The following is a 936,397-nucleotide window of genomic DNA, read 5'->3' on the forward strand; positions in this document are numbered from 1 at the left end:
GGCTATGCCTGGTGTACCAACTTTGCTTATGTAAGTGAATAGAGCTGCCAATTTTCTTTACTATCTACTAATCTTGAATCAATATTCTAAAAATACTTGAAGCCCCTTTAATACATAACAGACTACATATGTGCTCTCTGTATAGTGTGTCAGTGCTATCTGAAAGAGCACAGAACAGCAGAGCAATGCATTTTTGACTCTGTTCTTTAGGTTTAGTTCTGCTTCGGACTGTTTGGTAAGGAGCTAGAGATAATGACTTCCTAATATACAACGCCGGCTACCTCAGCTGTTTAGTGTTGGTTCTGCTCATAATTAATCATGGGTTTGTTGTTGCGCTTACATGAGACACTTTCGCAGCATTTTAAATGTTTAATTTGTATTAAATTATATTTTCATACTAATAATCAAAATATTTTATTTTGTTGTGTTACTAAATGTCCTAAATTTCTTATTTATGCTGTATATTATTTCCATGTCTAGTGTATTCCAAGATGTTTTGTTTATTCATATTCATTTTGTTTCTTAGAATAAAGCAGCAGATATTTATAGACCATGTAGGATGTTTTATTTGTATAATTGAAAAATACCTACAGCAATTGATTTTCTCCATATTGTGTATCAAAGTGACATTAAATGAGTTTGAAAAGGATTTATATATTTCCATCGTACATACCCCATCCTAAAAACACAGACACACCTTGGGTGTTGCATTCGTGGTGAGTAGAAATATATATGCTGCCATAGTGCCAACTGATTTGTAGGCCATCAGCGGCCTCATTTTCCCCTTATAGAGTTCACCCACTGTTCTCTACTACGACACATTTTTGAAATATATGATTATGTGATAATATGTTCCAATGACTATTGCCTCACTCCATAATATTATAGGGGCTTCAGTGATGTGGCTTGGATTAAAAACCTAAAACATATTGGATCATGTCAGTAGAAGTGTATTTGCAATATACATGGATAAAAATATTGTGAGAGAGAATCCATTCATGTAACTTGTAAGGAAGTCACCTCACTTCAGTATATACAGTTTCGGAACACTCTTTATATAATAAAATCGGTTTGTCAAGTTCCATTAATAACTAGGATTAGATGTTGTTAATGTGAGTGGATCTCATCAACCTGATTTTCTTTTCAACAGTGGCTTGAAATTATATTTCCTGTGGTTCTCTTCATGGGACATTCTGCAACATTGTCATGTTCAAAATCCATGACGATTTTTGAGTATTTCGGGTTTATTGCATTGTATTTTTATGGGTTTTTCCTGCCAATATATTACTTTTTGTACCTTCCCACCAAAACCAGTTTTCCACTCCTGACCGAGACAAATTTTTCTAATCTCACATGTCACTTTATGTGGTAATAACTGGAATGTTTCTACATATTCCAATGATTCTGAGATTTGTTTTTTTCTTGACACATTGCACTTTATTTCATGCTAAATCTAGGTAGATATGATTTGCATTTATTTATGAATGTATTGGAAATTTGACAAAAATGCAGAATAGCGGTCAGTTTTCAACTTTGAATTTTTAAGCCCTTAAACAGTCATATCGCACAAAATAGTCAATAACCACATGTCCCTTATACCTACTATACATCAGCATCATTTTTAAAGAATGTTTTTTTTTCTTTTTGTTAAGATGCTTTGTTATTCTGAGAGGTATAACTTTTTTTTTCCCACCAACAGAACCATGTGAGGGCTCGATTTCTGCAGGTCAAGATGACATTATTAGTATTTACACACGGCTTTTTGATCACATTTTATTGTACTTTTTGTGCAGCAGTATGTTGAAAAAAAGCCTGCTTTTTTGCTGTCTTTTTTTGAATGGTGTTAACTCTAGAAGTTAAGTAATATGACTGATTTATAGATCAGGTTGTTCCAGACTCAGCATTACCAATAGTGTGCACGTTTTTTTGTAATGCTGTAATATTTATTATTGATGCATATTAGACCTGTCAGTTACTATGAATACCGCAATCATTTACATATCCAATTAAAAGGTTTTTATGTAAAAAAAATAAGTTCAGAATGTGTAAATATTACATTTGAGTTTTTGGTATGACAGACAGCCTTTAAATTAACAAGTATAATAAATTCAGATTTCTGCCTGGCCACTCCAGTGTTACAGTATATTTTCACCACACTAATTAGTACACAACTGAGAAAAAATTGTCACTGTGATAAAAATATGTACTGATGAGAAATAACAGAATACGCAATTTTGTTGCATTGTACAAATAGGGAATATCATTACACACTGCTCAAAAAAATAAAGGGAACACTTAAACAACACAATGTAACTCCAAGTCAATCACACTTCTGTGAAATCTAACTGACAAGTTATGAAGCAACACTGATTGTGAATCAATTTCTCCTGCTGTTGTGCAAATGGAACAGACAACAGGTAGAAATGATAGGCAATTAGCAAGATACCCCCTATAAAGGAGTGGTTCTGCAGGTGGTTATCATAGACCATTTTTCTGTTTTCATTTTTTTGGACTGTTCTTTTGGTCACTTTTACATTTTGTCATTGCTCTCACCCCTAGAGGCACAGTAGCATGAGGCGGTGTCCACAGTACAACCCACAGAAGTTGCTCAGGTAGTGCAGCTTATCCAAGATGACACATCAATGATGCTAGCTGTGGCAAGAAGGGTAGCTGTGTCTGTCAACACAGTGAGCATGGAGCAGATACCAGGAAACAGGCCAGAACACTATGAGACATAGAGGAGGCCATAGGAAGGCAACAACCCAGCAGCAGGACCGCTACCTCCTCCTTTGTGCAAGGAGGAACAGGAGGAGCAGTGCCAAAATGACCTACAGCCGGCCATTAACATTTATGTGTCTGCTCAAACTGTCAGAAACAGACTCCATCAGGGTGGTATGAGGGGCCGACGTCCACAAGTGAGTGTTGAGCTTACAGCCCAACACCGTGCAGGGCGATTGGCAATTGCCAGAGAGAACCAAGATTGGCAGATTCGACATTGGCACCCTGTGCTCTTCACGGATGGGAGCAGGTTCGTGGAGAACGTTCTGCTGCCTGCAACATCCTCCAGCATGACCAGTTTGGCAGTGGGTCAGTAATGGTGCGGGGAGGCATTTCTTTGGATGGCCGTACAGCCCTCCTTGTGCTAACCACGGATACCCTAACTGCCATTAGGTACCAGGATGAGATCCTCAGACCCATTGTGAAAACATTTGTTGGTGCAGTGGGCCCTGGGCTCCTTCTGATGCGTGACCATGCTAGGCCTCATGTGGCTGAAGTGTGTCTGCAGTTCCTGCATGATGAAGGCATTTATGCTTTGGACTGGTCTGCTCATTCCACAGACCTGAATCCAATCAAGAACATCATGTCTTGTTACATCCACCAACGCCATATTGCACCACAGACTGTCCAGGGGTTGACTGATGCTTTAATCATTCAGTGATATTTTGGATGTGGTATTTTAGTGTTCCCTTTATTTTTTTGAGCAGTGTATATAACTAAGACTTGAGGTCAAGATTATGACTTAAAGGGGATTAGAAAAACCTTGCTGCTCTCTTTCATAAACGGCACCACCGCTGACAAAGGCTTGTATCTCCTGTTGCAATTCAGCAAATGGAGCTGAACTACAGTACCGCAAACAACTCATGGTCAGGGATGGCAATGATCTAAAAGAAAGTAGCCATGTTTTTCTAATCCTAGACAACCCCTTTAAGACATGATTTTCACATAATACTTGACTGTGACATCATAATGCATAATTAGGACAGAAGACCCACTAATGACATCACAAGATATCAGTATGACATAAAATGTCTAGTTTACAGTTACACATGATTTAAATAAACATGTAATAATGCATAATTTTTACATCATAAGACTTGATTATAACATAATGAATTATGACATTACAGTTGTGCTCAAAAGTTTATATACCCCAGCAGAATTTTTCCTTTCTTGGCCTTGTTTCAGAGAATATGAATGATAACAAAACAACTTTTTCTCCACTTATGTTATTGTGGTTATTGTTTGGGTGAAACCATTTATTGTCAAACTACTGTGGTTTCTCATTTTAAATTTTAATGACAACCAAAAACATCCAAATGACCCTGATCAAAAGTTCACATACCCCAGTTCTTAATACTGTGTATTGCCCCCTTTAACATCAATGACAACTTGAAGTCTTTTGTGGTAGTTGTGGATGAGGTTCTTTATTTTCTCAGATGGTAAAGCTGCCCATTCTTCTTGGCAAAAAGCCTCCAGTTCCTGTAAATTCCTGGGCTGTGCAGCATGAACTGCGTGCTTGAGATCTCCCCAGAATGGCTCAATGATATTGAGGTCAGGAGACTGAGATGGCCACTCCAGAACCTTCACTTTGTTCTGCTGTAGCCAATGACAGGTCGACTTGGCCTTGTGTTTCAATCGTTGTCAGGTTGGAACGTCCAAGTACGTCCCATGCGCAGCTTCCGGGCTGATGAGTGCAAATTTGCCTCCAGTATTTACTGATAACGTGCTGCATTCATCTTTACTTCAACTTTTACCAAATTCCCGTGCCTTTGTAGCTCACACATTCCCAAAACATCAGCGATCCACCTCCGTGCTTTACAGTAGGAATGGTGTTCCTTTCATCATAGGCCTTGTTGACCTCTCTCCAAATGTAACGTTTGTGATTGTGGCCACAAAGTTCAATTTTGGTCTCATCACTCCTAATTACCTTGTTCCAGAAGTTTTTAGGCTTGTCTTTGTGCTGTTTGGCGTATTGGAGGGAAGATACTTTGTGGCATTTTGCGCTTTAATGGCTTTCTTCTGGCTACTCGACCATGAAGCCCATTTTTGTTCAAGTGCCTCCTTATTGTGCATCTTGAAACAGCCACACTGCTAGTTTTCAGAGAGTCCTGAATTTCAGCTGATGTTATTTGTGGGTTTTTCTTTGCATCCCGAACAATTTTCCTTGCAGTTGTGGCCGTAATTTTTGTTGGTCTACCGTGGTTTGGTTTTTAAAGAGCCCCTGATTTTCCATTTGTTAATCACAGTTTGAACGCTGCTGATTGGCATTATCAATTCCTTGGATATCTTTTTGTATCCTTTTCCTGTGTTATACAATTCAACTACCTTTTCCCATAGATCCGTTGACAATTCTTTTGCTTTCCTCATGACTCACAATCCAGAAAGGTCAGTGGCTGGATGAAAGATGCAAGAGTCTATCTGGATCCCAGAAACTCACTCAGCTTTTATGCACATACATTGATTAAAAGCAAACAGGTCACATGTGAGGATGTTACCTTTAGTAGTCATTCAACCCATTTGTGTCAAATTGCGAGCATGTTATCAGGCCAAAATCACTAGGGTATGTGAACTTTTGATCTGGGTAATTTGGATGTTTTTGGTTGTCATTAAGATTTAAAAAGATAAAACACAGTAGTTTGACAACAAATGGCTTCACTCAACCAATAACCATGAATGGAGAAAAAGTTTTTTGTTATCATTCATATTCTCTGAAACAAGGCCAAGAAAGCTAAAATTCTGTCAGGGTATGTAAACTTTTGAGCACAATTGTATATAAGGATTGAAAAATACAGGAGACTTGTAAGATATCTCGCCTTTCTCCTCCCTTTTAGTATTTCCACTTAGTTGGCTTGACCGCTAGTATTTGTAGAACCAGACAATAAGTTATAGAAACAAAAAACCCACAATCACATTTAAACAAGTAAACATTAATCCATCCATTCTATCTGGATGAAGAAAGGCACCAGTCCATCCTGTAGCTGTATGCAAGGCAAGCGAACAATCAACCTAAAACAAAAAGGGTTAAACACTTCCTGGGGGCCTGCAATAATTGGATATAGCTCATGATAGTTGTGTCCACTGGGCCGTGGGCTACGCAATAAAGGATATGACCCCAACAGTCAATTGGGAAGCTCCGATGGTATATATGTTTAATTATCCAGGTTCAAAGTTACTGATTTTTACGGATCCTCTGCTCATTCAGATCAATCCAACGGAGTGCGTCTTTCGGATGTTCAAAATAGAAAGTCTCTCCCAGAGCTACCACTCTAAGTTTCGCAGGGTAAATCATGGAGTATGAGGTTTACAGACTACGCAGCCTTCATTTTACATCAAGAAACTGCGCCCTACGTTTTGAAACTTCAATGGAGTAATCTGGAAAAAAGGAAATTCTTTGGCATTTAATAGAGATGTCCCCTTTATCACGGGCCGGCTTAAGGATGGCATCTCTGTCTTTGTAGTGCAGCACCTTTATTAATACTGGACGTGGAGGAGGCCCTGGTGGCAGCGGCTGAGTTGGCACCCTGTGCGCCCTTTCCACAGCAAAGAGGGCAGACAGGCAATCTGTCCCAAACAAGGAACATAACCATGTCTCAAACAAAGTATTCATTCGGATTATTGCTCTCAGTTTTTTCAGGGACACCAATCACTCTTATATTATGAGTCTGTTTTTCAAAATTCAATTTTTATTGAAAGGTTAAATAAGTTTCAATTACAAAAATACAAAAAAAAAAGAATAACCAGGACAATATCAGCATCAATATATCATAGAATATAACTATAATGTCCAATAAAACATCAAGTTATAGTAAGAAAAAGGAAGGGATCATTTTCAGCCATCTGTATTACAATTATGAAGTTACTAAAATCCAATGGAAACCATACATAGTGCAGCCAAGCGCAAACCAACACAGAGCACAATCCGGACAGAGAAGAAACGCACCAGAGAAAAGGGTGGGTCACATCAGTCTGATGTAAAACGGTAGGCAACGGATTCCTGGAATTCAACCTAGTCTCTCCAAGTCTCACAGTATCTATCACAATCAGTGGGGGATTGGGCAATCAAATGTTCCATCCTATTTAGAAGAGCTATTTCACAGAACCACTCCTCCAGAGTAGGTGGAGAAGTACTTTTCCAGTGACGAGGAATGATATTCTTAGCAGCCTGTATAAGGTAGCTTATTAAAGACCTTTTGTATTTGGTGAGACTAGTTGGAATCATAAAGAGCAAAAGAGATTCAGGACAGTCGGGCACAGAGAGACTAGTCATTTTTTTAATAGTCTGAATTACCTGAGTCCAGAAACCTCTTATTATGGGACAGCTCCACCAAAAGTGTGTCATCGTCCCCTCTTCCACTCCACATCTCCAACATCTATCTGATACTGCGGGAAACCACTTATGAAGTAATACGGGAACCCGGTACCATCTGGAGATTATCTTAAAGGAGGTCTCTTGAGCTTTGGTTGCAATTGACGTTTTGTGAGCAAATTTAAAACATTTAGCCCATTGTGAGTCTTCAAAACATTTGCCCAGTTCTCTTTCCCATGTATCGCAACAGGGTGGTCTGACAGTTGTAGTATGGGCAATTAAGTCTGTTTTACAAATTATCTGTTTTAGCTAATAGGACCATGATCTGTTGGTCATGTCTCTGGCTGTCCCGGATTATTTGAGGCTGTTTATCCTCCAGATCATTTATTCTGGCCTCTGCTGCTGTAGTGCGGTCATTAACCTTTTGTAGCCCTTGCCTCATATAGGAAAGTTCCTCTTTAATCTCTCCCATCTGACTGTTAAGTGAGGCTAAAGGAGATCCATACTGTGTTACTGCCATGAACACATCCTTTATCGTTGGCTCATTAATGTGCTGATCTGTATTATGGTGGGAAGCAGTGATTTTTGGCTGAGGCTGCGGGGCACAGGAACTTTCAGAGTCATTCTCATCCCTGTTAAATATATCTAATGTCTCTATACACTTAATAATCACGATAGACAAACGAATGGCTTTTCAGCTTTTGGCATTGAACATATAGCAAGTAGTGTTGAGCGAGCATGCTCAACACTGCTCGGTACTCGCCCGAGCATCACTCTACTCGGGATGTTCGGCGAGCACCGAGCATTTCCGGGTTACTCGGGCGGGAGCTTGGGTCTCCGCCCTGCATATTTGGTGCTCTTTACAGAGCCAATGAACATGCAGGGATTGCCAGCCAGTCACTGTAATGCCGCAGCCATGTTGGTTGTGGGCATTACATTGATTGGCTGGCCGCACAGCGTCACCTCGAGTATTTAAAACTGGGCGCCGCCATCTTGGACACAAAAGGCTGGGATCAGACAGTGTTGGGACAGCGCTGCTAATTTAGGGAGAGATATATCCTGCGAAATAGTTAGTGTAGGGTCTGTAAAGGCTGCCAGATCAAACAAACAGTCCTTCTCAGGACTAATATCCATCCCAGATATCAGGCAGGCAGGCAGCCTGTATAGGAGACGCAGTGGTTATACCATTAACGCTGCATTACAGTCCTGTGTGCTCCTGTTGCTGAAATTGCTGGACTTAGCTCCAGATCTCGGGGGCCAGGAAAAATCCTTTTTTTTTTCATCTAAATCCTCTTTTTTTTTCCTCCTTCACACTGTACAAATACCCATCTTATTAACCTTTTGGTGTCCCCCCCCCGTCCCGTCCCCCCCCAAAAAAAAAAAGTGTGTCTCTGATTTTTCAAACACAAATATATCTGTTGAAAATAGTCTGGTGTAGGCTAGAGAAACAGAAGTGTGGTTTTGCAGTTCCACGGTTCAAACCTCTGTATTATCCACTTTTGGGCCATTTGTATCTAAAAAAAAACAGTGAGTGTGTCGCTCACTGTTCAGCCGCAAATATATATATTTTAAAAAGTCTGGTATAAACCAGTAAATTATAATTGTGGTTTAGCTGTTCCACGGTAAAAAATCTCTATTATCCTGCTTTTGGCATTTTTTGCTGAAAAAAAAAACTAATAGTGTCTCCCTGATTTTTCAGACACAAATATATCTGTTGAAAATAGTCTGGTGTAGGCCAGAGAAATAGAAGTGTGGTTTTGCAGTTCCACGGGTCAAATCTCTGTATTATCCTGCTTTTGGCATTTTTTGCCGTAAAGAAAAACAGTAATAGTGTCTCCTGATTGTTCAGACACAAATATATCTGTTGAAAATAGTCTGGTGTAGGCCAGAGAAATAGAAGTGTGGTTTTGCAGTTCCACGGTTCAAACCTCTGTATTATCCACTTTTGGGCCATTTTTACCTAAAAAAAAAAAACAGTTTGAGTGTGTCGCTCACTGTTCAGCCGCAAATATATCTATTTAAAATTGTCTGGTATACCCCAGTAAACAATAACTGTGGTTTTGCCATTCCACGGTAAAAAATCTCTATTATTCAGCTTTTGGTATTTTTTCCGTAAAGAAAAACAGTAATAGTTTCTCCCTGATTGTTCAGATTGTTTAAAAGAGTCGGGTGTAGGACAGAGAAATAGAACTGTGGTTTTCCTCTTCCACGGTTCTAATCTACTTTTTATTACCCTTTTTCCGTTGATAGTGCGAGTGTAAGCTATTATACTTCCTTTACAATGGGCAAGGCGCGTGGCAAGGGACGTGGAACTGGACGTTCTGGTGATGGTGCGTGCAGAGGACGGGGCCGTGGCCAAGGTGAAAATGTGCCACAACCAACAGCCACATCTTCTCGCTCCCACTTCTTGACCGAATAACTAGGGAAGCACAGAACAACACCAGTATTGCGAACTGATCAATGTGAACAGGTTATTAATTGGATAGCAGATAATACTTCCAGTTACCTGGGCACCACCACCTCCGGTCTGTCTTCCACACGGTCAACTCTTAGTAGCCGTGAGTCTTGCCCGCATACTCCTCCTCACCCTGATGCTCCTTCCTCCCACCATACCGAGTGTCGTCAGACAGCAACTGATCCCACACTTGGACACTCTGAAGAGCTGTTCACTGGTCCATTTCCAGATTTGTGCCCCTCGCCTGCTCCGCTTGAAGTGGTGGAAGAGATCCCATGTAGCGATGCCCAAATATTTGAACAGCCACGGCCACAGGAAGTCGACGCTGGCAATTTGTCACAAGAGGTGGACGATGACGAGACACAATTGCCACGAAGTGAGGAGGAGGATCGTGGTGCGCAAGTGGAAGAGGAGGAGGAGGTGGTGGATGATCTAGTAACTGACCCAACGTGGCAGGAGGACATGCAGAGCGAGGCCAGCAGCCCACAGGGTGAGGGAGGCAGAGTACCCCAACAGGCAGGAAGAAGCAGTGTGGTGGCCACACACAGAAGGCAGGCAACAGTTCCCCGTAACACCAACACGAGGGACGTTGCCAGTACAACCTCTAGATCTTCCAGAGTCTGGAATTTTTTTAAAGACTCTGCTGATAACCCCAAAAAGGCCATTTGCACCACCTGCCATGCCAACATCAGCAGGGGTGACAAAACTACCAGCCTGACCACCACTAGCATGATCAGGCACATGGCAGCAAAGCACCCGACTTTGACACCAGTGTCAGCGGGTGTCACCACTGCTTCTTCCTCTGTTGTGCGTGCAATAGAGCCCCTTGTTGTGTGTGCAAGGCAATCCCCTGTCCATACTGCATGCAAAGATGCCCCCTCCTCTCAGTCTTCACTTGTTCTGGCAGTTTCTCAAGAAACAGCATCCACGTCCACGTCCCACCGCAGCGTTCAATTGTCCATATCCCAGACCTTTGAACGAAAGCGGAAATTCGTAGCCAATGCCCCACAGGCAACAGTCCTAAATTCGTACATTTCACGACTGCTTGCGTTGGAAATGCTGCCTTTTAGGCTGGTGGAGTCGGAATCCTTCCGCAACCATATGGCGGTGGCCGTCCCTCGGTACTCAGTCCCCAGCAGACACTATTTTGCCCGGTGTGCCATCCCCGCACTATACAAGCATGTGTCCTAAAACATCTGCCGTGCCCTCAACAACGCAGTTACTGGGAGAGTCCACCTGACAACAGACACGTGGACAAGTGCTTGTGGCTAGGGACGGTACATCTCCCTGACGGCACATCTCCCTGACGGCACACAGGGTAAACATAGTGGAAGCCAGGACCCAGTCGGACCTTGGGACGGCACACATCCTCTCCACACCGAGGATTGCGGGCCCTATGTCAGTCAGAGTTGCCCCCACAGTGTACAGCTCCTGTGCATCATCCTCCTCCTCATGTTCAGCCTCCATCTCATATATCACCACATCAGTTACAAGCTGGAAGCACTGCAGTACTGCCTCCGCCAAGCGGAAACAGGCTGTGCTGAAACTCATAAGCTTAGGTGAGAAACCTCACACTGCTTGTGAGTTGTGGACAGCTGTGAAAGAGCAGGCAGATCTGTGCCTGAGACCGCTAAACCTACATCCAGGCATGGTCGTGTGTGACAATGGCCGTAACCTGGTGGCGGCTCTGAGGCGAGGCGAGATCACACACGTACCAGGCCTGGCTCATGTGCTTAACCTCGTGGTTCAGCGGTTTCTTAAATCGTACCCCGAGTTGCCAGATCTGCTCGTCAAAGTACGCCGCCTGTCAGCTCATTTTCGCAAGTCGGCTACAGCTTCCGCCGCCCTTGCTGTGTTGCAGCAGCGTTTGCAGCTTCCGGCACACCGACTGGTGTGTGATGTCCCCACACGTTGGAACTCTACCCTCCACATGTTGCAAAGGATTTGTGAGCTGAAGAGAGCAGTTGTGGAGTACCAGCTGCAGCAAGGCCATCGATATTCAGGTCAGACTCCACACATAAGACCTCAGGAGTGGACCTGGATATCTGACATCTATACCATCTTGACAAACTATGAGGAGTCCACCCAGATGGTTAGTGGCGATGACGCCATCATTAGCGTCAGCATTCCACTTGTCTGTCTTTTGCAACGCTCTCTGCAGAGAATTAAAGAGGAGGCATTGCAGCCAGAGTATGATGAGATGGATCAAGAAGCCGTAGCGGTCGATTACACACAGCCCAGCCTCATCTCATCCCAACGTGCATTGGGGGACAATGAGGGAGAGGAGGAGGAAGAACAGGAGCTTGTATCATGCGCTGTAGACGGTAGTACCTGTACAACTGTCATACCGTCGGTTCAGCGTGGGTGGCCTGAGGACAGGGGAGAGGAGGAGGAGAGCATGGTCAGTCGTCATCTTGGTGAGGACACGGAAGTCTTGCCCGTTACCAGTCTGGCACGCATGGCTGACTTTGTTACGCTGCCTTAACCGTGACCCTCGCCTTGTCAAAATGTTGGGTGACAGTCATTACTGGTTGGTGACACTTTTAGGCCCCCGCTACAAGGAGAACTTTCACTCTCTTATTCCTGAGATGGAGAGGTCTACAAAAATGGGGCAGTACCAGAAGGCCCTTACTGCAGAACTGTTAAAAAAAAGTTCCCATCTGAACACGCTAGCGGCAGAGGTCACAGTTCGTTGCCCAACCAAGGTGTACATGCGAGAGAGACGCAACTCCAATCCAGCAGAGGCAGGGGAACACTGTCAACGTTCTGGGACAGTTTTTTCAGACCCTCCCTTCGGACAGACCCTGAGGCGCGGGGTACTCTCACAAGGAGTGGAAAGTTTCAAAAGATGGTGAGGGAGTACCTTGCCGACCGTACCAGCGTCCTCCGTTATTCTGTGCCTTTTAATTATTGGGTATCCAAGCTGGACACTTGGAATGAACTCGCTCTGTACGCCTTGGAGGTCCTGGCCTGCCCTGCCGCTAGCGTGTTATCGGAACGTGTTTTTAGTGCCACTGGGGGAATTATAACTGATAAGCGCACTCGCCTGTCAACTGACAATGCTGACAAGCTGACCCTTATCAAAATGAACAAGGGCTGGATTGGGCTAGACTTCTCATCACCACCAAATGACATCAGAGTAACATAAAGTCAAATCCACTGTGTTATTTCGGGAGGTGTATTCACATGCACCGCTTCACACCCACACATGGGTATACGCTTCTTCATTTCGGCTGTTTTATGTTCTTCTCCTTATCCTCAGCCTCCACCACCACTATACCACCAGGGTGACCGTGGTCCATGTTGCCATTATTGAAAGTCCCTCTGTCCTTATTTTTGGCAGCTTTTGCTTGGAAGGCATAAGCAAAAACTGTGGGAGACCCACTCCCCAATAATGGGAATAATATTTTTAAGATGCTGTACTGTATGGCTCTTGTAAGGGGCATTAAAACCGTCTTGTTAAGCTACGGGGACCTCCACCACTTTTCCAAGGGGCATTAAAAGCATCTTGTTAAGCTACTGGGACCTCCACGTCTCTTCCAAGGGGCATTCAAACCGTCTTGTTAAGCTACTGGGACCTCCACGTCTCTTCTGAGGGGCATTAAAAGCGTCTTGTTAAGCTACTGCGACCTCCACCACTTTTCCGAGGGGCATTAAAACCGTCTTGTTAAGCTACTGTGACTTCCACGTCTCTTCCAAGGGGCATTCAAACCGTCTTGTTAAGCTACTGGGACCTCCACGTCTCTTCCAAGGGGCATTCAAACCGTCTTGTTAAGCTACTGCGACCTCCACCACTTTTCCAAGGGACATTAAAACCGTCTTGTTAAGCTACTGGGACCTTCACCTCTCTTCTGAGGGGCATTAAAAGCGTCTTGTTAAACCACTCTGAACTCCACAGCTCTTCCAAGGGGCATTGAAATGTTGTTTTTAATTAACTCTAACCTCCACAACTCTTCGAATGGGCATTGCATTTCCTCCTAATTTTTGGCAGCTTTTGCTTGGAAGGCATAAGCAAAGACTATGGGAGACCCACTCCCCAATAATGGGAGTAATGTTTTTAATATGCTGTACTGCATGGCTCTTGTAAGGGGCATTGCAAGTTCCTCCATCCTAATTTTTGGCAGCTTTTGCTGGGAAGATATAAGCAAAGACTATGGGAGACCCACTCCCCAATAATGGGAATAATGTTTGTAATATGCTGTACTGCATGGCTCTTGTAAGGGGCATTGCAAGTTCCTCCGTCCTAATTTTTGGCAGCTTTTGCTTGGAAGGCATAAGCAAAGACTGTGGGAGACCCACTCCCCAATAATGGGTATAATATTTTTAAGATGCTGTACTGTATGGCTCTTGTAAGGTGCATTAAAACCGTCTTGTTAAGCTACTGGGACCTCCACGTCTCTTCTGGGGGGCATTAAAAGCATCTTGTTAAGCTACTGCTACCTCCACCACTTTTCCAAGGGGCATTAAAACCGTCTTGTTAAGCTACTGGGACCTCCACGTCTCTTCTGAGGGGCATTAAAAGCATCTTGTTAAGCTACTGCGACCTCCACCACTTTTCCTAGGGGCATTAAAACCATCTTGTTAAGCTACTGGGACCTCCACGTCTCTTCCAAGGAGCATTCAAACCATCTTGTTAAGCTACTGTGAGCTCCACCACTTTTACAAGGGGCATTAAAACCGTCTTGTTAAGCTACTGGGACTTCCATGTCTCTTCCAAGGGGCATTAAAACCGTCTTGTTAAGCTACTGCCACCTCCACGTCTCTTCAAAGGGGCATTAAAAGCGTCTTCTTAAGCCACTCTGAACTCCACAGGTCTTCCAAGAGGCATTGAAATGTTGTTTTTAATTACCTCTTACCTCCACGACTCTTCCAACGGGCATTGCATTTCCTCCTAATTTTAGTCAGCTTTTGCTTTTCAATGCATAGGCGAAAACTAAGGGACACCCACTCCCCAATAATGGGTAGAAGGTTTTTAGTACGCTGTAATCCACGTCTGTTTCAAGGGGCATTGCAGTTCCTCATAATTTTTGGAAAGCCTTCCATTCACTGCTTAGGCCAACAGTGTACAGGAGACCCAGTTGCTATAAATGGAAAAAACGGTTTAGTTAAGGCCCTCTGACCTCCATGTCATTTCCAAGGGGCATTGGAGTGCCTCGAAATTTTTGGTAGGCATTGCACTCACTGTATGCCCTCTAACTGTGTAGCCGAACCGCTCCTTTTGTTACAGAAACATATCCTACAAGACATATGTGGTTGACTGGCCTGATATTGATGTGAATGGTACCTGTTCCTCCTGCTCTTTCTCCTTTGCCACCACCTCATCCATCATTTATCACCTGAAGCTTTGTTTTAACGGGAGTCATAGAACTGGGATAGTAGCAGGAAAACATCCAGCAATCCTCGGAGGAGATAGGATATGCGCCAAAACGCTGACCACCTCAGGCCTAGCCGCTACTACATACATGCGCTAGCATTCCAAGAAAACAAAGCAGATGCTAACTTCTATCATCATCATCATCATGCTCCTCACCTTGGCACTCTCAACTCCCCTGATGGAGAAGCCAGGGCCCACCGGAGGAGTCTGGTTCTCTGGTGGGCTCGTCCAATGCTTCCCTAAAGCAGGCCGGGCTAAGAAAAGTGTGTGGGGGGAAGTTGACATGAGAAATAGGGGCGGCTGGGGACGTTTATGGACACCCGGCTGCCCCCAGGCGGCTGGGGACCGCGTGTGGACACCCGGCCACCCCCTGGCGGCTGGGGACCGAGTGTGGACACCCGGGCGGCTGGGGACTGAGTATGGATACCAGGCCGCCAACGCAGCCATGACGTAGTGGCCAGATTCCGCCTCCACATGCCTAAAAGGCCCAATTTCAAGTGCAAGCAAGCAGTATGGTATTGCAGCCTGGGGGTGGGTGGGTGGCAGGCTGCATGTTTGCGCTTGCATTGCAAGGAATGAGAGAGGTACAATTGAACGCTGCCCTGGAACAAGGACTTGAACGGGGATAGTTGCAAGTCTGCAACGACAGGTGCTGGGTGGGAGGCATCTTCACATGTACCATGAACAGGGGTTTGGCATGCACACACTACAGCGGAATAGGCTGTCCTTCCCACTAAATGCACTGGGGAGGGCACAGGTAATGTTTTGGTATGCGCGCTTAATCTTATGTATAAGGCACACTGGGACAAATAGGGGCGGCTGGGGACCGTGTGTGGACACCCGGCCGCCGGGCGGCTGGGGACTGAGTATGGATACCTCGCTGCCGAAGCAGCCTTGAGGTAGTGGCAAGCTTCGGCCTCCTGCAAACTAAAAAGCCCCATTTCAAGTGCAAGATAGCAGTATGGTATTGCAGCCTGGGGGTGGGTGGGTGGCAGGCTGCACACTTACGCTTGCATTCCAAGAAAACAAAGCAGATGCTAACTTCTATCATGATCATCATGCTCCTCACCTTTTCACTCTCAACTCCCCTGATGGAGAAGCCAGGGCCCACCGGAGGAGTCTGGTTCTCTGGTGGGCTCGTCCAATGCTGCCCTAAAGCAAGCCGGGCTAAGAAAAGTGTGTGGGGGGAAGTTGACATGAGAAATAGGGGCGGCTGGGGACAGTTTATGGACACCCAGCTGCCCCCAGGCGGCTGGGGACCGTGTGTGGACACCCGGCCGCGGGGCGGCTGGGGACCGAGTATGGACACCCGGCCACCCCCTGGCGACTGGGGATCGAGTGTGGACACCCGGCCGCCAGGCGACTGGGGACTGAGTATGGATACCAGGCCGCCAACGCAGCCATGACGTGGTGGCCAGATTCCGCCTCCACATGCCTAAAAGGCCCAATTTCAAGTGCAAGCAAGCAGTATGGTATTGCAGCCTGGGGGTGGGTGGCAGGTTGCATACTTGCGCTTGCAGTGCAAGGAATGGGGGAGGTACAATTGAACACTGCTCTGGGAGAAGGACTTGCACGTGGATAGTTGCAAGTCTGCATCTTCTGATGCGGCAAGGATGACTTCTGATGGGCACACTTTTAGGCAGTGACCTGGGTGTCAGTGATGCTTCCAGGGGTCTTCCCCATGCTGTTCCCATGTCTTTTCAGCACTGTATGCATGTGTCAAACACCACATGGCCAGATAAGGCTGTAAAATGTTAAAATGATATTTCCCGGTGGATGCATTTGTCACAGTTGAAAGCAATACAAAAGTGCAGCAAAAACGCATAAAAAATGCTACTTGTGAACATAGCCGAAGGTGTGGAGGAGTATTTTTGTTTTTGGTTATTTATTTTACCTTATACACAAGTCTTTACCCTGGAAAGGAACTTCCTTAACATATTTCACAGGAAAGCAGTTTCAGTTTCATTTTTGAACGTTTTATTGTGAGCCCTTAAAAGTGGCTTAATACCTCTGACCACGTTGTTGACAGCAGTGACCTGGGGGTCAGAAATGCTTCCTGAGGCAATCCCCATGCTGTCCCCATGTCATTTGAGCTCGGTCACTATCGTTTTGGGCACTTGTTAGGCTTTTAAAAGACTGCCGGGGCTGCCGCCGCAAAAATGCTCGGGTCTCCCATAGACTAACATTGGGCTCGTTGCTCGGGTCGAGCACCCGAGTATCACGGCGAGCTCAGCCCGAGCTTCAAGCACCCGAGCATTTTAGTGCTCGCTCAACACTAATAGTAAGGAATCTCCATGGTGGGGATAGGGAGAAATCATTCCGTGAAAGAGACGTATTTTGGATATTTGCCCTAAACACCAGAGTTCCCTCTGGTCTCAATTTGAGGAAAGAAATCATGTTGCATTATTAATTTTTTTCATGATGTTATTTTTCTGCATTTATAAATGTTGTTTTTATATGTCTGTAATTACTCTTTCCATTACCTTGCTCTGAGTTTTTCTCGTATGGCACACCTGTTGTCTAATTTTGTTAATAACCTGGGTATATAGGTTTCCTCCCTATTTCCCAGCAGATATCTATACCAGGTCTAAGAACATGTGTTTTTCGAAATGCATCTGGTAATTAGCACTTTATCCCATGTTTCCCCCTTTTTCCACTTATGGATTTTTGACAGTTTATAGATGTATGTATATATATATACAGTTATATGAAAAAGTTTGGGCACCCCTATTAATCTTAAGCTTAATGTTTTATAAAAATTGGTGTTTTTGCAACAGCTATTTCAGTTTGATATATGTAATAACTGTTGGACACAGTAATGTTTCTGCCTTGAAATGAGGTTTATTATACTAACAGAAAATGTGCAATCTGCATTCAAACAAAATTTGACAGGTGCATAAGTATGGGCACCTCACCAGAAAAGTGACATTAATATTTAATAGATCCTCCTTTTGCAAAAATAACAGCCTCTAGTCGCTTCCTGTAGCTTTTAATGAGTTCCTGGATCCTGGATGAAGGTATTTTTGACCATTCCTCTTTACAAAACAATTCCAGTTCAGTTAAGTTGGATGGTCGCCGAGCATGGACAGCCCTCTTCAAATAATCCCACAGATGTTCAATGATATTCAGGTCTGGGGACTGGGATGGCCATTCCAGAACATTGTAATTGTTCCTCTGCATGAATGCCTGAGTAGATTTGGAGCGGTGTTTTGGATCATTGTCTTGCTGAAAGATCCATCCCCTGCATAACTTCAACTTTGTCACTGATTCTTGAACATTATTGTCAAGAATCTGCTGATACTGAGTGGAATCCATGCGTCCCTCAACTTTAACAAGATTCCCGGTGCTGGCATTGGCCACACAGTCCCAAAGCATGATGGAACCTCCACCAAATTTTACTGTGGGTAGCAAGTGTTTTTCTTGGAATGCTATGTTTTTTTGCCGCCATGCATAACGCCTTTTTGTATGACCAAACAACTCAATCTTGGTTTCATCAGTCCACAGGACCTTCTTCCAAAAAGAAATTGGCTTCTCCAAATGTGCTTTTGCATACCTCAGCCGACTCTGTTTGTGGCGTGCTTGCAGAAACGGCTTCTTTCGCATCACTCTCCCATACAGCTTCTCCTTGTGCAAAGTGTGTTGTATAGTTGACCGATGCACAGTGACACCATCTGCAGCAAGTTGATGCTGCAGCTCTCTGGAGGTGGTCTGAGGATTGCCATTGACTGATCTCACCATTCTTCTTCTCTGCCTTTCTGATGTTTCTCTTGGCCTGCCACTTCTGGCCTTAACAAGAACTGTCCCTGTGTTCTTCCATTTCCTTACTATGTTCCTCACAGTGGAAACTGACAGGTTAAATCTCTGAGACAGCTTTTTGTATCCTTCCCCTGAACAACTATGTTGAATAATCTTTGTTTTCAGATCATTTGACAGTTGTTTTGAGGAGCCCATGATGCCACTCTTCAGAGGAAATTCAAACAGGAGAACAACTTGCAAGTGGCCACTTTAAGTTTCTTTTCTCATGATTGCATACACCTGGCTATGAAGTTCAAAGCTCAATGAGGTTACAAAACCAAAAAAAGTGCTTTAGTAAGTCAGTGAAAAGTAGGTAGGAGTATTTAAAACAAGAAAATGATAAGGGTGCCCATACTTATGCACCTGTCAAATTTTGTTTGAATGCAAATTGCACATTTTCTGTTAGTACAATAAACCTCATTTCAAGGCAGAAACATTACTGTGTCCAACAGTTATTACATATATCAAACTGAAATAGCTGTTGCAAAAACACCAATTTTTATAAAACATTAAGCTTAAGATTAATAGGCGTACCCAAACTTTTTCATATAACTGTATATATATATATATATATATATACAAATATATATATATATATATATACAGTATATATATATATATATATACAGTACAGACCAAAAGTTTGGACACACCTTCTCATTTAAAGATTTTTCTGTATTTTCTTGACTATGAAAATTGTACATTCACACTGAAGGCATCAAAACTATGAATTAACACATGTGAAATTATATACTTAACAAAAAAGTGTGAAACAACTGAAAATATGTCTTATATTCTAAGTTCTTCAAAGTAGCCACCTTTTGCTTTGATGACTGCTTTGCACACTCTTGGCATTCTCTTGATGAGCTTCAAGAGGTAGTCACCGGAAATGGTTTTCACTTCACATGTGTGCCCTGTCAGGTTTAATAAGTGGAATTTCTTGCCTTATAAATGGGGTTGGGACCATCAGTTGTGTTGTGCAGAAGTCTGGTGGATACACAGCTGATAGTCCTACTGAATAGACTGTTAGAATTTGTATTATGGCAAGAAAAAAGCAGTTAAGTAAAGAAAAATGAGTGGCCATCATTACTTTAAGAAATGAAGGTCAGTCAGTCTGAAAAATTGGGAAAACTTTGAAAGTGTCGCCAAGTGCAGTTGCAAAAACCATCAAGTGCTACAAAGAAACTGGCTCACATGAGGACCGCCCCAGGAAAGGAAGACCAAGAGTCACCTCTGCTTCTGAGGATAAGTTTATCTGAGTCACCAGCCTCAGAAATCGCAGGTTAACAGCAGCTCAGATTAGAGACCAGGTCAATGCCACACAGAGTTCTAGCAGCAGACACATCTCTTCAACAACTGTTAAGAGGAGACTTTGTACAGCAGGCCTTCATGGTATAATGGCTGCTAGGAAACCACTGCTAAAGACAGGCAACAAGCAGAAGAGACTTGTTTGGGTTAAAGAACACAAGGAATGGACATTAGACCAGTGGAAATCTGTGCTTTGGTCTGATGAGTCCAAATTTGAGACCTTTGGTTCCAACCACCGTGTCTTTGTGCGATGCAGAAAAGGTGAACCGATGGACTCTACATGCCTGGTTCCCACCGTGAAGCATGGAGGAGGAGGTGTGGGAGTGCTTTGCTGGTGACACTGTTGGGGATTTATTCAAAATTGAAGGCATACTGAACCAGCATGGCTACCACAGCATCTTGCAGCTGCGTGCTATTCCATCCGGTTTGCGTTTAGTTGGACCATCATTTATTTTTGAACAGGACAATGACCCCAAACACACCTCCAGGCTGTGTAAGGGCTATTTGACCAAGAAGGAGAGTAATGGGGTGCTACGCCAGATGACCTGGCCTCCACAGTCACCAGACCTGAACCCAATCGAGATGGCTTGGGGTGAGCTGGACCGCAGAGTGAAGGCAAAAGGGCCAACAAGTGCTAAGCATCTCTGGGAACTCCTTCAAGATTGTTGGAAGACCATTTCCGGTGACTACCTCTTGAAGCTCATCAAGAGAATGCCAAGAGTGTGCAAAGCAGTCATCAAAGCAAAAGGTGGCTACTTTGAAGAACTTAGAATATAAGACATATTTTCAGTTGTTTCACACTTTTTTGTTAAGTACATAATTCCACATGTGTTAATTCATAGTTTTGATGCCTTCAGTGTGAATGTACAATTTTCATAGTCAAGAAAATGCAGAAAAATCTTTAAATGAGAAGGTGTGTCTAAACTTTTGGTCTGTACTGTATATGCATACATACAAGATGATTTTCTGATTTTAATATTGTATCAATTAAACTTCAGATTTTTATCTATTCAGCATCTGGTGAGCTGGATCAACTTTTTCTACATTATCGTTCTCGAATGCGCTGGCAGGGCGCTGATTGCGAGCTCCTGGACTGATTGAAGGTGCTGGAGGGTGAGCTGGTTTTTCTCTTTTTTTCTACCTTGCTATATACGAACTGTTATTGACCTGGGGAATCATATTACCAGGTCAATTTTAGCATTTAGTGAAGAACATGGTGGATACCGCGATCGATGCAGCACCTCTCCTATACTTCATGGCACAAACGGAATCCCTGTATTGGGTCCCATCTCCTTCTCTTCTCCTGCTCCCATCCCAGTAACTTGTACACTGATGAAGGTCTTGTCGACCGAAACGTCTTTACTGTGGACTGCAAATAAAAGTATCTTATTATACCATTTGGTGTGCTGAGGTTATCGCGACATTTCAAGGCTTTGGACCCAACTCATGCACCCAGGTCCAGTAGTGCTGCGTTTTTTTCTAAATTTTAGCATTTAGTGAAGAACATGGTAAAAAAAAAAAAAAAAAAACAACCGTGGAATTGCACTTTTTTGCAATTTCATCGAACTAGCATTTTTTTCCCGTTTTCCAGTTCACGGATATGGTAAAACCAATGGTGTCATTCCAAAATACAACTTGTCCCTCAAAAAATAAGCCCTCACATGGCCATATTGATTAAAAAATAAAGTTATGGCTCTGGGAAGAAGGGGAGTAAAAAAACGAAAGCGCAAAAATTGAAAATATCCCTGGGGTGAAGGGGTTAAACAATGTTTTACTTCAAAGAAATAATACGCTGCAATCCCGTGCTGTAATATCTGTATACTATCTTTTGCTTCCTCCCCTGCCCAGGAGCTGTGGTATGATCAGACCGTGTTCCGTACACGGTCAGACACAGAACATTGATTAAAATGAACTTTTGTTTGTGGGAAAACCCCCTTTAAAATAAGCCAAATAGCCCCAGAATTGTCACCGCTAACAGCAATCATAGGCGTTGGACTGCCACGTGGAGCTAAGACAGCGCAGGTAAAAACTTTTGCCCCTAAATATAACAGCTGTAATGCCAGGATTTGTATGCATATTATTCATAAACTGTCCTTCTTGTTTCAGCATTACTGTAAAGTTATGTGTTCACGTTCAGGATTTGCTTGCAGAAATTTCTGCAAGATCCGCATCTCTTGGCAGCAAAAATACTGTGGAAATTGATGAGTTTTTTTGCGTTTTATATGCTTTTTTGCCAGCGAATTTGCCACGTGTTTTTTCCAATGCATTTTATAGGAAAAACGCAGGCAAAAACAGACAAAGAATGGACATGCTGCTACTTTATCCGCACATGAAATTCTGTCAGGAAAATTCCTGATCATGTGCACATGAAGTTTTCAATGCGGTTTTGGGGCCAATTCCGCTCGGATTTACCGCATCAAAACCACATAAAAAAACGCACCGTGTGCACGTAGCTTAAAACCTCTTGAAGTTTCTCTTCTTGAAAAAAATATTTCCCCTCTTTTTCTCACAACAAAATGTTAGCGTCTTCTTTCATATTTATTCACAGTATATTTACATACATAAGCCCATTTTGATGTGTAATCTCTCTCCTTTGGTCTTGTTGGATGTTTGTTTTAGATACCAATTATGTTATCTATATGCACAGGACTGCATCATGGCACCATATGCCTTCATCTACTTGAAGCATCAGGCTGATGGCCTCATTGCTCTTTGTTCTTTTGTTACTTTGCTTGTATATATTTTGTATATTTTGTACAGCACGGCTTTCCAAGTATATATCACCTGGGACATCCATCTTCTGCATATTGTTGTTTTATGCTTCATGATTATTGTCCCCATTTCTTATATATTGTCCTTTTGTTTTACAGCGACATTGTGATAAAGACCCTGGTGGGGTCTTAACTTTGTCGCACATCTCAAAGCAACCTTTTTATGTTTGTCTTCACGATCAATAAAAATCTTGCAACATCAAAATTAAAGGGGTATTCCTATCTCCAAGATCCTATCCCAATATGTAGGAGGTGTAATAATAATAATATTAGCAAATACCTCCAATTAGAAATGTAATATAGTTTTTTTGATTCGCTTTGTCTCTTTCCTCATGTGCAGGCATTGCAGGACCTTAGGTATCCATGGTTACGTCCACTGATAAAGTGACAGTTAGCTAGCTGCTAGTGGTCGTAACCATGGATACCTAAGGTCCTGCAATGCCTGCACATGAGATAAGTAGCATAGCGAATCAAAATACTATACTACATTTCTAATTGGAGGTATTTGCTAATATTATTATTATTACACCTACTACATATTGGGAGAGGATCTTGGAGATGGAAATACCCCTTTAAGCGTGTGCGCTGAATATCTCTTGCCTTGATAGAGGGATCACGTACCCCTTTCCACCAGCACCTCGGGTGCACGTCAATTTTCTAGTATCTACATTAAATAAAGCAGAAGAATGTGATATTCCATACAGAAGAGGAAATAGTATACAAGTAGGACACTATTTTGACCTCTGTTGGTGATTGCGAACTATGGATACATCTAAGGTAAGTGTTGGAAGCTTTCCTGTGAACCAAAATATAGGAATTGTTTTGGGAAACAGGCAAAAAGGAGCAGAGCTCTGATTATTACCAATATTATATTCTGTGAGTTATAGCTTCAGCAAATAGATACAGAGCAATAACATTTGTGATAAAGTAAATTAACCCATTAACATAGTATGCAGTAGTAGATGAGCCTGAAAGGCCATGGATGGAAATCTTTCATATTTAAGATATTGCACATTACAGAGCTCTGTATACTTGAACAGAAAAGTGAATGGATATCAACCCCACAAGGGCTTTAAAGAGAACTTATCAGGTATTTTGGGCAGCATGAATCACAGCCTGGCTGAACGATTTCAGGCAGGTATATTACTGACTGAAATGCTCCTGCGTTTCAGAAAAACTAGAGAAAGATCTGGCTATTTTGGCACCACCACCAGCCTGCTCTCACCATCGCTGCTGGATGTGATTGACAGGTCTGTAAATCACTTGCAGCAGAACTTGGAGAAACAGGCCAGAGGCAGCATGGGCAGATCTATAGCTATGGTCCCTGGACAAATCTCTCTGAAATCCAGTAATGTACTTACCTGCAATTGTGCATCCAGGCTCTGATTCATGCTGCCCTTGGTTTTAGCAGCATGAATTACCTCACTGGCTCACTTTAAAGGGTAACTATACTTTCAGTTAACTTTTCAGAATAAGCTGCAATGTGTGTGTACATAAGGAATAACTATTTCTGGCCATCATATGACTTCTATCCTGCATTTCCATCAGTTTTCCCTCTGTGAGCTTTATCTCTCAATTCGCAGTAGACTCTGATCTAGTGGGAGGAGACTAGCTTCTATGCTGTTTCCAATACATCACACACAGGTATTCATGCTGTCCATTTCTTAATTATCACATAGAAACACAAGCAGCAGAGAGGATATTATGCAACAGTACTGAGCAGTGTAGATGCCAATCCTGCTCTGCGGTGTGGTAAAAGACCTGTTGGAAAGCTTAGCACAATATTTCTGTGTCTCCCTCTGCCTCATTTCTCACCTCATTGCTCACTTCCACTCCCCTATCCATAGGGTATAATAAAAGTTGTAAACTGACACCTCACTGTGCTGGCCGTCTGGCTTGTTTGACCAAGATGGAGTTATGTAAGAGTGTGTCTGGGACAAACATGCTGTTCTTCCCGCCTTATTAAAATGGGTGAGCGTTTTATGTATTTCAAGTGCGTACATTATTATGGGCACCAATGCAAAAGGCTTCTGTGTAATGTTGTGATTAACAATTTTATAGTTGTTTAATGTGTGGATGGCTTAATTGTATTTGGATAATGATGTGTCTTGGTATTGTACTAAGTATAGGGACAGTATGAGGTTTAAGTATAGGACATATAATAAAGGTTTAGCTTTAGCTATAGACAGGGTTGGGTGTAATGCCTACAGACCGAATTAGGCATGGAGGCACCAGCTTTCTTCTCTTACCACAAGGGGAAATCGGGACAGGATTCATGGGAGCTGTGGAGTTGAGTGGAGTATCCCAGGGGTCTGAGGTGCCTGCAAGGAGAGGGATAATTCAGGTTGAAAGTACTGTAACAACGACTGGTGCTGTAACCAGGGCTGTGGAGTCGGAGTCGTGGAGTCTGTGCCCAGTTTGGTGGAGTTGGTATAAAATGGAGCAGCTCCGACTCCTAAAATATATAATAAATTGGGTACAGTAGTTCAGTGCAGTTTGTGGTGAATATTTTTTCATAAGTATTTGGGAAAGTTATGAAATGTCCTATAAATGTTTGTCCTACTCCTGATCTAAGGGTCTAGACTTTTAGCTGAGATTAATCTGTGCTACAGTAAATTTATCACTTATACATGAGCCATGCATGAAGGAGTCGGAGTCGTGGAGTTGGAGTCATGGAAATTGAGGAGTCGAAGGTTTGACTTACCGACTCCACAGCCCTGGCTGTAACATCAATTGAACTTGGATTGCTCAGTAAAATTAAAATGTTTGAAAAGGACAAAGTGTCTCCTGTTGACTATGCGGCTGTTCCAGGATCTGGGATTGTAGAGCAAGCAGAGGCCTCTGGCCAAAATGTGAGTGTTATCCAATTCACAGAATGCACAAGGGCATAAGTGACATTATTTACTTGTAGGGTGCCAGCATGTGGGAACAAAGCAGCCCCTCGCCTATGACTACCGCAATGCGCACCTTACAGTTAAGCTGTGTTTTTTTCCCAGAGTGTATGGTAATGTTAGACATTAGATGAGCTCCTTCTTGAATAGAAACAAGACAATACAGGTAAGTTTCCAGCCTTCACAAAAAATGGTCAACCAAGTTTCCATCCTTGTCCTTATGTCTCTTGGTAAAGATCTTTGTGCACATGGTTTGTGAAGAAATACTCAGGATTTCCCAAAGAATATATAGTGATAATCTTTCCCCATGTCATTGGGAACCATTGAAAAAGAAAAGTAGTTTTCAAATCAGTAGATGAGAGAGGAAATGTGGATTTGTGGCCTGTATCTGTGTATGAGAAAGATTTTTCCAACTAATCAACGATGTCCATTGTTATAGATGACTTTATTTCAATCCTAACGCCATCTTTTAGTAATCACTTATTGGCCATCTGTCAAGTGGTGGATCCATATTTAATACTTAAAAGCACATTTGAAGGGCTTGTTGTTACTAACGCTATTGCTCCAACATTATATTTTTTTTTTACCAAAGATGCTTAAGAACCTGGCTGCGTCCCAGTCAGGGGGAGCATATGTGAGCTGGTCTTTTGATAAGAAGCTGTTCTGTTGTACCTGGCACATTGAATAGAGCTGCATTCTGTGACTCAATACCTCCATATGGTTACATCCATCCACCTTTAATCAATGGGGGTACCGGATGTTGGATCCCCACTGATCTACTGATACCCCACTTGATATTTATGTCCTATCTGAAGGACAGGTCATCATTATGTTATGACGAGACAACTCTTTTAAAGTTTTGTACCCCAGACATTGGTATGTTTCTTTGAACATCTAGTCACATGGAAGGCAGCATAATAAAAATCTCACTAAATTAACTAAAATCAATATAATTCAGATTTTCTTTTGAAGGCTCATCTCCATAGTCCATAGTCCTTCTGTGGACTCGCATAGCTTTTCAATAAACAAAGTGAAAGGATCACTGTCTAACTACTTTACACATACATGTAGTTTCAGCAGTCATAGAATTTTATTGTCCTCCACGTGTAGAGTGGTACAGTGTAAAAATAAGATAAAAAGCTTTTTAATATTATATTTTATTTTAATTAGATCATATGATGCTTGACTTCCTAAGTAAAAACATGAATCTAATCTTGGATGGTGCTTAGTTGTGAAATGACTGTGTGAACCTGCAAACTTTAGTGTAAAAAAAAAGACATTATACAGTAAAAAACAAACATCACTTGTATGACATATGACTGGCATTTTGAATACACCACAATTGCATTAGAAAAAGACACGTTTCCGCTTTTTTTCAGACAAGTGGTCTCTAAAATAAAAAAAATGGACATGTGAAAATGGCTACAGACTATCATGGGTATGTGATCTTATGTCAATAACTTAGAACATGAATGTGAATAACGAATATCCAAATATGACGTTATTTAAAAGGATAATCAGCAACATGTGGAATGATAAACTACTATATATTATTTCCAAGACCATTTTATTATAATGTTCACTCAATTGTTATTGTTAATGGTTTTGGTTCACATGGTGACTAATAAACGGTCATGTTTTCTATTGCCACATTATTCCTAAGGAATGCATATACCAGAAAACCATTTAGACGAAAGGTAGCCATTTAAGTTTATTATATGCTGCATGTGTCTTAGGCTATATTCACATAGCCTTTACCCCTATGTTGAATGACTCTGTCAGGGCTTATGTCCGAGCCCCGGGAAAACAGGTTTTGGGTGTATGCGCTGACGGGCCCATTGACTATAATGATGCAGTATGAGTCAGTGTTCGCTTTCTTGCATCATTTTTGGCCATATATGCCTAGTTGAGGCGGGCAGCAGGATGTAATCCACTATATTTTGCTGCCCGCTTCCAACAGGCGTATACAGCCAAAAATGATGTGCAAAAATGATGCACAAAAGAGCACACAAAGACTCTGTCCACATTATTACAGTCAAAGGCCTCGTCAGATCATACACCCAAATCCTGTTTTGGATGTAAGTTCCAACTGAGCCACTGAACGTAGGGTCAAAGGCCTATGTGAACATAGCCTTAAATGTTCTTTTTTGTGTGTGTGAATTACTCTCCATTTTACATTATTTGTAGCAAGCCTAACTAAACGTATCCATATAATTCTGCCATTTTAACATGTTCTTTCAATACATTAAAAACAGTAATACAATCTCTGCTAAATACACATGAGACAAGCTGCTTGTTAAGTCATACATCTATCCAGATAACAAAAACTTTGGTGGCAATGGTATTCTCATTATAAAAGTGTCTTACCTAGTTATAAATGTTTCTTCTAAAAATCTAAATATAAGATTATATAAAATAATATAGTAGCTTAAACTGGCAGTGGTTTTAAATTGCTTATGCAAAAATCTTTGATTATAAATCAAGAGTATACTGTACATACAAAAAACCTATGAAAAATACAAGGTACAGCCCATAGAGCTGTACAAACCTGAGATGAAAGGTGGATCATGTAGTTACAATTTCTTCTTCTCTAGGTAAAAAAAGAGAATACTGCATATGAAAGAGAAATCGTCCATTCCTGTACATGCTTTATGACTAGTGTTGAGCGATACCTTCCGATATCGGGAAATATCGGATCGGATTGGATCGGACTGATACCGAAAAAGTATCGGATATCGCCGATTCCGATACCGGAAACCATTGCAAGTCAATGGGACAGAAATATCGGAATGAAAATAAACCCTTTCTTTACTTGTAGGTTAATTCTACATGAAGGAAAACAACTAAGAATAATGTAGAATGTATTGGGGGAGGTGGGGAAGACAATAAAGGCATAGAGGTTTAGCCCAATCAAATGGAATAGCAGGAATTAATATTTTTTTTAAGACGTTCTGAGTTACGGAAATATTGACTATGTTAAGTATTTTTATATTTTGTCAGATATTTATGTTTCACTACTTCCATGCTCTTCACCTTCTTTTTTACTTCTCCCACACTTTCTCCATCATCCTCAGCATCAGCATCTTTTTCATCCACTTCTTCTTCACCTTCTTCATCTTCTTCTTCTTCACCTTCTTCGTATTATTCTTTTTTTTTACATTCTTCATATTCTACTTCTTCATCTTCTTCATATTCTTCTTCTTCATCATATTCTTATTTGTGACAGGCATTCCTGTAGTTGTTATCTATAAAAGTTTGGACATTACACCTTTCGTTCTGCCCGTCACAAAAGATTTGCAACAGGATTTGTCCGCGTTCAGTTTGGCCTGCAGCAGCAGGTCTTTTCCAGGGGCACCACGAGGAGGAACGGACTCACCCCCATACACTGCTTAGTCATCTTCTGCTTATAATTTAGATATTATCTTTTGCTCTGATTTTTAGTCTTCTTAATGTTCTTCCGCTTTTTGTTCTGCAGCTTCTTGTACTTCTGCTTCTTGGTTTTCTGTCTCTTGTTCTTCTGTATCTTTGTGGTTGTCTTCTCTTCTTTGTCCTCTTGGTCAACTTCTTCAGGGTCATCTTCTTGGTCTTCTTCGGGGTGGTCTTCGGGGGTCCTCGTCTTCGGGGTCCTCGTCTTCTTCGGGGTGGTCTTCAGGGTCCTCGTCTTCTTCGGGGTGGTCTTCAGGGTCGTCGTCTTCGGGGTCCTCGTCTTCTTCGGGTTGGTCTTCAGGGTCCTCGTCTTCAGGGTCCTCGTCAGGGAGATCCAGAGTGATTACCAAGAACCATTTCAAAAAGCTTGAACTTGGAAATGTAGCAGAAGGTACAAGAGCCAATGGAACTACCGAGGACCAGCTGATGGTACTGGAACTCGGTTACTAAGCAGGAGGTACCTGTGCCAGAAAGCACTACCAAGGACCAGCAGACGTTGGTGGAACTTGGATACCGAGAAGGAGGCACCTAATCCAAAGGCACTGCCGAGAACCAGCTGACGGTACTGGAACCCGGATGGGTAGCAGAAGGTACCCATGTAAAAAAAAGTTTCAAGGCCGCGAGCCGGCCGCAGTTACCAAAACCCACAGTCCTACAGGGGGTGCTTGTCCTATTGGCACTATGGAACCAGCCTTCATTGCCAGATCCCGCAGCCCACATAGGAGTCACCTAAACTGCAGGCACCATAGAGTCGGCTAACCCGACCGCAACACGACAGGACAACGCATTGGAGGCAAAGTGACGTTGACACTACCCGGAAACAGCTGGCGTGCTGGAACCAGGCTGGGCAGGAGGGAGTACCCGTGCCAAAGACACTGCTGGGAAACAGCTGGCGGTGCTGGAACCCAGGGTAAATACTAAAAACAGAGTGGAGCCAGAGGCGTAATTGGAGCAACTTTAAAATCTGTAGTAGTGTGAATGTGGACAGAGCAGGAGAATTTGCCGGACACACAGCTGGGGATTAGCTGACGTTACTGAACCCCAATAACACGGCAGCAAGTGTTGACTGTGCAGACGGCACTTCCGAGCGCCAACTGGCGGTGTTGGAGCTCAGGGATAATACTGAAAACAGAGGAGCCAGAGGTGTAATTGGAGCAACTTTAAAATCTGTAGTAGTGAGAATGTGGACAGAGCAGGAGAAATTGCCGTCCGCACAGCAGGGGAACAGCTGACGTTACTGAACCCCAATAACACGGCAGCAAGTGTTGACTGTGCAGACGGCACTTCCGAGCGCCAACTAGCGGTGTTGGAGCTCAGGGATTATAGTTCAGGTGGTAGAAACATGAACACAACAGGAGACCTGGATACTGTTGCCAACCAATTATTTATTCTGGAAGAGGACTGGCAAATTCATGAGAGATCCAGGCCTTGTTCATTTTGAGAAAAGTAAGCCGGTCAACGTTATCGGAGGATAGTCGCATGCGACGGTCTGTTAGTACACCACCTGCGGCACTAAAGACACGTTCCGATAATACATTAGCAGCAGGGCAAGCTAGCTCCTCCAATGCATACTGACTAAGCTCTGGCCATGTATCCAGCTTACAGACCCAAAACTTGAAGGGAGAAGAGCCGTCTGGGAGTACACTAAGAGGGCAAGACATGTAGTCTGTCACCATCTGACGGAAACGTTGCCTCCTGCTGACTGGAGCCGTCTGTGATGGTGTAGACATTTGTGGTGGCGGGGACACAAAACTTTGCCACATTTCGGCCATACTGGTCTTGCCTTGTGCTGAGGCGCTGTTTCTGCTCCCTCTTTGTGCAGAGCTTCCTCCACTGCCTCGACGCACTGAGCTGCTTTGTAAAGCACTAGCAGCACTGCTCTCGGTTGGAATGGAGAACATGATGGAATGCACCAGTGCGTCTTGGTACTCCCGCATTTTACGCTCCCGGTTCAACGGTGTTATGAGGCTTTGTAAGTTGTCCCGGTAGCGAGGATCTAGGAGGGTGGACACCCAATAATCAGCCGTGTTGAGAATGTGGGCGATGCGGCGGTCATTTCTCAGGCACTGCAGCATGAAATCAACCATGTGCTGCAGACTGCCAACTGGCCAAGAAACGCTGTCCCCTGCTTGAGGCGTGATCTCTGCCTGCTCTGCATCACCCCACCCTCGCTCTAGATACTGACTACTAGAGCATTGTGTACCTCCCTCCTCTGGACAGATGTCTTCCTCATCCATTGACTCCTCCTCATCCTCACAAAGTGTCCCCTGCCTAGGCCTTTGTGAGGAACCACGTTGCGCAGACTGTAGAGAAGCAGATGGCATTTGTGGCTCCTCATCCTCCACCTCTTCCAAAACCTCGTCCCTTAGTGCTTGCAGTGTTTTTTCAAGCAGGCAGATAAGGGGGATAGTCATGCTGACTAGTGCATCATCTGCACTCGCCATCCGCGTGGAATAATCGAAGGCACGCAAAACGTGGCAAATGTCCTTCATAGAGGCCCACTCAGTGGTGGTAAAGTGTGAACGGCGCGCACTGCGACTTGTTTGCGCCTGCTGCAGCTGGTACTCCATTACTGCTGCCTGCTGCTCACACAACCTCTCCAACATATGTAACGTTGAATTCCACCTGGTGGGTAGGTCACATATGATGCGATGTTCCGGAAGATGTTATCGGCGCTGCAGAGCTGCAATGCGTGATCTTGCGTTGCTGGAACGCCGCAAGTGAGCGCACTCTATGCGGACCTTGTGAAGCAGTGCATCAAGATCCGGATAGTCCCTCAAAAAACTCTGCACGACCAAGTTGAGCACATGTGCCAGACATGGGATGTGAGTGAGGTTGCCTAGGCCCAGAGCTGCCACCAGATTTCGGCCATTGTCACACACTACCATGCCTGGCTGGAGATTCGCTGGCACAAACCACACGTCGCTCTGCTGCTTGATGGCATTCCAGAGCTCCTGCGCTGTGTGGCTTTGATTCCCCAAATAAATTAATTTTAATACGGCCTGTTGACGTTTGGCCACGGCTGTGCTCATATCGGTCATCATAACAGGTAACCGTTCACGGGTCGATGTGGAGGTAGACCGTGACGGCTCCTGCAGCTCTGATTCAGAGGAACTGGAGTATGAGGAGGAGTCAATGTGTACAGACTGTATTCCTGCAATCCTTGGAGTTGGCAGAACATGTACAGCGCCACTTTCAAGATCTGTACCCGGCTCCACAACATTTACCCAATGGGCAGTGAGGGAAAGGTATCGTCCCTGTCCATGCTTACTGGTCCACGCATCGGTGGTCAGGTGGACCTTGCTACTGACGGCGTTTTCTAGCGCATGTTTAATTTTTCCCTCCACATGATGTTGCAGGGCAGGGACGGCTTGCCTGCTGAAATAAAAGCGGCTGGGCACGTTGTATTGTGGGACTGCCAATGCCATAAAGTTACGGAAGGTGTCAGTCTCCACCAGCCTGAATGATAGCATTTCAAGGGCCAGTAGTTTAGCAATGCCAGCATTCAGAGCCTGTGCTCGGGGGTGGTTTGCCGAGTATGGGCACCTTTTCTCCCATGCCTGTGCTAACGATGGCTGTAGACTGGCCTGGGAGTGTGAGAATGACTGGGAAAGTGGTGCTGTGGGTGGAATTACACTGTGTCTCTGTACAACAGTGCCAGAGATTCTTCCATGGTGATCCTGTGAGGAAGCCGAACCAGCTGTGTGTGAGCTGGAGGAAGAGGCTACAACACGAGCTGAAGAGGTGGTAGGTGGCGCTGTAGGTTGGCCTAGGTCTTCAATGTGTTTTTGTAACTCCACCACGTGCTTGGTCCGCACATGTTTCCACATATTTGTGGTATTGAGGTTGCTGACACTTTTCCCTCTTTTCACCTTCTGATTACACATCTTGCATTTAACAAAGCAAATGTCATCTGCAACTGTGTCAAAAAAGGACCAGGCACTGCAAGTCTTGGGAGCGCCCGCTTTGGATTTTGGAAGAGCCATGCTCCTAATGGGTGCCGAAGTGGAGGCTACAGGCAACCAAGTCTGCCCCCTCCCTCTCCCTCCTTTTTGGGCTGTTCGGGGAATCTCTTCCTCAGCGCTGCTCCCACCACCTTCCTGTCCCTCACGCCATGATGGGTCAAGAACCTCATCATCTACACCACCCTCTTCAAACAACTGCTTCTCCTGGGTAGTCTCGACAGCACAGTACGCACCAGAAAGTGGCACCTGAGTCTCATCATCAGATGCGTACTGAGGTGTGCTGCTGACCATAGGCACTGGCCCACCCGCCTCTTCAGATTCAGAGAGACAAAACGGTTGCGCATCACTGCATACTACCTCTTCTTCAAATTCTCGAATTCTGCTTGGCTGGCCCCCTCTTTCCAAGCCAAGAGATTCAGAGAACAGAAGTAGAGATGGCTCCTGTCCAGGGCTCTCTGACTGCCTGGGCAATTTGGCAGGTGGTGAAGAGACAGATGGGTGCTCTTCAGTGCTCAGGACCTGAGAGGATCTGGAACTAATTGAAGTCGATGCGTTAGCTGCCATCCATCCGACAACGGCTTCAATTTGGTCTTCCCGCAGCAGTGGGGTACGGCTAGCTCCTACAAAGCTGCGCATAAAGGACTGTTCCCTGGTAAAACTAGGGGATGCTGAGTCACTGGTGCCCGCAGCAGGCACAGAATCCCCACGTCCTCTCCCTGCAGGCACAGAATCCTCACGTCCTCTCCCTGCAGAAACTCCACGACCACGACCACATGCCTTACTCCCTGCCTTCTTCATCTTGGTAGACTGATAAAGATAGGCAGAAAAGTACTAAGGGCTTAGTGTGCTTATTCCTGAACAGCTGCTAACAGGTATAAGAAACACTAATTTTATAAAGTGTGGACTAGACTTTAATATGAGCTAATGTGGCCTACACAACTGTAAAGTGGAGTGTTTGGTGAACTTTATTTAGGTTTTTTTTTGTCACAAAAAGACACTGGATGTGCCTAAAGATGTAATACCGATAGTATCACAAACTTTTTGTAGCTATTACAATGTAGGAAGGTAACCTACAATGCAATAGATGAGGCTACCAAAAATAGGCTAATACTAATCTGGCTGGGGCTGCAGGGCCCAATGCTGCAGAAAGGCTCCTCTAACTACTCCTATATAGTGTGTTTGGAACCAATTTAGCTGAATACGGATGGAACCACCACACTAATAGGAGAAATCAGGAAAAATTATGAATTGGCAAAAAAGGACAATGTATGAGGCAGTGACACACACTGAGTGCACTACAACCAGACGTGGCTGAAGCACACACTACAGGGTGAGCTGCACTCACACACACAGACCTTGCAGACAGCGGTGAACAGTGCAGATGCAGAGCACTGTGCACTAGCGCTGCAAGACCAAAAAAATTTCTCTATCTACTCCTATATAGTGTGTTTGGAACCAATTTAGCTGAATACGGATGGAACCACCACACTAATAGGAGATATCAGGAAAAATTATGAATTGGCAAAAAAGGTCAATGTATGAGGCAGTGACACACACTGAGTGCACTACAACAAGACGTGGCTGAAGTACACACTACAGGGTGAGCTGCACTCACACACACAGACCTTGCAGACAGCGGTGAACAGTGCAGATGCAGAGCACTGTGCACTAGCGCTGCAAGACCAAAAAAATGTCTCTATCTACTCCTATATAGTGTGTTTGGAACCAATTTAGCTGAATACGGATGGAACCACCACACTGATAGGAGATATCAGGAAAAATTATGAATTGGCAAAAAAGGACAATGTATGAGGCAGTGACACACACTGAGTGCACTACAACCAGACGTGGTTGAAGCACACACTACAGGGTGAGCTGCACTCACACACACAGACCTTGCAGACAGCGGTGAACAGCACAGAGAACTGTGCACGAGCGCTGCAAGGCACAGCGATTTATAAAGTAGCTTGGGTAAAGCAGAATAGACCAAATAGGTAGCTAAAACTGTCCCTCAGAACAACAGCGTCCTATCCCTAACTGAATTCACAGCAGAGTGAGCTCAAAATGGCGGCGGCGGCTTTTATAGTGCATCATGACATCATTTCAGCAGCCAATCACAGCCATGCCATTAGTTAAGATGCCTACATGCCTAACAGGATGTGCCCACACTTCTTAGGATCCTCATTGGCTGAATAAAATGAAACTGGCTCATTGCATTATGGGAACTTCCGATTCCGGTATACGATATTGCAAAAGTATCGGAATTAAGTATCGGAATTCCGATACCGCGAATATCGGCCGATACCCGATATTTCAGTATCGGAATGCTCAACACTATTTATGACTGATGATAGTGGTGGTAATGATGGTGGTGCTCATGGTGATGGTGATGCTCATGTCTCTGCATAACAGGAATAACATAATCTTCACTGGTGAGAACAGGCGGGAAATCCCGGGTGAATTCATGTTCTGTTGCTTTAGGATGGGTGGTCTTCAGAGGGGAGTGAATATCTTTACTCTTCTGTCTGTACCTCTTGTGGCTGTATGGCTGTTGGTGGTGAAATACATCTTGCCCACTCTGAACAGCTTGAGAGGGATTTACAGGTATGCTATAGTTTGCACCTTTTCCTGATTTTCCACCAACCATGCCATTGGGCATTGCAGTAGGTTTTCCACATCCTTTGGGAGATTTCAGAAATAATTTCTCCTGGTTTCTGCTTCTTTGCTGCATTTCAGAGAGTCGATATATTGGTTCTACAAGTGGAGCTGAATAATCGTAAAATACTTGTGACCTCCTATGATGCAAAGAATGGCAATTTGATCCTGTGAACTTAATCTGCTCTGAGAATGAGGCCTTTTATACTGCTCTACTTTTGTATGGTCTTCAGGAGATCCTGCTGAAAAAAATCATCAAAAGACCTTTATCAATGAACATCACTACTTCTTACAATCTTTGCTGCACCCACATCAATGCCCTTCTTGTGGATAAATCAGAGAGATGGGGGGTGCTCGTCCAGATTAATATGGTTTGAGATATGAGGATTAGTTAAACTAATAAAAGGTGCTGCTCACCTTTTGAGTTATGCAAACAAGCATGGAGTTCTATGGCGTTGTCCATGGATAATGAAATAAAATGCACTAGATTTATTACGGGTAGTTTAAAACCATAAAGAAATAAAGTGATTAAAACACAAAAGGGGAGAGTGTGAACCAACACGTTTTCAATCCAGTGGTTCGATCTTCTTCAGGTTCATACTGGGCTGTTTCCATCTTTCAGGTTAAATGCAGTTTTTTTGGCAGTAAATTGGGGTCACAAAGTTAAAAGGTCAATTACAAAACAAAAATACATAATTATGCAGAGTTCATTGTTCGTTTAGAAAGCATAATCATAACCTCTTTAAACCTGATGAAGTTGTGTAAGCAGAACAAGAATATTATGTACAGCTTAATTACATGACAAATGTATCTCATAGTAACATGGGAATCAGTAGTGTAGCTATCTGGGGGGTGGACAGAGGGTGCGGTTTTCCCGGGCCCCAAGCTCAAAGGGGCCCATCTGGAGCTACACTACCCTTAACTATATATCGGCATGTGCAGCCCCATGGTAGAGCAGGGAGATACGATCTCCCCACACTATTGCTCTCCACTCTGTAGACATCAGATCACTTTAAGCCTGCAGTCTACAGAACGACCGAGGCACCAGTGCATGCACAGGACATCAGAGTCTCAGCACAGTGATGTCATCGACTGATGCCCGGTGCATGCACCGGTTTGATGATAGCGTGTTGGTCCGACTGGGCCTTGCCGATGGAACCGTCAGGATCCTGTATTAGATGAGCATAGGATGTTTTTTACTTTGATTTAAACTTCTGAGGGCATCATAAATAATGGGGGACCCTGAAACAGTGGGAGGGGCCCTGATACATTATATCGTCTACTGTGGGAGCCCTTATAAAGTGTGGGGCCACTATACAGTTTGGGGGCTAATGTGGGGCCCATTATATAGTGTGGGGCTAATGCAGTGGCCATTATATAGTTTACGTCTTACTGTGGGGGCTATTATACAGTGTGGGAGCTAATGTGAGGCCATTATACACTTTTAGGGCTAGTGTGGGGACTACTGTGGTGGGCCATTACACAGTGTGGGAGGCATTATACAGTGTGAGGGCTTCTATGGGGTTCACTATGCTGTGTTTTGGGGAACAGTGGTGATATCATACTAGGAATAGAGGAGATGTGGGGGTATCATTGTGTATAGTGAAGCTGTAGGCCCATCATACTCTGTGTGAGAGCTGTGAGTCCATACTGTGTATAGAGGAGCTGTACATTGGTGGACTCGGTCGGCATTAGTAAATGTTAAGTGGGCACTTAAAAAGAATTATTGTTATAGTGGCTCTCAGATTATTGTAGCCGTCAAATGTTGTCAGTAACAACCAGGGGCGGGTTGGGCCAGGGGACAGAGGGGCATATGCCCCCCGGGCCGGTCACTAAGCAGCTGATTAAGGCTGCCAGGGGCGGCGCTGTTGTATCTGTGCAGGCTGGCCGCATCACAGTAAAGCATACACTGCACACTGTGTGCGACCGTCTGCTGAAGTGGAAGGAGCACGGCTGCAAATTCTTCCTTCCAGAGATGTGTTTGTTGGCGGGAAAGAGATGAGACATTTGTAAGTAGGAGCTTCTGCTCTCTGTGCACTGAGGAGGTGGACGCTGCTCACCTCCTGATAACTCCAGGGCGGATCCTGTATTGTGTCAGCCGCCGCTCTGCTGATGCTCACAGATTTATTGCAGGAGTCTGATTTTTCATGGTGGCTCTGTCAGTGCCAGGTCATCGGCTCCAGCATCAACAGATCCGCAGGAAAGTTCAGTCTGCTGCAATATATCTCCCTATACCTAGAGTGACCAGAGACACTATATAGAATCCAGCACTGGACTGATTAATCCTGAGCCTGGCTACTAAACATCACATGTTACTGTATATATATGGCCCTGTATATATTGTGCTTTATATACTGTAATATGTATGTCCTGTAGCCAGGTTCAGGATTGATCAATCCAGTACATATACCATTTTAGATCTGTGCACATAGTATACTACATGTAGTACAAAGGATGATACATAACTGGTGAATGATACACTGTGACTACAGACATCACATGTTATACACTATACACACTATCTATAATATAACCGGGGATGCGTGTCTCTGTCTGAAGCCTTTATAGACTGCGCATGCGTGACGCGCAGTCTGGCTCCAGACAGAAGCAGGCATCCAGCCGTTACAGGTAAGAGGAGTGTATGGCGCCGGAGATTGCGGTATGTGTAGACACTGAACGCATACCGCGATCTCCGGCGCCATACTTAGATACTTACCTGACCAGGTCTTCGCCGGAGACCGGAGCACGAGTGAGGCGTCGGATCGGCGCATGCGCATAGCTCTATCTGGCACCATTTTACTGAAGACACATTTCCAGGACATCGCGGCGCCACACTCCTCCTCCGGCAGAACGGGACACCGCAGCACTGGAGCACAGGGAAGAAAGGGGAGTATAAGTGTTTATTTTTTTGTATGTGTGTACAGCGTGAAAGGGATCAGGGGGCCACACATACCAGGATTGGGGGGTGAGGGGTACCATGCATACCAGGATTGGGAGGTGATGGGGACCATGCATACCAGGATTGGGTGGTGAGGGGGACCATGCATACCAGGATTGGGAGGTGAGGGGTGCCATGCATACCAGGATAGGAATGCGGGGTGCCATGCATACCAGGATTGGGGATGAGGGGTGCCATGCATACCAGGATTGGGGGGGTGAGGGGACCATGCATACCGGGATAGGGATGAGGGGCACCATGCATACCGGGATTGGGGATGAGGAGTGCCATGCATACCAGGATTGGGGGGTGAGTGGTGCCATGCATACCAGGATTGGGAGGTGAAGGGGACCATGCATACTTGGATTGGGGGGTGAGGGGACCATGCATACCAGGATTGGGGGGTGAGGGGGACCATGCATACCAGGATTGGGGGGTGAGGGGACCATGCATACCAGGTTTGGGGGGTGAGGGGTGCCATGCATACCAGGATGAGGGGTACCATGCATACCTTGATAAGGATGAGGGATGCCATGCATACCGAGATTGGGGATGAGGGGTGCCATGCATATTGGGGGTGAGGGGTGCCACGCATACCGGGATTGGGGATGAGGGGTGCCATGCATACCAGGATTGGGGGTAAGAGGTGCCATGCATACCAGCATAGGATGGTGGAGACAGGAGGGGGGCAGCACATACCAGCATGTGAGATCATATACCAATAAAAATGCTCGCCACTCGGGCGTAGAACGGGTTCAATAGGCTAGTGTGTGTGTGTATATGTATATATATAACACATAACACACACACGTGTATACTGTATAACATCTAATGTAAGTATAATAGTGTATCATATGGCAGTCAGATATTATGATATTATTCTGTATGTGGTATACTATGAGTACAGACATCAGATGTTATATACAGGATAATGTCATTATACAGTGGGAAAAATAAGTATTTGATACACCGATTTTGCAAGTTTTCCCACCAACAAAGAATTTAGAGATCTGTAATTTTTATCATAGGTACACTTCACCTGTGAGAGAGAGAATCTTAAAAAAAAGCCAGAAAATCACATTGTATGATTTTTACATAATTAGTTTGCATTTTATTGTATAAAATAAGTATTTGATACAATATAAAAACAGAATTTAACATTTGGTACCAAAACCTTTGTTTGCAATTACAGAGGTCAGACGTCTCCTGTAGTTCTTGACCAAGTTTGCACACATTGTAGCAGGGATTTTGGCCAACTCCTCCATACAGATCTTCTCCAGATCTTTCAAGTTTCGGGGCAGTCGCTGGGTAACGTTGAGTTTCAGCTCCCTCCAAAGATTTTCTTTTGGGTTAAGGTCTGGAGACTGGCTAGGCCACTCCAAGACCTTGAAATCCTTCTTACGAAGCCACTCCTTAGTTGTCCTGGCCCAGCCATGACCCGTCTTCAATGCTCTGTGACAGAGTCACTGGCAAGTTACTGGAGAGAGAGAGAGGTGTAGCACTGATATTGATAGTTGCAGTGATTGTGCATAGTGAAAAGTTTCCAGCACACGACAAGGTTAAACCACCATCTTGGATCTAGGGTGATTAAAGCACCTGCAGAATGGGAGGAACTGGGGGTATAGAAAAGACACAGCCCTGCAGAGCATTTGTGTGTGTGGTGAGCTGGAGGTGAGATCTCTGAGCTGGAGATTGCAGGTCTCCCGGTGTGAATTCCTTTGCTAAAGGACAAGGGCACTGAACTTTAAGCCAGGTGGGGCTAAACACTCGTACAAGTACGGACTTGTTATTTTATGTTTTACTTTCTGCCGGACAAAGGCTGTATTTACATTTTCTGGTGATGTGATTTATGAGAACTGCAATAAATCAGCCGTACTTTAAACAGAAATAATTCCTGTAACTGCCTCTTTAAGAAGCTGAGTGAGTCGATCTACTACAGCTCTTGCTGAGGGAAAGAAGTTTTGGGCCAAAATCTCACGATACATAACCCCATCCATCCTCCTTTCAATATGGTGCAGTCGTTCTGTCCCCTTTGCAGAAAAGCACCCCTAAAGTATGATGTTTCCTCCACCATGCTTCACGGTCGGGATGGTGTTCTTGGGGTTGTACTCACCCTTCTTCTTCCTCCAAACACAGCGAGTGGAGTTGATACCAAAAAGTTCTATTTTGGTCTCATCTAACCACATGACCTTCTCCCATGTCTTACCAGGATCATCCAGATGGTCATTGGTGAACTTGAAATGGGCCTGGACATGTGCTGGCATGAGAAGGGAGACCTTGCGTACCGTGCAGGATCTTAATCCATGACGGCGTAGTGTATTACTAACAATAATGTTTGAGACGGTGGTCCCAGCTCTCTTTAGGTCATTGACCAGGTCCTCCCGTGTACTTCTATGCTGATTTCTGACCTTTTTCAGAATCATCCTTATGTGGTATCCCATTCGGTGCACCGTGAAGTAACAAAGAATATGTATTTGTATTGATTTATTACTGTGCTGCATATACACTGCTCAAAAAAATAAAGGGAACACTTAAACAACAGAATATAACTCCAAGTAAATCAAACGTCTGTGAAATCAAACTGTCCACTTAGGAAACAACACTGATTGACAATCAATTTCACATGCTGTTGTGAAAATGTAATAGACAATAGATGGAAATTATTGGCAATTATCAAGACACCCTCAATAAAGGAGTGGTTCTGCAGGTGGGGAACACAGACCACATCTCAGTACCAATGCTTTCTGGCTGATGTTTTGGTCACTTTTGAATGTTGGTTGTGCTTTCACACTCGTGGTAGCATGAGGCGGACTCTACAACCCACAGAAGTTGCTCAGGTAGTGCAGTTCATCCAAGATTGCACATCAATGTGAGCTGTGGCAAGAAGGTTTGCTGTGTCTGTCAGCGTAGTGTCCAGAGGCTGGAGGCGCTACCAGGAGACAGGCCAGTACACCAGAATATGTGGAGGGAGCCATAGGAGGGCAACGACCCAGCAGCAGGACCATTATCTCCTCCTTTGTGCAATAAGGAACAGGAGGAGCACTGCCAGAGCCCTGCAAAATGATCTCCAGCAGGCCACCAATATGCATGTATCTGCACAAACGGTTAGAAACCGACTCCATCAGGATGGTATGAGGGCCCGAAGTCAACAGATGGGGGCTGTGCTCACAGCCCAACACCGTGCAGGACGCTTGGCATTTTCCACAGAACACCAGGACTGGCAAAGTCGCCACTGGCGCCCTGTGCTCTTCACAGATGAAAGCAGGTTCACACTGAGCACATGTGACAGACATGACAGAGTCTGGAGAAGCCGTGGAAAGCGATCTGCTGCTTGCAACATCCTTCAGCATGACCGGTTTGGCAGTGGGTCAGTAATGGTGTGGGGTGGCATTTCTTTGGAGGGCCGCACAGCCCTCCATGTGCTCGCCAGAGGTAGCCTGACTGCCATTAGGTACCGAGTTGAGATCCTCAGACCCCTTGTGAGACCATATGCTGGTGCGGTTGGCCCTGGGTTCCTTCTAATAAAGGACAATGCCAGACCTCATGTGGCTGGAGTGTGTCAGCAGTTCCTGCAAGATGAAGGCATTGAAGCTATGGACTGGCCCGCCCATTCCCCAGACCTGAATCCGACTGAGCACATCTGGGACATCATGTCTCGCTCCATCCACCAAAGTCACGTTGCACCACAGACTGTCCGGGAGTTGGCGGATGCTTTAGTCCAGGTCTGGGAGGAGATCCCACAGGAGACCATCCGCAACCTCATCAGGAGCATGCCCAGGCATTGTAGAGAGGTCATACACACATGTGGAGGCCACACACAATACTGAGCCTCATTTTTTACTTGTTTTAAGGACATTACAGCAAAGTTGGATCAGCCTGTAGTGTGTTTTTCCACTTTAATTTTGGGGGTGACTCCAAATCCAGGCCTCCATTGGTTAATAAATTTGATTTCCATTGATGATTTCTGTGTGATTTTGTTGTCCACACATTCAACTTTGTACAGAACAAAGTATTCAATGAGAATATTTCATCCATTCAGATCTAGGATGTGTTCCCTTTATTTTTTTGAGCAGGGTATTTATTTGGGTGGGATTTGGTGTCAGAACCTTGTGGGTATATGGCTAGATAGCCAATGTGGAGTATGTGTCTATAAACTGATTGATTGATCTGGCTATAGCAAGACAAAGATTTTGTTCCTAAAGCCTTGAGCACTGATCTATACCCTACTACATAGATTTGGTTCTCTATAATCATCTAATAAGGCTCATCGGCTTCTTCACTTATACGTTAACTTTTTTCCACCCTTTCTCACCATTGTGGTTTTGTTAATATTATGATAACGGTTGTTGTAGGGACATTAGGGACACCGACGTGGAGTGGGGGCGCCATGAAGTACAAATTAGGGTGCCAACCTCCGCTGCTAGGAAGGGAGAGGAATTAGGGATAAAATAGGGACAGGGCTAATCTGTATTCCCTCCCTGTCGGTGTATTACCTAATTTTGATGTCCTATCATTAGGCGTATCATTGTTGTTTGTTTATGGATTGTTTCAGTCCTTTTTAGATTAAATTATTAAAAGTTATTTTTTAGGGGGCTTTTTTCTTTATGGTTGTCTCTGGGTCTGCGCACATGTCAGTGTGTTTTCACAGATCGTATGTCCATGGGCAAAACATGCTGACATGTCCAGTTTTTGCATGCCGCACGGGCTGCAAAACGTTCCACACACGTGCACACTGATGACACACGGATGACATCCGTGTAACACGTACTGGCGCATGGGAATCAACGGTACAGTTCGTGCTGTTCCCAGGCGCCTGGTGCTGAAGGCATCTCTCATCGTTGTCCCCTGCTTGTGCTGTGAGCAAAGGGCAATGTTGAGAGTCGTATTCTGTCCTCGCACAAGTGTCCACCTCGAACCTTCCACATTCCCACCACCTCTTGGAAAAACTCCACTTCTGCACCACGTCCTCACCAATCACACATTAACATTTCCCATTGAACACCAGATCACATACATAGCCAGTAGCTTTTGTTTTGGCAAAATATTTCTTAAGCTGCTACCAGACAAGGTAGACTCTGCTGGCCGGGCCCTGCACTGCTCTAACCTATTAAATATTTCTTATAATACCCAATACTCTTTTTAAGTATATTTTTCTTTAAGGTAATGTGTCACATACATTTTTTAAAAATGACCAATACTACCACGTACAAGTGACAAATCCTGACACACCATGACTAGACCACATAGTGACCGAAAAATACCACACACAAAGAACAAATACCGACACACCATGGCCAGACCACATATTACCATGATATAGTGACTGACTACTACAATACTGATCATTAATAAAAAAAAACACAATACTAATATTACCATAAGTGCCATTATACACAGAAGTTCTGTAAATAAATATAGTGTATAGTGTTAGTGTACAGGTAATACAGTGATCACCCGTGATATTATACACAGGAGCTCTGTATATAGTGTCAGTGTACAGGTAATACAGTGATCACCCGTGACATTATACACAGGAGCTCTGTATATAGTGTCAGTGTACAGGTAATACAATGATCACCAGTGACATTAAGCGCAGGAGCTCTGTGTATGGTGTCAGTGTACAGGTAATACAGTGATCACCAGTGACATTATACACAGGAGCTCTGTATATAATATGTAGTTTACAGTGTCAGTGTACAGGTAGCACACTGACTCACCGGTGACGTCTCTAGATAAAGTCCTTCATCTTAACTTTTCTTGTTCATCCAACACAGACCGCCATCACTTCTTCCAGCCAGGACTTGTCTATGCAGAAAATAACACACAGTTATCTAGAGCAGTTTCCAGAGCACATTCCCCACTTTTTCCCCAACTTCTACACTACACCAGATGAAGAAAAAAAGTGACATAGTGCCGTCCTGCACAGTAACAGGACCACCCCCCCCGCCGTATCCTCAAAAATAAAATACATCACAGCAGTAATAATATCCATAATTAGCCCCTAGAGTAATAATGTACCACATTATGCTCCCATATGTACTCCATTCTGGACCCCATGTGACTTCATCCTGACCGCACGTGTCTCAGCTCTCCCATCATATCATGGTTCAGCTCTCCCCTCATGTCATGTCTCAGCTCTCCCCTCATGTCATTTCTCAGCGACATGTGCGTGACGTCAGTCTGTGATTGGCTATCGGACATTAACTATTGCTGTGCAGGAAGACTACTGCACAGCAATAGATTTGAAGTGAACCTGCGTCCGAAGACGCAAGTTCAATTCCCTGGGGCCCCATTCAGGCCCCTCTGCTCACCGTGCCCCATACGCCAGTAAGAGCAGTAAAGCCCTGATGGCGGCCCTGGCCATAATGCACTGCATATCACCCCAAAAAACACCATTCCAACAGTGAAGTTTGAAGGTGGAAACATCATAGTGTGGGGCTGTTTTTCAGCATACAGCACTGGTAAACTTAACATTGAAAGCAGAATGAATGGACAAATGTACTTTCTTGAAAAAAAATCTGCTACCATCTACGAGATGGCAAGACGATGATCCCAAACACACATACAAGGAAACTCTCAATTGGTTTCAGAGAAAGAAAATAAAGCTGCTACAATGGCCCAGCCAATCACCTGACCTGAATCCAATACAAAATTTCTGGAAGGAAAAAAAGCTCAGAATTCATAGAAGGAGCCTACGGAACCTTCAGGATTTGATGAGTGTTTGTGTGGAAGACTAGGCCAAAATCACACATGAACAGTGCATGCGAGTAGCTTCTCCAAACAGGGGGCATCTTGAAGCTGTCATCACCAACAAAGGCTTTTGTACAATTTATTAATTACATTTCAGTAAGCGTATTCAATACTTTTTCATTGTGTCATTTTTCATTATTACACAACTTAATTTATGGAGATCTGTGGTTTAGATGAGTAGTTCGCACATCTAGTGAAAATGTCATGTCAATAGCACTGTCATGCCAGGTGTGAGTGCAACACAGAGGGGAAAGGGAAAGAGAGCCCAGACACAAGGGAAAGGGGGAAGAGGTGACCTCTTAGGGTGACGCTAGTCCAGATATCTCCCCCTAACGTCCCTATAGAGTCTCCGCAGCTGTCGCCGATCATGTGCCTTGCCCTACTATCCCTGGCGTAAGGCTGTAGCTGGGGGTGGAAGGAGATGAGCCGCGTCAACCTCCGCTAGCACTCTAAAGACAAAAGGGGAAGACAACACAGGGGAACAACAACTCAGCTTTAGAAGAACTCCAACAGTGCACATGGCCTCAAGACTCCAAAGAGGATGTGATGCTGCTTCAGCCAAGTTCCAAGTAGAAATGAGTATAACCGGCGATGCCCATCTAAACACACCAGGTATATATACACCCAGACTAAAGGGAGGTAGTCACTGGATCCTAAACAAAGCATCCTATCTTGGCAGCTGTCTGCATTGCCAAACGTGGAGGTCTCCTGCAGACCACGGCAGGGCAACTGTCACCTCTGACACACCCGTGACAGTACCCCCCCCCTCTCTATGTGTGGCCTCCGGACACTCAGGACCGGGTTTCTCAGGAAAAGAGGTGTGAAAAAAAGCGAACCAATCTGGGAGCGTTCACCTCTGACGCTGAAACCCACATCCTCTCCTCCGGACTTTATGCACTGAAAAACGGTGACCTGCCAGTGGATTCTTGACGATTATTGAAGACAAATTCTGCCAGCGGTAAGTAGGATGCCCAATCCTCCTGATTTTCGGAGACGAAACACCTGAAGTATGTCTCCAAATTCTGATTGACCCGCTTGGTCTGACCATTCGACTGAGAGTGGAAGGCAGAGGAAAAGGACAGCTGCACCCCCAGTCGAGAACAGAATGCCTTCCAGAACTTGGAAACAAACTGGGTTCTCCGATCAGACACCACATCGAAGGGAACCCCATGAAGCTTCACAATCTCATTTATGAACACCTGAGCAAGTGTCTTAGCATTGGGAAGTGCAGGTAAAGCGAGGAAGTGAACAATTTTACTGAACCTATCTACTACGACCAAAACCAACGTTTGCCTGCAGAAACCGGTAGGTCAGTAATAAAATCCATGGACAAGTGTGTCCATGGCCTGCTAGGGATAGGTAGCGGAAGAGTACCAGACGGACTGGTGTATGAAACCTTAGAATGCGCGCAAATACTACAAGCAGCTACGTGTTCAATTACATCCCGATGCAACCCCGGCCACCAAAAATGACGAGAGAGGAGGTCCGCGGTTGCCTTACCACCTGGATGGCTAGCAAGCACAGAGTTATGATGATCCTTGATTGCTTTACGGCGCAGATCAGGTGGTACAAATAACTTTCCTGAAGGGCAGGAGGCAGGGGCATCCCCCTGAGCCTCCAGCACCTCACCCTCCAGTTCAGGAAAAAGAGAAGAAATAACTACCCCTTTCTGTAATATCGGGGCAGGGTTCTCATGGTCACCACCACCAGGGAAACTCCGGGACAAATCATCAGCCTTGACGTTTTTTGACCCCTGGACGAAAAGTGACAACAAAATTGAACCTAGTAAAAAACAGGGCCATCTGGCTTGCATAGGGTTGAGACGTTTTGCTGACTGGAGATATGACAGGTTCTTATGGTCAGTAATAACAGTATTAGGATGGACAGCCCCCTCCAACCAGTGTCGCCATTCCTCGAACGCCAATTTAATCGCCAAAAGTTCCCTATTACCCACGTCATAATTTCAGCCGAAGACAGTTTTTTAGAAAAGAAGGCGCATGGACGCCATTTACCAGGGGACGAACCGTGAGACAACACAGCCCCAACCCCGACATCCGAAGCATCGACCTCCACAATAAAGGGTTGAGAAACATCAGGTTGACTGAGAATAGGTGCAGTGGCAAAGTGATTCTTCAGGGAAGAAAAAGCCTGGAGGGAAGCCTCCGACCAGTTGGAAAAATCAGACCCCTTCTTAGTCATGTCAGTAAGAGGTATCACTACCACCGAGTAATTTTGGATGAATTTCCTGTAAAAATTAGGAAAGCCCAGAAAACGTTGTAGGGCCTTCAGGTTCTCGGGACGTTCCCAGTCAAGGACTGCACGGATCTTCTCTGGATCTATCCGAAAACCTGAAGATGACAACAAGTATCCCAAAAACTGCACCTCCTGAACAGCAAAAACACATTTTTCTAGTTTGGCATAAAGTTTGTTATCCCTTAATATCTGGAGCACTTTCTTAACATGCCCCCAATGGGTCTCAAAATCAGGTGAATAAACCAAAATATCGTCCAGATAGATCACCACAAACCTCCCCACCAAATGATGAAAAATATCATTTATGAAATTCTGGAATACCGCAGGTTCATTGGTCAAATCAAAAGGCATAACCAGACTCTCGAAATGACCTTCCGAGGTATTGAACACTGTCTTCCATTCGTCCCCTTCTCTGATTCTAACCAGATTGTAGGCTTCCCTTAAATCCAACTTGGAGAATACCTTAGCTCCTACAACCTGGCTGAACAAATCAGGAATCAGAGGAAGAGGGTATGGATCACGGATGGTAACTTGATTTAATTCCCGGAAATCTAAACAGGGACGTAGACCGACGTTTTTTTCTTCACAAAGAAGAACCCTGCCGCCATGGGCGAAGATGAGGGTCTAATATGTCCCTTGTCCAGACTTTCCACAATGAAAACCTTCATGGCTTGTCTCTCAGGGCCAGAAAGATTATATAGTCTGGACTTTGGTAGTTTAGCTCCGGGAGTCAGGTTAATAGGGACAATCATAAGCACGATGAGGAGGCAAATCCTGACACCTCTTTTCAGAAAAAACGTCCTCAAAATCAGACAGAAAAGTAGGCAGTATCCCCATAGAGACAGCAGCAATAGAAACATTCAGACAGTTCTCATGGCAATAATCTCCCTGGCTTGCCAATCCACCAACGGATTATGTTTAACAAGCCAGGGGATACCTAAAACAATCGGAGTAGGGAGATTTTCTAAAACATAGCAAGGGATGATTTCACAATGATCTGACCCCACCCTCAGTTTTATATTATGTACAATCTGAGTAAATGCTTTCTGTGAAAGTGGTGCCAAGTCAATGGCAAAGATGGGAATAGGTTCAGCTAAAGCACAGCAAGCAAGACCATGAGTTTTCACAAACTCTGCATCAACCATGCTGACCCTGGCTCCACTGTCAACAAACAGAAATTTTTTCGGTTTTGCTCTCTAGCACCACATCTGCTGTCAGGATAAATCGGGAACTGCAGTTTGCCCACAAGTGCACCCGTTGTTTATCCAACTCCAGACTACCCAGAGTTATACGAGTCTCCATTTGCTTAGAAATTGAAGGACAGGTCCCAACAAAGTGTCCCTTTTACCCACAAAAAAAACATGCCTCTTTTCTTGTGAATCTCCGGGGAGATGTATGATGTAGAGACACCCCCTAATTGCATACGTTCCTACGTTCCTCCACCTCCCCGAGTACTGGTTCACCCACAGATGGCTCCCTTGGCAAAGGTACACAACCCCGACAAGAAGGCCCCGGAGAAGAAGATTGCACCCGTCTATCCCGAAGGCGCCTATCCAGACGTATGGCCAAAGACATGGCAGCCTCCAAGGACAGAGGGGTATCATATACAGCCAAGGCATCTTTCAACCTTTCAGTAAGCCCCTCACAAAATTGACTTTTAAGGGCTGAGTCATTCCATTTGGAATCCGTTGCCCATCTACGGAATTCCCAACTGTACGTTTCCACTAACCAAATCCCCTGCTGAAGGCGACATAGCTTAGACTCAGCCAAGGCGACTCCATCAGAGTCATCATAGATGAGGGTAAGAGCTCCAAAACAACCCTCCACAGACAGGAGACAAACTGAGTCCTGCGGTAACGAAAACGCCCATGACTGAGGATCGCTCTACAGTAGAGAGCTCACAATACCAACCCGTTGCTCCTCATTACCGGAGGAGTAGGGAAGAAGTTTGAAGTACAATTTGCATGCCTTAAACACAAAAAACTTGTCCCTACCTTCTGAAAACCTGTCTGGGAGGGCAACCTTGGGTTCAGGCTGGACAGGTCTACCAGCAGAAACCCCTACATTGGCAGCCTGTAAGCGGTGATACTGCTGCTGAACCTCATAGCAGAGGTCATTCACCCCCAGAGACAGACAGCGGAACTGCTCTGCGAGCTTTGCAACTGATCCCATACTAAAGAGAGTAAGAAAAAAAAGTGCATGCCTAAAAGCACACAAAGAAAAAAAAAAAAAATCTAGTGTCGTTTTTTTTTTTTTTTCCAAAACGTGCTCGGCCAGTTATAATGTCACGCCAGGTGTGTGTGCAACACAGAAGAGAAAGGGAGCCCAGACACTAGGGAAAGGGGGGGTGAGATGTGACCTCCTAATCTGAACTAGCATCACCCTGTCTCCCCCTAGCGTCCCTATACAGCCTCCGCAGCTGTTGCCTATCACGTGCCTTGTCCTACTATACCTGGCATAAGGCTATAGCTGGGGGTGGAAGGAGATTAGCACTAGTCAACCTCCGCTAGCTCTTTAAAGACAAAATGGGAAGACAACACAGGGGAACAACAACTCAGCTTTAGAAGAACTCCAACAGGGCACACTTCCTCAAGACTACAAAGAGGACATGATGCTGCTTTAGCCAAGTTCCAAGTAGAAATGAGTATAACCGGTGACACCCACCTAGACATACCAGGTATATATACACCCAGACTAAAGGGAGGTAGTCTCTGGGTCCTAAGCACAGCTTCCTATCTAGGCAGCTGTCGGCATTGCCAAATGTGGAGATCTCCTGCAAACCACTGCAGGGCGACTGTCTGTCACCTCTGACACACCCGTGACAAGCACCTTTTGAAATAATATATTTACTTAGAAAATAGGCAACAGGCTCAATACTGATTTCACACGGTGTATATTGTGACAATGTCACTGGTGATATATGTGAGGGGAGATATGTTTCACTGTAGCTACTAATTTTAGCGAACTGAACCTACAAGTTTTCTCCAGCATGTTATGTGTTGGGAGTATTTTTTTGTGAATGACATAGAGAAGGGTAGGAAGTCATTTACCATATCTCCACCTCAGGGTGTGGCTGGGGAAGATAAATTCTCAGGCACTGTTTTTTTTCTCTGTTGTGGGTCTGGAGAAAGAAGTCTCCAGTCTGTGGAACTTCAGCTCAGGAGGAGCTGAAGTGTGCTGCAACTTAAGAGGGTGAATCCCCCACACATATGGACTGTGCTGTCAGTTATCTTTTGTTTTACCATTACGCCAGAAAGGCCGTGTTTAGTTTGTGGAACGTGCAGTGCTTTATGCCATTTTAAATAAACATGAAAACGTTCCTGTGTCTATTTCTGGAAGCAGCCGAGTGAGTCGTCTTAAGGCTATGTGCCCACGATGCAGAAATGAAGCAGAAAATTTCTGCAGCATTTCTGCATCTCCCTTGCCAGAAAAAAACGCATGCAGATTGTGCATGCGTTTTTCCTGCAGAATACATGCGGATTCACATGTGTTAACGCATGCGTTTCCGCATGTGGACTGACAAGCACTTTCCAGGTGATAGCATCACTTGGAAAGTGCTTGACAACTAGGTCACACTATATAAATCCATGCAAACGGCATGGATTTATATAGTGTGACCGTAAAAATAAAAAAATAAAGCTATACTTACCTCTGATGCCCCGCCGCGTGTGCTGTCGCACTCGTCCTGGCTTCTTCCTGGTTGCCGGGCTCTCGCGAGACAGCCTGCGGTCACATGACCGCGACGTCATCTCAGGTCCTGGAAGTTAAGTGCTGCCGGCAAGCAGAGAGAAGCCGCCGGACAGGTGAATATAACTTTATTTATTATTTTATTCTTTTTTTTACAGGTACAATGGTACCCAGGTCTGGATGAGAGTCTTCTCTCCTCCAGAACTGGGTATCATCCGCCATTGAAACGCATATAATCCGCATGTACAAATGTACAGAGACGGATTATATGCGTCTCAATGCAAGTCAATGGCGGCGCTTCCGCAAAATTAATGAACATGCTGCGGATTTATGAGCGCTGCAGAAACGCTGCGGAAAAATCCGCAGCATGTGCATTGACATTGCGGAATGCCATTGGGGACCATGGGGTGCAGATTACCAAGCGTTTTTGATGCGTTTCTGCTGCGGAAATTCCGCAGCGGAAACGCATGAAAAACGCATCGTGGGCACGCAGCCTAACACAATATTTAACAAATATATTTGTTAATGAATCAAAGTTTGTTCTACAGTTCAGATGCCGGACTAGAAAAACATTTCCATGTTACTATGAGATAAATTTGTCATGTAATTAAGCCATACATAATATTCTTGTTCTGCTTACACAATTCCATCAGGCTTAAAAAGGTTTTATTAAGTTTTCTATACTAAGAATGAAATTTGCATATTTGTGTTTTTTTCTTTGTTTTCTAATTGACCTTTTGACCCTTTTAAACTTGTGAAGTTGTGATCCCAATTTACCTCCAAAAAAACTGCATTTAACCTGGGAACTGGAATCAGCCCAGTATGAACGTGAAGAAGATCCAAATACTGGATCGAAAACACGTTGGTTCACATCCTACGTTTTTTTGTTTTAATCACTGTATTTTATTATAGTTTTAAAGTACCCATAATAAATCTAGGGGATTTAATTTTGCTCTTCACAGACAGCGCAATAGAACTCCATTTATTTTTTTATTCATTCCTGTCTGAAAATAAAGATACTGCTGAAAGATCCTAGTTACTTACCGGTAACATGATTTTACAGAGCCCATGACAGCACCACCTGAGAGAGGGTATCCGCCCACCAAGGCCAAGAACTTACTGAATAAAAAGGCGGTACCTCTCTTCCGCATCAGTTTTTTTTTCAGAGCATGAGAGGGCCTCCGAAAATAGGTTAGTACACAACTACCACCAAAACATTTCTTTATAAAAACACCCTTAGAAGTGCACACCATAAGTGATAGAGGGGAGGGAATTAATAGGGTGCTGTCATGGGCTCTGTAAAATCCCCTTACCGGTAATTAACTAGGATCTTTTCCCCTTCTCCCATGACAGCACCACCTGAGAGATTTATAGATATCAGACACCAATGGGAGGGATCACCGCTTGCAACACCTTTCTCCCAAAGGACAGATCAGTAGAAGAGGAAAGGTCAAGACTGTAATGCTTGTAGAATGTAGAGGGGGATGACCAAGTTGCCGCCTTACATATGATGTCGATGGGCACATCCGCCTTCTCAGCCCAGGAACCAGCTACAGCCCTGGTGGAGTGGGCCTTCAGGTTCTTCGGTAAAGGCAGATTGGTAGAAGAGTACACTAAACCAATGGTCTCCCTGACCCACCTAGCTATGGTCCTCCTCGTAACCTTAAGCCCTTTTCTAGCTGCCTGAAATTAGATGAATAAGGCGTCACTTTTCCTCCAGGCCTTCGTCACCTCCAAATACTGGACTAATACCGTCTTTACATCTAAAGTGTGATGCCTTTGTAACTCTGAATTTCTAGGATCAGGATAGAAGGAAGGGAGAGTAATTTCTTTGTTGTCCTAAAGAATTTGGAGGCTACTTTTGGAAGATAGGCCGGGTCTGGTCTTAAGGTTACTCTATCCATACACACTTGAGTGAACGGATGGTTTACTGACAGCGCGTGCAGATCACTAACCCTACGAGCTGACGTTAGAGCTACCAGCATAACTGTTTTTAAAGGTGAGAACTTTCTCCGAAATCTTCTCTAAGGGCTCAAAGGGAGGCTTGGTTAGCACCTCTAGAACCAGATTAAGGTCCCAAGGAGGCAACCTTTGAGTAGGAATGGGTCTAGATCTACTGCAAGCTTTAATGAATCTGATGATCCACCTATTTGCCGCCAAGTCTAAATTATATAGTGCCCCCAGAGCTGATACTTGTACCTTAAGGGTACTAGTGGCTAACCCCATGCTTAAGCCCTTCTGAAGGAACTCCAGGATGGCCCCAATAGAAACCCTTCCTTTGGCAGACTGACACGAGGTAGACAGAAATTTAGCCCAGGTTCTGCCATAGATCCTAGTAGTCACCGGCTTCCTACTTGCCAGAAGAGTAGCAACTAGACCTGGAGAAAACCCCTCCTGTGTTAGCAGTGACCTTTCAAAATCCAGGCCATCAAATGCAGGCCCGATCTCTGGGGATGGAAGACTGGGCCCTGCCTGAGGACATCTGGGGTATCCGTAAGGACCCATGGTTCCACTTGGGACATTCTCTTCATCCAAGTGAACCATGGTCTCTTGGGCCGAAAAGGAGCAATCAATATAACCCTCGCCTGTTCTTCTCGGATCTTCCTCAGGATAGGGGAATCAGCATTAGAGGGGGAAATGCATAGGCCAGGGAATTTGCAGTGCGTCCACAGCTAAAGGCTTCTCCTTTGGATTCAGGGAGCAAAAGATTTTCGTTTTCCGAAATCGTTTGTTTGCAAACAGATCTATCTGAGGTTGCCCCCATCGGCTGATAATCTGCTGGAATATCGCTGGATTCCAGTCCCATTCTCCTTTTTTCAAGATGTGCTGACTTAGAAAATCAGCTCTTACGTTCTCTTCTCCTCTTATATGCAGCGACGAAAGCGTAAATAGATGACGCTCCGCAAAATGAGGAAGGGATCTTGTTCCCCCCTGACGATTGATATAGGCGACTGTTGTTCGGTTGTCCGACATTATCCCGATGTGCTGACCCCGAAGTATTGAACTGAACTCTACTACCGCATTTCTGACTGCCAACAGCTCCCTCATGTTGGAGGAGAGACCCGTCTCGCTGTCTGACAAGAGGCCCTGTATTGAATGATCTCTCAGGTGAGCTCCCCAGCCTTCTGTGCTTAAGTCTGTCGTAATCGTATCTGACACCTGGAATGACCAAGGAACCCCCAGAGATAGATTTACCGGATTCATCAACCAATCCAGCGAGTTGATTACCGATCTTGAAAGGGATATTTTTCCATCCAGGTGACCTCTGAGCCGTCTGTCTGCTGTCAGGATCTCCTGCTGTAGACGTCTGGAATGAAACTGGGCCCACTGTACTGCTGGGATACAAAATGTCATCGTACCCAATAGAGACATTGCATTTCTCAGGGTCATGGATGGATTGCTGATTACGCGTGAGATGAGGGAACTGATCCTCAATTTCTTGTCCTCTGGCAGAACACAAGTCTGGGTTTCGGAGTCTAAAATGAGACCCAAAAAGGACTGAACCTTTTTTGGTTGTAGTCTCAATTTTTCTAAATTTAAAATCCATCCCAAACCATTTACACTGGCCATGACTTCTGCCAGAGCCAGTGCACAGAGTTGTTTTGATCTGCCCACTACCAAAAAATCGTCCAGGTAAGGGATGACTAGGATATCCTTCTCCCTTAGATGTGCCGTGACTTCCAGGATAATGTTTGTGAAAACCCTTGGAGCCATGGAGATGCCAAGGGAAAGAGCTGCAAACTGAAAATGCTTTATGTGCTTGTTGAACTGTACAGCTACCCTCAGAAACTGTTGGTGTGCAGGAAAGATTGAGACGAAGTAGTAAGGTTTTTTCCATTTCCTATCTATAAGAGTCTTGATCCTCTCATTAACTGGGAATGTGCGTCTCTTCTTCTGATCTAAGTCCCCGACATGACATCCTGAACTGTTCTGGGAGCCTTGGCATCGGCAATACCCATGGTTACTCTAATAGCCTTGACTAATCTTTCAGTATTGTCAACCGAAAAACATGGTCTACCCACTCCATCATCATCCGAAGACTCTAATGAAGACTATGATGAGAGGTCAGAGGGGGAAGGAGATTCCCTCGCGATACGGGACTCTACTAATTTTTCTGAGTCCGAGGTAACCCGTTTCTGCTTTTTCCTCTTACGGGAGGTCAAGTTCTTTAAGGAATCCCTGACCTCCATCTGGATTAAAGGTTTTTAAATCCATAGAAAAGCTAGGGGACTCCTCAGCTATAGTTTTCTGGATACATCCAGAGCACCAGTTCTTAGCATAAGAGTTATGAAGGCTAACTTTACATAACGCACATTCTTTATTCTTATTCTTAGAACTACTCTTTTTAGGTTCCTACCAACCAAAAAGAATAGAAAAGAGAAAAAACAGAGAAGTGCACATTACTAAGGTGAACTTCCACTAAGATCACTCACCACACTGCCGTTCAGACCAGGGTACCGGAGGCGGTGGTTGCCGTTCACATGAACGCTCCCATCTGGCGGAGGTGGACTCTCGAGATTTCTTCTGACCGGTTCTGCCGGCACTTGTACAACCCCCACTGCTGTGGCTCTGATGATGGGAAGACACCCGTTGCTTCGGTTCTCTCACATTTTGCTTGAGCTGTTTAGGCGCCTGTGGCTGCTGCTGTTCCTCCTGCTGTGGCGGTGACAGCGGCTCCTCACTCATGATGACGGGGATGCAGACACCGCCATCTTGACTGCTTCCCATCTCTATAAAGCATATGGGGGCTCCACCTCATTTGGGCCCCTCCCCTTCCGGCAGCAGCTTGCTCTCTCCTTCTCTTTTTTTTTTTTTGTTCTTTTTGACTTTACTTCTTTTTTCTTTTTCTTTTTACTATTTATTTATTTATTTATTATATACATATAACTTAGCCAGCTGGCGCGCTACGCCGCAGGATCCCTCCTGCGCATGCACAGACCCAGCGGCTCCCAGCGCTCTTGCGAACGGGGATGCGTCATGTTGATCACACCCCGCGCATGCACAGACCTGGGCTTCCGACACACTAGTGCCAGGGCGCAACGCGACCCCGCGCGTGTGCAGCCCGGACTTCCAGTGTGCTACGTCACAGGATGCAACGCGACCTGCACGTGCGCAGACCCGGAAGGCCTGCCTGCCGGAGCGCCCAGCCACAGGCCTCTGTGCATGCGCAGCCCCGACCGCAGGACCCGGCGCACGCGGGAGAGGACCCCGGAAGGCGCCCCCACACGTAGACCCAGGTACCAGGAAGATGGGGCTGAGAACAGAGGTCCCATCTGCTGCATCTTCAAGGCCTCCAGGTCGCATCGATCCCGGGATCCATGCTCCAGACCCCACCTCAGGTAGGCGAGGCACCACCTAGAGAGGCTCCCATCAAGGACAGGAACCAAAACTGATGAGGAAGAGAGGTACTGCCTTTTATTCAGTAGGTTCCTGTCCTTGGTGGGCGGATACCCTCTCTCAGGTGGTGCTGTCATGGGAGAAGGGGGAAAAAGGAGTGCAATTGGTGTCCATACTTTGGACTCTGCTTACCATATTCACCTCAATGGTTCTGCCAAGGGCATGCCTGAATTCTGATTTTCAGGAATTCATATAGAAGCCATGGGCATAGACAGTGCATGGCAAATTGCAGTGTGAGCAGAAAAAAGGGCAATTTAATGGAAAAATTAAGCTCCTGCAACTCCGCAATATTTGTGCCTCTACAGGCTCAGCAAGGGTGTTCTTATATAAATTTGGACCATCCCAGTATTTAAAAATGTTGGGCGGTTTGCAAATAATTAGAGGGGTTTTCCACTTATAAAAATCAGCCCTCAAACCTTTGCTGCCATCTAATACAACAAAGCCATACAGTACTCATTACCCACCGCTGGCTCCCCACTGTTGTTCCTATCTTTGTGTTTTGGCTGCAGTAGTGTTGCCACAACTACAACTGCATTACAGTTATAGAATAAAATTGTTAGGCTGCGTGCCCACTATGCATTTTTCAAGCATTTTCGCTGCGGAAATTCCTCAGCGAAAACGCTTAAAAAACGCTTGGTAATATGTGCCCCATTGTCCCCAATGATAACCCGCATGTGCTGTGCACATGCTGCGGAAATTTCCGCTGCGGATTATCATTGCGGAAAAATCCGCAGTATGTCCATTAATTGTGCAGACACGCAGCGTAATTGCCGCCATTGACTTGCATTGAATATCTGCATGATTACATGTGCACATGCTGATATTAAGCGATTCAATGTACGGATGTTACCTGTCTTGAAAACAACACCCACTCTTGGGTCAGACCTTGCAGCTCTCTGGCGCCCCCTTATCCTGCTGGTCAAACACGGTATTGACAGAGGATAAGCACGGGTGCAGCTGCTCTAATTTATGTCGACTATTGCGGCACGTGATGTGACAGGACGTATATATACCACCAGTTCCTTCCAGGAACGTATATATACCTCCGACCAGCCACCCTCAAACCACAATATCACATAAATACTGGTATACTGCCACCACCGATCGCTTAACAGGTGGATCGGGTACCTGGTAGGTAACGTGAATTAGCGGGTGAGGAACGTGTTTGCTCGACATAGGACAAGAAGAAAGAAACTGGTAAATAATTAATGATTTACTCCCAAAAGGTGGGCAGTGTTTACAAAATATATACAAGATATTATAAAGGAGACAATTTACATGTATGCATAAACAGTTATTAAAATAAAAGGGATAAGTAATAGCAAAACCTGCTTCACAAGGTGATGGTCTCAGATTCTGTGGGGGGGACGGCTCCCCGGAAATTAGACTTGATTCCTTCACGCAGCGTGTAGTGCATGCGTCTGCGTCCCTGGTTGGAATGGCTTGAAAAATGGCCGATCTGGTTTTTAGCAAGCAGCCAAAACTCTGGGGAACACCCCTTATTTACCTTACAAGGGGGCTCGGCTTTGCGAGCCCACCCAGCTGCAGAAGACCTAAAAAATCCTTCAGATTCCATATCTTGGTGTGGGGGGGTCCCACATCCAAGAGGGAGACATCATCTTGACCGTCACCAATATTCATGAAGATAGATATTAAATATGAAACCTCTATGATGCTCAGAATCTCAGAATCCATTATCTCAGTTCCCGGTCATTCCTCAGTTATGCAAGTTACACTATTGTAATGGGAAAAAGGTGAGCATTCAAAAAACGTGGTTCCGATGTTTCTGTCAGACCTGTGCGTGATTAAAATTGGCATAAAACGTTTGTACAATTAAACAATGGGATTTTTTTGGAGGGATTTTACGGTTTGTACCAGCGCTTGCCCTGGACTGAGGTTTTATGGCGGGTCATAAAAATTCCTGGTTTGGGGAAAAGCAAAAGTGAGTTCTATGTCTTCACTTACAAACAGATAGGGGGTGGGTTTTTTTTTTCTTTTTTAAAACATCTCTCATTTTTAAAAACTCGGGCAAAAATACCTTTTGCCTGACATTACCCGGGTCTGGAGAAGAGGAGACTCTCCTCCAGACCCAGGTACCATAGTACCTGTAAAAAAAAATAATTTAAAATAAAAATAAAAAATGCCGGTTGCATGGATTTATATAGTGTGACCAAGTTGTCAAGCACTTTCCAAGTAATGTAAAAATCGCTTGGAATGCGCTTAACAACCCGCATGCAGAAATGCATGTGAAGAACGCTTGACAAACGCTTCTACCTGGCAGGAAAAACGCATGTAAAATCAACATGCGTTTTTCCTGACAGGGAGATGCGGAAAAAATCTGCAGCATTTCTGAATCGTGGGCACTTAGCCTTAGAGGTCAATTTACCATTACCCTAGTTATTTGCACTGACATACAGCCTGGTTCTATGTTATGGTAATATTATGTGAACACACTTTATGTACTTTGACGCCATCTTGTTGCCATATTATTGTCTTAATTGTTTTCCTAGATCATGCTTTATTGTAATTGCATTATTTTGTCTGTTAACTTAAATATTCTTACATATACATATGTTTTTGCTTACATACATTACTACCCTTGATGACGCCCGATCAGTGTCCTCACCATTGATCTACTAATCTCTATGTACTGTATTATTACTGTTTGTCATTTTGCTCACTCTATTTTTTATCTTTTGAGAAATAAATGTTATACCCTTCTAATAATTCTACTATGACTAATAACTCAGTGTCGCTTACCCCTGTTGCTCATTGCTCCACTATTTTGTGGGATATATAACTGCATTACAGTTGTAGCCAATCACTGAGTTCAGTTGCTTTGCCTATGAAAATGGCATGATGTTTTGGGTTCAGTGATTAGCTGAGGCGGTGATGTACAATGTACTCATGCCACCGCTGCAGTTGAAACATAGAGAAGGGTGCAACCGTGGGAAGCTGGTGCTGAGCAGGAGGAGGGTGAATGCTATTTGACTTAATTCTACAATCCCAATTCCCAAAAAGTTTGGAAACTGTGTACAATGCAAAGAACAATGGAGAAGTGAGAACGTGGGGGACAATATAAAGCAGTGGGGACACAGTATGGAGATATGGGATCATTGGGGGACAGTATGGAGAGGTGAGAGCTTTGAGGACAATATTGAGAAGTGATGGCACAGTATGGAGAAGTTGTAATCATGTACTGACAGTGGATCTGATAATGGATTCCTGTACTGAACGTGGTCTTGTTTGTGTACAAATGTACCAATCCATAATTGATCAGAGGTCATCACCTGGCTGAGGCGGTCACCTTTCTGCCACTGGTTCCCTACTGTAGCTGTCACCCTGCTGCCACCGTCACCCTGCTGCCAAAGTGGGAAAGGTAGGCGCCTTATAGAGCCAAAGGTTATAGGGACTTTTATTGTATATGAGGGATGTTAATGCACAGTATCTTGTGGGCAGTATGCAGAGGAAGAAAAGTGTGGTTCTAGTGCTGTATTCATCTACTGACGGTGGTTCTAGCACTGCATTCATTTACCAATAGTGGTTCTGGAGCTGCATTCATGTACATAGGGTCGGCATCAGCACCCGGCACACCCGGGCAAGTGCCGGGGCCCTGATCTGGCGGGGGGGAGCCACTCGCCTTCATTGACACCAGCACGCTATGGGGCGCGTGAGTGGGGGAGTCCGGTGCCAGCACCCGCGAGTGGGCCCCCACCTTGCCCAGGGCCCCGGCACAATACTTACCTCTCCCCGATCCTCCACAAGTCCTGTCTTTTCTGTGTTTTCTGACGGTAAAGTTTCAGGTCAGAGGGCGCGATGACGTTTTTCCAGCACGCCTTCTGCTGAGCGTCACAGTGCAGAGAGTGGGAAGACGGCGGCACTGAGGAGTCCAGAGCAGATCACCGGCCATTGAGGAGAGGTGAGTATTTGATTTGTTTATTTTTTTTTATGTATGGAGGCACGGAGCACTTATATGGGGCTCATACAGCACGGAGCTGTAATAGTTATAATTGATAACTCAGGAGTCTTTTTTGCGTGGAGCACAGACACAACAGAACAAAGTTTATAGGTAAAAAAGCCTATATTATAAACACACGGAGATTCTAAACAAGTGCAGCGGAAAACTCAAAGTCCATAAACACAGTGTAGATATTGAATGAAAACTTAAAAGGGTTGTCCACTAATATTCAAAATAGCCCAATGTATTTTTATGATGAAAAGAAGCTTCTTTCTAATTACCTCAGGCTGCTGTTTCTGCCTGTGAGCGGCGCTATCACTGGCTGCTCACAGGCAGCACGTGACCCCGCGCTGACGTCACGTCAAGTGAGGCGTGACTCAGCGCTGGGGTCCACTCGGTGGCTGCTGGGCTGTAGGTGGGGTTACCCCGCGCATCACACCCAGCATCCACTGCCCGCTTTCCCAATGAATGAGGAGAGGGAGAGTGCGCAGTGGATGATGGGTGTGACCCAAGGGGTAACCCCACCCACAACCCAGCAGCCACAATGGAATGCAGAAGAGGGACCACCAGCTGCATCCGGAACCATGACGTGACATCAGCGGATGTCAGAGCCGGCTGCAGCCGGGGGTCACGTGATGCCTGAGAGCGGCCAGTGATAGCGCTGCTCACAGGCAGAAACAGCAGAGAGAGGTAATTAGAAAGAAGCTTCTATTCATCCTAAAAACACACTGGGCTATTTTGAATAGTAGTGGACAACCCCTTTAAACAAAGTCTGTTGGAAACCTCAGAGGAAAATGCAAGCAGTGGAGCAGTCTATAAAGCGCAGTTTACACTTAAACATGCTTGAAACAAGAAAGACTTAGTCAAGTCAATATAATACATTAAATAATCCAGGAAGGCCTGGGAAGGAACTCTCAGATAGTCCAGAACAAGATACAGAGCAATTACCAGAGTCCTGAAGTCCAGACAGTCTCGTGCTCTGCATCTATTTAATCGTAGGAAGCGACAGAGCAGCAACCAGCTTACATGTTTAGCAAATGCTGGTATGGTCAGAGGCACAGGGGGAGCAGCACCAGCAGCCAGAAGCAGAAAGAATGCTGGTAACAGGTGGATAAAGCAGAATCTCTGAGAGCAGCAATGAGGAAATTCACACAGGTTTGCAGGAGCAGGCAGGAAACCACCAGGACCAGAAACAGGACACAGGCAGAATACTCTAACACTGACTAACAGACTGGGGTGGAGTTATAAAGACAGGAAGACAAAGGGCACATGAGACAAAAGACACCATCTTGGAAAAGGCCAGGAATGTCTAAAAGGTAATCAAAATATTCAGAGTCCTGACAGGGCCCATACAACATGGAGCATTATATGGGGCCTATACAGCATGGAGCATTTATATGGGGCCCATACAGCATGGAACATTTATATGGGGCCCATACAGCATGGAGCATTATATGGGGCCCATACAGCATGGAGAATTTATATGGGGCTCATACAACATTATATGGTGCCCATTCAGCATGGAGCATTATATGGATCTCGTACAGCATGGAGCATTTATATGGGGCCCGTACAACATGGAGCATTATATGGGGCCCATACAGCATGGAGCATTTATATGGGGCTCATACAACATTATATGTGTTATGTTCTGCTACCAAAGCTAAGGAAAGAGAGGAGATCTGTCCCTACTATGAGACTCAGCTGAATCCCTACGATGTAACAGGGAACCTGATCCTGCGATCAGACCTGCTAAAGTCCTAATCTAGTCTGTACGAAGACCTATAGATGTGGGGAGGGAATCCCTACAAGTACTAAGGACTGGGAGGAATATGGGACACCTCCTAACAGAAATAGTAGCAGACAGACGAACAAACAAAATAGATAGAACATAGAGGTCCGTAGACCAAGCAAACTAACAGAGTTAGATACAGAGCACAGGCTAGCTAGAAAGTAGATATACAATGAAGTCCAGCAAAGCCAGAAGGGCGGAGCAGGACTAAATAGGCCAACAAGGTCATGTGACCAGCAAAGGAAAAAAAACCTAACAGCAAGGTTCTAACAGTACCCCCCCTTCTAAGAGGATCCTCCGGATCCCCTAGGACCAGGCTTATCAGGAAATCTCCTGTGAAACGCTCTGATAAGTCTGGACGCGGAAACATCATCTGACCTCACCCAAGAGTTATCCTCGGGTCCGAAACCTTTCCAGGCCACAAGATACTGCAAACTACCTCTATACTGTCTAGAGTCAAGGATGCGAGAAATTTCATATTCCCCGTCCTCCACCACCGGAGGAACAGAGGCAGAGGCGTCACCATCCGACACAACAGCTTTTTTTAACAGAGAGACATGAAAGACCGGATTAATTCTCCAGGAGGTAGGAACCTCCAACCTAACAGCAGATTGGTTGACAACCTGAAGCACCTTAAAGGGCCCTACAAACTTGGGACCCAATTTCTTAGAAGGAATCCTCAACCGCAGATTCCTAGAGGACAACCAAACCATGTCACCAACAGCGAACAAAACCTCCTGTCGTTTCCTATCAAAGTAGTCTTTAGATTTTCTGTTGGCCTCCTGAAGATTACCACGCACATCCGTCCAAACTCTTTCCAAATCACCGGAAAAATTCTCCTCCTCAGGCACGGCAGATCCCAACTTGGAGAACGACCCAAACGACGGATGTCTCCCAGAACAACAAAAAAAAGGCGAACAACCAGCAGAAGAAGATGTATGATTGTTCAGAGCAAATTCGGCAAGTGGCAGAAACTCAGACCACCCCTCTTGATTGTCTGCCACAAAACAACGCAAGAACTGCTCAACATCCTGGTTTTTCCTTTCTGTCTGGCCATTAGATTCAGGATGATATCCGGACGAAAACGACAAATGAATTCCCAACCTGTCACAAAAGGCACGCCAAAAACGAGCCACGAACTGAGGACCCCTATCAGAAACAATGTCAGTAGGAACGCCATGAAGTCTGACAATTTCCTTGACAAAGGCCTTAGCGAGAGTTTTAGCGCAGGGCAGTTTGACGAAGGGAACCAAGTGACACATCTTGCTAAAGCGGTCCACGACCACCCAGATGACAGTAAAACCCTCAGAGGGGGGAAGGTCAGTTATAAAGTCCATAGCCAAATGTGTCCAAGGAGCACTGGGGACCTCCAAAGGACAAAGCAACCCCGCAGCAGGAGTATGTGAGGACTTAGATCTAGCACATATAGTACATTGGCGCACCCACTTAATGACTTCCTTCTGCCATCCAGGCCACCAAAAACTGCGACCCACCAGTCTCTTGGTCTCAGAGATTCCGGGATGACCTGCCAACCGAGATTCGTGACACTCAACAAACAAATCTCTCCTAAAGGTCTCAGGCACAAACAACCTCCCATGAGGAGTGTTAGATGGGGCATTCTCCTGAGCTTTAAGAATCTCATCTTCCAAAACGGAGTCTAAAGCAGCTATCACAACACCTTCTTGTAAAATGTTTTCCTCTTTCTCAGCACCGACTATGGGAGAAAAACTGCGAGACAAGGCATCCGCCTTAACATTCTTAGTACCAGGGATGTAAGTAACGGAGAAATTAAACCGCGAGAAAAACAGTGCCCACCTAGCCTGACGGGCATTCAGGCGCTTGGCAGCATCAAGATATATCAGATTTTTATGATCCGTAAGAACCTGAACGGGAAATTCCGCACCTTCCAAGAAGTGGCGCCAGTGTTCAAATGCGAGTTTAATAGCCAATAATTCCCGATTACCAATATCGTAATTCAATTCAGTCTCCGAAAATTTTTTTGAAAAAAAGGCACAGGGATGTAATCCATCCCCGTTATCCTGAGACAATACTGCGCCAACCCCCACAGAGGAAGCATCAACCTCAACCAAAAACGGCCTAGTAACATCAGGCTGCATAAGGATGGGAGCAGAGGTGAACCTCTCCTTGAGATACACAAAAGCTTCAATGGCCTCAGAAGACCACTGAACCGCATCAGCACCTTTCCTGGTGAGATCAGTCAGAGGTTTGACAATACTAGAAAAAATTTTTATGAACTTTCTATAGTAATTGGCGAAACCCAAAAACCTCTGTATCGATTTCAAACCAATAGGCCTAGGCCATTCCTGCACAGCCTGAACCTTAACCGGATCCATCTCAAAACCTTTGCTGGAGATAATGTAGCCCAAAAAACTAATTCTCTGTACAGCGAACTCACATTTCTCCAGCTTAGCAAAAAGCGAATTGTCCATTAATAACTGTAATACCTCACGCACGCTCCGCCAATGAGACTCCAGATCTGGCGAATAAATCAAAATGTCATCCAAATACACAACCACATTTTTACCGATCAAAGGTCTAAGGATGTCATTAATCAGATTCTGAAAAAATGCAGGAGCATTAGTGAGACCAAAAGGCATAACCAGATTCTCAAAATGACCCACAGGAGTGTTAAAAGCAGTCTTCCATTCATCACCCTCCTTCATGCGCAATAGATTGTATGCCCCCTTAAGGTCAATTTTAGAGAACCACTTGGCCCCCAATAACTGGTTAAACAGATCAGGAATCAATGGCAGTGGGTAAGGATTGCGTACCGTAATTTTGTTAATCTCACGAAAATCCAGACAAGGACGTAAACCGCCGTCCTTTTTTTTTACAAAAAAAAATCCAACCGCCACAGGAGACTTAGAGGGCCTAATGTGACCGGCGGCCAAGCTTGTCTGTATGTATACCTCCAAAGCCTTCCTCTCAGGAATAGTAAGGTTAAATAAACGACTCTTAGGAAGAGTCGCTCCAGGGACAAATTCAATAGAACAATCATAGTCTCTATGGGGAGGCAAAACCTGCGATTCCTTCTCAGAAAAAACTCTCCAAAAATCCTGAATAGGAACAGGCAATTCTCCCCTATCCAAAGCTGCAATACGCCCGTTACAACACTTGTCATAACATTTATGGCTCCAGGATTTAATTTCACTGGTAGACCAATCCAGTACAGGATTGTGAAATTTTAACCAGGGCAAACCCAATATTACTGGAGAAGGCAAGTTATTCAACACTACCAAATCCAATTTCTCATGGTGAACACCATTAATAGTGAGAGGAAATTCACTGACCTTGAGAGTAATATTCTTCAAAGGGGAGCCATCCACAGAAACCACAGCAATGGGGGATGACAAAGGTTCAGGTTTTAAATTGAGTTTTTCCACGAATCCCCCATCAATTACATTCAGTGTAGACCCGCAATCAACAAACACCCGAAATTCCATTAATTTTTCCTGAGCAATCGTGGAAGCAGCTAAAAATATACCCTTGGAATTTAAACAGGCAATACGGGCGTGACTGACCATTTTTTTTTCTTTCTTCATACGAAGCTCACAGCCTTTAATCAAATGACCAGATTTTCCACAGTAGAAACACAAGCCTTGCGAAAAACGACGGTCTTTTTCTTGAGAGCGAGGTGCCACCGATCCAATCTCCATCGGTTCACCACTGTTAGTACACACATTATCATAACCAGAAACTGACATAGCAGAGGATTTGCTCTCATTAACCCTAGCACGCAGTCTCCTATCCACCCGTATAGCTAATTGCATAGCCTGTTGCAAATCTTCAGGTGTAGGATAAGCAATTAGCAGGTCTTTAACCCTTTCACTGAGCCCAGCAAGAAATAGACTTTTCAGAGCAGAATCGTTCCACCCTGTTTGAGTGGACCAACGACGAAAATGTGTACAATATTTTTCCACATTACCCGATCCTTGTTTTAGACGTCTCAACTCAGTCTCAGCTGATGCGACACGGTCAGGATCATCATATAATAGTCCCAAAGCAGAAAAAAAACTATCCACTGATCTGAAGCATGAATCACTAGGTTGCAAAGAAAAGGCCCACTCCTGAGGCTCTTTGCGCAAAAGTGACATTATGAACCCTACGCGCTGGGATTCATCCCCAGAGGACTTGGGTCTCAAACGAAAATACAATAAGCAAGCATTTTTAAATGAAAAAAATTCTCGGTGTTCACCAAAAAACAAATCCGGCAAACATACCTTAGGCTCCAAGAAATGTGCTCCAGGACAGTTACTCACGTGCTGACGGAGCTCGGCCACCTCCAGAGAGAGTCCCTGCAGGCGATGAACCAAATCCTGAACCGACACCATGATGGAACAGAAAAATCTTTCCTTAGAGAATTTGCTGGCTGGACTTACTGTTATGTTCTGCTACCAAAGCTAAGGAAAGAGAGGAGATCTGTCCCTACTATGAGACTCAGCTGAATCCCTACGATGTAACAGGGAACCTGATCCTGCGATCAGACCTGCTAAAGTCCTAATCTAGTCTGTACGAAGACCTATAGATGTGGGGAGGGAATCCCTACAAGTACTAAGGACTGGGAGGAATATGGGACACCTCCTAACAGAAATAGTAGCAGACAGACGAACAAACAAAATAGATAGAACATAGAGGTCCGTAGACCAAGCAAACTAACAGAGTTAGATACAGAGCACAGGCTAGCTAGAAAGTAGATATACAATGAAGTCCAGCAAAGCCAGAAGGGCGGAGCAGGACTAAATAGGCCAACAAGGTCATGTGACCAGCAAAGGAAAAAAAACCTAACAGCAAGGTTCTAACAATATGGTGCCCATTCAGCATGGAGCATTATATGGATCTCGTACAGCATGGAACATTTATAAGGGGCCCATACAACATGGAGCATTATATGGGGCCCATACAGCATGGAGCATTTATATGGGCCCATACAGCATGGAGCAGGTATATGGTGCCCATTCAGCATGCAGCATTATACGGATCTCGTACAGCATGGAGCATTATATGGAGCCCATACAGCATGGAGCATTTATATGGGGCCCATACAGCATGGAGCATTATATGAGGCCCATACAGCATGGAGCATTTATATGGGGCCCATACAGTATGGAGCATTATATGGGGCCCATACAGCATGGAGCATTTATATGGGGCCTGTACAACATGGAGCATTATATGGGGCCCATACAGCATGGAGCATTTATATGGGCCCATACAGCATGGAGCAGGTATATGGGGCCCATACAGCATGGAGTATATATATGGGGCCCATACAGCATGGAGCATTTATATGGGGCCCATACAGCATGGAGCATTTATATGGGGCCCATACAGCAGGGTGCATTATATGGGGCTCATACAAAATGAAGCATTATATGCGGCTCATACAACATTATATGGGGCCCATTCAGCATGGAGCATTATATGGGGCTCATACAGCATGGAGCATTATATGGGGCCCATACAACATTGTATGGGGCCCATTCAGCATGGAGCATTATATGGAACTCATACAGCATGGAGAATTTATATGGGGCCCATACAACATGGAGCATTTATATGGGGCCCATAAAACATGGAGCATTATATGGGGCCCATAAAGCATGGAGCATTATATGGAGCCCAGACAGCATGGAGCATTATATGGAGCCCAGACAGCATGGAGCATTATATGGGGCTCATACAAAATGAAGCATTATATGGGGCTCATACAACATTATATGGGGCCCATTCAGCATGGAGCATTATATGGAATTCATACAGCATGGAGAATTTATATGGGGCCCATACAGCATGGAGCATTATATGGGGCCCATACAGCATGGAGCATTTATATGGGGCCCAGACAGCATGGAGCATTATATGGAGCCCAGACAGCATGGAGCATTATATGGGGCCCATACCACATGGAGCATTATATGGGGCCCATACAGCATGGAGCACTTATATGGGGCCCATACAGCATGGAGCATTTATATGGGGCCCATACAGCATGGAGCATTTATATGGGGCCCATACAGCAGGGTGCATTATATGGGGCTCATACAAAATGAAGCATTATATGAGGCTCATACAACATTATATGGGGCCCATTCAGCATGGAGCATTATATGGGGCTCATACAGCATGCAGCATTATATGGGGCCCATACAGCATGGAGCATTATATGGGGCCCATACAACATTGTATGGGGCCCATTCAGCATGGAGCATTATATGGAACTCATACAGCATGGATAATTTATATGGGGCCCATACAACATGGAGCATTTATATGGGGCCCATAAAACATGGAGCATTTATATGGGGCCCATACAGCATGGAGCATTATATGGAGCCCAGACAGCATGGAGCATTATATGGGGCTCATACAAAATGAAGCATTATATGGGGCTCATACAACATTATATGGGGCCCATTCAGCATGGAGCATTATATGGAATTCATACAGCATGGAGAATTTATATGGGGCCCATACAGCATGGAGCATTATATGGGGCCCATACAGCATGGAGCATTTATATGGGGCCCATACAGCATGGAGCATTATATGGGGCCCATACAGCATGGAGCATTATATGGGGCCCATACAGCATGGAGCACTTATATGGGGCCCATACGGTATGGAGCACTATATGGAACTCGTACAGCATGGAGCACTTATATGGGGCCCATACAGCATGGAGCATTTATATGAGGCCCATACAGCATGGAGCATTTATATGGGGCCCATACAGTATGGAGTATTATATGGGGCCCATACAGCATGAAGCATTATATGGAACTCGTACAGCATGGAGCACTTATATGGGGCCCATACAGCATGGAGCATTTATATGGGGCCCGTACAACATTATATGGGGTTCATTCAGCATAGAGCATTTATATAGGGCCCATACAGCATGGAGCATTTATATGGGGCTCATACAGCATGGAGCATTTATATGGGGCCCATACAGCATGGAGCATTTATATGGGCCCATACAGCATGGAGCATTTATATGGGGCCCATACAGCATGGAGCATTTATATGGGGCCCATACAGCATGGAGCATCTATATGGGGCCCATGCAGCATGGAGCATTTATATGGGGCCCGTACAGCATGGAGCATTTATATGGGGCCCATACAGCATGGAGCATTTAAATGGGGCCCATACAGCATGGAGCATTTATATGGGGCCCATACAGCAGGGAGCATTATATGGGGATCATACAAAATGAAGCATTATATGGGGCTCATACAACATTATATGTGGCCCATTCAGCATGGAGCATTATATGGGGCTCATACAGCATGAAGCATTATATGGGGCCCATACAGCATGGAGCATTATATGGAACTCATAGAGCATGGAGAATTTATATGGGGCCCATACAGCATAGAGCATTATATGGGGCTCATACAACATTATATGGGGCCCATACAGCATGGAGCATTATATGGGGCCCATACAGCATGGAGCATTTATATGGGGCCCATACAACATGGAGCATTATATGGAGCCCAGACAGCATGGAGCATTATATGGGGCCCATACAGCATGGAGCATTATATGGGGCCCATACAGCATGGAGCATTATATGGGGCCCATACAGTATGGAGCATTATATGGGGCCCATACAGCATGAAGCATTATATGGAACTCGTACAGCATGGAGCACTTATCTGGGGCCCATACAGCATAGAGCATTTATATGAGGCCCATACAGCATGGAGCATTTATATGGGGCCCATACAGTATGGAGCATTATATGGGGCCCATACAGCATGGAGCATTTATATGGGGCCCATACAGCATGGAGCATTTATATGGGGCCCATACAGCATGGAGCATTTATATGGGGCCCATACAGCATGGAGCATATATATGGGGCCCATACAGCATGGAGCATTTATATGGGGCCCATACAGCATGGAGCATTTATATGGGGCCCATACAGCATGGAGCATTTAAATGGGGCCCATACAGCATGGAGCATTTATATGGGGCCCATACAGCAGGGAGCATTATATGGGGATCATACAAAATGAAGCATTTTATGGGGCTCATACAACATTATATGGGGCCCATTCAGCATGGAGCATTATATGGGGCTCATACAGCATGAAGCATTATATGGGGCCCATACAGCATGAAGCATTATATGGGGCCCATACAGCATGGAGCATTATATGGAACTCATACAGCATGGAGAATTTATATGGGGCCCATACAGCATAGAGCATTATATGGGGCCCATACAACATGGAGCATTTATATGGGGCCCATACAACATGGAGCATTATATGGGGACTATAAAGCATGGAGCATTATATGGAGCCCAGACAGCATGGAGCATTATATGGAGCCCAGACAGCATGGAGCATTTATATGGGGCCCATACAGCATGGAGCATTATATTGAGCCCAGACAGCATGGAGCATTATATGGAGCCCAGACAGCATGGAGCATTATATGGGGCCCATACAGCATGGAGCATTATATGGAGCCCAGACATCATGGAGCATTATATGGGGCCCATACAGCATGGAGCATTATATGGGGCTCATACAGCATGGAGAATTTATATGGGGCCCATACAGCATGGAGCATTATATGGGGCTCATACAACATGGAGCATTTATATGGGGCCCATACAGCATAGAGCATTATATGGGGCCCATACAACATGGAGCATTTATATGGGGCCCATACAGCATGGAGCATTATATGGGGCCCATAAAGCATGGAGCATTATATGGAGCCCAGACAGCATGGAGCATTATATGGAGCCCAGATGGAATGGAGCATTTATATGGGGCCCATACAGCATGGAGCATTATATGGAGCCCAGACAGCATGGAGCATTATATGGAGCCCATACAGCATGGAGCATTATATGGGGCCCATACAGCATGTAGCATTATATGGAGCCCAGACAGCATGGAGCATTATATGGGGCCCATACAGCATGGAGCATTATATGGGGCTCATACAACATTATATGGGGCCCATTCAGCATGGAGCATTATATGGAACTCATACAGCGTGGAGAATTTATATGGGGCCCATACAGCATGGAGCATTATATGGGGCCCATACAGCATGGAGCATTTATATGGGGCCCATACAGCATGGAGAATTTATATGGGGCCCATACAACATGGAGAATTTATATGGGGCCCATACAGCATGGAGTATTATATGGGGACCATACAGCATGGAGTATATGGGGACCATACAGCATGGAGCATATGGGGCCCATACAGCATGTAGCATTATATGGGGCCCATACAGCATGGAGCATTATATGGGGCTCATACAACATATGGGACCCATTCAGCATGGAGCATTATATGGAACTCATACAGCGTGGAGAATTTATATGGGGCCCATACAGCATGGAGCATTATATGTGGCCCATACAGCATGGAGCATTATATGGGGCCCATACGGCATGAAGCGTTATATGGGGCCCATACGGCATGAAGCGTTATATGGGGCTCATACAACATTATATGGGGCCCATTCAGCATGGAGCATTATATGGAACTCGTACAGCATCTAGCTTTTATATGGGGCCCATACAGCATGGAGCATTTATATGGGGCCCGTACAACATTATATAGGGGCCCATTCAGCATGGAGCATTGTATGAGGTCCATACAGCATGGAGCATTTATATGGGGCCCATACAGCATGGAGCATTTATATGGGGCCCATTCAGCATGGAGCATTATATGAAACTCGTACAGCATGGAGCATTTATATGGAGCCCGTACAGCGTGGAGCATTTATATGGGGCCCATACAGCATGGAGCATTTATATGGGGCCCATACAGCATGGAGCATTTATATGGGGTCTATACAGCATGGAGCATTTATATGGGGCTCATACAGCATGGAGCATTTAAATGGGGCCGATACAGCATGGAGCATTTATATGGGCCCATACAGCATGGAGCATGTATATGGGGCCCATACAGCAGGGAGCATGTATATGGGGCCCATACAGCAGGGAGCATGTATATGGGGCCCATACAGCATGGAGCATTTATATGGGGCCCATAAAGCATGGAGCATTTATATGGGGCCCATACAGCATGGAGCATTTATATGGGGCCCATACCACATGGAGCATTATATGGGGCTTATACAACATTACATGTGGCCCATACAGCATGGAGCATTTATATGGGGACCATACAGCATGGAGCATTATATGGGGCTCATAAAACATTATATGGGGCTCATACAGCAAGGAGCATTATATGGGGCTCATACAACATTATATGGGGCCTATTCAGCATGGAGCATTATGTGGAACTCATACAGCATGGAGCATTTATATGGGGCCCATAAAGCATGGAGCATTTATATGGGGCCCATACAGCATGGAGAATTTATATGGGGCCCATACAACATGGAGCATTATATGGAACTCGTACAGCATGGAGCACTTACATGGGGCCCATACAGCATGGAGCATTTATATGTGGCCTGTACAACATTATATGGGGTCCATTCAGCATTGAGCTTTATATGGTGTCCTTACAGCATGGAGCATTTATATAGGGCTCATACAGCATGGAGCATTTATATGGGGCCCATACAGCATGGAGCATTTATATGGGGCTCATACAGCATGGAACAATTATATGGGGCCCATACAGCATGGAGCATTTATATGGGGCCCATACAGCATGGAACATTTATATGGGCCCATACAGCATGGAGCATGTATATGGGGCCCATACAGCATGGAGCATTATATGGAGCCCATACAGCATGGAGTATTATATGGGGCCCATACAGCATGGAGCATTATATGGGGCCCATACATCATGGAGTATTATATGTGGCCCATACAGCATGGAGCATTATATGGGGCTCATACAACATTATATGGGGCCCATTCAGCATGGAGCATTATATGGAACTCATACAGCATGGAGAATTTATATGGGGCCCATACAGCATGGACCATTATATGGGGCTCATACAACATTATATGGGGCCCATTCAGCATGGAGCATTATATGGAACTCATACAGCATGGAGTTTATATGGGCCCCATACAGCATAGAGCATTATATGGGGCCCATACAACATGGAGCATTTATATGGGGCCCATACAGCATGGAGCATAATATGGGGCCCAAAAAGCATGGAGCATTATATGGAGCCCAGACAGCATGGAGCATTATATGGAGCCCAGACGGCATGGAGCATTTATATGGGGCCCATACAGCATGGAGCATTATATGGGGCTCATACAACATTATATGGGGCCCATTCAGCATGGAGCATTATATGGAACTCATACAGCATGGAGAACTTATATGGGGCCCATTTAGCATGGAGCATTATATGGTGTCCATACAGCATGGAGCTTTTATATGGGGCCCATACAGCATGGAGCATTTATATGGGGCCCATACAGCATGGAGCATTTGTATGGGGCCCATACAGCATGGAGCATTTGTATGGGGCCCATACAGCATGGAGCATTTATATGGGGCCCATACAGCAGGGAGCATTATATGGGGCTCATACAACATTATATGGGGCCCATTCAGCATGGAGCATTATATGGAACTCATACAGCATGGAGAGTTTATATGGGCCCCATACAGCATAGAGCATTATATGGGGCCCATACAACATGGAGCATTTATATGGGGCCCATACAGCATGGAGCATTATATGGGGCCCAAAAAGCATGGAGCATTATATGGAGCCCAGACAGCATGGAGCATTATATGGAGCCCAGACGGCATGGAGCATTTATATGGGGCCCATACAGCATGGAGCATTATATGGGGCTCATACAACATTATATGGGGCCCATTCAGCATGGAGCATTATATGGAACTCATACAGCATGGAGAACTTATATGGGGCCCATTTAGCATGGAGCATTATATGGTGTCCATACAGCATGCAGCTTTTATATGGGGCCCATACAGCATGGAGCATTTATATGGGGCCCATACAGCATGGAGCATTTGTATGGGGCCCATACAGCATGGAGCATTTGTATGGGGCCCATACAGCATGGAGCATTTATATGGGGCCCATACAGCAGGGAGCATTATATGGGGCTCATACAAAATGAAGCATTATATGGGGCTCATACAACATTATATGGGGCCCATTCAGCATGGAGCATTATATGGAAATCATACAGCATGGAGAATTTATATGGGGCCCATACAGCATGGAGCATTATATGGGGCCCATACAGCATGGAGCATTTATATGGGGCCCATACAGCATGGAGCATTTATATGGGGCCCATACACCATGGAGCATTTATATGGGGCCCATACAGCATGGAGCATTTATATGGGGCCCATACAGCATGGAGCATTTATATGGGGCTCAAACAACATTTAATGGGGCCCATACAGCATGGAGCATTTATATGAGGCACATACAGCATGGAGCATTTATATGGGGCCCGTACAACATTATATGGGGCCCATTCAGCATGGAGCATTATATGGGGTCCATACAGCATTGAGCATTTATATGGGGCCCATACAGCATGGAGCATTATATGGTGTCCATACAGCATGGAGTATTATATGGAGCCCAGACATCATGGAGCATTATATGGGGCCCATACAGCATGGAGCATTATATGGGGCCCATACAGCATGGAGAATTATATGAGGCCCATACAGCATGGAGCATTTATATGGGGCCCATACAGCATGGAGCATTTATATGGGGCCCGCACAACATTATATGGGGTCCATTCAGCATGGAGCATTATATGGTGTCCATACAGCATGGAGCATTCATATGGGGCTCATACAGCATGGAACATTTATATGGGGCCCATACAGCATGGAGCATTTATATGGGGCTCATACAGCATGGAGCATTTATATGGGGCCCATACAGCATGGAGCATTTATATGGGACCCATACAGCATGGAGCATTTATATGGGGCCCATTCAGCATGGAGCATTAGATGGGGTCCATACAGCATGGAGCATTTATATGGGGCTCATACAGCATGGAGCATTTATATGGGGCCCATACAGCATGGAGCATTTATATGGGGCCCATAGAGCATGAAGCATGTATATGGGACCCATACAGCATGGAGCATGTATATGGGGCCCATACAGCATGGAGCATTTATATGGGGCCCATACAGCATGAAGCATTTATATGGGGCCCATACAGCATGGAGCATTTATATGGGGCCCATTCAGCATGGAGCATTATATGGAACTCGTACAGCATGGAGCATTTATATGGAGCCCGTACAGCGTGGAGCATTTATATGGGGCCCATACAGCATGGAGCATTTATATGGGGCCCATACAGCATGGAGCATTTATATGGGGCACATTCAGCATGGAGCATTATATGGGGTCTATACAGCATGGAGCATTTATATGGGGCTCATACAGCATGGAGCATTTAAATGGGGCCGATACAGCATGGAGCATGTATATGGGGCCCATACAGCAGGGAGCATGTATATGGGGCCCATACAGCAGGGAGCATGTATATGGGGCCCATACAGCAGGGAGCATGTATATGGGGCCCATACAGCATGGAGCATTTATATGGGGCCCATAAAGCATGGAGCATTTATATGGGGCCCATACAGCATGGAGCATTTATATGGGGCCCATACCACATGGAGCATTATATGGGGCCCATAAAGCATGGAGCATTATATGAGGCCCATACATCATGGAGCATTTATATGGGGCTTATACAACATTACATGTGGCCCATACAGCATGGAGCATTTATATGGGGACCATACAGCATGGAGCATTATATGGGGCTCATAAAACATTATATGGGGCTCATACAGCAAGGAGCATTATATGGGGCTCATACAACATTATATGGGGCCTATTCAGCATGGAACATTATGTGGAACTCATACAGCATGGAGCATTTATATGGGGCCCATAAAGCATGGAGCATTTATATGGGGCCCATACAGCATGGAGAATTTATATGGGGCCCATACAACATGGAGCATTATATGGAACTCGTACAGCATGGAGCACTTATATGGGGCCCATACAGCATGGAGCATTTATATGTGGCCTGTACAACATTATATGGGGTCCATTCAGCATTGAGCTTTATATGGTGTCCTTACAGCATGGAGCATTTATATAGGGCTCATACAGCATGGAGCATTTATATGGGGCCCATACAGCATGGAGCATTTATATGGGGCTCATACAGCATGGAACAATTATATGGGGCCCATACAGCATGGAGCATTTATATGGGGCCCATACAGCATGGAACATTTATATGGGCCCATACAGCATGGAGCATGTATATGGGGCCCATACAGCATGGAGCATTATATGGAGCCCATACAGCATGGAGCATTTATATGGGGCTCATACAGCATGGAACAATTATATGGGGCCCATACAGCATGGAGCATTTATATGGGGCCCATACAGCATGGAACATTTATATGGGCCCATACAGCATGGAGCATGTATATGGGGCCCATACAGCATGGAGCATTATATGGAGCCCATACAGCATGGAGTATTATATGGGGCCCATACATCATGGAGCATTATATGTGGCCCATACAGCATGGAGCATTATATGGGGCTCATACAACATTATATGGGGCCCATTCAGCATGGAGCATTATATGGAACTCATACAGCATGGAGAATTTATATGGGGCCCATACAGCATGGACCATTATATGGGGCTCATACAACATTATATGGGGCCCATTCAGCATGGAGCATTATATGGAACTCATACAGCATGGAGTTTATATGGGCCCCATACAGCATAGAGCATTATATGGGGCCCATACAACATGGAGCATTTATATGGGGCCCATACAGCATGGAGCATTATATGGGGCCCAAAAAGCATGGAGCATTATATGGAGCCCAGACAGCATGGAGCATTATATGGAGCCCAGACGGCATGGAGCATTTATATGGGGCCCATACAGCATGGAGCATTATATGGGGCTCATACAACATTATATGGGGCCCATTCAGCATGGAGCATTATATGGAACTCATACAGCATGGAGAACTTATATGGGGCCCATTTAGCATGGAGCATTATATGGTGTCCATACAGCATGGAGCATTTATATGGGGCCCATACAGCATGGAGCATTTGTATGGGGCCCATACAGCATGGAGCATTTGTATGGGGCCCATACAGCGTGGAGCATTTATATGGGGCCCATACAGCAGGGAGCATTATATGGGGCTCATACAACATTATATGGGGCCCATTCAGCATGGAGCATTATATGGAACTCATACAGCATGGAGAGTTTATATGGGCCCCATACAGCATAGAGCATTATATGGGGCCCATACAACATGGAGCATTTATATGGGGCCCATACAGCATGGAGCATTATATGGGGCCCAAAAAGCATGGAGCATTATATGGAGCCCAGACAGCATGGAGCATTATATGGAGCCCAGACGGCATGGAGCATTTATATGGGGCCCATACAGCATGGAGCATTATATGGAACTCATACAGCATGGAGAACTTATATGGGGCCCATTTAGCATGGAGCATTATATGGTGTCCATACAGCATGGAGCTTTTATATGGGGCCCGTACAGCATGGAGCATTTATATGGGGCCCATACAGCATGGAGCATTTGTATGGGGCCCATACAGCATGGAGCATTTGTATGGGGCCCATACAGCATGGAGCATTTATATGGGGCCCATACAGCAGGGAGCATTATATGGGGCTCATACAAAATGAAGCATTATATGGGGCTCATACAACATTATATGGGGCCCATTCAACATGGAGCATTATATGGAAATCATACAGCATGGAGAATTTATATGGGTCCCATACAGCATGGAGCATTATATGGGGCCCATACAGCATGGAGCATTTATATGGGGCCCATACAGCATGGAGCATTTATATGGGGCCCATACAGCATGGAGCATTTATATGGGGCCCATACAGCATGGAGCATTTATATGGGGCCCATACAGCATGGAGCATTTATATGGGGCTCAAACAACATTATATGGGGCCCATACAGCATGGAGCATTTATATGAGGCACATACAGCATGGAGCATTTATATGGGGCCCGTACAACATTATATGGGGCCCATTCAGCATGGAGCATTATATGGGGTCCATACAGCATTGAGCATTTATATGGGGCCCATACAGCATGGAGCATTATATGGTGTCCATACAGCATGGAGTATTATATGGAGCCCAGACATCATGGAGCATTATATGGGGCCCATACAGCATGGAGCATTATATGGGGCCCATACAGCATGGAGAATTATATGAGGCCCATACAGCATGGAGCATTTATATGGGGCCCATACAGCATGGAGCATTTATATGGGGCCCGCACAACATTATATGGGGTCCATTCAGCATGGAGCATTATATGGTGTCCATACAGCATGGAGCATTCATATGGGGCTCACACAGCATGGAACATTTATATGGGGCCCATACAGCATGGAGCATTTATATGGGGCTCATACAGCATGGAGCATTTATATGGGGCCCATACAGCATGGAGCATTTATATGGGGCCCATACAGCATGGAGCATTTATATGGGCCCATACAGCATGGAGCAGGTATATAGGGCCCATACAGCATGGAGCATATATATGGGGCCCATACATCATGGAGCATTTATATGGGGCCCATACAGCATGGAGCATTTATATGGGGCCCATACAGCATGGAGCATTTATAGGGGGCCCATACAGCAGGGAGCATTATATGGGGCTCATACAAAATGAAGCATTATATGGGGCTCATACAACATTATATGGGGCCCATTCAGCATGGAGCATTATATGGGGTTCATACAGCATGAAGCATTATATGGGGCCCATACAGCATGAAGCATTATATGGGGCCCATACAGCATGGAGCATTATATGGGGCCCATACAACATTGTATGGGGCCCATTCAGCATGGAGCAATATATGGAACTCATACCGCATGGAGAATTTATATGGGGCCCATACAGCATAGAGCATTATATGGGGCCCATACAACATGTAGCATTTATATGGGGCCCATACAACATGGAGCATTATATGGGGCCCATAAAGCATGGAGCATTATATGGAGCCCAGACAGCATGGAGCATTACATGGGGCTCATACAACATTATATGGGGCCCATACAGCATGGAGCATTATATGGGGCCCATACAGCATAGAGCATTATATGGGGCCCATACAACATGGAGCATTTATATGCGTCCCATATAGCATGGAGCATTATATTGAGCCCAGACAGCATGGAGCATTATATGGAGCCCAGACAGCATGGAGCATTATATGGGGCTCATACAACATTATATGGGGCCCATACAGCATGGAGTATTATATGGGGCCATACAGCATGGAGCATTATATGGGGCCCATACAGCATGGAGCATTATATGGGGCTCATACAACATTATATGGGGCCCATTCAGCATGGGGCATTATATTGGGTCCATACAGTATGGAGCATTTATATGGGGCTCATACAGCATGGAGCATTTATATGGGGCCCATACAACATGGAGCATTTATATGGGGCCCATACAGCATGGAGCATTATATGGGGCCCATAAAGCATGGAGCATTATATGGAGCCCAGACACCATGGAGCATTATATGGAGCCCAGACGGCATGGAGCATTTATATGGGGCCCATACAGCATGGAGCATTATATGGAGCCCAGACAGCATGGAGCATTATATGGAGGCCATACAGCATGGAGCATTGTATGGGGCCCATACAGCATGGAGCATTATATTGAGCCCAGACAGCATGGAGCATTATATGGGGCCCATACAGCATGGAGCATTATATGGGGCTCAAACAACATTATGTGGGGCCCATTCAGCATGGAGCATTATATGGAACTGATACCACATGGAGAATTTATATGGGGCCCATACAGCATAGAGCATTTATATGGGGCTCATACAGAATGGAGAATTTATATGGGGCCCATACAGCATGGAGAATTTATATGGGGCCCATACAGCATGGAGAATTTATATGGGGCCCATACAGCATGGAGTATTATATGGGGACCATACAGCATGGAGCATATGGGGCCCATACAGCATGGAGCATTATATGGGGCCCATACAGCATGGAGCATTTATATGGGGACCATACAGCATGGAGAATTTATATGGGGCCCATACAGCATGGAGCATTTATATGGGGAACATACAGCATGGAGCATTATATGGGGCTCATACAACATATGGGGCCCATTCAGCATGGAGCATTATATGGAACTCATACAGCATGGAGAATTTATATGGGGCCCATACAGCATGGAGCATTTAATGGGGCCCATACAGCATGGAGCATTATATGAGGCCCATACAGCATGGAGCATTTATATGGGGCCCATAAAGCATGGAGCATTATATGGAGCCCAGATAGCATGGAGCATTATATGGAGCCCAGACGGCATGGAGCATTTATATGGGGCCCATACAGCAGGGAGCATTATATGGGGCTCATACAACATTATATGGGGCCCATTCAGCATGGAGCATTATATGGAACTCATACAGCATGGAGAACTTATATGGGGCCCATTTAGCATGGAGCATTATATGGTGTCCATACAGAATGGAGCTTTTATATGTGGCCCATACAGCATGGAGCATTTATATGGGGCCCATACAGCATGGAGCATTTATTTGGGGCCCATACAACATGGAGCATTTGTATGGGGCCCATACAGCATGGAGCATTTATATGGGGCCCATACAGCAGGGAGCATTATATGGGGCTCATACAAAATGAAGCATTATATGGGGCTCATACAACATTATATGGGGCCCATTCTGCATGGAGCATTATATGGAAATCATACAGCATGGAGAATTTATATGGGGCCCATACAGCATGGAGCATTATATGGGGCCCATACAGCATGGAGCATTTATATGAGGCCCATACAGCATGGAGCATTTATATGGGGCCCATACAGCATGGAGCATTTATATGGGGCCCATACAGCATGGAGCATTTATATGGGGCCCATACAGCATGGAGCATTTATATGGGGCCCATACAGCATGGAGCATTTATATGGGGCCCATACAGCACGGAGCATTTATATGGGGCTCAAACAACATTATATGGGGCCCATACAGCATGGAGCATTTATATGAGGCACATACAGCATGGAGCATTTATATGGGGCCCGTACAACATTATATGGGGCCCATTCAGCATGGAGCATTATATGGGGTCCATACAGCATTGAGCATTTATATGGGGCCCATACAGCATGGAGCATTATATGGTGTCCATACAGCATGGAGTATTATATGGAGCGCAGACATCATGGAGCATTATATGGGGCCCATACAGCATGGAGCATTATATGGGGCCCATACAGCATGGAGAATTATATGAGGCCCATACAGCATGGAGCATTTATATGGGGCCCATACAGCATGGAGCATTTATATGGGGCCCGTACAACATTATATGGGGTCCATTCAGCATGGAGCATTATATGGTGTCCATACAGCATGGAGCATTCATATGGGGCTCATACAGCATGGAACATTTATATGGAGCCCATACAGCATGGAGCATTTATATGGGGCTCATACAGCATGGAGCATTTATATGGGGCCCATACAGCATGGAGCATTTATATGGGGCAAATACAGCATGGAGCATTTATATGGGGCCCATACAGCATGGAGCATTTATATGGGCCCATACAGCATGGAGCAGGTATATGGGGCCCATACAGCATGGAGCATATATATGGGGCCCATACAGCATGGAGCATATATATGGGGCCCATACAGCATGGAGCATTTATATGGGGCCCATACAGCATGGAGCATTTATATGGGGCCCATACAGCATGGAGCATTTATAGGGGGCCCATACAGCAGGAAGCATTATATGGGGCTCATACAAAATTAAGCATTATATGGGGCTTATACAACATTATATGGGGCCCATTCAGCATGGAGCATTATATGGGGTTCATACAGCATGAAGCATTATATGGGGCCCATACAGCATGGAGCATTATATGGGGCCCATACAACATTGTATGCGGCTCATTCAGCATGGAGCAATATATGGAACTCATACCGCATGGAGAATTTATAGGGGGCGCATACAGCATAGAGCATTATATGGGGCCCATACAACATGGAGCATTTATATGGGGCCCATACAACATGGAGCATTATATGGGGCCCATAAATCATGGAGCATTATATGGAGCCCAGACAGCATGGAGCATTATATGGGGCTCATACAACATTATATGGGGCCCATACAGCATGGAGCATTATATGGGGCTCATACAACATTATATGGGGCCCATACAGCATGGAGCATTATATGGGGCCCATACAGCATAGAGCATTATATGGGGCCCATACAACATGGAGCATTTATATGCGTCCCATACAGCATGGAGCATTATATTGAGCCCAGACAGCATGGAGCATTATATGGAGCCCAGACAGCATGGAGCATTATATGGGGCTCATACAACATTATATGGGGCCCATACAGCATGGAGCATTATATGGGGCCATACAGCACGGAGCATTATATGGGGCCCATACAGCATGGAGCATTATATGGGGCTCATACAACATTATATGGGGCCCATTCAGCATGGGGCATTATATTGGGTCCATACAGCATGGAGCATTTATATGGGGCTCATACAGCATGGAGCATTTATATGGGGCCCATACAGCATAGAGCATTATATGGGGCCCATACAACATGGAGCATTTATATGGGGCCCATACAGCATTGAGCATTATATGGGGCCCATAAAGCATGGAGCATTATATGGAGCCCAGACACCATGGAGCATTATATGGAGCCCAGACGGCATGGAGCATTTATATGGGGCCCATACAGCATGGAGCATTATATGGAGCCCAGACAGCATGGAGCATTATATGGAGGCCATACAGCATGGAGCATTATATGGGGCCCATACAGCATGGAACATTATATTGAGCCCAGACAGCATGGAGCATTATATGGGGCCCATACAGCATGGAGCATTATATGGGGCTCAAACAACATTATATGGGGCCCATTCAGCATGGAGCATTATATGGAACTCATACCGCATGGAGAATTTATATGGGGCCCATACAGCATAGAGCATTATATGGTGTCCATACAGCATGGAGCATTCATATGGGGCTCATACAGCATGGAACATTTATATGGGGCCCATACAGCATGGAGCATTTATATGGGGCTCATACAGCATGGAGAATTTATATGGGGCCCATACAGCATGGAGAATTTATATGGGGCCCATACACCATGGAGAATTTATATGGGGCCCATACAGCATGAAGTATTATATGGGGACCATACAGCATGGAGCATATGGGGCCCATACAGCATGGAGCATTATATGGGGCCCATACAGCATGGAGCATTTATATGGGGACCATACAGCATGGAGAATTTATATGGGGCCCATACAGCATGGAGCATTTATATGGGGAACATACAGCATGGAGCATTATATGGGGCTCATACAGCATATGGGGCCCATTCAGCATGGAGCATTATATGGAACTCATACAGCATGGAGAATTTATATGGGGCCCATACAGCATGGAGCATTTAATTGGGCCCATACAGCATGGAGCATTATATGAGGCCCATACAGCATGGAGCATTTATATGGGGCCCATACAGCATGGAGCATTATATGTGGCCCATACAGCATGGAGCATTATATGGGGCCCATACGGCATGAAGCATTATATGGGGCTCATACAACATTATATAGGGGCCCATTCAGCATGGAGCATTGTATGAGGTCCATACAGCATGGAGCATTTATATGGGGCCCATACAGCATGGAGCATTATATGGAACTCATACAGCATGGAGCATTTATATGGGGCCCATACAGCATGGAGCATTTATATGGGGCCCGTACAACATTATATAGGGGCCCATTCAGCATGGAGCATTGTATGAGGTCCATACAGCATGGAGCATTTATATGGGGCCCATACAGTATGGAGCATTTATATGGGCCCATACAGCATGGAGCACGTATATGGGGCCCATACAGCATGGAGCATGTATATGGGGCCCATACAGCATGGAGCATTATATGGGGCCCATACAGCATGGAGCATTATATGAGGCCCATACATCATGGAGCATTTATATGGGGCCCATACAGCATGGAACATTATATGGGGCCCATACAGCATGAAGAATTATATGGGGCTCATAGAACATTATATGGGGCCCATTCAGCATGGAGCATTATATGGATCTCGTACAGCATGGAGCATTTATATGGGGCCCATACAGCATGGAGCATTTATATGGGGCCAATACAGCATGGATACAGCATGGAGAATTTATATGGTGCCCATACAGCATGGAGCATTTATATGGGGCTCATACAGCATGGAACAATTATATGGGGCCCATACAGCATGGAGCATTTATATGGGGCCCATACAGCATGGAGCATTTATATGGGGCCCATACAGCATGGAACATTTATATGGGCCCATACAGCATGGAGCATGTATATGGGGCCCATACAGCATGGAGCATTATATGGAGCCCATACAGCATAGAGTATTATATGGGGCCCATACAGCATGCAGCATTATATGGGGCCCATACAGCATGGAGCATTATATGTGGCCCATACAGCATGGAGCATTATATGGGGCTCATACAACATTATATGGGGCCCATTCAGCATGGAGCATTATATGGAACTCATACAGCATGGAGAATTTATATGGGGCCCATACAGCGTGGACCATTATATGGGGCTCATAGAACATTATATGGGGCCCATTCAGCATGGAGCATTATATGGAACTCATACAGGATGGAGAGTTTATATGGATCCCATACAGCATAGAGCATTATATGGGGCCCATACAACATGGAGCATTTATATGGGGCCCATACAGCATGGAGCATTATATAGGGCCCATAAAGGATGGAGCATTATATGGAGCCCAGACGGCATGGAGCATTTATATGGGGCCCATACAGCATGGAGCATTATATGGGGCTCATACAACATTATATGGGGCCCATTCAGCATGGAGCATTATATGGAACTCATACAGCTTGGAGAACTTATATGGGGCCCATACAGCATGGAGCTTTTATATGGGGCCCTTACAGCATGGAGCATTTATATGGGGCCCATACAGCATGGAGCATTTATTTGGGGCCCATACAGCATGGAGCATTTGTATGGGGCCCATACAGCATGGAGCATTTATATGGGGCCCATACAGCAGGGAGCATTATATGGGGCTCATACTAAATGAAGCATTATATGGGGCTCATACAACATTATATGGGGCCCATTCAGCATGGAGCATTATATGGAAATCATACAGCATGGAGAATTTATATGGGGCCCATACAGCATGGAGCATTATATGGGGCCCATACAGCATGGAGCATTTATATGGGGCCCATACAGCATGGAGCATTTATATGGGGCCCATACAGCATGGAGAATTTATATGGGGCCCATACAGCATGGAGCATTTATATGGGGCCCATACAGCATGGAGCATTTATATGGGGCCCATACAGCATGGAGCATTTATATGGGGCTCAAACAACATTATATGGGGCCCATACAGCATGGAGCATTTATATGAGGCACATACAGCATGGAGCATTTATATGGGGCCCGTACAACATTATATGGGGCCCATACAGCATGGAGCATTATATGGTGTCCATACAGCATGGAGTATTATATGGAGCCCAGACATCATGGAGCATTATATGGGGCCCATACAGCATGGAGCATTATATGGTGCCCATACAGCATGGAGAATTATATGAGGCCCATACAGCATGGAGCATTTATATGGGGCCCGTACAACATTATATGGGGTCCATTCAGCATGGAGCATTATATGGTGTCCATACAGCATGGAGCATTCATATGGGGCTCATACAGCATGGAACATTTATATGGAGCCCATACAGCATGGAGCATTTATATGGGGCTCATACAGCATGGGCATTTATATGGGGCCCATACAGCATGGAGCATTTATATGGGGCCCATACAGCATGGAGCATTTATATGGGGTCCATACAGCATATAGCATTTATATGGGCCCATACAGCATGGAGCAGGTATATGGGGCCCATACAGCATGGAGCATATATATGGGGCCCATACAGCATGGAGCATTTATATGGGGCCCATACAGCATGGAGCATTTATATGGGGCCCATACAGCATGGAGCATTTATAGGGGGCCCATACAGCAGGGTGCATTATATGGGGCTCATACAAAATGAAGCATTATATGGGGCTCATACAACATTATATGGGGCCCATTCAGCATGGAGCATTATATGGGGTTCATACAGCATGAAGCATTATATGGGGCCCATACAGCATGGAGCATTATATGGGGCCCATACAACATTGTATGCGGCCCATTCAGCATGGAGCAATATATGGAACTCATACCGCATGGAGAATTTATATGGGGCCCATACAGCATAGAGCATTATATGGGGCCCATACAACATGGAGCATTTATATGGGGCCCATACAACATGGAGCATTATATGGGGCCCATAAAGCATGGAGCATTATATGGAGCCCAGACAGCATGGAGCATTATATGGGGCTCATACAACATTATATGGGGCCCATACAGCATGGAGCATTATATGGGGCCCATACAGCATGGAGCATTATATGGGGCCCATAAAGCATGGAGCATTATATGGAGCCCAGACAGCATGGAGCATTACATGGGGCTCATACTACATTATATGGGGCCCATACAGCATGGAGCATTATATGGGGCCCATACAGCATAGAGCATTATATGGGGCCCATACAACATGGAGCATTTATATGCGTCCCATACAGCATGGAGCATTATATTGAGCGCAGACAGCATGGAGCATTATATGGAGCCCAGACAGCATGGAGCATTATATGGGGCTCATACAACATTATATCGGGCCCATACAGCATGGAGCATTATATGGGGCCATACAGCATGGAGCATTATATGGGGCCCATACAGCATGGAGCATTATATGGGGCTCATACAACATTATATGGGGCCCATTCAGCATGGGGCATTATATTGGGTCCATACAGCATGGAGCATTTATATGGGGCTCATACAGCATGGAGCATTTCTATGGGGCCCATACAGCATAGAGCATTATATGGGGCCCATACAATATGGAGCATTTATATGGGGCCCATACAGCATGGAGCATTATATGGGGCCCATAAAGCATGGAGCATTATATGGAGCCCAGACACCATGGAGCATTATATGGAGCCCAGACGGCATGGAGCATTTATATGCGGCCCATACAGCATGGAGCATTATATGGAGCCCAGACAGCATGGAGCATTATATGGAGGCCATACAGCATGGAGCATTATATGGGGCCCATACAGCATGGAGCATTATATTGAGCCCAGACAGCATGGAGCATTATATGGGGCCCATACAGCATGGAGCATTATATGGGGCTCAAACAACATTATATGGGGCCCATTCAGCATGGAGCATTATATGGAACTCATACCGCATGGAGAATTTATATGGGGCCCATACAGCATAGAGCATTATATGGGGCCCATACAGCATGGAGCATTTATATGGGGCTCATACAGCATGGAGAATTTATATGGGGCCCATACAGCATGGAGAATTTATATGGGGCCCATACAGCATGGAGAATTTATATGGGGCCCATACAGCATGGAGTATTATATGGGGACCATACAGCATGGAGCATATGGGGCCCATACAGCATGGAGCATTATATGGGGCCCATACAGCATGGAGCATTTATATGGGGACCATACAGCATGGAGAATTTATATGGGGCCCATACAGCATGGAGCATTATATGGGGCCCATACAGCATGGAGCATTTATATGGGGAACATACAGCATGGAGCATTATATGGGGCTCATACAACATATGGGGCCCATTCAGCATGGAGCACTATATGAAACTCATACAGCATGGAGAATTTATATGGGGCCCATACAGCATGGAGCATTTAATGGGGCCCATACAGCATGGAGCATTATATGAGGCCCATACAGCATGGAGCATTTATATGGGGCCCATACAGCATGGAGCATTATATGTGGCCCATACAGCATGGAGCATTATATGGGGCCCATACGGCATGAAGCATTATATGGGGCTCATACAACATTATATGGGGCCCATTCAGCATGGAGCATTATATGGAACTCATACAGCATGGAGCATTTATATGGGGCCCATACAGCATGGAGCATTTATATGGGGCCCGTACAACATTATATAGGGGCCCATTCAGCATGGAGCATAGTATGAGGTCCATACAGCATGGAGCGTTTATATGGGGCTCATACAGCATGGAGCATTTATATGGTGCCCATACAGTATGGAGCATTTATATGGGCCCATACAGCATGGAGCACGTATATGGGGCCCATACAGCATGGAGCATGCATATGGGGCCCATACAGCATGGAGCATTATATGGGGCCCATACAGCATGGAGCATTATATGAGGCCCATACATCATGGAGCATTTATATGGGGCCCATACAGCATGGAGCATTATATGGGGCCCATACAGCATGGAACATTATATGGGGCTCATACAGCATGAAGAATTATATGGGGCTCATAGAACATTATATGGGGCCCATTCAGCATGGAGCATTATATGGAACTCGTACAGCATGGAGCATTTATATGGGGCCCATACAGCATGGAGCATTTATATGGGGCCAATACAGCAGGGAGCATTATATGGGGCTCACACAAAATGAAGCATTATATGGGGCTCATACAACATTATATGGGGCCCATTCAGCATGGAGCATTATATGGGGCTCATACAGCATGAAGCATTATATGGGGCCCATACAGCAGGGAGCATTATATGGGGCCCATACAACATTGTATGGGGCCCATTCGGCATGGAGCATTTTATAGAACTCATACAGTATGGAGAATTTATATGGGGCCCATACAGCATAGAGCATTATATGGGGCCCATACAACATGGAGTATTTATATGGGGCCCATACAGCATGGAGCATTATATGGGGCCCATAAAGCATGGAGCATTATATGGAGCCCAGACAGGACGGAGCATTATATGGAGCCCAGACAGCATGGAGCATTATATGGGGCCCATACAGCATGGAGCATTATATGGGGCCCATACAGCATGGAGCAATATATGGGGCCCATTCAGCATGGAGCATTATATGGAAATCATACCACATGGAGAATTTATATGGATCCCATACAGCATGGAGCATTTATATGGGGCCCATACAACATGGAGCATTATATGGGGCTCATGCAACATTATATGGGGCCCATTCAGCATGGAGCATTATAGGGGGCCCATTCAGCATGGAGCATTATATGGGGCCCATACAGCATGGAGCATTATATGGGGCTCATACAACATTATATGGGGCCCATTCAGCATGGAGCATTATATGGAACTCATACAGCATGGAGAATTTATATGGGGCCCATACAGCATTGAGCATTATATGGGGCCGATACAACATTTTATGGGGCCCATTCAGCATGGAGCATTATATGGAACTCATACAGCATGGAGAATTTATATGGGGCCCATACAGCATGGAGCATTATATGGGGCCCATTCAGCATGGAGCATTATATGGAACTCATACAGCATGGAGAATTTATATGGGGCCCATGGAGCATTATATGGGGCCCATTTAGCATGTAGCATTATATGGTGTCCATACAGCATGGAGCTTTTATATGGGGCCCATACAGCATGGAGCATTTATATGGGGCCCATACAGCATGGAGCATTTATATGGGGCCCATACAGCATGGAACATTTGTATGGGGCCCATACAGCATGGAGCATTTATATGGGGCCCATACAGCAGGGAGCATTATATGGAGCTCATACAAAATGAAGCATTATATGGAGCCCAGACGGCATGGAGCATTTATATGGGGCCCATACAGCATGGAGCATTTATTTGGGGCCCATACAGCATGGAGCATTTATATGGGGCACATACAGCATGGAGAATTTATATGGGGCCCATACAGCATGGAGCATTATATGGGGCTCACACAACATTATATGGGGCCCATACAGCATGGAGCATTTATATGGGGACCATACAGCATGGAGCATTATATGGGGCCCATACACCATGGAGCATTATATGGGGCTCATACAACATTATATGGGGCCCATTCAGCATGGAGCATTATATGGAACTCATAAAGCATGGAGAATTTATATGGGGCCCATACAGCATAGAGCATTATATGGGGCCCATACAGCATGGAGCATTTATATGGGGCACATACAGCATGGAGCATTTATATGGAGCATTTATATGGGGCCCATACAGCATGCAGAATTTATATGGGGCCCTTACAGCATGGAGCATTATATGGGGACCATACAGCATGGAGCATTATATGGAGCCCATACAGCATGGAGCATTATATGGGGCTCATACAACATTATATGGATCCCATACAGCATGGAGCATTTTTATGGGGCCCATACAGCATGGAGCATTATATTGGGCCCATACAGCATGGAGCATTATATGGGGCTCAGACAACATATGGGGCCCATTCAGCATGGAGCATTATATGGAACTCATACAGCATGAAGAATTTATATGGGGCCCATACAGCATGGAGCATTATATGAAGCCCATACAGCATGGACCATTTATATGGGGCCCATACAGTATGGAGCATTTATATGGGGCTCATACAGCATGGAGCATTTATATGGGGCCCATACAGCATGGAGCATTATATGAGGCCTATACAGCATGGAGCATTTATATGGGGCCCATACAGCATGGAGCATTATATGTGGCCCATATAGCATGGAGCATTATATGGGGCCCATACTGCATGAAGCATTATATGGGGCTCATACAACATTATATGGGGCCCATTCAGCATGGAGCATTATATGGAACTAGTACAGCATGGAGCATTTATATGGGGTCCATACAGCATGGAACATTTATATGGGGCCAATACAGCATGGAGCATTATATGGGGCCCATACAGCATGGAGCATTATATGGGGCTCATACAACATTATATGGGGCCCATACAGCATGGAGCATTATATGGGGCTCATACAACATTATATGGGGCCCATTCAGCATGGAGTATTATATGGAACTCATACAGCATGGAGAATTTATATGGGGCCCATACAACATGGAGCATTATATGGGGCCCTTACAGCATGGAGCATTTATGTGGGGCCCATACAGCATGGAGCATTTATATGGGGACCATACAGCATGGAGATTTTATATGGGGCCCATACAGCATGGAGCATTATATGGGGCTCATACAACATTATATGGGGACGATACAGCATCAAGCATTTATATGGAGACCATGCAGCATGGAGCATTATATGGGGCCCATACAACATGGAGCATTATATGGGGCTCATACAACATTATATGGGGCCCATTCAGCATGGAGCATTATATGGAACGCATACAGCATGGAGAATTTATATGGGGCCCATACAGCATAGAGCATTATATGGGGCCCATACAGCATGGAGCATTTATATGGGGCCCATACAGCATGGAGCATTTATATGGGGCCCATACAGCATGGAGCATTTATATGGGGCCCATACAGCATGGAGAATTTATATGGGGCCCATACAGCATGGAGCATTATATGGGGCCCATACAGCATGGAGCATTATATGGGGCCCATACAGCATGGAGAATTTATATGGGGCCCATACAGCATGGAGCATTATATGGGGCCAATACAGCATGGAGCATTATATGGGGCTCATGCAACATTATATGGGGCCCATACAGCATGGAGCATTTATATGGGGAACATACAGCATGGAGCATTATATGGGGCCCATACAGCATGGAGCATTTATATGGGGCCCATACAGCATGGAGCATTTATGTGGGGCCCATACAGCATGGAGCATTTATATGGGGCCCATACAGCATGGAGAATTTATATGGGGCCCATACAGCATGGAGAATTTATATGGGGCCCATACAGCATGGAGCATTATATGGGGCCCATACAACATGGAGCATTATATGGGGCCCATACAGCATGGAGAATTTATATGGGGCCCATACAGCATGGAGAATTTATATGGGGCCCATACAGAATAGAGCATTCATATGGGGACCATACAGCATGGAGCATTATATGAGGCTCATACAACATTATATGGGGCCCATACAGCATGGAGCATTTATATGGCGACCATACAGCATGGAGCATTATATGGGGCCCATACAACATGGAGCATTATATGGGGCTCATACAACATTATATGGGGCCCATTCAGCATGGAGCATTATATGGAGCCCATTCAGCATGGAGCATTATATGGGGCCGATACAGCATGGAGCATTATATGGGGCTCATACAACATATGGGGCCCATTCAGCATGGAGCATTATATGGAACTCATACAGCATGGAGAATTTATATGGGGCCCATACAGCATGGAGCATTATATGGAGCCCATACAGCGTGGAGCATTTATATGGGGCCCATGCAGGATGGAGCATTTATATGGGGCCTATACTGCATGGAGCATTTATATGGGGCCCATACAGCATGGAGCATTATATGGGGCCCATACAGCATGGAGCATTATATGGGGCCCACACTGCCTGAAGCATTATATGGGGCTCATACAACATTATATGGGGCCCATTCAGCATGGAGCATTATATGTAACTCGTACAGCATGGAGCATTTATATGGGGCCCATACAGCATGGAGCATTTATATGGGGCCAGCACAACATTATATAGGGGCCCATTCAGCATGGAGCATTATATTAGGTCCATAGAGCATGGAGCATTTATATGGGGCTCATAAAGCATGGAGCATTTATATGGGGCCCATACAGTATGGAGCATTTCTATGGGCCCATACAGCATGGAGCACGTATATAGGGCCCATACAGCATGGAGCATGTATATGGGGCCCAAACAGCATGGAGCTTTATATGGGGCCCATACAGCATGGAGCATTTTATGAGGCCCATACATCATGGAGCATTTATATGGGGCCCATTCAGCATGAAGCATTATATGGGGTCCATACAGCATGGAGCATTTATATGGGGCTCATACAGCGTGGAGCATTTATATGGGGCCCATGCAGGATGGAGCATTTATATGGGGCCTATACAGCATGGAGCATTTATATTGGGCCCATACAGCATGGAGCATTATATGGGGCCCATACAGCATGGAGCATTATATGGGGCCCATACTGCCTGAAGCATTATATGGGGCTCATACAACATTATATGGGGCCCATTCAGCATGGAGCATTATATGGAACTCGTACAGCATGGAGCATTTATATGGGGCCCATACAGCATGGAGCATTTATATGGGGCCCATACAGCATGGAGCATTTATATGGGGCCAGCACAACATTATATAGGGGCCCATTCAGCATGGAGCATTATATGAGGTCCATAGAGCATGGAGCATTTATATGGGGCTCATAAAGCATGGAGCATTTATATGGGGCCCATACAGTATGGAGCATTTATATGGGCACATACAGCATGGAGCACGTATATAGGGCCCATACAGCATGGAGCATGTATATGGGGCCCAAACAGCATGGAGCTTTATATGGGGCCCATACAGCATGGAGCATTATATGAGGCCCATACATCATGGAGCATTTATATGGGGCCCATTCAGCATGAAGCATTATATGGGGTCCATACAGCATGGAGCATTTATATGGGGCTCATACAGCATGGAGCATTTATATGGGGCCCATAAAGCATGGAGCGTTTATATGGGCCCATACAGCATGGAGCATGTATATGGGGCCCATACTGCAAGGAGCATGTATATGGGGCCCATACAGCATGGAGCATTATATGGGGCCCATACAGCATGGAGCATTATATGGGGCCCATACAGCATGAAGCATTATATGGGGCTCATACAACATTATACGGTCCCATTCTGCTTGGAGCATTTATATGGGGCTCATACAGCATGGAGCATTTATATGGGGCCCATACAGCATGGAGTATTTATATGGGGCCCATACAGCATGGAGCATATATATGGGGCCCATACAGCATGGAGCATTTATATGGGGCCCATACAGCATGGAGCATTTATATGGGGCCCATACAGCATGGAGCATGTATATGGGGCCCATACAGCATGGAGCATATATATGGGGCCCATACAGCATGGAGCATTTATATGGGGCCCATACAGCATGGAGCATTTATATGGGGCCCATGCAGCATGGAGCATTTATATGGGGCCCATACAGCAGGGAGCATTATATGGGGCTCATACAAAATGAAGCATTATATGGGGCTCATAGAACATAATATGGGGCCCATTCAGCATGGAGCATTATATGGGGCCCATACAGCATGAAGCATTATATGGGGCCCATACAGCATGGAGCATTATATGGGGCCCATACAACATTGTATGGGGCACATTCAGCATGGAGCATTATATGGAACTCATACAGCATGGAGAATTTATATGGGGCCCATACAGCATAGAGCATTATATGGGTCCCATACAACATGGAGCATTATATGGGGCCCATACAGCATGGAGAATTTATATGGGGCCCATACAGCATGGAGAATTTATATGGGGCCCATACAGAATAGAGCATTCATATGGGGACCATACAGCATGGAGATTTTATATGGGGCCCATACAGCATGGAGCATTATATGAGGCTCATACAACATTATATGGGGCCCATACAGCATGGAGCATTTATATGGCGACCATACAGCATGGAGCATTATATGGGGCCCATACAACATGGAGCATTATATGGGGCTCATACAACATTATATGGGGCCCATTCAGCATGGAGCATTATATGGAGCCCATTCAGCATGGAGCATTATATGGGGCCGATACAGCATGGAGCATTATATGGGGCTCATACAACATATGGGGCCCATTCAGCATGGAGCATTACATGGAACTCATACAGCATGGAGAATTTATATGGGGCCCATACAGCATGGAGCATTATATGGAGCCCATACAGCGTGGAGCATTTATATGGGGCCCATGCAGGATGGAGCATTTATATGGGGCCTATACAGCATGGAGCATTTATATGGGGCCCATACAGCATGGAGCATTATATGGGGCCCATACAGCATGGAGCATTATATGGGGCCCACACTGCCTGAAGCATTATATGGGGCTCATACAACATTATATGGGGCCCATTCAGCATGGAGCATTATATGTAACTCGTACAGCATGGAGCATTTATATGGGGCCCATACAGCATGGAGCATTTATATGGGGCCAGCACAACATTATATAGGGGCCCATTCAGCATGGAGCATTATATGAGGTCCATAGAGCATGGAGCATTTATATGGGGCTCATAAAGCATGGAGCATTTATATGGGGCCCATACAGTATGGAGCATTTATATGGGCCCATACAGCATGGAGCACGTATATAGGGCCCATACAGCATGGAGCATGCATATGGGGCCCCAACAGCATGGAGCTTTATATGGGGCCCATACAGCATGGAGCATTATATGAGGCCCATACATCATGGAACATTTATATGGGGCCCATTCAGCATGAAGCATTATATGGGGTCCATACAGCATGGAGCATTTATATGGGGCTCATACAGCGTGGAGCATTTATATGGGGCCCATGCAGGATGGAGCATTTATATGGGGCCTATACAGCATGGAGCATTTATATGGGGCCCATACAGCATGGAGCATTATATGGGGCCCATTCAGCATGAAGCATTATATGGGGCCCATACAGCATGGAGCATTATATGGGGCCCATACAACATTGTATGGGGCCCATTCAGCATGGAGCATTATATGGAACTCATACAGCATGGAGAATTTATATGGGGCCCATATAGCATAGAGCATTATATGGGTCCCATACAACATGAGCATTTATATGGGGCCCATACAGCATGGAGCATACATATGGGGCCCATACAGCATGGAGCATTTATATGGGGCCCATACAGCATGGAGCATTTATATTGGGCCTATACAGCATGGAGCATTTATATGTGGCCCCTACAGCATGAATCATTATATGAGGCCCATACAGCATGGAGCATTTATATGGGGCCCATACAGCATGCAGCATTATATGGGGCCCGTAAAGCATGGAGCATTATATGGGGCCCATACAGCATGGAGCATTATATGGAACTCGTACAGCATGGAGCATTTATATGGGGCCCATACAGAATGGAGCATTTATATGGGGCCCGTACAACATTATATAGGGCCCATTCAGCATGGAGCATTATATGAGGTCCATACAGCATGGAGCATTTATATGGGGCTCATACAACATTATATGGGGCCCATTCAGCATGGATCATTATATGGAACTCGTACAGCATGGAGCATTCATATGGGGCCCATACAGCATGGAGCATTTATATGGGGCCCGTACAACATTATATAGGGGCCCATTCAGCATGGAGCATTATATGAGGTCCATACAGCATGGAGCATTTATATGGGGCTCATACAGCATGGAGCATTTATATGGGGCCCAAACAGTATGCAGCATTTATATGGGCCCATACAGCATGGAGCACGTATATGGGGCCCATACAGCATGGAGCATGTTTATGGGGCCCATACAGCATGGAGCATTATATGGGGCCCATACAGCATGGAGCATTATATGAGGCCCATACATCATGGAGCATTTATATGGGGCCCATACAGCATGGAGCATTATATGGGGCCCATACAGCATGGAGCATTATATGAGGCCCATACATCATGGAGCATTTATATGGGGCCCATGCAGCATGGAGCATTATATGGGGCCCATACAGCATGGAACATTATATGGGGCCCATACAGCATGAAGAATTATATGGGGCTCATACAACATTATATGGGGGCCATTCAGCATGGAGCATTATATGGAATTCGTACAGCATGGAGCATTTATATGGGGCCCATAGAGCATGGAACTTTTATATAGGGCCCATACAGCATGGAGCATTTATATGGGGCTCACTCAGTATGGAGCATTTATATGGGGCCCATACAGCATGGAGAATTTATATGGGCCCATACAGCATGGAGCATGTATATGGGGCCCATACAGCAGGGAGCATGTATATGGGGCCTATACAGCATGGAGCATGTATATGGGGCCCATACAGCATGGAGCATGTATATTGGGCCCATACAGCATGGAGCATTTATATGGTGCCCATACAACATGGAGCATTTATATGGGGCCCATACAGCATGCAGCATTTATATGGGGCACATTCAGCATGGAGCATTATATGGAACTCGTACAGCATGGAGCATTTATATGGAGCCCATACAGCATGGAGAATTTATATGGGGCCCATATATCATGGAGCATTTATATGGGGCCCATTCAGCATGGAGCATTATATGGGGTCCATACAGCATGGAGCATTTATATGTGGCTCATACAGTATGGAGCATTTATATGGGGCCCATACAGCATGGAGCATTATATGGGCCCATATAGCATGGAGCATGTATATGGGGCCCATACAACATGGAGCATGTATATGGGGCCCATACAGCATGGAGCATGTATATGGGGCCCATACAGCATGGAGCATTTATATGGGGCCCATACAGCATGGAGCATTTATATGGGGCCCATACAGCATGGAGCATTTATATGGTGCCCATACAGCATGGAGCATTTATATGGGGCCCATACAGCATGGACCATTTATATGGTGCCCATACAGCATGGAGCATTATATGGGGCCCATACAGCATGGAGCATTATATCAGGCCCATACATCATGGAGCATTTATATGGGGCTAATATAACATTATATGGGGCCCATACAGCATGGAGCATTATATGGGGCCCATACAGCATGGAGCATTATATGGGGCTCATACAACATTATATGAGGCCCATACAGCATGGAGCATTTATATGGGGAACATACAGCATGGAGCATTATATGGGGCCCATACAGCGTGGAGCATTATATGGGGCTCATACAACATATGGGGCCCATTCAGCATGGAGCATTATATGGGACTCATACAGCATGGAGAATTTATATGGGGCCCATACAGCATGGAGCATTATATGGGGCCCATACAGCATGGAGCATTTATATGGGTCCCATACAGCATGGAGCTTTTATATTGGGCCTATACAGCATGGAGCATTTATATGTGGCCCCTACAGCATGAAGCATTATATGAGGCCCATACAGCATGGAGCATTTATATGGGGCCCATACAGCATGCAGTATTATATGGGGCCCGTACAGCATAGAGCATTATATGGGGCCCATACAGCATGGAGCATTATATGGAACTCGTACAGCATGGAGCATTTATATGGGGCCCATACAGCATGGAGCATTTATATGGGGCCCGTACAACATTATATAGGGCCCATTCAGCATGGAGCATTATATGAGGTCCATACAGCATGGAGCATTTATATGGGGCTCATACAACATTATATGGGGCCCATTCAGCATGGATCATTATATGGAACTCGTACAGCATGGAGCATTCATATGGGGCCAATACAGCATGGAGCATTTATATGGGGCCCGTACAACATTATATAGGGGCCCATTCAGCATGGAGCATTATATGAGATCCATACAGCATGGAGCATTTATATGGGGCTCATACAGCATGGAGCATTTATATGGGGCCCAAACAGTATGCAGCATTTATATGGGCCCATACAGCATGGAGCACGTATATGGGGCCCATACAGCATGGAGCATGTTTATGGGGCCCATACAGCATGGAGCATTATATGGGGCCCATACAGCATGGAGCATTATATGAGGCCCATACATCATGGAGCATTTATATGGGGCCCATACAGCATGGAGCATTATATGGGGCCCATACAGCATGGAGCATTATATGAGGCCCATACATCATGGAGCATTTATATGGGGCCCATGCAGCATGGAGCATTATATGGGGCCCATACAGCATGGAACATTATATGGGGCCCATACAGCATGAAGAATTATATGGGGCTCATACAACATTATATGGGGCCCATTCAGCATGGAGCATTATATGGAATTCGTACAGCATGGAGCATTTATATGGGGCCCATAGAGCATGGAACTTTTATATAGGGCCCATACAGCATGGAGCATTTATATGGGGCTCATTCAGTATGGAGCATTTATATGGGGCCCATACAGCATGGAGAATTTATATGGGCCCATACAGCATGGAGCATGTATATGGGGCCCATACAGCAGGGAGCATGTATATGGGGCCTATACAGCATGGAGCATGTATATGGGGCCCATACAGCATGGAGCATGTATATTGGGCCCATACAGCATGGAGCATTTATATGGTGCCCATACAGCATGGAGCATTTATATGGGGCCCATACAGCATGCAGCATTTATATGGGGCCCATTCAGCATGGAGCATTATATGGAACTCGTACAGCATGGAGCATTTATATGGGGCCCATACAGCATGGAGAATTTATATGGGGCCCATATATCATGGAGCATTTATATGGGGCCCATTCAGCATGGAGCATTATATGGGGTCCATACAGCATGGAGCATTTATATGTGGCTCATACAGTATGGAGCATTTATATGGGGCCCATACAGCATGGAGCATTATATGGGCCCATACAGCATGGAGCATGTATATGGGGCCCATACAACATGGAGCATGTTTATGGGGCCCATACAGCATGGAGCATGTATATGGGGCCCATACAGCATGGAGCATTTATATGGGGCCCATACAGCATGGAGCATTTATATGGGGCCCATACAGCATGGAGCATTTATATGGTGCCCATACAGCATGGAGCATTTATATGGGGCCCATACAGCATGGACCATTTATATGGTGCCCATACAGCATGGAGCATTATATGGGGCCCATACAGCATGGAGCATTATATCAGGCCCATACATCATGGAGCATTTATATGGGGCTAATATAACATTATATGGGGCCCATACAGCATGGAGCATTTATATGGGGCTCATACAACATTATATGGGGCTCATACAGCATGGATCCTTTATATGGGGACCATACAGCATGGAGCATTATATGGGGCTCATACAACATTATATGGGGCTTATTCGGCATGGAGCATTATGTGGAACTCATACAGCATGGAGAATTTATATGGGGCCCATACAGCATGGAGCATTATATGGGGCTCATACAGCATGGAGCATTTACATGGGGCCCATACAGCATGGAGAATTTATATGTGGCCCATACAGCATGGAGCATTATATGGGGCTCATACAACATTATATAGGGCCCATACAGCATGGAGCATTTATATGAGGACTATACAGCATGGAACATTATATGGGGCCCATACAGCATGGAGCATTATATGGGGCTCATACAACATTATATGGGGCCCATTCAGCATGGAGCATTATATGGAACTCATGCAGTATGGAGAATTTACAGTATATGGGGCCCATACAGCATGGAGCATTTATATGGGGCCCATACAGCATGGAGCATTTATATGGGGCCCATAGAGCATGGAGAATTTATATGGGGCCCATACAGCATGGAGGATCATATGGGGCCCATACAGCATGGAGAATTTATATTGGGCCCATACAGCATGGAGCATTATATGGGGCTCATACAAAATTATATGGGGCCCATTCAGCATGGAGCATTATATGGAACTCGTACAGCATGGAGCATTTATATGGGGCACATACACCATGGAGCATTTATATGAGGCCCATACAGCAAGGAGCCTTTATATGGGGTCCGTACAACATTATATGGAGCCCATTCAGCATAGAGCATTATATGGGGTCCATACAGCATTGAGCATTTATATGGGGCCCATACAGCATGGAGCATTTATATGGGCCCATACAGCATGGAGAATTATATGGGGCTCATGCAACATTATATGGGGCCCATTCAGCATGGAGCATTATATGGGGCCCATTCAGCATGGAGCATTATATGGGGCCCATACAGCATGGAGCATTATATGGGGCTCATACAACATTATATGGGGCCCATTCAGCATGGAGCATTATATGGAACTCATACAGCATGGAGAATTTATATTGGGCCCATGCAGCATTGAGCATTATATGGGGCCGATACAACGTTATAAGGGGCCCATTCAGCATGGAGCATTATATGGAACTCATACAGCATGGAGAATTTATATGGGGCCCATACAGCATGGAGCATTATATGGGGCCCATACAACATTATATGGGGCCCATTCAGCATGGAGCATTATATGGAACTCATACAGCATGGAGAATTTATATGGGGCCCATGGAGCATTATATGGGGCCCATTTAGCATGTAGCATTATATGGTGTCCATACAGCATGGAGCTTTTATATGGGGCCCATACAGCATGGAGCATTTATATGGGGCCCATACAGCATGGAGCATTTATATGGGGCCCATACAGCATGGAGTATTTGTATGGGGCCCATACTACATGGAGCATTTATATGGGGCCCATACAGCAGGGAGCATTATATGGGGCTCATTCAAAATGAAGCATTATATGGGGCTCATACAACATTATATGGGGCCCATTCAGCATGGAGCATTATATGGAACTCATACAGCATGGAGAATTTATATGGGGCCCATACAGCATGGAACATTATATGGGGCCCATACAGCATGGAGCATTTATATAGGGCCCATACAGCATGGAGCATTTATATGGGGCCCATACAGCATGGAGAATTTATATGGGGCCCATACAGCATGGAGCATTATATGGGGCTCAAACAACATTATATGAGGCCCATACAGCATGGAGCATTTACATGAGTCCCATACAGCATGGAGCATTTATAAGGGGCCCGTACAAGATTATATGGGGCCCATTCAGCATGAAGCATTATATGGGGTCCATACAGCATTGAGCATTTATATGGGGCCCATACAGCATGGAGCATTTATATGGGCCCATACAGCATGGAGTATGTATATGGGGCCCATACATCATAGAGCATTTATATGGGGCCCATACAGCATGGATCATTACATGGGGCCCATTCAGCATGCAGCATTATATGGAACTCATACAGCATGGTGCACTTATATGGGGCACATACAGCATGGAGCATTTATATGTGGCCCGTACAACATTATATGGAGTCCATTCAGCATGGAGCATTATATGGTGTCCATACAGCATGGAGCATTTATATGGAGCTCATACAGCATGGAGCATTTATATGGGGCCCATACAGCATGGAGCATTTATATGGGGCTCATACAGCATGGAGCATTTATATGGGGCCCATACAGCATGGAGCATTTATATGGGGCCCATAGAGCATGGAGCATTTATATGGGGCCCATACAGCATGGAGCATGTTTATGGGGCCCATACAGCATGGAGCATTATATGGGGCCCATACAGCATGGAGCATTATATGAGGCCCATACATCATGGAGCATTTATATGGGGCCCATACAGCATGGAGCATTATATGGGGCCCATACAGCATGGAACATTATATGGGGCTCATTCAGTATGGAGCATTTATATGGGGCCCATACAGCATGGAGCATTTATATGGGCCCATACAGCATGAAGAATTATATGGGGCTCATACAGCATTATATGGGGCCCATTCAGCATGGAGCATTATATGGAACTCGTACAGCATGGAGCATTTATATGGGGCCCATACAGCATGGAGCTTTTATATAGTGCCCATACAGCATGGAGCATTTATATGGGACTCATTCAGTATGGAGCATTTATATGGGGCCCATACAGCATGGAGCATTTATATGGGCCCATACAGCATGGAGCATGTATATGGGGCCCATACAGCAGGGAGCATGTATATGGGGCCTATACAGCAGGGAGCATGTATATGGGGCCCATACAGCATGGAGCATGTATATGGGGCCCATACAGCATGGAGCATGTATATGGTGCCCATACTGCATGGAACATTTATATGGGGCCCATACAGCATGCAGCATTTATATGGGGCCCATACAGAATGCAGCATTTATATGGGGCCCATTCAGCATGGAGCATTATATGGAACTCGTACAGTATGGAGCATTTATATGGGGCCCATACATCATGGAGCATTTATATGGGGCCCATTCAGTATGGAGCATTATATGGAGTCCATACAGCATGGAGCATTTATATGTGGCTCATACAGCATGGAGCATTTATATGGGGCCCATACAGCATCTAGCATTATATGGGCCCATACAGCATGGAGCATGTGTATGGGGCCCATGCAGCAGGGAGCATGTATATGGGGCCCATGCAGCAGGGAGCATGTATATGGGGCCCATACAGCATGGAGCATGTATATGGGGCCCCTACAGCTTGGAGCATGTATATGGGGCCCATACAGCATGGAGCATTTATATGGGGCCCATACAGCATGGAGCATTTATATGGGGCCCATACAGCATGGAGCATTTATATGGTGCCCATACAGCATGGAGCATTTATATGGGGCCCATACAGCATGGAGCATTTACATGGCGCCCATACAGCATGGAGCATTATATGGGCCCATACAGCATGGAGCATTATATCAGGCCCATACATCATGGAGCATTTATATGGGGCTCATATAACATTATATGGGGCCCATACAGCATGGAGCATTTATATGGGGCTCATACAACATTATATGGGGCTCATACAGCATGGAGCATTTATATGTGGACCAAACAGCATGGAGCATTATATGGGGCTCATACAACATTATATGGGGCCTATTCGGCATGGAGCATTATGTGGAACTCATACAGCATGGAGAATTTATATGGGGCCCATACAGCATGGAGCATTATATGGGGCTCACACAGCATGAAGCATTATATGGGGCTCATACAACATTATATAGGGCCCATACAGCATGGAGCATTTATATGAGGACCATACAGCATGGAGAATTATATGGGGCCCATACAGCATGGAGCATTATATGGGGCTCATACAACATCATATGGGGCCCATTCAGCATGAAGCATTATATGGAACTCATACAGTATGGAGAATTTACAGTATATGGGGCCCATACATCATGGAGCATTATATGGGGCTCATACAGCATGGAGCATTTATATGGGGCCCATACAGCATGGAGCATTTATATGGGGCCCATACAGCATGGAGAATTTATATGGGGCCCATACAGCATGGAGGATTATATGGGACCCATACAGCATGGAGCATTTATATGGGGCCCATACAGCATGGAGAATTTATATGGGGTCCATACAGCATGGAGCATTATATGGGGCTCATACAACATTATATGGGGCCCATTCAGCATGAAGCATTATATGGAACTCGTACAGCATGGAGCATTTATATGGGGCCCATACAGCATGGAGCATTTATATGAGACCCATACAGCATGGAGCCTTTATATGGGGTCCGTACAACATTATATGGGGCCCATTCAGCATAGAGCATTATATGGGGTCCATACAGCATTGAGCATTTATATGGGGCCCATACAGCATGGAGCATTTATATGGGCCCATACAGCATGGAGCATGTATATGGGGCTCATACAGCATGGATCATTTATATGGGGCCCATACAGCATGGAGCATTTATATGGGGCCCATACAACATGGAGCATTTATATGGGGCCCATACAGCATGGAGCATTATATGGGGCCCATACATCATGGAGCATTTATATGGGGCCCATACAGCATGGAGCATTATATGGGGCCCATACAGCATGAAGCATTATATGGGGCTCATACAACATTATATCTGGCCCATTCAGCATGGAGCATTTTATGGAACTCGTACAGCATGGAGCATTTATATGGGGCCCATACAGCATGGAGCATTTATATGGGGCCCATACAACACTATATGGGGCCCATTAAGTATGGAGCATTATATGGGGTCCATACAGCATGGAGCATTTATATGGGGCTCATACAGCATGGAGCATTTATATCGGCCCATACAGCATGGAGCATGTATATGGGGCCCATACAGCATGGAGCATTTATATGGGGCCCATACAGCATGTAGTATTTATATGGAGCCCATACAGCATGGAACATTATATGAGGCTCATACAGCATGAGCATAATATGGGCTCATACAACATTATATGGGGCCAATTCAGCATGGAGCATTATATGGGGCTCATACAGCATGGAGCATTATATGGGGCCCATACAGCATGGAGCATTATATGGGGCCCATACAACATTATATGAGGACCATTCAGCATGGAGCATTATATGGAACTCATACAGCATGGAGAATTTTTATGGGGCCCATACAGCATGGAGCATTATATGGGGCCCATACAGCATGGAGCATTTATATGGGGCCCATACAGCATGGAGCATTATATGAGGCCCAGACAGCATGGAGCATTATATGGAGCCCAGACAGCATGAAGCATTATATGGAGCCCAGTCTGCATGGAGCATAATATGGGGCCCAGACAGCATGGAGCATTATATGGGGCCCATACAGCATGGAGCATTATATGGGGCCCATACAGCATGGAGCATTATATGTGGCCCATACAGCATGGAGCATTATTTGGGGCCCATACAGAATGGAGCATTATATGTGGCCCATACAGCATGGAGAATTTATATGGGGCCCATACAGCATGGAGCATTATATGGGGCCCATACAGCATGGAGCATTATATGGGGCTCATACAACATTATATGGGGCCCATTCAGCATGGCGCATTATATGGGGCCCATACAGCATGAAGCATTATATGGGGCTCATACAACATTATATGGGGCCCATTCAGCATGGAGCATTATATGGAACTCGTACAGCATGGAGCATTATAAGGGGCTCATACAACATTATATGGGCCCATTCAGCATGGAGCATTTTATGGGGTCCATAGAGCATGGAGCATTATATGGGGCTCTTACAACATTATATGAGGCCCATTCAGCATGGAGCATTAAATGGAACTCATATAGCATGGAGAATTTATATGGTGCCCATACAGCATGAAGCATTATATGGAGTCCATGCAGCATGGAGCATTTATATGGGGCCCATACAGCATGGAGTATTTATATGGGGCCCATACAGCATGGAGCATTTATATGGGGCCCATTCAGCATGGAGTATTTTATGGGGCCCATAGAGCATGGAGCATTATATGGGTCTCATACAACATTATATGGGGCCCATACAGCATGGATCATTTATATGGGGACTATACAGCATGATGCATTATATGGGGTCCATACAGCATGGAGCATTATATGGGGCTCATACAGCATTATATGGGGCCCATTCAGCATGGAGCATTGTATGGAATTCATACAGCATGGAGAATTTATATGGGGCCCATACAGCATGGAGTATTATATGGGGCCCATACAGCATGGAGCATTTATATGGGGCCCATACAGCATGGAGCATTTATATGGGGCCCATACAGCATGGAGAATTTATATGGGGCCCATACAGCATGAAGCATTATATGGGGCCCATACAGCATGGAGCATTATATGGGGCCCATACAGCATGGAGCATTATATGAGGCCCATACAGCATGGAGCATTTATATGGGGCCCATACAGCATGGAGCATTATATGGGGCTCATACAACATTATATGGGGCCCATACAGCATGGAGCATTATATGGGGCTCATACAACATTATATGGGGCCCATTCAGCATGGAGCATTATATGGAACTCATACAGCATGGAGCATTTATATGGGGCCCATACAGCATGGAGCATTATATGGGGCTCATACAACATTATATGGGGCCCATTCAGCATGGAGCATTATATGGGGCCCATTCAGCATGGAGCATTATATGGGGCCCATACAGCATGGAGCATTATATGGGGCTCATACAACATTATATGGGGCCCATTCAGCATGGAGCATTATATGGAACTCATACAGCATGGAGAATTTATATGGGGCCCATACAGCATAGAGCATTATATGGGGCCCATACAACATGGAGCATTTATATGGGGCCCATACAGCATGGAGCATTATATGGGGCCCATAAAGCATGGAGCATTATATGGAGCCCAGACAGCATGGAGCATTATATGGAGCCCAGACAGCATGGAGCATTTATATGGGGCCCATACAGCATGGAGCATTATATGGAGCCCAGACAGCATGGAGCATTATATGGGGCCCATACAGCATGGAGCATTATATGGGGCCCATACAGCATGGAGCATTATATGGAGCCCAGACAGCATGGAGCATTATAAGGGGCCCATACAGCATGGAGCATTATATGGGGCTCATACAACATTATATGGGGCCCATTCAGCATGGAGCATTATATGGAGCCCATACAGCATGGAGTATTTATATGGGGCCCATACAGCATGGAGCATTTATATGGGGCCCATACAGCATGGAGCATTTGTATGGGGCCCATACAGTATGGAGCATTTATATGGGGCCCATACAGCAGGGAGCATTATATGGGGCTCATACAAAATGAAGCATTATATGGGGCTCATACAACATTATATGGGGCCCATTCAGCATGGATCATTATATGGAACTCATACAGCATGGAGAATTTATATAGGGCCCATACAGCATGGAGCATTATATGGGGCCCATACAGCATGGAGAATTTATATGGGGCCCATACAGCATGGAGCATTTATATGGGGCCCATACAGCATGGAGAATTTATATGGGGCCCATACAGCATGGAGCATTATATGGGGCTCAAACAACATTATATGGGGCCCATACAGCATGAAGCATTTATATGAGGCTCATACAGCATGGAGCATTTATATGGGGCCCGTATAACATTATATGGGGCCCATTCAGCATGGAGCATTATATGGGGTCCATACAGCATTGAGCATTTATATGGGGCCCATACAGCATGGAGCATTTATATGGGCCCATACAGCATGGAGCATGTATATGGGGCCCATACATCATAGAGCATTTATATGGGGCCCATACAGCATGGAGCATTACATGGGGCCCATTCAGCATGGAGCATTATATGGAACTCATACAGCATGGAGAACTTATATGGGGCCCATACAGCATGGAGCATTTATATGTGGCCCGTACAACATTATATGGGGTTCATTCAGCATGGAGCATTATATGGTGTCCATACAGCATGGAGCATTTATATGGGTCTCATACAGCATGGAGCATTTATATGGGGCCCATACAGTATGGAGCATTTATATGGGGCTCATACAGCATGGAGCCTTTATATGGGGCCCATACAGCATGGAGCATTTATATGGGGCCCATACAGCATGGAGCATTTATATGGGCCCATACAGCATGGAGCATGTATATGGGGCCCATACAGCATGGAGCATATATATGGGGCACATACAGCATGGAGCATTTATATGGGGCCCATACAGCATGGAGCATTTATATGGGGCCCATACATCATGTAGCATTTATATGGGGCCCATGCAGCATGGAGCATTTATATGGGGCCCATACAGCATGGAGCATTATATGGGGCTCATACAAAATGAAGCATTATATGGGGCTCATACAACATTTTATGGGGCCCATTCAGCATGTAGCATTATTTGGGGCTCATACAGCATGAAGAATTATATGGGGCCCATACAGCATGGAGCATTACATTGGGCGCATACAACATTATATGGGGCACATTCAGCATGGAGCATTATATGGAACTCATACAGCATGGAGAATTTATATGGGGCCCATACAGCATAGAGCATTATATATGGCCCATACAACATGCAGCATTTATATGGGGCCCATACAGCATGGAGCATTATATGGGGCCCATAAAGCATGGAGCATTATATGATGCCCATACAGCATGGAGCACTATATGGGTCCCATACAGCATGGAGCATTTATATGGGGCCCATACAGCATGGAGCATTATATGGGGCTCATACAACATTATATGGGGCCCATTCAGCATGGAGCATTATATGGAACTCATACAGCATGGAGAATTTATATGGGGCCCATACAGCATAGAGCATTATATGGGGCCCATACAACATGGAGCATTTATATGGGGCCCATACAGCATGGAGCATTTATATGGGGCCCATAAAGCATGGAGCATTATATGGAGCCCAGACAGCATGGAGCATTATATGGAGCCCAGACAGCATCGAGCATTTATATGGGGCCCATACAGCATGGAGCATTATATGGAGCCCAGACAGTATGGAGCATTATATGGAGCCCAGACAGCATGGAGCATTATATGGGGCCCATACAGCATGGAGCATTTATATGGGGATCATACAGCATGGAGAATTTATATGGGGCCCATACAGCATGGAGCATTATATGGGGCCCATACAGCATGGAGCATTATATGGGGCTCATACAACATTATATGAGGCCCATACAGCATGGAGCATTTATATGGGGAACATACAGCATGGAGCATTATATGGGGCCCATACAGCGTGGAGCATTATATGGGGCTCATACAACATTATATGAGGCCCATACAGCATGGAGCATTTATATGGGGAACATACAGCATGGAGCATTATATGGGGCCCATACAGCGTGGAGCATTATATGGGGCTCATACAACATATGGGGCCCATTCAGCATGGAGCATTATATGAAACTCATACAGCATGGAGAATTTATATGGGGCCCATACAGCATGGAGCATTATATGTGGCCCATACAGCATGGAGCATTTATATGGGGCCCATACAGCATGGAGCATTTATATTGGGCCCATACAGCATGGAGCATTTATATGTGGCCCCTGCAGCATGGAGCATTTAATGGGGCCCATACAGCATAGAGCATTATATGAGGCCCATACAGCATGGAGCATTTATATGGGGCCCATACAGCATGCAGCATTATATGGGGCCCATACAGCATGGAGCATTATATGGGGCCCATACAGCATGGAGCATTATATGGAACTCGTACAGCATGGAGCATTTATATGTGGCCCACACAGCATGGAGCATTTATATGAGGCCCGTACAACATTATATAGGGGCCCATTCAGCATGGAGCATTATATGAGGTCCATACAGCATGGAGCATTTATATGGGGCTCATACAGCACGGAGCATTTGTATGGGGCCCAAACAGGATGGAGCATTTATATGGGCCCATACAGCATGGAGCACATATATGGGGCCCATACAGCATGGAGCATGTTTATGGGGCCCATACAGCATGGAGCATTATATGGGGCCCATACAGCATGGAGCATTATATGAGGCCCATACATCATGGAGCATTTATATGGGGCCCATACAGCATGGAGCATTATATGGGGCCCATACAGCATGGAACATTATATGGGGCTCATTCAGTATGGAGCATTTATATGGGGCCCATACAGCATGGAGCATTTATATGGGCCCATACAGCATGAAGAATTATATGGGGCTCATACAGCATTATATGGGGCCCATTCAGCATGGAGCATTATATGGAACTCGTAAAGCATGGAGCATTTATATGGGGCCCATACAGCATGGAGCTTTTATATAGTGCCCATACAGCATGGAGCATTTATATGGGACTCATTCAGTATGGAGCATTTATATGGGGCCCATACAGCATGGAGCATTTATATGGGCCCATACAGCATGGAGCATGTATATGGGGCCCATACAGCAGGGAGCATGTATATGGGGCCTATACAGCAGGGAGCATGTATATGGGGCCCATACAGCATGGAGCATGTATATGGGGCCCATACAGCATGGAGCATGTATATGGTGCCCATACTGCATGGAACATTTATATGGGGCCCATACAGCATGCAGCATTTATATGGGGCCCATACAGAATGCAGCATTTATATGGGGCCCATTCAGCATGGAGCATTATATGGAACTCGTACAGTATGGAGCATTTATATGGGGCCCATACATCATGGAGCATTTATATGGGGCCCATTCAGTATGGAGCATTATATGGAGTCCATACAGCATGGAGCATTTATATGTGGCTCATACAGCATGGAGCATTTATATGGGGCCCATACAGCATCTAGCATTATATGGGCCCATACAGCATGGAGCATGTGTATGGGGTCCATGCAGCAGGGAGCATGTATATGGGGCCCATGCAGCAGGGAGCATGTATATGGGGCCCATACAGCATGGAGCATGTATATGGGGCCCCTACAGCTTGGAGCATGTATATGGGGCCCATACAGCATGGAGCATTTATATGGGGCCCATACAGCATGGAGCATTTATATGGGGCCCATACAGCATGGAGCATTTATATGGTGCCCATACAGCATGGAGCATTTATATGGGGCCCATACAGCATGGAGCATTTACATGGCGCCCATACAGCATGGAGCATTATATGGGCCCATACAGCATGGAGCATTATATCAGGCCCATACATCATGGAGCATTTATATGGGGCTCATATAACATTATATGGGGCCCATACAGCATGGAGCATTTATATGGGGCTCATACAACATTATATGGGGCTCATACAGCATGGAGCATTTATATGTGGACCATACAGCATGGAGCATTATATGGGGCTCATACAACATTATATGGGGCCTATTCGGCATGGAGCATTATGTGGAACTCATACAGCATGGAGAATTTATATGGGGCCCATACAGCATGGAGCATTATATGGGGCTCACACAGCATGGAGCATTATATGGGGCTCATACAACATTATATAGGGCCCATACAGCATGGAGCATTTATATGAGGACCATACAGCATGGAGAATTATATGGGGCCCATGCAGCATGGAGCATTATATGGGGCTCATACAACATCATATGGGGCCCATTCAGCATGAAGCATTATATGGAACTCATACAGTATGGAGAATTTACAGTATATGGGGCCCATACATCATGGAGCATTATATGGGGCTCATACAGCATGGAGCATTTATATGGGGCCCATACAGCATGGAGCATTTATATGGGGCCCATACAGCATGGAGAATTTATATGGGGCCCATACAGCATGGAGGATTATATGGGACCCATACAGCATGGAGCATTTATATGGGGCCCATACAGCATGGAGAATTTATATGGGGCCCATACAGCATGAAGCATTATATGGGGCCCATACAGCATGGAGCATTATATGGGGCCCATACAGCATGGAGCATTATATGAGGCCCATACAGCATGGAGCATTTATATGGGGCCCATACAGCATGGAGCATTATATGGGGCTCATACAACATTATATGGGGCCCATACAGCATGGAGCATTATATGGGGCTCATACAACATTATATGGGGCCCATTCAGCATGGAGCATTATATGGAACTCATACAGCATGGAGCATTTATATGGGGCCCATACAGCATGGAGCATTATATGGGGCTCATACAACATTATATGGGGCCCATTCAGCATGGAGCATTATATGGGGCCCATTCAGCATGGAGCATTATATGGGGCCCATACAGCATGGAGCATTATATGGGGCTCATACAACATTATATGGGGCCCATTCAGCATGGAACATTATATGGAACTCATACAGCATGGAGAATTTATATGGGGCCCATACAGCATAGAGCATTATATGGGGCCCATACAACATGGAGCATTTATATGGGGCCCATACAGCATGGAGCATTATATGGGGCCCATACAGCATGGAGCATTATATGGGGCTCATACAAAATGAAGCATTATATGGGGCTCATACAACATTTTATGGGGCCCATTCAGCATGTAGCATTATTTGGGGCTCATACAGCATGAAGAATTATATGGGGCCCATACAGCATGGAGCATTACATTGGGCGCATACAACATTATATGGGGCACATTCAGCATGGAGCATTATATGGAACTCATACAGCATGGAGAATTTATATGGGGCCCATACAGCATAGAGCATTATATATGGCCCATACAACATGCAGCATTTATATGGGGCCCATACAGCATGGAGCATTATATGGGGCCCATAAAGCATGGAGCATTATATGATGCCCATACAGCATGGAGCACTATATGGGTCCCATACAGCATGGAGCATTTATATGGGGCCCATACAGCATGGAGCATTATATGGGGCTCATACAACATTATATGGGGCCCATTCAGCATGGAGCATTATATGGAACTCATACAGCATGGAGAATTTATATGGGGCCCATACAGCATAGAGCATTATATGGGGCCCATACAACATGGAGCATTTATATGGGGCCCATACAGCATGGAGCATTTATATGGGGCCCATAAAGCATGGAGCATTATATGGAGCCCAGACAGCATGGAGCATTATATGGAGCCCAGACAGCATCGAGCATTTATATGGGGCCCATACAGCATGGAGCATTATATGGAGCCCAGACAGTATGGAGCATTATATGGAGCCCAGACAGCATGGAGCATTATATGGGGCCCATACAGCATGGAGCATTTATATGGGGATCATACAGCATGGAGAATTTATATGGGGCCCATACAGCATGGAGCATTATATGGGGCCCATACAGCATGGAGCATTATATGGGGCTCATACAACATTATATGAGGCCCATACAGCATGGAGCATTTATATGGGGAACATACAGCATGGAGCATTATATGGGGCCCATACAGCGTGGAGCATTATATGGGGCTCATACAACATTATATGAGGCCCATACAGCATGGAGCATTTATATGGGGAACATACAGCATGGAGCATTATATGGGGCCCATACAGCGTGGAGCATTATATGGGGCTCATACAACATATGGGGCCCATTCAGCATGGAGCATTATATGAAACTCATACAGCATGGAGAATTTATATGGGGCCCATACAGCATGGAGCATTATATGTGGCCCATACAGCATGGAGCATTTATATGGGGCCCATACAGCATGGAGCATTTATATTGGGCCCATACAGCATGGAGCATTTATATGTGGCCCCTGCAGCATGGAGCATTTAATGGGGCCCATACAGCATAGAGCATTATATGAGGCCCATACAGCATGGAGCATTTATATGGGGCCCATACAGCATGCAGCATTATATGGGGCCCATACAGCATGGAGCATTATATGGGGCCCATACAGCATGGAGCATTATATGGAACTCGTACAGCATGGAGCATTTATATGTGGCCCACACAGCATGGAGCATTTATATGGGGCCCGTACAACATTATATAGGGGCCCATTCAGCATGGAGCATTATATGAGGTCCATACAGCATGGAGCATTTATATGGGGCTCATACAGCACGGAGCATTTGTATGGGGCCCAAACAGGATGGAGCATTTATATGGGCCCATACAGCATGGAGCACATATATGGGGCCCATACAGCATGGAGCATGTTTATGGGGCCCATACAGCATGGAGCATTATATGGGGCCCATACAGCATGGAGCATTATATGAGGCCCATACATCATGGAGCATTTATATGGGGCCCATACAGCATGGAGCATTATATGGGGCCCATACAGCATGGAACATTATATGGGGCTCATTCAGTATGGAGCATTTATATGGGGCCCATACAGCATGGAGCATTTATATGGGCCCATACAGCATGAAGAATTATATGGGGCTCATACAGCATTATATGGGGCCCATTCAGCATGGAGCATTATATGGAACTCGTAAAGCATGGAGCATTTATATGGGGCCCATACAGCATGGAGCTTTTATATAGTGCCCATACAGCATGGAGCATTTATATGGGACTCATTCAGTATGGAGCATTTATATGGGGCCCATACAGCATGGAGCATTTATATGGGCCCATACAGCATGGAGCATGTATATGGGGCCCATACAGCAGGGAGCATGTATATGGGGCCTATACAGCAGGGAGCATGTATATGGGGCCCATACAGCATGGAGCATGTATATGGGGCCCATACAGCATGGAGCATGTATATGGTGCCCATACTGCATGGAACATTTATATGGGGCCCATACAGCATGCAGCATTTATATGGGGCCCATACAGAATGCAGCATTTATATGGGGCCCATTCAGCATGGAGCATTATATGGAACTCGTACAGTATGGAGCATTTATATGGGGCCCATACATCATGGAGCATTTATATGGGGCCCATTCAGTATGGAGCATTATATGGAGTCCATACAGCATGGAGCATTTATATGTGGCTCATACAGCATGGAGCATTTATATGGGGCCCATACAGCATCTAGCATTATATGGGCCCATACAGCATGGAGCATGTGTATGGGGTCCATGCAGCAGGGAGCATGTATATGGGGCCCATGCAGCAGGGAGCATGTATATGGGGCCCATACAGCATGGAGCATGTATATGGGGCCCCTACAGCTTGGAGCATGTATATGGGGCCCATACAGCATGGAGCATTTATATGGGGCCCATACAGCATGGAGCATTTATATGGGGCCCATACAGCATGGAGCATTTATATGGTGCCCATACAGCATGGAGCATTTATATGGGGCCCATACAGCATGGAGCATTTACATGGCGCCCATACAGCATGGAGCATTATATGGGCCCATACAGCATGGAGCATTATATCAGGCCCATACATCATGGAGCATTTATATGGGGCTCATATAACATTATATGGGGCCCATACAGCATGGAGCATTTATATGGGGCTCATACAACATTATATGGGGCTCATACAGCATGGAGCATTTATATGTGGACCATACAGCATGGAGCATTATATGGGGCTCATACAACATTATATGGGGCCTATTCGGCATGGAGCATTATGTGGAACTCATACAGCATGGAGAATTTATATGGGGCCCATACAGCATGGAGCATTATATGGGGCTCACACAGCATGGAGCATTATATGGGGCTCATACAACATTATATAGGGCCCATACAGCATGGAGCATTTATATGAGGACCATACAGCATGGAGAATTATATGGGGCCCATGCAGCATGGAGCATTATATGGGGCTCATACAACATCATATGGGGCCCATTCAGCATGAAGCATTATATGGAACTCATACAGTATGGAGAATTTACAGTATATGGGGCCCATACATCATGGAGCATTATATGGGGCTCATACAGCATGGAGCATTTATATGGGGCCCATACAGCATGGAGCATTTATATGGGGCCCATACAGCATGGAGAATTTATATGGGGCCCATACAGCATGGAGGATTATATGGGACCCATACAGCATGGAGCATTTATATGGGGCCCATACAGCATGGAGAATTTATATGGGGCCCATACAGCATGAAGCATTATATGGGGCCCATACAGCATGGAGCATTATATGGGGCCCATACAGCATGGAGCATTATATGAGGCCCATACAGCATGGAGCATTTATATGGGGCCCATACAGCATGGAGCATTATATGGGGCTCATACAACATTATATGGGGCCCATACAGCATGGAGCATTATATGGGGCTCATACAACATTATATGGGGCCCATTCAGCATGGAGCATTATATGGAACTCATACAGCATGGAGCATTTATATGGGGCCCATACAGCATGGAGCATTATATGGGGCTCATACAACATTATATGGGGCCCATTCAGCATGGAGCATTATATGGGGCCCATTCAGCATGGAGCATTATATGGGGCCCATACAGCATGGAGCATTATATGGGGCTCATACAACATTATATGGGGCCCATTCAGCATGGAGCATTATATGGAACTCATACAGCATGGAGAATTTATATGGGGCCCATACAGCATAGAGCATTATATGGGGCCCATACAACATGGAGCATTTATATGGGGCCCATACAGCATGGAGCATTATATGGGGCCCATAAAGCATGGAGCATTATATGGAGCCCAGACAGCATGGAGCATTATATGGAGCCCAGACAGCATGGAGCATTTATATGGGGCCCATACAGCATGGAGCATTATATGGAGCCCAGACAGCATGGAGCATTATATGGGGCCCATACAGCATGGAGCATTATATGGGGCCCATACAGCATGGAGCATTATATGGAGCCCAGACAGCATGGAGCATTATAAGGGGCCCATACAGCATGGAGCATTATATGGGGCTCATACAACATTATATGGGGCCCATTCAGCATGGAGCATTATATGGAGCCCATACAGCATGGAGTATGTATATGGGGCCCATACAGCATGGAGCATTTATATGGGGCCCATACAGCATGGAGCATTTGTATGGGGCCCATACAGTATGGAGCATTTATATGGGGCCCATACAGCAGGGAGCATTATATGGGGCTCATACAAAATGAAGCATTATATGGGGCTCATACAACATTATATGGGGCCCATTCAGCATGGATCATTATATGGAACTCATACAGCATGGAGAATTTATATAGGGCCCATACAGCATGGAGCATTATATGGGGCCCATACAGCATGGAGAATTTATATGGGGCCCATACAGCATGGAGCATTTATATGGGGCCCATACAGCATGGAGAATTTATATGGGGCCCATACAGCATGGAGCATTATATGGGGCTCAAACAACATTATATGGGGCCCATACAGCATGAAGCATTTATATGAGGCTCATACAGCATGGAGCATTTATATGGGGCCCGTATAACATTATATGGGGCCCATTCAGCATGGAGCATTATATGGGGTCCATACAGCATTGAGCATTTATATGGGGCCCATACAGCATGGAGCATTTATATGGGCCCATACAGCATGGAGCATGTATATGGGGCCCATACATCATAGAGCATTTATATGGGGCCCATACAGCATGGAGCATTACATGGGGCCCATTCAGCATGGAGCATTATATGGAACTCATACAGCATGGAGAACTTATATGGGGCCCATACAGCATGGAGCATTTATATGTGGCCCGTACAACATTATATGGGGTCCATTCAGCATGGAGCATTATATGGTGTCCATACAGCATGGAGCATTTATATGGGTCTCATACAGCATGGAGCATTTATATGGGGCCCATACAGTATGGAGCATTTATATGGGGCTCATACAGCATGGAGCCTTTATATGGGGCCCATACAGCATGGAGCATTTATATGGGGCCCATACAGCATGGAGCATTTATATGGGCCCATACAGCATGGAGCATGTATATGGGGCCCATACAGCATGGAGCATATATATGGGGCACATACAGCATGGAGCATTTATATGGGGCCCATACAGCATGGAGCATTTATATGGGGCCCATACATCATGTAGCATTTATATGGGGCCCATGCAGCATGGAGCATTTATATGGGGCCCATACAGCATGGAGCATTATATGGGGCTCATACAAAATGAAGCATTATATGGGGCTCATACAACATTTTATGGGGCCCATTCAGCATGTAGCATTATTTGGGGCTCATACAGCATGAAGAATTATATGGGGCCCATACAGCATGGAGCATTACATTGGGCGCATACAACATTATATGGGGCACATTCAGCATGGAGCATTATATGGAACTCATACAGCATGGAGAATTTATATGGGGCCCATACAGCATAGAGCATTATATATGGCCCATACAACATGCAGCATTTATATGGGGCCCATACAGCATGGAGCATTATATGGGGCCCATAAAGCATGGAGCATTATATGATGCCCATACAGCATGGAGCACTATATGGGTCCCATACAGCATGGAGCATTTATATGGGGCCCATACAGCATGGAGCATTATATGGGGCTCATACAACATTATATGGGGCCCATTCAGCATGGAGCATTATATGGAACTCATACAGCATGGAGAATTTATATGGGGCCCATACAGCATAGAGCATTATATGGGGCCCATACAACATGGAGCATTTATATGGGGCCCATACAGCATGGAGCATTTATATGGGGCCCATAAAGCATGGAGCATTATATGGAGCCCAGACAGCATGGAGCATTATATGGAGCCCAGACAGCATGGAGCATTTATATGGGGCCCATACAGCATGGAGCATTATATGGAGCCCAGACAGCATGGAGCATTATATGGAGCCCAGACAGCATGGAGCATTATATGGGGCCCATACAGCATGGAGCATTTATATGGGGATCATACAGCATGGAGAATTTATATGGGGCCCATACAGCATGGAGCATTATATGGGGCCCATACAGCATGGAGCATTATATGGGGCTCATACAACATTATATGAGGCCCATACAGCATGGAGCATTTATATGGGGAACATACAGCATGGTGCATTATATGGGGCCCATACAGCGTGGAGCATTATATGGGGCTCATACAACATATGGGGCCCATTCAGCATGGAGCATTATATGAAACTCATACAGCATGGAGAATTTATATGGGGCCCATACAGCATGGAGCATTATATGTGGCCCATACAGCATGGAGCATTTATATGGGGCCCATACAGCATGGAGCATTTATATTGGGCCCATACAGCATGGAGCATTTATATGTGGCCCCTGCAGCATGGAGCATTTAATGGGGCCCATACAGCATAGAGCATTATATGAGGCCCATACAGCATGGAGCATTTATATGGGGCCCATACAGCATGCAGCATTATATGGGGCCCATACAGCATGGAGCATTATATGGGGCCCATACAGCATGGAGCATTATATGGAACTCGTACAGCATGGAGCATTTATATGTGACCCACACAGCATGGAGCATTTATATGGGGCCCGTACAACATTATATAGGGGCCCATTCAGCATGGAGCATTATATGAGGTCCATACAGCATGGAGCATTTATATGGGGCTCATACAGCACGGAGCATTTGTATGGGGCCCAAACAGTATGGAGCATTTATATGGGCCCATACAGCATGGAGCACATATATGGGGCCCATACAGCATGGAGCATGTTTATGGGGCCCATACAGCATGGAGCATTATATGGGGCCCATACAGCATGGAGCATTATATGAGGCCCATACATCATGGAGCATTTATATGGGGCCCATACAGCATGGAGCATTATATGGGGCCCATACAGCATGGAACATTATATGGGGCTCATTCAGTATGGAGCATTTATATGGGGCCCATACAGCATGGAGCATTTATATGGGCCCATACAGCATGAAGAATTATATGGGGCTCATACAGCATTATATGGGGCCCATTCAGCATGGAGCATTATATGGAACTCGTACAGCATGGAGCATTTATATGGGGCCCATACAGCATGGAGCTTTTATATAGTGCCCATACAGCATGGAGCATTTATATGGGACTCATTCAGTATGGAGCATTTATATGGGGCCCATACAGCATGGAGCATTTATATGGGCCCATACAGCATGGAGCATGTATATGGGGCCCATACAGCAGGGAGCATGTATATGGGGCCTATACAGCAGGGAGCATGTATATGGGGCCCATACAGCATGGAGCATGTATATGGGGCCCATACAGCATGGAGCATGTATATGGTGCCCATACTGCATGGAACATTTATATGGGGCCCATACAGCATGCAGCATTTATATGGGGCCCATACAGAATGCAGCATTTATATGGGGCCCATTCAGCATGGAGCATTATATGGAACTCGTACAGTATGGAGCATTTATATGGGGCCCATACATCATGGAGCATTTATATGGGGCCCATTCAGTATGGAGCATTATATGGAGTCCATACAGCATGGAGCATTTATATGTGGCTCATACAGCATGGAGCATTTATATGGGGCCCATACAGCATGGAGCATTTATATGGTGCCCATACAGCATGGAGCATTTATATGGGGCCCATACAGCATGGAGCATTTACATGGCGCCCATACAGCATGGAGCATTATATGGGCCCATACAGCATGGAGCATTATATCAGGCCCATACATCATGGAGCATTTATATGGGGCTCATATAACATTATATGGGGCCCATACAGCATGGAGCATTTATATGGGGCTCATACAACATTATATGGGGCTCATACAGCATGGAGCATTTATATGTGGACCATACAGCATGGAGCATTATATGGGGCTCATACAACATTATATGGGGCCTATTCGGCATGGAGCATTATGTGGAACTCATACAGCATGGAGAATTTATATGGGGCCCATACAGCATGGAGCATTATATGGGGCTCACACAGCATGGAGCATTATATGGGGCTCATACAACATTATATAGGGCCCATACAGCATGGAGCATTTATATGAGGACCATACAGCATGGAGAATTATATGGGGCCCATACAGCATGGAGCATTATATGGGGCTCATACAACATCATATGGGGCCCATTCAGCATGAAGCATTATATGGAACTCATACAGTATGGAGAATTTACAGTATATGGGGCCCATACATCATGGAGCATTATATGGGGCTCATACAGCATGGAGCATTTATATGGGGCCCATACAGCATGGAGCATTTATATGGGGCCCATACAGCATGGAGAATTTATATGGGGCCCATACAGCATGGAGGATTATATGGGACCCATACAGCATGGAGCATTTATATGGGGCCCATACAGCATGGAGAATTTATATGGGGCCCATACAGCATGGAGCATTATATGGGGCTCATACAACATTATATGGGGCCCATTCAGCATGAAGCATTATATGGAACTCGTACAGCATGGAGCATTTATATGGGGCCCATACAGCATGGAGCATTTATATGAGACCCATACAGCATGGAGCCTTTATATGGGGTCCGTACAACATTATATGGGGCCCATTCAGCATAGAGCATTATATGGGGTCCATACAGCATTGAGCATTTATATGGGGCCCATACAGCATGGAGCATTTATATGGGCCCATACAGCATGGAGCATGTATATGGGGCTCATACAGCATGGATCATTTATATGGGGCCCATACAGCATGGAGCATTTATATGGGGCCCATACAACATGGAGCATTTATATGGGGCCCATACAGCATGGAGCATTATATGGGGCCCATACATCATGGAGCATTTATATGGGGCCCATACAGCATGGAGCATTATATGGGGCCCATACAGCATGAAGCATTATATGGGGCTCATACAACATTATATCTGGCCCATTCAGCATGGAGCATTTTATGGAACTCGTACAGCATGGAGCATTTATATGGGGCCCATACAGCATGGAGCATTTATATGGGGCCCATACAACACTATATGGGGCCCATTAAGTATGGAGCATTATATGGGGTCCATACAGCATGGAGCATTTATATGGGGCTCATACAGCATGGAGCATTTATATGGGCCCATACAGCATGGAGCATGTATATGGGGCCCATACAGCATGGAGCATTTATATGGGGCCCATACAGCATGTAGTATTTATATGGAGCCCATACAGCATGGAACATTATATGAGGCTCATACAGCATGAGCATAATATGGGGCTCATACAACATTATATGGGGCCAATTCAGCATGGAGCATTATATGGGGCTCATACAGCATGGAGCATTATATGGGGCCCATACAGCATGGAGCATTATATGGGGCCCATACAACATTATATGAGGACCATTCAGCATGGAGCATTATATGGAACTCATACAGCATGGAGAATTTTTATGGGGCCCATACAGCATGGAGCATTATATGGGGCCCATACAGCATGGAGCATTTATATGGGGCCCATACAGCATGGAGCATTATATGAGGCCCAGACAGCATGGAGCATTATATGGAGCCCAGACAGCATGAAGCATTATATGGAGCCCAGTCTGCATGGAGCATAATATGGGGCCCAGACAGCATGGAGCATTATATGGGGCCCATACAGCATGGAGCATTATATGGGGCCCATACAGCATGGAGCATTATATGTGGCCCATACAGCATGGAGCATTATTTGGGGCCCATACAGAATGGAGCATTATATGTGGCCCATACAGCATGAAGAATTTATATGGGGCCCATACAGCATGGAGCATTATATGGGGCCCATACAGCATGGAGCATTATATGGGGCTCATACAACATTATATGGGGCCCATTCAGCATGGCGCATTATATGGGGCCCATACAGCATGAAGCATTATATGGGGCTCATACAACATTATATGGGGCCCATTCAGCATGGAGCATTATATGGAACTCGTACAGCATGGAGCATTATAAGGGGCTCATACAACATTATATGGGCCCATTCAGCATGGAGCATTTTATGGGGTCCATAGAGCATGGAGCATTATATGGGGCTCTTACAACATTATATGAGGCCCATTCAGCATGGAGCATTAAATGGAACTCATATAGCATGGAGAATTTATATGGTGCCCATACAGCATGAAGCATTATATGGAGTCCATGCAGCATGGAGCATTTATATGGGGCCCATACAGCATGGAGTATTTATATGGGGCCCATACAGCATGGAGCATTTATATGGGGCCCATTCAGCATGGAGTATTTTATGGGGCCCATAGAGCATGGAGCATTATATGGGTCTCATACAACATTATATGGGGCCCATACAGCATGGAGCATTTATATGGGGACTATACAGCATGATGCATTATATGGGGTCCATACAGCATGGAGCATTATATGGGGCTCATACAGCATTATATGGGGCCCATTCAGCATGGAGCATTGTATGGAATTCATACAGCATGGAGAATTTATATGGGGCCCATACAGCATGGAGTATTATATGGGGCCCATACAGCATGGAGCATTTATATGGGGCCCATACAGCATGGAGCATTTATATGGGGCCCATACAGCATGGAGAATTTATATGGGGCCCATACAGCATGAAGCATTATATGGGGCCCATACAGCATGGAGCATTATATGGGGCCCATACAGCATGGAGCATTATATGAGGCCCATACAGCATGGAGCATTTATATGGGGCCCATACAGCATGGAGCATTATATGGGGCTCATACAACATTATATGGGGCCCATACAGCATGGAGCATTATATGGGGCTCATACAACATTATATGGGGCCCATTCAGCATGGAGCATTATATGGAACTCATACAGCATGGAGCATTTATATGGGGCCCATACAGCATGGAGTATTTATATGGGCCCATACAGCATGGAGCATGTATATGGGGCCCATACAGCATGGAGCATTTATATGGGGCCCATACAGCATGGAGAATTTATATGGGGCCCATACAGCATGGAGAATTTATATGGGGCCCATACAGCATGGAGCATTATATGGGGCCCATACAGCATGGAGCATTATATGGGGCCCATACAGCATGGAGCGTTATATGGGGCCCATACAGCATGGAGCATTATATCAGGCCCATACAGCATGGAGCATTATATGGGTCCGATACAGCATGAAGCATTATATGGGGCTCATTCAACATTATATGGGGCTCATTCAGCATGGAGCATTATATGGAGCTCGTACAGCATGGAGCATTTATATGGGGCCCACACTGCATGGAGGATTTATATGGGGACCATACAGCATGGAGCATTTATATGGGGCCCATACAGCATGGAGAATTTATATGGGGCCCATACAGCATGAAGCATTATATGGGGCCCATACAGCATGGAGCATTATATGGGGCCCATACAGCATGGAGCATTATATGAGGTCCATACAGCATGGAGCATTTATATGGGGCCCATACAGCATGGAGCATTATATGGGGCCCGTACAGCATGGAGTATTATATGGGGCCCATACAGTATGAAGCATTATATGGGGCTCATACAACATTATATGGGGCCCATTCAGCATGGAGCATTATATAGAACTCGTACAGCATGGAGCATATATATGGGGCCAATACTGCATGGAGCATTTATATGGGACACATACAGCATGGAGCATTATATGGGGCCCGTACAGAACGGAGCATTTATATGAGGCCCGTACAACATTATATGGGGCCCATTCAGCATGGAGCATTTATATGGGGCCCATACAGCATGGAGCATTTATATGGGGCTCATACAGCATGGAGCATTTATATGGGGCTCATAGAGCATGGAGCATTTATATGGGGCCATAAAGCATGGAGCATTTATATGGGGCCCATACAGCATGGAGCATTATATTGGGCCCATACAGCATGGAACAATTATATGGGGCCCATACAGCATGGATAATTCATATGGGGCCCATACAGCATGGAGCATTATATGAGGCCCATACAGCATGGAGCATTATATGGGGCCCATACACCATGGAGCATTATATGAGGCCCATACAGTATGGAGCATTATCTGGGGCCCGTACAGCATGAAGAATTACATGGGGCTCATACAACATTATATGGGGCCCATTCAGCATGGAACATTATATGGAGCTCGTACAGCATGGAGCATTTATATGGGGCCCATACTGCATGGAGAATTTATATGGGGCCCTTACAGCTTGGAGCATTATATGGGGCCCATACAGCATGGAGCATTTATATGGGGCCCATACAGCATGGAGCATTATATGGGGCCCATACAGCATGGAGCATTATATGAGGCCCATACAGCATGAAGCATTTATATGGGGCCCATACAGCATGGAGCATTATATGGTACCCATACAGCATGGAGTATTTATGGGGCCCATACAGCATGGAGCATTATATGGGGCTCATACAACATTATATGGGGCCCATTCAGCATGGAGCATTATATGGAACGCGTACAGCATGGAGCATTTATATGGGGCCCATACTGCATGGAGCATTTATATGGGGCCCATATAGCATGGAACATTATATGGGGCCCATACAGAATGGAGCATTTATATGGGGCCCGTACAACATTATATGGGGCCCATTCAGCATGGAGCATTATATGGGGTCCATACAGCATGGAACATTTATATGGGGCCCATACAGCATGAAGTATTTATATGGGCCCATACAGCATGGAGCATGTATATGGGGCCCATAGAGCATGGAGCATTTATATGGGGCCCATACAGCATGGAGAATTTATATGGGGCCCCTACAGCATGGAGCATTATATGGGGCCCATACAGCATGGAGAATTATTTGGGGCTCATACAGCATGAAGCATTATATGGGGCTCATACATTTTATGGGGCCCATTCAACATGGAGCATTATATGGAACTCATACAGCATGGAGCATTATATGGGGCCCATACAGCATGGAGCATTATATGGGGCCCATTCAGCATGGAGCATTATATGGAACTCATGCAGCATGGAGAATTTATATGGGGCACATACAGTATGGAGCGTTATATGGGGCCCATACCGCATGGAGCATTTATATGGGGCCCATAGAGCATGGAGCATTATATGGGGCTCATTCAACATTATATGGGGCCCATTCAGCATGGAGCATTATATGGAGCTCATACAGCATGGAGAATTTATATGGAGCCCATACAGCATGGAGCATTATATGGGGCCCATACAGCATGGAGCAATTATATGGGGCCCATACAGCATGGAGAAATTATATGGGGCCCATACAGCATGGAAAATTTATATGGGGCGCATACAGCATGGAGCATTATATAGGGCCCATACAGCATGGAGCATTATATGGGGCTCATACAACATTATATGGGGCCCATTCAGCATGGAACATTATATGGGGCCCATACAGCATGGAGCATTATATGGGGCTCGTACAACATTATATGGGGCCCATACAGAATGGAGCATTAATATGGGGCCCATACAGCATGGAGCATTTATATGGGGCTCATACAGCATGGAGCATTTATATGGGGCTCATACAGCATGGAGCATATATATGGGGCCCATAAAGCATGGAGCATTTATATGGGGCGAAACAGCATTTAGCATTATATGGGGCTCATACAACATTATATGGGGCCCTTTCAGCATGGAGCATTATATCGAACTCATACAGCATGGAGAATTTATATGGGGCCCATACAGCATGGAGCATTATATGGGGCCCATACAGCATGGAGCATTTTTATGGGGCCCATACAGCATAGAGAATTTATATGGGGCCCATACAGCATGGAGCATTTATATGGGTCCCATACAGCATTGAGAATTTATATGGGGCCCATACAGCATGGAGCATTAAATGGGGCCCATACAGCATGGAGCATTATATGAGGCCCATACAGCATGAAACATTTATATGGGGCCCATACAGCATGGAGCATTATATGGTACCCATACAGCATGGAGTATTATATGGGGCCCATACAGCATGGAGCATTATATGGGGCTCATACAACATTATATGGGGCCCATTCAGCATGGAGCATTATATGGAACGCGTACAGCATGGAGCATTTATGTGGGGCCCATACTGCATGGAGCATTTATATGGGGCCCATATAGCATAGAGCATTATATGGGGCCCATACAGAATGGAGCATTTATATGGGGCCCGTACAACATTATATTGGGCCCATTCAGCATGGAGCATTATATGGGGTCCATACAGCATGGAGCATTTATATGGGGCCCATACAGCATGAAGTATTTATATGGGCCCATACAGCATGGAGCATGTATATGGGGCCCATAGAGCATGGAGCATTTATATGGGGACCATACAGCATGGAGCATTTATATGGGGCCCATACAGCATGGAGCATTATATGGGGCCCATACAGCATGGAGAATTATTTGGGGCTCATACAGCATGAAGCATTATATGGGGCTCATACATTATATGGGACCCATTCAACATGGCGCATTATATGGAACTCATACAGCATGGAGCATTATATGGGGCCCATACAGCATGGAGCATTATATGGGGCCCATTCAGCATTGAGCATTATATGGAACTCATACAGCATGGAGAATTTATATGGGGCACATACAGTATGGAGCGTTATATGGGGCCCATACAGCATGGAGCATTTATATGGGGCCCATAGAGCATGGAGCATTATATGGGGCTCATTCAACATTATATGGGGCCCATTCAGCATGGAGCATTATATGGAGCTCATACAGCATGGAGAATTTATATGGAGCCCATACAGCATGGAGCATTATATGGGGCCCATACAGCATGGAGCAATTATATGGGGCCCATACAGCATGGAGAATTTATATGGGGCCCATACAGCATGGAGAATTTATATGGGGCGCATACAGCATGGAGCATTATATAGGGCCCATACAGCATGGAGCATTATATGGAGCTCATCCAACATTATATGGGGCCCATTCAGCATGGAGCATTATATGGGGCCCATACAGCATGGAGCATTATATGGGGCTCGTACAACATTATATGGGCCCATACAGCATGGAGCATTAATATGGGGCCCATACAGCATGGAGCATTTATATGGGGCTCATACAGCATGGAGCATTTATATGGGGCTCATACAGCATGGAGCATTTATATGGGGCTCATACAGCATGGAGCATTTATATGGGGCCCATACAGCATGGAGCATTTATATGGGGCGAAACAGCATGGAGCATTATATGGGGCTCATACAACATTATATGGGGCCCATTCAGCATGGACCATTATATCGAACTCATACAGCATGGAGAATTTATATGGGGCCCATACAGCATGGAGCATTATATGGGGCCCATACAGCATGGAGCAATTATATGGGGCCCATACAGCATGGAGAAATTATATGGGGCCCATACAGCATGGAAAATTTATATGGGGCGCATACAGCATGGAGCATTATATAGGGCCCATACAGCATCTAGCATTATATGGGGCTCATACAACATTATATGGGGCCCATTCAGCATGGAACATTATATGGGGCCCATACAGCATGGAGCATTATATGGGGCTCGTACAACATTATATGGGGCCCATACAGAATGGAGTATTAATATGGGGCCCATACAGCATGGAGCATTTATATGGGGCTCATACAGCATGGAGCATTTATATGGGGCTCATACAGCATGGAGCATATATATGGGGCCCATACAGCATGGAGCATTTATATGGGGCGAAACAGCATTTAGCATTATATGGGGCTCATACAACATTATATGGGGCCCTTTCAGCATGGAGCATTATATCGAACTCATACAGCATGGAGAATTTATATGGGGCCCATACAGCATGGAGCATTATATGGGGCCCATACAGCATGGAGCATTTTTATGGGGCCCATACAGCATAGAGAATTTATATGGGGCCCATACAGCATGGAGCATTTATATGGGTCCCATACAGCATTGAGAATTTATATGGGGCCCATACAGCATGGAGCATTAAATGGGGCCCATACAGCATGGAGCATTATATGAGGCCCATACAGCATGAAACATTTATATGGGGCCCATACAGCATGGAGTATTATATGGTACCCATACAGCATGGAGTATTATATGGGGCCCATACAGCATGGAGCATTATATGGGGCTCATACAACATTATATGGGGCCCATTCAGCATGGAGCATTATATGGAACGCGTACAGCATGGAGCATTTATATGGGGCCCATACTGCATGGAGCATTTATATGGGGCCCATATAGCATAGAGCATTATATGGGGCCCATACAGAATGGAGCATTTATATGGGGCCCGTACAACATTATATTGGGCCCATTCAGCATGGAGCATTATATGGGGTCCATACAGCATGGAGCATTTATATGGGGCCCATACAGCATGAAGTATTTATATGGGCCCATACAGCATGGAGCATGTATATGGGGCCCATAGAGCATGGAGCATTTATATGGGGACCATACAGCATGGAGCATTTATATGGGGCCCATACAGCATGGAGCATTATATGGGGCCCATACAGCATGGAGAATTATTTGGGGCTCATACAGCATGAAGCATTATATGGGGCTCATACATTATATGGGACCCATTCAACATGGCGCATTATATGGAACTCATACAGCATGGAGCATTATATGGGGCCCATACAGCATGGAGCATTATATGGGGCCCATTCAGCATTGAGCATTATATGGAACTCATACAGCATGGAGAATTTATATGGGGCACATACAGTATGGAGCGTTATATGGGGCCCATACAGCATGGAGCATTTATATGGGGCCCATAGAGCATGGAGCATTATATGGGGCTCATTCAACATTATATGGGGCCCATTCAGCATGGAGCATTATATAGGGCCCATACAGCATGGAGCATTATATGGAGCTCATCCAACATTATATGGGGCCCATTCAGCATGGAGCATTATATGGGGCCCATACAGCATGGAGCATTATATGGGGCTCGTACAACATTATATGGGCCCATACAGCATGGAGCATTAATATGGGGCCCATACAGCATGGAGTATTTATATGGGGCTCATACAGCATGGAGCATTTATATGGGGCTCATACAGCATGGAGCATTTATATGGGGCTCATACAGCATGGAGCATTTATATGGGGCCCATACAGCATGGAGCATTTATATGGGGCGAAACAGCATGGAGCATTATATGGGGCTCATACAACATTATATGGGGCCCATTCAGCATGGACCATTATATCGAACTCATACAGCATGGAGAATTTATATGGGGCCCATACAGCATGGAGCATTATATGGGGCCCATACAGCATGGAGCATTTATATGGGGCCCATACAGCATAGAGAATTTATATGGGGCCCATACAGCATGCAGTCTTATATAGGGCCCATACAGCATGGAGCATTATATGGGGCTCATACAACATTATATGGGGCCCATTCAGCATGGAGCATTATATGGGGCCCATACAGCATGGAGCATTATATGTTGCTCATACATTATATGGGGCCCATACAGCATGGAGCATTGATATGGGGCCCATACAGCATGGAGCATTATATGGGGCTCATACAACATTATATGGAGCCCAATCAGCATGGAGCATAATATGGGGCCCATACAGCATGGAGCACTTATATGGGGCCCATACAGCATGGAGCATTTATATGGGGCCCATACAGCATGGAGAATTTATATGGGGCCCATACAGCATGGAGCATTATATGGGGTCCATACAGCATGGAGCATTATATGGGGCCCATACAACATGGAGCATTATATGGGGCCCATACAGTATGGAGCATTTATATGGGGCCCATACAGCATGGAGAATTTATATGGGGCCCATACAGCATGGAGCATGTATATGGGGCCCATACAGCATGGAGCATTTATATGGGGCCCATACAGCACTGAGAATTTATATGGGGCCCATACAGCATGGAGCATGTATAAGGGGCCCATACAGCATGGAGCATGTATATGGGCCCATACTGCATGGAACATGTATATGGGGCCCATACAGCATGGAGCATTTATATGGGGCCCATACAGCATGGAGCATTATATGGGGCCCATACAGCATGGTGCATTATATGGGGCTCATACAACATTATATGGGGCCAATACAGCATGGAGCATTATATGGGGCTCATACAACATTATATGGGGCCCATTCAGCATGGAGTATTATATGGAACTCATACAGCATGGAGAATTTATATGGGGCCCATACAGCATGGAGCATTTATATGGGGCTCATACAGCATGGAGAATTTATATGGGGCCCATACAGCATGGATAATTTATATGGGGCCCATACAGCATGGAGAATTTATATGGGGCCCATACAGCATGGAGTATTATATGGGGACCATACAGCATGGAGCATATGGGGACCATACAGCATGGAGCATATGGGGCCCATACAGCATGGAGCATTATATGGGGCCCATACAGCATGGAGCATTTATATCGGGACCAAACAGCATGGAGAATTTATATGGGGCCCATACAGCATGGAGCATTATATGGGGCCCATACAGCATGGAGCATTTATATGGGGAACATACAGCATGGAGCATTATATGGGGCTCATACAACATATGGGGCCCATTCAGCATGGAGCATTATATGGAACTCATACAGCATGGAGAATTTATATGGGGCCCATACAGCATGGAGCATTTAATGGGGCCCATACAGCATGGAGCATTATATGAGGCCCATAGAGCATGGAGCATTTATATGGGGCCCATACAGCATGGAGCATTATATGTGGCCCATACAGCATGGAGCATTATATGGGGCCCATACGGCATGAAGCATTATATGGGGCTCATACAACATTATATGGGGCCCATTCAGCATGGAGCATTATATGGAACTCGTACAGCATGGAGCATTTTTATGGGGCCCATACAGCATGGAGCATTTATATGGGGCCCGTACAACATTATATAGGGGCCCAATCAGCATGGAGCATTGTATGCGGTCCATACAGCATGGAGCATTTATATGGGGCTCATACAGCATGGAGCATTTATATGGGGCCCATACAGTATGGAGCATTTATATGGGCCCATACAGCATGGAGCACGTATATGGGGCCCATACAGCATGGAGCATGTATATGGGGCCCATACATCATGGAGCATTATATGGGGCCCATACAGCATGAAGCATTATATGAGGCCCATACATCATGGAGCATTTATATGGGGCCCATACAGCATGGAGCATTATATGGAACTCATACAGCATGGAGAATTTATATGGGGCCCATACAGCATGGAGCATTATATTGGGCCCATACAGCATGGAGCTTTTATATAGGGCCCATACAGCATGGAGCATTTATATAGGGCCCATACAGCATGGAGCATTTATATGGGGCCCATACAGCATGGAGAATTTATATGGGGCCCATACAGCATGGAGCATTATATGGGGCCCATACAGCATGGAGCATTATATGGGGCCCATACAGCATGGAACATTATATGGGGCCCATACAGCATGAAGAATTATATGGGGCTCATACAACATTATATGGGGCCCATTCAGCATGGAGCATTATATGGAACTCGTACAGCATGGAGCATTTATATGGGGCCCATACAGCATGGAGCATTTATATGGGGCCAATACAGCATGGATACAGCATGGAGCATTTATATGGGGAACATTCAGCTTGGAGCATTATATGGGGTCCATACAGCATGGAGCATTTATATGGGGCTCATACAGCATGGAGCATTTATATGGGGCCCATACAGCATGTAGCATTTATATAGTCCCATACAGCATGGAGAATGTATATGGGGCCCATACAGCAGGGAGAATGTATGTGGGGCCCATACAGCATGGAGCATGTATATGGGGCCCATACCGCATGGAGCATGTATATGGGGCCCATACAGCATGGAGCATTTATAAGGGGCCCATACAGCATGGAGCATTTATATGGGGCCCATACAGCATGAAGCATTTATATGGGGCCCATTCAGCATGGAGCATTATATGGATCTCGTACAGCATGGAGCATTTATATGGAGCCCGTACAGCATGGAGCATTTATATGGGGCCCATACAGCATGGAGCATTTATATGGGGCTCATACAGCATGGAACATTTATATGGGGCCCATACAGCATGGAGGATTTATATGGGGCCCATACAGCATGGAGCATTTATATGGGGCCCATACAGCATGGAGCATTTATATGGGCCCATACAGCATGGAGCATGTATATGGGGCCCATAGAGCATGGAGCATTATATGGGGCCCATTCAGCATGGAGCATTATATGGAGCCCATACAGCATGAAGTATTATATGGGGCCCATACAGCATGGAGCATTATATGGGGCCCATACAGCATGGAGCATTATATGGGGCCCATACAACATGGAGCATTATATGGGGCTCATACAACATTATATGGGGCCCATTCAGCATGGAGCATTATATGGAACTCATACAGCATGGAGAATTTATATGGAGCCCATACAGCATAGAGCATTATATGGGGCCCATACAACATGGAGCATTTATATGGGGCCCATACAGCATGGAGCATTATATGGGGCCCAGACAGCATGGAGCATTATATGGAGCCCAGACAGCATGGAGCATTATCTGGAGCCCAGACGGCATGGAGCATTTATATGGGGCCCATACAGCATGGAGCATTATATGGGGCTCATACAACATTATATGGGGCCCATTCAGCATGGAGCATTATATGGAACTCATACAGCATGGAGAATTTATATGGGGCCCATGGAGCATTATATGGGGCCCATTTAGCATGGAGCATTATATCGTATCCATACAGCATGGAGCTTTTATATGGGGCCCATACAGCATGGAGCATTTATATGGGGCCCATACAGCATGGAGCATTTATATGGGGCCCATACAGCGTGGAGCATTTGTATGGGGCCCATACAGCATGGAGCATTTATATGGGGCCCATACAGCAGGGAGCATTATATGGGGCTCATACAAAATGAAGCATTATATGGGGCTCATACAACATTATATGGGGCCCATTCAGCATGGAGCATTATATGGAACTCACACAGCATGGAGCATTATATGGAGCCCATACAGCATGGAGCATTATATGGGGCTCATACAACATCATATGGGGCCCATTCAGCATGAAGCATTATATGGAACTCATACAGTATGGAGAATTTACAGTATATGGGGCCCATACAGCATGGAGCATTTATATGGGGCCCATACAGCATGGAGCATTATATGGGGCTCATACAACATTATATGGGGCCCATTCTGCATGGAGCATTATATGGAACTCATACAGCATGGAGAATTTATATGGAGCCCATACAGCATAGAGCATTATATGGGGCCCATACAACATCGAGCATTTATATGGGGCCCATACAGCATGGAGCATTATATGGGGCCCAGACAGCATGGAGCATTATATAGAGCCCAGACAGCATGGAGCATTATCTGGAGCCCAGACAGCATGGAGCATTTATATGGGGCCCATACAGCATGGAGCATTATATGGGGCTCATACAACATTATATGGGGCACATTCAGCATGGAGCATTATATGGAACTCATACAGCATGGAGAATTTATATGGGGCCCATGGAGCATTATATGGGGCCCATTTAGCATGGAGCATTATATCGTATCCATACAGCATGGAGCTTTTATATGGGGCCCATACAGCATGGAGCATTTATATGGGGCCCATACAGCATGGAGCATTTATATGGGGCCCATACAGCGTGGAGCATTTGTATGGGGCCCATACAGCATGGAGCATTTATATGGGGCCCATACAGCAGGGAGCATTATATGGGGCTCATACAAAATGAAGCATTATATGGGGCTCATACAACATTATATGGGGCCCATTCAGCATGGAGCATTATATGGAACTCATACAGCATGGAGCATTATATGGGGCCCATACAGCATGGAGCATTATATGGGGCTCATACAACATCATATGGGGCCCATTCAGCATGAAGCATTATATGGAACTCATACAGTATGGAGAATTTACAGTATATGGGGCCCATACAGCATGGAGCATTTATATGGGGCCCATACAGCATGGAGCATTTATATGGGGCCCATACAGCATGGAGAATTTATATGGGGCCCATACAGCATGGAGGATTATATGGGGCCCATACAGCATGGAGCATTATATGGGGCTCATACAACATTATATGGGGCCCATGCAGCATGGAGCATTATATGGAACTCATACCGCATGGAGAATTTATATGGGGCCCATACAGCATAGAGCATTATATGGGGCCCATACAGCATGGAGCATTTATTTGGGGCTCATACAGCATGGAGAATTTATATGGGGCCCATACAGCATGGATAATTTATATGGGGCCCATACAGCATGGAGAATTTATATGGGGCCCATACAGCATGGAGTATTATATGGGGACCATACAGCATGGAGCATATGGGGACCATACAGCATGGAGCATATGGGGCCCATACAGCATGGAGCATTATATGGGGCCCATACAGCATGCAGCATTTATATGGGGACCATACAGCATGGAGCATTTATATGGGGCCCATACAGCATGGAGCATTATATGGGGCCCATACAGCATGGGGCATTTATATGGGGAACATACAGCATGGAGCATTATATGGGGCTCATACAACATATGGGGCCCATTCAGCATGGAGCATTATATGGAACTCATACAGCATGGAGAATTTATATGGGGCCCATACAGCATGGAGCATTTAATGGAGCCCATACAGTATGGAGCATTATATGAGGCCCATACAGCATGGAGCATTTATATGGGGCCCATACAGCATGGAGCATTATATGTGGCCCATACAGCATGGAGCATTATATGGGGCCCATACGGCATGAATCATTATATGGGGCTCATACAACATTATATGGGGCCCATTCAGCATGGAGCATTATATGGAACTCGTACAGCATGGAGCATTTATATGGGGCCCATACAGCATGGAGCATTTATATGGGGCCAGTACAACATTATATAGGGGCCCATTCAGCATGGAGCATTATATGGGGCCCATACGGCATGAATCATTATATGGGGCTCATACAACATTATATGGGGCCCATTCAGCATGGAGCATTATATGGAACTCGTACAGCATGGAGCATTTATATGGGGCTCATACAGCATGGAACATTTATATGGGGCCCATAAAGCATGGAGGATTTATATGGGGCCCATACAGCATGGAGCATTTATATGGGGCCCATACAGCATGGAGCATTTATATGGGCCCATACAGCATGGAGCATGTATATGGGGCCCATACAGCATGGAGCATTATATGGGGCCCATTCAGCATGGAGCATTATATGGAGCCCATACAGCATGAAGTATTATATGGGGCCCATACAGCATGGAGCATTATATGGGGCCCATACAGCATGGAGCATTATATGGGGCCCATACAGCATGGAGCATTATATGGAGCTCATACAACATTATATGGGGCCCATTCAGCATGGAGCATTATATGGAACTTATACAGCATGGAGAATTTATATGGGGCCCATACAGCATGGAGCATTATATGGGGCTCATACAACATTATATGGGGCCCATTCAGCATGGAGCATTATATGGAACTCATACAGCATGGAGAATTTATATGGAGCCCATACAGCATAGAGCATTATATGGGGCCCATACAACATGGAGCATTTATATGGGGCCCATACAGCATGGAGCATTATATGGGGCCCAGACAGCATGGAGCATTATATGGAGCCCAGACAGCATGGAGCATTATCTGGAGCCCAGACGGCATGGAGCATTTATATGGGGCCCATACAGCATGGAGCATTATATGGGGCTCATACAACATTATATGGGGCCCATTCAGCATGGAGCATTATATGGAACTCATACAGCATGGAGAATTTATATGGGGCCCATGGAGCATTATATGGGGCCCATTTAGCATGGAGCATTATATCGTATCCATACAGCATGGAGCTTTTATATGGGGCCCATACAGCATGGAGCATTTATATGGGGCCCATACAGCATGGAGCATTTATATGGGGCCCATACAGCGTGGAGCATTTGTATGGGGCCCATACAGCATGGAGCATTTATATGGGGCCCATACAGCAGGGAGCATTATATGGGGCTCATACAAAATGAAGCATTATATGGGGCTCATACAACATTATATGGGGCCCATTCAGCATGGAGCATTATATGGAACTCATACAGCATGGAGCATTATATGGGGCCCATACAGCATGGAGCATTATATGGGGCTCATACAACATCATATGGGGCCCATTCAGCATGAAGCATTATATGGAACTCATACAGTATGGAGAATTTACAGTATATGGGGCCCATACAGCATGGAGCATTTATATGGGGCCCATACAGCATGGAGCATTATATGGGGCTCATACAACATTATATGGGGCCCATTCAGCATGGAGCATTATATGGAACTCATACAGCATGGAGAATTTATATGGAGCCCATACAGCATAGAGCATTATATGGGGCCCATACAACATGGAGCATTTATATGGGGCCCATACAGCATGGAGCATTATATGGGGCCCAGACAGCATGGAGCATTATATGGAGCCCAGACAGCATGGAGCATTATCTGGAGCCCAGACGGCATGGAGCATTTATATGGGGCCCATACAGCATGGAGCATTATATGGGGCTCATACAACATTATATGGGGCCCATTCAGCATGGAGCATTATATGGAACTCATACAGCATGGAGAATTTACATGGGGCCCATGGAGCATTATATGGGGCCCATTTAGCATGGAGCATTATATCGTATCCATACAGCATGGAGCTTTTATATGGGGCCCATACAGCATCGAGCATTTATATGGGGCCCATACAGCATGGAGCATTTATATGGGGCCCATACAGCGTGTAGCATTTGTATGGGGCCCATACAGCATGGAGCATTTATATGGGGCCCATACAGCAGGGAGCATTATATGGGGCTCATACAAAATGAAGCATTATATGGGGCTCATACAACATTATATGGGGCCCATTCAGCATGGAGCATTATATGGAACTCATACAGCATGGAGCATTATATGGGGCCCATACAGCATGGAGCATTATATGGGGCTCATACAACATCATATGGGGCCCATTCAGCATGAAGCATTATATGGAACGCATACAGTATGGAGAATTTACAGTATATGGGGCCCATACAGCATGGAGCATTTATATGGGGCCCATACAGCATGGAGCATTTATATGGGGCCCATGCAGCATGGAGAATTTATATGGGGCCCATACAGCATGGAGGATTATATGGGGCCCATGCAGCATGGAGCATTATATGGGGCTCATACAACATTATATGGGGCCCATGCAGCATGGAGCATTATATGGAACTCATACCGCATGGAGAATTTATATGGGGCCCATACAGCATAGAGCATTATATGGGGCCCATACAGCATGGAGCATTTATATGGGGCTCATACAGCATGGAGAATTTATATGGGGCCCATACAGCATGGATAATTTATATGGGGCCCATACAGCATGGAGAATTTATATGGGGCCCATACAGCATGGAGTATTATATGGGGACCATACAGCATGGAGCATATGGGGACCATACAGCATGGAGCATATGGGGCCCATACAGCATGGAGCATTATATGGGGCCCATACAGCATGGAGCATTTATATGGGGACCATACAGCATGGAGCATTTATATGGGGCCCATACAGCATGGAGCATTATATGGGGCCCATACAGCATGGAGCATTTATACGGGGAACATACAGCATGGAGCATTATATGGGGCTCATACAACATATGGGGCCCATTCAGCATGGAGCATTATATGGAACTCATACAGCATGGAGAATTTATATGGGGCCCATACAGCATGGAGCATTTAATGGAGCCCATACAGTATGGAGCATTATATGAGGCCCATACAGCATGGAGCATTATATGTGGCCCATACAGCATGGAGCATTATATGGGGCCCATACGGCATGAATCATTATATGGGGCTCATACAACATTATATGGGGCCCATTCAGCATGGAGCATTATATGGAACTCGTACAGCATGGAGCATTTATATGGGGCCCATACAGCATGGAGCATTTATATGGGGCCAGTACAACATTATATAGGGGCCCATTCAGCATGGAGCATTGTATGAGGTCCATACAGCATGGAGCATTTATATGGGGCCCATACAGTTTGGAGCATTTATATGGGCCCATACAGCATGGAGCACGTATATGGGGCCCATACAGCATGGAGCATGTATATGGGGCCCATACAGCATGGAGCATTATATGGGGCCCATACAGCATGAAGAATTATATGAGGCCCATACATCATGGAGCAGTTATATGGGGCCCATACAAAATGGAGCATTATATGGGGCCCATACAGCATGGAACATTATATGGGGCCCATACAGCATGAAGAATTATATGGGGCTCATACAACATTATATGGGGCCCATTCAGCATGGAGCATTATATGGAACTCGTACAGCATGGAGCATTTATATGGGGCCCATACAGCATGGAGCATTTATATGGGGCCAATACAGCATGGATACAGCATGGAGCATTTATATGGGGAACATTCAGCATTGAGCATTATATGGGGTCCATACAGCATGGAGCATTTATATGGGGCTCATACAGCATGGAGCATTTATATGGGGCCCATACAGCATGTAGCATTTATATGGGCCCATACAGCATGGAGCATGTATATGGGGCCCATACAGCAGGGAGCATGTATGTGGGGCCGATACAGCATGGAGCATGTATATGGGGCCCATACAGCATGGAGCATGTATATGGGGCCCATACAGCATGGAGCATTTATATGGGGCCCATACAGCATGGAGCATTTATATGGGGCCCATACAGCATGAAGCATTTATATGGGGCCCATTCAGCATGGAGCATTATATGGAACTCGTACAGCATGGAGCATTTATATGGAGCCCGTACAGCATGGAGCATTTATATGGGGCCCATACAGCATGGAGCATTTATATGGGGCCCATGCAGCATGTAGCATTTATATGCGGCCCATACAGCATGGAGCATTTATATGGGGCCCATACAGCATGGAGCATTTATATGGGCCCATACAGCATGGAGCATGTATATGGGGCCCATACAGCATGGAGCATGTATATGGGGCCCATACAGCATGGAGCATTATATGGGGCCCATTCAGCATGGAGCATTATATGGAGCCCATACAGCATGAAGTATTATATGGGGCCCATACAGCATGGAGCATTATATGGGGCCCATACAGCATTTAGCATTATATGGGGCCCATACAGCATGGAGCATTATATGGGGCTCATACAACATTATATGGGGCCCATTCAGCATGGAGCATTATATGGAACTTATACAGCATGGAGAATTTATATGGGGCCCATACAGCATGGAGCATTATATGGGGCTCATACAACATTATATGGGGCCCATTCATCATGGAGCATTATATGGAACTCATACAGCATGGAGAATTTATATGGAGCCCATACAGCATAGAGCATTATATGGGGCCCATACAACATGGAGCATTTATATGGGGCCCATACAGCATGGAGCATTATATGGGGCCCAGACAGCATGGAGCATTATATGGAGCCCAGACAGCATGGAGCATTATCTGGAGCCCAGACGGCATGGAGCATTTATATGGGGCCCATACAGCATGGAGCATTAAATGGGGCTCATACAACATTATATTTGGCCCATTCAGCATGAAGCATTATATGGAACTCATACAGCATGGAGAATTTATATGGGGCCCATGGAGCATTATATGGGGCCCATTTAGCATGGAGCATTATATGGTATCCATACAGCATGGAGCTTTTATATGGGGCCCAAACAGCATGGAGAATTTATATGGGGCCCATACAGCATGGAGCATTTATATGGGGCCCATACAGCGTGGAGTATTTGTATGGGGCCCATACAGCAGGGAGCATTATATGGGGCTCATACAAAATGAAGCATTATATGGGGCTCATACAACATTATATGGGGCCCATTCAGCATGGAGCATTATATGGAACTCATACAGCATGGAGAATTTATATGGGGCCCATACAGCATGGAGCATTATATGGGGCCCATACAGCATGGAGCATTTATATAGGGCCCCTACAGCATGGAGCATTTATATGGGGCCCATACAGCATGGAGAATTTATATGGGGCCCATACAGCATGGAGCATTATATGGGGCCCATACAGCATGGAGCATTTATATGGGGCCCATACAGCATGGAGAATTTATATGGGGCCCATACACGCATGGAGCATTATATGGGGCTCAAACAATATTATATGGGACCCATACAGCATGGAGCATTTATATGAGGCCCATACAGCATGGAGCATTTATATGGGGCTGTACAACATTATATGGGGTCCATTCAGCATGGAGCATTATATGGTGTCCATACAGCATGGAGCATTTATATGGGGCTCATACAGCATGGAGCATTTATATGGGGCCCATACAGCATAGAGCATTTATATGGGGCCCATACAGCATGGAGCATTTATATGGGCCCATACAGCATGGAGCATGTATATGGGGCCCATACAGCATGGAGCATATATATGGGGCCCATACAGCATGCATCATTTATAGGGGGCCCATACAGCATGGAGCATTTATATGAGGCCCATGCAGCATGGAGCATTTATATGGGGCCCATACAGCAGGGAGCATTATATGGGGCTCATACAAAATGAAGCATTATATGGGGCTCATACAACATTATATGGGGCCCATTCAGCATGGAGCATTATATGGGGCTCATACAACATTATATGGGGCCCATACAGCAGGGAGCATTATATGGGGCCCATACAACATTGTATGGGGCCCATTCAGCATGGAGCATTATATAGAACTCATACAGTATGGAGAATTTATATGGGGCCCATACAGCATAGAGCATTATATGGGGCCCATACAACATGGAGCAATTATATGGGGCCCATACAGCATGGAGCATTATATGGGGCCCATAAAGCATGGAGCATTATATGGAGCCCAGACAGCACGGAGCATTATATGGAGCCCAGACAGCATGGAGCATTATATGGGGCCCATACAGCATGGAGCACTATATGGGGCCCATACAGCATGGAGCATTATATGGGGCCCATACAGCATGGAGCAATATATGGGGCCCATTCAGCATGGAGCATTATATGGAACTCATACCACATGGAGAATTTATATGGATCCCATACAGCATGGAGCATTTATAAGGGGCCCATACAACATGGAGCATTATATGGGGCTCATGCAACATTATATGGGGCCCATTCAGCATGGAGCATTATAGGGGGCCCATTCAGCATGGAGCATTATATGGGGCCCATACAGCATGGAGCATTATATGGGGCTCATACAACATTATATGGGGCCCATGCAGCATGGAGCATTATATGGAACTCATACCGCATGGAGAATTTATATGGGGCCCATACAGCATAGAGCATTATATGGGGCCCATACAGCATGGAGCATTTATATGGGGCTCATACAGCATGGAGAATTTATATGGGGCCCATACAGCATGGATAATTTATATGGGGCCCATACAGCATGGAGAATTTATATGGGGCCCATACAGCATGGAGTATTATATGGGGACCATACAGCATGGAGCATATGGGGACCATACAGCATGGAGCATATGGGGCCCATACAGCATGGAGCATTATATGGGGCCCATACAGCATGGAGCATTTATATGGGGACCATACAGCATGGAGCATTTATATGGGGCCCATACAGCATGGAGCATTATATGGGGCCCATACAGCATGGAGCATTTATACGGGGAACATACAGCATGGAGCATTATATGGGGCTCATACAACATATGGGGCCCATTCAGCATGGAGCATTATATGGAACTCATACAGCATGGAGAATTTATATGGGGCCCATACAGCATGGAGCATTTAATGGAGCCCATACAGTATGGAGCATTATATGAGGCCCATACAGCATGGAGCATTATATGGGGCCCATTCAGCATGGAGCATTATATGGAACGCGTACAGCATGGAGCATTTATATGGGGCCCATACAGCATGGAGCATTTATATTGGGCCAGTACAACATTATATAGGGGCCCATTCAGCATGGAGCATTGTATTAGGTCCATACAGCATGGAGCATTTATATGGGGCTCATACAGCATGGAGCATTTATATGGGGCCCATACAGTTTGGAGCATTTATATGGGCACATACAGCATGGAGCACGTATATGGGGCCCATACAGCATGGAGCATGTATATGGGGCCCATACAGCATGGAGCATTATATGGGGCCCATACAGCATGAAGCATTATATGAGGCCCATACATCATGGAGCATTTATATGGGGCCCATACAGCATGGAGCATTATATGGGGCCCATACAGCATGGAACATTATATGGGGCCCATACAGCATGAAGAATTATATGGGGCTCATACAACATTATATGGGGCCCATTCAGCATGGAGAATTATATGGAACTCGTACAGCATGGAGCATTTATATGGGGCCCATACAGCATGGAGCATTTATATGGGGCCAATACAGCATGGATACAGCATGGAGCATTTATATGGGGAACATTCAGCATGGAGCATTATATGGGGTCCATACAGCATGGAGCATTTATATGGGGCTCATACAGCATGGAGCATTTATATGGGGCCCATACAGCATGTAGCATTTATATGGGCCCATACAGCATGGAGCATGTATATGGGGCCCATACAGCAGGGAGCATGTATGTGGGGCCCATACAGCATGGAGCATGTCTATGGGGCCCATACAGCATGGAGCATGTATATGGGGCCCATACAGCATGGAGCATTTATATGGGGCCCATACAGCATGGAGCATTTATATGGGGCCCATACAGCATGAAGCATTTATATGGGGCCCATTCAGCATGGAGCATTATATGGAACTCGTACAGCATGGAGCATTTATATGGAGCCCGTACAGCATGGAGCATTTATATGGGGCCCATACAGCATGGAGCATTTATATGGGGCTCATACAGCATGGAACATTTATATGGGGCCCATGCAGCATGTAGCATTTATATGGGGCCCATACAGCATGGAGCATTTATATGGGGCCCATACAGCATGGAGCATTTATATGGGCCCATACAGCATGGAGCATGTATATGGGGCCCATACAGCATGGAGCATGTATATGGGGCCCATACAGCATGGAGCATTATATGGGGCCCATTGAGCATGGAGCATTATATGGAGCCCATACAGCATGAAGTATTATATGGGGCCCATACAGCATGGAGCATTATATGGGGCCCATACAGCATGGAGCATTATATGGGGCCCATACAGCATGGAGCATTATATGGGGCTCATACAACATTATATGGGGCCCATTCAGCATGGAGCATTATATGGAACTTATACAGCATGGAGAATTTATATGGGGCCCATACAGCATGGAGCATTATATGGGGCTCATACAACATTATATGGGGCCCATTCAGCATGGAGCATTATATGGAACTCATACAGCATGGAGAATTTATATGGAGCCCATACAGCATAGAGCATTATATGGGGCCCATACAACATGGAGCATTTATATGGGGCCCATACAGCATGCAGCATTATATGGGGCCCAGACAGCATGGAGCATTATATGGAGCCCAGACAGCATGGAGCATTATCTGGAGCCCAGACGGCATGGAGCATTTATATGGGGCCCATACAGCATGGAGCATTAAATGGGGCTCATACAACATTATATGGGGCCCATTCAGCATGGAGCATTATATGGAACTCATACAGCATGGAGAATTTATATGGGGCCCATGGAGCATTATATGGGGCCCATTTAGCATGGAGCATTATATGGTATCCATACAGCATGGAGCTTTTATATGGCTCCCATACAGCATGGAGAATTTATATGGGGCCCATACAGCATGGAGCATTTATATGGGGCCCATACAGCGTGTAGCATTTGTATGGGGCCCATACAGCAGGGAGCATTATATGTGGCTCATACAAAATGAAGCATTATATGGGGCTCATACAACATTATATGGGGCCCATTCAGCATGGAGCATTATATGGAACTCATACAGCATGGAGAATTTATATGGGGCCCATACAGCATGGAGCATTATATGGGGCCCATACAGCATGGAGCATTTATATAGGGCCCCTACAGCATGGAGCATTTATATGGGGCCCATACAGCATGGAGAATTTATATGGGGCCCATACAGCATGGAGCATTATATGGGGCCCATAAAGCATGGAGCATTTATATGGGGCCCATACAGCATGGAGAATTTATATGGGGCCCATACAGCATGGAGCATTATATGGGGCTCAAACAATATTATATGGGACCCATACAGCATGGAGCATTTATATGAGGCCCATACAGCATGGAGCATTGATATGGGGCCCGTACAACATTATATGGGGTCCATTCAGCATGGAGCATTATATGGTGTCCATACAGCATGGAGCATTTATATGGGGCTCATACAGCATGGAGCATTTATATGGGGCCCATACAGCATGGAGCATTTATATGGGGCCCATACAGCATGGAGCATTTATATGGGCCCATACAGCATGGAGCATTTATATGGGGCCCATACAGCATGGAGCATATATATGGGGCCCATACAGCATGCATCATTTATATGGGGCCCATACAGCATGGAGCATTTATATGAGGCCCATGCAGCATGGAGCATTTATATGGGGCCCATACAGCAGGGAGCATTATATGGGGCTCATACAAAATGAAGCATTATATGGGGCTCATACAACATTATTTGGGGCCCATTCAGCATGGAGCATTATATGGGGCTCATACAACATTATATGGGGCCCATACAGCAGGGAGCATTATATGGGGCCCATACAACATTGTATGGGGCCCATTCAGCATGGAGCATTATATAGAACTCATACAGTATGGAGAATTTATATGGGGCCCATACAGCATAGAGCATTATATGGGGCCCATACAACATGGAGCAATTATATGGGGCCCATACAGCATGGAGCATTATATGGGGCCCATAAAGCATGGAGCATTATATGGAGCCCAGACAGCACGGAGCATTATATGGAGCCCAGACAGCATGGAGCATTATATGGGGCCCATACAGCATGGAGCACTATATGGGGCCCATACAGCATGGAGCATTATATGGGGCCCATACAGCATGGAGCAATATATGGGGCCCATTCAGCATAGAGCATTATATGGAACTCATACCACATGGAGAATTTATATGGATCCCATACAGCATGGAGCATTTATATGGGGCCCATACAACATGGAGCATTATATGGGGCTCATGCAACATTATATGGGGCCCATTCAGCATGGAGCATTATAGGGGGCCCATTCAGCATGGAGCATTATATGGGGCCCATACAGCATGGAGCATTATATGGGGCTCATACAACATTATATGGGGCCCATTCAGCATGGAGCATTATATGGAACTCATACAGCATGGAGAATTTATATGGGGCCCATACAGCATTGAGCATTATATGGGGCCGATACAACATTATATGGGGCCCATTCAACATGGAGCATTATATGGAACTCATACAGCATGGAGAATTTATATGGGGCCCATACAGCATGGAGCATTATATGGGGCCCATACAACATTATATGGGGCCCATTCAGCATGGAGCATTATATGGAACTCATACAGCATGGAGAATTTATATGGGGCCCATACAGCATGGAGCAGTATATGGGGCCCATACAACATTATATGGGGCCCATTCAGCATTGAGCATTATATGGAACTCATACAGCATGGAGAATTTATATGGGGCCCATGGAGCATTATATGGGGCCCATTTAGCATGTAGCATTATATGGTTCCATACAGCATGGAGCTTTTATATGGGGCCCATACAGCATGGAGCATTTATATGGGGCCCATACAGCATGGAGCATTTATATGGGGCCCATACAGCATGGAACATTTGTATGGGGCCCATACAGCATGGAGCATTTATATGGGGCCCATACAGCAGGGAGCATTATATGGGGCTCATACAAAATGAAGCATTATATGGAGCCCAGACGCTATGGAACATTTATATAGGGCCCATACAGCATGGAGCATTATATGGAGCCCAGACAGCATGGAGCATTATATGGAGGCCATACAGCATGGGGGAGGAGTCCTGAGGAGATAATTTGCATATTCCCACTTCATTTTGGGGTAAGTGAAGAGTCTCCGCGAGCTCAAAGAACACTGGATTTTGGCTGTTCGAGCTGAAAAGAGAACATCGATAAACCAGGGGAGGAGTCCTGAGGAGATAATTTGCATATTCCCACTGCATTTTGGGGTAAGTGAAGAGTCTCCGCGAGCTCAAAGAACACTGGATTTTGGCTGTTGGAGCTGAAAAGAGGACATCGGTAAACCAGGGATGGAGTCCTGAGGAGATAATTTGCATATTCCCACTGCATTTTGGGGTAAGTGAAGAGTCTCCGCGAGCTCAAAGAACACTGGATTTTGGCTGTTGTAGCTGAAAAGAGGACATCGGTAAACCAGGGGAGGAGTCTTGAGGAGATAATTTGCATATTCCCACTGCATTTTGGGGTAAGTGAAGAGTCTCCGCGAGCTCAAAGAACACTGGATTTTGGCTGTTGGAGCTGAAAAGAGGACATCGGTAAACCAGGGGAGGAGTCCTGAGGAGATAATTTGCATATTCCCACTGCATTTTGGGGTAAGTGAAGAGTCTCCGTGAGCTCAAAGAACACTGGATTTTGGCTGTTGGAGCTGAAAAGAGGACATCGGTAAACCAGGGGAGGAGTCCTGAGGAGATAATTTGCATATTCCCACTGCATTTTGGGGTAAGTGAAGAGTCTCCGTGAGCTCAAAGAACACTGGATTTTGGCTGTTGGAGCTGAAAAGAGGACATCGGTAAACCAGGGAAGGAGTCCTGAGGAGATAATTTGCATATTCCCACTGCATTTTGGGGTAAGTGAAGAGTCTCCGCGAGCTCAAAGAACACTGGATTTTGGCTGTTGGAGCTGAAAAGAGAACATCGATAAACCAGGGGAGGAGTCCTGAGGAGATAATTTGCATATTCCCACTGCATTTTGGGGTAAGTGAAGAGTCTCCGCGAGCTCAAAGAACACTGGATTTTGGCTGTTGTAGCTGAAAAGAGGACATCGGTAAACCAGGGGAGGAGTCCTGAGGAGATAATTTGCATATTCCCACTGCATTTTGGGGTAAGTGAAGAGTCTCCGCGAGCTCAAAGAACACTGGATTTTGGCTGTTGTAGCTGAAAAGAGGACATCGGTAAACCAGGGGAGGAGTCCTGAGGAGATAATTTGCATATTCCCACTGCATTTTGGGGTAAGTGAAGAGTCTCCGCGAGCTCAAAGAACACTGGATTTTGGCTGTTGTAGCTGAAAAGAGGACATCGGTAAACCAGGGGAGGAGTCCTGAGGAGATAATTTGCATATTCCCACTGCATTTTGGGGTAAGTGAAGAGTCTCCGCGAGCTCAAAGAACACTGGATTTTGGCTGTTGGAGCTGAAAAGAGGACATCGGTAAACCAGGGGAGGAGTCCTGAGGAGATAATTTGCATATTCCCACTGCATTTTGTGGTAAGTGAAGAGTCTCCAGTGAGCTCAAAGAACACTGGATTTTGGCTGTTGGAGCTGAAAAGAGGACATCGGTAAACCAGGGGAGGAGTCCTGAGGAGATAATTTGCATATTCCCACTGCATTTTGGGGTAAGTGAAGAGTCTCCGTGAGCTCAAAGAACACTGGATTTTGGCTGTTGGAGCTGAAAAGAGGACATCGGTAAACCGCGCGCCGGCTTTTTTTTTAAGCTTTTTTCACTGTTTTCAGAACATTAACAATAAGAACATGGAAGAGTCCAGGAGCCATTTGGTGAGCTGCATATCCTGCTACATGTTCACAGACTTGCCAGTGGAAAAGCCAAACTTCACATGCCAGAAATGCAAGCTTGTGTCCCTGTTGGAGGAAAAGTTGCGAAATCTAGAAGAGAGGTTAACTACCTTGAAAATCATTAAGGAAGGTGAAGAGTTCTTAGACAGAGCAGAATTATCTCTTCATGATTCAGAAAGAGAAGAAATTCGAACTGCACCTGACGAAACAGAGGAATGGAAGCATGTGACCCACCGAAGCAGGAGGATCGAGAGGCAGTCAGCACCCATACTGCTCAGGAACCAGTACCAGGCTCTCTCGCAGGAGCACCATGAAGAAATACAGCAAGATAAGACTTTGCCAGCAATGAATAACCTTGTAAGCCCTCAGAATCCTCCTGGATGGAGAAAGAAGAATGTTGTGAAGAAAAAACGGAGAGTGGTGGTCATGGGGGATTCCCTGTTAAGAGGAACAGAGGCCGCTATCTGCAGACCAGACATAACCTCAAGAGAAATGTGCTGTCTTCCAGGAGCAAAAATTAAAGATGTGTCTGACAGGATATCAAGACTCTTCAGACCTACAGATCACTACCCATTCCTGCTAATACATGTGGGGACAAATGACACCGCAAGAAAGGACCTGGAAACCATCTGCAGTGACTTTGAAGACTTAGGCAAGAAAGTGAAAGAATTGGGAGCGCAGGTGGTCTTCTCATCCATCCTCCCAGTGGATGGCCATGGAACAATGAGGTGGAATAAGATTCTACAGGTGAACAACTGGCTACGTCGATGGTGCCGTCAACAAGGATTTGGATTTCTGGATCACGGAATGAATTACCTATACGATGGACTACTTGCTAGAGATGGGGTGCACCTTACGAAGACTGGAAAACATGTATTTGGAAGTCGCCTTGCTACACTCATCAGAAGAGCTTTAAACTAGAACAATGTGGGAAGGGAAGCAAAAGGCCAGAAAAAGCCATACAGCTGACAAATACTATTGAGATCTCTGCTACTGGAAGTGGAAAGGAAGAACAAAGACAAAACAATTTAAATAATAAAAATATGGGAGAAAGAGAAACCAATCACAAACTAAAATGTTTTTATACAAATGCACAAAGCATGGGCAACAAACAAGGAGAATTGGAACTACTAATGCAGGAAAAGGAATATGATGTCATTGGAATCACTGAAACTTGGTGGGACGATACACATGATTGGAATAAAAGGCTAAAAGGATACAACTTATTTGCAAGAAACAGACTTGATAAACGAGGAGGAGGTGTTGCATTGTATGTTAGAAAAGCGTATATCTGCACAGAGATTGAAGCTTCAGAGACTGGGAGTTCTGTGGAAACTGTTTGGGTAAGAATACAAGGAGAGAACAACGGAAAGGACACCATTGTAGGCATTTACTACAGGCCACCTGGGCAAGCTGAAGATATGGATGAACTCTTTATGTATCAAATGACCAAGTTCTCCAAAAAATATGACGTAGTGGTCATGGGAGATTTCAACTATCCAGACATTTGTTGGGAATCTCTCTCAAGTAAAACTAACAGGTCAAGCAAATTCTTATCCTCTCTTGCTGACAACTTTATCTTCCAAAAGGTAGGGGAGAAAACAAGGTGATCTGCTACTTTGGATCTAATCCTTATAAACAGGGAGGAAATGGTTGAGGAGGTAAAGGTGGCTGGGACCCTAGGAGGCAGCAATCATGCTATTATAGAATTTTGGATAACTAGAGGAGGAAGACATGTGAAGACTCAGACTTCAAGGTTAGATTTTAGAAAGGCAGATTTTAAGAGACTCAGAAAGAGAATAGGAGGGATCCAATGGCTGGATGTCCTTAAGGACAAAAATGTCCAGGAAGGATGGGAAATTTTTAAAAATGAGATTCTCAAAGCACAATCGTTAACAATCCCGAAAAGTAGGAAGAATGGGAAGCATTTAAGGAAACCAGGATGGATGAACACAGAACTTAAACACATGCTAAAAAGAAAGAAAGAAATGTTTATTAAATGGAAAGAGGGAGGCATATCTAAAGAAGATTATAATGCAGTCTGCAGATCCTGTAGGGCACGTATCAGGTTAGCTAAAGCTGACAATGAATTAAGGCTTGCAAGAGATGTCAAAAGCAATAAAAAAGGATTTTGGGGGTATGTCAAAAGTAAAAGAAAGTCAAAGATGCTATAGGATTTTTACAGGATGAAAATGGAGAAATGGTAAGAGAGGATGTTGAGAAGGCCGAACTTTTTAATTCCTATTTTGCATCTGTTTTTTCTCAGAAAGAAAATGTAACATCAACTGATCTTCACTGTCCTTTTAAAGGAATAGAGGAATCCAAGTTATCTGTAAACAGAAAGATTGTGAGGGAATATTTAGCTAACATAAATGAGTTCAAGTCTCCAGGTCCAGATGAATTACACCCCAGAGTACTGAAGGAGATCGTAGAAGAAATTTTAGAACCACTCTCCATAATCTTTGAAAATTCTTGGAGAACAGGAGAAGTCCCAGAAGACTGGAGAAGAGCAAATGTTGTTCCTATCTTCAAAAAGGGGAAGAAGGTGGACCCAGGGAACTATAGGCCGGTGAGTCTGACTTCTATACCAGGAAAGATCTTTGAACAAATTATTAAACAACATGTATGTAAGTACATGGATAAGAATGAAGTGATTAACCAGAGTCAGCATGGGTTTGTAACTAACAAGTCATGTCAGACTAACTTAATTTCCTTCTATGACAGAATCACTGACTGGGTGGATCAGGGAAATGCTGTAGATATAGTATATCTTGACTTCAGCAAAGCATTTGACAAAGTATCTCACACCATCCTTATTGAAAAAATGACCAAGTATGCAATGGACCAGGCAACTGTTAGGTGGATTCATAACTGGCTTAGTGATCGGACTCAAAGGGTGGTTGTAAATGGCTTCACATCCAGCTGGATGAATGTCTCAAGTGGGGTACCACAGGGCTCCGTCCTGGGACCTGTATTGTTCAACATCTTTATCAATGATTTAGATGAAGGAATTGAGGGTAAACTGATTAAATTTGCTGATGACACAAAGCTAGGAGGGATAGCTAATACTAGAGAAGAGAGAGAGAGGATTCAAAAAGACCTAAATAAACTGGAGCAGTGGGCAGCAACCAACAGAATGGTTTTTAACAGGGAAAAATGCAAAGTACTACATCTGGGCAATAAAAATGAAAAAAGCATATACAGAATGGGAGGAATAGAGCTAAGCAACAGTACATGTGAAAAAGACTTAGGTATACTAATAGATCATAGACTGAACATGAGTCAACAGTGTGATGCAGCAGCAAAAAAGGCAAATACAATTCTGGGATGTATTAACAGAAGCATACAGTCTAGATCACGTGAAGTCATTATCGGTCTTTACTCCTCTTTGGTCAGACCTCATCTGGAATACTGTGTACAGTTTTGGGCACCACATTTTAAAAAAGACATAGACAAACTGGAGCAAGTTCAGAGAAGAGCGACCAGAATGGTGACTGGTCTGCAAACCATGTCCTATGAGGAACGGTTGCAGGAGTTGGGAATGTTTAGCTTGCAAAAAAGAAGACTGAGAGGAGACTTAATAGCTGTCTACAAATATGTCAAGGGCTGTCACATTGTAGAAGGATCATCTTTATTCTCATTTGCACAAGGAAAGACTAGAAGCAATGGGATGAAACTAAATGGGAGGAGACACAGATTAGATATTAGAAAAAACTTTTTGACAGTTAGGGTGATTAATGAGTGGAACAGGCTGCCACGAGAGGTGGTGAGTTCCCCTTCAATGGACGTCTTCAAACAGAGGCTGGACAGACATCTGTCTGAGATGATCTAGTGAATCCTGCTTTGAGCAGGGGGTTGGACCAGATGACCCAGGAGGTCCCTTCCAACTCTACCATTCTATGATTCTATGATTCTATGATTATATCGGGCCCATACAGCATGGAGCATTATATGGAGCCCAGACAGCATGGAGCATTATATGGGGCCCATACAGCATGGAGCATTATATGGGGCTCATACAACATTATATGGGGCCCATACAGCATGGAGCATTATATGGGGCTCATACAACATTATATGGGGCCCATTCAGCATGGAGCATTATATGGAACTCATACAGCATGGAGAATTTATATGGGGACCATACAGCATTGAGCATTATATGGAGCCGATACAACATTATATGGGGCCCATTCAGCATGGAGCATTATATGGAACTCATACAGCATGGAGAATTTATATGGGGCCCATACAGCATGGAGCATTATATGGGGCCCATACAACATTATATGGGGCCCATTCAGCATGGAGCATTATATGGAACTCATACAGCATGGAGAATTTATATGGGGCCCATGGAGCATTATATGGGGCCCATTTAGCATGTAGCATTATATGGTGTCCATACAGCATGGAGCTTTTATATGGGGCCCATACAGCATGGAGCATTTATATGGGGCCCATACAGCATGGAACATTTATATGGGGCCCATACAGCATGGAACATTTGTATGGGGCCCATACAGCATGGAGCATTTATATGGGGCCCATACAGCAGGGAGCATTATATGGGGCTCATACAAAATGAAGCATTATATGGAGCCCAGACGGCATGGAGCATTTATATGGGGCCCATACAGCATGGAGCATTATATGGAGCCCAGACAGCATGGAGCATTATATGGAGGCCATACAGCATGGAGCATTATATCGGGCCCATACAGCATTTAGCATTATATGGAGCCCAGACAGCATGGAGCATTATATGGGGCCCATACAGCATGGAGCATTATATGGGGCTCATACAACATTAGATGGGGCCCATTCAGCATGGAGCATTATATGGAACTCATACCGCATGGAGAATTCATATGGGGCCCATACAGCATAGAGCATTATATGGGGCCCATACAGCATGGAGCATTTATATGGGGCCCATACAGCATGGAGAATTTATATGGGGCCCATACAGCATGGAGAATTTATATGGTGCCCATACAGCATGGAGTATTATATGGGGACCATACAGCATGGAGCATATGGGGACCATACAGCATGGAGCATATGGGGCCCATACAGCATGGAGCATTATATGGGGCCCATACAGCATGGAGCATTTATATGGGGAGCATACAGCATGGAGAATTTATATGGGGCCCATACAGCATGGAGCATTATATGGGGCCCATTCAGCATGGAGCATTTATATGGGGAACATACAGCATGGAGCATTATATGGGGCTCATACAACATATGGGGCCCATTCAGCATGGAGCATTATATGGAACTCATACAGCATGGAGAATTTATATGGGGCCCATACAGCATGGAGCATTTATATGGGCCCATACAACATGGAGCATTATATGAGGCCCATACAGCATGGAGCACTTATATGGGGCCCATACGGCATGAAGAATTACATGGGGCTCATACAACATTATATGGGGCCCATTCAGCATGGAGCATTATATGGAACTCGTACAGCATGGAGCATTTATATGGGGCCCATACAGCATGAAGAATTTATATGGGGCCCGTACAACATTATATAGGGGCCCATTCAGCATGGAGCATTGTATGAGGTCCATACAGCATGGAGCATTTATATGGGGCTCATACAGCATGGAGCATTTATATGGGGCCCATACAGTATGGAGCATTTATATGGGCCTATACAGCATATAGCACGAATATGGGGCCCATACAGCATGGAGCATGTATATGGGGCCCATACAGCATGGAGCATTATATGGGGCCCATACAGCATGGAGCATTATATGAGGCCCATGCATCATGGAGCATTATATGGGGCCCATACAGCATGGAACATTACATGGGGCCCATACAGCATGAAGAATTATATGGGGCTCATACAACATTATATGGGGCCCATTCAGCATGGAGCATTATATGGAACTCGTACAGCATGGAGCATTTATATGGGGCCCATACAGCATGAAGCATTTATATGGGGCCAATACAGCATGGATACAGCATGGAGCATTTATATGGGGCCCATTCAGCATGGAGCATTATATGGGGTCCATACAGCATGGAGCATTTATATGGGGCTCATTCAGCATGGAGCATTTATATGGGGCCCATACAGGATGTAGCATTTATATGGGCCCATACACCATGGAGCATGTATATTGGGCCCATACAGCAGGGAGCATGTATGTGGGGCCCATACAGCAGGGAGCATGTATGTGGGGCCCATACAGCAGGGAGCATGTATGTGGGGCCCATACAGCATGGAGCATGTATATGGGGCCCATACAGCATGGAGCATGTATATGGGGCCCATACAGCATGGAGCATTTATATGGGGCCCATACAGCATGGAGCATTTATATGGGGCCCATACAGCATGGAGCATTTATATGGGGCCCATTCAGCATGGAGCATTATATGGAACTCGTACAGCATGGAGCATTTATATGGAGCCCGTACAGCATGGAGCATTTATATGGGGCCCATACAGCATGGAGCATTTATATGGGGCCCATACAGCATGGAGCATGTATATGGGGCCCATTCAGCATGGAGCATTATATGGGGTCCATACAGCATGGAGCATTTATATGATGCTCATACAACATGGAGCATTTATATGGGGCCCATACAGCATGGAGCATTTTTATGGGCCCATACAGCATGGAGCATGTATATGGGGCCCATACAGCAGGGAGCATGTATATTGGGCCCATACAGCATGGAGCATGTATATGGGGCCCATACAGCATGTAGCATTTATATGGGGCACATACAACATTATATGGGGCTCATACAACATGGAGCATTATATGGGGCTCATACAACATTATATGGGGCCTATTCAGCATGGAGCATTATGTGGAACTCATACAGCATGGAGAATTTATATGGGGCCCATACAGCATGGAGCAATATATGGAACTCGTACAGCATGGAGCACTTATATGGGGCCCATACAGCATGGAGCATTTATATGTGGCCCGTACAACATTATATGGGGTCCATTCAGCATGGAGCATTATATGGTGTCCTTACAGTATGGAGCATTTATATGGGGCTCATACAGCATGGAACATTTACATGGGGCCCATACAGCATGGAGCATTTATATGGGGCTCATACAGCATGGAACATTTATATGGGGCCCATACAGCATGGAGCATTTATATGGGGCCCATACAGCATGGAGAATTTCTATGGGCCCATACAGCATGGAGCATGTATATGGGGCCCATACAGCATGGAGCATTATATGGGGCCCATTCAGCATGGAGCATTATATGGAGCCCATACAGCATGAAGTATTATATGGGGCCCATACAGCATGGAGCATTATATGGGGCCCATACAGCATGGAGCATTATATGGGGCCCATACAGCATGGAGCATTATATGGGGCTCATACAACATTATATGGGACCCATTCGGCATGGAGCATTATATGGAACTCATATAGCATGGAGAATTTATATGGGGCCCATACAGCATGGAGCATTATATGGGGCTCATACAACATTATATGGGGCCCATACAGCATGGAGAATTTATATGGGGCCCATACAGCATGGAGCATTATATGGGGCTCAAACAATATTATATGGGACCCATACCGCATGGAGCATTTATATGAGGCCCATACAACATTAAGCATTTATATGGGGCCCGTACAACATTATATGGGGCCCATTCAGCATGGAGCATTATATGGGGTCCATACAGCATTGAGCAATTATATGGGGCCCATACAGCATGGAGCATTTATATGGGCCCATACAGCATGGATCATGTATATGGGGCCCATATATCACAGAGCAATTATATGGGGCCCATACAGCATGGAGCATTATATGGGGCCCATTCAGCATGGAGCATTATATGGAGCCCATACAGCATGAAGTATTATATGGGGCCCATACAGCATGGAGCATTATATGGGGCCCATACAGCATGGAGCATTATATGGGGCCCATACAGCATGGAGCATTATATGGGGCTCATACAACATTATATGGGACCCATTCGGCATGGAGCATTATATGGAACTCATATAGCATGGAGAATTTATATGGGGCCCATACAGCATGGAGCATTATATGGGGCTCATACAACATTATATGGGGCCCATACAGCATGGAGAATTTATATGGGGCCCATACAGCATGGAGCATTATATGGGGCTCAAACAATATTATATGGGACCCATACCGCATGGAGCATTTATATGAGGCCCATACAACATTAAGCATTTATATGGGGCCCGTACAACATTATATGGGGCCCATTCAGCATGGAGCATTATATGGGGTCCATACAGCATTGAGCAATTATATGGGGCCCATACAGCATGGAGCATTTATATGGGCCCATACAGCATGGAGCATGTATATGGGGCCCATACATCACAGAGCAATTATATGGGGCCCATACAGCATGGAGCATTACATGGAACTCATACAGCATGCAGCACTTATATGGGGCCCATACAGCATGGAGCATTTATATGTGGCCCGCACAACATTATATGGGGTCCATTCAGCATGGAGCATTATATGGTGTCCATACAGCTTGGAGCATTTATATGGGGCTCATACAGCATGGAGCATTTATATGGGGCCCATACAGCATGGATCATTTATATGGGGCCCATACAGCATGGAGCATTTATATGGGCCCATACAGCATGGAGCATGTATATGGGGCCCATACAGCATGGAGCATATATATGGGGCCCATACAGCATGGAGCATATATATGGGGCCCATACAGCATGGAGCATTTATATGTGGCCCATACAGCTTGGAGCATTTATATGGGGCACATGCAGCATGGAGCATTTATATGGGGCCCATACAGCAGGGAGCATTATATGGGGCTCATACAAAATGAAGCATTATATGGGGCTCATACATTATATGGGGACCATTCAGCATGAAGCATTATATGGGGCCCATACAGCAGGGAGCATTATATGGGGCCCATACAACATTGTATGGGGCCCATTCAGCATGGAGCATTATATAGAACTCATACAGCATGGAGAATTTATATGGGGCCCATACAGCATAGAGCATTATATGGGGCCCATACAACATGGAGCATTTATATGGGGCCCATACAGCATGGAGAATTATATGGGGCCCATAAAGCATGGAGCATTATATGGAGCCCAGACAACATGGAGCATTATATGGAGCCCAGACAGCATGGAGCATTATATGGGGCCCATAAAGCATGGAGCACTATATGGGGCCCATACAGCATGGAGCATTATATGGGGCCCATACAGCATGGAGCAATATATGGGGCCCATTCAGCATGGAGCATTATATGGAACTCATACAATATGGAGAATTTATATGGATCCCATACAGCATGGAGCATTTATATGGGGCCCATACAGCATGGAGAATTATATGGGGCTCATGCAACATTATATGGGGCCCATTCAGCATGGAGCATTATATGGGGCCCATTCAGCATGGAGCATTATATGGGGCCCATACAGCATGGAGCATTATATGGGGCTCATACAACATTATATGGGGCCCATTCAGCATGGAGCATTATATGGGGCCGATACAACATTATATGGGGCCCATTCAGCATGGAGCATTATATGGAACTCATACAGCATGCAGAATTTCTATGGGGCCCATACAGCATGGAGCATTATATGGGGCCCATACAACATTATATGGGGCCCATTCAGCATGGAGCATTATATGGAACTCATACAGCATGGAGAATTTATATGGGGCCCATGGAGCATTATATGGGGCCCATTTAGCATGTAGCATTATATGGTGTCCATACAGCATGGAGCTTTTATATGGGGCTCATACAGCATGGAGCATTTATATGGGGCCCATACAGCATGGAGCATTTAAATGGGGCCCATACAGCATGGAGCATTTGTATGGGGCCCATACTACATGGAGCATTTATATGGGGCCCATACAGCAGGGAGCATTATATGGGGCTCATACAAAATGAAGCATTATATGGGGCTCATACAACATTATATGGGGCCCATTCAGCATGGAGCATTATATGGAACTCATACAGCATGGAGAATTTATATGGGGCCCATACAGCATGGAGCATTATATGGGGCCCATACAGCATGGAGCATTTATATAGGGCCCATACAGCATGGAGCATTTATATGGGGCCCATACAGCATGGAGAATTTATATGGGGCACATACAGCATGGAGCATTTACATGAGTCCCATACAGCATGGAGCATTTATAAGGGGCCCGTACAACATTATATGGGGCCCATTCAGCATGAAGCATTATATGGGGTCCATACAGCATTGAGCATTTATATGGGGCCCATACAGCATGGAGAATTTATATGGGCCCATACAGCATGGAGCATGTATATGGGGCCCATACATCATAGAGCATTTATATGGGGCCCATACAGCATGGATCATTACATGGGGCCCATTCAGCATGGAGCATTATATGGAACTCATACAGCATGGAGCACTTATATGGGGCACATACAGCATGGAGAATTTATATGTGGCCCGTACAACCTTATATGGAGTCCATTCAGCATGGAGCATTATATGGTGTCCATACAGCATGGAGCATTTATATGGAGCTCATACAGCATGGAGCATTTATATGGGGCCCATACAGCATGGAGCATTTATATGGGGCCCATACAGCATGGAGCATTTATATGGGCCCATACAGCATGGAGCATGTATATGGGGCCCATACAGCATGGAGCATATATATGGGGCCAATACAGCATGGAGCATTTATATGGGGCCCATACAGCATGGAGCATTTATATGGGGCCCATGCAGCATGGAGCATTTATATGGGGCCCATACAGCAGGGTGCATTATATGGGGCTCATACAAAATGAAGCATTATATGGGGCTCATACATTATATGGGGTCCATTCAGCATGGAGCATTATATGGGGCTCATACAGCAAGAAGCATTATATGGGGCCCATACAGCAGGGAGCATTATATGGGGCCCATACAACATGGAGCATTTATATGGGGCCCATACAGCATGGAGCATGTATATGGGGCCCATACAGCATGGAGCATTGTATGGGGCCCATAAAGCATGCAGCATTATATGGAGCCCAGACAGCATGGAGCATTATATGGAGCCCAGACAGCATGGAGCATTATATGGGGCCCATACAGCATGGAGCACTATATGGGGCCCATACAGCATGGAGCATTATATGGGGCCCATACAGCATGGAGCATTTTATGGGGCACATTCAGCATGGAGCATTATATGGAACTCATACCAAATGGAGAATTTATATGGGTCCCATACAGCATGGAGCATTTATATGGGGCCCATACAGCATGGAGCATTATATGGGGCTCATACAACATTATATGGGGCCCATTCAGCATGGAGCATTATATGGGGCCCATTCAGCATGGAGCATTATACGGGGCCCATACAGCATGGAGCATTATATGGGGCTCATACAACATTATATGGGGCCCATTCAGCATGGAGCATTATATGGAACTCATACAGCATGGAGAATTTATATGGGGCCCAAACAGCATAGAGCATTTTATGGGGCCCATACAACATGGAGCATTTATATGGGGCCCATACAGCATGGAGCATTATATGGGGCCCATAAAGCATGGAGCATTATATGGAGCCCAGATAGCATGGAGCATTATATGGAGCCCAGACAGCATGGAGCATTTATATGGGGCCCATACAACATGGAGCATTATATGGAGCCCAGACAGCATGGAGCATTATATGGGGCCCATACAGCATGGAGCATTATATGGGGCCCATACAGCATGGAGCATTATATGGAGCCCAGACAGCATGGAGCATTATATGGGGCCCATACAGCATGGAGCATTATATGGGGCTCATACAACATTATATGGGGCCCATTCAGCATGGAGCATTATATGGAGCCCATACAGCATGGAGTATTTATATGGGGCCCATACAGCATGGAGCATTTATATGGGGCCCATACAGCATGGAGCATTTGTATGGGGCCCATACAGTATGGAGCATTTATATGGGGCCCATACAGCAGGGAGCATTATATGGGGCTTATACAAAATGAAGCATTATATGGGGCTCATACAACATTATATGGGGCCCATTCAGCATGGATCATTATATGGAACTCATACAGCATGGAGAATTTATATGGGACCCATACAGCATGGAGCATTATATGGGGCCCATACAGCATGGAGCATTTATATGGGGCCCATACAGCATGGAGCATTTATATGGGGCCCATACAGCAGGGAGCATTATATGGGGCTCATACAAAATGAAGCATTATATGGGGCTCATACAACATTATATGGGGACCATTCAGCATGAAGCATTATATGGGGCCCATACAGCAGGGAGCATTATATGGGGCCCATACAACATTGTATGGGGCCCATTCAGCATGGAGCATTATATAGAACTCATACAGCATGGAGAATTTATATGGGGCCCATACAGCATAGAGCATTATATGGGGCCCATACAACATGGAGCATTTATATGGGGCCCATACAGCATGGAGCATTATATGGGGCCCATAAAGCATGGAGCATTATATGGAGCCCAGACAACATGGAGCATTATATGGAGCCCAGACAGCATGGAGCATTATATGGGGCCCATACAGCATGGAGCACTATATGGGGCCCATACAGCATGGAGCATTATATGGGGCCCATACAGCATGGAGCAATATATGGGGCCCATTCAGCATGGAGCATTATATGGAACTCATACCACATGGAGAATTTATATGGATCCCATACAGCATGGAGCATTTATATGGGGCCCATACAGCATGGAGAATTATATGGGGCTCATGCAACATTATATGGGGCCCATTCAGCATGGAGCATTATATGGGGCCCATTCAGCATGGAGCATTATATGGGGCCCATACAGCATGGAGCATTATATGGGGCTCATACAACATTATATGGGGCCCATTCAGCATGGAGCATTATATGGAACTCATACAGCATGGAGAATTTATATTGGGCCCATACAGCATTGAGCATTATATGGGGCCGATACAACATTATATGGGGCCCATTCAGCATGGAGCATTATATGGAACTCATACAGCATGCAGAATTTCTATGGGGCCCATACAGCATGGAGCATTATATGGGGCCCATACAACATTATATGGGGCCCATTCAGCATGGAGCATTATATGGAACTCATACAGCATGGAGAATTTATATGGGGCCCATGGAGCATTATATGGGGCCCATTTAGCATGTAGCATTATATGGTGTCCATACAGCATGGAGCTTTTATATGGGGCTCATACAGCATGGAGCATTTATATGGGGCCCATACAGCATGGAGCATTTATATGGGGCCCATACAGCATGGAGCATTTGTATGGGGCCCATACTACATGGAGCATTTATATGGGGCCCATACAGCAGGGAGCATTATATGGGGCTCATACAAAATGAAGCATTATATGGGGCTCATACAACATTATATGGGGCCCATTCAGCATGGAGCATTATATGGAACTCATACAGCATGGAGAATTTATATGGGGCCCATACAGCATGGAGCATTATATGGGGCCCATACAGCATGGAGCATTTATATAGGGCCCATACAGCATGGAGCATTTATATGGGGCCCATACAGCATGGAGAATTTATATGGGGCACATACAGCATGGAGCATTTACATGAGTCCCATACAGCATGGAGCATTTATAAGGGGCCCGTACAACATTATATGGGGCCCATTCAGCATGAAGCATTATATGGGGTCCATACAGCATTGAGCATTTATATGGGGCCCATACAGCATGGAGAATTTATATGGGCCCATACAGCATGGAGCATGTATATGGGGCCCATACATCATAGAGCTTTTATATGGGGCCCATACAGCATGGATCATTACATGGGGCCCATTCAGCATGGAGCATTATATGGAACTCATACAGCATGGAGCACTTATATGGGGCACATACAGCATGGAGAATTTATATGTGGCCCGTACAACCTTATATGGAGTCCATTCAGCATGGAGCATTATATGGTGTCCATACAGCATGGAGCATTTATGTGGAGCTCATACAGCATGGAGCATTTATATGGGGCCCATACAGCATGGAGCATTTATATGGGGCCCATACAGCATGGAGCATTTATATGGGCCCATACAGCATGGAGCATGTATATGGGGCCCATACAGCATGGAGCATATATATGGGGCCAATACAGCATGGAGCATTTATATGGGGCCCATACAGCATGGAGCATTTATATGGGGCCCATGCAGCATGGAGCATTTATATGGGGCCCATACAGCAGGGTGCATTATATGGGGCTCATACAAAATGAAGCATTATATGGGGCTCATACATTATATGGGGTCCATTCAGCATGGAGCATTATATGGGGCTCATACAGCAAGAAGCATTATATGGGGCCCATACAGCAGGGAGCATTATATGGGGCCCATACAACATGGAGCATTTATATGGGGCCCATACAGCATGGAGCATGTATATGGGGCCCATACAGCATGGAGCATTGTATGGGGCCCATAAAGCATGCAGCATTATATGGAGCCCAGACAGCATGGAGCATTATATGGAGCCCAGACAGCATGGAGCATTATATGGGGCCCATACAGCATGGAGCACTATATGGGGCCCATACAGCATGGAGCATTATATGGGGCCCATACAGCATGGAGCATTTTATGGGGCACATTCAGCATGGAGCATTATATGGAACTCATACCAAATGGAGAATTTATATCGGTCCCATACAGCATGGAGCATTTATATGGGGCCCATACAGCATGGAGCATTATATGGGGCTCATACAACATTATATGGGGCCCATTCAGCATGGAGCATTATATGGGGCCCATTCAGCATGGAGCATTATACGGGGCCCATACAGCATGGAGCATTATATGGGGCTCATACAACATTATATGGGGCCCATTCAGCATGGAGCATTATATGGAACTCATACAGCATGGAGAATTTATATGGGGCCCAAACAGCAAAGAGCATTTTATGGGGCCCATACAACATGGAGCATTTATATGGGGCCCATACAGCATGGAGCATTATATGGGGCCCATAAAGCATGGAGCATTATATGGAGCCCAGACAGCATGGAGCATTATATGGAGCCCAGACAGCATGGAGCATTTATATGGGGCCCATACAACATGGAGCATTATATGGAGCCCAGACAGCATGGAGCATTATATGGGGCCCATACAGCATGGAGCATTATATGGGGCCCATACAGCATGGAGCATTATATGGAGCCCAGACAGCATGGAGCATTATATGGGGCCCATACAGCATGGAGCATTATATGGGGCTCATACAACATTATATGGGGCCCATTCAGCATGGAGCATTATATGGAGCCCATACAGCATGGAGTATTTATATGGGGCCCATACAGCATGGAGCATTTATATGGGGCCCATACAGCATGGAGCATTTGTATGGGGCCCATACAGTATGGAGCATTTATATGGGGCCCATACAGCAGGGAGCATTATATGGGGCTTATACAAAATGAAGCATTATATGGGGCTCATACAACATTATATGGGGCCCATTCAGCATGGATCATTATATGGAACTCATACAGCATGGAGAATTTATATGGGGCCCATACAGCATGGAGCATTATATGGGGCCCATACAGCATGGAGCATTTATATGGGGCCCATACAGCATGGAGCATTTATATGGGGCCCATTCAGCATGGAGAATTTATATGGGGCCCATACAGCATGGAGCATTATATGGGGCTCAGACAACATTATATGGGGCCCATACAGCATGAAGCATTTATATGAGGCTCATACAGCATGGAGCATTTATATGGGGCCCGTATAACATTATATGGGGCCCATTCAGCATGGAGCATTATATGGGGTCCATACAGCATTGAGCATTTATATGGGGCCCATTCAGCATGGAGCATTATATGGAACTCATACCACATGGAGAATTTATATGGATCCCATACAGCATGGAGCATTTATATGGGGCCCATAGAGCATGGAGAATTATATGGGGCTCATGCAACATTATATGGGGCCCATTCAGCATGGAGCATTATATGGGGCCCATTCAGCATGGAGCATTATATGGGGCCCATACAGCATGGAGCATTATATGGGGCTCATACAACATTATATGGGGCCCATTCAGCATGGAGCATTATATGGAACTCATACAGCATGGAGAATTTATATTGGGCCCATGCAGCATTGAGCATTATATGGGGCCGATACAACGTTATAAGGGGCCCATTCAGCATGGAGCATTATATGGAACTCATACAGCATGGAGAATTTATATGGGGCCCATACAGCATGGAGCATTATATGGGGCCCATACAACATTATATGGGGCCCATTCAGCATGGAGCATTATATGGAACTCATACAGCATGGAGAATTTATATGGGGCCCATGGAGCATTATATGGGGCCCATTTAGCATGTAGCATTATATGGTGTCCATACAGCATGGAGCTTTTATATGGGGCCCATACAGCATGGAGCATTTATATGGGGCCCATACAGCATGGAGCATTTATATGGGGCCCATACAGCATGGAGCATTTGTATGGGGCCCATACTACATGGAGCATTTATATGGGGCCCATACAGCAGGGAGTATTATATGGGGCTCATTCAAAATGAAGCATTATATGGGGCTCATACAACATTATATGGGGCCCATTCAGCATGGAGCATTATATGGAACTCATACAGCATGGAGAATTTATATGGGGCCCATACAGCATGGAGCATTATATGGGGCCCATACAGCATGGAGCATTTATATGGGGCCCATACAGCATGGAGCATTTATATGGGGCCCATACAGCATGGAGAATTTATATTGGGCCCATACAGCATGGAGCATTATATGGGGCTCAAACAACATTATATGAGGCCCATACAGCATGGAGCATTTACATGAGTCCCATACAGCATGGAGCATTTATAAGGGGCCCGTACAAGATTATATGGGGCCCATTCAGCATGAAGCATTATATGGGGTCCATACAGCATTGAGCATTTATATGGGGCCCATACAGCATGGAGCATTTATATGGGCCCATACAGCATGGAGTATGTATATGGGGCCCATACATCATAGAGCATTTATATGGGGCCCATACAGCATGGATCATTACATGGGGCCCATTCAGCATGCAGCATTATATGGAACTCATACAGCATGGAGCACTTATATGGGGCACATACAGCATGGAGCATTTAAATGTGGCCCGTACAACATTATATGGAGTCCATTCAGCATGGAGCATTATATGGTGTCCATACAGCATGGAGCATTTATATGGAGCTCATACAGCATGGAGCATTTATATGGGGCCCATACAGCATGGAGCATTTATATGGGGCTCATACAGCATGGAGCATTTATATGGGGCCCATACAGCATGGAGCATTTATATGGGGCCCATACAGCATGGAGCATTTATATGGGCCCATACAGCATGGAGCATGTATATGGGGCCCATACAGCATGGAGCATATATATGGGGCCAATACAGCATGGAGCATTTATATGGGGCCCATACAGCATGGAGCATTTATATGGTGCCCATGCAGCATGGAGCATTTATATGGGGCCCATACAGCAGGGTGCATTATATGGGGCTCATACAAAATGAAGCATTATATGGGGCTCATACATTATATGGGGTCCATTCAGCATGGAGCATTATATGGGGCTCATACAGCAAGAAGCATTATATGGGGCCCATACAGCAGGGAGCATTATATGGGGCCCATACAACATGGAGCATTTATATGGGGCCTATACAGCATGGAGCATTTTTATGGGGCCCATACAGCATGGAGCATTGTATGGGGCCCATAAAGCATGCAGCATTATATGGAGCCCAGACAGCATGGAGCATTATATGGAGCCCAGACAGCATGGAGCATTATATGGGGCCCATACAGCATGGAGCACTATATGGGGCCCATACAGCATGGAGCATTATATGGGGCCCATACAGCATGGAGCATTTTATGGGGCACATTCAGCATGGAGCATTATATGGAACTCATACCAAATGGAGAATTTATATGGGTCCCATACAGCATGGAGCATTTATATGGGGCCCATAAAGCATGGAGCATTATATGGGGCTCATACAACATTATATGGGGCCCATTCAGCATGGAGCATTATATGGGGCCCATTCAGCATGGAGCATTATATGGGGCCCATACAGCATGGAGCATTATATGGGGCTCATACAACATTATATGGGGCCCTTTCAGCATGGAGCATTATATGGAACTCATACAGCATGGAGAATTTATATGGGGCCCATACAGCATAGAGCATTATATGGGGCCCATACAACATGGAGCATTTATATGGGGCCCATACAGCATGGAGCATTATATGGGGCCCATAAAGCATGGAGCATTATATGGAGCCCAGACAGCATGGAGCATTATATGGAGCCCAGACAGCATGGAGCATTTATATGGGGCCCATACAGCATGGAGCATTATATGGAGCCCAGACAGCATGGAGCATTATATGGGGCCCATACAGCATGGAGCATTATATGGGGCCCATACAGCATGGAGCATTATATGGAGCCCAGACAGCATGGAGCATTATAAGGGGCCCATACAGCATGGAGCATTATATGGGGCTCATACAACATTATATAGGGCCCATTCAGCATGGAGCTTTATATGGAGCCCATACAGCATGGAGTATTTATATGGGGCCCATACAGCATGGAGGATTTATATGGGGCCCATACAGCATGGAGCATTTGTATGGGGCCCATACAGTATGGAGCATTTATATGGGGCCCATACAGCAGGGAGCATTATATGGGGCTCATACAAAATGAAGCATTATATGGGGCTCATACAACATTATATGGGGCCCATTCAGCATGGATCATTATATGGAACTCATACAGCATGGAGAATTTATATAGGGCCCATACAGCATGGAGCATTATATGGGGCCCATACAGCATGGAGCATTATATGGGGCTCATACAACATTATATGGGGCCCATTCAGCATGGAGCATTATATGGGGCCCATTCAGCATGGAGCATTATACGGGGCCCATACAGCATGGAGCATTATATGGGGCTCATACAACATTATATGGGGCCCATTCAGCATGGAGCATTATATGGAACTCATACAGCATGGAGAATTTATATGGGGCCCAAACAGCAAAGAGCATTTTATGGGCCCATACAACATGGAGCATTTATATGGGGCCCATACAGCATGGAGCATTATATGGGGCCCATAAAGCATGGAGCATTATATGGAGCCCAGACAGCATGGAGCATTATATGGAGCCCAGACAGCATGGAGCATTTATATGGGGCCCATACAACATGGAGCATTATATGGAGCCCAGACAGCATGGAGCATTATATGGGGCCCATACAGCATGGAGCATTATATGGGGCCCATACAGCATGGAGCATTATATGGAGCCCAGACAGCATGGAGCATTATATGGGGCCCATACAGCATGGAGCATTATATGGGGCTCATACAACATTATATGGGGCCCATTCAGCATGGAGCATTATATGGAGCCCATACAGCATGGAGTATTTATATGGGGCCCATACAGCATGGAGCATTTATATGGGGCCCATACAGCATGGAGCATTTGTATGGGGCCCATACAGTATGGAGCATTTATATGGGGCCCATACAGCAGGGAGCATTATATGGGGCTTATACAAAATGAAGCATTATATGGGGCTCATACAACATTATATGGGGCCCATTCAGCATGGATCATTATATGGAACTCATACAGCATGGAGAATTTATATGGGGCCCATACAGCATGGAGCATTATATGGGGCCCATACAGCATGGAGCATTTATATGGGGCCCATACAGCATGGAGCATTTATATGGGGCCCATTCAGCATGGAGAATTTATATGGGGCCCATACAGCATGGAGCATTATATGGGGCTCAGACAACATTATATGGGGCCCATACAGCATGAAGCATTTATATGAGGCTCATACAGCATGGAGCATTTATATGGGGCCCGTATAACATTATATGGGGCCCATTCAGCATGGAGCATTATATGGGGTCCATACAGCATTGAGCATTTATATGGGGCCCATTCAGCATGGAGCATTATATGGAACTCATACCACATGGAGAATTTATATGGATCCCATACAGCATGGAGCATTTATATGGGGCCCATAGAGCATGGAGAATTATATGGGGCTCATGCAACATTATATGGGGCCCATTCAGCATGGAGCATTATATGGGGCCCATTCAGCATGGAGCATTATATGGGGCCCATACAGCATGGAGCATTATATGGGGCTCATACAACATTATATGGGGCCCATTCAGCATGGAGCATTATATGGAACTCATACAGCATGGAGAATTTATATTGGGCCCATGCAGCATTGAGCATTATATGGGGCCGATACAACGTTATAAGGGGCCCATTCAGCATGGAGCATTATATGGAACTCATACAGCATGGAGAATTTATATGGGGCCCATACAGCATGGAGCATTATATGGGGCCCATACAACATTATATGGGGCCCATTCAGCATGGAGCATTATATGGAACTCATACAGCATGGAGAATTTATATGGGGCCCATGGAGCATTATATGGGGCCCATTTAGCATGTAGCATTATATGGTGTCCATACAGCATGGAGCTTTTATATGGGGCCCATACAGCATGGAGCATTTATATGGGGCCCATACAGCATGGAGCATTTATATGGGGCCCATACAGCATGGAGCATTTGTATGGGGCCCATACTACATGGAGCATTTATATGGGGCCCATACAGCAGGGAGTATTATATGGGGCTCATTCAAAATGAAGCATTATATGGGGCTCATACAACATTATATGGGGCCCATTCAGCATGGAGCATTATATGGAACTCATACAGCATGGAGAATTTATATGGGGCCCATACAGCATGGAGCATTATATGGGGCCCATACAGCATGGAGCATTTATATGGGGCCCATACAGCATGGAGCATTTATATGGGGCCCATACAGCATGGAGAATTTATATTGGGCCCATACAGCATGGAGCATTATATGGGGCTCAAACAACATTATATGAGGCCCATACAGCATGGAGCATTTACATGAGTCCCATACAGCATGGAGCATTTATAAGGGGCCCGTACAAGATTATATGGGGCCCATTCAGCATGAAGCATTATATGGGGTCCATACAGCATTGAGCATTTATATGGGGCCCATACAGCATGGAGCATTTATATGGGCCCATACAGCATGGAGTATGTATATGGGGCCCATACATCATAGAGCATTTATATGGGGCCCATACAGCATGGATCATTACATGGGGCCCATTCAGCATGCAGCATTATATGGAACTCATACAGCATGGAGCACTTATATGGGGCACATACAGCATGGAGCATTTAAATGTGGCCCGTACAACATTATATGGAGTCCATTCAGCATGGAGCATTATATGGTGTCCATACAGCATGGAGCATTTATATGGAGCTCATACAGCATGGAGCATTTATATGGGGCCCATACAGCATGGAGCATTTATATGGGGCTCATACAGCATGGAGCATTTATATGGGGCCCATACAGCATGGAGCATTTATATGGGGCCCATACAGCATGGAGCATTTATATGGGCCCATACAGCATGGAGCATGTATATGGGGCCCATACAGCATGGAGCATATATATGGGGCCAATACAGCATGGAGCATTTATATGGGGCCCATACAGCATGGAGCATTTATATGGTGCCCATGCAGCATGGAGCATTTATATGGGGCCCATACAGCAGGGTGCATTATATGGGGCTCATACAAAATGAAGCATTATATGGGGCTCATACATTATATGGGGTCCATTCAGCATGGAGCATTATATGGGGCTCATACAGCAAGAAGCATTATATGGGGCCCATACAGCAGGGAGCATTATATGGGGCCCATACAACATGGAGCATTTATATGGGGCCTATACAGCATGGAGCATTTTTATGGGGCCCATACAGCATGGAGCATTGTATGGGGCCCATAAAGCATGCAGCATTATATGGAGCCCAGACAGCATGGAGCATTATATGGAGCCCAGACAGCATGGAGCATTATATGGGGCCCATACAGCATGGAGCACTATATGGGGCCCATACAGCATGGAGCATTATATGGGGCCCATACAGCATGGAGCATTTTATGGGGCACATTCAGCATGGAGCATTATATGGAACTCATACCAAATGGAGAATTTATATGGGTCCCATACAGCATGGAGCATTTATATGGGGCCCATACAGCATGGAGCATTATATGGGGCTCATACAACATTATATGGGGCCCATTCAGCATGGAGCATTATATGGGGCGCATTCAGCATGGAGCATTATATGGGGCCCATACAGCATGGAGCATTATATGGGGCTCATACAACATTATATGGGGCCCTTTCAGCATGGAGCATTATATGGAACTCATACAGCATGGAGAATTTATATGGGGCCCATACAGCATAGAGCATTATATGGGGCCCATACAACATGGAGCATTTATATGGGGCCCATACAGCATGGAGCATTATATGGGGCCCATAAAGCATGGAGCATTATATGGAGCCCAGACAGCATGGAGCATTATATGGAGCCCAGACAGCATGGAGCATTTATATGGGGCCCATACAGCATGGAGCATTATATGGAGCCCAGACAGCATGGAGCATTATATGGGGCCCATACAGCATGGAGCATTATATGGGGCCCATACAGCATGGAGCATTATATGGAGCCCAGACAGCATGGAGCATTATAAGGGGCCCATACAGCATGGAGCATTATATGGGGCTCATACAACATTATATAGGGCCCATTCAGCATGGAGCTTTATATGGAGCCCATACAGCATGGAGTATTTATATGGGGCCCATACAGCATGGAGGATTTATATGGGGCCCATACAGCATGGAGCATTTGTATGGGGCCCATACAGTATGGAGCATTTATATGGGGCCCATACAGCAGGGAGCATTATATGGGGCTCATACAAAATGAAGCATTATATGGGGCTCATACAACATTATATGGGGCCCATTCAGCATGGATCATTATATGGAACTCATACAGCATGGAGAATTTATATAGGGCCCATACAGCATGGAGCATTATATGGGGCCCATACAGCATGGAGCATTTATATGGGGCCCATACAGCATGGAGCATTTATATGGGGCCCATACAGCATGGAGAATTTATATGGGGCCCATACAGCATGGAGCATTATATGGGGCTCAAACAACATTATATGGGGCCCATACAGCATGAAGCATTTATATGAGGCTCATACAGCATGGAGCATTTATATGGGGCCCTTATAACATTATATGGGGCCCATTCAGCATGGAGCATTATATGGGGTCCATACAGCATTGAGCATTTATATGGGGCCCATACAGCATGGAGCATTTATATGGGCCCATACAGCATGGAGCATGTATATGGGGCCCATACATCATAGAGCATTTATATGGGGCCCATACAGCATAGAGCTTTACATGGGGCCCATTCAGCATGGAGCATTATATGGAACTCATACAGCATGGAGCACTTATATGGGGCCCATACAGCATGGAGCATTTATATGTGGCCCGTACAACATTATATGGGGTCCATTCAGCATGGAGCATTATATGGTGTCCATACAGCATGGAGCATTTATATGGGTCTCATACAGCATGGAGCATTTATATGGGGCCCATACAGTATGGAGCATTTATATGGGGCTCATACAGCATGGAGCCTTTATATGGGGCCCATACAGCATGGAGCATTTATATGGGGCCCATACAGCATGGAGCATTTATATGGGCCCATACAGCATGGAGCATGTATATGGGGCCCATACAGCATGGAGCATATATATGGGGCCCATACAGCATGGAGCATTTATATGGGGCCCATACAGCATGGAGCATTTATATGGGGCCCATACATCATGTAGCATTTATATGGGGCCCATGCAGCATGGAGCATTTATATGGGGCCCATTCAGCAGGGAGCATTATATGGGGCTCATACAAAATGAAGCATTATATGGGGCTCATACAACATTTTATGGGGCCCATTCAGCATGTAGCATTATTTGGGGCTCATACAGCATGAAGAATTATATGGGGCCCATACAGCATGGAGCATTACATTGGGCGCATACAACATTATATGGGGCACATTCAGCATGGAGCATTATATGGAACTCATACAGCATGGAGAATTTATATGGGGCCCATACAGCATAGAGCATTATATGGGGCCCATACAACATCCAGCATTTATATGGGGCCCATACAGCATGGAGCATTATATGGGGCCCATAAAGCATGGAGCATTATATGATGCCCATACAGCATGGAGTACTATATCGGTCCCATACAGCATGGAGCATTTATATGGGGCCCATACAGCATGGAGCATTATATGGGGCTCATACAACATTATATGTGGCCCATTCAGCATGGAGCATTATATGGAACTCATACAGCATGGAGAATTTATATGGGGCCCATACAGCATAGAGCATTATATGGGGCCCAGACAACATGGAGCATTTATATGGGGCCCATACAGCATGGAGCATTTATATGGGGCCCATAAAGCATGGAGCATTATATGGAGCCCAGACAGCATGGAGCATTATATGGAGCCCAGACAGCATGGAGCATTTATATGGGGCCCATACAGCATGGAGCATTAGATGGAGCCCAGACAGCATGGAGCATTATATGGAGCCCAGACAGCATGGAGCATTATATGGGGCCCATACAGCATGGAGCATTTAGATGGGGATCATACAGCATGGAGAATTTATATGGGGCCCATACAGCATGGAGCATTATATGGGGCCCATACAGCATGGAGCATTATATGGGGCTCATACAACATTATATGAGGCCCATATAGCATGGAGCATTTATATGGGGAACATACAGCATGGAGCATTATATGGGGCCCATACAGCGTGGAGCATTATATGGGGCTCATACAACATATGGGGCCCATTCAGCATGGAGCATTATATGAAACTCATACAGCATGGTGAATTTATATGGGGCCCATACAGCATGGAGCATTATATGTGGCCCATACAGCATGGAGCATTTATATGGGGCCCATACAGCATGGAGCATTTATATTGGGCCCATACGGCATGGAGCATTTATATGTGGCCCCTGCAGCATGGAGCATTTATATGGGGCCCATACAGCATGCAGCATTATATGGGGCCCATACAGCATGGAGCATTATATGAGGCCCATACAGCATGGAGCATTTATATGGGGCCCATACAGCATGCAGCATTATATGGGGCCCATACAGCATGGAGCATTATATGGGGCCCATACAGCATGGAGCATTATATGGAACTCGTACAGCATGGAGCATTTATATGGGGCCCACACAGCATGGAGCATTTATATGGGGCCCGTACAACATTATATAGGGGCCCATTCAGCATGGAGCATTATATGAGGTCCATACAGCATGGAGCATTTATATGGGGCTCATACAGCACGGAGCATTTATATGGGGCCCAAACAGTATGGAGCATTTATATGGGCCCATACAGCATGGAGCACATATATGGGGCCCATACAGCATGGAGCATGTTTATGGGGCCCATACAGCATGGAGCATTATATGGGGCCCATACAGCATGGAGCATTATATGAGGCCCATACATCATGGAGCATTTATATGGGGCCCATACAGCATGGAGCATTATATGGGGCCCATACAGCATGGAACATTATATGGGGCTCATTCAGTATGGAGCATTTATATGGGGCCCATACAGCATGGAGCATTTATATGACCCCATACAGCATGAAGAAATATATGGGGCTCATACAACATTATATGGGGCCCATTCAGCATGGAGCATTATATGGAACTCGTACAGCATGGAGCATTTATATGGGGCCCATACAGCATGGAGCTTTTATATAGTGCCCATACAGCATGGAGCATTTATATGGGACTCATTCAGTATGGAGCATTTATATGGGGCCCATACAGCATGGAGCATTTATATGGGCCCATACAGCATGGAGCATGTATATGGGGCCCATACAGCAGGGAGCATGTATATGGGGCCTATACAGCAGGGAGCATGTATATGGGGCCCATACAGCATGGAGCATGTATATGGGGCCCATACAGCATGGAGCATGTATATGGTGCCCATACTGCATGGAACATTTATATGGGGCCCATACAGCATGCAGCATTTATATGGGGCCCATACAGAATGCAGCATTTATATGGGGCCCATTCAGCATGGAGCATTATATGGAACTCGTACAGCATGGAGCATTTATATGGGGCCCATACATCATGGAGCATTTATATGGGGCCCATTCAGTATGGAGCATTATATGGAGTCCATACAGCATGGAGCATTTATATGTGGCTCATACAGCATGGAGCATTTATATGGGGCCCATACAGCATCTAGCATTATATGGGCCCATACAGCATGGAGCATGTGTATGGGGCCCATGCAGCAGGGAGCATGTATATGGGGCCCATGCAGCAGGGAGCATGTATATGGGGCCCATACAGCATGGAGCATGTATATGGGGCCCCTACAGCTTGGAGCATGTATATGGGGCCCATACAGCATGGAGCATTTATATGGGGCCCATACAGCATGGAGCATTTATATGGGGCCCATACAGCATGGAGCATTTATATGGTGCCCATACAGCATGGAGCATTTATATGGGGCCCATACAGCATGGAGCATTTACATGGCGCCCATACAGCATGGAGCATTATATGGGCCCATACAGCATGGAGCATTATATCAGACCCATACATCATGGAGCATTTATATGGGGCTCATATAACATTATATGGGGCCCATACAGCATGGAGCATTTATATGGGGCTCATACAACATTATATGGGGCTCATACATCATGGAGCATTTATATGGGGACCATGCAGCATGGAGCATTATATGGGGCTCATACAACATTATATGGGGCCTATTCGGCATGGAGCATTATGTGGAACTCATACAGCATGTAGAATTTATATGGGGCCCATACAGCATGAAGCATTATATGGGGCTCACACAGCATGGAGCATTTACATGGGGCCCATACAGCATGAAGAATTTATATGTGGCCCATACAGCATGGAGCATTATATGGGGCTCATACAACATTATATAGGGCCCATACAGCATGGAGCATTTATATGAGGACCATACAGCATGGAGCATTATATGGGGCCCATACAGCATGGAGCATTATATGGGGCTCATACAACATCATATGGTGCCCATTCAGCATGAAGCATTATATGGAACTCATACAGTATGGAGAATTTACAGTATATGGGGCCCATACAGCATGGAGCATTATATGGGGCTCATACAGCATGGAGCATTTATATGGGGCCCATACAGCATGGAGCATTTATATGGGGCCCATACAGCATGGAGAATTTATATGGGGCCCATACAGCATGGAGGATTATATGGGACCCATACAGCATTGAGCATTTATATGGGGCCCATACAGCATGGAGAATTTATATGGGGCCCATACAGAATGGAGCATTATATGGGGCTCATACAACATTATATGGGGCCCATTCAGCATGAAGCATTATATGGAACTCGTACAGCATGGAGCATTTATATGGGGCCCATACAGCATGGAGCATTTATATGAGACCCATACAGCATGGAGCCTTTATATGGGGTCCGTACAACATTATATGGGGCCCATTCAGCATAGAGCATTATATGGGGTCCATACAGCATTGAGCATTTATATGGGGCCCATACAGCATGGAGCATTTATATGGGCCCATACAGCATGGAGCATGTATATGGGGCTCATACAGCATGGATCATTTATATGGGGCCCATACAGCATGGAGCATTTATATGGGGCCCATACAGCATGGAGCATTATATGGGGCCCATACAACATGGAGCATTTATATGGGGCCCATACAGCATGGAGCATTATATGGGGCCCATACATCATGGAGCATTTATATGGGGCCCATACAGCATGAAGCATTATATGGGGCTCATACAACATTATATCCGGCCCATTCAGCATGGAGCATTTTATGGAACTCGTACAGCATGGAGCATTTATATGGGGCCCATACAGCATGGAGCATTTATATGGGGCCCATACAACACTATATGGGGCCCATTAAATATGGAGCATTATATGGGGTCCATACAGCATGGAGCATTTATAAGGGGCTCATACAGCATGGAGCATTTATATGGGCCCATACAGCATGGAGCATGTATATGGGGCCCATACAGCATGGAGCATTTATATGGGGCCCATACAGCATGTAGTATTTATATGGAGCCCATACAGCATGGAACATTATATGAGGCTCATACAGCATGAGCATAATATGGGGCTCATACAACATTATATGGGGCCAATTCAGCATGGAGCATTATATAGGGCTCATACAGCATGGAGCATTATATGGGCCCCATACAGCATGGAGCATTATATGGGGCCCATACAACATTATATGAGGACCATTCAGCATGGAGCATTATATGGAGCCCAGACAGCATGAAGCATTATATGGAGCCCAGTCTGCATGGAGCATAATATGGGGCCCAGACAGCATGGAGCATTATATGGGGCCCATACAGCATGGAGCATTATATGGGGCCCATACAGCATGGAGCATTATATGTGGCCCATACAGCATGGAGCATTATTTGGGGCCCATACAGAATGGAGCATTATATGTGGCCCATACAGCATGGAGAATTTATATGGGGCCCATACAGCATGGAGCATTATATGGGGCCCATACAGCATGGAGCATTATATGGGGCTCATACAACATTATATGGGGCCCATTCAGCATGGCGCATTATATGGGGCCCATACAGCATGAAGCATTATATGGGGCTCATACAACATTATATGGGGCCCATTCAGCATGGAGCATTATATGGAACTCGTACAGCATGGAGCATTATAAGGGGCTCATACAACATTATATGGGCCCATTCAGCATGGAGCATTTTATGGGGTCCATAGAGCATGGAGCATTATATGGGGCTCTTACAACATTATATGAGGCCCATTCAGCATGGAGCATTAAATGGAACTCATATAGCATGGAGAATTTATATGGTGCCCATACAGCATGAAGCATTATATGGAGTCCATGCAGCATGGAGCATTTATATGGGGCCCATACAGCATGGAGTATTTATATGGGGCCCATACAGCATGGAGCATTTATATGGGGCCCATTCAGCATGGAGTATTTTATGGGGCCCATAGAGCATGGAGCATTATATGGGTCTCATACAACATTATATGGGGCCCATACAGCATGGAGCATTTATATGGGGACTATACAGCATGATGCATTATATGGGGTCCATACAGCATGGAGCATTATATGGGGCTCATACAGCATTATATGGGGCCCATTCAGCATGGAGCATTGTATGGAATTCATACAGCATGGAGAATTTATATGGGGCCCATACAGCATGGAGTATTATATGGGGCCCATACAGCATGGAGCATTTATATGGAGCCCATACAGCATGGAGCATTTATATGGGGGCCATACAGCATGGAGAATTTATATGGGGCCCATACAGCATGAAGCATTATATGGGGCCCATACAGCATGGAGCATTATATGGGGCCCATACAGCATGGAGCATTATATGAGGCCCATACAGCATGGAGCATTTATATGGGGCCCATACAGCATGGAGCATTATATGGGGCTCATACAACATTATATGGGGCCCATACAGCATGGAGCATTATATCGGGCTCATACAACATTATATGGGGCCCATACAGCATGGAGTATTATATGGGGCCCATACAGCATGGAGAATTTATATGGGGCCCATACAGCATGGAGAATTTACATGGGGCCCAAACAGCATGGAGCATTATATGGGGCCCATACAGCATGGAGCATTATATGGGGCCCATACAGCATGGAGCATTATATGGGGCCCATACAGCATGGAGCATTATATCAGGCCCATACAGCATGGAGCATTATATGGGGCCGATACAGCATGAAGCATTATATGGGGCTCATTCAACATTATATGGGGCCCATTCAGCATGGAGCATTATATGGAGCTCGTACAGCATGGAGCATTTATATGGGTCCCACACTGCATGGAGGATTTATATGGGGCCCATACAGCATGGAGCATTTATATGGGGCCCATACAGCATGGAGAATTTATATGGGGCCCATACAGAATGAAGCATTATATGGGGCCCATACAGCATGGAGCATTATATGGGGCCCATACAGCATGGAGCATTATATGAGGTCCATACAGCATGGAGCATTTATATGGGGCCCATACAGCATGGAGCATTATATGGGGCCCATACAGCATGGAGCATTATATGGGGCCCGTACAGCATGGAGTATTATATGGGGCCCATACAGTATGAAGCATTATATGGGGCTCATACAACATTATATGGGGCCCATTCAGCATGGAGCATTATATAGAACTCGTACAGCATGGAGCATATATATGGGGCCAATACTGCATGGAGCATTTATATGGGACACATACAGCATGGAGCATTATATGGGGCCCGTACAGAACGGAGCATTTATATGAGGCCCGTACAACATTATATGGGGCCCATTCAGCATGGAGCATTTATATGGGGCCCATACAGCATGGAGCATTTATATGGGGCTCATACAGCATGGAGCATTTATATGGGGCTCATAGAGCATGGAGCATTTATATGGGGCCATACAGCATGGAGCATTTATATGGGGCCCATACAGCATGGAGCATTATATTGGGCCCATACAGCATGGAACAATTATATGGGGCCCATACAGCATGGATAATTCATATGGGGCCCATACAGCATGGAGCATTATATGAGGCCCATACAGCATGGAGCATTATATGGGGCCCATACAGCATGGAGCATTATATGAGACCCATACAGTATGGAGCATTATCTGGGGCCCGTACAGCATGAAGAATTACATGGGGCTCATACAACATTATATGGGGCCCATTCAGCATGGAACATTATATGGAGCTCGTACAGCATGGAGCATTTATATGGGGCCCATACTGCATGGAGAATTTATATGGGGCCCTAACAGCATGGAGCATTATATGGGGCCCATACAGCATGGAGCATTTATATGGGGCCCATACAGCATGGAGCATTATATGGGGCCCATACAGCATGGAGCATTATATGAGGCCCATACAGCATGAAGCATTTATATGGGGCCCATACAGCATGGAGCATTATATGGTACCCATACAGCATGGGGTATTATATGGGGCCCATACAGCATGGAGCATTATATGGGGCTCATACAACATTATATGGGGCCCATTCAGCATGGAGCATTATATGGAACGCGTACAGCATGGAGCATTTATATGGGGCCCATACTGCATGGAGCATTTATATGGGGCCCATATAGCATGGAACATTATATGGGGCCCATACAGAATGGAGCATTTATATGGGGCCCGTACAACATTATATGGGGCCCATTCAGCATGGAGCATTATATGGGGTCCATACAGCATGGAGCATTTATATGGGGCCCATACAGCATGAAGTATTTATATGGGCCCATACAGCATGGAGCATGTATATGGGGCCCATAGAGCATGGAGCATTTATATGGGGCCCATACAGCATGGAGCATTTATATGGGTCCCCTACAGCATGGAGCATTATATGGGGCCCATACAGCATGGAGAATTATTTGGGGCTCATACAGCATGAAGCATTATATGGGGCTCATACATTTTATGGGGCCCATTCAACATGGAGCATTATATGGAACTCATACAGCATGGAGCATTATATGGGGCCCATACAGCATGGAGCATTATATGGGGCCCATTCAGCATGGAGCATTATATGGAACTCATGCAGCATGGAGAATTTATATGGGGCACATACAGTATGGAGCGTTATATGGGGCCCATACCGCATGGAGCATTTATATGGGGCCCATAGAGCATGGAGCATTATATGGGGCTCATTCAACATTATATGGGCCCATTCAGCATGGAGCATTATATGGAGCTCATACAGCATGGAGAATTTATATGGAGCCCATACAGCATGGAGCATTATATGGGGCCCATACAGCATGGAGCAATTATATGGGGCCCATACAGCATGGAGAAATTATATGGGGCCCATACAGCATGGAAAATTTATATGGGGCGCATACAGCATGGAGCATTATATAGGGCCCATACAGCATGGAGCATTATATGGGGCTCATACAACATTATATGGGGCCCATTCAGCATGGAACATTATATGGGGCCCATACAGCATGGAGCATTATATGGGGCTCGTACAACATTATATGGGGCCCATACAGAATGGAGCATTAATATGGGGCCCATACAGCATGGAGCATTTATATGGGGCTCATACAGCATGGAGCATTTATATGGGGCTCATACAGCATGGAGCATTTATATGGGGCCCATACAGCATGGAGCATTTATATGGGGCGAAACAGCATTTAGCATTATATGGGGCTCATACAACATTATATGGGGCCCTTTCAGCATGGAGCATTATATCGAACTCATACAGCATGGAGAATTTATATGGGGCCCATACAGCATGGAGCATTATATGGGGCCCATACAGCATGGAGCATTTTTATGGGGCCCATACAGCATAGAGAATTTATATGGGGCCCATAAAGCATGGAGCATTTATATGGGTCCCATACAGCATTGAGAATTTATATGGGGCCCATACAGCATGGAGCATTAAATGGGGCCCATACAGCATGGAGCATTATATGAGGCCCATACAGCATGAAACATTTATATGGGGCCCATACAGCATGGAGCATTATATGGTACCCATACAGCATGGAGTATTATATGGGGCCCATACAGCATGGAGCATTATATGGGGCTCATACAACATTATATGGGGCCCATTCAGCATGGAGCATTATATGGAACGCGTACAGCATGGAGCATTTATATGGGGCCCATACTGCATGGAGCATTTATATGGGGCCCATATAGCATAGAGCATTATATGGGGCCCATACAGAATGGAGCATTTATATGGGGCCCGTACAACATTATATTGGGCCCATTCAGCATGGAGCATTATATGGGGTCCATACAGCATGGAGCATTTATATGGGGCCCATACAGCATGAAGTATTTATATGGGCCCATACAGCATGGAGCATGTATATGGGGCCCATAGAGCATGGAGCATTTATATGGGGCCCATACAGCATGGAGCATTTATATGGGGCCCATACAGCATGGAGCATTATATGGGGCCCATACAGCATGGAGAATTATTTGGGGCTCATACAGCATGAAGCATTATATGGGGCTCATACATTATATGGGGCCCATTCAACATGGCGCATTATATGGAACTCATACAGCATGGAGCATTATATGGGGCCCATACAGCATGGAGCATTATATGGGGCCCATTCAGCATTGAGCATTATATGGAACTCATACAGCATGGAGAATTTATATGGGGCACATACAGTATGGAGCGTTATATGGGGCCCATACAGCATGGAGCATTTATATGGGGCCCATAGAGCATGGAGCATTATATGGGGCTCATTCAACATTATATGGGGCCCATTCAGCATGGAGCATTATATGGAGCTCATACAGCATGGAGAATTTATATGGAGCCCATACAGCATGGAGCACTATATGGGGCCCATACAGCATGGAGCAATTATATGGGGCCCATACAGCATGGAGAATTTATATGGGGCCCATAAAGCATGGAGAATTTATATGGGGCGCATACAGCATGGAGCATTATATAGGGCCCATACAGCATGGAGCATTATATGGAGCTCATACAATATTATATGGGGCCCATTCAGCATGGAGCATTATATGGGGCCCATACAGCATGGAGCATTATATGGGGCTCGTACAACATTATATGGGGCCCATACAGCATGGAGCATTAATATGGGGCCCATACAGCATGGAGCATTTATATGGGGCTCATACAGCATGGAGCATTTATATGGGGCTCATACAGCATGGAGCATTTATATGGGGCTCATACAGCATAGAGCATTTATATGGGGCCCATACAGCATGGAGCATTTATATGGGGCGAAACAGCATGGAGCATTATATGGGGCTAACACAACATTATATGGGGCCCATTCAGCATGGACCATTATATCGAACTCATACAGCATGGAGAATTTATATGGGGCCCATACAGCATGGAGCATTATATGGGGCCCATACAGCATGGAGCATTTATATGGGGCCCATACAGCATAGAGAATTTATATGGGGCCCATACAGCATGCAGCCTTATATAGGGCCCATACAGCATGGAGCATTATATGGGGCTCATACAACATTATATGGGGCCCATTCAGCATGGAGCATTATATGGGGCCCATACAGCATGGAGCATTATATGTTGCTCATACATTATATGGGGCCCATACAGCATGGAGCATTGATATGGGGCCCATACAGCATGGAGCATTATATGGGGCTCATACAACATTATATGGAGCCCAATCAGCATGGAGCATAATATGGGGCCCATACAGCATGGAGCACTTATATGGGGCCCATACAGCATGGAGCATTTATATGGGGCCCATACAGCATGGAGAATTTATATGGGGCCCATACAGCATGGAGCATTATATGGGGTCCATACAGCATGGAGCATTATATGGGGCCCATACAACATGGAGCATTATATGGGGCCCATACAGCATGGAGCATTTATATGGGGCCCATACAGCATGGAGAATTTATATGCGGCCCATACAGCATGGAGCATGTATATGGGGCCCATACAGCATGGAGCATTTATATGGGGCCCATACAGCACTGAGAATTTATATGGGGCCCATACAGCATGGAGCATGTATAAGGGGCCCATACAGCATGGAGCATGTATATGGGCCCTTACTGCATGGAACATGTATATGGGGCCCATACAGCATGGAGCATTTATATGGGGCCCATACAGCATGGAGCATTATATGGGGCCCATACAGCATGGTGCATTATATGGGGCTCATACAACATTATATGGGGCCGATACAGCATGGAGCATTATATGGGGCTCATACAACATTATATGGGGCCCATTCAGCATGGAGTATTATATGGAACTCATACAGCATGGAGAATTTATATGGGGCCCATACAGCATGGAGTATTATATGGGGCCCATACAGCATGGAGCATTTATATGGGGCCCATAGAGCACGGAGCATTTATATGGGGCCCATACAGCATGGAGAATTTATATGGGGCCCATACAGCATGGAGCATTATATGGGGCTCATACAACAATATATGGGGCCCATACAGCATGGAGCATTTATATGGGGACCATACAGCATGGAGCATTATATGGGGCTCATGCAACATTATATGGGGCCCATTCAGCATGGAGCATTATATGGGGCCCATTCAGCATGGGGCATTATATGGGGCCCATACAGCATGGAGCATTATATGGGGCTCATACAACATTATATGGGGCCCATTCAGCATGGAGCATTATATGGAACTCATACAGCATAGAGAATTTATATTGGGCCCATACAGCATTGAGCATTATATGGGGCCGATACAACATTATATGGGGCCCATTCAGCATGGAGCATTATATGGAACTCATACAGCATGGAGAATTTATATGGGGCCCATACAGCATGGAGCATTATATGGGGCCCATACAACATTATATGGGGCCCATTCAGCATGGAGCATTATATGGAACTCATACAGCATGGAGAATTTATATGGGGCCCATGGAGCATTTTATGGGGCCCATTTAGCATGTAGCATTATATGGTGTCCATACAGCATGGAGCTTTTATATGGGGCCCATACAGCATGGAGCATTTATATGGGGCCCATACAGCATGGAGCTTTTATATGGGGCCCATACAGCATGGAGCATTTGTATGGGGCCCATACTACATGGAGCATTTATATGGGGCCCATACAGCAGGGAGCATTATATGGGGCTCATACAAAATGAAGCATTATATGGGGCTCATACAACATTATATGGGGCCCATTCAGCATGGAGCATTATATGGAGCTCATACAGCATGGAGAATTTATATGGGGCCCATACAGCATGGAGCATTATATGGGGCCCATACAGCATGGAGCATTTATATAGGGCCCATACAGCATGGAGCATTTATATGGGGCCCATACAGCATGGAGAATTTATATGGGGCCCATACAGCATGGAGCATTATATGGGTCTCAAACAACATTATATGGGGCCCATACAGCATGGAGCATTTATATGAGTCCCATACAGCATGGAGCATTTATAAGGGGCCCGTACAACATTATATGGGGCCCATTCAGCATGAAGCATTATATGGGGTCCATACAGCATTGAGCATTTATATGGGGCCCATACAGCATGGAGCATTTATATGGGCCCATACAGCATGGAGCATGTATATGGGGCCCATACATCATAGAGCATTTATATGGGGCCCATACAGCATGGATCATTACATGGGGCCCATTCAGCATGGAGCATTATATGGAACTCATACAGCTTGGAGCACTTATATGGGGCACATACAGCATGGAGCATTTATATGTGGCCCGTACAACATTATATGGAGTCCATTCAGCATGGAGCATTATATGGTGTCCATACAGCATGGAGCATTTATATGGAGCTCATACAGCATGGAGCATTTATATGGGGCCCATACAGCATCGAGCATTTATATGGGGCTCATACAGCATGGAGCATTTATATGGGGCCCATACAGCATGGAGCATTTATATGGGGCCCATACAGCATGGAGCATTTATATGGGCCCATACAGCATGGAGCATGTATATGGGGCCCATACAGCATGGAGCATATATATGGGGCCAATACAGCATGGAGCATTTATATGGGGCCCATACAGCATGGAGCATTTATATGGGGCCCATGCAGCATGGAGCATTTATATGGGGCCCATACAGCAGGGTGCATTATATGGGGCTCATACAAAATGAAGCATTATATGGGGCTCATACATTATATGGGGTCCATTCAGCATGGAGCATTATATGGGGCTCATACAGCAAGAAGCATTATATGGGGCCCATACAGCAGGGAGCATTATATGGGGCCCATACAACATGGAGCATTTATATGGGGCCCATACAGCATGGAGCATTTATATGGGGCCCATACAGCATGGAGCTTTGTATGTGGCCCATAAAGCATGCAGCATTATATGGAGCCCAGACAGCATGGAGCATTATATGGAGCCCAGACAGCAAGGAGCATTATATGGGGCCCATACAGCATGGAGCACTATATGGGGCCCATACAGCATGGAGCATTATATGGGGCCCATACAGCATGGAGCATTTTATGGGGCACATTCAGCATGGAGCATTATATGGAACTCATACCACATGGAGAATTTATATGGGTCCCATACAGCATGGAGCATTTATATGGGGCCCATACAGCATGGAGCATTATATGGGGCTCATACAACATTATATGGGTCCCATTCAGCATGGAGCATTATATGGGGCCCATTCAGCATGGAGCATTATATGGGGCCCATACAGCATGGAGCATTATATGGGGCTCATACAACATTATATGGGGCCCATTCAGCATGGAGCATTATATGGAACTCATACAGCATGGAGAATTTATATGGGGCCCATACAGCATAGAGCATTATATGGGGCCCATACAACATGGAGCATTTATATGGGGCCCATACAGCATGGAGCATTATATGTGGCCCATAAAGCATGGAGCATTATATGGAGCCCAGACAGCATGGAGCATTATATGGAGCCCAGACAGCATGGAGCATTTATATGGGGCCCATACAGCATGGAGCATTATATGGAGCCCAGACAGCATGGAGCATTATATGGGGCTCATACAGCATGGAGCATTATATGGGGCCCATACAGCATGGAGCATTAATATGGAGCCCAGACAGCATGGAGCATTATATGGGGCCCATACAGCATGGAGCATTATATGGGGCTCATACAACATTATATGGGGCCCATTCAGCATGGAGCATTATATGGAGCCCATACAGCATGGAGTATTTATATGGGGCCCATACAGCATGGAGCATTTGTATGGGGCCCATACAGTATGGAGCATTTATATGGGGCCCATACAGCAGGGAGCATTATATGGGGCTCATACAAAATGAAGCATTATATGGGGCTCATACAACATTATATGGGGCCCATTCAGCATGGATCATTATATGGAACTCATACAGCATGGAGAATTTATATGGGGCCCATACAGCATGGAGCATTATATGGGGCCCATACAGCATGGAGCATTTATATGGGGCCCATACAGCATGGAGTATTTATATGGGGCCCATACAGCATGGAGAATTTATATGGGGCCCATGCAGCATGGAGCATTATATGGGGCTCAAACAACATTATATGGGGCCCATTCAGCATGGAGCATTATATGGGGTCCATACAGCATGGAGCATTTATATGGGGCCCATACAGCATGAAGTATTTATATGGGCCCATACAGCATGGAGCATGTATATGGGGCCCATAGAGCATGGAGCATTTATATGGGGCCCATACAGCATGGAGCATTTATATGGGGCCCCTACAGCATGGAGCATTATATGGGGCCCATACAGCATGGAGAATTATTTGGGGCTCATACAGCATGAAGCATTATATGGGGCTCATACATTTTATGGGGCCCATTCAACATGGAGTATTATATGGAACTCATACAGCATGGAGCATTATATTGGGCCCATACAGCATGGAGCATTATATGGGGCCCATCCAGCATGGAGCATTATATGGAACTCATGCAGCATGGAGAATTTATATGGGGCACATACAGTATGGAGCGTTATATGGGGCCCATACAGCATGGAGCATTTATATGGGGCCCATAGAGCATGGAGCATTATATGGGGCTCATTCAACATTATATGGGGCCCATTCAGCATGGAGCATTATATGGAGCTCATACAGCATGGAGAATTTATATGGAGCCCATACAGCATGGAGCATTATATGGGGCCCATACAGCATGGAGCAATTATATGGGGCCCATACAGCATGGAGAAATTATATGGGGCCCATACAGCATGGAAAATTTATATGGGGCGCATACAGCATGGAGCATTATATAGGGCCCATACAGCATGGAGCATTATATGGGGCTCATACAACATTATATGGGGCCCATTCAGCATTGAACATTATATGGAGCCCATACAGCATGGAGCATTATATGGGGCTCGTACAACATTATATGGGGCCCATACAGAATGGAGCATTAATATGGGGCCCATACAGCATGGAGCATTTATATGGGGCTCATACAGCATGGAGCATTTATATGGGGCTCATACAGCATCGAGCATTTATATGGGGCTCATACAGCATGGAGCATTTATATGGGGCCCATACAGCATGGAGCATTTATATGGGGCCCATACAGCATGGAGCATTTATATGGGCCCATACAGCATGGAGCATGTATATGGGGCCCATACAGCATGGAGCATATATATGGGGCCAATACAGCATGGAGCATTTATATGGGGCCCATACAGCATGGAGCATTTATATGGGGCCCATGCAGCATGGAGCATTTATATGGGGCCCATACAGCAGGGTGCATTATATGGGGCTCATACAAAATGAAGCATTATATGGGGCTCATACATTATATGGGGTCCATTCAGCATGGAGCATTATATGGGGCTCATACAGCAAGAAGCATTATATGGGGCCCATACAGCAGGGAGCATTATATGGGGCCCATACAACATGGAGCATTTATATGGGGCCCATACAGCATGGAGCATTTATATGGGGCCCATACAGCATGGAGCTTTGTATGTGGCCCATAAAGCATGCAGCATTATATGGAGCCCAGACAGCATGGAGCATTATATGGAGCCCAGACAGCAAGGAGCATTATATGGGGCCCATACAGCATGGAGCACTATATGGGGCCCATACAGCATGGAGCATTATATGGGGCCCATACAGCATGGAGCATTTTATGGGGCACATTCAGCATGGAGCATTATATGGAACTCATACCACATGGAGAATTTATATGGGTCCCATACAGCATGGAGCATTTATATGGGGCCCATACAGCATGGAGCATTATATGGGGCTCATACAACATTATATGGGTCCCATTCAGCATGGAGCATTATATGGGGCCCATTCAGCATGGAGCATTATATGGGGCCCATACAGCATGGAGCATTATATGGGGCTCATACAACATTATATGGGGCCCATTCAGCATGGAGCATTATATGGAACTCATACAGCATGGAGAATTTATATGGGGCCCATACAGCATAGAGCATTATATGGGGCCCATACAACATGGAGCATTTATATGGGGCCCATACAGCATGGAGCATTATATGTGGCCCATAAAGCATGGAGCATTATATGGAGCCCAGACAGCATGGAGCATTATATGGAGCCCAGACAGCATGGAGCATTTATATGGGGCCCATACAGCATGGAGCATTATATGGAGCCCAGACAGCATGGAGCATTATATGGGGCTCATACAGCATGGAGCATTATATGGGGCCCATACAGCATGGAGCATTAATATGGAGCCCAGACAGCATGGAGCATTATATGGGGCCCATACAGCATGGAGCATTATATGGGGCTCATACAACATTATATGGGGCCCATTCAGCATGGAGCATTATATGGAGCCCATACAGCATGGAGTATTTATATGGGGCCCATACAGCATGGAGCATTTGTATGGGGCCCATACAGTATGGAGCATTTATATGGGGCCCATACAGCAGGGAGCATTATATGGGGCTCATACAAAATGAAGCATTATATGGGGCTCATACAACATTATATGGGGCCCATTCAGCATGGATCATTATATGGAACTCATACAGCATGGAGAATTTATATGGGGCCCATACAGCATGGAGCATTATATGGGGCCCATACAGCATGGAGCATTTATATGGGGCCCATACAGCATGGAGTATTTATATGGGGCCCATACAGCATGGAGAATTTATATGGGGCCCATGCAGCATGGAGCATTATATGGGGCTCAAACAACATTATATGGGGCCCATTCAGCATGGAGCATTATATGGGGTCCATACAGCATGGAGCATTTATATGGGGCCCATACAGCATGAAGTATTTATATGGGCCCATACAGCATGGAGCATGTATATGGGGCCCATAGAGCATGGAGCATTTATATGGGGCCCATACAGCATGGAGCATTTATATGGGGCCCCTACAGCATGGAGCATTATATGGGGCCCATACAGCATGGAGAATTATTTGGGGCTCATACAGCATGAAGCATTATATGGGGCTCATACATTTTATGGGGCCCATTCAACATGGAGTATTATATGGAACTCATACAGCATGGAGCATTATATTGGGCCCATACAGCATGGAGCATTATATGGGGCCCATCCAGCATGGAGCATTATATGGAACTCATGCAGCATGGAGAATTTATATGGGGCACATACAGTATGGAGCGTTATATGGGGCCCATACAGCATGGAGCATTTATATGGGGCCCATAGAGCATGGAGCATTATATGGGGCTCATTCAACATTATATGGGGCCCATTCAGCATGGAGCATTATATGGAGCTCATACAGCATGGAGAATTTATATGGAGCCCATACAGCATGGAGCATTATATGGGGCCCATACAGCATGGAGCAATTATATGGGGCCCATACAGCATGGAGAAATTATATGGGGCCCATACAGCATGGAAAATTTATATGGGGCGCATACAGCATGGAGCATTATATAGGGCCCATACAGCATGGAGCATTATATGGGGCTCATACAACATTATATGGGGCCCATTCAGCATTGAACATTATATGGAGCCCATACAGCATGGAGCATTATATGGGGCTCGTACAACATTATATGGGGCCCATACAGAATGGAGCATTAATATGGGGCCCATACAGCATGGAGCATTTATATGGGGCTCATACAGCATGGAGCATTTATATGGGGCTCATACAGCATGGAGCATTTATATGGGGCCCATACAGCATGGAGCTTTTATATGGGGCGAAACAGCATTTAGCATTATATGGGGCTCATACAACATTATATGGGGCCCATTCAGCATGGAGCATTATATCGAACTCATACAGCATGGAGAATTTATATGGGGCCCATACAGCATGGAGCATTATATGGGGCCCATACAGCATGGAGCATTTATATGGGGCCCATACAGCATAGAGAATTTATATGGGGCCCATACAGCATGGAGCATTTATATGGGTCCCATACATCATTGAGAATTTAAATGGGGCCCATACAGCATGGAGCATTAAATGGGGCCCATACAGCATAGAGCATTATATGAGGCCCATACAGCATGAAACATTTATATGGGGCCCATACAGCATGGAGCATTATATGGTACCCATACAGCATGGAGTATTATATGGGGCCCATACAGCATGGAGCATTATATGGGGCTCATACAACATTATATGGGGCCCATTCAGCATGGAGCATTATATGGAACGCGTACAGCATGGAGCATTTATATGGGGCCCATACTGCATGGAGCATTTATATGGGGCCCATATAGCATAGAGCATTATATGGGGCCCATACAGAATGGAGCATTTATATGGGGCCCGTACAACATTATATTGGGCCCATTCAGCATGGAGCATTATATGGGGTCCATACAGCATGGAGCATTTATATGGGGCCCATACAGCATGAAGTATTTATATGGGCCCATACAGCATGGAGCATGTATATGGGGCCCATAGAGCATGGAGCATTTATATGGGGCCCATACAGCATGGAGCATTTATATGGGGCCCATACAGCATGGAGCATTATATGGGGCCCATACAGCATGGAGAATTATTTGGGGCTCAAACAGCATGAAGCATTATATGGGGCTCATACATTATATGGGGCCCATTCAACATGGCGCATTATATGGAACTCATACAGCATGGAGCATTATATGGGGCCCATACAGCATGGAGCATTATATGGGGCCCATTCAGCATTGAGCATTATATGGAACTCATACAGCATGGAGAATTTATATGGGGCACATACAGTATGGAGCGTTATATGGGGCCCATACAGCATGGAGCATTTATATGGGGCCCATAGAGCATGGAGCATTATATGGGGCTCATTCAACATTATATGGGGCCCATTCAGCATGGAGCATTATATGGAGCTCATACAGCATGGAGAATTTATATGGAGCCCATACAGCATGGAGCATTATATGGGGCCCATACAGCATGGAGCAATTATATGGGGCCCATACAGCATGGAGAATTTATATGGGGCCCATACAGCATGGAGAATTTATATGGGGCGCATACAGCATGGAGCATTATATAGGGCCCATACAGCATGGAGCATTATATGGAGCTCATACAACATTATATGGGGCCCATTCAGCATGGAGCATTATATGGGGCCCATACAGCATGGAGCATTATATGGGGCTCGTACAACATTATATGGGGCCCATACAGCATGGAGCATTAATATGGGGCCCATACAGCATGGAGCATTTATATGGGGCTCATACAGCATGGAGCATTTATATGGGGCTCATACAGCATGGAGCATTTATATGGGGCTCATACAGCATGGAGCATTTATATGGGGCCCATACAGCATGGAGCATTTATATGGGGCGAAACAGCATGGAGCATTATATGGGGCTCATACAACATTATATGGGGCCCATTCAGCATGGACCATTATATCGAACTCATACAGCATGGAGAATTTATATGGGGCCCATACAGCATGGAGCATTATATGGGGCCCATACAGCATGGAGCATTTATATGGGGCCCATACAGCATAGAGAATTTATATGGGGCCCATACAGCATGGAGCCTTATATAGGGCCCATACAGCATGGAGCATTATATGGGGCTCATACAACATTATATGGGGCCCATTCAGCATGGAGCATTATATGGGGCCCATACAGCATGGAGCATTATATGTTGCTCATACATTATATGGGGCCCATACAGCATGGAGTATTGATATGGGGCCCATACAGCATGGAGCATTATATGGGGCTCATACAACATTATATGGAGCCCAATCAGCATGGAGCATAATATGGGGCCCATACAGCATGGAGCACTTATATGGGGCCCATACAGCATGGAGCATTTATATGGGGCCATACAGCATTCAGAATTTATATGGGGCCCATACAGCATGGAGCATTATATGGGGTCCATACAGCATGGAGCATTATATGGGGCCCATACAACATGGAGCATTATATGGGGCCCATACAGCATGGAGCATTTATATGGGGCCCATACAGCATGGAGAATTTATATGGGGCCCATACAGCATGGAGCATGTATATGGGGCCCATACAGCATGGAGCATTTATATGGGGCCCATACAGCACTGAGAATTTATATGGGGCCCATACAGCATGGAGCATGTATATGGGGCCCATACAGCATGGAGCATGTATATGGGCCCATACTGCATGGAACATGTATATGGGGCCCATACAGCATGGAGCATTTATATGGGGCCCATACAGCATGGCGCATTATATGGGGCCCATACAGCATGGTGCATTATATGGGGCTCATACAACATTATATGGGGCCGATACAGCATGGATCATTATATGGGGCTCATACAACATTATATGGGGCCCATTCAGCATGGAGTATTATATGGAACTCATACAGCATGGAGAATTTATATGGGGCCCATACAGCATGGAGTATTATATGGGGCCCATACAGCATGGAGCATTTATATGGGGCCCATAGAGCATGGAGCATTTATATGGGGCCCATGCAGCATGGAGAATTTATATGGGGCCCATACATCATGGAGCATTATATGGGGCTCATACAACAATATATGGGGCCCATACAGCATGGAGCATTTATATGGGGACCATACAGCATGGAGCATTATATGGGGCTCATGCAACATTATATGGGGCCCATTCAGCATGGAGCATTATATGGGGCCCATTCAGCATGGGGCATTATATGGGGCCCATACAGCATGGAGCATTATATGGGGCTCATACAACATTATATGGGGCCCATTCAGCATGGAGCATTATATGGAACTCATACAGCATGGAGAATTTATATTGGGCCCATACAGCATTGAGCATTATATGGGGCCGATACAACATTATATGGGGCCCATTCAGCATGGAGCACTATATGGAACTCATACAGCATGGAGAATTTATATGGGGCCCATACAGCATGGAGCATTATATGGGGCCCATACAACATTATATGGGGCCCATTCAGCATGGAGCATTATATGGAACTCATACAGCATGGAGAATTTATATGGGGCCCATGGAGCATTATATGGGGCCCATTTAGCATGTAGCATTATATGGTGTCCATACAGCATGGAGCTTTTATATGGGGCCCATACAGCATGGAGCATTTATATGGGGCCCATACAGCATGGAGCATTTATATGGGGCCCATACAGCATGGAGCATTTGTATGGGGCCCATACTACATGGAGCATTTATATGGGGCCCATACAGCAGGGAGCATTATATGGGGCTCATACAAAATGAAGCATTATATGGGGCTCATACAACATTATATGGGGCCCATTCAGCATGGAGCATTATATGGAACTCATACAGCATGGAGAATTTATATGGGGCCCATACAGCATGGAGCATTATATGGGGCCCATACAGCATGGAGCATTTATATAGGGCCCATACAGCATGGAGCATTTATATGGGGCCCATACAGCATGGAGAATTTATATGGGGCCCATACAGCATGGAGCATTATATGGGGCTCAAACAACATTATATGGGGCCCATACAGCATGGAGCATTTATATGAGTCCCATACAGCATGGAGCATTTATAAGGGGCCCGTACAACATTATATGGGGCCCATTCAGCATGAAGCATTATATGGGGTCCATACAGCATTGAGCATTTATATGGGGCCCATACAGCATGGAGCATTTATATGGGCCCATACAGCATGGATCATTACATGGGGCCCATTCAGCATGGAGCATTATATGGAACTCATACAGCATGGAGCACTTATATGGGGCACATACAGCATGGAGCATTTATATGTGGCCCGTACAACATTATATGGTGTCCATACAGCATGGAGCATTTATATGGAGCTCATACAGCATGGATCATTTATATGGGGCCCATACAGCATGGAGCATTTATATGGGGCTCATACAGCATGGAGCATTTATTTGGGGCCCATACAGCATGGAGCATTTATATGGGGCCCATACAGCATGGAGCATTTATATGGGCCCATACAGCATGGAGCATGTATATGGGGCCCATACAGCATGGAGCATATATATGGGGCCAATACAGCATGGAGCATTTATATGGGGCCCATACAGCATGGAGCATTTAGATGGGGCCCATGCAGCATGGAGCATTTATATGGGGCCCATACAGCAGGGTGCATTATATGGGGCTCATACAAAATGAAGCATTATATGGGGCTCATACATTATATGGGGTCCATTCAGCATGGAGCATTATATGGGGCTCATACAGCAAGAAGCATTATATGGGGCCCATACAGCAGGGAGCATTATATGGGGCCCATACAACATGGAGCATTTATATGGGGCCCATACAGCATGGAGCATTTATATGGGGCCCATACAGCATGGAGCATTGTATGGGGCCCATAAAGCATGCAGCATTATATGGAGCCCAGACAGCATGGAGCATTACATGGAGCCCAGACAGCATGGAGCATTATATGGGGCCCATACAGTATGGAGCACTATATGGGGCCCATACAGCATGGAGCATTATATGGGGCCCATACAGCATGGAGCATTTTATGGGGCACATTCAGCATGGAGCATTATATGGAACTCATACCACATGGAAAATTTATATGGGTCCCATACAGCATGGAGCATTTATATGGGGCCCATACAGCATGGAGCATTATATGGGGCTCATACAACATTATATGGGGCCCATTCAGCATGGAGCATTATATGGGGCCCATTCTGCATGGAGCATTATATGGGGCCCATACAGCATGGAGCATTATATGGGGCTCATACAACATTATACGGGGCCCATTCAGCATGGAGCATTATATGGAACTCATACAGCATGGAGAATTTATATGGGGCCTATACAGCATAGAGCATTATATGGGGCCCATACAGCATGGAGCATTTATATGGGGCCCATACAGCATGGAGTATTTATATGGGGCCCATACAGCATGGAGAATTTATATGGGGCCCATACAGCATGGAGCATTATATGGGGCTCAAACAACATTATATGGGGCCCATACAGCATGAAGCATTTATATGAGGCTCATACAGCATGGAGCATTTATATGGGGCCCGTATAACATTATATGGGGCCCATTCAGCATGGAGAATTATATGGGGCCCATACAGCATGGAGCATTACATGGGGCCCATTCAGCATGGAGCATTATATGGAACTCATACAGCATGGAGCACTTATATGGGGCCCATACAGCATGGAGCATTTATATGTGGCCCGTACATTATATGGGGTCCATTCAGCATGGAGCATTATATGGTGTCCATACAGCATGGAGCATTTATATGGGTCTCATACAGCATGGAGCATTTATATGGGGCCCATACAGTATGGAGCATTTATATGGGGCTCATACAGCATGGAGCCTTTATATTTGGCCCATACAGCATGGAGCATTTATATGGGGCCCATACAGCATGGAGCATTTATATGGGCCCATACAGCATGGAGCATGTATATGGGGCCCATACAGCATGGAGCATATATATGGGGCCCATACAGCATGGAGCATTTATATGGGGCCCATACAGCATGGAGCATTTATATGGGGCCCATACAGCATGTAGCATTTATATGGGGCCCATGCAGCATGGAGCAATTATATGGGGCCCATACAGCAGGGAGCATTATATGGGGCAAATACAAAATGAAGCATTATATGGGGCTCATACAACATTTTATGGGGCCCATTCAGCATGTAGCATTATTTGGGGCTCTTACAGCATGAAGCATTATATGGGGCCCATACACCATGGAGCATTACATGGGGACCATACAACATTGTATGGGGCCCATTCAGCATGGAGCATTATATGGAACTCATACAGCATGGAGAATTTATATGGGGCCCATACAGCATAGAGCATTATATGGGGCCCATACAACATGCAGCATTTATATGGGGCCCATACAGCATGGAGCATTATATGGGGCCCATAAAGCATGGAGCATTATATGGAGCCCAGATAGCATGGAGCATTATATGGAGCCCAGACAGCATGGAGCATTATATGATGCCCATACAGCATGGAGCACTATATGGGGCCCATACAGCATGGAGCATTATATGGGGTCCATACAGCATGGAGCATTATATGGGGCCCATTCAGCATGGAGCATAATATGGATCTCATACCACATGGAGAATTTATATGGGTCCCATACAGCATGGAGCATTTATATGGGGCCCATACAGCATGGAGCATTATATGGGGTCCATACAGCATGGAGCATTATATGGGGCTCATACAACATTATATGGGGCCCATTCAGCATGGAGCATTATATGGAACTCATACAGCATGGAGAATTTATATGGGGCCCATACAGCATAGAGCATTATATGGGGCTCATACAACATGGAGCATTTATATGGGGCCCATACAGCATGGAGCATTTATATGGGGCCCATACAGCATGGAGCATTTATATGGGCCCATACAGCATGGAGCATGTATATGGGGCCCATACAGCAGGGAGCATGTATATGGGGCCTATACAGCAGGGAGCATGTATATGGGGCCCATACAGCATGGAGCATGTATATGGCGCCCATACAGCATGGAGCATGTATATGGTGCCCATACAGCATGGAGCATTTATATGGTGCCCATACAGCATGCAGCATTTATATGGGGCCCATACAGAATGCAGCATTTATATGGGGCCCATTCAGCATGGAGCATTATATGGAACTCGTACAGCATGGAGCATTTATATGGGGCCCATACATCATGGAGCATTTATATGGGGCCCATTCAGTATGGAGCATTATATGGCGTCCATACAGCATGGAGCATTTATATGTGGCTCATACAGCATGGAGCATTTATATGGGGCCCATACAGCATCTAGCATTATATGGGCCCATACAGCATGGAGCATGTATATGGGGCCCATACAGCAGGGAGCATGTATATGGGGCCCATGCAGCAGGGAGCATGTATATGGGGCCCATACAGCATGGAGCATGTATATGGGGCCCATACAGCATGGAGCATGTATATGGGGCCCATACAGCATGGAGAATTTATATGGGGCCCATACAGCATGGAGCATTTATATGGGGCCCATACAGCATGGAGCATTTATATGGTGCCCATACAGCATGGAGCATTTATATGGGGCCCATACAGCATGGAGCATTTATATGGGGCTCATATAACATTATATGGGGCATACAGCATGGAGCATTTATATGGGGCTCATACAACATTATATGGGGCTCATACAGCATGGAGCATTTATATGGGGACCATACAGCATGGAGCATTATATGGGGCTCATACAACATTATATGGGGCCTATTCGGCATGGAGCATTATGTGGAACTCATACAGCTTGGAGAATTTATATGGGGCCCATACAGCATGGAGCATTATATGGGGCTCACACAGCATGGAGCATTTACATGGGGCCCATACAGCATGAAGAATTTATATGTGGCCCATACAGCATGGAGCATTATATGGGGCTCATACAACATTATATAGGGCCCATACAGCATGGAGCATTTATATGAGGACCATACAGCATGGAGTATTATATGTGGACCATACAGCATGGAGCATTATATGGGACTCATACAACATCATATGGGGCCCATTCAGCATGAAGCATTATATGGAACTCATACAGTATGGAGAATTTACAGCATATGGGGCCCATAAAGCATGGAGCATTATATGGGACCCATACAGCATGGAGCATTTATATGGGGCCCATACAGCATGGAGAATTTATATGGGGCCCATACAGCATGGAGGATTATATGGGGCCCATACAGCATGGAGCATTTATATGGGGCCCATACAGCATGGAGAATTTATATGGGGCCCATACAGCATGGAGCATTATATGGGGCTCATACAACATTATATGGGCCCCATTCAGCATGGAGCATTATATGGAACTCGTACAGCATGGAGCATTTATATGGGGCCCATACAGCATGGAGCATTTATATGAGACCCATACAGCATGGAGCCTTTATATGGGGTCCGTACAACATTATATGGGGCCCATTCAGCATAGAGCATTATATGGGGTCCATACAGCATTGAGCATTTATATGGGGCCCATACAGCATGGAGCATTTATATGGGCCCATACAGCATGGAGCATGTATATGGGGCCCATACAGCATGGATCATTTATATGGGGCCCATACAGCATGGAGCATTTATATGGGGCCCATACAACATGGAGCATTTATATGGGGCCCATACAGCATGGAGCATTATATGGGGCCCATACATCATGGAGCATTTATATGGGGCCCATACAGCATGGAGCATTATATGGGGCCCATACAGCATGGAGCATTATATGGGGCCCATACAGCATGAAGCATTATATGGGGCTCATACAACATTATATGGGGCCCATTCAGCATGGAGAATTTTATGGAACTCGTACAGCATGGAGCATTTATATGGGGCATATACAGCATGGAGCATTTATATGGGGCCCATACAACACTATATGGGGCCCATTAAGTATGGAGCATTATATGGGGTCGATACAGCATGGAGCATTTATATGGGGCTCATACAGCATGGAGCATTTATATTGGCCCATACAGCATGGAGCATGTATATGGGGCCCATACAGCATGGAGCATTTATATGGGGCCCATACAGCATGTATTATTTATATGGGGCCCATACAGCATGGAACATTATATGAGGCTCATACAGCATGAAGCATAATATGGGGCTCATACAACATTATATGGGGCCAATTCAGCATGGAGCATTATATGGGGCTCATACAGCATGGAGCATTATATGGGGCCCATACAACATTATATGAGGCCCATTCAGCATGGAGCATTATATGGAACTCATACAGCATGGAGAATTTTTATGGGGCCCATACAGCATGGAGCATTATATGGGGCCCATACAGCATGGAGAATTTATATGGGGCCCATACAGCATGGAGCATTATATGAGGCCCAGACAGCATGGAGCATTATATGGAGCCCAGACAGCATGGAGCATTATATGGAGCCCAGTCTGCATGGAGCATAATATGGGGCCCAGACAGCATGGAGCATTATATGGGGCCCATACAGCATGGAGCATTATATGGGGCCCATACAGCATGGAGCATTATATGTGGCCCATACAGCATGGAGCATTATATGGGGCCCATACAGCATGGAGCATTATATGGGGCTCATACAACATTATATGGGGCCCATTCAGCATGGCGCATTATATGTGGCCCATACAGCATGAAGCATTATATGGGGCTCATACAACAATATATGGGGCCCATTCAGCATGGAGCATTATATGGAACTCGTACAGCATGGAGCATTATAAGGGGCTCATACAACATTATATGGGCCCATTCAGCATGGAGCATTTTATGGGGTCCATAGAGCATGGAGCATTATATGGGGCTCTTACAACATTATATGGGGCCCATTCAGCATGGAGCATTATATAGAACTCATATAGCATGGAGAATTTATATGGTGCCCATACAGCATGAAGCATTATATGGAGCCCATGCAGCATGGAGCATTTATATGGGGCCCATACAGCATGGAGTATTTATATGGGGCCCATACAGCATGGAGCATTTATATGGGGCCCATTCAGCATGGAGTATTTTATGGGGCCCATAGATCATGGAGCATTATATGGGTCTCATACAACATTATATGGGGCCCATACAGCATGGAGCATTTATATGGGGACTATACAGCATGATGCATTATATGGGGTCCATACAGCATGGAGCATTATATGGGGCTCATACAGCATTATATGGGGCCCATTCAGCATGGAGCATTAATATGGGGCCCATACAGCATGGAGCATTTATATGGGGCTCATACAGCATGGAGCATTTATATGGGGCTCATACAGCATGGAGCATTTATATGGGGCCCATACAGCATGGAGCATTTATATGGGGCGAAACAGCATGGAGCATTATATGGGGCTCATACAACATTATATGGGGCCCATTCAGCATGGAGCATTTGTATGGGTCCCATACAGTATGGAGCATTTATATGGGGCCCATACAGCAGGGAGCATTATATGGGGCTCATACAAAACGAAGCATTATATGGGGCTCATACAACATTATATGGGGCCCATTCAGCATGGATCATTATATGGAACTCATACAGCATGGAGAATTTATATGGGGCCCATACAGCATGGAGCATTATATGGGGCCCATACAGCATGGAACATTTATATGGGGCCCATACAGCATGGAGCATTTATATGGGGCCCATACAGCATGGAGAATTTATATGGGGCCCATACAGCATGGAGCATTATATGGGGCTCAAACAACATTATATGGGGCCCATACAGCATGAAGCATTTATATTAGGCTCATACAGCATGGAGCATTTATATGGGGCCCGTATAACATTATATGGGGCCCATTCAGCATGGAGCATTATATGGGGTCCATACAGCATTGAGCATTTATATGGGGCCCATACAGCATGGAGCATTTATATGGGCCCATAAATGGAGCATGGAGCATGTATATGGGGCCCATACATCATAGAGCATTTATATGGGGCCCATACAACATGGAGCATTTATATGGCGCCCATACAGCATGGAGCATTATATGGGGCCCATACAGCATGGAGCATTATATCAGGCCCATACATCATGGAGCATTTATATGGGGCTCATATAACATTATATGGGGCCCATACAGCATGGATTATTTATATGGGGCTCATACAACATTATATGGGGCTCATACAGCATGGAGCATTTATATGGGGACCATACAGCATGGAGCATTATATGGGGCTCATACAACATTATATGGGGCCTATTCGGCATGGAGCATTATGTGGAACTCATACAGCATGGAGAATTTATATGGGGCCCATACAGCATGGAGCATTATATGGGGCTCACACAGCATGGAGCATTTACATGGGGCCCATACAGCATGAAGAATTTATATGTGGCCCATACAGCATGGAGCATTATATGGGGCTCATACAACATTATATAGGGCCCATACAGCATGGAGCATTTATATGAGGACCATACAGCATGGAGTATTATATGTGGCCCATACAGCATGGAGCATTATATGGGGCTCATACAACATCATATGGGGCCCATTCAGCATGAAGCATTATATGGAACTCATACAGTATGGAGAATTTACAGTATATGGGGCCCATACAGCATGGAGCATTATATGGGGCCCATACAGCATGGAGCATTTATATGGGGCCCATACAGCATGGAGAATTTATATGGGGCCCATACAGCATGGAGGATTATATGGGGCCCATACAGCATGGAGCATTTATATGGGGCCCATACAGCATGGAGAATTTATATGGGGCCCATACAGCATGGAGCATTATATGGGGCTCATACAACATTATATGGGGCCCATTCAGCATGGAGCATTATATGGAACTCGTACAGCATGGAGCATTTATATGGGGCCCATACAGCATGGAGCATTTATATGAGACCCATACAGCATGGAGCCTTTGTATGGGGTCCGTACAACATTATATGGGGCCCATTCAGCATAGAGCATTATATGGGGTCCATACAGCATTGAGCATTTATATGGGGCCCATACAGCATGGAGCATTTATATGGGCCCATAGAGCATGGAGCATGTATATGGGGCCCATACAGCATGGATCATTTATATGGGGCCCATACAACATGGAGCATTTATATGGGGCCCATACAGCATGGAGCATTATTTGGGGCCGATACATCATGGAGCATTTATATGGGACCCATACAGCATGAAGCATTATATGGGGCCCATACAGCATGGAGCATTATATGGGGCCCATACAACACTATATGGGGCCCATTAAATATGGAGCATTATATGGGGTCCATACAGCATGGAGCATTTATATGGGGCTCATACAGCATGGAGCATTTATATGGGCCCATACAGCATGGAGCATGTATATGGGGCCCATACAGCATGGAGCATTTATATGGGGCCCATACAGCATGTAGTATTTATATAGGGCCCATACAGCATGGAACATTATATGAGGCTCATACAGCATGAAGCATAATATGGGGCTCATACAACATTATATGGGGCCAATTCAGCATGGAGCATTATATGGGGCTCATACAGCATGGAGCATTATATGGGGCCCATACAGCATGGAGCATTATATGGGGCCCATACAACATTATATGAGGCCCATTCAGCATGGAGCATTATATGGAACTCATACAGCATGGAGAATTTTTATGGGGCCCATACAGCATGGAGCATTATATGGGGCCTATACAGCATGGAGCATTTATATGGGGCCCATACAGCATGGAGCATTATGTGAGGCCCAGACAGCATGGAGCATTATATGGAGCCCATACAGCATGGAGCATTATATGGAGCCCAGTCTGCATGGAGCATAATATGGGGCCCAGACAGCATGGAGCATTATATGGGGCCCATACAGCATGGAGCATTATATGGGGCCCATACAGCATGGAGCATTATATGTGGCCCATACAGCATGGAGCATTATATGGGGCCCATACAGCATGGAGCATTATATGGGGCTCATACAACATTATATGGGGCCCATTCAGCGTGGAGCATTATATGCAACTCATACGGCATGGAGAATTTTTATCGGGCCCATACAGCATGGAGCATTATATGGGGCCCATACAGCATGGAGCATTTATATGGGGCCCATACAGCATGGAGAATTTATATGGGGCCCATACAGCATGGAGAATTTATATAGGGCCCATACAGCATGGAGCATTATATGGGGCCCATACAGCATGGAGCATTACATGGGGCTCATACAACATTATATGGGGCCCATTCAGCATGGCGCATTATATGGGGCCCATACAGCATGAAGCATTATATGGGGCTCATACAACATTATATGGGGCCCATTCAGCATGGAGCATTATATGGAACTCGCACAGCATGGAGCATTATAAGGGGCTCATACAACATTATATGGGCCCATTCAGCATGGAGCATTTTATGGGGTCCATGGAGCATGGAGCATTATATGGGGCTCTTACAACATTATATGGGGCCCATTCAGCATGGAGCATTATATAGAAGTCATATAGCATGGAGAATTTATATGGTGCCCATACAGCATGAAGCATTATATGGAGCCCATGCAGCATGGAGCATTTATATGGGGCCCATACAGCATGGAGTATTTATATGGGGCCCATACAGCATGGAGCATTTATATGGGGCCCATTCAGCATGGAGTATTTTATGGGGCCCATAGAGCATGGAGCATTATATGGGTCTCATACAACATTATATGGGGCCCATACAGCATGGAGCATTTATATGGGGACTATACAGCATGATGCATTATATTGGGTCCATACAGCATGGAGCATTATATGGGGCTCATACAGCATTATATGGGGCCCATTCAGCATGGAGCATTAATATGGGGCCCATACAGCATGGAGCATTTATATGGGGCTCATACAGCATGGAGTATTTATATGGGGCTCATACAGCATGGAGCATTTATATGGGGCCCATACAGCATGGAGCATTTATATGGGGCGAAACAGCATGGAGCATTTTATGGGGCTCATACAACATTATATGGGGCCCATTCAGCATGGAGCATTATATCGAACTCATACAGCATGGAGAAATTATATGGGGCCCATACAGCATGGAGCATTATATGGGGCCCATACAGCATGGAGCATTTATATGGGGCCCATACAGCATAGAGAATTTATATGGGGCCCATACAGCATGGAGAATTTATATGGGGCCCATACAGCATGGAGCCTTATATAGGGCCCATACAGCATGGAGCATTATATGGGGCTCATACAAAATTATATGGGGCCCATTCAGCATGGAGCATTATATGGGGCCCATACAGCATGGAGCATTATATGTTGCTCATACATTATATGGGGCCCATACAGCATGGAGCATTGATATGGGGCCCATACAGCATGGAGCATTATATGGGGCTCATACAACATTATATGGAGCCCAATCAGCATGGAGTATAATATGGCGCCCATACAGCATGGAGCACTTATATGGGGCCCATACAGCATGGAGCATTTATATGGGGCCCATACAGCATGGAGAATTTATATGGGGCCCATACAGCATGGAGCATTATATGGGGTCCATACAGCATGGAGAATTATATGGGGCCCATACAACATGGAGCATTATATGGGGCCCATACAGCATGGAGCATTATATGGAACTCATACAGCATGGAGAATTTATATGGGGCCCATACAGCATGGAGTATTATATGGGGCCCATACAGCATGGAGCATTTATATGGGGCCAATAGAGCATGGAGCATTTATATGGGGCCCATACAGCATGGAGAATTTATATGGGGCCCATACAGCATGGAGCATTATATGGGGCTCATACAACAATATATGGGGCCCATACAGCATGGAGCATTTATATGGGGACCATACAGCATGGAGCATTATATGGGGCCCATACAGCATGGATCATTAAATGGGGCTCATAAAACATTATATGGGGTCCATTCAGCATGGAGCATTATGTGGAACTCATACAGCATGGAGAATTTATATGGGGCCCCTACAGCATAGAGCACTATATGGGGCCCATACAGCATGGAGACTTTATATGGGGCCATACAGCATGGAGAATTTATATGGGGCCCATACAGCATGGAGCATTATATAGGGCCCATACAGCATGGAGCATTATATGGGGCTCATACAACATTATATGGGGCCCATTCAGCATGGAGCATTATATGGGGCCCATACAGCATGGAGCATTAATATGGGGCCCATACAGCATGGAGCATTTATATGGGGCTCATACAGAATGGAGCATTTATATGGGGCTCATACAGCATGGAGCATTTATATGGGGCACATACAGCATGGAGCATTTATATGGGGCGAAACAGCATGGAGCATTATATGGGGCTCATACAACATTATATGGGGCCCATTCAGCATGGAGCATTATATCGAACTCATACAGCATGGAGAATTTATATGGGGCCCATACAGTATGGAGCATTATATGGGGCCCATACAGCATGGAGCATTTGTATGGGGCCCATACAGCATGGAGCATTTATATGGGGCCCATACAGCATGGAACATTTATATGGGGCCCATACAGCATGGAGAATTTATATGGGGACCATACAGCATGGAGAATTATATGGGGCTCATATAACATTATATGTGGCCCATTCAGCATGGAGCATTATATGGGGCCCATACAGCATGGAGCATTATATGGGGCTCATACATTATATGGGGCCCATACAGCATGGAGCATTGATATGGGGCCCATACAGCATGGAGCATTATATGGGGCTCATACAACATTATATGGGGCCCAATCAGCATGGAACATAATATGGGGCCCATACAGCATGGAGCATTTATATGGGACCATACAGCATGGAGCATATATATATGGGGCCCATACAGCATGGAGATTTTATATGGGGCCCATACAGCATGGAGCATTATATGGGGCCCATACAGCATGGAGCATTATATGGGGCCCATACAGCATGGAGCATTATATGGGGACCATACAGCATGGAGCATTGATATGGGGCCCATACAGCATGGAGAATTTATATGGGGCCCATACAGCATGGAGCATGTATATGGGGCCCATACAGCATGGAGCATGTATATGGGGCCCATACAGCATGGAGCATTTATATGGGGCCCATACAGCATGGAGCATTATATGGGGCCCATACAGCATGGAGCATTATATGGGGCTCATACAACATTATATGGGGCCCAATCAGCATGGAACATAATATGGGGCCCATACAGCATGGAGCATTTATATGGGGCCCATACAGCATGTAGCATTTATATGGGGCCCATACAGTATGGAGATTTTATATGGGGCCCATACAGCATGGAGCATTATATGGGGCCCATACAGCATGGAGCATTATATGGGGCCCATACAGCATGGAGCATTATATGGGGCCCATACAGCATGGAGCATTGATATGGGGCCCATACAGCATGGAGAATTTATATGGGGCCCATACAGCATGGAGCATGTATATGGGGCCCATACAGCATGGATCATGTATATGGGGCCCATACAGCATGGAGCATTTATATGGGGCCCATACAGCATGGAGCATTATGTGGGGCCCATACAGCATGGAGCATTATATGGGGCTCATGCAACATTATATGGGGCCGATACAGCATGGAGCATTATATGGGGCTCATACAACATTATATGGGGCCCATTCAGCATGGAGTATTATATGGAACTCATACAGCATGGAGAATTTATATGGGGCCCATACAGCATGGAGTATTATATGGGGCCCATACAGCATGGAGCATTTATTTGGGGCCCATACAGCATGGAGCATTTATATGGGGCACATACAGCATGGAGAATTTATATGGGGCCCATACAGCATGAAGCATTATATGGGGCTCACACAACATTATATGGGGCCCATACAGCATGGAGCATTTATATGGGGACCATACAGCATGGAGCATTATATGGGGCCCATACACCATGGAGCATTATATAGGGCTCATACAACATTATATGGGGCCCATTCAGCATGGAGCATTATATGGAACTCATACAGCATGGAGAATTTATATGGGGCCCATACAGCGTAGAGCATTATATGGGGCCCATACAGCATGGAGCATTTATATGGGGCACATACAGCATGGAGCATTTATATGGAGCATTTATATGGGGCCCATACAGCATGCAGAATTTATATGGGGCCCTTACAACATGGAGCATTATATGGGGACCATACAGCATGGAGCATTATATGGAGCCCATACAGCATGGAGCATTATATGGGGCTCATACAACATTATATGGATCCCATACAGCATGGAGCATTTTTATGGGGCCCATACAGCATGGAGCATTATATTGGGCCCATACAGCATGGAGCATTATATGGGGCTCAGACAACATATGGGGCCCATTCAGCATGGAGCATTATATGGAACTCATACAGCATGAAGAATTTATATGGGGCCCATACAGCATGGAGCATTATATGAAGCCCATACAGCATGGACCATTTATATGGGGCCCATACAGTATGGAGCATTTATATGGGGCTCATACAGCATGGAGCATTTATATGGGGCCCATACAGCATGGAGCATTATATGAGGCCTATACAGCATGGAGCATTTATATGGGGCCCATACAGCATGGAGCATGATATGTGGCCCATATAGCATGGAGCATTATATGGGGCCCATACTGCATGAAGCATTATATGGGGCTCATACAACATTATATGGGGCCCATTCAGCATGGAGCATTATATGGAACTAGTACAGCATGGAGCATTTATATGGGGTCCATACAGCATGGAGCATTTATATGGGGCCAATACAGCATGGAGCTTTATATGGGGCCCATACAGCATGGAGCATTATATGGGGCTCATACAACATTATATGGGGCCCATACAGCATGGAGCATTATATGGGGCTCATACAACATTATATGGGGCCCATTCAGCATGGAGTATTATATGGAACTCATACAGCATGGAGAATTTATATGGGGCCCATACAACATGGAGCATTATATGGGGCCCTTACAGCATGGAGCATTTATATGGGGCCCATACAGCATGGAGCATTTATATGGGGACCATACAGCATGGAGATTTTATATGGGGCCCATACAGCATGGAGCATTATATGGGGCTCATACAACATTATATGGGGCCGATACAGCATCGAGCATTTATATGGAGACCATGCAGCATGGAGCATTATATGGGGCCCATACAACATGGAGCATTATATGGGGCTCATACAACATTATATGGGGCCCATTCAGCATGGAGCATTATATGGAACGCATACAGCATGGAGAATTTATATGGGGCCCATACAGCATAGAGCATTATATGGGGCCCATACAGCATGGAGCATTTATATGGGGCCCATACAGCATGGAGCATTTATATGGGGCCCATACAGCATGGAGCATTTATATGGGGCCCATACAGCATGGAGAATTTATATGGGGCCCATACAGCATGGAGCATTATATGGGGCCCATACAGCATGGAGCATTATATGGGGCCCATACAGCATGGAGAATTTATATGGGGCCCATACAGCATGGAGCATTATATGGGGCCAATACAGCATGGAGCATTATATGGGGCTCATACAACATTATATGGGGCCCATACAGCATGGAGCATTTATATGGGGAAAATACAGCATGGAGCATTATATGGGGCCCATACAGCATGGAGCATTTATATGGGGCCCATACAGCATGGAGCATTTATGTGGGGCCCATACAGCATGGAGCATTTATATGGGGCCCATACAGCATGGAGAATTTATATGGGGCCCATACAGCATGGAGAATTTATATGGGGCCCATACAGCATGGAGCATTATATGGGGCCCATACAACATGGAGCATTATATGGGGCCCATACAGCATGGAGAATTTATATGGGGCCCATACAGCATGGAGAATTTATATGGGGCCCATACAGAATAGAGCATTCATATGGGGACCATACAGCATGGAGATTTTATATGGGGCCCATACAGCATGGAGCATTATATGAGGCTCTTACAACATTATATGGGGCCCATACAGCATGGAGCATTTATATGGCGACCATACAGCATGGAGCATTATATGGGGCCCATACAACATGGAGCATTATATGGGGCTCATACAACATTATATGGGGCCCATTCAGCATGGAGCATTATATGGAGCCCATTCAGCATGGAGCATTATATGGGGCCGATACAGCATGGAGCATTATATGGGGCTCATACAACATATGGGGCCCATTCAGCATGGAGCATTATATGGAACTCATACAGCATGGAGAATTTATATGGGGCCCATACAGCATGGAGCATTATATGTAGCCCATACAGCGTGGAGCATTTATATGGGGCCCATGCAGGATGGAGCATTTATATGGGGCCTATACAGCATGGAGCATTTATATGGGGCCCATACAGCATGGAGCATTATATGGGGCCCATACAGCATGGAGCATTATATGGGGCCCACACTGCCTGAAGCATTATATGGGGCTCATACAACATTATATGGGGCCCATTCAGCATGGAGCATTATATGTAACTCGTACAGCATGGAGCATTTATATGGGGCCCATACAGCATGGAGCATTTATATGGGGCCAGCACAACATTATATAGGGGCCCATTCAGCATGGAGCATTATATGAGGTCCATAGAGCATGGAGCATTTATATGGGGCTCATAAAGCATGGAGCATTTATATGGGGCCCATACAGTATGGAGCATTTATATGGGCCCATACAGCATGGAGCACGTATATAGGGCCCATACAGCATGGAGCATATATATGGGGCCCAAACAGCATGGAGCTTTATATGGGGCCCATACATCATGGAGAATTTATATGGGGCCCATTCAGCATGAAGCATTATATGGGGTCCATACAGCATGGAGCATTTATATGGGGCTCATACAGTGTGGAGCATTTATATGGGGCCCATGCAGGATGGAGCATTTATATGGGGCCTATACAGCATGGAGCATTTATATTGGGCCCATACAGCATGGAGCATTATATGGGGCCCATACAGCATGGAGCATTATATGGGGCCCATACTGCCTGAAGCATTATATGGGGCTCATACAACATTATATGGGGCCCATTCAGCATGGAGCATTATATGGAACTCGTACAGCATGGAGCATTTATATGGGGCCCATACAGCATGGAGCATTTATATGGGGCCCATACAGCATGGAGCATTTATATGGGGCCAGCACAACATTATATAGGGGCCCATTCAGCATGGAGCATTATATGAGGTCCATAGAGCATGGAGCATTTATATGGGGCTCATAAAGCATGGAGCATTTATATGGGGCCCATACAGTATGGAGAATTTATATGGGCACATACAGCATGGAGCACGTATATAGGGCCCATACAGCATGGAGCATGTATATGGGGCCCAAACAGCATGGAGCTTTATATGGGGCCCATACAGCATGGAGCATTATATGAGGCCCATACATCATGGAGAATTTATATGGGGCCCATTCAGCATGAAGCATTATATGGGGTCCATACAGCATGGAGCATTTATATGGGGCTCATACAGCATGGAGCATTTATATGGGGCCCATAAAGCATGGAGCGTTTATATGGGCCCATACAGCATGGAGCATGTATATGGGGCCCATACTGCAAGGAGCATGTATATGGGGCCCATACAGCATGGAGCATTATATGGGGCCCATACAGCATGGAGCATTATATGGGGCCCATACAGCATGAAGCATTATATGGGGCTCATACAACATTATACGGTCCCATTCTGCTTGGAGCATTTATATGGGGCTCATACAGCATGGAGCATTTATATGGGGCCCATACAGCATGGAGTATTTATATGGGCCCATACAACATGGAGCATGTATATGGGGCCCATACAGCATGGAGCATATATATGGGGCCCATACAGCATGGAGCATTTATATGGGGCCCATACAGCATGGAGCATTTATATGGGGCCCATACAGCATGGAGCATGTATATGGGGCCCATACAGCATGGAGCATATATATGGGGCCCATACAGCATGGAGCATTTATATGGGGCCCATACAGCATGGAGCATTTATATGGGGCCCATGCAGCATGGAGCATTTATATGGGGCCCATACAGCAGGGAGCATTATATGGGGCTCATACAAAATGAAGCATTATATGGGGCTCATAGAACATAATATGGGGCCCATTCAGCATGGAGCATTATATGGGGCCCATACAGCATGAAGCATTATATGGGGCCCATACAGCATGGAGCATTATATGGGGCCCATACAACATTGTATGGGGCCCATTCAGCATGGAGCATTATATGGAACTCATACAGCATGGAGAATTTATATGGGGCCCATACAGCATGGAGCATTATATGGGTCCCATACAACATGGAGCATTATATGGGGCCCATACAGCATGGAGAATTTATATGGGGCCCATACAGCATGGAGAATTTATATGGGGCCCATACAGAATAGAGCATTCATATGGGGACCATACAGCATGGAGATTTTATATGGGGCCCATACAGCATGGAGCATTATATGAGGCTCATACAACATTATATGGGGCCCATACAGCATGGAGCATTTATATGGCGACCATACAGCATGGAGCATTATATGGGGCCCATACAACATTGGGCATTATATGGGGCTCATACAACATTATGTGGGGCCCATTCAGCATGGAGCATTACATGGAGCCCATTCAGCATGGAGCATTATATGGGGCCGATACAGCATGGAGCATTATATGGGGCTCATACAACATATGGGGCCCATTCAGCATGGAGCATTATATGGAACTCATACAGCATGGAGAATTTATATGGGGCCCATACAGCATGGAGCATTATATGGAGCCCATACAGCGTGGAGCATTTATATGGGGCCCATGCAGGATGGAGCATTTATATGGGGCCTATACAGCATGGAGCATTTATATGGGGCCCATACAGCATGGAGCATTATATGGGGCCCATACAGCATGGAGCATTATATGGGGCCCACACTGCCTGAAGCATTATATGGGGCTCATACAACATTATATGGGGCCCATTCAGCATGGAGCATTATATGTAACTCGTACAGCATGGAGCATTTATATGGGGCCCATACAGCATGGAGCATTTATATGGGGCCAGCACAACATTATATAGGGGCCCATTCAGCATGGAGCATTATATGAGGTCCATAGAGCATGGAGCATTTATATGGGGCTCATAAAGCATGGAGCATTTATATGGGGCCCATACAGTATGGAGCATTTATATGGGCCCATACAGCATGGAGCACGTGTATAGGGCCCATACAGCATGGAGCATGTATATGGGGCCCAAACAGCATGGAGCTTTATATGGGGCCCATACAGCATGGAGCATTATATGAGGCCCATACATCATGGAGCATTTATATGGGGCCCATTCAGCATGAAGCATTATATGGGGTCCATACAGCATGGAGCATTTATATGGGGCTCATACAGCGTGGAGCATTTATATGGGGCCCATGCAGGATGGAGCATTTATATGGGGCCTATACAGCATGGAGCATTTATATGGGGCCCATACAGCATGGAGCATTATATGGGGCCCATTCAGCATGAAGCATTATATGGGGCCCATACAGCATGGAGCATTATATGGGGCCCATACAACATTGTATGGGGCCCATTCAGCATGGAGCATTATATGGAACTCATACAGCATGGAGAATTTATATGGGGCCCATACAGCATAGAGCATTATATGGGTCCCATACAACATGAGCATTTATATGGGGCCCATACAGCATGGAGCATATATATGGGGCCCATACAGCATGGAGCATTTATATGGGGCCCATACAGCATGGAGCATTTATATGGGGCCCATACAGCATGGAGCATTATATGGGGCCCATAAAGCATGGAGCATTATATGGAGCCCAGACAGCATGGAGCATTATATGGAGCCCATACAGCATGGAGCATTATATGGGGCCCATAAAGCATGGAGCACTATATGGGGCCCATACAGCATGGAGCATTATATGGGGCCCATACAGCATGGAGCATTATATGGGGCCCATTCAGCATGGAGCATTATATGGAACTCATACCACATGGAAAATTTATATGGGTCCCATAGAGCATGGAGCATTATATGGGGCCCATACAGCATGGAGCATTTATATGGGGCCCATACAGCATGGAGCATTATATGGGGCTCATACAACATTATATTGGGCCCATTCAGCATGGAGCATTATATGGAGCCCATTCAGCATGGAGCATTATATGGGGCCCATACAGCATGGAGCATTATATGGTGCTCATACAACATTATATGGGGCCCATTCAGCATGGAGCATTATATGGAAGTCATACAGCATGGAGAATTTATATGGGGCCCATAAAGCATGGAGCATTATATGGGGCCCATAAAGCATTGAGCATTATATGGAGCCCAGACAGCATGGAGCATTTATATGGGGCCCATACAGCATGGAGCATTATATGGAGCCCAGAGAGAATGGAGCATTATATGGAGCCCAGACAGCATGGAGCATTATATGGGGCCCGTACAGCGTGGAGCATTTATATGGGGATCATACAGCATGGAGAATTTATATGGGGCCCATACAGCATGGAGCATTATATGGGGCCCATACAGCATGGAGCATTATATGGGGCTCATACAACATTATATGAGGCCCATACAGCATGGAGCATTTATATGGGGAACATACAGCATGGAGCATTATATGGGGCCCATACAGCGTGGAGCATTATATGGGGCTCATACAACATATGGGGCCCATTCAGCATGGAGCATTATATGGAACTCATACAGCATGTAGAATTTATATGGGGCCCATACAGCATGGAGCATTATATGGGGCCCATACAGCATGGAGCATTTATATGTGGCCCATACAGCATGGAGCTTTTATATTGGGCCTATACAGCATGGAGCATTTATATGTGGCCCCTACAGCATGAAGCATTATATGAGGCCCATACAGCATGGAGCATTTATATGGGGCCCATACAGCATGCAGCATTATATGGGGCCCATACAGCATGGAGCATTATATGGGGCCCATACAGCATGGAGCATTATATGGAACTCGTACAGCATGGAGCATTTATATGGGGCCCATACAGAATGGAGCATTTATATGGGGCCCGTACAACATTATATAGGGCCCATTCAGCATGGAGCATTATATGAGGTCCATACAGCATGGAGCATTTATATGGGGCTCATACAACTTTATATGGGGCCCATTCAGCATGGATCATTATATGGAACTCGTACAGCATGGAGCATTCATATGGGGCCCATACAGCATGGAGCATTTATATGGGGCCCGTACAACATTATATAGGGGCCCATTCAGCATGGAGCATTATATGAGGTCCATACAGCATGGAGCATTTATATGGGGCTCATACAGCATGGAGCATTTATATGGGGCCCAAACAGTATGCAGCATTTATATGGGCCCATACAGCATGGAGCACGTATATGGGGCCCATACAGCATGGAGCATGTTTATGGGGCCCATACAGCATGGAGCATTATATGGGGCCCATACAGCATGGAGCATTATATGAGGCCCATACATCATGGAGCATTTATATGGGGCCCCTACAGCATGGAGCATTATATGGGGCCCATACAGCATGGAGCATTATATGAGGCCCATACATCATGGAGCATTTATATGGGGCCCATGCAGCATGGAGCATTATATGGGGCCCATACAGCATGGAACATTATATGGGGCCCATACAGCATGAATAATTATATGGGGCTCATACAACATTATATGGGGCCCATTCAGCATATGGAATTCGTACAGCATGGAGCATTTATATGGGGCCCATAGAGCATGGAACTTTTATATAGGGCCCATACAGCATGGAGCATTTATATGGGGCTCATTCAGTATGGAGCATTTATATGGGGCCCATACAGCATGGAGAATTTATATGGGCCCATACAGCATGGAGCATGTATATGGGGCCCATACAGCAGGGAGCATGTATATGGGGCCTATAGAGCATGGAGCATGTATATGGGGCCCATACAGCATGGAGCATGTATATTGGGCCCATACAGCATGGAGCATTTATATGGTGCCCATAGAGCATGGAGCATTTATATGGGGCCCATACAGCATGCAGCATTTATATGGGGCCCATTCAGCATGGAGCATTATATGGAACTCGTACAGCATGGAGCATTTATATGGGGCCCATATAGCATGGAGAATTTATATGGGGCCCATATATCATGGAGCATTTATATGGGGCCCATTCAGCATGGAGCATTATATGGGGTCCATACAGCATGGAGCATTTATATGTGGCTCATACAGTATGGAGCATTTATATGGGGCCCATACAGCATGGAGCATTATATGGGCCCATACAGCATGGAGCATGTATATGGGGCCCATACAACATGGAGCATGTATATGGGGCCCATACAGCATGGAGCATGTATATGGGGCCCATACAGCATGGAGCATTTATATGGGGCCCATACAGCATGGAGCATTTATATGGGGCCCATACAGCATGGAGCATTTATATGGTGCCCATACAGCATGGAGCATTTATATGGGGCCCATACAGCATGGACCATTTATATGGTGCCCATACAGCATGGAGCATTATATGGGGCCCATACAGCATGGAGCATTACATCAGGCCCATACATCATGGAGCATTTATATGGGGCTAATATAACATTATATGGGGCCCATACAGCATGGAGCATTATATGGGGCCCATACAGCATGGAGCATTATATGGGGCTCATACAACATTATATGAGGCCCATACAGCATGGAGCATTTATATGGGGAACATACAGCATGGAGCATTATATGGGGCCCATACAGCGTGGAGCATTATATGGGGCTCATACAACATATGGTGCCCATTCAGCATGGAGCATTATATGGAACTCATACAGCATGGAGAATTTATATGGGGCCCATACAGCATGGAGCATTATATGGGGCCCATACAGCATGGAGCATTTATATGGGGCCCATACAGCATGGAGCTTTTATATTGGGCCTATACAGCATGGAGCATTTATATGTGGCCCCTACAGCATGAAGCATTATATGAGGCCCATACAGCATGGAGCATTTATATGGGGCCCATACAGCATGCAGCATTATATGGGGACCGTACAGCATGGAGCATTATATGGGGCCCATACAGCATGGAGCATTATATGGAACTCGTACAGCATGGAGCATTTATATGGGGCCCATACAGCATGGAGCATTTATATGGGGCCCGTACAACATTATATAGGGCCCATTCAGCATGGAGCATTATATGAGGTCCATACAGCATGGAGCATTTATATGGGGCTCATACAACATTATATGGGGCCCATTCAGCATGGATCATTATATGGAACTCGTACAGCATGGAGCATTCATATGGGGCCCATACAGCATGGAGCATTTATATGGGGCCCGTACAACATTATATAGGGGCCCATTCAGCATGGAGCATTATATGAGGTCCATACAGCATGGAGCATTTATATGGGGCTCATACAGCATGGAGCATTTATATGGGGCCCAAACAGTATGCAGCATTTATATGGGCCCATACAGCATGGAGCACGTATATGGGGCCCATACAGCATGGAGCATGTTTATGGGGCCCATACAGCATGGAGCATTATATGGGGCCCATACAGCATGGAGCATTATATGAGGCCCATACATCATGGAGCATTTATATGGGGCCCATACAGCATGGAGCATTATATGGGGCCCATACAGCATGGAGCATTATATGAGGCCCATACATCATGGAGCATTTATATGGGGCCCATGCAGCATGGAGCATTATATGGGGCCCATGCAGCATGGAACATTATATGGGGCCCATACAGCATGAAGAATTATATGGGGCTCATACAACATTATATGGGGCCCATTCAGCATGGAGCATTATATGGAATTCGTACAGCATGGAGCATTTATATGGGGCCCATAGAGCATGGAACTTTTATATAGGGCCCATACAGCATGGAGCATTTCTATGGGGCTCATTCAGTATGGAGCATTTATATGGGGCCCATACAGCATGGAGAATTTATATGGGCCCATACAGCATGGAGCATGTATATGGGGCCCATACAGCAGGGAGCATGTATATGGGGCCTATACAGCATGGAGCATGTATATGGGGCCCATACAGCATGGAGCATGTATATTGGGCCCATACAGCATGGAGCATTTATATGGTGCCCATACAGCATGGAGCATTTATATGGGGCCCATACAGCATGCAGCATTTATATGGGGCCCATTCAGCATGGAGCATTATATGGAACTCGTACAGCATGGAGCATTTATATGGGGCCCATACAGCATGGAGAATTTATATGGGGCCCATATATCATGGAGCATTTATATGGGGCCCATTCAGCATGGAGCATTATATGGGGTCCATACAGCATGGAGCATTTATATGTGGCTCATACAGTATGGAGCATTTATATGGGGCCCATACAGCATGGAGCATTATATGGGCCCATACAGCATGGAGCATGTATATGGGGCCCATACAACATGGAGCATGTATATGGGGCCCATACAGCATGGAGCATGTATATGGGGCCCATACAGCATGGAGCATTTATATGGGGCCCATACAGCATGGAGCATTTATATGGGGCCCATACAGCATGGAGCATTTATATGGTGCCCATACAGCATGGAGCATTTATATGGGGCCCATACAGCATGGACCATTTATATGGTGCCCATACAGCATGGAGCATTATATGGGGCCCATACAGCATGGAGCATTATATCAGGCCCATACATCATGGAGCATTTATATGGGGCTAATATAACATTATATGGGGCCCATACAGCATGGAGCATTTATGTGGGGCTCATACAACATTATATGGGGCTCATACAACATGGATCATTTATATGGGGACCATACAGCATGGAGCATTATATGGGGCTCATACAACATTATATGGGGCTTATTCGGCATGGAGCATTATGTGGAACTCATACAGCATGGAGAATTTATATGGGGCCCATACAGCATGGAGCATTATATGGGGCTCATACAGCATGGAGCATTTACATGGGGCCCATACAGCATGGAGAATTTATATGTGGCCCATACAGCATGGAGCATTATATGGGGCTCATACAACATTATATAGGGCCCATACAGCATGGAGCATTTATATGAGGACTATACAGCATGGAGCATTATATGGGGCCCATACAGCATGGAGCATTATATGGGGCTCATACAACATTATATGGGGCCCATTCAGCATGGAGCATTATATGGAACTCATGCAGTATGGAGAATTTACAGTATATGGGGCCCATACAGCATGGAGCATTTATATGGGGCCCATACAGCATGGAGCATTTATATGGGGCCCATAGAGCATGGAGAATTTATATGGGGCCCATACAGCATGGAGGATCATATGGGGCCCATACAGCATGGAGAATTTATATTGGGCCCATACAGCATGGAGCATTATATGGGGCTCATACAAAATTATATGGGGCCCATTCAGCATGGAGCATTATATGGAACTCGTACAGCATGGAGCATTTATATGGGGCACATACAGCATGGAGCATTATATGGGGCCCATACAGCATGGAGCATTATATGGGGCTCATACAACATTATATGGGGCCCATTCAGCATGGAGCATTATATGGAACTCATACAGCATGGAGAATTTATATTGGGCCCATGCAGCATTGAGCATTATATGGGGCCGATACAACGTTATAAGGGGCCCATTCAGCATGGAGCATTATATGGAACTCATACAGCATGGAGAATTTATATGGGGCCCATACAGCATGGAGCATTATATGGGGCCCATACAACATTATATGGGGCCCATTCAGCATGGAGAATTATATGGAACTCATACAGCATGGAGAATTTATATGGGGCCCATGGAGCATTATATGGTGCCCATTTAGCATGTAGCATTATATGGTGTCCATACAGCATGGAGCTTTTATATGGGGCCCATACAGCATGGAGCATTTATATGGGGCCCATACAGCATGGAGCATTTATATGGGGCCCATACAGCATGGAGCATTTGTATGGGGCCCATACTACATGGAGCATTTATATGGGGCCCATACAGCAGGGAGCATTATATGGGGCTCATTCAAAATGAAGCATTATATGGGGCTCATACAACATTATATGGGGCCCATTCAGCATGGAGCATTATATGGAACTCATACAGCATGGAGAATTTATATGGGGCCCATACAGCATGGAACATTATATGGGGCCCATACAGCATGGAGCATTTATATAGGGCCCATACAGCATGGAGCATTTATATGGGGCCCATACAGCATGGAGAATTTATATGGGGCCCATACAGCATGGAGCATTATATGGGGCTCAAACAACATTATATGAGGCCCATACAGCATGGAGCATTTACATGAGTCCCATACAGCATGGAGCATTTATAAGGGGCCCGTACAAGATTATATGGGGCCCATTCAGCATGAAGCATTATATGGGGTCCATACAGCATTGAGCATTTATATGGGGCCCATACAGCATGGAGCATTTATATGGGCCCATACAGCATGGAGTATGTATATGGGGCCCATACATCATAGAGCATTTATATGGGGCCCATACAGCATGGATCATTACATGGGGCCCATTCAGCATGCAGCATTATATGGAACTCATACAGCATGGAGCACTTATATGGGGCACATACAGCATGGAGCATTTATATGTGGCCCGTACAACATTATATGGAGTCCATTCAGCATGGAGCATTATATGGTGTCCATACAGCATGGAGCATTTATATGGAGCTCATACAGCATGGAGCATTTATATGGGGCCCATACAGCATGGAGCATTTATATGGGGCTCATACAGCATGGAGCATTTATATGGGGCCCATACAGCATGGAGCATTTATATGGGGCCCATACAGCATGGAGCATTTTTATGGGCCCATACAGCATGGAGCATGTATATGGGGCCCATACAGCATGGAGCATATATATGGGGCCAATACAGCATGGAGCATATATATGGGGCCCATACAGCATGGAGCATTTATATGGGGCCCATGCAGCATGGAGCATTTATATGGGGCCCATACAGCAGGGTGCATTATATGGGGCTCATACAAAATGAAGCATTATATGGGGCTCATACATTATATGGGGTCCATTCAGCATGGAGCATTATATGGGGCTCATACAGCAAGAAGCATTATATGGGGCCCATACAGCAGGGAGCATTATATGGGGCCCATACAACATGGAGCATTTATATGGGGCCTATACAGCATGGAGCATTTTTATGGGGCCCATACAGCATGGAGCATTGTATGGGGCCCATAAAGCATGCAGCATTATATGGAGCCCAGACAGCATGGAGCATTATATGGAGCCCAGACAGCATGGAGCATTATATGGGGCCCATACAGCATGGAGCACTATATGGGGCCCATACAGCATGGAGCATTATATGTGGCCCATACAGCATGGAGCATTTTATGGGGAACATTCAGCATGGAGCATTATATGGAACTCATACCAAATGGAGAATTTATATGGGTCCCATACAGCATGGAGCATTTATATGGGGCCCATACAGCATGGAGCATTATATGGGGCTCATACAACATTATATGGGGCCCATTCAGCATGGAGCATTATATGGAACTCATACAGCATGGAGAATTTATATGGGGCCCATACAGCATAGAGCATTATATGGGGCCCATACAACATGGAGCATTTATATGGGGCCCATACAGCATGGAGCATTATATGGGGCCCATAAAGCATGGAGCATTATATGGAGCCCAGAGAGCATGGAGCATTATATGGAGCCCAGACAGCATGGAGCATTTATATGGGGCCCATACAGCATGGAGCATTATATGGAGCCCAGACAGCATGGAGCATTATATGGGGCCCATACAGCATGGAGCATTATATGGGGCCCATACAGCATGGAGCATTATATGGAGCCCAGACAGCATGGAGCATTATAAGGGGCCCATACAGCATGGAGCATTATATGGGGCTCATACAACATTATATGGGGCCCATTCAGCATGGAGCATTATATGGAGCCCATACAGCATGGAGTATTTATATGGGGCCCATACAGCATGGAGCATTTATATGGGGCCCATACAGCATGGAGCATTTGTATGGGGCCCATACAGTATGGAGCATTTATATGGGGCCCATACAGCAGGGAGCATTATATGGGGCTCATACAAAATGAAGCATTATATGGGGCTCATACAACATTATATGGGGCCCATTCAGCATGGATCATTATATGGAACTCATACAGCATGGAGAATTTATATAGGGCCCATACAGCATGGAGCATTATATGGGGCCCATACAGCATGGAGCATTTATATGGGGCCCATACAGCATGGAGTATTTATATAGGGCCCATACAGCATGGAGAATTTATATGGGGCCCATACAGCATGGAGCATTATATGGGGCTCAAACAACATTATATGGGGCCCATACAGCATGAAGCATTTATATGAGGCTCATACAGCATGGAGCATTTATATGGGGCCCGTATAACATTATATGGGGCCCATTCAGCATGGAGCATTATATGGGGTCCATACAGCATTGAGCATTTATATGGGGCCCATACAGCATGGAGCATTTATATGGGCCCATACAGCATGGAGCATGTATATGGGGCCCATACATCATAGAGCATTTATATGGGGCCCATACAGCATGGAGCATTACATGGGGCCCATTCAGCATGGAGCATTATATGGAACTCATACAGCATGGAGAACTTATATGGGGCCCATACAGCATGGAGCATTTATATGTGGCCCGTACAACATTATATGGGGTCCATTCAGCATGGAGCATTATATGGTGTCCATACAGCATGGAGCATTTATATCGGTCTCATACAGCATGGAGCATTTATATGGGGCCCATACAGTATGGAGCATTTATATGGGGCTCATACAGCATGGAGCCTTTATATGGGGCCCATACAGCATGGAGCATTTATATGGGGCCCATACAGCATGGAGCATTTATATGGGGCCCATACATCATGTAGCATTTATATGGGGCCCATGCAGCATGGAGCATTTATATGGGGCCCATACAGCAGGGAGCATTATATGGGGCTCATACAAAATGAAGCATTATATGGGGCTCATACAACATTTTATGGGGCCCATTCAGCATGTAGCATTATTTGGGGCTCATACAGCATGAAGAATTATATGGGGCCCATACAGCATGGAGCATTACATTGGGCGCATACAACATTATATGGGGCACATTCAGCATGGAGCATTATATGGAACTCATACAGCATGGAGAATTTATATGGGGCCCATACAGCATAGAGCATTATATGGGGCCCATACAACATGCAGCATTTATATGGGGCCCATACAGCATGGAGCATTATATGGGGCCCATAAAGCATGGAGCATTATATGATGCCCATACAGCATGGAGCACTATATGGGTCCCATACAGCATGGAGCATTTATATGGGGCCCATACAGCATGGAGCATTATATGGGGCTCATACAACATTATATGGGGCCCATTCAGCATGGAGCATTATATGGAACTCATACAGCATGGAGAATTTATATGGGGCCCATACAGCATAGAGCATTATATGGGGCCCATACAACATGGAGCATTTATATGGGGCCCATACAGCATGGAGCATTTATATGGGGCCCATAAAGCATGGAGCATTATATGGAGCCCAGACAGCATGGAGCATTATATGGAGCCCAGACAGCATGGAGCATTTATATGGGGCCCATACAGCATGGAGCATTATATGGAGCCCAGACAGCATGGAGCATTATATGGAGCCCAGAAAGCATGGAGCATTATATGGGGCCCATACAGAATGGAGCATTTATATGGGGATCATACAGCATGGAGAATTTATATGGGGCCCATACAGCATGGAGCATTATATGGGGCCCATACAGCATGGAGCATTATATGGGGCTCATACAACATTATATGAGGCCCATACAGCATGGAGCATTTATATGGGGAACATACAGCATGGAGCATTATATGGGGCCCATACAGCGTGGAGCATTATATGGGGCTCATACAACATATGGGGCCCATTCAGCATGGAGCATTATATGAAACTCATACAGCATGGAGAATTTATATGGGGCCCATACAGCATGGAGCATTATATGTGGCCCATACAGCATGGAGCATTTATATGGGGCCCATACAGCATGGAGCATTTATATTGGGCCCATACAGCATGGAGCATTTATATGTGGCCCCTGCAGCATGGAGCATTTAATGGGGCCCATACAGCATGGAGCATTATATGAGGCCCATACAGCATGGAGCATTTATATGGGGCCCATACAGCATGCAGCATTATATGGGGCCCATACAGCATGGAGCATTATATGGGGCCCATACAGCATGGAGCATTATATGGAACTCGTACAGCATGGAGCATTTATATGGGGCCCACACAGCATGGAGCATTTATATGGGGCCCGTACAACATTATATAGGGGCCCATTCAGCATGGAGCATTATATGAGGTCCATACAGCATGGAGCATTTATATGGGGCTCATACAGCACGGAGCATTTGTATGGGGCCCAAACAGTATGGAGCATTTATATGGGCCCATACAGCATGGAGCACATATATGGGGCCCATTCAGCATGGAGCATGTTTATGGGGCCCATACAGCATGGAGCATTATATGGGGCCCATACAGCATGGAGCATTATATGAGGCCCATACATCATGGAGCATTTATATGGGGCCCATACAGCATGGAGCATTATATGGGGCCCATACAGCATGGAACATTATATGGGGCTCATTCAGTATGGAGCATTTATATGGGCCCCATACAGCATGGAGCATTTATATGGGCCCATACAGCATGAAGAATTATATGGGGCTCATACAACATTATATGGGGCCCATTCAGCATGGAGCATTATATGGAACTCGTACAGCATGGAGCATTTATATGGGGCCCATACAGCATGGAGCTTTTATATAGTGCCCATACAGCATGGAGCATTTATATGGGACTCATTCAGTATGGAGCATTTATATGGGGCCCATACAGCATGGAGCATTTATATGGGCCCATACAGCATGGAGCATGTATATGGGGCCCATACAGCAGGGAGCATGTATATGGGGCCTATACAGCAGGGAGCATGTATATGGGGCCCATACAGCATGGAGCATGTATATGGGGCCCATACAGCATGGAGCATGTATATGGTGCCCATACTGCATGGAACATTTATATGGGGCCCATACACCATGCAGCATTTATATGGGGCCCATACAGAATGCAGCATTTATATGGGGCCCATTCAGCATGGAGCATTATATGGAACTCGTACAGCATGGAGCATTTATATGGGGCCCATACATCATGGAGCATTTATATGGGGCCCATTCAGTATGGAGCATTATATGGAGTCCATACAGCATGGAGCATTTATATGTGGCTCATACAGCATGGAGCATTTATATGGGGCCCATACAGCATCTAGCATTATATGGGCCCATACAGCATGGAGCATTATATGGGGCCCATACAGCATGGAGCATTATATGTTGCTCATACATTATATGGGGCCCATACAGCATGGAGCATTGATATGGGGCCCATACAGCATGGAGCATTATATGGGGCTCATACAACATTATATGGAGCCCAATCAGCATGGAGCATTATATGGGGTCCATACAGCATGGAGCATTATATGGGGCCCATACAACATGGAGCATTATATGGGGCCCATACAGCATGGAGCATTTATATGGGGCCCATACAGCATGGAGAATTTATATGGGGCCCATACAGCATGGAGCATGTATATGGGGCCCATACAGCATGGAGCATTTATATGGGGCCCATACAGCAATGAGAATTTATATGGGGCCCATACAGCATGGAGCATGTATAAGGGGCCCATACAGCATGGAGCATGTATATGGGCCCATACTGCATGGAACATGTATATGGGGCCCATACAGCATGGAGCATTTATATGGGGCCCATACAGCATGGAGCATTATATGGGGCCCATACAGCATGGTGCATTATATGGGGCTCATACAACATTATATGGGGCCGATACAGCATGGAGCATTATATGGGGCTCATACAACAGTATATGGGGCCCATTCAGCATGGAGTATTATATGGAACTCATACAGCATGGAGAATTTATATGGGGCCCATACAGCATGGAGCATTTATATGGGGCTCATACAGCATGGAGAATTTATATGGGGCCCATACAGCATGGATAATTTATATGGGGCCCATACAGCATGGAGAATTTATATGGGGCCCATACAGCATGGAGTATTATATGGGGACCATACAGCATGGAGCATATGGGGACCATACAGCATGGAGCATATGGGGCCCATACAGCATGGAGCATTATATGGGGCCCATACAGCATGGAGCATTTATATGGGGACCAAACAGCATGGAGAATTTATATGGGGCCCATACAGCATGGAGCATTATATGGGGCCCATACAGCATGGAGCATTTATATGGGGAACATACAGCATGGAGCATTATATGGGGCTCATACAACATATGGGGCCCATTCAGCATGGAGCATTATATGGAACTCATACAGCATGGAGAATTTATATGGGGCCCATACAGCATGGAGAATTTATATGGGGCCCATACAGCATGGAGTATTATATGGGGACCATACAGCATGGAGCATATGGGGACCATACAGCATGGAGCATATGGGGCCCATACAGCATGGAGCATTATATGGGGCCCATACAGCATGGAGCATTTATATGGGGACCATACAGCATGGAGCATTTATATGGGGCCCATACAGCATGGAGCATTTATATGGGGAACATACAGCATGGAGCATTATATGGGGCTCATACAACATATGGGGCCCATTCAGCATGGAGCATTATATGGAACTCATACAGCATGGAGAATTTATATGGGGCCCATACAGCATGGAGCATTTAATGGAGCCCATACAGTATGGAGCATTATATGAGGCCCATACAGCATGGAGCATTTATATGGGGCCCATACAGCATGGAGCATTATATGTGGCCCATAAAGGATGGAGCATTATATGGGGCCCATACAGCATGAATCATTATATGGGGCTCATACAACATTATATGGGGCCCATTCAGCATGGAGCATTATAAGGAACTCGTACAGCATGGAGCATTTATATGGGGCCAATACAGCATGGAGCATTTATATGGGGCCAGTACAACATTATATAGGGGCCCATTCAGCATGGAGCATTGTATGAGGTCCATACAGCATGGAGCATTTATATGGGGCTCATACAGCATGGAGCATTTATATGGGGCCCATACAGTATGGAGCATTTATATGGGCCCATACAGCATGGAGCACGTATATGGGGCCCATACAGCATGGAGCATGTATATGGGGCCCATACAGCATGGAGCATTATATGGGGCCCATACAGCATGAAGCATTATATGAGGCCCATACATCATGGAGCATTTATATGGGGCCCATACAGCATGGAGCATTATATGGGGCCCATACAGCATGGAACATTATATGGGGCCCATGCAGCATGAAGAATTATATGTGGCTCATACAACATTATATGGGGCCCATTCAGCATGGAGCATTATATGGAACTCGTACAGCAATGAGCATTTATATGGGGCCCATACAGCATGGAGCATTTATATGGGGCCAATACAGCATGGATACAGCATGGAGCATTTATATGGGGAACATTCAGCATGGAGCATTATATGGGGTCCATACAGCATGGAGCATTTATATGGGGCTCATACAGCATGGAGCATTTATATGGGGCCCATACAGCATGTAGCATTTATATGGGTCCATACAGCATGGAGCATGTATATGGGGCCCATACAGCAGGGAGCATGTATGTGGGGCCCATACAGCATGGAGCATGTATATGGGGCCCATACAGCATGGAGTATGTATATGGGGCCCATACAGCATGGAGCATTTATATGGGGCCCATACAGCATGGAGCATTTATATGGGGCCCATACAGCATGAAGCATTTATATGGGGCCCATTCAGCATGGAGCATTATATGGAACTCGTACAGCATGGAGCATTTACATGGAGCCCGTACAGCATGGAGCATTTATATGGGGCCCATACAGCATGGAGCATTTATATGGGGCTCATACAGCATGGAACATTTATATGGGGCCCATGCAGCATGGAGCATTTATATGGGGCCCAAACAGCATGGAGCATTTATATGGGGCCCATACAGCATGGAGCATTTATATGGGCCCATACAGCATGGAGCATGTATATGGGGCCCATACAGCATGGAGCATTATATGGGGCCCATTCAGCATGGAGCATTATATGGAGCCCATACAGCATGAAGTATTGTATGGGGCCCATACAGCATGGAGCATTATATGGGGCTCATACAGCATGGAGCATTATATGGGGCCCATACAGCATGGAGCATTATATGGGGCTCATACAACATTATATGGGGCCCATTCAGCATGGAGCATTATATGGAACTCATACAGCATGGAGAATTTATATGGGGCCCATACAGCATGGAGCATTATATGGGGCTCATACAACATTATATGGGGCCCATTCAGCATGGAGCATTATATGGAACTCATACAGCATGGAGAATTTATATGTAGCCCATACAGCATAGAGCATTATATGGGGCCCATACAACATGGAGCATTTATATGGGGCCCATACAGCCTGGAGCATTATATGGGGCCCAGACAGCATGGAGCATTATATGGAGCCCAGACAGCATGGAGCATTATCTGGATCCCAGACGGCATGGAGCATTTATATGGGGCCCATACAGCATGGAGCATTATATGGGGCTCATACAACATTATATGGGGCCCATTCAGCATGGAGCATTATATGGAACTCATACAGCATGGAGAATTTATATGGGGCCCATGGAGCATTATATGGGGCCCATTTAGCATGGAGCATTATGTGGTATCCATACAGCATGGAGCTTTTATATGGCGCCCATACAGCATGGAGAATTTATATGGGGCCCATACAGCATGGAGCATTTATATGGGGCCCATACAGCATGGAGCATTTGTATGGGGCCCATACAGCAGGGAGCATTATATGGGGCTCATACAAAATGAAGCATTATATGGGGCTCATACAACATTATATGGGGCCCATTCAGCATGGAGCATTATATGGAACTCATACAGCATGGAGAATTTATATGGGGCCCATACAGCATGGAGCATTATATGGGGCCCATACAGCATGGAGCATTTATATAGGGCCCATACAGCATGGAGGATTTATATAGGGCCCATACAGCATGGAGCATTTATATGGGGCCCATACAGCATGGAGAATTTATATGGGGCCCATACAGCATGGAGCATTATATGGGGCCCATACAGCATGGAGCATTATATGGGGCCCATACAGCATGGAACATTATATGGGGCCCATACAGCATGAAGAATTATATGGGGCTCATATAACATTATATGGGGCCCATTCAGCATGGAGCATTATATGGAACTCGTACAGCATGGAGCATTTATATGGGGCCCATACAGCATGGAGCATTTATATGGGGCCAATACAGCATGGATACAGCATGGAACATTTATATGGGGAACATTCAGCATGGAGCATTATATGGGGTCCATACAGCATGGAGCATTTATATGGTGCTCATACAGCATGGAGCATTTATATGGGGCCCATACAGCATGTAGCATTTATATGGGCCCATACAGCATGGAGCATGTATATGGGGCCCATACAGCAGGGAGCATGTATGTGGGGCCCATACAGCATGGAGCATGTATATGGGGCCCATACAGCATGGAGCATGTATATGGGGCCCATACAGCATGAAGCATTTATATGGGGCCCATACAGCATGGAGCATTTATATGGGGCCCATACAGCATGAAGCATTTATATGGGGCCCATTCAGCATGGAGCATTATATGGAACTCGTACAGCATGGAGCATTTATATGGAGCCCGTACAGCATGGAGCATTTATATGGAGCTCGTACAGCATGGAGCATTTATATGGGGCCCATACAGCATGGAACATTTATATGGGGCTCATACAGCATGGAACATTTATATGGGGCCCATACAGCATGGAGGATTTATATGGGGCCCATACAGCATGGAGAATTTATATGGGGCCCATACAGCATGGAGCATTTATATGGGCCCATACAGCATGGAGCATGTATATGGGGCCCATACAGCATGGAGGATTATATGGGGCCCATTCAGCATGGAGCATTATATGGAGCCCATACAGCATGAAGTATTATATGGGGCCCATACAGCATGGAGCATTATATGGGGCCCATACAGCATGGAGCATTATATGGGCCCCATACAGCATGGAGCATTATATGGGACTCATACAACATTATATGGGGCCCATTCAGCATGGAGCATTATATGGAACTCATACAGCATGGAGAATTTATATGGAGCCCATACAGCATAGAGCATTATATGGGGCCCATACAACATGGAGCATTTATATGGGGCCCATACAGCATGGAGCATTATATGGGGCCCAGACAGCATGGAGCATTATATGGAGCCCAGACAGCATGGAGCATTATCTGGAGCCCAGACGGCATGGAGCATTTATATGGGGCCCATACAGCATGGAGCATTATATGGGGCTCATACAACATTATATGGGGCCCATTCAGCATGGAGCATTATATGGAACTCATACAGCATGGAGAATTTATATGGGGCCCATAGAGCATTATATGGGGCCCATTTAGCATGGAGCATTATATCGTATCCATACAGCATGGAGCTTTTATATGGGGCCCATACAGCATGGAGCATTTATATGGGGCCCATACAGCATGGAGCATTTATATGGGGCCCATACAGCGTGGAGCATTTGTATGGGGCCCATACAGCATGGAGCATTTATATGGGGCCCATACAGCAGGGAGCATTATATGGGGCTCATACAAAATGAAGCATTATATGGGGCTCATACAACATTATATGGGGCCCATTCAGCATGGAGCATTATATGGAACTCACACAGCATGGAGCATTATATGGGGCCCATACAGCATGGAGCATTATATGGGGCTCATACAACATCATATGGGGCCCATTCAGCATGAAGCATTATATGGAACTCATACAGTATGGAGAATTTACAGTATATGGGGCCCATACAGCATGGAGCATTTATATGGGGCCCATACAGCATGGAGCATTATATGGGGCTCATACAACATTATATGGGGCCCATTCAGCATGGAGCATTATATGGAACTCATACAGCATGGAGAATTTATATGGAGCCCATACAGCATAGAGCATTATATGGGGCCCATACAACATCGAGCATTTATATGGGGCCCATACAGCATGGAGCATTATATGGGGCCCAGACAGCATGGAGCATTATATGGAGCCCAGACAGCATGGAGCATTATCTGGAGCCCAGACGGCATGGAGCATTTATATGGGGCCCATACAGCATGGAGCATTATATGGGGCACATACAACATTATATGGGGCCCATTAAGCATGGAGCATTATATGGAACTCATACAGCATGGAGAATTTATATGGGGCCCATGGAGCATTATATGGGGCCCATTTAGCATGGAGCATTATATCGTATCCATACAGCATGGAGCTTTTATATGGGGCCCATACAGCATGGAGCATTTATATGGGGCCCATACAGCATGGAGCATTTATATGGGGCCCATACAGCGTGGAGCATTTGTATGGGGCCCATACAGCATGGAGCATTTATATGGGGCCCATACAGCAGGGAGCATTATATGGGGCTCATACAAAATGAAGCATTATATGGGGCTCATACAACATTATATGGGGCCCATTCAGCATGGAGCATTATATGGAACTCATACAGCATGGAGCATTATATGGGGCCCATACAGCATGGAGCATTATATGGGGCTCATACAACATCATATGGGGCCCATTCAGCATGAAGCATTATATGGAACTCATACAGTATGGAGAATTTACAGTATATGGGGCCCATACAGCATGGAGCATTTATATGGGGCCCATACAGCATGGAGCATTTATATGGGGCCCATACAGCATGGAGAATTTATATGGGGCCCATACAGCATGGAGGATTATATGGGGCCCATACAGCATGGAGCATTATATGGGGCTCATACAACATTATATGGGGCCCATGCAGCATGGAGCATTATATGGAACTCATACCGCATGGAGAATTTATATGGGGCCCATACAGCATAGAGCATTATATGGGGCCCATACAGCATGGAGCACTTATATGGGGCTCATACAGCATGGAGAATTTATATGGGGCCCATACAGCATGGATAATTTATATGGGGCCCATACAGCATGGAGTATTATATGGGGACCATACAGCATGGAGCATATGGGGACCATACAGCATGGAGCATATGGGGCCCATACAGCATGGAGCATTATATGGGGCCCATACAGCATGGAGCATTTATATGGGGACCATACAGCATGGAGCATTTATATGGGGCCCATACAGCATGGAGCATTATATGGGGCCCATACAGCATGGGGCATTTATATGGGGAACATACAGCATGGAGCATTATATGGGGCTCATACAACATATGGGGCCCATTCAGCATGGAGCATTATATGGAACTCATACAGCATGGAGAATTTATATGGGGCCCATACAGCATGGAGCATTTAATGGAGCCCATACAGTATGGAGCATTATATGAGGCCCATACAGCATGGAGCATTTATATGGGGCCCATACAGCATGGAGCATTATATGTGGCCCATACAGCATGGAGCATTATATGGGGCCCATACGGCATGAATCATTATATGGGGCTCATACAACATTATATGGGGCCCATTCAGCATGGAGCATTATATGGAACTTGTACAGCATGGAGCATTTATATGGGGCCCATACAGCATGGAGCATTTATATGGGGCCAGTACAACATTATATAGGGGCCCATTCAGCATGGAGCATTATATGGGGCCCATACGGCATGAATCATTATATGGGGCTCATACAACATTATATGGGGCCCATTCAGCATGGAGCATTATATGGAACTCGTACAGCATGGAGCATTTATATGGGGCTCATACAGCATGGAACATTTATATGGGGCCCATACAGCATGGAGGATTTATATGAGGCCCATACAGCATGGAGCATTTATATGGGGCCCATACAGCATGGAGCATTTATATGGGCCCATACAGCATGGAGCATGTATATGGGGCCCATACAGCATGGAGCATTATATGCGGCCCATTCAGCATGGAGCATTATATGGGGCCCATACAGCATGGAGCATTATATGGGGCCCATACAGCATGGAGCATTATATGGGGCCCATACAGCATGGAGCATTATATGGGGCTCATACAACATTATATGGGGCCCATTCAGCATGGAGCATTATATGGAACTTATACAGCATGGAGAATTTATATGGGGCCCATACAGCATGGAGCATTATATGGGGCTCATACAACATTATATGGGGCCCATTCAGCATGGAGCATTATATGGAACTCATTCAGCATGGAGAATTTATATGGAGCCCATACAGCATAGAGCATTATATGGTGCCCATACAACATGGAGCATTTATATGGGGCCCATACAGCATGGAGCATTATATGGGGCCCAGACAGCATGGAGCATTATATGGAGCCCAGACAGCATGAAGCATTATCTGGAGCCCAGACGGCATGGAGCATTTATATGGGGCCCATACAGCATGGAGCATTATATGGGGCTCATACAAAATGAAGCATTATATGGGGCTCATACAACATTATATGGGGCCCATTCAGCATGGAGCATTATATGAACTCATACAGCATGGAGCATTATATGGGGCCCATACAGCATGGAGCATTATATGGGGCTCATACAACATCATATGGGGCCCATTCAGCATGAAGCATTATATGGAACTCATACAGTATGGAGAATTTACAGTATATGGGGCCCATACAGCATGGAGCATTTATATGGGGCCCATACAGCATGGAGCATTATATGGGGCTCATACAACATTATATGGGGCCCATTCAGCATGGAGCATTATATGGAACTCATACAGCATGGAGAATTTATATGGAGCCCATACAGCATAGAGCATTATATGGGGCCCATACAACATGGAGCATTTATATGGGGCCCATACAGCATGGAGCATTATATGGGGCCCAGACAGCATGGAGCATTATATGGAGCCCAGACAGCATGGAGCATTATCTGGAGCCCAGACGGCATGGAGCATTTATATGGGGCCCATACAGCATGGAGCATTATATGGGGCTCATACAACATTATATGGGGCCCATTCAGCATGGAGCATTATATGGAACTCATACAGCATGGAGAATTTATATGGGGCCCATGGAGCATTATATGGGGCCCATTTAGCATGGAGCATTATATCGTATCCATACAGCATGGAGCTTTTATATGGGGCCCATACAGCATGGAGCATTTATATGGGGCCCATACAGCATGGAGCATTTATATGGGGCCCATACAGCGTGGAGCATTTGTATGGGGCCCATACAGCATGGAGCATTTATATGGGGCCCATACAGCAGGGAGCATTATATGGGGCTCATACAAAATGAAGCATTATATGGGGCTCATACAACATTATATGGGGCCCATTCAGCATGGAGCATTATATGGAACTCATACAGCATGGAGCATTATATGGGGCCCATACAGCATGGAGCATTATATGGGGCTCATACAACATTATATGGGGCCCATGCAGCATGGAGCATTATATGGAACTCATACCGCATGGAGAATTTATATGGGGCCCATACAGCATAGAGCATTATATGGGGCCCATACAGCATGGAGCATTTATATGGGGCTCATACAGCATGGAGAATTTATATGGGGCCCATACAGCATGGATAATTTATATGGGGCCCATACAGCATGGAGAATTTATATGGGGCCCATACAGCATGGAGTATTATATGGGGACCATACAGCATGGAGCATATGGGGACCATACAGCATGGAGCATATGGGGCCCATACAGCATGGAGCATTATATGGGGCCCATACAGCATGGAGCATTTATATGGGGACCATACAGCATGGAGCATTTATATGGGGCCCATACAGCATGGAGCATTATATGGGGCCCATACAGCATGGAGCATTTATACGGGGAACATACAGCATGGAGCATTATATGGGGCTCATACAACATATGGGGCCCATTCAGCATGGAGCATTATATGGAACTCATACAGCATGGAGAATTTATATGGGGCCCATACAGCATGGAGCATTTAATGGAGCCCATACAGTATGGAGCATTATATGAGGCCCATACAGCATGGAGCATTATATGGGGCCCATTCAGCATGGAGCATTATATGGAACGCGTACAGCATGGAGCATTTATATGGGGCCCATACAGCATGGAGCATTTATATTGGGCCAGTACAACATTATATAGGGGCCCATTCAGCATGGAGCATTGTATTAGGTCCATACAGCATGGAGCATTTATATGGGGCTCATACAGCATGGAGCATTTATATGGGGCCCATACAGTTTGGAGCATTTATATGGGCACATACAGCATGGAGCACGTATATGGGGCCCATACAGCATGGAGCATGTATATGGGGCCCATACAGCATGGAGCATTATATGGGGCCCATACAGCATGAAGCATTATATGAGGCCCATACATCATGGAGCATTTATATGGGGCCCATACAGCATGGAGCATTATATGGGGCCCATACAGCATGGAACATTATATGGGGCCCATACAGCATGAAGAATTATATGGGGCTCATACAACATTATATGGGGCCCATTCAGCATGGAGAATTATATGGAACTCGTACAGCATGGAGCATTTATATGGGGCCCATACAGCATGGAGCATTTATATGGGGCCAATACAGCATGGATACAGCATGGAGCATTTATATGGGGAACATTCAGCATGGAGCATTATATGGGGTCCATACAGCATGGAGCATTTATATGGGGCTCATACAGCATGGAGCATTTATATGGGGCCCATACAGCATGTAGCATTTATATGGGCCCATACAGCATGGAGCATGTATATGGGGCCCATACAGCAGGGAGCATGTATGTGGGGCCCATACAGCATGGAGCATGTCTATGGGGCCCATACAGCATGGAGCATGTATATGGGGCCCATACAGCATGGAGCATTTATATGGGGCCCATACAGCATGGAGCATTTATATGGGGCCCATACAGCATGAAGCATTTATATGGGGCCCATTCAGCATGGAGCATTATATGGAACTCGTACAGCATGGAGCATTTATATGGAGCCCGTACAGCATGGAGCATTTATATGGGGCCCATACAGCATGGAGCATTTATATGGGGCTCATACAGCATGGAACATTTATATGGGGCCCATGCAGCATGTAGCATTTATATGGGGCCCATACAGCATGGAGCATTTATATGGGGCCCATACAGCATGGAGCATTTATATGGGCCCATACAGCATGGAGCATGTATATGGGGCCCATACAGCATGGAGCATGTATATGGGGCCCATACAGCATGGAGCATTATATGGGGCCCATTGAGCATGGAGCATTATATGGAGCCCATACAGCATGAAGTATTATATGGGGCCCATACAGCATGGAGCATTATATGGGGCCCATACAGCATGGAGCATTATATGGGGCCCATACAGCATGGAGCATTATATGGGGCTCATACAACATTATATGGGGCCCATTCAGCATGGAGCATTATATGGAACTTATACAGCATGGAGAATTTATATGGGGCCCATACAGCATGGAGCATTATATGGGGCTCATACAACATTATATGGGGCCCATTCAGCATGGAGCATTATATGGAACTCATACAGCATGGAGAATTTATATGGAGCCCATACAGCATAGAGCATTATATGGGGCCCATACAACATGGAGCATTTATATGGGGCCCATACAGCATGCAGCATTATATGGGGCCCAGACAGCATGGAGCATTATATGGAGCCCAGACAGCATGGAGCATTATCTGGAGCCCAGACGGCATGGAGCATTTATATGGGGCCCATACAGCATGGAGCATTAAATGGGGCTCATACAACATTATATGGGGCCCATTCAGCATGGAGCATTATATGGAACTCATACAGCATGGAGAATTTATATGGGGCCCATGGAGCATTATATGGGGCCCATTTAGCATGGAGCATTATATGGTATCCATACAGCATGGAGCTTTTATATGGCTCCCATACAGCATGGAGAATTTATATGGGGCCCATACAGCATGGAGCATTTATATGGGGCCCATACAGCGTGTAGCATTTGTATGGGGCCCATACAGCAGGGAGCATTATATGTGGCTCATACAAAATGAAGCATTATATGGGGCTCATACAACATTATATGGGGCCCATTCAGCATGGAGCATTATATGGAACTCATACAGCATGGAGAATTTATATGGGGCCCATACAGCATGGAGCATTATATGGGGCCCATACAGCATGGAGCATTTATATAGGGCCCCTACAGCATGGAGCATTTATATGGGGCCCATACAGCATGGAGAATTTATATGGGGCCCATACAGCATGGAGCATTATATGGGGCCCATAAAGCATGGAGCATTTATATGGGGCCCATACAGCATGGAGAATTTATATGGGGCCCATACAGCATGGAGCATTATATGGGGCTCAAACAATATTATATGGGACCCATACAGCATGGAGCATTTATATGAGGCCCATACAGCATGGAGCATTGATATGGGGCCCGTACAACATTATATGGGGTCCATTCAGCATGGAGCATTATATGGTGTCCATACAGCATGGAGCATTTATATGGGGCTCATACAGCATGGAGCATTTATATGGGGCCCATACAGCATGGAGCATTTATATGGGGCCCATACAGCATGGAGCATTTATATGGGCCCATACAGCATGGAGCATTTATATGGGGCCCATACAGCATGGAGCATATATATGGGGCCCATACAGCATGCATCATTTATATGGGGCCCATACAGCATGGAGCATTTATATGAGGCCCATGCAGCATGGAGCATTTATATGGGGCCCATACAGCAGGGAGCATTATATGGGGCTCATACAAAATGAAGCATTATATGGGGCTCATACAACATTATTTGGGGCCCATTCAGCATGGAGCATTATATGGGGCTCATACAACATTATATGGGGCCCATACAGCAGGGAGCATTATATGGGGCCCATACAACATTGTATGGGGCCCATTCAGCATGGAGCATTATATAGAACTCATACAGTATGGAGAATTTATATGGGGCCCATACAGCATAGAGCATTATATGGGGCCCATACAACATGGAGCAATTATATGGGGCCCATACAGCATGGAGCATTATATGGGGCCCATAAAGCATGGAGCATTATATGGAGCCCAGACAGCACGGAGCATTATATGGAGCCCAGACAGCATGGAGCATTATATGGGGCCCATACAGCATGGAGCACTATATGGGGCCCATACAGCATGGAGCATTATATGGGGCCCATACAGCATGGAGCAATATATGGGGCCCATTCAGCATAGAGCATTATATGGAACTCATACCTCATGGAGAATTTATATGGATCCCATACAGCATGGAGCATTTATATGGGGCCCATACAACATGGAGCATTATATGGGGCTCATGCAACATTATATGGGGCCCATTCAGCATGGAGCATTATAGGGGGCCCATTCAGCATGGAGCATTATATGGGGCCCATACAGCATGGAGCATTATATGGGGCTCATACAACATTATATGGGGCCCATTCAGCATGGAGCATTATATGGAACTCATACAGCATGGAGAATTTATATGGGGCCCATACAGCATTGAGCATTATATGGGGCCGATACAACATTATATGGGGCCCATTCAACATGGAGCATTATATGGAACTCATACAGCATGGAGAATTTATATGGGGCCCATACAGCATGGAGCATTATATGGGGCCCATACAACATTATATGGGGCCCATTCAGCATGGAGCATTATATGGAACTCATACAGCATGGAGAATTTATATGGGGCCCATACAGCATGGAGCAGTATATGGGGCCCATACAACATTATATGGGGCCCATTCAGCATTGAGCATTATATGGAACTCATACAGCATGGAGAATTTATATGGGGCCCATGGAGCATTATATGGGGCCCATTTAGCATGTAGCATTATATGGTTCCATACAGCATGGAGCTTTTATATGGGGCCCATACAGCATGGAGCATTTATATGGGGCCCATACAGCATGGAGCATTTATATGGGGCCCATACAGCATGGAACATTTGTATGGGGCCCATACAGCATGGAGCATTTATATGGGGCCCATACAGCAGGGAGCATTATATGGGGCTCATACAAAATGAAGCATTATATGGAGCCCAGACGCTATGGAACATTTATATAGGGCCCATACAGCATGGAGCATTATATGGAGCCCAGACAGCATGGAGCATTATATGGAGGCCATACAGCATGGGGGAGGAGTCCTGAGGAGATAATTTGCATATTCCCACTTCATTTTGGGGTAAGTGAAGAGTCTCCGCGAGCTCAAAGAACACTGGATTTTGGCTGTTCGAGCTGAAAAGAGAACATCGATAAACCAGGGGAGGAGTCCTGAGGAGATAATTTGCATATTCCCACTGCATTTTGGGGTAAGTGAAGAGTCTCCGCGAGCTCAAAGAACACTGGATTTTGGCTGTTGGAGCTGAAAAGAGGACATCGGTAAACCAGGGATGGAGTCCTGAGGAGATAATTTGCATATTCCCACTGCATTTTGGGGTAAGTGAAGAGTCTCCGCGAGCTCAAAGAACACTGGATTTTGGCTGTTGTAGCTGAAAAGAGGACATCGGTAAACCAGGGGAGGAGTCTTGAGGAGATAATTTGCATATTCCCACTGCATTTTGGGGTAAGTGAAGAGTCTCCGCGAGCTCAAAGAACACTGGATTTTGGCTGTTGGAGCTGAAAAGAGGACATCGGTAAACCAGGGGAGGAGTCCTGAGGAGATAATTTGCATATTCCCACTGCATTTTGGGGTAAGTGAAGAGTCTCCGTGAGCTCAAAGAACACTGGATTTTGGCTGTTGGAGCTGAAAAGAGGACATCGGTAAACCAGGGGAGGAGTCCTGAGGAGATAATTTGCATATTCCCACTGCATTTTGGGGTAAGTGAAGAGTCTCCGTGAGCTCAAAGAACACTGGATTTTGGCTGTTGGAGCTGAAAAGAGGACATCGGTAAACCAGGGAAGGAGTCCTGAGGAGATAATTTGCATATTCCCACTGCATTTTGGGGTAAGTGAAGAGTCTCCGCGAGCTCAAAGAACACTGGATTTTGGCTGTTGGAGCTGAAAAGAGAACATCGATAAACCAGGGGAGGAGTCCTGAGGAGATAATTTGCATATTCCCACTGCATTTTGGGGTAAGTGAAGAGTCTCCGCGAGCTCAAAGAACACTGGATTTTGGCTGTTGTAGCTGAAAAGAGGACATCGGTAAACCAGGGGAGGAGTCCTGAGGAGATAATTTGCATATTCCCACTGCATTTTGGGGTAAGTGAAGAGTCTCCGCGAGCTCAAAGAACACTGGATTTTGGCTGTTGTAGCTGAAAAGAGGACATCGGTAAACCAGGGGAGGAGTCCTGAGGAGATAATTTGCATATTCCCACTGCATTTTGGGGTAAGTGAAGAGTCTCCGCGAGCTCAAAGAACACTGGATTTTGGCTGTTGTAGCTGAAAAGAGGACATCGGTAAACCAGGGGAGGAGTCCTGAGGAGATAATTTGCATATTCCCACTGCATTTTGGGGTAAGTGAAGAGTCTCCGCGAGCTCAAAGAACACTGGATTTTGGCTGTTGGAGCTGAAAAGAGGACATCGGTAAACCAGGGGAGGAGTCCTGAGGAGATAATTTGCATATTCCCACTGCATTTTGGGGTAAGTGAAGAGTCTCCAGTGAGCTCAAAGAACACTGGATTTTGGCTGTTGGAGCTGAAAAGAGGACATCGGTAAACCAGGGGAGGAGTCCTGAGGAGATAATTTGCATATTCCCACTGCATTTTGGGGTAAGTGAAGAGTCTCCGTGAGCTCAAAGAACACTGGATTTTGGCTGTTGGAGCTGAAAAGAGGACATCGGTAAACCGCGCGCCGGCTTTTTTTTTAAGCTTTTTTCACTGTTTTCAGAACATTAACAATAAGAACATGGAAGAGTCCAGGAGCCATTTGGTGAGCTGCATATCCTGCTACATGTTCACAGACTTGCCAGTGGAAAAGCCAAACTTCACATGCCAGAAATGCAAGCTTGTGTCCCTGTTGGAGGAAAAGTTGCGAAATCTAGAAGAGAGGTTAACTACCTTGAAAATCATTAAGGAAGGTGAAGAGTTCTTAGACAGAGCAGAATTATCTCTTCATGATTCAGAAAGAGAAGAAATTCGAACTGCACCTGACGAAACAGAGGAATGGAAGCATGTGACCCACCGAAGCAGGAGGATCGAGAGGCAGTCAGCACCCATACTGCTCAGGAACCAGTACCAGGCTCTCTCGCAGGAGCACCATGAAGAAATACAGCAAGATAAGACTTTGCCAGCAATGAATAACCTTGTAAGCCCTCAGAATCCTCCTGGATGGAGAAAGAAGAATGTTGTGAAGAAAAAACGGAGAGTGGTGGTCATGGGGGATTCCCTGTTAAGAGGAACAGAGGCCGCTATCTGCAGACCAGACATAACCTCAAGAGAAATGTGCTGTCTTCCAGGAGCAAAAATTAAAGATGTGTCTGACAGGATATCAAGACTCTTCAGACCTACAGATCACTACCCATTCCTGCTAATACATGTGGGGACAAATGACACCGCAAGAAAGGACCTGGAAACCATCTGCAGTGACTTTGAAGACTTAGGCAAGAAAGTGAAAGAATTGGGAGCGCAGGTGGTCTTCTCATCCATCCTCCCAGTGGATGGCCATGGAACAATGAGGTGGAATAAGATTCTACAGGTGAACAACTGGCTACGTCGATGGTGCCGTCAACAAGGATTTGGATTTCTGGATCACGGAATGAATTACCTATACGATGGACTACTTGCTAGAGATGGGGTGCACCTTACGAAGACTGGAAAACATGTATTTGGAAGTCGCCTTGCTACACTCATCAGAAGAGCTTTAAACTAGAACAATGTGGGAAGGGAAGCAAAAGGCCAGAAAAAGCCATACAGCTGACAAATACTATTGAGATCTCTGCTACTGGAAGTGGAAAGGAAGAACAAAGACAAAACAATTTAAATAATAAAAATATGGGAGAAAGAGAAACCAATCACAAACTAAAATGTTTTTATACAAATGCACAAAGCATGGGCAACAAACAAGGAGAATTGGAACTACTAATGCAGGAAAAGGAATATGATGTCATTGGAATCACTGAAACTTGGTGGGACGATACACATGATTGGAATAAAAGGCTAAAAGGATACAACTTATTTGCAAGAAACAGACTTGATAAACGAGGAGGAGGTGTTGCATTGTATGTTAGAAAAGCGTATATCTGCACAGAGATTGAAGCTTCAGAGACTGGGAGTTCTGTGGAAACTGTTTGGGTAAGAATACAAGGAGAGAACAACGGAAAGGACACCATTGTAGGCATTTACTACAGGCCACCTGGGCAAGCTGAAGATATGGATGAACTCTTTATGTATCAAATGACCAAGTTCTCCAAAAAATATGACGTAGTGGTCATGGGAGATTTCAACTATCCAGACATTTGTTGGGAATCTCTCTCAAGTAAAACTAACAGGTCAAGCAAATTCTTATCCTCTCTTGCTGACAACTTTATCTTCCAAAAGGTAGGGGAGAAAACAAGGTGATCTGCTACTTTGGATCTAATCCTTATAAACAGGGAGGAAATGGTTGAGGAGGTAAAGGTGGCTGGGACCCTAGGAGGCAGCAATCATGCTATTATAGAATTTTGGATAACTAGAGGAGGAAGACATGTGAAGACTCAGACTTCAAGGTTAGATTTTAGAAAGGCAGATTTTAAGAGACTCAGAAAGAGAATAGGAGGGATCCAATGGCTGGATGTCCTTAAGGACAAAAATGTCCAGGAAGGATGGGAAATTTTTAAAAATGAGATTCTCAAAGCACAATCGTTAACAATCCCGAAAAGTAGGAAGAATGGGAAGCATTTAAGGAAACCAGGATGGATGAACACAGAACTTAAACACATGCTAAAAAGAAAGAAAGAAATGTTTATTAAATGGAAAGAGGGAGGCATATCTAAAGAAGATTATAATGCAGTCTGCAGATCCTGTAGGGCACGTATCAGGTTAGCTAAAGCTGACAATGAATTAAGGCTTGCAAGAGATGTCAAAAGCAATAAAAAAGGATTTTGGGGGTATGTCAAAAGTAAAAGAAAGTCAAAGATGCTATAGGATTTTTACAGGATGAAAATGGAGAAATGGTAAGAGAGGATGTTGAGAAGGCCGAACTTTTTAATTCCTATTTTGCATCTGTTTTTTCTCAGAAAGAAAATGTAACATCAACTGATCTTCACTGTCCTTTTAAAGGAATAGAGGAATCCAAGTTATCTGTAAACAGAAAGATTGTGAGGGAATATTTAGCTAACATAAATGAGTTCAAGTCTCCAGGTCCAGATGAATTACACCCCAGAGTACTGAAGGAGATCGTAGAAGAAATTTTAGAACCACTCTCCATAATCTTTGAAAATTCTTGGAGAACAGGAGAAGTCCCAGAAGACTGGAGAAGAGCAAATGTTGTTCCTATCTTCAAAAAGGGGAAGAAGGTGGACCCAGGGAACTATAGGCCGGTGAGTCTGACTTCTATACCAGGAAAGATCTTTGAACAAATTATTAAACAACATGTATGTAAGTACATGGATAAGAATGAAGTGATTAACCAGAGTCAGCATGGGTTTGTAACTAACAAGTCATGTCAGACTAACTTAATTTCCTTCTATGACAGAATCACTGACTGGGTGGATCAGGGAAATGCTGTAGATATAGTATATCTTGACTTCAGCAAAGCATTTGACAAAGTATCTCACACCATCCTTATTGAAAAAATGACCAAGTATGCAATGGACCAGGCAACTGTTAGGTGGATTCATAACTGGCTTAGTGATCGGACTCAAAGGGTGGTTGTAAATGGCTTCACATCCAGCTGGATGAATGTCTCAAGTGGGGTACCACAGGGCTCCGTCCTGGGACCTGTATTGTTCAACATCTTTATCAATGATTTAGATGAAGGAATTGAGGGTAAACTGATTAAATTTGCTGATGACACAAAGCTAGGAGGGATAGCTAATACTAGAGAAGAGAGAGAGAGGATTCAAAAAGACCTAAATAAACTGGAGCAGTGGGCAGCAACCAACAGAATGGTTTTTAACAGGGAAAAATGCAAAGTACTACATCTGGGCAATAAAAATGAAAAAAGCATATACAGAATGGGAGGAATAGAGCTAAGCAACAGTACATGTGAAAAAGACTTAGGTATACTAATAGATCATAGACTGAACATGAGTCAACAGTGTGATGCAGCAGCAAAAAAGGCAAATACAATTCTGGGATGTATTAACAGAAGCATACAGTCTAGATCACGTGAAGTCATTATCGGTCTTTACTCCTCTTTGGTCAGACCTCATCTGGAATACTGTGTACAGTTTTGGGCACCACATTTTAAAAAAGACATAGACAAACTGGAGCAAGTTCAGAGAAGAGCGACCAGAATGGTGACTGGTCTGCAAACCATGTCCTATGAGGAACGGTTGCAGGAGTTGGGAATGTTTAGCTTGCAAAAAAGAAGACTGAGAGGAGACTTAATAGCTGTCTACAAATATGTCAAGGGCTGTCACATTGTAGAAGGATCATCTTTATTCTCATTTGCACAAGGAAAGACTAGAAGCAATGGGATGAAACTAAATGGGAGGAGACACAGATTAGATATTAGAAAAAACTTTTTGACAGTTAGGGTGATTAATGAGTGGAACAGGCTGCCACGAGAGGTGGTGAGTTCCCCTTCAATGGACGTCTTCAAACAGAGGCTGGACAGACATCTGTCTGAGATGATCTAGTGAATCCTGCTTTGAGCAGGGGGTTGGACCAGATGACCCAGGAGGTCCCTTCCAACTCTACCATTCTATGATTCTATGATTCTATGATTATATCGGGCCCATACAGCATGGAGCATTATATGGAGCCCAGACAGCATGGAGCATTATATGGGGCCCATACAGCATGGAGCATTATATGGGGCTCATACAACATTATATGGGGCCCATACAGCATGGAGCATTATATGGGGCTCATACAACATTATATGGGGCCCATTCAGCATGGAGCATTATATGGAACTCATACAGCATGGAGAATTTATATGGGGACCATACAGCATTGAGCATTATATGGAGCCGATACAACATTATATGGGGCCCATTCAGCATGGAGCATTATATGGAACTCATACAGCATGGAGAATTTATATGGGGCCCATACAGCATGGAGCATTATATGGGGCCCATACAACATTATATGGGGCCCATTCAGCATGGAGCATTATATGGAACTCATACAGCATGGAGAATTTATATGGGGCCCATGGAGCATTATATGGGGCCCATTTAGCATGTAGCATTATATGGTGTCCATACAGCATGGAGCTTTTATATGGGGCCCATACAGCATGGAGCATTTATATGGGGCCCATACAGCATGGAACATTTATATGGGGCCCATACAGCATGGAACATTTGTAAGGGGCCCATACAGCATGGAGCATTTATATGGGGCCCATACAGCAGGGAGCATTATATGGGGCTCATACAAAATGAAGCATTATATGGAGCCCAGACGGCATGGAGCATTTATATGGGGCCCATACAGCATGGAGCATTATATGGAGCCCAGACAGCATGGAGCATTATATGGAGGCCATACAGCATGGAGCATTATATCGGGCCCATACAGCATTTAGCATTATATGGAGCCCAGACAGCATGGAGCATTATATGGGGCCCATACAGCATGGAGCATTATATGGGGCTCATACAACATTAGATGGGGCCCATTCAGCATGGAGCATTATATGGAACTCATACCGCATGGAGAATTCATATGGGGCCCATACAGCATAGAGCATTATATGGGGCCCATACAGCATGGAGCATTTATATGGGGCCCATACAGCATGGAGAATTTATATGGGGCCCATACAGCATGGAGAATTTATATGGTGCCCATACAGCATGGAGTATTATATGGGGACCATACAGCATGGAGCATATGGGGACCATACAGCATGGAGCATATGGGGCCCATACAGCATGGAGCATTATATGGGGCCCATACAGCATGGAGCATTTATATGGGGAGCATACAGCATGGAGAATTTATATGGGGCCCATACAGCATGGAGCATTATATGGGGCCCATTCAGCATGGAGCATTTATATGGGGAACATACAGCATGGAGCATTATATGGGGCTCATACAACATATGGGGCCCATTCAGCATGGAGCATTATATGGAACTCATACAGCATGGAGAATTTATATGGGGCCCATACAGCATGGAGCATTTATATGGGCCCATACAACATGGAGCATTATATGAGGCCCATACAGCATGGAGCACTTATATGGGGCCCATACGGCATGAAGAATTACATGGGGCTCATACAACATTATATGGGGCCCATTCAGCATGGAGCATTATATGGAACTCGTACAGCATGGAGCATTTATATGGGGCCCATACAGCATGAAGAATTTATATGGGGCCCGTACAACATTATATAGGGGCCCATTCAGCATGGAGCATTGTATGAGGTCCATACAGCATGGAGCATTTATATGGGGCTCATACAGCATGGAGCATTTATATGGGGCCCATACAGTATGGAGCATTTATATGGGCCTATACAGCATATAGCACGAATATGGGGCCCATACAGCATGGAGCATGTATATGGGGCCCATACAGCATGGAGCATTATATGGGGCCCATACAGCATGGAGCATTATATGAGGCCCATGCATCATGGAGCATTATATGGGGCCCATACAGCATGGAACATTACATGGGGCCCATACAGCATGAAGAATTATATGGGGCTCATACAACATTATATGGGGCCCATTCAGCATGGAGCATTATATGGAACTCGTACAGCATGGAGCATTTATATGGGGCCCATACAGCATGAAGCATTTATATGGGGCCAATACAGCATGGATACAGCATGGAGCATTTATATGGGGCCCATTCAGCATGGAGCATTATATGGGGTCCATACAGCATGGAGCATTTATATGGGGCTCATTCAGCATGGAGCATTTATATGGGGCCCATACAGGATGTAGCATTTATATGGGCCCATACACCATGGAGCATGTATATTGGGCCCATACAGCAGGGAGCATGTATGTGGGGCCCATACAGCAGGGAGCATGTATGTGGGGCCCATACAGCAGGGAGCATGTATGTGGGGCCCATACAGCATGGAGCATGTATATGGGGCCCATACAGCATGGAGCATGTATATGGGGCCCATACAGCATGGAGCATTTATATGGGGCCCATACAGCATGGAGCATTTATATGGGGCCCATACAGCATGGAGCATTTATATGGGGCCCATTCAGCATGGAGCATTATATGGAACTCGTACAGCATGGAGCATTTATATGGAGCCCGTACAGCATGGAGCATTTATATGGGGCCCATACAGCATGGAGCATTTATATGGGGCCCATACCGCATGGAGCATGTATATGGGGCCCATTCAGCATGGAGCATTATATGGGGTCCATACAGCATGGAGCATTTATATGATGCTCATACAGCATGGAGCATTTATATGGGGCCCATACAGCATGGAGCATTTTTATGGGCCCATACAGCATGGAGCATGTATATGGGGCCCATACAGCAGGGAGCATGTATATTGGGCCCATACAGCATGGAGCATGTATATGGGGCCCATACAGCATGTAGCATTTATATGGGGCACATACAACATTATATGGGGCTCATACAACATGGAGCATTATATGGGGCTCATACAACATTATATGGGGCCTATTCAGCATGGAGCATTATGTGGAACTCATACAGCATGGAGAATTTATATGGGGCCCATACAGCATGGAGCAATATATGGAACTCGTACAGCATGGAGCACTTATATGGGGCCCATACAGCATGGAGCATTTATATGTGGCCCGTACAACATTATATGGGGTCCATTCAGCATGGAGCATTATATGGTGTCCTTACAGTATGGAGCATTTATATGGGGCTCATACAGCATGGAACATTTACATGGGGCCCATACAGCATGGAGCATTTATATGGGGCTCATACAGCATGGAACATTTATATGGGGCCCATACAGCATGGAGCATTTATATGGGGCCCATACAGCATGGAGAATTTCTATGGGCCCATACAGCATGGAGCATGTATATGGGGCCCATACAGCATGGAGCATTATATGGGGCCCATTCAGCATGGAGCATTATATGGAGCCCATACAGCATGAAGTATTATATGGGGCCCATACAGCATGGAGCATTATATGGGGCCCATACAGCATGGAGCATTATATGGGGCCCATACAGCATGGAGCATTATATGGGGCTCATACAACATTATATGGGACCCATTCGGCATGGAGCATTATATGGAACTCATATAGCATGGAGAATTTATATGGGGCCCATACAGCATGGAGCATTATATGGGGCTCATACAACATTATATGGGGCCCATACAGCATGGAGAATTTATATGGGGCCCATACAGCATGGAGCATTATATGGGGCTCAAACAATATTATATGGGACCCATACCGCATGGAGCATTTATATGAGGCCCATACAACATTAAGCATTTATATGGGGCCCGTACAACATTATATGGGGCCCATTCAGCATGGAGCATTATATGGGGTCCATACAGCATTGAGCAATTATATGGGGCCCATACAGCATGGAGCATTTATATGGGCCCATACAGCATGGATCATGTATATGGGGCCCATATATCACAGAGCAATTATATGGGGCCCATACAGCATGGAGCATTATATGGGGCCCATTCAGCATGGAGCATTATATGGAGCCCATACAGCATGAAGTATTATATGGGGCCCATACAGCATGGAGCATTATATGGGGCCCATACAGCATGGAGCATTATATGGGGCCCATACAGCATGGAGCATTATATGGGGCTCATACAACATTATATGGGACCCATTCGGCATGGAGCATTATATGGAACTCATATAGCATGGAGAATTTATATGGGGCCCATACAGCATGGAGCATTATATGGGGCTCATACAACATTATATGGGGCCCATACAGCATGGAGAATTTATATGGGGCCCATACAGCATGGAGCATTATATGGGGCTCAAACAATATTATATGGGACCCATACCGCATGGAGCATTTATATGAGGCCCATACAACATTAAGCATTTATATGGGGCCCGTACAACATTATATGGGGCCCATTCAGCATGGAGCATTATATGGGGTCCATACAGCATTGAGCAATTATATGGGGCCCATACAGCATGGAGCATTTATATGGGCCCATACAGCATGGAGCATGTATATGGGGCCCATACATCACAGAGCAATTATATGGGGCCCATACAGCATGGAGCATTACATGGAACTCATACAGCATGCAGCACTTATATGGGGCCCATACAGCATGGAGCATTTATATGTGGCCCGCACAACATTATATGGGGTCCATTCAGCATGGAGCATTATATGGTGTCCATACAGCTTGGAGCATTTATATGGGGCTCATACAGCATGGAGCATTTATATGGGGCCCATACAGCATGGATCATTTATATGGGGCCCATACAGCATGGAGCATTTATATGGGCCCATACAGCATGGAGCATGTATATGGGGCCCATACAGCATGGAGCATATATATGGGGCCCATACAGCATGGAGCATATATATGGGGCCCATACAGCATGGAGCATTTATATGTGGCCCATACAGCTTGGAGCATTTATATGGGGCACATGCAGCATGGAGCATTTATATGGGGCCCATACAGCAGGGAGCATTATATGGGGCTCATACAAAATGAAGCATTATATGGGGCTCATACATTATATGGGGACCATTCAGCATGAAGCATTATATGGGGCCCATACAGCAGGGAGCATTATATGGGGCCCATACAACATTGTATGGGGCCCATTCAGCATGGAGCATTATATAGAACTCATACAGCATGGAGAATTTATATGGGGCCCATACAGCATAGAGCATTATATGGGGCCCATACAACATGGAGCATTTATATGGGGCCCATACAGCATGGAGAATTATATGGGGCCCATAAAGCATGGAGCATTATATGGAGCCCAGACAACATGGAGCATTATATGGAGCCCAGACAGCATGGAGCATTATATGGGGCCCATAAAGCATGGAGCACTATATGGGGCCCATACAGCATGGAGCATTATATGGGGCCCATACAGCATGGAGCAATATATGGGGCCCATTCAGCATGGAGCATTATATGGAACTCATACAATATGGAGAATTTATATGGATCCCATACAGCATGGAGCATTTATATGGGGCCCATACAGCATGGAGAATTATATGGGGCTCATGCAACATTATATGGGGCCCATTCAGCATGGAGCATTATATGGGGCCCATTCAGCATGGAGCATTATATGGGGCCCATACAGCATGGAGCATTATATGGGGCTCATACAACATTATATGGGGCCCATTCAGCATGGAGCATTATATGGAACTCATACAGCATGGAGAATTTATATTGGGCCCATACAGCATTGAGCATTATATGGGGCCGATACAACATTATATGGGGCCCATTCAGCATGGAGCATTATATGGAACTCATACAGCATGCAGAATTTCTATGGGGCCCATACAGCATGGAGCATTATATGGGGCCCATACAACATTATATGGGGCCCATTCAGCATGGAGCATTATATGGAACTCATACAGCATGGAGAATTTATATGGGGCCCATGGAGCATTATATGGGGCCCATTTAGCATGTAGCATTATATGGTGTCCATACAGCATGGAGCTTTTATATGGGGCTCATACAGCATGGAGCATTTATATGGGGCCCATACAGCATGGAGCATTTAAATGGGGCCCATACAGCATGGAGCATTTGTATGGGGCCCATACTACATGGAGCATTTATATGGGGCCCATACAGCAGGGAGCATTATATGGGGCTCATACAAAATGAAGCATTATATGGGGCTCATACAACATTATATGGGGCCCATTCAGCATGGAGCATTATATGGAACTCATACAGCATGGAGAATTTATATGGGGCCCATACAGCATGGAGCATTATATGGGGCCCATACAGCATGGAGCATTTATATAGGGCCCATACAGCATGGAGCATTTATATGGGGCCCATACAGCATGGAGAATTTATATGGGGCACATACAGCATGGAGCATTTACATGAGTCCCATACAGCATGGAGCATTTATAAGGGGCCCGTACAACATTATATGGGGCCCATTCAGCATGAAGCATTATATGGGGTCCATACAGCATTGAGCATTTATATGGGGCCCATACAGCATGGAGAATTTATATGGGCCCATACAGCATGGAGCATGTATATGGGGCCCATACATCATAGAGCATTTATATGGGGCCCATACAGCATGGATCATTACATGGGGCCCATTCAGCATGGAGCATTATATGGAACTCATACAGCATGGAGCACTTATATGGGGCACATACAGCATGGAGAATTTATATGTGGCCCGTACAACCTTATATGGAGTCCATTCAGCATGGAGCATTATATGGTGTCCATACAGCATGGAGCATTTATATGGAGCTCATACAGCATGGAGCATTTATATGGGGCCCATACAGCATGGAGCATTTATATGGGGCCCATACAGCATGGAGCATTTATATGGGCCCATACAGCATGGAGCATGTATATGGGGCCCATACAGCATGGAGCATATATATGGGGCCAATACAGCATGGAGCATTTATATGGGGCCCATACAGCATGGAGCATTTATATGGGGCCCATGCAGCATGGAGCATTTATATGGGGCCCATACAGCAGGGTGCATTATATGGGGCTCATACAAAATGAAGCATTATATGGGGCTCATACATTATATGGGGTCCATTCAGCATGGAGCATTATATGGGGCTCATACAGCAAGAAGCATTATATGGGGCCCATACAGCAGGGAGCATTATATGGGGCCCATACAACATGGAGCATTTATATGGGGCCCATACAGCATGGAGCATGTATATGGGGCCCATACAGCATGGAGCATTGTATGGGGCCCATAAAGCATGCAGCATTATATGGAGCCCAGACAGCATGGAGCATTATATGGAGCCCAGACAGCATGGAGCATTATATGGGGCCCATACAGCATGGAGCACTATATGGGGCCCATACAGCATGGAGCATTATATGGGGCCCATACAGCATGGAGCATTTTATGGGGCACATTCAGCATGGAGCATTATATGGAACTCATACCAAATGGAGAATTTATATGGGTCCCATACAGCATGGAGCATTTATATGGGGCCCATACAGCATGGAGCATTATATGGGGCTCATACAACATTATATGGGGCCCATTCAGCATGGAGCATTATATGGGGCCCATTCAGCATGGAGCATTATACGGGGCCCATACAGCATGGAGCATTATATGGGGCTCATACAACATTATATGGGGCCCATTCAGCATGGAGCATTATATGGAACTCATACAGCATGGAGAATTTATATGGGGCCCAAACAGCATAGAGCATTTTATGGGGCCCATACAACATGGAGCATTTATATGGGGCCCATACAGCATGGAGCATTATATGGGGCCCATAAAGCATGGAGCATTATATGGAGCCCAGATAGCATGGAGCATTATATGGAGCCCAGACAGCATGGAGCATTTATATGGGGCCCATACAACATGGAGCATTATATGGAGCCCAGACAGCATGGAGCATTATATGGGGCCCATACAGCATGGAGCATTATATGGGGCCCATACAGCATGGAGCATTATATGGAGCCCAGACAGCATGGAGCATTATATGGGGCCCATACAGCATGGAGCATTATATGGGGCTCATACAACATTATATGGGGCCCATTCAGCATGGAGCATTATATGGAGCCCATACAGCATGGAGTATTTATATGGGGCCCATACAGCATGGAGCATTTATATGGGGCCCATACAGCATGGAGCATTTGTATGGGGCCCATACAGTATGGAGCATTTATATGGGGCCCATACAGCAGGGAGCATTATATGGGGCTTATACAAAATGAAGCATTATATGGGGCTCATACAACATTATATGGGGCCCATTCAGCATGGATCATTATATGGAACTCATACAGCATGGAGAATTTATATGGGACCCATACAGCATGGAGCATTATATGGGGCCCATACAGCATGGAGCATTTATATGGGGCCCATACAGCATGGAGCATTTATATGGGGCCCATACAGCAGGGAGCATTATATGGGGCTCATACAAAATGAAGCATTATATGGGGCTCATACAACATTATATGGGGACCATTCAGCATGAAGCATTATATGGGGCCCATACAGCAGGGAGCATTATATGGGGCCCATACAACATTGTATGGGGCCCATTCAGCATGGAGCATTATATAGAACTCATACAGCATGGAGAATTTATATGGGGCCCATACAGCATAGAGCATTATATGGGGCCCATACAACATGGAGCATTTATATGGGGCCCATACAGCATGGAGCATTATATGGGGCCCATAAAGCATGGAGCATTATATGGAGCCCAGACAACATGGAGCATTATATGGAGCCCAGACAGCATGGAGCATTATATGGGGCCCATACAGCATGGAGCACTATATGGGGCCCATACAGCATGGAGCATTATATGGGGCCCATACAGCATGGAGCAATATATGGGGCCCATTCAGCATGGAGCATTATATGGAACTCATACCACATGGAGAATTTATATGGATCCCATACAGCATGGAGCATTTATATGGGGCCCATACAGCATGGAGAATTATATGGGGCTCATGCAACATTATATGGGGCCCATTCAGCATGGAGCATTATATGGGGCCCATTCAGCATGGAGCATTATATGGGGCCCATACAGCATGGAGCATTATATGGGGCTCATACAACATTATATGGGGCCCATTCAGCATGGAGCATTATATGGAACTCATACAGCATGGAGAATTTATATTGGGCCCATACAGCATTGAGCATTATATGGGGCCGATACAACATTATATGGGGCCCATTCAGCATGGAGCATTATATGGAACTCATACAGCATGCAGAATTTCTATGGGGCCCATACAGCATGGAGCATTATATGGGGCCCATACAACATTATATGGGGCCCATTCAGCATGGAGCATTATATGGAACTCATACAGCATGGAGAATTTATATGGGGCCCATGGAGCATTATATGGGGCCCATTTAGCATGTAGCATTATATGGTGTCCATACAGCATGGAGCTTTTATATGGGGCTCATACAGCATGGAGCATTTATATGGGGCCCATACAGCATGGAGCATTTATATGGGGCCCATACAGCATGGAGCATTTGTATGGGGCCCATACTACATGGAGCATTTATATGGGGCCCATACAGCAGGGAGCATTATATGGGGCTCATACAAAATGAAGCATTATATGGGGCTCATACAACATTATATGGGGCCCATTCAGCATGGAGCATTATATGGAACTCATACAGCATGGAGAATTTATATGGGGCCCATACAGCATGGAGCATTATATGGGGCCCATACAGCATGGAGCATTTATATAGGGCCCATACAGCATGGAGCATTTATATGGGGCCCATACAGCATGGAGAATTTATATGGGGCACATACAGCATGGAGCATTTACATGAGTCCCATACAGCATGGAGCATTTATAAGGGGCCTGTACAACATTATATGGGGCCCATTCAGCATGAAGCATTATATGGGGTCCATACAGCATTGAGCATTTATATGGGGCCCATACAGCATGGAGAATTTATATGGGCCCATACAGCATGGAGCATGTATATGGGGCCCATACATCATAGAGCTTTTATATGGGGCCCATACAGCATGGATCATTACATGGGGCCCATTCAGCATGGAGCATTATATGGAACTCATACAGCATGGAGCACTTATATGGGGCACATACAGCATGGAGAATTTATATGTGGCCCGTACAACCTTATATGGAGTCCATTCAGCATGGAGCATTATATGGTGTCCATACAGCATGGAGCATTTATGTGGAGCTCATACAGCATGGAGCATTTATATGGGGCCCATACAGCATGGAGCATTTATATGGGGCCCATACAGCATGGAGCATTTATATGGGCCCATACAGCATGGAGCATGTATATGGGGCCCATACAGCATGGAGCATATATATGGGGCCAATACAGCATGGAGCATTTATATGGGGCCCATACAGCATGGAGCATTTATATGGGGCCCATGCAGCATGGAGCATTTATATGGGGCCCATACAGCAGGGTGCATTATATGGGGCTCATACAAAATGAAGCATTATATGGGGCTCATACATTATATGGGGTCCATTCAGCATGGAGCATTATATGGGGCTCATACAGCAAGAAGCATTATATGGGGCCCATACAGCAGGGAGCATTATATGGGGCCCATACAACATGGAGCATTTATATGGGGCCCATACAGCATGGAGCATGTATATGGGGCCCATACAGCATGGAGCATTGTATGGGGCCCATAAAGCATGCAGCATTATATGGAGCCCAGACAGCATGGAGCATTATATGGAGCCCAGACAGCATGGAGCATTATATGGGGCCCATACAGCATGGAGCACTATATGGGGCCCATACAGCATGGAGCATTATATGGGGCCCATACAGCATGGAGCATTTTATGGGGCACATTCAGCATGGAGCATTATATGGAACTCATACCAAATGGAGAATTTATATCGGTCCCATACAGCATGGAGCATTTATATGGGGCCCATACAGCATGGAGCATTATATGGGGCTCATACAACATTATATGGGGCCCATTCAGCATGGAGCATTATATGGGGCCCATTCAGCATGGAGCATTATACGGGGCCCATACAGCATGGAGCATTATATGGGGCTCATACAACATTATATGGGGCCCATTCAGCATGGAGCATTATATGGAACTCATACAGCATGGAGAATTTATATGGGGCCCAAACAGCAAAGAGCATTTTATGGGGCCCATACAACATGGAGCATTTATATGGGGCCCATACAGCATGGAGCATTATATGGGGCCCATAAAGCATGGAGCATTATATGGAGCCCAGACAGCATGGAGCATTATATGGAGCCCAGACAGCATGGAGCATTTATATGGGGCCCATACAACATGGAGCATTATATGGAGCCCAGACAGCATGGAGCATTATATGGGGCCCATACAGCATGGAGCATTATATGGGGCCCATACAGCATGGAGCATTATATGGAGCCCAGACAGCATGGAGCATTATATGGGGCCCATACAGCATGGAGCATTATATGGGGCTCATACAACATTATATGGGGCCCATTCAGCATGGAGCATTATATGGAGCCCATACAGCATGGAGTATTTATATGGGGCCCATACAGCATGGAGCATTTATATGGGGCCCATACAGCATGGAGCATTTGTATGGGGCCCATACAGTATGGAGCATTTATATGGGGCCCATACAGCAGGGAGCATTATATGGGGCTTATACAAAATGAAGCATTATATGGGGCTCATACAACATTATATGGGGCCCATTCAGCATGGATCATTATATGGAACTCATACAGCATGGAGAATTTATATGGGGCCCATACAGCATGGAGCATTATATGGGGCCCATACAGCATGGAGCATTTATATGGGGCCCATACAGCATGGAGCATTTATATGGGGCCCATTCAGCATGGAGAATTTATATGGGGCCCATACAGCATGGAGCATTATATGGGGCTCAGACAACATTATATGGGGCCCATACAGCATGAAGCATTTATATGAGGCTCATACAGCATGGAGCATTTATATGGGGCCCGTATAACATTATATGGGGCCCATTCAGCATGGAGCATTATATGGGGTCCATACAGCATTGAGCATTTATATGGGGCCCATTCAGCATGGAGCATTATATGGAACTCATACCACATGGAGAATTTATATGGATCCCATACAGCATGGAGCATTTATATGGGGCCCATAGAGCATGGAGAATTATATGGGGCTCATGCAACATTATATGGGGCCCATTCAGCATGGAGCATTATATGGGGCCCATTCAGCATGGAGCATTATATGGGGCCCATACAGCATGGAGCATTATATGGGGCTCATACAACATTATATGGGGCCCATTCAGCATGGAGCATTATATGGAACTCATACAGCATGGAGAATTTATATTGGGCCCATGCAGCATTGAGCATTATATGGGGCCGATACAACGTTATAAGGGGCCCATTCAGCATGGAGCATTATATGGAACTCATACAGCATGGAGAATTTATATGGGGCCCATACAGCATGGAGCATTATATGGGGCCCATACAACATTATATGGGGCCCATTCAGCATGGAGCATTATATGGAACTCATACAGCATGGAGAATTTATATGGGGCCCATGGAGCATTATATGGGGCCCATTTAGCATGTAGCATTATATGGTGTCCATACAGCATGGAGCTTTTATATGGGGCCCATACAGCATGGAGCATTTATATGGGGCCCATACAGCATGGAGCATTTATATGGGGCCCATACAGCATGGAGCATTTGTATGGGGCCCATACTACATGGAGCATTTATATGGGGCCCATACAGCAGGGAGTATTATATGGGGCTCATTCAAAATGAAGCATTATATGGGGCTCATACAACATTATATGGGGCCCATTCAGCATGGAGCATTATATGGAACTCATACAGCATGGAGAATTTATATGGGGCCCATACAGCATGGAGCATTATATGGGGCCCATACAGCATGGAGCATTTATATGGGGCCCATACAGCATGGAGCATTTATATGGGGCCCATACAGCATGGAGAATTTATATTGGGCCCATACAGCATGGAGCATTATATGGGGCTCAAACAACATTATATGAGGCCCATACAGCATGGAGCATTTACATGAGTCCCATACAGCATGGAGCATTTATAAGGGGCCCGTACAAGATTATATGGGGCCCATTCAGCATGAAGCATTATATGGGGTCCATACAGCATTGAGCATTTATATGGGGCCCATACAGCATGGAGCATTTATATGGGCCCATACAGCATGGAGTATGTATATGGGGCCCATACATCATAGAGCATTTATATGGGGCCCATACAGCATGGATCATTACATGGGGCCCATTCAGCATGCAGCATTATATGGAACTCATACAGCATGGAGCACTTATATGGGGCACATACAGCATGGAGCATTTAAATGTGGCCCGTACAACATTATATGGAGTCCATTCAGCATGGAGCATTATATGGTGTCCATACAGCATGGAGCATTTATATGGAGCTCATACAGCATGGAGCATTTATATGGGGCCCATACAGCATGGAGCATTTATATGGGGCTCATACAGCATGGAGCATTTATATGGGGCCCATACAGCATGGAGCATTTATATGGGCCCATACAGCATGGAGCATGTATATGGGGCCCATACAGCATGCAGCATATATATGGGGCCAATACAGCATGGAGCATTTATATGGGGCCCATACAGCATGGAGCATTTATATGGTGCCCATGCAGCATGGAGCATTTATATGGGGCCCATACAGCAGGGTGCATTATATGGGGCTCATACAAAATGAAGCATTATATGGGGCTCATACATTATATGGGGTCCATTCAGCATGGAGCATTATATGGAGCTCATACAGCAAGAAGCATTATATGGGGCCCATACAGCAGGGAGCATTATATGGGGCCCATACAACATGGAGCATTTATATGGGGCCTATACAGCATGGAGCATTTTTATGGGGCCCATACAGCATGGAGCATTGTATGGGGCCCATAAAGCATGCAGCATTATATGGAGCCCAGACAGCATGGAGCATTATATGGAGCCCAGACAGCATGGAGCATTATATGGGGCCCATACAGCATGGAGCACTATATGGGGCCCATACAGCATGGAGCATTATATGGGGCCCATACAGCATGGAGCATTTTATGGGGCACATTCAGCATGGAGCATTATATGGAACTCATACCAAATGGAGAATTTATATGGGTCCCATACAGCATGGAGCATTTATATGGGGCCCATAAAGCATGGAGCATTATATGGGGCTCATACAACATTATATGGGGCCCATTCAGCATGGAGCATTATATGGGGCCCATTCAGCATGGAGCATTATATGGGGCCCATACAGCATGGAGCATTATATGGGGCTCATACAACATTATATGGGGCCCTTTCAGCATGGAGCATTATATGGAACTCATACAGCATGGAGAATTTATATGGGGCCCATACAGCATAGAGCATTATATGGGGCCCATACAACATGGAGCATTTATATGGGGCCCATACAGCATGGAGCATTATATGGGGCCCATAAAGCATGGAGCATTATATGGAGCCCAGACAGCATGGAGCATTATATGGAGCCCAGACAGCATGGAGCATTTATATGGGGCCCATACAGCATGGAGCATTATATGGAGCCCAGACAGCATGGAGCATTATATGGGGCCCATACAGCATGGAGCATTATATGGGGCCCATACAGCATGGAGCATTATATGGAGCCCAGACAGCATGGAGCATTATAAGGGGCCCATACAGCATGGAGCATTATATGGGGCTCATACAACATTATATAGGGCCCATTCAGCATGGAGCTTTATATGGAGCCCATACAGCATGGAGTATTTATATGGGGCCCATACAGCATGGAGGATTTATATGGGGCCCATACAGCATGGAGCATTTGTATGGGGCCCATACAGTATGGAGCATTTATATGGGGCCCATACAGCAGGGAGCATTATATGGGGCTCATACAAAATGAAGCATTATATGGGGCTCATACAACATTATATGGGGCCCATTCAGCATGGATCATTATATGGAACTCATACAGCATGGAGAATTTATATAGGGCCCATACAGCATGGAGCATTATATGGGGCCCATACAGCATGGAGCATTATATGGGGCTCATACAACATTATATGGGGCCCATTCAGCATGGAGCATTATATGGGGCCCATTCAGCATGGAGCATTATACGGGGCCCATACAGCATGGAGCATTATATGGGGCTCATACAACATTATATGGGGCCCATTCAGCATGGAGCATTATATGGAACTCATACAGCATGGAGAATTTATATGGGGCCCAAACAGCAAAGAGCATTTTATGGGCCCATACAACATGGAGCATTTATATGGGGCCCATACAGCATGGAGCATTATATGGGGCCCATAAAGCATGGAGCATTATATGGAGCCCAGACAGCATGGAGCATTATATGGAGCCCAGACAGCATGGAGCATTTATATGGGGCCCATACAACATGGAGCATTATATGGAGCCCAGACAGCATGGAGCATTATATGGGGCCCATACAGCATGGAGCATTATATGGGGCCCATACAGCATGGAGCATTATATGGAGCCCAGACAGCATGGAGCATTATATGGGGCCCATACAGCATGGAGCATTATATGGGGCTCATACAACATTATATGGGGCCCATTCAGCATGGAGCATTATATGGAGCCCATACAGCATGGAGTATTTATATGGGGCCCATACAGCATGGAGCATTTATATGGGGCCCATACAGCATGGAGCATTTGTATGGGGCCCATACAGTATGGAGCATTTATATGGGGCCCATACAGCAGGGAGCATTATATGGGGCTTATACAAAATGAAGCATTATATGGGGCTCATACAACATTATATGGGGCCCATTCAGCATGGATCATTATATGGAACTCATACAGCATGGAGAATTTATATGGGGCCCATACAGCATGGAGCATTATATGGGGCCCATACAGCATGGAGCATTTATATGGGGCCCATACAGCATGGAGCATTTATATGGGGCCCATTCAGCATGGAGAATTTATATGGGGCCCATACAGCATGGAGCATTATATGGGGCTCAGACAACATTATATGGGGCCCATACAGCATGAAGCATTTATATGAGGCTCATACAGCATGGAGCATTTATATGGGGCCCGTATAACATTATATGGGGCCCATTCAGCATGGAGCATTATATGGGGTCCATACAGCATTGAGCATTTATATGGGGCCCATTCAGCATGGAGCATTATATGGAACTCATACCACATGGAGAATTTATATGGATCCCATACAGCATGGAGCATTTATATGGGGCCCATAGAGCATGGAGAATTATATGGGGCTCATGCAACATTATATGGGGCCCATTCAGCATGGAGCATTATATGGGGCCCATTCAGCATGGAGCATTATATGGGGCCCATACAGCATGGAGCATTATATGGGGCTCATACAACATTATATGGGGCCCATTCAGCATGGAGCATTATATGGAACTCATACAGCATGGAGAATTTATATTGGGCCCATGCAGCATTGAGCATTATATGGGGCCGATACAACGTTATAAGGGGCCCATTCAGCATGGAGCATTATATGGAACTCATACAGCATGGAGAATTTATATGGGGCCCATACAGCATGGAGCATTATATGGGGCCCATACAACATTATATGGGGCCCATTCAGCATGGAGCATTATATGGAACTCATACAGCATGGAGAATTTATATGGGGCCCATGGAGCATTATATGGGGCCCATTTAGCATGTAGCATTATATGGTGTCCATACAGCATGGAGCTTTTATATGGGGCCCATACAGCATGGAGCATTTATATGGGGCCCATACAGCATGGAGCATTTATATGGGGCCCATACAGCATGGAGCATTTGTATGGGGCCCATACTACATGGAGCATTTATATGGGGCCCATACAGCAGGGAGTATTATATGGGGCTCATTCAAAATGAAGCATTATATGGGGCTCATACAACATTATATGGGGCCCATTCAGCATGGAGCATTATATGGAACTCATACAGCATGGAGAATTTATATGGGGCCCATACAGCATGGAGCATTATATGGGGCCCATACAGCATGGAGCATTTATATGGGGCCCATACAGCATGGAGCATTTATATGGGGCCCATACAGCATGGAGAATTTATATTGGGCCCATACAGCATGGAGCATTATATGGGGCTCAAACAACATTATATGAGGCCCATACAGCATGGAGCATTTACATGAGTCCCATACAGCATGGAGCATTTATAAGGGGCCCGTACAAGATTATATGGGGCCCATTCAGCATGAAGCATTATATGGGGTCCATACAGCATTGAGCATTTATATGGGGCCCATACAGCATGGAGCATTTATATGGGCCCATACAGCATGGAGTATGTATATGGGGCCCATACATCATAGAGCATTTATATGGGGCCCATACAGCATGGATCATTACATGGGGCCCATTCAGCATGCAGCATTATATGGAACTCATACAGCATGGAGCACTTATATGGGGCACATACAGCATGGAGCATTTAAATGTGGCCCGTACAACATTATATGGAGTCCATTCAGCATGGAGCATTATATGGTGTCCATACAGCATGGAGCATTTATATGGAGCTCATACAGCATGGAGCATTTATATGGGGCCCATACAGCATGGAGCATTTATATGGGGCTCATACAGCATGGAGCATTTATATGGGGCCCATACAGCATGGAGCATTTATATGGGGCCCATACAGCATGGAGCATTTATATGGGCCCATACAGCATGGAGCATGTATATGGGGCCCATACAGCATGGAGCATATATATGGGGCCAATACAGCATGGAGCATTTATATGGGGCCCATACAGCATGGAGCATTTATATGGTGCCCATGCAGCATGGAGCATTTATATGGGGCCCATACAGCAGGGTGCATTATATGGGGCTCATACAAAATGAAGCATTATATGGGGCTCATACATTATATGGGGTCCATTCAGCATGGAGCATTATATGGGGCTCATACAGCAAGAAGCATTATATGGGGCCCATACAGCAGGGAGCATTATATGGGGCCCATACAACATGGAGCATTTATATGGGGCCTATACAGCATGGAGCATTTTTATGGGGCCCATACAGCATGGAGCATTGTATGGGGCCCATAAAGCATGCAGCATTATATGGAGCCCAGACAGCATGGAGCATTATATGGAGCCCAGACAGCATGGAGCATTATATGGGGCCCATACAGCATGGAGCACTATATGGGGCCCATACAGCATGGAGCATTATATGGGGCCCATACAGCATGGAGCATTTTATGGGGCACATTCAGCATGGAGCATTATATGGAACTCATACCAAATGGAGAATTTATATGGGTCCCATACAGCATGGAGCATTTATATGGGGCCCATACAGCATGGAGCATTATATGGGGCTCATACAACATTATATGGGGCCCATTCAGCATGGAGCATTATATGGGGCCCATTCAGCATGGAGCATTATATGGGGCCCATACAGCATGGAGCATTATATGGGGCTCATACAACATTATATGGGGCCCTTTCAGCATGGAGCATTATATGGAACTCATACAGCATGGAGAATTTATATGGGGCCCATACAGCATAGAGCATTATATGGGGCCCATACAACATGGAGCATTTATATGGGGCCCATACAGCATGGAGCATTATATGGGGCCCATAAAGCATGGAGCATTATATGGAGCCCAGACAGCATGGAGCATTATATGGAGCCCAGACAGCATGGAGCATTTATATGGGGCCCATACAGCATGGAGCATTATATGGAGCCCAGACAGCATGGAGCATTATATGGGGCCCATACAGCATGGAGCATTATATGGGGCCCATACAGCATGGAGCATTATATGGAGCCCAGACAGCATGGAGCATTATAAGGGGCCTATACAGCATGGAGCATTATATGGGGCTCATACAACATTATATAGGGCCCATTCAGCATGGAGCTTTATATGGAGCCCATACAGCATGGAGTATTTATATGGGGCCCATACAGCATGGAGGATTTATATGGGGCCCATACAGCATGGAGCATTTGTATGGGGCCCATACAGTATGGAGCATTTATATGGGGCCCATACAGCAGGGAGCATTATATGGGGCTCATACAAAATGAAGCATTATATGGGGCTCATACAACATTATATGGGGCCCATTCAGCATGGATCATTATATGGAACTCATACAGCATGGAGAATTTATATAGGGCCCATACAGCATGGAGCATTATATGGGGCCCATACAGCATGGAGCATTTATATGGGGCCCATACAGCATGGAGCATTTATATGGGGCCCATACAGCATGGAGAATTTATATGGGGCCCATACAGCATGGAGCATTATATGGGGCTCAAACAACATTATATGGGGCCCATACAGCATGAAGCATTTATATGAGGCTCATACAGCATGGAGCATTTATATGGGGCCCTTATAACATTATATGGGGCCCATTCAGCATGGAGCATTATATGGGGTCCATACAGCATTGAGCATTTATATGGGGCCCATACAGCATGGAGCATTTATATGGGCCCATACAGCATGGAGCATGTATATGGGGCCCATACATCATAGAGCATTTATATGGGGCCCATACAGCATAGAGCTTTACATGGGGCCCATTCAGCATGGAGCATTATATGGAACTCATACAGCATGGAGCACTTATATGGGGCCCATACAGCATGGAGCATTTATATGTGGCCCGTACAACATTATATGGGGTCCATTCAGCATGGAGCATTATATGGTGTCCATACAGCATGGAGCATTTATATGGGTCTCATACAGCATGGAGCATTTATATGGGGCCCATACAGTATGGAGCATTTATATGGGGCTCATACAGCATGGAGCCTTTATATGGGGCCCATACAGCATGGAGCATTTATATGGGGCCCATACAGCATGGAGCATTTATATGGGCCCATACAGCATGGAGCATGTATATGGGGCCCATACAGCATGGAGCATATATATGGGGCCCATACAGCATGGAGCATTTATATGGGGCCCATACAGCATGGAGCATTTATATGGGGCCCATACATCATGTAGCATTTATATGGGGCCCATGCAGCATGGAGCATTTATATGGGGCCCATTCAGCAGGGAGCATTATATGGGGCTCATACAAAATGAAGCATTATATGGGGCTCATACAACATTTTATGGGGCCCATTCAGCATGTAGCATTATTTGGGGCTCATACAGCATGAAGAATTATATGGGGCCCATACAGCATGGAGCATTACATTGGGCGCATACAACATTATATGGGGCACATTCAGCATGGAGCATTATATGGAACTCATACAGCATGGAGAATTTATATGGGGCCCATACAGCATAGAGCATTATATGGGGCCCATACAACATGCAGCATTTATATGGGGCCCATACAGCATGGAGCATTATATGGGGCCCATAAAGCATGGAGCATTATATGATGCCCATACAGCATGGAGTACTATATCGGTCCCATACAGCATGGAGCATTTATATGGGGCCCATACAGCATGGAGCATTATATGGGGCTCATACAACATTATATGTGGCCCATTCAGCATGGAGCATTATATGGAACTCATACAGCATGGAGAATTTATATGGGGCCCATACAGCATAGAGCATTATATGGGGCCCAGACAACATGGAGCATTTATATGGGGCCCATACAGCATGGAGCATTTATATGGGGCCCATAAAGCATGGAGCATTATATGGAGCCCAGACAGCATGGAGCATTATATGGAGCCCAGACAGCATGGAGCATTTATATGGGGCCCATACAGCATGGAGCATTAGATGGAGCCCAGACAGCATGGAGCATTATATGGAGCCCAGACAGCATGGAGCATTATATGGGGCCCATACAGCATGGAGCATTTAGATGGGGATCATACAGCATGGAGAATTTATATGGGGCCCATACAGCATGGAGCATTATATGGGGCCCATACAGCATGGAGCATTATATGGGGCTCATACAACATTATATGAGGCCCATATAGCATGGAGCATTTATATGGGGAACATACAGCATGGAGCATTATATGGGGCCCATACAGCGTGGAGCATTATATGGGGCTCATACAACATATGGGGCCCATTCAGCATGGAGCATTATATGAAACTCATACAGCATGGTGAATTTATATGGGGCCCATACAGCATGGAGCATTATATGTGGCCCATACAGCATGGAGCATTTATATGGGGCCCATACAGCATGGAGCATTTATATTGGGCCCATACGGCATGGAGCATTTATATGTGGCCCCTGCAGCATGGAGCATTTATATGGGGCCCATACAGCATGCAGCATTATATGGGGCCCATACAGCATGGAGCATTATATGAGGCCCATACAGCATGGAGCATTTATATGGGGCCCATACAGCATGCAGCATTATATGGGGCCCATACAGCATGGAGCATTATATGGGGCCCATACAGCATGGAGCATTATATGGAACTCGTACAGCATGGAGCATTTATATGGGGCCCACACAGCATGGAGCATTTATATGGGGCCCGTACAACATTATATAGGGGCCCATTCAGCATGGAGCATTATATGAGGTCCATACAGCATGGAGCATTTATATGGGGCTCATACAGCACGGAGCATTTATATGGGGCCCAAACAGTATGGAGCATTTATATGGGCCCATACAGCATGGAGCACATATATGGGGCCCATACAGCATGGAGCATGTTTATGGGGCCCATACAGCATGGAGCATTATATGGGGCCCATACAGCATGGAGCATTATATGAGGCCCATACATCATGGAGCATTTATATGGGGCCCATACAGCATGGAGCATTATATGGGGCCCATACAGCATGGAACATTATATGGGGCTCATTCAGTATGGAGCATTTATATGGGGCCCATACAGCATGGAGCATTTATATGACCCCATACAGCATGAAGAAATATATGGGGCTCATACAACATTATATGGGGCCCATTCAGCATGGAGCATTATATGGAACTCGTACAGCATGGAGCATTTATATGGGGCCCATACAGCATGGAGCTTTTATATAGTGCCCATACAGCATGGAGCATTTATATGGGACTCATTCAGTATGGAGCATTTATATGGGGCCCATACAGCATGGAGCATTTATATGGGCCCATACAGCATGGAGCATGTATATGGGGCCCATACAGCAGGGAGCATGTATATGGGGCCTATACAGCAGGGAGCATGTATATGGGGCCCATACAGCATGGAGCATGTATATGGGGCCCATACAGCATGGAGCATGTATATGGTGCCCATACTGCATGGAACATTTATATGGGGCCCATACAGCATGCAGCATTTATATGGGGCCCATACAGAATGCAGCATTTATATGGGGCCCATTCAGCATGGAGCATTATATGGAACTCGTACAGCATGGAGCATTTATATGGGGCCCATACATCATGGAGCATTTATATGGGGCCCATTCAGTATGGAGCATTATATGGAGTCCATACAGCATGGAGCATTTATATGTGGCTCATACAGCATGGAGCATTTATATGGGGCCCATACAGCATCTAGCATTATATGGGCCCATACAGCATGGAGCATGTGTATGGGGCCCATGCAGCAGGGAGCATGTATATGGGGCCCATGCAGCAGGGAGCATGTATATGGGGCCCATACAGCATGGAGCATGTATATGGGGCCCCTACAGCTTGGAGCATGTATATGGGGCCCATACAGCATGGAGCATTTATATGGGGCCCATACAGCATGGAGCATTTATATGGGGCCCATACAGCATGGAGCATTTATATGGTGCCCATACAGCATGGAGCATTTATATGGGGCCCATACAGCATGGAGCATTTACATGGCGCCCATACAGCATGGAGCATTATATGGGCCCATACAGCATGGAGCATTATATCAGACCCATACATCATGGAGCATTTATATGGGGCTCATATAACATTATATGGGGCCCATACAGCATGGAGCATTTATATGGGGCTCATACAACATTATATGGGGCTCATACATCATGGAGCATTTATATGGGGACCATGCAGCATGGAGCATTATATGGGGCTCATACAACATTATATGGGGCCTATTCGGCATGGAGCATTATGTGGAACTCATACAGCATGTAGAATTTATATGGGGCCCATACAGCATGAAGCATTATATGGGGCTCACACAGCATGGAGCATTTACATGGGGCCCATACAGCATGAAGAATTTATATGTGGCCCATACAGCATGGAGCATTATATGGGGCTCATACAACATTATATAGGGCCCATACAGCATGGAGCATTTATATGAGGACCATACAGCATGGAGCATTATATGGGGCCCATACAGCATGGAGCATTATATGGGGCTCATACAACATCATATGGTGCCCATTCAGCATGAAGCATTATATGGAACTCATACAGTATGGAGAATTTACAGTATATGGGGCCCATACAGCATGGAGCATTATATGGGGCTCATACAGCATGGAGCATTTATATGGGGCCCATACAGCATGGAGCATTTATATGGGGCCCATACAGCATGGAGAATTTATATGGGGCCCATACAGCATGGAGGATTATATGGGACCCATACAGCATTGAGCATTTATATGGGGCCCATACAGCATGGAGAATTTATATGGGGCCCATACAGAATGGAGCATTATATGGGGCTCATACAACATTATATGGGGCCCATTCAGCATGAAGCATTATATGGAACTCGTACAGCATGGAGCATTTATATGGGGCCCATACAGCATGGAGCATTTATATGAGACCCATACAGCATGGAGCCTTTATATGGGGTCCGTACAACATTATATGGGGCCCATTCAGCATAGAGCATTATATGGGGTCCATACAGCATTGAGCATTTATATGGGGCCCATACAGCATGGAGCATTTATATGGGCCCATACAGCATGGAGCATGTATATGGGGCTCATACAGCATGGATCATTTATATGGGGCCCATACAGCATGGAGCATTTATATGGGGCCCATACAGCATGGAGCATTATATGGGGCCCATACAACATGGAGCATTTATATGGGGCCCATACAGCATGGAGCATTATATGGGGCCCATACATCATGGAGCATTTATATGGGGCCCATACAGCATGAAGCATTATATGGGGCTCATACAACATTATATCCGGCCCATTCAGCATGGAGCATTTTATGGAACTCGTACAGCATGGAGCATTTATATGGGGCCCATACAGCATGGAGCATTTATATGGGGCCCATACAACACTATATGGGGCCCATTAAATATGGAGCATTATATGGGGTCCATACAGCATGGAGCATTTATAAGGGGCTCATACAGCATGGAGCATTTATATGGGCCCATACAGCATGGAGCATGTATATGGGGCCCATACAGCATGGAGCATTTATATGGGGCCCATACAGCATGTAGTATTTATATGGAGCCCATACAGCATGGAACATTATATGAGGCTCATACAGCATGAGCATAATATGGGGCTCATACAACATTATATGGGGCCAATTCAGCATGGAGCATTATATAGGGCTCATACAGCATGGAGCATTATATGGGCCCCATACAGCATGGAGCATTATATGGGGCCCATACAACATTATATGAGGACCATTCAGCATGGAGCATTATATGGAGCCCAGACAGCATGAAGCATTATATGGAGCCCAGTCTGCATGGAGCATAATATGGGGCCCAGACAGCATGGAGCATTATATGGGGCCCATACAGCATGGAGCATTATATGGGGCCCATACAGCATGGAGCATTATATGTGGCCCATACAGCATGGAGCATTATTTGGGGCCCATACAGAATGGAGCATTATATGTGGCCCATACAGCATGGAGAATTTATATGGGGCCCATACAGCATGGAGCATTATATGGGGCCCATACAGCATGGAGCATTATATGGGGCTCATACAACATTATATGGGGCCCATTCAGCATGGCGCATTATATGGGGCCCATACAGCATGAAGCATTATATGGGGCTCATACAACATTATATGGGGCCCATTCAGCATGGAGCATTATATGGAACTCGTACAGCATGGAGCATTATAAGGGGCTCATACAACATTATATGGGCCCATTCAGCATGGAGCATTTTATGGGGTCCATAGAGCATGGAGCATTATATGGGGCTCTTACAACATTATATGAGGCCCATTCAGCATGGAGCATTAAATGGAACTCATATAGCATGGAGAATTTATATGGTGCCCATACAGCATGAAGCATTATATGGAGTCCATGCAGCATGGAGCATTTATATGGGGCCCATACAGCATGGAGTATTTATATGGGGCCCATACAGCATGGAGCATTTATATGGGGCCCATTCAGCATGGAGTATTTTATGGGGCCCATAGAGCATGGAGCATTATATGGGTCTCATACAACATTATATGGGGCCCATACAGCATGGAGCATTTATATGGGGACTATACAGCATGATGCATTATATGGGGTCCATACAGCATGGAGCATTATATGGGGCTCATACAGCATTATATGGGGCCCATTCAGCATGGAGCATTGTATGGAATTCATACAGCATGGAGAATTTATATGGGGCCCATACAGCATGGAGTATTATATGGGGCCCATACAGCATGGAGCATTTATATGGAGCCCATACAGCATGGAGCATTTATATGGGGGCCATACAGCATGGAGAATTTATATGGGGCCCATACAGCATGAAGCATTATATGGGGCCCATACAGCATGGAGCATTATATGGGGCCCATACAGCATGGAGCATTATATGAGGCCCATACAGCATGGAGCATTTATATGGGGCCCATACAGCATGGAGCATTATATGGGGCTCATACAACATTATATGGGGCCCATACAGCATGGAGCATTATATCGGGCTCATACAACATTATATGGGGCCCATACAGCATGGAGTATTATATGGGGCCCATACAGCATGGAGAATTTATATGGGGCCCATACAGCATGGAGAATTTACATGGGGCCCAAACAGCATGGAGCATTATATGGGGCCCATACAGCATGGAGCATTATATGGGGCCCATACAGCATGGAGCATTATATGGGGCCCATACAGCATGGAGCATTATATCAGGCCCATACAGCATGGAGCATTATATGGGGCCGATACAGCATGAAGCATTATATGGGGCTCATTCAACATTATATGGGGCCCATTCAGCATGGAGCATTATATGGAGCTCGTACAGCATGGAGCATTTATATGGGTCCCACACTGCATGGAGGATTTATATGGGGCCCATACAGCATGGAGCATTTATATGGGGCCCATACAGCATGGAGAATTTATATGGGGCCCATACAGAATGAAGCATTATATGGGGCCCATACAGCATGGAGCATTATATGGGGCCCATACAGCATGGAGCATTATATGAGGTCCATACAGCATGGAGCATTTATATGGGGCCCATACAGCATGGAGCATTATATGGGGCCCATACAGCATGGAGCATTATATGGGGCCCGTACAGCATGGAGTATTATATGGGGCCCATACAGTATGAAGCATTATATGGGGCTCATACAACATTATATGGGGCCCATTCAGCATGGAGCATTATATAGAACTCGTACAGCATGGAGCATATATATGGGGCCAATACTGCATGGAGCATTTATATGGGACACATACAGCATGGAGCATTATATGGGGCCCGTACAGAACGGAGCATTTATATGAGGCCCGTACAACATTATATGGGGCCCATTCAGCATGGAGCATTTATATGGGGCCCATACAGCATGGAGCATTTATATGGGGCTCATACAGCATGGAGCATTTATATGGGGCTCATAGAGCATGGAGCATTTATATGGGGCCATACAGCATGGAGCATTTATATGGGGCCCATACAGCATGGAGCATTATATTGGGCCCATACAGCATGGAACAATTATATGGGGCCCATACAGCATGGATAATTCATATGGGGCCCATACAGCATGGAGCATTATATGAGGCCCATACAGCATGGAGCATTATATGGGGCCCATACAGCATGGAGCATTATATGAGACCCATACAGTATGGAGCATTATCTGGGGCCCGTACAGCATGAAGAATTACATGGGGCTCATACAACATTATATGGGGCCCATTCAGCATGGAACATTATATGGAGCTCGTACAGCATGGAGCATTTATATGGGGCCCATACTGCATGGAGAATTTATATGGGGCCCTAACAGCATGGAGCATTATATGGGGCCCATACAGCATGGAGCATTTATATGGGGCCCATACAGCATGGAGCATTATATGGGGCCCATACAGCATGGAGCATTATATGAGGCCCATACAGCATGAAGCATTTATATGGGGCCCATACAGCATGGAGCATTATATGGTACCCATACAGCATGGGGTATTATATGGGGCCCATACAGCATGGAGCATTATATGGGGCTCATACAACATTATATGGGGCCCATTCAGCATGGAGCATTATATGGAACGCGTACAGCATGGAGCATTTATATGGGGCCCATACTGCATGGAGCATTTATATGGGGCCCATATAGCATGGAACATTATATGGGGCCCATACAGAATGGAGCATTTATATGGGGCCCGTACAACATTATATGGGGCCCATTCAGCATGGAGCATTATATGGGGTCCATACAGCATGGAGCATTTATATGGGGCCCATACAGCATGAAGTATTTATATGGGCCCATACAGCATGGAGCATGTATATGGGGCCCATAGAGCATGGAGCATTTATATGGGGCCCATACAGCATGGAGCATTTATATGGGTCCCCTACAGCATGGAGCATTATATGGGGCCCATACAGCATGGAGAATTATTTGGGGCTCATACAGCATGAAGCATTATATGGGGCTCATACATTTTATGGGGCCCATTCAACATGGAGCATTATATGGAACTCATACAGCATGGAGCATTATATGGGGCCCATACAGCATGGAGCATTATATGGGGCCCATTCAGCATGGAGCATTATATGGAACTCATGCAGCATGGAGAATTTATATGGGGCACATACAGTATGGAGCGTTATATGGGGCCCATACCGCATGGAGCATTTATATGGGGCCCATAGAGCATGGAGCATTATATGGGGCTCATTCAACATTATATGGGCCCATTCAGCATGGAGCATTATATGGAGCTCATACAGCATGGAGAATTTATATGGAGCCCATACAGCATGGAGCATTATATGGGGCCCATACAGCATGGAGCAATTATATGGGGCCCATACAGCATGGAGAAATTATATGGGGCCCATACAGCATGGAAAATTTATATGGGGCGCATACAGCATGGAGCATTATATAGGGCCCATACAGCATGGAGCATTATATGGGGCTCATACAACATTATATGGGGCCCATTCAGCATGGAACATTATATGGGGCCCATACAGCATGGAGCATTATATGGGGCTCGTACAACATTATATGGGGCCCATACAGAATGGAGCATTAATATGGGGCCCATACAGCATGGAGCATTTATATGGGGCTCATACAGCATGGAGCATTTATATGGGGCTCATACAGCATGGAGCATTTATATGGGGCCCATACAGCATGGAGCATTTATATGGGGCGAAACAGCATTTAGCATTATATGGGGCTCATACAACATTATATGGGGCCCTTTCAGCATGGAGCATTATATCGAACTCATACAGCATGGAGAATTTATATGGGGCCCATACAGCATGGAGCATTATATGGGGCCCATACAGCATGGAGCATTTTTATGGGGCCCATACAGCATAGAGAATTTATATGGGGCCCATAAAGCATGGAGCATTTATATGGGTCCCATACAGCATTGAGAATTTATATGGGGCCCATACAGCATGGAGCATTAAATGGGGCCCATACAGCATGGAGCATTATATGAGGCCCATACAGCATGAAACATTTATATGGGGCCCATACAGCATGGAGCATTATATGGTACCCATACAGCATGGAGTATTATATGGGGCCCATACAGCATGGAGCATTATATGGGGCTCATACAACATTATATGGGGCCCATTCAGCATGGAGCATTATATGGAACGCGTACAGCATGGAGCATTTATATGGGGCCCATACTGCATGGAGCATTTATATGGGGCCCATATAGCATAGAGCATTATATGGGGCCCATACAGAATGGAGCATTTATATGGGGCCCGTACAACATTATATTGGGCCCATTCAGCATGGAGCATTATATGGGGTCCATACAGCATGGAGCATTTATATGGGGCCCATACAGCATGAAGTATTTATATGGGCCCATACAGCATGGAGCATGTATATGGGGCCCATAGAGCATGGAGCATTTATATGGGGCCCATACAGCATGGAGCATTTATATGGGGCCCATACAGCATGGAGCATTATATGGGGCCCATACAGCATGGAGAATTATTTGGGGCTCATACAGCATGAAGCATTATATGGGGCTCATACATTATATGGGGCCCATTCAACATGGCGCATTATATGGAACTCATACAGCATGGAGCATTATATGGGGCCCATACAGCATGGAGCATTATATGGGGCCCATTCAGCATTGAGCATTATATGGAACTCATACAGCATGGAGAATTTATATGGGGCACATACAGTATGGAGCGTTATATGGGGCCCATACAGCATGGAGCATTTATATGGGGCCCATAGAGCATGGAGCATTATATGGGGCTCATTCAACATTATATGGGGCCCATTCAGCATGGAGCATTATATGGAGCTCATACAGCATGGAGAATTTATATGGAGCCCATACAGCATGGAGCACTATATGGGGCCCATACAGCATGGAGCAATTATATGGGGCCCATACAGCATGGAGAATTTATATGGGGCCCATAAAGCATGGAGAATTTATATGGGGCGCATACAGCATGGAGCATTATATAGGGCCCATACAGCATGGAGCATTATATGGAGCTCATACAACATTATATGGGGCCCATTCAGCATGGAGCATTATATGGGGCCCATACAGCATGGAGCATTATATGGGGCTCGTACAACATTATATGGGGCCCATACAGCATGGAGCATTAATATGGGGCCCATACAGCATGGAGCATTTATATGGGGCTCATACAGCATGGAGCATTTATATGGGGCTCATACAGCATGGAGCATTTATATGGGGCTCATACAGCATAGAGCATTTATATGGGGCCCATACAGCATGGAGCATTTATATGGGGCGAAACAGCATGGAGCATTATATGGGGCTAACACAACATTATATGGGGCCCATTCAGCATGGACCATTATATCGAACTCATACAGCATGGAGAATTTATATGGGGCCCATACAGCATGGAGCATTATATGGGGCCCATACAGCATGGAGCATTTATATGGGGCCCATACAGCATAGAGAATTTATATGGGGCCCATACAGCATGCAGCCTTATATAGGGCCCATACAGCATGGAGCATTATATGGGGCTCATACAACATTATATGGGGCCCATTCAGCATGGAGCATTATATGGGGCCCATACAGCATGGAGCATTATATGTTGCTCATACATTATATGGGGCCCATACAGCATGGAGCATTGATATGGGGCCCATACAGCATGGAGCATTATATGGGGCTCATACAACATTATATGGAGCCCAATCAGCATGGAGCATAATATGGGGCCCATACAGCATGGAGCACTTATATGGGGCCCATACAGCATGGAGCATTTATATGGGGCCCATACAGCATGGAGAATTTATATGGGGCCCATACAGCATGGAGCATTATATGGGGTCCATACAGCATGGAGCATTATATGGGGCCCATACAACATGGAGCATTATATGGGGCCCATACAGCATGGAGCATTTATATGGGGCCCATACAGCATGGAGAATTTATATGCGGCCCATACAGCATGGAGCATGTATATGGGGCCCATACAGCATGGAGCATTTATATGGGGCCCATACAGCACTGAGAATTTATATGGGGCCCATACAGCATGGAGCATGTATAAGGGGCCCATACAGCATGGAGCATGTATATGGGCCCTTACTGCATGGAACATGTATATGGGGCCCATACAGCATGGAGCATTTATATGGGGCCCATACAGCATGGAGCATTATATGGGGCCCATACAGCATGGTGCATTATATGGGGCTCATACAACATTATATGGGGCCGATACAGCATGGAGCATTATATGGGGCTCATACAACATTATATGGGGCCCATTCAGCATGGAGTATTATATGGAACTCATACAGCATGGAGAATTTATATGGGGCCCATACAGCATGGAGTATTATATGGGGCCCATACAGCATGGAGCATTTATATGGGGCCCATAGAGCACGGAGCATTTATATGGGGCCCATACAGCATGGAGAATTTATATGGGGCCCATACAGCATGGAGCATTATATGGGGCTCATACAACAATATATGGGGCCCATACAGCATGGAGCATTTATATGGGGACCATACAGCATGGAGCATTATATGGGGCTCATGCAACATTATATGGGGCCCATTCAGCATGGAGCATTATATGGGGCCCATTCAGCATGGGGCATTATATGGGGCCCATACAGCATGGAGCATTATATGGGGCTCATACAACATTATATGGGGCCCATTCAGCATGGAGCATTATATGGAACTCATACAGCATAGAGAATTTATATTGGGCCCATACAGCATTGAGCATTATATGGGGCCGATACAACATTATATGGGGCCCATTCAGCATGGAGCATTATATGGAACTCATACAGCATGGAGAATTTATATGGGGCCCATACAGCATGGAGCATTATATGGGGCCCATACAACATTATATGGGGCCCATTCAGCATGGAGCATTATATGGAACTCATACAGCATGGAGAATTTATATGGGGCCCATGGAGCATTTTATGGGGCCCATTTAGCATGTAGCATTATATGGTGTCCATACAGCATGGAGCTTTTATATGGGGCCCATACAGCATGGAGCATTTATATGGGGCCCATACAGCATGGAGCTTTTATATGGGGCCCATACAGCATGGAGCATTTGTATGGGGCCCATACTACATGGAGCATTTATATGGGGCCCATACAGCAGGGAGCATTATATGGGGCTCATACAAAATGAAGCATTATATGGGGCTCATACAACATTATATGGGGCCCATTCAGCATGGAGCATTATATGGAGCTCATACAGCATGGAGAATTTATATGGGGCCCATACAGCATGGAGCATTATATGGGGCCCATACAGCATGGAGCATTTATATAGGGCCCATACAGCATGGAGCATTTATATGGGGCCCATACAGCATGGAGAATTTATATGGGGCCCATACAGCATGGAGCATTATATGGGTCTCAAACAACATTATATGGGGCCCATACAGCATGGAGCATTTATATGAGTCCCATACAGCATGGAGCATTTATAAGGGGCCCGTACAACATTATATGGGGCCCATTCAGCATGAAGCATTATATGGGGTCCATAAAGCATTGAGCATTTATATGGGGCCCATACAGCATGGAGCATTTATATGGGCCCATACAGCATGGAGCATGTATATGGGGCCCATACATCATAGAGCATTTATATGGGGCCCATACAGCATGGATCATTACATGGGGCCCATTCAGCATGGAGCATTATATGGAACTCATACAGCTTGGAGCACTTATATGGGGCACATACAGCATGGAGCATTTATATGTGGCCCGTACAACATTATATGGAGTCCATTCAGCATGGAGCATTATATGGTGTCCATACAGCATGGAGCATTTATATGGAGCTCATACAGCATGGAGCATTTATATGGGGCCCATACAGCATCGAGCATTTATATGGGGCTCATACAGCATGGAGCATTTATATGGGGCCCATACAGCATGGAGCATTTATATGGGGCCCATACAGCATGGAGCATTTATATGGGCCCATACAGCATGGAGCATGTATATGGGGCCCATACAGCATGGAGCATATATATGGGGCCAATACAGCATGGAGCATTTATATGGGGCCCATACAGCATGGAGCATTTATATGGGGCCCATGCAGCATGGAGCATTTATATGGGGCCCATACAGCAGGGTGCATTATATGGGGCTCATACAAAATGAAGCATTATATGGGGCTCATACATTATATGGGGTCCATTCAGCATGGAGCATTATATGGGGCTCATACAGCAAGAAGCATTATATGGGGCCCATACAGCAGGGAGCATTATATGGGGCCCATACAACATGGAGCATTTATATGGGGCCCATACAGCATGGAGCATTTATATGGGGCCCATACAGCATGGAGCTTTGTATGTGGCCCATAAAGCATGCAGCATTATATGGAGCCCAGACAGCATGGAGCATTATATGGAGCCCAGACAGCAAGGAGCATTATATGGGGCCCATACAGCATGGAGCACTATATGGGGCCCATACAGCATGGAGCATTATATGGGGCCCATACAGCATGGAGCATTTTATGGGGCACATTCAGCATGGAGCATTATATGGAACTCATACCACATGGAGAATTTATATGGGTCCCATACAGCATGGAGCATTTATATGGGGCCCATACAGCATGGAGCATTATATGGGGCTCATACAACATTATATGGGTCCCATTCAGCATGGAGCATTATATGGGGCCCATTCAGCATGGAGCATTATATGGGGCCCATACAGCATGGAGCATTATATGGGGCTCATACAACATTATATGGGGCCCATTCAGCATGGAGCATTATATGGAACTCATACAGCATGGAGAATTTATATGGGGCCCATACAGCATAGAGCATTATATGGGGCCCATACAACATGGAGCATTTATATGGGGCCCATACAGCATGGAGCATTATATGTGGCCCATAAAGCATGGAGCATTATATGGAGCCCAGACAGCATGGAGCATTATATGGAGCCCAGACAGCATGGAGCATTTATATGGGGCCCATACAGCATGGAGCATTATATGGAGCCCAGACAGCATGGAGCATTATATGGGGCTCATACAGCATGGAGCATTATATGGGGCCCATACAGCATGGAGCATTAATATGGAGCCCAGACAGCATGGAGCATTATATGGGGCCCATACAGCATGGAGCATTATATGGGGCTCATACAACATTATATGGGGCCCATTCAGCATGGAGCATTATATGGAGCCCATACAGCATGGAGTATTTATATGGGGCCCATACAGCATGGAGCATTTGTATGGGGCCCATACAGTATGGAGCATTTATATGGGGCCCATACAGCAGGGAGCATTATATGGGGCTCATACAAAATGAAGCATTATATGGGGCTCATACAACATTATATGGGGCCCATTCAGCATGGATCATTATATGGAACTCATACAGCATGGAGAATTTATATGGGGCCCATACAGCATGGAGCATTATATGGGGCCCATACAGCATGGAGCATTTATATGGGGCCCATACAGCATGGAGTATTTATATGGGGCCCATACAGCATGGAGAATTTATATGGGGCCCATGCAGCATGGAGCATTATATGGGGCTCAAACAACATTATATGGGGCCCATTCAGCATGGAGCATTATATGGGGTCCATACAGCATGGAGCATTTATATGGGGCCCATACAGCATGAAGTATTTATATGGGCCCATACAGCATGGAGCATGTATATGGGGCCCATAGAGCATGGAGCATTTATATGGGGCCCATACAGCATGGAGCATTTATATGGGGCCCCTACAGCATGGAGCATTATATGGGGCCCATACAGCATGGAGAATTATTTGGGGCTCATACAGCATGAAGCATTATATGGGGCTCATACATTTTATGGGGCCCATTCAACATGGAGTATTATATGGAACTCATACAGCATGGAGCATTATATTGGGCCCATACAGCATGGAGCATTATATGGGGCCCATCCAGCATGGAGCATTATATGGAACTCATGCAGCATGGAGAATTTATATGGGGCACATACAGTATGGAGCGTTATATGGGGCCCATACAGCATGGAGCATTTATATGGGGCCCATAGAGCATGGAGCATTATATGGGGCTCATTCAACATTATATGGGGCCCATTCAGCATGGAGCATTATATGGAGCTCATACAGCATGGAGAATTTATATGGAGCCCATACAGCATGGAGCATTATATGGGGCCCATACAGCATGGAGCAATTATATGGGGCCCATACAGCATGGAGAAATTATATGGGGCCCATACAGCATGGAAAATTTATATGGGGCGCATACAGCATGGAGCATTATATAGGGCCCATACAGCATGGAGCATTATATGGGGCTCATACAACATTATATGGGGCCCATTCAGCATTGAACATTATATGGAGCCCATACAGCATGGAGCATTATATGGGGCTCGTACAACATTATATGGGGCCCATACAGAATGGAGCATTAATATGGGGCCCATACAGCATGGAGCATTTATATGGGGCTCATACAGCATGGAGCATTTATATGGGGCTCATACAGCATGGAGCATTTATATGGGGCCCATACAGCATGGAGCTTTTATATGGGGCGAAACAGCATTTAGCATTATATGGGGCTCATACAACATTATATGGGGCCCATTCAGCATGGAGCATTATATCGAACTCATACAGCATGGAGAATTTATATGGGGCCCATACAGCATGGAGCATTATATGGGGCCCATACAGCATGGAGCATTTATATGGGGCCCATACAGCATAGAGAATTTATATGGGGCCCATACAGCATGGAGCATTTATATGGGTCCCATACATCATTGAGAATTTAAATGGGGCCCATACAGCATGGAGCATTAAATGGGGCCCATACAGCATAGAGCATTATATGAGGCCCATACAGCATGAAACATTTATATGGGGCCCATACAGCATGGAGCATTATATGGTACCCATACAGCATGGAGTATTATATGGGGCCCATACAGCATGGAGCATTATATGGGGCTCATACAACATTATATGGGGCCCATTCAGCATGGAGCATTATATGGAACGCGTACAGCATGGAGCATTTATATGGGGCCCATACTGCATGGAGCATTTATATGGGGCCCATATAGCATAGAGCATTATATGGGGCCCATACAGAATGGAGCATTTATATGGGGCCCGTACAACATTATATTGGGCCCATTCAGCATGGAGCATTATATGGGGTCCATACAGCATGGAGCATTTATATGGGGCCCATACAGCATGAAGTATTTATATGGGCCCATACAGCATGGAGCATGTATATGGGGCCCATAGAGCATGGAGCATTTATATGGGGCCCATACAGCATGGAGCATTTATATGGGGCCCATACAGCATGGAGCATTATATGGGGCCCATACAGCATGGAGAATTATTTGGGGCTCAAACAGCATGAAGCATTATATGGGGCTCATACATTATATGGGGCCCATTCAACATGGCGCATTATATGGAACTCATACAGCATGGAGCATTATATGGGGCCCATACAGCATGGAGCATTATATGGGGCCCATTCAGCATTGAGCATTATATGGAACTCATACAGCATGGAGAATTTATATGGGGCACATACAGTATGGAGCGTTATATGGGGCCCATACAGCATGGAGCATTTATATGGGGCCCATAGAGCATGGAGCATTATATGGGGCTCATTCAACATTATATGGGGCCCATTCAGCATGGAGCATTATATGGAGCTCATACAGCATGGAGAATTTATATGGAGCCCATACAGCATGGAGCATTATATGGGGCCCATACAGCATGGAGCAATTATATGGGGCCCATACAGCATGGAGAATTTATATGGGGCCCATACAGCATGGAGAATTTATATGGGGCGCATACAGCATGGAGCATTATATAGGGCCCATACAGCATGGAGCATTATATGGAGCTCATACAACATTATATGGGGCCCATTCAGCATGGAGCATTATATGGGGCCCATACAGCATGGAGCATTATATGGGGCTCGTACAACATTATATGGGGCCCATACAGCATGGAGCATTAATATGGGGCCCATACAGCATGGAGCATTTATATGGGGCTCATACAGCATGGAGCATTTATATGGGGCTCATACAGCATGGAGCATTTATATGGGGCTCATACAGCATGGAGCATTTATATGGGGCCCATACAGCATGGAGCATTTATATGGGGCGAAACAGCATGGAGCATTATATGGGGCTCATACAACATTATATGGGGCCCATTCAGCATGGACCATTATATCGAACTCATACAGCATGGAGAATTTATATGGGGCCCATACAGCATGGAGCATTATATGGGGCCCATACAGCATGGAGCATTTATATGGGGCCCATACAGCATAGAGAATTTATATGGGGCCCATACAGCATGGAGCCTTATATAGGGCCCATACAGCATGGAGCATTATATGGGGCTCATACAACATTATATGGGGCCCATTCAGCATGGAGCATTATATGGGGCCCATACAGCATGGAGCATTATATGTTGCTCATACATTATATGGGGCCCATACAGCATGGAGTATTGATATGGGGCCCATACAGCATGGAGCATTATATGGGGCTCATACAACATTATATGGAGCCCAATCAGCATGGAGCATAATATGGGGCCCATACAGCATGGAGCACTTATATGGGGCCCATACAGCATGGAGCATTTATATGGGGCCATACAGCATTCAGAATTTATATGGGGCCCATACAGCATGGAGCATTATATGGGGTCCATACAGCATGGAGCATTATATGGGGCCCATACAACATGGAGCATTATATGGGGCCCATACAGCATGGAGCATTTATATGGGGCCCATACAGCATGGAGAATTTATATGGGGCCCATACAGCATGGAGCATGTATATGGGGCCCATACAGCATGGAGCATTTATATGGGGCCCATACAGCACTGAGAATTTATATGGGGCCCATACAGCATGGAGCATGTATATGGGGCCCATACAGCATGGAGCATGTATATGGGCCCATACTGCATGGAACATGTATATGGGGCCCATACAGCATGGAGCATTTATATGGGGCCCATACAGCATGGCGCATTATATGGGGCCCATACAGCATGGTGCATTATATGGGGCTCATACAACATTATATGGGGCCGATACAGCATGGATCATTATATGGGGCTCATACAACATTATATGGGGCCCATTCAGCATGGAGTATTATATGGAACTCATACAGCATGGAGAATTTATATGGGGCCCATACAGCATGGAGTATTATATGGGGCCCATACAGCATGGAGCATTTATATGGGGCCCATAGAGCATGGAGCATTTATATGGGGCCCATGCAGCATGGAGAATTTATATGGGGCCCATACATCATGGAGCATTATATGGGGCTCATACAACAATATATGGGGCCCATACAGCATGGAGCATTTATATGGGGACCATACAGCATGGAGCATTATATGGGGCTCATGCAACATTATATGGGGCCCATTCAGCATGGAGCATTATATGGGGCCCATTCAGCATGGGGCATTATATGGGGCCCATACAGCATGGAGCATTATATGGGGCTCATACAACATTATATGGGGCCCATTCAGCATGGAGCATTATATGGAACTCATACAGCATGGAGAATTTATATTGGGCCCATACAGCATTGAGCATTATATGGGGCCGATACAACATTATATGGGGCCCATTCAGCATGGAGCATTATATGGAACTCATACAGCATGGAGAATTTATATGGGGCCCATACAGCATGGAGCATTATATGGGGCCCATACAACATTATATGGGGCCCATTCAGCATGGAGCATTATATGGAACTCATACAGCATGGAGAATTTATATGGGGCCCATGGAGCATTATATGGGGCCCATTTAGCATGTAGCATTATATGGTGTCCATACAGCATGGAGCTTTTATATGGGGCCCATACAGCATGGAGCATTTATATGGGGCCCATACAGCATGGAGCATTTATATGGGGCCCATACAGCATGGAGCATTTGTATGGGGCCCATACTACATGGAGCATTTATATGGGGCCCATACAGCAGGGAGCATTATATGGGGCTCATACAAAATGAAGCATTATATGGGGCTCATACAACATTATATGGGGCCCATTCAGCATGGAGCATTATATGGAACTCATACAGCATGGAGAATTTATATGGGGCCCATACAGCATGGAGCATTATATGGGGCCCATACAGCATGGAGCATTTATATAGGGCCCATACAGCATGGAGCATTTATATGGGGCCCATACAGCATGGAGAATTTATATGGGGCCCATACAGCATGGAGCATTATATGGGGCTCAAACAACATTATATGGGGCCCATACAGCATGGAGCATTTATATGAGTCCCATACAGCATGGAGCATTTATAGGGGGCCCGTACAACATTATATGGGGCCCATTCAGCATGAAGCATTATATGGGGTCCATACAGCATTGAGCATTTATATGGGGCCCATACAGCATGGAGCATTTATATGGGCCCATACAGCATGGATCATTACATGGGGCCCATTCAGCATGGAGCATTATATGGAACTCATACAGCATGGAGCACTTATATGGGGCACATACAGCATGGAGCATTTATATGTGGCCCGTACAACATTATATGGTGTCCATACAGCATGGAGCATTTATATGGAGCTCATACAGCATGGATCATTTATATGGGGCCCATACAGCATGGAGCATTTATATGGGGCTCATACAGCATGGAGCATTTATTTGGGGCCCATACAGCATGGAGCATTTATATGGGGCCCATACAGCATGGAGCATTTATATGGGCCCATACAGCATGGAGCATGTATATGGGGCCCATACAGCATGGAGCATATATATGGGGCCAATACAGCATGGAGCATTTATATGGGGCCCATACAGCATGGAGCATTTAGATGGGGCCCATGCAGCATGGAGCATTTATATGGGGCCCATACAGCAGGGTGCATTATATGGGGCTCATACAAAATGAAGCATTATATGGGGCTCATACATTATATGGGGTCCATTCAGCATGGAGCATTATATGGGGCTCATACAGCAAGAAGCATTATATGGGGCCCATACAGCAGGGAGCATTATATGGGGCCCATACAACATGGAGCATTTATATGGGGCCCATACAGCATGGAGCATTTATATGGGGCCCATACAGCATGGAGCATTGTATGGGGCCCATAAAGCATGCAGCATTATATGGAGCCCAGACAGCATGGAGCATTACATGGAGCCCAGACAGCATGGAGCATTATATGGGGCCCATACAGTATGGAGCACTATATGGGGCCCATACAGCATGGAGCATTATATGGGGCCCATACAGCATGGAGCATTTTATGGGGCACATTCAGCATGGAGCATTATATGGAACTCATACCACATGGAAAATTTATATGGGTCCCATACAGCATGGAGCATTTATATGGGGCCCATACAGCATGGAGCATTATATGGGGCTCATACAACATTATATGGGGCCCATTCAGCATGGAGCATTATATGGGGCCCATTCTGCATGGAGCATTATATGGGGCCCATACAGCATGGAGCATTATATGGGGCTCATACAACATTATACGGGGCCCATTCAGCATGGAGCATTATATGGAACTCATACAGCATGGAGAATTTATATGGGGCCTATACAGCATAGAGCATTATATGGGGCCCATACAGCATGGAGCATTTATATGGGGCCCATACAGCATGGAGTATTTATATGGGGCCCATACAGCATGGAGAATTTATATGGGGCCCATACAGCATGGAGCATTATATGGGGCTCAAACAACATTATATGGGGCCCATACAGCATGAAGCATTTATATGAGGCTCATACAGCATGGAGCATTTATATGGGGCCCGTATAACATTATATGGGGCCCATTCAGCATGGAGAATTATATGGGGCCCATACAGCATGGAGCATTACATGGGGCCCATTCAGCATGGAGCATTATATGGAACTCATACAGCATGGAGCACTTATATGGGGCCCATACAGCATGGAGCATTTATATGTGGCCCGTACATTATATGGGGTCCATTCAGCATGGAGCATTATATGGTGTCCATACAGCATGGAGCATTTATATGGGTCTCATACAGCATGGAGCATTTATATGGGGCCCATACAGTATGGAGCATTTATATGGGGCTCATACAGCATGGAGCCTTTATATTTGGCCCATACAGCATGGAGCATTTATATGGGGCCCATACAGCATGGAGCATTTATATGGGCCCATACAGCATGGAGCATGTATATGGGGCCCATACAGCATGGAGCATATATATGGGGCCCATACAGCATGGAGCATTTATATGGGGCCCATACAGCATGGAGCATTTATATGGGGCCCATACAGCATGTAGCATTTATATGGGGCCCATGCAGCATGGAGCAATTATATGGGGCCCATACAGCAGGGAGCATTATATGGGGCAAATACAAAATGAAGCATTATATGGGGCTCATACAACATTTTATGGGGCCCATTCAGCATGTAGCATTATTTGGGGCTCTTACAGCATGAAGCATTATATGGGGCCCATACACCATGGAGCATTACATGGGGACCATACAACATTGTATGGGGCCCATTCAGCATGGAGCATTATATGGAACTCATACAGCATGGAGAATTTATATGGGGCCCATACAGCATAGAGCATTATATGGGGCCCATACAACATGCAGCATTTATATGGGGCCCATACAGCATGGAGCATTATATGGGGCCCATAAAGCATGGAGCATTATATGGAGCCCAGATAGCATGGAGCATTATATGGAGCCCAGACAGCATGGAGCATTATATGATGCCCATACAGCATGGAGCACTATATGGGGCCCATACAGCATGGAGCATTATATGGGGTCCATACAGCATGGAGCATTATATGGGGCCCATTCAGCATGGAGCATAATATGGATCTCATACCACATGGAGAATTTATATGGGTCCCATACAGCATGGAGCATTTATATGGGGCCCATACAGCATGGAGCATTATATGGGGTCCATACAGCATGGAGCATTATATGGGGCTCATACAACATTATATGGGGCCCATTCAGCATGGAGCATTATATGGAACTCATACAGCATGGAGAATTTATATGGGGCCCATACAGCATAGAGCATTATATGGGGCTCATACAACATGGAGCATTTATATGGGGCCCATACAGCATGGAGCATTTATATGGGGCCCATACAGCATGGAGCATTTATATGGGCCCATACAGCATGGAGCATGTATATGGGGCCCATACAGCAGGGAGCATGTATATGGGGCCTATACAGCAGGGAGCATGTATATGGGGCCCATACAGCATGGAGCATGTATATGGCGCCCATACAGCATGGAGCATGTATATGGTGCCCATACAGCATGGAGCATTTATATGGTGCCCATACAGCATGCAGCATTTATATGGGGCCCATACAGAATGCAGCATTTATATGGGGCCCATTCAGCATGGAGCATTATATGGAACTCGTACAGCATGGAGCATTTATATGGGGCCCATACATCATGGAGCATTTATATGGGGCCCATTCAGTATGGAGCATTATATGGCGTCCATACAGCATGGAGCATTTATATGTGGCTCATACAGCATGGAGCATTTATATGGGGCCCATACAGCATCTAGCATTATATGGGCCCATACAGCATGGAGCATGTATATGGGGCCCATACAGCAGGGAGCATGTATATGGGGCCCATGCAGCAGGGAGCATGTATATGGGGCCCATACAGCATGGAGCATGTATATGGGGCCCATACAGCATGGAGCATGTATATGGGGCCCATACAGCATGGAGAATTTATATGGGGCCCATACAGCATGGAGCATTTATATGGGGCCCATACAGCATGGAGCATTTATATGGTGCCCATACAGCATGGAGCATTTATATGGGGCCCATACAGCATGGAGCATTTATATGGGGCTCATATAACATTATATGGGGCATACAGCATGGAGCATTTATATGGGGCTCATACAACATTATATGGGGCTCATACAGCATGGAGCATTTATATGGGGACCATACAGCATGGAGCATTATATGGGGCTCATACAACATTATATGGGGCCTATTCGGCATGGAGCATTATGTGGAACTCATACAGCTTGGAGAATTTATATGGGGCCCATACAGCATGGAGCATTATATGGGGCTCACACAGCATGGAGCATTTACATGGGGCCCATACAGCATGAAGAATTTATATGTGGCCCATACAGCATGGAGCATTATATGGGGCTCATACAACATTATATAGGGCCCATACAGCATGGAGCATTTATATGAGGACCATACAGCATGGAGTATTATATGTGGACCATACAGCATGGAGCATTATATGGGACTCATACAACATCATATGGGGCCCATTCAGCATGAAGCATTATATGGAACTCATACAGTATGGAGAATTTACAGCATATGGGGCCCATAAAGCATGGAGCATTATATGGGACCCATACAGCATGGAGCATTTATATGGGGCCCATACAGCATGGAGAATTTATATGGGGCCCATACAGCATGGAGGATTATATGGGGCCCATACAGCATGGAGCATTTATATGGGGCCCATACAGCATGGAGAATTTATATGGGGCCCATACAGCATGGAGCATTATATGGGGCTCATACAACATTATATGGGCCCCATTCAGCATGGAGCATTATATGGAACTCGTACAGCATGGAGCATTTATATGGGGCCCATACAGCATGGAGCATTTATATGAGACCCATACAGCATGGAGCCTTTATATGGGGTCCGTACAACATTATATGGGGCCCATTCAGCATAGAGCATTATATGGGGTCCATACAGCATTGAGCATTTATATGGGGCCCATACAGCATGGAGCATTTATATGGGCCCATACAGCATGGAGCATGTATATGGGGCCCATACAGCATGGATCATTTATATGGGGCCCATACAGCATGGAGCATTTATATGGGGCCCATACAACATGGAGCATTTATATGGGGCCCATACAGCATGGAGCATTATATGGGGCCCATACATCATGGAGCATTTATATGGGGCCCATACAGCATGGAGCATTATATGGGGCCCATACAGCATGGAGCATTATATGGGGCCCATACAGCATGAAGCATTATATGGGGCTCATACAACATTATATGGGGCCCATTCAGCATGGAGAATTTTATGGAACTCGTACAGCATGGAGCATTTATATGGGGCCTATACAGCATGGAGCATTTATATGGGGCCCATACAACACTATATGGGGCCCATTAAGTATGGAGCATTATATGGGGTCGATACAGCATGGAGCATTTATATGGGGCTCATACAGCATGGAGCATTTATATTGGCCCATACAGCATGGAGCATGTATATGGGGCCCATACAGCATGGAGCATTTATATGGGGCCCATACAGCATGTATTATTTATATGGGGCCCATACAGCATGGAACATTATATGAGGCTCATACAGCATGAAGCATAATATGGGGCTCATACAACATTATATGGGGCCAATTCAGCATGGAGCATTATATGGGGCTCATACAGCATGGAGCATTATATGGGGCCCATACAACATTATATGAGGCCCATTCAGCATGGAGCATTATATGGAACTCATACAGCATGGAGAATTTTTATGGGGCCCATACAGCATGGAGCATTATATGGGGCCCATACAGCATGGAGAATTTATATGGGGCCCATACAGCATGGAGCATTATATGAGGCCCAGACAGCATGGAGCATTATATGGAGCCCAGACAGCATGGAGCATTATATGGAGCCCAGTCTGCATGGAGCATAATATGGGGCCCAGACAGCATGGAGCATTATATGGGGCCCATACAGCATGGAGCATTATATGGGGCCCATACAGCATGGAGCATTATATGTGGCCCATACAGCATGGAGCATTATATGGGGCCCATACAGCATGGAGCATTATATGGGGCTCATACAACATTATATGGGGCCCATTCAGCATGGCGCATTATATGTGGCCCATACAGCATGAAGCATTATATGGGGCTCATACAACAATATATGGGGCCCATTCAGCATGGAGCATTATATGGAACTCGTACAGCATGGAGCATTATAAGGGGCTCATACAACATTATATGGGCCCATTCAGCATGGAGCATTTTATGGGGTCCATAGAGCATGGAGCATTATATGGGGCTCTTACAACATTATATGGGGCCCATTCAGCATGGAGCATTATATAGAACTCATATAGCATGGAGAATTTATATGGTGCCCATACAGCATGAAGCATTATATGGAGCCCATGCAGCATGGAGCATTTATATGGGGCCCATACAGCATGGAGTATTTATATGGGGCCCATACAGCATGGAGCATTTATATGGGGCCCATTCAGCATGGAGTATTTTATGGGGCCCATAGATCATGGAGCATTATATGGGTCTCATACAACATTATATGGGGCCCATACAGCATGGAGCATTTATATGGGGACTATACAGCATGATGCATTATATGGGGTCCATACAGCATGGAGCATTATATGGGGCTCATACAGCATTATATGGGGCCCATTCAGCATGGAGCATTAATATGGGGCCCATACAGCATGGAGCATTTATATGGGGCTCATACAGCATGGAGCATTTATATGGGGCTCATACAGCATGGAGCATTTATATGGGGCCCATACAGCATGGAGCATTTATATGGGGCGAAACAGCATGGAGCATTATATGGGGCTCATACAACATTATATGGGGCCCATTCAGCATGGAGCATTTGTATGGGTCCCATACAGTATGGAGCATTTATATGGGGCCCATACAGCAGGGAGCATTATATGGGGCTCATACAAAACGAAGCATTATATGGGGCTCATACAACATTATATGGGGCCCATTCAGCATGGATCATTATATGGAACTCATACAGCATGGAGAATTTATATGGGGCCCATACAGCATGGAGCATTATATGGGGCCCATACAGCATGGAACATTTATATGGGGCCCATACAGCATGGAGCATTTATATGGGGCCCATACAGCATGGAGAATTTATATGGGGCCCATACAGCATGGAGCATTATATGGGGCTCAAACAACATTATATGGGGCCCATACAGCATGAAGCATTTATATTAGGCTCATACAGCATGGAGCATTTATATGGGGCCCGTATAACATTATATGGGGCCCATTCAGCATGGAGCATTATATGGGGTCCATACAGCATTGAGCATTTATATGGGGCCCATACAGCATGGAGCATTTATATGGGCCCATAAATGGAGCATGGAGCATGTATATGGGGCCCATACATCATAGAGCATTTATATGGGGCCCATACAACATGGAGCATTTATATGGCGCCCATACAGCATGGAGCATTATATGGGGCCCATACAGCATGGAGCATTATATCAGGCCCATACATCATGGAGCATTTATATGGGGCTCATATAACATTATATGGGGCCCATACAGCATGGATTATTTATATGGGGCTCATACAACATTATATGGGGCTCATACAGCATGGAGCATTTATATGGGGACCATACAGCATGGAGCATTATATGGGGCTCATACAACATTATATGGGGCCTATTCGGCATGGAGCATTATGTGGAACTCATACAGCATGGAGAATTTATATGGGGCCCATACAGCATGGAGCATTATATGGGGCTCACACAGCATGGAGCATTTACATGGGGCCCATACAGCATGAAGAATTTATATGTGGCCCATACAGCATGGAGCATTATATGGGGCTCATACAACATTATATAGGGCCCATACAGCATGGAGCATTTATATGAGGACCATACAGCATGGAGTATTATATGTGGCCCATACAGCATGGAGCATTATATGGGGCTCATACAACATCATATGGGGCCCATTCAGCATGAAGCATTATATGGAACTCATACAGTATGGAGAATTTACAGTATATGGGGCCCATACAGCATGGAGCATTATATGGGGCCCATACAGCATGGAGCATTTATATGGGGCCCATACAGCATGGAGAATTTATATGGGGCCCATACAGCATGGAGGATTATATGGGGCCCATACAGCATGGAGCATTTATATGGGGCCCATACAGCATGGAGAATTTATATGGGGCCCATACAGCATGGAGCATTATATGGGGCTCATACAACATTATATGGGGCCCATTCAGCATGGAGCATTATATGGAACTCGTACAGCATGGAGCATTTATATGGGGCCCATACAGCATGGAGCATTTATATGAGACCCATACAGCATGGAGCCTTTGTATTGGGTCCGTACAACATTATATGGGGCCCATTCAGCATAGAGCATTATATGGGGTCCATACAGCATTGAGCATTTATATGGGGCCCATACAGCATGGAGCATTTATATGGGCCCATAGAGCATGGAGCATGTATATGGGGCCCATACAGCATGGATCATTTATATGGGGCCCATACAACATGGAGCATTTATATGGGGCCCATACAGCATGGAGCATTATTTGGGGCCGATACATCATGGAGCATTTATATGGGACCCATACAGCATGAAGCATTATATGGGGCCCATACAGCATGGAGCATTATATGGGGCCCATACAACACTATATGGGGCCCATTAAATATGGAGCATTATATGGGGTCCATACAGCATGGAGCATTTATATGGGGCTCATACAGCATGGAGCATTTATATGGGCCCATACAGCATGGAGCATGTATATGGGGCCCATACAGCATGGAGCATTTATATGGGGCCCATACAGCATGTAGTATTTATATAGGGCCCATACAGCATGGAACATTATATGAGGCTCATACAGCATGAAGCATAATATGGGGCTCATACAACATTATATGAGGCCAATTCAGCATGGAGCATTATATGGGGCTCATACAGCATGGAGCATTATATGGGGCCCATACAGCATGGAGCATTATATGGGGCCCATACAACATTATATGAGGCCCATTCAGCATGGAGCATTATATGGAACTCATACAGCATGGAGAATTTTTATGGGGCCCATACAGCATGGAGCATTATATGGGGCCTATACAGCATGGAGCATTTATATGGGGCCCATACAGCATGGAGCATTATGTGAGGCCCAGACAGCATGGAGCATTATATGGAGCCCATACAGCATGGAGCATTATATGGAGCCCAGTCTGCATGGAGCATAATATGGGGCCCAGACAGCATGGAGCATTATATGGGGCCCATACAGCATGGAGCATTATATGGGGCCCATACAGCATGGAGCATTATATGTGGCCCATACAGCATGGAGCATTATATGGGGCCCATACAGCATGGAGCATTATATGGGGCTCATACAACATTATATGGGGCCCATTCAGCGTGGAGCATTATATGCAACTCATACGGCATGGAGAATTTTTATCGGGCCCATACAGCATGGAGCATTATATGGGGCCCATACAGCATGGAGCATTTATATGGGGCCCATACAGCATGGAGAATTTATATGGGGCCCATACAGCATGGAGAATTTATATAGGGCCCATACAGCATGGAGCATTATATGGGGCCCATACAGCATGGAGCATTACATGGGGCTCATACAACATTATATGGGGCCCATTCAGCATGGCGCATTATATGGGGCCCATACAGCATGAAGCATTATATGGGGCTCATACAACATTATATGGGGCCCATTCAGCATGGAGCATTATATGGAACTCGCACAGCATGGAGCATTATAAGGGGCTCATACAACATTATATGGGCCCATTCAGCATGGAGCATTTTATGGGGTCCATGGAGCATGGAGCATTATATGGGGCTCTTACAACATTATATGGGGCCCATTCAGCATGGAGCATTATATAGAAGTCATATAGCATGGAGAATTTATATGGTGCCCATACAGCATGAAGCATTATATGGAGCCCATGCAGCATGGAGCATTTATATGGGGCCCATACAGCATGGAGTATTTATATGGGGCCCATACAGCATGGAGCATTTATATGGGGCCCATTCAGCATGGAGTATTTTATGGGGCCCATAGAGCATGGAGCATTATATGGGTCTCATACAACATTATATGGGGCCCATACAGCATGGAGCATTTATATGGGGACTATACAGCATGATGCATTATATTGGGTCCATACAGCATGGAGCATTATATGGGGCTCATACAGCATTATATGGGGCCCATTCAGCATGGAGCATTAATATGGGGCCCATACAGCATGGAGCATTTATATGGGGCTCATACAGCATGGAGTATTTATATGGGGCTCATACAGCATGGAGCATTTATATGGGGCCCATACAGCATGGAGCATTTATATGGGGCGAAACAGCATGGAGCATTATATGGGGCTCATACAACATTATATGGGGCCCATTCAGCATGGAGCATTATATCGAACTCATACAGCATGGAGAAATTATATGGGGCCCATACAGCATGGAGCATTATATGGGGCCCATACAGCATGGAGCATTTATATGGGGCCCATACAGCATAGAGAATTTATATGGGGCCCATACAGCATGGAGAATTTATATGGGGCCCATACAGCATGGAGCCTTATATAGGGCCCATACAGCATGGAGCATTATATGGGGCTCATACAAAATTATATGGGGCCCATTCAGCATGGAGCATTATATGGGGCCCATACAGCATGGAGCATTATATGTTGCTCATACATTATATGGGGCCCATACAGCATGGAGCATTGATATGGGGCCCATACAGCATGGAGCATTATATGGGGCTCATACAACATTATATGGAGCCCAATCAGCATGGAGTATAATATGGCGCCCATACAGCATGGAGCACTTATATGGGGCCCATACAGCATGGAGCATTTATATGGGGCCCATACAGCATGGAGAATTTATATGGGGCCCATACAGCATGGAGCATTATATGGGGTCCATACAGCATGGAGAATTATATGGGGCCCATACAACATGGAGCATTATATGGGGCCCATACAGCATGGAGCATTATATGGAACTCATACAGCATGGAGAATTTATATGGGGCCCATACAGCATGGAGTATTATATGGGGCCCATACAGCATGGAGCATTTATATGGGGCCAATAGAGCATGGAGCATTTATATGGGGCCCATACAGCATGGAGAATTTATATGGGGCCCATACAGCATGGAGCATTATATGGGGCTCATACAACAATATATGGGGCCCATACAGCATGGAGCATTTATATGGGGACCATACAGCATGGAGCATTATATGGGGCCCATACAGCATGGATCATTAAATGGGGCTCATAAAACATTATATGGGGTCCATTCAGCATGGAGCATTATGTGGAACTCATACAGCATGGAGAATTTATATGGGGCCCCTACAGCATAGAGCACTATATGGGGCCCATACAGCATGGAGACTTTATATGGGGCCATACAGCATGGAGAATTTATATGGGGCCCATACAGCATGGAGCATTATATAGGGCCCATACAGCATGGAGCATTATATGGGGCTCATACAACATTATATGGGGCCCATTCAGCATGGAGCATTATATGGGGCCCATACAGCATGGAGCATTAATATTGGCCCCATACAGCATGGAGCATTTATATGGGGCTCATACAGAATGGAGCATTTATATGGGGCTCATACAGCATGGAGCATTTATATGGGGCACATACAGCATGGAGCATTTATATGGGGCGAAACAGCATGGAGCATTATATGGGGCTCATACAACATTATATGGGGCCCATTCAGCATGGAGCATTATATCGAACTCATACAGCATGGAGAATTTATATGGGGCCCATACAGTATGGAGCATTATATGGGGCCCATACAGCATGGAGCATTTGTATGGGGCCCATACAGCATGGAGCATTTATATGGGGCCCATACAGCATGGAACATTTATATGGGGCCCATACAGCATGGAGAATTTATATGGGGACCATACAGCATGGAGAATTATATGGGGCTCATATAACATTATATGTGGCCCATTCAGCATGGAGCATTATATGGGGCCCATACAGCATGGAGCATTATATGGGGCTCATACATTATATGGGGCCCATACAGCATGGAGCATTGATATGGGGCCCATACAGCATGGAGCATTATATGGGGCTCATACAACATTATATGGGGCCCAATCAGCATGGAACATAATATGGGGCCCATACAGCATGGAGCATTTATATGGGACCATACAGCATGGAGCATATATATATGGGGCCCATACAGCATGGAGATTTTATATGGGGCCCATACAGCATGGAGCATTATATGGGGCCCATACAGCATGGAACATTATATGGGGCCCATACAGCATGGAGCATTATATGGGGACCATACAGCATGGAGCATTGATATGGGGCCCATACAGCATGGAGAATTTATATGGGGCCCATACAGCATGGAGCATGTATATGGGGCCCATACAGCATGGAGCATGTATATGGGGCCCATACAGCATGGAGCATTTATATGGGGCCCATACAGCATGGAGCATTATATGGGGCCCATACAGCATGGAGCATTATATGGGGCTCATACAACATTATATGGGGCCCAATCAGCATGGAACATAATATGGGGCCCATACAGCATGGAGCATTTATATGGGGCCCATACAGCATGTAGCATTTATATGGGGCCCATACAGTATGGAGATTTTATATGGGGCCCATACAGCATGGAGCATTATATGGGGCCCATACAGCATGGAGCATTATATGGGGCCCATACAGCATGGAGCATTATATGGGGCCCATACAGCATGGAGCATTGATATGGGGCCCATACAGCATGGAGAATTTATATGGGGCCCATACAGCATGGAGCATGTATATGGGGCCCATACAGCATGGATCATGTATATGGGGCCCATACAGCATGGAGCATTTATATGGGGCCCATACAGCATGGAGCATTATGTGGGGCCCATACAGCATGGAGCATTATATGGGGCTCATGCAACATTATATGGGGCCGATACAGCATGGAGCATTATATGGGGCTCATACAACATTATATGGGGCCCATTCAGCATGGAGTATTATATGGAACTCATACAGCATGGAGAATTTATATGGGGCCCATACAGCATGGAGTATTATATGGGGCCCATACAGCATGGAGCATTTATTTGGGGCCCATACAGCATGGAGCATTTATATGGGGCACATACAGCATGGAGAATTTATATGGGGCCCATACAGCATGAAGCATTATATGGGGCTCACACAACATTATATGGGGCCCATACAGCATGGAGCATTTATATGGGGACCATACAGCATGGAGCATTATATGGGGCCCATACACCATGGAGCATTATATGGGGCTCATACAACATTATATGGGGCCCATTCAGCATGGAGCATTATATGGAACTCATACAGCATGGAGAATTTATATGGGGCCCATACAGCGTAGAGCATTATATGGGGCCCATACAGCATGGAGCATTTATATGGGGCACATACAGCATGGAGCATTTATATGGAGCATTTATATGGGGCCCATACAGCATGCAGAATTTATATGGGGCCCTTACAACATGGAGCATTATATGGGGACCATACAGCATGGAGCATTATATGGGGCTCATACAACATTATATGGATCCCATACAGCATGGAGCATTTTTATGGGGCCCATACAGCATGGAGCATTATATTGGGCCCATACAGCATGGAGCATTATATGGGGCTCAGACAACATATGGGGCCCATTCAGCATGGAGCATTATATGGAACTCATACAGCATGAAGAATTTATATGGGGCCCATACAGCATGGAGCATTATATGAAGCCCATACAGCATGGACCATTTATATGGGGCCCATACAGTATGGAGCATTTATATGGGGCTCATACAGCATGGAGCATTTATATGGGGCCCATACAGCATGGAGCATTATATGAGGCCTATACAGCATGGAGCATTTATATGGGGCCCATACAGCATGGAGCATGATATGTGGCCCATATAGCATGGAGCATTATATGGGGCCCATACTGCATGAAGCATTATATGGGGCTCATACAACATTATATGGGGCCCATTCAGCATGGAGCATTATATGGAACTAGTACAGCATGGAGCATTTATATGGGGTCCATACAGCATGGAGCATTTATATGGGGCCAATACAGCATGGAGCTTTATATGGGGCCCATACAGCATGGAGCATTATATGGGGCTCATACAACATTATATGGGGCCCATACAGCATGGAGCATTATATGGGGCTCATACAACATTATATGGGGCCCATTCAGCATGGAGTATTATATGGAACTCATACAGCATGGAGAATTTATATGGGGCCCATACAACATGGAGCATTATATGGGGCCCTTACAGCATGGAGCATTTATATGGGGCCCATACAGCATGGAGCATTTATATGGGGACCATACAGCATGGAGATTTTATATGGGGCCCATACAGCATGGAGCATTATATGGGGCTCATACAACATTATATGGGGCCGATACAGCATCGAGCATTTATATGGAGACCATGCAGCATGGAGCATTATATGGGGCCCATACAACATGGAGCATTATATGGGGCTCATACAACATTATATGGGGCCCATTCAGCATGGAGCATTATATGGAACGCATACAGCATGGAGAATTTATATGGGGCCCATACAGCATAGAGCATTATATGGGGCCCATACAGCATGGAGCATTTATATGGGGCCCATACAGCATGGAGCATTTATATGGGGCCCATACAGCATGGAGCATTTATATGGGGCCCATACAGCATGGAGAATTTATATGGGGCCCATACAGCATGGAGCATTATATGGGGCCCATACAGCATGGAGCATTATATGGGGCCCATACAGCATGGAGAATTTATATGGGGCCCATACAGCATGGAGCATTATATGGGGCCAATACAGCATGGAGCATTATATGGGGCTCATACAACATTATATGGGGCCCATACAGCATGGAGCATTTATATGGGGAAAATACAGCATGGAGCATTATATGGGGCCCATACAGCATGGAGCATTTATATGGGGCCCATACAGCATGGAGCATTTATGTGGGGCCCATACAGCATGGAGCATTTATATGGGGCCCATACAGCATGGAGAATTTATATGGGGCCCATACAGCATGGAGAATTTATATGGGGCCCATACAGCATGGAGCATTATATGGGGCCCATACAACATGGAGCATTATATGGGGCCCATACAGCATGGAGAATTTATATGGGGCCCATACAGCATGGAGAATTTATATGGGGCCCATACAGAATAGAGCATTCATATGGGGACCATACAGCATGGAGATTTTATATGGGGCCCATACAGCATGGAGCATTATATGAGGCTCTTACAACATTATATGGGGCCCATACAGCATGGAGCATTTATATGGCGACCATACAGCATGGAGCATTATATGGGGCCCATACAACATGGAGCATTATATGGGGCTCATACAACATTATATGGGGCCCATTCAGCATGGAGCATTATATGGAGCCCATTCAGCATGGAGCATTATATGGGGCCGATACAGCATGGAGCATTATATGGGGCTCATACAACATATGGGGCCCATTCAGCATGGAGCATTATATGGAACTCATACAGCATGGAGAATTTATATGGGGCCCATACAGCATGGAGCATTATATGTAGCCCATACAGCGTGGAGCATTTATATGGGGCCCATGCAGGATGGAGCATTTATATGGGGCCTATACAGCATGGAGCATTTATATGGGGCCCATACAGCATGGAGCATTATATGGGGCCCATACAGCATGGAGCATTATATGGGGCCCACACTGCCTGAAGCATTATATGGGGCTCATACAACATTATATGGGGCCCATTCAGCATGGAGCATTATATGTAACTCGTACAGCATGGAGCATTTATATGGGGCCCATACAGCATGGAGCATTTATATGGGGCCAGCACAACATTATATAGGGGCCCATTCAGCATGGAGCATTATATGAGGTCCATAGAGCATGGAGCATTTATATGGGGCTCATAAAGCATGGAGCATTTATATGGGGCCCATACAGTATGGAGCATTTATATGGGCCCATACAGCATGGAGCACGTATATAGGGCCCATACAGCATGGAGCATATATATGGGGCCCAAACAGCATGGAGCTTTATATGGGGCCCATACATCATGGAGAATTTATATGGGGCCCATTCAGCATGAAGCATTATATGGGGTCCATACAGCATGGAGCATTTATATGGGGCTCATACAGTGTGGAGCATTTATATGGGGCCCATGCAGGATGGAGCATTTATATGGGGCCTATACAGCATGGAGCATTTATATTGGGCCCATACAGCATGGAGCATTATATGGGGCCCATACAGCATGGAGCATTATATGGGGCCCATACTGCCTGAAGCATTATATGGGGCTCATACAACATTATATGGGGCCCATTCAGCATGGAGCATTATATGGAACTCGTACAGCATGGAGCATTTATATGGGGCCCATACAGCATGGAGCATTTATATGGGGCCCATACAGCATGGAGCATTTATATGGGGCCAGCACAACATTATATAGGGGCCCATTCAGCATGGAGCATTATATGAGGTCCATAGAGCATGGAGCATTTATATGGGGCTCATAAAGCATGGAGCATTTATATGGGGCCCATACAGTATGGAGAATTTATATGGGCACATACAGCATGGAGCACGTATATAGGGCCCATACAGCATGGAGCATGTATATGGGGCCCAAACAGCATGGAGCTTTATATGGGGCCCATACAGCATGGAGCATTATATGAGGCCCATACATCATGGAGAATTTATATGGGGCCCATTCAGCATGAAGCATTATATGGGGTCCATACAGCATGGAGCATTTATATGGGGCTCATACAGCATGGAGCATTTATATGGGGCCCATAAAGCATGGAGCGTTTATATGGGCCCATACAGCATGGAGCATGTATATGGGGCCCATACTGCAAGGAGCATGTATATGGGGCCCATACAGCATGGAGCATTATATGGGGCCCATACAGCATGGAGCATTATATGGGGCCCATACAGCATGAAGCATTATATGGGGCTCATACAACATTATACGGTCCCATTCTGCTTGGAGCATTTATATGGGGCTCATACAGCATGGAGCATTTATATGGGGCCCATACAGCATGGAGTATTTATATGGGCCCATACAACATGGAGCATGTATATGGGGCCCATACAGCATGGAGCATATATATGGGGCCCATACAGCATGGAGCATTTATATGGGGCCCATACAGCATGGAGCATTTATATGGGGCCCATACAGCATGGAGCATGTATATGGGGCCCATACAGCATGGAGCATATATATGGGGCCCATACAGCATGGAGCATTTATATGGGGCCCATACAGCATGGAGCATTTATATGGGGCCCATGCAGCATGGAGCATTTATATGGGGCCCATACAGCAGGGAGCATTATATGGGGCTCATACAAAATGAAGCATTATATGGGGCTCATAGAACATAATATGGGGCCCATTCAGCATGGAGCATTATATGGGGCCCATACAGCATGAAGCATTATATGGGGCCCATACAGCATGGAGCATTATATGGGGCCCATACAACATTGTATGGGGCCCATTCAGCATGGAGCATTATATGGAACTCATACAGCATGGAGAATTTATATGGGGCCCATACAGCATGGAGCATTATATGGGTCCCATACAACATGGAGCATTATATGGGGCCCATACAGCATGGAGAATTTATATGGGGCCCATACAGCATGGAGAATTTATATGGGGCCCATACAGAATAGAGCATTCATATGGGGACCATACAGCATGGAGATTTTATATGGGGCCCATACAGCATGGAGCATTATATGAGGCTCATACAACATTATATGGGGCCCATACAGCATGGAGCATTTATATGGCGACCATACAGCATGGAGCATTATATGGGGCCCATACAACATTGGGCATTATATGGGGCTCATACAACATTATGTGGGGCCCATTCAGCATGGAGCATTATATGGAGCCCATTCAGCATGGAGCATTATATGGGGCCGATACAGCATGGAGCATTATATGGGGCTCATACAACATATGGGGCCCATTCAGCATGGAGCATTATATGGAACTCATACAGCATGGAGAATTTATATGGGGCCCATACAGCATGGAGCATTATATGGAGCCCATACAGCGTGGAGCATTTATATGGGGCCCATGCAGGATGGAGCATTTATATGGGGCCTATACAGCATGGAGCATTTATATGGGGCCCATACAGCATGGAGCATTATATGGGGCCCATACAGCATGGAGCATTATATGGGGCCCACACTGCCTGAAGCATTATATGGGGCTCATACAACATTATATGGGGCCCATTCAGCATGGAGCATTATATGTAACTCGTACAGCATGGAGCATTTATATGGGGCCCATACAGCATGGAGCATTTATATGGGGCCAGCACAACATTATATAGGGGCCCATTCAGCATGGAGCATTATATGAGGTCCATAGAGCATGGAGCATTTATATGGGGCTCATAAAGCATGGAGCATTTATATGGGGCCCATACAGTATGGAGCATTTATATGGGCCCATACAGCATGGAGCACGTGTATAGGGCCCATACAGCATGGAGCATGTATATGGGGCCCAAACAGCATGGAGCTTTATATGGGGCCCATACAGCATGGAGCATTATATGAGGCCCATACATCATGGAGCATTTATATGGGGCCCATTCAGCATGAAGCATTATATGGGGTCCATACAGCATGGAGCATTTATATGGGGCTCATACAGCGTGGAGCATTTATATGGGGCCCATGCAGGATGGAGCATTTATATGGGGCCTATACAGCATGGAGCATTTATATGGGGCCCATACAGCATGGAGCATTATATGGGGCCCATTCAGCATGAAGCATTATATGGGGCCCATACAGCATGGAGCATTATATGGGGCCCATACAACATTGTATGGGGCCCATTCAGCATGGAGCATTATATGGAACTCATACAGCATGGAGAATTTATATGGGGCCCATACAGCATAGAGCATTATATGGGTCCCATACAACATGAGCATTTATATGGGGCCCATACAGCATGGAGCATATATATGGGGCCCATACAGCATGGAGCATTTATATGGGGCCCATACAGCATGGAGCATTTATATGGGGCCCATACAGCATGGAGCATTATATGGGGCCCATAAAGCATGGAGCATTATATGGAGCCCAGACAGCATGGAGCATTATATGGAGCCCATACAGCATGGAGCATTATATGGGGCCCATAAAGCATGGAGCACTATATGGGGCCCATACAGCATGGAGCATTATATGGGGCCCATACAGCATGGAGCATTATATGGGGCCCATTCAGCATGGAGCATTATATGGAACTCATACCACATGGAAAATTTATATGGGTCCCATAGAGCATGGAGCATTATATGGGGCCCATACAGCATGGAGCATTTATATGGGGCCCATACAGCATGGAGCATTATATGGGGCTCATACAACATTATATTGGGCCCATTCAGCATGGAGCATTATATGGAGCCCATTCAGCATGGAGCATTATATGGGGCCCATACAGCATGGAGCATTATATGGTGCTCATACAACATTATATGGGGCCCATTCAGCATGGAGCATTATATGGAAGTCATACAGCATGGAGAATTTATATGGGGCCCATAAAGCATGGAGCATTATATGGGGCCCATAAAGCATTGAGCATTATATGGAGCCCAGACAGCATGGAGCATTTATATGGGGCCCATACAGCATGGAGCATTATATGGAGCCCAGAGAGAATGGAGCATTATATGGAGCCCAGACAGCATGGAGCATTATATGGGGCCCGTACAGCGTGGAGCATTTATATGGGGATCATACAGCATGGAGAATTTATATGGGGCCCATACAGCATGGAGCATTATATGGGGCCCATACAGCATGGAGCATTATATGGGGCTCATACAACATTATATGAGGCCCATACAGCATGGAGCATTTATATGGGGAACATACAGCATGGAGCATTATATGGGGCCCATACAGCGTGGAGCATTATATGGGGCTCATACAACATATGGGGCCCATTCAGCATGGAGCATTATATGGAACTCATACAGCATGTAGAATTTATATGGGGCCCATACAGCATGGAGCATTATATGGGGCCCATACAGCATGGAGCATTTATATGTGGCCCATACAGCATGGAGCTTTTATATTGGGCCTATACAGCATGGAGCATTTATATGTGGCCCCTACAGCATGAAGCATTATATGAGGCCCATACAGCATGGAGCATTTATATGGGGCCCATACAGCATGCAGCATTATATGGGGCCCATACAGCATGGAGCATTATATGGGGCCCATACAGCATGGAGCATTATATGGAACTCGTACAGCATGGAGCATTTATATGGGGCCCATACAGAATGGAGCATTTATATGGGGCCCGTACAACATTATATAGGGCCCATTCAGCATGGAGCATTATATGAGGTCCATACAGCATGGAGCATTTATATGGGGCTCATACAACTTTATATGGGGCCCATTCAGCATGGATCATTATATGGAACTCGTACAGCATGGAGCATTCATATGGGGCCCATACAGCATGGAGCATTTATATGGGGCCCGTACAACATTATATAGGGGCCCATTCAGCATGGAGCATTATATGAGGTCCATACAGCATGGAGCATTTATATGGGGCTCATACAGCATGGAGCATTTATATGGGGCCCAAACAGTATGCAGCATTTATATGGGCCCATACAGCATGGAGCACGTATATGGGGCCCATACAGCATGGAGCATGTTTATGGGGCCCATACAGCATGGAGCATTATATGGGGCCCATACAGCATGGAGCATTATATGAGGCCCATACATCATGGAGCATTTATATGGGGCCCCTACAGCATGGAGCATTATATGGGGCCCATACAGCATGGAGCATTATATGAGGCCCATACATCATGGAGCATTTATATGGGGCCCATGCAGCATGGAGCATTATATGGGGCCCATACAGCATGGAACATTATATGGGGCCCATACAGCATGAATAATTATATGGGGCTCATACAACATTATATGGGGCCCATTCAGCATATGGAATTCGTACAGCATGGAGCATTTATATGGGGCCCATAGAGCATGGAACTTTTATATAGGGCCCATACAGCATGGAGCATTTATATGGGGCTCATTCAGTATGGAGCATTTATATGGGGCCCATACAGCATGGAGAATTTATATGGGCCCATACAGCATGGAGCATGTATATGGGGCCCATACAGCAGGGAGCATGTATATGGGGCCTATAGAGCATGGAGCATGTATATGGGGCCCATACAGCATGGAGCATGTATATTGGGCCCATACAGCATGGAGCATTTATATGGTGCCCATAGAGCATGGAGCATTTATATGGGGCCCATACAGCATGCAGCATTTATATGGGGCCCATTCAGCATGGAGCATTATATGGAACTCGTACAGCATGGAGCATTTATATGGGGCCCATATAGCATGGAGAATTTATATGGGGCCCATATATCATGGAGCATTTATATGGGGCCCATTCAGCATGGAGCATTATATGGGGTCCATACAGCATGGAGCATTTATATGTGGCTCATACAGTATGGAGCATTTATATGGGGCCCATACAGCATGGAGCATTATATGGGCCCATACAGCATGGAGCATGTATATGGGGCCCATACAACATGGAGCATGTATATGGGGCCCATACAGCATGGAGCATGTATATGGGGCCCATACAGCATGGAGCATTTATATGGGGCCCATACAGCATGGAGCATTTATATGGGGCCCATACAGCATGGAGCATTTATATGGTGCCCATACAGCATGGAGCATTTATATGGGGCCCATACAGCATGGACCATTTATATGGTGCCCATACAGCATGGAGCATTATATGGGGCCCATACAGCATGGAGCATTACATCAGGCCCATACATCATGGAGCATTTATATGGGGCTAATATAACATTATATGGGGCCCATACAGCATGGAGCATTATATGGGGCCCATACAGCATGGAGCATTATATGGGGCTCATACAACATTATATGAGGCCCATACAGCATGGAGCATTTATATGGGGAACATACAGCATGGAGCATTATATGGGGCCCATACAGCGTGGAGCATTATATGGGGCTCATACAACATATGGTGCCCATTCAGCATGGAGCATTATATGGAACTCATACAGCATGGAGAATTTATATGGGGCCCATACAGCATGGAGCATTATATGGGGCCCATACAGCATGGAGCATTTATATGGGGCCCATACAGCATGGAGCTTTTATATTGGGCCTATACAGCATGGAGCATTTATATGTGGCCCCTACAGCATGAAGCATTATATGAGGCCCATACAGCATGGAGCATTTATATGGGGCCCATACAGCATGCAGCATTATATGGGGACCGTACAGCATGGAGCATTATATGGGGCCCATACAGCATGGAGCATTATATGGAACTCGTACAGCATGGAGCATTTATATGGGGCCCATACAGCATGGAGCATTTATATGGGGCCCGTACAACATTATATAGGGCCCATTCAGCATGGAGCATTATATGAGGTCCATACAGCATGGAGCATTTATATGGGGCTCATACAACATTATATGGGGCCCATTCAGCATGGATCATTATATGGAACTCGTACAGCATGGAGCATTCATATGGGGCCCATACAGCATGGAGCATTTATATGGGGCCCGTACAACATTATATAGGGGCCCATTCAGCATGGAGCATTATATGAGGTCCATACAGCATGGAGCATTTATATGGGGCTCATACAGCATGGAGCATTTATATGGGGCCCAAACAGTATGCAGCATTTATATGGGCCCATACAGCATGGAGCACGTATATGGGGCCCATACAGCATGGAGCATGTTTATGGGGCCCATACAGCATGGAGCATTATATGGGGCCCATACAGCATGGAGCATTATATGAGGCCCATACATCATGGAGCATTTATATGGGGCCCATACAGCATGGAGCATTATATGGGGCCCATACAGCATGGAGCATTATATGAGGCCCATACATCATGGAGCATTTATATGGGGCCCATGCAGCATGGAGCATTATATGGGGCCCATGCAGCATGGAACATTATATGGGGCCCATACAGCATGAAGAATTATATGGGGCTCATACAACATTATATGGGGCCCATTCAGCATGGAGCATTATATGGAATTCGTACAGCATGGAGCATTTATATGGGGCCCATAGAGCATGGAACTTTTATATAGGGCCCATACAGCATGGAGCATTTCTATGGGGCTCATTCAGTATGGAGCATTTATATGGGGCCCATACAGCATGGAGAATTTATATGGGCCCATACAGCATGGAGCATGTATATGGGGCCCATACAGCAGGGAGCATGTATATGGGGCCTATACAGCATGGAGCATGTATATGGGGCCCATACAGCATGGAGCATGTATATTGGGCCCATACAGCATGGAGCATTTATATGGTGCCCATACAGCATGGAGCATTTATATGGGGCCCATACAGCATGCAGCATTTATATGGGGCCCATTCAGCATGGAGCATTATATGGAACTCGTACAGCATGGAGCATTTATATGGGGCCCATACAGCATGGAGAATTTATATGGGGCCCATATATCATGGAGCATTTATATGGGGCCCATTCAGCATGGAGCATTATATGGGGTCCATACAGCATGGAGCATTTATATGTGGCTCATACAGTATGGAGCATTTATATGGGGCCCATACAGCATGGAGCATTATATGGGCCCATACAGCATGGAGCATGTATATGGGGCCCATACAACATGGAGCATGTATATGGGGCCCATACAGCATGGAGCATGTATATGGGGCCCATACAGCATGGAGCATTTATATGGGGCCCATACAGCATGGAGCATTTATATGGGGCCCATACAGCATGGAGCATTTATATGGTGCCCATACAGCATGGAGCATTTATATGGGGCCCATACAGCATGGACCATTTATATGGTGCCCATACAGCATGGAGCATTATATGGGGCCCATACAGCATGGAGCATTATATCAGGCCCATACATCATGGAGCATTTATATGGGGCTAATATAACATTATATGGGGCCCATACAGCATGGAGCATTTATGTGGGGCTCATACAACATTATATGGGGCTCATACAACATGGATCATTTATATGGGGACCATACAGCATGGAGCATTATATGGGGCTCATACAACATTATATGGGGCTTATTCGGCATGGAGCATTATGTGGAACTCATACAGCATGGAGAATTTATATGGGGCCCATACAGCATGGAGCATTATATGGGGCTCATACAGCATGGAGCATTTACATGGGGCCCATACAGCATGGAGAATTTATATGTGGCCCATACAGCATGGAGCATTATATGGGGCTCATACAACATTATATAGGGCCCATACAGCATGGAGCATTTATATGAGGACTATACAGCATGGAGCATTATATGGGGCCCATACAGCATGGAGCATTATATGGGGCTCATACAACATTATATGGGGCCCATTCAGCATGGAGCATTATATGGAACTCATGCAGTATGGAGAATTTACAGTATATGGGGCCCATACAGCATGGAGCATTTATATGGGGCCCATACAGCATGGAGCATTTATATGGGGCCCATAGAGCATGGAGAATTTATATGGGGCCCATACAGCATGGAGGATCATATGGGGCCCATACAGCATGGAGAATTTATATTGGGCCCATACAGCATGGAGCATTATATGGGGCTCATACAAAATTATATGGGGCCCATTCAGCATGGAGCATTATATGGAACTCGTACAGCATGGAGCATTTATATGGGGCACATACAGCATGGAGCATTATATGGGGCCCATACAGCATGGAGCATTATATGGGGCTCATACAACATTATATGGGGCCCATTCAGCATGGAGCATTATATGGAACTCATACAGCATGGAGAATTTATATTGGGCCCATGCAGCATTGAGCATTATATGGGGCCGATACAACGTTATAAGGGGCCCATTCAGCATGGAGCATTATATGGAACTCATACAGCATGGAGAATTTATATGGGGCCCATACAGCATGGAGCATTATATGGGGCCCATACAACATTATATGGGGCCCATTCAGCATGGAGCATTATATGGAACTCATACAGCATGGAGAATTTATATGGGGCCCATGGAGCATTATATGGTGCCCATTTAGCATGTAGCATTATATGGTGTCCATACAGCATGGAGCTTTTATATGGGGCCCATACAGCATGGAGCATTTATATGGGGCCCATACAGCATGGAGCATTTATATGGGGCCCATACAGCATGGAGCATTTGTATGGGGCCCATACTACATGGAGCATTTATATGGGGCCCATACAGCAGGGAGCATTATATGGGGCTCATTCAAAATGAAGCATTATATGGGGCTCATACAACATTATATGGGGCCCATTCAGCATGGAGCATTATATGGAACTCATACAGCATGGAGAATTTATATGGGGCCCATACAGCATGGAACATTATATGGGGCCCATACAGCATGGAGCATTTATATAGGGCCCATACAGCATGGAGCATTTATATGGGGCCCATACAGCATGGAGAATTTATATGGGGCCCATACAGCATGGAGCATTATATGGGGCTCAAACAACATTATATGAGGCCCATACAGCATGGAGCATTTACATGAGTCCCATACAGCATGGAGCATTTATAAGGGGCCCGTACAAGATTATATGGGGCCCATTCAGCATGAAGCATTATATGGGGTCCATACAGCATTGAGCATTTATATGGGGCCCATACAGCATGGAGCATTTATATGGGCCCATACAGCATGGAGTATGTATATGGGGCCCATACATCATAGAGCATTTATATGGGGCCCATACAGCATGGATCATTACATGGGGCCCATTCAGCATGCAGCATTATATGGAACTCATACAGCATGGAGCACTTATATGGGGCACATACAGCATGGAGCATTTATATGTGGCCCGTACAACATTATATGGAGTCCATTCAGCATGGAGCATTATATGGTGTCCATACAGCATGGAGCATTTATATGGAGCTCATACAGCATGGAGCATTTATATGGGGCCCATACAGCATGGAGCATTTATATGGGGCTCATACAGCATGGAGCATTTATATGGGGCCCATACAGCATGGAGCATTTATATGGGGCCCATACAGCATGGAGCATTTTTATGGGCCCATACAGCATGGAGCATGTATATGGGGCCCATACAGCATGGAGCATATATATGGGGCCAATACAGCATGGAGCATATATATGGGGCCCATACAGCATGGAGCATTTATATGGGGCCCATGCAGCATGGAGCATTTATATGGGGCCCATACAGCAGGGTGCATTATATGGGGCTCATACAAAATGAAGCATTATATGGGGCTCATACATTATATGGGGTCCATTCAGCATGGAGCATTATATGGGGCTCATACAGCAAGAAGCATTATATGGGGCCCATACAGCAGGGAGCATTATATGGGGCCCATACAACATGGAGCATTTATATGGGGCCTATACAGCATGGAGCATTTTTATGGGGCCCATACAGCATGGAGCATTGTATGGGGCCCATAAAGCATGCAGCATTATATGGAGCCCAGACAGCATGGAGCATTATATGGAGCCCAGACAGCATGGAGCATTATATGGGGCCCATACAGCATGGAGCACTATATGGGGCCCATACAGCATGGAGCATTATATGTGGCCCATACAGCATGGAGCATTTTATGGGGAACATTCAGCATGGAGCATTATATGGAACTCATACCAAATGGAGAATTTATATGGGTCCCATACAGCATGGAGCATTTATATGGGGCCCATACAGCATGGAGCATTATATGGGGCTCATACAACATTATATGGGGCCCATTCAGCATGGAGCATTATATGGAACTCATACAGCATGGAGAATTTATATGGGGCCCATACAGCATAGAGCATTATATGGGGCCCATACAACATGGAGCATTTATATGGGGCCCATACAGCATGGAGCATTATATGGGGCCCATAAAGCATGGAGCATTATATGGAGCCCAGAGAGCATGGAGCATTATATGGAGCCCAGACAGCATGGAGCATTTATATGGGGCCCATACAGCATGGAGCATTATATGGAGCCCAGACAGCATGGAGCATTATATGGGGCCCATACAGCATGGAGCATTATATGGGGCCCATACAGCATGGAGCATTATATGGAGCCCAGACAGCATGGAGCATTATAAGGGGCCCATACAGCATGGAGCATTATATGGGGCTCATACAACATTATATGGGGCCCATTCAGCATGGAGCATTATATGGAGCCCATACAGCATGGAGTATTTATATGGGGCCCATACAGCATGGAGCATTTATATGGGGCCCATACAGCATGGAGCATTTGTATGGGGCCCATACAGTATGGAGCATTTATATGGGGCCCATACAGCAGGGAGCATTATATGGGGCTCATACAAAATGAAGCATTATATGGGGCTCATACAACATTATATGGGGCCCATTCAGCATGGATCATTATATGGAACTCATACAGCATGGAGAATTTATATAGGGCCCATACAGCATGGAGCATTATATGGGGCCCATACAGCATGGAGCATTTATATGGGGCCCATACAGCATGGAGTATTTATATAGGGCCCATACAGCATGGAGAATTTATATGGGGCCCATACAGCATGGAGCATTATATGGGGCTCAAACAACATTATATGGGGCCCATACAGCATGAAGCATTTATATGAGGCTCATACAGCATGGAGCATTTATATGGGGCCCGTATAACATTATATGGGGCCCATTCAGCATGGAGCATTATATGGGGTCCATACAGCATTGAGCATTTATATGGGGCCCATACAGCATGGAGCATTTATATGGGCCCATACAGCATGGAGCATGTATATGGGGCCCATACATCATAGAGCATTTATATGGGGCCCATACAGCATGGAGCATTACATGGGGCCCATTCAGCATGGAGCATTATATGGAACTCATACAGCATGGAGAACTTATATGGGGCCCATACAGCATGGAGCATTTATATGTGGCCCGTACAACATTATATGGGGTCCATTCAGCATGGAGCATTATATGGTGTCCATACAGCATGGAGCATTTATATCGGTCTCATACAGCATGGAGCATTTATATGGGGCCCATACAGTATGGAGCATTTATATGGGGCTCATACAGCATGGAGCCTTTATATGGGGCCCATACAGCATGGAGCATTTATATGGGGCCCATACAGCATGGAGCATTTATATGGGCCCATACAGCATGGAGCATGTATATGGGGCCCATACAGCATGGAGCATATATATGGGGCCCATACAGCATGGAGCATTTATATGGGGCCCATACAGCATGGAGCATTTATATGGGGCCCATACATCATGTAGCATTTATATGGGGCCCATGCAGCATGGAGCATTTATATGGGGCCCATACAGCAGGGAGCATTATATGGGGCTCATACAAAATGAAGCATTATATGGGGCTCATACAACATTTTATGGGGCCCATTCAGCATGTAGCATTATTTGGGGCTCATACAGCATGAAGAATTATATGGGGCCCATACAGCATGGAGCATTACATTGGGCGCATACAACATTATATGGGGCACATTCAGCATGGAGCATTATATGGAACTCATACAGCATGGAGAATTTATATGGGGCCCATACAGCATAGAGCATTATATGGGGCCCATACAACATGCAGCATTTATATGGGGCCCATACAGCATGGAGCATTATATGGGGCCCATAAAGCATGGAGCATTATATGATGCCCATACAGCATGGAGCACTATATGGGTCCCATACAGCATGGAGCATTTATATGGGGCCCATACAGCATGGAGCATTATATGGGGCTCATACAACATTATATGGGGCCCATTCAGCATGGAGCATTATATGGAACTCATACAGCATGGAGAATTTATATGGGGCCCATACAGCATAGAGCATTATATGGGGCCCATACAACATGGAGCATTTATATGGGGCCCATACAGCATGGAGCATTTATATGGGGCCCATAAAGCATGGAGCATTATATGGAGCCCAGACAGCATGGAGCATTATATGGAGCCCAGACAGCATGGAGCATTTATATGGGGCCCATACAGCATGGAGCATTATATGGAGCCCAGACAGCATGGAGCATTATATGGAGCCCAGACAGCATGGAGCATTATATGGGGCCCATACAGAATGGAGCATTTATATGGGGATCATACAGCATGGAGAATTTATATGGGGCCCATACAGCATGGAGCATTATATGGGGCCCATACAGCATGGAGCATTATATGGGGCTCATACAACATTATATGAGGCCCATACAGCATGGAGCATTTATATGGGGAACATACAGCATGGAGCATTATATGGGGCCCATACAGCGTGGAGCATTATATGGGGCTCATACAACATATGGGGCCCATTCAGCATGGAGCATTATATGAAACTCATACAGCATGGAGAATTTATATGGGGCCCATACAGCATGGAGCATTATATGTGGCCCATACAGCATGGAGCATTTATATGGGGCCCATACAGCATGGAGCATTTATATTGGGCCCATACAGCATGGAGCATTTATATGTGGCCCCTGCAGCATGGAGCATTTAATGGGGCCCATACAGCATGGAGCATTATATGAGGCCCATACAGCATGGAGCATTTATATGGGGCCCATACAGCATGCAGCATTATATGGGGCCCATACAGCATGGAGCATTATATGGGGCCCATACAGCATGGAGCATTATATGGAACTCGTACAGCATGGAGCATTTATATGGGGCCCATACAGCATGGAGCATTTATATGGGGCCCGTACAACATTATATAGGGGCCCATTCAGCATGGAGCATTATATGAGGTCCATACAGCATGGAGCATTTATATGGGGCTCATACAGCACGGAGCATTTGTATGGGGCCCAAACAGTATGGAGCATTTATATGGGCCCATACAGCATGGAGCACATATATGGGGCCCATTCAGCATGGATCATGTTTATGGGGCCCATACAGCATGGAGCATTATATGGGGCCCATACAGCATGGAGCATTATATGAGGCCCATACATCATGGAGCATTTATATGGGGCCCATACAGCATGGAGCATTATATGGGGCCCATACAGCATGGAACATTATATGGGGCTCATTCAGTATGGAGCATTTATATGGGCCCCATACAGCATGGAGCATTTATATGGGCCCATACAGCATGAAGAATTATATGGGGCTCATACAACATTATATGGGGCCCATTCAGCATGGAGCATTATATGGAACTCGTACAGCATGGAGCATTTATATGGGGCCCATACAGCATGGAGCTTTTATATAGTGCCCATACAGCATGGAGCATTTATATGGGACTCATTCAGTATGGAGCATTTATATGGGGCCCATACAGCATGGAGCATTTATATGGGCCCATACAGCATGGAGCATGTATATGGGGCCCATACAGCAGGGAGCATGTATATGGGGCCTATACAGCAGGGAGCATGTATATGGGGCCCATACAGCATGGAGCATGTATATGGGGCCCATACAGCATGGAGCATGTATATGGTGCCCATACTGCATGGAACATTTATATGGGGCCCATACACCATGCAGCATTTATATGGGGCCCATACAGAATGCAGCATTTATATGGGGCCCATTCAGCATGGAGCATTATATGGAACTCGTACAGCATGGAGCATTTATATGGGGCCCATACATCATGGAGCATTTATATGGGGCCCATTCAGTATGGAGCATTATATGGAGTCCATACAGCATGGAGCATTTATATGTGGCTCATACAGCATGGAGCATTTATATGGGGCCCATACAGCATCTAGCATTATATGGGCCCATACAGCATGGAGCATTATATGGGGCCCATACAGCATGGAGCATTATATGTTGCTCATACATTATATGGGGCCCATACAGCATGGAGCATTGATATGGGGCCCATACAGCATGGAGCATTATATGGGGCTCATACAACATTATATGGAGCCCAATCAGCATGGAGCATAATATGGGGCCCATACAGCATGGAGCACTTATATGGGGCCCATACAGCATGGAGCATTTATATGGGGCCCATACAGCATGGAGAATTTATATGGGGCCCATACAGCATGGAGCATTATATGGGGTCCATACAGCATGGAGCATTATATGGGGCCCATACAACATGGAGCATTATATGGGGCCCATACAGCATGGAGCATTTATATGGGGCCCATACAGCATGGAGAATTTATATGGGGCCCATACAGCATGGAGCATGTATATGGGGCCCATACAGCATGGAGCATTTATATGGGGCCCATACAGCAATGAGAATTTATATGGGGCCCATACAGCATGGAGCATGTATAAGGGGCCCATACAGCATGGAGCATGTATATGGGCCCATACTGCATGGAACATGTATATGGGGCCCATACAGCATGGAGCATTTATATGGGGCCCATACAGCATGGAGCATTATATGGGGCCCATACAGCATGGTGCATTATATGGGGCTCATACAACATTATATGGGGCCGATACAGCATGGAGCATTATATGGGGCTCATACAACAGTATATGGGGCCCATTCAGCATGGAGTATTATATGGAACTCATACAGCATGGAGAATTTATATGGGGCCCATACAGCATGGAGCATTTATATGGGGCTCATACAGCATGGAGAATTTATATGGGGCCCATACAGCATGGATAATTTATATGGGGCCCATACAGCATGGAGAATTTATATGGGGCCCATACAGCATGGAGTATTATATGGGGACCATACAGCATGGAGCATATGGGGACCATACAGCATGGAGCATATGGGGCCCATACAGCATGGAGCATTATATGGGGCCCATACAGCATGGAGCATTTATATGGGGACCAAACAGCATGGAGAATTTATATGGGGCCCATACAGCATGGAGCATTATATGGGGCCCATACAGCATGGAGCATTTATATGGGGAACATACAGCATGGAGCATTATATGGGGCTCATACAACATATGGGGCCCATTCAGCATGGAGCATTATATGGAACTCATACAGCATGGAGAATTTATATGGGGCCCATACAGCATGGAGAATTTATATGGGGCCCATACAGCATGGAGTATTATATGGGGACCATACAGCATGGAGCATATGGGGACCATACAGCATGGAGCATATGGGGCCCATACAGCATGGAGCATTATATGGGGCCCATACAGCATGGAGCATTTATATGGGGACCATACAGCATGGAGCATTTATATGGGGCCCATACAGCATGGAGCATTTATATGGGGAACATACAGCATGGAGCATTATATGGGGCTCATACAACATATGGGGCCCATTCAGCATGGAGCATTATATGGAACTCATACAGCATGGAGAATTTATATGGGGCCCATACAGCATGGAGCATTTAATGGAGCCCATACAGTATGGAGCATTATATGAGGCCCATACAGCATGGAGCATTTATATGGGGCCCATACAGCATGGAGCATTATATGTGGCCCATAAAGGATGGAGCATTATATGGGGCCCATACAGCATGAATCATTATATGGGGCTCATACAACATTATATGGGGCCCATTCAGCATGGAGCATTATAAGGAACTCGTACAGCATGGAGCATTTATATGGGGCCAATACAGCATGGAGCATTTATATGGGGCCAGTACAACATTATATAGGGGCCCATTCAGCATGGAGCATTGTATGAGGTCCATACAGCATGGAGCATTTATATGGGGCTCATACAGCATGGAGCATTTATATGGGGCCCATACAGTATGGAGCATTTATATGGGCCCATACAGCATGGAGCACGTATATGGGGCCCATACAGCATGGAGCATGTATATGGGGCCCATACAGCATGGAGCATTATATGGGGCCCATACAGCATGAAGCATTATATGAGGCCCATACATCATGGAGCATTTATATGGGGCCCATACAGCATGGAGCATTATATGGGGCCCATACAGCATGGAACATTATATGGGGCCCATGCAGCATGAAGAATTATATGTGGCTCATACAACATTATATGGGGCCCATTCAGCATGGAGCATTATATGGAACTCGTACAGCAATGAGCATTTATATGGGGCCCATACAGCATGGAGCATTTATATGGGGCCAATACAGCATGGATACAGCATGGAGCATTTATATGGGGAACATTCAGCATGGAGCATTATATGGGGTCCATACAGCATGGAGCATTTATATGGGGCTCATACAGCATGGAGCATTTATATGGGGCCCATACAGCATGTAGCATTTATATGGGTCCATACAGCATGGAGCATGTATATGGGGCCCATACAGCAGGGAGCATGTATGTGGGGCCCATACAGCATGGAGCATGTATATGGGGCCCATACAGCATGGAGCATGTATATGGGGCCCATACAGCATGGAGCATTTATATGGGGCCCATACAGCATGGAGCATTTATATGGGGCCCATACAGCATGAAGCATTTATATGGGGCCCATTCAGCATGGAGCATTATATGGAACTCGTACAGCATGGAGCATTTACATGGAGCCCGTACAGCATGGAGCATTTATATGGGGCCCATACAGCATGGAGCATTTATATGGGGCTCATACAGCATGGAACATTTATATGGGGCCCATGCAGCATGGAGCATTTATATGGGGCCCAAACAGCATGGAGCATTTATATGGGGCCCATACAGCATGGAGCATTTATATGGGCCCATACAGCATGGAGCATGTATATGGGGCCCATACAGCATGGAGCATTATATGGGGCCCATTCAGCATGGAGCATTATATGGAGCCCATACAGCATGAAGTATTGTATGGGGCCCATACAGCATGGAGCATTATATGGGGCTCATACAGCATGGAGCATTATATGGGGCCCATACAGCATGGAGCATTATATGGGGCTCATACAACATTATATGGGGCCCATTCAGCATGGAGCATTATATGGAACTCATACAGCATGGAGAATTTATATGGGGCCCATACAGCATGGAGCATTATATGGGGCTCATACAACATTATATGGGGCCCATTCAGCATGGAGCATTATATGGAACTCATACAGCATGGAGAATTTATATGTAGCCCATACAGCATAGAGCATTATATGGGGCCCATACAACATGGAGCATTTATATGGGGCCCATACAGCCTGGAGCATTATATGGGGCCCAGACAGCATGGAGCATTATATGGAGCCCAGACAGCATGGAGCATTATCTGGATCCCAGACGGCATGGAGCATTTATATGGGGCCCATACAGCATGGAGCATTATATGGGGCTCATACAACATTATATGGGGCCCATTCAGCATGGAGCATTATATGGAACTCATACAGCATGGAGAATTTATATGGGGCCCATGGAGCATTATATGGGGCCCATTTAGCATGGAGCATTATGTGGTATCCATACAGCATGGAGCTTTTATATGGCGCCCATACAGCATGGAGAATTTATATGGGGCCCATACAGCATGGAGCATTTATATGGGGCCCATACAGCATGGAGCATTTGTATGGGGCCCATACAGCAGGGAGCATTATATGGGGCTCATACAAAATGAAGCATTATATGGGGCTCATACAACATTATATGGGGCCCATTCAGCATGGAGCATTATATGGAACTCATACAGCATGGAGAATTTATATGGGGCCCATACAGCATGGAGCATTATATGGGGCCCATACAGCATGGAGCATTTATATAGGGCCCATACAGCATGGAGGATTTATATAGGGCCCATACAGCATGGAGCATTTATATGGGGCCCATACAGCATGGAGAATTTATATGGGGCCCATACAGCATGGAGCATTATATGGGGCCCATACAGCATGGAGCATTATATGGGGCCCATACAGCATGGAACATTATATGGGGCCCATACAGCATGAAGAATTATATGGGGCTCATATAACATTATATGGGGCCCATTCAGCATGGAGCATTATATGGAACTCGTACAGCATGGAGCATTTATATGGGGCCCATACAGCATGGAGCATTTATATGGGGCCAATACAGCATGGATACAGCATGGAACATTTATATGGGGAACATTCAGCATGGAGCATTATATGGGGTCCATACAGCATGGAGCATTTATATGGTGCTCATACAGCATGGAGCATTTATATGGGGCCCATACAGCATGTAGCATTTATATGGGCCCATACAGCATGGAGCATGTATATGGGGCCCATACAGCAGGGAGCATGTATGTGGGGCCCATACAGCATGGAGCATGTATATGGGGCCCATACAGCATGGAGCATGTATATGGGGCCCATACAGCATGAAGCATTTATATGGGGCCCATACAGCATGGAGCATTTATATGGGGCCCATACAGCATGAAGCATTTATATGGGGCCCATTCAGCATGGAGCATTATATGGAACTCGTACAGCATGGAGCATTTATATGGAGCCCGTACAGCATGGAGCATTTATATGGAGCTCGTACAGCATGGAGCATTTATATGGGGCCCATACAGCATGGAACATTTATATGGGGCTCATACAGCATGGAACATTTATATGGGGCCCATACAGCATGGAGGATTTATATGGGGCCCATACAGCATGGAGAATTTATATGGGGCCCATACAGCATGGAGCATTTATATGGGCCCATACAGCATGGAGCATGTATATGGGGCCCATACAGCATGGAGGATTATATGGGGCCCATTCAGCATGGAGCATTATATGGAGCCCATACAGCATGAAGTATTATATGGGGCCCATACAGCATGGAGCATTATATGGGGCCCATACAGCATGGAGCATTATATGGGCCCCATACAGCATGGAGCATTATATGGGACTCATACAACATTATATGGGGCCCATTCAGCATGGAGCATTATATGGAACTCATACAGCATGGAGAATTTATATGGAGCCCATACAGCATAGAGCATTATATGGGGCCCATACAACATGGAGCATTTATATGGGGCCCATACAGCATGGAGCATTATATGGGGCCCAGACAGCATGGAGCATTATATGGAGCCCAGACAGCATGGAGCATTATCTGGAGCCCAGACGGCATGGAGCATTTATATGGGGCCCATACAGCATGGAGCATTATATGGGGCTCATACAACATTATATGGGGCCCATTCAGCATGGAGCATTATATGGAACTCATACAGCATGGAGAATTTATATGGGGCCCATAGAGCATTATATGGGGCCCATTTAGCATGGAGCATTATATCGTATCCATACAGCATGGAGCTTTTATATGGGGCCCATACAGCATGGAGCATTTATATGGGGCCCATACAGCATGGAGCATTTATATGGGGCCCATACAGCGTGGAGCATTTGTATGGGGCCCATACAGCATGGAGCATTTATATGGGGCCCATACAGCAGGGAGCATTATATGGGGCTCATACAAAATGAAGCATTATATGGGGCTCATACAACATTATATGGGGCCCATTCAGCATGGAGCATTATATGGAACTCACACAGCATGGAGCATTATATGGGGCCCATACAGCATGGAGCATTATATGGGGCTCATACAACATCATATGGGGCCCATTCAGCATGAAGCATTATATGGAACTCATACAGTATGGAGAATTTACAGTATATGGGGCCCATACAGCATGGAGCATTTATATGGGGCCCATACAGCATGGAGCATTATATGGGGCTCATACAACATTATATGGGGCCCATTCAGCATGGAGCATTATATGGAACTCATACAGCATGGAGAATTTATATGGAGCCCATACAGCATAGAGCATTATATGGGGCCCATACAACATCGAGCATTTATATGGGGCCCATACAGCATGGAGCATTATATGGGGCCCAGACAGCATGGAGCATTATATGGAGCCCAGACAGCATGGAGCATTATCTGGAGCCCAGACGGCATGGAGCATTTATATGGGGCCCATACAGCATGGAGCATTATATGGGGCACATACAACATTATATGGGGCCCATTAAGCATGGAGCATTATATGGAACTCATACAGCATGGAGAATTTATATGGGGCCCATGGAGCATTATATGGGGCCCATTTAGCATGGAGCATTATATCGTATCCATACAGCATGGAGCTTTTATATGGGGCCCATACAGCATGGAGCATTTATATGGGGCCCATACAGCATGGAGCATTTATATGGGGCCCATACAGCGTGGAGCATTTGTATGGGGCCCATACAGCATGGAGCATTTATATGGGGCCCATACAGCAGGGAGCATTATATGGGGCTCATACAAAATGAAGCATTATATGGGGCTCATACAACATTATATGGGGCCCATTCAGCATGGAGCATTATATGGAACTCATACAGCATGGAGCATTATATGGGGCCCATACAGCATGGAGCATTATATGGGGCTCATACAACATCATATGGGGCCCATTCAGCATGAAGCATTATATGGAACTCATACAGTATGGAGAATTTACAGTATATGGGGCCCATACAGCATGGAGCATTTATATGGGGCCCATACAGCATGGAGCATTTATATGGGGCCCATACAGCATGGAGAATTTATATGGGGCCCATACAGCATGGAGGATTATATGGGGCCCATACAGCATGGAGCATTATATGGGGCTCATACAACATTATATGGGGCCCATGCAGCATGGAGCATTATATGGAACTCATACCGCATGGAGAATTTATATGGGGCCCATACAGCATAGAGCATTATATGGGGCCCATACAGCATGGAGCACTTATATGGGGCTCATAAAGCATGGAGAATTTATATGGGGCCCATACAGCATGGATAATTTATATGGGGCCCATACAGCATGGAGTATTATATGGGGACCATACAGCATGGAGCATATGGGGACCATACAGCATGGAGCATATGGGGCCCATACAGCATGGAGCATTATATGGGGCCCATACAGCATGGAGCATTTATATGGGGACCATACAGCATGGAGCATTTATATGGGGCCCATACAGCATGGAGCATTATATGGGGCCCATACAGCATGGGGCATTTATATGGGGAACATACAGCATGGAGCATTATATGGGGCTCATACAACATATGGGGCCCATTCAGCATGGAGCATTATATGGAACTCATACAGCATGGAGAATTTATATGGGGCCCATACAGCATGGAGCATTTAATGGAGCCCATACAGTATGGAGCATTATATGAGGCCCATACAGCATGGAGCATTTATATGGGGCCCATACAGCATGGAGCATTATATGTGGCCCATACAGCATGGAGCATTATATGGGGCCCATACGGCATGAATCATTATATGGGGCTCATACAACATTATATGGGGCCCATTCAGCATGGAGCATTATATGGAACTCGTACAGCATGGAGCATTTATATGGGGCCCATACAGCATGGAGCATTTATATGGGGCCAGTACAACATTATATAGGGGCCCATTCAGCATGGAGCATTATATGGGGCCCATACGGCATGAATCATTATATGGGGCTCATACAACATTATATGGGGCCCATTCAGCATGGAGCATTATATGGAACTCGTACAGCATGGAGCATTTATATGGGGCTCATACAGCATGGAACATTTATATGGGGCCCATACAGCATGGAGGATTTATATGAGGCCCATACAGCATGGAGCATTTATATGGGGCCCATACAGCATGGAGCATTTATATGGGCCCATACAGCATGGAGCATGTATATGGGGCCCATACAGCATGGAGCATTATATGCGGCCCATTCAGCATGGAGCATTATATGGGGCCCATACAGCATGGAGCATTATATGGGGCCCATACAGCATGGAGCATTATATGGGGCCCATACAGCATGGAGCATTATATGGGGCTCATACAACATTATATGGGGCCCATTCAGCATGGAGCATTATATGGAACTTATACAGCATGGAGAATTTATATGGGGCCCATACAGCATGGAGCATTATATGGGGCTCATACAACATTATATGGGGCCCATTCAGCATGGAGCATTATATGGAACTCATTCAGCATGGAGAATTTATATGGAGCCCATACAGCATAGAGCATTATATGGGGCCCATACAACATGGAGCATTTATATGGGGCCCATACAGCATGGAGCATTATATGGGGCCCAGACAGCATGGAGCATTATATGGAGCCCAGACAGCATGAAGCATTATCTGGAGCCCAGACGGCATGGAGCATTTATATGGGGCCCATACAGCATGGAGCATTATATGGGGCTCATACAAAATGAAGCATTATATGGGGCTCATACAACATTATATGGGGCCCATTCAGCATGGAGCATTATATGAACTCATACAGCATGGAGCATTATATGGGGCCCATACAGCATGGAGCATTATATGGGGCTCATACAACATCATATGGGGCCCATTCAGCATGAAGCATTATATGGAACTCATACAGTATGGAGAATTTACAGTATATGGGGCCCATACAGCATGGAGCATTTATATGGGGCCCATACAGCATGGAGCATTATATGGGGCTCATACAACATTATATGGGGCCCATTCAGCATGGAGCATTATATGGAACTCATACAGCATGGAGAATTTATATGGAGCCCATACAGCATAGAGCATTATATGGGGCCCATACAACATGGAGCATTTATATGGGGCCCATACAGCATGGAGCATTATATGGGGCCCAGACAGCATGGAGCATTATATGGAGCCCAGACAGCATGGAGCATTATCTGGAGCCCAGACGGCATGGAGCATTTATATGGGGCCCATACAGCATGGAGCATTATATGGGGCTCATACAACATTATATGGGGCCCATTCAGCATGGAGCATTATATGGAACTCATACAGCATGGAGAATTTATATGGGGCCCATGGAGCATTATATGGGGCCCATTTAGCATGGAGCATTATATCGTATCCATACAGCATGGAGCTTTTATATGGGGCCCATACAGCATGGAGCATTTATATGGGGCCCATACAGCATGGAGCATTTATATGGGGCCCATACAGCGTGGAGCATTTGTATGGGGCCCATACAGCATGGAGCATTTATATGGGGCCCATACAGCAGGGAGCATTATATGGGGCTCATACAAAATGAAGCATTATATGGGGCTCATACAACATTATATGGGGCCCATTCAGCATGGAGCATTATATGGAACTCATACAGCATGGAGCATTATATGGGGCCCATACAGCATGGAGCATTATATGGGGCTCATACAACATTATATGGGGCCCATGCAGCATGGAGCATTATATGGAACTCATACCGCATGGAGAATTTATATGGGGCCCATACAGCATAGAGCATTATATGGGGCCCATACAGCATGGAGCATTTATATGGGGCTCATACAGCATGGAGAATTTATATGGGGCCCATACAGCATGGATAATTTATATGGGGCCCATACAGCATGGAGAATTTATATGGGGCCCATACAGCATGGAGTATTATATGGGGACCATACAGCATGGAGCATATGGGGACCATACAGCATGGAGCATATGGGGCCCATACAGCATGGAGCATTATATGGGGCCCATACAGCATGGAGCATTTATATGGGGACCATACAGCATGGAGCATTTATATGGGGCCCATACAGCATGGAGCATTATATGGGGCCCATACAGCATGGAGCATTTATACGGGGAACATACAGCATGGAGCATTATATGGGGCTCATACAACATATGGGGCCCATTCAGCATGGAGCATTATATGGAACTCATACAGCATGGAGAATTTATATGGGGCCCATACAGCATGGAGCATTTAATGGAGCCCATACAGTATGGAGCATTATATGAGGCCCATACAGCATGGAGCATTATATGGGGCCCATTCAGCATGGAGCATTATATGGAACGCGTACAGCATGGAGCATTTATATGGGGCCCATACAGCATGGAGCATTTATATTGGGCCAGTACAACATTATATAGGGGCCCATTCAGCATGGAGCATTGTATTAGGTCCATACAGCATGGAGCATTTATATGGGGCTCATACAGCATGGAGCATTTATATGGGGCCCATACAGTTTGGAGCATTTATATGGGCACATACAGCATGGAGCACGTATATGGGGCCCATACAGCATGGAGCATGTATATGGGGCCCATACAGCATGGAGCATTATATGGGGCCCATGCAGCATGAAGCATTATATGAGGCCCATACATCATGGAGCATTTATATGGGGCCCATACAGCATGGAGCATTATATGGGGCCCATACAGCATGGAACATTATATGGGGCCCATACAGCATGAAGAATTATATGGGGCTCATACAACATTATATGGGGCCCATTCAGCATGGAGAATTATATGGAACTCGTACAGCATGGAGCATTTATATGGGGCCCATACAGCATGGAGCATTTATATGGGGCCAATACAGCATGGATACAGCATGGAGCATTTATATGGGGAACATTCAGCATGGAGCATTATATGGGGTCCATACAGCATGGAGCATTTATATGGGGCTCATACAGCATGGAGCATTTATATGGGGCCCATACAGCATGTAGCATTTATATGGGCCCATACAGCATGGAGCATGTATATGGGGCCCATACAGCAGGGAGCATGTATGTGGGGCCCATACAGCATGGAGCATGTCTATGGGGCCCATACAGCATGGAGCATGTATATGGGGCCCATACAGCATGGAGCATTTATATGGGGCCCATACAGCATGGAGCATTTATATGGGGCCCATACAGCATGAAGCATTTATATGGGGCCCATTCAGCATGGAGCATTATATGGAACTCGTACAGCATGGAGCATTTATATGGAGCCCGTACAGCATGGAGCATTTATATGGGGCCCATACAGCATGGAGCATTTATATGGGGCTCATACAGCATGGAACATTTATATGGGGCCCATGCAGCATGTAGCATTTATATGGGGCCCATACAGCATGGAGCATTTATATGGGGCCCATACAGCATGGAGCATTTATATGGGCCCATACAGCATGGAGCATGTATATGGGGCCCATACAGCATGGAGCATGTATATGGGGCCCATACAGCATGGAGCATTATATGGGGCCCATTGAGCATGGAGCATTATATGGAGCCCATACAGCATGAAGTATTATATGGGGCCCATACAGCATGGAGCATTATATGGGGCCCATACAGCATGGAGCATTATATGGGGCCCATACAGCATGGAGCATTATATGGGGCTCATACAACATTATATGGGGCCCATTCAGCATGGAGCATTATATGGAACTTATACAGCATGGAGAATTTATATGGGGCCCATACAGCATGGAGCATTATATGGGGCTCATACAACATTATATGGGGCCCATTCAGCATGGAGCATTATATGGAACTCATACAGCATGGAGAATTTATATGGAGCCCATACAGCATAGAGCATTATATGGGGCCCATACAACATGGAGCATTTATATGGGGCCCATACAGCATGCAGCATTATATGGGGCCCAGACAGCATGGAGCATTATATGGAGCCCAGACAGCATGGAGCATTATCTGGAGCCCAGACGGCATGGAGCATTTATATGGGGCCCATACAGCATGGAGCATTAAATGGGGCTCATACAACATTATATGGGGCCCATTCAGCATGGAGCATTATATGGAACTCATACAGCATGGAGAATTTATATGGGGCCCATGGAGCATTATATGGGGCCCATTTAGCATGGAGCATTATATGGTATCCATACAGCATGGAGCTTTTATATGGCTCCCATACAGCATGGAGAATTTATATGGGGCCCATACAGCATGGAGCATTTATATGGGGCCCATACAGCGTGTAGCATTTGTATGGGGCCCATACAGCAGGGAGCATTATATGTGGCTCATACAAAATGAAGCATTATATGGGGCTCATACAACATTATATGGGGCCCATTCAGCATGGAGCATTATATGGAACTCATACAGCATGGAGAATTTATATGGGGCCCATACAGCATGGAGCATTATATGGGGCCCATACAGCATGGAGCATTTATATAGGGCCCCTACAGCATGGAGCATTTATATGGGGCCCATACAGCATGGAGAATTTATATGGGGCCCATACAGCATGGAGCATTATATGGGGCCCATAAAGCATGGAGCATTTATATGGGGCCCATACAGCATGGAGAATTTATATGGGGCCCATACAGCATGGAGCATTATATGGGGCTCAAACAATATTATATGGGACCCATACAGCATGGAGCATTTATATGAGGCCCATACAGCATGGAGCATTGATATGGGGCCCGTACAACATTATATGGGGTCCATTCAGCATGGAGCATTATATGGTGTCCATACAGCATGGAGCATTTATATGGGGCTCATACAGCATGGAGCATTTATATGGGGCCCATACAGCATGGAGCATTTATATGGGGCCCATACAGCATGGAGCATTTATATGGGCCCATACAGCATGGAGCATTTATATGGGGCCCATACAGCATGGAGCATATATATGGGGCCCATACAGCATGCATCATTTATATGGGGCCCATACAGCATGGAGCATTTATATGAGGCCCATGCAGCATGGAGCATTTATATGGGGCCCATACAGCAGGGAGCATTATATGGGGCTCATACAAAATGAAGCATTATATGGGGCTCATACAACATTATTTGGGGCCCATTCAGCATGGAGCATTATATGGGGCTCATACAACATTATATGGGGCCCATACAGCAGGGAGCATTATATGGGGCCCATACAACATTGTATGGGGCCCATTCAGCATGGAGCATTATATAGAACTCATACAGTATGGAGAATTTATATGGGGCCCATACAGCATAGAGCATTATATGGGGCCCATACAACATGGAGCAATTATATGGGGCCCATACAGCATGGAGCATTATATGGGGCCCATAAAGCATGGAGCATTATATGGAGCCCAGACAGCACGGAGCATTATATGGAGCCCAGACAGCATGGAGCATTATATGGGGCCCATACAGCATGGAGCACTATATGGGGCCCATACAGCATGGAGCATTATATGGGGCCCATACAGCATGGAGCAATATATGGGGCCCATTCAGCATAGAGCATTATATGGAACTCATACCACATGGAGAATTTATATGGATCCCATACAGCATGGAGCATTTATATGGGGCCCATACAACATGGAGCATTATATGGGGCTCATGCAACATTATATGGGGCCCATTCAGCATGGAGCATTATAGGGGGCCCATTCAGCATGGAGCATTATATGGGGCCCATACAGCATGGAGCATTATATGGGGCTCATACAACATTATATGGGGCCCATTCAGCATGGAGCATTATATGGAACTCATACAGCATGGAGAATTTATATGGGGCCCATACAGCATTGAGCATTATATGGGGCCGATACAACATTATATGGGGCCCATTCAACATGGAGCATTATATGGAACTCATACAGCATGGAGAATTTATATGGGGCCCATACAGCATGGAGCATTATATGGGGCCCATACAACATTATATGGGGCCCATTCAGCATGGAGCATTATATGGAACTCATACAGCATGGAGAATTTATATGGGGCCCATACAGCATGGAGCAGTATATGGGGCCCATACAACATTATATGGGGCCCATTCAGCATTGAGCATTATATGGAACTCATACAGCATGGAGAATTTATATGGGGCCCATGGAGCATTATATGGGGCCCATTTAGCATGTAGCATTATATGGTTCCATACAGCATGGAGCTTTTATATGGGGCCCATACAGCATGGAGCATTTATATGGGGCCCATACAGCATGGAGCATTTATATGGGGCCCATACAGCATGGAACATTTGTATGGGGCCCATACAGCATGGAGCATTTATATGGGGCCCATACAGCAGGGAGCATTATATGGGGCTCATACAAAATGAAGCATTATATGGAGCCCAGACGCTATGGAACATTTATATAGGGCCCATACAGCATGGAGCATTATATGGAGCCCAGACAGCATGGAGCATTATATGGAGGCCATACAGCATGGGGGAGGAGTCCTGAGGAGATAATTTGCATATTCCCACTTCATTTTGGGGTAAGTGAAGAGTCTCCGCGAGCTCAAAGAACACTGGATTTTGGCTGTTCGAGCTGAAAAGAGAACATCGATAAACCAGGGGAGGAGTCCTGAGGAGATAATTTGCATATTCCCACTGCATTTTGGGGTAAGTGAAGAGTCTCCGCGAGCTCAAAGAACACTGGATTTTGGCTGTTGGAGCTGAAAAGAGGACATCGGTAAACCAGGGATGGAGTCCTGAGGAGATAATTTGCATATTCCCACTGCATTTTGGGGTAAGTGAAGAGTCTCCGCGAGCTCAAAGAACACTGGATTTTGGCTGTTGTAGCTGAAAAGAGGACATCGGTAAACCAGGGGAGGAGTCTTGAGGAGATAATTTGCATATTCCCACTGCATTTTGGGGTAAGTGAAGAGTCTCCGCGAGCTCAAAGAACACTGGATTTTGGCTGTTGGAGCTGAAAAGAGGACATCGGTAAACCAGGGGAGGAGTCCTGAGGAGATAATTTGCATATTCCCACTGCATTTTGGGGTAAGTGAAGAGTCTCCGTGAGCTCAAAGAACACTGGATTTTGGCTGTTGGAGCTGAAAAGAGGACATCGGTAAACCAGGGGAGGAGTCCTGAGGAGATAATTTGCATATTCCCACTGCATTTTGGGGTAAGTGAAGAGTCTCCGTGAGCTCAAAGAACACTGGATTTTGGCTGTTGGAGCTGAAAAGAGGACATCGGTAAACCAGGGAAGGAGTCCTGAGGAGATAATTTGCATATTCCCACTGCATTTTGGGGTAAGTGAAGAGTCTCCGCGAGCTCAAAGAACACTGGATTTTGGCTGTTGGAGCTGAAAAGAGAACATCGATAAACCAGGGGAGGAGTCCTGAGGAGATAATTTGCATATTCCCACTGCATTTTGGGGTAAGTGAAGAGTCTCCGCGAGCTCAAAGAACACTGGATTTTGGCTGTTGTAGCTGAAAAGAGGACATCGGTAAACCAGGGGAGGAGTCCTGAGGAGATAATTTGCATATTCCCACTGCATTTTGGGGTAAGTGAAGAGTCTCCGCGAGCTCAAAGAACACTGGATTTTGGCTGTTGTAGCTGAAAAGAGGACATCGGTAAACCAGGGGAGGAGTCCTGAGGAGATAATTTGCATATTCCCACTGCATTTTGGGGTAAGTGAAGAGTCTCCGCGAGCTCAAAGAACACTGGATTTTGGCTGTTGTAGCTGAAAAGAGGACATCGGTAAACCAGGGGAGGAGTCCTGAGGAGATAATTTGCATATTCCCACTGCATTTTGGGGTAAGTGAAGAGTCTCCGCGAGCTCAAAGAACACTGGATTTTGGCTGTTGGAGCTGAAAAGAGGACATCGGTAAACCAGGGGAGGAGTCCTGAGGAGATAATTTGCATATTCCCACTGCATTTTGTGGTAAGTGAAGAGTCTCCAGTGAGCTCAAAGAACACTGGATTTTGGCTGTTGGAGCTGAAAAGAGGACATCGGTAAACCAGGGGAGGAGTCCTGAGGAGATAATTTGCATATTCCCACTGCATTTTGGGGTAAGTGAAGAGTCTCCGTGAGCTCAAAGAACACTGGATTTTGGCTGTTGGAGCTGAAAAGAGGACATCGGTAAACCGCGCGCCGGCTTTTTTTTTAAGCTTTTTTCACTGTTTTCAGAACATTAACAATAAGAACATGGAAGAGTCCAGGAGCCATTTGGTGAGCTGCATATCCTGCTACATGTTCACAGACTTGCCAGTGGAAAAGCCAAACTTCACATGCCAGAAATGCAAGCTTGTGTCCCTGTTGGAGGAAAAGTTGCGAAATCTAGAAGAGAGGTTAACTACCTTGAAAATCATTAAGGAAGGTGAAGAGTTCTTAGACAGAGCAGAATTATCTCTTCATGATTCAGAAAGAGAAGAAATTCGAACTGCACCTGACGAAACAGAGGAATGGAAGCATGTGACCCACCGAAGCAGGAGGATCGAGAGGCAGTCAGCACCCATACTGCTCAGGAACCAGTACCAGGCTCTCTCGCAGGAGCACCATGAAGAAATACAGCAAGATAAGACTTTGCCAGCAATGAATAACCTTGTAAGCCCTCAGAATCCTCCTGGATGGAGAAAGAAGAATGTTGTGAAGAAAAAACGGAGAGTGGTGGTCATGGGGGATTCCCTGTTAAGAGGAACAGAGGCCGCTATCTGCAGACCAGACATAACCTCAAGAGAAATGTGCTGTCTTCCAGGAGCAAAAATTAAAGATGTGTCTGACAGGATATCAAGACTCTTCAGACCTACAGATCACTACCCATTCCTGCTAATACATGTGGGGACAAATGACACCGCAAGAAAGGACCTGGAAACCATCTGCAGTGACTTTGAAGACTTAGGCAAGAAAGTGAAAGAATTGGGAGCGCAGGTGGTCTTCTCATCCATCCTCCCAGTGGATGGCCATGGAACAATGAGGTGGAATAAGATTCTACAGGTGAACAACTGGCTACGTCGATGGTGCCGTCAACAAGGATTTGGATTTCTGGATCACGGAATGAATTACCTATACGATGGACTACTTGCTAGAGATGGGGTGCACCTTACGAAGACTGGAAAACATGTATTTGGAAGTCGCCTTGCTACACTCATCAGAAGAGCTTTAAACTAGAACAATGTGGGAAGGGAAGCAAAAGGCCAGAAAAAGCCATACAGCTGACAAATACTATTGAGATCTCTGCTACTGGAAGTGGAAAGGAAGAACAAAGACAAAACAATTTAAATAATAAAAATATGGGAGAAAGAGAAACCAATCACAAACTAAAATGTTTTTATACAAATGCACAAAGCATGGGCAACAAACAAGGAGAATTGGAACTACTAATGCAGGAAAAGGAATATGATGTCATTGGAATCACTGAAACTTGGTGGGACGATACACATGATTGGAATAAAAGGCTAAAAGGATACAACTTATTTGCAAGAAACAGACTTGATAAACGAGGAGGAGGTGTTGCATTGTATGTTAGAAAAGCGTATATCTGCACAGAGATTGAAGCTTCAGAGACTGGGAGTTCTGTGGAAACTGTTTGGGTAAGAATACAAGGAGAGAACAACGGAAAGGACACCATTGTAGGCATTTACTACAGGCCACCTGGGCAAGCTGAAGATATGGATGAACTCTTTATGTATCAAATGACCAAGTTCTCCAAAAAATATGACGTAGTGGTCATGGGAGATTTCAACTATCCAGACATTTGTTGGGAATCTCTCTCAAGTAAAACTAACAGGTCAAGCAAATTCTTATCCTCTCTTGCTGACAACTTTATCTTCCAAAAGGTAGGGGAGAAAACAAGGTGATCTGCTACTTTGGATCTAATCCTTATAAACAGGGAGGAAATGGTTGAGGAGGTAAAGGTGGCTGGGACCCTAGGAGGCAGCAATCATGCTATTATAGAATTTTGGATAACTAGAGGAGGAAGACATGTGAAGACTCAGACTTCAAGGTTAGATTTTAGAAAGGCAGATTTTAAGAGACTCAGAAAGAGAATAGGAGGGATCCAATGGCTGGATGTCCTTAAGGACAAAAATGTCCAGGAAGGATGGGAAATTTTTAAAAATGAGATTCTCAAAGCACAATCGTTAACAATCCCGAAAAGTAGGAAGAATGGGAAGCATTTAAGGAAACCAGGATGGATGAACACAGAACTTAAACACATGCTAAAAAGAAAGAAAGAAATGTTTATTAAATGGAAAGAGGGAGGCATATCTAAAGAAGATTATAATGCAGTCTGCAGATCCTGTAGGGCACGTATCAGGTTAGCTAAAGCTGACAATGAATTAAGGCTTGCAAGAGATGTCAAAAGCAATAAAAAAGGATTTTGGGGGTATGTCAAAAGTAAAAGAAAGTCAAAGATGCTATAGGATTTTTACAGGATGAAAATGGAGAAATGGTAAGAGAGGATGTTGAGAAGGCCGAACTTTTTAATTCCTATTTTGCATCTGTTTTTTCTCAGAAAGAAAATGTAACATCAACTGATCTTCACTGTCCTTTTAAAGGAATAGAGGAATCCAAGTTATCTGTAAACAGAAAGATTGTGAGGGAATATTTAGCTAACATAAATGAGTTCAAGTCTCCAGGTCCAGATGAATTACACCCCAGAGTACTGAAGGAGATCGTAGAAGAAATTTTAGAACCACTCTCCATAATCTTTGAAAATTCTTGGAGAACAGGAGAAGTCCCAGAAGACTGGAGAAGAGCAAATGTTGTTCCTATCTTCAAAAAGGGGAAGAAGGTGGACCCAGGGAACTATAGGCCGGTGAGTCTGACTTCTATACCAGGAAAGATCTTTGAACAAATTATTAAACAACATGTATGTAAGTACATGGATAAGAATGAAGTGATTAACCAGAGTCAGCATGGGTTTGTAACTAACAAGTCATGTCAGACTAACTTAATTTCCTTCTATGACAGAATCACTGACTGGGTGGATCAGGGAAATGCTGTAGATATAGTATATCTTGACTTCAGCAAAGCATTTGACAAAGTATCTCACACCATCCTTATTGAAAAAATGACCAAGTATGCAATGGACCAGGCAACTGTTAGGTGGATTCATAACTGGCTTAGTGATCGGACTCAAAGGGTGGTTGTAAATGGCTTCACATCCAGCTGGATGAATGTCTCAAGTGGGGTACCACAGGGCTCCGTCCTGGGACCTGTATTGTTCAACATCTTTATCAATGATTTAGATGAAGGAATTGAGGGTAAACTGATTAAATTTGCTGATGACACAAAGCTAGGAGGGATAGCTAATACTAGAGAAGAGAGAGAGAGGATTCAAAAAGACCTAAATAAACTGGAGCAGTGGGCAGCAACCAACAGAATGGTTTTTAACAGGGAAAAATGCAAAGTACTACATCTGGGCAATAAAAATGAAAAAAGCATATACAGAATGGGAGGAATAGAGCTAAGCAACAGTACATGTGAAAAAGACTTAGGTATACTAATAGATCATAGACTGAACATGAGTCAACAGTGTGATGCAGCAGCAAAAAAGGCAAATACAATTCTGGGATGTATTAACAGAAGCATACAGTCTAGATCACGTGAAGTCATTATCGGTCTTTACTCCTCTTTGGTCAGACCTCATCTGGAATACTGTGTACAGTTTTGGGCACCACATTTTAAAAAAGACATAGACAAACTGGAGCAAGTTCAGAGAAGAGCGACCAGAATGGTGACTGGTCTGCAAACCATGTCCTATGAGGAACGGTTGCAGGATTTGGGAATGTTTAGCTTGCAAAAAAGAAGACTGAGAGGAGACTTAATAGCTGTCTACAAATATGTCAAGGGCTGTCACATTGTAGAAGGATCATCTTTATTCTCATTTGCACAAGGAAAGACTAGAAGCAATGGGATGAAACTAAATGGGAGGAGACACAGATTAGATATTAGAAAAAACTTTTTGACAGTTAGGGTGATTAATGAGTGGAACAGGCTGCCACGAGAGGTGGTGAGTTCCCCTTCAATGGACGTCTTCAAACAGAGGCTGGACAGACATCTGTCTGAGATGATCTAGTGAATCCTGCTTTGAGCAGGGGGTTGGACCAGATGACCCAGGAGGTCCCTTCCAACTCTACCATTCTATGATTCTATGATTCTATGATTATATCGGGCCCATACAGCATGGAGCATTATATGGAGCCCAGACAGCATGGAGCATTATATGGGGCCCATACAGCATGGAGCATTATATGGGGCTCATACAACATTATATGGGGCCCATACAGCATGGAGCATTATATGGGGCTCATACAACATTATATGGGGCCCATTCAGCATGGAGCATTATATGGAACTCATACAGCATGGAGAATTTATATGGGGACCATACAGCATTGAGCATTATATGGGGCCGATACAACATTATATGGGGCCCATTCAGCATGGAGCATTATATGGAACTCATACAGCATGGAGAATTTATATGGCGCCCATACAGCATGGAGCATTATATGGGGCCCATACAACATTATATGGGGCCCATTCAGCATGGAGCATTATATGGAACTCATACAGCATGGAGAATTTATATGGGGCCCATGGAGCATTATATGGGGCCCATTTAGCATGTAGCATTATATGGTGTCCATACAGCATGGAGCTTTTATATGGGGCCCATACAGCATGGAGCATTTATATGGGGCCCATACAGCATGGAGCATTTATATGGGGCCCATACAGCATGGAGCATTTGTATGGGGCCCATACTACATGGAGCATTTATATGGGGCCCATACAGCAGGGAGCATTATATGGGGCTCATTCAAAATGAAGCATTATATGGGGCTCATACAACATTATATGGGGCCCATTCAGCATGGAGCATTATATGGAACTCATACAGCATGGAGAATTTATATGGGGCCCATACAGCATGGAGCATTATATGGGGCCCATACAGCATGGAGCATTGTATGGGGCCCATAAAGCATGCAGCATTATATGGAGCCCAGACAGCATGGAGCATTATATGGAGCCCAGACAGCATGGAGCATTATATGGGGCCCATACAGCATGGAGCACTATATGGGGCCCATACAGCATGGAGCATTATATGGGGCCCATACAGCATGGAGCATTTTATGGGGCACATTCAGCATAGAGCATTATATGGAACTCATACCAAATGGAGAATTTATATGGGTCCCATACAGCATGGAGCATTTATATGGGGCCCATACAGCATGGAGCATTATATGGGGCTCATACAACATTATATGGGGCCCATTCAGCATGGAGCATAATATGGGGCCCATTCAGCATGGAGCATTATATGGGGCCCATACAGCATGGAGCATTATATGGGGCTCATACATTATATGGGGCCCATTCAGCATGGAGCATTATATGGAACTCATACAGCATGGAGAATTTATATGGGGCCCAAACAGCATAGAGCATTATATGGGGCCCATACAACATGGAGCATTTATATGGGACCCATACAGCATGGAGCATTATATGGGGCCCATAACGCATGGAGCATTATATGGAGCCCAGACAGCATGGAGCATTATATGGAGCCCAGACAGCATGGAGCATTTATATGGGGCCCATACAACATGGAGCATTATATGGAGCCCAGACAGCATGGAGCATTATATGGGGCCCATACAGCATGGAGCATTATATGGGGCCCATACAGCATGGAGCATTATATGGAGCCCAGACAGCATGGAGCATTATATGGGGCCCATACAGCATGGAGCATTATATGGGGCTCATACAACATTATATGGGGCCCATTCAGCATGGAGCATTATATGGAGCCCATACAGCATGGAGTATTTATATGGGGCCCATACAGCATGGAGCATTTATATGGGGCCCATACAGCATGGAGCATTTGTATGGGGCCCATACAGTATGGAGCATTTATATGGGGCCCATACAGCAGGGAGCATTATATGGGGCTTATACAAAATGAAGCATTATATGGGGCTCATACAACATTATATGGGGCCCATTCAGCATGGATCATTATATGGAACTCATACAGCATGGAGAATTTATATGGGGCCCATACAGCATGGAGCATTATATGGGGCCCATACAGCATGGAGCATTTATATGGGGCCCATACAGCATGGAGCATTTATATGGGGCCCATACAGCATGGAGAATTTATATGGGGCCCATACAGCATGGAGCATTATATGGGGCGCAAACAACATTATATGGGGCCCATACAGCATGAAGCATTTATATGAGGCTCATACAGCATGGAGCATTTATATGGGGCCCATATAACATTATATGGGGCCCATTCAGCATGGAGCATTATATGGGGTCCATACAGCATTGAGCATTTATATGGGGCCCATTCAGCATGGAGCATTATATGGAACTCATACCACATGGAGAATTTATATGGATCCCATACAGCATCAAGCATTTATATGGGGCCCATACAGCATGGAGAATTATATGGGGCTCATGCAACATTATATGGGGCCCATTCAGCATGGAGCATTATATGGGGCCCATTCAGCATGGAGCATTATATGGGGCCCATACAGCATGGAGCATTATATGGGGCTCATACAACATTATATGGGGCCCATTCAGCATGGAGCATTATATGGAACTCATACAGCATGGAGAATTTATATTGGGCCCATGCAGCATTGAGCATTATATGGGGCCGATACAACGTTATAAGGGGCCCATTCAGCATGGAGCATTATATGGAACTCATACAGCATGGAGAATTTATATGGGGCCCATACAGCATGGAGCATTATATGGGGCCCATACAACATTATATGGGGCCCATTCAGCATGGAGCATTATATGGAACTCATACAGCATGGAGAATTTATATGGGGCCCATGGAGCATTATATGGGGCCCATTTAGCATGTAGCATTATATGGTGTCCATACAGCATGGAGCTTTTATATGGGGCCCATACAGCATGGAGCATTTATATGGGGCCCATACAGCATGGAGCATTTATATGGGGCCCATGCAGCATGGAGCATTTGTATGGGGCCCATACTACATGGAGCATTTATATGGGGCCCATACAGCAGGGAGCATTATATGGGGCTCATTCAAAATGAAGCATTATATGGGGCTCATACAACATTATATGGGGCCCATTCAGCATGGAGCATTATATGGAACTCGTACAGCATGGAGCATTTATATGGGGCCCATACAGCATGAAGCATTTATATGGGGCCAATACAGCATGGATACAGCATGGAGCATTTATATGGGGCCCATTCAGCATGGAGCATTATATGGGGTCCATACAGCATGGAGCATTTATATGGGGCTCATACAGCATGGAGCATTTATATGGGGCCCATACAGGATGTAGCATTTATATGGGCCCATACAGCATGGAGCATGTATATGGGGCCCATACAGCAGGGAGCATGTATGTGGGGCCCATACAGCAGGGAGCATGTATGTGGGGCCCATACAGCAGGGAGCATGTATGTGGGGCCCATACAGCATGGAGCATGTATATGGGGCCCATACGGCATGGAGCATGTATATGGGGCCCATACAGCATGGAGCATTTATATGGGGCCCATACAGCATGGAGCATTTATATGGGGCCCATACAGCATGGAGCATTTATATGGGGCCCATTCAGCATGGAGCATTATATGGAACTCATACAGCATGGAGCATTTATATGGAGCCCGTACAGCATGGAGCATTTATATGGGGCCCATACAGCATGGAGCATTTATATGGGGCCCATACCGCATGGAGCATGTATATGGGGCCCATTCAGCATGGAGCATTATATGGGGTCCATACAGCATGGAGCATTTATATGATGCTCATACAGCATGGAGCATTTATATGGGGCCCATACAGCATGGAGCATTTTTATGGGCCCATACAGCATGGAGCATGTATATGGGGCCCATACAGCAGGGAGCATGTATATTGGGCCCATACAGCATGGAGCATGTATATGGGGCCCATACAGCATGTAGCATTTATATGGGGCACATACAACATTATATGGGGCTCATACAGCATGGAGCATTATATGGGGCTCATACAACATTATATGGGGCCTATTCAGCATGGAGCATTATGTGGAACTCATACAGCATAGAGAATTTATATGGGGCCCATACAGCATGGAGCAATATATGGAACTCGTACAGCATGGAGCACTTATATGGGGCCCATACAGCATGGAGCATTTATATGTGGCCCGTACAACATTATATGGGGTCCATTCAGCATGGAGCATTATATGGTGTCCTTACAGTATGGAGCATTTATATGGGGCTCATACAGCATGGAACATTTACATGGGGCCCATACAGCATGGAGCATTTATATGGGGCTCATACAGCATGGAACATTTATATGGGGCCCATACAGCATGGAGCATTTATATGGGGCCCATACAGCATGGAGAATTTCTATGGGCCCATACAGCATGGAGCATGTATATGGGGCCCATACAGCATGGAGCATTATATGGGGCCCATTCAGCATGGAGCATTATATGGAGCCCATACAGCATGAAGTATTATATGGGGCCCATACAGCATGGAGCATTATATGGGGCCCATACAGCATGGAGCATTATATGGGGCCCATACAGCATGGAGCATTATATGGGGCTCATACAACATTATATGGGACCCATTCGACATGGAGCATTATATGGAACTCATATAGCATGGAGAATTTATATGGGGCCCATACAGCATGGAGCATTATATGGGGCTCATACAACATTATATGGGGCCCATACAGCATGGAGAATTTATATGGGGCCCATACAGCATGGAGCATTATATGGGGCTCAAACAATATTATATGGGACCCATACCGCATGGAGCATTTATATGAGGCCCATACAACATTAAGCATTTATATGGGGCCCGTACAACATTATATGGGGCCCATTCAGCATGGAGCATTATATGGGGTCCATACAGCATTGAGCAATTATATGGGGCCCATACAGCATGGAGCATTTATATGGGCCCATACAGCATGGAGCATGTATATGGGGCCCATACATCACACAGCAATTATATGGGGCCCATACAGCATGGAGCATTACATGGAACTCATACAGCATGCAGCACTTATATGGGGCCCATACAGCATGGAGCATTTATATGGTGTCCATACAGCATGGAGCATTTATATGGGGCTCATACAGCATGGAGCATTTATATGGGGCCCATACAGCATGGATCATTTATATGGGGCCCATACAGCATGGAGCATTTATATGGGCCCATACAGCATGGAGCATGTATATGGGGCCCATACAGCATGGAGCATATATATGGGGCCCATACAGCATGGAGCATATATATGGGGCCCATACAGCATGGAGCATTTATATGTGGCCCATACAGCATGGAGCATTTATATGGGGCACATGCAGCATGGAGCATTTATATGGGGCCCATACAGCAGGGAGCATTATATGGGGCTCATACAAAATGAAGCATTATATGGGGCTCATACAACATTATATGGGGACCATTCAGCATGAAGCATTATATGGGGCCCATACAGCAGGGAGCATTATATGGGGCCCATACAACATTGTATGGGGCCCATTCAGCATGGAGCATTATATAGAACTCATACAGCATGGAGAATTTATATGGGGCCCATACAGCATAGAGCATTATATGGGGCCCATAAAACATGGAGCATTTATATGGGGCCCATACAGCATGGAGCATTATATGGGGCCCATAAAGCATGGAGCATTATATGGAGCCCAGACAACATGGAGCATTATATGGAGCCCAGACAGCATGGAGCATTATATGGGGCCCATACAGCATGGAGCACTATATGGGGCCCATACAGCATGGAGCATTATATGGGGCCCATACAGCATGGAGCAATATATGGGGCCCATTCAGCATGGAGCATTATATGGAACTCATACCACATGGAGAATTTATATGGATCCCATACAGCATGGAGCATTTATATGGGGCCCATACAGCATGGAGAATTATATGGGGCTCATGCAACATTATATGGGGCCCATTCAGCATGGAGCATTATATGGGGCCCATTCAGCATGGAGCATTATATGGGGCCCATACAGCATGGAGCATTATATGGGGCTCATACAACATTATATGGGGCCCATTCAGCATGGAGCATTATATGGAACTCATACAGCATGGAGAATTTATATTGGGCCCATACAGCATTGAGCATTATATGGGGCCGATACAACATTATATGGGGCCCATTCAGCATGGAGCATTATATGGAACTCATACAGCATGCAGAATTTATATGGGGCCCATACAGCATGGAGCATTATATGGGGCCCATACAACATTATATGGGGCCCATTCAGCATGGAGCATTATATGGAACTCATACACCATGGAGAATTTATATGGGGCCCATGGAGCATTATATGGGGCCCATTTAGCATGTAGCATTATATGGTGTCCATACAGCATGGAGCTTTTATATGGGGCCCATACAGCATGGAGCATTTATATGGGGCCCATACAGCATGGAGCATTTATATGGGGCCCATACAGCATGGAGCATTTGTATGGGGCCCATACTACATGGAGCATTTATATGGGGCCCATACAGCAGGGAGCATTATATGGGGCTCATACAAAATGAAGCATTATATGGGGCTCATACAACATTATATGGGGCCCATACAGCATGGAGCATTATATGGGGCCCATACAGCATGGAGCATTTATATAGGGCCCATACAGCATGGAGCATTTATATGGGGCCCATACAGCATGGAGAATTTATATGGGGCACATACAGCATGGAGCATTTACATGAGTCCCATACAGCATGGAGCATTTATAAGGTGCCCGTACAACATTATATGGGGCCCATTCAGCATGAAGCATTATATGGGGTCCATACAGCATTGAGCATTTATATGGGGCCCATACAGCATGGAGAATTTATATGGGCCCATACAGCATGGAGCATGTATATGGGGCCCATACATCATAGAGCATTTATATGGGGCCCATACAGCATGGATCATTTCATGGGGCCCATTCAGCATGGAGCATTATATGGAACTCATACAGCATGGAGCACTTATATGGGGCACATACAGCATGGAGAATTTATATGTGGCCCGTACAACCTTATATGGAGTCCATTCAGCATGGAGCATTATATGGTGTCCATACAGCATGGAGCATTTATATGGAGCTCATACAGCATGGAGCATTTATATGGGGCCCATACAGTATGGAGCATTTATATGGGGCCCATACAGCATGGAGCATTTATATGGGCCCATACAGCATGGAGCATGTATATGGGGCCCATACAGCATGGAGCATATATATGTGGCCAATACAGCATGGAGCATTTATATGGGGCCCATACAGCATGGAGCATTTATATGGGGCCCATGCAGCATGGAGCATTTATATGGGGCCCATACAGCAGGGTGCATTATATGGGGCTCATACAAAATGAAGCATTACATGGGGCTCATACATTATATGGGGTCCTTCAGCATGGAGCATTATATGGGGCTCATACAGCAAGAAGCATTATATGGGGCCCATACAGCAGGGAGCATTATATGGGGCCCATACAACATGGAGCATTTATATGGGGCCCATACAGCATGGAGCATGTATATGGGGCCCATACAGCATGGAGCATTGTTTGGGGCCCATAAAGCATGCAGCATTATATGGAGCCCGGACAGCATGGAGCATTATATGGAGCCCAGACAGCATGGAGCATGCATATGGGGCCCATACAGCATGGAGCATTGTATGGGGCCCATAAAGCATGCAGCATTATATGGAGCCCAGACAGCATGGAGCATTATATGGAGCCCAGACAGCATGGAGCATTATATGGGGCCCATACAGCATGGAGCACTATATGGGGCCCATACAGCATGGAGCATTATATGGGGCCCATACAGCATGGAGCATTTTATGGGGCACATTCAGCATGGAGCATTATATGGAACTCATACCAAATGGAGAATTTATATGGGTCCCATACAGCATGGAGCATTTATATGGGGCCCATACAGCATGGAGCATTATATGGGGCTCATACAACATTATATGGGGCCCATTCAGCATGGAGCATTATATGGGGCCCATTCAGCATGGAGCATTATATGGGGCCCATACAGCATGGAGCATTATATGGGGCTCATACAACATTATATGGGGCCCATTCAGCATGGAGCATTATATGGAACTCATACAGCATGGAGAATTTATATGGGGCCCAAACAGCATAGAGCATTATATGGGGCCCATTCAACATGGAGCATTTATATGGGGCCCATACAGCATGGAGCATTATATGGGGCCCATAAAGCATGGAGCATTATATGGAGCCCAGACAGCATGGAGCATTATATGGAGACCAGACAGCATGGAGCATTATATGGGGCCCATACAGCATGGAGCATTATATGGGGCTCATACAACATTATATGGGGCCCATTCAGCATGGAGCATTATATGGAGCCCATACAGCATGGAGTATTTATATGGGGCCCATACAGCATGGAGCATTTATATGGGGCCCATACAGCATGGAGCATTTGTATGGGGCCCATACAGTATGGAGCATTTATATAGGGCCCATACAGCAGGGAGCATTATATGGGGCTTATACAAAATGAAGCATTATATGGGGCTCATACAACATTATATGGGGCCCATTCAGCATGGATCATTATATGGAACTCATACAGCATGGAGAATTTATATGGGGCCCATACAGCATGGAGCATTATATGGGGCCCATACAGCATGGAGCATTTATATGGGGCCCATACAATATGGAGCATTTATATGGGGCCCATACAGCATGGAGAATTTATATGGGGCCCATAAAGCATGGAGCATTATATGGGGCTCAAACAACATTATATGGGGCCCATACAGCATGAAGCATTTATATGAGGCTCATACAGCATGGAGCATTTATATGGGGCCCGTATAACATTATATGGGGCCCATTCAGCATGGAGCATTATATGGGGTCCATACAGCATTGAGCATTTATATGGGGCCCATTCAGCATGGAGCATTATATGGAACTCATACCACATGGAGAATTTATATGGATCCCATACAGCATGGAGCATTTATATGGGGCCCATACAGCATGGAGAATTATATGGGGCTCATGCAACATTATATGGGGCCCATTCAGCATGGAGCATTATATGGGGCCCATTCAGCATGGAGCATTATATGGGGCCCATACAGCATGGAGCATTATATGGGGCTCATACAACATTATATGGGGCCCATTCAGGATGGAGCATTATATGGAACTCATACAGCATGGAGAATTTATATTGGGCCCATGCAGCATTGAGCATTATATGGGGCCGATACAACGTTATAAGGGGCCCATTCAGCATGGAGCATTATATGGAACTCATACAGCATGGAGAATTTATATGGGGCCCAAACAGCATGGAGCATTATATGGGGCCCATACAACATTATATGGGGCCCATTCAGCATGGAGCATTATATGGAACTCATACAGCATGGAGAATTTATATGGGGCCCATGGAGCATTATATGGGGCCCATTTAGCATGTAGCATTATATGGTGTCCATACAGCATGGAGCTTTTATATGGGGCCCATACAGCATGGAGCATTTATATGGGGCCCATACAGCATGGAGCATTTATATGGGGCCCATACAGCATGGAGCATTTGTATGGGGCCCATACTACATGGAGCATTTATATGGGGCCCATACAGCAGGGAGCATTATATGGGGCTCATTCAAAATGAAGCATTATATGGGGCTCATACAACATTATATGGGGCCCATTCAGCATGGAGCATTATATGGAACTCATACAGCATGGAGAATTTATATGGGGCCCATACAGCATGGAGCATTATATGGGGCCCATACAGCATGGAGCATTTATATAGGGCCCATACAGCATGGAGCATTTATATGGGGCCCATACAGCATGGAGAATTTATATGGGGCCCATACAGCATGGAGCATTATATGGGGCTCAAACAACATTATATGAGGCCCATACAGCATGGAGCATTTACATGAGTCCCATACAGCATGGAGCATTTATAAGGGGCCCGTACAAGATTATATGGGGCCCATTCAGCATGAAGCATTATATGGGGTCCATACAGCATTGAGCATTTATATGGGGCCCATACAGCATGGAGCATTTATATGGGCCCATACAGCATGGAGTATGTATATGGGGCCCATACATCATAGAGCATTTATATGGGGCCCATACAGCATGGATCATTACATGGGGCCCATTCAGCATGCAGCATTATATGGAACTCATACAGCATGGAGCACTTATATGGGGCACATACAGCATGGAGCATTTATATGTGGCCCGTACAACATTATATGGAGTCCATTCAGCATGGAGCATTATATGGTGTCCATACAGCATGGAGCATTTATATGGCGCTCATACAGCATGGAGCATTTATATGGGGCCCATACAGCATGGAGCATTTATATGGGGCTCATACAGCATGGAGCATTTATATGGGGCCCATACAGCATGGAGCATTTATATGGGGCCCATACAGCATGGAGCATTTATATGGGCCCATACAGCATGGAGCATGTATATGGGGCCCATACAGCATGGAGCATATATATGGGGCCAATACAGCATGGAGCATTTATATGGGGCCCATACAGCATGGAGCATTTATATGGGGCCCATGCAGCATGGAGCATTTATATGGGGCCCATACAGCAGGGTGCATTATATGGGGCTCATACAAAATGAAGCATTATATGGGGCTCATACATTATATGGGGTCCATTCAGCATGGAGCATTATATGGGGCTCATACAGCAAGAAGCATTATATGGGGCCCATACAGCAGGGAGCATTATATGGGGCCCATACAACATGGAGCATTTATATGGGGCCTATACAGCATGGAGCATTTTTATGGGGCCCATACAGCATGGAGCATTGTATGGGGCCCATAAAGCATGCAGCATTATATGGAGCCCAGACAGCATGGAGCATTATATGGAGCCCAGACAGCATGGAGCATTATATGGGGCCCATACAGCATGGAGCACTATATGGGGCCCATACAGCATGGAGCATTATATGGGGCCCATACAGCATGGAGCATTTTATGGGGCACATTCAGCATGGAGCATTATATGGAACTCATACCAAATGGAGAATTTATATGGGTCCCATACAGCATGGAGCATTTATATGTGGCCCATACAGCATGGAGCATTATATGGGGCTCATACAACATTATATGGGGCCCATTCAGCATGGAGCATTATATGGGGCCCATTCAGCATGGAGCATTATATGGGGCCCATACAGCATGGAGCATTATATGGGGCTCATACAACATTATATGGGGCCCATTCAGCATGGAGCATTATATGGAACTCATACAGCATGGAGAATTTATATGGGGCCCATACAGCATAGAGCATTATATGGGGCCCATACAACATGGAGCATTTATATGGGGCCCATACAGCATGGAGCATTATATGGGGCCCATAAAGCATGGAGCATTATATGGAGCCCAGACAGCATGGAGCATTATATGGAGCCCAGACAGCATGGAGCATTTATATGGGGCCCATACAGCATGGAGCATTATATGGAGCCCAGACAGCATGGAGCATTATATGGGGCCCATACCGCATGGAGCATTATATGGGGCCCATACAGCATGGAGCATTATATGGAGCCCAGACAGCATGGAGCATTATAAGGGGCCCATACAGCATGGAGCATTATATGGGGCTCATACAACATTATATGGGGCCCATTCAGCATGGAGCATTATATGGAGCCCATACAGCATGGAGTATTTATATGGGGCCCATACAGCATGGAGCATTTATATGGGGCCCATACAGCATGGAGCATTTGTATGGGGCCCATACAGTATGGAGCATTTATATGGGGCCCATACAGCAGGGAGCATTATATGGGGCTCATACAAAATGAAGCATTATATGGGGCTCATACAACATTATATGGGGCCCATTCAGCATGGATCATTATATGGAACTCATACAGCATGGAGAATTTATATAGGGCCCATACAGCATGGAGCATTATATGGGGCCCATACAGCATGGAGCATTTATATGGGGCCCATACAGCATGGAGCATTTATATGGGGCCCATACAGCATGGAGAATTTATATGGGGCCCATACAGCATGGAGCATTATATGGGGCTCAAACAACATTTTATGGGGCCCATACAGCATGAAGCATTTATATGAGGCTCATACAGCATGGAGCATTTATATGGGGCCCGTATAACATTATATGGGGCCCATTCAGCATGGAGCATTATATGGGGTCCATACAGCATTGAGCATTTATATGGGGCCCATACAGCATGGAGCATTTATATGGGCCCATACAGCATGGAGCATGTATATGGGGCCCATACATCATAGAGCATTTATATGGGGCCCATACAGCATGGAGCATTACATGGGGCCCATTCAGCATGGAGCATTATATGGAACTCATACAGCATGGAGCACTTATATGGGGCCCATACAGAATGGAGCATTTATATGTGGCCCGTACAACATTATATGAGGTCCATTCAGCATGGAGCATTATATGGTGTCCATACAGCATGGAGCATTTATATGGGTCTCATACAGCATGGAGCATTTATATGGGGCCCATACAGTATGGAGCATTTATATGGGGCTCATACAGCATGGAGCCTTTATATGGGGCCCATACAGCATGGAGCATTTATATGGGGCCCATACAGCATGGAGCATTTATATGGGCCCATACAGCATGGAGCATGTATATGGGGCCCATACAGCATGGAGCATATATATGGGGACAATACAGCATGGAGCATTTATATGGGGCCCATACAGCATGGAGCATTTATATGGGGCCCATACATCATGTAGCATTTATATGGGGCCCATGCAGCATGGAGCATTTATATGGGGCCCATACAGCAGGGAGCATTATATGGGGCTCATACAAAATGAAGCATTATATGGGGCTCATACAACATTTTATGGGGCCCATTCAGCATGTAGCATTATTTGGGGCTCATACAGCATGAAGAATTATATGGGGCCCATACAGCATGGAGCGTTACATTGGGCGCATACAACATTATATGGGGCACATTCAGCATGGAGCATTATATGGAACTCATACAGCATGGAGAATTTATATGGGGCCCATACAGCATAGAGCATTATATGGGGCCCATACAACATGCAGCATTTATATGGGGCCCATACAGCATGGAGCATTATATGGGGCCCATAAAGCATGGAGCATTATATGATGCCAATACAGCATGGAGCACTATATCGGTCCCATACAGCATGGAGCATTTACATTGGGCGCATACAACATTATATGGGGCACATTCAGCATGGAGCATTATATGGAACTCATACAGCATGGAGAATTTATATGGGGCCCATACAGCATAGAGCATTATATGGGGCCCATACAACATGGAGCATTTATATGGGGCCCATACAGCATGGAGCATTTATATGGGGCCCATAAAGCATGGAGCATTATATGGAGCCCAGACAGCATGGATCATTATATGGAGCCCAGACAGCATGGAGCATTTATATGGGGCCCATACAGCATGGAGCATTATATGGAGCCCAGACAGCATGGAGCATTTTATGGAGCCCAGACAGCATGGAGCATTATATGGGGCCCATACAGCATGGAGCATTTATATGGGGATCATACAGCATGGAGAATTTATATGGGGCCCATACAGCATGGAGCATTATATGGGGCCCATACAGCATGGAGCATTATATGGGGCTCATACAACATTATATGAGGCCCATACAGCATGGAGCATTTATATGGGGAACATACAGCATGGAGCATTATATGGGGCCCATACAGCGTGGAGCATTATATGGGGCTCATACAACATATGGGGCCCATTCAGCATGGAGCATTATATGAAACTCATACAGCATGGAGAATTTATATGGGGCCCATACAGCATGGAGCATTATATGGGGCCCATACAGCATGGAGCATTTATATGGGGCCCATACAGCATAGAGAATTTATATGGGGCCCATACAGCATGGAGCATTTATATGGGTCCCATACATCATTGAGAATTTAAATGGGGCCCATACAGCATGGAGCATTAAATGGGGCCCATACAGCATAGAGCATTATATGAGGCCCATACAGCATGAAACATTTATATGGGGCCCATACAGCATGGAGCATTATATGGTACCCATACAGCATGGAGTATTATATGGGGCCCATACAGCATGGAGCATTATATGGGGCTCATACAACATTATATGGGGCCCATTCAGCATGGAGCATTATATGGAACGCGTACAGCATGGAGCATTTATATGGGGCCCATACTGCATGGAGCATTTATATGGGGCCCATATAGCATAGAGCATTATATGGGGCCCATACAGAATGGAGCATTTATATGGGGCCCGTACAACATTATATTGGGCCCATTCAGCATGGAGCATTATATGGGGTCCATACAGCATGGAGCATTTATATGGGGCCCATACAGCATGAAGTATTTATATGGGCCCATACAGCATGGAGCATGTATATGGGGCCCATAGAGCATGGAGCATTTATATGGGGCCCATACAGCATGGAGCATTTATATGGGGCCCATACAGCATGGAGCATTATATGGGGCCCATACAGCATGGAGAATTATTTGGGGCTCAAACAGCATGAAGCATTATATGGGGCTCATACATTATATGGGGCCCATTCAACATGGCGCATTATATGGAACTCATACAGCATGGAGCATTATATGGGGCCCATTCAGCATTGAGCATTATATGGAACTCATACAGCATGGAGAATTTATATGGGGCACATACAGTATGGAGCGTTATATGGGGCCCATACAGCATGGAGCATTTATATGGGGCCCATAGAGCATGGAGCATTATATGGGGCTCATTCAACATTATATGGGGCCCATTCAGCATGGAGCATTATATGGAGCTCATACAGCATGGAGAATTTATATGGAGCCCATACAGCATGGAGCATTATATGGGGCCCATACAGCATGGAGCAATTATATGGGGCCCATACAGCATGGAGAATTTATATGGGGCCCATACAGCATGGAGAATTTATATGGGGCGCATACAGCATGGAGCATTATATAGGGCCCATACAGCATGGAGCATTATATGGAGCTCATACAACATTATATGGGGCCCATTCAGCATGGAGCATTATATGGGGCCCATACAGCATGGAGCATTATATGGGGCTCGTACAACATTATATGGGGCCCATACAGCATGGAGCATTAATATGGGGCCCATACAGCATGGAGCATTTATATGGGGCTCATACAGCATGGAGCATTTATATGGGGCTCATACAGCATGGAGCATTTATATGGGGCTCATACAGCATGGAGCATTTATATGGGGCCCATACAGCATGGAGCATTTATATGGGGCGAAACAGCATGGAGCATTATATGGGGCTCATACAACATTATATGGGGCCCATTCAGCATGGACCATTATATCGAACTCATACAGCATGGAGAATTTATATGGGGCCCATACAGCATGGAGCATTATATGGGGCCCATACAGCATGGAGCATTTATATGGGGCCCATACAGCATAGAGAATTTATATGGGGCCCATACAGCATGGAGCCTTATATAGGGCCCATACAGCATGGAGCATTATATGGGGCTCATACAACATTATATGGGGCCCATTCAGCATGGAGCATTATATGGGGCCCATACAGCATGGAGCATTATATGTTGCTCATACATTATATGGGGCCCATACAGCATGGAGTATTGATATGGGGCCCATACAGCATGGAGCATTATATGGGGCTCATACAACATTATATGGAGCCCAATCAGCATGGAGCATAATATGGGGCCCATACAGCATGGAGCACTTATATGGGGCCCATACAGCATGGAGCATTTATATGGGGCCATACAGCATTCAGAATTTATATGGGGCCCATACAGCATGGAGCATTATATGGGGTCCATACAGCATGGAGCATTATATGGGGCCCATACAACATGGAGCATTATATGGGGCCCATACAGCATGGAGCATTTATATGGGGCCCATACAGCATGGAGAATTTATATGGGGCCCATACAGCATGGAGCATGTATATGGGGCCCATACAGCATGGAGCATTTATATGGGGCCCATACAGCACTGAGAATTTATATGGGGCCCATACAGCATGGAGCATGTATATGGGGCCCATACAGCATGGAGCATGTATATGGGCCCATACTGCATGGAACATGTATATGGGGCCCATACAGCATGGAGCATTTATATGGGGCCCATACAGCATGGCGCATTATATGGGGCCCATACAGCATGGTGCATTATATGGGGCTCATACAACATTATATGGGGCCGATACAGCATGGATCATTATATGGGGCTCATACAACATTATATGGGGCCCATTCAGCATGGAGTATTATATGGAACTCATACAGCATGGAGAATTTATATGGGGCCCATACAGCATGGAGTATTATATGGGGCCCATACAGCATGGAGCATTTATATGGGGCCTATAGAGCATGGAGCATTTATATGGGGCCCATGCAGCATGGAGAATTTATATGGGGCCCATACATCATGGAGCATTATATGGGGCTCATACAACAATATATGGGGCCCATACAGCATGGAGCATTTATATGGGGACCATACAGCATGGAGCATTATATGGGGCTCATGCAACATTATATGGGGCCCATTCAGCATGGAGCATTATATGGGGCCCATTCAGCATGGGGCATTATATGGGGCCCATACAGCATGGAGCATTATATGGGGCTCATACAACATTATATGGGGCCCATTCAGCATGGAGCATTATATGGAACTCATACAGCATGGAGAATTTATATTGGGCCCATACAGCATTGAGCATTATATGGGGCCGATACAACATTATATGGGGCCCATTCAGCATGGAGCATTATATGGAACTCATACAGCATGGAGAATTTATATGGGGCCCATACAGCATGGAGCATTATATGGGGCCCATACAACATTATATGGGGCCCATTCAGCATGGAGCATTATATGGAACTCATACAGCATGGAGAATTTATATGGGGCCCATGGAGCATTATATGGGGCCCATTTAGCATGTAGCATTATATGGTGTCCATACAGCATGGAGCTTTTATATGGGGCCCATACAGCATGGAGCATTTATATGGGGCCCATACAGCATGGAGCATTTATATGGGGCCCATACAGCATGGAGCATTTGTATGGGGCCCATACTACATGGAGCATTTATATGGGGCCCATACAGCAGGGAGCATTATATGGGGCTCATACAAAATGAAGCATTATATGGGGCTCATACAACATTATATGGGGCCCATTCAGCATGGAGCATTATATGGAACTCATACAGCATGGAGAATTTATATGGGGCCCATACAGCATGGAGCATTATATGGGGCCCATACAGCATGGAGCATTTATATAGGGCCCATACAGCATGGAGCATTTATATGGGGCCCATACAGCATGGAGAATTTATATGGGGCCCATACAGCATGGAGCATTATATGGGGCTCAAACAACATTATATGGGGCCCATACAGCATGGAGCATTTATATGAGTCCCATACAGCATGGAGCATTTATAAGGGGCCCGTACAACATTATATGGGGCCCATTCAGCATGAAGCATTATATGGGGTCCATACAGCATTGAGCATTTATATGGGGCCCATACAGCATGGAGCATTTATATGGGCCCATACAGCATGGATCATTACATGGGGCCCATTCAGCATGGAGCATTATATGGAACTCATACAGCATGGAGCACTTATATGGGGCACATACAGCATGGAGCATTTATATGTGGCCCGTACAACATTATATGGTGTCCATACAGCATGGAGCATTTATATGGAGCTCATACAGCATGGATCATTTATATGGGGCCCATACAGCATGGAGCATTTATATGGGGCTCATACAGCATGGAGCATTTATTTGGGGCCCATACAGCATGGAGCATTTATATGGGGCCCATACAGCATGGAGCATTTATATGGGCCCATACAGCATGGAGCATGTATATGGGGCCCATACAGCATGGAGCATATATATGGGGCCAATACAGCATGGAGCATTTATATGGGGCCCATACAGCATGGAGCATTTAGATGGGGCCCATGCAGCATGGAGCATTTATATGGGGCCCATACAGCAGGGTGCATTATATGGGGCTCATACAAAATGAAGCATTATATGGGGCTCATACATTATATGGGGTCCATTCAGCATGGAGCATTATATGGGGCTCATACAGCAAGAAGCATTATATGGGGCCCATACAGCAGGGAGCATTATATGGGGCCCATACAACATGGAGCATTTATATGGGGCCCATACAGCATGGAGCATTTATATGGGGCCCATACAGCATGGAGCATTGTATGGGGCCCATAAAGCATGCAGCATTATATGGAGCCCAGACAGCATGGAGCATTACATGGAGCCCAGACAGCATGGAGCATTATATGGGGCCCATACAGTATGGAGCACTATATGGGGCCCATACAGCATGGAGCATTATATGGGGCCCATACAGCATGGAGCATTTTATGGGGCACATTCAGCATGGAGCATTATATGGAACTCATACCACATGGAAAATTTATATGGGTCCCATACAGCATGGAGCATTTATATGGGGCCCATACAGCATGGAGCATTATATGGGGCTCATACAACATTATATGGGGCCCATTCAGCATGGAGCATTATATGGGGCCCATTCTGCATGGAGCATTATATGGGGCCCATACAGCATGGAGCATTATATGGGGCTCATACAACATTATACGGGGCCCATTCAGCATGGAGCATTATATGGAACTCATACAGCATGGAGAATTTATATGGGGCCTATACAGCATAGAGCATTATATGGGGCCCATACAGCATGGAGCATTTATATGGGGCCCATACAGCATGGAGTATTTATATGGGGCCCATACAGCATGGAGAATTTATATGGGGCCCATACAGCATGGAGCATTATATGGGGCTCAAACAACATTATATGGGGCCCATACAGCATGAAGCATTTATATGAGGCTCATACAGCATGGAGCATTTATATGGGGCCCGTATAACATTATATGGGGCCCATTCAGCATGGAGAATTATATGGGGCCCATACAGCATGGAGCATTACATGGGGCCCATTCAGCATGGAGCATTATATGGAACTCATACAGCATGGAGCACTTATATGGGGCCCATACAGCATGGAGCATTTATATGTGGCCCGTACATTATATGGGGTCCATTCAGCATGGAGCATTATATGGTGTCCATACAGCATGGAGCATTTATATGGGTCTCATACAGCATGGAGCATTTATATGGGGCCCATACAGTATGGAGCATTTATATGGGGCTCATACAGCATGGAGCCTTTATATTTGGCCCATACAGCATGGAGCATTTATATGGGGCCCATACAGCATGGAGCATTTATATGGGCCCATACAGCATGGAGCATGTATATGGGGCCCATACAGCATGGAGCATATATATGGGGCCCATACAGCATGGAGCATTTATATGGGGCCCATACAGCATGGAGCATTTATATGGGGCCCATACAGCATGTAGCATTTATATGGGGCCCATGCAGCATGGAGCAATTATATGGGGCCCATACAGCAGGGAGCATTATATGGGGCAAATACAAAATGAAGCATTATATGGGGCTCATACAACATTTTATGGGGCCCATTCAGCATGTAGCATTATTTGGGGCTCTTACAGCATGAAGCATTATATGGGGCCCATACACCATGGAGCATTACATGGGGACCATACAACATTGTATGGGGCCCATTCAGCATGGAGCATTATATGGAACTCATACAGCGTGGAGAATTTATATGGGGCCCATACAGCATAGAGCATTATATGGGGCCCATACAACATGCAGCATTTATATGGGGCCCATACAGCATGGAGCATTATATGGGGCCCATAAAGCATGGAGCATTATATGGAGCCCAGATAGCATGGAGCATTATATGGAGCCCAGACAGCATGGAGCATTATATGATGCCCATACAGCATGGAGCACTATATGGGGCCCATACAGCATGGAGCATTATATGGGGTCCATACAGCATGGAGCATTATATGGGGCCCATTCAGCATGGAGCATAATATGGATCTCATACCACATGGAGAATTTATATGGGTCCCATACAGCATGGAGCATTTATATGGGGCCCATACAGCATGGAGCATTATATGGGGTCCATACAGCATGGAGCATTATATGGGGCTCATACAACATTATATGGGGCCCATTCAGCATGGAGCATTATATGGAACTCATACAGCATGGAGAATTTATATGGGGCCCATACAGCATAGAGCATTATATGGGGCTCATACAACATGGAGCATTTATATGGGGCCCATACAGCATGGAGCATTTATATGGGGCCCATACAGCATGGAGCATTTATATGGGCCCATACAGCATGGAGCATGTATATGGGGCCCATACAGCAGGGAGCATGTATATGGGGCCTATACAGCAGGGAGCATGTATATGGGGCCCATACAGCATGGAGCATGTATATGGCGCCCATACAGCATGGAGCATGTATATGGTGCCCATACAGCATGGAGCATTTATATGGTGCCCATACAGCATGCAGCATTTATATGGGGCCCATACAGAATGCAGCATTTATATGGGGCCCATTCAGCATGGAGCATTATATGGAACTCGTACAGCATGGAGCATTTATATGGGGCCCATACATCATGGAGCATTTATATGGGGCCCATTCAGTATGGAGCATTATATGGCGTCCATACAGCATGGAGCATTTATATGTGGCTCATACAGCATGGAGCATTTATATGGGGCCCATACAGCATCTAGCATTATATGGGCCCATACAGCATGGAGCATGTATATGGGGCCCATACAGCAGGGAGCATGTATATGGGGCCCATGCAGCAGGGAGCATGTATATGGGGCCCATACAGCATGGAGCATGTATATGGGGCCCATACAGCATGGAGCATGTATATGGGGCCCATACAGCTTGGAGAATTTATATGGGGCCCATACAGCATGGAGCATTTATATGGGGCCCATACAGCATGGAGCATTTATATGGTGCCCATACAGCATGGAGCATTTATATGGGGCCCATACAGCATGGAGCATTTATATGGGGCTCATATAACATTATATGGGGCCCATACAGCATGGAGCATTTATATGGGGCTCATACAACATTATATGGGGCTCATACAGCATGGAGCATTTATATGGGGACCATACAGCATGGAGCATTATATGGGGCTCATACAACATTATATGGGGCCTATTCGGCATGGAGCATTATGTGGAACTCATACAGCTTGGAGAATTTATATGGGGCCCATACAGCATGGAGCATTATATGGGGCTCACACAGCATGGAGCATTTACATGGGGCCCATACAGCATGAAGAATTTATATGTGGCCCATACAGCATGGAGCATTATATGGGGCTCATACAACATTATATAGGGCCCATACAGCATGGAGCATTTATATGAGGACCATACAGCATGGAGTATTATATGTGGACCATACAGCATGGAGCATTATATGGGACTCATACAACATCATATGGGGCCCATTCAGCATGAAGCATTATATGGAACTCATACAGTATGGAGAATTTACAGCATATGGGGCCCATAAAGCATGGAGCATTATATGGGACCCATACAGCATGGAGCATTTATATGGGGCCCATACAGCATGGAGAATTTATATGGGGCCCATACAGCATGGAGGATTATATGGGGCCCATACAGCATGGAGCATTTATATGGGGCCCATACAGCATGGAGAATTTATATGGGGCCCATACAGCATGGAGCATTATATGGGGCTCATACAACATTATATGGGCCCCATTCAGCATGGAGCATTATATGGAACTCGTACAGCATGGAGCATTTATATGGGGCCCATACAGCATGGAGCATTTATATGAGACCCATACAGCATGGAGCCTTTATATGGGGTCCGTACAACATTATATGGGGCCCATTCAGCATAGAGCATTATATGGGGTCCATACAGCATTGAGCATTTATATGGGGCCCATACAGCATGGAGCATTTATATGGGCCCATACAGCATGGAGCATGTATATGGGGCCCATACAGCATGGATCATTTATATGGGGCCCATACAGCATGGAGCATTTATATGGGGCCCATACAACATGGAGCATTTATATGGGGCCCATACAGCATGGAGCATTATATGGGGCCCATACATCATGGAGCATTTATATGGGGCCCATACAGCATGGAGCATTATATGGGGCCCATACAGCATGGAGCATTATATGGGGCCCATACAGCATGAAGCATTATATGGGGCTCATACAACATTATATGGGGCCCATTCAGCATGGAGAATTTTATGGAACTCGTACAGCATGGAGCATTTATATGGGGCCTATACAGCATGGAGCATTTATATGGGGCCCATACAACACTATATGGGGCCCATTAAGTATGGAGCATTATATGGGGTCGATACAGCATGGAGCATTTATATGGGGCTCATACAGCATGGAGCATTTATATTGGCCCATACAGCATGGAGCATGTATATGGGGCCCATACAGCATGGAGCATTTATATGGGGCCCATACAGCATGTATTATTTATATGGGGCCCATACAGCATGGAACATTATATGAGGCTCATACAGCATGAAGCATAATATGGGGCTCATACAACATTATATGGGGCCAATTCAGCATGGAGCATTATATGGGGCTCATACAGCATGGAGCATTATATGGGGCCCATACAACATTATATGAGGCCCATTCAGCATGGAGCATTATATGGAACTCATACAGCATGGAGAATTTTTATGGGGCCCATACAGCATGGAGCATTATATGGGGCCCATACAGCATGGAGAATTTATATGGGGCCCATACAGCATGGAGCATTATATGAGGCCCAGACAGCATGGAGCATTATATGGAGCCCAGACAGCATGGAGCATTATATGGAGCCCAGTCTGCATGGAGCATAATATGGGGCCCAGACAGCATGGAGCATTATATGGGGCCCATACAGCATGGAGCATTATATGGGGCCCATACAGCATGGAGCATTATATGTGGCCCATACAGCATGGAGCATTATATGGGGCCCATACAGCATGGAGCATTATATGGGGCTCATACAACATTATATGGGGCCCATTCAGCATGGCGCATTATATGTGGCCCATACAGCATGAAGCATTATATGGGGCTCATACAACAATATATGGGGCCCATTCAGCATGGAGCATTATATGGAACTCGTACAGCATGGAGCATTATAAGGGGCTCATACAACATTATATGGGCCCATTCAGCATGGAGCATTTTATGGGGTCCATAGAGCATGGAGCATTATATGGGGCTCTTACAACATTATATGGGGCCCATTCAGCATGGAGCATTATATAGAACTCATATAGCATGGAGAATTTATATGGTGCCCATACAGCATGAAGCATTATATGGAGCCCATGCAGCATGGAGCATTTATATGGGGCCCATACAGCATGGAGTATTTATATGGGGCCCATACAGCATGGAGCATTTATATGGGGCCCATTCAGCATGGAGTATTTTATAGGGCCCATAGATCATGGAGCATTATATGGGTCTCATACAACATTATATGGGGCCCATACAGCATGGAGCATTTATATGGGGACTATACAGCATGATGCATTATATGGGGTCCATACAGCATGGAGCATTATATGGGGCTCATACAGCATTATATGGGGCCCATTCAGCATGGAGCATTAATATGGGGCCCATACAGCATGGAGCATTTATATGGGGCTCATACAGCATGGAGCATTTATATGGGGCTCATACAGCATGGAGCATTTATATGGGGCCCATACAGCATGGAGCATTTATATGGGGCGAAACAGCATGGAGCATTATATGGGGCTCATACAACATTATATGGGGCCCATTCAGCATGGAGCATTTGTATGGGTCCCATACAGTATGGAGCATTTATATGGGGCCCATACAGCAGGGAGCATTATATGGGGCTCATACAAAACGAAGCATTATATGGGGCTCATACAACATTATATGGGGCCCATTCAGCATGGATCATTATATGGAACTCATACAGCATGGAGAATTTATATGGGGCCCATACAGCATGGAGCATTATATGGGGCCCATACAGCATGGAACATTTATATGGGGCCCATACAGCATGGAGCATTTATATGGGGCCCATACAGCATGGAGAATTTATATGGGGCCCATACAGCATGGAGCATTATATGGGGCTCAAACAACATTATATGGGGCCCATACAGCATGAAGCATTTATATTAGGCTCATACAGCATGGAGCATTTATATGGGGCCCGTATAACATTATATGGGGCCCATTCAGCATGGAGCATTATATGGGGTCCATACAGCATTGAGCATTTATATGGGGCCCATACAGCATGGAGCATTTATATGGGCCCATAAATGGAGCATGGAGCATGTATATGGGGCCCATACATCATAGAGCATTTATATGGGGCCCATACAACATGGAGCATTTATATGGCGCCCATACAGCATGGAGCATTATATGGGGCCCATACAGCATGGAGCATTATATCAGGCCCATACATCATGGAGCATTTATATGGGGCTCATATAACATTATATGGGGCCCATACAGCATGGATTATTTATATGGGGCTCATACAACATTATATGGGGCTCATACAGCATGGAGCATTTATATGGGGACCATACAGCATGGAGCATTATATGGGGCTCATACAACATTATATGGGGCCTATTCGGCATGGAGCATTATGTGGAACTCATACAGCATGGAGAATTTATATGGGGCCCATACAGCATGGAGCATTATATGGGGCTCACACAGCATGGAGCATTTACATGGGGCCCATACAGCATGAAGAATTTATATGTGGCCCATACAGCATGGAGCATTATATGGGGCTCATACAACATTATATAGGGCCCATACAGCATGGAGCATTTATATGAGGACCATACAGCATGGAGTATTATATGTGGCCCATACAGCATGGAGCATTATATGGGGCTCATACAACATCATATGGGGCCCATTCAGCATGAAGCATTATATGGAACTCATACAGTATGGAGAATTTACAGTATATGGGGCCCATACAGCATGGAGCATTATATGGGGCCCATACAGCATGGAGCATTTATATGGGGCCCATACAGCATGGAGAATTTATATGGGGCCCATACAGCATGGAGGATTATATGGGGCCCATACAGCATGGAGCATTTATATGGGGCCCATACAGCATGGAGAATTTATATGGGGCCCATACAGCATGGAGCATTATATGGGGCTCATACAACATTATATGGGGCCCATTCAGCATGGAGCATTATATGGAACTCGTACAGCATGGAGCATTTATATGGGGCCCATACAGCATGGAGCATTTATATGAGACCCATACAGCATGGAGCCTTTGTATGGGGTCCGTACAACATTATATGGGGCCCATTCAGCATAGAGCATTATATGGGGTCCATACAGCATTGAGCATTTATATGGGGCCCATACAGCATGGAGCATTTATATGGGCCCATAGAGCATGGAGCATGTATATGGGGCCCATACAGCATGGATCATTTATATGGGGCCCATACAACATGGAGCATTTATATGGGGCCCATACAGCATGGAGCATTATTTGGGGCCGATACATCATGGAGCATTTATATGGGGCCCATACAGCATGAAGCATTATATGGGGCCCATACAGCATGGAGCATTATATGGGGCCCATACAACACTATATGGGGCCCATTAAATATGGAGCATTATATGGGGTCCATACAGCATGGAGCATTTATATGGGGCTCATACAGCATGGAGCATTTATATGGGCCCATACAGCATGGAGCATGTATATGGGGCCCATACAGCATGGAGCATTTATATGGGGCCCATACAGCATGTAGTATTTATATAGGGCCCATACAGCATGGAACATTATATGAGGCTCATACAGCATGAAGCATAATATGGGGCTCATACAACATTATATGGGGCCAATTCAGCATGGAGCATTATATGGGGCTCATACAGCATGGAGCATTATATGGGGCCCATACAGCATGGAGCATTATATGGGGCCCATACAACATTATATGAGGCCCATTCAGCATGGAGCATTATATGGAACTCATACAGCATGGAGAATTTTTATGGGGCCCATACAGCATGGAGCATTATATGGGGCCTATACAGCATGGAGCATTTATATGGGGCCCATACAGCATGGAGCATTATGTGAGGCCCAGACAGCATGGAGCATTATATGGAGCCCATACAGCATGGAGCATTATATGGAGCCCAGTCTGCATGGAGCATAATATGGGGCCCAGACAGCATGGAGCATTATATGGGGCCCATACAGCATGGAGCATTATATGGGGCCCATACAGCATGGAGCATTATATGTGGCCCATACAGCATGGAGCATTATATGGGGCCCATACAGCATGGAGCATTATATGGGGCTCATACAACATTATATGGGGCCCATTCAGCGTGGAGCATTATATGCAACTCATACGGCATGGAGAATTTTTATCGGGCCCATACAGCATGGAGCATTATATGGGGCCCATACAGCATGGAGCATTTATATGGGGCCCATACAGCATGGAGAATTTATATGGGGTCCATACAGCATGGAGAATTTATATAGGGCCCATACAGCATGGAGCATTATATGGGGCCCATACAGCATGGAGCATTACATGGGGCTCATACAACATTATATGGGGCCCATTCAGCATGGCGCATTATATGGGGCCCATACAGCATGAAGCATTATATGGGGCTCATACAACATTATATGGGGCCCATTCAGCATGGAGCATTATATGGAACTCGCACAGCATGGAGCATTATAAGGGGCTCATACAACATTATATGGGCCCATTCAGCATGGAGCATTTTATGGGGTCCATGGAGCATGGAGCATTATATGGGGCTCTTACAACATTATATGGGGCCCATTCAGCATGGAGCATTATATAGAAGTCATATAGCATGGAGAATTTATATGGTGCCCATACAGCATGAAGCATTATATGGAGCCCATGCAGCATGGAGCATTTATATGGGGCCCATACAGCATGGAGTATTTATATGGGGCCCATACAGCATGGAGCATTTATATGGGGCCCATTCAGCATGGAGTATTTTATGGGGCCCATAGAGCATGGAGCATTATATGGGTCTCATACAACATTATATGGGGCCCATACAGCATGGAGCATTTATATGGGGACTATACAGCATGATGCATTATATTGGGTCCATACAGCATGGAGCATTATATGGGGCTCATACAGCATTATATGGGGCCCATTCAGCATGGAGCATTAATATGGGGCCCATACAGCATGGAGCATTTATATGGGGCTCATACAGCATGGAGCATTTATATGGGGCTCATACAGCATGGAGCATTTATATGGGGCCCATACAGCATGGAGCATTTATATGGGGCGAAACAGCATGGAGCATTATATGGGGCTCATACAACATTATATGGGGCCCATTCAGCATGGAGCATTATATCGAACTCATACAGCATGGAGAAATTATATGGGGCCCATACAGCATGGAGCATTATATGGGGCCCATACAGCATGGAGCATTTATATGGGGCCCATACAGCATAGAGAATTTATATGGGGCCCATACAGCATGGAGAATTTATATGGGGCCCATACAGCATGGAGCCTTATATAGGGCCCATACAGCATGGAGCATTATATGGGGCTCATACAAAATTATATGGGGCCCATTCAGCATGGAGCATTATATGGGGCCCATACAGCATGGAGCATTATATGTTGCTCATACATTATATGGGGCCCATACAGCATGGAGCATTGATATGGGGCCCATACAGCATGGAGCATTATATGGGGCTCATACAACATTATATGGAGCCCAATCAGCATGGAGTATAATATGGCGCCCATACAGCATGGAGCACTTATATGGGGCCCATACAGCATGGAGCATTTATATGGGGCCCATACAGCATGGAGAATTTATATGGGGCCCATACAGCATGGAGCATTATATGGGGTCCATACAGCATGGAGAATTATATGGGGCCCATACAACATGGAGCATTATATGGGGCCCATACAGCATGGAGCATTATATGGAACTCATACAGCATGGAGAATTTATATGGGGCCCATACAGCATGGAGTATTATATGGGGCCCATACAGCATGGAGCATTTATATGGGGCCAATAGAGCATGGAGCATTTATATGGGGCCCATACAGCATGGAGAATTTATATGGGGCCCATACAGCATGGAGCATTATATGGGGCTCATACAACAATATATGGGGCCCATACAGCATGGAGCATTTATATGGGGACCATACAGCATGGAGCATTATATGGGGCCCATACAGCATGGATCATTAAATGGGGCTCATAAAACATTATATGGGGTCCATTCAGCATGGAGCATTATGTGGAACTCATACAGCATGGAGAATTTATATGGGGACCCTACAGCATAGAGCACTATATGGGGCCCATACAGCATGGAGACTTTATATGGGGCCATACAGCATGGAGAATTTATATGGGGCCCATACAGCATGGAGCATTATATAGGGCCCATACAGCATGGAGCATTATATGGGGCTCATACAACATTATATGGGGCCCATTCAGCATGGAGCATTATATGGGGCCCATACAGCATGGAGCATTAATATGGGGCCCATACAGCATGGAGCATTTATATGGGGCTCATACAGAATGGAGCATTTATATGGGGCTCATACAGCATGGAGCATTTATATGGGGCACATACAGCATGGAGCATTTATATGGGGCGAAACAGCATGGAGCATTATATGGGGCTCATACAACATTATATGGGGCCCATTCAGCATGGAGCATTATATCGAACTCATACAGCATGGAGAATTTATATGGGGCCCATACAGTATGGAGCATTATATGGGGCCCATACAGCATGGAGCATTTGTATGGGGCCCATACAGCATGGAGCATTTATATGGGGCCCATACAGCATGGAACATTTATATGGGGCCCATACAGCATGGAGAATTTATATGGGGACCATACAGCATGGAGAATTATATGGGGCTCATATAACATTATATGTGGCCCATTCAGCATGGAGCATTATATGGGGCCCATACAGCATGGAGCATTATATGGGGCTCATACATTATATGGGGCCCATACAGCATGGAGCATTGATATGGGGCCCATACAGCATGGAGCATTATATGGGGCTCATACAACATTATATGGGGCCCAATCAGCATGGAACATAATATGGGGCCCATACAGCATGGAGCATTTATATGGGACCATACAGCATGGAGCATATATATATGGGGCCCATACAGCATGGAGATTTTATATGGGGCCCAGACAGCATGGAGCATTATATGGGGCCCATACAGCATGGAGCATTATATGGGGCCCATACAGCATGGAGCATTATATGTGGCCCATACAGCATGGAGCATTATATGGGGCCCATACAGCATGGAGCATTATATGGGGCTCATACAACATTATATGGGGCCCATTCAGCATGGCGCATTATATGTGGCCCATACAGCATGAAGCATTATATGGGGCTCATACAACAATATATGGGGCCCATTCAGCATGGAGCATTATATGGAACTCGTACAGCATGGAGCATTATAAGGGGCTCATACAACATTATATGGGCCCATTCAGCATGGAGCATTTTATGGGGTCCATAGAGCATGGAGCATTATATGGGGCTCTTACAACATTATATGGGGCCCATTCAGCATGGAGCATTATATAGAACTCATATAGCATGGAGAATTTATATGGTGCCCATACAGCATGAAGCATTATATGGAGCCCATGCAGCATGGAGCATTTATATGGGGCCCATACAGCATGGAGTATTTATATGGGGCCCATACAGCATGGAGCATTTATATGGGGCCCATTCAGCATGGAGTATTTTATAGGGCCCATAGATCATGGAGCATTATATGGGTCTCATACAACATTATATGGGGCCCATACAGCATGGAGCATTTATATGGGGACTATACAGCATGATGCATTATATGGGGTCCATACAGCATGGAGCATTATATGGGGCTCATACAGCATTATATGGGGCCCATTCAGCATGGAGCATTAATATGGGGCCCATACAGCATGGAGCATTTATATGGGGCTCATACAGCATGGAGCATTTATATGGGGCTCATACAGCATGGAGCATTTATATGGGGCCCATACAGCATGGAGCATTTATATGGGGCGAAACAGCATGGAGCATTATATGGGGCTCATACAACATTATATGGGGCCCATTCAGCATGGAGCATTTGTATGGGTCCCATACAGTATGGAGCATTTATATGGGGCCCATACAGCAGGGAGCATTATATGGGGCTCATACAAAACGAAGCATTATATGGGGCTCATACAACATTATATGGGGCCCATTCAGCATGGATCATTATATGGAACTCATACAGCATGGAGAATTTATATGGGGCCCATACAGCATGGAGCATTATATGGGGCCCATACAGCATGGAACATTTATATGGGGCCCATACAGCATGGAGCATTTATATGGGGCCCATACAGCATGGAGAATTTATATGGGGCCCATACAGCATGGAGCATTATATGGGGCTCAAACAACATTATATGGGGCCCATACAGCATGAAGCATTTATATTAGGCTCATACAGCATGGAGCATTTATATGGGGCCCGTATAACATTATATGGGGCCCATTCAGCATGGAGCATTATATGGGGTCCATACAGCATTGAGCATTTATATGGGGCCCATACAGCATGGAGCATTTATATGGGCCCATAAATGGAGCATGGAGCATGTATATGGGGCCCATACATCATAGAGCATTTATATGGGGCCCATACAACATGGAGCATTTATATGGCGCCCATACAGCATGGAGCATTATATGGGGCCCATACAGCATGGAGCATTATATCAGGCCCATACATCATGGAGCATTTATATGGGGCTCATATAACATTATATGGGGCCCATACAGCATGGATTATTTATATGGGGCTCATACAACATTATATGGGGCTCATACAGCATGGAGCATTTATATGGGGACCATACAGCATGGAGCATTATATGGGGCTCATACAACATTATATGGGGCCTATTCGGCATGGAGCATTATGTGGAACTCATACAGCATGGAGAATTTATATGGGGCCCATACAGCATGGAGCATTATATGGGGCTCACACAGCATGGAGCATTTACATGGGGCCCATACAGCATGAAGAATTTATATGTGGCCCATACAGCATGGAGCATTATATGGGGCTCATACAACATTATATAGGGCCCATACAGCATGGAGCATTTATATGAGGACCATACAGCATGGAGTATTATATGTGGCCCATACAGCATGGAGCATTATATGGGGCTCATACAACATCATATGGGGCCCATTCAGCATGAAGCATTATATGGAACTCATACAGTATGGAGAATTTACAGTATATGGGGCCCATACAGCATGGAGCATTATATGGGGCCCATACAGCATGGAGCATTTATATGGGGCCCATACAGCATGGAGAATTTATATGGGGCCCATACAGCATGGAGGATTATATGGGGCCCATACAGCATGGAGCATTTATATGGGGCCCATACAGCATGGAGAATTTATATGGGGCCCATACAGCATGGAGCATTATATGGGGCTCATACAACATTATATGGGGCCCATTCAGCATGGAGCATTATATGGAACTCGTACAGCATGGAGCATTTATATGGGGCCCATACAGCATGGAGCATTTATATGAGACCCATACAGCATGGAGCCTTTGTATGGGGTCCGTACAACATTATATGGGGCCCATTCAGCATAGAGCATTATATGGGGTCCATACAGCATTGAGCATTTATATGGGGCCCATACAGCATGGAGCATTTATATGGGCCCATAGAGCATGGAGCATGTATATGGGGCCCATACAGCATGGATCATTTATATGGGGCCCATACAACATGGAGCATTTATATGGGGCCCATACAGCATGGAGCATTATTTGGGGCCGATACATCATGGAGCATTTATATGGGGCCCATACAGCATGAAGCATTATATGGGGCCCATACAGCATGGAGCATTATATGGGGCCCATACAACACTATATGGGGCCCATTAAATATGGAGCATTATATGGGGTCCATACAGCATGGAGCATTTATATGGGGCTCATACAGCATGGAGCATTTATATGGGCCCATACAGCATGGAGCATGTATATGGGGCCCATACAGCATGGAGCATTTATATGGGGCCCATACAGCATGTAGTATTTATATAGGGCCCATACAGCATGGAACATTATATGAGGCTCATACAGCATGAAGCATAATATGGGGCTCATACAACATTATATGGGGCCAATTCAGCATGGAGCATTATATGGGGCTCATACAGCATGGAGCATTATATGGGGCCCATACAGCATGGAGCATTATATGGGGCCCATACAACATTATATGAGGCCCATTCAGCATGGAGCATTATATGGAACTCATACAGCATGGAGAATTTTTATGGGGCCCATACAGCATGGAGCATTATATGGGGCCTATACAGCATGGAGCATTTATATGGGGCCCATACAGCATGGAGCATTATGTGAGGCCCAGACAGCATGGAGCATTATATGGAGCCCATACAGCATGGAGCATTATATGGAGCCCAGTCTGCATGGAGCATAATATGGGGCCCAGACAGCATGGAGCATTATATGGGGCCCATACAGCATGGAGCATTATATGGGGCCCATACAGCATGGAGCATTATATGTGGCCCATACAGCATGGAGCATTATATGGGGCCCATACAGCATGGAGCATTATATGGGGCTCATACAACATTATATGGGGCCCATTCAGCGTGGAGCATTATATGCAACTCATACGGCATGGAGAATTTTTATCGGGCCCATACAGCATGGAGCATTATATGGGGCCCATACAGCATGGAGCATTTATATGGGGCCCATACAGCATGGAGAATTTATATGGGGTCCATACAGCATGGAGAATTTATATAGGGCCCATACAGCATGGAGCATTATATGGGGCCCATACAGCATGGAGCATTACATGGGGCTCATACAACATTATATGGGGCCCATTCAGCATGGCGCATTATATGGGGCCCATACAGCATGAAGCATTATATGGGGCTCATACAACATTATATGGGGCCCATTCAGCATGGAGCATTATATGGAACTCGCACAGCATGGAGCATTATAAGGGGCTCATACAACATTATATGGGCCCATTCAGCATGGAGCATTTTATGGGGTCCATGGAGCATGGAGCATTATATGGGGCTCTTACAACATTATATGGGGCCCATTCAGCATGGAGCATTATATAGAAGTCATATAGCATGGAGAATTTATATGGTGCCCATACAGCATGAAGCATTATATGGAGCCCATGCAGCATGGAGCATTTATATGGGGCCCATACAGCATGGAGTATTTATATGGGGCCCATACAGCATGGAGCATTTATATGGGGCCCATTCAGCATGGAGTATTTTATGGGGCCCATAGAGCATGGAGCATTATATGGGTCTCATACAACATTATATGGGGCCCATACAGCATGGAGCATTTATATGGGGACTATACAGCATGATGCATTATATTGGGTCCATACAGCATGGAGCATTATATGGGGCTCATACAGCATTATATGGGGCCCATTCAGCATGGAGCATTAATATGGGGCCCATACAGCATGGAGCATTTATATGGGGCTCATACAGCATGGAGCATTTATATGGGGCTCATACAGCATGGAGCATTTATATGGGGCCCATACAGCATGGAGCATTTATATGGGGCGAAACAGCATGGAGCATTATATGGGGCTCATACAACATTATATGGGGCCCATTCAGCATGGAGCATTATATCGAACTCATACAGCATGGAGAAATTATATGGGGCCCATACAGCATGGAGCATTATATGGGGCCCATACAGCATGGAGCATTTATATGGGGCCCATACAGCATAGAGAATTTATATGGGGCCCATACAGCATGGAGAATTTATATGGGGCCCATACAGCATGGAGCCTTATATAGGGCCCATACAGCATGGAGCATTATATGGGGCTCATACAAAATTATATGGGGCCCATTCAGCATGGAGCATTATATGGGGCCCATACAGCATGGAGCATTATATGTTGCTCATACATTATATGGGGCCCATACAGCATGGAGCATTGATATGGGGCCCATACAGCATGGAGCATTATATGGGGCTCATACAACATTATATGGAGCCCAATCAGCATGGAGTATAATATGGCGCCCATACAGCATGGAGCACTTATATGGGGCCCATACAGCATGGAGCATTTATATGGGGCCCATACAGCATGGAGAATTTATATGGGGCCCATACAGCATGGAGCATTATATGGGGTCCATACAGCATGGAGAATTATATGGGGCCCATACAACATGGAGCATTATATGGGGCCCATACAGCATGGAGCATTATATGGAACTCATACAGCATGGAGAATTTATATGGGGCCCATACAGCATGGAGTATTATATGGGGCCCATACAGCATGGAGCATTTATATGGGGCCAATAGAGCATGGAGCATTTATATGGGGCCCATACAGCATGGAGAATTTATATGGGGCCCATACAGCATGGAGCATTATATGGGGCTCATACAACAATATATGGGGCCCATACAGCATGGAGCATTTATATGGGGACCATACAGCATGGAGCATTATATGGGGCCCATACAGCATGGATCATTAAATGGGGCTCATAAAACATTATATGGGGTCCATTCAGCATGGAGCATTATGTGGAACTCATACAGCATGGAGAATTTATATGGGGACCCTACAGCATAGAGCACTATATGGGGCCCATACAGCATGGAGACTTTATATGGGGCCATACAGCATGGAGAATTTATATGGGGCCCATACAGCATGGAGCATTATATAGGGCCCATACAGCATGGAGCATTATATGGGGCTCATACAACATTATATGGGGCCCATTCAGCATGGAGCATTATATGGGGCCCATACAGCATGGAGCATTAATATGGGGCCCATACAGCATGGAGCATTTATATGGGGCTCATACAGAATGGAGCATTTATATGGGGCTCATACAGCATGGAGCATTTATATGGGGCACATACAGCATGGAGCATTTATATGGGGCGAAACAGCATGGAGCATTATATGGGGCTCATACAACATTATATGGGGCCCATTCAGCATGGAGCATTATATCGAACTCATACAGCATGGAGAATTTATATGGGGCCCATACAGTATGGAGCATTATATGGGGCCCATACAGCATGGAGCATTTGTATGGGGCCCATACAGCATGGAGCATTTATATGGGGCCCATACAGCATGGAACATTTATATGGGGCCCATACAGCATGGAGAATTTATATGGGGACCATACAGCATGGAGAATTATATGGGGCTCATATAACATTATATGTGGCCCATTCAGCATGGAGCATTATATGGGGCCCATACAGCATGGAGCATTATATGGGGCTCATACATTATATGGGGCCCATACAGCATGGAGCATTGATATGGGGCCCATACAGCATGGAGCATTATATGGGGCTCATACAACATTATATGGGGCCCAATCAGCATGGAACATAATATGGGGCCCATACAGCATGGAGCATTTATATGGGACCATACAGCATGGAGCATATATATATGGGGCCCATACAGCATGGAGATTTTATATGGGGCCCATACAGCATGGAGCATTATATGGGGCCCATACAGCATGGAGCATTATATGGGGCCCATACAGCATGGAGCATTATATGGGGACCATACAGCATGGAGCATTGATATGGGGCCCATACAGCATGGAGAATTTATATGGGGCCCATACAGCATGGAGCATGAGTATGGGGCCCATACAGCATGGAGCATGTATATGGGGCCCATACAGCATGGAGCATTTATATGGGGCCCATACAGCATGGAGCATTATATGGGGCCCATACAGCATGGAGCATTATATGGGGCTCATACAACATTATATGGGGCCCAATCAGCATGGAACATAATATGGGGCCCATACAGCATGGAGCATTTATATGGGGCCCATACAGCATGTAGCATTTATATGGGGCCCATACAGTATGGAGATTTTATATGGGGCCCATACAGCATGGAGCATTATATGGGGCCCATACAGCATGGAGCATTATATGGGGCCCATACAGCATGGAGCATTATATGGGGCCCATACAGCATGGAGCATTGATATGGGGCCCATACAGCATGGAGAATTTATATGGGGCCCATACAGCATGGAGCATGTATATGGGGCCCATACAGCATGGATCATGTATATGGGGCCCATACAGCATGGAGCATTTATATGGGGCCCATACAGCATGGAGCATTATGTGGGGCCCATACAGCATGGAGCATTATATGGGGCTCATGCAACATTATATGGGGCCGATACAGCATGGAGCATTATATGGGGCTCATACAACATTATATGGGGCCCATTCAGCATGGAGTATTATATGGAACTCATACAGCATGGAGAATTTATATGGGGCCCATACAGCATGGAGTATTATATGGGGCCCATACAGCATGGAGCATTTATTTGGGGCCCATACAGCATGGAGCATTTATATGGGGCACATACAGCATGGAGAATTTATATGGGGCCCATACAGCATGAAGCATTATATGGGGCTCACACAACATTATATGGGGCCCATACAGCATGGAGCATTTATATGGGGACCATACAGCATGGAGCATTATATGGGGCCCATACACCATGGAGCATTATATGGGGCTCATACAACATTATATGGGGCCCATTCAGCATGGAGCATTATATGGAACTCATACAGCATGGAGAATTTATATGGGGCCCATACAGCGTAGAGCATTATATGGGGCCCATACAGCATGGAGCATTTATATGGGGCACATACAGCATGGAGCATTTATATGGAGCATTTATATGGGGCCCATACAGCATGCAGAATTTATATGGGGCCCTTACAACATGGAGCATTATATGGGGACCATACATCATGGAGCATTATATGGAGCCCATACAGCATGGAGCATTATATGGGGCTCATACAACATTATATGGATCCCATACAGCATGGAGCATTTTTATGGGGCCCATACAGCATGGAGCATTATATTGGGCCCATACAGCATGGAGCATTATATGGGGCTCAGACAACATATGGGGCCCATTCAGCATGGAGCATTATATGGAACTCATACAGCATGAAGAATTTATATGGGGCCCATACAGCATGGAGCATTATATGAAGCCCATACAGCATGGACCATTTATATGGGGCCCATACAGTATGGAGCATTTATATGGGGCTCATACAGCATGGAGCATTTATATGGGGCCCATACAGCATGGAGCATTATATGAGGCCTATACAGCCTGGAGCATTTATATGGGGCCCATACAGCATGGAGCATGATATGTGGCCCATATAGCATGGAGCATTATATGGGGCCCATACTGCATGAAGCATTATATGGGGCTCATACAACATTATATGGGGCCCATTCAGCATGGAGCATTATATGGAACTAGTACAGCATGGAGCATTTATATGGGGTCCATACAGCATGGAGCATTTATATGGGGCCAATACAGCATGGAGCTTTATATGGGGCCCATACAGCATGGAGCATTATATGGGGCTCATACAACATTATATGGGGCCCATACAGCATGGAGCATTATATGGGGCTCATACAACATTATATGGGGCCCATTCAGCATGGAGTATTATATGGAACTCATACAGCATGGAGAATTTATATGGGGCCCATACAACATGGAGCATTATATGGGGCCCTTACAGCATGGAGCATTTATATGGGGCCCATACAGCATGGAGCATTTATATGGGGACCATACAGCATGGAGATTTTATATGGGGCCCATACAGCATGGAGCATTATATGGGGCTCATACAACATTATATGGGGCCGATACAGCATCGAGCATTTATATGGAGACCATGCAGCATGGAGCATTATATGGGGCCCATACAACATGGAGCATTATATGGGGCTCATACAACATTATATGGGGCCCATTCAGCATGGAGCATTATATGGAACGCATACAGCATGGAGAATTTATATGGGGCCCATACAGCATAGAGCATTATATGGGGCCCATACAGCATGGAGCATTTATATGGGGCCCATACAGCATGGAGCATTTATATGGGGCCCATACAGCATGGAGCATTTATATGGGGCCCATACAGCATGGAGAATTTATATGGGGCCCATACAGCATGGAGCATTATATGGGGCCCATACAGCATGGAGCATTATATGGGGCCCATACAGCATGGAGAATTTATATGGGGCCCATACAGCATGGAGCATTATATGGGGCCAATACAGCATGGAGCATTATATGGGGCTCATACAACATTATATGGGGCCCATACAGCATGGAGCATTTATATGGGGAAAATACAGCATGGAGCATTATATGGGGCCCATACAGCATGGAGCATTTATATGGGGCCCATACAGCATGGAGCATTTATGTGGGGCCCATACAGCATGGAGCATTTATATGGGGCCCATACAGCATGGAGAATTTATATGGGGCCCATACAGCATGGAGAATTTATATGGGGCCCATACAGCATGGAGCATTATATGGGGCCCATACAACATGGAGCATTATATGGGGCCCATACAGCATGGAGAATTTATATGGGGCCCATACAGCATGGAGAATTTATATGGGGCCCATACAGAATAGAGCATTCATATGGGGACCATACAGCATGGAGATTTTATATGGGGCCCATACAGCATGGAGCATTATATGAGGCTCATACAACATTATATGGGGCCCATACAGCATGGAGCATTTATATGGCGACCATACAGCATGGAGCATTATATGGGGCCCATACAACATGGAGCATTATATGGGGCTCATACAACATTATATGGGGCCCATTCAGCATGGAGCATTATATGGAGCCCATTCAGCATGGAGCATTATATGGGGCCGATACAGCATGGAGCATTATATGGGGCTCATACAACATATGGGGCCCATTCAGCATGGAGCATTATATGGAACTCATACAGCATGGAGAATTTATATGGGGCCCATACAGCATGGAGCATTATATGGAGCCCATACAGCGTGGAGCATTTATATGGGGCCCATGCAGGATGGAGCATTTATATGGGGCCTATACAGCATGGAGCATTTATATGGGGCCCATACAGCATGGAGCATTATATGGGGCCCATACAGCATGGAGCATTATATGGGGCCCACACTGCCTGAAGCATTATATGGGGCTCATACAACATTATATGGGGCCCATTCAGCATGGAGCATTATATGTAACTCGTACAGCATGGAGCATTTATATGGGGCCCATACAGCATGGAGCATTTATATGGGGCCAGCACAACATTATATAGGGGCCCATTCAGCATGGAGCATTATATGAGGTCCATAGAGCATGGAGCATTTATATGGGGCTCATAAAGCATGGAGCATTTATATGGGGCCCATACAGTATGGAGCATTTATATGGGCCCATACAGCATGGAGCACGTATATAGGGCCCATACAGCATGGAGCATATATATGGGGCCCAAACAGCATGGAGCTTTATATGGGGCCCATACATCATGGAGAATTTATATGGGGCCCATTCAGCATGAAGCATTATATGGGGTCCATACAGCATGGAGCATTTATATGGGGCTCATACAGTGTGGAGCATTTATATGGGGCCCATGCAGGATGGAGCATTTATATGGGGCCTATACAGCATGGAGCATTTATATTGGGCCCATACAGCATGGAGCATTATATGGGGCCCATACAGCATGGAGCATTATATGGGGCCCATACTGCCTGAAGCATTATATGGGGCTCATACAACATTATATGGGGCCCATTCAGCATGGAGCATTATATGGAACTCGTACAGCATGGAGCATTTATATGGGGCCCATACAGCATGGAGCATTTATATGGGGCCCATACAGCATGGAGCATTTATATGGGGCCAGCACAACATTATATAGGGGCCCATTCAGCATGGAGCATTATATGAGGTCCATAGAGCATGGAGCATTTATATGGGGCTCATAAAGCATGGAGCATTTATATGGGGCCCATACAGTATGGAGCATTTATATGGGCACATACAGCATGGAGCACGTATATAGGGCCCATACAGCATGGAGCATGTATATGGGGCCCAAACAGCATGGAGCTTTATATGGGGCCCATACAGCATGGAGCATTATATGAGGCCCATACATCATGGAGAATTTATATGGGGCCCATTCAGCATGAAGCATTATATGGGGTCCATACAGCATGGAGCATTTATATGGGGCTCATACAGCATGGAGCATTTATATGGGGCCCATAAAGCATGGAGCGTTTATATGGGCCCATACAGCATGGAGCATGTATATGGGGCCCATACTGCAAGGAGCATGTATATGGGGCCCATACAGCATGGAGCATTATATGGGGCCCATACAGCATGGAGCATTATATGGGGCCCATACAGCATGAAGCATTATATGGGGCTCATACAACATTATACGGTCCCATTCTGCTTGGAGCATTTATATGGGGCTCATACAGCATGGAGCATTTATATGGGGCCCATACAGCATGGAGTATTTATATGGGCCCATACAACATGGAGCATGTATATGGGGCCCATACAGCATGGAGCATATATATGGGGCCCATACAGCATGGAGCATTTATATGGGGCCCATACAGCATGGAGCATTTATATGGGGCCCATACAGCATGGAGCATGTATATGGGGCCCATACAGCATGGAGCATATATATGGGGCCCATACAGCATGGAGCATTTATATGGGGCCCATACAGCATGGAGCATTTATATGGGGCCCATGCAGCATGGAGCATTTATATGGGGCCCATACAGCAGGGAGCATTATATGGGGCTCATACAAAATGAAGCATTATATGGGGCTCATAGAACATAATATGGGGCCCATTCAGCATGGAGCATTATATGGGGCCCATACAGCATGAAGCATTATATGGGGCCCATACAGCATGGAGCATTATATGGGGCCCATACAACATTGTATGGGGCCCATTCAGCATGGAGCATTATATGGAACTCATACAGCATGGAGAATTTATATGGGGCCCATACAGCATGGAGCATTATATGGGTCCCATACAACATGGAGCATTATATGGGGCCCATACAGCATGGAGAATTTATATGGGGCCCATACAGCATGGAGAATTTATATGGGGCCCATACAGAATAGAGCATTCATATGGGGACCATACAGCATGGAGATTTTATATGGGGCCCATACAGCATGGAGCATTATATGAGGCTCATACAACATTATATGGGGCCCATACAGCATGGAGCATTTATATGGCGACCATACAGCATGGAGCATTATATGGGGCCCATACAACATTGGGCATTATATGGGGCTCATACAACATTATGTGGGGCCCATTCAGCATGGAGCATTATATGGAGCCCATTCAGCATGGAGCATTATATGGGGCCGATACAGCATGGAGCATTATATGGGGCTCATACAACATATGGGGCCCATTCAGCATGGAGCATTATATGGAACTCATACAGCATGGAGAATTTATATGGGGCCCATACAGCATGGAGCATTATATGGAGCCCATACAGCGTGGAGCATTTATATGGGGCCCATGCAGGATGGAGCATTTATATGGGGCCTATACAGCATGGAGCATTTATATGGGGCCCATACAGCATGGAGCATTATATGGGGCCCATACAGCATGGAGCATTATATGGGGCCCACACTGCCTGAAGCATTATATGGGGCTCATACAACATTATATGGGGCCCATTCAGCATGGAGCATTATATGTAACTCGTACAGCATGGAGCATTTATATGGGGCCCATACAGCATGGAGCATTTATATGGGGCCAGCACAACATTATATAGGGGCCCATTCAGCATGGAGCATTATATGAGGTCCATAGAGCATGGAGCATTTATATGGGGCTCATAAAGCATGGAGCATTTATATGGGGCCCATACAGTATGGAGCATTTATATGGGCCCATACAGCATGGAGCACGTATATAGGGCCCATACAGCATGGAGCATGTATATGGGGCCCAAACAGCATGGAGCTTTATATGGGGCCCATACAGCATGGAGCATTATATGAGGCCCATACATCATGGAGCATTTATATGGGGCCCATTCAGCATGAAGCATTATATGGGGTCCATACAGCATGGAGCATTTATATGGGGCTCATACAGCGTGGAGCATTTATATGGGGCCCATGCAGGATGGAGCATTTATATGGGGCCTATACAGCATGGAGCATTTATATGGGGCCCATACAGCATGGAGCATTATATGGGGCCCATTCAGCATGAAGCATTATATGGGGCCCATACAGCATGGAGCATTATATGGGGCCCATACAACATTGTATGGGGCCCATTCAGCATGGAGCATTATATGGAACTCATACAGCATGGAGAATTTATATGGGGCCCATACAGCATAGAGCATTATATGGGTCCCATACAACATGAGCATTTATATGGGGCCCATACAGCATGGAGCATATATATGGGGCCCATACAGCATGGAGCATTTATATGGGGCCCATACAGCATGGAGCATTTATATGGGGCCCATACAGCATGGAGCATTATATGGGGCCCATAAAGCATGGAGCATTATATGGAGCCCAGACAGCATGGAGCATTATATGGAGCCCATACAGCATGGAGCATTATATGGGGCCCATAAAGCATGGAGCACTATATGGGGCCCATACAGCATGGAGCATTATATGGGGCCCATACAGCATGGAGCATTATATGGGGCCCATTCAGCATGGAGCATTATATGGAACTCATACCACATGGAAAATTTATATGGGTCCCATAGAGCATGGAGCATTATATGGGGCCCATACAGCATGGAGCATTTATATGGGGCCCATACAGCATGGAGCATTATATGGGGCTCATACAACATTATATTGGGCCCATTCAGCATGGAGCATTATATGGAGCCCATTCAGCATGGAGCATTATATGGGGCCCATACAGCATGGAGCATTATATGGCGCTCATACAACATTATATGGGGCCCATTCAGCATGGAGCATTATATGGAAGTCATACAGCATGGAGAATTTATATGGGGCCCATAAAGCATGGAGCATTATATGGGGCCCAAAAAGCATTGAGCATTATATGGAGCCCAGACAGCATGGAGCATTTATATGGGGCCCATACAGCATGGAGCATTATATGGAGCCCAGAGAGAATGGAGCATTATATGGAGCCCAGACAGCATGGAGCATTATATGGGGCCCGTACAGCGTGGAGCATTTATATGGGGATCATACAGCATGGAGAATTTATATGGGGCCCATACAGCATGGAGCATTATATGGGGCCCATACAGCATGGAGCATTATATGGGGCTCATACAACATTATTTGAGGCCCATACAGCATGGAGCATTTATATGGGGAACATACAGCATGGAGCATTATATGGGGCCCATACAGCGTGGAGCATTATATGGGGCTCATACAACATATGGGGCCCATTCAGCATGGAGCATTATATGGAACTCATACAGCATGGAGAATTTATATGGGGCCCATACAGCATGGAGCATTATATGGGGCCCATACAGCATGGAGCATTTATATGTGGCCCATACAGCATGGAGCTTTTATATTGGGCCTATACAGCATGGAGCATTTATATGTGGCCCCTACAGCATGAAGCATTATATGAGGCCCATACAGCATGGAGCATTTATATGGGGCCCATACAGCATGCAGCATTATATGGGGCCCATACAGCATGGAGCATTATATGGGGCCCATACAGCATGGAGCATTATATGGAACTCGTACAGCATGGAGCATTTATATGGGGCCCATACAGAATGGAGCATTTATATGGGGCCCGTACAACATTATATAGGGCCCATTCAGCATGGAGCATTATATGAGGTCCATACAGCATGGAGCATTTATATGGGGCTCATACAACTTTATATGGGGCCCATTCAGCATGGATCATTATATGGAACTCGTACAGCATGGAGCATTCATATGGGGCCCATACAGCATGGAGCATTTATATGGGGCCCGTACAACATTATATAGGGGCCCATTCAGCATGGAGCATTATATGAGGTCCATACAGCATGGAGCATTTATATGGGGCTCATACAGCATGGAGCATTTATATGGGGCCCAAACAGTATGCAGCATTTATATGGGCCCATACAGCATGGAGCACGTATATGGGGCCCATACAGCATGGAGCATGTTTATGGGGCCCATACAGCATGGAGCATTATATGGGGCCCATACAGCATGGAGCATTATATGAGGCCCATACATCATGGAGCATTTATATGGGGCCCCTACAGCATGGAGCATTATATGGGGCCCATACAGCATGGAGCATTATATGAGGCCCATACATCATGGAGCATTTATATGGGGCCCATGCAGCATGGAGCATTATATGGGGCCCATACAGCATGGAACATTATATGGGGCCCATACAGCATGAAGAATTATATGGGGCTCATACATTATATGGGGCCCATTCAGCATATGGAATTCGTACAGCATGGAGCATTTATATGGGGCCCATAGAGCATGGAACTTTTATATAGGGCCCATACAGCATGGAGCATTTATATGGGGCTCATTCAGTATGGAGCATTTATATGGGGCCCATACAGCATGGAGCATGTATATGGGGCCCATACAGCAGGGAGCATGTATATGGGGCCTATACAGCATGGAGCATGTATATGGGGCCCATACAGCATGGAGCATGTATATTGGGCCCATACAGCATGGAGCATTTATATGGTGCCCATACAGCATGGAGCATTTATATGGGGCCCATACAGCATGCAGCATTTATATGGGGCCCATTCAGCATGGAGCATTATATGGAACTCGTACAGCATGGAGCATTTATATGGGGCCCATATAGCATGGAGAATTTATATGGGGCCCATATATCATGGAGCATTTATATGGGGCCCATTCAGCATGGAGCATTATATGGGGTCCATACAGCATGGAGCATTTATATGTGGCTCATACAGTATGGAGCATTTATATGGGGCCCATACAGCATGGAGCATTATATGGGCCCATACAGCATGGAGCATGTATATGGGGCCCATACAACATGGAGCATGTATATGGGGCCCATACAGCATGGAGCATGTATATGGGGCCCATACAGCATGGAGCATTTATATGGGGCCCATACAGCATGGAGCATTTATATGGGGCCCATACAGCATGGAGCATTTATATGGTGCCCATACAGCATGGAGCATTTATATGGGGCCCATACAGCATGGACCATTTATATGGTGCCCATACAGCATGGAGCATTATATGGGGCCCATACAGCATGGAGCATTATATCAGGCCCATACATCATGGAGCATTTATATGGGGCTAATATAACATTATATGGGGCCCATACAGCATGGAGCATTATATGGGGCCCATACAGCATGGAGCATTATATGGGGCTCATACAACATTATATGAGGCCCATACAGCATGGAGCATTTATATGGGGAACATACAGCATGGAGCATTATATGGGGCCCATACAGCGTGGAGCATTATATGGGGCTCATACAACATATGGGGCCCATTCAGCATGGAGCATTATATGGAACTCATACAGCATGGAGAATTTATATGGGGCCCATACAGCATGGAGCATTATATGGGGCCCATACAGCATGGAGCATTTATATGGGGCCCATACAGCATGGAGCTTTTATATTGGGCCTATACAGCATGGAGCATTTATATGTGGCCCCTACAGCATGAAGCATTATATGGGGCCCATACAGCATGGAGCATTTATATGGGGCCCATACAGCATGCAGCATTATATGGGGACCGTACAGCATGGAGCATTATATGGGGCCCATACAGCATGGAGCATTATATGGAACTCGTACAGCATGGAGCATTTATATGGGGCCCATACAGCATGGAGCATTTATATGGGGCCCGTACAACATTATATAGGGCCCATTCAGCATGGAGCATTATATGAGGTCCATACAGCATGGAGCATTTATATGGGGCTCATACAACATTATATGGGGCCCATTCAGCATGGATCATTATATGGAACTCGTACAGCATGGAGCATTCATATGGGGCCCATACAGCATGGAGCATTATATTGGGCCCATACAGCATGGAGCATTATATGGGGCTCAGACAACATATGGGGCCCATTCAGCATGGAGCATTATATGGAACTCATACAGCATGAAGAATTTATATGGGGCCCATACAGCATGGAGCATTATATGAAGCCCATACAGCATGGACCATTTATATGGGGCCCATACAGTATGGAGCATTTATATGGGGCTCATACAGCATGGAGCATTTATATGGGGCCCATACAGCATGGAGCATTATATGAGGCCTATACAGCATGAAGCATTTATATGGGGCCCATACAGCATGGAGCATTATATGTGGCCCATATAGCATGGAGCATTATATGGGGCCCATACTGCATGAAGCATTATATGGGGCTCATACAACATTATATGGGGCCCATTCAGCATGGAGCATTATATGGAACTAGTACAGCATGGAGCATTTATATGGGGTCCATACAGCATGGAGCATTTATATGGGGCCAATACAGCATGGAGCATTATATGGGGCCCATACAGCATGGAGCATTATATGGGGCTCATACAACATTATATGGGGCCCATACAGCATGGAGCATTATATGGGGCTCATACAACATTATATGGGGCCCATTCAGCATGGAGTATTATATGGAACTCATACAGCATGGAGAATTTATATGGGGCCCATACAACATGGAGCATTATATGGGGCCCTTACAGCATGGAGCATTTATATGGGGCCCATACAGCATGGAGCATTTATATGGGGACCATACAGCATGGAGATTTTATATGGGGCCCATACAGCATGGAGCATTATATGGGGCTCATACAACATTATATGGGGCCGATACAGCATCGAGCATTTATATGGAGACCATGCAGCATGGAGCATTATATGGGGCCCATACAACATGGAGCATTATATGGGGCTCATACAACATTATATGGGGCCCATTCAGCATGGAGCATTATATGGAACGCATACAGCATGGAGAATTTATATGGGGCCCATACAGCATAGAGCATTATATGGGGCCCATACAGCATGGAGCATTTATATGGGGCCCATACAGCATGGAGCATTTATATGGGGCCCATACAGCATGGAGCATTTATATGGGGCCCATACAGCATGGAGAATTTATATGGGGCCCATACAGCATGGAGCATTATATGGGGCCCATACAGCATGGAGCATTATATGGGGCCCATACAGCATGGAGAATTTATATGGGGCCCATACAGCATGGAGCATTATATGGGGCCAATATAGCATGGAGCATTATATGGGGCTCATACAACATTATATGGGGCCCATACAGCATGGAGCATTTATATGGGGAACATACAGCATGGAGCATTATATGGGGCCCATACAGCATGGAGCATTTATATGGGGCCCATACAGCATGGAGCATTTATGTGGGGCCCATACAGCATGGAGCATTTATATGGGGCCCATACAGCATGGAGAATTTATATGGGGCCCATACAGCATGGAGAATTTATATGGGGCCCATACAGCATGGAGCATTATATGGGGCCCATACAACATGGAGCATTATATGGGGCCCATACAGCATGGAGAATTTATATGGGGCCCATACAGCATGGAGAATTTATATGGGGCCCATACAGAATAGAGCATTCATATGGGGACCATACAGCATGGAGATTTTATATGGGGCCCATACAGCATGGAGCATTATATGAGGCTCATACAACATTATATGGGGCCCATACAGCATGGAGCATTTATATGGCGACCATACAGCATGGAGCATTATATGGGGCCCATACAACATGGAGCATTATATGGGGCTCATACAACATTATATGGGGCCCATTCAGCATGGAGCATTATATGGAGCCCATTCAGCATGGAGCATTATATGGGGCCGATACAGCATGGAGCATTATATGGGGCTCATACAACATATGGGGCCCATTCAGCATGGAGCATTATATGGAACTCATACAGCATGGAGAATTTATATGGGGCCCATACAGCATGGAGCATTATATGGAGCCCATACAGCGTGGAGCATTTATATGGGGCCCATGCAGGATGGAGCATTTATATGGGGCCTATACAGCATGGAGCATTTATATGGGGCCCATACAGCATGGAGCATTATATGGGGCCCATACAGCATGGAGCATTATATGGGGCCCACACTGCCTGAAGCATTATATGGGGCTCATACAACATTATATGGGGCCCATTCAGCATGGAGCATTATATGTAACTCGTACAGCATGGAGCATTTATATGGGGCCCATACAGCATGGAGCATTTATATGGGGCCAGCACAACATTATATAGGGGCCCATTCAGCATGGAGCATTATATGAGGTCCATAGAGCATGGAGCATTTATATGGGGCTCATAAAGCATGGAGCATTTATATGGGGCCCATACAGTATGGAGCATTTATATGGGCCCATACAGCATGGAGCACGTATATAGGGCCCATACAGCATGGAGCATATATATGGGGCCCAAACAGCATGGAGCTTTATATGGGGCCCATACAGCATGGAGCATTTTATGAGGCCCATACATCATGGAGCATTTATATGGGGCCCATTCAGCATGAAGCATTATATGGGGTCCATACAGCATGGAGCATTTATATGGGGCTCATACAGTGTGGAGCATTTATATGGGGCCCATGCAGGATGGAGCATTTATATGGGGCCTATACAGCATGGAGCATTTATATTGGGCCCATACAGCATGGAGCATTATATGGGGCCCATACAGCATGGAGCATTATATGGGGCCCATACTGCCTGAAGCATTATATGGGGCTCATACAACATTATATGGGGCCCATTCAGCATGGAGCATTATATGGAACTCGTACAGCATGGAGCATTTATATGGGGCCCATACAGCATGGAGCATTTATATGGGGCCCATACAGCATGGAGCATTTATATGGGGCCAGCACAACATTATATAGGGGCCCATTCAGCATGGAGCATTATATGAGGTCCATAGAGCATGGAGCATTTATATGGGGCTCATAAAGCATGGAGCATTTATATGGGGCCCATACAGTATGGAGCATTTATATGGGCACATACAGCATGGAGCACGTATATAGGGCACATACAGCATGGAGCATGTAAATGGGGCCCAAACAGCATGGAGCTTTATATGGGGCCCATACAGCATGGAGCATTATATGAGGCCCATACATCATGGAGAATTTATATGGGGCCCATTCAGCATGAAGCATTATATGGGGTCCATACAGCATGGAGCATTTATATGGGGCTCATACAGCATGGAGCATTTATATGGGGCCCATAAAGCATGGAGCGTTTATATGGGCCCATACAGCATGGAGCATGTATATGGGGCCCATACTGCAAGGAGCATGTATATGGGGCCCATACAGCATGGAGCATTATATGGGGCCCATACAGCATGGAGCATTATATGGGGCCCATACAGCATGAAGCATTATATGGGGCTCATACAACATTATACGGTCCCATTCTGCTTGGAGCATTTATATGGGGCTCATACAGCATGGAGCATTTATATGGGGCCCATACAGCATGGAGTATTTATATGGGCCCATACAACATGGAGCATGTATATGGGGCCCATACAGCATGGAGCATATATATGGGGCCCATACAGCATGGAGCATTTATATGGGGCCCATACAGCATGGAGCATTTATATGGGGCCCATACAGCATGGAGCATGTATATGGGGCCCATACAGCATGGAGCATATATATGGGGCCCATACAGCATGGAGCATTTATATGGGGCCCATACAGCATGGAGCATTTATATGGGGCCCATGCAGCATGGAGCATTTATATGGGGCCCATACAGCAGGGAGCATTATATGGGGCTCATACAAAATGAAGCATTATATGGGGCTCATAGAACATAATATGGGGCCCATTCAGCATGGAGCATTATATGGGGCCCATACAGCATGAAGCATTATATGGGGCCCATACAGCATGGAGCATTATATGGGGCCCATACAACATTGTATGGGGCCCATTCAGCATGGAGCATTATATGGAACTCATACAGCATGGAGAATTTATATGGGGCCCATACAGCATGGAGCATTATATGGGTCCCATACAACATGGAGCATTATATGGGGCCCATACAGCATGGAGAATTTATATGGGGCCCATACAGCATGGAGAATTTATATGGGGCCCATACAGAATAGAGCATTCATATGGGGACCATACAGCATGGAGATTTTATATGGGGCCCATACAGCATGGAGCATTATATGAGGCTCATACAACATTATATGGGGCCCATACAGCATGGAGCATTTATATGGCGACCATACAGCATGGAGCATTATATGGGGCCCATACAACATTGGGCATTATATGGGGCTCATACAACATTATGTGGGGCCCATTCAGCATGGAGCATTATATGGAGCCCATTCAGCATGGAGCATTATATGGGGCCGATACAGCATGGAGCATTATATGGGGCTCATACAACATATGGGGCCCATTCAGCATGGAGCATTATATGGAACTCATACAGCATGGAGAATTTATATGGGGCCCATACAGCATGGAGCATTATATGGAGCCCATACAGCGTGGAGCATTTATATGGGGCCCATGCAGGATGGAGCATTTATATGGGGCCTATACAGCATGGAGCATTTATATGGGGCCCATACAGCATGGAGCATTATATGGGGCCCATACAGCATGGAGCATTATATGGGGCCCACACTGCCTGAAGCATTATATGGGGCTCATACAACATTATATGGGGCCCATTCAGCATGGAGCATTATATGTAACTCGTACAGCATGGAGCATTTATATGGGGCCCATACAGCATGGAGCATTTATATGGGGCCAGCACAACATTATATAGGGGCCCATTCAGCATGGAGCATTATATGAGGTCCATAGAGCATGGAGCATTTATATGGGGCTCATAAAGCATGGAGCATTTATATGGGGCCCATACAGTATGGAGCATTTATATGGGCCCATACAGCATGGAGCACGTATATAGGGCCCATACAGCATGGAGCATGTATATGGGGCCCAAACAGCATGGAGCTTTATATGGGGCCCATACAGCATGGAGCATTATATGAGGCCCATACATCATGGAGCATTTATATGGGGCCCATTCAGCATGAAGCATTATATGGGGTCCATACAGCATGGAGCATTTATATGGGGCTCATACAGCGTGGAGCATTTATATGGGGCCCATGCAGGATGGAGCATTTATATGGGGCCTATACAGCATGGAGCATTTATATGGGGCCCATACAGCATGGAGCATTATATGGGGCCCATTCAGCATGAAGCATTATATGGGGCCCATACAGCATGGAGCATTATATGGGGCCCATACAACATTGTATGGGGCCCATTCAGCATGGAGCATTATATGGAACTCATACAGCATGGAGAATTTATATGGGGCCCATACAGCATAGAGCATTATATGGGTCCCATACAACATGAGCATTTATATGGGGCCCATACAGCATGGAGCATATATATGGGGCCCATACAGCATGGAGCATTTATATGGGGCCCATACAGCATGGAGCATTTATATGGGGCCCATACAGCATGGAGCATTATATGGGGCCCATAAAGCATGGAGCATTATATGGAGCCCAGACAGCATGGAGCATTATATGGAGCCCATACAGCATGGAGCATTATATGGGGCCCATAAAGCATGGAGCACTATATGGGGCCCATACAGCATGGAGCATTATATGGGGCCCATTCAGCATGGAGCATTATATGGAACTCATACCACATGGAAAATTTATATGGGTCCCATAGAGCATGGAGCATTATATGGGGCCCATACAGCATGGAGCATTTATATGGGGCCCATACAGCATGGAGCATTATATGGGGCTCATACAACATTATATTGGGCCCATTCAGCATGGAGCATTATATGGAGCCCATTCAGCATGGAGCATTATATGGGGCCCATACAGCATGGAGCATTATATGGCGCTCATACAACATTATATGGGGCCCATTCAGCATGGAGCATTATATGGAAGTCATACAGCATGGAGAATTTATATGGGGCCCATAAAGCATGGAGCATTATATGGGGCCCATAAAGCATTGAGCATTATATGGAGCCCAGACAGCATGGAGCATTTATATGGGGCCCATACAGCATGGAGCATTATATGGAGCCCAGAGAGAATGGAGCATTATATGGAGCCCAGACAGCATGGAGCATTATATGGGGCCCGTACAGCGTGGAGCATTTATATGGGGATCATACAGCATGGAGAATTTATATGGGGCCCATACAGCATGGAGCATTATATGGGGCCCATACAGCATGGAGCATTATATGGGGCTCATACAACATTATATGAGGCCCATACAGCATGGAGCATTTATATGGGGAACATACAGCATGGAGCATTATATGGGGCCCATACAGCGTGGAGCATTATATGGGGCTCATACAACATATGGGGCCCATTCAGCATGGAGCATTATATGGAACTCATACAGCATGTAGAATTTATATGGGGCCCATACAGCATGGAGCATTATATGGGGCCCATACAGCATGGAGCATTTATATGTGGCCCATACAGCATGGAGCTTTTATATTGGGCCTATACAGCATGGAGCATTTATATGTGGCCCCTACAGCATGAAGCATTATATGAGGCCCATACAGCATGGAGCATTTATATGGGGCCCATACAGCATGCAGCATTATATGGGGCCCATACAGCATGGAGCATTATATGGGGCCCATACAGCATGGAGCATTATATGGAACTCGTACAGCATGGAGCATTTATATGGGGCCCATACAGAATGGAGCATTTATATGGGGCCCGTACAACATTATATAGGGCCCATTCAGCATGGAGCATTATATGAGGTCCATACAGCATGGAGCATTTATATGGGGCTCATACAACTTTATATGGGGCCCATTCAGCATGGATCATTATATGGAACTCGTACAGCATGGAGCATTCATATGGGGCCCATACAGCATGGAGCATTTATATGGGGCCCGTACAACATTATATAGGGGCCCATTCAGCATGGAGCATTATATGAGGTCCATACAGCATGGAGCATTTATATGGGGCTCATACAGCATGGAGCATTTATATGGGGCCCAAACAGTATGCAGCATTTATATGGGCCCATACAGCATGGAGCACGTATATGGGGCCCATACAGCATGGAGCATGTTTATGGGGCCCATACAGCATGGAGCATTATATGGGGCCCATACAGCATGGAGCATTATATGAGGCCCATACATCATGGAGCATTTATATGGGGCCCCTACAGCATGGAGCATTATATGGGGCCCATACAGCATGGAGCATTATATGAGGCCCATACATCATGGAGCATTTATATGGGGCCCATGCAGCATGGAGCATTATATGGGGCCCATACAGTATGGAACATTATATGGGGCCCATACAGCATGAATAATTATATGGGGCTCATACAACATTATATGGGGCCCATTCAGCATATGGAATTCGTACAGCATGGAGCATTTATATGGGGCCCATAGAGCATGGAACTTTTATATAGGGCCCATACAGCATGGAGCATTTATATGGGGCTCATTCAGTATGGAGCATTTATATGGGGCCCATACAGCATGGAGAATTTATATGGGCCCATACAGCATGGAGCATGTATATGGGGCCCATACAGCAGGGAGCATGTATATGGGGCCTATAGAGCATGGAGCATGTATATGGGGCCCATACAGCATGGAGCATGTATATTGGGCCCATACAGCATGGAGCATTTATATGGTGCCCATAGAGCATGGAGCATTTATATGGGGCCCATACAGCATGCAGCATTTATATGGGGCCCATTCAGCATGGAGCATTATATGGAACTCGTACAGCATGGAGCATTTATATGGGGCCCATATAGCATGGAGAATTTATATGGGGCCCATATATCATGGAGCATTTATATGGGGCCCATTCAGCATGGAGCATTATATGGGGTCCATACAGCATGGAGCATTTATATGTGGCTCATACAGTATGGAGCATTTATATGGGGCCCATACAGCATGGAGCATTATATGGGCCCATACAGCATGGAGCATGTATATGGGGCCCATACAACATGGAGCATGTATATGGGGCCCATACAGCATGGAGCATGTATATGGGGCCCATACAGCATGGAGCATTTATATGGGGCCCATACAGTATGGAGCATTTATATGGGGCCCATACAGCATGGAGCATTTATATGGTGCCCATACAGCATGGAGCATTTATATGGGGCCCATACAGCATGGACCATTTATATGGTGCCCATACAGCATGGAGCATTATATGGGGCCCATACAGCATGGAGCATTACATCAGGCCCATACATCATGGAGCATTTATATGGGGCTAATATAACATTATATGGGGCCCATACAGCATGGAGCATTATATGGGGCCCATACAGCATGGAGCATTATATGGGGCTCATACAACATTATATGAGGCCCATACAGCATGGAGCATTTATATGGGGAACATACAGCATGGAGCATTATATGGGGCCCATACAGCGTGGAGCATTATATGGGGCTCATACAACATATGGGGCCCATTCAGCATGGAGCATTATATGGAACTCATACAGCATGGAGAATTTATATGGGGCCCATACAGCATGGAGCATTATATGGGGCCCATACAGCATGGAGCATTTATATGGGGCCCATACAGCATGGAGCTTTTATATTGGGCCTATACAGCATGGAGCATTTATATGTGGCCCCTACAGCATGAAGCATTATATGAGGCCCATACAGCATGGAGCATTTATATGGGGCCCATACAGCATGCAGCATTATATGGGGACCGTACAGCATGGAGCATTATATGGGGCCCATACAGCATGGAGCATTATATGGAACTCGTACAGCATGGAGCATTTATATGGGGCCCATACAGCATGGAGCATTTATATGGGGCCCGTACAACATTATATAGGGCCCATTCAGCATGGAGCATTATATGAGGTCCATACAGCATGGAGCATTTATATGGGGCTCATACAACATTATATGGGGCCCATTCAGCATGGATCATTATATGGAACTCGTACAGCATGGAGCATTCATATGGGGCCCATACAGCATGGAGCATTTATATGGGGCCCGTACAACATTATATAGGGGCCCATTCAGCATGGAGCATTATATGAGGTCCATACAGCATGGAGCATTTATATGGGGCTCATACAGCATGGAGCATTTATATGGGGCCCAAACAGTATGCAGCATTTATATGGGCCCATACAGCATGGAGCACGTATATGGGGCCCATACAGCATGGAGCATGTTTATGGGGCCCATACAGCATGGAGCATTATATGGGGCCCATACAGCATGGAGCATTATATGAGGCCCATACATCATGGAGCATTTATATGGGGCCCATACAGCATGGAGCATTATATGGGGCCCATACAGCATGGAGCATTATATGAGGCCCATACATCATGGAGCATTTATATGGGGCCCATGCAGCATGGAGCATTATATGGGGCCCATGCAGCATGGAACATTATATGGGGCCCATACAGCATGAAGAATTATATGGGGCTCATACAACATTATATGGGGCCCATTCAGCATGGAGCATTATATGGAATTCGTACAGCATGGAGCATTTATATGGGGCCCATAGAGCATGGAACTTTTATATAGGGCCCATACAGCATGGAGCATTTCTATGGGGCTCATTCAGTATGGAGCATTTATATGGGGCCCATACAGCATGGAGAATTTATATGGGCCCATACAGCATGGAGCATGTATATGGGGCCCATACAGCAGGGAGCATGTATATGGGGCCTATACAGCATGGAGCATGTATATGGGGCCCATACAGCATGGAGCATGTATATTGGGCCCATACAGCATGGAGCATTTATATGGTGCCCATACAGCATGGAGCATTTATATGGGGCCCATACAGCATGCAGCATTTATATGGGGCCCATTCAGCATGGAGCATTATATGGAACTCGTACAGCATGGAGCATTTATATGGGGCCCATACAGCATGGAGAATTTATATGGGGCCCATATATCATGGAGCATTTATATGGGGCCCATTCAGCATGGAGCATTATATGGGGTCCATACAGCATGGAGCATTTATATGTGGCTCATACAGTATGGAGCATTTATATGGGGCCCATACAGCATGGAGCATTATATGGGCCCATACAGCATGGAGCATGTATATGGGGCCCATACAACATGGAGCATGTATATGGGGCCCATACAGCATGGAGCATGTATATGGGGCCCATACAGCATGGAGCATTTATATGGGGCCCATACAGCATGGAGCATTTATATGGGGCCCATACAGCATGGAGCATTTATATGGTGCCCATACAGCATGGAGCATTTATATGGGGCCCATACAGCATGGACCATTTATATGGTGCCCATACAGCATGGAGCATTATATGGGGCCCATACAGCATGGAGCATTATATCAGGCCCATACATCATGGAGCATTTATATGGGGCTAATATAACATTATATGGGGCCCATACAGCATGGAGCATTTATGTGGGGCTCATACAACATTATATGGGGCTCATACAGCATGGATCATTTATATGGGGACCATACAGCATGGAGCATTATATGGGGCTCATACAACATTATATGGGGCTTATTCGGCATGGAGCATTATGTGGAACTCATACAGCATGGAGAATTTATATGGGGCCCATACAGCATGGAGCATTATATGGGGCTCATACAGCATGGAGCATTTACATGGGGCCCATACAGCATGGAGAATTTATATGTGGCCCATACAGCATGGAGCATTATATGGGGCTCATACAACATTATATAGGGCCCATACAGCATGGAGCATTTATATGAGGACTATACAGCATGGAGCATTATATGGGGCCCATACAGCATGGAGCATTATATGGGGCTCATACAACATTATATGGGGCCCATTCAGCATGGAGCATTATATGGAACTCATGCAGTATGGAGAATTTACAGTATATGGGGCCCATACAGCATGGAGCATTTATATGGGGCCCATACAGCATGGAGCATTTATATGGGGCCCATAGAGCATGGAGAATTTATATGGGGCCCATACAGCATGGAGGATCATATGGGGCCCATACAGCATGGAGAATTTATATTGGGCCCATACAGCATGGAGCATTATATGGGGCTCATACAAAATTATATGGGGCCCATTCAGCATGGAGCATTATATGGAACTCGTACAGCATGGAGCATTTATATGGGGCACATACAGCATGGAGCATTATATGGGGCCCATACAGCATGGAGCATTATATGGGGCTCATACAACATTATATGGGGCCCATTCAGCATGGAGCATTATATGGAACTCATACAGCATGGAGAATTTATATTGGGCCCATGCAGCATTGAGCATTATATGGGGCCGATACAACGTTATAAGGGGCCCATTCAGCATGGAGCATTATATGGAACTCATACAGCATGGAGAATTTATATGGGGCCCATACAGCATGGAGCATTATATGGGGCCCATACAACATTATATGGGGCCCATTCAGCATGGAGCATTATATGGAACTCATACAGCATGGAGAATTTATATGGGGCCCATGGAGCATTATATGGTGCCCATTTAGCATGTAGCATTATATGGTGTCCATACAGCATGGAGCTTTTATATGGGGCCCATACAGCATGGAGCATTTATATGGGGCCCATACAGCATGGAGCATTTATATGGGGCCCATACAGCATGGAGCATTTGTATGGGGCCCATACTACATGGAGCATTTATATGGGGCCCATACAGCAGGGAGCATTATATGGGGCTCATTCAAAATGAAGCATTATATGGGGCTCATACAACATTATATGGGGCCCATTCAGCATGGAGCATTATATGGAACTCATACAGCATGGAGAATTTATATGGGGCCCATACAGCATGGAACATTATATGGGGCCCATACAGCATGGAGCATTTATATAGGGCCCATACAGCATGGAGCATTTATATGGGGCCCATACAGCATGGAGAATTTATATGGGGCCCATACAGCATGGAGCATTATATGGGGCTCAAACAACATTATATGAGGCCCATACAGCATGGAGCATTTACATGAGTCCCATACAGCATGGAGCATTTATAAGGGGCCCGTACAAGATTATATGGGGCCCATTCAGCATGAAGCATTATATGGGGTCCATACAGCATTGAGCATTTATATGGGGCCCATACAGCATGGAGCATTTATATGGGCCCATACAGCATGGAGTATGTATATGGGGCCCATACATCATAGAGCATTTATATGGGGCCCATACAGCATGGATCATTACATGGGGCCCATTCAGCATGCAGCATTATATGGAACTCATACAGCATGGAGCACTTATATGGGGCACATACAGCATGGAGCATTTATATGTGGCCCGTACAACATTATATGGAGTCCATTCAGCATGGAGCATTATATGGTGTCCATACAGCATGGAGCATTTATATGGAGCTCATACAGCATGGAGCATTTATATGGGGCCCATACAGCATGGAGCATTTATATGGGGCTCATACAGCATGGAGCATTTATATGGGGCCCATACAGCATGGAGCATTTATATGGGGCCCATACAGCATGGAGCATTTTTATGGGCCCATACAGCATGGAGCATGTATATGGGGCCCATACAGCATGGAGCATATATATGGGGCCAATACAGCATGGAGCATATATATGGGGCCCATACAGCATGGAGCATTTATATGGGGCCCATGCAGCATGGAGCATTTATATGGGGCCCATACAGCAGGGTGCATTATATGGGGCTCATACAAAATGAAGCATTATATGGGGCTCATACATTATATGGGGTCCATTCAGCATGGAGCATTATATGGGGCTCATACAGCAAGAAGCATTATATGGGGCCCATACAGCAGGGAGCATTATATGGGGCCCATACAACATGGAGCATTTATATGGGGCCTATACAGCATGGAGCATTTTTATGGGGCCCATACAGCATGGAGCATTGTATGGGGCCCATAAAGCATGCAGCATTATATGGAGCCCAGACAGCATGGAGCATTATATGGAGCCCAGACAGCATGGAGCATTATATGGGGCCCATACAGCATGGAGCACTATATGGGGCCCATACAGCATGGAGCATTATATGTGGCCCATACAGCATGGAGCATTTTATGGGGCACATTCAGCATGGAGCATTATATGGAACTCATACCAAATGGAGAATTTATATGGGTCCCATACAGCATGGAGCATTTATATGGGGCCCATACAGCATGGAGCATTATATGGGGCTCATACAACATTATATGGGGCCCATTCAGCATGGAGCATTATATGGAACTCATACAGCATGGAGAATTTATATGGGGCCCATACAGCATAGAGCATTATATGGGGCCCATACAACATGGAGCATTTATATGGGGCCCATACAGCATGGAGCATTATATGGGGCCCATAAAGCATGGAGCATTATATGGAGCCCAGACAGCATGGAGCATTTATATGGGGCCCATACAGCATGGAGCATTATATGGAGCCCAGACAGCATGGAGCATTATATGGGGCCCATACAGCATGGAGCATTATATGGGGCCCATACAGCATGGAGCATTATATGGAGCCCAGACAGCATGGAGCATTATAAGGGGCCCATACAGCATGGAGCATTATATGGGGCTCATACAACATTATATGGGGCCCATTCAGCATGGAGCATTATATGGAGCCCATACAGCATGGAGTATTTATATGGGGCCCATACAGCATGGAGCATTTATATGGGGCCCATACAGCATGGAGCATTTGTATGGGGCCCATACAGTATGGAGCATTTATATGGGGCCCATACAGCAGGGAGCATTATATGGGGCTCATACAAAATGAAGCATTATATGGGGCTCATACAACATTATATGGGGCCAATTCAGCATGGATCATTATATGGAACTCATACAGCATGGAGAATTTATATAGGGCCCATACAGCATGGAGCATTATATGGGGCCCATACAGCATGGAGCATTTATATGGGGCCCATACAGCATGGAGTATTTATATGGGGCCCATACAGCATGGAGAATTTATATGGGGCCCATACAGCATGGAGCATTATATGGGGCTCAAACAACATTATATGGGGCCCATACAGCATGAAGCATTTATATGAGGCTCATACAGCATGGAGCATTTATATGGGGCCCGTATAACATTATATGGGGCCCATTCAGCATGGAGCATTATATGGGGTCCATACAGCATTGAGCATTTATATGGGGCCCATACAGCATGGAGCATTTATATGGGCCCATACAGCATGGAGCATGTATATGGGGCCCATACATCATAGAGCATTTATATGGGGCCCATACAGCATGGAGCATTACATGGGGCCCATTCAGCATGGAGCATTATATGGAACTCATACAGCATGGAGAACTTATATGGGGCCCATACAGCATGGAGCATTTATATGTGGCCCGTACAACATTATATGGGGTCCATTCAGCATGGAGCATTATATGGTGTCCATACAGCATGGAGCATTTATATCGGTCTCATACAGCATGGAGCATTTATATGGGGCCCATACAGTATGGAGCATTTATATGGGGCTCATACAGCATGGAGCCTTTATATGGGGCCCATACAGCATGGAGCATTTATATGGGGCCCATACAGCATGGAGCATTTATATGGGCCCATACAGCATGGAGCATGTATATGGGGCCCATACAGCATGGAGCATATATATGGGGCCCATACAGCATGGAGCATTTATATGGGGCCCATACAGCATGGAGCATTTATATGGGGCCCATACATCATGTAGCATTTATATGGGGCCCATGCAGCATGGAGCATTTATATGGGGCTCATACAGCAGGGAGCATTATATGGGGCTCATACAAAATGAAGCATTATATGGGGCTCATACAACATTTTATGGGGCCCATTCAGCATGTAGCATTATTTGGGGCTCATACAGCATGAAGAATTATATGGGGCCCATACAGCATGGAGCATTACATTGGGCGCATACAACATTATATGGGGCACATTCAGCATGGAGCATTATATGGAACTCATACAGCATGGAGAATTTATATGGGGCCCATACAGCATAGAGCATTATATGGGGCCCATACAACATGCAGCATTTATATGGGGCCCATACAGCATGGAGCATTATATGGGGCCCATAAAGCATGGAGCATTATATGATGCCCATACAGCATGGAGCACTATATGGGTCCCATACAGCATGGAGCATTTATATGGGGCCCATACAGCATGGAGCATTATATGGGGCTCATACAACATTATATGGGGCCCATTCAGCATGGAGCATTATATGGAACTCATACAGCATGGAGAATTTATATGGGGCCCATACAGCATAGAGCATTATATGGGGCCCATACAACATGGAGCATTTATATGGGGCCCATACAGCATGGAGCATTTATATGGGGCCCATAAAGCATGGAGCATTATATGGAGCCCAGACAGCATGGAGCATTATATGGAGCCCAGACAGCATGGAGCATTTATATGGGGCCCATACAGCATGGAGCATTATATGGAGCCCAGACAGCATGGAGCATTATATGGAGCCCAGACAGCATGGAGCATTATATGGGGCCCATACAGAATGGAGCATTTATATGGGGATCATACAGCATGGAGAATTTATATGGGGCCCATACAGCATGGAGCATTATATGGGGCCCATACAGCATGGAGCATTATATGGGGCTCATACAACATTATATGAGGCCCATACAGCATGGAGCATTTATATGGGGAACATACAGCATGGAGCATTATATGGGGCCCATACAGCGTGGAGCATTATATGGGGCTCATACAACATATGGGGCCCATTCAGCATGGAGCATTATATGAAACTCATACAGCATGGAGAATTTATATGGGGCCCATACAGCATGGAGCATTATATGTGGCCCATACAGCATGGAGCATTTATATGGGGCCCATACAGCATGGAGCATTTATATTGGGCCCATACAGCATGGAGCATTTATATGTGGCCCCTGCAGCATGGAGCATTTAATGGGGCCCATACAGCATGGAGCATTATATGAGGCCCATACAGCATGGAGCATTTATATGGGGCCCATACAGCATGCAGCATTATATGGTGCCCATACAGCATGGAGCATTATATGGGGCCCATACAGCATGGAGCATTATATGGAACTCGTACAGCATGGAGCATTTATATGGGGCCCACACAGCATGGAGCATTTATATGGGGCCCGTACAACATTATATAGGGGCCCATTCAGCATGGAGCATTATATGAGGTCCATACAGCATGGAGCATTTATATGGGGCTCATACAGCACGGAGCATTTGTATGGGGCCCAAACAGTATGGAGCATTTATATGGGCCCATACAGCATGGAGCACATATATGGGGCCCATTCAGCATGGAGCATGTTTATGGGGCCCATACAGCATGGAGCATTATATGGGGCCCATACAGCATGGAGCATTATATGAGGCCCATACATCATGGAGCATTTATATGGGGCCCATACAGCATGGAGCATTATATGGGGCCCATACAGCATGGAACATTATATGGGGCTCATTCAGTATGGAGCATTTATATGGGCCCCATACAGCATGGAGCATTTATATGGGCCCATACAGCATGAAGAATTATATGGGGCTCATACAACATTATATGGGGCCCATTCAGCATGGAGCATTATATGGAACTCGTACAGCATGGAGCATTTATATGGGGCCCATACAGCATGGAGCTTTTATATAGTGCCCATACAGCATGGAGCATTTATATGGGACTCATTCAGTATGGAGCATTTATATGGGGCCCATACAGCATGGAGCATTTATATGGGCCCATACAGCATGGAGCATGTATATGGGGCCCATACAGCAGGGAGCATGTATATGGGGCCTATACAGCAGGGAGCATGTATATGGGGCCCATACAGCATGGAGCATGTATATGGGGCCCATACAGCATGGAGCATGTATATGGTGCCCATACTGCATGGAACATTTATATGGGGCCCATACACCATGCAGCATTTATATGGGGCCCATACAGAATGCAGCATTTATATGGGGCCCATTCAGCATGGAGCATTATATGGAACTCGTACAGCATGGAGCATTTATATGGGGCCCATACATCATGGAGCATTTATATGGGGCCCATTCAGTATGGAGCATTATATGGAGTCCATACAGCATGGAGCATTTATATGTGGCTCATACAGCATGGAGCATTTATATGGGGCCCATACAGCATCTAGCATTATATGGGCCCATACAGCATGGAGCATTATATGGGGCCCATACAGCATGGAGCATTATATGTTGCTCATACATTATATGGGGCCCATACAGCATGGAGCATTGATATGGGGCCCATACAGCATGGAGCATTATATGGGGCTCATACAACATTATATGGAGCCCAATCAGCATGGAGCATAATATGGGGCCCATACAGCATGGAGCACTTATATGGGGCCCATACAGCATGGAGCATTTATATGGGGCCCATACAGCATGGAGAATTTATATGGGGCCCATACAGCATGGAGCATTATATGGGGTCCATACAGCATGGAGCATTATATGGGGCCCATACAACATGGAGCATTATATGGGGCCCATACAGCATGGAGCATTTATATGGGGCCCATACAGCATGGAGAATTTATATGGGGCCCATACAGCATGGAGCATGTATATGGGGCCCATACAGCATGGAGCATTTATATGGGGCCCATACAGCAATGAGAATTTATATGGGGCCCATACAGCATGGAGCATGTATAAGGGGCCCATACAGCATGGAGCATGTATATGGGCCCATACTGCATGGAACATGTATATGGGGCCCATACAGCATGGAGCATTTATATGGGGCCCATCCAGCATGGAGCATTATATGGGGCCCATACAGCATGGTGCATTATATGGGGCTCATACAACATTATATGGGGCCGATACAGCATGGAGCATTATATGGGGCTCATACAACAGTATATGGGGCCCATTCAGCATGGAGTATTATATGGAACTCATACAGCATGGAGAATTTATATGGGGCCCATACAGCATGGAGCATTTATATGGGGCTCATACAGCATGGAGAATTTATATGGGGCCCATACAGCATGGATAATTTATATGGGGCCCATACAGCATGGAGAATTTATATGGGGCCCATACAGCATGGAGTATTATATGGGGACCATACAGCATGGAGCATATGGGGACCATACAGCATGGAGCATATGGGGCCCATACAGCATGGAGCATTATATGGGGCCCATACAGCATGGAGCATTTATATGGGGACCAAACAGCATGGAGAATTTATATGGGGCACATACAGCATGGAGCATTATATGGGGCCCATACAGCATGGAGCATTTATATGGGGAACATACAGCATGGAGCATTATATGGGGCTCATACAACATATGGGGCCCATTCAGCATGGAGCATTATATGGAACTCATACAGCATGGAGAATTTATATGGGGCCCATACAGCATGGAGAATTTATATGGGGCCCATACAGCATGGAGTATTATATGGGGACCATACAGCATGGAGCATATGGGGACCATACAGCATGGAGCATATGGGGCCCATACAGCATGGAGCATTATATGGGGCCCATACAGCATGGAGCATTTATATGGGGACCATACAGCATGGAGCATTTATATGGGGCCCATACAGCATGGAGCATTTATATGGGGAACATACAGCATGGAGCATTATATGGGGCTCATACAACATATGGGGCCCATTCAGCATGGAGCATTATATGGAACTCATACAGCATGGAGAATTTATATGGGGCCCATACAGCATGGAGCATTTAATGGAGCCCATACAGTATGGAGCATTATATGAGGCCCATACAGCATGGAGCATTTATATGGGGCCCATACAGCATGGAGCATTATATGTGGCCCATACAGGATGGAGCATTATATGGGGCCCATACAGCATGAATCATTATATGGGGCTCATACAACATTATATGGGGCCCATTCAGCATGGAGCATTATAAGGAACTCGTACAGCATGGAGAATTTATATGGGGCCAATACAGCATGGAGCATTTATATGGGGCCAGTACAACATTATATAGGGGCCCATTCAGCATGGAGCATTGTATGAGGTCCATACAGCATGGAGCATTTATATGGGGCTCATACAGCATGGAGCATTTATATGGGGCCCATACAGTATGGAGCATTTATATGGGCCCATACAGCATGGAGCACGTATATGGGGCCCATACAGCATGGAGCATGTATATGGGGCCCATACAGCATGGAGCATTATATGGGGCCCATACAGCATGAAGCATTATATGAGGCCCATACATCATGGAGCATTTATATGGGGCCCATACAGCATGGAGCATTATATGGGGCCCATACAGCATGGAACATTATATGGGGCCCATACAGCATGAAGAATTATATGTGGCTCATACAACATTATATGGGGCCCATTCAGCATGGAGCATTATATGGAACTCGTACAGCAATGAGCATTTATATGGGGCCCATACAGCATGGAGCATTTATATGGGGCCAATACAGCATGGATACAGCATGGAGCATTTATATGGGGAACATTCAGCATGGAGCATTATATGGGGTCCATACAGCATGGAGCATTTATATGGGGCTCATACAGCATGGAGCATTTATATGGGGCCCATACAGCATGTAGCATTTATATGGGTCCATACAGCATGGAGCATGTATATGGGGCCCATACAGCAGGGAGCATGTATGTGGGGCCCATACAGCATGGAGCATGTATATGGGGCCCATACAGCATGGAGCATGTATATGGGGCCCATACAGCATGGAGCATTTATATGGGGCCCATACAGCATGGAGCATTTATATGGGGCCCATACAGCATGAAGCATTTATATGGGGCCCATTCAGCATGGAGCATTATATGGAACTCGTACAGCATGGAGCATTTACATGGAGCCCGTACAGCATGGAGCATTTATATGGGGCCCATACAGCATGGAGCATTTATATGGGGCTCATACAGCATGGAACATTTATATGGGGCCCATGCAGCATGGAGCATTTATATGGGGCCCAAACAGCATGGAGCATTTATATGGGGCCCATACAGCATGGAGCATTTATATGGGCCCATACAGCATGGAGCATGTATATGGGGCCCATACAGCATGGAGCATTATATGGGGCCCATTCAGCATGGAGCATTATATGGAGCCCATACAGCATGAAGTATTGTATGGGGCCCATACAGCATGGAGCATTATATGGGGCTCATACAGCATGGAGCATTATATGGGGCCCATACAGCATGGAGCATTATATGGGGCTCATACAACATTATATGGGGCCCATTCAGCATTTAGCATTATATGGAACTTATACAGCATGGAGAATTTATATGGGGCCCATACAGCATGGAGCATTATATGGGGCTCATACAACATTATATGGGGCCCATTCAGCATGGAGCATTATATGGAACTCATACAGCATGGAGAATTTATATGTAGCCCATACAGCATAGAGCATTATATGGGGCCCATACAACATGGAGCATTTATATGGGGCCCATACAGCCTGGAGCATTATATGGGGCCCAGACAGCATGGAGCATTATATGGAGCCCAGACAGCATGGAGCATTATCTGGATCCCAGACGGCATGGAGCATTTATATGGGGCCCATACAGCATGGAGCATTATATGGGGCTCATACAACATTATATGGGGCCCATTCAGCATGGAGCATTATATGGAACTCATACAGCATGGAGAATTTATATGGGGCCCATGGAGCATTATATGGGGCCCATTTAGCATGGAGCATTATGTGGTATCCATACAGCATGGAGCTTTTATATGGGGCCCATACAGCATGGAGAATTTATATGGGGCCCATACAGCATGGAGCATTTATATGGGGCCCATACAGCGTGGAGCATTTGTATGGGGCCCATACAGCAGGGAGCATTATATGGGGCTCATACAAAATGAAGCATTATATGGGGCTCATACAACATTATATGGGGCCCATTCAGCATGGAGCATTATATGGAACTCATACAGCATGGAGAATTTATATGGGGCCCATACAGCATGGAGCATTATATGGGGCCCATACAGCATGGAGCATTTATATAGGGCCCATACAGCATGGAGGATTTATATAGGGCCCATACAGCATGGAGCATTTATATGGGGCCCATACAGCATGGAGAATTTATATGGGGCCCATACAGCATGGAGCATTATATGGGGCCCATACAGCATGGAGCATTATATGGGGCCCATACAGCATGGAACATTATATGGGGCCCATACAGCATGAAGAATTATATGGGGCTCATATAACATTATATGGGGCCCATTCAGCATGGAGCATTATATGGAACTCGTACAGCATGGAGCATTTATATGGGGCCCATACAGCATGGAGCATTTATATGGGGCCAATACAGCATGGATACAGCATGGAACATTTATATGGGGAACATTCAGCATGGAGCATTATATGGGGTCCATACAGCATGGAGCATTTATATGGTGCTCATACAGCATGGAGCATTTATATGGGGCCCATACAGCATGTAGCATTTATATGGGCCCATACAGCATGGAGCATGTATATGGGGCCCATACAGCAGGGAGCATGTATGTGGGGCCCATACAGCATGGAGCATGTATATGGGGCCCATACAGCATGGAGCATGTATATGGGGCCCATACAGCATGAAGCATTTATATGGGGCCCATACAGCATGGAGCATTTATATGGGGCCCATACAGCATGAAGCATTTATATGGGGCCCATTCAGCATGGAGCATTATATGGAACTCGTACAGCATGGAGCATTTATATGGAGCCCGTACAGCATGGAGCATTTATATGGAGCTCGTACAGCATGGAGCATTTATATGGGGCCCATACAGCATGGAACATTTATATGGGGCTCATACAGCATGGAACATTTATATGGGGTCCATACAGCATGGAGGATTTATATGGGGCCCATACAGCATGGAGAATTTATATGGGGCCCATACAGCATGGAGCATTTATATGGGCCCATACAGCATGGAGCATGTATATGGGGCCCATACAGCATGGAGGATTATATGGGGCCCATTCAGCATGGAGCATTATATGGAGCCCATACAGCATGAAGTATTATATGGGGCCCATACAGCATGGAGCATTATATGGGGCCCATACAGCATGGAGCATTATATGGGCCCCATACAGCATGGAGCATTATATGGGACTCATACAACATTATATGGGGCCCATTCAGCATGGAGCATTATATGGAACTCATACAGCATGGAGAATTTATATGGAGCCCATACAGCATAGAGCATTATATGGGGCCCATACAACATGGAGCATTTATATGGGGCCCATACAGCATGGAGCATTATATGGGGCCCAGACAGCATGGAGCATTATATGGAGCCCAGACAGCATGGAGCATTATCTGGAGCCCAGACGGCATGGAGCATTTATATGGGGCCCATACAGCATGGAGCATTATATGGGGCTCATACAACATTATATGGGGCCCATTCAGCATGGAGCATTATATGGAACTCATACAGCATGGAGAATTTATATGGGGCCCATAGAGCATTATATGGGGCCCATTTAGCATGGAGCATTATATCGTATCCATACAGCATGGAGCTTTTATATGGGGCCCATACAGCATGGAGCATTTATATGGGGCCCATACAGCATGGAGCATTTATATGGGGCCCATACAGCGTGGAGCATTTGTATGGGGCCCATACAGCATGGAGCATTTATATGGGGCCCATACAGCAGGGAGAATTATATGGGGCTCATACAAAATGAAGCATTATATGGGGCTCATACAACATTATATGGGGCCCATTCAGCATGGAGCATTATATGGAACTCACACAGCATGGAGCATTATATGGGGCCCATACAGCATGGAGCATTATATGGGGCTCATACAACATCATATGGGGCCCATTCAGCATGAAGCATTATATGGAACTCATACAGTATGGAGAATTTACAGTATATGGGGCCCATACAGCATGGAGCATTTATATGGGGCCCATACAGCATGGAGCATTATATGGGGCTCATACAACATTATATGGGGCCCATTCAGCATGGAGCATTATATGGAACTCATACAGCATGGAGAATTTATATGGAGCCCATACAGCATAGAGCATTATATGGGGCCCATACAACATCGAGCATTTATATGGGGCCCATACAGCATGGAGCATTATATGGGGCCCAGACAGCATGGAGCATTATATGGAGCCCAGACAGCATGGAGCATTATCTGGAGCCCAGACGGCATGGAGCATTTATATGGGGCCCATACAGCATGGAGCATTATATGGGGCACATACAACATTATATGGGGCCCATTAAGCATGGAGCATTATATGGAACTCATACAGCATGGAGAATTTATATGGGGCCCATGGAGCATTATATGGGGCCCATTTAGCATGGAGCATTATATCGTATCCATACAGCATGGAGCTTTTATATGGGGCCCATACAGCATGGAGCATTTATATGGGGCCCATACAGCATGGAGCATTTATATGGGGCCCATACAGCGTGGAGCATTTGTATGGGGCCCATACAGCATGGAGCATTTATATGGGGCCCATACAGCAGGGAGCATTATATGGGGCTCATACAAAATGAAGCATTATATGGGGCTCATACAACATTATATGGGGCCCATTCAGCATGGAGCATTATATGGAACTCATACAGCATGGAGCATTATATGGGGCCCATACAGCATGGAGCATTATATGGGGCTCATACAACATCATATGGGGCCCATTCAGCATGATGCATTATATGGAACTCATACAGTATGGAGAATTTACAGTATATGGGGCCCATACAGCATGGAGCATTTATATGGGGCCCATACAGCATGGAGCATTTATATGGGGCCCATACAGCATGGAGAATTTATATGGGGCCCATACAGCATGGAGGATTATATGGGGCCCATACAGCATGGAGCATTATATGGGGCTCATACAACATTATATGGGGCCCATGCAGCATGGAGCATTATATGGAACTCATACCGCATGGAGAATTTATATGGGGCCCATACAGCATAGAGCATTATATGGGGCCCATACAGCATGGAGCACTTATATGGGGCTCATACAGCATGGAGAATTTATATGGGGCCCATACAGCATGGATAATTTATATGGGGCCCATACAGCATGGAGTATTATATGGGGACCATACAGCATGGAGCATATGGGGACCATACAGCATGGAGCATATGGGGCCCATACAGCATGGAGCATTATATGGGGCCCATACAGCATGGAGCATTTATATGGGGACCATACAGCATGGAGCATTTATATGGGGCCCATACAGCATGGAGCATTATATGGGGCCCATACAGCATGGGGCATTTATATGGGGAACATACAGCATGGAGCATTATATGGGGCTCATACAACATATGGGGCCCATTCAGCATGGAGCATTATATGGAACTCATACAGCATGGAGAATTTATATGGGGCCCATACAGCATGGAGCATTTAATGGAGCCCATACAGTATGGAGCATTATATGAGGCCCATACAGCATGGAGCATTTATATGGGGCCCATACAGCATGGAGCATTATATGTGGCCCATACAGCATGGAGCATTATATGGGGCCCATACGGCATGAATCATTATATGGGGCTCATACAACATTATATGGGGCCCATTCAGCATGGAGCATTATATGGAACTCGTACAGCATGGAGCATTTATATGGGGCCCATACAGCATGGAGCATTTATATGGGGCCAGTACAACATTATATAGGGGCCCATTCAGCATGGAGCATTATATGGGGCCCATACGGCATGAATCATTATATGGGGCTCATACAACATTATATGGGGCCCATTCAGCATGGAGCATTATATGGAACTCGTACAGCATGGAGCATTTATATGGGGCTCATACAGCATGGAACATTTATATGGGGCCCATACAGCATGGAGGATTTATATGAGGCCCATACAGCATGGAGCATTTATATGGGGCCCATACAGCATGGAGCATTTATATGGGCCCATACAGCATGGAGCATGTATATGGGGCCCATACAGCATGGAGCATTATATGCGGCCCATTCAGCATGGAGCATTATATGGGGCCCATACAGCATGGAGCATTATATGGGGCCCATACAGCATGGAGCATTATATGGGGCCCATACAGCATGGAGCATTATATGGGGCTCATACAACATTATATGGGGCCCATTCAGCATGGAGCATTATATGGAACTTATACAGCATGGAGAATTTATATGGGGCCCATACAGCATGGAGCATTATATGGGGCTCATACAACATTATATGGGGCCCATTCAGCATGGAGCATTATATGGAACTCATTCAGCATGGAGAATTTATATGGAGCCCATACAGCATAGAGCATTATATGGGGCCCATACAACATGGAGCATTTATATGGGGCCCATACAGCATGGAGCATTATATGGGGCCCAGACAGCATGGAGCATTATATGGAGCCCAGACAGCATGAAGCATTATCTGGAGCCCAGACGGCATGGAGCATTTATATGGGGCCCATACAGCATGGAGCATTATATGGGGCTCATACAAAATGAAGCATTATATGGGGCTCATACAACATTATATGGGGCCCATTCAGCATGGAGCATTATATGGAACTCATACAGCATGGAGCATTATATGGGGCCCATACAGCATGGAGCATTATATGGGGCTCATACAACATCATATGGGGCCCATTCAGCATGAAGCATTATATGGAACTCATACAGTATGGAGAATTTACAGTATATGGGGCCCATACAGCATGGAGCATTTATATGGGGCCCATACAGCATGGAGCATTATATGGGGCTCATACAACATTATATGGGGCCCATTCAGGATGGAGCATTATATGGAACTCATACAGCATGGAGAATTTATATGGAGCCCATACAGCATAGAGCATTATATGGGGCCCATACAACATGGAGCATTTATATGGGGCCCATACAGCATGGAGCATTATATGGGGCCCAGACAGCATGGAGCATTATATGGAGCCCAGACAGCATGGAGCATTATCTGGAGCCCAGACGGCATGGAGCATTTATATGGGGCCCATACAGCATGGAGCATTATATGGGGCTCATACAACATTATATGGGGCCCATTCAGCATGGAGCATTATATGGAACTCATACAGCATGGAGAATTTATATGGGGCCCATGGAGCATTATATGGGGCCCATTTAGCATGGAGCATTATATCGTATCCATACAGCATGGAGCTTTTATATGGGGCCCATACAGCATGGAGCATTTATATGGGGCCCATACAGCATGGAGCATTTATATGGGGCCCATACAGCGTGGAGCATTTGTATGGGGCCCATACAGCATGGAGCATTTATATGGGGCCCATACAGCAGGGAGCATTATATGGGGCTCATACAAAATGAAGCATTATATGGGGCTCATACAACATTATATGGGGCCCATTCAGCATGGAGCATTATATGGAACTCATACAGCATGGAGCATTATATGGGGCCCATACAGCATGGAGCATTATATGGGGCTCATACAACATTATATGGGGCCCATGCAGCATGGAGCATTATATGGAACTCATACCGCATGGAGAATTTATATGGGGCCCATACAGCATAGAGCATTATATGGGGCCCATACAGCATGGAGCATTTATATGGGGCTCATACAGCATGGAGAATTTATATGGGGCCCATACAGCATGGATAATTTATATGGGGCCCATACAGCATGGAGAATTTATATGGGGCCCATACAGCATGGAGTATTATATGGGGACCATACAGCATGGAGCATATGGGGACCATACAGCATGGAGCATATGGGGCCCATACAGCATGGAGCATTATATGGGGCCCATACAGCATGGAGCATTTATATGGGGACCATACAGCATGGAGCATTTATATGGGGCCCATACAGCATGGAGCATTATATGGGGCCCATACAGCATGGAGCATTTATACGGGGAACATACAGCATGGAGCATTATATGGGGCTCATACAACATATGGGGCCCATTCAGCATGGAGCATTATATGGAACTCATACAGCATGGAGAATTTATATGGGGCCCATACAGCATGGAGCATTTAATGGAGCCCATACAGTATGGAGCATTATATGAGGCCCATACAGCATGGAGCATTATATGGGGCCCATTCAGCATGGAGCATTATATGGAACGCGTACAGCATGGAGCATTTATATGGGGCCCATACAGCATGGAGCATTTATATGGGGCCAGTACAACATTATATAGGGGCCCATTCAGCATGGAGCATTGTATTAGGTCCATACAGCATGGAGCATTTATATGGGGCTCATACAGCATGGAGCATTTATATGGGGCCCATACAGTTTGGAGCATTTATATGGGCACATACAGCATGGAGCACGTATATGGGGCCCATACAGCATGGAGCATGTATATGGGGCCCATACAGCATGGAGCATTATATGGGGCCCATACAGCATGAAGCATTATATGAGGCCCATACATCATGGAGCATTTATATGGGGCCCATACAGCATGGAGCATTATATGGGGCCCATACAGCATGGAACATTATATGGGGCCCATACAGCATGAAGAATTATATGGGGCTCATACAACATTATATGGGGCCCATTCAGCATGGAGAATTATATGGAACTCGTACAGCATGGAGCATTTATATGGGGCCCATACAGCATGGAGCATTTATATGGGGCCAATACAGCATGGATACAGCATGGAGCATTTATATGGGGAACATTCAGCATGGAGCATTATATGGGGTCCATACAGCATGGAGCATTTATATGGGGCTCATACAGCATGGAGCATTTATATGGGGCCCATACAGCATGTAGCATTTATATGGGCCCATACAGCATGGAGCATGTATATGGGGCCCATACAGCAGGGAGCATGTATGTGGGGCCCATACAGCATGGAGCATGTCTATGGGGCCCATACAGCATGGAGCATGTATATGGGGCCCATACAGCATGGAGCATTTATATGGGGCCCATACAGCATGGAGCATTTATATGGGGCCCATACAGCATGAAGCATTTATATGGGGCCCATTCAGCATGGAGCATTATATGGAACTCGTACAGCATGGAGCATTTATATGGAGCCCGTACAGCATGGAGCATTTATATGGGGCCCATACAGCATGGAGCATTTATATGGGGCTCATACAGCATGGAACATTTATATGGGGCCCATGCAGCATGTAGCATTTATATGGGGCCCATACAGCATGGAGCATTTATATGGGGCCCATACAGCATGGAGCATTTATATGGACCCATACAGCATGGAGCATGTATATGGGGCCCATACAGCATGGAGCATGTATATGGGGCCCATACAGCATGGAGCATTATATGGGGCCCATTGAGCATGGAGCATTATATGGAGCCCATACAGCATGAAGTATTATATGGGGCCCATACAGCATGGAGCATTATATGGGGCCCATACAGCATGGAGCATTATATGGGGCCCATACAGCATGGAGCATTATATGGGGCTCATACAACATTATATGGGGCCCATTCAGCATGGAGCATTATATGGAACTTATACAGCATGGAGAATTTATATGGGGCCCATACAGCATGGAGCATTATATGGGGCTCATACAACATTATATGGGGCCCATTCAGCATGGAGCATTATATGGAACTCATACAGCATGGAGAATTTATATGGAGCCCATACAGCATAGAGCATTATATGGGGCCCATACAACATGGAGCATTTATATGGGGCCCATACAGCATGCAGCATTATATGGGGCCCAGACAGCATGGAGCATTATATGGAGCCCAGACAGCATGGAGCATTATCTGGAGCCCAGACGGCATGGAGCATTTATATGGGGCCCATACAGCATGGAGCATTAAATGGTGCTCATACAACATTATATGGGGCCCATTCAGCATGGAGCATTATATGGAACTCATACAGCATGGAGAATTTATATGGGGCCCATGGAGCATTATATGGGGCCCATTTAGCATGGAGCATTATATGGTATCCATACAGCATGGAGCTTTTATATGGCTCCCATACAGCATGGAGAATTTATATGGGGCCCATACAGCATGGAGCATTTATATGGGGCCCATACAGCGTGTAGCATTTGTATGGGGCCCATACAGCAGGGAGCATTATATGTGGCTCATACAAAATGAAGCATTATATGGGGCTCATACAACATTATATGGGGCCCATTCAGCATGGAGCATTATATGGAACTCATACAGCATGGAGAATTTATATGGGGCCCATACAGCATGGAGCATTATATGGGGCCCATACAGCATGGAGCATTTATATAGGGCCCCTACAGCATGGAGCATTTATATGGGGCCCATACAGCATGGAGAATTTATATGGGGCCCATACAGCATGGAGCATTATATGGGGCCCATAAAGCATGGAGCATTTATATGGGGCCCATACAGCATGGAGAATTTATATGGGGCCCATACAGCATGGAGCATTATATGGGGCTCAAACAATATTATATGGGACCCATACAGCATGGAGCATTTATATGAGGCCCATACAGCATGGAGCATTGATATGGGGCCCGTACAACATTATATGGGGTCCATTCAGCATGGAGCATTATATGGTGTCCATACAGCATGGAGCATTTATATGGGGCTCATACAGCATGGAGCATTTATATGGGGCCCATACAGCATGGAGCATTTATATGGGGCCCATACAGCATGGAGCATTTATATGGGCCCATACAGCATGGAGCATTTATATGGGGCCCATACAGCATGGAGCATATATATGGGGCCCATACAGCATGCATCATTTATATGGGGCCCATACAGCATGGAGCATTTATATGAGGCCCATGCAGCATGGAGCATTTATATGGGGCCCATACAGCAGGGAGCATTATATGGGGCTCATACAAAATGAAGCATTATATGGGGCTCATACAACATTATTTGGGGCCCATTCAGCATGGAGCATTATATGGGGCTCATACAACATTATATGGGGCCCATACAGCAGGGAGCATTATATGGGGCCCATACAACATTGTATGGGGCCCATTCAGCATGGAGCATTATATAGAACTCATACAGTATGGAGAATTTATATGGGGCCCATACAGCATAGAGCATTATATGGGGCCCATACAACATGGAGCAATTATATGGGGCCCATACAGCATGGAGCATTATATGGGGCCCATAAAGCATGGAGCATTATATGGAGCCCAGACAGCACGGAGCATTATATGGAGCCCAGACAGCATGGAGCATTATATGGGGCCCATACAGCATGGAGCACTATATGGGGCCCATACAGCATGGAGCATTATATGGGGCCCATACAGCATGGAGCAATATATGGGGCCCATTCAGCATAGAGCATTATATGGAACTCATACCACATGGAGAATTTATATGGATCCCATACAGCATGGAGCATTTATATGGGGCCCATACAACATGGAGCATTATATGGGGCTCATGCAACATTATATGGGGCCCATTCAGCATGGAGCATTATAGGGGGCCCATTCAGCATGGAGCATTATATGGGGCCCATACAGCATGGAGCATTATATGGGGCTCATACAACATTATATGGGGCCCATTCAGCATGGAGCATTATATGGAACTCATACAGCATGGAGAATTTATATGGGGCCCATACAGCATTGAGCATTATATGGGGCCGATACAACATTATATGGGGCCCATTCAACATGGAGCATTATATGGAACTCATACAGCATGGAGAATTTATATGGGGCCCATACAGCATGGAGCATTATATGGGGCCCATACAACATTATATGGGGCCCATTCAGCATGGAGCATTATATGGAACTCATACAGCATGGAGAATTTATATGGGGCCCATACAGCATGGAGCAGTATATGGGGCCCATACAACATTATATGGGGCCCATTCAGCATTGAGCATTATATGGAACTCATACAGCATGGAGAATTTATATGGGGCCCATGGAGCATTATATGGGGCCCATTTAGCATGTAGCATTATATGGTTCCATACAGCATGGAGCTTTTATATGGGGCCCATACAGCATGGAGCATTTATATGGGGCCCATACAGCATGGAGCATTTATATGGGGCCCATACAGCATGGAACATTTGTATGGGGCCCATACAGCATGGAGCATTTATATGGGGCCCATACAGCAGGGAGCATTATATGGGGCTCATACAAAATGAAGCATTATATGGAGCCCAGACGCTATGGAACATTTATATAGGGCCCATACAGCATGGAGCATTATATGGAGCCCAGACAGCATGGAGCATTATATGGAGGCCATACAGCATGGGGGAGGAGTCCTGAGGAGATAATTTGCATATTCCCACTTCATTTTGGGGTAAGTGAAGAGTCTCCGCGAGCTCAAAGAACACTGGATTTTGGCTGTTCGAGCTGAAAAGAGAACATCGATAAACCAGGGGAGGAGTCCTGAGGAGATAATTTGCATATTCCCACTGCATTTTGGGGTAAGTGAAGAGTCTCCGCGAGCTCAAAGAACACTGGATTTTGGCTGTTGTAGCTGAAAAGAGGACATCGGTAAACCAGGGGAGGAGTCTTGAGGAGATAATTTGCATATTCCCACTGCATTTTGGGGTAAGTGAAGAGTCTCCGCGAGCTCAAAGAACACTGGATTTTGGCTGTTGGAGCTGAAAAGAGGACATCGGTAAACCAGGGGAGGAGTCCTGAGGAGATAATTTGCATATTCCCACTGCATTTTGGGGTAAGTGAAGAGTCTCCGTGAGCTCAAAGAACACTGGATTTTGGCTGTTGGAGCTGAAAAGAGGACATCGGTAAACCAGGGGAGGAGTCCTGAGGAGATAATTTGCATATTCCCACTGCATTTTGGGGTAAGTGAAGAGTCTCCGTGAGCTCAAAGAACACTGGATTTTGGCTGTTGGAGCTGAAAAGAGGACATCGGTAAACCAGGGAAGGAGTCCTGAGGAGATAATTTGCATATTCCCACTGCATTTTGGGGTAAGTGAAGAGTCTCCGCGAGCTCAAAGAACACTGGATTTTGGCTGTTGGAGCTGAAAAGAGAACATCGATAAACCAGGGGAGGAGTCCTGAGGAGATAATTTGCATATTCCCACTGCATTTTGGGGTAAGTGAAGAGTCTCCGCGAGCTCAAAGAACACTGGATTTTGGCTGTTGTAGCTGAAAAGAGGACATCGGTAAACCAGGGGAGGAGTCCTGAGGAGATAATTTGCATATTCCCACTGCATTTTGGGGTAAGTGAAGAGTCTCCGCGAGCTCAAAGAACACTGGATTTTGGCTGTTGTAGCTGAAAAGAGGACATCGGTAAACCAGGGGAGGAGTCCTGAGGAGATAATTTGCATATTCCCACTGCATTTTGGGGTAAGTGAAGAGTCTCCGCGAGCTCAAAGAACACTGGATTTTGGCTGTTGTAGCTGAAAAGAGGACATCGGTAAACCAGGGGAGGAGTCCTGAGGAGATAATTTGCATATTCCCACTGCATTTTGGGGTAAGTGAAGAGTCTCCGCGAGCTCAAAGAACACTGGATTTTGGCTGTTGGAGCTGAAAAGAGGACATCGGTAAACCAGGGGAGGAGTCCTGAGGAGATAATTTGCATATTCCCACTGCATTTTGGGGTAAGTGAAGAGTCTCCAGTGAGCTCAAAGAACACTGGATTTTGGCTGTTGGAGCTGAAAAGAGGACATCGGTAAACCAGGGGAGGAGTCCTGAGGAGATAATTTGCATATTCCCACTGCATTTTGGGGTAAGTGAAGAGTCTCCGTGAGCTCAAAGAACACTGGATTTTGGCTGTTGGAGCTGAAAAGAGGACATCGGTAAACCGCGCGCCGGCTTTTTTTTTAAGCTTTTTTCACTGTTTTCAGAACATTAACAATAAGAACATGGAAGAGTCCAGGAGCCATTTGGTGAGCTGCATATCCTGCTACATGTTCACAGACTTGCCAGTGGAAAAGCCAAACTTCACATGCCAGAAATGCAAGCTTGTGTCCCTGTTGGAGGAAAAGTTGCGAAATCTAGAAGAGAGGTTAACTACCTTGAAAATCATTAAGGAAGGTGAAGAGTTCTTAGACAGAGCAGAATTATCTCTTCATGATTCAGAAAGAGAAGAAATTCGAACTGCACCTGACGAAACAGAGGAATGGAAGCATGTGACCCACCGAAGCAGGAGGATCGAGAGGCAGTCAGCACCCATACTGCTCAGGAACCAGTACCAGGCTCTCTCGCAGGAGCACCATGAAGAAATACAGCAAGATAAGACTTTGCCAGCAATGAATAACCTTGTAAGCCCTCAGAATCCTCCTGGATGGAGAAAGAAGAATGTTGTGAAGAAAAAACGGAGAGTGGTGGTCATGGGGGATTCCCTGTTAAGAGGAACAGAGGCCGCTATCTGCAGACCAGACATAACCTCAAGAGAAATGTGCTGTCTTCCAGGAGCAAAAATTAAAGATGTGTCTGACAGGATATCAAGACTCTTCAGACCTACAGATCACTACCCATTCCTGCTAATACATGTGGGGACAAATGACACCGCAAGAAAGGACCTGGAAACCATCTGCAGTGACTTTGAAGACTTAGGCAAGAAAGTGAAAGAATTGGGAGCGCAGGTGGTCTTCTCATCCATCCTCCCAGTGGATGGCCATGGAACAATGAGGTGGAATAAGATTCTACAGGTGAACAACTGGCTACGTCGATGGTGCCGTCAACAAGGATTTGGATTTCTGGATCACGGAATGAATTACCTATACGATGGACTACTTGCTAGAGATGGGGTGCACCTTACGAAGACTGGAAAACATGTATTTGGAAGTCGCCTTGCTACACTCATCAGAAGAGCTTTAAACTAGAACAATGTGGGAAGGGAAGCAAAAGGCCAGAAAAAGCCATACAGCTGACAAATACTATTGAGATCTCTGCTACTGGAAGTGGAAAGGAAGAACAAAGACAAAACAATTTAAATAATAAAAATATGGGAGAAAGAGAAACCAATCACAAACTAAAATGTTTTTATACAAATGCACAAAGCATGGGCAACAAACAAGGAGAATTGGAACTACTAATGCAGGAAAAGGAATATGATGTCATTGGAATCACTGAAACTTGGTGGGACGATACACATGATTGGAATAAAAGGCTAAAAGGATACAACTTATTTGCAAGAAACAGACTTGATAAACGAGGAGGAGGTGTTGCATTGTATGTTAGAAAAGCGTATATCTGCACAGAGATTGAAGCTTCAGAGACTGGGAGTTCTGTGGAAACTGTTTGGGTAAGAATACAAGGAGAGAACAACGGAAAGGACACCATTGTAGGCATTTACTACAGGCCACCTGGGCAAGCTGAAGATATGGATGAACTCTTTATGTATCAAATGACCAAGTTCTCCAAAAAATATGACGTAGTGGTCATGGGAGATTTCAACTATCCAGACATTTGTTGGGAATCTCTCTCAAGTAAAACTAACAGGTCAAGCAAATTCTTATCCTCTCTTGCTGACAACTTTATCTTCCAAAAGGTAGGGGAGAAAACAAGGTGATCTGCTACTTTGGATCTAATCCTTATAAACAGGGAGGAAATGGTTGAGGAGGTAAAGGTGGCTGGGACCCTAGGAGGCAGCAATCATGCTATTATAGAATTTTGGATAACTAGAGGAGGAAGACATGTGAAGACTCAGACTTCAAGGTTAGATTTTAGAAAGGCAGATTTTAAGAGACTCAGAAAGAGAATAGGAGGGATCCAATGGCTGGATGTCCTTAAGGACAAAAATGTCCAGGAAGGATGGGAAATTTTTAAAAATGAGATTCTCAAAGCACAATCGTTAACAATCCCGAAAAGTAGGAAGAATGGGAAGCATTTAAGGAAACCAGGATGGATGAACACAGAACTTAAACACATGCTAAAAAGAAAGAAAGAAATGTTTATTAAATGGAAAGAGGGAGGCATATCTAAAGAAGATTATAATGCAGTCTGCAGATCCTGTAGGGCACGTATCAGGTTAGCTAAAGCTGACAATGAATTAAGGCTTGCAAGAGATGTCAAAAGCAATAAAAAAGGATTTTGGGGGTATGTCAAAAGTAAAAGAAAGTCAAAGATGCTATAGGATTTTTACAGGATGAAAATGGAGAAATGGTAAGAGAGGATGTTGAGAAGGCCGAACTTTTTAATTCCTATTTTGCATCTGTTTTTTCTCAGAAAGAAAATGTAACATCAACTGATCTTCACTGTCCTTTTAAAGGAATAGAGGAATCCAAGTTATCTGTAAACAGAAAGATTGTGAGGGAATATTTAGCTAACATAAATGAGTTCAAGTCTCCAGGTCCAGATGAATTACACCCCAGAGTACTGAAGGAGATCGTAGAAGAAATTTTAGAACCACTCTCCATAATCTTTGAAAATTCTTGGAGAACAGGAGAAGTCCCAGAAGACTGGAGAAGAGCAAATGTTGTTCCTATCTTCAAAAAGGGGAAGAAGGTGGACCCAGGGAACTATAGGCCGGTGAGTCTGACTTCTATACCAGGAAAGATCTTTGAACAAATTATTAAACAACATGTATGTAAGTACATGGATAAGAATGAAGTGATTAACCAGAGTCAGCATGGGTTTGTAACTAACAAGTCATGTCAGACTAACTTAATTTCCTTCTATGACAGAATCACTGACTGGGTGGATCAGGGAAATGCTGTAGATATAGTATATCTTGACTTCAGCAAAGCATTTGACAAAGTATCTCACACCATCCTTATTGAAAAAATGACCAAGTATGCAATGGACCAGGCAACTGTTAGGTGGATTCATAACTGGCTTAGTGATCGGACTCAAAGGGTGGTTGTAAATGGCTTCACATCCAGCTGGATGAATGTCTCAAGTGGGGTACCACAGGGCTCCGTCCTGGGACCTGTATTGTTCAACATCTTTATCAATGATTTAGATGAAGGAATTGAGGGTAAACTGATTAAATTTGCTGATGACACAAAGCTAGGAGGGATAGCTAATACTAGAGAAGAGAGAGAGAGGATTCAAAAAGACCTAAATAAACTGGAGCAGTGGGCAGCAACCAACAGAATGGTTTTTAACAGGGAAAAATGCAAAGTACTACATCTGGGCAATAAAAATGAAAAAAGCATATACAGAATGGGAGGAATAGAGCTAAGCAACAGTACATGTGAAAAAGACTTAGGTATACTAATAGATCATAGACTGAACATGAGTCAACAGTGTGATGCAGCAGCAAAAAAGGCAAATACAATTCTGGGATGTATTAACAGAAGCATTCAGTCTAGATCACGTGAAGTCATTATCGGTCTTTACTCCTCTTTGGTCAGACCTCATCTGGAATACTGTGTACAGTTTTGGGCACCACATTTTAAAAAAGACATAGACAAACTGGAGCAAGTTCAGAGAAGAGCGACCAGAATGGTGACTGGTCTGCAAACCATGTCCTATGAGGAACGGTTGCAGGATTTGGGAATGTTTAGCTTGCAAAAAAGAAGACTGAGAGGAGACTTAATAGCTGTCTACAAATATGTCAAGGGCTGTCACATTGTAGAAGGATCATCTTTATTCTCATTTGCACAAGGAAAGACTAGAAGCAATGGGATGAAACTAAATGGGAGGAGACACAGATTAGATATTAGAAAAAACTTTTTGACAGTTAGGGTGATTAATGAGTGGAACAGGCTGCCACGAGAGGTGGTGAGTTCCCCTTCAATGGACGTCTTCAAACAGAGGCTGGACAGACATCTGTCTGAGATGATCTAGTGAATCCTGCTTTGAGCAGGGGGTTGGACCAGATGACCCAGGAGGTCCCTTCCAACTCTACCATTCTATGATTCTATGATTCTATGATTATATCGGGCCCATACAGCATGGAGCATTATATGGAGCCCAGACAGCATGGAGCATTATATGGGGCCCATACAGCATGGAGCATTATATGGGGCTCATACAACATTATATGGGGCCCATACAGCATGGAGCATTATATGGGGCTCATACAACATTATATGGGGCCCATTCAGCATGGAGCATTATATGGAACTCATACAGCATGGAGAATTTATATGGGGACCATACAGCATTGAGCATTATATGGGGCCGATACAACATTATATGGGGCCCATTCAGCATGGAGCATTATATGGAACTCATACAGCATGGAGAATTTATATGGCGCCCATACAGCATGGAGCATTATATGGGGCCCATACAACATTATATGGGGCCCATTCAGCATGGAGCATTATATGGAACTCATACAGCATGGAGAATTTATATGGGGCCCATGGAGCATTATATGGGGCCCATTTAGCATGTAGCATTATATGGTGTCCATACAGCATGGAGCTTTTATATGGGGCCCATACAGCATGGAGCATTTATATGGGGCCCATACAGCATGGAGCATTTATATGGGGCCCATACAGCATGGAGCATTTGTATGGGGCCCATACTACATGGAGCATTTATATGGGGCCCATACAGCAGGGAGCATTATATGGGGCTCATTCAAAATGAAGCATTATATGGGGCTCATACAACATTATATGGGGCCCATTCAGCATGGAGCATTATATGGAACTCATACAGCATGGAGAATTTATATGGGGCCCATACAGCATGGAGCATTATATGGGGCCCATACAGCATGGAGCATTGTATGGGGCCCATAAAGCATGCAGCATTATATGGAGCCCAGACAGCATGGAGCATTATATGGAGCCCAGACAGCATGGAGCATTATATGGGGCCCATACAGCATGGAGCACTATATGGGGCCCATACAGCATGGAGCATTATATGGGGCCCATACAGCATGGAGCATTTTATGGGGCACATTCAGCATAGAGCATTATATGGAACTCATACCAAATGGAGAATTTATATGGGTCCCATACAGCATGGAGCATTTATATGGGGCCCATACAGCATGGAGCATTATATGGGGCTCATACAACATTATATGGGGCCCATTCAGCATGGAGCATAATATGGGGCCCATTCAGCATGGAGCATTATATGGGGCCCATACAGCATGGAGCATTATATGGGGCTCATACAACATTATATGGGGCCCATACAGCATGGAGCATTATATGGGGCTCATACAACATTATATGGGGCCCATTCAGCATGGAGCATTATATGGAACTCATACAGCATGGAGAATTTATATGGGGACCATACAGAATTGAGCATTATATGGGGCCGATACAACATTATATGGGGCCCATTCAGCATGGAGCATTATATGGAACTCATACAGCATGGAGAATTTATATGGCGCCCATACAGCATGGAGCATTATATGGGGCCCATACAACATTATATGGGGCCCATTCAGCATGGAGCATTATATGGAACTCATACAGCATGGAGAATTTATATGGGGCCCATGGAGCATTATATGGGGCCCATTTAGCATGTAGCATTATATGGTGTCCATACAGCATGGAGCTTTTATATGGGGCCCATACAGCATGGAGCATTTATATGGGGCCCATACAGCATGGAGCATTTATATGGGGCCCATACAGCATGGAGCATTTGTATGGGGCCCATACTACATGGAGCATTTATATGGGGCCCATACAGCAGGGAGCATTATATGGGGCTCATTCAAAATGAAGCATTATATGGGGCTCATACAACATTATATGGGGCCCATTCAGCATGGAGCATTATATGGAACTCATACAGCATGGAGAATTTATATGGGGCCCATACAGCATGGAGCATTATATGGGGCCCATACAGCATGGAGCATTGTATGGGGCCCATAAAGCATGCAGCATTATATGGAGCCCAGACAGCATGGAGCATTATATGGAGCCCAGACAGCATGGAGCATTATATGGGGCCCATACAGCATGGAGCACTATATGGGGCCCATACAGCATGGAGCATTATATGGGGCCCATACAGCATGGAGCATTTTATGGGGCACATTCAGCATAGAGCATTATATGGAACTCATACCAAATGGAGAATTTATATGGGTCCCATACAGCATGGAGCATTTATATGGGGCCCATACAGCATGGAGCATTATATGGGGCTCATACAACATTATATGGGGCCCATTCAGCATGGAGCATAATATGGGGCCCATTCAGCATGGAGCATTATATGGGGCCCATACAGCATGGAGCATTATATGGGGCTCATACATTATATGGGGCCCATTCAGCATGGAGCATTATATGGAACTCATACAGCATGGAGAATTTATATGGGGCCCAAACAGCATAGAGCATTATATGGGGCCCATACAACATGGAGCATTTATATGGGACCCATACAGCATGGAGCATTATATGGGGCCCATAACGCATGGAGCATTATATGGAGCCCAGACAGCATGGAGCATTATATGGAGCCCAGACAGCATGGAGCATTTATATGGGGCCCATACAACATGGAGCATTATATGGAGCCCAGACAGCATGGAGCATTATATGGGGCCCATACAGCATGGAGCATTATATGGGGCCCATACAGCATGGAGCATTATATGGAGCCCAGACAGCATGGAGCATTATATGGGGCCCATACAGCATGGAGCATTATATGGGGCTCATACAACATTATATGGGGCCCATTCAGCATGGAGCATTATATGGAGCCCATACAGCATGGAGTATTTATATGGGGCCCATACAGCATGGAGCATTTATATGGGGCCCATACAGCATGGAGCATTTGTATGGGGCCCATACAGTATGGAGCATTTATATGGGGCCCATACAGCAGGGAGCATTATATGGGGCTTATACAAAATGAAGCATTATATGGGGCTCATACAACATTATATGGGGCCCATTCAGCATGGATCATTATATGGAACTCATACAGCATGGAGAATTTATATGGGGCCCATACAGCATGGAGCATTATATGGGGCCCATACAGCATGGAGCATTTATATGGGGCCCATACAGCATGGAGCATTTATATGGGGCCCATACAGCATGGAGAATTTATATGGGGCCCATACAGCATGGAGCATTATATGGGGCGCAAACAACATTATATGGGGCCCATACAGCATGAAGCATTTATATGAGGCTCATACAGCATGGAGCATTTATATGGGGCCCATATAACATTATATGGGGCCCATTCAGCATGGAGCATTATATGGGGTCCATACAGCATTGAGCATTTATATGGGGCCCATTCAGCATGGAGCATTATATGGAACTCATACCACATGGAGAATTTATATGGATCCCATACAGCATCAAGCATTTATATGGGGCCCATACAGCATGGAGAATTATATGGGGCTCATGCAACATTATATGGGGCCCATTCAGCATGGAGCATTATATGGGGCCCATTCAGCATGGAGCATTATATGGGGCCCATACAGCATGGAGCATTATATGGGGCTCATACAACATTATATGGGGCCCATTCAGCATGGAGCATTATATGGAACTCATACAGCATGGAGAATTTATATTGGGCCCATGCAGCATTGAGCATTATATGGGGCCGATACAACGTTATAAGGGGCCCATTCAGCATGGAGCATTATATGGAACTCATACAGCATGGAGAATTTATATGGGGCCCATACAGCATGGAGCATTATATGGGGCCCATACAACATTATATGGGGCCCATTCAGCATGGAGCATTATATGGAACTCATACAGCATGGAGAATTTATATGGGGCCCATGGAGCATTATATGGGGCCCATTTAGCATGTAGCATTATATGGTGTCCATACAGCATGGAGCTTTTATATGGGGCCCATACAGCATGGAGCATTTATATGGGGCCCATACAGCATGGAGCATTTATATGGGGCCCATGCAGCATGGAGCATTTGTATGGGGCCCATACTACATGGAGCATTTATATGGGGCCCATACAGCAGGGAGCATTATATGGGGCTCATTCAAAATGAAGCATTATATGGGGCTCATACAACATTATATGGGGCCCATTCAGCATGGAGCATTATATGGAACTCGTACAGCATGGAGCATTTATATGGGGCCCATACAGCATGAAGCATTTATATGGGGCCAATACAGCATGGATACAGCATGGAGCATTTATATGGGGCCCATTCAGCATGGAGCATTATATGGGGTCCATACAGCATGGAGCATTTATATGGGGCTCATACAGCATGGAGCATTTATATGGGGCCCATACAGGATGTAGCATTTATATGGGCCCATACAGCATGGAGCATGTATATGGGGCCCATACAGCAGGGAGCATGTATGTGGGGCCCATACAGCAGGGAGCATGTATGTGGGGCCCATACAGCAGGGAGCATGTATGTGGGGCCCATACAGCATGGAGCATGTATATGGGGCCCATACAGCATGGAGCATGTATATGGGGCCCATACAGCATGGAGCATTTATATGGGGCCCATACAGCATGGAGCATTTATATGGGGCCCATACAGCATGGAGCATTTATATGGGGCCCATTCAGCATGGAGCATTATATGGAACTCATACAGCATGGAGCATTTATATGGAGCCCGTACAGCATGGAGCATTTATATGGGGCCCATACAGCATGGAGCATTTATATGGGGCCCATACCGCATGGAGCATGTATATGGGGCCCATTCAGCATGGAGCATTATATGGGGTCCATACAGCATGGAGCATTTATATGATGCTCATACAGCATGGAGCATTTATATGGGGCCCATACAGCATGGAGCATTTTTATGGGCCCATACAGCATGGAGCATGTATATGGGGCCCATACAGCAGGGAGCATGTATATTGGGCCCATACAGCATGGAGCATGTATATGGGGCCCATACAGCATGTAGCATTTATATGGGGCACATACAACATTATATGGGGCTCATACAGCATGGAGCATTATATGGGGCTCATACAACATTATATGGGGCCTATTCAGCATGGAGCATTATGTGGAACTCATACAGCATAGAGAATTTATATGGGGCCCATACAGCATGGAGCAATATATGGAACTCGTACAGCATGGAGCACTTATATGGGGCCCATACAGCATGGAGCATTTATATGTGACCCGTACAACATTATATGGGGTCCATTCAGCATGGAGCATTATATGGTGTCCTTACAGTATGGAGCATTTATATGGGGCTCATACAGCATGGAACATTTACATGGGGCCCATACAGCATGGAGCATTTATATGGGGCTCATACAGCATGGAACATTTATATGGGGCCCATACAGCATGGAGCATTTATATGGGGCCCATACAGCATGGAGAATTTCTATGGGCCCATACAGCATGGAGCATGTATATGGGGCCCATACAGCATGGAGCATTATATGGGGCCCATTCAGCATGGAGCATTATATGGAGCCCATACAGCATGAAGTATTATATGGGGCCCATACAGCATGGAGCATTATATGGGGCCCATACAGCATGGAGCATTATATGGGGCCCATACAGCATGGAGCATTATATGGGGCTCATACAACATTATATGGGACCCATTCGACATGGAGCATTATATGGAACTCATATAGCATGGAGAATTTATATGGGGCCCATACAGCATGGAGCATTATATGGGGCTCATACAACATTATATGGGGCCCATACAGCATGGAGAATTTATATGGGGCCCATACAGCATGGAGCATTATATGGGGCTCAAACAATATTATATGGGACCCATACCGCATGGAGCATTTATATGAGGCCCATACAACATTAAGCATTTATATGGGGCCCGTACAACATTATATGGGGCCCATTCAGCATGGAGCATTATATGGGGTCCATACAGCATTGAGCAATTATATGGGGCCCATACAGCATGGAGCATTTATATGGGCCCATACAGCATGGAGCATGTATATGGGGCCCATACATCACACAGCAATTATATGGGGCCCATACAGCATGGAGCATTACATGGAACTCATACAGCATGCAGCACTTATATGGGGCCCATACAGCATGGAGCATTTATATGGTGTCCATACAGCATGGAGCATTTATATGGGGCTCATACAGCATGGAGCATTTATATGGGGCCCATACAGCATGGATCATTTATATGGGGCCCATACAGCATGGAGCATTTATATGGGCCCATACAGCATGGAGCATGTATATGGGGCCCATACAGCATGGAGCATATATATGGGGCCCATACAGCATGGAGCATATATATGGGGCCCATACAGCATGGAGCATTTATATGTGGCCCATACAGCATGGAGCATTTATATGGGGCACATGCAGCATGGAGCATTTATATGGGGCCCATACAGCAGGGAGCATTATATGGGGCTCATACAAAATGAAGCATTATATGGGGCTCATACAACATTATATGGGGACCATTCAGCATGAAGCATTATATGGGGCCCATACAGCAGGGAGCATTATATGGGGCCCATACAACATTGTATGGGGCCCATTCAGCATGGAGCATTATATAGAACTCATACAGCATGGAGAATTTATATGGGGCCCATACAGCATAGAGCATTATATGGGGCCCATAAAACATGGAGCATTTATATGGGGCCCATACAGCATGGAGCATTATATGGGGCCCATAAAGCATGGAGCATTATATGGAGCCCAGACAACATGGAGCATTATATGGAGCCCAGACAGCATGGAGCATTATATGGGGCCCATACAGCATGGAGCACTATATGGGGCCCATACAGCATGGAGCATTATATGGGGCCCATACAGCATGGAGCAATATATGGAGCCCATTCAGCATGGAGCATTATATGGAACTCATACCACATGGAGAATTTATATGGATCCCATACAGCATGGAGCATTTATATGGGGCCCATACAGCATGGAGAATTATATGGGGCTCATGCAACATTATATGGGGCCCATTCAGCATGGAGCATTATATGGGGCCCATTCAGCATGGAGCATTATATGGGGCCCATACAGCATGGAGCATTATATGGGGCTCATACAACATTATATGGGGCCCATTCAGCATGGAGCATTATATGGAACTCATACAGCATGGAGAATTTATATTGGGCCCATACAGCATTGAGCATTATATGGGGCCGATACAACATTATATGGGGCCCATTCAGCATGGAGCATTATATGGAACTCATACAGCATGCAGAATTTATATGGGGCCCATACAGCATGGAGCATTATATGGGGCCCATACAACATTATATGGGGCCCATTCAGCATGGAGCATTATATGGAACTCATACACCATGGAGAATTTATATGGGGCCCATGGAGCATTATATGGGGCCCATTTAGCATGTAGCATTATATGGTGTCCATACAGCATGGAGCTTTTATATGGGGCCCATACAGCATGGAGCATTTATATGGGGCCCATACAGCATGGAGCATTTATATGGGGCCCATACAGCATGGAGCATTTGTATGGGGCCCATACTACATGGAGCATTTATATGGGGCCCATACAGCAGGGAGCATTATATGGGGCTCATACAAAATGAAGCATTATATGGGGCTCATACAACATTATATGGGGCCCATACAGCATGGAGCATTATATGGGGCCCATACAGCATGGAGCATTTATATAGGGCCCATACAGCATGGAGCATTTATATGGGGCCCATACAGCATGGAGAATTTATATGGGGCACATACAGCATGGAGCATTTACATGAGTCCCATACAGCATGGAGCATTTATAAGGGGCCCGTACAACATTATATGGGGCCCATTCAGCATGAAGCATTATATGGGGTCCATACAGCATTGAGCATTTATATGGGGCCCATACAGCATGGAGAATTTATATGGGCCCATACAGCATGGAGCATGTATATGGGGCCCATACATCATAGAGCATTTATATGGGGCCCATACAGCATGGATCATTTCATGGGGCCCATTCAGCATGGAGCATTATATGGAACTCATACAGCATGGAGCACTTATATGGGGCACATACAGCATGGAGAATTTATATGTGGCCCGTACAACCTTATATGGAGTCCATTCAGCATGGAGCATTATATGGTGTCCATACAGCATGGAGCATTTATATGGAGCTCATACAGCATGGAGCATTTATATGGGGCCCATACAGCATGGAGCATTTATATGGGGCCCATACAGCATGGAGCATTTATATGGGCCCATACAGCATGGAGCATGTATATGGGGCCCATACAGCATGGAGCATATATATGTGGCCAATACAGCATGGAGCATTTATATGGGGCCCATACAGCATGGAGCATTTATATGGGGCCCATGCAGCATGGAGCATTTATATGGGGCCCATACAGCAGGGTGCATTATATGGGGCTCATACAAAATGAAGCATTACATGGGGCTCATACATTATATGGGGTCCTTCAGCATGGAGCATTATATGGGGCTCATACAGCAAGAAGCATTATATGGGGCCCATACAGCAGGGAGCATTATATGGGGCCCATACAACATGGAGCATTTATATGGGGCCCATACAGCATGGAGCATGTATATGGGGCCCATACAGCATGGAGCATTGTATGGGGCCCATAAAGCATGCAGCATTATATGGAGCCCAGACAGCATGGAGCATTATATGGAGCCCAGACAGCATGGAGCATGTATATGGGGCCCATACAGCATGGAGCATTGTATGGGGCCCATAAAGCATGCAGCATTATATGGAGCCCAGACAGCATGGAGCATTATATGGAGCCCAGACAGCATGGAGCATTATATGGGGCCCATACAGCATGGAGCACTATATGGGGCCCATACAGCATGGAGCATTATATGGGGCCCATACAGCATGGAGCATTTTATGGGGCACATTCAGCATGGAGCATTATATGGAACTCATACCAAATGGAGAATTTATATGGGTCCCATACAGCATGGAGCATTTATATGGGGCCCATACAGCATGGAGCATTATATGGGGCTCATACAACATTATATGGGGCCCATTCAGCATGGAGCATTATATGGGGCCCATTCAGCATGGAGCATTATATGGGGCCCATACAGCATGGAGCATTATATGGGGCTCATACAACATTATATGGGGCCCATTCAGCATGGAGCATTATATGGAACTCATACAGCATGGAGAATTTATATGGGGCCCAAACAGCATAGAGCATTATATGGGGCCCATTCAACATGGAGCATTTATATGGGGCCCATACAGCATGGAGCATTATATGGGGCCCATAAAGCATGGAGCATTATATGGAGCCCAGACAGCATGGAGCATTATATGGAGCCCAGACAGCATGGAGCATTATATGGGGCCCATACAGCATGGAGCATTATATGGGGCTCATACAACATTATATGGGGCCCATTCAGCATGGAGCATTATATGGAGCCCATACAGCATGGAGTATTTATATGGGGCCCATACAGCATGGAGCATTTATATGGGGCCCATACAGCATGGAGCATTTGTATGGGGCCCATACAGTATGGAGCATTTATATGGGGCCCATACAGCAGGGAGCATTATATGGGGCTTATACAAAATGAAGCATTATATGGGGCTCATACAACATTATATGGGGCCCATTCAGCATGGATCATTATATGGAACTCATACAGCATGGAGAATTTATATGGGGCCCATACAGCATGGAGCATTATATGGGGCCCATACAGCATGGAGCATTTATATGGGGCCCATACAATATGGAGCATTTATATGGGGCCCATACAGCATGGAGAATTTATATGGGGCCCATAAAGCATGGAGCATTATATGGGGCTCAAACAACATTATATGGGGCCCATACAGCATGAAGCATTTATATGAGGCTCATACAGCATGGAGCATTTATATGGGGCCCGTATAACATTATATGGGGCCCATTCAGCATGGAGCATTATATGGGGTCCATACAGCATTGAGCATTTATATGGGGCCCATTCAGCATGGAGCATTATATGGAACTCATACCACATGGAGAATTTATATGGATCCCATACAGCATGGAGCATTTATATGGGGCCCATACAGCATGGAGAATTATATGGGGCTCATGCAACATTATATGGGGCCCATTCAGCATGGAGCATTATATGGGGCCCATTCAGCATGGAGCATTATATGGGGCCCATACAGCATGGAGCATTATATGGGGCTCATACAACATTATATGGGGCCCATTCAGGATGGAGCATTATATGGAACTCATACAGCATGGAGAATTTATATTGGGCCCATGCAGCATTGAGCATTATATGGGGCCGATACAACGTTATAAGGGGCCCATTCAGCATGGAGCATTATATGGAACTCATACAGCATGGAGAATTTATATGGGGCCCAAACAGCATGGAGCATTATATGGGGCCCATACAACATTATATGGGGCCCATTCAGCATGGAGCATTATATGGAACTCATACAGCATGGAGAATTTATATGGGGCCCATGGAGCATTATATGGGGCCCATTTAGCATGTAGCATTATATGGTGTCCATACAGCATGGAGCTTTTATATGGGGCCCATACAGCATGGAGCATTTATATGGGGCCCATACAGCATGGAGCATTTATATGGGGCCCATACAGCATGGAGCATTTGTATGGGGCCCATACTACATGGAGCATTTATATGGGGCCCATACAGCAGGGAGCATTATATGGGGCTCATTCAAAATGAAGCATTATATGGGGCTCATACAACATTATATGGGGCCCATTCAGCATGGAGCATTATATGGAACTCATACAGCATGGAGAATTTATATGGGGCCCATACAGCATGGAGCATTATATGGGGCCCATACAGCATGGAGCATTTATATAGGGCCCATACAGCATGGAGCATTTATATGGGGCCCATACAGCATGGAGAATTTATATGGGGCCCATACAGCATGGAGCATTATATGGGGCTCAAACAACATTATATGAGGCCCATACAGCATGGAGCATTTACATGAGTCCCATACAGCATGGAGCATTTATAAGGGGCCCGTACAAGATTATATGGGGCCCATTCAGCATGAAGCATTATATGGGGTCCATACAGCATTGAGCATTTATATGGGGCCCATACAGCATGGAGCATTTATATGGGCCCATACAGCATGGAGTATGTATATGGGGCCCATACATCATAGAGCATTTATATGGGGCCCATACAGCATGGATCATTACATGGGGCCCATTCAGCATGCAGCATTATATGGAACTCATACAGCATGGAGCACTTATATGGGGCACATACAGCATGGAGCATTTATATGTGGCCCGTACAACATTATATGGAGTCCATTCAGCATGGAGCATTATATGGTGTCCATACAGCATGGAGCATTTATATGGCGCTCATACAGCATGGAGCATTTATATGGGGCCCATACAGCATGGAGCATTTATATGGGGCTCATACAGCATGGAGCATTTATATGGGGCCCATACAGCATGGAGCATTTATATGGGGCCCATACAGCATGGAGCATTTATATGGGCCCATACAGCATGGAGCATGTATATGGGGCCCATACAGCATGGAGCATATATATGGGGCCAATACAGCATGGAGCATTTATATGGGGCCCATACAGCATGGAGCATTTATATGGGGCCCATGCAGCATGGAGCATTTATATGGGGCCCATACAGCAGGGTGCATTATATGGGGCTCATACAAAATGAAGCATTATATGGGGCTCATACATTATATGGGGTCCATTCAGCATGGAGCATTATATGGGGCTCATACAGCAAGAAGCATTATATGGGGCCCATACAGCAGGGAGCATTATATGGGGCCCATACAACATGGAGCATTTATATGGGGCCTATACAGCATGGAGCATTTTTATGGGGCCCATACAGCATGGAGCATTGTATGGGGCCCATAAAGCATGCAGCATTATATGGAGCCCAGACAGCATGGAGCATTATATGGAGCCCAGACAGCATGGAGCATTATATGGGGCCCATACAGCATGGAGCACTATATGGGGCCCATACAGCATGGAGCATTATATGGGGCCCATACAGCATGGAGCATTTTATGGGGCACATTCAGCATGGAGCATTATATGGAACTCATACCAAATGGAGAATTTATATGGGTCCCATACAGCATGGAGCATTTATATGTGGCCCATACAGCATGGAGCATTATATGGGGCTCATACAACATTATATGGGGCCCATTCAGCATGGAGCATTATATGGGGCCCATTCAGCATGGAGCATTATATGGGGCCCATACAGCATGGAGCATTATATGGGGCTCATACAACATTATATGGGGCCCATTCAGCATGGAGCATTATATGGAACTCATACAGCATGGAGAATTTATATGGGGCCCATACAGCATAGAGCATTATATGGGGCCCATACAACATGGAGCATTTATATGGGGCCCATACAGCATGGAGCATTATATGGGGCCCATAAAGCATGGAGCATTATATGGAGCCCAGACAGCATGGAGCATTATATGGAGCCCAGACAGCATGGAGCATTTATATGGGGCCCATACAGCATGGAGCATTATATGGAGCCCAGACAGCATGGAGCATTATATGGGGCCCATACAGCATGGAGCATTATATGGGGCCCATACAGCATGGAGCATTATATGGAGCCCAGACAGCATGGAGCATTATAAGGGGCCCATACAGCATGGAGCATTATATGGGGCTCATACAACATTATATGGGGCCCATTCAGCATGGAGCATTATATGGAGCCCATACAGCATGGAGTATTTATATGGGGCCCATACAGCATGGAGCATTTATATGGGGCCCATACAGCATGGAGCATTTGTATGGGGCCCATACAGTATGGAGCATTTATATGGGGCCCATACAGCAGGGAGCATTATATGGGGCTCATACAAAATGAAGCATTATATGGGGCTCATACAACATTATATGGGGCCCATTCAGCATGGATCATTATATGGAACTCATACAGCATGGAGAATTTATATAGGGCCCATACAGCATGGAGCATTATATGGGGCCCATACAGCATGGAGCATTTATATGGGGCCCATACAGCATGGAGCATTTATATGGGGCCCATACAGCATGGAGAATTTATATGGGGCCCATACAGCATGGAGCATTATATGGGGCTCAAACAACATTTTATGGGGCCCATACAGCATGAAGCATTTATATGAGGCTCATACAGCATGGAGCATTTATATGGGGCCCGTATAACATTATATGGGGCCCATTCAGCATGGAGCATTATATGGGGTCCATACAGCATTGAGCATTTATATGGGGCCCATACAGCATGGAGCATTTATATGGGCCCATACAGCATGGAGCATGTATATGGGGCCCATACATCATAGAGCATTTATATGGGGCCCATACAGCATGGAGCATTACATGGGGCCCATTCAGCATGGAGCATTATATGGAACTCATACAGCATGGAGCACTTATATGGGGCCCATACAGAATGGAGCATTTATATGTGGCCCGTACAACATTATATGAGGTCCATTCAGCATGGAGCATTATATGGTGTCCATACAGCATGGAGCATTTATATGGGTCTCATACAGCATGGAGCATTTATATGGGGCCCATACAGTATGGAGCATTTATATGGGGCTCATACAGCATGGAGCCTTTATATGGGGCCCATACAGCATGGAGCATTTATATGGGGCCCATACAGCATGGAGCATTTATATGGGCCCATACAGCATGGAGCATGTATATGGGGCCCATACAGCATGGAGCATATATATGGGGACAATACAGCATGGAGCATTTATATGGGGCCCATACAGCATGGAGCATTTATATGGGGCCCATACATCATGTAGCATTTATATGGGGCCCATGCAGCATGGAGCATTTATATGGGGCCCATACAGCAGGGAGCATTATATGGGGCTCATACAAAATGAAGCATTATATGGGGCTCATACAACATTTTATGGGGCCCATTCAGCATGTAGCATTATTTGGGGCTCATACAGCATGAAGAATTATATGGGGCCCATACAGCATGGAGCGTTACATTGGGCGCATACAACATTATATGGGGCACATTCAGCATGGAGCATTATATGGAACTCATACAGCATGGAGAATTTATATGGGGCCCATACAGCATAGAGCATTATATGGGGCCCATACAACATGCAGCATTTATATGGGGCCCATACAGCATGGAGCATTATATGGGGCCCATAAAGCATGGAGCATTATATGATGCCAATACAGCATGGAGCACTATATCGGTCCCATACAGCATGGAGCATTTACATTGGGCGCATACAACATTATATGGGGCACATTCAGCATGGAGCATTATATGGAACTCATACAGCATGGAGAATTTATATGGGGCCCATACAGCATAGAGCATTATATGGGGCCCATACAACATGGAGCATTTATATGGGGCCCATACAGCATGGAGCATTTATATGGGGCCCATAAAGCATGGAGCATTATATGGAGCCCAGACAGCATGGATCATTATATGGAGCCCAGACAGCATGGAGCATTTATATGGGGCCCATACAGCATGGAGCATTATATGGAGCCCAGACAGCATGGAGCATTTTATGGAGCCCAGACAGCATGGAGCATTATATGGGGCCCATACAGCATGGAGCATTTATATGGGGATCATACAGCATGGAGAACTTATATGGGGCCCATACAGCATGGAGCATTATATGGGGCCCATACAGCATGGAGCATTATATGGGGCTCATACAACATTATATGAGGCCCATACAGCATGGAGCATTTATATGGGGAACATACAGCATGGAGCATTATATGGGGCCCATACAGCGTGGAGCATTATATGGGGCTCATACAACATATGGGGCCCATTCAGCATGGAGCATTATATGAAACTCATACAGCATGGAGAATTTATATGGGGCCCATACAGCATGGAGCATTATATGTGACCCATACAGCGTGGAGCATTATATGAAACTCATACAGCATGGAGAATTTATATGGGGCCCATACAGCATGGAGCATTATATGTGGCCCATACAGCATGGAGCATTTATATGGGGCTCATACAGCATGGAGCATTTATATTGGGCCCATACAGCATGGAGCATTTATATGTGGCCCCTGCAGCATGGAGCATTTAATGGGGCCCATACAGCATGGAGCATTATATGAGGCCCATACAGCATGGAGCATTTATATGGGGCCCATACAGCATGCAGCATTATATGGGGCCCATACAGCATGGAGCATTATATGGGGCCCATACAGCATGGAGCATTATATGGAACTCGTACAGCATGGAGCATTTATATGGGGCCCACACAGCATGGAGCATTTATATGGGGCCCGTACAACATTATATAGGGGCCCATTCAGCATGGAGCATTATATGAGGTCCATACAGCATGGAGCATTTATATGGGGCTCATACAGCACGGAGCATTTATATGGGGCCCAAACAGTATGGAGCATTTATATGGGCCCATACAGCATGGAGCACATATATGGGGCCCATACAGCATGGAGCATGTTTATGGGGCCCATACAGCATGGAGCATTATATGGGGCCCATACAGCATGGAGCATTATATGAGGCCCATACATCATGGAGCATTTATATGGGGCCCATATAGCATGGAGCATTATATGGGGCCCATACAGCATGGAACATTATATGGGGCTCATTCAGTATGGAGCATTTATATGGGGCCCATACAGCATGGAGCATTTATATGGGCCCATACAGCATGAAGAATTATATGGGGCTCAAACAACATTATATGGGGCCCATTCAGCATGGAGCATTATATGGAACTCGTACAGCATGGAGCATTTATATGGGGCCCATACAGCATGGAGCTTTTATATAGTGCCCATACAGCATGGAGCATTTATATGGGACTCATTCAGTATGGAGCATTTATATGGGGCCCATACAGCATGGAGCATTTATATGGGCCCATACAGCATGGAGCATGTATATGGGGCCCATACAGCAGGGAGCATGTATATGGGGCCTATACAGCAGGGAGCATGTATATGGGGCCCATACAGCATGGAGCATGTATATGGGGCCCATAGAGCATGGAGCATGTATATGGTGCCCATACTGCATGGAACATTTATATGGGGCCCATACAGCATGCAGCATTTATATGGGGCCCATACAGAATGCACCATTTATATGGGGCCCATTCAGCATGGAGCATTATATGGAACTCATACAGCATGGAGCATTTATATGGGGCCCATACATCATGGAGCATTTATATGGGGCCCATTCAGTATGGAGCATTATATGGAGTCCATACAGCATGGAGAATTTATATGTGGCTCATACAGCATGGAGCATTTATATGGGGCCCATACAGCATCTAGCATTATATGGGCCCATACAGCATGGAGCATGTGTATGGGGCCCATGCAGCAGGGAGCATGTATATGGGGCCCATGCAGCAGGGAGCATGTATATGGGGCCCGTACAGCATGGAGCATGTATATGGGGCCCCTACAGCTTGGAGCATGTATATGGGGCCCATACAGCATGGAGCATTTATATGGTGCCCATACAGCATGGAGCATTTATATGGGGCCCATACAGCATGGAGCATTTACATGGCGCCCATACAGCATGGAGCATTATATGGGCCCATACAGCATGGAGCATTATATCAGGCCCATACATCATGGAGCATTTATATGGGGCTCATATAACATTATATGGGGCCCATACAGCATGGAGCATTTATATGGGGCTCATACAACATTATATGGGGCTCATACAGCATGGAGCATTTATATGGGGACCATACAGCATGGAGCATTATATGGGGCTCATACAACATTATATTGGGCCTATTCGGCATGGAGCATTATGTGGAACTCATACAGCATGGAGAATTTATATGGGGCCCATACAGCATGGAGCATTATATGGGGCTCACACAGCATGGAGCATTTACATGGGGCCCATACAGCATGAAGAATTTATATGTGGCCCATACAGCATGGAGCATTATATGGGGCTCATACAACATTATATAGGGCCCATACAGCATGGAGCATTTATATGAGGACCATACAGCATGGAGCATTATATGGGGCTCATACAACATCATATGGGGCCCATTCAGCATGAAGCATTATATGGAACTCATACAGTATGGAGAATTTACAGTATATGGGGCCCATACAGCATGGAGCATTATATGGGGTCATACAGCATGGAGCATTTATATGGGGCCCATACAGCATGGAGCATTTATATGGGGCCCATACAGCATGGAGAATTTATATGGGTCCCATACAGCATGGAGGCTTATATGGGACCCATACAGCATGGAGCATTTATATGGGGCCCATACAGCATGGAGAATTTATATGGGGCCTATACAGCATGGAGCATTATATGGGGCTCATACAACATTATATGGGGCCCATTCAGCATGAAGCATTATATGGAACTCGTACAGCATGGAGCATTTATATGGGGCCCATACAGCATGGAGCATTTATATGAGACCCATACAGCATGGAGCCTTTATATGTGGTCCGTACAACATTATATGGGGCCCATTCAGCATAGAGCATTATATGGGGTCCATACAGCATTGAGCATTTATATGGGGCCCATACAGCATGGAGCATTTATATGGGCCCATACAGCATGGAGCATGTATATGGGGCTCATACAGCATGGATCATTTATATGGGGCCCATACAGCATGGAGCATTTATATGGGGCCCATACAACATGGAGCATTTATATGGGGCCCATACAGCATGGAGAATTATATGGGGCCCATACATCATGGAGCATTTATATGGGGCCCATACATCATGGAGCATTTATATGGGGCCCATACAGCATGGAGCATTATATGGGGCCCATACAGCATGAAGCATTATATGGGGCTCATACAACATTATATCCGGCCCATTCAGCATGGAGCATTTTATGGAACTCGTACAGCATGGAGCATTTATATGGGGCCCATACAGCATGGAGCATTTATATGGGGCCCATACAACACTATATGGGGCCCATTAAGTATGGAGCATTATATGGGGTCCATACAGCATGGAGCATTTATATGGGGCTCATACAGCATGGAGCATTTATATGGGCCCATACAGCATGGAGCATGTATATGGGGCCGATACAGCATGGAGCATTTATATGGGGCCCATACAGCATGTAGTATTTATATGGAGCCCATACAGCATGGAACATTATATGAGGCTCATACAGCATGAGCATAATATGGGGCTCATACAACATTATATGGGGCCAATTCAGCATGGAGCATTATATGGGGCTCATACAGCATGGAGCATTATATGGGGCCCATACAGCATGGAGCATTATATGGGGCCCATACAGCATGGAGCATTTATATGGGGCCCATACAGCATGGAGCATTATATGAGGCCCAGACAGCATGGAGCATTATATGGAGCCCAGACAGCATGAAGCATTATATGGAGCCCAGTCTGCATGGAGCATAATATGGGGCCCAGACAGCATGGAGCATTATATGGGGCCCATACAGCATGGAGCATTATATGGGGCCCATACAGCATGGAGCATTATATGTGGCCCATACAGCAAGGAGCATTATTTGGGGCCCATACAGAATGGAGCATTATATGTGGCCCATACAGCATGGAGTATTTATATGGGGCCCATACAGCATGGAGCATTATATGGGGCCCATACAGCATGGAGCATTATATGGGGCTCATACAACATTATATGGGGCCCATTCAGCATGGCGCATTATATGGGGCCCATACAGCATGAAGCATTATATGGGGCTCATACAACATTATATGGGGCCCATTCAGCATGGAGCATTATATGGAACTCGTACAGCATGGAGCATTATAAGGGGCTCATACAACATTATATGGGCCCATTCAGCATGGAGCATTTTATGGGGTCCATAGAGCATGGAGCATTATATGGGGCTCTTACAACATTATATGAGGCCCATTCAGCATGGAGCATTAAATGGAACTCATATAGCATGGAGAATTTATATGGTGCCCATACAGCATGAAGCATTATATGGAGTCCATGCAGCATGGAGCATTTATATGGGGCCCATACAGCATGGAGTATTTATATGGGGCCCATACAGCATTGAGCATTTATATGGGGCCCATTCAGCATGGAGTATTTTATGAGGCCCATAGAGCATGGAGCATTATGTGGGTCTCATACAACATCATATGGGGCCCATACAGCATGGAGCATTTATATGGGGACTATACAGCATGATGCATTATATGGGGTCCATACAGCATGGAGCATTATATGGGGCTCATACAGCATTATATGGGGCCCATTCAGCATGGAGCATTGTATGGAAATCATACAGCATGGAGAATTTATATGGGGCCCATACAGCATGGAGTATTATATGGGGCCCATACAGCATGGAGCATTTATATGGGGCCCATACAGCATGGAGCATTTATATGGGGCCCATACAGCATGGAGAATTTATATGGGGCCCATACAGCATGAAGCATTATATGGGGCCCATACAGCATGGAGCATTATATGGGGCCCATACAGCATGGAGCATTATATGAGGCCCATACAGCATGGAGCATTTATATGGGGCCCATACAGCATGGAGCATTATATGGGGCTCATACAACATTATATGGGGCCCATACAGCATGGAGCATTATATGGGGCTCATACAACATTATATGGGGCCCATTCAGCATGGAGCATTATATGGAACTCATACAGCATGGAGCATTTATATGGGGCCCATACAGCATGGAGTATTTATATGGGCCCATACAGCATGGAGCATGTATATGGGGCCCATACAGCATGGAGCATTTACATGGGGCCCATACAGCATGGAGAATTTATATGGGGCCCATACAGCATGGAGAATTTATATGGGGCCCATACAGCATGGAGCATTATATGGGGCCCATACAGCATGGAGCATTATATGGGGCCCATACAGCATGGAGCATTATATGGGGCCCATACAGCATGGAGCATTATATCAGGCCCATACAGCATGGAGCATTATATGGGGCCGATACAGCATGAAGCATTATATGGGGCTCATTCAACATTATATGGGGCCCATTCAGCATGGGGCATTATATGGAGCTCGTACAGCATGGAGCATTTATATGGGGCCCACACTGCATGGAGGATTTATATGGGGCCCATACAGCATGGAGTATTTATATGGGGCCCATACAGCATGGAGAATTTATATGGGGCCCATACAGCATGAAGCATTATATGGGGCCCATACAGCATGGAGCATTATATGGGGCCCATACAGCATGGAGCATTATATGAGGTCCATACAGCATGGAGCATTTATATGGGGCCCATACAGCATGGAGCATTATATGGGGCCCATACAGCATGGAGTATTATATGGGGCCCATACAGTATGAAGCATTATATGGGGCTCATACAACATTATATGGGGCCCATTCAGCATGGAGCATTTATATGGGGCTCATACAGCATGGAGCATTATATGGGGCCCGTACAGAACGGAGCATTTATATGAGGCCCGTACAACATTATATGGGGCCCATTCAGCATGGAGCATTTATATGGGGCTCATACAGCATGGAGCATTTATATGGGGCTCATACAGCATGGAGCATTTATATGGGGCTCATAGAGCATGGAGCATTTATATGGGGCCATACAGCATGGAGCATTTATATGGGGCCCATACAGCATGGAGCATTATATTGGGCCCATACAGCATGGAACAATTATATGGGGCCCATACAGCATGGATAATTCATATGGGGCCCATACAGCATGGAGCATTATATGAGGCCCATACAGCATGGAGCATTATATGGGGCCCATACAGCATGGAGCATTATATGAGGCCCATACAGTATGGAGCATTATCTGGGGCCCGTACAGCATGAAGAATTACATGGGGCTCATACAACATTATATGGGGCTCATTCAGCATGGAACATTATATGGAGCTCGTACAGCATGGAGCATTTATATGGGGCCCATACTGCATGGAGAATTTATATGGGGCCCTTACAGCATGGAGCATTATATGGGGCCCATACAGCATGGAGCATTTATATGGGGCCCATACAGCATGGAGCATTATATGGGGCCCATACAGCATGGAGCATTATATGAGGCCCATACAGCATGAAGCATTTATATGGGGCCCATACAGCATGGAGCATTATATGGTACCCATACAGCATGGGGTATTATATGGGGCCCATACAGCATGGAGCATTATATGGGGCTCATACAACATTATATGGGGCCCATTCAGCATGGAGCATTATATGGAACGCGTACAGCATGGAGCATTTATATGGGGCCCATACTGCATGGAGCATTTATATGGGGCCCATATAGCATGGAACATTATATGGGGCCCATACAGAATGGAGCATTTATATGGGGCCCGTACAACATTATATGGGGCCCATTCAGCATGGAGCATTATATGGGGTCCATACAGCATGGAGCATTTATATGGGGCCCATACAGCATGAAGTATTTATATGGGCCCATACAGCATGGAGCATGTATATGGGGCCCATAGAGCATGGAGCATTTATATGGGGCCCATACAGCATGGAGCATTTATATGGGGCCCCTACAGCATGGAGCATTATATGGGGCCCATACAGCATGGAGAATTATTTGGGGCTCATACAGCATGAAGCATTATATGGGGCTCATACATTTTATGGGGCCCATTCAACATGGAGCATTATATGGAACTCATACAGCATGGAGCATTATATGGGGCCCATACAGCATGGAGCATTATATGGGGCCCATTCAGCATGGAGCATTATATGGAACTCATGCAGCATGGAGAATTTATATGGGGCACATACAGTATGGAGCGTTATATGGGGCCCATACCGCATGGAGCATTTATATGGGGCCCATAGAGCATGGAGCATTATATGGGGCTCATTCAACATTATATGGGGCCAATTCAGCATGGAGCATTATATGGAGCTCATACAGCATGGAGAATTTATATGGAGCCCACACAGCATGGAGCATTATATGGGGCCCATACAGCATGGAGCAATTATATGGGGCCATACAGCATGGAGAAATTATATGGGGCCCATACAGCATGGAAAATTTATATGGGGCGCATACAGCATGGAGCATTATATAGGGCCCATACAGCATGGAGCATTATATGGGGCTCATACAACATTATATGGGGCCCATTCAGCATGGAACATTATATGGGGCCCATACAGCATGGAGCATTATATGGGGCTCGTACAACATTATATGGCGCCAATACAGAATGGAGCATTAATATGGGGCCCATACAGCATGGAGCATTTATATGGGGCTCATACAGCATGGAGCATTTATATGGGGCTCATACAGCATGGAGCATTTATATGGGGCCCATACAGCATGGAGCATTTATATGGGGCGAAACAGCATTTAGCATTATATGGGGCTCATACAACATTATATGGGGCCCTTTCAGTATGGAGCATTATATCGAACTCATACAGCATGGAGAATTTATATGGGGCCCATACAGCATGGAGCATTATATGGGGCCCATACAGCATGGAGCATTTTTATGGGGCCCATACAGCATAGAGAATTTATATGGGGCCCATACAGCATGGAGCATTTATATGGGTCCCATACAGCATTGAGAATTTATATGGGGCCCATACAGCATGGAGCATTAAATGGGGCCCATACAGCATGGAGCATTATATGAGGCCCATACAGCATGAAACATTTATATGGGGCCCATACAGCATGGAGCATTATATGGTACCCATACAGCATGGAGTATTATATGGGGCCCATACAGCATGGAGCATTATATGGGGCTCATACAACATTATATGGGGCCCATTCAGCATGGAGCATTATATGGAGCGCGTACAGCATGGAGCATTTATATGGGGCCCATACTGCATTCAGCATTTATATGGGGCCCATATAGCATAGAGCATTATATGGGGCCCATACAGAATGGAGCATTTATATGGGGCCCGTACAACATTATATTGGTCCCATTCAGCATGGAGCATTATATGGGGTCCATACAGCATGGAGCATTTATATGGGGCCCATACAGCATGAAGTATTTATATGGGCCCATACAGCATGGAGCATGTATATGGGGCCCATACATCATAGAGCATTTATATGGGGCCCATACAGCATGGATCATTACATGGGGCCCATTCAGCATGGAGCATTATATGGAACTCACACAGCATGGAGCACTTATATGGGGCACATACAGCATGGAGCATTTATATGTGGCCCGTACAACATTATATGGAGTCCATTCAGCATGGAGCATTATATGGTGTCCATACAGCATGGAGCATTTATATGGAGCTCATACAGCATGGAGCATTTATATGGGGCCCATACAGCATGGAGCATTTATATGGGGCTCATACAGCATGGAGCATTTATATGGGGCCCATACAGCATGGAGCATTTATATGGGGCCCATACAGCATGGAGCATTTATATGGGCCCATACAGCATGGAGCATGTATATGGGGCCCATACAGCATGGAGCATATATATGGGGCCAATACAGCATGGAGCATTTATATGGGGCCCATACAGCATGGAGCATTTATATGGGGCCATGCAGCATGGAGCATTTATATGGGGCCCATACAGCAGGGTGCATTATATGGGGCTCATACAAAATGAAGCATTATATGGGGCTCATACATTATATGGGGTCCATTCAGCATGGAGCATTATATGGGGCTCATACAGCCAGAAGCATTATATGGGGCCCATACAGCAGGGAGCATTATATGGGGCCCATACAACATGGAGCATTTATATGGGGCCCATACAGCATGGAGCATTTATATGGGGCCCATACAGCATGGAGCATTGTATGGGGCCCATAAAGCATGCAGCATTATATGGAGCCCAGACAGCATGGAGCATTATATGGAGCCCAGACAGCATGGAGCATTATATGGGGCCCATACAGCATGGAGCACTATATGGGGCCCATACAGCATGGAGCATTATATGGGGCCCATACAGCATGGAGCATTTTATGGGGCACATTCAGCATGGAGCATTATATGGAACTCATACCACATGGAGAATTTATATGGGTCCCATACAGCATGGAGCATTTATATGGGGCCCATACAGCATGGAGCATTATATGGGGCTCATACAACATTATATGGGGCCCATTCAGCATGGAGCATTATATGGGGCCCATTCAGCATGGAGCATTATATGGGGCCCATACAGCATGGAGCATTATATGGGGCTCATACAACATTATATGGGGCCCATTCAGCATGGAGCATTATATGGAACTCATACAGCATGGAGAATTTATATGGGGCCCATACAGCATAGAGCATTATATGGGGCCCATACAACATGGAGCATTTATATGGGGCCCATACAGCATGGAGCATTATATGGGGCCCATAAAGCATGGAGCATTATATGGAGCCCAGACAGCATGGAGCATTATATGGAGCCCAGACAGCATGGAGCATTTATATGGGGCCCATACAGCATGGAGCATTATATGGAGCCCAGACAGCATGAAGCATTATATGGGGCTCATACAGCATGGAGCATTATATGGGGCCCATACAGCATGGAGCATTATATGGGGCTCATACAACATTATATGGGGCCCATTCAGCATGGAGCATTATATGGATACAGCATGTAGTATTTATATGGGGCCCATACAGCATGGAGCATTTATATGGGGCCCATACAGCATGGAGCATTCGTATGGGGCCCATACAGTATGGAGCATTTATATGGGGCCCATACAGCAGGGAGCATTATATGGGGCTCATACAAAATGAAGCAATATATGGGGCTCATACAACATTATATGGGGCCCATTCAGCATGGATCATTATATGGAACTCATACAGCATGGAGAATTTATATGGGGCCCATACAGCATGGAGCATTATATGGGGCCCATACAGCATGGAGCATTTATATGGGGCCCATACAGCATGGAGTATTTATATGGGGCCCATACAGCATGGAGAATTTATATGGGGCCCATACAGCATGGAGCATTATATGGGGCTCAAACAACATTATATGGGGCCCATTCAGCATGGAGCATTATATGGGGTCCATACAGCATGGAGCATTTATATGGGGCCCATACAGCATGAAGTATTTATATGGGCCCATACAGCATGGAGCATGTATATGGGGCCCATAGAGCATGGAGCATTTATATGGGGCCCATACAGCATGGAGCATTTATATGGGGCCCCTACAGCATGGAGCATTATATGGGGCCCATACAGCATGGAGAATTATTTGGGGCTCATACAGCATGAAGCATTATATGGGGCTCATACATTTTTTGGGGCCCATTCAACATGGAGCATTATATGGAACTCATGCAGCATGGAGAATTTATATGGGGCACATACAGTATGGAGCGTTATATGGGGCCCATACAGCATGGAGCATTTATATGGGGCCCATAGAGCATGGAGCATTATATGGGGCTCATTCAACATTATATGGGGCCCATTCAGCATGGAGCATTATATGGAGCTCATACAGCATGGAGAATTTATATGGAGCCCATACAGCATGGAGCATTATATGGGGCCCATACAGCATGGAGCAATTATATGGGGCCCATACAGCATGGAGAAATTATATGGGGCCCATACAGCATGGAAAATTTATATGGGGCGCATACAGCATGGAGCATTATATAGGGCCCATACAGCATGGAGCATTATATGGGGCTCATACAACATTATATGGGGCCCATTCAGCATTGAACATTATATGGGGCCCATACAGCATGGAGCATTATATGGGGCTCGTACAACATTATATGGGGCCCATACAGAATGGAGCATTTATATGGGGCCCATACAGCATGGAGCATTTATATGGGGCTCATACAGCATGGAGCATTTATATGGGGCCCATACAGCATGGAGCATTTATATGGGGCGAAACAGCATTTAGCATTATATGGGGCTCATACAACATTATATGGGGCCCATTCAGCATGGAGCATTATATCGAACTCATACAGCATGGAGAATTTATATGGGGCCCATACAGCATGGAGCATTATATGGGGCCCATACAGCATGGAGCATTTATATGGGGCCCATACAGCATAGAGAATTTATATGGGGCCCATACAGCATGGAGCATTTATATGGGTCCCATACATCATTGAGAATTTATATGGGGCCCATACAGCATGGAGCATTAAATGGGGCCCATACAGCATGGAGCATTATATGAGGCCCATACAGCATGAAACATTTATATGGGGCCCATACAGCATGGAGCATTATATGGTACCCATACAGCATGGAGTATTATATGGGGCCCATACAGCATGGAGCATTATATGGGGCTCATACAACATTATATGGGGCCCATTCAGCATGGAGCATTATATGGAACGCGTACAGCATGGAGCATTTATATGGGGCCCATACTGCATGGAGCATTTATATGGGGCCCATATAGCATAGAGCATTATATGGGGCCCATACAGAATGGAGCATTTATATGGGGCCCGTACAACATTATATTGGGCCCATTCAGCATGGAGCATTATATGGGGTCCATACAGCATGGAGCATTTATATGGGGCCCATACAGCATGAAGTATTTATATGGGCCCATACAGCATGGAGCATGTATATGGGGCCCATAGAGCATGGAGCATTTATATGGGGCCCATACAGCATGGAGCATTTATATGGGGCCCATACAGCATGGAGCATTATATGGGGCCCATACAGCATGGAGAATTATTTGGGGCTCATACAGCATGAAGCATTATATGGGGCTCATACATTATATGGGGCCCATTCAACATGGCGCATTATATGGAACTCATACAGCATGGAGCATTATATGGGGCCCATACAGCATGGAGCATTATATGGAACTCATACAGCATGGAGAATTTATATGGGGCACATACAGTATGGAGCGTTATATGGGGCCCATACAGCATGGAGCATTTATATGGGGCCCATAGAGCATGGAGCATTATATGGGGCTCATTCAACATTATATGGGGCCCATTCAGCATGGAGCATTATATGGAGCTCATACAGCATGGAGAATTTATATGGAGCCCATACAGCATGGAGCATTATATGGGGCCCATACAGCATGGAGCAATTATATGGGGCCCATACAGCATGGAGAATTTATATGGGGCCCATACAGCATGGAGAATTTATATGGGGCGCATACAGCATGGAGCATTATATAGGGCCCATACAGCATGGAGCATTATATGGAGCTCATACAACATTATATGGGGCCCATTCAGCATGGAGCATTATATGGGGCCCATACAGCATGGAGCATTATATGGGGCTCGTACAACATTATATGTGGCCCATACAGCATGGAGCATTAATATGGGGCCCATACAGCATGGAGCATTTATATGGGGCTCATACAGCATGGAGCATTTATATGGGGCTCATACAGCATGGAGCATTTATATGGGGCTCATACAGCATGGAGCATTTATATGGGGCCCATACAGCATGGAGCATTTATATGGGGCGAAACAGCATGGAGCATTATATGGGGCTCATACAACATTATATGGGGCCCATTCAGCATGGACCATTATATCGAACTCATACAGCATGGAGAATTTATATGGGGCCCATACAGCATGGAGCATTATATGGGGCCCATACAGCATGGAGCATTTATATGGGGCCCATACAGCATAGAGAATTTATATGGGGCCCATACAGCATGGAGCCTTATATAGGGCCCATACAGCATGGAGCATTATATGGGGCTCATACAACATTATATGGGGCCCATTCAGCATGGAGCATTATATGGGGCCCATACAGCATGGAGCATTATATGTTGCTCATACATTATATGGGGCCCATACAGCATGGAGCATTGATATGGCGCCCATACAGCATGGAGCATTATATGGGGCTCATACAACATTATATGGAGCCCAATCAGCATGGAGCATAATATGGGGCCCATACAGCATGGAGCACTTATATGGGGCCCATACAGCATGGAGCATTTATATGGGGCCCATACAGCATGGAGAATTTATATGGGGCCCATACAGCATGGAGCATTATATGGGGTCCATACAGCATGGAGCATTATATGGGGCCCATACAACATGGAGCATTATATGGGGCCCATACAGCATGGAGCATTTATATGGGGCCCATACAGCATGGAGAATTTATATGGGGCCCATACAGCATGGAGCATGTATATGGGGCCCATACAGCATGGAGCATTTATATGGGGCCCATACAGCACTGAGAATTTATATGGGGCCCATACAGCATGGAGCATGTATATGGGGCCCATACAGCATGGAGCATGTATATGGGCCCATACTGCATGGAACATGTATATGGGGCCCATACAGCATGGAGCATTTATATGGGGCCCATACAGCATGGAGCATTATATGGGGCCCATACAGCATGGTGCATTATATGGGGCTCATACAACATTATATGGGGCCGATACAGCATGGATCATTATATGGGGCTCATACAACATTATATGGGGCCCATTCAGCATGGAGTATTATATGGAACTCATACAGCATGGAGAATTTATATGGGGCCCATACAGCATGGAGTATTATATGGGGCCCATACAGCATGGAGCATTTATATGGGGCCCATAGAGCATGGAGCATTTATATGGGGCCCATACAGCATGGAGAATTTATATGGGGCCCGTACATCATGGAGCATTATATGGGGCTCATACAACAATATATGGGGCCCATACAGCATGGAGCATTTATATGGGGACCATACAGCATGGAGCATTATATGGGGCTCATGCAACATTATATGGGGCCCATTCAGCATGGAGCATTATATGGGGTCCATTCAGCATGGGTCATTATATGGGGCCCATACAGCATGGAGCATTATATGGGGCTCATACAACATTATATGGGGCCCATTCAGCATGGAGCATTATATGAAACTCATACAGCATGGAGAATTTATATTGGGCCCATACAGCATTGAGCATTATATGGGGCCGATACAACATTATATGGGGCCCATTCAGCATGGAGCATTATATGGAACTCATACAGCATGGAGAATTTATATGGGGCCCATACAGCATGGAGCATTATATGGGGCCCATATAACATTATATGGGGCCCATTCAGCATGGAGCATTATATGGAACTCATACAGCATGGAGAATTTATATGGGGCCCATGGAGCATTATATGGGGCCCATTTAGCATGTAGCATTATATGGTGTCCATACAGCATGGAGCTTTTATATGGGGCCCATACAGCATGGAGCATTTATATGGGGCCCATACAGCATGGAGCATTTATATGGGGCCCATACAGCATGGAGCATTTGTATGGGGCCCATAGTACATGGAGCATTTATATGGGGCCCATACAGCAGGGAGCATTATATGGGGCTCATACAAAATGAAGCATTATATGGGGCTCATACAACATTATATGGGGCCCATTCAGCATGGAGCATTATATGGAACTCATACAGCATGGAGAATTTATATGGGGCCCATACAGCATGGAGCATTATATGGGGCCCATACAGCATGGAGCATTTATATAGGGCCCATACAGCATGGAGCATTTATATGGGGCCCATACAGCATGGAGAATTTATATGGGGCCCATACAGCATGGAGCATTATATGGGGCTCAAACAACATTATATGGGGCCCATACAGCATGGAGCATTTATATGAGTCCCATACAGCATGGAGCATTTATAAGGGGCCCGTACAACATTATATGGGGCCCATTCAGCATGAAGCATTATATGGGGTCCATACAGCATTGAGCATTTATATGGGGCCCATACAGCATGGAGCATTTATATGGGCCCATACAGCATGGATCATTACATGGGGCCCATTCAGCATGGAGCATTATATGGAACTCATACAGCATGGAGCACTTATATGGGGCACATACAGCATGGAGCATTTATATGTGGCCCGTACAACATTATATGGTGTCCATACAGCATGGAGCATTTATATGGAGCTCATACAGCATGGAGCATTTATATGGGGCCCATACAGCATGGAGCATTTATATGGGGCTCATACAGCATGGAGCATTTATATGGGGCCCATACAGCATGGAGCATTTATATGGGGCCCATACAGCATGGAGCATTATATGGGCCCATACAGCATGGAGCATGTATATGGGGCCCATACAGCATGGAGCATATATATGGGGCCAATACAGCATGGAGCATTTATATGGGGCCCATACAGCATGGAGCATTTATATGGGGCCCATGCAGCATGGAGCATTTATATGGGGCCCATACAGCAGGGTGCATTATATGGGGCTCATACAAAATGAAGCATTATATGGGGCTCATACATTATATGGGGTCCATTCAGCATGGAGCATTATATGGGGCTCATACAGCAAGAAGCATTATATGGGGCCCATACAGCAGGGAGCATTATATGGGGCCCATACAACATGGAGCATTTATATGGGGCCCATACAGCATGGAGCATTTATATGGGGCCCATACAGCATGGAGCATTGTATGGGGCCCATAAAGCATGCAGCATTATATGGAGCCCAGACAGCATGGAGCATTACATGGAGCCCAGACAGCATGGAGCATTATATGGGGCCCATACAGCATGGAGCATTTTATGGGGCACATTCAGCATGGAGCATTATATGGAACTCATACCACATGGAGAATTTATATGGGTCTCATACAGCATGGAGCATTTCTATGGGGCCCATACAGCATGGAGCATTATATGGGGCTCATACAACATTATATGGGGCCCATTCAGCATGGAGCATTATATGGGGCCCATTCTGCATGGAGCATTATATGGGGCCCATACAGCATGAAGCATTATATGGGGCTCATACAACATTATATGGGGCCCATTCAGCATGGAGCATTATATGGAACTCATACAGCATGGAGAATTTATATGGGGCCTATACAGCATAGAGCATTATATGGGGCCCATACAACATGGAGCATTTATATGGGGCCCATACAGCATGGAGCATTATATGGGGCCCATAAAGCATGGAGCATTATATGGAGCCCAGACAGCATGGAGCATTATATGGAGCCCAGACAGCATGGAGCATTTATATGGGGCCCATACAGCATGGAGCATTATATGGAGCCCAGACAGCATGGAGCATTATATGGGGCTCATACAGCATGGAGCATTATATGGGGCCCATACAGCATGGAGCATTAATATGGAGCCCAGACAGCATGGAGCATTATATGGGGCCCATACAGCATGGAGCATTATATGGGGCTCATACAACATTATATGGGGCCCATTCAGCATGGAGCATTATATGGAGCCCATACAGCATGGAGTATTTATATGGGGCCCATACAGCATGGAGCATTTATATGGGGCCCATACAGCATGGAGCATTTGTATGGGGCCCATACAGTATGGAGCATTTATATGGGGCCCATACAGCAGGGAGCATTATATGGGGCTCATACAAAATGAAGCATTATATGGGGCTCATACAACATTATATGGGGCCCATTCAGCATGGATCATTATATGGAACTCATACAGCATGGAGAATTTATATGGGGCCCATACAGCATGGAGCATTATATGGGGCCCATACAGCATGGAGCATTTACATGGGGCCCATACAGCATGGAGTATTTATATGGGGCCCATACAGCATGGAGAATTTATATGGGGCCCATACAGCATGGAGCATTATATGGGGCTCAAACAACATTATATGGGGCCCATACAGCATGAAGCATTTATATGAGGCTCATACAGCATGGAGCATTTATATGGGGCCCGTATAACATTATATGGGGCCCATTCAGCATGGAGCATTATATGGGGTCCATACAGCATTGAGCATTTATATGGGGCCCATACAGCATGGAGCATTTATATGGGCCCATAAATGGAGCATGGAGCATTATATGGGGCCCATACAGCATGGAGATTTTATATGGGGCCCATACAGCATGGAGTATTTATATGGGGCCCATACAGCATGGAGAATTTATATGGGGCCCATACAGCATGGAGCATTATATGGGGCTCAAACAACATTATATGGGGCCCATACAGCATGAAGCATTTATATGAGGCTCATACAGCATGGAGCATTTATATGGGGCCGGTATAACATTATATGGGGCCCATTCAGCATGGAGCATTATATGGGGCCCATACAGCATGGAGCATTACATGGGGCCCATTCAGCATGGAGCATTATATGGAACTCATACAGCATGGAGCACTTATATGGGGCCCATACAGCATGGAGCATTTATATGTGGCCCGTACAACATTATATGGGGTCCATTCAGCATGGAGCATTATATGGTGTCCATACAGCATGGAGCATTTATATGGGTCTCATACAGCATGGAGCATTTATATGGGGCCCATACAGTATGCAGCATTTATATGGGGCCCATACAGCATGGAGCCTTTATATGGGGCCCATACAGCATGGAGCATTTATATGGGGCCCATACAGCATGGAGCATTTATATGGGCCCATACAGCATGGAGCATGTATATGGGGCCCATACAGCATGGAGCATATATATGGGGCCCATACAGCATGGAGCATTTATATGGGCCCATACAGCATGGAGCATGTATATGGGGCCCATACAGCATGGAGCATATATATGGGGCCCATACAGCATGGAGCATTTATATGGGGCCCATACAGCATGGAACATTTATATGGGGCCCATACAGCATGTAGCATTTATATGGGGCCCATGCAGCATGGAGCATTTATATGGGGCCCATACAGCAGGGAGCATTATATGGGGCAAATACAAAATGAAGCATTATATGGGGCTCATACAACATTTTATGGGGCCCATTCAGCATGTAGCATTATTTGGGGCTCTTACAGCATGAAGCATTATATGGGGCCCATACAGCATGGAGCATTACATGGGGACCATACAACATTGTATGGGGCCCATTCAGCATGGAGCATTATATGGAACTCATACAGCATGGAGAATTTATATGGGGCCCATACAGCATAGAGCATTATATGGGGCCCATACAACATGCAGCATTTATATGGGGCCCATACAGCATGGAGCATTATATGGGGCCCATAAAGCATGGAGCATTATATGGAGCCCAGATAGCATGGAGCATTATATGGAGCCCAGACAGCATGGAGCATTAAATGATGCCCATACAGTATGGAGCACTATATGGGGCCCATACAGCATGGAGCATTATATGGGGTCCATACAGCATGGAGCATTATATGGGGCCCATTCAGCATGGAGCATAATATGGATCTCATACCACATGGAGAATTTATATGGGTCCCATACAGCATGGAGCATTTATATGGGGCCCATACAGCATGGAGCATTATATGGGGCTCATACAACATTATATGTGGCCCATTCAGCATGGAGCACTTATATGGGGTCCATACAGCATGGAGCATTATATGGGGCTCATACAACATTATATAGGGCCCATTCAGCATGGAGCATTATATGGAACTCATACAGCATGGAGAATTTATATGGGGCCCATACAGCATAGAGCATTATATGGGGCTCATACAACATGGAGCATTTATATGGGGCCCATACAGCATGGAGCATTTATATGGGGCCCATACAGCATGGAGCATTTATATGGGCCCATACAGCATGGAGCATGTATATGGGGCCCATACAGCAGGGAGCATGTATATGGGGCCTATACAGCAGGGAGCATGTATATGGGGCCCATACAGCATGGAGCATGTATATGGGGCCCATACAGCATGGAGCATGTATATGGTGCCCATACAGCATGGAGCATTTATATGGGGCCCATACAGCATGCAGCATTTATATGGGGCCCATACAGAATGCAGCATTTATATGGGGCCCATTCAGCATGGAGCATTATATGGAACTCGTACAGCATGGAGCATTTATATGGGGCCCATACATCATGGAGCATTTATATGGGGCCCATTCAGTATGGAGCATTATATGGGGTCCATACAGCATGGAGCATTTATATGTGGCTCATACAGCATGGAGTATTTATATGGGGCCCATACAGCATCTAGCATTATATGGGCCCATACAGCATGGAGCATGTATATGGGGCCCATACAGCAGGGAGCATGTATATGGGGCCCATGCAGCAGGGAGCATGTATATGGGGCCCATACAGCATGGAGCATGTATATGGGGCCCATACAGCATGGAGCATGTATATGGGGCCCATACAGCATGGAGAATTTATATGGGGCCCATACAGCATGGAGCATTTATATGGGGCCCATACAGCATGGAGCATTTATATGGTGCCCATACAGCATGGAGCATTTATATGGGGCCCATACAGCATGGAGCATTTATATGGCGCCCATACAGCATGGAGCATTATATGGGGCCCATACAGCATGGAGCATTATATCAGGCCCATACATCATGGAGCATTTATATGGGGCTCATATAACATTATATTGGGCCCATACAGCATGGAGCATTTATATGGGGCTCATACAACATTATATGGGGCTCATACAGCATGGAGCATTTATATGGGGACCATACAGCATGGAGCATTATATGGGGCTCATACAACATTATATGGGGCCTATTCGGCATGCAGCATTATGTGTAACTCATACAGCATGGAGAATTTATATGGGCCCATACAGCATGGAGCATTATATGGGGCTCACACAGCATGGAGCATTTACATGGGGCCCATACAGCATGAAGAATTTATATGTGGCCCATACAGCATGGAGCATTATATGGGGCTCATACAACATTATATAGGGCCCATACAGCATGGAGCATTTATATTAGGACCATACAGCATGGAGTATTATATGTGGCCCATACAGCATGGAGCATTATATGGGACTCATACAACATCATATGGGGCCCATTCAGCATGAAGCATTATATGGAACTCATACAGTATGGAGAATTTACAGTATATGGGGCCCATACAGCATGGAGCATTATATGGGACCCATACAGCATGGATCATTTATATGGGGCCCATACAGCATGGAGAATTTATATGGGGCCCATACAGCATGGAGGATTATATGGGGCCCATACAGCATGGAGCATTTATATGGGGCCCATACAGCATGGAGAATTTATATGGGGCCCATACAGCATGGAGCATTATATGGGGCTCATACAACATTATATGGGCCCCATTCAGCATGGAGCATTATATGGAACTCGTACAGCATGGAGCATTTATATGGGGCCCATACAGCATGGAGCATTTATATGAGACCCATACAGCATGGAGCATTTATATGGGGCCCATACAGCATGTAGCATTTATATGGGCCCATACAGCATGGAGCATTTATATGGGGTCCGTACAACATTATATGGGGCCCATTCAGCATAGAGCATTATATGGGGTCCATACAGCATTGAGCATTTATATGGGGCCCATACAGCATGGAGCATTTATATGGGCCCATACAGCATGGAGCATGTATATGGGGCCCATACAGCATGGATCATTTATATGGGGCCCATACAGCATGGAGCATTTATATGGGGCCCATACAACATGGAGCATTTATATGGGGCCCATACAGCATGGAGCATTATATGGGGCCCATACATCATGGAGCATTTATATGGGGCCCATACAGCATGGAGCATTATATGGGGCCCATACAGCATGGAGCATTATATGGGGCCCATACAGCATGAAGCATTATATGGGGCTCATACAACATTATATGGGGCCCATTCAGCATGGAGAATTTTATGGAACTCGTACAGCATGGAGCATTTATATGGGGCCTATACAGCATGGAGCATTTATATGGGGCCCATACAATACTATATGGGGCCCATTAAGTATGGATCATAATATGGGGTCCATATAGCATGGAGCATTTATATGGGGCTCATACAGCATGGAGCATTTATATTGGCCCATACAGCATGGAGCATGTATATGGGGCCCATACAGCATGGAGCATTTATATGGGGCCCATACAGCATGTATTATTTATATGGGGCCCATACAGCATGGAACATTATATGAGGCTCATACAGCATGAAGCATAATATGGGGCTCATACAACATTATATGGGGCCAATTCAGCATGGAGCATTATATGGGGCTCATACAGCATGGAGCATTATATGGGGCCCATACAACATTATATGAGGCCCATTCAGCATGGAGCATTATTTGGAACTCATACAGCATGGAGAATTTTTATGGGGCCCATACAGCATGGAGCATTATATGGGGCCCATACAGCATGGAGCATTTATATGGGGCCCATACAGCATGGGCATTATATGAGGCCCAGCCAGCATGGAGCATTATATGGAGCCCAGACAGCATGGAGCATTATATGGAGCCCAGTCTGCATGGAGCATAATATGGGGCCCAGACAACATGGAGCATTATATGGGGCCCATACAGCATGGAGCATTATATGGGGCCCATACAGCATGGAGCATTATATGTGGCCCATACAGCATGGAGCATTATATGGGGCCCATACAGCCTGGAGCATTATATGGGGCTCATAGAACATTATATGGGGCCCATTCAGCGTGGAGCATTATATGCAACTCATACGGCATGGAGAATTTTTATCGGGCCCATACAGCATGGAGCATTATATGGGGCCCATACAGCATGGAGCATTTATATGTGGCCCATACAGCATGGAGAATTTATATGGGGCCCTTACAGCATGGAGAATTTATATGGGGCCCATACAGCATGGAGCATTATATGGGGCCCATACAGCATGGAGCATTATATGGGGCTCATACAACATTATATGGGGCCCATTCAGCATGGCGCATTATATGTGGCCCATACAGCATGAAGCATTATATGGGGCTCATACAACATTATATGGGGCCCATTCAGCATGGAGCATTATATGGAACTCGTACAGCATGGATCATTATAAGGGGCTCATACAACATTATATGGGGCCCGTTCAGCGTGGAGCATTATATGCAACTCATACGGCATGGAGCATTTATATGGGGCCCATACAGCATGGAGAATTTATATGGGGCCCATACAGCATGGAGCATTATATGGGGCCCATACAGCATGGAGCATTATATGGGGCCCATACAGCATGGAGAATTTATATGGGACCCATACAGCATGGAGCATTATATGGGGCCAATACAGCATGGAGCATTATATGGGGCTCATGCAACATTATATGGGGCCCATACAGCATGGAGCATTTATATGGGGAACATACAGCATGGAGCATTATATGGGGCCCATACAGCATGGAGCATTTATATGGGGCCCATGCAGCATGGAGCATTTATGTGGGGCCCATACAGCATGGAGCATTTATATGGGGCCCATACAGCATGGAGAATTTATATGGGGCCCATACAGCATGGAGAATTTATATGGGGCCCATACAGCATGGAGCATTATATGGGGCCCATACAACATGGAGCATTATATGGGGCCCATACAGCATGGAGAATTTATATGGGGCCCATACAGCATGGAGAATTTATATGGGGCCCATACAGAATAGAGCATTCATATGGGGACCATACAGCATGGAGATTTTATATGGGGCCCATACAGCATGGAGCATTATATGGGGCCCATACAATATGGAGCATTATATGGGGCTCATACAACATTATATGGGGCCCATTCAGCATGGAGCATTATATGGAGCCCATTCAGCATGGAGCATTATATGGGGCCGATACAGCATGGAGCATTATATGGGGCTCATACAACATATGGGGCCCATTCAGCATGGAGCATTATATGGAACTCATACAGCATGGAGAATTTATATGGGGCCCATACAGCATGGAGCATTATATGGAGCCCATACAGCGTGGAGCATTTATATGGGGCCCATGCAGGATGGAGCATTTATATGGGGCCTATACAGCATGGAGCATTTATATGGGGCCCATACAGCATGGAGCATTATATGGGGCCCATACAGCATGGAGCATTATATGGGGCCCACACTGCCTGAAGCATTATATGGGGCTCATACAACATTATATGGGGCCCATTCAGCATGGAGCATTATATGTAACTCGTACAGCATGGAGCATTTATATGGGGCCCATACAGCATGGAGCATTTATATGGGGCCAGCACAACATTATATAGGGGCCCATTCAGCATGGAGCATTATATGAGGTCCATAGAGCATGGAGCATTTATATGGGGCTCATAAAGCATGGAGCATTTATATGGGGCCCATAGAGTATGGAGCATTTATATGGGCCCATACAGCATGGAGCACGTATATAGGGCCCATACAGCATGGAGCATGTATATGGGGCCCAAACAGCATGGAGCTTTATATGGGGCCCATACAGCATGGAGCATTTTATGAGGCCCATACATCATGGAGCATTTATATGGGGCCCATTCAGCATGAAGCATTATATGGGGTCCATACAGCATGGAGCATTTATATGGGGCTCATACAGCGTGGAGCATTTATATGGGGCCCATGCAGGATGGAGCATTTATATGGGGCCTATACAGCATGGAGCATTTATATTGGGCCCATACAGCATGGAGCATTATATGGGGCCCATACAGCATGGAGCATTATATGGGGCCCATACTGCCTGAAGCATTATATGGGGCTCATACAACATTATATGGGGCCCATTCAGCATGGAGCATTATATGGAACTCGTACAGCATGGAGCATTTATATGGGGCCCATACAGCATGGAGCATTTATATGGGGCCAGCACAACATTATATAGGGGCCCATTCAGCATGGAGCATTATAGGAGGTCCATAGAGCATGGAGCATTTATATGGGGCTCATAAAGCATGGAGCATTTATATGGGGCCCATACAGTATGGAGCATTTATATGGGCACATACAGCATGGAGCACGTATATAGGGCCCATACAGCATGGAGCATGTATATGGGGCCCAAACAGCATGGAGCTTTATATGGGGCCCATACAGCATGGAGCATTATATGAGGCCCATACATCATGGAGCATTTATATGGGGCCCATTCAGCATGAAGCATTATATGGGGTCCATACAGCATGGAGCATTTATATGGGGCTCATACAGCATGGAGCATTTATATGGGGCCCATAAAGCATGGAGCGTTTATATGGGCCCATACAGCATGGAGCATGTATATGGGGCCCATACTGCAAGGAGCATGTATATGGGGCCCATACAGCATGGAGCATTATATGGGGCCCATACAGCATGGAGCATTATATGGGGCCCATACAGCATGAAGCATTATATGGGGCTCATACAACATTATACGGTCCCATTCTGCTTGGAGCATTTATATGGGGCTCATACAGCATGGAGCATTTATATGGGGCCCATACAGCATGGAGTATTTATATGGGCCCATACAACATGGAGCATGTATATGGGGCCCATACAGCATGGAGCATATATATGGGGCCCATACAGCATGGAGCATTTATATGGGGCCCATACAGCATGGAGCATTTATATGGGGCCCATACAGCATGGAGCATGTATATGGGGCCCATACAGCATGGAGCATATATATGGGGCCCATACAGCATGGAGCATTTATATGGGGCCCATACAGCATGGAGCATTTATATGGGGCCCATGCAGCATGGAGCATTTATATGGGGCCCATACAGCAGGGAGCATTATATGGGGCTCATACAAAATGAAGCATTATATGGGGCTCATAGAACATAGTATGGGGCCCATTCAGCATGGAGCATTATATGGGGCCCATACAGCATGAAGCATTATATGGGGCCCATACAGCATGGAGCATTATATGGGGCCCATACAACATTGTATGGGGCCCATTCAGCATGGAGCATTATATGGAACTCATACAGCATGGAGAATTTATATGGGGCCCATACAGCATAGAGCATTATATGGGTCCCATACAACATGGAGCATTATATGGGGCCCATACAGCATGGAGAATTTATATGGGGCCCATACAGCATGGAGAATTTATATGGGGCCCATACAGAATAGAGCATTCATATGGGGACCATACAGCATGGAGATTTTATATGGGGCCCATACAGCATGGAGCATTATATGAGGCTCATACAACATTATATGGGGCCCATACAGCATGGAGCATTTATATGGCGACCATACAGCATGGAGCATTATATGGGGCCCATACAACATGGAGCATTATATGGGGCTCATACAACATTATATGGGGCCCATTCAGCATGGAGCATTATATGGAGCCCATTCAGCATGGAGCATTATATGGGGCCGATACAGCATGGAGCATTATATGGGGCTCATACAACATATGGGGCCCATTCAGCATGGAGCATTATATGGAACTCATACAGCATGGAGAATTTATATGGGGCCCATACAGCATGGAGCATTATATGGAGCCCATACAGCGTGGAGCATTTATATGGGGCCCATGCAGGATGGAGCATTTATATGGGGCCTATACAGCATGGAGCATTTATATGGGGCCCATACAGCATGGAGCATTATATGGGGACCATACAGCATGGAGCATTATATGGGGCCCACACTGCCTGAAGCATTATATGGGGCTCATACAACATTATATGGGGCCCATTCAGCATGGAGCATTATATGTAACTCGTACAGCATGGAGCATTTCTATGGGGCCCATACAGCATGGAGCATTTATATGGGGCCAGCACAACATTATATAGGGGCCCATTCAGCATGGAGCATTATATGAGGTCCATAGAGCATGGAGCATTTATATGGGGCTCATAAAGCATGGAGCATTTATATGGGGCCCATACAGTATGGAGCATTTATATGGGCCCATACAGCATGGAGCACGTATATAGGGCCCATACAGCATGGAGCATGTATATGGGGCCCAAACAGCATGGAGCTTTATATGGGGCCCATACAGCATGGAGCATTATATGAGGCCCATACAGCATGGAGCATTATATGGGGCCCATACAGCATGGAGATTTTATATGGGGCCCATACAGCATGGAGAATTTATATGGGGCCCATACAGCATGGAGCAGTATATGGGGCCCATACAGCATGGAGCATTATATGGGGCTCATACAACATTATATGGGGCCCATTCAGCATGGCGCATTATATGGGGCCCATACAGCATGAAGCATTATATGGGGCTCATACAACATTATATGGGGCCCATTCAGCATGGAGCATTATATGGAACTCGTACAGCATGGAGCAGTATAAGTGGCTCATACAACATTATATGGGCCCCATTCAGCATGGAGCATTTTATGGGGTCCATAGAGCATGGAGCATTATATGGGGCTCTTGCAACATTATATGGGGCCCATTCAGCATGGAGCATTATATGGAACTCATATAGCATGGAGAATTTACATGGTGCCCATACAGCATGAAGCATTATATGGAGCCCATGCAGCATGGAGCAATTATATGGGGACCATACAGCATGGAGTATTTATATGGGGCCCATACAGCATGGAGCATTTATATGGGGCCCATTCAGCATGGAGAATTTTATGGGGCCCATAGAGCATGGAGCATTATATGGGGCTCATACAACATTATATGGGGCCCATACAGCATGGAGCATTGATATGGGGACGATACAGCATGATGCATTATATGGGGTCCATACAGCATGGAGCATTATATGAGGCCCATACATCATGGAGCATTTATATGGGGCCCATGCAGCATGGAGCATTATATGGGGCCCATACAGCATGGAACATTATATGGGGCCCATACAGCATGAAGAATTATATGGGGCTCATACAACATTATATGGGGCCCATTCAGCATGGAGCATTATATGGAACTCGTACAGCATGGAGCATTTATATGGGGCCCATAGAGCATGGAACTTTTATATAGGGCCCATACAGCATGGAGCATTTATATGGGGCTCATTCAGTATGGAGCATTTATATGGGGCCCATACAGCATGGAGAATTTATATGGGCCCATACAGCATGGAGCATGTATATGGGGCCCATACAGCAGGGAGCATGTATATGGGGCCTATACAGCATGGAGCATGTATATGGGGCCCATACAGCAGGGAGCATGTATATTGGGCCCATACAGCAGGGAGCATTTATATGGTGCCCATACAGCATGGAGAATTTATATGGGGCCCATATATCATGGAGAATTTATATGGGGCCCATTCAGCATGGAGCATTATATGGGGTCCATACAGCATGGAGCATTTATATGTGGCTCATACAGTATGGAGCATTTATATGGGGCCCATACAGCATGGAGAATTTATATGGGGCCCATATATCATGGAGCATTTATATGGGGCCCATTCAGCATGGAGCATTATATGGGGTCCATACAGCATGGAGCATTTATATGTGGCTCATACAGTATGGAGCATTTATATGGGGCCCATACAGCATGGAGCATTATATGGGCCCATACAGCATGGAGCATGTATATGGGGTCCATACAACATGGAGCATGTATATGGGGCCCATACAGCATGGAGCATGTATATGGGGCCCATACAGCATGGAGCATTTATATGGGGCCCATACAACATGGAGTATTTATATGGGGCCCATACAGCATGGAGCATTTATATGGTGCCCATACAGCATGGAGCATTTATATGGGGCCCATACAGCATGGACCATTTATATGGTGCCCATACAGCATGGAGCATTATATGGGGCCCATACAGCATGGAGCATTATATCAGGCCCATACATCATGGAGCATTTATATGGGGCTAATATAACATTATATGGGGCCCATACAGCATGGAGCATTTATATGGGGCTCATACAACATTATATGGGGCTCATACAGAATGGATCATTTATATGGGGACCATACAGCATGGAGCATTATATGGGGCTCATACAACATTATATGGGGCTTATTCGGCATGGAGCATTATGTGGAACTCATACAGCATGGAGAATTTATATGGGGCCCATACAGCATGGAGCATTATATGGGGCTCATACAGCATGGAGCATTTACATGGGGCCCATACAGCATGGAGAATTTATATGTGGCCCATACAGCATGGAGCATTATATGGGGCTCATACAACATTATATAGGGCCCATACAGCATGGAGCATTTATATGAGGACTATACAGCATGGAGCATTATATGGGGCCCATACAGCATGGAGCATTATATGGGGCTCATACAACATTATATGGGGCCCATTCAGCATGGAGCATTATATGGAACTCATGCAGTATGGAGAATTTACAGTATATGGGGCTCATACAGCATGGAGCATTTATATGGGGCCCATACAGCATGGAGCATTTATATGGGGCCCATACAGCATGGAGAATTTATATGGGGCCCATACAGCATGGAGGATTATATGGGGCCCATACAGCATGGAGAATTTATATTGGGCCCATACAGCATGGAGCATTATATGGGGCTCATACAAAATTATATGGGGCCCATTCAGCATGGAACATTATATGGAACTCGTACAGCATGGAGCATTTATATGGGGCACATACAGCATGGAGCATTTATATGAGGCCCATACAGCAAGGAGCCTTTATATGGGGTCCGTACAACATTATATGGAGCCCATTCAGCATAGAGCATTATATGGGGTCCATACAGCATTGAGCATTTATATGGGGCCCATACAGCATGGAGCATTTATATGGGCCCATACAGCATGGAGCATGTATATGGGGCCCATACAGCATGGATCATTTATATGGGGCCCATACAGCATGGAGCATTTATATGGGGCCCATACAACATGGAACATTTATATGGGGCCCATACAGCATGGAGCATTATATGGGGCCCATACAGCATGGAGCATTTATATGGGGCCCATACAGCATGGAGCATTATATGGGGCCCATACAGCATGGAGCATTATATGGGGCCCATACAGCATGGAGCATTATATGGGGTCCATACAGCATGGAGCATTATATGGGGCTCATACAACATTATATGGGGACCATTCAGCATGGATCATTTTATGGAACTCGTACAGCATGGAGCATTTATATGGGGCCCATACAGCATGGAGCATTTATATGGGGCCCATACAACACTATATGGGGCCCATTCAGTATGGAGCATTATATGGGGCTCATACAACATTATATGGGGCCCATTCAGCATGGAGCATTTTATGGAACTCGTACAGCATGGAGCATTTATATGGGGCCCATACAGCATGGAGAATTTATATGGGGCCCATACAACACTATATGGGACCCATTTAGTATGGAGCATTATATGGGGTTCATACAGCATGGAGCATTTATATGGGGCCTATACAACATTATATGGGGCCCATTCAGCATGGAGCATTACATGGAACTCATACAGCATGGAGAATTTTTATATGGCCCATACAGCATGGAGCATTATATGGGGCCCATACAGCATGGAGCATTTATATGGGGCCCATACAGCATGGAGCATTATATGAGGCCCATACAGCATGGAGCATTATATGGAGCCCAGACAGTATGGAGCATTATATGGAGCCCAGTCTGCATGGAGCATAATATGGGGTCCAGACAGCATGGAGCATTATATGGGGCCCATACAGCATGGAGCATTATATGGGGCCCATACAGCATGGAGCATTATATGTGGCCCATACAGCATGGAGCATTATATGGGGCCCATACAGCATGGAGCATTATATAGGGCTCATACAACATTATTTGGGGCCCGTTCAGCGTGGAGCATTAAATGCAACTCATACGGCATGGAGAATTTATATCGGGCCCATACAGCATGGAGCATTATATGGGGCCCATACAGCATGGAGCATTTATATGGGGCCCTTACAGCATGGAGAATTTATATGGGGCCCATACAGCATGGAGAATTTATATGGGGCCCATACAGCATGGAACATTATATGGGGCCCATACAACATGGAGCATTTATATGGGGCCCATACAGCATGGAGCATTATATGGGGCCCATACATCATGAGCATTTTATGGGGCCTATACAACATTATATGGGGCCCATTCAGCATGGAGCATTATATGGAACTCATACAGCATGGAGAATTTTTATGGGGCCCATACAGCATGGAGCATTTATATGTGGCCCATACAGCATGGAGCATTATATGAGGCCCATACAGCATGGAGCATTATATGGAGCCCAGACAGCATGGAGAATTTATATGGGGCCCATACAGCATGGAACATTATATGGGGCCCATACAACATGGAGCATTTATATGAGGCCCATACAGCATTGAGCATTATATGGGGCCCATACAGCATGGAGCATTATATGGGGCCTATACAACATTATATGGGGCCCATTCAGCATGGAGCATTATATGGAACTCATACAGCATGGAGAATTTTTATGGGGCCCATACAGCATGGAGCATTTATATGTGGCCCATACAGCATGGAGCATTATATGAGGCCCATACAGCATGGAGCATTATATGGAGCCCAGACAGCATGGAGCATTATATGGAGCCCAGTCTGCATGGAGCATAATATGGGGCCCAGACAGCATGGAGCATTATATGGGGCCCATACAGCATGGAGCATTATATGGGGCCCATACAGCATGGAGCATTATATGTGGCCCATACAGCATGGAGCATTATATGGGGCCCATACAGCATGGAGCATTATATGGGGCTCATACAACATTATATGGGGCCCGTTCAGCGTGTAGCATTATATGCAACTCATACGGCATGGAGAATTTATATCGGGCCCATACAGCATGGAGCATTATATGGGGCCCATACAGAATGGAGCATTATATGGGGCCCATACAGCATGGAGAATTTATATGGGGCCCATACAGCATGGAGAATTTATATGGGGCCCATACAGCATGGAGCAGTATATGGGGCCCATACAGCATGGAGCATTATATGGGGCTCATACAACATTATATGGGGCCCATTCAGCATGGCGCATTATATGGGGCCCATACAGCATGAAGCATTATATGGGGCTCATACAACATTATATGGGGCCCATTCAGCATGGAGCATTATATGGAACTCGTACAGCATGGAGCATTATAAGTGGCTCATACAACATTATATGGGCCCCATTCAGCATGGAGCATTTTATGGGGTCCATAGAGCATGGAGCATTATATGGGGCTCTTGCAACATTATATGGGGCCCATTCAGCATGAAGCATTATATGGAACTCATATAGCATGGAGAATTTACATGGTGCCCATACAGCATGAAGCATTATATGGAGCCCATGCAGCATGGAGCAATTATATGGGGACCATACAGCATGGAGTATTTATATGGGGCCCATACAGCATGGAGCATTTATATGGGGCCCATTCAGCATGGAGAATTTTATGGGGCCCATAGAGCATGGAGCATTATATGGGGCTCATACAACATTATATGGGGCCCATACAGCATGGAGCATTGATATGGGGACGATACAGCATGATGCATTATATGGGGTCCATACAGCATGGAGCATTATATGAGGCCCATACATCATGGAGCATTTATATGGGGCCCATGCAGCATGGAGCATTATATGGGGCCCATACAGCATGGAACATTATATGGGGCCCATACAGCATGAAGAATTATATGGGGCTCATACAACATTATATGGGGCCCATTCAGCATGGAGCATTATATGGAACTCGTACAGCATGGAGCATTTATATGGGGCCCATAGAGCATGGAACTTTTATATAGGGCCCATACAGCATGGAGCATTTATATGGGGCTCATTCAGTATGGAGCATTTATATGGGGCCCATACAGCATGGAGAATTTATATGGGCCCATACAGCATGGAGCATGTATATGGGGCCCATACAGCAGGGAGCATGTATATGGGGCCTATACAGCATGGAGCATGTATATGGGGCCCATACAGCATGGAGCATGTATATTGGGCCCATACAGCATGGAGCATTTATATGGTGCCCATACAGCATGGAGAATTTATATGGGGCCCATATATCATGGAGAATTTAAATGGGGCCCATTCAGCATGGAGCATTATATGGGGTTCATACAGCATGGAGCATTTATATGTGGCTCATACAGTATGGAGCATTTATATGGGGCCCATACAGCATGGAGAATTTATATGGGGCCCATATATCATGGAGCATTTATATGGGGCCCATTCAGCATGGAGCATTATATGGGGTCCATACAGCATGGAGCATTTATATGTGGCTCATACAGTATGGAGCATTTATATGGGGCCCATACAGCATGGAGCATTATATGGGCCCATACAGCATGGAGCATGTATATGGGGCCCATACAACATGGAGCATGTATATGGGGCCCATACAGCATGGAGCATGTATATGGGGCCGATACAGCATGGAGCATTTATATGGGGCCCATACAGCATGGAGTATTTATATGGGGCCCATACAGCATGGAGCATTTATATGGTGCCCATACAGCATGGAGCATTTATATGGGGCCCATACAGCATGGACCATTTATATGGTGCCCATACATCATGGAGCATTATATGGGGCCCATACAGCATGGAGCATTATATCAGGCCCATACATCATGGAGCATTTATATGGGGCTAATATAACATTATATGGGGCCCATACAGCATGGAGCATTTATATGGGGCTCATACAACATTATATGGGGCTCATACAGAATGGATCATTTATATGGGGACCATACAGCATGGAGCATTATATGGGGCTCATACAACATTATATGGGGCTTATTCGGCATGGAGCATTATGTGGAACTCATACAGCATGGAGAATTTATATGGGGCCCATACAGCATGGAGCATTATATGGGGCTCATACAGCATGGAGCATTTACATGGGGCCCATACAGCATGGAGAATTTATATGTGGCCCATACAGCATGGAGCATTATATGGGGCTCATACAACATTATATAGGGCCCATACAGCATGGAGCATTTATATGAGGACTATACAGCATGGAGCATTATATGGGGCCCATACAGCATGGAGCATTATATGGGGCTCATACAACATTATATGGGGCCCATTCAGCATGGAGCATTATATGGAACTCATGCAGTATGGAGAATTTACAGTATATGGGGCTCATACAGCATGGAGCATTTATATGGGGCCCATACAGCATGGAGCATTTATATGGGGCCCATACAGCATGGAGAATTTATATGGGGCCCATACAGCATGGAGGATTATATGGGGCCCATACAGCATGGAGAATTTATATTGGGCCCATACAGCATGGAGCATTATATGGGGCTCATACAAAATTATATGGGGCCCATTCAGCATGGAGCATTATATGGAACTCGTACAGCATGGAGCATTTATATGGGGCACATACAGCATGGAGCATTTATATGAGGTCCATACAGCAAGGAGCCTTTATATGGGGTCCGTACAACATTATATGGAGCCCATTCAGCATAGAGCATTATATGGGGTCCATACAGCATTGAGCATTTATATGGGGCCCATACAGCATGGAGCATTTATATGGGCCCACACAGCATGGAGCATGTATATGGGGCCCATACAGCATGGATCATTTATATGGGGCCCATACAGCATGGAGCATTTATATGGGGCCCATACAACATGGAACATTTATATGAGGCCCATACAGCATGGAGCATTATATGGGGCCCATACAGCATGGAGCATTTATATGGGGCCCATACAGCATGGAGCATTATATGGGGCCCATACAGCATGGAGCATTATATGGGGCCCATACAGCATGGAGCATTATATGGGGTCCATACAGCATGGAGCATTATATGGGGCTCATACAACATTATATGGGGACCATTCAGCATGGATCATTTTATGGAACTCGTACAGCATGGAGCATTTATATGGGGCCCATACAGCATGGAGCATTTATATGGGGCCCATACAACACTATATGGGGCCCATTCAGTATGGAGCATTATATGGGGCTCATACAACATTATATGGGGCCCATTCAGCATGGAGCATTTTATGGAACTCGTACAGCATGGAGCATTTATATGGGGCCCATACAGCATGGAGAATTTATATGGGGCCCATACAACACTATATGGGACCCATTCAGTATGGAGCATTATATGGGGTTCATACAGCATGGAGCATTTATATGGGGCTCATACAACATTATATGGGGCCCATTCAGCATGGAGCATTACATGGAACTCATACAGCATGGAGAATTTTTATGGGGCCCATACAGCATGGAGCATTATATGGGGCCCATACAGCATGGAGCATTTATATGGGGCCCATACAGCATGGAGCATTATATGAGGCCCATACAGCATGGAGCATTATATGGAGCCCAGACAGTATGGAGCATTATATGGAGCCCAGTCTGCATGGAGCATAATATGGGGTCCAGACAGCATGGAGCATTATATGGGGCCCATACAGCATGGAGCATTATATGGGGCCCATACAGCATGGAGCATTATATGTGGCCCATACAGCATGGAGCATTATATGGGGCCCATACAGCATGGAGCATTATATAGGGCTCATACAACATTATTTGGGGCCCGTTCAGCGTGGAGCATTATATGCAACTCATACGGCATGGAGAATTTATATCGGGCCCATACAGCATGGAGCATTATATGGGGCCCATACAGCATGAAGCATTTATATGGGGCCCTTACAGCATGGAGAATTTATATGGGGCCCATACAGCATGGAGAATTTATATGGGGCCCATACAGCATGGAACATTATATGGGGCCCATACAACATGGAGCATTTATATGGGGCCCATACAGCATGGAGCATTATATGGGGCCCATACATCATGGAGCATTTATATGGGACCCATACAGCATGGAGCATTATATGGGGCCCATACAGCATGAAGCATTATATGGGGCTCATACAACATTATATGGGGCCCATTCAGCTTGGAGCATTTTATGGAACTCGTACAGCATGGAGCATTTATATGGGGCCCATACAGCATGGAGCATTTATATGGGGCCCATACAACACTATATGGGGCCCATTCAGTATGGAGCATTATATGGGGTTCATGCAGCATGGAGCATTTATATGGGGCCTATACAACATTATATGGGGCCCATTCAGCATGGAGCATTATATGGAACTCATACAGCATGGAGAATTTTTATGGGGCCCATACAGCATGGAGCATTATATGGGGCCCATACAGCTTGGAGCATTTATATGGGGCCCATACAGCATGGAGCATTATATGAGGCCCATACAGCATGGAGCATTATATGGAGCCCAGACAGCATGGAGCATTATATGGAGCCCAGTCTGCATGGAGTATAATATGGGGCCCAGACAGCATGGAGCATTATATGGGGCCCATACAGCATGGAGCATTATATGGGGCCCATACAGCATGGAGCATTATATGTGGCCCATACAGCATGAAGCATTATATGGGGCCCATACAGCATGGAGCAATATATGGGGCTCATACAACATTATTTGGGGCCCGTTCAGCGTGGAGCATTATATGCAACTCATACGGCATGGAGAATTTATATCGGGCCCATACAGCATGGAGCATTATATGGGGCCCATACAGCATGGAGCATTTATATGGGGCCCATACAGCATGCAGAATTTATATGGGGCCCATACAGCATGGAGCATTATATGGGGCTCATACAACATTATATGGGGCCCATTCAGCAGGGAGCATTTTATGGGGTCCATAGAGCATGGAGCATTATATGGGGCTCTTACAACATTATATGGGGCCCTTTCAGCATGGAGCATTATATGGAACTCATATAGCATGGAGAATTTATATGGTGCCCATACAGCATGAAGCATTATATGGAGTACATGCAGCATGGAGCATTTATATGGAGCCCATAGAGCATGGAGTATTTATATGGGGCCCATACAGCATGGAGCATTTATATGGGGCCCATTCAGCATGGAGCATTTTATGGGGCCCATAGAGCATGGAGCATTATATGGGGCTCATACAGCATTATATGGGGCCCATTCAGCATGTAGCATTATATGGAACTCATACAGCATGGAGAATTTATATGGGGCCCATATAGCATGGAGTATTATATGGGGCCCATACAGCATGGAGCATTTATATGGGGCCCATACAGCATGGAACATTTATATGGGGCCCATACAGCATGGAGCATTTATATGGGGCCCATACAGCATGGAGAATTTATATGGGGCCCATACAGCATGAAGCATTATATGGGGCCCATACAGCATGGAGCATTATATGGGCCCCATACAGCATGGAGCATTATATGAGGCCAATACAGCATGGAGCATTTATATGGGGCTCATACAGCATGGAGCATTATATGGGGCTCATACAACATTATATGGGGCTCATACAGCATGGAGCATTATATGGAGCTCATACAACATTATATGGGGCCCATTCAGCATGGAGCATTATATGGAACTCATACAGCATGGAGCATTTATATGGGGCCCATACAGCATGGAGTATTTATATGGCCCATACAGCATGGAGCACATATATGGGTCCCATACAGCATGGAGCATTTATATGGGGCCCATACAGCATGGAGAATTTATATGGGGCCCATACAGCATGGAGCATTATATGGGGCCCATACAGCATGGAGCATTATATGGGGCCCATACAGCATGGAGCATTATATGGGGCCCATACAGCATGGAGCATTATATGAGGCCCATACAGCATGGAGCATTATATGGGGCCGATACAGCATGAAGCATTATATGGGGCTCATTCAACATTATATGGGGCCCATTCAACATGGAGCATTATATGGAGCTCGTACAGCATGGAGCATTTATATGGGGCCCCTACTGCATGGAGGATTTATATGGGGCCCATACAGCATGGAGCATTATATGGGGCCGATACAGCATGGAGCATTATATGAGGCCCATACAGCATGGAGCATTTATATGGGGCCCATACTGCATGGAGCATTATATGGGGCCCGTACAGCATGGAGTATTATATGTGGCCCATACAGTATGAAGCATTATATGGGGCTCATACAACATTATATGGGGCCCATTCAGCACGGAGCATTTTATGGAACTCGTACAGCATGGAGCATATATATGGGGCCAATACTGCATGGAGCATTTATATGGGACCCATACAGCATGGAGCATAATATGGGGCCCATACAGCATGGAGCATTTATATGGGGCCCATACAGCATGGAGCATTTATATGGGGCCCATACAGCATGGAGAATTTATATGGCGCCCATACAGCATGGAGGATTATATGGGGCCCATACAGCATGGAGCATTTATATAGGGCCCATACAGCATGGAGAATTTATATGGGGCCCATACAGCATGGAGACTTTATATGGAGTCCGTACAACATTATATGGGGCCCATTCAGCATAGAGCATTATATGGGGTCCATACAGCATTGAGCATTTATATGGGGCCCATACAGCATGGAGCATTTATATGGGCCCATACAGCATGGAGCATGCATATGGGGCCCATACAGCATGGATCATTTTTATGGGGCCCATACAGCATGGAACATTATATAGGGCTCATAGAGCATGAAGCATAATATGGGGCTCATACAACATTATATGGGGCCAATTCAGCATGGAGCATTATATGGGGACCATACAGCATGGAGCATTATATGGGGCCCATACAGCATGGAGCATTATATGGGGCCTATACAACATTATATTGGGCCCATTCAGCATGGAGCATTTTATGGAACTCATACAGCATGGAGAATTTTTATGGGGCCCATACAGCATGGTGCATTATATGGGGCCCATACAGCATGGAGCATTTATATGGGGCCCATACAGCATGGAGCATTATATGAGGCCCATACAGCATGGAGCATTATATTGCGCCCAGACAGCATGGAGCATTATATGGAGCCCAGTCTGCATGGAGCATAATATGGGGCCCAGACAGCATGGAGCATTATATGGGGCCCATACAGCATGGAGCATTATATGGGGCCCCTACAGCATGGAGCATTATATGTGGCCCATACAGCATGCAGCATTATATGGGGCCCATAAAGCATGGAGCATTATATGGGGCTCATGCAACATTATATGGGGCCCGTTCAGCGTGGAGCATTATATGCAACTCATACGGCATGGAGAATTTATATCGGGCCCATACAGCATGGAGATTTATATGGGGCCCATACAGCATGGAGCATTTATATGGGGCCCATACAGCATGGAGAATTTATATGGGGCCCATACAGCATGGAGAATTTATATGGGGCCCATACAGCATGGAGCATTATATGGGGCCCATACAGCATGGAGCATTATATGGGGCTCATACAACATTATATGGGGCCCATTCAGCATGGCGCATTATATGGAACTCATACAGCATGGAGCATTATAAGGGGCTCCTACAACATGGAGCATTTTATGGGGTCCATAGACCATGGAGCATTATATGGGGCTCTTACAACATTATATGGGGCCCATTCAGCATGGAGCATTATATGGAACTCATATAGCATGGAGAATTTATATGGTGCCCATACAGCATGAAGCATTATATGGAGCCCATGCAGCATGGAGCATTTATATGGGGCCCATACAGCATGGAGTATTTATATGGGGCCCATACAGCATGGAGCATTTATATGGGGCCCATTCAGCATAGAGCATTTTATGGGGCCCATAGAGCATGGAGCATTATATGGGGCTCATACAACATTATATGGGGCCCATACAGCATGGAGCATTTATATGGGGACGATACAGCATGATGCATTATATGGGGTCCATACAGCATGGAGCATTATATGGGGCTCATTCAGCATTATATGGGGCCCATTCAGCATGGAGCATTATATGGAACTCATACAGCATGGAGAATTTATATGGGGCCCATACAGCATGGAGTATTATGTGGGGCCCATACAGCATGGAGCATTTATATGGGGTCCATACAGCATGGAGCATTTATATGGGGCCCATACAGCATGGAGCATTTATATGGGGCCCATACAGCATGGAGAATTTATATGGGGCCCATACAGCATGAAGCATTATATGGGGCCCATACAGCATGGAGCATTATATGGGGCCCATACAGCATGGAGCATTATATGAGGTTCATACAGCATGGAGCATTTATATGGGGCCCATACAGCATGGAGCATTTTATGGGGCTCATACAACATTATATGGGGCTCATACAGCATGGAGCATTATATGGGGCTCATACAACATTATATGGGGCCCATTCAGCATGGAGCATTATATGGAACTCATACAGCATGGAGCATTTATATGGGGCCCATACAGCATGGAGTATTTATATGGCCCATACAGCATGGAGCATGTATATGGGGCCCATACAGCATGGAGCATTTATATGGGGCACATACAGCATGGAGAATTTATATGGGGCCCATACAGCATGGAGCATTATATGGGTCCCATACAGCATGGAGCATTATATGGGGCCCATACAGCATGGAGCATTATATGAGGCCCATACAGCATAGAGCATTAAATGGGGCCGATACAGCATGAAGCATTATATGGGGCTCATTCAACATTATATGGGGCCCATTCAGCATGGAGCATTATATGGAGCTCGTACAGCATGGAGCATTTATATGGGGCCCATACTGCATGGAGGATTTATATGGGGCCCATACAGCATGGAGCATTATATGGGGCCCATACAGCATGGAGCATTTATATGGGGCCCATACAGCATGTAGAATTTATATGGGGCCCATACAGCAGGAAGCATTATATGGGGCCCATACAGTATGGAGCATTATATGGGGCCCATACAGCATGGAGCATTATATGAGGCCCATACAGCATGGAGCATTATATGGGGCCCGTACAGCATGGAGTATTATATGGGGCCCATACAGTATGAAGCATTACATGGGGCTCATACAACATTATATGGGGCCCATTCAGCATGGAGCATTATATGGAACTCGTACAGCATGGAGCATATATATGGGGCCAATACTGCATGGAGCATTTATATGGGACCCATACAGCATGGAGCATTATATGGGGCCCATACAGAACGGAGCATTTATATGAGGCCCGTACAACATTATATGGGGCCCATTCAGCATGGAGCATTATATGGGGTCCATACAGCATGTAGCATTTATATGGGGCTCATACAGCATGGAGCATTTATATGGGGCCCATACAGCATGGAGCATTTATATGGGGCTCATACAGCATGGAGCATTTATATGGGGCTCATAGATCATGGAGCATTTATATGGGGCCCATACAGCATGGAGCATTTATATGGGGCCCATACAGCATGGAGCATTATATTGGGCCCATACAGCATGGAACAATTATATGGGGCCCATACAGCATGGATAATTTATATGGGGCCCATACAGCATGGAGCATTATATGAGGCCCATACAGCATGGAGCATTATATGGGGCCCATACAGCATGGAGCATTATATGAGGCCCATACAGCATGGAGCATTATCTGGGGCCCGTACAGCATGAAGAATTACATGGGGCTCATACAACATTATATGGGGCCCATTCAGCATGGTGCATTATATAGAGCTCGTACAGAATGGAGCATTTATATGGGGCCCATACTGCATGGAGAATTTATATGGGGCCCTTACAGCATGGAGCATTATATGGGGCCCATACAGCATGGAGCATTTATATGGGGCCCATACAGCATTGAGAATTTATATGGGGCCCATACAGCATGGAGCATTATATGGGGCCCATACAGCATGGAGCATTATATGGGGCCCATACAGCATGGAGCATTATATGAGGCCCATACAGCATGGAGCATTTATATGGGGCCCATACAGCATGGAGCATTTATATGGGGCCCATACAGCATGGAGTATTATATGGGGCCCATACAGCATCGAGCATTATATGGGGCTCATACAACATTATATGGGGCCCATTCAGCATGGAGCATTATATGTAATGCGTACAGAATGGAGCATTTATATGGGGCCCATACTGCATGGAGCATTTATATGGGGCCAATACAGCATGGAGCATTATATGGAGCTCGTACAGCATGGAGCATTTATATGGGGCCCCTACTGCATGGAGGATTTATATGGGGCCCATACAGCATGGAGCATTATATGGGGCCCATACAGCATGGAGCATTTATATGGGGCCCATACAGCATGGAGAATTTATATGGGGCCCATACAGCATGAAGCATTATATGGGGCCCATACAGCATGGAGCATTATATGGGGCCGATACAGCATGGAGCATTATATGAGGCCCATACAGCATGGAGCATTTATATGGGGCCCATACAGCATGGAGCATTATATGGGGCCCGTACAGCATGGAGCATTATATGGGGCCCATACAGCATGGAGCATTATATGGGGCCAATACTACATGGAGCATTTATATGGGACCCATACAGCATGGAGCATAATATGGGGCCCATTCAGCATGGAGCATTTATATGGGGCCCATACAGCATGGAGCATTTATATGGGGCCCATACATCATGGAGAATTTATATGGCGCCCATACAGCATGGAGGATTATATGGGGCCCATACAGCATGGAGCATTTACATAGGGCCCATACAGCATGGAGAATTTATATGGGGCCCAAACAGCATGGAGCCTTTATATGGGGTCCGTACAACATTATATGGGGCCCATTCAGCATAGAGCATTATATGGGGTCCATACAGCATTGAGCATTTATATGGGGCCCATACAGCATGGAGCATTTATATGGGCCCATACAGCATGGAGCATGTATATGGGGCCCATACAGCATGGATCATTTATATGGGGCCCATACAGCATGGAACATTATATGGGGCTCATAGAGCATGAAGCATAATATGGGGCTCATACAACATTATATGGGGCCAATTCAGCATTGAGCATTATATGGGGACCATACAGCATGTAGAATTATATGGGGCCCATACAGCATGGAGCATTATATGGGGCCTATACAACATTATATGGGGCCCATTCAGCATGGAGCATTATATGGAACTCATATAGCATGGAGAATTTTTATGGGGCCCATACAGCATGGAGTATCATATGAGGCCCATACAGCATGGAGCATTATATGGAGCCCAGACAGCATGGAGCATTATATGGAGCCCAGTCTGCATGGAGCATAATATGGGGCCCAGACAGCATGGAGCATTATATGGGGCCCATACAGCATGGAGCATTATATGGGGCCCATACAGCATAGAGTATTATATGTGGCCCATACAGCATGGAGCATTATATGGGGCCCATACAGCATGGAGCATTATATGGGGCTCATACAACATTATATGGGGCCCGTTCAGCGTGGAGCATTATATGCAACTCATACGGCATGGACAATTTATATCGGGCCCATACAGCATGGAGAATTATATGGGGCCCATACAGCATGGAGCATTTATATGGGGCCCATACAGCATGGAGAATTTATATGGGGCCCATACAGCATGGAGAATTTATATGGGGCCCATACAGCATGGAGCATTATATGGGGCCCATACAGCATGGAGCATTATATGGGGCTCATACAACATTATATGGGGCCCATTCAGCATGGCGCATTATATGGGGCCCATACAGCATGAAGCATTATATGGGGCTCATACAACATTATATGGGGCCCATTCAGCATGGAGCATTATATGGAACTCATACAGCATGGAGCATTATAAGGGGCTCATACAACATGGAGCATTTTATGGGGTCCATAGAGCATGGAGCATTATATGGGGCTCTTACAACATTATATGGGACCCATTCAGCATGGAGTATTATATGGAACTCATATAGCATGGAGAATTTATATGGTGCCCATACAGCATGGAGCATTATATGGGGCCCATACAGAATGGAGCATTTATATGGGGCCCGTACAACATTATATGGGGCCCATTCAGCATGGAGCATTGTATGGGGCCCATACAGCATGGAGCATTTATATGGGGCCCATACAGCAGGGAGTATTTATATGGGCCCATACAGCATGGAGCATGTATATGGGGCCCATACAGCATGGAGCATTTATATGGGGCCCATACAGCATGGAGCATTTATATGGGGCCCATACAGCATGGAGCATTATATGGGGCCCATACAGCATGGAGAATTATATAGGGCTCATACAGCATGAAGCATTATATGGGGCTCATACATTATATGGGGCCCATTCAACATGGAGCATTATATGGAACTCATATAGCATGGAGCATTAAATGGGGCCCATACAGCATGGAGCATTATATGGGGCCCATACAACATTATATGGGGCCCATTCAGCATGGAGCATTATATGGAACTCATACAGCATGGAGAATTTATATGGGGCACATACAGTATGGAGCATTATATGGGGCCCATACAGCATGGAGCATTTATATGGGGCCTATACAGCATGGAGCATTATATGGGGCTCATTCAACATTATATGGGGCCCATTCAGCATGGAGCATTATATGGAACTCATACAGCATGGAGAATTTATATGGAGCCCATACAGCATGGAGCATTATATGGGGCCCATACAGCATGGAGCAATTATATGGGGCCCATACAGCATGGAGAATTTATGTGGGGCCCATACAGCATGGAGAATTTCTATGGGGCGCATACAGCATGGAGCATTATATAGGGCCCATACAGCATGGAGCATTATATGGGGCTCATACATTATATGGGGCCCATTCAGCATGGAGCATTATATGGGGCCCATACAGCATGGAGCATTATATGGGGCTTGTACAACATTATATGGGGCCCATACAGCATGGAACATTAATATGGGGCCCATACAGCATGAAGCATTTATATGGGGCTCATACAGCATGGAGCATTTATATGGGGCTCATACAGCATGGAGCATTTATATGGGCCCATACAGCATGGAGCATTTATATGGGGCGAAACAGCATGGAGCATTATATGGGGCTCATACAACATTATATGGGGCCCATTCAGCATGGAGCATTATATCGAACTCATACAGCATGGAGAATTTATATGGGGCCCATACAGCATGGAGCATTATATGGGGCCCATACAGCATGGAGCATTTATATGGGGCCCATACAGCATAGAGAATTTATATGGGGCCCATACAGCATGGAGAATTTATATGGGGCCCATACAGCATGGAGCATTATATGGGGCTCATACAACATTATATGGGGCCCATTCAGCATGGAGAATGGAGCATTATATGGGGCCCATACAGCATGGAGCATTATATGGGGCTCATACATTATATGGGGCCCATACAGCATGGAGCATTGATATGGGGCCCATACAGCATGGAGCATTATATGGGGCTCATACAACATTATATGGGGCCCAATCAGCATGGAGCATAATATGGGGCCCATACAGCATGTAGCATTTATATGGGGCCCATACAGCATGGAGCATTTATATGGGGCCCATACAGCATGGAGCATTTATATGGGGCCCATACAGCATGGAGAATTTATATGGGGCCCATACAGCATGGAGCATTATATGGGGTACATACAGCATGGAGCATTATATGGGGCCCATACAGCATGGAGCATTATATGGGGCCCATACAGCATGGAGCATTTATATGGGGCCCATACAGCATGGAGAATTTATATGGGGCCCATACAGCATGGAGCATGTATATGGGGCCCATACAGCATGGAGCATGTATATGGGCCCATACAGCATGGAGCATGTATATGGGGCCCATACAGCATGGAGCATTTATATGGGGCCCATACAGCATGGAGCATTATATGGGGCTCATACAACATTATATGGGGCCCATACAGCATGGAGCATTATATGGGGCTCATACAACATTATATGGGGCCCATTCAGCATGGAGTATTATATGGAAGTCATACAGCATGGAGAATTTATATGGGGCCCATACAGTATGGAGTATTATATGGGGCCCATACAGCATGGAGCATTTATATGGGGCCCATAGAGCATGGAGCATTTATATGGGGCCCATACAGCATGGAGATTTTATATGGGGCCCATACAGCATGGAGCATTATATGGGGCTCATACAACAATATATGGGGCCCATACAGCATGGAACATTTATATGGGGACCATACAGCATGGAGCATTATATGGGGCACATACAGCATGGAGCATTATATGGGGCTCATACAACATTATATGGGGCCCATTCAGCATGGAGCATTATGTGGAACTCATACAGCATGGAGAATTTATATGGGGCCCATACAGCATAGAGCATTATATGGGGCCCATACAGCATGGAGACTTTATATGGGGCCCATACAGCATGGAGCATTATATAGGGCCCACACAGCATGGAGCATTATATGGGGCTCATACAACATTATATGGGGCCCATTCAGCATGGAGCATTATATGTGGCCCATACAGCATGGAGCATTATATGGGGCTCGTACAACATTATATGGGGCCCATACAGCATGGAGCATTAATATGGGGCCCATACAGCATGGAGCATTTATATGGGGCTCATACAGCATGGAGCATTTATATGGGGCTCAGACAGCATGGAGCATTTATATGGGGCACATACAGCATGGAGCATTTATATGGGGCGAAACAGCATGGAGCATTATATGGGGCTCATACAACATTATATGGGGCCCATTCAGCATGGAACATTATATCAAACTCATACAGCATGGAGAATTTACATGGGGCCCATACAGTATGGAGCATTATATGGGGCCCATACAGCATGGAGCATTTATATGGGGCACATACAGCATTGGGCATTTATATGGGGCCCATACAGCATGGAGAATTTATATGGGGCCCATACAGCATGGAGCCTTATATGGGGACCATACAGCATGGAGCATTATATGGGGCTCATACAACATTATATGGGGCCCATTCAGCATGGAGCATTATATGGGGACCATACAGCATGGAGCATTATATGGGGCTCATACATTATATGGGGCCCATACAGCATGGAGCATTGATATGGGGACCATACAGCATGGAGCATTATATGGGGCTCATACAACATTATATGGGGCCCAATCAGCATGGAGCATAATATGGGGCCCATACAGCATGGAGCATTTATATGGGGCCCATACAGCATGGAGAATTTATATGGGGCCCATACAGCATGGAGAATTTATATGGGGCCCATACAGCATGCAGCATTATATGGGGCCCATACAGCATGGAGCATTATATGGGGCCCATACAGCATGGAGCATTTATATGGGGCCCATACAGCATGGAGAATTTATATGGGGCCCATACAGCATGGAGCATTTATATGGGGCCCATACAGCATGGAGCATGTATATGGGGCCCATACAGCATGGAGCATTTAAATGGGGCCCATACAGCATGGAGCATTATATGGGGCCCATACAGCATGTAGCATTATATGGGGCTCATACAACATTATATGGGGCCGATACAGCATGGAGCATTATATGGGGCTCATACAACATTATATGGGGCCCATTCAGCATGGAGTATTATATGGAACTCATACAGCATGGAGAATTTATATGGGGCCCATACGGCATGGAGTATTATATGGGGCCCATACAGCATGGAGCATTTATATGGGGCCCATACAGCATTGAGCATTTATATGGGGCACATACAGCATGGAGAATTTATATGGGGCCCATACAGCATGGAGCATTATATGGGGCTCATACAACATTATATGGGGCCCATACAGCATGGAGCATTTATATGGGGACCATACAGCATGGAGCATTATATGGGGCCCATACAGCATGGAGCATTATATGGGGCTCATACAACATTATATGGGGCCCATTCAGCATGGAGCATTATATGGATATATGGGGCCCATACAGCATGGAGCATTTATATGGGGCCCATACAGCATGGAGAATTTATATGGGGCCCTTACAGCATGGAGCATTATATGGGGACCATACAGCATGGAGCATTATATGGGGCTCATACAACATTATATGGAGCCCATACAGCATGGAGCATTTATATGGGGCCCATACAGCATGGAGCACTATATGGGGCCCATACAGCATGGAGCATTATATGGGGCTCATACAACATATGGGGCCCATTCAGCATGGAGCATTATATGGAACTCATACAGCATGAAGAATTTATATGGGGCCCATACAGCATGGAGCATTATATGGAGCCCATACAGCATGGAGCATTTATATGGGGCACATACAGCATTGAGCATTTATATGGGGCTCATACAGCATGGAGCATTTATATGGGGCCCATACAGAATGGAGCATTATATGAGGCCTATACAGCATGGAGCAGTATATGGGGCCCATACAGCATGGAGCATTATATGAGGCCCACACAGCATGGAGCATTTATATGGGGCCCATACAGCATGGAGCATTATATGGGGCTCATACAACATTATATGGGGCCCATACAGCATGGAGCATTATATGGGGCCCATACAGCATGGAGCATTATATGGGGCTCGTACAACATTATATGGGGCCCATACAGCATGGAGCATTAATATGGGGCCCATACAGCATGGAGCATTTATATGGGGCTCATACAGCATGGAGCATTTATATGGGGCTCATACAGCATGGAGCATTTATATGGGGCCCATACAGCATGGAGCATTTATATGGGGCAAAACAGCATGGAGCATTATATGGGGCTCATACAACATTATATGGGGCCCATTCAGCATGGAGCATTATATCGTACTCATACAGCATGGAGAATTTATATGGGGCCCATACAGCATGGAGCATTATATGGGGCCCATACAGCATGGAGCATTTATATGGGGCTCATACAGCATGGAGCATTTATATGGGGCTCATAGAGCATGGAGCATTTATATGGGGCCCATACAGCATGGAGCATTTATATGGGGCCCATACAGCATGGAGCATTATATTGGGCCCATACAGCATGGAACAATTATATGGGGCCCATACAGCATGGATAATTTATATGGGGCCCATACAGCATGGAGTATTATATGAGGCCCATACTGCATGGAGCATTATATGGGGCCCATACAGCATGGAGCATTATATGAGGCCCATACAGCATGGAGCATTATCTGGGGCCCGTACTGCATGAAGAATTACATGGGGCTCATACAACATTATATGGGGCCCATTCAGCATGGAACATTATATGGAGCTTGTACAGCATGGAGCATTTATATGGGGCCCATACTGCATGGAGAATTTATATGGGGCCCTTACAGCATGGAGCATTATATGGGGCCCATACAGCATGGAGCATTTATATGGGGCCCATACAGCATTGAGATTTTATCTGGGGCCCATACAGCATGGAGCATTATATGGGGCCCATACAGCATGGAGCATTATATGAGGCCCATACAGCATGAAGCATTTATATGGGGCCCATACATCATGGAGCATTATATGGTACCCATACAGCATGGAGTATTATATGGGGCCCATACAGCATGGAGCATTATATGGGGCTCATACAACATTATATGGGGCCCATTCAGCATGGAGCATTATATGGAACGCGTACAGCATGGAGCATTTATATGGGGCCCATACTGCATGGAGCATTTATATGGGGCCCATATAGCATGGAGCATTATATGGGGCCCATACAGAATGGAGCATTTATACGGGGCCCGTACAACATTATATGGGGCCCATTCAGCAAGGAGCATTATATGGGGTCCATACAGCATGGAGCATTTATATGGGGCAAATACAGCATGAAGTATTTATATGGGCCCATACAGCATGGAGCATGTATATGGGGCCCATAGAGCATGGAGCATTTATATGGGGCCCATACAGCATGGAGCACTTATATGGGGCCCATACAGCATGGAGCATTATATGGGGCCCATACAGCATGGAGAATTATTTGGGGCTCATACAGCATGAAGCATTATATGGGGCCCATTCAACATGGAGCATTATATGGAACTCATACAGCATGGAGCAATATATGGGGCCCATACAGCATGGAGCATTATATGGGGCCCATTCAGCATGGAGCATTATATGGAACTCATGCAGCATGGAGAATTTATATGGGGCACATACAGTATGGAGCGTTATATGGGGCCCATACAGCATGGAGCATTTATATGGGGCCCATAGAGCATGGAGCATTATATGGGGCTCATTCAACATTATATGGGGCCCATTCAGCATGGAGCATTATATGGAGCTCATACAGCATGGAGCAATTATATGGGGCCCATACAGCATGGAGAATTTATATGGGGCGCATACAACATGGAGCATTATATAGGGCCCATACAGCATGGAGCATTATATGGGGCTCATACAACATTATATGGGGCCCATTCAGCATGGAGCATTATATGGGGCCCATACAGCATGGAGCATTATATGGGGCTCGTACAACATTATATGGGGCCCATACAGCATGGAGCATTAATATGGGGCCCGTACAGCGTGGAGCATTTATATGGGGCTCATACAGCATGGAGCATTTATATGGGGCTCATACAGCATGGAGCATTTATATGGGGCCCATACAGCATGGAGCATTTATATGGGGCGAAACAGCATGGAGCATGATATGGGGCTCATACAACATTATATGGGGCCCATTCAGCATGGAGCATTATATCGAACTCATACAGCATGGAGAATTTATATGGGTCCCATACAGCATGGAGCATTATATGGGGCCCATACAGCATGGAGCATTTATATGGGGCCCATACAGCATAGAGCATTTATATGGGGCCCATACAGCATGGAGCATTTATATGGGGCCCATACAGCATTGAGAATTTATATGGGGCCCATACAGCATGGAGCATTAAATGGGGCCCAAACAGCATGAAGCATTATATGAGGCCCATACAGCATGAAGCATTTATATGGGGCCCATACAGCATGGAGCAATATATGGTACCCATACAGCATGGAGTATTATATGGGGCCCATACAGCATGGAGCATTATATGGGGCTCATACATTATATGGGGCCCATTCAGCATGGAGCATTATATGGAACGCGTACAGCATGTAGCATTTATATGGGGCCCATACTGCATGGAGCATTTATATGGGGCCCATATAGCATGGAGCATTATATGGGGCCCATACAGAATGGAGCATTTATATGGGGCCCGTACAACATTATATGGGGTCCATTCAGCATGGAGCATTATATGGGGTCCATACAGCATGGAGCATTTATATGGGGCCCATACAGCATGAAGTATTTATATGGGCCCATACAGCATGGAGCATGTATATGGGGCCCATAGAGCATGGAGCATTTATATGGGGCCCATACAGCATGGAGCATTTATATGGGGCCCATACAGCATGGAGCATTATATGGGGCCCATACAGCATGGAGAATTATTTGGGGCTCATACAGCATGAAGCATTATATGGGGCTCATACATTATATGGGGCCCATTCAACATGGAGCATTATATGGAACTCATACAGCATGGAGCATTATATGGGGCCCATACAGCATGGAGCATTATATGGGGCCCATTCAGCATTGAGCATTATATGGAACTCATACAGCATGGAGAATTTATATGGGGCACATACAGTATGGAGCGTTATATGGGGCCCATACAGCATGGAGCATTTATATGGGGCCCATAGAGCATGGAGCATTATATGGGGCTCATTCAACATTATATGGGGCCCATTCAGCATGGAGCATTATATGGAGCTCATACAGTATGGAGAATTTATATGGAGCCCATACAGCATGGAGCATTATATGGGGCCCATACAGCATGGAGCAATTATATGGGGCCCATACAGCATGGAGAATTTATATGGGGCCCATACTGCATGGAGAATTTATATGGGGCGCATACAGCATGGAGCATTATATAGGGTCCATACAGCATGGAGCATTATATGGGGCTCATACAACATTATATGGGGCCCATTCAGCATGGAGCATTATATGGGGCCCATACAGCATGGAGCATTATATGGGGTCCATACAGCATGGAGCATTTATATGCGGCCCATACAGCATGAAGTATTTATATGGGCCCATACAGCATGGAGCATGTATATGGGGCCCATAGAGCATGGAGCATATATATGGGGCCCATACAGCATGGAGCATTTATATGGGGCCCATACAGCATGGAGCATTATATGGGGCCCATACAGCATGGAGAATTATTTGGGGCTCATACAGCATGAAGCATTATATGGGGCTCATACATTATATGGGGCCCATTCAACATGGAGCATTATATGGAACTCATACAGCATGGAGCATTATATGGGGCCCATACAGCATGGAGCATTATATGGGGCCCATTCAGCATTGAGCATTATATGGAACTCATACAGCATGGAGAATTTATATGGGGCACAAACAGTATGGAGCGTTATATGGGGCCAATACAGCATGGAGCATTTATATGGGGCCCATAGAGCATGGAGCATAATATGGTGCTCATTCAACATTATATGGGGCCCATTCAGCATGGAGCATTATATGGAGCTCATACAGCATGGAGAATTTATATGGAGCCCATACAGCATGGAGCATTATATGGGGCCCATACAGCATGGAGCAATTATATGGGGCCCATACACCATGGAGAATATATATGGGGCCCATACAGCATGGAGAATTTATATGGGGCGCATACAGCATGGAGCATTATATAGGGCCCATACAGCATGGAGCATTATATGGGGCTCATACAACATTATATGGGGCCCATTCAGCATGGAGCATTATATGGGGCCCATACAGCATGGAGCATTATATGGGGCTCGTACAACATTATATGGGGCCCATACAGCATGGAGCATTAATATGGGGCCCATACAGCATGGAGCATTTATATGGGGCTCATACAGCATGGAGCATTTATATGGGGCTCATACAGCATGGAGCATTTATATGGGGCCCATACAGCATGGAGCATTTATATGGGGCAAAACAGCATGGAGCATTATATGGGGCTCATACAACATTATATGGGGCCCATTCAGCATGGAGCATTATATCGTACTCATACAGCATGGAGAATTTATATGGGGCCCATACAGCATGGAGCATTATATGGGGCCCATACAGCATGGAGCATTTATATGGGGCCCATACAGCATAGACAATTTATATGGGGCCCATACAGCATGGAGAATTTATATGGGGCCCATACAGCATGGAGCCTTATATAGGGCCCATACAGCATGGAGCATTATATGGGGCTCATACAACATTATATGGGGCCCATTCAGCATGGAGCATTATATGGGGCCCATACAGCATGGAGCATTATATGTTGCTCATACATTATATGGGGCCCATACAGCATGGAGCATTGATATGGGGCCCATACAGCATGGAGCATTATATGGGGCTCATACAATATTATATGGAGCCCAATCAGCATGGAGCATAATATGGGGCCCATACAGCATGGAGCACTTATATGGGGCCCATACAGCATGGAGCATTTATATGGGGCCCATACAGCATGGAGAATTTATATGGGGCTCATACAGCATGGAGCATTATATGGGGTCCATACAGCATGGAGCATTATATGGGGCCCATACAACATGGAGCATTATATGGGGCCCATACAGCATGGAGCATTTACATGGGGCCCATACAGCATGGAGAATTTATATGGGGCCCATACAGCATGGAGCATGTATATGGGGCCCATACAGCATGGAGCATTTATATGGGGCCCATACAGCATTGAGAATTTATATGGGGCCCATACAGCATGGAGCATGTATATGGGGCCCATACAGCATGGAGCATGTATATGGGCCCATACAGCATGAAACATGTATATGGGGCCCATACAGCATGGAGCATTTATATGGGGCCCATACAGCATGGAGCATTATATGGGACCCATACAGCATGGAGCATTATATGGGGCTCATACAACATTATATGGGGCCGATACATCATGGAGCATTATATGGGGCTCATACAACATTATATGGTGCCCATTCAGCATGGAGTATTATATGGAATTCATACAGCATGGAGAATTTATATGGGGCCCATACAGCATGGAGTATTATATGGGGCCCATACAGCATGGAGCATTTATATGGGGCCCATAGAGCATGGAGCGTTTATATGGGGCCCATACAGCATGGAGCATTATATAGGACCCATACAGCATGGAGCATTATATGGGGCTCATACAACAATATATGGGGCCCATACAGCATGGAGCATTTATATGGGGACCATACAGCATGGAGCATTATATGGGGCCCATACAGCATGGATCACTATATGGGGCTCATACAACAATATATGGGGCCCATACAGCATGGAGCATTTATTTGGGGCCCATTCAGCATGGAGCATTATGTGGAACTCATACAGCATGGAGAATTTATATGGGGCCCATACAGCATAGAGCATTATATGGGGCCCATACAGTATGGAGACTTTATATGGGGCCCATACAGCATGGAGAATTTATATGGGGCCCATACAGCATGGAGCATTATATAGGACCCATACAGCATGGAGCATTATATTGGGCTCATACAACATTATATGGGGCCCATTCAGCATGGAGCATTATATTGGGCCCATACAGCATGGAGCATTATATGGGGCTCTTACAACATTATATGGGGCCCATACAGCATGGAGCATTAATATGGGGCCCATACAGCATGGAGCATTTATATGGGGCTCATACAGCATGGAGCATTTATATGGGGCACATACAGCATGGAGCATTTATATGGGGCGAAACAGCATGGAGCATTATATGGGGCTTATACAACATTATATGGGGCCCATTCAGCATGGAGCATTATATCGAACTCATACAGCATGGAGAATTTATATGGGGCCCATACAGTATGGAGCATTATATGGGGCCCATACAGCATGGAGCATTTATATGGGGCCCATACAGCATGGAGCCTTATATGGGGACCATACAGCATGGAGCATTATATGGGGCTCATATAACATTATATGGGGCCCATTCAGCATGGAGCATTATATGGGGCCCATACAGCATGGAGCATTATATGGGGCTCATACATTATATGGGGCCCATACAGCATGGAGCATTGATATGGGGCCCATACAGCATGGAGCATTTTATGGGGCTCATACAACATTATATGGGGCCCAATCAGCATGGAACATAATATGGGGCCCATACAGCATGGAGCATTTATATGGGGCCCATACAGCATGGAGCATTTATATGGGGCCCATACAGCATGGAGATTTTATATGGGGCCCATACAGCATGGAGCATTATATGGGGCCCATACAGCATGGAGCATTATATGGGGCCCATACAGCATGGAGCATTATATGGGGCCCATACAGCATGGAGCATTGATATGGGGCCCATACAGCATGGAGAATTTAATGGGGCCCATACAGCATGGAGCATGTATATGGGGCCCATACAGCATGGAGCATGTATATGGGGCCCATACAGCATGGAGCATTTATATGGGGCCCATACAGCATGGAGCATTATATGGGGCCCATACAGCATGGAGCATTATATGGGGCTCATTCAACATTATATGGGGCCCAATCAGCATGGAACATAATATGGGGCCCATACAGCATGGAACATTTATATGGGGCCCATACAGCATGTAGCATTTATATGGGGCCCATACAGCATGGAGATTTTATATGGGGCCCATACAGCATGGAGCATTATATGGGGCCCATACAGCATGGAGCATTATATGGGGCCCATACAGCATGGAGCATTAATATGGGGCCCATACAGCATGGAGCATTTATATGGGGCTCATACAGCATGGAGCATTTATATGGGGCTCATACAGCATGGAGCATTTATATGGGGCACATACAGCATGGAGCATTTATATGGGGCGAAACAGCATGGAGCATTATATGGGGCTTATACAACATTATATGGGGCCCATTCAGCATGGAGCATTATATCGAACTCATACAGCATGGAGAATTTATATGGGGCCCATACAGTATGGAGCATTATATGGGGCCCATACAGCATGGAGCATTTATATGGGGCCCATACAGCATGGAGCCTTATATGGGGACCATACAGCATGGAGCATTATATGGGGCCCATACAGCATGGAGCATTATATGGGGCCCATACAGCATGGAGCATTATATGGGGCTCATACATTATATGGGGCTCATACAGCATGGAGCATTGATATGGGGCCCATACAGCATGGAGCATTATATGGGGCTCATACAACATTATATGGGGCCCAATCAGCATGGAACATAATATGGGGCCCATACAGCATGGAGCATTTATATGGGGCCCATACAGCATGGAGCATTTATATGGGGCCCATACAGCATGGAGATTTTATATGGGGCCCATACAGCATGGAGCATTATATGGGGCCCATACAGCATGGAGCATTATATGGGGCCCATACAGCATGGAGCATTATATGGGGCCCATACAGCATGGAGCATTGATATCGGGCCCATACAGCATGGAGAATTTATATGGGGCCCATACAGCATGGAGCATGTATATGGGGCCCATACAGCATGGAGCATGTATATGGGGCCCATACAGCATGGAGCATTTATATGGGGCCCATACAGCATGGAGCATTATATGGGGCCCATACAGCATGGAGCATTATATGGGGCTCATTCAACATTATATGGGGCCCAATCAGCATGGAACATAATATGGGGCCCATACAGCATGGAGCATTTATATGGGGCCCATACAGCATGTAGCATTTATATGGGGCCCATACAGCATGGAGATTTTATATGGGGCCCATACAGCATGGAGCATTATATGGGGCCCATACAGCATGGAGCATTATATGGGGCCCATACAGCATGGAGCATTATATGGGGCCCATACAGCATGGAGCATTGATATGGGGCCCATACAGCATGGAGCATTGATATGGGGCCCATACAGCATGGAGAATTTATATGGGGCCCATACAGCATGGAGCATGTATATGGGGCCCATACAGCATGGAGCATGTATATGGGGCCCATACAGCATGGAGCATTTATATGGGGCCCATACAGCATGGAGCATTATATGGGGCCCATACAGCATGGAGAATTATATGGGGCTCATACAACATTATATGGGGCCCATTCAGCATGGAGCATTATATGGGGCCCATACAGCATGGAGCATTATATGGGGCTCGTACAACATTATATGGGGCCCATACAGCATGGAGCATTAATATGGGGCCCATACAGCATGGAGTATTTATATGGGGCTCATACAGCATGGAGCATTTATATGGGGCTCATACAGCATGGAGCATTTATATGGGGCGAAACAGCATGGAGCATTATATGGGGCTCATACAACATTATATGGGGCCCATTCAGCATGGAGCATTATATCGAACTCATACAGCATGGAGAATTTATATGGGGCCCATACAGTATGGAGCATTATATGGGGCCCATACAGCATGGAGCATTTATATGGGGCCCATACAGCATGGAGCCTTATATGGGGACCATACAGCATGGAGCATTATATGGGGCTCATATAACATTATATGGGGCCCATTCAGCATGGAGCATTATATGGGGCCCATACAGCATGGAGCATTATATGGGGCTCATACATTATATGGGGCCCATACAGCATGGAGCATTGATATGGGGCCCATACAGCATGGAGCATTATATGGGGCTCATAAAACATTATATGGGGCCCAATCAGCATGGAACATAATATGGGGCCCATACAGCATGAAGCATTTATATGGGGCCCATACAGCATGGAGCATTTATATGGGGCCCATACAGGATGGAGATTTTATATGGGGCCCATACAGCTTGGAGCATTATATGGGGCCCATACAGCATGGACTATTATATGGGGCCCATACAGCATGGAGCATTATATGGGGCCCATACAGCATGGAGCATTGATATGGGGCCCATACAGCATGGAGAATTTATATGGGGCCCATACAGCATGGAGCATGTATATGGGGCCCATACAGCATGGAGCATGTATATGGGGCCCATACAGCATGGAGCATTTATATGGGGCCCATACAGCATGGAGCATTATATGGGGCCCATACAGCATAGAGCATTATATGGGGCTCATTCAACATTATATGGGGCCCAATCAGCATGGAACATAATATGGGGCCCATACAGCATGGAGCATTTATATGGGGCCCATACAGCATGTAGCATTTATATGGGGCCCATACAGCATGGAGATTTTATATGGGGCCCATACAGCATGGAGCATTATATGGGGCCCATACAGCATGGAGCATTATATGGGGCCCATACAGCATGGAGCATTGTATGGGGCCCATACAGCATGGAGCATTGATATGGGGCCCATACAGCATGGAGAATTTATATGGGGCCCATACAGCATGGAGCATGTATATGGGGCCCATACAGCATGGAGCATGTATATGTGGCCCATACAGCATGGAGCATTTATATGGGGCCCATACAGCATGGAGCATTATATGGGGCCCATACAGCATGGAGCATTATATGGGCCTCATACAACATTATATGGGGCCGATACAGCATGGAGCATTATATGGGGCTCATACAACATTATATGGGGCCCATTCAGCATGGAGTATTATATGGAACTCATACAGCATGGAGAATTTATATGGGGCCCACACAGCATGGAGTATTATATGGGGCCCATACAGCATGGTGCATTTATATGGGGCCCATACAGCATGGAGCATTTATATGGGGCACATGCAGCATGGAGAATTTATATGGGGCCCATACAGCATGGAGCATTATATGGGGCTCACACAACATTATATGGTGCCCATACAGCATGGAGCATTTATATGGGGACCATACAGCATGGAGCATTGTATGGGGCCCATACAGCATGGAGCTTTATATGGGGCTCATACAACATTATATGGGGCCCATTCAGCATGGAGCATTATATGGAACTCATACAGCATGGAGAATTTATATGGGGCCCATACAGCATAGAGCATTATATGGGGCCCATACAGCATGGAGCATTTATATGGGGCACATACAGCATGGAGCATTTATATGGAGCATTTATATGGGGCCCATACAGCATGGAGAATTTATATGGGGCCCTTACAGCATGGAGCATTATATGGGGACCATACAGCATGGAGCATTATATGGAGCCCATACAGCATGGAGCATTATATGGGGCTCATACAACATTATATGGAGCCCATACAGCATGGAGCATTTATATGGGGCCCATACAGCATGGAGCATTATATGGGGCCCATACAGCATGGAGAATTATATGGGGCTCATACAACATTATATGGGGCCCATTCAGCATGGAGCATTATATGGGGCCCATACAGCATGGAGCATTATATGGGGCTCGTACAACATTATATGGGGCCCATACAGCATGGAGCATTAATATGGGGCCCATACAGCATGGAGTATTTATATGGGGCTCATACAGCATGGAGCATTTATATGGGGCTCATACAGCATGGAGCATTTATATGGGGCGAAACAGCATGGAGCATTATATGGGGCTCATACAACATTATATGGGGCCCATTCAGCATGGAGCATTATATCGAACTCATACAGCATGGAGAATTTATATGGGGCCCATACAGTATGGAGCATTATATGGGGCCCATACAGCATGGAGCATTTATATGGGGCCCATACAGCATGGAGCCTTATATGGGGACCATACAGCATGGAGCATTATATGGGGCTCATATAACATTATATGGGGCCCATTCAGCATGGAGCATTATATGGGGCCCATACAGCATGGAGCATTATATGGGGCTCATACATTATATGGGGCCCATACAGCATGGAGCATTGATATGGGGCCCATACAGCATGGAGCATTATATGGGGCTCATAAAACATTATATGGGGCCCAATCAGCATGGAACATAATATGGGGCCCATACAGCATGGAGCATTTATATGGAGCCCATACAGCATGGAGCATTTATATGGGGCCCATACAGGATGGAGATTTTATATGGGGCCCATACAGCTTGGAGCATTATATGGGGCCCATACAGCATGGAGCATTATATGGGGCCCATACAGCATGGAGCATTATATGGGGCCCATACAGCATGGAGCATTGATATGGGGCCCAAACAGCATGGAGAATTTATATGGGGCCCATACAGCATGGAGCATGTATATGGGGCCCATACAGCATGGAGCATGTATATGGGGCCCATACAGCATGGAGCATTTATATGGGGCCCATACAGCATGGAGCATTATATGGGGCCCATACAGCATAGAGCATTATATGGGGCTCATTCAACATTATATGGGGCCCAATCAGCATGGAACATAATATGGGGCCCATACAGCATGGAGCATTTATATGGGGCCCATACAGCATGTAGCATTTATATGGGGCCCATACAGCATGGAGATTTTATATGGGGCCCATACAGCATGGAGCATTATATGGGGCCCATACAGCATGGAGCATTATATGGGGCCCATACAGCATGGAGCATTGTATGGGGCCCATACAGCATGGAGCATTGATATGGGGCCCATACAGCATGGAGAATTTATATGGGGCCCATACAGCATGGAGCATGTATATGGGGCCCATACAGCATGGAGCATGTATATGTGGCCCATACAGCATGGAGCATTTATATGGGGCCCATACAGCATGGAGCATTATATGGGGCCCATACAGCATGGAGCATTATATGGGCCTCATACAACATTATATGGGGCCGATACAGCATGGAGCATTATATGGGGCTCATACAACATTATATGGGGCCCATTCAGCATGGAGTATTATATGGAACTCATACAGCATGGAGAATTTATATGGGGCCCACACAGCATGGAGTATTATATGGGGCCCATACAGCATGGTGCATTTATATGGGGCCCATACAGCATGGAGCATTTATATGGGGCACATGCAGCATGGAGAATTTATATGGGGCCCATACAGCATGGAGCATTATATGGGGCTCACACAACATTATATGGGGCCCATACAGCATGGAGCATTTATATGGGGACCATACAGCATGGAGCATTGTATGGGGCCCATACAGCATGGAGCTTTATATGGGGCTCATACAACATTATATGGGGCCCATTCAGCATGGAGCATTATATGGAACTCATACAGCATGGAGAATTTATATGGGGCCCATACAGCATAGAGCATTATATGGGGCCCATACAGCATGGAGCATTTATATGGGGCACATACAGCATGGAGCATTTATATGGAGCATTTATATGGGGCCCATACAGCATGGAGAATTTATATGGGGCCCTTACAGCATGGAGCATTATATGGGGACCATACAGCATGGAGCATTATATGGAGCCCATACAGCATGGAGCATTATATGGGGCTCATACAACATTATATGGAGCCCATACAGCATGGAGCATTTATATGGGGCCCATACAGCATGGAGCATTATATGGGGCCCATACAGCATGGAGCATTATATGGGGCTCATACAACATATGGGGCCCATTCAGCATGGAGCATTATATGGAACTCATACAGCATGAAGAATTTATATGGGGCCCATACAGCATGGAGCATTATATGGAGCCCATAGAGCATGGAGCATTTATATGGGGCCCATACAGCATGGAGCATTTATATGGGGCTCATACAGCATGGAGCATTATATGGGGCTCACACAACATTATATGGGGCCCATACAGCATGGAGCATTTATATGGGGACCATACAGCATGGAGCATTGTATGGGGCCCATACAGCATGGAGCTTTATATGGGGCTCATACAACATTATATGGGGCCCATTCAGCATGGAGCATTATATGGAACTCATACAGCATGGAGAATTTATATGGGGCCCATACAGCATAGAGCATTATATGGGGCCCATACAGCATGGAGCATTTATATGGGGCACATACAGCATGGAGCATTTATATGGAGCATTTATATGGGGCCCATACAGCATGGAGAATTTATATGGGGCCCTTACAGCATGGAGCATTATATGGGGACCATACAGCATGGAGCATTATATGGAGCCCATACAGCATGGAGCATTATATGGGGCTCATACAACATTATATGGAGCCCATACAGCATGGAGCATTTATATGGGGCCCATACAGCATGGAGAATTATATGGGGCTCATACAACATTATATGGGGCCCATTCAGCATGGAGCATTATATGGGGCCCATACAGCATGGAGCATTATATGGGGCTCGTACAACATTATATGGGGCCCATACAGCATGGAGCATTAATATGGGGCCCATACAGCATGGAGTATTTATATGGGGCTCATACAGAATGGAGCATTTATATGGGGCTCATACAGCATGGAGCATTTATATGGAGCGAAACAGCATGGAGCATTATATGGGGCTCATACAACATTATATGGGGCCCATTCAGCATGGAGCATTATATCGAACTCATACAGCATGGAGAATTTATATGGGGCCCATACAGTATGGAGCATTATATGGGGCCCATACAGCATGGAGCATTTATATGGGGCCCATACAGCATGGAGCCTTATATGGGGACCATACAGCATGGAGCATTATATGGGGCTCATATAACATTATATGGGGCCCATTCAGCATGGAGCATTATATGGGGCCCATACAGCATGGAGCATTATATGGGGCTCATACATTATATGGGGCCCATACAGCATGGAGCATTGATATGGGGCCCATACAGCATGGAGCATTATATGGGGCTCATAAAACATTATATGGGGCCCAATCAGCATGGAACATAATATGGGGCCCATACAGCATGGAGCATTTATATGGAGCCCATACAGCATGGAGCATTTATATGGGGCCCATACAGGATGGAGATTTTATATGGGGCCCATACAGCTTGGAGCATTATATGGGGCCCATACAGCATGGAGCATTATATGGGGCCCATACAGCATGGAGCATTATATGGGGCCCATACAGCATGGAGCATTGATATGGGGCCCATACAGCATGGAGAATTTATATGGGGCCCATACAGCATGGAGCATGTATATGGGGCCCATACAGCATGGAGCATGTATATGGGGCCCATACAGCATGGAGCATTTATATGGGGCCCATACAGCATGGAGCATTATATGGGGCCCATACAGCATAGAGCATTATATGGGGCTCATTCAACATTATATGGGGCCCAATCAGCATGGAACATAATATGGGGCCCATACAGCATGGAGCATTTATATGGGGCCCATACAGCATGTAGCATTTATATGGGGCCCATACAGCATGGAGATTTTATATGGGGCCCATACAGCATGGAGCATTATATGGGGCCCATACAGCATGGAGCATTATATGGGGCCCATACAGCATGGAGCATTGTATGGGGCCCATACAGCATGGAGCATTGATATGGGGCCCATACAGCATGGAGAATTTATATGGGGCCCATACAGCATGAAGCATGTATATGGGGCCCATACAGCATGGAGCATGTATATGTGGCCCATACAGCATGGAGCATTTATATGGGGCCCATACAGCATGGAGCATTATATGGGGCCCATACAGCATGGAGCATTATATGGGCCTCATACAACATTATATGGGGCCGATACAGCATGGAGCATTATATGGGGCTCATACAACATTATATGGGGCCCATTCAGCATGGAGTATTATATGGAACTCATACAGCATGGAGAATTTATATGGGGCCCACACAGCATGGAGTATTATATGGGGCCCATACAGCATGGTGCATTTATATGGGGCCCATACAGCATGGAGCATTTATATGGGGCACATGCAGCATGGAGAATTTATATGGGGCCCATACAGCATGGAGCATTATATGGGGCTCACACAACATTATATGGGGCCCATACAGCATGGAGCATTTATATGGGGACCATACAGCATGGAGCATTGTATGGGGCCCATACAGCATGGAGCTTTATATGGGGCTCATACAACATTATATGGGGCCCATTCAGCATGGAGCATTATATGGAACTCATACAGCATGGAGAATTTATATGGGGCCCATACAGCATAGAGCATTATATGGGGCCCATACAGCATGGAGCATTTATATGGGGCACATACAGCATGGAGCATTTATATGGAGCATTTATATGGGGCCCATACAGCATGGAGAATTTATATGGGGCCCTTACAGCATGGAGCATTATATGGGGACCATACAGCATGGAGCATTATATGGAGCCCATACAGCATGGAGCATTATATGGGGCTCATACAACATTATATGGAGCCCATACAGCATGGAGCATTTATATGGGGCCCATACAGCATGGAGCATTATATGGGGCCCATACAGCATGGAGCATTATATGGGGCTCATACAACATATGGGGCCCATTCAGCATGGAGCATTATATGGAACTCATACAGCATGAAGAATTTATATGGGGCCCATACAGCATGGAGCATTATATGGAGCCCATAGAGCATGGAGCATTTATATGGGGCCCATACAGCATGGAGCATTTATATGGGGCTCATACAGCATGGAGCATTTATATGGGGCCCATACAGCATGGAGCATTATATGAGGCCTATACAGCATGGAGCATTTATATGGGGCCCATACAGCATGGAGCATTATATGGGGCCCATACTGCATGAAGCATTTTATGGGGCTCATACAACATTATATGGGGCCCATTCAGCATGGAGCATTATATGGAACTAGTACAGCATGGAGCATTTATATGGGGTCCATACAGCATGGAGCATTTATATGGGGCCAATACAGCATGGAGCATTATATGGGGCCCATACAGCATGGAGCATTATATGGGGCTCATACAACATTATATGGGGCCCATACAGCATGGAGCATCATATGGGGCTCATACAACATTATATGGGGCCCATTCAGCATGGAGTATTATATGGAATTCATACAGCATGGAGAATTTACATGGGGCCCATACAACATGGAGCATTATATGGGGCCCATACAGCATGGAGCATTTATATGGGGCCCATACACCATGGAGCATTTATATGGGGACCATACAGCATGGAGATTTTATATGGGGCCCATACAGCATGGAGCATTATATGGGGCTCATACAACATTATATGGGGCCCATACAGCATGGAGCATTTATATGGGGACCATGCAGCATGGAGCATTATATGGGTCCCATACAACATGGAGCATTATATGGGGCTCATACAACATTATATGGGGCCCATTCAGCATGGAGCATTCTATGGAACGCATACAACATGGAAAATTTATATGGGGAACATACAGCTTAGAGCATTATATGGGGCCCATACAGCATGGAGCACTTATATGGGGCCCATACAGCATGGTACATTTATATGGGGCCCATACAGCATGAAGCATTTATATGGGGCCCATACAGCAAGGAGAATTTATATGGGGCCCATACAGCATGGAGCATTATATGGGGCCCATACAGCATGGAGCATTATATGGGGCCCATACAGCATGGAGAATTTATATGGGGCCCATACAGCATGAAGCATTATATGGGGCCAATACAGCATGGAGCATTATATGGGGCCCATACAGCATGGAGCATTTATATGGGGAACATACAGCATGGAGCATTATATGGCGCCCATACAGCATGGAGCATTTATATGGGGCCCATACAGCATGGAGCATTTATATGGGGCCCATACAGCATGGAGCATATATATGGGGCCCATACAGCATGGAGCATATATATGGGGCCCATACAGCATGGAGCATTTATATGGGGCCCATACAGCATGGAGCATTATATGGGGCTCATACAAAATGAAGCATTATATGGGGCTCATACAACATTATATGGGGCCCATTCAGCATGGAGCATTATTTGGGGCTCATACAGTATGAAGCATTATATGGGGCCCATACAGCATGGAGCATTATATGGGGCCCATACAACATTGTATGGGGCCCATTCAGCATGGAGCATTATATGGAACTCATACAGCATGGAGAATTTATATGGGACCCATACAGCATAGAGCATTATATGGGGCCCATACAACATGGAGCATTTATATGAGGCCCATACAGCATGGAGCATTATATGGGGCCCATAAAGCATGGAGCATTATATGGAGCCCAGACAGCATGGAGCATTATATGGAGCCCAGACAGCATGGAGCATTATATGGGGCCCATACAGCATGGAGCACTATATGGGGCCCATACAGCATGGAGCATTATATGGGGCCCATACAGCATGGAGCATTATATGGGGCCCATACAGCATGGAGCATTATATGGGGCCCATACAGCATGGATCATTTATATGGGGCCCATACAGCATGGAGCATTTATATGGGGCCCATACAACATGGAACATTTATATGGGGCCCATACAGCATGGAGCATTATATGGGGCCCATACAGCATGGAGCATTTATATGAGGCCCATACAGCGTGGAGCATTATATGGGGCCCATACAGCATGGAGCATTATATGGGGCCCATACAGCATGGAGCATTATATGGGGTCCATACAGCATGGAGCATTATATGGGGCTCATACAACATTATATGGGGCCCATTCAGCATGGATCATTTTATGGAACTCGTACAGCATGGAGCATTTATATGGGGCCCATACAGCATGGAGCATTTATATGGGGCCCATACAACACTATATGGGGCCCATTCAGTATGGAGCATTATATGGGGTTCATACAGCATGGAGCATTTATATGGGGCTCATACAGCATGGAGCATTTATATGGGCCCATACAGCATGGAGCATGTATATGGGGCCCATACAGCATGGAGCATTTATATGGGGCCCATACAGCATGTAGTATTTATATGGGGCCCATACAGCATGGAACATTATATGGTGCTTATACAGCATGAAGCATAATATGGGGCTCATACAACATTATATGGGGCCAATTCAGCATGGAGCATTATATGGTGCTCATACAGCATGGAGCATTATATGGGGCCCATACAGCATGGAGCATTATATGGGGCCTATACAACATTATATGGGGCCCATTCAGCATGGAGCATTATATGGAACTCATACAGCATGGAGAATTTTTATGGGGCCCATACAGCATGGAGCATTTATATGTGGCCCATACAGCATGGAGCATTATATGAGGCCCATACAGCATGGAGCATTATATGGAGCCCAGACAGCATGGAGCATTATATGGAGCCCAGTCTGCATGGAGCATAATATGGGGCCCAGACAGCATGGAGCATTATATGGGGCCCATACAGCATGGAGCATTATATGGGGCCCATACAGCATGGAGCATTATATGTGGCCCATACAGCATGGAGCATTATATGGGGCCCATACAGCATGGAGCATTATATGGGGCTCATACAACATTATATGGGGCCCGATCAGCGTGGAGCATTATATGCAACTCATACGGCATGGAGAATTTATATCGGGCCCATACAGCATGGAGCATTATATGGGGCCCATACAGCATGGAGCATTATATGGGGCCCATACAGCATGGAGAATTTATATGGGGCCCATACAGCATGGAGAATTTATATGGGGCCCATACAGCATGGAGCATTATATGGGGCCCATACAGCATGGAGCATTATATGGGGCTCATACAACATTATATGGGGCCCATTCAGCATGGCGCATTATATGGGGCCCATACAGCATGAAGCATTATATGGTGCTCATACAACATTATATGGGGCCCATTCAGCATGGAGCATTTTATGGGGTCCATAGAGCATGGAGCATTATATGGGGCTCTTACAACATTATATGGGGCCCATTCAGCATGGAGCATTATATGGAACTCATATAGCATGGAGAATTTATATGGTGCCCATACAGCATGAAGCATTATATGGAGCCCATGCAGCATGGAGCATTTATATGGGGCCCATACAGCATGAAGTATTTATATGGGGCCCATACAGCATGGAGCATTTATATGGGGCCCATTCAGCATGGAGCATTTTATGGGGCCCATAGAGCATGGAGCATTATATGGGGCTCATACAACATTATATGGGGCCCATTCAGCATGGAGCATTATATGGGGCCCATACAGCATGGAGAATTATATGTTGCTCATACATTATATGGGGCCCATACAGCATGGAGCATTGATATGGGGCCCATACAGCATGGAGCATTATATGGGGCTCATACAACATTATATGGAGCCCAATCAGCATGGAGCATAATATGGGGCCCATACAGCATGGAGCAATAATATGGGGCCCATACAGCATGGAGCATTTATATGGGGCCCATACAGCATGGAGAATTTATATGGGGCTCATACAGCATGGAGCATTATATGGGGTCCATACAGCATGGAGCATTATATGGGGCCCATACAACATGGAGCATTATATGGGGCCCATACAGCATGGAACATTTACATGGGGCCCATACAGCATGGAGAATTTATATGGGGCCCATACAGCATGGAGCATGTATATGGGGCCCATACAGCATGGAGCATTTATATGGGGCCCATACAGCATTGAGAATTTATATGGGGCCCATACAGCATGGAGCATGTATATGGGGCCCATACAGCATGGAGCATGTATATGGGCCCATACAGCATGAAACATGTATATGGGGCCCATACAGCATGGAGCATTTATATGGGGCCCATACAGCATGGAGCATTATATGGGACCCATACAGCATGGAGCATTATATGGGGCTCATACAACATTATATGGGGCCGATACATCATGGAGCATTATATGGGGCTCATACAACATTATATGGGGCCCATTCAGCATGGAGTATTATTTGGAATTCATACAGCATGGAGAATTTATATGGGGTCCATACAGCATGGAGTATTATATGGGGCCCATACAGCATGGAGCATTTATATGGGGCCCATAGAGCAGGGAGCATTTATATGGGGCCCATACAGCATGGAGAATTTATATGGGGCCCATACAGCATGGAGCACTATATGGGGCTCATACAACAATATATGGGGCCCATACAGCATGGAGCATTTATATGGGGACCATACAGCATGGAGCATTATATGGGGCCCATACAGCATGGATCACTATATGGGGCTCATAGAACAATATATGGGGCCCATACAGCATGGAGCATTTATATGGGGCCCATTCAGCATGGAGCATTATGTGGAACTCATACAGCATGGAGAATTTATATGGGGCCCATACAACATAGAGCATTATATGGGGCCCATACAGTATGGAGACTTTATATGGGGCCCATACAGCATGGAGAATTTATATGGGGCCCATACAGCATGGAGCATTATATAGGACCCATACAGCATGGAGCATTATATGGGGCTCATACAACATTATATGGGGCCCATTCAGCATGGAGCATTATATGGGGCCCATACAGCATGGAGCATTATATGGGGCTCTTACAACATTATATGGGGCCCATACAGCATGGAGCATTAATATGGGGCCCATACAGCATGGAGCATTTATATGGGGCTCATACAGCATGGAGCATTTATATGGGGCTCATACAGCATGGAGCATTTATATGGGGCACATACAGCATGGAGCATTTATATGGGGCGAAACAGCATGGAGCATTATATGGGGCTTATACAACATTATATGGGGCCCATTCAGCATGGAGCATTATATCGAACTCATACAGCATGGAGAATTTATATGGGGCCCATACAGTATGGAGCATTATATGGGGCCCATACAGCATGGAGCATTTATATGGGGCCCATACAGCATGGAGCCTTATATGGGGACCATACAGCATGGAGCATTATATGGGGCTCATATAACATTATATGGGGCCCATTCAGCATGGAGCATTATATGGGGCCCATACAGCATGGAGCATTATATGGGGCTCATACATTATATGGGGCCCATACAGCATGGAGCATTGATATGGGGCCCATACAGCATGGAGCATTATATGGGGCTCATACAACATTATATGGGGCCCAATCAGCATGGAACATAATATGGGGCCCATACAGCATGGAGCATTTATATGGGGCCCATACAGCATGGAGCATTTATATGGGGCCCATAGAGCATGGAGATTTTATATGGGGCCCATACAGCATGGAGCATTATATGGGGCCCATACAGCATGGAGCATTATATGGGGCCCATACAGCATGGAGCATTATATGGGGCCCATACAGCATGGAGCATTGATATGGGGCCCATACAGCATGGAGAATTTATATGGGGCCCATACAGCATGGAGCATGTATATGGGGCCCATACAGCATGGAGCATGTATATGGGGCCCATACAGCATGGAGCATTTATATGGGGCCCATACAGCATGGAGCATTATATGGGGCCCATACAGCATGGAGCATTATATGGGGCTCATTCAACATTATATGGGGCCCAATCAGCATGGAACATAATATGGGGCCCATACAGCATGGAGCATTTATATGGGGCCCATACAGCATGTAGCATTTATATGGGGCCCATACAGCATGGAGATTTTATATGGGGCCCATACAGCATGGAGCATTATATGGGGCCCATACAGCATGGAGCATTATATGGGGTCCATAAAGCATGGAGCATTGATATGGGGCCCATACAGCATGGAGAATTTATATGTGGCCCATACAGCATGGAGCATGTATATGGGGCCCATACAGCATGGAGCATGTATATGGGGCCCATACAGCATGGAGCATTTATATGGGGCCTATACAGCATGGAGCATTATATGGGGCCCATACAGCATGGAGCATTATATGGGGCTCATACAACATTATATGGGGCCCATTCAGCATGGAGCATTATATGGGGCCCATACAGCATGGAGCATTATATGGGGCTCGTACAACATTATATGGGGCCCATACAGCATGGAGCATTAATATGGGGCCCATACAGCATGGAGCATTTATATGGGGCTCATACAGCATGGAGCATTTATATGGGGCTCATACAGCATGGAGCATTTATATGGGGCACATACAGCATGGAGCATTTATATGGGGCGAAACAGCATGGAGCATTATATGGGGCTCATACAACATTATATGGGGCCCATTCAGCATGGAGCATTATATCGAACTCATACAGCATGGAGAATTTATATGGGGCCCATACAGTATGGAGCATTATATGGGGCCCATACAGCATGGAGCATTTATATGGGGCGCATACAGCATGGAGCCTTATATGGGGACCATACAGCATGGATCATTATATGGGGCTCATATAACATTATATGGGGGCCATTCAGCATGGAGCATTATATGGGGCCCATACAGCATGGAGCATTATATGGGGCTCATACATTATATGGGGCCCATACAGCATGGAGCATTGATATGGGGCCCATACAGCATGGAGCATTATATGGGGCTCATACAACATTATATGGGGCCCAATCAGCATGGAACATAATATGGGGCCCATACAGCATGGAGCATTTATATGGGGCCCATACAGCATGGAGCATTTATATGGGGCCAATACAGCATGGAGATTTTATATGGGGCCCATACAGCATGGAGCATTATATGGGGCCCATACAGCATGGAGCATTATATGGGGCCCATACAGCATGGAGCATTATATGGGGCCCATACAGCATGGAGCATTGATATGGGGCCCATACAGCATGGAGAATTTATATGGGACCCATACAGCATGGAGCATGTATATGGGGCCCATACAGCATGGAGCATGTATATGGGGCCCATACAGCATGGAGCATTTATATGGGGCCCATACAACATGGAGCATTATATGGGGCCCATACAGCATGGAGCATTATATGGGGCTCATTCAACATTATATGGGGCCCAATCAGCATGGTACATAATATGGGGCCCATACAGCATGGAGCATTTATATGGGGCCCATACAGCATGTAGCATTTATATGGGGCCCATACAGCATGGAGATTTTATATGGGGCCCATACAGCATGGAGCATTATATGGGGCCCATACAGCATGGAGCATTATATGGGGCCCATACAGCATGGAGCATTATATGGGGCCCATACAGCATGGAGCATTGATATGGGGCCCATACAGCATGGAGAATTTATATGGGGCCCATACAGCATGGAGCATGTATATGGGGCCCATACAGCATGGAGCATGTATATGGGGCCCATACAGCATGGAGCATTTATATGGGGCCCATACAGCATGGAGCATTATATGGGGCCCATACAGCATGGAGCATTATATGGGGCTCATACAACATTATATGGGGCCGATACAGCATGGAGCATTATATGGGGCTCATACAACATTATATGGGGCCCATTCAGCATGGAGTATTATATGGAACTCATACAGCATGGAGAATTTATATGGGGCCCACACAGCATGGAGTATTATATGGGGCCCATACAGCATGGAGCATTTATATGGGGCCCATACAGCATGGAGCATTTATATGGGGCACATGCAGCATGGAGAATTTATATGGGGCCCATACAGCATGGAGCATTATATGGGGCTCACACAACATTATATGGGGCCCATACAGCATGGAGCATTTATATGGGGACCATACAGCATGGAGCATTATATGGGGCCCATACAGCATGGAGCATTATATGGGGCTCATACAACATTATATGGGGCCCATTCAGCATGGAGCATTATATGGAACTCATACAGCATGGAGTATTTATATGGGGCCCATACAGCATAAAGCATTATATGGGGCCCATACAGCATGGAACATTTATATGGGGCACATACAGCATGGAGCATTTATATGGAGCATATATATGGGGCCCATACAGCATGGAGAATTTATATGGGGCCATTACAGCATGGAGCATTATATGAGGACCATACAGCATGGAGCATTATATGGAGCCCATACAGCATGGAGCATTATATGGGGCTCATACAACATTATATGGAGCCCATACAGCATGGAGCATTTATATGGGGCCCATACAGCATGGAGCATTATATGGGGCCCATACAGCATGGAGCATTATATGGGGCTCATACAACATATGGGGCCCATTCAGCATGGAGCATTATATGGAACTCATACAGCATGAAGAATTTATATGGGGCCCATACAGCATGGAGCATTATATGGAGCCCATACAGCATGGAGCATTTATATGGGGCCCATACAGCATGGAGCATTTATATGGGGCTCATACAGCATGGAGCATTTATATGGGGCCCATACAGCATGGAGCATTATATGAGGCCTATACAGCATGGAGCATTTATATGGGGCCCATACAGCATGGAGCATTATATGGGGCCCATACTGCATGAAGCATTATATGGGGCTCATACAACATTATATGGGGCCCATTCAGCATGGAGCATTATATGGAACTCGTACAGCATGGAGCATTTATATGGGGTCCATACAGCATGGAGCATTTATATGGGGCCAATACAGCATGGAGCATTATATGGGGCCCATACAGCATGGAGCATTATATGGGGCTCATACAACATTATATGGGGCCCATACAGCATGGAGCATCATATGGGGCTCATACAACATTATATGGGGCCCATTCAGCATGGAGTATTATATGGAACTCATACAGCATGGAGAATTTACATGGGGCCCATACAACATGGAGCATTATGTGGGGCCCATACAGCATGGAGCATTTATATGGGGCCCATACAGCATGGAGCATTTATATGGGGACCATACAGCATGGAGATTTTATATGGGGCCCATACAGCATGGAGCATTATATGGGGCTCATACAACATTATATGGGGCCCATACAGCATGGAGCATTTATATGGGGACCATGCAGCATGGAGCATTATATGGGGCCCATACAACATGGAGCATTATATGGGGCTCATACAACATTATATGGGGCCCATTCAGCATGGAGCATTCTATGGAACGCATACAGCATGGAGAATTTATATGGGGCCCATACAGCATAGAGCATTATATGGGGCCCATACAGCATGGAGCACTTATATGGGGCCCATACAGCATGGAACATTTATATGGGGCCCATACAGCATGAAGCATTTATATGGGGCCCATACAGCATGGAGAATTTATATGGGGCCCATAAAGCATGGAGCATTATATGGGGCCCATACAGCATGGAGAATTTATATGGGGCCCATACAGCATGGAGCATTATATGGGGCCAATACAGCATGGAGCATTATATGGGGCTCATACAACATTATATGGGGCCCATACAGCATGGAGCATTTATATGGGGAACATACAGCATGGAGCATTATATGGCGCCCATACAGCATGGAGCATTTATATGGGGCCCATACAGCATGGAGCATTTATGTGGGGCCCATACAGCATGAAGCATTTATATGGGGCCCTTACAGCATGGAGAATTTATATGGGGCCCATACAGCATGGAGAATTTATATGGGGCCCATACAGCATGGAGCATTATATGGGGCCCATACAACATGGATCATTATATGGGGCCCATACAGCATGGAGAATTTATATGGGGCCCATACAGCATGGAGAATTTATATGGGACCCATACAGCATAGAGCATTCATATGGGGACCATACAGCATGGAGATTTTATATGGGGCCCATACAGCATGGAGCATTATATGGGGCTCATACAACATTAGATGGGGCCCATATAGCATGGAGCATTTATATGGCGACCATGCAGCATGGAGCATTATATGGGGCCCATACAACATGGAGCATTATATGGGGCTCATACAACATTATATGGGGCCCATTCAGCATGGAGCATTATATGGAGCCCATTCAGCATGGAGCATTATATGGGGCCGATACAGCATGGAGCATTATATGGGGCTCATACAACATATGGGGCCCATTCAGCATGGAGCATTATATGCAACTCATACAGCATGGAGAATTTATATGGGGCCCATACAGCATGGAGCATTATATGGAGCCCATACAGCGTGGAGCATTATATGGGGCCCATACAGCATGGAGCATTATATGGGGCCCATACTGCCTGAAGCATTATATGGGGCTCATGCTACATTATATGGGGGCCATTCAGCATGGAGCATTATATGGAACTTGTACAGCATGAAGCATTTATATTGGTCCCATACAGCAAGGAGCGTTTATATGGGGCCCATACAGCATGGAGCATTTATATGGGGCCAGCAGAACATTATATAGGGGCCCATTCAGCATGAAGCATTATATGAGGTCCATAGAGCATGGAGCATTTATATGGGGCTCATAAAGCATGGAGCATTTATATGGGGCCCATACAGTATGGAGCATTTATATGGGCCCATACAGCATGGAGCACGTATATAGGGCCCATACAGCATGGAGCATGTATATGGGGCCCAAACAGCATGGAGCTTTAAATGGGGCCCATACAGCATGGAGCATTATATGAGGCCCATACATCATGGAGCATTTATATGGGGCCCATTCAGAATTAAGCATTATATGGGGTCCATACAGCATGGAGCATTTATATGGGGCTCATACAGCATGGAGTATTATTATGGGGCCCATAAAGCATGGAGCGTTTATATGGGCCCATACAGCATGGAGCATGTATATGGGGCCCATACTGCAAGGAGCATGTATATGGGGCCCATACAGCATGGAGCATTATATGGGGCCCATACAGCATGGAGCATTATATGGGGCCCATACAGCATGAAGCATTATATGGGGCTCATACAACATTATACGGTCCCATTCTGCATGGAGCATTTATATGGGGCCCATACAGCATGGAGCATATATATGGGGCCCATACAGCATGGAGTATTTATATGGGCCCATACAGCATGGAGCATGTATATGGGGCCCATACAGCATGGAGCATATATATGGGGCCCATACAGCATGGAGCATTTATATGGGGCCCATACAGCATGGAGCATTTATATGGGGCCCATACAGCATGGAGCATATATATGGGGCCCATACAGCATGGAGCATATATATGGGGCCCATACAGCATGGAGCATTTATATGGGGCCCATACAGCATGGAGCATTTATATGGGGCCCATGCAGCATGGAGCATTTATATGGGGCCCATACAGCAGGGAGCATTATATGGGGCTCATACAAAATGAAGCATTATATGGGGCTCATACAACATTATATGGGGCCCATTCAGCATGGAGCATTATTTGGGGCTCATACAGCATGAAGCATTATATGGGGCCCATACAGCATGGAGCATTATATGGGGCCCATACAACATTGTATGGGGCCCATTCAGCATGGAGCATTATATGGAACTCATACAGCATGGAGAATTTATATGGGGCCCATACAGCATAGAGCATTATATGGGGCCCATACAACATGGAGCATTTATATGAGGCCCATACAGCATGGAGCATTATATGGGGCCCATAAAGCATGGAGCATTATATGGAGCCCAGACAGCATGGAGCATTATATGGAGCCCAGACAGCATGGAGCATTATATGGGGCCCATACAGCATGGAGCACTATATGGGGCCCATACAGCATGGAGCATTATATGGGGCCCATACAGCATGGAGCATTATATGGGGCCCATTCAGCATGGAGCATTATATGGAACTCATACCACATGGAGAATTTATATGGGTCCCATAGAGCATGGAGCATTTATATGGGGCCCATACAGCATGGAGCATTATATGGGGCTCATACCACATTATATTGGGCCCATTCAGCATGGAGCATTATATGGAGCCCATTCAGCATGGAGCATTATATGGGGCCCATACAGCATGAAGCATTATATGGGGCCCATTCAGCATGGAGCATTATATGGAAGTCATACAGCATGGAGAATTTATATGGGGCCCATACAGCATGGAGCATTATATGGGGCCCATAAAGCATTGAGCATTATATGGAGCCCAGACAGCATGGAGCATTATATGGAGCCCAGACAGTATGGAGCATTATATGGGGCCCGTACAGCATGGAGCATTATATGGAGCCCAGACAGAATGGAGCATTATATGGAGCCCAGACAGTATGGAGCATTATATGGGGCCCGTACAGCATGGAGCATTTATATGGCGATCATACAGCATGGAGAATTTATATGGGGCCCATACAGCATGGAGCATTATATGGGGCCCATACAGCATGGAGCATTATATGGGGCTCATACAACATTATATGTGGCCCATACAGCATGGAGCATTTATATGGGGAACATACAGCATGGAGCATTATATGGGGCCCATACAGCGTGGAGCATTATATGGGGCTCATACAACATATGGGGCCCATTCAGCATGGAGCATTATATGGAACTCATACAGCATGGAGAATTTATATGGGGCCCATACAGCATGGAGCATTATATGGGGTCCATACAGCATGGAGCATTTATATGGGGCCCATACAGCATGGAGCTTTTATATTGGGCCCATACAGCATGGAGCATTTATATGTGGCCCCTACAGCATGGAGCATTTAATGGGGCCCATACAGCATGGAGCATTATATGAGGCCCATACAGCATGGAGCATTTATATGGGGCCCATACAGCATGCAGCATTATATGGGGCCCATACAGCATGGAGCATTATATGGGGCCCATACAGCATGGAGCATTATATGGAACTCGTGCAGCATGGAGCATTTATATGTGGCCCATACAGCATGGAGCATTTATATGGGGCCCGTACAACATTATATAGGGCCCATTCAGCATGGAGCATTATATGAGGTCCATACAGCATGGAGCATTTATATGGGGCTCATACAACATTATATGGGGCCCATTCAGCATGGAGCATTATATGGAACTCATACAGCATGGAGCATTCATATGGGGCCCATACAGCATGGAGCATTTATATGGGGCCCGTACAACATTATATAGGGGCACATTCAGCATGGAGCATTATATGAGGTCCATACAGCATGGAGCATTTATATGGGGCTCATACAGCATGGAGCATTTATATGGGGCCCAAACAGTATGCAGCATTTATATGGGCCCATACAGCATGGAGCACCTATATGGGGCCCATACAGCATGGAGCATGTTTATGGGGCCCATACAGCATGGAGCATTATATGGGGCCCATACAGCATGGAGCATTATATGAGGCCCATACATCATGGAGCATTTATATGGGGCCCATGCAGCATGGAGCATTATATGGGGCCCATACAGCATGGAACATTATATGGGGCCCATACAGCATGAAGAATTATATGTGGCTCATACAACATTATATGGGGCCCATTCAGCATGGAGCATTATATGGAACTCGTACAGCATGGAGCATTTATATGGGGCCCATAGAGCATGGAGCTTTTATATAGGGCCCATACAGCATGGAGCATTTATATGGGGCTCATTCAGTATGGAGCATTTATATGGGGCCCATACAGCATGGAGCATTTATATGGGCCCATACAGCATGGAGCATGTATATGGGGCCCATACAGCAGGGAGCATGTATATGGGGCCTATACAGCATGGAGCATGTATATGGGGCCCATACAGCATGGAGCATGTATATTGGGCCCATACAGCATGGAGCATTTATATGGTGCCCATACAGCATGGAGCATTTATATGGGGCCCATACAGCATGCAGCATTTATATGGGGCCCATTCAGCATGGAGCATTATATGGAACTCGTACAGCATGGAGCATTTATATGGGGCCCATACAGCATGGAGAATTTATATGGGGCCCATATATCATGGAGCATTTATATGGGGCCCATTCAGCATGGAGCATTATGTGGGGTTCATACAGCATGGAGCATTTATATGTGGCTCATACAGTATGGAGCATTTATATGGGGCCCATACAGCATGGAGCCTTATATGGGCCCATACAGCATGGAGCATGTATATGGGGCCCATACAGCAGGGAGCATGTATATGGGGCCCATACAACATGGAGCATGTATATGGGGCCCATACAGCATGGAGCATGTATATGGGGCCCATACAGCATGGAGCATTTATATGGGGCCCATACAGCATGGAGCATTTATATGGTGCCCATACAGCATGGAGCATTTATATGGGGCCCATACAGCATGGACCATTTATATGGTGCCCATACAGCATGGAGCATTATATGGGGCCCATACAGCATGGAGCATTATATCAGGCCCATACATCATGGAGCATTTATATGGGGCTAATATAACATTATATGGGGCCCATACAGCATGGAGCATTTATATGGGGCTCATACAACATTATATGGGGCTCATATAGCATGGAGCATTTATATGGGGACCATACAGCATGGAGCATTATATGGGGCTCATACAACATTTCATGGGGCCTATTCGGCATGGAGCATTAAGTGAAACTCATACAGCATGGAGAATTTATATGGGGCCCATAAAGCATGGAGCATTATATGGGGCTCATACAGCATGGAGCATTTACATGGGGCCCATACAGCATGGAGAATTTATATGTGGCCCATACAGCATGGAGCATTATATGGGGCTCATACAACATTATATAGGGCCCATACAGCATGGAGCATTTATATGAGGACCATACAGCATGGAGCATTATATGGGGCCCAAACAGCATGGAGCATTATATGGGGCTCATACAACATTATATGGGGTCCATTCAGCATGGAGCATTATATGGAACTCATGCAGTATGGAGAATTTACAGTATATGGGGCACATACAGCATGGAGCATTATACGGGGCCCATACAGCATGGAGCATTTATATGGGGCCCATACAGCATGGAGCATTTATATGGGGCCCATACAGCATGGAGAATTTATATGGGGCCCATACAGCATGGAGCATTATATGGGGCTCATACAACATTATATGGGGCCCATTCAGCATGGAGCATTATATGGAACTCGTACAGCATGGAGCATTTATATGGGGCCCATACAGCATGGAGCATTTATATGAGGCCCATACAGCATGGAGCCTTTATATGGGGTCCGTACAACATTATATGGAGCCCATTCAGCATAGAGCATTATATGGGGTCCATACAGCATTGAGCATTTATATGGGGCCCATACAGCATGGAGCATTTATATGGGTCCATACAGCATGGAGCATGTATATGGGGCCCATACAGCATGGATCATTTATATGGGGCCCATACAGCATGGAGCATTTATATGGGGCCCATACAACATGGAACATTTATATGGGGCCCATACAGCATGGAGCATTATATGGGGCCCATACATCATGGAGCATTTATATGAGGCCCATACAGGATGGAGCATTATATGGGGCCCATACAGCATGGAGCATTATATGGGGCCCATACAGCATGGAGCATTATATGGGGTCCATACAGCATGGAGCATTATATGGGGCTCATACAACATTATATGGGGCCCATTCAGCATGGATCATTTTATGGAACTCGTACAGCATGGAGCATTTATATGGGGCCCATAGAGCATGGAGCATTTATATGGGGCTCATACAACACTATATGGGGCCCATTCAGTATGGAGCATTATATGGGGTTCATACAGCATGGAGCATTTATATGGGGCTCATACAACATGGAGCATTTATATGGGCCCATACAGCATGGAGCATGTATATGGGGCCCATACAGCATGGAGCATTTATATGGGGCCCATACAGCATGTAGTATTTATATGGGGCCCATACAGCATGGAACATTATATGGTGCTCATACAGCATGAAGCATAATATGGGGCTCATACAACATTATATGGGGCCAATTCAGCATGGAGCATTATATGGTGCTCATACAGCATGGAGCATTATATGGGGCCCATACAGCATGGAGCATTATATGGGGCCTATACAACATTATATGGGGCCCATTCAGCATGGAGCATTATATGGAACTCATACAGCATGGAGAATTTTTATGGGGCCCATACAGCATGGAGCATTTATATGTGGCCCATACAGCATGGAGCATTATATGAGGCCCATACAGCATGGAGCATTATATGGAGCCCAGACAGCATGGAGCATTATATGGAGCCCAGTCTGCATGGAGCATAATATGGGGCCCAGACAGCATGGAGCATTATATGGGGCCCATACAGCATGGAGCATTATATGGGGCCCATACAGCATGGAGCATTATATGTGGCCCATACAGCATGGAGCATTATATGGGGCTCATACAACATTATATGGGGCCCGATCAGCGTGGAGCATTATATGCAACTCATACGGCATGGAGAATTTATATCGGGCCCATACAGCATGGAGCATTATATGGGGCCCATACAGCATGGAGCATTATATGGGGCCCATACAGCATGGAGAATTTATATGGGGCCCATACAGCATGGAGAATTTATATGGGGCCCATACAGCATGGAGCATTATATGGGGCCCATACAGCATGGAGCATTATATGGGGCTCATACAACATTATATGGGGCCCATTCAGCATGGCGCATTATATGGGGCCCATACAGCATGAAGCATTACATGGTGCTCATACAACATTATATGGGGCCCATTCAGCATGGAGCATTATATGGAACTCGTACAGCATGGAGCATTATAAGCGGCTCATACAACATTATATGGGCCCCATTCAGCATGGAGCATTTTATGGGGTCCATAGAGCATGGAGCATTATATGGGGCTCTTACAACATTATATGGGGCCCATTCAGCATGGAGCATTATATGGAACTCATATAGCATGGAGAATTTATATGGTGCCCATACAGCATGAAGCATTATATGGAGCCCATGCAGCATGGAGCATTTATATGGGGCCCATACAGCATGAAGTATTTATATGGGGCCCATACAGCATGGAGCATTTATATAGGGCCCATTGAGCATGGAGCATTTTATGGGGCCCATAGAGCATGGAGCATTATATGGGGCTCATACAACATTATATGGGGCCCATACAGCATGGAGCATTTATATGGGGACGATACAGCAAGATGCATTATATGGGGTCCATACAGCATGGAGCATTTATATGGGGCCCATTCAGCATGGAGCATTTATATGGGACCCATTCAGCATGGAGCATTTTATGGGGCCCATAGAGCATGGAGCATTATATGGGGCTCATACAACATTAAATGGGGCTCATACAGCATGGAGCATTATATGGGGCTCATACAACATTATATGGGGCCCATTCAGCATGGAGCATTATATGGAACTCATACAGCATGGAGCATTTATATGGGGCCCATACAGCATGGAGTATTTATATGGCCCATACAGCATGGAGCACGTATATGGGGCCCATACAGCATGGAGCATTTATATGGGGCCCATACAGCATGGAGAATTTATATGTGGCCCATACAGCATGGAGCATTATATGGGGCCCATCCAGCATGGAGCATTATATGGGGCCCATACAGCATGGAGCATTATATGGGGCCCATACAGCATGGAGCATTATATGAGGCCCATACAGCATGGAGCATTATATGGGGCCGATACAGCATGAAGCATTATATGGGGCTCATTCAGCATATATGGGGCCCATTCAGCATGGAGCATTATATGGAGCTCGTACAGCATGGAGCATTTATATGGGGCCCATACTGCATGGAGGATTTATATGGGGCCCATACAGCATGGAGCATTATATGGGGCCCATACAGCATGGAGCATTTATATGGGGCCCATACAGCATGGAGAATTTCTATGGGGCGCATACAGCATGGAGCATTATATAGGGCCCATACAGCATGGAGCATTATATGGGGCTCATACATTATATGGGGCCCATTCAGCATGGAGCATTATATGGGGCCCATACAGCATGGAGCATTATATGGGGCTTGTACAACATTATATGGGGCCCATACAGCATGGAACATTAATATGGGGCCCATACAGCATGGAGCATTTATATGGGGCTCATACAGCATGGAGCATTTATATGGGGCTCATACAGCATGGAGCATTTATATGGGCCCATACAGCATGGAGCATTTATATGGGGCGAAACAGCATGGAGCATTATATGGGGCTCATACAACATTATATGGGGCCCATTCAGCATGGAGCATTATATCGAACTCATACAGCATGGAGAATTTATATGGGGCCCATACAGCATGGAGCATTATATGGGGCCCATACAGCATGGAGCATTTATATGGGGCCCATACAGCATAGAGAATTTATATGGGGCCCATACAGCATGGAGAATTTATATGGGGCCCATACAGCATGGAGCCTTATATAGGGCCCATGCAGCATGGAGCATTATATGGGGCTCATACAACATTATATGGGGCCCATTCAGCATGGAGCATGGAGCATTATATGGGGCCCATACAGCATGGAGCATTATATGGGGTTCATATATTATATGGGGCCCATACAGCATGGAGCATTGATATGGGGCCCATACAGCATGGAGCATTATATGGGGCTCATACAACATTATATGGGGCCCAATCAGCATGGAGCATAATATGGGACCCATACAGCATGTAGCATTTATATGGGGCCCATACATCATGGAGCATTTATATGGGGCCCATACAGCATGGAGCATTTATATGGGGCCCATACAGCATGGAGAATTTATATGGGGCCCATACAGCATGGAGCATTATATGGGGCCCATACAGCATGGAGCATTATATGGGGCCCATACAGCATGGAGCATTTATATGGGGCCCATACAGCATGGAGAATTTATATGGGGCCCATACAGCATGGAGCATGTATATGGGGCCCATACAGCATGGAGCATTTATATGAGGCCCATACAGCATTGAGAATTTATATGGGGCCCATACAGCATGGAGCATGTATATGGGGCCCATACAGCATGGAGCATGTATATGGGCCCATACAGCATGGAGCATGTATATGGGGCCCATACAGCATGGAGCATTTATATGGGGCCCATACAGCATGGAGCATTATATGGGGCCCATACAGCATGGAGCATTATATGGGGCTCATACAACATTATATGGGGCCGATACAGCATGGAGCATTATATGGGGCTCATACAACATTATATGGGGCCCATTCAGCATGGAGTATTATATGGAACTCATACAGCATGGAGAATTTATATGGGGCCCATACAGTATGGAGTATTATATGGGGCCCATACAGCATGGAGCATTTATATGGGGCCCATAGAGCATGGAGCATTTATATGGGGCCCATGCAGCATAGAGATTTTATATGGGGCCCATACAGCATGTAGCATTATATGGGGCTCATACAACAATATATGGGGCCCATACAGCATGGAACATTTATATGGGGACCATACAGCATGGAGCATTATATGGGGCCCATACAGCATGGAGCATTATATGGGGCTCATACAACATTATATGGGGCCCATTCAGCATGGAGCATTATGTGGAACTCATACAGCATGGAGAATTTATATGGGGCCCATACAGCATAGAGCATTATATGGGGCCCATACAGCATGGAGACTTTATATGGGGCCCATACAGCATGGAGAATTTATATGGGGCCCATACAGCATGGAGCATTATATAGGGCCCACACAGCATGGAGCATTATATGGGGCTCATACAACATTATATGGGGCCATTCAGCATGGAGCATTATATGGGGCCCATACAGCATGGAGCATTATATGGGGCTCGTACAACATTATATGGGGCCCATACAGCATGGAGCATTAATATGGGGCCCATACAGCATGGAGCATTTATATGGGGCTCATTCAGCATGGAGCATTTATATGGGGCTCAGACAACATGGAGCATTTATAAGGGGCACATACAGCATGGAGCATTTATATGAGGCGAAACAGCATGGAGCATTATATGGGGCTCATACAACATTATATGGGGCCCATTCAGCATGGAACATTATATCAAACTCATACAGCATGGAGAATTTACATGGGGCCCATACAGTATGGAGCATTATATGGGGCCCATACAGCATGGAGCATTTATATGGGGCACATAGAGCATTGGGCATTTATATGGGGCCCATACAGCATGGAGCATTTATATGGGGCCCATACAGCATGGAGAATTTATATGGGGCCCATACTGCATGGAGCCTTATATGGGGACCATACAGCATGGAGCATTATATGGGGCTCATACAACATTATATGGGGCCCATTCAGCATGGAGCATTATATGGGAACCATACAGCATGGAGAATTATATGGGGCTCATACATTATATGGGGCCCATACAGCATGGAGCATTGATATTGGGACCATACACCATGGAGCATTAAATGGGGCTCATACAACATTATATGGGGCCCAATCAGCATGGAGCATAATATGGGGCCCATATAGCATGGAGCATTTATATGGGGCCCATACAGCATGGAGAATTTATATGGGGCCCATACAGCATGGAGAATTTATATGGGGCCCATACAGCATCGAGCATTATATGGGGCCCATAAAGCATGGAGCATTATATGGGGCCCATACAGCATGGAGCATTTATATGGGGCCCATACAGCATGGAGAATTTAAATGGGGCCCATACAGCATGGAGCATTTATATGGGGCCCATACAGCATGGAGCATGTATATGGGGCCCATACAGCATGGAGCATTTAAATGGGGCCCATACAGCATGGAGCATTATATGGGGCCCATACAGCATGTAGCATTATATGGGGCTCATACAACATTATATGGGGCCGATACAGCATGGAGCATTATATGGGGCTCATACAACATTATATGGGGCCCATTCAGCATGGAGTATTATATGGAACTCATACAGCATGGAGAATTTATATGGGGCCCATACAGCATGGAGTATTATATGGGGCCCATACAGCATGGAGCATTTATATGGGGCCCATACAGCATGGAGCATTTATATGGGGCACATACAGCATGGAGAATTTATATGGTGCCCATACAGCATGGAGCATTATATGGGGCTCATACAACATTATATGGGGCCCATACAGCATGGAGCATTTATATGGGGACCATACAGCATGGAGCATTATATGGGGCCCATACAGCATGGAGCATTATATGGGGCTCATACAACATTATATGGGGCCCATTCAGCATGGAGCATTATATGGATATATGGGGCCCATACAGCATGGAGCATTTATATGGGGCCCATACAGCATGGAGAATTTATATGGGGCCCTTACAGCATGGAGCATTATATGGGGACCATACAGCATGGAGCATTATATGGGGCTCATACAACATTATATGGAGCCCATACAGCATGGAGCATTTATATGGGGCCCATACAGCATGGAGCACTATATGGGGCCCATACAGCATGGAGCATTATATGGGGCTCATACAACATATGGGGCCCATTCAGCATGGAGCATTATATGGAACTCATACAGCATGAAGAATTTATATGGGGCCCATACAGCATGGAGCATTATATGGAGCCCATACAGCATGGAGCATTTATATGGGGCCCATACAGCATGGAGCATTTATATGGGGCTCATACAGCATGGAGCATTTATATGGGGCCCATACAGCATAGAGCATTATATGAGGCCTATACAGCATGGAGCATTATATGGGGCCCATACAGCATGGAGCATTATATGAGGCCCATACAGCATGGAGCATTATATGGGGCTCATACAACATTATATGGGGCCCATTCAGCATGGAGCATTATATGGAACTCATACAGCATGGAGCATTTATATGGGGCCCATACAGCATGGAAAATTTATATGGGCCCATACAGCATGGAGCATGTATATGGGGCCCATACAGCATGGAGCATTTATATGGGGCCCATACAGCATGGAGAATTTATATGGGGCCCATACAGCATGGAGCATTATATGGGGCCCATACAGCATGGAGCATTATATGGGGCCCATACAGCATGGAGCATTTTATGGGGCCCATACAGCATGGAGCATTATATCAGGCCCATACAGCATGGAGCATTATATGGGGCCGATACAGCATGAAGCATTATATGGGGCTCATTCAACATTATATGGGGCCCATTCAGCATGGAGCATTATATGGAGCTCGTACAGCATGGAGCATTTATATGGGGCCCACACTGCATGGAGGATTTATATGGGGCCCATACAGCATGGAGCATTATATGGGGCCCATACAGCATGGAGCATTTATATGGGGCCAATACAGCATGGAGAATTTATATGGGGCCCATACAACATGAAGCATTATATGGGGCCCATACAGCATGGAGCATTATATGGGGCCCATACAACATGGAGCATTATATGAGGTCCATACAGCATGGAGCATTTATATGGAGCCCATACAGCATGGAGCATTATATGGGGCCCGTGCAGCATGGAGTATTATATGGGGCCCATACAGTATGAAGCATTATATGGGGCTCATACAACATTATATGGGGCCCATTCAGCATGGAGCATTATATAGAACTCGTACAGCATGGAGCATATATATGGGGCCAATACTGCATGGAGCATTTATATGGGACACATACAGCATGGAGCATTAAATGGGGCCCGTACAGAACGGAGCATTTATATGAGGCCCGTACAACATTATATGGGGCCCATTCAGCATGGAGCATTTATATGGGGCCCATACAGCATGGAGCATTTATATGGGGCTCATACAGCATGGAGCATTTATATGGGGCTCATAGAGCATGGAGCATTTATATGGGGCCCATACAGCATGGAGCAATTATATGGGGCCCATACAGCATGGAGCATTATATTGGGCCCATACAGCATGGAACAATTATATGGGGCCCATACAGCATTCATAATTTACATGGGGCCCATACAGCATGGAGCATTATATGAGGCCCATACTGTATGGAGCATTATATGGGGCCCATACAGTATGGAGCATTATATGAGGCCCATACAGCATGGAGCATTATCTGGGGCCCGTACAGCATGAAGAATTACATGGGGCTCATACAACATTATATGGGGCCCATTCAGCATGGAACATTATATGGAGCTCGTACAGCATGGAGCATTTATATGGGGCCCATACTGCATGGTGAATTTATATGGGGCCCTTACAGCATGGAGCATTATATGGGGCCCATACAGCATGGAGCATTTATATGGGGCCCATACAGCATTGAGATTTTATATGGGGCCCATACAGCATGGAGCACTAAATGGGGCCCATACAGCATGGAGCATTATATGAGGCCCATACAGCATGAAGCATTTATATGGGGCCCATACATCATGGAGCATTATATGGTACCCATACAGCATGGAGTATTATATGGGGCCCATACAGCATGGAGCATTATATGGGGCTCATACAACATTATATGGGGCCCATTCAGCATGGAGCATTTATATGGGGCCCATATAGCATGGAGCATTATATGGGGCCCATACAGAATGGAGCATTTATATGGGGCCCGTACAACATTATGTGGGGCCCATTCAGCACGGAGCATTATATGTGGTCCATACAGCATGGAGCATTTATATGGGGCAAATACAGCATTAAGTATTTATATGGGCCCATACAGCATGGAGCATGTATATGGGGCCCATAGAGCATGGAGCATTTATATGGGGCCCATACAGCATGGAGCATTTATATGGGGCCCATACAGCATGGAGCATTATATGGGGCCCATTCGGCATGGAGCATTATATGGAACTCATGCAGCATGGAGAATTTATATGGGGCACATACAGTATGGAGCGTTATATGGGGCCCATACAGCATGGAGCATTTATATGGGGCCCATAGAGCATGGAGCATTATATGGGGCTCATTCAACATTATATGGGGCCCATTCAGCATGGAGCATTATATGGAGCTCATACAGCATGGAGAATTTATATGGAGCCCATACAGCATGGAGCATTATATGGGGCCCATACAGCATGGAGCAATTATATGGGGCCCATACAGCATGGAGAATTTATATGGAGCCCATACAGCATGGAGCATTATATGGGGCTCATACAACATTATATGGGGCCCATTCAGCATGGAGCATTATATGGGGCCCATACAGCATGGAGCATTATATGGGGCTCGTACAACATTATATGGGGCCCATACAGCATGGAGCATTAATATGGCGCCCGTACAGCGTGGAGCATTTATATGGGGCTCATACAGCATGGAGCATTTATATGGGGCTCATACAGCATGGAGCATTTATATGGGGCCCATACAGCATGGAGCATTTATATGGGGCGAAACAGCATGGAGCATTATATGGGGCTCATACAACATTATATGGGGCCCATTCAGCATGGAGCATTATATCGAACTCATACAGCATGGAGAATTTATATGGGGCCCATACAGCATGGAGCATTATATGGGGCCCATACAGCATGGAGCATTTATATGGGGCCCATACAGCATAGAGAATTTATATGGGGCCCATACAGCATGGAGCATTTATATGGGGCCCATACAGCATTGAGAATTTATATGGGGCCCATACAGCATGGAGCATTAAATGGGGCCCAAACAGCATGGAGCATTATATGAGGCCCATACAGCATGAAGCATTTATATGGGGCCCATACAGCATGGAGCATTATATGGTACCCATACAGCATGGAGTATTATATGGGGCCCATACAGCATGGAGCATTATATGGGGCTCATACAACATTATATGGGGCCCATTCAGCATGGAGCATTATATGGAACGCGTACAGCATGGAGCATTTATATGGGGCCCATACTGCATGGAGAATTTATATGGGGCCCATATAGCATGGAGCATTATATGGGGCCCATACAGAATGGAGCATTTATATGGGGCCCGTACAACATTATATGGGGCCCATTCAGCATGGAGCATTATATGGGGTCCATACAGCATGGAGCATTTATATGGGGCCCATACAGCATGAAGTATTTATATGGGCCCATACAGCATGGAGCATGTATATGGGGCCCATAGAGCATGGAGCATTTATATGGGGCCCATACAGCATGGAGCATTTATATGGGGCCCATACAGCATGGAGCATTATATGGGGCCCATACAGCATGGAGAATTATTTGGGGCTCATACAGCATGAAGCATTATATGGGGCTCATACATTATATGGGGCCCATTCAACATGGAGCATTATATGGAACTCATACAGCATGGAGCATTATATGGGGCCCATACAGCATGGAGCATTATATGGGGCCCATTCAGCATTGAGCATTATATGGAACTCATACAGCATAGAGAATTTATATGGGGCACATACAGTATGGAGCGTTATATGGGGCCCATACAGCATGGAGCATTTATATGGGGCCCATAGAGCATGGAGCATTATATGGGGTCCATACAGCATGGAGCATTTATATGGGGCCCATACAGCATGAAGTATTTATATGGGCCCATACAGCATGGAGCATGTATATGGGGCCCATAGAGCATGGAGCATTTATATGGGGCCCATAGAGCATGGAGCATAATATGGGGCTCATTCAACATTATATGGGGCCCATTCAGCATGGAGCATTATATGGAGCTCATACAGCATGGAGTATTTATATGGATCCCATACAGCATGGAGCATTATATGGGGCCCATACAGCATGGAGCAATTATATGGGGCCCATACACCATGGAGAATATATATGGGGCCCATACAGCATGGAGAATTTATATGGGGCGCATACAGCATGGAGCATTATATAGGGCCCATACAGCATGGAGCATTATATGGGGCTCATACAATATTATATGGGGCCCATTCAGCATGGAGCATTATATGGGGCCCATACAGCATGAAGCATTATATGGGGCTCGTACAACATTATATGGGGTCCATACAGCATGGAGCATTAATATGGGGCCCATACAGCATGGAGCATTTATATGGGGCTCATACAGCATAGAGCATTTATATGGGGCTCATACAGCATGGAGCATTTATATGGGTCCATACAGCATGGAGCATTTATATGGGGCGAAACAGCATGGAGCATTATATGGGGCTCATACATTATACGGGGCCCATTCAGCATGGAGCATTATATCGAACTCATACAGCATGGAGAATTTATATGGGGCCCATACAGCATGGAGCATTATATGGGGCCCATACAGCATGGAGCATTTATATGGGGCCCATACAGCATAGAGAAATTATATGGGGCCCTTACAGCATGGAGCCTTATATAGGGCCCATACAGCATGGAGCATTATATGGGGCTCATACAACATTATATGGGGCCCATTCAGCATGGAGCAGTATATGGGACCCATACAGCATGGAGCATTATATGTTGCTCATACATTATATGGGGCCCATACAGCATGGAGCATTGATATGGGGCCCATACAGCATGGAGCATTATATGGGGCTCATACAACATTATATGGAGCCCAATCAGCATGGAGCATAATATGGGGCCCATACAGCATGGAGCACTTATATGGGGCCCATGCAGCATGGAGCATTTATATGGGGCCCATACAGCATGGAGAATTTAAATGGGGCTCATACAGTATGGAGCATTATATGGGGTCCATACAGCATGGAGCATTATATGGGGCCCATACAACATGGAGCATTATATGGGGCCCATACAGCATGGAGCATTTACATGGGGCCCATACAGCATTGAGAATTTATATGGGGCCCATACAGCATGGAGCATGTATATGGGGCCCATACAGCATGGAGCATGTATATGGGCCCATACAGCATGAAACATGCATATGGGGCCCATACAGCATGGAGCATTTATATGGGGCCCATACAGCATGGAGCATTATATGGGACCCATACAGCATGGAGCATTATATGGGGCTCATACAACATTATATGGGGCCGATACATCATGGAGCATTATATGGGGCTCATACAACATTATATGGGGCCCATTCAGCATGGAGTATTATATGTAACTCATACAGCATGGAGAATTTATATGGGGCCCATACAGCATGGAGTATTATATGGGGCCCATACAGCATGGAGCATTTATATGGGGCCCATAGAGCATGGAGCATTTATATGGGGCCCATAGAGCATGGAGAATTTATATGGGGCCCATACAGCATGGAGCACTATATGGGGCTCATACAACAATATATGGGGCCCATACAGCATAGAGCATTTATATGGGGACCATACAGCATGGAGCATTATATGGGGCCCATACAGCATGGATCATTATATGGGGCTGATACAACATTATTTGGGGCCCATTCAGCATGGAGCATTATGTGGAACTGATACAGCATGGAGAATTTATATGGGGCCCATACAGCATAGAGCATTATATGGGGCCCATACAGCATGGAGACTTTATATGAGACCCATACAGCATGGAGAATTTATATGGGGCCCATACAGCATGGAGCATTATATAGGGCCCATACAGCATGGAGCATTATATGGGGCTCATACAACATTATATGGGGCCCATTCAGCATGGAGCATTTATATGGGGACCATACAGCATGGAGCATTATATGGGGCCCATACAGCATGGAGCATTATATGGGGCTCGTACAACATTATATGGGGCCCATACAGCATGGAGCATTAATATGGGGTCCATACAGCATGGAGCATTTATATGGGGCTCATACAGCATGGAGCATTTATATGGGGCTCATACAGCATGGAGCATTTATATGGGGCACATACAGCATGGAGCATTTATATGGGGCGAAACAGCATGGAGCATTATATGGGGCTCATACAGCATGGAGCATTATATCGAACTCATACAGCATGGAGAATTTATATGGGGCCCATACAGTATGGAGCATTATATGGGGCCCATACAGCATGGAGCATTTATATGGGGCCCATACAGCATGGAGCCTTATATGGGGACCATAGAGCATGGAGCATTATCTGGGGCTCATATAACATTATATGGGGCCCATTCAGCATGGAGCATTATATGGGGCCCATACAGCATGGAGCATTATATGGGGCTCATACATTATATGGGGCCCATACAGCATGAAGCATTGATATGGGGCCCATACAGCATGGAGCATTATATGGGGCTCATACAACATTATATGGGGCCCAATCAGCATGGAACAAAATATGGGGCCCATACAGCATGGAGCATTTATATGGGGCCCATACAGCATGGAGCATTTATATGGGGCCCATACAGCATGGAGATTTTATATGGGGCCCATACAGCATGGAGCATTATATGGGGCCCATACAGCATGGAGCATTATATGGGGCCCATACAGCATGGAGCATTATATGGGGCCCATACAGCATGGAGCATTGATATGGGGCCCATACAGCATGGAGAATTTATATGGGGCCCATACAGCATGGAGCATGTATATGGGGCCCATACAGCATGGAGCATGTATATGGGGCCCATACAGCATGGAGCATTTATATGGGGCCCATACAGCATGGAGCATTAAATGGGGCCCATACAGCATGGAGCATTATATGGGGCTCATTCAACATTATATGGGGCCCAATCAGCATGGAACATAATATGGGGCCCATACAGCATGGAGCATTTATATGGGGCCCATACAGCATGTAGCATTTATATGGGGCCCATACAGCATGGAGATTTTATATGGGGCCCATACAGCATGGAGCATTATATGGGGCCCATACAGCATGGAGCATTATATGGGGCCCATACAGCATGGAGCATTATATGGGGCCCATACAGCATGGAGCATTGATATGGGGCCCATACAGCATGGAGAATTTATATGGGGCCCATACAGCATGGAGCATGTATATGGGGCCCATACAGCATGGAGCATGTATATGGGGCCCATACAGCATGGAGCATTTATATGGGGCCTATACAGCATGGAGCATTATATGGGGCCCATACAGCATGGAGCATTATATGGGGCTCATACAACATTATATGGGGCCGATACAGCATGGAGCATTATATGGGGCTCATACAACATTATATGGGGCCCATTCAGCATGGAGTATTATATGGAAGTCATACAGCATGGAGAATTTATATGGGGCCCACACAGCATGGAGTATTATATGGGGCCCATACAGCATGGATCATTTATATGGGGCCCATACAGCATGGAGCATTTATATGGGGCACATGCAGCATGGAGAATTTATATGGGGCCCATACAGCATGGAGCATTATATGGGGCTCACACAACATTATATGGGGCCCATACAGCATGGAGCATTTATATGGGGACCATACAGCATGGAGCATTATATGGGGCCCATACAGCATGGAGCATTATATGGGGCTCATACAACATTATATGGGGCCCATTCAGCATGGAGCATTATATGGAACTCATACAGCATGGAGAATTTATATGGGGCCCATACAGCATTGAGCATTATATGGGGCCCATACAGCATGGAGCATTTATATGGGGCACATACAGCATGGAGCATTTATATGGAGCATTTATATGGGGCCCATACAGCATGGAGAATTTTTATGGGGCCCTTACAGCATGGAGCATTATATGGGGACCATACAGCATGGAACATTATATGGAGCCCATACAGCATGGAGCATTATATGGGGCTCATACAACATTATATGGAGCCCATACAGCATGGAGCATTTATATGGGGCCCATACAGCATGGAGCATTATATGGGGCCCATACAGCATGGAGCATTATATGGGGCTCATACAACATTATATGGAGCCCATACAGCATGGAGCATTTATATGGGGACCATACAGCATGGAGCATTTATATGGGGACCATACAGCATGGAGCATTATATGGGGCCCATACAGCATGGAGCATTATATGGGGCTCGTACAACATTATATGGGGCCCATACAGCATGGAGCATTAATATGGGGTCCATACAGCATGGAGCATTTATATGGGGCTCATACAGCATGGAGCATTTATATGGGGCTCATACAGCATGGAGCATTTATATGGGGCACATACAGCATGGAGCATTTATATGGGGCGAAACAGCATGGAGCATTATATGGGGCTCATACAGCATGGAGCATTATATCGAACTCATACAGCATGGAGAATTTATATGGGGCCCATACAGTATGGAGCATTATATGGGGCCCATACAGCATGGAGCATTTATATGGGGCCCATACAGCATGGAGCCTTATATGGGGACCATAGAGCATGGAGCATTATCTGGGGCTCATATAACATTATATGGGGCCCATTCAGCATGGCGCATTATATGGGGCCCATACAGCATGGAGCATTATATGGGGCTCATACATTATATGGGGCCCATACAGCATGAAGCATTGATATGGGGCCCATACAGCATGGAGCATTATATGGGGCTCATACAACATTATATGGGGCCCAATCAGCATGGAACAAAATATGGGGCCCATACAGCATGGAGCATTTATATGGGGCCCATACAGCATGGAGCATTTATATGGGGCCCATACAGCATGGAGATTTTATATGGGGCCCATACAGCATGGAGCATTATATGGGGCCCATACAGCATGGAGCATTATATGGGGCCCATACAGCATGGAGCATTATATGGGGCCCATACAGCATGGAGCATTGATATGGGGCCCATACAGCATGGAGAATTTATATGGGGCCCATACAGCATGGAGCATGTATATGGGGCCCATACAGCATGGAGCATGTATATGGGGCCCATACAGCATGGAGCATTTATATGGGGCCCATACAGCATGGAGCATTATATGGGGCCCATACAGCATGGAGCATTATATGGGGCTCATTCAACATTATATGGGGCCCAATCAGCATGGAACATAATATGGGGCCCATACAGCATGGAGCATTTATATGGGGCCCATACAGCATGTAGCATTTATATGGGGCCCATACAGCATGGAGATTTTATATGGGGCCCATACAGCATGGAGCATTATATGGGGCCCATACAGCATGGAGCATTATATGGGGCCCATACAGCATGGAGCATTATATGGGGCCCATACAGCATGGAGCATTGATATGGGGCCCATACAGCATGGAGAATTTATATGGGGCCCATACAGCATGGAGCATGTATATGGGGCCCATACAGCATGGAGCATGTATATGGGGCCCATACAGCATGGAGCATTTATATGGGGCCTATACAGCATGGAGCATTATATGGGGCCCATACAGCATGGAGCATTATATGGGGCTCATACAACATTATATGGGGCCGATACAGCAAGGAGCATTATATGGGGCTCATACAACATTATATGGGGCCCATTCAGCATGGAGTATTATATGGAACTCATACAGCATGGAGAATTTATATGGGGCCCACACAGCATGGAGTATTATATGGGGCCCATACAGCATGGAGCATTTATATGGGGCCCATACAGCATGGAGCATTTATATGGGGCACATGCAGCATGGAGAATTTATATGGGGCCCATACAGCATGGAGCATTATATGGGGCTCACACAACATTATATGGGGCCCATACAGCATGGAGCATTTATATGGGGACCATACAGCATGGAGCATTATATGGGGCCCATACAGCATGGAGCATTATATGGGGCTCATACATTATATGGGGCCCATTCAGCATGGAGCATTATATGGAACTCATACAGCATGGAGAATTTATATGGGGCCCATACAGCATAGAGCATTATATGGGGCCCATACAGCATGGAGCATTTATATGGGGCACATACAGCATGGAGCATTTATATGGAGCATTTATATGGGGCCCATACAGCATGGAGAATTTATATGGGGCCCTTACAGCATGGAGCATTATATGGGGACCATACAGCATGGAGCATTATATGGAGCCCATACAGCATGGAGCATTATATGGGGCTCATACAACATTATATGGAGCCCATACAGCATGGAGCATTTATATGGGGCCCATACAGCATGGAGCATTATATGGGGCCCATACAGCATGGAGCATTATATGGGGCTCATACAACATTATATGGAGCCCATACAGCATGGAGCATTTATATGGGGACCATACAGCATGGAGCATTTATATGGGGCCCATACAGCATGGAGCATTTATATGGGGCTCATACAGCATGGAGCATTTTTTATGGGGCCCATACAGCATGGAGCATTATATGAGTCCTATACAGCATGGAGCATTTATATGGGGCCCATACAGCATGGAGCATTATATGGGGCCCATACTGCATGAAGCATTATATGGGGCTCATACAACATTATATGGGGCCCATTCAGCATGGAGCATTATATGGAACTAGTACAGCATGGAGCATTTATATGGGGTCCATACAGCATGGAGCATTTATATGGGGCCAATACAGCATGGAGCATTATATGGGGCCCATACAGCATGGAGCATTATATGGGGCTCATAAAACATTATATGGGGCCCATACAGCATGGAGCATTATATGGGGCCCATACAGCATGGAGCATTATATGGGGCCCATACAGCATGGAGCATTATATGGGGCCCATACAGCATGGAGCATTGATATGGGGCCCATACAGCATGGAGAATTTATATGGGGCCCATACAGCATGGAGCATGTATATGGGGCCCATACAGCATGGAGCATGTATATGGGGCCCATACAGCATGGAGCATTTATATGGGGCCTATACAGCATGGAGCATTATATGGGGCCCATACAGCATGGAGCATTATATGGGGCTCATACAACATTATATGGGGCCGATACAGCATGGAGCATTATATGGGGCTCATACAACATTATATGGGGCCCATTCAGCATGGAGTATTATATGGAAGTCATACAGCATGGAGAATTTATATGGGGCCCACACAGCATGGAGTATTATATGGGGCCCATACAGCATGGATCATTTATATGGGGCCCATACAGCATGGAGCATTTATATGGGGCACATGCAGCATGGAGAATTTATATGGGGCCCATACAGCATGGAGCATTATATGGGGCTCACACAACATTATATGGGGCCCATACAGCATGGAGCATTTATATGGGGACCATACAGCATGGAGCATTATATGGGGCCCATACAGCATGGAGCATTATATGGGGCTCATACAACATTATATGGGGCCCATTCAGCATGGAGCATTATATGGAACTCATACAGCATGGAGAATTTATATGGGGCCCATACAGCATTGAGCATTATATGGGGCCCATACAGCATGGAGCATTTATATGGGGCACATACAGCATGGAGCATTTATATGGAGCATTTATATGGGGCCCATACAGCATGGAGAATTTTTATGGGGCCCTTACAGCATGGAGCATTATATGGGGACCATACAGCATGGAACATTATATGGAGCCCATACAGCATGGAGCATTATATGGGGCTCATACAACATTATATGGAGCCCATACAGCATGGAGCATTTATATGGGGCCCATACAGCATGGAGCATTATATGGGGCCCATACAGCATGGAGCATTATATGGGGCTCATACAACATTATATGGAGCCCATACAGCATGGAGCATTTATATGGGGACCATACAGCATGGAGCATTTATATGGGGACCATACAGCATGGAGCATTATATGGGGCCCATACAGCATGGAGCATTATATGGGGCTCGTACAACATTATATGGGGCCCATACAGCATGGAGCATTAATATGGGGTCCATACAGCATGGAGCATTTATATGGGGCTCATACAGCATGGAGCATTTATATGGGGCTCATACAGCATGGAGCATTTATATGGGGCACATACAGCATGGAGCATTTATATGGGGCGAAACAGCATGGAGCATTATATGGGGCTCATACAGCATGGAGCATTATATCGAACTCATACAGCATGGAGAATTTATATGGGGCCCATACAGTATGGAGCATTATATGGGGCCCATACAGCATGGAGCATTTATATGGGGCCCATACAGCATGGAGCCTTATATGGGGACCATAGAGCATGGAGCATTATCTGGGGCTCATATAACATTATATGGGGCCCATTCAGCATGGCGCATTATATGGGGCCCATACAGCATGGAGCATTATATGGGGCTCATACATTATATGGGGCCCATACAGCATGAAGCATTGATATGGGGCCCATACAGCATGGAGCATTATATGGGGCTCATACAACATTATATGGGGCCCAATCAGCATGGAACAAAATATGGGGCCCATACAGCATGGAGCATTTATATGGGGCCCATACAGCATGGAGCATTTATATGGGGCCCATACAGCATGGAGATTTTATATGGGGCCCATACAGCATGGAGCATTATATGGGGCCCATACAGCATGGAGCATTATATGGGGCCCATACAGCATGGAGCATTATATGGGGCCCATACAGCATGGAGCATTGATATGGGGCCCATACAGCATGGAGAATTTATATGGGGCCCATACAGCATGGAGCATGTATATGGGGCCCATACAGCATGGAGCATGTATATGGGGCCCATACAGCATGGAGCATTTATATGGGGCCCATACAGCATGGAGCATTATATGGGGCCCATACAGCATGGAGCATTATATGGGGCTCATTCAACATTATATGGGGCCCAATCAGCATGGAACATAATATGGGGCCCATACAGCATGGAGCATTTATATGGGGCCCATACAGCATGTAGCATTTATATGGGGCCCATACAGCATGGAGATTTTATATGGGGCCCATACAGCATGGAGCATTATATGGGGCCCATACAGCATGGAGCATTATATGGGGCCCATACAGCATGGAGCATTATATGGGGCCCATACAGCATGGAGCATTGATATGGGGCCCATACAGCATGGAGAATTTATATGGGGCCCATACAGCATGGAGCATGTATATGGGGCCCATACAGCATGGAGCATGTATATGGGGCCCATACAGCATGGAGCATTTATATGGGGCCTATACAGCATGGAGCATTATATGGGGCCCATACAGCATGGAGCATTATATGGGGCTCATACAACATTATATGGGGCCGATACAGCAAGGAGCATTATATGGGGCTCATACAACATTATATGGGGCCCATTCAGCATGGAGTATTATATGGAACTCATACAGCATGGAGAATTTATATGGGGCCCACACAGCATGGAGTATTATATGGGGCCCATACAGCATGGAGCATTTATATGGGGCCCATACAGCATGGAGCATTTATATGGGGCACATGCAGCATGGAGAATTTATATGGGGCCCATACAGCATGGAGCATTATATGGGGCTCACACAACATTATATGGGGCCCATACAGCATGGAGCATTTATATGGGGACCATACAGCATGGAGCATTATATGGGGCCCATACAGCATGGAGCATTATATGGGGCTCATACATTATATGGGGCCCATTCAGCATGGAGCATTATATGGAACTCATACAGCATGGAGAATTTATATGGGGCCCATACAGCATAGAGCATTATATGGGGCCCATACAGCATGGAGCATTTATATGGGGCACATACAGCATGGAGCATTTATATGGAGCATTTATATGGGGCCCATACAGCATGGAGAATTTATATGGGGCCCTTACAGCATGGAGCATTATATGGGGACCATACAGCATGGAGCATTATATGGAGCCCATACAGCATGGAGCATTATATGGGGCTCATACAACATTATATGGAGCCCATACAGCATGGAGCATTTATATGGGGCCCATACAGCATGGAGCATTATATGGGGCCCATACAGCATGGAGCATTATATGGGGCTCATACAACATTATATGGAGCCCATACAGCATGGAGCATTTATATGGGGACCATACAGCATGGAGCATTTATATGGGGCCCATACAGCATGGAGCATTTATATGGGGCTCATACAGCATGGAGCATTTTTTATGGGGCCCATACAGCATGGAGCATTATATGAGTCCTATACAGCATGGAGCATTTATATGGGGCCCATACAGCATGGAGCATTATATGGGGCCCATACTGCATGAAGCATTATATGGGGCTCATACAACATTATATGGGGCCCATTCAGCATGGAGCATTATATGGAACTAGTACAGCATGGAGCATTTATATGGGGTCCATACAGCATGGAGCATTTATATGGGGCCAATACAGCATGGAGCATTATATGGGGCCCATACAGCATGGAGCATTATATGGGGCTCATAAAACATTATATGGGGCCCATACAGCATGGAGCATCATATGGGGCTCATACAACATTATATGGGGCCCATTCAGCATGGAGTATTATATGGAACTCATACAGCATGGAGAATTTACATGGGGCCCATACAACATGGAGCATTATATGGGGCCCATACAGCATGGAGCATTTATATGGGGCCCATACAGCATGGAGCATTTATATGGGGACCATACAGCATGGAGATTTTATATGGGGCCCATACAGCATGGAGCATTATATGGGGCTCACACAACATTATATGGGGCCCATACAGCATGGAGCATTTATATGGGGACCATACAGCATGGAGCATTATATGGGGCCCATACAGCATGGAGCATTATATGGGGCTCATACAACATTATATGGGGCCCATTCAGCATGGAGCATTATATGGAACTCATACAGCATGGAGAATTTATATGGGGCCCATACAGCATAGAGCATTATATGGGGACCATACAGCATGGAGCATTTATATGGGGCACATACAGCATGGAGCATTTATATGGAGCATTTATATGGGGCCCATACAGCATGGAGAATTTATATGGGGCCCTTACAGCATGGAGCATTATATGGGGACCATACAGCATGGAGCATTATATGGAGCCCATACAGCATGGAGCATTATATGGGGCTCATACAACATTATATGGAGCCCATACAGCATGGAGCATTTATATGGGGCCCATACAGCATGGAGCATTATATGGGGCCCATACAGCATGGAGCATTATATGGGGCTCATACAACATTATATGGAGCCCATACAGCATGGAGCATTTATATGGGGACCATACAGCATGGAGCATTTATATGGGGCCCATACAGCATGGAGCATTTATATGGGGCTCATACAGCATGGAGCATTTATATGGGGCCCATACAGCATGGAGCATTATATGAGTCCTATACAGCATGGAGCATTTATATGGGGCCCATACAGCATGGAGCATTATATGGGGCCCATACTGCATGAAGCATTATATGGGGCTCATACAACATTATATGGGGCCCATTCAGCATGGAGCATTATATGGAACTAGTACAGCATGGAGCATTTATATGGGGTCCATACAGCATGGAGCATTTATATGGGGCCAATACAGCATGGAGCATTATATGGGGCCCATACAGCATGGAGCATTATATGGGGCTCAAACAACATTATATGGGGCCCATACAGCATGGAGCATCATATGGGGCTCATACAACATTATATGGGGCCCATTCAGCATGGAGTATTATATGGAACTCATACAGCATGGAGAATTTACATGGGGCCCATACAACATGGAGCATTATATGGGGCCCATACAGCATGGAGCATTTATATGGGGCCCATACAGCATGGAGCATTTATATGGGGACCATACAGCATGGAGATTTTATATGGGGCCCATACAGCATGGAGCATTATATGGGGCTCATACAACATTATATGGGGCCCGTACAGCATGGAGCATTTATATGGGGACCATGCAGCATGGAGCATTATATGGGGCCCATACAACATGGAGCATTATATGGGGCTCATACAACATTATATGGGGCCCATTCAGCATGGAGCATTATATGGAACGCATACAGCATGGAGAATTTATATGGGGCCCATACAGCATAGAGCATTATATGGGGCCCATACAGCATGGAGCACTTATATGGGGCCCATACAGCATGGAACATTTATATGGGGCCCATACAGCATGAAGCATTTATATGGGGCCCATACAGCATGGAGAATTTATATGGGGCCCATACAGCATGGAGCATTATATGGGGCCCATACAGCATGGAGCATTATATGGGGCCCATACAGCATGGAGAATTTATATGGGGCCCATACATCATGGAGCATTATATGGGGCTCATACAACATTATATGGGGCCCATACAGCATCGAGCATTTATATGGGGAACATACAGCATGGAGCATTATATGGCGCCCATACAGCATGGAGCATTTATATGGGGCCCATACAGCATGGAGCATTTATGTGGGGCCCATACAGCATGGAGCATTTATATGGGGCCCATACAGCATGGAGAATTTATATGGGGCCCATACAGCATGGAGAATTTATATGGGGCCCATACAGCATGGAGCATTATATGGGGCCCATACAACATGGAGCATTATATGGGGCCCATACAGCATGGAGAATTTATATGGGGCCCATACAGCATGGAGAATTTATATGGGACCCATACAGCATAGAGCATTCATATGGGGACCATACAGCATGGAGATTTTATATGGGGCCCATACAGCATGGAGCATTATATGGGGCTTATACAACATTATATGGGGCCCATATAGCATGGAGCATTTATATGGCGACCATACAGCATGGAGCATTATATGGGGCCCATACAACATGGAGCATTATATGGGGCTCATACAACATTATATGGGGCCCATTCAGCATGGAGCATTATATGGAGCCCATTCAGCATGGAGCATTATATGGGGCCGATACAGCATGGAGCATTATATGGGGCTCATACAACATATGGGGCCCATTCAGCATGGAGCATTATATGCAACTCATACAGCATGGAGAATTTATATGTGGCCCATACAGCATGGAGCATTATATGGAGCCCATACAGCGTGGAGCATTATATGGGGCCCATACAGCATGGAGCATTATATGGGGCCCATACTGCCTGAAGCATTATATGGGGCTCATGCTACATTATATGGGGCCCATTCAGCATGGAGCATTATATGGAACTTGTACAGCATGGAGCATTTATATTGGGCCCATACAGCAAGGAGCATTTATATGGGGCCCATACAGCATGGAGCATTTATATGGGGCCAGCACAACATTATATAGGGGCCCATTCAGCATGGAGCATTATATGAGGTCCATAGAGCATGGAGCATTTATATGGGGCTCATAAAGCATGGAGCATTTATATGGGGCCCATACAGTATGGAGCATTTATATGGGCCCATACAGCATGGAGCACGTATATAGGGCCCATACAGCATGGAGCATGTATATGGGGCCCAAACAGCATGGAGCTTTAAATGGGGCCCATACAGCATGGAGCATTATATGAGGCCCATACATCATGGAGCATTTATATGGGGCCCATTCAGCATTAAGCATTATATGGGGTCCATACAGCATGGAGCATTTATATGGGGCTCATACAGCTTGGAGCATTTATATGGGGCCCATAAAGCATGGAGCGTTTATATGGGCCCATACAGCATGGAGCATGTATATGGGGCCCATACTGCAAGGAGCATGTATATGGGGCCCATACAGCATGGAGCATTATATGGGGCCCATACAGCATGGAGCATTATATGGGGCCCATACAGCATGAAGCATTATATGGGGCTCATACAACATTATACGGTCCCATTCTGCATGGAGCATTTATATGGGGCTCATACAGCATGGAGCATTTATATGGGGCCCATACAGCATGGAGTATTTATATGGGCCCATACAGCATGGAGTATGTATATGGGGCCCATACAGCATGGAGCATATATATGGGGCCCATACAGCATGGAGCATTTATATGGGGCCCATACAGCATGGAGCATTTATATGGGGCCCATACAGCATGGAGCATATATATGGGGCCCATACAGCATGGAGCATATATATGGGGCCCATACAGCATGGAGCATTTATATGGGGCCCATACAGCATGGAGCATTTATATGGGGCCCATGCAGCATGGAGCATTTATATGGGGCCCATACAGCAGGGAGCATTATATGGGGCTCATACAAAATGAAGCATTATATGGGGCTCATACAACATTATATGGGGCCCATTCAGCATGGAGCATTTATATGGGGACCATACAGCATGGAGCATTATATGGGGCCCATACAGCATGGAGCATTATATGGGGCTCGTACAACATTATATGGGGACCATACAGCATGGAGCATTAATATGGGGTCCATACAGCATGGAGCATTTATATGGGGCTCATACATCATGGAGCATTTATATGGGGCTCATACAGCATGGAGCATTTATATGGGGCACATACAGCATGGAGCATTTATATGGGGCGAAACAGCATGGAGCATTATATGGGGCTCATACAGCATGGAGCATTATATCGAACTCATACAGCATGGAGAATTTATATGGGGCCCATACAGTATGGAGCATTATATGGGGTCCATACAGCATGGAGCATTTATATGGGGCCCATACAGCATGGAGCCTTATATGGGGACCATAGAGCATGGAGCATTATCTGGGGCTCATATAACATTATATGGGGCCCATTCAGCATGGAGCATTATATGGGGCCCATACAGCATGGAGCATTATATGGGGCTCATACATTATATGGGGCCCATACAGCATGAAGCATTGATATGGGGCCCATACAGCATGGAGCATTATATGGGGCTCATACAACATTATATGGGGCCCAATCATCATGGAACAAAATATGGGGCCCATACAGCATGGAGCATTTATATGGGGCCCATACAGCATGGAGCATTTATATGGGGCCCATACAGCATGGAGATTTTATATGGGGCCCATACAGCATGGAGCATTATATGGGGCCCATACAGCATGGAGCATTATATGGGGCCCATACAGCATGGAGCATTATATGGGGCCCATACAGCATGGAGCATTGATATGGGGCCCATACAGCATGGAGAATTTATATGGGGCCCATACAGCATGGAGCATGTATATGGGGCCCATACAGCATGGAGCATGTATATGGGGCCCATACAGCATGGAGCATTTATATGGGACCCATACAGCATGGAGCATTATATGGGGCCCATACAGCATGGAGCATTATATGGGGCTCATTCAACATTATATGGGGCCCAATCAGCATGGAACATAATATGGGGCCCATACAGCATGGAGCATTTATATGGGGCCCATACAGCATGTAGCATTTATATGGGGCCCATACAGCATGGAGATTTTATATGGGGCCCATACAGCATGGAGCATTATATGGGGCCCATACAGCATGGAGCATTATATGGGGCCCATACAGCATGGAGCATTATATGGGGCCCATACAGCATGGAGCATTGATATGGGGCCCATACAGCATGGAGAAATTATATGGGGCCCATACAGCATGGAGCATGTATATGGGGCCCATACAGCATGGAGCATGTATATGGGGCCCATACAGCATGGAGCATTTATATGGGGCCTATACAGCATGGAGCATTATATGGGGCCCATACAGCATGGAGCATTATATGGGGCTCATACAACATTATATGGGGCCGATACAGCATGGAGCATTATATGGGGCTCATACAACATTATATGGGGCCCATTCAGCATGGAGTATTATATGGAACTCATACAGTATGGAGAATTTATATGGGGCCCACACAGCATGGAGTATTATATGGGGCCCATACAGCATGGAGCATTTATATGGGGCCCATACAGCATGGAGCATTTATATGGGGCACATGCAGCATGGAGAATTTATATGGGGCCCATACAGCATGGAGCATTATATGGGGCTCACACAACATTATATGGGGCCCATACAGCATGGAGCATTTATATGGGGACCATACAGCATGGAGCATTATATGGGGCCCATACAGCATGGAGCATTATATGGGGCTCATACAACATTATATGGGGCCCATTCAGCATGGAGCATTATATGGAACTCATACAGCATGGAGAATTTATATGGGGCCCATACAGCATAGAGCATTATATGGGGCCCATATAGCATGGAGCATTTATATGGGGCACATACAGCATGGAGCATTTATATGGAGCATTTATATGGGGCCCATACAGCATGGAGAATTTATATGGGGCCCTTACAGCATGGAGCATTATATGGGGACCATACAGCATGGAGCATTATATGGAGCCCATACAGCATGGAGCATTATATGGGGCTCATACAACATTATATGGAGCCCATACAGCATGGAGCATTTATATGGGGCCCATACAGCATGGAGCATTATATGGGGCCCATACAGCATGGAGCATTATATGGGGCTCATACAACATTATATGGAGCCCATACAGCATGGAGCATTTATATGGGGACCATACAGCATGGAGCATTTATATGGGGCCCATACAGCATGGAGCATTTATATGGGGCTCATACAGCATGGAGCATTTATATGGGGCCCATACAGCATGGAGCATTATATGAGTCCTATACAGCATGGAGCATTTATATGGGGCCCATACAGCATGGAGCATTATATGGGGCCCATACTGCATGAAGCATTATATGGGGCTCATACAACATTATATGGGGCCCATTCAGCATGGAGCATTATATGGAACTAGTACAGCATGGAGCATTTATATGGGGTCCATACAGCATGGAGCATTTATATGGGGCAAATACAGCATGGAGCATTACATGGGGCCCATACAGCATGGAGCATTATATGGGGCTCATACAACATTATATGGGGCCCATACAGCATGGAGCATCATATGGGGCTCATACAACATTATATGGGGCCCATTCAGCATGGAGTATTATATGGAACTCATACAGCATGGAGAATTTACATGGGGCCCATACAACATGGAGCATTATATGGGGCCCATACAGCATGGAGCATTTATATGGGGCCCATACAGCATGGAGCATTTATATGGGGACCATACAGCATGGAGATTTTATATGGGGCCCATACAGCATGGAGCATTATATGGGGCTCACACAACATTATATGGGGCCCATACAGCATGGAGCATTTATATGGGGACCATACAGCATGGAGCATTATATGGGGCCCATACAGCATGGAGCATTATATGGGGCTCATACAACATTATATGGGGCCCATTCAGCATGGAGCATTATATGGAACTCATACAGCATGGAGAATTTATATGGGGCCCATACAGCATAGAGCATTATATGGGGCCCATACAGCATGGAGCATTTATATGGGGCACATACAGCATGGAGCATTTATATGGAGCATTTATATGGGGCCCATACAGAATGGAGAATTTATATGGGGCCCTTACAGCATGGAGCATTATATGGGGACCATACAGCATGGAGCATTATATGGAGCCCATACAGCATGGAGCATTATATGGGGCTCATACAACATTATATGGAGCCCATACAGCATGGAGCATTTATATGGGGCCCATACACCATGGAGCATTATATGGGGCCCATACAGCATGGAGCATTATATGGGGCTCATACAACATTATATGGAGCCCATACAGCATGGAGCATTTATATGGGGACCATACAGCATGGAGCATTTATATGGGGCCCATACAGCATGGAGCATTTATATGGGGCTCATACAGCATGGAGCATTTATATGGGGCCCATACAGCATGGAGCATTATATGAGTCCTATACAGCATGGAGCATTTATATGGGGCCCATACAGCATGGAGCATTATATGGGGCCCATACTGCATGAAGCATTATATGGGGCTCATACAACATTATATGGGGCCCATTCAGCATGGAGCATTATATGGAACTAGTACAGCATGGAGCATTTATATGGGGTCCATACAGCATGGAGCATTTATATGGGGCCAATACAGCATGGAGCATTATATGGGGCCCATACAGCATGGAGCATTATATGGGGCTCATACAACATTATATGGGGCCCATACAGCATGGAGCATCATATGGGGCTCATACAACATTATATGGGGCCCATTCAGCATGGAGTATTATATGGAACTCATACAGCATGGAGAATTTACATGGGGCCCATACAACATGGAGCATTATATGGGTCCCATACAGCATGGAGCATTTATATGGGGCCCATACAGCATGGAGCATTTATATGGGGACCATACAGCATGGAGATTTTATATGGGGCCCATACAGCATGGAGCATTATATGGGGCTCATACAACATTATATGGGGCCCGTACAGCATGGAGCATTTATATGGGGACCATGCAGCATGGAGCATTATATGGGGCCCATACAACATGGAGCATTATATGGGGCTCATACAACATTATATGGGGCCCATTCAGCATGGAGCATTATATGGAACGCATACAGCATGGAGAATTTATATGGGGCCCATACAGCATAGAGCATTATATGGGGCCCATACAGCATGGAGCACTTATATGGGGCCCATACAGCATGGAACATTTATATGGGGCCCATACAGCATGAAGCATTTATATGGGGCCCATACAGCATGGAGAATTTATATGGGGCCCATACAGCATGGAGCATTATATGGGGCCCATACAGCATGGAGCATTATATGGGGCCCATACAGCATGGAGAATTTATATGGGGCCCATACATCATGGAGCATTATATGGGGCTCATACAACATTATATGGGGCCCATACAGCATCGAGCATTTATATGGGGAACATACAGCATGGAGCATTATATGGCGCCCATACAGCATGGAGCATTTATATGGGGCCCATACAGCATGGAGCATTTATGTGGGGCCCATACAGCATGGAGCATTTATATGGGGCCCATACAGCATGGAGAATTTATATGGGGCCCATACAGCATGGAGAATTTATATGGGGCCCATACAGCATGGAGCATTATATGGGGCCCATACAACATGGAGCATTATATGGGGCCCATACAGCATGGAGAATTTATATGGGGCCCATACAGCATGGAGAATTTATATGGGACCCATACAGCATAGAGCATTGATATTTGGACCATACAGCATGGAGATTTTATATGGGGCCCATACAGCATGGAGCATTATATGGGGCTTATACAACATTATATGGGGCCCATATAGCATGGAGCATTTATATGGCGACCATACAGCATGGAGCATTATATGGGGCCCATACAACATGGAGCATTATATGGGGCTCATACAACATTATATGGGGCCCATTCAGCATGGAGCATTATATGGAGCCCATTCAGCATGGAGCATTATATGGGGCCGATACAGCATGGAGCATTATATGGGGCTCATACAACATATGGGGCCCATTCAGCATGGAGCATTATATGCAACTCATACAGCATGGAGAATTTATATGTGGCCCATACAGCATGGAGCATTATATGGAGCCCATACAGCGTGGAGCATTATATGGGGCCCATACAGCATGGAGCATTATATGGGGCCCATACTGCCTGAAGCATTATATGGGGCTCATGCTACATTATATGGGGCCCATTCAGCATGGAGCATTATATGGAACTTGTACAGCATGGAGCATTTATATTGGGCCCATACAGCAAGGAGCATTTATATGGGGCCCATACAGCATGGAGCATTTATATGGGGCCAGCACAACATTATATAGGGGCCCATTCAGCATGGAGCATTATATGAGGTCCATAGAGCATGGAGCATTTATATGGGGCTCATAAAGCATGGAGCATTTATATGGGGCCCATACAGTATGGAGCATTTATATGGGCCCATACAGCATGGAGCACGTATATAGGGCCCATACAGCATGGAACATGTATATGGGGCCCAAACAGCATGGAGCTTTAAATGGGGCCCATACAGCATGGAGCATTATATGAGGCCCATACATCATGGAGCATTTATATGGGGCCCATTCAGCATTAAGCATTATATGGGGTCCATACAGCATGGAGCATTTATATGGGGCTCATACAGCTTGGAGCATTTATATGGGGCCCATAAAGCATGGAGCGTTTATATGGGCCCATACAGCATGGAGCATGTATATGGGGCCCATACTGCAAGGAGCATGTATATGGGGCCCATACAGCATGGAGCATTATATGGGGCCCATACAGCATGGAGCATTATATGGGGCCCATACAGCATGAAGCATTATATGGGGCTCATACAACATTATACGGTCCCATTCTGCATGGAGCATTTATATGGGGCTCATACAGCATGGAGCATTTATATGGGGCCCATACAGCATGGAGTATTTATATGGGCCCATACAGCATGGAGCATGTATATGGGGCCCATACAGCATGGAGCATATATATGGGGCCCATACAGCATGGAGCATTTATATGGGGCCCATACAGCATGGAGCATTTATATGGGGCCCATACAGCATGGAGCATATATATGGGGCCCATACAGCATGGAGCATATATATGGGGCCCATACAGCATGGAGCATTTATATGGGGCCCATACAGCATGGAGCATTTATATGGGGCCCATGCAGCATGGAGCATTTATATGGGGCCCATACAGCAGGGAGCATTATATGGGGCTCATAAAAATGAAGCATTATATGGGGCTCATACAACATTATATGGGGCCCATTCAGCATGGAGAATTATTTGGGGCTCATACAGCATGAAGCATTATATGGGGCCCATACAGCATGGAGCATTATATGGGGCCCATACAACATGGAGCATTTATATGAGGCCCATACAGCATGGAGCATTATATGGGGCCCATAAAACATGGAGCATTATATGGAGCCCAGACAGCATGGAGCATTATATGGAGCCCAGACAGCATGGAGCATTATATGGAGCCCAGACAGCATGGAGCACTATATGGGGCCCATTCAGCATTGAGCATTATATGGAACTCATACAGCATGGAGAATTTATATGGGGCCCATACAGCATAGAGCATTATATGGGGCCCATACAACATGGAGCATTTATATGAGGCCCATACAGCATGGAGCATTATATGGGGCCCATAAAGCATGGAGCATTACATGGAGCCCCGACAGCATGGAGCATTATATGGAGCCCAGACAGCATGGAGCATTATATGGGGCCCATACAGCATGGAGCACTATATGGGGCCCATACAGCATGGAGCATTATATGAGGCCCATACAGCATGGAGCATTATATGGGGCCCATTCAGCATGGAGCATTATATGGAACTCATACCACATGGAGAATTTATATGGGTCCCATAGAGCATGGAGCATTTATATGGGGCCCATACCGCATGGAGCATTATATGGGGCTCATTCAACATTATATTGGGCCCATTCAGCATGGAGCATTATATGGAGCCCATTCAGCATGGAGCATTATATGGGGCCCATACAGCATGGAGCATTATATGGGGCTCATACAACATTATATGGGGCCCATTCAGCATGGAGCATTATATGGAAGTCATACAGCATGGAGAATTTATATGGGGCCCATACAGCATGGAGCATTATATGGGGCCCATAAAGCATTGAGCATTATATGGAGCCCAGACAGCATGGAGTATTATATGGAGCCCAGACAGCATGGAGCATTTATATGGGGCCCATACAGCATGGAGCATTATATGGAGCCCAGACAGAATGGAGCATTATATGGAGCCCAGACAGTATGGAGCATTATATGGGGCCCGTACAGCATGGAGCATTTATATGGGGATCATACAGCATGGAGAATTTATATGGGGCCCATACAGCATGGAGCATTATATGGGGCCCATACAGCATGGAGCATTATATGGGGCTCATACAACATTATATGTGGCCCATACAGCATGGAGCATTTATATGGGGAACATACAGCATGGAGCATTATATGGGGCCCATACAGCGTGGAGCATTATATGGGGCTCATACAACATATGGGGCCCATTCAGCATGGAGCATTATATGGAACTCATACAGCATGGAGAATTTATATGGGGCCCATACAGCATGGAGCATTATATGGGGCCCATACAGCATGGAGCATTTATATGGGGCCCATACAGCATGGAGCTTTTATATTGGGCCCATACAGCATGGAGCATTTATATGTGGCCCCTACAGCATGGAGCATTTAATGGGGCCCATACAGCATGGAGCATTATATGAGGCCCATACAGCATGGAGCATTTATATGGGGCCCATACAGCATGCAGCATTATATGGGGCCCATACAGCATGGAGCATTTTATGGGGCCCATACAGCATGGAGCATTATATGGAACTCGTACAGCATGGAGCATTTATATGGGGACCATACAGCATGGAGCATTTATATGGGGCCCGTACAACATTATATAGGGGCCCATTCAGCATGGAGCATTATATGAGGTCCATACAGCATGGAGCATTTATATGGGGCTCATACAACATTATATGGGGCCCATTCAGCATGGAGCATTATATGGAACTCGTACAGCATGGAACATTCATATGGGGCCCATACAGCATGGAGCATTTATATGGGGCCCGTACAACATTATATAGGGGCCCATTCAGCATGGAGCATTATATGAGGTCCATACAGCATGGAGCATTTATATGGTGCTCATACAGCATGGAGCATTTATATGGGGCCAAAACAGTATGCAGCATTTATATGGGCCCATACAGCATGGAGCACCTATATGGGGCCCATACAGCATGGAGAATGTTTATGGGGCCCATACAGCATGGAGCATTATATGGGGCCCATACAGCATGGAGCATTATATGAGGCCCATACATCATGGAGCATTTATATGGGGCCCATACAGCATGAAGCATTATATGTGGCCCATACAGCATGGAGCATTATATGAGGCCCATACATCATGGAGCATTTATATGGGGCCCATGCAGCATGGAGCATTATATGGGGCCCATACAGCATGGAACATTATATGGGGCCCATACAGCATGAAGAATTATATGTGGCTCATACAACATTATATGGGGCCCATTCAGCATGGAGCATTATATGGAACTCGTACAGCATGGAGCATTTATATGGGGCCCATAGAGCATGGAGCTTTTATATAGGGCCCATACAGCATGGAGCATTTATATGGGGCTCATTCAGTATGGAGCATTTATATGGGGCCCATACAGCATGGAGCATTTATATGGGCCCATACAGCATGGAGCATGTATATGGGGCCCATACAGCAGGGAGCATGTATATGGGGCCTATACAGCATGGAGCATGTATATGGGGCGCATACAGCATGGAGCATGTATATTGGGCCCATACAACATGGAGCATTTATATGGTGCCCATACAGCATGGAGCATTTATATGGGGCCCATACAGCATGCAGCATTTATATGGGGCCCATTCAGCATGGAGCATTATATGGAACTCGTACAGCATGGAGCATTTATATGGGGCCCATACAGCATGGAGAATTTATATGGGGCCCATATATCATGGAGCATTTATATGGGGCCCATTCAGCATGGAGCATTATATGGGGTTCATACAGCATGGAGCATTTATATGTGGCTCATACAGTATGGAGCATTTATATGGGGCACATACAGCATGGAGCCTTATATGGGCCCATACAGCATGGAGCATGTATATGGGGCCCATACAGCAGGGAGCATGTATATGGGGCCCATACAACATGGAGCATGTATATGGGGCCCATACAGCATGGAGCATGTATTTGGGGCCCATACAGCATGGAGCATTTATATGGGGCCCATACAGCATGGAGCATTTATATGGTGCCCATACAGCATGGAGCATTTATATGGGGCCCATACAGCATGGACCATTTATATGGTGCCCATACAGCATGGAGCATTATATGGGGCCCATACAGCATGGAGCATTATATCAGGCCCATACATCATGGAGCATTTATATGGGGCTAATATAACATTATATGGGGCCCATACAGCATGGAGCATTTATATGGGGCTCATACAACATTATATGGGGCTCATATAGCATGGAGCATTTATATGGGGACCATACAGCATGGAGCATTATATGGGGCTCATACAACATTTTATGGGGCCTATTCGGCATGGAGCATTATGTGGAACTCATACAGCATGGAGAATTTATATGGGGCCCATAAAGCATGGAGCATTATATGGGGCTCATACAGCATGGAGCATTTACATGGGGCCCATACAGCATGGAGAATTTATATGTGGCCCATACAGCATGGAGCATTATATGGGGCTCATACAACATTATATAGGGCCCATACAGCATGGAGCATTTATATGAGGACCATACAGCATGGAGCATTATATGGGGCCCAAACAGCATGGAGCATTATATGGGGCTCATACAACATTATATGGGGTCCATTCAGCATGGAGCATTATATGGAACTCATGCAGTATGGAGAATTTACAGTATATGGGGCCCATACAGCATGGAGCATTATACGGGGCCCATACAGCATGGAGCATTTATATGGGGCCCATACAGCATGGAGCATTTATATGGGGCCCATACAGCATGGAGAATTTATATGGGGCCCATACAGCATGGAGCATTATATGGGGCTCATACAACATTATATGGGGCCCATTCAGCATGGAGCATTATATGGAACTCGTACAGCATGGAGCATTTATATGGGGCCCATACAGCATGGAGCATTTATATGAGGCCCATACAGCATGGAGCCTTTATATGGGGTCCGTACAACATTATATGGAGCCCATTCAGCATAGAGCATTATATGGGGTCCATACAGCATTGAGCATTTAAATGGGGCCCATACAGCATGGAGCATTTATATGGGCCCATACAGCATGGAGCATGTATATGGGGCCCATGCAGCATGGATCATTTATATGGGGCCCATACAGCATGGAGCATTTATATGGGGCCCATACAACATGGAACATTTATATGGGGCCCATACAACATGGAACATTTATATGGGGCCCATACAGCATGGAGCATTATATGGGGCCCATACATCATGGAGCATTTATATGGGGCCCATACAGCATGGAGCATTATATGGGGCCCATACAGCATGGAGCATTATATGGGGTCCATACAGTATGAAGCATTATATGGGGCTCATTCAACATTATATGCGGCCCATACAGCATGGAGCATTATATGAGGCCCATACAGCATTGAGCATTTATATGGGGCCCATACAGCATGGAGCATTTATATGGGGCCCATACAGCATGGAGAATTTATATGGGGCCCATACAGCATGGAGGATTATATGGGGCCCATACAGCATGGAGCATTTATATGGGGCCCATACAGCATGGACCATTTATATGGTGCCCATACAGCATGGAGCATTATATGGGGCCCATACAGCAGCATGGAGCATTATATCAGGCCCATACATCATGGAGCATTTATATGGGGCTAATATAACATTACATGGGGCCCATACAGCATGGAGCATTTATATGGGGCTCATACAACATTATATGGGGCTCATACAGCATGGAGCATTTATATGGGGACCATACAGCATGGAGCATTATATGGGGCTCATACAACATTATATGGGGCCTATTCGGCATGGAGCAATATGTGGAACTCATACACCATGGAGAATTTATATGGGGCCCATACAGCATGGAGCATTATATGGGGCTCATACAGCATGGAGCATTTACATGGGGCCCATACAGCATGGAGAATTTATATGTGGCCCATACAGCATGGAGCATTATATGGGGCTCATACAACATTATATAGGGCTCATACAGCATGGAGCATTTAATGGAACTCATGCAGTATGCAGAATTTACAGTATATGGGTCCCATACAGCATGGAGCATTATACGGAGCCCATACAGCATGGAGCATTTATATGGGGCCCATACAGCATGGAGCATTTATATGGGGCCCATACACCATGGAGAATTTATATGGGGCCCATACAGCATGTAGCATTATATGGGGCTCATACAACATTATATGGGGCCCATTCAGCATGGCGCATTATATGGAACTTGTACAGCATGGAGCATTTATATGGGGCCCATACAGCATGGAGCATTTATATGAGGCCCATACAGCATGGAGCCTTTATATGGGGTCCGTACAACATTATATGGAGCTGATTCAGCAAAGAGCATTATATGGGGTCCATACAGCATTGAGCATTTTTATGGGGCCCATACAGCATGGAGTATTTATATGGGCCCATACAGCATGGAGCATGTATATGGGGCCCATACAGCATGGAGCATTATATGGGGACCATACATCATGGAGCATTTATATGGGGCCCATACAGCATGGAACATTATATGGGGCCCATACAGCATGGAGCATTTTATGGGGCCCATACAGCATGGAGCATTATATGGGGTCCATACAGCATGGAGCATTATATGGGGCTCACACAACATTATATGGGGCCCATTCAGCATGGATCATTTTATGGAACTCGTACAGCATGGAGCATTTATATGAGGCCCATACAGCATGGAGCATTTATATGGGGCCCATACAACACTTTATGGAGTCCATTCAGTATGGAGCATTATATGGGGTTCATACAGCATGGAGCATTTATATGGGGCTCATACAGCATGGAGCATTTATATGGGCCCATACAGCATGGAGCATGTATATGGGGCCCATACAGCATGGAGCATTTATATGGGGCCCATACAGCATGTAGTATTTATATGGGGCCCATACAGCATGGAACATTATATGGTGCTCATACAGCATGAAGCATAATATGGGGCTCATACAACATTATATGGGGTCAATTCAGCATGGAGCATTATATGGGGCTCATACAGCATGGAGCATTATATGGGGCCCATACAGCATGTAGCACTATATGGGGCCTATACAACATTATATGGGGCCCATTCAGCATGGAGCATTATATGGAACTCATACAGCATGGAGAATTTTTATGGGGCCCATACAGCATGAAGCATTTATATGTGGCCCATACAGCATGGAGCATTATATGAGGCCCATACAGCATGGAGCATTATATGGAGCCCAGACAGCATGGAGCATTATATGGAGCCCAGTCTGCATGGAGCATAATATGGGGCCCAGACAGAATGGAGCATTATATGGGGCCCATACAGCATGGAGCATTATATGGGGCCCATACAGCATGGAGCATTATATGTGGCCCATACAGCATGGAGCATTATATGGGGCCCATACAGCATGGAGCATTATATTTGGCTCATACAACATTATATGGGGCCCGATCAGCGTGGAGCATTATATGCAACTCATACGGCATGGAGAATTTATATCAGGCCCATACAGCATGGAGCATTATATGGGGCCCATACAGCATGGAGCATTATATGGGGCCCATACAGCATGGAGAATTTATATGGGGCCCATACAGCATGGAGAATTTATATGGGGCCCATACAGCATGGAGCATTATATGGGGCCCATACAGCATGGAACATTATATGGGGCTCATACAACATTATATGGGGCCCATTTAGCATGGCGCATTATATGGGGCCCATACAGCATGAAGCATTATATGGGGCTCATACAACATTATATGGGGCCAATTCAGCATGGAGCATTATATGGAACTCGTACAGCATGGAGCATTATAAGCGGCTCATACAACATTATATGGGCCCCATTCAGCATGGAGCATTTTATGGGGTCCATAGAGCATGGAGCATTATATGGGGCTCTTACAACATTATATGGGGCCCATTCAGCATGGAGCATTATATGGAACTCATATAGCATGGAGACTTTATATGGTGCCCATACAGCATGAAGCATTATATGGAGCCCATGCAGCATGGAGCATTTATATGGGGCCCATACAGCATGGAGTATTTATATGGGGCCCATACAGCATGGATCATTTATATGGGGCCCATTCAGCATGGAGCATTTTATGGGGCCCATAGAGCATGGAGCATTATATGGGGCTCATACAACATTATATGGGGCCCATACAGCATGGAGCATTTATATGGGGACGATACAGCATGATGCATTATATGGGGTCCATACAGCATGGAGCATTATATGGGGCTCATACAGCATTATATGGGGCCCATTCAGCATGGAGCATTATATGGAACTCATACAGCATGGAGAATTTATATGGGGCCCATACAGCATGGAGTATTATATGGGGCCCATACAGCATGGAGCATTTATATGGGGCCCATACAGCATGGAGCATTTATATGGGGCCCATACAGCATGGAGAACTTATATGGGGCCCATACAGCATGAAGCATTATATGGGGTCCCATACAGCATGGATCACTATATGGGGACGATACAGCATGATGCATTATATGGGGTCCATACAGCATGGAGCATTATATGGGGCTCATACAGCATTATATGGGGCCCATTCAGCATGGAGCATTATATGGAACTCATACAGCATGGAGAATTTATATGGGGCCCATACAGCATGGAGTATTATATGGGGCCCATACAGCATGGAGCATTATATGAGGCCCATACAGCATGGAGCATTTATATGGGGCCCATACAGCATGGAGCATTATATGGGGCTCATACAACATTAAATGGGGCTCAAACAGCATGGAGCATTATATGGGGCTCATACAACATTATATGGGGCCCATTCAGCATGGAGCATTATATGGAACTCATACAGCATGGAGCATTTATATCGGGCCCATACAGCATGGAGTATTCATATGGCCCATAAAGCATGGAGCACGTATATGGGGCCCATACAGCATGGAGCATTTATATGGGGCCCATATAGCATGGAGAATTTATATGTGGCCCATACAGCATGGAGCATTATATGGGGCCCATACAGCATGGAGCATTATATGGGGCCCATACAGCATGGAGCATTATATGGGGCCCATACAGCATTGGAGCATTATATGAGGCCCATACAGCATGGAGCATTATATGGGGCCGATACAGCATGAAGCATTATATGGGGCTCATTCAACATTATATGGGGCCCATTCAGCATGGAGCATTATATGGAGCTCGTACAGCATGGAGCATTTATATGGGGCCCATACTGCATGGAGGATTTATATGGGGCCCATACAGCATGGAGCATTATATGGGGCCCATACAGCATGGAGCATTATATGGGGCTCATACAACATTATATGGGGCCCATTCAGCATGGAGCATTATATGGAACTTGTACAGCATGGAGCATTTATATGGGGCCCATACAGCATGGAGCATTTATATGAGGCCCATACAGCATGGAGCCTTTATATGGGGTCCGTACAACATTATATGGAGCCCATTCAGCAAAGAGCATTATATGGAACTTGTACAGCATGAAGCATTTATATGGGGCCCATACAGCATGGAGAATTTATATGGGGACCATACAGCATGGAGGATTATATGGGGCCCATACAGCATGGAGCATTTATATGGGGCCCATACAGCATGGAGAATTTATATGGGGCCCATACAGCATGGAGCCTTTATATGGGGTCCGTACAACATTATATGGGGCCCATTCAGCATAGAGCATTATATGGGGTCCATACAGCATTGAGCATTTATATGGGGCCCATACAGCATGGAGCATTTATATGGGCCCATACAGCATGGAGCATGTATATGGGGCCCATACAGCATGGATCATTTATATGGGGCCCATACAGTATGGAGCATTTATTTGGGGCCCATACAACATGGAGCATTTATATGGGGCCCATACAGCATGGAGCATTATATGGGGCCTATACATCATGGAGCATTTATATGGGGCCCATACAGCATGGAGCATTATATGGGACCCATACTGCATGAAGCATTATATGGGGCTCATACAACATTATATGGGGCCCATTCAGCATGGAGCATTTTATGGAACTCGTACAGCATGGAGCATTTATATGGGGTCCATACAGCATGGAGCATTTATATGGGGCCCATACAACACTATATGGGGCCCATTCAGTATGGAGCATTATATGGGGTTCATACAGCATGGAGCATTTATATGGGGCCTATACAAGATTATATGGGGCCCATTCAGCATGGAGCATTATATGGAACTCATAGAGCATGGAGAATTTTTATGGGGCCCATACAGCATGGAGCATTATATGGGGCCCATACAGCATGGAACATTTATATGGGGCCCATACAGCATGGAGCATTATTTGAGACCCATACAGCATGGAGCATTATATGGAGCCCAGACAGCATGGAGCATTATATAGAGCCCAGTCTGCATGGAGCATAATATGGGGCCCAGACAGCATGGAGCATTATATGGGGAACATACAGCTTGGAGCATTATATGGGGCCCATACAGCATGGAGCATTATTTGTGGCCCATACAGGATGGAGCATTATATGGGGCCCATACAGCATGGAGCATTATATGGGGCTCATACAACATTATTTGGGGCCCGTTCAGCGTGGAGCATTATATGCAACTCATACGGCATGGAGAATTTATATCGGGCCCATACAGCATGGAGCATTATATGGGGCCCATACAGCATGGAGCATTTATATGGGGCCCATACAGCATGGAGAATTTATATGGGGCCCATACAGCATGGAGAATTTATATGGGGCCCATACAGCATGGAGCATTATATGGGGCCCATACAACATGGAGCATTTATATGGGGCCCATACAGCATGGAGCATTATATGGGGCCCATACATCATGGAGCATTTATATGGGGCCCATACAGCATGGAGCATTATATGGGGCCCATACAGCATGAAGCATTATATGGGGCTCATACAACATTATATGGGGCCCATTCAGCTTGGAGCATTTTATGGAACTCGTACAGCATGGAGCATTTATATGGGGCCCATACAGCATGGAGCATTTATATGGGTCCCATACAACACTATACGGGGCCCATTCAGTATGGAGCATTATATGGGGTTCATACAGCATGGAGCATTTATATGGGGCCTATACAACATTATATGGGGCCCATTCAGCATGGAGCATTATATGGAACTCATAGAGCATGGAGAATTTTTATGGGGCCCATACAGCATGGAGCATTATATGGGGCCCATACAGCATGGAGCATTTATATGGGGCCCATACAGCATGGGGCATTATATGAGGCCCATACAGCATGGAGCATTATATGGAGCCCAGACAGCATGGAGCATTATATGGAGCCCAGTCTGCATGGAGCATAATATGGGGCCCAGACAGCATGGAGCATTATATGGGGCCCATACAGCATGGAGCATTATATGTGGCCCATACAGCATGGAGCATTATATGGGGCCCATACAGCATGGAGCATTATATGGGGCTCATACATTATTTGGGTCCCGTTCAGCGTGGAGCATTATATGCAACTCATACGGCATGGAGAATTTATATCGGGCCCATACAGCATGGAGCATTATATGGGGCCCATACAGCATGGAGCATTATATGGGGCCCATACAGCATGGAGAATTTATATGGGGCCCATACAGCATGGAGAATTTATATTGGGCCCATACAGCATGGAGCATTATATGGGGCCCATACAGCATGGAGCATTATATGGGGCTCATACAACATTATATGGGGCCCATTCAGCATGGCGCATTATATGGGGCCCATATAGCATGAAGCATTATATGGGGCTCATACAACATTATATGGGGCCCATTCAGCATGGAGCATTATATGGAACTCGTACAGCATGGAGCATTATAAGGGGCTCATACAACATTATATGGGCCCCATTCAGCAGGGAGCATTTTATGGGGTCCATAGAGCATGGAGCATTATATGGGGCTCTTACAACATTATATGGGGCCCATTCAGCATGGAGCATTATATGGAACTCATATAGCATGGAGAATTTATATGGTGCCCATACAGCATGAAGCATTATATGGAGCCCATGCAGCATGGAGCATTTATATGGAGCCCATACAGCATGGAGTATTTATATGGGGCCCATACAGCATGGATCATTTATATGGGGCCCATTCAGCATGGAGCATTTTATGGGGCCCATAGAGCATGGAACATTATATGGGGCCCATACAGCATGGAGCATTTATATGGGGACGATACAGCATGATGAATTATATGGGGTCCATACAGCATGGAGCATTATATGGGGCTCATACAGCATTATATGGGGCCCATTCAGCATGGAGCATGATATGGAACTCATACAGCATGGAGAATTTATATGGGGCCCATACAGCATGGAGTATTATATGGGGCCCATACAGCATGGAGCATTTATATGGGGCCCATACAGCATGGAACATTTATATGGGGCCCATACAGCATGGAGCATTTATATGGGGCCCATACAGCATGGAGAATTTATATGGGGCCCATGCAGCATGAAGTATTATATGGGGCCCATACAGCATGGAGCATTATATGGGGCCCATACAGCATGGAGCATTATATGAGGCCCATACAGCATGGAGCATTTATATGGGGCTCATACAGCATGGAGCATTATATGGGGCTCATACAACATTATATGGGGCTCATACAGCATGGAGCATTATATGGAGCTCATACAACATTATATGGGGCCCATTCAGCATGGAGCATTATATGGAACTCATACAGCATGGAGCATTTATATGGGGCCCATACAGCATGGAGTATTTATATGGCCCATACAGCATGGAGCACGTATATGGGGCACATACAGCATGGAGAATTTATATGTGGCCCATACAGCATGGAGAATTTATATGGGGCCCATACAGCATGGAGCATTATATGGGGCCCATACAGCATGGAGCATTATATGGGGCCCATACAGCATGGATCATTATATGGGGCCCATACAGCATGGAGCATTATATGAGGCCCATACAGCATGGAGCATTATATGGGGCCGATACAGCATGAAGCATTATATGGGGCTCATTCAACATTATATGGGGCCCATTCAGCATGGAGCATTTTATGGAACTCGTACAGCAAGGAGCATATATATGGGGCCAATACTGCATGGAGCATTTATATGGGACCCATACAGCATGGAGCATAATATGGGGCCCATACAGCATGGAGAATTTATATGGGGCCCATACAGCATGGAGCATTTATATGGGGCCCATACAGCATGGAGAATTTATATGGCGCCCATACAGCATGGAGGATTATATGGGGCCCATACAGCATGGAGCATTTATATAGGGCCCATACAGCATGGAGAATTTATATGGGGCCCATACAGCATGGAGCCTTTATATGGGGTCCGTACAACATTATATGGGGCCCATTCAGCATAGAACATTATATGAGGTCCATACAGCATTGAGCATTTATATGGGGCCCATACAGCATGGAGCATTTATATGGGCCCATACAGCATGGAGCATGTATATGGGGCCCATACAGCATGGATCATTTATATGGGGCCCATACAGCATGGAGCATTTATATGGGGCCCATACAACATGGAGCATTTATATGGGGCCCATACAGCATGGAGCATTATATGGGGCCCATACATCATGGAGCATTTATATGGGGCCCATACAGCATGGAGCATTATATGGGGCCCATACAGCATGGAGCATTATATGGGGCCCATACAGCATGAAGCATTATATGGGGCTCATACAACATTATATGGGGCCCATTCAGCATGGAGCATTTTATGGAACTCGTACAGCATGGAGCATTTATATGGGGCCCATACAGCATGGAGCATTTATATGGGGCCCATACAACACTATATGGGGCCCATTCAGTATGGAGCATTATATGGGGTTCATACAGCATGGAGCATTTATATGGGGCTCATACAGCATGGAGCATTTATATGGGCCCATACAGCATAGAGCATGTATATGGGGCCCATACAGCATGGAGCATTTATATGGGGCCCATACAGCATGGAACATTATATGGGGCTCATAGAGCATGAAGCTTAATATGGGGCTCATACAACATTATATGGGGCCAATTCAGCATGGAGCATTATATGGGGACCATACAGCATGGAGCATTATATGGGGCCCATACAGCATGGAGCATTATATGGGACCTATACAACATTATATGGGGCCCATTCAGCATGGAGCATTATATGGAACTCATACAGCATGGAGAATTTTTATGGGGCCCATACAGCATGGAGCATTATATGGGGCCCATACAGCATGGAGCATTTATATGGGGCCCATACAGCATGGAGCATTATATGAGGCCCATACAGCATGGAGCATTATATGGAGCCCAGACAGCATGGAGCATTATATGGAGCCCAGTCTGCATGGAGCATAATATGGGTCCCAGACAGCATGGAGCATTATATGGGGCCCATACAGCATGGAGCATTATATGGGGCCCATACAGCATGGAGCATATGTGGCCCATACAGCATGAAGCATTATATGGGGCCCATACAGCATGGAGCTTTATATGGGGCTCATACAACATTATATGGGGCCCATTCAGCATGGAGCATTATATGGAACTCATACAGCATGGAGCATTATAAGGGGCTCATACAACATGGAGCATTTTATGGGGTCCATAGAGCATGGAGCATTATATGCAACTCATACGGCATGGAGAATTTATATCGGGCCCATACAGCATGGAGAATTATATGGGGCCCATACAGCATGGAGCATTTATATGGGGCCCATACAGCATGGAGAATTTATATGGGGCCCATACAGCATGGAGAATTTATATGGGGCCCATACAGCATGGAGCATTATATGGGGCGCATACAGCATGGAGCATTATATGGGGCTCATACAACATTATATGGGGCCCATTCAGCGTGGCGCATTATATGGGGCCCATACAGCATGAAGCATTATATGGGGCTCATACAACATTATATGGGGCCCATTCAGCATGGAGCATTATATGGAACTAATACAGCATGGAGCATTATAAGGGGCTCATACAACATGGAGCATTTTATGGGGTCCATAGAGCATGGAGCATTATATGGGACTCTTACAACATTATATGGGGCCCATTCAGCATGGAGCATTATATTGAACTCATATAGCATGGAGAATTTATATGGTGCCCATACATCATGAAGCATTATATGGAGCCCATGCAGCATGGAGCATTTATATGGGGCCCATACAGCATGGAGTATTTATATGGGGCCCATACAGCATGGAGCATTTATATGGGGCCCATTCACCATAGAGCATTTTATGGGGCCCATAGAGCATGGAGCATTATATGGGGCTCATACAACATTATATGGGGCCCATACAGCATGGAGCATTTATATGGGGACGATACAGCATGATGCATTATATGGGGTCCATACAGCATGGAGCATTATATGGGGCTCATACAGCAGTATATGGGGCCCATTCAGCATGGAGCATTATATGGAACTCATACAGCATGGAGAATTTATATGGGGCCCATACAGCATGGAGCATTTATATGGGGCCCATATAGCATGGAGCATTTATATGGGGCCCATACAGCATGGAGCATTTATATGGGGCCCATACAGCATGGAGAATTTATATGGGGCCCATACAGCATGAAGCATTATATGGGGCCCATACAGCATGGAGCATTATATGGGGCCCATACAGCATGGAGCATTATATGAGGCCCATACAGCATGGAGCATTTATATGGGGCCCATACAGCATGGAGCATTATATGGGGCTCATACAACATTATATGGGACTCATACAGCATGGAGCATTATATGGGGCTCATACAACATTATATGGGGACCATTCAGCATGGAGCATTATATGGAACTCATACAGCATGGAGCATTTATATGGGGCCCATACAGCATGGAGTATTTATATGGCCCATACAGCATGGAGCATGTATATGGGGCCCATACAGCATGGAGAATTTATATGGGGCCCATACAGCATGGAGTATTATATGGGGCCCATACAGTATGGAGCATTATATGGGGCCCATACAGCATGGAGCATTATATGAGGCCCATACAGCATGGAGCATTATATGGGGCCCGTACAGCATGGAGTATTATATGGGGCCCATACAGTATGAAGCATTATATGGGGCTCATACAACATTATATGGGGCCCATTCAGCATGGAGCATTATATGGAACTCGTACAGCACGTACAGCATGGAGCATATATATGGTGCCAATACTGCATGGAGCATTTATATGGGACCCATACAGCATGGAGCATTATATGGGGCCCATACAGAACGGAGCATTTATATGAGGCCTGTACAACATTATATGGGGCCCATTCAGCATGGAGCATTATATGGGGTCCATACAGCATGTAGCATTTATATGGGGCTCATACAGCATGGAGCATTTATATGGGGCCCATACAGCATGGAGCATTTATATGGGGCTCATACAGCATGGAGCATTTATATGGGGCTCATAGATCATGGAGCATTTATATGGGGCCCATACAGCATGGAGCATTTATATGGGGCCCATACAGCATGGAGCATTATATTGGGCCCATACAGCATGGAACAATTATATGGGGCCCATACAGCATGGATAATTTATATGGGGCCCATATAGCATTGAGCATTATATGAGGCCCATACAGCATGGAGCATTATATGGGGCCCATACAGCATGGAGCATTATATGAGGTCCATACAGCAAGGAGCATTATCTGGGGCCCGTACAGCATGAAGAATTACATGGGGCTCATACAACATTATATGGGGCCCATTCAGCATGGTGCATTATATGGAGCTCGTACAGAATGGAGCATTTATATGGGGCCCATACTGCATGGAGAATTTATATGGTGCCCTTACAGCATGGAGCATTATATGGGGCCCATACAGCATGGAGCATTTATATGGGGCCCATACAGCATTGAGAATTTATATGGGGCCCATACAGCATGGAGCATTATATGGGGCCCATACAGCATGGAGCATTATATGGGGCCCATACAGCATGGAGCATTATATGAGGCCCATACAGCATGGAGCATTTATATGGGGCCCATACAGCATGGAGCATTTATATGGGGCCCATACAGCATGGAGTATTATATGGGGCCCATACAGCATGGAGCATTATATGGGGCTCATACAACATTATATGGGGCCCATTCAGCATGGAGCATTATATGGAACGCGTACAGAATGGAGCATTTATATGGGGCCCATACTGCATGGAGCATTTACATGGGGCCCATACAGCATGGAGCATTATATGGGACCCATACAGAATGGAGCATTTATATGGGGCCCGTACAACATTATATGGGGCCCATTCAGCATGGAGCATTGTATGGGGTCCATCCAGCATGGAGCATTTATATGGGGCCCATACAGCATGGAGTATTTATATGGGCCCATACAGCATGGAGCATGTATATGGGGCCCATACAGCATGGAGCATTTATATGGGGCCCATACAGCATGGAGCATTTATATGGGGCCCATACAGCATGGAGCATTATATGGGGCCCATACAGCATGGAGAATTATATGGGGCTCATACAGCATGAAGCATTATATGGGGCTCATACATTATATGGGGCCCATTCAACATGGAGCATTATATGGAACTCATACAGCATGGAGCATTATATGGGGCCCATACAGCATGGAGCATTATATGGGGCCCATACAACATTATATGGGGCCCATTCAGCATGGAGCATTATATGGAACTCATACAGCATGGAGAATTTATATGGGGCACATACAGTATGGAGCATTATATGGGGCCCATACAGCATGGAGCATTTATATGGGGCCCATACAGCATGGAGCATTATATGGGGCTCATTCAACATTATATGGGGCCCATTCAGCATGGAGCATTATATGGAACTAATACAGCATGGAGAATTTATATGGAGCCCATACAGCAGGGAGCATTATATGGGGCCCATACAGCATGGAGCAATTATATGGGGCCCATACAGCATGGAGAATTTATATGGGGCCCATACAGCATGGAGAGTTTATATGGGGCGCATACAGCATGGAGCATTATATAGGGTCCATACAGCATGGATCATTATATGGGGCCCATACAGCATGGAGCATTATATGAGGCCCATACAGCATGGAGCATTATATGGGGCCGATACAGCATGAAGCATTATATGGGGCTCATTCAACATTATATGGGGCCCATTCAGCATGGAGCATTTTATGGAACTCGTACAGCATGGAGCATAATATGGGGCCCATACAGCATGGAGCATTTATATGGGGCCCATACAGCATGGAGCATTGATATGGGGCCCATACAGCATGGAGAATTTATATGGCGCCCATACAGCATGGAGGATTATATGGGGCCCATACAGCATGGAGCATTTATATAGGGCCCATACAGCATGGAGAATTTATATGGGGCCCATACAGCATGGAGCCTTTATATGGGGTCCGTACAACATTATATGGGGCCCATTCAGCATAGAACATTATATGAGGTCCATACAGCATTGAGCATTTATATGGGGCCCATACAGCATGGACCATTTATATGGGCCCATACAGCATGGAGCATGTATATGGGGCCCATACAGCATGGATCATTTATATGGGGCCCATACAGCATGGAGCATTTATATGAGGCCCATACAACATGGAGCATTTATATGGGGCCCATACAGCATGGAGCATTATATGGGGCCCATATATCATGGAGCATTTATATGGGGCCCATACAGCATGGAGCATTATATGGGGCCCATACAGCATGGAGCATTATATGGGGCCCATACAGCATGAAGCATTATATGGGGCTCATACAACATTATATGGGGCCCATTCAGCATGGAGCATTTTATGGAACTCGTACAGCATGGAGCATTTATATAGGGCCCATACAGCATGGAGCATTTATATGGGGCCCATACAACACTATATGGGGCCCATTCAGTATGGAGCATTATATGGGGTTCATACAGCATGGAGCATTTATATGGGGCTCATACAGCATGGAGCATTTATATGGGCCCATACAGCATGGAGCATGTATATGGGGCCCATACAGCATGGAGCATTTATATGGGGCCCATACAGCATGGAACATTATATGGGGCTCATAGAGCATGAAGCATAATATGGGGCTCATACAACATTATATGGGGCCAATTCAGCATGGAGCATTATATGGGGACCATACAGCATGGAGCATTATATGGGGCCCATACAGCATGGAGCATTATATGGGACCTATACAACATTATATGGGGCCCATTCAGCATGGAGCATTATATGGAACTCATACAGCATGGAGAATTTTTATGGGGCCCATACAGCATGGAGCATTATATGGGGCCCATACAGCATGGAGCATTTATATGGGGCCCATACAGCATGGAGCATTATATGAGGCCCATACAGCATGGAGCATTATATGGAGCCCAGACAGCATGGAGCATTATATGGAGCCCAGTCTGCATGGAGCATAATATGGGTCCCAGACAGCATGGAGCATTATATGGGGCCCATAGAGCATGGAGCATTATATGGGGCCCATACAGCATGGAGCATATGTGGCCCATACAGCATGGAGCATTATATGGGGCCCATACAGCATGGAGCTTTATATGGGGCTCATACAACATTATATGGGGCCCGTTCAGCGTGGAGCATTATATGCAACTCATACGGCATGGAGAATTTATATCGGGCCCATACAGCATGGAGATTTATATGGGGCCCATACAGCATGGAGCATTTATATGGGGCCCATACAGCATGGAGAATTTATATGGGGCCCATACAGCATGGAGAATTTATATGGGGCCCATACAGCATGGAGCATTATATGGGGCGCATACAGCATGGAGCATTATATGGGGCTCATACAACATTATATGGGGCCCATTCAGCATGGCGCATTATATGGGGCCCATACAGCATGAAGCATTATATGGGGCTCATACAACATTATATGGGGCCCATTCAGCATGGAGCATTATATGGAACTCATACAGCATGGAGCATTATAAGGGGCTCATACAACATGGAGCATTTTATGGGGTCCATAGAGCATGGAGCATTATATGGGACTCTTACAACATTATATGGGGCCCATTCAGCATGGAGCATTATATTGAACTCATATAGCATGGAGAATTTATATGGTGCCCATACAGCATGAAGCATTATATGGAGCCCATGCAGCATGGAGCATTTATATGGGGCCCATACAGCATGGAGTATTTATATGGGGCCCATACAGCATGGAGCATTTATATGGGGCCCATTCACCATAGAGCATTTTATGGGGCCCATAGAGCATGGAGCATTATATGAGGCTCATACAACATTATATGGGGCCCATACAGCATGGAGCATTTATATGGGGACGATACAGCATGATGCATTATATGGGGTCCATACAGCATGGAGCATTATATGGGGCTCATACAGCATTATATGGGGCCCATTCAGCATGGAGCATTATATGGAACTCATACAGCATGGAGAATTTATATGGGGCCCATACAGCATGGAGTATTATGTGGGGCCCATACAGCATGGAGCATTTATATGGGGCCCATATAGCATGGAGCATTTATATGGGGCCCATACAGCATGGAGCATTTATATGGGGCCCATACAGCATGGAGAATTTATATGGGGCCCATACAGCATGAAGCATTATATGGGGCCCATACAGCATGGAGCATTATATGGGGCCCATACAGCATGGAGCATTATATGAGGCCCATACAGCATGGAGCATTTATATGGGGCCCATACAGCATGGAGCATTATATGGGGCTCATACAACATTATATGGGACTCAGAGCATGGAGCATTATATGGGGCTCATACAACATTATATGGGGACCATTCAGCATGGAGCATTATATGGAACTCATACAGCATGGAGCATTTATATGGGGCCCATACAGCATGGAGTATTTATATGGCCCATACAGCATGGAGCATGTATATGGGGCCCATACAGCATGGAGAATTTATATGGGGGCCATACAGCATGGAGTATTATATGGGGCCCATACAGTATGGAGCATTATATGGGGCCCATACAGCATGGAGCATTATATGAGGCCCATACATCATGGAGCATTATATGGGGCCCGTACAGCATGGAGTATTATATGGGGCCCATACAGTATGAAGCATTATATGGGGCTCATACAACATTATATGGGGCCCATTCAACATGGAGCATTATATGGAACTCATACAGCACGGAGCATATATATGGTGCCAATACTGCATGGAGCATTTATATGGGACCCATACAGCATGGAGCATTATATGGGGCCCATACAGAACGGAGCATTTATATGAGGCCTGTACAACATTATATGGGGCCCATTCAGCATGGAGCATTATATAGGGTCCATACAGCATGTAGCATTTATATGGGGCTCATACAGCATGGAGCATTTATATGGGGCCCATACAGCATGGAGCATTTATATGGGGCTCATACAGCATGGAGCATTTATATGGGGCTCATAGATCATGGAGCATTTATATGGGGCCCATACAGCGTGGAGCATTTATATGGGGCCCATACAGCATGGAGCATTATATTGGGCCCATACAGCATGGAACAATTATATGGGGCCCATACAGCATGGATAATTTATATGGGGCCCATACAGCATGGAGCATTATATGAGGCCCATACAGCATGGAGCATTATATGGGGCCCATACAGCATGGAGCATTATATGAGGTCCACACAGCAAGGAGCATTATCTGGGGCCCGTACAGCATGAAGAATTACATGGGGCTCATACAACATTATATGGGGCCCATTCAGCATGGTGCATTATATGGAGCTCGTACAGAATGGAGCATTTATATGGGGCCCATACTGCATGGAGAATTTATATGGGGCCCTTACAGCATGGAGCATTATATGGGGCCCATACAGCATGGAGCATTTATATGGGGCCCATACAGCATTGAGAATTTATATGGGGCCCATACAGCATGGAGCATTATATGGGGCCCATACAGCATGGAGCATTATATGGGGCCCATACAGCATGGAGCATTATATGAGGCCCATACAGCATGGAGCATTTATATGGGGCCCATACATCATGGAGCATTTATATGGGGCCCATACAGCATGGAGAATTATATGGGGCCCATACAGCATGGAGCATTATATGGGGCTCATACAACATTATATGGGGCCCATTCAGCATGGAGCATTATATGGAACGCGTACAGAATGGAGCATTTATATGGGGCCCATACTGCATGGAGCATTTATATGGGGCCCATACAGCATGGAGCATTATATGGGGCCCATACAGAATGGAGCATTTATATGGGGCCCGTACAACATTATATATGGCCCATTCAGCATGGAGCATTGTATGGGGTCCATACAGCATGGAGCATTTATATGGGGCCCATACAGCATGGAGTATTTATATGGGCCCATACAGCATGGAGCATGTATATGGGGCCCATACAGCATGGAGCATTTATATGGGGCCCATACAGCATGGAGCATTTATATGGGGCCCATACAGCATGGAGCATTATATGGGGCCCATACAGCATGGAGAATTATATGGGGCTCATACAGCATGAAGCATTATATGGGGCTCATACATTATATGGGGCCCATTCAACATGGAGCATTATATGGAACTCATACAGCATGGAGCATTATATGTTGCCCATACAGCATGGAGCATTATATGGGGCCCATACAACATTATATGGGGCCCATTCAGCATGGAGCATTATATGGAACTCATACAGCATGGAGAATTTATATGGGGCACATACAGTATGGAGCATTATATGGGGCCCATACAGCATGGAGCATTTATATGGGGCCCATACAGCATGGAGCATTATATGGGGCTCATTCAACATTATATGGGGCCCATTCAGCATGGAGCATTATATGGAACTCATACAGCATGGAGAATTTGTATGGAGCCCATACAGCAGGGAGCATTATATGGGGCCCATACAGCATGGAGCAATTATATGGGGCCCATACAGCATGGAGAATTTATATGGGGCCCATACAGCATGGAGAATTTATATGGGGCGCATACAGCATGGAGCATTATATAGGGTCCATACAGCATGGAACATTATATGGGGCTCATACATTATATGGGGCCCATTCAGCATGGAGCATTATATGGGGCCCATACAGCATGGAGCATTATATGGGGCTTGTACAACATTATATGGGGCCCATACAGCATGGAGCATTAATATGGGGCCCATACAGCATGGAGCATTTATATGGGGCTCATACAGCATGGAGCATTTATATGGGGCTCATACAGCATGGAGCATTTATATGGGCCCATACAGCATGGAGCATTTATATGGGGCGAAACAGCATGGAGCATTATATGGGGCTCATACAACATTATATGGGGCCCATTCAGCATTGAGCATTATATCGAACTCATACAGCATGGAGAATTTATATGGGGCCCATACAGCGTGGAGCATTATATGGGGCCCATACAGCATGGAGCATTTATATGGGGCCCATACAGCATAGAGAATTTATATGGGGCCCATACAGCATGGAGAATTTATATGGGGCCCATACAGCATGGAGCCTTATATAGGGCCCATGCAGCATGCAGCATTATATGGGGCTCATACAACATTATATGGGGCCCATTCAGCATGGAGCATGGAGCATTATATGGGGCCCATACAGCATGGAGCATTATATGGGGCTCATACATTATATGGGGCCCATACAGCATGGAGCATTGATATGGGGCCCATACAGCATGGAGCATTATATGGGGCTCATACAACATTATATGGGGCCCAATCAGCATGGAGCATAATATGGGGCCCATACAGCATGTAGCATTTATATGGGGCCCATACAGCATGGAGCATTTATATGGGGCCCATACAGCATGGAGAATTTATATGGGGCCCTTACAGCATGGAGCATTATATGGGGTCCATATAGCATGGAGCATTATATGGGGCCCATACAGCATGGAGCATTATATGGGGCCCATACAGCATGGAGCATTTATATGGGGCCCATCCAGCATGGAGAATTTATATGGGGCCCATACAGCATGGAGCATGTATATGGGGCCCATACAGCATGGAGCATTTATATGGGGCCCATACAGCATTGAGAATTTATATGGGGCCCATACAGCATGGAGCATGTATATGGGGCCCATACAGCATGGAGCATGCATATGGGCCCATACAGCATGGAGCATGTATATGGGGCCCATACAGCATGGAGCATTTATATGGGGCCCATACAGCATGGAGCATTATATGGGGCCCATACAGCATGGAGCATTATATGGGGCTCATACAACATTATATGGGGCCGATACAGCATGGAGCATTATATGGGGCTCATACAACATTATATGGGGCCCATTCAGCATGGAGTATTATATGGAACTCATACAGCATGGAGAATTTATATGGGGCCCATACAGCATGGAGTATTATATGGGGCCCATACAGCATGGAGCATTTATATGGGGCCCATAGAGCATGGAGCATTTATATGGGGCCCATACAGCATGGAGATTTTATATGGGGCCCATACAGCATGGAGCATTATATGGGGCTCATACAACAATATATGGGGCCCATACAGCATGGAGCATTTATATGGGGACCATACAGCATGGAGCATTATATGGGGCCCATACAGCATGGAGCATTATGTGGAACTCATACAGCATGGAGAATTTATATGGGGCCCATACAGCATAGAGCATTATATGGGGCCCATACAGCATGGAGACTTTATATGGGGCCCATACAGCATGGAGCATTATATGGGGCTCGTACAACATTATATGGGGCCCATACAGCATGGAGCATTAATATGGGGCCCATACAGCATGGAGCATTTATATGGGGCTCATACAGCATGGAGCATTTATATGGGGCTCAGACAGCATGGAGCATTTATATGGGGCACATACAGCATGGAGCATTTATATGGGGCGAAACAGCATGGAGCATTATATGGGGCTCATACAACATCATATGGGGCCCATTCAGCATGGAACATTATATCGAACTCATACAGCATGGAGAATTTACATGGGGCCCATACAGTATGGAGCATTATATGGGGCCCATACAGCATGGAGCATTTATATGGGGCACATACAGCATTGGGCATTTAAATGGGGCGCATACAGCATGGAGCATTATATGGGGCCCATACAGCATGGAGCTTTATATGGGGCTCATACAACATTATATGGGGCCCGTTCAGCGTGGAGCATTATATGCAACTCATACGGCAAGGAGAATTTATATGGGGCCCATACAGCATGGAGAATTATATGGGGCCCATACAGCATGGAGCATTTATATGGGGCCCATACAGCATGGAGAATTTATATGGGGCCCATACAGCATGGAGAATTTATATGGGGCCCATACAGCATGGAGCATTATATGGGGCGCATACAGCATGGAGCATTATATGGGGCTCATACAACATTATATGGGGCCCATTCAGCATGGCGCATTATATGGGGCCCATACAGCATGAAGCATTATATGGGGCTCATACAACATTATATGGGGCCCATTCAGCATGGAGCATTATATGGAACTCATACAGCATGGAGCATTATAAGGGGCTCATACAACATGGAGCATTTTATGGGGTCCATAGAGCATGGAGCATTATATGGGACTCTTACAACATTATATGGGGCTCATTCAGCATGGAGCATTATATTGAACTCATATAGCATGGAGAATTTATATGGTGCCCATACAGCATGAAGCATTATATGGAGCCCATGCAGCATGGAGCATTTATATGGGGCCCATACAGCATGGAGTATTTATATGGGGCCCATACAGCATGGAACATTTATATGGGGCCCATTCACCATAGAGCATTTTATGGGGCCCATAGAGCATGGAGCATTATATGGGGCTCATACAACATTATATGGGGCCCATACAGCATGGAGCATTTATATGGGGACGATACAGCATGATGCATTATATGGGGTCCATACAGCATGGAGCATTATATGGGGCTCATACAGCATTATATGGGGCCCATTCAGCATGGAGCATTATATGGAACTCATACAGCATGGAGAATTTATATGGGGCCCATACAGCATGGAGTATTATGTGGGGCCCATAAAGCATGGAGCATTTATATGGGGCCCATATAGCATGGAGCATTTATATGGGGCCCATACAGCATGGAGCATTTATATGGGGCCCATACAGCATGGAGAATTTATATGGGGCCCATACAGCATGAAGCATTATATGGGGCCCATACAGCATGGAGCATTATATGGGGCCCATACAGCATGGAGCATTATATGAGGCCCATACAGCATGGAGCATTTATATGGGGCCCATACAGCATGGAGCATTATATGGGGCTCATACAACATTATATGGGACTCATAGAGCATGGAGCATTATATGGGGCTCATACAACATTATATGGGGACCATTCAGCATGGAGCATTATATGGAACTCATACAGCATGGAGCATTTATATGGGGCCCATACAGCATGGAGTATTTATATGGCCCATACAGCATGGAGCATGTATATGGGGCCCATACAGCATGGAGAATTTATATGGGGCCCATACAGCATGGAGTATTATATGGGGCCCATACAGTATGGAGCATTATATGGGGCCCATACAGCATGGAGCATTATATGAGGCCCATACAGCATGGAGCATTATATGGGGCCCGTACAGCATGGAGTATTATATGGGGCCCATACAGCATGGAGCATTATATGGGGCTCATACAACATTATATGGGGCCCATTCAGCATGGAGCATTATATGGAACTCGTACAGCATGGAGCATATATATGGTGCCAATACTGCATGGAGCATTTATATGGGACCCATACAGCATGGAGCATTATATGGGGCCCATACAGAACGGAGCATTTATATGAGGCCTGTACAACATTATATGGGGCCCATTCAGCATGGAGCATTATATGGGGTCCATACAGCATGTAGCATTTATATGGGGCTCATACAGCATGGAGCATTTATATGGGGCCCATACAGCATGGAGCATTTATATGGGGCTCATACAGCATGGAGCATTTATATGGGGCTCATAGATCATGGAGCATTTATATGGGGCCCATACAGCATGGAGCATTTATATGGGGCCCATACAGCATGGAGCATTATATTGGGCCCATACAGCATGGAACAATTATATGGGGCCCATACAGCATGGATAATTTATATGGGGCCCATACAGCATGGAGCATTATATGAGGCCCATACAGCATGGAGCATTATATGGGGCCCATACAGCATGGAGCATTATCTGGGGCCCGTACAGCATGAAGAATTACATGGGGCTCCTACAACATTATATGGGGCCCATTCAGCATCGTGCATTATATGGAGCTCGTACAGAATGGAGCATTTATATGGGGCCCATACTGCATGGAGAATTTATATGGGGCCCTTACAGCATGGAGCATTATATGGGGCCCATACAGAATGGAGCATTTATATGGGGCCCATACAGCATTGAGAATTTATATGGGGCCCATACAGCATGGAGCATTATATGGGGCCCATACAGCATGGAGCATTATATGGGGCCCATACAGCATGGAGCATTATATGAGGCCCATACAGCATGGAGCATTTATATGGGGCCCATACACTATGGAGCATTTATATGGGGCCCATACAGCATGGAGTATTATATGGGGCCCATACAGCATGGAGCATTATATGGGGCTCATACAACATTATATGGGGCCCATTCAGCATGGAGCATTATATGGAACCGTACAGAATGGAGCATTTATATGGGGCCCATACTGCATGGAGCATTTATATGGGGCCCATACAGCATGGAGCATTATATGGGGCCCATACAGAATGGAGCATTTATATGGGGCCCGTACAACATTATATGGGGCCCATTCAGCATGGAGCATTGTATGGGGTCCATACAGCATGGAGCATTTATATGGGGCCCATACAGCATGGAGTATTTATATGGGCCCATACAGCATGGAGCATGTATATGGGGCCCATACAGCATGGAGCATTTATATGGGGCCCATACAGCATGGAGAATTTATATGGGGCCCATACAGCATGGAGCATTATATGGGGCCCATACAGCATGGAGAATTATATGGGGCTCATACAGCATGAAGCATTATATGGGGCTCATACATTATATGGGGCCCATTCAACATGGAGCATTATATGGAACTCATACAGCATGGAGCATTATATGTTGCCCATACAGCATGGAGCATTATATGGGGCCCATACAACATTATATGGGGCCCATTCAGCATGGAGCATTATATGGGGCTCATTCAACATTATATGGGGCCCATTCAGCATGGAGCATTATATGGAACTCATACAGCATGGAGAATTTATATGGAGCCCATACAGCAGGGAGCATTATATGGGGCCCATACAGCATGGAGCAATTATATGGGGCCCAAACAGCATGGAGAATTTATATGGGGCCCATACAGCATGGAGAATTTATATGGGGCGCATACAGCATGGAGCATTATATAGGGTCCATACAGCATGGAACATTATATGGGGCTCATACATTATATGGGGCCCATTCAGCATGGAGCATTATATGGGGCCCATACAGCATGGAGCATTATATGGGGCTTGTACAACATTATATGGGGCCCATACAGCATGGAGCATTAATATGGGGCCCATACAGCATGGAGCATTTATATGGGGCTCATACAGCATGGAGCATTTATATGGGGCTCATACAGCATGGAGCATTTATATGGGCCCATACAGCATGGAGCATTTATATGGGGCGAAACAGCATGGAGCATTATATGGGGCTCATACAACATTATATGGGGCCCATTCAGCATTGAGCATTATATCGAACTCATACAGCATGGAGAATTTATATGGGGCCCATACAGCGTGGAGCATTATATGGGGCCCATACAGCATGGAGCATTTATATGGGGCCCATACAGCATAGAGAATTTATATGGGGCCCATACAGCATGGAGAATTTATATGGGGCCCATACAGCATGGAGCCTTATATAGGGCCCATGCAGCATGGAGCATTATATGGGGCTCATACAACATTATATGGGGCCCATTCAGCATGGAGCATGGAGCATTATATGGGGCCCATACAGCATGGAGCATTATATGGGGCTCATACATTATATGGGGCCCATACAGCATGGAGCATTGATATGGGGCCCATACAGCATGGAGCATTATATGGGGCTCATACAACATTATATGGGGCCCAATCAGCATGGAGCATAATATGGGGCCCATACAGCATGTAGCATTTATATGGGGCCCATACAGCATGGAGCATTTATATGGGGCCCATACAGCATGGAGAATTTATATGGGGCCCTTACAGCATGGAGCATTATATGGGGTCCATATAGCATGGAGCATTATATGGGGCCCATACAGCATGGAGCATTATATGGGGCCCATACAGCATGGAGCATTTATATGGGGCCCATACAGCATGGAGAATTTATATGGGGCCCATACAGCATGGAGCATGTATATGGGGCCCATACAGCATGGAGCATTTATATGGGGCCCATACAGCATTGAGAATTTATATGGGGCCCATACAGCATGGAGCATGTATATGGGGCCCATACAGCATGGAGCATGCATATGGGCCCATACAGCATGGAGCATGTATATGGGGCCCATACAGCATGGAGCATTTATATGGGGCCCATACAGCATGGAGCATTATATGGGGCCCATACAGCATGGAGCATTATATGGGGCTCATACAACATTATATGGGGCCGATACAGCATGGAGCATTATATGGGGCTCATACAACATTATATGGGGCCCATTCAGCATGGAGTATTATATGGAACTCATACAGCATGGAGAATTTATATGGGGCCCATACAGCATGGAGTATTATATGGGGCCCATACAGCATGGAGCATTTATATGGGGCCCATAGAGCATGGAGCATTTATATGGGGCCCATACAGCATGGAGATTTTATATGGGGCCCATACAGCATGGAGCATTATATGGGGCTCATACAACAATATATGGGGCCCATACAGCATGGAGCATTTATATGGGGACCATACAGCATGGAGCATTATATGGGGCCCATACAGCATGGAGCATTATGTGGAACTCATACAGCATGGAGAATTTATATGGGGCCCATACAGCATAGAGCATTATATGGGGCCCATACAGCATGGAGACTTTATATGGGGCCCATACAGCATGGAGAATTTATATGGGGCCCATACAGCATGGAGCATTATATAGGGCCCATACAGCATGGAGCATTATATGGGGCTCATACAACATTATATGAGGCCCATTCAGCATGGAGCATTATATGGGGCCCATACAGCATGGAGCATTATATGGGGCTCGTACAACATTATATGGGGCCCATACAGCATGGAGCATTAATATGGGGCCCATACAGCATGGAGCATTTATATGGGGCTCATACAGCATGGAGCATTTATATGGGGCTCAGACAGCATGGAGCATTTATATGGGGCACATACAGCATGGAGCATTTATATGGGGCGAAACAGCATGGAGCATTATATGGGGCTCATACAACATCATATGGGACCCATTCAGCATGGAACATTATATCGAACTCATACAGCATGGAGAATTTACATGGGGCCCATACAGTATGGAGCATTATATGGGGCCCATACAGCATGGAGCATTTATATGGGGCACATACAGCATTGGGCATTTAAATGGGGCGCATACAGCATGGAGCATTTATATGGGGCCCATACAGCATGGAGAATTTATATGGGGCCCATACAGCATGGAGCCTTATATGGGGACCATACAGCATGGAGCATTATATGGGGCTCATACAACATTATATGGGGCCCATTCAGCATGCAGCATTATATGGGGACCATACAGCATGGAGCATTATATGGGGCTCATACATTATATGGGGCCCATACAGCATGGAGCATTGATATGGGGACCATACAGCATGGAGCATTATATGGGGCTCATACAACATTATATGGGGCCCAATCAGCATGGAGCATAATATGGGGCCCATACAGCATGGAGCATTTATATGGGGCCCATACAGCATGGAGCATTTATATGGGGCCCATACAGCATGGAGCATTTATATGGGGCCCATACAGCATGGAGCATTTATATGGGGCCCATACAGCATGGAGCATTTATATGGGGCCCATACAGCATGGAGAATTTATATGGGGCCCATACAGCATGGAGCATTATATGGGGCCCATACAGCATGGAGCATTATATGGGGCCCATACAGCATGGAGAATTTATATGGGGCCCATACAGCATGGAGCATTATATGGGGCCAATACAGCATGGAGCATTATATGGGGCTCATACAACATTATATGGGGCCCATACAGCATGGAGCATTTATATGGGGAACATACAGCATGGAGCATTATATGGGGCCCATACAGCATGGAGCATTATATGGGGCTCATACAACATATGGGGCCCATTCAGCATGGAGCATTATATGGAACTCATACAGCATGGAGAATTTATATGGGGCTCATACAGCATGGAGCATTATATGGAGCCCATACAGCATGGAGCATTATATGGGGCCCATACAGCATGTAGCATTATATGGGGCCCATACTGCATGAAGCATTATATGGGGCTCATACAACATTATATGGGGCCCATTCAGCATGGAGCATTATATGGAACTCGTACAGCATGGAGCATTTATATGGGGCCCATACAGCATGGAGCATTTATATGGGGCCCATACAGCATGGAGCATTTATATGGGGCCAGCACAACATTATATAGGGGCCCATTCAGCATGGAGCATTATATGAGGTCCATACAGCATGGAGCATTTATATGGGGCTCATAAAGCATGGAGCATTTATATGGGGCCCATACAGTATGGAGCATTTATATGGGCCCATACAGCATGGAGCACGTATATGGGGCCCATACAGCATGGAGCATGTATATGGGGCCCAAACAGCATGGAGCATTATATGGGGCCCATACAGCATGGAGCATTATATGAGGCCCATACATCATGGAGCATTTATATGGGGCCCATACAGCATGAAGCATTATATGGGGTCCATACAGCATGGAGCATTTATATGGGGCTCATATAGCATGGAGCATTTATATGGGGCCCATACAGCATGTAGCTTTTATATGGGCCCATACAGCATGGAGCATGTATATGGGGCCCATACTGCAAGGAGCATGTATATGGGGCCCATACAGCATGGAGCATTATATGGGGCCCATACAGCATGGAGCATTATATGGGGCCCATACAGCATGAAGCATTATATGGGGCTCATACAACATTATACGGGTCCCATTCAGCATGGAGCATTTATATGGGGCTCATACAGCATGGAGCATTTATATGGGGCCCATACAGCATGGAGTATTTATATGGGCCCATACAGCATGGAGCATGTATATGGGGCCCATACAGCATGGAGCATGTATATGGGGCCCATACAGCATGGAGCATTTATATGGGGCCCATACAGCATGGAGCATTTATATGGGGCCCAAACAGCATGGAGCATTATATGGGGCCCATACAGCATGGAGAATTATATGGGGCTCATACAGCATTAAGCATTATATGGGGCTCATACAACATTATATGGGGCCCATTCAGCATGGAGCATTATATGGAACTCATACAGCATGGAGCATTATATGGGGCCCATACAGCATGGAGCATTATATGGGGCCCATACAACATTATATGGGGCCCATTCTGCATGGAGCATTATATGGAACTCATACAGCATGGAGAATTTATATGGGGCCCATACAGCATGGAGCATTATATGGGGCCCATACAGCATGGAGCATTTATATGGGGCCCATACAGCATGAAGCATTATATGGGGCCCATACAGCATGAAGCATTATATGGGGCCCATACAGCATGGAGCATTATATGGAGCTCATACATTATATGGGGCCCATTCAGCATGGAGCATTATATGGAACTCATACAGCATAGAGAATTTATATGGGGCCCATACAGCATGGAGAATTTATATGGGGCCCATACAGCATGGAGAATTTATATGGGGCCCATACAGCATGGAGCATTATATAGGGCTCATACAACATTATACGGGTCCCATTCAGCATGGAGCATTTATATGGGGCTCATACAGCATGGAGCATTTATATGGGGCCCATACAGCATGGAGTATTTATATGGGCCCATACAGCATGGAGCATGTATATGGGGCCCATACAGCATGGAGCATGTATATGGGGCCCATACAGCATGGAGCATTTATATGGGGCCCATACAGCATGGAGCATTTATATGGGGCCCAAACAGCATGGAGCATTATATGGGGCCCATACAGCATGGAGAATTATATGGGGCTCATACAGCATTAAGCATTATATGGGGCTCATACAACATTATATGGGGCCCATTCAGCATGGAGCATTATATGGAACTCATACAGCATGGAGCATTATATGGGGCCCATACAGCATGGAGCATTATATGGGGCCCATACAACATTATATGGGGCCCATTCTGCATGGAGCATTATATGGAACTCATACAGCATGGAGAATTTATATGGGGCCCATACAGCATGGAGCATTATATGGGGCCCATACAGCATGGAGCATTTATATGGGGCCCATACAGCATGAAGCATTATATGGGGCCCATACAGCATGAAGCATTATATGGGGCCCATACAGCATGGAGCATTATATGGAGCTCATACATTATATGGGGCCCATTCAGCATGGAGCATTATATGGAACTCATACAGCATAGAGAATTTATATGGGGCCCATACAGCATGGAGAATTTATATGGGGCCCATACAGCATGGAGAATTTATATGGGGCCCATACAGCATGGAGCATTATATAGGGCCCATACAGCATGGAGCATTATATGGGACTCATACAAAATTATATGGGGCCCATACAGCATGGAGCATTATGTGGGGCCCCTACAGCATGGAGCATTATATGGGGCTCATACAACATTATATGGGGCCCATTCAGCATGGAGTATTATATGGAACTCATAGAGCATGGAGAATTTATATGGGGCCCATACAGCATGTTGCATTATATGGGGCTCATACAGCATGGAGCATTATATGGGGCCCATATAGAATGGAGCATTATATGGGGCTCATACAGCATGAAGCATTATATGGGGCTCATACAGCATTATATGTGGCCCATTCAGCATGGAGCATTATATAGAACTCATACAGCATGGAGCATTTATGTGGGGCCCATACAGCATGGAGCATTATATGGGACCCATACAGCATGGAGCATTATATGGGGCCCATACAGCATGGAGCATTTATATGGGGCCCATACAGCATGGAGCATTATATGGGGGCCAGTATCTTGTATGGAGTATTATATGGGGTCCAGTATTCTGTATGGAGCATTAAATGGGACCAGTATTCTGTATGGGGAATTATATGAGGTCCATTATTCTGTATGGAGCATTATATGAGGTCCATTATTCTGTATGGAGCATTAAATGGGGCCCATGATTCTCTATAAAGCATTATATGGGGCTCATTATTCTGTGTGGAGCATTATACTGTATGTGGCCAATTATGCTGTATGGCGCATTATATGAGGTCCATTATTCTGTATGGAGCATTATATGGGGTCCATTATTCTGTATGGAGCATTAAGTGGGGCCAATGATTCTGTATAAAGCATTATATGGGGCCCATTATTCTGTGTGAAGCATTATATGGGCCCATTATTCTGTATGGAGCTGTAACGGGGCCGGGTGGTGAAACCTCTGTGCCTTGGAACAAGGAGGGACCCCGAGGGGCAGGTGTTATTCTGGGGACGACCTTGTAATAGAGCAGGTGGCTCCCACGGGTCCGGTAGCTGGGGCTGACCGGAGTAGCGGGTGGACACAACAGGTAGGTAGCAGTCTCTGGGTGAGTAGGCGGGTGGTCACGGCAAGTGACGGCTGAGCGGGTAAGAGTCTCTTGGCTGGCAGGCAGATGGTCACGGCAAGTGACGGCTGAGCGGGTAAGAGTCTCTTGGCTGGCAGGCAGATGGTCACGGCAAATGACGGCTGAGCGGGTAAGAGTCTCTTGGCTGGCAGGTAGATGGTCACGGCAAGTGACGGCGGAGCCTCCAGGTAGGCTAGCAGGCAGGTAGCAGGTGAGCGCTCCCAGGTGAGCGGGCTAGCAGGTACGGCAGGTAGCAGGCAGGTGCTTCCTGGTCCGCAGGTGGACTTGCCCATAGACAGACTGGCGGATGCAGGACACAGACTGTCAGGCTGAAGAGAAGACAAGCAGGCAGACAGGACTGGTAGTCAGGCTGGCAACGGGACTTGAGGGCTGAAGCACAGGTGAGTATGCTTTGCAACAACTTTGCTCGGGCACCTCCATTTTGGAGGAGGTGTCTTATATATGGGAAGTCCTCCAGCTATTGGCCGGGGACTCCTTAGGATGACATGTGCGGTCCCTTTAAGAGAGGGGGAGCGCACGCGCCCTAAGCACAGTGCCCGGGAAAGAGCGCGCACTGGCAGCAGCGAGGGAAGGAGCGCTGGAGGACGCCGTGCGCTGAACAGGAAGGTGAGAGGGATGGCGTCTCTGCCTAGCAGGAGGCAGAGACCGCCGATGCTACAGGAGCATTATATGTGGCCCATTATTCTGTATGGCGCATTATATGAGGTCCATTATTCTGTATGGAGCAATATATGAGGTCCATTATTCTGTAAGGAGTATTATATGGGGCCCATAATACTGTACGGTGGACTATTTGGCGCCCATAATACTGTATGGAGACATGTACTGTCCGGACTGCACTGTGTGCTGCGAAATTCGCCGGTTTCTGAGCTATTGTAGAATTTACAATAGATATTGCTCATGTAATGTAAAAAGTAAGTGAAATCTTTGCCATTGTATTATACCTATATTTCTTAGCTGTATCTTTGCATCATGACTAGTGGTATGTGTTAAAGGGGCGCACTGAGACTCTTTCGCCTGGAGCCCCCAAAAACCTGGAGCAGGCCCTGCATGTACGGACTTTGGTTCGATGTATATGGAAGCTGAGGGGCATTATATTGTGTATAAGGGAGCTATGGGTTTGATATACTGTATTTAAAGGAGCTGTATATTGGAGGATCCAGAGGACATTATTAAACATCAAGTGAGCACTTAAGAAGCTTTATTTTTATAGGGGCATTTAGAGTATTGTAGCCATCAAAGGGGCAAAATGTAGACACTTTTATAGGGCATTTCCCACAGAGCATTAATCTTTTCAAGGGAGCAATTTTATTATCTAGAGGGCACAAATGAGGCATTATTACTTTGTAAGGGACACCATGGTGGGTATTATGTGGGGAACTAAGATGAGCTCTGTCTTTGTACCACACAACAGGTGCAGTAATAAGGACACCTTCAACAGCAGCGGCTCAGCATAGGGGTATCAGCAGGATGAGGAGTTTGTGCCGGTTGTGAATAGATGCGGACAGGGCTTGAAATGAGAGAAGTCAAATGTGTTTTCGTTGTAATGTATGCAGACAAGTCCTGGCTGGAGAAGTCCTCATGTCGGTCTGGGCCAGATGGAAAAGACGGGAAAATGAACTACTCCACTAGAAAGAAGTCAGCTGTAAGTTACTATATATAACTGTAATGTGATTACTTGCATGGTGAACAGGTCTGGCATCTACCACTATATGGCCAGGTCTGGTATCTAACACTATGTTATTTTCAGTAACAGCGCGGTCATCTGTTGTGGTTCCCCTGTACCCACGATCAGGGTTCACGACCGTAGTTGTACACATGGTTACCTCCCCCATCCCCTGAGCTGAACGCCTAGCTGCGCCTCAGGTGAGGACACAATGATAGGACAGCACCAAGCGTAGTAATATATGTAAGTAAAAACATATATATGTATTTGTAACAATATTTAAGTTAATAGACAAAATAATGCAATTACAATAAAGCATGATCTAGGAAAACAATTAAGACAATAATATGGTATGGCCACAAGATGGCGTCAAAGTACATAAACAGTGTTCACATAATATTACCATAACATAGAACCAGGCTGTATGTCAGTGCAAATAACTAGAGTAATGGTAAATTGACCTCTAACATAATAAAGTGCAGTGCTTACCCATGTAGTGAGTGATCCAGGTGTACCTATTCCCTACTGGGATTATGATTTTTACGCTTACCGATTGTTTCGGTTTTATTCTATAACTGTAATGCAGTTGTAGTTGTGGCATCACTACTGCAGCCAAAACACAAAGATAGGAACAACAGTGGGGAGCCAGCGGTGGGTAATGGATGAGTACTATATGCTTTTGTTGTATTACATGGCAGCAAAGGTTTGAGGGCTGATTTTCTAAAAGTGGAAAACCCCTCTAATTATTTGCAAACCGCCCCACATTTTAAAATACCGGGATGGTCCAAATTTATATAAGAACACCCTTGCCGAGCCTGTAGAGGCACAAAGATTGCGGAGTTGCAGGAGCTTAATTTTTCCACTAAATTGCCCTTTTATCCAAAAATGTTTACTGGTTTCACATACGTCTTGCACTGGTGGCCTAACGCCTTGTATTGTTAATGTTGTATGGTCGAAGCAAAACTGAACTTTGGGATCCTGAAAAACACAACAAAAAAAGCAGCAATAAAGCCAGCAAAACTTGCTTTTTGGCTGCAGCTTTTTGCACAAAAAAGCAACGTGTGAATATAGCATATGGCTTCTTCTTTGCATTATGGAGCTTTAACTTGCATTTGTGAATTGTATCGCGAACTGTATTCAGAGACAATGATTTTCTGGAAGTATTTCTGAACTAGAGATTTGCATAACCAATTCATGCCTAATTTTAATGCAGTGGCGCCTTAGGGCCATAGCTAATGAGCATGCAAGCATCCAATATTAACCATTGGCCTTGTCCCTTGTGCACATGAATTTCTCCAGAATCTCTGAATCTTCTGATATTATCTACTGTAGATGATGGCATATTGAAAGTCTTGCAATTTTATGCTGAGGAACACTTTTCTGAAATTGTTACAAAATTTCCAGACTTCCTCCAGAACGCTGAACATTAACAAGAAAAGTCCGTGTTCAGAGTTTAGCACCGGACACTGACTGTCCGGTAGGAACCACAAACTTTTAAGTTCACGTTCTCTCATCTCTAATTAGTACCACTTACATTTCGAGCCTTTTGCTAATCCTGTCCCAATTTTTTTGAGATGTATTGCTGCCATAAATTTCTAAATGCGTTAATTTGATTCAAGGAAAAGGAAAAGTGTTTTAATTTTCAACTTCTGATAAGTGATACAAGCAGGTGGTCACGTGACCGCATGTATGCAATATGAATACTAGTGGTGACAGGCCAAATAGACTCATCCAGATTCTCTCAATACACTTCTATGGCGAAAAGCTGAATGTATCTGCATGTGACCACAAGTATGCAAATTGCATACATTTGATCATGTGACTAAGGAAGGTTCAAAGAACAAAAGGAACCACTGAGGAATAAGGACAATACCTTTGTAACTTGTAGGATCGCTGGTTTCCTTTTGTTCTTCGAACCTTCTGTAGTTTGGGGATGTCACTAATCACGGAGCAGTTTGCTCAGCAACGTTCAGTTTGTTACGGTGTTTTTGGACAATTTGAACTCCAGACTACTAAGCTAGTAAGTGGGACATTTAATAACCATCATACTCAGCTTTTATATTCAGAGACATAGAGGTGGGACCACGGAGCACATTGCAATTTTTTTTATTGATTTTTGTATCCCTATTGACATAGGTTTGGCGTATCCCTCACAGCTTGTTGCAGCAGTGGTACATACATATGGGTGGGAGCGCCATGTTTTACTGTCCATTTTTACAGTTTTTATTTTTTTATTTCTAAGAAATAAAATCTTATTTTTTTTGGAGGTGAGGGCAGTTTATTTATTTGTTATTGCACAATTCAAATTAGATTTAATACTTATTGTTGAATAAAGGAAACATTATTTATTCTTAAAGAAGCACTCTCATCAAAGTTTTTATCCTCTTAATATATTGCAGTCAAATTAAATCCTACAATTACTCATTAGCAAAGTATTACTCAAAGGAATATAACTTTAGTATAATGAAATTTAATGAAGCATTCCTATCAAAATGTTTATCCTCTTAATATATTGCAATCACCATATTAGATTACAATTGCTCATTTTGCCTTTCTACCCAGCTATTTTTTTTCTTTCTTGTCTGTTCTATGTAGAAACAAAAAGTCTCTTGTCCCTGCATTTATCATTCCCCTTTTCAACTCCTGACCCAGCTGCTCTACTCCTACCCCCTCGAAGAGACTTTTGCAGTGACTCATGAGTCATACATGGAAAATTGACCGCCTGTTTCTAAATAGAGCTTCAAAGGATTCAGATAGATAGTTTTTAATCACGTGATGTTACAGACCTAATGGAAAACAGAAGAATTTACTGGGTTGAAAGGCAAAATGAGGAATTGTAACTACATAGTGCTATATAATATGATACATAGTGCTATATAATATGATTATTGCGACATACAGTGGTGTAAAAAAGTGTTTGCCCCCTTCCTGATTTCTTATTCTTCTGCATGTTTGTCACACTTAAATGTTTCAGATCGCAAAAGAAATTTAAATATTAGACAAAGATAACACAAGTAAACACAAAATGCAGTTTTTAAATGAAGGTCTTTATTATTAAGGGAAAAAGAAATCCAAACCTACATGGCCCTGTGTGAAAAAGTGATTGCTCCCTAAACCTAATAACTGGTTGGGCCACCTTAGCAACAACAAGTGCAAAACAGCATTTGCGATTACTGGCAATGAGTCTTTTACAACACTCTGGAGGACTTTTGGCCCATTCATCTTTATAAAATTGTTGTAATTCAGCCACATTGGCGGGTTTCCGATCATGAACTGCCTTTTTAAGGTCATGCCACAACATCTCAATCGGATTAAGGTCAGGAGTTTGACTAGGCCACTCCAAAGTCTTAATTTTGTTTTTCTTAAGCAATTCAGAGGTGGACTTGTGTTTTGGATTATTGTCATGCTGCATTACCCAAATGCGCTTCAGCTTGAGGTCATGAACAGATGGCCAGACATTCCCCTCCTCCACATTCTCCTTCAGGATTTTTTGGAAGACAGTAGAATTCATGGTTCAATTTACCACAGCAAGTCTTCCAGGTCCTGAAGCAGCAAAACAGCACCACACCATGACACTACCACTACCATATTTTACTGTTGGTATGATGTTCCTTCTCAGAAATGCTATGTTACTTCTACGCCAGATATAATAGGACATGCACCTTCCAAAAAGTTCAACTTTTTTACTCGTCATTCCACAGAGTATTCTCTCAAAAGTCTTGGCGATCATCAAGATGTTTTCTCGCAAGACTAAGACGAGCCTTTATGTTCTTTTTGCTCAGCAGTGGTTTTTGTCTTGGAACTCTGCCATGCATGCCATTTTTGCCCAGTCTCTTTGTCATGGTGGAATCATGAACACTGACCTTAACTGAGGCAAGTGAGGCCTGCAGTTCTTCAGATGTTGGTGTGGGGTCTTTTGTGACCTCCTGGATGCATCATTGCTGCGCTCTCGGGGTAATTTTGGTCTGCCGGCCACTCCTGGGAAGGTTCACCACTATTCCATGTTTTCACCATTTGTGGAAAATGGCTCTCACTGTAGTACGCTGGAGTCCCAAAGCTTTAGAAATGGCTTTATAACCTTATCCAGATTGATAGATCTCAATTACTTTGTTTCTCATTTGTTCCTGAATTTCCTTGGATCACAGCATGATGTCTAGCTTTTGATGATCTTTTGGTTTACTTCACTTTGTCAAGCAGATACTATTTAAGGGATTTCTTGATTGAGAACAGGTGTGTAATCGGGCCTGTGTGTGGCTAGGGTAATTGAACTCAGCTTCCCAAAGATGTGATAAACCGGTGTTAATTTATGTTTTAAGGAGGGGGACAATCACTTTTTCACACAGGGCCCTGTAGGTTTGGATTTCTTTTTACATTAATAATAAAGACCTTCATTTAAAAACTACATTTTGTGTACTTGTGTTATTTTTGTCTAATATTTTAATTTATTTTGTGATCTGAAACATTTAAGTGAAATAGACATGCAAAAGAATAAGAAATCAGGAAGGGGGCAAACACTTTTTCACACAACTGTATTAAGAGGATAAAAATTTGGATGGGAGTGCTTATTGCAGCTAATTTTAAACATTATCAGAATTGCAGTAATGCAGCCACAGACTTTGATGCCTTAACAGAAAGTATCTAGAGAAGAAGAGGGAAAAAACACAGGACACTCTATAATGCCAAATCTTTGATTAATGCTTAGACAGAAGTCAGACATAAACAAGTTCTTAAGGTCTCATTCAGACGTCAGTGTTTCATATACATGTGGTTTTCATGGATAGAACATGTACCCATTATGCTATGTGCCCACGATGCAGAAATGCTCTGGATTTTTTCCTGAGCGTTTCTGCATCTCCCTGGCAGAAAAAAACGCATGCGGATTGTACATGCGTTTTCCTGCCAGGGACATGCGGAAATGAAGCGTTATTCACTGGAATTTCCTCATACGGGTTTGACTCGCCCCCTGGGCCGTGGGGCACCCAGAACCGGGCTTCTCTACGATGCTGGGGTTAGTAGTGGCAACCCGATCCCGTGGCTCAGGGTGGTCAGACCAAATGGCGACAGTCTATTTATCAGTGTTTTGAATGTCCGACTACGCCACCCGTGGATTGCGGTTAGGGATGACCGCCGCTGCAAGGCAAACCGCTGAGGCTGGTGTTGGTGTGCAGCACAGGGATAGGATAACTCCCCACGGGAAGAGTGTAGCCTCAGGGCAATGTAGGTGGATGCTGGGGGTGATGGTGCAGGCGCAGCATAAATCACACAGAGTCCAATGGTGCAGTTCAGGCTTTTTACTCACAGTTGATATCCAAGTCACTTCTGTCAGCAATGACTGCCCAAGCCGTGCTGCGTCCACCAGGTGAGGGGCTCAGTCAACCCCCAGGCAACTCAGGAGTGTGGCACAGGACCCCCTTCTATCCTTTCTCTGGCCTCTCGTGCCCCACCAGTGACCACGCTTCTGTCCGGCTGCCTCGGGCCTTCTCTGGTAAAACTTGGCGCCAGTTTCCCTGACCCTATGTGGTGCCTTCCTAGTGGGTGTAGCAAGGGGTCGCACCAATAAATGATCACGACCTCCGGTTTTTGGCTGAGGGATGATTTACCTCCACCAACTTGGGAATCCGGTACCCTTCCACGGCCTGACCCTTCACCCGATATAACGCGGGCTTGCAACGGTTGCTGTCCGTTCTGCTCTCTTAGGGTCCCTTCTGCCTTCCTGTTTCTGGAGCCTTTCTACTCCTCTGTCTCTCCTCTTTCCTTCCTTCTCCTTCTCTTCTTCTCCTCTCTGGCCCCGGCCTTTTCTCTAGGCCTGCCTTCTGAGCAGAGCTCCTACAGAGCCTCTGCTCCCTGTCACCTCTCTACTGTACTGACCTCTCAGAACTAAGATGGCTCCCACCTTTTATCTGCTTCTCTGTGTCTGAGCTCAGGTGACCTGCACCCAATGAGCTCCTTCCAGTGCTCCAGAAACCGTCCCCTCTACTCCTACACCACTGGGTTCTCTCCCCCCTCCCCACTCCAGCCAGGGACATAGTCAGTTGTGCCTGCAATTATATGGGAGCACCGTCGAGCTGTCTCCCGGAAATGGGGTGAGTGTGTGTGTGTGTGCAGCTAACTGAGCCCTGGTCCACACTCCATCCTTACCTCCTGGGAGTGGAATATCACACCTCTGGTTGAGGTGCAATACCCCTGTAACAACCGAACCCTCGGGGCGCTACAGGTTGATAAGCGCTTTCCAAGCGATTAGCATCACTTGGAAAGTGCTTCCTAAAAAAAGGAAGGTCACCACTTCCCAAAAAAAAGAAATAAAAATGGGAAAAAGTTCCAATAAAATTCACCCTGATTCTGTATTACAGATGTTCTTTCGCACATTTTTTCCCCTTTTTTAACTACATTAACATGTAGTGAACATTTATCGGCAAACAAGATATTTCTAAATTCAGTCCTCTTATTAGTTAGATTACATGGTTTATTTTACTATATGCACCAGTTTTATTACATTGTATAGACTTTAAGAACAAAGTTTTACACATTGTTACCTGGACCAAATCGTGATGTATAATTTTCAATTCCTGCCAAGTCAAGATAATGGTTTCTTTGTTCTGTATTTTCATCTACCCAGTAATGATCACCGTTTTCATTGCTTAGTTGTTGCTCACTAATATTTAGGTAAAATACACAAAATGCATGAAACCGTAAAGTGCTAGAGTTGCTCAAAAAGATTTGCAGAATATTGGTCCAGCAGGTATATTGGTAGTGCATTGCCACCAGACCAGAGGCCAGCGAACCTCCTCTTGCCCCAATGTCTCTTCTTATTAGCGCCGGCGCGACATGATGCGTGCATTGCACTGGGCCTATTAATCAGAAGAGCAGCAGGGATGCTGGCTGGAAGGAGGAGATTCCGAGAGCTCTGGGCTCCAGACCTCAGTACACATAACATTGTTGGTTACAGATAATTTAGTGACAAAGAATGTATAATTGGTGGAGAAAGGTTGAACTTGATGGACCTAAGTCTTTTTTCAACCTATGTACTGTAAATACGTAGCTATGATGTTGCCACCTAAGCAAGGACCTGAGAATCTATTTGCTCAAGTCTGTAATTTGAATATACTTTACAGTACTGTGCAACAGTTTTAGGCAGATGTGGAAAAATGCTTTAAAAATAGGAGTGTTTGTAGTTTATTTTTATCAAGTAACAAAATGCAAAGTGAATGAAGAAAATAGAAATCTAAATCAAATCAATATTTGGTGTGACCACCCTTTGCCTTCAAAACAGCATGAAAGCATCAATTTCTCTATTTTTAAAAAAAATTATATATTTTTTTTGTACTTTTTCTGTCTTTTTAGAGTATGTGCCCAGTACTGTAAAGTATATTCAAATTACAGACTTGAGCAAATAGATTCTCAGGTCCTTGCTTAGGTGGCAACATCATAGCTACGTATTTACAGTACATAGGTTGAAAAAAGACCTAGGTCCATCAAGTTCAACCTTTCTCCACCAATCATACATTCTTTGTCACTAAATTATCTGTAACCAACAATGTTATGTGTACTGAGGTCTGGAGCCCAGAGCTCTCGGAATCTCCTCCTTCCAGCCAGCATCCCTGCTGCTCTTCTGATTAATAGGCCCAGTGCAATGCACGCATCATGTCGCGCCGGCGCTAATAAGAAGAGACATTGGTACAGGAGGAGGTTCGCTGGCCTCTGGTCTGGTGGCAATGCACTACCAATATACCTGCTGGACCGATATTCTGCTAATCTTTTTGAGCAACTCTAGCACTTTACGATTTCATGCGATATTGTTAAGGCCTCCAGTACCAGACACAGCAAAGCAACCCTACCACATTATGAGTACACCAAATGCTTAACAGTTGGTAATGTGTTATTTTCCTTATAAGCTTCATTTCACTGTCTGTAAACAAACTGTTGCTTTGCATTGCCAAAAAGTTCTATTTTTGTTTCAATTGTCCACTGAACATTTTCCCAGAAGGATTATGGTTTGTCAAGGTACTCTTTGGCAAAGATCAGTTGTTCCTTTTATGACTTTTCTTCAGCAATAGTTTATTCCTAGGCCTTTACCCATAAAGCTCTGCTTGGTTTAGTGTGCGGCGTATGGTACTTGTTGAAATCATGACACCAGATTGTTCCAGGCTGGCCTTCAGGTCTTTGGATTCTTGGCGTGGTGTTCTTTTCACCATTTGCACCAACCTTCGATGACCTCTCTTGTCAATTTTCCTTTTTCGCCCACGTCCACGGAGCTTCTTGGCGGTTCCATGCTCGGCAAACTTCTTAAAAACATTGCACACTTTTGAAATTTGGATACCAAGGTCATTGGAGATGGCCTTATACCCTTTGTAAGTCTTGTGTTTGCTAATAATAGCAGTTCTGATGTCCTCAGACAGCGTCTTCGCCATTGTGACAAAGGAACAGGGCCTACCATGTGGTTTTTTAAGACACCGAAGACATCATTCATTGGCTAATTCATGTGACATGGACACCGACAATCACAGGAGAATCTCTTTTGTGATTTACCACAGGAGAGTCAAAATGTGTTTCCATACTAAATTAATGTAAAGGGTGCACATACCAGGGACACAGAAAGCATTAGGTTTTTCTATTTCTCCCTCCCACTGTTTTTTGTTTTAAATTGTCTATCATTTGCTCTTGTATTTAACACGAGTGCTCTACACAAAAAACGGTTTCACTTTTTTTTATTATTATTTATTTATGTAGCACCATTGATTCCATGGTGCTGTACATGAGAAGGGGTTACATACCAAATACAGATATCACTTACAGTAAACAAACTAACAATGACAAGCTGGTACAGAGGGAAGAGGACCCTGCCCTTGCGGGCTTACATTCTACAGGAAAGGGGAAGGAGACAGTAGGTTGGGGGGTTGCAGTAGCTCCAGTGTTGTTGAGGTGGCATCAAGGTCATGGCAGGCTGTAAGCTTGTTTGAAGAGATGGGTTTTCAGGTTCGTCTGAAGAATCCAAATGTGGAGGCTAATCGGACGTGTTGAGGTACAGAATTCCAGAGGACAGGGGATAATCGGGAGAAGTCTTGGAGGCAATTTGGTGAGGAATAAGTGTGGAGGAGAGAATGAGGTCTTGGGAAGACCGGAGATTACATAAGGGAATATATCGGGAAATTAGTTCACAGATGTATGGAGGAGAAAGGTTATGTATGGCTTTGTAGGTCAGTGTTAGTAGTTTGAACTGGATACGCTGGGCAATTGAGAGCCAGTTAAGGGTTTTGCAAAGGGGGGTAGCAGAGGAGTAGCGAGGTGAGATATGAACTAGTCGCACGGCAGAGTTAAGGATGGACTGGGGAGGTGCGAGAGTGTTAGCAGGTAGGCCACAGAGGAGGATGTTGCAGTAGCCGAGGCGGGAGATGATGAGGGCATGCACAAACAGTTTAGTAGATTGAGGGTTGAGGAAAGGACAGATTCTGGAAATATTTTTGAGCTGGAGGTGACAGGAGGTGGCGAGAGCTTAGATGTGTGGTTTGAAGGACAGGGCAGAGTCAAGAGTTACTCCGAGGCAGCGGATTGTCGGTACACGGGATAGCGTGATGTCATTTATTGTGATATATTGTGATAGAAAGATCAGGTGAGGAAGATATGCGAGATGGAGGAAAAACGATGAGTTCAGATTTGTCCACATTGAGCTTGAGGAAGTAAGAGGAGAAGGATCCTCCGATCCTCACAAGATCTCCTTCTCTACTCCCCTCTAATCTCCTCCTCCCATAATCGCATACAAATTTTCTCCTGTGCTTCCCCTCTTCTCTGGAACTCTCTACCCCAACACATCAGACTCTCGTCGACCGTGGAAACCTTCAAAAAGAGCCTGAAGACCCACCTCTTCCGACAAGCCTACAACCTGCAGTAACCACCACTCCACAAATAATGCTGCACAACCAGCTCTACCCTCACCTACTGTATCCTCACCCACTCCTTGTAGACTGTGAGCCCTCGTGGGCAGGGTCCTCGCTCCTCCTGTACCAGTCGCCGTCACATTGTGTTATTGTAATTGTTCTTGTATGTATACCCCTTCTTCACATGTAAAGTGCCATGGAATAAATGGCGCTATAATAATAATAATAATTATAAGGAGGAGTATATGGCTGATAGACATTCTGGAATTCTGGACAACAGAGATGTGACGCCTGGGCCAGAGAGGTAGATCTGGGTGTCATCAGCGTACAGATGGTACTGGAAGCCGTGGGATTTTATGAGCTGTCCCAGGCCAAGGGTATAGATTGAGAAGAATAGGGGTCCTAGGACAGAGCCTTGAGGGACTCCAACAGAGAGAGGGCGGGATGAGGAGGTAGTGTGGGAGACGCTAAATGTGCAGTTGGAAAGGTATGAGGAGATCCAGGATAGGGCAAGGTTTTTGACGTCAAAGGAAGAGAGGATCTGTAGTAGGTGGCAGTGGTCAACTGTGTCGAAGGCAGAGGAAAGATCAAGAAGAAGGAGTATACAGAATTGTCTGTTAGCTTTGGCTGTAAGTAAGTCATTAGTAATTTTGGTAAGGGCAGATTTGGTGGAATGGTGGGGGTGGAAGCCCGATTGAGAAAGAGAGAGTTAGTTGAGAAGTGAGAGGAAAATTCAGCTTGAATGTTGCTCAAGGAGTTTGGAGGCAAATGGGAGCAGCGATATGGGGCAGTAGCTGGACAAGGAGGTTGGGTTGAGGGATGGCTTTTTGAGGATGGGCGTGATTGTGGCATGTTTGAAGGCAGAGGGGACGGTACCAGAAGTTAGTGATAGGTTGTAGAGATGGGTTAGGGATGGGATGAGTTTTGAGGTGAGGTTGGGGAGGAGATGGGATGGGGTCAAGTGCACAAGTGGTGAGGTGTGATTTGGAGATGAGACGAGTAAGCTCTCCTTCAGTGATGTTGGAGAGGGAGGTTAGGAGGATCGGCAATGGTCTGGAAAACAAAGGGGTTGTGGTGGTCGGACAGTAAAGACTTGCCTTATTTGGTCAATCTTGTTTTTGAAGTGTGTGACAAACTCACAGTTGATTCATTTTTTTCAGGAGATATTTCACATTTTGTACTTATACTTCAAGGGTGCTAATAACGATGAGCACGACTGTATAGTAAGCCAAATCAAATCAGCCACAATAGCCGTGGAGATTTTTTTTGTTATATGGTACTTACCTCACATGTGCATGTAAATGTTTGTCGTTTGTTTTCATTTCTTCAGAGTGTTCATGTCTGACCGCATCTGTCTCTGTAAAATATATGTTTAATATTTGAGCAATTACAATTCAGAGGTGCAATCAAAAATATTCAACCCACCACTACTGCATATTGGGTTGATTAGCAAAATCAACAAACTTGCAATAAACCAATCAAACAAGAACAATTAATTTTGGCAGCATCATTTTCACGTTCAAAGTTAAAGGAACACACGTTATAGTAGCTTCCACTTTGTGCTATGTAAAGGTATCACTGACTGCCACCAGATTTCCAAGAAAGTAGGTGGTCAAAAACCCTCAAGTGACTGCAAAAGAACTGATACAAGATTTGCTGGAAGCAGGCACTGAGGTCTCAGTTTGAACAATAAGGAACATACTAAAATACCAATGCTACTACTGCAGTCTTAGAATTATTATACAATTGTATTAATTAGAAAAAATCCCATGGGCATAATTAATTAATCAAAATAGGATCATTATAGCTCATTAGTGCATATAGTATATAGCTAGATACTCCAACGAGGAATTATGTATCATACAAGAGAAACAAAGGAGTAGCTTTAAAACATACATAAGTTTTTATTGAAAAAAATTGATTTAAAAACCACACAGAAGTGAATATGATGGACAGAATAGCAATACAAAAAAGATCCGGGTGCAGGCCCAAATGACCAAAAGTTTGGTCACCAAATGATCAACAAGTCTGAGATAGGAAGCAATATAACACAAATAGGAATTTGTATGATAGATATTGGTAATTTATTTTATCCAGATATGAAAGTTGCACCATAAATACTGCTGAGATGCTCATAAGTAGTTGACCTTACCCATTGTATCAGGGGAAGTCTGGCCCGGTCCGGTTTGTGAAGGCTAGAAGTATTGCTCCCCTACGCACGTTTCGTGTGCCGACCGCATGCTTTCTCAAGGGGAAGTATTACCTGCATGACCTTAATACCATGTGACCATATCACATGGTCACCAGCTCGCCAATTATTATGCAGATTGTATTTGAGTGTCATAAAGATGTAATTTTTTGTTTTTCAAATAATCTCATGGATGTTTTGTGTCTCAGGACTTGTTGGATCACTGAAATCAATTTCAAACACCTGTGATAACTAGTTTGCCAGGTGAGCCCAATTAAAAGAAAACTACTTAAGGAGTGACGTTCCACATTATTAAGCAGCAAGAGTTTCAAGCAATATGGGAAAGAAAAAGGATCTCTATGCTGCCGAAAAGCGTCAAATAGTTCAATGCCTTGGACAAGGTCTGAAAACATTAGATATTTTACGAAAACTTAAGTGTGATTATCGTACTGTGAAGAGATTTGTGGCTGATATAAAGCACAGATGGATTTGTGCAGATAAAGGCATAATGAGGAAGGTTTCTGCCAGACAAATACATCAGATTAAAAAAGCAGTTGCTAAAATACAATTAGAAAGGAGCAGACAGGTATTTGAAGCTGTTGGTGCCTCTGGAGTCCCACAAACCTCAAGGTGTAGGACCCTCCAGAGGCTAGCAGTTGTGCATAAACCTACTTTTTGGCCATTGCTAAACAGTGCTCATAAGCAGAAACTGTTGCAGTGGGCTCAGACATACATGAAGACTGATTTTAAAACAGTCTTGTTTACTGATGAGTGCCATGGAACCCTGAATGGTCCAGACGGATGGGGTAGTGGATGATTGGTGGATGGCCACCATGTTACAACAAGGCTGTGACATCAGTAAGGAAATGGAATCATGTTTTGGGCTGGATTTATGGGGATAGAGCTTGTAGGGTCCATTAAGGTATGAAAATGACCTTGGTATAGAGAGTTTCTAACGGACCAGTTTCTTTCATTGTGCAAAAAGAACTTTGCCATCTGTAGCAAAATTATCTTCATGCATGACAATGTATCATCTCTGGCTGCAAAGAATACCTCTGAACCATTGGCTGCTATAGACATCAAAGGAGAGAACCTCATGGTGTGGCTACCATCTTTCTCTGACCTCAACCCTATTGACAACCTTTGGTGTATTCTCAAACAAAAGATCTATGAGGGTGGGGGGCAGTTTACATCAAAACCGCAGCTCTGGGAAAGAAACATCCTGCAAAGAAACTCAAGCAGAAACTATCCAAAACTCCCAAGTTCAATGGCTGCAAGAATTGTGAAAGTGATATCAAAGAAGGGATCCTATGTTAATATATAACTTTACCTGTTAAGATGTTTTTGATTGAAAAGCTTTTGATTTTAGTAAATGTGACCTCTTAATGCTGCAAATTCATCAAATGACCATTTTCAGTTCTTTACAACTTATGTTTGGAAACGCTGTTGTGCATAATAATTTGGAACAGAGCATTTTGACTTTTTCTAGTTTTGAAAAAATACAGTTATCATTGGGAAGTTTGTCTAATAAGATGTGATTTATATTCTTACAGTTCATGATCTGAACATTGTGCGGACTCATTTGCATCAACCATTTAGGAAAATCAGAGAAAAATAGTATTTACATAATAATTTGGAACGCGGTGTAATAACAATGTATATAAATTGATAATGCTGCTGGTGTCCGTCCCGACTCGTCATCCAAACATCCTCCATGTAGATATCATCATGTATACATGTATAAGTCTATAATTCACCAGAACATGCATACAAGAGTTGGTCAGAAAATGTGACATAGAGCAATAAGAGAGAACTGCAGATAAATCAACAGAAAAAGTCATGAATGAAAGCAAATCACAAAAAACATATAAGATGTTAAAATTGATATTAAAAACAAAAATAAATGGTGCATAGCTACGAAGCCAAATGATAGTGGTGGCAAGTGTGTCAATTTATAAAAAAGGACGAAAAACTAAGTGACTCGTTGAGACCAGATGGTGCCAGCGTCCCCAGAGTGACAATCCATCTGGTCTCGCATTGTGTCAGGCGTTTGCCTATATCTCCTCCCCGTATACCAGTGTGGATGAGGTCGATTCCTCTCACCCGAAAGGATGTGTGGCTACAGTCATGGTGCATTTTAAAATGTCGGGGAATGGTTTTTAGTTCCGACATGTCAGACACTGACCTGGCCGCAGCAATGTCCCTCAAGTGTTCCCTCACACGTATTCTTAGTTCCCGGGACGTGAGTCCAATATAGATTTTAGAACATCCACAAGTTGCGTAATAAATTACGTTCATACTAGTGCATGTAATGTGATGTTTAATTTCAAAATGGCGAAGTCCATCCGCTGAAGAAAATGAGGCAATACGGATGACATTGCTGCAGGCCAGGCAGCGACCACATGGAAAAAAAACCAAGGTAGGACCTCTGCTCCCGAACAAATTTGCCACAGGAAGTGTGTAGTGGCTTTTGACAAGTAGATCTTTTAAATTTTTGCATCGTCTTGATGTCATCAGGGGTGCCGTGGGAAGACTTGACTGAAGAGAGGGCTCTGTCTTAAGAATGGGCCAATGTTTTTCTAATATAGCTCTCATATTGCACCTTTCATGATTATACGTCGAAATAAAGCGGGTCCTCCTATCGCAACCACGTTGTTTCTTTGATGAATAGAGGAGCGAATTGCGTGTAGCATTTTTCGCCCGACTATAACCTGCCTTGATGCACCTCTGACTGTAGCCCCTATCCTTGAAACAAGATCTCAAGTCCCTTGCCTGTTCTTCAAACTTTGCATAGGATGAGCAGATCCGCCTCATCCTGAGGAACTGTCCTACTGGAACGGCTCGAATAGTCGCCGCACAATGTGCTGATGATGCATGTATAAGTGCATTAACAGAGGTGGACTTCCTGAATACGTCAGTCTGCATGAATGCATCGTCATCCACCTCAAATTTTATATCCAAGGAGTCCTCTTGTCAGCCTTACATGTTAATTTGATGTTAAATGAATTAGCGTTAAGACGACCCATGAACTGGTCGAGCTGCTCCACCGTACCCTTCCAAAGAAAAAATAAATCATCAATGTATCTGTACCAGCACTGGATGGGTTCCATGGCATATGCACCCTCGTCGCCAAAGAGGGTCCTCTCCCAAAAACCAAGGAAGAGATTAGCGTACGAAGGCGCACATGCCGCACCCATCACAGTGACGCACATCTGTAAATAAAATGAATTCTTGAAAACAAAAAAATTATGAGTAAGGACGAAGTGGAGCAGCTCAAGTATCAGATCACAGGTCGCGCCATCCCAGCTGCTGCCCCCCAGGAAGAAGCGGACCGCTCTCATTCCATCCTTATGTTCAATGCAGGTGTAAAGGGACTCTACATCTGCGGTCACAAGTAGGACAACTAGTTCCACAAAGATCCCGTCTACCCTCCTCAGCATGTCCGTCGTATCTTGTATGTACGACGGAAGCGTCTCAACTAGAGGTTTTAAATAAAAGTCTATGAATGTACAGACAGGATGACATACCCCTTGAGACCTGATATGATTGGACATCCGGGAGGGCAGGTAGGATCCTTGTGGATTTTGGGGAGCAGATATAGGGTGGGGATTCCAGGAAACCTGACCGTGAGACCTTCCAAAATCCTTTTATCAATGATGCCCCTTTCACAAGCAGATATCAATATTTGCTGTAACTGATCCGAGTAGAAGGAAGCAGGACTAGAGGATAATTTCATATAGGTCTTTCGGTCCCTCAATTGTCTAAAGACCTCTTTCTCGTAACTTTCAATTGGCCAGATCACGATGTTTCCCCCCTTGTCCGCTGCCTTAATTACTACATCGGTAAGAGATTCTAGTTGGTCGAGTGCACGTTTCTGTTGGTGAGTCAAATTATCAAATTTTCGCCTAGTGGAAAGTTTTTTAAAATCATCAATTACCAGACGAGTAAAAATCTCCACCACAGGGCATAAGGACAAGGGAGGAAACCTCATGGATCTTGGCAAAATCGTCTGAGGAAACGTACCTTGGTTCTCTGGTAATTGCTCTTTCAATAAATCCTCCAGAGCCTGCAAAGCCTACCTCTCGGCGTCAGTCACAAGATTGCTGGAGCTGGAATCACGATTATGTAGCTTTTTAAAGATTAATTTATGTGAAAAGATATATAAATCCTTTACGGCTACAAAAAAAATTAAAAGAATTAGTCAGTGCAAACGTGAATCCCCTAGAAAGCACATCGATATGTATATCAGTCAACTTGTGAGTTGAAAGATTAATTACCTGCAATGCATTTTTAGGGCCTTTCTTGTTATAGGTCTTGGCGGCTTGTCGGGTATTGGCTCTTTTAGGGTTTTTAATCAATGAGTCATCACATTACATGCACTAGTATGAACGTAATTTATTATGCAACTTGTGGATGTTCTAAAATCTATATTGGACTCACGTCCCGGGAACTAAGAATACGTGTGAGGGAACACTTGAGGGACATTGCTGCGGCCAGGTCAGTGTCTGACATGTCGGAACTAAAAACCATTACCTGACATTTTAAGATGCACCATGACTATAGCCCCAAATCCTTTCGGATGAGAGGAATTGACCTCATCCACACTGGTATATAGGCAGGAGATATAGGCAAACGCCTGGCACAATGCGAGACCAGATGGATTGTCACTCTGGGGACGCTGGCACCATCTGGTCTCAACGAGTCACTTCGTTTTTCGTCCTTTTTATAAATTGACACACTTGCCACCACTACCATTTGGCTTCGTAGCTATGCGCCATTTATTTTTGCTTTTAACATACAGTGGCATGTAAAAGTTTGGGCACCCCTGGTCAAAGTTAGTGTTATTGTGAACAGTTAAGCAAGTTGAAGATGAAATGATCTCTAAAAGGCCTGAAGTTAAAGATAACAGATTTCCTTTGTATTTTAGGCAAAAAAATATATATTTTTAATCTTTTACATTTTAAAAATGACGAAAAAGGAAAATGGACCAATGCAAAAGTTTGGGCATCCTGCATGGTTAGTACCTAGTAGCACCCCCTTTTGAAAGTATCACAGCTTGTAAAAGCTTTTTGTAGCAAGACAAGAGTCTTTCAATTCTTGTTTGAGGGATTTTCATTCATTCTTCCTTGGAAAATCCTTCCAGTTCTGCGAGATTCCTTGGTCATCTTGCATGCACTGCTATTTTGAGGTCTAGCCACAGATTTTCATTGATGTTCAGAAGAGGGGACTGTGAGGGCCATTGTAAAACCTTCAGCTTGCACCTTTTGAGGTAGCCTATTGTGTATTTTGATGTTTGTTTAGGATCATTAACCATTTGTAGAAGCCATCCTCTTTTCAACTTCAGCTTTTTTACAGATGGTGTTATGTTTGCATCAAGAATTTGTTGAAATTTCATTGAATCCATTGTTGCCTCTACCCTTGAAATGTCCCCTGTACCATTGGCTGCAACACAACCCCAAAGCATGACTGATCCACCCCCATGCTTAATAGTTGGCGAGATATTATTTTCCTGAAATTTGGTGGCCTTTTTTCTCCACACATACCTTTGATCATTGTGGCCAAAGACTTCTATTTTAACCTTTTCGGTAGACAGAACTTGTTTCCAAAATGTATCAGGCTTGTTTAGATGTTCTTTTGCATACTTCTGATGCTGAATTTTATGGTGAGGCTGCAGGAGAGGTTTTCCTCTGATGACTCTTCCATGAAGGTCATATTTGTGCAGGTGTCTCTGAACAGTAGAACAATGAACCACAAAGCTAGAGTCTGTTAAATCTTTCTGTAGGTCTTTTGAGGTCAAGCGGGGGTTCTGATTTGCCTCTCTAGCAATCGTACGAACAGCTCTCACTGAAATTTTGCTTGGTCTTCCAGACCTTATCTTGACCCTCACTGTTCCTGTTAACTGCCATTTCTTAATTACATTTCAAACTGAGGAAATGGCAACTTGAAAACACTTTGCTATTTTCTTATAGCCTTCTCCTGTTTTATGTGCCTCCACCATTTTCATTTTCAGAGTGCTAGGCAGCTGCTTAGAAGAACCCATGGCTGCTGTTTTTTTGGCATAAAGTTAGAGGAGGCTTGCTTTTTATAAAGCTGGGAAATTTTCATCACCTGGCATTTCCTAACGATGGTAGTGAACAAGCCATAACCCTAACAGGCTAATTAAGGTCAGAAACATTGGTCAAAATTATCAAAGCACACAAATCTCCAAGGGTGCCCAAACTTTTGCATAGGCCCATTTCCCTTATTGTAATTTTTTTAAATGAAAAAAAAGACTATCTATATACTTATTTGCCTAAAATACAACTGAAATATGTCATCTTTAACAATATGCCTTTTAGAGATCATTTCATCTTCAACTTGCTTAACTGTTCACAATAACAGTGATTTTGACCAGGGGTGCCCAAACTTTTACATGCCACTGTAGATTTTAACATCTTATATGTCTTTTTGTGATTTGCTTTCATTCATGACTTTTTCTGTTGATTTATCTGCAGTTCTCTCTTATTGCTCTATGTCACATTTTCTGACCGACTCTTGTATGCATGTTCTGGTGAATTATGGACTTATACAGTACAGACCAAACGTTTGGACACACCTTCTCATTTAAAGATTTTTCAGTATTTTCATGACTATGAAAATTGTACATTCACACTGAAGACATCAAAACAATGAATTAACACATGTAGAATTATATACTTAACAAAAAAGTGTGAAACAACTGAAAATATGTCTTATATTCTAGGTTCTTCAAAGTAGCCACCTTTTGCTTTGATGACTGCTTTGCACACTCTTGGCATTCTCTTGATGAGCTTCAAGAGGTAGTCACCGGAAATGGTTTTCACTTCACAGGTGTGCCCTGTCAGGTTTAATAAGTGGGATTTCTTGCCTTATAAATGGGGTTGGGACCATCAGTTGTGTTGTGCAGAAGTCTGGTGGATACACAGCTGATAGTCCTACCGAATAGACTGTTAGAATTTGTATTATGGCAAGAAAAAAGCAGCTAAGTAAAGAAAAACGAGTGGCCATCATTACTTTAAGAAATGAAGGTCAGTCAGTCTGAAAAATTGGGAAAACTTTGAAAGTGTCCCCAAGTGCAGTTGCAAAAACCATCAAGCGCTACAAAGAAACTGGCTCACATGAGGACCGCCCCAGGAAAGGAAGACCAAGAGTCACCTCTGCTTCTGAGGATAAGTTTATCTGAGTCGCCAGCCTCAGAAACTGCAGGTTAACAGCCGCTCAGATTAGAGACCAGGTCAATGCCACGCAGAGTTCTAGCAGCAGACACATCTCTTCAACAACTGTTAAGAGGAGACTTTGTGCAGCAGGCCTTCATGGTAAAATAGCTGCTAAGAAACCACTGCTAAGGACAGGCAACAAGCAGAAGAGACTTGTTTTAGCTAAAGAACACAAGGAATGGACATTAAACCATTGGAAATCTGTGCTTTGGTCTATGAGTCCAAATTTGAGATCTTTGGTTCCAACCACTGTGTCTTTGTGCGACGCAGAAAAGGTGAACGGATGGACTCTACATGCCTGGTTCCCACCGTGAAGCATGGAGGAGGAGGTGTGATGGTGTGGGGGTGCTTTTCTGTTGACACTGGCTACCAGCATGGCCACCACAGCATCTTGCAGCGGCATGCTATTCCATCTGGTTTGCGTTTAGTTGGACCATCATTTATTTTTCCACAGGACAATGACCTCAAACACACCTCCAGGGTGTGTAAGGGCTATTTGACCAAGAAGGAGAGTGATGGGGTGCTACGCCAGATGACCTGGCCTTCACAGTCACCAGACCTGAACCCAATCGATATGGTTTGGGGTGAGCTAGACCACAGAGTGAAGGCAAAAGAGCCAACAAGTGCTAAGCATCTCTGGGAACTCCTTCAAGATTGTTGGAAGACCATTTCCGGTGACTACCTCTTGAAGCTCATCAAGAGAATGCCAAGAGTGTGCAAAGCAGTCATCAAAGCAAAAGGTGGCTACTTTGAAGAACCTAGAATATAAGACATATTTTCAGCTGTTTCACAATTTTTTGTTAAGTATTTAATTCCACATGTGTTAATTCATAGTTTCGATGCCTTCAGTGTGAATGTACAATTTTCATAGTCATGAAAATACAGAAAAATCTTTAAATGAGAAAAAGTGTGTCCAAACTTTTGGTCTGTACTGTACATGTATACATGATGATATCTACATGGAGAATATATGGATGACAAGTCGGGACGGACACCAGCGGCATTTTTATCAATTTATATACATTGTTATTATACAGTAGGCATGTTGAATTGGCAACTATATCCTTTGCTTAACATGATGCATTTACATTGTCAATATGTCTCTCCGCAGTTCTTTGTAGTTTTTGTCCTTTTTTCTTTGTCCTCTCTCCTCCCTTCCTTTATTTTCATGATAGCTTATGATTTCAAAGCCCAATAATATTCAAAATGTATTCTGTGAGTAATTCCTCTCTGAGGAAAATTCATACATTTGTTTCATATATAGCAGTGTGGGAGCAGTGTGCGCGTGCCCCTTTTCTCCTCCTCCGTGGGCGCGCCCATTCCCGGCGTCTCTATGTTGTTCCCGGCAGGTGCGGGCGTCCTCTGGACTCCGGGCCTGCCGTGATTGGTTTGACGGCCGGGGGTGGGCGTGTCGCGGGTGCGGTGATCGGCGCACTCGCCGTGCTGCTGCTCCTGTTGGCAAGCTGGTGAGCATGTGATATTGTCACATGGTATTAAGGTCCTGCAGGTAATTCTTCCCCTCACTTCCCCTTGAGAAAGCGTGTGGTCAGCACACGAAACGTGCGTAGGGGCGCAATACTTCTAGCCTTCACACACCGGACCGGGCCAGACTTCCCCTGATACAATGGGTAAGGTCAACTACTTATGAGCATCTCAGCAGTATTTATGGCACAACTTTCATATCTGGATAAAAGATAAATTACCAATATCTATCATACAAATTCCTATTTGTGTTATATTGCTCCCTATCTCAGACTTGTTGATCATTTGGTGACCAAACTTTTGGTCATTTCGCCTGCACCCGGATCTTTTTTTTATTGCTATTCTGTCCATCATATTCACTTCTGTGTGGTTTTTAAATCAATTTTTTCAATAAAAACAAATGTATGTTTTAAAGATACTCATTTGTTTCTCCTGTTTGATACAATTGTATTAAGTTGATTGAATATTTCTGAAACTCTTGTTCTATATGTTGTAAGGCTTTGTGCCCACTATGCGTTTTTTCAAGCGTTTTTGATGCGGATTTTCTGCAGCGTAAACGCTTGCAAAATGCTTGGCAATCCGTGCCCCATGTTCCCCAATGAAAATCTGCATGTTCTGTGCCCATGCTGCGGAATTTTCCGCAGCGGATTTTCCTTGCGGAAAAATCCGCAGCATGTCCATTATTTGAGCGTTTCTGCATGCGGATTTGAGGTCCCAATGCATTTGAAAAACACAAGTCAAATCCTCATGTAAAAACGCTGAAAAAACGCGTGTAAAATCCGCAAGCGTTTTTGACTGCCAAGAACATGCAGAAGCGCTGCAGAAATTTTCTGCTTCATTTCTGCATCGTGGGCACATACCCTTATGAGATATTTAATTTATTCTTGCTTGATTAATTTATAGCTAACAGCAGAAAGTTGGTAAATTTATCTAATAAACCTAATTTGCAATGGGGGTTGAATAATTTTGATTGAAAATGTAGCATCAGAGATATTCAATAATAATTGGAAAATGACAAAGAGAAAATATATGACAGTTATTACTTTTAGAACATGTAATAATTATTTCCGATATTATTCACTTTGTCCACATATCTATTTTATCACTTTATTCTGGTACACTAAAAGCCTCATTTTACATGAGGGAAGATGCATGGAAATGTCACATGCTTATCTTTTATTAACAAAAGCTTACCAGAAGTAGAATTTGAATTTTCTCTTTTCTTTGCTGAAGGTTCAGGACTTAGGCTATGTGCCCACGTAGCAGATTTGATGCAGAGCGTTTTTGCCTCTCTCTGGCAGAAAAAAACGTATGCAGATTTACATGTGCTTTTTCTGCCAGAGAGAAGCGTTTTTACAGCGTTTTTACATGCGTTTTCGCATGCGTTTTTTAAAGCAGTTTTCCAAGCGATTTTGAGCATCACTTGGAAAAGTGCTTGACAAGTTGATCACACAATATAAATCCATGCAACTGGCACGGATTTATAATGTGTGAACAACTGATGCTTTAAATGCAGCATCTATAGTAAAAAAAAAGAGAAATAAAACGTTAAAAATAAAAAAAACCCTGTATACTCACCTCTCCGGTCTCCTCCAGTCTGCTCCCGGTGGCGATCCTGTCTGCTCCCTGCCGCGTCCGCAGTGTACTGTCAGGACCTGCGGTGACGTCATTTAGTCAGCTGATGGTCACGCGACCATCACCTGACCGCCGACGTCAGCGGTCGCGTGACCATCAGGTGACTAAATGACGTCACCGCAGGTCCTAACATTACACTGCGGACGCCAAGGAGAGAGGACGTGGCCGGGAGCAAAGCGGGGGCTGCCGGAGAGGTGAATATACAGGTTTTGTTTATTTTTAACTTTTTTATTTCTTTTTTTTCACCGCGTGGTAGCCGGGATGAAGAGGAGTTGTAGTCTCCTCTTCATCCCGGGTACCACACGCACCGCGATTACGCTGCAAATTCGCGGCCATTGAATTTAATTGAAACGCAGCAAATCCACATATACCTGCGGGTTTGCCGTGTTTCAATGTTCCTCAATGGCCGCGAATTTGCAGCGTAATCGCGGTAGAAATAGTCATGCTGCGTTTTGCAACGCAATGCGAATTCGGCGCGCAAATTAGCGCATCATGTGCACAGCACATCCGAATTCACATTGCTTTGCATGGCAGACTGTTTTACAAGCGTTTTTGCAGCCGTAAAAATGCCGCAAAAACGTTACAAAAATACTACGTGGGCACTTAACCTTGCAGTCAACTTCACTCGAAGAGTTTTACTGTTGTTGGAGGAATGGTTGACAGACTGATCTACAACTTCATAAATTGTGTGCATCAAACTGGACATATCCTGAGGAACACAATATTTCAATTATTTGCTCTCAAGACTCTTCATGAGTAAAGGCCCCGTCACACTTAGCGACGCTACAGCGATCCCGACAACGATACGACCTGTCAGGGATCGTTGCTGCGTCGCTATGTGATCGCTGGTGAGCTGTCAAACAGGCAGGCTCACCAACGATCAGGGGAGCAGCGACACCGTGGAAAGAATCTTTCCACGATGTCCTGCTGCTGGTTACGAGCCTGCTGAAGCAGGAGCAGGCTGGTAACCATGATAAACAGCGGGTTACTAGGGGCATACGCGCTCCTAGTAACCCGCTGTTTATCATGGTTACGAGCCTGCTACGGTGAGCGGGAGGTTACCGCTCACCGTAGCACAGTGGTAACCATGATAAACAGCGGGTTACTAAGTGCGCGTGTGCCCCTAGTAACCCGCTATTTATCATGGTTACCAGCCTGATCGCTGGTCCCGCTTGTCACACACAGCGATGTGTGCTGACCAGCGGGAGGGCAAAGACCAAAAAATGGTCCAGGACATTCTGCAGCGATCAGCGACCTCACAGCAGGGGCCTGATCGCTGCAAAGTGTCACACATAGCGACATCGCTGGTGAGGTCGCTGTTGCGTCACCAAAACCGTGACACTGCAGCGATCTCGCTATGTGAGACGGGGGCTTTAGGTGTGTAACACTTCAAATAGTGTATTGCTTTGTAACTTTGCATGTACTTAACATTCAATGTCATAAATCATTTATAAAAAGTGGTAATGATTAGTCATCCTACTTATATGTAGGGAGTAAGTATCTCTTATTTACAAATGTTTCATTTTTATGGCATGCTGTGTGTGTTGTTTTTTTTTTTTTACTAAAGGAACACTAAACCTAGACATGAAGTATTAAATATATAAAACAGAGACCATCACTGTTCCTGCAAAGAACATGGGGGTTAATCGTCTGTTCATTAGCTCCATTTTCCACTGCTGACTAGCTGAAGCCGGTCTCCCAAGGAGGTGATGCTTTGTTACTAGTTATAAGCAAGCGAGCTCGCCACTGCTCAATACTCGATTGAGCATCGGGTTGCTTGAGTACGCTCATTATTGCAGGTGCCTGAGTCCCCTCCCCCCATGTTTCACAGCTGTTAGACAGCTAATAAACATGCATAAATTGCCTGCCATACACGGTAATGCCATAGCCATGGCATTATTGTGATTGGTCGGCCGCATCACGCCATCAGGTAATACATATACAAGACCCGGTGACTCAATGCTCAGCACATTCTCTTCTGGAAGCAGTTCAGTGAGAGTTGATCTAGGAATGGGAGCTTAGATTAGAGCAGGCATATAGGCAGTGTTTAATTGTTATTGCAGTACTTGTGTACCGCTGCTGCACCATTAAAAAAAAAGTCCTTTTCAGGGCTACATACTGTTGTTTCTCTAGTAAAACCACTATTATCTGCTTTAAGTGTAAGGATAGCTGGTGGAGGAGGGATAGTTTTCAATTAGAGGCATATAATCAGGGTTTATTGCCTTACAGTCCTTCTATATGTATACTGTTGCTGCAAGCGAAAAACAAAAGTCCTTTTCAGGGCTACATATTTTCTTTTCCCTATTAATATCGGAAAGTTTATATACCTGATTTAAAATGTGCAAGGCGTGCGGTAAAGGATGGGGAAGTGGACGTACTGCGGACGGTGAACGCCGAGGCCGGGGGCAAGGTGAAACTGTGCCTGTTGCTGGAGCACAACAAACAAGCTCATCCACGAGACCTAGCTTTCTGTCCCACTTTGCTGGAGGGCGCAGGACACCACTCTTGAAGCCAGAACAGTGCGAACAGGTGGTTGGTTGGATGTCATATAATTTTTTCAGTATGTTTCCCATCACACCCTGTCTTTCACTCGGTCCAGTCTCACTAACCAAGTGTTTGGACCACATAATCCTCCTTCCTCCCACTATGGCGAGTCCCAGGAGACAAGTGTTCCCACACTCGGACACACCGAGGAGCTCTTTACATTTCTATTTATTGTTTCTGGCCTCTTGCCCTGCACATTTCAAAGGGACATAAGGAGATTGTGTGTGTAGTTATTCCCAAATATTTGAGCAGCCACAGTCAGAAAAAGATGACAATGGGGACCAGCGGTTAGTGTCTCAAGAGGTAAATGATGATGAAACAAAGTTGCCTCAAATGATAAGTCAACAAGTCTGGAGGATCAGAGTGCGGAAGTGGAAGACAAGGTGGTGGACAATGAAGTCACTAACCCAACCTGGGAAGGTGCCATGCAGAGCGAGGACAGCAGCACAGATGGGGAGGGATCCGCAGCACCTAAACAGGCAGGAAGAGGCAGTGGGGAGGCCAGAGGTAGAAGGTGGGCAACTGTTCCCCAGAGCATCAACACGCGTCAAGTTTCCAGGCCAAGGGTTAGGTGTTCCCCAATCTTGCACTGAGTTATTTGAAATCTGTCCTGTACCAAGATCAACAGGGGCCTGACCACCACCAGCCTGAGCATCAACAGCATGCACAAGCACATGTCATCAAAGCACCCAACTAGGTCGGCTCAATGCATCCGTTCACAATCATTGTCTGGGCGTGACACCACTGCCTCTTTATCTGCGCTACATGCTTGCCAATCCCCTGTCTAGGACGCAGGCGTGGATGCCTCCCACCTTGCACTTGCCATTGCACATTCACAAGCAACATTAGCAACCACGTCCAATTCTTTGTCCCCGGGCAGCGTTTAGCTGTCCCTACCCCAGGCTTTGGAATGCAAACGCAAATATGCAACCAAATACCTACAGGTCCAAACACTAAACAGGCACATTTCTAGACTGCTTACTCTGGTGCTTCTGTGTGGCTCAGTTGCAATGTAGTAAGTCTGTATCCAAGCATCGTGCATAATAAGTTCTTATCAATCCTAAAATACCACCCATGGGCTTACAGTAATTATACAATTGAAACACAAAGTTTTTTGGTTATGGCTGTGGAGTTTTTACTACCAAATAGCTATTTTTTGTTCAACGGATCCTATTTTTTACAAAAACAAGAAGCACCCATGGCGGCATGGTTTTCCCCATCCATTGCTAACATATACATGTCTTTTTGGGAAGAGCAATATATTTTTTGTAATTCTAACCCTTTCTCCTCCCATATCAGGTGGTATGGTAGATTCATAGACTACCTCCTCCTGATATGGGAGGGAAATCTGGATTCTCTTGTGGCATTTAAACAATATATTGAACATAATGAAATTTATTTAAAATTCACACATAATGTAGAAAAACTGGAAATTGATTTTGTAGATATCACACTCCATAACAACATATCTGCAAGAACAGTGAAGCATGGTGAATGTTCCTTGCAAGTCTGGAGCTGCATTTCAGAAAAATAGAGTTTGTGTCCTGACTCCTATAGCGCAGAAAGGAGTAAATTAGGTGAAGAAGTGGCCATGCATAAGTGCTGTTATATTCATTGTAATTTATGGGAGAATGGAACTACCTGACTGTTTCAGTGACTGTACTGCATGTTGGGAATGTAGGGAGTACCTCAATAATAATAATCATTTTTTATATAGTGCCAACATATTCCGCAGCGATACATTATCATCGCTGTCCCAATTGGGGCTCACAATGTAAATTCCCTATTGGAGTTTTGGAGAAACCAGATAACCCGGTGGAAACCCACACAAATATAAGGAGAACATACAAACTCCTTGCAGATGTTGTCCTTGCTGGGATTTGAACCCAGGACCCCAGTGCTGCAAGGCTGAAGTGCTAACCACTGAGCCACCATGCTGCCCATTCTTCCTGTTAGGTGAGAGCTCTATAAATGGAACCAGTCCTATTACATACTTATGTCACATACTTTCAATATGCAGTAAACTTCTAGGACTGAAATCCTTTAAAGGGGTTTTCCCATAAACAAAAGTTCATTTAAAATCAATAGATCTTGGAATAATAATAACTTCCACAATTGGATGTGTTTAAAATATTCCTGTGCTGAGATAATCTTATAAATGTGCCCCTGCTGTGCACTGTGTAATGGCTGTGTCTCACCGTGCAGGAACATGGTCTGATCATACCACATCTCCTGGGCAGGGGGAGGAAGCAAAAAAGTATCACAGAAATTACAGCAGGGATCACAGCTGATTCTTTTTGTTAGGTAAAACATTTCAGTGCCTGTCTTTAAACAATGTTTTACATCAAAGAAAAAATAATTTGCAATTCCGTAATGTCTGTATACTCTTTTTCTCCCCCTTGCCCAGGGGTTGTGGTATGATCAGACCATGTTCCTGCATGGTCAGACACAAACATTACACAGTACATAGAAGCGGAACATTTACAAGATTATCTCAGCAGAGGAACATTTAATTCAAACACATCCAATTGTGGAAGGTATTATTATTACAAGATTGTCATAGAAAACTTGAACATTTTTTCTTCTCCCCTGTCATAGATATTAAGAAGATATTTAGAATCTTGCCTCTCACCCCTCCCTTATCCCCCATTTGTCACAAGAGGAGAGCTGACAGTCCAGCATCTGTCTCTCTGCAAATTATCACCCACAGCAGAAGTAGCTTAAACAAACACTGGCACACCAGAGGTGCTACCAACCTACTTAAAATGTGAGTGTGTTTTCCCCGGGCACAGGCAGGGGACAATTAGATGCAGGCTTGCAACAATTTACAGGCAGCTGAGGAAGTTTCATTCCCAGGATGTCAAAGGGAATTTAACCAAAGTCTCCAGACTTTTGGGCACCGACACGAAATATTGAATATTGTAAATTCCATAATTCTGATAATGATGGGACCCATATTTTTAGTGACAGGGTCAGCTAAGGAACGATATGGATATTTTCCTGTCGCTGTAGGTCCCTCTGGGGGGCAGTGGCGCAAAAGTCCCAGAATAACAGATCGCAGCTATACTGTGTGTGGTCTCTGGAGAAAGGTAAAATCATAATAGAAAATATGGTATCACTTTCGGGCCTCTATGATCAACCCATAATAAGTTATCACAAAAAAACAAATATTTTAATGAAAATGTACAGGCTGGAGACCAGCCCACGTGATGTCAATCCGGGGGATGTGTGGGCAGGTCTCTCCCTTCAGCATAAAATAGTCTGCTGAGGTTGGAGTAGTACTCATTGCAGGGAGTATATGTATCATAAGCAAGGGGTCACGTTCCGTTAAACGGTCATAAAAACAGCTCCCCTCCAGCTATATTGAGTCGTCTCTGCGAACCATATAGTAAGTTTCCCCTTTAACCCTTATTATTTTGTGTAACTGCATATGTATTGTAATGTCTCCTTTGTAAAATCCTTGTATATATTTTTCCTAAACATTGCCTCCTTTTTGGATTAAATAATGTAATCGTTCCCTGCCCTGAAGCCTTATACGCCACCAGAACGCAGGCGTCCGACCAAGCCTGTATTATATTTCAAATCTGGCCGGTGGTGGCAGAGAATAATAATAATTGAGCTATCGTGAAGCTGACAGTAACCGTACGGGGGACTTAAACACATATTCCATGCGTTGGAATCCAGAGGTGTGACACCATATGCTCACTGGTCGCTTGCCGATAGTGAGTAGTGGGGACTGTGTGCTCGCGGATCTCTGACGAAATCCTGACAGAGTGACAGCACGATAAGATATTGTGTGATCTACCCGGTGTCGTCCCTGTGGAATACCCAACAAAGATCTATTGATTAAAATGAATGTTTGTTTGTGGGAAAACCTCTTAAGTAGTATTGTGGCCATTGGGGCTGGTTCTATCTGACAATGTGGCCCCCGGACAAAAAAGGTTGTGCATGTATGTTTTAGATACTGTGGAAGATAAGCAATTCTTCTGGTGAACTAGGTATACTACTATATGCATGACATAACTAAACTTGAGTAGAGTTGTAAGATGTGATCAACTCAAATTCTTCTAAATCATATGGGTCAATTCAGTTTAATGCTTATCTGAGTTACTAACAAAAAAAGTATTTGTCAGTTTATAAATATTGACATGTGTTTATGTGCAGAGATGTATGATCATTGTGACATTTTACAGCACCAGTATAATATATTTGGGTCATCGCGGTAAGTATATTTATGATATATTAGATCTTTAGGATATTTTGCCCACCAGCCTCTTTATATATGAAGTCTGAGGGACAGCTTAATCACATTCAGCAGGCCCATGGAAATTGATGTGTTACTTATGTAGCAGCATTGATCGCCATAAGTTGGAACTCCGTCAATATAACGTACAATATGCCTCATTTGGCTGTCTGTGAGTTATCCCTCTTGAATTATACCTTGAAGTTCACAGTTAGTTTTCTATAGTCAGCTCTTAGATAACATGAGTATATGGTACAAGAAAACAATGTATGACTATCAGCTATACTAGTGATCTTAATCCATCTATAGCTCTTGTAGTCACATCTAATATATATATAATCGTCTTATCCCGTCTGTATGTCTGTCTGTCTGTCTGTCTGTCCAGGAAATCCCGCGTCGCTGATTGGTCCGGCCACGGCCAATCAGCGACACGGGATTTCAGAAAAAGATGGCGGCCGTTAGCGGCTCATATGCCGGACGGAGGTCAGCGGTGATGCAGCATAAGTACCCCGACCTGCGGCGCCGCTGACCTCCATGCGGCTACCGTCGGGAGATCAGCGGCTTGGGACGCTGATCTCACGACAGCAAGTGTGAAGGGAGGGACGGCGCCGCTGCCCGGTCCTCAGTAATATGGTTCGCTGATTGGTCGCGGCCAGGGGCTGCGACCAATCAGCGAGATCGGCGCCAAGTTTAAACATTGCTCTGCACAGAGGTCAGCGGCGATGCAGCCGGGAGATGAGCGGCGCTAGCCGCTCATCTCCCGACTGCTAACAGCATAAGTACCCCGACCTGCGGCGCCGCTGACCCCCATGTGGCTACCGTCGGGAGATCAGCGGCTTGGCCCGCTGATCTCCCGACGGCAAGTGTGAAGGGAGGACCGGGGAGCGGCGCCGCTGGTTGGGATACTTCTACTGCGAGCAGCCGGTCATCTCCCGCAGCGCCACTCCCCGGCCGCGACCAATCAAAGATATTGGTGCCGAATTTAAATACCGCTGTGCTGATTGGTCGCGGCCGACGGCCATGACCAATCAGCGATATTGGCAACAAATTTAAAAACCGCTGTGCTGGTTGGTCGCGGCCGACGGCCATGACCAATCAGCGATATTGGCACCAAATTTAAAAACCGCTGTGCTGGTTGGTCGCGGCCGCCGGCCATGACCAATCAGCGATATTGGCACCAAATTTAAAAACCGCTGTGCTGGTTGGTCGCGGCCGCCGGCCATGACCAATCAGCGATATTGGCACCAAATTTAAAAACCGCTGTGCTGATTTGTCGCGGCCACCGGCCGCGACCAATCAGCGATTTTGGCGCCAAGTTTAAACATCGCTCTGCACAGAGGTCAGCGGCGATGCAGCCGGGAGATGAGCGGCGCTAGCCGCTCATCTCCTGGCTGCTAGCAGCATAAGTAACCCGACCTGCGGCGCCGCTGACCCCCATGTGGCTCGGGTCGGGAGATCAGCGGCTTAGCCCGCTGATCTCCCGACGGCAAGTGTGAAGGGAGGAACGGGGAGCGGCGCCGCCGGTCGGGATACCTCTGCTGCGAGCAGCCGGCCATCTCCCGCAGCGCCGCTCCCCGGTCCTCACTAATACAATTCGCTGATTGGTCGCGGCCACCGGCGCCAAATTTAAAAATCGCTGTGCTGATTGGTCGCGGCCACCAGCCACGACCAATCAGCGATATTGGCGCCACATTTAAAAACCGCTGTGCTGATTTATCGCGGCCGCCGGCCACAACCAGTCAGCGATATTGACGCCAAATTTAAACACCGCTGTGCTGATTGCGCCCGGTGTACCGCATACATATTCTAGAAAACCCGATGCGTTTGAATCGGGCCACCATCTAGTTATGGATACATTTATTCTTTTATTCTTTATGGGTAACTAATCACTGGGGAACATAATTTTCGTTGTTAGATCTGACACTTGTTTTTGACTAATTTTTGGCTTCTGAATCCAAAAGTGACCCTAGTTTTTCTCTATCACAACTTTTTAAGCTACAGGATACCCTTCCTTTGTCACCAAAATCATAGAAAATGTACATACAATGGAATATAATGCAAAAAAATAACCTGAATGTAATGTTTATTTAAAACTGGAGAAAATGAAGATACACTAGCACCCTGAAGATGGTATGAGATAAGTCAAGCAGCCACAGACAGAAGCTATTGACTAAAAACTGAAGGGTTAAGGAAATTGAAATAAAGTGACAGGAATAAGATGATTGTTATGCGCTTCTAAGAGTGACCCAAAAGACTAGCACTAAACCAGCAAAGGCGCAGCCACAGACACACTTGGAGCAATCTGCCCATCTAGGCAAGCCCTTGAGGGCCAGGAATACTCTTAATCAGCTCCCATTAAATGGAAGGGGGACTTTTGGCAGAGCCCTTCCCTGGCCTACTTGTGCCAGTCAGCTGGCGCCTGGTGATGCGGCTGGTGCTCAGTCTAGGACCAGGTGAGTACCTCTGCTGGAACCCCAGAAAGCGTGAACAAAAGGAAAATTAGAAAACCCTGCTGTAATAGAAAAACCTAATGCTAACACCACAAACCACCAAGCACATGGAAACTGCAATAAACCGCAAAGGACTGAGCAGGGAGCAGGATTATATAGTCAGGTGTTGACTACTTCCCAATCAGCCTGTGCCAACGCTAAGTATGATCCCCAATCATGCTGAATATAGGAGCAAAAACATCTTAGATAGGACTCAAGACACTGATTGATTCATTCCGTTTGCCCATAAGTTTGAAGATGGTATGCAGATGAAAAAGAGTTCTGACCCGAGGTGTTTACAGAAAGCCCCCCAGAATCTGGAAATAAACTGGAACCCACGATCGGATACAATATTTATGGGAACCCCATGTAATCTTACCACCTGAGCACTGGGCAACTGAGCCAAAGGAACCAGATGGCATTGTTTAGAAAATTAGTCCACAATAACCCACAAAGTAGTGGAGTCACAGAGATCTGTAATGAAGTCCATGGATATGTGGGAGCAAGGACGTGCAGGCATGGGCAAAGGGAGCAGTTTAGATGCTGGGGCGACGCAAGGCACCTGGTTCCTGGCACAGATCTTGCATGCCTTAACATAAGCTTCAACATCCTTACCCAAGGATGGCCACCATTACTTTCTGCTCAACAAGTGAAAAGTCCCCTTAATGCCTGGGTGGCCCGCTGTGACCGAGTCATGACACTCTCTGCGTAAGCTCAATCGAAACTGAACAGGAATGAATAACTTATCATAAGGTGTGCTGGACGGTGCCATTCTCTGAGCCTTAACCACCTACCAAACTAAGTTGACAGAAAAGACTACAATGCCCTTAGGAAGAATGAAATCAGGTTCTACAGTCTCAGACTTACTAGTACAAAGATTCCGAGAGAGGGCATGTGCCCTAACATTCCTGGTGCCAGGGAGGTAAGAGTTCAAAAAATTGAATCTGGTAAAAAAGGCAAAGCCTATCGTGCTCGTCTCGAGTTCAGTCTCTTAGCATTCTCTTAAAAAAAAAAACAGATTCTTATGGTCTGTAAGCACTGTGAATGGGTGCTTAGCTCCCTCAAGAAAATGCCTCCACTCCTCCAGAGCTAACTTTACGACCACAAGTTCATCATTGCCGATTTCATAATTGTGCTCTGGAGGAGAGAATTTCCGAGAAAAAAACGCACAAGACCTCAAATGCATTAGAGGGGTGGAACGCTGGGAGAGCATTGCTCCCATCCCTATCTCAGAGGCATCCACTTCCACCGCAAAAGGCTTATTGACATCAGGCCAGACCAAATCTAGAGCAGAGGAAAAGGCCTTTTAAGTGTATCAAAGGCCTTACTGGCCTCCAGTCCTCAATTAGACACGTCTGCACCTTATGGGTAAGATTGGTGAGGGGTTTAATCACATTGGAAAAACCTTTAATAAACCTCCAGTAATAAATGGCAAAACCCAAAAAACACTGCAATCCATTGAAGTTAACGGGTTGTGCACACTCCAACACCTCACCTTCTCGGGGTCCTTCCGAAACCCTGTGGGGGACAGAATGAGTCCCAGGAACCCCAACTCCTGCACTTTGAAAACACATTTTTCTTTTTTGACATAAAGAAAATGGTCCTCCAACCTTCTCAGGACGGTGCGCACATAGTTCCTATGTGCAGCCATGTCCCTGAAGAAGATGAGGATATCATCAACGTAAACAATAGCACAGATACCCAAGAGATCGTTTACAAGCACTTGAAACACCGCTAGAGCACTACAGAGCCCAAAGGGCATGACACAATACTCATAATGACCCTTGGGGGTATTGAAGGATATTTTCCACTCATCCACCTCCTTAATACAAACAAGGTTATAAACCCCCCCCTCCCGAGGTCCAGCTTAGAAAACCAACTTAACCCCACCAGTTGATTAAAGAGGTCAGGGATGAGTTGAAGACGGTACTGATTGCGCATAGTTATGCGATTGAGCTCACGATAGTCAATACACGGTCTCAATCCGCCATCCTTTTTGGCCGCATAAAAGAACTGCTCCAACTGGGGATTTAGAAGGGCAGATAAACCCATTTTTCAAGTTTTCCTGAATATATTCCCTCATGGCTTGCCTCTCGGGTTCCAAAAGGTTAAAAATTCTGCCTTAGGTAATTTTGCCCCCTCAATGAGCTGGATGGAACAGTCATAAGTTCTATGTGGAGGTAATTTCTGAGAGGCCACTGTGGAGGTAATTTCTGAGAGGCCACTGTGGAGAATATCACTGGGAATTCTGCCACATACCACAAGACCTGGGAGGTGGAATTACTACCTTAGGAGGCTTGATAATACAAATAAATCGGCAGTTAGAGGACCACTTAACAATATCCACCCTTTGCCAGTCAATAATAGGATTATAAGAGCGCAGCCAAGAGAGACCTAACACCACAGTAGTAGGAAGATCCTGTAAAATAAAAAAGCATGCCTCTTCCTTAAGCAGACAACCAGTGGTGATAGATGCTGGACCAGCGGTGCGATACCCAATACTTTGGGCAAGAGGAGAATTATAAAGAAAAGATAATGTTATAGAAGCTTCCCAGGAGATGAGAGGAACCTCCAACTCCGTGGCCACGACAGCATTTAAAAAAAGTTATCTCAGCTCCGCAATCAACAAAAGCATAACCCTCCACACTCTTACCGCTAAACGTGATAACAATGGGTAAAAGCAATTTCTTCACTATTGGTACCTGAGCGCCTAGCTGGGGATTCCCGAACGCAGCTAGGCGTGGTTGTTCTCTCTCCGGCTCCAGACGTGGCCATTCACGAACCAGATGGCATGAGGAACCGCAAAAAAGACACTATTGATGACACCATCTTTGCTGTCTTGACTCCCAAGAGGTACCAACTCCACCAAGCTGCATGGGTTCTCCCTCAGCCTTAGGACAGGCATAGGGTATAGATGAACTCCGCCCGAGGAACAATTTTTCCCGACTTCTCTCTCGTCTTCTCCGATCAAGTCACACAGATAAAGTCATGGCGGCCTCCAATGACCAGGGAGGAGAGTGGTGCACTAGCATATCTTTAATATGTTCATTAAGCCCAGGCAGGAAAGAACTATAAAGAGCGGTATCGTTCCACCCAGTGTCTATAGCCCACCTACGAAACTGGGAATAGTAGTTCTCTGCAGTAAAGTCCTGCTGACACAATGCCTTAAGATGGTATTCAGATAAAGCTACCTGGTCCGGTTCGTCATAAATCTGCCCCATAGCCTTAAAAAACTCATCCACTGATAAGAGTATGGGTGAGCCTGAGGGTAATGAAAATGCCCAAGACTGGGGATCCCCTCTAAGCAGGGAAATAACAACACCCACCAGAGTACTTTCATTCCCAGAGGAAATAGGCCAAAGTTGGAAATGTAATCTACACCCCTCATTAAAATTATTAAACTGTTTCCGATCTCCCCCCCCAAAAAAATCAGGAAGGGGCACCTTATGTTCTATGGAAATGACTCCCGCTGTGGAACTGGGGTTAGAACTTGAATGTGTCAGGGGGTCCCTCTGAGCCATGGTCTGGTCTTGCTGGTTCACAGTACCCACCAAATCCTGGAACGTTCCCAAAAGACACTGCACCTGGTCAGTAAGCTGAAAATGGTGGCACCTGTGACTGGAGACGTACCGTACCGGATCATGATTCGTAACAATGATCAACTAAAACGGTTAACCACAGATAAATTGCAGGGATGATAGTTAACACATATACATATATATACATATATATATCTATATATATATATATATATATATATATATATATATATATATATACAGTACAGACCAAAAGTTTGGACACACCTTCTCATTTAAAGATTTTTCTGTATTTTCATGACTATGAAAATTGTACATTCACACTGAAGGCATCAAAACTATGAATTAACACATGTGGAATTATATACTTAACAAAAAAGTGTGAAACAACTGAAAATATGTCTTATATTCTAGGTTCTTCAAAGTAGCCACCTTTTGCTTTGATGACTGCTTTGCACACTCTTGGCATTCTCTTGATGAGCTTCAAGTGGTAGTCACCGGAAATGGTTTTCACTTCACAGGTGTGCCCTGTCAGGTTTAATAAGTGGGATTTCTTGCCTTATAAATGGGCATGGGACCATCGGTTGTGTTGTGCAGAAGTCTGGTGGATACACAGCTGATAGTCCTACTGAATAGACTGTTAGAATTTGTATTATGGCAAGAAAAAAGCAGCTAAGTAAAGAAAAACGAGTGGCCATCATTACTTTAAGAAATGAAGGTCAGTCAGTCTGAAAAATTGGGCAAACTTTGAAAGTGTCCCCAAGTGCAGTTGCAAAAACCATCAAGCGCTACAAAGAAACTGGCTCACATGAGGACCGCCCCAGGAAAGGAAGACCAAGAGTCACCTCTGCTTCTGAGGATAAGTTTATCCGAGTTACCAGCCTCAGAAATCGCAGGTTAACAGCCGCTCAGATTAGAGACCAGGTCAATGCCACGCAGAGTTCTAGCAGCAGACACATCTCTTCAACAACTGTTAAGAGGAGACTTTGTGCAGCAGGCCTTCATGGTAAAATAGCTGCTAGGAAACCACTGCTAAGGACAGGCAACAAGCAGAAGAGACTTGTTTGGGCTAAAGAACACAAGAAATGGACATTAGACCAGTGGAAATCTGTGCTTTGGTCTGATGAGTCCAAATTTGAGATCTTTGGTTCCAACCACCGTGTCTTTGTGCGACGCAGAAAAGGTGAACGGATGGACTCTACATGCCTGGTTCCCACCATGAAGCATGGAGGAGGAGGTGTGATGGTGTGGGGGTGCTTTGCTGGTGACACTGTTGGGGATTTATTCAAAATTGAAGGCATACTGAACCAGCATGGCTACCACAGCATCTTGCAGCGGCATGCTATTCCATCCGATTTGCATTTAGTTGGACCATCATTTATTTTTCAACAGGACAATGACCCCAAATACACCTCCAGGCTGTGTAAGGGCTATTTGACCAAGAAGGAGAGTGATGGGGTGCTACGCCAGATGACTTGGCCTCCACAGTCACCAGACCTGAACCCAATCGAGATGGTTTGGGGTGAGATGGACCGCAGAGTGAAGGCAAAAGGGCCAACAAGTGCTAAGCATCTCTGGGAACTCCTTCAAGATTGTTGGAAGACCATTTCCAGTGACTACCTCTTGAAGCTCATCAAGAGAATGCCAAGAGTATGCAAAGCAGTCATTAACGCAAAAGGTGTCTACTTTGAAGAACCTAGGATATAAGACATATTTTCAGTTGTTTCACACTTTTTTGTTAAGTATATAATTCCACATGTGTTAATTCATAGTTTTGATGCCTTCAGTGTGAATGTACAATTTTCATAGTCAAGAAAATACAGAAAAATCTTTAAATGAGAAGGTGTGTCCAAACTTTTGGTCTATATATATCTATATAATATAAAATGGAAAAAAAAAATAATATAACTAGTCCAATTTAGGTAGTCCTGCATAGAAAGTCATAAGTGTGTAGGTGCTTGCTGGTTTTAGTTTATAAACTAGGAAAACTAAGGGAAAAGGATGTACAATCTATATAATAAATTAGGGTGCGACATAATGTACCAATTGCAAGTAATCACAAAAGGAGAAGTAAAGATGGTACATATACAAATGCGCATCCCTTCAATCCACAAATAGTATAAAAATGCCAATTTTATTAGACCACACTTTAAAAACATACTGTATATATTTACTAATACCCCCAAAAAACACAACAAATATACAGCATGAGTGAAAAAAATTCCATGATCAAAGCAGCAGCATATAATGTTTAGAGAATCCAATGATGTTCAATGTATCAAGCCATATCACCCATGAGGTAGGATCAGGGATCAGTGCAGGGACTCACGCGTAAGCTTACCCTCCCTGATGAAGCTGTGTTCCACAGCGATACGTGTGTGTCCCTGCACTGATTCCTGATCCTACCTCATGGGTGATATGGCTTCATACATTGGATAATTTAGGCAGCCTTATACATACTATGATATGGTCTTTTTTGTGGCCTGCTTGGTATAGGAGTTGTCATGCTCATCACCTAGCTATTGACGCCTTATGACAGATTTTGTATTATATTGATTTGTGAGTGGGTTGGTTTTGCACACTAAAATTTATGTGCCATCCAATTATTGATTTGTTGGGAGAACCACTCCAACAAAAATTCCCCCCTCTCTCCTTTTATTTATATATAGTTGGACGTGGGTTAATACAGTGGGGAAAAAAACATTTAGTCAGCCACCAATTGTGCAAGTTCTCCCACTTAAAAAGATGAGAGAGGCCTATAATTGACATCATAGGTAGACCTCAACTATGAGAGACAAAATGAGAAAACAAATCCTGAAAATCACATTGTCTCATTTGGAAAGAATTTTTTTTCAAATTTTGGTGGAAAATAAGTATTTTCAATTATAAAAGTTCATCTCAATATTTTGTTATATATCCTTTCTTGGCAATGACAGCGGTCAAACATTTTCCGTAAGACTTCACAAGGTTGGCACACACTGTTGCTGATATGTTGGCCCATTTCTCCATGCAGATCTCCTCTAGAGCAGTTTTGGGGCTGTCGCTGGGCAACACGGACTTTCAACTCCCTCCAAAGGTTTTCTATAGGGTTTAGATCTGGAGACTGGCTAGGCCACTCCAGGACATTGAAATGACATTGAAATGCTTCTTACGAAGCCACTCCTTTGTTGCCCTGGTGGTGTGCTTGGGATCATTGTCATGCTGAAAGACCCAGTCACGTTTCATCATCAATGCCCTTGCTGATGGAAGGAGGTTTGTGACGCGCCCCTGGGCCTGTGTCGCGCTGCGTTGCGCACGCGGGAGCTTACCCGGAGCCGGATCTCTTGAGGGTTGTAGTCTCGTGGCGGTGATCCGGTCCGTGCCCAGGGAGTCAGACTAAGTGGCGCTGTATCAGCGGTAGATGATGGACGACTACGCCACCCGTTGAATGCAGCTTTGGAGCTGCCGCTGCAGGGCAGACCGCTGAGGCCGGTGGAAGGATGGTGCAGCGTGGATGGTATAACCCCCAACGGGAGGGGTATGGCCTCAGGGCAGCCGACGTGGATGATGGGGGTAGCAGGAACCACTCAGAGACGATGCGGTGTAGTTCAGGGTCTTTACTGGTGACAAAGATAGACCCTCCCGGAGTACTGGCTAGCGGTTGGGGCCTGGTCAGTCCTTGAGCAGATGGGATCTCCCCTGGCCAGGCGGAGTTGTAGGCCTCCCAAACTAACGATACTCTTCTGGCTACCTTGCTAGAAGCGAGTATAAGTAGCCCACGTCCCTGAGTGTACCGTGTGGTGCTCACCCGTATGGCCGGTGACTCGGGGCCTTCTAGTAGCTTCCGCTCCACGACGGCGGTGCTGGTCCCATGCGTGTGACCGTGCCTTCGGGTTTCTTGGCCAGAGGACCTGAAATCCCCTGCCTGACGGATTCTGCTGCTGGGTAGGAGTTAGTCCCCACAGCCTCGGACTCCGGGTCCGGTAAGAAATCTTCTCAGTCAGGGCGAGCTCTGCAGCTGCCAGCCCCTGACTCTTTGTAACACTGCTCCCACAGAGCTCCTGTTGTTTCTTCTTATGCTGCTTCTCTTCTCTACTTCTGGCATGGCCCAGGAGCTGGGCCCAGCCGGAGCCACAGCTCCCTGTCAGCCCTCCTGGCTGCACTCTCCCTCTGAACTCTCTAACCCTGCCTCAGCCCCAGGTTTATACAGGGGAAGTTCTTCCCCTCCCAGGACTGGGCAGGAGGTGTGGCATGCATAGGATTCCTGACCAAGAGACCTCCCACCTGCTCTCAGACATAACATTGCTGTTACTGTGGAAACCAGACCCCTGGGGTGCCACATTCCCCCCTAGTGAAATTTAGTACTCCGGGACTAAACATATTTTTAAACATAACGAGGTATAAACAATAATAGTACAATAAGAAAAACATATAAAGATGGTCACGGCGTGTCCGCAACCGGGTGCAGTTTTTTTAAGAAAAGCAAGGTGTCCATTTCACCAAAACAGGGAGACGTAACCAGGTAGGGGTCTGTCCTGCCCCGAGTCCTTAACAGTTTTTAGTCCGTCCTGGGTTACGCTCCAACTATGTACAAAGGATTCCCGGTAAATCCACCAAAGACTCCCATAAATTACTAGAAACACATAATTATTTACAGGATATGGCCGCTCTCAGTCCTCGGCCAGTGGGGATAAGGAATGGCTGCTCACAGTCCTCAGCCTGGTTTAAGATAGGGGCACATGGGGAACAATTCACTAATCCCAACGGGGACCATATTTTAATTAGCAGCAGTCCTTGTACCCTTACGGGTAACTATTTACAGCTCTTTATTCACGCTACTTCCCTTCAGTAGCTATGTCCTTTTTGTGCTCCCTCCTGAGGGTAGTCCTCAGACCCGTCCGGGTCCTCTTGGCTTTCCTCGTATTGGTAGTACTGCAGCTCCTCCTCGGTTAGCTGGGTTAGTATCTCTGCGACAGTCCTCCTCCCAGGTGGCCAGGACTTTACCTCCCTTTGGGCTGCCCCGGTTAATTGGGCCACCAGGATGCTCACTTTTTGCTCCTCTGTGAGGGGGTACACCTGGAAGAGGCTATCCAGCTTTTCTCTAAAGTCATGCAGGGTATGTGACTCCCCTGAGTACTGGGGTAGCCAGGCTGCCCCCGGGATATAGGGCATGGTGAAAGGCATGACCGCAACAGCGGTGGCGCTGGCGGGGGTTGAAGCGGTGAAGCTCTCCTCCGTATCCGGCATTCTTCTCCCCCCTAGTGGACCGTGGCCTACCTTGCGATGATCCTCTTCCGTAGGCCGCGGCTCCGCAGTGGATCGTCAGGGTTGAGGACCTTCCGTCGCGCTCCTGTGACGTCGCCGTCTGCTGGGCTCCTTCCAGGACCTTACGCAACGTCCGGACGTGAGGCGGGGCTTCAGTTCTCGCGCGCTTTCGGAGTCCACGCCCCTCTTCTTCCCGCGCGGCGTCCTCAAGATGGCGTCCAATGGCGGGAAAACTCCACGTATGGCGGGAAGAAGGCTGAAGATGGCGCCGGATGGCGGGAAAACTCCACCGATGGCGGGAAGGAAGCGGAAGATGGCGCCGGATGGCGGGAATCTTCACCACAGGTAAGTTTGAACAGTCTTTTTCAGGCACGCAGTACCCGGTGGTTGCGGGCACGAAATCCTGCCGACTACGCCAAAAGTTGACGCACCCCTGGGCCTGTGTCGCGCTGCGTTGCGCACGCGGGAGCTTACCCGGAGCCGGATCTCTTGAGGGTTGTAGTCTCGTGGCGGTGATCCGGTCCGTGCCCAGGGAGTCAGACTAAGTGGCGCTGTATCAGCGGTAGATGATGGACGACTACGCCACCCGTTGAATGCAGCTATGGAGCTGCCGCTGCAGGGCAGACCGCTGAGGCCGGTGGAAGGATGGTGCAGCGTGGATGGTATAACCCCCAACGGGAGGGGTATGGCCTCAGGGCAGCCGACGTGGATGATGGGGGTAGCAGGAACCACTCAGAGACGATGCGGTGTAGTTCAGGGTCTTTACTGGTGACAAAGATAGACCCTCCCGGAGTACTGGCTAGCGGTTGGGGCCTGGTCAGTCCTTGAGCAGATGGGATCTCCCCTGGCCAGGCGGAGTTGTAGGCCTCCCAAACTAACGATACTCTTCTGGCTACCTTGCTAGAAGCGAGTATAAGTAGCCCACGTCCCTGAGTGTACCGTGTGGTGCTCACCCGTATGGCCGGTGACTCGGGGCCTTCTAGTAGCTTCCGCTCCACGACGGCGGTGCTGGTCCCATGCGTGTGACCGTGCCTTCGGGTTTCTTGGCCAGAGGACCTGAAATCCCCTGCCTGACGGATTCTGCTGCTGGGTAGGAGTTAGTCCCCACAGCCTCGGACTCCGGGTCCGGTAAGAAATCTTCTCAGTCAGGGCGAGCTCTGCAGCTGCCAGCTCCTGACTCTTTATAACACTGCTCCCACAGAGCTCCTGTTGTTTCTTCCTATGCTGCTTCTCTTCTCTACTTCTGGCATGGCCCAGGAGCTGGGCCCAGCCGGAGCCACAGCTCCCTGTCAGCCCTCCTGGCTGCACTCTCCCTCTGAACTCTCTAACCCTGCCTCAGCCCCAGGTTTATACAGGGGAAGTTCTTCCCCTCCCAGGACTGGGCAGGAGGTGTGGCATGCATAGGATTCCTGACCAAGAGACCTCCCACCTGCTCTCAGACATAACATTGCTGTTACTGTGGAAACCAGACCCCTGGGGTGCCACATTTGCACTCAAAATCTCACGATACATGGCCCCATTCATTCTTTCATGTACACGGATTAGTCGTCCTGGTCCCTTGGCAGAGAAACAGCCCCAAAGCATGATGTTGCCACCCCCATGCTTCACAGTAGGTATGGTGTTCTTTGGATGCAACTCAGCATTCTTTCTCCTCCAAACACAACGAGTTGTGTTTCTACCAAACAGTTCTACTTTGGTTTCATGTGACCATATGACATTCTCCCAATACTCTTCTGGATCATCCAAATGCTCTCTAGCAAACTTCAGACGGGCCCGGACATGTAATGGCTTAAGCAGGGGGACACGTCTGGCACTGCAGGATCTGAGTCCCTGGGGGTGTAGTGTGCTACTAATGGTAGCCTGTGTAACGTTGGTCCCAGCTCTCTGCAGGTCATTCACTAGGTCCCCCCGTGTGGTTCTGGGATTTTTGCTCACCGTTCTTGAGATCATTTTCACCCCATGGGGTGAGATCTTGTGTGGAGCCCCAGATCGAGGGAGATTATCAGTGGTCTTGTATGTCTTCCATTTTTTAATTATTTCTCCCACAGTTGATTTCGTCACACCAAGCTGCTTGCCTATTGCAGATTCAGTCTTCCCATGCTGGTGCAGAGCTACAATTTTGTTTCTGGTGTCCTTCGACAGCTCTTTGATCTTCACCATAGTGGAGTTTGGAGTGTGACTGTGAGGTTGCGGACAGGTTTTATACTGATAACAAGTTCAAACAGGTGCCAGTACTACAGGTAATGAGTGGAGGACAGAGGAGCCTCTTGAAGAAGAAGTTACAGATCTGTGAGAGACAGAAATCTTGCTTGTTTGTAATTGACCAAATACTTATTTTCCACCAAAAATAGAAAAAAAAATCTTTCCAAATCAGACAATGTGATTTTCAGGATTTGTTTTCTCATTTTGTCTCTCATACTTGAGGTCTACCTATGATGTCAATTACAGGCCTCTCTCATGTTTTTAAGTAGGAGAACTTGCACAATTTGTGGCTGACTAAATACTTTTTTTTCCCCACTGTATGTTATATTTCCATATTTGAATTAGGGCCACTAATTGGTAAACACAGTGTGCATTGCTATTTCGCTAAACATTATATGCTGCTGCTTTGATCATGGAATTTTTTTCACTCATGCTGTGTATTTGTTGTGTTTTTTTGGGTATTAGTAAATATATATGTTTTAATGTTTTTAAAGTGAGGTCTAATAAAATTTGCATTTTTATACTATTTGTGGATTGAAGGTGTGCACATTTGTATATGTACCATCTTTTCTTCTCTTTTTTTGGTTTTAGTTGATAATGCACGTGTGCAAATAAGTTGTGTAGGACCTAGGTGTAAATGGCAATGAATCTTTTTCAGATGACTGGTATGCTGAGTGACGTGCTGTTTCTCTGTGACTCCTCTGCTTGCTGTCATCCACTGTTGAACCTCGGTCCTCGGCGTGAGGGAGAAAGCTTGTAGAAAGCGATGCATTTGCAGAACCAGGGGTGCAATGGTCGGTAGTGTCTCTGGATACCACGCGGGCGGGACTGGAGAGGGATGTGACATGAAAAGGTATGGAGTCCTGTGGAGACCAATGCACCAACCAATACGCTTCAGGGAAACTCTTCCCATTCATCTTAGATAAGAATATTTTGATACTGATATCAAAATCTGTACATTTTTAAATCAACATTTTTTATTTCTCTGTACCTACCTTCTGCTGCCTAACACAATTGATATATGTATCAAAATATTCTGCTGAGTTCACTGGCAATGATATGAAATGATTTTGGTAGTACCCTTTTCTTCTTCTGTGCTTATTTCTGGAAAGGGGGTGGAGCTACAGCCTATAAATTACTTACCTGTTGCACCTTCAGCACACACCCTTACGAAGGGGAACCGAGTTTGCCCGAAACACATAGGTTAGTACATTGGTCTCTGTCAGGGAGATATTAAGAAAATATTAACAATTTCTCACAAGCCCCTCTTCACCTCTCCCTTATCCACCATTTGTCACAACAGAAGAGCTGATAATCTAAAGAGCGATCTCTCTGCAAATTATCACCCACAGCAGAAGTAGCTTAAACAATTGCTGGCACAAGAGAGGTGCTACCAACCTAATTAAAATGTGAGTGTATTTCCCCTGGCAGAGGCAGGGGATAATTTGACACAGGCTTGCGACAATTTACATGTAGCTGAGGAACTGAAAATAAAGATTATAAAAGAACCACTGGACAGATTTCATCAACAAATGTATCATTTTACTCAGTGTAACATCGCCCACCTGACGGTGCATGTAGTTTGCTAAGCACAATCTTACTGAGAGGTGCATTTTAAAAACAATCTATAAATGGATTCATGACTCCCATTGTGAAGGCAGCATAAACTAGGGACATGAACATAAGATTCCAGTTCTGTGTCACTTATTAGGCTTCTTTCTATAGTATTGATAGAGAAAAACAAACAAAAACCACCACATTTTTATCTGCTGCAGCTCTGCTGGTCCTTTCAATGATGTGCTTTGTCCAACCCTCGCTGTGCCATTGATTGACAGTGTTCTACCTACACTGTATATAGGAAGAAAGCTGCCAATCAATGGTGGAGGTGGGGTGGAGAAGATACCAGAATACCAAGGACTAAATAGCAGGAACTTCTCACTGAAAGCTCTAATAAAGTTGAGGATATAAAACAACAAGCCCAACAAGGGACCCAGCGTTAGAATTAGGGTTTTTGCCCCTACTTGGAGGAGTTGCCCAGGCTAATGATATTGATGATCTATCCTTAGGTCTGACTCCCTACTGATATTTCAGCAGTGTCATTTGTTCGCACAGTCCCATTAATGTTGCTCTCAGATGAGGCAGCAGCAAAAACCTTAGGCCAGATTCTTTGTAATTTTAAAGTATTACAAATAACAGAGACATACAATTAGAGATCACTATGATGATACTTTGGATCAAACAGATACCCTATTGATACCAACACATATGAAAAGGATTCATGGAGGAGGCCAGAAAGTCTCACATTTTGGGAGATCCACATGATTAAACCAAATGTAAAAAAATTCTACAAAGTCAAAATAGGTGGATTTACTTGTTAAAATTGAGCACGCCAGATGGACTGATTGAGATTTTTAGCTTTGGCCGTTTTCTGTCACTGCCATCCATGTGGGGAACTTGACTTCTAAATGAGATGTGTGAAATATGAGAATAATATGAGGTAAAAGCTACTGAACCACATATATATGAAGTAATGAAGACAACATTCAAAAGTAGTATGAACAACTTGAATTGATAGTCTTAATATAACCCCTTCCCAACATCCGCTATACATCTACTGCACAGTGGGCAAAAAGTTCCCGCAAAGCGACATACATATATGGTGCTGTGGTGGAGCCGGTGCCCTTAAAGGGAGTCCGTCAGCACAGAATCACTGTTCAAACCAAATATAGGAGCTTGTTGCTTTATATCATTTATATACATCTTCACACCTTCTTAGTTTCCATCTATCTCTATCCTTCTCTGGCCCTAAGAAGCCAGAGCTGTCAATCAAAGAGGGGGTGAGATAGAGTGAAACCAAGCAGATTTGAAGGTGCATTTACATGATTGGCCCGCTATATTGCACCGAGCGGCGGTACGTAGTTTGAACAGTCATCCTGTGCCAAGTAAAAGAAAAATAAATCCTAAACATTTTGTAAAAAAAGAAATACATAAACCCTCTGAAGTACAAAACAGAGATATAGGAAACATGTTTCACCACTAGAAACATATATAAAAGTTATAACCAGAATATGGCTTGCAAAAACATTTTTTGCAAATATTAGTTTTTAGTGTGTGAAACCTACAGTTGAAACCAGAAGTTTACATACACTATATAGAAAGACACCTATGCATGTTTTTCTCAATATCGGACATGAAATCAGAATAAACGTTTCCTATTTTAGGTCAATTAGGATTACCATAATTTTTAATATTTGCCAAATGCCAGAATAATGAGTGAGAGAGAATGTTTGAAGGCATTTTTATTACTTACTGCAAAGTCAAAAGTTCACATACACTAAGATTACTATGCCTTTAAACAATTCTGGACTGCCCATATGATGATGTCATGTGATTGGAAGCTTCTGTTTTTTTGGCAACATCTGAATTAATTAGAGACACACCTGTGGATGTATTTTAATGCATACCTGAAACACACTGTTTCTTTGTGTAGCATGGGAAAGTCTAAAGAAATCAGCCAAGATATCAGGAAGAGAATTGTGAAGTAGGTTTTCTCCTGTCAGACAACTGCTCCTTCACCCAAATCCCACTGCCACCCTCCGTTACTCTTCCCTCTTTTGAGGTGCACTGTGTGCGCATCTACTCCCCCTCCAACCTCCAACTGGCCGTCATCTACCGCCCCCCAGAACCAGCCACCACCTTCCTAGATCATTTCACCACCTGGCTACTTCATTTCCTTTCCGCTGACATCCTCACCATCATCATGGGTGACTTCAACATCCCCATTGACACTTCCCTCTCAGCTGCCTCTAAGCTTCTATCCCTCACTTCCTCCTTCGGCATTGCTCCATGGTCTTCCGCAGCCACTCACAAAGATGGCCACACTCTGGACCTCATCTTCACCGCTTCTGTTCCCTATCTAAGCTCTCTAACTTCCCCCTCCCTCTCTCTGACCACAACCTACTTATATTCTCTACCCTCTCCTCTCCAGGGCAACAATCCCTACTCCACAAACTTGCATACCCTCGCAGAAATCTCAAACACCTTGACCTATACTCACTCTCTGACTCCCTTCTCCCTCTTACAGACATCAGTTCTTTACATGACGCGGATGATGCTGCTGCTTTATTTAACACCACAACAGCTGCAGCCCTCAATTTGGTCGCCCCCTCACACATACCAAAGCTTGCACAATCAACAGGCAACCCTGGCTCACCAGCCTAACCAAAGAGCTGTGACAGGCCTCCAGGGTTGCTGAGCATAGATGGAATAGGTCCCACTCCAATGAGCACTTCATCGCATTCAAACAAACATACTTCTCATCTCTCATATCCTCCCTGTCACAAAACCCTAAACAGCTATTTAACACTTTCAATTCTCTCCTCCGTCCCCCAGCCCCTCCTCCCTCTCCTCTCATCTCAGCCGAAGACTTTGCCTCATTCTTCAAGCAGAAGATAGACACCATCAGATAAAGCTTTTGCCTAAAGTCCCCCCAGCCCCTCCTGACACCTACTCAATCCTCCTCCTCCAAAACCAGCTTTCCTCTTTACTCTCCAAATCACACCTCACCACCTGTGAACTTGACCCAATCCCGTCCCACCACATCTGCAACCTTACCACTATCTTCATCCCAACCCTAACCCACCTTTTCACCCCGTCACTAACAACTGGTGTCTTCCCCTCATGCTTCAAACATGCCTCGATCATACCCATCCTCAAAAAACCCTCCCTTGACCCATCCTCTCTGACTAGCTATCGCCCCATATCACTCCTCTACTATGCCTCAAAACTACTGGAACACTTTGAAAACTAAATGTCCACTTTGAACTGTCCTCCCACCTCTCCTCCTGCTCTCTGACCGCTTCCAATCTGGCTTCCGACCACACCATTCTACTGAAACTGCCCTGACTAAAGTCACCAACGACATACTAACTACCAAATCCAAGCGACACTACTCTGTCCAACTTCTCCTTGACCTGTCATCTGAATTCGACACAGTGGACCATTCCCTCTTACTACAGATTCTCTCATCTCTTTGCATCAAAGACCTGGCCCTATCTTGGATCTCCTCATATTTAACAGACAGGACATTCAGTGTCTCTCACTCACACACTACCTCCTCATCTCGCCCCCTATCTGTCGGTGTCCCCCAAGGTTCAGTCCTAGGACCCCTGCTCTTCTCCATCTACACCTTTGGCCTGGGACAGCTCATAGTCCCATGGTTTCCAGTATCACCCCTTTGCTGACGACACACAGATCTACCTCTCTGGACCCAATATCTCCTCCCTACTAACCAAAATCCCACAATGTCTGGCCACTATCTCATCTTTCTTCTCTGCTAGATTTCTAAAACTTAACATTGATAAAACAGAATTCATTGTCTTTCCCCCATCTCATTCATCCCCCCCACCTGACCTATCTATCAACGTCAATGGCTGTTCACTCTCCCAGTCCCGCAAGCTCGCTGCCTTGGGGTAACCCTGGACTCTGATCTCTCCTTCAAACCACATATCCAAGCCGTTTCCACTTCCTGCCGACTCCAACTCAAAAATATCTCCCGGATCCGCAAATTCCTCAACCACGAATCTGCAAAAACAATAGTGCACGCCCTCATCATCTCTCCTACTGCAACCTCCTGCTCTGTGAGCTCCCCTCTAACACTCTTGCACCCCTCCAATCTATCCTAAACTCTGCTGCCTGACTAATCCACCTGTCGCTGCGCTATTCCCTGGCCTCTGTCAATCCCTTCACTGGCTCCCAATTGCCCTGAGACTCCAGTTCAAAACCCTAACCACAGCATACAAAGTCACAAGATGTCCTGCTCTACTCCCCTCTTATCTCCTCTTCCCACAATCACATACAAGATTTCTCCCGTGCGTCCCCCCTACTCTGAAACTCTCTATCCCAACATATCAGACTCTCGCCTACCATGAAAATTTTCAAAAGGAACCTGAAGACTCACCTCTTCCGACAAGCCTACAACCAGCAGTAACCATTGCTCCACCATACCGCTGCACGACTAGCTCTACCCCCACCTATTGTATCCTCACCCATCCCTTGTAGACTGTGGGCCCTTGCTCCTCCTTTACCAGTCGCGGTCACGTTTTGTTAAAGATCATTGTAATTGTTTTTGTATGTATACCCCTTTTTTCACATGTAAAGCGCCATGGAATAAATGGCGTTGTAGTAATAAATAATAATAACTTGCACAAGTCTGGCTCATCCTTGGCTACAATTTCAATATACCTGAAGGTGCCTCGTTCATCTGTACAAGCAATTATATGCAAGTACAAACAAGATGGGAATGTCCAGCCATCATACCACTCAGGAAGGAGACGGGTTTTGTGTCCTAGAGATGAATGTGCTTTCGTCCGTCATGTGCATATCAACCCAAGGACAAAAGCAAAAGACATTGTGAAGATGATGGCGGAAGTTGATAAGATTGTGTCACTCTGCCAGGAAGAAGCCATTACTCCAAAAGAAACATCAAAAAGCCAGATTAATGTTTGCAAATGCACACAGGAACAACTACCTTAATTTCTGGAGACATGTCCTGTGGTCTCCTGAAACTAAAATTGAACTTTTTGGGCATCAGGACCATCATTACGTTTGGAGGAAAAAGGGAGAAGCTTGGAAGCCTAAAAACACCATCCCAACTGTGAAACACGGGGGTGGCAGCATCATGTTGTGGGGTTGTTTTACTGCAGGAGTGGCTGGTGCACTTCACAAAATAGGTGGCATCATGAGAAAAGAAGATTATGTGGAAATACTGGACCAACATCTCAAGACATCAGCCAGGAAGTTAAAGCTTGGGCGGAAATGCGTCTTCCAAATGGACAATGACTTGAAGCATATTGCCAAAATGGTAACAAAATTGCTTAAAGATAACAAAGTCAATGTTTTGAAGTGGCCATCACAAAGCTCTGATCTCAATCCTATTGAAAATTTATGTTCAAAACTGAAAAGGCAGGTGCGAGCAAGGCAACCTACAAACCTGGATCAATTACACCAGTTTTGTCAGGAGGAATGGGCCCAAATTCCGACAAACTATTGTGAGAAGCTTGTGGAAGGATATCCCAAACGTTTGATCCAAGTCATTCAGTTTAAGGGCAATGGTACCAAATACTAATGAAATGTATGTAAACTTTTAACTTGGCAGTAAGTAATAACATGCCTTAAAACATTCTCTCTCATTATTTTGGCATTTGGCACATATTAAAAATTATGGTAATCCTAATTGACCTAAAACGGGAAAGGTTTATTTTGATTTTATTCAGATTCTATGTCAGATATTGAGAAAAACATGCACGTGTCTTTTTATATAGTGTATGTAAACTTCTGGTTTCAACTATATATAAATGTAGTTTCAATGTAATTATACGAACCTGTAGAAAAAAGTTGTCCTATAACTTTTACCACACTGGAAATGGCATAATAAAAATAAATCAGTGAATTGCTAGTGTTGTCCCTTGATCCCATTGAGAGAAAAGTGGAATGAATGTTAGTTGTTTTTTTGCTCATTCTGCTATCCAAACATTGGAAAAAAGTAGTAAAAAAAAGTGTTCTGTAGTTCAAAATGGTACCAATAAAAACTTGCTTTTTGGGTAATTTTTATTTACATAGATGTCAGGTATTTATAGGTGACATAAAATGTTTCGTGGTCAGACCAGTATCAACAGCTTATTTTCTGGCTTATAGGTGTACTATAGACTTAAACAAAAAAACAAACTATAGCACCCTGGCGTCACTGTTAGCATACTGACCCGAAGAATTAAGTTGTCTAATCACATTTACTGCATGGTGAATAGCGTAAAATGCCACAAGAAAAATTAAAGAAGTTGTCCAGTACTTTTGATAAATGCTCCAATGTTCCCAAATGTATTTACCTTGGGCCCGTGTTTTTGTAATTACCTTGCGTTGCCTTTATTGCCTGTGAGCAGCGCCATCACTGGCCGCTCACAGGCATCACATGACCCCCGGCTGCAGCCGGCTCTGGCATCCGCTAATGTCACGTCAAGTTCCGGCTGCAGTCGGGTGTGACTCAGTGCTGTGTTCCACGGTGGCTGCTGGGTTTTGGGTGGGGTTACACAGAAGGGAAGAGCACCCTTTGACGTTTTTATTTTCACGAGAGGAACAGGAGAAATTGGACTCCAAAAGTTGTTGTGCAATTTCTCCTGAGTACGCTGATACCCCATATGTGGGGGAAAGCCATTGTTTGGGTGAACATCAGGGCTCGAAGAGAAGGAGCACCCTTTGACGTTTTCAAGGCAAAACTCGCTGGAATTTACAGCGGACCCCATGTTGCATTTGGAGAGTTCCTGATGTGCCTAAACAGTGGAAACCCCCCATAAGTAACCCCATTTTGGAAACTAGACCCCTTAAGGAGCTTATTTAGATGTGTGGTGAGCACTTTGAACCCTCAAGTGTTTTGCAAACGTTTATAACGTAGCGGCGTGAAATAAAAATCACTTTTTTTCCACAAAAGCTATTTTTTAGCCGTAATTTTTTTATTTTCACGAGGGGAACAGGAGAAATTGAACCTCAAAAGTTGTTTTGCAATTTCTCCCGAGTATGCTGATACCCAATGTGTTGGAGAAAACTACTGTTTGGGCGCAAGTCAGGGCTCGGAAGGGAAGGAGTGACGCTTTGGAATGCAGACTTTGATGGAATGGTCTGCGGGCGTCATGTCACGTTCTCAGAGCCCCTAATGTGCCTAAACAGTGGAAATACCCAACAAGTGCCCCCCTTTTGGAAACTAGACCCCATAATGAATTTATCTAGATGTGTGGTGAGCACCTTGAACCCCCAGGTGCTTCACAGAAAATTATAATGTTGACTTGTGAAAATAAAAAAAAATAAAAAATTAAATTTTTTCCACAAAAATGTTAAAAAAATATTTCACAAGGGTAACAGGAGAAAGTGGACCTCAAAATCTGTTGTTCAATTTTTCCTGAGTATGCTGAAACCCCATGTGTTGAAGAAAACTACAGTTTGGGCGCACGTCAGAGCTCGGAAGGGAAGGAGTGACGCTTTGGAATGCAGACTTTGATGGAATGGTCTGCGGGCATCATGTTACGTTCTCAGAGCCCCTGATGGGCCTAAACAGTGGAAATTCCCAACAAGTGTCCCCTTTTTGGAACTGATACCCGATTTGTGAATTCTATAATGTAGTGTCATACGTCAGTTGTGTAGGACAATCTGACGAACACTACACAACTGCCGTAGGACAACCTGACGAACACTATGTCAGTTGTGTAGTGTTCATCAGGTTGTCATACGTCAGAAATTAATTTAGTAGTGCATGGAAGTATGGTACATTTTAAAGCATTTTTTCATGCACAGGCCAGGTTTGTCAGGGCAGGTGTCACATTGATAAATGGTGTCCTTGCGTATTCCCCTTTTATAACACACTCGGCACCTCTTTTTGTGATTTACCTTTTTTTTCCGCTGTGAGGGACAACCCCAGGGAAATGCTGGCCTGGTATAATTCGAGGTCCTTCAGTTCTAGAAGTACTGGGGCCCGCTCCATCACCACTGCCAAATATCAGGGCCTTGATAACTACCTCCTGGAAGTGAAGGTACGACGCAGAAGTCCTGCCTGCACATTGTGACAGAAGGAAAGCGTTGTGCATTGCCATCTGAACGATGTGCATGGCCAGCTTCTTATACCATACCTTGGCCTTTCTCAAAACACTGTATGGCTGGAGGACTTGATCAGAGAGATCAACTCCCCCCATGTACTTGTACCCCACTACACATTCTGGTTTGACGACCTGTGTAGTGGAACCTCGTACAGTGCTGAGGGTGCTGCCATCACTATGTATGGTGGTCAAGAAAAGGATATCCCTCTTGTCCTTGTACTTGATCACCAGTAGGTGGTTGCTACATTGGGCTTTGCTCTCACCCATTCTGAGCAGTTGCCCAATTAGCGTCTTTGGGAGGCCTCTTTAATTTTTGCAGACCGTACCACAGGCTGCGGTACCTCGCGCAGAGAGGGACTTGAAGAGCGGGATACTTGTATAAAAGTTATCCACGTTGAGGTGATAACCTTTATCCAGCAGTGGGTACAGCAAATCCCACACAATTTTCCCACTCACTCCCAGAACAGGGGGGCATTCAGGGGGTTCAAGCCAGGAGTCCTTCCCTTCGTAAACTCTAAACTTGTGAGTGTACCCTGAGGTACTCTCACAAAGTTTATACAGCTTGATTCCGTACCTTGCCCTCTTACTGGGCAGGTACTGCCGGAATCCAAGCTGCCCCTTAAAAGCGATTAAGGACTCATCCACGCAGATGTCCCTTTGGGGCACACACACTTCAGCAAACTTGTTGTAGAAGTGCTTGATGACCGGCCGAACTTTGAAAAGACGATCAAAGTTCGGATCATCGTGTGCAGGACACCTTGCATTATCATTGTAATGCAAGAACTTGTGGATGGCCTCAAAACGTGTCCGGATCATGACCATTCGGAACACTGGAGTGTTATACAAAACGTCAACACACCAGTATTGCCGAAGTTCTGGCTTCTTCAGGATCCCCATATGAAGGACCAGGCCCCAAAACTTCATCATTTCTACTGCGTCTACAGGAGACCAGTTAGAAATTGATGAGCCTACAAATTAGTTTGGCCCACCATGAGGTTTACAAAATCCTCAGAGAAAAACACTTTGAAAAAGTCTAGATCTGTGAGGCCGGTGGTGTAAAACTTGATTCCTGATACCGCCACAAAATCAGGAATTAATGGCTAATAATTTTCAGGGGGCGAGGTCCATATGGGGTTAGTAGTGGAGGGCGCTGGTTCATCTTCTCTCCTGGGGCGACTGCGTGGCGGTCCAGCAGCACCTGAGGAGGAAGAGGAGGAGGAAGAGGAGGACGACAAGGAGTCGGAAAAATAAAGAAAGGTGGGACCCTCGCTGTCAGTGTCGGAGGCAAGAAAAGCGTATGCCTCCTCCGCTGAATAGCGAGTGGTGAGTGTGTGTGTGTCAGTGTGCTTGGTGTGAACTTTTTTTTTTCAGAAAAAAAAAAGGAAAAAACGTAGGTGGTGCAAACAGTGAGCACGAGTGCAGATCGGTGAACTATGTCACCGATCAGCGCTCGACGGCTGCTGGATGTGTGCCCGGATGTGGTGGAAAGGTGGGGGGGGGGGAGTGTAAAACAGCGAGAACGAAGTGCGGATCAGTGATCTGTGGTCACTGATCAGCGCTCAGCCACTGCATAAAGCACGAAAAAAAACGGACAAAAGTCGAGCGATCTAGTACTGATCAAGTAATGATCAGCACTTGGTGACAGAAAGGCGGACGTGGGAGGGGGATTGGGGTGGATGAGGAGGGATCAAATAATCCTACTTACAGTTGTCGTCTGTCAGATGTCTTCTGTAAGATGTCTTCTGTAAGATGCCTTCTGGAGCAGGAGCGGCGATTGTGGTGTCACAGGCTTCTGTGGCTTCGCAAGGCCCAGCACCGCGCACAATCGGACAGCGTGACCGCCCTCTACAAAAGAAAAAAGGTTAGTAGAAAAAAAAGTGTAAAGTAGCGTGCGCGAGTGCTGATCGGTGATTTGTGTCACTGATCAACTCTTGGCGGTTGCTAGATGCGCGCACGGAGGTGGTGCACAGTGGGGGGAGGGTAGAAAAAATGGACAGTGACAAAAAAAAGTCCTGGAAAACTGCGAGCATGGACGTTGATCAGTGACGTAGTCACTGGTCAGCGCTCAGCCGCTGCAGGCTCTGTTTTCTAGGGCACTTGCACGAAAAAAAAAAAAAACTGGGTAGTGGGAAGGGGGGTAAAAAGGTGGTGAAGGTGGGGTAAGAAGAGGGGGGGGTGGGGAGAGGGCCATTGGGGTGGATGAGGGGAGATCAGAGATGGACTTACCAAAGTCTTCTCTGTTCTTCTCTCAGGCTCTGGAGCAGGATCAGCAGCAGGAGCAGGCTCTGTAGCAGGATCAGCAGCAGGAGCAGCTTACCAGCAGGAGCCCAGCAGCAGGAGACCGAAGCAGTCGATCAGCGATGGGAGCAGCAGAAGGAGACCAGAGCAGCAGAAGGCCCAGCAGCGACCGGAGCAGGTAAGAGATGGTCTTGTGGTGTCACAGAGGCTTCTGTGGCACCACAAGGCCCAGAAAACCAGCGATCAAAAGTGTGACTGCTCTGTACAAATCCTCACCAAGTGTGAGGAGCTGCAGGGCTTTCACAGGGGGGTGATAGGCATGTCACAGGCCGGTCACCACCCGGTCAGGCACTCTGATTGGAGCAATCGATGTCATCATTGATCGCTACAATCAGAGCTGGCAGGGGCCTGGATAGACACTACGTAGGGGGTCACAGGGAGATGACAGGCAGGTCACAAGCCGGTCACCGCGCGGTCGTGCTCTGATTGGTGCGATCGATGTAATCGGCGATTGCACCATTCAGAGCGGGTTGAGAAGAGGGCTGGGGTTTCTAGGCAACAGCTTAGGATCGGTGATTGCCGGAAACAGTGAGAAATGCTGTGATTCGCTGTTCAGAATTGAACAACCAATCACAGTGATCATGGTTTCTGGGGGGCGGCGACAACCCCCGGGATGCCAACGCCATCTATCCTGAGGTGAGATGGCGGTGGAAATTTAATGTGATCACCGCAACCGAAGTCACGGTGCTGCATTAAAGATCGCGCACAACAGTACGTTGCTGGCCCAATAGGCCCAGGGCGCAGCTACGTAGTAGTACGTATCATGTCGGAAAGGGGTTAAAATACGAGACTGGACATATCGTTTTAGGATGCATGTAGTCTGTGGCTGCAGAACCAGTGTAAGTGTATGTGCACAGAACATCTTTCTCAGGCGGATTGCGGCAGGTACCTCCTCCTGAAAAAGCGCCACAAACCGGCCGCTAAAAATGAACTTGGTGCACAGCAGTAGCGCAGCTACCGGGGGAGCAGCATCTGAAACAATGGATACTGAAGCTTGTGCTAGCATTTCTTCTGCGGTGTTGCTATAAGTGTGTCAAAAGTGGGAGAAGAGGGTTGCATTGACAATCCAACACAATGGGCAGCACTTTGAACACATTTTATAAGTGGTCATAAACTTGTAAAAAACTCATGAAAGAATAAAGTTACGTTAAAACCAAGCAAACCATTGTTTTTCTTATGAGATTCTCAATAAGTTTCATGTGTCACATTACCCTCTTCCCAGTGAAAAAAATAAAGTTGGATCCAAAATGGCCGACTTCAAAATGGATGCCATGGTCACCACCCATCTGGAAAAGTTTTCCCCCTCCCATATACTAATGTGCCACAAACAGGAAGTTGATATCACCAACCATTACCATTTAATTTAGGTGTATCCATATAAATGGCCCACCCTGTACAGTGTGAGAGATAATGTGAGGTCTTTGCACAGTGTGGGGCCATCATACAGTTTTGGAGCCATCAGTTTGGGGGCTGCTAAGGTGTCAGTATACTGTGTGAGGGGGCATTATACTGTGTTTAACAGAGCATCATTCTGTGTAGAGGGAGCTGTACCTGGGAGGAGACTCAGGACATTATTAAATGTTAATGGACACTTATTGTTATAGGGGAACTCAGGTTATTGTGACTGTCAAAGGGGCACACAGAGGGCATTATTACTTTATTTGGGGCACAGTGTGGGCTCTGTTTTCTAGGGCACTTGCACAGTCATTACTATATTCTAGAGGTTTGTTTTACCATCTAGAGAACGCACAGTAGGTGCAGTAATGGGGACACATACAGCAACAGAGGCTCACTAATGGGGTATCAGCAGGATGATGATATTGTGCAGGTTGGGAATAGATGTGGACGGTGCCTGAAATATAAGGAGTCAAATGTGTTAAATGTGTTTTTATTGTGATCTCTGCAGTCGAGTCCTGGCTGGAGAAGTTGTCATATCGATCTGGGCCAGATGGAAAAGACCGGGAAAAGTGAACAATTTCATCAGAAAGAACATCAGCTGTAAGGCTGTGTGCCCACTATGGGTTTTTTAAGCGTTTCCGCAGCGGCAATTCCGCTGCAGAAACGCTTAAAAAACGCTTGGTAGAAGGTCTACAGTGTTCCCAAATGATAATCCACATGTGCTGTGCACATGCTGCGGAAATTTCCGCTGCGGATTATCATTGTGGAAAAATCCGCAGCACTACCAATTATTTTGCGTAATCGCGGCGTTTTTGCCGCCATTGACTTGCATTGAATTGCATAATATCCGCATCACTACATGTGCACATGCGGATATTCTGCGATTCAATGTGCGGATGGTACCCGGGTTTGGAGAAGAGGAGACTCTCCTCCAGAGCCGGGTACCATAGTACCTGTAAAAAAAAAAAAAGAATTTAAAATAAAAAATAAATATTATACTCACCTTCCGATGGTCCCCGGTCTCCTTATCTAATGCTTCCGGTCTCCCCGGCAGCTCGCGATGGTCTAAAAGGACGTGCCATGATGTCATTTAGTCATGTGACAGGTCATGCGACCGCTGACCCGTCAAATGTCATTGTCACATAACTAAATGACGTCATGGCAGGACCTTTTACACAATGCCGGTTGCATGGATTTATATAGTGGATAACATGAAAATTAGATTTTTATTGCAGTCCAAAAAAAGGAGAAACAAACGTTTCGGTCACAATAGACCTTCATCAGTATAACAGACTGCCAATATAGGGGTACAAGGCATGGATGCCGGGACTGAATGTCTCAAAGGCTGCCTTAGTTGCTGCGTATGGGGAGCCTGGTGACAAACGCGGTGTCCACCGCTTGTTGCTTGCGTCACCAGTCTTTTGTTACTACTTTTAACTGCTTCAGAGTTCGGAAACTGAAGCAGTTAAAATAAATAGCGTGTTCAGTCACTTACAACTATGATAGAAAGTATCGAGAAAAGACGCTGGTGTCACAAAAAAAAACGTGGCTGGTTCAGGAAAAAGACTTCAGATGTTTCCCTGAAGGGGCTCTGCCACCTGAAATAAAATGTGCACACATACCCTAGATACGAACACTCGGTTACAGCACTTTGCAAACACTGAATACAAGAATCACTCTAAGGATAGGTGCAGACGGCCATATATTCCCTCATCTGAGCGAATGGGGCAATTATGCAAATGACACTCTGATCAAAGTCTGAACAGAGTGTCAGCATAGTGTGGTTCTCTCGGATGAAAGAATTTGAGCACACTGATATGAAGATGGATAGCAAAATTTCTCCATCTTCTCCATTGTGTCAGTGCACTCCGAGTGCAGTCTGATGGTTTCCACAGACTCATTGATTTGCATGACCGAGTGCGATTCGAATATCAGACCAAACTTGCACATGCAGCAATCTTTTCCTCGGACAGGGTCTCTCGGAGGAAAAATTGGACATGTGCACGGCCTCATACACTAACATTGGTCTGAGTGCGATCAGATGTTTTTTTATTTCAGATCGCACTCAGACCGACAATATGGCGTCTGGACAAGCCCTAACACTACACAAATAAAAATGTGATCTGATCACAGAAACAAGCTTACTATACTGATACAAATAACAGAATACCAGAACTATGTTTACTATACAGAAATGGTAACTAAACCAGGCCGACTAGATCGATACAAGAGCAAAACCAAATCACAATTAAATGATTTGAAAATTGCTATATTTAAAAATGTGTCATTTTAATAAAAAATGTTATACTAGAGTCAGAACAAGAATATATCTTCATCCATCTAAACAGCATACAAATGACAAACAATTACGTCCCCTTCTTTTGTACAGTAGAATATAGACAAATTTGTACGTGGCATTACAGATTTAGTAAATTTGCCCCAAATATTTGAAATTAGATTTTATTGCAGCTCTGGAGTGGTGCAAGTGAACCAGGCTTGGACTGGCCCACAGGAGAACAGGGGAATCCTCTGGTGGGCCCCTGTGCAAGAGTGAGCCACCACCCTCTTTTATGAGCAGTACTTGGCACAATATACTTGAATCACTATGTATGTATAGACAAAGACAGCATCCTATTTATTAAACAATTTACCCAGATCATTATTATAAAAGTCTGTGATTGAGGATAATGTCACATTTGCATGCATTTGAAAAGTGGGGCCCCGGAGTTGGTTACGGGTGGGCCCTTGGCACCCCAGTCCAACACTGGGTGCTACTAAAGTAAGATCCCTAGTGCTGCTCTGGTCTCGCGCCGCCATCTTGTGACCGCAGCTTCTAATTGACCGGAAGTCAGAGGTAACAGTCACAAACTCTCAATGGAAGTCTATGATAACCAGGGCGAGACTGTCATGGACTTACATTCAAAAGTGACCTCCGGTTCATCTAGCAAACACTGGGACAACCCGGCAGGTCACAAACTGCTGGAGACCGACCAGAGCGGTGCAGATAAAAGATGAAAATGGCGGCTGGTACATCACTAGCACGACTCCAGCACTGCAATAAGAAAAAAACAAAACCCTGGTGGTGCTTTAACAAATGTACACTGTCATCTTTCGGGTACGTTCCCACAATCCAGAGCTGCCTGCGGCCCCGTGGCTTCCTCCGTCATTTATGCAAATGAGCATCACATTTTTTTGGACTTTCCTCATAGATGTCAGTTTCCGCGGGTGATCAGCAGGAGCACAGAGACGCATATTGGTCATGGGATATCTAGAAATACATCCACTATGCTGTAACATCTGGACACTGCAGGTTTGACGCTGCATAACATGCACCTTCAAACCCGCAGCTGCTCCGGATCATGGGCACATACCCAAACACTCACACAGAGTGATCTGTTTTAATAGACAGACTGTACACAGTGGAACATCATACACACCTAGGCACACTTACACATCCATACAACATGAACACTTATAGTCGCTCCTTACGCTATATACACATAGTATATACACTTGGCACACTTACACATGCATACAGCATGAACACTTATGGTCATTCCTTACACCAGGCGTCTCAAACACATGCGGCCCTTCAGGCTGCTTCATGCGGCCCGCAGGCACCATAGACCCCGATCGCGGCCCGGTCCAGGAGCTGCTGACAGCTGCGCTTCAGTTCAGTGTATTGCTGTACAGAGACTGGCTCTCTGCACAGCAATACCAATGCCAGCCGCCGGCCTATCAGAGGCCAGCAGCTGACATCTGCGTCCCAGCGCAGCAGCATATGATGTCACTGACATGCGGGGGCTATGGTGCCTGCGGGCCACAGGTGCAGAAAGGACGCCGAGGGAACGGAGGACAGGTGAGAAAAATCTTTTTTTTTTTCTCTTATATGTGTATGTGAAGAACAGCACAAGGGACATTCCTCCAATATGGTGACAAGGATGGGGACATTCCTACAATATGGGGACCATGATGGGGACATTCCACCAACATGGGGACCAGGATGGGGACATTCCTACAAGACGAGGACCAGGATGGGGACATTCCTCCAACATGGGGACCAGGATGGGGACATTCCTCCAACATGGGGACCAGGATGGGAACATTCCTACAATATGGGGACCAGGATGGGGACATTCCTCCAACATGGGGACCAGGATGGGGACATTCCTACAAGATGAGGACCAGGATGGAGACATTCCTCCAACATGGGGACCAGGATGGGGACATTCCTACAAGATGAGGACCTGGATGGGGACATTCCTCCAACATGGGGACCAGGATGGGGACATTCCTACAAGATGAGGACCAGGATGGGGACATTCCTCCAACATGGGGACCAGGATGGGGACGTTCCTACAAGATGAGGACCAGGATGGGGACATTCCTACAAGATGAAGACTAGGATGGGGACATTCCTAGAAGATGAGGACCAGGATGGGGACATTCCTACAAGATGAGGACCAGGATGGGGACATTCCAAAAGATGAGGACCAGGATAGGGACATTCCTCCAAAATGGGGACCAGGATGGGGACATTCCTCCAACATGGGGACCAGGATGGGGACATTCCTACAAGATGAGGATCAGGATGGGGAAATTCCTCCACCATGGGGACCAGGATGGGGACATTCCTACAAGATGGGGACCAGGATGAGGACATTCCTCCAACATGGGGACCAGGATGGGGACATTCCTACAAGATGGGGACCTTCCAACAATATGGGGACCAGGGTGGGCACATTACTTCAAGAGGGGGACCAGGATGGGTACCTTTCTACAATATGGGGAACAGGATGGGGACATTCTTAAAACATGGGGACCAGGATGGGGACATTCCTCCAACATGGGGACCAGGATGGGGACATTCCTACAAGATGGGGGACATTCCTACAAGATGAGGACCAGGATGGGGACATTCCTCCAACATGGGGACCTTCTTACAAGATGGGGACCAGGATGGGGACCTTCCTACAAGATGGGGACCAGGATGGGGACATTCCTCCAACATGGGGACCAGGATGGGGACATTCCTCCAACATAGGGACCAGGATGGGGACATTCCTCCAACATGGGGACCAGGATGGGGACATTCCTACAAGATGGGGACCAGGATGGGCACATTACTTCAAGAGGGGGACCAGGATGGGGACCTTTCTACAATATGGGGAACAGGATGGGGACATTCCTAAAACATGGGGACCAGGATGGGGACATTCCTAAAACATGGGGACCAGGATGGGCACATTACTACAAGATGGGGACCAGGATGGGCACATTACTACAAGAGGGGGACCAGGATGGGGACATTCCTAGAAGATGGGGACATTACAACAAGATGGGGACCAGGATGGGGCATTACTACAAGATGAGGACATATCTACAATATGGGAACCGGTATGTGACATTACGACAATATGGGGCCCAGGATGGGAGACATTACAACAAGATGGGGACCAGTATGGAATATTACGACAAGATGGGGACAAAGATGGGGGACATTACAAGATGCAGACCAGGGTGGGGCACATTACTACAAGATATTTGCCAAAACTTCAAAATAAAGCATGAAAAAATATTTTGCCACTAAAAATGCTGCTTTATATCTAAACTAAAGTAAACAAAAAAAGTGAACGTTTATTATCGCCACATCCGTAACGACCCAAGCTATAAAAAAATAAAATAAAACAGCAAAAATGTTCAAAAGGAGTATATAAAAAAAAATGGTATCACTAAAAATGTCACTTTGTCTTGCAAAGAATGCGGCCCCCCAAATTAAAATTTTTTCCGTGTGCGGCCCATATACCCAGCGGAGTTCGAGACCCCTGCCTTACAATATATACACACAGTATATACACTAGGCACACTTACACATCCATACAACATGAACACTCATAGTCGCTCCTTACACTATATACACACAGTATATGCACTAAGCACACTTAAACATCCATACAACATGAACACTCATAGTCGCTCCTTACACTATATACACACAGAATATGCAGTAGGCACACTTACACATCCATACAACATGAACACTCATAGTCACTCCTTACTCTATATACACACAGTATATACACTAGGCACACTTACACATCCATACAACATGAACACTCATAGTCGCTCCTTACACTATATACACACAGCATATACACTAGGCACACTTACACATCCATACAACATGAACACTCATAGTCGCTGCTTACACTATATACACACACAGTATATACACTAGGCACACTTGCACATCCATACAACATGAACACTCATAGTCGCTGCTTACACTATATACACACACAGTATATACACTAGGCACACTTACACATCCATACAACATGAACACTCATAGTCGCTCCTTACACTATATACACACAGTATATACACTAGGCACACTTGCACATCCATACAACATGAACACTCGGTCGCTCCTTACTCTATATACACACAAACATAAGCAGCGTATTTATACATACAAAAATTTTAACATTCACAGGCACAGCTGATCTCTGACTTCCTCTTCATGTTCAGTTGTCCGATGGCAGGGACAGTGACGCCAGCGCTGATTAGGCATCGGGCTCACGTGTCATTCCACCGCACCACAGCCCTGGGACCGCGAGTGCCGACACCGCTGGAATGAAGCCGGCACCAGGGGTGAGTATAGGTTTTTTATTTTATCAGGGCTGAACATTTATTTTAAGAGGGGGTTGTCCTAGTAGTGGACGACCACTTTAGGGCCTCATTTAGACATACTTGTTGTATGCATGAATAGAACTCATTATATTTTATGGTGTTATTCATATTTCCATTTTTTCCAAAAGCACAGATGAAAGGGGTCAATACAAGTCTATGGGTCAGTGAAAAACACGTGCAGCTCACGGATGGCGTCAGTGTGTGATCTGTGTGCCACCCATGTTTAAAATTGGAAACGCTTATGACAGCGGAACCATTTTCTTCATGTCTTCATGTATGTGTTTAAACACGGATGTGTGAATGAGGCCTTACAGACAGATGCAACATGACGGACGACCCTGTTCTGCCTTTTTTGTTTCAAATAATAAACTTATTCATGGAAATCAGACCAAACTTGTACATCTCTGATCCTTTTTTTTTTCAAGCCATTGTGTGAATGCCGCCCTATGCTAAAATATGTCCGTGTGTTATCAGCTAAATAATGTATAGCACATGTACAAGAAAATCAGACATGTGAATGGGGCCTAAGGTAAATAGAAGCACAGGACCCCCCATCAACCCCCCCAAAAATAGATTGAAAAGAGAAAAGTGTTTAAAGCATTTTAGAAATTTAAAGGGAACCTGTCACCAGTTTTTGAGTCTCAACAGACGCAACCACCGTTATCTGATCTGTGCTGCATTACACAAATGTTTACAGTCTCCTGAATCTCCCTGTATAACCCCCCAAAAAAATTTGGATTGCTCCTACGCTGTATCTCAATGAGTATTGCCTGGTCTGATGAGCGTCATCCCTGCCGCGTCTGTGCCTCCTCTCTGCCGCGTCTGTGCCTCCTCTCTGCTCCCAATCGCAGTCCTCCAGCTCGGATTGATGTGGATGACTTGTCTTGCATCATTCACACAGTGCAAGGAAATCTTGTGCAGTAGCATCGTCCACCCCACTGCGGGTGGAGCAAAGCACATTATTGCGCCGGTGAAAGTGCGCCTGCGCGGGACAGCGATTCTAGTGCACAAGGTTTAGTTGTGCTACAAGGCTGACACAGGACATTTCATCCACATCAATCAGAGCTGGAGGACTGTGTTTAGGAGCAGAAAGGAGACACAGACGCTGCAGTGATAACGCCCATCAGACCAGACCATCCTCATGTAAATACAGTGCGGGATGTTTTTTTTGGAGGGGTATACAGGGGGAGTCAGGAGACAATATACACGTGTAATGTGTAATGCAGCACAGGAGCAGATAATGGTGGTTTCATTTGTTGAGAGACTCAAAAACTGGCCACAGGTTCCCTTTAGAAATACACTTGTTTCCACAAATCTGTAACACAGAGCGGTAAAATGCAAGTTGCAGAGTGGTGGGCATCCTGGGGGTCTACTTCTGCAGCATTACAGTACATGCACACACAGTGCATCTCTCTATCTATTATGTACCCACACACAGTACATAATATGTGTGTGTGTGTGTGTGTGTGTGTGTGTGTGTGTGTGTGTGTGTGTGTGTGTGTGTGTGTGTGTGTGTGTGTGTGTGTATATATATATATATATATATATATATATATATATACACACACTGCTCAAAAAAATAAAGGGAACACTTAAACAACAGAATATAACTCCAAGTAAATCAAACTTCTGTGAAATCAGACTGTCCACTTAGGAAGCAACACTGATTGATAATCAATTTCACATGCTGTTGTGGAAATGGAATAGACAATAGATGGAAATTATTGGCAATTATCAAGACACCCTCAATAAAGGAGTAGTTCTGCAGGTGGGGACCACAGACCACATCTCAGTACCAATGCTTTCTGGCTGATGTTTTGGTCACTTTTGAATGTTGGTTGTGCTTTCACACTCATGGTAGCATGAGACGGACTCTACAACCCACAGAAGTTGCTCAGGTAGTGCAGCTCATCCAGGATGGCACATCAATGTGAGCTGTGGCAAGAAGGTTTGCGGTGTCTGTCAGTGTAGTGTCCAGAGGCTGGAGGCGCTACCAGGAGACAGGTCAAAAGACCAGACAATGTGAACTGAGGTCTAAGATGGCAGACATACAAGATAGGCAGTATAGGTACCGTCCCAATTTAGGGTCACCTTGCCGCTGGTGGGACGGCTTGTATACTTTTTTTGATCAAAAATAGTTCACTAAGTACCCTATATTTATTATGCAATTTTGCTTTACATTTATATATAATTATGGTAGGGTATGAGATATATTTTTGTCTTGCTTCTTTTTTGCTAGTGTGAACATGCCTCTGTTTCTTGTATGTCTGCCATCTTAGACCTCAGTTCACATTGTCTGGTCTTTTGACTTGTTTGCATTCTGTGCAATTTAAGGGTGTGGCATGCCCTTTGTTGAGCTGATTGGTATATATGTAGCTTACCACGGGCCTAGGTGGTCTGGAGTTGGGACCCGGTCCTATTTGTCTACCCTTTTATATGCATTACTTCAACTTTGATATACAGTAAGGTTTTTAATATAGGCAGTATAGGTACCGTCCCAATTTAGGGTCACCTTGCCGCTGGTGGGACGGCTTGTATACTTTTTTTGATCAAAAATAGTTCACTAAGTACCCTATATTTATTATGCAATTTTGCTTTACATTTATATATAATTATGGTAGGGTATGAGATATATTTTTGTCTTGCTTCTTTTTTGCTAGTGTGAACATGCCTCTGTTTCTTGTATGTCTGCCATCTTAGACCTCAGTTCACATTGTCTGGTCTTTTGACTTGTTTGCATTCTGTGCAATTTAAGGGTGTGGCATGCCCTTTGTTGAGCTGATTGGTATATATGTAGCTTACCACGGGCCTAGGTGGTCTGGAGTTGGGACCCGGTCCTATTTGTCTACCCTTTTATATGCATTACTTCAACTTTGATATACAGTAAGGTTTTTAATATAGGCAGTATAGGTACCGTCCCAATTTAGGGTCACCTTGCCGCTGGTGGGACGGCTTGTATACTTTTTTTGATCAAAAATAGTTCACTAAGTACCCTATATTTATTATGCAATTTTGCTTTACATTTATATATAATTATGGTAGGGTATGAGATATATTTTTGTCTTGCTTCTTTTTTGCTAGTGTGAACATGCCTCTGTTTCTTGTATGTCTGCCATCTTAGACCTCAGTTCACATTGTCTGGTCTTTTGACTTGTTTGCATTCTGTGCAATTTAAGGGTGTGGCATGCCCTTTGTTGAGCTGATTGGTATATATGTAGCTTACCACGGGCCTAGGTGGTCTGGAGTTGGGACCCGGTCCTATTTGTCTACCCTTTTATATGCATTACTTCAACTTTGATATACAGTAAGGTTTTTAATATAGGCAGTATAGGTACCGTCCCAATTTAGGGTCACCTTGCCGCTGGTGGGACGGCTTGTATACTTTTTTTGATCAAAAATAGTTCACTAAGTACCCTATATTTATTATGCAATTTTGCTTTACATTTATATATAATTATGGTAGGGTATGAGATATATTTTTGTCTTGCTTCTTTTTTGCTAGTGTGAACATGCCTCTGTTTCTTGTATGTCTGCCATCTTAGACCTCAGTTCACATTGTCTGGTCTTTTGACTTGTTTGCATTCTGTGCAATTTAAGGGTGTGGCATGCCCTTTGTTGAGCTGATTGGTATATATGTAGCTTACCACGGGCCTAGGTGGTCTGGAGTTGGGACCCGGTCCTATTTGTCTACCCTTTTATATGCATTACTTCAACTTTGATATACAGTAAGGTTTTTAATATAGGCAGTATAGGTACCGTCCCAATTTAGGGTCACCTTGCCGCTGGTGGGACGGCTTGTATACTTTTTTTGATCAAAAATAGTTCACTAAGTACCCTATATTTATTATGCAATTTTGCTTTACATTTATATATAATTATGGTAGGGTATGAGATATATTTTTGTCTTGCTTCTTTTTTGCAGGAGACAGGTCAGTACACCAGGAGACGTGGAGAGGGCCGTAGGAGGGCAACAACCCAGCAACAGGACCATTACCTCCACCTTTGTGCAAGGAGGAACAGGAGGATCACTGCCAGAGCCCTGCAAAATGACTTCCAGCAGGCCACAAAGGTGCATGTGTCTGCACAAATGGTTAGAAACCGACTCCATGAGGGTGGTATGAGGGCCCGACGTCCACAGATGGGGGTTGTGCTCACAGCCCAACACCGTGCAGGACACTTGGCATTTGCCACAGAACACCAGGATTGGCAAAAGTTGCCACTGGCGCCCTGTGCTCTTCACAGATGAAAGCAGGTTCACACTGAGCACATGTGACAGACGTGACAGAGTCTGGAGACGCCATGGAGAGCGATCTGCTGCCTGCAACATCCTTCAGCATGATCGGTTTGGCAGTAGGTCAGTAATGGTGTGGGGTGGCATTTCTTTGGAGGGCAGCACAGCCCTCCATGTGCTCGCCAGAGGTAGCCTGACTGCCATTAGGTACCGAGATGAGATCCTCAGACTCCTTGTGAGACCATATGCTGGTGCGGTTGGCCCTGGGTTCCTCCTAATGCAGGACAATGCCAGACCTCATGTGGCTGGAGTGTGTCAGCAGTTCCTGCAAGATGAAGGCATTGACGATATGGACTGGCCCTCCCGTTCCCCAGACCTGAATCCGATTGAGCACATCTGGGACATCATGTCTCGCTCCATCCACCAACGTCACTTTCACGTTGCACCGCAGACTGTCCAGGAGTTGGCGGATGCTTTAGTCCAGGTCTGGGAGGAGATCCCACAGGAGACCATAAGCAACCTCATCAGGAGCATGCCCAGGTGTTGTAGGGAGGTCATACAGGTACGTGGAGGCCACACACAATACTGAGCCTCATTTTGACTTGTTTTAAGGACATTACATCAAAGTTGGTTCTGCCTGTAGTGTGTTTTTCCACTTTAATTTTGGGGGTGACTCCAAATCCAGGCGTCCATTGGTTAATAAACTTGATTTCCATTGATGATTTGTGTGTGATTGTGTTGTCAGCACATTCATCTTTGTACAGAACAAAGTATTCAATGAGAATATTTCATTCATTCAGATCTAGGATGTGTTATTTGAGTGTTCCCTTTATTTTTTTGAGCAGTGTATATTTTTTAATATACAATTTTAACCCCTTCACTACCTTGCTACTCTGGATTTTCCATTGTTTTGCTCCCCTGCTTCCCAGAGCCATAACTTTTTTATTACTCCATCAATATGGCCATGCGAGGGCTTGTTCTATGTGTGCAACTTCACTTTTTTCCCCGTTTATCAGTACACTATATGGTAAAATCAATGGTGTCGTTAAAAAAAAAAAAAATGTCAGCATTTTCCAAGACCTGTAGCGTCTCCATTTTTTGGAAACTACGGCTGGGTGAAGGATTATCTATTTTTTGTGCTGAGCTAATGTTTTTATTGATATAATTTTGTGGTTGATACAATGTTTTAATCGCCTGTTATTGCAATGTTGCGGCGACCAAAAAAACGTAACTCTTGCATTTTGATTTTTTTTTTTTTTCTCGTTACGTTGTTTACAGATTGGATTCTTTTAATATTTTTATAGATCGGACGTTTCTGAACTGGGCTATAACAAATATGTATTGTATTGTATTGCCCAGGGGTGATTTGAACTTTTATATTTTTTAAAACATTTTTTTTTAACTTTTTACTTGCTTCAATAGTCTCCTTAGGAGACTTGAAGCTGAGATCATCTGATCGATTGTGCTACACATAGCAGGGCTTCAGCCCTATGTGTAGCAGAAATGATCATCTGCTATGAGCGCAGGCCCCGGGGCGGTGCTCATAGCAGATCAGCAATGATAACTACAGGGGTCTCCTGCAGACCCCGGGGTTGTTATGCCAACTCATCGGTGCCCCTCGATCATGTGACAGGGGCTCTGATGGGCAGAACATGTGACGCGCTTCGGGCATGGGCATGTTAAATGCCGCTGTCAAAGATTGACAGCAGCATTTAACATGTTAAAAGCCGTGGGTGAATCGCAATTCCACCGTGGCTGTTAGGGGCACGTGACAGCTGAACAGATCAGTTGTCACGTGCCTGAAAAGTTGCAGGCTCAGCACCGGAGCCCTCATCAAAGAAGGGGAGGTGACCTATGATGTACTTATTGAGGAGTCAACCCAACTTAGAAAAGAGTTGTATGAATGAAGATCCAGAGAACATGCACCCTTGTCTTCACTCTGTGGCCAGTGCCCTGGAATCACCACTTTTTCTCTGTTTGGATTAAATAGGATTCTGTATGGGAACAGATTCCTCTACTAGTGGTCGTTCTACACCCATCATTTTTCTTAACCCTGTGTAGTGTGGCCAGTAAACAAGCGCAAAATGAGTTGTCTATTGTCGAATGCGCTTGCTTCACAGTCTGAACTCAGCTCATGTAAATGCAACCTAAAGGTTTGTATGTGATACTGCACTATGTTAGGATTTTGGGCTCCACTTTGTCTAAAACTGGTCCTGGGTATAGTGAGCATTTTAAATCCACAGGTGACTTATAGAATTTTATGACGAACCGTGGAAATAAAAAGTTACTTTTTTTCCAATAAAATGTTATATTAGCTGCAAATTTTTCATTTTCACAAATTTAATAGGTGAAAATAGACCTTTAAAATTTGGTGGCCAATTTCTCCCAAACGCAGTGATACAACATATGTCATGGTAAACTACTGTTTGGCCACATGCAGTGCTTAGAAGGTAGAAGTGCTACTTGGTGTGCAAATTTTGCTGGAATAAATTGCGGGTGCCATTTGCAAAACCCCTAAAGTGCCAGAATAGCAGAAACCCTCAAAAAGTGAACCAATATTGGAAATTATACCTCCCAAAAAATTCATATACAGTTGCAATGTATAATTTGGCCTCAAAGGGCTTTCACTGTGAAAAATCAACTCCATACTTTCTACAAAATTGCAAATATGCCAGCTTAATACACTGTGCCCAAATTTTGCTTCTGGAGCCATGCACCCTGTAAATTGTTAAATGGGTTCTTCCCATTACAGTAATGTCAAACATGTGGATGCTAACAGTGTTAAACACACTGTAGAGCTTAGAAAAAAGGGGTGGCATATGGATGTGAAATCACAAATTTCACTGGCTTTTATTTCAGGGAGGGAGCCATGTTGCTCTTCCAGGGTGATTGTGCTGTGATGTGGAAACCCCTTTCCATTGACAGACCTAAGTGAGAGCATGTGTTTTGTGGGATAAGTTGAAGTTTTTATTGGTATTATTTTTGATCACTTTCAGTCTAAGGCTAGATTCATATGTAATATCAGAGGCAGAGAGACGTAATATACTGTAGCCCTGTGGGAAATTAAGATTCATTTAATCTTCTCAGTTCCCATTTCATGCTCTAAATCTACCACATAGCACCTCTACACAGGGAATCGCCTACACATTCCTATTCCCTGAGAAACTGAGTTATATCCCAAACCCAGACACATCTATTTCTAACTACCAGAAAAAGTTGATTGCTTTTTGGTATAGAGCCTGCTCTGTTCAGGGGTGTATACAAACCCAGCCCGCATTCATTAAAGCAGAATCTCTTGCTGAACACTATTAGATGTGTGCTGTCTCTTGATTCTCCGAACTCGTTCATTACACCTCTAATCTGGCCATGCACATCAACTCCAGTGGGCTTGTTGCGCCCACAGCCCGAATACAGATAGACTATTACAAAAAGTTTGTTGGTATTTATTTTTCAATATTTAGGGCTGTTATAATTCTGTAATGACAATGAGATCTGATAATATTCCCATTCTTTTATAATATGATATCTAAGGTATTGGATTGCTGCCAAACTCCCTGCCTATAGGTTCCAACCTCATATAATAAAAGATAATGGACAAGAGGGTGTCTAGGAGTGCATATCCAATGTTAATAATGATGTTATATAGTAGATAGTAGTGTACTATAACTCCCCCTGCCTATCAAGCGTCTCTACATGTTTCACCTCCACCCCCCCAGTGATGGATGGGCACATCAAGAGAGAATAATGCTGTTAGATATTGCAGGCACCAGATTCTGATGGTGACTCTGGTGGCCATAATAAGAGCCAAACGCAGCGGCACGTGTGCCAGTCTTTTAAAAACAACTGCCCGCCCCCAGAATGACGTGCCCGCCAAGAAGCCAATTGGTGAGCTTATGGAGGGAACCCGCGCTCCTTAACTGACACCGTTGTGATCTTGCAAAGACAGAGCCGCGCCCTGCACCCTTTGCACTCTGGTCCCCATCATATTGGGAAGCTGGGGAGAAAACCCGGGGCACTGATATCGCGGCTCAGTGTGTGGGAGATAATCCATCAGCAGAGGTTGGTCGGGACTGTGCACGAAGGAAAGATGCTGTTGAGGACACTGTCACGCCGTCATTGCTGGTACATGAACACAGGACCTGCAGCAGGGTGATAGGTCTCCTGCAGTGCCATCAACACACACGATTACAGTGGAGGCTGATATCACTAATATTAAGCTGTCCCCATATGCTGCCTGCTTCTATCCTAATACCCTGAACACAAATGAGAGCATATTATCCAGTGTGAGATCTATATTACACGCTCCCCCTCTTCTATTGTCTAACACAGAGGACTTGTGCTGGGAACTAGGGATGAGTGGACCTGTGGAAGTTCAGGTTTTGGTACACAACCCGAATTTTAGTTCAAAGTTCCGTTCGGGTATCAGAACTTGAACCAGAACCCGGACCCCAATGAAAACAATGGAGACCCTAACTTTGGATCTGGAAAAGAAGTCTGTGTTTGGCGTTTCACAATGGACACTAACTGTCTGGTACAAACCCCGAACTTTTAAGTTTGCATTGGCTTGTCTCTACTGGGGACAGTATGCCACCAAAATCACTGTGGGAACCATCTTCTAGGGGGAGCTCAGCAAAAAATCAGGGGATGTGGCTAGACCCTCCAGATGTGAGCCTAGGAGCTACTCCATTGCTCTTAGCCTTGGTCTCACTCCAGGATACTGAGTGGGCTTCCCAAGACTCTACATTGGATGCTGAATCAGGAGATATAGACCTTCACCTCAGTAACAAATCTCTAGAGAGATATCTTAGCCACCCGCCAACTAAAGAGGACTTTAAATCCCTGATATCTGAAGTAAAGGATACTCTCAGGGCAGAAATCAAGTCCATGCGCTAAGATGTCAAACTCCTTGTGGATAGAGTTGATGCTGGGGAAATTAAACATGATGCCACTAAGGCAAAATCTTTCCAAGTTATAATGCCAACTTGTGTCATACGCTAAAGTGCTGAGTGAGACAAACATCTGGAGGACTTGGACAACAGTGCACACCGAAATAATATCAGGGTAAGGGACATTCCTGAAGCAACATGTCTAGAAGACTTGCACACATTACTCAAATCGATTTTTAAACTCAATACTGGTCTGAGCTCTATCCGACAAAATAAAACTTCACTCTAAGGGAACTTAATCCCAATCAAGAGATGTGATCTGTTGTATCCATGATTTTCAATTAAAGTAAGCGATAATGTCCAAGGCTCTCACTCACCGCAAACTTGAATTTGAAGGAACTCACATTCAACTGTAATCTGACCTCTCATGGATTACTCTCTAAAGGCAAAGACACCTGAAGCCATGACTCATTGGATTGAAAAGTAAGAACTTACTGCTGGGAGTACCCTTTCGCTCTCACAGTCATCAGAAATGGACATTCAACTATTCTACGCTCCTTCAAGGACCTCCCTTTTGTTTTATGATGATCTGGAAACTTCGACCTGGCAGACTGGGACTTGGAAACACCTCCCATATCACCTCCACCGATCTAGCAATGTATTGAAGCTAAAACAAGTAGTCCTTCATCTAGGGAGATCTCACAACCCAGCCTAAACTAAGGAATTGTGCCTCCCGTGCCCTTTATATCGTCAGTGGTCTTATTCATCGGTGCTTTTATAACCATTTTCAAAACCATTTTCTTTCAGAATTTGTGCTCTGTTTGAACTTATTTTTATATGACTGTTTAGTTACTGATACATTCCCTGACATTTTGTTTAATCTTTTGCTGTATTTTTGGGACGGTGGGCAATGGATAGTATGGAAATTCCTTTTCTTTAGTGCCTTACATTTACTTTTGGGTGCCTCTCGACACGGCCCCCCTACAAGGGTTTTCACCCAGTTCATTTCTTGGAGGAGTTTCTAGGAGAGGTGGGGTTATCTCACCCTGCCTGGAGAGGTAGGAGATGAGGGGGCTGGCTTGTTTTTCCCTTCCTCTTTTTCCTCATATGTATCTTTTCTTTTATGGGTTACTGTTTTGTAATGTCTTTGTCTTCTCCTCTTCCTTTGGTATCTCTACCTATAGGTTTACAAGCCATTAACAGTGTTGGCCTACTACTCTCTAGAAGATAAAATGGATTTAGTTAATCCTTGGAGAGGACAAATGCTCCTTGGCAGCCTGGGTAAAACTTCATATGCATTACATTTTCTTTACCAGGATAATGGCTAAAATATCATTAAATGTTAAGGGTCTCAATTCTAATACTAAGAGGCATATGAGTTATGTACACATCGTGTGGACGCAGTTTTCCTGCAGGAGACCCATTTAAATCTTAGTGGAAATTGTACTTTTGCCAAACATTTATATTCCAACATCTATCTGGCTTTTGAGGCCAGGAAGAAGTCAGAAGTAGCCGTACTGATATCGGGAACATGCCCTATACAAATATCGTCAGAGAAAGTCTGCATTCCAAAACGTCACTCCTTTTCTGAGCCCTGCCGTGCGCCCAAACAATTGTTTTCCTCCACATATGGGGTATATGCGAATTCAGGAGAAATTACACAACAAATTTTGGGTTCTATTTTCTCCTGTTACCCTTGTTAAAATAAAAAATTTGGGGCTAAAATAACATGTTTGTGGGATAAGTGATTTTTTTATTTTCACGGCTCTACATTATAAATTTCTGTGAAGCACTTGTGGGTTCAAGATGCTCACAACATATGTAGATAAGTTCCCTGAGGGGTCTAGTTTCCAAAATGGTGTCACTTGTGGGGGGTTTCCACTCCTTAAGCACATCAGGGGCTCTCCAAATGCTACATGGCGTCTGCTAATTATTCCAGCAAATTTTGCATTCAAAAAGTCAAAGGGCACTCATTCCCTTCCAAGCCTTGCTGTGCGCCCAAAACAGTAGTTTCCTCCACATATTGGGTATCGGCGTACTCCGTAGCAATTGCACAACAAATTTTGGGGACATTTTTTTCCTGATACCCTTGCAAAAATAAAAGTTTTGCTTTAGACCCAATTTTTTTTGTGAAAAAAAATTAAATCTCAATTTGTTTCTTCCACATTCCAAAAATTTCTGTGAAGCACTTGAAGGGTTAATAAACTTCTTGAATGTGGTTTTGAGCACCTTGAGGGGGGCAGTTTTTAGAAAAGTGTCACTTTGGGTCTTTTCTGTCATTTCTTTTCTGCCCCTCAAAGTCCATCAAATAAGATGTGGTCCCTAAAAAAATGGTTTTGTAAACGGTGTTGAAAAAATGAGAAAATCGCTGGTCAACTTTTAACCCTTATGACTTCCTAACAAAAAAAAAAATAAGTTTCAAAAATTGTGCTGATGTAAAGTAGACATGTGGAAAATGTTATTAACTATTTTGTGTGACATTACTCTTTGATTTAAGGGTATAAAAATTAAAAGTTTGAAAATTGCAAAATAGTCAACATTTTCGCTAAATTTCAGTTTTTTTCACAAATAAACACAAATCATATCGAAGAAATTTTACTACAATCATGAAATACAATATTTCACGAAAAAATATTCTCAAAATCGTTGGAATCCATTGAAACATACCAGAGTAATTACCTCATAAAGTGACACTGGTCAGAATTGTAAAATTTGGCGTGATCATGAAGGTGAAAATAGGCTTGGAGGGAAAGAGGTTAAAGTATTGAGACTTTTTTTTTAAACATACTCTAAGGTTAAGGCCTGTTCATTGCAAGTTCCCTTAAAATTGTGTTATTTTACTGAATTTCTTTAAATCAATTAAATAGTATATATTTCAGCATTTTCTTGCAACAGTTATTGCTATGATTTTGGAAAATGATACAGACGACTCCCCGAATGGTTGAGTGGATATAGGAGATAACCATATCACACATGTGGAGTCAGAAACTAATGGCAAGTTTCTTAAAGTATGTTAAATCATGGATCCATTTTCAAAGTTCCTCTGACTTTCAAAACGTAATTCACATAGTTTCTTCTTGTTGTGGACCTTGACTTCACTTTATTTTGGTAGGGGATCATAAACTTTCCCACTCTATTATTGTTCTTCCCCTTCCTCAATGGAATATTCTTTTTGCTTCTCTTCACTCCCTACTTCTCTTTGACAAGAAACTGAACCCAAAGTATAAAAGAAATTAAGTGCTTTTATTTCTAGTAGCCTGTTAAGCAAGTGCTAAGAGGCCAATTTATGCTATTCAATGCTCGTTTTTTGTGTAATTTCAGAACCCATAGATTCTGGCAATTTAAGATGCACCATTGTACCAATAATGCTTTACTTTTTTCTGTTTATATGTCTGCACAATTATTTAAAAAAAATTAAATTTGATTAAGCATAACATAGTAACACCCCTTTTTTGTAGTACAGCCTTAAAAATTGTAAGCTTTTTCCCCCCTGCAACTTACATACATCTTACACATCACCTTTGTACCTTAAAATTGCGCTTTGAAAACTCAAAAAAGGAATCACCCCAAATGACTGAACCTGCAAGTGACCATGAGCTTTTACTAAATCCAGATTCAACACTAGTAACAGAGATGCATTTCTGGCTACGCAACATAAGGTCAAACGACCTGAACTGTTACCATTTTGGGGTTCTATAATGTGGTCAACCGGGTTCAATAAGCCAGTGATCGGACAGTGACTTGGGCTCATATTATGCCTGTGAAACTGACCTAAATAAATTATGTAGCGTGGGTACAGAGGAGTATTTTCATGTTATGTGTTTTATTCTTACATGACACAATAATACAAGATTGTGGAATAAAAACACTGTATGGACAAATTCAAAAGCAAACAAATACTGATACTGATGGTACAATCTTACAAAATTGACAATTTAAAAATAAGATAAAGTAGCTTCTTAAGGATTACTATAGATTTTAAATGCTCTTCTGAAAGATTTTTCTTTCTTCAATCTGCTTGTTGACTGCCAATGAAAGCGCTTCAAGGAATTTTTCAATTGTAACTGTAGGAGACTTAAAAGAATGGTTAGCAAAAGATTAACATACTGCATTACCGTGGATTGTGCAGCATGTATCAGCTGTCAGGTACACTTTAAGAGTGTGCATATTTATGCATCATTACTTTAGTACTTGATTTTTCTTTTTCCACTAGCGAAGATTTCAGTTTATTTTTCAGTTGAATTGTACAGATTATGAACGACATTAAAAAGGTAGAAAAGTTTTGAAATTATTATTTTTTGTAATAATGGAAATTATTATTTTTTTAAGCAATAGCTTTTTCTCTTGTACAGAGAAAGTGTAAGCCTTTCTAGTAGCGGTTTCTGATTAAAAAAAGCAAACATAATACAATTAAATATATGCCCAAAAAACGTTTGAAACACGTCTGCAATGTTATAAATGTCTAATATATTTATAAAAGTGGAATGATTGTTTAACTGTCTGATTTGAACACCTTTGGGTGCAATATGTTTTTGTTATTAACATGCATGTATTCTTGGCTAAAAATTATTTTTGCTTTCAAGTTTTAGTCAAAATTTTTAACCATTTAACTTTTTACATCCTCTACTTCAATTTGGTTATGAATCAGCTCTGAAAATAACAGTAGCGATTTAAATAAGTTCAGTGATGGATTCCAGTTAACACATTCAGTCAGCCATTCTTTAGTCAGCCATGTATGACAATAGACCAAGTGTCCATGTTGCAGAAAATGTACAATGGGTATGGAAAGTATTCAGACCCCTTTAAATTTTTCACTCTTTGTTTCATTGCAGCCATTTGGTAAATTCTAAAAAGTTCATTTTTTTTCTCATTAAGGTACACTCTGCACCCCATCTTGACTGAAAAAAAACAAATGTAGAATTTTTTGCAAAAATATTAAAAAAGACAAACTGAAATATCATGGTCATAAGTATTCAGACCCTTTGCTCAGTATTGAGTAGAAGCACCCTTTTACGCTAGTACAGCCATGAGTCTTCTTGGGAATGATGCAACAAGTTTTTCACACCAGGATTTGGGGATCCTCTGCCATTCTTCCTTGCAGATCCTCTCCAGTTCCGTCAGGTTGGATGATAAACATTGTTGGACAGCCATTTTCAGGTCTCCCCAGAGATGCTCAATTAGGTTTAGGTCAGGGCTCTGGCTGGGCCAGTCAAGAATGGTCACAGAGTTATTCTGAAGCCACTACTTTGTTATTTTAGCTGTGTGCTTAGGGTCATTGTCTTGTTGGAAGGTGAACCTTCGGCCAAGTCTGAGGTCCAGAGCACTCTGGAAAAGGTTTTCATCCAGGATATCTCTGTACTTGGCCACATTCATGTTTCCTTCAATTGCAACCAGTCGTCCTATCCCTGCAGCTGAAAAACACCCCCATAGCATGATGCTGCCACCACCATGTTTCACTGTTGGGATTGTATTGGGCAGTTGATGAGCAGTGCCTGGTTTTCTCCTCACAAACCGCTTAGAATTATCACCAAAAAGTTCTATCTTCGGCTCATCAGACCAGAGAATCTTATTTCTCATAGTCTGGGAGTCCTTCATGTGTTTTTGAGCAAACTCTATGCAGGCTTTCATATGTCTTGCACTGAGGAGAGGCTTCTGTTGGGCCACTCTGCAATAGAGGCCCGACTGGTGGAGGGCTGCAGTGATAGTTGACTTTGTGGAACTTTCTCCCATCTCCCTACTGCATCTCTGGAGCTCAGCCACAGTGATCTTGGGGTTCTTCTTTACCTCTCTCACCAATGCTCTTCTCCCACAATTGCTCAGTTTGGCTGGACGGCCAGGTCTAGAAAGATTTCTGGTAGTCCCAAACTTATTCCATTTAAGGATTATGGAGGCCACTGTGCTCTTAGGAACCTTGAGTAATGCAGAAATTATTTTGTAACCTTGGCCAGATCTGTGCCTTGCCACAATTCTGTCTCTGAGCTCCTTGGGCAGTTCCTTTGAGCTCATGATTCTCATTTGGTGTGACGTGCACTGTGAGCTGTGAGGTCTTATATAGACAGGTGTGTGCCTTTCCAAATCAAGTCCTATCAGTTTAATTAAACACAGCTGGACTCCAATGAAGGAGTAGAACCATCTAAAGGAGGATCACAAGGAAATGGACAGCATGTCACTTAAATATGAGTGTCTGAGCAAAGGGTCCGAATACTTATGACCTTGTGATATTTCAGTTTTTCTTTTTTAATAAATTTGCAAACATTTCTACATTTGTTTCTTTCAGTCAACATGGGGTGCAGAGTGTACTTTAATGAGAAAAAAATATTACTTTTTAGAATTTACAAATTGACTGCTATGAAAGAAAGAGTGAAAAATTTATAGGGGTCTGAATACTTTCCGTACCCACTGTATGTACAGTGATGTGAAAAGTGTCACACTTAAATGCAATTTTTAAATGAAGGTCTTTATTATTAAGGGAAAAAGAAATCCAAGCCTATTGGGCCCTGTGTGAAGAAGTAATTGACATCATTACCCCCCTTAAAACATAAATTAACTGTGGTTTATCATATCTTTGGGAAGCGGAGTTCAATTTCCCTAGCCACACACAGGTCTGATTACTGCCTGTTCTCAATCAAGAAATCACTTAAATAGGACCTGTCTGACAAAGTGAAGTAGACCAAAAGATCCTAAAAAGCTAGACATCATGCTGCGATCCAAAGAAATTCAGGAACAAATGAGAAAGTAATTAACATCAATCAGTCTGGAAAAGGTTATAAAGCCATTTCTAAAGCTTTGGAATCCAGCAAACCACAGTGAGAGCCATTATCCACAAATGGCAAAAACATAGAACAGTGGTGAACCTTCCCAGGAGTGGCCTGGCGACCAAAATTACCCCAAGAGCGCAGCAACGACTCGTCCAAGAGGTCACAAAACACTCCACAACAACATCCAAAAAACTGCAGGCCTCACTTGCCTCAGTTAAGGTCAGTGTTCATGACTCCACCATAAGAAAGAGACTGGGCAAAAATGGCATACATGGCAGAATTCTAAGATGAAAACCACTGCAGAGCAAAATTAACAAAGGCTTGTCTCAGTTTTGCCAGAAAACATCTTGATGATCGCCAAGACTTTTGGAAGCATACTCTGTGGACTGACGAGAAAAAAATTTAACTTTTTGGAGTGTGTATGTTACTTTACATCTGGCATAGAAGTAACACAGCATTTCAAAAAATGAACATCATGCCAACAGTAAAATATGATGGTGGTAGTGTGATGGTCTGGGGCTGTTTTGCTGCTTCAGGACCTGGAAGACTTTCAGTGGTAAATTGAACCATGAATTCTGCTGTCTTCCAAAAAATCCTGAAGAAGAATGTCCGGCCATCTGTTCGTGACCTAAAGCTGAAGCGCACTTAAGGCCCTGTCACACATAACGAGATCGCTAGCGAGATCGTTATTGCATCACGGTTTTTGGGATCGCTGGGGAGATGTCAAACATGCAGAACTTTCCAACGATCTCGGCCGCCCCAGCGATCTAACCAACGATCTCGGTGGTCGTTGGGACACGTTCACACAGCAGCTATTTCAACGATCCACACCTTGATAAGGACTGTACTGTGTCAGAAAGGCGTGCATAAAATTGCTTTTCCGTGCCCCCCTCATCTCCAGTTGGTGGATGGTACTGCGTTCTGATTGGGTGGCCTTGGTTTAACACTGCGTCTCCGGTCAGATGAGATCTCTACTGCGTCTCCATTAAAAATGGAAACTCATTTGAGACCCCAAACAACACCTACCTCGCTAAAGATGCCTGATTTCTTCAAAGTGGAGTCACAGCCAGAGAACGCTGGTGGGATCTGAAAAAAACAAGGACGCAGTAGTGACCACCAATCGGGGACGAGGAGCGCAGAAAAGTCCACTTTATGCACGCCTACATGTCTCAGTTCTGAATTGCTAACGAGGTCGTTGATAATGTGTCAAATACAGCGATGCACACTGCCCAGCGGGAGCGCAACGACCCAGGAATGGTCCAGGAAGCTTTGTAACGATCAGCGATCTCACAGCAGGGGCCTGATCGTTGCTACCTGTCAGACATAACGAGATCGCTAGCGAGATCGCTAATGCGTCACCAAAACCGTGACTCATTAGCGATCTCGCTAGCGATCTCGTTATGTGTGACGGGGCCTTTAGGTTATGCAGCAGGACAATGCTCCAAAACACACCAGCAAGTCCACATTTGAATGGCTTAAGGAAAACAAAATTAAGACGTTGGAGTGGCCTAGTCAAAGTCCTGACCTTGATTCGATTGAGATGTTGTGGTATGACCTTAAAAAAGCAGTTCATGCTCGTTAAAAACCCACCAATGTGGCTAAATTACAAAAATTTGGCAGAGATGAGTGGCCAAAATTCCTCCAGAGCGTTGTAAAAGACTCATTGCCAGTTATCGCAAACGCTTGATTGCAGTTGTTGCTGCTAAGGGTGACCCAAGCAGTTATTAGGTTTAGGGGGCAATCACTTTTTCACACAGGGCCCGATGGGTTTGGATTTCTTTTTCCCTTAATAATAAAGACCTTCATTTAAAAACTGCATTTTGTGTTTACTTGTGCTATCTTTGTCTAATATTTAAGTTTGTTTTGTGATTTTAAACATTTAAGTGTGACAAACATACAAAGGAATAATAAATCAGGAAGGGGGCAAACACTTTTTCACACCACTGTATGAGAGCGTAATATGTTTTTTTTTTTTTTTGTAATTTAGGTTTTAATGTGAAAATTGCTGTGGCTACCAGAGGTGAGAAAATATAAAAGAGACCTTTCGCAGCAAAATTGTTGAAGTAAATATTTAACATTTTTTTTTAAAGATTAACAGTCATTTCCCCCATAAATCAATAAAACACATGAAATTAAGCAACTTTTTAATATATCTTATCAGAGAAATCTGCTGCTTACCCCCCCTGGACTATTCTTTCATTCTCAAAATCCTCAATTTAGAGATAAAAGTATATTTCAGTGAATACAGATTTTCCCACTACTGAGATAGGAGAAGACAGTCTGTGCTCATAAAAGTCTATGAAGAACTGAAACTGTTGTTTCAGGAGAACTTGCCACAGTATGTCTGTCTATAGCTCCTCCCCTCTCCATGGAATCTTATAAGCACCAACTGTCATCTCCTATCCATCTCTGTAATGGTAAAATCTGTTTTCACTAAATACAGATCTTATCCATGAATTGAAAGATCAGTCCAGGAGAAAGAAGCAGCAGATTTCATTAATAAGATATATTGCAAAGTTGCTTATTTTCATGTGCAATAGCAATTGATTAATGAAATAAATGTAAAGCGACAGTTACTCTGAAAATTTTCCACTTTTTCCTCCACCTCAATCAGTTAATAATAATACCTACTTGTATAAAGAGTGCATGTGCCAAAAATGGAAGTTTTCTAAGAACTCTACCACTGAGACCCTCACTTTTTCTGCAAAAAAAACCCCAAAATGACAAAAGATGTAGTTAAGAGAAAATATTTTTCACTGAAATAAACATTATTCCTACTTAGCCTGCATAACAAATTCATATCACTGCAGGAAACCTTAGGTAAAAAAAAACTTACCTATCTGATTTAAAGGATCATATTGACTATCAAGTCTCAAGAAATAACTAAAAAAAATCTAAAGATATTTCAAAATGTAACAAAAAGGGATACAATAGTCATAGAAAGATCACATGCCACACACAAATGCCTCTTCAAAAATAGTTTAACCCCTTCGCAACCCTGGGATTTTCCGTTTTTGCATTTTCGTTTTTTGCTCCCCTGGTTCCCAGAGCCATAGCGTTTTTATTTTTTGGTCAATATGGCCATGTGAGGGCTTATTTTTTGCGGGATGAGTTGTACTTTTGAACGACATCACTGGTTTTACCATATCATGTACAGGAAAACGGGAAACAAAATTCCAAGTGCGGTGAAATTGCAAAAAAAGTGCAATACCACAGATGTTTTTTTTTTAATTTTTTTTACAACGTTCAGTGAATGCTAAAACTGACCTCCAATATTGATTCTCCAGGTCATTACGAGTTTGTAGACACCAAACATGTATAGGTTCTTTTTTATTTAAGTGGTAAAAAAAAATTCCAAAATTTGTAATAAAAAAAAAATGGCGCCATTTTCCAAGACCCATAAGAGTCTCCATTTTTCGGGATCTGGGGCCAGATGAGGGCTTACTTTTTGTGCGCCAAGCTGAAGTTTTTATTGATACCATTTTGGGGTAGATCCGATGTTTTGATTGCCCGTTATTGCATTTTATTGCAATGTTGCGGCAACCAAAAAACGTAATTCTGGCATTTAAAATTTTTTTCTCGTTACGCCGTTTACTGATCAGATTAATTCTTTTTTTATATTGATATATCGGGCGATTCTGAACGCGGCGATACCAAATATGTGTATGTGTTTTTTTTTTTATTATTATTTTATTTTGAATGGGGAGAAAGGGGGGTGATTTAAACTTTTATATTTTTTTAATATTTTTAAAAACTTTTTTTTCTTCACTTTTTGCTTGCTTCAATAGTCTCCATAGGAGACTAGAAGCAGCACTTGTCTGATTGCCTCTGCTACATAGAGGTGATGAGCAGATCACCTCTATGTAGCAGAAATGCTCCTGTGCTATGAGTGCCGACCACTAGGTGGCGCTCATAGCGATCAGCTTAGGAAAACCACTGGAGTCTGCTGCAGACCCAGGGTTGTCATGCCCACCCATCAGTGACCCGCGATCACGTGACGGGGTCACCGATGGGCAGGGTAAGTGACGCGTTTATGGCGTGGCGATGTTAAGTGCCGCTGTCAGAGATTGACAGCAGCATTTAACATGTTAACAGCCGCGGGTGGATCGCGAATCCACCCGCAGCTGTTGCGGGCACATGTCAGCTGTAAGAATCAGCTGACATGTGCCCAGTTCAGTGCGGGCTCAGCGCCGGAGCCCGCGCTGAACAGGGGGTGACAGCCTGCTGCGTACTAATACGTCCCAGGGTGTAAAGTTGTTAAAGCATAACCGTAGTTTTAATTTTTACTTCAGAAGTCAATAATACACCTGAAAGTAATATACACTGTGTTCCAAATTATTATGCAAATAATATTTTCTCAGATTTTCCCAAATTACCTATATGAATTGCAGTCATTGTAATTTTCCAGTCAAATAACTATTAGAGTACAATTGAAAGGTTTTTGTACAAACTGCCTATGATAACAGTATATTTAAAAAAAAAATAAAACACTCAAACTGCACTCAAAATGCATGTTCCAAATTATTATGCACAGCAGAGTTTTCAACCTTTTCATTTTAATAAAGAACAAAAAAATGGTCATTTTTGAAATTATAAGCATTAGCAGGTTATTACAAACTGAAATCAAACAGTTTTCAACTCAAAACTTTATTCTAGGTGATGTTACATTTGCACATAGGACCCCTTGTTCGAAAGGACCTTCTGAACTCTCTCGTCCATTGAATTTGTCAGGTTTTGGATGGTTTCTGCTTCAATTGTTTTGCATGAGGACAGAATACCCTCCCAGAGCTGTTGCTTAGATGTGAACTGCCTCCCACCATCATAGACACTCCTTTTGATGATGCTCCAGAGGTTCTCAATGGGGTTGAGGTCAGGGGAGCATGGGGGCCACACCATAAGTTTGTCCCCTTTTATGCCCATATCAGCCAGAGATGCAGATGTGTTATGTGCAGCATGAGACGGTGCATTATCATGCATGAAAATGATCTTGCTGCGGAATGCACGGTTCTTCTTCTTGAACCATGGCAGGAAGTGCTGTTTGAGAAACTCAACATACATTATGGAGTTCATTTTTACCCCTTCAGGGATGCTAAATGGGCTGACAATCTCTCTCCCCATGATTCCAGCCCAAAACATTACTCCACCTCCTCCTTGTTGGCGCCGTAGCCGTGTTTGCATGGGGTGTCCATCAACCAGCCATCCTCCTCTCCATCCATCTGGACCATCGAGCGTTGCACGGCACTCATCGGTGAACAAAACAGTTTTGAAGTCAGTCTTCATGTATTGTTTGGCCCACTGGAGCCGTTTCTGCTTGTGTGCAGTGGATAGAGGAGGTCGACAGGATGGCTTACGCACAGCTGCAAACCTCTGAAGGACCCTGCATCTTGTTGTTCGGGGGACGTTGGAGGCACCAGCAGCTTCAAAAACTTGCTATGACAAGGCTTTTTTGCCGCTGATCTTTTAACCTGACGTAATTGCCTGTAGGAAAGAGTCCTCAATTTTCCCTTATCAGCACGCACACGTGTATACTGTGAATCAGCTACATACTTCTTGATTGTGCGATGATCAGGATGAAGTGTCTTGGCAATGTTGATTGTAGTCATGTCTTGACCTAAACACTCCACAATTTGTTGCTTCTCAGCAGCCGACACATCCTTTTTCTTTCCCATTTTGGCAGAAAATGTAGGCTGCTTAATAATGTGGGACAGCCTTCTTAAGTAGTCTTGCCTTTCATTGGACACACCTGCCAAACTAATTAGCACAGGTGTCTGCAATTGCTTACAGTGATATAAAGAGCCCTGACACACATCACCATCAATGAGTTTAACTGACAAACAAAAAAATTCTTACCTTATCACTCCTAAACACTTTTTGCATAATAATTTGGAACACAGTGTATCTTATGAGAGAAATCTGCTTCTATCTCTGCCAAAATTGATCAGTCATTATCAAAATTCTCAATTTTGAGGTAAAACCTGTATTCAGTGAAGACAGATTATCACATTACTGAGATGGGAGATGACAGCTGCTACTGATTACAGATAACCTTCAATTACGCTTCCCTATCTGTTTCTTCTTTGCTGTTACATCTTTTCACCTTTCCATCCCAAACATCATGGGACATTAATCCAAGGTAGTATGTGTTTACAAAGTATCACCACCACTATCCTTTACTATTTTACTCCATGGAATCGGATGCTGTAGTACAAAAAGCACCTGTTCATTCAATGTCTCTTTAAATGCCCCTGTCCTTAAAAGCATACATTACAGTTTAATGAACATGTCCGAATATATAAAGTCTGAATAGTTCACTGCTAGTCATGTGTACTGGTCTTATATTAAATTTTTTTTTTTTATCTCTATGTACACTGCACATTTCAAGGCACAGGGGAAAAAACTCTAATGTTAGAACAGTAAGCATGTGTAGGTAAAATCCCCTCTAACCTCACAGTTGGGCAGCTAGTTGTTCCACCCTGTTGTCATCATTGACTATTTGCTCAAAATGAAATATCTAATATTATATTTAATCAGGCAAAAAAGACCCAGCTTTTTCAGATGTTTTGCTGTCATCAATTTGTAAAATAAGTGAATTTCGTCAAATTAAATGGGAAAAATAGCTATGTAACTTTCCCTTTCTAATATGTTTTATGAACATCTGTTGTGAATAATATATGGCAATAAGATTTCCAAATCATTGCATTCTTGTTTTCTTTACGGAATGTTTCACCTTTTTTGGAATTGGGGTTGTGTATATTGTATAACACACACATACAATTTACTGATTATTGGATCCCTAATAGCTATATCTATTAGAGATGAGCAGATCAATCCAATGCCTATCGAGTTCAAGTTGAATTTCCTGAAATTCTTGTTCCCGAATTCGAACAATTAGCAATTACAGGGGCTATAAAAGATGAGGGCAGAGAAAGCTGTGACTATTTTAGGATTTTACAGCCTAGAGATACGGCATCAGAGCGCACAGCTCATTATTACGGATAGGGATAGATAGAAAGGCCTAGATCTTATTGTTGTGTACAACTACATAATTGCAGAACAATAAAAATGGGAGGAGTGGTAGAATCAGCCTGTGAGTAATAATACAAAGATTCAAGTGATAGGGAAGTGCTGTACCAACAGAGACTGTGTGACTTTAAAGTGATTGATCTGTGATATACTGCAGTACTGCATCTGAACACTTTTTTATTCTTGACCCTCTAGAAACATAGAGGGCAAATAATACCACTCTGTCCTAAATAGTTAAGGAAACAGCGGCTACCATATACAGTATATGATAGTATATAGATATGAAAAAGAAAATATACAGCGCTCGGACACAGAATAGAACTAAGAAACCATAAAATCTGGGTAGGTTGAAGTGTACCTTTTTCCATTGTAGGGGTAGTAGATACACATCAATTTACCCCTTCCTGGATTGCTCATCACCCTTAGAGTCAAATAGCCATTTAGCCACATTGAGGAGGTTTGTCTACTTATTGATCGTCATCTTCATGCCTAAAGGGAAGTATTAGGGACTGGAAATTACATCACAGTGACCTTTGCCAGTTTGCCACCCCTATGTTTTTCCAAGATGCCATTGGACACGGGCATGTCTCTTCGGTTTCATATGAGGATGTCTGAGGTCAGATGGCCACATCTGAACATTAGAAACACAGATATAGCTTTAAGATAATAAAAAGCCAGTCTAAATATATGTAATTTATCCTCCTCCCTCAGAGAAAAACAATCAGCAATGGAAACATCATGTAATGGCAGACTGCCAAACTATGTGAGGTCACAAGATTTTCCATTACATATGTACATTGCTCTGCGATTGCAAATGTAGTTATTCTGTTGCTTGCGATGCATGCAATAAAGCTTTAAAGGGGTGGTCCGGAACTAACATTTATTTTAAACCTAAATGCCTATCTATTTAATGTCATAATCTAATTGCCTTTCTAATATGCTTTAATTAAAAAGTCCCTACCATTCCCTCACTACTCTGCTTTTTTTTTTTTTTTTACTACTTCTGCTTTGATGACGCTTCATTTGAGATCCCAGTGCATGCTGGGATAGTCAAATGAGTAGTCATCAGGGGGCAGAGGCTGTAGATATTGCTCCAGCCTCTGCCCCTACCCAGGAACAGAGTCATCAGTGATGTCCGTTTCAGGGGCTGGGCTAGTCCCTGCTCTACTGAGCACGTACTGGTTGTCAATTCTGACATCTGCTCAGTAGAGCCTTGTCACTGAGCAATATGTATAGTGAAAGTACGCTCGCTTGCCGGCTCTGATCTGAGATAATTGACAACCGACATGTGCTCAGTAGAACAGGAACTAGCCAGGTCATCACTGATAATGCTTTATGTCAGGGCGGCGGCATTTAGGATTACAATAAATTTTCGTTTCGGACCACCCCTTTAAGGCACATAGATGAAACAAAACATGGACTTTTTATCTCACGGTAAATATGCACACTAGAAAGGACACATATGATCACGGAGAAGAACATTTAAAGAGACATGTGAAATTAACAATATCGTGAACGCTGCAACCCAACATCTAACCCCATGAGGGATCACAGTGAGGAGTATTTTATTGAACACTGTACAGGTTAGATTATGATCTCCTGATAAGACTGCCATGAAGGAAAAGTGGAGAGGAAGGTTTAGCCAATTTTTTCTGCACTGATATACACCATGCAATTATTATTCTGACAGAAAATGATTTTTTCATCTGTGGTATACTTGCTTTAGGTGTGTTTTCTATAGCATGTAAACTATAATAATTAAAAACATTAAACAATAAATAAATAGGGATATATTGCTTCAAAATTAGTAAAAGACCCATCCTCACACAGCATGGAGCAGCGGAGGGGAAATCCACACTGCGTGGTAACAAGTAATGGATCAGATCTTTGCTGCAGATTTTACCTGTTCATGCAGACTTACATGTGCGTGATAACAATTAGGAAACCTTACCTGGAAATGTCATTCAGAAATAAACTGAGCTTGGAGACGTTGTTTTCCACATAGCCAATCATTTCCAAGTCTCTTAAAGTAAGAAGCTGCTGTCTAGGATAGATGATCTGACACTGAAAACAAACAAACACACCCCTCTTAAATGTGATCATTGTAACTTAAAGGGGACGTCCACTACTCAGACAATCCCTTCTCAATCAGCAGGTTTGCCCCCAGTAAAAGAACAACGGCTGCTGGCCGCTCACTTCCTCTTGATGTCTGATATGTACGAAGGTGGGGACACTGAAGCCAACACTGATTGGGCGCAGGAATCATGTGACATAATGTGACGCAATCCCCAGGAGAGCAAGTGATGACAGCGCTGGAACAGAGGCGAGTATAAGTGTTATTTTACTGGGGCAAACATGCTGATTGAGAAGGGGTAGTCAGAGTAGTGGACAACCACTCTATATATCTTGAAATAAAAGTATACAGTAAACTGACCTTATTAGAAGAACATGGAAAGTGAGTATTACCTTCATAAGTTCTTCTATGCAAGAAATGTAAATGTTGAAAATTGCAACAGGGGATGGGGGGCCAATGTATTGTTTTATGTCTGCTCTGTCTACAAAGGCCATATCTATTTTCTCAGTAATGTTCGAAGTTGTCAAGATAACTACATTGGGACACCTAAAAGAAAAAATATGACATGTATTTACTATTAAACCAACATTATATACAGTTGTGCTCAAACGTTTACATACCCCAGCAGAATTTTTCCTTTCTTGGCCGTGTTTCAGAAAATATGAATGGTAACAAAAATTTTTTTTCTCCACTCATGGTTATTGGTTGGGTGAAGCCATTTATTGTCAAACTATTGTGTTTTCTCTTTTTAAATCTTAATGACAACCAAAAACATCCAAATGACTCAAAAGTATTTTGGCCTGATAATATGCACAGAAGTTGACACAAATGGGTTTGAATGGCTACTAAAGGTAACATCCTCACTTGTGACCTGTTTGCTTGTAATCAGTGTGTGTGCATAAAAGCTCAGTGAGTTTCTGGGATCCAGACAGACTCTTGCATCTTTCATCCAGCCACTGATGTTTCTGGATTGTGAGTCATGGGGAAAGCAAAAGAATTGTCAACGGATCTACGGGAAAAGGTATTCGAACTGTATAACACAGGAAAGGAATACAAACGGATATCCAAGGAATTGATAATGTCAGTCAGCAGCGTTGACACTGTGATAAACAAATGGAAAATCAGGGGCTCTGTAAAAACCAAACCATGGTCAGGTAGACTAACAAAAATTTCAGCCACAACTGCCAGGAAAATTGTTCCGGATGCAAATAAAAACCCACAAATAACATCAACTGAAATTCAAGACTCTCTGAAAACTAGCGGTGTGGCTGTTTCAAGATGCACAATAAGGAGGCACTTGAAGAAAAATGGACTGCATGGTTGAGTCGCCAGAAGAAAGCCATTACTGCACAAACGCCACAAAGTATCTTGCCTACAATATGCCAAACAGCACAGAGACAAGCCTCAAAACTTCTGGAACAAGGTAATTTGGAGTGATGAGACCAAAATTTAACTTTTTGGCCACAACCATAAACGTTACATTTGGAGAGAGAACAACAAGGCCTATGATGAAAGGAACACCATTCCTACTGTAAAGCACGGCAGTGGATCGCTGATGTTTTCGGGATGTGTGAGCTACTAAGGCACAGGAAACTTGGTAAAAGTTGAAGGAAAGATGAATGCAGCACGTTATCAGCAAATACTGGAGACAAATTTGCAGTCATCAGCCCAGAAGCTGCGCATGAGACGTACTTGGACGTTTCAACATGACAACGATCCAAAACACAAGGCCAAGTCGACCTGTCATTGGCTACAGCAGAACAAAGTGAAGGTTCTGGAGTGGCCATCTCAGTCTCCTGACCTCAATGTCATTGAGCCACTCTGGGGAGATCTCAAGCGCGCAGTTCATGCTAGACAGCACAGGAATTTACAGGAACTGGAGGCTTTTTGCCAAGAAGAATGGACAGCTTTACAATCTGAGAAAATAAAGAACCTCATCCACAACTACCACAAAAGACTTCAAGCTATCATTGATGTTAGAGGGGTAATACACGGTATTAAGAACTGGGGTATGTGAACTTTTGATCAGGGTCATTTGGATGTTTTTGGTTGTCATTAAGATTTAAAAAGAGAAAACACCTGTAGTTTGATAATAAATGGCTTCACCCAACCAATAACCATGAGTGGAGAAAAAGTTTTTTTGTTATCATTCATATTCTCTGAAACATGGTTACATAATAGTACTCACATGCCATCTACTGGACAAGTGTAATTATTGCAATGTCTCTTATCAATAGTATTAAAGGGAAGATCTGATCAGAAAATTTCATCAAAAGGGGTTGTCCACTACCTTTGCATTGATGCCCAATGTATGATAAGCCCGGGTCCCACACGCGGCACCCCCGCCGATCAGCTGTTATCAGTGCCGGCGGCCGGAAGCTCTTACCTGCGGGGCTCGGCCATTGCTTGTTACTGCACATATGCCTCCCATTCAATTGAATAGGAGGCGGATGTGCAGTACCTCGCGGCGGCCACTACAGATGGACGGCCAAGCACCACAGGTAAGGATTTCCGCCCGGCGGCGCCAATAACAGCTGATTGGTGGGAGTGCTGCGTGCGGGACCCCGGCCGATCATACATTGATGCCCTATCCTATGGATAGGGCATCATTGTCAAAGTAGTGGACAACTTCTTTGAGTACTTGCGGGAAAATTATTCTGTCACAGAATCACAGACACTGTGAAACAAAAAAAAATGTAGGGAAGCTACCTTCTCAAGCTAGAGAACAGATCAAGATGCAACAGTCCCAGAATTTGGTGTCTCCCAGAAACTGGAAGGTCAAGAGATATTGTATGTGACGTGACATCCAATTTCACTTGCAGTACAGAATGGATCAATTGTGAAACCAGTTGTACGGCCATTTCTCCAAAGCAGGGGCGTACATAGAAATCATGGGGCCTTATAGCAAAAGTTTTAATTGAGCCCCCCAATAAAAAAATAAATAATATTAATCGGGGTCACAGAAGAGCATATCTCACAACTTTTCAGTCCTTAAAGTAATTTTTATCCTACTGAAGCCCTAGATTCCCTTTCATTGCACACAAAGTCTGATGTCAACAAAAGTGCCCCCTCAAACACAGTATGGTACCTCCATGGTGAATTCCTCTACAGTACCTTCCACACGCACAGTATGATGATCCTACTGTACCCAAACTCAACTCCCCCAGCAAAGTATGATGATCCCAACACAGTATGATCCCCCAACTGTGACTTCCACACAGCCCTCCATGTTGTATAATGAACCTACTTACAGTATAATGGCCCAACACCTCACCACACTGTATAATGACCCCCACTAGCCCTCCAAATATTATAATAGCCCCAACATAGACCTCCATATACTATTATCTGCCCCATAGTCCACCATATAGTATACTGCACCCCAAAATCCTCTTTATTGCATAATATACCCCATAATCCTCCATATAGTATAATGCACACCCCATAGTCCTCTATATAGTATAATGCACTCACCATAGTCCTCCATATAGTGTAATGCACTCCCCATAGTCCTCCATATAGTGCAATGCACTCTCCATAGTCCTCCATATAGTGTAATGCACTCCCCATAGTCCTCCATATAGTGTAAAGCACTCCCCATAGTCCTCCATATAGTGCAATGCACTCTCCATAGTCCTCCATATAGTGTAATGCACTCCCCATAGTCCTCCATATAGTATAATGCACACCCCACAGTCCTCCCTATAGTATAATGCACCCCATATTCCTCCATGCAATATAACTCCTCCATATAGTATAATAAATTCCCCATAGTCCTCCACACATTATAATGCACTCCCCCATATAGTGTAATGCACTCCCCCATATAGTGTAATGCATGCCCCACAGCCTTTGATATAGTATAATGCACCCCATAGTCCTCCATACAGCATAATGCACCCCATATTCCTCCATGCAGTATAATGCACACCCCACAGTCCTCCATATAGTATAATGCACGCCCCATATTTCTCCCTATGGTATAATGCACCCAATATTCCTCCATGCAATATAATAGACAGGGCTGTGGAGTCAGAGTCAGTGTCCATTTTGGTGGAGTTGGAATCGGAGTCGGTATAAAATGAACCAACTCCAACTACTAAAATATATAATAAATTGGGTACAATAGTTCAATGCAGTTTGTGGGGAATATTTTTTGTCATAAGAATTTGGGAAACTTATGAAAGGTCCTATAAATGTCTGTCCTATTCCTGATCTAAGGGTCTAGACCAGAGGTCTCAAACACGCGGGCCGCATGCTGCCCCTGAGGCTGCTTTATGCGGCCCGCAGGCACAGACCCCTTGGTGATCCCGACCTGGTCCAGGAGAAGCCGCCGACAGCAGCGCTGCGCAGAGATCGCCTTCCAGCACAGCATTTCCAATGCCAGCCACCGGCCAATCAGACGCCAGCAGCTGACATTTGCGTGCCGGCGCAGCGGCGTATGACGTCACTGCCATGCGCAGATGTCAGCTGCTGGCCATCAGGATGGGGCACATTACTGCAAGATGGGGACCACCAGGATGGGGCACATTACTACAAGATGGGGACCACCAAAATGGGCCACATTACTACAAGATAGGGACCACCGGGATGGGACACATTACTGCAAGATAGGGACCACCAAGATGGGACACATTACTGCAAGATAGGGACCACCAGTGTGGGACACATTACTGCAAGATGGGGACCACCAAAATGGGCCACATTACTACAAGATGGGGACCACCAGGATGGGGCACATTACTGAAAGATAGGGAGCACAAGTGTGGGACACATTACTACAAGATGGGGATCAGGATGGGGCACATTACTACAAGATGAGGACCAGGATGGGGCACATTACTAAATGTTTGCCAGAATTACTATATGGTGCTAATTGTAAAACAATATTACTGTATGTGGCTAATTGGAGGAAACAAAATTGTAAAAATTAAAAAAAAATAAAAATTAAACAAAGAATGAAAAAATATTTTGCCACTAAAAATGCTGTTTTATATATAAACTAAAGTAAACACAAAAAAGTGCACGTTTATTATCGCCACATCCATAACGACCCAAGCTATAAAAAAAAATAAACAGCCAAAAATGTTCAGACAAAAAAGTGTATACAAAAAAAATGGTATCACTAAAAATATCATTTTGATCTGCAAAGAATGCGGCCCTCCAAATTCAATTTTTTTTCCATGTGCAGCCCATATACCCAGCCGAGTTTCAGACCCCTGGTCTAGACTTTTAGCTGAGATGAATCTGTGCTACAGTAAATTTATCACTTAAACATGAGCCATGTATGAGGGAGTCAGAGTTGTAGTCAGTGTCATGGAAATTGAGGGGTCGGAGTTGGAGGTTTAGCTTACTGACTCCACAGCCCTGATAGTAGACTCCCCACAGTACTGCATACAGTATAATGCACTCCCCATAGTCCTCCGTATAGTATTATGGCCACCAGAATGTACTCACTGATTAAAAAGAAATACAACACTCATCTCTCCTCCTTCTCTTGCTGCTCTGGTCTCTGCGGCAAACGTTCTAAAGTGTCGCACATCTCATGGCAGTGGGTGCTACGTAGTGATGTCATCACGCTCCATGTGCTGAGATGTCAGACGCCGATGGGGAATGATGGGAGAGGGAGCGTCAGCTGACGCTCCCTGTCTCATCTTTGCTTTTGAACTGTATCGGCATCTAGGATGACAGGGAAGGGGGGAGAGGGGATCATTGGCGATATGCCACTGCTCCACAGTCTCCAGAGTCTCCTTTTCCCACATGACTATGCCAGGGCACAAATTCCTTGTGCTACTGTGAGCAGCCTGCATAGCCAAAATGTGCCACCATGGTCCGCAACGTCTGCAGACTTGTCTCCTGTCAAGCACATCTGTGTTGTCTTTGGTAAGCAAAGGAAGCTGCCAGCAACAAATCTTGATCATTTACATCAGGGGTAGGGAACCTCAGGCCCGAGGGCCATTTACGGCCCTCGATGACCTTTTCTCTGGTCCTCGGGCAGATTCCTGGGGACCACAGTGCTTGGGCCGGCAGCTGTGTTTTGATGGCCATCGGCCTTTTAATTTCTTCTTGCTATTTGAGCACACATACGCAGTGTTCACTACTGAATGCTGAGGCGTGTGCAATGAAAGAGTAAGTGGCAGAGTGAGAAACCATAAAAAGATAAGACAACGCATTTCTGACCTTTGCGGTCCCTAATCACTGCCTGAAGCAGTTCTTCAAAGAGTAAAAACCACATACCTTTTTATTTGATCTATCTGAGTCAGAACAGCATTCACTACACGAATGGCGTCAGAAGGTTCAGTGCCAGCTCTAGATGCACTTCGTGCTGCAGTAAGGCTTTCAACCTAAATTTGAGCAACAGATTACATTCTGTAAATGAGAAATTATGTAAAGCTAGGTACTTTAGCGTAAATTACATTTTTTTTACAATGCATGTTAGCTAATATTTATTTTAACTTGTGCATTCCCCACATCCTAGCAGTCTTTACATAAAAGAGATTTAGTTGTAATCTCATATTGCAGAATTTGAAGCGGATTCAAGCTCATACAAGAGGCAACATGAATCAGAGTGTGGCTGCATTATCTCAAGTGTAGGAATCTTGGATGACTATTCTGAGGCAGGTCCCCGGCTAATTCTTCTAGCCCCACTCCCCATAACTGACAGATCCCCCCTATGTGTGTGTATAGAAACTCTTAGTCCCATGATGGCTTTTCATATTATCTCTTTGTAATGGCGCAGCAATTCAGAGCAAGACATACATGACAACAGCAAATCATCTTCTGATTTATACTACCCACAATTCGGACAGAATGAATCAGCTGAAAGGTTCCCTTTAAGATGAATTGCAGTTAAGGGGTTTCCCACTTTCTTTACACCATGTTTAGTTATGAACTAAAAAAAAGTTGAATCAAAATAAAGTTGAAAGGGAATCTATCAGCAGAATTTCACCCCACACTGTTGATATGCGCATATAGCCCTTCCAAAGAAAGTCCATTCATATCTTTAGCTTGCGAGTCCATTCCTCCGTTACTAAGACATCGACAGTGCTTTGAGCATGAGGAAGCACTTGTCACTATGGACTCTAGTCCCTGCCCTGTTATTTTGCTGTATAACTTCAAGCAAAGGAGCTGTCAGTCAAGCAGAGGAAAGTAAGGATGGGAGAGGAATGGAGCCGATGAGGCAGAAGCTTGGGAAGTGACACTCAGAGCACATAAGCCTCATTTACGTGACTGGATTAAAACAGTGACTTTTTTAAGACCGGAAGCAAAAGATTGCCAACGTTATGGTATGCATGACATTATCCTTCTGAGAGCCTCCAGACCATATAACTATTTTTTTTTCTGAAGGAGGGGGAGAGAGGGAGGAATGGATCATTCTGACAGATTCCCTTTAAGTGCATAATTTTGGTTTTGGCATGTTATATATAGCAGCTTGCATCTTGTTTTACATTCAAAAAGTGTTTTTCACATAATTATGTAAAGTCTACTAGCAGTGCTGCCATGGATTTTGCTGTAAATTCTGTACCAAAAGGGGGTTTTCAAGACTGCGTCAAACTGTTGCAGGAGAAAATGCTCAAAATGTAGGACATGAAGGAGATTTTCAAATCTCTGTTACATCTGGACATACCGCAACAGTTTACAACTACAAGGAAGTCAAGTTCTAAACCGGCTGCCATTTCAATTACAGTCATATTGATGTTGGTGTGGGGTTTTTAAACACATTTGTGGAGATAGATCTATGATGAACATCAAACCCATTGTAGTAGAAGAGGCTGGCCACGGTTAACCTGTCCAATTATGCATCCCACTTTATCCAAGAATACTGTGGATAAACCTTCTTTAGGTGTATTTTTTAGGATCCAATTTACTACTCTTTAGAAATAAGAGTCACAACCTGAATAACATGATTCTTTGCATAGTTGCAGAAAAGATAATATACAGGGTCAAGAAATCTATATCTCTTCTATTGTGACAACATTTTTAAATAAAATTGAACCTGAATTTACAGATGACAATGTTAATATTTAAAGTAAAGATGCACCATATCAGAACCGTTCACATGAATATGATTGAAAGGTGTTATTAGTAGGAGTTTACATCAGGCCAAAGCCTGGCTCCCAGCTACCATCATTCATCGTTACACTGTACAGAAGCTACATAAGATTGATAGAATATTTTGAACAAAGAATGACAGTACTGTCAATTATTTACTTACCGTATTTTTCGGACTATAAGACACACTTTTTTCCTCCAAAATTTTGGAGGAAAGTCGGGGGTGAATCTTATAGTCCGAATGTATATGGTGTATATATGGTGGCTGTGGGTGGTGTAGGGGGAGCTGCAGTGGCGGTGGATCGGGCACAGGAGGCAGGAGCCACCTGCTGCAGCCTACACTGTGCCCGCTACTAAAGAATATGAATATTCACTGGGGAGCACTGAATATTCATTTTCCTTAATAGCCGGCACACTGTACCGCAGCGTGGCTCCTGCAGCAGCTGGTGGTCAGCGTGCCTGCTATTAATGGGAGTGGCAAAAGTTTGACAGAATATTTTATTAAACACTTAGGACAAATTACGTACAGCAAGGAAAAACCCCTCACCAAAGTTGGGCAGCATACATAAGTATATTCATGTTGATACTCATAGAAGATAGAAATCTCAATGGAAAAAGTGCAGCAGTGCTTATTCCCAAGTGGGATAACTGTTTAAGTGCTACATACGACAATCAGACTCCATAAATAAATTCATTATCTATGCAAAATAATATAACGGTCGTGTCAGCACATAAACACATAAAGCCATTTGTTAAATCATAATATTGCACTCTTACCCATTGCTTAAAAGTAGCAGCCCAACAAGAAAAGATCCCCAACGCGCGTTTCGTGTGGTGTGTTTGACAGCTTCCTCGGGCGGAATGCATTCCGTTATATTATTTTGCATAGACAATGAATTTATTTATGGAGTCTGATTGTCGTATGTAGCACTTAAACAGTTATCCCACTTGGGAATAAGCACTGCTGCACTTTTTCCATTGAGATTTCTATCTTCTATGAGTATCAACATGAATATACTTATGTATGCTGCCCAACTTGGGTGCCGGGTTGTTCCTTGCTATACGTAATTTATCCTAAGTGTTTAATAAAATATTCTGTCAAACTTTTGCCAAAAAACTCAGTTTTTCGTGTTTGCATATATATTAGCTTTATGGAGTGGCATAAATCTCCACTTTTCCTATATGTGGGACCTTACTCTGGTTAGAGTGTTTTTTTTACAATGTACCTTATGAATATATGGTTATTTATTAATGGGAGTGGGTTGTAGAGAATATTCATGGACTTTAATAGCTGGCAGACTTTTCGCGCGTCCGATCCCGGCGTGGGGAGCAGCGACTCTGCCGGCACAGCATCTCAGTGTGAGGGCGCATGGCGTCATCGCCATGCGCAGCTCACACTGAGATCAGTGCTGGCTGCAGAGGAGGACACAGTATTTGAACACAGGGAAGAAAGGTGAGTAGAACTAGTGTTTATTTTTTTGTGTACAGCATGGTATTGGGGGGGGGGAGGGGGGATTATACATACCAGGAAGAAGGATGAGGGAGACCATACATTCCAGGAAGAAGGATGAGGGAGACCATACATTCCAGGAAGAAGGATGAGGGGGATCATACATTCCAGGAAGAAGGAGGAGGGGGACCATACATTCCAGGAAGAAGGATGAGGGGGACCATACATTCCAGGAAGAAGGATGAGGGGGACCATACATTCCTGGAAGAAGGATGAGGGGGACCATACATTCCAGGAAGAAGGATGAGGGGGATCATACATTCCAGGAAGAAGGATGAGGGGGACCATACATTCCAAGAAGGAGGATGAGGGGGACCATACATACCAGGAACAGGGATGAGGGGGGGGCCATACATACCAGGAACACGGATGAGGGGGGCCTTACATACCAGGAAGATGGATGAGGGTAGCCATATATACCAGGAACAGGGATGAGAGATGAAGGGTGCCTTCATATCAGTATGCCATACATACCAGGATGAGGGATGCCATGCATACCAGTATGTGGATCAGGGGGTGCCATACATACAAGGATGGGGATGAGGGGTGCCATGCATACCAGGATGGCGATCAGGTGGTGCCATGCATACCAGGATAGGAGATGAGGGGTGCCATGCATACCAGGATGGTGGACTGGGGTGCCATGCATATCAGGATGGTGATGGGAGCCACATATAACAGGAAGGAAGGGCCATATATACTAGGATGGAGGATATTAACTGAATTGGGGGACATTACCCCTATACCAGTGTCAGCAGCAGACCCCCTCCCCCATATCAGGGCATCATGACCACATTTTTTGCTTAAATCTTTTTCCTATTTTCCTCCTCTAAAACCTAGGTGCGTCTTATGGTCCGGTGTGTCTTATAGTCTGAAAAATACAGTAATTGTGTTTTTATAGCTTCTATTTGACCACCAGTAGCTCCACATTGGGAATAAATAGCTGTAAGTGCAAAGAAGAGTGAAAATTGTAAATATATAGTAAAGTCACTATATTAAAGTGCCACTTATAGTGTGCAGAACAGTTTCCCACTTTTTGTATATCTTCTGCTACTGTCTGATACATTCAAAAGACAGGAGCAGAGGAAGAACTGATGAGAGACAGACGACTCCCAGCCCTCGAAGATCTGCTAGTGAAGAACCTGCAGGAACCTTTGGGTCCATGCTCCAAGGAAGATGCGTAGTGTAGAAATTGGAAGGAACCGTACCAATCTAAGAGTTTGTTGTGCGGCTTGCTATACAGCCAGACACGTCTAAGTATTGGAGAGAACAATCCTGCACACAATAAAACAATCCAAGCAAGTCCTATATTAAATGTTCTATAGCAATGCTGTGAACGTACATGTTTTTAATCCTTTGCATAGCTGTATGAAAAGGTATTTATCAATCTTGTCATTTCTTTTTTCTCTAAAGGAAATACACAATTAGAAGGGGACTTACCTCATCTATTAGCACAAACACTAGAGCATCTTTGTCATCTATGAGTTCGTGAATCTTCTGAAACATTTTTGTTACTAATTTGCCACTCTGAAAACACAAATGATATTAATATTTTAACACTGATAACTTTTTGATGTCAGGTTTCAAATGAGAAAAAAAAAAGGTAAACAGTCCCCTAACATTTACCTCTACCTGCTGAAGCCTGGTATTGTCGCCCTGACAAACTGTTTTTCGTGATGCATTTTACTTTAGGTTAGTGATAAATTTAGGTTGATATGATTTGCCTTTATTTATAATAAATCATAACATTTGATGGTAGTTTAAAAAGAAAGACTGCAATTTTTGAACTGACTTTTCATGACCTTAAGGGTTTGTCCACTATTAGTGAACAACCCCTTCTCAATGTGAATGTTTGTCCCTGTTAAAATAAAAACACTTCTAATCACCTTCAGTGCCGGCGCCATTCCAGTGGTGTCGTCTCTCGCGTTCCTGGGGCTCACGTGAGGTTGTTACGTCACCTGAGCTCGGCACCTAATCAGCACTGGCTTCACTGTCCCCGCCTTTGGACATATCCAACATCAACAGGAAGTCAGGGCTCTTTGACCTCCTCTTGATGTTCAATTTGCCTGAAGACAGGGACAGTGGAGCCAGTGCTGTTTGGGCGCAGGGCTTGTGTGACATAATGTGATGCGAGCCCGGGGAAAGCGTGGACATCGATGGAACAGCACCAGCACAGAAGGTGAGTATATCGCTAAGTGTTTTTATTTTAACGGGGAAAACATTCAGATTAAGATGGTGTTGTCCTATTAGTGAACAGCTCCTTTAAAACAAATAGATCACAAAAAATAGTTAAGTAACATTTACCATATCTCATGTTTTTTTTCTTAGTATGTTTGCAGGGTAACAAGTTTAGCAGCAATTTTTCATTTCTACTATCTTTTTAGGGACCACTTCACTTTTGAAAGGACTTTGAAGGGCTTCAATGTCAGTAAAAGACACATCCCAAAGTGATCCCATTTAAAAAAAAAATCACCCTTAAAAAGATATTCAAACCTACATTTAGGAAGTTTGTTACCTATGAAACTGTTACAAAGTTTTTAATAAAGAGAATGTGTCAGTATGATCAACTTTCCTTAGCCGTCAATATGGGCATGTAGGTCATTGGAAACTGAATAAAATGATACCTTGATATCTGTAATCAGAATTTTTATGCCAGAAAAATCCAACAGATGTTAAGATCTAGATCTCCCTGAAATCTCCCTCCTTTTAAATGAAATGGGGGGTTACCAGTTTAAGAGACCTGAAATAAGTGACAGTCTGCTCTCCTGGTCTACAGATCTCAAATTGGTAATGCCCACCTTTCATTTAAAATCAGCTCTGGATTCTCAGGGAGATCTAGGTCTTTTCCATAGATCTTAACAGCTCATTTACATATTAAGATGAAGTGGATTTCCCTGGAATAAAACATTTGATTGCAGATATCAAGGTATCATTTTCTATGACAGCAGATATATGCTGCATGTGGATCGGGCAGCATGCATCAGGCACTGGCTGTATGGTCTCAGTCATGCATGTTTGACTCTGAAATGCTGCAGTGTTTCAGAGAAAAACATACTTCCCCACCGCTGCCCTGGAGTGAAAGGTATCTTCCCCATACAGACCTCAACATTTCAGGCTACGCTCCCACATTCAGGATTTGCTGCAGTTTTAACGCTGTGTTTATGCACCGTAAAAAACAGAGCGGACAGATGCTACAGCATAGTGGATGGGATTTCTAGAAATGTCATGTCCACTGTGTGTCTATGTGCACCTGCGGCACACCTGTGGAAACTGACATGTGGCGCATCTTTCAGATTCGCAGCTTGTCAATTTCTCTTGCGGGTCCGCATGTAGACTTTCCCCTCAGAATTGCATTAATGAGGAACATTTGAATGTGTAAAAACAAACGTAAAATTAGTGTCCGCTAATTTGCATAATAGGTGCGGATGTTCTGCAGCGTCAAAACGACAGCAAATCCTGAACATGGGAACGCACCCTCAGAGTCAAACAAACCTGGCTAAGATCATACAACCAGTGCCTGATGCATCCTGCCAGGGTCACTTTCAAATAACACAAGAACAAGGGAAAAAAAAGAAAAACATGAGATTTTATGGTCTCAAGATAATACAATAAGCTTATCTAAAATACGTAAGTGGATCCCGATGCAATAAGATTCATGTAGGAAAGAAAAAGCGCTCACTGTAGCGCAGGATATCTGAACATATAAGGGACATTAGAAAAGTTGGCATCAACAAGCCTCTAGCTTCACATTTCATTCACCATCATGACAAAAAACTATCAGTTTTGATTTGAAGGCAATTTATTAACTATATGAAAATCGTAGAGCTGGGGATAGAAAAAATCCTGCTGAAAAAAGAAGCAATGTGGATATATACAATTATTTTTTACCACATGAATTATTAAATAATGAATTAAAATAATATTTGGGTATTTTTTGGAATAGTGTGTTTGCCCTATTGCATTAGCTACTTTTTTCAGTATGCGGTTTGTTATTGTTTTTCTTATGATTAGGTTGCATTGTGATTTTTTTTATGCATGCCTCTGTAAGTAGATGGAATATACAGTAAACTTCAATCACTAACAACCATGCATGAACACTGAAAAAGTCCAAAGTCAGTCACAATGCTCCACACTGATGACAAACTGCTCAGTTTTACTGTGGGCCAGATCAGTTGCCATAGACAAGGTTGGGGAGTCAGTAAGCCAAACCTTCGACTCCTCAATATCCCTGACTCTGCAGCACTGGTCACTATTGAGCGTGTACATATACCAAAAAGATCAGAGACCCCTAAAATGTAACTTTTAATAGCTATAGTTAAAAATCTCATCAACCAACTATGTATAAAATACCAGAGGGGATACAAAAGGCAACCAGAGAGACCCCCCAAAAAAGACAAATATTACTAAACAGCAAGATACTTATTATATTATACATATAGGAAAATGCTTACTAGCATCACCCTACGCTAACCCTAATGTATGCCCTGCCTGCCAGCGGAGGATGGCACCCTACTGTGAAACAGTATGGCGCCCCCGCTCAATGGTGGCTGTCCTTCAGGTCCCTAATAAAGTGCTCAGATAAAAGAAAAGATAGCTACCACATGACTAATAGATAATCCTTAACAAATATGACAATTCCCAGTCATTTTTGACAATGGGTCAATAAGTTAAACAAGAGCCAAAGCAGATGACCCTACTGTACCCAATTTATTATATATTTTAGGAGTCAGACCATTTTATATTGACTCCAGGACTGACTCCACAGCACTGGCTGTAGCAGGAGGCAAATTACTGGGAGCTGCTTTGCATAGGATGGATCAAAGTTGGCTGTCGTCGTACTAAACTGAAGATCAAGCATTTACTTTACTTCGTGACTGGCCGGTTACCTCTTAGTTTTGGATATTGCATTATTTTTATTAGTACTGTATGTACTTATGTAGTACAGCTATCAAGTATCAATGCATTATTGGATTTATTAATTAGAAACAACAGCACTTTACAAACCACTCACTGTCGACACGCTTCTAGTAACACATTTACAGCGGCTTTCATTGACATCTTTGCATTGGCACTCATTTGCCCGAGAGTGTCTCATGTGTGTTTGTTTCGGGACATTCCAGCTGTGTGCATCTATGTGAATAGACTACTTATCAGTGCGGTGATTCAGCTGTAATATATTGCGGATGAATCAATGGTCTGTGAAAATATTCATCTAAACTGGAAACTGGTCAATCACACAAATTAAAGTACACACTGTTGTGTAACCACCGAACAGGCCATACCTACAAACAGGCTGAGATTTAGATGTCTGGGTATGAAATCCAAGTTGGAGCAAATAATACACTTTATTGGCATGTTGGTGAGTAGATATTTATTTTAATATTTGAATTAATGGTCATAATAATAAAAATGTGATTTTTAAATGACCAGTTCACCTTTCTTTTCAATGTGCTTTTATTTTTATGTGTGAGCAGTTAGGGGAGGAGATTACAGTCATAACTCAATCCTCATAATAGCATTTATTTCCATATACACAAAAGCACTGGATGTGCTGTACATTCAATTCCAAATGAAAACATGAACAAATATCAATTTTTAAACTGAAAATGAAGAAAAAGGAATAATAGGCTGCTCAAAAAATAGCAGTTTTCATTTACAGACTCACATATCTACAGTATAACATGAAATGTGTTTACAGACTTAGCTTTTCTGTTAATCACTGAACTAATAATTAGTTCTGGATACTGCTTTACATTTGTGTGGTATGGAGTCGATTAACATTTGACACCTACGAATAGATATTCCAGCGCAAGCAGACTTCACTACATTCCATAGCTATTTTGTATAAAAAACCTAAGAAAGCAAATTCTACAGATTCTCAATCGGATTGAGCCCCGAGGATTGGGCTGACCACTTCATAACATCAATCTTGTTGGTCTGGAACCAAGATGTTGCTTGCTTGCTGGTGTGTTTAGGGTCGCTGTCCTACTGAAACACCCATTTCAAGGGCATTTCTTTTTCAGCAAAAGGCAACATGGCCTCTTCCAGTATTTTTATATATTAAATCTGGTTCATGGTGCCTGGTATGCGATAAAAATGGGCCCAACTCCATTATGTGCGAAATGCCCCCAAACCATTATGCTTGCACCTCAGGTTTTAGTCTTACAGTGTACTGTGGCTTGAATTCAGTGTTTAGGATTAGTCTCACAAACGGTCTGGGGCCTTTAGACCCAATAAGAAGAATCTTGCTCTCACCTGTCCATAGAAGGTTACGCCACTTCTCTTTAGTCAATGCGTTTTTTTGGCGAACTGTAACTTTTTCAACACATTTTTATCTCAGCAATGGTACTTTACAAGGGTTTCTTGCAAATAGTTTGGCTTCACGTAGGCGTCTTCTGATGGTTACAGGACTCATAGGTAACTAAAGATCTTCTTTGATCTCCTTGGCACTGATCATTGGATGCTTCTTTGCCATTTTGTAATTCTATGATCTATGTGGATGGTAGTATTTCTTTTCCTACTATGTGTTTCAGGTTTTATTTTCCATTTTAAAGCATTGGAAAACTTTTTAGCTGAGCAGCCAATTGTTTTCTGCACTTCTTTATATGTTTTCCCCTCTCCAATCAACTTCTTGATCAGAGTTCTTTATCCTTCAGTATAATGTTTGAATTGATCCATTTTTCTCACTGAGAAAGAGCTAAAACCAGCAATTACAACATTTGCTGCCCTCCTACTGTAAATAAGGGCAATGAATGACACCTGTATCTTCACAGAATGAATGACTTCATTAACTAAACTTCGTCCTACTATTAATTAGAACACCCCCTTTAATTAAATGAGCCAATTACATCAAATTAGAAGCGTGCATGTTGTGACTGTTGATTCTGTTGGTTGCCCACTACTCGACTACACCTAGCCATGAATTTTTTCTCCATGTTGTATGATCTTTTCTGCCAAAAACAGTAATTGAATACATTAGCGACATTAAAACCGGCCAAGGAAAATACTGCAGGATGTCAGCTGTCATCCGCAGGAATTTCGGCCGCGGGGTGGTGCAATTTACTTATTCCAGTTTGCGGTTTTAAAACGGCGATGAGGGAATAAGGCCACTTAACGACAGCCATTTTAATGTGCATTGGCGGTAGTTAAGGGGTTAATGAAGTAATGAAATCATTTTCCCCAGGGTTTTAAAATATGTTTTGTTTTCAATTGACAATTAAATTTTCCTACGTACAACTATCACATGCAGTAAAGCAGCTGTAAGTGAAAACATTAACCTGCTCACCTCCAAATTTTTGGTCCGCATATTTCTAGAACAAAGGATTTTTCATAAACACCTTAAACGTTCCAGCACTTGTGATTCAGGATGAAAACATTTTGGCCCAGATTCATCAAGGCTTTCTTGCTGGTCTTGATAGGGGGGGAGTATAGGAGTCAGATGCTCCTGATTCATTAACAGTAAAAGTTCCTACAGTTCCTGACTACAGTTCCTAACTAGAGTAGGATTTCTGGCAGAAATTATGCCACAGCTGCAACATCATGAATTAGATGAACTGTAGTGTTATGTCCCATGTCCCAGCTCTGTCCATTTTGGTGGAGCTGGGAAAATCTGGTGTGAAAACGCGAAGTGTCACAAAATTTTTGCAGAACTCATAGTTGCGCAAAAGGTTTGCAGCTGCTCAAAGCCATTTACACCAGAATTTTTTTGAAAATTGCTTTGATGAATCCGGGCCATTGGCTTTATTCAGAACTTTGGATAAAACAAAGAAAAAAACAACTGCATTACCATTCAAGTGTTTCAGACAACGAATTTGCTGTTTTGCAGCTACAACTGAGGCTTTATGGCCTGAAATGTGTCCGTGGAAAGGCACTTACTTTTTTCCTGCGTTTTACGTGGTACCTCAAGTCCTAAATAAAGTCTATGATGCCGATTCATTAAGACTGGCATTTTATACTCTAGTCTTGATGCAGACTCCGCTGGAGGAAGAGGCGCCCGTTTTAATGAATTTGGCGCATCTTTCCGCTGCCATGCACCAGAGAAAGAATTGCATTTCAGTCAGAGACAGGAGTGCATTTCTGCTGTAATTTACGCCACTTCTGTAAATCATGATGAATTTGTCGTACCAATCCCACTTTCACTAAGCTCCATTGATTTTTCAAAAAATTGTTGGAGCTGGTGTAAAAAATGGCAAAAGTCACAAAATGTATGCCAGTAACAAGATGCACAAAAATTTTGCGACATCTGCAATAATGTTATGCCAGTACTCTGGTGCTAACTGTACGTTTTGTATCCAGAATCATGAGTGCTGGAACATTTCAAGTCTTTATCAGTACAATCACATGCACGGAAAACACAGTGTCACTAGTCAGTCAAGCCACTCAGGTTACTGCGCTTTTTTCTACCTTATTTAATGTGCTTACCTCTGAAAACCATTTTGAGAAGAGACTGTGGCTATTGATCTCTATAAGTTGACCATATCTATATCTAGAAAATAAAATTGAATAAAGTATATTATTCATTTTGCTCCCTTACAAGCAGAAAAAAAAATACTCAGACAATAAGTATATATCATAAAAAAATAGCAGTACTACGCCAGTTCAAAATATCAAAGCTTTATTATTTATACAGTAATAAATATTAAAAAGCTGATAAAAAAACAAGAGAACGTCAGACAGAAACAGAAACCACAAAGCTTTTTTTACTATATCCACTTTGTGTGGTGTAATAATCTCTTAAGGATAAATAACGTGGCAGTGCAAGAAACAATTGCTCCTACATTTTCACATGAGGTATCCTATAAAAATCAATATAATAGCTCAATGTTGGTCAAGTTTGATATAATACCCATACAGCTTCCCCTCGGAAGAAGCTAATGCAAAACGCATGTCAGGGGTAGTTCCTGTAGGACCCACACAGGTTTTATGAATTCTCTTATATAAACTCTCCTTAGGTTACTTTGCTCTTACTGCAGTATTGGATTATTTATCATATTGTTTGTGTCCTGTATATGTGCAACCTGAAACTCTCTCTATAGTCTGGTAAATACGGCACAAGAAGAATAACAGTCCTGAAAACAATAAGCATGCCACCAGAGGTTAGAAAGGAGGGCGATGTGGGGTGGTTTTAAGGGGTGTATGGATGTTGTAGAAAGGTAAGCTTATGTACTCCTGCTTTAGGCTATGTGCACCAATGCAGAAATGCTTCGGATTTTTTCCTGAGCGTTTCTGCATCTCCCTGGCAGAAAAAAACGCATGCGGATTGTACATGCATTTTCCTGCCAGGGACATGCGGATGTGAAGCGTTCTTCACTTGCATTTCCGCATGCGGGTTGACAAGCGCTTTCCAAGCGATTTTAGCATCACTTGGAAAGTCCTCGTCAACTTGGTCACACTATATAAATCCATGCAAACGGCATGGATTTATATAGTGTGACCCGAAAGAATGTAAAAAAATAAAATATATACTTACCTTCCGATGGCCCGCGCTGTCTTGCTTCGCTTGGTCCCGGCTGCCGGCAGCGGTAGACTGAAGGACCTGCCGACGTCAGCGTCGCGTGACCCGTCACATGACTCTGACGTCAGCGCAAGTCCTTCATTCCATCGCGAAGTGCCGGGAAGCAAGGAGGAGTGCAGCACGGGCCGCCAGAAGGTAAGTATACATTTATTTTTTATTTTATTCTTTTTTCACAGCTTTTTTAATGGTACCTGGGTACCATCCGCACATTAGAACGCGGCAATTACGCAAGTACAGATGCAGTCTTGCGGAATTGGCGCGGTCTAATGCAAGTCAATGGCGGCAAAAACTCAGCACTTCTGCAAAATAATTGGTAGTGCTGCGTTTTTTTCCGCAATGATAATCCGCAGCGGAAATTTCCACAGCATGTGCACAGCACATGCAGATTATCATTGGGGAACATGGCAGGCCTTCTACCAAGCGTTTTTTAAGCGTTTCTGCAGCTGCGGAAATGCTTAAAAAACGCATCGTGGGCACACAGCCTTAAAGGGCATCTGTCAGCAGGTTTTTGCTACCTTATCTGAAAGTAGCATGATGTAGGCAAAGAGAAGCTGAATCCAACAATGTATCACTTAGTTTACTGGGTGTAGCAGTTGTGACACGGAGTTTTTACATGTAGCAGAGCCAAGAAAGCTTCCCCCGTCCACAGGGGAGGGGCGTGGTCGGACTAGTGTAGCCCGCAATGTTAATCTTGGTGATAAATTCTTCACAGTTAGTAAACAGTATGCACTTTGACAAGTGCCACATCCCTGAACTCTGTTTCAGTTTCTATCTCCTGCTGTATTCAGATTACATAGCAAAAACCTGCTAACAGATTCCCTTTAATGTCAATGATATTTGCATCTTAAAGGGAACCTGTCACCAGGTTTTCCCCATACAAAGTACAGCCAGTACATGTATGTATGTATATGTATATATATATATATATATATATATATATATATATATATATATATATATATATATATATATAACAAGCTGAGAGGGATTGCAACAGGGGTTAGTAATGAGAACACTATCACAATAGCAATAACACACAATACATCACAATAGCAATAACAATAAAATCCTTCTCTAAAATACTGTATCTAGCCAAAATATGGGATTAGCACTGAAGTCCATTGGTTCTGCAAATGGCCCTAGCGGGGTTCTCCGGTTATTCCAGCTAGGCCTTTAAGTCTTTTTCTGACAAAGTCAATTAGATCCCGTTTGGCTTGTTCCACCTCACCCGTCCCCCTCCCAAACTGATACCCTAAACCCGATTGTTCCCGGTACGTGAGGAAGCAGTTGAAGTGACAGCCGAGTTCAGTCATGACACTCGTTGGCTTCTGCTGAAGAGATCTCTCCGGCATGACTTGTTTCAATCCTCTCTTTGTCCTGTCAATCGGGGCGGTTTACCACGTCGTGGGTAGTAGGGTCTTGTACATTTCTTTAATGTCGTATCCAAGTCCCGGTCCTCTTCCGTAGCCCTGAATCCCGCACTCGTTCACCGACAGCCGCCCGTTTTGCCTTACGGGTCTCTCTCGCTGGTTCCTTCAGCGCGTCCGGCCTGCATCACGTCTCTCTCCGTGTCTGGCACAGAAATCACCTCAGGCACTGCGGGCTCGACAGTTAAATTTTGAAATCCTCTGCTGGAGGTCACCTGATCAGGTCCAGCGTGCAAACTTGAAATGCTCACCAGATGGCGCTCTTTCTCCTTATTACATACATCTCGCAATGATTCTCTGAAAGACTTTTTTCCTTCTATTACCTTCCTCCCTCCTTTTTGATCGCCAGTCTAAGTGCGAGTGGATTCTTTGCGAGATCGATGCCTCCTTCGAGGCAGCGTAAGTTCAAACAAGAGTTGAGCACACTCTTCTGTTTTCTGTTGAATCTGAGACCAGATAAACTCCTCTTGAGCATATCGGTTAGGAGGGATCCCAGCATTAGCCCATTCGGTTGTGCGGGGTTCCTCTCGCGAAGGTAATTCCGGGGTATCTGATAAATCAAGCAGTGAAGATTGTAAATTGCCTCCTGATCCATTTTGTATCTCACTCGGGACTGAAAGGCTCAATTGCATTGTAGCCCATCCTTCTTCGTCTTCCAGAGTCACCATGCGTGGCACTTAAGTTAGTTTTTCCGCAGACTCAATTCTATTACAGTCCTCTGCTTCGGACGAACAGGGTCATAGCATATTACGGTGCAACACCCTAGATGTCGTGGCATAACCCCCTTCAGGCCTAATCTCGTAGATTGAATTCTTTGGATGGATCTGCTTCACCACTCAATATGGTACCGACTCCCAACGATGGTCTAGCTTACTCCCAACCGGTTTGGCTCTTACTAACACATGATCTCCTGGTCGGAGTGGGCTCACTGAAATCGGGGGCCGCCCTGTATGCTCTATTTCCTGAAATTTCAGCGCAACCAGTTTTCTCACAGCATGAAGCCACCGTCTGTGTTCTCGAATACAGGTACTCGGACTTTTGTACGGACCGGAATCTTCGGAGTCTAGAACTAGCTCAGTAATCTCTCGTCCATTCCTTCCAAACAGCAGCATATAGGGTTTGTAACCAGTAATTGCATGAACGCGATTATTATACACCCACACCAACTCGGACATGAACTCGGGCCATTTCATTTTCTTGTCCTTTTCCAACGTCCGTAACATATGCAACAAGTTTCGGTTGAAGGGCTCACACACCCCATTCTCCTGGGGGGGATAGGGCGTTGTTCGAGATCTGTTGATTCCATAGATATGATATAACTCATCCATGACTCACCCTTGGAAGCAGGCCCCTTGGTCAGAATGTATCCGCTTCAGACACCCATAGATCCGAATGAAATCTTGACAAATGGCCTTGGCTGCGGTCTCTGCCGTCTGATCCCGAGTAGGTGTCACCACTGCAAACTTGGTGAAGTGATCGATCATTACCAAACAATGCCCGTAGCCTGTGTATGAAGCTCCGATCGTCAGATAATCGATCATAAGCATCAGAACCTCTAATGGTGCAGAAGTTCGGATGGTCTGAATGGGAGCTCTTTGTCCAGGAGGCTTGCTCAACTCACATGGACAACACTTTCGGCAAACTTCTTCGATTTCTTGCCGCGGTTGGGGCCAATACACCAGCCGTTGTAACCACCGGAAGGTCTTCTCCACGCCGAAATGGAAACCTCTTCAATGAGCCTCCTGGGCTAATTGTGTTACTAGTGTTCCTGGGACTAATACCTGACAGGTCACGTCCATCTCTCGAGGTAGCTGGATTTTCCAGCATAGCAAGCCATCCTTCAAGAAGAGTCTTTCCCACTGAACTAAGATTTGTAGGGTAGTTGGGAGTGAAGCAGCTCTAGCCTCCTGGTCGGGTCTCTGTCCTAGAGCGACCCATTCCCTATGCTTTGACAACTCTGGGTCGAACTGTTGCAACTGTATCCACTCGTCTCTTGAGCGACCCAGGATTTGAGTGGGCCTTGCCTTTTCTTTAGAGTTCTGAGCAACGATTACAGCTGCCGCGAATTGACGAAAATCCGGGGTCTCATCACCTTCCAGCTCTTCATCTATATCTCTCTTTGGCCCCGTCTGAGTGACCCGGGACAGTGCATCTGCATGGGTGTTCAGGGCCTTAGACCGATAAGTGATTTTGTACTGATATTTAGACATACTTTCAACCCACCGTTGTTACAATGCACCCAACCTTGCATTTGGTTTCAAATCCCTTAAGTTGACTGGTGTGGGCCACTTCTGCACTGCAGCTACTTTCTCAGCAGTGGGATACACTCCCGCACTGGACACAGTGTGCCCCAAATATTCAATTGCTTGTTTGAAGAGATGACACTTACGAGGCTTAATTTTCAATCCATGCCTTTGAAGTCGTTCTAGCACTTGTTATAGTCGGCAGAGATGATCTTCAAATGTGACTGAATAAATAATTATATCAATCAGATAAATTAAAGTAGCTTCAAAGTTGAGGTCCCCCAAGCATCTCTCTATCAATCTTTGGAATATTCCTGGTACATTTGTCAGCCTGAACGGCATCCGGTTAAACTCAAACAAACCTGTAGGAAGAACAGAACAAAAGACGATCTTTCTCAGCTACTGGGACCTGCCAATAGCCACTGGCCAGGTCAAGAGAAGAGAAGAATTTAGCACTTCCAAATGCGGATAGAGATTCTTCTATTCGGGGTAATGGGTAAGAGTCTCGCACAGTACATGCATTCAATTTCCAATAATCTGCGCAAAATCTCAGAGTACCATCTTTTTTTCGAACTAGCACAATAGGAGCTACCCAAGGACTCTGACTTTCGCAAATTACACTATTCCGCAGCATATGGGCTAAAAGTTCTTTCACCTCCTGGTACATTTGAGGTGGGATCTGCCGATACTTTCCCTGAATGGGAGCCGTATTTCCTGTGTGTATTTTGTGTTGAATATCTCGAGTGCACCCGAAATCATCTTCATGTTGTGCAAACACCCCCTGGTAACGCTGTAAAAGTAGCTTGATCTGCTTAACTTGTCCAGCCGAGAACTCAGTGAGATTAGCCTCCATTTGCTCTAAGAGGCGACGCCCAGCCAAAGGTTCCCTTTTGACTTCTTGCCTGTGAAGGGACACCTCTAGGGTCCATGGTTCTCCATCCACGAGCTCCAACTCTATAGCATCCGCTTTGGTTAGGTCCTCTGGCATTATGCAAACCCGCGCTATGTCTTGGCGGGGCAACAACTGTAGGCTTGTGCCACTTAGGTTAATACAGTGTACGGGTACTCGACCCTGACGCACGGTAGCCAGTGTGCGAGCAACTAAGCCTGGGCTAGGGGATTAAGGGGATACATGCATAGCATACTTTTCAGTCTCTCTACCCAGTCCCACAGTGACGTATCATCCCCCTTGAATTTGGGAAGGTGACTGAGCATAGCCCCCAAGGGTATATGTCCACTGACAGACCCAGTCACAGACTGATTCCCCATCTCTGCGTCTGAATGTTGCATCCTGCCGACTACACCAAATGTAATGCAGGTGTCAGAATGCAATGTGCAGAGTCACAAAATGAGGGCAGTCAAATACCTATAAATAACAATTTATATACACTGCTTAAAAAAATAAAGGGAACACTCAAATAACACATCCTAGATCTGAATGAATGAAATATTCTCATTGAATACTTTGTTCTGTACAAAGCTGAATTAGCTGACAACAAAATCACACAAAAATCATCAATGGAAATGAAATTTATGAACCAATAGAGGCCTGGATTTGGAGTCACCCCCAAAATTAAAGTGGAAAAACACACTACAGGCTGATCCAAATTTGATGTAATGTCCTTAAAACAAGTCAAATTGAGGCTCAGTATTGTGTGTGGCCTCCACGTGCCTTTATGACCTCCCTACAACGCCTGGGCATGCTCCTGATGAGGTTGCGGATGGTCTCCTGTGGGATCTCCTCCCAGACCTGGACTAAAGCATCCGCCAACTCCTGGACAATCTGTGGTGCAACATGATGTTGGTGGATGGAGCGAGACATTATGTCCCAAATGTGCTCAATCGGATTCAGGTCTGGGGAACGGGCCGGCCAGTCCAGAGCTTCAATGCCTTCATCTTGCAGGAACTGCTGACATACTCCAGCCACATGAGGTCTGGCATTGTCCTGCATTAGGAGGAACCCAGGACCAACCACACCAGCATATGGTTTCACAAGGGGTCTGAGGATCTCATCTCGGTACCTAATGGCAGTCAGGCTACCTCTGGCGAGCACATGGAGGGCTGTGCTGCCCTCAAAGAAATGCCACCCCACACCATTACTGACCCACTGCCAAACCGGTCATGCTGAAGGATGTTGCAGGCAGCAGATAGCTCTCCACGGCGTCTCCAGACTCTGTCACATGTGCTCAGTGTGAACCTGCTTTCATCTGTGAAGAGCACAGGGCGCCAGTGGCGACTTTGCCAATCCTGGTGTTCTGTGGCAAATGCCAAGCGTCCTGCACGGTGTTGGGCTGTGAGCACAACCCCCATCTGTGGACGTCGGGCCCTCATACCACACTCATGGAGTCGGTTTCTAACCATTTGTGCAGACACATGCACCTTTGTGGCCAGCTGGAGGTAATTTTGCAGGGCTCTGACAGTGCTCCTCCTGTTCCTCCTTGCACAAAGGCGGAGGTAGCGGTCCTGCAGCTGGGTTGCTGCGCTTCTATGGCCCCCTCCATGTCTCCTGGTGTACTGGCCTGTCTCCTGGTAGCGCCTCCAGCCTCTGGACACTATGCTGACAGACACAGCAAACCTTCTTGCCACAGCTCGCATTGATGTGCCATCCAAGATGAGCTGCACTACCTGAGCAACTTCTGTGGGTTGTAGAGTCCGTATCATGATACCACGAGTGTGAAAGCACAACCAACATTCAAAAGTGACCAAAACATCAGCCAGAAAGCATTGGTACTGAGATGTGGTCTGTGTTCCCCACCTGCAGAACCACTCCTTTATTGAGGGTGTCTTGATAATTGCCAATAATTTCCATCTATTGTCTATTCCATTTGCACAACAGCATGTGAAATTGATTGTCAATCAGTGTTGTTTCCTAAGTGGACAGTTTGATTTCACAGAATTTTGAACTACTTGGAGTTATATTCTGTTGTTTAAGCGTTCCCTTTATTTTTTTGAGCAGTGTGTATATATATATATATATTAAACAAGTTGACAGGGATTGCAACAGGGGTTAGTAATGAGAACACTATCACAATAGCAATAACAATAGCAATAACACACAATACACCACAATAGCCCAAATATGGGATTAGCACTGAAGTCCATTGGTTCTGCAAATGGCCCTAGCGGGGTTCTCCGGTTATTCCAGCTAGGCCTTTAAGTCTTTTTCTGACAAAGTCAATTAGATCCTGTTTGGCTTGTTCCACCTCACCTGTCCCCCTCCCAAACTGATACCCTAAACCTGATTGTTCCTGGTACGTGAGGAAGCAGTTGAAGGGACAGCCCTGTTCAGTGATGACACTCGTTGGCTTCTGCTGAAGAGATCTCTCCGGCATGACTCGTTTCCATCCTCTCTTTGTCCTGTCAATCGGGGTGGTTTACCACGTCGTGGGTAGGAGGGTCTTGTACATTTCTTTAATGTCGTATCCAAGTCCTGGTCCTCTTCCGTAGCCGTGATACCCGAGGGACCGCTGCGCTGAATCCCGCGCTCGTTCACCGGCAGCCACCTGTTTTGCCTTACGGGTCTCTCACCCCAGTTTCTCTCGCTGGTTCCTTCAGCGCGTCCGGCCTGCATCACGTCTCTCTCTGTGTCTGGCGCCAAAATCACCTCAGGCACTGCGGGCTCGACCGTTAAAGTTTGAAATGCTCTGCTGGAGGTCGCCTGACCAGGTCCAGCGTGCAAACTTGAAATGCTCACCAGATGGCGCTCTTTCTCCTTATTACATACATCTCGCATTGATTCTCTGAAAGACTTTTCTCCTTCTATTACATTTATATAGGTATAAACGTTATTTTCCTTGTTCAATGGGATTTAAAATTAAAGTACCGTATATACTCAAGTATAAGCCGACTTTTTCAGCACAGTTTTAATGCTGCAAAAGCCCCCTTCGGCTTATACTCGGGTATATACTTATATATACTTCTATATAGGGTTTTCACCGGTGGAGTAGTGGGGGTTGCAGTGGCAGATGAGCGGGCACAGGCTCTAACAGCTGCTGCAGCTACCACGTGTGCCCGCTGCTGAAGAGAATGAATATTCACCCCTCTCCACACCCATGGGAGTGAAGAGGGGTGAATATTCATTCTCCTTAATAGCGCAGTGTGAGCCGTAGCTGCCGCTTCCTGCAGCGGCTCAGCAATCCTCTGTGCCCGCTATTGTGCACGCCCATGGGCGTGGAGAGGAGTGGATATTCATTCTCTTTAGTAGCGGGCACATGTAATCGCAGAGCTGCTGCAGGCAGCGGCAGCAGCGTCTCACACTGCGCTATTAAGGAGAATGAATGACTATTCTCTCCTCTCCATGCACATGGCGTGGAGAGGAGTGAATATCCCCACAGCTCACCTGGCATGGCAGTGATGTCATGTGCTGCTCAGATGCTGAGGTGAGATGCTGACAGACAGGACGCAGTGCTGGACCAGAGGGGAGGAAGGTGAGTAGGGGTATTTTTTTTTTCATGTGCGCAGTGATGGGGGGCCATGCATACCAGTATAGTGGGGCCATGCTTACCAGGATTGGGGATGAGGGGTGCCATGCATACCAGGATTTGGGATGAGGGTGTCATGCATACCAGGATTGGGATGAGTGGTGCCATGCATACCAGGATAGGGAGGCCATGCATATCAGGATTGGGGTGAGGTGTACCATGCATACCAGGATAGATGAGCCATGCATAACAGGATTTGTATGAAGGGTGCCATGCATACCAGGATTAGTGATGAGGGGTGCCAAGCATACCAGGATAAGGGGGCCATACATACCAGGATTAGGGATGAAGGGTGCCATGCATACCAGGATAGGGAGGCCATGCACACCAGGATTTGGATGAAGTGTGCCATGCATACCAGGATTGGGATGAGGGGTGTCATGCATACCAGGGTTTGGGATGAGGGGTGCCATGCATACCAGGATTTGGGATGAGGGGTGCTACGCATACCAGGATTTGGGATGAGGGGTGCTATGCATACCAGGATTTAGCATGAAGGGTGCCATGCATACCAAGATTTGGGATGATGGGTGCCATGCATACCAGGATTGGATATGAGGGGTGCCTTGCATACCAGAATTGGGGATGAGGGGTGCCATGCATACCAGATTTGGGGATGAGTGGGCAATGCTTACCAGGATGGGGAAATTTACCAGTAGCCGCTGCATTTCCCACCCTAGGCTTATACTCGGGTCAATACGTTTTCCCAGTTTTTTTTGTGGTAAAATTAGGGCCTAGGCTTATATTTGGGTCGGCTTATACTCGAGTATATACGGTATTTACAATACTCTTTGAATTATAATACTGATTCATTAGAGGTTGAGCTTTCAAATATGAACAGTTTCAGTGTTCAAAAGTTGTTTTTTTTTTCTAATTACTGGTACGAGACTAGCAAATCTTTTCTAATGTGTATATAAGGTTCAGCTCATTGGTATACTCTAAGTAAGTAAGGGGGATCTGTATCCTTCCAATGTCTTGCAATAGTGATTTTGGCTGGGTTTATAAAATGAGGGATTATTGAGCTTGTGTATCTAGGTTGAAAAAGGTTAAACTAAGTGTGAGGTCTATTTTGATTTTAAAGATCTGGTCTATGTAATGTATTTCGTAATGACTTGATTTTAGGGCAAAGGAACCAAATGTGTGAGGGGTCTTTGTTACATCTCCAACATTTTGAGGATTACGAATTATCAATTTTGTGTAAAGATATCTGGGGTTCTGTACAATCTAAAGACAATTTTATAACTGAGTTCTTGATATTTTATTGATATTGAATCTGAGTATTTTTTTTAAATGTTTTTTGTTTTTTTCTGGGGTAAAGAAAGTAATTTGTTTTATTTCCCATTTTTTTATGTAGGAAGGTATTTCTTATTTATTACATAAACTCTTATAAATTTTTGATATTTTCGTTTTTCCACTATTTTGTAAGAGCAGTTCTCGCAAAGTATTATCACTGGTTGGACTTGATATGTCAGGTATGTGCAATATAGTTATGCTCTTAAAGGGAACCTGTCAAGTTCGTCGTGCCCCAAGAACCCAAGAGCAGTTGTGTCTGTATTAGCGATGAGTGAACCCGTGGTTCGACGAAAATACAGAAAAAAGTTTGCTTCGGGTCCAAACTTGACCCCGGACCCAAACCCAATACAAGTCAATGGGGATCCGAACTTCAGTGCTTTAAAATGGCTGTAAAAAGGTAATACTCAGGGCTAAGGGGCTGCAAAAGGAAGCTAAATGGGAGTAAGAGCAGGACAATTGCCCTGCAAACAAATGTGAATAGGGAAATAACTTAAAAAGGTTCTGTCACCATAGCAATCATGGTAAAATAGGAAGTAAATGAATAACAAAAATTGTAACAGTGCCTTGACAGAGACTGAGGCTGGCTACTACCAGTCCAGTGCAATACAGTAAAATACACACCTAATGTAACCTTAGTTCACAGTCTCCAGGTGTTCCAGCAGCTGGAAACTCCAGTAACATTAAAATGTCCCTCAAAGTTTCCCATGAGGTTTCCGGGCCTTGCAGCTGCCGGGAGACCTGAGTTCAAGCTACCGGGGCTCACAGTAGCTCCAATGCCGGGCTGTTGAATGCTGGAGTACAGAATGCCGTACTAGCGGTCGTTCCTCAGTCCGGCACTGGCAAAGCAAGAGAAACAGCTGCTATGAACTCAGGTGACCTTACTGTCATTGTTAATAAATAAAAGAATAAATGGAAAAAACGACACGTGGTACCCCGTAATTTTCATAATCAGCAGAGGGAAAGCCGATGGCTGGGGGCTGATATTAATATTCTGGAAAGAAGACAATATCCATACAGGTTCCCAGACTATTAATATCCGCTCACAGCTGTTTGTTTAGCCTTTACTGGTTATTATATGGAAATGACCCAAAAAAATGACATGGGGTCCTCCCTTTAATCCATAACGAGCAAAGGCTAAACAGACAGCTGCGGGCTGATATTAATAGCCTAGGAAAGGGCCATGGAGATTGGCCCATTCCCAGACTAAAAACACCAGCCCTCAGCTGTCCTTGTGCGGTGGCAAGTGGGGTAATAGTTTTGGGGTTGATGTCAGCTTTGTATTGTCAGCTGACATCAAGCCCAGGGGTTAGTAATGGAGAGGCGTCTATAAGACACCCCCATTACTAACCCCATAGTCTTATTGTAAAAAAAAAACCCAGCCAGAACAATGTCCTTTAATTGAAATGAATACACCGACTCCTTTATCTGAAATCAAAATAAAAAGCAAAAGTTATATTCACCTTTACGCCTAATCTATTGATGCCCATGTCCCCTGTAATAGACAACAAATAAAAAAACACCATATTTCTCACCTGTCTGACGAGAAGATAATCCATTTGTCCCTTGCCGAGTTCAACTCTGCTGCATGTAGACGGCTTGCTGAACGGTGGCATCATGCGACCGTTCAGCCTGCCATCCAAAAGAGACACTGAGCTGCGCGTGATAGTGAGAAAGGTAACTGGAGTTCATGGCTGATGAACCCCGGTTACCTCATTTACGGCACCACAGGCTGTGTGAGAACTTTCTCGTGCAGTGAATGGTGACGAAAGTGAGGTGACCGGGGTTTATCAGCTATGAACTCCGGTGACCTTTCTCATGTCACCGCTACACATTGCAGGAGCGTGAGTATGCAATCCAAATCTTCATGGGACAGATATGGATTATCGTCGGGACAGCTGAGTAATATGGAGCTTTATTATTTTTTGTCTTTTACAGGGGACATGGGCATCAATGGATTTGCTTTTTTTATTTTCATTTCAAATAAAGGTGTCAGAGTATTTAATTTAAAAAGGCTTTATTCTGGCGGTGTTATTTTTACAATCTAACTATGAGGTTAGTAATGGTGATGTCTTATAGCCACCTCTCCATTACTAACCCCTGGGCTTGATGTCAGCGGCCATGAAACAGCAGACTTCAACCCCAAACCTATTACCTCACTTGCTACTGCACCAGGGCAAGTGGGAAGAGCAGGGCAAAGGGCCAGAATTAGCGCATCTAATAGATGCGCCATTTCTGGGGCAGCAGCGGGCTGTTATTTTTAGACTGGGGAGGACCAATATACATGGCCCCTTCCCAGTCTGAGAATACCAGACCCCAGCTGTCTGCTTTAGCTTGGCTGGTTGTCAAAAATGGGGGGTCGGGGGTCCTGCGCTGTTTTTTTTAAAGTATTTATTTAAATAATTACAAAAAAACAGCAAGGGACCCCTCTATTCTTGATGACCAGCCATGATAAAGCTGGTATATAGACACAACTGCTGGTGATACTGGGGGCATGGGGGACCTGACAGGTTCCCTTATAGAGCATAACTATATTGCACATACCTGACATATCAAGTCCTAGATATTCTTGGTCATTTAATCTTAGGTCAGCAAAGAGATCTTTTTTAAAGTAAGGGCCTCATCGATATTAGGTATTCAATAGGTATTTTAGTTAATTTCTCTGATGTTTTAATCTTGTTTTTAAGTTTTTTTTTTAAAGAATCAAATATATGAGGAGTGGCTTAGTTTTTATAAAATAATTTATTATTTCACAGTATTTAAATCTATTATGGTATGTTAACCATAAGTAATGTTTATATTTCCTTTAAAGGGACCCGACAGGTCCCACATGCTCCGCAAATCACCAGCATTTGTATAATTCTTTATAAGCAAGCTAACCTTTTATTATGTATGACACAAAAACAGGTCTTTAGAAAAATATTTTGAAAGACCGTTTTTCATATGCATATTAACCTTTTGCCTAGTCGATGGAGCGTTTGTTTTCCCAGGTGAGCTTCAGAGGCGTTGTGCCCATGTCCAGAAGCAAAGAAGAAGCTTGATCTTTGGCTCCTCCATTGATGTCAGGTTTCTTCTGTTTCCCGAAATGCGCACTGCTCCTCTGAAGCCAAGGAGCATACACCCGGCTTCAGAGGCACAATGACTTGCATGAAAGAAAGTCACATACGCGAGGTTTGCAGAGAGCTGACGATGGTGCAGACTCTTGCAAATCATGTTATTATGCCCACAGGGGTGTGGTGACATGCGGAGTGGGACGACTAGTCTGGGGAAACCAACACCACATTGACTAGTCAAAAGTTATTTTGCATATGAAAAACCTACTTTAGAAATACTTTTTCTAAAAATCTGTTGATGTGTCAAATGTAATAATGGGACTGTTAGGCAGGGTGTTCATAAAGGAAGAAATAAATGCTGGTTGTTTGGGTGGCATGAGGGACCTGTCAGGTTACTTTGATGAGAAATAATCTCTAGCTCTATCCAGACTTTTCTGTGTGAAGTATGCCACTCCATGATTTTGGCTAAGTGGGGGTAGAGTTTATAATATTCAAAGTCTGGGAGACCGAGGCCTCCTGAGTTTTTAGGTTTTAGTAATGTCAAATCTTTGATTCTACAGTATGTCCTTTGTTTTGCCATAAAACTTTGAGATGATGTTTTTAAGTTTTTGGAAGAATGTTCGTGGGATTTCCATGACCGGCCTTAGCTCTATGTGCGACTGCACAGGGTGTCGGCCACCAGACGGCAGTGGAGGACAACAGCGAGTTACCCTGTCTCTGTGCCTCCCACTGCCATACTGCCCCAATCAACATCTATCAAGAGCATGTTTTATCTACAGCTACACCTGAGCTGTGGGGACAGGAGGCATCCCAGCTACCCAGCACACAACTTAAAAAAGATCCCATTGAGAGGACCAATTTTGTGTGAGAAACCGTTCTTCCATCAGTGTGGCATCTTTTTTTTCTTATAAAAAAAAATAAAAAAATTCAAGATCCTTTTAATTATTAAACAGTATATAAAAAAGACAACACTCAGATGTTTACCAATATTATCAGTTTTCTTCATCTGAATGGGCAAGTTTGATCCACAAATTGGATGAAAATGTGTATGTGAACATGCCCATAGAATGTGAAAAATACAGACCATATAAAAAACAAACAACCTCTAAAAGAAATCTAAGAGAGGCTGTCTAGAATTATTAGAACTGTAGAAAACTGTGTGATAATTGTTATGAACAATGATCAATGTGAGTTAAGAGTAACAGAGAGTGGATAGGCTTAGAGATAGGTTTAGCAGGCAGTATCTGCATGGTAGGCTTAGCATATGTGCACACATAGTTTTTTTTTAAAGAGTCCTTTAGACTCCTTTAGTCTGCTCCCAAAAAAAAAAAAAAAAAAAAAAAAAAAAAAAAAGAATGATCTTCCTCTTTTAGTTTCTTTGAACATTATCGCTTCTCCACATACAAATTAGAGAGCTTGAAGGGGTTTTCCAGCATTTCAATATTGATGGCACTTCCTTATCCAGCACGGTGGCTCAGTGGCTAGCACTGCAGCGCTGGGGTCTTGGGTTCAAATCCTACCAAGGGCAACAGCTGCAAGGAGTTCCCTATCAGAGAACATCTGATAGGGAATGTAGATTGTAAGCCCCAATGGGGACAGTGCCGATATTGTCTGAATTGTAAAGCGCAGTGGAATATGTTGGCGCTATATAAATAAAAAGATTATTATCCTTTGGATAGTCATCAATAGATCTTTTGGGTTCTAACACCCGTTATCCTCAAGCTCAGCTGTCAGCAGGTCTCAAGTCACCCGGAAGTGCAGCAGACCACAGTTCCATTAACCATGTATGTGTTTTGAGTAAAACAATGAGGAGAGGGACACCAAAGAGCAATTTTGCACAAGGCACCATTTCGCCTAAGGCCGGACCTGGGGATTTCTATCTGTAAATCTTGTGGGGAGAGTAATCTTTTTTATTATATTGATTCTACCGAACCAAGAGATGGCAGCAGAATTCCATGAGGAAATATCACTTTCTATTTTGTGGAGTAATGCTTTAACATTTAGGCCATATAAAGAGGATGGTGAGTTACTAGTTTAAATGGGTATTCCCATCTCCAAGATCCTATCCCAACATGTAGTAGGTGTAATAATAATAATTTAGCAAATACCTCCAATTAGAAATGTAGTATAGTTTTTCTGATTCCCTATGTCTCATTCCTCATGTGCAGGCACTGCAGAACCTTAGGTATCCATGGTTACGTCCACTGATATATTACCAGCCAGTTGCTAGTGGACGCAACCATGGATACCTAAGGTCCTGAAATGCCTGCACATGAGGAAACTGACATAGCGAATCAGAAAAACTATACTACATTTCTAATTGGAGGTATTTGCTAATATTATTATTATTACACCTGCTACATATTGGAATAGGATCGTGGAGAGGGGAATACCCCTTAAAGCCCCAGATATCTTATTGAGAAGCAATTGTTTTTGAAGGGAAATATTTGGTTATTACCTGCCAATTTTCTACGTCTATATTGAAATTTAACAGATCAGATTAGGAATAGTTTATTTCGATATAAAGCTGAAGGGTTTAATCTCTCAGAGTAATCTTTTGATTGATTATTGGGGGTTGGTGAGAATAGTAAATAATCTGCAAAAGCAACTGTTTTATGTTCTGTCCACATTTCAAGCCATTAATGTCAGGGTGTTGCCTTATTTTGTGTGTAAATATTTCCATAGTATAGGGAGCACATAGAGTTGAGATGAGAGATCTCTGTCTGGTGCCATTTTTCATTTCAAAGCTGGGGAAAAATACATTGTGAATTTGTAGTTTAGGTGAAGGGTTGGTGTACAGAACTAATATTCTTTTGATAAAAAATGTTTGGAAATGAAATTTCTACAATGTTTGTTCTATAAATGTCCAGCAAACATGACTGAATGCTTTATCTGCATTAGTTGTGAGGATAGCTGCCTGAATATATGTTTGTTTTGCTAAATGTATGCCATTCTATATTCTGATTACAGTTTTGCTCAAAAGTTTACATACCCCGGCAGAATTTTCCCTTTCTTGGCCTTGTTTCAGAGAATATGAATAATAACAAAAAAACTTTTTCTCCACTCATGGTTATTGGTTGGCTGAAGCCATTTATTATCAAACTACTGTGTTTTCTCTTTTCAAATCTTAATGACAACCAAAAACATCCAAATGACCCTGATCAAAAGTTCACATACCCAGTGATTTTGGCCTGATAACATCCACAAAATTTGACACAAATGGGTTTGAATGGCTACTAAAAGTAACATCCCCACCTGTGACCTGTTTGCTTGTAATCAGTGTGTGTGCATAAAAGCTGAGAGTTTCTGGGATCCAGACAGACTCTTTTGCATCTTTCATCCAGCCACTGATGTTTCTGGATTGTTATTTATGGGGAAAGCAAAAGAATTGTCAACTGATCTACGGGAAAAGGTAGTTGAACTGTATAACACAGGAAAGAGATACAAAAAAATATCCAAGGAATTGATAATGTCAGTCAGCAGTGTTAAAACGGTGATTAACAAATGGAAAATCAGGGGCTCTGTAAAAACCAAACCACGGTCAGGTAGACCAACAAAAATTTCGGCCACAACTGCCAGGAAAATTGTTCATGATGCAAAGAAAAACCCACAAATAACATCAGCTGAAATTCAGGACTCTCTGAAAACTAGCGATGTGGCTGTTTCAAGATGCACAATAAGGCTGTCATTTAGGGCCAGGAGCGTGGTTACAGCGGAAGCTCTGTATTCTCAGAACAATGAATGAACCAACGCCGCTCCCGCCTCCATGACTGAAACCGAAAGCTGCTTGGGAGAATAAAGCTAATTTTCTTCCCGCTGCATTCGGCTGCATGCAGGCGCTGGGCAGCTTCCTGCTGCATTCAGATTCATGCAGGCACCAGGCAGCACAATAACGCTGTTAACCTGCAGATTACCCGAAAACCTGCAGGTTAATAGCGTTATTTCTGGGGACAGGTTCCCTTTAACATAGCACAAAAACGTACCAATAAAATGCTCGCCACCCGGGCGTAGAACGGGTTCAATAGCTAGTGCTGGTATATGCCCCCCCAGCCTGGTCGTCCATCCTCTTATATGCTCCTCCAGCCTGGTGCATGCACCCCCAGCCTGGTCCCCAATGCTATTAAATGCTCCGCCAGCATGGTATGTGCTCCCCTAGCAAGGTATATGCACTCCATCCTGGTATATGCTCCCCCATCGTGGTATGTGCTCAAACAGAGTGGTATATGGTCCCACATGCTATTATATGCTCCCCCAGCCTGGTCCTCCATCCTGTTATATGCTCCTCCAGCATGGTACCTGCTCCCCCAGCCTGTTCCCCCATCCTATTAAATGCTCCGCCAGCGTGATATGTGCTCCCCTAGCCTGGTATATGCACTCCATCCTATTATATGCTCTCCCACCCTGGTCTTCCATCTTATTATATGCTCCCCCAGCATGGTATATGCTCCCCATCCTATTATATGCTCCCCCACCCTGGTCCCCCATCCTATTATATGCTCTTCCAGCGTGGTATATGTTCCCCAATCCTGGTCCCCCATTCTATTATATGCTTCTCCATCCTGGTATATGCTCCCTCACCCTGGCACCCCATCCTGTTGTTCCATAGATACAAAAAAACCACACTCCTACTTACCTTTGCCCCGCTCACCTGCACCGAGTCGTCTACGTTAAATATTTAAATAAAATGGTGCTGGAGTCCGCGCATGCCCATACCGTACTATCTGGCGTCATTTTGTTGAAGACACTGGGTGCAAATTTGTCTTCAATAAAATGCTGACGGAGACAGTGCTATGCGCAAGCGCTGACTCCAGCTTCACACTCCTCCTTCAGACTCGCCAGAGATCGGGGTATGTGGTCAGCGCCTACACATACTGCGGTCTCCGGCGCCACACTCCTCCTCCAGCATCGTCCTCCTCCCAGTGTATTAACGCTGAATGTGTCCTTCTGACCCTGGACGCAGTGCGCAGGCTCAGTCTATACAGGCTTCAGAAAACAGGAAGAAAAATTCCAATTGTGGTCAAATTGCAAAAAAAACGCAATTCTGACATTGTTTTTTTAGGAATTGTTTTTACAGTGTACATTGTGTTGTCAAAATGATCTGGCAATGTGATCAGTACGATTATGGCAATACCGAATTTGCATAGTTTTTTTTTATTATTATTGTAGTGGTGAAAAAAAAAAAGAAATGTGAAAAAAAAATTTTTTGATGGCATAGTCATTATGCGAGACCCGCAATGCTTTCATTTTTTGGTTGCTAGGACTTTGTAAAGGCTTATTTTTTACAGGGCAAGACAATGGTTTTATTGACACCATTTTGGGATAGATGTGACATTTTGATCATTTAAGTCTACCTTCAACTTTAAAAACTATCTATATATATATATATATATAATCGTCTAATTCTGTCTGTAACGGAAATCCGGCGTCGCTGATTGGTCGCGGGCGGCTGGCGCGACCAATCAGCGACAGGCACAGTCCGGCTGCGAATTGGCATGGGATCTGAACCACGCTTCGCTGATTGGTCGCGGCCGGCCGCGACCAATCGGCGATATTGGAGCATCTACTTTAAATTAAGCCCGTAATGTATCCCCCGGGGCCCCTAATGAATTTCGTAAATGAATGGGGTGGATGGCGGGTGTGACGCGATAGGGATAACCCCGCCCACAACCCGTCACTCACCATGGAACGCGGAACAGGAGACCCCTGGCTGCAGCCGCAAATAGTCGTGACGTAAGCGGAAGCAAGAGCCGGCTGTAGCCGGGGGTCACGTGATGCTTGTTTCCAGTCAGCGAAAGTGCCGCGCACAGGGAGTATTGGCAAAATGAGGTATTTACGAAATTCATTAGGGGCCCCGGGGGGATACATTGGGGGGTTAATTTAAAGTAGTGGACAACCCCTTTAAACCCCGCTTCGCTGATTGGTCGCGGCCGGCCGGGTGCGACCAATCAGCGATATTGGTGCGCAATTTAAACCCCGTTTCGCGGATTGGTTGCACCCGGCCGGCCGCGACCAATCAGAGATATTGGCGCTGAATTTAACCCCCAGTCACAGCACGACGTAGTTCACTCACGTTTACTGAACAAGTTCTGTCAGTCACAGTGCCACGTAGTTCACTCACGTTTACTGAACAAGTTCTGTCAGTCACAGTGCCACGTAGTTCACGCATGTTTACTGAACAAGTTCTGTCAGTCACAGCGCGCTGAACATATACTTCTTTACTGTACGCTATCACGATTTACGCTTCCCGTCTTCCAATGGGTCGTAAGCAAAAATACGCCAATGAGGATGACAGAATAAACTACGGTACATACATATTCTAGAATGCCCGATGCGTTAGAATTGGGCCACCATCTAGTAAATTATAAAATGCAATACCTGCATGACAATCTGATGGACAGCTTCTGAGCCAATGCTTTGCAAAGTGATGTTTTCCCAGTACCAGGTGGGCCTAATGGACAACAAGTAAAAACAAGGCATGTGACAAAATGGCAGAATATACAGGTAGTTATTTTATAAATCGAGCTTTTTCTAAATCAAGATCAAAGCCCCAATTCTTCATTGCGGTTTCTCCAGTTTCCAAGAGTAATTTGCTCTTTTTTAGTGGCTTTAGTAACTGCACCTTATTCACTCTATATTTTGCACTACTTTTTCCCCCCTCAACAACCTTGCTAACATAGATGAAATGTGATTTTTACCAAATGTCACATTTTTTTTGACTCCTCTTTCTCTAATCCAGAGGTGCACCACATTTTTTGGTCCAAGGGCCATAGTGCCATACTGAACCAATCCCAAGGGTCGCCAAAGAATTGAAAGTGTTACTTATATGAATACATCACCAGAATCACCATTAGTACATTAATACATCACAATAATCAAGTTTTGAGTAGCTGAGAAGTATTTGGAAAGTTTCTGCACCAAATAAAAAATCAGTGTGAACATACGCTAACCTAAGCTGAATTTTTGGTATCAGAAACTTGCCAAATTCTCCTCATACTCTCAATGTCTAGGTTTTGAGTATTTTTAAAGCGCACCTGTTAGCAGGATTGTGCTTGGCAAACCACATACACTGTCAGCACTATCAGGTGGGTGCCATTATACTGAGTAAAATGATACCTTTGTTGACAAAATCGGGTCCAGTGGTTCTTGTGTAATCTTTATTTTCATTTCTACCATAATACTATGCTCGTGCTCTGGTGCTCTCATTAAGTATTCATGTATTCCTATCGGTGCCTTGTGACCGGTCACTATGCTTTCAGTGACCTGCCTACTATTTTACATACTGACTTTGTATTTTCTGTGTCACATTGAAATTTACATTGCTCAAGATGGCCGCCAGCGCATTCTCAGTAGCATCTCTCGTTTGCCAAGAGATGCTACTGCGCAAGCGCCATTTTGCTTTGCAAAAAGTATTTGGGTGCAGCAATATGGTGCGGCGCATGCGCAGTTGCAACTGAGACATGCTACTGCGCAAGCGAGGCTGGCGGGGGCAATATTGCTGCAGGCAAATTTCTTTTTCCTCTAGCAAAATGACGTCCGCGCATGCGCAGTAGCTAAGTGCCACAAGCGGCGCCATGTTGCTGGAGGAAAAATAAATTTACTTGCAGCAATATGGCCGCCGCCCGCGCTGTAGCATTTCTCGGTTGCCGAGAGATGCTACTGCGCACGCACGGCGCCATATTGCTGCACCCAGATTCTCTTTCCAAAAGCAAAATGGCGCCTGCGCGTGCACAGTAGCATCTCTCGGCAAACGAGAGATGCTACTGCTCATGCGCAGGCGGCCATCTTGGTGAATGAAAATTTCAATGTGACACAGAAATTACAAAGTCAGTATGTTAAATAATAGGCAGGTCACTGAAAGGACAGTGATCTATCACAAGGCACAGAGAGGAATACATGAATAATAATAAATTACTGATAGGGGTTTGTTATAAGTCTCCAAAAATAATGGAAGCAGCGGAGAATATTCTCATAAAGCAAATAGATGAAGCAGCGACTCAAGGAGAAGTCATTATTATGGGGGACTTCAACTACCCTGAAATACATTTGGGAACAGAAACCTGTAGTTCCAGCAAAGGTAATAGGTTTTTGACAACTACAACCCCTGGCAAAAATTATGGAATCACCGGGCTCGGAGGATGTTCATTCAGTTGTTTAATGTTGTTGAAAAAAAGCAGATCACAGACCTGGCACAAAACTAAAGTAATAGCAACTTTAGGGATTTAACAAACACTAAAAGAAATCAAGATTAAAAATGTGGTACTCAGTAAGGGTTTTTTTTTTTTCAGACCAAGAAGAGGGAAAAAATTATGGAATGACTCAATTCTGAGGAAAACATTAAGGAATCATGAAAAACAAACACACAAAAGAACACTCCAATACATCACAAGTATTTTTTTGCACCACCTCTGGCTTTAATAACAGCTGCAGTCTCTGAGGCATGGACTTAATGAGTGACAAACAGTACTCTTCATCAATCTGGCTCCAACTTTCTCTGATTGCTGTTGCCAGATTAGCTTTGCAGGTTGGAGCCTTGTCATGGAGCATTTTCTTCAACTTCCACCAAAGATTTTCAATTGGATTGCAATCCGGACTATTTGCAGGCCATGACATTGACCTTATGTGTCTTCTTTCAAGGAATATTTTCACAGTTTTTGCTCTATGGCAGGATGCATTATCATCTTGAAAAATGATGTCATCATCCCCAAACATCCTTTCAATTGATGGGATAAGAAAACTGTCCAAAATATCAATGTAAACTTGGGCATTTATTGAAGATGTAATGACAGCCATCTCCCCAGTGCCTTTGCAGACCAATATCATCAATGACTGTGGAAATTTGCATGTTCTCTTCATGCAGTCATCTTTATAAATCTCATTGGAACGGCACCAAACAAAAGTTCCAGCATCATCACCTTGCCCAATGCAAATTTGCGATTCATCACTGAATATGACTTTCATCCAGTCATCCACAGTCCATGATTGCTTTTCCTTAACCCATTATAACCTTGTTTTTTTCTGTTTAGGTGTTAATGATGGCTTATGTTTAGCTTTTCTTTTATGTAAATCTCATTTCATTTAGGCAGTTTCTTACAGTTCGGTCACAGACATTGACTCCAGTTTCCTCCCATTCGTTCCTCATTTGTTTTGTTGTGCATTTCCTGTTTTGGAGACATATTGCTTTAAGTTTCCGGACTTGATGCTTTGATGTCTTCCTTGGTCTACCAGTATGTTTGCCTTTAACAACCTTCCCATGTTGTTTGTATTTGGTCCAGATTTTAGACACAGCTGACTGTGAATGACCAACATCTTTTGCAACATTGCATGATGATTTACCTTCTTTTAAAAGTTTGATAATCCTCTCCTTTGTTTCAATTGACATCTCTCGTGTTGGAGCCATGATTCATGTCAGTGCACTTGGTTCAACAGCTCTCCAAGGTGTGATCACTCCTTTTTAGATGCAGACTAACAAGCAGATCTAATTTGATGCAGGTGCTAGTTTTGGAAAATGAAGATTTACAGGGTGATTCCATAATTTTTTCCTCAAAATTGAGTGATTCCATAATTTTTTCCCTCTGCTTGGTCTGAAAAAATTACCCTTACTGAGTACCACATTTTTAATCTTGATATCTTTTAGTGTTTCTTAAAGCCCTAAAGTTGTCAAAGTTTGAAATGACTTTAGTTTTGTGCCATGTCTGTGATCTGCTTTTTTTCAACAACATTAAACAACTGAATGAACATCCTCAGAGCCCGGTGATTCCATAATTTTTGCCAGGGGTTGTATGAGAGACAATCACCTTTCACAACTGGTTCAGGACCCAACAAGAAGGGGGGCACTGCTAGACCTAATATTAACCAACAGGCCAGATCACAAATCAAATATACGAGTTGGGGGTCACTTGGGTAATAGTGATCACAAAATAATATGTTTTCATGTATCCTTTAATAAGATGTGTAGCAGAGGGGTTACAAGGATACTAAACTTCAGGAAGGCAAATTTCCAATGGTTGAGGGATGATCTTAGTGCAATAAACTTTGAAGATATCCAGAGACATAAATCTACACAAAGCAAATGGGAGACATTTATTAGCATCCTGAATAGGACTTGTGCACAATATATACCCTATGGGAATAAACATGCTAGAAATAGGAGGAAACCACTATGGCTAAATAGAGCTGTAAGGGGCGCAATAAGTGACAAAAAGAAAGCATTTAGAGAAATAAAGCAAGTAGGTAGTGATGAGGCATTAAATAAATACAGAAAATTAAATTCTGTAAAAACCAAATCAAGGCAGCAAAGATTGAGACAGAGAGACTCATTGCCAGAGAAAGTAAAAATAATCCCAAAATATTCTTTAACTACATAAATAGTAAGAAACTAAAAAATGATAGTGTTGGCCCCCTTAAAAATAGTATGAGTGAAATGGTGGATGAGGATGAGGAAAGAGCCAATATACTAAAGGATTTTCTTTCAACAGTATTTACACAAGAAAATCGCATGACAGAAAACATGATCAGTGATAACAAAATTTCTCCATTAAATGTCACTTGCTTAACCGAGCAGGAAGTACGGCGGAATCTAAAAATCACTAAAGCTGACAAATCCTGGATGGGATACACCCGCGAGTACTACAGGAATTAAGTAACGTCATAGATAGACCATTATTTTTAATCTTTAAAGGTTCCATAATAACAGGGTCTGTACCACAGGACTGACGTATAGAAAATGTGGAGCCAATATTCAAAAAGGGGACAAAAACCGAACTTGGAAATTATAGGCCAGTAAGCTTAACCTTTACTGTGGGTAAAATCCTGCTGCGTTTTCTAAGAGATGGTATACCAGAGTGTCTGAATAAGAATAACCTCATGACCCAATATCAACATGGGTTTACGAGGGACCGTTCCTGTCAAACTAATCTGATTAGCTTTTATGAGGAGGCAAGTTCCGGACAGGACCAAGGAAATGCAGTGGATGTTGTGTATATGGACTTTTCAAAAGCTTTTGATACGGTTCCACACAACAGGTTGATACATAAAATGAGAACAATGGGGATAGGGGAAAATATATGTAAGTGGGTTAAGAACTGGCTCAGTGATAGGAAACGAAGGGTGGTTATTAATGGAACACACTCAGACTGGGTGACAGTTAACAGTGGGGTACCACAGGGGTCAGTATTGGGCCTGCTTCTTTTTAACATATTTATTAATGACCTTGTAGGGGGCATACAGAGTAGTATTTCTATATTTGCAGATGATACTAAACTCGGCAGGGTAATCAATATAGAGGAGGACAATTTTATATTACAGGAGGCTCTATGTAAACTAGAAGCTTGGGCAGAGCAGTGAGACTATGGAACTCTCTGCTGCATGATGTAATGAGTGATTCACTACTAAAATTTTACAAGGGCCTGGATGCCTTTCTTGAAAAGTATAATATTACAGGTTATATATACTAGATTCCTTGATAGGGCGTTGATCCAGGAAACTAGTCTGATTGCCGTATGTGGAGTCAGGAAGGGATTTTTTCACCAATGCGAAGCTTACCGTTCGCCACATGTTTTTTTTTTGCCTTCCTCTGGATCAATATGTTAGGCTATGGGTTGAACTAGATGGACTTAGTCTTCCTTCAACCTTAAAAACTATGTTACATAATGAGAGCACCAGAGCACATGCATATCATTAGGGCAGAAATTAAAATGAAGATTATAAAATAACCACTGGACAGATTTCATCAACAAAGGTATCATTTTACTCAGTATAAAGGCTCCCACCTGACAGTGTATGTGGTTTACTAAGCACAATCCTGCTGACAGGTGCACTTTAAGTTTCATCATAGCCATGAAGCACATTATGGATTGCTACATGGGTACAAGATCAGAACCACAGTCTGTACATGAATGCAGCACCAGAACCACTGTCACTACATGAATGAAGCACCAGTAACACCATCAGTACATGAATGAAGCACCAGTAACACCATCATTACATGAATGAAGCTCCAGTAACACAGTCAGTACTTGAATGTAGCGCCAGAAGCACTATCAGTACACAAATGTAGCGCCAGAAGCACCATCAGTACTTGAATTCAGAGCCAGAACTACCATCAGTACATGTAAACAGCACCAAGATTAGTACAGCGATCAATTTTAATGTCAGGACAGCCCTATATATAATTGTATTGCTTGAACCTACATCTCCCAATATGTTATTAACAATGGTAAGGGTATCCTGGGAGTTTTTGTTACCAGCCATCAACAGCGGACTATACAGCATACATATCACTGATGAGACACAGTCACTATCACAAATAAACATTTAAATCCAGGTACCTCATAGATGGCATCTTCTCTGATTGGAGTTATTCCCCTCCCTTTTGTTCCCATGTAGCACAGATGAGATTTCATGCCCAGAGTTAGTCTCTGCAGACCCCCCTCTTTTTAGTCTTCAGCAGCACTTCCCGACAGTGCTCTTGAAAATAAAAGAATCATTATACTGCTCAATCTATAAAAATATCTCCCATGCTAAGTCTTTGAATAAATAATTGCCCCTCACTTTTCTGCACAAAATATCAACTCCACACTGCCCATCGCCATAATATCCCTCCACACTGCCTCACTCTATAATGTTCCTCCTTCCTGCGGGCCACAACAGACCCTCTGACAGGCAACATGCGGCCCGTGGGCCATATGTTGTGCAGGCCTGCTTCAATACCTGCCTGGAGTAAGGTTTCTGGTGGCGTTTTTAACCTGGTGTATTGTTATTCAAGTGTGACTTTTTAAAGGATTTGCAACATACTGCGCTAAAAAACTGTAAATAAAATATAACGGTTAAAGAAAAAGGCTAAGTGCCCACGATGCAGAAATGCTGCAGATTTTTTCCGCATCTCCCTGGCAGGAAAAATGCATGCGGATTTTACATGCATTTTTCCTGCCAGGTAGAAGCGTTTGTCAAGCGTTTTTGCATGCATTTCTGCATGCGGGTTATCAAGCGCTTTTCCAAGCGATTTTAGCATCACTTGGAAAATTGCTTGACAACTTGGTCACACTATATAAATCCATGCAACCGGCATGGATTTATATAGTGTGACCAAGTAATAGTTAAAAAAAAAAAAAAAAATGGTAAAAAAAATAAAAGATAAACATACTTGCCTTCCAATGGCCCCGGTGTTTTCTCTGCCGCGTCCGGTCTTCCTGCGTCTTGCGGTGGTCTAAAAAGACCTGCGATGATGTCATTTAGTCATGTGACAGGTCACACGACCGCTGACGTCAGCGGTCGCGTGACCTGTCACATGACTAAATGACGTCACCGCAGGTCCTTTTAGACCATCGCGAGCAATACAAGAAACCGGACTTAGTGGAGAAAACACCGGGGGCCATCGGAAGGTAAGTATAATGTTTATTTTTTTATTTTAAATTCTTTTTTTAACAGGTTCTATGGTACCTAAGTCTGGAGGAAAGTCTCCTCTTCTCCAGACCCGGGTACCATCTGCACATTGAATCGCTTTATATCCGCATGTGCTCATGCGGATATTATGCGATTCAATGCAAGTCAATGGCGGCAATTACGCTGCGTGTCCACAAAATTAATGGACGTTACGTATTTTTCCACAATTGGGGACCTTGGGGCACGTATTACCAAGTGTTTTTTAAGCGTTTTCGTTGCGGAAATTCTGCGGCAAAAACGCTTGAAAAACGCATAGTGGGCACGCAGCCAAAAAGCATTTTTGATTTGATGCTAAGTACTTGAACCGTGAGGGCCACCACTTTGAAGAAGTTTTAAAAAAAAAAAAATTAATGTAAGTAGAAAAAAGGGACTTCATTGACAGCAATGAATTGATTTATAAGTAAATATATATAAAAACAAAAACACATTATAATATTATTTGAGAACTATACCAAACAGAAAACTCACAATACACTAAAAACTCACCGTGCAAAAGGACGACTCTGTTCCATGCAATCAAATTGCTATCGACATTTTTATCAGAGAACAGCAGTGTTGTGGTAACATAATCTAAAAGCTTTAAAAAAAAAAAAATAATGATGATGATCATTTACAGTCGATACGGAAAGTATTCAGACCTTTTTAAATGTTTCACTCTTTGTTTCATTGCAGCCATTTGGTAAATTCTAAACAGTTCATTTTTTTTCTCATTAAGGGTATGTGCACACGATGCAGAAATGAAGCAGAAAATTTCTGCATCATTTCTGCATCTCCCTGGCAGAAAAAACGCATGCAGATTGTGCATGCGTTTTTCCTGCGGAATACATGCGGATTCACAGGCGTTTCCGCATGTGGATTGACAAGCGCTTTCCAGGCGATTTTAGCATCACCTGGAAAGTACTTGACAACTAGGTCACACTATATAAATCCATGCAACCGGCATGGATTTATATAGTGTGACCCGAGAGAGTGGTAAAAATAAAAAATAAATGTATACACTTTACCCTCTGATGGCCCGCGCTGTCCTGCTCAATCCGTTCTCCCTCGCCGGCAACTTTGAATTGAAAGACCTGCCGACGTCAGCGTCACGTGACCCATCACATGACTCTGAAGTCAGCGCAGGTCCTTCAACTCACTGCAAAGTGCCGGGAACCAAGCAGGAGCGGTGCGCGGGCCGACAGAAGGTAAGTATACATTTATTTTTATTTTACTCTTTTTTTACAGCTTTTTTAATGGTACCTGGGTGTGGATGAGACTCTCCTCTACACCCGGGTACCATCCGCACATTAGAACGCGCCAATAACGCAAGTACAAATGCAGTCTTGCGGAATTGGCGCGTTCTAATGCAAGTCAATGGCGGCGAAAATGCCGCATTTACGCAAAATTAATTGACATGCTGTGGATTTTTGAGCGCAGTGTTTACGCTGTGGAAAAATCCGCATCATGGGCACAGCACATGCGGATTTCAATTGGGGAACATTGCTGCCCTTCTACCATGTGTTTTTAATGCATTTCCGCAGCGTTTACGCAACTGCAAAAACGCAGCGGAAACGCATTAAAAACGCATCGTGTGAACTCAGCCTAAAGTACACTCTGCACCTCATCTTGACTGAAAAAAAAACAGAAATGTAGACATTTTTGCAAATTTATTAAAAGAGAAAAACTGAAATATCACATGGTCATGAGTATTCAGACCCTTTACTCAGACACTCATATTTAAGTCACATGCGGTCTATTTCCTTGTGATCCTCCATGAGATGGTTCTACTCCTTCATTGGAGTCCAGCTGTGTTTAATTAAACTGATAGGACTTGATTTGGCAAGGCACACACCAGTCCATATAAGACCTCACAGCTCAAAATGTATGTCAAACCAAATTAGAATCATGAGCTCAAAGGAACTGCCCAAGGAGCTCAGAGACAAAATTGTGGCAAGGCACAGATCTGGCCAAGGTTACAAAAGAATTTCTACATTACTTAAGGTTTCTAAGAGCACAGTGGCTTACATAATCCTTAAATGGAAGAAGTTTGGGACCAACAGAAGTCTTCCTAGACCTGGCCATCCAGCCAAACAGAGCAATCGTGGGAGAAGAACCTTGGTGAGAGAGGTAAAGAAGAACCCCAAAATCACTGTGGCTGAGCTCCAGAGATGCAGTAGGGAGATGGGAGAATCATCTGCAGCCCTCCACCAGTCAGGCCTTTATGGCAGAGTGGCCCGACGGAAGCCTCTCCTCAGTGCAAGACATATGAAAGCCTGAAAAGAGTTTGCTCAAAAACACATGAAGGACTCCCAGATTATGAGAAATAAGATTCTCTGGTCGGATGAGACGAAGATAGAACTTTTTGGTGATAATTCTAAGCGGTATGTGTGGAGAAAACCAGGCACTGCTCATCATCTGCCCAATACAATCCCAACAGTGAAACATGGTGGTGGCAGCATCATTCCATGGGGCGGTTTTTCAGCTGCAGGGACAGGACGACTGGTTGCAATTGAAGGAAACATGAATGCGGCCAAGTACAGAGATATCCTGGATGAAGACCTCTTCCAGAGTGCTCTGGACCTCAGACTTGGCCGAAGGTTCACCTTCCAACAAGACAATGACCCTAAGCACACAGCTAAAATAACAAAGGAGTGGCTTCAGAACAACTCTGTGACAATTCTTGACTGGCCCAGACAGAGCCCTGACCTAAACCCAATTGAGCATCTCTGGAGAGACCTGGAAATGGCTGTCCACCAACATTCACTATCCAACCTGATGAAACTGGAGAGGATCTGCAAGGAAGAATGGCAGAGGATCCCCAAATATTTCAGTTTTTCTTTTTTAATAAATTTGCAAAAATGTCTACATTTCTGTTTTTTTTCAATCAAGATGGGGTGCAGAGTGTACTTTAATGAGAAAAAAATGAACTTTTTAGAATTTACCAAATGGCAGCAATGAAACAAAGAGTGAAAAATGTAAAGGTGTCTGAATACTTTCCGTACCCACTGTATATAGTGAAAGAAACAGTTGCAAACAATTTTAGGGCAACTAAATACAAATTGTTCCAAAAGACTTCTATTCTTTCTTTTTCCATTTCCAAAATTATTTTTCTTCTTACGAGGATTACCAGGAGTCAGATGAGAATAAGCTTTTTTTAATTTCTTGAAATATACTAAACAGACTCACGTTTGACTTTATTCCGCTGTCGTAAATTAGACTCTCCCATAGCCTATGAAAATCAGCTGAAAAAGACAAATGACTAATGAAAACAGATATTAAATGGATTGGCCAACTTCTGGTCAAATTTCTACACTGCCTTAAACAGTTGTTAACTTATCTCAGCAATCATAAATACTATCACACATCAACCATTGCTTACTCCCAAGCGGTATTTTAAATTAGTTATCCAAGTGCTAAAACATATTCTGAAAACTAAGACTACTTTAACGCCTTCCACAGCAATTAGTTTTGGTATTAAAAGTTTTCATATTTGAAGCAGGTCTATGGAGTCAGTAAGCCAAACCTCCGACTCCACAGCACTGGTCACTACTGAGCGTGTACATAAAGTGCAGCACAGATTCATCTCTACTAAAAGCCGAGATCCTTAGGTCAGGAATAGAACTGACATTTATAGGACATTTCATAACTTTCCCAAATTCTTATGAAAAAATTCATAATAGGCTGTGTAACCTCACTCTGCTGGCATTCAGTCTTGTCTTGAGCAAGACAGAGTTGAGCTGTTCTTCCAATGTGGAGGATAGGTTCAGGAGGCAGGTGAATAAGTGGCTCATAAGCGTGGAAGAAAGCAGATTTCTCTCATAAGATATATTACAAAGTTTATATTTGCCTGTACAACCAATTTATGCAAAATTTGTTGAAAGTACAGTTCCCATTTTATAAAATTTACCATACATCTACTTTACATAAAAATAATTCTTCAACTGTTTAAATTTTTTTTTTTTTTTGGGGGGGGGGGGGTGTGGGTGACATCAGAAGGCTTAAAACTTTCTGCAAAAAAAATAATCATATTTTCAAGTCTAAGCGGTAGCATTTCTCCTTGTAGAGAGTGACATACCGGCCCCGGCATACCAATGTAAGGAGGCTTAATCATCATGCAATGCTCCGCTGGGAAATTAAATATGTAATTGCACGGTGAATAATCCTCCTTACATTGGCATGCCAGGGCTGGCATGTCACTCTCCACAAGGAGAAATGTTACCCCTTAGACCTCAGTCCAGAGCCTCTCAACTAGCCAAATCAGATCGCATACTTTGCACTGATGAGGGGCAGTCTCCCGAAACACAGTGTCTGCAAAAATGAGATTCTGATTTGGCTTTTGTCCCAAGTCATAATGCAAGGCTCGTTAAAGGGTCGATAGTCACTTGTAAGATTGCTGCTTCCAACAGGTAGAGCTATATAGTTCTAGTCCTCTTCTTCTCTGAAGAAGCAATTTGCATTCATATTTTCAAGGAAATTTTCAAAACCTATTTTGTATTTTTCTTTAAAAACAAACAAACACATTTTTAAAAGCGACTTTGAGGGACCTGTATACACTGCTTAAGTACTTACCGATCTTGGATGTATGGATATGTCCAGGCGATTTTGCATGCACAGAGGCTGTGTGTGCACTATCGCTGCCGGCTGTCAGCTGTTTCTGACAGCTGACACCCAGTACTGAGTGCCAAGAGTGGTGCCCGCACCACTCCCGGCACTTTAACCCCCTAAATGCTACGATCTATATTAATCACAGCACTTAGAAGGCAGGCAGAGGGAGTGAGTACCGCCCCTGCACTCCAATCTGTGCCCCCGTGATAACATCGCTGGCGCCCGATCGCTGACATGGTGCTACTCTGGATGGGATGGCTGCCGCATCTGCCCCCCTTATTGTGTCCACGCTGCTGATTGTGAACTGGGGGTGGTTGTTACTGCTGATGCCTCTGATCCTCCATGATATTCAGGGAGGGGAGCTTGAGCTGGAGCATAAGCGCTGTTCTTGTGGATTATTCCTCTTTTAAATGGGATCCACAACGCTGTTTTTTTCCCCAGTTCCTCCTCCTCCAGTCCCAGGTAATTTCCCCCTTCCTAATCAGGATGTGCTATCCTCGCGTACCCCGGCCAGCGTTTTTGCACAGGGCGCCAACATTTTCATCCAGTGTGCCCCATCCAACATCACTTTGGCATGCCCATTCTCAGTGTGGCTTGCGCCAGTGACTTCAGCGGAGCTCGCCGACATCAGACAAGCGTCAAGGCCACTCCAGCCTGCTGCACCAAGCGGAAGTTGACAGCTCGGACAGCAGAAGATGGAGAGGGCGGCACGGCGGTCTGAGACATCCTATGCATATCCGTCTCTTGCCACCCGCTCGTGCATCAAAGCCCCCACTGGACCTGTGAACGACATTTCCATGACCCTGTAGGCCAGTGCCACAGGGATGTAGCCTGTTATTTTGGACACCAGGACAGAGCTAGGTAATGTGGCATCGCTGTAATCGTACTTACCTGAAGAATAAAGCTGCCTTATCAATTTTACCACAAGCGTAACGGCATAAAACATCACCCCCTCAAAGAAAAACAAAAAAAAAACAATTCCTGAATTGCTGGTTTGTGTTTATTCTGCCTCCCAAAAGCCAGAATAGAGGAGATCAAAAAATGCCATGTGCCCGGAAATGGAACCAATAAAAACATTAACTTGTCCCGCAAAAAACAAGCCCTCACATGACTCTGTTGGCCGAAATATGCAATAAAAAGCGTCTTTTATTGTGTGAAAGCGGCAAAACAAAAAAACGGAAATAAATCTGGTATCGCTGTAATCGCAACGACTCGAAAAATAAAGTTGTCTTATCACTTATAAAGCACGAGGATCGGTGTAAAAAATAAATAAAACCAAATCTTCACCTGCTGTTGATTTTTCATTCAGCCTCCCAAAGATCGCAGTAAGGCTCGGCCCACATTTATCCTGACTGAGTGCTTACACCGGGGTTTCTGTGTAAATCTCTGAAATACGTGATTCAGACTGAACCCCCAGCAGAAGATTAATATTTATGAGGCAGATAGAGGCACTGTGGACGCCATCTGACCTGTGATCCGGAGGTGTCCGTGTTTTTTGGTGTGCATAAAAGCATGGTGCGCCACATTTTTGTGCACTTTTGAAAAGGACAACGCTGAACAGAGGCCAGAAAAAGTACAGAGTAACTCTTCTGCCTCATAGTAAATAAATCCCTCAGGGGTTTCATCTGAATCACGTCACTCGGAGATTTAGATGGAAACCCCAAATAAGTGCTCAGCTTAGAGTGCCGGATAAATGTAATCCGAAACACAAAAGCTTCAACTAGATCCACAAAAAGATCAAGTCCCCACTCAGGTCCGTCATTTGTAATAGAAAATATAAAGGGCTTCCACGTTACTGGTAGTACAAAGGCTCCTTGCCCTCCAGAAGAAATTCAGCAAATTCTGTGCTCCCAAATCCAAATTCTGTGCCACCCTCCCTTCTGAGCCCAAGTGTTCCTAAACCACATTTACCGTCCACATGTTTGGCATTTCTGTAGCGATAAGAGCTTGCTTAATTTACATGTGCATGTCTCCAGAAGCATGAGCTGGGCACAACAATGTACTGGTCACTACAACGTATCGTTCACTACAACAGCAGTTTGCAATTTTCACTCAGCAACATCCACTGCTGCTCTTCTAGCACTTAGAGGCTCTGTATATGGAGTTCGCAAATTAATCTAGGAAAATCTGCACTACGGAAGGCAAATAGCTCTCCGTCCCTCCAAAGTCTCGCCGTGTGGCAAAGCAGTACTGTACAGCCACATATAGGGTATTTCTACATTCAGCAGAAATTGTGGGACAAATTTTGGTGCCATTTTTACCAAATTCCCTTGTGAAATTGTAAAACCTGGGGATAAAACAACATTTTTGTGCTAATAAAATAAAAAAAGTAAAATCTGCACTATAATATGGCGCTTCTTCCCGTCTGAACTTTTCACTGTGCCTGTAAAGTATTTCACTATTACATGTAGGGTATTGGCGCACTCAGGAGAAATTTTTACAACAAACTGATGTCCATTTCTTCCTATAAGTCCTTAGAAAAGTTAAGAACTTGGGGCTAAAATAACATTTTAGTGGTAAAAATGTTATTATTCTTTCTTCACCGCCAAATGGTATAAAATTTTGTGAGGTACATGTGGTGTAAATATGATCACTGCACCCCTAGATGAATTCATTGAGAGGTAGTTTGTAAAATGAGGGCAGTTATGGGCTGTTCTAGCACCTAACAGGCTCTGCTAATGTGACATGGCACCCTGAAACCACTTCAGCAAAATCTGAACTTCAATATGGCGCTTCTTCCCTTCTGAGCTTTGCACTGTGCTTTAATAGTAGTTTTTGACCACACATTGAGTATTGGTGTACTCAGGAGAAATTGCACAACCAATTTTGGGGTCCATTTTCTCCTACTATCCTTGTCAAAATGAGAAAATCTGAAACTAAAAATATTTTTATGGGAAAAATATATTTTTTTCATTTTTACAGATCAACATAAAATTCTGTGAAGCACTTGTGAGTTCAAGGTGCTCACCACACATTTAGATACATTCCTTGAGGGGTCTAGTTTTCAAAATGGGGTCACTAGTTTCACTGTTTAGGCACATAAGGGGCTCTCCAAATGTGACATGGCGTCTGCTAATGATTCCAGCTAATTTTGTGCTCCAAAAGTTAAATGGAGCTCCTTCCATTCCGAGCCCTGTCGTACTTCCAAACACTAGTTTTCGTCATAATATTTGGTATCTGCATACTAAGGAGAAATTGCATAACAAATTGTACACTGCATTTTGACCTGGTACCTTTGTGAAAATGTAAAATTTAAGGCTAAAAACATTTTTGTGGAGAAAAACAGATTTTTAGAATTTTTACGGCTTTACGTTATAAACGTCTGTGAAGCACCCGGGGTTTAAGGTGATCACCAAACATCTAGATACATTCCTTGAGGGGTCTAGTTTCCAAAATGGAGTCACTTGGTTGGGGTTTCCACTCTGTTTAGGCACATCAAGGGCTCTTCAAACTAGACATGGCATCTGCTAATGATTCAATTTTACAGTCAAAAAGTCAAACAGTGAGCCTTCCCTTCCGAGCCCTGCTGTGCGCCCAAACAGTAGTTTTCCCCACATATGGGGTATCAGCATACTCAGGAGAAATTGTACAACAATTTTTGGCGTCCTTTTTCTCCTGTTACCCTTGTGAAAATATCAAAATTTGGGTCCCAAATAAAAATTTTGCGAAAAAAAGTTACATTTTCATTTATTCCTTCCACATTCCATTTATTTCTGTGAAGAACCTGAATGTGGTTTTGAGCACCTTGAGGGGTCCTTTTTTTAAAATGGTGTCACTTTTGGGTATTATCCCTCATATAGGCCCCTCAAAGTCACTTCGAATATGATATTGTCCCTAAAGAAAATGGGTTTTGTATATTTTCTTGAAAAAATTAGAAATCGCTGGTTTACTTTTAACCCTTAGGCTGTGTGCCCACGATGTGTTTTTTAAGCATTTCTGCAGCGGCAAAAACGCTTAAAAAATGCATGGTAGAAGGCCTGCCATGTTCCCCAATGATAATCCGCATGTGCTGTGCACATGCTGCGGAAATTTCCGCTGCGGATTATCATTGCGGAAAAAAATGTAGCACTACCAATTATTTTGCGTAAGTGCTGCGTTTTCGCCGCCATTGACTTGCATTAGAACGCGCCAATTCCGCAAGACTGCATCTGTACTTGCGTAATTGGCGCATTCTAATGTGCGGATGGTACCCGGGTGTGGAGGACAGGAGACTCTCCTCTGGACCCAGGTACCATTAAAAGCTGTAAAAAAAAATAAAGATTATATTCACCTTCCGACGGCCCCCGGACTCCTTCCCTGTGCTTGCCTGCAGATCTATAAGGACTGAAGGTCCTGCGGTGACGTCACAGTCATGTGACGGCAGGTCCTTCAGTACAGAGTACCGCGATCTGCCGGCAGCCAGCACAGGAGCGCAGCAAGACTGCAGGGGCCATCGGAAGGTAAGTATAGGTTTCTTTTTTGGCATTCTCTCGGGTCACACTATATAAATCCATGCTGTTTGCGTGGATTTATATAGTGTGACCGAGTTGTCAAGCACTTTCCAAGTGATGCTAAAATCGCTTGTCAACCCGCATGCGGAAATGCAAGTGAAGAATGCTTCATTTCCGCATGTCCCTGGCAGGAAAACGCATGTACAATCCGCATGCGTTTTTTTCTGCCAGGGAGATGCAGAAACGCTCAAAAAAATCCTGAGCATTTCTGCATCGTGGGCACATAGCCTTATAACGTCCTAACAAAAAAATTATGTTTCAAAAATTGTGATATTGTAAAGTAGACATGTGGGAAATTTTATTTATTAACTATTTTGTGTGCGTTCACTCTTGTTCAAGGGCATAACAATAAGAAGTTTGAAAATTGCTAAATTTTCGCCAAATTTCAGATTTTTTTCACAAAAAACGAGTTATATCGAACAAAATTTTACCACTACCATGAAGTACAATATGTCACGAAAAGACTATCTCAGGATCAATGGGATTCGTTGAAGCGTTCCAGAGATATTACCTCATAAAGTCACATATGAAGGTTATAAGAGGCTTGGGTGGTAAAGAGGTTAATAAAATGAAAGCATAACCACTGTTTACATTTTTATTTCATAAATTAATAGTACACATAAAATAAGCAACTTTGTAATATATCTTATCAGAGAAATGTTTCTTTCTCTCTTTCTCGTTTTTTGCTCCCCTTCTTCCCAGAGCCATAACTTTATTTTTCCTTCAATATGGATGTGTGAAGGCTTGTTTTTTGCGGGACGAGTTGTACTTTTGAACGACACAATTGATTTTACCATATAATGTACTGGAAAACGGGGAAAAAAAATCCACGTCCTGTGATATTGCAAAAAAAAGTGCAATTCCACAATTGTTTTTTGGGTTTTTTATTTACCATGTTGACTAAATGCTAAAACGGACCTGCCAACAAGATTCTCGAGGTCATTACGAGTTTGTAGACACCAAACGTGAATATGTTCTTTTTTAAGTGGTAAAAAAAAAAAAAAGTCACCATTTTTCTAGACTCGTAGGGTCTCCATTTTCGGGATCTGGGGCTGGGTGAGGGCTTACTTTTTGCGCGCTGAGCTGATGTTTTTATTGATACCATCTTGTGGTAGACACAATGTTTTGATCGCCTGTTATTGCATTTTATTGCAATGTTGGGGCGACCAAAATAACCTAATTCTGGCATTTTGATTATTTTTCTCGTTACACCGTTTACCGATCGGATTCTTGTTATATTTTGATAGATCGGGCATTTCTGAAAGTGGCAATACCAAATATGTGTATTTTTGATTTTTTTTGGTTATTTTAGGAGATTTGAAGATGCGATCATCTGATTGCTTGTGCTTCAGCCTTGCTATGTGTAGCAGAATTGATCAGCAATGACAAACACAGGGGTCTCCTGCAGACCCTGGGTTGTCATGCCAGCCCATTGATCATGTGACAGGGGAGCTGATGGGCGGGTCTTATGACACATTTTTGGCATGGGCATGTTAAATGTCGCTGTCAGGGATTGACAGCGGCATTTAACATGCTAACAGTTGCGTGTGGATCACGATTCCACCAGCGGCTGTTAGAGGCACATGATAGCTGATCAGATCAGCTGTCATGCGCCTGAAAAGATGCGGACTCAGCGCCAGAGTTCGGTTCAAAGGGAGAGACTCGACATATGACGCATAGATATGTCGTGAAAGGGTTAAGGGCACACTGATATTACACATTGGATCATGCATGATGAGTGAAAGTTGAAGTTCAACTTGAAAATACAGTGCTGGCCAAAAGTATTGGCACCCCTGCAATTCTGTCAGATAATACTCAGTTTCTTTCTGAAAATGATTGCAATCACAAATTCTTTGGTATTATTCTCTTCATTTAATTTGTCTTCAATGAAAAAAACACAAAGAATTGTCCTAAAGCCAAATTGGATATAATTCCACACCAAACCTAAAAATGGGGGTGGAAAAAGTATTGGCACCCTTTGAAAAATCATGTGATGCTTCTCTAATTCGTGTAATTAACAGCTCCTGTAACTTACCGGTGGCACCTAACAGGTGTTGGCAATAACTAAATCACACTTGCAGCCAGTTAACATGGATTAAAGTTGTCTCAACCTCTGTCCTGTGTCCTTGTGTATACCACATTGAGCATGGAGAAAAGAAAGACGACCAAAGAACTGTCTGAGGACTTGAGAAACCAAATTGTGAGGAAGCATGAGCAATCTCAAGGCTACAAGTCCATCTCCAAAGACCTGAATGTTCCTGTGTCTTCCGTGCGCAGTGTCATCAAAAAGTTTAAAGCCCATGGCACTGTGGCTAACCTCCCTAGATGTGGACGGAAAAGAAAAATTGACGAGAGATTTCAACGCAAGATTGTGCGGATGGTGGATAAAGAACCTTGACTAACATCCAAACAAGTTCAAGCTGCCCTGCAGTCCAAGGGTACAACAGTGTCAACCCGTACTATCCGTCGGCGTCTGAATGAAAAGGGACTGTATGGTAGGATACCCACCCAGGAAGACCCCACTTCTTACCCCGAGACATAAAAAAGCCAGGCTGGAGTTTGCCAAAACTCACCTGAGAAAGCCTAAAACGTTTTAGAAGAATGTTTTCTGGTCAGATGAGACAAAAGTAGAGCTTTTTGGGAAAAAGCATCAACATAGAGTGTACAGGAAAAAAAAGAGGCATTCAAAGAAAAGAACACGGTCCCTACAGTCAAACATGGCGGAGGTTCCCTGATGTTTTGGGGTTGCTTTGCTGCCTCTGGCACTGGACTGCTTGACCGTGTGCATGGCATTATGAAGTCTGAAGACTACCAACAAATTTTGCAGCATAATGTAGGGCCCAGTGTGAGAAAGCTGGGTCTCCCTCAGAGGTCATGGGTCTTCCAGCAGGACAATGACCCAAAACACACTTCCAAAAGCACTATAAAATGGTTTTAGAGAAAGCACTGGAGACTTGTAAGGTGGCCAGCAATGAGTCCAGACCTAAATCCAATAGAACACCTGTGGAGAGATCTCAAAATGGCAGTTTGGAGAAGGCACCCTTCAAATATCAGGGACCTGGAGCAGTTTGCCAAAGAAGAATGGTCTACAATTCCAGCAGAGCACTGTAAGAAACGCATTGATGGTTACCCGAAGCGGTTGTTCGCAGTTATTTTGGCTAAAGGTTGTGCAACCAAGTATTAGGCTGAGGGTGCCAATACTTTTGTCCAGCCTTTTTTTGGAGTTTTGTGTGAAATGATCAATGATTTGATTTTTGCTTCATTCTCTTTTGTGTTTTTTCCTTGCAAGCAAATTAAATGAAGAGAATAATACCAAAGAATTTGTGATTGCAATAATTTTCAGGAAGAAACTGAGTATTATCTGACAGAATTGCAGGGGTGCCAATACTTTTGGCCAGCACTGTATTTATGGATATAAACTGTGGAATTTGTGAAGAATAAAAGGATGCATCAATAGTAAATGGAGACCACAATCATTAATTTTCTGGTGCTTTAGAATCCAACCCTCAATTAGTTTAAGAAAGAAAATTAAATCACATGCGGATCACAGGATAAGGGCATCAGTGAGCTCCTGCACTTTCTGTCGTGCCACTTGGCAGTGCTAGGTGCACTCCTTTATAATCCAGAGGTTCTCAATTGGATTCATGTATGTGGAATGTGGGGGTCAGTCAATGACAAATAATGCAGTTTAACCCCCAAATATTTAATTTCCACATTTTCATTATTACATTACCGAGATAGGAGACAACAGTTATTAATGATAAGATTTTATGTAGATGGGAAGGGGAGACTGGAAGCAGAACAAGAATGTCGCTGGGAGTTTTGGGGGAGCAGCAGTGTGAAAGTGGGGGGACAATAGGAAAGTGGACAAAGACCTCATTGCCTACCTTTTTCGCTGTAGTTTCAAACATCCATTACCAAAATCTCCATTGTCTGTGGTATAAGGGTTTGTGTTTGATGTCAATAAGGCTAGTGCAACTTACACCTCCAACTGAAGGCTGAAATGTGTCCCATCTCCACAGTAGGACACATTTCAGTCTTCAGTTGGAGGTACAAGTTGAGAAAATTTCACTGATATATTTCAGACTGAGTAATGCGACCAAGTAGAAACAAACACCAGTACAAATTCCTCCTACAGGAAGAAAAACTTTACTCAAAAAAAATAACCCGAGACAAAGCACAATCTCAGTTTATCAACAATTAAATGAATGCTTACCTGTTGTGACAAAGTCACTGGCAAAGTACTGGAGGGGAGAGATGTAGCACTAAGAATGTTAGCTCCAGTAATTAAACATAGGAAAAAGGTTCCAGCACAGGAAGCGGTTAATCAGTTATCTTTAGTGCTAGGATGATTGAACACCTGTAGACAGGGAGGAGGTCAGAGTATAAAATTCACAGCCTTTCAGAGCATTTGGTGTGGGGTGGGCTTGGAGGTGAAAGCTCTAAGCTGTTTTGTCATGTGAAGGAACAACAAACCTTGGGTTGTTTGTTCCTGAAGCGGGCGCTTAGCCGTAGCAAAAGGGCTGTACTGTACCACACGTTATGGTTATGTTTTCACAGTTAGCCTGAAAGGCCATGTTTGTTATTGATAACATTACTGTGGTTTATGCAGTTCTCTTTATAAACTCAGCAGAAGATTTAAAGAGACAGTGTTCCTTTGTACCTCTATGTGCAACCAAGTGAGCCGATCTACCACACTGTATAGGTTGCGAACAATAGGTGCAACTCTAAGGTGGACACTACGTATTTTTTCATGAATCCATGCTGATTATCATTTATTATATTATTCTCTGCGATATAACTCTGCAGTCATCTCTTATGATGCCTTCAAAAACTTTGCACATTACCGATGTCAGACTTACTGGACAGTAGTTACCTGGATCCACCTTCTTACCTTTCTTAAATATCAGTACCACATCAGCTATCCTCCAATCCTGTGGCACTACCCCTGTTACAAGAGAGTCTAAGAATATGAGATACAGCGGTCTGTCAATTACTCAGCTCAGTTCCCTCAGTATCCGTGGATGAATGCCATCTGGGCCGGGAGATTTGTCAATGTTTATTTGTTCAGTCACAGGCATACTTCTTTTTGTGTAAAACTAGTTATATCAGGTGGTGAACTTTGATTTTTGCCTTGTTAAAAGATCTCTGAAACAGACGGTTCATTGGTGAACATGGATGAAAAGTGCCTGTTAAATATCTCAGCCTTTTCTTTGTCCTCTATAGTTATCTTGTTATTATCGTCTTTTAGGGGCTGATACCTTCTGTTTCTTTCTTTTTGGCATTGATGAATTTATACATTTTTTGGGGGATTTATTTTAATGTCAATGGCAATTTGTTTCTCTGTAGATAACTTTGCTAGCTTCATTTCTTTTTTACATTTCTTATTTAGATCTTTATACTCCTGAAATGCTATTTCTGTATTCTCGGCCTTCAAGATTTTGAATGCCCTTTGTTTTTCTTTAAACTGTCGTATTTATCCATAATAATTTATTTTTATTCCTGGACATTTTATTACCAGAGGGTATACATTTTCTACAGGACTCTAGCAGTATTTGCTTAAACATGCCCCATTTATGTTCGGTATCCCCAGTTACCATGACATGGTCCCAGTTTACACGATTAAGCTCTTCCCTTAATTTGTTGAAATCAGCTTTCCTAAACTTCCAGGTTTTGGCATTTCCCCTTTTGAATGTTTGTTGATTGAAGATTACATTGAAACTTACCATATCATGGTCGCTGTTTCCCAAATGCTCCCAGACCTGTAGATCTGAAATTGTATCCTGAACTGAACACAATGAAAACCAACAGCATGACTCTTTCTTGGTCAAAGCAAGACAGACTGCCAGCACAGTGAGGTTACACTTACTGTTACACTGTATGGAGAAGGGAGGAAAGGTGAGGAAAAGAATGTGAAGCTAGAGGGAGACATAAAAAGATTGTGCTGACCTTTCTAACAAGTCTTTTACCTCACTCCAGAGCTGGATTCACAGCTACACTCAACTAGATTAAGGACATTGTTATGACATGTGAGCACTGTAGCCAATCAGTGACCATTTGTGGGCTGCTGCATTTCCACTTCATTCGGATGAATGTCCGCCAATATTAGCAACATCTGATTGGCTTGCAGGGCTCACATGCTGTTGGTGCGAGATGTGAATATATATATGTTATTTTTAATTTTACAAGGGGAACTACTTCATTTAAAAAGTTTGTCCAAGTAGTGGACAATCCCTTTAAACTTGAAATATATGCATTGAATTTGTAATGCTGTTACGTGGAGGCACAGAGATTTTATTAAAAGAAATGCTCACCAGCAGGTAGAACCCAGTGGTTAGCTGCCACAAGCTCTTCATTCTCTTCTTCTAAATTCTCTGCACTTGGTCCTTCTTCATTCAGTTGAAATACATGAACACATATATTGCAGTTTCCAAGGTCGATAGGCTCAAGTACAAAAATAAAATAAGCCAGACATAATTACTATTAAAAACAATTGTATAGGAAAAAAAATCACTGCTACCAAAAATCACTGCTTTAATGTATGCACACTGAGATTTGGAATACACAGAAACAAATTGTGCATGGAAAGTGATAATATATTGGTATGGATTCTAAGGAGTGCGCAATGTACAGCTGTAATGTTAATTAGCATTTTTATACAGCTACTTAAAGAAAAAAAATGCCTGCCTTGCTATAAACATAGATCGCCCATACTGATAAGTAAAATGTGCTGTCACAGTGAGGTCTAACAGCCTATACAGAGAATGCTTTGGTCCGATTTCCATTAAATAAGAAGTCTGGGCAAAAAGGATACAGTTATCAAAGGGAGTCTGTCACCAGACTTTTGCCACCTAATCTGAGAGAAGTATAATGTAGCAACAGACACCCTGATTCCAGCAATGTGTCACTCACGGAGCTGCTTTCTGTAATTTTGATAAAAATTACTGTTTTATCAGCAGAGACCTAGTTAAGCTGCTGCCAGATAGTCCTTCATATTCCCGAGCTCTGCATAACCCCTCCCCCATTACTGATTGGCAGCTTTTTGCATAAAGGCATAAGGCTGTCAAATCACTGGTGTGGACAGCATTCTATAAAGTTCAGCATTCCGAGAACTGGTAGATCTGCACAGATAAAACAAAATTTTAACAAAACTAAAGCAAGCAGCACAGTTTGTGGATTCAGGTTCTCAGCTCCTACATCATGCTGCTCTCAGAAAGGCAAGCAAAAACCTGGTGACAGATTCCCTTTAAAACTGGTATATACCATATTTAGGAAAATGGAGAAAATGCACTTAACAAATTAGATTGCAGAGTTTAATTTTCAGTGAGCCTATGGAAAATTAAATCAGAGATCTGAAAGGTTAACGAGAACAACTGTTTTGCTTTTCCTTAATAACAATGAGGATATTTATCAAAACGGATTCTAAGTTTAGTCTACAGCTTGCACTTTTTTGGTAACAGAAGGATCATTGAAAATTTTCCTACCTTTCTGGCCTTTAGCTGTAACTCTGTGTCTACAACTGCTACAGAGTTCACATTTTTCACCAAAAAGGAGTCATCAAACTCAGTCCATACGTAATCCCCAAACACAACGCAATGTCTTGTTAGTAGTTGCATCACATGACTTGTTACATCTTCAGTTTTTGCTGTGCTGAAACATGAAAGTATAGGCGAATGTTCACACTAGGCGTTTTTCAATGTTTTTTTTTCTGCAGCAAAACCTGATCTCATGGCAGGAAAGAAGCTGCATCAAAAACGCAGGTTTTAGTGCATTTTTCAGGATCCCAAAAGTTCAGCTTTGCTTCCACCACAGAAGCATGAACACAGGTCACCAATGAAAGACACATGAGAAACCATATTAACCAGAATTACAAATGTAACAGTGGGGGGAGGTTAATTTTTCAGGAAACTTTTTTTGTAAGACATTGGCAGGGCATTGAGTTTGTAGGACACTGTTTATTTTCACACTATGGTCTGCCATTGAGTTGCTCAGAGATTGTTCAATTTCACACCACCGTGGGCCATAGGTATTGTTCAATCTCACACCTAGCACTGTGCACGCATCACTAATTTAATTACACTGTACTAATAAAACCTGCCATCTCAGGTGACACAAACAAGATGGTAAAATCACAAAAATAAATGAGTTTCACATACTGCTTTACTTTTGTTTTCACTAAAAACCCAGCAAAACCTGATAGCTATGTTCACACTATAACCACCCATAACTTTCAATGGGTGAAAAACACAGAAAAAATGCTAAAAGAAGTGACTTTCTCTATTGTGCAAAAAAACATGTGAAGCACAAAATACTGATGACTCAAAAACCTGTGTGTGAGCATGAGCATGAAATCTCAGATTTTGTTGGTACTGTAAAATGCAGTTGAAAATTTGCATTAAAAGAATGCTGAAAAAATGGCTAGTGTGAACATAGACCATATTTTTAGCTGAGTCTGAGGGTATGTGCACACGGTGCGAATTTGCTGCGGTTTTTATGCAGCTTCAAAACCACAGCGGCCAGATGTTACAGCATAGTGGATGGGATTTCTAGAAATCCCATGCCTGTCGAGGTTAAATATATATATTATAGAAAATCAATTAGTTTCTTTTAATAGAGTACCTAATCAGTGTGAATTAATATAGAGATGATGGAATAATCTATGTGTATGTATGTATGCAAATGTGAATATGCATGTGGATCATGTTAATAGTTAATGAATATATAAGTAACAGTTTCTGTTCTTATTGTAGACATGAACAACGAAATGATTTCCTGGGAATGACGTATGCATGTGCATGGCTGATAACAGAGAGATTCATGTCGAGTTGGCAAAGATGGTGCTGAGAGACAACTTCACCCCTCCCATCAGAATTCCTAAGGCGTTACTGAGGCCAGGAGATACATGGATGAGCAAATTGCAGTGTGCCAAGCTATCAGAAAGAGCAATGAATTTTACTAATCCCACCTAGAAGTAGAATACTATATAACCCCATGTCTACGTAATTATGTATGCCATTTTGTGTGGTTCAGTCTCTGAGGGAAGTTTTTCAAGATGGTAAGAAAATTTGGTTGATTAGCTTCTTTGCATGCACTCGGACATCTTTAATTTGGAGGAGAGCAGTTACCTAGTGTATCTTAAATTGGTGAGATCACACTCGAGGGAACTCTAGGTCTTGGGGTCCCCATCACCGGACCACCTACGGACAAGCCGGGACTGCTCAAAGCGAGAGCCTGATCAACTCATCACTGAATACGGTAAGTCTGCAGATTTAATGAATCCATAGTGCTTATTCGTATTTTGAGCAGTCTCTGGTGAGTTTGTGGTGTCTAGATTGGCCTTTAGGGACAGTCCCGTGCAACTGGGCGGGTCCACGCTGTGTGATTCCAAGAACTCTGGTGTGTAGTCGCTCCTGGCTAACTGCTGTTCTGTGGTTTCTGAGGTGTTCCGTCCCATTAGAACGATCTTTGTACTCAGGGTCGTACAAGTATACACTTGAGAATTTAGGAAAATTTCTTTGTTTATAACGCGGGCACGCAGGGACTGACGTTGCTGATAAGTCGTGTATTAAGACGCCATTAGGGGGCGGGCATGCGGGGCCAACCAATCCTCTATTAAGTCGTGGGACACGCGAGGAGTGAAGTTACTGATAAGTCGTGTATTAAGATGCCATTAGGACGTGGGCACGCGGGGTTAACCAATCCTCTATTAAGACGTGGAATACGCGGGGAGCCAACTGCATCGTTAAGTCGTATATTAAGACGTCACTAGGACGCGGGTGTTCAGTGCTTCATTAAGTCGTAAAAGAATCAATTCAGTGCTTGGTAGGGAGTGTAGGGACCTGTTACAATTTTACTTGTGTATCAGCTGCCTGGTCTGATCATAAGTCTAAGGGGATGGGACGCCTGGAGCCAAAATCATGGAAAAACTAAAGACATTGTTTGTGTCACAGGGGTCACTCGATCAGGAGTGACAGGACCCCAAAGATATAGTTGCTAGAAGAGAAGGAAGGAAATATGTAGAGGTAACCAAAAAAGTCATTGTGTGGGTTGTACCCGGGGGTAGATTACAGTATGAGATGTTGAATGCAGAAATTTGTGAAAACAGGGGAAAAATGGAAGATAATGGGTTGTTGCAAAGTGCATCCATGTGGAAAAAGGTTGCGCTGAGTTTATCGAAAGAAGGGTTTGTGGAGATTGAGGATAGGGATAACAAAGGAAACATAACTGGTTATTTCTAGGTTAGTGAGATGCCTCCGCCACCGCCCCATAATGGCGGCGCAATGAATTGTTGGGTGTGATCTAATTGTGGCCAGCAGAATCCATTGTTAGCAGATTATTGTGTTGCATGTCACGCGTTCCGTCCAGGAGGCCCACCCCTCGCTACTACCCAAGACACTCCTAGTGCCCCATCCTCATCCGTTATACCTATGTCCGCCCAAAGTTCCAACCCTTCCTGCAGCGGCCATGTTATTCCACCCATTGCATCACCTCCGGCCTCTGACCAGATGTCAGTGGGTGTGCTCCTTCCCAGTGGCACACACCCTTCCTTTAGTGTGCTTCCTTCCAGTGGTGGCCATCTTGGCGCACCAGGAATACAGGCCACAATACACACTACACCCGGAACATCAACCGCAACATTTACTCCCATACCAGTGTGTCCGGTTGTAACTCCGGGTGGTGCGTACTATGTCCCTCTCTATCCTCATTTGCCTAATTCCGAAACTCTATTTAATAGTCCGGAGTTCCGGCACGCCCTTAATCGAAGGAAGAATACTATTGAACCGGAGGAGCCGGGGGATGAAGAGGCGGCATAACCACCACCATCACCATCAGCGTCCACACCAATAAGCGATCCAGAAGGTAAACCGGCTTGTGTGAAATTTCGTACACCAATATCAGAATTCTCTCTGGATCGGGAGGATTCCCGTGCCACCCTTTCAGATGAAGAATACCATGGACAGAAAGAATAATTTGGAAGTCATCAACAATACTAACAGCAGGTCTGGGGGATCTGGCAAACACAGCAGGTGGATGCTATAGTTAATGCAGCAAACCCTAGATTACAACATAGGGGAGGAGTGGCTAAGACTATTGTGCAAGCCGGAGGTAATGCTATTCAGGAAGACTGTAACAGCATTGTACATTCTTCAGGACCGGTCGAGGCAACAGACCTGGTAGCTACCAGACCAGGGAGATTACCATGCAGGCTTATCATTCATGCAGTAGGTCCAGTGTATGATGAAGATCATCATGATCAATGTGTGTCACAACTCAGAGCTACAATCAACAATATTCTGAACTATGCTGGAACAAGGTACCCTACTTCTATTGCTCTTCCTGCTATAAGTTCTGGAATGTATGGATTTCCTATGCAAGCCTGTGCCCAAGCAATAGTCCAAGCTATAAGGGAGTAAAGAGGACTAACTACATTGGAGGAGATAAGACTAATCAGCAATGACTATCATAAATCTCAAATTCTCACCCGAGCTGTGGAAAGTGCCGCAGCTAGATAAGACTCACTCAGCCGCCAGATGACCTTAGAAGATAATCCAAATGAACTATTTCCTGGACAAACAAGCCCACCTCCTGTTGCTGTGTTGCCGGTATCTCCCTCAACATCTCAGTCAGAATCTCCAGATTACCATAATAGATATGTGGCATTCACACCTTCGCAAGATTATCGAGTGATTAGTCAGCTACCTGACCCAGACAGACACCCTATGGCGTTCTACAGAAGAATCAGACAAATTCAACAAACTTATTCTGCCACTTGGAAAAATCTTCATGAAATCACAAGCATTAAAGCGGGAGATGCTTTTTGGCCAATAATTCAAGTAGCTCTGAATGACAGCCAAGTGACAGACAAGGAGACTTACCAATCAGGAGGAGCCTTTTGTCAACAACTTCAGCAGTGGGCCAAGGAGCATCTCACAGATTCATCTACCAGTGTATTGGACTGTACTCAAGAATCAGTGGAGAATGAAAAATTTTACACCAGAATCTATACTTTGTTCAAGGATCAAGGGTTTGATGAAGGTCAGAGGATCCAACAGAATCTGCTAGTCACTTCATTTGTTAGGGGACTCAGAGGAAATCTCAGCGAAGCTTACAGACTCCAGGCCAGAATACGTGGACATGTTCTCGCAGAAGGTACTCCTTATTGCTAAAGCTATAGAGAAACAATTGAATGCTGTAACAAGGCCTGCTTCAGCACCTGCTCAAGAGATTTACCCTATGACTCGCTTATTTCTGATGATTTCCTTTCATGTGTGGGAGTGGATGGAAAACCACACTCATCCCGACTAACATTTCCATTGCCTATTGGGAAAGAACAGAAGCTGCTGGCCAGATTGCTCGTTTCAGACACCTGCCCGCATAATTTGTTGGGAGCAGATCTACTCCAGAAATTAAATGCTCAGATATCATATGATGAGAATGGAATGCATCTAGATGTCTCTACTCCGTTATCATTAGAGGAACAAACAAAGGTACATGCCCTCCCATTATCTTGACTGCATACCACCTGAACTCTGGTCTCAAGGTCCTGATATAGTTCGGCTGCCTGTCCCGCCAGTGCAAGTTTTCCTGAAGAAGGTGCACGGATTCCCAGACTACCACAATACCCACTGAAAGCAGCCCAAGAAGCATCATTAGATGCCTAGATCCAAGAATTACTCAAGAAAGGAGCATTAATTCCCTGTGTTTCTTCTGCTAATACTCCATTGTTTCCAGTGAAGAAGAAAACTGCAAGAGGAGAACCGGATAAATTTAGGATGGTGCAAGATCTGAGAGCTGTGAATGCAGTTATAATCCTGGAGACCCCAGTGGTGCCAAAGCCACATACATTACTCAGTGAAATTCCCCCTGAGACCACGCATTTTACAGTAATTGACTTGGCAAACGCCTTCTTCAGTGTGCCTCTGCATCCAGACTGTCAGTATCTTTTTGCTTTTAGACACAGAGGAGTACAGTACACCTGGACCGTTATGCCTCAATGAGCTCAGAACTCTCCTCATCACTTCACACTGGCCTTAACTACCTGTCTCCAACCCTGGAAGAGTGAGAACCCTGAAGTCACATTTATATGTCGATGATCTACTCCTCTGTTGTCCCGATGACCAAACTTGCCACAGGTTCAGCTACTCTTTGCTCTGATTTCTGGCCACCATCGGATGCAAAATTACTCTGTGAAAGCTACAATGGTGTTGTACCAAAGTTGTGTTTTTGGGTCATTGCATATCCCAAGGTACCAATCATCTCACTGAAGAGCGGAAAACTGTCATCCGTGACATCCCGTACCCAAGAACTGTCAAACAACTCCAAGCTTTCCTGGGAATGGTCTCATACTGCAGGCAACGGACCCCTAACGTGTTAGTTCTCATGCAACCTCTATATGATCGGGTCCACTCTTCTGAGCTTGACCTGCATTTTGACCAAGAAGCTGAGGATGCAATAGACCTGTTGAAAGAACTCATCATTTCAGGCCCTGCACAGGGGATTCCCAACTATGAATTTCCATTCTTTCTATTTGTCTCTGAAGCGTGTGGCCATGCCTCCGGAGTTCTGGCACAAAAACATGGAGGCCACAAGATACCCATCGGATATTATTCCAGTAAATTGGATCCAGTGGTGCAAACAGCTCCAACATGTCTCAAAGCAGTGCTGGCAGCTACAGAACTCCTCCTCAGAACAGCAGATGTTGTACTTGTCCATCCTACAACTATACTAGCCCCTCAAGATTTGAAAGCTATCCTTGCACAAACCAGCACAACTATCTATCTATGCAAGTGTCAGATTCCAATGTGAGCTCCTTTTACCAGAAAATATAGCTCTTCGGTGATGTACTGTCTTGAACCCCTCCACTCTGCTTCCTCTGTCATGGGGGAACTGTTCTGTAGATTTAGGGGGGACCTTAGAAGACCATGAATACCCTGATTCGAGTGACCATGATTGCCTTGAGGTCATGAAGGCAGAAACTTCTCACCTACCTACTGTCTCTGAACAGCCACTGCCTGAAGCGGATCTGATACTGTATACTGACGGGTGATCTGATACTGTATACTGACGGGTCCAGATGAGCAGATGAATATGGAACTTACCAAACCGGATATGCGGTGCTGTCCCCACCAGCGGTGGTTTCTGCTGGACCACTGCCATCTTATATATCAGCTCAAGAGGCCAAACGGTATGCTCTGACCGAAGCCTGCAAGTGCGCAGAGAGTCGAGTGGCCAATATCTACACGGATTTGAGGTACGGAGTCGGGATTGTCCACGACTTTGGCCTGATATGGGCCCTGAGGGGCTACAAGACAGCCAGTGGAGCTCCAATCCGGAATGCAGCGGCAGTGAGAAGTCTGCTAGAAGCTCTGAAGTTACCTAGGCAAGTGTCTGATCAAAATTAAGGCTCATGGGAAACTGAATTCAGAGGACATTACAGCAAAAGCAGCAGCTATAGAACCAATATTTCCAGAGGAAGCAGAGGTGTCAGGGGGTACGGAGGTGTTTGTGCTCACCAGAAGTCAGAGACAATGAGGGGATGAGGAAGAAATGGGAATGAGAAATTTGGGGTTGGAAGAAGAAGAGGAGGAAGATGAAGAGGAGCAAAGACTGGAAGACAATCCGGCACACAGGACTTTAGTGGACCGGCAGAATGCGGTAACAGAAGAAGAAAAACAAGGATGGATCGGACGGGGAGGAACGTTTTGTAATGACGGAATCTGGAGAGTGGGAAGAAGAATATGTCTGTCAAGAGCACTGTATCCTGCAGTGGTTCAGTGGGCTCATGGAAAGATACATAGAGGGAAGAATCAGATGATTTCAGCTATCAATAAACTCTATATTGCACCCAAGATCTCAGCTCTTGCTACAAACTATACTAGGAGCTGTGAGATTTGTAGCACTTGCAATCCCGGAAGAACAGAACATGTGCCAAAGAAGAAACTGGCAAAGTCACAGTATCCTTTCCAGAGAATCCAAATTGATCATATGCAATTACCCAAGAGTGGAAGATATGAATATGTTCTGGTGGTGGTGGATATGTTTTCCGGCTGGACAGAAGCATACCCAGTAGCCAACATGACCGCTAGAACTACAGTGAAAAGGCTTCTGGCAGAACTTATCTGCAGATTCGGGATTCTAGAAGTGATTTAAAGTGATCAAGGACGAGCCTTCACTGCATTAGTTACCAAATCATATCTGGATGATGATTGGGGCGGATTTGGGCCTGCATACTCCTCATCATTCTCAAAGTAGCGGCAAAGTTGAAAGGATGAATGGCACTTTGAAAAACAAAATTCTTAAAGCCAGTAAAGAATTGTCACTTCCATGGCCGGAGGTGCTGCCTTTTGCCCTATATTCGGTCCGAAATACCCCGAGACAACCCACAGGGCTCACATCATATGAGATCTTGTTTGGGAGGCCACCCAGAATGGGTCGATATTACCCACAGCAGCTTAGTTCAGGGAATGATAAGCTTGTGAATTTTGTTGTCGGACTTGCTAAAGAGTTAAAACTAACACATGCTACAGTGTACTCTTCCATTCCAGACTCAGATCTTGAACCAGGTACTTACAGCCTTCAGCCTGCAGATTTTGTCTGGATAAAGAATCACATGCGAGGCACACTGGATGCCAGATTTGAAGGGCCCTACCAAGTGTTGCTTACATCACCTACGGCTGTGAAGGTCGAAGGCCGAACATCTTGGGCCCACGCATCCCATTGCAAGAAGGTGGTCTCAGGCCCACAACCCTGATGTTCCTTTTTCTGATGACGGTAGCTATGGGGGAAGCCTTTGTTACTGTAAAACGTGCATTCCAAGCAATTATTACTGAAGAGAATGATATTCCAGTTTTCTGGTACAACACTTCCTTGAATGTGGTGACTTTCCAATTTGATTACTGTGGGATCGTATCTTGTAGGGGGTATGAGAGATTGAGTAGTGACTGGTTAAGAGCTTTGTGGGTGGACGCTGACCAATATATCTGTGTCACTGACAATTACTTGGGACAAAAATGTGATTACTGGGATGCTGTTGGGTGGAACAAAGGTGACTACGACTGGGGATACAAACCACAATCTGCTAAGCACAAAAAGGATAATAACAGGAAATCTTTGCTTGACCATTTCAAACTACTAAAAAGACCATTTAAACCTGGGTGTAGGGTTATAGGTACATGTAATAGGTTGACTATCACCATAGAGAACTCTACAGAGCAAGATGGAGGAATATACAGTACAGACCAAAAGTTTGGACACACCTTCTCATTTAAAGATTTTTCTGTATTTTCATGACTTTGAAAATTGTACATTCACACTGAAGGCATCAAAACTATGAATTAACACATGTGGAATTATATATTTAACAAAAAAGTGTGAAACAACTGAAAATGTCTTATATTCTAGGTTCTTCAAAGTAGCCACCTTTTGCTTTGATGACTGCTTTGCACACTCTTGGCATTCTCTTGATGAGCTTCAAGAGGTAGTCACCGGAAATGGTCTTCCAACAATCTTGAAGGAGTTCCAAGAGATGCTTAGCACTTGTTGGCCCTTTTGCCTTCACTCTGCGGTCCAGCTCACCCCAAACCATCTCGATTGGGTTCAGGTCTGGTGACTGTGGAGGCCAGGTCATCTGGCGTAGCACCCCATCACTTTTCTTTTTCAATTTCTCAGAAATTTCTTTAAATGAGAAGGTGTGTCCAAACTTTTGGTCTGTACTGTATATATTAGGATCCTGGAGTGAAGGAAGGATGGGAGGTATGGGAAAGTTCAAATTGGCCAGCATTTCTAATAAAGTGGGTCCGAAGATAAACCCATTAGCCCCTCGGCACCACAGGATGGAAGGTATGGTAGCCATATCCAATCCCACTTATGAGGATACCCTAACCATAGAAAAGGGATTTTCAGATCATAACTGGTGGTTAGAATGGATGAAGTATACGGCAACCCAACATAACTTTAGTGATTGTTAAGTATGTTCACAGGCCAGGCCACATTTGGTGCAAATGTGTCTCTTGGATATGTATACCAACAGGACTTCAAATTCCAGTGTCTGCATCCCCTGGAGAACGAAATATTTCATTAAAGCTGGAATATCAAGCTCCGGACAGGGAATAATCATCTACCCAGGAAATTACACTTGTTTCCAAAATACCGGGGGGAGTGGGAATTTCTTAGGGAATTTTACACAAGGTTGCTATGGGAATTACAGTACTATAGAGGGTACAGAGGCCCAGGACCAGAAACAATCTGTGAGTGACGTGTACTGGATTTGTGGTGACATGAAGATTAGGACTAGACTGGAGGTCAAATGGACTGGGGAATGTGCCTTAACTAAAGCAATAATGTCTGTTTACCTTATATCTGAGTCTTAGGAATCCAAAGAGGAAATAAAGGCTGCGTTTGCAGGTACATACAGGGCCAAGAGAAAAGTTAACTCCAAAGGCAGTTTTGACCCACATATATATATATATTGATGTTCTCGGAGTGCCTAGAGGGGTGCCAGACGAATTCAAGGCCCGAAACCAAGTGAAGGCGGGATTTGAGTCCATAATGCCCATAATAACCGTTAACAAGAACGTAGATTGGATAAATTACATATATTATAACCAAAGATTTGTCAATTACACCAAAGATGCCTTACAAGGGATAGCTGACCAACTAGCACCCCCATCTACTATGTCCTTCCAAAACAGAATAGCTCTGAATATGTTACTTGCAGTAAAAGGAGAGGTATGCAAAATGATAGGTGAGCATTGTTGTACTTATATCCCAGACAATACCGGCCCCATAGGGAAAGTTACTAAGGCTCTCAAAAAATTGACAGATTTAAGTGAAGAACTGGAAAGGAATTCAGGTGTGACTGATCCCTGGGGTAAATATTTTTCTTGGATGAGAGATTGGAAGAGTTGGTTAATCCAAGGGGGAATTATTTTACTAAGCGTGATGATTCTAATTAGTGTATTGCTAATCTGTGTGATTCCCTGTGTCAAGAGGTTAATTGCCAAAACAGTAGATGCAGCAGTACCTGTCAGTGTCTTGTCCGAAGAATCTAATGAAGAGGCCTATGAACAAACAATTCCCATTAGAACAAAGGTGTTGTACCAGAGAGATTACCGGAAGTAAATGGGTTTGTAAAGTTAATATCCATATTTCTGTGTTAGGGGTGACCCTCAATTACCCAGTCAGTAGATCTTTTAGGGTCTCCATCCCTTTCCTGTAGGTCTTTGTTGGAGTTAAATTTAGGAAACATCGGTGGGTCCGTCTAAAAGAGACGGGGCGCCCGCCATATCGTAGGGTTCCAGAATAGCCTTAACATAGGGTTAATTCCTTCTCCTCCTCTGATTTTTAGCATATGGATATTAAAAGCAAATAATTGATTTTAGGGGGGTCTGTCAAGGTAAAATATATATATTCTAGAAAATCAATTAGTTTCTTTAAATATATTACCTAATCAGTGTGAATTAATATAGAGATGATGGAATAATCTATGTGTATGTATGTATGCAAATGTGAATATGCATGTGGATTATGTTAATAGTTAATGAATATATAAGTAACAGTTTCTGTTCTTATTGTAGACATGAACAACTAAATGATTTCCTGGGAATAACGTATGCATGTGCATGGCTGATAATAGAGAGATTCATGTCGAGTTGGCAAAGATGGCGCTGAGAGACGACTTCACCCCTCCCATCAGAACTCCTAAGGTGTTACTGAGGCCAAGAGATACATGGATGAGCAAATTGCAGTGTGCCAAGCTATCAGAAAGAGCAATGAATTTTACTAATCCCACCTAGAAGTAGAATACTATATAACCCCCTGTCTACGTAATAAAGTATGCCATTTTGTGTGGTTCAGTCTCTGAGGGAAGTTTTTCAACCAGGTAAGCAAATTTGGTTGATTAGCTTCTTTGCATGCACTCGGACATCTTTAATTTGGAAGAGAGCAGTTACCTAGTGTATCTTAAATTGGTGAAACCTCCACATGCCCACTATGCGTTTTTGTGCACTTGCGGATCACCTGCGAAAACTGACATGAGGTGGATTTTTCAGATCTGCAGCATGTCTATTTCTCTTGCGGAAACGCATGTGGATTTTCCCCATAGACTTGCATTAGATGAGGAAAATCCGCATGCGTAAAAACCAAATGTGTGTTTTGTGTGCGTTTCCGCAGCAGAAACGCACACAAAAATGCTACAGGATGATCAATAAAGTTTGTTTTAAAAAAAACAACAACTATTCTCTAATTTCAACATGAAGACATGAAAAACGCATGCATAAAAACTGCATGTTTAAAAACCGCACTAAAAACTGCAAGTAACCTAATTTGCATATTAGGTGCGGAAATGGTGCAGAAATTCTGCAGTGTCAAAACCGCAGCAAATCCGCACCGTGTGCAAATACCCCAAGGCTAACAGGCTCTGTCAGTGAAACACTGACAGGTCTCATGCACTGCAGTAAATGCGAAAAGCAAAGTCTGATGTTACACACACACCGCCTAAGTTCAGATAGGGGCAATACCGGTTATATGAATTCGTTGGAATCCTGGGGGAACCATTACTCAGGGCGACCATAGGCTGCAGCTTCTCTCAGAAACACGATAGATTCAGTTGCTGACCAGACATATCTGACAAGAGTCTTCATAAACGGAAGAACTGTAACATTTAATAAGGGACGGCCAGTGCAATGCAAATGTCTCTGAGCAATAGGCTCCAGTAATAACAGTACAGTCTCCTTTGCAGCACAGCATTACATAGTCTACTATCTGGTAGCACAGTACAGGACAGTTTTAATGAATACACAACCACAGGCTTTTCCACAAAGACTCAATTGTACACAGCATACTTTATCCTGCATGGAGATGGAGGGGGGAGGGTTTGATGAGGGAGATGACACAATCCCCATACAGTCCTTATCTTCCTGCCCGATGATAGACTTCCTGAACTAACAGTGCAGGGTATCTGACCTGTGTTGAGCTTCACCCTTGACTTGAATCCTGTTCTCTTTCCTGCACTACTGTGAGATACAGATCACACACAGCACTTCTCCTTTTGGCTGCAGCCAGACTGTAAACAACTTCCCCCACAATCCCCTTGGGGCTCTGCTAAAGCACTCCCCTTCTCCTGTGACTGTGTTAACCCCTCTTGTTGCTGGATGCTTCTGGAGCACAACACTTCCTGTCTCCTGTGCTTGTGTTACTTCTAATAGTTGCTGAATGCTTTTAAAGCAACAGCACTACTTCTGCATGTCACACTCTGCAACAGCACTACCTCTGCATGTCACACTCTTCCCCCCTTTTTGAATGTCATCCTCGACATTCGTCTTAAGTGGTCAATCTGACCAATTCTGAGACAGAGGTGAAAGCTGCATAACTTTATATACAAATTGGCATTGTGAAATTCATATAACGTTCATAAATATTGATAACCTAATCTTATGACCTTTTTCATGTAGGATGCCAGTAAGAGATAAACAATTAACACAATTAAAACAATCAGCATCTCTTCAGTTGGAGCTTTTCGTACGTCTTCAACCAGCTCTCTCTCTCTATGCTTTAAGAATTCTTTGTTTCTACAAAGTCTTTTAAGGAAAATCAAAGCATGAAAAAAAAGTCTTTCCACCAGGCAACATCTTCCATACTGCCTCTCGGTGGTGAATACCACTCAAGTGGGCTTATCTAATCCGCAGGCAGAGATACCCGTTTCCAGTCGACAGTCCCTGGCACTTGACTCGATTCACCAAGTGTCTCATACGTCAGCATCATGGGCCTCCTCACTTCTCGAGTCGACATCCTCCTGGTGGGCTGTTCCTCAGAGACCACGGGTTTTTCGATCACAGAAGTTTCTTCCGCTGCACTCATTTCCCGTGCTTCCTCAGATGTTCTTGGAGCTACCTCTGTAAGTTCCTGTACTTCTCCTGAGTCACTTGTTTCTGCACGGTCTGGTAATTCCGCTCCTTCTGAGTGTCGCTTGGTCTCTTCAGGGGCCGGTGTTCAATCATCAGATCTGAATTGGACTTCATCCATACTCCTTGGTACGAACTCTGGAGCCTCAGGACTTCGTTCACTCTCCTGAGAAAGATACATCCCTCTCCTTGCCGGTCCGAGAAAAACAACGGTGTGTTCTTTTCCATCGGAACTTTCAAGGTCACTATCCACCTCCGGAGCTTCAGTCTCTTTTGGTCCCTTAGTCGTTCTTGGACGATATCGGTCTACTTCTGAGAAGTCTTGCTGTGGTGGGAGATATTCACAGGGTAGTAGTAAATTCCGATGGACTATTCCGGTTTTCTTGTCTCCCGTTTCCAATCGGATTTCATACACTGGAATGTCATCAGCTTTCCTCCTTACGAGAACATACACTTTGTCTTCCCAGTACTAACAAAGTTTTCCTGGACCACCTTTCTCACGTACGTTCTTGACTAGCACCCGGCTTCCCGATGCCAATTCTGCTCCATAACATTTTTGATCATAGTACTCCTTACTCTTGCTCTGTCCTTGCGTAACCACTTTGGACGATATGTTGTATGCCTCTGCCATCAGTTCCTTCCAGTTCCGAACGTACTCTGAATACATTCTGTAAGTCTCTGACACCAGAGTATCAAACATGATGTCGATTGGCAGTCTTGACGATCGTTCATACAATAGGAAGAAGGGTGAGTAACCCGTTGCATCGCTCTTTGTACAGTTATAGGCATGTACAACTTTTGACAGAGAACTCTTCCAGTCTTTCTTCTCATCAACTGTTAAAGTGCGCAACATCGACAATAATGTCCAGTTAAAACGTTCCACATGTCCATTACCCTCTGGGTGATAGGGCGTTGTGTGGGATCTCTGAATTCTACAGTACTTCCCTAGCTTGGCAAAGAGCTGGTTCACAAATTCTCTTCCTTGGTCATGGTGCAACCTCGTAGGGAACCCAAACCTCAAAGCAAAATCATTGAAGATCTTCTCTACCGCTGTTCGACCCGATTTATTGGTGGTGGCATATGCTTGAGCAAATCGAGTAAAATGGTTCATCACCACCAAGATGTATTCGTAGCCACCCTTGCATGTCTCGAGATGTAGAAAGTATATTGAAACCATCTCAATCGGATACATAGTTTGGATGTTGCCCACAGGTGCCCGGGTTGATGTGTTGGGGAATTTATCTTTCAGACACCCACACTCCCTGGTCACGTACCTCTCAATATCTCTTGCATGTACGGAAAGAAGAAACGTTCATGGATCAAATTTGTTGTCGTTTCCACTCCCAGGTGTCCCATGTTTTCATGGAGTTCTTTGAAGACCAACCTACGGAATACTCTGTGAAGTACCAACTGCCGGTTTTGTCCTCCTTTACGATACAGGATACAGTCTTCACTGAGGTAGAGCTTTGTCCATTCTTTAATTAAAACAGATACTGCTGGTGACTCATTGTCTCTCTCCCGTTTACTTGGAAACCAATTTTGGTCCACATAAAGTAGTATTCTACCAATTATCTGATCTTGCCGTTGTGCTCTACGGATTTTCCCTTTTGGTAGTTGTTGAATAGACCAGGGGTGATCTTGTTCTCTCGCTTTTATGGTGGTTTCCACCATCAACGAACACCACAATGGTGTGTCTTCCTCGTGATAAGCTTGTACTGCTTGGGTAGTGCTCTCAATTGTTTCCAAACTGACTTCCTCCGAGCATTCTTACATGAACGCCTCAGGCTCTAGTGGCATTCTTGACAATCTGTCAGCATCCGCATTGCACTTTCCTGGCCTGTACTTGATGCTGAAATTGAAGTCAGCTAGTTCAGCGAACCCATCTCTGACCCATTGCATTCAGTTTGGCTGTAGTAAGGACATAGGTCAAAGGGTTGTTGTCAGTGTATAGCTCAAACTCTTTGCTGTAGTAGAGATGATCTCTAAATTGTTCACAGATAGCCCATTTCAATGCAAGGAATTCCAATTTTCCACAATGTTGATGGTAATTCTTCTCAGCGTCTGTCAACGTTCTAGAACCGTAACCATTGACTCTCATTTTTCCATCTTGATGCTGATACAGGACAGCTCCCAGTCCAACTTAAGAAGCATCACAATGAAGAACAAATGGTAAATTGAAATCAAGATATCCCAAGATGGGTGGTTTTACCAGGGAGTCTACTAGTTCTTTCAATACCTCCTGGTGGTCTGCTGTCCAGAGAATGGGCTGTTGAGATGAAACGGCGTTGTTTCTTCTAAGCCCGGTCCTACCTGCGTTCTTCTTTTTCTCCATAGGTGTTGTTGTCTCTGTCGTCCTCACCAAGAGGAAGCAAAGTGGGGCGGCAATCCTGGAGAAGTTCCGAACGCAAGTACGATAGTAATATCTGCCTCAACTCCCCGACGGTAGAGGGCCGTTAGTCTTTTAAGGCCAGTACCGGAGCGATTTCTGCTGGGTCCATGGTATATCCTTCTCCGGACACAATTTTCCCTAGAAATCGGACTTATCTTTTGAAAAGTTCACACTTCTTTTGGGTCAACTTAACTCTGTGTTGTTGATACAGTTGTAATATGGTACTCACGTGTTCAGAATGCTCCTGGAAAGTTTTGCTGTGTACCACATTGTCATCCAAGTATGGCTGTCAGATATCGCCCCTCAATCTTTCTAAACATGTCTCCATGTCTCCATAATCCTCTGGAATTCTGCTTGAGCTGAACTGAGACCAAACGGTATGCTGATCCACTCATATAATCCCCACGGTGTGACGAATGCTGTCAAGGGTCTACTGGACTCTTCGACAAACCTTTGGTGGTATACCTTACCTTGATCGAGGACAGAGAGCCAGGTGCTTCCTGATAGGCTATCCAGCAAATCTTGGATCTTTGGTATCGGGTGTCGATCAGGTACTGACTTCCGGTTTAGTTCCCGGTAATCACAGCAGAGTCTCAACGTACCGTCCTTCTTCCTAACACAGACAATAGAGGAATAAGACGACTTCGACTTTTGGACCCAACCTCTGTTGATGAGATCTTGTAAATATTCTTTCACTTCATGATGTAATGGTTTTGGCACAGACATGTAACTTCTGGTTACTGGGGTCATGTTTTGCAAATTGATTTTCAAATGCAATGACGGGATACAGCTTATATCAGAGTCATTTTTGGAGGAGGCATGACATTTCTCTCAGCATTTGTTTTGCTACTGCTAGATCTTCAGCACACAAGTGTTCCAGGTGTACTGGGGGATCCCAGGACCCCGAGGTGGGTTGCGCAATTTCGTCCCCTGGGCAACTCCTGTTCCTTGGTGAGGAGACTGAATTCACTGTAGACCCCTGGGCTGGTCTCACACTGGCTGGATATAGCGTTTAAACGGTTTCGATGTGACCTAACACAGTCCTATGATCCATTCTAATTTTGTGTTTCGTAGTATTCATCACCGGTACGGTCACTCGAGCAAACCCACCAGTAGGAATCCTAAGAACAGTCTCACCTTGAACTAGGCCTTCCGGAAGTTCTTAGGAGTCTTTTGGCACTAACATTCTTTTCTGGATTTTTCTTCCTGGTTCTACCCGAACTCCACACCTCACCCCGACCATTTGGTTTGCTGGGATGACGGTTGGGCGCAAGCCTACCTTGACTTCTTTTAGGTCCATTGTATTATGTGCTTTTTTTACTCTATGAATCACGTTTTCCGCCACGGCGTTGAGTATGGCGAGCGATGTGGCGATTGCATCCACCACCAGCGCCCCTGCCTTGTGCTTCGTGATGACCTCACTGATTACATTATAACTCAGGATAGGATCCTCTGCCACAGTCTGATCACTGGTCACGAGAAAAGGTACCAAACGCTCGATGGTGTTGCTGTTCTTTGTGGCCCTGAGTTGGAAAGTGACTTCCACCCTGCCTATGAAAGGGATTTTGGTCTGGTTGACGGCTTTGCCGTGGAGTTCCACTGGTCCCAAGAGTTATTTTAGTGACCGAAGGCAGGTATGTGGCAGGTAGCGCCTTCTCCATTCTTCATTTAAAAGGCTCGCTTGGGCTCCTGTGTCCCACAGAGCTTTTACTAGGAGTCCATCTAGCTGGCACTGTATAAAGCACCTTTCACCGATTAGGCTGATAAGGCTATCTTTACTGACTGAAGAATCCTCCTCCCATGAGTACATTGTTTGACCTCCGCACTGTAATTACCTAATGCCCCTGTCTCCCTTGCAGCTGTTGTAGATGGGAACACACTTGGAGATCGGCTGCGTCAGTACTTTTTACCTCATGCGCCTTCCTGGGGTTTGGTGAGATTTGGATTTGCTTCTGGGGCCTCGTCCGTGTCGCGGTTACCAGTCACCATTCACTGGCAACCTCCTGTCTTTTAATCCAAACGACCGTGACCATTGGCATTTCTTGGCATAATGTCCTTCCTCACCACATCTTAGACAGTGGAGAAACACCGTACTCTGATTTGATGAACGGCACGCTTCACAAGCCTGGTATCTTCTGTTTTGGAACCCACTCCTGGGTCTGAGGGATACCGGTTCTGGCCTGGAACTAATCAACTTTTTCACCTCGATCAAACTCAGCACGCAGTTCTCCTATTACTTCCTCCCAGTCAGCGTTGGCGATCCTCTCTTTTGTTGGTGATTTAAGGTTCCCTCTCGGAGGTGGCACTGGAGGGTCTCTATGATGATCTTCAGACTGGCCACTGGGGGTCTCAAACTTCAGCTCACTCATTCTGGTGATTTTAGGAGCAGAGCCTTTCTTTAACTTCTGTTCACTCTCTGACTCCAAACTAGCGGCCTCATTCATTTCTTCAATTAGGACTTCGTCCAAAATGCCAGGATCTTCTAGGTACTGTTTCAGCTGCAACTTGATATCTTTGCTGATTAATCCCGTTCCAATGATCTCAAGAACTTCTTCTGGACTAGTCCAGCATCAAACTTCTCTTCCGCTTCTACATTTCTGGATGCAAACAACAGTTTATCCTTCAGTTCAATTGCTCTGAACAAGAAATTTTGGGGTGATTCATTATTTTTCTGTGAGAGGTTAATGAGTCGGAGGAACAATTCTGAAGTACTCTTCTTTATAGTGCCCTTTTAAAATCATCTTCAGCTGTTGCAAGGTCAATTGACTTTTCATTTCTAGCATACTACAGAGGTTCAGTCCTGGGCTGATCACTTTCACCACCCCCTCAACGATCTCATCTGGCTGGTAGCCTTTCTGTAAGCCTGCATCGATCTGGTGCAACAAGTTCCTATAAGACAGTCTCTCTTTCTGTTCACACTCTCCAATTTGTCCCAGGATCTTGAATTCTTTCCTTATGGTGATTTGTGGTGTTAGAGAGGACTCTCTCCCTGATTTATCTAACTCGAGCAGGTTAAAGGTCCTGACTGAGTCTATCACCCGTTCAGAGGTTTTGATTGATTCCTGCAGGGCTGTTAGGGCTTTGAATTGTTCTTTCAATTCCTGTAGTTCAGTCTGTGGACGGAGATTCCAGCTTTTGGTAATCGGTGCCGCCCCTCCATCCTCCAACTTCAACCTGGTTAGAAACTGTGTTAGTTCCTGGAGGAATGTCTCCATGACGTCTTCAGCTTCCTTCTCACCCAGCTCATCCATTACAGATCACACACACAACTTCTCCCTCTGGCTACAGCCAGACAGTAAACACCATCCCCACAATCCCCCTGGGGCGCTGCTAAAACAATCCCCTTCTACTGTGACTTTGTTAACCACTCTAGTTGCTGGATGCTTCTGGAGCACAACACTTCCTGTCTCCTGTGCTTGCAACAGCACTACTTTTGCATGTCATACGGAGACTAGGGATCAAAGTAAAAAATACTCATGTCGCACAGTGGGACTAAGTGAAAAAAAAAAAATTAAATAAAACATGTAAAAAAGTAAAAAAAAAAAAAAAAACACAATAAAGAGCACAAAAATTATGAAAAGCTGATTTGACACTAAAAAATGCAGCCCTTTCATTGAAACAAAAATAACCGAAAAAAACGTACACATAATTGCTATCAAAGAGTCTGGAACAACCTGATCTATAAAACTGTCAAAGTTATTTATTCCATATGGTGAATGCCGTAAAAAAGAAAAAAAAAAAAAAACACCAAAATGTGACTTTTGCATCATACTGACACGCTTTTTTTTTTTTTTTTTTTTAAAAGCGATCAAAATACATCTGTAAAAAAAAAAAAAATAGTAGAAATGAAAACGCCAAACCGTCTTGCAAAAAACAAGCCCTATATGGCTCATTTGGCAAAAAAATAAAAAAGTTACAGCTCTCAGAATATGGTGATGCAAAAACAAATTCATATTTGTAAAATATTTTAGCGTGAAAAAGTAGCAAAACATAAAAAAAAATATGCATCTGATCTGGTATCGCTGTAATCGTACTGACCCGAAGAATAAATCGGTTTTATCACTTTTACCTTACAATAAAAATAAAAAATTTAATTGCAGATATTTGTTCATTTTGCGCCTAAAAATTCTGAATAAAACGCGGTCAGAAAAATGTTATGTTCCCCAAAAGGTTACAAAAAAACCTCTCCAACTCGTCACACAAAAAATAAGCCATACACCTATATGAATAAATCCTTATGGCCAAATGAACAGTATGGGCACCAAAATTAAGAAAAAAAATTAACTAGAAGGCTCAAGTTAAGATTTGCAAGATACTTTATTTACATATATAAAAGAGAATAAACATAAAAATGAATTCACCACAGATGGAGAAATATATGGTGGGTACGCCTGGATATATACAACATATGTAAAGGCCAACTCAGAGTATAAGGACACAATTATAAAAGAACCAATATGTGGGTGTATCAATACAGATAGTGTATTTTAAAGAGAAAGAGAGAGATATATATATATGTCCTAGACGGGGCAAAAAATGGAGTGGTCAGATGATACAGACCAGGGTGAAATCAAATATATACTCTTTGATATAATGTCAAATATCAAAGAGTAAAGAAAGTAAGGTGATGCGGTTATTAAACCCAAACAATGGGAATATATTAAATGCTCACTCCACGCCTGCCACAAGTATTAGAGCATAGGACTATTAGTAGTTAGCACAACATAGCAGATACAATAAAATATATAAGCCACCCAGCTAAATAATGAGACAATAGCTGAGAAAGAGCCAATAGGTACAGAATATTAGCTTAGGGTAAGGAATCCAGGCACCCACTAAACCCGACGCGCGTTTTGCATTGAAATGCTTCATCTCCTGAAATGTAGAATTTCCACAAGGGAGAAAATGGGCCCCATAATTTGTTATGCAATTTTTACTGAATGTTGCAGTTCCCCATATGTGGTTGTACGCTACTGTTTGAGCACAACGCAGGAATTGGATTGGAAAGAGCGCTACTTGACTTTTAGAAGGCAGATTATGTTTGAATAGATTGTGGGTGACATTAGCATAGACCCTGAACTGCCAAAACAGCAAAAAAAAACAAGGGACTCCATATTAGAAACTTCACTTCTTAAGGATTTCATCTGTGGGTCTAGTGAGTTATTTGAGCCCACAGGTGTCTCACACAATTTGATGACATTGGGACTTGGAAATATAACATTTCAGTGGTGAAAATTTAATTTTTTATTTGTTGCAAACTTGTCACTTAACACAAGGGTTAGTAGGTAAAACTGACATACTAATCATGCTGTTCAGAGGTCAGCGTGGGGTAATCAACTATAAATCCTATTTGTCATAGGCAATAAAAAACAAACAAACTAAGGACCCTAAAATATAACTTTTATTTAAAAAAAAATAAAATAAATAAATTATATATATATATATATGTATATATATATATATATATATATATATATATATATATATATATATATATATATATATATATATATATATAGTGTAATATAAACTTTAAAATTTGCAGAGGTCAGTACATAGTAATCTCTCATTTCATGTGTATTCATATCCTAGGATAAGTATGGTGCGGCCGCTACCTATACTCTCCTATTATGGTAGAATATAGGTAGCGTTCTGTGTCATGTTTTAATAGCAACAGTCAGTATATAATACAGATTGATACAATGTGTGAGGCAGAACGACCAAATAGATAGCAGTACACGAATAGTTATTTTAATTTCTGTACGTTTTACCATTTGGTATTAGTTATTAGACGACTTTATTCTTCTGGTCAGAGTGATTACAGCAAAACCACATTTATATCTCAATTTTTATGTTTTGTTGCTATCACAGTAAAAAATACTTTATAAAAAATCGTTTTTTTTGCAGCTATATTCTGAGAGCTGTAACTTCTTTATTTTTTGGCAAACAGAACTGTATGACGGCTTATTTTTTTGTACCATTTTGGGGAACATAACATTTTTTGATCACGTTTTATTCAGATTTTTTAGACGCAAAATGAACAAATATCTGCAATTAAATTTATTATTTTTATTGGACGGTAAAAGTGATAAGACCGATCGTGTCAGAACGATAACAGCGATTACAGATTTATATATTTTTATGTTTTGCTACTTTTCCAGACTAAAATATTTTACAAATATGAATTTGTTTTTCCATCGCCATATTCTGAGAGTTGTAGCTTTTTTATTTGTTTGCCAAATGAGCCATATAGGGTTTGTTTTTTGCGAGACGGTTTGGCGTTTTCATTTATACTATTTGTTTTTACAGATGTATTTTTGATCACTTTTTATTCAATTTTTTGTGTCAGTATGATGCAAAAGAGACATTTTTGGTGTGTTTTTTTTTTTGTTTCTTTTTTTACGGTATTCGCCATATGGAATAAATAACTTAACAGTTTTATAGATCAGGTTGTTCCTGACGTTTTGATAGCAATTACGGTATGTATACGTTTTTTCAGTTATTTTTGTTTTAATGAAAGGGCTGTGTTTTTAGTGTTGAATCAGCTTTTTGTGATTTTTGTGCGCTTTTTTTTTTTTTTTTTACATGTTTTTTTTTTTTCACTTGGTCCCACTGTGCGACATGAGTATTATTTACTTTGCTCCCTGGTCTCAGGCTTTGCTGCACTCATTTACTGCAGTGCATGTGACCTGTCAGTGTCTCACTGACAGAGCCTGTTAGACTCCGCTATAAGTAGGGTCTAACAGGCCACCATGATGTCATCAGGGTATCATGGCAACGATCAGCAGCCATGATTACCCTTTTTAACCACTTAGATACCGCTGTCGATTCCAGCAATATTTAAGGGGTTAATCAGCCCCGATCAATTCCAAAACTGGCTGGGGCCAATACCACAGAGTGTCAGCTGTCATGTACAGCTGTTACTTGCAGGAATTGTGCCCGCGACGGGATGCTATTCGCTTGTTCCTGATCGCTGTATTAAACAGAGATCCAGAATAAACGACCGTCGTTTTAATGCGGATTGGTGGTCATTAAGGGGTTAAGCAACATTGATTTGAGGATACTTTACAACCAATGAATACATAGTAGTCAGTTACCTTCACATACTAGGGTTAATGTTTTAGGCAGCCTCTGTGACCTGTACAGGAGGGCAGAGATGCAGCCATATACGGAAAAGAATTGTTACCTTTCATTCTATTACTACCTAATGAAATGGAAAATTAAATCTTCATTTGAACACTAGGTGATTTTCTGCATGCTCTTTAATATCGCACTTAAAAATCGCACTATTGTCAATTGTGATGTTTTAAAACTGCAATTGTTGGTGATTGTGACGTGTGTGTGTGTGTGTGTGTGTGTATGTATATACACACACCAGTTTTAGGGTATGTTCACACTAGGTGTTTTTTCTTTGTTTTTTATGTAAATTTTCAGCTGCTTTTTACAGTACCAGCAAAGTCTATGAGAGTTCAGAAATCTCATGCACCCACCCTGGTTTTTGTGTCATCAGTATTTTGTGCAAACTATAGAAAAAGACCAGTGAGGATAGAAGTTCAGTGTTGCTTTTTTTCCGTATCTTTACACACTACGATGCATTCAATTGCAAACTGTTAGCACACTAAAGTTGTCATCTACAGTTATGGCCGAAAGTGTTGGCACCTTTGAAATTGTTCTAGAAAATTAAGTATTTCTCACAAAGACTTTGAAAACATTTAGGCGGCCCGACAGTGCCCCCCTGCCGGCTGTGCCTGGGGCACATGCCCCCCCCAGATACGCCCCTGCTGATACCAGTAGGATTTTTATAGGGGAAAAGATCCCTATATGACGGTCTAAATTGTTACATTTGAACTATTTGAGATACAGCAGGAGTCCACTCTCAACAGTTTAGAAGACAGTCGGTAATAACTGCAGCACCTGTGAGTTAAATGGCAGGGATTGTTAGTATTCATGTATGGTCTATGAAACAAATCTATACAAGTATCCGGATAAGGAGATGGAAATATACCAATTTCAGATGACTGTGATAATTTCTGACAAGTTTCCGTCACTTAAAGAGGATGTCCCACAAACAAAAAGTGCAGCTTAATCAATAGATAATGAAAAAGGAATCAATTCCACAATTAGATGTGTTACAAAAACATTGCTGGACCAAGATGAACCTATAATGATGCTCCTGATGTACCCTGTGTAACTCCCAGCCCGACCATAGAGAGACATGTACCGTGTTATTTTCATGCTATGTTTTCACCCACATTACTTGATGTAATGCGCTGCTGTGATTTATTGAGACGAGCTCAGAGATCCTCTGCTATAGTACTTGGTCGCTACTAATTAGAAGAGCCCCTACCATCAGCAGTATTAGGGTATATCTACCTATCCTTACTGCCTTCATTAACTTTAATAGAAACAGCATGAGCAACCTGCAGCTAAGGCGTCTCTCCATGGCCAGGAAAGTAGTTACATGGAGTCCATCAAGGGCACCATTATAAAAAGTAACGTGTACAGCATAGCACAGCAAAAAAAAAAAAAAAAAAAAACCTATATAGAATTGCTTAATTTCCCATTAGTAAATAAACAGCACTTTTGTTACAGCTCTTTGAACAAGGGAAGGAAAAAAACAATGGTCAAAAACTAAAAATATAGGTTACAGTTTACATAAAGTTATGTCTTAAAAAATATGATTTCACCACCTTGTGAACGAATATTTACTATTTGAACATTTAATTGATCTTTAACAATACAAACCTGTTGGATTTTTGATGTACTTCTACATGTACTTGAAGAAAATCAACTAAATGTGGAAGAGCTCGTTTAAGGTCTCCTGCCGCTTCATCCATACTGCTCTGGCAGCTTCTAATTAAATGGAGAAAATGATAAAACATTTATTATTAGTTAGATTCTAAAAAAATGGTCCCTCATATGTTGAATTAAAAGAAAGGGTGTATTTACAAATGGCAGAATTCTTGCAGAAATGTCTTGAATTTTTTTTGTTTATCTTGTGTATTGACTTCAGCATACTCAGACATTTCTGTACAAAATCCACCATGTGTAATTATACCTGATAGTATAAAAGGGGTTACTCAGGACTTAGATATTAATGATTTCTTATCCTCATGAGTGTGGGGATATGAGGGGGGTCTGTCGCCCAGAATCCCTATCTATCTGCTCTGGCTGTGGCCAGATTTAGTGTACAGGGCTGTAACATCCCAGCTTGATACACTGTGTAGTGGCAGTTCTTGGGTACTGCAGCTCACCTATTTACTTCAAGAGGATTGTTTATGCTTTAATAAGAATGGGTCATCAAGATATACAGTGGGTAAGGAAAGTATCCAGACCCCTTTAAATTTTTCACTCTTTGTTTCATTGCAGCCATTTGGTAAATTCTAAAAAGTTCATTTTTTTCTCATTAATGTACACTCTGCACTCCATCTTGACTGAAAAAAAAAACAGAAATGTAGAAATTTTTGCAAATTAAAAAAGAAAAACTGAAATATCACATGGTCATAAGTATTCAGACCCTTTGCTCAGTATTGAGTAGAAGCACCCTTTTGAGCTAGTACAGCCTTGATTCTTCTTGGGAATGATGCAACAAGTTTTTCACACCTGGATTTGGGGATCTTCTGCCATTCTTCCTTGCAGATCCTCTCCAATTCCGTCAGGTTGGATGGTGAACGTTGGTGGACAGCCATTTTCAGGTCTCTCCAGAGATGCTCAATTGGGTTTAGGTCAGGGCTCTGGCTGGGCCAGTCAAGAATGGTCACAGAGTTTGTCTGAAGCCACTGCTTTATTTTAGCTGTGTGCTTAGGGTCGTTGTCTTGTTGGAAGGTGAACCTTCGACCAAGTCTGAGGTCCAGAGCACTCTGGAAGAAGTTTTCATCCAGGATATCTCTGTACTTGGCCGCATTCATGTTTCCTTCAATTGCAACCCGTCATCCTGTCCCTGCAGCTGAAAAATACCCCCATAGAATGATGCTGCCACCACCATGTTTCACTGTTGGGATTGTATTGGGCAGGTGATGAGCAGTGCCTGGTTTTCTCCACACATACTGCTTAGAATTATCACCAAAAAGTTCTATCTTTGTCTCATCAGACCAGAGAATCTTATTTCTCATAGTCTGGGAGTCCTTCATGTGTTTTTGAACAAACTCTATGCGGGCTTTCATATGTCTTGCACTGAGGAGAGGCTTCCGTTGGGCCACTCTGCCATAAAGGCCCGACTGGTGCAGGGCTGCAGTGATAGTTGACTTTGTGGAACTTTCTCCCATCTCCCTACTGCATCTCTGGAGCTCAGCCACAGTGATCTTGGGGTTCTTCTTTACCTCTCTCACCAAGGTTCTTCTCCCACAATTGCTCAGTTTGGCTGGACGACTAGGTCTAGGAAGACTTCTGGTGGTCCCAAACTTCTTCCATTTAAGGATTATGGAGGCCACTGTGCTCTTAGGAACCTTGAGTAACGTAGAAATTCTTTTGTAACCTTGGCCAGATCTGTGCCTTGCCACAATTCTGTCTCTGAGCTCCTTGGGCAGTTCCTTTGAGCTCATGATTCTCATTTGGTCTGACATGCTCTGTGACCTGTGAGGTCTTATATAGACAGGTGTGTGCCTTTCCAAATCAAGTCCTATCAGTTTAATTAAACACAGCTGGACTCCAATGAAGGAGTAGAACCATCTCATGGAGGATCACAAGGAATTGGACAGCATGTGACTTAACTATGAGTGTCTGAGCAAAGGGTCTGAATACTTATGACCATGTGATATTTCAGTCTTTCTTTTTTAAGAAATTTGCAAAAATTTCTACATTTCTGTTTTTTTTCAGTCAAGATGGGGTGCAGAGTGTACTTTAATGAGAAAAAAAATGAACTTTCTAGAATTTACCAAATGGCTGCAATGAAACAAAGAGTGAAAAATGTAAAGGGGTCTGAATTCTTTCCGTACCCACTGTAAGTCTTGGACAACTCTAAGAAAAAACAAACAGAAAACACTGAAAACCTGGCAAGAAGGCGGGAATCTTCTAAAGTAAAGAATGATGCATTATTTTCAAAACAAATACAACCACCAGCTTAGTTAGCTCCCCTGTATGTCACTTGAGCGCTGAGGCCAGTGAATGGCTATAGTTGTCTTGTGAAGGAGGATACCCAAAATTACCCCCCACTTGGCATTTTTCATGTTTTGCTACCTCACAACCTGGAATTTCACTGTTTTTTTTAGGGTTTGCATAAATTCATGTAAAGAACATGCCTACAGCTGTAAACATTTGATTTCATTTTTATTGTGAAGCAAACAGCAAATAGGTCAAAATAACTGAAAACTTCAGTGGGCATAACTATTCACCCTCTAACATCATTACTTTGTCTTCTCCTCAACTCTAACCATTTTCCCGATCCCCCCTGCTGCTGAAAAACATCCCCACAGCATGATGCTGTCACCATCATGTTTCACTTTGTGGATAGTGTCTTTGGGAAGATGAGCTGTGTTGGTTTGGTGGCAGACATAGCGTTTACATTGGTGGCCAAAAAGTTCAAGTTTAGTCTCATCTGACCACAGCACCCTCCTCCATACATTTGGGGTGTCTCCCATGTGTCTTTTGGCAAACTCAAAATTAGCCTTACAATTTGTGTTTGTAAGTAAAGGCTTTTTTTCTGTCTACTTTTCCATAAAGGCCACCTCTATGGAGTGTACGGCTTATTGTGGTCGTATGGACAGATACTCCAGTCTCTGCTTGGGAACTCTGCAGCTCCTTCAGGGTTAGCTTTGGTCTCTGTGCTGCCTCTCTGATTAATGCCCTCCTTGACAAGGCTGAGAGTTTCCATTTTATGATAATGGATTTGGTGCTCCAGCGGATCATCAGAAATAGGGTTGAGTTATAAAAAAATGCCCCAGACTTGGTGGTTAGTGATGACTCTTGCTTAACCCCTTAATGACTGCTGATATGCATTAAAGCAGCGGCCGCTAAGGGCCCTGTAATGAGAATACAGGGGGGTGTACTCACGCTGAGCGCTTTATAGATAACGTGCTGAGAATACAGGGGGGTGTACTCACTTACAATGAGCGCTGTATGTATAAAGTACTGAGAATACAGGGGGTGTTCTCACTTACGCTGAGTGCTGCGTGTATAACATACTGAGAATATAGGAGGGTGTATCCACTTACGCTGAGCGCTGTATGTATAACGTACTGAGAATAAAGGGGGTGTACTCACTTAAAATGAGCGCTGTATGTATAACGTACTGAGAATACAGGAGGGTGTACTCACTTACGTTGAATGCTGTATGTATAACAAAATGAGAATACAGGGGTGTACTCACTTATACTGAGCGCTGTATTTATAACATACTGGGAATACAGGAGGGTGTACTCACTTACTCAGAGCTGTATATATATATATATATAACGTAGTAAGAATAAAGGGGGTGTTTTCACTTACACTGAGCGCTGTATGTATAATGTACTGAGAATACAGGGGGGTGTACTCACGCTGAGTACTGAATATATAATGTACTGAGAATACAGGGGGAGTACTCACTTATGCTGAGCGCTGTATGTATAATGTACTGAGAATACAGGGGGAGTACTCACTTACGCTGAGTGCTGTATGTATAATGTACTAAGAATACAGAGGGAGTACTCACTTACGCTGGGTACTGTATGTATAATGTACTGAGAATACAGGGGGGTGTACTCACGCTGAGCGCTCTATGTATAACGTACTGAGAATACAGGGGGTGTACTCACTTACGCAGAGCGCTGTATGTATAATGTACGGAGAATACAGGGGGTGTACTCACACTGAGCGCTGTATGTATAACGTACTAAGAATACAGGGGGAGTACTCACTTACGCTGAGCACTGTATGTATAATGTACTGAGAATACACGAAGGTGTATCCACTTACGCTTAGTGCTGTATATATAACGTACTGAGAACACAGGCGGTGTACTCACTTACGCTGAGCGCTGTATATATAACATACTGAGAATACAGGGGGGTGTTGTCATGGGTGTGTCAGAGGTGACAGACAGTTGCCCTGCAGTAGTTTGCAGGAGGTATCCACGTTTGGCAATGCAGATAGCTGCCTAGATAGAAGGCTGTGTTTAGGACTCAGCGACTACCTCCTTTTAGTCTGGGTGTAAATATACCTGGTGTGTCTAGGTGGGCGTAGCCGGTTATACTCATTTCTGTTGGAGTTCTTCTAAAGCAAAGTTATTATTTCCCTGTGTTGTCTTCCCCTTTTGTCTTTAGCGTGCTAGCGGAGGTTGACTAGTGCTCATCTCCTTCCACTCCCAGCTATAGCCTTACGCCAGGGATAGTAGGGCGAGGCACGTGATCGGCGACAGCTGCGGAGGCTGTATAGGGACGTTAGGGGGAGATATCTGGACTAGCGTCACCCTTAGAAAGTCACCTCTTTCACCTTTCCCTTGTGTCTGGGCTCTCTTTCCCTTTCCCTTCTGTGTTGTACTCATACCTAGCATGACTTTCTGTGTTGCACTCACACCTGGCGTGACAGTGCTATTGACATGACATTCTCACTAGATGTGCGAACTACTCATCCAAACCACAGATGTCCATAAATTAAGTTGTGTAATAATGAGAAATGACACAATGAAAAAGTATTGAATACGCTTACTGAAATGTAATGAATACTTTGTACAAAAGCCTTTGTTGGTGATGACAGCTTCAAGATGCCCCCTGTTTGGAGAAGCTAGTCGCATGCATTGCTCGTGTGTGATTTTGGCCTAGTCTTCCACACAAACACTCATCAAATCCTGAAGGTTCCGTAGGCTCCTTCTATGAATTCTGAGCTTTTTTTCCTTCCATAAATTTTGTATTGGATTCAGGTCAGGTGATTGGCTGGGTCATTGTAGCAGCTTTATTTTCTTTCTCTGAAACCAACTGAGACTAGGTTGACTAGTGCTCATCTCTTTACACCCCCAGCTATAGCCTTACGCCAGGGATAGTAGGGCGAGGCACGTGATCGGTGACAGCTGCGGAGGCTGTATAAGGACGTTAGGGGGAGACAGGGTGACACTAGTCCAGATTAGGAGGTCACCTCTTCCACCTTTCCCTAGAGTCTGGGCTCCGTTTCCCCTCTGTGTTGCACTCACACTTGGCGTGACATTATAGCCATCTGAGCACGTTTTGGGAGAGAAAAAAAAAGACACAAGATTGACATTTTTTTTTTTTTTCTTTGTGTGTTTTTGGACATGCACCTTTTTTTTCCTTACTCCCTTTAGTATGGGATCAGTTACAGAGCTAAAGTTGCGCTGTCTGTCTCTGGAGGTGAATGACCTCCGCTCTGAGGTTCAGCTGCAGTATCAGTGGTTACAGGCCGACAATGTGGGGGGCACTGCAGGTAGGCCTGTCCAGCCTGAATCCAAGATTGCCCTCCCAGATAGGTTTTCAGGAGGTAGGGACAGTTTTTTTGTGTTTAAGGAGGCATGCAAATTGTATTTCAAGCTTCGTCCCTACTCCTCCGGTAATGAGGTGCAACGGGTTGGCATTGTGATCTCTCTGCTGCAGGGAGATCTTCAGTCGTTACCGCAAGATTCGGTTTGTTTCCAATCTGTGGAGTGGTTTTTTGGAGCTCTTGCCCTCATGTATGATGACCCTGACCGAGTCGCCTTGGCTGAGTCTAAGCTATGTCGCCTTCAGTAGGGGATTCGGTCAGTGGAAACATACAGTTCAGAATTTCGCAGATTGGCAACGGATTCCAAATGAAATGACTCAGCCCCTCACAAAATTGACTTTTAAGTGCTAACAGAAAGGTTGAAATATGCCTTGGCAGTATATGATACCCCTCAGTCCTTGGAGGCTGCCATGTCTTTGGCCATAAGTCTGGATAGGCGCCTTCAGGATAGACGAGTACGACCTCCTTCTCCCGGGCCTTCTTGTCGGGGTTGTGTACCTTCGCCAAGGGAGCGGTCTGGAGGTGAACCAGTACTGGGGGAGGTGGAGGAACCTATGCAGTTAGGGAGTGTCTCTACATCATTCATCTCCTCGGCGATTCGCAGAAGTGGGAAAAAGGGACACTTTGTTGGGACCTATACTTCAATTAAACAAAAAGAGACTAGATTAACTCTCAGTAGTCTGGAGTTGGATAAACAAGGGGTGAATTTGTGGCCAAACTGCAATTCCCGCTTTGTCCTGACTGCAGAGGTGGTGCTAGAGAGTAAAATCGAAAAAAATTCTGTGTTTGTTGACAGTGGAGCCGGGGTCAGCATGGTTGATGCCGAGTTTGTGGCCCCGCTTGCTATGCTTTAACTGAACCTATTTCCATCTTTGTCATTGACTCGGCACCACTTGCACAGAAAGGATTTACTCAGATTGCACATAATGTGAAACTGAGGGTGGGGTCAGTTCATTGTGAAATCATTCCTAGCTATGTTTTGGAGAATCTCCCTACTCCGATTGTTTTAGGTATCCCCTGGCTTGTTAAACATAATCCATTGGTGGATTGGCAAGCCGGGGAAATAATTGAATGGGGAGATTACTGCCATGAGAACTATCTGAATGTTTCCATTGCTGCTGTCTCTGCAGAGATACTGCCTGCTTTTCTGTCTGGTTTTGAGGACGTTTTTTCTGAGAAGGGGTGTCAGGATTTGCCTCCTCATCGTTCTTATGACTGTTCTATTAACATGACCCCCGGAGCTAAACTACCCAAGTCCAGACTGTATAATCTTTCTGGCCCTGAGAGACAAGCCATGAAGGATTTCATTGCTGAAAGTCTGGAGAAGGGACATATCAGACCCTCATCTTCGCCCGTGGTGGCAGGGTTCTTCTTTGTGAAGAAAAAAGATGTCAGTCTACATCCCTGTTTAGATTTCCGGAAATTAAATCAAGTTACCATCGGTGATCCATACCCTCTTCCTCTGATTCCTGATTTGTGTGCAGCCAGGTTGTGGGAGCTAAGGTATTCTCTAAGATGGATTTAAGGGGAGCCTACAATCTGGTTAGAATCAGAGAAGGGGACGAATGGAAGACAGCCTTCAATACCCTGGAAGCTCATTTCGAGAGTCTGGTCATGCCTTTTGGCTTGACCAATGCACCTGCAGTATTCCAGCATTTCATAAATGATATTTTCATCATTTGGTGGGGAGGTTTGTGGTGGGCGATCTGGACGATATTTTGGTTTACTCACATCATTTTGAGACCCATCAGGGGCATGTTAAGCAGATTCTCCAGATATTAAGGGATAACAAACTCTATGCCAAACTAGAGAAATGTGTTTTAGCTGTTCAGGAGGTGCAGTTTTTGGGGTACTTGTCATCTCCAGGTTTTCGGATGGATCCGGAGAAGATCCGTGCAGTCCTTGACTGGGAACGTCCCGAGAACCTGAAGGCTCTACTACGTTTTCTGGCTTTACTAATTTTTACAGGAAATTCATCCAAAATTACTCTGTTATAGTGAAAGCCCTTACTGACATGACTAAGAAGGGGGTCTGATTTTTCCAACTGGTAGGAGGCTTCCCTCCAGGCTTTTTCTTCCTTAAAGAATCATTTTGCCACTGCACCTATTCTCAGTCAACCCGATGTTTCTCAACCCTTTATTGTGGAGGTCGATTCTTCGGATGTAGGGGTTGGGGCTGTGTTGTCTCAGGGTTCGTCCCCTGGTAAATGGTGTCCATGCGCCTTTTCTAAAAAAATGTCTCTGGCTGAGAGAAATTAAGACGTTGATAATAGGGAACTTTTGGCGATCAAATTGGCGTTCAAAGAATGGCGACACTGGTTGGAGGGGGCTGTCCATCCTATTACTGTTATTACTGACCATAAGAACCTGTCATATCTCCAGTCAGCTAAACGTCTCAACCCTAGGCAAGCCAGATGGTCCCTGTTTTTTACTAGGTTCAATTTTGGTGTCACTTTTCATCCAGGGGTCAAAAATGTCAAGGCTGATGCTTTGTCCCGGAGCTTCCTTGGTGGTGGGGACCATGAGAACCCTGCCCCAATATTACAGAAAGGGGTAGTTATTTTGGCTCTTTTTCCGGAACTGGAGGGTGAGGTGTTGGGAGGCTCAGGGGGACGCCCCTGCCTCCTGCCCTTCAAGAAAGTTATTTGCACCACAAGATCTGCGCCGTAAAGTAATTAAATAACATCATAACTCTGTGCTTGCTGGGCATTTGGGTGGTAAGGCAACCGCGGATCTCCTCTCTCGTCGGTTTTGGTGGCCGGGGTTGCATCGGGATGTAATTGAACATGTAGATGCTTGAAGCATTTGCGCGTGTTCTAAGGTTTCACACACCCGTCCGTCTGGTACTCTTCTTCCGCTACCTATCCCTAGCAGGCCATGGACCCGCTTGTCCATGGATTTTATTACTGACCTACCAGTTTCTGCAGGCAAAACGGTGGTTTTGGTGGTAGTAGATAGGTTCAGTAAAATGGTTCACTTCGTCGCTTTACCTGCACCTCCCAATGCTAAGACACTTGCTCAGGTGTTCATAAATGAGCTTGTGAAGCTTCACAGGGTTCCCTCCGATGTGGTGTCTGATCGTGGGCACCCAGTTTGTTTCCAAGTTCTGGAAGGCATTCTGTTCTCGACTGGAGGTGCAGCTGTCCTTTTTCTCTGCCTTCCACCCTCGAATGGTCAGACGGAGCGGGTGAATCAGAACTTGGAGATATACCTCAGGTGTTTAGTCTCCGAAAATCAGGACTGGGCATCCTACTTACCGCTGACAGAATTTGCCATCAATAATCATCGTCAAGGATCCACTGGCAGGTTACCGTTCCGTTTTTCGGTGCATACAGTTATCATCCACAGTTTGGTACTTTCAGTGGGGGAGGAGCTTCAGGAGTTTGCTTCGTCGCTCTCCTCGGTGCAGCAGGGTGTTCTGTGTAATTTGAAAACCATGTGTGACAGGTATAAACGTATGGCTGACAGAAAACGCTAGCCAGGTCCAGACCTGAATGTGAATGATTTTGTGTGGTAGTCCACCAATAATATAAGATTGAAAGTTCCTTCTTGGAACCTGGGACCTAGGTTTATTGGTCCCTACAAAATTACCGCCGTCATTAACCCAGCAGCGTTTTGTCTTGAACTTCCTCGGGCCCTTAAGGTTCACAATGTGTTCCACAGGTCCTTACTCAAAAGGTACGTAGAACCTCTTGAGCCCTCACCTCTACCACCACCCCCAGTAATTGTTGATGGCAATTTGGAGTTCAATTTCGAGGATAGTATATTCTCGTCTCCAACGTCGTTCTCTGCAATACTTGGTGCACTGGAAAGGCTATGGTCCGGAGGAGAGGACGTAGGTTTCAGCGTCAGAGGTGAACGCTAACAGATTGGTTCGCTCTTTTCACACCTCTTTTCCTGAGAAACCCGGTCCTGAGGCCACTCGTAGAGGGGGGGGGTACTGTCATGGGTGTGTCAGAGGTGACAGACAGTCGCCCTGCAGTGGTTTGCAGGAGGCCTCCACATTTGGCAATGCAGACAGCAGCCTAGATAGGAGGCTGTGTTTAGGACCCAGCGACTACCTCCCTTTAGTCTGGGTGTATATATACCTGGTGTGTCTAGGTGGGCGTCGCCGGTTATACTCATTTCTACTTGGAACTTGGCTGAAGCAGCATCACATCCTCTTTGAAGTCTTGAGGCCATGTGCCCTGTTGGAGTTCAGTTATTATTTCCCTGTGTTGTCTTCCCCTTTTGTCTTTAGAGTGCTAGCAGAGGTTGACTAGTGCTCATCTCTTTCCACCCCCAGCTATAACCTTACGCCAGGGATAGTAGGGTGAGGCACGTGATCGGCGACAGCTGCGGAGGGTCTATAGGGACGTTAGGGGGAGACAAGGTGACGCTAGTCCAGATTAGAAGGTCACCTCTTCCCCCTTTCCCCTCTGTGTTGCACGCACAACTGGCGTGACAGGTGTACTCACGCTGAATATATAACATACTGAGAATACGGGGGGGGGGTGTACTCGCTTACGCTGAGCGCTGTATTTATAACGTACTGAGAACACAGGTGGTGTACTTACGCTGAATATAAAACATACTGAGAATACAGGGGGTGTACTTACTTATGCTGAGCGGCGTCTATATAACGTACTGAGTATACAGGGGGGTGTACTCATTTACGCTGACTGTTGTATGTATGTATAATGTACTGAGAATACAGGGGGGTATACTCACGCTGAGCGCTGTATATATAACATACTGACAATACAGGGGGTGCATTTACTTACGTTGTGCAGTGTCTATATAACTTACTGTGAATACAGGGGGGTGTACTCACGTTGAGCATGGATTCTGAAGTGGATTGGTTGCTTAGTGCATATATATAACGGTTCCTACCTTGGCGGGAGTCTGCTATGGTGTACCACGTCTACTGGCACATTCGTTTCTCATATAGGGATTGATGTAGCTAAAGGGACATTGTACCACCAGTCTCTGAAAGATAAACTGGTCATTCTAGCCATGCTGGTGTTCTTTCACCTTTGGAACAAACTCAGGTTTGCCACATTGTTGGCTGCATATTTTGCCCTTCACTCCCGTACAGTTTATTCTTCCTACTATAATATACGCAAATGCAGGACAACTGTTTGTTAGCAAGACCAAGTTTTATAATTAGCAAATGTGTTTTAGGGGCATACGTCCCTCTATGAGTAATAGATTCTGGAAGGATGTTCTTGTTTGGTAGCTCAATGTTTCTTTAAGCTTTGAATGTGTCCTGGAATTCCATCAATTTTACCCTAAAGACCAAGTTGTGCGCCATCTGTTATTATAGACACAGCAGTGTGTCCAGTGCTCACATTGGATGCATTTCTGAACACTGAAAACCTAATGCAATAAAATATGAGGTGTGTTCCTCAGGGTGTGCAAAAAAAGATTCATAAAAGTGAGAGTAAAAAAAATGCAAATTGTAAATTTTAAAACTTGTGTTGCATCAACTGCATAAAAAATGGTGGTATCAAACTACTCACTACCTCTCTAGATAAATATATTACAGGGTATAATTTACAAAAAAACATTTATTATATGACAATCTATTCCAAATATAGCCAAATCTGTGAACCAAAATTCAAATTGTGCCCCTTCTGTTCCGAGCTCTGCCGTTTGTCCAAACAGAACTTTTTGACTACATGTGAGGTACTGTCCCGCTCGTAACGAAGTGAGTAACAAACTGGGGGATCCACTTTTTGGCATTACCTCTTGCTAAAGTGAAAAATTTGGGGCTAAAGCAACATTTTAGAGGTACAATTTAATTTTTATTTTTTATTCCAATTTGCATTAATTCATGTGAAGCATCTGAAGGGTTAAAATATTTTCTGACAACAGCTTTGAAGTATTTGAGGGGTGCGGTTTTTAAAATGTTATCACTTTTGGGGAGTGTCCAATATGTAGGCGCCGCAAAGTCCATAGAAATCTTAATAGGTCCCTAAAGAAACAAGTTTTTTAAATTTGTTAAAAAAATAAATAAATTTGAAATTGCTGCTAAATTTTTAAGCTCTGTAAAATCCTTACAAAAAAAAGGTAAAGTTTGAAAAATGATGCAGATGTGAAGTATACATATGGGAAATGTTATTAAATATTTTGTATAATATGACTAACTGGATTAAGGATATTAAGATTGAAAGTTTGCTAACTTTTTTTTTCAAAATTTTTGCCAAAATTGCGATATTTTCACAAATAAATGCAAGTCATATCAAACGAATTTTACCACCATCATCATTAAGTACAATATGTAACGAAAAAACAATCTCAGAATCACTGGGAAACATTAAAGCGTTCCAGAGTTATTACCTCATAAAGAGACACTGATCAGATTACTATAATTTGGCCTGGTCACAAAATTGACACTGTTCCACCCCTCAGTGTGTCTGGGCAGGGCTGTGGAGTCGGTAAGCCAAACCTCCGACTCCTCAATTTCCATGACTCCGACTCCCTCATACATGGCTCACGTGTAAGTGATAAATTTACTGTAGCACCGGTTCATCTCAGCTAAAAGTCTAGACCCTTAGATCAGGAATAGGACAGACATTTATAGGACACTTCATAACTTTCCCAAATTCTTATGAAAAAATATTCCCCACAAACTGCATTGAACTACTGGACCCAATTTATTATATATTTTAGGAGTTGGAGTCGGTCCATTTTATACCAACTCCACAGCCCTGTGTCTGGGATGCAGTTACTGACAGCTCAGCCATCCAATTAGGTACAGGGGCGTGATGAAGCTGTCAGTACTTTAATTGACAGCTCGGTCATCCAGTCTGGTGCAGGAAGGCGCTGGACATCTCCAGGTGTTCATTATCCCAGGTGATTGCCATGATACTTAACTGGGCTGCTTCTCCCAGACGTACATTCAGCTTGTGAGAGGTTTGTCTCTGTGCCTTGTGTTCTGTGAATTGATCTTCTGTTGCCTGACCTTGGACCTCGTTCTGACCACCCGTCTATTTAATTCCTTGAGCTCTGGTCCGCTATCCTCCTAGTACTCTGGCCAACGGAACGTTACCTCACCACGCCTTTGTCTGTTCCTTCTGTGTATGATGTACCCTCCTGGCTTTTGACTTCAGACTCCTTGACTATCCCGTCTCACGGCTTAGCCGTGAAAAGTGAACTCATTTATGCTGAGTCAGTCACTAAGGGGTTAAAGTTGTTGCACCTTCTGTGGCCTTTCAGAAAAGGTGTGTATATACTGAAATACCATGTGACACTTAAGATTGCAAGCAGGTGGATTTCCTTTCACTAAACATGTGACTTAAGAAGGTAATTGCTTGCACTAGAAATTTTTATGGGCTTCATAGCAAAAGGGATGAATACATATGCACATGCCAATTTTTAGTTAATTGATCCCATAAATTCAATTTCTGCCTATATTTTTCTCACCTCACCAACTTAAGGCCCCGTCACACTTAGCGACGCTGCAACGATCCCGACAACGATACGACCTGTCAGGGATCGTTGCTGCGTCGCTATGTGGTTGCTGGTGAGCTGTCAAACAGGCAGGCTCACCAACGATCAGGGGAGCAGCGACATAGTGGAAAGAATCGTTCCACGATGTCCTGCTCCTGGTTACGAGCCTGCTGCTGAAGCAGGAGCAGGCTGGTAACTATGGTAAACATCGGGTTACTAGGGGCACACGCGCTCCTAGTAACCCGATGTTTATCATGGTTACCACTCTGCTACAGTGAGCGGGAGGTTACCGCTCACTTTAGCAGGCTCGTAACCATGATAAACAGCGGGTTACTAGGTGCGCGTGTGCCCCTAGTAACCCGATGTTTACCATAGTTACCAGCCTGATCGCTGCTCCCGCTGGTCACACACAGCGATGTGTGCTGACCAGCGGGAGAGCAACGACCAAAAAATGGTCCAGGACACTTTGCAGTGATCAGCGACCTCACAGCAGGGGCCTGATCGCTGCAAAGTGTCACACATAGCGACATCGCTGGTGAGGTCGCTGTTGCGTCACCAAAACCGTGACACAGCAGCGATCTCGCTATGTGAGACGGGGGCTTTAGACTATTTAGTGCTGATGCATCACACACAAATCGGATTACAAAAATATTTAAACACAGGTTGTAATGTAACGAAATAGGTACAAAGCCAGGGGAGATGAATACTGTCTCAAGCCACTATATGTGCACTTTCATTATTCTTGCACTTTTCTTTGAAAATCTACAATGGCACCAAATTGCTCAGCCAAACAACCAAAGCTGGATATGCCAACATATTATATTACATATATAATATATTAGAGCTATGACTATATGAATTTTTAAAGGGTTATTCTCATGTTATTGAATTCAAGCAATACCTTTACATGGCCAGTCTGTTCCTCCATTATTGAGAAATCAGCATTTGCATTGATATGCAAATGAGGCTGAAGATCTAATATACAGTACAGACCAAAAGTTTGGACACACCTTCTCATTTAAAGATTTTTCTGTATTTTCATGACTATGAAAATTGTACATTCACACTGAAGGCATCAAAACTATGAATCAACACATGTGGAATTATATACTTAACAAAAAAGTGTGAAACAACTGAGAGCATGTCTTATATTCTAGGTTCTTCAAAGTAGCCACCTTTTGCTTTGATGACTGCTTTGCACACTCTTGGCATTCGCTTGATGAGCTTCAAGAGGTAGTCACCGGAAATGGTTTTCACTTCACAGGTGTGCCCTGTCAGGTTTAATTAGTAGGATTTCTTGCCTTATAAATATGGTTGGGACTATCAGTTGTGTTGTGCAGAAGTCAGGTGGATAAAAAGCTGATAATCCTAATGAATAGACTGTTAGCTGCTTTTTTCTTGCCATGATACAAATTCTAAGTAAAGAAAAACGAGTGGCCATCATTACTTTAAGAAATGAAGGTCAGTCAGTGCAAAAAATTGGGAAAACTTTGAAAGTGTCCCCAAGTGAAGTTGCAAAAACCATCAAGCGCTACAAAGAAACTGGCTCACATGAGGACCGCCCCAGGAAAGGAAGACCAAGAGTCACCTCTGCTTCTGAGGATAAGTTTATCCAAGTCACCAGCCTCAGAAATCGCACGTTAACAGCAGCTCAGATTAGGGACCAGGTCAATACCACACAGAGTTCTAGCAGCAGACACATCTCTTCAACAACTGTTAAGAGGAGACTTTGTGCAGCAGGCCTTCATGGTAAAATAGCTGCTAGGAAACCACTGCTAAGGACAGACAACAAGCAGAAGATACTTGTTTGGGCTAAAGAACACAAGGAATGTACATTAGACCAGTGGAAATCTGTGCTTTGGTCTGATGAGTCCAAATTTGAGATTTTTGATTCCAACCACCGTGTCTTTGTGCAATGCAGAAAAGGTGAACGGATGGACTCTGCATGCCTGGTTCCCACCGTGAAGCATGGAGGATGAGGTGTGATGGTGTGGGGGTGCGTTGCTGGTGACACTGTTGGGGATTCATTCAAATTTGAAGGCATACTGAACCAGCATGGCTACCACAGCATCTTGCTGCGGCATGCTATTCAATCCGGTTTGCGTTTAGTTAGACCATCATTTATTTTTCAACAGGACAATGACCCCAAACATACCTCCAGGCTGTGTAAGGGCTATTTGACCAAGAGGGAGAGTTATGGGGTGCTACGTCAGATGACCTGGCCTCCACAGTCACCAGACCTGTATGCAATCGAGATGGTTTGGGGTGAGCTGGACCACAGAGTGAAGGCAAAAGGGCCAACAAGTGCTAAGCATCTCTGGGAACTCCTTCAAGATTGTTGGAAGACCATTTCTAGTGACTACCTTTTGAAGCTCATCAAGAGAATGCCAAGAGTGTGCAAAGCAGCCATCAAAGCAAAAGGTGGCTACTTTGAAGAGCCTAGACTATAAGACATATTTTCAGATGTTTCACACTTTTTTGTTAAGTATATAATTCCACATGTGTTAATTCATAGTTTTGATGCCTTCAGTGTGAATTTACAATTTTCATAGTCATGAAAATACAGAAAAATCTTTAAATGAGAAGGTGTGTCCAAACTTTTGGTCTGTACTGTACATCTGAAGCCTCCGTCACTCCAGCTTTATTTCCTGCCCAGTGCCACCTCCTGCTGCTGGACCTTCAGCCTCTATGCTGTGTGATTTCAGGCAAAGAAGCTACCGTCAAGCAGCAGGCAGCACTGGATTCATTAAAGGTTTATTTTTTTGTGAGTAGAATTGCAGTTTTGAATAACTATTCACTTTACCATTCAATGTACTGAAAACGAGAACAAAAATTCAAAGTGCAACAAAATGGTGAAAAAAAATTCTGCCTTTTTTCGTTTTTAAAGCGCACCTGTCAGCAGGATTGTGCTCAGTAACCTATATACACAGTCAGGGGGGCGACATTACATTGATTAATATCATACCTTGGTTGATGACATCTGTCTTGTGGTTCTTGTGTAATCTTTACTTTCAGTTTGGAGATAATGATATGCTCGTGCTTCTGGGCGGCCTGTGGGGGGGCGCTCTATCTGGTGCTCTGCTTACATATTCATCTGTATGCTCTTATGACAGCTCCCTGTGCCTTCACTGACCTGCCTCCTATGTTACCTAGCCCCGCACTACTAGATGCATTATGTAAAATAAGAGGCAGGTCAGTGAAGTCACAGTGAGCTGTCATAAGAGCATACAGATGAATATGTAAGCAGAGCACCAGATAGAGCGCCGCCCAGAAGCACGAGCATATCATTATCTCCAAACTGAAAGTAAAGATTACACAAGAACCACAGGATGGATTTCATCAACCAAGGTATAGTATTACTCAGTGTAATGTCGCCCACCTGACAGTGTAGTAGTTTAGTGAGCACAATCCTGCTGACAGGTACGCTTTAAAGTGTTCAAAGTGCAGTAAAAATGACTTGCCAACATACAGTAATTCTTTAAGTCAGTTAAATTATGTTGAATCCCAACATATATATATATATATATATATATATATATATATATATATATATATATATATACACAGTACAGACCAAAAGTTTGGACACACCTCATTTAAAGAATTTTCTGTATTTTCATGACTATGAAAATTGTACATTCACACTGAAGACATGAAAACGATGAATTAACACATGTGGAATTATATACTTAACAAAAAAGTGTGAAACAACTGAAAATATGTCTTAGATTCTAGGTTCTTCAAAGTAGCCACCTTTTGCTTTGATGGCTGCTTTGCACACTCTTGGCATTCTCTTGATGAGCTTCAAGAGGTAGTCACCGGAAATGGTCTTCCAACAATCTTGAAGGAGTTCCCAGAGATGCTTAGCACTTGTTGGCCCTTTTGCCTTCACTCTGCGGTCCAGCTAACCCCAAACCATCTCGATTGGGTTCAGGTCTGGTGACTGTGGAGGCCAGGTCATCTGGCGTAGCACCCCATCACTTTCATTCTTGGTAAAATAGCCTTTACACAGCCTGGAGGTGTGTTTGGGGTCATTGTCCTGTTGAAAAATAAATGATGGTCCAACTAAACGCAAACCGGATGGAATAGCATGCCGCTTCAAGATGCTGTGGCAGCCATGCTGGTTCAGTATGCCTTCAATTTTGAATAAATCCCCAACAGTGTCACCAGCAAAGCACCCCCACACCATCACACCTCTTCCTCCATGCTTCACAGTGGGAACCAGGAATGTAGAGTCCATCCGTTCACCTTTTCTGCGTCGCACAAAGACACGGTGGTTGGAACCAAAGATCTCAAATTTGGACTCATCAGACCAAAGCACAGATTTCCACTGGTCTTCTGTCCATAGCTTGTGTTCTTTAGCCCAAACAAGTCTCTTCTGCTTGTTGCCTGTCCTTAGCAGTGGTTTCCTAGCAGCTACTTTACCATGAAGGCCTGCTGCACAAAGTATACTCTTAACAGTTGTTGAAGAGATTTGTCTGCTGCTAGAACTCTGTGTGGCATTGACCTGGTCTCTAATTTGAGGTGCTGTTAACCTGCAATTTCTGAGGCTGGTGACTCGGATAAGCTTATCCTCAGAAGCAGAGGTGACTCTTGGTCTTCCTTTCCTGGGGCAGTCCTCATGTGAGCCAGTTTCTTTGTAGCGCTTGATGGTTTTTGCAACTGCACATGGGGACACTTTCAAAGTTTTCCCAATTTTTTGTACTGACTGACCTTAATTTCTTAAAGTAATGATGGCCACTCATTTTTCTTTACTTAGAATTTGTATTATGGCAAGTAAAAAGCAGCTAACAGTCTATTCAGTAGGACTATCAGCTGTGTATCCACCAGACTTCTGTACAACACAACTGATGGTCCCAACCCCATTTATAAGGCAAGAAATCCCACTTATTAAACCTGATAGGGAACACCTGTGAAGTGAAAACCATTTCCGGTGACTACCTCTTGAAGCTCATCAAGAGAATGCCAAGAGTGTGCAAAGCAGTCATCAAAGCAAAAGGTGGCTACTTTGAAGAACCTAGAATATAAGACATATTTTCAGTTGTTTCACACTTTTTTTGTTAAGTATATAATTCCACATGTGTTAATTCATAGTTTTGATGCCTTCAGTGTGAATGTACAATTTTCAGTCATGAAAATACAGAAAAATCTTTAAATGAGAAGGTGTGTCCAAACTTTTGGTCTGTACTGTATGTATATATATATGCATTCAACACCTACTCTCACGTAGCTCCACCACCGAAGAAGCCCTTGCAAAACGTGAGTTGGGGTAAGTCAGAACACACTCAGCAACATGGGTATGAGACAAAGTTTCCACTTTTCTTACTATACTTTATGTCTATATCCCCTTGTGGTCCTAACCATTGCCATAACTTAATAATATGGGGATTTTTGCACGAGCATATATGAATGTTTAACCCCCGGTCACATAATTGCACATTAGTATCTATCTATATGGTTCTAAATGATCTTGCTTTACATCTGCTGTTCATTGCTAGATTTCATATTTGACATATCAATGGACAGAGGGGCTTTTTAAAAGCTTTTCCATTAATGCGACATATGCTTATTTCGTTGTATGGATAATTTATGACCTGTGGGTCCAATATACAGGGCTGGGAATTACTGAATTTCTGGACTGCTATTGGTGTGTTCTTCCTTTTTTGAGCTTTCATTGAGAACCTCATTGATTATTGTACCTGCATTTTGTTAACTACATGCGACTATCTACTTTTTTTGTGATTTCTAATAACTAAAAAATAAATTTTCAGTTTTTATGAATTTTGGAGTTCTGTTGACTTTGTCCTTGATAAGAGATATATTGTATTCGAGTCCTCTCCATGACTTTTGCGTATATAAATGGTCCTGAAATTCTCTAGATTTGCATATTTAAACAGTTCTAAGATAAAAAGGAAGAAAATAATAGAAATACCTAAAAAGTTTCCATCTGCAGCTATCGTCTGTTTTCCTGAAGGAGGAAAAATGAATCATGGAGCACATCAGCCTTTAAGCTGTCCCCACATGTTAACACTTCTTTGTGTCACCCAGCTTTTTATAGTCTGGACCATAGGCTCAAATTTCCAGGAGGACCCAGATTGGCCTATTTAAACGATGCTGTCTGTAAATGGCCAATGAGTCAAGTTGTAGCCTTTTAAATACCTGTGTCTTCCTATACAGACAATGGGAAATATTCCTTCTAGTACAGACCATTTGTTAATCCCACTCTAAGCTCAGAATCCAGGAGCTAAGGTGCCAGGATTAAAGAAGTTGTCCACTACTTTTTTGAATTGCCCCAATGTATTTAGCATGTGGCCATAAGTGTTTTGTAATTACCTTTAGTTGTATGTCTTGCCTGTGAGCGACGCCATCACTGGACCCCGGCTTTTTCTTCCGCTGATGTCACATCAAGTGAGGCGTGACATCAGTGACGCGGTCCTCGCTGGGGTTACCCCGCGCATCACACCCAGCATCCACCGCACGCTTTCCCAATGAATGAGGAGAGGGAGAGTGCACGGTGGATGCTGAGTGTGACGCGCGGAGTAACCCCACCCACAGTCCAGCATCCACCGTGGAACGCAGCTCTGAGTCACGCCCGGCTGCAGCCGGAGCTTAACGTGACATCAGCGCCGGCTGCAACCGGGGTCACGTGATGCCTGTGAGCGGTCAGCAATAGCGTCGCTCACAGGCAATACATACAACTAAAGGTAATTACAAAAACTTATGGCCACATGCTAAATACATTGGGGGAATTCAAAAAAGTAGTGGACAACTCCTTTAACACGTACCTCCGGGAAAAGCTCATTTGCGCTTACAATACTGGTATATCCAGATTCACCCTTTTGTCAACTAAATCTAACTCTACTGCTGTTAGGATTTCCCTTATTGATTACACACTGCTCAAAAAAATAAAGGGAACACTCAAATAACACATCCTAGATCTGAATGAATGAAATATTCTCATTGAATACTTTGTTCTGTACAAAGTTGAATGTGCTGACAACAAAATCACACAAAAATCATCAATGGAAATCAAATTTATTAACCAATGGAGGCCTGGATATGGAGTCATCCCAAAAATTAAAGTGGAAAAACACACTACAGGCTGATCCAATGTTGATGTAAGGTCTTTAAAACAAGTCAAAATGATGCTCAGTATTGTGTGTGGCCTCCACGTGCCTGTATGACCTCCCTACAACACCTGGGCATGCTCCTGATGAGGTTGTGGATGGTCTCCTGTGGGATCTCCACCCAGACCTGGACTAAAGCATCCGCCAACTCCTGGACAATCTGTGGTTCAACATGACGTTGGTGGATGGAGCGAGACATGATGTCCCAGATGTGTTCAATCGGATTCAGGTCTGGGGAACGGGCGGGCCAGTCCATAGCTTCACCTTGCAGGAACTGCTCACACACTCCAGCCACATGAGGTCTGGCATTGTCCTGCATTAGAAGGAACCTAGGGCCAACCGCACCAGCATATGGTCTCACAAGGGGTCTGAGGATCTCATCTCGGTACCTAATGGCAGTCAGGCTACCTCTGGAGAGCACATGGAGGGCTGTGCGGCCCTCCAAAGAAATGTCACCCCACACAATTACTGACCCACTGCAAAACCGGTCATGCTGAAGTATGTTGCAGGCAGCAGATCGCTCTCCACGGCGTCTCCTGACTGTCACATGTGCTCAGTGTGAACCTGCTTTCATTTGTGAAGAGCACAGGGCGCCAGTGGCAACTTTGCCAATCCTGGTGTTCTGTGGCAAATGCCAAGCATCCTGCACGGTGTTGGGCTGTAAGCACAACCCCCATCTGTGGACGTCGGGCCCTCATACGACCCTCATGGAGTTGGTTTCTAACCATTTGGGCAGACACATGCACATTCGTGGCCTGTTGGAGGTCATTTTGCAGAGTTCTGGCAGCGCTCCTCCTGTTCCTTCTTGCACAAAGGCGGTGGTAGCGGTCCTGCTGCTGGGTTGTTGCCCTCCTACGGCCCCCTCCATGTCTCCTGGTGTACTGGCCTGTCTCCTGGTGGCGCCTCCAGCCTCTGGACACTACGCTGACAGACACAGCAAACCTTCTTGCCACAGCTCGCATTGATGTGCCATCCTGGGTAAGTTGCACTACCTGAGCAACTTCTGTGGGTTGTAGAGTCCGTCTCATGCTACCATGAGTGTGAAAGCACAACCAACATTCAAAAGTGACCAAAACATCAGCCAGAAAGCATTGATACTGAAATGTGGTCTGTGGTCCCCACCTGCAGAACCACTCCTTTATTGAGGGTGTCTTGATAATTGCCAAAAATTTCCATCTAGTGTCTATTCCATTTGCACAAGAGCATTTGAAATTGATTGTCAATCAGTGTTGCTTCCTAAGTGGACAGTTTGATTTCACAGAAGTTTGATTGACTTGGAGTTATATTCTGTTGTTTAAGTGTTCCCTTTATTTTTTTGAGCAGTGTATATTTCCTTCACACTCTTCGCAGGAGCACAATGGGTGTTTATGTTCATCCTCCACCATCAGTCTAACAACTTTATACTACTGCATGGATACTGACCACCAAAGGAGAAAAACAAATGTTGAGGAGGGAGATGTTAGAAATAGCCCCCATCACGTCGACAGCTCAACAGCTTTACTCTGCTCAGAACTGCTTGCTGCCGGGCTATAGACAAGAAATCAGTGCTGCCATCTTCGGGCTGGACCGAGACAGAATGAGTAAAACCAAGTTGTTTTTTTAAATAAATTGCATCCGGGACTGGTATTTTCTGAAAGGTGACAACTCCTTTAACTTTAAAGGGGTTATCTATCACTATTTCATTTTTACTATGGGCCTAAGAACTAACAGGAAAGTAGTTGCTAAATACCAGCATAGCATGTTCTCTATGTAGCGATGAGCAGATCCATGTTTGTGCTGTCTGGCTGTGGACAGGAGTAGCGCAAGTTTCCAGGTTCCCCCACACAGCATTTGATTCGCCGGCCTGGTGTGATGTCATCTATTCATTGTGCAGCGCGCAGGTGACATCTTGCCAGTCTGGCTAATCATGAGATGAAACTCATGTTGACCAAACTACTGGCACATGAATCATTTAAATGCAAATTAAAGCCTTTTTCCGGCCAAAATCTGCTCTCTTGGCGATAAAGAAAAACTTCCTCAATTGTAGACTTTTTTTTATAATAAATATCAAGGTTGGCCCACGACTATGTCCAAGTTTTTAATTTTGACCTCTATGTACTTGAGCTTGACGTCGCTGATTTTGATCAAGCTTCCAGATAGGTATCACAGCGACATTGTGAGTGAGGTTTCATAAAAACAGGTAGCACAAGGAAATCCAGGGTAAATGGCACTGCAGATCTGACATTCCCAGCATGTCATTATGCTGTGGATTTCTGCATTTCCAATTCATTCCATAATGAAATGCAGTGTTTTTGTAGCAAGATACTGCATCTGGTGATAATGTATTGTCAAAGAGCCTCATAATTTCCCAGAGGAGCTTTGCATGGCCTTTATGTCTCCTTACACTGGCATGTCACTCTCCCCAGGGAGATATATTATCCCTTGGAGCCATGTACTGAGACACATAGAAGCTGCAGATAAATACAGACCGGTCAGTAAGCCATACATTGCAATGGTCTCCATAGGCTTTTAAAGGGGCCTTAAATATGCGTAGGATAGGTGATCAGTCTACGAAAACTCCCAGAAGTATACAGGGCACATAGCAGACCACCATGGCTCCACAGCGAGTGGCCACTGCCAGCACAGAGCAGTGGGGGTCTCCTCTGGAGCAGGTAACAGATGTGTGGGTATAAGACCACCATGGCTCCACAGTGAGTGGCCACTGCCAGCACAGAGCAGCGGGGGTCTCCTCTGGAGCAGGTAACAGATGTGTGGGTATAAGACCACCATGGCTCCACAGTGAGTGGCCACTGCCAGCACAGAGCAGCGGGGGTCTCCTCTGGAGCAGGTAACAGATGTGTGGGTATAAGACCACCATGGCTCCACAGTGAGTGGCCACTGCCAGCACAGAGCAGCGGGGGTCTCCTCTGGAGCAGGTAACAGATGTGTGGGTATAAGACCACCATGGCTCCACAGTGAGTGGCCACTGCCAGCACAGAGCAGCGGGGGTCTCCTCTGTAGGAGATAACAGATGTTTGAGTATAAGACCACCGATCTAACACAGATGCCCCAGCTCCTGATTCCCGCCATAGCTGCGGACACCCCCGCGTCCTCTCACATAACATACGAGCATTCGTCCATAGTGATAGGGGAGAGGCGCCCGCACTCGCAGCCACATCTCCTCACAAAGATGCCCGCGCTTACCTTTGTCTGGGACCGGAAGTGTGCGTGCGTCTTACGTCAGACGTTTCTAGAGGTCGCCTGTCTCCCTCTGCCGCCATTTTGTCGGCGTCCTAGCTTCCATTAGTCGGCGCTCGTAGGGATGCGCTGTGTGTGTGTGTAATTTCTTCCTCCGCACTCAGTGTGCAGCGTATTATCTTCCTACCTGTCTTGTACGGCTGAACTATGGGAAAGAAACACAAGAAGCACCGGTCTGAGTGGAGATCGTATGACGCCGGCGATCTGAGCTCCCCCCCTGACCAGTCTCAGTCTCAGTGTGAGTATCCGCCCGAGCAGCGCTGCTCCGGCACCTGGGGACACGCAGTGCTTCCCTGGAGCTCAGCCACCGGTCTATGAGGCTGCTGGAGACCGCTGTGTTCTGGCCGTGACTGTTGACTGCCCGGTCTCCGGGAGGGATCGGCCCTATAGAGTGCCCGCCGGCTTCTCCAGTAGCCCCACAGAGACTGGCTCCTGGAGGGGAGGAGAGCCCAGGACGCCCTGGAGTCGCCCTGCTGTCCTGTGAGCTGCTGCCCGGGGCTGATCGGTTCTCCTGCTGCCCGGGGCTGATCGGTTCTCCTGCTGCCCGGGGCTGATCGGTTCTCCTGCTGCCCGGGGCTGATCGGTTCTCCTGCTGCCCGGGGCTGATCGGTTCTCCTGCTGCCCGGGGCTGATCGGTTCTCCTGCTGCCCGGGGCTGATCGGTTCTCCTGCTGCCCGGGGCTGATCGGTTCTCCTGCTGCCCGGGGCTGATCGGTTCGCCTGCTGCCCGGGGCTGATCGGTTCGCCTGCTGCCCGGGGCTGATCGGTTCGCCTGCTGCCCGGGGCTGATCGGTTCTCCTGCTGCCCGGGGCTGATCGGTTCTCCTGCTGCCCGGGGCTGATCGGTTCTCCTGCTGCCCGGGGCTGATCGGTTCTCCTGCTGCCCGGGGCTGATCGGTTCTCCTGCTGCCCGGGGCTGATCGGTTCTCCTGCTGCCCGGGGCTGATCGGTTCTCCTGCTGCCCGGGGCTGATCGGTTCTCCTGCTGCCCGGGGCTGATCGGTTCTCCTGCTGCCCGGGGCTGATCGGTTCTCCTGCTGCCCGGGGCTGATCGGTTCTCCTGCTGCCCGGGGCTGATCGGTTCTCCTGCTGCCCGGGGCTGATCGGTTCTCCTGCTGCCCGGGGCTGATCGGTTCTCCTGCTGCCCGGGGCTGATCGGTTCTCCTGCTGCCCGGGGCTGATCGGTTCTCCTGCTGCCCGGGGCTGATCGGTTCGCCTGCTGCCCGGGGCTGATCGGTTCGCCTGCTGCCCTGTGATCAGGTGTCCGGGGTTGATCGGTTCTCCTGCTATCACTTGTATTTCTTGCTTGGTATCCTCAGTAGCTCTGTGCACACTGGTGCGGAGCGTTGTTCTGTGCTTGTCTTCCCTTTTATTATGCGGCTCATTTATTTCTATCAGACCTGTATTCCATGTAATGATCTGAAAGATTTCTACGCAAAAGCTGCAATGAAAGTCTGACACCCCTGTAAATGAGTGTGGGGAGTGAGCTCTGTGTCCACCATCCGCATCTGGCCCTTGGCCTGCTGTATTGCCCTCAGGGGCCACAGGACGCAGGTAGGGAGCTGCAGAAATCTGACAGTCTGCTGCAATTGTGTTCAATTTACAATCTACAATTCCAGCGCTTCTGATCGTGGCCTTAGAATAGGCAGGTGAATAGGCGAACATGTGCTGTGGACACGCAGGTACATTTACAGTCTACGTGGCCGGCACCACGGACCAGCTGGGACTAGCCCCCATTGCATTAGCATAGCATTTACAATCTGCTGTCAATAATAACGGCATAAAAGGCCCACCGCCCCTTTCCGGGCCGTGTGCTGCGATGTTCAGTTGGCAGTAGGGCTGTGGAGTCGGTATGAAATGGACCAACTCCTAAAATATATAATACATTGGGTACAGTAGTACAATGCAGTTTGTGGGGAATATTTTTTTCATAGAATTTGGGAAAGTTATGAAGTGTCCTATAAATCTCTGTCCTACTCCTGATCTAAGGGTCTAGACTTTTATCTGAGATGAATCTGTGCTACAGTAAATTTATCACTTACACATGAGCCATGTATGAGGGAGTCAGAGTCATGGAAATGGAGTGGGAGGTTTGGCTTACAGACTCCACAGCCCTGCTGGTTACTCATTGGAAGCCCAGTCTTAATCATTCCCTTTTTACAAAAACATAAATCGTAAAATCTAAAAATAAATGACACATTTTGTATTTCTGGGTCTGTAATTGTCTGATCAAATAAAAGATTTATCCCATATGTTAACTGCCGAAACAGGGGGAACTTGTAGTGACAAAGCCAAATTCTTTTTTTATAAGGTGTTTTTATTCTTGCTTAAAAATACTGTATGAAAATTTGGTATTGTCGTTACCAGTCATTAGTCCTCAATGCAAATACAAAGCCTCCCCGTCCATAACAGATTAATGTGTTTCTGTCATTTCAGATTATGTGGGTAAACCTTCAGAAAAGCCTTTGAAGTTGGTTCTTAAAGTTGGTGGAAGTGAAGTAACTGAATTGTCTGGATCTGGACATGATTCTAGTTACTATGATGATCGTTCAGATCACGAGCAGCGTGAGCGTCATAAGGAAAAAAAGAAGAAAAAGAAAAAGAAGTCTGAGAAAGAGAAGGATAAACATGTAGATGATGAAGAACGGAGGCGTAGGAAGGTATGGGAGCAGTAAATGATGTCTTTGCTGTCATGTTCTCAGTGCACCATTTATGCAGGCGCTACAATTCTCTCAATGTCCTTTCAAGCAGGTTTTCCATCACTTTTTCAAGTTACCAGAGCTCCGGGATCTTTCTGAAGTCCCCACTCTCCAGCACCAATATTCCAGGGGTCTCCAGAAGTGCTGATGCCTTGCCCCTTCAGTGACTTGTCCACTGATTGGCTGCAGGGTCAAGTGATTGATGGCCAGGCTATCATCACTTAAGGTGTAATGACCTTCTGCACAACACCCCAACCCCCCCCCCCCATTCGCCAAAAGAAAAGTAGTAATCTATTAATTAATAAAAAGCTAGTCTATACATTAAATGTGTAACATGGGAAAACATAACTAATTCCAAAGAAAAAGGAGCACTTGCATGGTAATTAAGTGAGAAAATAAAAGCGGCATGGTGGCTCAGTGGTTATTGCAGCGCTGGGGTCCTGGGTTCGAATCCCACCAAGGACAACATCTGCAAGGAGTTTGTATGTTCTACTGTGTTTGGGTGAGGTTCCTCCGGGTTCTCCAGTTTCCTCCCAAACTCCAAAGACATACTGATGGGGAATGTAGATTGTGAGCCCCAATGGGGACAGTGCAGATAATGTCTGTAAAGAGCTGAGGAATTAATTGCGCTATATAAGTGAGTAAAATAAATAAATTAAAGTTTGGTCCTAAAACCCCTGCTGACATCCGCCATACATGTACAGTGCAGCGGGAAGTGTGGTGCCATAAACCACCGTACATGTACAGCCCTGTAAGAGATGGTCGCTGTGTTTAATTGTGCAGTAAACGAGTAAAGATGGCTCCGGTCTCTGACATCAGACCATCTGCACTCATCACCCTGGGGAACTTCGTATTGCCGATCAGAGCAATGGGGTAATATAAAATATTGATCACCGCTCTGCGTGCCATTTGTCACTCGGAATTGCCATATAGGGCCGTTGTATAGGTCCTCTTTGTACCTGAGAGAAATGATCGGTGGCCAGTGGCTGCGATCCTCATCCACTTACAGCTCTGCTCTGCTGTTACTGGGTCGGGATGTTCGCTGTCGGCTCTGTGACTCATCTGTGATCACAGCAGGAGCAGCCAAAGTTCCCAATGTGTTCCAGCTTCCCCTCCCCCCTTCCCTCCCACTATCGCTTTACCTCCACCCACTCCCCAAGCGCGTTCCGTGCGGAGCATCCATGCTCAATTTTTGGTGCACCTTTTCCCCCTTTATTTATTTTTTTTTCTGTTTGTTTGCTCCCACTTGCGATGCAATCAGATGAGTGCAATCTGATAAATAATCTGATTCCTCTCTCCCCAATATTTCTCTATGGTGCAGCTCACATCTGAGATTGTTTTCATATGCCAAATCGGCATTAGAAAATAATCGCAGCATGCTGCGATTGCATCCCCAGATCGGATAGCTCACACCCATATAAGCCCTATGGGTGCGTGTGAAACATTGCACTGCACTCGGATATCACCTGAGTGTGATTTCTGCCAAAGCCGGCAACAAAGCAGATGGAGAAATTACTTTCTCCTTCATCTCTGCAGCTGTGCTGCGATCCCCTCATGCGAGAGGATCAGAACACTGACGCTCGGCTATCGCTCGCAACAGAGCAGGAGTTGAGTTTCATTAGCATATCAGATGTTCTCCGCTAGTGTGTCTCCGGCCTAAGGCTGCTTTCACACCTCTTTCAGACACCCGTTTGGTGGCTTGCTTCCAAACCCCCCGCAAAACGGGATTAGGACGTATGCGCCAACAGAGCCATAGACTTACATTGGTGCCTTCATAGCGAACTCGCACTCTGCTGTGCATCATTTTGGGGCATCCATGCCTACTGGAGTCGGACAACCCGATGTTGTCTACTACTGTAGAACTATTGTGGTATATTGAGCCTGATGAAGAGACCTGAGTAGTCTCGGAAGCTTCCTGTTTGTTACCATCTTTTCAGTTAGTCGTTAATAAATAACAAATTGCAAGCTTTTGTGACTCCTCAGGTCTCTTCATCAGGCGTCAGTATAACACAATATCTGAAGAGTCACATTTATACACAACATGACACAGGGATAATGCAGTTATAAGACAGGTGACATGAAGCAGAACTATCAGTATGGGAAGGGGAGAAACTGTTGTGGAAGTAAATATTGGAACAGTTCATAGAAAATGAACATGAACGTTTTATTGTCCTGGGATTGAGGTCTGGCCCAGGGTTGTGATGCCCTCACAAAGTCTGAGGAGCACATTACTTAACTGATGTAAAAAGACATAAATCCACGTGGCACGTCCATTCCTGCCCAGAGTGTGTCTATGGTTGTCATAAGTTTTTATTCCCACACTCTTCTGTCTCTCTGGATGTGAAGTAAACTTTCAATACAAGCAATTTCATGTCACTGCCACAACAGTTTCTCCCCTTCCCATACTGTTGGCAATTTGTTAGCCATTAAAATTCATCAACCACTGAGGACTCTCATATTTTAATATTTTTCTATCCACTGGCTAACACGGTACAAATATATTTTTCCAGGATAGATGTATTTTGATAGATTAGACTTTTACGGTTGCAGTGATGCCAAATGTGTGGGGCTTGTTTTTTTCTTGTTTGTATTTTTAGTAGGGGGAAAGGCAGTTGACTTTCTAATTTTTGTTATATATAATTTTTTTTTCTTATTGTATCTTGGTCTCATCAGGGAACCTGAACCTATGATCCTCTGATCGCTTGTATTGTGTACAGCAATAACACAGTATCATTGGATGTAGTAAAAATCTTGACTTTGTTTTAATGGAGCTAGATGATGGCAGACCCTTTGCTGTCATAGCAGCCCATCGGTGCCCTGCAGTCACCATATCATGGAATGCCTCGTCCCCATGCTGGTGAGCTGTTGGCAGATTGACATCGGCTTTTAACAGTTCAGCAAAAAATCAGTTATCAACTAATATTTATCTAATACATGGTATGTACTCCAAAATGCCAGGGCCATTAAAAAATGGTGTTCATCCAACAAAATGCAATTCTAATATGGCCATGTCAAAGGAAAATAAAACACATATTTCTGTTAAAACCTCAATGTAGTAGTAGGAAACACAGCGTCATCAAGCTCCAAATTGGGTGGGTAGTGGGGATCTGAGCCCCATTCCTGCAGTACTTGGTTCTCTGCACTGGCTGCATTGCTAAATACAGTGGCGGCAGTCTGTCGTGTGCCATGGAGTCCTAGCGCCTGGGCGCCACGAAGACTTCTGAAGCCGTTGTGCTACTGCTGGAATAGGATCTGACATGCTGCAAAAATATCCGTGGACCTCCAGCCTTAGGCATTACACTGTTCTAAATAGTTGATATTGCTATTGTTTGTTTGTAAATGTCCTTTGTGCCTTTTTTTTATTTTTAGGAAGAAAAAAAGAGAAAACGAGAAAAGGAACAATGTGATTCAGATGAGGAAACAGAGTATTTTGAACCAGAGAAAAAAGTAGAAGTTGAAACCCCCACAGACCGTCCAGTTAGAGCATGTAGAACACATCCAGGTGAGACCTGATATTACTGATGTTTTTGCACTGATTGGACTGCTGACTAATATGATACTAACGTTATTATTCTGTTTTGCAGCAGAGAATGAGAGCACCCCAATTCAACAACTTCTGGAATACTTCCTCCGACAGCTCCAGCGGTAAGCTGATTTCATGTTTGGTGAGCGATTGATCAAAGGCAATGGTTTCCTTCTATTTCTATGACATTTGGGTTTTATGCGTCTCAGCACCTCTGCATCAAATATTTGAAATTGTAAAGTAGAAAAAAGCAGATGGATATTTTATTTTCTGACTTTCTACGGTTTGCTCTGTAGCATTTTCATGTTCAAGGTGTGTCCATAGTTGTGTGTAGAGCCTCCATAGGTCGTTCCATTAGGGATTCTAGTAGTGCCATTGAAAATACAGGGACCCTGGGTGATCCCATTGGGATTCATCTGGAGACTGGTCACAGTTTGATGCTTTCTGCTCACAAAAGAAAATGTATGCCAGAATTTAAGGGAATCTGTCACCCTTTTGAACTTTTTAAGTTATTAATATTGGCATACAGGTTGTATACAGCTAAAATTAGTCCTACCTGTATGCCTCCTGGATGATACCTTGTTCACTTCCAATCCTCTTTCATAGCTTTGATCTTCCAGGCTATGGGGTGTAGGCTGCCCAGATCAGACTGCCTCTGGTCTTCATCATACAAGATTTCTCCTCCCCTTCTCTTCACTGTCCCTTAGAGGTCATGTGCGTGGTGGGATATCCTGCGCTTTCTGCCTGCCGTTGCTCCTCTGCACTGTTCCACCCTTCTGTGGGCACTGTCTTCAGTATTGATGCCCACAGTGCAGAGGAGCGACGGCAGGCAGAATGCGCAGGCACAGGACTTCCGACCACGCACATGACCTCAAAGGGACAGTGAAGAGAAGGGGAGGAGAGTATTGTATAATGAAGACCGGAGACATCTTATCTTATCTGGGTAGTCTGCACCCCATAACCTGGAAGATCAAAGCTATGAAAGAGGATTGTTACTGAACAAGGCATCATCCAGGAAGCATACAGGTAGGACTAATTTCACCTGTATTCCACCTGTATGCCCATATTAATAACTCAAAGCTCAAATGGGTGACAGGTTCACTTTAAGAAAATGAACTAGATGAGCTGTACTTATTTTTCTCATTGTGCACGTTCATGAAAAGATGCCATCATCTTGTTTTTCTGGCCGATGAGCTGATGCTTCATTCTCACATATATAGTGATGTTTCAGAGAACCATGTTCTCCTCCATATATTCAGATGGTCACAGCAGCCAACAATGGCTTTGCGCTCTTCTGCTTGCTAATAAATGTAAATAAGACTGCGTTCACATTTGTCATGATGTTTATGAATGAAACTATGGAGTGGCAGATCCATAGCAAAACTGCTTCTACCAGTACCTTAGGGTCTCTTGCCTTATGATGGGAATCACCAAGCCTAAAAGTCTCTGAAAGACATCAACTTTTCCTACTGCTTTTTTTTTTCTTTTGATAAACGGTATAATTAATCTGTCCTGTCTCTTTATTGTCACTGACATGTAGTGTCATTTTCTGGCCAAAGTACCTAATCAATAAAATAGAGTAACTTTTATGAGCTATCAGTTAGGGTAGGAGATGTAAAGAATGGATCCATTATGGACACATGACTATAGATCGGTGTTGAATGGAGTTGATGCACATTTATTTTCACGTTCCATTCTATCGGCCAGGAAAGGTGTGTGAGGCTCCCACTCCTGTGCAGGGCATCGCCTGTTGATGGTATCTGTGGCTCTTTTGGTTACCAAAAAACAAAAACTACCGCGCTGTACAGAGACAGAGCTTCCTAGCTCAGACTAGATAGGTACAAATAGGTCCAGAAAGAAGCGGAGCTAAACAGATAAGTGTCAGACTCCTACACGTCGCTCCCGCTTCACCCCCGCCGGATCATTTCAGCCCAGTACAGACCCAGCACGGACAGACTTGTAGAGCGCTTTCCATTTGCTGGACCTTTCTTCAGCCGACCCAGGACTTCATCAGCAGCCATTCTCTGCTATGCTGAAAAGCCTGCTGATATGACCCATTTTTTCTACTGAAGTAACCCAGCCCTTTCACAGTAAGTGTTTTTTTCCCTTCTCTTTCCTATCTCTGACCATTAGCAGGCTGATGTATATTCTTGTGAGAAAAGACTAGGTATAACCTGTATTTTCATCATTTAATCCTCTGCTCTTTCTGGGGTTTTTGGTCCAGTGGGCCGGGGCTATCAATAACTGACAGCTATCTTTGTATAAGAATGCATACAGAAATAGCTGTCAGTCACTGATAGGACCGCCCACTGGACCGGAAATCCCAGAAAGAGCAGAGGTATAAATGAATAAATCACAGGTTATACTGAATCTTTTCTCACAAAATCGCATATCATTCTGCTCACCTCCTCCTACTCTGACATGGTGCCCGCAGATGGAATTGCAGTTTCTTGGTGACAGGTTCGCTTTAATGTCATTCTGTAAAGCACTTGTAGGTTCTAGCTGCTCACAACAACTCTAAATAAACTTCTTGAGGGGTGAAAATGTTACTTTTGGGGGGTTTGTGCTATTTTGCTCCTCAAGGATTCTGAAAATGCGACATGGCATCCGCAATCTTACAGCCAAATTTGCTCTCCAAAAATCCAATCCCACGTCTTCGATTCGAGCCCTGCTGTGTGCCAAATAGTAGATTTCCAACTACGTATAGGACATTGCCATGTTCAATGGAATCTGCGTCACGCAGTTATAGTTCATTTTCTTCTATGTGAACATGAAAAATTTGGAGCCGATGTAAAATTTTAGTGGAAAAGGGGCATTTTTATTGCACTTATTCACTTTAAGCACCTTAGGAACTTCCTAATTAGGCCACGTTCACACATCCAGTAATTTGCCAGTATTTTACCTCAGTATTTGTAAGCCAAAACCAGGAATGGAACAATCAGAGGAAAAGTATAATAGAAACACGTCACCACTCTGTATTTATCACCCACTCCTGGTTTTGGCTTACAAATACTGATGTGAAATACTGACCAAATACTGAATGTGTGCACATGGCCTAACTAATATGTTGAAGTGTAAAGATAAATATATATTGATGTATGGACCAAGCTACGACTTGCCTACTTTGGACACATCATACCAAGAGAGCAAGCACTGGAGAAGGACATCATGGTCAGAAGAATAGAAGGAACAAGGTGAAGAGGAAGACCAGAAATCCAATAGCTTGATACAATCAAGATAACAGCGGAGAAGACCCTGGTGGACCTATCTAGGCTTGCACAAGATCGATCTTCCTGCAGAGTGCCATCCATCAAGTTGCCATGGCTTGAGATCGAGCCGAAGGCCACTAAAAAAATGCCTGTAAGAATCCGGCACTTGTAGAAGCATTCCAGAGTTATTACCGCATGAAGTGACACATGTCAAGTTTTAAAAAATATTTCCATAGTCAAGAAGTTGAAAGTTAGCTGCAGCGGGAAGGGGTAAATTTGAAGAAAAAAAAATTAGATTTTCTATGACAACAAATGGTCCATTTTGCTATTTATAAAATTTGTTTCACTTTAAGTACATTGCTTTTCTGTTTACATCTTCTTCTTTTTTTTCCTCAACTTTCAGGAAGGATCCTCATGGTTTCTTTGCTTTCCCAGTTACTGATCAGATTGCCCCTGGTTATTTCATGATCATCAAGCATCCAATGGACTTTAGCACCATGAAAGAAAAAATAACTGCAAATGAGTACAAATCCATCACAGAATTTAAGGTATGTGTCACTGGTCATCTGTATTGTATCTACAGAATTTATAGTTCTCTTATAGAGTGGTGTGAAAAAAGTGTTTGCCCCCTTCCTGATTTCATATTCTTTTGCATGTTTGTCACACTTAAATGTTTCAGATTTTAAAACAAATTTAAATATTAGACAAAGATAACACAAGTAAACACAAAATGCAGTGTTTAAATGAAGGTCTTTTATTATTAAGAGAAAAAGAAATCCAAACCTACAGGGTCCTGTGTGAAAAAGTGATTGCCCCTAAACCTAATAACTGGTTAGGCCAATTTTCTGAAATTCTTTGCTACTTCTGTGCCAGATGTAATGGGGCATACAGTTCAACTTTTGTCTCGTCAGTCCACAGAGTATTCTGCCAAAAGTCTTGGCGATCATCAAGATGTTTTCTGGCAAAACTGAGACAAGCCTTTATGTTCTTTTTGCTCAGCAGTGGTTTTCATCTTGGAACTCTGCCATGCATGCCATTTTTGCCCAGTCTCTTTCTTATGGTGGAGTCATTAACACTGACCTTAACTGAGGCAAGTGAGGCCTGCAGTTCTTTGGATGTTGTTGTGGGGTCTTTTGGGACCTCTTGGGTGAGTCGTCGCTGTGCTCTTGGGGTAATTTTGGTTGGCTGGCCGCTCTTGGGAAGGTTCGCCACTGTTCCATGTTTTCGCCATTTGTGGATAATGGCTCTCACTGTGGTTCACTGGAGTCCCAAAGCTTTAGAAATGGCTTTATAACCTTTTCCAGACTGAAAGATCTCAATTACTTTGTTTCTTATTTGTTCCTGAATTTCTTTAGATCACAGCATAATGTCTATCTTTTGAGGATCTTTTGGTCTACTTCACTTTGTCAGGCATGTCCTATTTAAGTTATTTCTTGATTGAGAACAGGCAGTAATCAGACCTGTGTGTGGCTAGGGAAATTGAACTCCTGTTCTCAAACATGTGATAAACCACAGTTAATTTGATTGTTTTTTTTAAACAATATTTTTTTATTTGTTTTTTTAAAACAACAACATCAAGATGTTAACACAATACAGATAAACTGATCTGAACGTACATTGTAAAAGAATAACATAACATACAGGACCGAATAATGCATTGAAATATATCCAGACTACTAGGAAAGTATACCAAAGTCAAAGCTTGGTTATAGTATCAGAATGATCTAGTCAAGCTCTCCAATTTACCATAAATGTAGGCATCTTATTATTTTTATATGCTACCATTTTGTCAAATACACACGTTCTATTTATTGAATGACTTATTTCTTCTATTTTGGGTATCCCAGAGGATTTCCAATATCTAGTGATGGCAATTTTCACTGATAACAGAACATGAGCAATAAGTATTCTAGATTTAGAATCAATAGAATGAATTCCCACCAAGAGCAGCGCTAAAGATGGTGAGGGTTGTACTGTGCAGTGAATTAATGATGAAATCAGTTTGTAAACCGCTTTCCATATGGGGGCTATTAGTGGGCAGGACCAAAGGATATGGATGAGAGAACCTTTAGAGCCACAGTTCCGCCAGCATACCTGCGAGGATGCAGGAACCAGCGTATGTAATCTCCCTGGAGTATAACACCATCTCAACACAGTTGAAAAAGGGGCTTGACTTAATAATGACATTTTTTGTATCCAATAAATTATATATAGGTTTCAGGCCCCTTGACGTATATGTTGTTTTAGATAAGGCTGTAATTAGACCTGAATTTACATTTGTCAGATGCAATGAGAACTTCTGTAATGTGTGGCTTATGCCTAGATATTTCTAGAACTCAATATTAGGGATCTTGAAACTAGAGTATAACTGTCCATGAGGTGATTGGAGATGGATGGCATAACCGGTGATGTGACCTGTGAATATGATCGGCACTGGGGGCTGCCGGCTTACGCATCACCGTCCTTTGTGTATCCAAGAAAACCAGACATAATAAAAGTAAAGAAGAATCAGATATTATCCCCATAAAAGACCAGACATACTCTGACACAAGGAAACAGCCATTGTTAGTATGAGATTGTGGGTAAGATTACATTTCACCCAGTAGAAGGGACAAATTGAGGTGAAAAGGTCAGTGGAAAGACTTACTATTAATTGTTTGACTAGTTTATATTGTTTTATTTTATAGCTTTGATTTAACTACTGTATTCTTTTTAAAAACTTGAAAAAGGACATATCTAGTGACATAATAATAAAAAAATTGTTACCTGTATGCTTAAAAAGGTGTTAAAAATATTGATTCTTTTAATTTAGCATTAAACATATGATTAGGATGAGACTGGCTTTAGAGAATCCTGAATAAATGTAACCAAGAACACAAGTAACACACATGCATTTTTTAAAAAAAAAAAAATTATAGCAGTTTTTCCAAAATTGCCCATCAAAATTTAGAATTTGACTAATCAAAAACAAAATATCAACAGTCTTGTGACATCAAATTAAAGCCTGTACAATTCTGAACAAAATTGTGCCTCTCCCATTTCTTTTATCTTAATTCTAGCCCGAGATATGATAACAAAATGTAAAGTCCTACAAGGCCAAAATTCTGTTTTGTTTTTTTTTTCAAACTTTAGAAATTTATAAAAAATTAACTAATGAAGATAAAAATTCAAAACATATTATTTTTAATTCACCAAAGTAGCACTTCAAAAGTACACCAAATGAAATATCCTATTAAGATGTAAGGTAAAAAAAAATGTGTGTGTAATATACGTACCATATATGCAATGCAAAAAGTCCTGGACATAATGTAGTACCATATAATATATGGTACTATATATATATATATATATATATATATATATATATATATATATATATATATATATATATATATATATATATATATATATATATATATATATATATATATATATATATATATATATATATATATATATATATATATATACACAGTACAGACCAAAAGTTTGGACGCACCTTCTCATTGAAAGATTTTTCTGTATTTTCATGACTATGAAAATTGTACATTCACACTGAAGGCATCAAAACTATGAATTAACACATGTGGAATTATATACTTAACAAAAAAGTGTGAAGCAACTGAAAATATGTCTTATATCCTAGGTTCTTCAAAGTACCCACCTTTTGCTTTGATGACTGCTTTGCACACTCTTGGCATTCTATTGATGAGCTTCAAGAGGTAGTCACCGGAAATGGTCTTCCAACAATCTTGAAGGAGTTCCCAGAGCTGCTTAGCACTTGTTGGCCCTTTTGCCTTCACTCTGCGGTCCAGCTCACCCCAAACCATCTCGATTGGGTTCAGGTCTGGTGACTGTGGAGGCCAAGTCATCTGGCGTAGCACCCCATCACTCTCCTTCTTGGTCAAATAGCCCTTACGCAGCTTGGAGGTGTGTTTGGGGTCATTGTCCTGTTGAAAAATAAATGATGGTCCAACTAAACGCAAACCGGATGGAATAGCATGCCTCTGCAAGATGCTGTGGTAGTCATGCTGTTTCAATATGCCTTCAATTTTGAATAAATCTCCAACAGTGTCACCAGCAAAGCACCCCCACACCATCACACCTCCTCCTCCATGCTTCACGGTGGGAGCCAGGCATGTAGAGTCCATCCGTTCACCTTTTCCTGCGTCGCACAACGACACGGTGGTTGGAACCAAAGATCTCAAATTTGGACTCATCAGACCAAAGCACAGATTTCCACTGGTCTAATGTCCATTCTTTGTGTTCTTTAGCCCAAACAAGTCTCTTCTGCTTGTTGCCTGTCCTTGACAGTGGTTTCCTAGCAGCTATTTTACCATGAAGGCCTGCTGCACAAAGTCTCCTCTTAACAGTTGTTGAAGAGATGTGTCTGCTGCTAGAACTCTGTGTGGCATTGACCTGGTCTCTAATCTGAGCTGCTGTTAACCTGCGATTACTGAGGCTGGTGACTCGGATAAACTTATCCTCAGAAGCAGAGATGACTCTTGGTCTTCCTTTCCTGGGACGGTCCTCATGTGAGCCAGTTTCTTTGTAGCGCTTGATGGTTTTTGCAACTGCACTTGGGGACACTTTCAAAGTTTTCCCAATTTTTCAGACTGATTGACCTTCATTTCTTAAAGTAATGATGGCTACTCGTTTTTCTTTACTTGACTGCTTTTTTCTTGCCATAATACAAATTCTAACAGTCTATTCAGTAGGACTATCAGCTGTGTATCCACCAGACTTCTGCACAACACAACTGATGGTCCCAACCCCATTTATAAGGCAAGAAATCCCACTTACTAAACCTGACAGGGCACACCTGTGAAGTGAAAACCATTTCTGGTGACTACCTCTTGAAGCTCATCAAGAGAATGCCAAGAGTGTGCAAAGCAGTCATCAAAGCAAAAGGTGGCTACTTTGAAGAACCTAGAATATAAGACATATTTTCAGTTGTTTCACACTTTTTTGTTAAGTATATAATTCCACATGTGTTAATTCATAGTTTTGATGCCTTCAGTGTGAATGTGCAATTTTCATAGTCATGAAAATACAGAAAAATCTTTCAATGAGAATGTGTGTCCAAACTTTTGGTCTGTACTGTATATATATATTTATATTATATGGTACTACGTTGTGTGAACCCAATCCAAATGTCGTTAACACCTGTTGGAGGTATCACCACTCTAATGAGTCGATGGCTTTGGCTTCATTAGATTTAGGCCATGTGCCCACGTAGCGTTTTTGCAGCTGCAAAAACGCTTGTAAAACCGTCTGCCATGCAAAGCAATGTGAATTCGGATGTGCTGTGCACATGATGCGAAATTTGCACGCTGAATTCGCATTGCGTTGCAAAACGCAGCATGACCATTTCTACCACGATTACGGTGCAAATTCGAGGCCATTGAGGAACATTGAAATGCAGCAAACCCGCAGGTATATGTGGATTTGCTGCTTTTCAATTAAAGTCAATGGCCGGGAATTTGCAGCGTAATCGCGGTGCGTGTGGTACCCGGGATGAAGAGGAGACTACAACTCCTCTTCATCCCGGCTACCATGTGGTGAAAAAAAATAAAATAAAAAAGTTAAAAATAAACAAAACCTGTATATTCACCTCTCCGGCGGCCCCCGGTCTGCTCCCGGCCATGTCCTCTCTCCTTGGCGTCCCGCGGTGTACTGTCAGGACCTGTGGTGACATCATTTAGTCACCTGATGGTCACGCGACCGCTGACGTCGGCGGTCGAGTGATGGTCGCGTGACCATCAGCTGACTAAATGACGTCACCGCAGGTCCTGACAGTACACCGCGGGACGCCAAGGCGAGAGGACGTGGCCGGGAGCAGACCGGGGGCCGCCGGAGAGGTGAATATACAGTGTTTTTTTTTTTTTTTTAACGTTTTAATTCTCTTTTTTTCTTACTATAGATGCTGCATTTAAAGAATCAGTTATTCACACATTATAAATCCATGCAGGTTGCATGGATTTATATTGTGTGACCAACTTGTTAAGCACTTTACCAAGTGATGCTCAAAATCGCTTGGAAAACTGCTTGAAAAAATGCATGTAAAAACGCTGAAAAAACACATGTAAATCTGCATGCGTTTTTTTCTGCCAGAGAGAGGTAAAAACGCTCTGCATCAAATCTGCTACGTGGGCACATAGCCTTACAGCTAAACTTCCCACACGGCAAGTCCTATTTATGCGAAGATGTGTCCTCCTAAAATTGTTTGAAGTAGATCTACCTAGCCTAAAACGGGAATACTCCAAATGAACTGTCAAGTATGACTGAATTAAGCCTATTTGCCATTATTTCATAGTCCTATATTGTGAAGGGATATGGGTCTATAAGAGCCTCATTCTTCTAGAGATCTGATGGGTTTCAACAGGACTGTGACTTCATACAAGGATGGCGTTAAATGTCCCACCTCCAATGCCTCTATGTATGTTTGCAATAGGTTTGGGCGAAGTTGGTCCATATATTTGTTGTAAATTTCTACTGGAATACAATCAAGACCTGGAGACCGATCGTTTGCGTGACATTCAAATTTATCATTTAACACCCCTAACCCTAAAGTGATGCCATTTTATAAACCACATGCCTCAATGTATTGAAAATGCTGTCTGGAAGTTTAACACTATAAGATTTTTCTTTAGCCTCAAATTTTTCATTTTCTCAAAGGCTAATGGGAGAAAATGGACACCAAAATTTGCTGCGCAATACCCCGTGGGTGGCCAGAAACTAATGTTTGGGCATATGGCAGGCTTGAAATAGTAGGAGAGTTGAATTGTGGAATGCAGGCTTGCTGGAATAGATTGTGCGTCCAGAACAGAAGTAACACACACACGTACACACACACGTACGTACACACACACGTACGTACACACACACGTACGTACACACACACACACGTACGTACACACACACACACACGTACGTACACACACACACACACGTACACACACACACACACGTACAGACACACACGTACGTACACACACACGTACACACACACACGTACACACACACACACGTACAGACACACACGTACGTACACACACACGTACACACACGTACACACACACGTACACACACACGTACGTACACACACGTACGTACACACACGTACGTACACACACACACACGTACACACACACGTACGTACACACACACACGTACGTACACACACACACGTACACACACACGTACGTACACACACACACGTACACACACACGTACGTACACACACACACACTTTTACACACACACACGTACATGTACACACACACACGTACGTACACACACACACACACACACACACACGTACACACACACACACACACGTACATGTACACGTGCCGCCATTGTGACACTACCCCTATCAGAGCATTGATCTACAGCTGTAGTGACTATATTGATACCTCAGGTGTTTTCTAGAAATAAGCCCACAGTGGATGTTGCAGTGTAAAAATAGCAAATATGCCATTATTGTGTCCCGCTTCTGCAGCTGGAGCCATGCCACCTGTGAATTAGTGGGCTCTGGAATGGCATACATGCAGATGCTGACTGCAAAGCTCCAAATGGAGGGGGGCATTTAACTTTAGGAGCACAGGTATTGCTGGATTGTTTTTTTCTGAGCCTTGTCTCTTTTCCAAAACCTTTGTGCTACCAGTAATGTGGAAGCCCCCTATATTCCTGTTGACGGATAACTGTCCAGATTAGGGGCTTTTTTTTCTTTTTGTTTTATTGGTATGATTTTGAGATGCATAACATAATTATCTTTTTTTTTTTTTTTTTGTTCTCTTTTAAGACTATGTTCACATTTATTTTATGCTCTACATTTAACATTTACATCTGGGTTTGTGCCTAAATGCCCCCCAAAAAACGGACCTCAGATGAAACCATTCACTATCATGAGCAGGAGGAGTCACTGTGGACTCTGTGTGTTCCCTTTTGGGGTCCCGTCTTTAGAAATGCAAAAAAGTCTGGTCTACTTCACATCTGTGCATTTCTAAAAAGATGGGGCACAGTCTGAACAAGCCTCACAAAGTCCAGAGTGACGTTCTGCCTCATTATAGTCACTGATTACATTGGGGGGTTTGTCTGCATCACGTTTTTTCAGATTCAGACAAAGTCTAACGCATGTGATCAGCGTAGCACAGAATATATGGGTGAACCAAGACTTATACTGATTTTTGGGAGGCACCATGAACAAATAAATAGCAGTTAGTTTTTTAATAATAATTGGTCCATCTATGGGACTTGAATATTTTGCACTTTGGTCTCATACCATGCAATACTTATGTACCTGTCAGTTATACACTGACAAATTGCCTTTTTTTCTGCTTATTCCATGGCTGAACAGCCCACCATAGCTGTCAGACCCTTGGCCTCAGGTTGTCATAGTAGCCATGGACACCCCGTGATCATGTTGCCTGTTGGCAATTGGGTGAAAGAGGGAGCTTAACCATCTACATCAGGGATGTCATACTCAAATACACAGAGGGCCCAAATTAAAAACTTGGACAAGGTCGCGGGCCAACCTTGATATTTATTAAAATAAATGTTTACAATTAAGGAAGTTTTTCCTTATCCTCAAATATAATGCTGAAACTTTTCATATGGAGACATACTTTGTTGGTCCCACAAAAAAATACTTTTTAATTAATAGATCTTAGAATAAAATTAGCACATAATCTCAAATGGGGCATACTGGAATAGTATAATTATATGTAAGAGCAGTAAAAAGCTTATGGCCCAATGGTCTATTTTAAATATGTAATAAATGATAAAAAAAAACTTTAATTAATAAATAATACAGATCATAAAGTATGATGCCAACAAAAGTGCCCCCCAAACATAGTATGATATCCCCACAGTGAATTTCTCCACAGTACCCTCCACACGAATGGAAACCCTACTGTACCCTACACCCCCCCTAGCAAAGTATAGCGACCCATCACAGTATGATGCCCCAACTGTGATCCTTCACACAGTATAATGGGCCCCGCATAGTGCTACGTGAGGAATAATGGGCCCCGCCTAGTCCTCCGTGCAGAATAATGGGCCCCGCCTAGTCCTCCGTGCAGAATAATGGGCCCCGCCTAGTCCTCCGTGCGGAATAATGGGCCCCGCCTAGTCCTCTGTGCGGAATAATGGGCCCCGCCTAGTCCTCTGTGCGGAATAATGGGCCCCGCCTAGTCCTCTGTGCGGAATAATGGGCCCCGCCTAGTCCTCTGTGCGAAATAATGGGCCCCGCCTAGTCCTCTGTGCGGAATAATGGGCCCCGCCTAGTCCTCTGTGCGGAATAATGGGCCCCGCCTAGTCCTCTGTGCGGAATAATGGGCCCTGCCTAGTCCTCTGTGCGGAATAATGAGCCCCGCCCAGTCCTCTGTGCGGTATAATGGGCCCCGCCTATACCTCTGTGCGGTATAATGGGTTCCGCCTAGTCTTCCGTGCGCTATAATGGGCCCCACCTAGTCCTCAGTGTGCTATAATGGGCACCGCCTAGTCCTCCGTGTGCTATAATTGGCCCCACCTAGTCCTCCGTGCGCTATAATGGACCCCGCCTAGTCCTCCGGGCGCTATAATGGGCCCCGCCTAGTCCTCCAGGCGCTATAATGGGCCCCGCCTAGTCCTCCTCCGGGCGCTATAATGGGCCCCGCCTAGTCCTCCGGGCGCTATAACGGGCCTCGCCTAGTCCTCCGGGCGCGATAATGGGCCCCGCCTAGTCCTCCTCCGGGCGCGATAACGGGCTCCGCCTAGTCCTCCTCCGGGCGCGATAACGGGCTCCGCCTAGTCCTCCTCCGGGCGCGATAACGGGCTCCGCCTAGTCCTCCTCCGGGCGCGATAACGGGCTCCGCCTAGTCCTCCTCCGGGCGCGATAACGGGCTCCGCCTAGTCGTCCTCCTTTGGGCGCTATAAGGGGCCCCGCCTAGTCGTCCTCCTTTGGGCGCTATAAGGGGCCCCGCCTAGTCGTCCTCCTTTGGGCGCTATAAGGGGCCCCGCCTAGTTCTCCTCCTTTGGGCGCTATAAGGGGCCCCGCCTAGTTCTCCTCCTTTGGGCGCTATAAGGGGCCCCGCCTAGTCCTCCTCCTTTGGGCGCTATAAGGGGCCCCGCCTAGTCCTCCTCCTTTGGGCGCTATAAGGGGCCCCGGCTGCGCTGGTCCTATATAATCACTCTGAGGGCCAGATTTGGCCCGCGGGCCAGAGTTTGACATGTGTGATCTAGAAGCTGCTGTCGCTGTTGACAGATGCACATAAGAAGTTAAACTGTTGCTATTGATTCTGGTTACTGATTGTGAGTGTTGAACCACTGAATCCAGGGGGCGCTAATTCATAATTTGTCAGTGCCATAATAAGTGGCAAATAGGTGTCTCGGTAATCATTAAAAAGTTTGTGATTTTGTTGCGCAAATGTTCATACCGTATATTCCGGCGTATAAGACGACCTGGTGTATAAGACGACCCCCCTACTTTCCTGTTAAAATATAGAGTTTAGGATATATTCACCGTATAAGACTACCCCTTTTCCAACGCATACCAAACACCGGTAAAAATTAAAAAAAAAACAGATTTGAATTTAACATGGTCCTTTTTTAATTTAAATTCTTATGACATGCAGGTATATAGCAGGAAAACTGTCACTCATAAACATATTAAAATAGGGGGGACCCCACGTCATTTTTTGGGGGGGTCCCCCATTCTAATAGCTAGTAAAGGCTAGGTATTCAGCTGGGGGCTGATATTAGTAGCCTGGGAAGCTCCGTGGGTATTACCCTCTTCCCAGACTTCAAACATCTGCCCCAGCCGTCTGCTTAACCTCCGCTAGAGACTATAATGATGGTGGATCCCACGCCAATTTTCTTTTTAAAAAATCCTTTATTTTAACACTAAATGACAATTGAGGGGTTAATAAAGATGCAGTCCCTAAATTATTAATTTTGTAATTAATTTTTCCCAAAAATGTTGACGTGGGGCTTCGCCATATTTTTGTGTCCAGCCAGGTACAGCAGGCAGGAACGGGCTGCCCCCAACCACCAGCTGCCTATTTGTACCTGGCCGGACACAACAATATAGGGAAGCCCTTTTTTTTTTAATTATTTCATGAAATAATTAAAAAAAAAAATACGTGGGGCTTCGCCCTATTTTTGTGTCCAGCCAGGTACAACTAGGCAGCTGGGGGCTGGAATCTGCAGCGCAGGGAGGCCCAAGCTTTCTGGGCCCCCCCCGCTGCAAATTGCAGTCCGCAGCCACCCCGGAAAATGGCGCGTTCATAGAAGCGCCATCTTCTGGCGCTGTACCCAACTCATCCAGGGCCCTGGTGCGGTGGCTCACTGGGTAATAAAGGGGTTAGGGCCAGCTTGGCATTATCAGCTGGCCCTAAGCCCGAAATTCATGGGGTCACGCCAATATTAGACATGACCACCATGAATTTCTAGTAAAGTAATTAAAAAAAACACAACACCCAGAATAAAGTCCTTTAATTGAAATAAAGACACAATTTTTTAATGTTCTAAATTAAACCATACTTACGGTACCATCACGCCCATTCCAGCTGAAGCCAACGATCTCCTGCAATAAAAGTAAAATAATAAAGCAACCTCATCCTTACCTCTCCATGGTTCCCAGGACCGGTCCAGCTCTGCTACATTCACATGACAGGCTGCACCGCAGCAGAACGCTGCCATCCAGCCTGTCATGCCGCAGACACTGAGAAGAGCAGGCATGCTTGTGCTCCTCAGTGTCTGACTGTGACGGCATCCAGATGAGCCGAGATCATGTCCAATGAACTCGGCTCACCTCATGCACGTCACTGACAGCGTGGGAAAATTCTCCTGCTCCCCGCATGCGCAGTAGAAGTTTCCCACGCTGTCAGTGACGGAAGTCCAGGAGGTGAGCTGAGTTCATTGTCGGCTCATCTGGATGCCGTCACAGTCAGACACTGAGGAGCGCAAGCATGCCTGCGCTTCTCAGTGTCTGCGGGATGACAGGCTGGATGGCAGCGTTCTGCTGCGGTCCAGCCTGTCATCTCGATGTAGCAGAGCTGGACCCGTCCTGGGAACCATGGAAAGGTAAGGATGAGGTTGGTTTATTATTTTTCTTTTATTGCAGGAGATCGTTGGCTTCAGCTGGAATGGGCGTGATGGTAAGTATGGTTTAATTTAGAACAATAAAGATTTGTGTCTTTATTTCAATTAAAGGACTTTATTCTGGGTGTTGTGTTTTTTTTAACTTTGACTATGGGGTTAGTAATGGGGGTGTCTTATAGACGCCTCTCCATTACTAACCTGGGCTTGATGTCAGCTGGCATTATAAGCTGACATCAACCCCAGCCCTATTACCCCACTGCCACCGCTACAGGGCAGTGGGAAGAGCGAGGCTAAGTGCCAGAATTGGCACATCCTATGAATGCGCCATTTCTGGGGCGGCTGACGGCTGGTGTTTCTAGCCTGGGAGGGGGCCAATATTCATGGCACCCTTCCTGGGCTATTAATATCAGCCTCCAGCTGTCTGCCTAGCCTTTGCTAGCTATTAAAATAGGGGGGACCCCACGTCATTTTTTTGGGATCCCCCATTTTAATAGCTAGTAAAGGCTATGTATTCAGCTGGGGGCTGATATTAGTAGCCTGGGAAGCTCCGTGGGTATTACCCCCTTCCCAGGCTTCAAACATCTGCCCCAGCTGTCTGCTTAACCTCCGCTAGAGACTAAAATTAAGGGGAACCCCACGCCAATTATTTTTTTAATAAATCCGTTATTTTAACACTAGATGACAAGTACAGTAACCAACACTGTCACTGTACTTCATATATATGTGACTGACATGTTTCTATCTATCTAATCTATGTGTGAAGCTCTATTCCTTCTATTATAAATTGTCGGGTACAGATGCTGAATTGCCGGCCGGCTTTCTTAAAGAGACGGTGCATGAAAACAGTATTATTTGTTTTAATAAATCCTTTACACTAAATGACAAGTACAGTAAGCGACACTGTCACTGTACTTCATATATATGTGACTGACATGTTTCTATCTATCTAATCTATGTGTGAAGCTCTATTCTTTCTATTCTAAATTGTCGGGTGCCGGCTTATGCCGCTGCTGAATTGCCGGCTTTTCATATATTGTCACAGAAGCGATGCGAACTTCCCAGCTCCGGACACAGCGCAGCGCTTCTGTGACAAGTGAAAGCTGTCGGCACAGAAGCCCTGCGCTGTGTCCGGAGCTGGGAATACGCAGCGATGTGTCCGTTTCAGCACAGAAGCGCTGACCGTCTGGACCTACCGCCGCCGTATTTTAACTCCCTCCACCTTATATTAACTCCGACATGGCAGGGATACGGCCACGGCAGCTTATTAACACCCCCAGAGTATCCCCGCATGTCAATTTCTGAAAGTTCAAAAGCATTACCGGCGTATAAGACGACCCCAGACTAGACAGAAGATTTTTCAGTCTTCAAAAGTCGTCTTATACGCCGGAATATACGGTATTTGTTGTTTTTCACTCACTCATTGATACCACTTACTAAATAAAGTAAAATATGTCCGTATCTCGCTGGAGGAATTCCTGTCTTTTTCCCTTTTGCAACACTGACCACCCAATTGTTCTCTGGCAGTAATATTTTCATTTAAATTACTGTTTTACAGGCTGATTTTAAACTTATGTGTGATAATGCCATGACTTACAACCGTCCGGAGACAGTGTACTATAAGCTGGCAAAGAAGCTACTACATACGGGATTCAAGATGATGAGTAAGGTAAGGGTTAAAAAGGTTGTCCGATATATGGGAATTTTTTAGTTGATATTTTTTAAGGCATGGATGCGCTTAAAATAAACCCCAAATAAATAAATATATATGTGGTCTTCTAGTCACCTGACCGCTGCAGTGGTCCTGTGACTTCCGAACTGCAGTCATCGCTTCCGGAGTCTGTACTATTCACCAGATCGGCAAGATCTGTCTGCCTAGGAGCCAGAAGGTGAGTATGCCATCGATTTTTATTTTAAGCACACCCATGTGTTTTTTTTTCTTTCTATATTGGACAATCCCTTTAAGCACATAAAATATATACTTGTATATAATTTAATTTGTAATTTATAATTTAATTTGTTTTTATTTATTTTTTCCCCTCTCATCCTTCATTAACTCTTTTCTCTCATTAGCAAGCATGCAACACAATCGAGAATACATTTTAGTAATTAATTTGGCACATGTGTTTGAATGTAAAACAATAATTTTATTTAAAGGGGTATTCCCATCTCCAAGATCCTATCCCAATATGTAGTAGGTGTAATAATAATATTAGCAAATACCTCCAATTAGAAATGTAGTATAGTATTTTTGATTCTCCATCTCTCTTTCCTCATGTGCAGGCATTGCAAAACCTTAGGTATCCATGGTTACGACCACTAGCAACTAGCTAACTTACTGTGACTTTATCAGTGGTCGTAACCATGGATACCTAAGGCCCTGCAATGCCTGCACATGAGGAAAGAGAGATGGAGAATCAAAAATACTATACTACATTTCTAATTGGAGGTATTTGCTAATATTATTATTACACCTACTACATATTGGGATAGGATCTTGGAGATGGGAATACCCCTTTAACAAAACAATTATTTTCTTCCTAACATGCAAGGGGTGTGTCCAGTTAGACAAGTTTACATGAAAACTACAGTCTGATTGTTGTAGCGTAACCTAAGTTTCAAGTGCAAACTTCACTTAAATGGTTTTCTTTCTCTTTGTCTTATATACCACAAATGACGGAAATACATTAAAGGGTAATCTGTCGCCAGGTTTTTGCTCCCTAATCTGAGCAGCATGATGAAGAGACAGAGACCCTGATTCCAGTGATCTGTCACTTACTGGGCTGCTTAGTGTAGTTTTGATAAAATCACCATTTTATCAGCAGAAGATTATCATTAAAGGACTAGTAATCCTGCTGCCAGGTAGTCAGGCATATTGAAAGTGTAAATCAAAACAAAACAATTCTAACAGAAAATGACTTCCATTGCTATTGAGTAAAGTCACGCACACTATGGGCTCTGGTGCCAACTAGTGGTCTCCCATTTTTATGTGTCATGTTTTTATGCTTTTGTAATTTCCACAATAAAGATTGGTTTTAAAAAAGGAAAAAAAAATCTTCTTTTTTCTGTCTGTTAGAATTTTTTTGTTTTGTTCTGATTTACACTCTCTATATGTCTTTTGTGTACAGAACCATGTAGGTCATCCATATAGAACCCTAGGCATTATATAGGTCTGTGGATCTAGATATAATAATGCCGTGTGTGTGGTTATTCGTAATTATGGATGAGCTCTGTTTAACCCCGCAGAGCTCAACATTCAGATAACTCCTAGATCTGCAGCACATAAAACAGTGATTTTTATCAACATAACAGCAAGCAGCTCAGTAAGTGACATGTTGCTGGAATCAGGGTCTCTGCCTCTACATTATGCTGCTCTCAGATGGGGTGGCATAAACCTGGTAAGCTATATGGCATTCAGACTGGACTGCCCCTGCACCATGTTTCTACACATATCACAAGAGTCTTTCTAGAACAGATTTTCAGCATTTTCTTTGTGTCAAAGCAATAGATATACTAACAGGACATGGTTTCAATTCTGTATGTGTTGTGTAGCTGTTAGTTTGAGGCTTTGAGCCTTTTTCTTTTGGAAGCTTTGCGTTGGTCTGCTTGTCATTTTGATGCTAATGATCATGACCAAATCATGCTGCATGAACACTCCCAAATAACATTTCGGAACGAGGTAACTTCATTTCCATCCATCCATCCCACCCATCCATCCATCATAGCACATTTTGCTATGAAGGGAAATGTAAAGTTCCTGCTGCTCTGTCCTTTTTGATTCTAGGAACGGCTTTTAGCTTTGAAGCGCAGTATGTCGTTTATGCAGGACATGGATTTTTCTCAGCAGGCTGCTATTTTGGGTGACGAGGACACCATAGTAGAAGAACCTATGCCAGAAGTGGCTCTTCCAGCTCCTGTGGAAATTACAAAGAAATCTAAAAAACCAAGCAAGGAAGTTATTAGGTAAAAATGAATTAGCTACCTTATGTGCTCAGATAAACGTTGCTTATATTTATAGAGATTTTTGTAATCTTTTACACTCATTTTTCCATAAATTGCCATGGTATTGTGACACGGTTTTTGGCCGCCCCGGTATTACAAGTTTAACACCTGACAAATATGAATTTCTCCTGTTAAGAACTGCCCTGCTAAAATCTGCATTTCAAAACCATGAAGAATAATGGTGAAATGCATGTGGCTTTTAAAACACCTTGTTTATGTCATTAAAGAAGCACTCCAGCAATTTTTTATTTTACAAATTTATTGCATAGTCACTATTCATATTTTCACTGTTTATTTCATCCCATCTCAGTTACATTTATACATCCCCCCAGTTGGGAAATGGGATAGCCAGTCTAACAGGCCAGTACACGTGCTATGTACCTAGTATATAGTACAAGTGTATAAAACATTCTTTATTTTTTACATTACATAGGATACACGTAGACTCTGCCATGTATGCATCACAGAGGAGACGCCAAGGCTCTGACGTGTAGGGTGCGTCACAGAGGAGACGCCGGGGCTCTGCCATGTGGGGTGCGTCACAGGGGAGACGCCGGGGCTCTGCCGTGTGGGGTGCGTCACAGGGGAGACGCCGGGGCTCTGCCATGTGGGGTGCGTCACAGGGGAGACGCCGGGGCTCTGCCGTGTGGGGTGCGTCACAGGGGAGACGCCGGGGCTCTGCCTTGTGGGGTGCGTCACAGGGGAGACGCCGGGGCTCTGCCTTGTGGGGTGCGTCACAGGGGAGACGCCGGGGCTCTGCCGTGTGGGGTGCGTCACAGGGGAGACGCCGGGGCTCTGCCGTGTGGGGTGCGTCACAGGGGAGACGCCGGGGCTCTGCCGTGTGGGGTGCGTCACAGGGGAGGCGCCGGGGATCTGCCGTTTGGGGTGCGTCACACGCCTGGGCTCTGCCGTTTGGGGTGCGTCACACGGGAGACGCCCATAGTTTTATTCCAGCTGCTGCTGATCCTGGGTAAGCACCTGGTGCGTCTAGCATAAATGCAGAAAGGTGTCCAAGGGAAATCAGGATGTTCTGGCTGTGCTGCTGGTGATAGAAGATCCAATGTAATGTAAAATAAATATTTGACATGTACATCTCACAGCGTTTCTGGGGCAGACTGACCCCTTCTTCAGAGAAAGTACATTGTGCTTCAGCTGCAGATATGAGACAAATAGAATAAGTAATCATCTGCTTTATTACGGAATGTGTTACCATGGTGCTCAGGACACAGATTTTTCTATGAAAGCCTAAGTGTACCAAAAGGTCTTCATGGCTGTCCCATCATTGGGCGTCCATTGCTAGGCTGGGATCGTAAGCGTTGTTTGTGATATAGCTTTTTAAGGAAATGAGGTAAGGGACCGAGAGGAAGAAGATGGTTTGATAGTGGTGAAGGTGTGGGACTTCTTTCTGCACCAACCTATCACTGGCAGCTATTAGGAGCAAGAGCCTTAGGTTAGGTTCTGTCATCACGGGAAATGTAACTAACAAACAAAGTAGCACTCTGCAACGCCAAGTATACAAACATGAAATATGAAATTTCAATTGCATTACTGCTCTAGAAAATAGAAATAACTAAGAAATCTTAGCGCATAAATTGGCCAATTCATGTGTACTCGGCAGCCACAGTAAGGCGTTTCTCATTACCAGGAACCTACCTAATGTGAACCCTCTCTTAGAGACTTAAGTCTGCCTGTGTATGGGAAGGTAAGATCCTGCTGTACTTAAAACCCCCTGAGGCCCAGGGGTGGAGTGCTCAGTCAGAGAGCCTATGTATACAATTGTCAAAACACTCACTTCTCTTCTAAAACATAAAACTGGTGTGTACAGGTGCTTACTAAGAGTAGCCATCTCCATATATAACCAACAATAACAGTTATTTCTGTTTTCTCGAGCAGTAATACAATTCAAATTTAATTTTTCATGTTCACATACTATAGCGCTACAGAGTGCTACTTTATTTGTTATATATGGAGATGGCTACTCTTAGTAAGCACCTGTACACACCTATTTTCTCTTTTGGAAATGACGGTCAGTTTTTTGATATTTGTGATCACGGGAAAAGAATTCTGCCTTAGAGGAAATCTAGCAAAGGAAAAGGAATCAAGATGGCAAACAACCCAGCCATGGTACATCAGCTACAACAGATGTACACAGGGCATACACAAAACCTCCGGGTTATTCTATAGTAGTAGCCAATGCTGCACTACATGGGTCAAACAAAATTTGCTGGAGTGCTGTACATAATACAGAAGAAAGGGAGTAACACGCCCATAAAAACCTAGGCTTATGGTTGGAAATTTCTTGTCATTGCAGCTTGCTATGGTATTTGATTGTATACCTGATCAATAAGGATTGCATTCTCCCTCCATCTATATAATGGTGTGTGCACGCTGTATGAAGCAATCAAGTTCAAGTACAAACCACTTTAGGAAATTCTTTTTCTTTGGGGAGTTTTTAGTTTCCTGAAGCTTTTTGAAATAGATTTTTTGTAATAGCGTTTTTATTGCAGCCTTCTGATTGGGCAGTGCCTAGTTAGGAGCATTTTCCTTCAGGAGTCTATTCACAGAATTTGCATGCACTTTCTTATTTTCCACCTGTCATTATTCAAATTCTGTGGGGGGGGGGGAATCCAGAAGACCGAACATATGTCATGAAGTCGTTTCCCTATTAATTTATATTGTACGAATCTTTCAAGCATTTTTCAAGAGATCTCTCATGTTTTTTTCTTTGTCATATATACAAGTGCATCTCACTAAATTAGAATATCATCAAAAAGTTAATTTATTTCAGTTCTTCAATACAAAAAGTGAAACTCATATATTATAAAGAGTCATTACAAACAGAGTGATCTGTTTCAAGTGTTTATTTATGTTAATGTTGATGATTATGGCTTACAGCCAATGAAAACACAAGTCATTATCTCAGTAAATTAGAATAATTAACAAAAAACACCTGCAAAGGCTTCCTAAGCATTTAAAAAGGTCCCTTAGTCTTTTGCAGTAGGATCCACTATCATGAGGAAGACTGCTGACTTGACAGATGTCCAGAAGGCAGTCATTGACACACTCCACAAGGTTCCAATTTTCATTTGGAAATCAAGGTCCCAGAGTCAGGAGGAAGAGTGGAGAGGCCACAATCCAAGCTGCTTGAGGCCTAGTGTGAAGTTTCCACAATCAGTGATGGTTTGGGGAGCCCAGTCATCTGCTGGTGTAGGTCCACTGTGTTTTATCAAGACCAAAGTCAGCACAGGCGTCTACCAGGAAATTTTAGAGCACTTCATTCTTCCCTCTGCCGACAAGCTTTCTGGAGATGGAAATTTCATTCTCCAGCAGGACTTGGCACCTGTCCACACTGCCAAAAGTACCAATACCTGGTTTAAAACAACAGTATCACTGTGCTTGATTGGTCAGCAAACTCGCCTGACCTTAACCCCATAGAGAATCTATGGGGTATTGTCAAGAGGAAGATGAGAGACACCAGAACCAACAATGCAGACGGGCTGAAGGCTGCTATCAAAGCAACCTGGGCTTCCATAACACCTCAGCAGTGCCACAGGCTGATCGCCTCCATGCCACGCCGCATTGATGCAGCAATTGATGCAAAAGGAGCCCTGACCAAGTATTGAGTGCATTTACTGAACATACATTTCAGTAGGCCAACATTTCGGATTTTAAAATCATTTTTCAAGCTGTTATAAAATATTCTAATATACTGAGATAATGACTTTTGTGTTTTCATTGGCTGTAAGCCATAATCATCAACATTAACAGAAATAAACACTTGAAATAGATTTGTAATGACACTATATAATATGAGTTTCACTTTTTGTATTGAAGAACTTAAATAAATTAACTTTTTGATTATATTCTAATTTAGTGAGATGCACCTGTGTGTCTGTGTATTATAGTGCAGACCTGCTTCAAAAAAAAAACCTTCTGTGCACATACCCTTAAGCAACAATTGTTTGAGACTGTATCATTTCAGAAGTCTTGCATTATGATATTTAAAACTTTTTTTTTTCTTTTAACACTTTTGCAGGGTCATTGAAGATGATCAGAGGTAAGCATTATTTGTTGTAGGATACTTACTTTCTTTAAAAGGAAGCTATGCTGATGGGCTCAGTATTGCTTTAGCTCCAACACTTTTATGTTCATATTATTAATTTGAGTCACATATTCCTGTTTTGTATTTTGTGACCATTACAAAACTGACAACACAAAGTGCAGTCATATTGGTTGTCTGTTTTAAATTAGTTTCTCATCACCGATGGTTAAAGAGAACCTGTCAGCAGGATTTTGCTACGTAAACTGCAGACAGTGCTGTTACACTGATTGAAATGATACCTGCAGTGAAGAAATCCGCTTTGTAGTACTTGTGTAACGAGTGTTGAAAGTTTTGCTGTACTCATGTCTTTGTGCATCGTGCGGGCTATGGGGCAGGACTATGTGCAGTCTCTTTTCTTGTTGCTCAGGCCTCTTCATCTGCCTCCTGATCAGTCAATGACCTTCCTCCTATTTTAAATATCTTGCCTTTATTCAATCAAAATAAATATATAAAAACATTTATCTAAAAATTAGAGTCCAAACTACTAAAGCAGGTTTTCACCATACCAGAACTGCCAGCTAAATTGTTGATGGTACAGTTGTGCTCAAAAGTTTACATACCCCGGCAGAATTTTTGCTTTCTTGGCCTTGTTTCAGAGAATATGAATGATAACAAAACAACTTTTTCTCCACTCATGGTTATTGGTTGGGTGAAGCCATTTATTGTCAAACTACTGTGTTTTCTCTTTTTAAATCTTAATGACAACCAAAAACATCCAAATGACCCTGATCAAAAGTTCACATACCCCAATTCTTAATACCGTGTATTACCCCTCTAACATCAATGAAAGCTTGAAGTCTTTTGTGGTAGTTGTGGATGAGGTTCTTTATTTTCTCAGATTGTAAAGCTGTCCATTCTTCTTGGCAAAAAGCCTCCAGTTCCTGTAAATTCCTGGGCTATGTAGCATGAACTGCGCGCTTGAGATCTCCCCAGAGTGGCTCAATGATATTGAGGTCAGGAGACTGAGATGGCCACTCCAGAACCTTCACTTTGTTCTGCTGTAGCCAATGACAGGTCGACTTGGCCTTGTGTTTTGGATTGTTGTCATGTTGGAACGTCCAAGTACGTCCCATGCCCAGCATCCGGGCTGATGTCTGCAAATTTGCCTCCAGTATTTGCTGATAACGTGCTGCATTCATCTTTCCTTCAACTTTTACCAAGTTTCCTGTGCCTTAGTAGCTCACACATCCTGAAAACATCAGCGATCCACCTCCGATCTTTACAGTAGGAATGGTGTTCCTTTCATCATAGGCCTTGTTGACCTCTCTCCAAATGTAACGTTTATGGTTGTGGCCAAAAAGTTCAATTTTGGTCTCCTCACTCCAAATTACCTTGTTCCAGAAGTTTTGAGGCTTGTCTCTGTGCTGTTTGGCGTATTGTAGGCAAGATACTTTGTGGCATTTGCGCAGTAATGGCTTTCTTCTGGCGACTCGACCATGCAGCCCATTTTTCTTCAAGTGCCTCCTTATTGTGATTTTGAAACAGTCACACCGCTAGTTTTCAGAGAGTCCTGAATTTCAGCTGATGTTTGTGGGTTTTTCTTTGCATCCCGAACAATTTTCCTGTCTGTTGTGGCCGAAATTTTTGTTGGTCTACCTGACCGTGGTTTGGTTTTTACAGAGCCCCTGATTTTCCATTTGTTAATGCCAGTCAGCAGCGTTGAAACTGTGATTATCAATTCCTTGGATATCTTTTTGCATCCCTTTCCTGTGTTATACAGTTCAACTACCTTTTCCTGTAGATCCGTTGACAATTCTTATGCTTTCCCCATGACTCACAATCCAGAAACGTCAGTGGCTGGATGAAAGATGCAAGAGTCTGTCTGCATCACAAAAACTCACTGAGCTTTTATTCACATACACTGATTACAAGCAAACAGGTCACAGGTGAGGATGTTACCTTTAGTAGCCATTCAAACTAATTTGTGTCAAATTCTGTGCATGTTATCAGGCCAAAATCACCAGGGTATGTGAACTTTTGATCAGGGTCGTTTGGATGTTTTTGGTTGTCATTAAGATTTAAAAAGAGAAAACACAGTAGTTTGACAATAAATTGCTTCAGCCAACCAATAACCATGAGTGGAGAACAAGTTTTTTTGTTATCGTTCATATTCTGTGAAACAATGCCAAGAAAGGAAATATTCTGCAGGGGTATGTAAACTTTTGAGCACAACTGTATATCAATTTTTTAAGTAGAATTTAAAGTGCTATAAATTTATGTGCATTTAGAATTGGTAAGTATTAATATAAATTCAATCCAGAATTAATACATATAAATAGAATGTAACATTCAAAAATGCTAAATCAAGGTTTATTATTAGTGTAATACATAGGTTTTATTGTACCTCCTATGTTTAGTCACTAGATGGAGACACAGTGCTGCGTGACTTGTGTATACGATCTACCACATTTGATTATGCGATTTCTAGAAAATAATCACAAGATCTAAGCATGTTCCTACTTACAATTAAAGTGCATGTGCTGACCAGTTGTCCATCCTGCCGCCCCAACGCGCGTTTAACGCATAACCATCAGGGGGCTAGGGGTATATAAGTTTTATTAAATTGGGCATTAAAGCGCATATATATATATATATATATATATATATATATATATATATATATATATATATATATATATATATATATATATGTGTGTATGTGTGGTACAGACCAAAAGTTTGGACACACCTCATTTAAAGATTTTTCTGTATTTTCATGACTATGAAAATTGTACATTCACACTGAAGGCATCAAAACTATGAATTAACACATGTGGAATTATATACTTAACAAAAAAGTGTGAAACAACTGAAAATATGTCTTATATTCTAGGTTCTTCAAAGTTGCCACCTTTTGCTTGGATGACTGCTTTGCACACTCTTGGCATTCTCTTGATGAGGTAGTCACCGGAAATGGTTTTCACTTCACAGGTGTGCCCTGTCAGGTTTAATAAGTGGGATTTCTTTCCTTACCATCAGTTGTGTTGTGCAGGAGTCTGGTGGATACACAGCTGATAGTCCTACTGAATAGACTGTTACAATTTGTATTATGGCAAGAAAAAAGCAGCTAAGTAAAGAAAAACTAGTGGCCATCATTACTTTAAGAAATGAAGGTCAGTCAGTCCGAAAGATTGGGAAAACTTTGAAAGTGTCCCCAAGTGCAGTTGCAAAAACCATCAAGTGCTACCAAGAAACTGGCTCGCATGAGGACCGCCCCAGGAAAGGAAGACCAAGAGTCACCTCTGCTTCTGAGGATAAGTTTATCCAAGTCACCAGCCTCAGTAATTGCAGGTTAACAGCATCTCAGATCTGAGATGAGATGCCGAGATGCTGTTAACCTGCAATTTCTGAGGCTGGTGACTTGGATAAACTTAACCAGGTTAATGCCACACAGAGTTCTAGCAGCAGACACATCTCTTCAACAACTGTTAAGAGGAGACTTTGTGCAGCAGGCCTTCATGGTAAAATAGCTACTAGGAAACCACTGCTAAACGGGCAACAAGCAGAAGACTTGTTTGGGCTAAAGAACACAAGGAATGTACACTAGACCAGTGGAAATCTGTGCTTTGGTCTGAGGAGTCCAAATTTGAGATCTTTGGTTCCAACCACCGTGTCTTTGTGCGACGCAGAAAAGGTGAACGGGTGGACTCTACATGCCTGGTTCCCACCGTGAAGCATGGAGGAGGAGGTGTGATGGTGTGGGGGTGCTTTGCTGGTGACACTGTTGGGGATTTATTCAAAATTGAAGGCATACTGAACCAGCATGGCTACCACAGCATCTTGCAGCGGCATGCTATTCCACCCGGTTTGTGTTTAGTTGGACCATCATTTATTTTTCAACAGTACAATGACCCCAAACACACCCCCAGGCTGTGTAAGGGCTATTTGACCAAGAAGGAGAGTGATGGGGTGCTACGCCAGATGACCTGGCCTCCACAGTCACCAGACCTGAACCCAATCGAGATGATTTGGGGTGAGCTGGACCGCAGAGTGAAGGCAAAAGGGCCAACAAGTGCTAAGCATCTCTGGGAACTCCTTCAAGATTGTTGGAAGACCATTTCCGGTGACTACCTCTTGAAGCTCATCAAGAGAATGCCAAGAGTGTGCAAAGCAGTCATCAAAGCAAAAGGTGGCTACTTTGAAGAACCTAGAATATAAGACATATTTTCAGTTGTTTCACACTTTTTTGTTAAGTATATAATTCCACATGTGTTAATTCATAGTTTTGATGCCTTCAGTGTGAATGTACAATTTTCATAGTCGTGAAAATACAGAAAAATCTTTCAATGAGAAGGTGTGTCCAAACTTTTGGGCTGTACTATATATATATATATATATACACACACATACATTAGGTATGTATGTGTATAATATTATCATTTTTTTCTTCACATTTTGCATTCTCTAACACACTATTACTAGAGGCAAAATCTCAAAAGAATTAAAAATATAGGGGTAAAATTCATAGGTTCACTTGGCATGAAATGACCCGGGCCCTCAATTCCTGCATATAATGTGCTGCAAGAGCCCGAGAGGCGCCGGCAGCATCTTGTCACTTATGGAGAACTGTACACACAGGAGACCTCTTGTCCCTGCACACTGCCTCCCCCATAATGACTGCTAGGCTGCCTGTACCAGTCAGTTGAGGGGAGGTGCTGTGGGTCACTTGTGGCCACAGAAGAGCTGTCCTCTTCCTCCCCTCTCCCAAGGCTGTCTTGTTATTCCCCACAGACCTGGACTGCAAACCTCCTTCCTCTACTGATTCAAGCTCTGCCCCCTTTCAGCACATCCTGCACAGATGGAGACATGGCATGGATGAATCCTTTGCTATAGATGGCGCCAAAGAGGAGGAACTGCAGATGTAAATGTAGTGACGCACCATGCGGGGTTGTGTCAGGAAAACCCTGTGTGACGAGTGGCTGCATGCTTGCACTTTGTGCACAGAAAATAGAGTTTAATCAGCTATGTAAAAAACTATAGCTAACTATTGCTTGGGTTCAGTGCACTGATGATTCGGAGCCCAGGCCCCGGATCTAAGTGCCTAGCGACGCCCCTGGTTGACACTGTTGCAGTTAGGTATAGACAGTTCATATAGTGCAATTGAAGGTCATGTACAGATGCAGCAAATAAAAGTCAGACTTTACAGAAACCTTGTGATAAACCACCTAGAGCATGCTGTGTTTTTTTTCTTTTTTTGCTCTGTTTGGTAAAGTAGATTCATGCTGCCCAAACCACAAGCAGCATGTATTGGCACAAGCTGTGTTATTGCAGCTGGGTATGCTTTACTGTAAAGTGCTGCGGTGTTTCCGAGAAATCATGCCATGAAATGTGGGCCGGGGACTGTGCATTCAGGATTAGTCCTACGCAGCTTCTCCCCACCATGCTTCCGTAGGATAGCACAGGTCTCTTCCAGTGTCTATGGATACAGAGGGATCTATGGGAGCTGGTAGATTCTTTTTAAATAAGCGCTCAAATCAAAGTTTTTATCCTATTAATGTATTGCAGTCATCATATTTTATAGCATTGTGTACTTAGAATTGCTAATTTTGCCTTTCTACACAGCTTATTCTTCTCTTTTCCATTAGGTCCATGACATCAGGAGATTAAATACAGACTAGCTGAATCCTTCTAAGCTCTATGTAGAAAAAGAAGGTTAATTTTGTCTGCACAAGTCATGAGTCACTGCAAATGTCCCTGTCAGAGGTTGAAGAGAGGAATGATAAATATAGGGAGAAGATACTTCCTGTTCCTACATAGAGCAGAGAAAAGAGACAAATTAGCTGGGCAAAAAGGCAAAATGAGCAATTGTAAGTGCGCAGTGCTATAGAATATGGTGATTGCACTATTTTAAGAGCATAAAAACTTTGGGAGTTCTTCTTTAAAGTAACATCTGTTGGTTGTGCAATTAAAATACCACTGAAAGTAATGTAAATGTGTGTAGAATCGCCCTCAAAATCAGTTGTCCTTCATATACTTATTTCTGTTTATTTTAGCTGCATTTTTGAGCCTGAAGGCAATGCATGTAGTTTAACAGATAGCACTGCTGAAGAACATGTTCTGGCTCTAGTGGAACATGCTGCAGATGAAGCAAGGGACAAGGTCAACCGACATTATCCAAATTGCAAGGTATATTCCAAATATCATATTGGAAACTAAAGACTGTACGAGGAGTAATTTGTCACATTTTATTCTGGCCCTTTTTTTTATAGATTGGTTACCTTAAAAAGAACATGGATGCCAGTTTGATTTACACCGTGGTAAACTCTGATCCAGATGCAGAGGGTACGTACTCTTGTATGAGGCAAGGTACAGGTCACTAGCCTACAGGTTTATCTAGTTATAACAGATCTGTGATTTTACATTGCTTGCTACAAGCTGCATTCACTATCTCTGTAGTCTGATGTTACTTAGCAGAATGTAGATGCAGATATTTATTATCTTAATAATGGGGATACTATTGAAGGGGTTGTCTAATGCTTGGCTATATTATACCACTGGCATCTGTCTCTAACATCTGCGGCTGGCGCCACATTCCTGCAGTGGCTGTTAACCATTTAAGTCTCTGACAGCAGCATTTAAAAAAAAAAAATGTGTGGCAGTTCCCATGGCCTCCCTGCGACGCGATTGCAGGATCCCGATGGGCTCTATGACAGCCGAAGGATGTACAAGAAGCCTGTCGCTGTCATCTTGGTACCTCCTGTCAGGCTCCGCTGTATATATTGCAAAACCCCGGCACTCAAGGTAAAGTTTCAAAAGATTTAATGAGCCAGCAAACAAAGAGTGTTACACAGCAGACATTTCGGTTAAAAAACCTTCATCAGTACATTCTATAATAATGGAACCAAAAGAAAAAAAGATACATCAATACAACACGTATAGAAATAATGCCAAAAATATTTAACACTAGACAAAAAGAAAAATACAGTACAATCCTTTTAGACCAAATCAAATATATAGCTCAGTCCTGGGCTTCATAAATGAAAACAGCAAAAATACATTCTAATACAATGCATACAAAGGAAGGAGAGAGGGGATGGGAGGGAAGGAATAGCGGTATCTCACCAGAGAGATGTCAAGCTGTGGTGAAAGAGGAGTGGGATAAGTATACACCGTATCATACAGCCCCAGTAAATAGAAAGCAAAGGCATACCATGTGACCTGTACCAGGCTTCCTGTATTGTGGCGTACTGACGCGGTATCCACCGCTTGTCAGTAAGCTGCGCCTGTGTGGAAAGGCTCCCGGAAGTGTTTTATACAGTCACAGAATGAGTATGCAAGAGCCGCAGCCAATCAGAAAATTATGAGCGCAGTGGAAATGACGCGATTAGTTGCTAGGTAGATTAGTATCCGGTCATGTGATACCTAAGGTGCGTTCCATGCCAGTAGATGTACTAGAGACCGGAAATACTATACTAAAAGACTAAGTATAACACACATTCAATGGATAAGAGGTGAAAATAGGAAGTGGAACGGAGTGGGAGAGGGTGGATGGGACGATCCAGGATAATAGGACCAACAGGGATAGGATTTGATGATCCACAGGGGAACAATGGGATATTAATGAAAAACTTGGACAGAGTCGCAGGCCAACCAGTATACAATATAATGGGCCCCACCTAGTTTTCCATACAGAATAATGGGCCCCACATAGTCCTCCATACAGAATAATGGACCCCACATAGTCTTCCATACAGAATAATGGGCCCCACATAGGCCTCCATACAGAATAATGGGCCCCACATAGGCCTCCATACAGAATAATGGGCCCCACGTAGGCCTCCATACAGAATAATGGGCCCCACGTAGGCCTCCATACAGAATAATGGGCCCCACGTAGGCCTCCATACAGAATAATGGGCCCCACGTAGGCCTCCATACAGAATAATGGGCCCCACGTAGGCCTCCATACAGAATAATGGGCCCCACGTAGGCCTCCATACAGAATAATGGGCCCCACGTAGGCCTCCATACAGAATAATGGGCCCCACGTAGGCCTCCATACAGAATAATGGGCCCCACGTAGGCCTCCATGCAGAATAATGGACCCCACATAGGCCTCCATGCAGAATAATGGGCCCCACATAGGCCTCCATGCAGGATAATGGACCCCACATAGGCCTCCATGCAGAATAATGGGCCCCACATAGGCCTCCATGCAGAATAATGGACCCCACATAGGCCTCCATGCAGAATAATTGGCCCCACATAGGCCTCAATGCAGGATAATGGACCCCACATAGGCCTACATGCAGAATAGTGGGCCCCACCTAGTCTTCCATGCAGAACAGTGGGCCCCATCTAGTCTTCCATGCAGAACAGTGGGCCCCACCTAGTCTTCCATGCAGAATAGTGGGCCCCACCTAGTCTTCCATGCAGAATAGTGGGCCCCACCTAGTCTTCCATGCACAATAGTGGGCCCCACCTAGTCTTCCATGCAGAATAGTGGGCCCCACCTAGTCTTCCATGCAGAATAGTGGGCCCCACCTAGTCTTCCATGCAGAATAGTGGGCCCCACCTAGTCTTCCATGCAGAATAGTGGGCCCCACCTAGTCTTCCATGCAGAATAGTGGGCCCCACCTAGTCTTCCATGCAGAATAGTGGGCCCCACCTAGTCTTCCATGCAGAATAGTGGGCCCCACCTAGTCTTCCATGCAGAATAGTGGGCCCCACCTAGTCTTCCATGCAGAATAGTGGGCCCCACCTAGTCTTCCATGCAGAATAGTGGGCCCCACCTAGTCTTCCATGCAGAATAGTGGGCCCCACCTAGTCTTCCATGCAGAATAGTGGGCCCCACCTAGTCTTCCATGCAGAATAGTGGGCCCCACCTAGTCTTCCATGCAGAATAGTGGGCCCCACCTAGTCTTCCATGCAGAATAGTGGGCCCCACCTAGTCTTCCATGCAGAATAGTGGGCCCCACCTAGTCTTCCATGCAGAATAGTGGGCCCCACCTAGTCTTCCATGCAGAATAGTGGGCCCCACCTAGTCTTCCATGCAGAAAAGGGGGCCCCACCTAGTCTTCCATGCAGAATAGTGGACCCCACCTTGTCTTCCATGCAGAATAGTGGACCCCACCTTGTCTTCCATGCAGAATAGTGGACCCCACCTTGTCTTCCATGCAGAATAGTGGACCCCACCTTGTCTTCCATGCAGAATAGTGGACCCCACCTTGTCTTCCATGCAGAATAGTGGACCCCACCTTGTCTTCCCATGCAGAATAGTGGACCCCACCTAGTCTTCCCATGCAGAATAGTGGACCCCACCTAGTCTTCCCATGCAGAATAGTGGACCCCACCTAGTCTTCCCATGCAGAATAGTGGACCCCACCTAGTCTTCCCATGCAGAATAGTGGGCCCCACCTAGTCTTCCCATGCAGAATAGTGGGCCCCACCTAGTCTTCCATGCAGAATAGTGGGCCCCACCTAGTCTTCCATGCAGAATAGTGGGCCCCACCTAGTCTTCCATGCAGAATAGTGGGCCCCACCTAGTCTTCCATGCAGAATAGTGGGCCCCACCTAGTCTTCCATGCAGAATAGTGGGCCCCACCTAGTCTTCCATGCAGAATAGTGGGCCCCACCTAGTCTTCCATGCAGAATAGTGGGCCCCACCTAGTCTTCCATGCAGAATAGTGGGCCCCACCTAGTCTTCCATGCAGAATAGTGGACCCCACCTAGTCTTCCATGCAGAATAGTGGGCCCCACCTAGTCTTCCATGCAGAATAGTGGGCCCCACCTAGTCTTCCATGCAGAATAGTGGGCCCCACCTAGTCTTCCATGCAGAATAGTGGGCCCCACCTAGTCTTCCATGCAGAATAGTGGGCCCCACCTAGTCTTCCATGCAGAATAGTGGGCCCCACCTAGTCTTCCATGCAGAATAGTGGGCCCCACCTAGTCTTCCATGCAGAATAGTGGGCCCCACCTAGTCTTCCATGCAGAATAGTGGGCCCCACCTAGTCTTCCATGCAGAATAGTGGGCCCCACCTAGTCTTCCATGCAGAATAGTGGGCCCCACCTAGTCTTCCATGCAGAATAGTGGGCCCCACCTAGTCTTCCATGCAGAATAGTGGGCCCCACCTAGTCTTCCATGCAGAATAGTGGGCCCCACCTAGTCTTCCATGCAGAATAGTGGGCCCCACCTAGTCTTCCATGCAGAATAGTGGGCCCCACCTAGTCTTCCATGCAGAATAGTGGGCCCCACCTAGTCTTCCATGCAGAATAGTGGGCCCCACCTAGTCTTCCATGCAGAATAGTGGGCCCCACCTAGTCTTCCATGCAGAATAGTGGGCCCCACCTAGTCTTCCATGCAGAATAGTGGGCCCCACCTAGTCTTCCATGCAGAATAGTGGGCCCCACCTAGTCTTCCATGCAGAATAGTGGGCCCCACCTAGTCTTCCATGCAGAATAGTGGGCCCCACCTAGTCTTCCATGCAGAATAGTGGGCCCCACCTAGTCTTCCATGCAGAATAGTGGGCCCCACCTAGTCTTCCATGCAGAATAGTGGGCCCCACCTAGTCTTCCATGCAGAATAGTGGGCCCCACCTAGTCTTCCATGCAGAATAGTGGGCCCCACCTAGTCTTCCATGCAGAATAGTGGGCCCCACCTAGTCTTCCATGCAGAATAGTGGGCCCCACCTAGTCTTCCATGCAGAATAGTGGGCCCCACCTAGTCTTCCATGCAGAATAGTGGGCCCCACCTAGTCTTCCATGCAGAATAGTGGGCCCCACCTAGTCTTCCATGCAGAATAGTGGGCCCCACCTAGTCTTCCATGCAGAATAGTGGGCCCCACCTAGTCTTCCATGCAGAATAGTGGGCCCCACCTAGTCTTCCATGCAGAATAGTGGGCCCCACCTAGTCTTCCATGCAGAATAGTGGGCCCCACCTAGTCTTCCATGCAGAATAGTGGGCCCCACCTAGGGATGGTGATTCTGGTGTTGCATGCCAAATAAAACCACTCTGCGGGCCAGGTCACAGTTTGAGATGTGTGCAGCATGTAGTATAAGTGGTAAAATGATCACAGGTGTAAGTCCCCAAAGGGGACTAAAACATTTTTTTTTTTTAATGAAATGTTCAAATTACTTCTTTTTATCCTCTCATTAAAATTAAACATATTTTGCATTGCTGTGTTCGTAAAGGTCCGTCCGATCCATTAAAATAAGAAATTTAATTAACCTTGATCGGTAAACGGCTTAAAAAAAAAAAATCAAAACAAAGAATTCATACATTTAGGTCACCTCACCTACCTTAAAAAATAAATAAATATGTAATAATAAGCAATCAAAGCATCATATATACACAAAATTGGTATCTGTAAAAACAGTAGCTCACAGCATAACAAAACTAAGCCCTTGTTCAACAAAAAAATAGAAATGTTACTGGTATTGGAAAATAGCAAAATGTTCTTTTACAAATGTGACTACATAGCTTCTAATCTTTATTACCCAGACGTCTAGATTTGTTAAGCCAGGAGAAATACACTATTGTGTTTGTGTTGACTTTTGAATGTATGTGTTTTTCTTTTGCTGGTCAAGGAGGACATACTAGTATTTGTATAAACCTGAATGTTGACTTCTTTTGGTCTAGAAACAATAATGTTAGTGCAACATGCATTTAGCATATTAACAAAGACAGCTAGTTGTTGATTTAAAAGAGCAGGGGATACCAACTATGTAAATTTATTAAATGCTCAAACAATGAGTACTGAGCACTGCACCTTTCCCCTTGACCTATGAATGATGACTAGTGTTGAGCGATACCTTCCGATATCAGGAAATATCGGATCGGATTGGATCGGGCCGATACTCAAAAAGTATCGTATATCGCCGATTCCGATACCGGAAACCAATGCAAGTCAATGGGACACAAATATCGGAATGAAAATAAACCCTTTCTTTCCTTGTAGGTTAATTCTACATGAAGGAAAACAACTAACAATAATGTAGAATGTATTGGGGGAGGTGGTTGCCCAAATCGATGGGAACAGTGCTCACAGTGAAACATGAAAAGCCGGCAATTCAGCAGCGGCATACACCGGTACCCGACAATTTAGAACAGAAAGAATAGAGCTTCACACATAGATTAGATAGATAGAAACATGTCAGCCACATATATAAGAAGTACAGGGACAGTGTTGGTTACTGTACTTGTCATTTAGTGTAAAGGATTTATTTAAAAAAATAATAGTGTTTTCGTGCACCGTCTCTTTAAAAAAGCCGGCCGGCAATTCAGCAGCGGTACCCGACAATTTAGAACAGAAAGATAGAGCATCACACATAGATTAGATAGATAGAAACATGTCAGTCACATATATAAGAAGTACAGTGACAGTGTTAGTTACTGTACTTGTCATTTAGTGTTAAAATAAAGGATTTATTAAAAAAAAAATTGGCGTGGGGTTCCCCGTAATTTTAGTCTCTAGCGGAGGTTAAGCAGACGGCTGGGGCAGATGTTTGAAGCCTGGGAAGGGGGTAATACCCACGGAGCTTCCCAGGCTACTAATATCAGCCCCCAGCTGAATACCTAGCCTTTACTAGCTATTAAAATGGGGGACCCCCCCCCCGAAAAAATGACGTGGTGTCCCCCCTATTTTAATAGCTAGCAATGGCTAGGCAGACAGCTGGGGGCTGATATTAATAGCCCAGGAAGGGTGCCATGAATATTGGCCCCCTCCCAGGCTAGAAACACCAGCCGTCAGCCGCCCCAGAAATGGCGCATCCATAGGATGCGCCAATTCTGGCACTTAGCCTCGCTCTTCCCACTGCCCTGTAGCGGTGGCAGTGGGGTAATAGGGCTGGGGTTGATGTCAGCTTATAATGCCAGCGGACATCAAGCCCAGGTTAGTAATGGAGAGGCGTCTATAAGACACCCCCATTACTTACCCCATAGTCAAAGTTAAAAAAAAACACAAACACCCAGAATAAAGTCCTTTAATTGAAATAAACACACAATTCTTTATTGTTCTAAATTAAACCATACTTACCATCACGCCCATTCCAGCTGAGGCCAACGATCTCCTGCAATAAAAGTAAAATAATAAAGCAACATCATCCTTACCTTTCCATGGTTCCCAGGACAGCTCCAGCTCTGCCACATCGAGATGACAGGCTGGACCGCAGAAGAAAGCTGCCATCCAGCCTGTCATCCCGCAGACACTGAGAAGCGCAGGCATGCTTGCGCTCCTCAGTGTCTGGCTGTGACGGCATCCAGATGAGCCGAGGTCATGTCCAATGAACTCGGCTCACCTCATGCACGTCACTGACAGCGTGGGAGAATTCTCACGCTGAAGCGCTGAGTGCAGGAGAATTTTCCCACGCTGTCAGTGACGTGCATGAGGTGAGCTGAGTTCATTGTACATGAACTCTGCTCATCTGGATGCCGTCACAGCCAGACACTGAGGAGCGCAAGCATGCCTGCGCTTCTCAGTGTCTGCGGGATGACAGGCTGGATGGCAGCTGGAATGGGCGTGATGGTAGGTATGGTTTAATTTAGAACAATAAAGAATTGTGTGTTTATTTCAATTAAAGGACTTTTTTCTGGGTGTTGTGTTTTTTTTAAATACTTTACTAGAAATTCATAGCGGTCATGTCTAATATTGGCGTGACCCCATGAATTTCGGGCTTAGGGCCAGCTGATAATGCCAAGCTGGCCCTAACCCCTTCATTACCCAGTGAGCCACCGCACCAGGGCCCTGGATGAGTTGGGTACAGCGCCAGAAGATGGCGCTTCTATGAATGTGACATTTTCCGGGGTGGCTGCGGACTGCAATTTGCAGCGGGGGGGGGCAGAAAGCCTGGGCCTCCCTGCGCTGCGGATTCCAGCCCCCAGCTACCTAGTTGTACCTGGCTGGACACAAAAATAGGGCGAAGCCCCACGTATTTTTTTTTTTTTTTTAATTATTTCATGAAATAATTAAGAAAAAAAGGGCTTCCCTATATTGTTGTGTCCGACCAGGTACAAATTGGCAGCTGGTGGTTGGGGGCAGCCCGTTCCTGCCTGCTGTACCTGACTGGACACAAATATAGTGCGAAGCCCCATGTCAATTTTTTTTTAATTATTTCATGAATTTCCTGAAATAATTTAAAAAAAATTGACGTGGGGCTTCGCACTATATTTGTGTCCAGCCAGGTACTGCAGGCAGGAACGGGCTGCCCCCAACCACCAGCTGCCTATTTGTACCTGGCCGGACACAACAATATAGGGAAGGCCTTTTTTTCTTAATTATTTCATGAATTTCATGAAATAATTTAAAAAAAATACGTGGGGCTTCGCCCTATTTTTGTGTCCAGCCAGGTACAACTAGGCAGCTGGGGGCTGGAATCTGCAGCGCAGGGAGGCCCAAGCTTTCTGGCCCCCCCGCTGCAAATTGCAGTCCGCAGCCACCCCGGAAAATGGCGCGTTCATAGAAGCGCCATCTTCTGGCGCTGTATCCAGCTCATCCAGGGCCCTGGTGCGGTGGCTCACTGGGTAATAAAGGGGTTAGGGCCAGCTTGGTATTATCAGCTGGCCCTAAGCCCGAAATTCTTGGGGTCACGCCAATATTAGACATGACCGTCATGAATTTCTAGTAAAGTATTTAAAAAAACAGAACACCCAGAATAAAGTCCTTTAATTGAAATAAACACACAATTCTTTATTGTTCTAAATTAAACCATACTTACCATCACGCCCATTCCAGCTGAAGCCAACGATCTCCTGCAATAAAAGAAAAATAATAAAGCCACATCATCCTTACCTTCCCATGGTTCCCACGACAGCTTCAGCTCTGCTACATTCACATGACAGGCTGGATCGCTGCAGAAAGCTGCCATCCAGCTTGCCATGCCGCAGACACTGTGAAGCGCAGGCATGCTTGCTCCTCAGTGTCTGGCTGTGACGGCATAAAGATGGGCCGAGTTCATGTCCAATGAACTCAGCTCACCTCATGCACGTCACTGACAGCGTGGGAAAATTCTCCTGCACTCAGCGCTTCAGCGTGAGAATTCTCCCACGCTGTCAGTGACGTGCATGAGGTGAGCTGAGTTCATTGGACATGAACTCAGCTCATCTGGATGCCGTCACAGCGAGACACTGAGGAGCGCAAGCATGCCTGCGCTTCTCAGTGTCTGCGGCATGGCAAGCTGGATGGCAGCTTTCTGCAGCGATCCAGCCTGTCATGTGAATGTAGCAGAGCTGAAGCTGTCGTGGGAAGCATGGAAAGGTAAGGATGATGTTGCTTTATTATTTTACTTTTATTGCAGGAGATCGTTGGCTTCAGCTGGAATGGGCGTGATGGTAAGTATGGTTTAATTTAAAACAATAAAGAATTGTCTTTATTTCAATTAAAGGACTTTATTCTGGGTGTTTGTGTTTTTTTTTTGTAACTTTGACTATGGGGTTAGTAATGGGGGTGTCTTATAGACGACTCTCCATTACTAACCTGGGCTTGATGTCAGCTGGCATTATAAGCTGACATCAACCCCAGCCCTATTACCCCACTGCCACCGCTACAGGGCAGTGGGAAGAGCGAGGCTAAGTGCCAGAATTGGCGCATCCTATGGATGCGCCATTTCTGGGGCGGCTGACGGCTGGTGTTTCTAGCCAGGGAGGGGGCCAATATTCATGGCACCCTTCCTGGGCTATTAATATCAGCCCCCAGCTGTCTGCCTAGCCATTGCTAGCTATTAAAATAGGGGGGACACCACGTCATTTTTTCGGGGGGGGGTCCCCCATTTTAATAGCTAGTAAAGGCTAGGTATTCAGCTGGGGGCTGATATCAGTAGCCTGGGAAGCTCCGTGGGTATTACCCCTTCCCAGGCTTCAAACATCTGCCCCAGCCGTCTGCTTAACCTCCGCTAGAACCTAAAATTACGGGGAACCCCACGCCAATTTTTTTTTAAATAAATCCTTTATTTTAACACTAAATGACAAGTACAGTAATCAACACTATCACTGTACTTCTTATATATGTGACTGACATGTTTCTATGTATCTAATCTATGTGTGATGCTCTATTCTTTCTATTCTAAATTGTCGGGTACCGCTGCTGAATTGCCGGCCGGCTTTTTTAAAGAGACGGTGCATGAAAACACTAATATTTTTTTAAATAAATCCTTTACACTAAATGACAAGTACAGTAAGCAACACTGTCACTGTACTTCATATATATGTGACTGACATGTTTTTATCTATCTAATCTATGTGTGATGCTCTATTCTTTCTATTCTAAATTGTCGGGTACCGGTGTATGCCGCTGCTGAATTGCCGGCGGCTTTTTTTAAGAGACGGTGCACGAAAACACTATTGTTTTTTTTAATAAATCCTTTACACTAAATGACAAGTACAGTAAGCTGAGCGCTGCCATCCAGCTTGTCATCCTTCAGAGACACTGCAGAGCGCAGGCATTATGGGAACTTCCGATTCCGGTATTCGATATTGTAAAAGTATCGGAACTCCGATACCGCGAATATCGGTCGATACCCGATATTTCAGTATCGGAATGCTCAACACTAATGATGACCTTAGCCCCACATGTAAATATAAAAAGGGTTTTCTATCCTGCTGCAAAGAAAATCAAAGATCAGAGCGATTCTTCAGGACCGTAGTTTGGTAGCATGGTCCATCCAGAGAGACACAGATTTGGATTTGACAGGATTCCAGCCTAAGGGTACACGGCTTTGACTGGAAGGATACAGATCTGCTCCATTGACCGTCAGAGAACTCATGGATACATTTGGGGAAACCAGGTTGGGACAATGAGGTCACCTGGATATGTTGTTTGGGATTGCCAGGTGGGACCCTGTGGTTGCCTGGAACCCATGGAGACGTTCGGAGAAGCCAGATTGGGACCAGCCGGTTATCTGGCCCCATGGAAACTCTCAGAGAAGCCAGATTGGGACCAGCTGGTCATCTGTCCCCATGGAAATTCTCGGAGAAGCCAGGGTGGGACCCTCGGGTCTCCTGGCTTGTACTTCAATGGACTGTCAGCTTCCTAAACTTGTTGCTACCCCCTCTCTGTGGGGGCCCGCCAAAAGCGGGGGGCCACTGGTTGAGGTAGTTGGGCCTGGAAGTCCCAAAGTTGCAGCTGATCTATTCCCGGCATGCCAGCATAAGGGTGAGACTAATTTTACACCATCTTGGGTATTTGCTGGGACTGTTCTGTGTTTATTGTCTGTTTAATGCTTCAAGAAAGTATTGCCACACTGTTTTACCCTCACCCTGTGTTGTCTGACTAGCAGTATGCCCACGGAAGACCCCGGGTCTTCTTAACAATATTCTGAATTTTTTTTTTTCATCACTTAAATAGAAAAAAAAATCGATGCATGCTTGCAATTGTCATAATCATACTGTCCTGAAGAATCCTGTTTCCTGGTCATTTTTACTGCACAGTGAAAGCCGTAAAAATAAAACCCAAAAATCGATAGTGGAATTGCAGTTTATCACCATTTACTCACACTGGGACTTTTTTTCCTTGTTTTCAGTACATTATATGTTAAAATGAATGATGCCATTAAAACCTACCACTTGTGCCATGGAAATCAAGCTCTCATACCATCTATGGGATTGTGGCGCCATCTTGTTATTTCCCACTTTTATATATGTTTTTAAATAAATCACATTTTTTGTATTAAATAAAATTAAATACTTTTTTAATGAATATGGTTCTGGTGTAAAGTTATGGCTCTTGAAAGAAGGTGAGGAGAAAAGTGCAAAAACACAGACCTATGAACAGCCATGAAAACCACGACTAGATCATGGATGTAAAAAGCACGTCTGAGGCAGGGTCCTCCTCAAGTCTTGCGTCCAAACTTCTCCCCCACCAAATCAGATTTGGACAGGGCCATAGTCTATAAGAATGCAGACCTGAGTCGTGGTGTGCTGTCGTGCATCGTTTTTGCCGTATACACCTACTGGAGGCAGGCAAGGTATAGTCGACTACATCTTGCTGCTGCCCACAGGCGCTATGTGAACATAGCCAGAATGAGGCTTCAGAGCTGAAATGGACCTGTCATCTTGCAAAAACAAATTCTGGGGACTTTATGTGATAGTACGCGCAATATGGCAGCATAGTGCACTAGTACCAACACTAATTCTGTTTCCATGAGGAAGATCTTGTGCACAGATACACATACAGAAATACATGGGCAGCTTCAGTGGGAAACTATTTCTTCTTGACGACAAACCTCTGTACTGAACTGTTATGGGAATTTTCTGCAATGATGACCAAACTCATTATTTTGTGTTATTTTTGTAGAGGAAGAGACCCATTCAGTGGATTTAAGTTCTCTATCAAGCAAACTTCTGCCTACCTTTACTACACTGGGATTTAAAGATGATCGCAGACATAAAGGTAAAAAAAAGAAAAGTGACCTGTTTTCATGATTTACTGAAAATGTTTGTAATGAAGATCCTTGAGTGGAGCAAGTTCTAATTGTCAGTCTTAAGTGATAAGCTGGAAGGAGTCTATAGAAAATAAGTAAAGAGCATCATTGGTGTGAATGGTATTTATTAACACAAGCCCTGGAAGTGTTATGTAATTTTCTAGAGCCATCATGATGTACTGTACGTCTAGTAAAAAATAGCCACAGCCAATGGAAAGCTTTGCTTTCTTTAAGTATGCATGTATATCAGGGATATCAAAGTCAAGTACACAGAGGGCCCAAAGTAAAAACTTGGACAAAGTCGCGGGCCAACCTTGATATTTCTATAAAATAAGCAAAAAGCCTTTACAGAGTCATTTTCCACCCATTTAAGCCCCTAGATTGCCCTTTTATTGTATCCATAATGTATGATGCCAACAAAAGTGCCCCCCAAACACATTATGATATCCCCACAGTTAATTCCTCCACAGTACCCTCCACGTGTATGGTATGATGACCCCACTGTACCCCCCCCCCAACTCCCCTCGCAAAGTATGGTGACCCCAAACAGTATGATACCCCAACTGTAATCCCTTTGGCCCACGGGCCAGAGTTGGACATGTGTGATGTATATGATTACATTCCCCTTATCTTTATTTATTGTTTGAATGAACAACAAAAGTACTTTAGTCATTTAATTCAGCATTAAAGCACAGTTGTGACATTTTCAGTCTACGGATATAAAACCACAACTTTTGTTTCGTCACATAAATGCAGCAGCCACATTTCTGCAGTGAATGAGATAATGGAAGGGTTGTTAGTTGGCAGCTGCATTTCTCCCTTCAATCGTCAGACATTCCTTGTGCACAGTGTACTGGGTGGGTAAGAGACTTCAGGAAATTCAGCCACTTTAGGCCCCTTAGTCTTCAAAATTCCACATATCTGAAACGGGTCTCAACTCTGCAGAACACGCACCCAAGGAAGTGTCCTTTTTCCAGGCAATATGGAATATTGGATATCCCCCTATCCCCCACTGCAGGTTGAATAACCAATGATTTTAGGGTGTTTGTGTGTGTGTGTCCTTTAAAGAGAAGCTGTCAGCAGGAAAAGACATGGCTGTAATGGCGCTGTAACACAGATTACATTGATACCTTTGGGGAAGAAATCCGCTTTGTTGTTCTTCATTAATCACCATTAGCAGTATTCTGCTAATTAGATTGCATTGTACAGGGGCAGTACTCTGGGGTCTTCTCCTCCTGTCTGTGATTCCCCGGCCCCTCCACCTGCCTCTGGTCTTTAAATGACAGGTCACTGCTGAGCTGAGATTTCAACCAGTGGAGCACATTAAACGTCCATATGCAAAATTGTTATTACACGGACAGTCCAAGGGTTAATGCAAGTCAATGTGTTAGTTCACATGAACGTCCTTACACACGGGCTAATAGTCTGCATGCAGAAAATCTCAGCATGTGCTACTTTGATGCAACTCGACCATAAGTCAATAGGTGCACAAAAATCTGATTACATTCGGGTTACCATCCATATGTCATGCATTTATACAGCATCTATTACAATTATTGAGAGGAACTTTTTATTTAAATTGTTCATGTACAAATCAGAAACAGACAGCCTGATGAATTACGCAAATGAAATGTATATATATGGAACAAAATGCATATGCAAAAATGTCCGTTTTCTGGACAGAAAAAAAACAGATAATTTTGCATGCGCTTCCGTGATCCCGGCCTTGGGTAAATATTCTGCCATTCACCCAAGAGCTCAGTGGACCTGTATAGAGCACGCTGCGGACAATACACTTGCTGGTTCTGTCGGTTATTGGACATACCCAGCAGCAATGTGTGCTCATGTGTATTTGTGTTTTGTAGTTACATTTCTGAACAGCACCAGTACAGCCCTGTCCTTACAAAATAATACTCTCTTCACTGATCTCAAGCCTGATGAAATGGACTTAATGTATGCTGCTTATGGTGATGACACGGGGATCCAATGTGCCCTTAGGTAAGAGTATTTATCTATTAGTAATGGAAGTACATGTCACCTCCACACATATTATTGTATATTACAGTAAGGAGACTATAGATATAAATTAACATGAAATACATTACCTTTGGAAGAATTACTTGTGTTATGAAATAAGAGAATCACAGTTATGGGAGCGGCCATCTTGGGATTGGCAGCTCAGTGTGCTGTGTTCTGAGACACGCACCCAGAGGCTGGTTGCTAGGCAGCTCATTTATCCGGCGTTATAGAAAGAGGAAAATGTATATAAAGGTGCCTCCTGTCGATAGATAGATAGATAGATAGATTGTGCATAGAGCCAGAGAGAAGACTACAGAGTAATCACAGCATCCTAAAAATGGAGCGAGTTGAATAACAGAGTTGAAGCAGCGCTGCAGTGGAAATAAGTGAAAAAGGCCGACTTTATCCATCCAGATCAGATGGGGGAATAAAGTCTATCTGTATAACTTATTTTCATTGAAGTGCTGCTTCCATTCTATTTTGTTCTACATTAGAAGTGTTATGGCTGGTTGCTGATATTTTTCCATATATCTCTCTATATCTATAAATGGCAAAATAAATGTGCAGCACCAGCAATTGGTAAAAAATAAATAAGCAGGTGCAAGGCCTCACAGGCAATACCAAACCTTATTGTTAGGTTCCAGAAAAACAGAGGCAGCACTCCAAAGCTACAATTTCAATGTGCTTTTAATGACCCATCATGTCAGAGGTGACAACGTTTCGTCCTTTAGTGAGGGACTTCCTGACAGAAGTTATGTCGCTTATCCATGTTATGTAAATAAAAGCTTATAACCTGACGTTAAATTCATCCATTGGTTTTATAAATTACTCTTTTGAAAGCTGAAACCCTCCCAAATTTGGTTTCGTTTAGAAAATAAATTGGCATCAATGCTGAAATATTGATCGTTTAATGAACACAGAATGGTCAGATTTTGTGTGACTTCCATGACCTTGAAGGACTGCATCCATGCGGTTCAACAATGATTCATACAATTTATTAATGAAGTCATCAGGAATAGCAGAGAATGCAGTCTTACATACCTCCCAGAGGTCATCTAGATTCTTTGGTTTTGTCTTCCAAGCTTCCTCTTCCATCCTACCCCAAACATGCTCAATGATGTTCATGTCTGGTGACTGGGCTGGCCAGTCCTTGAGCACCTTGATCTTTTTTGCCTGGATGAACATTGTTGTAGAGATGGATGTATGACATGGAGCACCATCCTGCTGCAGAATTTGACCCCTTTTATGATTTGGAATGTAAGAGGTAGCTAATACTTATTGATATTTTAGGCTATTGATATTGCCTTCCACCTTGCAAATGTTTCGCACACCCCATACTGAAGGTAACCCCAGACCATGATCTTTCCACCACCAAAATTAACTGTTTTCTGGGTGTATTTTGGATCCATACGGGCTCCTGCAGTATTTGCGGCGGCTGTAGTGTAATTCTACTGAAGATTCATCAGAGAAATCCACCTTCTGCCACTTTTCCAGCGTCCATCTGTTTAGCAGGCTGTGGGACTTTACAAATGCCACACGTTTTTTTTATTTGCCTTTTGTTTAGTGCTGGCTTCTGGGCACTGATTCGACCATGGAGGCCATTTCGAGACAGAATCCTACAAACTGTTCTAGTTGACACAGGGACTTGAGGTGACCAGGCCTGTTGGAGCTCTGCTGCAGTGGAAAAGGGGCTTGCTTTGGATTTTCTAACCAACAAACGTTCCTCCTGAGTTGTCTGCCGGACCTGGGCTTGTCAAACACATCTCCAGTCTCTTCAAATCTTTTTTTTTTAATTCTTTGTACTTGACGCTGAGACACATTAAAGATGCCAGCCACCTCTGCAGTGGATCTGGTCTTCAGCCTCTTGATAATCAAGGCTTTGGTCGCAGGGTGGATTTTTGGCATGTTGTCAGAGCTCAAGTTGCAGTTCAAGTGAAGGTGTGGGGTGCTGGGTTTCTTTTTATACACACCCACTAATTAACCGATCATTTACTGAGCACTGGTGAGGATGTAAACTAGGATTGGGTGCATTATATGACCAGGCGACAAAACTTTTGTCTTGCCAAAATCTGACCACTCTGTGTTCATTAAATGATCAATATTTCAGCATTGATGCCAATTTATTTTCTTAACCTAAACCAAATTTGGGAGGGTTTCAGCTTTCAAAAGAGTAATTTATAAAACCAATGGATGAATTTAACATCAGGTTATAAGCTTTTATTTACATAACATGGATAAGCGACATAACTTCTGTCAGGGAGTGTATATAGGTATCTCATTTACATATCAATCCTAAAAGATTCATACAGAGAATTTATATAAATATAAATTGCAAGACAAAGTGTCTATGCCTATGTGTCATTATATTCAATATATGTATATACCTATAGATTTATATATTTATATAGGTATATAGAGATATATTGAATATAATGACACAGGCATAGACACTTTGTCATGCAATTTATATTTATATAAATTCTCTGCGAATCTACACATGAAGCTACTGTATGAAGCTATATATACTGTATGAAGCTATATATAGTTCAACCTCATGTAACTGCACATAACACACGTATGTATAGGTGTAGCAGTCTCTTGCTATATAAATTTGTGTATATGTCATAGAGAGAGAAATACAAATATACCGGTGTACTATATATTACATAGGTATGTTTGTATATGTATCTCTCTATAGAGAGGGAGAGCTATAGGTACACATATATCTGTGTAATATATAGTACTATATAATACTACACAGGTATGTTAGCATCTCTCAATGACATATACAAACAGTTGAAATCAGAAGTTTACATACACTATATAGAAAGATACATATGCATTTTAGGTCAATTAGGGTTACCAGAATTTTTAATATTTGCCAAATGCCAGAAGAATGAGAGAGAATGTTTTAAGGCATTTTTATTACTTACTGCAAAGTCAAAAGTTTATATACATTTCATTAGTATTTGGTACCATTGCCCTTAAACGGAATGACTTGGGTCAAACGTTTGAGGTATCCTTCCACAAGTTTCTCACAATAGTTGGTTGGAATTTGGGCCCATTCCCCCTGACAAAACTGGTGTAACTCATACCGGTTTGTAGGTCGCCTTGCCCACACCTGCCCACACCTTTCAGCTTTGCCGATAAATTTTCAATAGGATTGAGATCAGGGCTTTGTGATGGCCACTCCAAAACATTGGCTTTGTTATCCTTAAGCCACTTTGTTACCATTTTGGCAGTATGCTTCGGGTCACTGTCCATTTGAAAGACCCATTTCCGCCCAAGCTTTAACTTCCTGGCTGATGTCTGGAGATGTTGCTTCAGTATTGCCACATAATCTTCTTTTCTCATGATGCCATCTATTTTATGAAGAGCACCAGTCCCTCCTACAGCGAAACAACCCCACAACATGATACTGCCACCACCATGTTTCACATTTGGGATGGTGTTCTTAGATTTCCAAGCTTCTCCCTTTTTCCTCCAAATGCAACGATGGTCATTATGGCCAAAAAGTTCAAATTTAGTTTCATCAGACCACAGGACATGTCTCCAAAAACTAAGGTCTTTGTTCCTGTGTGCATTTGCAAACATTAATCTGGCATATTTTGTTTCTTTTGGAGTAATGGCTTCTTCCTGGCAGAGTGGCCTTTCAGTCCATGTTGATACAGTACTCAATTCTCTGTGGATATTGACACAATCTTACCAGCTTCCGCCATCAGCTTCACAAGGTCTTTTGTTTTTTTCCTTGGGTTGATATGCACATGTCAGAACAAAGCACATACACCTCTGGGACCCAGAACACGTCTCTTTCCTAAGCGGTGTAATGGCTGGACATTCCCATCTTGTTTGTACTTGCGTATAATTGTTTGTACAGATGAACGAGGCACCTCCAGGTATCTTGAAATTGTACCCAAGGATGAGCCAGACTTGTGCAAGTCCACAATTCTCTTCCTGATATCTTGGCTGATTTCTTTAGACTTTCTGATGATGCTACACAAAGAAGCAGTGTGTTTCAGGTGTGCATTAAAATACATCCACAGGTGTCTCTATTTAACTCAGATGTTGCCAAAAAACTTATCAGAAGCTTCCAAACACATTACATCATCACATGGGCAGTCCAGGATTGTTTAAAGGCATAGTAATCTTAGTGTATGTAAACTTTTGACTTTGCAGTAAGTAATAAAAATGCCTTAAAACATTTTCTCTCTCTTTCTGGCCTTTGGCAAAAATTAAAAATTATGGTAATCCTAATTGACCTAAAACGGGAAAGGCTTATTCCGATTTCATATTAGATATTGAGAAAAACATGCATATGTGTCTTTTTATATAGTGTATGTAAACTTCTGGTTTCAACTGTGTGTGTATGAGTATGTGTGTATATGTATGTGTGTGTGTATGTGTATATATATATATATATATATATATATATATATATATATATATATATATATATATATATATATATATATATAAATACAGTACAGACCAAAAGTTTGGACACACCTCATTTAAAGATTTTTCTGTATTTTCATGACTATGAAAATTGTACATTCACACTGAAGGCATCAAAACTATGAATTAACACATGTGGAATTATACACTTAACAAAAAAGTGTGAAACAACTGAAAATATGTCTTATATTTTAGGTTCTTCAAAGTAGCCACCTTTTGCTTTGATGACTGCTTGCACACTCTTGGTATTCTCTTGATGAGCTTCAAGAGGTAGTCACCGGAAATGGTCTTCCAACAATCTTGAAAGAGTTCCCAGAGATGCTTAGCACTTGTTGGCCCTTTTGCCTTCACTCTGCGGTCCAGCTCACCCCAAACCATCTCGATTGCGTTCAGGTCTGGTGACTGTGGAGGCCAGGTCATCTGGCGTAGCACCCCATCACTCTCCTTGGTCAAATAGCCCTTACACAGCCTGGAGGTGTGTTTGGGGTCATTGTACTGTTGAAAAATAAATGATGGTCCAACTAAACGCAAACCGGATTGAATAGCATGCCGCTGCAAGATTCTGTGGTAGCCATGCTGGTTCAGTATGCCTTCAATTTTGAATAAATCCCCAACAGTGTCACCAGCAAAGCACCCCAACACCATCACACCTCCTCCTCCATGCTTCATGGTGGGAACCAAGCATGTAGAGTCCATCCGTTCACCTTTTCTGCGTCGCACAAAGACACGGTGGTTGGAACCAAAGATCTCAAATTTGGACTTGTGATGAAAGCCGGCCGGTGGGTGCAGCTCTCTGGCGCCCCCTTACCTCTCAGGTCAGTCAAGGTACTGCACCTAGAGAAAGTAGTGCCAGGTAGCTGCAACCAGCGCAGGGAACACGGTAGTGTGTTATCCCTTCAACGTCACTAAACCGTAACGTCACTACACAGCACAACTCGCTAGCGCCCTCTTAGCCTCAGGTCAGTCAAGGAACTGCACCCAGGATAAGCGGTCGCCAGGGAGACTGTCCTGTAACCTACTGGGTATCGGGGCCCTCTGTAGTGAGGGCGGTATATATATCTTCCTTGGCCGCGCCAGGAATATATATATCTGAACCTCCGACCGTCACTACCAGCCTTCCCCAATCCCCAGTTGGTATGCTGCCACCAGTCCCTATTTTAGATATACGCCCAGTCCGTGAATGGGCCTATATCGGGTCAGGAACCAACCCTGGGTAGCGTTTTGGCTTGAGCCGAGCTCACACGGACGTGCGTTCGTTATGCAGAATAAAAGGCAGGCCCACAATTACTTGAGGTAATTGATTATAATAATACACTAGATACACGATATACAACTAAATATACACAGGTATAAGGTCAGGCTAAACTATACAACAATGGAATACAACACACAGAATCACCACAGCATATCAGTTACCGGTTTCTTGATTTTCTTGTGACGCAGGGAGAGGATTCTGCGATCGCAGGCACGGTTCTTTGTTACAGGCTGAGGCCTACCACCGCATGGTCAAACTGCTCCTCCCCTTGGTGGCCTCAGCTGGTGCTCAGATGTTCAGCACACCACTCTTGGGTCAAGACTGACTTGTCTCTTGTCTGTCCTGCTATCTTACCTGCCCCGTCCCGCCCACTGCTGGTGAGGTCAGCTGGCTCAGTCTCCACCCTCAGGTCTAACTTCGATCAGAAGCCCAAATTCTATGGAACCCAATAACTTCTTCTGGGATGGTCTCATGATACCCCCAGGGGTTCCCATGGATTCGGGCCGCCGTAACCGACCTTTTGATATCAATTATGATACCATACGGTCCTCAGGAATGGCTCCGCGCTATATCTTGGCTTCCAGAGCACGTACAAACGTCTACCGCGGAGGCTTGTGTGCGCAATGGCTCCGGGACGCCGTGATATTTTTTATTGGCCCATCCCATGCAACATGCGTGTACTTTTCATGTTTCTATATCTTATGCCTCCATGCTTGTGACAGACAAAGAAACTAGTCCTATGGGACAAATGGTCAGGTACAGATAGACGAAGCACCCCCCCCTGCTGGCTGTGTTTCCTCTCGAAGTCTTTGAAGCTCCTAGCATTCAAGTGTTAAGTAGGCTTCTTATCTTACAGGAGCCTGGATGGGGGGAAACTATCTAGTTGACGTTTTAACAGAAGGTCCCAAGGGTGGGGGCTGCTGAAGTGTGGCCATCCCTGGATATGATTTATCATTACCAAGATGGCGGCTACAGGTTCATCACAGGACTCATCAGACCAAAGCACAGATTTCCACTGGTCTAATGTCCATTCCTTGTGTTCTTTAGCCCAAACAAGTCTCTTCTGCTTGTTGCCTGTCCTTAGCAGTGGTTTCCTGGCAGCTATTTTATCATGAAGGCCTGCTGCACAAAGTCTCCTCTTAACGGTTGTTGAAGAGATGTGTCTGCTGCTAGAACTCTGTGTGGCATTGACCTGGTCTCTAATCTGAGCTGCTGTTAACCTGCGATTTCTTAGGCTGGTGACTCGGATAAACTTATCCTCAGAAGCAGAGGTGACTCTTGGTCTTCCTTTTCTGGGGCGGTCCTCATGTGAGCCAGTTTCTTTGTAGCGCTTGATGGTTTTTGCAACTACACTTGGGGACACTTTCAAAGTTTTCCCAATTTTTCGCACTGACTGACCTTCATTTCTTAAAGTAATGATGGCCACTCGTTTTTCTTTACTTAGAATTTATATTATGGCAAGTAAAAAGCAGCTAATAGTCTATTCAGTAGGACTATCAGCTGTGTATCTACCTGACTTCTGCACAACACAACTGATGGTCCCAACCCCATTTATAAGGCAAGAAATCCCACTTATTAAACCTGACAGGGCACACCTGTGAAGTGAAAACCATTTCCGGTGACTACCTCTTGAAGCTCATCAAGAGAATGCCAAGAGTCTGCATTGCAGTCATCAAAGCAAAAGGTGGCTACTTTGAAGAACCTAGAATATAAGACATATATTCAGTTGTTTCACACTTTTTTGTTAAGTATATGATTCCACATGTGTTAATTCATAGTTTTGATGCCTTCAGTGTGAAAGTACAATTTTCATAGTCATGAAAATACAGAAAAATCTTTAAATGAGAAGGTGTGTCCAAACTTTTGGTCTGTACTGTATATAATATATGTGTGTGTACAGTACAGACCAAAAGTTTGGACACACCTCATTTAAAGATTTTTCTGTAATTTCTTCACTATGAAAATTGTACATTCACACTGAAGGCATCAAAACTATGAATTAACACATGTGGAATTATATACTTAACAAAAAAGTGTGAAACAACTGAAAATATGTCTTATATTCTAGGTTCTTCAAAGTAGCCACCTTTTGCTTTGATGACTGCTTTGCACACTCTTGGCATTCTCTTGATGAGCTTCAAGAGGTAGTCACCGGATATGGTCTTCCAACAATCTTGAAGGATAAACTTATCCTCAGAAGCAGAGGTAACTCTTGGTCTTCCTTTCCTGGGACGGTCCTCATGTGAGCCAGTTTCTATGTAGCGCTTGATGGTTTTTGCAACTACACTTGGGGACAGTTTCAAAGTTTTCCCAATCTTTCGGACTGACTGACCTTCATTTCTTAAAGTAATGATGGCCACTCGTTTTTCTTTACTCAGCTGATAATACAAATTCTAACAGTCTATTCAGTAGGACTATCAGCTGAGTAAAGAAAAACGAGTGGCCATCATCACTTTAAGAAATGAAGGTCAGTCAGTCTGAAAAATTAGGAAAACTTTGAAACTGTCCCCAAGTGTAGTTGCAAAAACCATCAAGCACTACAAAGAAACTGGCTCACATGAGGACCGCCCCAGGAAAGGAAGACCAAGAGTCACCTCTGCTTCTGAGGATAAGTTTATCCAAGTCACCAGCCTCAGAAATCGCAGGTTAACAGCAGCTCAGATTAGAGACCAGGTCAATGCCACACAGAGTTCTAGCAGCAGACACATCTCTTCAACATCTGTTAAGAGGAGACTTTGTGCAGCAGGCCTTCATGGTAAAATAGCTGCTAGGAAACCACTGCTAAGGACAGGCAACAAGCAGAAGAGACTTGTTTGGGCTAAAGAACGCAAGGAATGGACATTAGATCAGTGGAAATCTGTGCTTTGGTCTGATGAGTCCAAATTTGAGATCTTTGTTTCCAACCACCGTGTCTTTGTGCGATGCAGAAAAGGTGAACGGATGGACTCTACATGCCTGGTTCCCACCGTGAAGCATGGAGGAGGAGGTGTGATGGTGTGGGGGTGCTTTGCTGGTGATATTTGGGGATTTATTCAAAATTGAAGGCATACTGAACCAGCATGGCTACCACAGCATCTTGCAGCGGCATGCTCTTCCATCCGGTTTGCGTTTAGTTGGACCATCATTTATTTTTCAACAGGACAATGACCCCAAACACACCTCCAGGCTGTGTAAGGGCTATTTGACCAAGAAGGAGAGTGATGGGGTGCTACGCCAGATGACCTGGCCTCCACAGTCACCAGACCTGAACCCAATCGAGATGGTTTGGGGTGAGCTGGACCGCAGAGTGAAGGCAAAAGGGCCAACAAATACTAAGCATCTCTGGGAACTCCTTCAAGATTGTTGGAAGACCATTTCCGGTGACTACCTCTTGAAGCTCATCAAGAGAATGCCAAGAGTGTGTAAAGCAGTCATCAAAGCAAAAGGTGGCTACTTTGAAGAACCTAGAATATAAGACATATTTTCAGTTGTTTCACACTTTTTTGTTAAGTATATAATTCCACATGTGTTAATTCATAGTTTTGATGCCTTCAGTGTGAATGGACAATTATCAAAGTCATGAAAATCTTTAAATGAGAAGGTGTGTCCAAACTTTTGGTCTGTACTGTATGTATGTGTGTGTATATATACAATATATAATATTACGCTTGCATACAGTTCTCAAATGCACCATACACTCCTGCATGCACTTTTCACATATAAGCAGACATGTCACATATGTATACACACAATTATTCATACACTGACCATATGTAGTAAACACCCCTCTTTTCTGGCACATATCTTCCTCAGCGTTTAGTTTCTGTTGCTGGTAACATCTTTCTCCTCTCAAGGTGCCTGTGGTGACAGGCTTCAGTGCTAGACAGTGTGAGCAAGAGAACCAGGAGGTGAAGGAGGAAAGGAGAGCAGCCTCCAGCTCACATACCCAGAGCTGCATGGTGGACTGAGCACATCCAGTTCAGTCACAGTTCCTGGATGCAGACTGCCATTCACTTTTCTTGATGCACGGCATCATGGGAGTGTGATGTCAGCACAGCAGCAAAGCCGGGAATCCCCAGCCTGGCTGCACGTCAGCTGAAGTCGGCTCAGTTGAGTGGAGTCTGGTGCCAAAAAAGGACTTTTTCTCCCACTTGGTATATGCCTTGTTTGTAATTTTTTGGTCAAATTCTAAATGTTATTACATCTGCATTTATTGCGCTGATTGGGCGCCGGCATCACATGTCACAACAGCATGGCAGCCCCGGGGCCCGCTAGTGCGGAAACCGCAGTGTCGGCATGGGAGGGGAGTATAGGCTTTATTATTTTATGGGGGCCAAGCATGGGGTATGAACAAGAGTTTTCCAAGTAGGGACAACTTCTTTAATGTTCTTTCCTTTTATCCTTGTTATGGAGCCAAGTGCTGTTCTTTTTATTTTCCACTCAGAGCTTCCAACTAAGTGTAATGCTGGTCACATAAGTCTTCATTCAGTTGTCAGTTTTTTTTGTGCGAGTTCTATTAGTGTTTTTCATGGATAGAACTCGTTCGTACTATAGTCTGCGGAACTGTCAACATGTCTGTGTATTTTTACGGATCACTCAAAATCACAGGTACATGTCCTACTTTGATGCTATTCTCAGATCAGTCTCACCAATGGAAGTCAACGGGTCCATGAAAAAAAAATCAAACGGTGCTTGAATGCCATTCATGTGTTGTTTGTTTTTCCATAGACCATTTCATAGGAGAGTCGTGAAAAACCTTAATCCAGTCTTTTTTTTTTCATCAGAGAAAAACTGAAACTCTGATCAAAAATTCTGAAGAATCTCGGGCCGTCTTTTTCGTACGAGATAAAAGCTGACATCTGAATGAGCCGTAACTCAGACCACCTGGATTGTCTTCACATCTAACTAAGGGCCATTTCACATTGTGTTCTTCCTCATGTCTAGTGGACCCGTCGGGGCTTGCGTCCGAACCGCAGTTTGCTACATCTGGGTGTCCGCCTCCAGTAGGTTTACACACCCAAAACTTATGCACAACAGAGCACGTAGTGACTCCGTCTGCACCATTATAGTCAATGGCCACAGCAGCGTGTACACGTGAATCCCGTTTTGCAGTGGGTTTGGACTTAAGCCCCGACGGGACCACTGAATCTAGGTAAGAGCGCAGTGTGAGAGGGGCCTAAGTGAGTCCTGCCATTGTGCATGCCAACCAGTAAGAATCGGTGCACCTTAAGCTTTCAGCACACTAGGGGGTATTCCAGAGGGCATAAAAAAATCAGCACGGGCCCCAAGTATGTAATAAGCTGCTTTTTTTGTGATTTCAAATGATCATTTGGTATTAATTCCCCTGACAGAAAAATGGAATTTGTCCTTTTAAGGAAACTTCAAAATCTTCCATATAATGATTAAACTAAATTTCTTTTTTTTAAATTGTTAGAATGTATCATCAGTTTTGTAGCCTTTTGTAGTCTTAGGTTTGTTTTTTTTTTAATCCATTTGTGTGATTTACCCCTAATCATGCCATGCTTTTCATATAAGCGTTCTACACATCCTACCCTGTAATGTATTTATATTTTAATCACTTTTATTTTAGCCTTCAAGAGTTTGTTAAAGACTGTGGGGGCTATGCAAAGAAAATGGTAAATGACATGCTGGATCAGATAACAGAAGGAGATCATTCCAAAATTCTTTATCAACTAAAACAGGTGCAGTTCTATATACTCGTATATTAGTTAACAGAAGTATTCTCTTGTAAGGTGAAGTCATATTGCTATGTTGTGCCATCACCTTCTGATCTTTGGGATCCTCACTGTTCCTAGGAATGAAGAGGCAAATGGACATAAATGCTCCAAACACCTAGGATCTAATGAGTTAAATAGTTGGGATTAGAATTGTCTGATTCCTTCAAGAGGTTGTCCACTACGATTACATTTATGACCTATGCTCAGGATAGGCCATCAATGTCTGATTGGCCGGGGTTCTACACCCGGCACCTACGCCGATCAGCTATTGTCAGTGACCAGAATTACTTACTTGCCGAGCTGCTCCGTCTGCTTGTATTGGCCACCGCAGGGTACTACACATCTGCCTCATATTCAAATCAATGGGAGGTGGATGTGCAGTACCCTGCGGCAGCCTCTACAAGTAGACGGAGCAGCTCAGCAAGTGAGTACTCCCGGCCAGCGTCCGCCTCTGCAGACACTGATAACAGCTTATCAGCGGAGGTGCTGGGTATTGGACCCTCGCGGATCAGACATTGATTACCTATCCCAGAGATAGGTCATCAGTGTAAATGTTTTGGACAAGCTTTTTCAGTTGAAGCAGTCAGTGTCCATTTTAAAATGCTGCTGTAGCAGTGCTATTGGATGATGTTTGCTTATTGCTTGGTTTAACAGGGGTCATCAGATGACCTCAGGGACCAATGAAAATTATCGGCCCTCTGATTATAATCACGGGGGCTGATAGTATTTAAAGGAGATGGTTTTTAACCCCCCTTTTTACCACTTAAATAATGCTGTCGCGAATGAGCGCAGCATTTAAGTAGTTAATCGGCCCTGATAGTTTCCAAAACCAGTTGGGGCTGATGCCGCAAGGTGTCAGCTGTCATACAGTGCTGTCACCCGCAGGATCTTCGCTCACTGGGGGGGGGCGCTATACACTTATTCCTCAGTGCTATGTAAGTGTCGCTGAGGATTAAGGACCCTTAATGACTGCTGTTTAAATGCATATCAGTGGTTGTTAAGGGGTTAACACACTCACGGATCACCTTCTTCACGTCTTCAGTTGTGGCCGAAAGTTTTGAGACTGACAAAATTTGTTTTTCACAAAGTTTGCTGCTTGAGGGTTTTTAAATGTTTTCAAGAGAGGTTTCTATGGTTAGTGAAGTACAATTATCAGCATTTTATAAGTTTTTAAACTTTTATTGACAAATGCATCAAGTTTATGCAAAGAATTTTACTGTTGACTAGTGTTGAGCGATACCTTCCGATATCATGAAATATCGTATCGGACCGATACTCAAAAAGTATCGGATATCGCCGATTCCGATACCGGAAACCAATGCAAGTCAATGGGACACTAATATCGGAATGAAAATAAACCCTTTCTTTCCTTGTAGGTTAATTCTACATGAAGTAAAACAACTAAGAATAATGTAGAATGTATTACGCGAAAAGCCGGCAATTCATCAGCGCATACACCGGTACCCGACAATTTACAACAGAAAGAATAGAGCTTCACACATAGATTAGATAGATAGAAACATGTCAGTAACACATATATGAAGTACAGTGACAGTGCTGGTTACTGTACTTGTCATTTAGTGTAAAGGATTTATTAAAAAAAATAATAGTCTTTTCATGCACCGTCTCTTTAAAAAAGCCAGCCGGCAATTCAGCATCTGTACCCGACAATTTATAACAGACAGAATAGAGCTTCACACATAGATTAGATAGATAGAAACATGTCAGTCACATATATATGAAGTACAGTGACAGTGTTGATTACTGTACTTGTCATTTAGTGTTAAAATAAAGGATTTATTTAAAAAAAAATTGGCGTGGGGTTCCCCTTAATTTTAGTCTCTAGCGGAGGTTAAGCAGACAGCTGGGGCAGATGTTTGAAGCCTGGGAAGGGGGTAATACCCACGGAGCTTCCCAGGCTACTAATATCAGCCCCCAGCTGAATACATAGCCTTTACTAGCTATTAAAATGGGGGACCCCCCCCCAAAAAAAAATGACGTGGGGTCCCCCCTAATTTAATAGCTAGCAAAGGCTAGGCAGACAGCTGGGGGCTGATATTAATAGCCCAGGAAGGGTGCCATGAATATTGGCCCCCTCCCTGGCTAGAAACACCAGCCGTCAGCTGCCCCAGAAATGGCGCATCCATAGGATGCGCCAATTCTGGCACTTAGCCTCGCTCTTCCCACTGCCCTGTAGCGGTGGCAGTGGGGTAATAGGGCTGGGGTTGATGTCCGCTTATAATGCCAGCTGACATCAAGCCCAGGTTGGTAATGGAGAGGCGTCTATAAGACACCCCCATTACTAACCCCATAGTCAAAGTTAAAAAACAAACAAACACCCAGAATAAAGTCCTTTAATTGAAATAAAGACACAATTCTTTATTGTTCTAAATTAAACCATACTTACCGTCACGCCCATTCCAGCTGAAGCCAACGATCTCCTGCAATAAAAGAAAAATAATAAACCAACATCATCCTTACCTTTCCATGGTTCCCACGATGGCTCCAGCTCTGCTACATCGAGATGACAGGCTGGACCGCAGCAGAACGCTGCCATCCAGCCTGTCATCCCGCAGACACTGAGAAGCGCAGGCATGCTTGCGCTCCTCAGTGTCTCTCTGTGACGGCATCCAGATGAGCCGACAATGAACTCGGCTCACCTCATGCACGTCACTGACAGCGTGGGAGAATTCTCCTGCACTCAGCGCTTCAGCGTGAGAATTTTCCCACGCTGTCAGTGACGTGCATGAGGTGAGCCGAGTTCATTGGACATGACCTCGGCTCATCTTTATGCCGTCACAGCCAGACACTGAGGAGCGCAAGCATGCCTGCGCTTCTCAGTGTCTGCGGGATGACAGGCTGGATGGCAGCTTTCTGCTGCAGGTCCAGCCTGTCATCTCGATGTAGCAGAGCTGAAGCTGTCCTGGGAACCATGGGAAGGTAAGGATGAGGTTGCTTTACTATTTTTCTCTTATTGCAGGAGATCGTTGGCTTCAGTTGGAATGGGCATGATGGTAAGTATGGTTTAATTTAGAACAATAAAGAATTGTGTCTTTATTTCAATTAAAGGACTTTATTCTGGGTGTTGTGTTTTTTTTAAATACTTTACTAGAAATTCATGGTGGTCATGTCTAATATTGGCGTGACCCCATGAATTTCGGGCTTAGGGCCAGCTGATAATGCCAAGCTGGCCTTAACCCCTTTATTACCCAGTGAGCCACCGCACCAGGGCCCTGGATGAGTTGGGTACAGCGCCAGAAGATGGCGCTTCTATGAACGCGCCATTTTCCGGGGCGACTGCGGACTGCAATTTGCAGCGGATGGGGCCCAGAAAGCTTGGGTCTCCCTGCGCTGCAGATTCCAGCCCCCAGCTGCCTAGTTGTACCTGGCTGGACACAAAAATAGGGCGAAGCTCCACGTATTTTTTTTTAATTATTTCATGAAATAATTTTTTAAAAAAAGGGCTTCCCTATATTGTTGTGTCCGGCCAGGTACAAATAGGCAGCTGGTGGTTGGGGGCAGCCCGTTCCTGCCTGCTGCACCTGGCTGGACACAAATATAGGGCGAAGCCCCACATCAATTTTTTTTTAATTATTTCATGAATTTCCTGAAATAATTTAAAAAAAATTGACATGGGGCTTCGCACTATATTTGTGTCCAGCCAGGTACAGCAGGCAGGAACGGGCTGCCCCCAACCACCAGCTGCCTATTTGTACCTGGCCGGACACAACAATATAGGGAAGCCCTTTTTTCTTTATTATTTCATGAATTTCATGAAATAATTTTAAAAAAAAAAATACGTGGGGCTTCTCCCTATTTTTGTGTCCAGCCAGGTACAACTAGGCAGCTGGGGGCTGGAATCTGCAGCGCAGGGAGACCCAAGCTTTCTGGGCCCCATCCGCTGCAAATTGCAGTCCGCAGCCACCCCGGAAAATGGCGCGTTCATAGAAGCTGGATGCTGTACCTGGCTGGCATACAAAAATATGGCAAAGCCCACGTCAAAATTTTTGGGAAAAATTTATTAAAAAATAAATAATAATTTAGGGACTGCATCTTTATTAACTCCTCAAGTGTCATTTAGTGTTAAAATAAAGGATTTATTTTAAAAAAAAAATTGGCGTGGGATCCCCCATAATTTTAGTCTCTAGCGGAGGTTAACCAGACGGCTGGGGCAGATGTTTGAAGCCTGGGAAGGGGGTAATACCCACGGAGCTTCCCAGACTACTAATATCAGCCCCCAGCTGAATACCTAGCCTTTACTAGCTATTAAAATGGGGGACCCCCCCAAAAAAATGACGTGGGGTCCCCTCTATTTTAATAGCTACAAAGGCTAGGCAGACAGCTGGGGGCTGATATTAATAGCCCAGGAAGGGTGCCATGAATATTGGCCCCCTCCCAGGCTAGAAACACCAGCCGTCAGCCGCCCCAGAAATGGCGCATCCATAGGATGCGCCAATTCTGGCACTTAGCCTCGCTCTTCCACGCTGCCCTGGTGCGGTGGCAGGGGGTAATAGGGTTGGGGTTCATGTCAGCGCCAGCTGCCATGAAGCCCAGGTTAGTAATGATGGGCGTCTATAAGACACCCCCATTACTAACCTACAAAGTGTTAAAAAGAAAAAACACACTACACCCAGAAAAAAATAATTTATTTGAAATAAAACACACCATTTTATTTAATTCTTAGTTTACTAAAAAAAAATAGTTACCTGTCCACGTTCCTGCGCTGATCTCCCATGCACAGCTGTCACATCTGGAGATGGTGACAGCTGTGCATGGCTGCTGTAAGCTCACGCTGCCGGGAACACGTGCGCTCCCGGCAGCGGGAGCCACTGACTGAGGTCACCGGAGTGCATTCAGGCAGCGCAGCTCCGGAGACCTCCTTTACGGCACTGCTGTACCGTGGGAATTTCTCACGATACAGCGGGGCCGTAAAGCAGCTAACCGGAGCAGCGCTGCCTGAACTCCGGCGAACCCGCTTATGGAATGACGGGGCTGCTTTACGGCCCCTTCATTCTAGCGGCGGCAGCGGTTCAGAGCGGTCACATTCTATGTGGCTGCTCTAAACTGGAGATCATCGTGGGACACTCTTGGACTACTACGGAGGGGTAAGGATAAGGTTGTGATTTATTATTTTAGATTTTATTCCAGGAGATCGAAGGCTTCGGGGAATTAGGTGTCTAGGTGAGTATAGGTGTAGTTTTTTATTTTTTACTTTATTTTAGGTGGCGATCGGCTGGGACAGGTAATGTATAAACTAATTTATTTTAGGCAACCACTGGCCACCAATGACATGTATTTAACATTTATTGGGGACACAGTAGGGCAAACTACTGCTCCCATCGAGCTGATCCTGCTGGCACGAGTGGACGGTGGACAGACATAGGCCGATGGGAGTAGTAGTGTCACATCGGCCTATGTCTGCCTGCACGCACACACCCGCACACATCCTGCACACATCGCACAGACCCGCAGACATCGCACAGACACCGCACACACCCGCAGACATCGCACAGACACCCGCACACACCAATCATGACGGGCTGATCGTCTGGGAGGTGAGGCTGACCTATGCGACCGTGGGAAAGTTCATGTGAGTTCATGCAATGCAGTCAAGCATGAACTCACATGAACCCTCTGAGGGCACCGCGGCTACTTCAAATGAACAGCTGATCGGCATCACTTGATACCTCAGCTGTTCATTTGAAATAACCGGCGGGAAAGCGCAGCACAGAACGGGAAAGCCGGCGGTGAAGTCTTTTCACTGCCGGCTTCCCCGCCCCCGGGTCCTTCGCTCCCCGCTCCTTGGTGCTGCGCTCCCCGCCCGGTCCTAACTTACGATCGGGATGGGAGGTGGCGAGGGGAGCGGAGGATCGGGGTGGGAGGCTGCGGGGAAGCAGTATGGGGCTGTGTGATTGTTTAAAAGCCGGCGGCTTTTTACCGCGCGCCGGCTTTTAAACAATCAGGAGAATTCTCTCACGCTGGGATGGCATTCTGATGACAGGCTGGATCGCAGCTTAGCGCTGCCATCCAGCTTGTCATCGTTCAGAGACACTGCAGAGCGCAGGCATTATGGGAACTTCCGATTCCGGTATTCGATATTGTAAAAGTATCGGAATTAAGTATCGGAATTCCGATACCGCGAATATCGGCCGATACCCGATATTTCAGTATCGGAATGCTCAACACTACTGTTGACCCATATTTTTCAAGTCTTCTGCAATTCGCTCTGGTAATACTGATATTGACTTTTTCAAATCCTAAAAACCTGTAGTCAATCTTTTTTTTTTCACCCAGCCACTAAGGCTATGTGCCCATGATGCAGAAATGAAGCTGAAAATTTCTGCAGCATTTCTGCATCTCCCTGGCAGAAAAAACGCATGCAGATTGTGCATGTGTTTTTCCTGCAGAATACATGCGGATCCACATGCATTTCTGCATGCGGGTTGACAAGCGCTTTCCAGGCGATAGCATCACTTGGAAAGTGCTTGACAACTAGGTCACACTGTATAAATCCATGCAAACAGCATGGATTTATACAGTGTGAACCGTAAAAATAATAAAATAAAGCTATACTCACCCCCGAGGCCCCGGCATGGCTGCAGCGCTCGTTCCTGGCTGGTTCCCGGCTGCCGGCATATCGCGAGACACAGCGGTGAAGGGCCTGCGGTCACATGACTGTGACGTCACCGAAGGTCCTTCAGTGATGCCGGCATGCAGAGAAGCCTTCGGAAAGGTGAGTATAAACTTTATTTATTATTTTATTCTTTTTTTACAGGTTCTATGGTACCCAGGTCTGGATGAGAGTCTCCTCTCCTCCAGAACTGGGTACCATCCGCACATTGAAACGCATATAGAATCCCCTTGTCAAATGTACAGTCGCGGTTTCTATGCGTCTCAATGCAAGTCAATGGCTTCCATTCCGCTGCGCTTCCGCAAAATTAAATGACATGCTGCGGATTTTTGTACGCAGCATAAAAGCTGCAGAACAATCCGCAGCATGTGCATAGAACATGCGGAATCCCCTTGGGGACCATGGGGTGCGGATTACCTAGCGTTTCACAAGCGTTTACGCTGTTGAAATTCCGCAGCATAAACGCTTGAAAAACGCTACGTGGGCACACAGCCTTAGTTATTGCTTTTGCCTTGTGATTTGGTGCTCAGGCACGCTGGAAAAAGCACTTTTGATCCCCAAATTGTTCTTGGATCGTTGGAGGAAGTTGAGATAGATTAGATACCGTTCTTTATTCATGGCAGTGTCCTCCGCAAAATTTTGAGTGAGCCCATTTCCTTGGATGAGAAATAGCCCTACACATAGGATGCTTTACTGTTGGCATAAAGCATAGCTCATGGTAGCGCTCATCTTTTCTGAAAGGCAGCACCTCATCAGTCCTCTGGAGTCCAATCCCTGTACTTCATGTAGAATGTCAGTCTGTCTTTTGCTTTTGTTTTGCTCCCATTCTTGACACCAGGCCATCTGCAAAAGCCTTTACTTCACTGTGCATGCAGATGCACTTACACTTACCTGCTGCCATTCCTGAATAAGTGCTTCACTGGTATTAAACCTATCCCGTAGCTGAATTATTATTATTGTTATAGCGCGATTTATTCCATGGCGCTTTACATGTGAAAAAGGTATACATAATAAAAAACAAGTACAATAATCTTGAACAATATAAGACACCGAATGGTACAGGAGGAGAGAGGACCCTGCCCGCGAGGGCTCGCAATCTACAAGGGAGGAGTGAGGATACAGTAGGTGGGGGTAGAACTGATTTGTACAGCGGTATGGTAGAATGAGGGCTACTGCAGGATTGTAGGCTTAAGGTAGGTCCTTTTTGAAGGCTTCCATAGTATGCGAGAGTCTGATATGTTGGGGTAGAGCGTTCCAGAGTAGGAGGGATGCATGGGAGAAATCTTGTATGCGATCCTTTAAAAGACCTTCCTGGTACTTGTGGAACTTTCTTGGGTGCCCACTGCAATTGCACCTTTCTTGGTAGTTCTTGATGATCTGATAAATGGTTGATTTAAGGCCAATGTCCTTGCCTGTAAAGCCTTTGTAGTGCAAAGCAAGGATGACTACATGTGTTTCCTTGGAGGTAACCATGCTTAACAGAAGATAATGATTTTAAGCACTGGTCCCCATTTAAAGAAACCAGTCTGATCTTAGACTTCTATCACCATAACAGAGTGAGCTGGCCTGTTCTCAATTACACTCTCTGCTGAGCTAATGAGAAGATCAGTAAAATTATTTAAGTATTTTATTTTGTTGCAGTGCTGAAATCCAATGGGGTTTTGTGATAAGCTGGCATACAGATACTTAATATCTCTCTTCATAACAATCAAGGGTTAATACAAATTGGCACTAGGGAAACTGAAGCAGGAAACTTTGTGGAAACCAAAATGTGTCGGTCTCAAAACTTTTGGCCACAGCTGTGTAAAGTGCTGAGTGGCATTTTGAGAATGTGCCAAGTTATCACTTGGTATCTTAGGCTTCATTTGTACACGGCAAAAGTAAAAAAAAAAAAAAAAAGTCTTGACTATCAGCTGTGCAAAATGTCAAACTCCTGGCATCAAAAGGGTTATTGCATTGTATGCAATAATTTAAGCATAAATTGGAAAAAAAACATACACCTTAATTACTGCTGTAATTATTTTACTACGTACTTGAAAAATTTTTTATTTTTTTTTGCTACTTTAGATTGGTGAATCTGTGGGTGACGGCAGCAATTCCGTACTTGATTTTATGTCCATGAAGTCCTATTCTGATGTATCTCTAGAAATGTCAATGCTAAATTCATTGGGTATGTATACGTTGCACTTATATAAAATGTTACACATGTATAACACTTATTTCGATCAGTCCTTAAAGGGGTACTCCCATCTCCAAGATCCTATCCCAGTATGTAGTAGGTGCAATAAAAATAATATTGGCAAATGCCTCCAATTAGAAATGTAGTATAGTTTTTCTGATTCGCCATCTCTCTTTCCTCATGTGCAGGCATTGCAGGACTTTCGGTATCTATGGTTCTGACCACTGATAAAGTGAGTTAGTTAGCTAGTTGCTAGTGGTCGTAACCATGGATACCTAAGGTCCTGCAATGCCTGCACATGAGGAAAGAGACATAGCGAATCAGAAAAACTATACTACATTTCTAATTGGAGGTATTTGCTAATATTATTATTATTACACCTACTATATATTGGGATAGGATTTTGGAGATGGGAATACCCGCTTAAGTACACTCATGTTACAAATATCTGTGAACCAAGGCTTATTTCATGTGTAATATTAAAGGAACTTTTTTTTTTCTCCCTTCTATGTAAACCATTAGGAAAAGCGAAGAAAGAGCTTGACCACGATGAAGGTCATCTTAACTTCGATGACGCAGCTAAACTCTTGCACGACTTTCATGACGTACACAATGACAGAGTTGGATCTAGACCGTCTTCCAATATAAGTTCTTTATCCAACAACTCGGAAAGAGATCATCATCATCTTGGTTAGCTTTATGCCTTCTTATTACTGTCTCTGAATGTGAATATCTGCTTCTGCTGACTGAAATGCAAAAAAACTTTCTTGATCATAGGCAATTTTTTGCTATGATTTTATCATTCTTGGAGGAGTCAAAAATAAAGCTGCTTTGTTTAATCCCTTCCCGACATATGACGTACCGGTATGTAATACCTTACGGGCACTTTACCCAAGTGGACTTACTGGTACGTCATGGCGATCATGTAGGCACAGCTGCCAGGAGCTTGGCTTAAGTGACGGTGCCCCCACTGCCCTTGGCGGGTTAACCCTCTAAACATTTTCACTGCATTAAAAACGCAACATCTTCCAGCAAAGTGGATGACCATAGAAATATCATGCCCACTGTGCTTTATTACTCGGCATAAACTGACCTGAGGGGCGTGTTTCAAATCTGCAACATGTTAGGCTATGTGCCCACAATCAGGCTATAGCAGCGCTTTGGACGCAGCGTATTTTTGCTGAGTCCAAAATGCTGCGTCCGATTATGCAGGTCAGTCTGCATGTTCTCAGTGAACAATGCGGAGTTACCGCACCCTATACATTCTATTGGGGAAATTTCTGTTGTGGAGACTAGCATCTCTGCAACAGAAATTGTCATTCTGAGGCTTGTAAAGCCGCACCGCCGGTGAGTTTACGCAGCGTCAAATAGAAGCACAGTGGGCACAGGATTTCTATAAATCCATCCACTGTGCTTCTATTGTAGAATGCAGCATTTTGGACGCAGCGCAGGTGAGCTGCATCCAAAAAGCTGCTATTACAGATCATGGGCACGCAGCCTTAATATTTCTTGCGGTTACTCTGAGTTTTATGTGCAGATCTTCCCATAGACTTGCATTAGATGTTTAAAATCAGTGAGTAAAAAACACGCATGCGTTTTTAGTGCGTTTCTGCAGTAGAAATGCATCGAAAAGGCATGTTATATGACATGACTGTATCAATAGAAGTTTTTTTGTGAAAGCCAAATACCAGGAAGTATAACAAATAAAGCTGCTTTGTTTAACCCCTTCCCGACATGTGACGTACTGGTACATCATATCTTGCGACTACTTCAACCAAGTGGATGTACTGTATGTCATGGTGATCATGTAGGCACATCTGCCAGGTGCTTGGCTTAAGTGATAGCCAAGCTCCAGCTGTCATACCCAGGAGCCTTTGGCTGTTTAACGCTCTAAACCCCACAATCAATAGTGATAACAGCATTTAGAAGGCGGGGCAGGGGCTCCCTCTCCCAACCAATTGGCACTTCAGTGATGTAATTGTGGACTGCCAATGGTTGTCATTGCAACCTGAGGTCAAATAATGACCTCCAGGTATGCCAGCTACTATGGCCTGTTATACCATGCCAGGAGCATGGTCTAACAGGTGTTCTTTCAGTGTAAAGCCACGTACACGTTTGGGTATTTGGTCAGTATTTTGCCTCCCTAATTGTAAGCCAAAACCAGGAGTGGGTGATAAATACAGAAGTGGTGATGCGTTTCTATTATACTTTTTCTTTTGATTATTCCACTCTTGGTTTTGGCTTACAAATACTGATGTAAAATACTGACCAAATACTGAAGGTGTGAACGTGACCTAACACTGAGAGGAATAATACATTGCAGTACATGTGTATTACAATCAAACCAAAAGAAAAAAAACGAGATGTGGCCAAAATAAAATCAGGAAAGTGTGGAGATAAAAATACCCAATGTTCAATAATAAAGGTATATAGGGGCACAGAAGGTGCTCACAGAAATGACAAAAAGATATCTATAAATACATACGTGATTGATTGAAAAAGCAGCATATAATACAGACTGATCGGTATGAAATCATTACACAGTACAACGGAAGTTGCAAAAAAGCTGATGATAAATAAATACAGGTCTATTCACAGCAAACGGTAGAGATAGAATATCCGTAAAAGATGCTATATGTGTATATATTTATTTGGATTACAGTGTTTAAACCTGTTAATACATAGGAAATGCTTCTACTTGTATCAAGTTCCTATTGCACTGCACATTACATGATGAACACATAACGATATAGTTAAAGACTGATATTGTATCCTGTATTGCAGAGGATTGAGCTAAGTTCATGATCCAAAACGTTAGTACTTATTTGAATACATAAAAAACACATATCAATGGGGAGAGAGCTACTAGTGTGGCGACAGATGTCCACATAATCCCATATAATTAAGATAATTGCACGTAGGCAAACCATACATCCATGTTCAAAGCGTACCATTCCATACATCCAATATTATTTAATGTTATATGCAATTAAACCAAAGTATAAGTGAATACATGTATATGAAAGTATCTACAGTGCATGATATTATCATGATGCATAGCTACATGTATATACACCAAACCAATAAAAAAGTAGAAATGGCAAAACAAAAAACACTGGTGTAAAAAGTGCAAAAATTGTATAATGTGCAAGGTGTAAGAAAAGGTGCAGTTAGGTGAAGATACATAAAAAAAAAAATCATAGTGAATACTTACAGTAGTGTTCAAAATAATAGCAGTCCAATATGACTAACCAGATTAATCACTGTTTTCCCCTTCTCCCATGACAGCACCGCCTGAGAGAGGTTATCCGCCCACTAAGGACAGGAAACCTACTGAATAAAAAGGCGGTACCTCTCCTTCGCATCAGTTTGGTTTCCTGTCCTTGAAGGGAACTGCTGAAGAGCGGTGCTTCATGGAACTTACCAGGCTGGAGGGTGTCCATGGACTGAGATATACTGCTGGCTAGAAGGTCCGCGGTGCAGCAGGCGTGCCGGCGGGGTCCTCTTCATAATGACCCCTGCTGACACGCATCCCGGCTCTGCGCGCACTGGGTCTGCCTGCAGGCTGGGCCAAGCGCGCCGGGTTACGTCCGGGTCTGTGCAGGTAGGCCGGGTGGGAGGCCTCCAGTGGAGTGTGCCAGGCCCTTCTTCTGGGGCTGAGTGGGCGTGCTGGTGTTATGCTACCATGCCCGATGTCGAGCGCGCCGGAAAGTGGGACTTCCGGGTCTGCGCAACCTCAGGGCGCGTGACAGGAAGTTCCGGCGTGCCCTGATGATGCAGCACGCCGGAATATAGAGCCACCCAGAACTGTCCAACTGCTGGGTGCGTGTCAGGAAGTCGGCGCACCCTGATGATGAGCACGCCGGAATGTATTGCGGCGGTGCATATGGCACTAAAAGCCTTGTCTAACCCGGATATCCGGAGGTGGACCTGACTGGGGTTGGTGTGGCATCCCTCAGCTATTAAAGAGAGGGAAAGGCTGCAAGATGGCGGTGCCTGCACATCTTCTCCAACATGGATCAAGAGCTGCAGTCACCTGAGCAACAGCAGCAGCAGCAGCGCCACCCTCAAGGACGCAGCAATGGCAGTCGAACCAGCGAAAGCAAGACCAGCCAGAGGAGCAGGGCAGGTCATGAGTCCACCACCTCCAGGTGAGAGAGGTCATGTGAACTAATCCAACCTCCATCTCCGGTACCCTAGACTGTACGGCACAGTGGTGAGTGATCTTCATGAAAGTTCACCATGATAAATAGATCCCTTTCTTTGTGTATTTTTTTTACTAGGAAAGGCCCAAGAAATGTAGCGCCGAAAAGAGCAACAGGGACTATTCGCTGTGTGGCGTTAATTGTCCCAGCACATATACTAAAAAGCTCTGCCCTGGGTGTATCCAAAAGACCATATCGGAGGAAGCCCCCAGCTTTGCCATGGATCTAAAATCAATAATCCAAACTGAGATTAGGGACTCCCTGAAAACCCTGATTAAACGTAAGAAGAGTAAAAAGCCAAAACATCAGACAACTGATTCAGAGGAATCGGTAATGTTACAAGGTGAGGGGGGTCTATTTCCTCTTCTACCTCCTCTTCATACTCATCATCATCATCTTCTTCAGAGTGTGATATGGGTGGTAGGCTATGTTTTCCAGCAGGAAACACGGATAAGTTAATAAAGGCTATAAGAACGACTATGGACATAGCTTATACCAAGACCCCTAGAACAGTTCAAGACATCATGTTTGGGGGTCTAGATCAAAAGAAAAGGCACACATTCCCGGACAATGACAGGATTAAAATACTCATTGACAAAGAATGGAAGAGACCCGAAAAGAAGGGGCAGCTACCATAATCTTCAAAAAGGAGATACCAATTTGAGGAAGAGTATACAGCCAGGTGTGATAAAACCCCTAAAATTGATGTGGCGGTGTCAAAATCCTGTAAGAAATTCACCTTGCCATTTGAGAGCTCTCAAAGTTCCCCTTGACAAGAAGGCTGAGTCTTATCTGAAACAAACATGGGAGTCCTCAGCGGGAGCATTAAAACCGGCCTGCACAGCCACTTGCACAGCCAAGTCAATGATGGTCTGGCTACAACAACTAGAGGACCAAATTAAAGAGGACTTTCCCAGGGAAAAGATCCTGGCCGGTCTGTCGCTAATGCAGGGGGCGGCTGCCTTCCTCGCCGACGCATCGGCGGATTCGGTGAGACTGGCAGCTAGGTCGGCAAATTTGTCCAATGTGGCTCGCAGAGCATTGGGGCTCACGAGCTGGCCTGGGGACATCCTGTCTAAGAACAAATTGTGTTAAATCCCGTGTGAAGGGGAATTTCTTTTCGGCAGGGCTCTGGACTACATACTAGATAAGGCAGCAGATAAAAAAAAGAATGGGTTTCCCAATGTATCGATGCCACTATACAAAAGTACCTTTCGCAAAAGAAGGTATAGCAGGAGTAAATTCTCCAGAGAACAGGTGAAATGGAAGAACAGAAAGCCAAAAAGTGAAGGCTTCATGTTCGGAGGTCCTTCCTCTGAGAATAGGAAACCCCTAAGTGACAGACCTCCCCAGGTAGGAGGAAAACTGTCCCACTTCCTGCCTGCCTGGGAAAGAATTTCATCCAGTGCTTGTGACGCGCCCCCTGGGCCAGTGTTGTTTGGGGGATACCCGGAGCCGGATCAGATGGGGGTTGTAGTCTCCGAGTGGCGGTGACCCGGTCCGTGCCCAGGGTGTCAAACTCAGTCTGTGGCAGTCTTTACAGATGTTGTTGGTGTTCTTAGTGTCGACTACGCCACCCGTTGATTTGCGGTCAAAAGGCCGCCGCTGCAGCAGGGTCCGCTGAGGCTGCTGGTATGTGTGCAGCTGTGATAGTATAACCCCCAACGGGAGGGGTATAGCCTCAGGGGGTCAGGTGTAGAGGATGGTGGTAGTGGTGGTGCAGTGTGGATGGTAAGAAGACTCAGAGTCGGGCTGTGCAGTTCAGGGTTTTTACTTACTGCTGTTCTGTTGGTCACTCTGGCCTTGAGTGACCGCCCGAGCCGTGCTGCGTCCACCAGGTCCTGGACTCGGCCAACCCCCAAGCAATTCTGGAGCGTGGTCCTGAGCTCCCTTTCTGACTGTCCTCTCTACTGGCCTTTCTCACCAGGGGTCCACTTATGTCCGGCTCCCTCGGGCCTCTTGGTGGGTGCACCTCTTCGGGGTTCCCTGACCCTATACCTGGTGTGCCTTCCTTGTGGACTTGGTGAGGGGCTGCTCCACATGTAATGTCGCAGCCTCCGGTTCTTAGTTGAGGGTTGTTTCTCTCCTCCACTAATTTGGGATCCGGTTCCCTTGCGTGCCAACCCTTCACCCTTCTGGTTGTATACTAGGTTCTTGGGGTTCCTTCTTCTCCCCCTCTGGGTCCTTCTCTTCTCCTCTCTCTCTTCTCTCTGCAGGCTCTCCTGGACCTCTCTACAAAAGACTGACTGGTAACTGTCTGCCTGTCTGACCCTGATCTAAGATGGTTCCCACCTTATATACTCCCTCTATGTGTGAGCTCAGGTGACCAGCACCCAATGAGCTCCTAGCATTACCCAGACTGCTCCCCCTATCTGCCCCTACACTACTGGGATGTTCCACCCCCCTCCCACTCCAGCCAGGGACAGACACTGTCGTACCTGCACATATACCTAGTGGGAGTACCATCGGTCTGTCCCTCGGAAATGGGATGTATGTAGTGTATGCAGCTAACTGAGCTCAGTTCCACACTCCATCCTTACCCGGGAGTGGAATACCACACCTCTGGCTTGAGGTGCAATACCCCTGTAGCAGCCGAATCCTCAGGGTGCTACACTTGGATATTTTGTATAATAAAAACAGAACAGAGATTGGAATTCACATCTATCCCTTGGCAAATCTTCAGGAACTCCTCTCCCAGGGAGCAAGCAGCCCTGGAGAATGAAGTGTTAAGCTTAGTGAAAAAGCAGGTTCTGAAGGAGACGCTAATAAGCCAACAAGGGAAAGGATTCTATTCTCCCTTGTTGCTAATAAAAAAAAAAAAACACCACACCTTCAGAACCATAATCAACTTGAAAGGCCTAAACAGCTTCCTGATCTACAGACCCTTCAAGATGGAATCTATAAGATCGGTCATAAAAATGTTGTTTCCGGGATGTTACATGAGTATCCTGGATCTGAAGGACTACTATTACCACGTCCCAATCCATGCGAAAGATCAGCAGTATCTGAGAGTGGCTGTATATATCAACAAGCGAGTCAGGCATTTTCATTCACAGCTTTACCCTTCGGTCTCTCTATGGCTCTGAGGATCTTTACAAAGATCAATCTGGAGGTCACTGCACATCTCCAAGAACGGGATACCCTGGTAGTCCCGTACTTGGACGACTTTCTGGTAGTGGGCTGATAAGTAGAACACAGCAGTGTCAAGTTGTCAGAAGTCAGAACCAGTCTGATCGAACTTGGGTGGATATTAAATCTGAAAAAGTCTAGACTGGAGCCACAAAAAGGTTCAGTCTTTCCTAGGGCTTATCTTGGACTCCGAAAAACGGACTTGTCTACTACCGGAAGACAAACACAAGATTGTGACCTTAATCTCGGAAACAGTCAGAAATCCATGTATGACTCTAAGGAAAGCAATGTCTCTATTAGGTAAAATGACATCATGTATCCCAGTGGTACATTGGTCTTATCAGATCAAGGACATAATTACAACTGACGCAAGCTCAGATGGATAGGGAGCACATGTGAAGGATTGTGTAATCGAGGGAGTCTGGTTGGACACCCAGAGGAGTTACTCCTCAAATATGAAGGAGCTGTTGGCCGTGAAGAATGCAGCAATGAAGCTGTTTCCAATTGCAAGGGCAGCATGTCCATATTGTCAGCCACAGAGCTGTGGAGTCGGAGTCTGTGTCCGTTTTGGTGGAGTCTGTATAAAATGGACCGACTCCTAAAATATATAATACATTGGGTACAGTAGTTCAATGCAGTTTGAGGGGAATATTTTTTTCATAAGAATTTGGGAAAGTTATGAAATGCCCTATAAATGTCTGTCCTATTCCTGATCTAAGGGTCTAGACTTTTAGCTGAGATGAATCTGTGCTACAGTTTATGTACATAAGTAGAGAAGCTCCTCCTCTACAGATAAGGGAAAAAAAACATGCAGGGAAGGAATGCCTGCAAACATCTCAGAACTTCTGGAGTGAACAGGAAAGCAGGATTAAGGTAAGTACTTCTTAAAGCATATCTAAACTTTCAATAAACTGTGCATAAATTAATAGTCCCATATTTGTTGTTTCTGTATGCTTGATGTTTTAGTTTGTCTTTCCTCTTAGCTCATAAATATATTTTATCTAAATGGCTTGATTATTTTATCATAATAATGATTAAAAGCCTGATGTTACCATTTTACTACAGTAAATTTATCACTTAAACTTCAACATGAGCCATGTATGAGGGAGTCTGAATCGTGGAGTCGGTGTCATGGAAATTGAGGAGTCGGAGGTTTGGCTTACTGACTCCACAGCCCTGGTCAGACAGTTGCACAACAGTCGCCTATGTCAACCACTAGGCGGGGGTACAAGATCCCGCCGTCTGTTGCTGGTGGCGGAAGAGATCCTGCAGTTTGCGGAGCAATACTAGTTTACGCTCTCGGCGCTGCATATACGAGGGAAAGAAAACGAGCAGATTTCTTGAGTCTCAGAATACACTAAAACAGGGAGAATGGGAGCTAAATCTGACAGTATTCCAACAAATTGTGGACCGCTGGGGTCGTCCAGAAATAGATCTGTTCGCCAGAAAGGAAAACAAAAATCGTGTCCTTGAATCCGAAGGAAAAGCCCTATTCAGTAGATGCACTGCAGATTCCCTGGAACTTCGGCCTAGCCTACGCCATTGCCCCACTAATGTTGATACCAACAGTATTGAGGAAGGTCCAAGAGGAACAGGCAAGAGTTATTTTGATTGCTCCGTTCTGGCCCAACAGACCATGGTTCACCTGGATAACAATGATGTCTGAGTTGGATCCGTGGGTCCTCCCAGACGTTCGGATCTCCTCAAGCAGGGCCCAGTCTTCCATCCTCAAAGGTCGGGCCTGCATTTGACAGCCTACAGTTTGAGTTGTCATTGCTGATTCAGGAAGGTTTTTCCCCAAATCTAGTCACCACTCTGCTTAAAAGCAGATCTATGATAGGACATGGGCAAAATTCCTGTCTACTTCGGGACAATCAGCAAGAGGTAAAATTCCTATAAAGGCCACATTAGAATTTCTACAGAGGGGCTTAGAAATGGGATTGGCTACCAGCACCCTTAAGATGCAAGTATCGGCTCTAGGAGCCCTGTATAAATACAATCTGGCGGTAGATAAGTGGGTCATGAGATTCATAAAAGCATGTGACAGATCCAGACCATTTACTACCCCTGAGAATGCCTCCCTGGGATCTGAACTTGGTCCTAGTACCGCTGGTTAAGCCTCCCTTTGAGCCTTTAGAAGAGGTGACCGTAACAGCCCTCACCCTGAAGACAGTTATACTGATAGCTCTTACATCAGCCCGTAGAGTTAGTGACTTACAGGAACTCTATTAATCATCCTTTTACACAGGTCACTGTAGATAGGCTTACATTAAGACCAGACCCGGCCTACCTTCCGAAAGTGGCCTCTAAATTTCATATAACCCAAGAAATCATTCTCCCTTGGTTCTATGCTAACCCTAAAAATTCATAAGAACAGAGGCTCCATACACTACATGTGAGACGGGTCTTGATCCAATATTTGGTGCTAACTAAGCCATGGAGAAACAATGAAGCCTTATTTGTGTCCTTTCAGGGAGCTAGGAAGGGCCTTAAAGTAACAAGGGGCACTATATCTAGATGGATCAGGGACGCCATTAGCTTAGCATATTCTTCCAGTAATGTGTCAGTCCCAGAGAACTTGAGGGCTCATTCCACCAGGGCTGTGGCGACCTCCTGGGCTGAGAAGGCGGAAGTGTCTTACCAGCAAAATTTGTAAGACAGCGACATGGTCATCTCCTTCCACCTTCTATAACTGTTAGCGGCTTGATCTATCTTCATCTGCTGATCTATCCTTTGGAAGAAAGGTGTTACAAACGGTGATCCCTTCCTAAGGTCTGTTCTATATAAATCTCTCAGGTGGTGCTGTCATGAGAGAAGGGGAAAAAATCTTTGTTACTTACCAGTAACAGAATTTTGCAGAGGCCATGACAGCACCCTTATATTCCCTCCCTTTTATCACTAATAGTGTGCACTATGTATGAGTGTATAGTGAGTAATGTTTTATTGGTGGCAGTTGTGTACTAACATACTGTCTGGAGGTCCTCTCATGCTCTGAAACCCAACTGATGTGGAGGAGAGGTACCGCCTTTTTATTCAGTAGGTCTCCTGTCCTTGGTGGGCGGATACCCTCTCTCAGGTGGTGCTGTCATGGGCTCTGTAAAATCCCATTACCGGTAAGTAACTAAGATTTTTTTTTTATTTGGTATGAATTATATTATCACATGTCATACAATTTACCAGTTGGTGCAGTAGATTCTAAGAAACCAACAGACAGAGCATTCATGATCTGAATGTTTTTGAGTTTGTGTATTTGAATAATTAATTGAAAGGGGATGTGTTCAAAATAGCGGTGTGGAGTTCAATTAATGAGGTCAATCATTCTGTGAAGAAACAGGTGTGAATCAGGTGGCCCTTATTTAAGGGTGAAGCCAGCACATATTGTACATGCATTTCTCCTTGAAAGCCTGAGAAATATGGGTTGTTCGAGAACTTGTTCATAAGAACAGCTTACTTTAATTAAAAAGTTGATTGGGGAGGGTAAAACTTATAAAGGAGTGCAGACAATGATAGGCAGTCCGGCTAAAATGATCTCCAATGCTTTTAAAAGGGAAAGCAAAACTAGAAAATGGAAGACTAATGGTTCAAAGAATAGCCAGAATGGCAAAGGCTCAGCTCCAGGATGATCAAAGACCGTCTCAAGTTACCTGTGAGTACAGTGACAGTGTGAAGCTAATGTCTTAGCAAGAAGTCCCCGCAAAGTCCCACTGTTAAAAAAAAAAAAAAAAAAAAATACTGATGCGGATACAATTTGCCAAAGAACACATCAACTAGCCTAAAGAGAAATGGAGAAACATTTAGTGGACTGATGAAAGTAAAATTGTTATTTTTGGGTCCAAGGGCCGCAGACAGTTCGTCAGATGACACTCATACTCTGCATTCAAGCCACGGTAAACTCTGAAAACAGTGAAGCATGGTGATGCAAGCATCATGATATGGGCATGTTTCTCTTACTATGGTGCCGAACCCATTTACCCCGTACCAGGGATCATGGACCAGTTTGCACATATTAAAATACTTCAAGAGGTCATGTTGCCTTATGCTGAAGAGGATATGCTCTTGAAATTGGTGTTTTAACAAGACAACGACCCTAAACACACCAGTAAACGAGCAAAATCTTTGCTCCAGCCAAGCAAAATTAAGGTTATGGATTGGCCAGCCCAATCCATAGACCCTAATCCAATCGAACAATTGTGGGGTGACATCAAAAATACCATTTCTGAGGCAAAGCCAACAAATGCCAAAAATTGTGGGATGTAGTCAAAGCATCCTGGGCTGGAATAACAGTTAACAGGTGCCAGAAGTTGGTTGACTCTATGCAACATACAGTACAGACCAAAAGTTTGGACACACCTTCTCATTTAAAGATTTTCTGTATTTTCATGACTATGAAAATTGTACATTCACACTGAAGGCATCAAAACTATGAATTAACAAATGTGGAATTATATACTTAACAAAAAAGTGTGAAACAACTGCAATTATGTCTTATATTCTAGGTTCTCAAAGTAGCCACCTTTTGCTTTGATGACTGCTTAGCACACTCTTGGCATTCTCTTGATGAGCTTCAAGAGGTAGTCACCGAAAATAGTCTTCCAACAATCTTGAAGGAGTTCCCAGAGATGCTTAGCACTTGTTGGCCCTTCAGTGTGAGTGTACAACTTTCATAGTCATGAAAATACAGAATAATGTTTAAATGAGGTGTGTCCAAACTTTTGGTCTGTACTGTATATATATTGTATATGATTAAACCTAATCTGTAAATGAGAAGGTGTGTCCAAACTGTACATACATACACTATATATATATATATATATATATATACATACACACACACACACACCTCATATATACAAGGAGAGTCAGTCAACATGGTATCACCCACATCATGACATATATGCATGTAAAGAGCATGTGAAAATGCAGAAAGAGGGGGAAAGCAAGAGGAAGAAAACAGTTAGTTACACACATGGATGGGTGAAGGCACCCCATATGTAAAGGAAATTGAAATAGAAAATAAACAATAAGATTTGTTTTGTAACAATATCAAATCAAGCATAAATATCCATGGTAAAAATGAAGTCTGTGTATCACCAACATAGTAGTGATAACCGAAAGAAATTCCTGCAGGTACCAAACATTGTATTGCAAATATAGTAAGAATAAACAAGTGGAAATTACTGCTGGTATTCATGGTTATTCATCCATAGATGGACAGATGGTTTTACCTCTAGTGGTTCTGACTCCATATCTGTAGAATCATAGGTATAACTTGGCTGTAGCTAACCGTGACTATTCATCCAAATGCTGCACATGTGCGAATAACAAAAAACTGCAGGTATCAAGAGACTAAAATTAATGAATGAATATGATGCACATTGAAAACATATAAAAGTAGTAATAAAAACATTGCCGTTCACAAAACTAGTGTAGCCGGTTATAAAAAGGGAACAAAGCTTAGGTTTTCATTGAGGCCCAGAGGATGGACCATGCTGAGAGTCCAAATCCATCGAATCTCCAGTCTTGCCAGTTGGTTTACTAACATTGCTTCCTCTGATATTGTGGATAACCCTATCAATCCCTCTTACCATAAACTGCGAAGGATCAGAGTTATGGTGATTCCTAAAGTGTCTTGGGATTGTCTTCAATGTTGTGGGATCTTGCACATCACTAGCTGTAATGATACCGTTCACATGTTCGCGTACACGGACCTTGAGTTGTCATGTAGTGAGGCCTACGTAAATTTTAGGACTTGAACACGTGGCATAATAAATTACTGCACAATTGGTACATGTAATTATATGGATGATATTGTAAACCCCATTTCCCTCAGAATTAGTGAATGTCTTTGCTCGAGAAATGTTAGGACAGGCTGTGCACTTGCTATAAGGTACACATCCCCAAGGAAGTTGCATAGAAATCCAAGAAAGTAGTAGGCTTGTTCTGATAGTGGCTCATGACCAAATTATCTCTTAAGTTCAAGGGTATCCGAATGGTGATAGTTGGTTTATCTTTAATAATTAGTCAGGATAGGATCAAGCAATAAAATGGGCCATAACGTCTCCAAACATCTTCGCATGTAGTCAGTCTGTGCATTGTAGTTGGTGATGAATCGTGACTGTTTGTTACATTCAATTTTGTTTCAATTAATATAGTAATTCAATTTCTACATGTTTGTTGTATGCTCTTTTTACTGATCTGTGACTATATCAAACTATATCAATAGTCATAGAATTTATTTTTCAAATGTAAAGCTTGGCGCTAAAAATCAGCATCATCAGAGCATATGCGTCAAAGGCGAAAAAACTGACCCGTAATTATAGAATTGATCATGGCTGGTGGGTGGGATGATGAAGCATGTAACAGTGCATTCACTGCAGTAGGTTTATGGTAGAGATCTGTTGTAGACAATTTCATCGGTCTCTTTTTACCGTGACGTCCAACAAATCCATCAATGTAATGTCCCACCTATGTGTAAGATCTATATTATAGCCATTCTGATTCAAGGAAGCCATAAAATCATGAAGCTCTTCAATAGAATCCTGCCAGATCAAAAATATATAATCAATGCAATCAAGGGGATGTGATCCATTGATGAACATCGATGCAACGGGAATAAATCACTCTCCCACAGCCCCAGGAATAAATTTGTATAGGATGGTGCAAATGATGCACCAATGGCTCTACCTTAGAGCTGCAGGTAGAAGGATTTTTTTAAGACAAAAAAAATTGTGTGACCGGGTGAAGTGGAGTAACTGTAACATGAAATCAGTCATGACAGGTGAAGTATTTGAGGTCTGGAGAAAGAATCGTGCTGCTTTCATGTCATTAACATGGCGTATATTGGTATACAGTGATTCAGCATCACATGTTACCAATAATGCATTTTCAATAGCGATCGCAGCATTTAGAAGGCTAGGAGAGTGAGAGGGCTCCCTCTTCAACCCGATCGGCACACCAGCGATGTAATTGCAGACTGCCGATAGTTGTCTTGGCAACCCAAGGTCAAATAAGGACCTCCGGGTATGCCAGCTACGGTGGCCTGTTAGATCATTCCAGGAGCATGTTCTAAAAGACGTTCTGTCAGTTTAAAGCCACGTGCACACGTTGAGTATTTGGTGCTTTTTTTTTTTTTTTTTTTTTACATCAGTATTTGTAAGCCAAAACCAGGAGTGGATAAAAGATGCAGAAGTGGTGCACGTGTTTCTATTATGCTTTTTCTAATTGTTCCATTTCTGGTTTTGGCTTACAGATGGTGAGGTAAAAAAAACAAGCAACATATACAGCTCCATCAGCGCCAACCTATTGCTGTTAGAATTAGGCCATACAAGAATTTTTTTTTGCTATTTTTGTGTAAAAGCAGCAAAACATTAAAAAAACAATATATATGTGGTATTGCTGTATTTGTACTGACCCAAAGAATAAAGTGTTCTTATCACTTTTACTACACAGTGAATGACATAAGAAAAACAACAACAAAAAAAAACAATTCCTGAGTTGCTGTTATTTTCTTCAATTTGCTTCCCAAAATGTGGAATAAAAGGCGATCAAAAAATGTGCACAAAAATGGTAGCAAAAAAAATTCATCTCATCCCTTCAAGAAGCCTTCACATTTTTAGTGCGACATAGTAGTCAAACATAAAAAAAACTATATAAATCTGGTATCTCTGTAATCACACAGACCCGAAGAATAAAGCCGCTTTATCATTTATACCACACGGTAAATGGCATAAAAAATAAATTAAACCAATTCTTGAACTGCTGTTGATTTGTTCATACTTCCTCCCAAAGATCGCAGTATGGCTCGGCTCACATTTATCTTTCGCTCTACACAGAGTGCTTACATCGTGGTTTACGTGAAAATCTCTGAAAAAACGTGATTCAGACAAAATTCCTCTTGGAAAATTCACTGTAATGAGGCGCCACTAAACAGAGGCCAAACAGAGACCTGAGTAACGCTTCTAGCTCATTTGTGATTGGCTCCATTGGGGGTTTCATCTGAATCGCATATTTCGGAGATGTACACTCCCTGACAGAAGTTATGTCGCTTATCCATGTTATGTTAATAAAAGCTTATAACATGACGTTAAATTCATCCATTGGTTTTATAAATTACTCTTTTGAAAGCTGAAACTCTCCCAAATTTTGTATAGGTTAAGAAAATAAATTGGCACCAATGCTTAAATAATGATCATTTAATGAACACAGAATGGTCAGATTTTGGCAAGACAAAAGTTGTCGCCTGGTCATATAATGCACCCAATCCTAGTTTACATCCTCACCAGTTCTCAGTAAATGATCGGTTAATTAGTGGGGGTGTATTAAAAGAAACCCAGAACCCCAGACCTTCACTTGAACTGCAATTTGAGCTCTGACAACATGCCAAAAATCCACCCTACGACCAAAGCCTTGATTATCAAGAGGCTGAAGAACAGATCCACTGCAGAGGTGGCTGGCACCTTTAATGTGTCTCAGCGTCAAGTACAAAGAATTACAAGATTTGAAGAGACTGGAGATGTGTTTGCCAAGCCCAGGTCCGGCAGACCCCGCAAGACAACTGCTCAGGAGGAACGTTTGTTGGTTAGAAAATCCAAAGCAAGCCCCTCTTCCACTGCAGCAGAGCTCCAACAGGTCTGGTCACCTGAGGTCCCTGTGTCAACTAGAACAGTTTGTAGGATTCTGTCTCGAAATGGCCTCCATGGTCAAATCAGTGCCCAGAAGCCAGCACTAAACAAAAGGCAAATAAAACAAACGTGTGGCATTTGCAAAGTCCCACAGCCTGCTAAACAGATGGATGCTGGAAAAGTGGCAGAAGGTGGATTTTTCTGATGAATCTTCAGTAGAATTACACCACAGCCGCCGCAAATACTGCAGGAGACCTACTTGAGCCCATATGGATCCAAAATACATCCAGAAAACAGTTAAATTTGGTGGTGGAAAGATCATGGTCTGGGGTTACATTCAGTATGGGGATGTGCGAAACATTTGCAAGGTGGAAGGCAATATCAATAGCCTAAAATATCAATAAGCATTAGCTACCTCTTACATTCAAAATCATAAAAGGGGTCAAATTCTGCAGCAGGATGGTGCTCCATCTCATCCATCCATCTCTAAAACAAAGTTCCTCCAGGCAAAAAAGATCAAGGTGCTCAAGGACTGGCCAGCCCAGTCACCAGACATGAACATCATTGAGCATGTTTGGGGTAGGATGAAAGAGGAAGCTTGGAAGACAAAACCAAAGAATCTAGATGAACTCTGGGAGGCATGTAAGACTGCATTCTCTGCTATTCCTGATGACTTCATTAATAAATTGTATGAATCATTGTTGAACCACATGGATGCAGTCCTTCAAGCTCATGGAAGTCACACAAAATATTAAATATGACTCTAATAGCATCACAACTTCATTCACCAATGTTATGCAACATATATTTGTATTTTAAGATAATTATTTGTTTGAATATCACATTACTTTCTGTGGACGACAAAACTTTTGTCTTGCCAAAATCGGACCATTCTGTGTTCATTAAATGATCAATATTTCAGCATTGATGCCAATTTATTTTCTTAACCTATACAAAATTTGGGAGGGTTTCATCTTTCAAAAGAGTAATTTATAAAACCAATGGATGAATTTAACGGCAGGTTATAAGCTTTTATTTACATAACATGGATAAGCGACATAACTTCTGTCAGGGAGTGTAGATGGAAACCCCAATGTAAGGGCTCAGCACAAGATGAATGTAAACTCATCCAAAATGTCCTGTACCCCAAAATGCTACCAATAGCATTCAACTCACTCCACAAAAAAATGAGTCCCCACTTGGGTCTGTCATTTGTTAACGGAAATGTGGCAAATATAGGGGGTTTCCACGTTAATGGTAGCACACAGTTTCTGGAAAAGCACCATGGCTCCCCCCTCCCTGAAAAGGAATCCCACAATATCTGTACTCCAAAACAAAAAATGCCCTCTCTGTTCTGAGCCCCATAGTGTGCCTAAATCACATTTAGTGTCCATGTCCATTTACGGCACGTGTCTCTAGACGCATAAGCTGGGCACTACAATGTACAGGACACTACACTGGCAGATTTGCAATTTTCCAGAAACAAGCAGCAATGGATGGAATAGTCAGTACGCCTTGTAGATAAACTTCCAGAGGGGTATAATTTCCAAAATGAGGTTACTGAGGGGGGATTCTGCTCTTCTGGCACCTAGGAGCTTACATGGAGTCCGTAAACTATTCTACAAAAAATTTCTTCTCAAAGCTCTCCTTCCCTTCCAAGTCTTGCCATTTGGTTAAGCAGTACTAAAACAGCCACATATGGGATTTTGCCACGTTTAACCGAAATTGGCACATTTTAGTGCCATTTTTACCCATTTTCCTTTGTGAAAATGTAAATTCTGGGGCTAAAACAAAATTTTTGTGGTTAAAAATGTAATTATTTTTTCTTCAATGCTATAAAAAATTTTGACACACCTGTGGTGTCAGTATGATCACTGCACCCTTAAATTAATTCAGAGAGGTGGGCCTCATGGGCTCTGCCAATGTGACATGGCACCCGCAAACCATAACAAAATCTGCACTACAATATGGAGCTGCTTTCCACTGTGCCTGAAAAGTAGGTTCCAATTACATGTAGGGTATTGGCGTACTCAGGAGAAATTTCGCAACAAACTGAAAGGTCCATTTTTTCCTATTAGCCCTTAAAAAAATAAAAAATTTGAGGCTAAAACAACATTTTAGTGGTAAAAATGTTATTATTCTTACTTCACCACCCAATGCTATAAAATTCTGTGAGGCACATGTGGTATCAACCTGCTCACTGCAGCCCTAGATGAATTCATTGAGGGGTGTAAAGTGGGGTCACTTATGGGAGTTTCTGCTGTTCGAGCACTTCAGAGACTCGGCCAATGTGACATGTCATCTTTAAACCATTCAAGCAAAATGTGCACTCCAATATGGCGTTCCTTCCCTTCTGAACTTTAGGCTATGGCCCCACTATCCGTATTTGGTCAGTATTTTTCCTCAGAATTTGTAAGCCAAAACCAGGAGTGGGTCAAAAATGCAGACTTGGTGCACTTGTTTCTATTATACATTGTCTCTGATTGTTCCTTACTTGGTTTTGGCTTACAAATACTGAGGAAAAATACTGACCAAATACTGATAATGGAGCTGTAGCCTTATACTGTGCCTCAAATGTAGTTTTCGACCACATATGGGGCATTGGTATACTCAGGAGAAAATGCACAACAATTCATTTTCTATTATTACCCCTTTTGAAAATTAAAAACTTGAGGCCAAAGCAACATTTTAGTGGAAAAAAATGTAATTTTTTCATTTACTCAGCCCAATGTTAAACAATTCTTTGAATCACCTGAAGATTAAAAATGCTCTCTAAGCCCCTAGATTAATTCCTCAAGAGGTTTAGTTTCCAAAATGGTGTCATTTGTGGGGGTTTCTGCTGTTTTGGCATGTCAGGGGCTCTTCAAATTTGACATGGCATCTTCAATCTATTCCAGCCAAAATCGTGCTCCAAAATTCAAATAGCGCTCCTTCCTTACCAAGTAAAATGTATTTTTTTATTTTCATGGCTCAACGTTGTAAAATACTGTGAAGCGCCTGTGGGCTCGAGGCAGGACTGTGCAGTCTGTGTCCATTTTGGTGGAGTCGGTATAAAATGGACTGACTCCTAAAATATATAATAAATTGGGTACAGTAGTTCAATGCAGTATGTGCTGTAAATGTTTTATGAGAATTTGGGAGCTTTTAGTTGAAAGAAATCTGAGTTGCACTTTATGTACACGCTCAGTAGTGAGGCAATGCTGTGGAGTTGGGAGTCAGGGTAATTGAGAACTCGGAGTTTGGCTTACCGACTCCACAGCCCTGGTTCAAAGTGCTCATCACATCACTAGATAAATGCACTGCTTTGATTCCTGTTGAGCACCTAAAGGATTAATCTTCTTAAATGTCATTTTGAGCACTTTGTGGGGTGCAGCATTTAAAATGGTGCCACTTTGGGGTATTTTCAGTCAAATAAGCTCCTCAAAGTCAGAACATATGTGATGTTGTCCCGAAAATAAAATTGATTTTGTAAATTTTGTTGGAAAAACAAAAAATAGCTGATTAAACTTAACCCCATTCTGACATAGGGCGTAATAATACGTACCTGCGCCCTGGCCCTTAATGACCAGGTACATATTATTACGCCTCATCGACGCTGTGCGGGTGCGATCGCCGCCGGGTGTCAGCTGATTCTGACAGCTGACACCCGGTACTATGTGCCAGGAGTGGTCCCGCACCGCTCCCCGGCACATAAGCCCCTGAAATGCTGTGATCGAGGTCAATCGCAGCATTTCTGGGGCAAGCAGAGGTAAGAGTGCCTCTCTTATCTTGGATCGGAGACCCCACGCTGTGTGCGCGGGGTCCCGATCGTTGCCATAGTGACCTGATGTCGTCATGATGACATCCGGGTTACGAAGCATCAGGAATTTAGATAGACTGCATATGATCTTTCTAAATTGTGCCAGTGCAGAGCTGACAGCCTGCATAGCATAGGGGATGCTGCTGCATCTATGCTATGCAAGCGATCATCCTGCAAAACATGAAAGTCCCATAGTAGGACAAAGTATAAAAGTAAAAAAAAAGTGTCAGAAAGTGAAAAAAGAAATGGAAAAGTAATCAAAAAAATGTAATAAAACATATTAGATAACATCTGCGTGACAGCGTGGCAAATCAGGGATGATCATGGGCGGAGCCGATTTTTTTGTGCGAACAAGCCGGAACCACAAACACGAATTTGAAATGCCGAACAAATTTGCTCAACACTAGTTTTGAGCACCTTGAGGGGTGCAGTTTTTTAGAATGATGTAATTTTTGGGTATTTTCTGTCATAAAGGCCCCTCAAAGTCACTTCAAATGTTATGTGGTCCCTAAAAAATTGTTTTGTAAATTTTGTTGGAAAAATTAGAAATCTTTGGTCAACTTTTAACCCTTATAACTTCCTAACATAAAAAAAATTGGTTCCAAAATTGTGCTGATGTAAAGTAAACATGTGGGAAATGTTATTTATAAACTATTTTGTGTGACATATCTCTCTGATTTAAGGGCATGAAAATTCAAAGTTTGAAAATTGCAAAATGTTCAAAATGTTCGCCAAATCTCAGATTTTTTTCACAAAGTAACGCAAGTGATATCGAAGAAATTTTACCACTATCATGAAGTACAATATGTCACGAAAAAAAAGTCTCAGAATCAGTGGGATCCATTGACGCGTTGCAGAGTTATTACCTCATAAAGTGACGTTGGTCAGAATTGTAAAAATTGGCCTGGTCATTAACGTGCAAACCACCCTCGGGGGTAAAGGGGTTAATTGCACCTGTTTGAATTTGTTATCTGTATAAAAGACACCTGTGCACCCAATCAATCACACTCTAACTTCTCCACCATAGCCAAGACCAAAGACCTGTCTAAGGACACCAGGGACAAAATTGTAGACCTAGACGAGGCTGGAATGGGCAACAGGACAAAAGGCAACAACTTTTGGCACAATTATTAGAGAATGTAAGAAACACAAGATGACTGTCAATCTTTCTCCGTCTGGGGATCCATGCTTTCAATTTTTTCATAAATAAACACAAATCATAACCCAAGTTTACCACTAGTATGACATACAATCTGTTATGAAAAACAGTCTCAGAATCACTGGGATATATGAAGTTATTACCTCAATAAGATAATGGTCAGAGTTGAAAAAATGGGCCTGGTTAGAAGGTAAAAACAGGCTTTGGGTGTAAGGGTTAAAACATGACATGCCAGCAAAAAACACAGCGTCAAAAATGCATGCAAATGAAAATCAAGTAACCTAATTTATGTAATGGGTGCAGGTAATATGCAACAACAAAAACTCACCGATAGCTCATCTTGTGAACTTGGCCTTAAAGTGGTGTGGCCACTCCATCTATGTGCAATCAGCCATCTGCATAGCCCTTTAGATGATGAACCTCACCAGTTGAAGTCTGTACCCGGCACATCATTAAGTTGAGAATCGTGCTGTCGGATTTTGAACCTCTGATCGTTCATGTATACCTTGAATGGACATAGATCTCAGAATCAATTTCTCCCGAATAAAATGCACAATATAAAGTATTTTCCCGTACAACCAGGTAACAATACACCTGCCTGCCATAATTACAATTGTACACAAGGTGGCAGTATATTTTATCAAACAATCCCTCTGGGAAAGAAACAAAGATGTGCTGCTGAAAAGCAGATTTGGGGAGCGGTGGGTTCCCTTTTGCTCTGGAGGCAGCCTCTCTAGATTACCATATGCTTTGCTTACAATTTGAGTATACAGACAGGAGTTATGTGGGCCGTTTGTGGGGCTCAATCCCTTATATCTTTGATGCAGGCATGGTGGCATCTGTAGAAAAATAGCCATGTCGGCAAGTAAAGAATATTGGCAAGGTGTACTGCTATATGCAGCCTGCTATATGGATTTATTTTAAATGTATTTTTTTCTTTCAACTTTAGGCAGCCCTTCTCGTCTCAGCATTGGAGAACAGCAAGACATTCCAGACCCCTATGAATTTCTACAGTCACCAGAGCCTGAAAATAATTAGAATGTTTTGTAAATTGTATTTATTGATCCTACATTTACTGTATATGTCTATGAGCCTGTTGTAAAAAAAATGTTATCTTCTTCCTGACCTGCCTCTTTCTTTTCTCTTAGAAGACGGACTTCCTTAGAGTACAGTGTATTGTACTATAAGAGTATGTTCACACAGTGATTTGTGGCAGCTGTTTTTTCCACATAAAAAAGAATGTTGGAAGGAAAAACTATGTATAAACAGCGCACTTTGTGGTGCGTTGTTTATTCATTTTTCTATGAATTCAATTGAAAAAAATACAGCAAAAATCTGAAAGTATTGACATGCTTCTGGTTAAAAAAAAGTGTAAAAAAAAAACCCCCAAAACCCTTACTATGTGAATATTTTAGAAATTATATTTATTTTGCTTCACCTTCCATAGCATCACCTGTCCACGCACATTACCACTGCAGCCGATCACTTGGCTCAGTGGCTCTGTGTTGCCGTGACCACTGCAGTTCATCTGCAAAGATCTGGAGTGGCAGTGAAGGGGTGTTGCTGGAGCAGGCGAAGGTGGGTAATGCGAAGTATTGATTGTTAATATGTGGTTCAGCCGGCCATTAATTCTTGAAAACCCCTTAAAAATGTAACATTAACAAAGTACGAAGCTGCATTTTGAGGTGCTATGCAGAGTTGAAATTTTAAACAAAAAATTCTGACTGTGATAAAATCTAACTAATATTTCTAGTTGCTTATTTTTGTTTTTTTTTGTTTCCTCCTCCCCACCTCCCATCTAAAAAAACAAAACAAAACTATCTCACCGTTTTAATTTAGTGATGACACAAAAATGTTTTGTTTTACTATGAAAGTATGTTGTACTTTTAAATTTGTGTATTCAAAAGAACCTGTCAGATCTTTTATGACACAGTCTTTAAAGGGAATCTGTCAGCAGGTTTTTCTTCCTGCTGATAGACAGCCTGATGTTTGCTCGTGCTGGGAATCTGTCACTACTTGATGTTTCTCACAGAGAGGGCTGCATTGTACAGCTGACAGGTTACATTTACAAGCTTTAAAAACAGGAACACTATCTAAATTTCCAGAGGGCACAATTCAAGAGTATATACTGGTGCGGTAGTGGGGGTCCTGCGGCGGAGGAACAGGCACAGGCACTAGCTGCTGCTGCACCTACCTCGTGTGCCCGCTGCTAAAGAAAATTAATATTCACCCTTCTCCACGCCCATGGGAATATTCATTCTCCTTAATAGCGCAGTGTGAGTCACAACTGCTGCGGCTCTGCGATCCGCTATTAGAAAGAATGAATATTCACTCTTCTCCACTCCCATGGGCGTGGAGAGGAGTGAATATTCATTCTCTTTAGTAGCAGGCACATGTGATCGCAGAGTCGCTGCAGGAAGCGGCAGCTGCGACTCACACTGCGCTATTAAGGAGAACGACTGACTATTCTCTCCTCTCCACGTGCATAATCCCGGCGTGGAGAGGAGTGAATATCCCCGCAGCTCACCTGGCATGGCAGTGATGTCATGTGCTGCTCAGATGCTGAGGTGAGATGCTGGCAGACAGGACGCAGCACTGGAGCAGAGGGCAGGAAGGTGAGTAGGGGTGTTTATTTTTTATCCATGTGTGCAGTGATGGGGGGCCATGCATATCGGGATGAGGGGGAGCCATGCATACCAGGATTGGGGATGAGGGGTGCCATTTATACCAGGATTGGGGATGAGGGGTGCCATGCTTACCAGGATGGGGAAATTTAGCAGTAGCTGCTGCATTTCCCACCCTAGGCTTATACTTGAGTCAATAAGTTTTCCCAGTTTTTCGTGGTAAAATTAGGGGCCTTGGCTTATACACGAGTATATACTCTAATTTTTTTTTTTTTTTAGAAAAGGCTACACAATGTTACCTTATGTTTTCATGTAACTGCTACATTTCATATGATATGCTGAAAAAGATTTCTTAAAATTGGTTAGTGAATAGTAGCTAAGCTGGAGTACCTGTCAGTTGCTATTAAGCAATGTACAAAGCTGTAATTTTCTAGTTAGTTTACATCCAGCCTTCACTGGAGCCGATAATAGGTAATCAGTGGGCTTACCTGGTGTCGGTATCCCACCAATTTGGTAATGTTGACCTATCATAAGGATATTTCATCATATTCTGTGTACATATAATATTATATTTCTTTGTCACTGTTCTGTTTATTGATAACATGATGTTTGTAATTGGTATAGGTCCTGTACAGTGCAATAAGTATTTTTTCTTTTTTTAATTAAAACTCAACTATTATATACAGTATGTTTCAGCATATATATTTACATTAATTTTGTTTTCTATTAAGTGATCATTGGAGTTGTCTGATGCAAATTGATTTGGTATAAGCACTGCAAGTAAGGTGCTACTGTATATCTTATGTATCTAAAGTTGGTCATACAAATGAGATGCCTGTCATATTTGTTTAATCGAAAGTTAACTCTTCCAACTCCACATTCGGGAACTCTGCTTCCAAGTGTTCATGTATTTTTAATAGGCTGACGAGCTAAAGCCATTACCTGACTCTTCACAGCTTATTTTCCCCAACATCATGCATCGGGAGAGATTTGGGAGCCCTCCATACACATCACGTGGTTGTTAGGTTTGCACCCTTTAAGGTGTTGACATTTAATTTTGTATAAAGTACTAGTACACTAAGTCTAGATATACTTTTATATGAAATTTGTGTTATAAAAAAAAAATGGCTGCATGATAGCATGCAAGCAAACAGATTAACTTTTCTGCAATGTCTCTTCAGTTGCCATATCCCTGAAGATTCGTGAATGGAGGAGCATATGAACTGTTCATGTCTCAGACATGTGGTGAGAGTGCCCCCTGCACCATGACCAGTGTGTTACAGGCGAGACACCACACATGCCCAGCCTGCCCAGCGAAATACCACATCCATCCAGCACCAACACACCACATCCACATTGTGGAAGGAAAGCGAGACCGAGAATGAAAAGTACACACAATCTCATTGGCCCCATGGCCACTAAGGTTCCATAGCCCCACGCTATTGGCCTATATGGGGCCAGAGGAGACAGATACACCACAACCTCTAGAAGAGACACACAGCCATCTTCAATTATTACTAGACTTTTTCCTTCTAGAACTAATTCCCCACTACAAGACCAGATTTTTTTTGTTGAAAGAAGACAAGGGCATGCGCCTAGGTAGAACACTTACAATGGAAGCTACGGGTTCTACCATTTTTTGGTACGAATTAAATAAATAGAAAATTAAATTTTCCTCTTGTCTAAAATAGGCTTAATTTTCGAAGACTTGCACAATATTGCTACTGCAGGGGCTTGATACGAGTGTTACCTCAGCACCCAAAATTCCAGCAAATCTCATGCTCCCAAAAACAGAAGATGGCTCTACCTTTTGAAGACCTGCAAGGCACCAAAATAGCGGTTTACCTCCAGATATAGGGTACTGCTTTAAGGCGTGAGAAATTGCCTGACAAACTGAGGTGCAAATAAAATTACGATGATCTAAAACTACCGCACCTTTCTACATGCTCATCATCCCCCACACCCCGACGCGATTGCCGGATGCCATTGGTTTGCGACAGCGGTCTGATGTCTGCTCTGATGGTACTTGGGGTACTTTGGACTGGCCTTAATAGACTGGATTTTTACTATATGCTGCAATACAGTGGTATCACAGTATGTAGTATAAGCAATCTGATGATCGCAGGTTCCACTCCACTAATAGGGATTAAAAAATAAACTAAAACAATAGTATTTAAAAAATAGGGAAAAAAGGAGAGGATTTGAATTTTTTCCTATATTTAAAAATAAATTAAATAAACGTGTGGTGTCGTTGCCTCTGTAAGTTTCTGCTCTATTAAATTATAAAATTAACCCCTTCCCGACATGCGCTGAATATGTACTGCGATATGGGAGCAACGTTCCCGCAAACCGCCGTGTATATATACTTCTCGATTGCACGGGCTCACGCTGACTGCTGCCGCGATCGAGTGCAGGTGTCAGCTCCATATAAGAGCTGACACCCTGCAGCAATGCCCTTGATCGGTGTTAACACCGATTATGGGCGTTTAACCCCTCAGATGTCGCTGTGAATAGTGACATTGGCATCGAGGGGCATTCTCTCTGCTCCCATCAGCACAACATGATGGAGATCGGGTTGTGCTGATGGTCTCCATGGTGACCCTGGGCCGAAACATGGCCATGGTGTCACCCAGGGACGGTGGCCTGTCAGCTCATGTTCATAGCAGGAGCTGACATGCCTCCTTCCTGCCTGTCAGACGCTGCTCTGATGTCAGTGGAAAGTTGATAACCCATAGTGGGGCAATGTAAAAAAAAAAGTTATTAAAAATTGCAAAAATATATATATATAAAAAAAAATCTTAAAATAACAAAAAAAATGAATCCAATAAATACATTTTTTCGGTAAAAAATAAACAAAAAGTTCGCACTTTTGGTATCGCCACGTCCAGAACGACCCATCCTATAAAACTATCCCACTAGCTAACCCATCTCTGTGAACACCGTAAAAAACAAAAGGCAAAAATCTATGCTTTATCATCACCTTGTCCTTCTGAAAACAAGCCGCCATACAGCTCCATTAGCGGAAAAATAAGTTATAGCTCTCAGAATAAAGCAATGCAAAAACAATTTTTTCTAGAAGTTTTTATTGTGTAAAAGCGACAAAACAAAAAAAATAAAGCTGCCTTATCAATTTTACCACACGCTGAATGGCATGAAGAAAACCCCAAAAAAACAATTCCTGGAATTGTTGGTTTTTGTTCATTCTGCCTCCCAAAAATCGGAATAGAAAGCGATTAAAAAAACTTTGCGCTCGAAAATCGTATCGATAAAAACGTCATCCCATCCGGCAAAAATGAAACCGTCACATGACTGTCAGCCGAAATATAGAAAAAGTATAGCTCTCAATATACGGCGATGCAGCAATAAAAAGCGTCTTTTAGTGTATGACAGCAGCCAAACGTAAAAAAAAGCTATAAATCTGGTATCACTGTAACCCAAAGAATAAAGTCGTCCAATCACTTATATCGCACGAGGAACGGGGTAAAAAATAAATAAAACCAATTCTTCACCTGCTGTTGAATTGGTCATTCTGCCTCCCAAAGATTGAAGTAAGGCTCAGTTCACATTTATTCTTCGCTGAGCTCTTACACTGGGATTTCCGTGTAAATCTCTGAAATACGTGATTCAGACAGAACCCCCGGCAGAAGATTCCCTATAATGAGGCAGATGGAGGCTCCGTGGACGCCGTCTGACCTCTGATCCGGCGGTGTCTGTATCTAGTTGCGCATAAAATCACTGTCCGCCACAGTTTTATGCACTTCTGAAAAGGACACTGCTGAACAGAGGCCAGACTGAGTCCAGAGTAACTCTACTGCCTCATTAGTTAATGCATCCCTCAGGGGTTTCACTTGAATCATGTCACTTGGAGATTTAGATGAAAACCCCGATGTAAGTGCTCAGCGTAGAGCGCCGGATAAATATGATCCAAAATGTTAGGTAAAATGTTCCCAATTAAAGCTTCAACTCAATCCACAAAAAAAGCAAGTCCCCACTCAGGTCCATCATCTGTCAACAGAGATGTAGGGGGCTTCCACGTTACTGGTAGTACAAAGGCTCTGGAAAAGTGCTATGGCTCCTCGCTGCCCAAGAGAAAATTATCTAATTCTGTGCTCCCAAATCCAAATGCTCCCCTCCCTTCTAAGCCCCAGTGTGCCTAAACCACATTTAGTGGCATTTCTGTAGCCTTGAGAACCCGCCTAATTTACGGGAGCGTGTCTCCAGAAGCACGAGCTGGTCACTACAACATACCCGTCACTACAATGGCAGTTTGCAATTTTCACTCAGCAACATTCACTGCTGCTTGTTTCTGGAAAACACCATGGAGTCAAAATAGTCACTACACCTGTAGATAAATTCCAAAAGGGGTTTAATTTCTAAAATGAGGTCACTTGAGTGGGGATTCTGCTCTTCTAACACTTAGGGGCTCTGTATATAGAGTGTGTAGATTATTTGAGGAAAATCTGCACTCCAGGAGGCAAATAGTGCTCCGTCCCTCCTGAGTCTCACCGTGTGGCTAAGCGGTACTATACAATCATATATGGGGTATTTCTGCATTCAGCAGAAATTGTGGGACAAATTTTAGTGCCATTTTTACCCATTTCCAGTGTCAAAATGTAAAATCTGGGGCTAAAACAAAATTTTTGTGGTAAAAATGTAATTATTTTTTCTTCATTGCCCAATGGTATAAAATTCTTTGACATACCTGTGGTGTCAATATGATCACTGCACCCCTAGATGAATTCATTGAGAGGTGTAGTTTGTAAAATGGGGTCACTTATGGGGGATTCTGCTGTTCTGGCACCTCAGGGGCTCTGCCAATGTGAAATGGGCCCCTCAAACCATTCCAGCAAGCTCTGAACTCCAATATGGCGCTTCTTCTCTTCTGAGCTTTGCACTGTGCCTCAAAAGTAGTTTTTGACCACATATGGGGGTATCGGTGTACTCAGGAGAAATTGCACAACAAATTTTGGGGTCCATTTTCTCCTGCTAAATGCTAAATTTTTCTCCTTGTGAACATTAAAAGATTTGGGGCTAAAACAACATTTTTGTGCGAAAATTTTTTTTTTCATTTTCACAGATCAGTGTTCAAGGGGTTTACCACATGTCTAGATAAATTCACATATGGGTTATCTGCGTACCATGGAGAAATTGTACAACAAATTTTGAGGTCCATTTTCTCCTGTTACCATTGTGAAAATGCATAATTTAGGGCTAAAAAAACCCATTTTTTGTGGACAAAATGTGATTTTTTTTTCCCACAGCTTAAATTTATCAACTTCTCTGTGAAGCACCTGGGGGTTCAAGGTGCTCACCACATTTTTAGATAAGTTCCCTGAGGGGTCTAGTTTCCAAAATTGTTTCACTTGTGGGCGGTTTCCACTGTTTAGGCACATCAGGGGCTCTCCAAACGCAACATGGTGTCTGCTAATTATTCAAGCAAATTTTACATTCAAAAAGTCAAATGGCGCTCCTTCCCTGCCAAGTCTTACTGTGCATCCAAAACAGTAGCCCCCCCCCCCCTCCCCACATACAGGTGCATCTCACTGAATTAGAATATCATCAAAAAGTTAATTTATTTCAGTTCTTCAATACAAAAAGTGAAACTCATTATATAGAGTCATGACAGAGTGATCTATTTCAAGTGTTTATTTCTGTTAATGTTGATGATTATGGCTTACAGCCAAAAGAAAACACAAAATTCATTATCTCAGTAAATTAGAATACTTCATAACAACAGCTTGAAAAATGTTTTTAAAATCTGAAATGTTGGCCTACTGAAATGTATGTTCAGTAAATGCACTCAATACTTGGCTGGGACTCCTTTTGCATCAATTACTGCATCAATGCGGCGTGGCATGGAGGCGATCAGCCTGTGGCACTGCTGAGGTGATATGGAAGCCCAGGTGATAGCAGCCTTCAGCTCGTCTGCATTGTTGGGTCTGGTGTCTCTCATCTTCCTCTTGACAATACCCCATAGATTCTCTATGCGGTTAAGGTCAGGCGAGTTTGCTAGCCAGTCAAGCACAGTGATACTGTTGTTTTTGAACCAGGTATTGGTACTTTAGGCAGTGTGGACAGGTGCCAAGTCCTGCTGGAGAATGAAATTTCCATCTCCAAAAAGCTTGTCTAAAGAAGGAAGCATGAAGTGCTCTAAAAATTCCTGGTAGACGGCTGCGCTGACTTTGGTCTTGATAAAACACAGTGGACCTACACCAGCAGATGACGTGGCTCCTCAAACCTTCACTGATTGTGGAAACTTCACACTAGACCTCAAGCAGCTTGGATTGTGGCCTCTCCACTCTTCCTCCAGACTCTGGGACTTTGATTTCCAAATGAAAATTGGAACTCTGGGACCTTGTGGAGTGTGTCATTGACTGCCTTCAGCAGTCTTCCTCATGATTGTGAATCCTACTGAAACAGACTAAGGGACCTTTTTAAACGCTTAGGAAGCCTTTGCAGGTGTTTTTTGTTAATTATTTTAATTTACTGAGATAATGACTTTTGTGTTTTCATTGGCTGTAAGCCATAATCATCAACATTAACAGAAATAAACACTTGAAATAGATCATTCTGTTTGTAATGACTATATAATATGAGTTTTACTTTTTGTATTAAAGAACTGAAATAAATTAACTTTTTGATGATATTCTAATTTAGTGAGCTGAACCTGTATGTAAGGCCACGCCGTGGCCACCAGGCAGGAGAAGAGCTCTATAGTGTGCTCCGGTTGATTACATACAAGTAGTGATGATTGAACACAAAAATGCTCGGTACTCGACTCGAGCAGGTCAGACTCTTGATTCGAGTACCGAGTTTTATGGAAGTCAATGGGAAACTCAAGCATTTTTCCGGAAGACCCTACTTGTAGGGTTGGAGGGAGGCAGAAAAATCGCTGAAATGGATGGAAACAACGCTCGAATGGGAATAGCATGGGGTAGACGCCTGGACGCATCTCTGACTTCCTAGTCGCTGCTGGGAGCAATGTTGTCAGAGTATTACGCAACTTTTACAAACTGACCAGAAAACATACAAAACCGAAGATAAAATGGATTTTACAGTGAAAAATATTAGGAAACATTACCTTATTTTTCAGACTATAAGACGCACCGGACCATAAGACACACCTAGGTTTTAGAGGAGGAAAATAAAAAATAAAAAAATTTAAGCAAAAAATGTGTTCATGATGCACTTTTAAGGGGGAGGGGGTCTTCTGCTGATACTGGTATAGGGGTATTGTCCCCCAATTCTGACAATATCCCCCATCCTGGTATATATGCCCCCCCCCCTTCCTTTTATACGTGGTCCCCATCCCCATCCTGGTATGCCTGGCATCCCTCCATCCTGGTATGCATGGCGCCCCTCATCCCTATCCTGGTATGCATGGCACCCCATCCCCAATCCTGGTATGCATATGGCGCCCCTCATCCTCAATCCTGGTATGCATGGCACCCCTCATCCCCAATCCTGCTATGCATGGCACCCCTCATCTCCAATACTGCTATGCATGGCACCCCTCAACCCCAATCCTGCTATGCATGGCACCCCTCATCCCTATCCTGGTATGCATGGCACCCCTCATCCCTATCCTGGTATGCATGGCACCCCTCATCCCTGTCCTGGTATGCATGGCACCCCTCATCCCTATCCTGAGCTATCGCCTGTTCCCGCTTATTAAAGGGCATGAATATTCATCCCTTTCCACTCCCATGGGCGTGGAGAGGTTGAATATTCATGCCCTTTAATAGCGGGCACAGGCGATTCCCACTAAGAAAGTTAATTTTAAGGTTTATTTTAATTAATACATCTTGTAATAATAATAATTTCCACAATTAGATGTGTTTAAAAAAATGTTCCTGAGCTGAGATAATCTTGCCCTTGCTATGTACTATGTAATGGCTGTGTCTGACTGTGCAGGAACATACAAAACAGTATACTGACATTACAGCAGGGGATCACAGCTGATTCTTTTTTAAAGATAAAGTATTTCCCAGCCTGTTTTTAAAAATGTTTTACCTCAAAGAAATAATTATTTGTTATCCTCTGCTGTGATGTCTGTATACTTTTTTGCTTCCTCCCCTGCCCAGGAGATGTGGTATGATCAGACCATGTTCCATGCAAGGTCAGAAACAACCGTTACACAGTACCCAGCAGGGCCACAGGAACATTTTTTTTTTTAAACACATCCAATTTAAAAAAAAAACAACCTAAAAACAAAAGTCCTTTTCAGAGCTACATATTTTATTTTCTCTAATAAGAACTACCAGAAATTAGAAGGAAGTGGGACTTCAATACACCCTGTATTAGACATAAAGGAGGGCCTCATACGCATTCTGTTAAAATAATTAGGCATTGGGACTCCTAGACTCATAAAGCTCAATAAGGTCTAAAGGCCTCCAAAGGGACTGCAATACCCCCTGTAAGAGACGTAGAAGAGGGCCCCAGAAAACATTTTTTACCCATATTGAAGGAATGGGACTAATAGGGTGGTAAAACCTATACGAAGTGCAAGACCTGAAAAACATTTACCCTAGGGTAAATATACTGTGTATATGTGTGTATATATATATATATATATATATATATATATATATATATATATATATATATATAATGTGTGTGTGTATACAGTACAGACCAAAAGTTTGGACACAACTCATTTAAAGATTTTTCTGTATTTTCATGACTATGAAAATTGTACATTCACACTGAAGGCATCAAAACTATGAATTAACACATGTGGAATTATATACTTAACAAAAAAGTGTGAAACAACTGAAAATATGTCTTATATTCTAGGTTCTTCAAAGTAGCCACCTTTTGCTTTGATGACTGCTTTGCACACTCTTGGCATTCTCTTGATGAGCTTCAAGAGGTAGTCACCGGAAATGGTCTTCCAACAATCTTGAAGGCGTTCCCAGAGATGCTTAGCACTTGTTGGCCCTTTTGCCTTCATTCTGCTGTCCAGCTCACCCCAAACCATCTTGATTTGGTTCTGGTCTGGTGACTGTGGAGGCAAGGTCATCTGGCGTAGCACCCCATCACTCTCCTTCTTGGTCAAATAGCCCTTACACAGCTGGAGGTGTGTTTGGGGTCATTGTCCTGTTGAAAAATAAATGATGGTCCAACTAAACGCAAACTGGATGGAATAGCATGCCGCTGCAAGATGCTGTGGTAGCCATGCTGGTTCAGTATGCCTTCAATTTTGAATAAATCCCCAACAGTGTCCCCAGCAAAGCACCCCCACACATGACACCTCCTCCTCCATGCTTCACGGTGGGAACCAGGCATGTAGAGTCCATCCGTTCACCTTTTCAGCGTCGCACAAAGACACGGTGGTTGGAACCAAAGATCTCAAATTTGGACTCATCAGACCAAAGCACAGATGTCCACTGGTCTAATGTCCATTCCTTGTGTTCTTTAGCCCAAGCAAGTCTCTTCTACTTGTTGCCTGTCCTTAGCAGTGGGTTCCTAGCAGCTATTTTACCATGAAGGCCTGCTGCACAAAATCTCCTCTTAACAGTTGTTGTAGAGATGTGTCTGCTGCTAGAACTCTGTGTGGCATTGACCTGGTCTCTAATCTGAGCTGCTGTTAACCTGCGATTTCTGAGGCTGGTGACTCGGATAAACTTATACTCAGAAGCAGAGGTGACTCTTGGTCTTCCTTTCCTGGGGCGGTCCTCATGTGAGCCAGTTTCTTTGTAGCGCTTGATGGTTTTTGCAACTGCACTTGGGGACACTTTCAAAGTTTTCCCAATTTTTCGCACTGACTGACCTTCATTTCTTAAAGTAATGATGGCCACTCGTTTTTCTTTACTTAACTGCTTTTTTCTTGCCATAATACATATTCTAACAGTCTATTCAGTAGGACTATCAGCTGTGTATCCACCAGACTTCTGCACAACACAACTGATGGTCCCAACCCCATTTATAAGGCAAGAAATCCCACTTATTAAACCCGACAGGGCACACCTGTGAAGTGAAAACCATTTCCGGTGACTACCTCTTGAAGCTCATCAAGAGAATGCCAAGAGTGTGCAAAGCAGTCATGAAAGCAAAAGGTGGCTACTTTGAAGAACCTAGAATATAAGACATATTTTCAGTTGTTTCACACTTTTTTGTTAAGTATATAATTCCACATGTGTTAATTCATAGTTTTGATGCCTTCAGTGTGAATGTACAATTTTTATAGTCATGAAAATACAGAAAAATCTTTAAATGAGAAGGTGTGTCCAAGCTTTTGGTCTGTACTGTATATGTATATTATATTACAGTGGTGTGAAAAAGTGCTTGCCCCCTTCCTGATTTCTTATTCTTTTGCATGTTTGTCACACTTAAATGTTTCACATCACAAAACACATTTAAATATTTGACAAAGATAACACAAGTAAACACAAAATGCAGTTTTTAAATGAAAGTGTTTGTTATTAAAGGAAAAAGAAATCCAAACCTACAGGGCCCTGTGTGAAAAAAATTGATTGCCCCCTAAACCTAATAACTGGTTGGGCAACTCTTAGCAGCAACAACTGCAATCAAGTGTTTGCGATAACTGGCAATGAGTCTTTTACAATGCACTGGAGGAATTTTGGCCCACTCATCTTTGCAAAATTGTTGTAATTCAGCCACATTGGGGGGGTTTCCGATCATGAACTGCCTTTTTTAGGTCACAGCATCTCAATCAGATTAAGGTCATGACTTTGACTAGGCCACTCCAAAGTCTTAATTTTGTTTTTCTTAAGCCATTCAGTGGTGGATTTGATGGTGTGTTTTGGATGATTGTCCTGCTGTATAACCCAAGTGTGCTTCAGCTTGAAGTCACGAATACATGGCAGGACATTCTTCTTCAGGATTTTTTGGTAGACAGCAAAATTCATAGTTCCATTTATCACACCAAGTCTTTCAGGTCCTGAAAGAGCAAAACAGCCCCAGACCATTACACTACCACCAACATATTTCACTGCTGGTATGATGTTCCTTTTCTGAAATGCTGTGTTACTTCTACGCCAGATGTAATGGGACATACACTTTTCAAAAAGTTCAACTTTTATCTCGTCAGTCCACAGAGTATTCTTCCAAAAGACCTGGCGATCATCAAGATGTTTTCTGGCAAAACTGAGACAAACCTTTATGTTCTTTTTGCTCAGCAGTGGTTTTCGTCTTGGAATTCTGCCATGCATGCCATTTTTGCCCAGTCTTTTTCTTATGGTGGAGTCATGAAAAGCTGAGGCAAGTAAAGCCTGCAGTTCTTTGGATGTTGTTGTGGGGTCTTTTTTGACCTCTTGGATGAGTCGTCGCCTCGCTCTTGGGGTAATACTGGTCGGCTGGCCACTCCTAAGAAGGTTCATCAATGTTCCATGTTTTCGCCATTTGTGGATAATGGCTCTCACTGTGGTTCACTGGAGTCTCAAAGCTTTAGAACCTCTTCCAGACTGATAGATCTCAATTCCTTTGTCTTCTCATTTGTTTCTGAATTTCTTTTGTCTACTTCACTTTTGTCAGACAGGTCCTATTAAAGTGATTTCTTGATTGAGAACAGGTGTAGCAGTAATCAAGCCTGAAAGGTGCCACGATTTTTAATTTTGTAATAATAATTATTGATTATATAATCAATTATTTTCAATACAAAATTAAATGTACCACTTTAATAGTTTTTTATTTATAATTTTTTATTTTAGCCACTGAGGGCTGCCATTTTCATTTGGTGAGGGTGTAAGTGTCTGAGCAGGACACTTGCACCCTAACGGCAGTCACTGGGCATAGGCATGTGCGGTCTGTCACCGACCCTATGGTTAACGTTAGAGGCTGCTCCTCCTGCCTCTAGCTGCGACCTGGGCATGCCTCCTGCGCGTCCAGGTCACAGCTGTGGGAGGAGATAGCAGCTATTTTATTGAAGCCCACACCGTTAGTGTGGGCTTCATTTTCCCATCATCGCACGTACTTTTCAATGCGTGCAATTGTAAGGTGCCCCAGCGAGGTAGTCGTGGGCGAGCTGTAGCCCCCTCTCGCTATGGCACCCTACAGACAATACGTGTCCTCCCTCTGAAGTGTGGCTGTGTATGTGGTACTCTTCACTTACTTCAAGCCATCCAATCGCGGCTGTCTCCAGGCATTTCTCTTCTGGGACCAGGGCAGCAATAAATTCAGAGGACACAAGGTTCTTAACCAGAACTTGAACTTTACTTGGGGAAGAGGAATATATACAATATTTACAGGCAGATATAATGGATAAGGCCCGACAGGCTATCATCTCTCTCACAGGCGCTGGCAACATCTTCAGCCCTGGTTCCCTCTTTAAGTGAAGCAGCTCTGTGACTCTATCTCTAGCCCAAGAGACTCTTCTGTAATACTGACAGTGACCTGGATCCGATCTCTCCCCCACATCTTAGCCTGGAATCCTATTTGTCTTCCTCTGCTTCCTGCAGACTAGAAGTGCCCCGGGTCCTCACTACCTTTGATGAGTTTCTCCGGCCGGCTAACAGGACTCGTGCTCTTGTGTAGGGAGACTTGCACACTGGGGATCCCACTGTCTGAGGATATGGAGCTCGCGTCTACCCTAGCAGCCACTATAGTCAGGCTGCCTGAACGATTCACTGTACTATCTCTTACTGAGTGACTCCTCCTGCTTTCTGGAAACTTAAGCAGGAATTTTCCTAAAGTGCCCACCCTCGGTGAGCTGTCATCACACAGCGTTAACTCCTCACTGTCTGTAACCCTGCTAGCAGACTCAACCTGACATCTGCACCCATAACAGTGGCATCTTGTGGCTGTTTACAGGTACTGCAGCCCACAAAGAATTATGCCAGGAACAAGCTCTATGTTACTCAAGGCTTGATCAGGCACTAAGTTTCCCCTCTACTCTACTAACTGGACCACTAAAGCTAACCCCCTTAGCTTGGTCTACCACAGTTAGAGAGGTCCGACTTCAGGAACACTTCCTTTACCTATCTCAGTACCAAGGGAAGGCTATGCCCTTCCCCACTATTACATTCCCCGACACTTTAATGTTGGTCATCCCTGACCACACTAGACAATAAACACAAATCAGCAGCTATGACATTATATCACATTACTAAATTTTACTAGAACATTTTAGTAAACGACTGGTCCTGAGGTCATCTTCTTGGATGGGAGACCGGCCCTTCTCGGTTAAGGGCCCCGGAACAGCAATTCAGGACAGTTCATTATCAACTTTTCAGAGGTACCGGTCTTTCTTGGTAAGGACCCTGGAAACGCAGTGTCCATGTCCATATTTTCAAGACAGGTCAACACCTCAATAGCCCCCAATCTCCTTCGAGGGCTGCATTCTGAGGCACACAGTCACAGGTAACACCCTGCGAGTCTCTTTCTTCTTGGCCCTAGCGGGGGTCACCGGTTCTTCCCGCTAGGCTGCAAGTCTCTTAGATTTGGAGGATATCCCTCCTCAAGGTGTGCCTCAGCATTGTAAATTCCAGCAGAAAAAGGCGCAACAAGCGCAACAAAAATAAAAATAAAAGTAAAAACAAAAGGAGCAGCTCTCTTGGGCACACAACTTTTGGTGCTGCTTAAGGCCTTCCTGGCCTGGGAGGTAGGGGAACAGTCCTCCATTTTTTCAACTTAAATCAACATGGGGCACTCCGCCCCCATTGGGAAACAGTCCCAAAATCAGGACCACAGCCGATGAGTCCCAGTGGAGGAAGAAGTAGAAGGTCAACGGACCTTTCAGCCAACTATCTCACTTCTTCCGGGCCTCCTTCCGTTCCTTCATGAAGGCGGCCCATGCTGCGGATGAAGGTGGCCTCCTCCACTTCCACGGCTGGTCAGGGTACCTGCTAGGCCCGGGGTCCTTGTCCGAGGATGTAGCGCTGCCACAGCCGACTTGGGTAGGGCCGTAACTGGTCACGCTGAAATGATGCACCTCATTACTAGCGCCAGCCTGGGTTTCTCTAGCAGCTCCGTGCTCCACTTCTCCAGCCCCTCCTGGGTGTTTGGCTGCTGAGCCGACATCAGGCGCCTCACTGGGAGTCTGCCCTGCTGCAGCTCAGGAAGTCTTCCTCTTCCTTACCGATGACATCTCCCCGCTGCTGGTTTCTAGGTTCTTCCTCCTGCGGGACGCCAGCCTTGGGAGGGGGCAAGAATCCTCCAGGGGCTTCCCTAGCCCGACGCTGCCGAGCCTCCCTCTCAGCTCTTCGCTGGAGGACCTGCCTGTCCTTCTCCAGGACGTCCTCCCACTTATATGGACGGGTGAGTGCAGCCGCATACCACCCTTTGTGGCACTCGCATTTTACAAAGTGCACGATGTCCCCCACGTGCAGGTTGTGGAGACGGTCGGGCAGATAGTCCCGCTTTACAACTTCGCGGGCCACGAACACCTCGTGCCCGGTCCATTCCTCCTCCAGAAACCCGTATCCCTCACGGATATGAAATTCTATGACCCGCCCCCGGGTCTGAGCTTTCTCCACCGACTCCCTTCTTGCCGCATTGGACCCCTCCAGTCTGCCTCTCAGGAAGGTATCGGTCCATCGCCGCTGTTCTCGCGCGGTCATCGGGGGGTCGCGGGTAGCCCACTTCGGACTCCCGGGCTTGGCGTAACGCTCTGCCGAAGGGGAATGTATGGCCTCCAAGGCCAACGACCAGAAATTCTCCCGCGGGGCCTTTCTTTTAGGGGGCTTCCCTTCCGCACCGTCCCCTGAAGGCCTGGGGGCCTCTGTTGCCGCAGAAGCTACTGGGGCAGATCCCGCAGGTGTAACCGGCCACTGGGCCATGGACCGCTCACCTTCCTCAGGCTCCGCTGCAGCTATTGCTCCAGGCCCCACCGGGATGTTCTCCTCCCTCAGCCGAGGGGGACGTTTCCTCCGGCATCCGACTCCAGCACCACACGTGAAGCTCGTGGAGTAGCAGGCCCAGCTCCAGATCAGGCCTAGTGGCCCACTGGACAGCCACTGGGGATAAGGGCAACGGTTCGCGGGCAGCGCCCGCCGGCGAACGGCTCCCAGCCACGGCCCCTGGGATGGTAATCTCCAGGAGTTCCTCCTCACTGCTTGACTCACACATGTTGTCAGGCTCTGGGGCTGCCATTGTCTCAGGACGTCCGCTGCCGTACCTCCTTCCCCTTGCGTGCCGGACAGAAAATGGCGCCGGTCGCTTACCGGTGACGCGCGTCCTGCGCGTCTTGCTCCGCCTCTTCCTGGGCCGGCCTTCTGACGCGACCGCCGCGTCACTCATCACTCTCGGCCACTCCGCCTTCGGCCGCGCCCCTTTTCTGTGCGCGCTGATACTCACGGGGCCGGACTTCATTTTACGCCACGCCCTCTTCCTCACTGGACGTCCCATCCTGGGACGCATCTTCACTGCTGGGCCCATCCTTCTTCGGGCCGTAACTCGTAGGGGCTGGACATCTTTTCGCGCTTTCCGGCACCGTCCACTCCCACGATAGTCGGTTCTTCTCCCAGACCTTACCGCCATTGTCACCATCTTGGAATCCACGCTTCGGGCCGCCATCTTGGGCCACATGCCTTCCAACACTTTCTCCTCAGTGTTCTGCGTCGGCTCTTCCCCACTTTCTTCATGCGAGGAGCTCGCATCCTGCCGACTACGCCAAATGTAAGGTGCCCCAGCGAGGTAGTCGTGGGCGAGCTGTAGCCCCCTCTCGCTATGGCACCCTACAGACAATACGTGTCCTCCCTCTGAAGTGTGGCTGTGTATGTGGTGCTCTTCACTTACTTCAAGCCATCCGATCGCGGCTGTCTCCAGGCATTTCTCTTCTGGGACCAGGGCAGCAATAAATTCAGAGGACACGAGGTTCTTAACCAGAACTTGAACTTTACTTGGGGAAGAGGAATATATACAATATTTACAGGCAGATATAATGGATAAGGCCCGACAGGCTATCATCTCTCTCACAGGCGCTGGCAACATCTTCAGCCCTGGTTCCCTCTTTAAGTGAAGCAGCTCTGTGACTCTATCTCTAGCCCAAGAGACTCTTCTGTAATACTGACAGTGACCTGGATCCGATCTCTCCCCCACATCTTAGCCTGGAGTCCTATTTGTCTTCCTCTGCTTCCTGCAGACTAGAAGTGCCCCGGGTCCTCACTACCTTTGATGAGTTTCTCCGGCCGGCTAACAGGACTCGTGCTCTTGTGTAGGGAAACTTGCACACTGGGGATCCCACTGTCTGAGGATATGGAGCTCGCGTCTACCCTAGCAGCCACTATAGTCAGGCTGCTTGAACGATTCACTGTACTATCTCTTACTGAGTGACTCCTCCTGCTTTCTGGAAACTTAAGCAGGAATTTTCCTAAAGTGCCCACCCTCGGTGAGCTGTCATCACACAGCATTAACTCCTCACTGTCTGTAACCCTGCTAGCAGACTCAACCTGACATCTGCACCCAGAACAGTGGCATCTTGTGGCTGTTTACAGGTACTGCAGCCCACAAAGAATTATGCCAGGAACAAGCTCTATGTTACTCAAGGCTTGTTCAGGCACTAAGTTTCCCCTCTACTCTACTAACTGGACCACTAAAGCTAACCCCCTTAGCTTGGTCTACCACAGTTAGAGAGGTCCGACTTCAGGAACACTTCCTTTACCTATCTCAGTACCAAGGGAAGGCTACGCCCTTCTCCACTATTACACAATGACAATCAGGAGCAGCCGGGCAGCAGTGGTGGAAGTCCGGGGCAGCGGAGGTCTCGTGGTGAGTACATGTGGCGGCGGCCAGCGTCCAGCGGTGATCTCAGCCTGTCAGTATTACACTACAGGCTGCTATCACCCCCGACCTGTTCAGGGCACAGCAGGGAGATCATCCATCTGCTGTGCCCTGAACACACTGAACAGCACGCATTGCTGCATGTGAGCGCTGGGAAGGTAAGTAAAAGAGTTTGTTTTTTCTATTTATTGAATACTAGAAATAGGTCCGATGCTATTGCATCGGGAGTGCGGTGAAATGAACATCTGTGTATCCTTAGTGGTGCTAACAGGAGCAGTGGACATGTGTCACACCATTTGCGCTTTCCAACATACCTGTTCGATATCATCCTTCCGCATTTGTGTATTGTATTTGTTGCATCATTTGACTTCTTTCACACCTGTGCACTGTCACTTCCTTGTTGTATGCTGTATTTTGGTATCTGGTGTTGTGTTTCTTCAGTGATGTTCACTATGTGATGTCTCCCCTGTGTGCTGTGTGTGTGTTTACACTATATGGTCTCTTGTGACTATAATTGGATGTGGTACATTGTTTTGTGTAATTTGATGTGTGTGTGATTGTCCGTTTCCAAGGTGGAGGGAAAAAACAGAAAGGAAGTGAAAGGATACAATTTATTAACATGTCAAAAATAATGGCAAAGCTTCATACTTTTACATAATAGTAACAGAAAACAATCCATATAAATGTTATTATATTCTATTTTTATGTATTAGATAGATAGATGTAGCTATGAAACTTGAAAGACATACTGATAGGATGTTTAGATTGTGAGCCCCAATGGGGAAAGTGTTGAAAATGTATGTAAAGCACTATGGAATTAATAGTGCTATATAAATGAATAAATATTATTATATACATTATTATATTATATAAATATATTATTTATGTATATATGGTTAAACTATAGAATCATAGAATGGTAGAGTTGGAGGGGACCTCCTGGGTCATCTGGTCCAACACCCTGCTCAAAGCAGGATTCACTAAATCATCTCAGACAGATGTCTGTCCAGCCTCTGTTTGAAGACGTCCATTGAAGGGGAACTCACCACCTCTCGTGGCCGCCTGTTCCACTCGTTGATCACCCTAACTGTCAAAAAGTTTTTTCTAATATCTAATCTGTGTCTCCTCCCATTCAGTTTCATCTCATTGCTTCTAGTCTTTCCTTGTGCAAATGAGAATAAAGATGATCCTTCTACAATGTGACAGCCCTTGAGATATTTGTAGACACCTATTAAGTCTCCTCTCAGTCTTCTTTTTTGCAAGCTAAACATTCCCAAATCCTGTAACCGTTCCTCATAGGACATGGTTTGCAGACCGATCACCATTCTGGTCGCTCTTCTCTGAACTTGCTCCAGTTTGTCCATGTCTTTTTTCAAATGTGGTGCCCAAAACTGGACGCAGTATTCCAGATGAGGTCTGACCAAAGAGGAGTAAAGTCCAATAATGACTTCACGTGATCTAGACTGTATGCTTCTGTTAATACATCCCAGAATTGTATCTGCCTTTTTTGCTGCTGCATCACACTGTTGACTCATGTTCAGTCTATGATCTATTAGTATACCTAAGTCTTTTTCACATGTACTGTTGCTTAGTTCTATTCCTCCCATTTTGTATATGCTTTTTTCATTTTTATTGCCCAGATGTAGTACTTTGCATTTTTCCCTGTTAAAAACCATTCTGTTAGTTACTGCCCATTGCTCCAGTTTATTTAGGTCTTTTTGAATCCTCTCTCTCTCTTACTATGTAAGTATGTATCTATAATGTCTCCTTAATCTATATGTGTCTATATATATATATATATATATATATATATATATATATATATATATCATCTATGTTTATCATATTAACAAACTAATATATATATGTGTTTAGCTATGATGTATATACGTACTAAAAATATAGAATTATTTAAAGTATATAATATCTATCATATATCTTTGTATAATATATGTATAAAATCTACAATTTTTTAAGGTATAAATAGAGATATATATGAATATATATCTATGTAGCTATGTCTCTATCCACATGGATTAGAGCCAGAGGAGGAGATATGGTGAACAGCCGTCCCACCCATCTCTTCAGCTGTTCACAAAAAAGCCAGCCCAGTGAAAAGACAAATAAGTCTCTCAGCATCTTTGACACTGTAGTTACAAATATGGGTTTCCATCACCACTGTTTAAAAGTTGATGATACATATCTCCCCTGATGATGACCTTAAATACTTCTATATATATGTATTTACAACAAAATTAATGGTGCAAAATATATGTTATCTATATACAGTACAGACCAAAAGTTTGGACACACCTTATCATTTAAAGATATTTCTGTATTTTCATGACTAGGAAAATTGTACATTCACACTGAAGGCATAAAAACTATGAATTAACACATGTGGAATTATATACTTAACAAAAAAGTGTGAAACCACTGAAAATATGTCTTATATTCTAGGTTCTTTAAAGTAGCCACCTACTGCTTTGCACACTCTTGGCATTCTCTTGATGAGCTTTAAGAGGTAGTCACCGGAAATGGTTTTCACTTCACAGGTGTGCCCTGTCGGGTTTAATAAGTGGGATTTCTTGCCTTATAGATGGGGTTGGGACAATCAGTTGTGTTGTGCAGAAGTCTGGTGGATACACAGCTGATAGTCCTACTGAATAGACTGTTAGAATATGTATTATGGCAAGAAAAAAGCAGCTAAGTAAAGAAAAACAAGTGGCCATCATTACTTTAAGAAATGAAGGTCAGTCAGTCCGAAAAATTGGGTATACTTTGAAAGTGTCCCCAAGTGCAGTTGCAAAAACCATCAAGCGCTACAAAGAAACTGGCTCACATGAGGACTGCCCCAGGAAAGGCAAACCAAGTGTCACCTCTGCTTCTGAGGATAAGTTTATGCGAGTCACCAGCCTCAGAAATCGCAGGTTAACAGCAGCTCAGATTAGAGACCAGGTCAATGCCACACAGAGTTCTAGCAGCAGACACATCTCTACAACAACTGTTAAGAGGAGACTTTGTAGAGCAGGCCTTCATGGTAAAATAGCTGCTAGGAAACCACTGATAAGGACAGGCAACAAGCAGAAGAGACTTGTTTGGGCTAAAGAACACAAGGAATGGGCATTAGACCAGTGGAAATCTGTGCTTTGGTCTGATGAGTCCAAATGAGATTTTTGGTTCCAACTACCGTGTCTTTGTGCGACGCAGAAAAGGTGAACGGATGGACTCTACTTGCCTTGTTCCCACCGTGAAGCATGGAGGAGGAGGTGTGATGGTGCTTTGCTGGTGACACTATTGGGAATTTATTCAAAATTGAAGGCATACTGAACCAGCATGGCTACCACAGCATCTAGCAGAGGCATGCTATTCCATCCGGTTTACGTTTAGTTGGACTATCATTTATTTTTCAACAGGACAATGACCCCAAACACACCTCCAGGCTGTGTAAGGGCTATTTGACCAAGAAGGAGAGTGATGGGGTGCTACGCCAGATGACCTGGCCTCCACAGTCACCAGACCTGAACCCAATCGAGATGGTTTGGGGTGAGCTGGACCGCAGAGTGAAGGCAAAAGGGCCAACAAGTGCTAAGCATCTCTGGGAACTCCTTCAAGAATGTTGGAAGACCATTTCCGGTGGCTACCTCTTGAAGCTCATCAAGAGAATGCCAAGAATGTGCAAAGCAGTCATCAAAGCAAAATGTGGCTACTTTGAAGAACCTAGAATATAAGAAATATTTTCAGTTGTTTCACACTTTTTTGTTAAGTATATAATTCCACATGTGTTAATTCATAGTTTTGATGCCTTCAGTGTGAATGTACAATTTTCACAGTCATGAAAATATAGAAAAAAATCTTTAAATGAGAAGGTGTGTCCAAACTTTTGGTCTGTACTGTATATATCCTTTAACAATGTGTATGTTCTACTATGTATTTATATATGTATATACATACATAGAAATGTATCTAATATGTATCTATACATATGTATGCAACTAAGGCATATTAATGTGTTCAAAAAGTAAATCACTATTGATGTGATATAATACTATGTACATGTTATTGAGATTACTAAAGACCTAAATTAATTTAAAACATTTTTATAAACTACATTTTTAGTGAACACTTTATCACTACCATGTAACAACTGTCCTTGTAGTGAAGTATCTAAAACCTTGACTTTGACATGGGAGCGTTGCTTGACTCTGGAGAAAGCAACATATAGCGGCCCATGGCCAAAGGCTGGTAGAGGTAGATAAATACCCACTTGATTTAGGGTCTGTCCTTGTGCCTTGTTAATTGTCATTGCGAAAGTTGGCTTAACAGGAAACTATTGTCTTCGTAGTTTGAATGGTAACCCAGTTTCAGATGGACACAAATCAATGCGTGGAATAAAAACAAAGTCTCCTTTCAGCTGATCCTGTGATGACTTTTTGCCTGTATGATATGTGGATTTAAGGATGTTACAATGAGCCGAGTTCCGTCACATAATCCTTTTTTTGTATTCAGGTTTCGCAGTAGTATGACAATTGTTCCTATTTTTAGTTGTAGGCGATGTGGTGGCATTCCAGATGGTGTCAGAGAATGTAAAAATTCAACTGGGTAGTGTTCAGTTTCATAAGCATCATCCGCATCCACAGAATCATCACTTGTATATAAGACATATTGGCCACTCAATCGGTCCATAATTTGAGAATTGAGAAATTCAACATCTTCATTTTTTGGACACAATATTGCATGTGATGCAGCATACAAAACACTTTCAGTGTCATTAACACTAATATGAATGTTTGTGCCAAATATGTCTGTGATTAAACAGGCAGAGGACAGCATGTCAGGTGGAATTTCAATAACGTCCTCTCCAAGATTGTATTAGTTTGAGAGCCAACCATTGCCTAGTTTAAGTAACCAAGTGCTGTATTCTGGATCCCTGGATCTCATGTTGTTGAATAGCGGGAGTCTTGTGAAGTGTTTCCAGAATTGACAATATTTAAGACAACAATCCACAGTTTCAGTTCGGGTGGCATGTGTAAGTGCAGGAAGGCATTGGCGGAAATCTCCTCCAAGTATGAAAACTTTACCACCAAAGGGAACATTATTTTTGTCATCAACATTTATTGTCATGACAGCACGTAGAAGTCTATCAATGACATTCAAAGAATGGTTTTGTGCCATTGTACACTCATCAAGTATAAAAAGTGTAGTATGTTTTAACTTGTTGGCAGTGTTAGTGTAAGTTTTAATCCTGGAAACTGATGTTTCATTAATTGGAATTGGAATGCCATACAGAGAGTGCATAGTTCGTCCTCCTGGTAGCAAGTTTGCAGCTATTCCTGTAGTGGCGGCAGGTGAGACCACATGTCTTTGTCCTCTGACATTATGTATAAGTAGATGGTATAAGTAGGTTTTTCCACTGCCACCTGGACCATCAATAAAGAAACACTTAGGTGTCGACGTGTTGTCTTGTAGAGCATCCACAATGGCATTGAAAGCCAAAAGTTGCTCAGGATTAAGAGTTTTTTTTCATCTCAGTAGCTGTAGCTAATTCATAGTCTTTACAATAGTCTTCTTGAGGCTGGTGTATGTTTGTTGCAGGGAGTGGTAAATTAAAATCCAAATAAGACTTGCCATGTATTATTAGCACATCTTGAACATCTTTTATAGCATAGCTTTCACAATTGATACACAGTTCACTGTTGTTCTGGTATCGGTAACAGTAGTCTTGTATGAAATGTTGCTTAAATTCCTTCCACAATTCTATTGGATTTGTAGGTGTTCCAAAAATACAGATGTAAGCGAACATCTCCCGAAGTTGTGTAGGCATGTTCAGAACAGTTGCATCTAGTATAGTATTTCTCCAGACACTATCATCTATTAATAATCCAAGTGCTAAGGCAGCATCTCAAAAGGTTTTGTAGCATCGGCGTCTCTGCCCCGTGCTAGGCAGAGACGCCGTCCCTCTCACCTCCCCACTCCTGGCGCGGCGTCCTCCAGCGCTTCTCTCCCCGCTGCTTCCGGCACGCGCTCCTTCCCCGGCAGTGTGCTCAGGGCACGCGCGCGCGCGCTCCCCCGCTCTTAAAGGGACCGCGCGCGCCGTCCTAAGGAGTCCCCGGCCAATTGCCGGAGGATCTCCCATTTATAAGGCACCTCCTCCAAAATGGAGGTGCCCGAGCTATGTTGTTTGCACTGTGTCTCACCTGTGCTTCAGCCCTCAGGTTCCGCTGCTAGCCTGACTTCCCGTCCTGCATGCCAGCCTGTTACTTGCCTAGTCCGTCAAACCGCTCACCTGGGAGCATCTTCTACTTACCTGCCTTGTCTGCCAGTCCGCTCACCTGGGAGCGTCCTTCAGTTACCTGCCTGTTACCTGCCTCGTCTGTCAGACCGCTCACCTGGGAGCGTACACCAGTTACTTGCCTGTTACCTGCCTTGTCTGCTGACTGCTCACCTGGGAGCGCCCACCAGTCACCTGCCTGTCTCCTGCCTCGTCTGTCAGACTGCTCACCTGGGAGCGTCCACCAGTTACCTGACTGTTTCCTGCTGTCTCAGTCTGCCCGCTCACCTGGGAGCGCCCGCCAGCTACCTGTCAGGTACCCGCCTCGCCTGTCTACCCAGAGACTGCCCCGGTCACTTGCCGTGACCACCTGCCTATCTACCCAGAGACTGCCCCGGTTACTTGCCGTGACCTCCTGCCTATCTACCCAGAGACTGCCCCCATCACTTGCCGTGACCACCTGCCTGTCTTCCCAGAGACTGTCCCCCGTCACCTGCCGTGACCACCTGCCCGCTTACCCAGAGACTGTCCCCGTCACTTGCTGTGACTACCTGCTTGCCCTCCCTGGGAGTCACCCGCTTCCTTACAAGGACTTCCCCCTTGTATTGCAGCTCAGAGGTTCCACTTCCTGGACCCGTAACAGTTAGCTCGGGCCATGGAACCCGGTGGCACCCAAGCTCCCTCGCTCTCTGACCTATACCATGAACTCTCCCGTCAGAGATCCCAGCAGGAGTCCATCCTGAACCACCTGCGGAATGTCAACTCCCGCCTGGACACACTGTCTGCTCCACCAGCAACCACCGCTAGTGTCACGACTCGCACCCCAGCAGCACCGTTGCCCACCAATACCATGGCATCCTGTCCCGGACCCCGGCTGTCTGCACCTCCTCGCTTCGGAGGCGACCCCGCTCAAGCTCGGGGCTTCATAAACCAGTGCACCCTGCACTTTGAACTCTTGACTCACCAATTTATCTCCGACTGGGCCAAAGTGGCATTCATCATGTCCCATCTCACTGGGGAGGCACTGGCATGGCTTAACCCCCTGTGGGAGAGAGGGGATCCCCTGGTGTCCGACCTGTCGTCTTTCCTCATTGCTTTCCGGAGGGTCTTCGATGAACCGGGACGAAAGAATTCATCTGCCTCCTCTTTGCTACGTCTCCGTCAAGGGAGTCTCACCGTGGGCCAATATGCCATACGGTTCCGCACCCTCGCTTCTGAGCTTGCCTGGGATAATGAGGCCCTGGTGTCCGTCTTCTGGGAGGGCCTTTCCGGTCGGATTAAAGATGAGCTCGCCGCTCGGGATATTCCTACCACCCTGGATGACCTGGTGTCGTTGGCTACCCGGATTGACATCCGGTTTCAAGAACGCACCAAAGAGACCACCCGTGAGAGAAGGTTTCCCCGCCTAGCTCCTACTTTCCAGAAACCTGTCTCCTCTTCTGTCACTCCCCGGGCACACTCACCCGAGCCCATGCAGGTCGACCAGACCAAGATGGTCAAATCTCGCCAAGAGTCTCGCCGAGCCGAGGGGAGCTGCTTCTATTGTGGCAGTAAGGAGCACTTGATTCGTTCCTGCCCGGAGAGGCCGGGAAACTCCAGTGTCTAGGACCGCTCGGAGAGGTCGCCCTAGACAAAAATAAATCCTCTCCAACCCTGACTTTGTCTGTATCTATCTCTTGGGGAGAGACCCGTCACTTTGAACTTGCCCACCTGGATTCTGGATCCGCTGGAAACCTCATCTCCCAGTCCCTGGTTGAGAAATACCGTATTCCCACCAAGTCTCTGGCTGAACCCTTGTCGGTCGCCTCAGTGGATGGAAGACTCCTTCCGGTGACCATCCTGCTCGCCACAGAACCCATAACCCTGCAGGTGGGAATGCTGCACTCTGAGGTAATCTCCTTCCATGTGTTGCCCGGACTCTCCCACTCCCTATTGCTAGGTCTACCTTGGCTCCAAATACACGAACCCGTGTTGAACTGGCATTCCGGTGAAGTACTCCGGTGGGGGCCGGACTGCCATAAGACCTGCCTGGTTCCGGTTCGTCCTCCACCTACCCCAGCTAATTTACCCGGTCTTCCGGCTCCTTACTGGACCTATGCTGACGTCTTTGGTAAGAAGGAAGCAGAGACATTGCCACCTCATAGGCCATATGATTGCCCGATTGACCTGGTTCCTGGCGCCACTCCACCCCGTGGGCGTATTTATCCGTTGTCTGCGGCCGAAACCCGGGCCATGTCTGAGTACATAGAGGAGAATCTGGCCAGGGGATTCATCCGGAAGTCTACTTCCCCGGCTGGAGCCGGATTCTTCTTTGTCAAAAAAAAGGATGGCTCGCTACGCCCCTGTATTGACTATAGAGGACTCAATCAGATCACGGTTAAAAATAAATACCCCCTTCCGCTCATCTCCGAGTTATTTGATCGCCTTAAAGGCGCCAGGATCTTTTCCAAGCTGGATCTTCGTGGAGCGTATAACCTGGTCCGTATCCGTCAGGGAGACGAGTGGAAAACGGCATTTAATACCCGTGACGGACACTATGAGTACCGTGTGATGCCCTTCGTCTCTGCAATGCTCCCGCCGTCTTCCAAGAACTGGTCAACGACATCTTCCGTGACCTTCTTTACTCCTGCGTGGTGGTATACCTGGACGACATCTTGGTCTTCTCTCCGGATCTTCCCTCACACCGGAGGGATGTTCGTCAGGTCCTGCTGAGGCTCAGGCAGAACCACCTCTATGCTAAATACGAGAAGTGCCTTTTTGAGCAGACCTCTCTTCCATTCCTGGGCTATGTTATCTCCCAGACGGGTTTGCGAATGGATCCCGAGAAGCTCTCTGCTGTCCTAAAGTGGCCCCGTCCGGAGGGCTTGAAGGCTATACAGCGATTCCTGGGCTTCGCTAATTACTATCGTCTCTTCATTCCTCACTTCTCGTCTCGGACTGCGCCCATATCTGCGCTCACCCGTAAGGGAGCAAATCCCAAGGTATGGCCACCCGAAGCTGAGGAGGCCTTCCTTTCCCTGAAGCAAGCCTTCTCCTCTGCCCCTGTGCTGCACCGTCCGGACTGCAACAAACAGTTCTACCTGGAGGTTGATGCTTCCTCCTCTGGAGCCGGAGCGGTGCTCACCCAAAAGTCTTCTTCCGGGAGAATGGTAACCTGCGGCTTCTTCTCTAAAATCTTCTCCTCCTCTGAGCACAATTACTCCATTGGAGACCGAGAACTGTTAGCTGTTAAATTGGCGCTGGAGGAGTGGTGTTACCTGCTTGAAGGGGCTCTATACCCGGTGATCATCTACACGGATCACAAAAACCTGGCATATCTCCAAAATGCCCAGAGACTTAATCCACGTCAGGCCCGGTGGTCTTTGTTTTTTGCCCGCTTCGATTTCATCCTTCATTTCCGCCCGGCGGACAAGAATGTCAAAGCTGATGCCTTGTCCCGATCCTTCCTGTCCTCCGACCAAGAGGAGGAGCCTATGCACATTATCGACCCCTCCAAGGTGATGAATGTGGCCCCCCTGGATTTGACTCGTCTTCCACCCGGCAAGACGTTCGTGGCGCCTCCTGACCGTGAGAAGGTTCTTCACTGGGGTCATTCTTCTAAACTTGCTGGCCATGCCGGCCAAAAAAAGACCTTCCTACTCATTTCCCGGCATTACTGGTGGCCTACCCTGCGTAAGGATGTGGTAGACTTCGTCTCTGCATGTTCATCTTGTGGCCGCAACAAGGTTCCCAGACACTTACCAGCTGGTCATCTCCTGCCGCTTCCCATACCTGTTGCCCCGTGGCAACACATCGCTATGGACTTCATTACCGATCTTCCTGTCTCTGCCGGGTGTACTGTCATTTGGGTGGTCGCTGACCGCTTTTCTAAAATGGCCCACTTCATTCCCCTGCCTGGTCTTCCATCTGCACCTGAGCTGGCTAAGGACTTTATCCGCCATATCTTCCGTCTTCATGGCCTACCCCTCCACATCGTGTCGGATCGAGGAGTTCAGTTCACCTCGCGCTTCTGGAGAGCCACATGTAAACTGCTGGACATCACCCTGGACTTCTCCTCCGCTTACCACCCTCAGTCCAATGGTCAAGTGGAGCGGATCAATCAGATCCTTACCAGCTATCTCCGGCACTTTGTTAATGCCCACCATTCTGATTGGGTGGACCTCCTCCCTTGGGCCGAGTTCTCTTACAATAACCATGAGAGCGAGTCCTCTTCCAAATCCCCGTTCTTTGTTGTCTTTGGCCAGCACCCCCGGATTCCGTTTCCCGTCTCCGCCTCTGTGGACAACCCTGCCGCGCAGTCTCTTGTCAGCGAGTTTTCTACCATTTGGTAGAGTACTAGATCCGCACTTCTTCTGTCCTCCGAGCGGATGAAGAGATATGCTGATAAGAGACGTCTGGATCCGCCTCAATTCCGTCCGGGAGACAAGGTTTTGCTCTCCTCCAAACATGTACGGCTCAAGATACCCTCCTACAAGTTAGGTCCTCGCTTCATCGGCCCATTCGAAATCCTCAGGCAAATAAATCCGGTGGCCTACAAACTAAAACTCCCGGCCACCTTACGGATTCCTAACTCCTTCCATGTGTCTCTCCTCAAACCCGTTATCTTTAACTCTTTTTCCAATAATCCAGGTGCCCCTCCTGCTCCGGTTTCCGCTGATGACGTCTTTGAGGTAGAGAGTATTCTGGCCTCCAAGAGGGTAAGAGGAAAGACCTTTTTTCTGGTAGATTGGAGGGGGTTTGGTCCTGAGGAGAGAACTTGGGAGCCCAGGGAGAACATCAACGCCCCGCTTCTCCTTGAAAAATTTCTTTCTGGCCAAAAAAAGAGGGGGCCTAAAGGGGGGGGGTACTGTAGCATCGGCGTCTCTGCCCCGTGCTAGGCAGAGACGCCGTCCCTCTCACCTCCCCACTCCTGGCGCGGCGTCCTCCAGCGCTTCTCTCCCCGCTGCTTCCGGCACGCGCTCCTTCCCCGGCAGTGTGCTTAGGGCACGCGCGCGCGCGCTCCCCCGCTCTTAAAGGGACCGCGCGCGCCGTCCTAAGGAGTCCCCGGCCAATTGCTGGAGGATCTCCCATTTATAAGGCACCTCCTCCAAAATGGAGGTGCCCAAGCTATGTTGTTTGCACTGTGTCTCACCTGTGCTTCAGCCCTCAGGTTCCGCTGCTAGCCTGACTTCCCGTCCTGCATGCCAGCCTGTTACTTGCCTAGTCCGTCAGACCGCTCACCTGGGAGCATCTTCTACTTACCTGCCTTGTCTGCCAGTCCGCTCATCTGGGAGCGTCCTTCAGTTACCTGCCTGTTACCTGCCTCGTCTGTCAGACCGCTCACCTGGGAGCGTACACCAGTTACTTGCCTGTTACCTGCCTTGTCTGCTGACTGCTCACCTGGGAGCGCCCACCAGTCACCTGCCTGTCTCCTGCCTCGTCTGTCAGACTGCTCACCTGGGAGCGTCCACCAGTTACCTGACTGTTTCCTGCTGTCTCAGTCTGCCCGCTCACCTGGGAGCGCCCGCCAGCTACCTGTCAGGTACCCGCCTCGCCTGTCTACCCAGAGACTGCCCCGGTCACTTGCCGTGACCACCTGCCTATCTACCCAGAGACTGCCCCGGTCACTTGCCGTGACCTCCTGCCTATCTACCCAGAGACTGCCCCCATCACTTGCCGTGACCACCTGCCTGTCTTCCCAGAGACTGTCCCCCATCACCTGCCGTGACCACCTGCCCGCTTACCCAGAGACTGTCCCCGTCACTTGCTGTGACTACCTGCTTGCCCTCCCTGGGAGTCACCCGCTTCCTTACAAGGACTTCCCCCTTGTATTGCAGCTCAGAGGTTCCACTTCCCGGACCCGTAACAGGTTTCATGCGTAATACCATTGACAGATTTAAGGTCCTGAAAACTTGTTGCTCCTTTTACATGTAATAACAACAAACGTAAATAATAGCGTTCTTGGTCTTTCACACTAGCTGTATACATTCTTCCTATTACAGTGTGGCCTCTTTTCTTTCTGTGTTCCCATATGCCATGTTTCCAAGTGTAGTGTTCTGGAATGTCTCTGTAATAATTTTGATGCGCATTAGGGTCGATCTTATTAAGGTTAAAGTACGCCATGAGTGTTGAATTTTGAAGTAGTTTTTGTGGTATGTTGTCAATGGGCTCATCTTGATGAAAATATAGTGCCTGAGAGTTAGGTAGATGTACTGCAAGGCGAATAATTGCATGAGATTGTCTATGCATAGGAAAAGCAAAGATTCTCCATGCAGCTTCGGGCGCACTGAAGTATCGCGAATCAACAAATTGATTTGTTTCATCAAGTTGGAGTTGTGTTTGAGCTATTTCAATATCAGCCTTGTCATGTCCTTTATATACTTAAACAAAGACTTTACACTTTTGATGCTAGCACAAATTTCCACAGTAATATGGCAGTTGTATTTTTTAGCAAATATGGGTTATATGGGACAACCCATTAATTGTCAATTGTTTTAGAATTATGTTGATATGTAGTGCCAATGTTTCTGCGGTAAATTGGATAGCCATCCATTTCTTTAGAGGTATTTTGTTGAAATTATTTTGGAAATCCTTTGGTGCAGTGTCCATGATCCATCATACATGGACAGTTAGGATTAGCTTCACCACAGGGACTGTGAATCATGTTTGTCAGAACAATGTTGTGGAGCTGAGGGTATGTTGTCTTGTCAGGAATTTCAGCCCACACAATATTGTCTATGTCTTCTTCAGTTCTGATTTTCAAATTTTTTCAAGTATGATTAAAATATGTGCATGTGGCAGGCCACGCTTTTGAAACTCGATGACATGCACAATAGCACAGACGTGTCCAAATAATCCATTGTTGATGTCAGATAACAGGGATTCAAGTTTAATTTAAAGATCCGTGCAACTAAGTCTGGGCGATGTTCAACACGCTGCCACTGTTGTAAATTTTCAGTAATTTCCCTCCACTTTGGATTACACGTCATGGTGACAAAGAGATCAGGGCGACCATATTTGGTAACGATAGCCATAGCATCGTGATACCGCTGCTGCATATTTCGTGCACTGCCTTCGAAGGATGACAGTTTTTCCAATGGGGATGCCCTTTTCAATAGATTTGTTGAGTAAATGTTCTTGTAGCAAGCAATAATCTTCTACTTTTAGATCTTTTAGATGCATTCGAATGTAATGTAGTCTATTAGCTTCGATTTTGACATACAGTACAGACTAAAAGTTTGGACACACCTCATTTAAAGATTTTTCTGTATTTTCTTGACTATGAAAATTGTACATTCACACTGAAGGCATCAAAACTATGAATTAACACATGTGGAATTATATACTTAACAAAAAAGTGTGAAACAACTGAAAATATGTCTTATATTCTAGGTTCTTCAAAGTAGCCACCTTTTGCTTTGATGACTGCTTTGCACACTCTTGGCATTCTCTTGATGAGCTTCAAGAGGTAGTCACCGGAAATGGTCTTCCAACAATCTTGAAGGAGTTCCCAGAAATGCTTAGCACTTGTTGGCCCTTTTGCCTTCACTCTGCGGTCCAACTCACCCCAAACCATCTCGATTGGGTTCAGGTCTGGTGACTGTGGAGGCCAGGTCATCTGGCGTAGCACCCCATCACTCTCCTTCTTGGTCAAATAGCCCTTACACAGCCTGGAGGTGTGTTTGGGGTCATTGTCCTGTTGAAAAATAAATGATGGTCCAGCTAAACGCAAACCGGATGGAATAGCATGCAAGATGCTGTGGTAGCCATGCTGGTTCAGTATGCCTTCAATTTTGAATAAATCCCCAACAGTGTCACCAGCAAAGCACCCCCACACCATCACAGCTCCTCCTCCATGCTTCACGGTGGGAACCAGGCATGTAGAGTCCATCCGTTCACCTTTTCAGCGTCGCACAAAGACGCGGTGGTTGGAACCAAAGATCTCAAATTTGGACTCATCAGACCAAAGCACAGATTTCCACTGGTCTAAAGTCCATTCCTTGTGTTCTTTAGTCCAAACAAGTCTCTTCTGCTTGTTGCCTGTCCTTAGCAGTGGTTGTCTAGCAGCTGGCGCCGTTGATCTCCCGACGGAATAGCGATGCTGTTTTTGTCACTTGTGGAGGTGCAGTTCGTCTGTCATGGTGGATTGTGGGATAGCGTCACAATCACCGGAAGCTGTGACAGAGCCGATTGGCAATTATATATTAGATATGAAGCCATAAATGCCGGTAGGAGGATGATAATGGGGACCATACATGTCGGGAGGAGAATGATGGGGGCCATACATGCCGGGAGGAGGATGATGGGGGCCATACATGCCAGGATGCATTTTATGGAGCACATTCTACTGTGGGCTACTATATGACGCAATTATACTGTGGTTCCTTATATGGGGTCATTATACTGTGGAGCAATATGTGGGGCACATTATAGTATGGTGCATCATGTGGGGCCATTATATTGTGGGGCACCATATGGGGCTATTATACTGTATGGAGGACTATATGGGGCCATTATACTGTATGGAGGACTACATGGGGCCATTATACAGAGGACTCGGCGACTCTGATGAGCAGTGTAGTTACTGAGGTCACTGGTCATCACAGCTGCCGGGTCTCATGGAGCGCAGCAGGAGCCAGAGTGGCTGCTGCTGCTACGGCCTATGGAGCATTGTTCTTTGAACAAGGCTCCGTAGCCTTTGGACATCGGATACGGGAATCGTCGGGGGAACTCCATGGACTACAGTGGACCAGCTTGGTTTTTTCTTTATTTAAAAAATAAATTGGTGAACAGGGAAAGTGTCGGGAAGTCTTTATTCAAGTAAAATGTATTTTTCTGTGTGTGTGAGCGTGGGTGTCTATTTTTCTGTGTGTGGGAGCGTGTGTCTCTATTTTTTTGTGTGTGAGTGTACCTGTCTACTTTTCTGTGTGTTAGCGTGCGTGTCTACTTTTCTGTGTGAGCGTGCATGTCTATTTTTCTGTGTGTGTTAGCGTGCGTGTCTACTTTTCTGTGTGTGTGAGCATGCGTGTCTATTTTTCTGTGTGTGTGAGCGTGTGTGTCTATTTTTCTGCGTGGGTGTGAGAATGTCTTTTTCTGTGTCTGTGTGTAGATGTGCATTTTTCCTGCGTGTGCATTTTTACTGTGTGTATGTGTCTGTTTTCCTGTGTGTGAGCGTGTGTGCATGCGTGTGCATTTTTCCAGTGTGTGTGAGCGTGCCTGTCTATTTTTATGTGTGTGAGCGTGCGTGTCTTATTTTTCTGTGTGAGTGTCTTTTTCTGTGTGTGTGCGTGTGCATTTTTCCTGTGTGTGCATGCGTGTGCATTTTTTGTGTGTGTGTGCGCATGCATGTGCATTTTTCTGTGTATGAGAATTTTTCTATTTTCCTGTGTATGAGCGCATGTGTATTTTTCTATGTATAGTAGAGATCAGATGATTGCAGCTTAAAGTGATAAATACAGTATAAAGTGAAAAGATATCTAATCCCAGCCTGTGCGATACTCCCCAGACCGGTGTATCTGATCCCAGCCTGTGCAATACTCCCCAGACCGGTGGGTCTGATCCCAGCCTATGCAATACTCCCCAGACTGGTGTATCTGATCCCAGCCTGTGCAATACTCCCCAGACTGGTGTATCCAATCCCAGTCTGTGCAATACTCCCCAGACTGGTGTATCCAATTCCAGCCTGTGCGATACTCCCCAGCCCGGTGTATCTAATCCCATCATCATGCGCAATACTCATGGGCTGGTATTTTTAGGCTGCAAAGGGCCCAATAATCCTATCATCATGTGCAATACTCCCCAGACTGGTGTATCTAATCCCATCATCATGTGCAATACTCATGGGATGGTATTTTTCGGCTGGGAAGGGCCCAATAATCAGGGATCTTTGCAGCCTGATAATATCAGCCTGCAGCTGTCTGCTTTACCTTGCCTGGCTATGAAAAATAGGGGGGACCTATTTTTTTTCATTTATTAGGGTAAACACCCTTTAGTGCCACATAAAAGGCACTAAAGGGTGCAAGTTTACTATATGTAGTATGTATTATTGTGAAATTCTATATCTACTGGATGTTTATTCCCTTAGAAGTGGACAGAGCAAGATTACACATTTCTAAGGGAGCAGTAGTGTAATGTGTGACCCCACTCGGTCCACTTCTATGGGAGTAGTAATATGATGGATGGAGCGTGGGTCACACATTACACCATAGAAGTGGACGGAGTGGTGTCACCGGACGCGTAGCTAGGGTTTTGGTTTGGGATGGTGAAACTTCTGAGTCGACCCCTAACCAGGTAACCCTGACTACACCTACGGTGGTGCACCCTAATAGTACATATAGGAGAACCGCAGCAGATAACCGCACTGTTACTAAAATATAAAATACTCCATAGAGTATAATGAACTCGCCATCGGCATCCATTCCATAGAATGCACTCCTCATCGGCCTTCATACAGTAGAATGCACTCCCCTTCAACCTCCATACCGTAGAAAGCACTCCCCTTCAGCCTCCATACAGTAGAATGCACTCCCCCACGGCCTCCATACAGTAGAATGCACTCCCCCACGGCCTCCGTACAGTAGAATGCACTCCCCCTCAGCCACCATACAGTAGAATGCACTCCCCATCGGGAGTATCCACGTATCTAACCCCAGTTTCATACAGCTAGTAGCACCATCTAACAGAATCTGAGCTGCCAGCTGTCCTCTATGACACTGTACTTGTCAGTATCACTGGCAGTCACCAACAAAATGGCTCCACACTGTGATCCTAAACTTCATCCTCTCTTATCCTGTTAAAAACACCCAGAAGGGGAGGAAGGGAGTGATGTCACACACTTGAGCAGATTCAGCCCACATTTACTGCAGTCATAATGTGAACTAGTTGTACACTAGGTTTTCATGGCAAATTTTAGCTCCCCCTAATGATTGAAAAAGGTTTGGTATTTCCACTTTTAATTATTTTTCATATTTTACTTCATTAAAAACAAATTATAATATTCTTTAAAAAAATTAAAACATTAATACTTTACATTTTTTCAATTGTTGAAATTTTTTTTTTTTATAGCTCCTTCCCTTTAAGTGATTTCTTGATAGAGAACAGGTGTAGCAGTAATCAGGCCTGTGTGTGGCTAGGGAAATTGAACGCAGCTTCCCAAAGCTGTGATAAACCACAGTTAAAACATAAATTAAGGGTGGGGGCAATCATTTTTTCACACAGGCACTTGTAGGTTTGGATTTCTTTTCCCCTTAATAATAAAGACCTTCATTTAAAAACTGCATTTTTTGTTCGTGTTGTCTTTGTCAAATATTTAAATTTGTTTTGTGATCTGAAATATTTAAGTGTGACACATGCAAAAGAATAAAAAAATCAGGAAGGGGGCAAACACTTTTTCCTGGACGTCCCTTCTGACCGCACCATCGGGAGGTCGTCCTTCATATCCTTAATGGGGACAGGAACACATGAGGTTAAAAGGCCCCTCCCTCCACCTAAATCCCAGTGTTTTTCCTGTCCCTATTAGGGACAGACACAGAAGAGGTGAACTTACGAGTTTTCCAGTAAGCAGGAGCTCCTGATGCCGGGCACAGGAGGATCGGGATGGGGTCCTATATTCCTCTCCTTCCTTCTGGCATGGGTCCGGTGGCCACCACCCCGCTGATCTCGGGATCGATGGCTCCCGAGAAGAACCGCTTCCCCCACAAAGGGGGCTTGGTTCATGCTGTTTCAGCCCTGCGCGTGGCTCCTATGTGCACTGAAGAACTGGATTGGGCAGCACTTCCGGTTACAGAGGTAGTGACGTGCAGGCCTCTAGTAACGCACTTCCGGTCTTTTTTTTTCTTTTTCTAAATGACGGCAAATCCTGAATTAAAGGGGAAACACCTTTTTTTGATGATTCAAATGGAAGACAAGGGAGATAACTTCAGTTTCCTTCTACCAAAACTTAAATAGCATTTATCAGTGCAGCCAGATTGACAGCTATGGAAGGTCAAACCACCTCCAGTACAAGTGAGTCATCCGGGTGTTTCTCCCTTTTCGGTTTCACTCCCTGATTCAATTTGTCTACGGTAGTATTTTTTATGATCCCTTGTTATTATAGGACAAGGAGATTCCTCAAAGAATCATGACACTATCAGCCCCTAAGAAAAAAAAGAAAAGTTGTTGTCACGGGTGTGTCGCCACGAAGATCGTCACGATTACACAGCCTGACTTCTCGCAGCTGACTTTTTGGTGCTTTGTGTTTTCGGCAGTGAGGGAGTTAATTCTCTCTCTCTCTGTGCTAGACGAGGTCCAGCCTCGCCCAGCTGCAATCAATGTTGCTGTAGTGAGACTCCTTCAAATGCCTGCTGGTCTGTTTGGGAAGTGTCGGTGAAAGCATTTCATACAGACTAACAGAGCGGATCGTGGTATTTGGAGTTTCTGAGATAAGTGTATTTGGAGTGTTTTTTCCCTTCCTCGCTTTATCATTTATCTCCTTTCCCGTTGGTGTTCCCTCTGTTGTAGTTGTGTAGTTTTTGTATGCAAGGTGGTTTTGGTTTTTCCCTTGTACTGTCTCGTTCGTCTAAGTACTGTGTGTGGGCATATTATTACTTGTCCTCTTTTGTTGTGATCGGGGTCCTTCTCAGGACTAGATTACTTAGGTGCAGGGATCCTCAGGAGGTAGGGGTTACGCTGGCGGCCTGGACCTCTGTACCTTTAACAGTACCTCCAGGTTGAGGGATTAGTCAGGGCCCCAGCTTAGGGTCAGCTTAGGCCCCCTACCCCCAGTATACAGAGACAGCGTGACATTTTCACCGACCCACTTAGTTTTTCTCCAGCTACCATGGATCCAGTAGCCGGTCTAGCTCGGCAGTTGCAGAGTTTGTCCATGGAGCTGGCGGACGTTAGGTCCAAGGTTTTGCATCCTCAGGAGCAAGCTGGACCAGAACCTAAAGTAGCTCTCCCTGACAGGTTCACTTGGGGGGCGGGACAAGTTTTTTGTTTTCCGGGAGGCATGCAAATTGTACTTTCGGCTGCGGCCTCGGTCATCGGGGAGTGAAGAACAAAGGGTGGGAATTGTCATCTCGCTCCTACAAGGGGACCCACAATCTTGGGCGTTCTCTCTTCCCCCGGGCTCCCCGGCTCTCCAGTCAGTGGATAGGTTTTTCGCTGCTCTGGGACTCGTATATGATGACCCAGATCGGATCTCCCTTGCCGAGTCTAAGTTACGTAGGATCCAGCAGGGAGATCGTCCGGCGGAGGAATTCTGTTCGGAGTTCCGTAGGTGGGCCACGGACACCCAGTGGAATGACCCGGCTCTTAGGAGCCAGTTTTGTCAAGGTTTATCCGACAAATTACAGGATGTGTTGGCACAGTATGACTCTCCCGCGTCACTGGAAGCCGCTATGGCCCTGGCTATTCGCGTTGACAGACGGCTTCGGGAGAGGTGCGGGATAACTCGACCCCCTGTGATGACTCCACCTCCTACAAGGTCCCCTCATATGGTGGTTCCCCTGGTCAGTCCAGAGGAGCCTATGCAATTAGGAGGGACATCATTTCGGGGGAGGGGACCGGTGGTGCGCCATAAGACAGGAAGGTGTTTCTTCTGCGGGAGAAAGGGACATTTTATTGGGGGGTGTCCATCCCGTCCCTTGCAGAGTGAAGAGTCGTCGGAAAACTGTTGATCCCAGGTTGTGTGGTGGACGGCAATCTGGGAGTAGGTATTTCGTCCCTAGGTTCGTCTCAGTTTCTCGTACCGGCGGAGGTGGTGGTGGGTACGAGAACTGAGAGGATATCTGTTCTTCTGGATAGTGGGGCCGGGGCTAATCTGGTTGATGCTCGGTTTGCCCGGGTTCAAGGTATGCGATTGAGTGAGTTGGCTAAACCCATCCCCATATTCTCGATCGATGCCAGGCCTCTCGGTCAGGGAAGTTTTTTGCAAGCTGTGCATGACGTAAAACTTCAAGTGGGGGCGATACATAAAGAACTGTTGTCTTGCTACGTGTTGGAGGGTCTTCCCACTCCTATAGTGTTGGGCCTTCCTTGGTTAACTAAGCATAACCCGGTTATTAATTGGCAAACCAGAGAGATAAGCCAATGGAGTAAATTCTGTAATAAAAACTGCATGAACACGGTCATCGGTGCGGTTACTCCTTGGGTCTTACCTCCATTTCTGGCGGACTTTGAGGATGTATTCTCGGAGAAAGGGTGTCAGGAACTACCTCCTCATCGCGAGTATGACTGTTCTGTAAAACTGCTCCCTGAGGCCAAGTTACCTAAAGCTAGGTTGTATAACCTTTCTGGTCCTGAGAGGCAGGCCATGAAGGATTATATTTCAGAAAGTCTGGCTAAGGGGCATATTAGACCTTCATCTTCACCGGTGGCTGCGGGGTTCTTCTTTGTTAAGAAGAAAGATGGAGGCCTACGCCCTTGCCTGGATTTCCGTGAACTTAATCGGATTACGGTCCGAGATCCGTATCCACTCCCACTTATTCCCGATCTCTTTAATCAGATCGTGGGCGCCAAATGGTTCTCTAAGTTGGATCTCAGGGGGGCGTACAATCTGATTAGGATGAAGGAGGGGGATGAGTGGAAGACGGCGTTTAACACTCCGGAGGGGCATTATGAGAACCTTGTCATGCCATTCGGTCTGACTAATGCCCCGGCGGTGTTCCAACACTTTGTTAATGACATTTTTCGCCGCCTGGTGGGACAGTTTGTTGTCATATATCTGGATGATATCTTAATTTACTCGCCGGATCTGGTGTCTCATCAGGAGCACATTAGGCAGGTGTTACAGATCTTGCGGGATAATAAACTGTATGCCAAATGGGAAAAGTGTGTGTTCGCCGTACAGGAACTCCAGTTTTTAGGCTTCCTGGTTTCAGCGTCCGGTTTTCGTATGGACCCTGGGAAAGTGCGGGCAGTTCTTGAGTGGGATCGGCCAGAGAATCTTAAGGCACTACAACGTTTCCTGGGGTTTGCTAATTATTACCGGAAGTTCATTCGTAATTTCTCGTCCATGGTTAAGCCTCTCACAGACATGACTAAAAAGGGGACGGATTTTTCTAGGTGGTCTGACAAGGCTTGTCAAGCATTCTCCTCCTTGAAAAAATGTTTTGCCTCGGCACCCATACTCATTCAACCTGATGCGTCACAGCCATTCATTGTAGAGGTAGACGCTTCCGAGGTAGGGGTGGGAGCAGTATTGTCACAGGGTTCGTCCCCTGGTAAGTGGCATCCGTGCGCCTTTTTCTCTAAAAAATTGTCGTCCGCTGAGAGGAATTACGATGTCGGCAATAGGGAACTCTTGGCCATTAAGTTAGCTTTTGAGGAGTGGCGCCATTTTTTGGAGGGGGCAGTCCATCCGGTCACCGTCATCACCGATCACAAGAACCTGCTATATCTGGAGTCCGCGAAACGTCTGAATCCCAGACAAGCTAGGTGGTCATTGTTTTTTACCAGGTTTAATTTTGTCGTTACATATCGTCCTGGGTCAAAAAATGTAAAGGCGGATGCCTTATCTCGTAGTTTCCCTGGGGCCGGGAATACGGACGACCCGATTCCTATCCTTCAGGAGGGGGTGGTGGTTTCGGCAGTATGCTCTGAGCTGGAGGAGGAGGTATTGGAGGCTCAGGGGGACGCCCCTGTTGGACCTCCGGGGAGACTGTTTGTTCCAGATCAGTTGCGACAAAAGGTGATCGAGGCACACCATAACTCAGTTTTGGCAGGACACCCGGGGAGTAAAGCAACTGTGGATCTCCTCTCGCGTCGGTTTTGGTGGCCTAACTTACATAAGGAGGTGGTAACTTTTGTCGCGTTCTGTGGGGTTTGTGCGCGCTCTAAGACCTCACATACCCGTCCGTCTGGGGCCCTCTTACCTTTGAAGATCCCGGAGCGTCCTTGGACTCATCTGTCTATGGACTTTATTACGGACCTCCCTCCGTCTTCGGGTAAAACGGTCATACTCGTTGTAGTGGACAGGTTCAGCAAGATGGCACATTTTATCGCTCTTCCGGCTCTCCCTAATGCTAAAACTCTTGCGCAGGTGTTCATTGGGGAGATTGTGAGGCTTCACGGGGTACCCTCCGATGTGGTGTCTGATCGGGGGTCTCAGTTTGTGTCCAAGTTCTGGAAGGCGTTTTGTGCACGGCGGGGGATGCATTTGTCATTCTCATCGGCTTTTCACCCTCAGACCAATGGTCAGACGGAACGTATGAACCAGAGCTTGGAGACATATCTCCGGTGTTTTGTGTCAGAGAACCAGGAGGACTGGGCTTCTTTCTTACCTCTGGCAGAGTTTGCTCTTAATAATAGGCGGAGCGAGTCCACTGGTAAGTCCCCGTTTTTTGGGGCATATGGTTTTCACCCCCAGTTTTGTACTTTCAGTAGGGGGGGCTCTTCGGGGGTTCCTGAGGAGGAACGATTTTCCTCATCACTCGCTTCAGTATGGAGAGGGGTGCTGAAGAATCTGAATACTATGGGGAACCGATACAAACGTATGGCTGATAGGAGGAGAGTGTCTGGTCCGGACCTAAGTGTGAACGATCGGGTATGGTTGTCTACCAGGAATATTAAACTTAAGATTCCCTCCTGGAAACTGGGTCCCAGGTTCATCGGGCCGTACAGAATCAGTTCTATTATTAATCCGGTGGCATTCCGTCTTGACCTCCCCCCTACGCTTAAAATTCACAACGTGTTCCACAGATCGTTGCTTAAGAGGTATGTGGCGTCGGTGGTACCGTCACCTTTACCTCCCCCTCCAGTGGTGGTCAATGGTAACTTGGAGTTCCAGGTATCAAGGGTCATCGATTCACGTTTTAATCGCCGGTCCCTTCAGTACCTGGTTCATTGGAAAGGGTATGGTCCTGAGGAGAGGATGTGGGTTCCTGCGTCGGATATTAACGCAGACCGATTAGTTCGGGCCTTCCACACGACTCACCCGGATAAACCTGGCCCTGAGGGTCCGGAGGCCCCTCGTAGAAGGGGGGGTACTGTCACGGGTGTGTCGCCACGAAGATCGTCACGATTACACAGCCTGACTTCTCGCAGCTGACTTTTTGGTGCTTTGTGTTTTCGGCAGTGAGGGAGTTAATTCTCTCTCTCTCTGTGCTAGACGAGGTCCAGCCTCGCCCAGCTGCAATCAATGTTGCTGTAGTGAGACTCCTTCAAATGCCTGCTGGTCTGTTTGGGAAGTGTCGGTGAAAGCATTTCATACAGACTAACAGAGCGGATCGTGGTATTTGGAGTTTCTGAGATAAGTGTATTTGGAGTGTTTTTTCCCTTCCTCGCTTTATCATTTATCTCCTTTCCCGTTGGTGTTCCCTCTGTTGTAGTTGTGTAGTTTTTGTATGCAAGGTGGTTTTGGTTTTTCCCTTGTACTGTCTCGTTCGTCTAAGTACTGTGTGTGGGCATATTATTACTTGTCCTCTTTTGTTGTGATCGGGGTCCTTCTCAGGACTAGATTACTTAGGTGCAGGGATCTTCAGGAGGTAGGGGTTACGCTGGCGGCCTGGACCTCTGTACCTTTAACAGTACCTCCAGGTTGAGGGATTAGTCAGGGCCCCAGCTTAGGGTCAGCTTAGGCCCCCTACCCCCAGTATACAGAGACAGCGTGACAGTTGTGCCATCTGTAACACAAAACTACCAGATACATATGGGAAACAATTATGCACCGACTGTATTGCTAAGGTGGTTAATGATGAACAGTCCTCCTTTATGACAAACATAAGGGCCATAACAAGAGAAGTCATCCAGAATTCAGTCATGGATTTGGTTTCCCCCCAAACTTCCCAAATGGCTCCCAGGCGAAAAAGACCATGTTGGGAGATGAAATCTAGTTCAGAGGAGGAAAAGGTGCTAGATTACTCCGATCCTGAACAGGAAGGAAGAGAAGGATCCATCTCAGTCCCCCCAGAAGAGAAAAATAAGTCTCTTTTCCTGGGGAGATACTGAGGCATTATTATTAGCAGTGAGAAACACAATGAAAGTTGAGGACACTCACCAGTCCTCCTCAGTACAGGATGAAATGTTCGGAGGTTTGAGAACCCGTAGGAACAGAGAATTTTTGCCCTTTATTAATCATATTAAAGCCATGATTCTAGAGGAGTGGGAAGATGTGGCAAAGAGACTAATCATTCCCAGAAGTTTCAAATCACGCCTGACATTTGAAACAGAGGAGATAAAATTATGGGAAGAAATCCCTAAAATTGATATCCCAATAGCCATGGTAGCGAAGAAAAAATCAATCCCATTTGATTAAAAGCCCCTTGGACAGGAAAGCAGACAGTTCTCAAAAAGACCTGGGAAACCTCTGCTGCAATAATAAAAGCTAACATAACAGCTGCCATGATAGCAAGGTCCATGAATATATGGTTAGATCAATTAGAAGGTCATCTGAGGAACAAAACTTTCAGAGATGATATCCTGGACTGCATTCCATTACTAAAAATGGCAACCGGTTTTATGGTTGACTCCTCTTCCTAGTATATTAGATTTGCCGCAAAAAATAGGGCACTTTCCACCACGGCTAGGAGGACAATATGGCTTAAAACCTGGTCAGGGAGATGTGACCTCAAGGTTTTGTTAGATCAAATATATTTAAGACACAGGGAGCAAATCAAAAACTTTTTTTATGAATCGTCAGATAAATGCGGACGACCGCTCTCAAGACTTCTTCACCCTCGCTCTATGGCAACATTCGTCTCATATATCAAAAGACGAAATGGGAAGGATACCCATAACTCTAAAGAAATCATTGACATATTGCGCTCGTACTATGAGAAGTTGTACAATATTAAAGGGCAGTACTCAGATAATTCTCCTTCTGATCAAATTAAGGAATATATACAAGATACTTCTCTGCCTTCATTGGATAGTCAGGTCTCTGAGGCTCTGGAAAATGACATATCAGAGGAGGAGGTCAATCTTACAATTCAAACCACACCTTCTTTTAAAAGCACTGGTCCAGACGGGTTTACTCTGGCATTCTACAAATGCCTCAAAACTCAGCAGTCTCCTGTAATGATCAAAACCTTTAATTCATTAGATGATAAGACATATTTTGTTCCCCAATCATTGGAAGCTCATATTGGCATTCTCCCTAAACCAGGTAAGGATCTTACAATCACGGCCATATCATTAATAAACGTGGATATTAAAATACTTTCAAAAATATTAGCGGAAAGACTCTCTTATAAATAAAGACCAAGTAGGGTTCGTTCAGGGTCGAGAGGCAAGAGAACACTATTAAGAACATGTTATTATTCTCTAAAGCTTAGAGTAGTTCCATACCTTTGGGTCTGCTATCTGTCGATGTGGAGAAGGCCTTTGACAGGGTTCATTGGGGGTTTATGAAAGAGGCATTACGTCAAATAGGCATTGAACCAAGATTTACAATTAATATTTTCCCTGTACTCTGGCCCCACTGCTAGGGTTAGGGTCAATGGAACTTTGTCCTCTTCTTTTGAGATTCGAAACGGGACTAGACAAGGGTGTCCACTCCCCCCCCCCTTCTGTATGTAATAGTGATGGAACACTTGGCCAATGCAATAAGAAAAAATAGTAATATTCATGGGATTACAATAGGCTCCAGGACTTATAAGACAGCACTATACACAGATGACCTTCTCCTCTATGTTTCTCTACCTCAGACATCTCTTCCTTCTTTAGTGAAGGAATTTAGTAGATTTGGTTTCCTGAGTAATTTTAAAGTTAATTACTCAAAGTCAGAGGCACTGAATATATCATTAACACAGAAAGAGGTCAAACAAGTAACGTATAATTTTCCTTTCAAATGGAAGTCGGAAGCGATAAAGTATAGGAGTGTGTTCATCACTCCTGAATCTTCAAAACTCTTTGCCCTAAATTATCAGTCACTTTTGAATCGTACACAAAAAGATCTTGCAAAATACAGTAAATTGAGATTATCTTGGTTCAGGAAAATGAATGTGGTAAAGATGGATATTTTGCCTCTTTTTTATATATCTTTCAAACCGTTCTCATCTCTCCCCATGCAGTTTCTTCAGCAAATTACGTTCAGCCTTAACTAGGTTTGTATGGGTAAATATAGATCTAGGATAGGTATGTAAACTTTAACTCGCCCTAAAACTGCTGGTGGAGCCAGATTTCTGAATTTTAAAATATATTTCCAGCCTTCTATTTTAGGTGGCCTTTTAGATTGGCATTTCCATTCTCTAACAAAGCAATGGATCATTATCGAGCAGGAGGGGGTGTGTATTCCACTGAAGCATCTTCCTTGGCTTCTTGCCTCTGATGTTTTCTTGGTAGGGGGCTTAACAAACCTGATTAGGGGAACAATCAAAGTTTGGCATGCAATTATGAAGAAACATTATTCTTCCAGAACACTCAGTCCTCTCGCACCATTTTTTTCGAATCCTTCCTTTCATTCCGGATACTTGCGCGAATCTTTTCTCGGATGGAGGGCTATGGAGGAAATTCGTCTCTTACAGATACTTGAAAATGGTAAAATACCGCTATTCAGGGGGCATGGCCTGGACGTTGAGCTGAGAAGACGTGCCTCACATCAGCTCCTGCATTTTGCCTTCACTAGGGGCTTTTGGTTAAACCAAATCTTTGAAAAAAGGACTCCCTTTAATCTCCAGATGCCCTACAGTCGTGTGGGAGCGAGAGGAAAAGACCCCGCAGCCCATAAACAAAGAAAGGGCCATATTTTAATCTGAGGCCTGGCGCCGCAGACGCTGGCGCCAGCGTGGACTACTTTCTTTCCCTCACACAGCTCCGGCTCAAGCACTCTGCCCTCCTACCTACCCTCGCTATTGAAACATCTGTGTAGCCCAGGGGATGGGGATGACTCGGCGCCCGGGCCTTGTTGCCTGATCTTGGGGGATGTCATTGTAGTCGGCTCCCGGGCCCATACTCTGGGCCTCTCTTTAAAAGGAGGGTTGTTTATATATATATAAGTTTGTGACGCCACCTGTGGTGTCTGGTGAGATTCACCAGCGCTGCGGCAGCCCACTGAGGCCGGTGTTAAGGCAGCTTGCATGGTATAGCTCCCCACAGGTGGAGCTAGGCCTCAGGGCAGCGGGGAAGAAAGGATGCAGGAAAGATGGGACCCAGCCGGGTCAGAGCAAGAACAGGGACAGACACGATAGTCACTTCAGTACCTTTTACTGATGTTATTCAAGGCACAATCCGGAGCACTTTAGGGTGAAGGGTGCATATCAGGATCATCCCCAGTGAGCAGGTATAGGGCCTCCTGTTTCTTGCCTTTGTGTGGTAAGTTTCTGACCTGCCTGGAGCTAGGCCTAACTTTGTCTCTGTCCTGCACCGGCTGACTTTGTGGTAGGGCCTTCTCTTGGAGTACGCGCTCCCAGCTTGCGGGGCCTCCGTGATTCCTGGCTCTGGTACGTATCAGCTCTTGGGTGATCCTGGGACCTGAAGTCTTCCAGGGGTCTCCGTTGTCTCTACAGGGGGGTATACGACCCTGTAGACGCGGACCCGGTGTCCGGTATATGTTTTCTGGGGTGAGCTTGTACAGCTCCTCTGCCCCCGATGCTAGTCACTCCTCTAGTCTTCGGCCTAGCTCTAGGCCCTCACTAGGCTATACACACTGGCAGCTAGCTGGCTGCTTCTTCTGCCGCTCTCTGAGCGTCGGCACGCTCCTAGCTCACTAACCTGAGCTACAACTGAGTCTGACTAAACTGACTGAGCTCGACTCTGTATTCAGATCTGTACTTGCTGAACTCTTCAGAGGAACTTCTAGACTAGACTGAACTGCCTAGCTCCACCTTCCCTTTTTATATCCCTATTCGGGCTCCCTCTGGTGGTCTGAGGTGGAAGGTGGAGGTGTGTGTGTGCTGTGGGGGCCTCTTGTGGAGGAATCCGTTCATGCACCCCTCTAGGATCTGTGGCACTAATGCACAGCAGGGCGCCACACATCCAACCCACCTACCATCTGTGGAGAAGCCGAGGAGCAGGGTCCGAGCGGTGCCCAGGGTCTGCGGAGGTGAGGAGACCGTGGAGCCGGGTGGTCCCAGGGTGAGTGGCGCAGGTGTCAGCTCGGCGGAGGGTTCTGGTCGTGGCTGCGGTGGCCTTGCTGTGGTCGTCCATCCACCCCTGGATGCGCCGTGTGGCTTGGGACAGGAGGCACCACCGTGGAGAACGGTGCCCGGACCTGACGTTTGGTCCCTGGAGACCCCGGGAGTTTGCGGTGGCTAGGCGTAGGGATATGCCCACAAGAGCCACGGCCATTTTATAAATCACCCTCCATATGCTGCTACATAGTGCTATGACCCCTGGATGTCAGAGCTGTTAGCCCATACAGCAAGAAAAGCTAATACTCCACAGACATAATCAAAAACTGACACCCTTAAAGCATTCCACATCTATTTTGATCTAATCAGTGACTCATAGGAGACCCTTGGGAGGCAGACAAAATAGGCTGCATTTTAATAGAGCCTCCTGGTTATAGAAATTGTTTTTTCCATCTCCTCACCAGAGATACAAAAACAGGGATAAGGACCGGACAAGGGCATTTAACATCAGCCCAGCTCTCCGGAAACCCCAGGGTCAACAGACACAGGTAGCGCCTGTGTCTGTACACAAAGCAACAGAAACACCATTAATAGAAACCTTATAATATTGCTTTAGTCAATCATTCTACTAAAACAACATACATTCCTTTATGTAATCTACCATTTAAAGCCTCTTGGCTGACTGCCTTGCCAGAGACTCATGTGATTATCAAAACTTAAGTGACGTCACCACCTTTTACAAAAAACCTCAATTGGATCTCTACACACCATGGATAAATTTGTGGGGAAAAACAACAAAGGAGGTAGAACCTCGACACGCTCTCAAAACGCTAATTCTCCCACAAAACTGGTAAACGAGGTAACCAAAGATGACCCACAGCCCTTAGCCCAAGCCATAATGGACTGTCTAATGCCAGAAATTGACAGCAAGCTGACAGCCTTTCAGGCATCATTAGAGGGGATCGTTTCACAAGTCAATACTCAAGGGTCACGCCTCGCAGAGGCAGAACAGAGAGTCTCTGACCTAGAAGATGCAGTAAATGACATTACAGATAGGCTGGCAACCAAAGAGAGACCTCTTTCCTGTTAGAAAAAGTCGACAACCTTGAAAATAGATCACGTCGCAACAATCTGAGGTTGGTAGGCCTCCCTGAGTCTGTTCCAGCGTCTGATCTCATTAACATCACCTCAGCATGGCTCCCTAAAGCATTGAACTTGAATCCAACACTAAAGGAGGTTATGATAGAAAGAGCTCATCGTGTAGGGCCACTGAGGAATGGTGAAAAGGACAGACCTTTTTTCAGGACTATTCTGCAGCCCTAGCGACGAGGCGCAAAGCCTTTAATCCAGCATGCAGAATCTTGGTGGAGAACAATATTCGGTTTGGCTTACAGTACCCGGCTATTCTACGTTTCACCATATCTGGAAAGAATTGGTCATTTGATGTTTCAACAAAGGCCCTGACCTATCTACGCACAGAAATCCAATCTTCACGTTGTGACCTAGGTGATACTTCAACATTTAGAGTTACATTGTTTATCTATTTCATTCCTTTTATTCAATTGTGACGTCACTGATTTCCCTTTTTTTCCTAGGCAGTGGCTAAGCCCACATATACCTAGCATTATTGAAATGTTATATCTGTTCATATTACTCTGCTTAAGTAATGTTAGTTTTTGGGAGAATTTTCTGATGTTGGGAGGGAGGGAGGGTCTCTGCATGCTCCTACATAGCTTACAGGTCTTAAAAGCTCTAGCACTTACTCGCTGGGCTAAGTGGAGAGCTGGAACAGAAATCTTAATAACTTCATGGTTGTTTCCAAGTCTGGGGATAGGTTAATGGCGCACACAGCTCATCCAGAGATATTCACAACACAAGCTATTCAGTGGTGTTCTTGGAATATCAATGGGCTTAACTCTCCTGTTAAAAGGAAAAAAGTATTGAATTATTTACAACGCACAAATTTCCATGTTATTTTCTTGCAGGAAACACACTGGATAAAGGATAACCATCCTTCTCTATTCAGCAAAAAGTATATTCTAGGCGCAGAAGCCTCTTATAAGAAAAAACAAAGAGGAGTAGCTATACTCTTTAACAAAAAAATCAATCATGAGTTTTTGGCTGTGTTAGCAGATCCTCATGGAAGATTTTTATTGGTTAAAGTCATTATTGAGGAAATAACCTACTGTCTGGTTAATATATACGCACCGAATGTCTATGATCCTCCGTTTCAGGCACAACTAATAACACACATAACTGACTGGGAAACACCTAACTTAATTATAGGGGGAGACTTCAATGAAGTTCATGATACATTATTGGATAGATCTAATCCCCATCCTACACAACAGTCATTGCAGAGTGGTTACATTCAGTCATTATTGAATCAGCTGGGACTGATAGACATCTGGAGACTACAACACCCACTGGAAAGAGATTAGTCACATTATTCCCATGTACATAACTCCCAAGCCAGAATAGTCTGCTGGCTGTTGGGCACATCTATGTTACCACTAGTGCTTCAATCGGATATTCTAAATATTCATATTTCAGACCATGCCCCTGTAATTTTCAGCTCACACTAAATCTGCCCAATAAAAAGAGAGAGAAGCTGGAGATTTCCCACCTACTTATATAAATCAGAGGATTTTAGGACATTTCTACAAGCCTCCTGGGACATCTATAAAAGCGATAACAAGGAACAGAGTCAAAATGCTTCCTTGTTCTGGGCTGCATCCAAAGCGGTGATAAGGGGACAAATGATTTCTTATATAAGCAAGAAAAGGCAGAAATTGATGGAAAAAACTATTGAAACACAGAAACTACTAACACAAACATACAAAAACTTCAAATCCAATAATACTCCCACTACCAAAAAAAAATTTCTAGAGGCAAAAGAAATAGCAGACACCTTGGCACATGTAAGTGCATTACACAATTTAGATTACCAAAAACACAAATACTTCAAATGGGGAAACAAACCAGGACGTTTGCTTGCGTCCTTCACCAAACCCTTTAGAACGCAAACTAGAATAAACAAAATCCATAAAAAAGTGGTCAGCTAGTATTCAAAAATGAAGAGATAGATGAGTTCAGGACATTTTTTAGCTCTTTATACAAGAAGGGAAGAGAAGAAACCGATGAAAGCTCATGCTTTCTTCAAAGCAATGTCACCCCTACACTCACAGAAGAACATAGAACAATACTAAATAGTCATATTACCCCAACAGAAGTGTTACAAACCATTAACACCTTACATTTATCTAAAGCTCCAGGACCGGATGGTTTTGGAAATGAACACTACAAAATACTCGGAACTACAATAAGTTCACATCTATGCAAGGTATTCAATGGAATAATAAAGGACGGTAAACTACCTGATAGGTTCAATGAGGCTAACATCATTATACTACCCAAACCAGGCAAAGATCTCTTACAGGTTAACCGCTATAGACCAATATCGCTACTCAACTCTGATTTTAAAATCTTTACAAAAATCCTAGCAAACAGAGTTCAACAGATAATCCCTGATTTAATATCACCACATCAAACGGGATTCGTTCATGGGAAATCCATTACATATAATATCAGAACAGCAATAGGGGCGATATCCTCAGGCAGAGTTGTGGCGCCCCTGAGGGTTCAGTCACCACAGAGGTACTGCACCTCACCCAGAGGTGTGGTGTCTCCTTCTCTCAGGTAGGGAGGGAGTGATTCCTGGAACCCCAACACCCACATTCAACACTACACTGCTCCAAGCCGGCTGGAAGGGCACGATGCATGTGCACAGTGCTGAGCCCTGTCCCTGGCTGGAGTAGGGGGAACCCAAAGGTAGGGCGAACCAGTAGTGGGTGTAGGTGGAGCAAGCAGTTTAGGGGAGCACCATAGAAGGAGGTATAAAAAGGGAAGTCATCTTAGGTGGCAGGAGAGTTCAGTCAGTGAGAGGAGAGAGTGAAGACAGCCTGGGAGCACAATCTCCTTAGGAGCTCTGCCCCACAAGTTGGGGCCTAGTGCTAGAGGCCCGGGAGCGGAGCAGAGGAGGAAAGCTCCGTTCTGTTGAAGGGATCCCAGGGGGTACGGCGAGTGCAGGACGGCACCCGTACGCCCCGAATCTGTCAGAAGACAGAGGGATCAGGCCGCAAGAAGGGGACCGGCCCCTGGACCAGCTGTGTTACTTCAGGTCTCGGCTGGAAAAACCGGAGGCTTCTGGCTTTTATAGTTCAGTTGCCAAAGCCTCATTCTAATCACCGTGAGAGTCAAGCAGGTCCGGGAACTCTAGTTAGACAGGAGGGACTTCAGAGCACCCGAGCGGGACTGGAGGGCAGGAGGGAGAAGACCCAGCGTGAAGTCAGTCTAGAGAGGAACATAAGAAAGTGGGGTTCCGTCAAGTGCTCCTAACCTACCTGAGGAAGAGCTGAACCCCCGGTCTGGTGAACGCAGCGCGATGTGGGAGGCTGGCACCCTCGCAGTGTAACAGTGGAATGTACATGAGAACTGTGAGTAAAGACTCGGATGACTGCACCGCACTGCCTCCGTCCATTATTTCAGCTGCGTCATCTTTCCCCCTGCACTACAACGTCCAGCACAACCAACAATATCTACACTGCCCTGGAGCTATCTCTTCCTGTGGTGAGCCACACCATCCCTGCTGCAGTAACATCAGCTTCAGAGGACTGCACCACAGCCGCGGCTCCCTTTAGCCGCATTCCACAGGTGGCGTCACAAACTTTCTAAATCCCTTATAAATAGAAAAAAAAGACCTTTTATTGACCGCCCTGGGTCACGGACCGGGCCAGCCACCGTGATATCCTCCATCAGCGTCCATAGGCCCGGCTGCCGAGTACCCCACGGCCCAGGGGGCGCGTGAGAGTGAACGGTCACAAACAAAGCATTGTAGTGAGCCTTGATGCAGACAAGGCTTTTGACTGCGTCTCCTGGTCCTACCTACATAAATTGTTAGAAATCTGCAACTTCGGTCCACAATTCGGCGAAGCTGTTAAACAAATATATAAAAATCCTACATCCCGACTTTACATAAACAATACATTTTCTGATCACTTCCAAACACAGAATGGCACAAGGCAGGGATGCCCATTGTCCCCACTATTATTCAGTCTAGCATTAGATCCTCTCTTAAGAACCTTACAAAACTCATCTACCTTCCAACGTTTTATAGTGAGTAATTCATCGGTTAAGTTATTAGCCTTCGCAGATGACATATTGTTATTCATTTCCAACCCAACTCAAGCCATCCCAGCCATAATGAAGATAATAGACCTGTTTGGGAATGATACTGGTTTCAAAGTAAATTATAATAAATCAGAGGCTTTGGCACTATTTCATTCTGGTAGAATATCAGATGAATCTTTCCCTTTCCAGTGGAGTGTGGAATCCATTAAATATTTAGGTATACGTCTTCCAGCAGTTCCTGATAAATTATATTCTATTAACATTAAACCACATATTGCATCATTGGCCAGCACCCTAAATTCATGGAAACACTTTTCACTGTCCTTTACAGGCAGATGCTACCTGATTAAAATGATTATATTCCCAAAGTTATTACCGTATTTTTCGGACTATAAGACGCACTTTTTTCCTCCAAAATTTTGGAGGAAAATGGGGGGTGCGTCTTATAGTCCGAATGTTGGGGGGGGTTATATTTATGTGTGGTGTGGGGGGAGCGGTATCGGTGGAGGAGCGGGGCACAGGAGGCAGCAGCCACCTGCTGCAGCCTACATTGTCCCCGCTGCTTAAGAAAATGACTATTCACTGCTCCCCACGCCCATGGGGCGTGGAGAGCAGTGAATATTCATGCTCCTTAATAGCAGTACACAGTGTAGCCGCGCTGCGGCTCCTGCTGCTGCGGCTATCTCCTGTGCCCGCTGTTAAAGGGCATGAATATTCAACCTCTCTCCACGCCCATGGGCGTGGGAGGGGGTGAATATTCATGCCCTTTAATGAGCTGGCACAGGAGATAGCTGGCAGCAGCAGGAGCCGCAGCGCGGCTACGCTGTGTGCCGGCTATGAAGGAGAGTGAAGTCACTGCTCCCCGCGCACACAGACCCGGCGTGGGGAGCAGTGACTTCCGGCAGCTGATCTCTCCTTGTGAGCCGCGCATGGCAGTGACGTCATGCGCGGCTCACATGGAGAGATCAGTGCAGGCAGACAGGATGCAGCGCTGGAGGAGAGAAGAAAGGTGAGTAGGGGTGTTTATTTTTTTTTAATATGCAGCATGATGGGGATTAGGGGGACCATGCATACCAGGACGGGGATTAGGGGGACCATGCATACCAGGACAGGGATTAGGGGTGCCATGCATACCAGGACAGGGATGAGGGGTGCCATACATACCAGGATATGGATTAGGGGTGCCATGCATATCAGGACAGGGATGAGGCGTGCCATGCATACCAGGACAGGGATGAGGGGTGCCATGCATATCAGGATAGGGATGAGGGGTGCCATGCATACCAGGATAGGGGATGAGGGGTGCCATGCATACCAGGACAGGGATGAGGGGTGACATGCATACCAGGATAGGGATTGCTGTGCCATGCATACCAGGATGGGGATTGCTGTGCCATGCATACCAGGATGGGGATTGCTGTGCCATGCATACCAGGACAGGGATGAGGGGTGCCATGCATACCAGGATGGGGATTGCTGTGCCATGCATACCAGGATGGGGATTGCTGTGCCATGCATACCAGGATAGGGATTGCTGTCCCATGCATACAAGGACAGGGATGAGGGGTGCCATGCATACCAGGATAGGGATTAGGGGTGCCATACATACCAGAATAGGGATTAGGGGAGCCATGCATACCAGGATAGGGATTGCTGTGCCATGCATACCAGGATGGGGATTGCTGTGCCATGCATACCAGGATAGGGATTGCTGTCCCATGCATACAAGGACAGAGATGAGGGGTGCCATGCATACCAGGATGGGGATTGCTGTGCCATGCATACCAGGATAGGGATGACGGGTGCCATGCATACCAGGATAGGGATGAGGGGTGCCATGCATACCAGGATAGGGATTAGGGGTGCCATGCATACCAGGATAGGGATGAGGGGTGCCATGCATACCAGGACAAGGATGAGGGGTGCCATGTATACCAGGATAGCGATGAGGGGTGCCATGCATACCAGGATAAGGATGAGGGGTGCCATGCATACCAGGATAAGCATGAGGGGTGCCATGCATACCAGGATGGAGGGATGCCAGGCATATCAGGATGGGGATGGGGACCACATATAAAAGGAAAGGGGGGGGCATATATACCAGGATGGGGGATATTGTTAGAATTGGGAGACATTACCCCTATACCAGTGACGCGCCCCTGGGCCTACTTGGTGTAGCGTTGCGCACGCGGGGACTACCCGGAGCCGGGCCTGTTGGGGGTAGTAGTCTCGTGGCGGTGACCCGGTCCGTGCCCAGGGAGTCAAACTGTGTGGCTGAGTATTAGCAGTAGATGTTGGACGACTACGCCACCCGTTGAATGCAGCTATGGAGCTGCCGCTGCAGGGCAGACCGCTGAGGCCGGTAGTACGATTGTGCAGCGTAGATGGTATAACCCCCAACGGGAGGGGTATGGCCTCAGGGCAGCCGACGTGGATGATGGGGGTAGCAGGAACCACTCAGAGACGATGCGGTGTAGTTCAGGGTCTTTACTGGTGATAAAGATAGACCCTCCCGGAGTACTGGCTAGCGATCGGGGCCTGGTCAGTCTTTGAGCAGATGGGATTTCCCCTGGCCAGGTGGAGTTGTAGGCCTCCCCAACTAATTGTACTCTTCTGGCTACCTTGCTAGAGGCGGGTAAAAGTAGCCCACGTCCCTGAGTGTACCGTGTGGTGCTCACCCGTATGGCCGGTGACTCGGGGCCTTCTAGTGGCTTCCGCTCCACGACGGCGGTGCTGGTCCCACGCGTGTGACCGTGCCTTCGGGTTTCTTGGCCAGAGGACCTGAAATCCCCTGCCGGTCGGTTTCTGCTGCTGGGTAAGGATTAGTCCCCACAGCCTCGGACTCCGGGTCCGGTGGTAACTCTTCAATCAGGGCGAGCTCTACAGCTGCCAGCCCCTGATTCCTTTTAGCACGACTTCCCCAGAGCTCCTGATCTCTCTTTCCTATAGCTGCTTCTCCTCTTCTCTCTCTACTCTTTTCTCCCTAACCCTGCCTCAGCCCCAGCTTTATATAGGGGAAGTTCTTCCCCTCCCAGGACTGGGCAGGAGGTGTGGCATGCATAGGATGTCTGACCAGGAAACCTCCCACCTGCTCTCAGACATAATATTGCTATTACTGTGGAAACCAGATCCCTGGGGTGCCACATTCCCCCCTAGTGAATTTTAGTACTCCGGGACTAAACATATTTTTGTAACATAACAAATTACAAACAGAAACAACGCAATAAAGAAAAACATTAGGATGGTCACGGCGTGTCCGCAACCGGGTGTAACTTTTGAGGAAAACAAGGGTGTCCATTTCACCAAAAACAGGGAGACGTAACCAGGTAGGGGTCTGTCCTGCCCCGAGTCCTTAACAGTCTTTAGTCCGTTCCTGGGTTACGCTCCAACCATATGCACAAAGGATTCCCGGTAAATCCACCAAAGACTCCTACAAATAACTAGAAACACATAATTATACACAAGCAACAATAAACAGGTAAACATTAATAAAATAGCTTGAACATTTAGATCCTCCACCGTATGGGCAACTGACCTCTAGTGACCCTAGTGGACCTACGGAGCTCGCTGACTGGTCCTGAGCTACAGGGTATAGGAGCTGTCAAGGGTAAACTGGGCAGCCGTCTACGGACTCTTTGGCTCACTAGGGGTATGGCAGGCTCACTATAAGCAGAGGGTTGATTCTCCTGGTCTGCTTGTGTGGGGTCTTCTGCCTCCTGGACCGGCTGTTCTTCCAGCTCTACCTGTGTCTCCGTAGGCACTTGGGATGCTGGTTGGAGGAACGTGAGGACGGGTACCACAACAGCACCATTGACTTGAGTCCAAGACCGAGGGAAGTCTCCGAGCACAGTACTAACCATATCTTCCCTTTCCTCTACGGGTCGAGGGTCTTCTTGTTCCTCTTCAGGGTTCCGTAGCTGTTCGGGACACTTCTTCAGATGATCCCGGGATACAATGGCTGTGGTTTCCCCTCCGTCTTTACTGATTGTACAGATCTTTGGGTTGTCGTGGCTTGAGGGCAGTACGGTGTACGGGTCCTTCTCCCACTGGTCGTCCAACTTGTGGAGCCGTCTTTTCCTCTTCAAGACCTGCTCTCCGGGCACCAGGGGAACAGCGGGAGCATACTGGTTGTAAGTTTTCTCTTGTCTTTCCCTAGCTTGACAGAGACTTCGCTCCACGCTCTCCTGTACTTTCCGGTACTGCTGCTGCCTCTCTGTGTCCCAGTCTGCTTCTGGTGAAGTGTCCTCGGGTGTCAGGACTCCCATCTCCAGATCAACAGGAAGCTTACCAGGTCTTGCCCTCATTAGGTAAGCCGGGGTACAGTTGGTGGAACCTACAGGGATGTGGTTGTATAGGTCCACCAGGTCGGGCAGCTTTTCAGGCCACAGACTACGTTCTTCCAGGGGCAATGTTTTCAGAAGATCTATCACCACCTGGTTCATTTTCTCACAAAGTCCATTAGTTTGCGGGTGATAGGGTGTTGTTCTTATCTTCCGGCAGCCATACAGGGTGCAGAACTCCTGGAAGACTTCCGCTTCAAAGGCAGGCCCCTGGTCCGTCAGCACCTGCTCCGGGTATCCGTGCGGACGGCAGAAGTGCTGCTGGAAGGCTCTAGCTGCTGTTTGAGCCGTTAAGTCCTTGACGGGGACGACAACCAAGAACCGGGAGTAGTGATCCACGATGGTTAACGCGTAGACGTAGCCACTTCTGCTTGGGGTCAGTTTTACATGATCCAAGGCTACCAGTTCCAACGGCTGTCTGGTGATGATGGACTGCAGGGGAGTCTTCTGGCTGGCACGGTCCCTCCTTCTTAGGTTGCATGGGCCACAGTCTCTGCACCACCTCTCGATGGTTCCTCTCATGCCTACCCAATGGAACCGCCCGCGCAGCAGGAACTCCAGCTTCTTCCATCCGAAGTGCCCAGCTCCATCGTGGTATGCCTCCATCACCATAGCTGCGTCTCTTCTTGGCACCACTACTTGCCAGATTAGTTCATGTGTCCGGGAGTTAACCATTCTGCGGCACAACTTCCCCTTGTAAAGGAACAGTCGACTCTTCTCAGCCCACAGTTGCTTGGCTTCCTCCGGAGCGTCTGGGTCAAGGCGTGCATCTGGCCGAGTCAGCATCTCCTTTACCAGTCGGACAGCAGGGTCACTGTCTTGCGTCTCCGCCCAGTTGTAATGAGGTAATGGGTTGAACGTAGCGGATTGCTTACTCCTTACACGGTGGGAATACTGGATAGTCCCATGACGGTGGAACGCGGGGAGTTCAACTTCTTCCAGTTCCTCTGAATCTTCCCCTACGTCTGGTAGGTTCGGCATTCTGGACAGGGCGTCCGCGTTGGTATTGGAGCGTCCTGCCCGGTATTTGATTGTAAACTCATAGTTGGACAAGCGGGCCATCCATCTCTGCTCTAGGGCACCGAGTCTTGCAGTGTCCAGGTGTGTCAACGGGTTGTTATCCGTGTACACGGTGAACCGGGAAGCAGCGAGGTAGTGCTTAAAGCGTTCGGTGACTGCCCACACCACTGCCAGGAACTCTAGCTTAAATGAGCTGTAATTCTCAGGGTTTCTTTTGGTGGGTCGCAGTTTTCGGCTGGCGTAAGCAATTACCCGTTCCTTCCCCTGCTGGATCTGGGACAGTACGGCTCCTAGCCCGATGTTACTGGCGTCGGTGTAGAGGATAAAGGGCTGGCTATAATCAGGGTACGCCAGGATTTCATCCCCCGTGAGGGCCATCTTCAGCTGGCTGAAGGACTCTTCTTCCAGCTTCTCCCATCTGAAGGGTGGCTTCTGGTTCTTGGCCTTCCTGGACTGGCCTATCAGGAGGTCCTGCATAGGAGCTGCCTTTTTGGTGAAACCGGGAATGAACCTTCGGTAGTAGCCTACCAACCCGAGGAACTGCCTCACTTCCTTTACGCTGGAGGGGCTTGGCCATTCCTTAATTGCGGTGATCTTATCAGGGTCGGGAGCCACTCCGTCAGCACTCACCACGTGTCCCAGGTACTGCACCTTTGGCTTCAGGAGGTGACACTTGGAGGGTTTCACCTTTAGGCCGTAACTTGCCAGAGCTTCGAACACTTCCGCCAGGTGTTTCAGGTGGTCCTCGTAGGTCTTGGAATAGACGATGACATCGTCCAGGTATAACAGGACCGTCTCAAAGTTTCGGTGTCCCAGACAGCATTCCATCAATCGCTGGAAGGTTCCTGGTGCGTTGCAGAGTCCGAACGGCATGCAGGTAAACTCGCTAAGTCCCATCGGGGTGGTGAATGCGGTCTTCTCCCGGTCCGCCTCTGCTACAGGAACCTGCCAGTACCCGCTAGTGAGATCCAAAGTGGAGAAGAAGTTAGCAGATTTTAAAGCGGCCAAAGACTCCTCTATCCTTGGTAAGGGGTACGCATCTTTGTGTGTGATACAGTTGATTTTCCGGTAATCTACACACATTCTCATGGTGTTGTCTTTCTTTTTAACAAAGACTAGTGGAGCTGCCCAGGGGCTACAGCTATCCCTGATTACCCCAGCCTCCTTCATGTCTCTAAGCATCCCCTTGGCGTGTTGGTAGTGTGCAGGGGGTACGGGTCGGTATCTCTCCTTTATGGGAGGATGGTCTCCCGTGGGGATGTGGTGTTCTACCCCCTTTACTCGCCCGAAGTCTAACGGGTGTTTACTAAACACTCTCTCGTACTCTTGAACCACCCGATAGACTCCTTGTTTCTGGTGTGAGGGAGTGGAGTCAGTACCCAGATGTAGTTGCTGACACCAGTCCTCCATTGGTTTCTTAGAGCCGCTACCTTCCTCTGGTTGAGATGGAGGCAAGGGTTCCACGGCCTGTACAGAATTCTGATTGATGGTATACAATTTGGCTAGCGTAGCATACCGGGGCAGGTACACTTCCCTCTTCCCGATATTTATTATGCGAACGGGCACCCTCCCATGGCGTACATCAACCACCCCTCGTGCTGTCAAAATGGTGGGCCTACTGTCTGAGTAGACGGGTTCTACCATTGCTTGGTAGTCTCTACCTCTTAGACCAATAGCTGCCCGGCACCAAATAATCATTTCACTTTTTGGGGGCATGGCAATAGGGAAAGGGTCACACATTCTCACGCTACCAATCTCACCACCGGAGAGTTCCACCTGTTGCCGTCGCATCAGTGCCCGGATCTCTTTCTGGAGCACTCGCTGCTGGCCGGAGCTGGCGTTCTTGGCAACCTGCTGTAAAATGAAAATCACCTCTGCAAGACAATTTTCAATCACATTAGTTCCTAGAGTTATCTTTGGGTGACTCTCGCGCTTGTCAATGTCTACAATGATCAGTCCCTGTGCTGCCAGTTCGACTCTACCGATTTTAATGGTCATTTCTTTAAATCCGATCTGTGGCACGGGCTGACCATTACTGGCGATGATACTCAAGTCGTCGTCTGGATAGCGGGTTATATCCGAGTCATTCCAGTACTGCTTGAAGAGCACGTACGGGATGGTGGTGACCTGTGACCCGGTGTCCAGTAGGGCACTCATAGGGATGCCATCCAGTACCACAGGCAAGACTGGACGTCCTCCCACATATTTGTCGCGCCAGTTCGATGGGCCTGGTGACCTTATTCCTGGGGGTTGGCCCTCTACCCCAGGTTGTGCCAGTTTAAAGGACAGTACCTTGCCATATGTCCGGGTTGATTGCAGCGGCGGCAGATGGGTTGTCCGTCCTCGTTGTATCGGTCGCTGGGTCTTCCTCTGGCCGGTGGGGTCCTCCTTGGTCGACGCCACGGGATGTCCTCCGGTCCGGATGCCAGCTGGATCTTCCCTGGAGCAGAAACCTGTAAAGACTGCACAGTTCGGGTTAGCGCGGCAACGCTTTTAGCTAGCTCTTGGACCTGATGGTGCAGGTCTGGAGCCGGGTCATTGTTCAAAGCCAGCGCATCAGCTCCCACAGGCCCTGCCGACAAGGGCGCCGCCTCCTGGTGGTAAGCGGTAGTAGGGCGCCTGTGGGTCACCACGCCACCCGGTGCCGGTTCTCGGAGCACCCGGATGGCTCTGTCCTTGAACTGTGCAAAGTCCAGATGAGGATCCTGTAAGGCCATTGCCCGCAACTGGGTTCGGTGGGCATTGCAATATAGTCCCTCTATAAATTGTTCGGTCAACAGCTTGTCCTCGTTTCCCACGCTGTCAGGGTCGGTCTGCTTAATGGCTCTCAGGGCCTCTTGTAGGTTTAGTGCATAGTCCCTTATATTCTCATGTGCTCGCTGTTTGCACCCGTAGAATCTAAGCTTAATCTCGGCTGAGGTGCGGGTATCAAAGGTGTCCTTCAGCCGGGTTAATATCCCTGCGACAGTCCTCCTCCCAGGTGGCCAGGACTTTACCTCCCTTTGGGCTGCCCCGGTTAATTGGGCCACCAGGATGCTCACTTTTTGCTCTTCTGTGAGGGGGTACACCTGGAAGAGGCTATCCAGCTTTTCTTTAAAGTCATTCAGGGTATGTGACTCCCCTGAGTACTGGGGTAGCCAGGCTGCTCCCGGGATATAGGGCATGGTGAAAGGCATGACTGCAGCAGCGGTGGCGCTGGCGGGGGTTGAGGCAGTGAAGCTCTCCTCCGTATCCGACATCTTTCTCCCCCCCTAGTGGACCGTGGCCTACCTTGCGATGATCCTCTTCCGTAGGCCGCGGCTCCGCAGTGGATCGTCAGGGTCGAGGACCTTCCGTCGCGCTCCTGTGACGTCGGCGTCTGCTGGGCTCCTTCCAGGACCTTACGCAACGTCCGGACGTGAGGCGGGGCTTCAGTTCTCGCGCGCTTTCGGAGTCCACGCCCCTCTTCTTCCCGCGCGGCGTCTTCAAGATGGCGTCCAACGGCGGGAAATCTCCACGGATGGCGGGAAGAAGGCAGAAGATGGCGCCGGATGGCGGGAAAACTTCGCGGATGGCGGGAAGAAGGTAGAAGATGGCGCCGGATGGCGGGAAACCTCCACGGATGGCGGGAATCTTCACCACTGGTAAGTTTGAACAGTCTCTTTCAGGCACGCAGTACCCGGTGGTTGCGGGCACGAGATCCTGCCGACTACGCCAAAGTTGACGCGCCCCTGGGCCTACTTGGTGTAGCGTTGCGCACGCGGGGACTACCCGGAGCCGGGCCTGTTGGGGGTAGTAGTCTCGTGGCGGTGATCCGGTCCGTGCCCAGGGAGTCAAACTGTGTGGCTGAGTATTAGCAGTAGATGTTGGACGACTATGCCACCCGTTGAATGCAGCTATGGAGCTGCCGCTGCAGGGCAGACCGCTGAGGCCGGTAGTACGATTGTGCAGCGTAGATGGTATAACCCCCAACGGGAGGGGTATGGCCTCAGGGCAGCCGACGTGGATGATGGGGGTAGCAGGAACCACTCAGAGACGATGCGGTGTAGTTCAGGGTCTTTACTGGTGATAAAGATAGACCCTCCCGGAGTACTGGCTAGCGATCGGGGCCTGGTCAGTCTTTGAGCAGATGGGATTTCCCCTGGCCAGGCGGAGTTGTAGGCCTCCCCAACTAATTGTACTCTTCTGGCTACCTTGCTAGAGGCGGGTAAAAGTAGCCCACGTCCCTGAGTGTACCGTGTGGTGCTCACCCGTATGGCCGGTGACTCGGGGCCTTCTAGTGGCTTCCGCTCCACGACGGCGGTGCTGGTCCCACGCGTGTGACCGTGCCTTCGGGTTTCTTAGCCAGAGGACCTGAAATCCCTTGCCGGTCGGTTTCTGCTGCTGGGTAAGGATTAGTCCCCACAGCCTCGGACTCCGGGTCCGGTGGTAACTCTTCAATCAGGGCGAGCTCTACAGCTGCCAGCCCCTGATTCCTTTTAGCACGACTTCCCCAGAGCTCCTGATATCTCTTTCCTATAGCTGCTTCTCCTCTTCTCTCTCTACTCTTTTCTCCCTAACCCTGCCTCAGCCCCAGCTTTATATAGGGGAAGTTCTTCCCCTCCCAGGACTGGGCAGGAGGTGTGGCATGCATAGGATGTCTGACCAGGAAACCTCCCACCTGCTCTCAGACATAATATTGCTATTACTGTGGAAACCAGACCCCTGGGGTGCCACACCAGTGTCAGCAGAAGACCCCCTCCCCCTTAAAAGTGCATCATGACCACATTTTTTGCTTACATTTTTTTTTTCCTCCTCTAAAACCTAGGTGCGTCTTATGGTCCGAAAAATACTGTATACTTATTTCAAACCCTTTCATTGCTATTGACACAATCAGACCTAAAATTTTTAAATGCAACATTTAGGAAATTCATATGGGGTGAAAAAGGTAGAACACTCATAGGCTTACTCAAGCTGCAATTACCTAGAAGAGAGGGAGGAATTAATTTTCCAGATATATAGTAGACTGGATTCGCGGGACCTCCCACTTTGCTAATGTTCAATTAGAACAGCAGCTGAGTCCCCGGGTTTCGCTAACCGCCCTAATTCACTTAAGAAATGATGAAATCCCTGATGATATCAAAGAATACCCAGTCCTGTGGCAAACTATTTTGACATGGAGAAAGGGGAGAAAACCTTGTGGAGGATCGGGGATTACTTCTCCCTTCCAGCCATTCCTAGGCAATCCGAATTTTATGAATAATAATCACCCATCTACACATTATGTATCTTTGGCAGTACAGGGATGCACCATGGCGGCCGATATGCTAGATCAAAATTTCTCTCTAATATCATTCACAACAGCAGCACAACGTTTCCCTTCTTTCAGACAGAGACCCTTCCTCTTCCTCCAGGCACGTAGCTTAACCCAAAAATACATTAGTGGTAGAAAAGAAACTGCTCAGTTGAATAACATGGAGATTTTTCTTAAAACTTCGAGACTACAAATTGCCTCAACAAGCAACATTTACTCTATACTACGCCAACGTTGGTCCTGGGAGGGGAAGAACACTGGGCCTTCCAAATGGGAAAGAGTTATCCCAGGGTTTGAAGCAGGAGATTTTTTGGATGCCACATTGTCACAAAAAAAATTTATCCCTTACAATAGTTATACAGACATGGCTCTATTGATCCTCCATAGGGCTTACATAACTTCAGCAAAACAGGTTAAAATGACACCTACAACTACATATACATGCTCAAAATGTGGAATACCCAACATGGACATACTTCATCACCTTTGGAGCTGCTCAAAGATACAGTATTTGTGGCATGAAACCCACATAAAAATACAAAATACTCTTCATAATACTTTTCCACTTACACCACAATGGGCAATCTTCAATTTAATAGAAGAGGGCCAGAAATCTTTACCCAAACATATAAAAGCAGTTTTGGTAATATCGGCATCAGCGGTCAGGAAAAGCATTCTACATAACTGGTTGAACCCGAACATACCATCCCAATCGCTGATACAGACTAAAATAATGTTTTTATTCAAAATGGAGTGGCTGGAAACATTAACTGATAAAGAAAGATTAACAGGAAGATTTCTCATGACTTGGTCTTTCCTTGTTCCCACTCTGTCTCCAACCGTTAGGGACAGTTTGAGAGCCCAACTAAAAGACACCAAATGGTATCTCCTTAAAGGCTTTGAAGGTTATGTCTCTATTCCGGAGACTCTAGTTCTTCTGTTATTGTTTTCTTCATTTTTGTTGTTTTCCTTCGGGGAGAGCATGCAGAGGGGGTGGGTGGGAGAAGGGGAGAAGAGTTAATAAAAAATAATAATCAAAGCTTGAATTTAAAATATAAATTCTTGATGTATCATGTCATTCACACATTAAGAGGAATATAAAAGCTATAACAAGAAACAATTTGTCATTTATGACATGTAATTGAATTGAACCTATTTGTACTGTTTGAAAATCAATAAAAATAGTTTGAAAAAAAAAAAAAAATACCGCTATTCAATACTTTGCATGTAGGGCTCCTTCCAAAAAAATTGTCATGGATGGAATACCTCAGCTGCACTCATTCTTGTCCTCTCAGAGGACGGCACTACCATCCCAGTTCACACCCACTCCTTTTGAGAGGTTGTTCTTACAGGAGTCTCATCCTAATCATACAATATCTTTGCTTTATAACTACCTGATTAGCGAAGGTATCCCAGGAAAACTAAAATGTTAATGTGTCACCCTACCTGGATGCCACAAGTGTAATTAAAGCTGTGTCTGAGAGCAAGGGGGAGGTTCTCTGGTCAGGGGAACATTAGCATGCAATGCCTCCTGTCTCAGGCCAGTAGGGGGAGCTGGCTGCCCCTATAAAAGCTGGTACTGAGGGCAGGGTTGGGGAGAACTGGATTGCCTGTCTCAGCACTGAGACGTGTCCCAGAGTGGAGCAGGGACAGAAAGTTGTGTTGCACCTAAGAGGAAGTGTGGCAGTAGGAGAGCCACCAGCCAGAGACAAGAGGCGAAGAGAGCCTGTCTTGGCAGAGAAAAGACTTAACTTTACCAGACTTTGGTGTCTGAGGCTGGAAGGATTCCACATCCCCCAGCAGAGAACCAGTCCGCAAGGGACTGTATATTCCTTGGCCTAAGAAGTCTGGAGGCCCTGCCACAACCGAAGGGACCAGTAAAGCCGTACAAGGCTGGGAGCAGAAAGGAACCCACGTCGCAGGCCATACAGGCGAGAATACACGGAAAGCTCGGAAACGTGGGCTGTTACCCTATCAGGAGGAGATAGCCAGAAGGAGCGCAGAAAGCACGGTAGGCCTACACCCTCACCCTGACCAGGGCCAATTTCCCCGTTGCTCTCAGACATCCAGGTCCCCTCCTAGCTGGGACTGTTTGTGGGTCAGTTTACCTGTTTAGTAAAGACCCAGGACTGCAACCTGTTGTCTGTGTGCTCCTTGTTCCTCCAGCACTATCAGCACTGGGACTCTCACTACCATCACTCCCACCATCCACTATACTGCCCTGGGGACGCACTCTTCCCGTGGGGAGTCACACTACCATAGCTGCACACCTCATCAGCCCCAGCGGTCTGCATGCAGCGGCGGTTCCTAATAACCGCAAATCCACGGGTGGCGTAGTCGGACATAATCAATAGCACATAACGGACTACCACTGGCCTGACCACCCTGAGCCACGGAACCGGGTTGCCACTACTACTTCCATCGTTCCCCCTATTGCCCGGATCCGAGTGCCCCACGGCCCAGGGGGCGAGTCATTAACACACGTGGGAACAGGAACTAGGGGTAGCCATATCTTACACGGAATGGGGAAAAGGATTTTTAT

At 44.9% G+C, this 936,397-nt stretch overlaps 3 protein-coding genes across 6 annotated transcripts; 1 reads left to right on the forward strand and 2 right to left on the reverse strand.

The window, feature by feature from the left end:
• Positions 1–35,410: 35,410 nt before the first annotated feature.
• Positions 35,411–605,227, reverse strand: LOC141264337 (protein naked cuticle homolog 2-like). Its single transcript, XM_073676627.1, is given in 6 exon segments — positions 35,411–35,895; positions 35,898–35,966; positions 588,643–588,772; positions 593,265–593,338; positions 604,081–604,127; positions 605,130–605,227. Coding segments are annotated over 6 exon segments (903 nt in total).
• Positions 605,228–657,730: 52,503 nt separating this feature from the next.
• Positions 657,731–779,392, reverse strand: TRIP13 (thyroid hormone receptor interactor 13). Of its 2 annotated transcripts, XM_073678439.1 has the most exons (14): positions 779,301–779,392; positions 755,900–756,007; positions 731,350–731,515; positions 730,180–730,309; positions 717,957–718,012; positions 715,278–715,368; positions 707,727–707,799; positions 687,765–687,828; positions 680,784–680,870; positions 676,019–676,125; positions 670,174–670,327; positions 669,659–669,771; positions 663,316–663,385; positions 657,731–658,000 (listed from the first exon to the last, which is right to left on the reverse strand). In XM_073678439.1, exons 1-14 carry the CDS (start codon positions 779,375–779,377, stop codon positions 657,905–657,907), a joined length of 1,392 nt encoding a protein of 463 aa, XP_073534540.1. In that variant the 5' UTR covers positions 779,378–779,392; the 3' UTR covers positions 657,731–657,904. The 2 variants fall into 2 exon arrangements, with proteins under 2 accessions (XP_073534540.1, XP_073534541.1); XM_073678440.1 differs by lacking the exon at positions 663,316–663,385.
• On the forward strand, positions 779,336–873,802 carry BRD9 (bromodomain containing 9). Of its 3 annotated transcripts, none has more exons than XM_073678436.1 (16): positions 779,336–779,592; positions 781,788–782,011; positions 785,420–785,552; positions 785,635–785,695; positions 789,186–789,330; positions 802,425–802,535; positions 804,651–804,829; positions 808,905–808,925; positions 814,964–815,096; positions 815,180–815,252; positions 827,195–827,290; positions 829,187–829,319; positions 840,620–840,731; positions 849,466–849,568; positions 850,100–850,267; positions 871,440–873,802. In XM_073678436.1, the coding sequence occupies exons 1-16, from the start codon at positions 779,502–779,504 to the stop codon at positions 871,526–871,528; spliced, it is 1,872 nt and encodes a 623-aa protein (XP_073534537.1). In that variant the 5' UTR covers positions 779,336–779,501; the 3' UTR covers positions 871,529–873,802. The 3 variants fall into 3 exon arrangements, with proteins under 3 accessions (XP_073534537.1, XP_073534538.1, XP_073534539.1); XM_073678437.1 differs by having other exon boundaries at positions 779,337–779,592; positions 804,711–804,829; XM_073678438.1 differs by having other exon boundaries at positions 779,337–779,592; positions 804,714–804,829.
• The last annotated feature ends 62,595 nt before the right edge of the window (positions 873,803–936,397 follow it).

This window comes from Phyllobates terribilis, unplaced genomic scaffold (assembly GCF_046119375.1).
Source record: "Phyllobates terribilis strain yellow unplaced genomic scaffold, ASM4611937v1 Scaffold_4__5_contigs__length_816908805, whole genome shotgun sequence".
Taxonomy (NCBI): Eukaryota; Metazoa; Chordata; class Amphibia; order Anura; family Dendrobatidae; genus Phyllobates; species Phyllobates terribilis.

Coding starts and splice junctions, on each gene's coding strand:
- BRD9 (XM_073678436.1), top strand. CDS start 779,502: ATGGGAAAGAAACACAAGAAGCACCGGTCTGAGTGGAGATCGTATGAC. Junction 779,593..781,787: donor TGACCAGTCTCAGTCTCAGT/GTGAGTATCCGC, acceptor CTGTCATTTCAG/ATTATGTGGGTAAACCTTCA. Junction 829,320..840,619: donor GGGATCCAATGTGCCCTTAG/GTAAGAGTATTT, acceptor CTTTTATTTTAG/CCTTCAAGAGTTTGTTAAAG.
- TRIP13 (XM_073678439.1), bottom strand. CDS start 779,377: ATGGCGGCAGAGGGAGACAGGCGACCTCTAGAAACGTCTGACGTAAGA. Junction 715,369..717,956: donor ACAGCGGAATAAAGTCAAAC/GTGAGTCTGTTT, acceptor TTTTTTTTAAAG/CTTTTAGATTATGTTACCAC. Junction 670,328..676,018: donor CAGATAGATCAAATAAAAAG/GTATGTGGTTTT, acceptor TTTTTCTTTTAG/GTGTCCCAATGTAGTTATCT.